Source organism: Equus asinus, chromosome 5 (genome assembly GCF_041296235.1).
Source record: "Equus asinus isolate D_3611 breed Donkey chromosome 5, EquAss-T2T_v2, whole genome shotgun sequence".
NCBI classification, from domain to species: Eukaryota; Metazoa; Chordata; class Mammalia; order Perissodactyla; family Equidae; genus Equus; species Equus asinus.
Genome location: NC_091794.1, coordinates 2,018,983 through 3,131,970, shown reverse-complemented (window position 1 = coordinate 3,131,970; position 1,112,988 = coordinate 2,018,983). Strand labels below are relative to the sequence as shown.

General features: G+C 38.0%; 4 protein-coding genes and 3 long non-coding RNA genes across 25 annotated transcripts; 4 read left to right on the top strand and 3 right to left on the bottom strand.

Moving 5' to 3' along the window:
• Positions 1 to 8,084: 8,084 nt before the first annotated feature.
• Positions 8,085 to 25,635, top strand: RIOX2 (ribosomal oxygenase 2). 10 transcript variants are annotated; one of them, XM_044771749.2, is made up of 10 exons: positions 8,085 to 8,152; positions 9,719 to 10,189; positions 14,515 to 14,634; positions 15,644 to 15,772; positions 16,605 to 16,708; positions 20,397 to 20,499; positions 21,242 to 21,410; positions 22,788 to 22,876; positions 24,385 to 24,471; positions 24,953 to 25,635. In XM_044771749.2, the coding sequence occupies exons 2-10, from the start codon at positions 9,758 to 9,760 to the stop codon at positions 25,109 to 25,111; spliced, it is 1,392 nt and encodes a 463-aa protein (XP_044627684.1). In that variant the 5' UTR covers positions 8,085 to 8,152; positions 9,719 to 9,757; the 3' UTR covers positions 25,112 to 25,635. The 10 variants fall into 10 exon arrangements, with proteins under 10 accessions (XP_044627684.1, XP_044627682.1, XP_044627683.1 ...); XM_044771747.2 differs by having other exon boundaries at positions 24,938 to 25,635; XM_044771748.2 differs by having other exon boundaries at positions 21,239 to 21,410.
• Positions 25,364 to 131,417, bottom strand: CRYBG3 (crystallin beta-gamma domain containing 3). Of its 4 annotated transcripts, XM_044771741.2 has the most exons (22): positions 130,971 to 131,348; positions 113,695 to 113,761; positions 103,684 to 104,114; positions 91,239 to 97,539; positions 89,549 to 89,593; positions 88,953 to 89,068; positions 87,928 to 88,075; positions 82,336 to 82,472; positions 79,930 to 80,044; positions 78,728 to 78,763; positions 76,393 to 76,526; positions 73,353 to 73,479; positions 56,829 to 56,971; positions 56,595 to 56,721; positions 55,703 to 55,735; positions 50,067 to 50,176; positions 48,591 to 48,717; positions 36,214 to 36,353; positions 33,425 to 33,548; positions 29,021 to 29,179; positions 27,893 to 28,052; positions 25,364 to 27,119 (listed from the first exon to the last, which is right to left on the bottom strand). In XM_044771741.2, the coding sequence occupies exons 1-22, from the start codon at positions 131,114 to 131,116 to the stop codon at positions 27,031 to 27,033; spliced, it is 9,015 nt and encodes a 3,004-aa protein (XP_044627676.2). In that variant the 5' UTR covers positions 131,117 to 131,348; the 3' UTR covers positions 25,364 to 27,030. The 4 variants fall into 4 exon arrangements, with proteins under 4 accessions (XP_044627676.2, XP_070364635.1, XP_014719570.2 ...); XM_070508534.1 differs by lacking the exon at positions 113,695 to 113,761 and having other exon boundaries at positions 130,971 to 131,417; XM_014864084.3 differs by lacking the exons at positions 113,695 to 113,761; positions 130,971 to 131,348 and adding an exon at positions 111,896 to 112,034.
• On the top strand, positions 50,184 to 73,325 carry LOC123286128 (uncharacterized). Its single transcript, XR_006528407.2, has 3 exons — positions 50,184 to 54,173; positions 66,187 to 66,581; positions 67,118 to 73,325. It is a non-coding gene; the product is annotated as an uncharacterized lncRNA (long non-coding RNA).
• Positions 131,418 to 154,790: 23,373 nt separating the features above from the next.
• Positions 154,791 to 193,675, bottom strand: ARL6 (ARF like GTPase 6). Its single transcript, XM_014864088.3, has 8 exons — positions 193,388 to 193,675; positions 190,328 to 190,477; positions 184,660 to 184,721; positions 184,167 to 184,235; positions 179,497 to 179,591; positions 166,489 to 166,618; positions 162,675 to 162,730; positions 154,791 to 157,565 (listed from the first exon to the last, which is right to left on the bottom strand). Exons 2-8 carry the CDS (start codon positions 190,448 to 190,450, stop codon positions 157,540 to 157,542), a joined length of 561 nt encoding a protein of 186 aa, XP_014719574.1. The 5' UTR covers positions 190,451 to 190,477; positions 193,388 to 193,675; the 3' UTR covers positions 154,791 to 157,539.
• Positions 193,676 to 208,271: 14,596 nt separating this feature from the next.
• EPHA6 (EPH receptor A6) lies at positions 208,272 to 1,000,535 on the bottom strand. 7 transcript variants are annotated; one of them, XM_070508538.1, is made up of 20 exons: positions 1,000,034 to 1,000,105; positions 930,891 to 930,955; positions 877,398 to 877,518; positions 843,277 to 843,940; positions 645,252 to 645,407; positions 631,241 to 631,576; positions 493,726 to 493,850; positions 451,582 to 451,629; positions 451,013 to 451,175; positions 422,041 to 422,149; positions 418,089 to 418,159; positions 414,880 to 415,005; positions 388,609 to 388,794; positions 344,362 to 344,487; positions 329,107 to 329,168; positions 306,927 to 307,136; positions 236,594 to 236,743; positions 220,593 to 220,786; positions 209,415 to 209,564; positions 208,272 to 208,413 (listed from the first exon to the last, which is right to left on the bottom strand). In XM_070508538.1, exons 2-20 carry the CDS (start codon positions 930,893 to 930,895, stop codon positions 208,299 to 208,301), a joined length of 3,117 nt encoding a protein of 1,038 aa, XP_070364639.1. In that variant the 5' UTR covers positions 930,896 to 930,955; positions 1,000,034 to 1,000,105; the 3' UTR covers positions 208,272 to 208,298. The 7 variants fall into 7 exon arrangements, with proteins under 7 accessions (XP_070364639.1, XP_070364637.1, XP_070364638.1 ...); XM_070508536.1 differs by lacking the exon at positions 877,398 to 877,518 and having other exon boundaries at positions 1,000,034 to 1,000,535; XM_070508537.1 differs by lacking the exons at positions 344,362 to 344,487; positions 877,398 to 877,518 and having other exon boundaries at positions 1,000,034 to 1,000,535.
• On the top strand, positions 226,532 to 230,675 carry LOC139045212 (uncharacterized). Its single transcript, XR_011503111.1, has 2 exons — positions 226,532 to 227,522; positions 227,972 to 230,675. It is a non-coding gene; the product is annotated as an uncharacterized lncRNA (long non-coding RNA).
• On the top strand, positions 237,372 to 239,222 carry LOC139045395 (uncharacterized). Its single transcript, XR_011503722.1, has 2 exons — positions 237,372 to 237,734; positions 238,876 to 239,222. It is a non-coding gene; the product is annotated as an uncharacterized lncRNA (long non-coding RNA).
• Positions 1,000,536 to 1,112,988: the final 112,453 nt, after the last annotated feature.

Sequence of the window (1,112,988 nt, the reverse complement as noted above, 5' to 3'; positions counted from 1 at the left end):
TTTTCCTGGCAGGGCCTCAGGAAAGCCGTCAGTGCTCCACTCCAACTACCTCGTTTGTGGAACGGAGCCACCTACTCCTTTCTTGTAAACATTGCTTTCAACCACTTGATCAGATCGTAAAATCCTGCTTCATTTCAAAGTCATATCACTTTCCAACTGCAATTTGACTTCCCTGGATTAACAAAGATCTTGAACATTTTTTTTTTCTTGTAAAGAAACTGTGACAGACAAAATGCACTGGACAATCAAGGAGATGATTCTATCAGGCTACTGCAATAGGAAGGGCATTCGTTAATGAGAACGTCTCAAAGTAAAAGAAGGGGGCCAAGAAATCCAAAGAGGCAAACAGGAGTCCTGTTTCCTGAGGAAGGGCAGAGGTGGGTCTTACCTCAGAACACACAAGAGCAAGGTGGTCATTTCTCGGAAGACAAACAGTGGGGGGATTTTTCGATTCTTGCTACTTTCCAGGAACCCGGGGCTTCAGATAAAGCTCAACATTGTCAGTTGTTCTTCCATTTCAATCCACTGATGGATCATAATGCTTTTTGGTCAATGATGGGATCAAGTGTGCAAGATAGATTTCAGCCACTCAGAAGAATTACAGTAGTTTTCTTTTGAATATATTGATATTTAGCTTGTTGTAGGAAACATTGAACTATATTTTATTATCAGTTAGGTCATTCGAAGGATGAGATATTACTTTTAATCCTAAGATCAATACAATTCATTATAGAAACTTATTTTCTGCAAGTGTGCTTCAAAGGCTTTCTACAAATTTGTGCTGCTTGCTAGCTGATGACTCCTTGCCCTAGGCAATCAAAAGTAGATAAAGTTATAATGTTATTAGCAAGTATTTCTAAACCTATTGTGAAGTAATAAGATTTTCTGAAGTTTGATACACAAGCTTATGCCCTTTAAAACTGACACACAGTTTCTAATATTTCCAAGAAGACCAGCTAAGTGAACAAGGCATCCTAAGAAAGGAAGAGCTTGCACCCGCATCCAATTCTTCTCTGACCTCTTCGCAGAGCATTACTGCAGGTGTTCCAAGTGCTTTGCACTTTAAAGAAGTGTCATAAACACAAACCTACACAGCAAATACATTTTTAGGGCAATCACACCACCCAAAAATAACTTAAAACATGTCTTGTTAATTGGGTTGTATCTAATTGTTAATTATGTTTTGTTAATTAGGTTGAGTGAGGTCATGTTTAAATTAAATGTTTTTAGATAAATATGCAGATCAGGTAAACAGAAGAGAAAAAGAAACTTTTGTGAAAATGACCTCTAAGGCCTCAATTCCACTAATGAAGATAACACGAATTCTAATTCTAATAAAAGAAAAGACAAAGGCTGGAGCTGAAAATGTGGTTGATCCACAAAATAATTCCTTAAAGTCCCATAGCATATCTCTTGGGGCAAGACTTAGATTTGAATGTAGAATTAATTATATTTTATTATTTTGGATAATATCCTGGTCTAGATTAGTTCAATCAGATAATTATTGCTCATTTGTACAAAAGATGGGGTATCTTTGGGCAATCCAAGCAATTAATAGCATGTTGGTCACCAAGTAATCAATACAATATGCCATCGTGATTGAAATAAACAGCCATTTCAAATTATTCAAGTTATTAGGATCACTTGATTCTCTCATAACACTATCACTTACTCCTTTTATGAGTGAATTTACTGGTGGAATTTCTGATGAGTTCAACTTGGTTAATGCAGGTTATCCATTTATTATATTGCATGAACCATGTGAAACAATCTGAACTTGTTGGGGGTACAGAGAGAAAGTGGCTTTATTTTTCATCAATCACTGTCCAACATGCTTAATTGTCTATTCCTTCTCCACCTTTCGCCAGCATCTCAGGTAGATCCCACAGCATTTTGGATACTTTGAGTCATCAATCAATAAATCCATCAGTCCATCGAGCACATACATAGATACAGACAGACAGACAAAACACTCACTTTAGTGATAGAGATTCATTCTCAGCTTTAAAGCCTAGGCTGATTCAAGTCTCTTTTCCCTCCTCCCAGCTCAGGCCTAAACCCTGAGCTGAGGAAACTGTCCTGGGAAGCAGGGAGAATCTGCTCTTTAATACATACCCTCTCTCCCACCCTCCTCCATTCCACGAGGTTCAGGGGCAAGAAATGGATGGCGAGGTTAGGGAAAGATGTGGTGAAAGTCTTTTTACTTAAATGATACGTACTTTAGCTCTTTTGGCTCCTTGACGTCCTCTGGGTGGCAGGTAGGGCCAGCTTCATGGGCATGCAACCAGTGCCCTCACACAGGGCCTCACCCTTGGAGCTTCCTGCTCTGCAGTTGCCATCTTGAAACTCTTAATTATGTAATCTTTGAATTTGTTTTGCGAGTGAAGACTTTTGGAACAAAGGAGCCTGTACCAGGGCTTGGCATTCGCAGTTCTGCTTCCGGCCCTGTGGGATGGGTTCCAGACCTCCCTTCCCACTCCCTCTGCTCCGCCCCACCTGATACCAACGGCCCCCTCCGCCCCTGGCAGGAGTCTGTGCACAGGTGCAGGCAGGGTTGGGATGGGGCACACATGCCATGGCTTTTCCCCCGCCCTGGGCTGGCCCTGCCACGGAGTTTGGAGGGTGGCTGGACTGGAGCAAGCCTCCCATCCAGCCCCATCCGGGTAAGGAGCTGCCTGGCTGGGAGGCTGCAGGCTCCTGAGGTTCGCAGGTCTGCGGTGGGTTGGGGCCCTGACCAGGGCATCAGGAAGTCTGGTTTCCCCACCCCCGGCCGGGGCACAGTAGTGTTAGTCCGGCCTTCAGCAGGATGGGAATGTGGCAGCCTGAGGGCCACATGCTCCTGTGCATATGCCGGTGCAAGTGGCGCTGCAGGGTCCCCCAGGGCCCTGAAGTCTGCCTTCGCCTTTCAAGTCCCCCTGTGCTGGTGACAGCACGACATTAAATAGTAAATGAAAAACACCAGCGTGATAGTGAAGAGAGAGACTGCAGAAGAAAGGAATTGTTATATATTTTAGTACCTTTAATGCACTTTTTCCCTACTTTCAGAACAGGGAGCTCCACATTTTCATTTTGCACTGGGCCCCACCAATTATGCAGCTGGCCCTGGGGGCAAGTGTTTGAATATTGAAGCTTTCAGGGGACATAGGGGGAGGTTCTTGTGGAGGGTCACGCTGCGGGTTCACTCACATTAACCTCAAGATCTCTGGCTGACCTCGTGTGACCCCACATCTTTCCTGTCCATGCCAGTGGACCCACCACCTCCTAATGCTTGGCTTTCCTCACCCGCTATGTCACGCCCTTCGGTACTTTCCACAGCTCGCACTCAGCCCAGCAAGTGTTCAAAGACCCCTGACATGACACAGGGTTGACATACAGTAGGTTGCCCCATGCTGCCTTTTTGCCTCAGAGAGGTGCTGTGAGGGTACCTCCTGCCTCTTTCTTTAGGATCCTCCAGGCAAGAAGCAGTCACTTGTCTGTTCACAAATCGTCCCCAAACTCCCACGGCTGCGTCTCAGGGAGCCAAGAACTTTGTGACCACACTGGGATCTTCTCTGATAGCAGCCCCAGAGCAGACCAGCAGACCCCACAGCTCAGCAAGCAGACACCTGAACCTCTCTGCTGGCTCCAGAGTCCCTGTCACTTGGCTGCTGGGAGGAAGGGAAATGCCACAGCATCTCCCCTAGGCTCATGATCTGCTCTTCCCATGTATTCCCTATGCCCACAAACCTCCCTACTGTTTCTAGTCTTCTCTCTGTGTGCTCTGAACATGGGTGATAGTGGAACTTGTTGGGGCCCTTTTAGAGAGTCCTAAGAGCCATGTCTCCTCTTGAGAATGTGGTGGACTTACCTGCAGGACAGTGTGAGGGTAAAAGCTGTCATAATGGCGACATTCTCTTACCCATCCATAACTTTCTCTGTTAGTCTCCCAGGAAACGTTTTGTGTAGGAGCTTGTTTACTTTATACAAAACAATCAATGAGTGTGAACCTAAAGCACCTGTGCAAGAGTACATCTTATTTTTATACAAATCCTGGACAAGTCCATTTCAGGGTTTATGGGTAACACAGGAAGAGGACAACTCTGTAAGGAAAAGAGTCATTGGCCACAGCCCGAGGTGTATGTTCACCCACAAGTGCTGGGCTGTTGGAGAAGGAAGGTCTGCAGTATCATTTAATCTAAAAAGTTACACAGCCTATTACTGACGTTCTTAGAGACACAGGCTCTATAAGAAAGTAGATGGTAAGCAAGCAAAGAAAATTGGAATACTAACCCAATTCGATTTGGTAGACCTTGAGTAACTAGTCTCAGAATGGGAGAAAGCCATTTCCTGCCTCCAGGGAGTTCAATACATAGTTATAGACACATGTAAAATATAATTCCAAACAGTGATGGTATACTTTTTTCAAGTTAAATATATTGATTTCCGTGAGATGTATCATAACTATAATTTTGGAAGACTTCCGCCTGAGCCATTCTTTAAAAAAATTGGCTCTTCTGAAGTTACCATAAACCCAAGGTAATTCCACGGTGATATGGCTATGTCAATTTGAAGGTGTCTCTCTTGATGAGTTTTGTCAATGGAGTGAGGCATATACGTGTAAAAGGCTCAGTTGCATTTAATTAATTCTATGGATCATGTTCAAGATGCCATAAAGGATTTAACAATAATGCCTCTCAGGTAAATTGCATTTTACAGTTTTAAAACTCTTCTGCCCTCTCGCTCTCACCTGAGACTCATAGCAGCTTTATGAGTTAGAAAGCAAAATTCACCATTTTTACAGATGCAGAAACAGAGGTCCAAAGAGAGGATTTGTTGATAGGCAACATGGGGCTTTGATTTAAGTCTCAGATCTGCTATCCAACGGCTGTACAATTTGGAGCCAGTTAGTCAACTTCACTATGCCTCAGTTTCCATATATATATAAATATATATATAAATTATTTATGTATACATACATATATAAATTAGTCTAATATGTATATGTTACATAGTAGGCTAATATATACATATTAGACTAATGTTGTTTGTAAAAGTCAGGATAATAATAATGGTATAGATATTAAATAAAGTTATATATAAGAAAGAAATTACTTAGATCTTTTCTGGATCAAAGTGAATACAAATACAGAGTGGGCACCAGTCATGTAATTTTAAAAAAAATGTATGTGCTTCCTGGAGTTCTGCAATGCGATGGCTCTATGAAATAAAAGAAAATTTTAAAACAAAAATTCCTAATACAAATATGAGTCATTTTACAAGCTCTTCAATGTTTGTAGGTTGAATGAGTGATTCCAGTCAGACTGATTTTTCTCCTGATACCCTATGGAAGCTGGCTTACAGAATTTCAGAGCCAATAGGGCCAACACAGAACATCTGGTTCAATCTCACATTATAAATGAGGAAACAGCCTTGGCAAAGAGAGAGATGTCCGAGTTCATGTACTTGTTAAACCCAATAACCTGAAAAAGCACATTCACACCCCCTGCCTCTTACATTCTTTGTGTCCAGCATCACTCTGATAGGAGGTGGAGGTAGGACAGTGATGCATTTTCGCAGCCTGACACCTGGGCAGGGCAGGCCTGCTCACCACGAGGTGGCTAAGAACCTAAAGCTCTGCCTAGGAGACCACAGGAGGGATGACAAGCTTGTCTCTGAAAAGTTTTTTAACAAAGCAACCCAAAGAGTATGAAAGTAAAAAGCACCCCTGCTGGAGTGTAACTGATTTTCGTGAGAATCATGGACAAGTCTATTTCAGAGTTTATGTGCAAATCAAGATAAGGAAGGAATTCTCTCTTTCCTCTTACTGTTTTGCATCTTGTTCCCAGGATCCACAGGAGGATCATCGGTCTATTGATCACTGGTCTATTAACTCAGAAATCTGGGGGCTTCTGCAAGCTCTTCTGGGTGGGTCTGGGTTGCTGAGTCATCTATGACCATTGTTTCCATGAGAAAATGAATTACAGGAACAAAATAACTGGCTTTTAATGATTCTTTAGAATAAATGAGTTGGGGACTGCATAGTAGTCTGCTTCTTGCCCTCTGGAAGAACTTTAAACTCAATGGACTAAAAGCAAAAGATAAAAAAACAAAGTACTACTCAAGACAGTACATTAGGAATACATAAATTCTGGAAGTTCCCTGGGCAAGATAATGGGCTAGTCTCCACTCTCACCCCCTCTTCCTTACTCTCTCCTCTTCTTCTTTACAGACATGCCAGGCACTGTGTGTAGGTCTGACAAGAATGACATTTTTTTGCTTGCCATGCTAAGAAATCTGGATTATAATGAGAATATCAGAGAGACTCCTGAAAGACTAATTTTGCATCAGGGGAACTCCTATGCAAGATCTTTGATTTTCCCAGAAGAGCTGACTTCAGTACGTACTTTTGTTCTGTTAGACATCCTATGGACTATTCTATATACTGGGAGATGTTTTTTGTGTTGACATTGGAACTTCTCTATGACAGACACAAAGTACTGCTTTTCCATGTAATGGACATGTGTAAGAATTTTCCATTTTCTGAATCCCTGTAACATTAATGCTGTTCTATATTATCTCAAGTAGATGTTTTGAAGTCAAAACAAAGAGCAAAGTACATCACCAATATCATGTCAAGTATATCAGAATTTTTTTGTAGTTTTTTCTGAAAGGGCTAAATTTAATGTGAACCCTGAGTTCCCTGACAAATCTGACAGGTGGCTTTTGGGTTATAGTGGGAGACAGATACAGTGAAAAAGGGCTGACAGTTGACTGACTGGTTCGACTCCAGTCTTGTTTCTGCCACTTCCTAGCTGTTTTACCTTGTACAACTTACTTAACTTCTCCTGACTCAGTTTCCTCAACTGTAAAATGGAGGCAATCACAAGGTTGTGGTGAGGGTGAAGTGAGGAGTCCATGAAATACCTGCAGGGTGCCCGACAAACAGGAAGAACCCAATTCATGGCTTGCCATTACTGTTAGTTTTGGACAAGTGTCAGACAAGGGTGCCTTTTGTTCATTTGCTCATGCGTCACTTGACCACCAGAAACAACTGCTGGTTTCAATCGTCTTGCCAGAATGAAATAACGACTTCCTTTGGGTCCTCTTCGGCTGTCTGCAGAGCAAAGAAGGGCACAGGCCAGAGCAGCGGTGTGCCACTCACCCCTTCCCAGTCGCTGGAGCCTTCCCAGACAAACATCTTGATAAAGAGTCAAAAGCAGAGAGTGTTAGGCCAAAATTACTCAAATAATTGCTTTCCTGCTGTCATCTTAAAAGGCAAATTCACCTGTTATTCTAAAATGTGTTTATTTGGGAATAGCCAAAAGAACAGCAATTCAGGCTGTCCATACTATGGCAAACCCTAGGCAAATTCAGAAAACAAACCAGGGGGGCTGCTTTCACAGAGAAAATGGGGAGAGGGAGTGGTTGTTCTAAAGGGAAGTCTATTGGGGGAGAGTGACAGTTCAGGGCAGCAACGGCTTCTCATTGGCGGAACTGTGGCGTTTCTGATTGGCTGAGCTGTGGCATTTCTGATTGGCTGACATGTGGAGTTTCTGATTGGCTGAGCTGTGCAGTTTCTCATTGGTTGAGCTGCAGTGTTTCTCATTGGTTGAGCTGCAGTGTTTCTCATTGGCTGAGTTGTGGTTTCTCATTGGCTGAGCTGTGCTTTCTCATTTGCTGAGTTGCGGTGTTTCTGATTGGCTGGGCTGTTGGCGGGTGGGAAAGAAGTCTTCCTTCAGTAGTAAAGTAGTTGCACTTCCTGTGCCAATGCCAGTGTGAACAACACACGCACTACAGTTGACTTAGTGCACGGCAGGACAGCATGAGGAGCCGACGGAAAGGGATGGGAGAACCTGGGCAACCGCCTCCCTCAACTTGGGCAGGGCTCTTCCCCCTCTGGGCCTCAGTTTCTCCATTCATTAAAGCAACAGGGTTGTACTAATTACTTCCCCAAATCCCGAGCCTCATCCTGCCCCCAACTTAGAAAAGAAAACCTCATTTATTTCCTTCAACACCAAAGAAGGGGCCGCGTGGACCCAAAAACAGAACACTCGTGGGTTTCCAGGCGGCGGAAGGACCCACCACCCGGCGCAGCGTGGGCAAGGGAAGCCGGCCGCCCCGCGCATGCGCACGCCCCGCCCCGTCAGCTCTGGCCGCGTGCAAGGCCGAGCCGGTGAGTGACTGGTGTGCCGTGCCGCCGCTGGCGGGGTAGTGTCCCTCCTCCGGGCGCCCGAGCGCGGGGGTGGCGGGGCAGTGGCGGGGCAGCGGCGGGGGCGGGCCGCACAGCCGGCGTGGGGATGCCGGCCCGAGGCCGGGGCGCACAGTCTGGGCCCCGGGGCAGCCGCGTGCGCGGCCTGGGCCCGCGGGAGAGCGCCCGGGCGCGGCGGGAGGGAGGCGGCCGTCCAGACGGGGCCCCGGCTCGCGTCAGCCCCCGGGTCGGCACAGGCTTCAGGAGGGCGCCGGCGGCGGGGTCCAGCGGGCCGGTGGGCGCAGGCGGCCCGCGTGTTTTCGGCCCGGGCCCCGAGATCGCTGGGCGCCGGGCCGACCCCGCCCTCCTACGAGAGGAGGAGCCAGGTCACCGGCCGCCGCTGCACGCTGGTCGCTTCCCTGGTCCTCCTCTGGGACCTGACGGTCACCAAAGTCCTCACTGACGAGGGACGAGCCACTTCTCCCTAAGACAGAACCGGAAAGGGGACTGCCCATTTCCGCGTGGGCCAGCGGAGAGCCCCTGCCCGCTGCGGGCCGGGAGGACAGTCCCGGGCGCCCAGCACCCGCCTGGGCGGTGGTTGAGGGCTGGGCGCGCTGAGAGGTGGCCGTGGGCCCCGGGAGTGACCCGAAGCTCGGGTGGAGAACTGCTCACGCGGCTTCCCGGGCCGGAGGTGCCTGTTCACGGGCGTCCCCGCTGGACCAGGGGCAGCACGGGGCGCTGTTAGGCGGGCTGCACCCCACTGGGTCTGGATGCCCGGACGCTGGGTCACAGCTTAGTGATGTTGGTATTTTGTCTTATTCTAGTTAAAAAGCTCTAGCTTTTGAAAGGCTCGGGATCGAACTATCTTTAACCTTCACTTTTCAGCTCCTAATTCGTTTTTGGGGTTTTTTAAATGGCAGGTTTCTGATAACGTGGCAATTTTTATGAATAAGCTGAGATTTGGAAGTGAGGTTCAGGGGGTGGAGGAAGCTTGGGAGCGGGCACTTCTTGCTCCAGCCACCAGGTGACACCGCTGGCCCAGGTGCCCTCCTTGGGCGGGCATGGTGCTGTGGTGAGGAGCACCTGGCTGGGGGCGGCTCTTGGTAGTTCTTGAGTCAAGTGCTTGCAGCTCAGAGAACAGCTCATTAGATTTGGGATGCCATACTGATTGAAGCCAAGTTAAAGATTTTTGACTTTGCTGTATCGCTGGCCATAGGCTGAAACTGTGCCTAGGATCTGCTGAGATAAGTTGAATTGATTAATTTGGGATAATCACATCTTCTAGTAAATAATGAATTTAGTGACACAGTGCTTGTGTACAAGAAAGACATGCTTTCCTTTAGATGAATATATAATCTGAGTGGTGTTTGAGGCTGAGTTGTATCTTGGAAGAAATGGTGTTGGTTTAAGACTGTATGATATCCTGGAGAAATGGCAGTGACCACGTAGTGTTCTCATGGAGGCGCATGAGTCATGCAAGCTGCGTGTGCACGATCCACCAACACTGGCACTCCTGGTAGACTTAACCACGTGTGTTTTGTTCTCTTGTAGGTTTGCATTTCCTCACTGCTTTGTCTTGAAGACAGCACGATGCCAAAGAAAGCGAAGCCTGCAGAGAATGGGAAGGAAGAGGGGCCTGCCCCCTGTAAGCGGGTGAAAGTGGAGGCAGCTGGCAGGCCTTCCGCTTTAAACTTTGACAGCCCCAGTGGGCTCTTTGAAAGTTTAATCTCACCCATCAAGACAGAGACTTTTTTTAAGGAATTCTGGGAGCAGAAGCCCCTTCTTATTCAGAGAGATGACCCTGCACTGGCCACATATTACCAGTCCCTGTTCAGGCTGTCAGATCTGAAGAGTCTGTGCAGCCGGGGTATGTACTATGGAAGAGACATAAATGTCTGCCGGTGTGTCAATGGGAAGAAGAAGGTCTTAAATAAAGATGGCAAAGTGCACTTTCTTCAGCTGAGAAAAGATTTTGATCAGAAAAGGGCAACAATTCAGTTTCACCAACCTCAGAGATTTAAGGTAACAGGTCCTCCCCATTGAGAATCCTCATATGGATTAAACTGCTAACGTTGGGCCACAGATCAGCGCAGGGATGAACTTGTGGTTTGATGCTGCTTAGCCTCCTGCTAGCTTGAAGAGGTAGCACCTGTTTGCTCTTTTTTTATGTTATCTTTTGGCTAAACTGTTAGAATCTGCAACGTCTCAGGGTGGTTACGCATCCTCAGCTGCAAAAACTAAATTATATTGCCAGTTTATTAAACTGACATCACACCTCCGGGAACATGTTCTGTGGGCTGGTTTATGTTTTGACGTATGGTAGACATTTCTATTTGTTTTGCCCTGTCAATATAACTTCAGGCATGATAGCCTCAAGGTGATCATTTTCTTCTTGAAGTTGCCTCCTTTTACTGCCTACATCTACCTAAGTAGAGGCTTCAGTGCCATGACTGGATCACATACCAGATGCATCTTCAAGACAGAGACTTCACCCTTACTAACAGCCACCCAGGTGGCATTGAGGGGCAGGGTCCTGGCACTGCTCCTGGGGAGGCAGTCATAGGTGGAGGATAGCTTTGATTTGCAAGTCTAGAAGACTGGCTAAGTGTTTATTTATTCCACATCAGTGATTGATGTTTGAAAATTAATTTGCCTCCTCTGTGCTCAGTTTCTGCTTTATAAAACACAGGTGTAGAATGAGCTAACCTGCTTTTGTAGAGGTTTGAGATCTTTACATGATAGGTGGCCCAGAACAGTTGAGGGCCTGTTCTGAGTTTCAGATAAAGTTTTATCCCCCATTCAGAAATCCCCTTCTGTGACCCATGGCTGAATCAAAATGGCAGCCTGGAGAAGGAGAGCGGTTCATGAGGTTCCAGATCGAGGGGAGTGGGTTCTGGCTGTGTGATGCCTCCTGGGACCTCGTCATCGCTCACCAGTAGTGTTTCCCATGACTGAACTCAAAAGGTGCTTTGTTAGATCCCATTAGGCCTCACCTGGTGAATGCCTTTCCCTTTCTTGTCTGAAGGCCGCTGAACCTATTTGTACTCTCGAGAAAGTGTAAGTACTCTTAGATTTTTCAGTACAAGTCCTCATTCCAGGGTATCCATCTCAGGCAATCAGAAGCAACTGAAATGTCCCTGGAATGCCAGCCTTTGGGCCCAAGCACCCAAAAGGACTTTAGAAATCACTTGCCAGACCAAGTCATGATTTGAATTCAGAAAACGTGGATGCCGTGGTGCTTCTCTCTGAGCTAGTCCTTGACTCTTTACTTGGCTAGAAGATGCCCTTTTGTAAAACTTGGTTTTTAGACACCTAAGAACTGTGACCATAGAAGATCAGTGAAGTTGACTATATGTAATTTGGTCACAGACCATCAGAAAGTTATTATTTGCCGTACGTGTGGTGTCCTCTGGTTGTCATTTCTGTACTTTAGAATTGTCTTGGGTTTTTCTCTGTTCATCTACTTAAGCCCTGCACATTCCTGTTCCCCAATTCCAGGTGGCCAAGAATGTGTTTCCTTTGCCCTGTTGATGCAGCTCTTGGGCCGTGTTTATTAAAGCAGGAAGGACGAGCTTCTCAGTGTAGGCTCAGCCCCCGGCCAGACCAGGATGCACTGTGCTCTTTCCACCTCCAGTACTTGCGAGACCTGTAAGCTGTAGGAGCTCACCTCTTACACTAGCAGCTGGGTTCTAAATATTGTACTATGAGATTTAGTGTGTGTCTGACATTAATAATGTCAGGTTAGAAGAAGCCTAGGGGCAGTTCATCACTGGCCAGGTTGAGAGACCATCAAAGAACAGTTAGCCCTTTGTTCATCGGGTCTTAGAATGTGCACAGCTTATTGGTCTAGTTAGTCTGGAAATGAGTAGGGAGGTAACCAGAGATCCATAAGTTGTTCCCCACCTGCTTTGGGTAATGCATGTATCAAAAGTCTGGATGCGTTTACCAAATTCTTACACATGTGTGCACTCATGAACCTTCCAACAGACATTTGAAGTAGGGCGGTCACTGTGGTCTCCATTGTACAGGTGAAAAATGAGTTCCCAGGTGTGACTTTTCCATAGCTACTAAGTAAGGACTTCTGACTCCAAACTTAAGGCATTTTCCTACCATGATTCTAAAGATGTTAAGTGAAATGTAGGTCTTTGGCCTGTTTTTGCCTTCCTTTAGGCGTACATGTGGGCTTCTGCTCTTAGCCTTGGCATCAGGTCTGATTCTCTGGGGAGGTCAGTGGAGGGAGGAGGTCGTACCCAGCCAGGAGAGGCTTCCACCTTCCCTGTTTCGTTGTTCTGGGGTCTTCCTGGGCATCTCCAGACGTCATTGGGAGTCAGGAGTTAGAGGAGAAGACAGGTTTTGGGAACCTTGTTGATGCCTAAGTCGGTGTTGTGGAGCAGTAATACTTGATACTGCTTTGCGGTTTAAATAGGATTTGAGAGCAGCTTTGTGCTGTTCCCTGCAGCCTTAGGGTGGGAGCCTTCATTTTACAAATAAAGAAGTTGAAGTCACCTAGCTTATAACTACAACTTGGGCTGAGGTGGTTTGACTCCACATCTCTTTCTGGTGGGCCACGCTCGGCAGATTGCAAAGCTAAAGGTCCAGGAGAAATGGAAAAATTGTATAATTGATAGGGTTTTCGGTAACCTTTAAGAAGAAAAGAGACATAAACTCATCAATTACAGACCCAGATGCTTGAGTTGGGAGCCATAAAGTCACCCTTAGGGCCCTGAGACGCCTCTCAGGCCATCAGAGAGAGAGAGCAGCCCTGGTTTGTGGTGGCTGCAATGACTGTGTGACTGTAAATGTAATCACATCCGGGTCCTGCAGGCCCCTCCCGGCGTTCGTTAGCTGCTGGGAAGGTCTGCTACCTCACTGAGCTGTCCGGGCCATTGAAGTGTCCTTCCTGTGTAAGGAGAAGCCCGCCAACCCTGAGTGGAGTGGCCCGGTTCTCTATGTGAAGATGTCTCCTAAAGCTTTTTTCATGCTGACCCAGTTCTTTCCCACTTGATGTTTTTAATACTGTAGATTTTTTTTAATATTCAGTGGTAGGATTGATTTGCAAGTTGTGGTCATTGGTTTACTCAGCAAATGTCTTAAATATGTTTTAGTGTCTTCCATGTGCCAGGCACTATCCATTCACGTCCTTGAAACTTGGGGCTCTCCACTGTCCTTTGTAGGTGACTTGTCTTTTCTTTAATCTCTTAGTGAGGCAACATAGAGTCGTGGTTAAAGGTTTGGACTCCAGAGCCAGGCTGCATGGATTTTGAATCCTGGCTCCATCATTTATCAGCTATGTGTTCTTGTGCCTCAGTTTCCTCATCTGTAGACTGGATGTCACATTAGTACTCACCTTCTGAGTCAGGGTTGCCAAGTGGGTCGTATAACTGGTGTCCTTTAAGCACTTAGAAACAGTGCTGGGCACACAGGAAGTGCTGAGGTCCATCTGCCCTAATGCTTCCTCCCCTCTTCTCACCTGCCCTGGGGAAAATCAGGTTTCTTTGTTTCTTGCAGAAAAATGTGGCTCCTTTCTGGGCCCCTCCGTCTGACTTAGGCCCTGAAGAGCTGTTAGTGACTGGAGGGAGGGAGCATGGCTCTGCCCTCGTCCTCCTCCCCTGCCTGTACCCTCTTCTCAGCTCATCACTTCTGCTCCCATTGAATACCAGTCTTGTGCAGTCAGTTCCCAAATGCAGATCTCTAGCCCTTCCGTCTTGCCAGAACTTCAGACTGTAAAACGTGTCCACATGGGGTCTTCGCAGCTCAAACCTAACATTTCTAATGTGGAACTTTTCTTTTTTACCCCTGAAAACTTGTCTTCCAGCACGTCTTGCCCGTTTAAGTAGGTGGAACCGGGAGCTGGCTGACTGCGCCAGGAGAACCCCAGGAGTGTTCTCCCCCTTCCCATCGGCCCGTAGTGTTCAGTCCTGGCAGGGCCTGTCAGTGCTGCGTCCAGAGGCCCCTCCGCCAAGTCTCTCCTCTCTCCCTCCTCCACTGCCCGGGTCATCTCTCACCTGGGCTGCTCCCTCAGGAGCGTCCCCCTGATCCTTCTCGCTTTTCTGCCATCCATTCTCCGCGTAGGAGCCAGAGTGTCCCGGTCCTGCCGGGAGCCCCCAAGACTCCGTGTTGCCTGCCTTGCAGGCTTTCTTTTGTCGGCTCCTGTCTCTTCCGGGGTGCTGCGCGTTAGAGGGAAGGTTGCTGAGGGCAGAGGTGTGGACTCTTCACTGCTGCGTCCCGGTGTCTGGCGCGTAAGAGCTGTGTGATGATGACTTGCTAAGCGGTCGAGCACGTGTTCCTCCGCTTATTTGCGATATTTTTTTCCTCTTCCCCCCACCTTCGTTTTTTGTCTTTTAAAGGATGAGCTTTGGAGGATCCAGGAGAAGCTGGAATGCTACTTCGGCTCCTTGGTCGGCTCGAATGTGTACATCACGCCTGCGGGATCCCAGGGCCTGCCGCCCCATTATGATGATGTGGAGGTGAGAGGTGGGTGGCTGCGAGTCCGGGTCGGATCGCTTTCGGGACTCGGTTCTGCGCTCGGCCGGGTCTCCGTCCGCGCTGCCTGTGCCCTCTCTGGGGATCTCGACCTCGCCCGAATGTTGGGCTAAACTCAATCCCACCAAACTGGTTTCTTCTCCTCGAAAGGGAGGGAGTGTCACCAACATTACAAATGTACAGAGCCGCACATTCCTGTGAAGCAGGCCTTTGTTGAGTTTATCTGCAGAAAAGTGCGATTGGCTTTTTCTTTAATTTCACAGCGTATGGTCTTTAATAAGGTGAGTAATCCTTACGTCTGCTTTCATTCTCTTCTTTTCCTGGAGCTGCCAAAAATATCTATCTTTTTCCATTTGTGAAACTCGGGGCAGCTTGATGAAGGCCGTGGTTTCACTGAAGCGCTGGGGCCCTCTCAGGTGTTGGGCTCACCCTCGAGTGGCTGCCAGAGTCGGCTCTGTTCCTTACGTATTTCCTACTTTTATTCTTGTACTAATTCAGCGCGTAAACACAAAGTTATTAGTAAAAAGCTCGCTTTTCACCCTTGGAGAGCAGTGTGATATATATTTTCCAAAAGTTTTTTTTTTAATATATATTTTTAACAGAGTTTTCAAATATCTTTGGCTGAATGAAGAATAAAAATCTTGAAGTTTTCCCAGCCGCCAAGGGTTACCTGCAGGTGTTGGGCGTTCAGTAGTGTCTGAGCCTGGCTCATCCTCAGGTGGCGGGCTGTGAGCGGGGACGGGGGCGTGAGGAGGGAGACGGTGGGATGCGAAGAACGCCCGAGGCTTGAGGACGGCGGGAGCAGCGACTCCTTCCCGGTGTCAGGTCACGGGGCCTGTCCTCAAACAGGAAACCGGTGGCGGCATTCGTTCCGTGCGGAGTGCAGCGCGCCTCTGCCTCTGCGCTGCCGTCTTCAGTCTGCAGCGTGCACTCGGTCCCCCTGGCGCGCGGGGGTGGGAGGCCGGCCGCTGACTCGCCCGGCCGCGGCCCTAGGTTCTCATCCTGCAGCTGGAGGGCGAGAAGCGCTGGCGCCTCTACCGCCCGACCGTGCCCCTGGCTCGCGAGTACGGCGTGGAGGCCGAGGACAGCATCGGGAGCCCGGCGCGCGAGTTCACCTTGAAGGTACGGGGCTTCCGCGTGCGCGCCGCTCCTGGAGCAAGCTGCTTGAGGTTGCTGTTTGTGCGGTGTGTGTGGTCCCCATGGGAACGTGGCCGAGACTGCGGTGGCTCTCCTTCCCGTCCGCCAGCACACGCAACTTCTGAAGGAGGCTTGGTGTTTGTACCTAGAGAAATGAGCCGAGGGAGAATTAAGTTCCTTTTTCAAATAAGCTGTCTCCAAAGATAATCACAGTTCGTCAGGATCGAGTTAGGAATTGAGTGCCCACCGACTTCTCTACAGAAGCAGTGAAAGGTGTGGCCTCGGGCGGCTTTGCCCTGTCTGGGACGCGGGTCAGCCCTGGGCTGTAGGCTGCTCAGGCAGAGCACAGGCAGGGACCTCCTTTCATCCTAAAAATAATCTGTGAGGTTTGGAGCTGTTGTCTCCATTTTACAGATAAAGAAACTGAGGCTTCGGGGTGTTAACTCACAGCCAGTAAGTGGCAACGTCTGTGTGACTTGGAGCTTCCACTCTGGTGGGCAGAGGCGGAGGGAGCAGGGTTCCCAGGCACAGGATGTCATCCTTGACCTTGGGTCGGGGCGGGTGGCTTCAGGGGTATCTGGTCTCAGGCTGTGGATAGGACAGTGACTTCAGGTGCTGCACCCTCTGCAGGATTGAGCTTCACAGTGACAGGCCCCCAGGCACAGTGAAGCTGGACCAGCGGGATGGCCTGGGAGCCCAGCAGGCAGCTCGGCCCTTGAATCACAAAGGAGAGGTTTCCAAAATGGAGAACTGAAACTCCATATACAGCACTGAGAAGACATCCTAACTCCCTCCTCTTTTCTTTTTCTTCTTTTAGCCGGGTGATTTCCTGTACTTTCCCAGAGGGACCATTCATCAAGCTGACACTCCTCCAGGCCTGGCCCACTCTACTCACTTGACCATCAGCACCTACCAGAACAAGTAAACACTGCCTCCCAGCCTAGTGTCCCAGGACAGCTCTGAGTTCTGGCCCATAGCAGCCACGTTCAGAAGGGACATGAGGCAGTTAGCACTTCTCTCCCCCTTATCCACCCCGGGAGCCTCTGGCTCCCTTGCTGATGTCATAGTCCTTTAGGGTCCTGTCCATGCCATTGGTCCATCTGGGCTTCCTCCTGGGAGCACCATGAATCGATATAGAAAACCAGGAGGTGCCCAAATAAAGGGACCCATAGTCTGGGAAGACAGAGCTGTAGCTGTGGGTATGGCAGTGTGTTGGTGAGGCCAGGCTGGACTCATAGTCTCTCTCTTTTTAAAATAATTTGTATTCTGGTAAAATAATTATAGCACAGAAAATGCCATTTTAACCTTTTTTGTTTGTTTATTTTTTGAGGAAGATTGGCCCTGAACTAACATCTGCTGCCAATCCTCCTCTTTTTGCTGAGGAAGATTGGCCCTAAGCCAACATCCGTGCCCATCTTCCTCTACTTTATGTGGGACGCCTGCCACAGCATGGCTTGATGAGCAGTGTGTAGGTCCGCATCTAGGATCTGAATCAGCAAACCCTGGGCCGCCGAAGCAGGATGTAAGAACTTAACCACTGTGCCACCGGGCTAGCCCCTTAACCATTTTTAAGTGTACACTTCAGTGACATAAGTTACATTCACACTGTTGTGTAGCTGTCACCACTGTCTGTTTCCAAAACATCTTCATTGCTCCAAACAGAAACTATCCGTTGAAATCTCTGGGTCTCTTAAGGTTACCACTTTTCACAGCTCATGAAGTTAAAGGAGGAAAGGCCGTCTGGGACGGTCAAACTTAGAAGCACATGCACTGAAAACAGTTCCAGTTACAACCGTGTTCCTTTCTGGCGAGCGCCTCATCACATGACAGGGCCTGGGCCACAGCACCTTGTCAGTGGTTTATCATCCAAACCCATTAAAAGATCCCCGTCGTTAATTAGTGTGTTCAGCGTGCGGGCGCTGGGAATGCAGGCGCTGTGCTGAAGGGGCTCTGAGAGCACTTACTCCCTGGCGGAGGTGGTAGCAGGGAGACAGGCTTGTACACAGTACCAGAGTGTGACCATCCGAGCGCAGGTCTGCCGATGAGACTCTTGAATGGAGGGATGCCCGTAGCCAGGCTGGGGCTGAGGGAGGGCTTCAGGAAGGACTTGACACCCACGCTGAGCGAGACTCAGAGGATGAGTAAGGAGAGGAGCGTCAGCAGGTCAGAGGAGGAGAGGACATTTCCAGGCCCGAGGGACAGCGAGTCCCCTGCTTCAAAGCCCTAAGTTGCAAAACGAGTTAGTAAGCATACCTCTGCTTCCTCCTCTGGCTTTGCAGTGTGAAATTAACCTTGTGTGTAAGAGACTGGAGGAACCAGCTGGAGCCTGGCCTGAAGTTAGGGCTGTCTTTGCCCACAAGTAGAAGGCCAAAGCTTGTATTAAGATTTCTTTATGAAAAAGGCCCTGTCGCTGCATTCAGGTTCCTTGCACAGCAAGGAACAGGTCACTGAGGCCAGCTCCAGAAGAGCAGGGGCATCGAGGGAGTGGGCCATAGAAGGGTGGCCGCGGGGAGGCTGGAGCCAGGAGTTCAGTGTACAAGCAGCTCTGGGCCTTGGCAGCCACGTCGTGCCCCCATGAACATCCATGTGTCTTCTGGTCCTGCCATCCACATTACTCAGCTGCTGTCTTTCCCTAATTCTCTGTCTTCCGTTTCTCTTATTGCCGCCACTGGTTTTCCAGTCATTGGTTGTCGCTCCCTTGTTTTCCTTCCTGAGCTTCTGTCTACGCACAGCATTGCCTCATCATACGCTGCCATCACTTCTCTGACCTCCCTCTAGTTCCTTGAGTCTATTAGCTTTGGCTTCCACTAAGTGCCTGACTCACTATTTTACAGTCCCAAGAATGAAGTTCTGGTAGGCTGCGCTGGGTCCCCCCATCCCTTCACCAGTCAGCTGGGGCTGGGGAAGAGCTGTCTAGGTTCTGGAAGCTGCCTGCCTAGGACTATGGGTGGGCACCATGATTGATGTGTTAAGGCTGGGCTGTGACCTGTGCCCTTGTCGGTGGTGCTGGAGCTAGAATGGGAAAAATGTAACTCAAGGACCATTGCTCCCCAGAGATGTCTCTGTGCTTTGGTCCTGATGCTCCCTAAGGTCCAGTGGCAGGTGAGGATTTGGGACCTTTTCCTAATACCTCTCAAGGGTAGCATTATTAGAACATTTGGGGCCAGCTGTGTGGGACAGTAGCAGGTTGCTTTGGCTGCTTTACCAAATTGAACTCCTCAAGAGGTGTTATTCCCAAATTTTGGAAAGGGCCAAGATCCATTCCAACTCTTAGAGCACGGAGCTCTGTTTCACTGCGATTGAATTCCTCCACGAGCTATTGCTGTAGACTTCCACCTATGACCCTGCAAAGGAAGAGCAGGCTTATTGTATGCTGCTGAAAGAGCTGCGTGTGTCTCCAGGTTGAAGTTCAATCAAAGATGGGAGGTTGGGGGGCCGGCCCATGGCTTAGTGGTTAAGTTTGGCACACTCCACTTCAGCGGCCCCGGGTTTGTGGGTTCAGATCCCTGGTGAGGACCTACATCATTCGTCAGCCATGCTGTGGCAGTGACCTACATATAAAGCAGAGAAAGATGGGCACAGATGTTAGCTCAGGGCTAATCATCCTCAGCAAAGAAAAAAAAAAAAAGATGTGAGATTGGGTGTAACATTAAGTCGCAAACCAGTGAGGCCACCAAGTAGTTGTGGGTGTCTTCAGGAGAGTCTGTGGCTTTTGTCCTCCTTTGCCACTTTCCGCGCAGGAAGCATGAAAGTGTTAATTTTGCTTACTGGGTGAGAAGCCAAAGGCCCGCTGACTTTCTGTTTTGTACATAGTTGGAAATTTGAAGTCTGCTGGTGACACAGGAAAATTTTAGATAGGTGAGAAGTGTTTTAAGAGGGCAGTTATATTGGCACACCTTTAGGAGCGAGCTGGTTCTAAATGCCCCAGAGAAAGCAAAGGTCACTGAACACTGATGCTCATTCCTGGAGGTTATTTTTGGCCACTGGCTTCTACCTTCTACTCCAGTAAAACCATTGCTCGAGTTTAACGAGTTACAAAATCAATTGTTTTAAAATTGTTGATGTTGGATGTTTCACTGCAGAACACTGCTCTCTTTTATAAGGAAAATACAAAGGAAAATGTGAGGTTTAACTGTTCAGATAATTACACAGTTCAGGGATCTTGCTGTTACCCTAAATGTATTGCTTTTGGTATTTTTGCACATAAAATTTTTTTTAGATTGTTAAAATTTCCTACAAAGCTTTCTTCATAGACACTTGTCTCTGCTACAGTTGGAAACAAAAGAAACAATTGGTTCCTTGAACTTCCTACTTTGTCAGAGTATATGGTTAATTCTTTGATGTCTTTAAATTTAAGAGAAGTCGTGGATAATGCCTGGCTTCCACCTTTAACATTCCACGTGAGCGTCTGGGAGTGGGGAGGGAGGGCAGCAGTGTGATTGACGGAGGTCTTAAGTTTTTATGCTGAGTGCTGTCAAATTAATTGAACTCAGAATGCCTAGATGGGGGAGTTGGAACGCAATTTGTGGCTTCTGGCTTTACTAGTAATCAGTATTTTATGTATATGTCATATGTGTTCACTGTGTGTTTTTCTTGGTGTGTGTTTCAGCTCGTGGGGAGATTTCCTTTTGGACACCATTTCAGGGCTTGTGTTTGATACTGCGAAGGAAGATCTGGAGTTACGGGCTGGTCTACCCCGGCAGCTGCTCCTGGTGAGGAGAGGAGGCGGGTGGGAGAGGAGCACTGGCCACAGGCCAGGCCAGCAAGGATCCCAGGTCCTTCTTCCCACAGGAGCCAGGCTTGACTCCTCCAGAATGGAGTGCTGCACGTTCTGTACAACCCAAAGAATGAGGGTGTCGTGCAGACAGTCGGCTTTCTGTATTTCACAGTGGCAGTAGCAGGCACTGTGGGAATGTTGGCTGAATAAATGGCAGAATGACTGAAGAATGTGGCTTGGAGAATGGTAGATTCAGCACCCACGAGATTCCTAGTTAGGAGAGACCACTGGAGATCCTGGCCTTGGTGTATTCCCTGGCTTTCTTGTCTGTCCTGGTTTTATGTTTGAAACAGCAGCACTGTTTGGCTAGTTTTGAGAACATGAGTGAATTAGTGCTGAGTTGAGCACAGGTTATTTTCACTGTCTGAAGCAGCCCTCCCTAGGACAGTGGCTTGCTTCCCAAAAGGCAGAGCTGAGACTGCACTATATTCCCAAGGATCCCTCTTTCTAGGCAAAGTCCTGATGGTTGATCTTTCTGGCAAACAATAGGCAGCTTAAGGTGAACAGTGGTTACAAGGAAATAATGGGATATTGTTCTTATGGGCCCCGGTTGTGTGTGTTTGTGTCCCCGTGTGTCTATACTGGGTAGCTGTGCTCAGCATACTGCTCTGGAGCCTGGAAGCTAGGCGGTAATCTGCTGGAGTCTGGGCTGGGCCTCACTTCTGTGTTTCTAGCAGGTGGAAACCACAGCTGTTGCAAGAAGAAGAGTAAGTGGCTTTCTGAGGATGCTTGCAGACAAGCTGGAGGGCACCAAAGAGCTGCTTTCAGCAGACATGAAGAAGGATTTCATTATGAACAGACTCCCACCTTACTGTGTGGGAGACGGAGCAGAGCTGTCAACGCCAGGTGGAGCTTGCTGTTTTCTTCTGGCTGCTTAGGGGCTAGCATGGGATATGTTGAGGCCTGCCTGGGTGGGCTCCTCTTTGAGCAGATGGAAAGTATGAAGCATTTTAGAAGGAACGTGGACCTAGATCTATCTTTAGTGTGTTATGGTTGGACAAGACATGTGAATTATAGCGGTTCTATGATCGAGTCCCTGTCAGTTTCATAGTAGGAGGAGGAAGGAAATGAGGCTGGAATTAGAACTGGAGAAGCAGCAGCAGTCACGGCAGTTAGCCAGGATGGGGGCTATTTGGTCACTTTTGTGGGTTGGACGGTATTCGTGCTTCTGCCCGAGTGCTGACGTGATTATGGAGTGATCTTGGTTTTGTCTTCATCTCCCACAGTCATAGTGGCTCTGTTGGATGCTGGTGTTCTGTGAAACTGTCTGTTCAACAGGAGAAGAGAGTGAGATGTAGCTCTGAGTGTCAGGCCAGCGCTTGGGCAGAAATTCTCTTTCTCAGTAGAGTAGAATGAGAGTATGATTTTTACTAACTTTCATAAAAGCCTTATTGAGAACCACTGAAACAGACAATCTGTAAGTTCCCTTCTAACATTGATTCTATTTACATTTTTGTTAGAATCTTTGGAGGAAATTTAGAATTTGTTTTTGATTGCATCTATTCAAAATAGCAAAGGTTTTACCAGCACATATTCTAGTCTTTAGCAGAACAGAGTTTTCTGAGTATCAGCTTGTGGCCCAGAATATTTTATCTAAAGTTTTCCTCGTCATAACCATTGTAGTCAACAAAGCTATGATCCCTCAAGACTTTTGCCTCAACCGGGTGACCCTGTAAGGCTAGTTTGGTTTTAGTGGCTGCTTTTTCACTAAGAGGAATCCAGTTTTGGAAAGTTTTTTTTTTCTGTGAACTTTATTAGGTGGCTTTTACATGACACTATGCTTGACCTACATAGACTGAATAATTTGCCACGGTCATGCAACTAGTAATTGGTGGGATGGTGCACTTTGGACTCAGGTGGCCCTTCTGGAGGCCACGTGTAGAGCAAGAGGCGAGAGAGGTAGAGACCTGAGAAGTGGGAGTTCTGTCTGTGCTGTGACAGCTACTGCACTTCAATGGGATTGTTTCTGTCCGTTGAATGGACCTCTCAACTTCTGTTGTTCATCTCATTGTGAATCTGTCTTCACTGTAAGAATGAGCTCCGGGAGCAGGTAAACTATAATCTCTCTCTGACTGGGGGGGTAAGCGAGTACTTGCAGAGCCTGCCCCACGCTTGGGTTCACCTGCAAACCGTTAGTAAATGTGTTTCTTGAATAGCTCCTCCTGCAAGCAGATTGAGCCTGCTGGCTTCCTCCTTTGAAGGCTGGTGCTCTGGGTTTTCTAGGTGGACAGCTACCGAGGTTGGACAGCACAGTGAGACTGCAGTTTAAAGACCACATCGTCCTCACTCTGGGGCCAGATCAGGATCGCTCGGTGAGTATCCAGAGGGGAAGAGGCTTCCTCTTTCCTCTGGGCATTTCCATCGCAGGCCCAGGTCATCCCACTGACAGATGGCCCCCGCTTCTCCTCTGGGAATTCATCTGTTCTCATGGCATAATGCCATCACCTTAGGTCAGATGATGCCCAAATCTCACTCTTCTTGTTGGGCATTTGAGGTCTTGCTCTCATCCCCACGGAACCCTCCTCTGTTCCCCTCATTAGTGATTGACATCTGTCTGCTTCCCTCCTCATTCAGGCCACATTGCTTTTGCTGGGACCACTGCAGACACTGCTCATGTGCCTCCCTCTCAGTCCCTCTCCCATTCTCTTCACTGTGCACATCTATCATTACATATGGGTTTGTCGATATTTCTTAAAAAAATCTCTATCCTGTAGATCATAAAGAGGAAAATCTACATTCCATAACCTTGCCACCTAGTGCAGCTGTTCCTAAAACTGGTTAAACTGGCTAACGGATCCTAGCATCACCTGGAAAATTTTTAGGAGTTATAAGTTCCTGGGCTTCTTGTGGTCTGGGTTGGAGCCTCTGCATTTATTATTGAAAGTTCCTTATATAATCCTAAGGACCTTGGGAACCATCCCATGCCTTATCGCTTCACCCTGTTCCTCCTAATCATCTTTCTCGAGTGGTGCCCCATGAATGATCTTGGGGGGGAGGGTGATGAGATTGGGAGACCTAGGTGTCTCCATACCCAGATTATTCCAGCAATCAGGGTCAGACCTGGAGAGGACTGGTTCATAATAATCGATAAAACCTCAAAGTATGTACTCCCAAATCCCCATTAAAAACAAATCCTGCTTATTCTGATAAGCGATCCATTGGAGACATTCTATGTCAGACCAGGGTGTTTGACCCTTATCTAAGCACTGACAAGGAATGACTGAAGATTCTGGTAGAGATGGTAACTGCACTGTGTAGGATGGAGAGCAAAGCGAAGTAGAGACTGGGAGGCTGCTGTAATTGGAATGGAAGTTTTAATAAATCACAGAGCAGGTCTTTCCCACAAGTTAATATTTTACTCCATGGTATTCATAAATTGTCAATTTATGTATACCTAGGATTGTCACATTTTTTTGATGCAAAAAAGTGCAGGCATGATGAAATGAAGAAACTTGAGTGTTTCATTGATATGTTGATATATAAATGGTTCTTTTTTCATTAAATCAAGTTTCTGAAGATGCTCTACCGGGTATACTCTATTTAATTTAAAAAAAGTCTTACGTACCTATTTACTTCACACAAATAGTAATCTGTGAGGACTACAGTGACATGCATATACATTGTATCTCGGGGATGTGTGTATATATACACATACATATATATCATGACTTTTTGCCAAAAGGATTCTTTACAGTTTAATAAATTTCACGTAAGCATTGAGGTGTTAAGATTTTTCTTAGTGTTGACCTGTTATTGGAATCTCTCCTAGTATTGAAGCACTCAATATTTTGTTTATGACTTAATGCTTTTTTTTTTAAAGGATGAAACTCGAGAAAAGATGATTTACATCTATCATTCCTTAAAGAATAGGAGAGAGACGCACATGATGGGCAATGAGGAAACAGAGGTTTGTTCCAACTTAAATGTCTTTCCTGTGATTTGGTGGTGGCTGGGAACAATCAGTTACCTTTGATTTATGGGTAATGTGCTTTGTTATAACTGCAGTGTGGACATAACCTTTCACAAATCAAAGAGCCCTTGCATAGGGAGGATTAAATCGGACAGTTCTGTGATACACAGATACATGTACCAGCTTTAAAAGATAGGAGCTGGGACCTGTAGGAAAGGTGTAATGTAGCACATGGAGGCATTTCAAATGACTAATATTTCTTACTATACAAACCAGAATGCCTCCCGTGAAGTCTGAGTTTTCATATGGGAAGTGGCAAATGCTGGAAGTTATCTAATAGCTTCCCTGAGACAAATTTCAGACTTGTAAAGGATCTCAAAAATAGTGATTTATTGAGAATCGTGCAAGTTTATATGAAAACGCCACGTAAGTGACAAAATGCTGCTTATGTTTGACTCAATAGTTTATCCTTTTTCAGTCTCACGGACTTCGCTTTCCTTTATCACATATGGATGCACTGAAGCAAATTTGGAACAGTACAGCTATTTCTGTCAAGGACCTGAAGCTTACTACAGATGAGGAAAAGGAGAGCCTGGCATTGTCCCTCTGGACAGAGTGTTTAATCCAGGTAGTCTAGCGCCTTCACAGAGTCAGGTGTCTGCTGTTTATGTGCACATGTGAAAAGAAAAGCTAGGTTGGTGTGCTGGGGAGTCCTCTTGCTTTGAGTCAACACATTGGGTAGGAGGACGGTTGTATACAACTTTCCTTACCTGTGTATCTGATAACATGACCTACCTGTTACAGGTGGTCAGTTGGCCATGTGTATTAACAGAGGCACATGGAGGAAAGAATGGCAAGTTACTAAGTGTCCCAGAAAGCAACAAAACCATACTTTAAGACAAGTTTATTTAATCCAGTCTGGTAGAAAAGGCACAATTCCAATAAATGTATCATTTAAATTTAAAGGTTGTTGTTACCTGGCTTTGTCTTTGTTCTTTGGAAGAAATAACTTTTTTAAAGAGCCTCATTGGCTCTAGAAAAATTTTAAACAATTAACACAAAGAAAAATAATTTTAACTTGGATTTTTACAATGAAAATATACATACCTTTGCATATAGACAAACCCCCCACCCCCATTAAAATAAAGTTACCCCTATAAGTTTCATTAAATAATACTGCCACACCAGTGAGAGGCACTCACATCTGTGGGCATAAGGGAGTTTACAGGTGCTGCTTGAAAGATGACAAAAAAGCCTGAGATTGAAGGGAAAAAAACTAATAATACTTACATGGAAAGACCAAGTCTCTATTAAAAATACTCAAAATAGTGGGTCTTTGAGTTTAAACAAGTCACTGTTATTTTAAATTCTAAAGTGCATATAGATATTTTAAAAAATATCAGTGGTGTATTTCATCTTTCTATATAAAAATAGAGTAGACATGTTGGGATGAAGGGAACAACAGTTGTTTCAATCTGAGTTTAAAACCAACTCAGGAGAGAAAAATGCTTATGAGTTGCATAGTTAAAGCTGGTAATGATTACTTGAAATTAAGTCAAGTCAAAGATGATATTCTACCTGATTTTGCTTAAATCAAAGCTATTTAAAATGGGAGTGAAAAACAGAGTTTTCTGTCATTGCGTAGATAAATCAACTCCACCTTTACTTGAAAAATAAAATGGTATGGTCAAGGCTCAATTGCTACTTGGTTTTAATCTGAACATTTGAAATTTCCCTTTACTTCAGGCAAAGAAAAATTTGAGTACTCTTATACATAGGCGAAACAGTCTTTATAAACACTTCTTGAGGACAGATCAGGCAGATCTAGAGGGAGGTCTCAGCACCAGGAGAGGTAGCCATTGGTTAGCGTCCTGTCACCCGTGAGGGTGCCTTTGTTAATACTTAGAGTGCAAGAATGGCCACAGTTGTTTGTGCTTTTTTAGTTTGAAGGACTGAGCAAAGAAGGGCCACAGAAAATACTCTAGTACTTGAGCCTTTTTCCTAACAAAGCTGAGGTCCCTCCCTGGGGTCAGTTACAAGTGTGAATACTTAGAAAAGCCTCAATAGAGAACCTTTAAGTTTAATGAATGCAGCAGCTAACAGCATATATGTTTTCAGATATTGCTAAAAAATTACTCATCTTTTTGCAAAAGTATAACTTGATCTATAGGGGTTTATTTCCCTGTGCCTTGCACTCACAGACGCATCTACCAGGATGTTAAAAACTAATACACGATGACAGCGCCTCCAGTGTCCTATCATGGCTGTTAGGAATAGGATTCGTGTGTGGTGGATAGGAGAGAAAAAACATAGACTGCAGGAAACATGGTCACCAAAACTGGAGATCACGCAGGAATGAACCTTTCCCAGCAATCATAACGTATGCTTCACGGGACACTAACTAATTGGCAAGTGCTTTGAGCTTTTCTGTGGGTAAGAGCAGTGGTCTTGGAGCTTGGTTCTGTCCAGTGATCAGGAGCGTGTGGATGGGGACTTCACTTCCGCGGGGCGTGAGCTTCCTTCTTCCTTTGCTCTTTCTAGGGACGCTGTGGATTCTTACAATATTTCAATGTCCCATTTCTGTGTTTCTTCTCCCTCCATGGACTGATTTACAATTACATGAGTCTTGTCATAATAATTTCCTCCTAAAATAGAAATTCCAAAAGAAAAGATTATTTGTTCACACAGGTGTGTAACAATTCCACAGGCTTTTGTTGACCCTGTTGGGATAGATTAATGTCATTCACAAAGCAGTCTGAAATGGGAAACTGAGTTTAAACAGGCTTAGCTATTACCCATCTCAAATCAGACCTTATTATGAGTCAAATGGAAAAACTAAGAGGTATAATAGATGCTGGCATAAGCTGTGTTCCCTACTATGTGACTCAAGCACAAAGTGCTCTGAGAGCTCTGGCTGCATGTCAGGGACTGTGTTTTTGTTTCTACACCAACAGTGACTATAATTAACCCAATTAAAGCAACAGCCCTGAATAATACTGGCCCTGACCTTGCTGGATTCAAAACCAAGGTTAAATGATACCTACCATAAATTCTAACTGAGGGCTCTTAAGGACTGCAGCAATGCACAGCAAAAAGTTAAGAGAAGTTTCATTCTAAGAAACAGATGACATTCATTTTATGGTTTATGTCATTTACATTTGTTCTCAAAGATCGTGCAGCAAATGAAAACTTTAAACTGTACTATATTAACAAAACCTAAGGCCTTTGTCCTAGGTTTTTTCTGCTTCATCCATATTGCTAATTGTTTTGTAGAGCATATCTTAACTTTTTTCAAGCATAATTAGAAATGACTTAACGTTTCTCTTATACATAAGGATTTCTTCTACCCAGGAGGAGGAGGAGGGCCGTAACTTAAAATGATACCTAGGGACACAAACACTGGGTTTCAAAGGCCCACCTTTCACATCAAGGACAAGTTGGTCACTGAGACGGGAGCTGATGGTTCCACTTTTGTTCAGTCTCCACTTCTGCCTGAAGTGGCCGTGTTCAGTCCACAGGGCCACTTTAGCTCCGGGTGTGTCCCGACCACCAATCACATCGAGACATGTGTCATTGGCCTACAAGGGTTAAGAAATACATTGGCAGCACTGTGTTTGCTAAAATCAATTGAATTGGGTCCCTTTTCTTTCATGTAAACAAATCAGACATTACATAACTGTGTCTTATCTAAAACAACTATATGGCATAATTATAATTTCTGTAAACTTTTTTTAAAGTCTTCTTTATGGCTGAAGAGGGGAGGAAATGGTACAGAAATAAACCTACTGAAACAGAGGTTACTTGTTTTTAAAAGGATGTCTGCATCTGACAACATGTTCAGTAAAAGTTTGTTGAATTAGAATTAAATGCTAGACTCTGAGCTTACATGTATTGGGTCAAGCTTGGTTTTCTTACAAAACATCAGGTGATGTGCTAGATATCCAGACAATAAGTACTTTTAAATGCTTTTCATGTTTGTTGAAGCATAAGAAAAAAAGTAGATAATCCATCGGAGATACAATAAAATGGGTTCTGTTCCCCATCACATCAAACTAATGGAGGGGTCACCAAAAAACAGAGAAACCTACATTTTATTTTCTAAGCTTTCTCTAGTAACAGCTTCTTTCTTCTACTACTACTTCACTGTATGTTTTGAAAATGAGAAGTTTTCAACATATTTGGAATCACAAAGTTGCTGAGTTTTTCTGGGCTGTGGAATAAGGAATGTCTCACACAAGCACACTGTCCAAGTTGGATCCAGTGACTTTTATCATTGGTTTTCAATTATCATTTAGGCATATCCATAGTATGTGATAACTTTAGTTTTTACTTTAAAATAGAAACTGGATTTTCTAGATCAAAAAATTCCTGAAGTCCTCTCACTTAAATGCTTTAGTAATGCACCTCAGTGTTCATATGACCAAACAATAAAATGTTTGTAGGACATGGCATTATTTTATCATTCCATTTGATTTTGCAAGATTCTGGTTTCCAAAAGAAAAAAACAAAGACCAAAACTCAGGGTTCTGATCAGTGGGCCGGTTACCTTGGATTTAAAGAGTCCTCGACAGTAGTACCAGATCTGAGTATTCTTTCCACTGTAGGGAGAGACGCACACAGACGTGGCCCTTGTGTCAGCTGCATTTCCAGTGACTGTCAGATATTCATCCTGGGCTCGGTTCTTTATTCTAATATACACCGCAGGCTATGATGGGGAGAAACAGCCATTTAAAAAGCATCTTTTGAATCTGGATATCAATCCTTCCAAAGAAGGAAAGTGAGAGGTGACAGAATTTAGCTTATTTATATCAGTTTCACCCTTAGTCCCTTTAGCAAATATGTAAAATTAATATTTTCTATCGACAAATCCTTAGACCACTGAGCACAAAGCTTAAATTGTATAATCTCTGTTATACTTTTCTGAAAATGCCCTTTGGAGGGGTAAATGGTGAGTTTCGTTCACTAGAACCCCAGGTGGCAAGGGGCAGTGAAGAATTAGGGACTTGATGAGTTTAATTCAGTAACTACTGTGTCCTCCCTGGGCTTGACAAGGGCAAGGCACTACCTGCAGGGATTACCAACAGCTCATCAAAGACAACACAGTAATCAGACACACGGTCTGCAGCTGGGCCTGAGTGCCAAATGACGCCAGGGGAGGTCTTGAGACACCCAGGGAGCAGGGGCCCCGAGCAGCTGTGGTAACACCTCTGTTTACATTTATACTTGGTTGAACTTTATACTTCTTTAGAGGAAGAGACCGTGCGTGTTTTAATCACTACTTAGGTATTCAAAAATTGGGTAACAAAGGACTTCATCCCCTGGACCTGGAATATATACAGGAGGTTTTAAAATAAAATATTAAATCTAGGATTTCCCTCTAAGGATAATAGCTAACATTTATTGAAAGCTTAGTATATGTCAAGCAGTGTGTGAAATGCTTTCTGGGCCACTCTGTTATCTATCAGAATTAAATAACCAGAACAACCCTTTAAGAAAGTACTATTATGTCTGGAATTTTACAAATAAGGTTAACACAGATGTGGAAAAGCCAGGGCCGTCTGCACCAAAACCCTCCCTCTTAACCAGGATGCTGTAAGGCCTGTGCTGAAATGCAATAGTTACTCTCACACACAGGGAATAAAAGACCAATTCCAAAGATGGCAGTGTGGCTTAAGTAAGATGAAGAAAGGACAGCACATGATGGAAGCTCCACAAAGACCATTCTTTCAGCCCCATGACCCAGGCCTCCAGTCTTAATATAATGAAACACAGGACACGAAACCTCCCCCACCTTGGGTCAGGTGTTGGCAACCCAATTAGAACCTTGCTAAATAGCAACAACAAATGGTCTGTTGTTTAATAAGGGAGGACTTTCACTCTGAGAAGCCTAAGTGTTAGGTCAGTGCAACAAGGTGTCATGGTAAGACCAACAAGGAATACTCTACTATTTTGAAACTCAGGACAGATCAACATGGGCCAGCTGAATTTTGGTAAATTGCTGCCATGTAGCCTTCCTACAGAAATAAACATTCTGAGCACTTAAGCAAACAGAAGGACAAATTTTTGTCTGGTCATTTAAAGCAGGTGAAAAAGACCTCTACTTGGCAAAATGTTTTAAATGTTACAGATCACAACTTCAACATTTATAGTGCAACAGGAATGTACTTAAATTTCTATGAATTCAGCCGTCTCCCACTGTAGTTATTAATTCTTGAGGCTTCAGTATATCTTTATTACAATTTACTTATTTTGTATATGTAACAAAACAGATGTGACCTTCACAGAGGACAGAGTTCCAATTATGTGAGGACCAAACATCACAGTTTTAATCAATTAACTCAAGCAAGGTACTAATTACCATTATTACAGACTTATAGTCTGACTCCTCTGTAATTATACTTTAAAACACTGATATGCATTATAAGTGCCTTGGTGACTTCCTAATTCCCAACCTCAATGAAGATTACATTTTAATTATTCCTGAATTCCTAAACAAGAATATGAACTGAAGCGGTACCAATAGCCCTACCCAAAGGAAACACAGCCTATAATACTGTTTTAGAAACTCAGATTCCTTTGCTGGGTTTCAAAGCTGTGCCTAAATAAACAACAAGGAAAATAATCTATTAAAATATTATTTTGAAATTAAATGTTAAACCAGAATAGGAATCAGGTAGTTGCTAAAGCACAACGCAAGAAGATTAACACACACAATGTTAATTGTCAAAAAATTTCTGTGTAAGATCAGAGGCTATTGTTCTGGCCATCCTTTATCTCAGGGCCCTGAACAATGGGCAGAGACATCTTCCCCAGCAAGGAACCACCTTCAAAAGTGAGGCAAATATTCTCAGCTTCCAACCTGGCTTTTAAAGTTTTTAACAACAGGATTAAGTATTATTATAGAGTTGGTAAAAGCTAAACTGAATTCCCACTTCTGCCTTGCTTATTCATAGCTTTTCAGTGGGATTACCCATCATCCAATGGGGCAGGACTGAGGAATAAGCAGGGTGTGAAGATCATGAAATCCTGCACCACACACTCCACCAGGAAAGCCCACTAATGCTTAGTATCTCTCAGAAGAGCATCTCCCGTTCCCTCCAGGGACGTGTGAATGGTGACCTTTCAAAATAAATGTGCTCCCACAGTAGTATGAGCCAGATGTGTGTCAGACTCTTTACATACATCATCATATTTAGTCCTCACATGAGGCCCAGAGGTGAGCACTGGGAGCAGAGCTTCACCAGTGAGGAATCTGAGGTGCCAAGAAATGAAGGACTCACCCAAAGTCACACTGCTGACAAGTGGCAGAGCTGAGAGCTGAGCCAACAACCAGAGTGGTGGGAGTGAGCACAGGGTGTGGGGTGGTGGGGGTGTGGGTGTGTGTGTGTGTGTGAAGGGGGCAGCGAGACCAATCAGGTTGATTTTTATTGTCAGTGTGTCAGATCTGAACATCAGAGCCTCAGCACTTCCATCCACTTGCCACACTCAGCTCAGGTCCTGGAACACAGAGTTCCACTCTGTAACTCTTGATCCTGTTCTGGAGGAAAGTAGGGTGTGGTTGCTTAAGAACAAAGATTTTACAGCAGCATAGATTTGGGTTCCAATCCTGATTCTGACACTTGGACGACTTTTGCCAATTTGCTTTAACTCTCTGAGTCTTATTTTTCCATCTAGAAATTGGGAATAATAATTCCTACCTTAAAGAACTGTTGTTGGAATCAAGTGAGAAAGTGTTTCTAAAGGGATAGGAGAGAAGTACAAATGACATCTCCACTGACCAAGCTTAGCCCACCTGGGGTTTTCCCCCTCCATGGAACCTCCCACCACCCCACACATGTTCACACTTCCTTTCTCTGAACCAGGCATTGCCTATGGCCTTTTGATGATTACACATTGTTTCATATTTTATGTTACTATTTTGAGTTGGACTTGTTTTACTCAACAAAAATTGTAAGCTCCAATAAGGCAGAAATCATAGATATCCTTATATCTTCTGTAATTCTGTACACAATGTCAAACATTCATTCAACCATTTATACATTAATTCCTTCATTAAACAAATTGTCCCTGAGTCCCTGCAATGTGGCAGATGCTGTGACAGGCCCTAGGGTAGAGTAATAAGCAAAACGTGCACAGCCCCTGCCTTCACAGGTGAGGAAGTGCCCCATCCAGCCACGACTATATGATGACCGTGTCCAGTGTCTTGGAGAGAAAGAACTAGGTCTTTTAGGATCTAATTTAGATTAGGAGAGAGGGTGAAAGAGGCACCCTGGAGGACCTGACCCTTAAGGTGAATTTAGAGGGATGAGTAAGAACTAGCCAAACAAAGAATGAGGAAAGACATTTCAAGACGGAGGGCACAGCCTGTGTTAGGAGCCCGAGTGGGAAAGCAGGACAGTGCCTGTGACAGACATGGTGAATAAGGAGGAGACAGTGACGGAGGAGGCTGGGGAAGCGGGGGCGGGGGGGCGCGGCGGGGAGCAGATCACACAGACCATGCTGAGGGGATTAAACTTGTTCCCCAGGTGCAGTGGGAGGCTTCTGAACAGATGACTGACAGGCAGTAGGTGGGCAATAAATACTGTTTTAATTAAATTGCCAGGATCCATCCTGAGTGTAAGGAGGGGGAAAATTCTAAATACTTAGAAAGTGAAACTAGTGCAGTCTCAGAGTTCTTGTTTCCACTGCTTGCCACGGAGCTTACAATACTTACTTTTCCACGAAAAGTCACCAAGGTCACTAAGACTTTGGACTCAAAGCTAAAATCGTGTTGACCTTAGATACAATTTTATGAATTGGTTAAAATCTGTAAGATTCCCCATCCTAATCTGATTCCCTGTAACATAAGTGGCAAACTAAATTAAGTAGTCAATATTTCAGATGCTGTGGTTTATGACATTTCTACTAGAAAATCGAGTTATTTGGGATCTTATGGTTCTTTTCTCCTTACCTGCTTCATAGGACGGAGGGAACCAACTGTTTTCCATCCACTGAATGCTGTCCAATTTGGGATTTCATTAGGCTCGAGGAGGATCTGTCTTCCCAAGAAATTGGATCCTTCATAAGCTATCCACCTGTATGAGAGCAGGAAAGAAAAAAGTGGGTGCTTAAAAACAGAAAGCAAGCTCCTATCAAAAATACTTGCTATCAGATCAAACAGCTTTAAGACTTCTAGGTTTGTAGATTTTTTAAGAAAAAAATGTACAATTCTATTTTTTAACAAAAGAACAGGGAGAACTAGGAGAAAGCCCACGGGACTGAGGCTCAGAGCGCTGGATTTCAGTTAGGATTTTGTTTCCTCACTTCTCAAACAAGGTTCCCTCCAGCTCTAAAAGTGTACATTCCTTTGATAATACAAAGTCTTTTTTCATCAACATTTTATTATTCAGAGATAGACCATAACTGCTCACTACTACCCAGTTAATGAACACTAGTTTACTCTTCCATCTTGGGCTCTTCATTATTTGTCTGTTGGGGCCTCTTCAATGGCTCCAGTGACCTCTCCAGACACACGTCCTCCCACAACTTCTCCAAGGCCATCAAGGACCACTTAAAATTATTCACAGAAATCCCCTGGCTTACTCTTCCTTCAAGGCCTGGCTCCTTTGCAAATCCTTCTGAAAATCCCAGGGGCCTTCACCTTGGGCCAAGATAGAGTGTGTAAAGCGTACACGGCCTGCGGTGAGTGTCTAGAGTATCGAGACTCACTTAACGGCACACAGTCATACCCATTCCTTTACAGATTGACACTGGTTGCTTTTGTGCCACACTGGCACATTGAATAGCTGTCACAGAGACAGGATGGCCAACCAACTGAAAAGACCATCTGATCCTTTTCAGAAAAAGTTTGCCAAGCCCCGCTGTAGATAGTTATCAAGCTGGATGGCTAAGGAGAATAAGCTGTGAGTGCGATGAGCATCTGAAATTCTCAGCAGGACTCAAGGTCACTGCCAACAGTGCTTTCAGAAAGTATGTGTGGAAGATGAGGTGCTGCCTTGCCTGGTCCAGACAAAGAACTCTGCTCCCCACACCCGAGATTGGGCCTGGCCAAATTATGGACATGAACAAGACAGACAACCTTCCCTCTACCCCTTCTTGCCTTAGACACAGGTCTAAAACATCAGACTGGAGCAGAGTCAGGACAACATGACTATGGAGGTGCTTGTCCACCTCTCCAGCTTTGCAGCTTCTTTAACAGGCAGGGAAGTTTCAGTGTAACACCTGGGCAAGTTAATAACTATACTTCATTATATATTAATGTACATGAATCCCACAGTTGAAAAGCATTGAAGCTTGGCCTTTGTTACCATCACAGATCAGAGATATGGGACAATATGGGGATTAAAAAAAGCAAATGAAATTTGCCGCTGAGGGTAGCTGGCTGTGCATAAGTCGTATTCTATGAGCCATATGTTTCTAGCAAACCCCTCAAACAGCTTTCCCTATTCCTTGCTCTGTGTACCAATTCTCTTATGCAGAATCCAGAACAGTGAGAATAGGTGGATAATAAGCTACAGGGGAGAAGTACGAATGTCAAGGTGAAATGGCACCAGTTTTCTACGAAAGAGTGAAGTAAGCTGGTGAGAAATTTCCAGAGGGGAGTCAATAATTATCAGTTCCACATGGGAATATAAAGAAAAGAAATGTTTAGAAATGCCGTGAAAGTCCTATATCACAGAGATGTAGAATTCAGTTCAAACAGACTTGGTGAAGTGGTAAATAATATGCTGGAATAATATGGGGATTATTATGCTTAGAGTAAATCAATTTATGTTTAATAAACACCAAAACATGTGAAATGCTTTGCAGAAGAAAATGTAACCTGCTATACATGTGAATAATACAAAAGCCATTTATTATAATAGACTAATTTTCTTTATATCTTTATCACTTTATATTCTTGGCTTTCTCTTTCATTATCTCCAGATACTTAAACAAGCAGAGTTGATTATCACACAATTTAGTCCTAGGAAATAAAAACAGTCATCTTTCTATGAATCATTGAGACCTTTCCGCTGACTTTTGGCATCAAACACCTGCGTGCAGGAGGAGGGCCAGGCCTCCAGCCGCACTCCAGCATGGTCTGCAAGGCCGACTTTCCAGGAGGCATGAGAGCTTCAGCCTCAGGGCCCCTCACTTGCAGGCTTCTTATCACTTTCATTCACACCTAATTGATGTATCCAGAGTCTCCCCAGACTGTAAAAGTGCAGGCCCCACACAACCTGGGTCCACCTGACAGACAGCCTGAAGGAATGGCAAGTCTGGTAAGTGTGCTGGGTCAACCAGGGTACTCAGCACGAAAACAAGTACCCTGGAGCAAACAGCTGTTGGACAAACAAGAGATCAAAACAAAATACAACAAAACACTGTCAGTCTTACAAGCAGGAGATGGTCCCACCAGTCAAAGTCACTGATTTAATCAAGTTTCTCCTGAAAGGAAAGTGTACTCAACCAGCTAAGGTCATCTGGTCTACCAGCTCTAGGGCACGTGCTTTGAACACATGGCTTTGGACACCCTCTTCCAAAGGGTCTTCCCCCAGACCACTACGGGCCACCACCTCCTGGACGTGGTCCACAGTCTTCTCGGATTTCTACAGAAACCATGATTATTACACTGAGCAAGACAAGGAGTGAGAGTCCCATCAGAGCAAAGCCAGCAGCCGTTGGGGAGCACAGAGCAACTGTGCACCTGTCCTAAGATGGTGGCCCCAGCAGGCTACACCCTCGTCCTGCACTTACAGTCCACTTTTCACCCACACCGACTGGGTGTAGAAGTGCAGGTCCTTGTTCAGAACAGAGTTCACAGCCTCTTCTAGATGTAACTCTCTTCCCTCACAATGTTCCAGAGCAAAAAGGCTGATGGAGGGTTCTTCAAAAACCTAAGGGTACAGAGAAGAGAGAGTGTCACCATACAGGGCAGCAGACCTCAGGGACATCTAGCCCCAACGCGGGGACCCTGGCTCCACTGTACTCTCAAATGCATCATTTACTGCGCTATCCTCTAATGACATTACACTCGAAACCGCACTGGTGAGATTAGAGTCTATCAATAATTTTTATTCACTTTTTGTACATTAAAATAAAAGTGTCAGAAAAGCAATCTTAATCTCATAGTAAAAATGGACACCTGGTTCCAACACATATTAAGGTCTGGCTGTGCTCTCACATGGACCACATATTGGACCTGACAATGCTTTTAGGAATAGAATAAACACGGAACGGACTGGCAGCCTCATTCCCAGGAGGCCACATGAGCAGTCACTGAGAATTTAAGAGTCTATGGCTCCAGGCTCCTAAAAACATTCCTAGGAGGGAGGAAAAGGCATTTTTAATTTAACAACAACAAGCTAGAACGCATAGGAACAGGACTGATTTCTACATTAAAAGTAAGTATTCCTCGGGGCTGGCCCCGTGGCCGAGTGGTTGAGTTTGCACGCTCCGCTGCAGGCGGCCCAGTGTTTCGTTGGTTCGAATCCTGGGCGCGAACATGGCACTGCTCATCAAACCACGCTGAGGCAGCGTCCCACATGCCACAACTAGAAGAACCCACAACGAAGAATATACAACTATGTACTGGGGGGCTTTGGGGAGAGAAAGGAAAAAATAAAATCTTTAAAAAAAAAAAAAAAGTAAGTATTCCTCCAACCCCTCATGTCAGACAAGAAGAGAATCAATTCTGCTCTTTTTCATTCATTAATACATGCAAGACACCATACTAGGAGACTCTAGGGGGATGAGAAATCAAAACAAAGATGGAAAACAAGGATCAGACACCATTCTTGTATTCAGGGCATTACCAACTAGTAGCTAAATTAAGAGGATTGCACAGATGTAATGCAGCCCAGGGTAGAAGAGGATACGGCCTGTGAGGGCGCTCAGTGGAAGGCTAGATTATTTTTAGCAGAAAGGAACAGGAATCAAGGAAGCTTTGTGGACATGGTAGTGTGTGAGCTTGGGCTCATAGGATGCAATGGATTTGGACAGGCCAGAAAAGAGAGGGAAAGCACTCTGCAAAAAGGAAGGGAGACACAGTGCCTGCGACTTGTTGGGGAACAGTAAGTACGCTCATTCAGCCAGCACACAGACCCCACAGAAAACAGTATCCAGTGCTCCCACTGTCTCCTGTTGCATGTTGAGTTGCCTGCTTCTTGATACTGACAGGGCAGAGTCAGATTCATTGCCAATGGGGGGGTCTGTGAAGGATTTTGGACTGGGGACAAGGAGTGGACTGCAGTATCTGTAACTCGGTACATGAGGAGCAGAGCACTAACAGCAGGGACTGTGGCCGGTCAGGAAGCAGTAAATAAACAGTCCAAACACTGGTCTCACAAGGGGCCTGCAGACAGACTCACATTAAGAGCAAAAGGAATTCCGAAAGCGTCATTCCTGGCAGCAGCGTTTGGCATAGCAAAAGATGAGGAATGACTTAAATGTCCCTCTCAAGGAACTGGTTAAGTAAATTCTGGTACATGCACAGAGGAATTCTATACAGCTGTAAAAAAGAATGAGGAAATCTTTAAGAAAGACACCAAGAAATAGTCTTTAGAGGCAAATACAAAGTGAAGAATAGTGTACAATAGTGCACTTCCTATGCTACCACAAAGAAAAGGGAAAGTTCATGCACACACACACACACATATCTATGTGCCTGTATATACATTAAAAATTTTCTTAAGTAAATAAACTCGTACCCATGCCTACACTTTGGAAGAATAGGGTCTGAGAAGAGAAAGGCATGAGAGGGAGCAAAGGTCTTCTACTGCACGCCTTCTGGTACCTTCTTTTTTTTGGACCATAGGAATATATTGTTTATCCCAAAATTTAAATTGGTAATTATTATGCATATGTTTGTATGTGCATGTGTGTTTGTATTTTCTTTAATGGCCTTCAGGAAATGTATTGGCAACAACATGAGTGAAAAAGAGAGAGAATGGAAGTAAAAGTACAGTGTACAGGGAGAATACTCCAGGGCAAAACCAGAATCAGACCTAAAGTGGGGAGGGGGGAGGGGGGAAGGTTAGCATCGACAATAAGGGATGCCCAGATAAACTATCACAGCGATAAAACAGACATGGTGAGGCAAACAAACGGAATGAGTAAGTAAGCAAAACGACGTGCAGAGATGTGGCTGGGGGCAAAGTGGTATAGTGTGTAACATGCAAGGAAATATGGAGGGAAAATATGCCCAGGGGCTAAGAACTTAGATTTAGAACTGGATATTTTGAGTTGAGATAGAGGCAAGATAATCTTAACAGAAATGTCCAAGAAACACTGGACCTTTTGATCCCGAGTCCAGGGAAAAGGCCAAGTGTAGAGATGATAAGTTCAGCGACTCTCAGCATCCAGGAAATAAGGAAAGCCGGATACAGGTGAGAGAATGCAAACAGAAGGAGGCAAGAGGAGAGGGGCGCTGTCATATGATGGAGGTGGTGATGCAAGACGGGCCAGGGAGGTACTGAACTGATGAACGAATGAGGAGACGAGGGCCCAAGGGAAACGTCATAGGAGTAAAGGGGAGAGACAATTACAAGGAGGAGCTGTCCACAGACTCAAACGCTTCCCAGTGGAGGACAGGCTGTCTGGACTTGGCAGTCAGGAGGTAGCTGGGGGCCTGTAAGAGCTGTTTGTGTGGCGTGTGGGAGACGACGGTGGAGCCTAGGCTGTGAGGGCTGAGGAATGTGTGGCGAGAAGTTGCAGACAGGTGCACATGCTATGGTCTAGAGAAGTTGGGGTAAAGAGCAGGAGGGAAATGGGCTGGTGGCCAATGAGAATGCCATGGGCAGGGGGAGGTGGCAGTGGACTAGAAAGAAGCTGAATAATGCAGGACAAGAGGAAGCAAGAGTCCAGTCCACTGTTTCCCAACTGTTCAGAACCTCTGACTGTGATCAGTCCATGAGAGAAAGGATTGCTTTGGAAAGGATGAACTATGCTTCCTCTGAAACACAAGGAAAGACAGAAAAAGAATGCTGAGAAATTCCCAGATTTTTAAAGTAGGTAAACGTGTGAGTAATTTTCTCTTTACATTGTGTAGCAAAGCTTACTTGCTGATCAGGGAAAGTCTGAAGCACATCCGGCAGAACTTTCTGCAGTGATAGGAGTGTTGTAATCTGCACTCTTCTCTATGGTAGCTACTAGCCACACATAGCCACTGAGCATTTGAAACGTAGCTTGTGTGACCAAGGGACTGAATTCCTTTTATTTAATTTTAACTTACTTAAGTTTAAGTAACCACATGAGGCTAGTGCTATGGTATTGGACAGTACAGAGGTAGGGATCAGAAGATGTTGGAAAAGAACGCAGCAATCCCCGCGTGCAGTGAGGCAGTCAGCTAAGCATGAACAAGCTGCCCAGAAGCACTGGTTCTCCCTCAGTAAACACATAAACTGGGCCAGGAATAGAAATTCCTCTCTAGTCATTTAGTTACTAAGTGGCCACAGTCAAGATTAGGCACCTCTTCTGCTACCTGCAAAAATGAAAATTGGAAGCGTCTCAACAGTGCACAGAGGAAACATCCTTACAGGAGCCAGAACAGCAGTAGGTTAGAAATGTAGCCAAGAGCAGACTCTGAATTACCCACTGAAACTGGTGACTGAAAATGAATGGACAGTCAAAATCCACAGATAAGCCCCTGACTTTATCGTTGGACTTTCCTCAACATCTTCTTTTAAGCAAGCATTTCAGCTCACCTCTTTACACAGCTACTTGTTGTGTTACTAACTAGTAGAGAAGGACAGACAGGCAAGGAGCCTGGCACAGCTCACAATCCACCATCACAACCCTCCCTCACCCATCAAGAGTCTGCTGAGTAAGAGTGACAGACACATTCAAGGCACTGAACAGTGACATGATGTAGCTATTTTAAATCACAAAGGGGAAAAACTAAAAGGTTATTGTGAGAATGTAATTTAAATGCTAAGCATTATTCTATGAAAAACAGGAGCTGTATACATTTTCCTCTTCCTTTTGCAGAATGCCCACAAAGGTGTTTTCTAAAAGGCTGCCATTATCACTCAAACTGCATCAAATTCACTCCCCAATTCCAAGACAATCTAGCAATTCTGTATCTAGAAATTTATCTTAAGGAAACAATGAAAAATTTGATGGAGGGGTCAAAAAGTTGTTTAAAAATGATGCAGGGAGGTTGAGAAAAAATGTAGAAGGTGACTGAAGTAATATTTTTTATGAGTTTACATAACTCAGCAAGGATGCACTAAGAGACCCAATACATAAATGGGCAAGAAACATAACCAACAGCATTAACCTAGGAAGAAATACGATGGACGGACTAGCGTGGAAAATATCCCACTTCTCCTTTAACAACGAGATATCATCATGTGGCCAATCTACCAAATGTTTCATTTGAGAACATCTATTGCTTCCAAGCTTAAAGTTATTCACCCTCTAGAGGTGTGATATATCTCTAACTTGATTTTTCTCTGTTTAAATTGTTTTAATTTAAATGGTCTTAATTTATAAATAAATTTAAATTTATAAAGACACGATTTATAAATGTACTTAATGGTTAGGAAGACTAGGAAGGTTGGTATTAGCACTAAGGTGGGCAGGGTGGTGGGGAGTGGCTAATAGATAATCACTCAGAAATAAAGAGTGCTGAAGAACTATTTTAAAATCATAGTCCCATGATACATTTTCCAAACGTGAAAGTAGGAAGAGATGTAAACTATTAATAATCTTCAAAACTGAAGAAGACAGAGTAATCTGAACTTTCCGAGGACACGACAAAGCACTATAATTTAATTACGCTTTGAGCTCCACAAACGTGTTGGTCTCAGTCCATGTTGACTTAGAAGACAGCTAACATCTGGGGCCAAATGTTCTTAGGTGTCAGCAGGGACAGGACATTCCTGCTGGGTCAGGTCTAAGCCATGCAAAGAGGACACAGTTTCTAAGAGGAGGACGTGGTTAAGAAATAAAAACAATACTTGAATAAATTGTATAAATGAAACTTTCAGTAAGAAAAGAAACCTCATCGCTCCTCATCTAAAATAATTAAATGACAATAATAGTAATAACATAGCACTTATTACTTATAAATATGAATGATATTACTGTTTAAAATGTGAAAAATTCCAAATCCCAAAATACATTCAGATTTCGGATTGTGACCCCTATTCACTCCTCTAATCCACAGTATCCCTCTGGTGTGGGGAGAGTTACTATCCCCACCAAACAGATGAAGAACTCTCTCTCAGACTGCAAGGGAAGAGCTGGCTTGCGTGGCCCCAGAGACTGGGCTCTTACCCTGACACTATGGTTGTAAAACATTCCAAGTCCCAGTGATTTCGATGTAGACTATTGGCACGTGTGATATTATCTGAGGCGCCGGACTTCAGCTTGCTCAGCTGGGCAATGCATGTGACCCTCTTCTTACCCACCCCTCTGGCTTGCCAAGTGTGTCTCTGCCCTCTGAATGTGAAGTTCTGAGATCCTTGTACGAATACTCCACTAGGAGGACTACATTCCCATCAACACATCTTCAGATTAAATTTTTAAATCAAAGCAACTGATTTTTGACTTAAAAAAACACTACACAGACTTGTACCTTGGCTGTGTAGTTCTTTGAGTTTCAAATCACCGCTTGTGTAGAAAAGGTGTTGATAGGACCTCTGAGATACATTAATTGGTTAGACTCTAAATATAACATATACTTTCATTTAAAAAATATTTAGCAATCAGCCATGGAGAACAGCCGTATCCGCACATCCCGCCAATATCACTTCATCTCAGACTTTGCCAAACGAACTATGACTAAAAATCTAAGTGCAACTGGACTGAATTAAAGGAAAGTAACCATAATTTATACCTCACACACCCTTCTATTTCACAGAAATACCAGAAAGTGTGCTGGCAGAAAGTTACTTGAAATGATAAAAGTTTAATAGAAGGCTCATAAATCTCTACTAAGACTCTAATCTGGAATCTTCTAAGTTTGGCCTATTTAAAACAAAATCATATAAATACCTTCAGCCTACCAAGTCTTGATGTTGCATAACAAATATTAATCATTGTCTGTGAACTGTTATATTATTGAGCGCTTACCACGTGCTGAAGGCTTCCCATCACCAGCTCATTTAAACCTCACATTTTATTTGATGAGAGTCGAGGCTTAGAGAGGTCAGAAACACACTGGGTCACTCAGCTAACACGTGATGGTCTGCAGACACCAAAAGAAACTCCTCACCAGTGAACCATAACTATTCTCAGAGAGCCTCTTCCTTTTGGCTTAGAAAATCAGTTTCATTATAGATTCACCTTTCTAACTGGGCTTCTTTTTTTTTTTTTTTATTTAAAGATTTTTTGTTTTTGTTTTTTTCCTTTTCCCCCCAAAGTCCCCCAGTACATAGTTGTATATTCTTCGTTGTGGGTCCTTCTAGTTGTGGCATGTGGGATGCTGCCTCAGTGTGATTTGATGAGCAGAGCCATGTCCGCGCCCAGGATTCGAACTGACGATACACTGGGCCGCCTGCAGCGGAGCACGCGAACTTAGCCACTCGGCCACAGGGCCAGCCCCTGGGCTTCTTTTTTATCCCCTTTTTAAAAAATATTATAATACATCTCCAAAAAGAATGAGTAATATATAGATGACCATGTGCCCAACACCCAAAAGGAGTACATTTTAATTTTACTATATTTGTATCAAATTTTATAAATATATAAAACATAATAGCTACAGCTGAATTTGAATCACCCCCTCCCTAGAGGTAACCACAATGCTGAGGTGGTTGGGACTCCTTCCTGCTCATGTTTGTATACTTTACCAGTGGTGATGCATCCTTTGTTTTTAAATTTCACAGAACTGTATCTTACCGTAACATCCTTGAGTACCACATGGAGCTCACCTTCCTTCACTGTAACTACTGGACTGCATTTCCTTGCAGGAACGTGCTGTACTGTTTCATCCAACAACGCTCCAACAACCATCCTTGTCCCCTCATCATAACTGACCCTCCTTCCACCAGCTGTGTATGAATAAGCCCACTTCTCTGCCACTAAACCAAACTTGGTGTTGTCCGATTTTCAAATGTTTGTATTGAAAGGTAATGTCATCTAATTATTGTTTTAATTTTCATTTACTTGATCACTAGTGAGGTGTAATATCCTTTGTATGTCCATAGCCATTTTTCTCTCCTCTATGAACTGCCTATTCACATCTTTTGCCAATTTTTGAAATAATTTTTTCTTTCCTGTCAATTGATTTGAAAGAGTTCTTTTCATGTTCTGTTCACTAACCCTTTGCAGGTTAAAGGGCTGCAAATGTATTGTCCCAGTCTGTAGCTTGCTGTAGAAGGCCGAATGATTAATGTTCCCCAACTTTCACCCCCCTGTGAAAATGTCCACATCCTAATCCCTGCAACCTGTGACTATGTTACCTGACATGGTGAGAGGGACTTTGCAGATGTGATGAAGAGTGAAGAACCTTGAGATGAGGATATCAGTCTGGATTATCCAGATAGGCCTACTATAATCACAGAGCCCTTCTAAGAGGGAGGAAGAGGGTCAGAGATGGAGGAGAGAGCAGACGCTGGAGTGATGCACTGTGAAGCTGGAAGAGGTGAGGAAACAGACTCTCCCCTGGTGTCTTCCACAGGAGTGAGTCCTGCTGATATCTTAATTTACACCAGGGAGACCCATTTCAGACTCTTCACCTCTACAACTGTAAGAGAGTTTGTTGTTTTCAGTCACTAAATTTGGGGTAATTTGTTACAGCAGCCATAGGAAACCCATACACTTGTCTTTTGCCTTTCTCTTACTGACGTTTGTTGATTTATGTTTAAATTCATCCTACTCCAATATCATTAGGATAGTTTCCTAAATTTTCTTCTAAGTTTTAAAGTTTGTTTTTCACATTTAGGTTGCCATTAATCCATCTGGAACTTATTTTTGTGTTTGTGGTAAAGCAAGATTCTAACTGTATCTTTTTCTGTGGAAAGGGCCAACTGTCTCAACATCATTTATGTAATAGTTCATAACAGCCCCATTGTAAAGCTATTTCCATCACCTCCCAAATTCCATTATTTATGTAGGTCAGTTCCTGTGCTCACCCATTCCATTGTTCTATTGTATCTCCTTGCACCAATGCCCAATATTTTAATTATCATTGCTGTATAATGTAATCTACATATGGTGGGACAAGTGATCCCGCCTGTTGCTCTTAACAATTATCTTGGCTACTTTGGACCCCTATATCTTTTCCAAATCAATTTTAGGATAAGCTTGTCATGTTTTATCACTCCACCCCCTAAAAAAGACAAAAGATTCTGTAAGCATTTTCCCTGAAATTTTATTAATTTGGAGAAGACCACATCTTTACAGTATTGAATCTTTTCATCTATAAAATAACTCTGCATCTTTTGTCTTTCAATGTTTTTATAATTTTCCTCATAAAGGACTTACTTGTCTTGTATTAGATTTATTCCTAAGTACTCTATAGTTTAATTGCTCTTTATCTTGTATCCAGCAACTTTTAAAAATTCATATTAACCCTAATAGCTTATCTGTACATACTCTTGACAATTTTGTTTCTTCCTTTCTACCTTTTTAGGTTTTAATCTTATTAAAGTGTCTAGACTCCAGAATAATGTTGAATAGAAGTGGTGATAGCAGAGACCTTGTCTTCTGCCTGAATTTAAAGGGAAAAGTTTTGAATGTCTCACTAGGAAGTGTGATTTTACTGTAGCTTTTTGTTAGCCTTCATTTTCAAAATGTACACAGTAGTTAATACTATTAAATATATATGTGTTCAGCTGAAAATTTAATAGTAACAAAACTCTTCTATACTTTATGAACTCATGGCTTCCTCTTGTCCTGTGGCTGAATTTACAGTCCTCTCTATTCATACCTGTGCCCCTTATTCAGGACTCTTGCACAGAATGAATCACTGTCTTGCCCATTCTTATTCTGCCTCTTAAGATCATTTATGTCATCACCATCATAATTTCATTTGAAGCTTTTCTACAGCCTCTTGTTATAATGTTTCTTTTGCTTTGCCTGCTTACAGCTGCCAGGATTGGATTATTACTTCAAAGGAGGCCAAACTTCCATGCCAAGCCACCATGGAGACACTAAAGGAGCAATGAGCAGACTCCTGCTCCCATGGAAACATGATGAAAGCAGGTTACCCCACACACTGCCAGGCTGATGCTTAAAACATTTTCTTAGGTTTCCCACTCACCTCCAGCTCCTAACCCACTGTTTTGGGGCTGTTATATGGCATAAACTTATTGATAGTTAATACACCATCGAATTCTCTCAGACCATGTGAGTCCTAAGGCTGGACACATTCTTTCTCATTTCCAATTAGAAATATGCCCAAAATACTTATTTGCAACAGAACTGGAGGCTGTCAAAGATTTGAAAATTTACAGATGAGTTAACGGAGGTCCCAATAAATTAAGTGATTTGCCCAAGGTCACGTTAGTGAGAAGCAGAACTGTAAACTATGCTCCCAGCTCCTTTCACTGTTAAAGGACATCCTCTGCACGATAACAAATGTCTGTGCACACAGAGATCAGCCTGGAGCAGACGTCATCTGCAAGACATACTGATCTCCTGTGGAGATGAAGTCTTAAGACTCCTCAACATTGTACCACTGTGATTCTTTAGCACTTCGTTACAGCACATCTTGGAATGCCAACTACAGGAAATGTCCTCAGAATTCTGCAGTTTTAACTAATAAAAGCAAAATCAAAGGATTAGCTCATATATATGGAAAAGTCAAACCAACTGGACAGAAACCTTTCCCAGAATGAATCCGGAATCACGCTAGATAATGGCATATCCAGTGATATTAACAAATCTATGGAAAAAGGCATATCAATCCCTAAGTAAGAACACAGGAGTGGGAGAGGAGATACAGAAGGAATCAGAGAAGCAGCATAGCCAGAGTGCATCCAGCATTTTCCAGGGAAAGAAGATACAGAATCTGGAGAATATGAGCAATTGAGACCCTGGGCAGTCTCCTTTGTGGGGAATGTTAGCCTAGGTAAGTTAACCCCAAGACATTGACCTTATTTTATCCAAATCTTGAGCTCAACAAATAACCTTCTGATGACTAATGTAGTTTCCCATGTTCTTCCAGAGAGGTAGAAAAATGCCCAGGACAGAATTCTCAAAGCATTCCAGTCACCAGAGTCCACCAGCTACAAATTACCAAGTTGACCTTCTGGCTTACATATCACTCTCCCAGGTCTGATCAAGTTGGAGTTTCAGGGCCACCAAGGTGAAGCATGGTTGACTTCACCAAGGAAATTCTACCTCTTAAGGCCACTGCATGGTCAATCTGAGGGTGTTCGCTGGGATGCCCAATCTTGTCTCATATTCCTTCCACTTCAGCACCAAACCTACTACCTAGACATGCCTTCAACAAAGATCTTTCAATGATTTAAAACATACCATGTAAAGGCATTAAGAAAACAAATGTGCTGTCCTTACAGAAACTGAATATACTCTTTAATCAGTTCTTGGAGTGAAAAGGCTATAGCACTCAAGTCCTTCCCCAGAGGCCCCTCCACCTACACCACCTGGATTCCACGGGACTGAAACAGGGAGGTGCAACTGTACATCACAACTTATGTGAAAACAATTCTTTCTCTCCATTTCACTCAATTTTAATGACTCATTTTTTACTTCATGGATGTAAAAGAACTGTAATTGTTAAAAGAAAACTATTAATACTTAGTAATTTTTACTCTTTTTCTAAAATACCTCCCTAGAAATTTAGTTTGTTTAGCTCATTGACTTAGGAGTCCTGCAAAATCCTCTCAAGATGGTACTTTCATATTTAGAACTACATATTTTGCTTTTATAATTAATACCAAATAAACATCTGTCTGTCAGTTTGACCACTAAAAATTGCTATGAAAGTTCCTTTCCCAGGAAATGTGGACTACTTTCCAGTGCCTTTTTCAGCCTCATCAATACTTGGAGAAGCTGACTGGACCACATTCTTTTTTTTTTTTTTTTCACTAGTTTTCCTCCAACAGACAAAAAGCATTGGTAGCCATTTAGTCTTTCCAAGTTGGTGTCTAAGAGGCCACTGAGAGAAACCAAGGATTCTATTTCTATCCTTGTTCCTCAGCCAAGACTCTATTCTTAGCCTGATACCAAGAATACTCTATCCAGGAATGCCTTGTGAAATTAGACTACATTGCTGAGGTTGGTTCAAAGATCCTAAGTATGGCCATCATCCCTGGAGCAGCTGTGGCTGAAAGGTCTGAGTCACTCTTACCACTATTTAGGGCTTCCAATCATCTCTGTGTAAATCTCAGCTTCGGCAAATGCTCGTTGGGAGTCATCATAACTAGACATGTTGAAAACATCCCAGACCTTCACTATTTCCCAGACCCTACTAACTCAGAGCCCAGAATTGATGCCCCAGAGAAGCGATCCTGTTTTTCTCACATTTAAAATTATGAATAAATGTGATAGAAAGGAGAAACCACTTACTCTATAAATGTGGGCCTCCAAGGTGACCCAGATAATTTTGCACACCACAGGCAGGAAAGCCCTAGTTCCCCAAAACAAGGTTTAAAATCAATACCAGTGGTGATCCATTTCTTAAATAAGTAACACTGTAAACCTGAGTAGCAGACCATGTGATTTATCTAACAGAATAATAAAATTATCAGGTTATTATTTTTATTAAGCAGCTATAACAATTACAATCATGACATCAATAGCTCGTCCTTACTGAGTGCTCACCATGTGCTGGGCATTTTACAAGCACTGTCTGATTTAACATCCCAGTGGCCTTATAAAATACTATTATCTTTTATAGATGAGGAAACTAGGTGACTTTGCCAACATCATCCAAATTGGTTAAAGTATCAAACTGGGAGTTAAGCCAAGGCCTATATTACTCTAGTTCCTGAGTTTAGCATTCCTGCTCAAAAAAAGCCCAAGAAAAATATATATAATATATAAAATAAACAAACTATATAAAAATAATATAAAAATATAATATATATTATATATAATATATATTTTATTTTTTATATTTGCCTATGTATCATTTCTTGCAACTTCACATTATCATTCATGGTAATTAAACTGGACAAGAAAAAGTCTTATAAATACGCATTCAGCAAAGTACTTACATAGTCAATGGGCTTGAGAGATTTGACTCTAGATGTTGGGCAGCCACAGGAAGTGAGGTCAGCATAGAGGCCTTCTTCTAACACACACTGATTGTTAGAAAAATCCTCTTGGTAATACAGGAGCCAGCTAAAAACCAAGCAGTCAGACAGTCAGTCAAACTGCCTCAGTTGGCAATGTGGGCTCATCATCCTGCTGTGGGAACTGGGGTGGGAGGAGGGCAGAAAAATCTGGTGTTCACCAGCAGCAAATACTCAGCATCAGTTAAAAATACAAGTTACCACCACCATTTATTGACTACCATGTACCAACATAGGCTAGGCACTTTACATGTATTATTTCACTGTGTCCTCAGTAATTCTATGGGTAGAAACATATGCTTATTTTTATGGGCAACAAAACTAAGGATTAGAAAGGTTAGATGATTTGCCCAAGGTTTAAATGATAGAGATGAAATTTTAAATAAGACATCTGTTTTAAGCTAAAAACCTTCACTTCATTCAGTACATTCAAATACAAAATCCTGGGATCAAATTATAGTGATTATCCTTATCTAATGATGAGCTTGCTCCAGTCTAGGTGAGTACAGCAGCTAGATTCCTAGAACCACACATCAGTATATAAAATCTGTGCCCTGTACATCTGATAGTCAGTGGAGGTTTTAAAAAAGAAATGAACCCTTTAGAATCTTCGATAGTGAGTTATCTTCAATACAGCACTCACAAAAAACTTGGTTCAGACATGCCCTTTTGAAAAGAAGGAGCCCAAGGGAGAAATTACTTGGCTAATACTACTTCATTTTGCTCCATTTAGGGCCTAGCCCTATATTTTAAAATCACCAGAAGTGTATTCTGGCTGGACCAGGTTAGCTCTGGATAACCACAGAAATGCCCTGTGACCTTATAATGAACAAAAAGATCTTTTAAAATTTTAATATTTCTTCACTAGACAAAAACATTAATTTTTGATAGCATTCTATTACCTATACAATAAACATACAATATAAACATTCAAAATATTTAGGAAATAATCTAAAATAACAGTAAGACAAAAAATCACCAAGATGCTGCAGAAGTTGGCTCATCAGTGTTCTGTTTCTCTCTATTACACAATGGCTCATAAACAAGTTGGGCAAAGTTAGGAGAGGCTAATTAGCAGTTGATCAATGATTAAAAAAAATTGAGGCGGGGGTCAGCCCCACGGCATAGTGGCTAAGTTTGGCAAACTGCTTTGGTGGCCCAGGTTCATGGGTTCAGATTCTGGGTGCAGACCTACACCATTTGTCAGCCATGCTGTGGTGGCAACGCACATATAAAGTGGAGGAAGACTGGTACAGATGTTAGCTCAGGGCTAATCTTCCTCAAGTGAAAAAAAAAATAATTTCACCATGTAAAAAAACAAAACAAGTAAATCTCTGTAAATTTAAAAGAAATTTCGTTTTTAAACAACAGTAAAAAACACTCAATAAGCATACTTACCAACCCCGAAGAACTTTAAAAGAACATGGAGTGAATGAAGTCAAATCAGAAATCTCTTTTGTAAAATCTATACATTCACCTTGGAAGCTGGGTTTACTGAATGCTTTGAGCTACAAAAACAACAAACAACAATTACACAGAAAACAAGTGTTTGACACCACCACAAAAGCAAATTAAAACCTTTAGTTTTATGTCTTTATAAAAAGTTCAGCAAAATACGAGACTCACTCATGTTAAGAATGATATTTTGCTTAAACTCACATTCTTTTTTCCTTACACATTTCCAGGAATGTTACATTTATCATTTTTATCTATTTCTTGCACCAGATTCTGGGTTCATATACTAAAGTGTGGCCCTTGTCCATTGTATCAAATAATTATTATCCCCTGTGGTGAGACTACATGCATAAAACAAGGAGCAATTTAGCGCTGAACACAAAGGAGGTCTGGATTGCATGCGGTGTGGTTGGTATGCCTTTTCTCACCCCAAGTCTCCTGATCCACAGTTAATAAAGAGAAGGAGAGAGTGTAAGCTGCCTGTGAAAGCACAGGAGCAGATGGCAGGAAAGACAGCAATGACGGGATTAGTGGATGACTTATGGTGAAGAAAGACAGACGTGTGCATCATGCATTTCAGCTTACAGGCTTCAGTTTGCGGATAAGAATACCTTGAATATACAGCTTACAGTTACATACAACTAAATTTCTGCTTTAGTCCTTTTTGTCAAGAAAAATCCATGAAATCTCAGCTATAATTCCCTTTAAACCAGAGATATAATAATCTGCAAGTCTAGTGTCCTTGCATCTTTAATAGGCAAGAAAAAATTAATGAGCCCTATAAATATTTCATAACACATGGGAGCCTTGAAATAACAAGGCCCACAGGTCCACCCTGCACTGACAGGCCTGCATTGTAGACTGTAGCTAAGGACGCATCCTAATGAACAGACCGCCTTCTCTCCTGCTCACAGTGCCACTGAGAACAAAGCTTCTTTGAGCAGCTGATGTTCACCTCCTTCATCTTCACAAGGGTCCTCTTAGAGACTGATGGTCTCTGAGTTCTGAGGAATCTTTTCTTAGCTATCTCTGCTCTGACCTTGCTTAGTCTGATATCAAAAATCAGCCAAAACCAGGAAGGTGAGAGAACCAATTCCCCCAGTGAACTGTGGCTTGCCTGCCAGGACTTCCTAGCATGAAACCAGGCTTTATGTGGAGCACTGCAACGCTCAGGGACTCCCTGCCTTGAGGAGGTCCAATCCAGCACGTTCTATCATGGTCCCTCTGGTGGATACAGAAGAGAGCGAGAAAAAGGAAGTCCACAATGAGAGAGACCTCTGGAACAAGTCCCTCTATAAGAACCATTCTATGTGTCCAGGGAAAATGCCCCCAAATTCCTGGATAAGAGTATATATTTTGGTTAGTGGTTTCTTGGACTATGTTTTTTAACTTAAAGGTTTATAAAGCATGAGGCTGAAAAGTAAATCACATTTAATTTCCAAAAACGTAGGATAATCTCTCCTACATGCAAATATTATCTTAATTCACAATAAGAACTGGAAAAACCACATGAGAACAGAGGTCATGGCTGACTCATTCACGACTTATGTTCCCACTTTGTTGAATTAGTTATTTTTATATTGCTGAGCTTAAGAGTTCCATTTCAATCCATAACCATTAAACCACAAAATGTCAAATTCTGGTCAAGTGACACTGCAAGGTAAGCATACTGCAGATGGTATAGACAGCAGCCACTTCTAGTTGTTAGTCTCAGTATTCATACTCAGAAGCATTAATTAAAATCCACACAGACACACACATACACTCACACAATCTGCCATAAAGTATCTTTTTTATTTGATGGGTTAAAATATTCTTTGATCAAACTACAAAACCAGGCTTAATGCTGATCTGAGTTTATTTTTCCTGCAAAAATGAGATATGGTATATGGTTCACCCAAAATTTGACCAGCCCTGGAAAAGTAACACCTCATTTTGACTACCTTGTAAATGCCTCCAGAATAGAATAATTCTCATAATGTTCTGACGATGGTCCATAAAGAAACCAACTCTGTGTTTACTAACTATAATAATTAAATTGTAGTTTCTACTCTTGATGAAATTAAGTCATGGGAAAAAGCCATTTTGATAAATCACTACTTTGGTTTCCTTTCCAGATTAATGGAGAATAAATGTACAAACTAACTCAGATAGGTTGCTTAGAACATAGGTGAATAGTGAGATGAACAAGATGAGTTTATTTCAAACTACACCCATCACTCCATGCCATCTGGGCATGGCTCAATTCCTAACAGAACTTTTGTTCTGCTGTTTTGCTTTTGTACAGAAGCAAAAAAACCAGATGGGCACCACTGGCTTGAAAGCTGCCTTTTACACGTATTATTTTGTATCTTCTTTAGAACTACCATCTGAGGTAGAAATTACCATCACTTTATAATGAAGATTTTGCAGAAATTCTTTTTAGTATGTACTTTTTCATTTGTGATATACATGAAGATATTTAATAGGTCTTTAATCTGACAAACTAAAAACTCAAGAATTAATTGCTGACCAGAGACAGAAGTCGTGCTTGTTCTACAATATCACAGTAAGTTTTTGAGTGTAATTTCACTTATTCCAATGCTAACATAATTTCTATGAGAAACTTTCTCTCCTGTCCAGACGAGACTGTGGCCCCCTGGACCTCCCTCACACAAACACGCCAACAAAGAACAGTCCATTCCCATTCTTCTATAAATTACACTGCCTCATCTTGTAGTGTTTTGTAGTTCTAACATTAATTACATATTATACAATAAGTTCACTTCCCTGATTACTCACAGAGGCTTCCTTTACTTAGATAAGTAGTACTTCCTGAGTGTTTCTGGCCCTCAGAGTCTATAAAAATGATCCTGTTGTAGAACCACAAAGAAGTGTTTTCCTCTACTGCTCTTAAATCTGACTGATATTTGATTAAAACTTATATTTTCCTATCTCCCATACATCAGAAAAGTAACCCAACTGTTAAAGATCCTGCGACCACTCTAAAAATCAATGCGGCCAAATTATCCAATATGAGAAAATATTTGGTTGTTTTTTCTTGGCCAGAATCATGCATAAAATGGAAGAGGGGTTCAATATTTAAAGAAATACAAATTTCTAATTACATTTGCAAATGGACTTGAAAAAGATTCTAGAAGAGAAAGGTCCCTGAGGGTTGGCCCAGTGGTGTAGCGGTTAAGTTCACATACTCCGCTTCGGTGGCTGGGGGTTCACCAGTTCGGATCCCGGGCACAGACCTACGCACTGCTTATCAAGCCATGCTGTGGCAGTGTCCCACATATAAAATAGGGGAAGATGGGCAAAGATGTTAGCTCAGAGCTAGTCTTCCTCAAAAAAAAAGGAGGGGAAGAAATGTCCTTAGTTGGGTCAAAGAGGGGAACTGGTTATAATTCCTAGAGAATGGCTGACTATAACCTGCCTGAAAACTAAACTCATTTTTATAAGATTTAATCTAATGAGATGTCTGATATTCAGGACTTGCTGAGAGAGACAGAGATGATGACATTATGAACATAATACACATTCTGTTTATTTTTTGTTTCGTTTGGTAAAAAACTAAAAACAAAAATAAAATGCCACCTAATTATGAAGAACCATATAACGATCCTGCACATTTTGAGTTGGCACTAAGACTTAGTGATTGATCTTCAGATACAGGAAAAAAACAATCTTCTCAATAAAAGGAGGTGTTCTGTGTCCCAAATAAGATATATCTCATCATAATATGCTGACACATCAGCAGTAATATTTTTATTAGCATAACTCTCACGATGTATATTAACCTCTACACACAAATATTTTCTGGCTTTTCTCTTCTTAGGTTGCACGAGGCTCCCTTTAAAATCACCAGCATAAAAAAATTCCTTCTCTGACTTGAACTCTGAGATGTAACCTCCTTCTTATTCCTGAGACAGGAAAAAGAACTACCCCATCTGAACACAGCATCTGAATTGTCAATCCCATCACAGCTACTTGTGAAGGAGAAAATACTTCCTAGTCACTGAGTGGAACCAGAGTGTCAGCCAAGACCCATTTGTTTTTCTCTGGGTAAGTACAAAAACAAGCACAACATTCTGAAAATTTGGTCCAATGGAAATAATAAGAGCTTTGATACTGGGTAAACTAAGGAGGCTTTGTCTGCATGTTACCAAATATCCAGCAATCATATACCTGTCAGAACCGTTTATTTCACAAGGAAATAGCTGAGCCACATCCAGAAACATGAAGTGGGGTGATTTCACTGGGCGTTTTCTACTGCTTCCTTTCTCTTCAAGTTGGACTGGAAATACTGTAAAGAAAATCCTCCGAGCAATCTGCCCCAAACCAAACAAGGAAGTCCGTAAAAAAGAGCAGAGACATAGGAGGGGAGAAACAGGGCTTAAAAGAATGTGACTTTTTATCTGCACTTAAAACTCAGATGATGTGCAGGTTGGAATTATCCCTGTTTGACTCTTTAATTTACTCATGTTATCTTGATTGATGGGGAAAAAGTACTTTAAAATTGCACAGTTGGAGTTTTCAAAGATTCAAAATAAAGCTCTGGCAGGAAGTGTCTCCAGATAAAACAACTCAACATATTCAGAAAGGAAACGTGCCCAATAGGCCTGAGCTCATCAGAAAATAATAAAACATGAAAACTCTGAACAGAAACATGGTTAAACTCAGCTGATTTGAAATAAACACTGACGTGAACACAAAAAACATACACTCCAAGAAAAACATTCAGCATTATGTAAGGCTAGCAAATGTCAAATATTATAAATGAATCACTGTTTTGGCTCTTTGAAAGAAATTTTCCCAAATTTGTTATTTAAAATGAGACTGAGGAAGCAATGTCTGTCACCCTCTCTTCCCTCGATGGCTGGACTGCTCATATTGTGATATGTCTTTCCTTGATGTAAAATCCTGAAAATGTGGTTAAGTGGAGTCAGACACTAAGAAAAATGCCTGTTTTGCTACTTCTAGCTGGGTGAAATGACACAAATTCTCAATCTTGGTTTCCTCATTAATAAATCGGGTTAATCCTGACCTCACAGAGCTATCAGAAGCACTAAATGAGCAAAATTTCTAGCCCCCAATAGATAATACACAAACATTAGGCTCCAGAGCATCAATGGATCCTTTAAACAATGAACGCACTAGAAATGAAGCAGCAGGGCAGCAATGTTACTAGCGCTTTTAAGAAACATTTGATTTGGGTATTAGAAATACATTTACATAATAAGCATGCCAAGACAGCCATTTCTCTACAGTGAGTGGGCTCCTCCAAAGACAACGTAAAATACTGTGCTGAATAAGAATGTGATACTGAAGAATGGTGGGCAGTAGGACAGAAAGAGTGGCAAAGGTTCAAAACGACTCCAACATGGTCAGAGCTGACACCCTGCCATGACTGTGACAGATCCAGGCCAACATCCCCCGTAACAGAGATGGGCATCTTCTGCTCACGGGTACCAAGTGACTGCCCTGCACATGGACACATAAAAGTTATCCAGGGGAAAGAGACAGACTGAAGAGAAGGGGAATAAATACTTTTAGTAACAATTGAACAATTATAAGAATATTTTTAAACATACCAAATGTGGAGGTTCATTTATCCCAAGTGGTTCCTGAAAAGTATATTAAAACATGTTTAAAATTGTAATCATATAATCTTTCAAACAGCAAATTTGAAAAGATTTTGAGTTTTGAAAATATCCTTTGGAAAATGAAAAAAAATGGTCTGGCCACTTTACTAGATTCCTTGAACTAGCTATGACCCTCAAAGAACTCACTGAATTACCTTATAATAATTTTAGTATTTATTACTAATTCATTTCTAGTAATATTGTATCTGGAAGAACACGTGCCCCTGTGTCCACTAGAAGATTGTGTCTGAGCTTCCACCATTCCCTTTCCCACACCATCATCTCATGGGCACCTTACTGTTCTGCACCGTTTGTTATCCACACTGGCCATCTGCACACGAGGAGATCATTCCCTCCTTGTGGATTGCCTTTCCAGCCCCACTTCCCTACCTGGCAAAATATCCCTTAAGATGTTACTTGCTGGCATGGTCCCCAACTCCCAGCTCTGGATGCCCTCTCCCCTGCTCTCTCAGCACTGCTCACATGTTACCTTCTCAGAAATAATACTGTAATTACTTATCCAGACATCTGTCTCCTCTAAGAGACAGACCTATCAGGCCTGTCTCGTTCATCTTCTGTCTCCAGTGGTCAGTGGTATTTGACATATCAGAGGCACTAAATAAATGCTGAATGAATGAACTGATCAGATTACAGAGCCATACCATCTATGTGCTAATGCCACCTACCAGCTCTCTATGGAGTCTATAGAAACTCATATGCTGTTGCATTTTTTCTCTATATACACATAATGCAACAGTTCCACTTTTAAAAAGAATGTTCCACATATTCAGTCATATGACATTACGTGCCCTGGCATTGGTTATGTTCAGACTTAACTCACCAGTTGGATAGGTCGTATTGACATGATCGTATTATTTGATCCTCCCCAGTCAAAAAAGCATTTGTATTTCCCTTTCTCTAAAATGTATTGTTCTCCACAGAAGAACTTCTGCTGGTAGGCAACCCATCTAGTAGGGAAAAAAGGAAGAGGAACAGAGGTGATGTAGAACCAAGCAACCAACCATTTTAAACACCAAAGAATCTCTCGAGGTTCTCAGAGCAGGAGACTACTTACACGCCACTTTTAACGTGAACGGATCTTGTTTCACTGCCAAAGCCAATTTCTTCTAAGTCAGAAACTTCCTGATTTGTAATGTCAATAAACTTCCCACTTTCTAGGTCAGAATCGAACAGCATGATAGAAGATTCTATAAAATTCTAAAAACGGGAAGAGCAAAGTTTAGGAAAACATATGCATTTTGTTTTATGGATTCCTGTATCTTAGCACAATTTTCACATACTTGTGAGACAATTTTCACACAAATAACTCCAGGAAGAATTTAAATGGCACTGGAAATAATTTTAATAGTCACTACTCCTAAATAATTTAAAGGAAAAAATAAGTCTGAATTTACCTTAGTCAGGAAAACATAACATTTTTGTACAAATGGAAGCTTGTCAACAGTTGGTAAACTGCTGGGACTGACAGGTTGTGACATGTAACACTAACTGTAGAGGAAGCTACAGGCTCTCTTGTTCTAAAGAGTGAGGGCCCCATGAAACAGTGCCCTGCAGGAATTGTGGGAGAGGAGTTATGAGCTTAAATGAAACAGAAAAAATAAAATTGGCTCACAAAAAGATTGTTTATTAAAGAATCAAAATGAGAGGAAATTTTAAAAGCTTTTATAGTCAGACAACATATTTAAAACAAAAATACCAGAAACATTCTAAGACCCAACTTGATAAATCTGCAAAAGACACAGACAACTGACAAAAAAGATTAACATTAAAAACAAATAAGCAAATGTCTAATTTCACTACAAAAAATAAAGAAATTCAAATTAAAACTAGATACAATTTTCACTTTTTAAATTAAGAAGGATCTAAAAATCCAGTTTTGTCAGGGAACATTGCCAGTGGAAATATAAATTGGACAGCTATTTTAGAAGATAATTAAAAAATATATTTAAAAGACTCTTTGAGTCTGAAATTCCCTTTTTTAAGTTTCCTAAAACTAAATGATGGGCAATTTATATGCAAAGATGCTTATGATGGTGAAAAGCTTTTGGACAGAATAAATGTCCAAAAGATGCATAAACATAAGCCTTTATGCATCCACCATTTGATGGAATAAATATTACTAAGAAGAGTTTTTCATGAGCTAACAATTAAAAACACATTCTATACTTACTACTGGCCAGCAGCCTTACATGTGCCGCCATGCACCACATCGATTCTCTTACTATCACCCCAGTTTACAGCTAAGGAAACTGAGTGATTTTCCTGAGGTCATACAGCTACTGTGCGGCAAAGATTGAATTTGAGTCCAAATATGTCTATTTATGTACCCTAAGCAATTATCACTGTTAGACAGTAATGTAAGAATGAAAGAGCAGGGCAAAAACTCAAACTTATGAATTTGGTAAGATTACAAACATGCAAAAACACTCAACTTTTCATTAAAAAAAGCTAGAAGAAAAAAAACCCAAGAGTGGTTGTGTTTGGGTGCAGGGAAGTTGGACAATTTTACCCTACTTTTTTTTGAAATCTTTATAATAGGAATATTTTTTATTGGAAAATATAGAAAACGTTAAAAAAAACCCGCGCCAAAGCCTCTTCCCCTCCCCATTCCTTCAATGTTGGTAAAACAAGTCTTAGACCTATGGGAAATGTCACCAACCTCTACAAGTCTCAACAGCATCACTTTCTCCCCTTTATAATATATTACAAATATAATCTCATAATAGAAGATTTCTAGGATAAACACTCATTTTATATAAACATTTTATATAAATAAATAAACCTTTTATATAAAATAGTGTCCAAAGAAACCAAAGCATCTATAACCAGAGAAAGGAAAGACATTTTTTAAAAAATTTGAGATTATGACGGTTTACAATCTTGTGAAATTTCAGTTGTACATTATTGTTTGTCATTCGTGTTGTAGGTGCACCACTTCACCCTTTGTGCCCATCCCTCACCCCCGCCTTTCCCTTGGTAGCCACTAATCTGTTCTCCGTCTACATGTTTAACTTCCACTTATGAGTGGAGTCATACAGAGACTGTCTTTCTCTGTCTGGCTTATTTCACTTAACATAATTCCCTCAAGGTCCATCTATGTTGTTGTGAATGGGACAATTTTTTTTTTATGCCTGAGTAGTACTCCATTGTATATATATACCACATCTTCTTTATCTAATCATCAGTTGACAGGCACTTAGGTTGCCTACCCACCTTGGCTATTGTAAATAATATTGCAATGAACAGAGAGGTGCATGGGACTTTTGGAATTGCTGATTTCAAGTTCTTTGCATAGATACCCAGTAGTGGGATGGCTGGGTCATATGGTATTTCTATTTTTAATTTTTTGAGAAATCTCCACACTGTTTTCCATAGTGGCTGCACCAGTTTGCATTTGCACCAGCAGTGTATGAGGGTTCCTTTTTCTCCACAACCTCTCCAACATTTGTTACTTTTTGTTTTGGTTATTTTTGCCATTCTAACAGGTGTAAGGTGATATCTTAGTGTAGTTTTGATTTGCATTTCCCTGATGATCAGCGATGATGAACATCTTTTCATGTGCTTATTGGCTATCTGTATATCTTCTTTGGAGAAATGTCTGTTCATGTCTCCAGCCCATTTTTTGATTGGGTTGTTTGATTTTTTGTTGTTGAGTTGTGTGAGTTCTTTATATATTATGGAGATTAACCCTTTGTCGGATATATGACTTGCAAATATTTCTTCCCAATTAGTGGGGTTTTTTTTTGTTTAAATCCTATTTTCCCTTGCCTTGAAGAAGCTCTTTAGTCTGAAGAAGTCCCATTTGTTTATTCTTTTTATTGTTTCCCTTGTCTGAGAAGACATGGTGTCCGAAAAGATCCTTTTAATACTGATGTCAAAGAGTGTACTGCCTATATTTTCTTTTAGAAGCCTTATGGTTTCAGGTCTTACATTTAGGTCTTTGATCCATTTTGAGTTTATTTTTGTGAATGGTGAAAAAGAATGGTCAGTTTTCATTCTTTTACATGTGGGTTTCCAGTTTTCCCAGCACCATTTGTTGAAGAGACTTTCTTTTCTCCATTGTATGCCCTCAGTAACTCTGTCAAAGATTAGCTGTCCATAGACGTGTGGTTTTATTTCTGGGCTTTCAATTCTGTTCCATTGATCTGCGCACCTGTTTTTGTACCAGTACCATGCTCTTTTGATTACTGTAGCTTCTTAGTATGTTTTGAAGTCAGGGATTGTGATGCCTCCAGCTTTGTTCTTTTTACTCAGGATTGCTTTAGCAATTTGGGGTCTTTTCTTGTCCCATATGAATTTTAGGATTCTTTGTTCTATTTCTGTAAAGAATGTCATTGGGATTCTGATTGGGATTGCATTGAATCTGTAGGTTGCGTTAGGTAGTATGGACATTTTAACTATGTTTATTCCTCCAATCCATGTGCATGGAATGTCTTTCCATCTCTTTATGTCATCATCAATTTCTTTCAGGAAAGTCTTGTAGTTTTCATTGTATAGGTCTTTCACTTCCTTAGTTAAATTCACCCCAAAGTATTTTACTCTTTTTGTTGCAATTGTAAATGGTATTGTGTTCTTGAGTTCTTTTTCTGTTAGTTCGTTATTAGAGCATAGAAATGCTACTGATTTATGTAAATTGATTTTATACCCTGCAACTTTGCTGTAGTTGTTGATTATTTCTAATAGTTTTCCAATGGCTTCTTTGGGGTTTTCTACATATAAGATCATGTCGTCTGCAAACAGTGAGAGTTTCACTTCTTCACTCCCTATTTGGATTCCTTTTATTCCTTTCTCTTGCCTAATTGCTCTGGCCAAAACCTCCAGTAATATGTTGAATAAGAGTGGTGATAGAGGGTATCCTTGTCTCATTCCTGTTCTGAGGGATGGTGCCCAGTTTTTGCTCATTGAGTATGATGTTGGCTGTGGATTTGTCATATATGGCCTTTATCATGTTGAGGTAAAAGAAAGACATTTTTAAAAAATTCTCTTGTTCTTAACTACTTACTTGTCAGCTTTCAAGGATCTAAAAATTGCTGACACAGCTAGATCACATTTCATTTGAGACCTAAGGATAAAAGATAAAGGCTTTTTCCTGAATTTTGTATTATAAAATAATTTCTAACCCATAATTGTGTTTTTAATTCCTCCTTGAGAGTAAACCTTTGGAACTTGAGAATACCTGTCACCTCGTTACTTTCACATGGTTCTTACAAAACGGGAGCCAGTGGATTTGTTCTTCATCACTCTTGCCATCCCTTCTTTTTTTTCAAAACACATGCACTTGCTGTCTCTTTGACCTCCCCTAAACCCCAATTTTACATATAAACGTACGTGTGTGTATGTATATGTGTACACATGTACATACACACACACACATATCTATATTTATCTCAATATAGACATAGACTTGCCATTTTCCAGATATAAATCTGGAATATATATATATAAAATCAAGGCTTTAACAGCCTATAAATGACTTGCATTAAAGTCCCCAGGACAAGCCTCCCAATTGAAATATGATGTTTAGAGCCTGGGTGCCACACCAACAAACCTGGTTATACTGATGACATAAACGCTCCTCACCCCCAGAAAGCTGAACAGGCCTGTTTCTTTCAACCTGAAAATGTGTAACCAGCTCAAGGCACCTGTGAGGGTACCATGTCATGATGGTGGGTGAAGGGGCCCAGTCTGGGTCCTAGTCAGGAACTGGTATCATCAGCCACCAGCCAAGTCAAGTCCAACCATAATGGGGTAATGGGTCTTCAGCAGCTGTCAATTATATGGCCCTTTCTTCTCCTACTGTGGTGACTGGAATGTTCCATCTCTGCTTTTACTTCTTCTGCCCCTATAACTGTTCATTACTGCCTGTTAGGGTGGTAGGAAGGGGGAGTGGGGATATGCTGAAATAGTCCACGGGTCATTGTATTATGCTGGAGTAAAATGGGACAAAGATATAAAAAGATAAATACAGATGTGTGCATGTGTGCTGTTTGTGCTCTTTAAGAAATAACTTATGTTATGATGTGATGTGCTTTACTTGAGCAACAATTTGCAGAAATCATAGGGTGTGGGTGGTAGGAGGATGGTAGCAGTGAGCAGGGTGAGCTGGGAAGCAAGTGGAAGGCACAGGTCACTTGACAATGATGCTGCCTGGAGCTGAGCAGAGAGAGGGATCCATTGTCACAATGTTACTGGGCACAAACACAGGTTCTTTTTAGCTGAGACGAGAGTAAGCCCACGAATTTTTCTCCTGGCTGATGTCACCTGAAATAAAGCCCTTTCCTTGCCATAAGCCTGGCATTCTAGTTTTTGCTTTGGCCCCTCTCGTGTGATGGGTAAGAAGAACCTGTGTTTGTGGCCAGTAACAATTTGGCAAGCCAGCCAGGAGGCTCTTTGCCAGTAGCTCCACAGCCCTGGGCCAACTGGGATTTCCTGGGAAGCAGTCCAGCAGCTGCCTAGGTGATTTGCCCTAGGGACTGCCCCCAGTACTTTCCGTCTGACCCAGCACTGATGGCCCTAGGCACATTTTTCTTGTGGCAGGGAAACAGGTTCTAGATTTGTTTGTTTGTTTTGCTTCTGGTGAGTTGATAGGCTCAGTCTGGAATAGGGTAAGCCACCTCAGGGAAGCCTTCCCCTTCCATTTATGGCAGGGCCATCTGGGGTCCAATAGGACCATCTGGGCATGCATTTGGAGTGGGAAGAGTTGTAAGACTTTCTACACTAAATCTGGGAACTAGTTCACTGGTGTCTAGTTTTCCTGTGTCTCTGTGTATCTGTCCATCTCTGTGTATCAGAATGGGGAACACACCATCTGTCCCCAAGCAGAGCCTATTGGGGCTGATTCTGAGTAGATGGTCTAATTAAAATTTTAAGCCAATGTCTAAAAAAGGATAATTTCCTTTTGTAACACCAGATGACCACAAAATTCTTTAGATCCCGGTGAAAAGAAATGGCCCAACAATGGATCTTTAAGTTGAAAAATTTTTAGAGAACTCTCATCAAAAACAGCTGTTTTATTGGTACCTATGAAAAAGACCAAATTAAAAGGAAAATACAATGGCTAGTCTTGAGAACCTAAACTTGGGGTCTCAGCTTCTTCTCACAGTTATACAGATGCTAATGAAAACATTAAATTAACAAAAGAATAAAAGGAAGCTAAGGAAAAATAAAGGGACTCTTTTCAACAAGGTGGAAATTTTTAAAGGAGTTTTTAAATAATAATAATAAGGTAAATAAGATAAATATTAAAGGGAAAAAAAAACAAAGAGAAATCAGAAAGGGAAGAGTGACAGGACTCATCCCTGCAGGATGGAAATCTTTCGCTAGTCATTAAAAACGAAAATGGGATGAATACAACAGACATGAATGAAGTTAAAACAAAGGTTTTAATAAAACACTGCCTAAGCTTGGGTGGGCTAAAGGGACCCCTAACTGGCCCCCCAAAATTAAAGGACCTCAGAAAGACCTGTTCTATTCACCTAAGTTTAAAAAAAACTTTAAAAGCCAGAAGACAAAAATCATGAGAAACCTAACCAACAATTTGTTTGGGGCAACAGTTAGAACACTAAGGTTAATAAGATTATAAAAATTAAAGTGTTTAAGCTAATATTATATAAAACAGTCATGTCAACATTGCCTAAATGTTTTTTTAGAAATGGATGTAATGTCTGGCTGGGAATGCTTCCCCTACACAGTATTATAATACTGAAACTTGTTAATGGAATCCTAATAAAAGTTACAATTAGAGGTATAAGAGTTGACAAAATTAAGATAAAGTTTTGTAAAACTTAATATATTTAAACGAGCTTTACATAAAATGATTACATCTCTTTTTGCCTGATTGTACTGTGGGGATAAATCACCCTTCAGACAATGTTAATTAAATATACTAAAGGGAAGGCAATAAAGTTGACTGAGCCCACACCATATGAAATAAAACTAGAGGCTAATATCAAGTACTAGAAAGATAATAAAGGCCCCCCACCAAGGTAAACTGGTGTAAGGTTAAATTATACACTTAGAAAGAGGGCCTTTGTTAAATGCTTTGTACAGACTTTTAAAGATGTGATACATTGTCCTAATTTTTTAAAACAATGACCATGGAGTCTTTGTGTGAATGTTTGTCTATATGTTATATATATATCAAATATATCATTTATATCAAATATAAATATATTTTTTATATATATATGATGTTTTATCTCCAGATGGTATGGTCAAACTTAACAGTTCCATTTAATTGAGTTAAAGTAAGCACTTACATAAGTTATTTTTAAACGTAACAGAAACGAACCCAAATATCTTTCAAGTTAACATGATAGGAAATAATCTTTGGTAAATAAAGGCTTGTTTAAGTTTGTTGGTTTGATTAAAACAGGCACATCTTCAGAATCATCAACATTAGATATAATGCAGACAAACAGCCTGAATTTACTAGTGAAATAAGCTCATGGTACCCCTGCTACAAATTTGTCAGCAAAATAATAGGTTAGAATGATAACTGATTTTGTCTGATGTGTCAAAACCTTTACATACAATCTAAATAATTACTGAAAAAAAGGTAAACTAGGGGCCAGCCCAGTGGCATAGGGTTAAGTTCGCATGCTCCACTATGGAGGCCCAGGGTTCACAGGTTCAGATCCCAGGCAGGACCCAGCACCACTCGTCAAGCCATGCTGTGGCAGCATTACACATTAAAAAATAGAGGAAGATTAGCAGAGATGTTAGCTCAGTCACAATCTTCCTCAAGCAAAAAGAGGAGGATTGGCAACAGATGTTAGCTCAGGGCCAATCCTCCTCACAAAAAAGCAAAACAAAAAAAGGTAAACTAATTAGATGTGAAAAAGATAAAAGTTTTTGGATGAACTTTTTAACAATAATTATGTGTTATGGTATATGTACTTAAAATAACTTCAAAACCTTTTGATAACTTAAAACCTTAGAGTTTTACAAAATTAAGTTAAATGATAAGAATTTATTAAGTATCTAGGTCATTCCCACATAAGAAAAAATATTAAAACAATTAATAAACATAAAATTTATCTACTTTTGGCTTAGCTCAGAGAAACTAAAAAGACTTAGATTTATCAATAAACATGTTTTGTACACAGTGAGAAATTTTCTATGAGAAAAGACATGTTTCTAGGAAGTCTGTATACAAGAAAAGGTGTATATTTTCAGTAAAAAAGATATAAAGCATAAAAATACTTCTGTTTGCTTTGTTAAGAAAGACAAATTTATCCTAAAGTACTAGGAAATAAAACAAAAGAAAGAAGATATGGGACAAATTCTACATGTAAAAATTAAGTGACAAAAGATGTGTAAAAGTAAAACCCTGAAAAAAAAAGTTTTGTACATGGTCTTTTGGATGAGATTAAAATGAACTCAATTAAGTGAACGAGTTTTAATATAAAAAAATAAGCTGTTACAAAATTAAAATTTGGTTCTCTCTCGTAAAAGAATACTTTTCTTGGGGCCGGCCCGGTGGCTGAGTGGTTAAGTTCGCATGCTCTGCTTTGGCAGCCCAGGGTTTCGCCAGTTCGAATCCTGGGCGCAGACATGGCACCGCTCATCAGGCCATGCTGAGGCGGCATCCCACATGCCACAACTGGAAGGACCCACAACTAAAAATATACAACTATGTACCGGGGGGCTTTGGGGAGAAAAAGGAAAAGTAAAATCTTTAAAAAAAAAAAAAGAATAATTTTCTTGAACTTTTAGTCTGTTCTTGATAAAGAGATTATGAAGTTTTTTTTCTTTGAGTAGCCTACCAGAAGGGTAAGGATTTTATGTTTTACTGAAATAAATTTCCTCTATTGTTTTTATCAGGTCTTTAATCACAGGTGCTAAGATTTTTCTTACAGCTATTTAATTTTCTGTATTGGCCTCAAAATCTTTGTCACCATGGTTAAATGAATAACTAAACATTGTTTCATAGGGCCTTATGATACTATGTAGATAAATGTTATTGATATAATGTTCAAAAAGTTATATAACATTCCTAAAATTCTCATCTGTCTTGGTTGTCAGGCATAATTCTAGTTAGTATCTTGAAATGTTATATGTCACAGAAATGGTCAAATTTCTTTATCAACTGCCATTTTTAAATGTTTTATTATTTACAGACAGTTGTTTTACTCTGATGCTTTTACAAATATGTTTCATCTTCAGAGAGATTCATGAAAAGGACTCTGACACTTGCTAGAATACAAGTTTTTGATAAACTTTCAGATTATAAAACTGAGCTGGATAAGAAATTACAAAACTGCAATGGAGAAACTGATGGCCTCATAGAACTGCTAACAAAAGATCAAGAGTTGATCTCATGGGACTAAATGAACTGATAAAGATAATTATAATATCTATGACTTTTTCTTTTGCAATGTGTCTGATTTTTTAATGTTTTGTTTTTTCAGGTTCAAGGAAAACTTTTTCTCTTTTCTCTCAAGCTAACTATGACTTATAACACTTTGGAGGATTATACCTTTGTAAACAAAATTGGAGCATTTATCTTTTTCTCCATACCTGATCCCTCCAGAATTTGGAAACTCTCAGTGAGTAAATATTGTTTTCATGACTATACAGTTATTTACATAAGTTCAATAAGAATCTGTTCTCCTCACAACAGGAAATAATTGGAAACACTGGTTATATTACCGTGGCTTTAACTGGAATATTATATTTAAGAAAAATGTGCAGACAGATATGACCAGACAGCTTTTGATGAACAAAGATTGGACTTTATGGAATAAAACCACTTGGAAATATTGGCCTACTGCCTTGCTTACAGGGTTCCCAGCAACCTTACCAGGTGAGTAAAAAAGGTCAGTTCTCTGACAGGTGCGAGGAACCTGAGAATATTTTGGGGTACCTCGAGAGAAAAGGGGAATTCACCCAGACCTGTAGGTATTACAGGCTGAGTCTGATGACAAGTTCTTGTTCTGGCTTTCCTGGCCTTGAGAGGCCTTCAAAGTTAAATCTGAGATTTTTTATAAAATCTTCCAACAAAACAGACTTATAGTACCTATATGATCAATTACTATTGTTGCTGTACTTATGTCAATAATTGGGCCAAGTTTATTAAAACTAGACTTATTTTACAAACCAATGAGTCTTAATTTGGCTATCTTTGGTAAAAATGAGAGTGATTTAGAGAGAAAAATTATGTTTCAATAAAAAACTATAATACCCATTTGTGGATATTAAATTCTAGTTCTGTCAATTGTCTTTGAGGTTTTCTTTTCTACCTGTAAACTGGACTGGATCCTGAATTCTTCTAGTCTCCTGAAATATCTGGCTACAAATCTCCAAACTAACATTTTCAATTTTTTCTTCCGTTTTCATTAGGAAACATTCAGAACTGCAACTGCCCTTTTTCCTGAAGTCCTGCAAACTGAAGTTGGACATCTTAACATAAACTTAAGATTCATGTCTGTTACTATGTAAGCCACTCAGAAAGATACCTGAACACCCGATGACACCATCAGAGACATTTCAAATTTCAAAAGATGCTTTGACTCTGACTTCTAAAAATCTTCTTGACTGGGTGCCCCCTGGGCTCAGGAACTGGTTTATAATTTGCTCAAACCGTTAACTTTCTTTTTCTTTTTGTCTCTCTAGAAATGCTTCTTATTAAATACCTGGTTACTTGCTTATACAATATAGGCCTAACTTTGGGAGCCCACCTGCATTATTGCCTTACTAGGAGACTGTTTCAGTCAGATGGACCAATCTATGCCCCTTATAAACAGGTATCCCCAGAGGTACCAGGTCCAGACTAGTTTTCAGGACTGTTTTATTGGATTCTCCAAGGAATTAAGTCTGTTTTTCAGGGACTGTTAAAATTTGGGTTGTCTATACTTCTTATCCTTCTGGTCAGATATGTAATGTGCCTTTAAATGTTGTTTCAAAACTGCTGAACAAGGTACAAAAATTCTAATAATACAAAACGTCAACCTAAAGCTGGGGACAAAAAAATTTTCCAAATAAGTGTTAAACAGTCTCATTCCTCTAACCAGACCTATGCCCCAATTCAACAAGAAGTAACTAGACCAGTCATCGCCCCAAATCCCTCAAGAGTGAGGAACAAATAAAATAGGGGAGAATTGATGCCGACCTTGATATCAGTTCCCCTACATTAAACCCAGCATATATGGGGTTAAAACCAAAAGCACCACCCCCTTTCTCTGCTTCTCTAGTTACATTCATATGTAAATAGCCACTTCTTTAACTTTTGTATCCTCATAACCTTTGAACCTCATAAGGCAAACAGAAATTACAAATTGTTAAAAGCTCAGGTGGCCTCATGCTGGACTCACACTAAAGTTTTAGCTAATTATGGGATCTTGAAGTTTATTACAGGGAAACTGATATCCAGAGAATATCAAGAAGCTGAAGCTTCCCAGAGCCCAATTCTTCAGCTTCCCGGCACCAGAATCCACCATCCATCATGGAGGCAAACAACTAAGGATGCCCACCTGTGGATTCCCTTATCTCACCATCCCAGTCTCTGAAAGCAGCCTCACAAGGCCAGAGGCAGGCTGGTGGGAAAGCACCAACCAGCAAGGCCACAGGCTCCCTCTCCCTAAAGCAGCTGCACTCCTCACAACCTTTAAAAACCTTTTCCTTCCATCTTTCAAGGAGAAAAATTTGAGGACTTACTCTCATCTCCCAGCTAACGTCACCCAAAATAAACCCCTTTCCTTGCCATAAGCCTAGCATTCCAGCTTTTTGTTTGGCCCCTCTTGTGTGACAGGTAAAAGAACCTGTGTTTGTGTCTGGTAACAACAGGACCCAGTGCCAAGTACAAGTGCTGACAGCATGTGAGTTCACAAATAAATTGACTCACATGGCTTGAGTCAGTGTCTTTCCCACTCTGTCTACCATTCCCAGAGACCTGGCTGAGGGCCACAGGAGTCTCCTCAGTGTCATCACTCTCCTCCTCCCATCTTCTGCTTTTGTTTATTCATGGCTTCTCTTGCCTTATAGCTTTTGGCTTCCTTTTTTTTTCTAAGTGCCTTTCTGAGCCACTCTCCTGGTTTTGACTCTCTCTGCATTCTTCATTCAAGCCTACTAACTATATAATATCTGACCTAGTGGACCAGTTGCTATCAATGGTGCCTCTGCTGGGCAGAGCTCTACCTCTAAGCCAGCTCCCACCACCTGGGGCTAAGTCTCCAGGGGTCACATGTACAAAGTGAGGTATAAAATATGCAAAAAAAACCCCACAGAAAGCAAAAACCAAAACATCTAACTGCATTGTGCAGGAGGTGATCACAACAGGCACTCAGGGTCACGTCCAGGGGCAGCCTTATGAGGTTCCTAGCTTACCATCATCCCTACTTTACTAGGCACAATTAAATAACTTTGAAAGTCACACATGGGGCCGGCTCCGTGGCCAAGTGGTTAAGTTTGCACGCTCTGCTGCAGCAGGCCAGGGTTTGGATCCTGGGTGTGGACATGGCACCACTCATCAGGCCACGTTGAGGCAGCGTCCCACATCCCACAACTAGAAGGACGTGCAACTAAGATATACAACTGTGTACGGGGGAGTTTGGGGAGATAAAGCAGAAAAAAGAAAAAAAAGATTGGCAACAGTTGTTAGCCCAGGTGCCAATCTTTAAAAAATAAAATAAAATAAAAATAAAAATAAATTAAAAAAAGAAAGTCACACAGACTTAAGTGAAGTTCTGTTGCTCAAGAAGAATGAAAAATGAGGGAATGACCTCCTATCTGTACTCCCATTTCATATTTTAAAAGTACTTAAAATCCACTGAAAAATCTGGACAGTTTAATACACTCTCAGGTACAGTACTCCCTATTGTGAGACAAAACTAATGAAGCAACTCCAGTTGCTTCAGGACCAAAGATAAGTCTTAAGGATCAGTAATTTGATTTTTTTAAAATTCCATACAATCCCTCAGCTCACTGGGCCCTGGAGCTCTGGTGCTACAAACTCCTCATGGGCAATGTAATGAGACACCAGTGGAGATCTGGTGTATCAATCAATTTAGGAGAAATAACCATTGCATATCACCTGGTTTCGGAGATCTGAAAAAGAGGTACAAAGTCTGAAAATCATAACAAAAGCAAACTCAAAAGTTAAACTAGTATAAAATTGAGGAATAAGAAGCATACCAAGAAAGTTTGATCAAGGAAGCCAAAGAACAAAAATTCTTTCTTTAATCCCTGGAGTCTAATACTGCTATATTCCTTCTGGCCTCCTTTTAAAAAAATAATCAACTCCAAGTCAATATATCTGCCTGACTCATTTGGAATTAGGAACACATTTCTGGTTGTCTGCTCCAAAGCACTCCATGACACAGATCACATTATCCCTAAGAGATATGTCCAGGATTTGACCTTAGTAGATTCAGAGTGTTCCACCTACAGGAGCGAGGACATTAGAAAGTGCAGTTTTCTATCTGTCCTTTTGTTTATTTTATATTACTTCAACTTAGATCTTAAATGTAGCTCTTCACTCTTTCCAGGTTAGAGATGTCTGAAAGTTTAGATGGGGAAGACACATTAACTCATGGAGGCTGTGACAACCACAAGAGCTTTAAATCTTACGTCTAACGACACTTTTCCATAGACTTACAATTTTCAAGGAGGGTAGATCTTATGTTGCACTCTTATCACAAAAAATTAATAACAACAATAAAAGGGACTAGAAGAAACTCTGGGAGGAGATGGATTTGTCTACGGCCTTGGTGGTGGTGATGGGTTCACAGGCCTCTACTTATCCCCAAATTCATTGAGTATATACCTTAAATATGTAAGCTTTTTACATGTCAATCATACCTCAATAAAGTGGTTTTAAAAAAAGAGAACTTCTCCTCAATTACATGCTATGCCGTATAAAATTTTTCTAAGTATAACTTGATAAGTTTAAGCATTCTTATAACATATGCATATGTATAATTCTAAATTGTCTAAATGTGTATAGATATTTTTAGTATATTTCATCTGAAAATATTTTAGTGAACATAAATTTAAATTATAAATAAGTTGTCTGAAAGTCATGTCAAGAATTATTCACTACATACATGTATTGGTTTGCAATGTGACCATAGCTTTATAGCTACAAATGAAATGCTAAGCAGCCTCTGGGTGAATACAATCCAGTTTTCCACTGGCAAGGTGCTCTTTTAGTCTAAGCATTCCATAACAGAGGGAAACAGACAATACAACGTGGACTCTAGAGTAGGACAGACTTGTCCTCAAATCCCAGCTCCACGATACCCTCTGAGATGCTCATTGTCTGTATCTATGAGATTGGAATCATGAGTCTATCTCATTGGCTCTGTGAAGATTAAGTGTAAGCATGCACGCAAAGCCATTATAAGTACTTGACAAATGTTAGGATTATTATAATGAGGATTATGATAACATCTTTAACCAGGAGCTAACGACCAATCTTTTAATTTTTAAAAAATCTAATTTAAAGAGAACAGAAGATTTTCTTTGAAGGGCATTTTTACTTATTTATATAAAAACTGTCATCATTTTTGTAAGTGCCCAAAACTTCTGTGTGCAGCAGTATTAACATGCCCATTTATGCCAATTTTTCCAATGTATATTACCATAGACTATCTATATCAAATATCTCTTAATTATTTAGTTATCCAGTGACAGGATTTACATCTTTTCATATTTTCTACTTTTTGGAGATTTCAACTAGTGACTTGGAGTTTTGTTTTTCGTTTGTTTGCTTGTTTCAGTCACAGTCAACTTTGGAAGATACAATCACATTCAATGATAACATTTCTAGGATTGGCAATACTTCAATTCTCTTTTTTAAAAGAGGAGAGAAAAAATTAAAAATTATTCACTAGTAGATGGAAGATGATTTGAATCATGACCCATAATTTCCTCAGTGTGGGTGGTCACACCTACCTAAAATTAAAAAGATGAAGGCTCTGTCTTCTTTTAGCTTGCTTGCCTTTTAGTGGTCAAGAGTGGCAGGTAGAGAAAACCCATGGCCCTTGTTTTTGTGGACTAATTATCTCAAAAATTATCTATCCATTGCTCAAGCAAACTCAGTGCCCAATCTTCAGTGGACTGTCCTATATTTCTTTCAGGTAGAAATGGTTTCCAACTCACTTTCTTACTGACAAGGATCCTTCTAGAATAAAAAATGCTCCCTTGTTCCCTGTGCTGCTTCTCCTATTCCAGCTCCTCCTAATGATGGGGTGAGGGGTTGCTGGCCCACAGACAGAACCCTAAAGGGGCAACCCACACCACCCCTGTGCTCATCCAGAGTACACGTGGACCCAATAATTACCCTTCACTTTGTTATCACTTCCTTCACAGAGGGCTTCAGAGGCCTTGCCAGATAGTTTAGAGTTTATTTGGGTAAAGATTATTTTGGAAAGAGATTGCAGTGGTTAACTCCTGAATGATAAGAATACATCCCCTCTGAACACATTAAAAAGTCTCCAGAGCTCATCAGAAAAATGAGCAACATTTGATAAGTCCTGATAGCCTATAGAACTCTCTAATATCTCTCTCCTCTTCTCTCTGCCTTCATCAGCTTCAACCTAGAGTCCTGTAACATTCTGGACCCCTTGCCTCCAGACAACCTCCTTCACCCTTGCCTTTTCTTGATATAGTCACCAAAAAGATCTTTCTAAACTGCTAATCTAATCATGCTCACTAGGCCTAAAATCCATCAGTGTCTCATAGTCAAGTCAAGAAAAAGAACCTGAATTCCTCAACACGGCATATAAGGCCCTTCATTGTCTGGTCCTGGACTCATCCTCCCGAAGTTCTCCCTAATATCCTGACTTACCTGCATTTCCCAAACACACCAATTTCACTGATGTAAGGGTTTCTCAACCTCAGCACTATTAACATTTTGGGCCTGATGACTCTGTTGTCGGGGCTGTCCTGTGCATTGCAGGAGTGAAGCAGCATCCCTGGCCCCTACCCACTAGATGTCAGTAGCACTCCCCCCATCAAATAAGGACAATCCAAAACGTCTCCTGACACTGCCAAAGCCCCCCGGGGGTAAAGTCACACCAGCTGAGAAACACTGGCTCACAGCCTTGCCTTCTTATATGTTCATCTCTTGCTAAAACAGCACCCATCTTTCCCCTTGAGCCTGTCCTGGAATTTCTCCACTTGGCGAACTCTTGAACTTGAAACCTCAGCTCAGCTGTCTCTACTTCCAAGTGGGAGTAATTGACCTTTCTCTGGGTACCATGAGTACTTTGTGCTCAATCCAACTACAGTCAAACAATATCAAACATTTACGTAAGTGCTGTCTTCACTAGCAAACTGCCTGCTCTGAAAATGCAGGGACTGAGTCCCTGCCACTGTTTCTCCAGCACCCAGCACAATACATCTAACAAAGCAGGTGCTCAGAAAATGATTATGGAATCAACGGATGAAGAGTAAACATCGGTATTCTACAATAATCATGACAGTTAAGAAAAACTGGCAAGTCATATAAGCAGTTCAGTTTAACGCTCTCAGGTTTCAGAAACATGTTATAACCTCATGTTCAGTCAGAGGTCATGTCCAGTTTTCATGGAAACATAAGACAGATAGAAAATTAAGAATAAGGAAGCTAACTTACAGCTTGTAAATACCGGAAAGACAGGATGGGACCACTTAATGCTCCACAGGCATTACTGTCTTCGAAATCTCCTTCTTCAAGCAAGAACTGCTGGCCTTTAAAATGTTCTTTTTCATAGGCAACCCACCTAAAAATACAGAGGACACCCAATCGAGCCATTAATAAAACCGTAGTCAAGAAAGCAAGAGAGAAAATCATGACAAAGCACCTGGTTGCACATCACTGTATTTTTAAAAGCACCACATTTGTTTTGTTACCATTTACAAAGACAGACAAATGGTGTATGCTTCATGGCTCAATAATTTTTATAGTTTGGAGGCTTTTCCCAACAAAAGGTTAACTGTTGTAGAATTGCAACAGAGCAACACTTGTTAAATGGCATGACCTGATATCACATATCAATGTGGAGAATAGTTTGCCAAGTAAGAAAAAAGGGAAAGCACAAATAGCCAATGAGAAAAGTTACAAACCCACACTGAAATCCAAAGATAATCATTCTTGTTTTACTGATTAAACCCTTCTGAAAACACAGAATGATCACTATATTAAACATTTATTCAGGGTTTAATCAAAGGGACCTCTCACCAGGCTTCAGATCTAAAACAGAGTACAAGTGGTTTAGCAAAGAGGAACTGGGGCATGCAACCGGGCTGGTATTAGCCCTGGTGGCCTACGTGTATACAAAGACTTCTGTAAATATTTACAGGTGGGAAATGGTGCTCCCAACATTTTATCAGTAGTGATAATGGAAACAGGAAGCACTGTGGCAGAGTACTTTCCAGAGACACTGGTTTCTTGACTTCTCATCTAAAACTATCAGTATAGGACACCGAAGTTCTGCCATGGAACTTATTTTTTTTGTAGAGTAATCTACAGTATCTAATGCAATGTGGGAAGAGATGGTTCTAATACATGTGAACCTGCTTACATCTGCCTTCAGTTGCACTGTGTAGTCAGAGAGGGACCTCTCCAACGAGGCAGATTCCAAGAATGACTACTCGGAGTTCCTGGGTTGGAGACTTCTGAATACCAGAACTTGACGAAATGAAGCCTTGTAGGGCTGACTACTACTGTCTTTCCTTTCTCCACCCCATGATAGTTGTGAAGATATAAAAATTATTCCAAAGCACTGTTTTCATAGGGTCCAAAATAACAGAAGCCACAGACTAATCATGCATCCCTCCTTGCTTTCTGCGTGTAGGTGTGCATACAGGAAGGAAGGGGGGGAGGAGTCCACAAGTGGGAATAAACATATTTTATGCATTGTAGAATATTTGTCATATGTAAAGAAACTAACATTATTTTACTCTTCAACTATTATGTGAAAATAAATTTCACAAGAAACCTTTCAAATCCTAAGCGTTCTTTTATATAAATATAGCTAGTCAGAGCATGTTTTTATTACCTGAATGGGAAAAAGAATAAAATGTATAGAAGATCTTAATATTAAAGGAGAAATTAGTAAACTACTATATAATGATGGTTCTAAAATCTTCTGCCCAGTTTTTCTCAATAGATTGTTTTTATTAAGATTCAATTTATATATCCATCTGATTTAAAAATAGATGTCATCCAACAAAAATTAAGAACCATCAACCGCACTTTCCACAGATTCCTCAAGACGACAGAGATGAGGAAGAGTCTGTACTACCTACAGATAAAGTTAAACATCTAACAAAAGTGGAAAATGGCAGAATAGTGAAAAAATAATGAAGTCAGCTGTTCAGCTCTAAATAGTGACACCATTTTTCTCCTGCAGTTGCCATATAGAAAAATGAAAGTGTGTATGTTGTACTACAAACCACATATTTTTTTTGAGATTTTTATAAAATAATTGCAAAAAAAACTTAGAAAATAACAATGCAAATCACAATCCAGTTAATGGGAAAAACATTCAGAGCCCACAGGGAAGAAAAGACAAAAACATTTTATAGCAGGATTAACAAGAAGCATATGTGTTTACAGATCAGAGAACACTGCAAATAAACACAACACAGTAAGAATTTGTTTATCCAAAACATATTTGTTCTCCAAGCCCCTAATACATTTTTAAAACTCAAGAATAAGAAATTAAATAATACCAATATGTCATACCAATTATGAATATGGCCTACACAGCTAACATACTGCAAAGTCTGTTATATTTCCAATTTGGCTGGTATTGCCATCACTTGATGTATGGATAGAAATTGTGAAGTCTGTTCCTAAATGTAAACCCTTGAGTGACCTTAGGTCATTTAATTTCTGTGAATAAAATATTTTAGTAGCATCTTTTGCTACAATAGCATGAACAAGTTATGTGATATTACCACAAATAACAAGAGATAACAATGCTTACATTAAAATGAACCAACATTCCAAACAAACCAATGTATCAACAGAGAGACTGACAGATGTTTCTGGAGGGATTCTAGGACCAGGTTCACAATGGCAATAAGCCATGAGGAAAGCTTCTCCATGATTTTACCCACTGGGATACAAACACAAGGCAGGTTCTAGCTCTAGTAACTGCTGACTGAGACTGGGATAGTAGTGATGACGGTTACACTGAGTTATACTTAGGGGTTCTTAGGGAGCTTCCTCAAAAGCAGTTCAGGGCCCAGGGGTAACCAATATCAAAAATTGTTGACTTTAGAAACACAGACTCAGGCTACTTCTTTAATGAGGGAGGGCTCATGGCCAATGTCCTTGGCATCGAAAGTCAACTAAGATCAACAGAAGAGGATAAAACCTGGGGCTTCACTGATGTTCACAATCTGTGAAAAAATAATTTTATCTTGCAATTCTTCTACATTGCATTCAGAAATACTAGCTGTTGAAGTTTCAGAAACCATTTTCTACATTTCATCTATCCCCAAATCTCTACTACCAACAAGAGTTCACAGAAAGCTGTCAGTAACTAACATTTTTTATTTCCCACATTACAGAAGGGATATATGTTTTTAGATTAAGGCAGGTTTGTTTTTGTGCTGCTTAGCACATTTTTTTGTGATCTTCAAAAACAGACTACTAAATCAAATATTGAAAATATAAAACTCACACTCCACCAATGACACGAATTGATCCAATTCCATGAAAATCCCCATCATCTTTTAAAAAATTAGGGACAGAATCTATATGTTCACTAAACTCTTTGGCTTGTCCATGAAAGTGAGGTTTTTCATAAATAATAACCTGAAAAACATGACAGGAAATTACTTAACATGCTCATATTTTAGAATAGATATATATTGTCTTAAGTGACGTTAAAGACCACAACATGAATAGGGACCATTGTCCATTTTTTTATTGATATACACTTACAATATAGTACTTTTTCTGATATCCACAAGGAATATATGAGTCTTTATTATCTTAAAGGTAAAATATCTTAATTGATAGTAAATTTCACTCCTATTAATATACCCAAGTATGATTACACTATTCAGATTACCCAAACTGTAGGAACATCTCATAGGGTAAACTGCCTTATAACTGGTTCTTGAATCATCTTTCTAAGTTCATTCCTCTGTTTAGAATTCAATACAGACTGGCCTTACATTTTTTGAATTTTCCATATAAGAAACAAAAACTCTCTTGAGGTTCCAGGTCATAAAGATAAATTATCTATTGATTTGAGAAAACATATGCTATTTTTTCTTATAACACTAACTGCTTCTGTAGTCATTACTGTTCACTGAGAAGAAATAGACATGCAAATTCCTGAATTTAAATACAAAACTTCCTAAGAATAAGAAATGACTGGAAACTTAATAGTATTTGTATTCCATATTTGATTCAAATTGTGGGGAAAGTAATCGTAGTGGGAAACAAATTTCTAGCATTTCATTTACTTCACATTTGGGTCAGTACAACTATTTCTCTTATACCACTCTGCTGCTCGTTACTTCCTGAAGATGAGCTGCACTTAGTACATGCAAGTGATAACAGTGGGACAGTGCCAATCTACCCACACCATCACCTGGTCCTCTTTGTGACTAATGGCATAATTTGTGTCCAACTGGCAACCTATGACCTTGGTGAATAAGACCCCATGCTTAAACACACTAAACCAGCAGGCTATAGCTTCCTTGTTTCCAAAAACTCTAACATTATACAGATGGAAAAAAAATACGTAGTACTGCTCCTGCTGTTTTCTACACAGTAAATTTTCACAGGGTGCTGTATTTGACATAAAGTTTTATTTGGGTTTAGCACATACTACAGATGCTGAATACACTCAGACTAAGAAGCAATAACTCTTCAATGAGTAAGCCACAAACTAACATCTAACAACTTGAAGATTGTGACTCTATGATAGGCATTTCATTCATACACCTCTACAACCTGTCAGACTGCGAATGTCCAAGACCCAGCCTGCTGCACCTGAACTTCTGACTCAGCAGATGAGGAGATGGAGACAGGAGTTACTCAGCGAGTGTCACAGCTAATTCTGCAGCTATTAGATTGCTGATTCAAAACCTTGGCTACATGTTAGAATCACCTGGGGAGCTTTGAAAAATTTTCATCACACCCCAGAACAAAGTATTTCTGAGAGTGGAACCCAGGCATAAGCAATTTTTTTAAGCTCAGATATGTATGATCCCGTCATACAGCCAAGATCTATTAGACACATTCAGATGCTAAGTTTTAGAAGACTCCATCTATGTGATTGGGAGAATGGTAGTCAGTTTTACAAATTAGGAAGCCCAGAAATGGGAGGGTTGGAAGAGTTGTGTCTTGTTTTGGAGGAGAAAAGGATGGCTGAATCCCTGTTTCCACATCTCTGGAGGTGCTATGCCTAACTAAACAGAGGCCTATTTGCTTCTTTGATCACTGCACTGCTTTTCTTCCTCTCTCTCTTTACAAATATTTTATAATTCCATCTCTTCTTTTCTTTCCCCAAATGTGCTTAATCCTGGCACCACTACCACCCCAGTTTTTACTGCCTCTACTGTTCCCTTCAGATACTCATACTTACAGACTAGCATCTACCTAAAAGGAGCTATCTACACCCCTTTCTCATCATCCTTGATCTCTTTCCTGAGCATCACTCCCAAATGCCTGTTAGATATCTCCACCTGAATGTCTGGCTGCCACCTCAAACACTCCAGTACAAAAATCCAACCTATCACCTTTCCACCCCATATTAGATGCTCATCAAACGTGGCTGGGTTGTCAGTCCAGACCCCTATCTTTGCATCCTGACCTCCCTCCCAATCCACAGCGTGGGCCTCCACAATCATTTTGTGCAGTCACTTCCTACCACACAACATCCATTACCTAGGGGTTATTAACATATATTTAGGGTTTTTTTTTTTCATTTTAACAGTTGGAAATACTTAGATTAATACTCACACAATTTAGTCTGCTACAAAAGTCTGTTCGAGACTTACCTTCAAGTTCATAGGCATTTCCACTTTCAGTCCACCCTTAAGATGATGACAAGAAATTTTAATATTAGATATGTAAATATTTAAAGTGTTCAAAAGTAACTAAGTGATGTATGCAGGTTATATAAAAATCTAATTAGTGAAGATTACATACCAGTCAAGTTTAAGGTGCGGTAAATTTTAAATTTTAATTATAGAACTCTGCAGTGGTCACAATCAAGTCAGGATGCTCTACATCAATGTAGATGGGGCAAGAAATCTTAAAAAGATATTTCCCAGATTACAACCACTACAAGGAAGGAAACTGAGCTTTAGTCCTTAAGCAAATGTGACCAATTAAAGATTTAATCCCACGGCCAGGTATCCCAAAAAGAAGAGTGGAGTTGCTAGAAGATTAAAAATCTGATTTGGCAAAGTAGATTTCTAAGCCACTTAATACTAAATTTCTTTTCTACAATTGCTTCTGCTTTCTAAGTTAGAGACAGTACTTCCTCTTCCAAGTTCTGTCAACACTTTCATCACACTTCATGTCTGTGACCACAGATTGCGGAGCATAAACAGTGACCCTCTCCCCACAAAAACCCGAATTCTATAATTTCCCTGTTTATAAATGCTACTCCACATTGTGATATTTCCTAAAATTTCTTAGTCTGTCCTGGTTTTCATTTTGTTTTTAAAGCACAGAACAACCCAAAATGGTTTATCATAGCTAACATTTAATTGAACAGTTTACCCCTCAAAGAAAAATGTTTGCAACAAAAATAAATACTGCAGGCACTTATTATCTTTAAGAAAGAGCACTGACAGAACTCCCCACTTATTATTAATGCTGAGTTTATCAATCATTACTGCAATGGAAGAGTATAATTTACAAGTAATTTTCTAATAAACATCAAAAAAACAAAGTCAGAAGTTTATGAAATATTCAAAATTTTAACAGAACTGCACTTATGAGGAAACTGCACATATTGTCATAAACTCAGCACAAAGTAAATTCAGACATTTGTCTTTTAAAAAACACTAAAACGTTCTCACACAGATATTCTCTACAATATAAAGAAATAGAAAAACAATGTATAAATAGTTTGCAGACTCAGTAGTATACATACGCATTTCTCAAGATTGAGATACATGAGCAATCATCATGGCTATTTAATTTTGGATTCATGGGGCCTTGGGAAAATGCTTCTTTTAAATTTGCTCACCATTTGAAGTGGATGCAACGATTTCATTTCTGCTGCAGAAATCTCAAAGAGTCCGCAGTCTTCCTCCAAAACTGTAGCTTGCCCCTTAAAATTAATATCTGGGTAGGCAAGCCAACTAAACAAGAAAGGAATGGTTGGTTACAGTATAATAAGAATACCTGGGTCTGATTCTATAAGAACTAAAAGTAAAAACAACAACCCTCCATCACAGAATCACGCTAGCAAAACACACTAGCCAGACAGCACATGCTAGTGAGTTAACAAGTTAGTAAGTACTGACATTCTAATACTTTCTATCCTGTAGTAAGTCTATTACATATTTTCCAAGCACTAGGTATTACTTTCCTTAGAATTTCCAATATTCCAATATTTAAAAGGTGTGATACCTTAAATTCAAGCAGAGTATAATTGCAATAGCAATACCTTTTATGACTCCCATTCTTTTTTAAACTGGGGCAGTCAGATGTAGGGATTCCACCAGGCATTTTACATCTTCGACTTTTATGTTTAGAATCAATATCAGTTCTATTGGCTGCCTCAGGAACACTATCTGAAATAAGATTCCTGAAAGATCCAGCTAGCTTTCAGCTAAACTTGATAATGACAGACATTTCTCATGGATACGGTCAATGGGTCTGCCCAAGAGTTCTAACCTATGGTTGGGGGAGACGAAGAAAGATGTCTTTAAGAATTCTACACAACCATCATCAGAGCAGATGAAAACACAAGGAGAGAAGAGAGATGCAGGTTGAACCAGGCATCACAGAATCTGTGATTAGAGCCAGTCTGGGACTGGATTAAGGCTCAACTCAGACCATAGTCATGAAGACACCTTTGGAATCAGAAAGGCTTAGTATCAAATTCATGCATACCAACTGCTAGCCTCGGACAAACCAGTTAATTTCCTTATTTATGACCTGAGAGTAGCTCCACCTGCCTTGCAGGAATAGAGGAGTAATAAACAAAAAAGCACCGTGTGGGGGCCCTGTGGGGGCCTCAATATGTACGAGCACTGAGACACTCGAGAAATAGTTCTGGCTCCAAAATCTTAGGCCAGGGACGTGTTTTTATTTCTCAGTGCCAAAATTTGGTGGACAAAATGATGATGGATGCATCTATCAAGAACCACGTCTGAATCAGTATTAAAAGGATCTTTTCGGACACCATGCCTTCTCAGAGAAGGGAAACAATAGAAAGAATAAACAAATGGGACTTCATCAGATTAAAGAGCTTCTTCAAGGCAAATGAAAACAGGATTGAAACAAAAAAACAACCCACTAACTGGGAAAAAATATTTGCAAGTCATATATCTGACAAAGGCTTAATATCCTTAATATATAAAGAACTCTCGCAACTCAACCACAAAACATCAAACAACCCAATCAAAAAATGGGCTGGAGACATGAACAGACATTTCTCCAAAGAAGATATACAGATGGCCAATAGGCACATGAAAAGATGCTCATCATCGCTGATCATCAGGGAAATGCAAATCAAAACTACACTAAGATATCACCTTACACCCGTTAGAATGACAAAAATATCTAAAACTAATAGCAACAAGTGTTGGAGAGGTTGCGGAGAAAAAGGAACCCTCATACACTGCTGGTGGGAATGCAAACTGGTGCAGCCACTATGGAAAACAGTATGGAGATTCCTCAAAAAACTAAAAATGGAACTACCATGCGATCCAGCCATCTCACTACTGGGTATTTATCCAAAGAGCCTGAAGTCAACAATCCCAAAAGTCCTGTGCACCCCAATGTTTATTGCAGCACTGTTTACAATAGCCAAGACGTGCAAGCAACCTAAGTGCCCATCAACAGACGAATGGATAAAGAAGATGTGGTACATATATACAATGGAATACTACTCAGCTGCAAAACAGAACAAAATCATTCCATTTGCAATAACATGGATGGACCTTGAGAGAATTATGTTAAGTGAAATAAGCAAGCGAGAGAAAGATAATCTGTGTATGACTCCACTCATATGAGGAATTCAAAACTATGGACCAAAAACAGTTTAGTGGATACCAGGGGAAAGGTGGGGTGGGGGGTGGGCACAAAGGGTGAAGTGGTGCACCTACAACATGACTGATAAACATTAATGTACAATTGAAATTTCACAAGATTGTAACCTATCAATAACTCAATAAAAAAAAAAAAAAAGAACCACGTCTGAGAATCTATATCTGCTCTGATGAGTCATACATCAAAGACTTAATTGGATCCAAAGAATGACAGAATCTGTTTTAATCCCTGCAATCGTCTTTCTTGGGTATCCAGGAGTATAAATGAAATTAACTAAAACTTCATAAACATGTATGTCACCTATTGAAATATGAAACAAAAAGTGAACTTTAGTGGCCATCAATCACTGTAATAAAGAGAAGTTGATACATACACTCCTGACTTCACAGTGAAGGACACAGATTTGGGGATGTTCAGCTCTTCCAAATTGGGGACAGCTCGCTGTAGGTAGACAGGACAACATGCTGGATCAGACTGTGGGCAAAGTTCTATCTCGGGAATGCTGCAATCCTGAAAAAAAATTTGGCTTTAAAATCATCACGAGACACACACAGTCAGTTTTCTCAGCACCCAGACACGCAGCTACAATGATTCTCATTGTTCAGTTGAATTTCTCCACAAAACAACATGAAGGAAATACTGTTTTTCCTTTCTGTTTTTTAAAATAAATTTTTCTAAGGAGTTACATTGGTAATATAAAAATTATAAATAGTACTTATTGAAAAAGTATTACCCCAATTCTTTCTGCTTTGTTTTTACAAGTCTTGTTCCATTAAGCAATGTTCAGAGTTACCAAACTATTTGAGTGCCAGAAGCCTGTAAGCCTCCCTTCTTAGAAGCATAACAAAGCCACAGGGAGGAAGGGACTTAAATAAAAGGTGATCTCAGGGGGGACATAAAAAATAAATAACAGAGAGGCTACTCCCTCAGTGTGTTATCTAATTTACACTGACAAAAGAAGTAGGAATTAGAAGTGAGGGTAAAGGAAATCTGTTTTCCTACTTGTGAGATTCTATTTATTTTCTTTAGTGCAGGTTGGTTGGAAGAAGAAAGGCATCAGGAAACCTGACCCTACACTCCATCACACATCCACTGTCACCATGTCCTGTCAAAGCTTCCTTTAAAATTTCACTTGTGTATATCTCTTCTTATCTATTCCTACTGTCAAGGCACTTTGTCAAGGCCAAGACTTCAATTATGGGTCCAGTCACAACCACCAGTCAAGTATTGGTTACTCTTCATACAGCTGGGCTTGTTAGAACACCACTTTCCTCGTGACGTTCCTTGGCTCAAGACCCAAGCACGTCAAACATACACTTCTGTTTGTCTGTCTACAACACTGCATCAACCTATTGATCTACATTAACGCCCACAGCTCTTCAGTCATCTCCACTCCCCCTTCTGGCCTCTCTAAGCTTTGTAAATGTCTCCCCCATTGCTACTAAAGAGATAATTCTCTGTATTCTTATTTATGAAAATCTTTTAATAGTTGAATCCTATCTCAAAGAAGACCTCATCTTTTCTAAGAGAATCAAAACTACTGTTATTTCTTCCTTCTCTGAAATTTCAGATGTGTTTCTACCTGAACACACAATCTACCCTAATCATCACGAATGTTGAATTATGCAACTCAAGTTTCAGTAGCATAATTCTCATCTAGGGCATTGTGAAATTCAAATGATTACGTTTTAATGAAACAGGTAAATGCAATAACAATCAGAGGTGACATTTACTAGACAGAACAATTGTATTTTTAAAATTATAATCAATTTTACAATTTTTTTTTTTGGAGGAAGATTAGCCCTGAGCTAGCATCTGCCTCCAATCCTCCTCTTTGTTTTTTATGAACTTTTTTTTTTAGGAAGATTAGCCTGAGCTAACTCTGCCACCAATCCTTCTCTTTTTGCTGAGGAAGACTGGCCCTGAGCTAACATCCATGCCCATCTTCCTCTACTTTATATGTGGGACGCCCGCCACAGCATGGCTCGACAAGTGTTGCCATGTCCACACCCGAGATCCAAACCAGCAAACCTCAGACTGCTGAAGCGCAACATGCACACTTAACCACTGCACTACCAGGTGGCCCCGAATCCTCCTCTGTTTGATGAGGAAGATTGGCCCTGAGCTAATATCTGTGACCATCTTCCTCTATTTTATATGTGGGACACCTGCCCTAGCATGGCTTGATAAGTGGTGCAGAGGTCCGCACTCAGGATCTAAACCGGTGAACCCTGGGCCACCAAAGTGGAGTGCATGAGCTTAACCACTATGCCACTGGGCTGGCCCCCAGTTTTACAATTTTAAAGCTGCAATTTTCTGATTTTTTAACCTTTCTCCAAACTGAGGTCTCTTAGTAATCATTATTAATCATTCTTATTAATATATATAAGCAAGTAAATTGATACATCTTATTTTCAGAAAGTTAGTTCTATAATGTAATACAGTAAAAAACATAATCTAACATATTCTTTAAAGTATAAAAGTACATTTCCTTCTAAAGTTTCATTTCAAAAATAGCCAGAAACAACCAGAACAGTCACCTGTCAATCTTCAAGGCTCTTTTGTTTGCTATTCATAATAGAGTTCTAGTAACATTATTTAAAATGCTGCCATATTAACGTCCCCCCAGGGATCTGAGGCATAGTCCCAGCACACATTACCAAGTGTCTCACACGAACAAGCTTCCTCTGCATTGTGTTATACAACAATGTTTGGGTGGTGGGCTTTGAGTCAACCTCAACACAGAAGGAAACCGCCTAACACCAAAAGCATAACAATGGTTAAAAAATGGAAAATAAACAAAAACAAGAACACTTATGTTCTCAACTATCTCACAAAAGGCCCAAGTTCTCCTCAAGCTGACTGAAAAAGATTTCACTAAGTTCCATCTTCTTCATGGTGGCTATTCACAGAAATGATTTCTTTTGGAAGACTTGTATAATCCTGGATGGGCAAAAACAGTCAACACTGGCAGCAGAAGGACACTTTATGGTAACCTAGCAACAAGACACCATTTACGCTGAGTGAGGAAATGTTTATGTGGCTTCCTCCCAGGCTTCCCTAGGCATGAGACACTTCACAAATATATCTCCGTGAAATGTGCAAGCTTAGACTAATAAAGCAGTTAGTAGGAACGGAGACAAGGCTATCAGAAACAGGGTAGGAAAGAGTTAGTTAACAAAAACAGTAAGAAAATCTACTTGTTCCCACCTTACGTAAGATCAGTCCCTGATCTAGCAGAGCTCTCTTTTCTTGGCTCATTAATGAAGTTACCTAAGTAACTTCTGACCATGAGAAAAATGTCATTCCTTTAAAAAGAACATTAAATGCATAGTAAACACAATAATTTGCAATTTCCACTTCTATTTGACAAAAGAAAGCACCTGACTTAAGATTCACTGCCCTGCTACCCCACTGCCAATTACGGCCACTGGAGCAAAGAGGACCTTGAGCAGAATCTACAGTTGCTGGTAACATGGTATCTTCTGCATCTGCTATACCTGTTCACAGGAAAGTGAAGATATTATGAAAGTATTATCTTTAAAGAACATTAAAGTTTTAATGACTCAGATTAGAGCAACTAAGATTAAGATGATGAAACAAGATAAAGCTAAATAAAGCTGGCACAGGCCTAGGTGAATTTGGAATGGCAACCACTACAATGAAAACGGAGCAGTCAATAGGCAGAATTTTGACAACACTGGAGAAAGGAAGCAGTCTGATGCCTGATTCACTTTGTAAAATATTTAGAACAATGCTAATGCCTTTTCCATTCAATGACGAATAGTTTTATTTTCCTTCCTCACTAAAAGTTGCTAGCCTACTCAAGATGTGGGCACTAAAACCTCAATTTACAAAATGACTCCAAGAACAAACAATGGAAGAAGGAAAAAATGCAAGCATGACTTACTCTTTCTTGTAAAATATTCTAAGCAAATGGCAGATATGCAAATACCCATTTATATATCCATGCTCAAAAGACTGAATTTTTTGTTTGATTTTATTGTTGTTGGATTTGGAGGGGGTGATGAGGAAGTTGCTATCTGCAATTCTTATTTTTTCTCCTTCTCCTTTTTCTCCCCAAATTCCCCCAGTACATAGTTGTATATTTCAGTTGTGGGTCCTTCTGGTTGTGGCACGTGGGCTGCTGCCTCAGCATGGCTTGATGAGCAGTGCCAGGTCCATGCCCAGGATCCGAACCAGGGAAACCCCAGGCCGCTGAAGGGGAGCACACGAATGTAACCCCTCGGCCATGATGCCGGCCCCTGCAACTCGTATTCATCTTTTTTTTTCCCACTAGGCCTGGCATGATGCCTGACACTCACAAGGAAGGCACAAAACTCTACGTTATTTAAGTCTTAGAAGATTCCACCTACAAACTATTCATTTCAAGGAATTTCTGGTGAGTTAACTAATTAAGTGAGCATTCACTGCTTGCTGAGCTGAACTGCTTGCAGTTAAATTTTTCAAGGAACATGAGCACTGCCATTTATGCTATAACCATCCATCTCCTTGTAGTACCACCAAGCCACTAACATTCACCTCTGTATCTGACACAAGTGGCTCTGCCAGGAACACCCTCACATCTCCCATGCTGCCCAACTCCTGTTTCCTCTCTCGAAACTCCCATCAGGTGTCAACTGGTCCAGGGGAGGTGCCTCTTCTTTGTGCACCTGTAGAGCCCTGCAGAGCACTGCTCACGTCAGGTGGTTATGTGACTCAGCTGTCTCTCCCCTAGACTAGAAGCAATCTGAAGTAAGAGATCATATTTCACTGTATTTCTATTCACAGTAACTACTGCAGCAGGGGTCCAAAAGCAGGCAAAATATTTGTTAGATATAAGCTTACAGTTTTGCAGAAAGTATTAATTCACGCAAAATATACACAACACCTTTTAATGACAGTTATGAGTTTTTCTGTGTGCTGTCTTTAATTTGTATGCTATCTGCAACTATCAAGGATTCAATAACATCAATGCAAATTATCATGACAGGTTCTACCTCATTTCATATGTTTAAACATATAAAGGAAATCTCCATTACTTGAAAAAATACATATCCATGACTGTCAGAGGAGGAACTGGACTAAATGGCATACTACGTTACTACTGAAGGAACTTTAAGACGACATGGGGATTCTGCCCTTATCACTACTTCACTCCTCCTCTAAACCAGAAAATGTTTTATTACACTGGAAGACCTTCCTCATCCAAGTATTAAATAGTATTTTCTAAAAATAAAACAAAAAAGCAACACTTTCCCTTCCTCTCCGCATCCTTCCTTCTCTAATTCCCCCTAACATGCACACACTCACAAACACACACGCTTGCTCATACACACACATGCACACACAGCTACACTGAGGAGTAGAAATCTACACTAGAAAAGGAAGTATTTGGAAATATCTGCTCTTTTCCTGAAGATATCTGGATGGCATACTCCTACTACTATTAAAGTAGATATATATTTTATATCACATACATTTTATTGGCCAGATTACAGGTTAATGTTTTTAATTATCATTCAGTCTAACAGTTTATAAGTTTAAATGATTATCATTGGGGCTGGCCCAGTGGTGCAGTGGTTAAGTTCACACGTTCCACTTTGGTTGCCTGGGGTTCCCCAGTTCAGATCCCAGGTGTAGACCTGTGCACCGCTCATCGAGCCATGCTGTGACAAGCGCCCCACATATAAAGTAGAGGAAGATAGGCATGGATGTTAGCCCAAGGCCAGTCTTCCTCAGCAAAAAAGTTAGGATTGGTGGCAGATGTTAGCTCAAGGCTGGTCTTCCTCAAAAAAAAGAAAAAAGGAGAAAAAAAAGAATAAAAAGATTATCATTAATATGATAGTGAAGATTAATAAGCACAGATATTAGCAACCATTTCTAAGCACTGCTGGGACACAGTACAGCTTTACTACATGACAAACAAAACAAAAAATAGGGGAAAAATCAACAGCTCTGTTACCTTTAAGACACGTTTGACAGAACCGAATACAAAGCTTCTCTGTGGACGATTTCTGTGTTGAAGGGCCCAGTCATTATTTAACACCTTTTCCCCTTCTTCTAACACACACTTCTGACCTTGGAAATGTGGTTTCTCATATAAAATCCAGCTGGACAAATATAAAAGCATGATTAGTTATAATCAATTTTCTAAGAAATGAGGCATAAAACAAATGATACTTAGTAAATTACAGACTATCTTATCTACTTAAATTTTTTAGGCTGGGTCATTTCCCACTCTCGGCATTTTGAAACAATGATATATGCTAATTTGAGTATAGACAAACAATATAAGAATAAAAGTGTACACAACTTGGAAATGATACTTCCTGAACACAGCACCACAACCCCAGCCTCTGCCTGTATTTACATACATGTGCACTTTATAGATGCCGTCTACACAAAGCTGTTCATTTATACTAAAAACAATAGTTTAGCAATTCCAAATTCCTCTTCTATGCTAAATTTCTTGTCACTGGGTAATAGAACGCATGTCCCATTTTATTACATGAAGACAGGTGGCATAATAACAGAGATTTTCCCTCATTTTTACACAGTACAAAGAATCCTTCAGTTCCTGAGCATGTCCGCTAAACAGTGATTTTAACTATGTGGCCTTCACATTCCTTAGCATTCCACAAATTTTGAACTCACTTTCAAAGCTATGCCTCGTTCAACTGAGGACTTCAGCTCAACTCATCAACTCTGTTCTGCTAATAATACAGTTACAAAATGGTACTGAGGACATGCACTGTATATATTAGGTGCTGCTACTTACTGCTGGCTTTATGCACAAAAACAGCCTATATTTTCTGCCACAGTAAATAAAGAAAACAAGTTATAAAACATTAATAATACTTTTAAATATTCTGTCAAAAACTAGAGGAAAGTGAATGTGACTTTAATAAAAAATACAAAAAGCATTTAGCAAAAAAATACACTTAATTTTGGGAAAAAAAAGTTATAAAATTTTGAGAGCTCTCTTACCAGCCCCTTACAACTTTTATCAGTACTCCATTTGGAAAGGACCATGATGTAGCATCAGGAATATTACAGTAGATCTCTTGTTTATATCTACTTCCCTGGAGATCATAGACAACCATCTGCAACATACAGTAAGTAGGCACAATAACTAGTTTTAAGAATGCATTTAAAATTGCAAAATGTCCTAGCACATAGAAAATAAAATATCCTAAATATATAAAAGGAAACATTACTTTAAAGATTTTATTTTTCCTTTTTCTCCCAAAGCCCCTCAATACAAAGTTATGTATTTTTAGTTATGGGTCCTTCTAGTTGTGCATGTGGGACGCTGCCTCACCATGGCTTGATGAACAGTGCCATGTCTGTGCCCAGGATTCGAACCGGTGAAACCTTGGGCAGCTGAAGCAGAGCATGCGAACTTAACTACTCGGCCACGGGGCCGGCCCCCATAAAAGTAAATATTACTTTAGATGCTAAATCTTTGAGTAAAACAATCCTTTTCTAAGTCAGCCAGAAGTGTTTACTTTAAACTTCCCAAACCTACAAGTAGTCTTACTTTCCGTATTTTACCTCAGTCTACCTAAGAAAGTTACTCTTACCTTCCCAGGTCTTGGGTTACACTTCAGAGTTTGTCTGTCAACATTCTGAAATAACAAAAGTGGAAGAAGTAAGCCCTAAGAAACATCAGCAAAAAGATATATAGTTCATTTTCTCAGCAGTCACAAATCCAATCACATATTTACTTGACAGACCATTATGTGCAAGGTGCTGCAGAGGAACTACAGAGACACAAAGATAAATACAAAGGAAAACAATGCGTTGTCTCTGCCCCCTAGAAGCTTGCAGCTTAGAAGGGGGAGATGGACGATCCCACTCACGTGACAGAATCTTCTAAGTGGGGACTAAGTTAAACCTCTAGGTGAAATACGAGGAAAAGGCCAGGTCATGGAAGTCAAGGGGTATGGCAGCAGCATGGAGGTGAAGTGATGGCACAGAGAGGGTCACAAGAGGCTTCTCTGTGGAAGTGGCACTGAGAATACCTTGAAAATTAGGATTTCAATAAGTGAGGAAATGTAGCAGGTTAAGTTGGGGATAGCAGAGAAAAAAGTTCCAGGAAGAGAACATCTTGAGAAAAAGTATGGTGGGAGGAAACAGAGTGTGTAACCAGACCTCAAGGAGACAAGGCTGGGCAAACAGAATTGGCGGCTCTGTACTACAAAGTGAAGAGAGCCCACTTGAGTCAGTAGGCAATAGGGACCATTAAAGAAAGATTTCTTCCAATCTCATCATTTCTTTTAAAACGACTTTGCCTTGCAAGCTACTGGCTGGTATTCAAGTATTACTATTTGCTACTAAGGCTATTCCAGGTAAAGATTCAGGTCTTGGGAATCCTAGAGAAAGTCCCATGATCTTGGGAATGCCAGAAAGGAAAGTCCCTGTTCAATGAATATTCTACATTAGACTTTAAATATTTCTAAGTCAAACGAAAATTTAACTAAATTTTAAGACATTTTCCAGCTATAATGCTTTCAGTTCTTTTTCTTTGAATGAGGCTGTTCATTGCCCTGCTTTGTATGAACAACAACAGGAACAACTACAGTGAGCAGTTGTTGTCAAACACAAAATATTTTTAAGTATTTAAAATAGTTTTAAATATTAGGAAATATTTTCATGAGACACATAAACTCAATGGAAAGTGACAATTTTCCCACATACAGTACCTGGAGAAATTCAAAATGTTGCCACTTAATTTAATTTGAAAACTAAATATTAGCAAAAAACTGGGAAATAATTTGCTTCTCTCTTACGCCTTTTAAATTATGACTAAGCAATTTTGTTTTCTCAATGTAAAACAGTCCTGCAAAAATACACAAGAGACGATACACTTCAACCAAAGCATAATCTCTGATTTTTTCTTTTTTTTTTTTGAGGAAGATTAGCCCTGAGCTAACATCCACTGCCAATCCTCCTTTTTGCTAAGGAAGCCTAGCCCTGAGCTAACATCCGTGCCCTTCTTCCTCTACTTTATATGTGGGACGCCTGCCACAGCATGGCTTGATAAGCAGTGCATAGGTCTGTGCCCAGGATCCGAACTGGCAAACAGGCACTTCAGGCAGCTGAAGCAGAGCACATGAACTTATCTGCTACGCCACAGGGCCAGCCCCTAATCTCTCATTTTTTTAAAAATAATCTTTACACAACCTCAAAACACTGATTTTCTTAATAAGCTTTGAGATCATTTCATGAACCAAAGCACTACTTCATTAGTTAATCATCAAAATCACTCACCTCAGTGAACGGGCTTAATCTGCCTGAGTTGTCCTGAGCATGGAAGTATTTTGACGCTGGTTCATGAAAAATCCCACCAAATCTGGCTCCTTTTTCCAAGGAATGGGTTTTGGAAGTCTGTAAATACTGATGATAAGCACTCTTTAAAGAAGAATGTAACTTAGAAGTAAGGTCAGATTTTTGTAGAAACAAGGCCTTTTCTGGCCACAGACCAATTTGCAGATTAGAGGTAGTAGGTTCATTTGACATTACATATGCATTCTTAGAAAGTCCAGTCCTTTCCTGGTCATCATCAGGGTAAAATGTGATGGAAGGATCTGGCAGCTTGAAGGTAATGGCTTCCCTCCTTCTAGCTCTCAGACTTCCTTTATGCAATGGTTCTTCCTCCTCCTCCTCCTCCTCTTCCTCCTCCTCTTCCCTCTCCCCTCCTACCTCCTGTCCATCATCTTCATCAAAATTCATCTTCAGACGCTCTGATACTGACTGGAGAAGTGATAAGACAGAAGAGGGCTGGTTTGCACTCTCTCTTGATTTTGTGGAGCCGTGATGTCCAGGTGACACCTCACTGGACAGAATGTCCTCCTGAGAGCTGTCATCCTCATAAATGGGAGACAAGGCTAAGGGATAAATTTTGTACCTTTTAGCCTCCACTGATAAGAACACTTCTGAACTATCACTACCAAATGTCTCACCTAATTTAGTATCCTTTTCAAAATGATGGACGAGGTCAGTTCTGCTCTCAGACCTTTCACACGCAAGAACAGGCATGCTGTCAGCAGAAGTATCAGAAAACAAGAGCGAGTGTGTCCTTCTGACTTCTGCGGTAGCATGTTTGTCCTCCTCTTGGAGGGGTTCCTCATATAAGATAGTAAAGGAAGAATTTTCTTGTTCATCCTGAGAAACGAAGGCTAAGTTTGAGTCTTCTCTTTCCTTGTTATAATGTCGATCTCTGGTTTTGTCATCTACTGCAGTAACAGATGTTTTTTTGTCAAGCATTCTTATGGCCTCAGGTTGAAAATTCAGCATTGCTAAGGATGGGTAGCCTTCATAATCCTTACTTAGTGTAGGTGATTCATATCCCCTGAAATAGGAGGTGAGTCTGCTGTCACGCACCATTAAGCCTTCCTTTATTCCAGTGGGCTCTTCCTCCATTTTTCCAACACCCACTTCAGTATACTCGTGGGATGCTTTTTCATCTTCAAATATGGGAGGCATGGCCTCTGCTTGTGTAATGGGCAATTCCAGACCTGTTTCATTCGTTTTCTCAATGTTTACGACTGTAGATAACTCTTTGTGTTTCCTGATAGTCCCGTCAGAGTCTTCTGGGGATGTTCTTTCCATTTCTAACACAGAGAGCATGGGCACAAGCGTTCCGCTTGTCTCTTTAGCATCTCTCTGGCATGCTTTTCCAATTTCTAAGGAGGCAGGTCCTGCCTTCTTGTGTGCTTCTTTCACTTCTAACACAAAAGGTACCACTTCAGTTTTCCTAATCACCCTTTCGGCACCCTTTTGGTAAGTGTTTTCCATTTCCGATATAGGCCTTTCAGTCTTTCCAGTGATCCCCTCCGTATCCTTTTGGTAGATATTTCCCACTTCTAACATAATGGGCATCACCTCAGATTTGTCCACATCTCCCTCAGCATCCTTTGGGTAACTATTTTCCACTTCTAACCTATCAGATGACACCTCGGTCTTTGCAATAACCCCTTCAGCATCCTTTGGGTAAGAATCTTCCATTCCTAATGTAGCAGGTATCACCTCAGCCTTTTCAGTAATCCCCTCAGCATCTTTTTGGTAGATATTTTCCATTTCTGACCTAACCGATGTCACCCCAGTCTTGCCAACATCCCCTTCAGCATGCTTCTGGTAAATATTTTCCATTTCTAATGTAACGGGTGTCATCTCAGTCTTTGCAATATCCCCTTCAGCATCCTTTGGGTAAATATTTTCCATTTCTAACATAACAGGTCTCATTTCCGTCTTTCCAGAAATTACCTCAGCATCTTTTTGGTGAACATTTTTCACCTCTGACATAATAGGCATCACATCACTTCTGCCAATATCCCTTTCAGTATCCCTTGTTTTACAACCTTTTTCCATTTCTAGTATGGTAGGTAATCCCTCAGTTTTTTCAATATACCTCTCAGAATCTATTTGGTACGCTTCACGCATTTTAAAAATGTCAGCTATGGGCTCAGTTTTTATGGTATTCAATTCAGCATCCTTTTCATGTGCTCTTCCCATTTCTGACATAGGAGGGACTGCCTCACGTTTCATAATATTCAAGTCAGCATCCTTTTTATATGTTTTTCCCATTTCTAACATGGAAGGTATAAGCTCAATTTTTCCCATATTTACTTCAGTATCCATCTTATGTACTTTCCCTACTTCAGACATCGTGAGGGGTGTACTTTTATTACCATGTCCTGGCAAGGTTTTTTCAGATACACATACAAGACTATCAGACAAACTGCTTTTGGATGTCCCAGGCACATGGATGTCATCATTTGCAAATGGAGGCCATCTGAAATTTAATACAAGAGTTCTAGTATCCTCTCGTCCAGTTTTGTGATTATCCACACACTCTATTTCCATTTTATCTTTAGAGTCCTCTTGGAGAAAGAAATGTGTTTTTACATTATCATCTAACCCTTTATGGGGTGTGTCTTCAGCTAGTAAAACAGTTTCTGATTCCTGCAAATCTATACTATCAGACTGTCCCACTCCATTTCCAGAAAATGAGGATTTTTGGTAGAGAACTATTTCTCTTCCTTTAATAGACTCTGTGTCACTAACTAAGTTACTTACAGAGAATAATCTACCTAACGCTTTATTTTCACTAATTTCACATGTGCTTCGATTTATTGCCTGTTCTGACACCAAGAACTCCCTGACTATATCATGTGGCTTACCACCATCACTGTTCAGGATTTTTGAAGGGTTAGCCTGAAGTTCATAAGTGCAGGTATCTTCAGTATCTTCAAAAGCATTTGTCAGACTTTCTTGGGCTGAATAAATAATCTCATTGACTAATTTCCTAGCTTGATCTTCTAACAAACAAGACACATTCATTCTATCAGAATCAAAAAGGAGACTCTTCTCACCAGCTGTAGGTGAAACACGGGCTTTTTCTTCCCCTTGGACTTCCGACATGTTTTTCATGACCTGCTCTTCCAAATGCTCCGCCAGCTGGATCCCGGCCCGTGTCACTTCTTGTGGGTTTTTCTCAGGGGTGTCTTCTTTCAGGGTACCTGGATTCATTATGCTGTCTATGGCTATATGCTCCTGGCAGGTATCAACTGTATGTTTGGATTTTAGTTCCTCCCTGACAGAATTAAAAATCTCACCAATCAATGTGTCAGCCTTTTTAAGTAAACCACATTTGAAGTCCAAAAGTTGGTCATGTGCTCTCCCCCTTGCTTCTATGTGCTCAGCAGATGCTTCAGAACACTGCAGGCTTGAGCTGTTAACTGACGCTGAAGGCTCAGCAACTGCTCCAGGCTCAGCTTCCATGGGACTGTCAAATTGGGCAGCAGTTGGGAAATTGAGATACTTTCCAGGAGGATTCCCAACATATTCCTGAAATGGAGTCACTTCTGCCTCTGTTGAGACAGATGTTTCAAATTCCAAATAAGAGCTGTTAGGGTCCAGCAGGTTAGCTAAGGAGGCACCTTCCTGTGTGACATCTGTGGTGACTTTTACAGAACCAAAATTATTGGGAGGGTTATGTGAATGTGCAGCCATGCTAGCTTCTTCAGAGCAACTAGAGGAAGATGACACCCTACCAATACCACCACTTAAGAAATGAGGGTTCTCTTTCTCTCTGAGAGACATGACTTTCTTTTCTGATCTCAGCTCAGAAGGAACATTACAAAAGCTTGAATCCTCAGAAGCAAAAGCCTTTTTTTCCAAACTGGTATCAGAACCCAGAAGAGGTGAATTTACTTTTGTGTTGTCAGTTTCTTGGAATTTTGGGGAAGTATTAGTTAAGCTGAGTTCTGCCATTTCTGAGAAACCAGAAATCTTTTTAGTCCCACAAATATCTGAAGGTTGGCAAATCACCCAAGCACTGGCTTCACAATTTTGCATCATTTGCTTAGTGACATTTTCATCACGAACAGGAGGTAAAATCCCTGATATATTACTTTTGAGAAAAGCAGAAGGATAACCTAAGGCTTCTACCTCTGTTTCCTGTATACCTTGATATTTGGAGGCCAAAGAAGAAATCTCAATTTGGCAATTCTCTTTAAGGCCAGCATTTTGATATTTCTCTGTCACCTCCTTATGATCTATCAATTGAAAACTTTTGTCCTGTTCAAACTCTAGGGAAGTTAATTCTGATAAAATAGGCTTTGCTGGCACATCTGTAATTTCGAATGAAGAAGAAACTGTATCCTGAGAAATGTCTCTGGGCTCTGTTTGGGAAATGGATATCTTGGAGACAGCTACAGTTTTTCCTCTTCCAGAATGTGACTCAACAGGAACACTGTACTGACCATCAACTTCTAAGAAAATCTTAGCAATGTTATCACTTTTTGTTTCCAAGGAAAGAGAATCAGACCTCTTTATGGTGTTCTCACTTGCTTTGGTGTTTGAAAGCATTAACTCTGTTTTATTAGGGTGTTGAGATAAAAGGGAACTGCAGTCCTTAGAGATGTGTTCAGACTCAAATCTCGAGTCCACTCCAGTTAAGTGGGTGTCACTTACTTTAAGATCTAGTGGAACCTGGCATTTTTCACTATCAGGAAGAACTTTCTTGGATTCAGGAATTGCAGATGCATGCTCAAGGCGAAGGCAAGCAGGCCTTCCTGCAGCCTCGACTTGTTTTGCCACATTTTCTTCTTTACACTTACTAGACTGATTGGAAATACCACCAGTGTTGACATCCTCAGTTTCAATGAGCAAAGAATAACTCTCATTCTTTAAAAGAGGAATGTCCAACTTGCTCAGCATGCCAACTCCAGAGACAAAGGTAGGGGGTGAAACGGTGAAATGTGATTCTTTAGAGTCTTGGGTAAGAGATGTTCTGGCATCAGGTGAGACTTTGGCTTGTTGAGGACACTCAGAGCCAAGAATAGATTCTGAAATGTGACTTCTATTAAGTTCACAATTCAGTTCTGGTGTTATTTTATTGTCTAAGCATGCTGCAACCACTGGTTCACTGATACATTTTACAGAGGCAGGGTCCTTTTGATTTATTCTAATAGCCTGAGGCATTTTGCCATGTGGCCTAAAATCAAGCTTTTTGTCTTCTGTTATAAACAATTGGTCATTATCTTTGAGTAATGACTCAATTCTACCTTCTGGAGCTTTTACATGACTTGAAATTGTGGGTTCACCAACTGAGGCACTTTCTGTTTCTTGCCTGATTTCTGTACAAACCAAATTTTCCTGTGAGTCTTGGGAAGATGACCTATTTCCTTCATTGACAAGTTCTGCATCTGTCTCAGCCTGCATCTGAAAAGCAGGGGTGCTGTTGTGACCGGCAGCCTGCTCTGAGGAGTTCCCTACAGTCTGCTTGTCAGAACACCTACTCTCTGGCAACCGCAGATCTCCATGCCTAACTGGTTTATTTGAACTTGGAAAATGTGTACTTTCCTGTTTGGTAGTGTCACTTCCATCAGCTTCACTCCAAGAGAAGGCAGAAACACCAGGACTCTCAGGCTCAACATGGTGTTCTCTGTGCACCAATGTCCCATCACTCATCACAGAGCTATTTTCTTTTATTATAGTTTCTGTTGTAATTATCCTCTGAAAGTCTGGACTGGAAGGAACTTCACTACTGCTACTTCCTGTAAACAATGCTAAACATTCCAAATTTCTGTCAGTCTGAGAAACCGGTACACAACTTAAATGGTGCTGTGAGTCAGATTCTCCAGCAGTGGAGCTGGAGTGAGTCACAGAAGGCGGCGATGACCTACTTCTCTCCGGTCCCCCAGGATCGTTTTTATTTAAGACATCCTCGTAAGAAGAAATATTCTCCAGTTCTGGGTTGTTTGTCGGATGTCTTTCTGTGCTGAGATTTATTTTGCTACAATCACAGTCTTCTAATGGACACTCGAGCAAATGTCCTTTCATAGCTATGTCTGTGCAAGCTGATGATGATGGCACCATCCCAGCTTCAATGTCACTTCCAGGGCCAATATATGTGCTTGCACTAGAGTCAGAATTTTCATTTTCTCTGCCCAAGGCATTCACAGTTTCTAATGCAGTCTGTTGCCTCAAATATTTCCTGATTTGTCTGGGGCCTCGATACGTTGCATATGTTACTGAAGGCCTCTCTAGTTTACCATTCATTTGTCTGTAAAAAGAAACAGCATGAGAGTATCAGAAAATATAATAAGTAACACCTAACAAGTAAGCCCAGAAATTGTGGTGAAGTATATCTTCCAAATACTCCTACTCTTAATATGTACTAATTTGGGGAGGAAATCCTAACATGCTTTAGTTAAATCTATCTTTACTAAAAATAATAACAATAAAGATTTGACAAGCAGCATGTGAATGTTAAGGCAGCATGACTGTCTGAGCTCCTTAGAACTGTTCCCTGTCAGCTGATCATATGCATCTCTCACCAGTTAACGGAGAACACAGGCGGACAAGGCAGGGGCTTGGGTTCCAGTTCTAATCTCAAAGGAGCATTTGTCTGAAAGGAACCACTCTGCCTTTGTGCCTCACATTGGTACCACAAGATCATGGGGATACATGACTGAGTTCTCCACCATATCAGAGCATCATAGTGAGCTTCTCTTCCTTTACACTTAGATGTGAATTTGAACAGCAACTTTGAGCACACAGGAGAAGAGGTTTTAAAGGAAACCACCTTGTAAGATGTCTAGCCCACGGTACATACTCGGTATGTATTTAACTCAATGAATGACAAAATCTCCTCAAAAATCCCCTCTCGTGTTAAGTTTTTCAAATATTCAATTAGTGTAATGAGTATTAAATTGTTTGGGTAAATGAAGAAATGAAAAAGGATTTCTAGAAAAAGTTCTCCACTTTTTCTCAACCCCAGCATGAAGTTCCTGATGCTCTCAACACCCAGCCTCCTCTGAAGAACCCACCTCTGGGAGTCCTCACGCTGTGCTGTGCCACCTTCCAGCCCTTTACACACACCATTCTTTCCCTTTTAATTCCAGCCCTGGGGAGAAACTGTACTCCAGGGCTCAGTTCACAAGTTTTCTCCAATGCAAAGCTACTCCGGGACCCCTTCATTCCTAAAATGGGCAGTTAGCCTCTGATCTGTGGGGGCAAAGGACCCTGAGCATTTGTCATATTACATTAAAAAGATCTTTGCATGACCTTCTGCACGAGCCTGGCAGCTATTAGAAGGAAGGCACTATGTCTTAATCATCTTTGTATTTTTAAGTGCCCCATACAAGATTTGGCAAATGGTATGTGTTTCATAACTTTTTGTGAATTAATGAATGACTTAGTAAAGCAATGATAACAAATGCTGAGAAATTTATTTCAGACTGTGTTAATTCTTATAGATATAAAAGTCTTATATTCTGAACTCTAGCCGCATTTCAGTGCCCTGACCATAAAAACGTATGGTAGAAAAATTTGATGTGTGTTCTCATTTTTTCAGATTAAACATATAATTAATAAAACATTATAGAATCCATATGAATAAGAAATCCAGTTATCAGTACTCCAATAGCTAAAATAATGTATTTTCTTCTCAACTTTAAAGCAATAACATTCAGAATACTAGATTTGTCTAAATGATAAAACAGAAAGTAAACTTCCTTTGACATGTAAAATCTTCACCAACTATGCCTTTTATATATTTCTTGAATTTTAGCTGAAATAATTTATTTCAATCTGTAACTGCTGGCCCCTAAAATCATATCACACCACTACTATAAAAAATTGTACTAGTGACATTCACTTGTTTTTACTGCCCACTATAAAGCAGCTAAAGGAGATGTATAGAGAAATGCTTTGCCTTGCAAAAGTGGTTTTGGCTGCCTGAGTTTCAGGCTGGATCAAAGACTGTCATGAAACAAACTCAAAAGCTGAATAAAGTAACCTGTCTAAGAAAACATGCAAGAAGGGATAAATACATACAGGTAAATTAATGTTACTGGAGAAATCCCATATCAAAATACATAAATTATTCAGAAAATATAAGAGCCTTTCAGAGCAACATATGAACATCCAGAAGTCTGAATAAATGACCACAAATTTACTATTTGGTTGGTTTTTCTTTCAAAGCTTTAACATTTTATACTTAAAACCTACTTTCAAAAGGCTGCCAATTTTCCCCCCAAAAGATCACCAAAATAATTCTGAAGAAATGAATACACAAAGAAATGTACACAATGTCCACAGAAATAGGCAATGAGAGATAAGGACCAGAATTTATCCTTCAAGTACAATAAACAGAGATTCTCTAACTTCCGACTCCCTCCTAACGAGACCTCAAGGCATTATATCTGCATCAATCCAGAAATGTTACTTTTGATCTAAAATGACTTCTAATAAAATAAACTACAGGCAAAAGTCCACTAAATTTCAACTCATTGTAATAATGCCTTTTGGTAGATTTGGGGTCCTTTGTTGGGGGGATCATGTTTTCTATTTTTTCAGGCTTTCTGGGTACTTTCAACTAAAATGATTAAATTGAATTACATTAACTAGTTTAAATTTCTAACTAGATAATCTCCTGTGGCACCCTGGGTGGAAATGTTAAATGCTCGTAACTAAAACGTGCATTCTTTATATACTAAACAACTATGTTATCATGTTTAAAGCACTGAACATTGACGTTTCAAGCTTAGCTTCACGTGTTATATTTAGTTTTTGCAAGTACTCATGAGCTACACTCCCACTTTTTAAAAGGTTAGTCGCACCAAAATAGTCTATTTTCTACATCATTCTTTCACAATTTGTGGTTGAGTTTCCATAATTAAATAGAATTAAGAACATAAAACTGTTCTTTAATTGGTAAATTTTTGCCTAGTAAATAAAATAGAAAATGGAAATGTCAACATATAATTTTAAAAATAAACTGAAGATGGAAAATTAAACAAAAAGATTTATTTTCACAAGCTGAAGAGAGAAAAGGGAGTATTAATTTCATGCATTAGTCATTGTGCATGGTTTGTGCATTGTGCATGGATCTATAGTTTATCCTATATAACCAAAGGTATGTGATCCAAAGAATAGTAAATGGAAATGTCTAGAAATTTCAAATATTTAAGAAATTTGAAAAAATTTTACGCATTTCAGCCTAGACATAACTACCCATCTCGTGAAGGTTTACTAAGCCACCAGGTGCTGCATACAGCTGTGTGCAATTCTGGACAAATCTGACACACCTGACACCACAAAGGTCCACCAAAGTCATGCGCCATTCTGCAAAGAAATTCTATAATAGCAGCCTGAAAATAATAGCCTCAGAGCAAAATTTTCTAATTCACTTTTAGGAAAGTATGACTGAGCTACTTTTTTAGTGTTAAGATTTATTTCTTTTCAAATTGCCTAGTTAACACTATCTTCTCTCACAATAGGGAAGGCTTTTAATTTTTCTACGTAAAGAAAAGCTGCAAAACCAGCAATTTTTTTTAAATCACAATAAAGCTTGGACGATGGCTATGAATGTTGAAAATACAAGAATTATAGCACTTTTTAAAGAATTTCAACCCAACAATGAAGTAGCTTCCTATACAGTCATGAGTCGCTTAACAATGAGCACATGTTCTGAAAGGCATCGTTAGGCGATTTCGTCATTGTGTGAACATCAACTACATATAGTAAAAACAATTACAAAGCTGCTTATTATTTCTAATTAAGTGAAGATGAAATCATTTACAATGCCTTTTGATGAGGATTTTTTAAAACACACTTCAAATTATAGGTAATAACTCATCTAAATTTCGAAAACTGTATTAATAGTGACTAATAGTGATCAAAAAATTACATCTGATACTAGAGTAAGGGACAGCGCCTGTCTTTGCTCAGGTCATTCTGGTGAATTGCTTTAAGCAATTATTCTATTGATAAGGAGAGGTTTGCTAACAAGAAACAAGAAGCAATTAGCCTCTTCCATGTTCTATCATCTAGTAGTTCAGGTTTGTTTCTTCAGTACTAATCAAAACCAAAGGAGAAAAAGCACAAACTTTCCCTTCTGCCTCATTCCCATATAACAGCCTCAAAATCCCCACAATTTTAAATTACTTTGGAACTGAACAATCACCTGGAGAGGTTGTTAGAAAACTGCTGGGCCCCATTCCCAAAGATTCTGATTCAGTGGGTCTGAATCAGATTATGTGCATTTCTAATGTTTCCCAGGTGATGCTGATGCTGCTTATTGAAGGACCACACTGAATAGCACTGCTTTACACAATCCATCACAGATGTACCCCAGTTTAACCATTTTTCTGCTGTTGGACATTTGTTTCCAATTATATGTTCCTATAAATGTTTCAGTAAACATCTTTTTACATCATTAGAAATAACTTACAAGATTTTTAAAAGTTCTTGACAGATACTGCCCTAAAATGTGCCCTCCACCCTCGCACTGTATGCAAGCATCAGCCATATCAACACTGACTCATACAGAGTATGATCATTTATTATTAGTTATCAATTTAACAGGACAAAAGTTATCTTATCTTAGTTTACATCTCCTTGATTGCTAGTGAGACTAAACCTTCCTTCCACTTATTTATTAGCAGTTCACATTTCTTTTATTTGAATGATATGTTTATATTGTTTGCCCATTTTTTTCTCTTGGTGACTTAGTATCTAAAATGCTTACCAGTTAAAGCATTCTTGGACATTTTCTGTATATAATTTTCTCATCTGCCAATTTAACATATCATTGTTTAAGTTATTTGACATAATCGAGTTTGAAAATTAGTAGTAATCTAACCTCTGATCTTTTCTCTCCTGATACTTTCCATTGTGATCATGCTTACAAAATTTTCTCACCAAAATAAAACAATAATTCACACTTAGCTACTTTTAGTTTTGTATGGTTTTTAAATATTTGCTACTCTATTTTAATTAATTTTAATATAAAAATGAGATAAGTATCAGGGATGGCCCTGTGGCCGAGTGGTTGAGTTCGTGCGCTCTGCTGCAGGCGGCCAGGTGTTTTGTTTGTTCGAATCCTGGGCGCGGACATGGCACTGCTCATCAGGCCACGCTGGGGTGGTGTCCCGCATGCCACAGCTAGAAGGACCCACAACGAAGAATGTACAGCTATGTACTGGGGGGCTTTGGAGAGAAAAAGGAAAAAAATAAAATCTTTAAAAAAAAAATGAGATAAGTATCTAACTTTTATTTTTTTCTCCAAATTGTTAACCAATTTCCCCAAGTCCTCCTTTCTACAAGAGTACACAATGCCATCATATTCAAAGGTTCAAATCACAAAAATATGAAGGTCTATTTGTAGACTGTTTATTCTGTTCCACTTAGAAGTCTAGCAAATATTACATCAGTATGACATTGTTTCAATTAGTGTAGCTTTATCAGTACATTTTAATATCTGGTAGGGCAAGCCCCACAACAGTCTTGACGGGCAAACTCAAAGCTATCTGGGTATCAGTCCTCACCACTGTAAGATGGGTGTGTGTCTACCTCATAAGTTTGCTAAGAGGAATTAACTGAAAACACACACGTGAACACACACGGAGACACTTTGGAACTACAAAGTTACAAGTTTTCATCTATATCTGACTACAGTATTACTGATGACCTTTTCAAATAATAAAAATAATCCTTAGGTAGAAATTAAATTAAAATCAGTAAGACAGACCCTTATTAGTAATAAGTGAATACTTTTATGTTACACAAAATGTCTAATGGACTCAACACTGTTATAAATATTTTTGGGGTAGAAAATATTCCTTCCAGCTCATTTGAATAAAATGAAAAATAAGTTAGTGCTTGTTTGTTAATCAAAGAAAGAAAAAAAGGGTGGTAAAATGCTCCTTAAATTTGTGCAAGATTTCAGTTTCTTAGAGCTGTGAAAAAGGTTCATAAGGCTAGTTTTACAAATAGCATCCAATTTAATTTCTTTTCTTAACCCCTTTAATTGGATTCCACAAAGAAAAGATATTAATAGAATGTGAATACAAACCTTAGAACCATTTTTGTTCCCAACATGCAGACACTGAACACACTGCCTGTCCTAATACAAGCAGAATTCAGACAACAGAAAACACACCCATTCAAGGAAGTCTTAAATTAGAAATAAATCTTGTACTATGACAGAGTTAGCACCTAAAAGGTATTAATACCACTCCATAAAATAGCTCAAAAGGCCCTAGATTATATGCATGGTACACAGAATCATATAATCTTTACCCAGTAGCAGGCACATGACAGAATACTTTTTCCAATGCTCTCAGTTAATAGAAGTAGAACTAAGTCTCGACAGCTAGGTCCAAAAGCTCAATTTTTTGGCTCAAGTAAATTTTAAACTTACTTTAACAAATCACTGGTTTCCTGTTCACTGTCTTGTGTTGTATCCAAAGAACAGGCGTCTGAGAGTTTAGCTGCATGGGACTCCTGTTCCTCTGCGGGAAGTGCCTGGGCTCCCAGGGAGCCGTTGAAAGTCTCCTGCTCCCTTCTGACCCCTTCCTCATGCCGGTCACTGGGATTTTGTAAATCTTTCTCAGTTTTGTCATGGTTGTCTTTGAAAGAAGATTGCTTGGCTTCCCCAAGAGATGATTTTCCTGAAATATTGAATAAGGTACCAAGAAACTGAAAAAAGCTTTCTTTTGGCTGTCTATCGCTTTCTCCTATTTTGGCATCTGGAGCAGAACTGGAAAAGTCATTTGGCTTTTTGGAACCTTCCGGCGTTGGAAGAGTGACTGGCTTCTCAGCACAGTTCCTTTTGTCCTCACTTTGGGGAATCTTTGAAAACAAAATAGAGAATAATAAGTATTATCATTTTAAAAACAACATATTTTGACTGAGAATCTATTACATGGCAAACTGTGCTAGATGCCAGGATATACTTGTGAGTAAGACTGATGGCTTCTTTTCCCTCAGGCAGTTTACAATCTACTGAAGGGCACAGTCAGCACACCTTTAACAAAGCTACATAGTTATATCATGAAGGGAGAAGCATAGCCCAGTGGGAACTCAGAACAGGAGTAACTAGTCCAGATGTGGTGGTGGTGGAAGCAGAGGAGCAACTGAGGGGATGCTTCCTAAAGGAAGTGCCCTCTGAAGGAAGGAGACCTAAGAAATGACTGTGTGACTCCTGTGAATCTTCCTCCCTATCCCTCTCCTCATCTTCCTTCCCCCAGCCCCTTCTCTGTGGTTAGTGAGGTGCCAGCTTCTAAGGAGTTAATATGACTGGAGGTTAGGGTACCAAATGAGAAGACTGAGAGGTAAGTATGGAGAGAGAAGTAAAGAGTCAGATCACAGCAAACCTTATGTGCATTTAAATTTAGCCTTTATTATTACAGAGCTAATGGACAGGATTTTCAAACACTCAGGACATCAGACAACACCTAAATAGACCTCAACATTTCAGCATCTCATCAACCCATGAAGCCACCACCTTGTGTAAAATTGTTGTTCAAGAAGACAAGGAAGGACAGCAGCATGGTGTATTGACTCAGACGAAAAGACCACCATGAACTCTTCATGTTAAAGCACAAAGTCCTCACATGGGCATTAATGCAAACCGCAGACAGCGCCAGGAATTCCTGCAGAATTAAACACTTCCAGGAGTGCCTTTAACCTGCTCATAATTAAGTTACTACTAGAGCAAACTCACATTCACGTGCACTGTGTGAGGAGAGACTGAACACACTGGCAGTCCGAGTCGCACTCTTCCCGAAAGCTTCATTAGCTTTTGGCCAACGCGTGAACTCACCCTGCCCTCCAAACACGCTCCTCAACTACTTGCAAAAGGAATGTGACCCCAACAGTATCTGTCAGATGTCACGCTCACCAGTCCTTACAAAAGGAAAGCTCAAGTGTGCACCAGAAAAGACCAGGTCACCAAGATAAAACCACCTCAGGACACTGTAGGGTCACCTGATAAAGTTTGTAAGAAGCTGATCTTCAAGAAGGCAAAAGCATTGTAATCATAATGTCATTTATTCACTTCATTTCATGTTTTAATCCAAATTTAGAACAGTTTAAGGAGTGTTCCACTAACCACTAATAAAATTTAGCACATGAAAAGTTGAGAAAATGTTTAGAAACCATTAGCTCAGGAAATTAATTTCAAGCAAACAATATGTTAAGTTTTCTCCCACCTTAGGAGTCAGAGGGTATTTTTGAGTGAACACATCCTGTTTCCTAAGTGTTAGGACCTTAATATAACTTGTGAGCTTCTACATTTAGAAGTCACCAGCCTCTAGAGTCACTCAAGTTCTCACCTTTTCCTGGTTTCAACACCAACCTGATCCCACTTGTCTCCACATCCTCCATCTAACCTTCTGCTCATCAGGAACCTGCACTATAAACTGGCTTCCCCCTCCCTCCTATACACAGCAGGAAGGACCTCTTGGTTTGGCAGAAGATATGCTAGTTGGCATTTTGAAAATGCTCACGTGTACGAAAGATGTTCCTTTTTTGTCCTTTCACTTCTCCACTTAATTTGTTGTAACTGCCAATCACAAAATTTCTTCCTGAGTCAAGATGAATCAAGTCTTTAACATGAACAGAACAGGGATTCTTCCTACAACTAGTAAGAATGCTGGTCGTGCTAGGGAGCTACTTGAAGAAAGTGAACGATAGGCTGCTCACTGAAACATCATCAATATTCTTAAAACACTTTAGAGATTCATAAAAGAGTCTTATAAAATTGCGCCAGTGGTTCAAAAAAAAGAAAAATTAAAAGAACATGGAGATTACATTTTTTGACATCAATAAAATCTCAAGACAAATAATTTCTGTCCAAAATACTATTTATTTCACAGCCTCTATTATTTTTACTTGACAATTCCTTTCAAAATATAATAGACGGCTTTCTAAACAAGGAAGATACATTTTGCTAAAGTAGTGAAAACCTTCATATTTAACCTTTAAAAGTAAAAATCATTTGTTTCTCCTTCCCCTCAATTTTCAGGTTCTTTGCTATTCTGGAACCCCTATATCTTAAATTCACTGAAGGGCAGTTTTTTTTCAGTTTCCTTAATCTCTGAGTTGCTTAATTTTTCCCTATTAATCTTATAAGAAATTTGTACCAGTAATTAAAATATCCTCAACAAGAAAAAAAGTATCTGAATTTAGAAACAAAAACTAGTGGAAAAAAAACACTGCCATTCAGAGCAAACACAATAAATTCTGTATTTATATAATTAAGTTTTTAAGTCTGATCTCAAACAGCTGCTCTTTGCCCTCAGCCAGTTCAGCTGGCCATAAGCTGGGGCCAATCTTGCCAGCCAACAGGATGGTCTGCCATTGTTCCAACAAGAGAGTAGAAGGAAAGTGCTCAGGATTCAAGCAAACACCAACAAAACTTCAGCTCCCCATTGCTCTGAAAGATGTTGGTACTCTGCATATAACATATAAAAGCTACTGATGAAGGCATATGTATCTTGGGAATTTTAAATTTTTTCCTTTGTATTCAAATATGTGTAATTCAGTGCCCTTAGGTCCAAATTCATCCATCCACCTCTTCTCTTTGCTAAGCACCCAATACAGGAACCATAAGAAAGCATTAAACATGTAGATTAATAAGACTCAGCTATGGCTTCAATGAGCTCACAATCCAGCAAGACACCCATCATCATGTCACTGTGTGAGGCTTAGGAGAGGGATGTACACAATGGAGGACAATGAACATGACTGGGGATGAGAAGAACCCACTGCAGAAGGGAGGTAACAGTGAGCTTGCTCCTGACGGGTGAGAAGAGCATTCCAGACACAGATACGGCATAGACAAAGACACAGAAGTGTGTGCAGTACGTTTGTTATCACATGGGGTAGCTGAAGATGATCGGGGCATGGAGGACAGAGAATGAGGTTGAAAAGACCAATTAGAAGTGGAGGGTGAGCGTAAGAAAGCCACAGGGGACTGCCTTTTCTAAATCAGGCAACTATTTGAGAATGCAGGGCAAAAATGGATCTGGGAAACCCAAGTAGGTGAGATTACGGACTTTGTCGGGGTGGGAGAGGTATGGCAACCAACTATTTAGATGTCAAACATGTTGGATATTTAGTCCCCGGGTAACGTACAAGTTGCGATGTCCGAAAAGCGGTCAGAAGCACAGTTTAAAAATGCAATTTGGCAATACTCAGTGTGTGCGGGGAAAGGAGGATCAAGAAAAGAGCCCTGGAGAAAAGAAGATTAAAAGGCAGCACAAAGAAGGGAAGAAATCAATGAAAGATAGAGAAGGCCCATATGAGACCAGGTCATCCCTCCCTCCAGAACACTAGTCTCCAAAGGACAAAGGATATCTCCAAAAGCAAAAGGGAGTAAATGCCCAATGCCACGTGAGGTCAAGAAAGATGAGGACTGTCCTGACTGTCCTTCAGAATCAGGCACACTCACACCTCAGGAGCCATGCACTTCCTCCTCTCTCTGCTCAGGATGTTCTTCCCCCAGAGGGCTCTATGGCTTGCTCCCCTCACCTCCTTCAGACCTCTACTTAAAAGTCATCTCTTCGTTGAAGGTTTCCCAGTCACTCTATCTAAAATAGTAAACTCCTCCACTCTGACACTACTATCTCCCTTCTCTGCTTTATTTTTCTTCTTTGTCCTTACTAGTATTGAATACACACACACACTTGCATGATGTAATATCTCTTTCTTCCTCCAGAGAGTAAAAGCCACGAGGCCAGGGCCTTCCATCTGCTGTATTCACTGCAGTATCTCTAGTACCTTGAAATGTGCCTGACAATCAGAGGTGCTCAAATATTTGCTGGATTAATAAATGAAGGAAGGAGGGCTAGAGAGAAGCCCTAGGAATGCCCAGTTGGGAAAGAGTCATGACAGTTCAGGAACGTGTGGGTACAGCCCCAGACTCAAGGTGGGAAGCAGTGCACAGGCAGCAAGAAAATGGGAATAGTCGGTAAAGAGAAGGGAACATTTTTTAACTAGAAAAAAAATTTTTAACTAGGAAAAAAGAAAAACATAAGATGACCATTTAAGGTCCAAGACAGAAGAAATGGCTTTTTGTTCCTATTTTGTCGATCAGCTCTACACCTGTTGGAAAGGGAGTAACTGCTGTCCAAGAGAGAAGGATGACAGGTTCCAGAAAAAAAACCAGAAGATGATGAGATAAAGAGACCAGAACAATCTCTAACACTTTTAATAAAGGCAAAGTGGTAGCCTTGGAGGGAGTAGGGACCTTTCCTCTTCCAAGGAAAGTGGTAAGGAAGTGGCTAAAGCCTGAGCAATTCAGTAAGCAGAGAAGACGGCGAGCGAGGTCCCACAAGTGGCTGTGACCCAGTAAAGTGAGAGGAGAGATGACAAGCTGAAGGAGAGGCACAGAGATGGAGCTGAAGCTGGGCTCCCAAAATAGAGAAGACCTGGAAGAGTCCTTCTGGGAAACATAGCAACAAGCTGAAACTGGGTGTACCAAGCAGCAGTTAGGGTCAATGAAAACTTTAAAGTATTCACTCACTCAATAAGTAATGAAAGAGCAAAATACTGTTCTAGGTGCTTAGATGCACCAGTGAAAAAATACACCAAAAGTCTTGCTTTCATGGAGCCTAGAACTCCATGAAAGAACTTATTTGCAGGTCTGGCATTAGTTTGTTACTTCCTATAGCAGGTGGAAGCTGCTGACCCAACATGGTGAGTGGCACAGGGAGCAAGGTCAAGAAGGTCGACAGGTAGAGAGTATGGCCAAAGAGTCTGTTGAGTGGGAAATAGTGAAGTGGCAGACAACTCTACTGTCTCAAGCACCTGGCTTGGGCATCCTTTTTCCCTCAGGCTCTGCCTTCATTGTGAATAGCAAGCATAATTCTTCTGAACACCCTGACCCCTCAGTTCCTCAGTACCCTCAACTCCAATGACCTCCACTTCTACTCTACCTGTCCCTATGGCCAAGCCTGGCCTTTGTCTACCATAACCCCCCCACGCCTCAATCTCAATCTCAGGCATTCCCCATGTTCACACCCTCTCACCTTTCCAGCTGTCTTAGCCCACTGTCCCAGGTGTACCCAGCACACCAGTTCTCCTGCCTCATCACAGCTTCTGTGACTTCTCCAACTCTTACTCTGTCCCTTTCAGTTCCTACAAGTTTTCAGGTATTTTCTATCCAGCCATGAAATATGGCCAATAACCTCAAACCCTCTTTTCTTTGTTCCTTGGACATTCCCACCAATAAAAATTCCAGTTTTATCTTTTCCACATAAGTGAATGAGTCTTGCTTTAAAAATCCACAGGGAGATGCACAGCAATGAAGATTCAGGCTGCCAACAACTCAAGATTTACAGCCTCCACTAGGAATCAGTCTGCAACCTTCCCCCACTTTCCACAGCAGCTATTTCAAACCTATCCCACATTCCTTAAGCCACCCCCTCAATTACCCTGTAACCTGGCTCAGCAGAGGACCCTACTTTCTATTTCATGGAAATCTCCCTCACAGTCCCGACTCCACCTCTCCTCCACCTACATCACAGCAGCAATAGAACCCGCTTCCTTCACTCTCCTCACATGAGTGGAGGAAGGACTCCTCCTCCCAAGGCTAATCCCTCCACCAGGGCACCAGTTCAGAATCCTTGGTGTCTCCTCAGGAACCTCAGTTCCTCATATGCCCTTTCTGTAAGCCTATCATTTAAAAGTATTAAGTCCAGGGACAGCCTTCTCCTCCCTCTTCACTACAAACCTTCTTAAAAGGGAGTTACCCACCCTCACTGTTTCCTTTCCCTTCCACCCAACCACTCCTGAAGCCCCTGCAATCTGCCTTCCATCCCAGGCATGCTCTGACCAGGACATCTCAGAGACACTGTCTAATTCAACGAACTTCTCTGTCTTGGTCCTCTATTATCTGTCTGCAGAACGTGAGACTGAATCTTTTCCTGAAAATCATTCTTCCTTTGGCTCCCATGACATCATTCTGAGGTTTCTTTTCCCTTCTTCCTCTCTGAATGCCCTCTCCATCTCCTTCAAGCTCACAGCCTTCTAGCCACCCCTTATATAGCATGTTTCTCTGATTTCGAGCCTGGGCCTGCTTTACTTCATGCTCTTTGCATAAGGTCTCATTTTCCACAGATTCGATTCCCAGATTAGTATTCTCAGCTCAGACTGTATGTCCAACTATCAACCAGACATCAATATTCACCTGGATGCTTCCCTGGAACCTCAAACTCAAAACATCCAAAACTGAACTTGACCATGTTGTATCTCCATTCTTCCATCTTCTGTAAGCTACAAAATTCCCATTGTTGAAAAGCCAGACAAAACATCAGGACACTGTGACCTCTCCCCCAGAACACTGCCAGCAGTGACTTAACCTATTTCCTTGCTTCTGCTCCTACTGTCCCCTAGCCTACTCTCCAGATAAAAGCCAGAGCAATCTTTTAGAATTCAAATCTGATCAACCTGAAAGGCCTCCAATGGCTGTGCACTGCCATCAGGATAGGATACAGACTTCCCAGCAGGGCATCAAGGTCTTGGTGGATCTAGCCCTGTGTTCTTGAACTGCATCTCTTGCCACTCACAATGCTTGTAATACCTAGTGTCATCATGAGCATCCTCATTCATTCTCTCCCCTCTCCTTCCCTCTCTCTCTTACTCTAGTATGACTTTGCATAATGCTATTCTCCTTGCTGGGGCCACTTATCCCTTGCTCTCACTGCCTAGGAAATGCCTACTACAACTCAAGTCTTTCATATTGGAAGTTGCCTATATATGTTCTTCCAATGGACATCCCTAAAATCCTGTTTTCCTTGTCACCACAGAGGGAAGGCAAACAATTTCATATGCTTTCATCATGAGTAGCACTATTACCTAAATTAACAGCTACTAAAATTTGGCATTCATAAACCAGAACCAATTGCTTACCAGAGAATCCTAGTAAGTCTTCTCCTAAGACATCCGGCTGCAACACATTACTTGGCAAACTTGTCAACAGTTGAAATTCTTTCACCAATTGTTGAAATTTCCTCAATTTTGAGGAAAATATTTATTATCAGTTTATTATTACTGATATCTTGAGCTAATTATAGTTGAAGTGCTAAAATTTTAAATCAAAATCACTCTTCATTTATCTTTATCATAACTAATTTAGTTTGTGGTGGGTTGTCTAATTAACTCCACAGAGACCACTGACACATATTTGCATCAGTATTTTTCAATAAATGGATTTTACAACTAATTGTAAAGTGCAGAGATGAGCTATTTATACCCCCACTGTTAAAGAAATTTTGCTTGAGAGAGAACATTCCACTTTTATGGCAAAATTACTTTTCCACTAAAAAGTTAGAACAGGCAAGGCACGTGGGCTGTCATCTATTTTGCCCTGAGCTGGTCATCATTTAACAGAAAAAATAAGTCATGTACAACTTTTATGTTATGATATACCAGTGCTGTGATCAGTTCTGAGATGTCATAAATAATTTATTACTAAAATTAGTTAAAAAGCTGAAATTTCACTTTTTAAAAATGCTCTAGAATGGAATCAAAGTTATATCTGTAGTGTTACTTCCAGTTTTCCATTTCCATATACTTTCTGATAAAGGGATGTAGTTATACATAGTGTACCAAATAAGTACCCTTACCTGTAAGTGACCCAAGACAGTCATCCATCATATGTGATAGAGAGAAAAAAATAGGGGTAAAAACTGCTGGTATAAATAGGAAAAGTCTGAGCTACACATAGCAACGGGTACAGGCAGGAAGGCAGGGCTGTTGATGGGGCTGGAACACTGAGGAGGGAGACAAAACATGAGAATCATTCCAGGTGTCAAGACTGGGTAACTGGTGGCACCCTTTAGTGGAATAGAAATACAGAAAGAGAAGGCAATTAGGATAAAATACACTGAGTTCAGCAATGAGTATGACACACCCCACATTTGCAGGAAAGGTCCATCAAAGACTTGGCTCTACCTCCCCGAAGCTCAGGAGAACACCCTGGGTTGAAGGGACAGATGTGAGCTTTGTCACAGACTAAGATGTAGGTAGAAATCAAATCAGGCAGGGCAGGTGTGTAAGGTGAGAGGTGAAAGGATAAGATGACATACACAGGAGAAAAGCCATTCCTTCCTGTTAGGATATAAGGACTTCGATGAGAACACTGGGCCAGAATAATAAATGTTTTAATGCTCTGAGAGCTTTTTGGAAACCCCTCTAATGTTCCTGAGTCAGTATCTGGCAGCCATGGAAGCAAATTTACTCACAAGAATCTAGAGTATGTACACAATAAGGTACACCACAAGTAGGACCATTCCAGGTCTACGACAGGTTGGAGCTGCTGTAAACCAAACCAGATATGTTACACTACATTCAACACCCAAAAACTCCGAGATAGCAAGGCCTCAGACTGGCCCCAGCCATACTGATAGGCTTCAGCTCTGGCAGGCCCCCTGGTCGTCTGGACTGCATACTGACACACAGTGCAATCTCCATTTTGGGCGCCTTGACAGCACTCAGTTTTGATAGAAGCAATCAAGGGGTAAGAATTCTGACTTCTAGCTAAAGTTCAATATGTATACTTTCATGTATGCCCTCTTTTCCAATGTTACAGAGAATCAACGTTTCTAATAGCTGGTTTCTATACCATTCACCCGGAAAAAATGAGCACCATTCTCAAGCAGAGAGTTATTTTTCTAAGTTTTAGCCAGATTTTATAAGGCAAGAAGGCAACTCTTTTCCTAAGTACCTACTTAACATATACAGGCCATTGCACAAAATATATCCTACAGCTACCAAAACTTGATCATAACCCAGCTTCACATCACCAAACAACACAAAGATCCAATTTCTAGAAAATCACTTATGAGTAAAAAGGAATGTTACAAAGTTTAGTGATTTTCAGGGATTGTTAACCACACTTATTGATGACTGTCTAGGTAGCTGTGTACCTTATACACTTTCCATGCTTATCCTGTAGGAGCAAAGAAAGCCAGTTCACAGGTGAGCTGACCAAACACATCCATGACATAGTAATGACATGTGAGAACATGTTATTAACTTCTACCATCCAAAAGCACTATTAGCTGTTAGCAGCATTTGAGAAAACATAACACAAATCAAAGAACTTACTTAGGCAAAGAGACGGTAGGAAGTCAGGTGACTCAATTCACAGATTTGAAAACTAAGGCACAAAGAAGCTTAATGCCACACAGCTTGTTGGGGGATGAGCTGGGATAAGACTACCACTGTCTATACCCCTCAGCACTCTCTTTCCCACCCCATCCTAAGAGGCAAATGTCCCACAGAGCTGGGCTGGAGTTCCATGTAAAGTAATAACATGGTGCTCTTTTTGAAATGTAAAATGAGATGATAGAATCTAAAAGAAGGAGCAGAAATTAAGAAAAATATTTGCTTAACATAAAATAATATGAATTTAAAACTATACCTTGACTGCTTCTGATGAAAGTACATTTTCCTTTTTCTGACTTGTGCTCATGGGCTCATTTTCAACACTGAAAAACAAAAACCACAGTTTGTTCTGAAATTAAAAGTTAAAATCATACAGTTTCTGTGTAGAAAGCAAAAATTGAAAGGTCCTAGATCTGCAATGCTCAAAAGATTCATACACAAAATGTTTTATGTTGATTGAAACCTCTACACTTGAAAAACACATTCAAAAATGCTCATCTGAGCTTCAGAAATGTCTGAGTCCATGATGCATCATATTTTCTTATGTCGATAATCAGCGTCATGGTAATGATGCGACTGAACAACACAGCACCATGCATGACTATCATCATCTTAGAAAGTGTTAGCTCTCTTTGATTTTATTTATATTAAGGCTCGCCATAGCCTGATTTTTTTTAGTGTTTTTTTTTGAGCTGAGTGTTATTTGGAATATATTTCTACACAGTAAATTTTTATAAACATGTAGGGTTGTCTAGCAAATTTAGGCAATACTCAAAAATAGATGCAGGCTTTTCTAGCCCCAAATGTGTCCCAGATGGCACCTTAAGGATCTGAGATTCCAGACAGTCACTTCTAATTGTCTTTTCTGCAAAACCTTCACAGATGTCTTGTGAGATGTCATAATAAACAACTTTGCCTATAAGCACATATATATGTTAGATCTAAATATTTATATCTCTGTTTCTGTGTTACCTTGTTTTCATACTTTCATAATCCTAGACCAATTGAGTAGCTCCACTCCAAGGATTATCATGATAATCTGTCCCCCATGTGAGGGGACTGTGTTTGACCTCAAGGATGTAAGAACAAGTAGGTCAGGGTTTCGTACAGTGCAGTCTGCAGGGAAGACTGACACACAAACAAACGAATAACACAGTCTGGTGCAAGTTATGACTGCTGAAGAACAAAACGCTGTGGGGCACAGCGGAAACAGGAGCAGAAATTCTGCCTGCTCAGTGAAGTGCCCCCAGAGGAGACACACGGCAGGGGAATGGAGAAGGCGGCATTTTTGGGAAACCATGTCTTATTTGTTTGCTTTTAATATAAGACTGGAGCACAGGAACTTGTGACAGCAGAGATAATCCTGCTAGAAAGGAGAATGAGACCAGAAGTTAGTGGATGCCAGGGCATGAAGAACCTGCCTGACCTGTTACAGAATCTGATGTTTGACCTCCCAGAACCGGGAAGGCTTTGTGAGGAAACAAACACAAAGCAGGAGGATGACTGAGAGCAGGGAAAACATGGAATCCTGGCGGTGGGTGTAGAGGGAATGGGGAAGACCAGGTGTCAAGAGCTCTGACCAGATGGATGGGAAGAGAAGACATGATTTATGCTACTTAGACTTTCTATCCACAAAATCCAGTGCAATTATGCAGGGAACACATGGTAATGATAAAAAGACAGAAAGATCATGAACACATGGAAAATACAATGGATTAAAATTTCATCAAGTTGCAGACTCTACACAGGAATACTTGGACCAACAAGATACACATGCTCTTAAGCCTTTTAAAGTTGACAGGAAAAGAAAGCAAGTAAAGATAAACATGTGGGCTATGTGTTCAACACGTGGAAATCCTGTAGGAATAACCAGGGACAAAAGTGGAAAATAATATTGTACAATACACAATTGTAGCCTTTATACATACCTATAAAATAAGAAGGTCTTAACTGGTTGCTGTTTTAAAAGTACGGGGTTCTTACCTCTTTTTTTCTATTTTACTAGCTTTATCTTTTGCCACAAGGTTGTTTATAATTCAGTTTTTTAAATTAAATGTCACTTGGTACTGGTCTATTTAAGCTCAAGCCAAAGAAATGAGACTGGCAAAATACATTTAAAATACATGTTATAAGGATCTGCAGTATAATCAAGAATAGTATTGACCTTTATAATGCTACTGGCTCAACACAAGGTTGACATAAGGGAAGCCATATTGTAGAAAAGAAACCATAGTGTAACTTTAAATGACCTCTGACTAACCAGCCCAGACACGCTCTGTAGATTTTGTGGCCACCCCCCAGCTGCTTTAAGAGGACAATTTTTGTTCTTTTGAGTTCCTTAGGAATGTGGTGACCCTCAGGGAGACAGCCTATGCTGATAGCCATCCTCAATGACAACTGAAAGATCAGGGTATAGGGCAGCTGCTCCATTCTCTGACGCATATCCAGTAAAACAAAGGACTATCAGGAACTGGGACCAGATGTCTGCCCCACCCAGAGACCAGCCACCTCCCGCACCTAGAGATGGGCCAGTATATAACCGGCCTGTAGTCTTTGTTCCGTGAGATGGTTCTTTTGGACTTGAGTCGGCCATCTTCCCTCTTGCTAGCAAGCTGTACTAAAGTCCTTCCTCTCCTACCACCTTGCCTCCTGACTATTGGCATGTCTTGCGGTGAGCAGATGAGCCTACTTGGGTGGTAACAATAACTTTATAAGTGCAATCTCTAACTACAATCTATTTTGAATGACCTACCTAAAAATTATCTAAACAAACAAGAAGCATTTAATGTTAGTCTCCTAGTTTCTGCTTCAAGATTTCTGGAATTCTACTTATTTGGAGTGTTTAGAGGGCTTTCTATAAACTTACTGCCTTAGCAAGATTGCAAATGAAAACGGTAAAAGTTTCTTTTCCAATACAAAAGCTTTGCAGAAAATGCAGCTCTAAATCCATGGGATTAAGGCAGAACTCAGTATTTCCAAGAGGCTGTAATTACTTCCATGCTACAAACACATACAAAGTGCCAGAAAAACACAGTTGTAAGTCAGCATGTAAGTATTTTGCATTGAGCAAACAATTGAACAATTTAAAGCTGCAATCACCAAAAGAAGTAACACTTGACACTTCATAACTTTCTGAAACTTATATCCTACGTTAAGTTTCATGAATCTTATTGCTAAACCAAAATTTCAAAATGTGTTTAGTTTTAAAGCGAACAACGCATTTTGAAATTTTAGTTTAGCTATAAAAGTCACTGCTTCAAGTAAAGCTTTTTTTCCTAGATCACTAGCATCCGTCCGTTCTTAATTGGTCTCTGGCACCCTCACAATTGCTCTGCTTCAATCCATTCTTCCTGTCACAGTGAGCATTAATCTGATCAAGACACACTCTTGTCCAAATTCCTTCAGCAAATCTCCATCAGGTGATGAATAAAATGAGTAGTCCTCAGCATAGACACAGAAGGGTATTCATGACCTGGCTCCAGATACCCCTGTCACATAGAACCACTCCTTATTCTTACAATATGCCAAGTTCACAGACCAGCAAACCTCTTTCTTCTGCCCTTCAACATCCTTCCCCATGCTCCACATCTCCTAATCCTTCACAATTTAGTTCTAGCTTAATCTGTATTTATTTTTTGTGCTCCCACTGCACCCAGTGATACCCCTCATACATTTCTGCTGTTTACCATAATAGCTGGTTGTCCATTTGTCTAACTAGAATTTGAATTCATTAAATTGAGAAACTATATCATTCATGTCTGTATCATTCCAGCACTCATATCTATAGCACACATCTAGCACTGATCTCTAACTACTTCATTCTAGCATTGTGCCTGACACTGTGAAGCCACTCAAATATTATTTGGAAAATGAATATAAAAATAATCGAGATCAAACAGGTTCTCCATTTGGAGTGCCTGCTTACCTTATTCAGAAAACACTGCTCCATCGAGCACAATGTAATAATATACATTAGCCTTTTTTCTTAATGAAGTAGTACACAAGTCTCTTGAAAGAACAGACCATCCACTTTCATTCTGCATCATCTTTCTCTAAAGGTATAAAGAGGGAGTGGCGCTGGGGAAGAAAATTATTCACAGCAGGAACAAGGTCATTTTCAGTCTATTTAAAAATAAAACACAGCAGCCAGCCGGTGGCACAGCGGTTAAGTGCGCATGTTCCTCTTCGGGAGCCTGGGTTTCGCCGGTTCAGATCCCAGGTACGGACATGGCACCACTCATCAAGCCATGCTGTGGCAAGCGTCCCACATATAAAGTAGAGGAAGATGGGTACGGATGTTAGCTTAGGGTCAGTCTTCCTCAGCAAAAAGAGGAGGATTGGCAGCAGTTAGCTCAGGGCTAATCTTCCTCAAAAAAAAAAAGGAAAAAACAAAACACAGCAAAATCAGAATACAGTAGATAAAAATACTCAAAAGACTAGACACTTAGATGTCTGCTTAGTAAAAACAATTAACAGAAAAGACTGAACTGGTTGGAATGGCACTCTCAGACTCAAAAACAGGAGGGAAAGAGAAACCTGATCAAATTCAGATGATCTCAAACCTCACGAAAGAGGATAACCCATTCCTATTGTTCTCTCACAATATAACCCCCTTAGGGACCAGGGAACACTTGAATAGCAGTATTTTTAGAAAGCACACATTTTGCTCACGGCAGGGGGTGAGGGGTAGGAATCACAATCACATGTAGGCACAAATAAGACTATGTTGCATTTCTAAATAGCTTTATCGTACTTCACTAACAGAACTCTGGAAATTAATCTTTCAAAATAGCCCAGATAAATATCAAGGTCAAAGTAACCTGGAAGCTCCTCATTTTTGAAGCATCCTTATTTAGACCACAGCTGAAAACCAGGAATCCACCATGCAGCCATTGAGCATCTACTTTATGCCAGACATAAAACAAAACCACCCTCTGGCCATGAAAACAATGGGGCATGTTCCCATTCTAAAGTTCAAATAATTCACATAGAGGAGAACCCCTATCCTGTTACTTTACATATCTTATACTCCTATCTTTTATTAATTTCTAAGATGATTCCCTAACTCATAGTGGATCAGAAGCAGAAAACTAGCACAAGAACTCACTCACTCCCCAGCTGTCCACTGCGTTCTTTTTATGCGCCAGGCACTGTTCTTGATGCTGGGGGCTTAGCAGAGAACACACCAGACAGAATCCTTCCCTCACTCCTTCACAACCGCTATCTAGGTGCACCATAATCACCTGGGAAACTGTTTATAAAGCAGATTTCTGGGCCTAACTGTCAAGGATGTCAACTGGAGTGGGGCCCAGGAACCCACATTGCCAACCAATGACTCCCCTTCCCTGGTTGTTCTGAAGCTGGTTGCCCTCGGACCACAATCTTGATGGACGAAGATCTGAGACTCTCAGCTGAAACCAACAACTCAGAGCTGCACAGGGAGAAGAATCATCTGGTCGGAGGGCTCTCCACTTACATCATTCAAATGTGTCAAGTGTTGATACTTAAAGGGTAAGTATCAATTAGAGAACTCACTTATGTGAAACTTTACCCCTTTTCCAACTCCAATGCCCAGCAGAGCTCCTGGCCCCAGCAAAGAGCTGCCACCCTAATGAGCATGCCGAGTATCATAGTACAGAATGGGACCAAGAGAAAAACACCCTTCTTTCAGTGCATCCCACAGACTGAAGCACAGGGATTCTGCTGGGCCCTCCCAGAGTCAGTTGCTCACATGGTAAGAACGCAGCTGCCTAGATGGTCAAAGGACAGATATACAGGAACAACCTACATGGAGGAGAGGGGTCGGGGCACAGAGAGGGAGATCGAAGCTCTTCACGCCTATCTTCCTGGAACACAGCTGCTGGGGAACGCCTCCTACTGTGCTTTCCTCTCACACATCCTCACTGTGGCCACAACCAAAAAATCTGGAAATGCTAAAGAACTGAACACAGCTTCTGTAACTGCCTTCCAGAGGTTTGCCCACTCCCTATGAATGCAGGAAGGAGGCTATGATTTCTCGCCATTTCCATAAAGGAGGCAATTTTGGGTGCTGATGACATCACTGGCAGTAATTCTGAGCATTCCTTCCTAAATACAAAGCCACTTAATAGAAGGTAGACCCTGATTTGGGAATGCCCTGACATCTAAACCATCACCCCAATCCACTGTCCATGGGGACTTTCCACCTTTCCCAGGGTCTTCTGCTGAGGATTTCCCTTCTCTCCTTCCTCTCCATCCCAGTCTACCTGATGCTGCCTGAAATGATCTTCCCACGGTAGATGTTCACTTCCTCTGGACAAGGTGTGGTCTGCAGTAGAGGAACCAGCAATATTCTTGAGGACAGGAAAGAGAATCAAGGCACACCTCTGTCATTTTCTCTGCCCCGCTAACATAAAACTGCTGGTTCCAGATGCCTAGTCTGCTAAGCAGCATCTCCCTCTCTACCACAGCTTCATTAGGGCTCCCTTCCTGGCACGTTGCTCCTCATCTCAGAGCCCACTTGACACAACTCCTGTGATGAAACCCTAGAAGCAGCCAGAATCTGGCCTGCCCTTGGAATGTGGTCAAGCTACACTTTAGTCCTCCAGGTGTGACTTCACCTTGGAGGACTACATGAAAAATAACATGGAACAAGAAGGAGTCTTTTCCATACCCACTCCCTTTCCCACTGTCATAAGCAGCAAAATGCTTTGCAAAAAACTCAAAATGGACATATGTCTGTTTCAGGACAGCACCTTTGGGACAAAAGCACTCTAGTGAAAATGCACCTTTCTGGATCTGATTTTTCAATTAAAAGCATCAGACCAGCTCTCTGCCAGATCTAAAAGCCTATGTGATCCTCCAGCAGTGAGGTGAGTGGGAAAACAAACAGGTAGACCAACCTTGAGGCTTTCGTGGTAAAGGAAGAGAGACTATGACCAAGAAACCAACTCAGAGTCAAAATTAATACCAGGGCATTATGACAAAAAGGCAGAAACTTCTACTGTCCCTTAATTCAAAGCTACTGAGGCCACCTCCACGCCTGTCCTCTATTCTCTTAGACTCCACCCTCTCGACCCTCACTTAGGTCTTTAAATACAGTATGGACTTGATCCCCAAACTCCCCCAAGGGTCTGCTTACGCCTTGGGGGCCACCTATGCTCCCTTGGGGATTTTTTTCTTAGAAACACAGCTTCACATGACAAACCTAGAGTTCTTTGTTCAATGCTATCCTGCAGGCACCATTAAACTGCCTTTTGTGCACTGGCATGGAGCCCCACCCAGCATCTCCAACCCTGTTGCAATGCCGATAAAGACAGAGTTCCACACCAACAATTTACAAACAACCATCTGGAAAACTGCCCATTCATAAATGGGGACTGCTGGTGGTAGAGGAGCACTTGTAACTTTTAACGACCATTAACAGAATATAAAACAGGTGTTTACTGCACTATTTCTGGGCTTCAAATTAAAAGGTAACTAAAAGCTGCAATTTTAAGACAGTCAACAGCATGTATTTTAGCTCACACATCTGGCATTTGAATCTCAGAACTCTTTGGAGAAAGATCAGGAACAGGGAGGGAAGGTAGCAGACATGATTATGAAACTGCTGCTTCGAGATCTTAGACTCTCTGACAGACCCTGCTCTTTCCTATAATTTAGGGATCTGCCTCGAAGCTAATTTACTTCCTGTCCCCCAACTCATGCCCCCAAAACAAGACCCATAATTACAGTTCAACCACCAGAGAGAATCTTAGGAGTCTGATGTGTACCTCAGCTGTCTGCCTACATGTGACATCAGTGACTGCTCCCTTCTCCCCAAGTCCTCAACTCACGCTCTTCAGATTCTGAACATGTGTGACCTGCCTCATAAGAATCAACACCCTGAATCTCTTGCTCTTTTTGACATGAACTCAAACAGTATTCCAGCTGCCTTCTAAAATGGGCCACTCATGTGCCATTCAGCAAATCGTCCTGAGGGAGAGGCACTGGTCCAAGGACAGAGAGACCGTGCCTTCCCTGAGCCTGACTAAGGCTGACCTCACCTCCAACCTCCAACTGAAATCCTTCCTTCTCTGTAAATTCTTCCAGACACCAATAAACCAATGTATGTGAGAATATACAAACTGTATACACATACATAAACCCATGCCCTAGTGATGCTTTCAAAAAGTGAATTTTATCATCTCAACTCCTCAATGTGGCCTCCCTCATCTCAACCCTGGCTCCTTCCCCACATCAGCAACACCTGCTCTCCCTTCCCTTCTGTTGTCTTTGCCCACGCTGGCATCTGTGCCAACATGATCCTACCCCAGGACCTTGGAATTGGCTGTTTCCTCCACCTGGAAAGTTCCTTCCTCAGATTTGTTCATGTCCCACTCCCAAATATCCTGCAGGTCTTTGTTCAAGTGTTACCCAACAAAGAGGCCTTTGATGAGCATCCTGTCTACACCTTACTCCAGACTCACTACCTCCCCATCATGTCTCACTTCCTTACTCTACACTATTTTATTCAAAGCACATTATACATTAATTTATATAATTTGTTTTCTGCTCTTTCCCATTAGAATATTATAAGCAGAGACACATTTAGATATTCAAACTAGATTCTGAAAAATGATGACACAATTAAGATTTCCAAAAGATTAAATATAAAATTTTTATAATTTGTATAAATATATGTACTATCATAGAAAATGCTAAAGCATCATAGTTAAGTGAAAAAAATTCAAGTTTCAAAATCCTGACAAGCACTTTTACTTGTAAAAATGTGTATACATGTAGACACTCCCATAATGATGTAGAAGTACATCCCTTGTCTCTGAGTGGGGGAATAAGCGGTGTGCTTGTTTTCTTTTTGATTTTCTTATAATTTCATACCTGTTTTACAAAAGTATATATTTCTATTAAAAAGGCAAAAAATTATGAAATATTGCAATCGATTTTAAAATGCAAATATAAACAAGTTAGTGAAAAAAGTAAGCAATAAATTTAGAATAGACAAATAACAAAACATGAATACTACAAATATTACACAATGGTAATTTCTTTGTATCACAGTATATACCACACTGCCAAATAAGAGCCTTATCAGCCCACCTAGAACAATAAAACCACGCAAATGATCCCAGCACACGCTTCAGCGCTGCCTGATGCAGCAGAAGGCCGCCTTGTAGCCAGGGCCGGCTCCGGGAGCTGTGACAGCCACAACAGCAAGGGCTGAGGGGCTGCATCTCACCTAAGTTGTTCCCAGTTATCAAAATATAAAATTCACAATATTTCATTCCTTAAGAAGCATGAGAAGCATGGCAGTTACAAAAAATTAGGATCTGTCATAAGGTAGTATCCACATTTTGCATAAATTTTAATTCAAAGAGTAAAGCAGACATTCCTAACATATATCTTGTAGAAATTATAAGAAACTAGCATTTGTGAGAGCATTCAAATACCATTTCATGTCATTTCGGGCACTGTCATTTGTACTACTTGTCATAAAGGACACATGAAAGATAAGCTCCTTGAAAAGCATGCTGCACTAATGAACCCAAAACTCTACTTTGTAAACATCTAAAGTTTGGTTTTTGATTAAATCCCCAAATTCTAACAATCATTTTGGCTGGATAAGTAAAGGGAAGCGGGAAGAGGTCTAAGATAGCTGCCTTCACCTACCATAACCAGAAGTCTAAAGTTTATAAATCATGAAACAACAGTAAAGTATTATTTAGATACATGTACACAAATATCAGAAGAAACAGCTTAAATGAGATTAAAACAATTTCCCCTAAGAAGAGAGTCTCAGAAACAAGCCTACATCTATTAAACGCTCCTACAGCCCCTGCGCGACACCTTGGCACTATTTTAGGAGGGGAAGAAAGATTGTGCTATGTCTGCCTTCCCTCAAAACCACATGAGCGCTTGAGCCAAAGACCATCTTGCATCTGGTTCACTGCTGGATTCCCAGAGCTGCCTGGCGAGAGGGGTACTACATGCCTTCTTGTTAAACACTGGTGACGTTTCACATCAAAGGATCAAAATGTTTGGATCACGCAGGGGAGTTAACCAACACATCTTTATATGTGACTTTGCCAGTAAAACACAAGTCTTCCTAATCCATAAGGCATATTTCTTTATTTTGTACACACCTATTACACCCTATGGAGTTTTGGCTGGTACGCTACAGCTGGAAGAGACCTCAGAGATGAGGTCACCTCCTCCACTTTATAACAAGACTCTGAGAGGGCTAATGACCCACCCAGAATCACACTGTCACTCAAGCAAATGATAGGTGATCTCACAAAAGAGTTGATATTTTTGAGGCTCTGTTAACTCCACCCAGTTTCACATTATAGATTAATAATATATAAGCCACATTTATACTTACAGAAAGTTTCAAAATATCAAATTACTCTGCATTATAAATATTATTTGTATTTTATTTGTAGCCTTAATTGTAACTTTCTCACTTGAACAAGTTAACATAGTTCATTCTCTCTTTGGAGAATTTTTGACAACTCAGGGTCATCAACTCTCTTGGTTTTTTCCTCCTTATCTATATCCATATCTTTATCTACATCTATATCTTTATCTATATCTTTATCTTTCTCTTTATCAATATCTTATAAACAGATATTCACCAGGTCTTAAATTAGTCCTTTTTTTCTGAAATAGGTAATTCACATAATTTATGTATAAAAAGGTACAAAATTACAAAATGAAAAGTCGCCCTCTTGTCCCTCATCCCTTCACCCAGTCTTTCATCCCTCCAAGACAGTGAACACACCACTAGGAACAGACTTATTTTGTCCTCCTCCATTTTTCATATACAAATGGGACAATATCCACAATGGTTTGCATCTTGCTTTTTTTCCTTAATGTATCTTGAAGATACCTCCTTATCAGTACATAAAAAGCTTTCTCATTCTTTTTGACACCTATGTAATATTCCATTATGTTAGTACCACTGTGTATCAGTTAGACCACTCTTTTTTTCACCTTTGCTATTAAAACAACAATGCAATGACTAGACTTATACAGAGTACTCTGGGCCTCTTTGTAAATTGTATATGTCTGATGGAATTCCTAAAGGGGACTGCTGAGTCAGAGGATAGGAATCTGTAAACTTGACAGAACTTGTCAAATTTCCCTCGAAAGTGGAATATCAATTTACACTTCCTCCAGTAGTGAATGAGAGCTCTGGTTCCCCCACATCAAATTCAAGTTTTGTTTATCAAATAGGTAGAATATGGTATCTTGCTATAGTTTCAATTTGTCACTCTTTTGGAGGAGACTGACCTTTTTCACATGTTTAAATTTGTGAGTTGTATAAATATATACACTTATTTTCCTTCTCTCAACTGCCAGGACCATAAATTCTTTACTGCACAGAACAGTGACACAGGGCATCTGGGCAGACGTCCAGCTGCATGCCATTGTCTTTTATTTCCATTAGAAACCATTTTCTAAGGCAAGCCTTCTTTTATGGGTCTTCCCAAGTGAAGCAGAGAAGCTGTCATATAATGCTGGAGGCTTTGAATTCAGAAAGGACACTCTGATCCCTGACTCTAGCACAGACGCTGTGAGACTTCTGATTAGCTACTGCACCTCTCCAAGCCTTAAATTATAGATCTGTAAAATGCAGTAAAGACGCCTCTTTCATAAGTGCGGGGCTTGGGGCTGATCAGGGCCTCAGTAAAGAATGGGTTTGTTTTGTCATCACTAATCTGCAGGGCAAAAAAAAAAAAAAAAAAAACCCTTACTAAGCAAACAGTTGTGTCACTGCTTTGGAATACTTCCAATTAAATACCCCCAGGGGTTAAACACTGGGGACAGTCCTGCTGGAGTTGTACCATCTATGCCATTTATGCCTGCCAAACAGACATTAAGAATGAGTTATCTCTGGTCACAAAACTTCAGCTTGTTTCTCAATCAACATCAAGCTATTCTGTGTAAGGATCTCCACTCACTTGGAATGTTGATTCCTGAAAGGATGCCCTTTTCTGCCTCTAGGACTGGCCAAGCCTGCGGGGTCAAGGAAGAGGTGGAGGGATGAGGGGAAAGCATCTCCATTCACACTGCTGGTACAGTTACGATCACATCTCCCCACTCTCCCAGTTTGGCAGACGGTGCTCTCAAACCACGCTCAGAGGAAGGGAATAACTTGAGAAGATAGTTTGAAAGCCCAATTAAAGTACTCATGAAACAATGAGTGTGTTCTGAACCAAACAAGTCACACACACCAAAAACACTTTTGGCTTACAATGAGCTCATCTTGACAACAGAGATGTACACGTCATCTCCTCCATTAATTTACTAACTCTTTGAGGGCAGTTTGGGTCATTCATTCATCTTTGTGTCCCCACTGCTTGGCACCATACCTGACACATATCAGCCGCTCAAATTTATGGGATGAACAGACTCAAAATGAATATGACTTCTTTAACTTTTATTTCATGCTGATCCTCTCTTTTCAGGAGATAGCATGAATTATTTTCCTGAGATAAAATTTACATCAGCCATGTTTTCTTGCTACCATAGTTGTACTGGCATTTCTGGTAAATCTGGGCTTCACTGTATTTCATCAGAACTCTGGTTACGAAATGAAATATCTTGTCTAAGGGAATATTATTTTCCTTTTACTTTACAAAATTTGCTATTATCCTTTTTACATATTTTCCACTGAAAGGAAAAAAGAACTCAAAAATGTTATCATTGTTTCAATAAAATGAGAAGTTCTGATTATATAAATCTATTGTGGGCCAATCTGAGGTACACTTGAGACTCTAACACATTTAGAGTGTACAATTGAGTTAGTTTTCAAGGAATGCCCTCAGTAAGAAACAGAATCCCTCGATTAGACATTGGGCAGACACCCTGTTAAACCCAAAAACAGAAATCTCACTTGAAAAAAAGTATGGTTTCAACAACCTAAAACAGTCTACACTTCTACTCTGCTGCCGAGAGTAGGTTCACTGCTTTCTGTTAACCTGGAGCTCAAGATTCTCAGAATACACACTGCTGAGGACTTCTGGAATTTTCCAGTCATCTTTATCACTGCAGGAATGAACTGCTGATATGGTCCTTCAACACCACACAGGTATCTCCTATTCAACTAACCTAGTTACCAATTATTTTCTATAGTGCTTTCAAATCAATGAAAATACAGTCACTATGAAAATTCAGAGAACAAAGCTCCCTTTCCTCACATAACTAATGCTGTGGTCAACACTGGTACTTTAACATGAAGGCCAACAGCTCTCATGCATCAGGGGCACTAGTGACATGTTTTATGAGAATATCTCCTGCACAGTAAGCCATTAGCATCACCCATTTAACACCCTCAGCCACAGTGATAAGCAAAAATTCTCTCAAATTTAAACTGAGAGCCAAACATTGTCAAGAGACCTTTAAGATCCCCCATGTTTCTAAATGCCCACTTCGAGGGTGGGGGTATCCTACTCCTAGCTGAAAAACCACTAAGTGCTTTAATGGCCATCAACAGAGATTCACTCCTCACCTGAGCCAGGTAAAGGGGACACTAAGATGAATAAGACACAGCCCCTGTCCTTGGGTCTAGTGGTCCCGTCTTACCTTATTTCCATCAATAACATTATAGTGGGACACTCAAAGGAATAGCCAAAAAGACATATCTGAAATGGGCGACATTGCCATGCATTCAGTAACAAAGTAAGGAAAGGTCCAATTGACTTAAATGCTCAAATGTGTTTTGAAGGAGCATAGTTCACAAGGGTGGTAGGCAGGATGGTGTGGAAAAAAACCCAGAGCTTTGGAGTCAGAGAAATCCAAGTTCAAATCTCACCCCTGAGACTTACTCTTTTCATGATTGGGGTAAATCCTCCTCCCTCCTGCCCATCTGGCTGGAGGTGTTTTGGGTTATCCCAATGACTGGAGGATGCTGTTGGCAATTAGTGGGTGGGGTCACAGATGCCAAATGTCCTGCAAAGGACACGAGAGTCCAGTTCAACAAAGAATCGTTCCACCTAAGTTGCCAACAGGCTCCACCACTCTCCCGCCCTGTTTCCTCAACTGTCAGAATAGTGATAAGCACCCCAACCTTCCAGGCTGAGGGTGAGGTCTCAATGAGATGCTGCAAGTAGAAATACCCAGCCCCGGAATAAGCCCACAGGCAGCCCTTGACAAATGCTTTTCTCACCTTACTACCTGATCCCCAGTTGCAAATGTTGTACAGAGCTCATTTTAAACAGGTGTATCATGTGTGATACAGCAAAGAAACAAAACCGAGCATTTTCTCAAAGTGAAGAAAACCAGAAGGCACATATCCTCCAAATTTGACATTTTAGCAGTGTCTGCTTAACAGGCTTTCGCAAAAATTCTCTAACCTTTAAACCAAGAGCCAAACACTGTCTAGAGGCTGTTATGACCCAGCTCCCATCTAATTCTCTTACTGCCTCTTTCACTCTGTCTCACTAAGGTATGTAGCCCCCAACAGATCATAACATCCTATAGGCCTCTAGTTAGCGTAGAAGGCCTGTTCCCTAGTTCTATCTTCCTAAGTTCTCTACTTATTGAAACACCATCAGTGCTGCGAAGGCCCAAGTAAAAACACCTCAAACATGAAGCCCTCTCTGTTCTCCCCTATCACTTCTAATGAGTCCATTCCCTGTGTGCTCATAAACTGGGCTAAACATTACAGCAGTGATTCTCAAACTGGGATCCACAGAACTTGGAGTTCTCAAGTCTCCTATGAAAACCTTAATTGTAGTTTTCATGGCTATAATCTAAAATAAATTAATATAAGCATTCCCGGGTCTGGTCAACCACTCAAGATGTGAGTACTGACAAGCAATTCAAGTGCCCAAACCTGAACTCACATATGCAACAGTGTTGATGCTTACAGGCCTTCTTTAATTGATGAAGGTTAAGGAGACTGGAACAGAGCAAACTCAATACATAAACAATGTGTTCACACCAAAGGAAGCCCAAATAACTTATAGGACGCCATAAAAGCAAAGGTTTTCCTTGGCTCCTTAGCGGAATACTCAAAAACCTGAATTGTGGCCTGGTACAGACATGGTGACCCCCAAAGACTCTGTGTTTGTCCCACTGGTACCATATGCATTTTGTGAGTAGCCAGCAAACAGTTATCAGGATAATGCTGTAAGTTTCACTTTTATTGGTCTTGTGATTATGTTTGTGTTTAATTTTTAATTCTGTTCTTAAGGAATTATTAAAGAATTCTGTTCTTAAGAAAATTTATGTCCCACTTTGTATTTGTACTCCTATAAGTTTCATAATAAAATTCACACAAGTCAACACTGGGAGTGCAGAAAAGGAGACTATACAATCCAAGTTCGGGAGAACGCACTTCATTTCAAGTACACTGAAAAATCAGAATGCAGGCACTAATCCTTAATTAATGTTAAGGGACCTCAGAGCTGCAGGCACAGCCTGAGCCTTGATACTTGCTCACTGACTGAAAAGTAGCAATGTGACTTTGGGCAAGTTTCTTTGTTTTTTATAGTAAAATGAGGATACTGATCATATAGATTTGTCCAACCTAAGGTGTAATTATATCATGAAAAGTACTTTGTAAATTGTAAGGTGCTAGATGCACGACAGGTGCTAGTATTACTGTTTTCAAGTGGTCTCCTCAGCTTCTCACAGTTTCTTGAAAGTAAGTACCCTTTTCTCAGTCCAGCCAAGCACTGTGTGTCTACTGAACCAACTCCCCTGCATCTAAAATCACCAGTGCAAAAAGTAAATCGGGGTCACACTAAAACTACAAGTTTTTACTGCTTCTAAGAGAAACAGCCAAAATGCTCTTGCATTTTGAAGATGACAGTGACAAATCGCAATTCTGTTTCCAGTCAAGTTAACACCAGGGTGTTGTGTTGTTACGACGTTCGGTACTACTGAGCGTTTCCATTTGTTTCATTAAACTTTCAGTGAAGGTTTTGTGTGTTTACATCCTTGAGAAGAAAGATTTAAGCTCACTGACAAGGTAAAACACCCACGCAAAGGATTATTTGCTATCCCCTTAACATCTGGCAAGTTATAAAGAAGATGAGGACAAAATTAGTGTTCGATAAGCACAATTAAAATTTTCATTGTCCAAAAGCCACAGTGTGAGCCCATCCGGAGAAGGGAGAAGAGAAGCGGTAGGTAGACAGGAGACTAGTCGCTACAGCGGTTAGAGACGAGGTTAGATTTGATACATGCCTTAAGAAGCCAAAATAGGGCAAGAAGGCAGGTAGGGTTTCAGCACGATTCTGGCATGAACCTGAAGTTGGCCTGCCTCTTCCTTAGGAGACCGCTCCAGCGCCCACCGTCGCCGAGAGTACCTGGGGTTTCTCCTAAACGCGGCTGCCCCAGCACCCAGGCTGCCCGCGTGTCGCCCCGCAGGCTGCCCGCCCACGCCGGCAGACCGGACGCTGGGCTGAGCCCCGTCCATGGCACAACTATTTTTAACTCCTGCGTAACTGAATTTCCAACTCTCCCTCAGGAGCTTTCCCGGAAAGACGCGGTACTTCATTAACAGAGGGTCACAGAGGAGACGCTGAGGAACACACAGCGAGACGCGTCAGACCACGCACCCCGCACGCTCAGGGTGCCGCCCGGGCCGGGTCGCAGTCGGTTTCGCACCCTCTCCCGGAGGCCCTGCCCGGAGCGCGGCCCCGGAGGCGGCTCCGCGCTCAGCCTCCAGCCCGCTCCTCAAGGAGACTACACCAGCGGGGACGGACCGACGGGCAGACTCAGGTCAGGGCTTCCCACGGGACACGTCTAAGGAAACGGGGCTTTACGGCGGGTGCGGGAGCGGAAAAGACTGCGGCGGGGCCGGTTCCATTCCCGGACCGGGAGGGCGGGTCTGCCCCCGGGACCTCGGGACGCTCCCGAGACGGGGAGAAGGCAGGCGGCGGCATTCAGACGTGCCCGCGCGGAAGGAAGACCGCGACGAAGGCTTGGGGACCCTATCACAATTCTTTTGGAAAACAATCATTTTGAGAAAACTCCAGTAAGCTGGCAGAATACCAGCCGAGGGTGGCGCCCCCAGGCTTCACCTTCCCTGCTCCAGCGGTCTTGGGATGGCGTCCGCCCGCCCCATCACCATGTCCCACCCCATGTCCCGTCACAACACGTCCCAATCACCGTGTCCCACCCCATGTCCCCTCACACCTTGTCCCGTCACATCGCGTCCCCTCACCGTCTCCCACCCCGTGTCCCGTCACATCGCGTCCCCATCACCGTGTCCCACCCCATGTCCCGTCACACCGCGTCCCCATCACCGTGTCCCACCCCGTGTCCCGTCACACCGCGTCCCATCACCGCGTCCCACCACGGCCGGCCGGGTACTCGCTTCGCCCCAGAAGTGGAGCGGACGCAGGTGTGGACCGGAGCAGAGTCACGGGCCGGGGTGGGGGCCGCCCGTCAGGGTCCCCGCGTCCCCAGATGAGGGAGCCGAGGGAGGGGACGGGCGCGGAGGGACCTCCGCAGCGGAGGGAGCGGTACGGAAGCGCCCGCTCAGCGCCGCCCGGGCGAGAGCGGCCGCCCGGAGCGCACCCGACGCCCCGCTCCCACCTGGCGGCGCCCCGGCCCGGAGCGGGCGGCGCGCTGGCGCCCGGCCTCTCTTCCTCCTCCTCCTTGTCCCGGGAAGCGCTTCGGGGCCCGAAGAGCCGGGAGAAGCTGTGCCAGGGGGCGCCGCCCCGCCTCCGGCCGCCCGACATGGCCCGCGGTGCGCCCGAGCCCGTCCGCAGGAGCGACGCGGGCTCCGACCCGGCGCTCAGTGCATCCCAGATCCTGCGGAGAGGGGTCCGCGGCGCCTCCTCCCGCCGCCCGCCAGCCCCAGGGAGGACGAGGAGTGGGGAGGAGCCGAGCGGCGCCACGCCCCCATTCAGACCCCGCCCCAACCCGCGCGGCGCGGCTCCTTCTCCTCCTGCCCCCGCCGGCCTGCCCGCCGGAGGGAGGACGACGACGAGGATGGGGAGGAGCCGGGCAGCGCCACGCCCCCATTCAGACCCCGCCCCAACCCGCGCGGCGCGGCTCCTTCTCCTCCTGCCCCCGCCGGCCTGCCCGCCCGAGGGAGGACGAGGATGGGAAGGAGCCGGGAGGCGCCCCGCTCCCAGCCCGCCCCGAGGCCCCGCCCCAACCCGCGCTGCGCGGCTCCTCGCGGCGCCCCCGCCCCCGGGGAGGACGAGGAGGAGGAGCCGGGAGGCGGCCCGCCCCGAGGCCCCGCCCCAACCCGCGCTGCGCGGCTCCTTGGGGGACGCCCGCCTCCGGCTCCCTGAGGAGAAGGAAGACCCGGAGGCCGCGCCCGGCCTGGCCCCGCGCTGCCCGGCTCCTCCCGCCGTCTTGCCCCCCCCCCCCCCCCCGAGCCCATGCCCTCCGCCCTACTGGGCTGTGCGGCTCCTCCTCCTGCCCCCACCGGCCCGCCCGCCCCGGAGGAGGAGCCGGAGGCCGCGGCCCCGCCCTCCCGTCGCCGCCGCCACGCCGGTCCCGGGCTTCCCGCCCAAAAGCGCTCGCGTCTACTGTGTCACAGACTGGGGAGGTTTGTGAGCTGAAGCTGCGGAGGCACCTGCTCGCTGGCGCGCGGGGCCAGCAGGCCGGCCTCAGTTCCCATCCAGGGCGCCCGCTGCTCAGGAACTTGCCTCACCCAGATGCACTAAACTTCTCACTCCATGTCACACACAGCTGCCAGCCCTCCTGCACGACACTGCCCAAAACAATCAGGATTCTGTCAACTGAAATAGCGAATTTGCCTGTTTATCTCAAAACAAACTCATTCAGGAATGGCCAAAAGAACTGCAATTTAGGACGTGCACGCTACGGCAAACCTTAGGCAAATCCAGAAAACAAACCAGGGGTGCTGCTTTTATAGAGAAAGGGGAAGAGGGCGGGGCTGTTCTAAAGGAAAGTCCACTAGGGGAGAGTGACAGTTCAGGGCCACAATGGCTTCTCATTGGCTGAGCTGTGGTGTCTCTGATTGGCTGAGCTGTGGTGTTTCTCATTGGCTGACATGTGGCAGTTTCTCATTGGCTGGGCTGTTGCCGGGTGGGAGAGAAATCTTCCTTCCTAGTAAAGCAGTTGTATTTCCCGTCCACGTGCAAGTGTCCACGTCTTCTTGTTCAGCATAACTGACTTGTGTGATGGGGTGTGAGAGCACTTCTACAGGCCTTCTTGATCCAGGTTAGTTAGGGTTTTTTAAATTAATTGCCACCACGATTCAAACTTGTAAGTGCTGAAACATTTTGTAGTTAGACGTCACTGAAATGTGGAAATCCAGGGATCCTTAAGATTACTTTAAAACATGTCTAAATACAATAGTAGGGGTTGTTTTCGTTTTTAAAACAATTTTTTTACATACAAAAAGCCCCACATAGAGGCTGGCCCCAGCCCAGTAGCCAGTGGTGGTTCCATGCTCCGCTTGGATGACCCAGGGTTTCCCAGGTTGGATCCTGGGCACCAACAAGTCACTGCTCACCAGACCACGCTGATACCATGTCCCATATGCCACAACTAGAAGGACCCACAACTAAAATATACAACTATGTTGGTGGTGGCGGGGCACTTTGGGGAGAGAAAAGGAAAAATAAAATCTTTAAAAAAATAAAAAGCCCTACATAATTAATGTATACAATTTGATGAATCTGGAGGTAAATATACAACCATGAAACCATCATCACAATCTATAGATTCATCACCTCCAGAACTTTCCTCCTGAATTCTTACTGTTATTATATTTTGAGACAAGAACAGAACAGGAGACCTGCCCTCTCAGCAAATGTTGAAGTATAGAGTACAGTATTGTTACCTAGGGCACTAGGCTGCAGGCGGGTCTCTAGGACTTGTTTATCTCACAGAACCGAAACATCCTTTGATACCTCCCCATTTCCCACTCCCCCATTGCCTGGCAACCACCATTTGGCTCCCTGCTTCTGTAAATGACTATTTTAGTTTCATCATATAAGTGGTATCATGTAGTATTTGTTCTTCTCTGGCTTACTTCACTCACACAGCACTATGGATTTTCTTAGTGTTTTATACTCTAGTGGCTAGTAAAGAAAACTTAAGAGACCCATTCACCACAGGCGTTTTGTTTTTGTTTGTTTTAAAGCCAAACTGCCCCTGAGAGCTTGTAGAAATTAGGGAAGTGATATGGTATGCTTGTTCACTAAAAATTTTATACATACGAGTAAATGAAATAAAAACGAAATGTCCAATGCAGTTTTGACTTGGGGGAGGAAAAGGAAGGTACCTTGGGGTGGTGCCCCCTGGCTCTGGGGTGCTGGAGGAGGAGAAGGTTGCCTATGAGTAGACTAGACTTGTATAAGGCCTGGTCATTTCAGCACCAGCTGGAGACTGTTGAGCCTCCTGCCCGCCACAGCTGCCTGCTAGGAGCAAACCAGCCCCTACTCACTGCCCCAGAGCCCCAGGCACTCACCCTGATTTGTTCTGCCTCCATGTAACCCACCACAATAAAATCAGCCCAGTTTCCTCCAGCTGGGTTCATCCCAGACTGCCCCTCAGGATTGACCAGCACCTTCTCTTTTGGAAATCTTTCCTCCTTCTTTGTGAGTCTGAGAAAATAGGAAAAAGCTAGAAAAATACACTTATAATAATATAAGAATAATATAATATGAGTGTATTATAATAATGCACTGATTAATAATTAATATTATAATAATACGACAAGAGAGTTCCCAGTTCTAGCTTTATCTTAGGGGAGAATCTCCATTAAAGCCCCACTTCTCAGAAAGCCCAGAGGATATGAAAGAGAGGATGAAGCAAACTATGCCCTCCAGCTGGAAGGCCTAGAAAACAATTTATCTCCCCAACGGAATGTTAAATTACTACCAGATGTGTCCCCAACTTGGCCTGTGACCAAAGTAGGCCCTACACCCTAATGCCTACCCAGAGGGTGGATTGTTCAGGAAGTCTTCCTGGGGGTAAAAGTGGGTAGGAGCCAGTAAGATTTATTATTGAATTATGGTTTTAACTAATAATATTTCTCCGAGAATATCTCTAAAACATAATTTTCAAGGAAAATGCAGTGTCATATTTCTTCAATAGCCATTATCCTCGGTAAGTGAGAAGGCATGAGAATCATGATGTGTAAAGCCCTTCATAAAGAAATTTTCTACAGTGTTGGTGGGGATAGAGTAACAGTAGGAAAAATGCTAATATTCATCCAGCTAGAATCCCTTCTATTAATGGACAGCTTGCAAGTGTAGAAGGTATTGTAAATGTTATTAGAGGCCCCCAATGTGAACAGTTAGGCCAATGCAGATCCATGCTATATTTTTTCCTCAAAAGCAACTACTTCCTGAAGGAAACGGTATCTAAGGACACTCTCATGTCCACACTGTGGTAGAACAAAGCACTTGAGTGAATTGTAGATACAAATGGTGCCCTGCCTCCATTAAGGCAAACTTTGTCTATGAAAAATTAGCTTAAAGCCATTAACAATGTCCTCTGGATTTTCATTTATTTATTTTTCTAATATTTATCAGTTCCTAGATGTCCTAAATCCTGGTATTTGGAACTTATGATAAATTTCTGAATACTAAGTTCTAAGATTGCATTAGGAATTCTGTAAAAATGTATTTTATTTTAGAGTTGTGAGGATTTGAGAGATGCTAATTTAGCACAGTTGTCATTCATTCATTCAGTTGTCCCGCAGACATTTAGTGAGTGCCTGCAGGGGAAGCATATTTGCTGCGAAGCTGATGAAGCTGAAGCTTCAAGGTCCCTCACAGCATGCTCTGGCACTGGGATCACATGGTCATGTGTTTTTATGAAATTTACAGAAGTAAATGTTTTAACTGCAATTGATTAAGACCACAATCTCTTTCCACTTGGATTTCCCCCCCATCACACTTCTCCTAAGACAGTTGGTATTGGAGTCATTGTGGGGCATTTGGGATCTGCTGGGGAATTTGACTTGGGAATACGTTTAGTTTGGATTTAGTGAGGTATATTTATGTGGTTGTCAGCCTCTCCAAAGTTTGGTTAGGTTATGCTTAAATTCCAATGTGTCCATTGTGCAGCTCACCAAGCATTACACCAAGATGCAGGACCGGAGGTCCTGTCAAGACATAGACGGTGAAGGCCCTGACACTGAAAATATGTCAGTAGTAGAGGTGAAACAAGATTTGAAAAGTACAATAGCAAAGGGGACTTGTGGAAAATTATTCCAGGCATCCCAAGACAAAATAGAAGAGGAAGAGTCACTTCTAATTAATGTAACTTCTCTCATAACAGGAGTAGGTTCAATAACACAGTGTATACAATTTTTATAACTGTAAATTCACCAAACTTTTTTTTTTTTAGGAAGATTAGCCCTGAGCTAACATCTGTGCCCATCTTCCTCTGCTTTATATGTGGGATGCCTACCACAGCATGGCTTGCCACGTGGTGCCACGTCTGCACCTGGGATGTGAACTGGCGAACCCCAGGCCACTGCAGCAGAACATGTGCACTTAACCACTGCGCAACCGGGCCAGCCCCACCAAACGTTTTTTGATGAAAATCATGTAAAATAGAACTTATCAGAATTGTTTGTAGGGCACAGACCTTTGTAGGGCAGTACTACAAACAGTGAGTGTATAAGTAGACAGTGCTGCACATTCACACAGCCCTGCTGTCAGTGATAAACACACTCGACCACACTTGAGGACAGACTGAATTATTATTCCATTATATGTAGAGAAAATGATACTGGAACATCATCGTCACCTGAAAGGCTCTCAAAGGGTATACTACCAAAAATATGAGAAAAAAGTATTGTAGAGGTATTCCAGGCAGTTAATGGAAAAATATATGGTTATTCCAGACCTTGTGATCTTTGTAATATTAGTCAACCTTTTAAAATTGGCAATTTGCATGGTTTATTTTTTCATTCACTTTTGTATCTGATTTTTATTCTTAATTTTAAATCATTTTTCTTTAAAGAGGACCCCCAAAGTTGTAAAAATCTTCAGATACCTCAGAACCTGGATTTGTCCCTGAGCGCCAACTCTGTGTCAGATGCGTGCTCTTTCTTAGAGATACAATGATGCTTCAGACCAAGTACTTTTCCTCAGGGAAACAGATGAGCAAAGCGAGTATGACAGGGGAAATCTTTCTAGGGGCATATATACAAGATGGCCCCCCATTTTTGTCTAGAAGTTTCCAAGAAGGCTCATAGAGGAGATAACTGTCAGTTTGCTCTTCCTCTCCATCTCCTGTGACCACCGTGACTTCCACAAAAAGACTGTAATTCAGTAGCTTATTTGATATGTGAGAAAACCTGAAGTTCATCACACTGTAACTCCCAAAGCATAAGCACTATGCTCCTCAGAAGTATGAGAACAGACTCAAAGTGCTGATCCCCCAAGCATTTCAACAAGGATGCAAGTGTAGTTTAGAAAATGCTAAGCTTTTTGTTCTGAAAAGTCCACCAGAGGGATGAACTTCTGTATATATCCTAGAGCACCGTACTTACTATGTGGCAGGTGGCCCAGGAATATTAAGACAGCTGTCAACATCAAGGAAAGCATCAGCCCATGAAAAGCAAGCAGATGGATTGGGGCACTTCACTAGCTGCCTCCTAGAATAATAGCTGTGTGAGGCCAAATGAGGTATTGTCAGGCTGCCCAGGGCAGCAAAAAGCTATTACTGGATATAAGCGCTCAAGTAGGAGAGGGGGCGGGGAATATCCTCCCCTTTCCTTTGTTTGTATAGCTCAAGTTTTCACTAAGAACCACAATGGTAAATAAGAAAGGGGGTAAAAATGATGTAAGCATTTCTCATTTTGTTACTTTCTGATTATCATAGTTTGTAACACGGGAAAATGCCTCAGTCTTGCTGCTTCAATGAGAGCAGATGGTGAAATTTTTAAGTAATTGGTTATTCAGACTTCTTCGGGATGCATGAAGTTTTATTGTATCATTTGTCTGGTTTTTATTTCCAGGACGTGTGGGGACCGAGATCTTTCAAACACACATCTTTTAATGCTTAAAGTAAGATGTGTTAGTTTGATCTAAATTACATTTACTCTTTTCTTCCCTTGATATGATGATGACACTTACAAAGAGAAATGAATTCTTCACCAAAATATAACAGTAACATTAACAATTCAATATTTACTTCTAAAACTGTGCCAAATTTGGTAATACTAAACCATTGTATTCTAAAAAGTGTATAAACAGAGGAAGGATTTCTTTGGCGAACATAGATTATAAAATGTATTCCAAAATAGTTATTCACATTTATTCAGTTTGATGTATCTTTTGAGTCAAATGCTATCTAAAATAGTCATATATAGAATATGAACTTTTATTAATGCAGCTTCATAAGCATGACACAGGCAATGACTCAGAATAATAATTTACTGTTGTATGAAAGACTGACTTCCTATATTCTGTTTCCCCAAAATGTTTCATCTGAGTGCATAAGCTGTGAACCATATTGTACATATCTGATATTCAATTTTAAATGGATCTCTTCTGTAAAGAACAATTATTTATAAACTTCTGGGCTGCGCTATATCAGTGTTAATTGTAAATTTTGTGTATTTGGGTTTCGTGAAACAAAGTGTTAAAGTAAAAAGATAACTGTCTTGTGAATTGGCTTTCTTATTTTATTATTTTGAAGTTTTAGGACATACATGTCTCAGAAATATGACTTTTCTTACTATGGACACATTGTTCCCAGTTTGATTTGCTGCAAATGGTTTAAAAACAAGGCATAGAGGCAGCTGTTACTGTGAGCAAATGTTTTGATTAGAGAGGGAAAGCAGCTGGAAACCATACATGCTGTCATGGAAAATAAACCAGAGTTTTCACATGGGGACTTTACCTAATCTAAAATTGAGATTAGCATTATTTCCTTTACATAAGTTTTCTTTGTATAGAATGGAATAGAAGTCTATTCACTTTGCTTATAATTTGGGGTGATGAAGTATGGAATACAATGCTGAAGATAAACTTAACATACTTATTTATGAAATCTTACATACTCCACTATGAAATAATAGCATTAACAAACTTTCGTTAAAATTTTATTTAAAAATATGGCTAAATGTAGTAACAAAAAAATCCATATGGAGTTTATAAAACCAAGTGTTAATGTAGAGGATATAACTGATTTTTTAGAAATGTAGCAAGTACATTTATCAATGATTCCACTTTCATTTTGAAAGATTTGTAAAAATTCATCAAACTATAACTTAACTGGTTTTGCAAATAATGAACAAAAGCACCCTACATCAAATATTTCCCTCAGTCTATCCTAGCAACCAAATTCATTCCTCAGCTCTTCCAATCAACCTTTCTCTGGTAAAGAGAAAAAGGAGTTACCTATGAAAAGAGGTAAAACAGAAAACAAGAAGTCACAATAGGAATATTTTGACTCAAATATTGAAATAAAAAGATAACCTCATAATTGATTTCATGTTAACAATTATCCTTAAGTTTCATTCATTTCTGTATTCTATTTTCTATTTTCTTTTTCTTTCTTTCAGCTTCTCAAATAAGCACTTCTAGACAGTCAGTTTCCTTGATAGTAGAAACTGGGTTACTTCTCATATAGGTAGATGTATTGGCATACTATTTTGAATTATCAAGTCTAGAAGACAATTAAATGAACAAATTGTTTTTATGAACCTCACAGTTGGTATTGTGGAAATTAATAAAGGAAACCTTAACTAAACTGGACTGGGAAAACCTGTAGGGGAAGCTGCCATACCTTGTCACACATCATCAATTACACCAAACAGAAAGAGCTGGACTCTGGCATCTGGACAGGAAGTGCAACTACCTTACTACTCAGGAAGATTTCTCTCCCACCCAGCAACAGCCCAGCCAATCAGAAATGCCACAGCCCAGCCAATCAGAAATGCTACAGCTCAGCCAATGAGAAACACCGCAGCTCAACCAATCAGAAACTCCACAGCTCAGCCAATCAGAAACGCTGCAACTCAGCCAATGAGAAACACTGCAGCTCAGCCAATGAGAAGCTGTTGCCACCCTGAACTGTCACTCTCCCCCAGTGGACTTTCCTTTAGAACAGCCCCGCCCTCTCCCCCTTTCTCTATAAAAGCACTGCCCTGGTTTGTTTTCTGGATTTGCCTAGGGTTTGCCATAGCACGTATATCCCAAATTGCAGTTCTTTTGACTTTTCCTGAATAAACTCGTTTTGAGATAAAGTATCAGGCAAATTTGCTTTTTAAGTTGACAGTATTAAGTAACTCAAAAAAACGATGATTCCACTTACATCTAGTTCAACATGAACTCCACTTCAAATGATCAGTCATTTACATTATCAAATGAAGTAGCTGACCACACCACAGTATACAATTTGTCTCTAGGGGCCAGCCCAGTGGTGTAGTGGTTAAGTTTGCAGACGGTGCTTCAGTGGCCTGGGGTTCACCAGTTAGGATCCGGGCGTGGACCTGCACACCCTTCATCAAGCCATGCTGAGGAGGAGTCCCACACAGAAGAACTAGAGACATACAACTAGAATATAGAACTATGTACTGGGGTTTTGGGGAGGAAAAAAAAAAAAAGAGGAAGATTGGCAACAGATGTTAGCTCAGGTCCAATCTTCCTTGCCAAAAACAAAACAAAATAAAAAACTTTGTATAGAATTTGTCTCTATAAAACTATCAATCACATGAAGCCTGAGAGGAATACTTATTCATTTTAAATTCTGTGATTTTCATTCTAGTTCTACCTATCACTTAAGGATATTCTGTAGATATGTTTGGTCTCTGTAGGTAAAATAAAACAAAATCTAGTTTAGAAAAAAATGTACCTTTAAATAAAATTTAACAAGTAGCTACTGGCAAAACTGTTTCTTAGTAGGTCAGGAAAGTAGTCAGAGAACTTAAAAAAATTTACATATTTACTGAAAAGTCTATTAATCAGTCTACATTTCAGAAATACAAAACAAAAACCAAGAAAATGGAAAATCCTGAAATAAAGAGCTAGATAAAATCTAAAGATCATTGACCTAGTATTCATTCCTCCAGGAACTTAGGGAAGTTGGTGGGAGGAATATATATTTTTTAAAAAAAGAAAAACAAAAAACAACATCCCATCTATGAAATTATTTTATAGCCTTCCACCCATTCAATAAACAATCACTGAATACTTCCAGGCCCTGTGATTGGTGCTTGGAATACACATTGCGATCTACCCTCAAGAAGCTCAGTCTCAGAGGAGGAAACAGAACTAAACGACAGCTACAAATTTCAAGACAGTATGATAAATGTGAACAGTGGGAAGTTAGTATGGGAACAGGGTAAGAGGGAGAAGGAAGTGCCTAACTGCACCACTTGGGCAGGGATAGACTCACAAATCACAGCTCCAGAGGAGTGCATCAGAAAGTCCTGCAACCACAACCAGTTAAAACATCTATTGAAACAGACTTAGCAATATCACACTAGTGAAAAAGCAATATCAAGGCCCAATAGGATTGCACACAATACAGGGCCAACAATAGACATATAATTAACATCTGTTTGCTGTCTGGTTTGGTGAGGAAATATTGCAGTAAATGGGTGCTACTACACTGTGAATCATCAAATACTATGTGTAATATAAGGATATTCAAGGGCTTTGGTATGTTAATATGAAACTACCTTTAAGTGAACTCTTTGCTACATTCTTTAAAATAATTGCATAATTAAAAAGTAAACAACAATGATAAGGTATGAGCAATGTGCAGGTAGAGAAACTGCACTGATCCTAAGTGACCTACATAATCCGAGTTTACAGCTACCAGTTACTGCCCAAGACAGGTTAGACCAGTAAATCAGGCTGGAGAAGTCTCCTTACTAACCAAATATGTAACTTGGGACCAAAATCAGGTGTACACAAGAATCAGTTTGAAATCTGTTTGGCATTTTTATATAAATTGCCTTTCTCACAGCTATCATCTTGAGTTCACACTAAAAGTTGCCAGGTTGATGTTATTACTATTCTGAAATCCAGAATTTTGCCTGGTCCGTCTTTGTGATTAGTGGTTAAAGTGAGTTTCTTCCCCCCTAAAAGTTGGCAGCAGTACTATATTTTCTAATATTATACCTACAAATTTCAAGAATTCTGTAACTCTTATAATACGTATATTCACATTTCCCATACTGTTTGCAATTATTACCATATGCAGGCAGTTGATTTTTATATGAATAACACAATTTCAGACTTTGTTTTTTGAAAGTAAATTACTCAGTTACTGTATTCTGTTCTGGTTCTTATATAAAATGCCATTTGCTCTATATTACTATTTCATATAAAATTATTTTTATCTAAATATAATTCTTATTTTGAAATTATTTCATACTTAATGAAAAATTACAATAGTGCTAAGAACCTCATTTATTCTCTGAGTCATTTGAAAGTATGTTGCCAAAATGATGTTCCATCATCCCTAACACTTTGATGTGTAACTCTTAGAAACATAATCATTCTCCTAAAATCCTAAATAACAACGATACAACCCTCAAAATCAAGAAATTAATGTTAATATATCCCACTCTCTTATCCTCAGACACCATTCACGTTTTGCGAATTGTCTCATGAATGTGACAAGCAAAGTGATCCCATCCAGAATCATGTATCACATTTAGTTGTCAGGTCTCTTTAGTCTCCTTCATTCTGCAAAAGTCCTTCAGTCTATCCTTGACTTTCATGACTGACACTTTTAAATGTTATAGGCCATTTGGGGGATGGGGGTTAGGATAGGGACATCTCTTCATTTGGGGACAGTTAGTGTTTCCTTATGGTTACATTCAGGATATGCGTTTTTGGCAAAAATATCACAAAAGTAATGCTATGTTCGGGGCTGGCCCTGTGGCCGAGTGGTTAAATTCACGCACTCTGCTTCGGTGGTCCAGGGTTTCGCCGGTTCAGATCCTGGGTGCAGACATGGCACCGCTCACCAGGCCATGTTGAGGTGGCATCCCACGTGCCACAACTAGAAGGACCCACAACTGGAATATACAACTATGTACTGGGGGGATTTGGGGAGAAAAAGCCAATCTTAAAAATAACCCAAAAAATCCTGGCACAAGTAATGGTGTAATAAAGCTAAAAAAAAAAAAAAAAGTAATGTTAACATTCTTCTTGTGGCTGGTGCTATATGATTTCAATTTTTCCCATTACAGATGATGTTTACTTGGATCACTCGATTTCTATTTTAATTGATTGGCTTTTTAACATACCTCTTTACATTTTTAAAATAGCTACTCTAGGGATTACAAAATACCTCCTTAATTTACTCTGTCTACTAGAATACTGTATCAATTCACATAAAATGTAGAAGTTTTGCAATTGTTTGGGTCCTCTGTGACCTCCCGTCACTTATATTGCAGTTGCATATGACATTTCCATTACATCTATATTTATTATAAACTTCATTAGAACATGCTATACTATTTGTTTTAAATATTCATATGTACTTTAAGGACATTAAAGAAAACAAGTCTTTCGTATTTACCCAAATATATACCATTTCATTGTGTTTCATTGTTTCCTGAAAGTTAGTTTCCCTTTGGTTTCATTTCCCTTCAACCTGGAGAACATTTCTTATAGGAGTGCACATTTGCTGGTGAGATTGTTCTTAGTATTCTGTCTTAGAATTCTACCTCAACTTTTTGTTTCTTTCAACACTTTAGAGATATTGTAGTACTGTATTCTGGTACAGGTCATTTCTGATGAGAAACCCACAGTAGTTTGTGTCGCTGTTACTCTGTATATAAGGTTGATTCCCCCAACCCCAACAGATGTTTCTGAGATTTTCTTTGGTTTTCAACAATTTGCCATGCGATACCTAGGTTTTTCATTTGTTTGTTTTGTATTAATGCTATTTTGGGTTTGCTGAGCTTTTTGAATCTATAAATTATGGCTTTCATTCAGTTTGAGAAATTTTCAGCCATTATTTCTTCAAAAATTTATTCTGCCCCTTCTGTCTTTCCTCTCCCTGTGGAACTCCAGTTACAATATATGAAAAAACTTCTGATATTATCCCACAAGATCCTGAGGCTCTGTTCATTTTTTTCAATAATTCTCTCTTTCTCTTCTCCAGATGGGAAAATTTCTGCTGATCTGTGTCTCCAAGTTCACTGCTATTTCCTCTGTCATTTTCATTCTACTATGTCTATGCAGTGATTTTTTTAATGTGATATATTTTTCATTTCTAAAGTTTCATTTAGTTTTTTCTATTTTCTATTTTTCTTCTGAAAAGTTCTATCTTTCATTTATTATAAGCATGTTTTCCTGTGCCTCATTGAGCTGAGTAATTATAGCTGCTTTAAAATCCTTATCTGATCCTTCCATTTGAGTCATCTCAGTGATGGCCTCCATTGTCTTTTCCTTTGAAAATGGGTCACCATTTTCTGGTTCTTCATATGTCAAGTAATTTTGGATTGTCGCTTAGATATTTGGAATGCTATGCTGTGGAGACTATGGATTCTATTATATAATTCCAAAGAGTGTTGCCATTTTTGTTTTATAGGGACATTGAATTACTTAAACTCAAACTTCAAACTTGGCCTTGCTTGTTGTGGACATCAGATCAAATCTCAGTTAATTACTTCAGTCTTAGCTGAACGCTGCTTTGAGTCTGCCCTGTTTGTTCCCAGTCTGGGCCTCAGCCAGAGCCTCAGGAAAGCTTATGCTTAGAATGTTAGACTCCCATTCTCTGGATCTCTCCTTACTGAACGCTCCTCCCCTCACACTGCAGTGATTTTAGTTGTCCCATGCACTGTCCTCTTTTCTTTGGGCCAAAAATATAGCAGGTTTTCTGCCAGTATTTTAGCCACCTGTGCTGTAACTGCAGCCTTCCTCAGGCCAAAACGTCCGCAAAATAAGGAACTCAGCCCGTGCCAGTGCCTTCTTCTAAGTTTCAGCTCCCCTCCAAAATATGCCTGCTTCTGTTCATTTTCAAGAACCCTCAGGTGGTTGGACTTTTTGATGTTGCCCAGAGTTTATAGTTATCTGTAGGAGGGTTGGGCTATTAGGAATTTATCCCACCATCCCAGAGGCAGAATTCGGTCTACACTTATTCTTAAAACAATGAAAAGGAACACATACTACTACCTCATGGTTAGAAGCTTAAGAATGTCTTTAGGAATAGAAGTTGAATGAACACATAATAATAGTTAATTACTGAATAATTTAATATTTTATTTAGATTAACACAATCAAATATTAATCTTCACTAAAATTCCAATTTTATTTCTTTAATATGCCCCCAAAATCTGTGGACGGGGGAAAAAATTACATATAAGATTGGCTTACATATTCGTTCATTCATTCAACAAATATGGGCCTAATATGTACCACGCAATGTTCTAGGCACTTGGGATGCAGTGTGTGAATAAATTCCCTGCCCTCATAGGGTTTATATTCCAGTGTGAAAGAGCAACAATCAATACACAAATATACATAATATCAGGTTGTGATAAAATGCAGTAAGAAAAGTATAGCAGGAGAAGAGAACAGGGTAGGAGGGTGAGTTTGCTGGTTTGAATACGATAGTCAGAGATGATAACTCTGAGGAAATGACTTGAGTGAAATGAGGAAGTGAGACATGCAAAGATCCAGGGAAAGGCATTTTGGGTAGAGGAAAGAACAGATGCAATGGTCTTGGCATGAGCAAGGGCTTGGCTCATTTGCAGAATAGTAAGCTGGAGTGCAGTAAGTCAGGGCAACGGTGATGGGGAAGAAGGCTGCAGATGCAGCCAGAACATCTGAGGTAGTGCCTCTTGGAGGCCCTAGTAAAGTTTTGGATTTTATCCTATGTATGATGGGAAGCTAAATGAAAGTTAAGGATAGGAGAGTGATATGTTTTATTTAAAAAAAAAAAATGACACTCCTTGCTGTGTAAGGAGAACATTGCCGTTGGGGGAGAAGGGAGGCAGAGAGACTAACTAGACTAATGAGGAAGTGAGACTAGAGATCCAAACAGAAGTTTATTGTGCTTTCGACCAGAGAAATACTAGTGGAGTGGGTGTGAGGTCATACTCTGGAATTTCTTTTTTGAAATAGGATTTGCTGATGGATCGCAAGAGGGACATGAGAGAAGAAATTATATCTCCTCTTCTTATTTTGTTAGCAATTTGATTATTGATTTTTGGCCCATATGGTATCATTTTGATTATTTTACTTTGCTATCAATGAACCCATTTTTAATCAAAGATCTCTTACTTTGATTGGCTAAATAAACTAATGCAAGTTGGTACATATAAAGACAGGATGTTCTTATTACATTTATTTGCAAAGTGAATGGAGTATTGACTATAATGGATAAGTTTTTTTTTTTTTCAAAGATTTTATTTTTCCTTTTTCTCCCAAAGCCCCCCGGTACATAGTTGTGTATTTTTAGTTGTGGGTCCTTCTAGTTGTGGCATGTGGGATGCCGCCTCAGCGTGGCTTGAAGAGTGATGCCATGTCTGGGCCCAGGATTCGAACCGGCGAAACCCTGGGCCGCCAAAGCAGAGCACGCAAACTTAACCACTCGGCCACGGGCTGGCCCCAATGGATAAGTTCTTTTGATTTTGACATGCTTATATAACCATGAACAGTGTGATTACTCAATTCTCCCACTTTTCTTTACATGCCCTACTGTAAATATTAGGATGGGGTACAACATGATGCCTTTTGACGTTTATTTAACAGCAGGAAATGAAATTATCAGTAGTTTTGAAATATAGCCATCCCAGATTTCCAAAATGTACATCTGTGAAACAAAAAGCACAAAATTTTTAAAATTTTGGAGACCTGAATAACAGTTTAAAACATATTATCTTGATATTTTCAGTGAGTGAATGTTCTATGGAATTTTAGGGTGCCACTCATAGTAAGTTATAATTTCTAAGTGGAAATAAAACATTTTTTAAAATTAATTTTGTAAAAGATCACCTATTTTTTGAGAGTCCTAAATTTGTCTTGATTCAAACACACATACATACATATGCATTTCCATAGGTATCTATACACACCAAGTTGTCAGAAACAGTAGGAGAATAAGAAATAATTCAATGCTGCTGCTTACTATCTAAATCCAGTTCTTACATCTAACTTCTAAATAGTTCATCTTACCATGGCCCGTCAAGGCCCTAGAATATCCCCCGATCTCCCAAATACTGATTGGATGCCTCACAAAGCTGGTTTTACAATACAGAGCGTCTTCTGTCTCCAGTAGTGATAATTATGTAATAAATCAGGATCAGGCAACAAGAGAATAAGTGAATCAGAGCAGGTCTATCCAAGGCCTAGAACCCCTTTCAAAGCTATAGCAGTTTTTCTTTTCCAAGTAACCAGCTTTTCCTTTCATTAATTTTCTCTCTTGTTTTCAATTTCATTGGTTTCTGCTCTCATCTTCATGATTCCTTTTCATCTGTTTGCTTTAGGTTTAATTTGCTCCTTTTTCTATTAACATAAAAGCATAATTGTTGACTTGAAACCTTTCTTATTTTTCGAATTTAATGTGATATATTTAATGCTATATATTTCCCTTTGAGTTGTGTTAGCTGCACCCCACAAGTTTTGATATGGTGCATTTCCATTTTTGTGTAATTACAAATATTTTCTAATTTCCCTTGATGCATCCTCTTTGACCTATGGATTATTTATTTTTTGAAGATTGGCCCTGAGCTAACATCTGTTGCCAATCTTTCTCTTTTTTTTTTTTTTTTTTTTTACCTCCCTGAAGCCCCAGTACATAGTTGTATATCCTAGTTGTAAGCTCTTCTGGTTCTTCTATGTGGGGTGTCGCCACAGCATGGCTTGATGCGTGGTGTGTAGGTCCACATGCAGGATCTGAACCAGAGAACCCTGGGCCACCAAAGTGGAATACACAAACTTAACCACTGTGCCACCAGACTGGCCCCTGACCTATGGCTTACTTAGAAGAGGATTGTTTAATTCTAAGTGTTTGGAGAGTTTTTAATTGAGGTAACATTGGTTTATAATATTACATAAATTTCAGGTGTACATCATTATATTTTGATTTTGGTGTTATGTTAAAATTGTTGTCTTCTTGGTGGTTTGTCTCTTTCATCTTTATGTGATGCCTATCTTTATTCCTGGTAATTTTCTTTGCTCTGAAATCTACTTGGTCTGATGTTAACATGGTCCCTCCAGCTTTCTTTTGATTAGTGTTTGCATAGTAAATCTTTTCCTACCTTTTTACTTACCTATATCATTATATTTGAAGTGAATTACATGTAGTGAGCATATAGGTGGTAATGCTTTTATCCAATCAATTTCTTTCTTTTAATTGGTATGTTTAGGCCATTTATATTTAATAAATTATTGATATGTTTGGATAGGTCTACCATTTTGTTTTCTGTTTGTTCCCTCCAGTTTTTGTTACACTGCTTCCCCTTTTGTGCCTTCTTTTAGATCATTTGAAAATATTTCAGTATTCCATTTTAACCTATTTATTATGTTCTTGACCATATTTCTTTCTATAGTTTTTTAATGGCTTCTTTAGATATTACAAAAACACACTTTTCACAGTCTACGTAGAAAGAATATTTTTCCACTTTATGTAGAAGGCACCAAATTGGACCCTTTATTTTGTAGTTGTCTTACATATTACACCTGCATAGATTAAACCCCCATAACACAATGTCTCCAACTGTCAAACATGTTTTACAGAACACAAGATGTTCTTCACGTTTCCTTCTGGTATCATTTCCCTTCTGTTTGAAGAACATCCTTTAGCTTTTAAAGCAGGTTTGGTGGCAATAAATGCTCTTGCTTTTTAATTTCAAGACTGTGTTTATTTCACCTTCATTCTTGAAGGATATTTCTGCTGGATAAAGTATTCTGGGTTGACAGTTCTTTTAACACACTTTAAAAATGGTGTACTTCAAATATTTGTCATGCTCCTTCCTCTCTCCTCTCCTTCTGGAACACTGATTACAGGAACGTGGACTTTCTATTATTCCACAGCTCCCTAAGGCTCTCTGCATCTTTCTTATTCAATCTTTCTTTCTGTTATTCAGATTGGATGATTTCTATTCATCTACATTCAAGTTCATGGAGTTTGCCCTCTGTCATTTTCATTCTTTAATTGAACCCATCCAGTGAGTTTTTATTCCAGTTATAGTATTTTTCAGTTTTACAGTGTTCATTTCTTTGTCGTACCTTCTAGTTCCATGCTGAGACTTTCTATCTCCCCATTTGTTTCAAGAGTACTCACCCTTACTTTGTGCATTTTTATAGTAGCTGTTTTAAAGTCTTCATTAAATAACTCCAACATCTGTGTCATGTTGGCATTGCATCAGCAGCTTTTGCTTTTCCCATGTGAGTTTTTCCTGGGTTTTGTATACTTAGTAATTTTGGATTGCATCCTGGGCATTTTGAATATTATGTTATGAGAGTCTGAGTCTCATTTAAATTCTGTGAAGACCTGATAATTTTGTTTTAGCAGGCATTCAACTTGGTTGGGCTCAGGCCAAAAGTTCCAACCAGCCTTGTGGGAGTTGTAGTTTCGATGTTATTTCTGTTTTTTCTGTTATTTCTGTTTTCAAAAACCTTTGCAGTTTTATTCAGATCTAGCTCATGTGTGAGCCACCATGGCCAGTCTTGGACTTGGGCCATACTCTGTCCTGTAGTTCAGTTCTCAAAGTCTGTGCACTATTTGCACTCTAACCCACCCTGAGGGTTAGGCTGAGAGTCTATAAAGAACCTTTGGAGTTGCTTTGCCAATCTCCTCCCTCTCCCAATCTCCCCCATACGTTCCAGTTCTCTGGGGCTCCGTTTTTGACCCTCCAGCTAGAAAGCTAGTGTTTTAAGTACCCTAATCTGCCATACACTTCCTGTGACTCTGCCCCTGTCTGGGGCCAAGTGGTGGGAAGACACAGAGAACAAAATGAATAGGGGTTTACCACATCCTTTTGGGAGCACAAGTCCTCTGATTATAGAGGAAGTTTCCCTTTCCTCAGAATTTTAGCTGCTTGTAGGTTACCCACCGGTGATGCTGATGCCCTTGGATTGCTTGGGGCTGGTGCACAAACAAATATAGAAAAGAAAAATGGAGTATTTTCCTTAACTTTCACTGATCATTAGGAGACTCCTTTCTCACTCTTTGAGCCAGAATTAGAGGATTTCTCCTGGAGCCCTTTCTGCAGCGGTGCCTACTTCTGGGTTTTAAGCAGCCTTAAGCCCAGGTAGAGGGGATACCAAAGGGGAAAAAATGGGCAAACTCACTGCTGGTCTGATGGCACATTCAGTTTTGGTCTTCTCCAATCTGCCTGCTACTATTTACTGCTCAGAGTCCTTCAGTAGCTGGTCCATGATTCAAACAGTCTATGCAGGTTTTAGTTGCCTTCAGTGGGGGAGACAGGGTGGAACGTGCTTACATCAACTTCCCCAAAACCAGAACCCCCAAGGTAGCATTTGATTGACTGATTATCACTATGCTTACTTGAGGTGACTTTTATGTGCTTCAAATCCCAGGGCACTGGGATGTGGATAGTGCGGGAGCCCACGTCTATGTGAGGGTAGGAGGACGTGGGAAATCTCTGTATCTTCTGCTCAATTTTGCTGTGAACTTAAATCTGCTCTAAAATCTATATTAAATCTGCTCTAAAATCTATATTAAAAGTGAAAAAAAGGGGCCAGCCCAGTGGCACAGCAGTTAAGTTCGCACGTTCCACTTCAGCGACCTGGGGTTTGCCAGTTTGCATCCGGGGTGTGGACACTGCACTGCTCAGCAAGCCATGCTGTGGTAGGTGTCCCACATATAAAGTAGAGGAAGATGGGCATGGCCAGCAAAAAGAGGAAGATTGGCAGCAGATGTTAGCTCAGGGCTAATCTTCCTCAAAAAAAGAAAAGAATAGTGAAAAGAAAAAAATCCTAGGAGAGTGCTTCCCAAAATTTAGAGGATGTATTTTACCAGAGGTGATTCTGATAAAAATTTGAGAACAATGTTGGATACAGTTTGGGTTCCTCAGAAAGCACTGCCAAGGCAGAGGGATTGTGCACTATTACTTTTTTAGGGAATAAAGTATAAAGCAGGTTAGAGAAAAGGCAACACAAAGAGGTGTCACTGAGCTGGCCGCTGTAAAGTATGACTAATTGATGAATTCAGAGGAATCATCCCAGAAGCTACATATAGGGAGTCTCAAGACTGTCCATGATAGATGGGAAACAGAGGGAAGAATTTATTCACGGCTCCCGTCCCCCACTGGCCAATGGTTCCCCTGCTGAGGTGTGTGTGTTTTGGAATGGTAGTGGTGCGGGCCTGGGAACAGAAACAGGAAGCTCCAAAACAGGAAATGAGAGATGTGGGGCACTGTCAGGTTGCACCTACACACAGTTAGCCAGAGCCCACAAGCAGCGGCAGCTGAAAGAAGAGAGGGTGAGCCTGAGACTGAAGTGGCTCATAAAATGTGTCTGAAACAATAACTTAAAAGTTAAGAAATCTCTCAGATTTTTGGCTTAGTTTGAGGCATGGGACTATAAAGTATCGTGGCCAAATTTTTCACCACAGGTTCTTTTGGGGCCTGCTACCTAGGTATTCCCAATTAATTTCTTTGGCCCTTACTGAAGAATTAAGCCATTCATGTTTCCAGGTGATCTCAACTGAACCACATGAAAGAGCTATCATTCAGTCACTTTGGGCCCACAAAATGGCAATGTCATATGTCATATGTCAATGTAGTACATTATGTTACGACTTTCCAGAGGGAATCCTAGGAACTGATACCCCTATTTAGAAAATACTTAAAATAGAAATCAGCAGAGAATAGGATCCTGGACAATGAGTGGATATTCAAAACAAGAGTGACTAGGATGTGCAAAAAAGGAAGATGAAATACATCTGCTTCCTCCATAAAGGAGCATAGTAAAGACTCAAACGTTCAAAGTATAATTGTTGCCCCTGCAAAGCAAGCTCATGCACACCTCTCTAAAATAAATATGAAGTCCAAGTCTGGAATAATTTTGAGGAAAACAATACCATTTTTCTAAACATGATATAGCCTGGGAAGAGCTTTACATCAGTATGCAGAGCTTTGTCATTCCCAATGTGTTCATTCTGGCTTCCGGCCTGTGCCCCGGGCCGACTGGAGTAAGCGAAGGTACTATTAGAGCCGTCTACTCACTGACGGCTGCACAGACTTGGAAGCGACCCGGAATCATGACTTTTCTGAAAGCTGGCCCAGATCAGAGTTTCGTCCAGGGCACCACTGCCCCCTCCCACTCCATACTGTTCTAAGAAGGAAGAGAAGGATTTGGGTTCCTTCTTTAAAATTAGAGTTTACACTTGTAGTTAAACTACTGAATTATTTTTTTCTGATTGCAGTGGCTTAGAGGATTATCTTAATTAATGCAGATACATTATTATTTTAGGCATTTTGAAGAACAATTTGAAGTAGGGTTAAAGAAAAAATTTTAAAAAAAAAACCACAAGTTAACTGAATAGCCTCAGGGTTTCCTTGGAGTGAGACACTCCCAGCATTACGGCTTTTCGTTTTGTTACAAAGTGACCTTAGGATGCAGATACGCTTTCTCAGTTTGCTTCTGGGAAGTAGACAACATAAGACAGATACTTAGACAAATCTAATAAAAATAAGGATGTAATTAAGTTAAATACAGAGTACTGTATAATCTCTAAGCCTAAATAAGGTCTTCTTTGCACTGCTAGTAATTCTGCTGTTATATTAAAAAGAGATATAATTGTAGGCTTCCTAAACAGAGTTGCTGCTTGAATGTTATCCTACTGGAGGGCAAGCCCTATTCATGGAAAGACCAAGAAACTGCCGACTTAGTATGGAGTGGAAGCCTCAGGCTTGTCCTCATCTCTTTTGAGAAAGAACTGTAGTCCATTTCTTAAGTTTATACTCATTTCCCACATAGACAAGTTCTGTGATGAGTATTGAATATCTCTGCTTATTCTATCTGAAGATCTAATTTAATTAACAGCAAAATACTGCCTCTTGCCTTTATAGAGACCAACACCCCCTTTTAATGAGCAAACCTATCATTAACATTTAAAAAACAGTCCTGTGTTAGATGTATCTCATATTAGAAAAACAAATTTTAACATTAACAAGATACTACATTGATATACGGTCTTGGAAATCTTTTTATTTATTCTTTTTTTGTTTTTTGGGTTTTTCTTTTTTTTTTTGGTTTTTGAGGAAGATTAGCCCTGAGCTAATCTGCCACCAATCCTCCTCTTTTTGCTGAGAAAGACTGGCCCTGAGCTAACATCTGTGCCCGTCTTCTACTTTATATGTGGGACACCTACCACAGCATGGCTTGCCAAGCGGTGCCATGTTGCCACCCGGGATCCGAACCAGGGAACCCCAGGCTGCTGAAGCAGAATGTGTGAACTTAACCACTGCGCCAGTGGGCCGGCCCCTATTGATTCTTAAAAAATCTTGTCCTATTATGCATAACTGAAATGAAATTATTCACAGTATGGGGGTTTTACAACATTAAAAGGGATAAGTGATATTTTGTGAATCTACTAACTCACTGAATTAGTGGACAGTATTTAAATCATTACTAATCCAGCATCTAAAACAATGCCTTAAAAACTCTATCAAATAGATAATAAAGTTTCCAGAAATGGCAAGAGCTGATGTATCACATTTAAGAGTTACAAACAAAAACAAAATAAAAACCCCAAAACATGGTAAAATAACATATTTGCAAGGTATATCTATAAATCTGCCCAAGAGAGCCCCGGGGAAAAGTTAGTGATCACTGAGTGAGCGCATCCTGACAGACACACTCCACGGAGCCGACGAAGACAGGGTTTAACGTGAAGTTGGCTTCAACTCCAGGGTAATGATCTCATTTAACTGGAAGAAACATAAACCTATTTAGTGATCTTTTACTACAACACTATGGTATTTCGTAAAATTCTTGCAAGAATTTACACACTTGGCCAAGAGAGAATGAGAGAGAGGCTGATTTCTGGGCCTAGTCCTTTATGGAGGACATGCTATTCCACCAGTCAAATGGCACAAATTTAGAACACTGACACATAACCATGAAATGCGTGTAATTAAGAGAATGTTTTTAGTTATAGCTGTTACTTGTGGTCTCAACTGAAAATGCAGATCCACAAATTAAATGGTAAATATTTGCACATTTTACCACACACATTTCAAGACTATCAACACTAGTTATCATTACCTCCAAATATTGGTAAAAGTCCCCGGGAAATCGGGAAGTCCAAGCCAGGTGCTTGGGGACAATATGTGTGTGTGGTCACACCTTAAAATATTAACATGTCTGATGTTTCAGAATCTGCCCCTCTGTTGCCACCCATTTAAAGAAAAGGAGGGAAGAAGACCAGAAGGCCAAGACATCAATCTCACTGGGGGAAAAAAAAGGATTTCAAAGAGCATTACTTTTCAGCCATTTGCATCTAACTTTTCATCTTTAATTATTTAAGAAATACGTAATTTCAAATTGTTCTATTCCATTTCAGAATAATCTTTAGTGTCTTGAGAAGCCTGGTAGTGGTTAAGAACACAGATTCTGGGGCCAGAGTGTCTAGATTTAAACTCGAAGGTCCTCTGCTTATTTATAATACGACCGTAGGCAAGTGATGTAACCTTTCTCTCTCCACGTCCATCATCTACAACAGGGGTCAGCGAAGGTTTTACGTGAGGCCCTGACAGTAAATAATTTAATGCTTTGTGAGCCACATACAGTATCTGTTGCTCTTTTTCTTTTTTTTTAAATAACCCTTTAAAAATGTAAAATCATTACTAGCTCAAGGGCCTTACCCAAACAGACTGGCAGTCTGCTGAGCCCTGATCTATACAATGGAGGTAAGAGCATCTTCCCCACGGCGTTGAGGAGGGCCGATGAGCTAACACAGTAAAGTGCTTAGGAGGCGGCTGCACGTTGGCGTTGAGGAGGGCCGATGAGCTAACACAGTAAAGTGCTTAGGAGGCGGCTGCACGTGAAGAAAGCTCTAAGAATGTTTATTACTACTACTGTGTTTCTAACCAAACTTTATTTTCAAAATACCTACTATTCTTCTATGACTTCTAGCATTACTTGTGACTTGAAATTTGGAGAAGGATTTAATTTGTCCTTCCTGGTTTATTTTAAGCCACTAGAAAAAAGTTTAATACTACATGTTGGTGAAGCCTTCAGGTATGGCATCAAATTCGTGTGAGGAGAGGGAAGAGTCAGTAATGGTCCTGAGTCAGTCCTTGCAAACCCCAGCAGGAGCATCACTACGAAAACGTACTAAGTTACCTGAAACGTTCAATTAAGCACAACAACCATGTGTCATTATAGTATTTTTCTCCAGCCAGAGAATGGACAAACCTATTTTAACATTCATTTAAGTCAACTTTTAGTATCAATTTTATTTATTTTTTAAACTAAGAAGAGAAAATCATCAGAAAGCAGAAAATATGCACAAAATCAGTTAAAATACTACAGTATTTTAATGTACCAGTTACATGCAGGATGTATTTGCGTTAAGTACTCTCAAGAGTAATTGCATATATTTATGGAAATTACAATGTAGTGTGCCAAAAATTCTAAAGGAAAAATATAACTTAAGCAATCAGGACATAATTCATAATTTTTAGCAGACAACCTGTAAATGAAAAATAAATATATACAACTCAGCCCTTTTGAGATTTACAAGGCACAGGCTGAATAGGGCCACATGTAAATATTTAAATGCAAAACATACAACATTTTATCATGTGTTATAGTGAAAGGTAGAGCTTAATGAATTAAACTTTGTAACACAGTGATGTCTAAACATGAAAAAACACTTGCTTCAGCTTTAATGCAATAAATTCTAATTGCATAATATGTTAATTATGAATGCAATAACTTCAGCGTATACACACTTACACGGTACCGTGGGACCACTACAGCCCAACCTGCTTCTACATGATCTCTGCATGAAAAGGTAGGACAGGAATGGATGTTTATAGACTGTAAAAGAGACTTGGAATCACGGACACAAAGGACAAAGTCAGTACGTTTCTCTCTTTTCTTTGCATAGGTATGAGGTACTGTGGTCAATGAGCAGAATACTAGTTAACTTAGTGTCAACACAGCTGTAAGAATTATTGTCATCATACTCATTTATGCCCAGAGTTTAAAGCTTGCAGTGTTACTAGACTTAAAAGAAGCCAAACGACACAAGCAGTAGCCCCGTCTCTGACCTCCTCCCGCCGCCGGCCGGTCGGCACCAGCGAGAGCCTCTTCCGTCCTTTCAGCCACTCTCCCGGCAGACAGCTCCGTGCTTCTACCTGTAAGACTCTGGTCTCGTCAATCATCCGTTTTCAACAGGTTGTTTGATTGTGAATCCCAGCACCACGTTTTACTAGCTCTGTGACCTTCAGCAAATAACTTCTTTAGCCTCAGTTTGCTTGTCTATAAACACCAATAGTAGAACCTACCACATAGGGTTACCCTAAGGATTAAATGATGCAAAATCCCCTATGTGTAATAATATCCTGCTTAAAATACAGTGATCATAGATGACAGCTATTATTATTGTTATGTTCCCAATGGTAGATGAGGATTTGAATTCTCTTAAAACACCCCTTTCTCCATCCTCGTAAAATACAGTATATCAGTTTTTTGTTAAGTTACATTCAGTGCTTTCATCATCATGTTCTTTTTATATCTGAGGCAACTCTGGATTAATGAGCCTCACTTTGTATCCACATCAAAACAATGTATGAGAAGCTGGCAAACTAGCTAAAATGCTGCACCACTGGAATATTCTGGATAACTTTCAATTTGCTAAATTCTAGGGATTTCTGGACTAAGAGAAACTGGATTATATTGAACTTTTACAGTTTTAAAATTATTTTATTCAAATCTTTGTGAAACATTCCACTACTGCAGTTACTATAACACATCTGTATTACTCACTTACCTTTTGCCTTCTGTTTTTATCATTTTCACAGCTAAGGATGTTTAAGATGTTACAGATTGTATATTCCAGGTTTTCTTCATATACAATGTTTTTCAGCATTGACACCATTGCTCTATACACTGCTTCCCAGTGATTAATTTAAAATGAAAGCTTCTGCTTAGAGTTCACAATTAGAAGTGGTCTCTAAGTTGTGGGAAGTAAGATTTGCGTACCGTAAATGCCTGATACATGTCTAAAATTCTAACAGATATTTTTGGAGCAGTTTATGCTCAGGGAAAACACAATTTGGTGAGTCACAACCTATTTTAACAAAGCACTGGAGTTTAGCAAACTTTTGTTAACTTCCACTTAGCAAAACTGGAAATTTCAGTTTACTGGAGGCATTTTAAAGAAGAAAAAAGAAGTTGGTTATAATAATTATTGAAAAATCACACATTAATTCATTTTTATACTTCTTAATCTTAAAATGCAATGTTTTCATTCAGCCAATGAAATAAAATTAGATACTATGTATGAAAATGTTCTAAAATTCTCCCTCATTAACTTTTAAGTTCTCTGAGGATGAGGAATATGTCTTATTTACCTTGTGTCACCACTGCCTAGGACAATGCCAGACTAGTACCAGTATAGAGATGTGCAAGAGTCACTGGGTAAATAAATACAGCTTAACTTGGTGTCAGATAATTTACAAATGCTGGACAGTAAAACACCAAATGCCATATTAACACAGCATTATTCTTTTCAGCATAAATAAAGAACACTAGTTGGTACATTACATTTTACGTTTCATTGATGGTGACACACAGTAAAAATTTAATATATATTAATTACCCATGGTCCCTTATAAATATTTAAGGTTCTTTTTCACAAGCACAATCATACTGCAAGGTCATACCATAAATTTTTAGAAGATAGACAATTTACAAAATAAAACGCATTAAAGATATCACAAGTCATGATGAGACTGAGGTGGCTTATAACTCTAACCTTTAAACATTCTAATTACAAACAAATGTAGACTTTTACCAAGAAGCTGATAATTCTGGGAGCCCTTCTGAGACAAGATTTAGTCTTCATAAAATTAATGGCCACATTAGCATACCTGAAGTCCTATGTTCTTAAAAAAGCTCATTGAGTCCATAAATGCAAGATGATGATTATACAGTATTCTTAAATGCACAGATATCTTTTAAAAAGTTTAAAGTATTTAGTTTGCCTTAAGATATATTCTTTGAATTGAAAATTGCTGAGGTTTCCAAATACTATCTTTTCATGTCTTCACAGCCTGGATCTGATCTGATAACAAAAAACAAACAAACAAAAAGTTATCAGTCTCTACACAGTAAAATCTAGGTTCTAAAATAATCCGAGACAAATCTCTAAGAACATGGTAGAAACCTATGCATACACCTGTTTCTTTAAAAGCACAATTCATACTACAGTTTTTACTTTCATCAAGTTGTACATGCACAGTGTTGAGTCAACTAATTCTTGTATGAAAAACAGCAGTCCCTAGCCTCGTCTCCTCTTTCTCCTTTCAGAGGCAACTACTTCCAACTTCCTGTTGGGTGACTACCTCTTTATCTCTAAATAATATACTTTTATTATTACTTTTTTGTTTTTTTGAGGAAGATTAGTCCTGAGCTAACTACCGCCAATCCTCCTCTTTTTGCCAAGGAAGACTGGCCCCGAGCCAACATCCATGCCCATCTTCCTTTACTTTATACGTGGGATGCCGACCACAGCACAGCTTGCCAAGCGGTGCCACATCCGTACCTGGGATCCGAATCGGCAAACCGTGGGCTGTTGATGCGGAATGTGCGAACTTAACCACTGGGCCCCCAGGCCGGCCCCCGATTATTACTTCTTGAAATAGCAGTTCCTTCACTGTAATAGGAGCCTCCAGCTCTCACACTCTCTGCTGCCCATCTGCACCCGCAGAGTGCTCCCACGCTCCCTTTGACAGTTGTCTAGTCATCTGCAACGTGATGGCTCGAGAGCTCTTCACAGCCGAGACAGGTGGGCCGCCCCAGCCACTCCTCCTTCCCTCTACCACATTCTGTTTTCCCTGGAGTTAATAATCGCTCCTCATCCTCAACGCTGCCTCTCTGCTTAGTTTTTTTTAATGTACTTAACACTAATTCAACCCCACAACTCCCACATTGTTTAAACCTTTATTATTATGAAGCACATCACATAGTCTATCAACTTCACTTTCTCCTTGGTCTTCCAAATCCGGACCAGTTGTTCTCTGTGCTTGCCCAGTTATTCATGTGAGAACTTCCACGATCATTCCAGGATCTCCATTATCATCCTGGGTATTTCTCCCCCCACTCTCTTGGGCTGGTTTTCGTGTTCCATGCTCCCCTATTTTTTCTTCTTGGTTTATTCTCTTGTTTTTGAGGAGTACGCCTCTCAGTGGCTACCTTAGTAAAAGGTATAGGAAGTAAATTCTTGAGACTTTACATGGTTGAAGGCGTCTTAATTCTGTAGTCACAATACACTGAAACTGCCTAAGAACATAATCCCATTATTTTCTCCTTAGACTTTTCCAGGCATTGCCCAATTATCTTACAGCTTCCAAGTGCTGCCCTTGAGAAGTTTGACACTATTCTGTTTCCTTATCCTCTGCATGAAACCTCTTATTTTCTTCTCAGGAAGCTTGTAGAATCTTCCATTGTCTTCTGTGGTGAATTGTAATAATGATGCCCCTTGGTGTGGCAATATTTTCATACAATGCATTGGGCCCTCAAGAGGTCTTTCAGCTAAAAGCTCATCATGCAGCTCTGGAAAATACCGTTTGATGATTTATTTGATGATTTTCTCCCCTCTGTTTTCTCTTTCTGAAATTCCTATTCTTTGGAAATTGAGCCTCCTAAACATGACCCTTTTCTTATTTTTTCTTTCCAATTTTCTATTCTTTGTGTTTTTGCTCCACTTTCTGAGAAACTGCATCTATTTTATCATCTTTCTATTGAGTTTTCTATTTCTACTATTCTCTTAATATTTTCCAAGAACTCATTTTCTTATTCTTTCTCTCAAGCCTCTTAACCCTTCTCAAGCAGTACCCTGGTCATACTCATGAAAGTAATGTCTTCTCTTATCTGTTTGAGGATTCTCTAATAGTTGTTTTGAAATGTTACCCTAAATAAATTCTACTTCCTCTAACCTGTTTTTGTTTATGTTCCATAATTCATAATGTTTTGGTCCTCAAACGGCTGGTGATCCTTTGCCATATTCTCATATGTGGTCTTCATTCTAGAGTATCTAGTTAAGCCATTTCCTTGGGAATCTTGGATGTTAATACCTTTAGGTCTTTTCTTAGGTTGAGATCTTGTTCCTCAAAGATGCCTTTCTGTGTCCTGCCTACTGCCAGGGTCTTCTGGGAGAAGTAGAAGAAGGCAGAAGAGGTTACGATATTCAGTATGGAAATTTCCAGTTGTTCCTCATTTTCAATTCAGCACTACCACACACAGTGGTGCCTAGTGTTCTCCAGTTCAGAGAGACACGCTGTTTGACTTTCTGCAGAGAAAGAACCTTGAGTCTTCTTTAGGGGCAAGGATGTGTATGTGTCTTCTCTTAAGCCCCACCTCATTTTTATGTCCAATTTCCATCCATATCTGAGACTTTGAGAGCATGTGCAGTGTGAATGAGGATGATTACCAGCTTTCCACAGCACTAGCTTCGAATTTAGCTTTCTTGGGTCTGTTAAGTCATTTGACATTCATGAGATATCCAGCTTCCAAAATTTGGTTGCCATTTTTGTCACTCCCATTCTTTGCCTTCGTGGGTTAATGTCTTTAAACAAAAGTCCCTTTAACGTTAGTGAGATTTGAGGAGAGGATGAAACTAAACCCTGTGTTCAATTCTCTATCTTTCACTGGAATATCCATTTGTATAATTTATAAGTCTTATATTAAAACCTGGAAGCATTATTAACTTTTTCCATACAGATGAAGTGATGAAATGAATATTTCATTAGTCATGTGGGAGGATTTCTTTTTATAAATATCTCATTTGAAAGTTTCAGAGCTAGATGACAGCTTATACCTCTGTGACGGTTTCTGTATATTCTCTGGTGTTTTAAAGAATACTTCATAGTCTACTCAAGGGTTTTTTCTTGTCTTTGGGCTGTAATACATAGGTAATTGTTGGGAATCCTTCCAAAAGAGAATGGAATCATGGCACAAAATGTGACATTTAATATTTTACCCCAAATTTTTCAACCTTAAAATAATAAGGTTAAATTGGTCCGAAAATTTATGTAAATAAATAAATGTATTTAAATAAATATTTATATAAATAAAATTGATTTATAGGACTTGTCTCCTATATTTACTGCTACTTATTTTGCAAAATAGGTTTTTACCTCTTTTCAAATCCAGAGACACAGTTCAGGAGCATCAAAATGTAAACTATTTACTATTACACAGGACATACAAAAAAAGGACTTCATATTCAAAACCAAATTGATACATTTTTTAATCTATGTACTAAGTTTTCTCCTTTGCCAAATAGAGCAGTTAGGTAAAAGAGTAAATTTAACATTTACTGAGTATTTTCTTATACTAGGCACTTTACCACATACAGTGTTTTATTTAATCTGTACAACAATTTTTGATATTTTATTTAATTAACAAATTAAGAAAATTATCTGCACAAGCTAAGAATAGATGTTGGTTAATGATTAATAAGTAGTGGAATAAATCTGCTGGACTCAAAAGCCCAAGTGCTTTAAACTACCATCCTGTGTTGCCTACATGAAATGGGGTAGTACCACTCACCCTGCAGAGAGCTGCCGTAAAGCTTATGTAAAACAATATGGTAACACAAGGACACAAAAATACTTCTAGTAAGGTATCTCCTTACAAAGACTTGGGAAGTAAGATGCGAAGATAATAGATCAGAAAAGTCAGACACAAAAATTAGGTAACACCAGCGTGGGCAATGGCACTGAGATGCTGGATCATTCCTGACACCTAGTGGCCTCACTGTTACAGACAAAATATAGCCAGAAAAGAAAAAAGGGAAGAGCTACAATTTAAAATCTGGATTAGAAACCTACATCCATGCTGTATCTTCACTGTGAGCAATAACAGGCACTTGTAAAATAGAAAATCAAGGCTGAAAATATGCTTCTAGTGTCTTTCTGGAATGTTCCTTTGTAATCTGTTTTATGTGAAAACCAATCTCATAACTTTGACCACTTCTTCACCACAGTCTAAGAAACTAAGTTGGTGTGTTCACACAAAAATCCCAGCACTAGAGGTTTTCAATTAAGTTTCATTTAATTGTAAAATATGACTAGAATGCTCTTTGCAGTTTAATGATAAATGTCATGATGACTACATAAATACACAGAGAAAGAAATACAATAGTCTGTGCAGATAACTAAAATACCATATTTTACCAATAACACATACAAATATTTATCAGATGTACATTTAGTGCTTTGAGCCAAAGAAATACTATGTCTCTCTATGTGTGGGCAAGCAGGCTACTCTTAGATCCACCGTGACATGAGGAAGATAAAAAAAATCACACATAACTGGCATTAAAAGGTTAGTGTAGGAGAAATTAAATTTATAGCCACAAGACTACAACTAGAATTTATAATATTTTGTTATTCACTCTTGTTCAGGGCAGGGAGATTCCTAATAGGAATAATTCTCAATTGTTCTGCTCACAAATGAAAATTTTTTGGCCTGACCGTCAGGGTCCTCTAATAAGAAGGACCTATGGAACTTGGGTTCATTCACATCTATTGCTCTTTGTGGGTCATTGTGCTTTAAGCTGTTCCTGTGGCTAGTAGACAACGCATTTAGAGAAAATGACATATCTTAATTTATTCCCTGATATACTAAGCCTGTACCAAGCTAGGATGGCTATTTTGATGAATAACAAAGAGAACTGCAATATACAAAACACCAACAGAATACCAGTATTGATCATACTAGGCTTGAGTGTTAAAAGTTGTGTGAGCATGCTATGTATAAATGGAGCTCGATATGAGTACGGCATGAGTCTTAAGAGACATGCCATGCAGACTTATTTTCAGTTATTGATAGTAAGGCCAAAAATTAGTGCAAAACTTCAAATGTGCTTCTATTACTAGATCTGATAGAAATTTGTTGCCATAAATAAAAATTATTTTCTAGAGTTGTCATATATATTGATTGTAAAGATGCAAACACTTTATTTCAATAAATCCTTTAGAAAAATGTAATAGAAGTAAATGGAGCAAAGTATGGAATACTTACTGTATTGTTTTTTCTGACAGCAGAAATAAATGGAAACAAGAGGAAAAAAGGCAATGATATAACAAAAATAAAATGTTAAAGAGAAAAGAAAAATGTGAACGGAAAGCAAATCAAGGCTGCAGATGCACAGTATTTTGGGATGTACCTTGAAGCCAGTCTACACCTTCTTGCAATCCTTCTCCTTTTAGGGCATCACTAGCACTGAAATAAAATCCATAAGAAATACATCCATTTCATTACATTATACAACTATAAGAATACATAATTACAATTTTGCCATATGGCAAATTAATATATTCTAGTAACATATCTGAGCATAACTAGTTACGCACTGAAACTGAATATACACAGGAAATAAAAGTCTGAGTGCTCAGGAGCAAGACTTGAGAAAATTATTCACCGTTTGTATTGACGTTTGTATGGACATAATTTGTAGAACATTTGGAAAAGTCTATCACTAAAAAGTTATTGTTCTAGGAATATTACACAGACCGACATTAAGGAAACATATTGAGTCATCTTCCCAGTGGGGACGTTTTATTGAGTCCACCACCCTACTTTGCCCAGCCCCAATGACTCAACAGCATTTATTTATTAGAAATGGTTGACTTAGGTTGTAATTTAGCCATAGGATGGAGTGACCTTATTTGAAATGGAATTTGATATCGATAGGGTATAAACTGTTAGAATAAAAAATCCCAGTAGATTTCAATTGTAATTTTATATTTATTGGCTTCAGGAACCTGGATAGGTTATTTACCTGTTTTGTCTCTACTTTTAGCAACTGTAAAACGGGGGAATAATACCATTGGTCTCATACGGTTATGTTGAGAATTAAATATTTGAGATATGTATATAAAAAACCTAAAACAGGGTCTTTTCATTGTCTTTCCATTCTTAAGAGAGTAAACTTAACTCCTTATTTTATATTGGTGATATTATTCTATAAATAATCACAACTAAGTTATATAAACTAAAATAATAAAATGCAGAGGATTTCTAGAGTAGCAAATAATCTTTTTCAAAGGTGCAGACTAATAATTTCTTACATGTTACTGATCTAGTCATTTCCTTTCAAAATATAATCACATAGTATCAATTAGTACACACACACAGATTTTTCTGATTAGGTTCCTTTTAGTGTGCTCATGCGTGATTTTAAAATGTACTGAATTATCTAAAAGGGTTAATGTGATTCTAACCCAAACAGAAATTACTTCCAAGGAATTACTTATTAGACTAAGAATATGACTTACCACAGTAATTTAAAACAGTAAGACAGAAACAAACAGGATGAGATATACAATTATTCAAAGCAAACTATGGATTATCCTTATCAATAGCAAAACATCAGTAACTGAAATACTTAAATCAGGAAAGTTCAATGTATTGATTTGATCACACACCTATAATCCCAAGCAAGTACCACAATGAAGGAATCCTTGCCCTTTGGTGGAGGTGTCACTACCCTACTCAAAACCCTTTACCTTTTCCTAATAATTCCCAAGTGTTTGCGTCCTACCTTTCCTTTCATAAGACCTGTAACTAGAATAAAAGCCTATGTGATAATAGCCCCTGTTATTCCTCAGTGGCCTCCTCTCCTGCAATTTCCCCCTACGTGTCTCTGCTCCGGCCAGCCTGGACTGCTCGCTCTTCCTGGAACACAACCAGGCACTTGCTGGTCTGTCTATCCGGAAAGCTATCCCTCCAAACCTTAGCCTGAATGGCTCCCTGACTTCAGCCAGAGCTCAGAGAGGAAGCACCTCTCCTTATTCTTTCTCTTATTACCCTACTTTATTTTCTTCATCCTCCCAGTTGACATTTTATACATCTATTTACCTGTTTTATTATGTGTCTCCCTCACAAGACAGTAAATAAGCAAACAGATATACTTATCACGCCAGAGACAGAGTCAAAAAACACACAGGAGGAACAAGAACACAGACCCTGAAAATCAGAGTTGACTATATGTTTAGTACAATGGTCAAAGACAAACCACAAAAATTTTCCTTTAATTTTCCAGACTATACTTCTCTATGATCTTTTCCTTATTGCCCAGTAAATTTACTTGTACCTAAGCCAAGAGAGATGCAGTATTTTATCTCTGTATCACTGAGCACTACGTTTATCTCTAACACAGGAAAAGAAGGATAATGTATTTTCAATTTTATAGACGCTTTAAAGAACATTGTGAAAAATAAAGAACAAATGTAACAAATGAAACACTAACTGGAACTCAGTGAGATGTCCAGTTTGAATTAAGGAGAAGTCAAAATTACAGACAAATTTAAAACAAATACTTGGTGTTCTTCTATAAGTTACACAGAAAATACAGAAACTGGCAATATAATATTCCATATCCTCATATGTCACAACTGAATAAATAAAGCTGTTAAAATTCAATTGCTAATTATTTTAAGTGGAAAGACTTTTACATTTGCAAAATTAATTTCTACTACAAAATTAAAAGCAGGACTGCATCTTTTACTAATTAGACCCATGTTTTGTGTGTTGTATATCCTTAGTCACGATACTTAATACAGTGCAAAAATTAAAAATTATCCTACTTTAGACATCAATTTAGATATGATTTAGAGAAATACAAAAGCACTAACTTAAGATATTTCTCTACCCAAAATCCCTCCTATCTTTACCAACCAAATACAGAACCTCAAATTTCAACTCAAGAACCATTTAGTAAACACTGACTTTTCCTCTGATTCCAAAGTCAGGAGGGTTTTACTTGACATGTGCCGTGTTTCACTCCTGAGCAGAGGTGCTGCAGGCCTTGAGGACCGAGTTTCAGGGCTTCCTCAGGCGTGCTTCTATTACTCTTTCAGCACCAAGGGGAGCTCCTAAAGTTCTTTTCTGAGTCCTACTATTTCCTTCATTCTCTGTTTCTCCGTCCAGAGACACTGGATTTCTCTGCCTGTGTTGAGCCTTTCTCCACAGATACCTTCTTATAAAAAGGGGAAAACTGGCAGGAGAAGGACATCTTGCAGCAGGGGAGGTGGGTGGGTGGATAGAAGGGAGCTTAATATGAGGTAGTCGTAGGCACTAAAATAGTGCCTAATATATAACTTCTGGTTATCCTTGCTAGAACATTTTGGTAGAAAGGAATCCTGGAGTTAAGGATATTAGTAAGAAACTGCTTTTGGAATAAACAATGTGTAATAATTTCAGACAGTAATTATTTAAGAGTTCAACCTTATTAGTATGTTCAAATAAGATTAATATTTCAATTTCTATTTATTCATATGAACAAATATTTATTGTGTACCTACTGAGGACCAGGTACTATTACTATTCCAGGGGTACAGAGTGAACAAAACCACTAAAATCCCAGCTCTCATGGCGCTAATGCATTAGTCTAGGAAGACAGACTATAAAACAAAAAAACAGAGAAAAGAAGAGGGCACATGGCAACAGAAAAATAAAGCAAAGTAAGGAAAAAACAAGAGACGGGGGTAAGATACAGCGATATTTTAGAGAGCTCTCAGGAAAGGTCTCTCTCCTAAAGGAAGAGCAAGAGGAAGCCAGGAGAATTATTTTGGAGAACGATTCGGATGAAGGGAGTAAGACATGCAAATGCCCTGTGAGGGATCATGGCTGGTGATGCGATCAACACGCAGAAGGAAATCAGCGAGGCTGGAGTGAGGTGAGTGTGTACACTAAGTTACTCTTTTAAAGAGTAGCTTTAAAACTAAACTACTAAACTACAAAACTAAACTAACTAAACTTTAAAATTACTTTTTAAACTTTTTGCCCAAAAAGATTTGAGAAGGTTTTACCAGTAATATATTCATGAATACCCATATTGCTGCAATTCTATAAAACAAAATCTTTAGCTTACATCCTGCCATGTTAGGTCACTTATAAAATGAGCTTGAAAAAGAAAAACTGAAGTTTGGAGATTTTTTTCCAGAATGATAAAATGAAAAGTAAATATAAAACTTTACCAAATATGCCATGGTTTATCTTTGATGTTCTCTAAACACAGCAATTGAGACACTTTTACAGATGTCACTGCATCTCTAAGATCCATTTTGTTTGCAAAGAATAAGATTGGTATTCGGCGGTGCTTAATATCTAGAAGAGAAAATAAGACTATCATCACACTTCTAGCTTTTTGGGTCATTTTCCCTTAAATCCTTAAAATTGAAATTCACTGTTTTCCAATCATTTCTTTCTATGTCACGCATACATACACATTTAAAGACATACACATTTAAAGACATACACTGTCAGGCATGTATTTGAGCCAGGAGAGAATTTAAAAAATCCCTCTTCCTAAGACTGTCCTTTGGCTGGAGCTTTAAAGTGAAGACGAGTGAGGTGGGAGTGGGGTCCTCAGGAAGTAGTTACTGAACGGCACCTATCAAAGGGTCAAATATTCTGTTTGTTTCCCTTTTCCTGTCAAAACGAAGGAGGCAAACTTCAAACAGAAGGAGAAGGAAGATAAACTGGATCCTGAATGTACATGTTAGTCGCAGTATTGTTAGTGACAAGCCAGAAATTTTAACGGGATATTTTTACCTTGTAACAATTTTGGAAACATTTTTCACTGTTTTGAATACATAATACATTTAAATAGTTCAAAATTCAGAAGACACAACATGGCATAGAATAAAAGAATCTCCCTCCCATCTTTGTCCCAGGCCATCCACTCGTCTTCCCTAGAAGCAGCAACCCATATCATCCATTTCTTAGCATCTTTTTAGAAGTATTTTACATATTTGCAAACAATTATTACATATTATTCTTTACATAAATAGTAGCAGACTATTCTCTCTATTTTATCTTTTGCTTTTTAATTTCATATCTTGGAGATTGTCTCATATCAGTAAATATAGAGCAGTTTCTTCATTATGTCAACAGTTCTGGAAGATTCTTTTAGTACTACGTACCGTAATTTAACCTGTACCCAACTGAGTTACAACTATAAACAGTGCTATAATGAATACACTTGTACATGGGCCAGTATATCTGTAGGATAAATTTGAGAAGTGGAATTGCTAGTCAAAAGTTACATAAATTGCTATTTTGATAGACAGTGATTACCAAACTGCCTTCCCTTAAAAATTGTATCAATTTAACTCAATAACAATGCAAAAGAATGAGTGTTTCCACTGCTCTTGCCAAAAGTATAATCAAACTTTTTGATCTTTTCTGTACGATAGGCGATAAGTAAAAAGTACTATCAGAAAGTGTTTACTTACGTTGTTTTGAGAAAGGTCAAAAATCTTTCTGTATATTCAAAAGATGCTTATATTTCTTTTTTTTCTGAACTATCTGGTCATATCCTTTCCCCATGTTTCTATTAAGTTTTTATTTTTTTATTGACTTGTAGGAACACATTAAGTAGTAAGGAAATATGTCCAGTAGTTATGATATGAACTGCAAATATTTTGCTTTGCTTGTCACTTATCTTTGACTGCTCATGGTTTGCCTGCCATTCAAAAACTTTATGTAGTTACATTCATCAGTCTTTTCTTTTAGGAATCTGGGTTTTGTGTTATAGTTAGAAAGGCCTCCTCTTGCCCCAAGATTATTTTAAAATTTTTCCCATACTTTTTTCTATTGCTCTAATGGTGTAATTTTTATATTTAAATATTTAGTCCAGCTGGAATTTATCCTGGAGCAGAGAATGTCGAGTAGATAAAAAGGCAACACATAACTACATGATGTTTACAAGAAACACACTTTGAACATAAGGACACAAATAAGCTGAAAGTAAAAGGATGGAAAAACCTATCGGTGCATACATCAAAGTGTAAGAAAGCTGGCAGGGCTACACTAACATCAGACAAGGCGTACCCAAGATGAAAGGTAATCAAAGAAAAGAAAGGCATTTAAAAACTATAAAAGGGCCAATCAAGCAAGAAAACAAAACAATTTTAAGTGTGTATGTAGCTAAAAAATAAGCTTCCAAATACATGAACCAAAACTTGACAGTATTAAAGAGAAATACAAACAATTCCACATTCACAGGTGGATACTTCAACACCCCGCTCTCAGAAACTGATAGAACAAGAAGATAAAAAATCAGTAGTAATGTGGAAGATGTGGGCAACACTATCAACTGACATTTATAGAACTCTTCACCCAAAAACAGCAAAATACACATTCTATGTAATTGCTGATGGAATATTCACCAAGCTAGACCATATATGTTGGGCCATATATTTCTAAGGATGAAATCATACAGAATACGTTCTTTGATCACATGGAATTAAATCAGAAGTCAAGAACAAAAAGATACCTAGAAAATTCTCAAATATGTGGGAAATTAAATAACACACTACTAAATAATCCAAGGGTCAAAGAAGAATTGACAAGGTAAGTCAGAAAATGCTTTGAGCCAAATAATAAAGAAAACAAACAGATCAAAATTTGTGAGATATGCTAAATCCTTAGAGAATATGTATTGCTCTAAATGCTTATATAAGAAAAGGGAGATGCAAAATCAATGATTTCCACTTCTATCTGAAAAAGATAAGAGACAACGAAATACAGTATAAGTGCAGAAAGTTCACAATAAAAACAAGAGCAGAAATTAATGAAATTAACAAAAGACAAACCAATGGAGGAAATTAACAAAGCCAGAAGTTGGTTCTTGGAAAATTAATAAAACTAATAAACTCTTTAAAAGATTGATCAGGAAAAATGGAGGAAACATAAATTACCAATATCATGAATGAAAAAAGATATACAGATCTTACAGACATTACAAGGATAATGAGAGGATGCTGAACAATTTTATGCCAATAAATTTGACAACTTAGATAAATCATTAAATTTGGTTATAAATTACCAAAAGTAGCCAATAAGAAATACAAAACTTCGGGGCTGGCTCCATGGCCGAGGGGTTAAGTTCGTGCGCTCTGCTGCGGCGGCCCAGGGTTCGGATCCTGGGCGCAGACATGGCACTGCTCATCAGACCACGCTGAGGCAGCGTCCCACATGCCACAACTAGAAGGACCCACAACAAAGAATACAGAACTATGTACCGGGGGGCTTTGGGGAGAAAAAGGAAAAAATAAAATCTTTAAAAAAAAATATGGAGGACTAGAACTACCAAAACAATGTTGAAAAAGTGATTCAGGGTTGGAGGATTTATCCTGTCTGACTTCAAGATTTATCATAAGTCCGTAGTAATCAAGACAGCATGAAAGGACATGAAAGAGATCACTGGGACAGAACACAGACTTCAAAACGGGCCCACACATATACAGTCAAGGGCTAGTCAATACAGATGAAAATCAAATGATTTTTACAAGTCATTCAGTGGAAAAGAACATTTTTTCAACAAATGAATTCTGGGACAATTAGATATCTAATGAAAAAAAGCATAAAAATTAATTCAAGAAGTATCCCAGACCTAAACATAAAAGCTAAAGCTATAAAGCTAAAGAAAACACAGGAGAATATCTTAGCAATCTTAGGTTAAGTCAAGAATTCTTAGTACATAGAAAGCTTGTATATAAAAGAAAAAATTGACATGTTCGACTTCAAAATTAGATACATCTGTTCATTAAAAGATACCATGAAGAAAATAAACAGGCAAGCCACAGACTGGTAAAAGAAATCTTCAAAACACATATATTTGACAAGGCTTTGTATATATCATATAAAAAGAAATCTTACATTTTCAGTAATAAGATGACAAACAAATCAGACAAATGGGCAAAAGATTTAAGAAGGCGTTTTACAAGAGAATGTATAAGATTGACCAATAAAACATGAAAAAGTGTTCAACATTATTAGTCATTAGGAAAATACAAATTAAAAACATAATCAGATCCCACTACATACTCAGTAGAAAGGCTTAAATGAAAAAAGCTAAAACTTCGATTGTTGGAGAGGATGTGGAGCAACTAGAACTCTGATACACTGCTGCTAAGAATGTAAAATAAGATAGTATAGCCACTTTGGGAACTGACCGGCAGTTTCTTAAAACATTACCCATACATCTATCCTATGAACCAGCAATATCATTCCTAGACATTTTTCCAAAGAAGACACACAGATGAAATGGTGCTCAACATCACTAATCATGCAAATCAAAACCACGAGACATCACACCCGTTAGAATGGCTATTATCAAAAAAACAAGAAATAATACTCGATGGTGAGGATGTAGAGAAAAGGGAACCCTCGTGCACTGTTGGTGGAAATGGAAACTGGTGCAGCAGCTATGGAAAACAGTATGGAGGTTCCTCAAAAAATTAAAAATAGAAATACCATATGACCCAGCAATTCCACTTCTGGGCATTTATCTGAAGGAAACAAAAACACTAACTTGAAAAGATATCTGCAGCCCCACGTTCACTGCAGCATTATCTACAACAGCCAAGACAGGGAAGCAATACAAGTGTCCATCAGCAGATGAATGAATAAAGAAATTGTGGTGTGCATACACAATGGAATATTATTCAGCCATAAAAAAGAAGAAATCTTGCCATTTGTGGCAACATAGATGGATCTTGAGGGCATTATGCTAAGTGAAATAAGTCAGACAGAGAAAGACAAATACCATTTGATCTCACTTGTTTGTGGAATCTGAAAAAAATTAAAAAATAACCAAATCCATAGATACAGAGAACAGATTGTGGTTGCCAGAGGTACGGGGTGGGGATGGGGTTTGAGGGGGTCAAAATATACAAATTTCCAGCTATAAAATAATTAAGACATGACAGGGCTGGCCCCGTGGCCAAGTGGTTGAGTTCATGCACTCTACTCAGAGGCCCAGGTTTCGCCGCTTTGGCTCCTGCGTGCGGACATGGCACCACTCGTCAGGCCACACTGAGGCGGCGTCCCACATGCCACAACTAAAGGTACTCATAACTAGAATATACAACTATGTACTGGGGGGCTTTGGAGAGAAGAAGGGAAAAAAAAGAAGATGACTGGCAACAGATGTTAGCGCAGGTGCCAATCTTTCAAAAAAAGAAAAGACCTGACATGTATAGCACGGTGACTATAGTTAATATAACTGTATTATGTATTTGAAAGTTGCTAAAAGAGTAGATCTTAAAAGTTCTCATCACACACGCAAAAAATTTGCAACTGTGTGGCGAGGGATGTTAACTAGTCTTACTGTGGTGATCATTTCACAATATATACAAATATCAGATCACTTTGTTGTACACCTGAAACTGATATAATGTTAGATCAATAATATCTCAATTAAAAAAAAGACTGTTCTTAGAAGCTTTATTCATAATTGCCCTAAACTAGAAATAGCCCAGATGTCAATCAGTGGGAGAGTGGATAAACAAACTGTGGTATATTCACGTAACAGAATATTACATAGCAATTAAAAGGAGTATATAAGTGATACATACAACACCACGGGTGACTCTGCAAAACATTACACTGAATGAAAACACCTAGGCACAAAAATGTATGTACTTTCCCCCCTATTTATATGAAACTATAGAAGAGGCAAAATGAATCTGGTGATAGAAATCAGATTAGTATTCCTGGGCAATAAGTGTGCATGCTGATTGGGAAGGGGCGTGAGAGAACTTTCTGGGGTGATGAAAATGTCCTGTTTCTTGATAGGGAGTGTAGTTACATGAGCGCATGCATTTGTCAAAATTACTGAACGACATACTTAAGATTTGAGCATTTCATTGTATACAACTTATACTTCAGTCTTAAAAACAGTTCATATACACTGCAGCTGAGAAATCCCTCCTTTGGGAATCTATTCTACAAAATAAATGCATCAGTACATAAAGATACATGGACAAGGCTTCAGTTGAGGAAACCAAAGTTCTCACTGTGTATGAAACTGATTGGATAGGAACGGTTTCATCCTGTTGGTCAATATTACAACACTTTTTGGGGAGAAAGAGGAAAGATTAACATAAAGGGAATGAAGAATCAAAAATGTATTCTCGACTAAGATAAATGACCGATAACTTTTTAAAAGGGAAAAAGTCACATAAAACATACAGGCTGGATAATTTTCCCCCATGAATATTTGAATAAGCTTGATGTTGTCCGAGAAAAATACAAAAAACACTGTGGTTAAGCAGCAAGAATTGTTAGAAAGCCCAATGCTATTCCTGTTCCATTTCTAACAAATTCATATTTCTCTTAAATCACCATCTTTTTCTAAAAGTCCTAGCACAAAGACCACTTAAAATCTTCTGGGGAGCAAAATGGTGGGGTGAGTTGACCCTCCAAAATACAACAAAGGATTAGAAAAACTGAATTTCAGAGAATAAATCTAATGCCAACACGTGAGAGACGTACAATACCAAGAAGGCGGAGAACACAGACCTTGCTGACAGCCTCCGAGGCGCCGGAACGGTAGGAGAGAACATCGCTCCCTCCCCTAGAGTCTGCCATCGCTGCGGCATGGGTCGGGAAGGAGCGGGGGAGGGGCCGCGCAACCGAGGATCATCCAGGACTCCTGCCGCTGATTCAGTGGAAACCCGCTGATGGGGGGAAAGCTTCCGTCCGCGGGGACCCTATAAATCAAGGGCCTTGGGAGACCAGAGAACAGAACTGATCTGAACCCAGACCGGTGCATGTGAGTAACAGCCCCTCCCCCCTAACAAAGCCAGTGGGCGCAGCCATCTTGCCCCAAGGCGGAGAGCTCACAACACGCCACTCTCGACCCCCATCTAGTGGCGACAGGCTGTAACTGCAACTTAATTCTACCACCATGCGAAAAAACCACTCCTCTACCATCCAGCAATTTATAAAAGCCCCAGACCAGAAGGAAAACAATAAAAACACAGAATTAAGTCCTGAGGACTTGGAATTAGGTAAACTAAGTGATAATGAATTCAGAGCAGCTATAATCAAAAAACTCAATGAGATAGAAAGAGAGAAACAAGCCAATGAGTTCTGGAGTTACTTCACAAAAGAGACTGAAATTATAAAGAAGAATCAAACAGAATTACTAGAGATGAAAAACACAATGGACCAGATAAAACAGAATATGGATTCTCTGAATGCCTGTGTAGACACCATAGAAGAGAAAATTAACATAATTGAAGATAGACAGGCTGAATGGCTCCAGACAGAGGAAGAAAGAGAACTAAGAATTAAAAACAACGAGGAAAATCTCCGAGAGATAGTGGATTCAATGAGGAGTAAGAACTTAAGGATCATAGGAATTCCTGAGAACGTGGAAAAGGAAAATGGAGCAGAAAGTGTGCTTAATGAAATTATAGAAAAGAACTTACCAAATCCAGGGATTGACGGAGAAATGTGTGTTGAGGAAGCTTTCAGATTTCCTAGATTTGTCAATGTAAAAAGACCTACCGCAAGGCACATAGTAGTACAAATGGCAAGAAGGAAACATAAAGAAAGAATACTCAGGGAAGCAAGAAAAAAGAAGAGAATAAGCTACAAAGGAGCTCCTATCAGACTTTCAGCAGATTTCTCTACAGAAACCTTACAAGTTAGGAGAGAATGGAGTGACATATTCAAAGCTTTAAAAGATAAAAATCTTCAGCCAAGAATACTCTATCCAGCAAGAATTTCCTTCAGATATGAGGGAGAAATTAAATCTTTTCCAGACAAACAGAAGTTAAGGGAATTTGTAACTAAAAGCCCTCCACTACAAGAAACCCTCAAGAAGGTTCTCATACCTGAAAAAAGAAAAAAGGGAGAAAGGGGTCACAAACCACAGACTAGGGAGACCGATGGATAGAACCAGAACAGGATAGCAAATATTCAACTATAGCATTAGGGTAAAGGTAAGGAAACTACCAAAGCAAGGACGATCTTATCACTCTAACTACAAATTCATAACATGAGTTGGAATAAGAAATGAAAATAATTATTTAGGAGGGGAAGAGCAAAGGGTCTAAATCAGTATAGGCCAAGTAAGTAAGAGACCACCAGAGAATAGACTATATTATACACGAGATTCTAAATGCAAACTTCAGGGTAGCCACTAACCTAAAAAACAGAACAGAGTCACAAAACATAAATAAGCAAAAATCTAAGAAACCCAGCATAAGAAATTGCAGTATTAAATGGATAGGCTAAAGCACACAGGAAAAGAAACACAAGAAAACAAGATAATGAGCGACAGATTGACAGCATTAAGTCCACATGCATCAATAATCACTCTCAATGTAAACGGATTGAACTCTCCAATAAAAAGACACAGAGTGGCAAAATGGATTAAAGAACAAGATCCAACAATTTGTTGCCTCCAGGAAACACACCTCAGCCCCAAGGACAAACACAGGCTCAGAGTGAAGGGGTGGAGGACCATACTTCAAGCTAATAGCAAGCAAAAAAGGGCAGGTGTTGCAATTCTTATATCAGACAAAGTGGATTTCAAAATAAGACAGGTAAAGAGAGACAAAGAGGGACAATATAATGATCAAAAGGACACTTCATCAAGAAGAAATAGCGCTTATAAATATCTATGCACCCAACACAGGAGCAGCAAGATTCATAAAGCAACTATTAACAGACCTAAAGGAAGATGTTAAAAACAACACAATAATAGTAGGGGACCTCAACACCCCACTCACATCAATTGACAAATCATGCAGACAGAAAATCAACAAGGAAATAGTGGAGCTAAATGAAAAACTAAAACAATTGGGCTTAATAGACACGTATAGATCACTTCATCCTAAAACAGCTGAATACACATTCTTCTCAAGTGCACATGGAACATTCTCAAGGATAGACCATATGTTGGGAAACAAGGCAAGCCTCTACAAATTTAAAAAAAATTGAAATAATAACAAGCATCTTCTCCGATCATAATGCTATAAGGCTAGAAATTAATTACAAGAAAAAATCTGAGAAAGGCACAAAGATGTGGAGACTAAACAACACACTACTGAACAAGCAATGGATCATTGAAGAAATTAAAGAAATCAAAAAGTACCTGGAAACAAATGAAAATGATAACATGCCATACCAACTCATATCGGATACAGCAAAAGCTGTATTAAGAGGAAAATTCATCACAATACAGGCACATCTTAACAAACAAGAAAAATCCCAAATAAGCAATCTTAAACTACACTTAACTGAACTAGAGAAAAAAGAACAAATAAAGCCCAAAGTCAGCAGAAGGAGAGAAATAATAAAAATCACAGCAGAAATAAATATTATTGAAACGAAAAAGGCAGTAGAAAGGATCAATGAAACAAAGAGCTGGTTTTTTGAGAAGACAAATAAAATTGACAAACCCCTAGCCAGACTTACAAAGAAAAAAAGGGAGAAAGCTCAAATAAACAAAATCAGAAATGAAAGAGGAGAAATAACAACAGACTCTGCAGAAATACAACGGATTATAAGAGAATACTACTAAAAACTATATGCCAACAGAATGGATAACCTAGAGGAAATGGATAAATTCTTGGACTCCTACAATCTCCCAAAGCTCACTTAAGAAGAGGCAGACAATTTGAACAGACAAATCACAAGGAAAGAGATTGAAACAGCAATCAAAAACATACCAAAGAATAAAACCCCAGGACCAGATGGCTTTCCTGGGGAATTCTACCAAACTTTCAGAGAGGATTTAATACCTATCCTTTTCAAGCTATTCCAAAAAATCAGGGAAGATGGAACACTTCCTAACACATTCTATGAGGCCAACATCATGCTGATACCAAAACCTGACAAGGACACCAAGAAAAAAGAGAACTACAGGCCAATATCACTGATGAACATAGATGCAAAAATTCTAAACAAAATTTTGGCAACCAGAATTCAGCAATTCATCAAAAGGATCATACATCATGATTAGGTGGGATTCACACCAGGGACACAGGGATGGTTCAACATCCGCAAATCAATCAACGTGATACACCACATCAACAAACTGAGGAATAAAAACCACATGATCATCTCAGTAGATGCAGAGAAGGCATTTGACAAGATCCAACAGCCATTTATGATAAAAACTCTGAACAAAATGGGCATAGAAGGAAACTCCCTAACAAAATAAAGGCCATATACGACAAACCCATAGCCAACATCATACTTAATGGGCCAAAACTGAACCCCATCCCCCTGAAAACAGGAACGAGACAAGGATGCCCTCTATCACCACTCTTATTTAACATAGTACTGGAGGTCCTGGCCAGAGCAATCAGGCAAGAAAAAGGAATAAAAGGAATCCAAATAGGGAGGGAAGAAGCGAAACTCTTGCTGTTTGCAGATGACATGATCTGATATATAGAAAACCCCAAAGAATCCATTGGAAAACTCTTAGAAGTATTCAACAACTACAGCAAAGTTGCAGGGTATAAAATCAATTTGCATAAATTAGTAGCATTTCTATATTCTAATAATGAACTAACAGAAAAAGAACTCAAGAACACAATACCATTCACAATCGCAACAAAAAGAATAAAATACCTTGGGGTAAATTTAACTAAGGAAGTGAAGGACCTATATAATGAAAATTACAAGGCCTTCTGAGAGAATTGGATGACGACATAAGGAGATGGAAAGACATTCCATGTACACGGATTGGAAGAATAAACATAGTTAAAATGTGCCTTCTACCTAAAGCAATCTACAGATTCAACGCCATCCCAATCAGAATCTCAGTGACATTCTTTACAGAATTAGAACAAAGAATCCTAAAATTCACATGGGGCAACAAAAGACCCCGAATTGCTAAAGCAATCCTGAGAAAAAAGAACAAAACGGGAGGCATCACAATCCTTGACTTCAAAACATACTACAAAGCTACAGTAATCAAAACAGCATGGTACTGTACAAAAACAGGTGCACAGATCAATGGAACAGAATTGAAAGCCCAGAAATAAAACCACACATCTATGGACAGCTTATCTTCGACAAAGGAGCTGAGGGCATACAATGGAGAAAAGAAAGTCTTTTCAACAAACGGTGCTGGGAAAACTGGAAAGCCACATGTCAAAGAATGAAAATTGACCATTCTTTTTCACCATTCACCAAAATAAACTCAAAATGGATCAAAGACCTAAAGGTGAGACCTGAAACCATAAGGTTCCTAAAAGAAAACGTAGGCAGTACACTCTTTGACATCAGTATTAAAAGGATCTTTTCGGACACCATGTCTTCTCAGAGAAGGGAAACAATAGAAAGAATAAACAAATGGGACTTCATCAGACTAAAGAGCTTCTTCAAGGCAAATGAAAACAGGATTGAAACAAAAAAACAACCCACCAACTGGGAAAAAATATTTGCAAGTCATATATCTGACAAAGGCTTAATATCCTTAATATATAAAGAACTCTTGCAACTCAACCACAAAACATCAAACAACCCAATCAAAAAATGGGCTGGAGACATGAACAGACATTTCTCCAAAGAAGATATACTGATGGCCAATAGGCACATGAAAAGATGCTCATCATCGCTGATCATCAGGGAAATGCAAATCAAAACTACACTAAGATATCACCTTACACTCATTAGAATGACAAAAATATCTAAAACTAATACTAACAAATGTTGGAGAGGTTGTGGAGAAAAAGGAACCCTCATACACTGCTGGTGGGAATGCAAACTGGTGCAGCCACTATGGAAAACAGTATGGAGATTCCTCAAACAATTAAAAATAGAACTATCATACGATCCAGCCATCCCACTACTGGGTATTTATCCAAAGAACTTGGAGTCAACAATCCCAAAAGTCCTATGTACCCCAATGTTTATTGCAGCACTGTTTACAATAGCCAAGACGTGGAAGCAACCTAAGTGCCCATCAACAGACGAATGGATAAAGAAGATGTGGTACATATATACAATGGAATACTACTCAGCTGCAAAACAGAACAAAATCATTCCATTTGCAATAACATGGATGGACCTTGAGGGAATTATGTTAAGTAAAATAAGCCAGCTAGAGAAGGATAATCTGTGTATGACTCCACTCATATGAGGAATTTAAAAATGCGGACTAAGAGAACAGTTTAGTGGATACCAGGGGAAAGGTGGGGTGGGGGGTGGGCATAAAGGGTGAAGTGGTGCACCTACAACACGAATGACAAACAGTAATGTACAACTGAAATCACACAGGATTGTAACCTATCATTAACTCAATTAAAAAAAAATTCTTTTGGCTTGAGTAAGGCCAGAAATGCAGAGTTCCACAATACTTACTGGAGCATTGTTTGTAGTGTGGAAAAATAAAAAGAGTATCTATCAGTAGGTGAATGATTGAATGAATGGTGATACACTCACAGTATGGCATATCAGGCACCATTAAAAAGAATAATTACATATATGCAGTCGGACTTAAAGGATTTCATGCAGTGTTATTTGAAGGTAGGAAGATGCAGAAGAGCATATAGAATATGATCCCATTATAGTCAATAACATTGACAGTCCTCATAGCCCCCAACCCCATATATACCTTTAGTACCTGTATATGTATGTATGCAAGGATGCACATATGTATGTGTGTGTGTGTGTGTGCATATATATATGTGAATGCTATGGTATATATAAAGGTATGAGAGAAAAAAACACCAAACTGTTAATACTGGTATCTTGAAAGGGGTGGGGCTGACAGTTGGAATTTAAAAACAGAAAAGATTTGTTTTAAAAGAATTCCCACAATAAATCTGTAAGAAATACTGTGATTACACATACATACATGCACATGTAAAGATGGTAACCAAAAAAACCTAATGAGAGTTGAAAGACATGGCTTTTTACTTTTTTCCTTACTTGTTTTCTGTCTGCATTTTTTGCTATTGACACATAGTCTTTATGTAATCTTAAGAAAAAGGCATTTTTATTTTTGGAAAGCATTGCAAATAGCTTTGAAATTTAAAAGATACACAGTGCTATAGGTAAAAATATTATGAATTCTGCATTATGAATATGTTTTAAAGTTCAAAAATTTTAAACAAAAGATAATTACATTGTGTAAGCAACACTTTTTGCTAACACCCAAGAACAAAACATGCTATGTAAACAGACGCCAAAGCAACAGATCTCACAGACTGAAAGACACAACATACCTGGATGGTTGAGAAGGGTATCGAGTTCCTCCTTGGCCACAACCATTCTTAGTCTATCACTACTGTCAATGACAAAAATAATGGCTTGTCCTTCTCTGTATAATACAAAGAATGAGAAAAATTAAGATAAACCTACATATTTCTCCATGTTTGGTATTCATCTGCATTTCCTAACCTGTATATTATCTCCTCATATCTTATGTCCACTTATGGTTACAGGCTTTGGTGCTGTTTCTTATTAGATTATATAAGTGATTAATATAGTAACTATTAGTCATATTTCATGTAACAATTTCTTTTTATTTGGATGATAATATGATAAATTTAATTATTTATTTCATAATTTTAAAAAATTACAAGAAAAACCATAACCATATTACACAGATACAATGATTAATATTTTCGTGTAAATCAATTTTGACATTTCCTTTGTGTACACTGACATATGAATATCTACATCTGTATTTAAATGGGACCCTGCTTTTCCACACCCTGCCTTTCTAATATACATGTACATTTCCTTGATCTTTTTGTGCAGTATAGTTTGATCTACTTTCATATGAAACATTAAAGCTCTACACCAGTGTTTCCTGAATATTTTTACCATAACCACAGTAAGAAATACCTTTTACTTTAAGATGCAGTAGACACCTAAGTATATGTAAATATATTTGAAATAAGTCTCCTGAAACAATACTTACAAACAGCTTTTACTTTATTCTATTTGATTTTTCTAAGCTGATCACCAGCCAGTGAACCGGCTTAAGAATTCAATTATAGGGCCGGCCCCATTGCCGAGTGGTTAAGTTTGTGCACTCCACTTTGGCGGCCCAGGGTTTGCTGGTTCAGATCCTGAGGGGCGTGGACTTATACACTGCTCATCAAGCTGTGCTGTGGCAGCGTCCCACATAAAAGAACTAGAATGACACACAATTACATATCAGGGCTTTGGAGAAGGAAAAAAAAAAAGAGGAAGATTGTCAACAGATGCTAGCTCAGGACCAATCTTCCTCACCAAAAAAAAAGCATACTTAAAAAAGAAAAGGAATTCACTTATAGATCCCACTGGCACTTCAAAAATCACTGATTCTCTCTGTGCCTTTCTTTTAATGGTGATGAGGTATGACATTGCATGGGTGTGTCATCAAATATTGTGCCAAACTTCTATTGTTTGACTTACAGGTTATTTCCAATTTTCATTATTATGAAAAATTTGGGGATAAACATCCTCCTAAACACATTTTTAAAATTTCTTGATACTTTAAGATTTGTGCTAAGGAATAAAATTTCTAGGAATACATACAAAATTTAAAGTTTCAGATAAACACTGACAAATTGTCCTCCAGAAACACTGTATCAATTCATACTACTACCAGTGCTTTTCCCACCCCCTTGCCAGCACAGCTATCATTCTTTTCCATTTTTGCCATTCTAATAGCACATTATCTTACTTGGTTTTCATTAATTGCTAGTGAAGTTCAATATATTTTCATATATTTATTGGACATTTATACCTTTTTGTGAATCACTTATTCCAGCCATAAATTAAGACTTTGAAGTTCAATGTCATTAGTAATCAATGAATATAAAAATCAAACAACTTTTTAATACTGTTTTCTCCCATCATTTAAAAAAAATGCAGATCATCACAGTCACACAGTACCAGGAGATACAGAAACTGATACAGCTGGAAATATCTATTAAGAGCTTTAAAAATGTTCAATCGCTTTGAGCCAGTAACTTTTATTTCTGGAATTTATTCTAAGGAAACATGAACTATGACAAAGATTTATGCAACAAGATGTTACACGAAGGTTTGTTTATAATGTTCAAAAACTGAGAATAGCCTTTATGTCCCAAAATAGAGAAATGATTAAGCAAATTTTGGCACAGGCACATGAAAAAATATTGAGCAGCCGTTAGACTTGTATTCTTTGCCTGTTTTTCTTGATTTACTCTTACCATAGAATGTTAATTGGAAAAGCAGGATAAAAATCTATCTATGGTACATAATTTAGAGGGTTCCTTTCTCAATTACGTAAAGTACAAAACATATATTTCAAAAAAGAGGAAACATATCAAAGAGATTAACAATGGTAAATTTATTAATAGTGAGATTTATGGAAAACAATTTTTTATATTCTTTTCTATATTTTCCAAACATTACAAAACGCGCACTCCTTATATTTTATACTTTATTTCTTTTTTAATGGTAAGACTAATATGCAAACGTTATATAACAATTAACATCACAGAATCATATAAATGCCAAAATAAACTTCCTTTATAATATTATCATTCCAAAAACAAATGCCATTAATGGTGTGGTGCACATTCCACTGATAAATTTTCTTCTCTCTCTATATACTAAGCACATATTTTTATTAAGAATATTTTTCTTTATATAATTGAGATATTAAAAATGTCAGTACAAATAATGCTCAACACATATTCTTCTCTGTATCTTTGCCCACTAGTCCTAGAGATACTGTACTTTTCACAAAGCAAAAATGATGGCTGGGGCATGAACATTTTTCATTTTAACAGATATTGATAAATTACCCTGAAGAGGATGTTACATTTCCACTGTAAGAGTGGCCTGTTTTGTCAACAGTAGACTTAATCTTTTTAACCCCTTTCAGTCTAACAGATTAAAATGTACTTGTTCTTTCATAATTGTTAAAGTATAGAGATACAGGAAATAAGTTTACTATTATTGTAGACTTCTCAATAGTAGCCATATTAACCAATCTACAATCTATCTATAATATTCCTGAATTCATTAACTTCTTCCAAAAAGATTTTGAAGAAAAAGGAGTTAAAATCAGAAAAAGTTTCCTCTTGTTGAAGTACTATTTTCTATGTTTTTGTTCCCTGTAATTAAAATAAATGTTATGTTTAAAATAGTAGCTGAAGTAAATACATTTTTAAAAAAGGGAATCATTTACCAACTAATTAGAGGAGGAATAAAAACAATTCTATACTAAAAACTCAAGTTACCTGAAAAAACACCCCAAACAAAACAAAACCAAAAAAACAGTCACATTTCCCCAGGGAATTTAATGCAGGATACCACCAAGATGCCTCTTTTCCTTGTTCAAATGGATCCTCAAATCTAAAGCACTCTTTTCTCTGTACTTCAGAGCTCCTCTGCATCTCCGTGATTTAAAGAGGCCTTCAATCTATTAGTACTCACTGAAAAGAATACCTGGAACACGTCTCCTCTGGTTCACATCCGCGGAATACACTGTCCTGTGTTTCCACGTTAAAGGAAAGAATCAATCACTCAAAATTAAAATCTGATCTGGCAGTCATCACATACCATTTCAAGGCAAGAGTTACAGACAGTGACAAGAGGGCATTTCCTCAAAGGCTGCTGTTTGTAAGTTTCAGACTCCAAAAGTGAGCCACATGCTGTCTACGGAAGGGAGGAGCCTGGCAGCACTGCAGGTTAACGAATTCACGTTAACACCATGGTGAACCTCAAGAGGGTACAACACACCGGGATCCCAGCACCTTGCAGCTGCTAATATGAAGTAATTAGTGAGAGCTTGATTTGCATATGCTGAAAAATATCTTGTTTAGAATGCTTGTAGAACAAATAGGTCAACCATTAGACAGCACTGTTATTTCAACTAAATTTATTCTATAAATATTTACTATCCAGCATCATACTTGGCCTTGAAAAAATAATCTGAATTAGAAATAATCCCTGGCCTTAAGTTCACAATCCCATTAGGGAGGCAGCTGTGGTACACAATGATGACAGACACGTGAACGGAGTACTGTGTGGACATGGGGGGCACCATGACTGGGCAAAACAGTGAAACTTCTGTGGAAACTGATAAAGAAACCTTAGCCAAACTGGACAGGGAAGGCCTGTGGGGGGCTCTCACACCCCAGGCAGTTACCCCAAACAGGAAGACATGGACTCTGGCATCTGGACCAGAAGCACAGCTGCCTAACTACTGAAGGAAGGTTTCTCTCCCTCCTGGCAACAGCCCAGCCAATCAGAAACGCTGCAGCTCAGCCAATGAGAAATGCTGCATGTCAGCCAATGAGAAACCACAGTTCAGCCAATGAGAAACTCCACGGCTCAGCCAATCAGAAACACCACAGCTCAGCCAATGGGAAGCTGTTGCTGCCCTGAACTGTCACTCTCCCCCAATGGGCTTTCCTTTAGAGCAGCCCCTCCCTCTCTCCCTTTTCCTCTACAAAAGCAGCGCCCTTGGTTTGTTTTCTGGATTTGCCTAGGGTTTGCCATAGTGTGCACGTCCCAAATTGCAGTTCTTTTGGCTATTCCTGAGTGAACTCATTTTGAGGGTAAAATAGATGAATTTCCTTTTAAGTTGACACTTTACAGAGGAGGTGAATTTTGAGCTAGTCTTTAAAGCATTAAGATATGAAGCTTGAGCTGCAGAGAAATAGGGTAGAACAGAGTGTTAAAAACAGAAACAGTACCTGCAAAGGCCCAAGGTCATGAAGGATACGAAGCATTTGAGAAATAATGTCAAGTATGACTGTACTTTTTTTAAAATTAGGAAATGTGCTTAAATTATAGGAAAAAAAACAAACATTGCAACCCAGCCCATGTAATCTTTTAGATTTCTGATCATTTCTGTTATTAAAATACAACCATATAGTTAAGTAATATTCACAAATATACTTACTTATAATAGTGTTCCCAGAGATTTCTGTATCTTCCTTGACCTGACATATCAAACACTGTAAAAGACAAACTACAAAAAAAGAAAAACAAACAACAACAAAAACAGGACATTATAAGCTACTAACTTAAAATGTAACTTTTACTTAAAATTGTAAATTGTTTTTCAATCAAAGAAACCACCCTTGAATACACAATATTCAACTTGGGCCAATCTTCAAGTGCCATAAAATGAATTTATTGAATATAAATATGATTTTGCAATGGATAACATATAAAAAGAGATGTTTTCTTTGCTAGCGACATTATCAGAGTTTGTCTAAACTCTAAATTCTGAAAAAAAAAATCCAGAGGCAGTGGTACAAATATTTTAATGCCTACAGGCTTCTGAAACAACAAATTTCTTTTTCTAAGCGTAGGAGGAATGAGTAGGTAGATCTAATATTATCATTTTTCACCCACAACTTCTTAGTCACAAGTATAATAAAGTGAATTACCTGGATGATTTAAATTTCTCTATGCTGAATCCTATCGTTGGAACTATATCTTGAGATTGAGCCTTTAAGAGAAAACATAAAGTTTAGAAATTTGCAATTGCCAAAGAAAAATTTTTCGTCAAGTTAAAAGAAAGCATCCAGATTTCCAATTCTAAAATCTGCCACTGAGGATTAAACAAAATTACAATTTTTGCAACGGGATAACTGTGTGAATTCTTTAAAGTTTAAGATTTACTAATAAGGAATCTGCATAACATGTGTGTCTTAATTCACGTTTTGTGGCTTGCTGAAGTTACCAAGGACTTCACGTGGTTTGGTGAGTCACCCTGAGTTCGTTCACACACAGGACTTTCTAATCTTCCATCACATACTTATTGAGTTTATACACGCTATGGAGGCCAGTCCTCATGTCTAGATGGTGCATATACACGGGCCCTGCTCTCCCGGAGCTGAAGATGCAGAGGAGGTGAACAGCAATAAATAACTAGGTTACGAATGAACACAACTTCTGGCAGTGATGCGGGCAATGAACGGTGACCGGGTGGGAGGCCACCGGGAAGAGGAGGTTGGCCTGGGGCATGGAGGAAGGGTGCCCAGGAAAAGTCTCTCTGAGGAGGCAACATCTGACCCAGGAGTGAATATCAAGACAGGGAAAAGCTACGACAAGATCCTGGCAAACAACATTCCAGTCAGAGGGATTAGCCAGCACAATGACCCCAAGACATGAAGGAACATACCCCCCAGGAAGCCTGTCTGTCTCAGGTGCCCTGAGGAAGGGAGAGGGCTGTCTGCAACCAAGCAGGAGAGTCAGGGCCCGAGGCTGTGGTGGGGAACGTGTGTGGAGAAAAGACTGCCGGGGCAAGGGAACAGCAGGAGACCTGCCGCCAAGTACCGCAGGCAGTGACAAGCCTCACAGTGACCACCTACCTCATCAAACGCCTCCTTCTGAACAAAACCCTAGGAGTCATTCTTGACTCCTCCCTTCCCACGCCCCCCACAGAACACCACCCCCTCAGCTCACTCACTATTCAGGCCTCCCCGTTTCCTGCTGTGAGCGACTACAACAGTCTCCTAATGACTCCTACCCAATCACGTGCTCCCTTAGACAAGTTACGCAACTTCTCTAAGCCTTAGTCTTCTCAAATGTGAAACACATTATTATTACCCTTAACTCATAAAGTTATCATGAGAATTAAATGAGTTAACTGATGCCAAACACTCAACACAGTGTCTGGCCCACTGTACATACTCCACAAATATTTGCTGTTATTATAATTATACTCCCTGATTTCAGTCTCGCCCCCAATTTTCTCCACACTCCCACAAGTGTAACTTAAAAAATAACCCCTTCAGTTCACCTTGCTGCTTTCACGTGAAAACAGGAGGAGGAGAGGGGAAACTGCTGCCCCACAGCATATGTTCACTTTGGTAGTCTACTTCTGGAAACTCAAAACTCAGATGGAAAGGCAGAAGCTGAAAGCCCTGGCGCTAGTCACCTCAGCAGCGATGTGCCGGGGAGAAGGCCTCTGCAGAGCGGCCCTGGGTCGCCTTCTGACGGCTGTTTATTCCGCTTTCCTCCCATCCTACGAGCTGCCTAGTGTTCTTCTGTTTATGGTAGACAGAATTTACTCCCTGCAATTCAGATTCCTGCCTCGTACCTTAGGGTTCCTTCAATACACAACAAACTTTGGAATAAAGAGTTTCCTAATTTTTGTTGTCCCAAAATGCTCCACTGTTCTGATTTTAAGGGTTTTCATGTGCCAATCATGTGATAAAAGTATCCGCTATTATTATTAGGAAAACATACGAAAAATAAAAAAGTGAGGAAGTCAAAAGTTTAAAGACAGCTCAGAAAGTATGCCTCAAGATAGCAGGCTTGTCTCCCCCATTGCAATGAGAACATTCACCTAGCCCTCCAACATCACCCGGCTGCTTCGCAAACTCTTTGTTTCCCTTTAACTTGCTGTTTTGCTTAAGAGGGATAAAATTAACCAACTTTCTTTTCTTCCCCTCACTTCTAAAGTTCTAATGTAAGATAATTAGAAAGTAGAAACTGCACAAATTAATCAGGATAGGACAAGATATGTGACCTGGGACTTCCAGATTCAAGTGGTATTCATTTTCTTCTAAGGAATTGCAAAAGATAGTCTCCAACATTCATCTGTCCCTGCTCTATCCAGGAATAAAACATTTAGTCATTCTCTAAATCAGACAGTGAATGGTGCAAAGCAAGCAAAAAGTGTAGGAATTACGACCTAAGTGGAGCAAACCATCTGAGACAGCCCAGGGATAGACAAACATCAACAAAAATAGAACAAGATTCCTGAGAGAGACCCTATTTGATTAGTGTCATTAAGTGCTGAAAATGACATCCTTGGTGCCATCAGTCATCATTCCCTGCCGAAAAATGAAAATAAAGAAATCACCCATCAGTCCATTCATCCAAAAATATACTTAAGTATCAAGCAATATTCTAGGTAATCAGGACGCAGTGTTGAATAACAAAAGATCTGTGCTCTTGTGGAATTTAAATTTACTATGAGGAAAAATTTAATAAACAAGTTACCAACTGAATATACAACATAATTTCAAATTGTTTCAAATGCTGAGAATGTATAACTGGATGATGTGACAGAATAAGAGCATTTATGTCGGGGAATGGGGGGAAAATGGGAATTTTAACAGAAAGGTGTTCATAAAGTACATCTCTAAGAAAATAACAGCTAAGACCAGATTCTTGAAAAGAGTGAACAGGTTAAAATGTTCCCCCTCTCTCCCTATTCATCAGTTTAAAAGACACCAGCAACCTCAATATATTGACAATAAACAAACATTAAGATAGCTTAATATTAAAATCCAGTTTGGGTCCAGTAAGTATCTAATTATATAGAAAATGATTTTAATCTCAAAAAAATAAGAGATTACTATAAATAAGATTTGCAATTTTTTTTACAAGACATTCCCTAAGAGCATTGTAGATTTCTATAATTCACTTAATTCATTAGGAATAATGTTTCTAATAGTAGACGTAAGCTCACCAGAGGCTCTTTTTAGGTTTGAAGGCAGGGAGGAAGCGAGTGTTACATCTCTACCTGAGTGACAGAGGTTTTGGGGCCTAAGTCCCATTTCAAGCGGCCTCTTGTCTATTATCACCAAGTTAAAAAAAAAAAAACAAAGACACTTACTCTGCTCTCAGGATCTAGAGGTGAATCGTTACGAGGAGACAGGATATTTGCCCAAAGATTAAGGCTCAGGAAGTGGTGTCAGCAATTAGGTGATCCCCTTAAAATAGCCCAGGAGCTGTTGAGGCTGGTTCCATAACTGACCAGATGTAGCAGAGAGGCAGGGATGTTGGAAGGCAGTAGAAGATTAATTAAAAAGCCTCAGTTATTAGCTCTGTACCAGGGTTTTCCTGGGGCTCTCCCTGACCAATGTGGTAAGTTAGGCAGGGTCAATACGTCCTTCACAAGACCAGTCTGAAACAGGGTATTAAAATATTTCAAGATGACAGACTGAGCACAGGCTGTCTCCTTCCCTTTCTGCCTCAATTCCCTAGAAATGACAGAAATTATGAAAAAAAATCCATAACTAAGTTAAAAAATAAGAGCAAGAGTCTTCAAAAGACCAACCCTGTTTAGGGGAAAAAGTTGTTCCCATCCATAGCAAAGATTATTCCTATGGTAATAACCATGTCTGGGACAGAAGGTCACTACACTGTTGGGGACGACAAAAGAGGAGACTATAATTTCTATTTTGTTCTTTGAAAGTTATTTCTGACAGTGCGAGTATAGTAGGCACTGAGGGGCCGGTCTATTTTGGGGCTATTAACTGTGGCTCTGGATTCAATAACTTTGCACTTATTTGAGACTACTTTTACCGCCCCCCCCCCAAAAAGTTACTTTTGAGACTATTCTTTGATGTGGAGAAAATGGAAAGGCCTCCTGTAGAACAGGCCCTTACCTAAGGACACTCCCTTGTAATCTTGCGCACCTACGGCTCCTGTGCAGATAGAGCTCACAGTCACTGCAGCCCAGGTGGATCTAGTGACAGCCAGTCCACAGCATGATTACGCACCCAGGCACAGGCAGGTAGGGTCCTACTTCACCAGACATCTGTGGTTCTCTAAATTCACTTCTGGACCCCATCCAACTGGGTAGGATGCTATATCTTCCTCTTAAGGACTGATAAAGAAATTTCTTGTAATCACCTAGGTCAGGAGACAGACTCCAATGTATCTGGGCCTTTTTCCTTATTGAGGAAGAATGTCTTTTTCTCTGTCTACCTTTAATTACCATATCGAACAGCAACATTTCCCACTCTCCAAGAGTACTTAAGAGTACCAGCTTCCTGGGGCTGGCCGGGTGGCACAGTGGTTAAGTTCATACATTCTGCTTCAGCGGCCCGGGGTTCACCAGTTCGGATCCCAGGTGCGGACCTAGCACCGATGGTCAGGCCATGCTGTGGCAGGCGTCCCACATATCAAGGAGAGGAAGATGGGCAGGGATGTTAGCTCAGGGACAGTCTTCCTCAGCAAAAAGAGGAGGATTGGCAGCAGATGTTAGCTCAGGGCTAATCTTCCTCAAAAATTAAAAAAATATAAAAAAATAAACAAAAACAGTACCAGCTTCCCAATTTTTGCCCTATCTGTATGCAGTCTATATTATCTTTTATTCAACAATTGTCATTAAGTGATTAATGGTTTTTACCTAAATAAATGTATTTATAACTGTAAATGCTAGTTTCCTACCCAATATTCATTCTTCCTGTCTTACTTACAGGACCCCTATTATTTCTGCTCTGAAAATAAAAATTCCAGCCTCACGGAGAGATAGGGGTGGCCAGTGAGCTGTAAGTAAGAGTCATTAGTGGGGCTTCTGGGTCGGCTCTTTCAAGAGGGCTTATTTAGCAAGAAGGCCTATTCTGTTGCCCTCTTCTTTTCTCCTTCTTGAGACTTAAGACTACAGACATGATAGTTAACCAAGGTGACCATGTGGAGATCCTGAGGGTGGAGATCAGGCACTAAGGATAGCAGAGTGGAAAGACAGAGGATGCCTGGATCTCTTGGGACCACATAGCTGCTATACCAGCCCTGGAATCCCTCCTCTGGCTTATTTAGATGATAGAAAAAGAAGCCTCTCTCTTATTTAGTCCAGTGTCATGTGGGTTTTCTTTACATGAGGCAGAATCTAACTTTAACTTCTGCATCATGTATAGAATGTACTAGCTTATACACTGTCCAGCTATTAAAACAATATGTTCACCTACTTATTACTTAAATGGCTTAAAATCACCTTGCTCACTGCTGACGGGGAGCACATCACACTGTCAGGAACCTGTAAAAATGAGTCACTTTCCCTTTGTTTTGCTCCTCTTGTGAGGAAGGAGCCAAAAAGAAGGCAATGCTACCTGAAAACAAACTCAGCAAATCTGTGAAGATATTTTGAGAAAAAAAGGCATTTGGAAAATATTCAAGTTTAAATAATCAAAATGTACCTGTATACCCACATAAAGGGTACACTGCAAACTACGGCTGACCGATACATACCACTTTAGGCTACTACAAGGATTTCATAATATGATTACATGAAGTTATAATGGCAAACAAACTATTCTTCACAGTAACTTTCTCTAGCAGAAAACAAGAAAAGCATCTAACAAAGATACTCACATTTGAAGGTTTCAGTTTGTTAATGATTGTTGTTTTGCCACTATTATCCAGCCCAAGGCACAAAACATGAACCTCCTTCTTCTTCAGGCCAAGCAACACTGAGAGTCTGTCTAGCAATCCCATAATGTGACTCCAACATTGACAAACCAGCTGCAAGTCAGGCAAAAGAAAGATATATTACCCACAGGCACCGTGAGTCTGGAAAATATGAGCATCCATATCAAAAATTTTAATCATTTACAGACACAATGATGTTGTGAAAACTATGTCAATGTAGCTTTGCGTTAGTAAACCGAGTTTAAGCTGATTACTGGAAAGGAGCCTTAACTGAAATGCAGTTTGGCAGCTTATAACCCCTGGCAACACAGAATAATGCCCTTGAAATACCTGTACATTTCTCATTGTAATTTATAATATTTAAGAAGAAAATGTCATTAAACTCAGTATGATGTGGAGTCTGCCATTCATGATACTTGAAAATATCTGCTGCTTTTTCTGGAAATCTGGAACAATGTCTGGGCAACAGCGTTCATGGAGAGCCTGATGCTGAAGCTTAGAAAATAGAAGGCAGACCAAAAAAATAGAGAAAAATTAGATTTTGGCTACATTATTTGAGCCACTAGCTAAATCTTTTTCTGAAGCCAGCCCATTGCTATATTTTGCAATAATATGAAGTACTAAGTATTAAAGTCACTCTTTTTGTTTGTTTGCTTGATTACATCCAGCTCAGGCTGTGTTTTCTATCAGTAGAAACAAAGAATCCTAACTGATATATTTACCTTAATTTTCCCTTAGTCCTTATATACATCTTTGTGAGTCACCACAAACCCATTTAGGAAGAAGGTTATGTATAAAATACACACAATTTAATCGAACCTTAATAAATGTGTTTTGTTAAAACTTATCTGAAATATCCTGTTAAGTATTATTTTAAAAGAACTTTAAAAGGTATACTAATAAAGAATAAGAAAGTAAGTACTAATCTTAGCTTTTACTCTAGTTTTTTCAAATACTATAAAAGTTTCTTTGTTAACTTGTCCCGGAAGTGTTTATTTATTTGTGTATTAATTCTCTCTTTGGAAAACAAAAATCCTACCAATGCCAACTTAAAAAAAAAACTCCATCAGCAACCCAAACACAGAAGTACTCTGAAGTCAGACACAACTGCTGATGACACACTGGTGCTATATGGCAATTTTCTGGCTGTTCATATTTTTCTAAGGTGCTGTTAAATTTAGACTTCAGGTCTCCATATGGAACTCTCCATAGGGCTCCCTTTGGGCCCGTCACCTCCCAGAACACTACCATGCGGTGGGAGAAGAGAGACGCCCCTTTTGCCAGCCCTCAGGTGCTACAGGGACGAGTACAGCAGCAACCACCATACACCTGTGTTCCAACTACTTCCTATTACTCTCTGGACCATCATTTCCAAAGTTCTCGGAATATTAATCTCATCTCATTTATTTATTCTCATCTCCATCTAAGCTTCTGGAAGCCTGCCATCTCACAGCTCCTTCAGAACTTTTTATCCCATATCATCCCAGGCCAGGCCATACCCTGAAGGATGTGAGGCTGCAGCAACTTAGACCATAAGTCTTCCAAGACAACTCCATCTGAAAGGAGGCTGCATCGTCGACTTGCTTGGGCCCCTTGGGAGATCATTATGGATGGAAATTTCAAAACTGAATTCCAATGACGCGCAGAAAAGAGCAGGTCAGTGCCCCATCCAAGCATGGGGCCTGAGACAGAGCCACACTGTCTTACCCAACGGATGAGTTTGATCTCAGGTCCTCCATTTGGGTCACTCGAATCAACTTTTCTCCTTGTGTTGGAGATTAAAATCTCACTCAACCCATTCCTTTAAATCTCAGCTTAAGGATAGGCATTTGCGGAATCTACTTTAAGTTAGCCTTCTGATATCATGAAACAGTTCACACAGACCATTTTAATTCAAAGTAAATTTGCTGTTACTCACTTTGTTATTTACTGTACTAAATATATTGTTATAAAAGCTTCTGTTTCCCATACAATTTTGAACAGATTTTTAAAAATATGACTACTTCTCATATAATCCCCCTGTGGGCATCTACTCTAAGGCATCAACTGTCAAAAGCTTGATACCTCAATATTCATCTTTCGTAGAACCTCGAATTGTGTCCGTTCCTTTTTCATAGTTTATCAAAGACCTAATGCTTATTACTGAAAAAGTTGGGGACATACAATTTAAAAGAGAAATCAGTTGTTCTAAAAGATGTAATTACATTTACTGATTATAAACAACTATCATACAGCCTCATACGTCCTTCTATTCCTTAGTAATTATACACTCTGTAAGTTTACTTTTTGCATGTGTGAAAGAAGGAAATAAAAGATAATTCAAGCCACTCAAGATTTATTTATCATGTCCTAGGTTCACAGTGGGAGATATAATTAAAGTTTCCTGTAGCTCTACTCCTACAGCCATGATTCTCAACCCTGGCTGCACACTGGAATCAACTCTTGGATTAGTACTTCTGAAGATGGGATCAGGGCATCTGTTTTTAAAAAGCTACACAGTGTGTCTGATGTACAGTCACTATCGAGAACTACCGGCTTCCAGAATTAAGTCCAAACCCTATGCGCATCTTTTAAGGTTGTTCACCGTCTGGCTCCCCTCTATCTTCCCAATTTCTTATCTGACCGCTTTCGTCTCTCTGCACACCAGCCAATCCCAATCTCCCGGCTGTTATCTGAGAAACTGTTTTCTAAAGGATTAACTGGTCGCCAGCAGTCCTCAAGACGCAGGATGCTATCCAGTTAAGAGCTTGGACCCTAAGCTGCAGAGAGCGGGTGGTCGGGCCTAGAAAGCCGCCTGCAGGGCGCTCGGGAAACTTGTAAACGTTTCTAGAGTGCATTATAGCACACCCTTCCCACCCCAAATACACATGTTGACTCGGCTTTCCGTTTTGATGGTGACATTTCAATGACACTTCCCACACACCAAATACAAACGCCCACACTGGGCAGCGTTAAAACCAACCAAGCACGCACGCAACCCCCCCTCGGCCCGCGCCGGCTCACCGCGCACGCCCGCTGCTCCCGCCCAGCCCTCGGTCTTCGGGAACCACCGCCCGGCGGAAACGCGGCGACAGCCGGGGCGCGGCGCGGGAGGGATCGCTCGCTCGGCGCGCCTCGGGGCCGGAGTCTGGTGCGGGCGTCCCGGCCCTGCTCTCGGTGCTCCCACGGGTCGGAGCCCGGGTCCGAGCACAGCCGCCCCACGAGCCGCCAACCGGCGGCCGGAGCATCGGGGGCGGGCCGGGCGCGCGGCGCTGCCCTGGCAACCGGAGGGCCTTCCGGTCCGAGGCCACGCCCCCCGGGGCTCCGCGAGTCGGCGCGGAGCTCCGGCTGACTGACGAAGAGCTCCCGGAAACGCCCGAGGCTCGCCAAGGGGGACCGAAGGGCGTGCCCGCCGGGTGCGGGGGACTGCTGCCTCCCGCGAGAGGCCGAGGGCCCCGCGGGGGCGCACGGCCTGTCGGGAGTGCCGCCGCCTCAGGACCCGACACCGGCAAGGGCGGGACGGTCGCGGAGTCGCCCGGGGTCCCACAGCCCCGGGCCCGGAGTCGGGAGAAGCCGAGCGGCGAACGTGGCGGGGAGGAAGGGCCCGGGCGTCCGTGGGGAAGGGGGCGTGCCGGGCCGCGAGGACAAGTCCCCGAGGTGGGGTCTCCGGGGACGGAGGACGGCCGCAGAATCCCCGGCGGGGTCGGGAGGGGGTCGATGGCCGGGGGCTTCGAGCATCCTCTCGCCCCGGGGGTGCTGCGATCGCGCCTCCGCGGAGCACACTGCGACCGCGCGTTTCTCCGCCTTTTGCCCCGACGCTTTCCGGCGGACGGACGCGGCCGGAGTTGTGAACGTCCAGGAACCTTGTCCACCTTCAGTCGGCCTCGCCCGCCAGCCCCGCCCGCGGAGAGTGGCGTGCGCGGCTCGGCCGTCTTCGCAGCGGGGTTTCATCCCCTGTCCCCTCGCCCCCTGTCCCCACGCCCCGCGCGGGGACCCCCTCCGCCGCCCCCTCCTTGTCCTGCTGGTTGAGGCGGCCCATTCGGGGTGAGGGAAGCGTGGAAGGCGTGCACGGCATGGTCAGGGGGTGCCGTTCCTGTTACTTCTCCAAGTCTCAGATATGGTTAACTTGGAAAGTTGATCTTGGAAACTTAATTTTGGAAAATTTTCCAGATTTTCAAATGTGGTTACATTATTTTTACAATGGGGAAAAGTGTGATCTGAGCCAGTGAATCTGCCGAGAGGCAAAACCTAACAAAACAAAACCCCTACAGTGGCGTGTCCAAAAGAACTGGCTTACACGTGTGCCTGTGAAAGTGGAGTCTGGAACTAGGCTCTGCCTTAGTGTGTGGCCGCAGCCAGGTGACCCTTCTCTGCGCTGCGGCTTTCTCCCACCTGGTGGTTTTGAGGACTAGCTAACGGAAGCGTACACTGTGCGTGTTTGCGCCCAGTGGGTGTTAGTGAGCACTTTCCTGTCTTCCTCTTCTGAACTCCTTATTACATGGGTAGGATGTTTCAGTGCTGTCCTTGCACTTCTGACTCGGAATGCATCTACAGGGAGGTCTTGATTAATTTCTGTGTGACTCACTTTGATAAGAGATGGAAGCTAATTTGCTTATAGTCAGAACTTGACACATTTTTTTTCTTTAAATAAGCAGAAATCTTGTGTTTCGGAAAACTTTAGCAGACAGACTTAATTTTTCCTGTTTGGAGTTGCTTTTTTCTGCCCCTAGGTTGAGTTCTATATTTGCTTAGTACAAAGCATTTGATGAAAATGGAAATGTAATGGGGAGATTGGGTATCCAACTTTTCAGGAAATTTAGGCTGATACATAATTGTTTTACAAAAAAAAATCAGCTAAGTAAATAGGTAAGTGTAGATGATGTCATGGCTTATTATTGTCAGAGATGAAATAGTGGTCATGAAACTTACTCTACTTATCTACTCAATAATGTAGAAAATGCCAGTTTTGAAAATATCAATCTTAAAAAACCATAAATATTTCATATGGTTGAATCTGCTATTTTGGTGCTTTGCCAACTGAAACAGCTCTCAGGAGTACACTCAGGCTCAGCATAAAAATTGTTCCACTTGATTTAAGAAGATAGTGTGGCTCTCTTCATTTTATTATGAGAATAAGAAGCTTTAGAAATGATAGGTGATTTTCTGAAGGCTTCTTAAGATACCTGTATAAGAGAAGAAAGTTTCAGATACTTTATTACTAGGTTTGATTTCATACTGGCTTTTGGAAATGTAGTAAAAGAATTATAAAAGAAATGAGAGATATCTATTCTGATTAATTCAGGATACTTTTATGTTTTTTAAAAGAATGTAGAAAATCCCTGATTTGTGATTTATGGGAAGTTTTTGGAATGAATATTGATAGTCTAAAGCTGTTTGAACAGTTGGACATTATGTGTATCTTTTGGTCATCTGCAATTTGTGTACAATATTATCTCTGCAATGAACGATTTAATTTCCTGGAGTCTCAGAAAGTATTTTGCTGATATAAAATCACTACAAAAATATGTGACAACTATTTATAGTGATTTATGTGAATTTATGTCTTGACCTTAATGACATTATTTTGAAAAATTAGCTATGATTTTGTATCCAGAATTACTAATGTATCTAATGAACATCTAGATTCAATAGACTGAAAAATAAATTATATTAAATACGCATCAATACAACAATACAAAAAAGTCACAAATTCAACCACCAGAACTGTAACTTTTATTTGCTAATAGATATTTTAATAAACAGGCTTACTCCATCTGTAAGACCCTGATAATGCCTCTTAGGAAATCATAGAAAAATAAAATACAATAATTAGTAATTTGTACTTTGTACAAAAATCTTATTATGTTGCTCAGCAGGTAGTTTTGCTAAACACCATATTCTTTCAGCACGTCGATAGATGACATATGTAATGCAGTTCACGAACAATCCCTCACTGAGCGCGAGCATTCTATCACACTATTAACTTGTAGGCATGCCAGCACATGAAAATTTACATGGAACATCAGAATATTACAGCAGATTTTTATAAGATGAATACTATACCACCTTCAAGTGAGTCTGGATACTTCACTGTTAGAGTAAAGCAGATAATAGGTAGGATTGCAGTTTTATTGTTAACACCCTTTTACTGTGTTTCTCTCTCTATCCTATGGTGATACAACCAGAAAAGAGGACATAGCTGTGAGGAACCTGAGTGGAAGGCCTGTGCTGAAGCTCTAAATAGTGATGGAACGCCAGAGGAAAAAATACGGTGCCGCACGTCCCTCTTCTCACAAAGAGATCTTCCCCCTTTTGCAAGAGTTGATAGGTACAGTCCTAAATCCATAATTGATGTTAAGTAACCTTATGACAGGTTACAAAGAGATACATTTTAAAAATCATTCATACTTAGAGGAAGAGAAAATGTTTTCAGCTGCAGTTTTTCATGAGTCAGATACTGCTCTCTGAAGGATTAAGCGTCTCAACCTAGACACGTATTCTCTGGGTATTTTATATTAATGTACCATTTAGTATTAAATTAGTAAACTTTTTAGGATTTGTGCTACAAATTTTTTTTTTTTAAAGATTTTATTTTTCCTTTTTCTCTCAAAAGCCCCCTGGTACATAGTTGTATATTTTTAGTTTGGGTCCTTCTAGTTGTGGCATGTGGGATGCCGCCTCAGCATGGCTTGATGAGTGGTGCCATGTCCACACAGGCAAAACCCTGGGCTGCTAAAGCTGAGAGTACGAACTTAACCGCTCGGGCACGGGCCAACCCCAAGATTTTTATAACTATTATTTTGAATACGCTGCAACTGTTGCCATCTACCATTTAATATTTGACATGGTCATTTAAATATTGTGTTTAATCAAATAAATATACGTACATATATATTTATGTTTTTGGCTGTGCTAAAACAGCAAAAAATGGAGAGCAATCTTGTTCTGTTATTCACAATCTGATTGTACATCAAATCCAAGGAATAGGTATGCGCCTATAAATGCCAGCACGTTGAATTAGATACAGCCTACCCAGAAATAAAGCTCCCAGCACAACAACAAGATCACATCCTTCCTGCGGGACAAGGAGGGCACAGTGAACAAAACCACCATGTTGCCTGTGTATTTCTCCTAAATGATAGATGGTACTGATGTTTTTCATATGAAAACAAAACAATATAAAAGTATTGTTTTACTAAATGATTAGAGCCTGTTTGTTTATTTTTTTAATTCAGATGGGGGCTCAAAACCCTCCAAAACAGTATTTTGAAGAAGCTGACAGCTTGAGTATACAGTACACATCTTTCAGGATTAAAGTAATTTTAATTTTCATAGGCTTTGAATTAGAATAGCTACAAAATGTTTCTGCCTTTTACACTGTAATAGACAAAAATAAGTAACAAAACATGAGAAGTATCTATGATATTGAGATTTCCTCAATCCACGCCATGGAAAAGAGGATTCTGTTATCAGAGTCATTGGAAAGCAGAGAATTCAGTTGCAGTTCTTTCAAATAAGATGTCTCAAAAATATTTAGTAAAAATGGCTTTAAAATAATATATACAATAGGTCTTTTTCCTATGGTGTATTACATACACACAAATGCCCTTTGACTGCATGTAAGTATATATACATGTGTTTGTATCTATGTTCTCTTTCCCAACTATTTACACCTCTCTCCTCCAACCTATACTCCTTTCCCACTCCCCATATTGATTTTCATCTCATCTTGGTAAAATAAAACTACTCACCTGTTAACATCCTACCACAGCTTTCTACCACAAATCTACCAGCCTACCTGCATGTTGCACGCTCTGCCTTCCCTCCCGTGGCAGTTCTTTGTGTTTCCTCTCATCGAAACTAACCTCCCTACTTATACTATGAATCCTAACCGTTTGCCTCGCAAGGCCTTTTCTATAATTATATTCTCTTTTGGATAATCAGTTTCCCCCTTTCTACCAGGTCATTCTCATCAGCATATAAATATGCTCTAGCATCCTTTCTCTAGAAACACACACACACAAAACCAAAACCTCTCTTGACCCCACGTCTCCCTCCAGCTACTGCCCTATTTCTCTTGCTTCCTTTGCAGTAAAACTTCTTGAAAGAGTTGTTTATAGATACTGACTCCACCTTCTTTCCTAAAATATCTTCTTAATCCACTTCATTCAGGCTTTGACTTCACTACATCATAGAGACTCCTCTTGTCGAGGTCATTAATAGCTTCCATGTTGCCAAACCCTATGGCCATTTCTTAGTTCTGATCTTGACTTCTTAAAAGCATTTAATCCAGATGACCAATTGTATTTCCTTTTTCTCTACCTTACCTTATACTCCTCAGTGTTCTCTGTTGGCTTCTAATTCTCTGCCTAACTTCTAAATATTGGAATGTCCTGGACCTCAATCCAGGCCTACTTCTCTATCTTGTAGCCTTTTCCTAGGTGATTTCAAAACTTTAAATACCATGTATATATTGATGACTTCCAAATCTTGATGCTTAGCCCTGATTGCTCCTTGGAACTCTCCTATACTGCTGTCTACTCGATACCTCCATTTGAATATCTAACAGGCATCTCAGGCATTGCATGGCTAAAACTAAACTCTTGACTTTTCCCTCCAAACCCGTTTCTTCACCACCATCAACTCAGTTTCTCATTCCCCAAATGTAGAATTTACCTTTGATTTTTCTCTTCTTCATCCCTCATACCCAATTCATTAGCAAGCCCTGTCTTCAATCATACCTCAAATCCATCCGCTTGTCTCCATCATCACTACTTCCACTTGAACAAAAGTCACCATTTCTTTGCTTGAACTATTGCAGTAGCCTCATAAATGTCCTTTGACCATGTCTCATCTTTGTCTCTCTCTGGCTCATCTGCTGTGTACCAAGCACACTGTTGTCTCCACCCTCAAACACTCCAAACTTGCACACATTAAGCCGTTCCCTCTGCCGCAGTGTGCTTCCCCCAGATCTTCTCATGACCAGTGCCTTCATGCTGTTCAGTTATCAACTTAAATATCACATCCTCAGAGAAGATTTCCCTTACCACTTAATATAAAGAAGCCACAGTCCTGCTATGTGACATTATTAATGTAATTATCAGCATAACTCGCATCACTATTTCTTTATTGTGTCTTTACCACTAGAAGGTCAAATCCATGGGACGGGGGCTTTTGCTTTTCTTGGTCACCCGTATCCTCAGTTCTTAGAACAGGACATGGTACATGATAGTGTGCAATAAACGGTTAATGGAATGAATGCACTTCTGATAAATATGTTTAAATCATTCTATATGTATACACAGTAATTTAGGAATTATATAATTTAGGACCAGCAAACAGGCACGACTTCCTTTGATTTTTGTTTGTTTGCTTGTTATATCTGGTCCCCATAGTGTAAAGAGCTTTGACTGGACAAATGATGATTTGTTGTTGTTCTTCATATTAAACTATAGATACCCAACTATTTCATTCATCAAAGTTGTAAGGTGGGAAAGGGGAATTCTTTGCTTCCTCAAAGAGATTTTTGGAAACTCTAAAGAAAATAAGCTGTTTATAGAAAAATGGAATGACTTTTCACTTTTGTTTGAAGCATCCCTTTTGGTGAAATTTTAAAAACTGAATAAACAGTAAGCAGTGAAAAGTAACTAAAAATATATGCTCACTATTTTGAATACACAAAGTCCAGTGGAGGATTTTTGTTGTATTTCCATTCATGAGAAAGTAGCAGTTTGCCTTCTCCAGCAGACTTTATGAGATATCTGGCCAATATTAAGTAAAAGAAGAGTAACTTCAAAAATAATAACTTCTAGCCACTATGTTATGGCATTTGGCTTCAACTTTGAGAATTGGAAAGTTACAAGCATTATGAGACTGACTGGAAATATAAAATATAAAGCAGCTCATTTGTTTAATACTTAAAACAACTGAAAAGAGAGACAATCTCGAAAGAATATAAACATTTAGAGATCATAAGATATAACAGAAATTAATATATAGGTACCATATGTTTTAAACATTTAGACTATGTGTTGGATTTATGTAACTGTATAAAAGCATAAATTGATTCTAAGACTACTCTTTCCACTCCATTCTTTTTATCTACAATTGATATTGACTGTTTTTACATTTAATAATAGAAGGAAAGACTCAATTACTAATGAGAGTGATTAATATGTATAAAGTGCTTTGACAGTCCAGTATTCGATGTATTTTTTTTTTTGGCAAATTCTTTGATTATATACATCTTAGAAATCAAAAGAACTAGTAGTATGGAATGTTAATAATTGTAATCATTTGGTCTATTAATACAATTTTTTAAAATAAATTTCTATTTTTGATATTTTGGTAAGAGTTCTTTGTAATTTTATATACCAATATATATTTTAACAAATATTAGTGAACTTGTTTATTTTAGAGATTCCCATCCTCAAAATGAATTTTAGTTTCAAAATTATCAGTAAGAGTAACATGACATAATTTTCTCTAATTCCTAATAGTTTTCTTTTAATGAGGTCATAGTTTTAACATAATCCCCTTTTTATATTACCTTTTTGTCTTTTCCTCAATTTTAATGGAACTTGGTCTGTTTCCATGTTCTGCATCCATGCTCTGCCTCTGATTTTTTAAAAATAAGCTTATTATAGGAGGTATAACATGACTAACATTTTAGGAAACATAGACTGTTAATTTACAATTATTCCTTCAAAATTCGAAATTAAGTTTTCAAAGTTTGCACTACATAAAAAATTAAGCCCAAGTATAGTTTGTGAAAAATGCCAAAGACATTTATATCCTGTAGTTATTCAAATTTTCAGTGACACAATCTAAGATGGAGTGTGAGTAACAAAATGATTAATGTATCAGAAATAAAGCACATATGGTAATCTTTAAAATCAAGCTACACATATTCATATTTGTTAAGACTGCTCAGGTATTGTGCACTACACAAAAAAAATGCTCCCATTTCACATTTTGGGTTTTTTCCCTGGGAGACCTAAAAACCTAAAATTATATCAAAACTCCATACTTGTAAGAAGAAAATGAGATTTTTGCATAGTATAGATATATTAATACAATATTCTTTGAATACATATATATGGCAATGGGTAAAAACATCACATTAAACATTAAAGCATCACATTGAAAACGTCAATGACAAACATTTGTCCACATTAAACCTTATTTTCCAAGGAGTGCTGAAATTTAAAAAAGCCCCAGTCATTGTTTATCATATTTTCCATGAAATTCTGTTTTGTTTTAAAGACTTTTGAAGATATTGCACTAATGCCTGTGGATAACATACCAATGGATATTCAAACACGTTAAATTTAACAAGGCTCCCATCAATCACACCGACAGAGGAAACAGTTGGTTAGCAAATGAGTGGCCACTGATTTTGTCATAGAGTTCTAAAGACCATAGTTTTACACAGATTTATTTTAAAGGCAAAAATAATATGTGGCAATAAATAAAGTATGTAAAGTCAAAGAAAAACTTCATTACCACCAATGGTATTACTGGGTAGATAATTCTAAAGAGAGCAAAAGTTATTACTTTGTATGAAAAATGAGCTAATAGAATTAATTATATCCTGGCTTCTCTCTGACTAAGGATATGTGTAAATAAAAATTTAACAAAAGCAATTTCTATCTAAATGCATACTTTAATTCTACAAATTACTAAATGTAGAAGAGAGACTTTTAATTGGTTATAAAAGCAATAGAAGAGTACATTTTAAATTAGGTAAAAATCTTGAAAGTGTATTGTTTACTCATCTTTATGATTTAGCACTATTCACATCTATCCTGGTTTCAAAAAGTTAAACGATGTTTAGTCTTTACAGAACAGAGGCGAATTAAGACTGTTAAGAATGATGGTCTGCAAATGTGGAAAAACTTGTATAGAAGCATTCACATCATTATTGCTTGTCATCTAAGCCCCTATTTAACCCATGAAAACAAGGACATCTATCTTCAAAGTTAATAATGCCTAAATATAAAATTTGAATTACATATATGAAAAATGAAGGTTCTCATGTCCTTGGAGTCTTCTTGATATTACTGTATTATTGTGGAATAAAGATGGTTCTCCCTTCAGGGAGGGCTAATGAGATGGAGACTGAGGCTAAATAGGAATCCTGGAGCAGGGTTGGCCTCACTTTGTTATCTTGTAAAACACTTTAAAGCCACATCTCAGTTTTTCTGATTCATTATTTGAATTGATAACTTAACCAAAAGTGAGTTTATTATGACAGCTGAAGACAGCCGGAGATTACAAATATTGGAGAAATATGGACGAGAACAGAGCTTTACTTGAGAAGATTTTCACTAACTCTGACACTTTTCTAATTTACAACTCCTGGGAAATTGTGTTGTTAATCTGCACTTTATTTTCTAATCAACAGTAGAAACCACATCCTTATATTACAGTTCAGAGCTATCTTTCATCCTCATCTGTCACGTAATTTTTCTTTAACATCTTTGTTATTCTTAAGGATGAATTAGGTGTATCTAGAGGTAGTGGAATTCTTTGAGATTTTTCCCTTTAAATGAAACAAATCAAAAGTTCTCTTAATGATAGAGATTCAGTACTCTAATTAACCAAATTCAAGCAAGAACCTTCCTTTGTTTTGTTTAGAAAGAAACTTTACTTTCAATGGCAAAGTGCAAAAATATAACAAAATGGAGGTGACTTGGTATCATTAGGAGATACACAAAACTTCGTATTTGCCAGATTCTTTTTTAAAAGATGAAGTTGATTCTTTTTTAATAGTGCTTTGCTACCTTTAGTAATTGAAAAGTTTTCTTTTAATTTTTTGTTTCATTTTAAAATACAGTAATTTTGAATCAACACTCATAAGCTAAAGGTAGACTTTCAAATCTATTCTAAAATCCTAAAAAAGTAAATGCCAATTGAACAAAAAACTCTTTCGAATTAAGAGCAAAGAACCCAAGTCTTTCAATTAGATGTAAATATCCTTTATTGTACATTTTATATAAGTCCATCATTAATTTGAAATTTGAACCTAATTATTAGTCAGAAGAAAGAGAATTAGTTAAAACCACATTTTGATGACCTGTATCGTCTGGATCTTGACCTTTTCCCAGAAGACATGTATATCATGTCACATCCCCTTATAATATAAAAAATATATTTTTATCCTGAGAAATCTTTGAAATACCTGCCTAATACTTGGCTTTTTAAGGGAACAGTAAGAGAAAGATGTGGTATTTACTTTTCTGCAATATAAGATTTTTCTTTTCCTTTGTTTCACCTAGTAATACATCAGACCTAGTAACAAGTAATTGTCCCCTTCCACTGTTAAATGTACCATGTTTGAAAGAATTTTATGCAGCCATTGCAGGTTCATACTGTTATTCCTTTTACTACGACCAGTGAATTGGCTCGGGCAAGAGATTACTCCAGAATTGTTTTTGAGAAATGGCTAATGTTTTCGAATTGGAGGCACCTTTGAGATAGTGAGCTTCACAGGAACTGAAAAGCTTGCCACCTGTGACTCCTGAGGCGTCAACTGTTAACAAGGGAGATTGTCTTAGAGAATCCAGCAAGCATGCTCCCCACTGTCTGGAGGAAATGTGGACTGTTCTAGGAGATCTGAGGTCCAACATAATTTCTTTCCATAGGGATTGAAAATCCGATTCCCACTGGGCAAGGTTTTATTTATTTGTTTAGTGTATGTTTGTCCTATGGAAGGAGCTGACCCTTAGGGACATGGCAATCACAGCAGCCACAGCAAATAGGCTCTGACCACTGAGCTGTAAGCTCAAGAGTCACTTGAAGGTAAGAACGGTACAGCCAAACTCATTTTTGCCATAAAATTTTATGCGTGTAGGAGACATCTCATAGATATTTGTTAAACTGAACTAAATCAAGTTTACACTCCCTTTATTGAACATAATAAAGTTTGGAAATTTGTTGAAAATGTTGATCATAAAAACCAAAAGTTAGGTGACATGAGTGCCTGGCGTCCTAATGGAAGAACACCATCAGTTTGATGCAGCGTATGCCTCTCTCTTTTGGAATCTTCATATAGAAAGCAGTAAAATCTTTTTGGATTGAACATGAAGAAATATTGAGTCTCTTCTACTTAAATGAATTTGAGCTTGTAAAAGTTAAGGTGATCCTACTAAAAGAAGTGATACATCAGCTTCTTAACTCTTTGTTACATAAAGACATGGACACCAACTGTGAACTGATAATAAAAGTTTTTGATTCTTAGAATACTAATACCTTTAAAAATAATAATAAATTTCCTTATATAAAGATACAGAAAAGGATCATCACCAACCATTTTGAAATTATTTTCCAAAGCAATTAATTTCTAGCTGATGCAAAGCCAGGACTCGTACCCTCTGCGAGTGCAAATGCTCCCATTTATGTGGGCTGACCCAAAACACAGAAGGATGACCTGTGCAGCATTCCCTGTCCCTCCACCCTCAGCCTTCTCTGAAGAGATCTGGAAGTTCTTTTCAGATTTGCTGAGACAAGAAGAGAGGTGGGATGGGGGAATAAAGAGAGAAGAGAGCGGGCTGAGAAAGGAAGTTTTAGAAAATTTAATAAAGGAATAGAAAAAAGATATCTGGTATTAGTGACAATTTTGAGATAAGAGATTTACTTACTGCTTTACAGAGCAGAAGTTTGGTAGGGAATGATATAAATATGGATATTTTAGGAAATGTGGTTGGGAGATAGTGTAATTCACTCTTCACCACCTCTTCAGAAGAATTTCTGTCAAGACTTTGATTCTCAAGCACTGGATTTGGATTTGTTTTCCATTCATGGGTGAGACCGCCCTTAAAGCTGTAGCTGGAGGGCTGTTTTATTCAGGTGATAGTCGGATAGATTTTAAAGAGTAATACAGAGGGGAAACACGATAAATCTTTTTTGACTATGGCATGCATAACTTATTTACCAAAAGTTATGTCAGTGTAAAAGTTCTGTAATTCTTGATTCTTGTCAAGCCAACAGCTCTGCAACTTCGGACTGCCTCTTCAGTTTAATGATTTACAGACCTAATCTCTCTTCTTGATCATGCACTTTCACATTTTTCCCAGTATGCCTTATGCTATGAAACAATGAGCTGACCATAGACTGGAGATTGACCACTCAGAAGATAAAATGAAAATGGTTTCTTCAACTCTCTGATTTTCAAAATCCGCAAAGCCCCTCAGTAGTATAAATTAAGAAATTTAAAATAAAGCAGGTACATGAATGTATATGCATAGTTTTGTTATCAAAGATTATTCCTGAAGGCTTGTGACTTATGGAAGCAACTCATTTTCTTTCTATAATTAAGTTCTCTGCTTATGCATGTTAAACAGTTTTAATTACTCAATATGTGCATTAGTAAATCTCAAATATTTCAAGTAAAATTTCCAAATGAATTTGGCAATTTAACTGTTAGTATTCCTGAACATTATAACTCCCTTGGGATCATGGAGTACATGGTTTGTAGGCAGTAAAGAAATAGAGATCTTTTGATAAAATGTTTTTGTTTAATCTTGCACACACATTTCAACCTTGCTCTAGCCATGATGAGGCTGAAAATTACACTTGAGATTATCATGCTTACAGTTCTGGAAATATAAATGTAAACTTAAAGAAATTTTAAAGAAGATTTGGGGTAAGAGACAAAGTGTAAAGGTAGTTTTGTAATACTAGAAAAAGATGTTAGGCAAGAAAAAAAAAGTACAAGTTAACCACATATAGAATAAAATCACTGGACTTCTTTAAGAAAAAAATTTTTAACAGAGAACTTTAATCTTGCAAAGCACTGAATGCCCATCCCAAAGAAGTTTAAATACTTTATAGAATTTATTTCATCAAAGTATACAGATGTTGCTGACAGAGACCTATGGAAGACCATAATTATTCTATTCCTTATTTTTCTAAATACCTTTTTTGTTATAAAAATAAATATATATGATTAATAAATTTAATCTGTTTTATATCTGTTCTTATTTAATATATATTTGAAGACAGATAAATATGGAAATTTTATATTTCCTCTAAATGTATCCAGGTTTGTGTAAATGCATCAAGCAAACTGCAGAGTCTATGAGTGAGGCATGACCATGCAGGGGACGGCTGGAAAACGTTGCTAGCTATTTCTCACACACTTACTCAAACAGTGATGGATTTCCCACTTTTTTCATTTTTAGTATACTTTAAGGAATATTTTAAAGACTGTTCCTTGTAGCTCTATACACTTTGTTTTTGAAATGGGGAAAATTTAGCTGTGGTAGGCTAAAATCAGGAGATAAATCAGCAAAAGAAAATATGTGGAAGGGTCTAGTCTAATGGGATGATTGACAAGGCGTAAAATAAGGAAAAAAGAAAAAAATGAGGCTCCTTTAATAGCAAGAAAGCTACTATCACCCAAAAATATAATTTAGGTAGGAATTTGAGAATGTGGGTAGAGCACCTTTATCTCTGAGATCAAATAAAAACCGATTTAGTAAATCAGTATCTTTAGACAACCTGCTCTCTTTTTCTCTAACATATGCTCCCCACTCTTCCACCTAGCACACCAGTCATTTTTTTAGTTTCACAGGGAACAGCTGATTTTATAATTGAATTTGTTCTTAAGATAGCACTACTTTGAGAAGCTGACTCAGCTGAACTCACTGAAAAGTATATCTGTCTTTTTTGCAGCATCTGAGAAGGTTATGACAACACATCTAGCTGTGTTCACGTTTTTATGTTACTGTAGTAGGGACCCAGGTTGACACACATTTTATATATGCTCTTGTGTTGGATCTGTTTATAGCCTCTTTGGAGTATGCAATGGCATACTCGTCTCTTGGAAGGTTTGGAAAACAGCTCAGCATGTTCATGTAACCTATTTTGACGGAAAAAATATAAAGTTCTTAAACTTGCAAAATGCACCTAAATCAGACAGTCAGCTAGCTGTGTTTATTTTCTTGGACCTCCATATAGCTATCATAAAATTCTGCTTAAATTAATTAATCTTTTTATATTAAATCTAAGGGTATAATCTTAGATCTTTTATTCAACGTAATTCTACTGAGAGTAACTAATTTTCTCAGCGCTTTGATAATTACTTTTGCAAACTTGTGAAGATGAACAAGGGAACGGCCACGGTTTTACTCCATGCTTCACTCTACGGGAGCCTTTAGAGCACTGGACTCATTCTTGGTGTTTCAGGCGTGACCTCCACAAGGTCGTGGAGAAACATACCATAGTTAGCAAAAGGTTAGAGCAGAAACCTCTCAATTACCACCTACTATGAAAGATGTAGGACACCATAAAGCTAATTAAAAAAAAACAAACTCAGCCTTGGAAGATTTAAAAGCCCAGGGTGTTTCTCCCTCCCCGATGACCCCCTTCTCACCACAGTCACACCTGACAAGAATTCACTACATGAAATCGTCAGTCATTTCTGCAAATCTATCAACATCAGGCATCAACAGTTAAACTATTATAAAATAAACCAACAAAACGACCCATAGAGTTGAATATAATTATCTAAAAAATAAATTTCATGTCAATTTGGAAGCTACTTGATCACAAAACATGAAAGAAAGATCGACTCTCTCTTTTTCATCTACCATCAAACTCTGAACACACCCTGAAGGCAGCCGCATCCGGGCGGACTCCAGGGTGAGGCGTGGGCACGTCCCCAGCACTGCTGGACCGAGCTACACACCCGTGCCGAGCATTCACCATCGCGCAGCGCGGCACTGCAGGGGCCGCGGTTTTATCTGCAGGTTATACAGCAAGGACCTGTGAAGCACGATTTTAAAAGCCGGGTTGGAAGCATAAACAAAAGGTGCGCTCGTAGTCTGAACAGGAGACTGCAGTTTGTGAAGCGATGTTCGGAGAATCAGCAGAGAGGGTATCTTTCGTTTTAGAAATGCTGAGGCACGAAACGCAGGTGCTTGCAGTAGTTTCATACGTGAAACCCCTTCTCCTGTATGTGCGTCATGTGTAAACGCAAAGTCTGTATGCTGCTGACTATTCGTCTCTGGTGTCCAATGAGGATGACTCCGATTCTTCTGACGTCCCTGAGAGACAGAGAGAATGTGGCGTTTAGATCCGGTAAGGATGAGAGAGGAGAAACGAACGTTTAGATGTGGTAAATAGGCACCATGTCAGATTTGCTCTAGGAATTTGCCAAAAATTGGATAGCTGGTAAAATGAGAGTTTAAGCAGAGACATAAATGAACGTCAAGAGTCTGTTACTTTTTTCTTCTTCCTGGTGCCAGAAAATACATCAAATTAACTTCGAATTTAAGGGTACAAGGAAAAATTTCAAATTCAGGTACCTATGTATGTTTAGACACTTCACAGACCTAAAGGTTATATAATTTAGGTGATTATATAAATTTTCAACAGTGTGGGCAAAACGGTCAGTATGTAGGGTAGAGCTATAATGTGGACTCCATTTGAGTTTTCATGGTCTTTCAATAATCTGAAAAAGAACGCCATTGTATTATGTTGAACCACATGCAATTGCCACTACCATTTTAAAACAATGGGAATTTCATATGGCTTAACCTACTAGTGTTATTCCCTAGTCTTTTAAGTACATCTTGAGCATTTTTATTGCAGGCAGCAAAGGAAAATCTTTGAGACAGTGAACAAATGCCCGACCATTATAACAGAGAGAGGGAGCTCTGAAATGAGAGGATTACAGTTACTACATTGCTGAAGATAACAGGAATTGATTATACAAGATAGTAAATGTGCATCATAAATAATATGCTCAGGTAAAACTATGTTGACGTAAAGTCTATGAGGTGAACAAGAGTGGGATGCATTTTGGAAAGCATGTTTTTTAAAAAATAGCTATTTGAATTAAACATATTCCTTCAAAGAATAGAAGTTAAAGGTGTTATGTCCAATTTTCACTAGAACGATAGTCAGAAATGGTGAGGAAAGACGTCGAAATGCCAAAGTAGCCTTAGGAAAAATAGTTTAACTATGGGATTCTTGACATAGTATTTGAATTTATAGTCTCCTGAGTGGAGCATCTAAAGACAGTAATAACCCTAGCACCACTTACTCGATGCTCATTCTTGAAATCAGGTCAAAAGTGGTAAAGCCTGCGGCCATGAAGTTATTCTTATATTGCCCCATTTTTATAGAATCCAGCCAGTCACCGACTGTGACAAACAAAGGATATTCGGGAACTTCACCAGGGGACTCTGGCATTCTGCAAGGAAAAAAACCATGGAGATCACTTAAAAGCTGGATAAAGCAAAAAATCCCCCACTTTCTTTTTTCCTTTTACAATATTCTTACATCTGATGTTTTCATCCTTCATTTAAAAAAATCTGTAATTTTCCATCATATTCAAATCAGCCACTTTTATCTGGTGAGTTTTACTTGTCGGTTTCTTTTGTCTTTTTCTGCTTTTTGTCACTACTGGATCTTATCCTTGATATGTCTTGACAAAGCCCGCTTCTTGCTGACTTCTCTTTACTCTTTTCTCTTGCGTAAAATTGTGTTTTCACACCTGAGGAAAAGCCCCCACCTTATGGCAGGCAGTTCACTCCAGCAGTTTCTCACCTGCAACCAAGCCAGCGCCCTTTTCCCGTTGTCACAGTCACATTCGCTATGCTAGTGCCTTCTCGTTTTTATGGAGAATTCATTGATCGAGACTCCGTTTATTTGTTCTCAAACATTCAACAAGAATTTATTATTTATTATGAAGGAATTTCTGCTGTCATAGAGCTCAAGTGCATGAATAAGATTTACACACATCCTAGCAGAGGGCAACACAGCCCGAAGCACAGACATTAATAAGGCACAAAACAAGGCCAAATCCACAAGAAGAAGGAGTCCAGCACCAACGAGTCTGAGAGCAAGTGATACGGAAATCTCTATTTGTGTTCCTAAGATCTGAGGCAAAGGACATTTCAGTTGGGGATATTTTTGTAGTTTTAATATAAAAATAATAAAAAGGTATTACTTTGGAAAGGCTAGTGGATGTGTGTGTATACATACATACCTATGTATACACAAAATAGTTTTATATAAGCTAAAGTCAGAGAGAATAAAAATGGAATTAACCTTAGAAATTATAGTAAAAACACCTCAGAATTGTGTATTTAAGCCTTTCTGGCAACTAGTGATATTATTTTCCTTACAGATAGACATGAAAATTAATGTTAATAATATTTTCTCTGGTTGTAAAAAGTACTTGGCAGTAAAAGTGCATCTCTAGTAACAAGCGTGTCATTAGCCCTCTGGGATGATAAATATATCATTTGAAAAATTATTAGGTCTAGGGTTCATGTTAAATAGTAAAGCAGTAACTGTCTTTTTATATGTTTGATGTTTGAGCTAAATCAGTATTTTCTAGGTAATGAAAAGCTTCCCCATTAGACATGAACAACTGAATTATTTTTATTAGAATATTGAAGGTTAATCCAACTTTCATTTACTTTGTTTTTAATTTTTAAAGAGTTAAAGAATTCAAAGAGACTTAACTAGCCATAGATTTTAACATTCATATTTGGAATATTTCATCATAATATTCTTACCATTCACATTTGAACCATTTCAGCTTTAACCAGAAACTGATAGTATATGAGCACATCTGATTAAACCACGTGAAATAAGCATTTCTCCACCATGAAGCAGAGTGGGATATGCACGCTATATAACCCTGGTAATGTTCTGTTAAAAACACATGGGAGTGGGAGCTAGGTTGTAAGGTCAGTGCATAGGTAAAAATTGAAAACCTCTAACAATTGAAATTACCCTTAAAAATCCTTTAAGTTACACCTAATCACCAGGACCTGGGTCTTTAGGAGCACACAAGCCAGAGACGTTATGCATGGCCATACAGGCTGTACACTGTGCGGTCCCACAGACTTTGAAAGATGCCCCTTGGAACAGTCCAGGGCAGAATCCCTGCTAATAGCCTAGAATTCATTTCTTAGGTTTTTCTTTGATTGCTGCCTTGACTTCCCTTTTTCTAAAGTGGGGTCCAGTTGAAGGTGGGGATGGGGGTGTCGAGAGATGATGGGGAAACCCAGGGGTTTTTGTTCTTTACATATAATTGGAATTTGAATAAACTAAATGCTTGTATCTTGTGGCTCCACTGTTGTCCATACTGAGTCTGGTTACCCTTAACAGTGACAAGGGTCCCTTTACCACTTCTCAATTCTGTTCCCATCCTTCCTATTTGGAGGCTGTGAAGCCACATTCTCTCCTCCTGTGTTACAAATTGCAATGCTATTTGATTGTGGGCTGTTTCATTCTAATTGATATCAGAATAATTTATGATTTGACCCTAAACAAAGATTAGTCATATCATAGCATCTAACAATAAATACTTTAATTGTTGCTATATTTCTTTGTTTCCTAGAAGTGTTTATATTAATCAGTATTATCAAAAAAATAAAAATTCATATGTAAATACAAAATAATAAAGGTCTCCATGGCAAACAGAGTTAAACAGGGTTTTTAATTGTGGCATTTCTCAGAGTCTTCACAATTCTAATGGGCAGTGTGAGTATATAAGAGGATTGAGAATGGCCTCTACGTCATCTTCCTAAATTATCTGCCCAGTTTCTATGGAAGGCACGTTAAGGAAAAGCTGCCGTAGGAAGTGCGCTAAGTCTAAATATCAAAATGACCTGGGTACCCTTATTGCTTATCAACATAAATAAAACCATACATGTTAGAAAACTGAATGTCTTATTTTAAAACAGTGTGGCTTTTCTATCTTTTAGTTACTTGCAAAAGAAGTTTGTTGAAACTGAACAAAATTAAAAGAATGTACTTGGTAACTTCCTTCCGTGCCCCTCTGCCGCTCTTGAAGCAGACACAGTCAGGCCACTCCCACCTCTCTCTCCTGAGATAACGCTGGAATAACTCTGGAGCTTTCACAATTTCCTATAATTGGTGAGTGGAAGTGTAATGTGCTAATTTTCTGTCCTTAGTATAGAAAGGTCATGGAAGGGCATTCTGTATAGTAAATGACTTAAATGGCCGATTTCTCTGTTGAAAAGCATCCACTGTTTGCTCCCAGAATGTTTCAATACCGCAACTCCCTTTCCCTCCGCGCATCTTTAGTGACCTAGTTACTCTTTGGCCTTTCTACTGCTGCCCTGGCAGTTGATTTAGAAAGGTCAGGGTCCCCTCATTGTTCACAGCCACTGTGCAATAACTTTTCTTTCACCTCATCTTATAACGAAGCTGAAAAATGCTGCTATTCTCTGCCTGAGGGCTGAGTACCATCACCCTCACATGAATTCTCTGGAATATCATCTAATAAACAATAAATGCCCTTTCTTATCAACCATGTACAATGATAAATTCAGCCTGCTATTTGCTGAGCACATAGAAATTTCTGCTATTTGGTGATGAGTGGGAGCTGCCCACGTGAGAAACGTCTTTGCAGCAAGACCTGCAGCTCACACGAGACAAAGCCCATATTGTAGAACGGAAGACTGTGGGTCAGCTGGTGTCCTCGGAACAATGTGGAGGGGACAGAACTGGGGCTCCAGTAGGAATCATGGTCAGTTGAGATCAGAGAAGGGCTGGAGTCTAGCCAGAAGACAAAATGATCCAGTCTCCAAGGCAATGAATGCACACATCCAAATACGAAAAAATGCACAGCACTGATGGGTTATTCTAACGAGCCTTCGGAGTTCACAGTAGAACTAGTTTTAATTTAGAAAGTTCTTAGATAGGTTGTCAACAGGGATCAAAACTGCCATTAAAGAGCAAGAAGGTTTTTATCCTTAAAAGTTTTCCATGTTTAATATTTATCACGTAAATATACTAGTAATAGATCTATTAAAAATGATCAGAGAAAGGTTAGAATTTGAGAAACACTGGTGCAGGTAAGATCATGTTTTAATATGAACCCTGACATGTTTGAAGCTCTTCTCCTCTTACTATCTACTCATGCTTTTACCCCAGCTCTTACATTATATATGGTCAGCGGGACTGCACAGATAGTGTCCGTTCTATTTCATATTGCCCTTATTTTACATATTTATGAATATTTTCCACGTTTCAACAGTCTTCATAACTACTATTCAATTGAGTGTATAATATTCTATATCTTGATGCTTAATAACTTGTTAATCTCCTGAAGTTAGACTCTTAGATTGCTAATAACATTCTTTTATTGTAGAAGATTATGCAGTCTTACAGCATGTATCTTTTTGCTCCAGTTGAATTACTTCCTTGGGAAAAATCCATAAGACAGAATTTTCTTCTTTTAAAGAGTAAGTTAAAACTCCCTGATGGCAGGAACCATATCTCACATATCTTTCTATTTTCTGTACGCCTTAGCACAATGCTGAAAGCATTACAGGAACTCTTTAAATAAGTGATGATTTAGACGTGAATATTCTTTACAGAAAAGTCTAGTCTATGACCTAATGGCTGATTCATGATGAATAATCTATTTTCATTTAATTCCATTAAATGGAAGAGCAAGTGCCTGCTGATGTAATGGTCAATCAATCTATCAATGAATGTGCTGTTTACTTAACTTACTCCTTGTATTGTGAAAACGCCTTCTTCTCTCTGTCTTTAAAGGTTTCAGCATGGAGAAAGAGGCAGTTATGGAGGAGTGGGGGAGCATGGGGCTAGAGGACCCAGGAGCACGACAGCAGCATTCGCCTTAGTCACAGTCACTGCTTGTACAGGAGTTTCTCCTCACATGACCCAGGGACTCCACATCACACTAGTTAAGCCATAAAATAATCTCCTAATACACACACTACCTATCTAAACTTTGAAGGAAGAATTTATTTAATCAGATAAAAAAGAAAACATTGCCCCTCCTACAATTAGGCCTAATGGTCAACTTGAACACAAATTTAATTAAAGTATTTTGATATTCTTTTAAAATTTTAAAGTGTAATTTTACTCAAAATGTTATAAAATCCAAAATGCATAGAACTATCCTATATATCTTGTGACCGTTTCATGCTTGTGGGCAGTAACAGTCTGACTCTCCACAGGGTTGAATAGGGAGCATGAATTATTTTTTGTCAGCCTTTTATTTTCAGTAAGTCTCCAGGTGCTTTATTGATATGATTATTTAATTCTCATAATAAGGCTGACAACTGGTAGGAAGTAGGCAGGCATAAAACTCAAAGCAAATTTTAGAATTATAGATGTGACAACATCAGGAGGGATAGAAGCAGAGGAGGAATAATCCTGTTTTAAAGTCTCCCACAATTGCGAGCCCCCAGCACAGGGTCCCTACAGCCAGACTAATGGATAAGTGAACCTCAAGGAGAGCCTGTTTTTGTGAGGAAATAATGCAGGGACAGAAATAGATTTCATGTCACATGCCAACTACGATTCACTGGGAGTGGCTGTCACATGTCTTGAAAGGGAGACGGAGGCAGCAGTGGGCTCAGTGGGAGAGTGTGATGGTTAGTGACATCTGCCACAACAAGGAGAAGCAGCAGAGCACGTATTTGCCAACACTGGAAAAATCCAGTCTACAAAGATGCCTGAGGATGTGATTCTGGAAGGACGTTGCTGCCATATTTCCCCATATCTCCGTTTTGTTGTAGTTGCTACTTTCTTTTCCCAAGCACTGTTCTTCAAGGGGCGAGCACTGTAGAGGATGTTGGGCAGACGTACGGACTATGTGTTTGCTACTTACTCCCAGGGATGAGGACGCATCTCCACCTCCTTGTCTGTGCTTAGTGGAACATAAAATCACAGGCTGTGCCCCACTTCAAATTCTTTTTGGGATCTTAATATACCCCAGCTGTGAAGTCTGATTAGTCCAGAGAAAATCTATCTCGAAATGTAAACATGTACCGTCTTCTCCTATAATCATATTTCTGAAACAGTGCCGTACTGGGAAAAATCTTGCCCTTTGCGTGATTGTGTACTGTGTAGTGGAAAGAACAAGGGCTTTGCAGCCAGTGAACTTCGCTCCAGTGCCTGGTCTTCTAATTACCTGCTGGGTGCCCAGGAGACATCAGCCTCTGTGATTCTCCATATCCTTGTCTGAGGGGTGGAGATAAAGGACCTCAAAGACAAATTTGCCTACTACAACAATGGGTACATGGTAGGCTCTCTACAAATGGCAGGAATAGTTCCTGTTGGTACTGTACACCAGAATTTGAGTCAGCATCAGTATTGGTATTAACATTAGCATTAGCATTATCTTGTACCAACAGTTCACATGAATTGAATTTAGATTTCCTAAAGGTAGAAGTTTCACACTTCCTGATTAATACTTAATATTCTGTCTTCCTTCCACAAAGCTTTGCTAATCTCTCAATTACAATGCTGGTTTTGGCCAGTCCATTATTTCTCAGTCATGAAAAACATCATTAAGAGTGCTAGTTAGAAAAATCAAACAAAACAATTTGACCGTGACTAGGTCTATGCAGACAAACAACTTAGCATATGCTGATTCTGTGCAGCTCAGGTAGTGGTAAGCAAGAGCTTTTCAAAATGAACGGGAGGATGTTTATCAAACTGTTGAAAGCCACTGCCCTCAGAAGACAGCATCCTAGCTGCTCTACTAACTGAGGAAGCAAGGTGGCACCATTTAGTCCTGTAATGTTCACTCAGTTCTCCAAAGCAGAGGTTCCTAATTACGGGACTGGTTTGAGCTTTTCCCTACCTTCCTGATTCTCCGGTTACTGGAAGCCAAGTGCTCGAAAGTTCAACAGTAGGTTTATATGGACTAAGGAACATGGTGGCTCAGTTCCTAAGAGCTAAAGTATTACAAGATCTCCACCTATGGCACAGTGGGCAGCGAGAACACTCCTAAGAGCCTTGGCCTGAGCTGAATGTGATTTCCGAGGCAGAAGACTAGCGTGGACTGGTCCATCTGGTCAACTGCTGCCCATCCCCGGATGCCACCTTTTAGCTGATGTTGTCAAGAAGCCCATAATCTGTAAAACTCTTTGTCAGTGACATGCTGGGCACCTGGAGCAGGGACTGGAGGAGAGTGTTATTTTCCAGTATGCTGCAGCGCTGTCCCAAAGGGAACTGGCTAGCTGACTTCAACCTAGTGCACTTGGTCGGCCTCAGTGTCTGAGGAAACAGGGGTCGGGTTGAGGCAGCTGGAGAAGGAATATGTGGGACAGTGTAGGTGGGGTGGGGAAGGGAGGGCTGGGTGAAGGGACACCCATGCAGTCATCAGTCCGCTTTGTGCTGCTGAACTACCCGACCCCAGATGTCACCCTGCGCTCCACGGGAGAAGGCGTGACTTGGGGTTGAGAGTAGCCACAGGATTGATGTGAGGCTCAGGGACAGGGAGCGAGAGTGGCTGAAAGGCCACAGCCAGGCACTGCTCCTGACACGTTCTTCAGGCAGCTGGGGCCTCAGCAGGGCCTTCTCCCCAGGGCCTGTGCCCCAGGGGACAGCTACAGACAATTCTCTGAAAGGAGGCGATAAGGCGTCATTGCAGAACGAAGGAAATTGAAGGTAGTTGGAAACTCACATTTATGAAAGGATGACTGACTGTATTAATAGGTCCCTGTGCAAATTATTTTTTACAACCAATTGGATTTAAGTTGTACTTATAATATCATTTTATATAACAAAACTCATATATCCATCTACTTTCTTGAGGAAGAGAGAGAGCAAGAAGGTTGGGAGCTGCACAGAGCTCTGAGTCCTCCCCGGGAGCGTGTCAGGCACAAGAGGACTAGCCATCCAGTAATGAAAGCCTTCTCTGGCCGACGTGTTTTCTGTTGGTGTTCTGTTTTGTGGAAGGAAAGATTACAGGTGTAAGGTTATGAAATTTCAATATGCTAGTATAAAAAGACTAAGCTCTGGGCTTCACTTCATCCTTCTTTGTAGCCTTAATTTCTTCCCCTCTTACTATGCCAAGAAAAAGGACGAAAGCTTCTCATGTGAATTCTTGAGAAAAAGCCAATTACAGTGGAATAAAAACCACATGGCCGGGGCCAGCCCGGTGGCCCAGCAGTTAAGTTCACACGTTCTGCTTCAGCGGCCCAGGGTTTGCTGGTTCAGATCCCGGATGCAGACATGGCACTGCTTGGCAGGCCATGCTGTGGCAGGCATCCCACATATAAAGTAGAGGAAGATGGGCACGGATGTTAGCTCAGGGACAGTCTTCCTCAGAAAAAAAAAAAGGGGCACACATGGCCTAGTGGATGAGAGAGTTTCGTCAGTTCAGCCAGGTGAGGGAGCCTGCCGCTCTGGGGAGAGGAGAGAAAAGGGGACTTAACAGGAGTTGCTGTGGGTTCTACCCTTGGACCCCTTGACCTGTGTGAGAGGTACCTGGAGGACGGACTGGAATTCTACACCGTGCGTGTTTCCTTCATTCAGCATCATGCTGGGATGGACAGCTGGGCTTTGGGACTTGGGGGTGGAGGGGCAGTGCCACAGTCTTACAAGCATACCACAAACCAGGCATTCTTCAGCTAACATTGCTGGCCTCAGTCTACCATGTCTCTTCTCCCTAAACAGTCTCGGCTCTCTGGAATCAAGGACAGGGTGGGTGGGTGGCACTGGGAGTCAGGGGTGGACAAGGGAACCCACTCAGGCTGCTGTGGAAACAAGAAAGCTGACAAACGTTCAGACACGATACCCTTAGAACCCTGCTTTCTTTTGTTCCTCAAACAAGTACATCGAGGGCAAAAGCAGCAGCACATGTCTTTGTCAGAAACTGGGGAAGCTGGTCAGTCACAAAGAGTTCCACTTGGTCTCCAACGTTAGACTTTAGATGGAATCTCACTGCCGCTCCCTAAGAAACACGGCCGCCTGGGCTGCTGTGTGGCGGTGCTGTCACAGAGCCTACCGCTCCCTGGCCTGCCCACTGGACCAGTGCCCACCCATTAAACCCCATGAAACCCCACTGAACCTTAAACCTCTGCCTCAGACATGAGCTCTCATCTTGACTTTACCTCTGGATCATTCTCACTTTTTGGTATTTTCTCATCTTAGATCCTCCATCAGTGTTTTCCAAATATGACGAACATTCATAATCTTGAAAAAGCAGGGAAGAAATGGTTTTATCTGCTTTTCTTCAAAGAATAGGCTCTTACCTGCCTGCCTCTACACTCCTAGAAAGTTATAGAGCTCTGCAGACGGGCACTGGCCGAGGTCTGGTACCCCGCACCACAATACGAGGCCCAGATGAGGGGACCTCAGTTTAGAGATGCCAGGGTTCTCTTCCATTAATGCACACCCACTCCACAGTCCACTTCTACTAGCTCTTTCTCCTCACTGTTAGAGCATGCCCGTCTCTTCACCAAAACATATAAAAACAAAACCAAGAAACTTTTTCTCTAACTACTTCCCTTCCCCTTCAGAGACAGGTTTCTTGAAAAAACGAATTAGTGCTTTGTATTGCTCTTCTCTCTGACCTCAGATTCACTCTTCCTCCGTTTCAATCTGTCTTACACAACTTTACTGGAAATGCTCTTGCAATGGCCGCCCGTGAACACCTGAGCACCTGGTTGCTAAACACAGGGACACACCACTTCTTCTGCGGGAGCTTCTTGGAGCCTGGACATCACTCCGTGGAACTCTCTCCCTTGCTGGCTTCCGTGGTTCTGCTCCTGCCCCGCTGTCCCCGTTGCCTGTCTGGCTCTTCCTTCTCAGTATCCTCGGGGTGTCTCCTTCTGTTCATTTTCAGATCTTGGTGTTCCAAAAGGTTGCATTCTTCATGTTCTCCATGGGTCATCTTACCTATGCTGAGAGCTTCAGCTACAACCTGTATGCTGTGGCTCTCCAAACCGACATCTGTAGCCCAGATCTTCTCACCTGAGGTTCAACCTGTCAATACAACTGCCTATTGCACCTCTCCACTTAGATGCCCCACATGTGTCTTCAACTGGCCTGCTCAAAATGGTCTCATTTCTATTCCAAAAACGTGTCCTTCTTCCTCTCTTCCTTAGTAGTAACACCATCAGCCAGCTTGTCTAAGAAACTTGACAAATACCCTTGATTCTTTTCTCTCCTCTTCCTTCCATAGTCAACAATGACCAAGACAAATTTTTCTCCTCAGCTAACAATAAATCCATCTCTTAACCCCTGACCCAAGGTTCTTCCCATTTCATAAGCCAGGCTCTGATCTTTGCTAGTTTGGACTGCTGCAAACATGACTGACTGTCTCCAGTCTTATTCCTGATTCGTACTCTCGATCTAAATCAGCCCTAGGGGGATTTTTCAGAAACGCAAATGTGATCACTCCATTCTCTTGCTTAAAACCCTTCGATGACTGCCCATGCTTTTATGATAAACCCCAAGTGCCTTCCCCTCCCCCTTCCTGCGTTAGGGAAGATGGGGAGAGTAATAGTTTAATCTCTGGCTATTTCATGCTTGGCTTCACTTTAATGAGGCTGCCAATTAGTGATTTAGAGGTGAACTCTTCTGTGCTCTGCTGAGAGCTGAGGCCTGGCCTGAGCAGTCCTTGAAGAGCCCTCAGCCTATTGTCATTAAAACCTGCCCTGACTTGAACCTGTGACCTCAGGTTGAGCATCTGTGTATCCTGTTGGCCATCTTGAGTCAGGAAAGGGATCTTTGGAAATGCTTTGGTTGTTTCTAAGTACAATTTGGCCTAAATAAGGAAATATATTTTCAACTTAGTAATATTTTAAATGTGATATTTTCAGACACAGACGAGAGTGTTTTTTTTTCTCCTCTCCCTCTTCTCATCACTGCCTTTCAGAGACAGGTGAGTAGATCTCCTCAACTCTCCTGACCTTGACGGAATGGCAGACGAGTGCCTTCATTTTCTTGTCTTGTCACCTTTTTCTGGTTTTAGGAGTGGAAAGTAACAACAGCTGCGTGTGATCATATCTGCAGGAAGCATCCTTGGTCCTGGCTGACTCACACACTGCCCCTGCCTGGCCTGCCAGTTCAAATACAGGGACCGAACATGGACTGGATGAGAACCTTAAAGGGCTGCTGACACACAAACTCCAGTTATCAAGGTGGGGAAGGATCAGTAAATAAAGGAGGGATCTATAAATACCGAAGACCCACACGGGAAAAAACAGAAAGAAAGTGATCCAGAAAGATTCAGTGTGGAGAAAAGAAAAGGGGAACCTGTTTTCTTGTGAAAAAAACACATTTTTTAAAAATGTTAATAAATCATTTTTTCAGCTGATAAAATACAGTTTATAAACAATATTCTAAAAGGTTAACAATTAGACGGTTATCAAGGCAAACCTTCTCCTCTCTACCTGTTAGTCTTGTCTACAGCCTGAAAGAAATCAGGGTTGTCAAGAGGGAAAATCAACATTCTGCATCTTACACCAGGACGTCCTCCACCAGGGTGTGAAGGGCACTGGGACTGCGGATCAGCTTGTCAAGGAAGCTGACGATGTCGGTAAATTTGGGTCTGTGATTTCTCTCCTTCTGCCAGCAATGGAGCATCAGCTGGTGCAGAGATGCCGGACAGCCCATAGGAGCCGGGAGTCTGTAACCTTCTTCAATGGACAGGATGACCTAAATGCAAACATACACAGGTTATTCCCTCACTTTTCGGGATAAGTAATACTCATGCTAAATTATAACTCCTTTTTATACAGGAAGTAGAAGCCAGAGTATGGGAAGCATGGAACTACCTGTGAGCATAAGTGTCCAAACAGGGATAAATACAAAGTTGAGAACAAGAATTGCAAGTATCTCTCTAGCATCTGCTGACCCCTCTGTGAGGAAAATACGTTTCTTAAACATGTGGTATACAGAAGGGAGATTAAGTTCCATCACTATGTCGAGAAACAGTTCTTGTGTGATTTAGCTGAAATGTCTCAAAACCCAGCTAGGGCGTAAGACAGCCAGCCTCAGGTGGACGCATTCAGTGCAGACCACATGCGACAAACGCTTTCAGTAAAACTGTACTTGTGCCAAAGCACGGAATTCCTGAATCAATTTTTATCCTTTACAATAATGTGAGTGTGCATTCTTTTTCCAGCCATCATCCCTTCTTCCTTCTTTATTGCCTATTTAATCCCTCTTACTTATTCAGGCTTTCCCTTAGTCTGACACTGACGTAACTGTGAAGTCCTCTCGTGACTTCCAGGGTCATTTAATCTTTGAAACGCTATCAGTGGCCAGCTTAGGGCCGCAGAGCAGCAGGAGTGTTCAGCCTGAGCATCCTCCGGCCAGCGCTCTCCAAAACCCTCGGTGCTGACGAGATGTTTTCTGTCCAGCACGGAAGCAGGGGGTCACAGGTGGCTGTCGCGCACTTGAAATGTGGCTGGCAGGACTGAGAAACTGAATTTTTAGTTTTAGTTAATTTTAATTGATTGAAGTTAAATTTTAAACAGCCACATGCGGCAAGTGGCTACCCTGTGGGACGCTAGGGAAAGGAATCTCTATAAGGAGTCAAAGTTAAGAGTAACAAGATGACAGCAAGCACTTTTTTTTAGGCTCAGGACATCACATACAAGATAAGGCAGGATACTCATCTGTTTAATATATGACTCACCTGGGAATTTCCTGACAATGCGATAAAACTGACCCTGAGTTTATGGAGCTTATTTTTTAATGAGGTATTCAGAGGTATTCATGTCAGCCTTTATTCTCACACCATCTCTGGGAGAAAGACAAAGGAAAGGGTTTATTTTCCTGCTTTTTGAGGTGGGAAAACTGAGGAAGAGACTAATATTTAATTACAGGTACAATTTGACCTAACCCCTGCCCTCCATCAACCACAGAAACATCAAAATGCAGGTGTTAATGTTGTTGACAGAAAAACTCTCTTTATCGTAGCATCGTCTGCATGCTTTCTGTAATTTAAAAAAATACATCTTATTGTAATCTCTTTTTTAACTGACACTTCTTGACATGACTCTGAAATATCCATAATTCATGCAGAGGCAGGGTGTGAAGGGAGCACTAACATGGCTTCCGGAAGCTCTTAGCCATCGCGTTAGCTCCATCAGAGGCAGCACTTTCTCACAGTCCCCTCGGTGGCTCTGCGACCAGAGCACTTTAACCTGTCGAGACTCCAGCATTTTCCCCTCATTTTATATTCCATTACTGAACAGGAACTTTTCTCGTCTGTTTTCTGACTACTTTTGCTACCAACTAGGCTTGGATTTTAAGACATTTTGCAACACATTTTAGTCAATGTGTGTAAAAACGCTTGTAATGCACCGGAACTACTATAAGTAGTTTTCAAGAGCAACCGAGAAGGACTCTAACATCCCGCCCTAGGAGAGCTCACTAGTCAATCTGCCACAGTTACTAATTTTACATGCACAGAATATAGATGACAAGTGAGGTTATTTTCTGAGAAAAAATTAGCTGCCTTTGTGGAGTATCCCTCATGTGCTAGGTGCTTTGCATATTTTTCTTCATTTACTGCTTAAAATAACCCAATGTGGTAGTTACTATTATCCTCATTCTTAAGTGAGAAAATCTAGACTCAGAGAGGTTATGAAACTTGCCTAAATTCACACAGCATAGGTGGCAGAGCCGGAATTTGAACTTAGTTTCTTTTAGCTTCCAAACTTTCCCTCTGGCCAGCCCCCAGAAATGCTTTTTGGATTTCATGATACAACACCTTCCTCTCCAATTTTATACCATTTACATAATTTTTGGAGTGATTACCATGTTATCTTTTGTCATAGAATCTGATAAATGGACTTCGATATGGTTTATTTTGCTTCAGGAAGATTAGCCCTGAGCTAACATCTGTAACAATCTTCCTCCACTTTATAGGTGGGTCACTGCCACAGCACAGCTGAGGAATGGTGTAGGTCTGTGCCCAGGATCCGAATCCATGAACTCAGGCTGCTGAAGCAGAGTGCACCGAACTTAACCACTAGGCCACAGGGCCAGCCCCTTCAATGTTTTATTTGGATCCTACGTTTAATATTCTGGGTAAATCAAAAACATATTTACTTCCCAGTTTGCAAAATGTAACCTCTGATTAAATACAGTCATTTCTGAATGCCTCCGAGTCTTGGACACTCTTCTATTGCTGTATCTGTTACATTGTATCGTAACTTTTTCATCTTCCTTTCCCCTAAGGCTATACATACTTGAAAGCAGAAGTTATTTCTCTAGATTTTGCATTCTCATCATTTAGTACAGCACGCGACACATGAATAAACACTGATGACCTAAAGAAGAGCTATTAGAAGAAATTTTTGGATTTTCCTTGATAGAGGGGCAGATCCTTAGGAAGCTTGGAGCCTGAAGGCACCCCAGATGGATTCAAGGCACCGCTGTGAACATCTGAAGTCCCCTCTCAAGGAAACACTAATAAAAACTTGGTGCACCAAGCAGCGCTGTCCAAAAGGATCTCGTGACCTCACGCTGGTCGCCTGGCTGCAGGGACTTGCTCTTCTCTGAGACTGGACCAAACTCAGCTTCCTGTGGGACTAGTGGCTTCCTCCTCTTGTCCAAGGGGTTGCCGTTTCCTAGTGCCCGAGGTCCTTAGCTGCAGGGGAGCTGACTTTCCCAGTCAACTCCTGTAAACGTGATGCCCAAATCCACACTGCCTGGTGCCAGGCAGGCTGCTTATTTTCTTTTGACAAAGTTGCCCTCATGATCATCCTGTAAGAGGAGAGTGTGACAAGACAGCGTGGCCCCTCGCCTGCAACCTTTAACCACCATGTGTGGAGCACTGTGTTTGGTCTCAGCAGGCCTTTCTGTGGGGGCAGGAGAGGATGAGGGCTCTTGACTTTTCTTCTTGTGACCTTGGGCTTTTGAGTTCCCTCAGTTCTTTAACTTGTGACCTTGTGAAACGTGTCTTGAGCCGCCTGGTTCATGACAGGTGTCAAACATGAAGGGTCCTGCTTTATAGGCTAATAGTACTAACAAAAATAACAACAGTGACAATAATAATAACAGCTCACAATTCCTGAGAGCTCGTGGGTACTTCCAGGTGCCAGTTCTAAATGGGTTACATGCATCAAGTCTTTTTTTTTTTTTTTTCCTAGGAAGATTAGCCCTGAGCTAACATCTGCTGCCAATCCTCCTCTTTTTGCTGAGGAAGACTGGCCCTGAGCTAACATCCGTGCCCATCTTCCTCTATTTTATATGTGGGACACCTACCACAGCATGGCCTGCCAAGCAGTGCCATGTCTGCACCCAGGATCCAAACAGGCAAACCCCGGGCCCCTGAAGCGGAACGTGCGAACTTAACTGTTGCACCACCGAACCAGCCCCCAGATCAACTCTTTTAATGCTCAGAATAACCCTACGAGGCAGGTGTTACTGTCATCTCCATTTTATAGACAAGAACTTAAACACAGAGAGGTTTAACTTGCCCAAGATCACACGTCTGAAAAGCCTGCTTCGAAGATAGCCAGAGAGAGATGTAAGCGATATGATTCACAAAAATGGTTAAAAGATGGAGCATCTTTCTAATGGATTTTTTATTTACTCATCCAAACAGATATATACTAAGCACTTTAAATGTACTTTTTTTTTTCCTTTTTCTCCCCCAAAGCCCTCCAGTACATAGTTGTATATTCTTCGTTGTGGGTCCTTCTAGTTGTGGCATGTGGGACGCCACCTCAGCGTGGTCTGATGAGCAGTGCCGTGTCCGTGCCCGGGATCCGAACCAACAAAACACTGGGCCGCCTGCAGTGGAGTGCACGAACCCAACCGCTCGGCCATGGGGCCAGCCCCACTTTAAATGTACTCTTGAGCACACTATGTATAAGGAGAACATAATGAGTAGAAATACCTCTGTCTTTAGGAAATGTACAGGCTGGTGAAGGAGACTGAGGAGTATGAACGTGGTAAGTGCCACCTGGAACAGGGATCATGTGCAAGGAACACCTAACCCAGCCTGGAAGGCTTCTCAGAGGAGGTGAGCTGAATTGTGAAGGATGTGCAGAAGGCTGGGTTGAAGACGAGATATGACCTGATCAGGAAATGAAAGTAGATTCCTGCGGCTAGAATAGAGTCTTCAAAGAGAGGAATGGTGAGATTTGAGGCTGAAAGCTTAAGTAACAATTATATTCCTTGAGATCATGAAGGAATTTGCATGCTACAAACAGACTGTTTGCAAAGGGGAAGAGGATTTTAGTAAGTGAACTGCTCCTCTGGCTGCGATGTGGAGAGTGCATTGGAGGGCGGGCAAGCCAGCAGGAGGCCCACAGTGACCCAGGAGAGAGAGGAGGGCGGCCTCAGGGGAGGCAGTGGCCGTGGAGTACAGAAGGGGACTGGTGGGACAGGAATACAGGACGGGGTGAGATTAGATGTGGCAGCAGAGGGAGGAGACACGAAGACCTTCTGGGTTTTCAACTCAGTCAACTGGTAAAGAGAGAGGACCCAGGAGGAGAAGCAGTTTAGGGGCGGGAGTGATGGTGAGTTCAATTTTCTCTGAGCTTTCTGATTTCAGATTCAAGTAACATGTACAACTTTGAGAGCTTATTAAACACCAAGTTCTGGGCTAGGTTTTTCACATAGCTTACTTTATTTAGATCTCAAAATACCTTATGATGTGAGTATGGTTATACATATTTTATAGGTAAGAAAACTGAAGCTCAAACTGATGAAGAGATTGGGCCGACACCACACAGCTAGCAATTCCTTGAAGAATGGAGGACTATTATCCTCCTGGTAGCCTCTGAATCACGGCGGTGGACGGGAAAAACCGTCCCATCCCTGATCGTTCCCAGAGTTGGATCTTGAGGCCTCTGTCAATGCCCTCACACCCCCCAGCTCTGCCATGACCGCTGCTGCTGCAGCACCAGCTCTGCTTCCTCTCAGATCTCTGGACCCATCACCTGGAGGACACTCCACTTCATCAGGGGTCCCACAGCTGCCTTGGGTTTATTTTGTTCAAAACTTACCTTGATCCTCCTGCGGGATTTCTGTCCTTTGCAAAGGGTACCACTCTTCTTCCAGTGACTCAAGTCAGAGATCAGGGAGTCTTTGGGGCCTCCACCTTCCCTGATGTTTAAAATTAGGTCACGTGGTTCTATCACCTTGCTTTATTTTAAATCTGCTCTTCTTTTTTTTTTTTTGAGGAAGATTAGCCCTGAGCTAACATCTGCTGCCAATCCTCCTCTTTTTGCTGAGGAAGACTGGCCCTGAGCTAACATCCGTGCCCATCTTCCTCTACTTTATATGCAGGACACCTACCACAGCATGGCTTGCCAAGTGGTGCCATATTTGCACCCAGGATCCGAACCGGCGAACACTGAGCCACCGAAGCGGAACATGCGAACTTAACCGCTGCACCACCGGGCCGGCCCCTAAATCTGCTCCATTTTAATCCTGTCTTCAAATGATTATTTCTCATTTTGATCATGGCACCAGCCTCCTAACCAGTCTCCTTATCTCCACTTCCCTGCTCCGATCCTTTCCCATACTGCACCCACAGCAATCCTGCCGACGTGGAGCGGGCTCATGTTCCTCTCACGTCGGAAATTCCGCCGTGGCTCACCAGGAGCCTGGCCTCAGTCCTCACTCTGGGTCACCGCCCATCTCACCCTTTGCACTGGCCTCTACAGGACACTTGTGGCCTCTCAGCTGGGCGACCTGAGCTCCCCAACAGCAGCAGCTGCTTCTTCTTTCCATGCGTCCCCAGCATCCAGCACAGCGCCTTGTCGAGTCAAAGGCTGGAGCTCGGCTGTCATACATGTGATCTACCAAAGCCGTATTTTGGGGGCAGCTTGAGAAAACCTTTATCTCCATAAACACGTCTTCTGTGAGAAGTTTTGTTTTACTCCTTAGTTAAGGGCTGACAGGGAGCCAGGAGCACGTGGGTGCTTTGTCTAAAAGACTAACTGAGGTTGTTATTTTAGGATGTGAAGTGGTGATAATTAACTGGAGAGAATTCTGTACCAGTTCAGCTTTATGACAGTTGTAGGCTGTCATCCTTTGGAGAAGAGTTATATAAGGTTGTACCCTTATTTAAAAAAGTAAGGAGAAAATTAAAATGAAGTGAAAAATATGAAAATGACTGCAGTGATGATTTCCATGCAGAGATGCAAGGAATTCGATTCTGTCAGAAATTATTCTCTATAACCTGTCCTGCTTCCTTGTCATTGAGCAGCCTAGAATCAACAGTGGGCTCAGCTGGGGCGCACGGCAGACTGTTCTGCTCTTGCTGAATCTGATGAGTTTCCACTTGTGTTGACAGTTCCAGGATCAAAGCAGGCCATGTGCACCTTTCATTAAAACAAGCAGACAAGGAACAGACAGTCCACACGAAGACGCCGAGACATCCCTGAATGGTACCTGAAACAAGGGCTGCTGGGCTGTGCGGGTAAGCACGTTTTACAAGCCTGCTAACTATCTCCAAAAAGGCAGCGCATTGAATTTGGTTATTCCTACTTTCTTTTAAAGGAACGTGTCTTAAAATTTTAGCAAGGACTGAAATGTACATTAATAAATGGAATGTGAAATAATTTTTTTAAATCTTCTCCCTACACATTCCTTATGACTTTGTGGAAAAGCTATAATTTCAGGGAGAAGGGGGCTGGGGAGGCAAAGGGTCCCAGTACACACTTACTTGCTGTGATAACGATTACTTCTACGTATCAGGGTATTTGGATTCATGATACAATAATACTGAAAACACTGGTAATGTATTTTCCTGATAAGCGATAGAAAGGTTGTGTCTACATGGGGGAAAGGAAGGAAAGAAGTGGGATATAAGTTAGTAACATTTCTAATCCTATCCTTGTTTCCTTATTCAATATTTTCAACATCCAGGATTAAAAATTCAGTGAAAGGCAACCAAGACCCCAACGACATTCAGTGCACATTGAGAAAGAAGGGGACAGAACGGAGAAAGAATAAGAAACAGACAGAAAACACTTTTTCAGAGGCATATTTGTGATTTGTAAATCCTTAGGGCATGGACACCTATGATTTCCTTTTTAACTTTAAGATAAAGAATTTCTTAAAACTCTGCACTTACAACAGCTCTCAAACCTCATGTTTTGGAAGTCACGACAGAATGTCAAGAACCCATGAAAAATGGAGAGTGCTGGTCCTGGCAGGTCACCACCTTTCAGACTGTTGAGGGAGTGGACTGTACACGGAACAATAGGAAGTGTGGGACTGTCACGGGTCACAGATTGCTCTTGACACGATTCATCATTTGGGAAATCTTTACCCTGACAGGAGGCACACCTCCCGAGACTGAGAAGACGAATACCTTCCACATAGCTGAGCTTCAGTGTAAGTTGTCGAGAGAGCCTTAGTAACAGAGCCCGGATTGCATCAAAGTCATAAGCTGTCACCAACAAGTTCTGGGTGGGCAAGTCTCTGTCTCCACATTAATAAAGGAAGAACAGGATTCAGCGCCAGCAGTAGGACCTTTCAGTTCAAAAAGCTGCGTTTCTAGAGCTATTGAAATGGAAGGCTCACTCTGCAGGGCCTTTGCTAACATCCCCAGACCTCAAGGCTCCACAACCTCCAGATCCAGATCTGGCCTCTGTTGAAAGGACTGTTTTCCACAGAGCTCTGCCAGCAGGGAGATGAGGATCCAGACACGCCAGAGCGCAGCCCGGGAACCGCGACCGGCAGGAGGGGAACCCAGGTGCTCTTTCCTGCGCCAGTTCCCCTCTAACAAGCTGTGCTGGTTTGGAAATATAAACAGACTCCAAATATACATTTTTGAAACTATTCTTTCCTTAAGAAGCCAATGTTCTTAAAACTCAGAGCCATTTTCCCAAGCACTCTTAGGGAAAAAACCAAATGTTTCTTCGCTGGTGCATCATTTTGATTTTAGAAAGATACTAGGCAACGTTCAATAATATATTTCCTGGGCCCACTAAAAGAATCTAAACGTTACGGGAAAACAGTTCATGGATACAAAAGAAAAGGGGATTTTAAAATGCCCTCTTTGTAAATGCTCCAAAGAGAACAAAAGATGGAATAAAAATTATAAGAGCTAAGGATTACAAACATATTTCTTCCAAACAGAACTTGAAGGTATGATTAATTTTTCATGAAAACGATGTTGGCATGTATACATTTTCTAGCTTTGTGGTCATTTAGTGAAAACACTTCCCTTGAAAATTATGCTGTGGTTAGCATATTGGTTCCTGGTTTCCTCTACTTGGAACTTCATGATCTGAATTATTTACAGTGGTGAGGGATTGCATCCCATAATACCCTCTATTACTCTTGCCTCTGTGCTGACATGCATCACACTAGTGTAATTAGTATGCATTTAATTAAAATGCTGCTATTGCTTATGTACCAACAGTAGGAATTACTGAAAAAATGAGAAAAGGAAGGCCATTTTGAAAATTGCTTTCGTAGAATATATATTCAAATAGATGCAAAAATTCCCTCTGTAATATAGAAGGTTGAAATCATGGGAATGGGCCTTTAGCAATTTACTGTATCTTACACAGATCATTACGCAAGGACCATTACATAATAAAGTGGAGTTTGGAAAATCTAATCAGAGACAAAAATTGGAAATGATTGGACTCTCTGAGTCATAAAATCATACTGCATTTCTAGGTAAGTGGATTCTACACATCCACCATTCTTGGCTGAAGTACTGACCTATAATTGAGAAAGGTTATAGAATTATCAGGACAAACAAGCATATGGGAAAAAGTTATTTTTTTCCTTTTTAAATTTTCAAAAAGATCAATTCAGACCAGGTCAAAAGGTTGTTTCCAACCACGTCACCTATAAAAAGAAAATCTTAAATATAAAGTTTAATTTTTTCCTTAGGTAAGCTTCAGAAAGCAATAAAAAGCAAAACCCATTATTATATAAAAGATTTTGAAAAGTAAAGAGGAAAAAAACCCCCAAACCCTGAGGCAGCGCCCTGCGTGCGGCCCTGAAGGCCAGAAGGGATGTCCCCCAGTGCTGCTTCTCCAGGAAACCGGACCAGCTCTGCAGCTCGGGCCTAAATGAGACCATACCCGGAGGCCTCTGGCTTTCAAACTGCCTCAAGAAGAACAGATTTTGTTTTTCACTTTTAAAAAAGCCAGTATCATGTCAGGGAAAAACAAAACAGAACAGAACCCGAGACTCCAGCCTTGCATTCGGGTCATTAGCTGGCGCCCCGTGCCCTCCCGCTCACGCCGCGCTCGGGTTTTCCCCACTCGGCTCTGTAACGTCGCCTCTGCTCCTGCTCCGCGCCCGTCTCCTCTGTCAGCACGCCTCGCCGAGCAAGCGCTGCAGGGCGGGCAGTGCCCCGCGTCATCGCCGGAGCCTGGGCCGCGCCCAGCATCACCATGTGCTCCCTTCAGCAATTATTTTGAACTTGTATGAAAATAACATAAAACATAATCCTGCAATACCTGGGGAAAAAAAATGCTGGAAAGCAACAAGGAGCTGACACCTTCAGTGTGCCTGTGGTGTGTTTCTGGTGATAGGCTAACAATTACAATTTGATTTTAAGCTACTGCCCTTAATACTTTTAATAAATACAATAAATATGGTACATTTTATAAATTTTTAATATCAAGACACAAAATACTGCAGAAAAGACTGATGGTTCCAAACAGCAGTGAGTGAGTCTACATTCTTTTGCTAACAGCCACCAATGGGAACACCTCTCTGTGACAGAGTGCGACATCATTAAGATGCTTTGATCTCGTTGTGTAGAGCTTTTGCGGTTTGGAGACCCCCTTTGAAAATCAGACTCATACAGTACGGCCGGGGGGTACAAGTGTGCACTTGGGAGGAGCAGGGGCCTTAAATGTCAGGTCCTCCCTTAACCAGCTAAGTAACCTTGGGAAAATTACCTAAACTTTCTAGGCCTCAGTTCTCTTACTTAGAAATGGGAGCAACAATAGTGTCTACCTTAGAGAATTATTTTGAAGATTAGATGAGCTAATAATCTAAAATACTTAGCTCATGAGCTCAAAGGGTGCAAACTATGATTGTTCGCATTAAGTAACTAAACCAAGTGCTTTACATACATCCTTTCTAATTCTTTCAAATCCTGCAGTTATTTTGAACCTCATTATAGACAGTTTCTCAGAAGCTTAACCCACTTGCCTGAGATTACATGGTCAGTGAGTTGCAGATTAGGGATTTGAACCCAGGTCTTTCTGTCTCTAAAGCAGTGGCTCTTAACTGGGCATGATTTTTTGCACCCCATCTCTGACTGGGCGATATCTGGGGACATTTTTGGTAGTCACAATGGGAGGGTGATACTGGCATCTAGTGGGTAGAGGCCAAGGATGCTGCTAAATATCCTACAACGCACAGGACAGCCCCACATAAAGAATCATTCAGCCCAACAGGTCAGTAGGTCACTAGTTCAGAGGTTAAGAAACCCTGCTCTAGAGCTCTCGTGATCTTTCCAATACGTCTGCCGCCACACTAGAATACAGTGATACACATGATAATATTTTGGTGGTATTTGATGTTGCAATAAATAAAGTTGCTCTTGAAAACAATGTATGCCACAAAAGGACAATATAGTATGTCTCTGGCAGCACATCTGCCTTCCTTTGGGGTCTTCTTCCGCGCTCCATGTGATTACAGGGAAATTGCCAGTCACAGTGCTCCGCCCGCCTCTGAATGCACAGGCTGGCAGGTACTGCAATCAGCTGTGACAATCACAGTATCTGTTTCCTGGCATGGTTTTGGTCCAGGGTTGGGCAGGACCCTAACAGAGCCAGCCAGAGTCTTCTCTGGGATTGGTATATGAATTTTCAGAGAGAAGGTCTCATTCTGCTAAAGCTGCTAAGCAGGCATGCTGAGCCCTGCAGCCTAAAGAAAACAGCACAGAAGGCCTTTGCAGTAGGAAAAAATGAGGTCAGTGGACCTAGGGAAGCATTAAAGATCCTGCAAGAACCCTGGGATCCAGAATCACTAAACTACCTTCTTAGTCTCATGAACAAAAAAGTTGATTTTTACTTAAGTTAGTTTGGGTTGAGTTTCTGCCATTTATAATCAAAAGAACCCTGAACAATAGAGTATACACGTCTTTTTGGCATACATTTTAAAAAATAACTATTTTGCATTCACACCATGTTGTTTCAGTTAAAAAAAGATAGAAGCCAACTCTTGAGGAGTGCACAGTCTATGCGTCCACGTCGGGGCAGGGAGCAGACTTCATCTCCTCCCCTGCACAGCGGGCTCTCTGAGAGTGACGACTGGGTTTTCCAGCTCTCCGTGACCACCCGCATGCACACCTGGTCCAGCCACTGTGTCAGTAAGAAACTGCGGGATGGCTGTTATCTTGTGCGGGCTTTCATGGTGTGTCCCACACACTCTGGCTTCTCTCATTTCCTTTCCCTAATGTACGAGACCATTGACTTTTGGGAAATTCATTATATTACTCACTAAAATAGATTCTGCAAACTCACAACTGTAATAAAAATATGCCACAGTCTGAAGAATGGAGGGGCTATTTAATAAAAACTATCTGAAATTTCCCAAACTCATTTAAAATATAAGACATGTTAACATGCCATATTTAGCAAGGCCCACAGCTTAGTTAAATTCACCAAAATGTAGTAAAAATAGAAAATATTGAAACAGAACATAGTTGAATTTTTATGGCCCAAAACATTCCTTTCCTTATTTAAATGCACTTGGGTTGCAGAAAGTCAAACCTAAGACTATACTCTGACCAAACAGATGAGAAATGCAGGACGAATGGGGACTAACCAGTGCTGGAGTGGGGCAGCTGAGAAAGCTTCGATTAAGCTATTTCTGCTTCCAAACAGAGGTTCTGGTTACAGGATCTGTCACAGATATGCTGACTTCCAATATGTTAAGCTAAACAGAATTCCAACTTTCTTTACTGCAGCAGCAAAAAAATATTCACAAGATACACAAAAGATTTTAGCTCCTACTACTTTCCCCTAGTCTCCTACTGATCGATGACCTCAAAGATCTGTTTTTTTTTGTTTTTTCCCCACAGAACTTTTTATTTTCCTCTTATTTCAGATTCTCGCTTGAATATTGTTTGGTAACCACTCAAAGCCCATGGAAATCACCAGCTTGGCTCCCACCTGGCCCTCCAGGGCCATCCAAGCTCTCAGGGGAGGGAGCGTTCAGCCTGTGCTGTGGGCGCTGGCAATCCTGAGCGAATGAGAATGGGCTTAAGGCGGAGTCTACTCCTGGCCGCAGCAGCCCCTTCTGGTTCCAGATATAGCCTTCATGGCCAAATGAGGTTTAATAGACAGAATGGCTCTCTAAGTGGTCATCTTGGACACAGATCATCAATACACAGGGCCAAGATGGCTGGGCAAACTGCTGGACAAGATCCAGGAAGGGAGGGGTTGACAATAGGGCTTGGACCACTCCAGGCAACAATTAGGAATGATTCACATGGTGGTCTCTGCTGGAAACTACACATTTGGGCTTTTTCCCTTCGAGGCCGCGCTCCTGAAAAATCTGTCCTGTGCTCTGGTATCTCTGCTTGTCCCCTCTCTGCTCTGTGGAAGTCCCATCTATTCCCGCACCTCCATGGATTCAGTAATATCCTAAACTTCAGAAAACAACATCTGCATCATTCCTTTGCTGAGACAAGGATGATAACCGTTCCTCCAGAGATTATAAAGCCATAGCATGTTACTGTTAAAAGGGATATTAAAAATCACCTAAGCCATCCTTTTATTGTATTTATTGGTCACGAAACTGAGGCCTTAGTTAAGAGACTTTCATGGTTGAATTATAGTCTACATAACAGCAGCCAGAGCCACTAACTTGGTGGCATGATGTGACCCAGGCAGTAAAGTGCTATTCCAGGGGCAGCAAAAATGATGGAACTTCTCCGTGTTTATTTGTGTCATCCTATTATAAGACAGACTGCACATGAATATCTAATAGGAATGACAAATTAGGACTTTTATGACCATAAACGTATGACTTTCATGAATGTGTTTGGCAGTGCATATGACATTTAAAATCAAACCTCTAGCACTTCTCATCTTCTTCTCTTGCTTTTTTCCCCTGAAGAAGCAGTGATTATCATGTTACAACCCATATCTTTTACTTATTTACTTTGTTTACTCTGCCTCCCTCTCGCTAGAATGTAGGCTCCATGAGGACAAGACACCACCGGCCCCAGGTGGGGGCTACTCGGGCTGTCAGCCAAACCAGCAGCCCCTCCCCCTTCCCTCCTGGCTCCCGTCAGCCTTACTTCCACCATCACTCACTACCGATTCTAGCGAGATCACGTCGCTTCCCCATGCCTGTTTCATGCCCAACTTGGACTGGGGGTGGACTAGACAACCTTTACGGTCCCTTCCAGGTGTAACATTTGTTTTCTGTTGCAGCTCTAGTTCCTGGCACAGAGAAGGGATCCAGTGAATATTTTGAAGTGAATAAACGACTATATTAGTACAGTAGTACTTGTACATACGTGCAAGGAAATGCACTCGTCAGCTGTGAATGCTCAAGAACCTTCTGCTGGTAAGGCTATATTATTAGTAAAGTTTGGAGCCTTCTGAGTTGGGCAATTTTTAATTATAAATCTGAAAGGGAATTGGTTAAGACAAGGACTAAATGGTGCACCAATCGAGGAGGGTGCTTGACGGGAGGGCTCTTCCATACCGTGAAGACTTGAAACCATCAGGAAGACAACTTTGTATTCTGCAGATTTGCTTGAATGGCCCATTTTAGCTGTGTCGAAGAAGACAAGTAGGTAAGCGCTGTCCTAGGGTTGGACTAGAGCAGGAACTATGCTACGTGAATCCAAGGCTACTGTCATCTCGGATAACTGGTTAAAAAAATCAAGATAAGGGGCCAGCCTGGTGGTGTAGTGGTTAAGTTCATGTGCTCCACTTCAGTGGCCCGGGTTTCATAGGTTCAGATCCCGGGCATGGGCATAGCACCACTTGTCAAGCCAGGCTGTGACGGCATCCCACATAAAATAGAGGAAGATTGGCACAGATGTTAGCTCAGGGCCAATCTTCCACACACACACAAAAAACCAAAAAACAAAAAAAGAGATGAGTTTCTTCTAGGAGAGAGGGGACAAATTTCTGCTTCTGAGATTCAATTTTAAGAAGAGCTGGAGAGGCAGTCACAAGTTGCCCCAAACAAGGCCGGGTGGCAGGGAAGAGGCCCTTCAAATAAAATTGCCTGAAGAATAGTGGAACCCAGGCCTGCAGGCAGATGGCCTGGATTGAAGTCTCGGCGCCGGGAGTGGAGTGGAGGTTGCTGGCTACGCTTGCTCTGCACTGAAGGGCAGCTTCTCTGCGGGACCCAGCCCCGCTGGCTGTGCACTTGGCTGAGGTGCTTTGAGAGCGATGGCTGAGCATGTGCATGACTCAAACCTGCTGCACGTGGGTGTCTGGACCCCACATTCTCCACGGAGACAGCAGCACCCTCAGGACTGAGCAGCACCCAGCTTCGAAAGCCATGCCTTGTGGTAGGGAGGAACAAGAGCCATGGCGAGCTAACCCAAAGCCAGACTCTGTGCCTGGCAGTAGAAAAGGAGGACCTGCCTCTGTGACTGAACAAGTCCTTACGATACGTGGACAACTTGAGGTCGGGATTGGGTAGAGAGGTGGGAGGCGTGGAGGTGCCGCTCAAGCAACTGACTGGAACAAAGGGAAAAGATGTGGCAATAGTTGCGTTCTGAGTGTGTTTGGGGATTTTCTATAGTGACGTGGTCTCTGTTTTCGCCTGTGAACATTCAGAATTGCATTGGAGGCAATTTCCCATTGCCATTGTCTCAGAAACCGTGAGAGCCCTTGAGGGAGGCAAGTGAGTGGACAGAGTCTGAACTCTGCAGTGAAGAAGGGGGAAATAAAATATATTTTCCGTTCTGATGGTACACTTTGCATTGTCAGTGTGCTTGCATTTTCTGACTTCCGTCTATCACTTTGGACAGGTCATAGAGGTCAGAGGTGTGTTAACCATCCTGTTCCATAACATTAACCACCAGGTAATTTTTACAGAGAAAAGAGCAGATTGCATAGAGGATCACATATCTGAAAAGTAGATGACATATATTGATAGCACATTGCCTGAAAGCATTCGCTCTTTTTCTTCTAAGTGATGTCTAGTCTAAATTAATTTGCTCCCTACCGTGGTGCATTAAATTGCCCCAAGGAAGAAATGAAAGGCAAACAGTACTCTTTCTTTTTTGTTCCTTATAGGTGAAGGCTGCTGCAGAAGCACAGTCATGATGCATTAGAACAACGTGTGGGAATCTCAGCTGTAAGATGTGGACCAGGTACTGACGTGGCCAGCCCAGTCCGCGGGCCCTTACAACACCAAACACAGCTCAAGCGAAAGGTTACTCAGCTTCTCAAACTCAGCCACAGACCCTGAGCAACTCTGGCGAAGATAAGGGTTAATCTGAGTGAGGGCAAAAGGCACATTTCCCCCTCAGCGCTAATGTGTTTACACTCACAAAATGGCAGTGTAACTGTGGGAGGCACTTACATCTTGGTTAGACATTTCCCAGTAAGGTCTCTCTCCATAGGACATGACCTCCCACATGACAATCCCGTAGCTCCACGCGTCACTTGCCGAGGAGAATTTTCTGTAGGCAATTGCTTCTGGGGCTGTCCACCTTATGGGGATCTTCCCACCCTGCAAAACAAATTGGAGATTTCTCAGCTGGCTCACAAGTTCATTAAAAAACGAAGTGGTATTCCAATTAAATATCTTTTGTTAGAAAGATCTAAGTACTGCATGATAGCATTGTCATTTTAAATAAAAAAAAAATGTTAAAATGTCAGAAATATTTTCCTGTAATAGTTATTCAGTGAAAAGAGCTTTAATGGGAAATAAGTCACACTTCAGAAATATTTTATTTCATTCATTAGAGAAATTTATTTTCACTTGAGATTCACACAATTAAACCCACTATCATGCCATTTGAAGAAAGTTCCAGATTATAGGACATTAAAACTAAATATCATTCAACACTCATTAAACATTGTATTGCATGTATAAATAATAATGATAATAAGTTCTAACTTGATTAAAGACAAACGGTTTAATACAGAACTGAGACGTTCTCTCCCAAGTCAGTGTTTATCAGAACTGTATTTCCTTTCCATCTGCTGTGATTACAGTTATTTTAAATAAAACGATCCTTGAACATTATGCAAGTGCACCTGAGAAGGCTAATGTTTCTTTAGAACACTTTAGGCTAGTTTATATTTTTTGTTCTTCAGTGTTGAAGTTATCGTTTGAACATATTACAGAGATTAAATTGCACGAATTTAATCTATACTGTTCAGGTATTAAAGTCTGCTATTGTGCTATACTTTTTATCAGCATTTATTACATTTTATCTCTTGAGACACTCTATAAATCCCTTTCTGCTGTAACGACAAGAATAAAACAATTCCTCCCTGTGACGTGCAGTTTCCGCTGAGCGGAGGAGGGCGCCGCCGCCGCTAGATGGCGGCAGAGAGCGGGAGCTGCGCCCTGAGCGCCCGCCCCGGCCGCCCGGTCCTCGCCGAGGGTGCTCGGCAGTCGGACCCGCGTGAAGGTCCTCTCGTGGGCACACACCTCACACCGTCTGGTCGCCCGCCGGGCTCAGTGCGCTGAATCCAGCGCCCTGATTTTACAGGTGAGCAGACTGAGTCCAGGGGCCAGAGGTTTCGAGGTCCCGCCCGCATTCTGAAGCCCTTCGTATCTGCGACTGTTAGGGTATCATGTGGCCTTGATGCTCAGAAGTCAGTACTGCAGCGGGGGGAGAGCTTGGCTAAGGAACTTCAGTGTTTCAACCCTGAGCATCCACAACCAAACATAAGAGCTGCCTGATGCAGGAGGCCTGGAGTCGGGGGCTTTCAGCTTTGGGGCAGAAGTTAAAGGAAGCACCACTTAAGACCAGGAAGTTAAATTTACCCAGCTGGCGAGAGCAGTGTAAGAGGGTGGCCAGCTGGGGAAGGGAGACGCACGGGGAGGATTTATCCTTGAACCCAAAGTGGAGTTGCCAGGTAAAATATACGACCCACAGTTAAACTTGAATTTCAGAGAAATAAGAAATACTATTTTTAGTATGTTTCATGAAGGAATGTATTTTTTTGTATATGTCCCAAATATTGCATGAGACATTTATACTGAAAACATATTCATTGTTTATCTGCAATTCAAATTTAACTGGGCATCCTATATTTTATTTACTAAATCTGGCAACCCTAACCCAGAGCATTAAAAGAATTCAGGAATGGGAACACTGTAAATGATCCAACAGAACAAAAAGCAGTGTTATGAAAAAACTAGTGTGGTCTGTCCTTGGGGAGGGGACAAGGACGCTCCGACTGTGCACCAGCACCACACCAGCCTGTGTTTCATCGAGTGTTTATGCTGGAACGGCTCCGTCTTGGGCTCTGCACTTTGAAGCCACTTAAGTCACGCTCAGGCTTGTTTAAAACATGGAAGCCAAACTTCCAGAGAATAAAGACTAAATCTGTAGGTCTGACCTCAGAACAGAAGCAAGAGCAACAGTCTCATCTGGTATTTCTGATTCTGGATCTTTCTTTGCCTCTTCTGGCAAACAGTATGTGAAAGTGTGAATTGCTAGTCTTTTGAGCTGTTCCTTTGCTAAATCTTTGAATTCTATTAAGACAGGCTAAAAAGCGGAGTTAAGGGTTATTTTATGTGCATGCACTGGTAAATGATATCTCATAAATGATTCACATATAAATTTATATTTCATATAACTTGATATCACGTTAAATGATACCTTTGTCACTTTCCTTCCTAAGATTTTATTTTTTTCCTCAAGAGGTCGACATTACAGAATGTTTGATTAATAGCATTGCTACCTGTTATGGACTGAATTCATATGTTGAAGCGCAACTCCCAATGTGACTGTGTTTGGAGACAGGGCCTTTAAAGAGTTAATTAAGGTTAAATGAGGTCATAAGGGTGGGGCCTAATCCAATAGGACTGGTGTCCTTATGAGAAGATGAAGAGACGCCAGAAGTGTGTATGCACAGAGGAAAGGCCACCTGCAAGCCGGGAAGAGAGCCTCAGGAGAAGCCAAACCTGCCGACACCTTGATTTTGGATGTTCAGCTTCCAGAACTGTGAAAAATAAATTTTTATTGTTTGAGCCACCTGGTCTGTGGTATTTTGCTATGGAAGCCTTAACAGACTAACAGACTACCCCTATAAAAAATCAAAATATATTTTCCAAAGATGAGCAACATTGCAAAATGGACAGTACATCTTTATTTCAAATTCTGTTCCAAGTGTCATCTTGTAATGGAAAGTGTGAGGTAGAATAAATCTTAAAATAAAGTATGAAAAATTGGCACAGAAGTTTTAATATAGGAGATACAATTCTAATTAACAAAAGTACATGGTGACATGAACCTGAGAGTATGTACAAATGGGAATAATTCTGAGCGTATATGGGATGGAGATAAGGAAGCATTCAAATCGTTTATTCTAATAGGAGGATATATACTGGATACAGTTTATATATCAGTGCAAGATGAGACAGAAAGGAAGAACTCTAAGATCACCACAAGCAGGTCTCTGACTCTTCCCTACTCAAGAGGAAACACCTGGTCCTTTTTTTCCTTTTTTTAATTGAATGGTCCAACAAACTTTTTTGGCTTAATCTCATCTACTCATTTTTGCCCATGATCTTGAGTCACAGACGGAGGAAACGCACTAAGGTATTTTTTCTGAGAGCATGAACCACCAGATGTCTGTTTCAGGTTTCAGGATTGAACAAATAGTACTTTAGATTTGAAATCACAATCATTGGAACATTACATGTTGCTTTACCATATGTTTATGAGAAAACAAAAGTAGCCAAACATGCTAATCAAAATGAGTGAATGTACCTCAAACGGCTTCTCGTTTACTAATCCTTGCCTTGTGCAGCAAGCTTAATCACTTAAGAGGACAAGAAGAAACAGGAAGGAAGCAATGGATTGCTACTGAAAAGACTGTCAGCAAACCTTTTTCCTGTTTTGCAAGTCATCCTCAGAGCTGGTTGTGTAGGAAGTGGGAAGTGGAGTTGTAGGAGAAAAAATGCGGAAGAGGAGCCAGGAGCCCTGTATTTCTGTAAACCCTACTCCTGCCGAGTGGGGCTGTAGTACAGGTGTGTTTAACACACATCTGAGTTTTAGATCCGAATCCTCTCATTTTCAGCATAGGGAACCATCCACTGAAATACTGTAAAATTAGAGAGGCTTAATTCTGAAATCAAACAGAAAAATTCCATTGAGAAACAAGAACCCTTAAAAAAAGTGTCCATTTCTCATTCACTGGATTTGATGGTTATCTTAAATGCATGTGGTTTGAATAGACAACAATCTATGTGCAGAATTTCCTTTTCATATTTCCTCAATCTATCTTTGTAGTGCCCAAACCTCAATGAATGTAAGAATTACAGTACAGAAAATGTAGATGCTTTGCTTACAGATTAACTTAAGGAATTTCTAATGGCAATTTTGACTAAACAGTATTTTTATGAGCTGAAAATTCTAAGTGAGATGCAACTCTACTCCAATCCATTGTGTGACCTTGGGCAAGTCTTAACTCTGAGTCTTACACTTCAGATCAGCAAAATGAGGGGATTTGAATTAATGATCATAAAATGGTAAGCTATAATGAGTTTCAGTATTTGCCCACAGTTTCTCAGCTTCCACTACATTGTAAGGAGACAGACCATGTGAGTTGGTACCTAGATTGTGTGACAGATGGTCTGATGATAGATAGTAAAGGAGACAAGCACACTCTGGTTTTACATCTCAGGCCAATAATTAATGGTCATGGTGATGAGCCTGAGTGGTAAGGAAGAGTTAAAATAACCCGAACACTCTTTGTTTAAGAAGGCAACAGCATGGATAACATATCTTAGAAAGATATGCAACCAGGACATTGACTTTTTTTCCCTTTGGTTTTTTAATTCTTAATGCATAACCACTGTTTATTTGGAAAACTCATATGGTGACTTACTGATGTCAGACGAAAGAAGAATTAATGTGTTTACTGGAAGATCACTTTACATTATAATTTCTTATCAGTGGGACTGTCTGTGGCAGAGGTGGTCTGGTTTGAGGAGCATTGGTGGAGGAATCAGCATTCTAGGATCTTCTGCCTTAATTCACTATGGTGTCCTGGGAAGTCACAACGAATCACAGAAAGATCTCTCACACTAATTATACAGACAACCACACTAGGGGGATTTTCTTCTTTCTCTTGAGAATTACTGATCTTGAGAAAAAAGTCTATCTCTGAGCATCTCTTTCTAGTTTGTAGAAATGTAGTATTATGTATTTAGTATTACCAAATTTAGTATTATGGTGCACAACTGTATTATAGTGTAAGCCTTTTAAAACCACATCCCCCTATCCTGCTCTTAGAGGGGTGTGGACCACCCTTCTTCACTGAGCCTTATTGCTCTAGGGCAACTGTGTGAATTTTCATCCATTTCTTAAATATAGGGATAATATCTGTCCTTCCTTGAAGACAGACTGAGAACTATGATAGAATGAATTCATTCATGGATGCAAAGGAGAAAGCTTCTCATATTTTGCTTCTAGATCACGTAATCATTACATGGATTAAATGAGATAGTACACATGAAGCTCCTCTTCGCTGCCAGCACATGGCAGACACTCAGTGAATGCTATCTGTTCCCTTAACTTATGTATTTAAAATTTGTCCTTTCTTTGGACCTGCCTGGCTTCCAGCCCAGACCAGCATCCCGGTTCCCTCATCTAGAGTCACTGAGCCCACCCTATAGTGGCCAGGCTCAGGGTTAGCTCCTCCCACAAAGGCTTTCAGGAGCCAGAGGCACCAAGTCAGTTCTGCTGATGGACAAGGTCTGACTCAGTTCTGGTAACTTAGACCTGGTCTGGTCCAGTGTGAGGTGATCTGTGCATCTTGGTCCAGGGAGTTGGTCCCAAGCCTGCATTCCTGCCATCGCCCCTCCAGTGCCCTTCCAAGAATGAAGACATATCTCATTCAACTTATTCTTTCCCAAGTAGGATTCTGTTCTCAAAGAGCATTATCTGTGGTTGAATGTTGGCAGCCAGATTTCTGCCTACAGTTAGACTTGCCCGATAATGACTGTCTCTGGATTTCTTGCCTTTTCCTGAGTGTTTCCCTTTTCTTTGTGGGGTTGTGACACACTGGATAAGTTACAAACCTTCATCCCTCAAAAATGCACATGTAGACACACACACACACACACACACACACACCATTTTGCATCAGTATCATGGGATTCACAGGTGTCAGATTGAGACACTCTTACTGTAAAAGACCCTATTTTTGGCATAGTATTTTAACAATACAAGTCATTGGTTCTTAATAATAATTTTTTATAGGATAATAAGCACTCTAGAAATCTATGGTAAATAGCATTGTTTTAGGCCACAAACGTATGAAATAAACCATTTTTGTACTTTTACGTAAGACAGACTTCCTTACAGTTGCTCCCCAGGCTTTCACTGCCTGTGCCGGGACCTTCGGGTGGGTGTTCACTGAGGTCTCAGGGTCTTGGATTTCATGCATCCAGAGCCCACCAACTGTTTGCCTTGGGCTGAAACAGGCCTGCAGTTAGGTCTTTCACGGCTAAGTTTGTTTCTTTAGTGACTCTAAATGCCTTTAGGTGGGCGGGGCCCCCCCCAGAGCACCACCACTCCACTCTGCTCTCTCAGTCCTTCATCAGACACACGTGACCTGTTTCCGTTTTCCTCCTGGCTCCTGAAGGTATTGCTGTTCCCCCCTCACTGGAGCTTTAACCCAACTTCCCTGCCTGATTATGAAACAGTCATCTACTTTTGAAATTATTTAGGCCATTTTTTTCCATAAAGAATAGGGACAGATAAGGAACAACTTCAAATAAACATGAATGGATAACTTGCCAGCATTGTTCTCCATTCTCTGAAAAAAATTCTTACATATGGAAAGACTGCTCATTCTCCTCTCCTCACCCTATCTACCTGGAATGACACTACATTTTTATTCATTGTCTAAATGTACAAACGGCTCAGTGAATGCTAATTTTTTTGTTCCTGTAATAAAACTGTGCATATCGTGCTACCCAAAGCCTCAAGAATTAGAGTCTTTTTCACCTGCTTCCTCCTAAATTGCTCCTACAAATAATTCATTTCCACCTGGTTCTCAGTACTCTCTTCTGATGAGAACAAAGGTGATGCATCATTAAGGGAATAACACGATTCTTGGGGACATCTGTTAAACTGGATTTTCTATGCCATCCTATAGGGTAGATAAAGCAGGACCCAATGTTACTGTAAAGTGCGAGAATTAAACATACACGTTATTATGAGGATTGCCATTGTATCTGTGTGTAGTAACTTAAACACCACTGACAGGGTAGGCAGTTTTTCCAAAACCACCTGTCATTCATTATGGTTTTACAAATGGACTGTCTGGTGAGGACCCAAGGGCAAGGCTGATCCCCACAGAGACAAACGCTCTTCCCCAATGGTAGCGCTCTTCCCTGTATCATCTCTCCCCAGTTACTCTCTCTCTCTCCTTTTTGTCTTTTTTTTTTTTTATTGAGTTATTGATAGGTTACAATCTTGTGAAATTTCAATTGTACATTAATGTTTATCAGTCATGTTGTAGGTGCACCACTTCACCCTTTGTGCCCACCCCCCACCCCACCTTTCCCCTGGTATCCATTAAACTGTTCTTGGTCCATAGTTTTAAATTCCTCATATGAGTGGAGTCATACACAGATTATCTTTCTCTCACTGGCTTATTTCACTTAACATAATTCTCTCAAGGTCCATCCATGTTATTGCAAATGGAATGATTTTGTTCTGTTTTGCAGCTGAGTAGTATTCCATTGTATATATGTACCACATCTTCTTTATCCATTCGTCTGTTGATGGGCACTTAGGTTGCTTCCACGTCTTGGCTATTGTAAACAGTGCTGCAATAAACATTGGGGTGCACAGGACTTTTGGGATTGCTGACTTCAGGCTCTTTGGATAAATACCCAGTAGTGGGATGGCTGGATCGTATGGTAGTTCTATTTTTAGTTTTTTGAGGAATCTCCATACTGTTTTCCATAGTGGCTGCACCAGTTTGCATTCCCACCAGCAGTGTATGAGGGTTCCTTTTTCTCCGCAACCTCTCCAACACTTGTTGCTATTAGTTTTAGATATTTTTGTCATTCTAACGGGTGTAAGGTGATATCTTAGTGTAGTTTTGATTTGCATTTCCCTGATGATCAGCGATGATGAGCATCTTTTCATGTGCCTATTGGCCATCAGTATATCTTCTTTGGAGAAATGTCTGTTCATGTCTCCAGCCCATTTTTTGATTGGGTTGTTTGATGTTTTGTGGTTGAGTTGCGAGAGTTCTTTATATATTAAGGATATTAAGCCTTTGTCAGATATATGACTTGCAAATATTTCTTCCCAGTTGGTGGGTTGTTTTTTTGTTTCAATCCTGTTTTCATTTGCCTTGAAGAAGCTCTTTAATCTGATGAAGTCCCATTTGTTTATTCTTTCTATTGTTTCCCTTCTCTGAGAAGACATGGCGTCCGAAAAGATCCTTTTAATACTGATGTCAAAGAGTGTTCTGCCTACGTTTTCTTCCAGAAGCCTTATGGTTTCAGGTCTCACCTTTAGGTCTTTAATCCATTTTGAGTTTATTTTGGTGAATGGTGAAAAAGAATGGTCAATTTTCATTCTTTTACATGTGGCTTTCCAGTTTTCCCAGCACCATTTGTTGAAAAGACTTCCTTTTTGTCTTTTTAATTCACTCTACAGAAGACTAGCTACCCTCTACTCCCTCCCCAGAGCATTTCAATGAAGTTTTCTCAGCTTCCTATCTATTGTTTTTATGGCAAAGATCTATGAAAATTAGCACAGAAGTCATAGTTTTAAAAAATGCACATAAATCATAAAAGGGGAGTAAAGGATTAATACTTTTGACCCATTAGTATTGGGACACTTGATACATTAAATGCTGATATATTATATAAAATGATGACATTATTCTTCATGTATACAAGGCTAGAGCGTTTAGGAAGCATTTTTACTTGAATGGCCTCACGTGGATGTACACCACCAAAGAGTGACTACTTCGCCTTCTTATCATGTTGCCCTGTGAGAATAACACTGACAATAAGCAGAGATTAACATGTACACCATCTACCTCCATCCATGGTTGGATGCTATTTACTTGGGAAAAGTTCAGATCCCGTCATTAGGAAGAGAGCTGGTACAATGAGGCTCATCCATATTTATATGAGGATTATCTGCAAGGTTTCTTGGAAAACAAATATTCAAAAAGGATGGAGAGAGTGTGTAGGACTCCGGGACATACACAGGTGATTCTCATAGACCCCAGGTGCTTACTCTGGAGGGATCATGTGCAAGATGGCAAGAGGAGCCCAGCGCCTGGCTCCTCATCCCTCTTTTCCCAGTAATCTGCTTTGTGGTCTTGGGCAAGTTACAGATGCTCTGTAAGTCGAGGGGGTTGGGCTGTGTGATCTTGTGGTTCATGTGAAGTTTTAATCTATGATTTGTAAATACATATAATACCCAGCAGTGAAAACAGGAGAAGAAACAGCCTCATTTTTTGTGTGAGGAGAACAGCTTCCTGGCACTGATGTGCCCTCGGGCACTGTGCACACTGAATGGGGCTCTCCTGACAGCTCCACAGGGTTCCCACCGAGCACACCTGAGAAGCAGATCTTCTCTGGCGGCCATCGCAGGCAGTGCTGTGAGACATCAGTTCAGAGTGGAGCTGTGGCCTCAAATTACCCACTGTCAGAAAGGCTGGCTCCGAGGGTAACCGAGGAGAGACAAGACGGCACAGTTCCATCTCCAGGGACAGTCTACTTGGGTCCAGCTCCTTAGACTCATGAGCACTCAAGAGGGGAGGGTGCACGATCTTCTCAAAGACTGAGGAAGCATCTCTCTATGGGGAGGACAGGGCCCAGGGGCTCACATCCAAAGGTAGGCGAGAACTTGAGAAAAGTCTGGAAGGACCTGGAGCTGCAAATACCAAAAAAGGTTTAATACAAATAAATCTATTTTCAAGGTAGACTTTGGCCGAGAGAATTATTAAAATGCTAGCATTCTGAGTAAGTTTTTAGTTGGGATAAACTGATTAAAATATGGAGGACAGTGTTCTTACATCCTCAGGGTCTTAGTTGAGAAAATTTACACAGTCAAACCTTTGTTCATCCATTATTGCAGCACGGCACGCTGTCCTGTCAGCTCTCCCTTCAGCTCCTATTCTGCTCATGATGTGACGTGCTCATCTGGCGCCTGCCTGTGACACCCATTGTCCGCCTCACTCATCTGGCACTCAGCGCCATGCACCTTCCATGGATTAGTATTTGATTTTTAAAAATGTGGATGTACTGTCTTCCCAGAAAGGTTATAAAGATCTTGGAGGGTCTTTCACTCTTCTTTGTAATCTACTTTACAGTCTTCAGTACGGTGCTATGATTATAATAGGAATTTAATGATTATTTGCTGAGGGGATGACTCGATGGCATGAATTAGGCAAGCGATGTAAGAGGAGAGGCACAGCCTCAGAACCACACCACAGAAGTGGAGTTCACACTTCGCCATTTAGTTCCTTCTTAGTGATCACTGTGAGCTTGGTTCATGATAAGCACAGGAGGAAAGGGAAATTTCTCCACGTGAATTTCCAGTTTATAAAGGGCATCCCCCAGAGAGGCACCAAAGGTCACTGGCGGCATTCATTCATTCATTCTCTTAATCTTTTTCTGATTAGACCTTTTTTTTTTTGTTTTGTTTTTTAACACATCTCATGCCAGATGCTTGTCACAGAGATGTGCTCCTTGTCCTCAGGGAGATCACGTAGCAGGGAGGTTGATGAAAACCAACATTGGTGGTGCAGAGGGTAAAGGCTCCACAGAGGTCCGTACAAGGGTCATTTGCTGGCAGAAAGGGGCTCAGCTGTTGGAGATGGCTGTGGGTAGGCATAAAGGTGGGACAATAGAGGTAATGTTTCAGGTAGAGTTTAAAAGAAAAGGAGTTTGACTAGTAAGACAAAGAGGCCAGGCACCCCTTTCCAGAGAACAGCGAGCTCAAGGGCATAGAGGGGCAGAACAGCATAATGTGTCCAGGGAATTGCAAGCTGCCTAAAATTGCTGCGATTAGAGTCCGAAGAGGAAATCAGTGGCTGTGAAGTTGGAGACGCCAGCACTAGCCACGTACCAAAGGCCCCGTTAGACATTTAGAGTGGTAGGCAATAGGGTTTCAGAGTGTCATCGAAACTTGAAACGTATTCCTAGAACATAGAATTTTATAATTGGGGATACATCTGTCACTATTTCTGTATGCAAAATTGTACACAATTTGTTCTTATTTCTCTTGTTTGTTTGTTTGTTTTCACCCTAATTTTGCTGTGGCTTAAAGATCTGTATCATGTGGTAAAAAGTGGTGTGGATTAGTTCTTTTTATTTTTTAAGTATATGATGATGACAGGGATCCTAAACCTCTCTTTTGACCTTTTGCACTAAGTGTCCATTCAACAAAGTAAAATTACTTTTAATTTTGGCAGAACTCCTGCAGTAAGGGTGTGCAATCACACATCAGACCCAGCAGGCTGAAAGGTCTAATTTTACCTGTGTAACATATTCATTGTTTTATAGCAGATTTTCCCAGTGAATAAATTTTGGAAAAGCAATACTTCCAAAATAAGCTTCCAGCTTGTTTTGCTCAGGCTTAAGGATAGCATTGGGTGCTGAAGCCTTGCTCACTGCGGACAGCAGGTGGCTCTTGAGGACGTTGCTGGACTGCTTAGTGGTGTAATGTGACTGAACTTGGAGGTACCTGGCTGCAGGTAGAATGAAGCAAGGGATGATCTCTGTCACCTTCAAATGATATCACAAGCCAATGGCAAGGTTTTAAATAAAAGAAGGCCTATCCAGTGGTGTGGTGGGGTCTTTCAAGCGATCAGGCTGGATTTCTGTGAGCCCTGTCCATCTTTACCTTGAATGTCTCCGGCCCTTTCATATTTCACTCTGTGTGCTCTTCTCCACCTGTTCTCTCTCTGTTTTCTCCTGTCCTGTTTTCTTTCACTCTGTTCTTGCCAACAAATATTCCTCGTGTGCAGAATACAAGTTCCCTGGGGGAGGAGCTTTGTTTGCTTGGTTCTTTGCTGTTTTCTCAGTGCTTACAAGTGAGTCTGAGCATAATAGGTACTCAGTTAATATTAGTTAAAGGAATGCTGGAGATGTAGCATAAGATCCTCATGCTGCTTATCATCTATGGGGCATAATGACACACAATAGACAGTGCTATGAAATGTGATAGGTGCCACAACAGGGAGATGCAGGAAGACTTCTGAGAGAAAGTGATGTCTAGGCTCAGACTCTGTGGAAGACTGGGGTTAGATGAACAAAAGAGGTGTGGGAGAGGAGGGGACCAGGGATGGCGGGGAAGAATGGTCCAGGCGGGCACAAGAGTGAGAGCACCATAGATGCAGAGGTACTAAGAGAACCCGAGTGCAGCTGGAGAGCAGAGTATGGAATCGGGGGAGACAGAGGCAACAGAAGGAACAGAGTAGAGGCCTTGAAGGGCTTAAAAGATCACAACGGGCTTCCTGAGGCATTTAAAAGATTTGGACCTTTTCTTGTGGCAACGGAAAGCCACTGAAAGGCTTCAAGCAACTTAAGGGTTTTGTTTTGTTATTTTTTAGCTTCCTTTTGGCTGCACTGTGGACTGCTTGTGGAGAACAGGTGACAAATAGAGGGAAGAAGCAGCAGGAATTCTTGCCATGTCTAGGAAGTCAGTGACGTTATTCAATAATTCTGTAACAGTCACAAATGACACCAAATTTTTATACATTGGAGACATCTATTTCAATTCCTCTTATTAGATATTTACCGTATTCCAGAGAAGGCTGGGATGACATTTACTCTGCTTAACACATCTAAATGGAGAGTCCACATCAATCCTGTAAACAAAGCTGAGGGAGGAATATTCAAACACTAATCTTGGAAAATTCTCTTCTCAAGGACCATCATACACTAGAGAAGCATCACTTACATACACTTTAAATGTATGTGTTAGAGCAAATCCTCTAAGGATGTGCTAATTAGACTAGAAAGATTTCTTATAATACTCAAAATTAATAATGCCATGTTTGAAAAACAATCTACTTTTAACTTTTCCCGTTTAATTCATAATGATTTTTGTGCGATTTAGTTCATAATAAATTCACAGTTTAAGCATTTTACCTGAAGGGGAAGAAGGACCAGTGTCCAGCTTTTTGTCTTTTTTTGCTTTTTCACATATATAGTGGACTGGATAAAAGAAAGAAATAACTCAGCAAGGTTGTTTTTCAGTGTTTCATTTATGAAATTCTATAGGATCAATTTTTAGTTATTTTTCCCCCTCTGACAACAAATTTGCTCAAGGAAAAGAACTTCACATGGGCTCAATGTTATGCTCCTGAGAAACAAGCCCAAAGTCAAGTTTCTGAAGCAATTCAAGGCATCAAAAACAGCAGTTATGGTTATCCTAAGCTTCATCCATTATTTAAGTACAAAAGAAGATTATTTGACTATTTTCGACATGGTGGTTTTTATCTATACACCTCAATCTGATTTTTGTATTTTGTTTTGTTTTTTAAAATCATTGGTGATTTTAATGCAGGTGTTGGCTGGAAAGCTGGATGTGATGGGCCGGTTGCTATGTGTTCAGTTCTGCTTGTCATACCATTGCCCTAAGTAAACATTTTTCACAGCATTAAACTTGTTCTCATATCTTTATGGCAAACGAAACTGAACTTAAAGCAGAGCCCTGAGAATTTAGGAAGAAAAAAATATCTGCTGGTAGAAAAATACCTGAGATGTTAAACCCAATATTCTACTTAAAAAATAACTTCCTAATTTGCAGGAAAGCTCATTTCATTCGAGAATGGCTATGATCGTATTTTTCATTTGAAATGTGAGCTTGGTCATCTCCAATTAGGCTTGGGTAGACAGTCGCTAGCAGTCCACAACCAGAACCATTTGGCCCAGTTTTAGATTATTGACAGGCTCTTCCCAAATGGCTTCTTTCTGGAATCCAGAGGAAGTTTCATGAAGCACTGTAGTGCATTAGCGTGGCTGTCAGCAAGGCTTCCCCAGGGCTGACTGCTTTCTGCCTGACTTCAGCCGCTGCTGTCAATCTTTCACTTTCATGAGCCCTAAAATGATCCCACCCTCTCTCTTACAAGTATCTCTTAAAAAGGGAAGATTAACTTTTATAATTTAAGGAAAAAGAGACATCTTCCATTTAGTACAGCGAATGCTCACATTGTTGACGATAAAATGGGGATGGGACCCTAAATGTATTAAACTTGGATTTCTTTATTTAGAATTTTTTTATTTGAAGAGAAAGTCCAAGACATTGTAATAGTTCACACTGTTAAATGGTGGAGTTCAAGATCTAACCTGTGAAAAACGTGATTCAATCCCCCATGGGAATTGAAGCCAGGGTGACTTGTATGCCACCTCCTAAAAGTATAACCATTGGGATGACAATGATACGGGAAACAGTGACGAGCTTGCTGCACACACTGTATGACAGACAAAGGCTAAAAATTCATCATCATTAGGCATTATAAGAACCATATTACATTTAAAATAAATGGAAAAATCTACTTCTAAGTTTCTGTCTTGCTTAGATTTATAAATCAGGGTTCTTGCGGTTTACATTTTTCTGAAACACACTGCAACTCTTCTTGGAAGCATGATGTTTCTAAGAAAATTCAAAACTCTACACTTTATCTCTTTTCTAAATGCTCATCTATTTTGAACAGATGCTTAGTTTCCAAAAGCATTATGGAATTTAAACATTGTATCCATCTTTTTATAAAACTTTCTCATTTTGTCCAATGGGAACTTTCAATAAGTAATAAAAATCCTCATTAGTATTTCCCTTGTACCAGATCACTTCAGCATTAAAGGAGAAAACATTCTTCCTCTATTCTAATACACCGGTCTTCACAAAGGTTGAAAGATAATAAAATATCTGATAAAAATGCATAGCTTTGACCCTCAAAATCTGTGTAAGTGAAAGGGAAGTGAATATTTCTGAATGCTAAAATCTGTACTACAATCACATTTTCTTGGCAGGCTGATTTAAAGAGCTTTATATGACAGTCAAGTTATACCAGCCTTGACAGTGCAACTGGGTGAAAAAGACTCAAATCTGTTTTTATATTTAATTGGCGTGTGAGGCTCAGATTGTTGGAGCAGGATACTCCTGCAGGTTGTCAAGAAGGGCTGCCTTTGAGGCCACTGAATCAGGAATGCTGATACCAGACACATTTTTCAGCTTGGCACTCAATTTATAAATTTGGGGAAATGGCTAGGTATCTCTATACATTATTTCTATCACCTATGATTTGAGGAATTGACTGCATTACACTTGATGGGTGATGGAAAGGAAGAAGGAAGGGATTACAGGAGAATGGATGTCAAATAACTATAAATTATACTGTGCAAAGTCAAGAAGGTAGGAATCATTACTGGACAAATTCAAATAGTAACAATATTAAATTTGAGTATTTTAAATGAAATTATATATATATATATATATTCCATGACCATGAGAAATATGTTAACGTAGATGATCAAAACATGCAACAGATTATAGAATTTTTGTATTTGTTGCTAGTTTGAAATATGTATTAAATATCAGATAGAAAAAAATGCTTTATAAACTTTTGCTTCAAGAATATAGTAAACTGTCAATGTACTGTAATTCTGGTAAGTTAGTAATGAAATGACTTGTCTGGCCTTAACTCTGACTTCCTGCCCCCACAGCCCTCTGATCTCCCCAAGAAGGAATCTTCAGCCGGTGCCAGCATCCTAAGCAATTTGTTAGGCCCTGGGGCCACGACCACCCGGGATAGGGAGCCCCTAAGCTGTGTGACTGAGCATGGAATCAGCTTGCGGTGTCCTCCTGGCCCATTAGCTCCTGTCTGGGCCTTGAGATCAACCCCTGTCTGGTTCTCATGCCTCCATTCCTGTTCTGCCCCATCTAGTGTGTAGATCTCATGAGAATAAAGTGATAGCGGAATCCTGGACCCTAAAATCCATAAACTATGCTTTGCACAGATTGTATGCCTTCCTGCTGCCAGATGCTCTGGGTGCTATGCTTCGCTCACCAACAGAGACACCCTCTTCTTCAGCCTCAGACACACCGGTCTACCTGCTGGCCAGTACCCTGTGGGAGGTGGCCTAACATTCCACTTCTTCCTTCCACTCTTCTCCCTGCTGTGTCAGGGCTGGCCCGCCCTGGCCTACCACTGATGGAATGCTGGCTCTGAAAACCCACATCTTCTCAGAATTATGTTTCTGAAAATTCATTGCTTGTGAATGGATTATAATATGCAGGACCAAATATTTTGAGATATTGAAGGAAATTGTATAAATATATATATAAAATATACATCCATGTACACATATATTATATATGCGTATTGTGTATGGGTATGTGTATATTTCTTTTTCCTCTATACCCCACAACCTAGATGTTGTCATACCTTAAAGGAAAGAGTTCTTTCTTAGTGGCCTTGACATTCAAAATTCTGTTCAGCTGAGCTGAAGAAGTTGATTTCCTAAAAGTTACCAATATTAGGGAATGTGCCAGCTTCTCTCAGCATCATCTGCTCCTTGGAGGACGCTGCCACCCCAGGGGCTGACCGGGCACTTGCCTTGGGAATGCCAAGTCCACTTCCACTCTTTGAGGTCCGTCAGCTATAGGCTCAGAATTTGTGACTTCCACCGCTTCTGGACTTGAGTGATACACCGCACTGAAGAACGTGAAACCTGGCATCTCATGTGGTCATTGAAGGTGCTAGTTCACTCCACTCAGAATCCTGGGGGAATTAACTCAATATGGCCCACACTGGCCAATGGGAGACGGGAAGGAGTTGCACAGAGAAGCCCTTCCTTCCTCCTTCTTCCATGGATGATTTCAGAGCACGGTTTCTCCCTACAGCCCATTTGGAGAAGTTCTGCACGGTGAGTGGACGCGTCTCTTAGCCGCTGTGCCTCTTTACTGTCCGTGTGAAGAAGCAGAGGTGCATACACCACGGTACTGCCTCCCATTCTTCCTCCCTCACTCCATTTTCCCTCAGTCTAGCTGTCCTGCTTCTGCACCTCCCAAATGGAGCCTCGCCATTCTAAGTTCTTTTCTGAGGCTCTGCTTTCTAGGGAACTAAGACAGTTGCCACAGAATCCATATTGTGCCATCTCTTGAAAATTCAGGGTATTCTAGTTATATGCAACTTCAGAGAAAATGTATTTTGTTACATGTCTATCTGAACATGTGCTACAGCAAATCGTGGCTAGAGAAAAGGAGCTAATTTCGTCTGTTTTCTAGACATTTCTTGGTCTTTCTGTGAGGCCTAGTTTACTCTTCCAGGCCTTGTGTTCCTGCCGAGTTAGGAGTTAACTTCTGTGTTGGACAGGGAATTGTATGTCTGGTTCCTTTGTGTGTTTTATATTCTTTATTTACAACCCGGTAGCAAGGTGCAAAGAACTCAGGCCCTCAGGCCACACTGCTTAGATGTGCATTCTGCCTTGGCTACTTAGGGGCTTTTTGTGTTTTGGCAAATTTCCTTACTTCTCCATACCTCAATTTTCTCATCTCACTTCCTGGAAAGTGAAGATAATGAGAGTACCTTATAGGGTTGCTTTGTGGATTAAAGAAGAGAATGCATCTAAAATACTTGCAATAGTGCTTAGCTCATGGAAGAGCAATTACTAGTATTATTTCTTTTTTTTTAATTTTTGCATATTTTTAAGCTTTGTTTTTTGCTTTTTGGTGAGGAAGATTGGCCCTGAGCTAACATTTATTGCCAATCTTCCTCTTTTTTTCTTTCCTCCCCAAAGCTCAAGTACATCGTTGTATATCCTAGTTGTACATCCTTCTAGTTTTTCTGTGTGGGATGCTGCCACAGCACGGCTTGATGAGCAGTGTGTAGGTCCATGCCCAGGATCCAAACAAGTGAACCCTGGGCTGCTGAACCGGAGTGCATGAACTTGACCAGTATGCTACCAGGTCAACCCCAGTATTATTTCTTCTGTCAAAATCCAGTAAAGGTCTATGAATAAAATATTCCATAAACACAAAGAGCTTTACACATTAACTTTACTGTTGTTACCTTGAAATTTGTTTCACATTTTTAAGCACTAGAATTTCTTTTTTCAACTTTGAGAGGCAAAAGACGAGTTGAGGTAAATTTCTCATATGGAAGAGACATTTGTAGGTGACAAAACACAGTTTTACAAAAAACTTTTATGTCGAGTATTACGTTGTGAAGCAGCTTGCTCATCACTGTACTTTTTTCTTCTTAAGACAATGGCTATTTCTCTATTAGTAAATAGATGAATAAAACAAACATACTCTGGCTATTTTTAATGCTTTACTTTTATCTTAAAAATTCATTAATAATTTGCTTCGTTTAATATGCCAATAAAACTAAGGCCAGGCACAATGTGTGGAGGAGAACACCCCTTCAACCTGGTTTGGGAGGGTTCTTGGGGGGTTTTAAACGGAAGCAGTTTGGGGAGAGGCTGGCATGGGACACACTGACATAAAGGTTGTGAGGATGCGGAGCGCCCCACTTCCTGCTGGCTCCATTGAGGACTTTAGATGCTCTGGAAATTGATAACACACCTCCAAGCCAAATAGCTCACTGACAGGTTGATACCACCTTCATCATGATCTAACCGGCGGGTCCCTGGAAGCACTCTAGAACAGACGCCCTACCGAAATTGCACACATAAATCAGCTCAGTATAAACTCCTTTCAGGACCCTGAAACATTTCTTGAGGTCTGGAACACATTTATCTTTTAAGATTTTTATTACTGACGAAGAGACATACCCACTTGTTCCTAGAAGCCGTACACTCTCGTATCTTCAACTCTTAGGTTGCAGAAAATGGGCTTTATTTTTGTGAAGGGATGTTGAAATAGGCTCTTTTGTCTCAATTGTAGCTGAGGCCCAAAAAGGCCAAGCAGAAAAAAATAATACATAGTAAGGATCCTACATTATAAACCTGTCCTATGTTATCCGAAGGTTCGAGAGGGAGATTTAAAAACAAAAGAACAAAAACACTGGTTTTGTGACCTGCTGCTCAGTACCCAGATCACTGAGGTAGAAGAGGCTGGGATGGAAATAATTATTTTTGGAGAATGTAGTTGTAGGACACCTCATGTCAAATCTAAAGAGTGCCCTTGGTAGGAACACTGGGAGAATTTTTATTTGCCATTGGGATTTGGATAAATGATTTGCAAATATTTTCTCCCAGTTGGTGGGTTGACTTTTTGTTTTGTTCATGGTTTCCTTTGCTTTGCAGAAGCTTTTTAGTCTGATGTAGTCCCATTGGTTAACTTTTTCTTTTGTTTCCCTTGCCCGAGTAGACATGGTATTTGAAAAAAATGCTGTTAAGACCAATGTCAAAAAGTGTACTGCCTATATTTTCACCTAGGAGTTTTATGGTTTTAGGTCTTACATTCAAGTCTTTGGCCCATTTTGAGTTAATTTTTGTGCATGGTGTAAGATGATGGTCTCCCTTCATTCTTTTGCATGTGGCTGTCCAGTTCTCCCAACACCGTTTATTTATTGAAGAGACTTTCTTTTCTCCATTGTATGTTCTTGGCTCCTTTGTCAAAGATGAACTGTCCATAGACGTGTGATTTTATTTCTGGGCTTTCAATTCTGTTCCATTGATCCATGTGTCTGTTTTTGTACCAGTACCATGCTATTTTGATCACTACAGCTTTGTAGTATATTTTGAAATCAGGGATTGTGATGCCTCCAGCTTTGTTCTTTTTTCTTGGGATTGCTTTGACTATTCAGGGGGTTGTTCCACATAAATTTTAGGATTCTTTGTTCTATTTCTGTGAAGAATGTCATTGGGATTCTGATTGGGATTGCACTGAATCTGTAGATTGCTTTAGGTAGTTTGGACATTTTAACTTGGGGGAATACAAGGCACTTGCTTGGAATCCATGCTCGGAAAAGCTTAAAAAATTCCTGAGACCTGCATTGGTTGGACCTGTTCTAATGAGAACACTGGTATGTGTTCTAAAACTGAATACAGTATGTAGTGCTCACACTAAACCCACAATTTGGTGTCGTAGTTAAGAGCATGCACAGTGAAGCTATTGACCACCAAGGCTCAAGTCTTGGCTTTTTCGTCTCTGGGTCTTGACATTGGGTGAATTAATCTATGCTTCAGTTTCTTCTCCTGTAAAATGAGGAGAATAATGCCACCCTTTTCTTTTTGGGGAAGTTTAATAAGTTGATACATGTAACAATGCCTGGACTATAGTATGCACTCAGTAAGTTATTGTAATTGTTATTACCTTAGTATCCAGCTGTGCTTTCACTGAAAACAGGGCAGAGGAGGATATTCCCTGTGGATCAGATGTGGGCCTTGTGGGATGGGGCCAGCTTGGGTTTTTTTTCAAAGGGACTCTTTCCAAAAGTGTAAGATGCCAATAGAGAGGTAAATGACTGGAAAGTAGAGATTAATGAAATGATCATAAGCTCTAAAAAGCACAGAGACTGTGAGGAAATCTTCGAGAAAGAGATGTGCATTGATTGGAAGCGGGTCTCCAAAGAACCTATGGAAGGATTCCATGAGAGAGAAAGTTACTTCTAATTACCCAGCAAGCTCAGATCGTAAGTTCCTGATCAACACATTATCAATCAAGTGAGACCTGTCCTCTGCTGACCTATTCCTCTCTCTAGCCTCTCTGACTACGAACAACTCAGAGAGTTTAGCTAGAAAGCTGTGAGAAAGAAGAGGAAGTACTTGCTCCCTCGATCAGGAGAGAACAGCAGTGCCGGGAAGAATGCAGTGTTTTCTATTTGCAATCCATGGTGTCTGGCTCTTTTAAACTAACAGTTTGGTGTCAGCTGTGATTTTGTGGTTTTGAATATAGAAAGTTAATGAGAAAAAATCATTAATTCACTTCAGCAAGTGTCTTTTGAGTGCCTGATGTGTGCAAGGTTCTGTGGAAAAGAAGATGCTGTGACAAGAATGATCAGCCTATGTCCTGAATAGACTAGTTGTCACTCAACAACAGTATTGTGATACATCTGATTGGGTCAGTGATTTGGGGCATAATGCATATATCATTACAAAATGTCACCTGCAGACTGTAAATATATAGGATAGTCAGCGCTCTTGCAACAGACAGCTTCTTATAAGAAGTTCCCAGATTTCTTAAAGATAATTATGTAGAACTAAATCTCTGTCAAATGTTTGAACAAAGGACAAAGGATGACTTTTGGTTTATACTTAACTCTCCACTCTGTCTACGGTAATAGTATTTAAATTGACAGTGCTTTTACAACCTCACCTCGTGGACTCATCTTTCTTTAACTTGTTTTCAGTTTTAAAGGACATTTTAATAGACGACTATACATAAGTTCTGGCATTGGAATATCACCAACCCTATTAATCAACTGAATCTGCTGGTGGTTTTCCATGATGGTGTCATTTTTTGAGTAATATGGAATCAGATAATCTCTCACTGATGATGTATCTCCCTAAATCACTCTCTGAGTGCTGATAAGATAATGACAATGACATATTAGCATAATTCATCATCATATGTACCTTTGCTCTGGGATGTTTTATTGTAACGTATAACATACGGGCTGTCACTCTGATGATGTACTACGGCAAGACTTCCTCAGGAAAAAACGCCTTTTGATGGAATACTATTCATATCAAATGGTACTGCCCAGGGATAAACAGCTGAAAAGAGTGTGACTTCATTTGCTATAGAATTCACATGAAGGTCACAGGCACTACAAATAGTAAAAGACAGTTTGAAGACAACAGGTATCCATCTGTCTGTGATGGAATAGTTTCTTTAAAAGTTCAATTTTTGGTTCCAAGTAGGTGAAGGCAGGTTTTTATCCCTAGTAAATATTTAATATCCACAGCCCTGGCATTGTGCAATGGACGTTTCTGCAGCCTGCAGTATGCTCAGCGAAATGACACTCTTAAACAAGATGTGGAGCTTGCCTGGGGCAGAAGTGAGGTGACTTCCAAGGGCAGCTTAAAAGTGAATGCAATATATTATAATACCTTTGCTGCAATTTTGCCCCTTGAACTACCCCACAGAATATTAGCTACGAAAGGGACTCATAGATATCATCTACTCTGTGGCCTAGAGAGAATAAGACTTACTCCAGGTCACACAAGAGCGAGAGGGAGAGTCGCACTAGAAGCTAGGTTTTTTGATAATTGTTTCAGTGCTTGATACAAAATAATCAAAGTTAAATGTGAACCATTTGCAATTTAAATAGCTAAAAGAGGGTACAAGTATGGGGATAATATTCCAAGTACAAAGGAGGTCTTTATTTCTGCTATGTTTGATGAAGACCTTCATGCATATCAGTGTCTACTTGACTGAGCATAACCATAGCCATCTGCTAGAAGAAAACAACGATGACGACGATAATAATAATCACGATGAGAATGGCTAACAACTACTGAGTGCTTGCTGGATACTTTGATAGACATTTTGCAAATATTACTTTATTTTGCCTTTTCAATTTACCTAAACACTTGCTCTGAGACCCGGATTCTGGGAAACAACGATCTTAAATCAGCACACACAATCTTACCAACATCATTTCCTCTTCCACACAAATCCTGTTCAACAGTGAAACACACAGGTTCATATGTCCTCAATGCAATCACTTTTGCTGGTAATTCCATCCATGAAATCATCCTGATATAGTCTTCAAAGAGTAGGAACAACTGTTCCTCAGAAGAAGACTAGACATGATTTTGTTTTATTTATTCCAGGTTTCTGATAATTAAACAGTTTTATTGAGACATATACTGGTGTTACTGATCCAGACATCTGAACTCCTCTGCTTGGTTGATGGTGTTTGGCTGATGTTTTCAGCATTTTCCCTGGCTGACTCATTTAAATGACAAGGCCCCACTTGTGGGTCCTCTACATCTCCTCATGTTCTGTGCAGGGCAGAGCCTTCAAATGTGCTCAATCTTCTTTACAAACACCCATCTCACTAAACCAGACAGTATTTTCCTCATTTACCTTCTTTATTATTATCAGGCAATCATGAAGCCTTGAAAAGGGCCACTTACCAACCACATGTGTCACTCTCTGAGTCACCATCATAGTTGCAATGTAAACATCCCAGTGGACTCTAAGAAGCATTAATAATATTACAGCTTTTAATATCTCAGTAGGTGCTCATAATGCTCCCCTCATTTCTAGAGGTCCAGTAACCACGGGCAATGGCAGGGTGCGCACAGGATAATGATCTACTGAGTGATGCTATTTAATGTGTGACTTTGTGAAGAGACTGCCCACATGTATTTTTTAATTTAAAAAACAACAGGGCAGAAAATTGAGGTCACTGATAACTGAGCCACAGTCATCTGAGTTTGAATGGGAAAACATAATGTTGCAGAGAAGTTTTCAGCAACTTTCCACTACTCTGAAAAGCTGTCATGGTAAATCAAAAGCAAACAAGTCACACGCAGAGATGCTTCAGTGCTTTCTACGAGGCACTGCAAATCACGTAAATTATTCAGAGAGTGGCAGTGAGGTCCAGCAGAACGCCTGAGCTGGCTGAGGATGCAGCACTGAGGGGTCAATCGGTTTAAGGCAAGAATGGCCTTTTTGAGATTTATGGCATTTCTGGAAACTCTACCATAAAAAGGCCTGAGTTGGAAAATCAACAACAAAACCTTGTTTTTGAAATGCCCTCCAAGCATCTTCTTTAAGAATTCTAATCAAATACTGATTATTTGCAAAAGGTTTACTACATATGCCAGAAGTACTTCTTAATAATCTATCATTGAAAAAGAGATATAAGGAATAAGACAGTCGACTATACTCAGCCAGAAAATTCTGCATAACTACTAAGAACAGGAAGAGGAAAGTGAGATGAAAACAACCTGTTTTAACACACTTCGCAGTACGATACAATCTAAATTTAAAAAGTCGCATGCAATAAAAAAGGTGGTGACAATGAAGTTCATGTTTTACAGTACAAATTCTCCAACCTTGAGAATGGAGAGGTGAGTCTATTGAAATCTTAGGCCATGCCCACTACGGAAGCCTCTCCATAATACCTTTGCCACTAAAGCAAATTCAGATTTGAGGAAAGACCACAGTTGTTGGGGAGAGCATGAAACCAGCAACAATTGTCCCAGTTCTACAAACCATTTCCCTGACTGCTCTTCTCTAGTTTTAAGAAATGGTCATTTTTCTTCACAAAATAGGTTTGTATAGTTAAAGGTTCAAAGTAAGCATATCGGAAGAAGCTAGAGTGATTTTTCTCTTTTGTTGCTCAGGATGTCATGTGGTTTTTGCCCTCCTAACCCTAATCACTTTCACGTCAGTGTTACTTTGCAACTATTGCTTCAGTGGATATTTTAGTGCAAGGAGATAAGCTGCTGTATGAATTGAGTGTTAAGATTATTAGATTATGATATTCAAATATATCCTTTTCTTTAAGCAAGAATTTTATGATAATATCTAAAGCTTAGAGATGTTTTAGTATGTGAAAACATGTATATTCATAAAAGTCAACAAACCTTCCCTCAATCCACCCATATCATCCATTTTATGAGATAATTTACTAGGCTTACTATGTGTAATACAGGCAAAAAGAAAACAAACAAACAAAAAAAGAAAATGGGCTAAAAAGAGCTTTGTATTTTGACTTTAAAAGTCAAGCCGAATTGCAAGGGACCCAATAGCCATAACAATCTTGAAAAAGGACAAAGTTAGTGAACTCACACTACTGGATTTTAAAACTTACTACAAAGCTATAATAATAGAGACAATGTGGTACTGTCATTAAAATAGACCTACAGGTCAATGGAATAGAACTGAGAATCCAAAAATAAATTGTCATAAATAAAAATTCATGGTCAACTGATTTTAGACAAAGGGGTTAAGACAATTCAATGGAGGAAAACAGTCTTTCAACAAATGGTGTAGGACAATCTACCTGACACTACACACAAAAATTAACTCAAAATGGGGGCCAGCCCTGTGGCTGAGTGATTAAGTTCGTGTGCCCCACTGCAGGCGGCCCAGTGTTTCGTCGGTTCGAATCCTGGGCACGGACATGGCACCCCTCATTGAGCCATGCTGAGGCGGCATCCCACATGCCAAAACTAGAAGGACCCACAACTAAGAATATACAACTGTGTACCAGGGGGCTTTGGGGAGAAAAAGGAAAAAAATAAAATCTTACCAAAAAAAATTAACTCAAAGTGGATCACAGATCTAAATGTAAGAGCCAAAATTATAAAAACCTTAGACGAAAACACAATAGTGAATCTTTGTGATCTTGTGTTAGGCAATGATTTCTTAAACATGTTACCAAAAGCACAAGTGATCAAAGAAAAAATAGCTGGATTTGACTTCATAATAATGAAAACTTTTGTGTTTCAAACGACACCATCAAGAAAGTGATAAGACAACCAATAGAATGTAAGATAATATTTGCAAATCACATATCTGATAAGGGAATTGTATCCAGAATATATAAAGAACTCTTACAACTCAATAATGAAGACAACTTCATTCTAAAAATGGTTAAAGGACCTGAGTAGACAGTGTTCTAAAGAAGATGTTTGAATGGCTAATAAGCACATGAAAAGATGTTCAACGTCATTAGTAGTTAGGGAAATGCAAGCCGAAGTCATGTCAGACACCACTTCACACTCATTAGAATGGCTATAATCAAAAGGACAGACAATAACGATGTTGGTGAGGATGTACTGAAATTAGAACCCTCATTCACTGGTGGAATGGTAAAATGGTACAGCCACTTTGTTGGAAAACAATTTGGCAGCTCCTCAAAAAGTTAAACATAGAGTTACCATGTTTGAGTCTACCATGACCCAGTAACTTCGCTTCTAGGTCTGCGTCCAAGAGAGATGGAAGCAAATGTGCACAGAAGTCTACAGCAGCATTATCCATGATAGCCAAAAAGTGGAAACAACTCAAATGTCCATCACTGATGAATAGATAAACAAAATGTGGTATATCCATAAAATGGAATATTACAGTCAGCTCTCCTCTTCCTTGGACCAAAAGGCCTACGATGGTTGCATCTGTACTAAACATGTAAACATTGTATTAGGTATTATAAAGTAATCTAGAGATGATTTAAAATATACGAGGGGATGTGCGTAGGTTATGTGCAAATACTACTGCCATGTTATGTAAGGGACTTGAGCATACGTGGATTTTGGTATCCGCGGGGGTCCTGGTATGAATCCCTTGCTGATATCAAGGGCTGACTGTAATCGGCAATAAAAAGGAATGAAGTATTGATATGTGTTGCAACACAGAAGAACTTCGAAAACATTATGCTTAGTGAAAAAAGCCAGTCACAAAAGACCACATATTGCACGATTCCATTTGTATGAAATGTCCAGAACTGGCAAATACATAGAGATAGAAAGTAGATTGATGGTTGACGAGGGCTGCGGGAAAGTGGGAAGTGACTGCTAATGAGTAGGGGGCTTTCTTTTGGGGATGATGAAAATGTTCTAAAATTAAATTATGGTAATAGTTGCACAACTCTGTAAATACACGAAAAATCATTGAATTGTCCATTTTGAATGGTGGTATTTGTGGTATATAAATTACATCTCAATAAAGCTGTTAAAAATAAAACACAGAAAGATGACTGGCTCACTCAGCAACTTGAGCCAGGCTCCAAGATTCCAGCCGCTCAGTCGCAGCCCAGGGAGGGCTGCCAGGAGGGGCCACTGAGGTTTCACCTTCACTTGAGGTCATTAACGACGGAGACACCTGCCTACCCTCCTCACAGGTCCCATCTCTCAAATCTGGAAGGAAAGATCCAAACCAAAAAGAAAAACAAAAATCCCTAGCCTCTAGAAGAAAATTAATTTTTGTATACTTAACCAAAACCAGACAGCATGTTTTTCAGCCTATCATTGACTTTAATGGAATTGGACATATGTCTTACCATGACACTGGAAGGAAAAACTGTCCTCTATGCCATTTCCTGGGACTTGCGAATAAGCAGAACACCACTGATGTTCAAATGAACACAAACCTTTTGGCCAAACTCTAATAAACATTGAAGCTTACTGTTTATTCTGTGAACTTTCATATGACTTTATAAGACCCCATTATCTGCAGATGTTACTCTTGTGTAAAATGCATTTACTTGAAGTCTTATCTGTTGTTATGAGTTTAATGTGTGCAAAACTCAACCAAAGATTTTTAAATCTCTTGATTGTTTCAAGTTATGAAATATTGCAGTAAATACAGGCCATGTCAAGATTCACAGAGAAGGAGAACTTTGAAGATATAAAGGTAAAACTATGTTGAACAATTAAAACACTGGTATAATCTACATATTTGTTTTACTGAATGAATAATAACAAATTTAAATATATAGAAAATATTTTGATGTCTTCATATGGGATAGAAGGCATGGCTCCATTATGGATAGAAAGAGCTTTACTCTTTTAATGAAATAATTATTTCTTTCTTAAATTTAGAAGTGGGCCAAAGCTAAGTTAGTTTTTGTTGTTGTTGTTGAGGAAGATTCCCCTGAGCTAACATCTGTTGCCAATCTTCTTTTTTTTCCGCTTGAGGAAGATTAGGCTTGAGCTAACATCTATGCCAATCTTCCTCTATTTTATATGTGGGTTGTCACCATGGCATCGCTGACGAGTGGTGCAGGTCCACACCTGGGAACTGAACCTGGGCCGCTGAAGCAGAGCATGCTGAACTTAATCACTGGGCCACAGGGTGGGCATTCCAGTTATTTTTTTAAAAAGTTATAATCTCCATTAGAAAATAAGTGGGTAGAAATACACGTTACCTTAAAAAGAAAAGGTGATAATCTCATTTAGAAAAGAACCACTTTACTAGGTTCATTTATATTAATCCTAATAAATTACGGTAAAAACATATATTATTCTGTGACCTAAATTGAAGGTATCAAAGACAAATAGAAGTAGAAAACTACATAACAATTAAGAGGAGAAATATACTTCGAGAAATAAAAGTGGCTGTTCTTGAAGTACACTGAAATGTATTACTAGAGATTTCCACTGGCAATTACCATATCTGACATGGGAAGACAGAGAGTCATAATTGACACTTATGGTAGATTGTAGTATTTGGCCACAAGTCTTCCTTTCCTCCTGGCCCCGGCCATTAATCACTGTGAGGGAAGCATAATTCCTGCCTCCCTGGCTTTGGCTTGGCAGGAGACTTGCTGGGCCAATGTAATATAAGGTCACATATGTCCCTCCAGCCAGGGCTTTAATATGCCTGCATTGTTAGGCTTTCCCTCTGGCGCTCCTGCCCTACACCAGGAGAAGGGCATGCCCCAGAGAGCCGCTGCTCCTTCACCCTGGCTCCAGAGGAGAAATGCGGAGCAAGCCTGACCTTAAACGATGTTGTAAGCAAGGCTGCCGCAGCTGGTCTGCAAACTCAGGAGTGAGAAATAAAAGCAGCTGTATGCCATCAGGATTTTTTTGGGGGGGGGTGGGCGTTCTTATCATGCAGCATTACTATGGAAATAGCTCTTTCTTTTTCTGTTTTGTTTTCTCAAACTTTCTGTAATGCTAAAAATGTTAATGGTTTCAACAAAATTATACAGCATCTGCTGTAAAAGAAGCTATGTGGCAAAGTGTACCTCACGTCCAGAAAGGAAAATAGTAGAAAATAACTTAATTCAGGATCCTCCCTCACAACTCCTCAGAGTCGCATTCTGGAATAGGGAGTGTGCTGATTACACTGCATTATGTTACAATCTCTGACAAGATGAAACAAAATACTTGCTTCCAGTTTGAACTTCTTGAAAATACCAGCATTTTTGAATACTTCATTATAGCCAGTTTGTCCAATAATATTTTAAGAAATGTACAACCACCTGTACTTCTCTACAGAAAATTGAAGACATAGATTGAGATCTAACACTAGACAGTTGTAACATAGTCCATGTGTTATGTTTGTTCTTTACAGCGAAGGATGGATGGCAGACTAAAATGCATAAAGCACTTGAAAAAGATGTAATTGGAAAAGAAAGCAGAGTAAGACCTCTGACATTAAGAATGGACGCAGGACATCACGCAGTAATTAAAGTTTGGAAAAGTAACTTTTACGAGCAGGAGAGATATTGCGGGGGAAAGGACTTTCATTTGTCCTCGTCACGCACCATGAGAGACAAAAAGCCTGACACACAAATCATCGCAGGTGATGTACAAGTCAGACTTTTTGCCAGATGGTTGTAAACAACCCTCAGAACCCTGAGAGTCACACAGAATTTTCCCCACAAAATATGGGAGACAGTTTTTGCTGTGCCACAGGTGATCATTGTATACCCTAAAGCCAGGGAACGTAGTGAGATATTTACTAACAGATGCCAAAGAACACAAAACCCAAGATCCAGGGCTCCCTGATGGTTATAAATGCATCTCTTTACTATAATTCTGAATGATTTCAGTGAAAACACTTGAAATCTTACCTAGGCATAAAGCTACAGCACCATGTGTCAGTATAAACAAATGAGGGTACAAAAGCCAGGAAAGATAGAGCAGTCAGCTATAAACGTATCAGTGAACGAAACCAAAAGGTCTTATGCATTAGAGAGGATGCTAACAAATTCACAGGCTGAGGGCTGTAATAAACGTATTCTGGCAAAGTGTAGCCTTGTCCTGCCCCTATAAAACCAGGCATATGTGTAGGGTTTGAATTTCAGAAGACTTTCGACCTGTCTCACTGAATCTTATACTGCATTTATGCATCTCATTTGTGGCTGTGATTCTGAGTTCCTTGGGGACAGAGGATAGACCTTATTCCTGTTTATCTCTCCAATTCCTAACACCTGCCATCTACTGGGAATGCAATACATTTTTTGCAGAAGAGGAGATGGAAAGAAGTATGGGGAGAGGGGGAGAAAGAAGGAAGGGCAGGCTATCGATCATTGGCAATGCATCATCATAGCTGTTAGAATTCCAACAGACAGCCCTTTAACCTCCAGATAATTCCTCCTCCAGTCATTTAGGGGGTTTCCTCCTCGTACCTTTCCCATAAATGAATAACTACATTCATTATAACTTCTGAATGTGCTTTAGAAATGATTGTTGAATGAATATAATGATTGAGAGCTTAAGCTATCTTGCTCATTAAACTAGAGAATGTGTGGCTCTTACTTGTATTACTTGTCATAATTTTTCAGCAAGAACATAATGCTTGGGGTAATGCCATTTGCTATTCCAGGGCTTAGGGATTCAGCAGAGAATGTGCAGCTGGGGAGGCAGAAGCATAGCAGCTAAGCTTGTACACTCTGGAGGATGTATTTGAATCTTACCTTGCATTTTATTGTTTGCGTAATCTTTGGCTAGTCAATTTTCCCCATGATTCAGTTTTCCTAAATGTCAACTGGCGATAATAGTACCTGTGGTCATCGTTATTGCCTGTTTACAACTATCTGTTCTTCTCCTTCTGGGTAAATGGAGGGGTTGCTTTTGCCCACTTCTTTGAAGTTAGGCATGGCCATGTGACTTGCTCTGGTCAACAAAATGTAAGTAGAAATGAGGGGTGTCACTTCCAGTCAAAGATTTTAAGAGTCAATGAGCTATTTGTTGTTCCTTTTCTCCTTGTTACAGTGGCTGGAGTTATTCCAGATGGTGGAGGTGCTGTCACACCAAGGCTCTGTGTGACAACCACATAGGGCACAATTTCTAGCTACAGGACATGAAGAGTGAGCAAGAAATAAATCTTTATTGTATTAAGTCACTGAGGTTTGGGGGTTACTGCTGGATGGTAGTCCCCCTTATCCACAGGGGATGTGTTCCAAGACCCCCAGTGGATGCCTGAAACTCCAGGTAGTACTGAGCCCTATATACACTATAGTTTTTCCTATACATACAGACCTATGATAAGTTTAATTTATAAATCAGGCACAGTAAGATTAACAATAACTAACAATAAAATAGAATAATAAAAAATAAGATGAAAAGATGTTCAACATCACTAATTATTAGGGAAATGCAAATCAAAACTATGAGACATCACCTCACACCCCTCAGAATGGGTACAATTAACAAGACAAGAAATAACAAGCATTGGAGAGGATGTGGAGAAAAGGGAACTCTCATATACTGCTGGTGGGAATATAAATGTAAACTGGTGCAGCCACTATGGAAGACAGTATGGAGATTTCTCAAAAAATTAAGAGTAGAACTACCATGCGATCCAGCAATTCCACTTCTGGGTATTTATCCAAAGAACACGAAAACATGAATGCAAAAAGATATTTGCACCTGTATGTTCATTGCAGCATTATTCACAATAGCCAAGACTTGGAAACAACCAAAGTGCCCATCAAGGGACAAATGGACAAAGAAGATGTGGTATATATACACAATGGAATACTACTCAGCCATAAAAAAGATGAAGTCTGTGGCCGCCCCATGGCTGGTGGTTAAGTTTGCACACTCTGCTTTGGCAGCCCAGGGTTTGGCTAATTCAGATCCTCGGCACAGACATGGCACTACTCATCGAGCCATGCTGAGGGGGCATCCCACACAGCACAACCAGAGGCACTCACACTAGAATATACAACTATGTATGGGGGGCTTTGGGGGGACGAAGAAGAAAAGAAAAAAAAAGAATACTGGGAAAAGATGTTAGCTCAGGTGTCAATCTTTGGGGAAAAAAAGAAAGATGAAATCTTGGCATTTTCCACAACATGAGTGGATCTTGAGGGCATTATGCTAAGTGAAATAAGTCAGACGGAGAAAGTCAAACACCGCATGATCTCACTCATAAGTGAAAGGTAAAAACAACAAGAACAACAAACAACAAACAGACACCCAGAACACTGGTGGTTACCAGTGGGGAGGGGGGGAGGGAGGAGGGTGAAAGGGGTCATAGGGTACATGTGTACGGTGATGGATGGTAATTAGTCTTTGGGTGATGAACATGATGTGATCTACACAGAAATTGAAATATGATGATGTACACCTGAAATTTATATAATGTTATAAACCAATGTTACCTCGCAAAAACAAAGTATTTTTTAAAAAAATAGAACAATTATAACAATACACTGTAAAAAAAAGTTACTGTGGATATTAGCAAACTCAGCATATGATATTTTTCCTTTCCTTAGTTATGTTGAGAACTTTCACCTTTTCACTTAAAGGAAGCACTTTATGGCTTCTCTTTGGCATGTCCGAATGCCCAGCATCACTATTCTTGCACTTTGGGGCCATTATGAAGTACAATAAGGGTGACTTGAACACAAGCACTGTGATACCTCAATAGTCGATCTGATAACTGAGAGGGTACTAAATGACTAATGGGCAGGTGGCATCTACACTGCGGATCTGATAGACGAAGGGCTGATTCACATCCTGAGCAGGATGGAGCAGGGCAGCACAAGATTTCATCACGCTACTCAGAACCGCGGGCAATTTAAAACTTATGAATTGTTTATTTCTGGAATTTTTCATTTAATATTTTTGGACTGCAGTTGACCAGGTAACTGAAACAGCAGAAAGCTAAACCGCAGATAAGGGAGGCTAGTGTGTAACTGTAGCCACGTGCTGATACAGTAACTTTATTGAGTTGCTATAAACACATGCGATGTCTTTTGGGAGCATTCACTAGGAATTCGCGAGGATTCTTATTTCAGGCTGCTGCTGCAGTGGGACAGCACACCCACTGGCCGTGTTTTTGGCTGTATAACTTTGCTCACCTCTGCATTTGACATATACATATTTTACAATATAATTTCCTACAAAGAGAATACAAAGGGAAGTCAGTCTTTCCCATAGCATGGTTGGTGAAAATTTGGTTTTATTACTAGTAGTTTAGAAAAATTCCTTTCAGTTTCATAGCTTTTAATGGGTGATATCATGTACATTTTTATAACAGTTGCAAAATTTGGGAAAACGTATCAAGTTTCTTTAATATATTAACTGTTATAAGCAAACTTGCTGTCTGCAGTACTGTTTGTAAGACACAAGAATTCTGATAAATTCTCTTTCATTAATACCCATTAAAAGTGGAAAAGAGGTATGGTGCTTTAAAAATTGTATACACTGCATTATCAAATATATTTTTGACTGGGGAGGCCTTCCATTTCGATTGGACCTTGATAAGAACTGCATCCTCTACCCATAATTTTACATACCTGACAATTGAAAAAATTTTGAGCAGACTAGTTTGTGGCTCCCTCCCTTTCAATCCCTGTTTTTCCTTTGCTACACACTCTCTCAGGGCCGGTACGGTAAGTCATGTCCAATCATGATGATGTTTCTGGCCCCGCATCCTTGTATCACCTTCAGTGGCTCAGCATGGCGGGCAGAGGGGCATTTCTGTAATGCATTCTTATACCAGGTGGCTAGCAATAACATTACTGTGTGTGGAAATGACTGAGAAACACAGGAATATGTCCCACTGAACTAAAAATAAATGTGTCCCCAACTCAACTGTCTGATAACTGAATTCCAAAAATGCCTGTGGTGACTCCAACACTGGGAGAAATGTGACGGGGCTAAGTCAGGCAGAGTGGAGTCAGCGATTTTAACCAATTGCAGTTAAAATATCTTACTTTTGCAAATTTTATAATCCTAGATGATCATAGGAACACATTTCTATAGTTCTTAGGTTCTTACAAGGGACTTCTAAAACTTAAGTTTTGTTAACTTCACAGTAAATTTTTTCTATTCTTACGAATTAAATATTTGTTCTTAAATTCATCCATTCATTCACTGAGATTTACTGAACATAGGATACGCATTGAACATACAAATGTGCATATAAACCAGCGCCCCTTCTCAGGGAGCACGTTTTCATGGAGAGGTGGGCATGCGCATAACAGCAGTCAATCCAGGGAGCAGCAGGTGCTGTGTAATGGCCATCCAGCAAACTTTCACCCACCTATTACTTCTTCTCGAGCAGAACTATGATTGTGCTGGGTAACCCACCCTCTTCCACATGATCACCTTCAGGGAGCCACTGCTGGTTAATCCAGTTGTCTCTGCTGTCACTGATTTAGGAACACACACTGGCCAGTGTCGTACGAGAGGACATCAGCTAGGGGCTTCTGGGAACACTTAGCGAGCAATTCCTTTCCTTCTTCTGGAAATAAGTCTGGATGGGATGACCAGCACTGCAGCAGCTATCTTGCAACCAGAAACAGCTGGCTGAGCAGGGAGGGGCAGAGCAGTAATATGGAAAGACTACATAGGGCCTTTTGTTGTGGGGCTCATGAGCGGCCGAATGACTCAACCCTTAAGCTACCCTGCCCTGGACTGACAAGGCTTCAGGGAATTTAGAACTCCAAAAGGAAATTTTTAATAAGCTAGAAAACTTCACATTAAACTGTGACAAGCTATTTTTGCCAGCTACTCTCCTCTCTGTAAAATTGTAAAGTTTCATTTTTCATTACTTTGATTCTGGTCCAAATATGAAAAGAGACTGAAAACCTCAGAGGGTGACCTGATTATCTTTTTTGTAGTTATTACAGCTGCACTGATGTATTGGGGGTTATTATGCTGTTTATTTTCTACAATTTTTCCCAATTAACACATTTCCGGGAGCTATCTTTGTTGAATGAACGTCGCTGCGCCATCAGAGGACCTGTGGTGACACAGGCAGAGAGCTACACGGAAGGCAGTGGTCAGGAACCAAAACACCACCTTAGTGCAATTAAAACTGTGCATGGCCACAAGAGCATGGTGTCAATAAGGGCTGAGTAATCTGACATTAGGAGAATTCAGCTTAATTAAAAATTATAATTTGAAAATATTCTAAGGCCTCATTTTTTCTTAAAGGGGAAACAATTTCTAAAGATTTCTGACTGAAAAATGCAGAAATATCCTATAGAAACGATCTGTGGAGAAGCACCACAAAAAGTTTCTATAAATCTTATAAAGATGCACTCAGAATGGAAGGGAGATCTTGTTGTTTGTTATTAAGATGTGGTCAGGTCACAGCCAGTTGCTGACATTTGTTACACTTCAGCTGTAATCAGGTGGGCAACCTCTGTGTTTATAAATTCTTACAGTCCAATGTGGGAGAGTGCATTTTGTTTTGAACCATTGAGTAGTGACAGACAAGCTGTCCATGGAGTATACAGACGACAGATCAAGAGGAAAATGAGCTCTCAGGTGGTTTTCCAGTGTCCTTCACTGGAGAAACAGCCGTGTGACGTGTGCGCTGTGCACAGTGGGCTGCTTCCGTGTTGGTGTTCGCACTGCTGGAAAATGTAGTGCTTGAACTAAATGCACCCTCTATTGAGCACAAATGATTCAACCACAATTTATCAGGAAGATCATTACTTCTACAAAAGGGTTTTCAAGATGAGCAGTGAGGAATCATAGTCTGTGGAGGAAATTGAGACGTTGCTTGCTCAGCACCGTAAAATTGTGTGGTGGTATAGATAGACGCCGTCTGTCCTTTACATCAATTAGCAGAAGGGTCAATGAAGAAAAGGGCATGCTTCAGGTGGGACGTAAATACTGACATCTCCAGATAGCCTCATTAATCCCTGGGGATTATTGACTTCCCTTAAATCATCCTATTTGTAGCTTCCGAGGGTGCTCTGAAAGATGCGCTATTGAGGGGTCAGAGTTGAGACATTTCACCACCGTCTCCACGCCTTTGACCTGTTTAAAGTCATGGCGGCTTTCACGACATCGTTCACCTTCCTTTGGTGAGCAGAGTCGTCTGTGAGGGTTGGCTGCTGCCTCGTAACCCACCAGGGGACCTGAGAAGTAGTCTCAGTAAGAAGGAGAGGAAGAGACTTAATTTAAATCACTCGGTTAGAGGGGCTGACAGTTATTAAGGAACAATTTGGCTCTTTGCTCCTAGAGTCAGTGTGTGATGCTGTTCACATCTCTGTAATCAGTTATTATAAACTTTCAGCTGCCTGGCATGTATTAAGTGGGACGGGCTTTATCTGACGGCTGTAACAAACCTTAGGGTTACTAGAGGCCAAGTACGTTTTTAAAATTACATATGTACTACATTTTTGTACAAATGATTCAAATATACAGAACCATCTAGAGTAAAATGCGTTATCTCCTCCTCATCCCTTTCCCGGGCAGTAACAAGTGTCCAGCTTGGTGAGCATCACACCAACTACGTTTCAGCATATTTTCCTTCTTCATTTATAAACAGCATTTAATTCGAAACAGATCAGTGCACCAGATATCTGAGTAGCTTAAAGAGCCTTTGCAAGTCACACAGTCATTCATTCAATAAACACAGAAATTTATATAAATACTATTATGCTCAAATTTTAAATTTCCAATACGTTTTTAATTTTTTCATTTAACTTTACGTTTTGGAGATCTTTCTGAATGAGTCCATGAAAGTCTGCTTCATTATTCTTAATGTCTGCATTAAAATAGTATGAATGTATAATTATTAATTTAAAATTCCTGTATTGGAGGATATTCAATTTGCTTTCAGTTTTCCTCTGTCATAAACAATGCTGATATCAATATCCTGTGCATAAGTCTCTATTCTTATGTGAAATTATTTCTGTAGATGAGAGTCCTGGTCAGCTGAAAGTTGCAAGCTGAAATTTTGAGACACTGCCAAATGCTCTTCAAAACAGGTTTATCAATTTACACGCCCACCAACAGTGTATGAAAGTGCCTATTTCCATTTATCACTGCTGGTGCTGGATATTACAAATCTTTTTAATTTCTGCCAGCCCGATGTTTGAAAATACCATCTTGTAGCTTCACTTTGCATTTTTCTGATTACTAGTAAGGTGGACACCTTTCCTGTTCACTGTCATTGGTATTTCATCCTTGGGGAACTGCTTTCTTTTCCCACGTTTTCTGTTAGCTATTTACTTTTTCCTTATTGATCCAGAAACCTAATGTCTTATCATTTGTGTCTTTACCTACTCACCTTTGCCTTTTATTAATCCTGACGCTGATTCTGTATATTTTCCTACATGTGTGTGGTACAGCAGTTATTAAAAAACGCTTAATGGATTTTCAGTACAAAAGTAAAAATACAAAGACTTTTTACTTCTTCACTTTTATAGGAAGTACTTTTAATTTCATGTCTCCTTTCATTTAAAACACTTCAGTGTGCCAAATATTTAGACATTGACATGTAAACAAACCATGACAATATAGTTAAAGTCACGTCTTGGCATTTTTAGGTTGAACGCCTCTATCTGAAGTTACTGAGAAGTTGGGGAACCCAACCATTTTTCACTTTTCATGTTTGTTGCATGACTCACTCATTCAGCAATGCTCAAGCACTTGTATTTTAAACAGTAGCAGTATAAAAATAGATACGTTATCAGATGGCTACCTTAAGGAATTGAGAGCCTAAGAGAGAGATATGCCTGCCAGAAGTCTGTTTCCACAGGGAACTCTCCCAGGGAAAAGCACAGTGAGGGAAAAGGGAGTGGCCATTGCGAGCCTGACTGCTACCAATCCTTAGACATCAGAGACTGAAATGAGTCTGAGTCTACATGCTTGTGACTGTGATTTCTCGGTCCATTCCCACTATTGGATTATATTTGAGTGGTTTGCAGACCTGAGCAGGGAAGGAGAAAGGGGAAGCTGAAAATCAAAACTGTCAGGTATTTCACTTAAACTGTAAAAGACGTCAAAGATACAAGGAGCTCTGTGGGAGCTCTGTGACCAAGATAACTCTGAAGAAGTGAAAGTGACTCCTCTAACCATTTCTCAACAGTTCATCATGCAGCATCTCCTGGAATAAGTTTCATTAGAAGTAAATTGCCAATGGCAGGTAAGCAAAAGATCATCTGGTCAGATAACTTTGGGTTACAAAAGGTTTTAAAAGAGTCTTAATGTTGAGCCTCCTGAGAGCCTTTAGTCAGTTAATGTGCTCTGGTGAATCAGCAACAGAGATATACAGAACTAAAAATAACTTAAAAACACACCCTCTTTGGGTGTCCCAGGGAAGCGTTTCTCAAAGAAAAACGCTTTGGCATATTGTGGGGTCTGGTGGCTCTACGTACTTGCCACAGACTCCCCTCTATTCATGCTGAAGACGAGATGAGGTAAAGACCAAAGTCGCTGAGGTTATTTTCTCTTAGGTGTATTTAAAAGCAAATGATTGACTAGGGACTGAATTAAACATCTAATTATATTCCAGTTAATGATTCCTTCATTAAGCATGTATCATATTATAGTACATTAATCAGGCATGAGATACTTAGTGTTGCTTTTAAACAGCTTCCTGCAAGTTTGTTTACCATGCTCACCAGTACCGCAGAACGGATTTCACACAGTAGAAGCAGTGATTTATCGGTGTAGCACTTTGGGGAATCAATACGCTTTGTGTACTACTACACATGGAGTTCCATGATCATCCTGTAGTTCAGGGAAACTACCTGACTGTATGTCTGATGGAGCCCTCCTCGGTCCAAATTCCCACTGAAATGAGGAAAGGGATTAAATACATCCCAGATTAATCGCTAAAACCCTGGAAGTGGTGGGACGAGAGAAGTAAAAGCTAGGCAAATTCCTGTCTGAGAGTTGGTAGGGACACAAAATATGCTTTAAAAGCAATTTAAAGGTAGCTACTGGTAGAAAACTTCTAAATCACTAATGAATAAGAAATAAGCAGAGTTATTTTGATTAATAGAGCAAAACTTGGAACGTAGAAAAAGATAACTTGGAAAACTAAGATGGCAGAAGTAACCCTAAGCACATCAGTTACCACAATAAATAGTGATGGCTTAAATTCTTTACTAAAAGATAGAGACTCTCAGATTGAGTCTCATGCAAACACATATGTACCCTCACCTACCTATATGTTATTTGCAAGGCATATACCCAAAACAAAATGACCTATTAAGGTTAAATATGAAAGAACGTGTAAAAATATTTCAATTCACCCAAAACAAAAGTGAAACCAGGGTTTGTACTATTCATATCAAAAAGAAGAAAATAATAGTTTAAAAAATTTTGTATATCAAATAGCCAATTTTAAAACATGTAAAGCAAAACTTTGAGAGTCCTGGGAGAAACGGACAAGAATATAACCATATGGAAGATTTTATTTCTCTCAGTTTGATTGCCAAGCTTTCAGGTCAAATGCTAGTAAAGGAACAATTAAATCACCTTCCTGGGATTCTTTACCTCCAGAGCAGGAGTGAAGGGAGGCTCCAGACAGTCCCAATAGTCACAGCATTGCCTCCACAATCTGCCTCGAGAACCACAGGGCCATCTCACTGGCACTTTAACCCCACTGAGTCATTCACCATAGGAAACACCAGTCTCCCTGATCAACCCTATCTCCTACACTCTGGTCTTCAACTCTGAAAGCATTCCACTGCGCCCTTTGTGCCTCATGGCCCATTATCAATCTCCTCTCTGATGTTTCACCCATTTCTTGTTAATTAAAAACTGAATTTTCCTTGGGAACACATTACCTCTGTATGACTTTCATGTCATGGCTGGTTTTCTAGTCCTATATGCCGTACATCACTGGGCCAAAACAGGTACTTCCTTCCTCCTACCTCAAAACTTCCAACTTGGAACCTCAAGTCACCAGTCTTTCCACTTGTCTCCCACTTTGTTGTAGTAATCTATCAGTACCCCAAATCATTCCCCCTCATTTCTTGAAGACTTTTGCTTCTAAATTCCAGTCCCTCTCTCCAGTACTATTCCTTTTTAAATTATTGTTGATTTTAATTATCCACTCAATTCCTGGCCTCTCAGTTCTTTTAATTCCCCTTCTTCTCCACCTTATATCAGGCATTCACTCACTCCCATGATCATACCCTAGATCTTGTCGTTACCTAAACTGCACCACCTACATAATCTCAATTTCAAGCAGCCTACTCTCTAACCCCCCTGTCTTATCTTTCTAGTTCCTCTGGTACCTTGTCTCCAATAATTCATCAAACCCACCAAGTCCAGGAATCCATTGGTCCTACTATTTTTCATTTCTCTTAACCCTTTCATGTCCTCACTTCACCACTTAGCTTAAATTTCACAGTCAATCATTTTAATAATTTCCTTGAAATCACCTGCAACTCCTTTGACCCTTTTTTGCTTTGTTGTACTCAACAAAAGCCCAACCCTGCTTAAATCCAACTGTGTGCCTACTCCACGCCTAAGACACATGTACCATTGACCACAGTTGGAGAAAATCATACAACCTTGATGACTGGTTTCACTTTAAATTCATGACCACTAACCTCAGGTGAGCCTTCAAAATTCCCTACAACCATATTCCATTTTCCTCAGCCCATATTTTCCAATAGAAATACAATGTGAGCCATATGTGTAATTTATAACTTTTTAGCAGGCACATTAAAAATAGAGCAAAAAGGTTAAATTAGCATAAATATATTTTACTTAGTGCAATATATTTAAATATTGTCATTTGAATATATAGTCAATGTAAAATAATGAGTTATTTTACTTGTTTTCATTCTATGAAATCTGGCGTGTATTTTGCACATACAGCACTTCTCAATTTGGATGCTAAACTTTCATCGAAAATGCTTGATCTATATTTAAATTTCATAAAATTTATGGTTGAAATCATAGTTATATAATCAAACTTTTTCAAACATTCTTCAAAATTTTCAAAAGAATGGAATGAGCATAAATTTTTAAATCAAAATTAAAATTAAATATAATTAAAATTCAGTTTCTCAGTAATATAAGTCACATTTCAGTGCTCAACAGATACATGTGGCTAGTGGTTGCCACAGTGGGTGGCAAAACTCTAGACAGTTTATTTTCGTACTATCCTAGATGACTATTCCATCTTATTCCTTCTTCTTACACTGCTCACACCTCCTCCCTCATCCTCAATTTTAGTTGATTACATTTCCAACATGACTGAGAAAATAGCTATTTGAAGAGATCTTCAACAAACTGGCAAGACCACGTCCGGACCCAGGTACTCTGTTTTCTTTCCGGTACTAGAGATGAACAGTCAGTATTGCCATCTAAAGCCAATCATTCACCTCGTGCACTACATTCTACTTCCTCTTATCCACTCAAGGACATAATTTCAGCAAAGCTACCCTTTCTCTCCCGCATCCTCTATTCTTCCTTCCCATAAGCATACAAGCATCTTAAAAATGTTCTATTGACCTCACTTCTCCTTCCAGCCAATGCCCCATTTGTCTGCTTCCCTCTATAGCAAAACACCTTGTTTTTCTTTAAATCCATTCCAATCAAACCTTTGCCTCTATCACGTCACTGAAACTACTCTTTCAGAGACACCACTGACCTCCTTGTTACTAAATCAAGTGGCTAGTTTTTAATCCCCATCTTCCTTGATGACTCCTTCCTCCTTAAAACAATTTTTCCACTTGGATCTCAGGACACACTCATTCACTTTTCTTCTACCTTGATGATTATTTCCATTCAGAATCCTCCTTATCCTCTTCTCAGCCCCTCCACTCAGAGTGTACCAGGACTCTTCTCATTTCTTGACAATCCCATCCATTCTCATGGCTTTAAGTACCATTGATATGCCAGTGACTCCAAAACCTGTGTCTCCAGCCTGGACCTCTTCCCTGAACTCTAGCCTGATGCATACTTTCTACTCAACATCTTCTCTTGGATATCTAATTGGCACATCAAACTTAACATACACAAAATCAAGCAAATTTTTTTCCTCTGTAACTTTTCCTCCACGTAATTTTCCCTTCTAGGTTGTCAGGAAGCCTTGGAATTTTCCTTTACTCCTTTCTCTATTTTTTCTCACATCCAGTGCTGTAGGAGTGCTAGTGGCTCTACCGTAAGAATACATCCAGAATCAGATCACTTTTAATCACCTCCAATCTTTTTTTTTACTCCTGATTACATTTTAGAATTTGGAGAAGGCAGTCATTCCTTTTGCCTATTAAGTTAAAAGACTACAGGCTCACATCCACTGTGACAATAGTCTATTTTTGATGTAAGATTCAATTTATGTATGTAAGCATTCCTGAAGTTCAGTGAAAAGATCTGATGGAATAAATTAGTTTTTGTTATAAAGTATATAAATACGTATTCAGAGATTATAGAGAACAAGTGTTTCAGACAAGTTAATCACCCTATGTATCATAAAAGGAATTCCAAAGTTGTGCCGACGAAGTGAGGTTTTGGTCTTCTAGGGTCCAAAACAAGGGTTATGCTCTGGAGATTCTTTGGGAAGTCACTTTCTGTTGGTTCTTAGTTGCTTTTTAAACTTCTGACCCAAGGCCTGCAGGTTTTCTCTAATCATAAAGCCAGATTTGAAGCAGGTCTCTGATTGCGTTCTCCTATTCTTGTGAATTAAATGAATAACAGTGCACTGCTATTTCCCATTTTGTCTCCTGCAAAGCACAGGCCCCAGAGATGTGATCTTCATCTAATTGGGAACAAACATCTCCATATGGCTGTGTATCTTGATATATTAGAGTCTTGCAAGGTTCCAATTGCTCATGTAACCTCCCTCCAAATTCCAATGCACACCCCACCTCCTGGCTGAGAATTTCTGATAAAGCAAGTGAAAAATGGGTTGTGCCAAACCCATCAAGTAGACTAGGATGGGAAAAGATGGAGAACCATTGGCTTCCAAGGTTGAGGTTTCAGAGATGTGCTTTAGAAGGCAGCAGTGAATCATGAACACAGTGCCTGCTTCAGCAAATGGTTTCTCTGTCTCCTTTTAATTGAATCAGTCAGTTATTAGACTCAAATAACCATTTCCTAAAGTGGTTGCAATAAGCAGAAGCCATTGCACTGTACTTTTCAAGGACTTGATTCAAACTCAGTAATTGAATTTTCCTGATTCCTCTAAGTCACAAGGGCTACAACACTAGCAGAAACCAGCAGAAGCTGGTCCTGTCTAGAGAAAATTTGTTTTCATCTTCTTTAGGTTGAAAATGGGTCTACTAATTAATAAAAGGAAAATTATTTTGTATAGCAAGAAGTACCCAAATATTCCTAAAAACTGCACGCTCAAATGGATAAAACTGAATTGCTGAAAAGAAGTACATTGCAACTGTGCTTGCCTAAGTGTGTTATGAAGCATTAGTAAGTGAGCTGGTGTGGATCAGTGTAGCCTTATGAAATCCTTAGGTGGGTAGTAGAATTGAGACAATGTATACACTCGGTTAGAAGGCAGTTCCAGGTACTTAGAAAGAAACACAATGTTGTTAATATGCTTTCATCACATAGACATTATTTCTTGGGCAATGAATCACTACCTAACCATCTAGGTTTTTCTTTTGCTCAGTACAATGTTGTGCTTAGCTTGTAGGTTTCTTTGTGTTTTTCTGCATTCACATCATTTAAGCGCAGCTCTTTCTTACAAAATGCCGCTTTTTCCTTTGAAATATTTTTAAAAGATTTTTCTGGAAAAGCTTTTACACCATACTACTAGGTAAGTTATATCATTAAATCAGTGTAAAATGTATTCTTGTTAATAGTAGACAAAGTAATTAAAAATGATTGCAGGAAGCAGGAGGCAATTTTTCTTACACGGGTCAGATATTCGTCAGGCTAGCACTGACTGAGGTGGCCTGGCTGCCGTGCTGGGACGCGAGCCCTTTGCTCCTCAGTGCACTCAGAAATACAAGACCTAAGCAAACAGATTCTGAAACAGACAGACTTGGTCAACAGGCCCAGTTTATAGAGGCCCATGAACACAGTTCACTCTGTTTTGGGGGCCTTTTCTTAGGAAAGCTTGTTTCAAGGGCCTCAGATTATGGTAACCTGTCCTTACAATGACCTAACGTGGAGCTGGCAGCCTCAACCTGATCCTAACCCATCTTCCACCAGCTCAGGTCAGGCCACTGGACAACATCCCAACACTGGGCTGGATAATCGCAGAGGACATTCATGTTCCAATAAGTACTAACTCAGCTCAAATTCCATCAGTGAAAAGCGGATGGGGATATTATCCATCCAAACTAATAGTTTAATCTCCTCTTCTCCCCATCCTGTGTCTGGAATTTGCTGGAATATTCATGCCACTCCCCTGCCTGGGTAACACCCTCTCCTCTTCCTTCTCTTTCTTCCTCTTCCTGTCTCTATTTTTCTCTTCTTCCCTTAAGCTTTTTCACATCGAAGTTATTGGGATGTTATCTCGGAAATGGGTTTTTGCAAACCAAATACATGCAACTGTGACTTTAAAGAAAGGAAACAGAAACTAGTGATGGGGAAGTGGTGGGAGGATAATTAATCTTTAAAGAGGCCTCTTCACGTAAAGAGAGTTCTCCAGGGTTCTCCTAATAGCCTGTCTCCCTAGGGACTTTATTTACAGTCAGATGCACAGGCATTTGATGACGAGACTCAGCCCTGCGCACTTCTACTATGAGGTACGGGGACGTTCTAACTGGTGGACTTTCCACTTCCTTCCTTCTACCCAGATCATTTCCACTTTGGAAAGTGAACCATCAAAGCTGAGGTTTCAATATGAAAAATCTGTTTCAGCAAAATCAATTTTAAGGAAAAATATAAAGTTTAGTTTTTTAGAGTAAGGAATAAGTTTCTGCTCTCACATGACCTTGGGAGTAGCTGCTCGTGCAAAATGGTAACAGTAAAATCAATCTTAGCAGGATTTAAGGAAGACTCATTCCAACACATTCAAAGGTATTTTTCCCCTCCCTTCCTTCCTCCCTCCTATAGAGGCTGCCTTCCCCTCCCCTTCCTCCTTCCTCCCTCTTTTTTTTTTTCTTTCCTTCTTTCTCCTTCCCTCCTTTTTGCCTTTCTTTTAAAACTAAAGAATGGCAGGCTAGGAACACAGCAGGATCCTTCCACTCTCCTCCATGCATTCAGCTCTTTGCCTCCCTGTGATCTGCACTGTTTTCACTGGTAACGCAACACTTCTTTTCTACCTAAATTTCCCCTAACTATCCCCGTACCCCGACTCACCATATGTAGGAAGAACGACAGTAAATAAACCTCTGATCTTGAAAGCCAAAAAAACCCACCTAATTTGCAGAAATAAATGCAGTTTTGTCATAGCACAACACTGTTCAGAGGAGACGCAAGGAGAAAAGCATGGGATTATTACTACAAAGGCCAGAAGTACGTGGCAGAAAATAGCATGCTGTAGGCCTGTAAAAGCACTTTGGGTGATTTAATAGGTAAGAACCAGAACTTGAAACTGGAACTGAAAAAGACTTATTATATAATTTAGTCCCTTTGGCGGGGAAAGGAACAATATAATTTTGGATCTAAATTTAATTGGGATTTAACTAGATTCTTTGAAATTTTCCCATTTTTCATCTGAGAGGCACAGAGTACTCGTCCTTTCAGGAACAGTGATGGACTGCACAGTCCAGCAGTGCCCAGGGCACCCTAAATCAAGTTCTCAGCACCCACGCTGGGCCGGTCCAAGGTGTTCCGACCGAAATGCGAATCTCACAGTTTTGCAGTGTGTAGGGAAGGAGGTTAAACCTTCTGAACAGAAGATGATCAAAATCATAACGTCTATTCATACTTTTTTTTTCTTTTTGACATTGAAAATCTATGCTAGGATTTCATCTTTTGCCATCAGACTCCTGCAGCAGTTTCTTAACAATTCCTGCTTACATCGGGCACTTTTTTTTTTTGTTAATAAAAAAAAGTGTTAAATCATTTTGGCCAGAATCTATCTACCCGAAGTCAGAGGTATTTTAAAGTACTATCTCCCATGCAAACAATGCCAAGATTACAGCGAGGAGACTCGATATTAAAGAATAATAAGGGAATGTGTGAATTAAGCATATTACATTTGACTTCCATCAAGGACTATGCCACTTGCATAATCCAACTGAATATGCTCTCCTAAACCCATCCTTCCCAACACGGAGCTGCAATCCAGCAGCAACAGACCGAAGCAGGCTTTTTCAGAAAGCCTTACAGTGACTGGATAAGAATTTATCTCACCTGCTTCATCCTTAAGAATGTATTAAAGAAGCCCACACATCCTCTGTCATTATTCCCACCCTAACTTGCCCAGCCTTCTGGGCTGATAGAATTGAGAGAGAGGAGCAGGTGATGATTGAATAGAGTGGCTGTTTGTGAACTTGTTCTTAAACTCCACGTCTCCTGGTTCTAGCCGAAGGTCTGTTCACAGGAAGCCATTTGCGAGAGAGACGGGCCAAGTTCAGAAGGCACCACATAAGCGGCATCACTTACACTTTTACAGATGGGAAACCAAGGCTGTGGGCGATTACCAAAAAATATATGGTCAGTGACTGAGTTAACACCACATAAGGGCCACTAAGGAGCCTGAAAGAAATGAACGCAGACTGTTTAGAAGATCCTCTATGATAATTTAAACTTAGGTGTCCTTAGAGTCCTCCGCCATCCCACAGCTCCTAGGTCTGATGAGTGAAATCCTCCTTTGTGGAAGGCCCAGGAATCCTGAGCAGATGGATCACAGCAGTCTAGTGAAAAAATTAGAGAAGCCTTCACAATATCTGTTTTGAACAAAGAAATAGGAGTGTGTGTTGTGGTGGTGGTGGTGATTTACAAAGGGCCTCTGTGGATAGTGAATACACTGGAGTTGAGTGACTATGAGCATGCTAAAACTTCATTAAGATATGAGACATTGTTCACATCAAAAGGAGTTTTTTCTGTTTAAAGGCATTGTGAATCCAGGCCATGTATACTACATGAGCAGACAGTTGCAGATATATAAGAATCTACCATTGAGTAAGAAAGGTCCTAGAACTTGATACACCTGTAATCATATCACACGGCAATAACATCCCAGGAGACCTGAGAAAACCCTATGGAAAGAGAGATGGCATAAGAGACAGAAACAGTGTGAAGTAGGTATGTCTTTTTGACCCGGGTACTAGAGATGGCCAAATAGTCTGTTTTCTACCATATCTGTGTGGATGTATCTGAGAAGAAAGGGTTTCTTTGCCCTGTTTTGTCTAATTTCTTTGCATTTTGGCTAAGGACACCAGTAAATGGTATTTTCAAACCCTTGTGGGAAGCATTTTTTTATCCTGTGTTTAATTACCCAATAATCTAGCTGTATTTATGGTGTTTTATGTGGATATTTAGCAATATGTATTGTAACTTGGAAAGCTAATTATGAAATATTTTATTTCTGAACAAATGAGTATGGTCAGTCTTTTCTACCCTTGTTGGATTGGTAGATATTACAGCTAACTCTTCATTATCTGTAGAAGGGATGGTTCTTTGGGTAGGATATTTATTACACAGAAAATTCCCCAACTACATTTCAATATGCCCAGAAAGTGGGCCTTTCATCAAACTTGCTAACAAAGTTGGAACAGATGAGTGATTTGTTCCCTAGAGAAATAGCCAAACGCATTAAGGAGAAGGCAGAAGAAGCAGAGAGCCTGGATAATCCATCAGCTAGTTAATTCACACCTGAATAATTGAGAGTTTGCTTTACAGTTATTGAATATTTATGAAGGTTCCACAATGTGCTGAAAAGTAGACACACCAAGTAAAAATACCAAATAAAACCCACCTGCATGCAGTTTATGTTTAATATGGATCTTACTACTTAACTGGAACATGCAAAACACAAAGTGTTTTCAAACTTCGGTGTGATAAGAATCATGAGGAGGGGTGTGGGTGCTAAAATTGCAGATTTCTAGATGAGCCTCAGAGGTGCTCCTCAGGAATCTGCATTTTTAACAATTTACCCCAGATGATTCTGAAGCAGGTGGTCTAGAGACTTCTCTGGGAAAAGATATCAGTGTAGGTAGTGACAGGAAAAGTTTATTTCCTAGGAGGCACAAGATAAGAAATCACTGACATATGTACTGAAGAAAGAGGAGAAGCCAAAGAGAATGCTTATTAGCATCAAGGAGAGTGTGGGCATAAAGAAAAGGAAAGGAGGAGAGATAATAGAATTATGGTATTACAAAGATCTTAGAGATTGGCTCTCATGCTATGATGTCTCTGAGTTACTTACAATTAGTGTAAGTTACACTTTCCAGGTGAGCAGTTATTGGGATCTCACAGCTCTATGATGAGTCCCTAGCATTCTAAAAGGAAGTCCAGACTGCAGAGGGGGCTAATAGAATTGAGTCGGCTATTTACACTGGATCAATACCCAATACCTTTAATAATTAGCATAATGAACATCAGAAGAGGAATTCTATTGGTTAAATTGGTGGGTTGTTAACCAGCATAATGGGCGTTAGAAGTGGGCCCTCATGTGTGGCATCAGTGGCATTTAAGATGTGTGGATCTGCTGAATTATTTTAGGGATAACTTCTTCCTCTTGCCTAATCCCGACAGGGGAATGCAGACAGGCCTACAGCTAACCTACTGCCTGAGGGATGGATTCTCATCTCTCAATAATCCCTGAATGGCTCAGACAGTGAGTCTGAAGATGTCTGACTGCCTGGCCTGTATGGCTACAGAATCTTGGCCCTGGGATCCTGTTCAGGCTTTGTAGGGGATCAGAATTGGCCACCTCAAAATGTGTCTTGTTGGCTTGATTCTTTTTAAGAACAAAAGACTCTGAAAGAGACTTTGACCTTCCCCCTAACTGCCTAAAACAATTTAAGATAGAAGGCCTGTTCCAGGAAGGACCTAATACCATAAGATAACATTGTCCATAGCTGGCCCGGCAAACAATTGTTTAACAAACATATGCATTTTCATCTCCACGTGAATTGCCTTCCTCCTCTTTGAAGCCCCAAACCACTACCTCCAACATCCTCCTTTGTCTTTAGCTGCAAATGGTATTTAAGGTGGTAGCTTCAGCCATTTTGGTGAGTTGCTCAGTTTTCCTGGGTTTCCCCCATGTACACATTTTATAAAGCTTTGTTTGATTTTTCTCCTGTTATTCTGTCTCATGTCAATTTAATTCTTAGACCAGACAGAAGGATCTAGAGGGTAGAGAAATTATCTACCTCCCCAACATCTTCTTTGAATGATTATTTTTTCAGACAAGATATTTAGAGATACCCCATAAGAATGGAGAGTTGGGACTTCATTGATCTTACAGAACAAAGTGTAAGAATGTTTTCTAAATGTTTGTTAATAAATGTCTCTATGATCAGTGTCAATACATGAGGCAGAATTGGTCTGATTTGCTCTAATTTTAATGTGAAGCAAGTTTGTGAGGGTGGCTGCTCACTCTCTGCCACCTCAAGTGTTTTGGTTGGTACAGCTACCTACTAAAAAGACTATGATTGTCAGGACACAATTGTCACAGATCAGTTCTCAACGTAAACGTAAAAAAAAATTCAATTGGGAGAGAAATATGGTGAGCCTTTCTTGGTGATCTCTCTTGTGAGAAAAACTGGTTAAGCAGCCCATAGCTTTAGTGCTGTCTCTGTAAGGCAAGTGGGGTCACTGTCCTGCTCTTTTGGTCCCAAAAAGATATGAAAGCATCAACAGAGGCTTGAAGAGAAGCAGCTTCCAAAGGCATACAGCTTCTGTTGGGTCATTCGTGTCTCTAATTTGCTCAAAAAAAGAGCAAATATGAGAAATGGGGATAGAATTTTGACCTTTCAGGCACTGGTGCACTGAGTTCTCCAGTGGGCTGAGATAATAATGTAATAATAAAGATCTCCATGTTATTTAAGATCTTGCCCAGGCTGTTCTCTACAAAAGAGACTTTTTTTCTTATTTCAACTATTTCATTCCCTCCCTCTCTGAAAGTAACTGCTTGTTAAAAAAGAAAAGGATTAAAAGCTAATCAGAAAGCTCTAGCTGTAGGTTCCCCAGTTTTCCCTGCTTAAATATTTTGAAGCAAGCAGACGCTTTCAGCATATCTGCCTAGATGAGAAGTCATATCAGTTAATACCTTTCACATTTATTTATATATACACACTTAAATATGAAAATGCTCAAATGTGGGCACAATAATTCGTTCTTTTACAGTGTGAGTGAAATTGTAAATGGGAAAACTGAAATGTATCTCTATCTATACATCTACAGCAACATCTTTTCTGAGATGATATTGTGTAAAATAAATTCAGAACACATAATCCAACACCCATCCATGTTGGATGGTAAAAATATCTATGAGGCCATTTCAAAATATTAGAGTCAAAGTATGGAGCAACAGATTAATTAAATCATAGACATTGTGAATGTTTAAGAATGTAACTCCAAAATGTCAAACTTTAAATAAAAGTAGGAGCTTTAGTCTGGGTATTCTGTCTCTTTTACAGTTATATGATTTATTAGACAATGTTAACATGCAGAGAGAAAGTGGGAGATATCTATAAATAACTGTATACGTTTTCCACAACTTGCCAGCTAATTATCATTTTGAGATATGATGTTTCTGATTAATAAATTAAAAAGGAAAGTCAATTATGAATGCATGCAATCAAACTTCATGTGCAAGCCAAAATAAACTCAGCATTTGTAAGTCAGAAGAACCCATTAGAGAAACTAATATTGTAGTGTTCCCGACTACCCCATGTGGAAAATAATGTTCTCCATGTAGTGGAAAGAGGCAGGTGAGAGAATATTTAGAAGACAAACTCTTGGAATATTGCACATGACAACACGACACTGACTTAAGTAAAGGGCTCAAGTCAAAAGAAAAGTGACAATGTCTTCATTTTTTTTTCCATTGAATTCGAGGAATATTTAGTGGGTAACAATCCAGAGCCTCTTTTCCAGAGGGCTGTTTTTAGTTCAAGGAAGGACAACCTCTCGTTGCTTCTGATCTCAGACACAGGGGACTGTTATGGATTGAATTGTGTCTCCCCAAATTCCTATGTTGTTGCCCTAACCCCCAGTACCTCAGAATATGAACTTACTTGAAAATAAGGTTGTTGCAGATGTAATTATTTAAGATGAGGTCATATTGGCTAGGACGGGCCCCTCAACCAACATGACTGATGTCCTTTATAAAAGGGGAATGTGCACACAAGGAGAACACGATATAAACATAAGGCAGAGACAGGGACAATGCTTCTACAAGCCAAGGAGCATCAAAGACTGCCAGCAAACACCAGTAGCTAGGAGAAAGGCACGAAACGGATTCTCTCCCAGCCCTAGAAGGAACCAACCCTGCAGAGTCCTTGATCTCAGACTTCTAGCCTCCAGAACCGTGAGGCAGTAAATTCTGTTGTTTAAGGCACTCACTTTGTGGTGTTTTATTATGGCAGCCCCAGCAAAGTGATACAGGGATAGAAAGAACAATGAAGACACAGCTCTGTCTCACAGTGCCTACAAACAGCTGTTCCATTGTACCAGTTTGTAGGGAATCCTGTGGGCAGAGTTCTGTCACTTCAATAGAAACATTCAGGAGCCTGGAAACAGAAGTAGGTAAAAGGGAGCTTTGAGGAAGTTGAAGATGAAGGGAACAGACGACTCGAGGCATTAATGTGCCTTCTTGAAATGGCCGACCATGAGATGGAGGCTGGGAAGACAAGCGAGGGAAACGACGTGGAAAAGCGTGCATGATGAGCTACGTCAAGGACAGGAAAGGTGGGGTCAGTGGCAGAAGTGGAAGATTAGTGGTTATAGATTTTATTTTAAGGACTTCTACTCTTTTAGCTCTGGATTTGGGTAGACGTGCCCTATTTGAACGACAAATGTGAGGATGCTGGATCTTTTTAACATTTTTAATATGACAATGTATGTCTTAATTCTAATAAAAAGCATGTAGTAATTATCTTGTCAATCTTTCTAAAAATTCTTTTAAAATATTATAAAACATTTCAGAGACATAAAAGTCACATAAACACTAATGACCACCTGTATATTCAGCACCTGGCGTTAGAAATACAGTGTTTCTAACACAGTTGAAGCCCCAGGAGCTCCTCTCCCAGATTTCTTTCCCCTCCCCGTGAGTCCCACCCCGGTACCTCCTACTCTGAACTTGCTGTTTATCACCCTCATGCATTTCTTTTTGTATTTCTCCCCCAGAGTCATCCAGGCCAGAGGCAAGAGGGTGAAGTCTTTATACCCCTGCCTCTTCACGTTATTGGTCCAAGGCTGTCCCTGCAGGATATAAATTCCAAGTTGCTGCCCTGCTCTTTTTGCCTGCAGACTGAGAGGGTGACAGCAGAGCTGAGGGCAGCCTTCAAAAAGGCCCCAGGTGCTGACTGGTGGAGTAAATGCATCTTGGGAGCCTGTGTACATAAAAATGGATAAGGGAGATGAGAAATATAGGCAACACACTGTCAGTGTCTGCTGCCTGCCCCGTCACATGGATACACCACACTTGTTCTATTTTCTTGTTGGTGGGCATTTAATGCAAGTGAGTATTTATTCCAGTTTTTAACAATAGATGCTAAAAGAATACCATAAAAAAATTAGGCAGCTTTAAGCGTTCCCTGAAGATTTAATTTATTTTATTTCGCAGTTTAAGAAATAATACAAGTCCCTCATAAAATCCTTCTTTATGAGAAATCAGCTGAAGGGCAGAAGACTGTTTATTCTGACTGTCAGAGATAGAGGGAGCTGGCAGATGAGCTAGCCCCCTTCTTTCGGCAGCAGCTGGCTCTCATGCCTTCTGTCTGGATGCTGCAGAGGCCTCCTGGCTGCAGGGCGGGCGGGCCTGTGTCCTGGCCTCCAAGGACACCCTCAGGAAGCTTCTGTTTCCAAGGGCCTTTCAAACACTTTTTAACCTTCCAATTCATGCCTTGCTTAATCCTTGGTTATTTTCTTTAATGTTTTGAAACATATTTCATCTTTATTGCCTTTTTTTCTCACTTGATTAATTAATATTTATTTTTAAAAAGCTTTTCCTTTCTTCTTTTAAGTGGAAAACAGGAGATGTTTGCAAAAAGGGACAGGCTGATTGCCCAAGCCCAAAGCCAAAGGGGCTTGATTCCAGTTCCTCCTTCCTCATCTCCCCCTCCCCGTTCCTTCAGCTCTTAGATTTTGAGATATTAAAAAGACCTGTCTCCTATCTGAGCTCCAGATGGTCTCCAGGACACAAAAGGAGCCCTGTGCAATAAGACAGCAGCCTAAGTCATACACAAACAAGGCTTCTCATGTCTCCACATAGACTGAGGGGGGATGTGTAGTTTTCCACCCAAAGAGCAAAGCCCTTTTCACAAGTTTGCCGAGGAGCAGTCTCAGAGCAGCACGGATCTGTCCAGGCAGCTGGCGCACTGTGGACACCAAGACCACAGGGCATCCATGAGAGGAACCCAACCATGCAAACCTCCCACTCGTGCGCACGTGTGAAGCCCAGGGAGAAATCCTGAGAGATGTGATGGGTAGTAGTGCTTAAGGAGGACCCTGGAAATGAAAGCAGCTCATTAGAACTTGAGTGTTAGGATTCTTTTACTCAAGTACGAGAATTTCTCTTTTAATAGCCTGGTTTAAGAATAACCAACCAACATCCAACAACCATCACAGAAAAAATGGATATTTCAAAGGAGAATTTCATACTTCTCCCAGTTTTCAGCTCTTAAGGAGTTGGTTAGTGTGATGGACTGAATGTCTGTGTCCAGCCAAAAATCATACTCTGAAGACTTAACCCCATGATGTGATGGTGTTCCGAGGAGATTTGGGGAGGTGACTAGGTTTAGATGAGGTCATGAGGGTGGGCCCCACGATGGGATCAGGGTCCTTAGAGGGAGAAGAAGAAGAGGCCAGAGTTCTCTCCTTCCACTATGTGAGGTCACAGTGCAAGGGCGGCTGTCTACAAGCCAGGGAACTGAGTGAGCTGGCATCGACAGTAGACTCCCAGCCTTCAGAACTGCGAGAAATAAATGGTGTTCAAGCCACCAGGTCTACAGTGTCTTGCTATGGCAGCCCAAAGTGACTGAGAGGGTTAAGGTGAGAAAATTTCTAATAGGTATTTTAGTCTGGGTGTCTGCAAACCCGATTATACTACTTAAAAATTATAGAATTCACAGCTTGAAAACCAAAGTTTTATGAACTATAAAATGTCTCAGCAATAGTGTCCCATCCATCGTAAACTCCAGTGCTCTGCAAAGTTTCTTCAGCGCTGAAGCCAGTGGAGGCTCTTGAACCATGTGAATACCTTCCTTAAGAAGGACGTGGGCATTTAAAACAACTCTGCGCAAGCCGACCAACACTAGGGAGCCCAGGCTTAACTACAGTTCTTTTCACTCTGAGCTGCTTTAGATAATCTTATTTCAAAAAATATGTATTTATCAATATTTTCCCATTTATATGAAAAATTTAGTGCAGAGAATGAAGACTCAGAAAGAGACTGCCAGTGCCGTAGCGCCACACAAAGAGATGTTATTTCTGGATTGACAGACAGTAGGGAACTAGTGTTTTCCACTTTATTATAGGAAGTAACTCACCTTAGAAACACAGTGAAAAAGACCACTCAAAATGAACTTTGAGCAAATGTATTGATAGAAATGACAAGATACAGAAAGGAGTCACTGAAAACTGGAAGAAGAATTCAGATTAGAGCAAAAGAGAACTTGTCTTAGACAATTTTTTACCAATTTTTACTAAGAAGAAATTGGGAATTAATATTAAGATGTTGTTTTCTTGGATGTGAGTAGACCTATGGTTAATTTAATATATGGTAAAACGTATTTTGTTTTATTTTCATAATATAGGTTCAGGCCATTTTCACTAATCCTTTTGTCATCCCAACCCATCCAGCATTGAAGAATTCTCTCCAGATATTGTCATCTGTGGATACCTTCACTGGCAGGCCCTCTCTGCCTGTGACAGCTAAGATTCTGGGCCAGTGCAGGCAAAGTGAGGCAAGGAGTACACCTCACAGAGTGCTGTTTGAATGGGGCATATTTCTGCCACATTCATATTTCACTTTGTTTTTCTTGTTCTTGCTTGTCTATCTCTTGTACGTTGTGGCCTACTTTACTCATCTTCTCTTCCGTCCTGCATGGGCATGGAAGCTAAATTCAAGCTACGTACGTGAGGGACAAGGGACTCTACAGTCTGGTCCCAACACTTTTCAAATTATGAAGTTCAGACTCATCTGTACCGCATTTACTGCAATTTAGAGAGTAGAGGGACATGAGGAGTTTTTAAAAACTTTTATTAGAAACCACACTGGTGGAAATATGACCTAGATTAACCTCAAAAATTCAAAGTTAGAAAATTAGTAAAAATGAGTCTATAACATATTTTAAAAAACCAAGAGAACAGTGTAAAATACCAAAGGGAGTATAATGAATGGTATTATAATTTAAGATTGTTATTATAATCCTCTCTCTTTCAATGTTTTATAAGTTTTCAAGAATAGGAATGTTTTAAAAAAAGAATATTTAGACAGAAACAGAATTCAAAATATCACAGAAAATTTTCTGCTTTGTTCTCAAGACTTCCTTATGTTCCCTCATTTCGGGACAAGGAAAATGACCAATGATTTTTGTTTTGTTGTTAGTGCTGTGGAGTGGATTCCAACTCCTAGTGGCCCTGTGGACAGCAGAGTGGACCCCTGCCTCACCATTGTGCACCATCCTAGCCCTTTCTGGCACTCTATCAGATACTCTACTGATGTTCATAGCGTTTCATGACCAGTGTTTTCTTAAGTGGGTGGCCAGGTCTTTCTTCCTGGTCTGTCTGAGTCTGGAAGCTCCGCTGAAATTTGTCCACCACGGGTGACTCTGCTGGTGTTTGAAATCCCAGTGGCATAGCTTTCAGCATCACAGCAACATGCGGCCTCTACAGTATGACCACCAACAGATGGGGGGTGTGGTTCCCTGACCAGGACACTAACTCTGGTGGGGCAGCAAGAGGGCCAGATCTTAACCACTGGACCACCAGGGCTGGCTTCGTATGATCTTAAGAGGTGCTAAAATTGCTTATATTTTTCTGGGCTATTTCCAATACTTGAATAAATTGTAATTATTTTGGCAGGATGGGGGAATTCTTACTGGAGAAAATGTAGTCTACAATCTGTGATTATCTAACCTAAGGTATAATCTGTGGTAATGCAGGAAAATAATTTAGAATTACTTTATTCAAAATTAATTTATGTATTACTATCCTCATCTCCACAGTAAATTTTGGAAAACATATCCATAAAATAAGTGCCATTTATTTTTCAAATAGTGCCTACAATTGCTATTATTATTTCTAGCAATTTTCCTGATACAACAGAAAATCCACTGGGATAGTTTATATTTTAATATTCTTTCCAGGTTTAACCCTTGACTCTCCCTCTCTTCATTAATGAGGGTTTAAGCAGGTTGTTATCCTCTACACTTTTCCCCTTGTCTGCCAGTCTGTAGGCTCTCTCCGTGCCCTGTGCCCTCTGAGACACCTTCACAGTCTGTTAAATGTTCTCAGAACTATGGGTTTCATTCATATGCGAGAAAGCTTAGCATTGGCATTTAAAAATGTCAATGAGGGGCGCTTCCTGGAGGAGGAGGCCCAGTGGTTAAATTTGCATGCTCTGCTTCCTGGCCCAAGGTTTCCCTGGTTCAGATCCTGGGTGAGCATCTAGCACCACTCATCAAGCCATGCTGAGGTGGCATCCCACACAGCAGAGCCAGAAGGACCTACAACTAGAATACACAACTATGTCCTGGGGGCTTCTCAGATCCTTCCTTCCTTCTTATGGGCGAATAGTTCAGAGTTATTAAGCTTTAATAAACAACACATAAGTAAAATCCCTGTAGACCAGGGCTCATTAAAATGTATTTCTTCTGTCTCAGACAATATTAAACTAAGAAAAACAAGGTTGCTCTTCCCTGATTTCCAGAAACCTTTTCAAATGTCCTGTGTCCCAGTCATTCACCACAAGAGGGCGTATCTGCACACACGCATCACGACCCTTGGGTGGCATCATTTGATGGGGATTTCGTGAAGCATTTGTTTTTCTTTATCTTGCTTTCACGTCTTTTTTTCTTTCTCAGCATGTGCAGTTTTTATAAAGCGATCCTAAGACTACTGCAGTTTCTAGTGTTGAGTGTGGAGAATGAATCTCACTTTAGAACCAGAAGAGAGATTCTAGGTCAACACTAGAAACTGCAATTCCAGTGGTTTCTTCCTATTTCCTATATGGCATTCTGGAGTTCCAGCATACCTAATCATTTCCAAGGACCCTGAAACCCTGTCAACTTTAGAGACAGGAAACATTCACTGGCATAATTGGAACTACACATAATTGTTTTAAGACTCTGAGATAAAATTCAGCACCTTTGCTATCTGAGGAAAATTGTTTATGTTCTAGCCACAGGTTATAGTTATATCATAGTTTAAAGTATTTTCACAAAATTTTAGAGGTTTTCAGTAAGTGCCCAGAAAGAGGTATACATTTCTACATCAGTCAGTATTGGAGAAAAATGATCATCACAGATATCTTAAACAGAAGAAACTGCAAGTAGTGACAAACAAATAGCAACCAACAGGATATATTGGGGTCTATGAGGAAGCCATTTGGTGTAAACCTAATTCAGCCTGACCTTGTTTTTCCAAAAGAGCCTGATGTGACCACTGAGCATGCATTGTCTATCTGCTTTAAGCATTCGCTGCGTCCCAAAGGCAAGAACAAATGCCATTAAGACAAAGGTGCAACTTCCCTCACATTAGCATTTCCTTAAGGATAAGCATCTCTCCTTAGGCTAGGAATTGATTGCTGTGCTCACCTGTGACCACACAGCTCACTTGTGGCCATGCATCTCTAGACAACAGACCTCCCAGCCTGCTGTGCCCACTGAGACAACAGACCTACTGTCTGCTGTGTCCATTAATTGCTGTGCGGACAGAACAGTATCATGACTATTGGAAAAGAGACATTTCAATCTTATGTGAAACATGCCCTTTGAGGGTATATAACCACTCTGTACACCCCACTTGTTTGGTCCCTTTCCTTCCTTGGGGAAGGAAGGCCTCCGGCTAAGCTAGTCCTCAGATCTGGCTCAGAATAAAGTCACCCCAATTTTCATTTATAGATTGGTTATGGATTATTTTCATTGACAGTGGCAAAGTGAAGAATACGGAATCCATCAAAACAAGTTAACACCAGAAAAAAAATAACATAGGGACTAACAATTTCATTCTTTACTATTAAGCATGTTTTACCCTGAAAACTACCTTCTATGAGAAGCCAAAAACAAAATACTTGGGCTACATGGAGTACATATTTGAGAACAATGTCAAAGAAGCTATTAATTTTTATTGTTTGGTGTTCTTATTAGAGTAACCACAACTAACTCCCCATCGTCCACGCACTTCCCTCCCGTCCTCTCCCTCCCACTTCCCACTGTACGGACAAATCTGTCACCTGCTTGTGACTTCTGTCTTATTTATGATGTGTGAGGCTGGAAGAGGGCATAGCTGGATGTGTCTAGACTGTATTGGAGCAGTTAATCCAGATGGGCCCTCAGATAACAGACATTTCACAGTTACCTGCCTGGTTGCTAAAACCCAGATTTGCAGATCAGACCTTGCTCCTCTTCCTCCAGACCTAGTGAGGAAAATTAACCCTCGGGGCTAGAAACTGGGAATCTGCATTTTAAGTAAGTGCCTTAGGATTCTTCTGTGTTCATCTCAAGAGTGGCTATGACCCATGCTGTAGCTTACTGATGATCTTGTTAGTTGTCATAACATTTCTGTACAGAGTGGACAGTTTTATTAATTCTATTCAAGATGTGGAAATTGAGGCACAAGGATTTTAAAGATTTCATGTTTTTCCTTTTTCTCCCCAAAGGCCCCCAGTACATAGTTGTATATTCTTTGTTGTGGGTCATTCTAGTTGTGGCATGTGGGACACCGCCTCAGCGTGGTTTGATGAGCAGTGCCATGTCCGCGCCCAGGATTCGAACCAACGAAACCCTGGGCTGCCTGCAGCGGAGCACGCGAACTTAACCACTCGGCCACGGGGCCAGCCCCGGCACAAGGATTTTAAATTAACGATCCGTGTTTGTCCATTGAATTATGGCCAAACTGAAAGAGAAATCAGAGCTGCAAGTTTATATAACTCACTGTTTTCTCTCTCATTTTATGTCTTGAGTGTTTTCTCCATTATTTAGTGATTCCATACACATGCTGGTCTATTGAAATGCCCTGATTATGAAGTTCTACCAAGGGTGGGTGAAGATGAGGGTATGACAGCTTGCTCTTTGCCTTCCTTAGTTATTACTTTATTTAATAGTATGGCTTGGTTCTACTGAATTTATGCTTTTCTTTTAGCAGCAATTACTTTTAAGGGCAAATGTATTTGCGACTTAACTAGGAACAGCCAGAAAACTTTCCTGAAAAAAAAAAGAAATCTGAGCCTTTAGAAAAATATATGCTATAAACACTTAAATTAAAAATGTTGCCGTCCCTTGAAGAGATTTTACTTTTATAGCATATATGAAAAGCAAACTTTCGAGCCACTAAAAAGAACAAGGTAATGATTCAGTTTCTATAAAAAGAAGAGAATTAAGGATCAGAATGTGTTAGGACCTAAATTATGCAATATATACAGGCAGGAGTAATCTAGAAAACATTATCTATATGTATAATTCATTTAGCAGCTGCCTATTTGTGACACATTTTATACACTGATTAAGAGCATGGTTAAACTGAATAATGCACGTGCCTCATATAATAACACCCTGTTCTTACTGTGAATGTAAAGAAGTAAACTTGGGACACCGAAACCTTGTGTGTTTACCTTAATTTGAACAGGGCATGATCCGAATATACTGATGGGTCGTGCATGCATTCAGGGCTGTTCCTTGCAGAGAGAGGCCCTAGGGAGAGTTTGGGGAAAAGTCTTTGCTGCCACCTTTTCAGTGGCCCTTTGCTTTCCTGTAACGAACCATGTCCACTCTATGAAAACCTGGTTGGTAAGTACCTAGCATAAACCAACCAAAGGATAGCCACCTGAAAAAACAGAGTAAATGGGGAAAAAAGTATTAATTTTTTAACAAGGATGCTGATACATTTTTATAATGTTTGAAATTCAGTTTTATGTCTTTCAAAAGCATACTTCAAGATTCTGTAGTGCTGTTTCTAGCTTTCGCTCTCCTAATGATTGCTGATAGGCTTGGAAAAGTTGATGATTGTGGGGCTTAATGGTGGGCCCTGTGGTGACAATGAGGGATATGTATTGAATTTGAAATTGTGTGGAAGAACCTGAGGTTTCTTGGAATATTGCCCAGAATTCCATTTAAAAAAAATCAGTAATGGTAATGTTCATTTCCTAATCTCCTTACCTTTCTTTAAAAATAAATGTTGCCCAGTAAAATGAACTCCAGTCATCTTTTGGATGAAAGTCGCATTAAAACAATCAAACAAACATGCTGTTTAGTCACTGACTAATACCAGGAAGAAGAAATTCTTGATACACTGGTCAGAAAGGCATCTTGGAACTCTGCCAGGAACTATTGCTCTCTCTGTTTTTATAACATATATTGTTTTCTTTCTCTTATCATAAAAAGAAAATATTCCTTGCAGAATAATTTAAAAAGTTCAACAAGCAAAAGAAAAAGAAGCCTTTAGAGATTTGTTTGCATTTGTAATATATGCCACCAAAGACTAGGAAACAATTTTCCCTATTTCTCAGCCTCCAAAGACTTTCAACTACTGCTGTCCATGGCCTTCTGCAGGGGTGTCAGAGGTGAGAGATGGAGAGAGCTTGCCGTGACGGAAGAGAATTTGCAGTGGGAAGTACTGAAAGAGGAGAGAAGGGACAGACACCTTCCCTTAACACTGTCATTACTGCAACGGTTAATTGACATATTTCCAATGTAACAGCCATGTGACTTATGCATGTCACTTTATTTCTTTGGGCATCAATTTCCTTATCTGTTAAAAAAAAATACACACACACACATCTAGGTGGAGCTATTGACACAAAATATCCCATCTCTCCTCCAGTCTTCATTTTTTCTATTACCAGTTGACACCACCTTACTATCATTTCTGTCTAGGCTGGTGAAATGAATCTTTTTGCTATTTCTCTCTTTGACCCTCTACAATTCATTCTCAACATATCAGCCAGAGTGAGCTCTTAAAAACACAAATTGTGTTACATCATCATCTGCTTAAATCTTCCAAAGTTTCCCTTTGTAGTTAGATGAAATGTTTACTCCTTCCCATGACCTAGAGATTCGGCCCTTCTGTCCTCATTTCCCACACTCTCCTCTACCCCTCAATATGCCACCTCCTTAAAGGAGTATTTCCTGGTCATGGCTTCCAAGGTGGCTACTTACTTTCATTTTTTTTTTTTATTATATGCACTATTTGTCACTATCTGAGATTGAGATTCTTTTCTTTTTTAAGCTTTTTCTGTTATCTTGATTCCCACCATACTCAAGACTGTAAGCCCATGACAAAACTTGTTTACTGGAGCTTCACCAATGCCCAGAACAGTGTCTGGCACACAGTAGGCACTCAATACATGTGCTGTATACAATCTCAGACTGTAACTAAGCATTTAAAGGCACGATCACTTAATGTTTGTCTTTTCCCCAGATTCTAAGCACTTTTATCTCCATTGTCCAACTTGTTGCCTAATAATAGTAAGAAATACATATTAAATGAATAATTTATGATTATTGGATCTTCAAATTAACTGTATACTTATAGTCTGCTTAGATAACCTAGTCAGTTTGTATGACTGAGGTGATGTTTTACTTAAACTCTTCATTTTGTCATTTTTCTGCTCACATTATCTATTAATATGGAGGTTTTCTATATGTTGATCTGTATCAGAATGTCTTCAGATGGAAGCCCGTAGGTCATGGAATGCCCAATTCTTAGGAGCTCAAGCAAATAAGACATTTAACTGAATTATAAACAAATAACTGGAGTAAGCGGTTTCTGGACTGGCGCAGGAGCTCACAGTTTGACCAGAGAAGCAGCCTCTTTGATCTTCCTACTTGGCCATCCTCAGCAGAGGGTTTGTCCCCTTAGGCCTGTTGCCTCATGACTGAAAGATGGCTGTCCCACTCCAAGCGTTATGTCTTTCCAAAAACTATACTCAAGCCACAAAAAATAGAAAAGGCCAGGATGAGACAGCTCTCCTTCAAGCCTATTTCTGTTAGACTTCAACCAGAAATCTTTCTGGAAGCCACCCATCTCACTTCCTTTTACGTTTAAGTGACCAAATTGTAAAATTTAAGTGTCAAAGGAGAATGGTATAAATATAACTGGCTTATATAAATCATAATGTATTTCCTGGGCCTGAGCTCATTACCAACATCCAAGTTTAAAGACTTTATTAGTAAGGAAGAGATGACAAGAGGGGTTGGGTAAGCAGCTAATAGGGTCTGCCACAAACAGCAGAAATAACTGGTAATCTTTTCCCATTTGTTTGTCATTGATGTAAAACTCTTTCCACTGGGAATAAGTAAGCTTTTCCATAGAGCTTTCATGTGATTTATTCTGCATTTATGTTTTTCTTTCCAGTTTTTTTATTGTCAATGGAATAAAGCATTCTTTCAACATCAGAGATAAAACTCACAATTAAGTATTATTAACGACTTTATTTCTTCAGGTGGTATCTTTGAAACTCTAGGTCTAAAGTTAGCAGCTTGGTGTTCACTGTCGTACTTTGTCTTTTTTCTACACAAGCACGATGGGCCAATGAGCATTGTACTTTCTGCTTGCTGAACATCTGCTGATTGATGTTTCCCAGTAAATCAATTTAGCCTGGGTTTGTGCTAAAATCACCGGGAGCAGGGAGAGGAACTCTGAGTTAGACAGTGTTGGCTGTTGCTAACACAAAACCCCAGCACTTGGTATTTCCGGCAGGTCCTAGGTAATCGCCAAGGTGTATGCCGAGTATCTTGACAACTGTGACTGGCATTTGATTATTGCCCACTGATTAGCATTTAGGTTAGAAGGAATGGATGCATTTCAGATGTTTGCAGGTGTTCAAATATTATATATTATGTAATTTTATGATCCATTTGTCTTGGATCTTATCCATGTTGTAGGCATCCTTTTGTGCTCAAAGCACTTGCTGGAATGTTTTCAGAGACTTTAAAGCAGAATTTTCCCCTCTGTGAACATCCTGACCCGTTGTTATAAGTGCTTCAATGTTTGTTACATTTGCTGCTTCTGATTGTAAACTTTTCATCTCTTACAATGCATTAAGAATTGTTTTAGGCTTACTCATTTGGTGGGTTATGATTAAATGATGATATCAGAGAAGAAATAAATGTAATTCTACTGAAAACAATGTCTTATAGTCTCAATCACTTTCTTTCTACCTTTTTCCTATTGTTTAATTATCAACAATTAGTTAAGTAGTCATTAAGTAGTTTATTATTCTAGGTGCTGGAAAACTTTCAAAAATGTAAAAGATAAGTCTCGTGCTCTCCAGGGTTTTATACAAAACTAAAGGGATTCATTACTTTAGAGAAAAAAAAAGGCTTGTAAGTTACACACTAAACCCTGAGTGCTGAACAGAGAGCTTCTTAGTGGTTGCTCCTCGGTAATGCCTTCCCAGGTCCAAGGCCTTAGGGTCCTTTCTTTAAAGTGCATACTGGAAAGACACAGGGCTTACACCCACAAAGGGCTTGTTCTTGTACATGTTTTGCACAAATGACAAACAGAGGTGTTCCCGGAGCACAGATTCTTGATAGAATGTATGATTGAGCTGCTTGGTCCTCTCTATCTTCAAGGTTTCCCATAAAGCCATCCACATATTCAGTCCTTTTCTTCTCTATGTATGATAATCTTCAAATCTTTTTCATTTGTTTTATTACAAAGAGCTCTGTAATGATCACAAAACATTGCTTCCCAAGCTTCAGAGATGATCTTTTCAGGAAATGATTCTTTAGATATTAATTTCCTTTGGTATTGTTGATTCCCACTTCCATCTTACACTCAAGATCTGCCATTGTAATTCTCCCAAGTAGTACATTTCAAGGAAGTTTTGTGCCTTCTGGTACCACCATCAGGCAACTACTATCAAGATTTGGGGTCTCTCAGCCTGTGATCCAAGCTGGTGTACCTGGCATTCACCTCTTGAACGGTCATTGAAAAAACTCTTGCTTTGCATTCAACACACGTCCTCTCTGCCTTTGTATAAAGCCGTGTTGCCCTTTCATCTCCATTGTTGTGGATTTGCTTGCTGGCATTTGGGTTCAAAGTGTGGAGACACTAACTTCTGAGAATATAGCTTTTATACATTAGATCATTATAATTTCCTTTACAAAAAGTTTATATTGACAAAGGTAAATAGAAACTGTCAGATTTTCTTCTCATGAATTAGCCCCTCAAACATTTGCTTGTTCAAGGGCACATTTTCCTTTGAAATTAAGAAACGTAATATTGGCACACTGACTCCTTCCTCTTGAGCTAATTATAACGGTCTATAGATTGGACTGATCTTGACTGACTGCTATCATCGTATCTGTCAAGTGAGAACTGTTTTTTTTGTGAAGAATCATTTTGTTGTTTTCCCCAAACGGTATAGCTCCTTTCTTAGTGATAAATTGTTCATCCAGCTAGGATTTTATTGTTTTTCATTCTCCCAAGGTTTATTTCTTTGCCATCTTTTTATTGAAAAAGAAGTTATTTAAATCTTCACGTTACAGCATTCTGATAACATTGCTATTTTCTCACCGTTTTTCTTTAGACTCCGGTGCTGAATTTACATTTGCCTGGAAGAAACTGGCATTTCCTTTACTGGAATTTTTCAGTGAATTCTGTGCAGGAGCCTGTCCTTAGACTTTATTGATGCTGCGACATGTAGCTTTTGGGGAGCTAGCAGGTTTCATGGTCCTCTTCCTGAGGGTCTGCCTTTGTGCCCAAAACTGTCGTATGCCTTCCATATATAGCTTGGCTAAATCTTGAGGAACAATCGAAGTAAAAGTCATTCTGCAGTTTGGCCCTGGTTCACCCAGGGTAGACTTAGTGTAAGATGCATTTTACCAAATATTGTATCTTAGCACAGTGTCACCTCCACCATCAATGTCTTAATGGACAGAGAATCCTGTGGTAGGATTTCAAAGGATACAGTTTTATTTTTCAAAATCCAAGAAATTGGAGACATTTCTCAGTACAAGCCCTTTTAATCAGTGCAGTGGATATTATATGATTTTAAGCAAAAGCATTTTTTAAAAAAACTCTAACTGCATAACTTTTTATAGTAAGTCTTTTATTTAAAAGAGACACAAATGAGTGAAAATTCTGAGTATGTTTTAGTAGCAGGTTAAGCTTGGTTTCCAGGCAAATCTCAATTACGCATGTTAAATGAAAGTACTTAAAGGCAGAGAATAGTGAATGATCTAAAATAATTTTATCTCACTTTTATTAAAAATATTTACTCTTGGGCTGGCCCAGTGGTATAGTGGTTAAGTGCGCACGTTCCGCTTTGGCGGCCCGGGGTTTGCCAGTTCAGATCCCGAGTACCGACATGGCACCTCTTGGCAAGCCATGCTGTTGTAGGCATCCCACATATAAAAAGTAGAGGAAGATGGGCACGGATGTTAGCTCAGGGCCAGTCTTCCTCTGCAAAAAGAGGAGAATTGGCGGCAGATGTTAGCTCAGGGCTAATCTTCCTCAAAGAAAAAAAATTTACTCAAAGTAGGGCATGTGTCAAGATTTAAAAATTCACATAAAAAGTCACGCCAACTTATGAACATTTGAATTAGGTAAAGGAAGAAGGCTGCTCAGATCTCCTCCAACTTCAGAATACACATGTGAATATATCCCTTCCTGCTGCTCCATAATTTGCCATAATTATCTCCTTGTTGGGTATGGACCATGCCTTCTTAGACTGATAGGAGATTTGATTTTTCTCCTATCTTATGTAAAATAGGGGACGTTAAGAGTTGGAGCTTGGAAAAGGTCTTATGAATGCAAAGTAAATAGAATTAAGATGTTAACAGAACTGTGATTATGCAGATCATGTATGCGTTGTCAATAATGAGGCTCTGTATTCAACGGAAAGAAATGACTTATATGCAATTGCTGCTGTCAAAGAAAAAAAGCAAAATTTGCCTTGGATAACATGGTTATCCATGGTTGAAAGTTAGAATCAAGGAACCTTAGAATTTTTAGCAGATACTGTGATAAAATGATTCTCCCATTTTGTTTTGATCCTTAAAATATAAGAAAAGGAGTTACTCATAATTTTAAAAAATCTAAACAGTAACTGCCGTTATATTTTAAATAAAACTTATCTCTCAAAACAGATAAGTGTTAGCCATAATATATCTTTTAATGCTCTTTTTTAGGTAAATAGGACCTCATTTCCATAACTGAGAGCAAAGAGGCTTAACATTTTCAGTTTAAGCCTGGTTGCTTAGCAATATTCAAATGCGAGAGAGTCCCTCCTGTGGAACTGGATCTACAACTGTTGTCCATGTGAAAGTGTGTCAGAAAAGGAAGAGATTTCTTAGCGCCAAAATTATAACCAGAGAGGGGACCATGTAACCAAATGAGAACAATCCAAGCTCAGTAAACTTCATGCAGATCGAGTCCACCATATGCCACTAATTGCACATGTGTCCTTCCATGTGGTTCATGAGCATTCACCCATCTCCCGCACGAAGCGCTGGGTAAGCTCTTCATCGAACTGCACCTACAGGCAGGGCCTCAGTCCTCATCTAGGGCCTGTTTTGGTGCATTTTTCTCCTTCTATCTTTAGCTTACAAGGCACATTTCTTGGTTTTCATGCCATTAGCAGTTCTTAGGTTCCTTTGCAAAGGCTTGATGTATTTCAGGACAGGGCTTTCCAGGAAAACCTGCTACCATTGTTGCTGCCTCTCGCGCTGCACGGCCCACTCTTGGCGTCTGCACTTCTATTGCTTTTAGTATGTTTTACTGTGTTTGGGTACTCTTGGTCCTCTCTGTGTAGTCATTTACCTGTTCTCAAGAATCCTTTGATTTTGGTTATTGGCCCTCCAGGGAATAGGGCCTTAAACATGGTAGCTCCACAATAAAACTGTGTTGAGTACATGTTCAATGACTGGGCCTGGACCTGAACAGGGCATGCAAGCTTTCTGAATTTGCAGGAAGAAATACTGAATTTCTACTGTTTAGGTATAAATCTCACCCTTTTATTTGCTTTAGTGTATTTTATAATGTAGATAATACATTCTTATATATTACACACTTATGTCTTCTAAATAGGGTGCTAAAGGACTCACTAATTGTTGGCAGCATAATCTCTCTTGTCACATCTCTTTCTGGTCTGGCCACTCTGGCTCCGGTGGCTGTCCTGCTGGTCTGCCACACGCTGACCAGTCCAGTACCACAGCCAGTGCTGGAGTCAGACTGTTGCTCTATCTTTCCAGCCTGTCTTTTTACCAGTTCTTACTGCTCTTTGCTGTGATCTGTGGCTCTCTAAAGTGGCAAAGTCATTTTAATGGAAAATGCCTATTTAATCTGCCCCTATTTTGATTAGGAAGGGATAGTTTCCATGTACCATACTGTTCTAAGGATTATTTTCTTGAAGATGACAAAAAAAAGATCTTTATCCATGATGTCTTCCTGTTTTTAAAACTTTCCCCATCTTCTCTTTCCTCCAAACTCTTCCTGATGCAGATTATAAAAACATTTACAAGTAATGAGGAAATAGCAATTATACTTACACAAAAGGAAAAAAATCAAAATCATTTAAGGTAAAAGATATGTTCCAAGAAAGTTATATACAGATAAAACTTTAAAAAATCAAATCATACTTTTAAAAAACATATCAAGGGAGTTTGCTCTTTAAAGTTATTTTCATAAAACAGAGAATCCTTTCACATAAATGACAATTTGTCTTCTGCACTTTATTCTAAGGCTTTGCTCGAGTTGAGGTACGTCTTCATTAGGCAGTGAAGTTTTCTAACCATCTCGTCCCTTTTAACAGGAAATACAAAAAGTATTTGCGGTCTAAGTACATTTACGTAAAGTCCTAAAAATTTTACACAAAATTTGTGTAACAAATTGGCATAAAAAACAATGCCAAAGAATGTGGTATAATCTTGATGATTTGGGACAGAGTCCCTGTGACCTTTTCTTAAAACTTTGCTTTGCAATCACTGCCCTCAGCCAGGCCATCTCTAACAGGGCTTCTCTGTCGAGATTAACAGCATCTCCATTCAACTAGTTGTTCGATCTAGAAATATTGGTGTCATCTTTGAGTTTTTCTTCTTCCTTATAATTCATACCTAATTAGTTACTGAGTCTTGCAAATTGTACATTCATAATAATTTTCTTTTCTTTTTTTTTTTAAAGATTGGCACCTGAGCTAACATCTGTTGCCAATCTTTTTTTGTCTTCTTCTTCTCCCCAAAGCCCCCTAGTACATAGTTGTATATTCTGATTGTAGGTCCTTCTGGTTGTGCTGTGTGGGACACCGCCTCAGCATGGCCTGATAAGCGGTGCCATGTCCGCGCCAAGGATCCGAACCAGCGAAACCGTGGGCCCTGGAAGCGGAGCGCAAGAACTTAACCGCTCAGCCACGGGGCCGGCCCCTCACAATAATTTTCAGTTCTCTCCCCTCTTATTCCAGCCACCACTGCCCTAATTAAAGTATGGCCTTTCTGGTCTACAGCAATAAAGCCCCACCTAGTCTCCCTGTGGCCAGTCCTTCTGTTGTTCAATCCTCCTTCCTTCACACTGTTGTCAACAACAACTTCTAAGACAGGCATGTATTTTGTTACATGCATGTAGCTGTTATTTAAATCAATTACTGTCTGTCTCTTAATTTCTATAGAAAAACTTTAGAATTTCTTGAAGTGCCATCTGACTGCCTTCACAATGATTCCCAAGACACCTGCCCCATCCCCTGGCCCTGGCCCCATTCTCAACGCCCACATTTCCATCAACATGCCCATTCACTTCCTCAAACTTCCATCACTTTTCTTCTTTCTGGTTCCTCTATCTGAACCTTTTTCCCAACTGTCTGCCTAATGAGATCTTTTACTATTGGTTCAAATTTTACCTTTCTGTGAAGCCTTCTCTAGACCTCCTTGTTTTGGGGCTTCCATATTTCTTTTTCAGACCTTTATGACCACACTGAATAGCAAGGAAGGGTGAGTCAGTCTGCTCTGTCGGGGGGGTGGGCTCTTAGAAGGCAAGAGCTCTGCTATTTTAAGCACTGAATGTCCTTGCTCATTGTAAGTCAAGCACCCAGCGTGTGATATTTTGTGATCCAGGATTCTCTGAGCAGTTAGGTATTTCTGAGATTTTAAAAAAATATTTGATTACACTATTTGCCATTTAATTGATACCTCAAATTTAGGGACTTATTTTTAATTTCTTAATTGAGACATAATCTATAGCTTTTAAGAGGCACACTTTGGAGTGTTAACACCTAACTTGATGTTTAATTCTGTAGTCAGATTTAAGTTTCAAACAGCACTGTTGTTGGCCTCTCCGTCTTTATAATCATGTGAGACAGAAGAACACTCCTGGAATCCCGATGTCAAATCTGACCCAACAAAACCTATATTTGCTTCAAAATTTGGGTTACCCTGACAGTTTTACTAGTATCTTAAATTTAGTTGTGAGCTTCCCCTGTAGAAAAGCAGTCCAAACACTATTTATTAAGGGATCTCAAGCGTGTCTCTACAGGCACACAGTCAGACTCTAGTGGTATTTCCTATCTTATTTTATTATTTTAGTAGATTATATTTGCTGCAATTTTTATTATTTTTATAATATTTTTATAATAATTTTAAACACTATTTTCCAAGGTTGGGAATAATATATATAAGAGATGAATCTTATGCATTGTTTTATAACTTGAAAAGTTGCTTAAAGTTATGCATTTGTAAAAACAGAAGAAAATAAAGGCCTTGAAAAAAATGAAAATAATTATGACATTTTCCAATTAGAAAATGGAGTTGAAAATACTGCTTTTCTTAAAATGAACAATTTATTTTTGGACTTGATAGACTTTTATTTTTATGAAGTTTTTGGTCAAATTAAAAGATCAATAGATACTGCTACCTTACATATCAGGCTTTGAGGGATTATTTTCCTTAGAACTGTACCTCTTTGTTGCAGAAATTAGTGAAAATATCATTGGTACATTAATACAGTGCATTTCTACAAAGCAAACATGGTAAGAGCATACCACGTTTCAACATGATATTAAACTGCAAGCATTCTGGAGTAAGTGAACACACTGAAGTTTCAAAAAAATCTCACAGAAAATGAAATAAAATGGAACTAAATGGCAGATTTGCCTCTTTTAAAATAATGTATAAAGTTAGAAAAAGAGAAGAGAAGAAAAACATCTTGAATAGTTTTACTGACATTTTTCATTGAAGTTGACTGTCAAATGAGTCAATGGTAAGGGTTTTGTTAAAAAAAATAACAGAATATAGTATAATTTTACAAAACTTTAAGATAGCTGAAGAGAGACTTTGAGGCTGAGCTCCTTGAAACAAGAACCAAATAGATCAGTGGACTGAACTGGTTTTGGGGCATTCAGAAACGCTGAAACTATTCATGAGTTAAGTTGAGATCATATAATTTGCACATGATGGTTTGGTCCTCAAGTCTTAGCCTTTTATTCCTGCTCACATTTTTCCCAAGTATCATTTAGAAAAAGGTTTATAGAGTACTTATATATCTGCAGAGAAACCTATATTGTTCATTTTTAAGTGTGATCAGATCATTCCATAACATTTGCTGTGAGAAAAACAACGTCATTTCATAACCCCTGGCTCTTCACCATCACTGACTCATAAAGTGGCTGCACCATTGGCCTGTACAGAACTCCACTCAAAGGAGATAGTTCCTGAAGCATCAAAAATGCCTCAGGCAGAGGCCGATTCATGGGGAAGGTAGTCATGACATGGACTGTGAGCATGATGTGAAGATAGAGCCGCAGTACAGCGGAAGGAAGACAGCAGTCCAGTTTAAGAATGTCTCTTTTTTTTTTCACTAGGCACTCAAATAAAGCGAATGCTTCTCAATTAAATAATGATGTAAAATTGGGAAAATGAGAATTGAGAGCAGAAAATTAGGAAAACAAAAACAGAATTACTCTAATAACATTAAAAACAATAAGTACATGGGAAAGAGTATGCAAACTTACAGTTGTTGTATAAGCGGCTTCTGGATCGTCTTCCAGCACCCGGGAGAGACCAAAATCAGAGACTTTGCATACTAAGTTGCTGTTGACCAATATATTCCTAGCTGCCAGATCGCGATGAACGTAACCCATATCAGAAAGGTACTTCATTCCTGACGCGATGCCTCGGAGCATACCGACCAACTGGATGACTGTGAAGTGGCCATCGTGTTTCTGAAAGAGAATCACAGTTGCTTACATTGATTTACTTTAATGCACCGTGCATGTGTGCATGTGTGTGCGTGCATGCACACAGGTATAGTATTAAACAAAACTCTTGAATTTATTTTGTGGAGTCCAATGAATGCAAGTGTCAAGTTTGCTGGCCATTGACTAGGTTCATAATGGAACGCAAGAAATATGGCTGGAAGTCATGAAGGAGAACAAACAAAGGATAGAAGGGAACCAACCAAATCAACTTCTAGAAAAAACGACTTCAAAACTTTAAGTAAGGGGGAACTTAAGTCAAATAAGGTAATAGCAATGACGACCAAGAAAACAGAATTCCCTTTCCAAAGCTGTGAGCCCTGGACCCGCCGTGCAGGTGGGCAGAAGGGCAGGGAACCCAGGACCTGAGGAAAGGTGTGGTCACTGGAGATGCGGGGGAAATGATGGCTCAGGAGAAAGGAAAACTCATTGCATAAAAGAGAAGCAAGTTTAGGAAAGCTACAGGGGAAAGAAAACTCACATGAAACAGAAAGTAACTAGATTTTCCCATTCCTTCATTGTACAGAGCAAACAGAAAGGCAGTTGTTGGAAATGACTGGAAACAGGACTATTTTAGCTCCCGGCTGGGAAGATTAAGTGAAGCTATGGGAATAAGAAGCCAGGCAGAGTACTGGTAAGTATTCATCAGCCCCTGGACTACTTAGTCCTCTCACCTGGATTGAAAAGTGTTTTTTTTTTAAGGTATCCTTTTCTTTTGGTGAAGAAGATTGGCCCTGAGCTAACATCTGTTGCCAATCCTCCTCTTTTTTTTACTCCCCAAAGCCCTAGTACATAGTTGTATATCCTAGTTGCAGTACAAGTTCTTCTATTCTTCTACGTGGGATGCCACCACAGCATGGCTTGATGAGTGGTGTGTAGGTCCGTGCCCGGGATCCAAACAAGCTAATCCTGGGCCACTGAAGTGGAGTGTGTGAACTTAACCACTACACAACCAGGCCGGCCCCTGTTTTTTTTAAAAAGAAAAAAAAATCCAATTGTCCTCCATGCAAGATATGTGCACCAATAAGACTGGATAAAAATAGTACCCCAGAAATTAGAGAAAATGAAAATAAAAATATTTTCAGTTTGGAAAATAACAATATTGTTGTACTTCGTTATTTGGAAATTGCTGTCTTTAATGGAGTTACAGAGAAAAGGGGAAGGTTCTCAAGTTGGTTGTACACATCAAGTAACATTTACGATTGACATTAAAAATGAATATCTAGGACGAGACTACGGGCTGTATTATCTTATACAGTGTGGCAGAGGCATAAATAAGAGCATCTTAAAAATTTGCCAAGTTAAAGCAGTTTTCAGGGATATCTGATTTAGAACTAGAGAGGAGTTTAACACAGGGATGACCTGCCCATATCACGGTGACGCAGTCTCCCATTTGATGATGATCCATTGGTCAGTTAAATGAACAAGCTTATGCTACAAATGGAATAAACTTTGTCTTAGTCTATCAGCTTATCTCCATGATTGCTCTCTGATACTATCTCTCAACTCAGGTGCAGAGTAAGGAAAAGAATGCACTCTTAAAATGAAACATCCCACAGCAGGAGCGTCCATTTAGGCAGGTTCTTCTGTATAATTAATGTATAAAAGCTAACCCAGCAAAGAAAATCTTCGGTGTTATTAGCTCTGTATGTTTCCAATCCATCTTCTTAGACAGTGCACTATTACGTGAAAGCTGCCTCTTCCATCACGTGCGCTGCCAACCTCTCCTCTATCGGGAACCTGGAAACCTTTGAGTAGAACGGAAAGCACAGACTCTTTTGTCCTAGAAAACATTACACTAAATTTAAAGAGGTAGTTCTTTTACCCATTAGAAAATGAAGTTGCCTCGCATCACAGTTCTTGTCAATGCACAATTTCTGAATAGTAGGAAATGTTAATGGACCATCTGGAAACTAAGGAGTGCCTCAGTTTCCTTATCTGTACAATGAGGATAGAAAAATCTGACTCAGAGTTGTAGTGAGAGTCACACACCAAACAAACAGCACAGCCCCTGACTTATTATAATAACTCAGTTAAGAGACGCTTAGTGACGGGACATGTTCTGAGAAATGGGTTGTTAGGTGATTTTGTTGTCATGTAAACATCATAGAATGTACCCACACAAACCTAGATGGCATAGCCTGCTGTACACTGAGGCTACGTGGTACCAAATCTAATGAGACCACCGTCATACACATGGTCCGTCGTTGACCGAAATGTTGTTATGCGGTACATGACTATAGTTATTATTTAATAAAACCTTGTTATTATAATTATATACAGTTTTTATAATTTTATTACGAATCAGAAAATTCTCTCACTTTCCTGAAAAATCAATTGGCAACATAAACTCCTACATCATAAAGAGAAACAGTTACTTAACACCAAGTTGAAATTTAATTTCCTATCTATTCTGAGGGTGGCACGACGCACCAAGTTATTTCTTTTTTAAAAAGAGAACTTTTTCTTCTTTAGAGTAGTTTTAGGTTCACAGCAAAATTAAGAGGAAGGTACAGGGATTTCCCATATAGCCTCTGCTCCTACCATGCATGGCCTCTCCCCTACTGCCCCCCAGAGTAGTACATTTGTTACCATCAATGAACCTACATGGACACATCATAATCACCCAAAGTCCACAGTTTACAGTAGGTTCACTGTTGGTGTTGTACATGCTGTGGGTTTAGACAAATGTATAAGGACACGTACCCACCATTATAGTGTCATACAGAGGATTTTCACTGCCCTAAATATTCTCTGTGTTCCACCTATTCATCCCCCTCCCCAACCACTGATCTTTTTCCTGTCTCCATAGTTTTGTCTTTTGTAGAATGTTGTATAGTTGGAATCATACAGTATGTAGCCTTCAGATTGGCTTCTTTAACTTAATAATATGCATTTAAGCTTCTTCCATGATTTTTCGTGGCTTTATAGCTCATTTCTTTCTAGTGCTGAATCATATTCCATTGTCTGGCTGTACCACAGTTTATTTATCTATTCACCTAAAGGACATCTTGGTTGCGTCCATGTCTTGCAATTATAAATAAAGCTGCTATAAACATCTGTGTTTATAGCGTGTTTATAGGAGTTTACAGCTGTCGGCTTTTATGTGGACCTAAGTTTTCACCTCCTTTGGGTAAATAGCAAGGAAGGTGACAGCTGAATTTTATGGTAAAATTATCTTAAGCTTTGTGAGAAACTGCCAAACTATCTTTCAAAGTTGCTGTACCATTCTGCATTCTCACCAGCAATGAATGAGAGTTCCTGTTGCTCCACATCCTCGTCAGCGTTTGGTGTTGTCAATGTTACTACTTTCAGCCATTTTAATAGGTGCACAATGGTATCTCATTGTCTTAATTTATATTTCCCTGATGACATATGATGTGGAGCCTCTTTTCATGTGCTTATTTTCCATCTTCTTTTGTGAAGTGTCTGTTAAGGTCTTCTTTTCTTTAGGAAGATTATCCCTGAGCTAACATCCACTGCCAATCCTCCTCTTTTTTTGCTGAGGAAGACTGGCCCTGAGCTAACATTTGTGCCCATCTTCCTCTACTTTATATGTAGGATGCCTGCCACAGCATGGCTTGATAAGCAGTGCATAGATCTGCACCCAGGATCTGAATCGGCCAACCCCAGGCTGCCGAAGTGGAATGTGTGAACTCAACCACTGCACCTCAGGGCTGGCCCCTCTTTGGCCCATTTTTTAATTAATTAATTTTATTTTATTTTTTATTTTTTGAGGAAGATCAGCCCTGAGCTAACTACTGCCAATCCTCCTCTTTTTGCTGAGGAAGACTTGCCCTGAGCTAATATCCATGCCCATCTTCCTCTACTTTATACATGGGATGCCTACCACAGCATGGCTTTTTGCCAAGCAGTGCCATGTCCCCACCCGGGATCTGAACCGGTGAACCCTGGGCCGCCAAGAAGCAGAACGTGCAAACTTAACCACTGCACCACCGGGCCGGCCCCATGGCCCATTTTTTAAGTGGGTTGTTTTTTTATTGTTGAATTCTAAGAGTTCTTTGTATATTTTGGATAAGAGTGTTTTACCAGATGTGTCTTTTGCAAATATTTTCTCCTACTCTGTGGTTTGTCTTCTCATTCTCTTAACACTGTCTTTTGTAGAGCAGAAGTTTTTAGGTTTAATAAGTCCAGCTTATCAATTATTTCTCTCATGGATTGTGCCTTTGGTATTGTATCTAAAAAGTCATTGCTGTACAGTATTTGGTCTTTTGTGACTGTCTTCTTTCACTTAGTATAATGGTTTCAAGGTTCATTTGTGTTGTAGCACGTGTCAGTATTTTATTATTTTTACTGATGACTAATATTCTACTCATTTTGTTTATCCATCCTTCAGTTGACAGACATTACAGTTACTTCCACTTTTTGGCTATCATGCGTGATATTTTTTTTTGGTTATATATTTGCCTTTTATTTGGAGAGAACATTTAAGTTCTACTCTCTTAACAAATTTCAACTATACAATACAGTGTTATCAACCATAGTCACCATGTTATACATTAGATATACAGAACTTATTCATCTTATAACTGAAAGTTTGTACCTTTTTACCAGCCTCTCCCTATCTCTCCCCTCCCCTGCAACTACTTTTCTACTCTGTTTCTATGACTTTGACTTTTCTTTTAGACTCCACATGTAACTGATACCGTGCAGTGTTTGTCCTCTGATTTATTTCACTTAGCATAATGCCCTCCAGGTTTATCCATGTTGTGGCAAATGGCAGGGTTTCCTTCTTTTTTAAGGCTGAATAATATTCCATTATATATATGCTGCATTTTCTTAATCCATTCATCCACTGACAGACACTTAGGTTGTCCACTGTTGTAAACATGGGAGTAAAGATATCTCTTCTAGATAATGATTTAGTTTCCTCTGGCTATATACCCAGAAGTGGGACTGTTGGATCATATGGTAGTTCTATTTTTAATTTCCTGAGGAACCTACATAGTGTTTTCCATAGTGGCTGTATCAGTACACCCTCCCACCAACAGTGCGTAAGAGTTTCCTATTCTCCACATCCTTGCCAGCATTTTACTCACCTGTTTGAGAATAGCCATTCTTATTCATGTCAGGTGATATCTCACTGTGGTTTTGATTTTCATTTCTCTGACAACTAGTGGTGTCTAGTATCTTTTCATCTATCTGTTGGACATCTGTTATGTCTTCAGGTGTTCTCCCCTTTTTGTTGTTGGCTGAGGAAGATTCACCATGAACTAACATTAGTTGCCAATGTTCCTCATTTTTGCTGAGGAAGATTAGCTGTGAGCTAACATCAGTTGCCAATCTTCCTCTTTTTCTATGTGAGCTTCTGCCACAGCACGGCTGCTGACAGATGAGGGTGTAGCACCATGCCCAGGAACCAAAGCTGGGCCACTGAAGCCTAGTGCGCTGAACTTAACCACTACCCCACTGGGACAGGCCCGGGAACCAAAGCCGGGCCACTGAAGCCTAGTGCGCTGAACTTAACCACTACCCCACTGGGACAGGCCCGGGAACCAAAGCCGGGCCACTGAAGCCTAGTGCGCTGAACTTAACCACTACCCCACTGGGACAGGCCCGGGAACCAAAGCCGGGCCACTGAAGCCTAGTGTGCTGAACTTAACCACTACCCCACTGGGACAGGCCCGGGAACCAAAGCCGGGCCACTGAAGCCTAGTGCGCTGAACTTAACCACCACCCCACTGGGACAGGCCCGGGAACCAAAGCCGGGCCACTGAAGCCTAGTGCGCTGAACTTAACCACTACCCCACTGGGACAGGCCCCTTTGCCCATTTTTTAATTGGGTTATTTGCTTTTTTGGTATTGAGTTATATGAGTTCTTTGTATATTTTGGATATTAACCCTTTATCAAATATGTGGTTTGCAAGTGTTTTCTCCCAATCCATAGGTTGCCTCTTCATTTTGTTGATGGTTTACTTTGCTGTGCAGAAGCTTTTCAGTTTGACGTAGTCCCACTTGTTTATTTTTGCTTTTGTTGTCTTTGCTTTTGGTGTCAAACCCAAAAAATCACTGCCAGGACCAATGTCAAGGGGCTGATCCCCTATGTTTTCTCACAGGAATTTTAGAGTCAGGTCTTATGGTCAAGTTTTTAATACATTTTGGGTTAATTTTTGTGTATGGTGTAAGATAGGTGTCCAGGATCATTCTTTTGCATGTGACTGTCCAGTTTTCCTAGCATAATTTATTGAAGAGACTATGCTTTTCCCATTGTATATTCTTGGCCTTTTTATAAATTGACTATATACATGTGGGTTTATTTCTGTGTTCTTTATTCTGTTCCATTCATCTATGTGTTTATTTTTATGCCAATACCGTACTGTTTTGATCACTATAGCTTTGCAATATACTGTGAAATCAGGAAGTGTGATGCCTGCAGCTTTGTTCTTTTCTCTCAAGATTGCTTTGGCTATTTGGGGCCTCTTGTGGTTCCATACAAATTTTAGGATTGCTTTTTCTATTCCTGTGAAAAATGCCTTTGGAATTTTGATAGGGATTGCATTGAATCTGTAGATTGCTTTGGGCAGTATGGACATTTTAATGGCATTATTTCTTCCAATCCATGAGCACAGAAGATCTTTTCATTATTTGTATCCTCTTCAATTTTTTTCATTAATGTCTTCTAGTTTTCAGTGTACAGATCTTTCACTATCCTGGATAAATTTGTTACTAAGTATTTTATTTTATTTTTTGATAAAATTACAAATGGTATTGCTGTCTTCGTTTCTTTTTCTGACAGTTCATTGTTAGGGTATAGAAATGCAACTGTTTTTGTATATTGATTTTGTATGCTGCAACTTTGCTGAATTCATGTATTAGTTCTAATAGTTTTTTGGTGGTGTCTTTAGGGTTTTCTACATATAATATCATGTTATCCAGAAATAGAGATAGTTTTACTTGTTCCTTTCTGCTTTGGATGCCTTTTATTTATTTTTCTTGCCTAATTCCCATGGCTAGAACTTCCAATACTATGCTGAATAAAAGTGACAAGAGTGGGAATTCTTTTCTTATTCTTAATCTTAGAGAAAAAATTTTCAGATTTTCACTGTTTAGTATGATGTTAGCTGTGGGCTTGTCATATATGGCCTTTATCATGTTGAGGTACATTTATTCTATACCCATTTTGTAGAGAGTTTTTATCATAAATGCATATTGAATTTTGTCAAATCCTTTTTCTGCATCTATTGAGATGATCATATGATTCTTACTCTGCATTTTATTAATGTGATGTATCACATTGATTGATTTGTGGATGTAGAACTGACCTTGCATTCCTGGAATAACTTCCACTTGATCATCTTGCATGATCCTTTTATTGTACTGTGGAATTTGGTTTGTTAATATTCTTGGAGGGACTTTTGCATCTATGCTTATCAGGGATATTGGTCTGCAGTTTTCTTTTCTTATAGTGTCCTTTTCTGGCTTTGTTATCAGGGTAATGCTGGCCTTGTAAAATGAGTTTGGGAGTGTTCCCTCCTCCTCTATTTCATACAAGTTATTTTTAAATGATTTTAACTTTTCTTGTTACCAACATTTGAAGAGATTTGAATTAATTCCTTCATATCAGCAACATAGCAATCCAGGTTCTAATAATGATAAGTGGCATCATTTAAAAATGAGATTTTGTTCTTTGAAAAGAATATAAACTACTTTCTCCATGTTCTTCATGGCACTACACAATGTAGTACACTTATTCTTATTCACATGGCGAAGGCCTTTTCAGGAGTCCTTGAGATCAAAGGTTTTTTTATAGGAGCCAGCCCTATGGCCAAGTGATTAAGTTCACTCACTCCACTTTGGCAGCCCAGCATTCGCTGGTTTGGATCCTGAGCATGGACCTACGCACCCCTCATTAAGCCATGCTGTGGTGGCATCCCATATAGAAGAGTCAGAATGACTTGCAACTAGGATGTACAATTATGTGCTGGGGCTTTAGGCAGAAAAAAATAGCAATAAGACATGCACTTGCCTTTTTCCATTATGTTGACATGTGGACTAATGGTTCAAAATTCCGCAGGGTGAAACTGCAGAAGCCTTAGTACAAATCAAGGTAATAGCATCAAAACAAACTGTACTAGTATTTTCATATTCTTCTCTGTGACATGAACTCAAAAAGAAAAAAGGATAGTTTCATGTAAGAATGTACGTGGTAAAGCAGTAAAATGTTAATTTCGTTAGATGTTAATCATTGACGAAACACTCTCAGGATCAACATCTGTGGGGGATAGAAAAAAGAAGGATTGGCCAGCAGGAAAAATTAAAGTGTAGATTCACAACAAAGGCCTTCGCATATCCCACGGAATGTTCTGGATCTGAGATAACTCTTCAGAGTTGGTCCAAAGTGAGAAGGGGCCGGGTCCTTGAACTCCCACATCAGTCAATCATTGGATGCATGCTGCCCCTCTAAAGGTGTCATCGTCTTGGGTGAGATGGCTTACTCCAGCCAAGGACATTTCCCAAAGAGGGACTCAGCTAAGAAATACCAGCTTCAAAAACTCCAGAAGACACAGGAGTAAGGGAGTTGATCCTGAGAATTCTCCCCAGTTAAGTCCCTTCACGCACATCTCTTTTCAAGAATCTGTTTCCCAGGGAGCCTAATCTGTGATAATCTCTATAACTATCTATCCATCATCTACCTATCTGCTGTGTATAAAATGTGAGCTTGATGAAAAAGAAGTTCCAGAAATAGTTCTGTATTCTTTTTGGAACTCATACCTCAATTGTTGCTACATTATTCTAGGGGAAAAGATAACTAACATTCTTTAACCATTACAAACCAGTCACACGTGGAAGCTCTTTACAGGTATCATCTCATTTAATCCTTGCAACTACTCTGTGACACAAGTGTGGTATTATCTCCATCTTATAGATGGTCAAACTGAAGGGCACAGATTTAACAACCCAGCAAATGGTGGAGGCAGGATTGGGATCCAGGCTCTTTAACTCCAGAGGCTGTACTCTTACTGAGTGGAGCTGTCTGAAAAAGAGTTGGTTCAAATTTTGCCATAATGATCCAGTCTGGGCTAGTTCGGGCAGCATAATTTGGCTTAATACAGCCAGGTACAGAAGAGCTCTGAGACCGTAAAACCAAAACCAAACAAACAAGAACCCTCCAGATAAACCAACAAATGAGGATCTATTTATCTATGTCTGGTTGAGAGGAACTGCCCTATTTATTCACACATGAGGTATGGCACACATATATTTCTCTATAAATGATGCAACTCTCTCCTTCAAATAAAACCTACATCTCTTTTACTAGTCCTAGTCAACATAGCCTCCTCAATGTGGTTGAGGACATACTGGTTTTCTTAAAATGGTGGCTGGCTAATAAACAGTGACGATTAAATCACCTTTGACAGTATCTTGTAGTGCACTGGTTCCTATTGCTCTGTTACTCCTGTTTTTTGTATAATAAACACTGTTTTCTTTTCTTAGTAGCACACGGGTTTTCTCCTTTTCATGTAGCACCTCTATCGCGGCATCCGCGATCCTGCCATACTTGTGTCAGCACTCGATAAATATTAACTCAAATTGAATTGTTTATGAGGGGAGGAGAAAAATGTGAGAGCACTGAGATTTAATATCTTTGGGCTTCCTACTAGAGATTAATCAAACAGAAACTACGAATTTTTTTTATGACATATGTTTTTTTCTCAGGAAGGCAGATTCAAATAAAAGAGAGCGAGTGTGGCATATTTACACACTGCATCTTAGAGCTTAGTAGCTAGAATTCAGTTTGTCTTCATTCTTCTTTTCTGTCTCAACCTGACTGCTGAGAAGCATGCAGCTTAGCCTCTCAATGACAGGGAGGGTGAGGTGACTGGAAGGAGGCTTCTGAAAGCTACACACAATGCTGTCTGCTCTGAGTGCCAGCAGCCCCTCTCTCAGACCCCAGAGCACATCCACTGAATGGGCAGTCACTGGCCCGGCACGCTGTCTCCATGCTAACACACTCTCTTGACGATGGTTCTCAAGGCTCTGCCCCATGGATGCTTTATGCCTCTTACTTTAAGCTGTCTGTTCGTCTGAGGTTGAGCTCAAGTACTGAGCCTGTGCTTAGGACAAATGTAGGATTTGAGTGCTAGGCTGTCCTGAACTCATCACATTATTGTCTAACATTTTTTTAAGTAAATACATTCAAATTCTATGAAAACACAAACATCACCCTGTTACTCATTTGCTTAAAGCCCTTCAATGACAGAATACACTGCAGTGTTCAACACAAAGCTGTGACCCTTGCTTCTACCTCTGTCTCACATCCTTATTCTGATTCAATTTTTTGACGTTTAATTTATCCCTACAAGATGTTATTTTACATCTAATGTGCTTTGCTTATGCAGTTTCCTCTTCTAGGAATGCCCTTCTAGCTTTTTGTCACCTGAGTTTTTCATGAAAAGGATCATCTCTTCTAGGAGGTCCTCACTGAATCCCCAAGTTCATTCTTCCAAACAATACTCATTGAGCATCTACTATAGGCCAGTCATTGCTCTAATTGCTGGAGTCAAAGTGGGAAGCACAAGAGAAAGGTGCCTGCTCCAGTTGTACCTACATTTAATTAGAGACAGAGAGACAGAAAATAAACAGGTAAAAAATAAATGAGATACTTTTAAATAACAAGGAAGCATAACATAAATAAAATGGAGTGATGTGAAAGAGAGTGACATGACAGAGCCTGTGAACAGTTTCCAGCACGTGCGAATGGCTTGAGTCAGGAATGAGTTTGTCACGCCTGAGGAATGAAAGCCAGAGAGGCTGTAGCTTGCTGAGTGAGAGGGAGACCGGAGAGGCAGGCAGAGGCAAAATCAGGTAGGGCCTTGTACACCATGGGGAAGAGTTTGAAATCCATTCTGAAAGTAATGAGAAGTTAGGGAAGTATTTTAACCGAGGAGTGATATTCTCTGACGTGTGCATAGAGAATGGAAGTGGAGAGACTGGGGGCTATTAGAGTAACACGGGAGAGAGAAACTGGTGGCTTGAGTCAGGTTTGAGATCTATTTTAGAGGCATAGCCAGCATGACCTGCAATAGATTAAGAGGAGGGGGGACTGACCGGGAAAGTGGAGGAATAAAGTTGGACCGAGTTTCTCTCTTTCTTGCTTTAAAAGCATCCTGTCTACACTAACACTGGCTAAAACGATAGGTGAATGTGTCTTCTCTTCTGCTGGCTTGACCATGGTCTCACTAGGGCCATGAGCATACCTTACCTTGCTTATCTTTGCAATCTCAGGGCTTGGCACTGTGCCTGGCACACAGTAGATATTCAACAGATATTCGCTGGATTGAACTTAGCTGTGTTTATCTGTTTTCCTCTTAATGGAGTGAAGTGCTTCAAGCTTTTAGTCAGTAGTAACATGTTTTCTTGAAGTAGTTTTCATGGAAAGTTAGATTTATGATAAGAGATTCCCCGAGAAAATCATGAGTAAATGAGAAGTATGAATGACATCATGCAAAAGTTAATTTATAATAAACGATTTAAATCTAGAACTCGATGTAGCCTATTTAAATGCCATCAGAAAAGAATGTCTCACCAGCAAAAGGAGTCTAGGGATCCCTTCTCCATACATCCCACCACAACCATTACTGGCCCACGATATAAACCAGTGTTCTCACACGTTCTTGTTGGAGAAGGTGCAGCCCTCCTTTGTGTGGAGTAAATAGTTATAGTGATGCTGCGCTCTGAGAATGTTGAACACGTGTGATAAACAGTACCACAGCCGAAGACGATAAGCCGCTACTCTTGTGTAGAATTAATAAAAATTGCACATCGTCATTTAACAAACCTTTACAAAGAATCCAATTCACTATGCAGTTTCAGGTTTACCTAAAATAAATAATATCAACTTCCTTCCAAAGATTCTTCACAAATCTGGTGCAAGGAACACTATTGCATAACGACAGTTTATGCTTCAAAATGAAGTAATGAGATTTTGGTTCGTATGTATGTCAAAAGACTTTTTTGGTTCACTAACTATGAGTCATAAGAAATGGCACCAGCCTTTCCAAACAGAATGACAAAAATAGAAGGGTTAGCTGAAGCCTTGTAAAATGATTGCTTCCGAAATGCTGACTTGGGCTATAAGATGGCGATGTAGGAAACGCAGCTTACTAAGCGGTTTACAGGAGATGGAGGTGTATGGCAGTGGAAACTTTGTAAGCCTCTTGTTCCCCTACTTCGGGGTTGCTGAAGGCCGTCCTGAGAAAGCTGGATGTGGTCAGAAATGCGATGATTTCATAAGGGACAAAAGACGAGAATCTATGAAGAGTCACGACAACAGGGAAGAGCTGATCTCTGGGTTCCTGACTGTCCCTCGGTCCAAAAATATTCTCACCCATACTTTTGGCATGTTTTCACCTCTTTTTGTTTTGCTACCTGAAATTCCACTACTAAAATTCTATTTAGGCCAAATTCATAGAATCAAAGGGTGGAACGGTGGTTTCTAGGGGCTGGGGGAAGGGGATTTGGGGAGTTACTAATCCGCTTGTTTCAGTTAAGCAAGATGAACAAGCTCCAGAGATCTGCTGTGCAGCACTGTACCTACAGTCAACAGTAACGTGTTGTACATTTAAAAATTTGTCAGGAGAGTAGATTTTAAGTTGTGTTATTACCACAATAAAATAAAAATTTAAAAATTCTATTTGGGTTTACAAATTCATATAAAAATGCAAAATCAACTGGAGGAATTAAAATAGTATTTGAGAATCACATACTAGCATGAATTAGCCTAAGCTCATATCCAGCTAGAATCTGTGGCAATGAGAGAATGAGAGCTTAGACTATGGTGGGGTGAGGTCCACGTTACAGGTGATTCTAGGAGGTGGAGAAAGGCCTAGCCTGGGGATAAGCGGGGCTGGGGAGGGTGTGCCATCACACGGGACTTAAAACAGTAAAAGTGGAATATTTGAGGGCCTGGGGAGAGAACATGAAGAAAGAAGTGGATGCTACAGAAAACGGCATTTAAAAAAATGTTGCCCGAAGCAAGTCATGTAGCAGGAGGAAAACACACTTATTTTTTTGAAGGAAACTCCTGGCTCCCTTCCGTATTGGCAGTTACATCCGTTAGCTGTAGTCTGCGTTAAAGAGGCTTTTATGGATCTGCCTAGGGACTTAAGCAATATCTTTAAAAGAAATATCTATGGGAAAATGCATCCTGAGTTCTGAACAATTGATTTATAAGTGACTTTACAGAAAACAGTCCTTGGAGGATTACTTCTCCAAGTTTAGGTTAAAGTTAAAATTCAGTATTTATATGTTTCTAAATAGGAAAGTTGACCTAAGCTGTGACTTTTAACAATGGTCCTGAACTTGAAAAAGAAATGGCTAAGGTTATGTATAGATTTGAAAAGACCAAATCATTCTGTTTTAAAATTACCATCGAACAAATAGGAGTCAATATCTCCTTTTTACTGGTCTTGGTTCTTGTGGCCTCCCCAGTTGAAAATATTATTATAATATCCCATAGAATATTTACTAAATCCTTCAAGGCTTTTTCTTTTATAGTCATCATGGATTTGAACTTAAGCTAGGCAGTTATACTTTTAGTTATAGAAGGGAGACGTCACCAAGAGAGGAATCAGAAATTTCAATCATAAGGAAACTAAAAATGTCATTGCTAATATACCTAAAAATCTAGGAAGAAAAGCAGATATGGATTTGTGAAACATGGCAGTTGGATTTCAGAGTTAAGAACTTAAAATGAATCCGAGTATAATATATTTTTAGCTAACAAAGCTTACCACTTAATTTGATGTTTTTTTGCTTAGGTTTGTGTGAAGGTAACCTATACTTGCTCCGGTGTCTGCACTTCAATAAAGCCGAGAAAATTTAAACTGTTTTTGGTCATCTTCTGGGCTGGAGTGTCACAGGTGCCAATCCTTGATGAAGTATCGTTGGAGTGCATCAGAATTACCCGGGAAAGTTTTTACCATATATATCTGCTCAGGTATGCATGTGTATTTTGCAAAATCTCTCTAGGAAGGAGATTCTGATTTGCAGGTGTGGTTGAGAACCACAAGATTAGAGTCTAATATTTAGTTCTGTGAATCCAAAATCTCTTGCCTCGTCCAAATGGGAGAGTAGGAATGACCACAGAGGAGTTCAGGAAAATGCATGGGATTTCTCTATATATCACTATAATTATAAATTACACGCCATTTAAAAAATCAATATAAAGTCCTGTATGCAAAAGGAGAATTATTAAGGAAAATTATAAAATACTATCATGATACCAGGTACTACAAATGAAACTACACGTTTATAGTACTAAAATGTTTAAAGAGAGAAATTCAAGCTATTGGAAGCTGATGCTCTAATTCCTAATTTAAAGATACGAAGTTCAGTCTTCCATATGCTTGGCTGAAAGCACACTATGCTTTCATATACCTGGATGTTTACTGTCACATTACTTTTACAATAGTATTCGGCATTAAGCAGGCACAGGCATGATAAATAATAGCATTTGTCTACATGAAATTTCACATATTTTTTTCTGAAAAAATGTAATTAAGGGGATGTAATTCAACAATAACTTTCATGGCTTAAAAACAGGTATTGGTAGATAAATGCACCTTCAATTTTTTTCACTGCTGAATATAAAATGAATGTGGTGTAGATTAATTTCGCTCTTATACCCCAGCACAAACATAACTCCTCACAACACAATTTACAAGAAAAATGTGCTAATAAAATACAGCTCTCATTATTAATATATAACCGGCATAAGGTAAAATGCCATCTTTACTAGATTTATAATTTGAGTACATAAATATTTAAAAGAGCCCTTTAATTTTTTAAATTAATATTTGCTTTGCATTTGTTCAAGGAAACTCTTCAAATGACTCACATGGCTTCTGAAATGCTGATATGCACTTATATATATTATTTAAATACTCATATTCATGAGCTATAGCTAGATTTTTTTTAAATGGTGAAAATTAAAACTATTTTTAGCCTCTAGAAAAAACAGACTAGGAAGTAACAGAAAAACAACTTTAAACTCTTACTGACATCTTCTGAAATATATTACAATAATAATAAATAACATTATGGAAACCTTGATACGTGTTGGATACTATTCTCGGAGTTTTAGGTCTGTTGGCCATTTAATACTATAACACTTGCAGTAACTGTAGGAAGTAGTTATTGCCTATTATTGACCTTATTTGGTAGATGACAGTTGTCCTTGAATCTTCCCTTTCACTTAGACATTTTATCCAACTCACCAGCACATCCTATTGGCTCTACTTTCAAAATACAGCCCAGCATCTACCATTTTCCATCAACTCAACTTCAACTATCCTCATCTAAACCACCGTCATCTCCTCACCTGGATTATTGCAGAAGCCTCTGGATTCCCTGCATCCATCTGTACTTCACTGTAGTCTCTCCTCAGTACAGCAACCAGAATGACCCTTTTAAAACATAGATTATGTCTTGCCTCTATTTCAAACCTGCAGTGGCTTCCCATTTCACATAGAGGAAGCTCAAAGTCATTACCATGGTCTCAAGGTCCCACTTCAGGGGTTTTACAACATGGTTGCATATTAGACTCAACTGGGGCACCGTGGACAAATACTGATGCTTGTGTTCCAGCCAAGAGATTCTGATTTAATTTGTCTGGGGTGCAGCCTGGAATGTGGGATTGTTAAAAGCTCTCTAAATTAAGTGATTACAATGTGCAGCTAAGGTTGAGAACAATTTCCCTCCAAGATCTGAGCCCCTTTCTGCCTCCATCAACTCAACTTCATCTTTTATTCCTCTCCACCTACCCTTCTCTAGCCATAATGATAGGGTAACTCTCGATGTTATTATCCTAACTACAAAGGAAAAGCATCCCTACTAATAATTATGAAGAGACAACAGGCATGAATCAGCTCTGTCCTAGGAAAAACAGGCATAAAGACTTAATTTGCAGTTCCGCAGGTGTAAAATGCTCCCACCTCGGGATGCTGGCACTAGCTGTTCTTACTCTCAATTTTCACCTTGCGTATCCACCTGTTTGCTCCCTCACCTTCCTCCATCCTAACATGCCACTCTTCAGTGAGACCTTCCCTGTCCACTCCATTTAATACTGGAACCTGAGCTCACCCACCTCCACTTCTCCTGCTTGGTTTTGCTCCCCTATCTGATGTACCAGATATTTTGCTGAATCCCTTATTCCTCCTCCCATTAGATGTTTTAAATTTGTTTTGTTCACTTCTGTACTGCAAACTCCACAGCAGTACCTGGTCTACTATAGTCTGTCAACACATACTTGTGCAAAAACATGAAAGAATGAGTTATCAGCTGTTTGACATGGGGCAAATCACCTCATTTGCTTTGCCTCCGTTTCCTCATTGGTAAAATGGGGCTAATAGTAACACCTACTCACAATGTTGTGAGTACTAGGTGAGTTAATGCATGGGACTGGAACAATGCCTGACTCATAAAAGCACACATAAATGTTATCTGTATTAGTTAATTCAAGATACTCATCTTCATTTTTACTTTAGCCACTGACTCCTGGGTCCACACCTGGAAACTGTCATCCCTAAAACAACCCCACTTCAGAAATCTTAAAGATCAATCTGCTGTGTTGGTAATCTGCTTCTCTGAAGGAAAACAAACGAGCCTTGATTTGTAGCACTTGCCAATTTCGGTGGTGTAAATACTCCCATTATGGCCATTTTCAAGGTATTAACAGTTTAACAATCGGCTAGCTCCCCAGTTCCTGACTATTACTAACCCTCTCCTGCAAGCCGGAATGATCTGGCTCTGTCAAACCACTGCCAATCTCCTAGTTTCCGGCCACAGTCTTCTCCTTCAGCTCTCACCCTCACTCACAACTATGCTTCCTCTTTCACATAATGGAGACTCCCGGCCCATAGAATTTCTAGTTATTTCTAGCCTATCAGCCTCTGTTTCCTTCTTCATTCAGCCTGGAGTCACTGGCTGCTTACCTGGGAGACTCCTCCACAGCCACCCAACTCCCCTTCAGAACCCCTGTTTTTCTGTCGTGCTTGCTCTACATACGATAGCCTCCATTTTCTCCATTCTCACATTTTGGGGGTCGAGCGTTCCTGCAGAAAATTGTGGAAGCTTGCACACCGCTGCCAAAACACATCACGTTCTCCACATCAGCTGGATGTCAGCATGACTAGTTAACTGCTTTACTTTCCCCAGGACCAAAGACAGGGTCTGGCAGGAGTGGAGGAAGAGTGCATGTAACTAATAAAAATTATTGGGCCAGCAGTCCAGAAGATTCTCCTCCTGGCCACTTAGGTTGCATATCATTAAAAACCTTGGGAAATATTTTGCGGGCACCCAGACGAAACTGTTCCTGGAGTAGAAGCTGCTCCTGAGGGTCCTGCTGTTTTCTCTCATCAGCTTCTTGTCTTTTTAATTTGAGCAAGTATTCTAAACATTCATCTTAAATGAAGGTTTGTCCTCAAACTCCCACATAAACTCTCCTCCTACTTCACATAGAAATGCAACAACATCAGGTATCTTGTCCTTCAATTTAATGCATGTTCCACATGAATCTCTCTAGATCCAGGATGCACAGTCCTTCGGTCTTAGAAGATGTGGGGGCTTCTCCTGCTGAAAGTCCATCCTCCACCAAAGTCCTTGAATTTGTCCCTCCCCGTCTCCTGAGACAGCCTGCCTTACCAATTTAATTTTTTAAATTCCCTATCCCTCAGCGTATAAATTGTCTGAATCATACTCTTATCTTAAAAATTCCTTTCATTTTTCTTTTTGTCTACTAGCATCTGATTTATCTCTGGCCTTGCCATCTCACTCACTTCTCCCTAAAAAATAGTCCCCACCTAAATAATAGTTCCCGTCTATCTCTCATTCTCATTTTGCCCTCTGCATCTGGCTTCTACCTCGGATCAACCCATTGAAAGTGCTCCTGTTGAGATCATGGAACACTTCTTAAGTGCTAACTGCCATTGATGGTTTCCAGTCTGTCTTTCAGAATTTCTCCCCTGCACTTCATACAATTGCTTATCTGCTCCTGCCTGAAACGCTCTCTTCTTTTGGGTTAGGGAAGCCACGTTCGCCTCCCTGTCCTCGCTCCTCTTGGACCACTCATTCCTGGTTACCTTTGGAGACACCATCTGCGCTGCTTCTTCAGGTTGGGATGGCACAGAGCTACAACCTTGCTCAACTCCTCCTCTTTTTCTAGAACTTCTTCCTAGGAAATGTCATAGTTTGGGTTTAATTACCACCTTTATGCTAAGGACTCCAAGATCTTTAATTTAAGCCAAGATTTTTCTGCTGAGCTTCAGATTTATATTTTTAATTGCCATCTGGATATTTTCACTGCAGGTTCCATAGGTATGTACAACGTAACACGACCCAAATTAAACTCCTCATCTTCTCCCAACTACCAGCCATCCTGTTCCTCCTCTGTACCTTCATTTCAGTCTGAGGTACCCCCTTGCATACATTCTTTTTGCTCCCAACCATCCTTTCCTGAGCATGTTTTGGGCTATGGTTGCCTTACTCAATCCAATTTTGTTTGCTTTTTGTCTTTATTAATTTTTCCCATTTTTGTGTTATTTTGTTTATGGATGACACTCCTTTTTTCTTGCTCATGTGCTTTGTAAATAATGTACCTATATCTTTTCTCTTATGTCAAAGAATTTGAGGTGAGAACAGGAGGCTGCAGCATGAACACAGTGTACCATCTTGAACTGAAACCAATGGTATTATATTTTTGTATAACTGAATTTTGTGATACAATAAACAAATCCACATTAAAGAAATGTTATAAAATAAAGAAATAATCTTTTTTTTGTGATTGACATGTGATATTTTGAAGTTTTAAAGTATTATTTAACTATTTTTATTTGGATTGCTAGTTAATATTGTTATAAAAATGGAGGTCCAAAAATTTATGGACAAGCAGTTGCCAGGTAACTGCTAAAAAAAAGTGTTTATAAAATCCATATCTATAGTTGAAGAGAGACCATACAGGGATGGTGGTGAATATTATACTTAATTCACACTCATGTATTTCCTTGGACAAGTTAGGAAAGTCTGCACACGAGTGAGGTCATGCCTTCCAGACAGCCAGGCAGCTGCTCTCCTTGCTAAGTTAGAATGCATTTTATTTTAAAATTAAAGCACACATATAGTTAAAGACACACCTACACCCCTTTTCCATACACATGTACACCCAAACATTCTCACTTAACCACACCACCCCCGCCAATATATATCTGGGGGAATGTCCACAGGGATCTCAAACAGAGGAGGATTTATGAATCTGGTGATCTCTCACAGCCAGCCAGCCACCACCACTGGCACTGGATTGTAATCTTGTACTTGGTTTGCTACCACTCCTTCATACAACAGTAAATAGTGATTTTCAAACAGTGTGGGAGACCAAAGGGAAACCTTTTCTGCCTCCCGTTGGCACAGAACGCTATTAATGGGCCGTGGAGGGTCCCCACTACGCAAGGCACTCAGCCACTTCCTCCTCTCTGTGCTCACAGACACTGAGATTATCAAATTCTAAAGGAGCAGTTTGAAAAATGACTTCACTTTTGAGAATTTGTGGGCTGTATATATTTATATGTTTTATTTCTGCTTGCCATGGGGAGTTGAGTGTCTGCTATTGACATAAAGTTTATAAAGCACTTTGAGCTTCTGGGATACACGAGATGTGATTACAAAGGAGGATAAGAATCTCAAAGAAGGGTAAAGAGGAGTACTGGCCCTCTGTTTTTTTTCCCATTCCCATGATTTTTATTTTAATAGAAATTCTATGTGCAGAGGGGACGTAAGACCATATGGGGAGATGGCAGTAGACTTCTAAGAAGTAATGAGTAATTTGATAAAAAGATAGAATTCATAGTGTACGAGAACATGGCTTCTTTAGTCAGAGACTTGAGTGTGAATCCTTACTCTATCACTTACAATGTGTCAGGCTTTATCCTATAAGCTTTGCAATAATCAGCTCTATTAATACTTATAACAATTGTGTGAGGTAGATACTATTAATATTCACATTTTATAGATGAGTAAACAGAGGTACAGAGAAGTCAGTCACTTGCCCAAGTCACAAGGTCACACAGCTGGTCAGTGGCAGAGCCAAGTTGAGCTGGGATGACACGTATTAAGGCTCTCATGGGGGTGGTGGCTGGCAGAGGCCACCGTCACTGAACATCTATTCTTCCCCACACTCTATGGTGTCTCATCTACATGGTGCATAACAGCTGAAAAATATTAGTTTTCAAATTTTAAATCATGAAACATACCACTTATAAACATGTAGTAGGATGTTTATAAGTAAATTTTTTATTTATAACATATTATCTTTTCTTTATAACATATTTTAGTTAATTCATGATTCAGCAGGATAAAAAGTATATCCGAAGCTGACATTTGTCTCCTAGTTTGCTTGTGGCAGTCATTTGATCCAATTTTCAGCAGCAATTTAGATTATCTGTTCCATTATTTGCCATTATATTCAGCTCCAGGATATAGTTGATACAAAAAAACAAACCTATCCCAGGCATCGATATTAAGTCATTTTGATATGTATCTGATAAAAATGAACTTTTGAATAAACATAATTGAAGGGCATAAGTATATATGCATTTCAAGTACCATAGATGTTCCTGATAAATTTTTCTAAAGTAATTTAGCATACTTACAGGAGAAATGAACACAAGCTATAAAATAACATTCTGAGAACAGCTACAGAAAAGAAGAAATAGTTTGCGTCCCAAACACCTATGAATTTCATTTTGCCTTAAAGCGAGCGTACTTAGTTGAGAGCATGCATTGTGCGAGGAGTATTGCCCCATAATAGCTCGGCGATTTTGCTGAATCCAGCTCCTGGCATTGAATCTGGACATCAAGTCCAGCCACAGTGTAAATACATCATCACTGCTAATATTGAGAGCAGTTGGAGGAAGAGGGCAAGGAATCAAGAAAAATAAATGAAAATGAGATCAAGAGAAAAGGGTGAGGTGCACTGAACTTGTCCAAATAACGTGGAGCAACAAATGAAGCAAAGAAAGAACGCTTGAGACTGCTTATTTGCATGAAAATGAAGAAGAAAAACAATAGAACACATTCCAAATAGTAAAAGTCCAGTCATTTTCTAAGTAAGAAAAATGGCTACGTCTCTGAATAGATAGATAATAAAGAATATGGTGACATGTAACTATGTGACCTCTGCTGGGGATGAAAAATACTTACTCCAGCGATTATTTTTTATATTTCTGTTTTTTTCACTATCAATGAATGTTTTTGTAGCATGGGATGGCTTTTTAAATGTTAAGATATTATAAGTGCATTTTGAGGTAACTTCACGGTGCCTTCTCGGCTCTGCTTTCTATGTACCACTATATCAAACAAATGATGTTTGTATACACCACACTTTCAAGCATAAGTCACTTTCAAAAGAGTGCTTTAAAAAGTTTTGTTCCACAACAAATCGCTGCTAGAGTTTTATTCTTTCTCCTTTTGTTTTATGAATAGTCAGCCAAATTAACTAAAGAGGGACAAAGCTGATAAGTTTTCTGATATGAACTTGAGTTATTATTGGTAAATATACATCAATTTAAGAGGTTCAGCTTTATAGATAATGCACAAAATATCACACTAGATAGTTCAAATTGGTAAGACCAGGTGAATGGCTATGCGAAGCAACCGAGTTTCATTTAATCTTTCTTTATAACATCATTTGAAAAATATATATATTAACATGGCAACTGAATTTACAGGAGAAATCAATTATATTATTATCTGTACATACTCCCCCCTTAGTAACACTGCAATGGGTCACAGTACTAGAGAAATGCTGCTATCCTTCATGGAAAAATCCATGAGTAACATTATGAAAAAATTAATTTATGATAAATGATTTAAATATAAAACTCAAAATAGCTCAACTAAGCACCATCAGAAAGGAACACCTCACCCGCAAAAAGGAGTCTAGGGAGCCATTCTCCATGTATTCCACCACGATCATTACTGGTCTGCCTGCAAAGAGAGCAAGAGAACACATAAGGATTACAGCAATTGCGGGAATATGTGCTGCAGCTGGAGATGTCCAACTGTGGCAGCTAAATTATCTGATTTTATTAATAGGAACTTCATTTTCCAACACGCTTCTATAAAAGTACTATTATATACACAGGCACCTCTCCATTTCTTAATAGTATTTTTTCTTTGAGTTCATAAAAAGAACATAAATTCCTATATGGATTACAAAGGAATTAAGCATTTCCTTTTCTAAAGCCCTGCAATCACTTGTGTACATTGTTTCTTTTGTCCCGAGCTTTTCCCTAAAAGACAGTCACCAGCTGAGGGCAGGGTGGAAGCAGTGACTGCGGCTGCTTTGGCAGCTCTGGGACAGCTTCTCCTAAGAGACGCAGTAATTATGGCTGAATTACATTAGACCAGACATTTCTGAAATATTCCTAAGGCAAAACAGAAAGGAGAAATTCATAAATTCTCTTTAAGAAATTATAAGCCATCGGTCATAGTCTGCTTTTAAGGGCTTTTAAGTAGAAAAATGTCAGTAGATTGATGAACCCACAGAGTTGGTGGGATTTGTAATCGTTCTTGATCATCTCTTTATTGGACATAGATTAGATCAACAGAACAACGAGGGCATGGGTGACAAATAAGGAACTCTGATTTCGTAGTCTTGTAAAGAAGCTAAAATCAGAAACTGAGCATGATTTATTTCTTTTTTACCATATCTATTCGCAATTGCTACAGTTCCCAATAGACCTCTATTAGGTAGAATATTTGACATAAATAATTTTGATTTGTTTCAAAGAAAAGAATCTATTTGTTCTGCCCAGTTGCTCAAGTTTAAAAGATACTCTTCAGATGAAGGGAAAATGATATTTACTTCAAATAAACATGTATGACATACTTTTTACGTCTATATTTCTTGCTTCTCATTGGAATTTTTAGCGATTCAGTCTGCACTGTGCACAGATTTTCCCTCATGAGCACAAAGAAGATGTAGAAAGAAATTATGTGTACCAATGATGGAATATTAGATCTCGTATTGTAATTCATGTTCCTTTTATGAATTCGAAGCCTTGTGGGTTAGAAAGGGTAACTGTAGCAAATTAGCACCATGGCTGCAAACGCTAGATTTTAGACTGGAATCTATATTTTAACAAAAGAAGTGCTAAAGGTTAAATGTAGTAATAAAGCTCTCAATTTATCATGCATAGAATTAGAACCCAAAGAAGTTTTCCATTTTGGTGGATTTCTCCAATGTTCCTCAGCCATTAACTTCACCAAAATATAGACGAAGAACTTAATCAGAAAATACTGAGGTCAAAAGAACTGTCAGCACTATTGTAGGCAGGGATCTAGAAGATCCAGGTCTTAAATCTGAAAGTTTGTCATGAAATCTTTTATTTGGCCACTGTTTTCAGAGAGCTTGGAGAAAGGAGCCTGATGCAAACACTGGGTTAGCAAGGTACAGAAAATAAAAGGTCATTTTTATATTTACACATAAAAATTCTGAGACCAAGATTCCAGTTTGAATGATGATGGATTCTGGCTGTTAGGGGAAAGCTGGCTGTTACAATGACTGCCCAAGCTCTTCCCCTGCTCGCGGTCTCACCCTCGCAATCTGTCTTGACCATGGCTGCCAGAGAAACATATTGAGTTTTTCAAAAATGTATTTTAAGAAATATTTACCCTTTCCCTAAGAATGCCAGTTGTATTAGTACAAAAATAGCTTGCAAGCATTTTTACTTCTATTGATACACATAGCACTGTCCCTATTGCACAGGTGAGGAAAAGAGGGACGGACAACTAGCCTACTTGCGCAAAGTCAAACAGCTAGCAGGGGCAGTATCAGGCAGTCTGTCTCAGAGCTTCAGCTCTTCCCCTTCTGCCATCGGCGCCTCTCAGACTTGGTTCATAGATCAAAGCTGGAAGGCCCACCCAGGCCTCTCCAGCGATGGACAGCATCTCTCCCAACCAGCCTTATCCTCTGCTGCTCCACCACTGTCATTGTCACCTGTGCTTGTTCCATCCTGTCTCCTGCCTTTCCCTTTTGGTATTTCCCTGCCAGGGTTATCTCCCAACTTGCTCCTCTCCTTCACAACACCCTACAGGTCCCCAGAGTTTACACAAGGCACCTCCTTCTTGAAAGTCTCCCACAGTGATGCTTCCTACAGTTGCATTCCCATCACATCTACTATATTGTACACCGTTGCACACAGAACATTTCGTGTTCTGTGCCACGAAATACTGTGCCTGGTTTTATATTAGGTTGTTTTCCTTTCTCATCTTCCCATAGATGCTTTGTATCCCCATTCACTGGGTTTCTCAAGGTCACCGCCCACAGAGCAGAGCAGAGTAGGTACCTCATCGAAACAAGCTGATTTTTCTCATCAATTTCACAATTCCTCAGAGAGTAACACTGAAGCATTCCAGCAAGATTCTGATCTATTTGAATACAAAGTACTTTGAAATTAGTTCTACCTATAACTCCTTGAGAGATACTGTATGCAATCTTAAAATTCATCAGTGACAAGTTTCATCTTCTCATTAAAGATAATAAAAAGTCACGAGAAGGCTCCCGTGGTTTCCTGTGAATTGCCAGTTTCACACCTGAGCTCTGCATCTTTTGTATTTTGTGCAGTAGCTTCAAGTGAGAGCAGCTGTTCTTAAACTACGGCACTGTTTTTTCAGAACACTGCTGGCATCTAACCTGTAATTTGCTTCCTAGTGGTTTTCCGTAGGGAAGTTAGTTACTCTGTGAAGATTACAAGGAACTTTACAGTCCGTGATTAGAGGAACTTGATGGTCCATGATTACACTGTATAATCAAGGAACTAGATAAGCATAAGGGAAATTATACAAGTTAGGATGGTGAGGTGAGAGAAGTCTAGTGGAAACAGTACTTTTTCTGTCTTATTTTTAAATATGTAAAAATTATATAATGCTTTGTGGCTCTTGGAAAATATATTTGGAGGTGATTCTTTTTATATTTTCAAAAGATTTCAGCTTATTTCATTTTTTACAATTTTAGCCAGTTACTCCAAGTGTCTCATGTCACAGAATTACCTTAGTATTTGCATTGTACTGAAGTCAACAGACAAAATCCAGCATTCTTGAATGTTAGTCAAGTCTCGAAATTCTCAGCTCTGTTTTTGGAGGAAGATTTACCCTGAGCTAACATCTGTTGCCAATCTTCCTCTTTTTGCTTGAGGAAGATTTGCCCAGAGCTAATATTTTTGTGCCAATCTTCCTCTATTTTGTTTGTGGGGCGAGCCACAGCATGGCCACCAATGAGTAGTGTAGGTCTGTGCCCAGGAACTGAACCTGGCTGCCAAAGAGGAGCATGTGGAACTTAACCACTAGGCAATGGGGCCAGCTCCACCCAGAGGAGGATCTTTTTTAGAAGCCTCATCAGTTTGACTTAAGAGAGCTTCAAAAATACTTCTACAAGTCACATAAAGTGAATTTCTTTTGTTTTCCTTCATAAATAGCCCAGAAATAGTTATGGATATTTTAAACTGCATTGGAATCAAGATCCTGCAAGAAATCTCTTATTTATATTCTGAACATAATCATAAAATCCAATATCATCTTTTCGTAACAGAGAAGAACCGTTATTTCCTTTAATTGGGACTTTTCTGGACTATTGACTAATGAATCTTTTTCAAATTTGCAGCTTCCCAACACTTATGATGATTGTGATACAGGTGGTGTTGAGAAACCTTCTGACCATAAGATTATACTTTTCTTGTGCTGTTAAAGAAAACAAAGGAAAGACATTGTTTAAATGTTCTCGGGAAATCTTGGGAAAAAATACTTGCGGGTGAAATAGTGGTTTTTTTTGGTCTCAGAGAAGTTTTTTGAAAGAAAGGAATTACAGAGATTTAACATTTTCGTAAAACTAATGAGTTTGTGCTGGATGTAGTATTTTGTATCAGTTTGGCAATTTAATGTGCAGTCAGTAACATGAAGAATCTAAACAAATCTCAATAACTCTGAAACTCTATTACAGATTTAAATCAATTCTAGTTTATTTAACATTATATTGCATCTATATTTTGCCTACCAGGTAATAAAATTTGTGGCGATAACTTGGATTGACAGTTAGGTCGCTTGTATTTTTCCCCCAGTTACAATTCAGGACTTTTTGAGCCAATTATTTAATCTATTTCTACCTCCTCTGTTTCTGCTGTTGAGATAGTGAATTATAATTATAATCTCAAATGGAGTTGATAATAAAGGAAATAATTTTCTTATCCCTCTAAGGCATTCAAAAGATACAGATGATATAAAGTTGAGCAAAGTTATAATATATTAAATAATTATTTTTATTCACAAGATAAGAACTAAAATTGAGGAATTGTTTTCCTCTTACTCTGCTGCCTAGCAAGTATCAGATCATGTCCCACATGAGTCTTATCCTCAGTGAGTTTGAATGCAAACTTTAACATTTCCCCTGAATTTTCTTTTCCTCCTATATTCCCGTCTTGATTAAAACATCACCATCCATCTAGTTGCCTGGGTTTCAACCCCTGTTTCCATATGGGACTTGTCACCTTATCAAAGGCCTGTTAGTCCATTGGTTACTAAGTTGTGCTGCTTCTATAGAAAATCTATTATCACCGCCCACCTTCTGCCTGTATTTTCTCTTGCTTGAGGTACTACAGTAATTGTTTCCTGTTTTTCTTACTCCTATTGTTTTCCCCATCACAAGCCAACACTTGTACAACTATTAATTTTGAACACTGAGGGATCCATCAAATATACTTTTTAAATGCCTACTATGTATCAAGTGCTCTTCTGGTTTCTGGAGACACAGCCTCCATCACTACAAGCTGCCACCTTCATGGGGTTTCCGGTGGAGAGCAGACTAAAAATCAGTGAATCACTACAAAGGGCTTAATGTCTGTCCCCGCCGTTTAAAGACTGCTTTACTCACTGTACTGTTTGCTTCAGGGCCACAGGCTCAATGCCTTGGCAATTCACTGCCTTCATCATCTCTCCTCTGCTTTGCTTCTAGTGCCATCTTTGACCTCCCTCTCTTCCCTTCGCTCCTGCTTCACACGCTCTAGGGGACTCACGATTCCCTAATATGCCTTGAGTTGTACCTTCCTCTCTTCTTTGGAAGGATGGCTTCTCACTGTCTCCACTTGGTAAAATCCCATACTTAAATAGAAAGCACAGCTTAAATCCAGGGTCCATTCTCCCACAGATCACTTCCTTCGTTAGGAAGATTTGATTGTTTACTTTCTCCTGCCTTGAGATCTTAACCAAACAACTACATCACACTTACGGTGTGCTATGACGTCAACACAGAGGCATCTGCCTTTCACTCTAAAATGCCCACGAGGGCAGGACTTGCACTTGATTCTTCTCTGTAAGTCCACCGCCGTGCACAGAGCGAGGCACAGAGCAGGTGCTTTTATTTCTTTGAATGGAATGCCAGAAAGAGCACACACATAAAGATGTTCTCTGAGAATAATTCTAGATCAAGATAAGAGTTACTGAAATAACCAAATAGCAAATCAAAACTTCTAAATTATTTGCATTGTAAAATATATGGTTTCGAAGAAAAACCAGAATTCAAATTTCAGCTCTGCTCCCTATTAGCTGCATAATCTTGGACAAGTTATAGTAGCTTTCTCAGCTTTTGGATCTATAAAATGGGGATAATATTACATACCATATAGGATTTTTCAAAGGATTAGATGAGAAAACATATCATCATCACAGTGCCTGGCAACAGCTGGCACTCACACATGCTGGCGTACCCTTCCTTTCTTTCCCTTTGTGCAGTTATCTTAAAAATGGATCATTTCTATATTGTATTGTAGTTTGGAACTGACAGGAAAGTTCTTTTATGTGCTATGGCAAAGTAAAAATGACTGCTAGTTACATGTTTTATATGACAAAGTAAATTCCAAGTTTATTACTAAATTCTCGTGTCCCGGGCAAATTGGGATGGTTGGTCATCCTATACCTTGTGTGCAGAGCACCTTGCAGTTAGAAGTTGTGGGTTAGTGTCAGAGAGCACAAGGCTGAAGGCTTTTCCACTTTGGGCATGTGAGCTTTCACAACTCACTCACCACGATCTCTCACTGCCTTGGTCTCCTCATTTGTGTTCTATATATTCCTCATTTGTATATTTGCATATTTATATCACAAAATAACAACACCTCCTCCATCACATGAGATGGATTAAATCTCATGAGATGTGAGAGTAAATGAGATAATGTGTTTAAAACACAGAGCATAGTACCTGATACTAAATATTGAGTCACTCAATAAGAGCTTAAAGAATGAATGGACAAATGCAAGTGTTATAGCTTACCTTACTGACTAGATGTTGAATCCTGAGCTAAGAAGTTGTTTTCAGAGTTAAGAATGAGTTAAATTGGTTAATGAAAATGACTAAGGTCAGTATAGTTAGGAGCTTTCTTGACAGTTTCAAAGGTCCTTTTAAATCCTATACACCTGAAAATGACAGCTTTAAAGCTGCTTAAAGAACAAGATAGCTTCTCCTAGAGTAAAACAATCAAAATGGGCATTTTCTTACTTTAAATAACACATTATAATATGTTGTTTCTTAGGAAGAGCTTCTGTAGGAAGTAGATTCTTGCTCCTAGCTAACAAGCTATGTTGTGTCTTCTGTACTCTATAGATTTGTACCGGTGACAAGATGTCTACGGTTAATCTGGAATTGATTTTAACTTTAGAGATATTGGAAACCCCTAAATCTATATAATAACTATGTTGATTTGGTTGCGTGCTTTCTCTTAATTTCTTTATTTTGCTTTTAAACTTAGAAGTTATTCAAATGCCCTTGGAGAAATGCTGAAGAATAAATTATTTTATCCTGTGATAAAACAGCTGAGCAGAAATTAGGAAGGGTGATCTGCATTTCTGAAAACAGTAGCATTTCTTAATCTAGATTTGTTTCAGAGTATATGAAAGGTGTGAGACTAGAGAAATTAAACATAATTTTCTTCCCACCAGTTCCAGAGAGCACTGGCGTACCATCCGCACCAAATAAGTTCACCGATCTTCTGCACCGTCCTTCTTTCTACTGGAAATTACCATGTGGGTAAAAGATTTCTCCTTAACTACAAGTGTCTGGTTGACACGAAAGTTACTGCCAAAGATGCCTAATGTTAGACTGTGTTTCCACTAGGAGACACTGACCAGATTGCAAAATTTTAATAAAAATATGAGTTTTTAAGAATGGCTTTCTTGATTTTGTATTACATCTATGTTTTAAAAGTAATATAATGATAATGATCAAATTAAAAGCACATTTTGAAATTATTTGATTTACGACTTTTTGCTTTCTAACTATTACAAAAGAAATAATCGATTACACAACAATCAATAGTTTAATTACCACTAGGTAGTCAAAGAACAAAACACAACAGAGAATTCTCATGACTTGAAATACTGTATAAAGTCTAAGTTCAAAACCAAATTAAACCACAAGTCAAATAATTTTATGCTGCCTTTGTTCTTGGTCTATTTTTGTGAAAACCCGTTGTGTAGACAATTTTAAAATAGATACGACATCTAAATCAGCACATATGAAATGATAACTAACTTCTAAAAGTAAGTTCTTCAATGTGCCAAGCACTGTTCTAAGGGCGTTATGTGTGTTAACTCATCTAATCCTTGTACCAACCCCTGTGGTGAGTATAATTACTAGTTCCATTTAGCAGATAAGATTACTGGTGCATGAAAGTTTAAGCAGCTTGTCCAAGGATACACACTGAGCAACTGGCAGAGCCAGGGCTTGAAGCCAGGCCCTCTGGCCCTGAGTGTGAGTGCCTGACCACCTTATCACATCCTAAATGGCTCTTGGGTCTACATTAGTCATCTGGAGAACACAAAGCATCACCCTAAACCTCTGTGCCTCATCTTAGAAACACATCTTGGAAAGCCATTATGGACCAGTCACTGTGTTGCTTCCGAAGATGTTATGTCCTTGAGAAGTTCTAGGATTATAAAGCCCCATTAAGCCTTATAGGGTTCTATATAAACAGGAAATATGTGCTAAGGAAACTTTTGGGAAAACTTAGATTTTGCTTTCCCTGTCTCCCAAACATCAGTTTATGATAATGATTTTAAGCTTCCTTTACAACAGAATGTTTTAAGAAAGGGACCTGCAACATTTGGGAGAAGGTCTCTTATTTTCCAGTAATGTTTCAAATGCTATGCTTCACTTCTGGTTTCAGAAGGGTCTTATGGTTACATAAGTGATGGAATATTCAGCTTTTTGGTCTTTCGTATCATTCACTAATCAAAAGAAAATCAACAGAAAATTTAAAAATAAAACAAATCACTAGACAGGATATATTTAATCCTAACTACGTAGGTTATTTATGGTGAAATCTTAATATAATGGAGAAAACATTTGTTAAATGAATCATACTTATGATATAAATTAAACTACTAACTACTTTCCTTTTTTTCCTCTTAGGAAAGTTACTATTTATTTTTGAATCTTTTCTGCAACTCTTACAAAAGGTTTAATTTTTTGTTAAAAAAGTTCAACTTTGCTAAATACACTTTCTGTAAGACTTTTGTGAACAGAACTAAGAAAAGCCAACACTATGCCACATGCAACTTCCACGGTGCCGTGTCGCACAAGGGAAAGGACAAACACTGAGATGAAGCCTGTTTATAATGTCCCGACTCAAGCTCCCCAGGGGCCCACAGGACACATGCGCCCGGTGCAGGAGCAGGGGCACTGGAGCAGCTCAGTTTCCTACTAAATTTCCAGTTAAGGTGAAAACACACTGACGTGGCCATCCCAACCAACACACAGATTAAACACTGATTCAAATGGAGACTCGGCTAATTTAGCAAGCTGTGTAAAGTTTTCCAAAATTTGATTTTGTAAGAAGAAAATGATTCTTGGATGAACTTTTTGAAAATGTTGATATTTCTTTGAAGAGAACCAAAATAGATGGCACAATAGATATTGTAATAATAAAATATGATACTCTCTAGAGGGTAGATATATGTTCTCAACTGAGAATTTAAAGTTATATATATAAGGTCTAGATTTTTGACTCAAACTTATTCAAATGATACTGAGATAAAAGAAGCATTTATCCTAATAAGAAGGCATAGCTAAGGTCAAAGGCTAAAACAATTTAAAGAATCTGAAAATAGAGAGGTAAAAAGAACTAGTAAAAAAATCTGGAGATTACTTAAAGGCTCTTTTAAGATGTTTCATGTCTTTCTTGCAGGGAAAAAAAGAAATTCTCTTTGTAAATGTTCGAGAGCTTGACATCAAACGCATCCTGCTGCTCTGGTTTTCTTCTTTTAACTATAGTCAGTCTTACATAAATATGGCGGTGCTCACTTATGTCAGTTAAACATAACTTTATATATAGAACATTGAGGTTTTCGGAACCTGGGATTCTTCATTTATGGGTTCTAGAGTGTCCAGGGACCTCCTGGAATTGTCTGCAAACATTCACATACACGAACCCACGTCCATTTTCTTGTGGAGGAGAGTCTACATTATTTTTGGCCAAGAAAGTATACTCCATAAGGAATCTGAGTCCACGACCTGTACCACTGTCCACAGGAGTCCTTAAACTCACAAACCCTGCAACAAAGTTTTCATAAACAATGTGATTTGAAGGTTTGAATTATACCTTCAGTTTTGTATACGTTCCCATCCTGACTTTTCTTATTCCAAGTGATATCATCAACTTATCTCCCTCAAGTTTTAAGTCATATTCTAAGCTTTTGTATATTTCTCCTCAAGGAAGCCAAAGAACCGAAGGACGACGTCCGTGCCCTTTGGAACGCACTGACTGGAAGCAATAGAGGAAGCAGAGTGAGCTCAATGACATTATCCGGCCAGCCCTCTTGCACTGGTTTTAGAAGCTATCAATATATCCCAAAAGGTGTTTTAAAATAACCCTCTCACCTAGCAATAACAGTGTTGCAAATATTTTAAAGGGGTTGTTATTGGTGTATGACTAAAAATACATCACTCATGTCACCTTCCTGTGCTTTTGTTGGTTGGGTGTGCTCTCTTTGTCATTCACTCAGTGACCTCTCTTTGCTATGCCTCTCCTCAGTCCTGAAATAGAGCGATCTTGGTCTCCTGCCCGGTCCTGCCCCAGGGTCCCCATCCTAGATTTAAACAGTTGCAGTTCTGCATGGCTTCCTTCTGAAGTTTGTAGCGGCACAGGCTTCCCAGGAGGAGAGCTCTCTGGGGGGAACTGTGCAGATGGGCACGGAATAGGCCCATGGGGGCCTGAAGTCACACAAAGGACCAGGAACAGAGAAACCAGGAGGCAGGACTCCAGGTGAAGGCTTTCCTTTTTACCACAGTTTACATTTTGAATCACGTATTGAGGATTTTACTTTGCACAGTGAATCCAGTGTTCCTATTCCTTTATAATTGGCTTTTGGTTTAAGTAGGTACACATACTCACTCCCGCCTGCCCACATGCCTTGCTCAGGGCAACGGACAACATTCTCATACACAGAAATGTGTAAAATATACACCTTCAATTGGACAAGAGCTGTTCTTTTCCCTGCAGCCCTCTTACTTAAAAAGTAAACCACCGTCTCTTATCTTTTGTGTATATTTATTACAATAATATTTCATTAAAAGATAAAATAAGGCAAATTGTCATATATACTACTGAAAAATATAAAAAAGAATAATCATCCTCAGAAGAACTATAGCCAATAGAAATTGTTTTGTCGAAAGCGATTAACTTTGAAATATCAAATTGAGGATCTAAAACAAAGTTACTGACTTTTTCAGAATGCATCAAAACCCAGTAACATTATATTCACTAGATCTGCGAGCCTCTGCACTTTCAACCTTATTTATAATTCCTGGCTTATTCCTAAACATCTAAACTACATGCCTTCTGAATAAAAAAAAAATTCTTTCGGCTGGATAATAGTGCATGCAATATTTGCCCTGACTCCATAAAAGATAGGATTGCACATAAAGTATGGAAGGGAGAATGTTGATACTCATTGTTAGTGGACCTTAAGGACATTTTATCTTGGCTCAGCACTGTGAGACCTTTGTTATGGGAATGGTCTAGTTGGATCTGTTGTTGGCCTACAGAAGATGGGCTTGTGAATTCATCTCCTAATGTCACTAGTCAGGGGATGGCAATGAGGATATGAAGAGGTCTGGCTATCTGGGTACAAGGCTCCTTTGAGTCTCTTTCTAAAGTGTAAAAACATAGATAACATTCAACAGGATTATTAATTATATACTGTGTAATTGCAAATCTGGTTTTTGAGTCCTCAAGTCTTCATATTTCTCCTGATATTTGATTCAGAGTAAGCAGAGATGGAGTCCACGGGACTGACAAAGCAAGAAGGTGAAGACAGCTGCTCGTCCATCTTTGCCATTTCCTTTGGACCTGACACATGGCATTCAATGAAGACAGGCTCAGATAAAAATGTCAAAAGAGGTGTTAGATACACAGGATTGTATTTAAAGCTCAGGCAGACAAAGCGAGATGGTGTTTCAGAAGAGCATTCCCTCAGACAACCAGGGAGCTCCCAGGAACCACCACAAAGCAAGGACTGGGGAGACCTCCAACGTGGACCTTCTTTAGAATTTGTCTGTTTCTAAATCCCACAGGCTGCCTGTTTCCTGTTTTCTCTTTCACAGACTTGGCTTGTACTCAACAGAGCTTGTTAGTGTAAAGCATGCATGTGAGCTTGGTCTAGAATCTAATCTATTCATATGAGTTACTTTGTTAGTGAAAAATGTGATCAAGTCTCCCACAGCAACAGAAAACTGCCGGAAAAATGTAAGTGGGAATTTTATTGATCTAATCATACCCAACTTAAGATATCATTTTCTGAGTAATTGCCAGATAATGAATATACCTTTATATTTTATAAATAAGCCTAGTTTTTAAGACACATTGTAATGTTTGGATCTTAAGTAAGTTTAAGATTTCTCATGATATCAGAGAGCTGTTGCAGTGAAGCGACAGAGAAGACTGATTCAGTGAAACTTCCACGTATTACACCATCATTGCCATTGCATAATTTCACTTCTCAATGACTTTATTACTCTGCTTTTATTTGTATATGGTGAGCATATGAAACAACCAAAAATATAAAGGATTTGGGCAGAGGCAAAGTCTGTTGTAAGCTGAACCACCAGTCTAAGACCCTATGTATAATCAATACTGTATGGCATATAATATGTTCTATCTCACTTTCAAATACACTTGACTACAGAATTAAATCAAAGAAATAACTAGACAGAGCAAAGAGAACAAGCTTATTATCATTTTAGAATATACACTTGATAACATATTTTGAAGGGGGATATTAATCCTTTTCGAGGAGGCAGAATTTGATTTCAATAGGGAGGAATACAGTGGGGAAGACTGATTTAAAAAATACAACTTCAGTTATGTCATTCTAATTTCTCCTCTCTTCCCCATCCTCTTCTCTTTTCAGCTCCCCTCCCCTCTCTTCCCACCTTTTCTCTCTTCTCTCCTTTCTCCTGTCATTTTCTTACTCTATGGGGCATCTGCTATGTGAAAGGTCCTGCATTAAATATATGAATACACTTGGTATTCAGTGTTCAGCCAATTACTTCCTGGTGTTTTTCTGATTTGAAACTAAGAATAATAACCTGTTATTATGACCTTTCTAGAAATGAGAAAGGTCATAACAACAGTTGACAACTGTTACATAAATACTGATTTGAGGCTTGTCTGCTTTCTGGGTCTCATAATTCGACAATTCTCTTATTATTGCAGTTAGTGCAAAAATAAGTACTGTAAAAATATTGTTCCTTGATAGCACAGTGTGACGTGAATGTGAAGAAACTGTTTTATACAAGACATCATCATGTATCTCATTTGAATTTGATTAAGATAAGTAACTGGAAACTAAATTAGCACCATCATTAGAACAGGTTTTGTGATTCCTTGAAAGACACAGCAAATGTCTTAAGAGACCCTCAAAGTACTGTAACATTTAATCGATTGCTAGGAAGCAAATTAACTGCTGCCTGTGGGCATCAACCTGCAGCCAACTGTTGAAAGCGCCACGGCGCCGGGCGAGGCAGGAAGGCTCTCTGCGCTCAAACTGCCGTCCGAACCCTGAAGCGTCACCACTTCAGCTACTAGATGGCAAAGGAGGTTCATGGCTTTTTTAAAATCATGAAACAATAAAAACTTCTCATGACTGATGTTTCATTCCTCTTTACATAAAATTATAAGGGAAATTCTTGGGAAATAAGCTATGGTTGAATGGAAGAGGATAAGAATTACATTTGAAATAGTAGCCGTCATTACTGGAAAGAACCAGAGAGAGTGCCCAGGGACCACTTACCAACGTGAGAGAAGCTGGGAAAAGGGACCGAGTTAATTTCAGGGTGAGGGCACAGGAACACGTTGAGACCTATAAATTTTTTATGAAGCAATTTTGTTACACCTGATTTGTATGTAAGTCATGAAAACTGAACTGAGTTTTCTCTCCTATGAAAGCTGGAGGCAAATTTGGCTTGAAGCCTAGAAGAACAGAGTGCTAGAGGGTTCCTTCAGATCCCCCTCTGGAAAGTTGCTTCTGTAAGTGTTACAGAAACAGCATCTTGCTTCTATCACTCTCAGTGGCTAAATGACAAGGGTTATTTTTCTTTTCACCAGTGATGTTAAATAATTCAAGTCACTACCAAACTGTGTAATGTCATTTCTGCCAAACATACCTAAATCTACCAAGATTTCTCATTAAGAGTTAAAGATTAAGCCATTAAACTACAAATCATCCGTTTATCTCCTCAATTCCAATCACTAGGATATTAATGATATATATGAAAGCTACATTTTTATATTTGCAGTCAACTCTGAGAGCTTAGCTTATACAGATTATTTCCAATCTTTTGCAACACCACCACGACGACGACCACCACCACCACCAACGACAACAAGATTCCTGCGCAATTGATATCATTTTTGTTTCTAGGGAGAAAAAAAGTGGCATAACACTCATTAGAATTAAAATCACTAATTTTGAATTCACACAAGTTTGGTTTCTCCTCTGTCACTTGGCATTGTTGGCCACAAAGCCACTGACCGCGTCAGTAATTATCCAACGATAAAACCAAACGACACTGGCACAAATGTATGGTTTGTTACTTTTTTGTGTTTTAATTAAGGAGGCAAGGGTAATTGAAAGGAAAAGGAAAAATGTCAGTGCAATAATTTTAGGCTTTGATGGTATAATTTGATAAGAAGAGTAAGAAATGTGCATGATGGGATTTTGCTTTTATTGGATTTCCCAGGCTTTTCAAATGTTCTCATTTTATTGCTGGTTGCGTCAGCCCTCCTGAAAATATTGGTGTCATCAACATAATTTGTAGCATAATTACTAATTGTGATAAAACACAAGAATTATGATTTAAAAATTCCAAGAATCAGTATCCTAACTCCATTTTCCTAAGATACTTATAAAATATAAAGTGGATTTGCATGCTTCAGGTCTAAGGGAGGAAGCCGGCTGAATATTCACAAAATGACAAGGAGAAAACAATTTGTGATTATAATAATGCCATGGATAATCCACACAGTGACTTACTAAATTGTGAAATTGTATTTTTAAATGCTCAATATCCAATATTTTGTTTCTCTCATAAAATATGGCTGTGATCAGATTGATATTTTTAGAGAAAACTGTATTAATTTTCTTTCTCACAAATTTCTTCCAAATTTGCTACTTTCTGGCTTTTCTTCAAATCATGTTTCTTTAGTGAAATGGAACTTTAATTAAATCTCTATAAACTCATCCAGATATGGAATTACTCTTTCTGTTAATAACCCTCAGTTTTTAATTCTCTTTTCTAGCACATTCTAAGTGGCAAAGTGGCTTTACTTCAACCTTGTTTTATCCTTGAGTTAAACTCTGGGGCCTGAAGTGCTAGTTGTATTTACATAAAATCTTTCCTGGAAGAGGCAGCACCATGCTAACTGAGTGATCAGATTACAGATCCTTCTTCCACTTCCTTTAAACAATTTTCACAGCATTAGGCATCATAAATGTGGTTCCTGCATTTAAAAAAAGTCACTGGGATTTCTTTCCAACAACACACTTTAGAAATGTTTATTTTCACATTGTGGGTCCATCAACTGTGAGCACAGTCCTGTTGTATGTGGCGGCAGAAAACTTCACCTGAAATACCTACCAGCAGGAATCCTGGGGGGCAAAGATCCTCCCCCTGGCACTGGATGCGGGGCCTGGATGCTATTTAAAAACCCTGCCCTCAGGAAGCTGGGGCAAAACGCCTCCACCCCAATGGCCGGGAAGGATCCTTTTAAGAGATAAAAATTGGCATTAATCATAAAATCTTCTTTGTGGAAAAATTGTTGATCATTTAATTGGAACAAAACATAATCAACAAAGACATCAACCCTTACAAGGAAGCTATGAAATTAAAAGGAATGGAACACATTTTTATTCATAAATTTAAAAAAATCAACCTAGTTTTTTGGAAAGAAATCTACCCTTACCTAGCTACATTTAATAAAGAAGGTTCAGAAGCATCAGAATGTTAAGATAAAATTTCTAAACCTACATTTGACACAGGGGATATAATGGAAGTCACTGATGTTGTCTATTTGCAGAATTCCCTTCTACATAAGCTATAATGTGCGATGAGAACATGATAGGATGTGAGATTTTGGCCACACTGGGAGGGCAGTGCTTCACCACAGGTGGATCACTATTCGTGTGGAAAATGAACACTTTTATACCATATGGAAATTACATGTTTTTGAAATAATAGTAGGCATATCAACATACACAATTCTTAATTTGTTTTACTTTTCTATTAGGGACAAGACACGAGAGTTTGCAAAGGTAGAACCACATGCTTTATCATTTTTAAAAAGGCTATTGTGAAGCAAAGATAAAAAACAGTAAACTACTCAGAAATTTATCCATAAAATTATATAATGAATCATAGAACAAAAGAATATCTGTGCTGAAAAGGACTTGAGAGATCATCCAGTCAAAACGTCCTCATTTTACAAGCCAGCAAACTGAGGCGTGGCGTGGGGAAGGGACACCACATAAATGGCAGACTCCCAGGACAAAATCTTCCTACTATAGGTTAAAAATAAATAATGAGCCACTTCCTGTTTGGGAGATTGCTATCCTCTGAATATAAATTAGAAACCCTGCACTTTGGACAAGCAGCATTACAATTTGGAGTCTCAATGACCTGAAAGACACTACAACCATTTGGAAGGAAATTCAATACACAGGCACGATCAGTGTGTGGGCAGCACAGGTAATTGATGTGGCATCTCTAAGTTTAAATCACAAGAACATCCTAAGAGCCAGGTACCCTGATGGTGTAAGGAACACATCTCACTCGGGCCCTCTGAAGCCGCCATCGGGCCCAGCGGGTTTCGTGTGTACAGACCTGGGATCTCTCCTCCTACCCTCAGATTTAGCAAGTCCTGCAGTTTTGAAGAGACTTCACTCTGTTCCTTGACAAATTTTGCACCTAAAATAGGTTAAAATTTGAAGCTTCTTTGAACGTTGGCCAGGATTAAAGGGATCTGGTGCACCATACTCTCTATCTTGATTCTACGGAGAAAGTTGTTGATAAAGAAAAGCCAGCATTTCTAAGATCTTTGGAGGTGTCTTTATGACAGAATAAAGCTACAATGAATGTTTTAATGGGTGAGGTCCATACACCGTGCATTAGATTCAGGAAAGCACAGAAAGAAAATCATATACTGTGAACAGACTGGTTTTGTTGTTGATTTTACTGGGCTTAGGATGATTGTCCAGCAGAGCTGGAGTCCCTTAAACATTAAGAAGTCTGGCAAAAGTCCCAAGTGCTAGGCCAGAAAGTGCTCCGAGGTAACTTTCCAGGAATGGGGAAACTCATTTCTCCTTTGTTCCTGCACAGGAGATTTATCACTGAGCACAGGGTGGTGTGTGCCCACGGGCAACGTTTCCCACACACGCGTTTTCTACACTGCAATGTTTCCTCACTGTCGAGAAAATACTCATAACAAAGGAGCGTCAGCGAATACCAGGTGGGGATAATGATATCAAATATTTACAGGGCATTCTTATTTAAAGTCACAAAAGAAATGGCGATTTTACAACAGGGAAGGTAATCACAAGAATGTAAATTTTTTTATTTGCTATGAAAAACAAAAATAATCTGATTTTAGCAGATTATGGATTTACTTAAGCCAAATAATAGGAAGCCTGGTTCAAGAATACTAAATCATGAGGAAAAAGAATAACATAGACATGCATAGGAAAGAAAAAGGATATAAATGTAACTATCTTAAAGGAAATCTGAAGAAAACAAAAGCAGGTCGAGCAATGACTTTAAATACCGTTAACATGCTTCACATTTAGAGATTTTTGTCTGAGTTTTGGCTATCTTTGCCAACATTATTGAAAACTTTAACTTAGAAGAGATGTCCACTATTTTAACTCCTTGAAAGAAACTAAATACAAGTATTATTTTATCGCTACGATTACAGTGATTACTATCTTTGTTGTTGTGACAGCCAGTCATATTTAATAGCAGCTTTCTTTTCCCCAAACTTGCTGCATCATTCATAATGGGTTTGTTATGTTTCTTCACCATGGATTAAAAGGTCTTTCATCTCTTGTGGCATCTCCTTGTTAAGGAAGTGTCATTTTTGAACCTGAAGCAAACAGAAAAGCTGGTGTACACGAATACCCATTCAGCTGAGATATCATGTTATGCGATAATTATGCCTCATCATCCTTCCCCTTAAGGTCAGTCACGTCAATGAGATTGCACAAAACACCACGGCTCTAAATTTTCACAATTCAATCAGGAAAACTGAAATTACTCCTGCTTATAATTCCCTTATCTCTTAATCCACAAGAAATTAAGTTCATGAACATTTTGAGATTTGATATTAAATAATTTTAGTCTGCTTTGCCCTATTGCTTAAGTTGCTGATTCTCTCTGACTTTTTTTTTTTTAAGTAATTGTGGAATTTATTAATTATATTGTAGCTGAAGAAGAAATAACGTCTAATATCTGTAGCAGGAGAAATACAAATTTCCGCAAGTATTTTGTTTTAGTTAGATTCAGTAGACTAAGTATTTATTAATAAAAACTAGATTTTTATGTGAGGAGAGCATCCCTCCAGCCATTACAAGCTTGAAATGTAAGATGTGTCACTTACACACTCTTCTAAATCTCAAATACCTGAGATTCCAGTTTATTAACGATCCTGAGTTGGTGAGTTAAAGAGAGACCAGAATGTGACTTTAGCATTATATTGCCTCCAATACTGAGTTGCCAGATCACTGGGCGTCCTGTATTTTTATTTGCTAAATCTGGCAACCCTACCCTAATATAATTTCAAACACTTATGGAAATCAAGCAGACGACAGACGCTCTTGACTGCTGGTCTAAGGTAAATTAACCTAAGTCACTGGCTGCAGAGTTGGAGATCCATCTGTCTTTCCTCAGCTCAGTGGTTCTAATGCCCTTAGGAGCATTCAAATTATGACTGGGGAAAGACTCTACTGGTGTTTAGTGGCAGGGGGTCAGGATGGACGCCAAAGGCATTGCAATAAGTGGTGTTCTCCCTGAACAAAGGAGAATTCTCTCTCCAGATGCTAGTAGCACCCACTGAGAAACACGGTACTAGAGGTAAGGAATCTTTAAAAAATGGTTGCTGGTCAAGGGGTCATATAATGAGACCACAATGTGAAAAAGCAGAAGTGGACATGCCTGCATTTTGACATCTGGTTTGATCAGTTGTTGGAGGGTTCTGATTACTCAGATTATCTGCAAGTAATCTGGTCTGTAGAGTAACCAGATTTTAAATAATTGTAATAAAATAGATTTAACACAAACTCTATGAAACAACTGAAATAACTCTATAATGATGTACCTGAAGGATAACTTTTTATGAGACTTGAAATAACTTTACATTGGAAATTAGGTATCATTAAGAATTTGTGTAAAAGATGACAAACTACAACTTTAAACTCTTTGTATCTCAATTTCCTCATCAATAAAATGAAAATAACAACCTGCCCTACCTCATGGGCTGTTTGTGAGGATTAAACAAAAATAAATGATCACAAATATAAGACAATATTATTAAACAGTCCTAATGCTTTAACAAAAGAAACATCTTTAGATGAGAAAGTGAAATAAAGATTGATTAAATTTTCTAATGCAGACCTAACCCCCACACACATACCCAAAACTCTAATAGAAGAAACCCCTTCTTTGAAGATTACATATCAGTCATTTAATTTTTCCCAAAAGGTTTACTAGGGGCATCATCCCCACAGTATGAACTTTTGAGACATGACTCATTCACACTGTTTCCATTGGGGTGTATTTCTGCAGACATCCACTCTGATCTATGTGAGGACAAAGAATATACAGGCCTCAACAAACATACACAAGTTAGAACTGGAAACTTAAAATACATGCACACTCATGTGTGTGTTAAATAAACTGTAAACAAAATATAATTTTCCCTGTGGAAGGTGCTCAAACATTTTTGTTGTTCGAGGTGTGTGATCAGAGAATTTTGGAAATCAGTTGTTTAAACAATAAAACAGTGAGAAAAATGCTAAAGTATTCATGAAGTAAATAATTACTTCAAGAGCTTGAACAATTGGGGCAGGGCCTTGCTTTCACCTGGTCCAAGGCAATGATCCCAGAAGACCACTCTGCTCCTTACACGGAGATTCTCAGCCTCAGACGTAAAGTATGTAACAAGGCCCAAGTGAGCACATAGAATATGGAAAATCCATGTCTTCCACTCCTAAAATGAGTTCTCTGTCAATTACAATATGAATGCAAGGATGATCTAATCTGATCTAAAAAGAGATGACAAAATCTCAGGGCAGAGTATTAAAAATATGGATTTACACTTGTATCATAGCAAATCTGGCCCTAAAAAATACACTGAACTTACAATCAGACATTAAATTGATAAATTTTGTGCTATTAATGTATAAAATGAATATTCAAATTTGTTTTGTCTTGTTTTGTTTTTTGCTGTAGAAGATTCACCCTGAGCTAACATCTGTGCCAGTCTTCCTCTGTTTTGCATGTGGGTTGCTGCCACAACATGGCTGATGAGTGGTCTAGGTCTGCGCCTGGGATCTGAACCTGGGAACCCCAGCTGCCGAAGTGGAGCATGCTGAACTTAACCATTAGGCCATGGGGCCAGCCCCTATTTCAAAATATTTTAATTTCATTCCTTTTATTTTACATTTTGTGTGTTTTATAATAAATATAAAAACATAATACAGTAAAACAGGAGATATATATGATGTACATAAATTAGTATTCATATAGTAGAAAGTTTTGGCTCAAACACATTTACCGACAGGAATGTGACTAAAAATTTGGAGAGCTGAGGATTGAGTACGTATGCATTCAGAGCAGGGATCATTTCTTCATTCTTAAGGATCCAGCATCGGGTTCTGTAACTGGCACATGGTAGCCACTCCATAACTCTGTGGTTGTGATTAATGATGGCACCTCTGAACTACAGGATGAATAAATTCAAAGTTCAGTGACAACAGTCTGTTAAACCAAATGCTCTGCCAAGGGCTTTTTTCCCTGACAAATGCTCACTTCTGAACTTTCAAAGATCCTCTCCTTCACTATCTATTTATACATATGCCTATCTGTCTGTGTATCTATCTATCTAATTTTACTTATCCTTTCTCTGTTGGACTGCGTGGGTTTCCCTCCACTCGTGTTTTCTCTCCTATGTGCCTCTCCCTCCTTTCTCTGTTATAGTAGTTTATAGTATTACACACGCCGTCCTCCACTGAGAGAAGTAAAAGAAACCATAGGCCCATTATGTTTGTTTGAGCATACGCTGCCTAGTTTTCTGCGAAGGTAGATACTGCGAAGGTAGATAAAGCCTCAGACTCTAACAGTTACATCACCATTGAAGGAAGACCAGCAACAATAAGAGGAGCTGTTCACATGTAAGGTATCGGAAGAATGCATCTTTTATCCCAGGGACCATTATTTTGGGTCTCTTTACATAATAACATGCAGTCTAGGAAAGACTAAGCCTCTCTGCCTCGTTCAGTAGAGAAAAGATTCCCGCCTCATTTTGATGCATGCGGTGGGCCAGCAGGGAGCCCAGCACGGTCTCCTCTGACTTGATCAGAAAATGCATGGAGAAGGGTTTCAATAAATGCAAGTTGAGTAGGTGAATAAATAAATGATCAAATAAAAAGTGACAAATTGCTCCTTAGGCAAATATCTTGCTAGGATCTAAGGAAGTACTCTGCCTGCTCAATTGCTTCCTAGGCCAATAGCAGCTTTCTAATGGCTCTATGAGAGCTAATTTTCAATTAGGCCTACAATGTGAAAGAGAACTATTCCATTCATGAATAACTCATTCATTTATCCTTTCATACATTCATAAACGTATTCATTTATTCAGTAAGTATTTATTGAAGCACCTATTTTTTTTCTGGGCACTATGACACACATTCCTAGCACAGAAATAGGAAATCAGATAATTTTTGATAGGACACTATTATTTTCAGCAAGTAATTCTAGCTAAGCCAAGCCAAAGACGCAATTACAGAATTTTGCCCATTTCCTAAATTCTTAAAAATGGAAATATGTCTACAATTAAATTAGTATTTTCCTCTTTAGCTACATGTACAGCTACTCTCCATGCAGATTCTTCAACACCAAATACAATTAAAGCTCACGCAACAATTACTGTTTTGTTTTCGACTTTTTTTTATCCTTCAGGTCACTGCAATATGAATTTTATGGATTTCTCATCTTTTTGTTGTTCAATAGGTCACAATAAAAGTAATGAAGCAAAAATGGCAGTTTCATGGCTAGATTTTTATGAGTTATTTCTTCAGTGCTTTTAAAAGGAAATTTTTAGCTTTCCCTGAATTATTTTTAAACTTGTAGGATATGTATGATAAAATTATGGTTGCTACAAATTATTTTTTAAAGCAAAGATAATTTAAATATTTTGCAAATATTTATCTCTTTAGCAAAGAGAATTTAAATATTTTGAAGCTGGTTAAGAAGACATTTATTGAAAAATAAATGTTAATTTGCACTTAAAATAGAAGTTCTTTGACTTTTGAAAGTTCCTTGACTTTCTTCATCCGTAAAATGATGGACTAGAACTTCCCTCCGTTGTCTTTAAGCTCTAAAAGTCTCTTTATGTAATTTTTTATTTCATTTGTCACATTAAATTAAGCTTATATTTTCCCCAAATGTGGGTTATATCCAGTGGTCTCACCTATGTTTATATTCGCTGGGACTTGGAATCTCAATTACCAAAAAAGTGTCCTGAACAATTCAGCCACTGCTCATGGGTCCATCGGCTTTAGTGGTGAAAACGCCCAGGCCCAAGGTCGGGCAGGACTGTGAATTCTGACTCTATCGTTTGCTAACTGGTGATTGTTGGATAAGTTATTTACCTTCTCTGATACTTAGTTTCTTCATTTGAAAAATGGAGCTAATAATAAGCATGTCACTTATATTGGTTTATTGTGGATGACATGGGAAGTGCCTAGGAGTGGCTGACAGTATGTGTCCAATAAATGAGGGAGAAATATTTCTCCTCCTTGATTCCCTACCCTGGACCCACCTGTCCTATCTCCACACTTACATGATGTTTTCTCCACCTGGAAGGCCCTTCTTGCCTTCGGGCCTCTGTCAAAAGATGCCCGACACACCGGGGAGGAACTCCAGCCCCCGCTCCTCTGCGTCCCCGTAAAACCTCAGTTGCTATAATGAGGGCAGAACACTATCCGGGACAGTATTTACTTGCTTACTATTTCACGGTACCAAATTCACATGCCTTTAGGAGCCCGGGAGGTGCAATAAATAAGCATAGCAGCTTGGTGACAAAGGCATTGAGCCAAACTGAAGGGCGAAAGTTCTGGTTAAGGACAGGGAATTCAAATGTTTTAAAGAACACTGTCGAAATCAAATAAAACACTCCTCTAAGCTGAATTCAGCCTGTGGGTGCCACCTGGTGACTTCTGGCTTATGGGTGTGTCTCCCCCACCAGACGGGGCCCCTCAGAGCAGGGGTGAGCCAGGTGCGGTTTACTCTCCTTGCGTGCCCCATCCCAGAGCCTGCCCGTGGTAAGGGCTCCATGTGATATTTATGGAGTTGAATTAAAGTCATCTTCATATGAATAGTTCGAAGGTAATTTGACTTTATCTGCACAAATAACAGACTGAGTTTTCTCAATATCAGAGCTTTTAAAACCATGTACACTCTAATAATATCAATATCCTCAAAACTGTGCACAATTATAAAATTCAACGAGATTTATGTTTTTCCACTTTAAATGCTTATGAAGAGTCAGTGTTTAGGAATCACAAACAGACTAAAATTCTAAAAATTCTAAGATTCTAGAGTTCTTTTGTCTAAGACGTGGGAAGGGACGCTGAACTTGAAAAGCACGCCCTCCTGACGGAGCACCACACGGGGCCTTGGTTGGCGGACCTCTGCCCAGCCTTTTCATTCTGGGGTCAGACTTTTAAACTATATGATCTTTAAAAAATGCTTTTACACCTCAGGTGCCAAGGAGTCAGCCAAGGAGTCAGCCAAGGAGCTGTTAAGCAGCACTTATCAATGTGTATGAGAGCTAGATCTACTTAGCTTCACAGCTGGTGTGCTGTGTATTGAATATTTATGAACTCTGGGTAGATCGGCCACATTATTAAAGGGAGGTTTGCACCTTTAGCACACTGGAGAAAGAGGTCATGAAGCAGTCTGCACCTGCCTCTTCGTAATTTTCTGAGGTTGCCTACAGACCAGACTGACCATTCATTGCTAGAATGTCCTGCTGTCAGGCACATCACACTGTTGCTGTCTCACAGACAACGTATGAAAGAAGATAGTCTGGATTTAGTTTCACTTCCGGATATTGATGATAACAACCTTGGCAGTGCTATCTACAAACAAATGTGTTAATACATACCAAGCATTTCTCATTTGAGGATAAGATATTTAAATTTCTTTCAAAGTTTTGTTAGCTTTTTTCAGGTAAGAATGGTACCCATTTGGCATCTCTATGGTGTGGATTGGATGGCAGGATAGTTTGATTTAGTAATTATCATTTTGAAGTTTTGGTCTTGAAAATAATCAGGGAACACAATTAGTCTTGAAAATAATTGACAGCAGCCAACAGAGAACACAACTAGTCAAGACCCCAATGACTTTACACCAATTCTGGTACCATAAATGTCTCATGGGGTGGCACCGTAATGATAGTGGTGGTGGCAAAGACATGTCCACTTGTCCAGGTAGCCATCTTCTGCCTGAGGCAAGCATGTGGGGTTTGCTTCCATGCCCCTACTGCAACCAGGCATGGCACGCACACTTAGGTGGACACCTCTCTGAGTCCTTCCAGTTCAGATCACGTCACTCCTCAGTTAAAAGATTTCAGAATCTCCCTACTGATGAGCACAAACCCAAGACAGAATGGCTTCAAAATCCCTCACTTTTTGCTCTGAACACACTAGAACATTCATTGTCATTCTCATGTGTTGCTCATTCCTTCCAGCACAAAGTGAGATGTCTATCTCGGCCTGACCCACTCGAAATGCCCTGCTCAAGTACCACCTCTTCTAAGAGGCTTTCCATTTCGCCACTGCTGGCAGAATCCTGCCCTCATCTCTGCTGCGTCAGGAGGCAGCAAGTTGGTGCTGGAGTCAAAAGGATCCAGTTTCAGGACCTAGCTGTGCCATGACTTGCTGAATGACTGTTCACAAGTCACTTCAACTCCCTGAGGCTCAGTTCCCATTTTGGTGACATGTGGAAAATAGTGTGTTACGAGGACAGTTATACAGGAGTGTCTACAGATGCCCGGCATTCAAGTAGGTCCTCCCTACCTCCTTTCTTGTCTCTTCCCCCCTCACGTGTAACACAATTACCTTTTGCCTGGTAATGTAAATCTTTCTGCTCATAATGCACCTTACAAGTTCCTTGAAGAGTTTCTTTTTTATTTATTTAGAACAGAAATCAGTATGGTATGTTGCATATGGGGTCAATTGTGAAGGTAACTTTTCAAAACAGGAACTACAAAGCATATCCATGTCTTCTTGTTGGTGACAATGTTACTAATGGTTTGGACAGCGACTTCTAAGGGTGAAACGGCAAAAATCCATGCAACTTGTTTAGCAAGTTAGTCAAAATATCATTAGAGTCATATAAATGTTATGACATGTAAAGCCACTTTCCTTAGCTCATGTGTTCTCTCATTCCTAGACAGACAGACAGACACTGAATGGCACTAATGGCCAGACATGGGGCCTCCACACATCTGCTTCTTCATTTCTTTCAGTTTGGCATCTGTGCCTCTCATTTACATATTTAAGGAACAAAGAGAGAGATCTTGAGGGCAGAGCAATCTGAACAGTTTAAGACCAAAACAAAAGTGAGCACAGAGCTGAGATGAAGTTCTGTGAGGGGAGAGACTGACTCAGCATTCCTTCTCTGTGGGCCTAACTCTCTTAAACATGAGCCAGCAAGTTCCACGTCAACTGTGGCCTGGAGCCAACTAATAACAGCTAGCTGGGCTCTAGTTTCAAAGACCTTCATGAGTGTGAAATGGGTTTGAAAAGAGTCAGGCATTATCCAGTTTAATGTATGTTTTAATTTTTATTGAGGCAATTCCTTTTTTTTAAGCTTGATGCCTTTGAGGACTATATTAATTGAACTCTCAGGTCTGATCTGAGGTAACACTCTTCCTGACAATAAGGGAGAAAATGGGAACAGAGTCACATAAGCCTGATTTTACTACTCTTAAGCCACAGAAACTAGGCGTGTCAAGATTGCCTGAAATAATGTCTCCATTGCAATCTTCCAGCCCCTTGTTCTGCCCCCACTTTCGCTACTGTTTACCACCAGGCTGTGCTTGGAAGGCCATTAGACCAAGTTCAAAATGAGGAACCAGGCACATTCTGTTCTGTGAGAACTGTTGAAGGAGATTCATAGATTTTATAAGGAGAAAAAGTGAGAAAAAGAGAGCTAGCAGGCGGTGTTCACTGTTGAAAATGTCCCTATTAATGTATTCTTCAGAGGTAGTTCCAAGACAATTTCAGACGCTTATGTCATTAGATCACTGGTTCACTTAACGTACATGCTTTTTATTACATTTTAAATACTGGCTTGGATGTAGATTTGGGTAGTGTGCTAAAATGTTCTGCTAGTGGTGGTGAATGATTATAGCTTCTTGGATATAGCGACAGTGAAAGAAACGGCAGCTCCTGACATGATCTATGTGGAGGGGAGAACATTTGGAAGCAGTGTGAGTGCATTTATTTCTGCGTGGGCTCTTTGGGCACCCAGCCACTTTCAAAGCATTATTTAACAAATTATGGCACCACAAAAAGGATTTTATGCTCTGGATCTTAGTTTTCAAAAGAGGAACCAATAAATGTCTGCAGTTAATATCTAAGAGAAGAACAGGACTGAGTTAAATTAAAAGGACGTTTATATTTGCCAGCTAAAAATAAAAACTTACTGCTTTCAAAGCATTACATTCAATTTTATTGCTATTTAAATTGAGTCATTTTGTGTACACATTGTTGCATTAATATGCAAAGAGAAAGATGCTTGTTTACTGATACATTTAAGGGGCCACATCATCTTACTACACAGTGATGAGTTTATCGCCACATTTTACAGTTTCAGAGTTTAGGGAACAATCATGCACTTTCATTTATATTCAATTTATAAAAAATCCCCACAAAACAGCCCTCTCATTTACCCTTTAAATACTGGCACAGGTGCTCTTAGATGAAACTAATGACTGTGCAGTCTTATCGTCTGAGGCTGTGGGTAAACACCGTGTCACATGAATCACCCTGAGCATCAATGAGGTTGGGCCAGTGGAGAACTGGGGTGATGAAACTACTCCCTGGAAGAAAGCTGTTTGCCCATGTGAGGCAAATTTAGTGCGTGGGACGAGGTAATTTACTAAACGGGACCCTGGAAGAATTGATTCACTTCAGCTGAGAGAGCAGTTGGCTCCGACTCCATCACTGAGAGCTGTTCATTCACACTCAAAGGCATATAAATCTCAAATGGAATGTTCTTCAATTGGGTGCATATAACTCTGGGGTAACTGGATACGGGGTGGGGAAGATAGAAACGAGTGAGGACTAATTAGGGAGCCCCATTTAAACTTCCTTTCCAAATCACATTTGCACAGCACTGAATGACCGTGACCTAAGGAGACGAAGTATTTTCAGGAAACAAAAAAACAAGTATCATTGCTTAACTGTAACCGCAAAGTCTGAGTGGAGAGCGTCCCAAAAAGTTTGTATTTAAGTGTAGATTTAACTATAATCTAGCAAAATGTATTTATAGGAAAGAATTGCTGGCAAAGATAAACACTGGACAGTGGAATAGGCTTGTCAAGAAATAACAATGAAGGGGAGATAGATTTTTGGGTAAATGAGACATATAGATCAAAGAAAAATGGTTGCGAAAAGATAAAGCTTTATGTTTGTGTGCATATATGTGAGTGTGTTTATAAAGTATTGATTTACCAAACTTTTAGCACAATCTCAAACAATGAACAAATGTATGACTTTTTCATTCTGTCTTAAATGAAAGAAAAAGTTTTCCTGAGATTTTTTCCTTTGATTTATAATGTGTATCTTATGAAAAAACTTAACAATCTCCACTATGTGAAAATACCCCATATTAAACAACTTTTAAAGACTATCATGCTTACAGCACAAGCTGGGTATCCCACAGAAGGAACCACCTCAGTTCACACTTGATGACAATGCAGGTCCTGCCTCTCTAGTCATGATCTGACTTCATGGTGGCAGAGACTGACTGTGGCCCACCAGTAGCTATTTCCTTCTTCCTAGTTTCAGAACCCCTGATTTTGAGCTGGCACATGCTGGCCAGAATAAAAATGATATTTTACTAGCCTCTTACGTATCCGGATAAGGCTGTGTGACCAAGTTCTGACCAGGCAGTGTAGGGGGAAGTGACCCCAATGGAGAAAAGATGACCATGTTTACTCTTTCCTCCTTGAAGCATGGAGCTTAAGCAGCCATCCTGGGCAATGCTCCGAAGATAGCCACTCAAGGAAGGAGCCTGGGTCTTCGAGAATCATGAAGCTATCCTACCAGGCATAGATAGCTTACCCCTGGATGTTGTTTTTTTGGGAGAAATCCATTGCTATTTGGGCTTTTCTGTCACTTCCAATAGAATCTAACCATAAAGTGATAGTTTGATTTGTCCCTCTTAACATGCCTGGTCCCAGAATTAACTGCATCTATACCTTATGCTAACTTCATCTCACACTTTGAGTTTGAAATAGCATTCATAGTTATCATTTTGGCTATTCTAGACTGCTCTTCCATATCTCTACCATTAGATGTAATTTCTTTGAGGCCAATATCATGGGATCTTGTTCGCTGTATCCCCAGCCCTTAAAAACTGATGAATGGCGGAATGAATCTTTCTTAACAGATATTTTCTACCATTATTTCAAAATAAACCTTTTTCTTTTGACAAGGATGAATTCTGATTAACAAATGCAAATATCCCATGGGTCGTTTCTAACCTAATTTTAATTCTAAACCTAGTTTTATACATGAGTGATTCTTTATTTTCATCTTTCAACAGTAAAGCAAAGTATATAGATTAAAGATGGTATAATTTGAACTTACAAAAACAAGTAGTCTGCATGAATTGAATTATTTTTCCACTTAAGTTCTATAACTTTGGGATAACTTGAGGGCAAAAAATACTATTGACCCAAAGAATCCAAGCTAGTCAAGATGTACATGTCATCTTGTACTTAGATGTACTCAGTCGCATAAGATGTACTTAGAGCATTCTGACCAAAGGCCAAAGTTCGGGCTTCCACCTGAACGTTAGCTGGTCAGGGTGGCTGGTGAGAGAGATGGAGGGAAGGTGGGAGGGCTACAACTCCTTAGTGGATGAGCTTGACAAACTTTCTCCCACATCGATAGCATACCTGCCACAGGTAGATGTGGCTGTTCCCTGGATTACTCAAGGGAAAAATCCACCGAACAACTTTTTGTGGAATCTAGAAATTTCTTGAAACTTTATAGAAATTTCCTACATACTTTTTCTGCTAATAACGTATCCTTTCCTCATCTTTTTAACCAAGTTAACTCCTAGTCATTCTTCAAGACTCTTGCATGTTACGTCCTCTAGGAAACCTTCTTTTATCCTTATTGTTTTTTCGATAGTGCCAGTGTGCTTACTGTGAGTTTCATTCACTTATTTATCACATATTACTGCACTCAAGTATTAATCAGCTACTTCTTTGTCACTTCTACTAGACTTATATTTCTTGGAAGTAGAGACTGTGACTTGTATTAGTATCCTATTAGCTGCTCAATACATGCTTGTTGATTGAATGACTCTATAAGTTCAGTCTTTAGGATAGATATTAAAACCATTCCTCTAGGGGCTGGCCTGGTGGTGTAGTGGTTGGGTTTGCGCACTCTGCTTTGGTGGGCTGGGGTTCATGGGTTCAGACCCTGGGTGTGGACCTACACACAGCTCTTCAAGCCATGCTGTGGCAGCATTCCACATACAAAATGGAGGACGACTGGCACAGAGGTTAGCTCAGAGACAATATTTCTCACACACACACAAAAACAACCAAAAAACCACTCCTCTATTTGATGATAAAATTTGGATCTCTCCAAGAGGAACCTGCAATTCTTTGTCAAATTAATTAAACAAATACTTTCTTTTAAGCTGCTTAAAAAGAAAGAGAGTGGGGACTGGCCTGGTGGCGTAGTGGTTAAGTTTGCATGCTCCACTTTGGCGGCTTGGGGTTTGCAGGTTCAGATCTCAGGTGTGGACCTATATACTACTCATCAACCCATGCTGTGGTACTGTCCACATATAAAACAGAGGACTATTGGCACAGATGTTAGCTCAGGGACAATATTCTTCACCAAAAAAAGAGAAAGAGGGTGAAGCGGTCTTGCTTCACATTACATGATAGGTTAATAAATAAAATGAAAGAAAAATATTATGGCTGTCATTCAGGCATGGGATCTTAGAACTGAAGAGAGCCTGTACATGCTGGACATTCTTTTACTATTCTACTTGCATCTCTGCGACTATGCTATGTGTCAGTCTGTTTCATTTTTGGGCTTTCCTAGTCAATAAAAAAATCAGTAAAAAATTTGTCTGCATGAAGCTTCCATACAATGGTCTTAAATAGTTGCATGTGACAACACAAATGGTATCTGGAGAGACCGATTATTTTCCCTTCCATTTTCTCCTTACATTTTTGAGTGCAGGATAAAAATATCTTGATCTATCAGACACATTTAAAAGTCTCACCATCCTGGTTACCCGACTGTTGGAAAAAATATGCTTTGCTATTGTTACTTTTAAAATGCGTCATCTGGAACTGGTCACAGTACACAAGACACAGACTATAAAAGGACTCTTTCATTCCTTAAATATGGTCCTTTTCTCATATCAATGGAACCTAAAATGGAGTCGGCTTTTATGTAATAGCCATGTCATGGTGCTATCTATTATTGAACTTGTGGCCAACCAAAATCCCTTGGTGTTTTTCAGTTGACCTGCATCAAAGCCTGACTCTATTTAATACAATCTAAAAGCACACTGCTTTATATTTATTCTTTTCAATTCCTCTTGCTTGTTTTGGCCCTTGTCAAGCATATTGAATTCCTTGTACACAAGTAAGAAAAAGATTAAGATCCTCATCAAGACTCTCCATCCTTTAAGTAGTCCCACAATTTACAAACCAAGTCATTGGGAGGCACAGTTATTCAACAGAGACACCGATGCTACCGAAAAGCTACAGTAAGAGTTTGATATTATTCTTTACTCAGAAACTTGACTGTTTTCTTGCCTCATACTTAGCTCAGCAGTGTCACACACACAGCGGTGCAGTGTAATCTATCTGTATTTTGTTATGAAGATGTGGGAAGAAAGTAGATTTAACCTGACATAATTAAAGAGCATGAGCTTCGGGGTCAGACAGACATGGATTCACATCTTGACTTTGCTACCTATACTGTGTGATAGACCTACAGTTATCACTGTGTGATAGTGAATAAGTTGCTTAACAACTCTGAATTGAACTCCATTGTGAAATGGGGAAAATAATAATAATTAGCTTTGTGGTGTTTGTGAGAATTAGTAAAGCTACACGTGAAAATGTACAGCATTGTGTCTGGCACAGAGCAGGCCTACAACAGGCAAATAAGATCACATCAGGAAAGTTGGTCTCTCCTGAGCCAGCTATACAACAACATAGAGGAATCCTAAAATAAAAAATATTTCATACCTTTATACTTTCCTAAGTCTTAAAATCTGAGGACCAGAAGGCCAAGAACCACAGGGCTATCATTAACTGTGATTACACTCGACTGCGTGGTTAATGTCTTAGACTACCATGAGCGCCTTATAATCCAATAAGCATATACCAGCCTAAAACAAAATCGGAAAACAGGAAAAAGAGTAACTAAGGGATTAGAGTTTAAGCTGACACAGGCATTAATTAGAACCCTGTAGACTTTTGGTCCAAGAAAGCTTCTACTTTAGATAAATTGCCCAGATTAAAAGGAAAGCTTGCATATAATATGCATAAAATGCTGACTGAAGGAAAAAAGTAAAACTGGATCAAAATAACTTTATGATTTCATGGATAGAAAGTGGCCATAGAGGTGTCCTGAAGGGCTATAGGGCGCTCTTCATTGCAATGGTGGGTCTGCATCCAGAGCTCTTTTGCGAGCAAGTTTCATTGACCTTCCACATTTGACACTGACCTTGACGCTTATAAATGCTGCAGGGCTTGGCAATTAGTCCTTAGTGAACTGAGAATTCACTTCTTTGTAGGTTCTTAATGTTTCATCTCAATTAAAAACTATTTAACAGCAAATTTATGGTGAGTCAGAGTAACAGAAAAATTGGGGTCTAATGTGCGTCTGTTGTGTAGTGTAAAATAGAAGTAAGAGTTTTATTATAAGTTTCAAGATGTACTTTCTTTTGGTCTTAGGGAAATAAGATTTATGACTTACATGTAATTTTTGTCCTTTGAAGGTTACATCATAATGAAATAATAAGAAAAAATGGCATTTGAGATGATAATGCAATAGCCAGGTCACTGAGAGAGTGACTTTTCTAAAAGAATTTAGCTTGCAAGTCAGCTGCAGAATCCATTAATTAGCACTTAAGTTTTGGAGAAATTACCTGACATATGCAATTGCTTCAAAAGGCTTTTAACTTTAGAACCTTTTTAAAAAGGAGTGTTTTCCTCTTGAGGCTTCTTTGAGCCGACCCCTACAATCTCGTTTCTGCCATGTTACCCCGGGCCCTCACTACTCTGAATTTTGACTCTGCAGTAGGAGGCTAATTGGTCCCTCTGCTCTCCTCCTTCCTATTAGGGTTTATTGAGTTCCTGGGCCACCCTGGCAGCAGTATTTTGTAACAAGCAAGATGGCTACCCCAAATGACATGTCCCTACTGTGACGCATGTGAGATGTTTATATATGATGACATAATTTGACCTGGGTTCTGCCCACCACATGCTGATTTGGTCCATCCCAGACTCTACTCTTGAATTTAGACTTTTAGTTTCAAACTTTTTCCTGATTCTATATATGAACTATTTTCATTTGACCTTTCTCTTGCTGACCCTTCAGCTCTTAACAGAATCTGAAGATGACTTCTCTGCTGCCACATTCTGGCTTCTAGACTCTACAATTGCTGGTGGAAGGAGATTATTTCCTTGAAGTCTGGCCTGAATTTAAGCTCTAGTTTATTCTGGCAGTTTTGCACAATATCCCTTTCAGGAAGAATTGCCATCTTTCTATTCTTCAAAACTTTCTAATCTTCAAAAGTTTTTCTAATCTTAACCACTTTCTATAACATTTTGGGTAGGGTTAAAACAGCACCGTTGAGCATTTAAGGCTCTCCATAGTGTGATCTAACACATCTTTCCAGTTTATATCCTGATTCCTCCCCACAGAAACCTAAGGCTTAAGGTAGACTGAGTGCACCCATCTCCAAAACACAGGTGTGCTCTGGTCCTGTCCCTCTGCCCACACTGCTCCCCACCTAGGATGCCTTCCATTCCACCTCCTTGCCTGTTCAAATCCCAGGTACCCTCTCACTCCCAAATCATGCCTCTTTTTCTCCGTAAAGTTTTCCTGACCACTCACTTCTACGAGCCCCTCACATTCGTATTTGTATCACAAATTTGTTTTAATTTATTTATTCTTCTACTTACTACAGACTTAAACCATCAAGTAGCTGGTGGCAGCTGAGGTAAAATGAAAATCCTCAGTGTGGCCCAGGAGCAGCGCCAGTGGATTCTGCACATTAAAGGAATCTCTTTTTTTCACGTAGGATTCGACCAGGTTTGATTCAACAGGAGTCAGGGTGACTCCCACAATCCCTCTCGGGTCCTGCATCCCAGTGCAGTGCGGAGAAAAACCATCAGGGAGTACAAACAGATTACAGCACACATTTGTCAACACTCACTGGGAGTGAAAGAACCCTGTCATAAACAGGTGTATTTTCACGTGTAGATCAGAAAGCATCAGGAGCTACAGAAATGCTGTTTATAATAATTTGCATTCAGGTTTTCAATATATGCAGACAGAAAGAATAAGAATTCTTTCCAATGAAAACAAAAGTCTTGCCTCTAATCTGTGTCACTGAAAGTATTGCTAACATCTGCTTCCAATCTTCCTCTTTTTGCTGAGGAAGACTGGCCCTGAGCTCACATCCGTGTCCATCTTCCTCTACTTTATATGTGGGACGCCAGCCACAGCATGGCTTGATGAATGGTGCCATGTCTGCACCTGGATCCGAACCAGCGAACCCCAGGCTACCCAAAGCAGAACATGCAAACTTAACTGATGCACCACCAGGCAGGCCCCAACACATTCTTAATCATATAAATATATATTCAGTTAATTTTCCTAACAACCCAATGAAGGAAGAATTATTCCATCCCAATTTTTGCAGAGAAATGTCTGCAAAATTCACCTTAAAGTCAAAATTCACCCCAAGTCGCCTAAATAAGTGACCAAGCAGGGGATCCAAGCTACTGGACTCCAGATTCTGCACTTTCACCTACTGCTGATGTAGACGGAGTCCAGTGTGCATCTAGTCACAAGTGAAATGCTTCCCTAGGGGGCTGTTGGCTTGTTCAGCATTTATCTCACATTGTTCACCCATTTGTTTATTTTTTCATTTCTGTTCATTAATTTAGCAGACATTCACTGGGCACTTCTTATGTGCCATATGTGGAGACACATCATGGAGAATCCCGCCTTCATGAGGTGCTTGGGGAGAAAAACGAGTATAAAATAACAAGGGTGACACTGTGTTTTAGGTGCCCTGTTAGATATTTGAGTAGGAAAGAAAAGGAATTAAAAAAAATTAAAAAAATCATAAAATAAATGTGAGTAGGGATAAAAAGGAAGTCACAATTCTATACAGAGGAGGAAAGTCTGGATTTGAATGTAAAGAGGAAAAGTGTTTGGCACTGGGACAGAGGACAGGGACACCATGGGCAGAAGGAGCTGCTTGGGGACGTGGTGCTCTCTGGGGCTCTGAGTGGTTAAATAGAGCTGGAGAACACACAGCAACTAGCAAAAATGGTCCTAGAGAAGAGGCAAGTGCCAGATCAATGCGGGCCTTGACTACTCTGCCCAAGAACCTGGATTCCATCCATCAGTCTGTGGGAAAACTTGAAGATTTTTAAGTAGGGAGTAATTTTATCTGTTTTGCCTTTTATAAAGATCACGCCTGCAGCAGTGGGTAGGAGGAACTGGGAGACAGCAAAAATGGAGGCAGGGATGCACATTATGTGATTCTCTATAATTCAGGAAAGAAATGATGAGAGATTTAATTAAGTTAGTAATGGAGATGGAAAGGAGGAGATAAACACGAGAGAGTTGAAGGGAGAAATTAACATAGCTTGGCTCTGGATTAGATGCGAAAGGTAAGGGAAAGGAACAATCTGTGATAACTCCTGAGTTTATGCTGGGGGAGAATCATATTTGGGAAAAAGATTATGACTTCTGTTTTGAACATACTCTGTTTAAGCTGTGCATTTGATATCTAGAAGGAGAAGAGCAACTGGCCAATGCATATTTGGAGCTCAGGAGAGTGATGTTGGCTGTAACTATGAATTTGGTAAACCATGAATAGTCATTGATGCCCACAGTAAAAGGAGAAGAGGGTTGATGGCTGAATATTGGACTCCACCAACACTGAAGGGAAGAGGAAAAGGAGGACACGATAAAGACAGAGAACAGTTAGAGGGATAGGAGGAGAGCTGGGAGAGAAGGGCATCAAGTCAGACAGGAGAGGCTTTCTAGAGTGGAAGAGGAAAAAATGACAAGTGTCATAAACTGATACAACGAGGTGACCAACAATAATCCAATGGTTGTTGAATATTATTATTTTTAAAATGTCAACAGACTTAAAATATGTGAGTAATACTTCATTTAGAAAACATTAAAGCATTTTCAAATTTAACTAACCATGACTGACTCCAGTGTGGCTGTATTAGTTTCCTAGAGATGCTGTAACAAAGTACCACAAAATGGGTGGCTGAAACCACAGAAATTTATTCCCTCAGAGTTCTGGAGACTAGAAGCCTGAAATCGAGATGTTGCCAGTGTTAATTCCTCCTGAGAACTCCCAGGGAGAATCTGGCTCCACGCCTCTCAGCTTCTGGAGATGGCCAGCAATCCTTGGTGTTCCTTGGCTTGTAAATACATCACTCCAATCTTGGCTTCCATCTTCACATGGTTGTCTTCTCCCTATGTGTCTCTGGGTCTTCACATGGCATTCTCCTCCCTTTGTGTCTCTCTCTCCTCTTCTTATAAGGAGACCAGTGATATTAGATTAAGGGTCTACCCTCCTCCAGTATGACCTCATCTTAACTAATTACACCTGCAACCACTCTATTTCCAAATGTCACATTCTGAGGTACTGGCAGAGAGGACACCAACATATCTTTTTTAGGGGCACAATTCAATCCACATCAGTGGCCAACACTATGCTGGATGCTTTCACATGTTATCATATTAAATCTTCATAGAGCTCTTTAAAGAAGGCATTGGCCCCATCTCATAGATAACATTGCTGGATTTCTTCTATCGTATTCTGTGTGAATGATGTCCTCTGAAGTTGTGTGATACAGCAGGCCTGGATTTATTTTTGGCACACAAGCCTTTATTTACCAGGTTCTTTTTTCTTCATCAAATCATTCATGGAACTGTAACGATGAATGTACCTTTAAAATGATTTACATATGAAGAAAGTAGGCTAAGAAAGCCTTGGCAACTTACTCAAGGTCATACAATTAGCTCTTCCTGCCTCCATTCCCAATGTTCTTCCTACAATCCTACAATATTAAGCATACCAGGTGTGATATCATCTTAAGAATAAAAAATAAACCCAATTAAAAATAGTGGAGATCTCTTGCTTTTGCTCGCCTGCAATTAATGTTCCTTTGGTCTTGGGAGAGCACATTGATTTTCCTTAAAACCAATTTTTTCCTTCTCTCATTTCATGCAGTTTCTATTTGGTAGTCGTGGGGTTTAAATCCATCCCTCTATCCCCTTTGAGCTCCAGGGGTGAGCCTACAGCATGTCAGGCCAACAAAGCTCAATTCCAGGACTTTGTCTCTACTGTTAGGGAATAAAGGCTACTACTCACTGGAGTTGAAGTAGGTAGGTGATAAATCTCAAGATACAATGGGCTGCCTTATAGCAACAGCTCACCCTGAGAGTGAGGCCATTACAGAATAAAGCATCAGCAAGAGACCAAAAGCAACTATTTTTGTTTATAAATACTAGATCCAGCCACACCTGCAGCTAACTGATCCTGGATCTAGTTACAACAGTCTTTGGATTAAAACAATGACTTGGATTTCTGTGACTTCTCACCAAAAGGGCCCTGACAAATACATTTTGCAAATAAACCTGGACAATCAATATATAAAATTGACTTCAAGTCGTCATTGTCCAAAATTGGATTTCGAATCAGTGCTAGTTATATAATTCTCACTTTAGCAAAAATTAAGTACACAATTTTTAGCAGAGTGATTCTTTAGACTCTTAGGTTTCTCATTGAAATTGAGGGCGCTTGGTTAGATGGTTTTACTACTGACCTTCTCTTCCAGTGTTTACTTGGTAAATCCTATAAAGACTCTTCCTTTCTTTATGATTTCTTGCAGTGGCAAGAACTTGAAAATTTAAAGATCTTAATAAACATGTGGGAATATATATTTGTATTCATAATTTGTAAATTCTGATATTTTATTACATTACTATCTAATCTATTCAAGGAACATTCTGAGATTTAATTACTATCAGTGCTCAGTGATTATGACTTGTTGAAGTTAGAATTATTTAGAAAGCAGAATTTAAAAACTTTCTCTTCAGAATTTGAAAATCATACACAGATATTCCAACACAGATTCCTGTTTCTTTAAAACCTGTAATCGTAGGCCATAATAATCACCTGTAATAATAAGACTATTACTACAAATGTACAATTAGTTTATTTTTTTTTCTTTAAGCTCATTTTCCTTGAATATTTATTATGTGCTTTATAAATCATGGCATCTGGTTAACATAGGGGCTTCAAGGAGCTGTGCTTGACAGCTCAGATTCCTTTTGATATTTATTCAATTGATTTCTTTATGTGCTTGTGAAACAAAATTGTCCTTTTTTTTTTCCTAAGAATTTTGGCAGAAGATTGCTTAGCTCGCTTCTGGTCTCCAGCGCGCTCTGTAAACCACTTCTCCCTTGGCGTGTGGATTGCATATCATGGATATCACCTCCATGCTGATGAAAGTCACCTCTATCCTTCATTTTCTACTCTCTTTTCTGACATTGGGAATAGTGCTTTTCAAGTTTTTTCTGCCTCTAAGGTGCTGTATATGCCAGACATTTACTTGGAACATGTCTAAGCTTTCGTTCTCTATGACCTCTGATTATGCAGCAACTGGTCTTACAGGGTGTAAAAGCTGCTGACAACTTTTTCAAGTTCGACATTAGCACCAGAGATCTTTACGCATTTAATAGTAAATCTCTATACTGATCAAATACAACAAAATGTTACTATTCTTTTCTTCTGTTTTCTTCCTTGGACATGATCCATTACGTATGGCTTACTTATCTTTTGGGGAAAGAAAATGTTGCATGGGAATTTTTGTCATGACCTATGTATCAAGGATTTTTAATGCTCAATATGACTTCCAATTTTTATCTATTTATTCTTTCTTTAAATTGCAACCATGCAAGTTTTGCCAGTGTCCTTGGCCTGGAGCTGCTGAGAACAGTTTGAAAAATATGCCTTTATGTACCTGAACCAGCTCTATGGCCCATTTTTGTGAATATATTGTTTTTGATTGTTGTGGTTACTTAGAGTGAACAAAGTGCACATTAAAAAAAAAAAAGTGGACCATTCACTCAGCATCTAAAATGCGTAATTTTGCCAATCAGTTTTAAATTTTATTGTGAGAAAAAAATTGAGTACTATTTTGTAATACAGTATCAGTAATATAATATTTTTAAGTCCTATGTAATAGAATTATTGTTATTATTATAAAGCATGACAAGCAAATAGTTAAAAACAGAAGTACTTCAAAATAGTATTAAACACCAAGAAAAAGTCTACTGGCTCTTGTAAACCTTCTCAGAGGTAAGTATTTTTTATACATTTCTGATTTATTCTTCTAGGGATTATAATAATTATAAGTAATGTGTTTTTACTGGTATTACTTGATTGATCCGATTTAAACAGAATCAATTGAGTCCCTCTTAAAATATTGACTTCTTTCTGAGTTTTGTTAGTATTTTAGCTTTTATCCCTACTAAGTAACTCAATGCTTTTAAATAATATTTCAACTACTATTAATTGTTCCATCAACATTTCACTACGTGAGATGAAAAAATTTCATGTCCCTATATCAGCCTCCACTTTCTGAATTGTCAGTTACCTAATTATTTTTAAATTTGTATAACCTCATATCTGTAATTATTAATATGATTTTATTTCAGTCTTTGCTTGTAGATTGATTCTAAACATTTGATACTAATAAATAGGATTTATAATAGTTTGCTTAAATATTATTCTCTGCAAAACCCACTATTGCGATGAATTTGTAGAAAAGGAAGTACAATTCGCTCACTAAGCCTGTCCTTTGAAGGAGAATGTTTAAGGCCTCAAGGTTAAAGGAAGGCTTAATTCTCACACTCCATTACAGATCATTCCACATGTCAGTTTGCTTCACATTTGAACCAGGAACTTTCTGGTAAATAATTTACTTTTTCTGAAGTTTTTAGATAAATTTTGCTTCTATGCTTGCAGTTTTATAATTAATTTGACACCCAAACAGCTAAAGTGATGGTTTTAAAATATAAATTTGATCACGTCACCCCCCCCAACTCAAACATTTCCCATTATCCCAGAAGAAAGCCCACTGCTGACTCTCGCCTGCGAGTTCCTGCGTGGTCTGCCTCCTGCTCACTCCTCTGACTTTGCCTCTGGCCACATCCCTGCTTGTCTGCTCTTTTAGCCACAATGGCCTTCTTGCTGTTCTTTGTATGCTCAAAGTTTTTCATGTCAGGGTCATTTTACTTGGTTTTCTCTTTCCCTAGAACACGCTTCCTACAGACTTCCTGTGGCGGTTTACCTCACTTCCCTCAACCCTCACGTTCTCGGGGAAGCCTTTACTCACACCCAACTTCAGAAGGCCCTTCCTCTATCCCTTTACGCTGCTTTAGTTTTCCTTCTGGCCGCTGTCAAGCCCTTCTATGATACGATGCATTATTTGTTTATTGTCTCTCTGCCTGGTGGGCTCTACAGCCACAGGAGGACATGGCCTTTGCTAGCTTGTCATAGATGTTTTATTTTCAGCCTATTCTGTTCTTCAAAGAGAAGCCATTCGACAGGTGTTTGCTGAAGAATGAATGAAAGAAATATGCTCACCATATCAGTAAGATCAAAGCTGTTCAACAGAATTTTCAGCAATGATGAAAATGTTCTATATCTGTGCCATCCAATCTAGGGGCTGCCAGCCACATGTGGCTATGGAGCACTGGAAATTCAGTTAGTGTGACTAAGAAAACAGATTTTAAATTTCATTTAATCTTAATTAATATAAATTTATATGCAAATAGGCACATGTGACTAGTCGCTAGCCACTAGTGAGTGGATGCTCTAGCTCCACTCGCCGTTCCGTAATTTGAAGACATCCTTTGGGAGACCTAGCACGACTCTGATTTAGTCCACTTGCTCTCAGGGCATTTCGCATAGCTATCCTCTTGGGATTTCCTTTCTTTGTGCTCATGTACCACTTGTTTTGGAATTTGAATCTTTTTATTTCATGGATTCTTTTATTTTTATTTCAATAAGGATTTCAGAAAGGAGTTGTTTCTCATTCTTTGGATATCTAAACAATTCTTCTTTGTTTTTGATCCTTATTCTAGATAGTTTGGCTGGATTTTATTTTTTCAATGGCAGCTTGTTCTTATCTTATGGCTGCAATATCTTTTCTAGTGTGAGAAGATCAAATGGACTTTTTTTTTGGGAAAAAAAGGGTTTCCTTATGTTTCCTGAATAAGTTTTATGGTCATTAGCTGTGTATTTTACCTCTTGTTGCTTCTCTTTTGTGCCCTTGGTTTTCCTTAAAATCTGTTCACCTTGTTGTCTGTTCTCCATTCAACAGCTGCTTCCCTGGCAGAGAAAGCTGACTCACAGCTGTTGGCCGGCAGGTCTCCTTCCAGGATGCACGGATGGAGGATGAGCAGACAAGTCTCCCTACGCCTGGTCCCTCGCAGAGAGTAAAGAAGCTTCGCTCCGGGGTGGCAGCACCACGTTAGAGCTACTGCTCTGCAGGCAACTTCTTTGCTTCTTTAGAAAGTAAACAGCCCCTTTTAGCCTGGCTCTGAGCTAAGTCCAGTGGCTCTGAGACAAGGAAGTGGGGAAAGGGACTGAGCAGAGGGCAACAGTGGTGTGGTAGAAATTTATTTAAGGAGTCACCCTGATTTCTGAGTACCTTCCCACCTCCACTCTCTCTGCTGCTTTGGAACTTCTTTGTTCCTAAAAGAATGCTCCCAACAGTTTTTCTTGCAGATTTTCTGAGCTGTATGTCCCATCTTTGTGATTCATCTATCTATTCAAAACTATCTACCTTCCATTTGTACATATTCATCAACAACTGTAGAGGTCTCTCCCATTATTCTCAACACTAATTAAGATTTGTTCTGTTTTTGCATTGTTACTATCATTTCATTGGAATTTGGGGAGTTAATTCAAGTTTTCATCTTGCTCTTATTAATAGCTATGTGTATTGTGCACTACTGTTGATACTGGTTATGTGTACTGTGAAATACTGGTAATACTGGTAGTTTGTTTTTATTTTGCTTGTTCTGGAATAATCTCTTTAGTCAACCTTCTAAAGTGTTTACTCCAAAGCGTTCAAAGTTTACTATTCATCTTACGCATGCCATGCATCTATTATTTCCAATATTTTTTAGATTATAACATATATTTTGTCCCTAAACCAACTCTGAGAATGTCTCACACACATTGGTTAGTTTATTACCAATTTCTGCAAGTTATCAATAAATACTATGGTAAGTAACTCTGTAAAACAAATATTTTAATGTGCATAAATTATTGTATTTTGTCTCATTAGCATGTGTAGAAAAGGTTAAAGCTAACACAGATATTCATATTCTAACTTTTGCTATTCTTTGTAAGTGAAGGACAAAATGGATAAAAAAATAAATATTTTTAATTAGCATGTATTAACACGGATGGTCCTTGAGGGTATTACGATGAGTGAAATAAGTCAGAGGGAGAAAGTCAAATACCATATGATCTCACTCATAAGTAGAAGATAAGAACAACAACATACAAACACATAGCAATGGAGATTGGATTGGTGGTTACCATAGGGGAAGGGTGGAGGGCAAAAGGGGTGATTAGGCTCACATGTGAGGGGATGGACTATAATTAGTTTTTGGGTGGCGAACATGATGTAATCGACACAGAATTCGAAATATATTACGATGTACATCTGAAAGCTATATAATGTTATAATCCAATGTTACTGCAATTAAAAAGAAAGAAAGAAAGAAAGAAAGAAAATAACACAGGAATAAGAAAAAAAATTAGCATGTATCAAATATTACATGTATATTGCCCATGAGTATTAAAAACTTGTACTGCTTCTTAAAAGCATTCAAGATTAGAGGCTTAGACATATTTTATCAAAGCCTTTAAAGTATCATTTTACTCCCATTTTTGTTTTCTAAGATGCATTAATATTGCCTTGTACATGGGTACGTTTGTAAATCCATACTTACACACGTAGAAGATGAATGTGCAGCAGAAAGCTCAGGAAAGGGGAGAGAGAGGACCTAAGACAAACAGCCATGCATTGGGAGAGGGAAGAAACAAAGAAACATGAGGGGAAATGTCTGAGATCTGCTTGCTGCTGGACGGAAGGCAGCCAGTGGCCCAGGGAAAGGCTCACCTTGCAGAACCCAAGGCGAAGGCCGACAATCCTGAAACTGTCTTTGGAGCCCAGTAGCTAAGTGGGTGCTCCTATCACTAGAGAGGAAGTCCTGCTGCAGCCAGCTGCCTGTGGCTACGGGAAAAGCTTGCCATTCCTGCCAGAGATGAATACGCCTTCGAACCGCTGGAAAAGGACCTCCCACCCCAGCTGCAGAGCCCAGGGAATCAAGGGCCGCTCTTCCTTCACCCGCTCCTGGCTTCAGTAGAGAAGCCCTACACTGGGAAAGAAAATCTGATCAATCTCTTACTGATTGCCAAACCTACTATGACTCAACCTGCACCTTTGCTAAGGGAACCAACCCTCTGACATGAATCGGTAAAGAAGAGTTAAGTGGAGTTGAGTGAAGGAAACCAGGCTGAAGCACCAGAGCAGATGGCCCCTCTAAAGCAGATACAGTTGATGAAACAGAAGAGTAACCAAAAACGTGTGCTGAAAATTCTTCTTGTGATACAATAAGATATTGTGAAGGAAAAAGGAAAATGTGCTGAAGAAATTTAAAAAAAGAAGGACATTACTGAACACTCAATGCTCATTTTGAAAAATATGGAAGAATTACCTTAAAATCACATGAGAATGGAAAATCTTGAATAAAGATATGAAATATAAAGGAGGATAGATCTGGGATATCAAGTGTGCATATTCTGAGTTCTAGCAGGAGTGAAAAAAATTGAGGAGAAATAATTTTCAAAGAAACAACTGAAGAAAACCACCCTGAAGTGAAGAAAAAATGAGTTTTCAAGTGGACGCTGAGTAGTAGTCAGGCTTAATGTAAAGAAGACATATTCTTGGATGTATCTTGGGGTCACAGAAGATGAAGAGACTGTCTTATACATTTCCAGACACAGACCCCAGGTTACTATTGATGTCCTTGGTTAATAATGAGTCGTATACTCCAGGATAATAAAGGGTTAGGGACATGAACAGGCAACTGTCACAAAAAGAAAGGAAAATGGCCAATAAAAATAAAAAATAACATTAAATTACACATATAGTCAAAGACATGCAAATTAAAACAATAATGAGGTGCTTTTACAACCAACTGGATTGGTAAAAAAAGATAAATAGCAGGTAGAATTAAGTATAATCAAAGGGGTCTCAATCTTTTAAGAGGATCCTAAACTGACATAATATTTTGGAAAGTAATTTGCAGTATTTATTTTTAAAAGACTATGACACACCCTTTGACATAACAATTACACTTCTAGGAATCTATCCTATGATAATAAAAGTATGATGTGGATGTAAATTACAGCATAGTTTATAACATGACAAAAGGGAAGCAATCTAAATGTCTACTGTTAAGTGAAAGCTTGAATAAAATATAATATATCCATGTAACATTGGGCAGACATGAAAGAGGATAACTGCATGTACTAATCTGGAGCATGACACTGTCCAGCATGGCCATCATCCCCCAATAGCCATTATTTCATTTTTCTACTGTAACAAAACCCATTGTTTTACTTTTCTATTGAGATACAATTCACATGCCATAAAATTCACCCTTTTAAAAGGCTTTAATTCTATGATTTTAGTACATTCAGAATGTGATGTACAACCTTCACCACTATCAGGCAATGTGTGAAAATGTACCCAGGACTTGTTTTGATCAGGTATGGTAAGACACACAGCCTGGGAATGACGGTCATGAAGGAAGAAGTTTTATACTCAAAGATGCCTAGAAACAGGAGTCATGGTGCACCACAGGACCACAGGGGGAAGTACCATAGTGGGTCAGGAGGAAGAGGGAGTGAGGGAAGATGTAGACAAGAGCCAATGTTGGGGTTTTAGCAGAAGGAATGAGTGAAGCAGTGTAAGCAGGCCAAGCAAGTCTAGGATTGGGCCGTTTAAATAATCTCAATGGACTTCAGGGTATAGGGGCTGCCCTCAGTTGTCTGATACATGGCTCTCAGGTGATTAGAACAGGGGGATAATAGCTGGGGAGTGATGTCCTAGTGAGGGAGGTGGCTGGGGAGTGAGGGTGATTAGGAGAGGGGGATAATAGCTGGGGAGTGAGGGCCCAGTGAAGGAGGTGGTTGGGGAGTGTGGGTGATTAGGACAGGGGGTGATAGCTGGGGAGTGAGGGCCCAGTGAAGGAGGTGGTTGGGGCGTGTGGGTGATTAGGACAGGGGGTAATAGCTGGGGAGTGAGAGCCCAGTGAAGCAGGTGGTTGGGGAGTGTGGGCTCTGGACTGGCTGCTGTGCACAGGAAAGGCCCATTGCAGCTGAGCTGTCTACTTCCTCTAGGAACTGGCTAGCCCAGGAGGGAAGTCTCCTCAGGATCAGCAAGGCCCAGATGTCAGAACATTAGAAAATACAGAACCTGGGAAGGCATGACAAATACAGATAACAGGACCCCAAGACAAGGACAAACCCCCCCCCCCCCCACCACCAGCCTCCCTTGCAGCAGCTCTCAGTGCAGCTTTCACGGAATGTTCTCAAGGTGGCCAGGAAGCAGCCTTCTCCCTCCTGCAGGTACAGGGTGACAGGACAGGGGGAGCTCGGACAGCGTCTTGGATCCTAAGGTTGAGTCCTATGTTGATGAGAGCTGAAAGATGATATAGAAGGAACCTGGCTCCCTAATGATACTGGGGCCATCAAAAACTCTGTACTACCTATTTAGACTTTTAAGTGAGGAAGAAGTAAATTTCTATCTTATTTTAAGCCACCACGATTCTAGTTGTTCAGTTACTCACAGTCAAACCTAATCCTAAATGATATAATTGCCAAATTTGAAAAAAAAAATTGCAACTAACTTGTATAGCATGATTCCAGTTCTGTTTATAAAACAACACAGAGAGAGGTATAGATATAGATGCATTTATACAGGCTTACGGAAGATTTAGGGAGCCCATGCCCAGATTATTAACAGGGTCAACTCTAGGGGATGGGATTACACGGCAGAAGGATAACCACGTTTTATATTTAACAATATTTTAGATGGTAGGTTTGTGATTTATTTTTACTCTTTAAATTTTCGGTTTTGTTCAAATATAAATTTAAAAAAGAAAAAAGTCCATCCATGTTTTTCTTAGCTCTTTTTATAAGCAGCTATTGAAAGAAAACATAAATTGTAGTTAATGAACAACTCAACCATGGCTGGGCGAAGTTGTTGGGGTTACGAATAGTATTTGTTTTCCTAAAATATTTGACTCTCTTCCCAGCCTGTTATTTCATGAATCACTCTCCCAATCTGATAGTGTATATTATTGTTATATATAGATTACATATGCAAACATAGAAAGAGTTATGCTTGTAACTAGCCAAACCTAACAAATTACTTTTATGGAGATTTTTTTAAAGCCCATACAGTGGACATCGATTACTTGTTTGTTGTCTTTCCTTTTGAGAAGTGCTCCTTACGGGTTCCAAGCTATTCCTGTCAATCACTTCTTCTGGAGGGGGAGGTATGTGACACAGTCTTGCCAGAGCATTCCATCCATCTAGACAAAATTATACCAAAGACGGGCGCGTGGCCCAACTAAGGACAACTTAGTCGCTGGAAACGCAGGGAGCCAAGCTTCCCAAAGAGTGGGAACAATCTGACTGAAAAGGAATCCAAAGGGAGCGTGCAGAGACAAGCAGAGGTCTTGTCTGTGTGCACGTGACCTCACTGTCATTTGAGCCCCTGCATCTAGCTCTTCTTGGATTTCTGTTGGACTTTTCAGTTAAGTGATCCAATAAATTACTTTTGTTTTTCCTTAAATTAGCATGAGCTGGATTTATGTGACTAACTAATTTACTATTTTATTTGGCAAGATGTTTCCCTCAATTGTTTCAAGGGTTCAGTTATAAAAAAATATTATGCATACACATAACATTCCATTTATAAGTTGGCCAACTCACTTCCAAATTGAGTTTATTAGAAATGAAACCTAACCCTTAGGTGAAATCACATAAATTTCCTACATTCAACAATTTTTGACCTACAAAAGTGGCAATTTCATAAGGTTGTTCATTTAACATGAATAAATTTTTCATCTTAGCTTAGAAACAAAATACCAACACAGTATTTGTCTACCGTAGAAAACACAGGAATTTGCAAAAGTACAAAAACAGAAACAAAATTATTCCAAATCTGTAATCCAAAGATAAAGACTATTACAGTTTTGGTTTGTTCTCTCCTAAACAATAAACTTGGTTTAGAAAATAATTTTATTGAGCTAAAAAACTATTCAGTTAATGACGAGTTTGTTGTTTTCAGAATCCATTTAACCAGAAAAAGTTTACCTTGCTTTCCAATAAACATGGTTTGTAAAATTAACTTACTTTTTAAAAATATCCTGCTTTAAGCTTTTTTTAAGGCTCATTTTATTAACTAATTTGCAAACAGGCTAATCCACCTAAACTGAAAAGACTTCTCTAAATAATTCTCAAGATACGCAGTGTTTGATAATTCCATTATTTACTACATAATTCCACTTTCAGAGTATTTGTGGTTTATAAACAATTATAAAAAGGTAAGAATCCTATCATATCCAATTTGATATACGATAAAAATATTTTACAGAAACATACATAGTTCTGCTCTGGTCTATATTTTATTTTAAATTTTAAACCGAATAATTTATTTGCCCTAAATAATCTTTATTTAGTAACGTGCCAAAATAAAGGCATGAGTAAAACTGGAAACTCCAGAAATGCTAGTATGACACCGTTTTAATGATGTCGCTGTTTAAAATGATTAATTCATTCATGATGCAACTCTCTGTTGTTTATAGATGCTAGAATCTCCCTTGGCTCAGAATATTCTGAGCATGTCTGAACGAAGCCTACATGGTTTCATAGAATTCTATGCACAAGGGGGGGAGACAGAGCAGGCATCCAGGACAGAGAGTCAGGCGAGGAGGAGGTCTACTCTAGACTTCAGTGGGTTCCAGGTTCTCAGGCCTTGCGGGCTGTTTAGGAGGGTTGGGGCAGGAGGTAAGGACACATGGGAGCCCTGGGGAGAGTGAGCTTGGGGTGCACAAGGCCCACCTCTGCCTGGAGCACAGGCGCCAGGAGAAGGATGCAGAAGACAACAGCTGAGAGGCAGCAGGGTCCAGCTCGTCAGAGGCCTTGGAGGTCAAAGCAGAGACTGGAGGGTTCTTTTCCTAAGTACAGTTGGCAAACGTTTTTCTACAAAGATCGGTCTGGCTGAGTGTGAAGAGTGGGCAAGGGCAGGAACGGAGGCAGGAGGAGCAGTTAGGAGAAAATTGCCTCAGTCCATGGAGATTTCTCTAATTCAAAGCACCAGAAGTCCCTAGCGTCCTCCTTTAACTGTCCCGAACCTGACAGTCCTGAGCAATGTTTTGTACAACAAGGTTCATTTCAGGAAAGAACAAGGGTTATGAGACATCAAAAACACAAAACAAAGTTACAGATTTTTAAAATCAGAATATACAGTATTTATAACTAGATAATCATTGTTTTACTATTTTTGCATCAATGAAGAGGCGCTTTTCGGACAAAATTTAGAAACCACAAAACTAGCATTTACTGCAGTTCCTACCTCTCATATTACCCACTGAGGCTAATGGTGGAAATAGGTTTATTTTGTCTTCGATGACGGTCTTATCAAGATTCTAAGTTGTAGTATGGCTTTTCTCATATGACTCTGAATAATGTCCTATTTTTTAAAAGAGAGGTTTTATTTTCCTATTGTAAGGGAGACATCTTTAACACAAGCAAAAATACATCCCCCATTCCATTAAATTTACAACTAGCTTCTTCATAAGCCATTGAACGGACTCAAACTTGATTTAGAAAGGGGTTTTCTTCATTTTTACCAGCTTCTCTACCAGTCTTGTTTTCTTTCTGCTTTCCTGGCCAGTTCTCAATTTCTTCAGTGGTAGAAGAGCAGGCCTCTGTAATTAGACTGAATGGTGGGCCTCCTTAGCAGCTAAGACTTGCCCTGTTAAATCTTTGCAGCTAAAATCTGGGGAATACCGAAAGACTGGTAGCATTATTTTAGTTATAGAAACTCCTTCATTTGTTCCATCTTATGCAAAATAGTAATTTTAAGCTTTAAATGTTGTATAATTAGAGCTTTCATCATTTGATAAATGCGGTCTTCCAAATTCTTTACATGGAGGTAGTTAGTGTGAAATATTCTCTGAGTCTATGACACTCAACCCCGTGACCCAGGATCGCAGTTTCATTCGGGAAGAAAAATGTGGAACAGGAGAGTTGACATAAGGGAAGCTTCGGTTTTTGTTTTAGTACATTTAGTAGCTACTGTGTAAGAAGTAATTATATTAATTATAAATCCTCTTTTAGGGAAATAACTAGCTGTGCTGTTTTCTGGAACAAACTAGGAAGCCCCTCGACTCACCCATGCTTCTCCACTCCGTAAGCAGCCCCTCTCTTTTTGGAGTTTCCCCAGCAGCCTCTCCTTCCCATCAAGACCTGTTTCCCCAAGGAATATTCTGGAACTCTTGCAGTGAGATATAACCTACATTAAAGAAACCATTACATCACAGAAGCCCCAGAGAAGGGAAGGCATTTTTGTGTACTTCCATCTCAGCGTAATGGATACTTCAGTGATTAGGACATGAGAAGGTGACAGTCACAGAGGTGCTACAGCGTTTTGTATTTATGGATTCCTGTACCAAATACAATAGCATGTCCCACACAATATATGGCTATGCCAAAATGAAAACTGAACTTATTTCAATAGAATCATGCCATTAATGTTTAGGGGAAAGGTCAGTGCATTATTTTCAGGGCTGAAACAGCCAGTGCATCTGAATGAAAGGGAGAAAAATAATCACCGATGTTTTTGGTTGACATTTGTGATGAGTGAAAATGAATAAATTCTCTCACAGTGATTGATGTATCCTAATAAAAACATCAATCAACTCACATCATGCAGTTGCTGTATCTCAATCACGAGTGGACTGAGTTGTGCCTACTTTTATTTCCCTGGCCCAGGAAACACACCACTGTGTTCCTTTATCCATTTAGAAGCTGGGATTGAGTGCTATCCTGTACAAAACACAGATCAGGTGATGTGGAGTATATAAAGGTGAATCAGTCGTGGTCCTACTTTCTAGCTGATTCTGGTCTACAGCAGAAAAGACATGTAGCTAAATAAGCATAATGTTGTAGCCAGTTAAGATTTCAGAGGAGAAAAACAGCTAAAATATGATTGCTCTTCAGACGAAGGAGAAATTTCAAAAGTACAGAGAGGCACAATTATGAGAAAAGCTGCCAATTTCATACAAATGTGACTGACGTTAGAGAGAATTCGAATTTAGAATCGGGCTTGAAGTCCTTGAAAATTAGTCTCCTTCTTTCTTTTCCTTTCTTCCCTCTTTCTGTTCTACCCCACTCTTTCCTTCTTTTGCCTGGTTTCTTGCCACTCTCCTTCAAAGTACTCAGGGATAACTGCATGCTCACAACGAGGCTGGGCACCACAGTAAACAAGATGAACACTGTCCTCAACAGAGCGTGGCCTCCCCAAACCCCCATTCGGACACACCACAGGCTTTCTCCGTCTCTTCAAAAGCAAGTGAGTTTAAGTATATATCAGGGGTATATATTGGAGATCTGGGAGGAGGGAGGTTGAGGGAAGAGAGACGTGGAGCTAGAATAGAAAAGAAAATTAAGACCGAGCGGAGAAAATGGAGTGGCCGGGTTAGCCCTTTATTATCAGGAAATTAAGGGTCATCATAAAAACAAGCAACATTGTTCCAGAGGGATTGGCTTCTTAGAGTACAGGAGAGCAGCCTGTATCTAAATGTAAAATAGAGGCACCAAGTGGCCAGAGAAAGCCTATCTTCTTGCTTCACTCAGCACAAGACCCAGCAAAATTTGGGGGTTTTGGAGGCCATGGATAAATGCATAAACAGCAAGATAGTTTTGCTCTATGGATGGGCAGTGGCTGGACCGGTGGTGCCTCCACAAGGGCTGTGGCGGCAGTGTGCAGGTGAGACGGAGGCCATCAGTGGCGGGAGACGGTGTAGCTGCTGCATGGCTGCAGCGACAAACTGGTGGGCTTGTCCCAGAAAAAACTCAGGGGCACTGGAAAAGAGTACTGAGGTCCTGACATTACGGGTAAGGACTAAGAAAACAACAGGCTCTTGGGTCGCGCATGTAACATTCCACACCTGGGTAGTTACCTAACATAAATATAATATATGTTTACATAAAAACCTATACCTGATATTCATAGAAGTTTTATTAATAATCAGCCAAATTGGCAGCAACCCAGATGTCCTTCAACTACTGAATGCATAAGCAAACCATGGGCCATCCATACTGAGGAACACTGCTCAAGAATACCAACGCCAAAGATGCAGCTCAGATGATTCTGCTAAGAGAAAGGAGCCAGAGTCGAAAGGCTTCCTATTGTATAATTCCTTTTATAGAACACCCTAAAATATAGCTCTTCCTTAAAGAATATTCTGACTAATAAACATAGAAGGAAACAGAGAAATAGAATAATCACCGTTAGAATATACAGTAATAATTGTTGCAGGCAAGATCTACTATGGATGATACAATTAGAGGGGAAAAGTTTGAGGAGAAACAGGAGATTTGCATAGTCTAAATTATCTCCCCCAAATACATATTAATTTCAAAAGGGGAAAAGTAACTTTACAGTGAAGTAATCTAGAAGGCTCAAGTGACCCGTGTAACAAGGCATGTGGACATGATGTCCCCAGTACAATGTACTGAGCAGGGTACATAACTGCTGTGATATTCCTGCCAAAGACACACAGCCACAAACCGAATCATGAGAAAGCAAAAGACTTTCTTTCCAAGAGTCCCAAACTGAGGGACACCCTACAAAATAACTAGTACTCTTGCAAAGTGTCAAGGTCATAAAAGACCAAGAAAGACTGAGGAATTGTCATGGGTTGGAGGAGACTAAGGAGATGTGACAACTACATGCAAAGCGGGGTCCTGGATGGCATCCTGGAACAGAAAAACACACCAGTGGAGAAACTGATAAAATCGGGATGAAAGTCTGTGGTTGAGTAAATAGTACTGTACTGATGTTTATTTCTTGGCTTTGATAATAGTCCTCTGGTTATGTAAAATAGTAACATCAGAGAAACCGAGTGAAGTTTATATGGGAACTATGTTATTTTCACAACTTTTTCTATAAGTCTGGAATTACATTGAAATGAAAATTTAAGGAAAGTCATAGTAATATGTTCCAACAACAAAATAAGCATTAAAGTAATCACCATGGAATTAAATAAGGAGACTGCTGGACTTCCATTCATTAATTTTATGGATAATTTTTTTATTAGAAATGATATATACTGGGGGTCCATATCATTTTCAGTGAGTAAGACTTCTTCTGGTCTTTATCCAGCCCTGCATCAGACCGTCAGGAACCTGGCGAAAGTTCTTGAGTGAGGATTGATTATCTTACTTTGCAGCCTGGCAGGATGGTTCTCATTTCCCTGAGGTCAAGGATGCAAATTCATGTCTATAATATAGGGCCTATCTATAGCCCTTGTCAAATTCAGAGCCATCAAACTCTTTACCAGAACAAACCACATCATAAATGATTTGGAACGAATTTTTATTTTTTGAAAAGGAGTAAGATTTCACCCTCCAGGTGTCTCTATTCAATTCTATTTAGAAGTATTAAAAGGCAACATTATGTATGCATAAAGTTGTATTCATATTCCCTTTTCTCTCCGGGTTCTTACATTTACAATGTTATGTTCACACTGACCAACTTGTTACTAGACTTTTTAGCCTGTTACTTCTTATGACAGTCTCCCCAGTAATTAGCAGGCAGAAGGGAGAGACCAGGGGCAGACAGCGAGTGAGAGGAAGATCCAGTCAGGTGATGAGACCTTGAGAAAACCCAGACACTTAAACACTGACGGGACAGGAACAGATTCCTCCTGAATACAGAAGCAGTGTATTCTCTCTCGTAATGAGGGACGTACACTCGCGCTGTGATCCCAATTAGCTCCAGTTCCGCATGAACAGAGTGAGACACTGGGCCCCCAGACTACGTCTTCTGGTTACTGTTTGTTACAGCCACACTTGGTTCATTTTCTATTTATCAATATGTATACATTATAATTCCAAATGGCAAATCCTTTGCAGTAAATACCCTGAGAATCCATTGAGATTCCAGAAACTGCACTAGAGTTATTCATCACTATTTTCAGTAACAGCAAATAGTAAATTTTAAGGATGGCGGGAGGAGAGAGAAAATATAGAAAATCACTTCTTCTCTTGTGTTGCCTCTCACCCTTCCCTCACCGGATGCATGTTTTCCCACTGCCTGCTCTGCTCTCTCCCTCATTTATCCACAGCGCTCTGGGGGGCAGCAGCTTCGGTCATGATCTCCAGGTCCTCTTGTGTCCTCAGTGATGCGCACAACCCTTCTAATCTTTCCTGATCAGTTTTCTTTTCCAGTTTCCTCAGGAGCTACTTCAAAGACTCACCAACACCCCAAGCCTCTACCCACCACCTCAGCAAATGATCTAGCCTAGTATGTCACTGCAAAAAGGGAGGCTGTAACTGCAGAGGCAGCAGGACCTTCCAGGTCTTGACATTCCTTTCATATCATCGTTATCTATGTACCCATTCAGGTTCAACCTGGTACATTTTATTCCAGTTCCTTGGGATTTAGGGAAAAGAAGACACATGGGAGAAATGAGGGTCAGTTTTGAGATGCTTTTTTCATTTAGCCTGAATGCAATCTGGGATTCAAGAAGAATGGCGGAGAATGAAAGCAGAGGAGGTCACACCCAGGGTCCTGACCCCGAGGGCAGGCATGCTGGCCTTCTTATTCACTGCCCAGGACCTAATGCTTAGAGAAGTGCTTGCATTCAGTAGTTAGGCACATGGTAAATATTCCTAGAAGGAAGGAATAACCTAAAGAATGCTATGCATTTGGAATTTAAGAAATCAACACAATCTGGTTTTTTTTAACCTATCAGTCTGATTGTGTGTGCACATGCCTCACTCACTCTATGGTCCACCGCAATCTGGCCTCCACCCTCACAGCATCTGTAATGGACGGCACCCTCCTTCCTGCTCCATCCAGCAGAGGCTTCTCAATCCTCATCTTCCTGGCTTCCCAGTTCATCTTATTCTGCTAACCTTGCCCTCATTCTTAGACATCTGTCCGTCCTCCTTCAGGTTGTTCCTTCTGCCTCTTTCATAAGCTTTCCTTCAGCAGTCTGCCTGTTAAGACAAGCTCCTCTCTGCCTTCTGGGTAATCTCATCCTCCCTAAGGCTTCACCAGCCCGTCACCACCAGCCCGGCACTCACCGTCCGGCGAGCGTGCCTTCATGTGCCCTGCAGCCCAGACTCCACCTCAGCTCCAGAGGCTTCCTGGAAGTCTTCAACTGTCTCAGGCACTTCAAACTTATCATGTCGAAATCACAATTCATTATTTTCCCTCCAAATCTGTTATTTCTCCAGAATTTCCTCTCCATCTCCCTACTATGTAAACCAGAAACCCGGAAGTCACCCAAAACTGTCTCCATTCCCTCATTCCTCACAAATAATCAGTCAGTCAAGTCTCTTAATTTAATCTTGGAAAGAGCTCTTGAATCGATCCCTTCTTCTTATCTTTACTAAATCTGTGTTCTCATCATTTTTCACGTGGATTACTACACAGGCCTCTTCGCTGTTCTGCCTGCCTCCAGTCCGTTCTTTTCTCTCAATATGTAATCCCTCCTGTGGTTACTTTGCTCCAGTCATCTCTGATGCTCCCCTAGAACTTGCCAAATTCTCTCTGAGTACAGGGTTTAGAGCTGCTTCCTCTGCCCGGTAGCCTCCCTGCCAATCCCTGGCATGGCTTTCTCCTTCACTTCATTCAGCTTTTTTCTCTTCACCTAAAATTATATTCCTATGTTTACATTTCTTTCTGTTTCCTCCAGTAGGCAGAAGTTCTGCCTTTTTCACTATGATATCACCAGTGACTAGAAGAGTGGGCACGCCATAAATATTCACTAAACAAATGGATGAATGAGTAGCTGTATCCAAACCATCAGCCAGCACACCACACTGGGAAACCCCAGCCTCCATGTTTGCTGCTCCCAGTGGACTGGAGCCACAAAGGAGCTTCTCAAGAGCACTGAGCACTTCTTCTCTGGCTCTAGCTTTTGGTCAGCAACAGTGTCTGACACCTGGTGGTGCTCAGTAATTGTTTCTTGGAAAACAAAACAAAACAAAACAAAACTCTTAGCCTACTTAAGCTAGCAGAATAGCTGAATTCCAGAAAAAACAATCATCTAATTTTATTAGGCTCAGTTTTGCAGAATATTTCACACCTACCACATGTAGTCCATGGACCCAAACCCTGATTGTGTTTGCAGGACAATTTTAACTATCCTTTCCTACTTTACAGATTGTAAGATGAACTTTAGCAAAGGCATTTTTGTGTCTCCCCAAACCCATCTTCTGGGATCACCAATATGAACCTGAACTAAAAATAAAGTCAGAGGTGGGGTGCTAAGTTATCACTGGCACACATTTTCCTCGCCACCATCTCATCACTGTTTTCTTTTGGCAAAACAATAAAATACAAAAATATTGGGATGAGATGTGACTTCACTGTTTTCTAGTCCAATCTGCACTTTTCAATCTGTTGTGCAGATGGAAAAACCAAGGCCTAAAGAAGTTGAGTGACTTGCCCAAGACCCTGTGGCTGGTGGCAAGATACACAGCCACGTGGAGAGGTGACGTCATACTGGTGGCAACAGTGATGGTGGCAATCTTGGGGGATGCATCACTGGACAAGTAGAAGGCTACTTAGGGGCAGAGAGGCAGTTCCTGTGCACTTACTGTATGACATATTTCACTGCCTTGAAGCTACTCTCCTCCAATTTAGATCCCACGTGGACCCATCAAAACCATCTGGAAGGAATCCACAATGTCCTGCAGTATTTAAAGAGGGTTTGAGAAGGCCGGGCGCTTTCTTATACGGCTTCTAGACTGTCCCACAGGGACTTTAGGAACGTCCTGTGAGGAAATGAAGTTATGTCTGGGGATTTGTTTGTTATCCTGATTGGCTCTGTTACTCCTTACTGGACTTAGGATTTACTTGAGATATGGTCAGTGTATCTAAATTCAGCTCTTACCTACTGAGCTGAGAGAGAGGCACCTCATTATTTCTCCTTTTGGTTCTTCCATCACCAGGCATTGAAACTGGAGTGTGGTTACTGCCCTGTATTTCCTCATTATTTAACCACAATTCTCATCTTTTTATAGAAGGGTAGCACTTTCTCTTTTGGTTACACAGCTAACGACACTGGTGGATACATTACCTGTTACACATTGCTACTGCCCGAGCTACTAATGGATACCAGTTTGTCTTCTAAGTGATGGCTTCTGTTTGCTTCTTGGAGAAAAACTTTGTGCTAAGCATGTGGTTGAGCTTTTTATATCAGTTGTATCTTAACAGGTTAATGAAATTGTGATGTGTACCAAATAAATAGGGTCAACTTTTATCAGACACACTTTTTATATAACACAGCTTTTAATCATTTAACTTTCAAGTTTAAAATAAAAGTAGTTATGTGCCCAAATATGAAAGAGCAAAAGTGTTCTCTCAGAGATAAAACCTATATAATAGATTAAAAAGGATGCATAATAAGAACTTATAAAAGGATCTGATGAAGATTTTGATCTATAGTCCTGCATTACCTTCAACAGAGAGTCTGTGCATTTATTTCTCAGAACCCAGGATGCTCTACTAACATGACCAGATAAACCCATACTGCATCTTCATCTTTGTCAGCATTATCTTTTATGCAATAGGGTAGTCCTTAGGGAGCATTAATTGCTGGCTATCCCTTAGCTACTTAAGGGCAATCTTGGAACAATTACCATGTATTTATGGGAATGAGGCATTCACTTATTTATTGCCTTTCTCCTAAAAATCCCATAGCACTTGAGCAAGAAGATAGCAGTGTAAATACGTCCACTTATCTTTGCGGGAATTATTCCTTTCTGCATCTCCATCACCCACACAGCAGCACCACGACAGCTGCTATGGGACTCTCTTCCAAGTTAACACTGCAACGGCTATTGCTACTCAAAAGCATATGGAATCTATCCTTTCTCTTCTTTTCTCCCCCCCCCCCCCCCCTTTTCTTGAAATAGAACAAGGACCTTGACTTAGGGATCATACAAATTTGGCTACATAAAGGTCTCTGGTCTCATTTTTAGACAAGATTGCTAGAGATATTAAGGATTCACTGTGTTTGTTGGTTAAATGTTTACGTGAAATATACTGAGTATTTCAAATAGGCAGACAAGTGCCACAGACTATCTTATTAAACCTATTCAATTGATTTAGGATAAAAAAATCCCTATTACTTCATAGGGCTATAAGTTCTTTCCCTTTTCATATAATTTAATTTACATATATATAAATTTATATATATTTGATATATAGGTGATAGTATGTGAATAAAACACATAGGAATAAGTGAAAAACACACATAATGTGATTTATCAAAGGGAGAAAATAAAGATCTGATCCTTTTCAATCCTTGTGTTTACTGTTGGACGCTTGTTTCCATATGTTTCATGCATAAATACACATAAGAGGACTTACATACTTAAATTGTTATTTAAAATGCTTTGCAAAGATTCATAAGCCAACTTTAAAATTATCATTTTCCTTCCAGAGAGATATAAAACAGAAGGAATAACTTGAAATGTTCATGCTAAATTAGTGACAAGGAAGTCAGAAACTATGAAAGAAGTAATTACCATGTTATTTCTTCTCTCTCTCTTTCAGATTATAATCTTTACTAGGTATTGTGGCATAGCTGGATCTTTCCAAATTTTATATTTTAGGGTATTTATTTCACTCTCCTAAATATTTTCCTTATTTTAAAAAGTAATATTATGTTATTGCAATCAGATTGCAGTTTATTTACTGTTATTTAATTCAGATAAAATAATTAAAGTGTAAACTAAACTATGATGTATTCACTGTGAAATAGCAAAGGCAAGCAAACCAACCAGCCATGGGTTTTAGAGTCAGACAGACTCAGTTTGAACATCAGTCATGCCACTTACTACAGGTTAGAGGACCCATGCAGGTGAATTAACCTGAGTGTCAGTGGATAATGATACTGGTAAGAGTTGCTGTGGAGTGAAATGGTAAACTGCCTGGCACACAGCACCAATGATGGCTACCACTTAATGGGACTTTCTATGAGCTACACACTGTGCTAAATGCTTTATACATTTAGAAATGTAATCCTAACTGAGTAGGAATTGTTTTGGCGCCATTTTACAGACATGGAAATAAAGGATAGAGATGTTAAACAATTTACCCAAAGCTGCACAAGTCTTAACCGGCAGGAGCAGAATTCTAACTGGGGTCCATCTTGTTTGTTTATCTACTGCTGTGTAATAAACTATCCCAAACTTAGTGACTTACACAACAACCATTTCATACTACTCTTAGTATTTTATAAGTTGACAGGATGGAGCTGGACAGTTCCTTCACTCCACAAGACGTTGACTGCAGCTGCAGCCATCTGGTTGGGAGTTGGGTCCTAATGTCTGAGACGGTTCATCGCAAGGCTGGCATTCAAAGCTGATTGTCTCCTGGGAGCTCAGATAGAGAGACGGACAGGAGAGCCTCAGTTCTCTTCTTCGCAGTGCTGCGTGTGGCCTCACCACATGGATTGGCTTCACTCAGCACCAGAGGCCAGGGACAGGAAGGAGTGTTGCAAGAGGACAAGCTCGAATGTGCAAACATGTAAGACACCTCCACTCGCATCACACTTGCTAATGTCCCATTGGCCAAGGCTGGTCACATGGACAAGCCCAGAGTCAGCGAGGGAGAGAATAACACGAGGGCATGAACGCTGGAGGCCCCATTAAGGCCACTAAAGCAACAGCTGTCATCAAAAACACTCTTTTGTGTCCTTCAAACTATATTGAGCATCAGTAATTTTCTGCTCCTCTTGGGCAGTATGTTGGCCCAGGCCTCGTGGGAAGGACTTAGGAATTTCCAGCATGTGTTTTGTAAGCTTTTATACTTTCCCGTTTCCAAATATGACATAAAATTTCAATTTCATTTAAATGGTTTTAAAAGAAATTTAAGTTTTATGAAAGAAAACTACTTCTCAAAGATTTACATTATTTTTTGAGTTTTTTAATGCCATTTTGAATTGGATTTTACACATTATAATTCATTAGAGAATAAAGTAAGGAGAAATACAGTTAAGCTTTATGCCCTATCATTATTCTAATAAAAGGGAATATATAGCAATCTACTTCTTAGAGTATAGGATTAATTTTGGACTTCTAAGAAACTTGTCAAAGAAATGGCTTTGATCTCACGATTTCTCTAAAAACAGGATTTTTATTTCAAAAACTAATTCTTTTCTTCATTTTATACAAATTAAAATAATTTAGTTCTAATGGCATTTATGTAGATGGGTTCCACACAGAACTTTTTGTTTACAAGTTTTACTTCAGATAAAGCATTCTATATTTGTATATGAAATTTAGTTCCAAACGGAAGTATTTTACTTTAACAATCCAAAATATTTAAATTATTTCTTCAATTAACATTGACATTTAGGAGTGAATAGCTAATGGAAATGAGAAAAAAATAGATAACCTTTACTCTTGATTCATTACTTCAAGTTAAATTAGCAAATGATTTACAGGCAATAAATACCATTTCAAAGCTGTTTGGTGACCAATGCAAACTCTGATAATGTCATAGCCTAATATCAGGACTCTGAGGGTGATATCAGAAGATGACATGGGACGAAGTTATCCCTAGGGTGGCTGTGCTATTGCTATTAAGCTTTTTTTCCAGGAACTGAGATAGATACGTAAAATAAGTACAGAAGAGAATCAGTGACTTACTTTTTGTGACAACACCCTCTAGGCGAATGATATTTGGGTGGTCAAACTGACCCATGATACTAGCTTCTCTTAGAAAATCTCTTCTTTGCCGGTCCATGTGGCCACCTTTCAAAGTTTTGATGGCAACTGGGATCTCTCTTTTCCCTGGTGTCTTCAGACGCCCACTGCAGACTTCTCCAAATTCACCTTAAAATATGAACAGAAGCAGTTATTTGTTTAAACAGAATACTTATATTCCTGAAGAACTGAATTGTCCCACAGTACTATCTTCTTGTTTTTTAACATAGTGACACTCAAGTGCGTCATCTCCACATGGAGATTTCTTTCTTAAAACTTAAATTTGGAATGACAATTTGCTCGATCAGCGTTATGTATAATGAATAACAGGAGGCATTTTCACACACTGTACCACAGGAACTACCATTGACAGATGTCCCTGATCTGCTGAGAAATTACAACCAGCAGCATGGGCGATGCTAATGGAGTTCTACAGAAAGGCACTCACTGCCCGTTTCCTGTTCCTGTTCTCAACGCTGACATATGGGCCGAGCGGCGGCTCCATTCAGGCAGCCATCAGGCACGTGTAGCTGATTGGATCCCAAAGGCCACAAGCCTGGGCTTTACCACCAATGGAAATCAGTGCTCAGGTCAACTGGTATATTAAAACATATTGAAAAGCCCACGCTAAACTCAACCATAGAAAGTGATTACACAGGCTAAATTACAAGCCACATGGTTGGAATACAAATACAGTAAGAAAATCTACGGTTCGGCAATGGCTCCACTGGCCAGATTAAATAATATCCAAATATTTATCATGGATTTACTACAAATACACCCAGTGCTAGAGGGCTACGAGTTTCAAGGAAGTAAAGACTTGGTTCTCAGGAGCTTACTGTCTAGTAGGAGAATTCAGACATAAATGAAACACTTAAGAAGGTAAGAACCAATTCTTGCAAATGCTGTATTAGTTAAGCAAGAACAGTGGGAGCAGGGAGACTTCCTGGAGGAGAGGGAACTTTTGCTGGACCTTGAACAAAGCATAGGATTTGGATGTTCCAGAAAAACAAGGACATACCAAGCAGGGGTGCATGAAGGAGTGAGGGAAGTGAAAACAAAGATTCAAAGGTCAGAAACAGTGACGAGAATGACATGGACGTGGTGCAGTAGGGAGATGAGGCTGACTGGGGGGTGATTGTGGACAGAAGGCTGGAGGCTTTCTCTGTGCAATGCAGTAAGGTTAGGACAGCTGGAACAGCAGACTTGAGTTTTCTAGGGCCAAGTACCTGCATTTACTTAAGAGCATGATGCTTGATCCCCAATTTATTCATCTATAGAGTGAAGATAATAATAAAATCTTCTATAACCCAACAACATCCCTTCCCCACAAGGATACTGGGAAGATCAAAAGTGATAATATATGTGAAAGTGTTTATAAACTGTAAAGTGTTATTCATGTGCTTTAATTTATATAGATGTTTATAAAGGTGAAAAGAATGAAAATTCAAATATCTTTAGTTGGTGTATTGGCTGGCGGGTCTGGCCAATAGTTGGATGCAATGTAAGTTTAAGTATAGAGGATCAAATTCAATTTTTATAGTACCGTAGATTTCAGTTTTCCATATTTTCTTTCGACCAGCTCATTACAGTTAACTAAATGTTGACTATAATGAATACTAACTGCCTTTTCGTGTAGATGCTAAGATTTTTTTTTTAAGTAAAAAAACCCAAAATGAAGCTAGATAGGAAACAAGTCAAAACTTGCTTCCTAAATTATGCATAAACATGTCTGCTATAAAAAGAAGGCAGTCTAATAAGAGAGTTTGTTCTTTGTGCTACAGAAGCAAACAAAACACTGGCTACAGAACGTATTCTCTAAATTCAGTGCATATGATATTGGGGTTTTACTAATCTTGCATAAATCTGACATCAAAATAAGAACAATCTTTTTTTACTTATTGACACTCTCAACATTTTGGGGTTAAACGCTCTTATGCTCACAGGAAAAAGAAGCCACAGTTTTCAGTTTTGTTTGTAATAATGTTTTTGATTTTTTAAAGATTTCTCTTGGACAAAAAAAAATGGCAAGTGATAGAAATTTTCAACATTTTTCTATTGAGGTTCTGAACCTTGAGAGAAAAGGGATGCACTGTGTTTAAATTAATGTCTGATACATCCAGGCCTACTAACATACTTGAAATCCGTTCTCAGATCATTTTAGTTTGAGGTAATGAATATCCAGCACAAAACAAATATTTTTTTTCTTTTGTTTTGCCTCAATAAATCTGTCAGTAAATATAAAGATGTAGCAATATTTTAAAACCCCTCACCTACCATAAGCTCATAATCTAGTGATTTTCTGTTAACATTTCATAGTAATTCAAATAAACTTCTGAATATAGGGAAATGAATAGAGAATTCTGTGGGTACTTTATTAAGGCACGCATGCTGGTAATTTTCTTTGCTTTTCTGTTGTCTGAAACTCATGTATCTTATTAACACCATGCAGGTGTTTTTTTCGTGTCAAGCTCTGCAGGATCAAGTTATTATCACACTTATTTCAGTAACACTAAATACCGTCACCTCAATGAAAGATCTGAGGCTCCTACCACATTCTTCAGCTAAGTCCAAAAATTCAGTCATACAATGTATTAAAACCCTTACCCGCAGTATGCCTGGATGTATCAGACATACCCGGCAGAGAGGAAGAAATATTTAAATTACACGCATGCTTTCAGATATTGCCAAAGACTGGTCCATTAGATGATGCCATGTAGCAAGTGCGGGGGCCTGCCTATAACCGTAAACAAGAGAAAGCTTTCCTCAGTAAGATCTGTGCATGTTTGCATACATTGGGTAGTCCATTGTTAACTCATTGACTAGAAGAATATGGTGTTAACTACTGTTTTTTTCTTTTCTGATACATTGTTACCATCATTATTACAAAGGTAGCACTTACATAGTGCTTATCATGAGCCAAGTCTGAAAACTAAATATCTATTTTAATCTCGACAAACTTTCAAGGTGGGTACCACTATCATCCCCACTTTACAGATAAGGAAACTGAGGCACACACGCTACGTAACTTGTCCACGGTGACATAACTAGAAAGTGGTAGAGCTGTAATTTGGACCCAGGCAGTCTGGCTCCGGAGTCCATGCTTATAAGCCTTGTTCTCTGCTGTCTGGGGTGTTTGTCATAGTAAATATTTTCTTGTGTTAGTATGCTAAATTACCAACTGGTGACAATGGTGTCTTCAAACCAACTAGCATTCAAATACAGCAACTGGATGTCCATAGGCGGATGGAATGATGAAACCATGTACTAGTTTTCCTGCACGACAAAATGGAAATGGGGACCTACCTCCAATATGCCGCATATTAGAGGGTCCGCAAAAAATCACTACAGTCTATCTAGCTTCAAGAGAGCAAAGAAAATTATATCTAGGATAATGGATCTTCTGCCACCGAGAGACCATTCACTGGCTAACAACCCCCCTATCTCCATGGATGGTGGTAAAACCTTTCTGGACAAGCAGTTGTGCCGTATAATACATAGGGCCATATTAAAATACCAATTAGTACTGGCCTTTCCACACGAAGCCTATAAAATAGAACTAAACCTGTGAGAGGGTCGTGGAGGCATGAGGGACAATCCGTCCTGCAGGACTCTCACACCATGATCCCCTGGAGGCTTCCCAGGATTTTACTCCTTCTGTTTCGAGATTCCGGTCCTCCCCTTCCTCCAGACCCCGAGGGTCACTGACACAAAGAGCCAAACGCCTGATGGTTTTTAAACACAGCCCTCAGGTGTAATAAGGCGCTTCTTCCTTCACACTTGCTGTTTCCCTCTGACGGGACTCTGCACAAGCCGCCCCTCTTCCTCCCTTGTCCCCGCCCCCCTCAGTCCTTCTCTATGTGGATGGCTTCTTCGCAGTAGTAAAGGCCAAGAATTGAGGTCCCTCCTTCAGAAAACTTTTTCTCTGATCAACCCATCTATTTTAGTCTCCAACTACCATCAGTTCCTTCCAAACGAAAAAGAAAAAAAGAGCCATCAGAAGCTGACCTTGCGCTCAGAGCTGGGTTATGTGATTCTCCTATCAGACATTATACCAGCCCTTTACAAGGTTACTTTTGTGACCATGATAAAATGAGATGGAGCAAGGCCACTGCATAATTCTGCCTGAGCACAGACAAAGGCAAGGTCAGAGTGCAAAAATACTAAACATCCCCTCCTCTCTTGGCTAAAATGAGTGACGGCTACTTCTGTACCAGTTATAACCTTATCCTTGCTCTAATCTCCACTCCCTGTAGATAAGATTCGTTAAGATACTGTGGTGTAAGACCTGAAATTAGGGCCCAACAGTGTGTGCTGCTTTGATATCTGGGGGAAACGGGGAGGGCCTCAAATGGCCTTACCACGGTTCTCCTCCCCACTCTGCTCCCACAGATAAACACCCCTCCTTATCAAATGGATCAGATACAGCTCCTTGTCCCCGAGGAACAGGTTTCACTTTCCGGCTAGCCTGTGGAATGACTCAAAGAAACCCACCACATCTTCCTGAGGGAACCAGGGGGCAGGCACCCCACCCTCTTGGTACCTCAAAGCCTGTCTCCCACAGCCCCTGGGTGTTCACTCGGTTCCCAAGTGCCACCCCCCATGTGGCCCATGTGGCGTGTGATGTCCTCCTCCCCCCAGCTGTGAGCGTAATTAATGAATATCTGTCAATCTCATCTGTCCAATATAGGGCACTCAATCATCCCATAACCCTAGGGTGGGAATCTGTAGCTCACCGACAGGGCGAACAGGAGGCAATTAAAACAGCCACAGAATTGCCGGTGCTTTCTGATCGCTTCTAATCTAGGGCGGACTCCTGCTTCCTTAGACCCTCTCCCAAATCACCCAACCAGGGCGCCAAACCTATAATTGGTTCTTCTTAAAACCCTCCTACTGACACACACTGCAGTCCCCCTGCTGTGTGTTTTCTTTGCTGAAATGAGGAATAAAGCCAACTTTCTGAACTATAGTGTGTTGCTGGGGTCTTTGACTTGAGAGCACTGACGTAACATATTTATTGTGTAGCACTTTCCACTATTTGAAATTATCTTTCAAACTCCTTTTTAACTAGTTTACTCACTTAATAACTATTGCTCCATTTCAACTCCTCCCCTGATCCTGTCCTGTCCACTTAAACTCACGCAGGCGTGGGCCTTGACTGTCCCTATCTGCTGTTGTATCCACAGCGCCTGGAACAGAAGACACCTCTTTAATATTTGGTGCATGAATGAAATGAATGAATGAGGGGAAAAGATCACTCTAGACTCAAAGTTGGGATATCTTAGAGTAGAGCCAGAAGACAGAGAACTTTCTAGCATGCTAGTTTTTTTATTGGCTTAGTCTCTTCTGCTTTCCTTTCATTGTGTGCAGTCGAGAGATGCCTCAATATTTTCTGTAGTCAGCTTGTTTTTTTAACTTAACTGTACACAGTCCGCTTTCCTTCCAGAGTATACAGACAACAGGAAGAATATTTTTAAGTGTCATATAAAGAAAGAGTTAAAAAAGAAGAGCCATAGAGGAAAAACATAGAATAGATTTTTAATTCAGTTCTAGATGAATCTATTAGTCTCTTAAGGTCTTAAGGTAAATTCCATTATTATTAATGCTACAGGAGGGTCACTACCCAATTGTATTTACTGTCTGTCATTCAAGGATGAAATATCAGAATCCCTATGACTAATTCTTTCTGGTTTCTTCCCAACACATAGCACACCTTCTACATAGGAAAAAGAACGACCCTTTTTAGAAAATTTATAATCTCACACCAGTTGAGATCATATTTGAATACTTCTGATTCAACTTGACAGAAAGTTTTCTCATGTTTAACAAGGCTTGTCAAAAGGAGTCGTCGACGAAGACTTGGGAGAAGACGGGTTCTCAGAAGGCAGGGCTTCTATTTCTGGCTCCACCACTAACTTGTTTCTTGGCGTTAGAGGAAGTCAAAGTACTTCTTCCTGCCTCACTACCATTGTGGGTGGGTCGAATACCTACCACCTATCTACTTCTGGAGAGACAGTGATCAACATGTAAATATTTGCAAAGCTTTTCGAGTCTTAGAAAGGTTCCATGCGACTACTGAGTCTTTTGAAATTGTGCTGATACCACAGAGGAAACGCTAGACATGCTGCTCTAGCACCTTCATTGCTAAGTTCTTAAGGTCTAGTCCGGGAAGCAGGATTTCTTTCAGACCTGAAAGTGAGGTTTTTAACTTCCTTATCAAAAAATAGGTAGAGATTTCTTTAGTGAGTGAGTTAAGTAACAAATTTTCCATTTTTTCCCACGTAACCTTCCAGCCTCTTTGTCTTTTTGGGTAAGTTTTTATTACTTTCTGCTAAAACATCCTCCTGAATACAACACTGTCTTCAAGGAGATTACAATTTTCTCTACCTCTGGTATCCTGATGTCCACATGCTACCTATCGAGTACTCTTATTCAAGTCATTTTGACTTTTCAAACTTGCTGACACCTCTACCCCTAGAATAGCATTTTAATCCAGTACATCAGCCACCGCCAGATGGCCTCTCATATCACCTGCTACTCTTTAGAATAAAAAATACTTGCATTTCAAAACTCTGCTTGATGCTGTATCAAAATTAATTATCCATTCTGCCATCAGAAGAATCACGTTAGAAATAAAATCTAATTAAAAAATCTCCATGACTCAGAGAAAGTTACTCCACGTTTTTGCGTCTCAGTTTCCTTATCAATAAGACGTGACTGTCTGTTGTGCATAAGTGAAGGTACCCAGCCCTACCCCTGGCAGCTCCTAGTTTTGTTACCACACTTTTCCACTTGCCCTCCGGCCATGTCCTCCCTGCAAATGAAACCTAGGACCAATTTACCCACCTGCTGGGCTCTTCGCCCACAGTCAGGCTGCTGAGCCCTCTGCCTGGGACAGCAGCACCACTAGAAACCATGGCTCTTGCTCAGCTATGTTCCCTTCTCAGTGTACATCCCATCTCAGGGCAATGTCTCTCACCAGCACCAACTACTGCCTTTAGGCTGTTCAGATCCCAATGCACACTTGTAGCTCATATTTCTCTCTTGAACTCTAGACTCGTATAACCCCCCCAGAAGTCTCCTAGGGGCCATCTTATCATCTCTTGTATATTAGTCAGCGTTGGCTCCTATAAGAAAATACCACAGACCGGGTGGCAGAAATAACAGAGATTTATTTTCCCACAGTTCTGGAGGCTGAGAAGTCCAAGATCAAGGCACAGGCTGATTCAGTTCCTGGTGAGGGCTCTCTTCCTGGCTTGCAGATAGCTGCCTTCTCACCATGTCCTCACAGGCTTTCCCTTGCAGAGGCCAGAAAGAAAGAAAGAGATCTCGCTCTCTTCCTCTTCTTATAAAGCCACCAATCCTATCAGATTAGGACCTCACCCTTATGACCTCCTTTAACCTTAATTAAAACCCAGAAGCACTATTTCCAAATATAGTCATATTAGGGGTTGGGGCTTTAACATAGGAATTTTGGAGGGGGGGACACAATTCAGTCCACAGCATCTCTTAAAACCCACTTTACCATCTTCATCCCTTAATTCATTTTGTAGCTGTGTGTGGTTTAATATTGGCTCTCTGAAGATATCCATGTTCTAATCCACAGAATCTGTGAACATGTTACCTTATGTAGAAAAAGGGACTTTACAGATGTGGTCAGTTAATGATCTTGAGACGTGAGTATCCTGGATGACCCAGGTGGGCCTAATGTAATCACAAGGGTTCTCATAAAAGGGAGGCGGGTGGGACCATCAGGGAAGGAGATGGAATGATGGAAGCAGAGGTAAGAGAGTCAGAAAGAGACTTGAGGATGCTATGCTGCTGGCTTTGAAGATGGAGAAAGGGACACAAGCCAAGGACTGCAGGAGACCTTGGGAAGCTGGGAAAGCCAAGGAGAGAGATCTCCCCTGAGTGCCCAGAATGAATCAGTACTGTCAATGCTCTGACTCTAACACACTGAGACTTTTGGCCTTCTGACTTTATCATTAATTTTTGTTTTTTTAAGTCGCTAATCTGTGATAATACACATATGGCTCTTAGCACAGACTTGGCAGGAAGTGAGTTCTCAAACATGAGTTTCCATTTTAGGCTGGATAATACCCCCCTTTTAAGCACAATTTCTGGCTGCTCTGCAATGTGCCCTTTTACATTCTCCTGTTAACAGCACTTCGCCCACAGGTGTAAGTTTCTGTTTCTTTGTCTCTCTCACTGTGCTGTGAAAGTTTGTTTTCATTGTCATCCCAGTGTCTATCACAGTGACTACCATGGGTAACTAATGAGTACTGAATACATGCTTGGCCAGACATCCTCAGGACAGACGCCTTCATCAGGATGTAAGTCTCTATGTGAACATTTTCAGGTGTTATCTGAGGCGGCAACCATGAGAGAATATCATTTGCTCGTGTGTGTGAATTCCTGCGCTAGCACAAATAAGACATTTTGGAATTCAGTCAGGCAATAAAAATTATCAGTATTCGTGGTGGAGGGCTTGTGTGTGGACAAGCATGACTAAGAGGAGCCAGTAGCCAGTCAGTTACAGTGGTCAAAATGTTTTCAAAAACGGGAGAAAAAGCATCTTCCCAAAAATACACAGATAATTATTTTGATTTAAAAAGCCAATGAGTGTCTTGAATTACTATTAAAAATGATATTATCTGGGTCTTTAATAGCAGTAAAGACTTTGCATAGCTTTAATATACTAAAGGTTTATAAATAAAACTATAATATTAGATCATTTTATCTTAAACTAAAGAAAATATGCACAGATAAGCACTAATACCTCTGTAAATTAAACCATGATTCAGAATTGGAGACATTTTAATGAGATTTTATTTATTCTCAAGGGATAATAACAGGCAGATATTCTAATAAAATAATAAACATTAAAAAATTTGTTTTCATGTTAACGCACTATTTTCACTAACGTAAACCTTATTATTTTAGGTAAAATCTTCTTTAGTCAGTTTTGTCTTTCAGAAGACATTCATTATATTTTATCTTTTTAAAAAGTTTATGCTTCATTACATTATTTATTCAAAAAATACTGTTTTTCACCAAGTCCTAGTCCTAGATTGCAATATATACCATTTATTAAATGTACCTCTAGGAAGAAAATACTTGCACCAGTTAAACTCTGAATGTTATCAATTGTAAGAAGCAACCTAAATTGAGTCATATTAAAATGAGAACATTTACTAGAGCAAAACTTGAAAGAAGAGAAGAAATCACCCATAGACCAAATAACTGGAATCAATCTCATTTTGGTGTATATCCTTCTAATCTATTTCCTAAGCATAAATTTTACGTTTTCTTTTCCTAAAGCTGTAACCGTCCTGTATAGTATTCTTCTGTACGTACTTTGTATTCACTTATGTTCCAGCATATGCAGTTTCCATGCTATTACACATAACATAACTAATTTTAACAAATCCCCTTTAAAGAGTTTGACGTCAGTCTCAATTTTTTCCATCATTTTTTAAAAACCAGCATTTACCATCAAATGTCATATGAGTTATTATTATAAGCATTATAGAGCAATATTTTTGCAATTTAAAATTTGTTGTAATTTAACTCCATTACATTAACTGAACAATAAGCACTTACAATATTCTTTTTGAAACAAAGCCAAAAGAAGTGACGAAACAATTTTCGTTTAGGGAGACACCCCAACCAGCACCACGTCATTAATCCAAAATACAAGTCAAACAAGTTTTTTTCCAGCTCATACTTTTCTCTGGGGAGTAAAATGTTAATATTCTGTAAAAGAGTTTGTGTAAAATTGGATTTATCTGTTTTTTCTATTTATGTGTTGGGTAAAATTTGGCAAAAACCCTCAAAATTTGAATCTGAAATTTCCTTTGTGGAAAAAAAACCGGTTAAATACTGATGCGGTTTATGTAACGGATATAGGAGAGTACAGGTTCCTATTCCTCCTGAGTTTTTGTAAAACACAGCTTTCTAGATACTTGTCTCCTTTATCCAGTTTTTACATTTATTGTCATAAAGTTGTTTATAATATTCTCCTATTGATTTTTAAATATTTGTTTTATGAGTAGTTATACATTTTTCTTTGTCATCTGTAATATTGTTGACTTATGCATTATGCTTTTATTAACCTATTTTGCCAGGGTTTTAGAATTTTATTAATATTTCTAAGGAAATAACTTGATTTTGTTGCTATTTTGTTTTCTATTTTACTGTTTTTGATATTTCTTTCCTACTTTCCTCTTTCTAATTTCTTTGCAATTATTCTATTTCTCTTTTTCTAAATTAAGTTGGACCCTTACCTAATTAATTTTTAGGAGTTTTTCATTTCTAAAATAAGTATTTTAAGGCTATACAGTCACCTCTAAAGTACAGGCATTCGTTGTGCCCATAGTTTTAAGACGCAGTTTTTCATTATCATTTACTTCCGGGGATATTCCAATTTATGTTAAAATAACCCATGAGTTGTTTAATTACATTAAAAATAATCAGCAATTTCTTTGAAAATGTTTTAAACTTTCTAATTTTTTAAGTTACCTTTCTATTTATTAACTTCTAACTTAATTGTAGGTTGGTTAGAAATGTATCCCGTAAAAATGTGATTTGTTGCAAATTTCTTTATGGCCTAGTACACGGTCAATTTCATAAATACTTCGTGTGCTTGAAGAGAATGTGATTCTGCTAATTTGGCTTTATTATCCTTTCTATAGAATTTGTTAACTGTATTGCTCACATCCTCCAGCCTCATTGATTTTTTCCTCCTTGAGCTAGAAGTTAAAGGAAGTGTATCAAAAATTCCACCATATTGGCAGATTTATTAACTTCTGACTGTACTACGACTGTTAAGTTTTGCTTTCCACTTTTGGGACACGTCTTTATCCATCTCATTGTTGAGAGACGTAGGAAGCTAAAGCCCAGAACTGTTGTTTCTAATACTGAATGCTGCCTCAGAAATTATGAAACTGTTGCTTACAAAGTGCTACAATAGGCCACCCTTTGAGCTTGAGCACGTCCATTTTAAAACTTGGAAAAACTGCTATTTCTTAATATACCTATACTCATTGCTTCCCACTGTATGAAATAATAAAAATAATAGCTAAGTAGGTAATAGGCATCATTTTAAATGCTTTATATAAATTAATTCATTTAAAATATATATTACTGAACTAACAGATTATGAAAATTTAAAAAATACTAGGTCCTTCCAGCTTGTTTAAATGAGCCACGGATAATAATAGAATTAACTAATTTGGGACGTCCAGAGAGATCCACATACTTTGGAATCTCAATGGGAGGCAAACATACTCTTCTCCACGGTGTCTGCTAACATGCTCTCATTGCTGGAGCGCCTCACTGCTCTCATCCAGGGTGATAATCCTGTTGTCCTTAAGGATAGGAACAGTATGTGGAAGGAATTAAATTTTTAATGAACTAAAAATCTATACTTTTCGTATGGTAACTGCAACCTCAAATTTAAGCCTACGTTGCTTTCAGTGTCCCCAAATTAGTCACGGAAAGCAGTAGCCACCCAAGACTAGATGGCACTGTTCATCACTTCTGAAAGGGGAATTAATGGCTTCAGTTCCACTCCTTGAGCTCTGCAGAAGGATCTGCTGCAATTACATGAACAACATCTAGTCCTATTGATTAGATTAAAATGCAAGAAATGGCCGACAGCTGCAATATTATCAGAAGTTTCAAGTCTGTTCTAAGTTTAGCCCTGCATTTTTAAATCAAAAGAGTTAAAGAAAAAAGTGTAGAATTTAAAAAACAATAGGCCAATGGAAGTAAAGAGACATGCATTTGTGATAATGTGAATATTTATCATAGAACTCATCGAAATTGAGATTAATAAACAGCATTTTCAGAAACTTTTGAAAAGCACTTTGTGCCGGCAAATAAGACTGCAGCAGAGCAGAGAAAGATGCTAAACACTTGTTGTTTCTTTCTCTTTTGTACATATGGAAGGCCAGATAATTGCTTTGGATTTCACTGCACAGAAAATCTAGAATCAGGGAAAGTACGAGCATGTTCCTGTTCGTGTCAGTGGAATAAACGAAAGCTGTGTGCCACCTGTCATGGATGCTATGTTTCCTTTAGATTAGAAAAGAACAACTGTCAGAAAAAAAAAACCCACAACTAAAGAGTAAAATATATTCCATTTAGTCTGCATATATGGAGACATTTTTATTTGAGATATTATAAAACTGGTATTTCCACACACTAGTGCTATCTTGAGATAAAAATAGATCAGCCTATTTCTCCATCCATCACTTGCTTTTATGTTTTATTTAATCAAATAAATTTTGAGAGTCAGAGAGTCAGAAATCAATATATATTAGAAGACATTAGAAGAGTATATTTATTTTTGAGGTATGAGCATTGAAAACACAGTAGGCCTGGCTTCTGGTTAAAGATGTAGCACAAAGCATGCTTATTTTATCCCCTCTCTGATGCCCCTCTAGTAACAGAAAAAAGAAAACACCAGGTGTTGCCCTGTAGGACAGAGGACAAGGGATGAGACTCAGTGGATGAGAGCTCAGCAAGTTTTTGAAGATGGAGAGTGATCAGGGAGGACTAATGGGTATAGTGGGGAATACAAAGCAAGGCAACGGATTGCTTTTGTAGAAAGGAGAGAAATTCACGTGGCGGAACCACGGATGGACTCCTGGCTTAGATGCACCCACTATGGCCAAGGGCAGGAGAGAGGCATGGACCCCAAACGGGGCAAGAGTGTAGTCTGAAAGTTTTACAAGGAAGAGTTGACCACTAATTCCCACAAAATGGCAAAAGATTCCTTTCTAGAAAAAAATGAATATTCCCAGGGAAAATAAAAACTGCATATCGGCATTCGAGTATCTCCAAGAAATAGCCCCCTAACCACTCAAGGTTGACATGCCTGCATTCTCACCCAGAGCCCCCAGCAGCACCTCAGTGAAACGATGGAAAGCCAGGATCACCCCACATGTGAGAAGAGTCCCTAACGTGAAAGAGAGGCAAAGACAATAAAACAGAGACAAGGACACCAGGAGGAACAGTGATGATGTGTGACAAGACAGTTCATCTGTCAAGAAAGACCTGTATGCTAAAAGAAAGAAAGAATAAGAAAGTTAGAGAGATACCTGGAACAAATCTACATTTACAAAGAACAAACCCAAACACCGAAAATTGAGTTTAATGATTAAGATGGTAAAAACTCAATCCAGGGGTTTCATAAATGACCAACAGGAATTCCACAGAGAATAAAGAGAACTCAAGTGAGGAAAATCACATAGAAATAATACTGAAGATTTTCAAAGTGCTCACGTCCCACAGTGAAGGAGCCTCAGTGTGCGCAGCTCCTCAATGCGGAACGCCAAGGCAGAGCCCCCAGGCCTGGAGGGGCCAGCAGCAGGGCCGCCCGCTACAAGACCGCGGAGCAATGCCTTTAAAATTCAGAGGGAAAAGTGTCTTCAACTTACAAGTCTACGCCCTGACTAATTATTTATTGTATTTATTGAAAAAACATTTTCAGATTTAAAAGAACTCAGAAAATGTAATTGCTCTGCAAACTCTCCACTCTTAGTGAGGAAACCAATGGAGGATTTGTTCTGGCAAAATGAAGATGGTAAACAGAAAGACCACAGGATACAGGAAACAGAGGCTCCAACTTAGATAAGTGACCAGGAGAAAGGATGAGACCCATGCTTCAGTGCAAATGGAAGCAGAGAGCAGGCTTCCTGAAGGCAGTCGCTCATGTGGCAGAGCATGGATACACTGAATGATGCTCTGGTCTGGAGTGGCCTAGAGCACAGGGTGGCAAACTTTTCCTATCAAGGGCCAGATGATGACAGTTTTAGGCTTGCAGAAAATTCCAACTTTTTTGCAACTCGCTAATTCTGCAGTCGCAGGGAGGGCAGTTGTAGACAATAAGTAGACAGATGGGTGTGGCCGCATCCCAGCAAAACAGGCAGTCTGGGCGGTGCACCATGGTTTGCTGAGCCCTGCTCTAGAGAAGCTCAGCCGTGAATTTCAGGAGCAACATCAAGAGGACGCAGAAGAGCAAACCCACTCTGGAGAAGGTGGCCTCGTCAGAAAGCACCTGCACAATTCAGCAGTCAGGTTCAGAGAGGCCACACCGTTCTCGCCTCCCAGCTCAGCAGAAAACGACGTCTGACTACGCAGAGCTCCCACATCAGAAATCTTAGCAGAAAGGGCACAAACATTAGTACAGTACTTGGGAAACAACTTACATTTCCATTTTGATTATAGGTAAGAAACTACCATAAGTATTAAGAATAGTCCCTGTAGTTGTTCAAATAATATATAGAGACGAGTATGATATTTAATGTTATAAAGATAGCATCGATTACCAAGGTGGCAGCCATATTGAGAGGAGAGGTGGGTGTCGTAAGGAAGCTAAATCTATGGATGATGTCTGACCTTGAGGTGGACGTGGAAGCAACCATCCGAATGGAAACGCAGGGTCGGCTAAGAAGGACTGCCCAAGGAGCAGGACCAGGAGCTGGATGGGGCAGGGCAGGAGTGGTGGCTTGTGCTTTTCACTACAAGACTTTCTATTTTCTTTAATTCAAGTCACTTTGTTTTAAAAGTTAAAATTTTGACTATTGCTTTTGCAGAGAGTGCTGACACACTCCACAGAGTAAAGTACAAGGTGTCACTGTTCTCCAGCCCTGTGGACGTTTGTCCTATCAACCAACAAGCGGACCCTGAGAGGCTACACGCTGAATGTAAGACAACAACCACATTTATTGTTTTTGCAAATTTACTTTTTAACAAATGAAGTTTAACTCTCTTCCCTACCTCCTCGTTTTTCTATCCTTAGCCAGGTATTGACCTCTGCAGCGACTGGGCCAGCCCCCAGCGTGGAGCTGGGGAGAGCCCTCTGAACTTTACTCACAGCTTCCTCCAGCAGAACACTCCCGCCCACTCTGGCAAGAATTCACTTTCCACTTCCCTCTTGCTGACCTGGTCCCGCGCATTTAGAAAACAGGCGCTGCGTGGTGTGGATTCGCTTCCCACCGGCCGGGCTCTGCACTGGAACTAATCTCTATAGCGTCTCAGGCATTTCCTTTCTGCACAGGAGTACAGGTGACGGGTAATGAAGTGTCATCTACTATATCAAGAGAATAGTGCTTTTCACCTTTTTGTAGAAATCATTGTCATAACATCTAAACATAAAGTACATACTTAGAACTGAAAACTCGCTAAAATTGAGGATTCAGAATATAGTCACAAACAAAAACAACAACAAAATAGCCTAGACTCAGAAGCTACTGGATTCTTCCACATAGATCTCAACATGTCAAATCTTCTCCTGAAGATCCCTGTGTTCTTCCTCTCAGTCACACTGGTCAGAAAACCAAGACTTGTTCTGTGTGTGCAGCTCTCACAAGTTCCTGAATTCTTGCTGGTTTCTCTGCTGCCAACCACTGCTTATTGAAAGCTTCCTCCAGAAGACATTCGAGAGGTCATTTTAATTACAAATCTGACTGTGTAATTCTCCTAACATTCTTCATTGCTCTTCAGTATCTGCAGGATGAAGCCATCTCTGGGTCGGCCTTCCCTCATCTCTCAATTTTACTCGCCTGCCTTGCCTCTGAGGGGCTGGTGCATCCTTATCCTGCCTCCCTCCCAAAACTTACCCTGGGAATGTATAAGGAGAATTTCTACCTTGTTCCCCTCACCCAATCCTCCACAAGGCTACAACCCTTTTGAGGATAAAAGTCATTTAATGGATGACTTTCATCATTTTTGTAAACTGTAAATTCTGCCCACTCATTAAAGTTTTGTAGCACCTACGACATGCCAAGTATTGTTGAAAGGGCTGAGGGTATAGCACTGAAGAAGAGACACAAAGAGGGAGACAGACAATAGAACAATGAAACAAAACAAATACAAGTCAGCTGGTGATAACTGAGCAGGGAAAGACCAGGTGTGGGGAAGGAGCATGGGAGAAGGCTGCTTCTTCACAAGCGTCCTCACAGGTGTCCCTGAGGAGTCCCATGTCCCCTGAGGCTGGAGGAGTAGGGAGTGAGGCAGGAGCTGTGGCATTACCAGAGCTAAGAGCCTTGCAGTCAGATGGACATCAGGTACAAAGGTCTCGCGATGGGGGTGCGTGAGGCATGTTTGAAGACGAGCGAGGAATGCTCCTTCCCAGAGCTGAGTGAGTTAGAGGTGGTGGGCTGTGAAGCTGAAGAGGCAGCTAGGGAGGGGAGCAGCCTTTACTCTGAATGAGTCAAGAAGTGACTGGAGGATTTTGAGGCAAGAGAAACAGAACCTGGCTCACATTTCAAGGGTTCTTCCATGCTATGTGTGGAGAACATACCACAGAGGGGAAGGTAGGAGAAGGAGCCGGGAGCGACATTGGTGGGTAGGGCTAGGGTTGTAGCTGTGAAGAAGTAAAAAATGGTTAGATTCTGGGAGACGTTTCGAAGGCATAGATGACAGAGTTTGCTGATGTGGCTTATAAGAGCACGTGAACCATACCTCAAAAGAGGGAAATTTGTGATCTCGCCCTGAAAAATGACCTCATGACACAGTCAACATCCACATTAATGCTGGTCCTGCCAAGGCACTTGGTTTCTCAGTGGATCTGTACGCGCACAGTTAGGAGGTGGTGGCAGTGGTGATCCACTCTACCCCTGCAAATCATGGAGCTGGGAAGTGACTGCTGACAGACAGACCGACACATGACTGGAATGAAAGCAAAGAACATAGCCAAATTCACCGAGGATAGGTCGAGATTGTGGTAATGAAGGATGGTTTAAGAAATAGCAATTGCACAAGTCCCAGAAGAAGATTGCCTCATGGAGGAAATTCCTTCATGGAACTGAGATTAGATTCACAAATATAAAAGGCTATGTGTGATAAAGTCGTGGTTAATAAGACTGTGGGCTCTGAACTCTGACTACTGTGGGGTTGAAGCTGGCTTTATTATTTATAAGCTGGTTCACTTTGACCAAGTACCTTAATCTCTCTAAGCCTTAGTTTCCTTGTCTGCAAAATATACATATATGACTCTCGTGATTCTTAGTGTTGTGAGGACTGAAGGAGATGATCATATGTGCAAAGCTTGCTTCAAACATGCAAACATCTAGTAACTCTTGCCGACTGCTAATATCAGAGAGAGACTACCTTTCCTGATAGGATGAAGCAAGGCAGAGAAACATAGGAGAGATTCTGGCAGGAACAGAATATCAAAGGTTTCCACGTACACAAAGAGCCGAATTAGACAACATGGAAAGCCCACGTGCTCCAAGTCTAAGCAGTCCTCACGTAACACACTTTCCCATCCTGTGAGTTTATTTTCTCCCCTGTGAAAGCAATAAGGAAATACCTGCCTAGCTGCTGTTTCCATCTTTCAAAAAGTCAACAGGAACTGTTATCTGGCCTTAGTTCTGAATAAAGACCCATGAAGTATAAGGCGTGGCAATTTGGGGAAAACTGACCATTTTCACTTTAAAATACCTAACATTCCAGGAAAAAAGCCCTGGCCACATTGCAGATATTAAACTTTAGGGTGGGAGTTTAAAAAATGTACATGGATTGGGTACTATTTCATGATCAGAGATTCTACAACAAGTGAGAGATAGGTATCTATAAAATACAGAATTCCAACAGTGCAAACACAGTTACCCCAATGAAGAAGAAACTGGAGAGGGTAGGGAATGCTGAGCTCAGTTATGACAGACAGACACAGCCAACCTACACGGCAGAACAACTCACAGATGATACCAGAAATTGAACTGGCTGATCTAACTGAGCTGGAGAAGGACAGGAACAGTGTAGGAAAATTCACCTGTAGAACCATGAGGAAACTTAATAGGAATATTTACAAAGTGGGAATATGAAAAGGCACATATAAATTTGGATAGATAGAGAATATATGTGGTTTATATAGAGATATGGTATGGGTGTATAAATTCAATAGAGCCTTGCACTGAGCATCATAATGTCAGTCAGACAAGCACAGAAACAGGCCTGGCTTAATATCGACTCATCTGGGAAAGACCCCCGGGGACTGGCCAGTAGTGAGCTCTCCCTGTGCCAACAGTGTGTGGCAGCTGTTCGCAAAGGAAATGCAAACTCAGGCTGCAATAACCGAGGCACAGCAGGAAAGGGGCTGGCCCAGTGTTTTCTGCATTGATTCGAAACTATTTGGAACATTGGGTTCAAATCTGAAAAGACTGAGAAAAACTGTCGTTCTCCAGAGGAAGGTTACCAGAATGATGAAGTATCCAGAAATCAGAGCAGATGGAAATGGTTGAAAGGTTTAGACAATTTAGACTGGAAAAGAAAGATTAACGAGGTTCACACGTTGTCTTCAACTATTGGAAGGGTGATGGTCTATGGTCGAAGGATTAGGCTTACTCTGTATGAGTTCGATTCTGCAGAACAAGTACCAGTGGGTAGTGCTATAAGATTACACACAGTGTTTGAGGAAGCACATTTTCACTCACAAAGATTCTCCATCTATTGGGACTTTTCGGAAGCGAATGGGCTGCTGGGTGAGGTAATGAACACTTTCTGATAAAGCTTGGATGGTCGGATAGAATCCACTTCACCTCATTTGCTTCTCACGACAATCATGAAGTAGCAAAGGCATTTTATTTTTATTACTTGCCCAGTAAAAGAAAAAATCATTCTTCTTGTCTTTGATTATTTTAAACTTTATATGTCATTAAAAACTAAAAAGCCACTAAACTAAAAAGGCACTAACCATTACTAATAGCCAAGAAGCAGGGATAGAGTTACATTTGTGTCAAGAAAAGGGAAAAGCCTAGTCTTTGAAGAGAAATTAGGTACAATAAATAGCCAGTGTTGTCAAACTCTAAAACTCCTGAAATTGCCCAGAATTCCTCTTCACGCGTCTTATTCTACCACTTCCGTCTCTCTTCCTCTGTCCAAACTGCCCTTGCCTCATCTTGGCGTTCCTTACCTGTAAGAATGTGTCCAAACGCCAGGTCCCCCTGTGATCTGATGGCTTAGTCTGCAGTGATCTCTACATTCTTTCGTTTTTAATGGTGATTTATATATATGATTTGTTCACTTATGACGCTTCTTCTTTCCACCTTGGCCTTTCTTCTTCTCTGCTCTACCTTATGTCTTACACTTTCCACAGCTTCCCTCCTGAGCCTGAGCTCCTTTATTTTTCATTGTTGTAAACCTCATAGTTCCTATCCCAGGCAGATAAATAAGTGGTCACTAAACAACGAAAACATGAACATTGTTCATTAGGAGTAAAAAGCAAAAATGGCCTAAGAGACAAAAATGGGAAATAAATTTGCAATCTGTTATCCATACCAGGCTTGAAAAATAATGATTCACTTTGTTTTTTTAAACTACCAGCTATGTGTTGTAAAACATGACCACAAATTCCTCCCAACTCTGTATGCACGCCCCAGTGCACTGTGGCTCTGCTGCTCCTCTCCTCAAGAGGCAGAACCTATGTCTCACTCCACCTTGTTAAATCTGGCCTGGCCTTGTGACTTGCTTTGATCAACACGAAGTGTCAGAATTATGTTGTAGGAACTCAGAGCCAAGGCCCACAAGGCCTTACATCTGTCTCTCATGTGCTTAGAACAGTGCCTTGAGACTGTCGCATCTAGCCTGTTGCTGGCAGAGAAGCCACATGGAGCAGGGATAAGTCATTCCTGCTCAGATTCCCCAAGACCAACCACCTCACAGCAACCCCGTCCAGCTGAGCCACAGCTCAGGAGTGACCCCAGCTGAGACCGGAGGACAAAACCCCCAGCTCCAGCTGAGACCAGCCCAAAATCGCTGACCCACAGAATTATGAGCAAATGAAATCATTATTATTTGAAGACATTTAGTCTTGGGATGGTTTGTTACACAGCAATAGATAACAGGGATGGTCTACAAAGACAAAAGTCATTAGCTAAGACACACAGACAACTACATTGAGAACACAAGTGTCACTCTGGGAACAATCGACTAATTACCTGTTGCTGGATGGACTTAGTATGACATAGACAAATCACACAAGCATACTCATGGCCTTAATTCACGTCTTACTGTTCACCCACGTGGAGCACACGTGGAGCACACGTGGTCTCTCAGGCAGCGTTACGAGTGTGTGGTGGTGCTAAACAATAGCAGAGCATAAACAGCTTTTACTTTTTAACAGGAGAGAAATTCAGAACTGCATCCAATTTTTATCCAAACTCACTCCCTAGATTGTTTTCTGAATAAGAGCCCGCCATCTTTAACATATTCATATCCAACTTAAAACTCCAAGTGAGGTTTGAGTTTGGAAAATTGCTCTATGTGGTAGGCAGACTTCTAAGGTGACTTGCAATGACCCCTGCATCCAGGTATTCAAGACCTTGGGTGACCCCCAACTCCCTCAGTGTGGGCTGGACCTAGTATCAGACCCAGAATCAACAGATTATGGCAAAGGTGATGTGGTGATGTCACTTCCATGAGTAGGTTGCAAAAGATTGCGACTTCTATCTTGCTGGCAGACCCTCTTGTTGGCTCTAAGGAAATAAGCTACCATGTTGGAGAGGCCCCGATGGCAGGAATCTCAGAGTGCTCTCCAGCCAAGAGGCAGTTCAGAATTAAGGCCCTCAGGGCAACAGCCCTCAAGGAAGTGTGTCCTGACGGCAGCCACACAAATGAGCTTGGGAGTGGATCCTGGCCCAGGGGGCCCCACGTGAGACCTGGACTGCGACACCTGCAGAGCCAAGCGGAGCCGGAATTCCTCACCCATAGGACCCGTGAGACAGCAAGTGTTCTTGTTTTAAGTTTTAGGGTAATTTGTTTTGTAGCAAGTGATAACTCACATGCTATAAGCAATACAGAGTAAAAATTGTCGATGTACGAGTCTTCTTTTCCGTCCTCTGCCTCTGCCTGAAGAGACTGTAGCATTATTTTTACTTTTTTCTTTCTATAAAAGATGTAGCCAGGCTTCTCCTGTCTCCTTGGAGGTATCAAGTTTCCTTTATTTCACCAAATATTTTAGCAATACACAAATTAGAAGAAAAAGACAAAGGACAAAAGTTTGAAAAATTAATAAGTTCTTTGTAAGTTATAAAAAAACTCATCAACATTACCTTGTCTGTTATACAAACTCAATAGAAAAATAAAGTCTCAATGTAAGCTTTTCTGTAAGATTCTGTATTTTACTATGTAAATAAGGTATATAATAAGTTCTATACTTTTAGTTTAATTTATCAAGCAAATTATTGATATAAAGTATTGCAATATAATTCACAATTGTCTTCTATAGATTTGCTCTTCTGTCATTTTTATTTTGTATAAATTATGCATTGGATTTCATATTCTTTTAATTGAGTTGTACTTTAACTTATACTCCACAGAAGATTTCTGTTGATAACCAGACAGTCATTTAAAATAATTACTTAGAAATAATTCTATACGCTTTCAGTTATTCATTTATTTACTCATTTATTAAATAAGTATTCATCAAATAACTAAATGATGAGGCAGCTTGTAAGATTGAGAAATGCATACGTGAGATAATTTACAATAACTTTATATTAAGATATTGAAATGAATTTTCTTGTTTTAAATTGATTTCATCACATGGCTTGTTAAGTTTAAAGAAAAAATAAACACATATATAATAAATCAAACCTCATAAGACATAGGGGAAAGTAAGTTTTGACTTTGTTTAAAAATAAAAAAGAAAAGAATTTGTTGATATGGGTATAGCTCAATGTACTGACAAAAATGAAACAATTTTTAATTACTAATTTTGAACTAACTCTGAAAACCATAGATATCCCTAAGTTACTGAAGGCATTGACTTTTTAATTCTACATGGGCAGATATTCATGTCATAAAGTATTTTGAGGGCTGGACATGGAGAGTCATTCTTCTCAGACATCTCAACTAAATATAAAAACTGTTTTTACTTTCAGCCTAACAGTCGTGTCCCCACCCTCTTACTGAATGCCTGTGGTATGGCAGATCCTCAGTATGTGTCATGTCTAATCCTTACAGTAATCTTGCAAGACAGTCAGCTGATAAAATCATCTGTAGGAGAGGAACAGAAATAATAAAGGGGGTGAGAGAGTTTCTTTAAGACAACGAAAAGTAATGGATCCTGGAGTAGAGAGGAGAAGCTGGCTGGGGGATGGGGGAGTCAGGAGAGGAGCACAGAATGAGCATTTTTCCCTGCACAGCTTCGTGTGTAACCAGGAGCTAAACGACCTAAAGGCGGGAGCAACAACGGAGCCAAATAACCTGAACAAATTGCTAGTTTGACGCGCACTTTTTATAGCCTTTTTGTGGTCCTTCTGACTTTCTTCTACCTGCCGATGACTGCTGAGAAACCAACAGTTAAAACTTCCTGACTATTCTCTGAAGAGAAGAAATGCAGTGACACTAACCTAACAGAAGAGCAGGCTGACAGTGGAGGCAATAATGAGTTTTGTATAGATAAAGGGATGGAATATAAGCGACGGGGAGACGCTGTGCATTTCCATGAGACTAGGGAAAGAGGGAAGGTCGGGCATAAGAAGGTGCCCTTGGATTTAGAGACACAAGAATGATTTTTTTCAATGGAATAATATTTCAAAATTATAGATACGCTGCTAGGCAAGTTTTTCTGATAACGGTTTCGGTTCAGCACCGCCCTGAAACAAGGGTAGTCTTTCAGTGACCTTTCCCAGCCCAGGATTAAAACGCAGTTTACCAGTTTGCTCATTATCTCTCAAGATACATGTGAAATAATGATTCTACCCTAATCTGACTTGGCTCTTTTCGCCTGAGAATTTCTTTTCCACAGTCCTCTGGCCATGGGATTTCATTTTATGATGCAAAAAGCCAAAGGAGATGGATGATCTTGATAGTCTCCTATGCAAGAGAGCTGCTCACTTCATTTAAATGGAAATGTGCATTTTCATGGAAATTCAGGCCTGTATTGATGAACAAAGATGAGCTGCCACTATTAAACAGAATAGGGATATACAAAAAAACGTGTCCTAGAAAACTCATTTAAAAAACAGTAAAATTTACAGTGAAAAATAGAGAATTTTAAGAGTATATATAAAATATACATTTTAAGAGATATATTAAATTTTCTAAGGATTTGTCATGTAATATTTGGATGGTTATAAAGTTGAAAATCCCAGGACAAAGGTTGTGGGAGACAGGTTGAATATGTATGTCTTTAATAAGCAGAGTGACTTAAGACGAAAAAACAAAATAGCACGGTACCTTTCTATAAGTAGATAGCAGCCACGTAATAAACACTTTTCAGTGAATGCATTAAGAAATGCCCTGGGTTAGGCGTGATATCATTTTCTATGCTCTTTTCTTTCTTAAAATTTTAATGTGGCTATTTTGGGGTTCATCTTTTAATAACACATTTAAGAAATATTTACTGATTACATATTGTTTTTCCCAACTAGAAACCTGGAAGCCATTCTTAACTATTTCCTCACCAAAAATCATGCAGGTCTGTGGATTTTTCCTCAGCAATGAATTGAGAATTTAGGTACCCCTCTCTATCGTGACTCTCAACATCTTAATCAGACCTGACAAGGATCGAAGCCTCCTATATTGTCTCTCTCTCCCATTGCCCCAACTCCACCCCACCTCTGTCCAGCATCTACACCGCCACTGGGCCAATTACTTTACACTTCACCTAATGTACACAGCTGATGAGGAAACGGAGTCTGAGAAGAAACAATCAAACAGGTGGGGAAAAAGTAAAGGATATGAGACAACCTAAGGAAAGTATTTACACTAACAAGTTGGGCAAGTAACCAGTTGTGCAAGGATGCCATAGATACTACACAACTCTATTAATTCTTTAGTTTGACTGAAAAATGCTTTCTCCACACTGCTGCTGTGGGAAATGTCCACACAGTCACCAGTTTTTTCCTACACGCAAACAGAATTTTAGGAACCTGACCTAATGGAGCTAACCAACTCAGCAGTACTGGCCAGGGCACAAGGAGGAAAGTTATATCACAATAGCTTTGTCTCATAAGCATTTCTATTTCTGTGATTTTTCTGAAAACAGACAGTAGAAGGACATTCAGCATATTTGAAAGTTGAAATAGTCAAAGAGAATAAATATAAAAAAAACGACACTGAGGTACAGGTTGACTACATAGTTTAGATATTTTGTATTTGCCAAATGAGAGGAATCCCATTGTGACTTGCTAGAATTTAGACAAAGCAGAAGGAATATGATATTAAAATAGTCTCCTTAATAGCTATGGTTTGCTTTGGCAATATCTGTTATATATTTTTCAGGCAAAATTTATATTTTGGTTAAAAAAATACAAAAACTACAGAAAAACTGAATTTCTTTTTTTCTTTGTTTACATGTCAGATACTTGATTTTATCTCTCAACATTATGATTTCAGATATTGGCATTTAATTTATGCACAAAGTGGTGAGACAGAAAATGCTTCTGTTCCATCTACATGAGTATTGAGCACTGCAGTGTCAGAGGACGCCCGACCGTTTCTCACGGCCAGAGGAAGAAAGCCAAATACAGGGGCAATGGAATTATTCAGCCTCTCTCTTCTCTATTCTTCTGCTGTCTTAACAAAACGAACCCGTAAACTAAATGGATATAACACCATCGCTCTTTCAGTCTGCCTTCACTGCTGTTGGTGTGGCTTCCTGCTCAGCAGAGGAGGACGGAGAGTCTGGTTTCACCCTAGGTTCTTACTCTTTCTGATCAAACAGCCTCTTCGGCCATGAGCATTAGGATCAGGTGTTCGGGACTCTTGCGTCAGCTTTCAGAGGGAGGCCTGGCCTGGCGGGAGCTGAAATGATCTGCTGGGGAGAGGGAATGAGGAGCTGGAAGGAAGGACTGTCTCCAGAGGTCCCTGGAATTCCTGAAATAGTGCTAGTTCTCTGTGTAGCTGGGAGACAGAGTCAGCTTCCTGGGTGGCAGCTTCACGCAGAACCTTGGGTTCAGACGGCCCTGCATTTGTTTAACGCTCTGTGGTCACTGTCCTGAAATTCTCTATAATGTTTTAACAAGGGACTCTACATTTCTATTTTTGCACCGGTCCCTGCAAATTATGTACCTGGTCCTTCGGGCAAAGAAGGGCTTTGAAATGGACAAAGGAGAATCGGGTACTTTCTTTGGCCTTGGCAAAGACACACTACCTGGCTGGAACTGTCATGCTTTGCCGTGTTCTACTCTCTCCAAAGGATTACACAGGTATCCAGCGCCTAGAGGAGATCAATGCTCCTTCAGGCTGCAGTCTCCCTTCTCTGTTTACTAATACCTCCCTTCCCCTTGTCAGCTGCCTGCACAGCTGCCTGGTCAGAGATTATATTTCCAAACTCTCCTGCATTTAAGTGCGTCCACATGATTGTATTTGGACCACTGAGGCGCAAATAGATATGTTTGTAATTTCCAGGTTAATTTTGACTTGAGATTGAACTCTTTCCTTCGTCTCACAGGCTGGAAGGTAGATGTGCTGGTGACCCAGCTTTGACCATCCTGAGGATGACACGCTAGGGGAAGGCAGAGCAAAGAGTCAAAGGAGCTCAGCTCCTTGCAAGGCCTCCTGAATGACAGCTACTCTGCCCGCGTGGACTATTCGCCTGGGGTCAAAGATGGGAAAGAGGAATCAACACTCAGGGGCCTCCTTGTTACACCCGCTTAGCCTCTGCTCTTAGTAATGCAGAATAAACTCTTGAGGGCTGATTCACAATAAATTTGAATTTACCCAGAATAGTTGAATAATATAATGTTCTGAGTGTTTAAACATTCTACATAGGGAAAATTATAATTTTCATTACAATTATATAAAGTCATATGGAAACTAACTTTATCCTCAATGATTCTCAGAACACTACTGAATCTGGCAGAGCCTCAATGTCATCAATACGAATACTAATTATAGTATATGTCTATAAATGCTGGTCTTGAGTAAATCTGTAATAATCAAGGACAGATTCCTGAAAGTGTATTTTCAAAATAATTTCCTAAATCTCTAGTTTCATTGTAATTTATCTTCATACCGAAAGAAGACTATAGGATGTTAAAAATAACTTTTGTGGCTTTTCCCCATTGTTTAGAAACTGAATATGGGTGCTTAGAACGCTTCCTAAAAAATAAAACATACATATGATAATTCTACTTCTCATTTCTTATATGTTTTCAACGACTAAAACCGGTAAGATTTAAAAACATCATGTCAATAAACCAGTTACAAAACCATTAAGGAATTATATCTTCAAAAGTGTAGGTTTTCCGTTACCTGCCCCAATGACTCTCTCAATGCGAATCCTTGAGGGATCAATCTCCTTGGCAAATTCATGGACTGCGAGCGATGGGTCTTCGTACGTATCTGGATCTATGTAAGTTTTAACTCCTGGGAAGCGTACTGCAACAACAGAAAAGGCTGAATTAGCTGGAGTATTTTAGTAATCACACGTCTTATGAATATTTAAAATGAGGAGTGATGATGTACTGAAGTAGTCATTCCTGGTAATTACTTAAATTCAATTCTCTCTTCTCTTCTTGTCCCATCCCCCTGCCCCTGCCCCATTAAAGATTTGAATACTTGGAATCAAAATTTTATTACCTAGCTTTTGATGTAAAATGAACTGGCGGTTTCCTAAAGAGTGAGCTGACAGGTTCCAGAACACACACTGTTATTATATTTCTGTAAAAAGTTTAATCAGCTCACTTAGCCACCACCACCCACGTATTCCATGTCTGATCTAGCTCAGGGAGTGGTCGGGGCGTGGTCAGGGCAGGGGGCAAACGAGCAGAAGCCTTTCCCCAGAACAAGCTCCTAGAGTCCTTCCTGGATCCTTCAGACTCTAGGGCACTGGGTTTTCCTGAACCTCCGCCCCAGTCCTGTGGTCTCTCCCTTTCCAGAAACTCTGGCAGTAAAGGACAGACGCCACACAGTGACAGGGAGGAACACTAAGGATCATGGCCATTTCCTCTGTTCCTGTAGCTGCTTCCACTGCCAGTCTGCACCTGCTCCTGGAGAGGACCCCTTGTCTATCCTGGAGGGAAGGGTGGCATTCAAAGGCGCATATCTGTCCTTGGCTGTGTAGATGCTCCTCTTTCTTGATTGGGGGTGGTGCTCACAGCCCTCTGGCAGTTAGGATGAGGAACAGGGGCGGCTGAAAACCGGGAAGGTGTGGTTGCCTGTTCATTTGCACTTCCTCAGTTTCTGAAGAAGTCACTGACTGCCACGGCAGTCCCCTGTTCTACTCACCGGTTTCTGCTTTCCACCTTAGATTGCTAGCTCCTGGAGGACAGGAGATCATTTCTTATGCATCTTTACATTTTTCCAAATACCTTAGCTATGGTTTTACAGGTAATAAGCACACAGCAAACCTTTATTGAATATAAATTAGCAGGAATTAAAAGATCAATGCAAATTTGTGGCAATATGGATGATACTTAGTTTGTTGCTTCCTAGATTTTGAAAGCCGTATAACATCCTGAGTTAAGTGTGGTCTAGATCTCCTTAGAAACATGCTCTTGCAAGAAAATCTCAAAAGCCAACAAACAAAAGATGGTAAGGCAAGTTTAGAGGAGGAGCTGAAAGGCCCATTATTAGCAGTTGCTTGCTTCGTGAGGACTCTGTCTGCCACCCTCTCTTATTACTGCTTGCCTGCTGCCTTCTAGGATGGGGTACTCACCCACGAGAAGATAGGACTTCTCAAAACAGCAGCAATAAAGCCTATTTCTAGGCAAACTTAGACCTGACAATGATTCTGAAATGCTCTGCTTTTCTTGACTTCCTTAAATTTAGACTGGAGGAAAGGAGAAGAGAGAATTGGTGCCTCTAGTTCATACTCTATATCATATTTTGTAACTTTGTAGGAATTGTGATTTCGGATTGAATAAGATAAACTCAAATCTAGTGATTAAGGCTAGGTGACTAGTGGTATCTAATCGGACATATGGTCACATTGACAACGTTCCTGTAGGCACAGATAACAGGTTTCATTTATTAAATCATACATGGTCTTAACAATTCAACCACTCAATCACTTAAGGTGATACACATTTCTGCAGAATAAATCGATCAGTTAATGTCACTTTCTTTTCCTCATAAACAAATATTAGTAGAGGAAAAACAACTGAGACCTAGTTCCAGTCTTGAACACCTGGCTCCTTATTTAACTTATCCCTGCCTTCTTCAGCACTGGTTTGTTATCTTCTTCCACTTCCTTGGCTGCCTCTGGTTATTTTCATTGCTTCTTGCTGGGCCCATCTGGTTTAGTTTATGCTAAAGTGCTAGCTGGAAGACAGACAATAAATACCTCAGGAGCATCTTTTTCCTCTGCATTTCAATACTAAACGCCCCATAGTGAATCTTAAGGTTGCCCAGCATAAGCCATCTGTCCAGCTGTCTGGATCCAGGTCTCTGCATCTGTTTACAGCTTTTCCAGGTCCTCCCATCCTGGTGCCGGCTGTCTCAGCTCTCCCTCCTCTGCCAGCGCAGGGAGCCTCAGACTGACTGTGCAGCAACAGCCTGGGAGAGCTTGTGAAGAACGCCAAGTCCTGGCCTGCCTTCGACCTTCTGAGTCAGAACTCTGGTGAGCAAGGGCACAACATTCTGATGCAGAGGGTCCTTGGACCATTCTTTGAGACATCATGTGAGCCTTAGAAACAGCCCTAAACCCTCCTTCTAGTTTATAATCTCCTCAGTTAAATTCTTTCCCTCCCCTGGAGGGTGCTATAGATCAAAAAGTCTCTTATTCCTTTCCTTAAGTTGAAGTGGAAGATGAGTTTAAACAGTTAAACACTTGCCTCACATATGATCTCCATGCTGTGGTTAATCAGAGAACACCCCTTTCTTGTTAGTTCAGCGTCTCAGGACAGAGAAACTGTCTTGACAAAGTCATCTGCCATTTGGAGGTAGAGGTGGAGGTGGGCGTGGGGAGGAGAGAGTGGCAATTATCAAACCAACTATAGTGGTAATTATAGCTTGCTTGGGAAGAGATCCTTCAAACGAATATAACCTTGTAGTCAGCTCAAGGGTTTCATACATATTCTAAGAGTTAAAGAGCTGATTTTCTTTTTTAGTGTTAATGAATTGTAAATTGATTTGTTATATGTTTAAATGACAGTCCCCATGAGAAGGAATAAAGATTGCTTAATATTTCTATGGCTAATGCTCCACTAAATAAAACCAACTCACGTTTGGAGCCATTGTGAGAGGTAAATAACTAGACATGATCAGTCATCTTGTATTTTTAGCACATTCAGTCTGTCCTGTTTTCCAGCAAGTAGAATTAGGAAAAAGGTAATATCATTTAATGAGAAGCAGGTGCAATTTCCACCAACAAACCTGGAAACCAGATGAAAAGTCTTAATGCTGAAAGGTTGGAAGTGACTCTTTTGGAGTTTCTCAACTCAACGAATACAATTTTAAAATGAACTCCTGAAGTGCTGGAACAACATAAAACAAGGGAAGGGAGCCACCATCTTACTTACGATGCCCATTCTGTAAGTGGTTTCTTCTCTTCTCTTCTGACTTCATTTTGGCCTTTATGTACCATTGGCACCTTTTAAAAAGGAAAATAGAATCTTATTTTAAGAATTATGCTAGATAAGAACCAAAATCAATTAAAATACATAGACCCATGGGCAAAGTTTTTATCATGAAGACCACTTTTAAGAACACCTTTATAACATGTGAAAATACTCCATACAAGGTTTTTTTTTTTCCTTTTTCTCCCCAAAGCCCCCCGGTACATAGTTGTATATTCTTCGTTGTGGGTCCTTCTAGTTGTGGCATGTGGGATGCTGCCTCAGCGTGGTTTGATGAGCAGTGCCATGTCCACACCCAGGATTCAAACCAACGAAACACTGGGCCGCCTGCAGCGGAGCGTGCGAACTTAACCACTCGGCCACGGGGCCAACCCCATACAAGGTTTTTTGTACAACCAAATTAGCCCCAGATGAAATACTCTCAAGTGGGTTATTTGATCCAAATGATAGGAATCTTAGAAAATATTTTATAATTTGCAATAACCATCATGGCTGGTTCCTTATATGGCTTCTAATAGCTAGAATTGGAGAAATGCATTAAAAGCCAAAAAGAAAAAATATTTTTGAGTCAGAATCTCAGAAATTTAGACAACTGTCTTTCAGTTGCAGTGCTAAGCAGCATGATTTTTTTAATATCAGAAATGCGGTAGTGGCATATTCTGTTCCCGGGATAATGGTGCTCTAAAGAACAGAGGCAGGTGCTTATCTCCCACGACTTCTTCAACATGAATAAATCCATCAACATCCATACGATTTGACAGTCCATCAAACTGCTAATTCCAAATAGTTAAATAGAGTACATCTGTGGTACTCAGTTCAATCTTCCAATGTGAATTTGGCCTCAAAACCTATGGCAAATTGAGTATTCATTCAGAAATCTCTTAGAGTTTTCATAGAATAATTTCCAAGAATGCTTCCCTACCAAAAAGCTTAAGAAATATTTCAGAATGAAAGTTTTGTTATCTTATGTAATTGAAATTGTTTTCTCTAGTGCGTAGGATGTTAAAGCAGTTTCTGCTGTTATATAAATTGGCAAACATGGAAATTGAAAGCTGAAAATAATTTAGTACAAATTTTTCTTCATCATTAAATTCTCTTTTTAAGTGATATTCAAAATCTGCTTCAGGAATTCCAAGTAAGGATAACATTTGAGCCCATCTCTCAAGTTTATTTGGCCAAACTTATTTAGCCTACAACGACTGTAATTCCTTCTTTTAAGTTTGCCATATTTATGTGCTGAGGCAATATTTTCTCTTTTAATGAAATGCTTTTCCCATTTGTATGTGCTCTGTGTTGCTCAATTTTGCTCTGTAGAGAAGAATCACTAAAACAAAATATCATTTAAGTCAATTTCTATTATGAAATTACAGGCATTTTTTAAAATTGGGGATAAATATGATACCGCTACTTAAATAAAATCATACTTAAGAAAGTACCCCAAACTTCTTCAAAGGAACTTTCATAAGAAAATAAGAACCTTTCTGAATCAAATTAGCCATCCTATCTAATTATCAAGGTCTACTTCACATGATACCATTTGCGTCTTTGGAGTTAAGATCAGCCTATAGGAACCCATCACATTTGAATAACTGAATAATCTTCTGGGCTCCAAACTGATTGTCTTTAACTTGTGCAGCTCCATGATAAACAGAGTGTTATCCAGACGTCGGAGCCCCAAACGCACAATGCATGGGCAGCACTTAGATTAGAAATGGCAATGAAAATATAGTGGAGATTATTCTTCTGCTCAACACTTTTCTAATAAGCATTGCTAAACATGTAGCAGCCCATGAAGTATGGCATTTTGACTTTAACTTAACCAAATTGTCAATGTGACTTTATTCCCTTCTTTCCTTCCTCTTTCCAGGCTTGCATCTTTAACCCTCCACTGAGATTTTCTTTTTCTCCCTTTCCTAGACATAATCGTCTTCCAATCCTTCTTCTTGCAAGACAGTCCTAATAGGTTAAGAACTTTAACCTTTTTTTTTTTTTTTAGCAAACAAGCTTACACCTCCAGCACATATGAGATTTTTTGTTCTTTTTTCATTAACCAGTTGTCCCTTCTAGTGATTAAGGACTTTGTAGGCTGTGTTTGGTATCTGTAGGCTATGGCATTGAATATTTTGTTTTCAGCCTAATGGTTAGTTGGGTTAGAGTCTCCAGAATTTTGCTGTCTGCTATAAAAGATGGTTGTACCAAAGCTGTGAGGATGGCAAAGAGCTGTCCAAGGCTAGCTCGAGGCATACAGGGAGAGAGGAGAGTGCTGGGCGACCACATCTGATGGTGGCGCTGTCGTCTGCCCCAACTCGCACTTTTTATTAGGATGAATTTATCATTATTTCCTGCATTCTTTCATATCTTTTTTTTCCTTATTATTGTAGCTAGTGTTCTTCTATTAGCTAATCAGCCTCACCAGACGGGAGACTCTGAGACACTCCATTAATTACACGGCAATACTATACCTGCTTACATGCATGGAAATTTTAAGTAAACGTGTGCCCTTCTACAAGTAGTTTCATGAAGAAGCCACCATTTCAACTTCACCATACTAGGATATTCACGTGTTTCTTTGATCCTCGATAAGTTCTGTAAAAGTGGGTTTGCTCCAATTAAATACGATACACACTTCATAGGGAGCTGTTACATTTTGTCAGGGACCCACACTTGATACGTGTCTTCCAATGAGTTGTCCATTTATTGATCTATACATTTGATCTGCTGTCAGAATTGTAGATAATTTTTCATAATGCATATCCTCTGTAATTCTATAATGAGTTTTAATAAAATATTAGTATGGAAGTAGAGTTTTAAAATAAATCAAACAAAGGATGTCCATAGTTCACTGAACCCCTGCCTCTGACGGTGGCTGTTTGCTCCTGCTCCTTGTTGACTGTCAGCGTTCCCAGCAGAGGCGGCGCACTTCAGGAAGCGAGCTCAGGTGTGCACTATTTGGCTGGCACTTTTACTACAGTTTAAATCACCACACTGGTATTTTACGGAATGTGTGTGTTTCAGATTATCAAGAAAACTCTCGATGTATTCTTTTGTGCCCCTATTAATAACCTAGAAGGAATATTTTTTCCTCTTGCAGGAATGAAAATATGATTTGAAGATATTCATGATTTCCCACCAAAGGCTGGGTCAAACATTAAGCTTTAAATAAGAAATACTCTTGGAAATAATTTCATACATATTATCTTCATTCACACCTTTCTATATTGTGAGTACCTGGCTCATGGTAACAATCCGATATATTTAAAAATCAATACATTATTTCAATGCATTGTCATACCAAACCCGTGTAAAAACTGCAGTCTAAGGTTTGGAGGGTGAAGCACTTTGACTAGCCAGTCGGGATCCAAGTCGAGATCTTTTGCTACATTAAATTTATTGCTACTCTAAATTTTCATCCACATTACTCTAATGTAGAGAAATACTGGATTTGTAAAACCAATTAATATAATTCTAATGTAGATGCCTTCAATATTTTAATGAATAAAAATAACACATTTCTGTAACACTAAGTTTATAAAGAACTTTTATATAAATTGCTCAGTCTCTCTTGAATTATTTTTTTTCCAGGAAAAATCCCTTTCATGGTGTAACATGATGGTAGTAAAGGGAAAGCGCGGCAGGCACTTATTCAGTAGGAATTTATCATTCGCAGCTTTCCGAGTGTTTTATGGAGTGTTTGGTTGCCGCAGAGCAGCCACGCTCCGCGGCCCAGAGAGGCGGCCTGGAGTTTCTGGTGCCGCCTGAAGCTCACTGTCAGAGCGGAAGCCGCCCGGTGCTTCTCGCAGGTGTGCCTTGTGACACGTGAACGCGTTTGAACACAGAGTGCATAAAAGAACAGCTATTCACAAGTCTCGGCAGCAAGCCGGGATGCTTCAGTTACCTCCCAGTGATCAAGAAGAACAAAGTGAGAATGACGAGCAGCGTGAATCCGCCGACCGCGGCCGTGGCTATCACGAGAATCTGCCCCTGTTCGGCCGCCAGGTCAGAAGCTGAAACAGACACAACGTGAAAACTCCCTGGGTGACGTCTCACCACGACATTATCTTACAACGCAGCACCTGACTGAAAATATGGTAAAGGACACCAGAAGAACACACTGTACGTGCCCTTTATTCCGCACGTAGGACGCAAACCCAAAATAAGGAGTTGAAGTCATAACCCATAGCATAACCCTTTCCTGTTTTTTACAAAAAATACTAATAAAGTAGATGGATTCTTAGTAACCCACATTTTAAGAATAAGTACGTGTTGCAAAATTAAATCAGCAGAAGGACTAAAGGAGGAATTTTGTTTACATAATTGCTAATTTACTTCCTTGAACACTTAGGCCCTCAGACTAGGTTCACATGCTGCTTTGGTGTCTATTTCCACAAAGTGGAAAGACTATTGTATAATTTCTTTTAAGAATGACCTTCTTTATATTTCACAGAGCTTAATTAACACGCGAAAGTTATAAATTCCCATCTCCACAGCACAAGTGTGTACATGGTAGGTGCTTAGATGTCTGACTGACAGTAATTAAAAAATGATAGCTAAAACCTTCCTTTTTTGAAGAAAAGACTAGATAACATATGGTAATAACATATTACTTCTCTCATTGACAAAATCATTTTTTAAAACCACATTAGTTGCATGTTTTACCAACCTTTTAGGAATCTTTAAAAATATATTAGTTCAATTAATTCATTAGCACTTATTCTCTATATTAATGAGGTTTTTTTTTTTCACTTTTGCCATATTCTATTTATTAGAAGTGAATAACTAGGTCCAGCCCACTCAAGAGGAGGGCATTATGCAAGGGCATCAATACCGGGGGTGGGCATCATCTGGGTATTAGAGGCTGCCTACCACAAAGGCACAGAACAACGTGGGCCAACTTTACAATATAGAAGAATATGGCAGGTTTCCTCGGTTCAATAGTTCTTTTTAAATATTCTTTATTTTTTTCTTTTCTTAAATGGCTAAAAGATTTTTTTCATTTTTTAAACATTATTTTTTATTGCAGTAACATTGAAGTTTTAATCAGATATAATTTTTATTGGGTGGGATATAAGCAATTGCTTAATAATAGAGGTAAGAAAACTGAAGCCCAGAGAAGTTAAACAACTTGCCCAAGCTCACACAGGACTATCATGAGAATTCAGGCTTCTAGATTTTTGTTTCATTTCTCCTTCCTATGCTATAACTCAGAGTAAATAATTACCAATATTCTAAAATATTAAATCAATCAGTCCCTTTAATATCCCTTAAGTTCAGTAAAGCTTGAGTGTTATTTTGATCACTATAAAAATAATATCTATTAACCTAATCAGTTGTAAGCAGCAAACTGAATCAAAGAAAGAATACACTGAAAAGCAAATCACTTACTTCTCTACCGTAATAATTTATTAAACTTGAGAATTTTAAGGCTTCCACAGAAGTAGATCTTTTTCTGGGAATCAAGTATGCAGTATACTATGTGCAAATTTATATCCAGAATAATAACTTCCTCATAAAAACGACATATCTACTGAGACTATCTGAAGCCAAAATGCTGTTGTTGAGTCAGAAAGAAACCAGCCACAGCACTAAAGAGGCTTTTTAAGAAAACTAAATGTAGATAGAAACAAATAGTTATGACGTTCAGTTTTCAGTAAGAAATTTATTAAACTTTGGAGTTAGATTTCAGTCACTATGATTTAATCAAGATATTTCAGGCAATCTATTTCAACATTGAGTTTTAGCTCATAATATGTGCAGAGATGAGTTAAATAGTAGCATCTTATCCAATGAATAATGTACCAAAGATTTTTTATTAGGTCCTCACCAAATTTCCTAATCTTCAAAATAGCACTGATATCATGGGAATTAATGTGTGCTCTAAAATGTCACATTTTCTCATTGAAAATTACTCAATAACAAATTGTAAGGAATGGATGTTGTAGAAAACATTAGCTTTTTGAAGATAAAGAAGATGGCATTTAAAAAGAAAACACTGTTTACTTAGCAACTGCTGTATTTGGAAAATATATAATATAATTTTAAAACCAGAGCATATATTTTCCCAGTTGCCAGGTTGCAAGCAACTTATCAAGATCATGTATTCAAAGTTCAGATGGGGGAGATTAGGTAGTTGGGTGCTTTCTGAAAATCAGAAACCTTGTTATAGAAAACTGTGTTGTTGGACTTAAATAATTGCTTAGTAAACTGCCAGTTTAACTAATATTTCTTTTTCACACTATGATTACATATTTATGAATTTTGCTTGAATTAAAATCTTAATTGGATAGCAGAATATTAAATTGTGACACTTTGAAAAATGCATATTCCTGTGTAATTGTTTCTTAAACCTGTGTACTAGGAATCCTAAATAGTCCTCTTTGGAGAATAATAAATATCAATATATAAGTCATTTGAAAATAAGAGTGTATAATGTGATGCTATATTGTACTGGGAGTGAAATGCTGTGAGTGATGGGCTGGGATGATTATGAAACATTATGAACCTCCTCCTCATCATCACCAGTCACTATTTATTTAATAGGAAACTATCCTCCAGCAGTATGCTCAGTGCTGCAAATTCATCACCAAGTTTATCTGCACAATAGCCTTAATAGGTTAGTACTGTTATTGTTCCTAGTTTAGGTGGTTGCACTACTTGCCTTAAGCCCACACATCGTGTACACAGTAGAACTGGCAATCCAGCCCCGACTTGTCAGGCTCCAGACCCACACTACTGCTAGTATTTCACACCACCACTGTCACTAACAGAACTGGCTAGACCCAGCTCTTCTGTGCAGCCTAGAACAATCACAGCCTTGCTTGACTACTTTGGTTTCATGTCTGTAAAAATGAGAATGATGAATTACATATCCTTATTACAATATTTCAGAGCAATTTTACTTTGATATTGTGTTATCCATAAAGGCTACAATGAAATATTGGGAAGAACAAGATTTGCCATGTGGAAAAAAGAGGAACACTTAAGACCTATGCCCCAGGCCTTGGTCTGGACAGAGTAACTCCTGCCTTCTTATCATATTAGTGCCAGTCAATCACAGAGCTCTGACTTGATCTCAGGGTAAAGCCCAAAGCCAGTAATTTTGTCAACAAGAGGCTCTAGAAATGGCTCCAGCATCTGTCTCCAGATCCATCTCTTACCAGTCTCTTACCATGCTGAATCTCCAGATCCATCTCTTACCAGTCTCTAACCACGCTGAGTTTCTTCAGTTCCTTCAATGCACCAAACTCTCTCTCATGGTCAAGTCCTATTCAATCCTCCTATGTAAACATCACATCATTTGGGAAGCTTTTTTCTGGTTTTCTAGATTTGGTTAGGTCCACAGACATATGTTTCCATAGAGGCTTGTACTACCACTACTTGCAAATTTCCAGCATGTTTTACTGAAGTTACTTTTTTCGCAATCTGTCTTTTGATTAGACTGCAAATTCCACGAGGGCAGGGACTTTATTCACTACAGTATTTACAGTGAGTTAAATGATGACATCCCGTCTACCTCCTCCCCTCACTCCCAAACAAAAAAAGAATTTGCAGATATAATTAAGTTAAGGATCTCACTCATCCTCGATTAACCAGGTGGGCCCAAACCCAATGACAAGCATCCTTATAAGAGACAGAAGAGAAGACAAAGAGGAGAAGGCCATGGGAAGACAGAGGCAGAGGCTGGAGTGATGCAGCCACAAGCCAGGGGATGCCTGGCCTGGAGCCACCAGAATCTGGAAGGGGCGAGGAAGGATTTTCCCAGAGCCTTAGGGGATGGTGTGCTTCTGGCCTCCATAACCGTGAGAGAACAAATTTCTGTTGTTTTAAGCACCTAGTGTATGATAATTTGTTATAGCAGCCTTAGGAAACTAATGCAGTAGTAGACCAATAAATACCTGTTTGACTGAATGGATTGAACGACTGTGTGCTTTGGATGATTCTGGTGAGAAAAGGTCAGAATAACCCAGAAGTAGTCTACATCCTCACCTTCACTAGATAAGTGAAGAAGATTTACCCTGAAGGTCACTGTACTATATGTGTGAAATCAGTTTGCCCAACACTGTTTTATCAGAAGAATCCAATTATTCTGTATTCTTGGAGATAACGCTTCCTGAAAGGTGGGGGCTCCAGGAAAGAGCAGACTTCTACATTTAACCAAGTTCAGTAAATTAAGCTTAGAAGTTTGAAGCTGCAGTTAAGAACTTACTGGTTCATTCAAAAAAGCATTTATTGAACATATATTACATGGCAGGCAAGTGACAGACACCGGGGATACAGTGGTGAACAGCAAAAACAGCTCCTGCCCTCCTGTATGTACAGAATAGTGAGGAAGATGGACATGGAGCAAATAATTACAAGTGGAGGAACTGTTAGAAAAGGGAGACTGTTGGGCATCTGGAAGAGAAGAAACAATTCCTGGCAGAGTCAGCTGAGTGGGAGTTTGGAAACATGGTGTGTTGGAAGGAGGAGGAGCTGTTCCTTGGTTAGAGGCCTCAAAGACTTGATTAACTGAAACAGACACTTAGACAAACAAATAAACCATAAAATCATCTACCAAACGGATTCCATAAAAATACAGCTACAAATTCCTCTGTTATGAAAGCTTGTCTAGAGTACCATCTATTCACTTTTTCAATCCTGTGAAGAAGCTTATTTCTAGTTAGTTCTGTAGGAGAAAATGTATACATGTATATGATTTACTCACCTAAGTGACACCATGGAGAGCAAACCTGTCCTTAAAAAGAAACAATGAAATCCATGGTAAGAAACGAAGTTTACTTGTGACCACCTGATTGGAAATGTTCTTTTGCTTAATGGAATGAAGTTATAGTCTCAGAAAAAGATATATATATTAAAATGATAAATTTTCATTCTGTGGTTTGGCAAGAAGCGTACTTCCTTAAGAGGAGGCAATTATCCAAAAAGAGTTGCAAAATTGTTACCAAGGAAGGATTTAGCACCTAGCCAATGCTTGGCATAAGTCCAGGGGACATTATTAAGTGAGGTTTGCTTTAGCTGTTTTTATTTAAAGAGAAAAAACTGAAGTTCTTTACTTGGAATCCAAATACTTTTAAAAACTAGATTGCAAAAAAACAATAGATTTCATGTTTTTAGGAAAGTATGAGAGAAAAGCAATTTGGCTATTTTTAACCAAAGAATTTTCTTCTATAGAGGCATATGATTTTGTCTCTCTGTAATCAAGATTATTCTAGTTTATATTTACATTTCAAAGTAAAATCTGTTATTTGTATTCTATGGTATTTACTGTGGAATAGCTTTTTAAAGTTAACTCTTCTCTGTTATGATCATCTTTTTAAAGTTATTGAAGACAGCAGTTACATGATATTTTTGGGGGGGATAAAATATTTCTCAAAATGCTGCTCAGTGAAATAAATGGTGGTATATACTTGTTTCATATCCAAGTTTTATTTATAACTCCCAATTCTTCATGAAATCTCAAATGATATTATCTCATCATTTCACCAAAATGATCTTTTTTTAAGCACAGCAGAAATCTCAACACTGTAATGGATTGATAGTACCCAGTAAATTAATCTGAAGGTTTATTGACAACCAATACAGGAAATCCTTGGGTTTTTTGTTTTTTTCAGGAAAAAAAAAATTTCCCTCTCAGGTCCTATCTTGCAGGCAGGGTTGGTCTAACCTTATGAAATGAGGCACTTCTACAATGACCTAGCAGTGTACAACAGAGACCAGGCGCTGTAGAGTCTCAGCACTGCAGGGTCATGTGCAGGCGAGAGCTGAGACGTGAATGACAGCTGAGGAAATGCTTTCCCAGATGGACACAGTCTCGTAAGTTTGTAGATGACGTTGTTCTCTTGGCCACCTGGACTTAGCACATGAGGTCACATTTATCTTTCCCCATAACACAGGTCCAGAGTCAAACCTTTATCATGTCTTAGATTATTTTGTCTTTATTACCACTGGCACAGCCTCATTTCTGGCTTCAGCCTCCCACGATTAGCTAATTTTATAGTTTTCTATTAGGTTGCCTTTCCACAGTGTCTCTTCCTGATCCATCCCACATCATGTAACCAGATAACTACTCTTCAAAATAATAATTAAACATACTCAGAGTCTCCCCCATGGCCTACAGGGTAAAATCAGCCCCTCCCAGTGGGTACAGCACCCCCAGAGACCCAGCCCAACCCTCTGAATCAGCCCTCACACCACGCTCTCCTTTGCTTTCCAGGTGCTCATCAACCTGTCATTCCCACATTTTAAGTATTTCTTAGATTCCTCCCCATTTTCTTCTTTCCCAACAGCTATTTTCTTAGTTCAGATAATCATCTTATCATATGTATTTGAATTTGGCGAGATGGCAACTTCAATTATGTGGAATGCAGTGGAGCAACGGCTAAAGGAGGAGAACAGAGCGTCAAGGAGACATCTGACAGAGGTTCCCGTCCTGAAGAAAGCACAGTTTACTCCATAGAACAGCTTCGAGGCCTTGCATTCTTACCTCAGACCTGTTTTTTGATTTCCACGTTCACAAAACAATATGTACAGCAGAAGTAAATTAAGCAAGTTAAGGCTAGGGGTGAGATCTCTAAACAGAGAGAGTTGACTGGAAGCACACACTGACAGAAGAACTGGGAAAACTAAGAATCTCACGTAAAATTCCAAAATGCACACTACTAGGAGCCAGGAATCTAGGATCAAACAGCCCTATGAGATTCAAGGAGCACCGAAGGACCCGCCATGCTCTAACTCAACACTGACATGATCGTCCAATGTAAATGAAAAAATGCTGCAATATGTCCAAGACATTTTACTTAAAAGGACAGGAGTTTGTAGATGCATAATTAGAAAATATTTCTCTTCAAAATATTTAAAAATTATAAAAATAATACTTATAAGGCAAAACCTCTGAATACTTCAACTATCAAAACTGATTCATTTTCGAGGATTTCAGTTTTTTGGCACATTTCAACTATTCTATAAGCTTCCTGAGGGCATAAGTAATAGCTTTCAACTTTCTCTATCACATGGCATTAGCACAGTGCATTCTACAGTATGGAGATGAATAACTGTATATTTTCACGAAGAAGAGAGAGAGAACACATTCTAGATAAAAGCATTAAACGCCCCGGCTAAAGAAGAGTTCTCATGTATGAGTACGGCAATGATAATGCTTCAAAACGTTCTAGTTACATAAATGATCCCTTACACATTTGTATTTGGGTATTTAATATGTTCAGAGACAAATGAATAGAAAATAGTGTGAGTTAAACTTCTTTATTCAAATGTCTCTGCTGAGGCTTTGAATGGAGCAGACACCCACAGGTAGAAATGCTGGTATGGTATTGCGTTAACGTGTTTCTTTCACATTCATTCAATATTTCATGCCATCTATGAACAGGAAAAATACCTCTTAAGATTGGAAAAAAACAAATGAGAGAAAGTCAAGAGACTGTGTTCCGCTCACTTAGGCAAATCACTGAGTTCTCAGTGGATGGAAACAAGCCCCATGGGTCACTTCTTCTGAAGTGGAGACCGTTAGCTGGAATTGCGCTTTTTCAGAAAGTGATTTCACAGCTGCCTCTCCTCCACTGCTCTGCCACTTCTCCGGAAAGAGAGCAACACAGTACATCAAACTGTGGCTACATTGGGACACAGAAGATTTCAAGATTCACTCTTCTTGATAACCTTAATTTACTTGTCAGATAAAAATGCCACATGACACAGGAATAACTGGAAAATGTGAGTTTGGTACAACTTGATGGAGAGGCAGAGCAGACACAGGTAGTGCGGCAGGATAAAACACCGTCTTCTTTTTTCCTTTAAGAGATTCTTGGGTGTGTTAATAACAGTCAGGATGCCTTGCTGCACGAAGGCTTCATGTGACAAATACCAAAGAACAAAGAAAAGAGAGTGAGCATTTAAACACCTGGAACTACTGTTTACATTCTAAATGTCAAAGATTTAATTTGTAATTGTCTATATTTCATATTGTTACTGGCAGTTGAGAAAGGTCTTTGATAATATTTTTTGCAATTGAAATACTTATGTTTTCATACATACATATTTCATCCTCTTTTTTTTCTTTCTGGATCTAGTGTAGAATAGAATTTCCTTACAAATTTCACAAATTCCCTAGATCACTCATCTGGAACCAATAGTGCTCTATTTCAAATACTATTCAACACGTACCATAATATTAATAGTGAGTATTTGCATATTGGGAAGTATGTATATGCACTTGAGGTTATAGCTTCTTAATATAACAATTAGTGTGGTTTGAGGTAAACAGCTTTATAATATATAGCCATTGGAGATCACAAATTTCATAGGCTTATAAACTCAAAGATGCATTTAGAATCTATTTTTCAGAGAAAAAAAATTGAAGAAAATAATTCTGATAAAAAAACACACATTGATTATTCAGAAAAAGTTGTGGAAAGTTTCTTGAGGAAATTCTCATTCTTTGATTCATTACAGTAGTCCCCTCATCTAGACCCCTGGTGGATGCCCAAAATCACGGATAGTATCGAATCCTATATATACTATGTTTTTTCCTGTACATATATATTTGAGTTGCAACAGCAAAACTAGCACAAATTTCTTTTTCCTTCTTCAAAATTTCATGGATAGAAGATTTGTTCTTATCATAGATCTTAGCAACCTCAGCATAAGATTTTTTTTCTTTCCCCATTAAGTCGAGAACTTATACCTTTTCACTTAAAGGAAGCACTTTACAGCTTCTCTTTGGCGTATCTGAATTGCCAGCATCACCATTCTTGCGCTTTGGGCCATTATGAAGTACAAGGATGACTTGAACACAAGCACTGCAATACCGCGAGAGCCGATCTGATAACCAAGAGGCTACTAAGTGACTAATGGGTGGGTGGCGTGGATCCGCTGGACAAGGGATGAGTCATGTCCCAAGCAGGATGGAGCAGGATGGTGTGAGATTTCATAATGCTACTCAGAACGGAGCAGAACTTGAAACTCATGAATTGTTTATTTTTGGAATTTTACATTTAATATTTTCGGACTTCGGTTAACTGTGGGTAACTGAAACCATGGAAAGTGAAATGGTGGATAAGGGAGGACTCATGTATTCATTCAAAAACAACGAAAACATTAACCATTTAGAATGTGCTATACACTGTGATATAGGGATTGGGGAGACAAAGCAAACTCCCGCTTGGTTTCCTGTCCTCCAGTAGATTCTCTTTAGTGAGGGCAGTAAGTAGTGAACCTTAATTGTAATAAAGTAAATTGTTGCTAAAGTGGAGGTATGTTCGGGGTCAGGAGGGAAGAGGAGGAGAGTGATAACCTCTGAAGGCAGAAGTGGAGGATGTTTATAAAGGAGGTGATTCCTGAAGCTAAGTCTGGAATGGTTGGGAGTTCACAGGTCACCGAGGTGACCATTGGATATTGGGACATTCTAGTTTGAAGAAGCAACATGACAAATATGCACACATAAAACAGCTCAACATCTTCAGTCGTTTCTATGTACTTTGAGATGTCAGAGACACAGGTCAAGAGGCAGAACAGGAAGCTGGAGAGAGGTGAGGGATGGATTACGACAAATTAAGATGACATCAGTCAGGATGCTTGTGCTTTTCTCGAGTTACCATTCACACTCAGGTTTATGAGTAGAGGAGATGGAAATGTGATTTTGCACTGAATTACAATTTTTACTGAAGATATAAACTCTTTCAAATATGTGGGAAGAAACTGCCTGAAGATAAACCCAACAGAGAAGAAAGCAGAACTGAGACTGAGGCAGCATCGAGGACACGGCTGGAGAGCCTGGATTGGCCTGAATGCCACACCACTCCTTGACTTTTCAATAAAGGCAATAAAGCTTTTCATTACCCAGCTGGGTTTTTGTCACTTGATATTGAGAGTCCTATTTCATATAATGAACCAAAGAGGAAAGAATTTGACTATGTTTATCCATATGCATATCCTAATATGAGGGGAGGGGAGAGCAAGTGGGTTTTTATATTTCTAAATGCATAACTTCTCATTGTTTATTATGTTGCCTGAGCAGGATGTTTTCTATTACCATTTCGTATTTAAAAAAAAATGATATTGAACACAGCCTTCTGAGTCTGTCTGCCCCCACAATTGGATGGATAAGATTGGAAGAATAAGGTGAAAAGGGGTGGGGGGTTACTTTTATAAAATTGTGAGTAGAGATTCTTTTTTCTTTCTTCTTTTTGGTGGGGGGGGGGGGGGCGGTGAGGAAGATTTGCCCTGGGCCAACATCTGTTGCCAATCCTCCTCTTTTTACTTGAGGAAGATTCGCCCTGAGCCAACATCCCTACCAATCCTCTGCCATCTGCATGTGGGACGCTGCCACAGCACTGCTCAATGAGAAGTATGTAGGTCAGCGCCAGGATCCGAACCTGCGAACCCTGGGCCGCCAAAGTAGAGTGCTCCAACCCAACCACCACGCCACTGGGCTAGCCCCTCCATTTGTTTTTCTTTAATAGACTGATATGTTAGGGGGAAATCAGGCCTGTCTATCCTATATTTAATGGCTCTCATATTGATTTAATAAAAACTGCATGGATGTAAAAGCAAACAAACAAACAAACCAAAAATAAAAACATGGACAGACATTTTTGGCTAGTTTAGCAAGACAACCTATTAAAATCAGATAGTAGAAGAATCTGCCCAATTTAAATCCATCTAATTATAAACTCATTACCACCAAATCTAGAGCTAAACAAATTCCCGTGGAAGACTGTTACTTAATTTTCTCAGTTAATAACAGAGCAGACTCGATGGCACAGGTGTCCCTCACATGGCTTCAGTACAAGTATTTACGGAAGCGTGGAATCCACCGATGTTGGGTGGGGGTGCAATTTCTCTTAGCTTCCTGGACCCAAGCACAGTAATTTAGACATTAGGCATCTGACAGGGACCTGCTACTCTTTATGCCAAAACTTAATTAATCATACTCTGGAGGTGAGTAAGTTGTAGGGGAAGTTTTTGGATCACTGTTTGAAACTGTTTGAAGTCTGTTCTGAGTCACACCAAACTGTTTACCTCAGCCTCTAACCAATCACTACAATGGGTTCTGGAAAGATTCAGAGAGAGCCTACTCTATTTTCAAAAGGGCCAACCTTACAGTCCTACAAAACTATGGCTGGATCAACTTTCTCAGGGTCCCCTCAGATATTTATGTTATGCTTTCCCTTAAACCACGTGTGAGGTCTCCAAGTTAAATATTTTGTATCAGAAACAAGACGGCTTTAGACAAGATTACTCTACTATTTACTACTATTGTTTTCAAGAAAATAAGATTGTTTGCTTCGCCCATTGATCTTTCACTAAATTTTGACTTCATAACCTAGGGAATCAAGTTAACTAAAAACTGAGGCTCAGTATTACGATTCCGAAAACGTGGGAGCAAACACTACTCAAGGTGAACTAAGTGGGAAGTCTCCTGACACACCCATTCACTATTTCATGCAATATAAATCAGTACTGTACTCATTTATTCGTCTTTTGAACTGATGTCTTCACACCACGATCCTGATTATAGACAAGCTGGGTACGTTTCTCTGTGGCTGCTACAAAGAGAAGCTTCTTCCCACACGGCGGTGATATGGGCTTAACTCTCAACGACTGTAAGTGATTTCTGGACACGAGTAATTATGCCATCCTACTGCCGGAAAGAACTGCTGGTCGTCAACTTTATCAAAACTAAAAAATCAGACAAAGGGCAGACAAAAAGGCAGTTGATCAAAACCCTACCAACAAGATCGCCCATTCCATCTTGCACAAGCACACTTTTTCCACAGCTCCTCCTGGAGAGCAGGTGGCAGAACCAGGCAGCTGAATATAGACCTTCTTCTCTGGGAGCACTGCTCCTCGGGTTTCTGTTTGATGACTTGGAACACCTGCTCTAAAAATTTTCCAGGCCAGAACCATCTTTTTTTCAGTCTCCTGTGGTGTGAAACTCTGGGCTTTCCACCTGGAAGAGGCTTACTTGTAGGAGCAAATTCAAACCTGCTTCCTAAGGACAATCTTTCCTTTGCCTGAAGCCCAGTTCAGCGCAAATGTGGGAGGTTTTATTTCGCATGGGCAAAAATGTTGGTTGGGCGCCTCAGCTTCAATAGCAGAAAGATTCCTGTATCTTTTCTCCTCATTTTTAAAGCATTTGCACCATCCCCTGATACAAAAATAGAGAATTCACATTCTAATCCCTCATTAAAGACTAACCTTAAAATTCTCAGGAAGCATCTTTGGGGTATCTCTTCAGCGCTGTCTCTGAAAACTGCCTCCATCCCTAGGGAGGGGCCTCGAAGACGTTCTCTCTGTCTCTAGCTCCCAGTCTCAGGAAACGGATGAGGGATGGAGATCTGGCTCTAACTGGGCCAGCCACATTCTCTCTTCCAGGAATTTGCAATTAGGATTCAGCGTAGTTTGGCGATTTTGATGCATGGTAGAAATGAAGGGGAAATGTGAATTTGCAAGCCATGGGGCAGATAGATAGCCTCTTCTAAATGAACACAGATGCAGGTAGGACTCTTTGCAGAAACAGAGATGAGAGGCTGTGTGCACCAAGCAAAAGGCTGGCTGCCTTTCAATTCCAGAGCTTTCTGATTTTTTGGTTCAGTCCTTCTGAAGGCTAGGTTTACTCCCCATGTTTCCTCTGTGGTCCCGTCTGGGAGATTCTTCTCTCTCTTTGTGCTTAACCTAGCTCATGGTATATTTGATACCTGCAATACAAGGGTCTTGGGCTATTCTAATTTTCAGTTCCTCAAAGGACAAAGGACAAAAGATGAAATATTTAGAAAAGAAATTTGGAGGGCGATTCTTTTCCTTTGCTTCCTGAGACCACTTTCTCTTTGGAAGTCCGTATGCATGGAATGTATTAAGTAACTCTCCTTTCCCCCTTCTCTCCCTCCCACCATGGAAACATCACATTCAATCAGTGACATTTTACCCTGGGTCTGCTTGTATCAAAGGCTGCGGTCAGAAAACACTGTACCAAACAAACAAACTTCTGCATTTGTTGGACAAACTCCGCTTGAGGCCGTTAACCTCACTGCCCTCTGTATCTCTCTCCTACAGTGCTTGTGCTTCCCGTCACGAGAGGGTGACCACTTCCCTGGTGTCTGGCTGCTGCCAGAAGTCTCCGGGGCAGACATGGCGCACACGTGGTGCATCTCTACGAACAATGATCAAAAGGAGACTTTGCTCCCTCTTGTTTTTATGGATCTAATTTTCTACTTCTAGATCTAATTTATTAAACATTTCATATATACTTTTTCAACTGCCTCAAATGTTTTTAGGGAGAAGAGAAATGCAAGTAAAAAATCAACATTCCTCTGTTTAGTTAATCAAGTTTTCTGAGAAAGCATTCCTATAAAAATTAAGGGTAGTTTAGATGTTAGCATATATGTGGGAAAAGTCATGCTACTTACTGCTTGAAGCATTCAGCTTTCTTCCTAGAACATGAAATATAACTATCCTTGTAATTTTCTCTCATCTCTATAATGACACTAATCACTTAGATTAGTTATATATATGTTTGGGCATTTTCTGTTAAACAAAATTCTTGATTAAATAGTTCTGGATGACTAGCAAAAAAGAGTATAGAGGTCACTTTTAAAGCACACGAGAAGAATTTCTAAATTCTACATACTTATTGCTTGACTAATCCACGCGTTAAGTTCCTTCTTTTTCCCAGTAATGGAAAATGGTGATATAGACAGTTTCAGATGCAGAAGATTTTTTGTTTTTAAAACTCATTACATTTCTCATATCTGCTTCTATTAATGATCTCAAGGGTAGGGTAGAGTCTGATCATGAATGATATACTTTTACAGTCCTTAAAAATATTGCGAAATTCAAACAAATAGCAATTGTGAAGGTATATAACTTAAAAAAAAATCCCCATGGGTGTTACTTGGGTGCCTGGACTGCAAGTTTTTGCTTAACATAGGTTGAAATCTTTCATCCCAGCAGACCTTTAAGCAGGATGAGAGAGAGAAAATGACAAAAAGACAGCTAGGTAGTTATAAAAAGGTGCAGCTCCTAGGATGGATAAATACAAACACTGAGAAGTGGGTCTCCAGTGGGCGGGAATTAGCTGTCGACGATTCAGAGGAATTCAAAAGGCATTTCGAGCTGTTACGCAGGACATGACAGAAGAAAGGAGATGTTGCTAAAGGCAATTAGACGCCCAAGTCTCCGTGGGATGTCCCCGCTCACTCTGTCTGCCAGCAGCTTGGATTAATTTGGAAAAGAACGGAGCAGCCCTCTTCCCAGTCATGATGCAAGATAAAAATGTGGTTTTAGAAAGCTCAGATTTTCTCAAACCTGTATCTATTCCATAATTTGAAAAAGTAAAATCCTTCCTCAAACAAGATATTCTGTATTTCTTACTTACAGAAGCAACAGCATAACGAACACCTATTCTGAGACAAAACACAGTTCTCAATGTACAGCTAAGTTTGATCTTCTTTGGGTTGCTTACTCCTGTCCAAGGAAATCAGTCAGATACCCATTTATTTAATTTTTAAAAAATGTATAGTGGGGTGGGTGCCTATGGGTACATAAGTCTGATCATTTCTACTTGAAATCTGAAGAGGAGTCCATAAACGGTACCCTAAGGGAGGTTTCCTGCCAGAATTACATTCTTTTTCTTCCTTTTTTTTTTTTTTTCTTCTTCTTTATGGAGATGAGTGGCAGCTGACTCACAGCACAGGCTCATCAAAAAATCACATTGGCCCCATCGAAGGAGTCTCCGTCAGAAGAAGAGCAGTGAGTATTACCACAACACACGCTTTCAGAGAGCTGACACATGCCCTCCGCAATTCTGAATCCTCACGTGCAATCTTCACAACAGCCATAGGAGACAGTAGTATTATCAGCTCCACTTTACAGATGGAGAAACTGAGGCACAGAGCAGTTAATCAACTTGCCCATAGTCATGCAGAGAGAAGTGGCAGAACCTGAATTGAAGTACAGACTGTCTAGTTCCAGCCAGCCCTGGTGGTCTAGTGGTTAAGGTCTGGCACTCTCACTGCCGTGACCTGGGTTCATTTCCCAATCAGGGAACCACATAACCCATTTGTCAGTTGTCATACTCTGGTGGCTGCAATGGCTGCATGTGGCTGTGATGCTGAAAGCTATGTCACCAGGATTTCAAATACCAGCAGGGTCACCCATGGTAGACGGGTTTCAGTGGAGCTTCCAGACTCAGACAGATTAGGAAGAAGGACCTGGCCACCCACTTCCGAAAAAATCAGCCATGAAAACCCTGTGAACAGGAGCAGAGCATGTCTGATTCAGTGCCAGAGGGTGAGACGATGGTGCAGAAAGACCGGGCAGGGCTCCACTCCACTGTCCACAGAGGTGCCAGGAGTCAGAATCTACTCGGCACTAACAACAAAGTCCAGTTCCAGAGTCTGAGCTTCTAACCACTATGCTCTATAGTCTCTTGGCACTGAGACCTTTTATGATTTAAGTAGTTAAAAGAAAAGTGGTCCCACCTGTAAATAATTTGATTACCATGGCCTCTGGAGGGAGGGGCAGCGGTTCTGGGGCCACAAGGTGATGTTGTTGGAACGGGACTGACCCAGGCCCTGACTTGCCCGCTGCGCTGGCTAAGACCTGCTGTCTCCGAAGTTCCAGTGTGGAGGAGCTTCCTCACCTCAGTCTGCTTCCCTAGTGCTCAAGCCCTGGGAGGGCAACACATCTTGGGGAATCACACTTATCTTTACACGTCACCTATAAAAATTAAATAAAAACTAACACCAAGACCAGCCAACTAATCTCAAGGCTCAGCTAACGGGCATGAAAAATAAATGTCAAATGGAAGAACCAGAGAATGACTTGATTGCTATAGTGGGGTGTCTGTATGTAAGAAGATAATACAGAATATGGTTTTGTTTTTTAAATACAAATTTGAGGTTGTTAGAATGGACTCTCAGGGTTGAAAATTAATACCAACAATATCAATATTAGTAATCACCTCTTATTGAGCTCTCGGCGCAGGAGGACTAGCTGACCTTCTAAGTACTTCACACGGAATCACTGCTACTCAGGAGAACAGTGGAAAGTGGCTGCTATTCATAGCCTCATTTTCCAGATGTAGAAACCGAGGCACAGAGAGATTAAGTGACCTGCTCCAACTCTGTATCTAGAAGTGATAGAGCCAAGATCCGAAGCCAGGGTTCAGTCCAAAGCTTGAGCTTTTAAGCAAAATTCTTCTGCACTAGTTCTCTTTAGCTATTTATCTGTGAAATACCTGCCAAAGTGAATTGCCTGAATCAGTTGCCAGCATGAAAAATTTCCTTGTCCTTCCTGATTATGTGCTTCCCTTTCTTCAGGCCAAGGTGAGGGCCCTCCTCCAGGCAGCTTTAGCCAGCAGCTAGCTCGGGGTAGTAATTAGGATTACAGCCATAGCTAACATTTAATGATCATGGCAGGAGGCAGGCACTCCCTCCCCTCCTCCTCGGGTTTACTCTTCTCCAGAGCACCTCTCATCTGACTCAGATAGGGTTTCCTGGGCACAGGTTCTGCAGTGGAGCTCCCCATGCGGCAGGCTTCCTGAGGAGCCACCTCAGCATGGACGCGTGCGGCAGAGGGGGAAACGGAGCAGGCGCCCTGCGTGGCCTACAGACACCTAGCCACCTCAGGGAGTTCTGCAGCAGAGCTGGCCCTTCAGACCCGCCCTGAACACCAGCAGTGGGGGGAAGCTTTGTACCGCTCACTGACCAGTGTGGATCCTGCTCGCCCCGGGAGACGGAACGACTCTGGGGGCGCAGCTTCTTTTGGACGGAGGCAACGTCTGGGGAGGAATTCCGTGAGGAGCCTCAGCAGGCAGCACCCCCGGGAGCTGAGGGAAAAGCGCTGCTCCTGAAGGCGCGATCCGGGCAGCACCCACGCCCCGCGGCACCTGGCATCCCAAACATCTTACTTACTGCTTGTCTACCTTCTCTGTTCTGGGGAACGTCAGCTCTAGGACACAAGGTCTCGTCTGTCTGCTGTGTCCGGGGCTGTGCAACGGCGCTCGGCACAGAGTACAGAGCGCACTCTCACAAGCCTCTGTGGAATGAATCGGTGGACAAACAGATGAACGCATTTCAGTTTTCCAACCAGGAAATGAAAGCTTAAATGGGCTAAATTGCCTTCCTCACCTCCTAAGACCTAGGCAGTGGCAGAGCTTGGTCTGGCCCAAGTCCTTAATCACCTCACTAGGAAGTTTCCCATTTTTAGAGCAAGGGAAGATAATTTAGCCCATTCTCTTTATTTAATTGGGGAGGAATTAATGTCTAGAGTGGAGAACCCTCCTAGGCCAACATACCAAGTCCTACGGGCCTTAATTGAACGTATCATTTTGCCTGTACCATTTGGAACACAACCGAATAGCCTCGCCCGAGATGAGTCGGCGACCTCTTGGCATCTAACTCTGCTTTGCGGCTGTACCACCTTTACTCTAACGTATCTAGATTCATGAAGTTTCCCAGATAACTTAATTTCCAGGACTTCCGCACCAACCAATTTTCGTGGAGGTCTGGTGTGGGATGGCTCTGTGCCAGCTTCGTCAGGACACCCTGGTGAGCAGTCGTAACTCACTGTGTTCTGAAAGTCCAGAGACCGAATAAGAGCTGTCAAGAAGAAATATGCAGGCTTACCAGCGGGCAGAGAGCAAGCAGTGTCAGAATTTAAACTGATAATTCCCCAGGTTCCAGCACCTTTTAGGGGAATTCTTAAGGCTAAAATAGTGTCTTGGGAATTCAGAAGTTATGACAGCTATAGGTGTGACAATGAAAAAGATATTTGGAACGTTTTATTTTTAGTGTGAGAAAAATGAAGGTGAGGAAATAATGAGATGTCTTAGCAACGGTTCCAGAGAAGTCAGTTATGGGAAGCTCACTCTAACTGGCTTGCCTGTCTTCAAAACTACAGAAGACTGCAAGAAAAATAAAAAGGCTCTGGGAGGTTTTAGCCTCAGGGGCAAGATAAGGGACAGCACTGCACGCCCCCGCCTACGAGCCAGCCCCTCGCCTGGTATGTCCTGTACCAAGATCGTGGCCCCCATCATTCCTTACCCCCCGTTCTCTGATGAAGCTGCTGGGTCTGTCGCTGGAGTGGGCATCAGACCCAGTGGACAGCTTGTTGAAGCAGAATTTCTGATTCAGTAGGTCTAGGGTGGGTCTGAAAATGCGCATTTCTAAGGTGTTCCCAGGTGTTGCTGGTGCTGCTGGTGCAGGGCCCACATGTTGTGAGCCATGGTTCTAGCCACACTGAAATTCCTTCAGTTACTAGAAAGTTCCATGCTCTTTCATCTCTACACCTGCGCACAGGAGAGAACAGAAACTCCGCAGCCCTATCACCCTACCCTCCTCGAGCTCCACCCCCATCTTCATGGCCAGGTTTTACTGAACGCTAAAGTCTCCTCTCAGGTACCACTTCTTTCTGGAAGCTCTCCTTGATATAGTTTTTTCGGGGTTTTCCTTGTGCTCCCAGAGCCCCACACATGGCCCTGTGCTGTGCTCCTGCCTGCTTTTCAGAATCTCTCACTGGCTTCTGTGAAGCACGGATCGAGTTTACTCTTTTCACCTTCGAACCCCCATGCCTACCTCTGTCCATTAATATTTTTGGATCTAGTGAATGAATAAATGAGACAATTAAATATTCTTCTGCTTGCTTCCTTTCAAGTACCCTTCGCTTTCTCTCTCACTATGTCACATTTAAGAACAAACTTTATATCAAATTTAGAAACAAATTTTGACTTCAAGGGATAATGGTATATGCAACAATATTGAAAACATTGCCAATTTCATTCCTTCATCTCAGAATGAGACTAGGAAGGGTGTATAAATGCAGAATGCATGTATGAATATATGCACACATATGTACACTAACGTCAGTAAGTAAGGGGCAGTTTATTGTTGACAGAAATGCTGAAACTGTTGAAAAAATTGTTTAGTCTGCTCTTTGGTTTTGTATCCAGCAAATATAAGATAGTTATTTAATTTGAAAATAACTTTAGTGTAAAGCATTTTTTAAAGGATGCTCAGTTTTCCAAAAGCATAAGAGAATATGAAATTCAGTTTGCTGTGAATCAGCTGTTTTCTCTCTGGCAGTAGGAGGCTGCCAGACTCCGCTACTCTGCCCATTTCTACAGGACAGGAATGTGCTCACCCAGGTCATGCTCAGTTTGTGCACACACAGCTAAATCCTTTAAAGGGCTCCTGCTATTTTGCCAAGAATTCTTGTTACTCAGTATAAATTCACTGATCCACTGTTTCCCTTGAAAAGGTAAAGTGTAACGAAAATACTTAAGCTGCTTCTTAACTCTCCCCACAGGCCCAGGTGGAGTTGGCTGGTTCACTTTATAGATGTCTGTCCCCTCAGTACTGTGACTTCACACTGAGATACAGCAGAAACACACACCTTGCACTGGGTTAACACAAATTTAAAAGACATCACCTCAGATAATTTTTAGTTATTTTGATTGCCTACTGGTTCTGTGCAAATAAAAAAATTCAAACCATGTCTTTACATTTTGACACAGACAGATAATATTTAGTATTTATATATTTTATATAAACTACTTTTCACCTGACTTGGACATTTGGACAACTGTTTCATTCAACTCTCAAACTTTTCCAGCTGAAAATGATGGACAACCATGAGGATAGAATTCAGTCAGGAAATAAGAAATAAACCCATAAAAGGCGCCCAGGCCCTGTGCCGTTCATCCTGGCAGCCCACGACTTCCCAACAGCAGCTCCGGCCCAGCACTGGGGGCTGCCACCTTGCTCCTGTAAGAAGCCCGCTTGTGTGTCCCCACTATGCACACTCCACGGTTAGTTGGAAGGCCCCTAGGGCGTCACAACACCCTTCCAGCTCTACACTCCGTCTTGGGCGGAGTACAGGCCCCTGCGCAGACGGGGCTGAGCGAGCAACCACAACTAAGAATGACAAAGGCAGTTCTGATTATCCGCTAACTCATCATCCCATCGCCACTGTCCCTGACGCCTCCTAACAACTGAAAGGTGACATTAAAAAAAGCCACTTCAAACCATAAGGCAATAAGGCTGATTTGCGTCATCTGAAGAGTGGCTCTAAATCTCCAAGCATTACACAGGGAATATATTTTTCACTAAATTTAGAGTAATTTGAAATGTCTGAGGAACATTTTTGCTCTCTAGAAGAATTCAAAGTTGTAAAGTCAAATAGCTTGACAGAAAAATTCAGGCAATTTATATGATGGCTGATGGGGAAAAAATCCATCTCATCTCAAATCAAGTCAAATTAAAATTAGAGTTTGGGAATGACATAAACAAGGAAGTCTGCTGGAAGAGTCTCTAGCAAGTTCAGTGGTGAGCTTCCTGAAGACAGAGAACATATATTATTTATCTTTATTTCTTTTTTATCCAGCTTTATTGAGGTGTAATTGACAAAAATTCTATATATTTATAGTGCACAACGTGGTGTTTTGATATAAGTATACTTTGTGAAATGATTACCACAATCAACCTAATTAACATATCCATTGTAGTTACCGTGTGTGTGTGTGTGTGTGTGTGTGTGTGTGTGTGTGTGGTGAAAAATTTAAGATCTACTCTCCAAGCTAATTTCCAATATACAATACGGTATTAACTACAGTCACCGTGCTGTACATTATGTCTCCAGAACTTACTCATCCTCCATATCTGAGACTTTTACCCTGTGGCCAGCATCCAGCATGCTGTCTGTTATTAACATCTGACCAAAATAAACCAGCAAAAGTAAGATACTGAAAATATATGGGTAGAATAATAAAATACATGTAATCTGTTTGAAACAACAGATGTACACCCATTGAGTGTTTACTGGATAAGATCAATTCATTTGATTTTCATAGAATGCCTTCTGTCAGGTATATGCAGAGCAACATCGGAGGTATAAATGAGTGAGAAATGGTTCCTGATCTTCCAGTCAGTGGATGATGGCTTCTATCCCAAAGAAATCATATTTTTGTATATGTTTCTATAAGTTATTGACTTAAACTAATATTCCGCTTTAAGAAATAAATCCACTGCTAATATAAACAAATACATGGACAAAGAAAACAGTTCAGTGGTCACCAGGGGAAGGGGGGTGGAGGGTGGGCACAGGGAGTGAAGGGGAGAACTTACTTTTTTTTTAAAGATTTTTTTTTTTCCTTTTTCTCCCCAAAGCCCCCTGGTACATAGTTGTATATTCTTTGTTGTGGGTCCTTCTAGTTGTGGCATGTGGGACGCTGCCTCAGCGTAGTTTGATGAGCAGTGCCATGTCCGCGCCCAGGATTTGAACCGAAGAAACACTGGGCCGCCTGCAGCAGAACGCACGAACTTAACCACTCGGCCACTGGGCCGGCCCTAGAGCACTTATGTTTTGACAGTCAAGAAACAATGTTACAACTGAAATCTCACATTGATGTAAACTATTATGAACTCAATAAAAACATAAAAATAAAAAAAATTAAAAAAAGAAAGAAATCCACTGCTGTTTGTTAGTTTCCTTTTAGATATGAGTCAAATTTTAACACTGCACGTGGATATGCACATTTTACAACTTCTAAGTACCTGTTAATAGTTAACAATTTTCTTTCCAGTCCATTTAGCAAAGTTATGATCTTTAATATTTTTCATATTAAGACCTTCAATCTGTCTTACGGGACATAAGCCTGGTTCCCATTGTTTAAAATCTTTATTTGATCCAGGCAAAACTGAAGCAAAATATCTTTCTGTCAATGCAGTCTTCTTTAAAGGAAACTTCCATTTTCTATGCAAATAGTTACTCTTCATGAGGTCCTTGTCCACTCAAGGCAGTCAGACTAACTGCATTATTTTGCCCCTTTAGAGTCTTATACTTGGTCTATTGTGTGCGTATTAATCCAGAAATCTGTATTAAAACAGGCTTAGCTCTCTGAACTTGATGCACAGTCATTTATAACTAATTATAGTCTCCTGAAAATCTGTGTTTATATTCAAACATGCATTATGCTAAGGAGGAAGATAACTATTTAAGGGACAGTGAAGAACTGGAGGTAAGAAGAAAAAATAATCATGTAGAAAATTAGAAGCAATGACTGAGCTGAACAAGGAAAGCAAAAATATTGAATAGGTAGAAAGGGAATTGAGTCTGGGTTCTGAACACTAGGATGAAACGGCCTGATGCCGTAACAGCCCATTTCAACACTTACCAGCTGCGGGAACCTAGTGAGTTGCTAAACTTCTTTGTGCTTCAGTTTTCTGATCCATACAATGGGCAAGATAATAGTACCCACTTCAAAGGTTGTAAGTGTCTTATGAGTCAGGAAGAACAGAGTGGTGCTAGCAGGGCCATTAGGACTCAATACATATTACCTGGTGTCATGGAATCTCAATGATGGAAGTTACATGAAACTTCTGTCACAACCTCCTAAAGGAAGCAGGGATTTCCTTCATGCATGCTGAGTAAGTATCCAGCTAGATTCAGCACAAATTCTCATTATGAGGGCCCTTCATTACCTCTTAAGGTAGGCCAATTTATATTCAACAACCTAACTGCTAAAAAACTCTTCTTTCCTACTGATGTTTGCATTTAGATAGCAATGGCTGCCAACAATGAAAGTGTGCTATTGATTGGAGATTATTTCAAATTAAAGTCTTATATACTGGACTTCGTCCTCCTCTGGGTAGACTCATAAATATGAAATCTGCCTCCTGCTTGATTAGTTAACTTTTTATTACTCCACCAGGGTCAGCTGGTCCTCCTTCTGCTTCATGCTTCACCATTAATAATCATCCCCAAATTCCTGGCTACTGTTTAATAATGATGAGCTAATTTCATCCTAAGTAATTGAAGCTGTACAGATTGTGTTTCAATCAATAGACTGGATCAAACATAATGAAGAGTTTTTAAAAAAGAGTTTAAGGAAGAAAATATTTTAAACAACAAAAATGTCATTTTACTCTACCTAAAATGTCCCTAAATTTTAGAATTAACAATTAATTTGTAATTAAAATTGCACATATCGTTTCCACATGACTCAAGCCAGTTACAGTTCGTTACCCAAAATAAGGCACGCAATATTGCTTATCTGTGACAAATGAAAACATCGGATCCTTTCTTTTCACACTGGTAGGCAGCATGCCATTCTTCCACATTTTATTTAGACTTTTGAAAATTACTAATTCCAGTATATGTAATTTCAGTGTAGTTCTTCATTTATTTGATTAAATGTGCATTGGAAACTACGTGCAAGACATTTTATGAGACCAAAGATATATAGACTATAGTTCTTGATCTCAAAGAACTAACAACTCAGCAAAGAATGAAGCCCATGCACAATTAAGTGTTATAGAAAGTCCGAGGAAAGTGATGATTTCTCACTGGACTGATCAAGAACATTTCAGGAGGGGTAGCTTGTGAGCTGTACTGACTATTCGTAATGTGATAGGTTTCTGAATATTCTAGCTGGAAATCATAGAATAAGCTTAGAAACGACAATGATTCAGAAAACTTTATGTATGACGCATCCATCCATTTTCTCAGAGAAGATACTAACTAAGGCAGAGAGGACAGGAATGATGTCAATCTGGGTTAGATTAGAGGGGGACTTGAATACTTGTTGAGAAATTCATATTTTATTCAGTAGGAGATACCCAATGTTTTGGGGTTTTTAAGCATACAAAGTGGAGTAGAGAAAAATTAGTCAAATGAGGATATAAAGAATAGATTAGGGAAGAAGGAACTAGACACACAATCTTGCTCCTTAATTTCCAGGATTATTTCTTATCTATAAATTGTTAAAATTAATCAAATTGCTTAAATATGAAACCATACTAAAAACAGCTAAATCTTATGAATGTTTTCAAAATAATTAAGTGATTAAATTCATTCATTTGTATTTACACAAAACTTTTTGTATAAATGTGTAAGATGTGACATAAGATTCTATTCTGAAATACCCAGTGTGATTCAATAATTTATAGTTTGGTTAGTTAAGCTTGATCCTGAAGACTTTTGTGTGGTTATTTTACATGACATAAATCTGCTTCATTGTTACTACTTTTGGTGAATAATACATTTACAAATGTCAACAGATGTGGCTTTTGTGCTACAAAAGTGCTTTCTATAGCCTGGAGGTGGAAACCTAAATTCACACATTGTTAAAATTTAAGGTTTAATTAATCTTTTCAGGGAAAAGGAACGCACTGCTTGTAAGTGGCAATGTATTAATTCTCCCGGGTCATGTGAATAACCACTAAGGCACTGGAAAAGGTAAACTGCAAATTATGACGTGCGAAATTCCAGTTTTTGTTAAAAAGGCCTTCGAAGTATGAATTCTACTCCCTTTTGATAGCTTCACAGGATCTTTTCAAATATTTAAGGAAAATGTTCAAACTGGCTGCAATCTAGCCAGATTTATTTTGCTTTTAAAAATGCACACATAAAATTATTTTCTGTTACTCTAAAATACATTTGAATATTGGATAAAATCTTGGTGATGTTTTAAATAAAAATAAATGTTTGATTTCCTTATCTTTAAATTATTTTTATTTCTTTTTAAAAAACATAGGTGTAATTTTAATAGAGTATTGTGAAAATTGAATCAAATATGTTTTTTCAAGCAGTTTGTAAGGATATGGATAACATTATTGGATAAATAATAGAAAAGTAGATAACATTTTAATTTTAATTCTCATCTTTTTCTCCATTGAAAAGAAGCACATCTTCTCCAGAAAATAAACTGAGAAGTAATAACAAATATGAGGTGGTTGAAATTTCTTGTTGTTCAACCAAATAAGCCGAAAAGCCCTGTACTTAACGTGTGTGTGTGTGTGTGTGTGTGTGTGTTTGATACTTTGGGGCATAATATGAATTTTGTTTTAATTTTGAGAAAATTGTTATATTAGGCAGCTTCTACCTAATGCCTATGTATCTTCCTTCTATCTTTCAAGAAGATCCACATGGAATATTTATGTATTTTTATTTTCTTATCACTGACTCTGTAGTTTACTGTAATTTTGTTAAATCCATTCTAAAAAGGTGGGGGGATCAAGTACAGTGCCTAATGAAAAGGCTGGTACACAACAGGCACTCAGGAATGCCATTTGTGGACACAATATTTAGCTATATACGCAGTCCAGGGAGAGATCAGCGGACATACAAAATGTCAGCATTAGAACACAAAAGGAAAGTCTTCTGTGACTATACATGAGTGAGCATCCATCTACCTATTTATCTGCATATCTATCAATCAGTTATCTAGATCTACCAATCCATGTATCTATCCATCCATCTATCTCTATCTCCATACACACATATGTAACTTGTTCTATGGACTTAGGGAGAGAGGCACCAGTAGCTCTAGTTAAAATCGGTTCTTTTACAGTGCTGGCAGTCATAACCAGCAACCTTTACATTTGTTAGCCAGTTTCCACTAGCATATTCTGCCTCTGGAAAAAAACCAACCAGTGGCCTTCAGACGCCACCACGTTTGTAGAGCACAGTGGTTGGTTAAGAACATTATGATTCTGAAAAGGAATTAAGTCATATTTTATATTATTGTCTTATTGGTTGTTAGCAAACCAAAAGTTGAACAAAGAAAATAGGTATGGCTAAAGAGAATTAATTGTAAACCACCTCATTTCACTTACCTTAAAAAATGTCAACCAGACTATCAAATGAGTGTGTACGTAATCCCCCCCGCGCACACCCATCTCTGTGTCCGTATTATAAAGTTAGTTAAACAGAATCCACAAGAGGTGACTTGATAACAAAGTTCACATTACAATAGTTCAGACACTGCTCGAGAAACAAAAGCTGTAAAAACTTAAAGATGAGCTAGGAGTGAATGAAGAGGAAAAGACGGAGGCTGTGGACTGAGATTCATACCATTATATTCCTAAATTTATAGCCAGCCTACCCATATCCTACTATGACATTATTCATAGAAATTCTCTTCTGGATATAAACAGCATGCTTTGAAAATGCAATTGAAAGCCAACCAGATAAAAAATGACCCTTTAAATGATTTCCCCTTAGGCTGTAAACTGACTTGAGAGGCAGTCTATGTACCCAAACTCCAGGTTTAGACAAAGAAATTTTTCAAATTCTTCTCAGACATTTTGTCTCCTCAAGAGTCTAATGAAAGTCACTGTCATGGGATTTACAAACTGTAATTCAGAACATGATTTTCGCTGTCTGCTGCTGCCATTGTCACAGGCTTCTAGGGTTCTAATCCCGCTCCTCCATTTAGTGGTTATCAGATTTGGGGGAAGCTACTTAAGCTTCTAAAAACAGATGTATAACCCTGGCAGAATTAAAAAGATGATCAGTGTAAACTGCTCAGCGTGGAGTCTTGCACACGTTACGGGTCACGTTACTCCCTAATTAAAATGCTCCCGTGGACCCTCAGCGTCTGCCTGTGCCCCGGTACCCCAACAGCCCAGAAGAGTGCTCCGCTGGGTCCCTGTGGGAGTCCCCGCCTGTGGCTCCCACCATTTTACCTTTCAAGTCTCTTCACTGTGGAAACAACAAACTATCTGCTCTTCTCTAAACTGTTCGCGCGTCTCAGGCCTCAGTGCCTTTGCTATTCCTTAACTCCTCCCCTTTCAAGAACTAGCCCCAGCCTCACCCTCCAGAAGCTTTCTGTGATCCATTCGTGTTGAATTAGGGCCTCTTCTCCACGCTCCCATGGCCACCTTGGCATGTCTTTATGCCAGGACATGTCATCCAATCTTATATTTTTTATTTAAATTTTCATTTTTTCCCATGAACGTAGACTATATATTTTGTGAAAGCAAAGGCTGTAGGTATTATTGTTACGTTTTCATTCCCAGAGCCTCACACGGGATACCGCATATATTAAGTGTCCTGTACTTTTTGTTGAATGAATAAACATTGCACTGGGTCATTGTGAGCATGGACCTTTCTGTTAAGGAATGTCAAAGAACTTATCTTCTATATAACATACGAAGAATTCTAGTCCTGAAAGCATAGTGAGTTGAACTTTAGAGTTAAAACCAAATCAGATTTTTAACATTTAGAGCAGAACTTGTTTTTTAATTAAACCAGATCGCTTCGTCTATAGGTTCCAGGTGAGCATCGATGGCTCAGATTTAGCCCCATGGGTTTGTCTGAGGGCATTTCTAGACTTAATGCTGTAATACTCAAAAATGTCATACTTTTAAAAAATCTGGTGCATTTCTTCATCTGTGAAATCAAGAAAGAGACCTGAGACACAGGGATGCAACACACAGAGCCCGGAGGAGACAGCGACGTGACTCTTTCCTGGACCGCTCTCTAACTGCACTGCATCCTTTGGCTTTGCACCTGTGCTAAGGCTTGATGTGAGGGCGGGTGCAAATACAGTCAACAGGACACAGAAGGGACACTTGTTTGGATATTTTTATACTGTTTTTGATTATGGAATTATGTTTTGTGATAATCACAGTTTACTCTGAATAATTTCATCTCTAGCTTGAGAAGTCAACAGTCTCCACAGGGTTATAAATGACTATCACTGATTCTAACATCCAGGTTACGAGTGTTCTTTTTAGTTTACTCTCTCTCCCTAAGCTGTGTTCCTTCCTCATTAAATGTCAGTGCTCTTCCACTTTTTAGTTAGATATACTTTAACGGAGAAGTTCTTATGGATCGATATTGTTCATCAACGTCAAAATAACAACAAAACACCTCTTCTGTCACAGAATTTGAAGCCCGAGTAGTTTCAATTTGAGGGAGTGATAATGGAGGAACTGTGGCCTAGTGAGTGGTCTCACTATCAGCATATTATAATAATTCAAACGAAAGGAATTGGCAGGACAGTGGAGCAGTTAAGGAGCACAGGCCCTGGAAGACGACAGCCCGCAGTTTCAAATCTTCGCTTACCTCCTTACCAGCTGCATGAATCTCGACAAATCGCTCAACTTCTCTAGGCTTCTGATTTCTCATAAGTAAAATTGGGAAAATAATACTTGTCTCATTGGATGTGGAAAGTTTTAAATACATGTAAAATACTTCCCATGATGTCTGGACTTATTAGAGGCTCATAAATGGTAGGTATTATTGTCATTATTCATAAAGAATTTTTATAATAAATTTGCTGTTCTTGAATTATTATATGAGTATAGGTATTTTAGCAATGATGGGAACAGATTTTTAGTATAATTAGATACTGGGACATTTTTCCATAGAGGTACATACCAAAAGCCACCCATATTATTCTTACAAAGATAGTAGTAAGATGGATGTAAGAGCCAAAAAGAATTCAGCGGTATGGCTGGGTTTAGAACAAATAAGACATTTCAAAGCCAATGTTACATGATGTTGGAACACCTCACTCCCTTCATTTCCCATTTTGGTTTTTAATATATTGAGGCTAAAGAATAAATCTGAGTTTAAAATCAAGCCCATGCATCATATGTAAGCTTACAAGGTGTATTTCAGTGGAGTTTGTCTCCTGACCACTGCTTTAATGATCTAACTGAGATACCAAGCCAAAGCTGCACAGTTTTGAACTAATTGCTAAAATCATTTGCCCATGGCTTTATTCTCTTCCAAGTTTTCATTAGTATCATATTATGATGCCAAGACTGGTGAGCAATTAGGCTAGCACTACCCACTGAAGACTCTGTGCCACAGTGTAAGTGATGAATTCTGCATAATTCATTCAGAGATATATTTGGGCCACATTACAATTGTGGTAGTGGAAGGTATTTCATGGAAGTATTTAATGTTAACACCAAAACATTAACTGAAATGACTGTATGGGTATTTACAGGAACAGAATCCTGTTTGATGAGACTACTGAAATTTTGGGACATGAGATTTTTAACCATCAGGTCTGACTGAAACAGCACTAAATTAACATCTTGCTTTATGTCCTGTGTGAAACTTACTTTCATCTCCAGTCTCAAACTCAAACTTCTGGCTGTAGCCACTGTATCCGGCAGCTGTCCTCACTCTGATGTGGAATACGTACTTGGTGGCCGGCTTGAGGCCTGTGATGATGACACTGGGGGCCTTGGACCGCGTGGAGGAGTAGGTGAGCTGCTCATGCTCCTGGGGACAGAAGAGAGGAGAAAGGAAATGAAGCAGCATTATTCTACTTTTTCTAGAGACATTCCAAACTTAAGCTGAGGAAGTATGCTCTAAATATCAAAAGTATTGATTAAAAGGAAGTGTAAGCATGGTTTTCCATAATTTAGCACTTCATTATTTATCATTATGATGTATATGATATGGTCTTGACTTGGAAATTTATTCAGAGAGATGATTAATCTTATATAAACTGCCTTGTATTTTTGGTGATTTGGATTTCTGACCCAGTTCTAAGGAATGGTGGTGGCGCGAGAGCGTGTCGACACAGAATGGCGGCTGCATCTTGAGCAGAATGGGCACATCAGATCAGACCACACCAGCCGAGTGCAAGGAGCAAGGTGGGAGGATTCAAGTACCCGCTACTCACTTCTACCCGCAGGTAGTGCCAAAATGCCGGCGCTATCCGGGGGTAGACCTGTGGGTGAAAGGAAAAATAAATTAATTGTTTTTTAAAGTTTGAAATCTTTTATCCCGAATCAATTGCTTTGTTCTGAAACTCAGTGATTTCCCAGTAGCAACAACGGAAACTGAGTCAACTTAAGACATAAAACGATGAAAATTTTCTCTTGAGGGAGAAGTGACTCCTCCCCCAGATACCACAGTTTATTTTTAAAGATGTACAAGTTACACAGTGATTGTGAGGTGGGTTTTAAAATAGTCTGCCCAAGAAGGCGCATCAGAAACACAGAAAGGTATGAGAGACTCACCACACCTGGGGAACCCGAGGCAGGACAGGAGGCTTGGTTCCCAGTCACCTACTCTTAACGACCCAGCTACTCCCCACTAACCACCTCCCACTGACAGGACACGGACTTGCCTCAGATAACAGAATGACCAGTCAGCCAGCGTCTTCTGAGAGGGCTCTCCTGCCCCCGCGTCAGAACAGCGTTGTTGTTCATTTTACCCGTGCATGTAAGACACATGCTGAGGTGGGGACAAATTAAACTTACACTGTATGTGTGCAGCAGTACTGTCCACTAACTTTGTAATGGTATTTTAATAGAGTATCTGAAAAAAAACCCAACTGTATTTGTGTGAACAACTCTTTTAAATTCATAGGTCAAATGAGGTCACCAGGTCCTTAAGTTAATTCTTCACTATTCTCATTATAAATCTAAAGATAGAGATTCTCAGGGATGGAAGTGCCTTTCAAGGTCATTAACTGAATCACTCACTTAATGCTTAAATTCTATCTATAATATTCCCATCAATATTTCATCTAGCCTTTGCCTAAAATCTCTGTTGTTCAGGAGATCTTATTAACTAACAAATGAAGTTATAAAAATCTGCATATATGGAGAATGTGTCAAATGGCATTTATTCGCTGGTGATGCTTTAAGATTCAAGACTATGAAAATCATTTCCCTTAAGCTACTTTTGAGAAAGAAATATTTATCTTAAAGATCATTTTAAAACTCTATGGCCTTATTTGTCAGAACTTTATATGCTACATGGTTATTGTGTCTAGCTGAGGAATTGAGCTTGCCATCTATACCCCAAATAATGGAACTATTTATTAAACAGGAAGTAAAGAAAAAATGAGTTAATAACAGCAGCATTTTAAATAAAAAAGACAAAACAGACAGACTGCAACTTATATTTATCTCCAGGTAATTTCAAGATTAGAAAGTAAATATCCACCTAGCTAAAATCCAAGGAAATAAAGTCTATAAAATCATTGGTGGCAGTAATCATCTGCCAAGGCCTAAAAGAATGAGCTTTCTTAGATCAAGGCCTTTACAATCCGGGGACTTAACACTCATACTGTTGAGAGAGAGAAAAAAGACATTTGTGTACTATAGAAGAAATGATATTATTTCCCGTAGAAATTTGCAAAGACGTTTTGGCTTGTTCAATCTCACATACAAGAGGAGAATATTCTACCTTTCAGAGAATTTTTTGCAAATAAGAGTTATGGTATATTTTGAGTGGTGTTTCACAACATGAAAAGATAACTGAAAGAATTTTAAAGCTCTGAAGAAAAGTATTTAGTCTTATCCTCAAGTGGAGAAGATACAGACTCAAAATTTACTCTTAGAAGGCCCCATAATAATTATACAGTATGTCTTTGTTTCTTCACCAAAACATAGCTAAATAGTAATTTCTTACTCAGTAAATTACAGGGAGTAAAGGATCCCCCATATGAATAACAGCATTTCTGCTGTTACATACACAAGCGTATCTGTAGCACAGCCCTGGAATGAAAATCCTTGAGTAGGAAGTGAGCGGACATGGCTCCTCAGCCTCAATCCCAGCCCCGCGGAGGCCGCTGCCTTGTCTTACGTCCTCTTGCCACCTCTGAGCCTGCCCAGGAGGAGGGCTCAGAAAGCAGCAGCCAGGAGAGCTCCTCCTCCCAGCGTCCTGCTCCCTCTCTCCTCCTGGTGTTTCCAAGCTCTTGGAAACCACTGAGAGCTCACCCATGACAAGCGTTGGGCACTATTGTCCCAGAACTTTGGCTAAGTGCCTTTCTGCTGACACATCAACCCCAGGTAGAGACGTGCTTTGCTACAGAGCTATCCATCTCTTTAGTCATCCTGGCAGGCTCAACTCTGAACACACCTGGGTAGCGTGTGTATGAAAGTTTTTCTGGAGTTTGTACTACAATGGAATTGCTAGTCGTATGACATGCACATCTTCCACTTCATCCCATGGTTCATAAGACTGTCCTATATGTTTTTCTTCTTTGCTAAATCCACAGTAAAATCATCTTCTTTTTCTTAATATCATTTATTTTTGCATTTTCTTTTTTTCTTGATCAAGCTTTCCAGAGGTCTGAACCAACATTTGGCTTTGTTCATCTCTCTATTGTTTCTTTGTTTTCTGTTATATTTAATATCTGCTATTACTATAAATTATTTTATTTCCTCTTTGTGTTGTGCTGTCTTCTAACTTCTTACATTTCATGCTTAACTCATTAATTGTCAGAATAGTTTTTCAAATATAATTTGTCTACAGTTTCACTCTAAGTACTGTACTACTTATATTCCATAAGTTTTCCTACATTATCAGTTTACTAATTTCCAAAAATAGATGATGTTTTTATTCTTTGTGGGAGATCCAGGATTATTATTGTACTCTTTCATGGGTTGAGAACAGGTTGTCAGGCGGTAGATAAATGGCACGGAGTGAAGCTCCCAGGCCGTCATGCCGTGGACTGGGAGTGCACTGGACTGTGGAGAGTATAGCAATGCTTCCTGCGAGAGCCCTGCGTCTTCTGCACTAATGCTGGGTGAAGGTGACCCTGCTTGTTGTACGACCTCTCCTCGGATGAGTACGATGATGGCACCCATTGTGGGGAAACATCCAGTAACAATGTACTTTAATAGATTGTTACGTATATCATTTTCTAAAATAAAAATATACGTAATTTCTATTTTGTGTATTTGTATCCTTATGTATTAAAAAAAATAGTTTGGAACCAGGTAGTGTGAACACAGGGCACTGCCAAACAGAACATGCATGCTTTATCCTCTAGAGCTGCTGACCTTCTTTATGGCTCTCTTCCCACGGGCAGACCCGGCAGCTTAGACCCAGACATCGCTCCTTCCCAGCTGCTGAACCTAACCTTATTGTCACATCGAGCCTTTCATTTACCTAAAATACTGCGTCTAGCTTTATCTCTTCAAGTGACAACTCTTCATGGTAACTAAAAGGGATGTTCTTCCTAGAGCTGGACCCTGTTAGCATTCAATCTGGAAACTATAACTTAGTGAGAAGAAGTAGGCTCCGTTCCCATCCCTGTGGCTGCATCTTTGTACAATCAGAGCTAACCTGGCCGGATCCACAGAAGGCAGCACACAGGGAAGTCCGGGTTGGAATTCTCCTGTCTTGTGCTTGACCTTGGTTCTACTTCTATTATGTGCCTCGATAAGTCACTTCCAAGACTTGGACTGACTCACGGAGAAATTCACGCATTCCACAGACTTCCACTGAACGCTCCTTATGTGCAAGGTTCTAGGACACTCCAACAGATTTAGCTCACAGAATCACCAAAGCTCTCCCTAAGCAATTAAATTCCACAATTATTTTTATGTCAGAAATACAAGTCCCCTCTCTTCTACTGTGACTCATTCTCATCACTCCTCACCTCCCTCTCGTGGGTTTAGTATTTCCACTGATGGAAGGAGAGTCACAAAGTGGTCATCTTTCAGCTGGTTTGCTTTCTCTTAAAGTCTTAGGGTCTAATGGGATTTCTATAAGATGTTACCTCTTTGTTTTATTTTTTAAGTTTTAAATTAACTGGATTATGTATGTGATTAAAAACTCTGCTGTAGACTTTTTTTCTTCAGACATACAGATGTAAAGATGTATCAGCAATCACAAGATAACAACCATGATTTATGCAATATTTTACAATTTTGAAGGTGTTTTCACACACATTCTTTATGTAATACTCAAAATAATTTTGTGAAGCAAGAACAACTGGTAATATTTTTATTCTCACTTAGCATGTGATGAAACTGCTCAGAAAGAATAAGAAACTTACCAAAGCCAGTCACATAACTAGTCAGTGGCTTCCATGCAAGTTCTGCTGTTTCACTATAGCCAATCTGGGCTGATATGTCCAGGCCAAATATGCTCATACATTAGACTCTGAGCCAAAGTCATTTCTTTCACACTTTATGTTCTTGATCATCTAATCACTAGAAGTAACTTTAAACGTAAGACAGCCTATGAACGAGACAGTAATGTCGTGATGGCACTAGAAGACTTTCAAGGAAATAGTTCAAGGGCAGAAAACAATTCTCAACTCCACAGATTTTAATAACTTATTTCAAAGATAAGATTATTTTCTACTAATGTTAACACATCTAATCATTCTGCCTTTATTTTTATTCAATTTTGATATTTTGTCATATAGACATATTCGAGGAAATACAGGGGGCTTATAACTCACCCAGTTTTGAATGGAACATAAAATATTCTTGTTTAGGGCAGGGAATAGAATTTGTTTGATAAAGGGGATTCTTCTAGAATTTTTGATGTGTGAAGGTACCCTGCATGGCTTCATTTACAGAACAGAACTAGAGGACAGATGAAAGGATGGCTGGATTTTCCTTTATCCTTTCAAGTCATATCAAGTTAAAATTATCAGGAAGAGGTGAAAGTGCGCTTAGAAATTAGCACTCTACTACTACCATGATTATTTTTTTTAAGGAGTGTCCTAATTAAGCCAATGGTAAAGCTCTTGTTCTGCTGGCTAGGAGACTGAAGCTATAAATTCCTGAGAAAATGAAACAATATTAAAAGTGGATATAACTGGCTCTGCCAGGAGACATCCAAGCCATTTTTTAATCCTGTCTCTCTCCGTTTCTGTGTCTGTCTTTCTCACTCTGCCTCTCTGTCACACACACAAACACACACCCTCATTCATCAAACAATAGATGACAGAAGACTGTGGAGATGTCTCCACAATAATCCTCTCAAAACCAAGCAAATTAAAACCACATTTAAAACATCATTCATCATCTGCAGTATATTTTTCCTGACAAATCAAGAATTGCGTGGCCCAGATACATCAAGTTTGAAGTTATCAAAGAATCTTGTTGCCTAAACAATCATATTAGCAAATCTGAAAATATTTTAGTTGAATGAAAGGAAGTTATTTCACATGACTCCAGGGAAATGAAAGCTTGAGTCAGGGTTTAACAATTGCTTCCCAAAGGAGAGAGACACCGAATCTGGATTTTATTTTATTGGTCACTACAAGAAGAAGCCCTGTCTGGAGGCAGGTACTGATCTTGCCCTGGCTGAAGGATTCCTTAGATTTTTCATATCTTTACTCTGACGCTAGAATCTTCCTAATGCTAATGTGGATTCCCAGGTGCTGTAGAAGCAGACATATGTAGATTTGTTCCTGCAAAGGATGGGCTTCTCTAAAGTTAACACATGGACATTCTGGTTGGTTCTCCAGTTTCTTTTCGGATTTAATTAGAATGGATCAGTCTCTGAGAGACTTAACTCCTGGAGCACTCCAGTTGCAGGGTTTGCAAAACAGTGCACCAGAATGAGCTGTGTGGGCCCATCAACTGAAGTTCCAGCAAGTCTATAAAACAGGCATAATCATAAAACAGCTTAGAGCCCTAAACAGTGATCCATTTCCATTCTTGTATCAGTTGCCTTGATTCATCGCACTGAAGTGTGAATCTATTCCATTTTTAGAGCTCTTTAGAGAGACAGAATCTTATTCTACTTTAGCCAAACCATAAGGTATACAAAGAGGTTTGTCTTAAAGCTGACTTAATTATCTGCCATAGTTTTTTTAAATTATGTGGAAAATGTCTCTTCTAATGATTGAGCTGTAATAAACCATCATTTTCTCTCTGCTAATTATGATTGTCTCCCTAGAAATTCCTAGAGATTTAACAGAAAAGATTTAGAAGTAATAAGAGAAGTCAGTTAGACATAGCCAACATACAATGATCACTATACACTAGCAACGACCAGTTAAAATTATACTTTAAAATATTCCATTTACCACAGCAACAGAAATCATTTTAAGACTTCAGTATGTGACAAAAAATATGCAACACCTCTAGGAGTACATCTATAATGTTTTACTGTAAAAACCAAAAAGAAAATCTCTTATTTTTCTTGTCTTATTGCAATGCAAAGATCTTTAATAGACTATTGTATAGTAGCAATAAAGGCAGGATTATTATTTTGCTTTGTTCTTTAATGGAATGGCTATTCATGTGTAACTGTTAAATATAATTATATCTGACAGGTTTTTGGGAGATAGCGAATTAAGAAGTTTTCTTCTTTTTCTTACAGTGTAACTTGGTTTGTGTTTCATTTTTTAAAATGTGAAATGGATTCTGAATGTTATAAAACAATTTATCTGTATTTGCCAAGTTAATTGTATATTTTTCCCCTTGATGTAGTATATGCTTATGAAGAACTACTGCTGCATCCCTAAGAGAAGCCCTACTGTTCATGACCTAGCATTATAACTCTTATTGCAATTTTGGATTAAATTTGATAATATTTCAACCAGAATCTTTAAACCTACATTTATAAGTGATTTTGGCCTAGAGTTTTCCTGTTTTTTCCCTTTTTTATCATCAATCTCTGATTATGATATTTGCGTTAGGCTACATTTAGAAAATGTATTGTGAAAGTTTCCATTTTTTAATGTTTTGGAATAACTGATATAACATGGGAATTATCTGTTTCTTGAAAGCTGAATTGAAATATCTCCCAGGGGTAGGTGTTTGAGCATCTTCTAAAATTATTTTACCCTATGTTTAGATCTTCTTCTTTTTCAGTTTTGGTAGTTAACAGAAAATTGTCCATTAAATTTATATTATATATTTATTTAAAATTGTTTTTAATTTTTATTTTTTGAGGAAGATCAGCCCTGAGCTAACATCTGCCGCCAATCCTCCTCTTTTTGCTGAGGAAGACTGGCTCTGAGCTAACATCCGTGCCCATCTTCCTCTACTTTATATGTGGGATGCCTGCCACAGCATGGCCTTATAAGTGGTGGGTAGGTTTGCACCCGGGATCTGAACCAGTGAACCCCAGGCCACAGAAGCGAAGCACACAAAGTCAACCCCTATGCCACCAGGCTGGCTCCTGTATTTTATATTTATTGATACAAAGGTACATCTAGTCTTGCCCTATCATTGAAAATCTCATCCATAAATAACATTTTCCTTCTACGAGGTAAGCTTTGTTGCCTACTAGGCAAGTTGATTCTATCAGTCTTTTAAAAAACTCAATTTTAATTTTTTAAAATATACTTTTCTTGACTCAATTTCATTAATTTTGATTTTATATGTGTTCATTCCTTCTTTCTACCTCCTTTTTCTACATTGGTCATATTACATGGGTTTGGATGTGCGTGTATCTTGATGTCTTTCGTTTTTAAACAGTTAATTTTAGATATTATTTAAGATAATATTTAAAATTTTCATATTAACAGATTTTGCAGATCACATGGAGGAGTTTATTTTTTAAAAATTCTTTGATTTTGTTGCATGATTTTCAATGAACGATTCAAAGAATGATGGAATAATTTTAAACCATCTGGTCTCTTCATCTAGTTATTTCAATGTGTATCAATATATATCCCCAAGTAGACTGTAATTTCTCAAAAATGTGGTCTATATTTCCCTCAACAAACAACACAGAATAAAACAAAAAAGCAAAGGAGTGCTCAAGGTTCAGTGCCTGATACCAGTAAAGGAACGCTGGACCATTTAACTCAGGGGATCTGGTGCGCCTTTGGCCCTGTATCGTGGGGAACTGGACTGCTAAGACTGCTGCTCCAGTGGACAGGCACACAGTGGGATATCTTCCAGCTGTTCTCCAGTGACCAGATGTAAATTAATCCCACCATCAGGGGAAGACGAGGCTGATGTCCAACACAGCTGACTGCCCCAGGGATAAAAGCAAGCTGGAACGATTACAGACTTCTTCTCCCGCGAGACTGACTCCACGATGAGGAGGCACAGAAGGAGAAACTGCACCAAAGGCGAATAACCTCAGCTTTCCTGGTTGCTGCCTTCCGAGGCTGGAAGCTGCCGCTTTGCCTTGAAGTGTACATGTTGACATCCTTAAATAACCATCAGAGTGAGGTTCTGTTGCTGGTAACCAAGAGCTGCTTTCTTTTCCCATATTCATTTAAGTAGACAAAATGAAGTTTCTAATTTGGGGAGAAGACAGGCTAAGAAGCTAGTGGGTAGGGTGTTCTAAACCAGGGGTAGGGTGTTCTGAAAATTTTTCTTAGGTAAAAATTGGCCACTGCTATGACAAAATTACAAATTACGCATAAGTAAGAAAAATATAGAAATAGATATACTAAGTACACGACTACTTTCTGACTGTACTTTTGGAGAAGTATCATTTAGTATGCCATGACTATAATTTACTACAATCAACTCTTGATTATCCCCTGTAATCCAAAGTAGGAGATAACCCTAAATCGCTTTGAAATGCATCAATGACTTTTTTCCTTATATTCCTTCCAAATATATCTGCGTATTTGTGTATCTTGTTTCACGTAAAATGAAAAATAAATACATTCCTTGAACATCAGATGTTGAGCAATAGTATGGATAGTGCCAAAATACACCTGATGGTAGAAGAATATTGATCTGGAAATAAAAATTCATACTTGATTTTCAGAAAACAGATACCTTATATGTAGATAATTAACTGCTTGAAATAGTGCTTAAATTTACTGTTAGGGAAAACGGGTGAATTATTATAGTGCGACCTTTAGAAAATACTGGCACGAGGATGAGACCAATGGAGTGATAGCTGTAGTCCGCTCATCTTTGAAAACAGAGGAGGCAATACCACCGCCAAGGGTCAGGCTTGTTGTAAGGAAAATGCAAAATAACGTGCAAAACCCTTTGACAGGCTCCAGCAGATGTTTCATCATTGCTTTCTTTCAGGAGCCATTATCAATAGGTGGTGCATTTAATCCAGGGCAATGATAGGCTTGTGCCTTAAGGTACTTCTGCAGATGCTGTGAGAGGTCTTTTCAAAAATTCTGTGTGTGTTCTGCTTGCCCGCCAACCTCTATAGTCCATTGCTTAATATGGTACCTAGCATGTTGCCGGCTCTCATGACATCTTAGCTAAATGATTGAATAAAGAAATTAATGAATTAATTGCTCTGTAAGTTTAGCTTTTAAATTCTATATATTGCTATAGCAATTTAAAATTAGTTTGCATAAATTAATGACAATTCAAATGAGAGATGGAAAAAACTGGTTTGCTGGCGTACAGTGCTTTTGTAATCAAAATGCAATAATGTGTCAGTAGAGCTGGCTGGTTTGCTTAGGAATGTTGTGGAGAACATCCAAGATTTTACTTGCCAAAAAATATTTTACAAAACAGTATCCTTTAAAAAAACTGAGATTTGTGCTGAAATATCTTTTAGTACATATTTCTTAATATTTATTCACTTTTAACTTTCCCATCTGTTTTTGTATAACCTACTTTTGTATAGATGAGATATAGATTTTTCTTCTGAACTCTATTACTCCATAAATATTTATAATGGTGTTCCAGTAAAAATTAAATGTTTAAAGCTTGAGATGCCTGCCCCTGCACACTGTGCCTCCACCCCAAAATCCTTAAATGATTTTCCTAAAAGTATATCATAGACAAACAACAACTTTAAATTTGCCATTCATTCTTAAAGTTTTTGATGATTTTAAAACCACGTGTAAACTTGGTGATAAGAATAATAACGTACAGATAGATAAAGGAAGAGAAGCACAGCAGAGAGTGAACCAGTTAGAGAATCCACACTTAGTGGAGTATTGAGGATGGATAAGATTACTTTACCTGAAGGGGGAAAGGAAAGGGAAAAATCTTAATCATAAGAGTATTTGAGGATTACACTTCACTTAAACTATACATTTAAAAAAGCTAGAAGAAATAATACGTTTTTAAGAAACAAAAATATAGAGCAGTTAAATTTTTTCACAATGGTGCTAATTGAATTATATGATAGATAAGAAAAATAGAGGCTAGCAGAGAAAATCTTTGAAGAGGAAATAACTAGAAAGAAAATGCAGGTGACTGGCCTCCACCACTGTCTGCTGGGTGCTGGATTTTCCAACAGAATTGAAGTGAATAATAGGGAAGTTGAGGTGGGGAGGATTTCACTGGATGAGAATGCCAAGAGAACATGAGAAAAGGTTTTGTAGAAAAGTGTCCCCTGAAACACAGTATCAGTTGTGAATATCAGGTAAAGTCCTACATTGGTCCAAATCAGCCACAAAACATGGTGATGTAAGAGCTGTTTCTTGCATTGAAAAGGAAGCAGAAATTCATTTAGATATACAAGCATGAGAATGCCTAAGCATCATTTAGAACAGGAAGAAAACACTCTGTGAAGATTCATTTTCATTTTTATCTTTCCCACTTAAGTGTATTTTGTCACCATGGTGGAACTTAACTTTTTTTATATGTGTTTGTAGGTCGTAATTGTGATCTGAAGACAGATGTATTTGTTTTGTTCAAAACTGAAATAAAGATATCTGCTAAGATTGATCTACAAGGCTGCAAAACATAATTCAAGTTTCAAAGAATGCAGTCACACCTCCCCAAAGGAGAGACTTTAAACCTTCTTTGTACGTGACGCTGTCTTGACTTGAACAGCGTCCTATTACATTCTAAATAACCCAATATTTCCGGTTAATGACCTAACACAGTCATTGATTTTGAATTTCCTCAGAGGACTGGTAATATTAAAACGTGCATCAAATGAATACCTCAAGATTTATAATAAAATACAGGTTTATCAAGATACTGTGACTGGAAACTGAGTAATATCTCATCACAGAGAGATATAATAGTAATAAACAGATTGTAGCAATTGAAAGCTTTCTGCAGGCCACACACACACGGTTCCTCTACCTCTAATGTGGGCGTCCGAATCCCAAGGAACTATTAAATGTGTAAATGACTACAGACAGCATTAAATGAAAGTAGAGGAATGCAAGGCAAAGCAAGCTCATTTTCCAGAAATATTATTTTTACCTGTATCATTATCAAACAGTTGCTATATATTATTTATTTACTCATATGTATATAAGCTAGTTTTGAAATCAAATTAGAAAGAGAGAAAATTACCTATGATGAAGTAGTAAGTTAAATTTAGGGTAAAAAGAAAGAAAATCCCACCACTGTGAAGAGGTCTCTGCTCTTTGGCATTGGTCACAAATGCTGCCCGTTTCAAATATCCATGCAGTTTGTGCTTGGGGGCTGGGGAGCTGGGAGTGGGTGGTTTTCCTTGGACATTCAGAAACCACCTCATTTTCAAGTCTGGGTAACTTGACCTGCATAATTTTATTTTATCTATAGTGAATACATTGGCATAAACCATTGTAAAGTCCACATTCAAAGAACTGAAAAAACTTCTTTGAGGAAGTTTTCTTTTCCTTCTTTCTTTTTTTGCTTTATGTTTATAAATTAACTATTTTTTACCCTAGAATATTTCCAGATATAATTATCTAAATGGACTTTGAGATTTAGAATGTCATACATATTCAAAATTAATACATTTGCTTTGGCTCAGTACTGAAAAATATTTATTTTTAAAGTAGTACAAATTACAAGCAAAGCAGATAATGTGAAACTATGCAGGTCTAAGGCAAGTAGCGCAGCAAACTAAAGTTGGTTGCAAACTCTTTTACACTCCTCTCGTTGAAAAGTCACGTCTGCACCCCTCCTGAGACGGATCTGACCAATAAAGTAGAGCAGCCTGATGAGCTGCCAGCTACTGGCCCTGCCTCTAAGAAAACTGGCAGTTTCCACTTTCGTCTTGGAGCTGAGCCTTACAATCTAAGAAGTATCTAAGAAGTATGACTAGCCTGGGACTGTCAAGCTAGGTGGAAGCCCAAGATGGCCATGTGGCTGAGCCTCAGAGAGAGAGGTTGTGAGCAGGGGGAGGAGACGGGAAGGAGGAGGGACAGGGGGAGGTGATGAGATGAGGATGCACGGCCAGTCCCCAGGTGTTCCAGCCCCTAGCCGATTTTCCCTCATCCCAGAAACTGGGAGCTGAGAGGAGCTGCCCCTGCTCTGTCCGGTTCAAATATCTGACCCTGTGGACTCATGAGATATAATACTTATAAACCATTATTTTTAAACCACCACCTTTTGGGGCAGTTTGTTATGCAGTAATAGGTAACTGGAACAAGTAGATGGAACATTAATCTGCATTTCAAGTCCCCAGTCTAATGTGGAATAGTTAATTGATCCTATTTTTTGTCACCAGGTTGGTTGACGGAATTTTGAAGATTCTGTCTTAACACATAAAACTTAATCAACTTAAACATCCCAATTATCTGATTCTTTGGAAGGATTATGACTTTTTAGCCTGAAATGACAAGTTAGTCCAAACAAATCTACTGAAAGTATAAACAGGACATAATGTAGTTAAAAATATTTTTTAATCTTAACACTTTGATAGTACTTAACTATGTTGCAGGCTCCGTAAGCACTCCCAATACCCAGAAATTCCTCAAAGCTACTCTGTGAAGTAGGTCTTACAGGTGACAAAACTGAGGTACAGAGAGGCCATGTAGGCTGCCCAAGGTCACTCAATGTCAGTGGTAGAGCTGGGATTTGAGTACAGGGAGCCTAGGTCAGGAGTCTGTGCTGCCATTTATTATACTACATAGCTTCCAACAGCAAATATTGCGATACAGCCGTACATCACCAAGAACTTTATATATTAGGTATGTTAGATTTCATATTCCCCTTTTATTAATATATTGACAGAGGTGTAAAAAGAAGTTATAGAGATTCTATATATAATAAATAATCCACAATCCTAATCATAGTATAAGAACCTCTGAAATTCAAAGTACTTAGTCTAACAAAGGTTTACATAGATTATATTTTGTTACTATTTCATGGGATTTTGAGTCCTCATCAAATACCACTGGTATCAAGAAACATATTCACCTCTTGTTTTTTCAATGTAAGGAAAGAGTCTCATTAGGAAGAATGAAATAGTTATTTTTTTATTGTAACAATTAAATTATGTATCTAAGCTCTTCTATAAAGGCAAACCAGAAAGAATGAGCCAAGCCGATTTTCTTTACTTGCACTTTCATTTCTATTTTTCCATCATTATGAGTTTAGGAGGATGCTGCAGATCAAGACTAGCAGCTTTTCAAGACTTTCAACTGAGATTTCTAATTCTGTTACAGTTTTGACAGGATCTTCTGTATTTACTGATAAAATGAGTGACCTCACTAATTAAAGCACTGGACTGGAATTTAGAGAAACAAGGCTGTCTTTCTGTGACACACAAGACAGATGAATTTAGCACGTTCTAGCATCACTGAGCCACAGCATACTCAGATGAAAAATGAACGTTGAAACCTCAGCATCACCCATACACCTCACAATATTGTTGTGATGGGTCAAATACAAATGCGTATGAAAGTGATTTCTAAACTGGAACATCCTCTTCAAATGTCAGACGAACGATTACTGTTGCTGTTGATGTGATTAAACAGACATCCATGCAGTTACTGGAAATATCTCACTCACAGTAAGACACAGTATTTTAATAATAAACTATATTCTGAGTTAGTGGATGGGAATCGCATTGGTTATACAGTAAACTAATCACCCAGAACCACAGGAGCTTTCTTCCTGTAATTCCATGTCAAGAAAGTTCATGGACAAATCAGCCAAACGCCCGGGAGTCTGCTGCCTTAGTGATGAGGTGTGCTGCTGAGATCCATGCGTGAGCACCACACCAATGTCTAGAGATTGCTTCAGACGACAGGTCCTCCTTTAGAGTCACTTACTTGGGCCTCAGATCAGTTTCTTCTACCAGTGGGCATGACCAGTTGACTAGTTGTTAACACAGCCTTCACTGGTACAACATGACCATTCTGAGATTAAAAATAGTGATTTATAATAATCCTTGAATCCCATGTTTCAGGAGGTAAGAGGGACTGTTCTTCTGTCAGCTACCTCCATCATTTTAAATATGCTAAAATAAACTGTTATCATGCATAATTCACTAAATAGTGAGGAGAATTACCAGGAGTTGTCGATAACAGCAGTTGTAACAGCTATACACATTCGGGCACAACTAAATTAGATAAGAGAAAGATTTCATGCCTCCACCTGCTGTGATTTACCCACAAAAATCACAAGAATCCAGAGCCATATGGAAATAATAATTGCACTGACTGCCTTCTTTAAGTGCCCTTTTGTGAAATAGAAGGACCAAACACAGGTTCTGGGAGCAATTTGCCTTTGCCAACTGAAACCTAGCCAAAACCAATTAATTTATATTGCATTCGACCACAAAGAACTGCAGAATACTTTCTCCGCTAAGATTTTACTTTTCTCAGTATGGACTTATGATTTTCTATTACTAAACATTTAAGGTGGATCTAAATTAATTCTAACATTTTTACTTTTTCAATCATTCTGTGGAAGTGTTGATAGTTCTAACAGTATTTGTCATCATTTCTAATTAAAATATACAGATATATATAGGAATATAAACCTATCTTTTTCAACATATATAAATTAAGACAAAATTTCAAAAACAGAAATCTAAACAAACACAAATAGTATAAGATATTACCCAGAAAGCTAAAACCATTAAAGAAGAAAATCTTTTGAAATATTAGAATCCTTGTAATAATCAAATTATTTTCTAATTTCTATTGATATACTCAAGTAAATAGACAGCTGTATATTCTTGTTTTTTTTCCCCTAAAAAAATAAGACCAGTATGGATTCTTCAAGGTCACTGAAAACACTGATATTTAAACACAGCCAAATTCTGCAGCAACATAAATGTTTTTATGAGCAGCAGGTGTATTCGTTGAAAGACTATAAAGCTATTGACAGCTCAGGAAGGAGTACGTAATAGTAGGCTGTTAAGTCAGCCCCCCTTGCAGGAGTACTGAGGAAGGACATTTTGAAACCATTAAGAATAATGCACTTCACAAAGTATCCAATATGGATGCTTCATGAAGAGAGGTTCATTTAAACTCCGAATAAAAATCAAATCATAATTTTGAAACCAAATGTGTTCTAGTCATAAGCACCTGAAAATGAATTGTAAGTTAGATTATTTTTTGCAAGTTCTAGGATTTGAGGCTTGTTCCAACAAAAATCTACATTACCTAGAACAGGTGTCTGCCATCTAAGAGTTTAATAAGCATATTTTAAAGAATAATGAACAAATGAATGATTTCCTGAGATATTTTGTATATTGTTGACATTTTAGTTGCTCATCTTGGAAAAATTATTTGTGATTTGATTCCATGAGGTCACCTCTAGGTATATGATTCAAAGTCAGAGAGATTTTGGTTTTGCTAGTTTATTGGAACTATCTTCTTCCATAGTTGCCATGGTCATTAAATCATTTAAAATTTTCTTTAAATTTAAAATGAATGAGGCTGTTAAAATGTTTTTGGTTATAGGTTAATTGCATAGAATATGTTGTGATGCCCAATGAGCAACAACTACTTTGTCGATTTTTTCATCAGTTTGAATAAAAATGTTATATTGAATTATTTAATTTTATTTAAATATAAAATTAGTTCTATTTAAAAATTAATAAAATAGCTCAAAACATATTTACTTTTGCTTTTTCTTCCTTAGAGCTCTTGCTTCAAATTCTCACTTCAGTGAAATAAACCAAGTGGCAAACAGAACGGCAAAGTTCCTTAATAAAAGTACTGGAGTGATCTACCGTGGTGCTGAGGACGATTTTTCCAGAGCCCTCATTTTGACAGTGAAGAACAAAGGCTTCAGAGTAAAAAAGGACACATACATCATTAAAAAAAAATATTTTCCTACTATAAAAGTATGAATGAGCTAAAACAAATAGCTATACATTAGTATTTTTATAATTTCTTCACTTGGCAGCAGCAAGGTTTGGTTTAAAATAGCATATCCCAGAGTTTTCCACGGAACATTATTTCCAAGGAATATGTGTTGTTATGTTAACAAAAACTCAAAACCAAACAACTTATAATTGCGTAAATTTGGGTCTTCTGGGGAGCAGATTCCAAAACAATGTTGAAAGTGAAGATACTTATGGAGGGAAAGACCTGTGCAGGTAAGACAGGAAAGGATGAAGCGGGCAGGGAGAACCCTGGGACCACAACCCACGAGGCAGGTCAGATTCCTCTGAAGAAACAGTGAAGGACAGAGGCGTGGAAAAGGCTCAGAGGGCAGAGCCACTCGGAGTTGCCCCAGGGAGGCTCTGATGCCTGAGGCCCAAGGACCAGCCCTGACCCAATGTGCGGGGTCCTAGGGGGCGGCAGCCAGAGCCCTTTTGCAGTGGGATCTCTCCTGAAGAAAGACCCCAGCAGTGTGCTCTCATGGCTACCACAAGGTCACGTACATTTGGAAAACACTAGGCTAAATAAAGCTAAGTTACTTTGCTGCAGGTTTTCTGTGAGCATTTAATATGCCCGGGTGATTCGTGAAACTCCAGAGACGGAAAACATATGCTACATTTTCCAAATTGATTTGACCATGCAACCCGTGGTGATAAAAAACATCCACTGAGACTATCACTGCAGTCCATACTTTGGGAAACATTAGTTTAAGATACACTAAATTAACATCAATTCTGGGATCTCAGGAGCAATACTCTATAAATTGTCTTCTGTCTCAGTGGTTCCATTAACTTAGATGCAGCTCCATGTACCTTCCTTCCCCAGTCTCCCACCTCTTTCAGAAAGGTATTTACTATTCTGAATTTTGTGTTGATCGTATTCTTGCTGAAAACAGTGTTATCACGTTTGTATGAGTGCATAAATAATACAGTTATTAGTTCTGTGTGTCTTGGAGCTTTCTACAAATATTGTTATACTGTATGGAGTCTTGTGCGACTATATTGTTTCTAAGGTTTATCATATTGTGGCATTACGTTTGTTCACAATGTTCCTTCATTTTTGCTAACACACATTGTTCAGCTTTCAATATACCACAATTTATTTAGCTACTTTGCTCATGATAACAATTTGGATTTTTTTTTGAATAATGCTTCCTTAAACATTCTAGGATATTGGCTTGATCCCTCACGTAAGATTTTTAAGTTATATACATAGCAGTGAAATTGCTGGGTCATTGGAGATGAAAATGTAGAAATTTATAAAATTATTTTCCAAAATGATTTATCAGTTTACGCCCATTCTCGCAATGTAAGAGTTCCTATTGCCCCACATCATCTCCAACTCTTAGATGTCAGATTTAATTTGTGCCAATCTAGGATGTGTAAAATGTTACCCTATTGTGGTCTGAATTCACATTTTCCTTATTACTAATGAAATTGAGCATTTTTTCTTACATAGGTCAACATTTTCTATTGGATTATACTTTTTCATATTGTTTTACAGAGTTTCCTTAAGTATTTTGGATAATAATCCTTTGCTAGTTGTATACATAGCAAATACCTTCTCTCACTTTGTGGTTTGCCTTTTTACAATCTTAACAGGGTCTTTTGAAAGAAAGAGTTTTTAAATTAAATGTAATTAAAGTTATCAATTTTTCTTTTACGGTAAGGACTTGCATTTTATTTATTAAATCTTTACCTTACTCAAAGTGAGAAAGATATTCTTCCATATTTTTCTTCTAAAATTTTTTGTTTTTCCTATCACATTTATGTCCTTAGAATATTTGGACTTAATTTTATAAATGGTTTGACGTAGGGATCTGGTTTCTGTTTCTTTTTCTCCCAGTACAGATCACCTGGCACCATGTCATGAATAAGCCATAATTTTCCTGATGATCTGCAACATCACCTCTGTCTTATGTTTAAGGTGCATATATGTGTAGCTCTGTTTCTGGGTTCTCTGTTGTGATACATTCATCAGTTTGTCTCATTCTGTGACCTCCTATCACTTAGCCTTAATCACTATATTTTAGAGTAACACTTTGTATTTGTCAAGGCATGTAACTCTGACTTATTTTTGTCAGAAATATCTTTGTCTTTCATGACCACCCCTTCTCTTCCCCGCCATATCGATTTTAGAATCAGTTTGTCAATTTCTATAAAAAGACGTGCTGGAATTTTTGTTAGAATGCATTGAGTCTACTTATCATTAGGGGGAAAATGATCTCTTTATGATAGTCTCTCTTATCCATGAATGTGGACTCTCCATTTATTTGAGTGTTTCATGTTTTTTCCCAATATTTTTTTTTTTTTTTTTTTTACTTTTCTTCTGCTTTATCTCCTCAAATCCCCCCGGTACATAGTTGTATAGCTTAGTTGCAGGTCCTTCTAGTTGTGGCATATGGGATGCCACCTCAACGTGGCCTGACCAGCGGTGCCATGTCCGCACCCAGGGCCACTGCAGCGGAGCGCGCGAACTTAACCACTCGGCCATGGGGCCGGCCCCCAGTTTGCGTGTTTCTAAATGTCTTTCTATAAAGTTTTATAATTGTTTTGCACATATTGAAATATATTTTAGCTTTATTCCCAAATACTTTACGGATTATGTTGCTATTATAAATGCAATTTGTTTGAAAAATGTGTTTTCTTTTTGCTGCTGATGTGTAGAAACGCAATTGAATTTTTATAGCCAGCCATCCTGCTACAATCTACTTATTGAAACCACTTGTATGTAAATTTGGTGAGAATTTCTATGTATAGAGTCATATCGTCTGGGATAATGTTTGTTTTCTTTTTACAACTATTTCACAATTTTATTTTAAATCTAATTGGAATGGCTACGTCCTAAAATATTTAGTAGAAGAAATGGTAACAGGCATTTTCATGTACTTCCTGTTTTTAGGAGATTTGGTTTAATATGTCCTTGCTAAGTAGAATATTTGCTTGGTTTTATTTACCTGAAGCAAGTTATCTGATGTTCCTAGTTTTCTAAGAATTATACTCAAGGATAGGTGTTAGATATCAAATAGCTTTTCTGCATCTATTGGCAGGTTTCTTCTTTAATCTGCCAACATGGTAAATTACATTTAGAAATTATGTACTGTTAAAACCCCCATGCATTCCTGAAATAAACCTAATTTAGTCATTTTTCTTTCCTTTTTATAATTTGCTGGATCAGTTGGATAATATTTAGGTTAGGAATTTGTATCTGTGTTTCTGAGTTATTGTTTCTCCTGCTGTCCTATTTTAGTTAGGAGCTTATTCTGGTCAGATGGAATGCATTTTGAAGAATTCCCTCTTCTTTTCTGTTCTTAGCAAGAGTTTGAATATGTTTGGAAGGACATATTCCTTGAAAGTTTAACAAAATGACTCCTAAAGCCAATTAAGCCAGAGGCTCTTACTTTTAGAACAACTTTCATTCACTAATTCAAATTATTAGTTAACTATTAGTTAAACAAGTAGTTAAATAACTATTTAAGTTGTCTATTTGTTCCTCAGTCATATTTAGTAAATAATATTTTTATTTGTTTAGTTCATCCATGGTTTCACATTTATTTGCACAAAGTTGATCTGGGTAAGCTTATTATCTTTTCAGTCCCTACACTATTTGTTATTATACCTCCATTATTAGTCTCATTCATCATTAGCCTTTTCTTTCTTTTATTTTATTTGGTCTATCTGAAGTCTCGTATAACTGATTCATCTTTTACAACACGTGGTTTTGTCCATCTTCTGAAGCATATCTCTGTTTTCTATTTTTCTAGTTCTTCCCTTGTTGTAAGTATTTCCATCCTTCTACTTTTCCTGGATTTATTCTTTATTTTTTCCTTCTGTTAAATTAATAAGTAGGATATTTGGCTTATTAAGTTCTTGACTTTATCATTTTATAATATGAGAACGTATTATGCATTTCCATTTATGATCTGCTTAAACTGCATGGCATGCTTTTTGCTATGTAATTTTTTTCACTATCCTTCCATTAGAATACTTCAATTTCCTTTATGATTTCTCTTTGACCCACACATGCTATTTTTATACAGTGTTAGAGTTCTCTTCCTCAAATACAGTTATTCTACACAAGTAATATTTCTTCAGATTTACTTTATGTTTATTATTTGATTTGTCCATTTCCTGTTTCTTATATTATCCTTTTGGACTCGCTTTTCTTCTTACTGAAGCCCGTCCTTTTGGAGTTCCTTTATGGTAGGTCTTTTGGTGACAAACTCTCTCTTTTCTTTTATCTCTAAATGTCTTTATTTACTGCTATTCATAGATTATTCTCGATTCACAAATGTTTTCTATCAAAAATTTGAAGGTAATATCCTTTGATTTTCTGCTTTCTGTTGTGCTAAGAAATCTGCTTTAATTCTAATTTCCATTCCTTTGTCAATGGTCTCTTCTATATGTCTAACTAATTTTAGAATTGTCCTCTTTGGAAATCCCATAAGGCTATCAGGTGACTTCTCAGCAGAAACTTTATAGGTTAGAAGGGAGTGGCATGATATATTTAAAGTGCTGAAAGGGAAAAACCTACAAGCAAGAATACTCTATTAATACTCATCCAAAAACTGCAGAATGCAATAATAGTAGGGAACTTTAACACTCCACTTACACCAATGGATATCTCATTCAAACAGAAGATCAATGAGGAAACAATGGCCTTAAATTACACATTAGACCAGGTGGACAAATCAGCCTTATAAGAAATGCTAAAGGGACTTATTTAATTGTGAAAGAGAAGACCATAAATAGGAATAAGAAAATTATCAAAAAAAAAAAGCAATAAAATCATTGGTAAAGGCAAATATAGAGTAAAGGTAGCAGATCAACCACCCATGAAGATAATATGAAGGTCAGAAGACCTTTCTCACTTAAGTAAGTCCCTTTAGCATTCAGAATGGAAGGAGAAAGGAACCCAAACATAATACTAAAGAAAGCCATCAAACCACAAGGGAAGAGAACAAGAGGAGAAGAAAGGAAGAGAGAAGAACTACTAAAACACCCAGAAAAAATCCCCCCAAAATGGCAATAAGTACATACTTATCAATAGCTACTTTAAATATCAATGGAGTAAATGCTCCAAGAAAAATGTATAGGGTGACTGATGGGATAAAAAAACCAAGACCCGGGGGCCGGCCAGGTGGCATAAGCAGTTACATTTGTGTCCTCTGCTTTAGCAGCCCAGGTTTGGCCAGTTTGGACCCTGGGAGCAGACCTATGCACTACTTATCAAACTATGCTGTGGCAGGCGTCCCACATATAAAATAGAGAAAGATGGGCACAGATGTTAGCTCAGAATCAATCTTCCTCAGCAAAAGGAGGAGGATTGGCAGTGGATGTTAGCTCAGGGCTAATCTGCCTCAAAAAACAAAACAAAACAAGACCCATATATATGCTACATACAAGAGACACACTTCAAACCTAAAGACACTCACAAACTGAAAGTGAAGGGTTGGAAAAAGATACTACATGCAAATGGCAATAAAAAGAAAGCTAGGGTAACAATACTTAGATCCGACAAAATAGATATTAAAACAAAAACTGTAACGAGATAAAGAAGGGTATTACATAATGAAAAGTGAACAATCCAACAAGAGGATATAACATTTGTAAATATCTATGTACCTAACATAGGAGAACAAAAATATATAAAGAAATTATTAATAGATAAAAGAAGAAATAGACAGTAACACAATAATAGTAGGAGACTTTAACACTCCACTTAAACCAATGGATAGATCATCCAAACAGAAGACCAATGAGGAAACAATGACCTTAAATGACACATTAGACCAGGTGGACTTAGTAGGTATATACAGAACATTCCATCCAAAAACTGCAGAATACAAATTTTTTTTAAATGCACATGGCACATTCCCCAGGACTGATCACATGTTAGGCCACAAAACAAGTCTCAATAAATTTAGGAAGACTGAAATAGTACCAAGCATCCTTTCTGATTACAAAGGTAAGAAACCAGAAATCAACTACAGGGAAAAAATGAGAAAAGTCACAAACATCTACTGAACAATGATTGGTTCAATGAAGAAATCAAGGAGAAATAAAAAAAACTACCTGGAGACAAACGAAAATATGACATGCTAAAATTTATGGTATCCAGCAAAAGCAGTTCTAAGAGGGAAGTTTATAGCAAGACAGGCCTACCTCGACAAACAAGAAAAATCTCAAACAATCTAACAGTGCAACTAAAGGACTGGATGAAGAAGAACAAACAAAGCCCAAAATCAGTAGAAAGAACAAATAATAAAAATCAGAGCAGAGATAAATGAAATAGGGACTAAAGAAAAAATAGAAAAAAATCAATGAAACCAAGAGCTGGTTCTTTGAAAAGATAAACAAAACTGACAAAGCTTTAGCTAGATTCATGAAGGAAAAAGAGAGAGGGCTAAAATAAAGAAACTCAGAAATGAAAGAGAAAATACAATGGACACCTCAGAAATACAAAAGATTATAGGAGAATACTATGAAAAGTGATAGTCCAACAAATTGGATAATCTAGAAGAAATGGATAAATTCTTAGAATCCTGAAACCTTTCAAAACTGAATCAAAAAGAAACTGAGAATTTGAATAGACCAATCACCAGTAAGGAGACTGAAAAAGTAATTGAAAACCTCCCAAAAAATGACCCAGGACCAAAGGGCTTCCCTGGTGAATTCTACTAAACATTCAAAGAAGATTTAATACCTATCCTTCTCAACTCTTCCAAAAATTGAAGAAGAGGGAAAGCTTCCTAACACATTCCATTAAGCCAACATTATCCTGATACCAAAACCAGATGAGGACAACACAAAAAAAGAAAATTACAAGCCAATATCACTGATGAACATTGATGCAGAAATCCTCAACAAAATACTATCAAATCAAACACAACAATACATGAAAAAGATCATACACCATGATCAAGTGGGATTTATTCCAGAAATGCAGGGATGGTTCAACATCTGCAAATCAATCAAAATGATACACCTCATTAAGAAAATGAAGAACAAAAATCACACGATCATCTCAATAGATGCAGAGAAAGTATTTCACAAGATACAGCATCCATTTATGATAAAAACTCTGAATAAAATGGGTATAGAAAGAAAGTAACTCAACATAACACAGGCTATCTATGGCAAACCCACAGCCAATATCATTCTCAGTGGAGAATAACTGAAAACTATCCCTCTAAGAACAGGAACCAGACAAGGATGCCCACATTCACCACTCTTATTTAACATAGTAGTGGGAGTCCTAACTAGAACAATTAGGCAAGAAAAAGAAATAAAAGGGATCCAAATTGGAAAGGAAGAAGTGAAACTGTCACTATTTGTAGATGACATGATTTGACATATAGAAAACCCTAAAAAATCAACCAAAAAACTTTTAGAAATAAGAAATGAATACAGTAAAGTTTCGGGATACAATATCAACATACAAAAATCAGTTGCATTTGTATACACTAACAATGAAGTAGTAGAAAGAGAATGAGAATACATCCCCATTTACAACCGCAGCAAAAAAGGCAAAATACCTAGGAATAAACTTAACCAAAGAAGTGAAAGATCTGTACACTAAAAACTATAAAACATTGTTGAAAGAAATTGAAGAAGACACAAAGAAATGGAAAGATATTCCATGCTCTTGGATTGGAAGAATTAACATAGTTAAAATGTCCATACTTCCTAAAGCAATCTAAAAATTCAACGCAATCCCTATCAAACTTCCAAAAACATTTTTCACAAAAATAGAACTAAGAATCCTAAAATTTATATGGAACAACAAAAGATCCCCAAAAGCCAAAGTAACTCTGAGAAAAAAGAACAAGAGGTATCACATTCCCCGATTTCAAAATACACCAGACAGCCATAGTAACCAAAACAGCATGGTACTGGCACAAAAACAGAGACACAGATCAACAGAACAGAATCAAGACCCCAGAAATAAACCCACACATCTCTGAACAGCTAATTTTTGACAAGGGAGCAAAGAGTAGACAATGGAGAAAGGAAAGTCTCTTCAATAAATGGTGCTGGAAAAACTGGACAGCCACATGCAAAAGAATGAAAGTAAACCATTATCTTACACCATGCACAAAAATCAACTCAAAGTGGATTAAAGGCTTGAATGTAAGACCTGAAGCCATGAAACTTCTCCCCTCTTCAACATTTGTCTTAGCAACATATTTTCAAGTACCTTATCTGATGGGGCCAGGGAAACAATAGAAAAAAGAAACAAGTGGGACTACATCAAACTAAAAAGCTTCTGCACAGCAAAGGAAACCATCAACAAAATGAAAAGAGAACCTAACAATTGGAAGAAGATATTTGCAAACTATATATCTGACAATGGGTCAATATCCAAAATAACATTAACACACATAAAATAACAACCCAATTAAAAAATGGGCAAAAGATTCCAACAGGCATTTATCCAAAGAAGATATACAGATCGCCAACAGGCAAGTGAAAAGATATTCAACATCACTAACTATCAGAGAAATGCAAACCAAAACTACAATGAGATATCACCTCACTCCTGTCACGATGGCTATGATTAATAAGACAGGAAATAACACGTGTTGGAGAAGATGTGGAGAAAAGGGAACCATCATACACTGCTGGTGGGAGTGCAAACTAGTACAGCAACTATGCTAAACAGTATGGGAATTCCTCCAAAACTTAAGAATAGAACCACCTTTCAATCCAGCTATTCCACCGCTGGGTATTTGTCCAAAGAACAGAAAAACGCTGAAGTGTAAAGATATGCACCCCTATTCATTGCAGCATTATTCACAATAGCCAAGACTTGGAAGCAGCCTAGGTGCCCATCAAGGGACAAATGGATAAAGAAGACATGGTATATATACACAATGGAATACTACTTAGCTATAAAAAAATGATGAAATCTGGCCATTGGTGACAACATGGATGGATCTTGAGGGCATTTTACTAAGTGAAATAAGTCAGAGGGAGAGAGTCAAATACCATATGATCACTCATAAATAGAAGATAAAAACCACAATGAACCATCCCATAACCACAGAGAATGGATTGATGGTTAGCATGGGGGAAGTGGCGAGGGAGGCGGGTGAAAGGGGTAGGCACATGTTTGTGGTGATGGATTGTAATTAGTCTTTTGGTGGCGAACATGACAGAATCCACACAGAAATCAAAATATAATGATGCACACCCGAAACTTTATAATGTTATAAACCATTGTTACTTCAATTAAAAAAAAGAAAAAAACCCCACATGTATTAGTTAAAAAAAAAAAGAATTGTCTCATTTCTCTGCTGCTTTTATATTCTGCAATTCTTTAAATTTTCTAGACATGAATCCTTTTTACTTTTCCTGTTTTGGATATGTTATACTTTCTGGATTCATTGCTTCTAGAAATTCATAGCCATTATTCATGTATTACATCCTGTCTATTTCTTCTGTTTTTTCTTTCTCAGTATCCAGCTCAGTGTACATTAATCTATTCTCTACACCTCTTTACTCCTCTATTATATTTTCTTTTTACCTGTCTCTTTGTGCTGAATTCTGGGCAATATTTTCACATACATCTTTAAGTTTATTAAATGCTTCTTTTATTATTATTTGTCATATATATAATGAAAGTATCTATCTCCTTATCTATCTATCTGTCTATGTACAGATATAAATACACAATGTATGACTCTAATCCATTGCTTAAGGGTTTTTTTGCAATAATTATATTTTTTCATTTTAGAAGTTTCATTTCCCCCCAATCTGCCTATTCTTTTTGTCTTTTTCTCACTTTTGTGACTGAATTTGTTATTTTTTTACTGTTCCGTATACAGCTGTTGTATGTATGCTTCTTTAACACATGCAGTCCTTGGGATTCTAACTCAGTTGCTGATTGTTTCTGCTGACTCATTCATGTCTTGCTTTTCCTGTGCTTGGTGTTCTCTGATTGTGATATTATTGCCTGATCATAATCTGTGGGGTCTTTGGGTCCTGAATTTTGAAAGCTTTCTCCTGAGAGGACTTCCGCGTCTTTAAGAAGCCAGGGGTTGCTGCCGACATGGTACCGCTTCAGGGTTGCTTGAGTGTCTTGGGCCAGAACAGGAGCCGCAGGGTCAGGACCCCTGCTGGCTGGCAGCCAAACACTGATTCTGACAGTGGTGCATTCAAAGCACTGAGAAACCGACTCAGAGAAAGCCCACAGACCAGAATGACAGCTGTGTTTCTCCTTCACGCTCAGGTCTTTTTTTCCTTTTGCACAGGGAAAGGCATTGAAATTCTCCTTTCACTTTTGTGAGACCAAAATTAACAGCAAGAGTATGCCTTATTCATAGCTATTTATTTTGCAAAGGAAGAACCTTTCAGAATACCTACTTTGGCATCACTCTTAAAAGCCAGTAAGCCACTTTCTACCAAGACTAAGTGACACAGCACTTTTTTCAACTAAAAAAAAATACAGGAGAGGGCCAGCCAGCCCCAGTGGCCTAGTGGTTAAGTCTGGCATGCTCTGCTTGGTGGCCTGGGCTTGGTTCCCAGGCATGGACCTACACCTGGTCGGTGGCCGCACTATGGTGGCAACCCACATGCAAAATAAAGGAAGATTGGCACAGATGTTAGCTCAAGGCTATCTTCCTCAGCAAATAACCCCACAAAAAATAGAAACACAGGAGAAAAGACAGTGGAAGTTTAAGGGTAATAAATCATGCATTCTTATAGTCACTTATTTCTCAATTTTTATTGAATTATCTGTCCGGCAGTGCTAGTTGGAGGAGACCCAAAGACGCAGCAGCTGTGACCCCAAGGGAACTCACAGTCCAGCACTGGGGACGGGCAGAGCCCCAGAAAGACTCAGCAGCTGTGACCCCAGGGGAACCCACAGTCCAGCACTGGGGACGGGCAGAGCCCCAGAAAGACGCAGCAGCTGTGACCCCAGGGGAACTCACAGTCCAGCACTGGGGACGGGCAGAGCCCCAGAAAGGGCTGCGGAAACCTGAAATTCCTTTTTGTCCCTGCAAACTTTTCTTTAATTAGTAAATGACGTATATGTTTAAAATAAAATAAAGTTGCAATTAAAGACATGGAGATTATCATTGTTTTTAATAAACATTTGATCATGGATATAAATTTACTGAAATGTTTTCTATTTTGAAATATTGTAATATTTTGTTTTGGATTCATTCCAAACTAAATATTTTGGGAAATTAAACTTATGAATCAAATGTACTATTATGATTGCAAACATTTTAAAGAAAGACATTTATAAACACCTATCCTGATTTGTACATTTCTAAAGGAAAACAAGTGAATGGGAGGTATAAAATTGATTAGTTTCCTGAGTAATGGATTGGGTAAAAATAATTGAAAGTTAAAATGGTACTAATGAAAGATATGAAGATATTCTATAGTCAATGATAGGGAAAAAATTTTTAATGAGCATTAATTTATCTTAAGAATATTTAACCAAATATAATAAAGCACTATTTAAAATTTTAAATATCATCCTTAACATGAATCTGCAGTGCTAAACAGCATACATGTTGATATTCAATAGATATTCCTTAACTGAGGGAAGGAAAGCAGGAAGGAAGGGTGGAAGGACTGAAGGAAGAATGAATACAGGAAGGAAAGAAGGATGGAAGGAAGGAAGGGTGGAAGGACGGAAGGAAGAATGAATAGAGGAAGGAGAGAAGGATGGAAGGAAGGAAGGGTGGAAGGACGGAAGGAAGGAAAGGTGGATGGAAGGGTGGAGGGAAGGTGGATGCCTGGGAGGGAGGAAGTGTGTACTTGGCTTTCTTCTCCAGGCTCTTTCAGCCTCATCTCCTCTTCCTCCCCTACTGTACTCAAGCCAGAGTAAACCGTCCCTTCCTTGAGCTTCGTGTCTGTCTTGGGTTTTTGCGCAACTGTTCGCTTTGCTGGAACACTCCTGTCTTCCTGTTTTGCCACAACTGTTAATATTAAATATCTTCCCATTGTGGGTTAGTACCTAAGCCAAAAATGAAAATGTTTTATCTTTTTAATTATTTAAAGTGGTATACATAAAGGATTTTTACTACAGAAATTCATTTAACTAATTCTAATGTAACTTTAGATTATAAGTCTTGGATTTAATTTTCAGGGGACAACAAAGTATGAAGGAAAGAATTCTGGATTTGCTGTCAGACAGGTAGCAAAAATGCGTAGCTCAGGACTTGGCTCATAATAGATATTTAATAAATTTTAATTTCTTCCTTCTTTCCTTTCCTGTCTTTTCCTATATCTTCACTTTTTCCTTTTTTCCTTTTTTCTTTTTTCCTAATCTTCACTTTTTCCTATATTATAACAAAATATTAACTCATGTTAAAACGTTCATTTTTCAGAATAAAAAGAAGTATATATTTTAGATTTCTGTATTCCACAGATTATAGTACTTGGGTCAAAAATTGGGTTTAAAATTCCTAGCAATTAAGTGAAACTCAGAAACATATATTTTTTTACAACAAACTATATAATACTAAAGTTAGAAAATTAGATTTTTCCTCAAACAGCACTCAAGTAGGAAAATACAAGTGCTTCTTAAAATAAAGACTATGAATAAATCAGCAGACAGTAACTTCAACCGATGTTTTGAAGGCAGAGTACAGGCATGTTATTGGATTTCAATTGACTGAAGTAATCTTTTCTCAAGAGGCTTAGATAATGTGCCGCAGACACTTTGCTTCTGATCATCTAATTTAACAAAGAGACAGAAATCAGAGAGTGTACATGAAAGTGTTTGAAATGTCCATTTTGTGGGCTGATACAAATAAATCCTTGAATACATTTCCTACAAGTCCCAGATCTCATTCAGTTCAAAGACCACTTCCTTAATAAGTTCCTCTAATAAAACCAAGAAAAATCCTTCAATCTATGAACTTGGTCAAAAATCTGGCAAGATCTTTTAATCAAAGGACATATATGATCAAGTTGAGGAACCTATGCAGGGCCAGTTTAAGTCTGCTTGGCCTTTCACAAGTTCACATCCCAACCTCAGCGGCACTGCGCCCGCGATAGTTCATACCACTCTGTACGTTTGTCTTCATCTCAAATTTTCCCTTCAGCTGTATTTTCTTCCAGAAAATTTTCCGAGATTCAAGGTGTCAAAGGAATAGATAAGACAGAATTACAAACACCACTCACATCTGGAGACTAATTAATATTGGATGATCTTAATGGGACACTCATGGACTAATGTTAAGAGAAGTGGAATGTGACAAAACAAGGGTTGATAAACGCAGATGCTCAAACCAGGCTCGCCTCAGATACCGATAACTATTCCTAATGACTATCTTGACTCTTTATTTTTTCCTGTAATTTTTCAGACGGCAATGCCATCATATATTGTTTGCTTCATTTTACGAGGATCAATGTCTGCATAACAAAAGGTGCTAATTGGAGAGGATCCTGAGTCACCTTTTCAGAGCAAAGCCACCTGGATTACTGTTTTCCTCAGACTGACCTTTCTGTTCTGCAGGAAAGACAATCAGGAAATGCTCTCCAGGCCATTTTAGTATGAAACACAAAAGCTTAGAAATCCCCTGTGAATAACTGAAGGCAACCATTAGGAGTACAGCCAACCAGTCTCTTAATGGAGAGGTCAGGAGGAGCAGTAGGCACAGAACCTCTCTGAGAGCCCAAGGAACATTGGTGGTTTATAATTGATTTTTCTGTGCAGATTTCCTTTTTTTCAAATTATAATTATATCAGTGTCATTAATAATGGCTGTTGCAAGGGGCCTTGCCTTACTCTCCAAGGCAAAAATTAAATCTGGTCAGAGGAGCCTCATAATTATTTCTACTTATTTGAAGCAGAACACAGACAGGTCCCCCTCATCTGGGAGTCTCAGATACTTAAGTCTCCCCCTGAGCAGTCAGGATAATAATAGCAGAGCCGGGAAATGAAGCCCCTTACTACACATCGCCCACCAAGTGGGAATATGCGAAGAGAGTTCTGTTGTGATAGTTTAACTCAGAGCGCTTCTGTAGTAATTATTTTTTTTCTAAATTTTAAAGGTCTGATGCATTTCTTGAGGATGTTAACTATCTTTCTAAATTAAGAAAGTAATGCATTTTCTCAAAGAAATTTCTTTTTAAAGAGATGTGCTGATTAACAATTAGAAAAGCTGAGCCAAATAGCAGAGCTCGGAGGATTGGTGGAAGCCGGGAGATGCCTTGGTTCTAGCAAGGCCTTTGTTAAAACACTTACTTGAATATACTAGGTAATACAAATCCAGATACAGATTTCTTGGGAAATGGCCTTTCTTGATTTAATTTTCCACTTACACACACACACACACACACACACGTGCATGTGCGTGCACGGATTCATACTACTACTTTGGCTAATCTTTTCATACTTTGAGTTGATCTATTAATCTTCCCACGACTTCTTATACAACCCTGCAGCAGGATACTTACTTGCTTTTTTTTTTCGTTTTTTTTGTTCTCTTTTTGGCAGGGAAGACTGGCGGCCCTGAGCTAACATCCATTGCCAATCTTCCTCTTTTTGCTTGAGGAAGATTGTCGCTGAGCTAACATCTGTGCCTGTATTCCTCTACTTTATATGTGGGACGCTGCCACAGCATGGCCTGAGGAGCAGTGTGTAGGTCCATGCCAGGGATATGAACCCATGAGCCAGGGCTGCTGAAGCTAAGGGCATGAACTTAACCATTACGCCCCTGGGCTGGCCCCAATACTTACATATTTTGATACTTCAATTAATATTGATTTGGGAAAAGTCCAAATATTTCATTTATTAATAACCTGAGAAGGCACTGTGTCAGTTCATATTATCAAGTTTAGAAATCTGTTTCATAAATTAAATTTTAATTACACAATATTAACTACTTTCCTATATTTCTTTATTAGCTAGGAGTGATCAGTTAGGGAGAGAAGACCTCTGTTGTTTCCGAGGTGGCTTTATCCTTTTGTAAAGCCAGGGAATTGTGCGCTCATGGGATCTGGTCTACTTTGTCAAAATTTGTTAAGGTCTTGCAAGAGTCAGAGCAACATAAATCCTTAGTTGTGGCTGAATATAAGGTCGAAGGTGTAAGTTTTTCTTTTTAATCTTCATAATGAGGAGTAAGCATGAGATTGCTTGGAAATGTAGTTAGGTTGTTTATTTTACTTTTATTTTAGAGACAGAAAAATAGCTACATGGGCTACTTAAATGACATGACTGAATTATTTGGAAAAAAAGAGATCCATTGTATGTATTAAGGTTTATATGTTGAACTTTGGACAGCATTATCCATTCTTCCAGGAAAATTCTAAAAATTGAAATGGCTTTATTACTGAACTATTTTTTAAAAACCATGGGCATTTCAGAATAGGTACATAGCATTTCCTGACAGATCATTTTTCTGTTGAAGCCAAACTGAAACACCATAGATTCTTCCAAGAAGCCTGATATGGCAGCCAGTCCCAAGATTGACCCCAATGATCCCCACCTTCTAGTATTTACAGTTATGCAACGCCTCCCATAATTTACTAGGGTTGGTCTGTGTGTGATTAGGTGATAAAAGACACTGCCTCTTTGGTCTTGAATGTGCATTCCTTTTAGAGGCCATCAGGCCCATGTGACAAAACAGCCAAAGCTTTCCAGAGTCACATGGGTGAGGTTGAAGAAGATTCCACAGCCTCAGCTGAGCCTCCAGCTGACAGCTTGCGTGCAACCCCTGGGAGACCCTGAGTCACAGCCAGCCAGCTGAGCCACTCCTGCATTTCTGATTCTCAGACACCTTGAGAGATGACATGCTTTCATTGTTTTAAGCTGCTAAGTTTTTGGGTAATTTGTTATGCAGCAATAGAAAACTATTGCTGCATCTGTAGATGAGCTTACTGTTTATCATCTTTTCATGTGAGGGTAGCCTATGAAACATCTCCTAATTGGTGGTGCTTTCTAAGAAGAGAACACGGAATATTAGAAGACGACTGGCTTTGCATTCAGCACATCTGTAATGTGGTCTTGGCCAAGGTCACGCAAGCCACAGTTATTCTGGGTCTAGCTTTCTAAGATATATAAGACAGTTAGATTAAATTAACTCTAATGACCATTCATATTTTAAATTCTATAATTATGAGAGGGCTCTCATGCTCTCAGTTTTGGAATCTCTTTGTAAATGAAATCTTTATATATTTACCACAATATTGCCCACTTTTCAATATATCTCAACTTCCGTGAATGATCAATAATCAGGGAGGGAAGAGTGCTATTGCAAAGATGGTAAACAAGGGAAAGAGAACGTGGGCTGTCATAGAGCATCTGCATAATCTACTCTAGCCTTTAAGGATATGAAGGCATAGAAGAAATGAAAACTATGAGGGAAGAGATGAAAAAGCAGGCACAGTAAAGTAATTTACTCCAACTAGGGAGTAAGGAAATAATAAAATCTGCCAAAATAAGTAGAACACCATGCTTCATGAGCTGTTCTCATACAGTATAAAGAACTTGTTTTAAATAGAAGGGTGAGAATCGTGTATCAAAGCAAAATATATCCTTGCTATCCTCTATATGTCTAATATGTACTTGGAAACTACAGTAATAATGATACATTTTCCATAATTAGGCCATACTACTGTCCATTTATATCTAAGTTATAAGAATAATTTTTCTGTCTTTATTTAAAGTCAAATGATTTATATTTCCTAAAAGATGTACATTTATATTTTAAAAAATAAATTTTGTAATTTCCAAATTAGAATATTATCACATGCTTATACTAAAACTTATTCAGAGACAATAAAATAATGTTATGGGATGGTATCAGTTGGTTAGTAATGATGCAGAAGATAGTTTTTAAATGTAGGTCCTGGTTCTGCTCTGTAGTTTACATATGAGTTACTGTATTTACATGTGTCTGACTTATTACCATATCATCTATAGAAGAGAATAAGCCTTTTGATGCTCATGCTTGCGGTTTGGGTAACAAAAATTTAAGTTTGGGTAACAAAAATTTAAAGGACCTTCTATGCAGGGACTGGACCACAGTAAAACCAGCACTGGTAGTGTACAGAAACTAACACCAATTTTAGCAGGTTGTATGCATTGAGTACTTACTCTTTCCAAGCAGTAAGTGAAATGATTTACATTTAAAAGTCTCATTTAATTTATTATTCATAATTGCTTATGTGGTTGTTATCATTTCTCTCCTAACAGATGAGGAAATTAAGGCTTAGGGAAATACAACTAGTTGCCTGTGGTCCCATAGTTAATTAGCGTCAAAGCCTGAATTTCAACTCAGGTCTGTCAAAATCCATGACTAGACAGAGTACTACTTCCTTTGGTTCTTGAGGAGCTGAAAAAGAGCTGAAAATGTAATAAGGCCGTTGTCAATCTGGTTGACAGAAACTAAGCAAAGGGAAGTTTAACGGCTTGCCCAAGGTCCACAACTAGTTAGAGACAGAGGTGACAGCAGAACTACCCAGTTCACTTTCATTTCAATTGCTTTGTGATTTTAAATTATAGTACATTTTTGTTCTTAAGTGTCAAATACTTTATTTCATAAATATCAATGTGAATTAACTAAAGAGCCACCAAAAATTAAATAAGGGACAGAAGAAAAAAGAAATAAGCAATAGTCCAGTCACTTTTAATGTTCCATCAATACCTAAATATATTTTATTACAGTTTCTCATTAAGTTGCCAGTTGGAGGTTAAAATCTAAGTGGGAATCGTGAAGTAGCTAGGTGTCTCTCAATTAGCTAGTAGCTAATTAACTTATCTTAAAATGAGTTAACACAGGTAAAGGGCACTGAGTAAATGCTAGAATTTCTTTTGCTTTTTCATAATCCACCTTAGGTATTAATACCAAGATTTTGTTCTCTACCTTACTCAAGACTGGAAAAAGTAGTTTTTACGATTAGAATTGCAAGCATTTTAACTTCTGACTCATTTTAATTTTTCTAATTTATACAACAAAATCAAATTGTGGCCTTCAGTAAATAAGGGTTCCCTGCTCCAACAGGGCAGGTTTCCCAACTCTGGATACACTAGAAACCTTCCACGTCAGACCTCCCCTCTGGCAGTAAAAAATCTGCAGATAAAGTCAGGAAGCAGAGGCACAGAGATGCTCATATATTTATTAAGGAAAATTTGTATGAAAGGTTGGATTTTCTTTATAGTATTACAATGTTTTGAAGTCTATGGGGACTAATAAAACCCATGCTTAAAAATGCACGGTTTAAAAACACGTACACACCTTTCACAAAAGCATTTACTCGAGTGAACTATTTCCAGGGAGGAAACCACACCAAATTCCTGATTGGCTACCAAGAAAAGTTGCTCCTCTGCCAGGTGGTCCATATTCCCTCCATTAGCATTTCCTAATAAATCCCTGAAGGAAAACGGAGCCAAACAATGCACCTGTGAACAGTCACCTCATCTGTTTTAGAAAATCTCTCAAGGTAACTTCACAAGGTTTTTCATACAATTACAGGCTTCAAAATCCTTGGAAGAAATAAATGCATTTTTACTCAATTTATAAATTTTTTTATTGAGTGCCAGATGGAAGAGAGTGGCAGCAGAGTATCAGAAGAGAAAAGGTAAATTTATGGATTGGTAATTATGTTTGTACTTCTGGCCCCAAATGGTAATTGTTTAAAGAATAGGCAAAAATATCGCTGTAGTTTTCACTGCATTTGAAATGAGCAAAACTTGCATTTCTCCCCTGGGAGTATGTCTCAGTGGACATTTTAATAAGGCTGTGACCAGGGGAGACCTGTGAAGGCTTAGAGACATAATCTAATTGCAACTCTTAGTGTGAAATTTCTATTAGAAAATCTGGCAAGATTTACCCACAGGCATCATATAGTAGGATGCACTCTTTCATCTTTTTAGGATAGAAAGTTAGATGTCTGACTTGTATGTTTGGCTTTCAAAGGTAACAACATGATGTTTACGTTTTCTGTTAATGGAAGGGTAGTCCTTTGAAGGCTGACTGAAGGCAGCCTGAATTCAAGGCAATGTTACAGTCAAGTAACACCTCTCTGTGGGATTCCTGTTCCTCTGATTTTCACCAAACCAGATCAGAAATTTAGAGGAAGTTTGAATTTGTGTCCTTGTTAGTCCCCAGAAGGAATTTTATGAAGGAATGAAAATATAATAGAAAAATCCTAATTTTTCATATTCCATGGCTACACTGATTCTTGGTGGGCATCAGCCCAGACACTTCATCGAGGCTATTTTTTAAGAGGAGGTGGAAATTTATGTGAGTAATTAATCACTTAAAACTAGCCTTATATTTTTCTCTTTTCTTAGAAGTACAAAACTTGGTTGTAAAATATGCAGATTTTCCAAATAGTAGAAGAAACTGAATTACTCTTTCATTCTTAAGGTTTTTATATACTTTTCTGTAATTTTTCCATATTTCATATTTTCATCGGAAACATCAAATCTCTCATTCCTACTTTACTCTTACTTGGTTATTTCTTATCACCTTGCACAGCAAAGCAAGACACATTAAAATAATAAGCTTATGCAATCATGGAGTTTCAGAATTGAAAAACAACTTAGTTTACTTTACCCCCATTAAGAAAGAGATAAACACATGGAATTCAGGAAAGTGATGAAATAGCAATTTAAGAAAAGCATGACCAGGAATTTCAAAGCAACTGATTATGACTTTAGGATGTGAAATTGAAAGAAAATGTTGTGGAGTTTAGAGCCAAGTGAGATATAGCAAGTTGGCAGGAGTGGCAATTACTGTGCAGCCTTACCTGGTGTTACTACTGTGCAGCCTTACCTGGTGTTACTACTGCACTGCCCTACCTGGTGTCACTACTGTGCAGCCCTACCTGGTGTTACGAAAGAGCATCAGGGCCCAGGTTGCATTTCTGGAGACTATGTAAGAATCCTAGCCCTCTGAGCATGTGGAGAGAGTATTGTTTTATTCTTGGAAAGCAGATTATAGACTTATAATACTCATTACGTTTATAACCTTCATTTCAGTCTATAAATTTAGGTTTATTCTAAAGGTTTGAATGAAATATATTTAGAATACTTAGTTCTATCAACTTTATTTTCTCCTTTTCCAGATGTATCAAATCTTTGACATACTAAATCCAGCTTCTATAATTTTAAACAAACCCATCTTTCAAATCAAACAAAAGATAGTATAACTCTTATGAAATAGTAGACAATTTAACACTAGAGGAGTCAGTAGACACTTGTAATTTTCAAATGCGTGCAGACTCTATGCTGATGCAATGGTGTAAATATCTCATCTCTTCCTATTCCGACACGTTCAAACCATCCGGATGCTGCTGTTGGTGCAGCACTGGCACCGATCCCAGGCTTGCTACCACGAGAATCTCTGCTCCCGACACCAGGGACTCTCTGGGCTCACTAAACCAGACAGGCTTCTGCATTGTGTGGTGTCTGCTGCACAACGTGGAAACTGGCCACGAAATCTCCACAGAGAGTGTGTGTACCAGTGAATTCCCTTGCTGTCTATTTTCTCTCAGGTAATGTTGTTTTAATTAACTTTATTCACCATCTCAGGTGAACTGCATCCGAAACACTTAACTGCATCTGAAACGGACTTGGTCCTTTCTTTACCGCATTTTGCTTCCCTCGAATAGTTTAGGTTCTAAAATCATACAAACCACGTGACATCTACGAGGTCCTGCCAGTTATAAAGAGGTGTGGCACTTAAGGTCATGAGTATGTTTGGAGGGTTGTGATTATTTCCCCTCTGTCCACACTTGAGAAAGTGGGGTAATGAGAAGAGGGCCTTAGAGACTCGCAATTCAAAGCGTGGGCCTTGGAGTAGCAGTGCGAGCAACCCCCCGGGAGCTTGTTCCAATTACACATCCTCATCCCAACCCCCTTAACCCACCTCCAGTCAACAAGATCCTCAGGTGATCCAGGTGGCCCAGATGCCCTTTGCTCAATCACCCCTTTCTTAGTTCCTGTGTAATAACGCATTTAGCTTTACACTTAGGTTACAAAATGCACAGGTTGGTTGGGCATGGGGGAAGGAGGATGCAGAGGATGAACGAGAGATGTTCCTGTGCCTAGATGGTGGATGGAGGCAAGAGTAGCACTCGTGCAGGTGAAGAGAAATTCTCTTTTTCCCTTGAACAAACGTGTAAGTGGAGGAACTACAACAAAAGAAAATGAGGCTGCATGTTGACCATTCCACGAGGAAGGATTTTTTTCTGTCTTCAGTTGATTATTTCTATAATAATTGCTTCATAGATTTTTAATCAAATAAAAATGAAGGTTTACTGATTATGTATCTTTAGAAAAATGAGTGAAAGGTATTGAATTCTTATCTAGGGAAAAGCTATCTTGAGAAAGTAGAACAGGAGGGGAGCAGAGGAGCAAGGACATTGTGCAAAGCTTGATATTGAGAAGCATGTGACTTTCATAAATGACCCCAGCGAAGCTACCTTAAATCATCCGAGTGATGAAAATAGTTCCCATAATAAAAAGCTTCCCATAAATCTCCTCAGCTTTTTGTTAAACATTAGTCTCGTGACCTGAAATTATATATTTTTACGTAAAGCTCATAGATATCTTACTCTATAATTGGTGGACAAGGCAAAACAATGGCAAGCTACTTTAATTCAGTATTTTATGTAGATAATTAGTTACCCTCTGGATATAAGTAATGTTTCCTTTCTTTTGATGAGTTTTCTTGAACAAAATCTAAAAACTGCTGACTGTGGTAAAAATTAACAAGAGAACTTTAAGGAGAAGACTTTAGCAGTCAGTGTCTTAAAATGCTGGATGTAAGAATAATGAACTACTATGGGGGACTCATGTTTGCAAAATGAGCTGCCAGTTGGTAATTAGTGGAGCTGTACAGTGCCCTGGTGAGACAGGTATGTTTTATTGCTGCCATTTTACAGATGCAAGATGGGCATCAGAGAGTAACGAAGTATTTGGCTTCAGGGAGCCTAGAAAATCAGCATCAGCAGAAAGCACTGACGTTTCTGAGACATCCAGTTGTGATGCAAGTATCACGGCCAGCGTTCACAACCACTGACTGGCTGTGCAATTTTGGTGAAGTTTCTTAGTTTCCTCATCTGTAAAATGGGAAGAGTAATAGTATTTATCTGAAAGAGCTGTATTAGAATTGAATTATTGAATCCATGCAAAACACTTTAAAAAGTACCTGGCATAAAATTAGTCATCTATTATTGTGTAGGAATAATTAGCTACATGCCTTTCTGAGCACAGGGATCTTAAAGTGGACAAAAGAAATCCCTGCCCTCGTGATTTACATTCTAGTGATTAACAGAACATTCTCTCAGCTGATGGACATCTGTGTGTGCGTCTTTCTTAGAAAGAAACAGGAAGAAATAGGTAGAAATAGGACGTCTTGCAGGCTGTCTTTTTTTTAATTGCTATGTGTAATTTCACAGCGGCTAGGTGACCTTTTTCAACTTCCTGTGTATGAGTCCTGAACAAAGAGAGGATTTTACTAATTTATGTAGAATTTGATTGAAAGCAAACACATTGGGGGTTGGGTGACAAAGACAAACAAGAAATGACCTCCTTTCTTCAGGGGCTTACAAACCAGTGAGGGAGTCAGATACACACACATGACTCTAATCAAGACTAACTCTAGTAAACATAATTTAAAAACACAGATGCAAGAGAAATAAGAGAAAAAGGAGAGAAAAAATTAAGAATGTGACTAGAAAGGATAAAGAGAGAAGGGAAGAGTATAGATAAGGGAAAGGTATGTTGATATTCAACAGGATTTTTGATATTTTGTGACTGCAAGACAGTTTGCACCATTTTGAAGGTGGAGACTGAGTGCTTAGGAGCAGATGATGTCTCGATTCTGTTGAAGTAACTTCCTAGGCCCCAGATGGAGCTGCTCCCGCCCAGGTGCCACATCAGCAAACGAAACTTAGGTCACTTTCGTGTCCCTGTAAGTGTTCCACTCTACCAGAAGCACAGTGCATCCAGTAGCCAGCCCCCAAATGCCAAGATGACTCTGGGCTCTACTTATTTCTGTGTTCCTTCTCATGCCAAACAAGGTGGACTATGTGGCCCCAACCAACTAGATATTTTCTGTTTTTCTTTCCATGTTCTTTATACTTTATCCCATAAACCCTTCCTGCCTTTGCCTCATTTTGCAGTTCTCTGAATGGAGACTATCCACTTCATAAAGTGTTAGAGAAAGTTTGTCTGTATCACCTAAATTGTCTTCATTTTTTTAAAACAGTTCCCTCATTATGAGTAGGGCTTGTTTTTGAAGAAAAGCACTGCTGGTGAGTAAATAAAAAATAGAAATTTTTTGGTGACTTATACTTGATGTTCTTCATTATTTTAAGTACCTTTTCATATTCAAACAGTATTCATTTGAGTTCAAAGAAAATGAAGGGCTTTTTGAGCATGAAAAGAGAAAAGTAACTAAGAATTGGGCAAGCATGATGAATTGAATAGGGACTCTCTAAGTAGTTTGCTTCCTCCTCCAGGCCTCTCTCCACGCGCAAGACAACAGAGCAGGGCCTTGATTACAGTGTGGAGAACACTGCTCCTTGTGGTGAAGCATTTTTTAAAATGTATGCACATATTTAACTTCAGTAGCTGTAAACAAAAAACTACAGCCTTTGGGGGTTCAGATAACGTATCTATTAACTGTGTAGGCACAAAAGTAGCATTTGGACATAGCTAGAGCTGTAAGAGATTATCTTCCTAGACTCTTATTTTACAGATGAGGAAACAGGACAAAGAAAGCTGAGGTCTGAGTCAAACTCGAATCTTTGAACACCCAGCCCAGGGCCTATTTCTAATCTACCTCATTCTCTGAGCACAGGTCACTGGTAACAACAGCATGCTGTTTCACCTCAGACATGTGTAGACACTTCACATCGCAAGCAGCTTAACTTCTTTTGTGATTTACAGAATAATGCTCCTAATGCAAATGAGAACTTAATAAAACAGCATGAATTCCTCAGAGAATAGTGTAAATATTGATCGTTTGTGGATTTATTATGAGTTAGCGATACAGAGTAACTTTGATTAAAAGGAAAGGTAAGGTTTAAACGCTATAAATTAAAGACTGAGGAGAATGTGAATATTACAGCGAGCTGAGGATTGGAACGCTGTCCGCTCTCTGAGACAAGTGCCTCGGTTAACAGTGGGTGTGCCGCCTTCCCATCACCCTCACCTGTTCCTACTCCCATCCCCCAGCTTCCGTGTTTTGCTTTTATAGGCTTGTACCCGCACCTTCTTTAGAGACGTAAACTTGGGCTACTGGAGCCACTACAGAGCACCAGAGTGCCTATGACTCTTTTCTGCAAACCACACGTACATCTCCATTAAGGCTTGTAACCAATGACCGACTGGAGCCAGAATATGGAAGCTCAGCTTCTTTGTCTCCGTAGGATGAACTCAGAGATGTAGTTTAGGTTCCAGGGCTCGCCTTGGTCATTCTGAGTTTAGTTGGCATCTTCCTTCATAGTCCTGCTTACTTCATTCTCTTACTATTTCTCCTGGGAGCTTTCTTAATAATCATTTGCCCATGAATTCCTGTCTCAGGGTCTACTTTTGGGCAACTCGATCTAAGACAACTACCAAAGCTACTTAGGATCCATCCATCCATCCATATACCCAACCATATTTGTCTGTGCTTGCTACCTCCCTCTCTCTTCTTTGCCTCTTTCTATGTACCTCTGTCCCCCCATCCCACTCCAACCCAATAGGAAACACTTGAAACAGCATGGGGTACACTGTATTCCAGTCTATATTTCTCTACACTTATATAATCGTACACAAATATACACATATTGGGGGGAATATTTGTGTTCCAAAAACAGGATCATTTGTACATCTAGTCCTTTGTATCTTACTTTTATTACTGTACAATATTTAGGTTCCTAATAAAGAAGGAAATTAGCACTTTCAACTAAATGTTCTGTTGTAAGTTGCCCTAGTTATAAATTTTATAAAAATAGTTGCTTGGAAGGAGAAACCATGTTATAGATGTAGATATGGAAAATGTACAGTTAGAATCTGAAGTCATAGTTGGGAAAAAGTTTTAATGCTGTCAATCATCTTATGCTCTCTCTGAAAGGTTTGATATTCTAATACCTTTGATTGGTCGACTATACCTTGTGTATTTATGTACAAAAAGATAGTCATTTTTATTTAGTTTGTACGCTATTCCCATGCTATTGTGTTCTGATTGTATATTATATTATATTATATTATATGCCAAATATTTTCCTGTTGTTTTCTTAAATGATGTTTAATAGTGATTTAGTGTGCTTTTCATCTTTAGGTCTGTTTATAATTAATATTTACAACCCACTAGAAGGGTTGATATCTTTATTTCCATTTTGTAAATGTGAATCCGAGACATAGGGAGATTAATTGACTTTTTCCTGGCCACAAGCACAACAAGAGTCAGAGGCAGAACATGAATTAGGAATCCTTGGCTTCCAAGGCCAGTGTAATCTATTAGCTCTGGATCGTTGCCATTTTCTTACAAGATAAACTCCTGCATAACATCGTTTATCTTACCACTAAAACATGGATATTATGTCAATTACCATATTTCAGAACCTTATTGAATTCTAAAATTTTGATTGGATGAATGTGGTTCCCTTTTTAGGGAACGTATGATTTGTCCGTAATTGGAGATATTGCACTGAACTTCAGTTTATAAAATAAAACAGCAGATCTAAATGTAAAGAAAATTTTTAATTCATCAGCTATTTCCATTTATCCCTTAAATTATCCTTTCGAAATTATAGTGGGCTGTAACCTTAAACTCTTTGGCAAAGTATATGGCCTACACAAACTCACTGTAGGTTACATTAATTCCATTTTACCATTTCTTCCCAAGTGGATTTTGGAAACAATGTCAACTAAGCGTAACTAGTTGCAGGAGTTACCACTTCTTACTATATTGTAAAACTCTCTAGAGTAAGTCATGACAGAGATGAACATCTGTATCTTCTACTCTAATCTGACATAAGACGAGACAAATTAATCAAGAAGTTATAAGCAGAAAAGTAAATTAGAGAGTATTCAAAGACACGGGAGGTATGAGGTTATGCCAAAGAAGAACAAGTTTTAAAGTAAAATAATATAGCATAACAACATGCTTAATATATACATATATATATCTATATCTATATATGTATATGTAGTATTTTAGAAAGCTCCAAATAAGACCTACTTTCTCATAGTACTTGATCTCGTAGTCCAGTATGGCTCCATTGGAAAAAGCAGGTGCTTGCCATGATAGGGCAATGCTATTTTGGGATGCCCAGTCCTTCCTTACCATACCTATCAGGGAAGGTGCTGAAAGGAAAGAAAACAACTAAGAATTAATTGGCAGGAATCATTCTCCAGAATCCTTTCTTTAATATTTTGTCTTCCAAAGAAAATGTAATTCTTGTTGAACAGGACATCAATTGTTGATGTTAGATTAAGAAGATAGACTTAAGATCTACTCATTCAATCCAAATAAAGTATTATAACATATTTAGAAATACTACTAGGGAACATAGGAAAAACTCAATTAGCCAGAAATAAGGGCCAGAGCTCATCATCTTCGGCTTTGTTAGAGGAGGACATTTTTCTTTAAACTGGCTTTGGTTTTGAGCTATGACATGAAGAACAACACACTTAGCTCCTATGTTTTATCAAACCGTAATCTGCTATAGAAAAATCCTCTGCAATTACAAGATATTCAAGGCTAGGTTCTTTATAGAGTCTCAGTACTTCAAGGAAGTTTATATCACAAACTTCTTAACTACAGTAAATTATTGCTTATTAATGTGAGAATTCTTTCTTTTGCATGCTTTCTGTGATATCTGCATAAAATTGAAATATATAACTTCTGAATTTTATTTTCAGAATCATGTCTTTTTTTCTATGTAACATTGTTTTAACAATCCAATCATAACCTAAAGTAATCTTGCGTTAAACTTCCAAAATTTACCCACAATGCATACAGTGTAGATTCTTTTCTCTAACAACATATTTCTCATCTTTAAGTATTCTCCTTTTTAAAAACAGTAATTTGTGTTTTTTTTTTTTTGAGGAAGATTGGCCCTGAGCTAACATCCATGCCCATCTTCCTCTACTTTATATGTGGGACACCTGCCACAGCATGGCTTGATAAGCGGTGCGTAGGTCCACACCTGGGATTTGAACCAGCAAACCCCAGGCCACAGAAGTGGAGCATGAGAACTTAACTACTACGCCACTGGGCCAGCCCCTAACAACAGTAGTTTTTTATATAGAAGTTAAACGTCACTCATAAAAAGAGAAATACAAATTAAATCTATTGAGATACCTTTTCTCATCTATCAGATTGGCAAAAAATCCAAAAGTTGGACACTGGCTCTGTTGGATAGGCTGTGGGGGAAAAGCACTTTAATACATTGTTGGTGGGAATACCAAATGGAACAACTCTTAGGAAGGGAAATTCAACAATTTAAGGCCAATTATATGTTCACTTACACTTTTGCTTTTTGGAATCTATTCCAAAAAGACATTGCACAGATAGGAAGTGACATGTTTACAAGACTACTCACTAAGATTTATTTGTAAAGATTGGAGACAATTTAAATGTCCATCCATAAAAGACTGGTTGAAAAAGCTATGCTACATCCACTGGTGAATTGCGAAGTTGTAAAAAGGACTTGTGACTATCTATAAATACCACCGTGGGATCACTTCAGGATGTGTTTTTAAGTGAAAAAGTAAGGTGGAAAAAATGTATAAAAAACTATACAGTAAGAATAAGGATAAACCTAAGAATAAAAAATAATAAAAATGCTCACCTTTAGGGGGTGAGAAGCAACAGGATGGACACTACAGTGTTAAAAGCTAGACATCTCAGAATATACTTTCCCTGAAGATTTACTTTGGAACCATGTAAATATCTTAAATGATTAGGAAACAAATTAACATTTAAAAAAGCAAACTAAAAAATTTTTAAAATAAACAAAAGAAAGAAACCTGTTTATTGAGTTGGAGGTATAGCCTCCAAGAGGAACTACTTAAAGGGAGTTAAAACACGGTACCTTAGCATCCAGCCCAGTGGGGTATATTTTAAGGACTGGAAAAAACTGCAAAATTATTAAACTATTTTTAATAATGATATTGTTGGTGGTAGTACTGGTATTGTAATTCTGAATCTGTGTGTATATATTGAGGGATAAAGTGAATGAGTAATTATGTTGGTGCTACTGACAACTAGGATTTTTCTTTCCTGGGGAGAAATGAGATATGGATGTCAGATCAATGAAGATAAGCAAAAACTCTATAGAAGTAAACTCATGATAATGAAAATTAGAAATGTAAATATCATTATGAACTCATGATATCTTTCCAATTCATTTTAAGAAATCTATTCAAGGGGCTGGCCTGGTGGCACAGTGGTTAAGTGTGCATGTTCCACTTTGGTGGCCCAGGGTTCACCGGTTCAGATCCTGGGTGCGGACGTGGCACTGCTTGGCAAGCCATGCTGTGGTAGGCGCCCCACGTATAAAGTAGAGGAAGATGGGCACGGATGTCAGCTCAGGGCCAGTCTTCCTCAGCAAAAAGAGGAGGATTGGCAGCAGATGTTAGCTCAGGGCTAATCTTCCTCAAAAAAAAAAAAAAAGAAAAAAGAAAGAAAAAAAAGAAATCTATTCAAACGTACGAATCACAGGTGAGAACAGGATTTGAAAAAATTGATTATCTATGATTAAGATCAATATACTTTAAACTCCAAAGAAAGACAAGTATTAAGTTTGGTATTTTACTTCTGAATGTGGCCTTTGTAGCTTAAGGATAGAATATTTTCTTAAATTTATGAGAATGACAAGTTTGGTTCTCCTAAGGAAATAAGTACTTTAGAAACTATATTTAAAACTCATTCCAGCTATTCGATGAAAGCATTATTGTGGGACTAAAATATATTCTTAAACATGAGTGATAATTACAGAAATTGATAAGCAATAGAAGAGCTTGTGCTATAGTCTAAAAGAGAAATGGAGAATGTGGTAAATAAGAAAAAGTGTTCAGATAATTCATATTTAAATTGAGTCATATTCACTACTAATAAACTAACATTAATAAATTTATCCCCGTTGGAAACATTAATGTTTCTGAATTATAGTGTATTAAATGGTGCTTTATGGAAAAACTATAACTTTAAAGTGAATCATACAAATTAGAAGTTGATTTAAATATATCAATTCATTACAATTTTTGAAAATGTCCTTTTCATGTACACAATCTTATGGTTAATTTTCAGTTTAATGTGCAATGTCATAGAACAGTATTACCAGTGTATTACATTTTGCCTCATAATTATTTACCACTCAAGGTCAAATGATAAAATCTTTGCGAAGCTTCGATTCAGTTTTGGCAGCAGCACCTCAGAACTAGTGACTGACCAGAGGCACGCCCTCTTCTATGTCCAAGCCTTCGACGGCTACCTCACTGTATGGGAGCATCAACTAAATTTTGTGAGTCCTCTCCCATACTTCTATAAAATAGAAACAAGGAAAATCTGTTCCCTGACTGCACAGATTCTTCACTTCGACATGGACTTCAGGTCTAAGAACTATGTGAACCCTAAAATCTCTCCACTTTTGCACATTCCTTTCATAGGTAAATATCTGAATTTTACATAGCTGTAAAATATAAATAATTTCTTATAATTCTATTTTTAAATCATATAGTCTAATCCCTATTCTATTTTGATATAGTCTCCATAATTATTACTTGAATGGCTAAAATATTCAATTATAAAAGGAATGATATAATAGCCAGTAGAGGTGTGTGGTATAAAGTACTGAAAACAGCAGCCTAAAGACAAGCTTAACAGTGAGCACATTAAATCAGCCAGTCATAAGACTAATAAAGCAGGAATTAAACAGGCACAGACCATGCTGGAAAAACTTTAAAGATAATGCTTCAGGTCCTCCTCGGTGTAACCAAGTGCTGACAGTGCTGTGTCATTTGGACTCATCAGTAATAAAGTGATTTTTCACTGTGGCCTCCACAGGTAGTGAGAGTTTTCTGTGCAAATATTTCCGCACATTTTTCACTAACGTCTTGTCAAGCTACCTGCCATATTGGCATGTCAGAAAGAAGTAGAAAGAGTGAGCAAGTTTTGTGTTACATGATGATATTTCCTTGGGAAAGACCCTTGAAATTTAAAGCTAAAGGCTTTAAAAAAATAGAACATTAACTCTTAGGACAAACTGGAAAAAAATTAGTCCTATATTATCTATAACTTAAGGTGATATCATCAGAAACAGGAAAATCTCTCTCTTTTCTAATAACAAAGGCAGAGAATAGAGAAACCTGACAGATTGTGGATTACATAGGGAAAATCTGTAGGACCATAGTGTCCAAAATATTTTTTAAGGAAACTGAGTACTTTTTAAATGTAAAGAATATATAAAATAACAGGTAGTTAAATAGATGTCTTTTTATAACTGCTTTAGAAATCTATCTTTAACACTTACCAATTTCCCTATGAACCACAAATATATCCAAAATTAAGGTCTTGAGAGAGAACTGAGTTGAACTGTTGTAAGTTTCCTATTGCTACTGTAACAAATTACCAAAAAATCAGTGTCTCAAATGCCACGCATATTTATTATTTTACAGTTCTGGATGTCAGAAGTCCAAAATGAGTCTTACAAGGTGTCAGGAGAGCTGGTTCCTTCTGGAGGCTCCAGGGAGAAGCCATTCCCACCCTCTTCCTGCTTCCACAGGCTGCCTGCATTCCTTGGCTCACAGCTTTTTCTTCTGTAGACATCTCCTCCTGCCTCCCTTTTATGGGGACACTTGTGATTACATTGGGCCGACCTGGATAATCCAGGATACTCTCCCCATCTCAAAATCCTTAACTTAATCAAAACTGCAAAGTCCCTTTTGCCATAGAGAACATCCACAGGATGTGGATTACAATATGAACATATCTGAGTGCCATTATTAGCCTATCACAGCTGTGACATGGCTTAACATACCACACTGTTATTCTCAGATATAGAAAAGAGATAGAAAGCAGAAATAAAGTAAAGCACCAATACTGCTGAATTTAAGTATCACATGTATATTTCAACTCATAACCAGGTCTCAACCACATGGGGAAAATAGATAACAACGTATATTACCACTAAACTCTTATTACGTTGGAAGAAAAGCACGTGAGGCAGATATTGTTATATTGTTCTTATAAATATTTAATAAAATATTTAATAAACATTTTCAAAACAAGATATAGATCAGAAATATTTCGAAGTATGCTCTCAGGTTTCAAAAATGTCAATTCACGTGATAAATACTGCATTTACAAAATTTCACAAGTAAAATTATGGTATTGAGTGTAACGTGTCTCTTTCCTGAGCATACACTGGGAGAAACACTATCATGTGTTCGTGCTTTGCAATTATACTCACTGGTGCTTGAGCAAAGAAATGAGGAAAATCATATAGAATTAAAAGTCTGTTCTGAGTTGTGCTTTCTGGTCTATATTACTTATTATATTATTGTTCTTTATTTACATTTCATTGTGTCATCGATTGTATTTCCTTTAACACACACATACATCTTTCTGGGAAGAGACATGGGGAGGAAAAGGATAAAGAAAGGAGACAGTGGAAAGCACTGAAAAAGGAAATGATGGAGGAGAAGAAGGAAGGAAGAGAAAGAAAAGGGAAGAAGAAGAGAGAAGAAAGAGGATGGCAGATGAGCAAAAGTGGAAAGTTAATTCTATTTTTGCCCAAGGTAAGAACTAAGACCGAGGGGGAGGGTTCAGGAAGAAGACAACGACTCCATATGAGAGCTTTCTAACAAGTCGAAATTTTCAGCAGAATGGACGGCCTGGTGAGGCAGTGTACTCTTAGCACAACTGCTGAGGCGAGAAGTGGGTAAGTAGCGAGCAGGGGTGTGGGGAGGGATTTTCTGCATTGCTGAACAAATGTATTAAATGGCTTATAAGGTCCATCCTAACACTAAGATTCTATTACTTAATATTCACTGTTAAGATTTTCATTGTCACAAACACGTGCGTAAAACTGTGCTCTTGCTGTCTCTCTCACCTAAACACACACACACGAACACTCTCACGCATGCACGCACACACACACACACATGCATATCCCTAAATATAAACTTAATATGCTCAGTAGATGACTAAGAATTAGCAATAGTTGATAGAGTTTTAGAAAAATACATCGCTTCATGACATATCATTAATCTCAATTACATGCTCAAAATAAGAAATATTTGCAATAATCTGAAGTGTGATTTTGAATAGCAGTGATAATGTTTGATATTTAAAAATTTCAAGAACTAATAGATTTGAAGGCAAGAAGGATATTTGTGTCACTGTCTCCTTCCTTGCTTCCAGTTTTGAGCATAGATTTTAATTTTGAACATATTACAATACTAAAGTAGGATTAATTTTAAGAGGAAATGCAGCAAAAATGTTAATTTTCCACTTCTTTCTTGACATTTTGAGATAATATCAAAATTCACCTTCACGTCTCATCATTAAACAATTGCTCACTCCTTTGAGCTTCAGCTTTGTCATCTTTAAAATGGAAACAGTCTCCACCCCGAGGATTTATGGGAATGAAATAAGATACACGGTATAAAGCAAATATTTAAGAAAATTGATTCAATCTTAATTAGGAGCATGAGAAAACAACACTTTTCTAAATATGAATAAGATCTCTTTTGTTAACTAACTTCGCTGTGCACTTTTCAATTTTTGTTACATCGTTTTTGGTAAACTATTTGAGATTCAGAAAATGTAGTAATCAGAAAGGTTTGTATTAAAACTATTTTCAAGAATGTGGTAATCTATTCAACAACCATTTATGTTGAAGGTCAAAGCTAAGATACTGTAGGCTTAAGAAGAAATGTAGATCAGAAACACAACTCTACTGAAAACTATTCTGAATGCATAATTCTGACGCAGGAAACATCGCCGAGTCTTCCACTCAGCTGCTGATCTGACAAACCCCACAACATCTTATTTCCTGCCTATTTCTTTCCTTCTCTGACTTTTCAGAATCAGAAGTAAAAATCAATAGCTGCCCTTTTGTGTCCTAAAATCAGTTTTTCTCACATGGAGGAATAAATGTATTTTCTGCCTTATATTTGTTGGTAACTACAGTGTTGTCACAATATACCAAATTCAGATGTTATATAAACGTGGATTACTAAGAAAACAATTCATTAAATATATTCAAAACAAATGCCTGAATTGAAGCGTTATTTTAAAGTGAAATTCCATATGGTGTTGGCCTTCTCTGAAATAGAAAATGCAGCATTTAGGGTGTATATGGACCTCTATTGCTTCCTACAGCCTCTGCTTTAACTCATAACTGTTTAAAATGTGTGCCCTCTGTATGTTGATACAGCTCTTTACAAAAGCAGTACGTTAATACACAGTATGGTTCAGAAAATCCAAATTATATGAAGCAATTTTCTCTATAAAATTATTTAGCACAATGAAAAATTTGTGCATAAAATATGAGAACTCCAGTGGACGATATTGGAAACTTCAATATGTAGCATTAGAGGAATGACTACAGCGGCCCAGGGTTCGCTGGTTCAGATCCCAGGTGCCGACATGGCAACGCTTGGCATGCCATGCTGTGGTAGGCATCCCACATATAAAGTAGAAGAAGATGGGCATGGATGTTAGCTCAGGGCCAGTCTTCCTCAGTGAAAAGAGGAGGATCGGCAGTAGTTAGCTCAGGGCTAATCTTCCTCAAAAAAAGAAAAAAAAAAAGAGGAATGACTTGACACCATACATCTCTACTGACTCTTACATTATTCCAGAGGTTTTTGAGAAACTTTTTATATGACAGATGCTATAAAATGAAGTTTCTTTTGAAATATAAGGGAAAAAAAATTATTCTCAAATTAGACCAGTTTGAGCTTCTGCTGACCTTATTATACCTGTCAAATTTCAGTAAAAATATAGATGTTGTACCAGTATTTTCTACGAATTTAGCATATGCCATTCACCAAAATTTCACGGAGTGGGCCTGGACACAGAGAGAAATTAAGAATTTGTCCCTTCTCATTTTAACTTCAAACAATTTCCTTATTCATAACATCCCATTATATTAAAATCAGAACATTGGTTTCTAATAATTCTTATAAGTAAAAGTACTATTATTTGAACTGTACAATTATAGAAATTACAATAGAAGATTATATAAATAGATTTAAAATATAATATCCTAGTTATATTTGAAGATAGTTTGTAACTTCTGGGCCTGAGTTGATTCACCAAAAAGTTTGCATCATGTTCCAGGTATAGGAAAAAATGAGCCAACTTAAATAACATCAAAATAGAGAGAAAATTCAATTAAAATGACTAGGAAAGTTCTTTATAAGTAAATGACTAAAATCATCTTAACTAATATTGCGGAAAGGAAGCAGCTATCTGATAAAGCTTGCAAAAACATCTTTAAGATAATATGATGAATGGATAAAGTTTACAGACAAATTTTACTGCTGCTTTAAACTTTTATTTAAAAAAAAGTTTAGACATTTAAAAGAATCCATAGAACAGATTTCAATGAGGCTGTTTTAAAAATGATGTAGATACACAGGAATGCAAAAATAAGTGTAATATTTACAGTGACAAAAATAAGTTGCAAAACAGCATGCATACCATGATTCAAAATGCTTTTGTAAATAGCAAATACCCCCGAATTGTATAACTAAATTGCATAACTATTGTATGACAAAATTGCATGACTAACAAGACTATGTCGGAAGATTTGGGAATGGATGATGGAGATGATGGCCCACTTCCTCTACCACATGTCAATTCAGTGATATTAACAAAGGTCAGTCGGTGGTGCTCCCACCACCAGCATGACCCTCCTCCCGAGGACAATGAGAACAAAGAAAGAGGAACAGATGATGTCCTCTTTGGGACTAAGAATTCCTGGAAGTTGACCAAGGAACACGTTCTGAACTTATTTTGGCTGCAAACTCCTTAGACACCAAAGATTTGCTTGGTGTTACATGCAAGACTGTTTCCAATACAGTTGAGCAGAAAACTCATGAGATTCGTGAGACTTTCAAAATTGAGAATGACTTCCTGAAGAAGAGGGAGCCGAGGTGCAAGGACAACGAGTGGTGTGAAGAGACGTGAGGTGCTGTCCTGACACTGCGGTGCCGTGCGGACTCTTCCAAACACGGGCCGCACGGCTGTGTATAACTGTTCACAGCAGACAGACAACGGCAGCAGCCAATCCACAGCACAGGAGAATGTTGTTCTCATTGCCTGTAGTTTGAGTAGGTTCCAAACTCATGGCTGAGTTTCTTCTAGTGGGACCTAAACTTTCTTGTTTCTTTGCTCTGAATAAAACTGAAGAAGGTTTTCAGTTCTCTATTCTCTACTGGGTTCTCTATTAAAAAAGATATATATATATGTATGTATGAATGGAATGGCATCAAACCCTTACTAGTGGTCTACGATGCCAGCCTAGTAAAACCAGATGTAACGAGAGCAGAACACAAATCAATCTAACAATTGTCCAATAGTTAACAACTGTCTGATTTTAAAGTTACATTAACAAATTACAATATTGTCCATAATTTTTGAAACTGCTTTAAAAGGAACAGAATTTTATTTCAAAGAGCTTAATTAATCTTAATCTTAGCTCGTGATATTCTGAAGATTTTTCAAAAATATAATTCAAAATGTTAATAAATTTCAAAAAGTTAAGCCTAAATATGAATATATTTATAAGCTGTGACCATAAAGTAATACATGCGGCTTATGGAGGAGTCATTTAAATTTGAGTCTTCCCCTGTATTTTTGTCATCCCTGAGTTTATATGATGATGCAAAATTGCACAGAAAGCTAGCCGAAAGACCATTGGCTTAAAAAGTGTTTTAAACCAAGAAGCTTGATGAAAATTAGTCTCATAAGTGTTATAGATTTGCTTATTGGACATCTCAAAAGAAAAAAAGAATCTTTTTATGTGCTGTTGTATCCCTAAGGTGCATAAATAGACAAGAAAATTTCAGTCACATCTCAGGGCTGTGAAATAGCCCATGGATAACCCTAGGGATTTTAGAAGAGAGCTTCACATTTAAGGGCTTCCATTCAAACGATAAAATAAAATAGCAACAATTACCTTTCTTCCCTTAAGATAGAACCCCGGACTAGCTTAAAACTTCTTTGATCACTTCAGATGGAACTGATTTTGATGTCTGAACCCCTAAGACAGTTATTGTCTATTCCTTATGACATCCAGCAATTGACTGCCTTTATCTTAAGCTTCTGCTATTTCTTTTTATAGAATACATACTAATACATTGTACTTCACATTTCAACTTCCCATGGTCTTTCACACACATTAAATCACCTAATACACCCTGTAACTTCGTAGGTTACAGTCCTTCTCATTTTAAAGATGAGGAAATAAGATCAGATTGGAAACAACTTATTCACAGTCACATAAGAGGAAAGAAAGGAGCAGACTCCAGACAGAGTCTAGCACTTAGGGACTGTACCCCAATGATTGTGGCACATGTCAAGATCTGAGTCCCCAGGGGACCTAGGCACAGTGCCACACAAGCACATTAGGTACCTTTGACGTGAATATCTTTTATTCAAAACTGGTTTAAAGCTTGTTTCAAGGCTTCTCAGACAACTGTCTTGCCCTCTGTGGTTTTGTTCTATAAATCCTCTACGGCACCATATGACTACTGTCCAACTGACAATATACTCCATGCATATGACCATCATTTTATGAGAGTAGAATTAATGCAAGAAAATAATAATAATCTATAATAGTAATAATAATACTAGAAAATAAGGAAAGATTATTACAAAGCGATAAGAGTTTGAATATATGGTGTTGATGAAAAAGGACATTATGGTATAATTTAACTGTATAATATTAAAGTCCATCCTGGGTTAGTTTCTTGAATTTTCAATACTTTCCATTATTTAACTGTCTCACTTGAAAAAGTATTTGGACTCAGAAATAAAAGCAAAACCAAAAATATTCTGTTAGTTGAATATTGATTGAGAGTGTTCCAAATATCAATTGCCTTTTCACTAATTCTAAACCCATTTTCATCGTCCCATACTAGCTCCACCTCACAAGCTGTGCTCTCACTTTCCCTAGCCACAGTTTGACACCTCTTGATGAGTAAAAATCTGCTGGATTCCATAGATTTTGTAGGATAGAATCCTAAGATTCTATATGTTTTCTATATAATCTAGCTGTAAAATATTTAAAAAGCTATGCTTTTGTCTCTATTACTTTTTGGGAATGAAAGCTATATTCACAATTTTATACAGGCATATATGTGTGTATATATGTGTGTGTGTGTGTGTGTGTGTGTGTATTTCCAGAAAATACAGAAAGGAAGCACTCGCTGCCGGCCACTCTAGGGAATGTTGAATGGTGCTGTCACACTGATTCAGAGGATGCAGAAGTGTTCCTGCTAATTCACCAGAAATGAGATGGTAAAACTGCTTTTGTTCTCTCATTAAAGAAATAATGCAATGCAACAGGAGATTCACTGGCACTGTTTCTGGTTCAAGGCGAGAGGAATACATCTTGATTCTTCCATGATGGAGGTAGTCTTTGTGTAGGACAAGTAGCCAGATGCTCCCACAGCTGCCATGAAACATTTGTGGCTTCCTGAGGATATGGGTGATTTTGTTCTCATCATTGATAAATAGCAGAGTAAATCACTGACATAAAATAATACCTCGCTGAGCCCTGTGTTTTTCCTCTCATTTTCTCTAGTTAGTAATTGTTGTTTACAAATCACTGCATGTGGAGAAAAAGCTTGAGTCTTCTCACACTGGCTGCTAGCTCATAATTCTACTTCGCGTTTTCACAGTAGCTTCAAAGGCATTCAGTGCATATGTTACACTTTTTCCCCTTGATTTTTGTGACTACTTTTTTAATAAGCCAAATGGTACTGCTCCATATTTACTGCAGAAGTTAACAAAATTACAAAGATTTTTAAAAATGAAAATGATCTAATTATTATTAATAATGAATAATGCAAATCTGCCACATTTTTACACTTCACTTAAAGTGCAATATGATGTGCTATATATTCTTGGTTTTTTTTCTAAATTATATTTCTAGGGGAAAAAGTATGTGGATAAAACTCAATTTAATTTTTTTAGTCTACACATTTGCAAGATGAGTTTATGCAACTAAGTAATACTCGTTTCCTTAGCATTAGGTTATAATAAATTAATTGTACAGTATACATGAAAAATACATAAAATGTAATATTAATTTCAAAAACTAAGTATTGGAATTCAGTAACATACAATTTCTGAATACTCAAACTACATTAGTCTGTACTAAGGTGATAGGAGGTGAGGAAATGGAAAGACCTGGCATTGCAATGGTGACACTCAGCTGGCACACACCATCCACACCATCGTGGCCGTACCACTGGTGTGCAGCCTGCACTCTTCTATCTGGCTAATGCCTATGCCATAGAATTTTAAGTATTTTCAATATCACCCCGAATGTATGTAGTACTGTCCTTAATAATTTTAGGATTATATCATTTACTGTAATTCTTATCATGGTCTTCTGCTTTGACTTACGAGGTCAGTTTCAATTGATAGGCAGTTTTTTTACTACATATATTAATTTGTATATACTTGTCTTTGATTTGTATTTGTAGCCTTTAGGTGCATAATTTTGCTTGCTTCTTGGAGAAGCCCAATCTTTGCTCAAAGAGAAGAGGTCTATCAGGCTGGAAACTGGGCCACATCATAAACCCACTAAGAAACGACCGCTTCCTGGCACCCACAGTGATGTTTCCTTCCCTCACACTGCTTCAGAAAAACCTGGGAATAATTTGCTCAGATCACTTTCCATACTTCACTCACCATCTTCCCACATTTCAAGTTGTTCTGCTGCCCTCTTCACTTTCTATATGTCATTGTCCATTTGAGTTTTGAAGGGAACCAGAATACACCACTGTGAAGACTTATGATTTTTTCCCCTAAACCCTACTTATCTGTCTAAAAGCAGGGCTTCCACAAATAATTCAACTTTCATAAATTCCCCCCCAACACATACCCCAAGGAGTTTTGAAACCAGGGAGGACTGACTCACCATCAGAAAGAAGTCAGCATCAGGCTAAGAAACCAAGAACCCTCATTCCCCCACATTCCACTGTCAAGATGTTACCTAAGTCTCCAGTTCTAACCATCTCCTTGTATGTGAATGAAAATCTGTCTTTTCTCTTGGTAATCTGTCTTTTGTCAATTTAATTTGCATGCCTCCAGACAGTAAACATAAGAGGGCCAAGGAAAAGCCTTTCCTCCCAGACAGTTTCAGGGCAACAGCGCGGCTTCAATGTAGTGATGTGACTGTGGATGGTACTGTTGGCTCAGAAGCACTGTAAAGCATCTCAAGCCCCTGAAGCAAGATTTCCTCCTCCCTGAGCATCCTAGTAGCCACTGGGAAGCTGAAGCTACAACTGAGGGGGATGAGGGAAGATCGGGGAGTCTCAGCACATGCTCTCATGGTGAGTGGCAGTGTGGCACTGGGTTTACGCACCAGGCCTCTGGAGCCAGGCTGTTTCGAGTTTGAATCTCAGCTCTGCTACTCACTGGCCACGTGACCGTGATCAATTTACTTAGCTTCTCTGTGTCCTCAAGCTTTTCTTCTAAAAAAATGGAAAACATCCACCACTCTGTGTTTTTGTGAGGATTAAGTTTACTATTTCATTTAAAGCACTTAAAATAATTCCTGAGACATTGCAAGCACTCAAGTGTTCACTACTATTACTGAGGTGGACAAAAGACAGCACTGAATAAACGTTGTGTGGCGATAAAAGAGCAATTTCATTAATAAATCCTATAGAAAATTGCACAATAGTCAACATCACAAATCTAGGAAAACTTTCCATATTCCACATGCTAGAGAGCCTTGCAGGAAAAACTTGTTTCTTCACGTATGAGAGAGTTTGGGCAAATATTTCCCAAAGGATAGTTATTAAATTTGAATATCTCTGGTAAGTGCTACCTTAGGAATCATTTTCCAGAAAATTAGATGTTTAGAATTTTAATGTGTTGCACAGGAAAAGGATTTTTTAGTTAAGTATATTTTGGGGAATACTAGATTGAAAAAAGTCAAACAATTTTCCTTACTGAAGGAGTTATCGGAGCTTTTAATGTCTTACTCTGCTTTGTCAGTGGTGGAGACGGCCATAGAGCACGCACATTCCCTTAACTTAATTGACCTAGGAAGCACTTTTTTGAAAAGCATGTCACAGAACTAATCTTCTGTAGAAATACTTAGGGGACTGCTGATCTAGAGGCCAAGTCTAGAAAACTCAAACGTTTATTCCAATTAATATACTTTCTTGGATTTCTCCAGGTCACATTAATTGTATATCAGTGAACACACATAAATCTCATGTCATCCACAGGTACTTGATCACCTGAAGGACAGTAGGCTAGAACCAATGCCCATATGCTCGAATCTAATTTTCAGGGCAAGTGTTTTCAATGAACAATATCAATAATATGAACTTGGCATTTTACTTGTTTTAATTCTGCAAGCACTTGTTAACCAAATATGGGTCATGCCCTTCTTGCAATGTTTCTGGATGTGTCCAGTATATGTCAGAGTTTTGGCAGAAGATAGACATATTTCTCATAACAGGGCATAATTACTCCCTGCCCAGGGACATGTCATGTCAATTTCTTTATTAAAATCAAATTTTCACATGACTTTACATAGAGAGATCATTATAAAAAATATTAACGAGTCCACACTCTATTCTCTACATCTACACACTGAGGTTCTAATTAATCTTTCAATACCATAGAATGAACTCTGACCTCTGGGTCAGGCCATTAAGTAAATTACTGACTAAATGCATCAATGGTGTCCTATTACCACAAAAACTAATGTGGCACTTTCCTTTGGACCAGAAAATACCTTATTTGCTAAAAGGGTGTGGTGGAAAAGATGGTTGTTTCAGCGAACTTTTAAATCTTCAGGACATGAGTAGACGACTTCTTGTTGACCTTAACTGCTATTGTTTCCTGAATACATCTCAGAAGAAAATAATGCTCTCTTTCCTCTCAAGGAACACAAACACTAAAGCAAGAAGCACAAACACTAAAATGGAACCTGGATTGAATCTATAGTACATCTAGTTGAAAATTTTCCAATTCATGTTTTCCTGCTTGTTTTGTTTTCCTGATATTTAAAAACTGTAGTACATTCAACTGATTTTATCCTCATAAAGTGTGTTTCGTACGTAACTGTCAGTGATCCATCTTTGTAGGAACCATCAGGTGGCTGACTGCATGACCAGCGCAGATCACTAAAGGTAGCAACGCTGTAGTTATTTGACAGAGCATGTCAGCTGAGCACGACTGCACTTGCTCAATCAGGGTGGATCCTAATTGCTTAGACAAATTTCCTGCTGGGAAATTGATCTTCAAAGCTTTCTTAATGCCTTTTTTTTTTTTAACCCATTTACTTCATTTCAAAACTTCAAAGTCTTCCTTTCTGTTAATTATCACATATGCTAGAAAACACAAAGAACAAGATGCTATGTTTTACCCATCTAAGCAGGGCATCTAAACCTAACTCACAGCAAAGATGGGAGCTCGTTAACACAAAGGTCATCCTCTGTCAAACAAGACCATGAGAGGCTTTTCTCTTAGTAGAGAACTCATGAATATTTTATCCGAACATTTCCATGAACTTGCTGTAAGAACCATGTTTCTTGGCATTTACTGAAATTGTCAGAATCAGTTACTGTAATTTCAGTCTTTTGTTAATATGCTTATCAGACTTTCATTTAAGACATACTCATCACCCATACAATAGTTCACCTAAATAGACATTTCAAAATAGTTAACATTATAGACATTTATATTACGTAAAATCAAATTCTGCTTTATTTGTAAACACATACTTTTTTTCCTAGTATAAATATGAAAATCTACTGGAAAAATAACAATAAAGCAATGACTGACTTAATTCTCTTTAAGCACATGACAACAGAACGCCTTTATAAACGCCTCCAATGTTTAGGTTAAGTGCTGAGCAGTCTCTTGGGCCCCACCAAATGGTGAAGGGATCTTAAATTGACCAAACAAAAAATGACCACAGCTCACAACCTACTGAAGTTTCAATAATTAGGCATGATTATTTGATGTTCCAAAATACTTCTAACTTTCCTAAGTCTTAACAAAATGTTGTATTTGCATACAATATACACACCAGGAAAATTTCTAAGCCTGCTAGCATTCTTACTCGCTGAAAACAAAAAACGTTTACACAAGATTATACTCTGAAGACAACATGGGAATTGAGTGAAAGTGGGATGTTTGTCTCTCTCTCTCTTTTTTTTGTGAGGAAGATTGGCCCTGAGCTAACATCTGTTGCCAATCTTCCTCTTTTTTTTTTTTTTCTCTCCCCAAAGCCCCAGTACCTAGTTGTATACCCTGGTTGTAAGTCCTTCTAGTTCTATGTGGGACACCACCACAGTATGGCTTGATGAGCAGTGTGTAGGTCATGCCCAGGATTCGAACTGCCCAACCTCAGCTGCCGAAGTAGAGCGCAGAAACTTAACCATTACGCCACCGGCTGGCTCTTGTTTGTCTCTTCAACTTGACTTTTCCTAAGTGTGATGTGGCCTACTTAACATAGGTATATAATATAGGATTTTAAAAAGCCAAGTCTGGAGTTAGACTTCCTTGATTTTGAATTCTGGCTTAGCAGCTTAACTCTTGGCAATTCATTTATTTTCTCTGTACCTCATTTTCTCATCTATAAACTGGGGATACTAATAGCATCTGCTTAGTAAAGTTGTTGTGGGGAATTTAGGGCGAAAATCTGTACAAAGTAATAGCTTAGCACTTGGGATAAAACAGGCATCAGTAATAAGTAAACAGGCTATTCTTAATATTAAGCTAACTAATCTTTTCAGGAACTTTATATAGTAGCTATATTTCGAGAAAATTTTTTAATCCTATGTATTTCATTTACCTTAAATGCTTTCAGGTATTTTCCATTAGAAAATTTGCTCTGTTTTATTTGTTTATTTTGACTTGGCAGTTATAAGCTAACTAAAATATCTGTATTACAGGAGAATTGGGAAGAGTTGAAGCAACTCTTTCAAGCAAACGCAGTCTAAAATTAATAACAGAGGTCATGAAGAAAATGCCACAGTCTTGAAAGGACAATTGACTAGATTAAAGAGAAAAGGCATCTATAGGAAGGAGAGGTCTTTATAATCATGAATAAAATAAAACTACACTAAAGTAAAACTAACACATCATAGGGAGTAATCTTTGAAATTGTGGTAAGTTCTGAAGGAGATGCTGCTTTAATGATGGGAAATTTCAGAAAGCATATTTAAAAAGGAAATTTAAAGATTTCCACTATTATAATATTATCAATATAGAGTTGAAATGTGTCAGTAAGCACTTTTTTCCTGTAAGTATATGAGTGGCCATTGCATTTCTCAAATTCTTTTCATTCCCTTCACATAAGAAATGCAACTTGTCTGGGCATAAAATTTTGGTCGTGATGCTTGCCCTCCACACCTAGTGTACTTTGAGGGCTAAGCAGTTCCACGGGTGTGCTTTGGCAGACTGTGAGTTCCCTTAACTTGTGAGCTCAATTTTGTGCACCTCAGTACATGTGCATGTGTATTTCTCAAAGCAGTCAGTGACAGCAGAAGGTGAAGAAGTTCATATCTAGGGAGCACCTTCTAGGATTTATTCTGAGTACAAGTCTGATGATCTTTTTGTTGATAACTTTCTTCTATTATGAAACCTGCAAGATATGTTTTTTAAAAATCCTTATGTTGAAAAAATCTATAACAAAACATGTTTCCTGATGGTGTCTAGGCAATATAAATGCAGAAATTCTTTTTGGATGACTTCCAGATTTGCCTTCAATTACAGGTTCTTCTCTACTCTTCTGGATACTTCCTAAGGAGCACCGACATGCTGGAGTTGCTCTCTGTTCTCCCATGAACAACTGTCTCACTGCTTTAATCACTTTCCTATTCCTAAAAAATGCTAAATGAGCTTTGTAAAGCTCTCTTCCACATTATTAATTTAGTCATTTCTACATTTTTTCTGTCGTCAACTTTTATTATTCTTTATCATTTATTGTTTTTCTGATGTCTCTAGCAATCATATCTCTCACTTTGCAGTCAACTTCTTTTTTCACCTTATACTTTTTTTCCCCATGAGATCAAAGCACATCCTTTTGAAAATCATAAATACTTTTCTGTTTCTAGTTCCTACAGTAAAAAGTTTTTCAGAGGTCTGAACTTTCTCCTAATCATCTGTATTATGTTCTTTTCTTTGGTTCTGAAGTGTTTCTAACTGGTCACATGATGGCTTTTGTTGTTGTTAATCTTTCAAATGAAAGAAATCTCTCGATTTCCTTCTCTGAGCTTTGGCAACACAACACAGGAGCATCACCTCTGTTCCACTGCTGTCCGCGTGGGGCTGGTTTCATCTGCTTAGGTCTAGATCTGAACGACAGGTGGATGTAACTGCATTTTCAGATTCTAGGTGATTTCTATCCATCGAAGTTCTACTAAATGTTTTCTTCTTCCCATTATCTGAGTCTTTGGCAGCTTGAAAATATAGAATATGCATCACAAACCGTTACTTATATTCTTTTTGTTTCCTCCAACCCGCCTTTGATGTAATGCATCATTTCGTCACATTGTTCTCCTTATCTTACAATGTTCTCATGAATATGAATCCCTCAACGGATGTGGAAAGTAATAGTGCCAGCAAGAAGTCTCACTTCTCAAAAAAGCAGCACCTACGGGTGCAGAAATGATTCTTCAACATTCTGGTTCAGATCTTGCATTTGTGAATCAACGTAAAGACAGTGGGCCTGGGTCTGCATGTAAGGACCTTGAAAGGCACCACTTCATGCTAACAACAAACAAAAATCTCAGCAAACTAAAAAATCAACAACTCTTCTTGGATCCATAAAAGAAGTGAGGTCACAGGGTGAACCTCTGTCCCCAAACTGGAGAGACACAGGTGAAGACAGGGAGCCATGGCTTCTTAGGCAGAGACTCAGGAGCAGAAACTGCACAGGAACCAGTGCCAGGTTAGGAAAAGCCGAACTGTAATTGACAAACTGTGGGAAGTTCGGTGTGGATGAGGCTGAGAGTTAAAAACACAGCTGGTTCTTTCAAAAGATAAACAAAATTGAAAAATCCTTAGCTAGACTCATCGAGAAAAAAGAGAGAAGACACAAATAAAATCAGAAATGAAAGAGGAGAAATTACAATGGACACTGCAGAAAAACAAAGGATTATAAGAGAATACTACAAGCTATACGCCAACAAATTGGATGATGTAGAAGAAATGAACAAATTCTTAGAATCATATAACCTTCCAAAGCTGAAAAAAGAAGAAATAGAGAATCTGAATAAACTGATGACTACTAGTAAGGAGATTGAAACAGTAATAAAAAACCTGCCAAAAAACAAAAGTCCAGGACCAGATGGCTTCTCCGGTGAATTCTGCCAAACATTCAAAGAAGATTTAATGCCTATCCTTCTCAAACTCTTCTGAAAAATTGAAGAGGAGAGGAAGCTTTGTAATTCATTCTATGAGGCCAACATTATCCTGATACCGGAATCAAACAAGGACAACAGAACAAGAAAATTTCAGGCCAATATCACAGATGAACACAGATGCAAAAATCCTCAACAAAATACTAGCAAATCAAATACAGTATATTAAAAGGATCATATACCATGATCAAGTGGGATTTATTTCATGGATGCAAGGAAGGTTCAACATCTGCAAATCAATCAATGTGATACATCACATTAACAGAATGAGGAATAAAAATCATGCTTGCCTCAACAGATGCAGAGAAAGCATTTGACAAGACACAGCATCCATTTATGATAAAAATTGAATAAAATGGGTATAGAAGGAAAGTACCTCAACATAATAAAAGCCATATATGACAAACCCACAGCCAACATCATACTCAATGCGAAAAAACTGAACACCATCCCTCTGAGAACAGGAACAAGACGAGGGTGCCCACTTCCATCACTGTTATTTGACATAGTATTGGAAGTGCTAACCAGAGCAATCAGGCAAGAAAAAGAAATAAAAGGGATCCAGACTGGAAAGGAAGAAGTGAAACTGTCACTATTTGCAGACGACATGATTTTATATATAGAAAACCCTAAAAAATCCACCCAAAAACTATTAGAAATAATAAGCAAATATAGCAATGTTGCAAGGTACAAAATCAACATTCAAAAATCAGTCACATTTCTATACAGTAAGAACAAAATAGCAGAAAGAGAAATCAAGAATACAATCCCATTTACAATCACAATAAAAAGAATAAAATACCTAGGAATAAATTTAACCAAAGAGGTGAAAGACTTGTATACTGAAAACTATAAAATATTGTTGAAAGAAATTGAAGAAGACACAAAGAAATGGAAAGATATTCTGTGCTCTTAGATTGGAAGAATTAACATAGTTAAAATGTCCATACATCCTAAAGCAATCTACAGATTCAATGCAATCCTTATTAAAGTCCCAATGACATTTTTCATGGAAATAGAACAAAGAATCCTAAAATTTATGTGGAAGAACAGAAGACCCTGAATAGCCAAAGGAATCTGAGAAAAAAAAAAAAGCTGGAGATATCACACTCCCTAATTTCAAAATATACTATAAAGTTGTAGTAATCACAACAGCATGGTACTGGCACAAAAACAGACACACAGATCAATGGAACAGAATTGAGATCCCAGAAATAAAGCCCTACATCTGTGGACAGCTAATTTTTGACAAAGGAGCCAAGAAAATACAATCGAGAGCAGAAAGTCTCTAGAATAAATGATGTTGGGGGAAAAGATGACAGTAAACCAAAATCTTGCACCATACACAAAAATTAACTCAAAATGGCTTAAAGACTTGAATGTAGGGGCTGGCTCCATGGCTGAGTGGTTAAGTTCGAGTACTCCACTTCAGCGGCCCAGGGTTTCACTGGTTTGCATCCTGGGCGTGGTCATGGCACTACTCATCAGGCCATGTTGGGGCAGCGTCCCACATGCCACAACTAGAAGGACCCACAACTAAAATATACAACTATGTACTGGAGAGATTTGGGGAGAAAAAAAAAAAGAAGATTGGCAACAGTTGTTCGCTCAGGTGCCAATCTTTAAAAAAAAAAAAGACTTGAATGTAAGACCAGAAAGCATAAAACTACTAGAAGAAAACATAAGTAGAATGCTCTTCAACATTGGTTTAGCAGTATCTTTTTGAATACCATGTCTCCCCATAAAAAATAAAAAATAAATAAAAAGAGAAAAAATAAACAAATGGGACTACATCCAACTAAAAAGCTTCTGCACACAAAGGAAACCATCAACAAAACAAAAAGACAACCTAACAATTGGGAGAAGATTTTTGCAAATCATATATTTGATAAGAGGTCAAAATCCAAAATATATAAGCAACTCATACAACAAAGTGTTAATATCCAAAATATACAAAGAACTCATACAACTCAACAACAAAAACACAAACAACCCAATTAAAAAATGGGCAGTGATGTGAATAGACATTTTTCCAAAGAAGATGTACAGACTGCCAACAGGCACATGAAACACATGAAAAGATGTTCAACATCACTATCTGTTAGGGAAACGCAACTCAAAACTACAATGAGATATCACCTCATGCCCATTAGAATGGCTATAATTAACAAGTCAAGAAATAACAAGTGTTGGAGAGCATGTGGAAAAAAAGGAACCCTCATACACTGCTGATGGGAATGTAAATTGGTGCAGCCATTATGGAAAACAGTATGGAGATTAAGAATAAAACTACCATATGATCCAGCTATTCCACTTCTGGGTATTTACCCAAAGAACACAAAAACAGGAATCTGAAAAGATACATGTACTCCTATATTCATTACTGCATTATTCACAATATCCAAGACATGGAAACAACTTAAGCGCCCATCAATGGATATATATGGATAAAGAATATGTGGTATATATACATGATGGAATACCACTCAGCCATAAAAGAAGATAAAATTTTGCCATTTGAAACATCATAGATGGACCTTTAGGATATTATGCTAATTGAAATAAGTCAGCCAGAGAAAGCTAAACACTGTATGATTCACTCATATGTGGAAGATAACAACAACAACAACCAAATGCATAGACATAGAGATTAGATTGGTGGGTTATCAGAGGGGAAGGAGAGCGGGTGAAAGGAGAAAAAGGGCACATGTGCATGGTAATGGATGGTAGTTAGTCTTCCGGTGGTCAACATGATGTAGTCTACACAGAAATACAAATATAATGATGTACATCTGAGATTTATGTACTGCTATAAACCAATGTTAACTCAATAAAAAAAATAAACTTTAAAAAATGAATAAATAAGTAAAAACTCTGGGGGGACTAGTAATGGGGGGAAGGCAGGACAGTGAAGTGGTATAATATTATTTGAAAATAGATCTGGATCAGGCTTAAATGTATATTGCAAACTCTAATGCAACCATTAAAAACAGTATTAAAAAGTAGTGAAAAAAGAAGTATAACAAATATGCTAAGAAAGAAGAGAAAATGGAATTGTATAAAATGCTTAATTAAAATGGCAAAAGCCAGAAAAAGAGTGGAAGACAAAAATAGGAACAAAGAGCAAGATACGTAAATAGAAAACACTAACAAATATGGTAGATATTAATGCAAATATATCAATAAGCACTTGGAATGGCGATTGTCTAAATGCATCAATTAAAAGAGATTGTCAGAGTGCAACAAAGACAGCAAGAAAGGCTGAAAGCGCTCTTTACCTTCAGAAAAGTAAACCAGTGATAAACTTATTCAGTCCAGTGCTTTCTGCCTTGACGATTTAGAGAATCTTTTCCGATTCTGCCAACACTGTTAGTCCTAATCAACTGCATTCCTATGAATATTTCTTTTTCACTTTGTTGTTATATATGCTCTACAGACATTTTGAAGAGAAATTGGAACACACAATCAACCAGTTCTACTAGCCAGATGATCTTCCAATCAGACACCTGCTTATTTAATTTTGAATACTTCCACATGTAGATCAATTTACCTTTTTAAAACAATTCTATGCTTTAGTTTTACTAAAATCAGTACCATTTCGGGAAAAAAATCTGGATTGTATTTATCTTGGTATTTCTCTCCATTATTATTATTATAGTGAATTATTAAAATTTAATATTTCCCCTTATTACTGAAATACACCTTATATATAATTAACTTTATATATTTAAATTGTACAATTTGATGAGTTTTGACATATGTATACACCTTGGAAACCATCAGTATAATCGAGCTACTGGATATTTTTATTACCAGCAAAAGATTCCCCTTGCATCATTTGCAATCCAGTCCTCCTCCCCCACTGTCCCCAGACAACAGCTGATCGGCCTTTTCTCACTACAGGTTACTTTTCATCTCCTATAATTTTACATAAATGAATCAAACAGCATTTAATCTTTTTTTTGTATGGGAGCTTTCTTTCAGCATAATAAATTAGCATTCATCCATTTTGGTACATGTATTACCAGTTTGTTCTTTTCAGCTGCTGAGTAGTATTCCATTATTAATTTTTTAAAGCATTAATTTTATATCTGTAGTAAGAGTTCAAACATTCAAAAACAATTTTATTCATTAACATAATACGTTAATTACCTCAGGAAATTAAGCAGAAAAATATTACCTACGATAGGCACTGATCATCTTTTTTTCATAAACTATGTCCTTAAATCTTTTTTTATTGAAGTATAATTGACATATAAAATTATATTAGTTTCAGGTGAACAACATAATAATTTGATATTTGTATTTACTGTGAAATGATCACTACAATAAGACTATTTAACATCTGTCACCATAAATCTCTTCTTTACAGTTAGAAAAAAACTGATTAATTTTCTTTGTGGCTTAAATAAATGAAAGAGAAGAAAATGTATATTCAATAAACTTTACTCAATAGCTTTTGCCACCTCAGTCTCTCCCTCCTTCTCAGCCTGTCCTAGGAGCCTATGGGACAAGAATGTGGTTAAACTGTCATTTAGCTACACAGTTTAACACGGTAATAATTTTGGAATTCACTCAATTTTTCTCCCTGGTATTTTCTCAGTGATGTGAAAGCAGTTAATCTTAAATCAAAAACAACAGAAGTGGGGGGAGGGGTAGTTGAACGAGTAAGACAACTCCCCCTTTTACTATGCAAGGAGAAAAACACAGGCATGTGTAACAGGATGACCAGTGTATGTAGAAATCGTAGTAAGTGTTTTCCTAACTTCATGAACTGTCAGGTTTTGTTAGTTGGGAAATGAGAGATACTCTTCACTTTGTGGAGAAACAGAAAAATAGACACTAAAGAAGGTGGTCCAGTAAGAATCACTTTTGCCCTGTTCACTGTTGTGTACCCTGTCCCTACATGGGCTTAAGACACAGTAGGTGCTCAATAAACATCTGTCCTATAAGAGCGTTAGGTCTCATGAGTGTTGACCAAGACTGCAGAAAGTCTCAAGAGCTAGAAAACAAGAAGCTGTAAATATCATTAGAGAGCAGGGTAAATATTTAAATCTGCAGTAAAAAGTGTGGAAAGAGTAGTGACGTGGATGGGCTGTCAAGATGAGCAGAGGATGGCATCCAGGAGAACATCAGAAGATGTTGCAGGAATCCCGGCTGCAGGCTCTAGGAGACTGGGAAAGAGCGGCAGTGAGAGATCCCAAACAGTTTGGTAACTGATCCTAGATTGGTCAGTGAGTGTGAGGATGTTAAAGGTGAAAGCGATGAAAGACAGGGAGAGTGAAGGTTCTGAGTCTGGTGATTGGAGAATTCTGTCAGCACCTGTGAATGTGGGAAGCAGGAATTACAGTCACGCATTGCTAAACAATGGGGATGCATTCTGAGAAATGTGTCATAGGTGATTTCATAGTCGTGCGAACATCACAGTGTCCTTACACAAACCTGGGTGATACAGCCCGCTACACACTTAGGCTATATGGTCTAGCCTACTGCTCCTGGTCTACAAACTGCACAGCATTTACTGTACTGAATACTGCAGGCAACTGTGACACAATGGTATTTGTGTACCTAAATATAGAAAACGTATGGTAAAAATACAGTATGAAAGATAAAAAATGGTACACTTGTATAGGGCACCTACCATGAATGGACCTGCAGGACTGGACGCTGCTCTGGGTGAGCCCATGACTGAGCGGAGAGTGAGTGAAGGCCCAGGGCATCACCGTGCACTGCTGCAGCCTTCGTAAACACTGCACACTTAGGCTACACTAAATTTATAAAAAAAAAAATATTTTTCTTTCTTCAATAATAAATTATCCTTAGCTTACTGCAACTTTTTTACTTTATAAACCTTTTTCTTTGCAGGGAAAGATTCGCCCTGAGCTAACACCTGTTGCCAATCTTACTCTTTCTTTTCCCCTCCCCAAAGCCCCAGTGCATGGTTGTATAAGCCGGTTGGAAGTGGTTCTAGTTCTTCTGCGTGAGCTGCCTCCACAGCATGGCCACTGACACACAGGTGGTTGGTTCTGCACCCAGGAAGTGAACCTGAGCTGCCAAAGTGGTGAGTGCCAAACTGTAAGCACTGCGCCATCAGGGCTGGCTCATACTTAACAAACTTTTAATTTTGTTTTTAACTTTTTGAGCTTTGTAATAACACTTAGCTTAAGACACACATTGTACAACTGTACAAAAATATTTTCTTTCTTCATATCCATATATAAGCTTTTTTCTATTTAAAAATATTTTATTTTATTTTACTTCTTAAACTTTTTGTTAAAAACTGAGACATAAACACACGCATTAGCCTAGGCCTACACAGGGTCAGCATCATCAATATCACTGTGTTCCACTCCACATCTTGTCTCACTGGGAGGTCTTCACTGGCAATAACACGCATGGAGCTGTCATCTCCTATGATAACAATGCTTTCTTCTGGAACACCTCCTGAAGGACCTGCCTGAGGCTCTTCTTGAGGAGGGGTCACTCTTCAGAAATATGCCCATGTGGTTTGCTTGGTTTGTTTCTTTTTTCACCATAGATTTGTCTGTAAGCAGATAACGCACCACAAACATTCCTCTCTACTAATGAAAACCTTTCGCTGCTGGGGTCCATGTTTTCAGACTTTTTAAGGGGCTTGTGGAGGTCTGCCAAAGCTTCTGCTAAACCCTTCACTGTGAATTTTCCTGGGGGTTCTTCCTTTTCTTCTCCTGCAGTTTCCTTTTCTCTTGCCTCTTCTCCGGCTGTGTGTTCCTGTTCCAGGTCCAACAACTCCTCATGAGTCAGCTCCTCAGGAGCCACCTCTAGGAGCCCCTCAGTGTCATCTTCATCCTCACCCAGGTTAGAGTTGTTTGCCATCTCAACTACAGCCTTGTTGATTTTTGCAACCTCCTCACCCTTAGCAAATCCCCTGAAGTCATGGACAAACCTCTTGAGTGTCTTCTTCCAGATGTCATTCACACACTCCTTGACAACATCACCCCAAGCACAAGCAAGGTTCCTGATGCAGTCACAGACATTGTAATCCTTCCAGAGTTGCATCAGTGTCTTCCTTATTTTCAGCAATAGCCTGGGCAAAGGTCCTCCTCAGGTAGTAGGCCTTAAAGCTGCTATAACTCCTTGATCCATTGGTTAAAACAAAGAGGTGGTGTCTGGAGGGAGAAACACTGCTTTGATATTGAGATGAAGATCACCAATAAAGGGAGGATGTCTGGGAGCGTTATCAACAATAAGCAAAATCTTGAATGGCATGTTATATTCTCCATTCTCCACAGTACTTCCCCATTTTGCTGGCATAGCAATTCAGGAGGGCATCTTGGAAGAGAAGTGGGGTCATCCATGACTTCTCATTGCTGTTGTACACTGGGTGTGTGTGCTCACTGATACACTTGAAGGCCCTGGGGCTCTCATGGTGCCAGATCACAAAGGGTTTCAGTTTGTAGCCTGCAGCATTGCCCCCAAGCAAGATTGCTATCCTGACCTTAAAAGCCTTGAAACCTGGCATTGACTTGGCCTCCTTGTGGACGAAAGTCCTTTCAGGCATCTGTTTCCAGAATAGGGAGATTTCATCCATGTTGAATATTTGCTCTGGCAAGTCATTTTCCTCCACTATCAGCTTATCTAGAGTTTCCAAAAATTCTTCAACTGCTTTCACACCAGCACTCGCAGACTCACCTCTCACTTTCACATTATGTAATGAGTAATGATTCTTAAATCATTTAAACCACCCAGAGCTGGCAGTAAATTCAACTTTGTGGTTGGGCAGGCCTTCTCTTTCAACATCACAAACAAACTTTCTGCTTTGGCTATGATCATCATGGTGCTGTGAGGGATACGCTTCTGTGTCTGGTCTTCAATCCAGGCCATTAGAAGTTTCTCTATATGTGATATGGGCCCTTCTCCAATTTCTGTTAGTCTAGTTGCCTTCAATGAATCAGATCCTCTAACAGCTTCCATCATGTTGTTCTTCTTCTTCAAGATCTTAGCTATGGTAGAATGGGGCATGCCTGGCTGGTGGGCATAACCATCACTGATTTTCCACCTCTATAGTCCCACGTCACTTTTTATTTACAAGGTCAATCAGTCAAAATGGCTTCTTACTGGCAACATTAGCAACGGATTTTGTATGCTTAGAGGCCATGATGAATAACACAACACAAGATTAAATTAAGCACAAGAGAAAATGATGCAATCAAGAGATGTGGTAAACACGAGATATACGAGGCTGCTGCTGGCATAACACTGCATACTGTTTCACAGCGAAATTCTTTTTTTGTGAGGAAGATTTGCCCTGAGTTAACATCCCTTGTGAACCCTGCCTTTTTTTTTTGCTTGAGGACGATTATCCCTGAGCTAACATCTGTGCCAGTCTTCCTCCACTTTGTATGTGGGATGCCTCCACAGCATGGCTGATGAGTGGAGCAGGTCCAAGCCCAGGATCTGAACCTACGAACCTGGGCCTCCAAAGCGGAGTGCATGGAACTTTAACCACTTAGCCACAGGGCTGGCCCCTAAACGTTTTTTTTCTTAGTAGAAAGAGTATACTTTAAAATAAAAACAAAAAGTATGGGATAGTAAACACATAAACCAGTAACACTGCCATTCATTATCAAGTATTATGTACTGTACATGGTTGTATGTGCTGTACTTTTATACAACTGGTAGTGCAGTAGGTTTGTTTACACCAGCATCACCACAAACACGTGAGTGATGTGTTGTGCTACAATGTTACAACAGCTACAATTTCACTAGGCAAGAGGAATTTTTAAGCTCCATTATAATTTTATGGGACCACCATTGTATATGTAAATCTGTCATTGACCAAAACGTTGTTATGCGGCACAGGACTTTAAATTGGAAATGGGAATGGGAAATTATATGAGGTTTGGCACTGTGCCTTAACTTTTACTTTAGTCTTTTAAAATATATAATGAGCCTAGAATGTAAGAAGTATTGAAACAAAAGGAGTTCAAATAGCTATTATTTCCCCACGTAAAGAAAAATAAAATTGGAGAACATAGTTTGGCTTCTGAAAAAGCTCTGAAAAGTTTTGCCTCCAGTGAAAAACAAAAGCCATGGATCTAACAGAGAAACACCTTTTTTTAAAAAGAAAAAAACAACAAAAATTTTTCTTCTGTTTTAAGAATTATATATCAAGTGCTTGATATAAATTATTTTTCAATAATTTTACATAGCAAACACAACTGATTTATTTTTTAAAAAACAGGCAAAATTTTTTGAAGAGAGGTAAAAGTTTTGTTATATAAGGATATAGAATGAGATTGCTATATGGCTTTTTAAATCGACTATAATATATGAAGTCTTACTGATATAAAGGAAAATAGTGATACAAGGTAAGTTCAAAATCAAATGCCATTTTCTTTTAAAAATGATCATCTTTATCTTTCAAATCACATTATGATATCTCAAAAGCACTATTTCTTATTATTGGTACTATTTCCTAAAAGGCTGAATAGCTACTAACTGTGGCTGATGAATTCAAATAACAGGTCATTCTTGGGTAAATTTTCTGACTTCAAAAGTAAATGACTTGTGAAATAACATTCTAATTTTACCTTATCTTTTAAAATGACTTACTTTCCTTATTAACAAAGAAATGGATGTGATCACAGTAGCTGGGAACTTACAAATTTTTCAACTACTTGACTCATCGGAAAAGAGGACTGTCACCAGCTGATTCCCACAGCCTGTGTTGTGATTGATATTTTATGACTAAGCTGCCATCATAAGGTTGAATTTTAGAAATGGGAGATCACAGACATGGTGCATTTTTAAAATTGCAAAAAGGATGAAAAGCTATATTTCAACCAAAATGTTTGTTCTCAATTTTGTTATAGCCATTTAATATAAAAACATATATTTCAAAGAGGGATTAGAAACATACTTGTCATTGCAAAATTACATTCCATAAATAGGAATTACTAACAAAAAATGGAGAAACAAATCTCTTTTATAATGTAAATCACAAAAATGTTCTCAAGAAGAGAATTTCAAGTGCAAGCCTTCTGTTTTACTATGAAATTTTATACACGCAAACAGAAAAGTGCAATAGTGTAATGGATATCCAGTTATCACCACCTAGTTTTAACAAACAGGAACATTTGAAGGATTTGGTTTCCATCTGCTTTTGTGTAATTAAAAAAAAAAAACACTTTCCAGATAAATAAGAGTTCCTTTCATAACCTCCTTAATCAAATTCTCTTGTTTTTACCCCAAAAGTAACCATCAACCTAGAGTTGGTATGTATCTTTTTCGTCAATGTTTTCATCTGTTTACTATAAACATATATATAAATTTAAAAATGCATAACATGTTACAGGTGATATAAGAATATAATATATATTGTACTATATATTAAATAGAATAGTATGAAATGCAGTATAGGGCAATGTAGTATTGTTTGGAGTGTTTTTAAACTTTACTTAAAAGGAATTATTTTATGTGCATTATGCCTTTAATTCAATGTTTCATAGTCTATATTTCTAAATTTATCTATGTTAATGCATGGACATCTGGTGCATTCATTTTAACTGATGTATAATATTTCATTACATGACTATACCAAAAGTTATTTACTTATTCCTTCATGGATAAAAATGTATGTTGTTTTTCAAACTACTGCTATAAACCCAAGGCTGCATTGCACATCTCTGTACATCTCCTTGGGCACATGTGAGAATGTGTTTAAAATAGGGATCTGAAAGGAGAACTGCTGCCTTGCAGGAAGTACATGGACCTCTTCACACCATCCTGCTCTCCAAAGCGAAGGAATCAAGTGACGCGCTCCCCAGCAACGTATGAGTTCCCCTTTCCCTGTATTTGTCTACACGCTTACTTTTAAGAAGTGAATTTAAAAATTGACGTGAAGTTTGAACTTACTGTACCTTCAACATAAAACATATTAGCTAAAATGCTATGCTAAAATTGATATTTATAATGAAAAGGCTTTAGGACCCATGGATCCTTCTTGCATGGATTAAACATATTTAGCTACAGTAAAACTCAGCTCTAGACAGGACCAGGCTCTCCATCTCCCACTCTCCCTCATAATCCCAGAAATAGAAAGAATTAGAATTCTCCAGTACCTAAAGAAATAAATCAGATGGCTGCCTTACATCCCAGCTCCATCTCTCGTCAGCTACGTGATCTTGTGTAACTCGTTTAAACTCTCTGGACTTCAGACTCTTTTCTGAAAAATGTTGATTGTAATTGCAGCCATACAATATTGCTTCAAAGATGTGAATCAGATGTTTCTAATACTCAAAGCACAATGCTTAGCACAGAGCAAACGCTGGAAAATGTTCATTTGTCATCCTGTATGGCGTTAGGTAAACTGTCATGTTACAGCCAATAAGATAAAGTAAAATAAAATAAAATAAAGACTGTTTAACATACAACAGGCACCATGTATTTCCTCCTTTCCTTTAGCTTCCACGACATTTAAACTAATACCGTGATACTGGCGAGCACTTAACAAATATTGTATAACAAGAATCTTGAAGTTCACTTTTGTATAATCTTTGGCCTTACATGGTATGCAAATTACAAAGTACAGCTAATATGCTGGATACGTCCATAATACAGCGCACAACGGTGACGCTGTTTACAGGAGTGGCAGACAGACGTGGCAGGACAATACTTTTTCCCTGTTCCACAGTGAACTGTTTGGGATCAGGAACTTTCTCTTATTCATATTTATAGTCTTAAGATTGGCATATATTCAGCATTCTTATTGCTAGACGAATTAATGAATGAAGAAATGATTATTAATATTTCTTGTGCTAATTTTCAGGAAAATTGAGAGTTTCGAAATGAAAAGTACTCTTTGGCAGAATCAAGTCACTTTCCTCATAAATAGAACCATTAAAGTCTCTATTTGTGCACCAGTCAGTTATCGCAAGTAACTTATAAGCTCCAAACCTCTTTCATCTGAGTTTGCTGCCATCACAACTGCAGACACCATGCGGCCAGAGGTGGCGGGCGGTACCTGGGGAGGGTGAAGGGATCGCTCTAACGCTTTGCTTTCAACTTTAAATCAATAGTTACTTTTTTCTTATTATTAGGCAATGTGGGGACTAGAATGGTATATATGGTTTCTACTTTCATAAAACTACCATCTTTATGGAGAGAATAGAAGATTAAAAAATTTGATTTTTTTCTCTTAGTAGCTTCTTGTTATATATTAGCAGCCTGACAATAAAAGTAACATGCTCGAAATATGGTAAACAAGTGGACCTGTAACTGTAGATATGATTTACAACATACAAAATAGAGGAAGGACACCCTGATTATCAGTATATAAATGTTATAAAGAAGACAGAGAAGTTAAATTATATCCGTGAAACGTGTCACTGAGTCAATCAGTAGGACTCATGGATCACATAAAACAAGGGAGTGAAAGGAGCCAAGAATGAAAGCCCAGAGGAGACCCACATCAGACCTAGGGCAAGAAGCTGAGGCCAGACTCCTAGGCCAGGCTGGTCACTACTGGATGATCCCTTGGTCTTGCCAATATCAGTCACTGGAATCAGCATTTAAGTAGTTGGTAAAGCCAGAAACTTGGGGGTCAACCACGACTCCCCCATTTTCTTTGACACTACATATCCAAACCATAGTCAGCAAGTCCCATCAGTTCTACTTTCAGAACATATGTTGACTCCATTCACTTCTCTTCGTCACCACTGCCACCACACCAGTCCAAGCCACCTTTATCTCTTGATGGAACTAATGAAAAAGTCTTCTAATTTCTTTCCTTTCATGCTTGACCCCATCCAATCCTCTCCCCAAAGGGCAGTCAGACTCACCTTTTAAAGAGGTAATTCAGTTAATGTCACTTGTTTGAAAACTTTCAATGTCTTCCAAGAAGAATAAACATAATCCACACTTCTTACCTGCATTCTCTGGCTCCTCGGACCCAAAATTCCATCATTATTCCATGATACTTCGCTCCCTCGTTTACTACAGTCCAGCTACAAATGTCCTCTGTCAAGATAGGAAAACTCTTTTCTCAGCTCAGGGCCATATGCCTTTTCTTGTTTCAGGAATGCCACTCACGTGGCTGGCTTATTCTCATCCTTCAGATATCAGTTCAAGTGTCAATTCTTTAAAGACACTTCCTTTGACCTCTGTATCCAAAATAGGTCAACATATCTTTCATAGCAACTAGGTTATTTCTCTCACAGTAGTAATCATAATGGTAAGTACTTTAATCATTTATTTACTTGTTTATCTGTGTTTTTACCACTCGAACATAGTGTTGATCAGTGTCCCAAGCACCTGGGACTGTGCCTGGCATATAATAAGCACCTGATACATGGATGTTCAAAGAATGAATGAATGAAAGCTTACCTGCACGCCTCTCTCGAGATTTTTAAAGAGGTTAACTGACAAGTGAAGTTGGAATTTGGAAAATGTGTTTTTTTCCAAATGCGTCTCTTTTATGTATCATTTCATTAATTCATTCATTCTGAAAACATAACACAACTGAAACAGGCTGAATTCTTCAATAAATAAAAATGTAGCAAATTTAAATCCAATAAATACATTTTATTAGCTTTGACTAGTATATGTGGTTTACAAGATAAAGAAAATCCATTAGTTACGCAATATAGTTCATGAAAATAAAAACGCTACTTATCTTTGCATAGGCATTTATATTTTCAAATTTAGTAAATTTATACATGATGAAATACTACTGACTTCTTTTGCTATCTTGATAAATATTTATATATATTATAGTAGAAGCATAAATGATATAGTCTCTCATTTTAATCTGTCAATGTATATTAGTCTGTTTTCCATTTTCAAATAAAATATAATCAAGACCATAGAAAAATTAAAATATGTCTTCAGGTTGAGATTAACTAACATTTGTCTCAGAAAAACAGTTTCTGGCACTTGGTTCTTTACAATATTATTAGGGAAAGGCTTAAAATATTCCAGATGGGTTCAGTGTTGTTCAACATATGGCAATGTCGTCAAACAAAGAACATGTAAATTTTGAGCTTTGAAGTCAGCACGTTGAACTTGCGAACTTATGCATGAATTATTTAGGAAGTGTGAAAGTAATGCCACGTTATATAAGAAAGGAGGCAGAAAGAAACCACAGTCAGGATCTGGGTACCCGTGAGCATGCTCCAGAGCTCTTTCTGTATTTTAAATGTGCGCATTATTTAAGAGACTCTAGCTAGAGAGGAAACAGACTTTTCACTGGAATATTTTTATTTTTATTCTTCTTTAACACAGATGTTTTAGTTAGTTGTATTAACCTGCCAATGTTACTTGAAACCCCCCAAAATGCCTCCTAAGAGCAAGTATTCCATACCAATGAGGTTACCAACAGGAAGCAGATGGTACATCCAAAGTGGGATAATTTAGGAAGAGTTTACAAAAGGGAATATGGGCCTGCATGAAAGGTGTGAGCGGGATGTAGGGAAGCACAGGGATAATGCAGAGCCAGAAACAGAATAAAAAAGAACGCAAAAAACAAACAACTCTTTACCGTCTCTGGGGCCAATGGAAGGAAGTCAGCAGGCAACCAGAAAACCAAAGGAAAGAGTCAGAAACAGAAGGGGCCTGGAAGGGAGCAGTGACCTGCTATCCCGGGGCACAGCCAGCTGGAAATAACCCTGCAGGAAGGGAGCCAGAAGGGAAGTGCCAGGCCTCACTCCCCACTGCTCCCCTTCAGTGTCTCAGTGGGCCAGGTCTGAGCACGGGACCTGGTTTTAGCTGATTTGGGGGTTAACTTACCCTCTGTTTACTTTAAAGAGGAGTTCACTAAGAACAGAAGAAGTGTTAACCATTCACACTTTAATCGTGGTATTACCATACTTCAGCGTATGAACACAATGGGCTACAAAGTTCTTCCATTTTTATTTTCTCACTGTAGCCTCATCAAAGCACTCGCAGGTTAAGAGCACGGTTCTGGAATAAGACTCACTGGGTTCACCTCTCAGTCCTCACTCACCAGCCGTGTGAGTCTGGACAAGCTTCTGATTTCCGAACTGTCATTTCTTCTGCTGTGCAAAGGGAAGAGTACTACTTTCTCCCCCGCGGAGTTGGGAGGACTCAGTGGATCAGCACATTTAAGGCCCTGAGCGTGGTTCTAGCACAGGGTAAGTGCTCAGTAAACGCCAGCTCTTCCTGTTTTCATTTCACAGGGAGTGGAATGAAGTTCAGTGAACTCAAGGGATTTAAGGCTATATATATATATATATATATATATATATATATATATTTTTTTTTTTTTTGGTAAAGATTGGCACCTGAGCTAACAACTGTTGCCAATCTTCTTTTTTTTCTTGTTTTTCTCCCCAAAGCCTCCCAGTACATAGTTGTCTATTCTAGTTGTGGGTCCTTCTAGTTGTGGGATGTGGGACGCTGCCTCAGCTTGGCCTGATGAGCGGTGCCATGTCCACACCTAGGATCCAAACCAGTGAAACCCTGGGCCGCCAAAGAGGAGTGCGCAAATTTAACCACTGGGCCATGGGGCCAGCCCCTAAGGTGACATTTTTTAAACAGTGGTGAGAGGTGGCACATGACACAAGTCCTCTAACTTACAATACAATGCTTTTTATAAGTTACACAATCACATAATCACAGAATACTGTTTTCTTTACGTTAGTTTTCCAAACACAGACTGTTTGTTGGCTTGCTCACTATCATGTCCAGATACTGCTTACCCTTACTCTTTGTTTCCAGAGTAATGAGAAAACAGTAATGGCATGTTCCATGGTGGGGTGCTATTAATTCCAGTCTGAGATTAGTTACTCTACTGACAAAAAACCTGCACAGAAAGAGCATTTCCACCCACGCACATATGACCACAGTGCATCTCCATTAGTTATCTAAATGATGCCATCTAATTATTAATGAGTTTACAAGAGGACTCTACCACTTTAAACATCCCATAACTGGAAAATTTTAAGCTGTTGCTTACTGCATTTATTCAGTGCATTGATGTCAGCACCACAAATGCTGCCTGGTACACAGTAGATGGTGAATAAATATCTGCTGGATTAATTAACTAATTACTAAAAGTGTTCTACCTAATATATTGCTTCTATTAATATATGAGAGAACAAACTGCCTAGAACACTAAAGGCAAGGAAAGCAGTTTACACGGACATGCAGAAGATCAATAAATCCCAGTGTGGAGTTTCTATAGTTAGAGAGGTCTTAAATCAATACGGCCTTTCAATACAATGCCATACCAAATTTTCTTAGGCCCATTTAGACACAGCTTGCTGAATTTTCAGTGTTTTTCCACAACTAATGTGGGAGAGAAATGTTGACGGTGCAGCAGTAGGTTTTGAATCCAGATTGTAGTAATTAAGAGTTTTACTCCATTGAGTGAATGAGTCTTACTCCCCACAAAGAGTTTTGTTTTTTCCTTACAAAACATAGTTGTTGAAAAACAAAACAAAATAAAACTCCTCACCTAAGGATGATTAAAATAGAAGAGATCTTACTGGGGGGGGGGGGGGCAGTACTAAAACCAACAAACCCCAAACAACCTTTTATTCAAATTCAGCCATGGACTCTTCACATGAAAACCACAGGAACATAGGAGGGAACCTGTGCTCACTGCTAGAAATAGAGGACTGAAAAATATAATCTATTGAAATGTCTTTGTAATTTTTCTGTCATAACATTTTATCTGTTTTGATGAATGGTGGCTAGGGCAATGTTTAGAAGAAATAAGGTAGAATATTATAGGACCCGAGGCTCACCTATTCCTGAGCCTTCAATCGTTTGGGAATATCTTTAGTTCAAATAAAGGAATGTCTTTAAAATGTCTCTAAGTAAACTCCATATCATATGGTAGCAGTTTAAATATATACTAAACAAATTTTGATTATATATATACAACTTAGATTATGGTTTTTAAGCAAGAATCTCTTTTCTGTTCCTTTACTGTCTCCCTGGCTTATTAGTTTTTATAATAGCTGAGCCTGAATCATTTTTTTAAAGTTTACGCTTAGATTTCACCCTTTGGGAAAGTTTGTGGACCTCACTAGTCTGGATTAGGTCTCCCTTCTATCAGTTCCCACAGAGTCTCATGTTACCCCAAACACATCACTCTTGTTAACCACGCGCATCCTTCCGTGGCGTCTAAGACAGTGTCTCCTTATGCAGATCTGGACCCCTAGAATCAGCTAATTGCTTGATAAATAACAAGTGCTCAATGAATATTTGGTGACATAAAGTACTGACATTTTCTTTTATTATTTTTAACACAAAATGTTAAGAAATATTTTTAAATATTAAGAAATACTGAAAAGAAATAGTCATTTGCCTTTCAAATCACTATAAAATGAATATGTCTACATCTTTAATTTTCCACGAATGCATTCTATATATCAAGGTTTTAGTAAAGTGTATCTAGTTCTCAAGATATTGATGATCTCTTGTTTGTTAACCACAGTTTTCTTTTTTCCCTCATATTCAGTGGAGTCCTTTGAAACCCAAACACGTTAGTTTCACCTTCTGTTTAAAGTCTACGTCAATCTGAGAAACTGGATTCTCTTGGAATGGAAAGTTCATGATAGTTGACTTGAAGATGGATATATACAAAATTCAAGTCTTAACTTGTGCCCCATTGATCGTTTGAAGTGATTTCCGAGAAAATCAGGCCCATTTACTTTTCAAAGTAAACACTGAGCAAATTCCAAAATAAATTATACATTATTTGAAAGGGAAATTTTTTTTGAGGAATCAGTGCTTTTGACTCTGCTAAGGGCAAATAATGATCAGTTTCTGGTTTAAACTATTATTCATATAAATCCAAGGCACCAAGTTTGCATGAAAATAAATTATGTTTTTATAGGTAACTTTTGCATATTCTTTTAAGACATGATCTTAATCATGAAGATTAGGTTCTTTCTTTGAAATTTTGCTATTGGTGGCATAATTCAAGGCCCTCTTATCACATGGAAGTCGTCCTGCACCCTGCTCTTGCCCACATCTCTAATTCACCCTGCCTCCTCGATGCCTCCGCAAATACCTGTGACAGGTGGGGAGAGAACCACTGTGCAGGTTAATGTGAAAGAAAAAAGACTAAAACTTCAAAAAATTGGTTCAGGTAACACTAGCAGGGTCCATCAAAATACAACCCCTCCAGGGAATGATGCTGGATATTAGATCCCTTCATAATTGTCCTCGTAATTTTTCTCAAAATTTTCCTATTAATTCAGGACTTTTTTTATTGTGGTAAAATATATGTAACATACCATTTACTGTTTTAACCACTTTTAAATGTACAGTTCAGTGACATTAAGTACATTTATGTTGCTGTGCAAGCATTAGCACCATCCATCTCCAGAACATGTTCACCTGGAACCGAGTGTCCCCATTAAACAATAACGCCCCACTCTCCCCTCCCCCAGCCCCTAGAAGCCATCACTCCCCTTTCTGTCTCTATGAATTTGACGAATCTAGGGGCCTCAGATAGGTGGAATCATGCAGTATCTGTCCTTTACTGACTGGCTTATTTCATTTAATGTAATGTCCTCAAGGTTCATCCATGTTGTCACATGTGTCAGAATTTCCTTCCTTTTTAAAGGCTGAGTAATATTCCACTGTATGCATAAACCACAGTTTGTTTATCTATTCATCCATTGATGGACAAGTGGGTTACTTCCACCTTTTGGCTATTGTGAATAATGCTGTGATGAACACGGGTGTACAAATATCTTGATGCGTCTCTGCTTTCAATTTTTTTGGGTATAGGTCTAGAAGTGGAATTGCTGGATCATATGGGAATTCTATTTTTAATTTTTTGAAAACTGCCACACTGTTTACCAAAGATAATTCGGGTTTTTGTTTTTTTTTAAAAAGTAAAATGTATAAAAATCAAAAAAAGAAAAAATAAGTTTATATGCCCACTGTAGACTGTAGAACTTCATGCTAAAAGAGCCTTGAGGTTAATTATTAACCTACCCCATCACTTTACAATGAAATACAAACCCTGGTATCCCAAAGCCAGGAAGTTTGTAAGATGTACAAAGTCTGGTGTCCTGGTTCCCAGGCCAATGGTTGTCTCACAAACCCACACTTCAATTTGGTGCTTAAAACTTATAATTTTAGAAAAAAATATGAGCTTAGATAACCTAGAGAAATAATTCATTTCTGTCAGCGTAGCCCCTGAGACTCTCCTGACTTCACTGCAGGGGCATTAGGGTATTTGAGTCCCCCGACATCTTCTCCTGAAATACCTGGCTTCAGTTTAAGGACTGATGATGTCTGCAGAGAATTCTTAATTTTAAGATCAACACCTTCAAATTACTTCCTAAACTCCATAAATTACACTCACAAAAAAAGTAAAATCTGCAAAGTATAACCACAGTGAATTTTCCTTGAATCCTATAAGTAATTAAATTACTTCCATTTCAAACATAGGATTTGTTCTTTTTTCAGAAGCATGACAGCAATTTTAATGAACTTCCACATATGCCTCTACCATAAGTACCTTCAGAATGGATGATCTGATTAAAATAAAAGAGAAATTGACACCTTGACTCTGTGGTTTGCATACTAGAATAGACTTTCCTTCAAGTTAGTTAATGTGTGAATGCTTGACTGTGGATTCAATTAACCCACAGGGTTCTTACTGATGTATTTTTCATAAAATAGAATGAAACAAGGTACACCAACATTTTCAAAATGCCCAGATACACAACTCCTTTAAATGAACTTAACACAATATATCATGGACAAAATTAAAGAAAGAATCAGAAATAGTAAAAATGAAATCTTATCTTATTAGCCCATAAACATAGCCCATAAACATAATATACAAATTACATTCTTAAATTACTATTTGGCCTAAAAATGTGTAAATAAATAATAAATATGAACTAATAATTAGATATTATGAAAACTTTCACTTTCTCATTTTCTGAATTTTAATTGTAAATTTTGCATGTGAAGGGTTTTCCTTGTAATAAGAAAGACTTTCGGCTATAAGGTACTGTGATTTTTATCATAGATATATGGTTTAAAGTAATTCTTTTAAAAATACATGTGGGCATGCTCAAAAATAGATATGCTGCTTGGCAATACTGCACAACAAAATTATACACATCAATCTCTATCAAACTCAATTGTACTTTATTCAGAACCATTAATTCCTGTGAAAATGAGACATCTAAATCTCCAAGTTATCTACTCTCATTGCACATTGTATTCTACTGTATTACAGCTCCTATCAAACTGTAATCAAATGATGAATTTTGCATGTATTTGTTTCTCTCCTTTACCAAAATGTACACTCCATGCAAACAATGACCATGTCAGCCTCATTTACTGCTTTGTCTTCAGCACTTAGCACAGTCTGGCACACTGTAGATGTTTAAGAATATTTTCTGAATGAATGAAAACATATTTTTAGATCAACTGCCTCATTCCTTTAGTCCCACCATCTCATTTTGCTCAGACATGGTGTAACGACTTTAAAACAATCTGCTAGTGGATACCCATGCTAAACTGCATGACTCACATTAAATTTCTGCTGCTGTTCGTGGCAACTGTTTCTGCACCTGGCATTCTGCACAGCACTGAAGTTTACCCCTTAGTGTTAAGAAGAATTGATCATTTGATCGCTTTTGCAAAAAACTCAAGCTGTTAGACCAAGATTACTTTGGGGAAGCTATTAGAGCCTAGCAGGTGAAAAAACAAAGCCATTTATTTAACACAGTTTCTTACTGATAGTTACAGCAACTCTAGGTGTGCACATTAATGAGGCAGACTGCCTAGTCTGTGCCAAAAATGATGCATACCAATGAAATTTTTGTGCTGTTCACACAAAAAAGAATGCGGTTCCTACCAGATGTATAACAACAAAGCAATGCTTGCTCCTCATTGGATGGAAGACTCAGCATGGGGCACCACAATCACAGTATTGGGAAAACACTCCAAAGGGCACATCTCGAGAGGCTGCTGAGTAACGTCCCCACAGAGACACCTTCCTCAGGGAGCTTCAGCGAGCTCACAGGGCCAACAGAAGCCTACGGAGAAGCTTTCCGCGTGGACACCAGCTAAGCAATCCGAGCATGCCCAAGGGGAGACAGCAAAGATTGGCAAGCTAATTAACTGTGTGTTTGTTTACATACTTTTCTCCTCATACTATAAATTATATGATCTGAGATTATGTCCTATATAGCTGATTCTTCTGATCGCATTTAGAGTTACATACATTATTTTTAAAATAAATTTTATTTTCTCAGGTTACACTAACCAAATGCAGTTTGAGTTAAATAATGCAGAGCAAAATTCATGCCGTCATAATCTTATTAGATTCACAATGTGAAACGAAGACATATGACCTCATTCCTTCTTCCAAACATACACACGAAAGAATTTGTTCTGAAAATGTTGCAACATGTCTGATCAAGTTCATTGACAGTATTTGAAAAAAATTAATGTTTAAATTCTGTCATCAAATCTGTAAAAAGATATTTAAAAATTTATTAATATTTTCCAGTAGTATTGTTTAATAACATGTGTGTAAATAAAGTTGATTAAAGATTTCACACAAATTTGTAAAGCACTTACATTTTAGAAAATTATTTTCTCTCTTAAAAATTTTCCTACTTACAAACTATAAAATTGAAAGACAAGCCTAATACGACAACTAGCCAATATGGAAAATTTTACAAAACTAGCGTTAGCGCTCTGAAAATGGACTATCGTGGTCTGAAAAATCATCTCACTTTATTATTCAAACACCACAATGACTTATTTTTGAGAACTAGTTGCTGAATTCTATCAAGACCCCAATAATTCACAACCTCTATAACCGTCCTACCCCTAAGTGTGGCAGAACCTTGCCTCCTGTCACCGAACCATGGCAAACGGGATGGATGTCACTGCTGTGATTACATCATGTTAGAGAAGGTTCCTTGGCTGACTGGAGCAGAGCCTTCCATCGGTTTGGAAGATGTGAGTGGCCAGGAGGTGACAGAGCCTATGAGAAGGCTAAGTGTCAAGGAGCTGCAGGGGCCCCTAGGACCAAAGAGCAGCCCCTCAAGGAAGTGAGTACGTTAGTCCTACAACCACAAGGAACTGAATTCTGCCAAAGACCATGTGAGTTTGGAAGAGGACTCTGAGCTCCAAAAAGGAACACAGCCCAGGCAACACCTTGACATCAGCCTTGGGGGCCCCAAAGCAGAGGACCCACTTAAGCTATGCCTGAGAAAATAAATATGTGTTGTTTTAAGCTGCTAAATAGGTGGTAATTTTTTATACAACTTAGAAAACTAAGAGAATTATAGAAAATAACATCTTATAGCCAGAAATAATTGCAGAACTTTGTAGAATTGGTCATTATATAGAATGAAGTACTACTTTCACAGCTTCTTAATAGTAAAATAAAATATTCTTTGGGTTTTTTTGTTTTTGTTTTTGAGGAAGTTTCATTTCTGGTAGTTTTCCTTTTTAACGCAATGAAATTCAGTCAAATCAGATCAGAGTCACATAATCAAGATTCTTATGTAACTGAAGGACAGTCACACACTTGGGGTGACAGGAACTCTCTACTTTCCGAGAGAGTTTTCCTCAAGACAGCTCCCTCTTTTCCGTTTATATCTCTAGATTCTACCAGCAAGAATTAAGTTAATTCTCTTGCATACAGAAAATAGCTAATAACGCTTTAGCTTTTCTCCTGCTCTCACCTTTGCTGCTGAGATTTTTTTCTTCTCTTTTCTGTGTTTTCTGCACCTGGTCATTTGAACATCTGTGTTGCCGTCCTTCTTTGACATCTGCACACCCAGTCCCCTGCTACCTGCCTGAGGTTTCATACATCACTTCTCTTCATCGAAGCTGTGGAATGTTGTTGGCATAACGCTGCTCGCTGTTCGTAGTCTTCCCTTGTTATCTCTTTGTGCCTGCTGGATGAGTGAGTGGCACGCCTCCTCCATCCAGGACACTGGTAATCTGTGTCTCTCACTGGCTCTCCAGTGCGCTGTCTAGTTAGTGCTGTGTCCATTTTGTTGACCTTCTCAAAGACCCAGCTTTGGCGTTGTTAATTTTCTGTCTTGTGAGTGTGTCCTCTATTTCACTGATTTCTGCTCTCAACTTCATCGTTCCTTCTTTGTACTTGCATTGCCTTTATTTTGGTCATCTGTTTCCAGCTTCTCAACTTTAAGCTATTGATTTAGACATTTTGTCTTTTAGACTATAAGCATTTAAAACTGCACATTTCCCTGTAAGCACTCCTTTAGTTGCAACTCACAAATTTTGGTTTGATATGTTTCAATTATTCACTTCCAAACATTTTATAATTCCCTTGATATTTCTTCTGTGGATTATTAAACCATATGGCATAATTTCCACATAATTGGTTTTTTTCTGAGTATCTTAGGGTTATTGATTTTTAATTTAGCCCATTTTAGTCAGAGAATATCTGCAACATTATTTGAATCCACTTAGATGTATTGACTGTTTAAAAGCCCAGAATATGAACTATTTCCACCCGTGGTTCCAAGATTTTCTTTTTGTTACATAGTTTGAGTGTAATGTGCCAGGGTTTGGCTCCTTGTATATATTCTGTTTGATATTTGTGGATCATTTTGAATCTACCTGTAACTTTATGTGTTTTTATCCAATTTGGGGAATTTTTTGCCTTTATTTTTTCACTATTTTTTGTCCCATTTTCTTTCTCTTCACTGCCCAAAATTCAAATATACTTTTGATATTGTCCCATGGGTCCTGAGGCACCAGTCTTTTTCTTTTTTAAAATCTTTGTTTTCCTTTTCTTCAGATTGTAATAACACTTACTCATCTATTTTTGAGTTCACTGACTCTTGTCATCTTCAATTGACAGGTAAGTTCATCCAGAGAATTTTTAAATTCATATATTTTATTTTTCTGTCCTATAATTTCTACTGGGATATTTTTACATCCTTAGACGTGGTTATAATAATAGCTTTAAAATGCTTATCTGGGGCCAGCCTGATGACGTAGTGGTTCAGTTCAGGGTGCTCCACTTCAGCAGCCCAGGTTCATGGGTTCGGATCCCAGGGGCAGACCTACACCACTCATCAAGTCATGCTGTGGCAGGCGTCCCACATATAAAATAGAGGAAGATGGGCATAGGTGTTAGCTCAGGGCCGCTCTTCCTCAGAAAAAGAGGAAGACTGGCAACATGTGTCAGGCTCGGGGCCAATCTTCCTCACCACCACCAACAAAAAAGCTTACCTCTTAATTTCAAAATCTGGGTCATTTGAGATGTCTCCATTAATTGTATTTCCTCTTAAGTTTGAGCTACACTGAGCTATTTCTTCTTATGTTCAAGTAATTTTGGATTGTTTCCTGGGCATTGTGAATGGTACTATTGTAAGGTTCTGTATTCTGTTATATTCCTCTAAATTTATTGATTTTTTTTTTCTTTTTGGAAGTAGATAACTTGTCTGAATTCAAACTACAAATGCTGTCCTTTGCGGTGGGTATCATCTGAAACCTGAGAAAGGTTCTTCTAGCCTTGGCATGGGTGCTTGGAATCTGCCCCACACATGTGCACTTCCAGGATCAGCCAGGACAAGGGTGGAGTTTTCACATAGAACTTAGGGCTCCCCTCGGTGGCTCCCTCTTTTCATGTATTTCTCTCCTCTCACTTTCCACTTGTACGGTCACTCCACACTCCGGCTTCTGGTCTGTGTACTGGCAGACTGAGGTTTTCTCTCCCAGTTTGGGTACGTCCAGCATGGCATGGACTAGGGGATGATGTCAAGAAAGACTGTGAAACGGGGACTCGTCTTGTGCGCTTCTCGTCCTCTAGGTGTCGGCGTTCCCTGTGCCCGTCTGGGCTTAGCAGATCTCCAGGGCCTTCAGGGAGTAGCCTTTCTAATTAATATTTTTTCCAGGGTTTATAGTTATCTGTAGAATGGTTGACCAAATAGAAGCTACTCAGCTTTTAAAGACAGGCAGAAGTTCTTGCTGCTAAATTAAAATTCACACTCTTGATGTGCATTTTTTCTCATTCATTCACTGATTTGTTCATTCATTTCTTTCTTCATAAACACAGAGTGTTTTTAAGGGAAATAACTATTCTAGTAAATGTGTGAAATATTGAATTAGACAGACACTATCTGTACAAACTTGTAGTGCATTAAAAATTTAGAGCAGTTAAATTGACCTGCTCAGTATCTTATCAGTGGACTCCTGATCATTTTCTTGATTAAGCGTAGCATAGAATTCTAGAACTTTGTATTGGTCTATGTGTTTTTTATCTTGTCAATCTTGTTTTCACGACCAATGCCACACACAGTTCCAGTAACTGGGGGTCATGTTTGTTACTAAATATTTCTTTCAAATGTGATAATCTGTTTTTAACTGTAATTATAAACCAATATAAGAGATAACAGTCATACTATATTAGTAATGGTTAATATTTCCTCCTATCTTCCATCCTCATAGCCCCACACACAGACATCTTGAAGGAAAAGACGGTTTCCTTCTCCTACTTACAGGCTAACATTCTTTTCAGTAAAAACTAAGCCAACTTGGATCATATATAATCATCTTCTAATGATTTTGAGTTATTTTCTAATCCCAAATAGCTTCTTCAATTACTTCAAGTTAAAGATCCACTTCTACTTTTAATTTTAAACTCATCAGAGTAAGTTGTAGCCCCTATTTGTCATTCAAAACGGAATCATTTCAGGAAGGGAAGAAATGGTTTTAACATATTTGTTTTTATTAATAATTCCCTTCAATGTACATCTTTCCAAAAATTTGAACATGATAAAACTTAAAACCTCAATTTTTTCCCAATTGACAAGAGTTAAAGTATATGATTGCTAATAATTTTCTAATGTAAAAGACAAAAGAAATCACAACAAAAACAATAGTCTCTTTCAGTTGAAAACCAAATGGACATCGCTCAGGATTTAGGATTTGTCTGATGATATGTTTAGTTGCTGTTTTGTGAGCATTAAATAACCTAATCCAGGTCACCTCTGCGTTGAAAGCTGGCCAAAGTCTATTTTTAAAATTTGAAATCATTGTATAAGAGCTCTGTTGGCATGCCAAATGAGTTTTTCCAGCCCATTCCCACTGTATCAACTAACATCTTTCAATCGACAAATTGCACTTTGGCACAAACAGAAGGATGGACTTCTGCCACTTTTTTGGTCCCTAGTAAAGTAGCAATGAACATATGCAGTGTGTTGTTCATTTTTAGAGCTTGAGGATGGCAGGTTTAATGGTACTAAAAGGACAATGAAGGGATGGTGAGTTGAAGACCAAATAAGCTTAGCAGGAGATGTACAAGGTCATTTAGCAAGGCCTCGATACGCCAGGTTGGACTTCTCTGACATCTCATATTTCAGTTTCACTCCACAGGTTACCACTGCCTTCCTATTGTTAACCTTGCCTAATTAGAACCTGTTAGCAAGAAAGAGAGATTAAATTTTTTCTATAGGACTTTAAGCATGGAACCAATGTACGGGAAACAATAGGGAGCCTGATTTGGAATGGACTGAGGCACATTTTCTAATGATGACAGCTGTCCAAAAATGGAATGGGACGCCTTGGAGGTTATTAAGTTCTACATCATGGATGTGTTCAGGCTGCAGCTGTACCATTTGAAGAGCCATTATAACAAAAAATGAAACAAATGATGAGGACTGGACTGCTGAGGTGTCCTCTAAGGCATCCTTTAAGGTATACTTGCTGTATACAAAAATACTATTTTCATGAAAAATTAAATAGTTTTAATTTACTTCCTTTTCATTGTGGCCTTTCTACAATATCTTTCTTGGGGTCACTATATTTGTAAAATAATATAAAAACAAAATTGTAAGAAAATATCCAATACAACAAATTTGTTAGATGGGGCTTTTCAACCATTCTGCACTGTGTTAATCCATAATTGATTACAGGGCTAATTAAGCCTTAAACAAAAACCTTTACACATCTTCCTAGTGTGTTTCAGCAGTTTGACGATGTCTTCAAGGGCCTAGGGCTTTTTATCATTTTGCCCCATCATTCTCAGTGTGACGACTATTCATGGTCAGGCTTTTTGCTTCAGAGTAACAGACCACTGCCACCATCCCACATAGTCCATCCTCTTCAATAGCATCCAAAACGGGAAGGGTGGAAGAATAAGGCAAAGCTCTTTCCCAGTGCTAATGTCTTTAGTCAGGATGTGAAAACTTGCCCAGAAGCAATTCATAAGAATCACCTGGACATAACATCAGTGAGCACCAGATCACATGGCTGCTCTTCCACCAAAAACTAACAGAGGACATGATTAATTTAGACTCTTGTTTCTCAACTAGGAGTGGAACTACTCCCTAAGGGGTATTTGAAAACCTTGAGAGCAATTTTGTTTGTTTTGTTTTTATTGTCACCTTGACTGGGACATAAAGCTGAACTTGAATCGTGGCGGCCACATACGGGAAACATGATGCCAACGGCAGAAAGTCATACTCAAATAAGACTTTCTGCCTCAAAAGGCTCATTGAAAGCACTGGTTTAGAAGAAAATGATACTTTCCCTTGGGGGTGGGCACATTACTGCCTGAACAAAATCGTCTTTATGATGGTAAGAAAAAAAGATGCTTTGTGGTAGGCAAGCAACTGTGTCTACCACAATGTTTATGCCTTCTCTCCATGACTCATTCCTTTAGTTTTACAAAGCTCTGGAACCACACAGGGAAGGCATATATAAAACTGCAAATATCTTGTGGAAGTTCTCATGTATCACTTTAACTTGCTATCGTTTTATACAGTGCTGTACACGTTTGCCTCAATACATACTGCTTGATGATGATGACAAACGCATGTGTGAGGGCCTGAAGATCAGCCTGAAGAGAAAGATAAGTACATCTGGTGATTATAATTGTCAAAGTATTACTCACATACTTGAAGTCAGCTTTACCCCAAAGATTTATCATGGGCCTGAACTTTGATTTCTTTCATTTCATGTAATACACCTTTGATGCTTTTAAAAACTAAAATCCTGATCAAAGATAAGTCTTAAGGTAATATTCCTCACTTTTATTAGAAATTTTTATAAGAGTAAAATGGAATTTTGATATAAAATAAATTGAAAGGGGAATTTAATAATGCAAGGAAACTTATACTAAGATCAGTTTTAAGGCCACATGAAGCAGTGACGGGATATATGCTTCAATATTCAGGTAAGTACTAAATAAATGTCAGGATATGTAAACTATTTTTATAGGCAGTATAAAGGCACAATAGTTAGGAAGGCACCATAAAAAGCTATTGAAATGTTTAACTCATTTGTTACATATTTGAATTATTTCTGATAATTGTCCATTTGGTAAAATTCTACTACCATGGTAACCAAACCTGAAAAGGACTGCTAGGTTCACTCCATCACTTCCATAAATACTACTCCCTCATCCACCACAGAAGAGCACCTATGAGGACTCATCTGAGTCCCATGGAAGTGCATATGCTCCCAGACTCTTCCGCTCCATGAACGAACTTACAATAAACCTCATGGATAGATCTGTGACCAGTGCATGGTGAAAAACCCCTTTGATGTTAATGTATTTAATATTTTATCTAAGCCTTTTAGTTTCCTGTATTTACATAATTTCATGAATTACATTTATGTAACTGTCTGCGTGCTCACCTAGCCTAGTCAGGCACAGTTAGTTGCTTAAGAAATGCCTTTTGAGTCTGATCATGATAAATTACCTTTTCAAGTATGGTAACAATTCTCAAGTGACCTGAAAAAGTTACTACACAGTCAAAAAATTATCTACTCTACTTCACATGTGGAACAAGTCTGTTTTTAAATAACTTGGAAGAAAGTAAGGTTAAACCTAGAAAGATCTGCTGTTTATTTCTATCAAGTTTTAATATGCATGCACACTCACTTGGTCTTAAACTCTGAAGTTAAATAAGAAAAAATTCATAAAATCAAATAATTAGATGATAATCAATATTTAGATATCATAGTTAACTGAATTTGCAATACAATAACAGGATAATCTTTATTATCAGATTTATATTTTTCAAGGATAAATGTAGAATTTTAGAAAAAATGTTTGGTCTATGGCATTCCATTCTTTATAAGGAATCATATACTATCCTACTCTACATTGTCATTTTCATACTATTTTACTCTTTAGTGTTAGCACAGAAAGAATGTATATAAAATAATTTTCTCTCACATACAAACACAAAAATATGAGTGCTCAAAAATCAAGTTTGAAACGTTTATCCAGCATTAAACAAAGGACAGCAGTGTTGTTGGTACCACAAAATTTTAGAAAATCAGTTAAGTCCGTAGAGTGATTAACTGTAGATGTTTGTAACTTGATGCTTCTTTAATTAAAAATATCTCACCTCGGGGCCAGAGCCATGGCCTAGTAGTTAAATTTGGTGTGCTCCACTTCAGCGTCTGAGTTCAGCGACCAGGCATAGACCTACGCCACTCATTGGCAGCCATGATGTGGTGGTGACACACACACAAAATAGAGGAAGACTGGCATAGATGTTAGCTCAGGGAAAATCTTCCTCAAGCAAACAAGAGACAGACTGGCAATGGATGTTAGCTCAGGGCGAATCTTCCTCAGGAAAAAAAAAATCTTGATATATGTCTCTCAAAAAGATTCACTTTTGAAAAATTCAATTCTTAAATGTAAAAAATTTACTTGATACAGAAGCTCATTTCTGAAATACTGAAATTTATGGAAAGAGTCTTTTAAATTGATAAAATACTTCAAAAAAGCATGCAAAGTTTTAGCAAGGAAGCTGCCATACCACTGAAGCTTGCCAAAGGCAATAACTCATTACTGCACTTTCTGTAAGAAGTACTACTCTAGTATCTATAAACTTGACTCATTTAACCACAACCTTTTCCCCTCCAAATATTTGCTTCTGGAATGGGAGCTTAGTAGGCAGTCTCAAATTCATTTCCATTGGTACCTTTGAGTCAGTTTCATATACTGTATTAACCTTCTCAGAATTACTGTGTGAGTACATTGTTCTTTCCTGCACCCAAAGTAAAAAATCAAAATATTCTTTGAATGATTTTATTTATTAAATTCATTTAGTAAATAGTGTTTGTACATTTACTCCATTATTGGCACTGGAGATATAAAAATGAGCAAAACAAATACAGTTCTTACCTTAGGGAAGCTTATACACTTTATCTTATCTAAGACTCATTAGTACCAATTGATAACGAACGTACCCATATACCCATGCCTCCTTACTTTCTCTCGTTTTTCTATTTGACTTCCCTGGAATAAACAATCCAGAATTTATATTCTTGCTCAGGCTTCAGACATTTACTCCAGACTTACCATTTGGCTGGCAAAACCCAATCCTTTTCCTTCCCTTACTCTCTCTTTCTCCCTCCCTCCCCTTCTCTCTCTCTTGCATGCTCTCTCTACTATATAATCCATGACATTCTTTCCAAGCTAAAAAAGGCCTGCATAACATCATTAGCCATTAGGGAACGCAAATTAAAACCACACCACTATACACCTTCTAGAATAGTTAAAATTTAAAATGAAAACAATAACAAGTGCTGAGAATGATATGGAGAAAGTGGAACTTTCATAGACCACTGACGAGAATGCAAAATGATAAAGCCATTCTGTAAAGTAATTTGGCAGTTTCTTATAAAGTTAAACACACACTTATCATATGATCCAGCAATTCCACTTACAGGTATTTATCCAAGTGAATTGAGAACTTATGTACAAACACTGTATTTGAATGTTTTATTATTCATACTATTTTTTACAGTATGAATAATATTATTTAAAATAGCCCTGTATTAGGAAAAAAATCCAAATGCCCACTAACTGGAGAACAAATAACCAAACTGTAGGAAATCCCTTCAATGGAATACTACTCAGGAATAAAAGAAACAAACTACTGATACGTGCAAAACACGGACAAATAGTGAAGGTGTTACAGCCAGACTTGAGAGGCTACAGACAATGTGATTCCATTTGTATGACATTCTGGAAAAGGCAAAACCACAGAGACAGAAATCAAGACTGGCTGCCAGGGCTGGGTGAGGATCGAAGGTTGACGGCAAAGGGAATGAGGGAATTGTCAGGTTGATAGCTGTGTTCTGTATCTCACTGTGGCAGTGGTTACACAGTTGTATACGTGTGTCAAGACTCGCTAAACTGTAAAACTAAAAGGATAAATTTTACTGTATGTAAATTATACCTCAACTAAAAAAATCAGGATCAGAGAGAAGATTTATTAAAATAAAACACACATAAACTACATTTGCTCTGCGTTCTGATTCTGCAAACACAAAATTATATGGATTAGAAAGTAGAAGGAAACAAGCTGTCTCTGCTCTTCGCCTGAGACTGATCACAGGCAAATTTTTGGAAAGAACCACAGTTGCCTTTGTAGCCATTTTTCTTCTTTTCTTTCTCTCTCTCTCTATTCTGTTGCTCCCCTCTCCGAGAGCTTCTAAAACTCTCAGAACGTTTTAGCTCCAACATGCATCCTCTCTGTGTGTCTACATCTTCTGTCCGGCAAGCTTCACTCTTCTCATTCGCCCGCTGTCTCACCCGTTCCTCAAATGGAAATCTCTACTGGTCAGTGCATTTTTTTCTCAGTAATGTTTCTGGGGAAATTTATTTTATTGAATTAATACAAATATATGAAGATGTGGAACACAGGAAGATACTTTGCAAAAGAGAATATATGTCTTTTAAAAATTAATTTTTAAGTGCTATATTTTCAAGGCAAGTCAAAGCAATTGAAATACATATACATATATATATATATTATTTTTTTTAAAGATTGGCACCTGAGCTAACAACTGTTGCCAATCTTCTTCTTTTTTTTTTCTGCTTTATCTCCTCAAACCCCCCTGTACATAGTTGTATATCTTAGTTGCAGGTCCTTCTAGTTGTGGGAATTTTTTTTTTAAGATTGAAATACATATATATTTTTTAATGTTAAATAAATATATATTAAACTTAATATATATTAAAATCAGGCAGTGAGGGAGAAAATACTAGTATTTTTGGCTGAAAGCACACCACCACAGCGTGACAGAGGCCCCAGCTGTTGGGCCAGCTCTTCTAAGTTGTTCTCTTTTCTCTCAGGCTCTTCTTTCCCTTTAAATTTAAATGCACAGAACCTCTTAAAGTTCCAATTTGTTTTTATGACAGCCACTGTGCCCAGCGCTGGTGGTCGCCTCCAAGCAGGCATTTTCTTCTTCTCCCTTGCTAGCAAAGTCAGATTCCATTCACTCCGTGGGTGTTCAGGTGCTTAAGGGGAGGCTGGGCCCACTCTGGCTCTGTCCGGTAAACAGCCAGGTCATTTTGTTCATCTCGACAGTGGGTGACTTAACTGAGAGGCTGAGTTGGAGCCTCTAGGAAAGACTTTTCTCATCCTTTAAAAGGGACATGAGTAAGATGTTATGGACTGAGGTGTAACCCCCCCAAACTCATATCTGTCCCCGACATGGCTGTACTTGGAGACAGGACCTATGAGGAGGTGATAAAGGTTAAGGGAAGTCATAAGGGTAGGGCCCTCACCCAACAGGCCCACTGTCCTTACAAGAAGGGGGAGAGACACCAGGTTCTCTCTCCACTCGAAAGCACAGGAAATGCCTTGTTAGAAGCAGCCGACGACAAGCTGGGGAGAGAGCTCTCTCGGGAAATTGAATTTGCCGGCACTTTGACCGCGGATTTCCAGCCTCTAGAACTGTGAGAAAGCAAATGTCTGCTGTTTAAGTTGCCCAGTCTGTGGTGTTTTGTTATGGGGGCCCAGCAGACTAACAGAGAAGGGAAACACCCACTTTCTCTTCCCAGGCTTTGGGCATGGCTGTGTGAAAGTGTGACACTGGAGCTTCTGCAGTTATCTTGACTTCACAAGGAAAAAGCCTGAGGGCAAAGCTGACAAGCTGAGGATATCAGCTGGAGAGAAAGAATTCAGGTCCTTGATGATTTCACTGAACTCCTGCATAAACCAAACCTGCCTCTCCCCACCCACCCAGCTTGTCACTTAGTTGGATTCCTACCTGCTCTTATCCCAATGGACAGGGCTCCAACAATGGTGACAGTGACACCTCCAACTGGGGGGGGGGGGTGGGAGTGCAAAAGCCACAGGGACCTTCTATATACATATACACACACAAAAGCCTTTGGTCAGAAACTGCCTGAATAACAATTTTTACCCTTGGAAAACTCAATATTTAACCCAAATCCTTCATGCTACCTTGTTTGGAACAAGTCTTATCTTTTGTAGCACTTGTCCTTAATAGACTATAAATGTCCATCTCATAAATTTTTTATCTCTTTAAAATTTCATTTGGAAAAAATATTTAGGTTATCGCTGTTTTGCACAGATCCCAGGCACTGTGACAAGCCAGCTGGCCCTGGCCCAGCATGTGACTTCTCTTGGCACAAATGAGGTTTAGTTTTCAAACAGCTCAATGGGAGCTAAGCTGCCAGAGCTCCATTCTGTTTCACGTCCTTCCGTGGCATCAGTGAAGGCCACTTGTCCACCTCATACCTGTCACTCTGTTCAGGATGTGGGCTGCCTCTGCCAGGACAGGGTCATGAGCCACAGGATGCACAGGAGCTGGCTGTGGACTGCTATCTGCCTCTGCAATATGTGTGGTTTCTTCCTCTGTTTTGTGGCTTGCCTCATAGCATTGTAAGTTTGATTTTTGTCCCAGGTCCTGTGAAAGGCCCTTCTTATACCTTAATCCCAACAATTTCCTAAGGTTGGTATTGGCATCCCTGTTTCATGGAGATATGAGGTAACTTGTCTGAGGTCAAGAGGGTAAGTGGCAGAGTCAAGATATAGACTCAGATCAGCCTGATCCCAAGGCCTATGTTGTTAAACACTTCAATCAGCTGTCACTGTGAAATACATGATGGAGGAGATGCTCAGGTACTATCAATTCTCTTCTCTCCAGGATAAGTAGAAACAACTTTAAAGGAGGGAATAGGAAGGAGTAAAGAAGAGGTGGAGGTCTGGGGTGTCAGAGTGAGCATCAGGCTGGTCATCTTCGATGATCTAAGTGCTGGACCTTGTGGGGTCCAGTTGTGAAGCATGCTGGGACGTTGGAGAGGTATCTGCTGTTTGCATCTGCCCAGTATACCTGCTCCCGTGCCTCCTATTATAGAGCCTCTGGCTTCCTCCACTCTCCATGTGATGCCGGTAGGAGTGCCCATCACATTATTCTTTGACTAAGTGAATGGTTTAGGAGTGGATGGGTTACCCAAGTCAGGCCAATCACACACTGTTAATTCACTGAAGAAAGTGAGAAGTCAGCCTTCTCCTTTCTCTGAGATTATTAAGCAGAGACGATTTCAGGCTGGATCAGTAGATAGCCATATTTCCAACTTCTTGGAAAGAGCCTGCATGCAGCAGTGGAGAATGGGTGGAGAAGGAGAGGCAGAGACTGAGAGCTAACCATGGTGGTAGTTGAGCTCCTGGTCCCAGTCACCAAGGTCCCTAGGAAGACTTGTTTCCTGTGGCAAGCCTTTTGATTATGTGAAATGCCCAGGGCCCTTCCATTACATCTCACCTGCCCTTTTTTGCATTTCTGTCACTTGCAGCCAAAATAAGACTGACTACAACAGACTTCAGGGGCTGAGTAACACAGTTAACACCCTGACCTCAAACCACGGTTTCCAAAGTTATGATACAGTTACAACCTGGATGACACAGTCTCAGGTATTTGCTATGATGTGTGTTTGCAAGGCTTCTAGAATTTCTTGGTTGTGGTGATACTTGGAGTCAGCTATAACAGAGTTGGCAGCATCTTGTTTTCTGAAATTCAGAGAATGATTCACTTGAGTTGAAATAGGAGACTAGTGTCCTTAGGACGAGGCCACAATACAAAAATAGACAAAAATTTAGCCATGTGATCTAGGTAGATATCCAGAGAGATGTCAGGTTGAAGATGCATTTCAGAGACCCCACAGACACCTAGGAGTTCATCTTAGGCACAAGAAATACCTGATTTGTGACAGGAAGGATAGGGTATATCGCCTAATTCTTCAAGCTTTAACTGCACACTTCCTGTGATCAGACATTGTGACTGTGACCCAGGATTGGTTCTGACTGGCATGAGATCCAGCCTGAGGTAAACAAGAAGAATAGTATACCATGGCAGGGCTATTGGGCAGAGGATCCTAGCCTATGAAACCTGTTTCGAAGGCTAACAGGTTTTACGTATCTGTGGGGAAAAAAATCACAACCAACTATTAACTGAGATCCGCTCCATTGAGCTCCAAACTCCCAAATCCTCTTCACTTGGAAAACTGAGAGTTATCTCAAATTTAGGATGGCTAAAATAAAGTCATTCCTCTGTTGGTGTTCCTTATCTCAGTGAATGGCTACAACATCCACCCACTGAGTTGTTCAAGTCAAATATCTGTGAGTCATCCTTGATTCCTCCTTTAGTCTGACCCCACATCCCTTATCCAATTCATCAAGTCGTCTTAGTTCTTAGATGGTTACACTCTCCCAAGCAGAGGAGTACATGTATACACAAGAAACCAAGCCCTCCTCAAAGGTCCAAGAGGGTCTTGATAAATTCTCATGCTATAAACATGACTACTGTGATATACCTATTGGCTTGTTAACTAAACCTTTTCAATTTTATTTTAACAAAACTTACCTTTATGAACACTGTGCTTCTTGAGCTTATTAGAGTGAAACTGGTATGGCTTTCTGGGCGGATAGACTGATTTTCCTAATTATAGGTCAAGCGTAGTAGATATGTGGCATTCCTGAAAGTTAGCTTCACTCCTTTCTACCTTGCGTGTGAAAAGTTTATAGCACAAATGCTGAACAGATGCCAATAAAGTGTTTGCGGCAATAAATGTTTTGTCACATGTCCTTTTTTGTTGTGCTTCTTGAAAATATCTCCTGGATAAACCCTGGCATGGTAAAAGTAGAATTCACTTTATTTCTTTTTATTCTTTTAGCCAAGTGAAATGGGGAGAAAGAGAAAAAGTGAGAATATTAAGGAGAGAAATAGAATGACTTAGGAAATAGGCCAAGTCAGTTAAAGTCTACCACTCCTCAAAATAACGAGCATCTGGGACTAATGAAAATAACTTTTAAGGTCACTTAGGTCTTTAATGTGTAATTTACTATTTGAAAATCTTCCTTTGAAACGAGCGGTGACTTGGAAGAAGCTGTAAATTTGCTTCATAATAAGCCAGAGATCAGGTACGTCACCTGCAGGTGAAAGCAGAGTATTACAATTTGCCTATTTCGTCCTCAGCATTGCCAATAAAATCCATCAATTTGCAATTCAAAACCTATGCAGGATATGGGTCTCTCTTTATGTCTTACAAAAGTTTTTTAAATGTTGAGACATTCTGGTGTTTTTAAAGTATTACATGAGATGAGGAGAGAACACTGTATAAGGAGAAGTCTTGTTAGGTATCTATTTTTACTAATCTTATTCGTCCTATAGTCCCGCTGGCGTATTACAACACCTGTTCCACTTAGTTGCATCCTAGATAATCTGGGCAAAAAATGCACCAGCTTATTTCCTAGACCCGAATTAAGCATGTGGGCCTTGCCTCTTGAACATGTGACACTGAGCAATGTGATTATTCTTCGTGTATTAATTTCTCTGCCTATAAATGGCTATTATTCCATGTAGGTCATGTGGTAAGAGACACCTGAGACACTGAGCTCTCTTCGATGAGTTGTCAAAAAAATTAAGAGAATATAATTTCTGCATCTCTTTTTCTCTAAAAATTAAAATAAAACTTTCTAAGCACTTCAGGAAGAATAGAAAGAAGAAATGAAAATAATCACCCAAACAGGGAATGTGCTGGTTGGTTTGCATCTGTTAGAACGAAAAAAAATATATTAGCATATAATTTTATATAATAGCAGGACTAAATCAAATACAGGAATAAAGTCCAACAGGGATAAGAAGTAAGACACAGTTCTTGGTTAGCTCTGCCATTTTCCTTCATAGAAACCAGTGATTAAAAACAAACGTGGGAAACACACACTCCACCTAACAGCAGCAGACACTCTTTATTCCAGCACTCTGCTGTGGATGGCTTTGTGTTCCCCAAATTCATATGTTGAGAGCTTAACTCTCAATGTGATGGTATTTGGGGGTGGGGTCCTTGGAGGTAATTAGGTTTAGATGAGGTCATGGGGGTGAGGTCTCCACCATGTGATTAGTGCCCTTGATAAGAAGAGATCAGAGAGCTTGCTCTCTCTCTACCATGGGAAGACATACTAAGACGGAGGCCATCTTCAAACCAGGAAGGGGCCTCTCACCAAGAACTGAACCTGTTGGCACCTTGATCTTGGACTTCCCAACTTCCAGTACTGTGAGAAATAAATGTCGCTGTTTAAATCATCCAGTCTATGGTATTTTGTTATAGCAATCTGAGCTGACTAATACACACCCATAGACTGTTCATGAAGATAGACTATTACCACTGGCTATAAAACAGACCCCTACAAATATAAAGGTATTGAAATCATTTAGAGTGGGTTCTCTAACCATACTGGAATCACATGAGAAATCAATAAAAGAAAGACAATAAAAAATCTCAAAATACATGGAAATTAAACAACGACATCTAAATAAACTATCAGTCAAAGAGAAAGTCTAAAAGGAAATTAAAATACATGCAGACCTGAATGGAAACAAAAGCATGTCAAAATATGTGGGATACAGGTAAAGCAGTGATGAGAGAAAAATCTATAGCACTAAAATATTTTAGAAATGAGTAAAGTTTTCAATCAATAATTGAAGTATCAATCTCAGGAAACCAGAAAAGAAGAGCAAAATAAACACAAAGCAAGCAGAAGGAAATAAGAAAGATAAGAGCAGAAATCAATTAAATTGAAAGAAGGAAAATAATACAGAAAATCATTTAAGCAAAAATCTGGTTCTTTGAAGAAAGGCAATAAAATTATAAATGTGACAACTTAGAAGAAATAGACTGGAAATTGCCAAAACTCAACCAAGATGATACAGACAATCTGAATAGCCTTTTAACAATTAAAAGGGTTGAATTCATAATATAAAATCTTCCTAAAAGAATTGTTCAGGCCCAGATGGTTTCACTGAGGAATTCCACCAAAAATTTAAAAACTAACAACAATTTTACATGATATCTTTCAGAAGAGAAGAGAACACTTCCCAACTCATTTTATGTGGCCAATATTAGCCTAACACCAAAACCAGACAAATACAATACCAAAACAAAACCAAAACATAAAACAAAACTCAGTCTCTCTCACAAACTTAAATGCAAAAATCTTCACATAGTACTAGCGAAATGAATTTGACAATGTATAAAAAGAATTATACACCATGACCAAATAGGATTTATTCCATATATGTAAGACTGGTTCAACATTTGAAAATTAATCAATGCAATCCACTACATCAACAATCTAAAGAATAAAAATCAAGTGATCAACAGTCACAAAAAGAGGATTTAACAAAATCCAATATCCACTCATGATAAAAACACTCAGCAAGATAGGAATTAAAGGAGAATTACCTCTACATGAGAAAGAGTACCTATAAAAACATACAGATAACATCATACTTAATGGTGAAAAACTGAATGTTTTCCTCCCAAAATCAGAAACAAGGCAAGGATGTCTACTTTGACCACACTTATTTAACACAGCACTGGGAGTTCTAGTAACTGCAAGAAGGAACAAAAAGATATAAAAAGCATACAGAATGGAAAAGAATAAATAATCTATCTCTGGTTGCAGATGACGTGATTGTCTACCTAGAAAATCGCAAAGAATATACAAAAACCCTCCCATAATTAATAAGTGAGCTCATCAAGATTGTAGGTTACAAGATCAACTCATAAAAATCAATTTCATATCTATATACTAACAATAAACAAGTGGAAAATGAAATTAAACAATCAATACCATTGATAATTGCTCCAAATAAAATGAAATACTAACATGTACACCTAATAATACATTTACAGGATTTGTATGTTGAACATTATAGAATGTTGAGAAAAGAATTCAAATAAGAGATAAATAAATGGAGACGTACACTTTGTTCATGGACAGGAAGACTCAACAAGGTAAAAATGTCAATTCTCCCCTAGTAGAACTATAGGATTAATGCAATTCCTATCAACATCTCAGCAAATTCTTTTGTAGACGCAGACAAGCTTATTCTTGAATTCATATGGACAGTTAATAACCCTAGAATAGATATAACGGCCTTGACAAAGCAGAATAGAGAGAAGGAAATTCTACCTGATCGTAAGGCTTACTTTCTAGCTATAGTAGTCAAGACAGTGTGGTACTGGAGAAAATATAGACATATAAATCAATGAAACAGAATAGGGATCCAGAAATAGACCCACACAAATGTGCTCAAGTGAATTTTGACAAAGATTCAAAAGCAATTCAGTGGATGAAGAATATAGCCTTTCCAACAAATTATTCTGGAACAAGTAGACAACTAAAGGCAAAAAAAATGAACCTCAACCTAAACCTAATACCAACTCAAAGTGAATCACAGACAAGGGACATGTAAATTTACTTAAATGTAAAACATAACACTTTTAGGGAAAAAGCATGGGAGAAAATATTTAGGATCTAGGGCTCAGCAATGATTCTCAGACTTGATACAAAAGCATGATTCAGAAAAGAAAAATTGATAAATTAGACCTGAACAAAATTAAAAACTTCTGCTCTGTGAAAGCCCATGGCATAGGGATGAAAAGACAAGCTACAGACTGGGAGAAAATATTTGCAAACTACACATCTGCCAAAGGAGTAGTATTTAGAATATATAAAGAACTCTCAAAAACAATAGTAAAAAAACCAAACAATACCATTAGAAAATGGGAAAAGAACATGAAAAGACATTTCACCACAGAGGATGTACAGATGGTAAATGAGCACATGAAACCATGCTCAACATCACCAGCCATTAGGAGAAAGCAAATTAAAACCTTAATGAGATACAGCTATATAGCTAATGTAATGGCTAAAATGAAAAATGGCGATGGCACCACATACAAGGATGTAGGGAAACTGGGCCACTCATATTTTCCTTGTGGTAGTGGGAGATGGTACAAGCACCCTGGAAATCAGCCTGGCAGTTTCTTATATACCTAAACACGCAATTACCACTGGGCCCCACAATTCCACTCTGGGCATTTATCCCTGACTTATGAAAACTTATGTTCACACAAAAACCTGTACAGGAATGTACACAGCAGTTTTATGTGCAACAGCTAAAAAAAGGAATCAACAAAGATGTTCTTCAACAGATAAATGATTAAACAAACTGGGGCACACACATACCATGGATCACTGCTCAGCAACAACAAGAAATATGGTACGGACACAAGTTAGACGAGTCTCCAGGGGGAATTAGGCTGAGGGAAAAAGCCAGTCTCAAAAAGTGACATTCTGTATGATTCCATTTACATATTTTTAAATCATAAAATTTAAGAACTGAAAGAGAGATTAATGTTTGCTGGAATAAAGAGAACAGAGAGAGGTAAATGTGATTATGACAGGGCAACACAAGGGATCCTTGTGGGGCTAGTATATTCAGCATCTCAATACACACACTTACACAGGTGATGAAATTTTACACAACTTACAGACGCACGCACACACACACACACTCTCCACATGAGGAGAGTAAAAGAGGGGAAAGCTGAACGAAACTGCAGATGACATCAGTGCCAATATCCCGGTTGTGACATTATTCTATAATTTTGTAGAATGCTTCCATTGAGCAGGAAACTGGACCACGTATGTAAGGAATACACAAGAATCTGTATCATTTCTTACAACTGCATGTGCGTCTACAATCATTTCAACAAAAATATCAATTAAAAATATAAACCAGAACTACTCAGTAAATTTTTTTGCTTTAGAAAATGTAGTTATGTTTTTATAAAGATGTTATTTATGTCAGCAGGTAATTAGTTTACTGCTATTATTAAATGGACAAATTAATATTAAAAAATAAACTTGAAAGTTCTTAGTCATCATTGACTTCCTTCTCTGTTTATATTATGGCATACTGCATGTAAACAGTAAAGTAATTCATATGTATTCTCATTTTCACTTCATGTTCACAAAAGGAAAATATCTTTTATTAAAAATAGAATCTTTACTTACGTGAATATGTGCAAAGTGAACCTGGAAATGCATTTCAAAGAAGGCATTTGCTGAATTAGCTTTCTAGGAAAGTACCACAGAATTGCACTTAAGGAAATTTAATATGCTAACTTACAGTTAGTCAATAAATAAAATAGAGGAGGGTTCGTTGCATTAAAAAGTATTTTTATATTTTATAATGTAAGTTACTGCTTACTACTTTTAACAGTGAACTTTCCTGGTTCATTCAAAATGTAGCTAAATTTAAAAGTGACAATAAGAAGTGTTCTAGGCTTAACTTTCCTCATAAAACAAAGTCTGATAGTCTCCATGGCAAGAGTGTTATTCACAGGATTTGGAAGATTAAACTCTCCACTTGCCACTGAGAAGCCACTCTACACCAGGGAAATTATTGATGGGAGTTCTTGTTTGAATTCATAAAACTTCGATACACAACATTGTGCTAAGGAGCATCAGTGGATTGGTTAGGCAGTTTTAATGCAAATTAAGACATTTCTCACATCGAATTTCAGAGAATCTGCAATGAGGCAAATCATATTTCTTAGAAATCTCATCAGATTTCCAGTGCTTTCTTCTAAAATTGCAGCAGTTCAACATTTTGTGTAAAATTATTTTGTCCTTTGCTGTGGGAAAGGTTTTGCTGTTTCATGATGTGTGCTTCCAATTTCTACCAATACTGTTTGCTTGACTGAAGACCAAAAAAACTGGAAGCTTCTGTAAAGAGCACATATTTCTGCCTCAAGTTATAAAAGTTTAAGCTTCTTAAATTCTAAGTGGTTTCCAAGGGAGTATCCTTAATTCAGTTTTCCTCAAAAATGGGCTGTGGGCACTTACATCTCTGCAGATGGGGTCATTTTCACCTCCCGGTCAGATTATTTTCTTCATTAATTCTTGTTTCCCCTTGCTTGGTCACTAGTAAGCTAGTTAGAACCATTTACTCAGAATAAAAATATGAGATATATATTGTTTAATGTGATCTGCTGAAAACAAGAAAAAAGAGTGGCTGGTGCACAGTGTCAAAGCCAGAGTTCTCTGGGGACTGGACAGGATCCCGCGGACGCCACGAGCCGCAGCGCCTGCCCGTCTGCACAGTAACTAAAACCCAGTCGTTGCACAGTCACAACTGAAGGAAACTCCATGGGAATATTTCTAGACTGCAGTATGTATATGACTTGGTGTTTTTCAGTTTTTGTGCCATCTGGAGTTCCCTAAGAGTGACAAATTATTCTGAATATAGTGACTGCCAGGGAAGATGACTTTCAGTATTTCACTGATAGCTCAGATCAGTAAGTCTTTGTCGTACAATAGTATAACGTGCATGCAATATATATGATATTTTATACACGTTCCTATCAAACTGCTCAAATTTCTTACATTTCAGTTAGTCCTATCTCTTGAATTATTCTGTGGTAATGGAAAATGCTTTGCAACTTAACACACAGTAAAGTTTTTAATAAGCAGAGTTGAGAAAATAGGAGATTCCTGGAAGCTTAAACTTTCAGTTAAATATGATGGGATAATGAAATATAGTTGTTAGCTTAGCAGAGAGCAAACAGTTTTTAAGGTAAATAGGCATAGAGAAGGTGGCCACGGGAATCCAAATTTGAAATTATTTTTAGATTATAAGACAAAGATACCAGAAAGATCAGAAGCCAGAGGGAACAAGGCTGACGAGAGAGAAAGAGCACACCACACCACCAAGCTCTAAGCACCATGCGCCAGAGACTGCTTCACAAGCTTTAGGTGGGCGCCACAGCCTGAATTGCGCCCCTTCATATGTTGAAGCCCTAAATTCCAACACCTCAGAACTGTATCCGGAAATGGCCTTTGCAGAGGGGACGAGGTTAACATGAGGCCGTTAGGGTGGGCCTGACCCAATGTGACTGGTGGCCTTGTAAGAAGAGGAGATCTGGACACACTGAGAGGCACCTGGGCTGTGCACGCACAAAGGAATGCCCAGGGGAAGACACAGGGAGAGGGCGGCCTCTGCAAGCCAAGGACAGGCCTCGGAAGAAACCAACCGTGCCCACACCTTCATCCTAGATGCCCAGCCTCCAGACCACGTGAAATAAATTTCTGTTCGTAAAGCTAGCCAGTCTGTGGTGCTTTGTTATCACAGCACTAGCAAACTGACATAATGAACTAACCTATTTCCTCACACAGTTCCTATATTATTAGCCCCATTTTACAGGCAAAGAAATTGAAGCAGAGAGGTGTTAAGTGACTTGCCTCAAATCACACAGCAGTGAGTACGAAAGCCTGGAGTTACAGCCAGCCAGCCTCTAGAGCAACATGGTTGATCAGGATTATACCATTCGAAATGGGGTGGCTCAGATTAGAAACCAGTGGAAAATTAAAACTCATCTGTTCATATTTAATTTATTTATTAAGCATTTACTGAATGTGTATGTGCAAAAGACACATTTACAGAGCAGTGTAAATCCATACTATATTTTTCCTTCAAAAACTCAGAATCTGGCAGCATAGATAGACATAGATCTGGCAGCATAGACAAGCATAAAGAAACAAGACAGAAGAAACAATGAAATATGTCCCTAAACTGTCAAGGACGAGTATGGATACCTGGAGGAGGGGCCACCCTTTGCTCCGCGAGGTTCGGGGAAGTCTTGGAGATGGGGGTGGCATTTGAGTGGCCCCTCAACACACGGTAGCTGGAATCTGTAAAGGTGGGAGAGACGGCATCTGTCTGAGCAGAGAGGGAGGAAGGACAGAGGGAGCAGGAGCAGGGTCTGTGAGGGCCTGAGTGGAAAGCGAGGTTGGAACTGTGCGGGGACGGGATGGAACCTTCTTAGGGCTCCGGAGACCTTCTGCGGGCTACCGAGAACCACGGAACAGAAGGCGCACTTTCCTTTTCCATCTGAGGAAAGAAACTGCTTCAGTTCATAGACTGAGTACATGGAGAGCAACTTCAGGTTTACATTTCCAACAGTATCTTTCTCAATCCGATAATTTAAGAGGTAATTTTCCATTGCTACACTGTTTCTCAGTTTTAGTTCAGTTTTTTACATTTCCACTAAAATATTTCTATCGGTAATGTCTCTTGTGCTTCGAAACTGTAGTTCTTTCTCGTTGTGGTACTATTGGGAGAAAGATTTTATTTTCTTTCCAGTTTTATTCTGCTTAAAGGCAGTAGATACCATTTGCATTTCACAATTTTATCTGACCTCCTCTTAAAGTATTTCTTATGTGGTGATTTGAACGTAGAATTAAATACATGCTTTGGAGGACAAATTTCTAGAGCTTTCTTTTCTACAGCATAAAAGATTTTAAATATTTCCTCAGTTTCATGGACACAGTATTTTTTTCTTAAGTCCCATTATTTAGGAACAGACCTGGGTACTGATTTATGTAAATATGACCATTTGACACAGTAACTAAATCAATGAGTTCTTTCCTCTCAACATTCCTCCCTCATCCTGAAGTATATATACTTTATTCCAAACAATTCACATCGTTTGTTAATAAGTGTTTTTAGCTATATTTTATTTTTTCTTTCATATATGCATATACCTTTTTGTACCTTGTATTTCCTTCTTTTGTTAGAATAAAATTTTTCTCAACAAAATTAATGAACATAATAAAATATTTTCCTTATAATTTTATAGTCAAAATTACATTTTACAAGTTTTGTAGAATTTCTTTTTATAAACCCATTTTATTATTTGAACTCTTTTTATGAGGTGTATATCTTGTCAGAGACATTCTCGGTTGCATGATCAAATGCTTAGAAAATCTACAGTGGCATGTGGAGTAGAGTCCTTTGTTCAAATTAATATACACAGCTCTTGAGAGCCTTTTTTAAACTGCAAGGGAAGATGATACCCTGAGGGGTCTAATTTTCTTTGTCATCCACCTGAATAACTTCAATTAACATTAATACACATGCTAGCATAAGAGCATCTGCTTTCAATATGTACAAGAAAGCAATAAGTGCTGGGACTGAAGGAAAAATCTGATTAGTTAAATAATACACTGAGCAATGTCATTATGTAGGCCAGCTCTCATTAGGAGAATTGCTCTTCACTGAATCAAATACCATAATTAAAACATTAAAGATTAAAAAAAACTTAGTTTTTCCATTCAATTAAAAGAAAAAAAAATATGCCACTAATGTAATTGCATTTTAGTACAGTGACTTGGTTTTAAATCATTATAAACACTTAAGATTCAAGAATCATATGGAATAAATCTCCCAATGTATTTTATAGCATGATATTTCTTCCATTAACGTTGTTTTCTGGCCAGTAGAAAAATGTTTCATTAATAAATGAGATATGGTCAGATTGTAGTGCTTTCTTTCCTTTTAAATCAATTATTACTGCTTTGATAGCACATGACTGAGAACATGAACCCAGATAATAGTTTCTCACTTGCTGTGGAAAGCAGTGTCATTTTGAGAACACTGGGTAACTTCTAAAGGTCACCTTGTGTGAACTGCCCTTTTCATCAACAGTGCTCTTCTCTGCAGATCCGCTGACAGATGGAGAGATGCTTGAAGCTTCTGGATCTGCCTTCCATAAACAGGAAATGTTGGCATAAGAATGATTAAGTGGAATTTACTTGCATTTTATTTTTATTTTGTTTCTACTTTAGCTAGTAATACGAAATTAAAGACAAATCTCTAATTCAGAGACCTTAAGAAAACAAATAGTCAAGGATGTGATACATTATCATGTAAAAAAATTTTTAACTTTAGTTAGCTAATGGTATTTTAGTGAATCTGTATACGGATTACCCCAGTTTGAGGTAGCTTTCTTTAGGAAAGCAAACCATAGTGTAAGGAAGTCAAGTTCTTCAGTAGCAAATGGAATTAGAACGTTATCTTTTCACAGAGAGGACCTGCAAACAGGGCAGCTTCAGGGGCCCACACCCTGAATGGCCAGAGAGGGCTCAACGCCTGAAAAGGCCTTGCACTTAGTTTAATGTTTGTTATTGTTGTTGAAAGTCTTAATAGTTTTGAACAAAGGGCCCCACCTTTTCACTTTGCACTGAGCTTTGCAAATTATGTAGCTGGTTCTGCCTGGAAATATGATTTTTACATGCTGTTGGTTGGTTTGAAACTAGTCTATAGTAACACAAATAATTTGTTGACTTTCCTTCCAATTTTTATACTAATAAAAGTCAGTCTATTTACACATAAATTATTCATTGTTCATTTGAAGTCCTTGTTTTATTTTTTAACACACTGCCAAGGTGGTTTTAGAATAGCTAGCCAAGCAAAAGAGAGACATATATTTTCACATATTTTGGTCACAGACCTCATTCAAGATCTTTAAAACGTCATTTATTTCCCATGGGGGAGGGGAGGCAACATAAAGAATCTAGATTGAAAATTTGGGCAAGACAAACATTTATCTGATAAGACTGTGTTAAAATATTGATTTCTTCCTGTCGTGAGCATTGGCATTTGGGAACGTATTAGTGCCCCCATCGACTTCCCAGCAGAAGCTGTAGTGAGCGAACAGCTGTGTCACTCACCCCTGGAAGTCCTCAAACTAAAAATATTCAAGGGGTTAGTATTTCAAAGCCAGTTAAGAAATTACTGACATCTCAAACCCAGACAACCCAATTCAGCTCTCAGGAGGGAACAAGAGAGCAGTCTGGAAACCTCTGGAAAAGTAAGTGTGATAACTTAATGTTGAACCCTTTCCACGTTGATGCAGCCAGCCGACTGCCTCTAACAGATAAGCAGAAACCCGTTTCTAAGGTTGCTTTCCCCAAACTATAAACGCACACCCTCAACCTGACATTTCTACAGTGAGGAATCTTAGATGAAATCATATGAAATGTCAGAATAAAGACAGAAAAAAATCAATACTTGTGCAGATGAAGTTATGTAAGGTCAATAGTTTCATAATGTTTGTGACAGGTCACCTAGGTTTTTGTGTGACAACATTTTTTAATGTGTAATAACTCCAAAGCACCAAAAATTAATTTTTGAAATGGAATTACCGCTTGACAAGGGTATAATTAAATTCATACTTTTTTCCCCCTGAGAACAGAGAATGATGTGGCAAATAAGCTGCCCCTTCAAGGTCAGAATTAGGTTAGGTTTTAAGCCCAGGAAAAGGGAAGCAGCCCTTGGGTCCAAAGGAGTGTCACCCCTCTCTCTCTTTCCCATCCTCAGCTACCCGTCAGCAGAGTCACAGACTGTGCTGGGTCCTCCCCCACACATGGCCTTGGGGGGCCCACGAGCTGAAGAGGAATATGAGCTTTGGGCGAGGAGACCTCCAGCTATCATTTTGCTCATTGTCTCTCTTAAGGAAAAGATTCAGCCAGCAGAAGATTAGTAATTCAGATGCCCCATTGTATTTCCCCATGATTTGCCTTCTATTTTGTAAAAATAAGTTAAGGTTTTATGACAGAGAAAGAAAAGAAAACTACAAGTATACCTCTTTTTTATTACTTAAAATGCATCTGTTTATATATTATAGCAGGATGTCAAGGAGGACAGTAATCATTAAAAATGCGTCATTCTTAGTTAAGATGGAGATTTGATTTACTAACAAAATGTATTTGTTTCACTAAATATTTCTGTGTTCTCTGATCTGAAATATGATAGAATTTTATTTCCTGAAAGTGAGTGGTAAGATTACACACCCAGGCCAATTTTGAAACAACACATCGATGGCAGAGAAGAAGAAATGGAGAAGCAAAGGTGGTGTGGCACTAAACAGATCTTTAGTTCTTGATTTTAGTGAAAGTTTTGAAAATGAGATTTTGTGAAAATGGACTGATGTCCCATAGTCATCAGAGGTTTTCAAGTAATTCATTGCTTGTGCGAATATCTCAACAACCCCTAAAATCATCACATAACTAGCAGAGTCACAATTCGTATTTTCTGTTTACAAGTTTTAATTGTCCCATTAATTTTACTTAATAAATGTCATTTGTTTTGAGACTGGTTCAGAATATACAAATACTTTAAATAATACTAAGAAAAGTTTATAGCCTTTATATATACAATAAATTATTTTCCTCTTTTAAAAAAGAGAAATACATATACATTTTTTATTCCATATTTGAAAGAAAGTATCACAGAAATGCTGAGAGAGGCTAGATACTGAAGTGGTTAAATAATGAAAAAGCAGGGCTGACAAGTGGTGTAGGTCCACACCCAGGATCCAAACCCAAGAACCTGGGCTGCCAAAGTGGAGCATGCAAACTTAACCAATACACCATGGGGCTGGCACCTAGAAGTTATTTTTTAATTTTATAATATAAAGATTAAAATTTGATTTAAATTTAAAAGTGCCTTTTAACAGAAGTTCTACTGTGAAGAAAGTATTAAGAGCCATTCTTTTTCACAGAGGATGCAACTAGTTAATGATTTTAAATTGAAGCAAAAAGTTGGATAAGCTCTACATAAAAAAAGTCTCTGCCTTGCGAACTGTGCACATGACACTGTAAGAGAGCTTCTCTATTAAGAACGCTAAACATAAAAGGATAGACCACCATCAACCTTCATTTAGTTCCGTCAAGTTTGAAGTCACAGAACTTAGTTAAATCAGTTCCTTTTTCTGCTTGTTACTCTAGAAAGACAAGTTCTATTACTCGAAAATTGCTCAGTTTTTACATAAATAACTTACTTAAATAGAAAAGAATCACTTAATATTTTGTTCACTTGAAAAAAAACACTTACCAAGCATTTAGTGATACATTATCAAATGATTACAGAAACTCAATTTTGTTGGATAACTTTAAGTAAAGTCATCCGTTGACTGTGGTATTTACCTAATACCATAGGCAGCTCATGCCCTGGTCATCAATCCACCTAAGAGTCACTGAGTGAGCTCAGGGAGTGAAGGAGAAGGCAAGAAGTCTGCACTCTGCTTTCCATCATTCCTATCAGGATGCTAAATCGTTTGTTATTTCATGCAGTATGGTGAAGTAAAACAGGAACTGAAAAATACCCGTTGAATTAGCAAACTAATGGTTATAGAAGAGTTTTTAACAATAAGAGTTTCAGTTGCCTGAGAATGGAAGGGGCCAGAATACAGTCAAGAAAAGGTAACAGTGACTAAAATCTATTTGTTCAAGAACACTGAAGGTGAAAACAAGCACAGAGATTGGATGGATGGGCACCAGAAGCTGAGTTCCAACTAGAACTGAGGTGTTAAGATAATATCTTATTTTCAAGTGATTAAAGATGTGGGAAGTTTTAGTTATAGAGCTGGAATTCCACCTCTAAATTGCTACCTAATTTTAAGCAAGTCCTTCAAGCAGTCTAAGCCTAAATTTCCTTGTTACTGAAACGGAATAATAATGCCTTCCAGTTAGTCTGTTAGGATCCTTTCAATTTCATATCCCTGTCCTCTTACATTTGTCTTCTTTACATTCAGAGTTTTAAAACTATTCTGGACTTCAACATTATAATGCCCCATGATGGTGTTATTTTGCTTCAGTTGGAACCTATGATTCCCCTACAGATTCACATATTTTCTCTGAACAGCCCTTAGCTCCTGGTGATTCTAAACTCCCAATTTTATCCATATACTGAGACCTAGAACTCTGGCTCTTGAGTCCTTTGTGTGCAAGAGGAGATAATTTTCAGAACTGCCTACAAGACTTGAATTTAAAAGCCAAACCAAACCAAATATGCCCTTCTGGTCCCCTTTCCACTTGGGTTATAACCAATGGTTCTCTTCCAGCTTCTGTGTGATTGCTCCTTGCGGTCCCTTTGTTTTGTGCCCTATCACCACCCCGCCTGTGCACTGCAAGCCATCTCCATGCAGCTCTAGGCACCATCACAGAACCGGCACCTCCTATGCTTAATTACCTCGTCTCCCACAACCACCACTTGCTTCTGTTTGTCCTGAAGGGTTCTGTGGATGAATGTCAGACACTGCACAGTAGGAATAGATAGGATTATTAGAGAATTTAGTTTCATGGAAGGCATACATTATAAAAAAATAACTCATGTATAAGGATGAGTATAAAAAGGAGCCCAAAGGTATGAGTTTGTAAAATAATCTAGTATCAGTTCAAACCAAGGGGTGTATCTAAGAAAAGTAACTGGAAAGAAACTTTTAAACTTTAAGATAACTTTCGGGAAAATTTTGTTACTTTATTATCCTGATTACTATAATTTTAGATGAGTGTCAAAATAGCTTTTGTCATGGAATTAAAAGTAAAAACATTTCTTTTTGTAGTACGGTAAAACATCTGTGTGGTTGGGTTACACAGAAGGGCAAAATAGAATGGGCTTGTAGTTGTGTAGTATTTCTTCTAACTGAACTTTCAGAAGAATTGGGTGACAGTGCTGTAAAACTGGTCGTCTCCAGGAGTTCCAACAAGCAGCATCAGGTCTTTTTTGGAGATAACCTCCCCCTTCAGAAAACCACCACAAGGGTGACAGTGCCACCATGGTCTGACTTTGATCACTGTTTCTTTTTGTCTGTCCTAAGAGGGCAACTCTAAGTACTGTTTGAATTGACGACATACATACACATTGTTGTTTTAGGTATTACAACTACGTATGATATGGAATTAATTAAAAATATATTAATGAGTCAAAAAGTTTGGATCTACAGGTGAAAACAGTGTTTTGAGAGTTTATCTAGTACAGCTCTTTCATTTTATAGATAAGAAAATTGAGGGCTGGAAAGTTTATTCCAGTTTTCCAGGATCACACAACTAAATAATAACAGCATCTGTGCTGTTATTTTGACATCCTTAAAGAATCTGCTTGTTTAGATTATAAACATTTTAAAATACATTAAAGCCTTCCTGAAAACCTCCCAAACATGTGTGGCGCTCCCAGTTCTCCTGTCTTTCTCCAGTTCTGAATAGACCACTACCTGTGAAATGGAACTAGAAACAAAGTTGACTCCATGGTAGAGTGGCATTTTAGCTGAAGAATGTGAATAATTCTGATGCGATTAAAGAAATATGAATCTAAAGATAAATGGCATAAATTCATGAGGCTATTCTGATATCTACATTCCTGAATCTGAATGATAAAATATATTTTATAGTGTCAAAGTTTGGATTATAACACCATGCTCTTACGGGGACCACCAGAACAAATAACACACGACACTTTAGAAAACACAGCAATCTCTGTCCAGATGCCTCACTGGTGAGTTTTTCCTTCTGGCTAGAACACCATGCATTACTTATTTCCTCTTGATTGGCGGTCCTGGGGCAGGGAGCCCAACGCAATGTATAGGGTGTTTTCATTTTAAGACTTTTTCAGTGTAGAAAATGAAACTTGTCAGCTGTCAATATTGATTTTTTAAAAAGTTCCGCAAGCCTATAATGACTTTGGCCCAATAATTATGGAACTCTTCATCTGTCTGTTTTGGTTTATGTCCAGCAGTTAGCTAGGAAGATGGCTGAATATTTTCCCACATCTGGAGGGAAATGCATTAAATGGAACTTAGTCAATCATTATAATACTAAATCATTTGTAAAGTAATTATAGAATATGACTCAATAATTTAAAATTCTAAAAGATGTTTGAAAATCATTAATTATATACAACCAATTAACTATTTATCTAAGCAATGAAATTTCCATAAGCATTCTTAATGTAGAGTCAGTTCTAATATGTCTGAGTTTGATGAAACATAGTTTCATGTACTAGCATTATGATTGTAGTTTGTTTTGAAATTTTATACAGACTAACAGAAAGATACAAATAAAGGTGGAGAAACAAACGATGTGAAATAGGAAGGCTTGGGTCCAATACTGGCTCTGTCACTTTTCAGTATGTGAACCTCAGTTTTCTAACCTGTGAAATGGGAATAACAAACATCTTACAAGGTTGTTAAAGGACAAACGATATAACGTCTTCTAAATCCTTCTTATGCTCTAACCACTCTGTGCATAGGACTTTATACCAATAATAAAATCTCACTAATGGTACCCTCTTCTCACTTTTAAGAAATATTACACACACATGAAGCTCACTGTCTGATTTCTATGCTACATAGCTCCTATGTTGTACCTTCTTTGATTCCATTTCTTCCCTTTCTCTATGACTCTTTCTCTCCATAGACAAGTTTTTGGACAGAGTGGATCATGCTTAACTGTTCATACTTCTTTTACAGAGACCAGTGAAGATATACAAATATATAAATATATAAGATACATATATATTCTTGCCCACTTTTGAGGGGAAAGAAATTTAGGTATGTAGTTGTTGCTTACATTATAATGCCATGACTGAATGCCAGGCAATTAATACATTCAATAGGCATATGGTTGTGCATTTTTATTCTGTTCCTTATTTTGCTTACATAAACTTTGCATCCTGTGGCCCCTACTTTGATGATCTGCAAAAAATGAAGTGGAAAGGGGATGGTGTGCTATATCTTGGTGTTAATTGCTTAGATGACAACGTGTATTATTTTTTTAAAAACCTGAATTCATAGGTTTCATTCACAACGTCTGTAGAAGATCATAGGAATTGTAGTTAATCCATTGTATCTGCCATCTCCTCCGGAGAGAACTTTTTCCTCCTCAGAAGAATAGAATCAGTTTGATCCACACTGGTTTATATATTTCTACCATGGTAGGTGTGCAACCAGGAGTCACACATACTCTGGCTTTCAAAGTAATGATTCCAGTCATTATAGGATGGTTTGGATCCTATAATGCATCCAATGAAACAGCTCTTGATAAAGACATAGCTAGTGATAATGATGTAAAGATGTTTTTGTGTATGTGATATTGATTACCAGTATATGCTAGAAAGTTTGAGTAGGGTTCCAAACTTGTCACATCAATTTTCATCACCTACTTTTGACCATCTTCCAAGTTAACTTCTGTTTTCCCTCCTACTTCCAGCGCCTACTTAATTTCTTTATTCTACTCAATTTCTTTTTATCCTCCAACATTTTAGAAACACTTTAGAATTTATTACTCTCTTACTTAAAAAAATAACTTATCTTTGTCTCATATCTGAGCTTGTGACTCAGCAAGAAGTTTTTCAGTGTGTGTGGGTGGTCTCAGCTATTCAGCTTCCGTATACTGCACCAAGCAGCCCAACCCAGCATGAATTAAAGATCCACTGCTGGAAGACATAAGTCATTAGCTGTAACCCCTACCATAGTTTCCAGTGAATCAAGATCCACTATTGAACTGTTCTTCTCAATTACTGAATTCTAACATTCTCCAACTTCTATGCACACTCCTGGTTAGATAAAAGTAGAAATGATACTATGGAATAAAATCAGTCACTATATTTTTATTGTTCTTGTGCTGTTTAAGTGACTGAGTATTAGAAGAAAAAAATTATTGGATATCAAAGAATGTTATCATACACAAATATACACTAAATTGGGAGCTTTCACTGTACACCACACAGGATATTTGGAATATCATAATGATGAATATTAAAAGTGTAAAGGAAGAGAAGTTCATGCAACTGTATGTGTGTACAGTTTTAGATGTCCCTTTGTTTCAATTTGCATGTGGAAAATTCTAAAATAAACTATACCGTTCAGCAGGAGAGGAGAATGGTTAGCAAGGCATTACATTCAACTAGAAACCTGCAATTGGTTATTATAGGTATTGAAATAAAGGAAATTAAAATCACAATGAAGCTAATGACTTGGAAAACAAGAAGGGGAATTCACGTAAAGTACAAAGCATCTTGAAAATAAAGAGAAACTATGACACTTCGAACCACATCAAATCATGCTTTTGAAAGCACATTATAGATCTCCCAATACCAGTTAGATATAGAAAGTCATAAAAGACCATCACTTTCACTGTAACAATGAGAAAACACAAGCTAAAAACATATTTTTAATATATGTATTTAAGGTCATTGAAATTTCACAGGGTACAAAGAAGTCCAAATAAACTAAATTCCAAAAGGAACCAAGCCCTTCCAAGGTGAGCAGGAACCACTGGCCATCTCCATCCTGAGAGTAACTTAGCCAGTTTGCATGGTCAAGAAACAAGCTGGCTACAGAGGGAGGAACTTTTTTTGACAATGGGGAAATTTTTTGTTTTCCAATGGACAAAACATGCAAATTTCAACAGCCATCTATGAGCTGGCATGATTTAAACTGGAATTTGGGAGAGCCCTGTAAACCAAGCCAGACCTGCTTGCTTGTCAGCTCTCCCATGGGACTCTGTGCTGAGCAGGTGGCACTGTAAGTAAGAGCAGAGCTGGAAACAGAGGTTTCCTAACCTTCTGGCACTCAGAGGACAAAATCCTGATGAGGGAGCACTCAATCCCACTTCAAACTTATGAAGCCACAGATGCACTAAAATTAACTAAAAGTGAAACCCAGCCCCTAGAGTTTGAATATTAAAAAATCAATGAATTAGTCCCTCACATTGGCTGCTAGACAGAGAAAAGAAATAGTCCATTCCAGAATAATAAATTTGAAACACAATATTTTGCCTACAACTAAAAAAAGACAAGATATGGAAAGCAGGAAAAAGTTACCCATAATCAAGAGAAAAAATAGTCAATATAAGCAAACCACAGATGCTCCAGACATTCAAGTTTTCAGACAAATGTTTAAAAAGAACTATTAGACATATGTAAAAAATTTAGGAAGAAAATGGAAAACAGGTAAAAAATATTTAGATGGAAATACTAAGAGAGAATGAGAGAGAGAACCAAATGGAAATTCTAGAGCTAAAAAGATGACATATGAATTGAAGATTTATTGGGTCTAAAAGTTGACTGGACACAGGAAAAGAAAGGATTGTGAAATTAAAGGCAGATCATGGAAATTATCAAAACCAAAACCACAACACAAAGTGAAGATGATGATCATATTCTGAACACAGCCTTTGAGATCTGTGGAACAGCAACATCTACTCCAACATAAGTGCAATTGAAGATCAGTAGGAGAAAAGAGAATTGAGTAAAAGAAATATCAGGGGTAAGAGTAACACATTTTTCAAAACTTGTAAAGTCATAATCCTTACACAGGACAATACAAAGGACTCCCACATCTAAACATAATTTTAGTCAAATTGCTGAAAACCAGTGACAAAAGAAAATTCTGAGAACAGCTGACACATCACCTACAGGGGAAACATCAACAATTTGATGGCTGACTTCAACATCAGAAAATACTGAAGTTAGAAAACAACAAAATGGTATCTTTGAAGTATTGAAAGAAAACAGTTAACGTAGAACCATATTACTAGGAAATTATCTTTTCCAAATGAAGATGAAACAAAACATTTTGAGATTAAAAAAAGCTGAGTTTGTGAGCAACAGACATGCACTATGAGAACTGCTCAAGGAGACGCTCAAACTGAAGGGAAATAACCCAGATGGAATCCAGATCTAGCTCCTCAGGGAGAAATCAAGGCTGTATCCAAAATAAACACATGGATAAATATAAAACCATTAAACATTCTTCTTCAAAATACTAATGACTATTTAAAATAAAATATAACAATTCATTGTAGGGCCTATAAAACATATATAAGTAAAATACATATGGCAACAATACTACAATGGATAGTTAGTCCAATATGGCATGAAAAAGAAATAAAAGGCATAAAAATTACAAAGGAAGTGTAAACCTATCTTTATTTGCAAGTTGATACGATTGTGTACATGGGAGAAAAACGGGATCTTAGGGTCTTATAACTTTTAGAAATTATAAGCATATCTAGCAAAGTTGTGGGATACAAGGTCCGTGTACAAAAATCAATTGCATTTCTACATAATAGCAACAAAAAATTGGAAAATGAAATAAATAGGAATGAATTAGATAGGAATAAATTAAATGAAAGATGTCTTTCATCTCAACATTGAATCAACAAAATATTGCTGAAATAAATTCAAGTCTAAACATATGGAGAGAGACCATAGTCACTGAAATTCTCACGTGATGGCTAATTATATGTATCAACTTAACCGGGCTAGAGGATGCTCAGAGAGTGGGTAAAATATTAATTCTGGGTGTGTCGGTGGGTGTGTTTCTGGAAGAGATTAGCATTTGAGTGACTAGACCAAGGAAAGAGATCGGCCCTCATCACTGTGGGCAGGCATCATCCAGTCCATTGAGGGCCCAAATAGCGCAAAAAGTTGCAAGAAGTTGGAATGCTCTCCCTCTTCTTGAGCTGGGATGGCATCTGTCACCTTTTCCTCCCCTCACACACTGGAGCTCCTGGTTCTCAGGCCATCTGACCCTGGGACTTACACTAGTGGCCCCTGTGCTCAGGCCTTTGGCCTTGTCCTGACTTACACCACTGGCTCTCCTGGGTCTCCAGCTTGCACACAGCAGACTGTGGGACTGCTCAGCCCCCATAAGCAGGGGCCAAGTCCTACAATAAATATCCTCTTCATGTCTCTCTCTCTATATCCTATTGGTTTCTGTTTCTCTGAAGAACCCTGACTAATATAAGTCAATATTATTAAAACATTAATTCTCCCCAAATTGATGTATACGCCCAATGCATTCCTATTCAAAACCTTACTGAGTTTTTTTGGTAAAAATTGATAAGCTTATTTTAAAACAGATACAAAAATGCAAAGGACCTCGACTAGGCAAGCCAATCTTGAAAAAGAACAAAGGCTGTAGAAATATTCCATCAGATTTCAAAACTTATAGTAAAGCTACAGCAATAAAGTCAGTGTGGTACTGGCACAAGAAAGACAAATCAATGAAACAGAGTCTGAATACAATCTAGCCGTTTGAATTTTTAAATTTCTTTGAAGTTGTCAGTGTAGTTCAAAAAGGAATGGAAGCTCTCTTCACTAAATGATGTTGGAGCAACTTGATATCTGTATCGGAAAAAACCCAAAAAGAAGAAAACATCGACCCAAAATAGACAGCAGTTTTATTTGGTGAAAGCATCATCCAAACGAGAATTCAGAGTACAAGGGGCTGTGTATGGTCAGGTCTTCAGAGAAATCAGGGCAGCCAGAGACAATTCCCGGAGCTCGAGGAAGACGCACAAGGCTGAGGAGGGAAATTAGGATAATGAGAGCACTTCAGTTAGATTTAAAACTTTGCTTAGAATCATCCATTTTTAACTCCTTCATCCCAGAGAAAAGTGTTTTTGGCTGCTAGAGTTCCTATCTTCAAGAAATGGGGGCCGTGTGCCGTCAATACTTCCATGTTTCAGCATGGAGAATAGGACCAGAAGAAATCATTTTCTAGTTTTGGTACTTCAGCATCCAGCCTTGCAAAGGCATCCACCTCCCCAGAGCTGGGGGGCCGCTGGTGGGCACCTGATAACACCTCTCTCTCCTCTAGATTGTTCATCGGGTTGATCGAGCTGTCTCCAGGGGAAAAAGGAGAGTGAGATGCGTACTCGCTGTGTATGTGTTTGTGAGAGAGAGAGAGAGGAAGTAGACACTTTACACAAAAAGTAACAGGGTTAGCTACACATACAACAAAAATTTTTGTAATGATTACAGGATTGTACATATGGATTTTAGAGAGAGAACGATGGAGTCACTACTTTGATATTTCAAGGAGAAACAAATCATCAATAAATATTTATGGAAGAATTTCTATGTTTGAAAAACTTCATGAACATTTTGGAAGCCCAAAAAAGAGCACAGTGAATTAAGTTATAATCTCGTTGGTAGAGAATAAATAAAAAATACTCCGCTGAGGACCAGCATTTCTTGAGGACTTACTGTTTAAGCTAGAAGGGCACCTTTGAGATACTGACTTCAAATTTACCAACACCAGCATTAACAACCAGGGCAGTGTGATCAGACACGTTTCCAACTGAGTATCAACTTTGCAACAATGATCATCAAACCTTACACACAGATTTCCACAGGAAGTAATCAGCCTCGCTCACACTAAGCCCAAGTTACCCTAGACTCGGGTGTATTTCATAAAGCTCATTTTCATCTCAGTGCCCTCTTTCTTGAACTTTTCAACGGTTCTCTTGTAAATCCTACCACATGTGAGATCAGGCTGTCAGCTGTGGCTTGCTTTTCCAGGCTGAGAGGGCTTGTCCTTTCCAAGTTGATGTGCATTTACCAACAGCCTTTAGAACACCACTTTCTGCCAACAAACCCACTGTGAGAAAGTATTCTCTGTGCAGAACAAAATTCTGTGAGTTGGGTTTTCTGATATTTACAACATAAACACTTCTGATATAGTATTGAAAAGGAAGGAAGGAATAGATTTTACAGAGTCCTCAGAGTGGGGTGGGGTGGGGGTTAAGAAGTTTGGCTTTACCCTAAAAGAAAGAGCCACTGAAGTCTTTTGGCCAAAAAAGTTATGTGATTAACCTGCTTTCTGAAGATTTATACTAGCTCTTTGGAATAAATAATGGTTTTCAAAAATACATTGTGAAGTTATTATTTGATAGTTCAATGACTTATGGTGGTTACTGTAAACAGTTAAACCAATGACTTTTTAAAAATGCTCAACTTTTTATTTTGTTATATTGCTTCTAAATTACAAAGATGGGTCCTAGAAGCATTTTCATTGTTCATCGTCTTTTTTTTTTTTTTGCTGAGGAAGATTCACTCTGAGCCAACATCTGTTGCTAATCTTCCTTTTCTTTTCTTGAGGAAAATTCACCCTGAGTATCTTGTGTCAATCTTCTTCTATTTTGTATGTGGGTTGCTGCCATGGCATAGCTGCTGATGGGTGGTGTAGTTCTGTACCTGGGAACCGAACCCAGGCTGCTGAAGCAGAACACACAGAACTTAACGAATAGGCCACGGGGCTGACCCCCATCATAAGTTTTATTAGGTATTTCCCCCAAGGGTTTCATTGCATCAAAATGTGTTTGCTCATTCTACTTTTTCCAGGGTACATACATATACGATTATTTGAAATTACAGTAAAATTTGTCATCTAATTAGTGAAGTAGTTCTGGGAATAAATAAATTAAAAAAGACAATTAAATACATAAGAAGTACTTGAATATGTTTCCAACAACACAGTAATTCTTAAATTAATTCAGTACTTATTTTTAGTGTATAGATAACAGACATTTGATCTTTGTTATAAAAAGTATTTTCTAAGTATAATAAGCAATTTTCATATTAGAGTTTTGTACTCATTTAGATTTAAACACAATACTTATTACTAAATATTTTGTATTTAGTTTTGCAGTTATTAAATTTTAGTGACTATTAATACATTTGAATCTTTAAAAAAATCTCCTGTACAATATTTAACCTCACAGATTTGGAAACTAATAGTGTCTTGATCAAAGTTTTGTGGACAAGTAAACAGCAATATTACTAAATTGTTCAGTATTATTTCCAATAAATTGTAATAGTGTTGGGTGAAAATAAATCTTTAAATGTTATTTTTATGTCTATAGCACACAAAATAATCAGACTGTGGTGCTGGCCCTGTGGCCCAGTGGCTAAGGCATGCTCCACTTCAGTAGCCTGAGTTCACAGGCCTGGATCCCAGCTGCAGACCTACACCACTTGTCAGCCATGCTGTGATGGCAACTCACATACAAAATAGCAGAAGACTGGCACAGATGTTAGCTCAGGGAGAATCTTCCTCACCAAAAAAAAAAAAAAAAAAGACTGTGTTTTTGTTAGAAATAATATTAGGTGTATTTTTATAATACATTTTATACATTAACTCAAATTTTTACCTAGCTTCCTTCATAATTTCTGAACTGTCCAAAAATTTATATACAAAATAAAAATCACCCATAAACCAACCACTCAGGGACAATATTGCCTTTGTTATCATGTCGCAGTTCTGTTTTGAATTCTCCACACAAAATAAAAAAGCAAATGTCAAAAGGATAAGTGAGAGAGATATCTGGCATACTGGTTTAAGCTCACACATATTGAAACACATCACAAAGTTAATTTCTGCTTCCATGGAACTTCTCTCTGACCTCAGGGGTCTGACACAGTCAAACTACGGGGCTTCAGAGCTCAGTTTAGATTAAGCCTCACCCACTGAGTGCACAGGATGGGCCACGCTCTGGACAAGGTCATAGAGCTCAAATAACTAGTAACTGTAATTATAAATCGCTGATATTGTACGAGTGGGTCAGACACTCAAGCTAATAATTATAAAATAGTGAAACAAGTTCTGCAGCCGAGGTTTGGGTATAACACAGCAGAGCGCAGGGAGCAAGTGTTCATTTTATTCTTCCATGTGGATCAATGCAGATACCACAGAAGTCAAGCTCCAGAGGAGTTGTGGGAGATAAATAGGAGTCAACTCAGAGATTAGATGATGGAGACAGGGATTCTGTGCGGAGGACAGATGTGTGAAGCAGCAAGGGCACAGCGTCTGAAGTAACACCGAGTTTACTCTGTGTCCCTGGTTTGTGAAGCACGCGGGATGGAAGCGCATAGGACTTGACTGGAGAGGTGGGCAGGTGGCAGGTGTCAAGTGCCCTGCCACTGTGCCAAGAACTCGGATGTTTCCTCTAGAGGCGGGGGTTTCTACTGAGATCTGAAAGAACCGAGTCCAAGCGCTAGTTCACGTTGGCAGTTTGGGGAGGGGTAAGTTTGAGGGGAACAAGAATGGAAAAAGGGATCATAGTTGACTATTATAATCAGACAGAAGAGAATTGAACTAAGGTAACAAGGGGCTCAAAAGAGAGAAGCCAGGGACGGATCTGAAGAGCACAATTTGTAAAACCATCAAAATATTGGTAGCAAGAATAAATATAAGGAGCTATGTCATCTGACTGTTGCTTGTAAATGTGAACGCTATTCATTTCTGTACCTCAGCTTTGCACCTGGCCACCTTACTGAATGTTCTCATGGTGTGTGCCATATTAATGATCCTAATTCAGAATGAATGTTAAATTTCATCAAATGCCTTTTCGCCCTCTCAGGAGCCAGAAAGTCTTCTTCTGCTGAGATTTATGACTTGGAAGAACAACAGCAGAGGTCAGAACGGAAGCTCACAGAAGAGAGTTATTCCATAGGCCCGGCTTGTCAGGGTCCTCCACACCCTTGGAGAGGAGAGGCTCAAACGGGCGGCTGCAAAGAAACAGTTCACTTTTCAAGTTTAATCTTCAAGTACACACAGGCTTGCAGACTGCCGGCAGCAACAATTAAGCTCACTTGGTTAAAGCTCTTAACTCTGATTCAGTAAGTGCCATGGCCCTTTCCCATACGCTGAGAGGGAGCTCTTTCAGTGTAAACTAATAGTCGTTTAATTAACAAACGTGTTTACATGAGCACACTGATGTTCCTATTTGCTCGTTAGGTGCTTGTGACCTTGGCTGAGCTGGACAGTCTGCTGCACTCTTCTATTGTTAGCTTCTTTGAGAAGCGTTGTTGGTTGACGTAGAGAGAGACAGCACAAAGTCACACTAACTGGTGAGGGCTGTCTGAGTGGCGGGCAGTGACAGGACTTCATGCCACTAAAACTGCAGGAGTGACCCGAAATCAATAAGATTGTTCCTAAGACTCTTTTATTAATAATGAGGTGGGGGACATCCTGGACCATGACATTTCCCCCCATGCTTCAATTATTTCTTTAGAGATAAGTTATTTAAAGTTGTTATCTAATAGGTATTATTGTTCAAAAAACTTGAACCCTGAATAGCTTTCAGTAAATAATATCAAATAATCTACCTGCCGATTTACACTAATTTTCGCTTTGATCAAGTATGCGCGAGAGTGGGTGTTCTGCCTGACGTTCGTCAACATTAGATGTGCACGGCTGTGTAAATATATGTATTATGGATAAAAATACACCTTTATTTCCTAATTTGAAAGCTGCTAGGGATACTGTAGTCATTTTTATTTGCATATCTGATTATTCGTGGGAGTAAGTATATTTCCTTTTTTATGTTTTTCTTCCTCAAGGGCTGAGATTTAAAAATTAATTTTTAGAGTGCCGTCAAGGGTTTTTTCTCAGTAAGTATTTATTTTTGTTTCAGTAACATTGGTATATAACATTCTATAAATTTCTAGTGTACATCATTATATTTCTATTCCTGTGCAGATTACATCGTGTTCACCACCCAAAAACTAATTACCATCCATCACTGTGCACGTGTGCCTCATCATCCCTTTTGCCCTCCTCTCTCCCCGCTTCCCCTCTGGTAATCATTCATCCAATCTCCGTCACTATGTGATTGTTATTGTTTTTATCTTCTACTTATGAGTACATCATATGGCATTTGACTTTCTCTCTCTGACTTATTTCACTGAGCGTAATGCCCTCAAGTTCCATTTATGTTGTCACAAATGGCCGGATTTCGTCATTTCTTATGGCTGAGTAGTATCCATTGTGTATATATACCACATCTTCTTTATCCATTCATCCCTTTATGGGCACTTAGGTTGCTTCCAAGTCTTGGCTATGGTGAATAACGCTGCCATGAACAAGGGGTGCAAGCATCTTTACGCATTTGTGTTTTCATGTTATTTGGATAAATACCCAGCAGTGGAATAGCTGGATCGTATGGTAGTTCTATTCTTAATTTCTTGAAGGATCCCCATACTGTTTTCCATTGTTGCTGTACCAGTTTGCAATCCCACCGGCACTGTATGAGAGTTTCCGTCTCTCCACATCCTCTCCAACACTTATTGTCTCCTGCTTTGTTAATTATAGCCATTCTGACATGAGTGAGGTCATATGTCATTGCAGTTTTGATTTGCATTCCCCTCATAGTTAGTGATGTTGAACATCTTTTCATCTGTATATCTTCTTTGGAGACAAGTCTGTTCAGATCTTTTGCCCATTTTTTAATTGGGTTGTTAGTTTTGTTGTTGAGATGTATATTAACATCCAACATATTTTAGATATTAACCCCTTATCAGATATATGTTTTGCAAATATCTTCTGGCAATTGTTAGGTTGTCTTTTCATTTCGTTGATGGTTTCCTTTGCTGTACAGAAGCATTTTAGTCTGATGTAGTCCCATTTGTTAACTTTTTCCTTTATTTTCCTTGCCCAAGTAGACATGGTATTTGAAAAGATGCTGCTAAGACCAATGATAAAGAGCATATTGCCCACATTTTCTCCAGAAGTTTCATGGTTTCAGGTTTACCTTCAAGTTTTTAATCCATTTTGAGTTAATTTTTGTGTATTTTGTAAGCTAACGGTCTTTTGATTTTTTTGCATGTGGCTGTCCAGTTTCCCCAATACCATTTATTGAAGAGACTTCTCTTTCTCTATTGTATATTCTTAGCTCCCTTGTCGAAAATTAGCTATCCATAGATGTCTGGGTTTATTTCTGGGTTCTTGATCTGTTCCGTTGATCAGTGTGTCTGTTTGTGTGCCAGTAGCACGCTATTTTGGTTACTACAGCTTTGTAGCATATTTTGAAATCAGGGAGTGTGATACCACCAATTCTGTTCTTTTTTCTCAGGGTTCCTTGGCTATTTGAGGTCTTTTGTTGTTCCATATAAATTTTAGAATTCTTTGTTCTATTTCTATGAAAAATGTTGCTGGATCTTTGATAAGGATTGCATTGAATCTGTAGATTGCTCTAGGAAACATGGACATTTTAACTATGTTAATTCTTCTAATCCAAGAGCATGGAATATCTTTCTATTTCTTTCTGTCTTCTTCAATTTCTTTCAACAATGTTTTATAGTTTTTGGTGTACAGATCTTTCACCTCTTTGGTTAAGTTTATTGCTAGGTATTTTATTCTTTTTGTTGCAATTGTAAATGTGATCGTATTCTTAATTTCTCTTTCTGCTACTTTGTTGTTAGTGTATAGAAACACAGCAGTTTTAGTATGCTGATTTTGTATCTTGCAACTTGACTGTATTCATTTAGTTCTAAAAGTTTTCTGGTGGATTCTTTAGGATTTTCTATGTATTATATCATGTCACCTGCAAGTAGTAACAATTTCACTTCCTTTCCAGTTTGGATCCTTTTTATGTCTTTTTCTTGCCTGATTGCTCTTCTTAGGACTTCCACTACTATGTTAAAAAAGAGTGGTGAACGTGGGCATCCTTGTCTGGCTCCTGCTCTTGGAGGGATAGCTTTCAGTTCTCCTCTATTGAGAATATTAGCTGTGGGTTTGTCATATATGGCCTTTATTATGTTGAGGTATTTTCCTTCTATACCCATGTTATTTGGTTTTTATCATAAATGGATGCTGTATCTTGTCAAATGCTTTCTCTGCATCTGTTAAAATGATGATGTGATTTTCATTCTTCATTTTGATAATGAGGTGTATGACATTGATTGATTTTTCAGATGTTGAACCATCCCTGCATCCCTGAAATAAATCCCACTTGATCATGGTATATGATTTTTTAAATTTATTGCTATACTTGATTTGCTAGTATTCTGTTGAGGACTTTTGCATCAATGTTCATCAGCGATAGTGGCCTGTAATTTTCCTTTTTTTGTGTTGTCCTTGTCTGGTTTTGGTATCAGGATAATGTTGGCTTCATAGAATGAGTTAGGAAGACTTCCCTCCTCTTCAACTTTTTGGAAGAGCTGGAGAACGATAGGTATAAAGTCTTCCCTGAATGTTTGGTAGAATTCTCCAGGGAAGCCATCTGGCCCTGGACTTTTGTTTTTTGGGAGGTTTATGATTACTGTTTCGATCTCCTAACTGGTGATTGGTGTATTCAAATTGTTTATTTATTCTTGATTCAGTTTTGCAAAGTTGTAGGATTCTAAGAACTTAACCATTTCTTCTAGATTATCCAATTTGTTGGCGTATAGTTTTTCATAGTATTCTCTTATATCCTTTGTATTTCTGAAGCATCTGCAGTAATTTTCCTCTTTCATTTTTGATTTTATTTATTTGAGCCTTCTCTGTTTTTTTCTTGGTGAGTCTAGCTAAAGGTCTGTCAATTTTGTTTACCTTTTCAAAGAACCAGCTCTTGTTTCATTATTTTTTTCTAATGGTTTTTTAGTCTCTATTTTGTTTATTTATGCTCTGATTTTTATTATTTCCTTCCTTCTACTGATTTTGGACTTTGTTCTTCTTTTCCCATTCCTTTAGGTGCACTGTTAGATTGTTTATGAGAGATTTTTCTTGTTTGTGGAGGTAGGCCTGTATTGCTATAAACTTCCCTCTTAGAACTGCTTTTGCTGTGTTCCATAGATTTTGGCATATTGTCTTTTCATTTTCATTTGTCTCCAGGTATTTTTTGATTTCTCTTTTGATTTCTTCATGGACCCCATCATTGGTCAGTAGTATTTTGTTTAATCTACACATATTTTTGGCTTTTCTGATTTTCTTCCTGTGGTTGATTTCTAGTTTCATACCTTTGTGGTCATAAAAGATGCTTGGTATTAATTCAGTCTTCTTAAGTATATTGAGACTTGTTTTGTGGCCTAACATGTGATCAATTCTGGAGAATGTTCCATGCGCATTTGAAAAAAATGTTTATTCTGCCATTTTGGGATGGAATGTTCTGTATCTACTAAGTTCATTTGGTCTAATGTGTCCCTTAAGGTCACTGTTTCCTCATTGATCTTCTGTCTGGATGATCTCTCCATTGGTGTAAGTGGAGTGTTAAAGTTCCCTTCTATTATTGTTTTACTGTCTATTTCTCCTCTTATGTCTGATAATAATTGCTTAATACATTTAGGTGCTCCTATGTTGGGCACACAGACATTTGCAAGTGTTATATCCTCTTGTTGGATTGTTCCCTGTATCATTACGTAGTGCCCTTCTTTGTCTCCTGTTAAAGTTTTGAAGTCTGTTTTGTCTGATATAAGTATTGCTACCCCAGCTTTCTTTTTATTGCCATTAGCATGGAGTATCTTTTTCCATCCCCTTACTTTCAGTTTGTGAGTGTCTTTAGGTCTGGAGTGTGTCTCTTGTAAAGAGCATATATATGGGTCTTGTTTTTTTATCCAATCTGCCACCCTTTCCCTTTTGATTGGAGCATTTAGTCCACTGACATTTAAAATAGCTACTGATAAGTATGTACTTAGTGCCATTTTGTTACTTTTTTTCTGGGTGTTTTAGCAGTTCTCCGTTCCTTTCTTCTTCTCTTGCTCTCTTCCCTTGTGGTTTGATGGCTTTGCTTAGCATTATGTTTGTGTTCCTTTCTCTTAATTTTTGTGTATTTATTATAGGTTTCTGGTTTTTGATTACCATGAAGTTCATATATAATAACCTATGTATATGGCAGTTTATCGTAAGTTGGTGGTCACTTTAGTTTGACTTATTCCTAAACCTCTGCTGTTTGACTCCCCTCCTCCTATGTTTTATGTTTCTGATATCATATCTATCCTCTTTTATGGTGCATGTGTATCCATTACTCTCCTATCACGGAAATAGATAATTTTAGTACTTTTGTCTTTTGACCTTCATATTATCTTCATAGGTGGTTGATCTGCTAACTTTACTGTATTTTTGCCTTTACCAGTGATTTTATTGCCTTTTTTAAAAATAATTGTCTCATTTCTATTTGTGTTTTTCTCTTTCTCACCTAAATAAGCACTTTATTATTTCTTGTAAAACTGGTGTTGTGGTGATAAATTCCTTTGATTTTTGCTTGTCTGGGAAAATCTCTCTCTTCTTCCATGCTGAATGATAACCTTGCCACGTAGAGCATTCTTGGCTGTAGGTTTTTTCCTTTCATCACTTTAAATATATCATGCCACTCCCTTCTAGCCTGTAAGTTTTCTGCTGAGAAGTCAGCTGAAGCCTTATCGGGTTTCCTGTGTATGTCACTTGTTGCCTTTCTCTTGCGGCTTTTAGGATTCTATTTTTATCTTTAGTCCTTGACATTTTCATTATAATGTGTCTTGGTGTGGGCCTCTTTGGGTTTACCTTGTTTGCTGTTCTCTGTGCTTCCTGTACCTGGATGTCTGCTGCCTTCCTTAAGTTAGGAAAGGTTTCAGCTACTATTTCTTCAAATAGATTCTCTGCCCCTTTGTCTCTTCTCTCCTTCGGTACACCTATAATATGAATGTTAGTGTGCTAGATGCTGTCCCAGAGTTCCCTTAGACTGCTCTTGTTCTTAATTCTTTTTTCTTTTATCTGTTCAGCTTGGGTGATTTCCTCTAGTCGTTCGTCCAGCTCACTGATCCGTTCTTCTGTATCATCTACTCTGCTATTGAGTCCCTCTAGTGAATTTTTCATTTCCAGTATTGTATTCTTCATTTCTGATTGGTTCTTTTTCATATTTTCCAATTCTTTGTTGATGTTCTCACTGAGTTCATCCATTCTTCTCTCAAGATCAGTGAGCATCCTTATGAGTTTTTCTTTGAACTCTTTGTCAGGTAGATTGTTAATCTCTTTCATGTAGTTCTTTTTCTGGGGTTTGTGCTGTTCCCTTGTTTGGGACTATTCCTTTGCCTCCTCATTTTGCCTCATCCTCTGTGCTTATACCTATGTATTAGGTGGGTCAGCTACATCTCCTGATCTTGGAGAAGTGGCCTTATGTAAGAGATGCTTCATGATGCCCAGCAGTGTGCTTCCCTCTAGTCACCAGTCCAAATTTCCAGGAGTGACCCCTATGTGGGTTACCTGTGTCCTTCTGCTGTGGCAGGGTTGCTCTTGCTGCAGGTGCCCAGGGAGGCAAGCTCTCTCCTTGGCCAGCTGGTTGTAATGCTCAGCTCTATGTGGCTGCTATGGACCCTTCAATCACTTTGCTGGGTATGGGAAGCCCAAACACAGTTTGCTGCAGTGTCTAAGAGCACATGCCTGTTGCAGTTTTTATCTTTAGTATGTAGGCTCCCAGCACCGCTGGCTGCCCTGCAAGGCTGTTGTCAGCTCTCTCAGGATGGCAGCTGATGGGGGGCTGACCCCAGGCATGGGTGCAGCCAACTGTTTCAGGCTTTGGAAGGTGGCACCAATGCCCTATGTGGCTGTTTGAGAAGCATACGTCTTCTGTAGCTGACAAGCCCCACCATCCACAGGGCAACACACAACATCAATACAGTCCTGCCCCATGTGTGTGCCCTGACCCCCTGAAGCAGACCCAATCATCCCACTGCAGAGGCCCCACACACTCCACCCACTCCTCGTACACACCCTGGCCCACAGAGGTGGACCCACTCATCTGGCTGCAGAGGATCCAGGCCCACAAGTTGCCTAAAGGTTTGCTGTTGGGTGGGTCCAGTCCCTAAGGTGGGCTGCCTGCCCTGGCTGAGCTGGATTAAATCAGTGCCCTAGTGGGTGGGACAGACCCCTGTGCTAACAGTCCAGGGGAAGAACTACAATGGCATCTGCCAGCATCTGGATCAGCACATCTGTACTAGGTCACTATAATGACTGCCGCCAATGTCTCAGTCCCTGGAGAGGTCTCACCAAGATGCTCCCAGAGCCTATCAGGGGAGTCTCTTTTCACCAAAGGACTATGCACCTTTCTTTCTGGTGATTTTAAGTTGCTTTCTGAAATCGGTGAATTTGTGTTTAAGAGGAGGCTTTTTTCCCGCTTTATGTCTGATAGAACTTCTAGGGGTATTAGCCATTGTAGTTAATATCCAGCAAAGACAGGTATTATGACACTTGTCTTTGTTGTGCTGAAAACAAAGGATCTTACGGTGGTAATGCCCCCCTACCCCATTCCCCCGCTCCTCCAGGGAAGGCCGCGTACCTTAGGATTGCACCTGGCTGGCCGTGAAACACCATGGCTCAGAAGGCAGCTTCCTTCTCTTCCACATCAGTCAGCACTATCCCTTGTTTCTGGGGTTCTTTTTATGCAGTTTTCAGTTCTCTCTCAGGGGTAATTGTTCCAAGAGTAGTTGTAAGTTTGTTGTGTCCACAGGGGTAGGTGAGTTATAGTCCACCTACGCTGCCATCTTCCAAGATCTCCTCCCTTTTTGTTTTAAAGTTACATTTTTTCCCCAAGCTCCTTAATGTAACTTATAACTGCCAAAAACAACTTAGTTCTTGAATATTTCTCCTCTTCCTCAACTTCTCTTCTCTCTCATCTCTCATCCTCACTTTTTATGCTCTAGCCATGCTGGTCTCCCTTTTCTTCTGTTTCTAAAACACATAAATGTTGCTCTAAACTGAAGAGTAGCTTACTTGTCCTTCTCTCTATTTGGAATTCTGTAGCCACACCCCTTTAGGCATGGCTTGTTCCTTCCAGGATTTGTAGTGTCAGCCTTCCTAACCAACCATTCTAGTCCTCATCCCCTTTTATCACAGATTCAAATGCAGATTCAGAATCCTTCAGATCACTTATTTGTAATCTGTACTATTCATTTAATTGTCTATTTTTTATTGCTTATCCCTCCACCCATGAATGCATGAGAATGTAAGTCAAACGAGAATAAAGACTTTGCCATCTTTATTCACCAGTGTTTCCCTACCGCCAAAAATAAGTGTTCAGTAAATGGTAAATAAATTAGTACATGGAAATTATCTTTGAAATTGTTGTCCCAAATGCAAGATTCCCCCCCCTTTTTTTGTTGTTTCTGGTATTATTTTTTTTAAGTATTGAAAAATAATTGACATATAACATTAGATTAGTTTCAGGTGCACAACATAATGATTTGATATTTGTGTATGGGGAAATGATCACCACAATAAGTCTAGTTAACATGCTTTACCATACATAGTTACACATTTTTTTGCCTTGTGATGAGAACTGTTAAGATCTACTCTCTTAGTAAGAGAAAATTACATTTTCTCTTTAATAACCTGTCAGCACATTTCTTCCATTTTTCAAATTTGGGTTATTTAGAAACTGTCTTATTAAATATTTGAGCTTTTATGATAAAATTACCAGAATCAATACATGACCCAAATAATTTTCTTTATTTTTACTTTAATATTTTACATACAGAAGGTTTAAATTTTTATGGTCACCCCTATCTATTTGTTTTTTTGGGAACCATAGACATTTCATCCACCTCGAGAAGTCTGACAAGTACTTAATTTTATTTTATATAATTTAATATATATATGTAATTATTTTAGTCAGAGTTCTCCAGAGAAAGAGAAGCAATAGGATATATATTAGTTACATCTCCAATAGGAGAATGAGACTTATCTTAAGGAATTGTCTCATATGATTTTGGGGCTAGCAAGTATGAAACCGGCAGGGCAGGCTGGCAGGTGGGCAATCCAGGGGAGAGTTGATGCTGGTCTTGAGAAGTCCTCCTTCAGGATACTTCAGCCTCTGGTCTTATGGCCTTCTCCTGATTGGATCAGACCCATCAACATTATGGAGGGAAATCTGCTTTATTTAAAGTCTACTGACTTAAATGCTTATCACATGTTAAAAATATCTTCACAGCACCATCTGGGGTGGTGTTTGACCAAACAGCTGACTACGACAGCCCCCCTAAATGGACACACAGACTTACCCGTCACAGTTATACAGCTGTGTTTTATTTAGGGAAAATTATGATGTGATAATCTGACATGACTATTATTATCTTATAAATAACGAGGACTGTAGATTTTGTTTTCATTGATCAATATATTTTCTAATCACTTAACACCTTATATGAATTTCTCCATTTTGTGATATGTATCTTAGTATGTATCTGAAATAGTGAGATCTTCTGTATTTCTTTTCCTCTTAAACATTCTTTTACCTTTTTTTACAGAGAAATTTCATAACTAATTTTTTATATTTTAAATAATGTTCTCTTTGGATTGGTATTGAGATTGCATCAAAAGTCTAAATTAATTTAGAATTATTATCTTTATAATATTTAGCTTTCCAACATCAAAATCTTTTAATTATTTAATTATTTTTGATAAGTGCTTCAGTACAGAATGATTCTACTTCTTTAAAGATGCCTAACATCTTTTTTTCTTCCCCCTGAGGAAGAGTGGCCCTCAGCTAACATCTGTGCCAACCTTCCTCTACTATGTACATGGGTCGCCACAACAGCATGGCCACCAATGAATTGTGTAGGTCCACACCTGAGAACCAAACCCAGGCCGCCAAAGTGGAACACGCTGAATGTAACCACTAGGCCATGGGGCCGGCCCTGAAAGATGTCTAACACCTTTTAATATTCGAGAGGAATTGTCTTTAATGTTCTATAGGTAATTTCATTAACAAGCGTCCATCTGTCTCTTTCTGTCTCTCTTCATTTCTTGGTTTTGTTATTTTGAGTGAAGAGTCCATTCACTGCAACATTAAGCTTTTTATTACACAACAAAGCATAACATTTTTGCCATGTGTAATCATTTCCTAGAAAAGCTGACTATACAATATTGAGCACATGGCTAATGAAAAGACTCAGGCACAGAACTTGGTGAATGTTTACTTTGTCTGAGTCCACAATGTGGCTTTGGCCAAAATGAACAATATTTCCAATGAGTATAGAAAATTCTAAAATGTTATAAGGAAGCAACTTCCTCTCTTACATGAGAAAGATAACATATTCTCTGAAAAAAATTTAAAAGGCAATAGGATTTGCTGACTGAGTCTTTAATTTTGCAGGCAAAGATCAAACTATGTGTAGAGGTAAGTGATATAATATCATTCTTGACATTTCATTTTTAAAATGGTGCCTATAATTAATGTCATAAGCCACCAGATATGATGCTTTCCTATGAAAAGACAATATATATTACTTAAAGTTAGCTGTCAATTTGACAATTACTAAAAAGAATTGCCTGTGATTAAAAATATCATTACTTAAGAAAATTTCTATGAAAACATGAATGCTTAGAAAAATCTGTGGACAAAATGATTTACAGCAGTTTAGGAAAAAGTGTTACGTTTTATTTTTAATATTGTATTATGACAAGAGCTCTTCAGTTTTTTGTACTTTCTGACAGGTTTTGCAGAATAATACTGTGCATATGTATTACTAGCTATTTATTTCTACCACAAGGATTTGTTATAATGCCTGTGCTCTTTCTCTGCTAGGTGACATGATCCAAACAAACAGCCACGTTGCTCAGCATATAGGTGAGTGACCCATAAGCACTGCTGGACAAATATCAGGGTTATAGTATAATTATGAGTTAAACATTGATCAGCATGTAGGGTGATTTTTTTGCCAGTGGTTTGAAGCATACTATTAGGTCATCTAAAGAAAGATACGCATATCACAGCATTCATTTGTTTAATGAATATTGATTGATCTTGTCAATATTACCAGGGAGAAAGATGTGAGCAAATCGTCAGAAGACAGTGTGATAAGATCACAGATAACAAGATTCCATCCAGATAACAGATCAAAATGACTGACGTGCAGACTCTGGAACCAGTGCTTGAGTTGAAACCTGGTTCCAATACTTACACTATCTGTTTGACCAAGACGGACAAGGTATTTATTCTTTCTCTGCCTCAGCTCCCTTAACTATAATATGAGAAAAATAATAAGTATTTCATAGTGCTGTTGTGAGAAATATATGCGCTTATATTTGAAAAGCAATTTGCACACTGACACACAGTGAGGGCTGTGTGTTTGTTAAACGAATTGATTAATATTAAATAATCAATATTCAAGGAGGTAATAGTTAAGTTGGGTTAGTCAGCATGCTGAATTCATGGTGATTCTTAAACTAAGTTCTAGAAGACAAGTAGGCATTTGACAAATAGCAGGGGAAAACATTCTGGATTGACGAATACGTAGGGGAAATAGAAAATACTTAAATTTAAAAGTTGCTTCCTACCTAGCACTTGTCATTCTCTTTTCTTAAACACCTTACCAAGACAAGATTATGTAAAGGTAGAGAGAGAAGATGGACAAGTGGTCACTGCCGGTGCTGGAAGCTCCTCCTAGGATGGTTATCTGGATCCACAGAAGCTGGAAGGTAGCATCTCAAGGGCTGGGCAGAGTAGTTTAACTTGAAGACAGTGATTCTGGATGCCTGAGGTCACACACAAGAAGCACTGTTTTCAGTGGGACTTGAGGAAAGTGAACACATGATTTCAGGGCTCTGACAGGATGAAATCTCACTGAAGCACATTCTAAATGCCAGGGTAAATTTGCAGAGATGGTACGTGTTTGTTTTTGCCCCTTTTGTCATGCCTTGAGTGCGCAAGGTCATGCTGCAAGCCTACTATCACGCAGCTCTCAATTCCAGCGAGTTTCAAGCATACTGCCCTCCTTGCCCTGAACCCTGTCCCTCTGGGAGGCCTCGCTAATCCAAATTCACTGCAGAGTGCGCCTCACAGAATAGTTCCGACTTTGGGAAGTCTCCTGGTATTCAGACTGCAAAATGAGGACTCAGAAGCTCTGGTCACATCCTACCACGTGCTTGACAGATGCTCACAAACACGGCCATGATTTACCAAGGCTGATCCGCTGCCTACTACATGTGTGTGCAAGTGTGATCATGTTTTGTGGGAGGAAAGTGAACATGATCATCCGGATGGCGGGTACACGTCACCCGAGGGCCTGGGGTGCGGTGTGAGCACCGTCTTACATGAAGGTCAAGAGTGATGTCTGACAATGTTACTGTATTTTATCCGGGTTACCCAGAAACTTTCAGTCTTCATTCAAGCTATTTCTGGAATCCACGTGGTTTTTACTCCAGGCAGATACAATGAAGCTTCGAGTACTGCAGTAACTGTTTTTGTCTTGGTTGCGTTGGTGTTAAGCCAATCCAAGATTGAAGGAATTCTTGGTGTGATTTTTCTCCATTTATTTTAGATCTTTAGAATAAAAGGCTATTATGATAAATGGAATAATAAAGGAAAATGGTAAATATGGAATTTATACCTAATCTTCTTGAAAGTTATGAAGGTTTGTTATCTTTAATTTCACTCTTGAGGTTTCACCTGATTTGAAACATTCCTCTGAATGTTCAGAATGCAAAATGTTGCATATGTAGTGATGGCATCCTAATTTTTCTCTTATACTGTAAGAATGAAACAGGTGGCTAATAAATTAACCAAGGGTATGCAATCTATTATTGAATAGGTTCAGCTCAACCTGCTGTTCCGTACAGGCTATGTGTTCCTCATGAAATATGTTGAATAAAAGACTTCTTTTCTAACCTAGGAACAACCTTAGAAAAGTCAAATGATAATTGCTTCTCTGGATTTCAAGGAACCTATATGTGATTTGGCAATTTATTAAGAAGACAAAAAATTCCACAAAATAAATTTCCCTTTTAAGTAGAAAGAATATAAAACCATATACATAGTTTTGTAACAAAATTATCAAATCCTACAAGTCTGTCCTTCCTCATGGGCTCCGTCTCCTCTGATCGTCCTGTAACGTCTCTAATGCCGTTGGACGGTGCTCTTAAAACTTCTTTCAGATAAAAATAAACAACAACAACAAAAATACTCATGTATTCTTCTCAAAGGGCTGCTTTGGGGCTCGTAGGAAGCTTTGTAATATGAAAAGCTCCTTCCAACTTAAAGGTAAACAAAGTCTCTGTCATTTAGTTCTTCTTTGTGCTGGTTCCAGGCGAAACAATGCTTTTTACTCCTTGGGGCATCTGCCTCCACCTAAATCAGTTTGTGTTGCTGCTCTTTCAGGAGTTTGGAAGGGACAGCTCACCTAAATAAGAAAAGGATGTGCTTGCATAGCCATAGATTCGTTAACTGGAAAACTATGGGGTCTCAGACACAACACACACACACACACACACACACACACACACACTGACCAGCTGTGGAAAACTATCCAGTCAAAGGACAGTTAGGAGGATTTTAAGAGAAACTAAAGTTTGGTAGACTATACAATAAGTTTCTGTGTTAATAATAATAATAAAACCAAATTCTGTAAACTTTTGTTCCAAGAAATATTCTATTCTGCAAGCATTGAGAAAAATTTCATAAGATCATCAACTGGCAGTGTTTTAAAAATACATGTTAAATAAATGAATGTAACCACTTTGAAATCAGACAACTGGGTAGAACGAAATGCAATGAGTGATTTTCCCAAGTTAATCAGGAAGCCTGCAATAAAGATTGAATTTAAATTTCAAATTCCTAATCCGATTTCTATATTTATTAGAAGTACATGCATGATTTTTTTTATCTTTCTTGACTTTCAGAAAAAAATTGTAATGGTTACATTTGTATTTACTGAGCTTTGGTGGAGAGTAGAATGGTTTAGAAGGAAATCAATCCAAAAATATTACAATGTATATGTGTGGACTATTGTAATTGGGTTACAATTATTACTAACAAATACTAACTAATCTTTATTTTATCTATAATTAATGGAAAATTTGCTTCTGTTTTATATTTTTGGTAACTAGGACTAAATCATGCCTTCCCACTACATTATAGGCAATTTAGATGTGTGTCAAGGTTAGGGGCCAGACCGGTGGTGCAGCGGTTAAGTGTGCACGTTCCACTTCGGTGGCCCAGGGTTTGGCGGCCCAGATTCCGGGTGCAGACGTGGCACCGCTTGGCAAGCCATGCTGTGGTAGGCATCCCACATATAAAGTAGAGGAAGATGGACATGGATGTTAGCTCACGGCCAGTCTTCCTTAGCAAAATAAGGAGGATTAGCAGCAGTTAGCTCAGGGCTAATCTTCCTCAAAAAAAAAAAAAGAAAAAATGTGTGTCAAGGTTAAAAAAATTATTTAAAGAAAGACTCAAGAGTATAGTTCATTTTTAAAAGGAGTTGTCAAGTGAGGTAGTAGCCTTCACACTCTAATTAATTACTTACTGAGTTCTTCCCACTGCTTGGAAAGAAGCAAGGAGGAATGAGACAAAAAGAGCTGATACTATTTTGGCACCGAGATAACTGTTAATGAACGCTGTGCTCATGAGAAAGCAGTCACAGCCACCAGAAGACTGATCTGTGCACATCACAACCTCATCATTCCTTATAGGAATTAGCCATAAAACCTGATCAAAACCCATCTCTAGGTTTGAAATTCCCATTACTAGGGCAAATTCAGGAGACGACAGGAATGGAAATAAAATGCTTCGGTAAACTGAACTATCAGATAAGGCAAATCTGGTACTGTGTTTGATACGTGATTGGTCAAGGGATTTGGAAAAGGAATGAAAACAAAATATAGCTGTCTTTAAAACTCCTTTCGAGTAATTACGTAAACCATTTATTAAGATGTCAAAAAGGATGCAAGAATGTTGAAATATAAATACGTTGTCAAGACGATGTTTTCATGGCGAGATACAGTATGCTGAGTATGCTGCTAACTTAGAGTTCATCCATCCAAGACAGGGACGTGCAAAGCGAACTGGACTGCCATTTGCTACATTCTCTCGGTGCCCTCACTTTGGTATTATGTGAACTGCTGCTTTTAAATTGCATTTATTTTATACAATTACAATAAGAAAAATGGTATTTTCATTTTTAAATCTAGAGCTAGACAAAACATTCACTTAAAAAATTGGCATCAAAAGTAAAAACCAACTTTAGTAGAAAGAAAAAGTAGTTGATAATACTAGTGCTGGTTAGAGAGTGATCACAAATATTAGCTAGAAAGGATGGATTTTTCAAGTATTTTTGTCAAAAATTTAGCATGTATATATTATTGAAATATATTTTGGAATATGTTTTATTCCATATAAATGTATATCTATATAAATATGAATATATTTTTGGAATATTTTTAGATATGTAACAATTGGAATATGTTGTTTAATGGTCATATTTTAGCAGACAAATGAAACAGGGTCATTTAAGTGAGTAATTTGTTGACCTATGAGAAAGAATCTGGTATTTTTATTTGGACAAGCTTATCTCATACTCTTGCAGATTTTTCCAAATAATTTTCTTAAATTTTATAATTTATTAATAAGATTTCTACTTTAAAAATAAAGTTACAACCTATCTCACGACTTACCATTATGTTAATTTATTGTACGTTAGGTCCTTCTTAAAGGCTACTCTCTAAGTGTTCGCTTTATTTTTTGGAATTATCATATCAAAATGTGCTGATTGTAGAAATCTAACCATATCTAATTTTCTACTTTCCCTGGTTTTGCAAATTAGTTAGATATTGTATAAGTGTATAATGAACACTTAGAGAGTCACATTTATCATACTGCTCCTGTAAATAATGACAAAAAGAAGAAAAAAACCGGAAGACCCTGGACAAAATATCCTACATAGGCAATATCCTACATTTATTTAATTACAGTCATGCTTTTGTGTAATTAAATAATATTTGGCAAAATAGAGATACTTAACCATCACTGACGTCTCTGAAGTTTACCTTTAAAAGATGAATAGCGGTTGTGTTTTACACTTGAACTGAGTGACCAGACCAATGACCACCAGCAGTGTTTACTGGATGGGAATATCCCATACATAGCTCAAACAAGCTTTGGACAGACACGTGGTCAAAAATTCCTCTAAACTACCACACCTAATACCATTTAAACACTAGGCATGTAACCATAAGCATGTTAAAATAAAAGACGGCAATTATACAATTAACGTATACCTATCACTCTAATTATTGCATTGGTATGCAAATTAAGGATTTGATATATCTGTATTCTTTGGGACTGGAAAGAAATGCCCTTGGGGATTTGTTTCTTCCCAACTTAACAGCAAGTGCAATGAATCAGTTTTATAAAATAGGGTGAAATATGGGATAGTCCACTCTCTTTTTCACATCATATCATTCACTACTTTCACCCCATGGCGCTGAATTAGCACTTCAGAAATGAGTCCCCCCTCAGAGAATGGAATCAGCAGTCACATACTTGGAAAACGTTATTTTTAGAAAACCCGATTCAGCAGAGGAGTAGAGGTAAGAACTGAAGCATACAATTAAAATTTATAAACAAAAGAAATGGGAGAGGAAAGGCAAAATAAGACTCATGGGTAAAAAAGAAAAATAATAAGTGTAAAGATTTAAAGGGAGAAGATGTTCTCATAATAAGATTAAAGATTACAAGAGAAACAAGAGCTCTTAAACTAACAAGGCTGTTTCTCCCTGCAAAACACGGAAAAAATTTTAAAGTGAAACTTGCAGAGGCTTTTTTATTTTAAAGTAACAAAAGGGCACAGATTTTAAAAGCTTGTAAAACAATAAAGATTAAATATATATTCTGGAAAGAAGTATTGCTTCTAATTCTATGCAAAGTAGGTGTACAAGGTCACGAAGAGTAAACATTACATAGGTTTCTTGAAGAAATGCAGGGCTATATGATTTTGATACAGGGACTTAGTCAATCAAACATGCGTGTCCATTAGATGCCATTCAGTGAGTTAAACAACAGGGAGCGCAGACGTGTAATGCAGAATTCTTGGAAGAACTTTTTTTTTTTAAGACTAGAAGAACAGGATTCTGAGGTCACAGAATTTACTACATTTCTACGTATAGATTACAGTTTGGAATATAACACTAAAGCAGAGACAACTAAACTCGCTTTAGCTCGTGTCACCAGTTGACCACCTGGATTGAAACCTGAGACTCTGCCATTTTTAGAACTTAAGTTTCATAACATAAAACAAATTATTTATCACAAATAATGTGTCCAAATGCTATCACTTAATAGTAATTTTAATTATTATTACTATTATTAATTTTTAATTTAGGAAGATTAGCTCTGAGCTAACATCTGCCAATCCTCCTCGTTTTCAGCCCTGCTGGCATCCATGCTGATCTTCCCCTATTTTATACGTGGGGTGCCTGCCGATAGGGCTTGACAAGCAGTGCTAGGTTCGCACCCGGGATCCGAACTGGCAAACCCCGGGCTGCCAAAGTAGAATGTGCAAACTTAACTGCTGCGCCACCGGCCTGGCCCCCATTAATTATTATTTTTTAATATATGAAGCTTAGATTGCTTAAGCATGCTGAACATAAGACAGGCTATTTGAGAAAACTACATCCTATCATTTTTTTTGCCAATTTAATCACAAATCAAAGTAAAAAGAAAAGTAGTGAATGTAAGATAAAGATTAGCATAATTATAGTATCAGTGAATGTGTCATAATTTATGAGATATTTATTCCTATTTGCTTAATGTTCACAAAATAATATCCTATATTTCAAATATTAATTTATAAAATAAGACTAAAAAATTTCCAAAAATAATTTGTCATTTTTTTACATAATGTAGACGCATCTACAAGTATGCTTTTTTCTTTTTAATATTGTTGGTGATTAACCTGAAAATTCATATTCCAAGTCAAGAATAGGGAATAACAGAGAAAATATCTAACAAAGAATTTTGGTTGTGGTAGTATATCTTAGTCTATTTTTTACTAAAAGTTAATCTTCCATTATCACCCTTTGTTTATATAATGGCTGACATTCAAGGTCTGAGTATTTGCTGAAACTGTCAGTCTTTCAATATAACTGTTAGAAAATGCCTGATAAGAAAACAAAACTATGTGGATACGGTAAATACTGTAAGAAATCTAATTTTAATGGGAAATGTGTTCAATTTTTGAACTGCTATGTGTATAAACATTCCTTGGCTATCACAGTGTAGAATCACATACTGTCCTGAAACTCCGAATCAGCCACACACAGCTCTTATTGTGTACGCCACATTATACAAAAGTTTGGTGACATTTTCTAAGTTTTTCTGCTTTATTCACAATATCTTTTAAATAGTTTTTGAAAGAGAATTAATCCACAAGCATTGCAAAAAATTCAAATCTAATTTAAAGATATAAAATTAAAAATGTTACCTCCTTTTACTTGACTGCTTGATTCACTATTGAGCATTATGCTGTTTCTGGGGGGTTTTGCATATTAAATGTTGTAAATAATTTGCCAAAGAGTTTCCACTTCTGCTTTTTAAAGCCATTGAATTTTGTCTGCAGATTTGGAGGCATCCTTTAAAATGGTCATTTTTTGCTTCTTTATTAATAGATTAATATTGGATAATTTCACATTTCTGGGATGAAGCCAACAATTTATTTATGCTATCAGCACTGATAGTCATAAGAATAATTCGTCTAAATATTTCTTTTTATGTCATTTTTGTAAGGTTTTGTGTAATTCTGGCTTGTCTCAGGTAGTCTGGAAGATTTTCTTTCTTCCCTAGGCTCTACATAGGCTCTACAAATGACATAAATTATCTTTCTCTTAAATGTGAAAGGATCCAACTCTGACACTGCTCAGGCCTCTGATAAAACTTTGACTTTCATCCAAGTTTGCCTATTTTTAATTTCTCTCTCCTTTAAAAGGATATTTGATTTTCCTAGAAAATCATAAATTTCATCCAGGTTTTCAAATTTGATATATTAATTATTATGATGTACTTTGTTAATGATAATTTATAATAACTCTGTGCTTATTTCTTCAATTTTATTTTTAATTTTCAATTTTTAGTGTTCTCTTTTATTGAAGAGAATACTCACTTGCAAGTTACTGGTGTATTTTTTTTTTTCAAGAATCAGTCATTGAGTTGATTTACACATGTCAGCATTTCTTCTGTTTTCAAATGTATTAATTGTTTTCTGTCCATATTGCTTCCTTCCTTACATGTTTTTCTTGTTCTTTTCTTCCTAGCTTTTTGGTGTAATGTTCTCATCTTTTACTTGCTCACTCTCTCAGGATCTGCATCTCATTTATGCATGTTTGTTGGAGATAACGCACAAGTGATACTGAATTCTTACATGTGAGGCACATGATATCCATGTACCCCTGATGGTGACGACAATTGTGATCACTTTGTTGAGGTGGTGTCTGTTTTATCCATCTCATAGTTACAACTTTCCCTTTTTAATTAATGAGTAATTGGGCAATATTCTTTGAGAACATGTAAATATCCTGCTCCTTATCAAATCCCTCCCAGCCTCCAGATTTAGTATTCATTGATAATTCATGCCTGAACATACTTTTGCTATGATGATTGCAAAATGCTGGTTATCTAAGTCCTTCAGGTCTCCTATATTTATCAGAAAACATTCTACTGTAAGAAAGTTTCCCTTTCCCCTTATTTATTTTTTTAATTACTTATTTGCTTGTTTCTTTACTTTTATTGTCAGTATAAATTCATTGATTCTTATTTTATGCAACAGGTAATCATCTCTTACTGACCTTATCTATTTTGATGTTCAAATTGGTTCTGTAATTGGCCAGTGCAGTATGCACTTGTACCTTATTCTGTTCTTTGCTAGGAAAAGTATAATACAGTAGTTAAGAACTGTCAAAGTTGGAGATACAATTAACAAAGGCTATTTATTCATACACTTTCAGTAGGTGAACCTATTTGCTCTATTTCCATAAGGCTTCAGCAGTTAAAAGAGAAAGTGTCACAGAATAAAAGGGGGAAATCCTGAGACAGTATCTGATGGGCAAGCATTCTGTTAAGGTGAGATTTTTGGAAGTGGTCGTTGGTCTTTAGGTTCATTTGGTAGTCTTTGGCTGCAAGGGTACAAACAAGCAAGGCCGAGAAGGCTTCAAAAGAGGAAGCATCGCTCTATATTAGAGTGAAGGTTTCTGTGGCTGGCCATTTCCTAGAGCAGGTGGGAGCTGAGGGGATGCGTTCTTGTGAAAACTGTCACAAAGGTCCTTATGGGGGTGACTGCTAAGGCAGACAGCTTCTCAAAAGACAGACTTTATCCAGCTTCTGCACTCGCCAGCCATGTGATCAGGTCAGGGAACTAAGACGTGCTGGTTAGGCTGATTTCCGCATACCCTCTCTTCCCCCAGAAAGCTGACCCCTATGAACTACAACACCTGAGCTACCTTGCCCTCTGGATTCCAGGTGGGTCTGACCCACGGGAGGATGGGTCCAGAGGAAGAGGAAGTCCAGTAAGGTATCTGTTCCCCTTTGCTCCCTTCTTGCCCCTCCAATGACTTCCAAGGGCTGCCTTTCTCCATGGCTCCAGCTCCCGTGTTGCAGCTTCGGGCCGCAGAGCAGAAGTCCTTCCCCTCTCTCCTTTGGACTCCTGAAGGCAGTGTTCCCTGCTATGCTAGAGCCTCAGACCTCTCCATCTCGGTCCGCTCGCTTCACCTTGCATATCCTTCTATAAACAGTTCCTTAGTTAAATTCTTTTTAGCTAACCCCCTTTGCGTGTGACCTGGTTCTTGCCAGAACCCTTACTGATTAAGAACTCCCTTGTGCCTCAATTTGTTCGCCTGTGAAATTAGGTTAATAACTGTTACTACACTTAGGCAGATGGTAAGGATTACATGTGTTAATATCTGGAAAGCCCTCAGAACAGGCCTGGCCCATTGGAAGCACTGGGTAAACCTCACTCATAATGATGATGATGTTGAGAATACTGTTCCCATTACAACCTCAGTTTATTTCATTTGCCTTATAATTTGAGTCCTCTCAGGCTTCTTTTTGGGGATTCCATGCAATGTCCTGTCATGTGGGTGAAGATGACTGGAGTCAGTGAGAGACTGATTGGGGCAGTACGGATACTGATGAAGGAGACTGAGAATTCACTCCCCTCAGCAGTATGCAAAAATGTCTCCATTTACTCAGAGAGAGAGAAATGCAAATAAAAGTTAAAATAAAATGACTGTAAATTAAAATACAAATTAAAATGGGATCCATCCTTCTCTTTGGCATATATGCTGCTTTTTCCCCAAGAGAAGTTAAGTTATCGTATTTAAATGGATAATTCTAATAAAGCAGTGACCTTAAAACACACACTCACCCACAAACACACAACATTTTCTGAATTAATGACTACAATTTAGATCATAACTTTATAAACTGAAAAAAACTCTTTTCCTTTTTTTTTATGACACCTCCCTAGGGTTATGTGATAACACCTAACTTTTCTTGCCCATCTCTCATTTTTCCTCGGGAGACTTCTTTCTAGAAATGTCAGGGTCTTTATTTTGTTTATTTGAGCCCTGACAGTACTGACAAAGTACAAAAACAGTTGGAGCTTAGTCATCTCAACCTCAACGCTCTAAATACCTCGTTCCCTACATCCCAGACGCCTTAGCCCCTACCCTTTCCTAGATCTGTAGTTCAATTTGTCTTAATTTCTGGGAGATACCTATGTAGCTTAAGTTAAAGTCAATTTCTTTTGTTTACAAACAACTCAGATAAAAAAGTTTACTTAATTTTAAAATAGTGCAGCAATTGCCAAGAGACTGAATTATGTAGACAAAAATATATCGATTAAAGACAAAATGTCCCTAGTAATCACAGAGTAATTCCGAAATCTGGACTATGCCATCTGTTGGGTTTACTGTTTGAGACAGAGAAGTGGAGTGAAATTGCTGTCATGTGGGACATGTTCTAATACACTCACAGTTACATATCAAAGGGCAACAGAGATTTAACACAAGACTAGCTTCAAGAGTGAATCCCAGAAATATTTTGTTATTGGAACTTGCCCTCATGTTTGTACAATGTATGAAATTCACAACCTTATGAAGAGACAAAGAAAATATAAATGCTAAAATGGTTTAAGAATGTGTATATCTGATAGACCTCAACTCTATAAAAATGTTAAGATTATTGATGCATGTCCTAAAAATCATAGACGTGCTAGAAGAGACCACTGAGATAATCTAATTCAATTTCTTGACTTTATAAAGAGTAAAAGCGTGGAAAAATGAAGTGCTTTAGAAAGGTCATCCAGAGGGCAGAATCAAGGCTGTGATCCAGATATTAGTGAGCCTTATCACATTATTGTTTTGCAACCTTTGTTTTCTTGCTGACCTTCTATCTATAGTCAAGATTCACATGGCTTGCTGAATAACAAAAATCATAATTTTATGTGAGCACTTACAACCTGCCAGGAACTGTTCTGAGAATTTCGTCTATATCACTACTTTTGATCTCCACAACAATCTTTCAAGGGGGACACAATTATCAACCCTTACTTTACAGATTAGGAAATCCAGCAGTTAAGCTACTTTCCCCATATTTAGACTAATGCTTCTACAATTTTATCTTTATTTCAAAATGCTTGGGAGCATAAATTTATTCACGGTTATTTCTACTCTTTAACAGGATTAACACCACCTGTGAATTGGATACTGTTTGATCTACTATCTCTGACCTTCCTTCTCGTTAAGAAAGTTTGGGAGTGAAAATGTCACTCGTGTCTTCAGTAAAAATCAACGTCAAACACATACTTTTTGCTCTTTTCTTCCATCCTTGAATCCACCTTGATCATAAGCAGTTGTCATTGATTCTCTGCCTGGCTTCCTGTCCATGATGTATTGTGTAACTAGATTTGGAGTTTCTTGTAAAGTGCTTTCATTTCGTTCAAGCCTGACCTGATCTGAATTTACACTTCCCTCTTCCGACGTGCTTTGCTTTCTAGGTTTCCCTGTTCTTCTCATTTGAGCAATCTGAGGGAGCTCAAAAGATGCTGATGATGGCTGTCTGTTTTTTCCTTAGTCACACTTGTTAGATGACATTTCCTCTTTATAAAATTGCACACTTTTGGTAGGGGAGTTCTAATAAGATGAGGTTTTTAAAATACATTTTCTAACATTCACAGTGAGAACACTGTTAATAAATTGTAAACAATATCAACAGATTAAAAATAACATGTTTATCTTTCCAAACAAATATTTTTAGAATATACTGATGATAACAACAAAACCAGGAATGGATGTTCTGGTCCTTTACTTATTCTATGATTTGTGTGTTCTCACTTTGTGACTTGAGTATTTAAGAAACATTCTAAAATGTCTGGAAAGACCCACTGAGAAGTTATGTAGATATAATATACATTATTATAGTGCTTTAAAACTCAACCTCTTTGGATTCATTCAAATTTCCCTATCAAAGAAAAAAATGGCTTATTGGTAATATGTTTGTGGAGAATAAATAACAAACTAGCAAACTGTGCTTACCTTAATATTTCTGTTCCCAAACTGTTTCATTAGTGATTGTAATCTTTTCTAGGGTTAGAATGAAACAAATTTAACCTGGTAGTGACTCCTATTTTCAACTTTTTAGGATACCTAATTAGCAACAGAAACAAGCATAGTTCAACTAATGGTCTGTCTCTGATTATTTGATGATGTCTAATTCCTACTTCCCATGGTTGTTGCTGGGACCAAGGAGTGGGTGGTCACCCAGGCAGAGGAGAGGGGTATTTTTAGGCCTGACTGCACAAGTTAGCAGCTGTTGATAATGCCTAGTAAAACATCATCCCCTTGGCCCCAAGCAAGCTGGAGATTCCCTCTTGCTTTTCCCAACTCTCCAATTTCGAATTTTCCGCATCAGGAGTCTCCAGTGCTCAGGAACTGGGAAATCTACAATTGCGAGACCTCTAGTGGGTCCCCTTTCCTCACTTCTTCGCCTTCCTTCCCCAACCACCCATCCTCATTCACTACTTGTAGACAGTGGCCGAGTGCCCTCCGTGCTGTTAGGCATGAAGTAAGACTACTCTGAAAATCATGTGGAGGTCCTTCTGGTGGGAGAAAGGATGTAGACCTCTCTCCACCCCTACCTCATGAACTTAGCGAGTGCTGGAACCCTCTATTTGAAGACTAGGATCTGGGCTGCCTGACTAGCCATTTGGCCATTCCACCCACCTGCTTGGATTTGACCGGGCTAGAGGAAACCATGTCTGCAGAAAAGCAGTTCAATATTTTATAACATATGTAGCTAGCAGGGAATCCCTTTATTAACTTTAAAGTTCAATTTATTAACTTTAAAGCAGATTTTCAGGCATCCTTTTTGTAAAAATTAAAGAACTGCCTGTATACACTAAATTATCAATTAAAGGGTCACCTTTTGTCTTGGACACATCTTTATGTCTAATGTTGAAGCATGAAATTACTAGTCCTAAATTCAAAGTCATGTTATTTTTTCACACAGATAGAAATAATATTTAATAGGATAAAAGAAACTAGCAGCCACTAGGTCTAAACTCTGATTTTAATTTTCACTATATTTGCTTTAAAGAAACTTATGAGAAATCAAAATAAGAGAGGGAATGAAATGAATGCTTAATGAAGATCCTTTAAGAAGAGGCCATTGATTTTGTTATTCTTGAAAATACATATGACATTAATAGGCTTAATTTAAACTGCACAAAAACCTAAATATTGTATAAATTATAAGAGAAACTCTGGATGACTTTTTTATCTTTAAAAACTTTTAAAGGAATTTAAAGACAGTAGGTACATCAAAGGCAGTAAAAATATTTAGTATGTAATAATATTTATTTATTTGAATAAAGTTAGGAGAGAATTTACAGATTTGGTGAGTAAGGTTGCACAATCAGAAATGTGTCAATCCGGAAGCTCATTCATTCCACCAGCGCATTAATCTGTTTATATCTAGAATTGCTGGGGACCATCCAGGTAAATTCCTGGTGTGCCAGTATGATTATAAATAGCTTCTTCCTTCATTTCAGAAATGTCCCAGTTTGGATGTAAATTTTATTAGTCAATTTAGTCCTTGATTACCCATCATCTGGTCATTACTGTCTAATTAGCACAGGTGAGTGGGTTAATGAGTACCTGCATTCCCAAACATGAGACATGGTCTGGAAAGGCTTTATATACAACTTTTGAATTCTCAATGGCCCGCATACTTAGGCCCTGATAGGGTTTGGGAAAATTACACCATTAGCCACAGACTACTTTTTGGCTCTGGGAATTCAGGGACTGACCTACAGGCTCTCTGTTGTGCAATAATATTAACTGTATATGTTCTTAATATTGCACAGTTGTCTATGAGTGAAGAAGTTAAAATAAAGAAGAAGAAAAGGCAGCCTGAGTGTGCACTGGAGACGCTCTTCATAGGTGCGACACTGGAGAGTATCGTGAAGACTCTCTAAACTTGGCAACACTGCTACTGAGTTTAAATGGTGAGGACGAGTGAGCAACAGCAGTCAAACGAGGCATTTCCGCCTTGTCTTGGTTGTAGCAAGATGACCTAATTCAGTTATGCCATGAAGCTTTGAATGCATATCTGTCAAAAAGGCAGAATGGTGTTGCTCAGAGAATCGTGTTGTCTAAGGCAAATCTGAATTGCTTAATACAAAAAAGCATATTCTCTTCTATCATGAAAAATTACAAATACAATAATATACCCTATAGAAAGCCGACATTACATCTATCATTAATTTTTGGCAAGACATGCTTTAAGGACAGAAAGAGGTCTTTGCAGGATAAAAGGATTTCTTAACCTGCAGGGAAAAAATGATGAAAGTATTCCCCTGAAGGAGATTCTTTACCAACATATTCTCTTTTATATTCTAGAATTACAGAAGTAGAAACCCTGGTGGTAGTATTTGTAGGAGAATCAATAGGAATAAAGATTTTTTTCAAAACGTTTTCAAATTATTCTTTAGAGTAGTTTTACTTTCTCTAATTGTGAAGTCAATCTAAATATTGACACCTTTTAATTATACCATTATTTTTAGGCTTTTCTGAAAATTACACTCCTATTGACAATGCCTAGGCAATCAAAACTCAAAGTATAAATGCATAAAGTATATTCTACGTGCATGCAATACTGGATTGTGAAATTAGCAATAACTACCAATAAATTTGAATATCTACAAATGTTAATACCCAAGTATCTTAATTAATAAAGACAATTACAGAAGTAATAAAAATCCAAAATTATATTATCATAAGAATAAACTGGTTGTCAGGTAAATCTGTGATTTAACACCCTTGGTTTATTTAGTTTCCTCTGTTATTTGAACCACATGAATAAGTATCTGCCATTTCTTTCCTGTATATTTTGTTTTATTTATCCAAGGGATGTGTGAAGGATACAGTGATACAAAGTACATTGTTTCTACCTTTGGTAAGTTTAGTCTTTGGTGTAAAGTGGAGCAGAATATGTCACCCCAAAATATGCCAGTTTGGCATATTTACTATTTTGAATTAAAGGTACTTGAGAAACAGCCAGTTCAAGAAGGACACTCTGACCCTCGTTTGCCCCCTGAAAGCAAGAGATAAATCTCCCATGGGAAAGGTACCCTCCCTGTACTAAGAGGGTAGAAGGCATCCTTATCAAGAGAGAGAGGGCATTTAGGGCTGAGAAGTCTGTATAAACAAACCTTGTTACTTCTTTACCAATATAATACCCCATGCCCAAATCCCTTTGTCTTGTCAATTCTTCACACATTTCTTTCTTTGTCTAAAAGGTAGAAAACTCTCTGCTTTGGTCACTTGGAGTCTCATATTTTTATGGGGTTCCTGTATATACCAAATTAATTGTTTTCTCCTGTTAACCTGTTTCATGTCAATTTAATTAGTAGGCCAGTCAAAGAACCTAGAAGAGAAGAAGGGAAAATTTTTCTTCCCCTACATAACAATTTATTTTGAAAGTATTTATAATTTGCTAAATCATTCTTCTTTTGTTAAATATTTGTTTTTAATCTACTTTTCTACCTTTTTGTGATTCTTATTAGTAGTAAAATTACTGAGTAGTAAAATTAAAGTGTCCTAATAAATAGTGCTAACATGACAGTTCAAACACATTTAAACTCCCACCAACAGTATGTAAGAGTTTTATGTTGTAATGCCCTCACCAGTATCAAATATATGTATTTCTTAATCACTACTAACTTGATAGGTAAAAATTCCCATTTATAATGTTTGCATTCCTTTGCTTACTAATGAAAACAATTACTTTAATAACTTATAAGTAACTTTTATTGATTCCTATTACAATTGTTTAATTATATTTTGACTCAAAATGATGCTTTTAGTGCTTTTCACATTGACTGATTTATATTTATAGTTATGAAAATTACAATAAAATTCTGCCTTATTTATCTGTTTTATTTTAGATATATTGAGAATTTAAATCTTTGTGTGTATGTGTGTGTATGCAACATCTGATCTTTGCTTTTGGTATTTTTCTACTGCTGTTTGGATTACTAAAACTTTACTAACTCTAGATCAGACAAAACTTTCCTACATGTTCTTCAAAATTACTTAATGGTGGGGTCGGCTCCATGGCCGAGTGGTTAAGTTTGCGCGCTCCACTTTGGCGGCCCAGGGTTTCGCTGGTTCAGATCCTGAGTGCGGACATGGCACTGCTCATCAGGCCATGCTGAGGTGGCATCCCACATACCATAATTAGAAGGACCCACCACTAAAAATATACAACTATGTACCGGAGGGCTTTGGGGAGAAAAAGGAAAAATAAAATCTTTAAAAAAAATTACTTAATGGTTTCATGTAAATATTTAAGTATGATACATACATACATATATATATGTATATACATGTATATATCATAGAGAGAGAGAGTTTTTAATCCCATGGACTCTAGCTTAAAACATGATCATGAAGAGGAAATGGTTAGCCACAAGGCTAAAGTGCCATAAAAATAAGTATGATTGCCCAATGTGATGGAGACGTAAATTCCTGAATTTCTATCTAAAAATAAAGCAAATTCAAATACTTATGCCTTGCCTTTTGTGAATGTGAGAAAGTTTTCTTATCATCAGGCCCAACAATATATGGATTTAACTCAACTGTGTATTGCAGATAAAAAAATGTAAAGCTCTCCCCCACCCGAGTACTACTTTTGAGGTTGCCACCATGCCTTACCATTTTCATTCCTATACTATTTCATGGTAAGTAGTACTAATCACACAGTACGGTTTAACAAATCTCCAATATTTTATAAGGTATAACTATTTACTTAATGAACACTAACGTATAAATAACTTACTAATTTCTCTATTATCATTTTCCTAGAAAATCTATTCTTCATTCTTTTAACAAAATAAAAGATGTTATGGTAAAGTATTTTTAAAATACTAATAGTAAAAACAAAAAGCTATCATTTCACATCCCAAAATAACCACCCCTAAGCTTTTAGGATTTAGCCTCCCAGCTGCTTTCTCGAATCCTAGAAAGAGAATTATAATCTAAATACTGTTTATAACTCATTTAAGTATTCGTGTTGGTTAATTTTCTCAGAATCTTTCTTTTATGAGGTTCAATTAACAAACTTGCTAAAGGTTGTGGTGACAGACACTATAGGTTAGTCTGCTCAACATCCATTTTCAAGTGAGTTCTTTGATGTCCTTTTCCCCTATAGACTTTGAAATGCACCAGACTTGATTTTCCAGCCTGTGTGCAGTTAGGAATATCTAAGAGGCTGAGTTCTGACTAAGGAAATCTAAACAAGTTTACAGTTTGCTAAAGTTCCTTCTTTACCAACGAAAAGGGATAGATGGCTCTTGCTGCCATTCTGCTGTGCGTTCATCCTTTTTTCTGCCTGGAAAACAGAAATGCTTTCTGGATGGGCAGCCACCATCTTCGCAACGAGGAGGGAAGAAGCCAATACATTTTCTTTGATAGAACAGAAATACAGAAGCATCCTAAAGTCATGAATTATCATGAAATAGTTCAACCACCTCCAGCAAGATTCTAGCTCTGTTCTTGTGATGAGAAAAATAAACTCTTCTTAATTTAAGGAACACAATCAGATTTCCTGTTATTTGTAGCCAGATGCATTCCTAAATGGTGGAATTGTTTACTCATCTTTCTTCTCTCCACTTTCAGACATAATTTCCTGGGAAGCTCTCTATTGCTCAGAAAACAAAGTCACATAGTGAATATTTGTCTTGGTTAGAAGAGCAAAGAGGAACCCTTATACAACTCCTTCTTGGGCCTATAATTCCCTCAAATTAGCCTTACCTCTTTGTGATCATATATCGGTGATTTTCAGACTTAAATGTGTATCTTTTTCCATTTGGATCAAGAGAGGAAAATAAAAACTAAACTTCCTAAACCAAAGTAAATAAACTTCAAATTTAAAATATGAAATGAAAAGATAGTAAATATTAAACACAAGGTTTTTTTTTTATCATTTATTCATTCACTTATTTAGTCAGTCGACCAACATTTATTTGCAGGTCTATTACATGACAGGTACTGTATCTCAGGAAAGATGTGGTGAACAATATTTCTGTGTTATTTCCTTCCTTCCTGTCTATTGATCTTAAACTCCTATTCTAGTAGGGCTTGGACTCTGACAGGCATTATGAAAGCAGATCTAAATTGGATTACAGTTTTCTATTTAAGTGGGTGCAAGAAAGTGTCTTAGACCACAGAGGACCAACCATCTGTGTTCAGAAGAAACATTAAGTGATTTCCGACCAATACAGAGCCATAGAAAAAATAATAAGAGGAAAAAGAGAGAGAATATTCTACATTTGTTTAAACTGAAGTCATTTGTTATTTACTTTTTCAAATCAATGGAATGTTCACTGGTAGAGGAATGCACATTCACGAGTTGAACAAGCAAACGAATCCAACAACAAAAAATGTAGTCAGCTAATTTTCACTAACAAGATGATTAAACTCATATTTCAACATTAAAATAAATTGCTGTGGTTACAAAACATTAACTACAGATCTTAATAGTTCTGCCTCCCGTTCTATTTCATGACGACACCTCTTTATTCCTATTTATTTTTAATGAAGAGTGGAGCACCAGCTGACCTGATATACAAACGACTTTATCTACATGAATCATATCCTGGAAAGCTCTGGTGAAAGATTTATGTACAGGCCCATCTTTAAAAAAAATAAAGCCAAATACCAAATTTAAAATTCTTACTCTTCGTCGTATAATATTCGTACCACATATTCAGCTCATTCTTACCAGTTTTCTAGGGGTTTGTGTGGTTCATCAAGGCAAGATTAAGACAAATGTTATGTTTCTGCCTTGACAGCTCAAATCAGCTCAGTGTTGCAGTCCTCTCATCTTGCACCAATCCACTCAGTCTTCTGCCCACAGCTCTTGTACTGGATTTACAAACTTCTTAAGCAACAAAGTGAAAGATAAACAGCTGGAATAAGTTTTATTCATTAGTGGTAGTGAAAGCCTCATAAAAGCTCAGTTCTATTTTTTTTAAAACATGGAACCTCTGTAAATAATACTCATGCAGAAATAATTCCTGTTAATTTGAAATAATTAGCATTTTACTTATCTCTATTAAATTTAGTTTTGTGTTGCTCATCCTCAAATGGAATCTGGAATTGGAAGAACTGGAGAAACATAAAATTTGACCATTCCTCATGCTGGTTGAGAGAATTTTGTTTAGGTAATACTAAAATTTCTTTAATATACATTATTTTAACTTACGTGTATGCATTTATATAAAAATAGATCATAATTTCATTTTCTCAGTTAAGATTAACAACGCCTCACACTATTTTATGAAGACTAAAAGCCTTAAATAAATATCTTTCTTCATGTCCCTTTAAAATTTTTAAAAATAAAATTACCAGCTATGTACATCAAAATGACTATTTCTAAGTGAGAAAAACCATTCCAGGTCTTCAGAGAATCTTTCCTTTTCCTTTCTTCAGATTTCAAGTTACATGTATACGGCAAAAGCATCCAATTACTTTAAGAAAAAGATTAACCATCTAGGGCAGAGGGTGGCAAACTGTGGCCCGTGGGCCAAATCTAGCCCAGTGCCTGTTTTTGTAAATACAGTTTGATTAGCACAGAGACATGTTCTTTCATTCATGTATTGTCCAGGGCTGATTTCATGCTGCAAGGGCAGAGTTGAGCAGTCTGACAGAGAATATATGACCCACACAGTTGAAAATATTTACTATCTGGCCTTTTACAGTAAAAAAGCTAGATTGTAGGGGAATACATGAACAGATCTGGAACCTATCTACATAGAATCTTCACATTTTTTATTTGGAATAAATATTGGAAACTTTCCTGTTCATATCATGAAAAACCTCTGGTACAGAAAACTACAATGATGTTTCAAATTTCACCCAAATTTGTGCCCAGAATCAGAGTGAGAACCAGGAACGGTGGACCCTCAGTCTCATGTCTGTCTACCACATAATTCTCTTCTCTTTAGCAACACACATCTCTTCATTTTTCTTCTCTCAATTCTGTGTGTCACAATTATGCTAAAAGATGGTATAACTTAGAAAATAGCTTTGATATAATCATCCAAAATTCTATAACGGAAAGATATTTTTATCCTACATCTTTTACAAACATATTAATAAATTCAAATTGTTAAATTCCTTATGAAATTATTTCCAAAGTATAACAACATGTTTTATATCTTTATAGATTTTAGTACATTATTATAAATGAAGAAAAGTAGTTGTACTGTGAATATGTCACATTGCAAACCTTATTTGCCTAGGTATACAAAGCAGAAGGCATGTAGTAAAGCATCATGAAAATTTATCATAAAAATGCATTCCTTTATTTAATCATGTCTTCCTTAATTCAGCAAATGTTTATGAATATCTCCTGGGTGCTAGGCACTTCACTAGGCCCTGAGGACACAGTAATGAATTCAATTTATTTCCAATTACAAAGCAGCAACCATTTAGACTGGCTATATAACAACACTTTTAAACATTTGTTCTTTTTTTTTTTTTTTGCTTTTTCTCCCCAAATCCCCCCAGTACATAGTTGTATATATATATTTTTGTTATTATTTTTTTAATTTATTAATGTTATGATAGATTACAACCTTGTGAGATTTCAATTGTACATTTTTGTTAGTCATGTTGTGGGTACACCACTTCCCCCTCTGTGCCCTCCCCCCACCTCTCCTTTTCCCTGGTAACCACCGATCAGATCTCCTTATCAATATACTAAATTCCACCTATGAGTGGAGTCATATAGAGTTCGTCTTTCTCTGACTGGCTTATTTCGCTTAACATAATACCCTCGAGGTCCATCCACATTGTTGTGAATGGGCCAATTTTGTCTTTTTTTATGGCTGAGTAGTATTCCATTGTGTATATATACCACATCTTCTTTATCCAATCATCAGTTTCTGGGCATGCAGGCTGGTTCCACGTCTTGGCTATTGTAAATAATGCTGCGATGAACATAGGGGTGCAACGGACTCTTGAGATTTCTGATATCAGGTTCTTAGGATAGATACCCAGTAATGGGATGGCTGGGTCATAGGGTATTTCTATTTTTAACTTTTTGAGGAATCTCCATACTGTTTTCCATAGTGGCTGTACCAGTTTGCATTCCCACCAACAGTGTATGAGGGTTCCTTTTTCTCCACAACCTCTCCAACATTTGTTGCTCTTGGTTTTGGATGTTTTTGCCAATCTAACGGGTGTAAGGTGATATCTTAGTGTAGTTTTGATTTGCATTTCCCTGATGATTAGCGATGATGAACATCTTTTCATGTGTCTATTGGCCATATTCATATCTACTTTTGAGAAATGTCTGTTCATGTCCTAGGCCCATTTTTTGATCGGGTTGTTTGTTTTTTTGTTGTTAAGCAGTGTGAGTTCTTTGTATATTATGGAGATTAACCCTTTGTCGGATAAGTGGCTTGTGAATATTTTTTCCCAATTAGTAAGCTGTTTTTTTGTTTCAATCCTGTTTTCCCTTGCCTTGAAGAAGCTCTTTAGTCTGATGAAGTCCCATTTGTTTATTCTTTCTATTGTTCCCCTCAACTGAGGAGTTATAGTGTCCGAAAAGATTCTTTTGAAAATGATGTCAAAGAGTGTACTGCCTATATTCTCTTCCAAAAGACTTATTGTCTCAGGCCTAATCTTTAGGTCTTTGATCCATTTTGAGTTTATTTTGGTGTGTGGTGAAAAAGACTGGTCAATTTTCAATCTTTTGCATGTGGCTGTCCAGTTTTCCCAGCACCATTTGTTGAAGAGACTTTGTTTTCTCCATTGTAGGCCCTCTGCTCCTTTGTCGAAGATTAGCTGTCCATAGATGTGTGGTTTTACCTCTGGACTTTCAATTCTGTTCCATTGATCTGTGGACCTGTTTTTGTACCAGTACCATGCTGTTTTGATCACTGTAGCTTTGTAGTATGTTTTGAAATCGGGGATTGTGATTCCGCTGGCTTTGTTTTTCTTGCTCAGGATTGCTTTAGCAATTCGCGGTCTTTTGTTGCCCCATATGAATTTTAGGATTGTTTGTTCAATATCTGTGAAGAATGTTCTTGGGATTCTGATTGGGATAGCATTGAATCTGTAGATTGCTTTAGGTAGTATGGACATTTTAACTATGTTTATTCTTCCAATCCATGTGCAAGGAATGTCTTTCCATCTCTTTATGTCATCGTCAATTTCTTTCAAGAAAGTCTTGTAGTTTTCATTGTATAGATCCTTCACTTCCTTGGTTAAGTTTATCCCAAGGTATTTTATTCTTTTCGTTGTGATTGTGAATGGGATTGAGTTCTTGAGTTCTTTTTCTGTTAGTTCATTGTTAGTGTATAGAAATGCTACTGATTTATGCACGTTAATTTTATACCCTGCTACGTTGCTGTAGTTGTTGATTATTTCTAATAGTTTTTCTGTGGATTCTTTGGGGTTTTCTATATATAAGATCATGTCGTCTGCAAACAACGAGAGTTTTACTTCTTCGTTACCTATTTGGATTCCTTTTATTTCTTTTTCCTGCCGAATTGCTCTGGCCAGTACCTCCAGTACTACGTTGAATAGGAGTGGTGAAAGTGGGCACCCTTGTCTTGTTCCTGTCCTCAGAGGGATGGCTTTCAGTTTTTGTCCATTGAGTATGATGTTGGCTGTGGGTCTATCATATATGGCCTTTATTATGTTGAGGTACTTTCCTTCTATACCCATTTTACTGAGGGTTTTTATCATAAATGGGTGTTGGATCTTGTCGAATGCTTTCTCTGCATCTATTGAGATGATCATGTGGTTTTTTTTTTTCATTTTGTTGATGTAGTGTATCACGTTGATTGACTTGCGGATGTTGAACCATCCCTGTGTCCCTGGTATAAATCCCACTTGATCATGGTGTGTAATCTTTTTGATGTATTGCTGTAATCGGTTTGCCAAAATTTTGTTGAGGATTTTTGCATCTATGTTCATCAGTGATATCAGCCTGTAGTTCTCCTTCTTTGTGTTATCCTTGTCAGGTTTGGGGATCAGAGTGATGTTGGCTTCATAGAATGTGTTAGGGAGTTCTCCATCTTTCTCAATTTTCTGGAACAGTTTGAGGAGAATAGGTATTAAGTCTTCTTTGAATGTTTGGTAGAATTCTCCAGAGAAGCCGTCTGGTCCTGGACTCTTATTTTTGGGGAGGTTTTTGATTACCGTTTCTATTTCCTTACTTGTGATTGGCCTATTCAGATTCTCCATTTCTTCCTGATTCAGTTTGGGGAGATTGTAGGAGTCTAGGAATTTGTCCATTTCTTCCAGGTTGTTCAATTTGTTGGCATATAGTTTTTCATAGTATTCTCTTATGATCTCTTGTATTTCATTGGTATCTGTTGTGATTTCTCCTCTGTCATTCCTAATTTTATTAATTTGCAATTTCTCTCTTCTTTTCTTGGTGAGTCTGGCTAGGGGTTTGTCAATTTTGTTAATTCTTTCGAAGAACCAACTCTTTGTTTCATTGATCCTTTCTATTGTCTTTTTTGTTTCAATATCGTTTATTTCTGCTCTTATTTTTATTATTTCCCTCCTTCTACTGACTCTGGGCTTTGTTTGTTCTTCTTTTTCTAGTTCTGTTAGGTGTCGTTTGAGGTTGCTTATGTGAGCTTTTTCTTGTTTAGTGAGGTGAGCCTGTATTGCGATGAATTTCCCTCTTAGGACTGCTTTTGCTGCATCCCAAATGATTTGGTATGTCGTGTTCTCATTTTCATTAGTCTCCAGATAAGATTTGATTTCTTCTTTAATTTCTTCAATGATCCATTGCTTGTTGAGAAGCGTGTTGTTTAGTCTCCACATTTTTGCACCTTTCTCTGCTTTTTTCTTGTAGTTGATTTCTAGTTTCATAGCATTATGATCAGAAAAGATGCTTGATATTATTTCAACTCTCTTGTATTTATTGATGTTTGCTTTGGTTCCCAAAATATGGTCAATCCTTGAGAATGTTCCATGTGCACTTGAGAAGAATGTGTAACCTGCTGTTTTTGGATGAAGTGTTCTATATATATCTATTAAGTCCATCTGGTCTAATTTTTCATTTAATTCTATTATTTCCTTGTTGATTTTCTGTCTGGATGTTCTGTCCATTGGTGTTAATGGTGTGTTGAGGTCCCCTACTATTATTGTATTGTTGTTGATGTCTTCTTTTAGTTCTATTAAGAGTTGCTTTACAAATTTTGGTGCTCCTGTGTTGGGTGCGTATATATTTATAAGTGTTATGTCTTCTTGGTGGAGAGTCCCTTTTATCATTATATACTGTCCCTCTTTATCTTTCTTTATCTGTTTTGCTTTGAAATCTACCTTGTCTGATATTAGTATAGCGACACCTGCTTTCTTTTGTTCATTATTAGCTTGGAGTATCGTTCTCCATCCCTTCACTCTGAGTCTGTGTTTGTCTTTGGGGCTGAGGTGTGTTTCCTGGAGGCAGCATATTGTTGGATCTTGTTCTTTGATCCATCCTGCCACTCTGTGTCTTTTGATTGGGGAGTTCAATCCATTTACATTTAGAGTGATTATTGAGATGTGGGGGCCTACCACTACCATTTTGTGTCTTGTTTTCCGGTTTTCTTCAGTTTCCTTTGTTTCTCGTCCCATGGTTTAATCTGTTCTGATGTAGAGCAGCTATTCTCTGTTGTTGTCCTTCTACTTATCTCCTCTGCTCTTGGTTTTGTAGCCCCTTTCCTTTTTTGGATTTTTCAGGAATGAGGGTTTTCCTGAGGATTTCCTGAAGAGGAGGTTTTGTGGCAATGAACTCCCTTAATTTTTGTCTATCTGTGAAAGTTTTTATTTCTCCATCGTATTTGAAGGATATTTTCGCTGGGGAGAGAATTCTCGGCTGTAGATTTTTGTCCTTCAGATTTTTGAATATATCATTTCACTCTCTTCTAGCCTGTAAGATTTCTGCTGATAGCCTGATCGGGGTTCCTTTGTAGGTTAGTTTCTTTTGCCTGGCTGTCCTTAGTATTTTCTCCTTGTCGTTGACTTTTGCTAGCTTCACTACTATATGGCGTGGAGTTGGTCTTCTTGCATTGATAAAGTTTGGAGATCTATTGGCTTCTGTCACCTGAAGATCCATCTCCCTCACCAGATTTGGGAAGTTCTCAGCCATTATTTCTTTGAATAGGCTTTCTGCCCCTTTCTCCTTCTCTTCTCCCTCTAGTATACCTATAATCCTTACGTTGCATCTCCTAATTGTGTCTGATAATTCTCGGAGAGTTTCTTCATTTCTTTTTAGTCTTGCTTCTCTCTCCTCCTCTGCCTGCAGCAATTCTATATTGCCATCTTCCAAATTGCTAATTCTTTCCTCCATATTATCGGCCCTACTGTTCAGAGCATCTAGATTTTTCTTAATCTCCTCTATTGTGTTCTTCATTTCCAATATTTCTGTTTGGTTCTTCTTTATCGTATCAAACTCATTTGTGACATAGCTCCTGAAATCGTTGAGTTGACGGTCAGAACTCTCTCTTAACTCATTGAGAATTTTAATGATGGCTGTTTTGAAGTCATCATCATTTAGGTTATATATCTCATTTTCTTTGGGATTGTTTTCTGTGTATTTGTTACTTTCTTTCTGTTCTGGAGATTTAATGTATTTTTTCATATTGCTTGATGTTGTTGATTTGTGCCTCTGCATGGAGATAGAGTTTAGTTGCTCCTTTCACTTGTTTCAGCTGCTGCGGTGGGGGAGCAGCTGTTTATACTGCACCAACCAGGAACCCTGTCCGCAGTTGCTAACTGGGCCTGGGCCCCTCCTCGTAGCCACAGTGGCCCTTTGGATTCCCTCCTCTGCTGTGGGGGCCGTCACAGGGGGGCTTCACGGTGCTGGTGCCTACTGTTGCAGCCCACCTAGATGTGCTCTCTCCTTGGGGTCTGCAACGGTGTTATGGGCTTTTCCAGCATCCAGGGGTGGGATCACTTATATTTGTCACTTCATTGCTGTCGGCACCCACAAAATCTCACTTGTCCTCTATGGGTCACAGGAGAGCTATTGGCATCTTCTACAGTCTGTGGTTAGTTCACCTAGCTATGCTGCTTTTGCCCTGGGGTCTTCCAGCCTTGTGGCTGGTGGCTGGGTGCCTTCTACTGGTGCTGTGCAGAGGCTTTCCCTAAGGCTGCTGTGAGCCTGTAGGGTTTCCCCCTAGGCTACGAAGCTGGGTCTCTGGAACTCCCCCCAGCCCCAGTCCTCTCCAAGATCTCCGGCTATCCCTAGTCCCACGGGGCGGGCAACGGCAGCTGGGGGTCGCCCCGCCCTCTGGGATTCTCTCTGGGCCTCTCCCGGAGCCATGAATGCTGGGCGTGGCCCCTCTAATGGCAGACAGAGAGTTTTGTCTGCTGCCCAGGTGGAACTCCGAGTTGTATATATTTTTTTAGTTGTGGCATGTGGGACACCACCTGAACATGGCCTGGTGAGCTGTGCCATGTCCATGCCCAGGATCTGAACTGGCGAAACCCTGGGCCACCGAAGCAAAGTGCGCGAACTTAACCACTCGGCCACAGGGCCGACCCCTAAACATTTGTTCTTTAAAGTAATTTTGACACATCTATAAGCCATGCTCATAGTGTAGGTATGGTCATTAATAAATATAAATTGATTCTGCTCAGTAGCTAACATTGTCTTTTAAGACAAAATGCTGATTATAGAGAGTATTTTAATAACTGACTAGCATGAAAACGTCAAAAGAGATATTTGAACTGTAAATATTCACTAGTTTTGCTATGGAACTTTATATCAATTCTAATTTATAGATATATTTAGGTTAATTATAAAGTGGTTAATAAATTATCATGAAATTGTAACTTTTAAAGATTCTTCATTTATTCACTTATTCATCCATTCAATAAGCTCATGCTGGGTGCCCAATATGAGCCAGGTTCAATTCTAGGCACTGGGAATACAGCAAATAAACAGGACAGATGTCTGTGCCTACACATAGCTCACAGTAAAGTTGCTGAGAGACAGAAAATAAACATTTGGGTAAAATGTGAATGGTGGTAAGTGTTCTGAAGAAAAGGCAGGCGGAGAATGGAGTTAGGAGTGGTGGACATGAAGAACCATAATTTTCAATAGTGGCCATGGAATGTTTCAGTGACAAAGCACCATTTGAGCAAAGACCTGAAGGAGGTGACAAAAAGCAGAGAGGCCATGAGGCAGGAATGTCGCTGGGTGTGAACCCAACAGCAAAAAGACTAGCATGGCTGGGCAGAGTGGGTGGAGTTTTATCAAATATGTTTCCTTTGGAATTGACTAATCACATGAATCTGTAGAGGTATACCAGAGAATACACGCATTTTAAATTTGAACTCTTCCTTTATTACATATATCTTTTAATTTTGTTTTTCTCTAAAATTTATAAATTGTGCCATACTATAAACATATGAATAAAATAAACAGCAAAAATACTTGTTTCAGGATCAAGATCGATTTTTTTTTAAGTGGAGAAGGATAATTTTGAATTTCAGTGTCCTCCTTTGACTCACAGTCTCCTTCAATTTAGGCAAGACACTGTGGTGACAGGCTAGGTTCACGCACTCCAAGGACGGCTCAAAAGCCACCAGAGTCTATACATTCACTGCGATGGCTCACCATGCCTTCTATAGAGTACGATACGGAGCTATCTTCATTTTTGTGTTTAATCTTTATTTGTTGATGAAGATATGATTCTGACTTGCAATAGGGAGAGAAACAAGAAGTCTGGTGTGAATAAGTTGTAAGTAAACAGAGTTTTATAACTACCACATAAAAGGCAGTGTGTCCTGATGGTTAGGAGCTCAGACTTCCGGAGTCAGCCTGCCAGTTTACAAATTCTGGTTTGTCCCTGTCTTAGCTGGGTGATGGTGACATTTTACTTAATCTCTCTGTGTCAGTTCCCTCACCTGGAAAACACCCATAATAATACCTTATTGAGTTGGTTTATTTTATGATTTAATATAAGTGCTAGGAACAGTGTCTGACACAGTAAGCTATTTGTAACTTTATCACATTAAATGAAGGTTGAACTATATCTTTCCTAACGTCCATTTGAATTCCAAAGAACAGATTCTGACTTGAGACATTTCCTCAAACACTATTAAAAATCATTAAGTCAAAGAGAAAGTCACTTAAAGAAGCAGCGGTTGTCCAAGAAATGTCTAAAGACAATAAGGGCCATGGAGTACAAGTACAGAAAAATAAACACAGAGCTAGTTAGGAACTTTGCGATTTATAGCATCTCCAGGTTTTTAAGGTCACATTCATTTTAAGTTTGATTGTCCATTTAGCACTTCTGGCACGAGAGGGGTTGACAGGCCTTCCGATGTCTGGTCAGCTGTGGCAGAGATCAATGTTTGGGGCCTCCTCTCTCATCTGCCATGTAGGTACCAAGATGCTGATGCATCTGTGGATTCACTTCCTGTTTTTAGACAAGTAAAGCTGTTCTCAGAGGAGATCTCCTTCTCAGACACCTGGACTCATCTAACCAGATGTGTAATAACTGACACCACCACCCCATTTTTTTTTTTACCTGAACTAATCATTATTTGTACATCTTTATTTTCTAGTATTTCCTCTGGCTATTCTGTTAAGGTAACGCACAGCTTTATGATGCCCTTTCCAATCAACATCAGACTATTTATTTCAAGATAGCAATTAACTTCCTGCTTAATTTGTCACATTTAATTTTAAATTAGGCATGCAAGGCTATTAGAAACTGTGGTTGTGGTGTTTGCATCTGGCTGAGACAGTAGCCACTGGCAGCCTTGATTTATCACTCTTCATTTAAATTCCCGTGCCAATGATTTTACTTCCTAAATGCTGTGACTGGCATTTATGGATTTCAAAATCAAAGTGAAAATAAGCTACAGTTAGGGACTCAACAGCTCAGATCAATGAAAACCTGTTTTATAACTGAATGCTCTGCAGTGAAATCCTAGGGGCTTGACCAGAAAGTGCTTAGTGGTCAGAGACATTGCTATGGGAAGACTATGGGTATCTCACTCAAATGGCTGTTTATAAATCACTATCAAAACTGCATCTTGTAACAGGCCATGGAAATTTGATCCCAGATGGAAACTATTTTTGCTGAGCCTGCCTCCTTAAAAGAAAATCCTTCAATAGTAAGCTTCTCCCTCTGGCAAATCTCATCTTTGATACTCAAATCTTTTTATCCAGCATTGCTCATAGTTGAGGAAGCAGAATATAATATTGCTACTAAGACCTAGTCCATAACACCCTGTGCAATAGTGTTTCCTAAATTTAATGAGCATGCTTCTATAACTTTCTTATCAAAGACTGACTGTGGTGTAAATCCTGATTCAGTGAAGGCTTCTTCAGATACACACATGAAGAATTAGGCTTTTCTACAACCCTGCCAGAAACAAATTGTGAAAATTTGTTCCTCCTGCATGGCTTCCTAATCTCAAGGCTCACCACCCCTCGTATGGCCCCTCCAAATACTATTCTTCCTTTAGGGCAAAGCTCCTCCAGAAAGTAATCCAGCTCAATTAAGCTTTCCTCTCCGAACTAAGGCATTCACAATCTGTATGTTATAACTTAAGCACTTAACTTAAAAAGTTTGCTTCCCTTAATTCTTTGAAAGCCTTTTTCAGTCTCCTAACCCTTAATTAGAGTAATTAGATGCCTCTCTTAATTAGAGTAGGGGAGACATTTGAGGAAGCCACATCGGCTTCTTCCTTTCTTACTTATACTATATGATGGACCAAAGTGCTGACCGTGTATTATGGCTTAATAAATGTTTGTTCATTCATTTATAAACAAATAGTTACTGCGCAGCTATTTTGCACCTAGTACTGTTCAAGGCTCTGGGGATGGAGTGAACCAACCAATAAAATACAGTGAAAAAGCCCAGCTCTCATGAAGATTAAATTCTATTGTTGGAAGACCAAATTATATTAGAAATCTATTACATAATGGAATTAAGAGATGGAATAAAGAACACACACAAATCACTTTGAAGAAAGTGACTTAGGTACAATCTTGGAAAATAAGAATACGATCAAAACAAGCAGTAAACCAAAAAGAAAGAAAGAAAAGAAAAAGGTAAAGTTGAAAGTGACAGACAGCAGTGTGAAAAAAAAAAGAAGAGGAGGAAGAGACATGCTTGTTATATTCAAACTGTGAAAATTGTTTCTACGTACATAGTCAGGTTTCTAATGCGACATATATTTTTATTTTCCAAAAACTATAAGGATTTTTATTTCTTCTCACTGATAATAAAGTGATATGGACTTGAACATGGGAGGAAATATTACTGAGACTCTCTTCCTTACCTTCTAAAAACAACTGCACAAGTTGAAGTCACCATGACAAACTTTCAAGAACTCTGTGAAATATTACAGTGTAAGACCCAGAGAAGGAGCCATGTGCATGGAAAGTTACAACACATTTTTAGGAGGAGGTGTCTTTTTAGGGATGGTGTCAAAAAGAGTTCTGCATATTTATTAACTATGGTATTTTCTTATTTTTATTATATCAAGTCTTTGGAATTATATAGAAAACTGATTTCAAATATAAAAATACTGTGTGCATAGAATGCTCATCATGCTATTCAATGCAATTACTGAATATTAAATGCTCATCATGTGATATACTCATCTTGCAGATGAACTCTCTGAGGTCCAGAAAGATTAAATAACTTTCACGAATTTACACAGCTGGATAGTAGCAGTTCAGGGACTAGAACTCAGAGTTGATCAGATTCTGACCAGCTGTTTCCTGTCTCTATACATGACTAAACTACTGGACATTTCAAGAGAAAAAAAGAAGGATATTATGAGGTATAAATTCATGGGTATACAGACGGTAAATAGCAGACTATACTATGTACACAGGTCATGAAATTTCAGGCCCTAGAGATCCATAAAACCAAATGGAAAATAATCTCTCCTGTATATTTTCATGGCATTCCTGCTTAGGTTTACACAATTGAACATTATGCCTTCTGTAGGTCTATTCCAGGACGATGGGTCTATGAATAGAATGCTTGATGTTGATGTCCTCAGTGAGCACTTTACCACTAAGGGTCAAAATTATCATGGTATTAAAGCTTTAAAAGTTTCACTTCTAGTATAGTTGAAAATCACATTTGCACGCACGTGTGTGTGTGTGTGTGGGTATGCATGGACTAATGTATGTATACATGACCACACACTTAATTTGCTAATTTATTTAGTAAATATTTAATGCACAGATTTTATGTGAAAGGTCCTCTGTTAGGCCTTGGGGATATAAAACGTTTGTTGACAATCCAATAGAAAAAATTGACATGTAATTGAAATGCAGAGCATGCTAAGTACTGTGACAGGGTAAATATAAGGAGCCATAAAAGTATAATCAGGGCCAGATCATGAAGGACTTTACAAGTCACTTAAGAGAAATGACCAACTGTAATCCCACACACACAAAGTGCCCACATTAGACAATTTTGCCATTCATTTTCTTATGACTATACGTGTACAGCAATGGCTGACATGATTGGGTGATGATGTATATAGTGCTTCCAATCCTGTGACACTCACAATATTGCTAGCGTTGTTTTCTTCAATAAATTTAACATTCTGTCTTATAGAGATAATATTTACTTATTTATTCTTGTTCATTTAGGATATTTATACATTTTCTTATTATACATACATAATGCTTGTTAGTCCACATATATAGTTTGTCTACATGTCTTATCTTTCCTAGATACTAACATTTAGTAGTGGATTTAAAGACGATAATAATTTTAAGGTGCTAGAAACCACTGCCATATAATTTTGTAGTTACTCCTGTAGTGGTATGACAGTTTTGACAAATCACACCCTAGGCACACATAAGCATTATCATTTACCAAAGAAAACTTCACAAAATACAAAGAACAATACCAATTTAATTATAAGAAAATTACCTATCACTGTCTTAATTTTCATTTCTTTGATTTTTAGCAAGAGTGGAGTCTTTTATTAATGCATATTAGGCAATTACATTTCTTCTGAGAATTGACAGCTCTTGTCCTTTGCCCATTTTTACCACAGTCTATTTATCACAGATATTTTACCCAGCTCATCATTTATTTTCATTTTTTTATAACGACTTTGATGTATAAAATTTACCAGTCTTTTGCTTTGTAATTAATTTTTTGTGTTGTTCTCCATTCACTACTTACTCATATACTTACCTGTATTTACTTTTTCAAAGATTTTATGTTTAACATTTATCTGTTTAATCATTTAGAACTTGTTTGAGGGTATTTTATTAGTTAAGCATTAACTTTAAATATTTAAATAATAAATTTCCCTCAACACATTTTACTCAGTGATATATACTTTCTCCATTGATTTCAGATGTATTCTTTATCCTATATTAAATCTTTTTGTAGATTAAGAATTTTTTTCAAGGCTCTCTCTTTTGTTCCTTTGATCAGAAACTGTTTTTTTCATCTCCTTAGAAAAACAAATTAATTCCTGAAATGTGAGCTAATTACTCACTATTGAATTTTGATTAAATTGATTGATTGATCATTGACTTTTTGATTAAATATACTCTTCATGTTTTAAGAGGATATTCTTGGGCGAAAATCCATTAAAAATGCCATATCCAAATGGAGCAGGGATATATTTTGCATTTATTGAACACCTTCATTGTCCTAGCAATAGATGACATTTTCAATATACAAACACAATACACGGAATTTTTGGAAAATATAATGGAAACCTGCTGTATACTTTCTAAGACAACTTTTATAATTAAAATTAAGCAAAATTTCAGTGAAGAAATGGAATCATGAAAAAAATGATTGGTTCTTGAAAAGTAAGAATTTGAAAATAAAGAAAAGGCTTTTTATGCAAAATCCAGTACAGCAATACCACCTGTTTGCCATGTTTATGTGTTAAGTTTAGACAGCGAAGAATTGAGTTTTTGCTTGGTTGTTTTAAATCCCAAATATATTAACTCTTCGTAGCTATCTAAAGAATAGGCAACAGTGATTTTAGCATCTTTTGATTCTAAAATTATAGTTTCCCTACAAAATTAAGTCCATTTAGCTAAATTTATGTCAAAGAAAGGGTAACTCTTCCATCTTCTGTTTATGGTGCTGCTGACGACTGAAAAGCACACTGGGTTTAAAAGTCACATGAAGGCAGGTATATGACTTCATTCCCTCCTCTGAGACTGAGAGCCACCACAGGGGGAAAAATTATGAAAGTAGAAAATGAAATTAAAATTAATAAGAGAAATGAAAAAAGTGGGAACATTGTAGAAAACTGTCTAGAGAAACATATTCAGTTCTAGATCATAGTGCAAGAACGATGATTTCTGTCTTGAAAAATCACTAAAACTTTATCTGATTCTTCATGAGTGAAGAAGATGGACCAAGGATGTATCATAATAAAAGACCAGTCAGAAAGCTAATGCAATTTGGTGACTTTTTGCATTTCATCTATTATTATGGATACTTTTTATTGAGAAAATTGAGATAAAAATTACATATTATATTAACAATTTATTTCTAAAATTTTATTTCTAACAAATGAGTTATTTTTTCATAAGTTAGCTACATCTAATATTTATTTTTCAAATTATAAAATTATATGGCATGGCATTTATAAGAAACTATTCTTATAGTTTTATTAGGTCAATAATTTAAGGCACTATTGTTTAAAGAGATTTGAATATAAACCTCTAAGACTTTTTCCCATTATATTTTGATTAAATTTGACATGAACAAGTAATTGATCTATTTTAATTTATGCTATATTTAAAATGCTTATTATTTGAATATTCAAAATGTGTTACATATTTTTAGTATGAGTGCATTAGATTCAGCTTAGTGATATCAAAGAATCCTCAGGCACCCTGAAATATTTTAACATGGAATTTCATTTTGTGGATTCCACAAAAACGAATTTTTAAAAACTGGATAATTTTTACAGAACACTTTCCTGTTTTAAGGATCTGAGTTGCAAAAGTTGAGTCTCCGCTATAAGAGTGAATTTAAATGCACTGTTTGGTCATCATGAGTTAAGTGCACACTATTTAGAGTAGGTTTCTGTTTTTCCTTTGCTCAAATGTTCCTTGGAGACACCATGTGACCTGGTGACAACAGAAGCACACGGTGGAAGCATTCGGACTTTGAGGAGCCTTCTTGACTCTGGCTCTCATTCTCCTTTTGGAGAGGAGTCTCCTCCGGAGTGTAACACCGCCACGGCAGTCACTTCAGAGAACGACTGAGAGGCGCTCAGATTACCCTGACAATGCACCCAAGAGGCACCTCTTGAAGAATCCTCAGTCTAATACGTCACTCCTCCTGTGGCTCCTTTAAGTTTATAACCATTAATGCATAACACTTCTCCACAAGACCAGAAACACAGAACTGGAGAACAGGGGCAGAAGTTGGGCTGGCGATGACACACTAGCCAGCGTTAAATGAAGTAAGCAGGGATAACCTAACTGGAAAGTCCTGCTGAGGTTCTCCCTGTCCACATGGAGCGACGAAGCGGAGAGCAGACCTTTCAACTCCTGAGCACGATGTATCTTCATATTTCGTCTTAAATAGGCTAACAGGCAGAAGGAAGATTTTAGGCAAAATACGTGGAAGGCCACCCTAAAAGAGCCTGTTAAATGCTACAAGAGGAATGGAAATTTTTCTGAGAGATATTTGAAATGTGATTAAAAAACCCCATTTATTTGTAATATAAACATATTTACTTATATAACGTTACTTACGACATTTATATGTGCCTCCTGCCTGATGGCTTGGAGCTGAAGTTACATTCTCCTGAGACTCTTTAAGGCACGCGAAAATCATCACCTTACGATAAAATTATAAAACTAACATGAGGTGGCAGCAACTAGGTTAATAAAATTCAAATGTTGGAAAATAGTTTATTTTAGGAAATAATTTTGCATGTCAGTTATAGTTTAAATTTAAATATGTAATTAAGCAGCATTTCAAATAGAGTTTAATTTTTCTCTTATTACAAGTATCTCATGTTTTGTAAAGTGGCTAAATAAAAACAGCAGTTGAACATTTTAAATATTCAAAACTGTTCTGCACATTAAACATTTATTCTCATAAAAATATAATGGGGAACCTATTCCCAATTTCTAGGAATCTGAATGTGCAATTCATATCAACAATTGACCAACACGTTTAATTTTATGAAAATTAATTTAAAAACTTTAAAAATATAAAATTATGAGATAGGACATAATTATCAAATAAACTTACCAAAACATAATCTAAACTCATAGATAGAAAACAGTCAATCATTCACTATTTATACGAAAAAGCGTTGAAAAAGGAAGTCAAAAAGAGAGGACATCAATTTACGTGAGCCTTACAAAGTAAAAGGGAATACATATGTTAGACAGTTAGTGATTCAGCAGAAGAGTAAAGTAAGTTTTTAAAATACTAAATGAAATGGAAAGAAAAGTACATTTATATCCACATATTATAGATATATTTATCTTCCTTAGAATATTATTTACTTGCTTTAATGAAAGTTTAATTAAGAAATATGTAAGCTGGGTACCAATTTAAAAGGAGGAATATAAATAATTCGATGAGTCATGTCAATTATATTCTGAGGAAAAACTCCGAGGGTACACCTTGCAAGTGGCCTAGCAGAACAATACAGAGCAGGGCACAGGGGTCCATAGCTATGAAATCCACCCTTAGGCCCATTCGAATGTTAAAATAATTAGAATACCATTAGGCAAATTATGGAATTACTTTTCAATTTGTTTTTGTTTTTGTTTTTAATCTTTCTTTAGTGAAAGCTTTGCTCAGAATAACAGAATAAATGTGTGGCCAAAAAACTCGGCTCTCTTTCATAAAAATAGATAAGTGAAATGTCAACATTCACTGCCTGTCATTTCACTATTTCATCATTTATTACTTTATATATATTTTGTGGACTTGTGTATTAAGTCATATTTCAGGCACTCAGTTCTTGAAAATGTATATTGAATCAGATATCATAGATTTCATTTAGTCTTTTTTACTCAGGCAAGCTCTCTCTTCCAAATCATAGAGAATGAAAGACTGACTGTTGACTGCTCCACAGTAGACACCACATCTCAAACACAAACACATGCATCTTTTTTCACTACACGGCACACAGCACAGTACTTGGCACAGCATAGTCACTGACTGTGTTTGTCTGCTGACTAACACATAGAGGTAAATGGGAAAAACAATGCAGCACTACTTTGTAAAATGTTTCCAGGACCAGCCTCACGAGGGTGTGACTTAAGCAGTTGCACAGCTGCCGACACTGCTTAGGGTTTGATGCTCAGCTAATGCCATCCTGAAATTCCTAACAATTTTATCTTTAACTCATATTTTCTAAGTGATGTCTGATGGGACAATGGAGGATGTGTTGGAAACCTGAAGCCCCAGCTCTGGGCAAGGTCCAGCTTCTGATCAGGTGCCCACATCCAGGTCCTGCCTCTGGCCACCTCCCCACAGCCAGGTCCTGCCTCTGGCCACCTCCCCTCATCCAGGTCCTGCCTCTGGCCACCTTCCCACAGCCAGGTCCTGCCTCTGGCCACCTCCCCACAGCCAGGTCCTGCCTCTGGCTACCTCTCCACATCAAGGTCCTGCCTCTGGCCACCTCCCCACAGCCAGGTCCTGCCTCTGGCCACGTGTCCCCATCTCCAGGGATGTGTTTTCCCAGGCACACTCCCCTACTGTCTGCCATGCAGTCTTCCAAACCCTGCCCCCCTCTTGATTGCTGCCACCCTCCACCTGGGTTAAGTGACTGTGTTGACCTCTGAGCAGGGAGGACCGCATTCTTGGGTTGTCCTCTGTCTCCAGTGGGGGTCTGGACATGTGCACAGGAAGGGTCTAGTTTGGGTCCGCTAGCCCCGGGAGAAGCCATGTCTTAGTCTGGGACAAATTTCTCTCCCACCCCACCCAGGTAGCTAACAGTTTCTGGGAGGAGGTTTAAAGACCTTGGGGTTCTCCTGTCCACTGTTGTGTTGGGAAGGCCCCAGGAACCTGGGGGTGTCTTCATTCTCCCTGCAAGTATCCCCCTAAAGAGGAGTGCTCTCTGGGACATCTCAAGGCTAGGGACACCCTCTCTTCCTCCTTCCAACCTTTCTGATTTTGGGTTGTATTTTTCTGTTCTGGTCTACTGGAGACACCTTGAGAACTGGGGATGTGGCGGGGGTGGGGGCAGGTGGGGACTACAGGAAAAGAATTGTGCGATTTTGATGATTGCCCTAGCAGTTAAATGCTCCTATATTTGCATTTAAAAGTGGTGTTGAGCAACATAAAGATGAATGGTAAAGTTTGTGCTAATAATTTGAAATTTTACTTTTTCTTACTTAGAAGGACATTAAATGACAATTAAAAAGCACCATGACAAGTTGAGAGAGAGAAATTGCAGAAGGAAAAAGCTTTATATTTTAGTACCTTTAAGGGCCCTTTCCCCCTGATTTTTGAACAAAAGGTCCTGAAGTTTCATTTTTCACTGGGCATCACAAATTATGTAGCTGGAACTGACTCTTTTAGAATCCAAACGAAAAAGAAAAGTGCTGAGGAATACATGGAAGAAAAGAAAGGATATTTAATCTAAAGATGCTATGTGGAATTTCAGTCTGATTAAAAGGTCAGTAATTACTTTTCAATTTTTACAGTGAAGAGTATTTATTAAGTAGGAAGACATTTCACATTTTAAATAATGATCAGAATAATCTATCAACCTTGAAAATATTTTAGTTTAATTCTTATACATTCATGTTTTTACAGAGCTTATTAATATTCACTTTAAAATGAAAAAGGTTTTTAGAAAATATTAAGAAAATAAAACCCTAATGTTTAATAGTGACTGCATATGAATCAGTTATCCAAATCAATTTGTTCTGCAGATAGAAGTTAGTTAGTGAAACTAAATTAGCTTCCATTTTCAAAACAAAGAACTGCACTGAAAATGGGCAGACAATTTTCTGGACGTACGCCTAAACATAAAGTAGAGACTTACATCCTCTGATGGATACAGATTATGCAAACCATTCATAAGCACTTATCCTCACTGCTAACCAGGTTATTTTTACAGGATTTAAAATATTTTACTATACAACCTCTACCACTACTTTTCAATTTGTAGGGACAAATGCCATTAAAATTGTTAATGTAGTAGTAGGGGGCATCATAATAGCAATAAGATATTATTTTAGACTAAAGAAAATACTTAGTCATCTTTCCTGCAAAATGTGCAAATCAGAATTCCTCAGAGACGATGACTCTAAAATCCACCTGCTTAAAATCAAGTTTAGGATTAAACACATTTCTCTAGCAATGTGTGATCACCAAGAAAAACCATGATTGCTATTGTTGAAAATTCTGTTAAATATAGCACCAGAAGATTTAGTGAGCATGAAATTTAGTATATGCTAAAGAATGTATATGCAACAATATTTTCTTATTACTTTCTAGACAAATTCCTACTTAAATTTAAGGCTTTGCCGTTTTTATTCCCACTGCTTGGAAGTCTCTATATTCACAGGGTTTTCTCTTCAGCTCATGATCTGCTCAAGTGTCATGTTATCAAGAAAGGTAGTTTTGTGCTCCCTCTGCAGGATGCCCCAACCCCATTACTTGCAAATCTCTTACTGGGCTCAGCTCTCCTTCGTGGGACGCATCATCACTACACTGCTGATACTGAAAGATAAGATCCATAAAAACATGGACAGTGATAACTGTTTTCTTGTTTGTTTTTCTCCTTTATTTGATACATCTCTGGCACACAGAACAGTTCTTGGCAGGTAGTAAACATTCAATAAATATTTTTGATTAATAATTGGATAGATTAATGAATAAAAGATCATCAAATCATCTCCAATTCCTGTTAATGCAGCCAAAAGAGATTTACTAAGTTACAGACAATGTAGGTTGAGGATATTTTTAGTCTAATAACACAACATCTTTGCTCTCAAGAAGCTTACATATTCGTCAGGAAATCAAAATATTAAAAAATATGATTCTGATCCAGTGAGACAGAAGTGTGTACTATTGTGCATAACTGGGAGCAGTTCAATTTCTGCACTTGCTGACTGAGAGCTAAGCCACTGACCAAACGCAGGGAATTAACTGCTAAGTGCTAAGGGCCTTTTCTGTAGCATTCACTTACTCAAAGATGCATGCCACAAAAAGACATGAGACTTGGAAGTAATATGATGTATCTCAGTTGTAAAAATAAAGTTTACAATCATCTAGATGTCATTATAATTTAATATTTGGCTGGACCATAAAGTTATTTAGTTTTTTATTTTTTTAAAGATTTTACTTTTTCCTTTTTCTCCCAAAGTCCCTTGGTACATAGTTGTGTATTTTTAGTTGTGGGTCCTTCTACTTGTGGCATGTGGGATGTTGCCTCAGCATGGCTCGATGAGCGGTGCCATGTCTGTGCCCAGTATCCAAACCGGCGAAACCCTGGGCCGCTGAAGCAGAGCGCGTGAACTTAACCACTCGGCCACGGGGCCGGCCCCTGGACCATAAAGTTATTTAGTTATGATTAACTAGACTGACATTTCAATTATTTTCCATAAATAAAATATTCAGTGCACTTTTCAGAAGAGAAACACATTTCTTGAGGAGGTAGGAAAATTTTATCCTTCAATATAAGGTCTGTAGCTTTTCAATACGCAATTTTCTTATGTTTAAGAAATATAAAGATATAAATAGTACAGCATCTCTCAGTTTAAGTTACGGTTATTGCCTTTTTTTTTAACTTACGCCATTGGCTTGTATTCAGTGTATTTTTAGTAAGCATTTAAAACTTCTTTACTGATTTTTTTTTTACTTTGAATAGACTTGCACAGAATTTTAGCAAAAAGAATATTTGCTATCAAGAATTTTGAAAATACAGTCAGGACTGTGAGCAATATCCAGACATAAAACACATTAAAATATAGATGTAAAGGCAAAAGAATGTTCACAATGTCCCTAATTACCTACGCCAGCAATGTATGAAAGGTTGGCATTTGAAATAGACTGCATTTCCACAATGCAGTGAACTGGAAATCAAGTTTATAAATACATGGAGATTTCCTTTGATTTAAATCTATTTTCAGTGTCAGTTCAATTAATTATTGTTGCCTGAGCAAATATATGAAATCTGCAATCACAGTGTGAGCCTAAGGCGAGACCTATACAGAACAGTCACCCAATGGCAGAGACAGGCATGCTGAATGTATATCTTAAGAAGCCAACGAATTGGACAACCAGCTCCTGACAATATCGGCTTTAAAGACCCGTTAGCAGATATCAGAAGAATTGGTTTGTAATTTGGCACGTCTTTCACTTTGAACACGGTCCCTAAAGGCTTTTGCACATGTCAGGATACCTGCAAACACAATTTGTTTCAGGTCGACTATCCATGATTAACATTTTCCTCTACTGTCTGTGACCTGAATAATTACTTTTACTGAACTACACACTTAGTTTTTCTATCATGCACTGAGGATTAAAATCAAATGTGTTCTAGGTGTTGCCTTTCTAGTTTTGCTCTCCAAATGAGACACCTTTAAAGACTATTTAAATAAACTGTGAAAATAGAAGGCTGCAAATATAGCTCTTAGGGATTATAGAAGTCAGTTAATTAAGGTTTATTGCAAAGATTCCTAATTATGAGAGTCATAGTCTTAAACCTATAATCTTATTTATCCAACTAGAATCAGAATCATCAAGGAATGTTTCTCTTAACTACAGCTAAGTGGTTCTAAGTGATTTGGAAAAAAAAATTTTCTTTAACTTTTGTTTAATTGTAAACAGAGAGCAAACAATTAAGTCAGGGTTGTTTAATGTGGTTTCTTTAATATTTCTTGAATATGAGAAAAGACATATACATATAGTCGACTACATTAAAGAAAAAGCAATTCAATGCTAACTTCCTCTTTATCCTCATTTCCACACTTTTTGTACAGAGAGTAGTAAAAACACAATTAATATAATTGTCTATAGTTTTTGGTCTTTAATATTTTATTTCCTTACTCATTCAACTGTCACCCCATGTACAATATTATTATTCTGCTGATTTTCTTTTTTCCTTACTTGTGACCCTGATAACGCATCAGCATCTTCTGATAAATGGCTGACTCCCTAAGTTGTCTTGGTTGCTTTGCAGATATGCACTCATTTCTCCAAATTTTAGGTTAAACCTTTATTTCCTTCCTCAAATCCTGCTGTACCTCTGCAATATATCAGTCTCTTAGATGCTCTTGGTACGTTAGTCAGCAGCAGCTAATCCCTCAATTGCTTAACCTTTGCTTAGTTCCTTCTGCTCAGAATTCTTACCTTTCTCTAAGCCTCATTTTGCTTGGTCACGTTCTACTCATCTCTCAGAAAAGAGCTTAATTTAAATGCCAATTCCTGAGGAAGACCAGACCTCATCCTCCAGATCTGAGGAATATATGGGCTTAGCACCCTGGGCTTCCTCTGGGTGGGACTTATCACAGTACTAATGACATATTTGTCAAATGCTTTGTTTATTATCTGCCTCCCCACCAGAGTATAAGGTTCATAAGGGCTCACTCACCACTGTGTAAATGTTGAATAAATTAAAGATTTATGAATAGCACATATCATTTTTCCATTTTAGTATAAAAACAATGATATGTAACCTACAGATAATGAGTCAAATAATCTACTGTGGTCCCCTCAGTCCAACAAAATTATAATGTGTTATCAGATAATTCTGTACAGTGCCTCTCAAGTTGCTTCAAAGAGAATTTCCAAAGATACCCAAGTGGAATGAAGGGAAATCTCTTCCTCTACTTGCAACAGTAAACTGTTATCTTCTGAAGGCTGCCACACAATGATGACAGCTGAAGTTTGGTTCTGGGACACTCTAGTTTGTATAAGATCCTTTTTTACCCAATACTATGATCTGACCCTTTCTGATATGAAGAGTAACTGATACATCCACATATTGAATTATTTCATAATGTTACCCTTGTCTGGAGTATTTGCATTTTTAAAGATGTGATTTTCTAACATGATAATTTCAGGCACAAGGAAGAGGACCTTCTTGGTGACTCTCAAAATTATGACGTTGAGACAGTGGCTCATAAAGTGTCAGGCTGCTCATAACATTTTATTATGTATATATGTGGCAACATTTTAGTTCAGTTTAGGCCTTTATGTACTTTTCAAATAAAATTTAAATATATTTTGATTTATCACTATTTATATCTAAAACAAAGTTGAATTAAAGTAACAATAATTGTTTTATAATATTCTTAAACAAAGATAAATTGGGGAAGATTGCTTAATAATATTACTATTTCAGGGGCTAGCCTGGTGGCACAACGTTTAAGTTCCCACGTTTGGCTTCTCTGCGGCCCAGGGTTCGCAGGTTTGGATCCCAGGTGCGGACATGGCACCGCTTGGCAAAAGCCATGCTGTGGTAGGCGTCCCACGTATAAAGTAGAGGAAGATGGGTATGGATGCTAGCTCAGGGCCAGTCTTCCTCAGCAAAAAGAGGAGGATTGGCAGTAGTTAGCTCAGGGCTAATCTTCCTCAAAAAAAAAAATATTATTATTTCAGAAAGTATAATCTCAATATATGGACACTATATTTGATTTTGTGCTTAATATATCTTCTGTCCTTATAGCAATACACTTTTAATGAATTCCTTCATTTTAAAAGTGAAAAACAATTCACAGTCTATCCTTCTGATAAGCAGAAAACTAAATTAAATGAACTCTATTCTAATCCTAGAATGAAAGGCTGCTGTATTATATGAAATTATGTAAACATATTTGCATATCTATTTTATTTAAAGTGATATATTGTCTTTATCACCAAACACCAAACAATTGTTTATACTCTATAGGTAAGAATGATTGTACTGGATTGTTTTGTTTGTTTTTTGTGAGGAAGTTTGCCCTGAGCTAAAATGTGTGTCCATATTGCTCTATTTTGTATATGGGATGCCATCACAGCATGGCTTGATGAGCAGTGCACAGATCCATGCCTGGGATCCGAACCAGTGAACCCCAGGCCTCCAAAGTGGAGCACACGAACTTAACGACTACACCAGGTTGGCCCTGGATTGTATTTTTTACATTTTTATTTATTTTCTTATTTATTTTAGGAAGATTAGTCCTGAGCTAACATCTGCCACCAATCCTCCTCTTTTTGCTGAGGAAGACTGGCCCTGAGCTAACATCTGTGCTCATCTTCCTCTACTTTATATGTGGGACACCTGCCAGAGCATGGCTTGACACATGGTGTGTAGGTCCCCACCCAGGATCAAAATGGTAAACCCAGGGCCGCCGAAGCAGAACGTAAGAACTTAACCTCTGTGCCACTGGGCCAGCCCCTGGATTGTAATTTTTGATCAGGTGGCAGCAAAAAAGCCTTAGAAATAATCTGCTAATGCAGAGAGGAGCAGAAGATCCTGAAGCTATATTTGACATGATTTTGTTGACACTATGGGAAGGAAGAAAAAAAAAAGAGGAGACAGGAATTCCATTTTGAACAACTATAAAGCAAATTCTGTGATGTGGAGCTATCTGCTAAATGAAAGGGAAAGCTGCAAAGAAATATAAAGATGGTGATTGTACAGTACTATCTGGCTTTCCTTTATTTATTAGATGCATTTCTGAAGATTATCTGCAAAGTGAACTTATATGTAATATTTTGAATAAAATGGTCACATTCATTTCAACTACGTTTTCAGTAGAATATTAAACTTTCTTTCTGCACGTTTTACAGGTTCAGCAATTTTTTAAAACCTTTGTTTTGGAATAATTATTCCAAATTCCCAAAATTTTGAAAAATAATGTATAGTCAGTTCCCACACACCCTTTCCTGAGCCTCGTCCAGTGGTAACTACTTGCATAACTGTAGTACAGTATCAAAACCAGGAAACTAACATTGGTAAAATCCATAAGGCTCGTGTGTGTGTGTACCTCTATGCAATTTATCACATATGTAGCTTCGTGTAACTGCCACCACAATCAAGAGGGATAATTGTATTATCACCACAAGGCTCCCTCCTGCTCCCCCTTCATAGCCACATCCCTCTCTCCCTAATCCCTACTCTGGCCACCGCTAATCTATTCTCCATATCTATAATTAGGTTATTTTAAGAATGTTCTATAAGCGAATCATAGAGCATGCATCCTTTGGAGACTGAAATTTAAGGGCACTATGCTGACTGGAAAAGCCATTCAAGTTGTGTGTATCAACAGTTTGCTCCTTGTTATTGCTGAGTAGTATTCCAAGACTTTTGACACACTTATATTTTAAATGTCACCGTATACTGCCTTAATGTATGGTACAGGCTGAATTGCATCTCCTCAAAATTCATATGTTGAAGTCCTAACTCAGTACCTCAGAACGTGACTGTATTTGGAGACAGGGCCTTTAAAGAGGTGATTCAGTAGAATGAGGTCATGCAGGTGGGCTTTAACCCAATGCCATGGTACCGTTCCAAGAAGAGATTAAGACAGTCATGCACAGAAGAAAGACCATGTGAAGACAAAGCGCAAAAATGGCTATCTACAAGCCAAGGAGAGAGGCTTCAGAATGAGACCAACCCTGCTGACATCCTAATCTTGGACTTCCAGCCTCCAGAACTGTGAGAAAATAAACTTTTATTGTTTAAGCCACCCAGTCTGTGGTGTCTGTCATAGCAGACCTCGTAAACAAATGCAGTGTGTAAGAATAGTTTCATCTGTATAAATTTGTCTCACACTATGTGTTCACATACAACAATACTTCCTGCTATAAGACAATCACTTGTGTATCCACATAATTTATGAACGCTTCTCAAAGGGAGTTTTTAAAATCTCTGAAGCTTTTTCTGTATCATGCTCTACAATAAATTATGTTATCAGGGAATTAAAGAAAATATATACTTATAAAAATGATACGAGTATTCGTGCCTAACTACATTGCAGTAAAAATCTATAGTGTGATAAAGGGAACATTTAACTGAAAGCAAGTAGATATTTTAAGAAGACAGTTTAACTACTTTTTACAAACTGCACCTAAACAACAGAATTTGGGCACATTGCTGGATACTTTTTGCTGTTTTTTTTCAGAGTGGATCGTGGTTAAGCATGTTAGCTGCAAGGTTTTTACAACATAGAGAGGAATTATAATTAACATGAATTCTTACTATATGCTTTGAAATGGAAAAGGGATGGTAGCATAAGTGGGACAGCTCAATTTCAATTCATTTAGCAACATTTTATCTATGTCTGACATTTGCTGGCAAGTAATGTGGACTGGCTCATTAAGATACTGGTATAGGATTATACCAAAAACATAAGTGCATAGACATTAGAGAGAAGTATTGTATCTAATTAACCATACCACTAAGAAGCAATCCCAGAAGTATCTTTCTGCACCTGGGGAAACAATAAGAACAACCAGAAAGTCACCTCTGCAGTGTACAGAGTACACACCTGTACCTCTGCAGTGTACAGAGTACACACCTGTACCTCTGCAGTGTATAGAGTACACACCTGTACCTCGGCAAGTGTGGGTCCACCAGTGATATTACGCATCAAAAGGGAATCATGGGTCTGTGCTGAGAGAACAGCAGTGGAACTTACCGTCTTGATCCGTGGTCACTGTAATAGCTGTGAATGGCTTGGGAGAAAAACTCAACTCAGAAACTCCATTCATGGCTTCTATTTCAAAGGTGTAATTCACGTGAGACACAAAGTCAAGAACTATCACAGAATTGTTGATCAGGCCAGTATGTCTTGGGATGAAGCGGAGTCCTCCACCACAGTCCTCACACTGGCTGGTGTCTAAGCCACATTTCTTACAGATTATACTGTATGTGAGATCTTTTCTCCCTCCTGTGTCACTTGGTGGACTCCATTCCAAAATAAGGGCTGTTTCATTGATGTTAAAAATCACATTCCTAGGAGCTGAAGGTGGCCCTAGAGAAAAGCAATTAGAAAACAAATGTACATGTATAGGACAATGAATTTTGGTGTTAACTTGAAAACTTCATCAATAAACACTTGCTGGTCTTTTATATTAGTTCGAGGTCTTTCTTCTGATGAGATGTGATGGTTTTAATTACATGTTAATAATCATATCATAATTTTCAAAATTTGAAAAAAAATAGTAACATACTTATATAAAATGCATTGTATTCAGTCTTTCAGTCTTCATACTATGCTTGATGTGTAACTAAACCTCCCTTTCATTACCTTTGACAATCTCTAAGTATCTGTTTCTCACAGACTGAGAATAAATGACCACAAATTTAGGGCTGACAGACAGTTTGGAAGAAGAGGGAGAGAAAGGACATTGGAGGCAGCACAAAGGCTGTCACTCGGGCTTTGCCAATTTCGTGGGCTAAAAGAACTCTGCAGAAAGGAGAGAACTGGGTGTATATAAGAAACGGTAACTCAATTTATCTCGGTTAACTTCACCCCACACAAAGAAGTGTGTTCCTAAAAGCTAATAAAGAGACCCGCATAATCCTCTAAATTTGTCATCAAGACTGCATAAACCAAGCTGCTCATGGGTGAGAGAGAAGCATCTTCCCTCAGCCTTCTTTCCCACTATCTTCCCCTACGAATCACAATGCACAAAGCACTTAATATCCTTGAACTACTCCAGCCTTTTCTTAAAATTGTGTCAACAATCTTTTACACTTAGATCTGGGTCCTTGAGGCTCCAGTTTCATGTCACTCACTGAACAGATGGTCTACGAGGTGCCAGGCACTGCCCTATGCGCCGTACGTGAAATGTCACAGAATCCTTTCTGTAAGAGACTATGCTTATGACAGACATGTTGAAAAATAATTCACTGCATAAATAACTAATGAAATAACATTCCTGCTTAGTTTTAAGAAATCTATAGCTATTCTTTACATTTCTGCTATCAAAAAGATTTGCTTAGAAGATAGGCAGGAATTCTCTGTGACATTTTCTTCATAGAAAGAAATTCAAGCTCTGATATAGACTCCTCTGGGATTTCAAGATACAATCATTCATTCATTAAATAAAGATTTTTTTTAGCAATTACTATGTGTGCTAGATACTCTGCTAGATTTTCAGCTTATAGCGTGAATGTGACAGACATTAGTCCTACTTTCCTGTTACTTACATTTTAGTTGCATGGCTAAACACACATACATATAAACAGAAGAACAGAATTCAAATGATAATAAGTGTGATTATGAAAATGAAAAGGAGAGGAGCTGAAATAAAAACTCTGAGAAGGACCAGTCTGAGAAACATTCTGAGGAAGCCTCATGGAGGTGCTGAAGAGGACGTGCAGAGAGGTAGGAAGAATATTAGGCAGGTGTGTAGTTATTTAGTCAAGAAAGATCTTAAAATAGTCATAGTCACTGTGGCTAGAATGCAAAAGGAGGAAGCAAGAAGTGAGTTTTAAGGAAAAGGAAGGGGCTAGATGATGCAAGAATTCTGGCTCATTGGAACCAGTCTCGATATGTTTCTACGTAGAGCAGGAAGTAACCCACATTTTACGTATGGAAGTGAAGTGTTTTAAAGAGCTTTCTGACTGCAAAGTGGAATGATCCGAACGAGTCCAGGGACTTAGCAGTGAGATCTGTCACATGGTGCTAGAGTAGCAAAGCACTTCGTCAACCATCTAATGACTGTATTGGGAGTGAGATATCAAGAAGTGTTATTATATGTTTTCCTCTTTCTTTTTGCAGGATCCTGCTATCAGCAACCTGATGGGTAGGGACCTCAGCAACCTATATGTACACCACCTAAAGCGAGACCCAGAAATGGGACAGTTTTTCTAAAAGGGTTCTGCACACCTTGCTTTATGCCAATGGTTTATACCCTTTCAGGTTCTATAGAGTTACAGAAATGCCTGCGTTCACTAAGGAAGACATGAAAGGAATTTACAAACGAGAGCAGAGGGACAAGTGTGGCTTTCTTCTTCCAACCTAGATGTATGCCTGGGAGATAAAGATTCATTATCGTTACCATCATAATATCTTCCTACAGAACGACACATTCATGTTGTTGCTCTTTTATTTATAATGGAAAATAGGATTATTCACTTATATTTCCATGAACAGGAAAAATGTTATCAATTATGTCATGAGCATCTGCAGGTATACAACTGTCCACCTAGAGATACTTTAAAAAAACAAAAAAAGGCAGACACACTTCTCCCTCAAGGGCCCTCATACTAATTTGCATGACGATTAAATAGGTTTTTAATTGCTGTTAAATTATGCCGGCTAAACTGTGATTTCATGCAAATGTTAAGCTGTAATGACATGCAGTGAATCATTTACTAAGATTTAGAACTTGGAACAAAGAGAGACAATTAATTGTAATCCTCAGATTCAACTAAATTATGTGTCACTGGGCTTTTATGAATGTAGCGTGATTGCTTTGTTATCATTTATTAATTATACAAAGATTATGAGACACACTTGGAAAAAATTGTGGCAGCAATAACTCTTTTGGACACCTCTGTATTGCGAACTCCAAGGGATTTCCTTACATTGATTTTTTTTCTTTTAAGGAAACAAGCAATTCACACAGAAGAAAAGCGATCTCCACACTTCACCCCCCCAGTCTGGCTTCAGAAGAAAAGGGCAATTATTCTGATTTGCAGCTAGCTGTTTTTCAAGCCCATCAGATAATAAAGCTTACATAAAAACTACAATTTTATTTCTACTAGTTTGTCTGGAAAACACATTTTTAATCTTCTTCCTTTTTTTTTTTTTTGCTTCGATTTGGATTCGGCCTTTGCACTTTTAAAGAATAAAGAAACAGTGCTCTCACAGTGAGCTTACGGGAACCTTGTGGCAGTGCTGTCTCTTCCCCACCCGGGAAAGCACTGGGCCTGCAGCCCCTGTCTTCCTCTCCGAGTAGCAGAGGCCAGGTGGGCCTCTGTTTTGTTTTGTTTTTTTATGCTTGTTTTGTTTTAAGTTTTTTTTATGGAAAATGTTTTTAAGCAGAACTGTATTTCCCACAACACATCCGAGGCAGTTGCTCTAGCCCTACGAGATACCACATGGAGGATGAGTTCAGTGCCCACAGTAAGACTCCGCTGGCCGACTGACCCAAAACATTCTGCAGAACACCCTTAAAGAAAGGCTACACAGGAGGAGAAAACTGAGGGGTCATATTTCACTTACTGCACTGATTGCTGTAGGCTTCTATTTCATGTTTCTGATTAGAACTGTATTGACTCATAAACAAACAGGGGTCTTTTTCATATCGCCTGGAGAGTGACTATTCACCCAGAGACTCTATAGCTAATGGTGGCTTGCAGATGAATTTTTTAACATTAAGAACAATGAAACTTTTATCCAAATAATGGAGGATATCAAGTCATCAAAGGCTATTGATTACTACACTATATTTCACCAATTCTTAAGTTACCACCTGCCAATAATTTAAATGTTTGTTAATTTAATGGCAACCAAGACTGTAGTAGTACAGTTTCCTAATAAAAAGCAAATTCCTTCATATCTATGAGTTTAGAAATGAGAGAAAAATTTTTCTGTGTTAATATATGTCAAAGAGAACACTGAAAAATATACTGAACCATCTAGAGATGTTTAGCTATACACTTTTGTAAATGAGTAAATTGTAGAATTTACTAAAGAAAAACAAATACATATAAACAAATGAAAAAGTATATCTGCAGATTTTAATAGTATACTAAAAATTTAAGTTGTCAGATTTGCATACACATAATTTAAAACTCTAAAAGTCATTTCATTCTTTGCATTATCACTATTAATTTTTATTTTTTAGAATTTTTTTTGAGGAAGATTAGCCCTGAGCTAACATCTGCCACTAATCCTCCTCTTTTCTGCTGAGGAAGACTGGCCCTGAGCTAACATCCGTGCCCATCTTCCTCTACTTTATATGTGGGATGGCTGTCATGGCTTGACAAGCGGTGCATAGGTATGCACCTGGGATCTGAACCGGGGAACACTGGGCCACCAAAGTGGAACATGCACACTTAACCGCTGAGCCACCAGGCCGGCCACTCTCACTATTAATTTTAACTTATATCCATATCTATATCGTTAATCTAATATCCTTCCTATATAATCTTTGAAAACTGTATTTAATAGGAGTAGCTGTAAACAAAATTTTGTATGCTTCTCTAAACAACTTTGTGCTTTATAAGTTTTGTTCCTAAAATGTGTGTATATTTGGAAATGGATGACGAGTGATCACAAACTGGGGCTTCAACCTCACCATAGCGCAGGTTCTAAACTGATTTATTCACACAAAGAAATGAGGCCCAGGAAAGCACTGTAATTATGTTGAGGTCACGCGGGGCAACAGAGGTAGGATGATACCTAGGTCTTTCATGTTTAGATTTTCTTTTTTTACTCTACCATACTGTAATCATCCTAGAGAGGGAAAAAGTCTGGTAAATCAATTTAAATATTAAAAGTATTTTACAGAGCTTTGCTTAAAGAGACTCATCAAACATAAATTTTCAAGACACACAAATCAGTGAGCAATTTGTTGCCTTCCTACAACAGATTCCTTTTAATAATGTTATCTTAGAGCATTTAAAAATAATTTTACATACAGAAGAGAAATTCAAAATTGGACTGTCAAGGTAAATATTGCTCAAAATACAGCACATGTGCACTTCAAATCCTTTTCATTCCACATCCTCTCATTTTCTTCAATATTATTGCACCTACTTGAGTAACTAAATTTATGTCTAAAATTAAGACTTGTCATCCATTAATGTTTTCAGAGTACTGTGAATGAGGACTTAGATAATTCTTTTTAGATTCTCCACAAATTCTTAGTCATCCTCATGTTCCAATTTAGGTGTTATTCCTTTGTGACACTTTCCTATTGTCCTCAGGCAGAACTGATCACTTTTTATACCTCATAGGAATATACTAAAAAAATATAGCCAACATTTTTGAATACTCATTTTGTTCTAAGGCATATACTTAATATTTCACACGATTTATTTCATTCTCTTATCACAATAAATCTATAAGGTAGTTATTGATATCTCCATTTTATAGAAGAGGTGGGTTGATGCTTACCAAATGTACATATTACACTGGAATATTTGTATTCATGTACACAAGTCTATCCTGGTCCAGCCTGATCCCAAGGTGATATGTGCTTTAACTAAGGGAATGAATAGAATGCATGGCTTTGTGCAGTCTTCCAAGAGTTATTTTTTCACACCGTTCAAATTTTGACAAATACTGGAGAGTAGAGAGTTCAAGGTTATAATCTTTGCAAGAGCCTGGTATTATTGATTAAGGATAGATCCACATGATTTGAAAATCACTTGAGAAGTGGAAGAGGATGTTCATATTACGAAAATGAGATGAACTAATTAAGAACTATAGCAAAATGGGCAGCCACCCACGTCACACCCATTTAGAAGGAATAGAAGCTTCTCAAAATACAGTTCTGGGGACACTCTAAAACCTGTAAAGCAAACATTTGTGGCTAAAAATTTCTATGCTACAGAGCACGGACAAAATTTTACCTTGGGAAAATTCCAAAAAATAGTTAACTATCCTCATCAATCCAGAAAAAGAACTCATTATAATCTCACAGAATAACTAACTGTAACAATTGCAGAATTGTGTTATAGCTGTGTAGGCCAAGAGGTAAAGGGCAAAACCACAAGCAGGATAAAAGCACCCTAAAATACAAATGAAATGATGAGCAGTCTGGCCTTGGGTCTTTTGAGTCAAATATCATCCAGTTTCTCTAATACTATGAAAAAAAAAATCACAGATACCTACATACCACACTTTCTGTGTTTGAGTTAATTATTTTTAATTAAACACTCATTAGAAATGAAAAGAGTAATATGAAGAGCCTAAGCACTATCATAATTTGGGAGAGAAAAGCAAAACAATAAATGCATATATTAAAGCAAATTAGTAAACCTTTCTCAAAATGCATCACATTGTAGGGTAATTATGAATGCTCTCTTTCCAAATATGGATGCTTCTTGGTAATTGGTCTGTCGTGTACAAGTAGATGATACTGAATGGGACGATTCTCTCTGAATTCCAACTGTGAAAGCCAGGAACAGCACTCTGGCAGCAAGCAGTAACTCAATTCTTCAGCATCAGCACAATGACACTTAATACCTCTTCCTATAGAGGAGCCTCTCCCAGGTGATTTGGTAAAAGAACCTTGGCTGAAATAAAAATTGAAGTATTTGTATTTAGCAAACTCTATGAAGCTCAAGTGACTTCTTACATCAGTGATTCATAGTGGGGAAACTGGGATTCATTACATACAGGTGACTATTCTGTAAAGGGCCGTTTTAATTTTAAAATATACCATTGCAATACACAGAATGAATATTTAGAGTTATTTTCTATGATAGGACAAGCCTGCTAGAAGTAATAAAATCCATCTTTGTAGTTTCTTCCTTTCTGGCCTCTGAAAAATTGTGGCTGCTACCTTGTGTTTACAATGCACCACCTAAGCAATTAGTTGCACTTTCCTATTTCAGTTGTGAGATGGAAAAGGAAGGAATCAGAATGGTTTTCTCCATGCAAAATGAGCCTAAAAAGACAAAGAGAAAAAGAACCACAGAAAGGGGCGAAAACAAAGGACAGAGAGCAAACAGAGCAGGGGACCTGGATGTGAGCATGATGTACCACCCAGAGCAGGGAAACCTGAGTGGGGCAGCTTAAATGAGGAAGAACATCTCTCCTGCTGCATCTCAATGCACTGTTTGTTCTACTCAAAATAAGAGTGAGAGAGGAGTCACCCCTGATGGCCTAATGGTTAAAGTTCTGTGTGCTCTGCTTCAGTGGCCTGTGTTTGGTTCCCAGGAGCAAAATTACACCATTTGTCTGTCATTTGCCATGCTGTGGCGGCTCACTTAGAAGAACTAGGACCTACTACTAGAATATACAACTATGTACTGGGGCCTTGGGGAGCAGAAAAAAAAAAGAGCGGAAGTTTTGGCAACAGATGTTAGCTCAAGGCAAATCTTTCCCAGCAGGAAAAAAAAAATCTCAAGGAAAAAAAAATAAGTAAGAGTGAGAAGATAATGACTTTCTCAAGTGGTCCATTATTCCAGCAAGGAAGAAGCCATGTTTTACAATGTTAGCCTTACAGCAAAAAGAACTTCAACTTTTACACCTTCATCCCAATCACTGTCACTGTGCATCAAATACAAAGACACAGAGACATATTTGCCTGTGTGTTAAGAATGAAGTTGGAAGAGACTGTTTTACCCACAAGGTACTTAATTACATATTTAGATGAAAAAAAAAGTGAAATCCTTAATGATGTGCATTAGAATTACCCACATATGATTTACATTTTATGTTTTGAACTTTTCTAAGTAGATAAGACAAGTTTGCTGAATGTGTTAATCTTCCAGCACTTGTTCAGTAGCTTAAAAAAAACAATCCTCCGATTGATTTAAACACATGAGAAACAGAGTAAAAACGCCATGGCCGCTGAGCTACATTTTGCCTGTCTTTTCACGCATCCATATGTTAGACTCTCACTTCAATTCTCTCGCTCCTTTCATGTTCTCTGCCTTCTCTGCTCGACAAGTACTTTCTTAGTAACTCTATCTTCCTGTTTCGTCAACCTCGGTGATGTTTTTCTCCTCTGGCCTGGAAAAGCCTTAAACAGTTATGATGATAACAGATGTCCTGGCAGGCAGCAGGGTCTCCTGTGCTCTGAACTGCTCTCAGAGGCAGCCCGAACTGACCAAGACCTGACATTGTGGAGTGTCCCCCCAGCTCATCCTTAAAAGCATGGAACACACATTAATGAGTCATCTGAGAAATGAAATAAAGAGTTTATGAATTAGATTAAAATACTAGAGAAAACATTTCAGTGCTTCATTTTATATTTCTAACACCCAATTTTTTTAATAAATTTTGCAGTTTACGCAAAAGGATCAGATCAATTTTAAAAAAATCAAAAAGGCCCAAACTTACAAGTATATTGCTGCCATAACTGGATATTAGAACTGTTCGAGAGACTCTAAAACAATTAAAATTGGAGAGGGAGATAAGGAAATGAGCCGAGGTGGATGAGGAGACTGGGGTAGAAAACAATAAAGTTGGCTTTTGCAGGTTGAGCTAAAATTATTAATTTATTCATTCATCCTATATTTACTTAGTACCTAGTATCTGCCAGGTACTATTAATGTTGGAGATGATGGCAAAGAAAGAACACCTCTGATCCCATGGCTGTTGTAGTCTGGTGTGGCTAGAATGAAGTGCGTATACAAATAAGTCAGACATTTTCAAAGAGTGACACAGTCCATAAGAAATAAAATGTGTTATTAAAAAGAGTAACTGGGATGGATTATATTTTTGAATAAGTGGCTAGGAAATGCCTGTCCTAAAAGCTGACATTTGAGCCTGAAAAGAAATCAGCCATAAGAAGACATGGTGGAAGAGCATTTTAAGTAGAGGAAACCACTGGCACCAAGGACGAGGACAAGTTGAGCGTCTTGGAAGTCCATGAGTTTAACAACCAAGGAGAGCAAGATGTAAGGTCAGAGAGGTGCAGGTTTCCATAGGACACACAGGTTGTCAGATCCCAGAGTTAACTGGCTAGACTTAGGAGAGAAGCCAGAATATGAAGAAAAATATGGGCACCATCTATTTACAAATGATATTTGAAGCCATGAGAAAGAGAACCTATGAAAATACAAGAAGGAGAAGAAAGAAAAATGAGGAAAATTAATGTTTAATGGGTGAGCAAAAGAAGAGAAACCATCAGTGGTGACAAACACAATAGTCAGAAAATTAAGAAGGTGAAGGGGAGATTGCAATGTCTTAGAAAAAAGGGAACAGGTGTTTCAAGAAAAAGGGAGTGATCAACAGAGTTATGTATCATGAATAACAGGATAAAAATGTTTCTAACACAAAATGGCAAAGATCATTGGTGAGTTTTCCTTATACAGCTGATTTGAAGTGATGGAAGAAAAATCTGATTGCAGTAGAATGAAGAGCAAAAATCTGAACGCAGTAGAGTAAAAAGTAAAAGTGAAGAAGTAGCCACAACCAATGAAGACTGCTTTTCCAAGGCGTTTGTTTTGGAGGACTATACTCAAAGATTGTGAGAAAGGAGTTAGTGAAACAAAATGTCAGATAAGAAAATTAACAATTACAGCCAGGCGCAATAGAAGACTGAAGGATCACAGCACCCCCACAAGTAGCTTTGAATATGAGGCATCTTTTTTGTTTTTTAACTGTAGCCAATTGAAACACTTAAAAAAATTTATGTGGAGACGTCACTAAAGACGACATACAGATGGCAAAAAAGCGTATGAAAAGATGCTCTACATCACATGTCATCAGGGAAAGGAAAATTAAAACATCAGTGAGATATCACTACACACATCAGAATGGCCAAAATCCAGAACACTGACAACAGCAAATGCTGGAAAGCACGTGGAGCAACAGGAACTCTCATTCATTGCTGGCGGGAATGCAAAATGGTAGTTTGGTGGTTTCTTACAAAATTAAACATACTCTTACTATGTGATCCAGGAATCTTAATCCTTTGTATTTACCCAAATAAGTGTGAAAACTTATGTCCACACAAAACCTGCACATACATGTTTACAGTAGCTTTATTCATCATTGCCAAAACTGGGAAGCAACCAAGATGTCCTTCAGTAGGTGAGTGGATAAATAAATTGTGTCATGTCCAGAGAATGGAATATTATTCAGCACTAAAAAGAAATGAGCTCTTCAGCTGTGAAAAGACGTGAAGAAATCTTAAATGCATATTACTCAGTGAAAGAGGCCAATCTGAAAGGCTGCATATTGTATGATTGCAACTATATGACATTCTGGAAACAGCAAAACTATGGAGACAGGAAAAAGATCAGTGGTCACCTGGGGCTGATGGAGGGAGGAAGGGATGAACAGGTGGACCACAAAGGACTTTTAGGGCAGTGAAAATCCTCTGTATGATACTATAATGGGAGGTACATGTGATTATACATTTGTCCAAACCACAGAAGGTATAACACCAAGAGTGAACCCAACTGTAAACCATGGACTTTGGGTGATTATGATGTGTCCATGTAGGTTCACAGACTAACAAATGTAGCACTCTGGGGGGGGAGATGTTGATAACAGGGAAGAAAGGTATATGGGAAATCTCTATACTTTCTCTTAATTTTGTTGTGAATCTAAAACAGCTCTAAAAGAATAAAATCTTAAAAAAATCTTTATGTGAATAAATCATATATTTCATATGTCTCAAGATTATGAAACTAAGAAAGACACCGGGCCAGCCTGGTTCACACATTCCACTTTGGCAGCCCGGGGTTCACAGATTGAGATCCTGGGTGCGGACATGGCACCACTTGACAAGCCATGCTGTGACAGGCGTCCCACATATAAAGTAGAGGAAGATGGGCACGGATGTTAGCTCAGGGCCAGTCTTCCTCAGCAAAAAGAGGAGGATTGGCAGCAGATGTTAGCTCAGGGCTAATCTACCCCCTTCCCCCCCCCCCCAAAAGACACCTACCTCTACAGTGAAAACCCAAAGAAATTATAAAACTCTTAATGGTGCAATCACATTTTCAAGGGTTGTTGTTATTGTTTTGATGATGGTGCTAAGGAGCAGGGGCAGACTCTCTGAAGTCATTAAAATCATATCATTTATATGATCATGGACTACACTTATCTATGAAATCTTTCTCTAGTAGGCAACCTACTGGCCAAATGCCTTGGTTTATCATTTCCAACATTTTAGTCCTTCATTTTCTTTTAAACTCATACTTTCAAAATCTCCCCGTCTCTGATACTAAGGGAAAAAAAGCCTCCTTTTAAATCCCCAGGAGATTCTCTAAAAGCATAGTTTGAAATTCTAAGACTGAAGAAACACCCAAAAGTGATGGGATTCATTGTTTACCTCACTCAAATCCTCAGTGTTAGATAATACACTACTGGAATAACGGTAATAAAGAATGGCTGATTCATAGATGCATAATCTAGAAGGTGAGGGAGTTGTATCTATCCAAATTTGGCTATTGTCTGCAGTTAATGTAAGACTAGAAAGATTGACTGCTTGCTTTTTGGCCTCAAAAGTTCAAATCTTGGTAAACTTACCCTGGGTCCTCTTAAGACTAATTGTTCAATGACCTCATACTTGTCATTTTTCTGATTTTTCTTCCCCAAAAATCTAACCTTCTCATTTTTAGGAGCCATGATACATTGGAGTTTAGTTTACAGCTCTTACTTTTTCTGCATATAATGTGATAACTGCTAGGGTCTCTCATCTATTTAGAGCATAATTCAAAAAACTTTACTGATATCAGATAGGCATAGAGGTACAGGACAAAATATTTTGTGAAAAGTTCTTAAAAATTCAGTACATTATTTTTTTTCAGTTTATATAAATGCAAATAATGGAAGCTGTGAGCCCAATATAAAAGTACCAACATAAAGTATTTAATGGTTTGAATACTAGCTTATCAGAAACTATTTCAAAATGAGTCATAAGAAAACAGCTTTACGTATTAAATAACCATTTACGTAGCACCTAGTATGTGCTAGGTATTGTTCTTAGCACTTTTCAAATATTAACTTATTTAATCATTGTAACAACAGAATGTGGTAGGTACTGTTATTACCTACCAGTGCAATGGAAGCTAAGGGAGGTTAAATAATTTTCCCAAAGTTAAACAGCTAGTAAGCACCAAAACCAAGATATACACTCAGATAATTAGGCTCTAAAAGATGGTGAACTTACTAGCACGCCATGCTGAGTCTTTGCTAAACCATGGCATAGCAGTCCTCAAGGAAGCAGAGAGAAGCCTTGAGTGGGGAGCCGCCTGAGGCTGCACTGGGAGACCTGACTGAAGATTTCACCTTTTTGGGGGGTTCTGTCTTTTAATCCCTGCTGGCCACACAGCATGCTGGTCCCTGTCTACAGCTCTGCCCACTTAGTGTAGCTGCTTCCACTTAGTGTAGCCACAGCAGGCTGCCATTTTAAAAACATAATTTACCATACCAAGAGTAAGAATAAGAAAATTTTTTAAAAAAGAAAGAAAATCCAAGAAACATAAAACATTTAGCTGATAAATGCGCATATTTGATTCAACCATGACTGACTAGTTTACCAGGTTCATAGACCTTGTTCATCCCATATTTATTTCCTTAACTAGTCTCTCACTCCAAAGATCTGTATGCTTTTCCAACTATCTATTCTGCTACTTCACTGAAGGTTTATACTGATGGGAACCAGTTTATCCCTTCAGCTTGTTAATCATCTATTTACGCTCTCCTAACAAAATGAAAACAGGAGATTCTCTTCTGTCACTCAGCTCGGGAGCTCCACTCAGTTTCTGAGCCACGCTGTGAGGGGTACTGGCTTGGCAGGACTGCAGCCATCTGAACCACCACCAGCTGCTCAAGCCGCAGCATGCTGTCCACAGTGTCACAGAATCATGTACAGCAAGCGTGCAGGGATTACACACATATAGTAAGAGCAAGCTTTTCCGACTCAAAACGATTTCCACAATACCTAAGAAATTATATTTAGAATTTTCTTTTTCCTATTTATAAATTTAAAATATGTTCCTAGAGAAAAAAATATCGAGGCAGTAATTTCCCAGGCTACAATTTTCTGAAGAAAGTAGTCACTCAGCATTTACAATCAGAAAGTAAAAGTTACATTACTAATGAACGTGTTCCATTTCTACTAAACGTGTTCTATAAAAATATTTTATATCAAAGTCTGTAATAATATGAACTGCATCAGTTAAAAGAAATGGGACATCTCCATTGTCTTTAAGGAATATGTGGCATTTCACAATTCTCAACCTATTTTTGCCTCTATGGAATTACATAAGATAAGTTATATTTTGGCACCAATTCATCAAAAATAAGGGGAAATTTTCACTATATCATTTATGAATTTAACAAGACTTTATAACTATTGAGGTGACACTTTACTTTTTGCATTACTTAACAATATATTAATATATTCACTTTTATTTTAAAAACTGTACAGTTATTTCACAATCGTTTAATAATAGAATACAAATAATTTAAAACTCTCAGTGCATGCATTAAAATGAACTTCACTTAGATTTAATATTCTATTTGTTCCAACCCAAAAATTGGAGAGAAGGTGAGAAGTGAAATATGGACAAACTCAAAAATACTTTCCTTTAAAGACAAACTCAACCTTTTCTGCATAACAGCAGCACAATGACTTTTAAAGCTCCCTCTGGAAGCCCCCCACACAGTAAACTTGATGGTCCTAAACTGATGTGCCTTAAAATGCTCAAGGGATGAAGCAAAGAACAGAAGTTTTGCCTATAAATTCTCAGGTAGCCTTAAACTGCTGTAGCTTCCTAAGGACAGATCATGGCTAGGGAAAATGCACAGGGCCTCAAACCAGTGCTAGCACTTGCATGTCAAGGATCAATGTGAATTCTGAGGAATAAACACATTCTTCGCAAGCAGACGAAAAGCAACTATGCTGAGAACAAAGAGAAACTTTTTCCTTGACTGTTATCAAAGACAAATAGCACCAACAGTACAGGATTTTACATATCTATATTAAAAAAATTTAGGATGAAGAGACCAAAAGCGCTGGAAACAGGATTCCCAAATGCAAAATGTATCCACTTACTGGTACACGCCATGGAAGCTGGGTCTTTTTCAGCTCGGAAGTAACCCTTCTCACACTGACAGACAGAAGTTGCTTCCATGTACGTTAAACTGTGCGGAGGGCACTTAGAACACTTTGTGTTCCCGGCAAATGCTTTATAGAATCCTGGTCTGCAAGCTGGAAAAACAGGAGAAACAATTTTTTGTTATTACTGCTAGAGTTCTTTTATTTGTACATGTACGACATATTTTAATTTATACTCACTTTGGATCTCAGAGTTCAGTGTCACACATACACAGAAAAGTCAATAGTATATGTTAATATTAATTAATGAAATTAGTCATTCACAATTAGTAATACACTGTGACTTCACATGTTAGCTGAGGTTGTTAATTTTAAAAAGCACACCTGAAACACACACACACAAAATTACAGTGCTTAGCAAAGTGTGGGGGTGCCCATACCTGGCAGTAAGAAGATGACTTTGTGTATTTCTGGGAGATGATATTAAATTACATCGAATCACACTGTTTAAAATGCATTTATGTTCCATTTCTCCCTCAGTTCTTCCGCATACCAAGGAGAAAGCCCCAGTGTGGTGCTGGTATATCTTTAACACCCTTCTTACTGGTGGAATTTTCTTTTAACAAAATGAGAGCTGACCTTAGGCTCAGAGACTTTCGCAAGGTCTAGCTATAGTTTGATAACATTGTTTTATTTTTATTTTTATGGCTTTTTTTCTGTTTATTATATTGAAATAAATTAATTTAAAAATTTTGAATTAAGTAAAAAAGTGGGTAGATAAAATATTAAGTAAATAAGGTTTGCATATATGCTATAAACATATGGCAAAAATCATGAAAATTGTATGCAAATGATTAAATTTTCACAAAAAATCATGAAAATGAAGTGTAAATGACTAACGTTACATGATGGAATATTTTATTGAAACTCATTTTCTCTTTGATAAATCCATGTTGTCATTTTCACAGGAATGGAAGATTTAGAAAAAAGGCTCCTGTGTACATATGCATCCACGGTCCTGAACGGTGGGGCTTAGCTGCTCTCGTCTCAAAGAAAAACCACTGCTGGTCACTTTCTAAATTAATGCTGTTCTACAGCACAAAGGAAGAGCAATTTTCCAGTGACATATTATTTTAAAACATGTTTTAACAAACTGTTATAACCCAACGTGTTTTTACAAAATGCTTTATTTAAAAACATACAAGAATCCTAATTCAACAATAACGAACCTATTGATAAGACTTCTTCTATATATCCAGGAAGAAAAGAGAAAAAAATGCCATTTAATTTTTTTGAGGTAAATTTAATTCCTACTTAAATGAGTCCCAATAAAATTCCATTTAGACATGAGAGGATGAACGTTGTGTAGATCTGAATGACGGCAGCTCCATTACCAGTGTGTGCCGTGCACCACTGACTCTCACCCTCCAGCAGGCACAAAGCATGAGAGGAGGGACACACACGCACACGTCTGTATGCAATAACTGTATTATGTTTGATAGTTTATGTTTGCTTTTATAACAATACTTTTCATAAATAATCAAACAATTCAAGAGAAGTAAAATGATCAATTCTGTACAAATTACTATTAAAAAGTTGGTTTCAATATAAATGAACTGATGAGCGGTAACACATAAATATCAACAACACTCCCTTCTCTAATTTGCTGATAAATTAATTAATACTATATGGCTAATCAACAAAAACACTCTGTCATCAAAATATTTCTCTAAGCCTGTCAAAAATTCAGAGTATGTAAATAATATATAATTAAACCCACTAATATTTTCAGAAAATATTCTTTAAAAAATATTTAATTTCTAAATTTAATCTTATGACATAGAGTTACAAGATACTATAAGATATGCAATAAAGCCATCTTATATATATTTTGTCAATAAAATCATTATTTCCTACTTAATTATGCATTTTAAAAAAACTGAAAATATTCCCTAGAATACATTTGTAATACTTTGCCAAATAATTTTAAATGTTGAACCCAACTAGAAATTTAAATATCTTTATGTGATTTATTATAATATTTATAAATCTAATAAACCAATCAATCTACAGAGAATGTACAAATTTAAGTGGAGAGCTTGCATTCTGTGTATTCCAATGTTAATTTAAATACTATTATAAAGGGCTTTTAAGTCACCTTTTGAAATAAGACTATTTTGAAATTAACTAGGAATGTGTATACTATAGGACTACACTGAAGTTTACTACACGCACCTATAGATACAAAATATAAAACCTACAGACATACACCTATAGATATAAGACACAAAACCTACAAGACACATAGACAAGAGCCATAAATATTTTGCTTTCTTTCTGTTATCAGCCATTCAAATCTCAGCCATAAACATTGTTTAGCATATAAAGTACCCTGCTTATAATTTAATTTTGTGCAGCAAAACATTGTTACCTTTTATTTATTTTCTTTGGTAACTAGAAAACAATAATTTAAATAATTTCATATCTGAAGTGTTTTCAGCTAATTTGTCACCTTCCTTTAGAATCTTCTTAGAATGCCTATAAATCTCTTAAAATACTTAGAATAGCTTAGTGATATTCAAAGTGCTGCTAACTAGTCTCTCAACACCCATTCTTGCCCACTTTAATCTCTTCTGTAGACAGCATGTTCTTTTAAACCTGCTCTGCCCAACAGTGATATAAAGTGAGCCATACATACATAATTTTACATTTTGTAGGAGCCACATTAAAAAACTAAAAAGAAACAGATGAAATTAATTTTAATAACATATTTTATTTAACCCAATATGTTCAAAATATTATTTTTGGGCCAGCCCAGTGGCATAGAGGTTAAGTTCACACGTCCCACTTTGGCTGCCCAGGGCTTGCCAGTTTGGATCCCGGGTGTGGACATGGCACCACTTGTCAAGCCATGCTGTGGCAGGCATCCCACATACAAAGTAGACTAAGATGGGCACGGATGTTAGCTCAGGGACAGTCTTCCTCAGCAAAAAGAGGATTGGTGGCAGATGTTAGCTCAGGGCTAATCTTACACACACACACACACACACAAACATAAAACAAGAAAAACTACAAAAAATATTATTTCAACACACAATCTAGCTATTGAAACATTTTTCATTTTTTGAGGTTTTTTTTTTTTTTGTACTAAGTATTTGAGATTTGATATGCGTTTTACACGTACAGCACATCTCAATTCAAACTAGCCACATTTCAAGTGCCCTCTCACCTCATGGGGCTAGTGGATAGTGCAGGTTTGAACACAGAAATCTGTTCATCATATCCCTTGTTTAAAAAACTGTAATGAGGGGCTGGTCCCATGGCCTAGTGGTTAAGTGTGGCATGCTCCACTTTGGTGGCCCAAGCCCATGGGTTTGGATCCCAGGCACGGACCTACACCACTTGAGAGCCATGATGTGGCAATGACCTACATACAAAATAGAGGAAGACTCGCACAGAGGTTAGCTCAGGGTGAATCTTCCAAAAACAACAACAAAAACACTGTGATAACTTCCACCATCTTTATGTTAAAGTTTACAATATTTACCTTGGATTACAAGTTCACCACGGTTTGGTCCTCCCTACCACTGCAACCATATCAGATGAACTGACTCCCCTCTCACACACCCTTCTTAACTTATTCTTAACCCCACAGGCAAAGGTCTCTCTGGAACACATGAGACCATGGCACCCGGGCTGGAGCTCCCAGTGGCCTTTCATTTCTGCTAGCAAAGCCTTTGCCCTATTGAGGGCTCACCAGGCATTGCATGATTTCACTCCCTATCTGCTCCCTGGGACCCAGATTTTCAAGTTCTCCGTTCACATGAGGCACTCTCTCCAGCCACACTGGCTCCCTCGGAATTCTGGGAGCTCCTGCCTTGACCTTTACCTCCCTCTCTTACCCAGCCATCTGCAGGGTCTGCTCCCTCCCTTGCATCAGGTCTTTGTTTAAATGTTACCCTGTAAATGGTAACATTAACATGTAAATGAAGACTTCCCAGATTCCCTCTGTAAAATTGCAGTTCCAGCTACCTAGCACTGCAGAATTCTATATCACCCTCCACTCTTTTCTCTGTATTACCCTCCACTCTTTTTTTCTGTCTCCAAAGAACAGAACATCTGACACATGGTACGTTTAATTTTTTAAGCCATTCCCCTCTAAAATGTGTGCCACATTAGGGCAGAGACTTTCGTCTGATTGTTTACTGAAGTGTCTCTCCGGGGTCTAGAACAGGGCCAGGTATTATCTGGCTTTCCATAAGCATCTGGTGAATGAATGAATGAACTGCTGAGGGAGCCCTTTAATTTCTAGGAGCTTACCATGCTCTTTCTTCTGCCTTGAGCCTTGTCCTCTGTTGGAAAATCTCTTCTCTCCGTCTCCACCCCATGACCCACTCACCTTGGTAACTCCTAGTCATCTTTCAAGTCTCACTTCTTTAAGAAAGCCATTCCTGACTTCCTAGACTAGCTTAGTTTCTCCAGGCACCTGTGTCTTTTCCACACTAGTGTAGCTGTTGTTCGCAAACCAGCCCTGTACACAGAGGGCAAGGAGAGATCAAAGAAAGAGGTAGACCACTCCAGACTGGTAGGCAACAAGTTTAATAAGTAATGGGGCATACGTCCGAGGCTTGTCTTGGGAGGCCACAAGATGAGTAGATCTCTGCACCTGCCCACCAGGATCTTAAACGTTTATGCAGAGGCCTTCCGTGGGTTCAGCCACGCACACCATCCAGATGGCCTCAACACCACTTTACTGTTCTCAAGGCTGTGCCCTTGAAAATGGCTCCCTCTCTGGGAACAGCAGGCACAACACACATTCCAAGGACGGGGGTGGGTGAGGAGCCTCTGATTGCCGGGGTCCTCCTGGGTCAACTAGTGGTCACATCCTCTTGATGACCTCCTGCAACATCACCTTGGCAGTTACACATTTAATGGCTCTAAGCTCCACAACGGCAGGTTGATACAGCTTGTCATATGGTAGCTGCTCAATACACACCTGTTTCATTGAACTGGACAGAGTGTAAGTGCCCTGCTATTTAATTCCTGCAGAAGATCATATTTATACTCAATGCATGTTATGATCACAGCATAATTCATCTTACTATAAATTTATGGGTATTTTTTTGGCTTGCTGAATTACTATAAGTAAGGGATGAAACAGTAAATATTTTGAAAGTAATTCAATTGCAGCTCAAAAATGATTATCCTCATATTGCAAGGTGAGCTGGCTGTTAAAAAAATTTCCTGAGTGAAATTACTATCCATGTGAATTTGAACTTTTTGCCCACTGCAAAAAATACAAAAACAAATTGGATATTGGTACAGCAACTCAACCCTATCCTTGATTTCAAATGTTTGTGTAAATCAAAATTGCCTTTGAAAACCTTAAAATGTTGAACTTTTTATAAAATATATTTGGATTGTTAAAATATTACCGTATTTTAACGTTAAGGTTTAGTATAATATTTCATTTGAAAACACAGGATGATGCTGTTAAAAGTGACAGAAACCCTCTGCTCTAGGCAGTTGCAGTCTCCTTATGTAGTGCATACTAACGGTATACAGCATACACCTCTCTTTTAGCTTGAATCCTATTACATTGTAACTACTTCATCACATCTATCACCTCACCTTCTTGTAACTGCCACAAGCCAGACCTGGGCATTACCATTCTCATATTCACAATGCTGAGCATACTTTGAGTACGTATTTAGTTTTTACAAATGCTTGAAAAATTTAATGAGTGAATGAATAAATAATTCAATAATGCCTAGTATGAGAGAACTAGGACTCTGTAAATGGAAAAAGCATTCTATGTATCTATTCAGTTAGTGATTTTACATTTTGTTTGTATTTCTGTTAACAATAGGATATCAGTACCTATGTCTTGAGACCTTTTTTTTGGTGAGGAAGATTGGCCCTGAGCTCACGTCTCTTGCCAATCTTCCTCTTTTTTTCCTTTCTCCCCAAAGCCCCTGTACATATTTGTATATCCTAGTTGTAAGTCATTCTAGTTCTTCTATTTGGGATGTCGCCACAGCATGGTTTTATGAGCAGTGTGTAGGTCCTTACCTGGGATATGATCTGGTGAACCCTGAGTTGTAGAAGTGAAACACACGAACTTAACCACTTGGCCATGGGAGACCACTTGAGAACTTTTAAACTGTTTGCTTATATATCCCTTCTTCTTTCTCTACCACTTCCTTATTTGTCTAATTATAGGAAATGTAAACTTCATTTCCAGAAACCACTCAAGATAAGAATGTTTTCCAACATATGTCAATACTGCACAAACACTGTCAGGGAGTAAAAGATTATCTGATGCAGTCCTTTTTGATTTCTTCTTTTAGAGAATGCTGTTCAGATATAGATGTTCAGTTCACACTTTCACTTTCTACGATCCTTTTTTTAAGAACCTCTTTATTTGAATATTCAAAGACATTTATGCTTATATAAACGAGATCATAACATGTACACTCTGTTTGTATGGGTATTTACTTTACAATGTCATTTAAAAATCTGTCTTATTCCACCCTTTTTTTCTCCTTTCCTCTTCAAATATCACTTTCCTCAAGTGCCAACACATTGCTGGATATGTACGATCACTAGGATTGATTATTGTTAATTTTACAACATTGGGACAATATCGATATAATTTGGATTGTTTTTCTCAATTATCAACTATATTATGAAAATATCTCCAGGTCAAAAGTTATGGGTTAATTCTTTGTAATGTGTCTGCAGTATTTCTATCAACCGTCTCCAGTGGAGAGAAACACTATCTAAACTGCGCTGCAATCAACATCCTCGTGACTATGCTTTATTTCAGTTGCTAAGAGTGAGAGCTCTGGGTCAGGGTATGTTTATTTTTTGCCTTAACACACATTTCCATGTTTCCTTCTTAAACATTTCTAACAACTCACAATAATGTAAGAGAGCACCCTAAACTTGCACCCCTCTAATCCCTGTAATTAATGTTATTCATTCTTCCACTTTTTGTTGTTGTTGTTGTTGCTGAGGAAGATTCACCCTAAACTAACATCTGCTGCCAATCTTCCTCTTTCTGTATGTGGGCCACTGCCGCAGCATGGCTGACGAGCAGTGTAGGTCTGCACCTAGGATCCAAACCCACGAACCCAGGCAGCTGAAGTGGAGCTGGCAGAACTTAACCCCTAGGCCACCAGCGCTGGCCCTATTCTTTCATTCTTTGATAACAGGTGGAGTTAGATATCATTGTTACGTTAATTGAAGTTTCTTGACTGCCAGTCATGTTGTGCTCATTAGTTCACATTTTCAGTGGCTGTTTAGTTATGCTTGTCTATGCCTTTTACATCCTTTGATCCTTTTCTACTGGCTGCAAGTCTTTTCTATGAATACATAAGAGCTTTTTCTTAGAGATCTCGTCAAGATGGCAGTGTAGGTAGACTCTGAACTCACCTCCTCTCAGGAACACAACCAGGTTACAACTACTTTTGGAAAAATTACCATGGAGAGGTAACCGAAAACTGGATAAAAAGAACCCCCATGACAAGGGACAGTCCTAACTTAGGTGGAAGAGGCAGAAATTCCTTCTGGAGTGAAAAAAGCCACCTTTGTGAGCCGTGGAGTTTCACAGCCAGCTGGGTGGGAGCCACCCTAAGGTACGCAGCCCTCCCTGGATAAGTGGGGACCTTAGCGGGGGCACATTGCGGCTATAAGCATCTTTCAGACTTAGCACAACTGAGACAACTGTCCTACTATTTGGTTTCGCTGGCTATTAACTGCAGCAGGGATACCCCCAAAAAAGCTATCAGATGAAAGCTGAAAAAATCTGGCTCTTAAGGGCCCATGCACAAATTCACCTGTCTCAAAGAGCAACCGAAAATCACCAAAAAGACAGATGCACAGTCCTTTGGTGAAAAGAGACTCACCTGATAGGTTCTGGGTGCATCTCAGTGAGAGGTGAGATGTCTCCAGGGACTAAGACATTGGTGGAAGCCATTGCTGTGACCTAGTACAGGTGTGCTGACACAGACGCTGGCAGATGCCATTGAAGTTCTTCCCCTGGCTTGTTAGCCCAGGGGTCCACCACACTCACTAAGCACAGATTTAATCCAGTTCACCCATGGCAGGAAGCCTGTCCTAGTGACTGGCCCTACCCAACAGCAAGCCCTCAGGCTACTTATTGGCCTGCATAGACTGGGTGCCTAGATCCTCTACAGGCAGGTGAGTGTGCCCAGCTCTGTGGGGGAGGGCCTATGTGAGGACCAGGTGAACTGTGGGGGTTGTTGGTGGAGGGGGGGCCTCTGCAGTGGGGTGACTGAGTACACTCCAGGGCTTTGGGAAGTGTGCATGGACCAGGGCTGTGTTGATGGTGTGTGTGGACCTGTGGGGGGTGGGGCTCATCAGTGGCAGAAGACCTATGCTTCACAAATGGCCATAAAAAGGATCAGCCCCACCTTCCAAAGCCTGAAACAACAGAGTGCTCCCGTGCCTAGGGCCAGCCCCACTCAGCAGCACTCCTAAGAGAGCTGACAATAGCCTTGCAGGCCTGAGGCCTACAGCAACCCTAAGCCCCTGAGTCTAGCAACCAGCTACACTGGGTACCTACCCAATTCACAGGAAAACTGCAAAAGGAGTGTGCTATTAGACCTTCTAGCCAATGGTGCTGAGGCTCCCCAAACCCAATTTACAAACAGTCAGCCAGGGAGTGAAAGAATAGACTCCCTGGGTACCTGCAGTAAGATCAACCCTGCCACAGCAGAAGGACACAAGTAGTCCACAAAGGGGTCACTCCTGGATCATTTGGACTGGTAACCAGAGGGAAGCACACTGGTGAGCCTCAAAATGCATCTCTTACAGGAATTTAAAATTATGGACTAAGAGCAGTTTAGTGGATACCAGGGGAAAGGTGGGGTGGGGGGTGGGCACAAAGGGTGAAGTGGTGTACCTACAACATGACTGACAAACATTAATGTACAATTGAAATTTCACAAGATTGTAACCTATCAATAACTCAATTAAAAAAAATGCATCTCTTACATAAGGCCATGTCTCCCAGCTCAGAAGACATAGCTGACTCACCTAATATTTAGATATAAGCACAGAGAAAGAGGCATAAGGAGGAGGCAAAGGAATACATTCCAAGCAAGAGAAAAGGACAAAACCCAAGAAGAAGAACGAAATGAAACAGAAATAAGCAATTTACCTGACAAAGAGTTCAAACGAAAACTCATTAGGATGCTCACAGATATTGGGAGAAGACTGGATGAACACAATTAGAACGTCAACAAAGAATTGGAAAATATGAAAAAGAACCAATCAGAAATGCATAATACAATATTGGAAATGAAAAATTCATTAGAGGGACTCGATAGCAGAGTAGATGATACAGAAGAACGGATCAGTGAGCTGGAAGAAAGACTAGAAAAAATCATCCAAGTTGAACAGATAAAAGAAAAAAGAATTAGACAGAATGAGAACAGTCTAAGGTAACTCTGGGACAATACCAAGCACACTAACATTCGTATGATAGATGTCCCAAAAGGAGAAGAGAAAGACAAAGGGGCAGAGAATCTATCTGAAGACATAATAGCTGAGAAGTTTGCTATCATAAGGAAGGAAACAGACATCCAACTACAGGAAACACAGAGAGCACCAAACAAGAAGAACACCAAGAGGCCCACACCAAGACACATTATAATTAAAATGTCCAAAATTAAAGATAAAGAGAGAATCCTAAAAGTGGCAAGAGAAAGGCAACAAGTGACATACAAAGGAAAGTCCATAAGGCTATTGGCAGACTTCTCAGCCAAAACCCTACAGGCTAGAAGAGCACTGTGACATGACATAATTAAAGTGCTGAAAGGAAAAAACTTACAGCCAAGAATACTCTATCCAGCAAGGTTAACACTCAGAATGGAAGGAGAGATAAAGAGCTTCCCAGACAAGCAAAAATTAAAGGAGTTTATCACCAAGAAACCAGTTCTACAAGAAATGCTGAAGGGACTTATTTAAGCGGGAAAGAGAAGACCACAAATAGGGATAAGAAAATTATCATACACACACACACACAAAAACCAGGCAATAAAATCACCGGTAAAGGGAAAAAACCAGTAAAGATAGCAGATCAACCACCTATGAAGATGATATATAGGTTAAAAGACAAAAGTACTACAATTACCTATTACAATGATAAGAGGGTAATGGATAGACACAAACAAAACGAGACTAGATACAATTTCAAAAACAAAATGTGGAAGGAGGGGAGTAAAACAGTAGAGCTTTTAGAAAGAGGTCCAGCTAAAGAGAATATCAACTCAATATAGATCACTATATATGTAGAATATTATATAGAAACCTCATGGTAATCACAAACCAGAAACCTATAATAAGTAAACAAATAAGTAAGAGGAAATAAATCAAGCATATTGCTAAAGAAAGCAATCAAACCACAGGGGAAGAGAGCAAGAGAACAAGAAAGGAACAGAGAACTACTAAAACACCCAGAAAAAAAAAAAGTAACAAAATGGCAATAAAAACGTTGTTATCAATAGCTACTTTGAATGTCAATGAACTAAATGCTACAATCAAAAGACATAGGGTAGCCAACTGGATAAAAAAAAAACCAAGACCCATAAATATGCTGCATACTAGAGACAAACTTCAGAACTAAAGATACTCACAACTAAAAGTGAAAGGATGGGAAAAGATACTCCATGCAAATGGCAAAGAAAAGAAAGTGAGGGTAGCAATACTTATGTTAGACAAAACAGACTTTAAAACACAAACTTTAACAAGAGATAAAGAATGGCACTACATAATGATAAAGGGAACAATCCAATAAGAGGATGTAACACTTGTAAATATCTATGCCCCCAACATAGGAGCACTTAAATATATAAAGCAACTACTGACAGACATAAAAGGAGAAATAGACAGTAACACAATAATAGTAGGGACCTTAACACTCCACTTACACCAAAGGATGGATCATCCAAACAGAAAATCAATAAGGAAACATTGGCCTTAAAAGACACATTAGATCAGATGGACTTAGTAGATATATATAGAACATTCCAACCAAAAACCACAGAATATACATTCTTTTCAAATGCACATGGAACATTCTCCAGGATTGATCACATATTAGGACACAAAATAAGTCTCAATAAATTTAAGAAGATCGAAATAATGCCAAGCATCTTTTCTGACCAAAAAGGTATGAAACTAGAAACCAACTAGAGGAAGAAAATCAGAAAAGCCACAAAAACGTGGAGATTAAACAAAATGCTACTGAACAATGATTGGGTCAATGAAGAAATCAAAGGAAAAATCAAAAAATACCTAGAGAGAAACAAAAATGAAAATATGACATGCCAAAATCTATGGGATACAGCAAAAGTGGTTCTAAGAGGGAAGTTTATAGCAATTCAGGCCTATCTCAGCAAACAAGAAAAATCCCAAATTAACAGTCTAACAGCACACCTAATGGAACTGGAAAAAGAAGAACAAACAAAGCCCCAAATCAGCAGATGGAAGGAAATAATAAAAATCAGAGGGGCCGGTCCCATGGCCTAGTTGTTAAGTTTGTGCACTCCGCTATGATGGCCCAGGGTGTCTCTGGTCCGGATCCTGGGCACGCACATGGCACCACTCATCAGGCCACATTGATGCGGCGTCCCACGTACTACAACTAGAGGGACCCACAACTAGAATATACAACTGTGTGCTGGGGGGATTTAGGGAGAAAAAACAGAAAGAAAAAAAGGATTGGCAACAGTTGTTAGTTCAGGTGCCAATCTTTAAAAATAAAAAATCAGAGCAGAAATAAATGAAATAGAGACTTAAAAAAAATAGTAAAAATTAATGAAACCAAGAGCTGGTTCTTTGAAAAGATAAACAAAATTGACAAATCCTTAGCTAGACTCACCAAGAAAAAGAGAGGCTCAAATAAATAAAATCAGAAATAAAAGAGGAGAAATTACAACAGACACCTCAGAAATACAAAAGATTATAAGGAAGCACCATGAAAAGCTATACGCCAACAAATTGGATAATCTAGAAGAAATGGATAAATTTTTCAAATCATACAACCTTCCAAAACTAGATCAAGAAGAAGTAGAGAATTTGAATAGACCAACCACCAGTAAGGAGATTGAAACAGTAACCCAAAGCCTCCCAACAAATAAAACTCCAGAACCAGATAGCTTCCCTGGTGAATTCTACCAAACATTCAAAGTAGACTTAATACCTATCCTTCTTAAAGTCTTCCAAAAAATTGAAGAGGAGGGGAGGCTTCCTAACTCATTATATGGAGCAAAACATTATCCTGATACCAAAACCAGACAACACAAAAAAAGAAAGTTACAGGCCAATATCACTGATGAACATCGATGCAAAAGTCCTCAACAAAATACCAGCAAATCGAATACAATAATACATTAAAAAGATCATACATCATGATCAAGTGGATTTTATTCCACGTATGCAGGGATGGTTCAACACCTGCAAATCTATCAATGTGATACACCACATTAACAAAATGAGGAATACAAATCACATGGTCATCTCAATAGATGCAGAGAAAGCATTTGACAAGATACAGCATCCATTTATGATAAAAACTCTAAATGAAATGGGTATAGAAGGAAAAATACCTCAACAAAATAAAGGCCATATATGACAAACCCACAGCTAATATCATTCTCAATGGAGAAAAACTGAAAGCTATCCCTCTAAGAACAGGAACCAGGCAAGGATGCCCACTTTCACCACTCTTATTTAAGATAGTATTGGAAGTCCTAGCCAGAGCAATCAGGCATGAAAAAGCAATAAAAGGGATCCAAATTGGAAAAGAAGACGTGAAACTGTCACTATTTGCAGATGACATGATTTTATATATAGAAAACCCTAATGAATCTAATGAAAAACTTTTAGAAATAATAAATGAATAGAGTCAAGTTGCAGGAAACAAAATCAACACACAAAAATCAGTTGTGTTTCTATACACTAACAACAAAGTAGCAGAAAGAGAAATTAAGACTACAATTCCATTTACAATTGCTACAAAAAGAATAAAATACCTAGGAATAAACTTAACCAAAGAGGTGAACAATCAGTACACTGAAAACTATAAAACATTCTTGAAAGAAATTGAAGAAGACACAAAGAAATGGAAAGATAGTCTGTGCTCTTGGATTGGAAGAACTAACATAATTAAAATGTCTGTACTTCCTAAAGCAATCTATAGATTCAATGCAATCCCTATCAAAGTTCCAACAACATTTTTCATAGAAATAGAACAAAGAATCCTAAAATTTATACGGAACAACAAAAGACCCCGAATAGCAAAAGGAATCCTGAGAAAAAAGAACAAAGCTGAAGTTATCAAACTCCCTGATTTCAAAATATACTACCAAGCTATAGTAACCAAAACAGCATAGTACCGGCACAAAAACAGACACACAGATCAATGGAACAGAATCAAGAGCCCAGAAATAAACCCGCATTATCTATGGACAGCTGATTTTCAACAAGAGAACCAGGAGCATTCAATGGAGAAAGGAGAGTCTCTTCAATAAACGGTGCTGGGAGAACTGGACGGCCACATGCGAAACAATGAAAGTAGACCGTCATCTCACACCATGCACAATGATGAACTCGAAATGGATTAAAGACTTGAATGTAGGACCTGAAACCATGAAACTTCTAGAAGAAAACATAGGCATCATGCTCTTTGACATGAGTCTTAGCAGCATATTTTCAAGTACCATGTCTGACCAGGCAAGGGAAACAAAAGAAAAAAATAAACAAATAGTATTTTATCAGACTAAAGAGCTCCTGCAAGGCAAAGGAAACCAGGAACAAAATGAAAAGACAACACACCAACTGGGAGAAAACATTTGCAAATCATATATCCCACAAGGGGTTTATCTCCAAAATATATAAAGAACTCATATACCTCAACAACAACAAGAAAAACATCCTGAACAAAAAATGGGTAGAGGATATGAACAGACATTTTTCCAAAGAAGATACACAGATGGCCAATAGGCACATGAAAAGATGTTCAACATCACTAATTATTCTGGAAATGCAAATCAAAACTACAATGAGATATCACCTTACAGCCGTTAGAATGGCTATAATTACCAAGACAAAAAACAACAAACGTTGGAGAGGATGTGGAGAGAAGGGGACCTTCCTACACTGCTGGTGGGAATGCAAACTAGTGTAGCCACTATGAAAAACAGTATGGAGATTTCTCAAAAAAGTAAAAATAGAAATACTATACAACCCAACTATCCCACTACTGGGTATTTAACCAAAGAACTTGAAATCAACAATTCAAAGAGGCTTACGCACCTGTATTTTCACTTCAGCATTATTTACAACAGCCAAGATATAGAAACAATCCAAGTGTTTGCCAACTGATGAATGGATAAAGCATATCAACAATGATTCTATTTTTTAGTTTCCATCCATCATACTACAGCCTTATTATGTAAAGCCATATTTCTTGGACTACTGTACTCATCTCAGATCTGCCTGCTCCTGCTTTCTCCTTGCTGAGATCTACTTTACAGGTACTGCCAGTTACATTTCTAAATGGGAGAGATGACCAAGCATCTCTCTATTGTCTGTAGTAGGAGTTGGCAAATTATTGCCCTTTGGCCAAATCTGGCTCAATACCTGGTTTTGTATTGCTTGTGAGCTAGAATAGTTTTTACATTTTTAAATGATTACATAGGTACCCGATATCCTCAGCTTTGCCTCATCCTGCAAAGACTGAAATATATACTATCTGGCCCTTTAAAGAAATAGCTGCTAACACGTGGTCTCTAAACACAAAGTCCAAACTCAGTTGAGGATTTAAATTCCTTCACAGTTGAACTCACATCTATTTTTCCAAATTCACCTTCCATTGTTAAGAGAAATTTTAGACTTCTTACCACTCCCCACATATACCATACTATTTTTAACAGCTTTATTGAGAAGTAATTGGTATGCAAAAATGGCACATAAAGTGCATAATTTAATAAGTTGTGACTCCACAATCAAGATACTGAACATACTCATCAACCCTGGAGTTTTCTTTGTGCCCCTTTATTTTCATCTATTTGTGTTTTTATATGTAAAGCATGTTTCCTGCAGGCAGCACCTACCTGGGTCTTGCTTTCTTTTAAAATCCAATCTGACCACCTCTGTCTTTTAACTGGGATGTTTAGACTATTTACATTTAATGTGGTTACTGATATGTTTGGGTTAAAGTCTATCTTGTTATTTGTTTTTCATTTGTTCTTTGTTCCATTTTCTTCTTTTTCTGCCTTTTTAAAGAATAATTGCATGCTTTTTATGATCTCATTTTGTTGGTTTATTTGCTTAAATACAGGTGAATACTTGGGGAGTTCTGCAGCTCTCTGGAGCTCTTTCAGGGAAGTGCTCTCCTCTTGCATACTCTCATGAATCTTGTGGAATCTGGCTCTCTTGGTCTATGGGACTCTCAGATCTGTCTTCTCAATCCACAGAGGGAATCTACTGGATTCTGTCAGGGTCCCTCTTCCTTGCACTATGGCCTGGAAACTCTCTCAAGACACTAATAAGTTGGGACAATTGCAGGGCCCTCCTCCTTTATTTACCATCTCTCCGGGATCACTGTCCTTCACTATCTGATGTTTTATGTTTTAAAATTATTTCTCATATATATCATATGGATTTTCTAGGTTTATTTCAGGCAACAGATGTTACCACATCTTGGCTCCAAGTAAAAATCAGCCTGTTTTAACCACCTTGTGTTCTTATTTTTCTGTCTTCATATTTCACGCCCTTTTATAATGTCCTTCTCCTATCTACAATACCTAGTTTCTCAAAGACATACTTTAAAAACTTATTTCAAAGTACAATGCAATACTACTACCATCTACCAGAATGCCTATGGTGAAAAAGACACACAATACTAAGTGTTGGTGAGGATACAGGACAACATGAGCTCTCCAACATTGCTTGAGGAGTTTAAATTGTGCTGTCACTTTTGGGAACTGTTTGGTGGTAGTTAATACAGATGAATACAGATGTATCTTCTGACTTAAGAATTCCACTCCTTGGTATACACCCAACAGAACAGCACAAAGTGAAAGAAGCTTCTCTCCCTGTAGGCAGTCATAGCAAGTTCCACTGCTACGTGAGTTATCATTCCTCCATTCAATTTTCACTTTCTGCAATTTTGTTGACATGTTGACCGTTCTCACCTGATGTATTTTCTCCTCCCTTCACCCCTTGCTTTGTCCTTGTTAGTGTAAACCTTCTATATACCTTTACTCATTTTGGTGAAGTGTCCTGGGGGAATTTGGGTAAATTGATATGTTCAATCAACTATCTTTAACAAAAGTTCCCACTTTACTAAATTTTTAATCATATAAATGGAGTACATTTAGTTGAAAACAATAAAATTACAATCAAACCATTATTTATGAAATATTTATGAAATGATTTCTTGATTTTTCTGTTGCCATGTACCTACTGATAACAGTAGCAAGAATCCTGTAAGAATAATCATAATGTAATTTGGTAATGGTGGGTCTATCAAATACAAAATATAAAAATAGTCTTATAAAATGATATAAATAATCTAAAAATTTTCTACTTCAAAAATATGTTTATGATTTGAGGAACTTTAAATGATTTCCTAAAATAACAACAAAAGATGTGATTCATATTATAAAGGTCAAATTAATTTTTATAGAAAAGTCATGTATTAAAAGCACATTCACTATGATTATAGTTACTGAAATACTACTAAAACTAATGAATCCATACCTTGCAATACAATTTCCCTTATAATTTTTGAAATTTCATTGTCCTCAGAAAACTGAAGTCTCTGGGTATTGATTGATATACAGTGGAAAGTACTTTCACCCACACACACATGCACACACACACACTTATGTCTCTGCTAAAACAAAATCAAGAAATGATTCTACACACACTTTATTTTAAAAATTGAATGGTTAGGCTATACATTGCTGGGAATGTTTTTTAGGTTTGTCTTTATTATCAGAGAACTCTAAGACAAAGGACCATGAGAAATTCTAGTTGGAATATCATGCTGTGCAGTTCTCACCATTTGATGAAACATGGAATTGTCTTGTGTGACAGGAACTGATATTAATATAATTGACTGCCTTTCCCTCATCGGTGTTCAATAGTCTGTAAGTTTAGACAAACCTGAATGACTTATCAGTAAAATATGTGATCTGCATCATTTCTCAAAACATTAGAATTCATGAAATTTAAAAAATTGGGATAGGCAGTATCTTTACTGTTTTCCTAGATGCTGTTCTGCAATTACAAAAATTAAATTTTGCTGTCATGTAAGAGAAGGCAGAGAAGATTAGGAAATTGGAAAATAAAAAGAAAAGAATAAGAACCCCTGAAACCTAAGGGTAAATAAGCATTAATATTCTTTTGTGTGTGTGTGTGAAGAAGCTTGGCTCTGAGCTAACATCTGTTGCCCCCTTCCTCTTTTTGTATGAGGAAGATTGTCCCTGAGCCAACATCTGTGCCAATCTTCCTCTGTTTTGTACGTGGGTCACTGCCACAGCATAACTTGATGAGCAGTGGTGTGTAAGTCCACACTTGGGATCCAAACCTGCAAACCCCAGGCCACAGAAGTGGAGCACATGAACTTAACCACTATGCCACTGGCCAGCCCCAAGCATAAGTATTTTGTTTCTTCAGAATCAACTATTAATGACAACCCAAGGAAAATCTCAAGACCAAATACAAGTTTATTAATAATAAACTTGTGGATTGTGCTTCAAAATATTCAACTTCCTTGCAGGGGGTTTACTATAAAGTCAATCTGAGATAATGTACACAAGTGTCCTGTTACTAATTCTAATTTTTTGCTGCCACCAAAGAAATGTTTAAAGTGGATTTTCTCTTGAATAAGCAAATAGGAAAGCATTAGATATACAAAAATATACTGTAAGTTACAAGATTTTCATCCTGAAGAATCAAGGGAAGGGGCTCTGGTTCTGGAAAGGGTGGAGGAAGCACACTGCATCCTCTTTCTCCTGCTTATCCATAAAATCGGAGCACACTATACTCAGCACATACTTCAAAACTCAGAAAAGTAAGTAGAAGCAGGTAAACTGGAGAAGACCGAAATATGAAGTACTACCAGGCTGGTAATGAGTTTACCATCCTTCTCTCCTTCCCACCTCCCGCCTCCTCCAATGCTTGGGCTGGAGCCTGGACTGAAGGGACTGGAAACCTGAAACTGGGTACCAGGAGCCAGACAGAGCTCAAGGACAAGCCTGCTCATCTTGGCTCTGGAAGTGGGAAACGGACCTTCTAAAGCTCCGGAGAGAATGTAGAAATGCCTTCCCTGTTTCCTTCTCTTTCTTGAATCTGTTCTCTCCTGCTCAGCCCTCAAGCAATGAGATGGTGGCGGAGGTGGGGCGGGTGGTGGTGATGGTGGTGGCCAGTAATGGGAGACCCCAGGAGGCAAGATTCTTAAGAAGAAGACTTCTTCTGCACTCACTGAAGCTGTGGTTCCGAGAGGGTACAACCCCAGTGCAATTCTCTTTTTCTCTGTCCTCCTCTCGCTTGGCCCTGGATGCAGATCTAGTTGAAGAAGTGGAGGAAATAAATCTCCAGTCAGCCTTCTAGCCAAGAGACCTTAAAGAGGAGCCACAGGGAACCAGAAAGTACTGGGAAGAACATGGCAAAGGAGGAGCTTGAGACATAAATTCTATACACTTGTTCATGAAGTCCTGGACTTACTTCCAAGCTGCACATAAATGGATTTGATTCTACGTAACATACCAAAGACTTTGAGAACTGAAACAAAAGACCACCACCCAGGTCTCAGACTAGAAGTGAGGTTTTACACTTTTGGTTAACTAAAGAAGAGGACACCAACCTAGAAACTATATATTATTATTTTTTAAAATATGTGACATAACAAAATAAACAGGGATTTATAATGGTAAACTCATGTAAGCTGTTAGTAACAAGCATAAAGTGGATATACTAGATCTTAGTTTTAACTTCCACCATACTTTCTCTTTCATAGATTCATAATTTATATGTTAAACATGATTTGAAAAAAAGCATATTAATTCAAGAGATGGACAACTGTGAAGAACAGGGCATTAATTGGAATCCAAAGTCAGAAATACTTTAGTAGTCTGAGGCTGGTGACATGCAAAGTCAAAATTCTAAAGCTACTTCTAGTGTGAGAGTAAGGCAGGTGGTTTTATTCTGGAAGCTAAAATAAGGTATGGAGACCAAAAGGTTTATAGTAGTAGTTTTTAGGATTAGACCCCATTTTTACTTTTATTACCATTTTATTTTTATTTTTATTTTTTATGAATGTTATGATAGATTACAACCTTGTGAGATTTCAGTTGTACATTTTTGTTAGTCATGTTGTGGGTACACCACTTCCCCCTCTGTGCCCTCCCCCCACCCCTCCTTTTCCCTGGTAACCACCGATCAGATCTCCTTATCAATATACTAACTTCCACCTATGAGTGGAGTCATATAGAGTTCATCTTTCTCTGACTGGCTTATTTCGCTTAACATAATACCCTCGAGGTCCATCCACGTTGCTGTGAATGGGCCGATTTTGTCTTTTTTATGGCTGAGTAGTATTCCATTGTGTATATATACCACATCTTCTTTATCCAATCATCAGTTTCTGGGCATGTAGGTTGGTTCCACGTCTTGGCTATTGTAAATAATGCTGCGATGAACATAGGGGTGCATGGGACTCTTGGGATTTCTGATTTCAGGTTCTTAGGATAGATACCTAGTAGTGGGATGGCTGGGTCATAGGGTATTTCTATTTTTAACTTTTTGAGAAATCTCCATACTGTTTTCCATAGTGGCTGTACCAGTTTGCATTCCCACCAACAGTGTATGAGGGTTCCTTTTTCTCCACAACCTCTCCAACATTTGTCGCTCTTGGTTTTGGATGTTTTTGCCAATCTAACGGGTGTAAGGTGATATCTTAGTGTAGTTTTGATTTGCATTTCCCTGATGATTAGCGATGATGAACATCTTTTCATGTGTCTATTGGCCATATTCATATCTTCTTTTGAGAAATGTCTGTTCATGTCCTAGGCCCATTTTTTGATCGGGTTGTTTGTTTTTTTGTTGTTAAGCCGTATGAGTTCTTTGTATATTATGGAGATTAACCTTTTGTTGGATAAGTGGCTTGTAAATATTTTTTCCCAATTAGTGAGCTGTTTTTTTGTTTCAATCCTGTTTTCCCTTGCCTTACAGAAGCTCTTTAGTCTGATGAAGTCCCATTTGTTTATTCTTTCTATTGTTTCCCTCAACTGAGGAGTTATAGTGTCCGAAAAAATTCTTTTGAAAATGATGTCAAAGAGTGTACTGCCTATATTCTCTTCCAGAAGACTTATTGTCTCAGGCCTAATCTTTAGGTCTTTGATCCATTTTGAGTTTATTTTGGTGTGTGGTGAAAAAGAATGGTCAATTTTCAATCTTTTGTATGTGGCTGTCCAGTTTTCCCAGCACCATTTGTTGAAGAGACTTTCTTTTCTCCATTGTAGGCCCTCTGCTCCTTTGTTGAAGATTAGCTGTCCATAGATGTGTGGTTTTACCTCTGGGCTTTCAATTCTGTTCCATTGATCTGTGGACCTGTTTTTGTACCAGTACCATGCTGTTTTGATCACTGTAGCTTTGTAGTATGTTTTGAAATCGGGGATTGTGATTCTGCCAGCTTTGTTTTTCTTGCTCAGGATTGCTTTAGCAATTCGGGGTCTTTTGTTGCCCCATATGAATTTTAGGATTCTTTGTTCAATTTCTGTGAAGAATGTGCTTGGGATTCTGATTGGGATAGCACTGAATCTGTAGATTGCTTTACGTAGTATGGACATTTTAACTATGTTTATTCTTCCAATCCATGTGCATGGAATGTCTTCCCATCTCTTTATGTCGTCGTCAATTTCTTTCAAGAAAGTCTTGTAGTTTTCATTGTATAGATCCTTCACTTCCTTGGTTAAGTTTATCCCAAGGTATTTTATTCTTTTCGTTGTGATTGTGAATGGGATTGAGTTCTTGAGTTCTTTTTCTGTTAGTTCATTGTTAGTGTATAGAAATGCTACTGCTTTATGCACGTTAATTTTATACCCTGCTACGTTGCTGTAGTTGTTGATTATTTCTAATAGTTTTTCTGTGGATTCTTTGGGGTTTTCTATATATAAGATCATGTCGTCTGCAAACAACGAGAGTTTTACTTCTTCGTTACCTATTTGGATTCCTTTTATTTCTTTTTCCTGCCAAATTGCTCTGGCCAGTACCTCCAGTACTACGTTGAATAGGAGTGGTGAAAGTGGGCACCCTTGTCTTGTTCCTGTCCTCAGAGGGATGGCTTTCAGTTTTTGTCCATTGAGTATGATGTTGGCTGTGGGTCTATCATATATGGCCTTTATTATGTTGAGGTACTTTCCTTCTATACCCATTTTACTGAGGGTTTTTATCATAAATGGGTGTTGGATCTTGTCGAATGCTTTCTCTGCATCTATTGAGATGATCATGTGGTTTTTGTTTTTCATTTTGTTGATGTAGTGTATCACGTTGATTGACTTGCGGATGTTGAACCATCCCTGTGTCCCTGGTATAAATCCCACTTGATCATGGTGTGTAATCTTTTTGATGTATTGCTGTAATCGGTTTGCCAAAATTTTGTTGAGGATTTTTGCATCTATGTTCATCAGTGATATCGGCCTGTAGTTCTCCTTCTTTGTGTTATCCTTGTCAGGTTTGGGGATCAGAGTGATGTTGGCTTCATAGAATGTGTTAGGGAGTTCTCCATCTTTCTCAATTTTCTGGAACAGTTTGAGGAGAATAGGTATTAAGTCTTCTTTGAATGTTTGGTAGAATTCTCCAGAGAAGCCGTCTGGTCCTGGACTCTTATTTTTGGGGAGGTTTTTGATTACCGTTTCTATTTCCTTACTTGTGATTGGTCTATTCAGATTCTCCATTTCTTCCTGATTCAGTTTGGGGAGATTGTAGGAGTCTAGGAATTTGTCCATTTCTTCCAGGTTGTTCAATTTGTTGGCATATAGTTTTTCATAGTATTCTCTTATGATCTCTTGTATTTCATTGGTATCTGTTGTGATTTCTCCTCTGTCATTCCTAATTTTATTAATTTGCGATTTCTCTCTTCTTTTCTTGGTGAGTCTGGCTAGGGGTTTGTCAATTTTGTTAATTCTTTCGAAGAACCAACTCTTTGTTTCATTGATCCTTTCTATTGTCTTTTTTGTTTCAATATCGTTTATTTCTGCTCTTATTTTTATTATTTCCCTCCTTCTACTGACTCTGGGCTTTGTTTGTTCTTCTTTTTCTAGTTCTGTTAGGTGTCGTTTGAGGTTGCTTATGTGAGCTTTTTCTTGTTTAGTGAGGTGAGCCTGTATTGCGATGAATTTCCCTCTTAGGACTGCTTTTGCTGCATCCCAAATGATTTGGTATGTCGTGTTCTCATTTTCATTAGTCTCCAGATAAGATTTGATTTCTTCTTTAATTTCTTCAATGATCCATTGCTTGTTGAGAAGCGTGTTGTTTAGTCTCCACATTTTTGCACCTTTCTCTGCTTTTTTCTTGTAGTTGATTTCTAGTTTCATAGCATTATGATCAGAAAAGATGCTTGATATTATTTCAACTCTCTTGTATTTATTGATGTTTGCTTTGGTTCCCAAAATATGGTCAATCCTTGAGAATGTTCCATGTGCACTTGAGAAGAATGTGTAACCTGCTGTTTTTGGATGAAGTGTTCTATATATATCTATTAAGTCCATCTGGTCTAATTTTTCATTTAATTCTATTATTTCCTTGTTGATTTTCTGTCTGGATGTTCTGTCCATTGGTGTTAATGGTGTGTTGAGGTCCCCTACTATTATTGTATTGTTGTTGATGTCTTCTTTTAGTTCTATTAAGAGTTGCTTTACAAATTTTGGTGCTCCTGTGTTGGCTGCGTGTATATTTATAAGTGCTATGTCTTCTTGGTGGAGAGTCCCTTTTATCATTATATACTGTCCCTCTTTGTCTTTCTTTATCTGTTTTGCTTTGAAATCTACCTTGTCTGATATTAGTATAGTGACACCTGCTTTCTTTTGTTCATTATTAGCTTGGAGTATTGTTCTCCATCCCTTCACTCTGAGTCTGTGTTTGTCTTTGGGACTGAGGTGTGTTTCCTGGAGGCAGCATATTGTTGGGTCTTGTTCTTTGATCCATCCTGCCACTCTGTGTCTTTTGATTGGGGAGTTCAATCCATTTACATTTAGAGTGATTATTGCGATCTGGGGGCCTACCACTACCATTTTGTGTCTTGTTTTCCGGTTTTCTTCAGTTTCCTTTGTTTCTCGTCCCATGGTTTAATCTGTTCTGATGTAGAGCAGCTATTCTCTGTTGTTGTCCTTCTACTTATCTCCTCTGCTCTTGGTCTTGTAGCCCCTTTCCTTTTTTTGATTTTTCAGGAATGAGGGTTTTCCTGAGGATTTCCTGAAGAGGAGGTTTTGTGGCAATGAATTCCCTTAATTTTTGTTTATCTGGGAAAGTTTTTATTTCTCCATTGTGTTTGAAGGATATTTTCGCTGGGGAGAGAATTCTCGGCTGTAGATTTTTGTCCTTCAGATTTTTGAATATATCATTCCACTCTCTTCTAGCCTGTAAAGTTTCTGCTGATAGCCTGATCGGGGTTCCTTTGTAGGTTAGTTTCTTTTGCCTGGCTGTCCTTAGTATTTTCTCCTTGTTGTTGACTTTTGCTAGCTTCACTACTATATGCCGTGGGGTTGGTCTTCTTGCATTGATAAAGTTTGGAGATCTATTGGCTTCTGTCACCTGAAGATCCATCTCCCTCACCAGATTTGGGAAGTTCTCAGCCATTATTTCTTTGAATAGGCTTTCTGCCCCTTTCTCCTTCTCTTCTCCCTCTGGTATACCTATAATCTTTACGTTGCATCTCCTAATTGTGTCTGATAATTCTCGGAGAGTTTCTCCATTTCTTTTTAGTCTTACTTCTCTCTCCTCCTCTGCCTGCAGCATTTCTATATTGCCATCTTCCAAATTGCTAATTCTTTCCTCCATATTATCGGCCCTACTGTTCAGAGCATCTAGATTTTTCTTAATCTCCTCTATTGTGTTCTTCATTTCCAATATTTCTGTTTGGTTCTTCTTTATCGTATCAAACTCTTTCATGACATAGCTCCTGAACTCGTTGAGTTGTCGGTCAGAATTCTCTCTTAACTCATTGAGTATTTTAATGATGGCTGTTTTGAAGTCATCATCATTTAGGTTATATATCTCATTTTCTTTGGGATTGTTTTCTGTGTATTTGTTATTTTCCTTCTGTTCTGGAGATTCAATGTATTTTTTCATATTGCTTGATGTTGTTGATTTGTGCCTCCACATGGAGATAGAGATTAGTTGCTCCTTTCACTTGTTTCTGCTGCTGCGGTGGGGGAGCAGCTGTTTATACTGCACCAACCAGGAACCCTATCCGCAGTTGCTAACTGGGCCTGGGCCCCTCCTCGTAGTCACAGTGGTCCTTTGGATTCCCTCCTCTTCCGTGGGGGCCGTCACAGGGGGGCTTCAGGCTGCTGGTGCCTACTGTTGCAGCCCACCTAGACGTGCTCCCTCCTTGGGGTCTGCAACGGTGTTATGGGCTTTTCCAGCGGCCAGGGGTAGGATCACTTATATTTGTCGCTCTGTCACTGTCAGCACCCACAAAATCTCACTTTTCCACTATGGGTCGCAGCAGAGCTATTGGCATCTTCTACAGTCTGTGGTTAGTTCACCTAGCTATGCTATTTTTGTCCCGGGGTCTTCCAGCCTTGTGGCTGCCGGATGGGTGCTTTCTACTAGTGCTGTGCAGAGGCTTTCCCTGAGGCTGTTGTGAGCCTGTAGGGTTTCCCCCTAGGCTACGGAGCTGGGTCGCTGGAACTCCACCCAGCCCCAGTCCTGTTCCTCAGGAACTCGGGGACCCCTTTGCCCTGTTTCGGGGGATAGCCGGAGATCCTGATTTCAGTGGTAGCTGGTCAGCTGCTGCCCTGCCTGATATTCTCCTCTCCGGGACCCTCCCGGTGTTGTGGATGCTAGGCGTGGCCCCTCCGCTAATAGCAGACAGAGAGTTTTGTCTGCTGCCCAGGCAGACTCTGGAGCTTCCCCTCTGGGCCGCAGGGCCGGCCTCTGGAGCTCCCCCTAGCCCCAGTCCTCTCCGAGATCTCAAGCAATCCCTTACCCCACGGGGCAGGCAACGGCAGCTGGGGGTCACCTCGCCCTCTGGGGTTCTCTCCGGGACTTTCCTGGAGTTGTGAATGCTGGGCGTGGCCCCTCTGCTAATGGCGAAAAAAGAGTTTTGTCTGCTGCCCGGGCGGAACTCTGGAGCTTCCCCTCCGGGCCCCAGAGCCGGCCTCTGCAGCTTCACCCAGCCCCAGTCCTCTCCGAGATCTCCGGCAATCCCTAGCCCCACGGGGCGGGCAACAGCAGCTGGAGGTCACCTCGCCCTCTGGGATTCTCTCCGGGACTTTCCCGGAGTTGTGAATGCTGGGCGTGGCCCTTCCACTAATGGCAGACAAAGAGTTTTGTCTGCTGCCCGGGCGGAACTCTGGAGCTTCCCCTCCAGGGCATGGAGCCGGCCTCTGCAGCTTCACCCAGCCCCAGTCCTCTCCGAGATCTCCGAGATCTCTGGCAATCCCTAGCCCCACCGTGCAGGCAGTGGCAGCCGGGGGACCTCCGTACCCTCAGTGATTCTCTCTGGGACCCTCCGGGCGCTGTGAACACTAGGCAGGATCTCCCCGCCAATGGCAGGGAGAGACTCTCCCCGCGCGCTCAGGTGTGTAACTCTAGAGTTTCCCTCTGCATTTAGGAGTAATTGCGGGGGGTTTAGGTAGGGTTCTGGTCACCTGTTTCCACCATCGCTCCTCTGTTGTGTACTCGCTCCTGCCCTAGATGTGTGTTGATCTTCTGGGGGCGTCCGTTGGAAGAAAGCCGCTTGCAGGTACTAGGCTGTTCGGTCAGGGTCGGAGAGTTTTCACCTATTTCCACATCCTCCCGGAGGAAAGTCCGTCCACTTTCCGATGTATAGTCGCGTGGGTCTCTCAGATGTCCTGAGATGCTCTCTGGATATCCTTTGTTAAGCGATAAGTGTCCAAATAATTGTAGACTCGAAGGGGGAGAGACAAAGAGGACTACTCATGGCGCCATCTTGGATCCTCCTCATACTTTTATTACCATTTTGAATGCAATCTGGTAATAATACAGGCACAACATTAAAAGCTAACCATATTTTTCTGTGGATACGATCACCTTTTAAGTATTCCAACATTCATCTCCTGATGTGATTTTTATTTCCTTTGGTGCTCCCAGGTATAGTTTAGTCAGCCCTACTTAAGTCTGCATTAATAATACTTCCTTCGTATTTAGCAGTGCTTTTTAAAAGTGCACTTCTTGAATCTATCACCATATTCCAAAATACCTGAAATGAGATGCTATTTAACTTCTTATCCCCTAATCAGAGATTCTTATTCTTATCTCACTACTTTTTCTAGACATCTAGTAATGGCAGTTTCTAACTTTTTCTTTTAATATTCCTTTCTTGCATACTTCTTATGCCAGACTAAATTTACTTCTATGATAAGTAAAACCATTCCCAACGAGAAAACACCTGGTGATTCACTGAAAGATATATTAGTAATAATAGCTACAGCAAAACCATTTATAATTATTGAGCATTCAGCCTGAGGCAGACACTATGCAAAGCACCTGGTGTACAATTTTTTGGTATACAAATGCAACTTCCTAGGGTAGGTCATAAAAAGTGACAGAGCTTCTGCATGTTTCTTTTGGCATGCTTCCTTTTAGAAGCTAGCCCATGCCAACAGGAAGGCCAACCAGCCATGGAGAGGCCCATGAGAACTTAGTCCCTTGGCCCACAGCTCTGGCTGAGCTTCCAGCTGACAGCCAGCACTAACTTCCAGCCAGGTAAGTGAGCCACCTGGAATGTAGATCCTCCTGGCCCCAGGGCAGCCACCCCAGCTGAAGCTGCATGAAGAAGGGGTGAGCTGCCCTTGCTAAACATTGCCCAAATTACAGATTTATAAGCAAAATAAATGACCGTTGTTGCTTTAAGTCACTAAATTTTGCGGGTGTCTCCTTCTGCAGCACTGGGTAACTGGAACACTTGCTCAAGGTCATATGTTAGGAGGGCCAAATTTAAGTCATCGCTCCATTCTAATTCATAATCTGAGTTCTCATCATAGAGCACACTGGTTACCCATTATATTTGGAACAGCATTTCTACTGTCTCATCTACGGCAGTGAAGGAGTGAACCACAACTTTTAAAGGACAATTGATGATGGTATTTAGATTATAAACTGTAGTGATAAAAAACACTTTTCTGGGATTTGATTGACAGACATGGTTTAACCAGTAGTTTTATATTCTCTTAGACACTTCTTTTTGTTAGGAGCAAAACAAATACAGCTTTATTCAGACCATTAGAAATAAAAACATATTCAACAACTTTTATTTCATAAAAAATGCTTTATGTGACCACCTCATTTTATGGAAAAAGTAAGAAAGACATTTTACCTTTCAGCCTAGAACTGAAGAATATACTTATCATAAGATGGCTTCTATGCATGATTTGAACATTTTGACCAAACTGACTCATCACTGCTCAAAGTCTCACGTACTCACGTACTTGGGAAAGTTTGAAAACCCTATCTTCTGCTGGCTTAGCAACAAACTTACAGTGCATTCTTCAATCTGACAATTGTGAATGTCCTGCTGTCATGTATTTGTGGCATGCATTTCGGTAGCTGAACAGTGCAGAAAATGCATGTGAAAATTATTGAATTACGCACAAAAATTTTTACTGACAAGAAGAGCATATATTTTCTTTTTGTAGCATTAACAAGCATTTTTATAATTGATATCATAATCACAGCTTATTGTCCACTTTACAAATATTATTCTATTTAAGTCAAAAAAAACAATGATGTAGGTACTAATACTCACATTTCACACATGAGGAGACAAAGGCTTTAACAGGTGCTCATGGTCACAGAGATGACATATGAGCAAGCCAGTTCTCACTGATTCTTTAGCCCAAACTTTGTTTGGGACAATACCTTATCATTGTATGAATACATATGTATATACATAAACATGCATACACACAAAATATGTATATAGGTACATATATATAAATATGTTAAATATATGAAGATATTCCAGGCAATCCTTATGCATAGTTCTCTCTTCCTTCATAACCTACTATTGCAATTATCATCTGCATCCCATATTTTGACATCTGTTCTTACTTCTTATAAAGAGGCGTGCCTTTTCAACTACATTGTAAATTACTTAAAAGTAAGTTTTTTGTATATGTCATTGCACTGGGACAATACTGCAGACATAGCAGAGACTCAGATATAAGCTGGATGAATTACCTGTATACACAGTTAACCAATATACATATTAGTCAAAATTAGTTAAAAATTAGTCCAAAAAACCCCCTATAGAATAAAACTTAGCAAAGCAGGTATTCAAAATATTCACCATATGTTTTTCTTAAAAATTGCAAAGATACAATACTACAATATGACTTAAAATTTCTAAACTTTTTCATTGACTCCATCTTTCCCAAAGGAAGTATTCAGATATTATCCATTTCTGTTTTCCATAGAAGCTTAAAATGGTTACTTATAGCTTTGGTTGAAATGTGAATGGATGTTTCCAATGTATTTCCACCATAAGCAGTTCTCTATTTCACAGTAAAACTGTCGTGCTTCAATTTCATAATGATACCTTGAGTTTTACTTTGCATTCAATAACACAATTAATGTTTGTATGTTGAATAAAAGCTAACGATGTTATTAGTTTATTTACCACCTATTAATATTTTAAAATAGCTTACCAAGATATTGGTTTACATTTGAATGGAATGTTCTGTAAATATTGAGTTGAAGAAAATGAGAACAGCATCTTCTATCCAATACAAGTAGAGTACTATACTGAGCTAGCATGGTTTGGATATGAGAGATGCTCATGGATCACAAGGCACATTCAAGGGTGAAATGCTGTATTTGGCAAGAACAGACACTCAAGATTCAGAAGTTCCAAAGCATTGCTTGCACTCGCTCTATAAGGCTGTGGGATCAGCAGAAATTAGGATATGCAGGTTTTGCAGATGTGATGTGTTTGATCAGAATACGGTCTCTTGATTTGTCTCAATATATGGAATGTAGAACCATTCCATATATTGAATTTTTGGCCTGAGCCTGAATTTCCCAATGATTGTTTTATACCCACGCAGATCAGCTGTAACCTGGTGCTTCGATAATCCAATTTTCATGGTAAGCAGGAGATCTTGCACAAAACCAGTTATAGCATTTCATGAACCCATAATAAGCGGAAAACCTGGAACCATAGAGGTATTTTTCTATTATAGAGCTATAAATCCCATTAATCAGAAGCTCTCTCTATACAAAATTTTGCGTAAATCTTTTATATCCATGCATGTGTAAATATTCTTAAGAAGGAGCAATTCTTAGCAAACTTTTCTTTATGCAACTGAAAACTCTCTGATTAATTTATTTTATACATTTGCATATCAGATTTCCTTAAATTGGGACATACTCTAGACAGTTAAGGTAAAATTAGCTATTGGACCAAAACAACTGCATTATCAACACAGATCAATTTGTCTGTCTCTCCTCTCTGTTCCAAGTGCATATTGCACGTGCCTCCATAGCAGGTACTTGATTGTTTGCAGGGGTCTGATTCCATGACACCGTAACACCAGTGTGTGAACACTTGCAGGAAGTAACTCTTTGCATTAAAATTCTCATTCTCTAATACAGTGCTTACTACATATTAGGTGCTAAATAAATATTTGTTAAATGAATAACTAAATAAATTGGTGGTCTTTGATATTTTTTGATGTACAAAACCAAATTTTTTTATATTCAGTAAATATTACTAAATTATAAATATTCTGATACAGCTTCTTTAAGGGATCAGGAACACTTGCAAAAGACACCTGGAACTAATATAACATTTTACTGTATCCGTTACCAAAGAAATATCATATTCAAGCACTATTTAGAAAATTAACCCTAAATTGTAATACATGCTTTTACTCTGAAGCCTACAGTTTTAGAACTTTTGTCTCAAATTGCCATACTGATTAATATATTCAGCTCCCATGTTTTACTGCGTATTTTAATTTGAATGCATATGTAATTTTCCTTTTTTGCACCTTTACAAATTGGAGAATTAATATAAAAATAACTGCTATTGCAAAAACTGTTTAGCTAATACTGCATTTTCAAGTACAATAACTTTTTATTATTCTCAAGTGGAACAATTTTGGTAAATGGATACTTCACTGCAGTTACTATTCACTTAGCATGAAATAGAGAAGTTGGGGTACAGGTCACATAAGACTCAGTCCCTGAAGAGGTAAGGAACATATATCTCAAGCTATATGACAATATTAGATGTTATGTGATTACTTCATAAATTGTACAGACAATAAATGCTCGGAGTTTCAAGAAAAAATACATTAATATGGGGTGGAGCAGCTAAAATTGGCCTGGAGATGTGGCATTTTAACCAGACATTTTCTATGGAAAGGTAGAACGGCAAGAAGAATGAGGGAAAAAAAGAGGCGGAAATGAAAATGAGTTTCACAAGTTTCTGAATACCAGAGGAAACCAACTTGGATAAAAAGAGGAAAAGGTGGCACTGTGAAGAGAAACAATTTTAAAAATAGTGTGGACAAAGAACAAGATATAGATTAAGAGCAGTTTAAACATAATTATTAAATATATTTAATATACTTGATGATGGTGACTGTTTCATTGTGGATGAGATTTGGGGCTTTTGACATAGAAATCTTAGATTCAAATCCCATAGGTCGAAATACGTTGCCCTAGGTAAGCTATTTAACCCCTGAAGTCTGAATTTACTCATCTGTAAAATGGAGATAAGAACAGACCCACCAGTTGGAGTGATCCATAATATAATTTATGTAATGTGTTTAGCTGGTGCCTAGCTTATTATAAGCAATGGATAAAAGCTGGGTCCATAAGTTTTAAGGTCAATCAGCCCATAGAAATTCATAATGCCATGAAAGAACTCCCCCATGCTCAAAACAGTCAGGAAAACAGCTGTAATGGCTAAGCAAATATCCCAGTCATGTATATCATAAATAAATTGCCATTTTCCAATAAACAGAATTTAAGATACGTAGTATAATACCATAACTATACTTAATAGAATATATTCTATCTTATATAATCAAAAAATCACTTTAGGATTTAGCAAACTAATGTTAAAGTTTTGTGATGTCTGATTTTATCCAAATACTCATATTCAATATTAGTAACTTTTATATCCCCTCAAAGTAAATCAAAGCAAATGAAACCAAATAAAAAAACAATAGATTAAGTTTGCTTTATGGTAGAAAGGTAATCTGGGAGAAAGAAGTCTTTCCACATCTTCCAACTCAGTGGAATAAAAATTCTTGTTTGAGACAAGAGAATGTGATTTTGTGGTAATCTAATTTGTTGATTGAAATAAGTCCAAGATTTACAACAGAGTTACATACATACAACTGCCCAATTTTGACGTGAAGTTTTAAGAAACTTAAAGCCTGGTGGATAGCTCTACAACATGCCCGATGGGAATTTTCCCTCTCCTCTTATCCGTTAGGAAGAGCATGTCTTCTAAACCACTCTAATCCACTCACCCTGGAGATCAGCAGGGAAACTCCGCTGGGTGTAGAGAATCCACTTGAATCCTGTTCTAGTGTGGGTCCACTCACCAGCCACATACTGTGTGCTCATTGATTCAGTCAGCTCTGCTGAGTGCATGAAAAGTCTTTGCTTTGTAAATTCTTTTTATTTTTTCACAATTCCTTTCTACGGAATTTGAGTCTTTGATCTTTTCCTCATCATGAAGAAGGTAATTTATCACAGGAATCCAGGAACTGTGTTAAGTTCTCATAGAAAGAATACAGTCCTTCCTTTATCAACCTCAGATATAATGTGGCACTTAGAGCAAGAGACTCTAGATTGCAATCTTGGCCCATCCACTTATTAACCCTGTGACCTTAGGAAATTTACTTAATTTCTCTGTGCTTCATCTTCTCATCTATGAAGTAGGTGTAAAAACAGCACTTATCTTGTACAGGTATCCTAAGAATTAACTGAGTTAATGTTTCTAAAGCACTTAAGTACCTCCTGGCACACGGTAAGTGCTATGTAATGATTCTCTTACTATGATTTTATCAAACCTTGTAAAGAATCTTTTTATTTTTGGAAACTAGTACATAAGAAATCAATTACTATTTGGAGAATGGATAGCTATGTCAATACATAAGGCAAATGTTTCATAATTTCACTGTTCCTTAAATAGTCCTGTCTTTCATATGGGTAAAACTTACTCTTTACAAAGTTAAAGACTGTTCCTCAAGTTAAAAATATTCTGTCAGTTAGTGGGAAAAAACTGTCTAGAACACATAATTGTATACACTTTTATCCTGCATCTCTCACCCATCATTTTTCCAAAGCAAAACACTAACAGGGCTTAGGAAATGTTTAAGCTATTAGTGATGACAGAAATCATCTTCTTCCACATCACTCCTCTTTTACAAAGGAGAAGGCCAAACTTTAGAAACGTAAAGCTCATTCCTCAAAATTACACCCTGGGATAGCAGCAGAGCTGGACTTAGAACTCAAGCCTCCTGACGCCATGGACTGGCTTTTTTTCATTTGGTTTTTGGGCTGGATTTTTTGTTCTCCACACACATCATTCTACAGACTCTATTCCTTAAACATTGTATTAGCTTTTTCTGAACCTTTCCCTAATTTTTTTCCTTCTCCTTGAAGTATCTTAATCAGAGCTACCTGTAGTATGTCTAGAGCAGACACTATGGTTTTGTTCAAAATTGGGTACACTTCATTTTGCAGCAACTTCTTCACCCTTACAAACAACATGTATAAACATCAAAAAGTCTCATGTGGTCTCCTAACTTGGCCTCCAGCAGGCAAATCACTGTATCAGTTCCTGTGGCGCTAACTCTAACATACATGCTAAATCTGTCCCTTTATCTCCATCTCCACTGCCAATACCCAAGTCCACATCACCTTCATCTCTTGCCTGAAATATTCCAATGACTCTTCCCACTTTTGCCCTACCACCTTACAACAGGGCTGATACACAGTCAGAAGGATCTTTAAAAATGTACATTAGCACTGAAGGACAGAATCTAGAGTAACTTATCTTTAACTTTACTTCTTAAATTCTCTAATGGCTACCCTCACATTGCAGATAAAATTCAAATTCCTTACACAGCCTAACAGACGGGTCCATAAGATCCAGCCCCTACTGACCTCTCCAATCCCTCTCTTCCACTCCCATTTTGTTCCAGTCATATTGGCCTTCTTAGTCCTTCTGGAAAACACCAAAGATATTTGTGCTTCAGGAGTGACCCCTTCACCAGCCTTTCTATATCAAATCATGTGTTCTTTTTTCTGCATAACATTACTACAATTTGAAATTCCTTTGATCATTTATTAGTTTACTTTTTATTGCTAGTCCTGCCAGCAAGAAATATCATTCTTGTTTATGACTCATCCCTTGTGCCTAGAACAGTATTTGGCAATAGGAGTTTGTTCAATAAGTATTTGCTGAATGAGTGAATATGACTGGTACAGTCAATATAGGTTCAACTATCTTTCAGTTCAATTATCAGTAAATTGTTATCACTGCTCACTGGAGAAGATATATTCCTTAATATCTTTTCTTCAAGATACACTCAGGATGCCCCTACCAGAGCTTAAACCTCAAATTTCTTCAGAATGTTTTCAATCAATGTCAACAGTTCTCTCTTAGTTCTACAGTAAACATGATCTTCGCTCACAGAAAGAGCCTAATTTTGAGTATCATAAAGGAGTTTCTTACATGAAGAGTATATAAGAGTTCTATCTGAGGGGCAATATCATTTATATCTCTAGCCTTTCAGTGGTTTTCCTTACTTCATAAAATGCAATTCTCTCTAATACTCTGTCATGTCCTTGAGCTTCCTCTTTTGCGTGTGCAGACCCCTCAGATGTAAAAGCAACATCGTCAGCATGTTTGGTTATATGTGTACCCATCAGAGAGCCTAGTTAGAGTACCTTGCCAACGATGAGCAATCAAAAATTATGAGCTAGTGATGAAAATTCTGGTCCTTATGTGCCTCTGTGCCAGTGTTAATTCAGGCAGTGAGGAATTTATATCTTCACTGGGTACTGGGGATTGGGAAATGTAAAGCGTACGTGTTGCTGCATATAATGGCAATTTCTTAATTAAGACTGGAAGCCAGATTTAGCTTTACTCAATACATATTTCTGCCTTACAGATGAGAACACTGAGGCAGTGCAATGTGATGAGAGATGGAAGCAGTTTAATTAAAATATCTTAGTGTTATATCAAAAAGATATAATTCTGTTCCTTTAACTTGAGAAAAAGGTTATTAAATGACTGAAAAGAACTTAATATTTGCTTTCTGGCGGTTTTCCATTCAAGTGTATTTCCTGATTAAATAATACTATTTTTAGACATGTTTACTTTTCTTTAATAATGAATAATGCCCGAATGGTTGTATGTTTTATTTTCTCTAGGAGATAAGCTAACATGAATCAGGTGACTTTCATAAACTGTAGAGAGGATAAGAGCATCCCAATTATGAATTTAAGTTTTTGTAAAAACTATTCATAGATTTTAGGTTTCCAATAACTTTTAATTTTTCCATATTGACTGTAAGTATGAAAAATAACCTAAACATTTAATAAAATATATAAGATTTAAGAAACCAGCAAAACCAATGCTAATGAAGAGACTTCTCGAGACAATTTTTCAGTGTTGTCATTTTTATAGACATGTTTAATGAGTAAACTACTTCAGTGATTTGAGTTAAGAGACTTTAGAGAAACTTACAAGGGTTACTGCTTGATAAGTTATTAGAGGAAATGAAATTTTCATTTACCAAACTCTATAAAATATATCTTGATATCTTGGACACACTCATGTTGAAATGCAGTATAACTGTTCAACTGATAAATTAGCTTTTTTTTGCTTGGTTATTGAAAAACAGATAAAATTCACAAACTGAGCAATTAGACATGCTTTCCTCTATTTCCTAAGATGCAATTTGATTATCATTCATGTGTAATTTCTGAATCAAAGTACCTTAGGTTTTTTGCCAAATGTTTCCAACATAAACCAGACATTATACTCAGGCCTAACTAAAAAGTAAACTACACAGAAGTATCGGATTTCCACATGTGCCTTTTCTCTACCTCCAGCTGGCAATCAAAGCTATGCCCACACTGGCCTTGTATTAGATATTTACACACATATCTACTTCAACCATTGGATTGCAGGCTCCTGGAGTGCAAAGAGTATGCCACATTCATCTTGCTATCCACTTACACCTAACATAGGGACTCCTATATGGTCTGCTGAACACTACTAAGCTTTCAGTAAATATCTATTGAATTAAAGTGGATGAGAGGACTAAGAAATTATACAAAGACTCTGGGTAATGGAGACTGTCAGTCAGTGTGTAACTAAGCAATACAAGTAAAAATGCTGAGTGTGCATGCTTGCATTGCTGGAGGCACCACAGGCACAGAGGCTGCCAGACTGAAAGCACCATCTAGGACAGAAATAAATAGTTTACTGAGCACTTAATATGGATCAGGTATGCAGTGAAACATCATACATGCACTATCTCATTCAATCAATCACAGCCAATTTATAAGGTAGGAAGGATGTATCTCATTACAATATATGAGAAGCCTGAGGCAATAAGGTGTGATGGTAGTCTATCAATGTAGTCACTTTAAACTACTTTTGTTCCCCAAACATGTTCTGTACTCTCCAGAGCCTTTACAAACGCTGCTCTTTAACCTAGAATACTCGTGTTTGAAGGTGAGATCAAATCATCATTTCCTCATGAGATTAAGATTTCTACTTAAAAGGCAATTGCTTGTTGCCATTGTTCTCCATGATTTATTTATAGCAATTCAGCTCTTTACTAAAGTTAACTTGTGGTCATCTCTAGACCCTCACACTAGCTAATGAATTCCCTGACATCAGAGACAATTATCAAATTAATATTTATATTTGTTAAAGTTTTTTCTTTAATTTGAAATTAAGCATTAGTTGCTTAAAGAACTAAGGTACCTTCACAAAGGTTAGGACAGCCTAAAGTGGCAAAGCCAGGATTAGAACTCAAGTTGTCTTGCTCCAAATCCAGTTCTCTAGCAGGTGGTTCTCAATCGCAGGGTTTGCTAAGAATCACCTAAGGGACTATGGAAACTGCTGATGCCCTTGTCATACCCCAGGCCAATTAAATCAGAATCTGAGAGGGGGTCCCCAATGTTCCCAAGGTTAGTCTAACATACTGCCAGTGTTGACAAGTGCCATGACATGATGTGTGTTTCCCATAAGCGCATTCCTACATTTATGGATGAAATTAAGAAAAATAAGACCCCAGATAATTGCCTTAATTTCACACCCCCGCCCCCGTCCATTCTATGAAAAGACAGACATAGCTTTCATCAAGGGTTTAACAATAATCAAAATAAAATTCATTATTATGTTACTCATTTCAGAGGAGATGCTTGCCAATCACTAAAGTGGAAGAGGAGCTGGGAGAACTCTCCTTTAGCTCTGACTGTCTCCTTGTCTCGTCTATGCCTGTACCAACAATACCACTGCCCCAGGGCTCTGGGGTTCTGCTTGGCCAGCGACCTCTGGTCAACTGCAATTAAGCCAATTCCTTCAGGAGACAGGAGCACTGGATTTGTTTGGTCAGCTGGGGACAGAGTGAGCAGTGAGAGCAGGTTGAATAAATGCAGACGCTTCTGAACCACAGCCATCATCCAAGTAGAAGGAAATTACATATATGTGAATATCAACTTTCAAGCCAGTGAAAACTACTTTGTTTCCCTGATTTAGATTTTATTCTTAGATAAAAAGTGGTCAGCCACTGGTACTTTTAATGTTAAGTCTGCTTTAAAAACTTTTCCTTTCAAGTGGCTTTGTTACTTCAAGAACATCATTGGACAAAGGAAAGAAATAACAGTAAGAGAATCTCCATTTTATTAACTTTGGTTTTTAACCCCATGTAAACTTTGGTTTGGGTTCCTTCAGCTAAATAAAATCTCAAGAATTAGAAGGGCCAAAGCAAAGTGCCCGCGAGTTTCACCTTGTCCCTTTTGGTCCTCTTACATGCTGCTGAGCAATCCAGAGGGCTATTTATGTCATATCTTGTGCAGACTGGCAAAAGTGGAGCCAGGATAGGCGGTTCTGTAGTTACTGGGCTAGAATTCAGAAGTTGGAAGTTGCAATAGCAAGCAGATGAGAGGTGGCAGCTAAAATAAATCCAGAATCTAAGGTAAGTCAGATAGAAATGACAATGCCAGGGGAATTTAAACAGTCACAGGCAGATTTTTGGGTAGGGTCCTTCAGCTCCAGCACTGTTTTCAGACACTAGGATACTTTAAATGTGTGTTTTAACTGAAGAGTTCTCCTGTTTCCTTTTGAACTGAAATCAAATCCTTTACAAAGTCTTCTAAGAAACTGAGCTAGAATAAATAAGACAACAATGTTATCTTAGTTTGGGTTCTTTCTTATGACAACTCTGAAACAAGAATCCAGGATAAGCTGTTTATTTGGAAAGTGAAAGGGATAGGGTCTGGATGAAATAAGGAGGTGAAGGCAGCACATAAAGAAGATGTTTTCAAGCCATGTACCAGTATGGGTGATTGGAGTTTTAATCCATCTGCGGAAACCATGAGAGCAAGAGTAGAATGCACGCTTCAGGATGATTCCACCTATGGGGTGAGAGAATTGGGGCATTTATACTCCAATTCTCATGAGTCAGTCAGAGAGGACTGCTGCTGGGGCACATTAATTCCACACAAAGTGAAATCCAGCCTCAAGGGGCCAGAGTATTCTGAAGTGATAGGAGTGAAAGGGTGGGACCTGAGAGCATCTGCTACAAGTACAGATTAGGAGGTTGTATGCTGTTCCTTTCAGAGGTTACTATGTCTCACTGAGACCTCACGGACTTTGAGATTACCCAAACTCTCACAGGCAGTCTCTACTGACCCTGCTCACTGCCTCTCCCAATCATCCGGGGTCAATTTATGAGAGATTCTGGGATTTCCACTCAAGTGTAATCCACGTCCTCATCCATCACAAGGCACTGTCGCAAATAGTTAAGGAAGCTCTGCTAAAATGAGAAATTGTGAACTCTTAGAAGAGCACATGAAATTTTCAGCAAATTCACATGCATTTTTCAAATGCTGATTTTTTTTTCTGGATTGCAAAAGTAGAAATGGTTTATCTGGTAGAAAGTAAAGTTTCTGAACTAGGTAGAGGGCACACAATGACCTAAACTTCAAATGGAGAAAGTGGACCTAAAATAGTTGTAACCTCTTGGATCAAACCCAATGATTTCTCTTCTCCAAAACAGAGCGGGCATAAAAGGTAAAATTAAAGGACTCTGTGGTGAAAAGAGGGGGAGAACAACAAGACATTTCTGAGGCTACATTCATCTTTGTAAAGAGATATAACTAGAATTCTGTTCTACTTTACTTTACCAGTTTCTAGCCTAAATCATAACATGGAATTGTCCAAAACATTTTAAAAGCATTATAATTTTGTTTGGAGAAAATGACTTACAAAATTCCAGTAGGATTATTTTTAATCTCACCGATCGCTGTCTTACCTATGTAACAATAATATTATTTTAGGCAGTAACCCTCACCTGACCTAACTTTCCTAGGACCTGCATGATTCTGCATCCTGAAAGCATGCTTGTGTTTTCCAAGGCATATTTCTTAAACAATTTTAAACAAGTATTTAAAGAGTATTTTTGGATATGTTCTCAGGTGTACATGCAGGAAAATTTTATTGGAAAAATATGGAACTTCTGGATCATAGACTATATACTCTTCAGCTTTACTAGATGTTACCAAATTTTTCTCTAAAGTGATTAAAACAATTTACAGTTTCAAGAGCCATAAATGAGAATTCATACTTTCCCACATCTTCAAACATACTTGGCATAATCAATATTTTTGATTTTTGCTAATCAGATATGTGTGAAATGGTATCTCACTCTTATTTTAAGTTGCATTCTCCTGATTTCTAGGGAGAGTATAGAAGATTGTATATTTATTTATAATCATTTGCTGCCCTAACTATGAGAGGGCTGCACCTCCCCATCCTATCCACCCACTGACATTAGGCTTGATCCTGTGTCTTGCAAATATAATGGGGACAGAAACAATATGTGTCGTTTCTAAGCAGAAGCTTCAAGAGCCATCACATCATTCTACCATTTCTCTTTTTCCTCTGCCTCAGAACAACAAATGCCAGAAAAGAGCTGTGTTCCTTCAACCTGTATTACAGAATGAAGAAGAACCATCGGGCTAACACCCACAGTCAACATATAGTGTAAACAAGAGGTAATACTTTGTTATTTTAAGCCACCACTGAGATTTTGGGTCATTTGTTATCACAGCATAACTGACTTAAGGTAAAAGACGTATTACATAAATCGGCTATAAAAATATGGTGTTGCTATAACAAACAAACAAAACCCTAAAATGTGCAGTACTGTCTCCTAGACCAGACCAGGGAAGAGTTCCTGAGCTAAAGAAGGTAACCCATATTATACAGTGGTGAAACATTTGGTCAGCTGATAACATACCAGCTTGCAGTTTTAGATGAAAAGATTGGGAAGTTGAACGTTACTAGTATGTCTTAAGTGCTATTGGCTGTATTTGACAAAGTTACAAAAAAAAAATTAGCTTTCACACACACACACACACACACACACAAAATGGCTATCTTACAAAGAGCAATGGAAGTGAATAGAGAGATTTTCAAGATTCATGTCTTACACAGTTGAAGGAATCAACTGTTCCTCATCTCCACCCACTGAGAAATGTTTTGAGTGGCAAAGGCTGAATAAACTAACCCAAGGGCTAGGCTACCATACACTTCTATTAAAACCTTTGAATTGATTAATTTGGCACTCAGTAAATCCTTTCAGTTGGACAAAATGGCTCACGGAGAAGATACTAAAGGCCTGGCCCTCCTAAGAAACCTGATCCGGTCTAGGTACTGGCAGTTGAGAAACAGCCATTACCTCAACAAGATTTGTGAGTTAGACACATGGAACAGTGTCCAACAGATAAAAAGACAAAGAAGTTGTTGAGAGTCGTGAGCTGTACTGCCATGAGAGCTACTAGTCTGGATTAGAAGAGTTAAAAACTTAAAAAGAACCATTGGGCCCAAATTCTATAAACAGGAAGCAGGTTGAGAGGTCTCCTTAGGTCCTGAGGAAACCATATTGTCAAACATCTACTTGCAGATATGGCCAAGGAACATCTTGGGAAAGGAAGGACCTCCCAAAGGTTAAAACCATGGGCCATGGAAACAGTAGACTGGGGAGTTATTTCCAGGGTGTAGAACCTAAGAGACAAGACCAATCCCCTATTTTTGAAAAACATACCACATTTTACTAATTGCCATTGCTTTAAAACAAACCTTGATAACCACTCCTTTTTCTTAGAAGGACACTCAATCTCAACATGTTAAAAAAACAAAAGCTATTATGGGTGGCTTGTAAAGTAAAATATCATGGCAAAGGCATACCTCTACTACTCCAAAACAATGATACAGAAATTATTTCACATATACATTTTTGTCTGTAAAACTATATCTCTATATGACATATTTTTTTTTAAAGAATTTATTTTTTTCCTTTTTCTCCTCAAAGCCCCCCAGTACATAGTTGTATATTCTTAGTTGTGGGTCCTTCTAGTTGTGGCATGTAGGACGCCACCTCAACGTGGCTTGATGAGTGGTGCCATGTCCGCGCCCAGGATTCGAACCCATGAAACACTGGGCCACCTGCAGTGGAGTGCGGGAACTTAACCACTCGGCCACGGGGCTGGCCCCTATATGACATATTTTTTTAATGATGATTTTAAAATCTTCAAACAGTGGGGCCATTATATTATTTTGAGAAAAACAGCTGATTCAATTTAAACTATAACATAGAGAATGAGCAAATCCACTGAACTGCTGCTGAAGGTACGTCAGCTGTTGTAGAATCACCTTAGACATCGATTGGTTAATTTAATGAAAAAAGGTTTGGAGTCTGAACAAATTTACAACGTTGACGTGACAGGATCTTACCTGAAGTTATGGTCAGGAAAACACACACGTCCAGGAGTGTGCACACACACACAATCAACACTGCCAATAATCACTAGCATCTTTAATATTATAAAGTAAGGCCGTCACTTTTAATTGAATTAAAGAAGATAAAAGATGTTACAAGGTAAAATCCTACCTAAAATTACCTACCTGTTTTTACATAAATTCATAAAGAATATGAATAATTTTTATGAGATACTCCTCTCCTTTAGCCTCAAAATATGCAGCTGAAAGGCTCTGAATTAGATTTATGACAATACTCCATTTTAACTCATAAAATATAGCCAGAACATAAAATACAGCTGGACAATAGTATAATTCAGTGTAATCTCATTTTTTTCTAATCTGTGACAATGTAATAATTATAAATAAAGTCATACTAATTGCTGATGCTAAGACTTTTACTCCAGTTCTAGGTATTCAGAAATGCTCTATATCATTAACTCATCACTCATAGCATTCAAAGGAAAATGGTAAATAAAAATACCTATATTTAAACATAAGTGAAATATTAAAATAAATTTTATGGTTGTAATAACAAAGGAGATTCATGTTCACTGCAGATAAGCAAAATATTGTTCTCAATCAAACTAATAAAACATTTTCTACTAATATTATGATATATATCCTTGATATGTTTTGTTTGTATACATAGAAAATGAATTTTATTTGTGAACATGTACCTGTGTGTGTGTGTATATACACTCTATTACAAACCATTATTTTCATCTAATAAAATATGAACATCTTTCTGTATTCGTGTTTTTCTTTTTTTTGAGGAAGATTAGCCTGAGCTAACATCTGCTGCCAATCTTCCTCTTTTTGCTGAGGAAGACTGGCCCTGAGCTAACATCTGTGCTCATCTTCCTCCACTTTATATGTGGGATATCTACCACAGCATGGCTTGCCAAAGGGTGCCATGTCCTCACCCAGGATCTTATTACACATTAAGTGGTTTCTATTTTCTTATAGTTTTCACACACAAAATATAACGTTTTTGAAAAACAGCTAATTCTCATTCAGGATTATTCTTAGGATAAATTCCTAATGGGACTGTTGAGTAATAATAAACAATTACATATATTGTTTTTCAATACATTGCTCAGTTGCTAGCAGAAAGGTGTTACTGATTCTAATAGTTTTATATAAAAGGAATGATTTTCCTCTCAATTACTATCACTGAGTATTAACATCTTCATTTTACTTAATAATTTTTAATTTAAAATTGTCTATCATTGATTTAAATTGTATTTATTTGATTTCTTCTGATAACCAACATTCTTCCAAGGTTATGGAACTCTATTTAGTTCTAGGTAAGCCTGAGTCAGAGAGTGTCATATTTGTAAAATTACCCTGACTCTGTTTGGTTACACCTTCTCATCTGAAAAGCAGATATGTATGTGACAGCCCTGTATGGATTTCAACTGCAAAGTGTTACTAAATGAAATTAAGCTAAACAAGCAAATGAGTTTCATGAACACTACCACTTTTGGTTGAGCTTTAAAATAAGCACTTTCAAATAATGTTGAAAACAATGTAATCTTAAGTGAAGGAAAACAAAAGATTGAACATCCATGCATTCTTCCTCCATAAGAAACAAAGGGGAAAATTGTCCATGTTTAGACATTTTTATTATTTTATTATAAATTTTTGTCTTTAATTTCCCTAGTTATAGGGCCTCAGGCAGCCACCTTCTTTTCAGGAAAAAATGGTTATGGCCTTATGTTTATCATTCACATAATTCAAGCTATGAGGGAAGTCATAGGTTTTGGAAATATCAGTGAAAAAAATGTCAACTCTCTTAAAGGCACTTTCCTGTGGAATAGACTTTCTGGACCACTTTCTTCTGCACAAAACCATCAGGGCTGGTTGAAACTAGGCTGATTTCTCGATGTTTCCAACAAGATGAAGCAGCAGTTACAAGAGCGTGTAAAGATGGCGGCACAGGGGGACTCTGAACTCACCCCCTCCCATGGAAACGACGAATTTACATCTACTCTTGTAACAATTACCCCTGAGAGAGAACTGAAAACTGGATAAAAAGAGCCACCACAGCCGGGGACAGTGCTGACTGAGGTGGAAGAGGCAGAAATTGCCTTCCGGAGATAAAAAAGCCACCTTCAAGCCACAAATCCTTCACAGCTGGCTGGGAGCAATCCATGGAGGAGTGAGGGACCTGAGGGGGGGAGCATGACCACCGTAAGCAGCTTTTGGACTCAATACAACCAAGATGAGTGTCATAAATCTGGCTTTGCTGGCTATCAACTACAAGGGGGAACATCCCCAGGAAAGCTATTGGAAGTAAGGGGGAAAAAGCCTGTTCTTAAGGGCCCATGCACAAATTCACCCCTTTTGGGAAGCAACCTAAACTCACCAGAAAGAAAGGTGCACAGTCCTTTGGTGAGAAGAGACTTGATAGCCTCTGGGAGCATCTTGGTGAGAGATGAGACCTCTCCAGGGACTGAGACATAGATGGCAGCCATTATTGTGATCTAATAGAGGCATGCTGACACAGACACTGGTAGATGTCATTGGATTTCTTCCCCTGGCCTGTTAGCCAGGGGTCTGTCTCACCCACTAGAGTGCCAGTTTAATCCATCTCAGCCAGGGGATGCAGCTCGCCTTAGGGACTGGCCCCAGCCAACGGCAAGGCCTCAGGCAACTTGGGGGCCTGCAAAGGTGGGATGCCTCGTACCTGTGTAATGTGGCTAGTGGGTCCACTGTGTGGGACAGAGCATGTATGAGGGGTGGGCGTGCATTGGCAGGATGTGTGGGGGACCTTTGCAGTGGGGTAACTGAATCTGTTTCAGCGGGTTGGGGTGCATGCATGTGGCAGGACTGTGTTGACAGGTTGTTTGGCTCTGCAGGCACTAGGGCCTGTCAGTGGTAGCAGACTTGTGTTTCCAAAACAGTCACATAGGGGATTGGTTCCCCTTTGCAAAGCCTGAAACAATTGGGTGCACCAATGCCTGGGGTCAGCCCCATCAGCTGCTGTCCTGAGAGAGCAGACAACAGCCTTGCAGGCTGGAGGCCAACAGCAACTGTAAGCCCCTGAGCCTAGAAATGAGTCACGCTGGGGGCCTGCTCACTTAAGAGAAAAACTACAACAGGAATGTGTTATTAGACCTTGCAGCCAACTGTAGTGGGGCTTCCTAAATCTGATAAAGTAACTGAAGGGTACATAGCAGCCACATGCAGCTGAGCATTATAACCTTCTGGCCAGGGGAGAACCCAGCCTTGCTAGGCACCTGCAGCAAGAGCAACCCTGCCACAACACAAAGACACATGGAGACCAAACAGGGGACGCTCTTGGAACATTCTGAACTAGTGACAAGAAAGAAGCACCCTTCTGGGCATCATGAGGCATATCTTGCATAAGGCCCCTTCTCCAAAATTGGGAGATGTGGCTGACACACCTAATACACAGATATAATCACAGAGAAAGAGGCCAAATGAGGATACAAAGGAATACATTCCAAGTAAGGGAAGAGGACAAAACCCCAGAAAAAGGACAGAGATAAACAATCTACCTGACAAAGAGTTCAAACAAAGAGTCATAAGGATGCTCACTTATCTTGGGAGAAGTGTGGATGAACTCAGTGAAAACTTCAACAAAGAATTGGAAAATATGAAAAAGAACCAATGAGAAATGAAGAATACAATACTGGAAATGAAAAATTTACTAGAAGGACTCAATAGCAGAGTAGATGATACAGAAGAACAGATCAATGAACTGGATGAAAGATTAGAGGAAATCACCCAAGCTGAACAGATAAAAGAAAAAATAATTAAAACGAACGAGAATAGTCTAAGGGACACCCAGGACAACATCTAGCACACTAACATTCGTATTATAGGTGTCCCAGAAGGAGAATAGAGAGACAAAAGGGCAGAGAATCTATCTGAAGAAATAATAACTGAAACCTTTCCTAACCTAAGGAAGGAAACAAACATCCAGGTACAGGAAGCACAGAGAGCACCAAACAAGATAAACTCAAAGAGGCCCACACCAGACACATTACAACTAAAATGTCAAGAATTAAAGAGAGAATCTAAAAGTGACAAGAGAAAGGCAACAAGTTACACACAAAGGAAACACCATAATGCTATCAGCTGACTTCTCAGCAGAAACCTTACAGGCTAGAAGGGAGTGGCATGATATATGTAAAGTGCTGAAAGGAAGAAACCTACAGCCAAGAATACTCTACTTGGCAAGTTTATCATTCAGAATGGAAGGAGAGATAAAGAGTTTCCCAGACAAGCAAAAATTAAAGGAGTTTATCACCAAGAAACCAGCTTTACAAGAAATGCTAAGGGGACTTATTTAAGTGGAAAAGAGAAGAACATAAATAGGAATAAGAAAATGATCAAAAAAAAAAAAACAATAAAGATGTAGTTAGCTTGACTTCATTAATTCTCCATAATGGTAAAATGCTGCTTATGTCCCAGTAGAGAAACCATGATATGCTAACAATAGAAAATGTATTGCTTCTGAATAGCTAATTGGTAAAAAACAATTCATAAAAAGTGTCAATCTGAAATTTACAGTTCTGTGTATTTCTTAAAATTATTTTCAATATTGCTCCCCTTTACATAAGAAAGTCAATAATGTGGAATTATAATGATACATCAGGAAAAAAATATTCTGAGAGAAATTCACTGGGAACAGTTCTCTCAAGAAAATTTTAAATTGTTGTCTTAAGAGAATATATTAGAAAGATATCTTAATGTTATTTTAGCTGTAGGCAATATAAGCCAAACTAGCAAAATGGAAGAAATAAACATGGGGTGCAGTTTATCTAAAAACTCCTGTACACCCGATGCAGTCTCCAGAAGGGAAGGGGCCTGGCACCTCCTGGGACCCTGATGGCAGAGGCTTGTCGGCTTTTCTCTGGAGTTTGGTCACCAGCTTGGCTCACTTTCCAAACGCTGGGCTGTCACATTTTTCCACTCCAAGGGTCAATTTACAGAGGGGGGGGGTTCTAATTTCTCCAGCTGTGCCTGCTGCTGGATGAATCACCATGTTCAGAGGTCAGAATCCAAAGCACAGCCACAGCCTCTGGGACAGTCACTGTGCACTGGAGCCATCCATCAGGAAAGAGAGCTTCAGGAGCTCAAATAGATGTCCGTGCCATACTCTAGCTTCCCCACTTGTTTATCTAGAAAGAGTCATCAATCACTGTGTGTCTGCTACAGATACTTCAAAATCAGTTTACCAGATATTCTAAGGATTATGAATAGGCTAATGATTTTAGATAACTTCAAATTTATTAAATAGAATTTAAAACAGCAATTATTGTGCATGGTACTTGCATGATTTATTTTCATACTGGAGAGTGTCCATGCACAAAGAAAAGTAAAAGGCTTGGAAAATACACATATTACATGCTTGCATTTGAATGCATCGTATGTGACTTTGGCAGGATAGTTAATACTTAGAAATCTACACATTTAATGAACTTATATTTTCACCTCCTCTTTGAACTACAGACTATATTTACTTGAATAAGAAGTAGACCGATCATTTCATAATGATAAATATAAGAGGAAACTTGCTGGGAATACTTGTAGAATTGAGATACTAGCCAATGTTCTGTTTCCTGATACAACAGTAATTCAATTTAGTTTTCCAAAAATCTTACCACTCTGATATCCTGGAATACTTGGGGACTAGAATCCAAATGTATGGTTATAAGTATAATCCTTTAATCACTACAATGCAGTGGACTCTTTATTTACTGTCCACAAAGGACTTACTAGATATGTGTTTCATAATATTTTTCCACATTTGTCTGAACCATGAGAAATTTTTTGAACGAACAGAAATTTCTACTAATACTTTAGCTCACTGTTATGGAATGAATTGAGTTTCCCCAAAATTCATATGCTGAAGGCCTAACCCACTGCACCTCAGAATGTAACTATATTTGGAGACAGGCCCTTTAAAGAGATGATTAAGTTAAAATGAGGCTCTTAGGGTGGCCTAATCCAATCTGACTGACGTCTTTATACTTGATAAAGCAAAAGCATAAAGATACCTGCACCCTTATGTTCATTGCAGCATTACACACAATAGCCAAGACTTGGAAGCAACCTAGGTGCCCATCAAGGGACGAATGGATAAAGAAGACGTGGTATATATACACAATGGAATACTACTCAGCCATAAGAAATGATGAAATCCGGCCATTTGTGACAACATGGATGGACCTTGAGGGTGTTATGCTGAGTGAAATAAGTCAGAGGGACAAAGTCAAATACTGTAGGATCTCACTCATAAGTAGAAGATAAAAACAACGACAAACAAACACATAGCAACAGAGAATGGATTGGTGGTTACCATGGGATGGGGGAGGTAAAAAGGGGTGATTAGGCTCACATGTGAGGGGATGAACTATAATTAGTTTTTGGGTGGCGAACATGATGTAATCTACACAGAATTTGGAATATATTACGATGTACATCCGAAAGCTATATAATGTTATAATCCAATGTTACTGCAATTAAAAAATAAGTAAATAAAGAAAGAAAGAAAGAAGAGATTAGGACACAGATAGACAGAGGTGGCACACAGAAGAAAGGTCATGTGAAGACGCGGGGAGGAGGTGGTTCCCACAAACCACGGAGAGAAGCCTCGGAAGAAATGAACCCTGCTGACACCTTGATCTTGGACTACTAGCCTCCAGAACCTGATCAAATCAACCTCTCTTATTTAAACCACTCAGTCTGTGGTACTTTGCTATGGCAGCCCTACCAAATGACTATGCTCATGTTTGTTTAAATATGTTGAATATTTTAAAATATTTAATATAAATCGTATTTCCAGAATCTGCTAGCATGCCACTTTTGACATTTAGGTTTTAATATATTTCATAAGTATTTTATGGCATTTTACATTTATATTTATTATCACTAGTAAATTTTTTAACTTCCCAAAATTTAAGTCTAGGTCTACTCAAAATCTCTAAGACATTTGAAAACATCTCGCTATGTTTATATAGTATATGGCATGAGAAGTAATAGAAAATGACAAAATCTAGCAAGTTAGACTAAAATATCAAATCATGTTTTATGGAACTCAGTAAGTTTATGAAATAGTTTTATTGTTGCTGACCATGAATCACTTTTCAGATCATCAGTTACCGAAGGTCAAGGCCATGAATAGCATGCTATTTGCTCAATAAAAATGTACATAGATTATTCTTGATTCCCCGAAACTCCAACAGTTTGCTGGTGTTAAGGAACTGGCCATGTGGGTAACAGGGCAGTGGACTGACAATGCCACTATCGGAGAAAGCCAGTTGGTCTACTGAGAAATAGTACAACGGTAAGTACATCTCTAAGTTTCAGAGCAATTCCTTTAAGACAGGACACTTTTGGAAAGCTACGATTAAAGCAGATGTACATAAACCTACAGTGACAAATATTCATGGGTCAGACGCAATACTTAAAAATGATGTATTCATTCAGTCCAATAATAAAAAAAAAACACTATTTGGCATTGTGTCTAACCATACGACTGATTTTTATTTGCTTAAAATTGTGTCTCAGAAATTCATGTTTCCTTGATGTATAAATATTAGTCAGGGATTTTTAAATGAATAAGAATTGCAATGCAATTAGATAGTTCTGCTTTAGCTATCTATTCTGGAAATAGTTGCAAGGATGAGAGTGTCAGGATTATGGACAGGAAAGTAAACAGCATTCCAATGGCTCTTATTGCTCATTTATTCTTTAATTCAACAATTATTAAGAGACTTCTCTGTGCCAAGAACTGTGCAAAGCTCCATAGGAAATAGAAAACAGCTAAGACAGTTGCACTCCTGCATATTTCACATTTCTTGAACCTTATATCCCATTTAGCTTGCTACACACTTCTTTAAATCAACCATTGTCTCACAGCCAACTTTCAAAAGGGCAGTCTATCCATGCATGTTCATGCCAGCACCCACCACCTCCTTGGCCCACTACAACCTGGACTCCACTCCTACCATTTCACGAAAACCACACTCCTAAAGGTTGCCAGTAAACGAGTTATCAAGTGCCTTTCTCAGTTTTCCAACTTAATATTGCACTGGGTGACACTGAATGTGCTTCCTTCTTGATATTTCTGCTCTGGCTTGTATGATAGTATGGACTTTTTGTTCTCTTGTAAACACTCCTTAATTTTAATCTATAGGCCTTAAAGTTTCTTTTGGTTACTATATTCTTTCTCCTCCAGGGTTGCTTCTTGGTGATTTCCATGGTTTTGACCTTTCACAGGTTACACAGACTTATTACAAATCATCTTCTGGCCATCTTTCTTGATGGGTATTTAAATTCATTATGTCCTGAACTGAATGGATCATTTTCCCTCTCTGCACTAACTACATCCCATCTAGCTAAATCTGCTCCTTCTCCAGTTTGCTGTAATTATGGTAATAGAGCTGCCATTCTCAGAGTCACTAACACTTGGATCTTGGAGTTAGCTATGGGTCCAAGTTCACCCAGACACGATATCAAACCAGTTCCAAGACCCTCTGGCTCTGCCTCTGTAATACCTGCTGCATGTGCGTCTCCCTCTCCACTTTTACTGTTTCCTTCTTCATTTCCTCTTCCTTCTTGGGAACACAGCTGACTGGATTCCTCGCCATCTTGTTCTCCCCAAGATTCTTCCCACTGATATCACACTTCTACACTTTAATCTTGCTACTTATTTCTTCCATGATTGAAAAAAATCCAACCTTTATCTACTTCTCTCACCTTTCATTCCTTAGATGGTAGATAATCTCTTTCTACGCCTTTGGAAGAAATGTTTGTACTTAGTTTTTTGACATTCACTCATTCCTCCACCCCACAAACAGTGATTTAACATTTTTTGTCTCCACACCATGTGAAATCAATGTCTCTGTCTCTCATAAACCTGCAGCTGGTACTAACATCTTGTGTTCTAGTACTCATTTCTCTAGAGAAGACAGAATTCTTTCCTGGTTAGTTTCTACACCTAATAGTGAGTTTATAACTTAATCTGCATTATAATCAAGAAAAAAGGAAAGGATATTAGGCCCTCCAATCAGCAATATGTAGAGGGCCTAGGTATGATTCCTAGGAACTTATTTTTCTCACCTGCTCTCAGACCTGGTCCCATTTCTCCTACTCTTTCCAGCGCAAGCCTTTATGTTACAACTTTATCCATGATTACAGCTTCATTTAGAGCTCATTCATGCAGATTTATACCTAAGGTGTTAAGAGAAGGTTCATAAGAGTGGCCTGTCAGTGTACATAATGTGGATTTCTTGATTCCATTGTGCATATAAATGAACTTGCATTAATGGTAATGATTTTCACTTGCTCATTGCCTTCACCTATAAAATTGCTCCCCTCCTCAACCCCATCCCATACAAAGCTCTCACCTATTCTTGAAGTTGTTGAGAGAATTCAGTAAGTGCACACAAACAATATCTTCATTTTTATTCTACTTTGGCTCTTTTATAGCCTCCTTGTTCAAGTTCACATTCTGCATTGCACATGAAATCTACTGTAGGTAAATAAGGGGTAAAATCTCTATAAACTATTTTTAGTAGGGGAAAGTCAATTCATTTATTCTAATTGAAGGTCTAGGGTGAGGTTAAATGAGAGAAAAAGGGAAGATGAGAATTAATATACAAATGGCTTCACTGTATGAAGCACTAGTGTCTGAATGTGTATCTGTGCACTTACATTAATTTGACAGTGATTCCACCTGCAAATGAAACAAGATGTGTCAGAGAATAAGTCTGTCAAAGAGAGGCCATAACAAGCATCTAAAGAGGTGTACAGTGGACTCATACTGCACATACAAGATACTAGTGATATTTAAACTAGATGGGGAGAGGAAGAGGGTAGGGGATAGAGGGTTGGGGAAGAGAAGAATGCAGATTATTCAAACACTGAGGGTAATTCTACCAGCCGTTGCACTGAATGAATGTATATTCTAGATAGAACATGAAATAAGAGAAGAGAACCTGCTAGTGAATCCGTGTGTCTTATTAGCTAAGCTACCACGTGTCTCCTGTACTTCTAGCCTCAGACACGGAATTCCACACTGAATATGAATTGAGCGCTTGAAGATGTGCATGTTTCACTTCACGTTGGTCACTAAACACCAGCAAACAACTTCATCTGGAGCTCAAATGAAGAAACAACACTGTGTTTCAGTGCAAGAGGAAAACCTAGCTGTGTTGGACATTTTTAGAGAGTATAAAGAATTTGGCACTCAAATGTTGCTATCTATAACAAGCTGACACCAATGTAAGAAGCCACTTCATGTATACTTTACATGGAGTGCTTTAGAATAAAGAACAGCACAGTCAGAATCTTTGGTGAGAATGAAAAGGTAGATGTCAGAATTTACAAACAATATTTTGAGTCACAGTAAAGAGAATACAATTATTTTATAATGTTATATCAACTCATATTTCCAATTCTACCAGCAACACTGTAAACAGAACTATTTTAAGAGTATATGTCACCACATAAAATAGATGGAATAGTCTTTATTTACTTTAAAAGTGAAATCTAAAGTGGATTCTCATGACAAAAATCTATCTAAGATGGAATTCTATTATAACCTCCAACTATTATTTAAATATTCCTATTTTTGAAATAAAGGAGAGAAAGTCTAAAATCTTACTTTGTGTAGTAAAGAAATAAGTAATTAAAGCTTAATAGAATTAAAATTGATGCTATGGAACTAATAATGAAAGTTGTGAGTTGTCTCTTTCCTTTTTAAAGAGCTTCTGGCCTCAATATATGGTAGATTTCAAAACATTATCCATTAGAATTCATTATTAATAAATAATACTGCTGATTTTAAAGAGATTATATATTAATATGACAGATAAATTAGGCTGTTCGTGAAAAGCATCTCAATGAACACTATTTGTTCTTTAAAGTCTGATAACATAAAAAAGAAAAAAGTAATAATTTATGATGCCTTATACTTTAAAGCACAGAGAGGTATAGCTGGCTAGTTTCACCATTAATATTCAGGGTTTTGAACTTCAAATTTAATGACATGTATAAGTCAATTCTCTAGTTAATTTGGATACAGATTATTTTTAAATAAAATTTAAAAAATCTGAATATCCATACCTCAACAGATAGTTGAGTTTTTAAGAAATTAAACTAAAATGAAGGTACAGGGAGACTCCAAACATAAAAATTCAGAGTCTAAGTGAAATAAAAAACATAAAGGCCTCATAATTCATTCATAGGAGTGGTGCTTCTGGTAGATTATATTATTGTTCTCCAAAATTCCCTGCCCTGTCTTATGAGAGGACTATGCATCCATGCCTTGGTGAACTGTGGTTATTTGAATCACTCTGTCCAATAAAATATAAACTGAAGTTCCTCTACTATTCTGAGTGGAAGCTTAAGGTGCCTAGGTGCGCTTCACTATGCTTTCTTTCCCCCTTTTCATCATGATGAGAAATTCATAATAAAAGATATATCTCCAGCCTAGGACATGGCATGAAGGTGACACGCAGCAAAGGATCAGCAGTGATCATGTAACATGAGCAGGAAAAAAAAAAACACTTCGTTATGATAATCCATTCTGATTTAGGGGCCATTTGTTACTGCAAAATTACAATAACCCATTCTAACGTATATGGGGCCCATAGAGTTACGCAGTCTGCAGCCTGAATAACTGTATATGGCAGCCCTGGCACTGCAATCTAATTCAACATTCTTCCAAAGATTCTTTAAAAACAATGATTCTAAAATATCTGCCAAATCTGAAAAAATATGGATTATTTTTAATCATGAGAGAACACTTTTAATTTCTATTCTAATTTGATTTTCCAACCTAATATGATAAACAATCTACTCAGGATACATAAAATCATAGGTAGAGTTTTTTCCACCTACAGAAACCAATATCCACAAGCTTGTTGCTTTGTTAAAAGGACGAAAGTACATGCCTTCCACTTTTCTACCCTAATGACAAACGGTGAAAACACAGATGTTTTGTTAATTTATTATCAGGCATCTTTTTTAAACTATAACCATATCTTCTCAAGTAAAACTAATTGTTTAGAATGTGTTAAGTATTCAGGACTAAGAGCCACATGTACTGTCCTTCATAGTAGCACTTACATATTTGCACATAACAACAGATAGTATCACCAAATGCTTGTTCCATTAAATTTAAAACTTCCTTTAGGAGAGTAACTGCTTTCTACAATAAAACAATCACCCAAATTCAATATTAAAGAAACACAGAGGTCCCTTAGAAGGCAAGCCTGATCTAAACGGAAGAAATAATTTCTCATATTTTCACAGGTGTGCAGAAATCTAGTCATATACTTGTTTTTTACATCGAAACTAAAGATGTATTTGTCAGCCTTCATAGCTAACTTGCTTTGCATAGACACACTGCACTTTGTTTTGAATACTTAAAAATACACTTTCAAAGAAATCATTAATCACCAAAAGATAATACCATTTCAACTTCCAATATGAAGCTTTATACCTACTACTTTCTAGATAATTTGTTACACACAATGGTTGTCATTGATGCTAGTGAAGCTTCACTCCCTCCTACAGAAAATTTAACTGGCAGAGTCATAACGATCCCCGGCAATAACAATCACTTCTAGTCTTTCTCACTTCAGTCCACACACTCTGACTTTTCTCTGCTCATTACCAACCTCAGACATTTTCTATTCCTCCTTAGAGCCAGACAATGTAAATTTATTTGCTCTGATTTCCATTGCCCCATGATCACTTTGCAACCTGCAATTCACCAAATGCCTATATGAACGAACTAAATTTAAGAAATGCTTATTATATATCTTGTAAGTTTAAAGCAATATGTATACCCTGCAGAAGATTCACTATTGGGGACAATTTATAAAAAAATCATGTAATCTGATGTTGGAAATATAGCACAGTATCAACCCCTGAAGCGGACTTTAGGCAAACTCTTGTGAGATTTCAGAGAACAGGAAGGTTATGTTTCCTTGGGGAGTCAGGAAACAGTTAAGGAGATCTTGGTGTACCGATGGTGTCTCCAAGGAAGCGATTATAGCTCAGGAATAAGGAAGTAACAGCCAGTGATACCATCACAAACAAAGAGATGCAAATGCAAAAAGTCAGACATCGTTTATTTAGCAATAGAATGGCCAGTTTTGCTGTAGTTCTGGAGTTGGAGGAGAGCAGTAACAAGTGTGTTTGAGAAGGTAGGCTGAGGCCATAGTGTGGAGGATCTTACATGTTAAGCTGTGGATTTCACATTCAACTTAGCTGGCAGTAGTGAGAAATAAAGATTATTGTAACAGTTCTGCTCTTGTAACATTAAATTGGCCTCAAAGTGAATTGAAGGCAGAAGTGATTGAAGAAAGGGAGATTCATTAAATAAAAGTTCCAGAAAGAGTTAGTAGGGTCCTTTCCTTGAATAGAATGGTGGTAGTAGGAACGAGGATATGTAATGGCATCATGAAGGCAGAGCCAATGGGGTCTGACAACTAATTAGGTGTGAGAGGAAAGAAAGTAAGCGTAGAGTTAATTACGTAATCATGAAGAAAAGACTCCCAAATAGCATTTGACTGCTGGGAACCATATATGCCACATGAATCCAATATGTCCTTAACACTAAGTACTCAGTATTTCCAATTCTAAATTTTAAGTAATATTTAAACCAAGCCTGTATTTGTTTTGTAATTTTAAAGGAAACAGTAACACTAAAAAGTAACAGAGGAGAAAAAAATAAGGAACACAAGAAAAGTAGTTCAAACTTACAGAAATCCAACAGTCTGCATAAAACACATAAAAAAGAAAATCATCCAAAATAAAGGTCAACAATGATAATATTTATATAGGTTTTTTTAAGACAGTGTGCAAATCAGTGTGCAAAATGGCCTTAGTCACTGCTGTGAGAACATTTGGTTTATACAGGCAGGCTAGTAATTTAATTAAAAGAATATCGGGTAGCTCACAGAACCTTCGGGAGAGTGTGAGAACTGGATCAGAGGCTACATTCAAAACCAGGGCACAGAACCTCTTCCAAGCTTCCAGCTAGATCTGGATACCAGCTGCCACAGTGTGAACCACCAGCACCACCAACATGGGTCACCGCACACTGCCACTAGAACTGCTGCTCTGCTGTCTCTGGAAATCAGATCGATCTGCCACAGTTTCCATGACTTCTCAGCAGATAGAGTACTGATACTTCCCACTAGTAAGACTCATTTGCAGACCCTGCATCATGCCATGCCCTAGCTGAAAGGGAGCCTTGGGAAGCAGCAACCTGGCACTTTCAACTTCTGTATGGAAGCAAGTTCTAACACCTAAGAAGAGACCTCTGTGCTGGTAGGCCCAAAAGGATGCTAGACAAAATACTGTTAATAGACACATTTCAATGTCTAAAAAGAAGTGTATGAAATTATATTAGTCTCGTTGATGTTCTAAGTGGCAAAAATTCAGATCAAATGGCAAACATTTTAACTTGTGTAAATCTATTTGTTTATTAATATAAAAGTGACTATATGGGGATTTCAGTGATGTTTGGTCAAAAGAGATATTTCACTTGATTTGTTGTTTATCAGTGTCAGGTTAGAGCTGCCATGAAAATAAGGCATATCTAGGGAAATAAATTTTAACATAAACATGTTTAATTCATAAATAGGATAGCTATCTATTATTGTGTTATATTCAAAGTTTGGATTAAACTGAATGATATACTGTTTATAGAGAAAAAAATAAAATGAAAAGGTTGGATTAATATACATAGTAATATACATAAAATGTATAGCTCCAGGAAGGAGACGTGCAAGAGGTACTAGTTATCTGAGCCACTAAATAACGCCTGAATTTATGTCTGAATGGCCATCTGTGGGTACATATAGGTACAGAAAATGATCTAACTAGATTTAAAGATGCTAATGACTCTACTTCCAGCAGTAGAGAGAGCACTGATTACCTACGGCATGATCTGGCAATGAAAATATGCAAAATATCTCAACTGGATACTCTTAATCCACCACTTCTAAGAAGCAAAGATCCAAGAGACTGTGTATATGATACTTCAATATTGAGATTGCTGAAAATCAAATGCAGAATCTCCTCTTGTGACTGGCTGAATTACAATGCAAGTGGAACTCCTCATCTTGATGGGTATCTACTCTTAAAATGAGGGCACTAACTGGGAAGAAATGGAATACTATAAGTTTGAGTGGGATGTGTAGGAAGACCCTGATGAAGCTGAGGACATCAGCCCTCTAAATGCTGATGAATCTTCTTTGCCAGTAGAAGAGTTCTCCCCACCCACACTGGGAGTAGGCTCTGCACCCCTAACTGAGGGGTCTGACCCCACCCTGCCTGAGGAAAGAATAACAGCCTCCCCTGAGGCAGCTGCTGTGCAAGACAATGCTGAGCTTCCTCAGGACTCACCCTCACCACCCCTATTTGCTTCTAGACCTATAACTCTACTCAAGTCTCAGCAGGACACTAAAGGTGAGGTAGAAGATGTGACCTATGAGGACATGTACTATACTCCTGAAGAACTACTTAAGTGTTCTAATTTATACAGACAGGTATCCGGGGAACATGAGTAAGAAGGAGTATTAAGAATGTGGGATAGGAAGTGGTTCAAGATGGTGGTGTGAGAAAATACTAAACTCACCTCCTTTCATGGACACAATAAATATACAGCTACGTGTGGAACAAATCCCTCTGAAAAGAGCCTGAGAACTAGCTGAATGTCTCCTCCACAATAAAAGATAAAAGGGCCACATCAAAACTAATAGGAGAGGCAGAGACATGCTCTTGCCAAAACCCCACCTGTGGCACAACAATCCACAATCAGGAAGGATATCAAGAAAAAAAAGAAGGACTAGATAAATAAACAGAGCTTCTCCCTGAGGAGCAAGAGATTTGTACCCCATGCTAGGCAGCCCAACTCTTGGGCCATGAACCAAAGAGATGAGCCCCCAAAGCATCTATCTTTGAAAACCAACAGGGCTTACATTTAGGAGAAACACCCGGCAGTAGGGAACAAACGTTCTGCTCTTAAAGGGCTCATATGCAGACCCAATCACCCTGGAACCCAGTGCAAGGAGCATCAGTTAGAAAGAGCCTAGACCGTATGTGAAGGAGGTTCATTTGCTAATCTTAAAGTACCTGCCAGATGGGCAGAAGTCTGCTAGGACTCTCTCTGAGGAAGGAATGCTGGCAGACTCCATTTTCATAGGCTCCTTCTACCTTGCTGATGCTGGTACCAGTGGGTGCCAATTTTGTACTCTGACTCAAACCTGCTAACAGGAGTGGATGAACAGCTCTCTGCCCTGCTCATGGACAGCACTACTTGATGCAGTGGGGAATCAGCCTTGCCCACCAGCCCCATGCTCCATGTGGCCCTGATGCAGAGCAGCCCTATCTGCTGGCCCTGTGCTGCTCATGCAGATACCACCCACTTATGCAGCAGGCAAGCAGCCCTGCCCCCACATGCCACTCCTGCGACCCCATGAGAGCCAACAAGTACATGCAGCCCACACAAGGGACACCCTTTGACTGCCAGCACTGCTGGTCAGGGAGAATTGTGCTTCTGGGCCCCAAGTAACATCCATACAAGGCTGCTCCTTCAAGACTGTGAGAGGGAGTTGATTTCCCTAATACCTAAAACAAATATGGAGACTCAGGCAAAATGAGGAGACAGAGGAGTATGTTCCAAATGAAAGAACAAGACAAAATATCAGAAAAAGACATTAATCAAATGGAGATAAATAATCTACCTGACAAAAAGCTCTAAGTAATAGTTATAGAGATACTTATGGAACTTGGGTTAAGAATGGATGAGCACAGTGAGATCTTCAACAAAGAGGCAGAAAATGTAAGAAAGCTCCAAACAGAATTGCAGAGTTGAAAAATACAATAACTGAACTGAAAAGTACACTAGAGGGGTTCACCAGAAGACTGCATGAAGGATGAGACAGAACGAGTGAGTTGGAAGACAAAGCGACAGAACTCACCCAGACAGAGCAGCAAAAAGAAAAAAAGAATAAAAAAAAATAAAGATAACTTAAGGGACCTTTGGGACAATATCAAGTGGAATAACATTTGCATTATAAGCGTCCCAGAAGGAGGAGAGGGAGAGAAAGGGCCAGAAGACTTATTTGAAGAGTTAACAGCTTAAAACTTCCCTAATTGGGGGAAGAAAATATACATACAGGTCCAGAAAGCCCAGAGAATTCCAAATAAGATGAACACAAGAGATTCACACCAAGACCCATTACAATTAAAATGGTAAAGTTAAAGACAAAGAATCTTAAAAGCAGCAAGAGAAAAACAACTTACCACATACAAGGAAAACCCCATAAGGCTTTTGGCAGATATCTCATTAGAAACTTTGCAAGCCAGAAGAGAGTGGCCTGACATATTCAGAGTGTTAAAAGGAAAAAACTTCCAACCAAGAATTCTCCACCGGTAGGGTTATCATTTAGAATTGAAGGACAGATTAAGAGTATTCCAGACAAGCAAAAGCTGAAGGAGTTCATCACCATTATACCAGCCTTACAAGAACTGTTAAGCGGCTTTCTTTAAGCTGAAAAGAGAGGGCACTAATTAGTCAAAAGAAAACATATGAAAATATAAATCTCACTGGAAAAGGTAAATATATAGTCAAGGTAGTAGATCACATATAAAGCAAGTATGAAGGTTAAAAAACAAAAATAGTAAAATTAATTAAAACTACAATAATTAGCTATGGGATGCACAAAATAAAAAGATGTATAATGTGACATTAAAAATATAGGGGACAGCCCAGTAGCACAGCAGTTAAGTTCACATGTTCTGCCTCAGCAGCCTGGGGTTCACAGGTTTGGATCCCAGGTACAGACCTAGGCACTACTTGTCAAGCCATGCTGTGGCAGGCATCCTACATATAAAGTAGAGGAAGATGGGCACAGATGTTAGCTCAGGGACAGTCTTCCTCAGCAAAAAGAGGAGGACTGGTGGCAGATGTTAGCTCAGGGTTAATCTTCCTCAAAAAATATATATATATAAAATGTGAAGAGGAAGAAAAATGTCAAGTTTTGAAATGTGTTCAAATTTAAGTTGCCACTCACTTAAAACAGACTGATATATATACATAGGAAGTTATATATGAACTTCATGGTAACCACAAAGCAAAAACTTACAGCAAATACACAAACAAAATGGAAAAAGGAATCTAAACACAACACTAAAGAAACCCATCAAACCACAAGGGAATAGATAAAGAGAAGAAGAAAGGAACAGAGAAGAACTAAAAAAACAGCCAGAAAACAATTAACAAAATGGCAATAAGTAATACCTATCAATAACTACTTTAAATGTAAATGGACTAAATTTGCGAATCAAAAGACATAGAGCCGCTAAATGAATGAAAAAACAAGATCCATCTAAACGCTGTGTACAAGAGACTCACTTCAGTGTGGACACACAGACTGAAAGTGAAGGGATGGAGAAAGATATTCTATGCAAACAGAAACAAAGGAAGCTGGTGTAGCTATACTTAGAAAAATAGACTTTAAACAAAGTCTGTAATAAAAGACTGTAATAAAAGACAAAGAAGAGCATTACATAATGATAAGGGGATCAATCCAGCAAGAAGACATAACATTTATAAATATATATGCACCCAACACAGGAGTACTAAGGTACATAAAGTAAATATTAATGGGCCTAAAGGGAGAAACTGACAGCAATCCAATAATAGTAGGGGACTTTAACACCCCACTTACATCAATGGATAGATCATCCATACATAAAATTAATAAGGAAAAAAAATCAGGCTTAAAGAATATATTAGATCAGATGAATTTAATAAACATATACTGGACATTCCATCCCAAAGCAACAGAATACACATTCTTCTCAAGTGCATATGGAACATTCTCCAGGACAGATCACGTTAGGCCACAAAATAATCTCAATAAATTCAAGAAGATTGAAATCATATCAAGTGTCTTCTCCAACCACAATGGTATGAAACTAGAAATCAATAACAAGAAAAATACTGGAAAAAACACAAAAACGTGGAGATTAAACAGCATGTTAGTGAACAAGCAATGGATCACTGAAGAAATAAAGAAGAATTTTAAAAATACCTAGAGACAAATGAAAACAGAAATATGACATACCAAAATCTTTAGGATGCAGCAAAAGTGATTCTAAGATGGAGTTCATAGCAATACAGGCCATCTCAAAAAACAAGAAAAATCTCAAATAAACAATCTAACTTTAACCTTAAAGGAGCTAGAAAAAAAGAACAAATGAAGCCCAAAGTCAGTAAAGGAAAGAAATAATAAACAGAGACTAAAAAGACAGTCAAAGAGATCAATGAAACTAAAAGCTCGTTCTTTGAAAAGATAAACAAAGTTGACAAACATTAGGTAGATTACCCAAGAAAAAAAAGAGAGGGATAAAATACACAAAATTAAAACTGAAAGAGAAGTTACAACTGATACCACAAATACAGAAGATCACAAGAGATTACTATGAACAATTATATGCCGACAAATAGGAAAACCTAAAAGAAACAGATAAATTCCTGGAAACATACAATCTTCTAGGACTGAATTACAAAGAAACAGAAAATCTGAATAGACTGATTACTAGTCTATAAGTCTAGTAATGAGATTGAATCAATAATTAAAACCCACCCAAAAAACCGAAGTACAGGACCAGACAGCTTAACTAGTGATTTCTACCAAAAATTCAAAGATTTAATCCCTATCCTCAAACTCTTCAAAAAACATTGAAGGAATGCTTCCAAACTCATTTTCCAAGCCCAGCATTACCCTAGTACCAAAACCTGACAAGAACATCACAGGAAAAGAAAATTACAGGCCAATATTGTTGATAAACACAGATGTAAAAATTCTCAACAAAATATTAGCAAACCAAACTCAACAATACATTACAAGGAACATACACCATGATAAAGTGGGATTTATTCCAGGGATGCAAGGATGGTTCGACACCCACAAATCAATCAATGTGATATACCACATTAACAAAATGAAGAATAAAAATCACCATAATTTTGGGCTGGCCTGGTGGCACAGTGGTTAAGTTTCCACACTCTGCTTCAGCAGCCCGGTGTTTGGCGGTTTGGATCCAGGATGCAGATCTGCACACTGCTCATCAAGCCATGCTTTGGAGGTGTCACACATACGAAGTAGAAGAAGACTGCCACGGATGTTGACTCAGTGACAGTCCTCCTCAAGCGAAAAAGAGGAAGATTGGCAACAGATATCAGCTTAGGGCCAATCTTTCTCACACATACAAAAACAATGACAACAACAACAAAAATATGATAACCTTAATCGATGCAGGAAAAGCATTTGAAAAAAGTCAACATCCACTTATGACAAAAACTCTCAACAAAGTAGGTACAGAGGGAACTCACTTAAACATAATAAAGGACATATATGACGAACCCATAGCTAACATCATATTCATGGTAAAAAGCTGAAAACTTTTCCTTTAAGATCAGGAACAAGACAAGGACACCCTCTCTTGCCACTTGTTTTCAATGCAGTATTAGAAGTCCTAGCTACAGTAATCAGGCAAGAAAAAGAAATAACAGGTATCCAAACTGGAAAGGAGGAAGTAAAACTGTCACTATTTGCAGATGACATGATGCTATATATAGAACACCCAAACCACCAAAAAAACTGTTAGAATAAATGAATTCAGTGAATTAGCAGGATACAAAATCAATATACAGAAATCTGTGGTGTTTCTACAGACAGATAATGAACCACCAGAAAGAGAAATTAAGAAAAGAATTACATTTACAATCGCATCAAAAAAATGAATAAAACACCTAAGAATAAATTTAACCAAGGAGGTGAAAGACCAGTACACTAAAACTATAAGACACCAATGAAAGAAACTGAACACATGAATAAATGAAAAGATATGCTCATGCTCATGGACTGGAAGAATTAATATTATTAAAATGTCCATACTACCCAGAGGGATCTACAGATTCAATGCAATCCCTATCAAAATTCCAATGGCATTTTTCACAGAACTAGAACAAATAATTCTAAAATTTATAAATTTTATAAAAAAGATCGCAAAAAGCCAAAGCAATCTTGAGAAAGAAGAACCAAGCTGAAAGTATCATGCTCCCTGATTTGAAACTATACTACAAAGCTATAGGAACCAAAACTGTATTGTAGTGGCATAAAAACAGACACATAGATCAAAGGTACAGAATTGAAAGCCCAGAATTAAACCCACACACAAGACCTGAAATCATAAAATGCCTAGGAGAAAACATAGGCGGTAAGATCCTTGACATTGGTCCTAGCAATATCTTTGTGGATCTGACTCCAAAGACAAGGGAGACAAAAGCAAAATTAAACAAATGGTACTACATCAAGCTACAAAGCTTCTACATAGCTAAGGAAACCATCAGCAAAACAAAAAGGCAACCTACTCAATGGGAGAAGATATTCGCAGATCATATATCCAACAAGGGGTTAATATCTAAAATATATAAAGAACTTATACAACTTAACAACAACAAAAAGAAATAACCCAATTAAATAATGGGCAGAGGACCTGAATAAACATTTTTCCAAAGAAGACTACAGATGGTCAACACACACATGAAAAGATGTTCAACATCACTAATTATTAGGGAAATGCACCTCAAAACCACAATGAGATATCACCTCACACCTCTTAGAATGGCTATTACTAAAAAGACAAAAAATAAGTGTTGGGGAGGATATGGATAAAAGGAAACCTTCGTACACTGTTGGTGGGAATGTAAATTGGTGCAGCCACTATAGACAACAATATTTTTTTAAAATTAAGAATAGAAGTATCATACAATCCAGCTATTCCAGTTCTGAGTCATTTTCCAAAGAATACAAAAACACTAATTCGAAAAGATATATGCGCCCTTATGTTCATTGCAGGATTATTTACAACTTTACAACAGCGAAGATATGGAAACAACCTAAGTGTCCACTGGTGGTTGAATAGATAAAGAAGATGTGGTGTATATATATAGAATGGAATACTATTCAGCCATAAAAATGAATGAAATCTTGATATTTCGGACACACAGATGGACCTTGAGGGTATCATGCTAAGTGAAATAAGTCAGACAGAGAAGGATAAATACCATATGATTTCACTCCTATGTGGAATCTAAAAAACAAACAAACAAAATAAATGAAGAAACAAAACAAAAACAAAAACAAACTCATAGATACAGAGAACAGATTGGTGGTTACCATAGAAGAAGGTTGGGGGGTGGGCAAAATGGGTGAGGGGAGTCAACTGTATAGGGATGGATGGTAACTAGACTTTTGATGGTGATCACTTTGTTGTGTATACAGATGTCAAATTATAACACTGTACACCTGAAATTTACACAATGTCATGTACTAATTTTATCTCAATAAGAAAAAAAAGGAATGTGGTATAATGGTGGAACATAAAGCTAAATCAGGCTAACTTTCCTGATATGGCTTACTAAGCAGAAATTATAAATTTAATGTTATGGCTCAGGAAGTTTCAAACGGCTCTAACATTTTAGTTGATTGGTTGGTTGGTTGGTTGGTGGGCTGAAACATGGATCAACAGGTGGCCCACGGTGAGCAAACTGGAAAAGCCAGACCTGCCCTGGTTTAATGTAGAGGAAGGGATTCAAAGGCAGCGAGAGACTGAAACTTTAGAGTGGATTTGTCATTTAAGACCTACTCACCCACCCTGGGAGGGTCTGGAAAACACACTCTAACGATGACTATGAGAAAAAAATTTGTGAGAGGAGACCCCACGTTCTTTAGAATGCTTTATGATTACTCTGCTCTGTAAGCCAACCCTTACAGTGGGAACTCCAGTCACTGGATTGGGAAATGTACATGCAATGGGAGTAATTGGATCCTGGGGTGGCAAAGGCCAAGTGGCAGCACTCAACTGCCAAGGCAAGGTGGGTATCATTGCTGTGATGGACAGTAGTCAAGGCAGCAATTAGAGCAGTCTGACCACACAGACCTATGGTGTTGTCTAGTTAATCACGGTGTTCCTAGAAGGCAAATAGATAGGAAGCATACTAAATTCGTTTGATCTCTATTAACAGAAAAGAAGCTTTTCCCTTCCATAAGACACCACACTGGTCCATCACACTGATGACACTATGCTGACTGGATTTAAAGAATAAGAAGTTTCAACTACTCTAGACTTATGAATAAGGCATTTGCATGTCACAAGGTGGGACGTAAATCTGACAAAAGTTCAGGGGGCTTCTACCTCAGGAAATTTCTAGAGGTCCAGTGGTGGTATGGGGCATGTTGAGATATTCCCTTCTAAGGTAAAGGGTAAGTTCTTGCATCTGGTCCCACTTATGACCTAAAAAGGGGCACAATGTCTAGTGGACTGCTTTCATTTCTGAAGGCAACACATACCTCATTTGCATGTGTTACTCCAGCCCATAAACTGAGTGACCCAAAAGCTGCTAGTTTTGAGTGGGGCCCCGACAAGACCAGGCTCTGCAACAGTTCCAGGCTGATGTGCAAGTTGCTCTGCCACTTGGGCCGTATGATCTAGCAGTTCCAACAGTGCTTGACGTGTCAGTGGAAGACAGGGATGCCGTTCGGAAGTAAAATGCAGTGCAGGCCCTTAGGATTTTGAAGCAAAGTCCTACCATCCTCTGTGGTCACATGTGATATCATGTTACCATGTGGTCTCAGCTGATCATCATGAAATGGCTGTTATATGACCTCCAAGTGATAAAGTTGGGCGTGCAAGGCAGTAGTCCATGATCAAATGGAAGTGCTACATATGTAATTGGCCCTGAGCAGGCTGTGAAGGCACAAGTAAGTTATATGACGAAGTGGCCCAAATGCCCCTGGTTCCTGTTCATGCTGCACTGCCTTCTGTCTCCTAGCCTGCACCTCTGGCCCAGTGGAGAGTTCCCCACAATCAGTTGACAGAGGAACATTTGACAGAACTTTAAGCAGTGTGTCTGGTTTTTCACTGTGCTTGGAAGGAGAAATGGCCAGATATGTGATTCACAGGCTATGGCCAACTTTTTGGCTGGATGGTCACAGACTTGGAAGGTATATGACTAGAAAACTGGGGACAAGGAAATTTAGGGAACAGTTATGTGGATAGACCTCCCTGAATGGCTTGACAGAACATTGGAATGGCCTCTTGAAAATTCAGTTACAGCACGAGCTAGAGGGCAATACATTGCAAGGACAGGTAAGGCTCTCCAGAAGGGTGTTTATGCTCTGAATCAGCATCCGATACATGGTGCTGTTTCTCTTAGCCAGAATTCAAGAGCCTAGGAACCAAACGGTGGAAATGGAACTGACACCACTCATCATTACCCCTAGTACCCCAAAGCAAAACGTTTGTTTTCTGTTCCCACGACCTGATGTTCTGCTAGCCTGGAGGTCTTAGTTCCAAAGGAAAGAATGCTTCTACCAGGAGACACACAATGATTCCATTGAACGGGAAGTTAACACAATGGCCCAGACACTTTGGGCTCCTCATGCCTCTGCATCAACTGGAAAAAAGGGAGTGACTCTGCTGGCTGGGGTGATTGATGCTCACTACCAAGGGGAAATTGGACCAGTATTCTATAATGTAGATAAGGAAGAGTACGTTTGGAATACAGGAGATCCTTTAGGGTATCTATGCCCTGTAATGAAGGTCAATGGAAAACTACAACAACCCAATCCAGGCAGGACTACTAATGGCCCAGACCCTTCAGGAATGAAGGTTTGGGTCATCCCAACAGGTAAAGAACCAAAACCAGTTGAAGTACTTGCTGGAGGCAAAGGGAATACAGAATCGGCAGTCGAAGAAGGTAGTTACAAATACTAGCTATGACCATGTGAGTAGTTACAGAAATGAGGACTGTAATTGACCTGAGCATTTCCTCATTAATTAGTTATGAATATGTGTGTGTATAACAAATATCTTTGTTTTCTTCCAAAAAGTACATTTCAAATGTATGTGAGAATAGGGCTATATTTTAAAACACGGGAATGTCAACATGGAAATGGCCCTACTTAGTCCCTTCCTCACACAGAAAAGTATTAAATTGACATTAAAAACACGTAAGAGTTGGGGTAGGCCCAGTGGCGTAGTGATTAAGTTCGGTGCACTCTGCTTCCGCAGCCTGGATTTGCGAGTTCAGATACCATGCGCAGACCTATACTACTCCTCAAGCCACGCTGTGGTGGCATCCCACATACAAAACAGATGAAGACTGGCACAGTTGTTGGCTGAGGGACAATTTTACTCAAGCAAAAAGAGGAAGATTGGCAACAGATATTAGCTCAGGGCCAATTTTCCTCACCCCCCCAAAAAAATAAAAAACAGGTAAGATTAAAACAGGCAATGTTCTTAAAATTATAAGAAGTGCAGATGACCTTCTCTCCATCATATAACTTAAAATATCAAGAATAAAGCATTTATGTTAATGACAGATAACTAAAAATTATATGGAGGCAAATTAGCCTGCATATAAGCGCATATATGTAGTTTCAGCTAGGATTTACATTTGCTAATAAATTTTCTTAACATTTTCATTTCACTATACCTGTGATATGCAGTTCTAACATCTTTGATCTCACATTAATCAAGGTTGTTTTAAATTGGGATCAATAGCTCTGTTAATCAAAGTAAATCACTGCAGACAATATATGCCATGTTCATATTCATCTGCTTAATTAATATGATTTATTAAATTATATTTTTGTGGAAATTTTTGTTAAGCATATCCATTTATATTTAAAATGTTAAGAATTAGTCTCTATTATGGAATCTGCTTCAGCTGTGGCCATTAACCCACAAAGCCCCCTTTCCTTCCAGCATTCTGATTGGGTGTTTATCAAACTTATGTCTGATTAAAAGATGTTTAGTCACTCCAGTCTTAACATTAATAGGTCCTTGACTTTGATGAGTATTATTTAAATTTATCAAGCTCATTTCCTATTCCCACTCACAGAGCTAATAAAATAACATCACATTTGTATTACAGTATGTGGTAGGCAGAAAAATAGCATCCAAAAGATGCTGATCCCCTGATCCTTGGAACCTGTGAATCTGTTGCCATGGTATAAGGAATGTTGCAAATATAATTAAGGTTACAGACCTTAAGATAAGAAGATTGTCCTGGATTATCCACCTATCCTGGTAGCCCTAATCTCATCAGATGAGCCCTTCAAAGTAGAGCATTTTCTCTAGCTGGAAGCAGAAGAGAGATGGAGAGGCAAAAGCAGAGGAGAGAGATGGCAGAAGGGGCAGTAAGAGAGCTCCCAAGCATGAGAAGGACTTGACATGCTGTTGCTGGGTCTGAAAGGCAGGGGGCTACATGCAAGGACCTGAGAGTCCTCTGGGAACTAAGGGCAGCTGACAGCTGGCAGATTAATGGGATCTCAGTCCTACCACCACAAGGAACTGGACTCTGCCAACAATCTGAATGAGCTTGGAAGCATTCCAGCTCTTCCTAAAGCTTTCCAGTAAGACCCAAGCCAGCCAATACCTTGCTTTCAGCCTTAGGAAACCCAGAACTGAGAAACCAGTTGAATCAATGTGGACTTCTGACATAAAAACACTATGGGATAAAAAAGTTTGTGTTGTTTTAAGCTGCTAAATTTGTGATAATTTGTTATGGCAGCAAGAGAAATAATACACAGTATTAAAGTATTTTTGTATTCAGTAATTTAAATATTTATTATGATGTTTATTTACAATCATCCAGATACTTGGGAAGGGCATTATTATGCTCCTTTTTCAATGAAAAAGATGGGTCTCAGAGAAATGAAATGACTTCTAGAATATTCTTTACAGCATACTACAGAGGAACAGAGCCCACCCAGGTCTTTTAGATTTCTTTTTAAGGTCTTCCACTATAACAACAAAAAAAACCCTGACAGTATTGTTAACGCAGAGCAACATCAGAAGCTGGAATTTTCTTTTGTTTCTCAATACTACTTTTGATATTTTAAAGGAATCTTTACTTATTCTATCTTTAAGGTAAGAAAAAATTTAATCTTCTAATTTTCCCTCAGGTATTATAAAAAGTTAACCATAATATTGAAGCCTCAAAGTGTTGAAATTCCCTAGAAAATATATAGAACAGTGCAATACAGTATAATCCTTATATCAATTACATCACATATAGAACCAGGGTGGTTTCCTTGTATAGCCATCTAATTTATATTTTCAAATGTCTAATAATGTGAGTAAATTATATATATTTTAGTTCCATCACCTGAACTAACTCAGATGGCTGTGGCATCTTTTGTCCCATGTGATATCAGGAATATGTCTCTTGAACTGCCAGTCGAGAGGGAACCCAATAGAGATTGATCTTTAAGGTGCAGGGAGCCTTTGCAAAAAAATAGAGTGAGTTAAATGTTCATAAAATTTGATCAAACAGGTACATAATAGTAGTCAATGTATTACTATAAATGTTATAGGTTTATTTTACTGGAGATAGGAAATTTTAAAGTGTACAAGGAAATATTCAACAGAAGAGGAAAATGAAGATAAAAACTTGATTTTACTATGTTTATGGAAAAAGACTAAACATATCCCAGTGTGTGATAATTTAGATGTATCAGTATCCTGGTAAGTTTCCACTGAAGCCTGAATAATTTTTTCATATATTGATATATTTCATTTTAACTGTAGCTTGATCAATTTAATGAAATAATAAATATCATAAACCAAAAAAATACTTTGTTAAAAATGTATATTATTCTTCTAAAAACAAACAAACAATGCTTCTATAGGAGAATGTAGTCATTATATTTTTAATCTTTTCACAATAAAATATTCCAATTACATTTCATTCTTTTTATGTGTTTGATAACTGAAGTAAATAAATTTAAATCATGGTTTATATAATTTTTCATTCTGTATTTAAGTTAGTTTTATAAGTTGTATTAGAAGAAAAAACAATTGTATAACTTTCTGAGATACCACATTAAAATTCACTAGGTTAATTTTGCAAACACTTTCAGGGACCATCAGTGTTCGCCAGACTTGACCGTGCTGGAATTTCAGATGCGGCCTGAAGTAGAAATTGAATTCTGGTCACGTGCAGCATAGCTTCCAGGACCAGAGCTGTTGTCATGGTTGGAAGAGTCCACATAACCTGACAAAATTCTACATGGCACAATTAATCAAAATTCAGGTATAAATGACTGCCACTAGCATTTTATTAGATATCAGTTCTTCCTAGCAATTTCAAGAAAAAAATTCCTTAGGCAACTGTTTTCTTTTCCCCTTTGAACTCTATTACTTAGATTTGTATTCAATAAACATTCATCAAATACCAACTATGCTTGGAAGTTGGGTCCCATTTAGGTTACTTATTTAAAATGTGCTTTTTAAATCTTTTTGAAAGTGATTCATGTTGTGTTCAGAAAACTTTTCACTAGCACCACTTTGCTTTTAAATTAATAATAACCATTTTGAAAATACAAGGTTGAATGATGACAAGGAGTAATTTCATTACACTAAGTGAAATGGAAGGAATGGATCATCTTATTTTTGTGGTTAAACTATTCATGCAATCATAATTTGACTGTCTAGAGTTATATTTCTGATCAGTTATTTAAAACAAGTCAAGCACTTTGAAGAAAAACTATGTTGTATGAAAGCTACATGTTGATTCTGATCTTACCAGAAATTACATGCCTTGACTCTTTATGGAGAAAAGTGTACATAATGGATATTTAAAATAGCTATCAAATTGGCAAGGTTATACCTATACAATATATTAATTAAATTCAATCTTTCTCTTTGTATGCTAGAGTTCACTGGTTTAAAATTTTACTTGATATTTAACACAGGTGACGCTTTGATATCTGTGCCTATTTAGCACTCTGAGGATGATCATTAGGTGAGAATGTACTCTTTTTACCAGTACAGTCTCTAAAAATCTTGATAGCATTATTTATGAAATACAAGGCAGGTGAAAGAATAATAGAAGAGAGTTCATAGGAGGCACTGAAGAAAGTGCTGCCCCAGCATGGCTTTGATCTCAATCCCAGTACGCCCACCTTGGTCTCACCTGAGGAGAAAAAGGCATTAAGTCAGTTTCCTTTCTTATTGTTCTTACTGGAGACAGAGCAACGGAAGTGGGCAATGAAGTAATTATACAGGTAGAAAAGAACTAATCATTAAAATCATTTTCTTCGTTAGCTTTAAGAAACCATTAGTTGTGAAGCCGAACTGAAGTAAAGGAGAAGCATTGAGCGAACGTTGACTCATGGTCAAGGCAATGTGAAAAGTCTAGTTCTATATACTATTCAACACATATAGTCTTTCCTTAGTCAAACCAGAGACAACATCATCTACACTTTGCTCCTCTACACATGTTAATGTTAGTTCTGTAATATTTTTACTTTTTGTTCAAGTATTCAAAATTACTTATACAAAATATTTTATACACATTGTTCTTCAAGAATGAATGAATTAGTTTATGATTTGGGGAAATGGTTTTACTATAACCATTTTACAGAATTCATTTTTACTATAAAATACTAAAGAGAGAGCTGTTGCAGCAGTGAATTTCATCTCCACTTGCTACTACAAACTCTACTATTATTTTCCTTCCCTGATTTTAAAAACCTTGGGACAAACACTCCTAAACAGTCTGCTAGGATAACTTTTCTCTGCTTCTCTTGTCCAGGACCACACTGTAAAGTGAAACAACTTTTGTAAGGAGCATAAGCCTCAAACAAAGCTTGCTGTTTGCTATCTTGTCTCTCAATTATTATGGCCATTAATGCTCAAGGTTACTTAAGTCCCAAGGCAAATTACTCAATCTTTCTAGACTTCAATTTCTCTTCCCACATTACATACAGAAATGATAATAGAATCTATCTGTTGGTAGGGGCTGGCCCGGCGGCTCAGTGGTTAAGTGCGCACGTTCCACTTTTCAGCGGCCCAAGTTTCTCCAGTTCGGATCCTGGGTGCGGACATGGCACGGCCCGTCAAGCCATGCTGTGGTAGGCGTCCCATATATAAAGTAGAGGAAGATGGGCATGGATGTTAGCTCAGGGTCAGTCTTCCTCAGCAAAAAGAGGAGGATTGGCAGGAGTTAGCTCAGGGCTAATCTTCCTCAAAAAAAAAAAAAAGTATCTATTGGAGCTACTGTATGAAAAGCATTTAACATAATACTTACAGTAAGAATGCAATAAATTTTATTATTATTAAAAATACTAAATACGATTATATAACAGTGTTATATAATTCTATTACGAAAAAAGTGTTGATTAACAACAAATTAATTATAGAATAGTATTAATATAGATTATAGTAATTTTAATAATGATGCCAGAGAGTTATGTTTATTTTATTCATTAAAATAGAACTAAATTACTTATTTCATTTGTAGCATGAAACTTTGCATGCAATGATTGTCAAGGATTTTTTTTCAGGTTATTTATTACAAGGAGCTCTGAAGCTTCTAAGTAAGGTGCAAAATCTAATTATAATATTTATCTAGTTCTTAAAAATGAGGCTTATAAGGCCCAGACAGTGCTAAACTCAGACTAGCAGGCCTATGATTTGTGTGTGCTGGTGCTCAAATGGCAGCCAGATCAGAAGGAAGAAAGTCAGTCTAACAATTCCATCTGCCTGGTAGATGATGGTGATGAAAGAAAACTTTGGCTTGGCTTGTGAAACTTATGGTGTTCCACATGTCTGTATTTAGTCTTTTATTCATTCCAATTTTATTGAGCACCTACCTAGTAAGGATAATGCACTAAGACATAAAAGGCACACAGGATATTTTAAATTTTATCAAGTAGCCATCATCTGGTACAAGGTAAAGAAATGGATTTAATGATTACAAGTGAGAGTCATATGAAAGGAGACGAATGAAAAGATCGATCACTTCTAAGTGGAGTTAAAACGGAAGAACTTATAAAGAAATTGTAGTTAAAAGGGGCTGTAGAGCATATAGTTTTGGCGGTTTTGTTGTTCTTGTCTTTTTTTGGTGAAGAAGATTGGTCCTGAGCTAACATCCATTGCCAATGTTCCTCTTTTTGCCCAAGGAAGATTGTCTCTGAGCTTACATGAGTGCCAATCTTCCTCTATTTTGTATGTGGGACACCACCACAGCATGGCTTGGTGAGCAATGTGTAGGTCCATGCCCAGGATCCGAACCTGAGAACCCCGGGATGCCAAAGCGGAACATGTGAACTTAACCACTATGCCACTGGGCCAGCCCTTAGAGTGGTTTTTAACAGGTGCAGATCCAGAAGCATGGCATTTTAGGTATAGGAATGAATAGAGGCAGATGTTAGACAATCATAGGACCTATTGTGGGACTCAATCTAGGTTGACGGATCATAGGTTCTCTGAAGAGAATAGTGTAAAATAAGACAAGGAAGGTACATTAAGCCAATGCTGGAGAGTTCCAGCTTAAAGCATTGCACTTGTCCTCCAGCTTATGAGGGCCAGTTGCATGACTAACTTGTCCATCATTTATCTCAGGTGCCTAAAACGTAGGTAGTAAATGCCTTAAAATTTTTGATAAATGAATTAGTTAGTGAATTAATTAAAGTTTGCACTTTAATCAATAAGAAATGGGTAGCCATGAGATTTTGGTTAGAGGTGGACATTAGAATGAATGATCAGACAGTGGCTTATTATGGTGAATTAGAAAGGTTGGAAATTAAAAGGAGAGACTAAAAGGAAACACTTTTTATGACTGAGGGAAGAGGAAGTGAGTGTCAAGAACTGTGAAAGGGCTGAGATTTATCCTACTTGCAAGCTTACATATTAGTCTGCCACAATTTCATGGATCCTGGCACAGGACAGGACACTCCTGGATCAGAGACAAAAACTTTATTACTCACAGCTGCAGGGGTAACCAGATATCAGCATTTGTGTTGGTTCCCCAAGCCCCAATTCCCACAGAAATGGGTGACATATGCATACTCAGTGGGCTGCATTATAGGAGAGGAAACTGAATCTTTTATATAAAGCAGTAAGGCTGCCAAAATTTTGCCCCAGACTGAGACATTAACTTTATTACACTGGACAGCAAACAAATCTTTTGCTCCAGAGAGAGACACTGTCTCTTTTGTCCAAGGGCATTAACTATATTTGAAAAGGTAGTCCAAAACAAAGGCAGCTTAAAAGATGCGCAGAAACACGAGAGACCCATAGAGAACTGTCTCGCAATAGTGAAGCCCTGAATTAGGAGGTGGTGGTGAAAATTTCATTCAAATTATCACTGTATTCATGAAGGTTTCTGTGCTTTTATTTAGTCTTAAGATTAACTTTTAACTAGAGAAGGAGACTGTTCCTTGTTATGTTGCTTTTACTCAAGACAAGTAGAAAAGATAATTACTTCACTGCTTCTAGACCAAAGTTAACCATAATCTACGAGGGAAATGTTGGCCTCTTACAAGAATACATTATAAGGCAAACTCTAACACTTCTGATACTTTGAAGATGGGAGTTAAATTCACAGAACTCAGTAAGGCTAAGGAAACTTTCCACCACCTTGGCAAAATCTAGTTGATATACATATATATTGATATATGCATACATTCATATATATATATATGTGTGTACACACACACACAAACAGAATCATGCATTGCTTAACAGCGATACGTTCTGAGAAATGAGCCGTTAGGTGATTTTGTCATTGTGCGAACATCGTAGAGTGTGCTTACACAAACCTATGCAGCCCATTGTTGAGTGAAATGTAGTTATGTGGCTCATGACTATATGCACGTGTGTGCTTGTGTCTATGTGAGCGTATATATATATAAACTCCATGAGCTGGAATTAATTAAAAACATTTATGTCGTAAGGAAAAGGATGAATCAATTCTATGGATAAACCAGAATAACAGTGTCTATGTGCTGTGTTCTGAGCTGGGAATATAGCAGCGGCTTTAAAAAGTAAAGTGGAAGCAACATGGACACACCCTTATTAGGTCCTATGGTAAAGAACTAAACCTTACCCAAAATGAGATCTGGCTCTTACCCTTGGCTTCTGAGAGGTAATCTCTAGCCCTTAGAATGTATCTTTGCTTGGGGCCCTTGGGTCAACCAGACAGTTACAAAGGGGCTCAGGGTGGGGGCTGTGAGTCACACCAACAATGTGATTTATGGTGGGCTCTGGGTCACCTGGTATCAGTTGAGATCTGGACAGGGTGGAGACTAAGATCAGTCAGATGAGGAAGCAATCATCCTACGTAATGGAGCCCCGAGGAAGAAAACTCTGGACATCAACACTTGGGTGGGCATTCTTGGTTGGCAATGCTCTGTGTGCACTGTACACAGTGACACTGGGAGGGTAACACTGTCTTGACTCCACAGAGAAAGGACAAGTAGAAGCTCCGTGTTTCGAATTCCCCTGGACTCTACTACGCCCTCCCTCTCTTGTCTGATTTTAATCTGTACCCTTTAGCTGAAAGAAACTGTGACCATGAACAGAGCAGGTTTCAGTGAATTCTGTGAATCCTTCCATTGAATTTTTGAATCTGAGTGGTTTTGGAAATCTCTGAATTTCCAACTGATGTCAGAACTGCAGGTGGTCTTGTGTGGACTGTGTTCTAAATTTGCACAGGTCCCAACTCTAAAAAAATATATTCAGGATACAATATTTCATCTTTTTGTGGAACATATTTCACATTTTGCAATTTCAAAATTTTTATTTGCATATTTTAATGTGTAAAGGACAACATTCCACTTTATTTTTTATAATATACATTTAAATATATATATGAATGTGTGTGAATGTAATTTCATGAAATTCTAGAATCTATTTTCCAAATACATTTTAAAGTTTTCTTAAGAAATTAACAAGGTTAACTACATTTAGTTGAAAGAAAGCATACTTAATCTTAAATAAATATCATTCTTTAGACCAAACATTTTAAAAATTTGGCATATCTTATTTTTTTTTAAAAAAGTATGTATTTAAAATGATAAATTTCACCATTTTATAACCATCAGAGGCTAATTCTTTCTCATTTCTATTCTAAGTGAATTTACTCTTACACCTTTTCAAGATTTATTGTAAACTTAAGAAATTTCACATTTTGAAGTCTTTTCACAGGCAATTCTTGAGTTTCCCAATGGGAAATATTATTAGCTATTGCATAGCCTCAAGAATCCTCATTACTAGAAAGGCAATCCCTTGTTCGCTAACAAAGAGTTGGAGACACCTTTGCACAGAAAAATGGGGTCAAACCCACCATACTGATTTCATCATTTCTTTTTAAGAATACATTAGATACAGTAGAGACAGACAAACTGACTGATTATAGACTCTTGCTGGTACAATGGCGTGAAAAGCAAATTTGCATGCTATTATCACTAATAAATCATTCCTATATGCCTACTGTGTGAAACCTGTACACAGATGACTGTCAAGCCTCTTTCCTAGTAATGTGGTTTTGGATCCAGCCACAGCAATTTTTAGCCTCAGAGTTTCAGATTGATGTGGGCGGGCCATGAGCATCAAAGTCCTGTAGGTAGCCTGCATGAGAAAATATGTTCTCATTACTTCCCCTTAGCACTGTAACCTGGTGACAGTTCTTCTTTTAGTCATGGGCCAGAGGAAGCAAGCCAAAAAACCCTGTCATCTTCTAAATTCACAGAATGAGGCTATAACATTTCTTTAAGGCTTCTCCTTTTATTTCTCTCTCCTACTGCCAGTCTGACTGTCAAAGTTACAGCAGGGGATAAAAATGAAAAGAATCATCAAAGAAATGCATGTGCAAAATTTCCCTACAGGAGCTTGCAACAAGAGGGGTAAAAAAATGAAAGTGGCTACATTGACATTTGCCCTCCAGCAAAACATTAATGAAAGGGAAAAACAAATGTATGCTTGCCCACCCCTCAAATATGTCCCCTGATATCAGAAAAAGGTATGCTTTATTTTTGTAATAGATGAAAAGACCAATTGCTAAAATGTATTTTGCTGTGAGAGATTTTAAAAACATAAAAATTGAAAATGATGCATAATATTCAGGTAGATAAAAATCAGTGTAAAGTTCCATTGATTTCAAGGTCAGATTTTACACAAAAATTTTGACAGAAACATGTAAAAAATAACGTCTTCAAATTTTGATATGAAACAGATCATTAGCACTGTAGTGTGTGATCATGAAAGCATTTAGATTACCTCAATTTAAAATCAATCTTATAGCAAGTAGCATATAATAAAAAGAATATTTGCATTTTTAACAATTATAACTTTTCAGTGAATATTTGGAAAAGATATTCACTTTTAAAATTCAAAGTATGCTTTTATTGCAAGTGTTCTCTGAGTGCACATACTGATTGGAAAATCTGTATGTTGTACTATGTTAACGATTAAATCACTTGTTAAGTTACAATTGAGTTTTGAAAATAAACCTTTTATTTTGGAATAATTTTAGACATACAGACAAGTTGCCAAGTTAGTGCAGAGAGTTAGTTCTCACATAACCCTCACTCAGTTCCCATATATTACCGTAGTGCCTCTGTCAAAACTAAAATACTGACATTAGCACGCTGCTGTTACCTAAATTCCAGACTTTATTTGGATTCTACCAGGTTTCCAGTTTTTTTCCAGGATCCAATCTCAGCTGCCACATTGTATTTGTTTGTCACGTCACCCCTGGTCTGTGAAGGTTTCTCAGACCTTTCTTGATTTTCATGACCTTGACACAGTCTCAGGGAGTACTGGTCAGAGATCCTGTGGAATGCACTCCATCTAGGCCTGCACAATTGTTTTCTTTTTTTTTTTTTTGAGGAAGATTAGCCCTGAGCTAACATCTGCCACCAATCCTCCTCTTTTTGCTGAGGAAAACTGGCCCTGAGCTAACATCCGTGCCCACCTTCCTCTACTTTATATGTGGGATGGCTACCACAGCATGGCTTGATGAGCAGTGCCATGTCTGCACCCGGGATCTGAACCAGCAAACCCCGGGCCGCCAAAGTGGAACATGCGAATTTAACTGCTGCGCCACCAGGCCGGCCCCTGCACAACTGCTTTTTAATCCCATCAATTTGATGCATGTTTGTATAGTTTTGTCTATGTATAACTGTTATATAACTAATCACTTAAATAAATGAATGAATGAATAAATAAAATATTTCATTTCATTACTACTAAGGAGGAAGTTGTACTTCCAGAAAGACTTGGTAGAACTTTTTCTACTAGTCAAAAAACTTTATAACAAGAAATGTAATCAGGATGAGATTAATTCATTAAATCTACAGGGAATTATTGAATGTCTACCTTGTGCCTGGCATTGTGTTCTGCAGAGGGGAGAAAGAAACAAAAGATGCAATTTCTTTTCACAAGGAAGATAAAGTCAGCAAATGGGAAAAGTCAAATAAGTATAAAATTATTCCAGAGAGCATGGGGGACTTGGTGGGAGTTAATATTAGAGACACCTAGACCATAACGCACACAAAGGCAGATATCCATGTCTGTAAAATAACTCTGTGTTCAAATATATCTCATTACCTTTATAAATATTATCTGCACTTCACTCTATCAGAAAGAGATGGAAAAAAATCTGCTCAGTCAGAAGAGGTAACATCCATGATAAGTTTTGTAGAATGAGTTGGGTTTCGCCAGGGAAGAAGTGGGCAAAAGGAGATTTATGTACGGAAGCAAATGGTTTTGTGTGGCTGGAGCCTACTATGCTACAGGCTTTGACAATGTCTTTTGTATTTTGTTGAAATGAGGGTGGGAAGTTAAGAGAAGATTATTTTCCCTATTGATTTTAAGTAAGAGCATGACAAATAAGATTTGCATTTTTAAATTTACTGAATTATTTTTATTAAAGGAGAAACTGACATCACTCCAACACATTGTAAATGTTTTTCTTTTCATTTCCTTTTTAAACTTCTTTGAATTTTATAAAGAATATTCTGGAAGCATTGTGGAGAGTGAACTAGAGGTGGAAGGAATCAGACGCAGGAAATAATCAGAAAACTGTTAGTATAGTCGAGACAAAATAATGAAGTTATGAACCAGGGATGGAGAAAAATTTTTAAAGAGAGGTAGAATTTATGGGACATGCATAAAATTGAATATGGGAAATACAAGAATAAGAGGAGAGGAGGTATCATTTTTTAATTTCTCCTTAGTTGATAAGGTAACTACTCCTGTGAGTTGCCTAAGATAAGGAATATGAGGCAAGGAGTGAGGGAGTAGGGAAATATGAAAATATTTCAGTTTTGGACAGATTAGTTTAAGATGCCAGAGTTTGAGGATATAGCATAGAGATGCTCAACAGGCTGGTGATTATTGGAAATGGATCTAAGGGAAGAGATGGGCCGGGGAAACAGTTTGGGAGACATTACCATATAGATAGTATTGGAAATAATAAAACTAGATAACATCCTCCAGCAGCATACAGAATGAGAAGACAAGACTGCTGCGGAACTCTCAGCAGCCACGGTTAATGCAAGGGTGAAAGCAGACCCCCCAGCAAAGGATACTAACGAAGGACGGCAAGAACAGAGTTCAAGCTAGAAACGTTGTCACAGAAACCAGGACTGAGGTTCAACGTTCAAGGACAGAGATCCAAAAAGCAGAGATGGGTCAACAGTGCCAAAGCTACAGCTGGTCACTTAATATGGATACATTATTCTAAAATTCTTTTCAGAGGATATACTGGTCTATATTAGTTAATTTTAAAGGAGCAATCAAAGCATACACTAAACATTACATTTTAAACTAAACGTTTTGGGATGAATTTGCTAATATATGAGAATGAACCAATTTAAAAATCTTTAAGCAGCATAAAATTGTCGGGAAAAAACTTGAGACCTCAGCAGTTTAATACTATGTTTTATTCTGTACTCTATAACAATGCTTCAAATCACCAAAGTAAAGTATTTCCATTAAAAGTAGATCACAATGCTAGAAAATTCACCAAGGCACACTAGAAACCTTCCCCTCGGTCAAAGCAGATTACAAAGAATTTTTACATTCCGGAGAGAATTCTTTTGATGGTATTTTATCACAGATAATCAGGAGTGAGATTGAGATTTGGATATTTTTATGTTATATTCTTTTAGGACATCCTTTCCAATATGATTATCTTCTTGAAGAACACCATCACAAATTCCATTAGTGAATTAATACTGGTGAAGAAATACTGGTGTTAAAATCTGTATTTTTTTCATCTGAAAGCATCTTTATATAACCATCACACTTCAAAAATAGTTTTGCTGGATAATTAATACTGGACTGATGGTTATTTTTGTTTAGCACTTTGAATATACCATTCTATGTATGTCTGGCTTGCATTAAAGCTTTCAGAAGTTTTCTATCTGTCAATAGTCATTCTTTCACAGAAGGTATGTCCCATTTCTCTCAGGATCCTTTTAAGATCTTCTTTCTCTGGTGTGAAATTTCGTCTCAGTGTGTCTATATGTATACTTATTACACATGGGGCTTCCTGAATCTGTTGACGTGTAACTTCTATCAATTATGCAAAATATTTAGTCATTACGTCTTTAAGTACTTTTAATTACTTCATTCTCTACTTCTGGGACACTACATAGCTATATAGTGTAACTTCTCATTCCACGCCATATGTCTTTATATTTTTCATCTACTTATTTGTCTGTGTCGCATTTTGAGAAATTTATTCAAATTTATCTCCATTTCCCTCCTCTATTCACCTTTTTCTGCTATTTAACCTATCTACTGAGTTTTCATTTTACTCATATTTTTTATTTTTAAAAGTTTTTTATATTGTCTCATTTTGATGGCTTCTTCCTCTTTCTATCATTTAGTTCTTTAGATGTTTTATATGGTGTCCAAGCCCTTATACATCGAGGTGTGCTTGAGTTTTGTTTCTGCTGATTCATAGGAGCTTGGCTCCATGAGCAGAGTTCCTTTAGTCCAGGAGCTGACATTTCATTGAATGTTGTGTGTGGGATCCTAAAGGCAAAATTGGGAATGCTCTTCTAGAAAGAAAATGCAAAGGACGACTCTTCAAGCAGTCTCTGAGTACCACCAAACAGGGATCACTTTAATCCCCTTCTGGAGTTCCTGATCCAGTATAGGAATCTCAGGTCCAGACTGGCTACCTTGCGAGGAGGCCAAGGCTCTGTTTATATGTGCAGCACTGACAGCAGTTTTGACCTCAGGACAACCCCATTTTATGCTTACCACTCAAGACTTCTGCCTATAGTTTCAGCTTGCTGGGGTGAGTGTGTGTGTGTGTGTGTGTTTTGAGGCTTCTTTTACCCTCCAGCAAACCCAGAAATGCAATAAAACTTACTTTTTTTTTGTACTTAATCTAGGATCTAGTTGAATTTTATCCAAAGGTCCCCCAGAGTATCTACTTGTCCATACAGCCATAAGTGTGAGTCCTTTTATATCCTACTACTCAAGTGAATGTATAAGAATCAAGAGCACTGGCATCACCTGGGGGACAGATCGCACTGTAGAATCTCAGATGTCAGCTGAGACCTTCCGAATCAGAATCTGCATTTTTAACAAGATTCCTGGGTGACTTGAAGGAACTTTAAAATTTGAGAGACATGGCTCTAACAACCCTTAAAATACTTATTAAATATTTTAAGAATTAATGAATAAAATGTGTCAGCAAATTGTTTTGAAGTAGAAATGGTTTTTCAAGTTTCCAGTGGAGATGGTTCGAAGAGAAATGACTGGGGATGGATGCCAGGATCTAACCAACAAGGTTGAGGCTCTAGGATTAGAAAGTTCCAGGTTCTGAAATTTACAGGCTTGCACAGATTAAGTGATTTTTCTCAGCTTCATGCAGCTCCTCAGTGAAAAAGCCAAGTTTTGAATGCAAGTGTTCTTTTAAAGTCAACATTGTGCCACCACGTCATATCCTCCTGCATGTTGGGCACCAGCTCAATAACTCAAATATGTTTTCAAGTGTCATCTGGGTATTCCCTTCCTGCTTGCACTCTCTCCTGACTTTAGGGAAATAGCAGGAGTGCTTATTTTACACCTATTTTCTTATGAAATAAAAAAAACAAAGTCAACACATTTTTTCCCATGTCTTTTCATTTTTTCGGTATATAGTTCAAAAATGTATTATTGGACAAACTAAACAATCCATATGAGATTAAAATGCAATGGTCATTTGTATTTTGTAAACATAAGTTAAAAGCTATAAAGACTGATGTGTTTTTATCTCAAACACGATGCTATCATGCTGAGCTCTGTGAAAAGTAAGTAAACAATGTCATTCAAATTTTTTTCTTAAGCATTTAAAATTGACATTTTATAAAATAATAAATCTAAGTATTTAAAATTTTGATTCATGTGCTCAGTTATGTTGAAAACACTTTAAGATATATATTTCTAAATTAAAATAAATGGGCCATAATTATTTATTTGGTACTATTATTTGAAATTTCTTCTACTTGTTGAGTTTACTAATAATAGTCTACTTCTTGATTTCTTTTTCTTTAATTGAATATATGGAAAAATAAGTAAATTTGAAATTTTATTTTTTCATTATATTAATACATTTATCTTATAATGCAGTGACATTCCCCTAACTTGAGATGTATTTATTGATTCTTCAGTTTTTAATCATAAAACATATGCATCAAAGTATTACTAGGGGGAATCATTTTAATAATCAATAATTTACTTGGTTAATTGCTTTGAAATCAAATCCAATATTAAAATCTTGGAAATATTTTCTCGTATTTCAGAACAGATGATACTTGATTTCTCTCAATTGTTCACAACTCTGTCAGCACTCAAGAATCACTGGGTATATCTGCAAACACATCAGTGTCCAAGACACTCACAGAATCAACTACCTCAGAAGTTCTTGAGTGTGGGACATAGATATCAGTATTTTTTAAAGGCTTCCTGTATGCTTCTAACATTTGTCTAGAGTTAGGAACCACTGATCTATCTTCCTCATTAAAGTTTCAAACAGCAATTCTGTCTGAAAAAAATATCAAAAATTTACTTATTTTTCCATATATTCAGTCTAAATATATAGCTTTAGAAATAATGTCCTGAAAGAGCTGCTGTTTCCTTATGTCAATAAAACATCTTATCCAGTGGGAGAACCCCATTTGGATAAGTAAATATAATGCATACAAAATATGAACCTTATATCAAATAACTCCTCAATTGTTTGTAACTGATATCTGACTCTAGTCATTTTCTGCAATGTGTTATATGTATGTAGGTTTAAAAAAAATTTTTAATTTCATGAAGACAAACACAAAAGCAATTTTCTTTAGTTCAAATATAAGGTTACTTTTCTAAGGTTACTCTCTGAGCTGCTAATAGAATTTTATATACCATAATCAGTATCATTAATCCACTATACAATTAACAGCATGAGTTATGTTGATATGCTTAAAGGGATAAAATTTAGAATTCCCTCTTGGGAACAAATTAAACCCATTATTACAGAAGACACTTTTGACCTCTTTGAGCTCCCTAGGGGGTATAGACATTCATATAGTATTCTCATCACTTCTACTCTTAAAATATCAATTAACATTAAAATTTTAATACAAGTTCCAAAAGGGAATACCATTATTCCATTTCAAGAATAGAAAACATTCAGAATATCATTTCTGATTTCCCAGTCTGTATATTCAGACATATTTTACAAAACATTATGATTTTATGTTTGCAAACTACCATTAGACATAGGAGTATTTCCTGATAATTGTAATTCTAGCTCCTAACACTTGAATGTAAACATTTATAGTCTTCAGAGTCAATGTGAATGTTTTTGTCAAGTGTAGATATTTTCTAACAAATATTTAATAAGGATTCTGATAAATTAATTTTTTCTGGGAAAATAGAAGGCAGAGATATGAACAAATAACATTTGAAAAATCTGGTCATAACCACCTTACACCAATTTACTCATTCAATTTGAAAATGCTTTAAATATCTGAAACAACTCACTTAAGATTTCAGCAACTTTGTTTGTCAAAAGTTGACCGCACCACATGTACATGGCTTAATCCAGTACTCCAGGCCCACATAAGTCACTTTCCTACATTATCTGCCTTTATTTCAGTCCCAGTAGGCTGGCCACACACTTCCACTGGATGTCATGCCTCTACAGTCTAGGTTCACCATCTTTTAAGAGAAATCTCAACTCTTACCAATCCCTGGAAGCTTTTAACACCAGTTAATCTTCTATTCTTGATCCTATCACTATTTATGGACTCACTATTTAATATTCCATTTTAAAACTTTATATATATGCTGTTTTATATAATGCTATTATGCTATAACAGGAGTGAGTAGAAGAGTGCAATATCCTCAAGGGCAGGTAATATTTTCTCCATTTTATTAGTTTGTATCTACTGAGTTTGGTAGCCAGCTTGGCCCTGGGAGAAGGCAGACTGATTATTCTCTGTACATTTACTTTGTGCACCTATCCATCTACCTCTCTACATGACAACGCTCCTCTCAGACCCACACTCTGCAGGGGATGTTCCATATTCTATAACTGTCCCTTTGCTCAGCCTTGTATCCTCAATTGGCTAAGAGTAAAGTAATCTGATAAACTAACATCTTAGGGATTGTAGAATAAAACTGATAATAGATTAATGTGTTAAACCCTGCAAGATGTGCTGTGATTTAGAGGATATTTATTCATTATACTATCTGAGGCAGGGAAATAAGCAGGTGAAAATAGTTTTGAGCAAGAAAACATGCCAGTAACTCTTTAAATATCATCCTGAAATGGAACCATCTATGTTGCCAAATACAGGGGTAAAGTAAGATATTATTAAAGACAATAGGTTGAGTGAATAATGTAACAGGTTTTCACTTCCCATAATTTGGGATTTCTCCAAAATCAAGCAATCAAAATGTGAAAAGAACTTTAAAGATAACATTTGATAGCACTTTAACAAATCCTGAGTACCTCTCTTGGAAAGCACTGTCTCTCAAGACCCTGGAACAATCCCCGACATAAGGCAAGTGCTCATCAACTGTTTTATGAATTAATATATATATATGCATTGATTTCAAAATGGATACTAAATGCTCTGTAAAGCAAAGGCTCTGATTAGTTTGTGAACTTTATAACTAATTAAAATACATTTCCATATATCTTTTGTTTTCATTATTACCAAACTAATTTGAGGGCTAGCTTCTTTGTACAATGGCTTTCACAGATTTTTGACACGTGTAATATGACACTGTTCTAGCACCATGTAACTTATGGGTTTATGGGTTTTATACACTTTAAATTTGCCTAATCTTTTTTTTTAATCTTTGGTGGAAGACATACCTGTTTGCTTTTAACATGGCAGATCATTTAGATTATGATTGAAACCCCCAGAGCTGATTTGCTGACACATTGCCTGTATACTAACGTAGAAGCAGACAGCCACACACTTTGAACAAAATATAATATTTGAACAAAAAATAATAAGCAAGCATCGCTCTTGCTTATTATTTACAGGAATGACAGTACAATAAGAGGAGACTGTTCATTACTCCACATACCTTGACTGAGATGAGAATATTTCTGAGCCATTACTTGTTTGCTGGCAGGTTGCCTTGATAATACCAGGCATCTGGTTGGGTCATTTTTAGCTTTCCAATTGCAAGTAAGGTCACGTGTACATGATTTTCCTCTCTTGGAGAAAGAAAGGAACTACATTTCTGTGACAAATATTGTGCAAAACAAAACTATTAAGAAAATTCACAGATTTTTCCTATATTTCATCTTTATTTGATTATCATTTTACCCAGACTCTGGCACCAAGAACTTAGTATTACAATTATTTTATATTTCCCTTGCTACAATTCAATTTAATCATTATTATGGCTAAGAAATATTCTAAGTAGGCTTGATGTATTTCTGTTTTTTCTACAGTTCTTTAGTGATATTGACAAGTGTGTGTTATCTACCTTCTCTTTTTCATCTATCTCTCCATCCATTTCAATATAAACCTACATATATATTACTGCTTTCATGTACAGTTTTAAAATTCCCACACGTACTAATATTATATTCATATAATAGAGACTTTTGTATATTTTACTTGATATATGTGCAAAAATTCAGCAAAGCACACATTTGGGAATTAACTTACATAATATCACTTTTCTAAATCCTGGTTCTCTTTCTCTTCTGCTATGGTAATTTTAATCTGCCACTACAGTATATGGTTTTCGCAGGTGTAAATCAACTGCACTATTGATTTTCCCCCATGGGATGATGGAAGAATTAACTACTGAATGATTAAAGAGCACTTTGTATAACTTAAGTGGCATATAAATGGTTGCAATAAAATAATCATAGTAATAATAAACTGCAGCAACATATCCTCTCAGAAACAAATTTAGCCCTTCTCACTAGAAAAAAAGATAGTTTGGCTATAACCAAGGGCAAATGGCAGGGAGAATAACTAAAATATTCTTCACTTTTGACACATCTAGGAAAGTACACATTGCCTAGAAAAGACATAGTTTTATTAGAAGCTTTATGTAGTCATAGCATTATTCATGTCTATATTCCTTAATGTTCCCCTCATGTCAGATGAATTAATGAGCATATTGTCATGAGAATAGCTAAAGAATTTGTCAGACTGGAATGATATATGAATACAAAAGGAAACTGGTAACTTAGAATATGTACGAGTGGAAATTCTGTAATTCACATTGTAAAGTCTGTTTAAGTTAATGGGTATATTTTAACTGATATAGAAAGATGACAAAAATAGCATTTAAAATAAGAGTCAGAAAATCTGAGTCAATTAGAAATACTGTATAATCAAATAGGGCATAGATGTTAACAACAAAAAAGTTAACAGGATTCTATAAAAATTATAGTACACCTGAATTATGACAAACCAATTTACAACAAAAGCAAATTGGACATAATGATCCATATGTAGAAGAATTGTGAATCTGGTTTGACAGATGGCAACTAGGGAACAAATAAAGGAAACGAGAAAGAGCTTGAGATATCAGGGGAATGTAGGAGGGGAACACAGAATCCCACAGACACGCATACCCCAAGAGAGAAATAACAAAGGCTGGTTCAAGAAATGAGTGATCATCTCCAAACGCCACCACTCAGGAAAAAGCAAAACATCTCACTAACAAAATCCACTTTGACAGACACCAAATAGTATTTATTTTGATCAAACAACAAACTCTGAAGTTCCATTATAGTTTTACTGCACACAATTAACACATAAGTTACCATGGTACCTTTGCACACAATAGACACTCAGGAAATGATCTCTGAATGATTACAGCTGGGTGATTCCCAAGGGGATATAAAAATTCAGGTAGTAATAGAAAGGAAAATGTAAAAATATCTAAATAAAAATATACACTTTTCAGGGTCTGGGATTTACACTGTTTCTAATCCCAACAAGCTAATTACCAAGTAATATAATCCAACAGAAAGGCACATGAAATTATAGAAGTCACATCCCTTTCATCAAGATCATTATGGAATGGTACTTCCCTATGACTATTTTATGCCTGTCATTGTCATACTTGACTTATTCTTTCCTGTGCCTCCTCCTAATGGCCCATCCTCTTCTTTATGCTCTACCGATGTGATTTTCAGTAAACTAATTCCGATTATTTAAACATCAGCAGAACTGAATTTACAAACTAGTTTCAGTTCTGATACATGTAATTTGATATCCTGTATTATTTCAAATACTTTTTTGACCCAGGTAAGGGCTCTGAATTTCCACTGTTCCTTAGTACAGAGTACAAGTAAACAGATGTAATATTGTCAAAACCTTGTACCAGTTATTTGAGTGTGATGTTAGGTACTGCAGTCTACCATGTTTTGTGTGACAAATTGACAAAGATTCTCTACCTCACCGAAATCTGCTCAGGGTTCTCTGAATTCTCTCCACAACTTGGCCCTCACTTTTGGTGTTTTGTGGTCATCTCTGCAATGTCCCGCTTAAGCAAGAATCCAGCTAATTCAGTTTAATCAGAATCTCCCACCCACCACATCTGATCACCTTCAATATCTGATCATGCTCCTCATCCTCCACCATGCCCCAGGTGACATCTGATCACCTTGGCCTGCCTTTACTGGAGTCCTGTTAGGTCAGTTTAGCCAAAGTCCTCCCTGATGTTTCCTCTTGGCAATTTTCCACCCACTGAAACCAGGATCCTGCTTCTGGGCTTTCAATCCCCACTTTTCTTTGTAGTATTTGGAGTTGAGCCTGATTCTCTCCTGTTACAAATCCCCACTGTCGTAACCCTGGTACTCCCATCACAATAGTGTGCCTTGAATTAAGTCTGCTTTACCTTCTTGAACAACTGTCATACATAATTTTCTCTTTAGCAATATCTAAATTCCCAGGAGAAAGTTGTTCAGTAGTGATGTGTTAATAAATCATTTCTTACTTGCCTCTTTATGTAATTATTTGGAGTAGTTTTGTGAACTTTATTGTCATCTGTGCTAAATCTTGAATGAATTTTATATTTTTATTTTGCTTGTTTTTGGACTGAAACAGCTGTTCAGAAAAACAGGAAAATGTTTTCTTCTGCACTCAGGGAATGCTGCCTAAAGCCTCACACCTCGAGTCAGTATTCCTGGGCTGCGCTCCAAGCTGCCAGAGTGTGTGGCGGATTCAGAGACGACAGAACTACAATCCCCTGGCTATCAGAATCAAGTGGGTGTAATAACTTGTTAACGTGGCCGTCAGGTCTAAATCAATAAATCTCAAGCCTGAGTCAAGGAAAGGAAGCACAGACCTCTTCAAAAGTTTGAGACCAGCAACACTGTGAAGGCTAAAAAAGTTGTCTTCTAAAGTAGTAGGAAATCCCATACCTGCACCAAGATAGGCTTTTGTCATATAATCACAGCCTTAGGATGCAAGCCTGCTTGCCATTTGATCTTGAATAAGTCTCATTTTGTAATCCATTCACTAAACCAAAGCACAGTGGGATGTGTGACTCTGACTGAAGCCACTTCTCAGTCTTCTACAAAGACGAATTACATCAATAGGCTATACTTATGTCCTTATTACAACTGAAATGAATACTCTAAAACAATCTGAAAGCTCTTTTAACTGGGTTTGAAAGAGGTGCATGTCAAAGAGTGAAAGAGGTGTGTGTGCGTGTGTGCACGTGTGTTTCTGTGTGACTATCTCCTGGGGTATCTGATCAGCAGCCTGTGATTCCAATAATAATTAAAACTTTACCACTTATGTGTTTAAGTAATACTGTCTAAAAATATTTATTTAACTTTCATCATTTGTTTATTCACATAATTATAAGGGCTTTATAGTCATTTTTCTATTTCTCTTGGGAGAAGGAGAGAATAATATGGTACCTATTTTAAATTTAGAGTAATTAAGACAGCAAAAAGTAATCTGCCTTAAATTTTTACTCACAATGCCAAAGACAAATTATACAGCTGTACGTTGCTTTCCAATGAATACCTACCCATACTCTTGCATTAATGGGGAAAAGTAACCCAAAATGTATACAGTGATAACAGATGTGATCTTAAATATTCTAGAAATGTTGTCATTTCAATCAATAGAAGCAATCAATAGAAGCATGTATCAATATATAGCCAAATTAAATATCTTCTCAGCTAAAGATTAACACTTGCCCTAAAATATCATTAGACATTAAGTCGAAAGAGGAAAATAATGGTCTCTTTTGGTGTCATTTTATAAATAAACACAAAACAAGCAGGACACTGGTTTCTTCTGTCTTTACATCTGATGGCCCAAAGGCATGTCCTTTTCCAAGAGTCTTTTATGACATCCTAGATTTCTCTAAGCAATACAGCTGGCCTTCTTCTAATGAGGTAAAATCCCTCCTTTGGCACTTGGGAGGTGGAGCTCCTCCCAATTAAGATCTGGAAAGCCTTAAAAAAGTCAGTCACTGTATTTTGGTAAAGATGCTTTTAGCAAGTCAAAAGATGGATCTGTAACTGTTCATGCTCCTTGCTGGCATTTGATATCTAACATTAAGATGTCTAAGGTCAATAAAGACATGACCTGCAGTGGTTACAGGGCTTTAGCAACTCTTAGGATGAAGTATATAATTTTGGATATGTCTTGCCAAGATCAATGGGATTGTCACAGCATCACTGAATTTTACACTTTATCTGTATCCAGAAGTTCAACTGGAGTGAGAAAGAACATGGAGAAGGGGGAGTGGTAACCTTCTCTCAAAATAATGTCCAAGAATGAGTCTTTTTAAGGTAATCTGTGACAAGATATTCATTAATATTCCTGTAAGAGTCTTTTTAAGGTAATCTGTGACAAGATATTCATTAATATTCCTGTAAAAGACATTAGAGGAAGCGGCATGAAAGCAATACTAGGAAAGATCCAGAAAGGTAATCCAGGTTAGCATCATTCTTTTTCTTTTTTCCGTTTTTTAATCAGGCTGAATTTCCAACCAATCAAATCTAACTTCTCCTTTTTCCTGTGATGGCAGAAATTGGCCACAGCTCCATATTAAAAAAAAAATCCCACAGAATCCTTAATAAAATATTCAAATATCTTTTAAAACACTTCATTAATTCTCTTTCTTCCTCCCTCCCTAAATTTTCTCTTGGTGATGATCAGATTTACACTAAAATGCATATGGAAAAATGTCTCCCCATGGTGCCAACATAGTTGCCATTCAGTGTTAGTTGGGACTGAATCTAAACTATATGGGGTCAATAAAGAAGCACAGAGACACAAACACGTGTACACGTCAGCATTTGATGTAAATATGATACATTACATCCTCAGTTCCTTATCTTCTACTTATATTGATTAGAATTGTGGCAATTAGTTCATTATTTGGGATGCTCCTTTTCTAAAGCTATCTTGGTCAAGATGTACTTTTCTTTGTGGCAACTAGGTAAAGTGAGCATAATATAAATGTGGGGTTTATTACAAGGCTATGAAAGCATTTCACAGAAATAAAGCAAGCATTTAGAGCTGGGAACTGGTAAGCTGTCAGTGATCTAGGGAACTACTCTCCTGTTCTCTCTCTGTCTCTCTGGCAGTGTATGCAGCTCTCAGGGACAGGACAGCTCTGATTTGGAGTGTTTGCCAGGTTCCATGGTGGAAATACACCATCACGGCTGGCTGCTTTCAAACCAATTGTAGTCAACCTGCAAGCAAAAATTCCGCAAAATTCAGCAATTTGTTCCCGTGAAATGGACACGGTGACTTCAGTACATTATTGCCTATACCACAGTGGTCTATTGATGCTTTCTCTCTCTGTGTTCAGCCTAGCTTTCTGACACTCCTTGAGACTGCTTTCTCCACTGACTTACCATTGTGCACATGTCTGAAAATGGGTGAACGCTTCAATGACACACATATCTTACCATAGTTTCTATGCTCCTAATTTCAATTTTTTGAGGGTATGTCTGATTGGCTTAGCCTCTACTCACGTATTGCTAAATTTAAGGAAAGGGGAGGTGTTAACGGCAATAAACCTGAGCATTACATAGCCAAAACCTGAATGCTGCTTAAGGCCAACTGAACTTCTTTCCTGGAATACAATTATCCAAGGAGGAAAAAAAAGATTATAAGCTAGGGTATCATATACATGAATAATTAACCATGGAAATATATTAAAGCAGCTCACGTGAATTTTTAAATACATTACTGGATTTTTTTTCTTTTTTTGAGGAAGACTGGCCCTGAGCTAACATCCGTGCCCATCTTCCTCTACTTAATATGTGGGACGCCTGCTACAGCATGGCTTGACAAGCTGTACATAGATCCTCACCCGGGATCTGAACCGGCAAACCCCAGGCCGCTGAAGCGGAATGTGTGAACTTAACCACTGCTCAACCGGGCTGGCCCCCAATACTGAATTTTTAAAGAGAAGAACGCCTCCAATGCAACCCACAAGTGTTGGCACAATTAATGGTACTGGATATATGTGTTATTATTTTACATTTTTAAACTATTAAAAATATTGTGAATTTGTACCTAATTTGTGATTTTCATCTTCCCTTGGATAAATGATGAAATGAAAATAAAAAACATTAGCATTCTTTTTGATATCAAACTTAAAAGCAGCATGGGTTATAGTTATTTCTAAAACAGATTCAACAGATTAATCTAAAACAGATTAAAGAAGAATATTCCAGGTAAAATCTACATATACATAAGAATAATGGTTTGTATACAAAGAGATATAAATAAGAGAGTGTTATAAATACTTTCTTAAACATTACAACGTCAAATAACATTATCATCCCTCTTATTTTTACAAATATCAGGATTTGCTTTCTCAATATGTCATATATATATTTTATAGATATACACATTTATATTTTAACCATATGATTTTGTTACGGATTTTCCACCTTCACAGGCTTGTATATAAAGAACTTCATACAATTAACACTGTTAATAAATGGCTTTTAAGGCTACTAGTAACAAAACACATATCCTCTACCTGGATGATACAATCTCTTAGAAATAATCTTTCAGCTTTTTATCACTGCTGGTTGTCCACAATGAGATGTTGCATACAAACTAATAATAAATCACTCAATTTCTATGATGCCAGGAGATTTTTGTCACCCTAAAGATATTTTTACTGTTCTTTTTCTTCCCACTGAAATACATTTTGTTTTATAAAAGGATTAACCACTCAGTAGAAAATTGGAACACATAAAATCAATACATTTCCATGCTTACCAAACCAACATGAGGTATTAACAGCAGGTAATTCTAAAATCCATTAAAAAAATCTGATTCTTAAAAACTATGTGTAAATTCAATTGAAGGCCATAGCCATTTTATTTTGTGACCAAGTGTCAGAGAGATGATATTGTCAAGTATAGAGACATGCAAAATTCAAGCTGATTCCTCCAGCAAGCACACAGCTCGGTGACATCAGAAGAAACTGAGACCAGCTCAAACAAGAGAGGACCAAAATGAAGTGTCTATTCATAGTTTTCCTATTTTCAACGAGACATATGACGTCACATGAATTTTAAAAAATTTCTAGACTATAACCTAAGTCTAGTATTATCACCTATGCTAATTACTCTTCTTGTTATGGAAGACACATCTGTAAACAGGTTTAGTTCCTGGGACATAAGAAGTTCTCATTGAAAAACTAACTAATGAAGAAGTACATAGCAACATCTATAAGCATCGAGTGGTTACAAACTCCCTGGAAATGTATAGAAAATATTTAATGTATGTGCAGGCCAGACCAAAATACCTACGGAGGCCAGACAGTTTGAAAAGCAGAGTGGGCTGATGATTTGTTCTCCTTCAATATATTCTCAATATATCTGTTCAGCATTATTTTAGAGCTCTCGCAGATCACTCTGCTTAGGGGAAGTACAGAAATGGGCACTAGCAGCAACAGTCCTTTATCTTCTATCCTGGAAGGGCAGCCCTATCCTAGCATAATCCTTTTAGTAAAAATTGAATCTTGCTGTTAACTGGACCCAACCTCTTGAGAGGTAGCTATAGAGCCTTCTTTTGCTCCCTGAGCCTCTGCCTTTGAGTAAGGTCCCTGTGATTGGTCACAGGGGCACCCGGCCAAGAGGACAAGTAGAGGAGGAAAACTAGTTTGCATTTGGGTTCCCGAAGCTGTCCAGTGTATCCAACTGGACCCACCTGGAGGCAGGAATGTACACCAAAGTGCCCTGTGGGCTAGAGGTGGGCCAAATCTTTAAGTTCACATCTCTCCTCTGGAGACTTGTGAAAATAAACCTTCCAGCTAAGAAGGTTTCTTGTAAAGCAATCTTCTTTATCTCAATATAGCACCTTGGATAACGATTCAGCAGGCCACTTCTTAAATCCAGCTCATGAATGTGCATTTGTGAATTTTTCTGGAGCAAAGGTACCTATAGTTTTTTATCATGTTCGCTAAGGTTTTAAGATCTCAAAATAAATGAAAATGACTTCCTTAGAGTATTGGGAGGTTGGGAGACATCATCAAACCTCACTCTTTAAAGTGGTAAGAGGTAAAGGGGTGTATCTTCCATCTGAAGTTGCTTATATTGAAAAGAATACGAACTTTGGTTTAATTCCCGTTTCTCTCAACAATTGTGTGATCTTGGCATTTCTGAATCTGTTTTGTCATTTGTAAAATTCCAAACTAATAAGCATTTAAGAAGAGGTATTTATCATCTCAATTTAGATTAATTCTGTCTTCTACATATTATATATTACTTAGAATCCAGTGTTTATTTTCATTTAACTATAAAATTATTTTGGGCCAACATAATATGAAATGTTTACACTTCCTTTTTAATGTACCATGGATGCTGAAAACTCTATTTGGTCCGTGACAGAAAACACTAGTTAACTTTATTCAAATATCCCATAAGACCAGGGTTGTGGTTTTATGATCTAGAAAATAACATTCTTTTAAACACATTTGAATTTTTGAGGTCAGTTTAACGATAAGTTATGAGACAAAACTCAAGTAAGAGCCAGGAATTATTTTTAACAAAAACATGGCAATAAATAATACTCTTTTAGTAAACAACCATGGTTTTCAACCATGGGTTTTAAACCCATTCCTCACGTTAGCAGTTGCCTAGTAGCAGATTTGAGTCAGTTCATTATCATCTTACTGTTCTAATTTGCCAGGGCAGTTACTAATTTTTATGCTTCTCCACTTCCCTAATCATGCAAATTTGAGTGACTAAACTCAAAAACTGAGTTTATATCACACAAAGTTTTATAAAACTTTTTTACAAAAACATATAACATCTGCACACCAAGTTTTATAAAACTCATCTGTACCCAGTTTCTAAGAAGAATTATGATTTCTAGGAAAAGAAAAATTATGTACATTTAAAAAATATACACATTACAAACTAAAAATAGGATGTCTACTTCATCAAAGTACTAATTTTAATAAAATGCAAAAGAATTTAAGTATCTAAATTCCTATTTTGCTTATCAGTCAAAAGAATAATTTTTGAAGCAAAAAGAAATATCAGATATGTTGACAAAAAAGGAATCTGAACTCCAGATGGCTTTGGGATCTCAAGCTGATATCTGCTCTAGTTTAGCTCAAGTTTCCTTACACAGAAGAATTGGATCCCTGTGTTACGAGGAGGCTTGCATTCGAGTTGACGACTTTACCAGTGACTTTAGCGAACAGTGAGACTGGGACAAGAAGGCTGCAACACTGGAAGTGAGGAAATGAGTCTCAGCTTCAAAAGAAAGACGGCGGTCCATTTACCAGACTGGTTTTATGTTGCTCTTGATTTAATTACACACAATAAATGGAATAGTTAAGAGCTTCTGCAGAGGAAGGTGGCAAAAAGGGAAATAATATGGTGGGCTTCCCAAAAACCGTTCGACAGATTGAAACACTCCTCTCCCCACCCCCGCTTAAAAGTAGAGTTAATAACTAAAATAACAAAATGGGAAACTATGTATATTGGTTCGTTCTGTTTCTGCCCTTTACATAAGTTCAGACAACTCCACTTGCACAGGCAAACCATAAACACTTCCTTTCCTCCATTCATAATCACTAGGAATTCTCCTGTTTTCTCTCCCAATCTTTTCCTATTCCATTTCATTTCTTTGCAGCTACTGGATTTCTCTTTGGATTTTAGCTCTGCTCTTACAGTTGGTACGGTTTCTGTGGCTTGACTTTTGATACCTCATAGACTCTGGTCTGGACTCAGCATTTTACTGAGCCTGTTCCTGGTCTTCTTGGAGACACTAGCCCCTAGTTGATGGCCCTGACTGACCTGTGCCCAGAGGGATGAACATGTATAATCATCCTACGTGTTTCAGCAAGGCATTTTCAGGTTTTCCCTCATGATAACTTTGTAGGCATCATGCAGCTAGAGAAATGTGTTAGATCCTGTACAGTAAGATGGACTGGAAGTGGGTGCAAGACTGAACAGTACAGACTAATGGGTCAGTGCATAGTTTCCTAGTAGACTGGCTTGGGTCTGCTCCCTTCCTAGTTGCAGTGTTTCATCACCGATTCAGAAGGAACAATTATCAAATTCACAAATGACAAATTTGGGTCAACACACTGGTTGACTGAATAAAGTTCAAAAGATTGCTTAACAAGCTAGAGCCAGAGGCAGATTCTAACATGAAGCATTATCCCATTGATAATGTAATAAAGAGAAAAAAAAGTATATGTATGTGGGTGATATAAAGGCCAGCAGCTCTTGTATAAAAATGACTTGAAATTTTCCTTGACAGTTCCTTGTGAGTAAACAGCACAATGAGACTGCCAAAAGGTAACGCAATCTTTGTATTACTAGTAGTATCTAGAATACTTGAGGTGATAGTATTGATCTACCAGTAACTACAGCAACTCAGAAAAGGAAATGAAAATGTGCTAAAACTACTAAGGTATTGTATGGGAATATTTCAGACACTTTTTAGTTTAATTCTCACCACAACCCCTATGAAATATATGCTGCTAATACCATCTGACAGATAAGAAAATTGAACATTAGAGAAGTCAAATAATTTTGCCAAGATCAGAGGTACTAAAGTTTGGAAAAAGTACTTTAAGCCGTGTTTGTGTGAATCTAAAACATATGAGTTTTACACTGTACAAATGGATCCAGGTATTCAAATTCAAATGAATTTGGTAAGGAAACTAGAAGCCACTTCCCAAGAGAAACGGAAAAGGAACTATTGTGCTAAGACTAGGCAAGAGAAGATTTACGTTAGACAAGATCTTTATGTTGAGACGCTTCAAAAGATAGTGAATTACCAATCTTCAGGAGGTTTAGCAAAGGCTGAATGAACATTTGTCAAATGCACTGTACACAATAGGCAAGTTATTGGATTAGGTAGTTTTCAAGATGTTTTTCAACTAAAATAATCTCTGATTCTAGAATATTTATGATTGGAAGGATTCCAGAACTGAACCAGAAAGCTTAAGTATGAGAAAAGAATATTCCGGTGCATGTCTTAATAATATGCACACTGAACCTATATAACCTTCTGACTCAGAAGTTGACAGGTACTCTGAAATAGGTACAAAAGACCCAGAGGACTTTTAAATAATCCTCTGTATATAAAATTGCTCTGGACCAGTGATTTAAAATTTAATCTAAATCCAGTATAATCATTTAATGATTTTATTCAAATTAATGAATTTGAACTCTTGGCATCCCAATTATTTGATAAAGTATTTGAAGATTGAAATGAAGTTTAAAAATACATAATATTCCTTTCACTGGAAATTTTTAAATGGATATTCATTGTGTTCTAACATTGTGCCAAACATTAAAGAAGATGAACATAACATTAAATAATACATAGTTCTTTGTATACAAAGTAACTACCAAATGTAGGGACTACATTTTTGTGCCTTTTTTAAGAATAAAATAATTATACTGTAGCATTCATCTAATACTTTGTTTCTCCTTGTGACCAAATTAATCTCTAGCATAAGGAATCTTTTGAGATTCAGGTGCATAGTCGACTGCAAATGAACATAGCCAAGCCTCCAACCTTGACTAAAGAGCATGATCCACTAATCTAAAATAAAATATTTAAAATAGGCAAACGTTTTTAAATTGGATGCATGCAAATAATTTGCCTCCTAGTTTTTTCCCTTTCTCTCTTTGACTGCAGAGGAAAACCTTCTGTAGGAAAGGAAGTTAAGAAGAAAAGTTCGAGTGCTGACTCATCTTCTGTTCACCTTTGGGCCAAAACTCAAAAACTCTTTACATGATTGATCATCTTTTGAAACTAGACCATTAGGTACTGTGATTCTGTTTTAGGCAGTTAGGTAATATAAGGATGATCCTGTTTAAAAGTCCCTTTTATATGCAGTTATTTGATACGTTTAGATAAAATGCAATGACAGTGCCCCTAAAATACATTTAACTACAGCATCCTAAAAGGTCTTTCATTCTAAAACAAAATGAGAAAGTACTTCAGGCACAATGTTAAATGAAAATATACAATGACTGCCGCTACACAAAGGATTTGTGCCCAGAGAGAATATGATTTATGTTGTAGAATCACAGGGATATAGCTTAAAGTTTTATTTCCACACTTCAGTCCTCAACGCTGCTTCTCTCTCATTCTCTCCCTCCCTCTCTCTCCCCCTCCCAGCATTCTCTCAGCATGCTTATTCATTTCAGTAATTTCAGCTGCTGCATACACACTCCTGATGCTGAATTACAAATTTACAACTTCCTATGGAACAGATAGATCTGGTTGTGCCAAAATCACATGGAAGATGACAAGACATTCAAAGTGAATTACTATTTCCTGTCACTCTCAGTTCCTTTTCCCACATACCTTATATTAACTACTCTATCACCATTCGCTCAGTCATTCAAGCTAAAACTCCAAGAATTCTCCACCCCCTCTCCTTCATTCATAGTTCAATAATTTCATCCCTGGATTATTTAAACTGCTTTCCGTTTAGGCTTCCACTGATAACCTGTGCTATATACACAACTAAAACTTCCTTTCTGAAACAAAGATATAATTAAGTCATTCTCTTTCTCAAAACAAAAAATCCTTAAATAGCTATCCATTAAATACAAAGTACAATAATTTAAGGTCCTTTAATATCTGACTTTAATTTTGGTTCTTGTCACGAACCACTACGACTCCCATGGCTTATTTTACAGCTATCCTGGAAGTATTTTTCATGCACACTCAAGATGCAGAACAGAAATGAGGCTTATCAGTCAAGGATCAGCTCCAATATGACCTCCTTCACTCACTTTATTTCTCAGTAAATTTTCTGTCAAGAATTAGTTCTGTTCTCAGTGTTCCTGATAGCATTGCTCACAGCACCAGAGAAAACCTATCCAATTGTATTAGATCAGCTTATACATAAGTATCTTTCACTACACTTGGGAGGATTTTGAGAGGAAAAAAAAATGCCTCTTATTCATCTTTGAATCCCCAAGTACAAAAAGAAGTTCCAAAATGGTTTTTGAATGAATGAGTGGATTCACAGCTAAAAAAGAGTTTTTTCATATGATCTTAATCAAATGAAGGAAATTATGATAAGCTATAGAGTTATAAGCAAGAATATTATTAAATATATCTTAAATGGGAAGATATAGCAGTGTAGTGATTATCATTTATTTATATTTACTGAGAGAAGAGACAATTTGAAATAAAATTATAGCAAACCTACAACCATTACAGTAAAACTCTGAAATTGTGAAATAATAAAAGAGCACTGATGATAATCTAAGCAGATGCTTTTACATGTGATAAGATTTTGTTGTGGTGTAACAAGAGACATTTAAAATTAATCCAGTAGTTCTAATGTATACTGAACTCAGTTATATTTGCTGGTAAAATTAAAAAATCTTTAAAATATAAGGAATTGTTCATATGAATTTACAAAATAGTCATCTGTTATTACTTGAAGATCTGTATCAGAATTTTCAGATTCCTTTTGATGTAACCTAAGGTTAATCATTATGAAAAGTTGCTGATGTGGCAAGCTCTCCTTCAGGTTTTATAAAAAGTCTGATTGGAGGCATAGAGAGGAAAGGGCCTTGTTCATCAAGGAGCTCCTCTGTGATAATATTGCTGTTACTACATCCAATTTTTGCTTTTATATTCTAAACGAAGATTACAACTGCAGCAGATGTTACGTTAGAGGTAGTAATCACCTCCTCATAGTGATCAGGAACCGGCCATCTGTCCCAAGATACCCCAAGCAAAACCAGCACTATTTCTGTAGTCTAATATGCTAGGGCAGAGAATGCCTAGACTTAATCTACAAATGAAATAAAAAGTGATTCAATCTCCCATCATACCTCTCATGACTCTAGACATGCATAAAATATTTTCTTTTTTATTTTTCTTTATGGTGAATTATGAAGAAGTCTATAGGACACTTTTTCCATTAAATATTTTTAAAAAGATTAAATTCTGTGTGCATGACAGTAAGAAATATAATTAGAAAAACCTCTAGAACAAACTCCTTCAAATACCCACAGCTTGTAGTTATGAATCTAACTCACACACATTAGAAAAAGTAAAATAAAAGACAAGAAATGCCACAACAGAAATACAAATGACATGCTATGAGAGTTAGGGGAGGGCAGGGGGAGGTGGGGATACAGAAAGACATTGACACTGATTGGTATTACTTCTGGGTGGAAAAAGAAAAAAAGCTAGGGGAGATGTTTTTTGCACGTACTATGGTATGGCACTCAGATCCCCTTGTGTGGACTAAGGCTTCATTATGTCAGTTGCAGTGTGTTGGCTGCTGAGGGAACACAAATTGGGCCTCCTTGGGACCTGCCCTGGACCAAAGGGCAAGCCACTCACACAAGGTGGGGCCTGCAGCTCACACTGATGAGTTGTCGATGAAGGGGACCACCGGGATATTCTCACTCAAACAGAGATATCACTGAATAGCCATTTAAGCTTCAGAGCAACCTTTGAGGTTGGGTAAAGCCCCTTTTCAACTGCATCTCAACTGAACTGATCCCACTGCCCATCGCACTACCCTCATCCCTCACAGGTATCATTCCCTAGAGGATGTCCCAGTAAATGCCCTGAACGCAAATGCTGCTTCACGGTCAGTTTCCAGGAAATCTGACCTAAAACAAGATAAATAAAAATCAAAACAATGGTTACAGGTAACTGTTAGAGTACAACAACTTAGAAATATAACATTCTGGACAATCATTGTCTATAGGACACTGCTGAGCCTGAGGGAAGCAGAGGTAGTTGAGACGAGGCTCTCACACATAGTGGAGATGCCAAGTGATAGCTGTTTTTGGAATATGTAACTAAAAGCATGTCAAGTATGTTAGAACATAAGGACAGTAGGCTAGAAAAACCACGGTGTTGAACCCTGAGGTTCACAAACATGACTGCACAGAGAGAAAACAATGATTCTCACGTGAACCACTGAGGAAAGATGAAGGCTGTCCTGTCAATTATTGGTAATGATGACTGGGGGTAGACAGTGTTTAACTCTGTGGGAAAACTTCAAAAGGAGGAAAAAACTAAAGTGGCATGCATTAAGAAGCCCATATTAAGGGACACAGATCCATATTTGAATATTCTGAACAAAGATCTGTGAAATATTGCTTGGGCAAAAAAAGGTTCAAAATGTATACTAACGCATCAAGGGAGGTTCGAAGAAACTCCCCTACGCTGTATCATCTCAGCCAGAAGGTTAGACTATGTTGACTAAGCTTCACGGACAAAGTTAACTTCTTCATGCACTTAGGGGACAATAGAAGCTATCATCAACTTTGAACCAATAAAATCCTCAAATCCTAAATAAACTCTGGAGAAATAGGACTTAACTTTTCTCCCCCTTTCTGATGTCCCTAAATGTGATTAGTGTCCCCAGATGTGATTAGTCTGATAGGCTTAAATATTGCAGAAATGATCACCAGAGTTAACAGGCTTATTCTATAGTACTGTTTTAATTGCAAATGACATCACTGGAGTCCACAGTGGAATCAAACTTAGTAATAGTATCAAAGAACTCAAGCACAGTTGTGCTGTTTCAACAGGCGACAGCTTTCACAGAAGTTATTATCGCAGGCTAACCTTTTGGAAGTTTCAAAATGAAGACGTCAGCACATAAAATACCAAAATATCACTTATAAACTCAAGGAAATTGCACGTAGGGAAAAATAGAGGTTAAAATTTCCTCTTTGCTATCCATGCAAATCATCAAATGAACACCATATCTTTACAAACCACATATTATAAAATGAAACGCAGGTGAAGGAATTTTAAGTTTCAGGCAGCAACACTAAAACACAATTTGGAAATACATTTAAGGCACTCATGCCTTCTTGAAGATGGGCAAACATATTACAATTAGTGATAAAACATAAATTATATGGGGCTGGCCCCGTGGCCAAGGGGTTAAAGTTCCACTTGCTCCACTGTGGCGGCCCAGGTTCATGGGTTCAGGATCCTGGGCACAGACCTACTCCCCTCATCAGACACGCTGTGGAAGCATCCCACATACAAAGTAGAGGAAGACTGGCACAGATGTTAGCTCAGGGCTAATCTTCCTCAAGCGAAAAAAAAAAGAAACGGATTGGCAATGGATGTTAGCTCTGGGCAAATCTTCCTCACACGTAGACAATAATAATAATAATAAGGAAAATATGAAATTATAAAATGGAAACAATAAACAAATAATATTTATTATTTAACTTTGAAACTGAGTTAAAATATAGCACATGTAAAATACTGAGCCAGTATGTTCCTGTCACTTTCCTCAGTCAGGGTGAGACTAAGAACCTTCCTTAAGTGGCAGTTGACTTAGAGCTTCAGTTCCCTTGCTTGCCAATAACATGAATGTGGAAGACAAAGTCTCACAATGCCATGTACTGAGCAGTTCTGTCCTTCAGGGATAAATTTATGCAAATATCATGGAGCTTTACTAAGAAATAAGTGCATATTGCTCGAATGGAGAAGAGTAACAAAAACTAAAAGATCCAAAGATTCTTGGGAAAGTTGTAAATTGAGAGAAAATGTTACAATAATATAAATAAGGCCTTTCGGTGAGCATCTAACCAGAAAAGCAATTACACTTTTGTTTCTAGGGAAAATATAATTTTAACGATTCATTTAAATGATGGTGACCTGCCCACCCAGAGGCTGTTTTTCCTTCCTTCCAATTTATCTGTAGATGAAAATATGCATTACATATTGCCACACAGCTGTCACTCTCTACTTGGCAGGAAAATTGAAGCTACGATAGCACATATTGCTTATTATGCTAAAAGCTGAAAACAAGTACTTAACTAGGTACATGTCAAATAAAATTTTAAAAAATTCACTCACAACAAATGAACAACACAATAACAGATCTTAAAAACTCAATTCAAAGGATATATTTTATAACATGCAAAGAAGAAATTCATGAATAACAAACTTTTTCACATGAAAATTCTGCATTTGTAAATGGATTATTGTTGCTGCTGAACATAATCTCGAAGCCTGTACTGATGAAAACCTCCAGGAATATCACTGAGCCATTAATCCCTGGCTCAGTGTGGGGGAGTCGTCACTAACAGTTGCAAAAGCTCAATAGGTGGTATCATTTTCACATTAAAGCTCTTGCCAGTTTTCTAAAGATCCCCAATAATAAAATTTACAGGAAAAGCACTACCTTCTCACTAGCATGTCAATTATTTGTTTAAACATAAATATATGTAATAATATATTTTGCAGTACTTCCTGCAAATTATGAAAATTCTGATCTAATCTTAGTAAGATTCTGAGCTAGTCACCTTTTCTCTCTGAATTCCAGTTTCCTCTTCTGTGAAATGAAGGACTTACATTGGTGTTTAACATTTCTTGGTTTCAAAATTAAATCTACAACAACGATAATAAAGGAAATCAGGAACAATGTGGTTTAACATGGAAAATAATTTTTGAAAAGAAAGTGAATCAGATGCAACAATCAAACGGAGCTGAGTTTGATTTCTGGCTGCCATTTAGCTGTGTAACTGTGGCAGTTACCAGAAGTTTCTCCTGAGAGAGATGTGTAAGTGGCAAATCCCCACCACTGCGGTGTTACCATGACCACGTCTAAGCAGTTTGTGCCCATCACCCACCCCCACCTGCAAATATTTTAGTCACTTTAATCCCTATGTATGAAGACAATTTCACCTTTTTCACAGGAGGGTGTTAACATAAAATGCAGTGAGTATGTAAAGTATCTATCTCTATAGATAAAGACTGAAATAAAAAGTTAGTTTACCCTTTTATTTCCCCAAGAAGAAATATAGTAAAGAATATTTCAATGTCCCTTAATATGTCCTAGAATTTCATTTCCTATTGATCTAAAATATGTTTCTCGACATGATGCCTCCTCTACACCAGCCCTTCTAGCGCAATGCTTATTATGGTTGAAATTGTTAGGCTAGTATATGATCACTTCCATACTTATCACAACTCTCATTAATGATTTGAATAACTGTAACCTTTTGTCTGTCCTCCACTAGCCCATAAGCTTCATAAGGTCAGAGCATTGTCCATCTAGTTTACTTCTGTCAGCATCTGTCACGGTGCCTTGTTCAATAAATATTCTGCAGTTAATGACTAAGTGAATGCTACACATCTTCTTGACATCCCCATCTCCAAGGTCTCTGCTTCTCATGATTTTGCTCCCAGCTTCCTTCTCCGAGCATTAAGAAACCTCTATACTTTATAAAAGCTGAAAAAGTAGCAGCTGTTAGCTTCTTCACTTTTTCACTACACGTAATGGGGTTACTGAGAGCTATTTTTCTAAGTCTTTAAAATTTAACTTGAGAGTGGTCTTGAAGCTGCATATTTGAGGCCCTAACATCGCTCTCCCTCCTCTGTAGAGGTAGAAGTTTTATTCTGTTTTGCTCCACTGGGCTGAACTAGGCCCACGGGAGACAGTTTTGTTTTATACCAAAACTAACTTTGCAAAACTACCTTGGATTCTGCCTTCAGCCTAAACAGACTTCACCCTGAATTTGAGCCACGCATGTCTACAAGGAGCTAGACTGCAAGAGGTTCATTTATATGTTTGATCAGGCAACCTTTCCTGAAAAAAGAACTCACCCAAAGAAAAGCGAAAAATGCATAATTTGGGTTGAGGATAGAAGCTTAGAATTGCTCATTCATTCAACAAATATTTGTGATCTAAATCAATCATAGTTCTTATTCTCAATCATCCTATACTCTAATAGGAAAAACTTTACAATAAATCAATAGTTCTTTGTAACTATTGTACCAAGTGCAATAGGACAAAGAGCTGGTTATGAGGATGGTCTGTCATCTGTCACTCTGGTTGCCCTATTCACAGTTCCAGGAATGTTTTACTTGCCACTGGAATGGCTCCTGTGTTTGGTGCCCAGCAGAGCCTTGGACATCAACACTGGAAGCCAGAGAAAGAAAGGAGAATGTTGACTGGAATATTGTAGACACAATAAAGAGTCCTTAGAGCACATTCATATTAAGCCTTGGAAATTTCCAGAAATAACTAGGAGTATTTGGAGGAGAAGTCAAGGTCTTAAAGAGGGTGAGTGCAACACCAGAAATCTACTAGTTGTTAATGTTTACATTGTCCACTCATTCCTGGGATAGCTTGGGGAATATAGACTGTGGAACAAAGCTATTCAAAAATGGGACGGGCTCCCTTATAAGATGGTAAATTCTCTGCCTGGAACCTCTCAAGCAGTGAATGTTGCCAGAAGTATGCAGAACGGGAGGGTAGGTTTATTGAAAAATACTCCTTTATCTCTTAGATCTCATGAGTCTACAATGTCGTATCAGTAGCATCACATAGTGTATTTGAGCCAAGCATCCTGTTCTTTTCTTCTGTACTGTCATTCTTTCCTGGCACTGTGGACATATTTTGAAGAAACAGTCATATAGGGTCTAAAAATCCAATAAAAGTTGTGTGTTTCCTGAAGCCCCTTCAGTGTCATTTCCTGTCCAATCCGTTACCAGAGTTAGAATGAACAGAATCTGCAAATATCAATAGTTCATGCTGACTAAGCTATTTTGGCATGCATCGATTGATTCTAAATGGGAACACTTGCTATCCAGTTGGTTTTAACTATTGATAATAACCAGCATATTGTTTTCATGTGTTCCTTTTCCTACTGCGCTCTCCACTGACTTTCCACTAACACTCTTTTCCTACTACTTCCTGTGGTGGGTAACACCATGGCAGCTTTTACCTAGCATGCAATTTACCAAGGTTTGCACCACATGATAACGGGAAGTACCAGCTAGAATTATAAAGGCTTCAGAGACAAGAAAAGGTATCCTGCTATGTTTTGAATGAGGCCAAACTTAGTAAGGGAAACTTAGGTCTCTTATGTACAATAACAGTTCTGACACTCAGAAAAATATCAAGTCATTTTATTTGAAAACCCTAGAATATAAACTTTAAAATACACAACACATAATTTCACTTGAAAAGGAATGACCTGCTAGCAACTAAAATGAGATCCCTAGGCTAGAACAACTCACAATCTATTTGAGGAAATAAAACAGAGAAAGACAATGAGGAATACCAAAAGATAAAATTCATTAAATAATAAATAATGTAGTACACACTTTATTTACTCTCTAGAGATTCAGCCTTCCTAATCTGTCAGAATGAAGGAAGTCCTTATGGAAGACATGGGCATGAAATGGACTCTGAATAAGATTGGAGATACACACTCCAGAACAGAAACAGCATGATCGAAAGCATGCAAACAAGGGTTGAAACAATTTGTATAGGGAACAGACATGAGGTTCAGCCAGTTACAAAGAACCATCCTTACAGGAGCTGGAGAAAGAAAATAGGCCTAGTTTATAAAAGGGCTTTTAGGAAAAGTAGAGAAGTATAGACTTGATTCAGTAGGCAACAAGAAAACAATATATGGTCTTGAACAAAGGTGTCAAATGAAAAAGTGGGGTAAAACAAATATATAAACAGACAGGTTGTCCAAGATGACTTGGTTATGGGAAGGAAGAGGAATGGAAGCAGGGACCCCAGGTAGAGAACCAGCTTAAGAAGGACAGATGAAACTGTAAGCAGCTCTTCTCATCACTGTTAACTTCGTAGATCTTCAGGCAGATTTTCCCCCCATATAAAATACATTTCAATGAAAATGTCATTTAATGAACTTATATGAAATGTAGTATTAATAAATACAGAATCCTGAAAAACAGTGTGGTATGCAACTAGTGCCTTCCATCATTCATCCATTCATTGAAACTTGGAGTACCTAGGATGATCAAGGCATTGAGTAGATGTAAAGTTGCAAGGATGGTGAATTTTCTGTCCCCATTTTCTTTGATGACCCCACCTTTATCCACCTAGTCAAACTGCAGTACTCACCCCTTTCCCTAGTCACACCTGTGGTGAGTTATCAAGTCTTGAAATATCTAAATCTAACTGCTGCATCCCTTTTGCATTATCCTGAGCAGATCCTTATCATTCCTCCTCAGTGCACAAAACAGTATCTTCCTCTGTGGTCTCCATACCTTTAACCTCACTTCTTTCCAATCTAGTATTCACACTGCCACAAAAAGACTTGTAAAACAAACACAGAATTCCTTCTCAAAATTACCCACGATTCCTTACTTCATACAAAATAAAGCTTTAATTCCTCAGCAAAGTACAGAAGGCCCTTCACAATCTGGCTCCCATTTGCCACTGTGGCCTCATCCACCACTTTTTCTGACTGTCGTGCCTTTGTGACCTTGCCTTGAATTTCCTCACCATTGTTCAGTACCTGGAGACACTTTTCTGATATTTAAGGAAAGTTCAAATGTTATCTCCTTTTCTGAAGCCCTCCCCAGCTTCTCTAGGAAGTTTTACCTACTCTGCTTCCAAGTATCCTGTATGTTCCTTTACTACAGAACTTCTTATGTAGCTTTACATTATGTAGGTATCTGCTCTTCTCCCTATTTTGGGAATTACTTCTTTCAGGACAAAAGACCACATCTCAGTTATCGTGTATCTGAAAGGATTAACACAGTGCTTACAACAGAAGTCCTAAAATACTTTTTGAATGAACAAATGACTTTATCCTGTAAACAATGTGGAAGTTATACATCTATTTTTAATAGTTCTATTCAGATATAATTTACCTACCATAAAGTTCACACAATTAATTGTGTAATTTAATATTCAGTGGTTTTTAGTATATTTACAGAGTTGTGGAACCATCACCATAATCCAATTTTAGAACATTACCGTCATCCAAAATAGAAATCTCACATCCATTAGCAATCTCTCCTCATTCCCCTCTCCCTCCAGCCCTAAACAACCACTAATCTACTTTCTGTGTCTATTGATTTGACTATTTTGGATGTTGCTTCCTATAAATGGTATCATACAATAAATAGTCTTTTATGATGGCCTTCTTTCACTAAGCTTATTGATTTTGAGGTTCATCCATGTTTTTTGTATATATTTGTTCTTCATTCCTTTTTTACCAAATAATATGCCATAGTATGGACATACCACATTTTGTTTATTCGTGCATCAGTGGCTGGGCATTTCATGTGTTTCCACTTTCTGGCTATTACAGATAATGTTGCTATAAACATTAGTGTACAAGTTTGTGTATGGATATATGTTTTAATGTCTCTTGGGTAGATACCTAGGAGGGCAACTATTTTGGTAACCCTATTTTCACAAAATACCAAACTGTTTCTTAATTTATTTTTGGAATAAGAAATAAATTCATATCATTCAAAATTCAAAATGAATGAAAGGATCTATAATGAAAATGCCCCCTCTCATCCATGCTTGTTTTTCACCCAATTCCTACTCCATGAGCCAACCAATGTTAGCAAGTCCTTGTTGGATATTCTTTATCACTATAAAAGTATATACGTATATGAATACTCTTTTAATATTTCTACAGAAACTGTAGAAGCCTATGTACTGTTACGCTTCTTACATTCCCTGTAAATAATATATCTTAGAGATTGCTTCATATCAGGGCACATCATCTTTCTCATTTTTATAGTCATGCTTTATTTATTGTATGGATACACTAATTTCTTATTGACGGAATTCTCATTTTATTTTGCAATATTTAGGTGCTATAAGCAAAGCTGCAATTAATCTCGTCCATGTTTTATTTCATATCTTTATGAGAAAATATAAGGAATAATTTCCTGACAGTGAAATTGCTGTATGTAAAAATATTCATTTCTTATCTCAAAATATATTGCCAAATAGCCCTCATTGAAGCTATACCACTTTATACCTTCACTAACAATGTGGGATGGTACCAGTTTCTCTGCATTCTTACAAACTCAGTGTGTTACCAAACATTTTGTTTTCTGCCAAAATAATAGGTAAAAATTATATTTGGATATAGATATTATGTATATATTTACCTGATTATGAATATCAATTTGTCTTTAATAGTCAATTGGATTTCATTTCCTATGAGTTATATGTTCATATTTCCTGCCTATTTTTCTATTGGATTTCTAATGCTTTCCTTATTGATTTACAGAAACTGTGTGCATTTGGGAAATTGGTCTTTTGTTTATGAAATGAGCTTCAGATATTTTCCCAGTTTTTTGCTTGTCTTTGCTTATAGTGGTCTTAGACTTGCAGATTTTTAAAAAATTTGCATGTCATTAAATTTATCTTTCGTTTCGTAGATTCTGGGTGTTATATCAACGTCAGAAAGCCTTCCATAGGCTGAGATTACTGAAAAATAAAGTTTTCCTTTGATTTCTTTTACATCTTTTGAGATTTAATGTTTCACACATTTATTTTTATTTTACTGTTTATTCCATCTGGAATTTTCCCTAGTGTAAGGTGTGACATGCAAGCAAAATTTTATTTTAGGTGGCTAGCTAGTAGTTTCTAAACATTTACTTAAAAATCACCTCTTCCTTACTTTATGAAATGCTATGCTTTTCATATACTAAAGTCAGGTGCACGTGTAAAGTTTTGAATAGAACAGTAATGTACTGTTTTAGCAAAATGAATCTGCTGACAGATTGCAAAGGAGATAAAAGACAGGCAAACGTGCATTTCTCTGGATATTTTACTTAGAGGAAACTTTTTAGGAGGCGGCATTTATATTTTGAAGCTGGCAAAATTACAGAGAGAATTATAAGTAATAATGTCTAAAATATATAGATATTTCAATCCAAACAGAAAAGTGAAAAATACTAATACCTGACACGTTGCTTTGAGAATTTTAACAGTAATAAGTTACAATTTCTTAAAATAAAGGTGAAATATTTGGAACCTGTGCCTTTGGTTATTTTAGTTGCCTTCTCTGGTTCCTTCTTACTTGCTCCATTCTCTCCCAGAGCAAGGGAACGATGTGCTGTCTCTGGAATAGGTTAGGCTTGGAGGTGAATCTCAGCCTTATCACTTAAGAGCTATGTGATCTGGGCAAGTTAACCAGCCTCTCTGACTTTGTTTCCCACCACTAAAGTCAGTTTGTGGGCATAAACAGGAAAATGTATAAATAGGAAATGCACGACAATGTAGATAACCTTGGCACCTGTGAAACACTTAAAGAATGATTATTGTCATTATTATTTCTCTTTGTCATTTGTCTGGGTGATAATGAGAAAGAAACCTGCAGTATCCCATAAAAAACTGATCTCTCTACTGTTCTATGTGTTCATCAAAATTGCATAGAGAATGTTAAGCTCTACTGTGTTACTGATTATATATACATAGTGTGCTTTGATCACTATATGACTGCCTGTTTGCATCTTTTATTCTATTATGACTGGAGATATAGGATTGAATTTTAAAGTAAAAGATGGCTTCTATTTAATAACTTTTTGTTTTGCCAGTTCTCACTATATTCATAGTACAGTTGCTTTGACCAATGTGATAGTATCCCCGTAAACTATGGCATCCTCTAGTGAATTTTAATCTGTCGCCTACAAATATACGCATATACACTGTGGGGAGACTCCTTTGTTCTTAATTTTCTCCAACTTCCACTATTTTGCTAATCTCAGATACATTAGTCAAGACAGACCAACAGCTGCAATAAAGAACCCCCAAATTTCATTAGTTTAATACAGGTTTATTTCTCAGGCACTTCACAGTTCAAGTAGTCAGCAGAGGGACTCTGCTCTATATGATCACTCAAGGGTCTAGGCTTCTTCCATCTTATGCTTCTCCATACCCTAGGGGACTTGGAGTTCTCCAGTGGAATTTCATCATTAGGGTATGAGAAGAAAGATGGGAGAGAGTTTGGCAACTACATGAGAGGTCATTTAATGGCCCAGGCCTGGAAGTGGCATATATCACTTTAATCTACAATCTTGGTGGCCAAAACTAACTTATGTGACCTCACCCAGCTACAGCTACAAGGGATGCTCAGAAATTTCATCCAAATGGGTGACAAAGAGGAAAAAAAGGGGGATTAGATGCACAAATAGTATTGTTTCTGACATAATACACTATCTAAAAGAGATTCTTATTAAGAAATATCTAATACTTTAATAAATGAACATGCTTACTGAAAGAAATTGTGAAAATATCTATGAATACCAAAACACAAATTATATGCTATATTGAACAGATTTCTGACAAAAATCCATTCTTAATTTTAGAGACAAACAAGTGTTTAAGATTTTCAATGATCAAAAAAGCATTTCCTAGTTAGAAATTAGAAAGTTGACAGGAAAGGATGTTTAAATTTTATGGTCGGCAAAGCATGATGTGAAAGTCATGGATCAGTTTGCTGAAAATAGATATCCCAACTGTGATTAACAATAAGGAAGCTTAAACTAAATTAATGAATATACATGTTGACTTTCAGCTTCAATTCACTGAAATAACTACTTCACATTAACATATCAACAACCCAGCATGCAACAGTCCAAAGTCTCAGGTCCCTGACTACTTCTACAAATATTTTTAAATTTTTATTATTATACAGCCGTCTGCAATATTTCTGTCCACATTGTTACATGCTTAATTGTACAGAATCTTATAAATTCTTGCTGAAAGTGTTTTCTTAATGTTAATTCTATCATGATGTTAATGAGAATATAATAGAACTGCACTCTGATAGTAAAGCTGACTGCAGAAGCCACCAATTTGTTAGCAATCATCAAACAGCAGCAAACACATTCATCAATGGTGGACAGAACACACAGCAATTAGATCTCTATTCTTCTCATAGATATAGCAGATTGTACTGCTATAAATTATGATGTGGCCTCCAAAGTGTTCCAGATACCTCCTTGCTTTTGTAGATTTATAACAAAAAGTATTGTCTTTTCCCACCTTACTGACTTCTTTATCATAAGGTCCTAGAAATGGTCTTAGAGGCCCAACTACTTTTTCACCATAATTTAGGCTAAGATATTTCATAATATACCATAACCACAAGACATAACTGATTCACATTTAAAATGTACTCAGACCCCTCTGTTTAATTTATCATGTTATACTTTGCCTGGAATTGTTTTGTTTCTCCCATAAATTGTGTTGCCTACCCAGATCTAATGCATAAGAAAGGTGATGTAAAAAAGCAGAAAGATTTAAATAATCCTACAAATCAACAGTTAAGCCAACAATTTATATTTGTTACTCCCAACAGTTCTAGAAATTGCATAATATCTAAATAATTTGAAATAATCAAATACAAAAAATAAAGTGAATTGCTTAGATGTTCTAGAGGTCTGGAATAAAAGGCCGCTTAGAGCATACACCCAGGAATCAGACTTGATTCGACCCTTGGCTCTACCACTTGCCAGTTATGTGACCTTGAGCTCCCTCTACCTCACTCAGTGGCCGTATCCACAAAATGAGGACAGTAAGGATGCCATCGCAAAAGGTTTTTGTGAGAAGTTCGTTAGCTTCTCTCTATGATGCACTTAGAAAAGTTCTTAATATATTGTAAATATTATATATATGAGTGTTTTTATTGTCCCCTAATCTCATGACTTGAGTTGTCTACATTCAAATTCCTAAACTTAAGATTTATTTTACACTGTTATTGCAATATTTTAATTTGACAGGAGGGGAAATGTGACATTTTTAATGATATTATGTTACTCACATCCACATCATTATTCACATCCACAAAAGTGATTTAATCACTGCTGCCTAATTTGAATTCTCCTTTTAGACATATTAGCTGCACGTATTCTTCTGATGTATCTTCTGTGTGATTAAAATACTGGGAAGTATTTCTTAGTACAAACTTAGATAATTCATCAATTACTAAAAAACATTTATTTTACTATTATAGACACAGGATTGACATATGACACATGTGTCACAAAATATGGGACATATTTCAGTACTCAGGATCTTCCAATCTGGCAGTGAAGTTATAAATTTTAATCAAATAACCATTATATAAAGTAATGTATTAAAAGTGTCACATGATGATTTCATTATAAATAAGGAACCAATGTGAGTTTATTTTCATTGAGATGGTCATTCAGGTATAATTAACATTTTAACATTTTCTGTTTTTCAAATTCAATGCTTTTAATTTAAAAGTTTTTTCCTTTTTAAAGAGCTGGTATATCTCCTTCCGTCAGAAAAATGCAATGTTGATTATGTAACTGGTTATGACTTTGTTCTATACTTACATTTAAAAAATTCTTGTAGCTTCTTATATTTTCTCTTCATTCTCATAATATCAAAATATAACTGTTCTAATGAGAAATGGAAATTTTCTGTTGGAATTTGAATTGTCATTTAAGCGATTATTTAAAATTGTATATTTTCTCAGGGAATTACAATGAAGAAAAACATTAAGAAATGTGGGAATTTAACCTTGTGTTACTTATGATTTAAAAAGTTGGTTAAGAGATGATAAAGGCTTTATTTGACTTGTGTATTTTTCTCAATACAGGTCTAAATATTAATACAAAAGCAAAAACTTATCCTGTAACTCTTATATAGAATTAAGTATTAACTTTCAGTTTTCCATTTTCAATTGAAATTGACACTTCCATCATTAAAACCACTCCTAATTATTCAAGCCTTAAAAAAAATACAAGAATGGTGTAAAAAATGCCAGAGTTTACCAATGATTTTAGCTGTCAGTAAAAAATCCGTGAATTTTTTCATACATGTCTATTCTTACATGTCTCACTGATAATTTAAACACCCTGATCAACACAACCCATGACAGGTTATAGATGCCTTTTGAGCTACCCTCAGTGGTTCAGAAAAATCGTAAGGCATGAGGCTGAAGGCCAAGCACTCTCAACACTTATGACCCTCAGCAAATCTCATTATTAATCATTACCCTTGAAAGTGTTTACGTACTGCTATGAAATGCTCATAGATTTAAAGTATCTATATACAACACACTTTTAAACCACTCTAAATATAGCTTTGCTACAAAAACTCAATACTCAAGTATAGGATATATTTGTATCTACTTAGGTTAAATAAGCACATACAAACACACATTTTACAAATATGACCTCCTCCATATAGTCGGATACATATAAAATCACTTTGTCAGACCGAAGTCAGAAATAGGAATTAAAGCAAAACGCATTTTTCAGCTCAAAAATGTCTTCATCACTATATAATGAATTTCTCACTGGGTCAGTCCTCAATTTTGTTTTTTTTTTTTTGAGGAAGATTAGCCCTGAGCTAACATCTGCCACCAATCCTCCTCCTTTTGCTGAGGAAGACTGGTCCTGAGCTAATATCCATGCCCATCTTCTTCTACTTTATTTGTGGGACACCTACCACAGCATGGCTTGATAAGAGGTGTGTATGTCCGCGCCAGGATCTGCACGGGTGAACAGGGCCGCTGAAGCGGAGCATGCAAATTTAACCACCACGCCACTGGGCCAGCACCTCCAGTCCTCAGTTTTTGATAGGATATTAGGCTTAAAATTTCCTGGTGTCTGGGTGAAAGGCTACTACGGACCACTGTCAGAACCGAGGGACAGAGGGAGAGGGAGGTAGGGAGAGCGCTGCTTCAATTCTAACACGCTTTATTTCTAGGAATGAGGTTTGGCTGACTTTGACAGAAAATACAAGTTAACAGGACTTACACAATTCAGAAGTTTATTTCTCTCTCACAGAAGAACATAGGTTGATGTAGGCAGTCCACAGCTGATGTAGTAGCTCTGCAGTATCCTGCGGGCAGGCTTCCAGCTTTCTCATCTACTATCCTAGGATGGGACCCTCCAGTCTATGGCTCCAGACGCAGCGCTACTCACCACATTCACATGCTGAGCATTAGGCTGGACTAAAGGAAAAGGAGGCAGAAGTGCTCGAAGTGTAGCCCTCGGAAGTGCAGCATCAGAGTCACTCTAAGAGCTTGTTAGAAATGCAGATCCTCTGCTCCATCCAGCCCAGCTGAATTTGTAACTCTAGCCTGGAACCAGCTCTGGTTTTTAACAAGCCCTTCAAGTGATGCTGACACACACTGAAGTTTGAAGGCCACTGCTCTTAGCATGTATCCCAGAAGCTATGCACATCACTTTTTCCCACATGCTGTTTGCCAGAACTTAGTGCCATGGCCACACACAGCTGTAAAGGAGGTGAGGAAATGTAGTCATTATTTTAAGTAGCCAGAAGCCTAGCTAAAAATCAGGGATTTCATTAATCTAAGGAGGATTGCAATAATGGGAAACACTATCACCTGTGCTATATAATTTTATAAAGGATGGTCAGGGAGACCCCAACTACAGAAAACAGGAATTTTTTTCCATTAAAAATTCTACTTTTCTGGGTATTTATTGGTTTCAATGGCAGCCCTTTGTCTTACTATACTCAGTTTTTAAATCATACACTAATCATAGGGAATGGGGATCATTTTTATCCTCATTTTAAAGATAAGAAAACTAAGACTTCCAAATTATAGATGCCTTACTCAAGAACTTACACACCCTGTAGTAGGAAGAGTCAGACCTAGAATCAAGTTCCTTTGCCCTGAGTCCTTTATTCTTTAATGATATCACATTTATTTAGTGAGGGCCACACTCTTTAGTCTTAACATTTCAATGTCTTAGCTTTCCACTTTTCTTTTCATGTCCCTCCAAATATTTTTTTCCTGCAAGTCTTCCCCATGGAAACACTGAAGCCTTTTAAAATGTACAGGCTAAAATAATAGTTTATGTAGCGAGACTAAAAGAACTTTACAATTATACTGCTAATCAGAATGCAACACACTTGACATTTTCCCCTATTTCTTATTTATACTTCAATCACTGAGACATTAAAGAAGTAACCGGATTTTAATAACTGAGAAATATTAATAACTCAAGATAAATAGCTGCCTAGCACTACTATTTCTAAACTTTGAAGTTAAATGAATACGACAATGAAATCTCTAAGAGACTGGGGCAATTGATGTTAAATTGTTGCTCGCTTGTTCTTCCATTTAAAAAACAGAAAACAGTTGTTATGATAGGAACTATAATGAGAATGGAAAGTGATTAAAAGTTACTGTTTACTTTTGATATCATGATCAGAATATTCAATTCTATTCAGTCACAGACTCTTTTTTCTAACGTTTCAGAATTATTTATTGCCAGAGTTCTAATAACAGAAACTGTCTGATGATTTGCTCTAGGTTTTTAGAATTTCCATATGAAAATTTTAATATGATATGTAGTTTACAAATATGAAGATAAATACAACATAATCAATAGAGCACAGAGTTAAAAGTAAGCACATATTTTAGAACACGGAATAAAAGAAACTTTACTGAAAGGCCACATCAGTCTGATGCTACATAGCAGTCCTTATATTCGGATTGGCATAGGTTTTCTTTTCTTTTCTTTTTTTTTTTTTTTGAGGAAGATTAGTCCTGAGCTAACTACTGCCAATCTTAAATCTTCCTCTTTTTGCCGAGGAAGACTGGCCCTAAGCTAACATCCATACCCATCTTCCTCTACTTTATATGTGAGATGCCTACCACAGCATGGCTTTTACCAAGCAGTGCCATGTCCACACCCAAACTTAATCGCTGCGCCACTGGGCTGGCCCCTGGCATAGGTTTTCCAATGAAGCAAGTCAGCAGCTTGGGGGTGATCTGGCTGTGACTGCGGCAAGCCCAGAGGAAACTCCTTTGGTCATACCATATCCTGTCTGAAGCTGCATAGTTACTGACCAAAAAGAGCAATTTTCAATCCCAGAAAAGCAGTTGTATTTTCCTGACAGAGCTGTTAGCCATAAAAAGGAAGCATTTAGCATTACTAGTCCTGTAGGAAAGAATGCTCATAAAAGAAGGGCATAAACAAATAGTTGTAATTTTATAAATTTATGAGATTTACCCATCATTCACAATAAATGGGACAGAAATATTACATCACTCTACTAAAGAGAGGAGGAGTAAGTGATCACCGTATGTACATGGAGCACAGAGCATATGAGGAAGATGATGATAGCATGCACCATATATTGAGAATTCATATTATGCCTGACTATACATCAAATTCTTTATGTACATTGTCTCATTTAATCTTCATTACCTATCTTCCAGATATATTATGCCTTTTTCAATAAGGAATCATAATTATGGAAATTTTTATTATTTAAAGGCACACAGCTTGGTAGGATGGCTCAATAGCCACTAGAAATTTGTATTCTCTTTTTCAAAATGTAGAGTTACAGCTGGTAAGTTGCTGCAGAACCAGAGATTATATTTCTCATCCCCCCTTTTTATGTAGGCACGGCTGTTGACTGATCCTTGCAAATGAGTAAAGATGACTGTGACACTTCCAGGTCAAGATATTTAATAAGCTTGTGGGCCTTCTCCATGTTCTCTTACCATGTACACAAACTGGATGAGGAAGAATTTGAGGTCCTACAAGGAGCATAGAGCTATGAGCTGGCAGGGGCCTAGATCTCTGAATCACTTTGTGGAGGACAGCTCCATGACATTTCTATAGTGTTAGACCATAGACACTTGGGGAAGGGTCATAGCATAACTCTAACTAATGTAACTAGTTAGTGGTGAAACAGGAAAAGAACCTAAGTTTGTCTGACTCTAAGACCCATGTTGGCCCTTGCATGTCCTCTTGAAGTTCCTAGACAGGTCTGAAAAGAATTGCTCATATTATATATATGGTTTTTTCCATCAAGGAGTCACACTTCAAATTGAGCAGAGCACCAATCACGTTAGAAACCAGCTTTTTATATAAGCTGAGAAGAGAATGTTAGTAACTCATCAAAGTGTATAATAATGACGAGGATGACAACAATAATAATAGTAGACATACTGACTAAACTGTCTCAGACAACTCTGTAGACATACTTTTGTCTACCAAATTCAGTGAAAAAAACAGGCCCCCAAATCTGTATTCAAGGAGAGACTCAAGCACATCATTTTTCCCGAGGTCTAAACTTGGTCCTCGAAGACAATTTATAGAAGCCATGCCTTTGCAGGTTAGGGAATGCTATCCAGATATTGATGGAGCTGCATGTGGAACTTAAATATGGATATTTTGTCCATAACCTTATCTGCTGTCATCACTCCCATTCCAGCAATGGCATCCCCACTGCTTATCACAAGAATAAGATCTGGGTTTATACACACTTTGTTATATTAAAGAAAGAGTAAATGTGGCAAGGATTTGCAAAATCAAAGCTATGTCTTTCCAGGGAACAGGTTCTATTTGTTATTTATTTAGTTACATGTAGTGCTGATGATGCTTTAAAGTAAAACAAAACAAGCAAACAAAACATTGTTAACCAAATAATACATTAAAAAGAAAAAACCTTTTTAACTGAGAATTCTCAACCCATCAGAATCAAGTAGGTCTTTTTTTTTTCCACCAAGTGCACCACACCACTAAATCACATGCTACAGAGAAGAACCTGAGCATTTCTCTTTTTTAAAGGTTTACATTTCTTTTTCTCGAAGTACCACAAGTGATGCCAAGACAACCAGACTGAAAGCCATCTTGACAGAAACAGTAACATACGGCCCATACGACTAAAAGATGGATGTAATAATAAGTAGCTAACACTCAATGAGTGAGTAATGGGTCTACACTAAGCAAACCATGGCCATTACTTTTCCTTTAATCTTCACAATAATTCTTTAACACAGATAATAGCCTGATCTTACAGAATTAAAAACTGAAGCTTAGAGAGACTATTTCCCAAGGCCACGGTCATTAAATGGTGGCTCCTACATTCGGCTTTTTTCTCTTGGTTACAGAGCCTATGCTTTAAAGGTCTGCATGGACTCCCTATGCAACAGAATACAGAGTTGTGCCCTTGCTCTGCGTAATCTAGTTTGCTTTAGATTCTTATAGCAACATTGGCTCTGACTGGGCCCATCCTAAAAATATGATCCAGTGTGCACAGATTTCTATAGGTTTTTGTCTGTTTTTATGGTTACTGATACTCTGGATCCATAGTAGAAAAGGTCTTAACATTGTTGGTTTCCATTAGTTTGGGTAGCTCCTTTTGGAAACAGCGTACAGAGTGGAAAATGACAAAGACTTCTGAGACCATTTTCCACATTTTGTGGGGAACATCAAGGGGAAACCTACTTTGCAAATCATTCTACTGTCTGAAAACTGGCCAAGATAGGAAACTATATAGGTCAATTTTCTTGGGACAGTGCTGTTTACACGCATTGCCCCACTTAAATGAGAGAAGAGTAATATCTTAATCACAGGGCTGTTGTGAAGATTAACTATAATAATACACAAAGTTTTTGGCTAATGACTGCACCTGCCAAGGACACTACAAATGTTTGTTTATAAGAGATTATTATAATCTCTAGTGGCTATAGTCACCTGTTATAAACATCTAGTTCTTTTATTTTCTACAACATACAATTTTACATTTTTTTTGGTTCTTAAAGTACAATCTTTATAATTTCCTCAAGTTCTTTTCCCTATACTAAGAAAGCAACTTAAAAGTAAATCTCAAGTCCCTAAGTTTCTAGAAATTGTTTTGACTTGAGTAATTTTGTTTAGTCAATGAGTCCATCATGAATGCCAACTTCAGGTACGGAATGTTTGAAATTGAGGTAGTGACTCCATTATTCAAGCTGAAACACAATATTTCAGCTTTATATGTACCATATCAAAGAGAACATGGTAAATAGGTGTTTCCCTTGTGAAATGTAAACAAATTAAATTTGGGTCATTTAAGGCAAGAAATTAGAATTTGCTTTTTAGTTACTGTAGATTGCCTTTTTCCTTCCATTTCTTGAATTTTAAAATCTTCTATGTCCTGTAATTTATACACTTACTGAGTTGAATATATAGCCACAGATTATAAATTGAGATTAAAAAAAACATTTCATAAGGTCTACCAACCTCTTTCTTTATACTGTAACACCCAATACAAGAAAAAAGATGTGAATTTATACTGTCATCTACAAGTAAATATATACGATGTTCAAAACCATAACTCACATACAAAGAATTCACACTATTTCTTTTTTTTTTTAATTTCAAAGAGTTTCACAGTATTTGTTATAAAATATTCTGGTCAAAATATCTAACCAAGAAGGCAAAAGAAGTAGTAACTTATTTCATTCTGAAATAAATGAAGTAGCAAACAGCTTATTTCAACTAAACTAAGCTAAATTCCCTATCTGTTTTCTAGCATGTGGGGAACATAAATTTTGTGAAAAAGGCCCTTGGTGTTTCTTTATTAGGACATAAGATCTGAATAGTAATTATAATAATTGAATATAATTACATTAAAATAATTAGTACTTAAACTATCAACTGCAGAGCTCTACTCAGCAATTAGACACACAGACAAAATTTCAATATATTTATATCGCTCTGGTCCTTACTCAGGAAGTGGTGAAAATAATCTTTCAATGCGTTTTTAATTAAAATAGCACTACATCAGTTTTACATCAGTTTTTGAAGCTGGATAGGTCATAAAACTTATGAACTGCTCAACTTTTAAGTGTTGTAGTTTGATGGGTTTACCAAATGCTCTGGACAAGTCACTTTTCCACTTCTAGAGATTCCTAGGGTGGAAGCTGGCCATACTGTGGAGCCTGTGAACAGTCACAAAAGATTTTATTACTGTTTACATATCATAGGGTTCAAAGCTGCTGACACTCAGATCCAAAGAATAGGTCTGGAGAGTTTTGATCACAATTTGTTTGGGTGGCTCCCTTTGAAAACAATGTAGAGACGTAGAAAATGAAAGACTTCTGAGATTCTAGAATTCTCCCCATTTTGTGGGGATCATCAAAGGGAAATCTATTTTGTATGAGTTTCAGATTGTGACATCCTATTATCAGAAACATCACTGGATAAAAACTATTAGAGAAAAATAATCCCATAGACTATTGACTCAGGTACTATTTTAATTTGTAAATAATTGTCATCAATAGTTAGAAAAGTGGGCTGTGAAAACATCATGTAATATTTAGCATCTCAATAATAGATTTGATAGTAATTATTTTTAATAATTTTAAAATTATTTGTTTTTCAGACATGTAAGAGTCAGAGCTTATTCAGCCAGTACTCACCAATACAACCTTTCATGTTGTTAAAGTATGAAATACTTCTCTACGAACTGATAAATGCCTGGTACCCAACTTCTTGAGTGAGCACTTGGCCACACTGGTTTTGACCCTGGTTTCCTTTGTCCTGTCCTCTTCAAGATCCGGTAAATAGCCCTGACAGAGAAGAAGGTGCTAAGACCTTCCTCTTGTCCTAGGCTAGCATCTATTCAGTGCCTTATTGGTTATCAAACATAACCAATACACCCTCAGAAAGAGGCTGTGCTAGGTCATCCGCATTTCTTTTCCCAAACGTCCTTAGCGTCAGGAGTGTTACACCTAGATGCTGCCTTTAGCTAGGACTCTTTCCATGAAGAATGCTGAGCAGACCATGCCTTGGTGGACTGGGCTTGTGTTTCATATCTGGAGGAATCCAAGAACACAGACACTGGGAGGAGGTGTTAGGAACTGACAAAGCAAAAAGTGATGGAAAAGACCAGAGCCCTCCCAGGCAGGTATGGAGATCGCAGGTGGGGAATAATCCTGAAGACCAAGAGGGGCAAAGGAAGTTGGAGTGAAGTAGAAGCAGAAGGAACAAAAACATCAAACACAGAGTGTGCTCCAGGAAATCTGTATCATCAGATGTTGGGAAACATGAGAAACGAGACTGACAGAGGTGAAGCAAGAAAGCCCATGCTACCCAGACAGCTGGGGTTCAGGCATCCTTCTCCAGAGACTTAACAGACCTGGTGGACATAAGAGCTCGAGGTATCAAAGATTAGAGATAGAGTGAGTCCCAGGGAAGGTCAACTGACCTCATGTGGATAATCCTAGCTCAGTACCTGCCAAAAAGCTGATAAGATCAATTGTCCCAAAATTTATAGTGACTGAAATTCCTGCATGGACTTTAGAGTCATATAACTTCAACTCCAATCCCAGGGCTTCCACTTACCAATTCCATGACCTTAACAGGTGACAACATCTCTGAACATGTTTCCTCAACTAAAAAATGTCTTAAGGGAAAATGAGGGTCAAAATATCTTTAAATTGTTTTGGACTGCTCAGCACTCAATAAATAAAAGCTGTGTTGATAATGATCGCATCGAACAGCAGGGAGACTTCAGCAGCCGAGTCCCTGATAAATTGCCAGGCAAAACTCCTCTTTGGTCTGAGGAATGAACAGAGTGAGTGTCTACTCACTACTATTATCTGAGATGAAGCTCTAATTGAGGAAGCAATTAACACATTCCACTTTAATAGGGAAACCCTTGCAATTGAGTATAAATCAGCTCCATATTACTCAAGTGAGAAATTAATCATTTAATTTTCCATTTTCTAAATCAAATTAAATGTGGCTCTGAAACCACCTGCCTAGCTAGCAGGCCCTTTCCCCTTTGTTCGGGTTATAAAGTGTCTCTGGCTTCTTACGGAGTGAAGAAATCTTGGGAGAAGAGGTAAGTTTTCAGATCAACTGAGATTCTCATCATCCAAGTCTTTGGTCTGATCATCATAGCCATTTTCCCATGCTAGATTTAGTTGGTGGGACTTTCGCTGGCATTCCCAAATTAATGAACTCGAAGCTCAGTCTTCAGAAATACACTGCCATCAGAAATATCTCCCTCAAGCTCCTCCAGGGCCTGCTGCAGCATGGGAACACGGGGGAGACTCCAGGTACAGAAGCTGCTGCACCATTGTCTTCTCAGATTCCAAGAACCCACCTCACTGAGGATGAGCACAATTCTTGCTCTTTAAGCCATCTAGGTCTTTTCTTACCACAGGTCAGGCATTCCTAAAAAGAGCCATTTAACTTTTCTCTGGCAAGGGCAGTGCCTGGACAGACATCAAGGCTCCTCTATGATTTATCCATAGGAAAACAACACACAAATCTGTTTTTCTATTGGACTATATTCAACATATTTTACAGAGATCTCAAAAACCATGAGCCCTATTTCTCTACTAACAATTCCAAAGTATTTAATTGCTCTTGAAGTAATTTTAATAGTAAGCAATTTGATATAGGCTAAAATTGAAACTTTTTAAAAAGCTATAAATTATACATTAGCATATTCTTTAGATATGAAAATAATTCATTAAAATTTATTCATCAGAATAACAAAAAATCCTCCATGTACAAAATCTCTTGATTTTTCTTTATGATATAAATTTATTGGATGAATCTAATTGAAGTGGATATTTAAATCTTTAGGAAGTTTGAAATGTTAAATAGTAAAATAAAACAAACGAATGTTAAAAAATAACTGCCAATGTGTGTACAGATGTCTACATGTACTGGCATACCTCATTTTATTTTGCCCACAGATAGTGCATTTTTTACTAAGATCCTCCATCAGCAAAAAGATTACAGCTTGCTGAAGGCTCAGATGACGGGAAGCAATTTTTTTAGCAATTAATTATTTTTTAATTAAGGTATGTAGATTTTTTTAGACAAAATGCTACTGCGCACTTAAAAGACTACAGTAATAGGGCCAGCCCCAGTGGCCTAGTGGTTAAGTTTGGTGTGCTCTGCTTTGGCAGCCCAGGTTCAGTTCCCAGGCACAGACCTACACCACTATCTGTCAGAGGCCATGCTGTTGAGATGGCTCACATACAAAATAAAAAAGAGGAAGACTAGCAACAGATGTTAGCTCAGGGTGAATCTTCCTCAGCAAAAACAAAAATAGAAAAAAAGACTATAGTGCGAACATAGCTTTTATACACACTAGGAAACCAAAAAGTTAATGTGACTTGCTTTATTGTGATATTTGCTTTATTGCAATAGTCAGGAACTGAACCTGCAATATCTCCAAGGTACACCTGTATGTGTGTATATTTATATTTATATTTATCGGCAAGCACATGTAACTTAGTACTTTTCCATTTTCTAAGTGTATCACTGAAGAGAATAGGACAATAATAACTTTAATATTGTAAAACTACATTAAGAACAATATACAATCAATAACAGTATTTCATAACTGTGTTCCTTTAAATTGAATATTTTTTAAAATCAATTAATTTTGAAATCGTTTTTTAGTAAGTACAATAAGGTGAAGCATAATTTGAGGAATGCCTGCTTGGCACATATCTAAATTATAACCGAATATAAATACTGGAGGAGATGAGGCCTTTGTTACATACAAAAGTTTAAACTTCAGCATGTAGAAGACAATATTATAGCTCAAGACTTTAAGATAGTTATTACATACTGATTTTGCATAATCCAATAACTTCCAGAGCATATTAAAATAATTTTAATTTATAATGTCATCATATAAATAAATAGATCTCAAGTGGGAATTTTAAATTTTATCTCATCAATTTCAAAGAAAGTACTTCCTGATTTATTTCATTGCTATGAGAAATATACTCAGTCTGGCTAACTAAAAAGAGATGAAAAGTATTTTAAGAATAAAAATAAAATCAAAGCTCTCTTTTGTTCCTGAGGCCTGTAATAAATAGTACAGTGTAAATGAAACAGAAACAACAAATCTAATCACACGGTAACATTTAGCTCAGACTATCACTCTATCTTAACTGAGTTGGCATTAAGTTATTTTTGATAACACTCTGATAACTGAAATGTAAACCTGTGAAATGTACGCTACTAGGCTATAGACAAGCTACTGTGGTGCCTGTCTCACAGAAAGCATGTGTCACCGAGCACTGGATACTCTTTGGGACCTTCAGAGGAACTGGCTTAAGGTCATATGCAGCCATTTTATCAGAGAATCACAGTGCATAAATATGCTGGCCATGTGCTATGACACTTTATGTTTACAGCAGCATTACTTCAAGTTTGACATAAATTTTATGACTCAATTTGTCAAAGTTCTTAACTCCATCATTCAAACTATGATTTTCTGAGGGCAGAAGGGAGAGCTGACAAGTAAAGGCCACATATTTCCTAAGGTTGAGTTTATGGAATGATGTTTAAAAATAGAACTAAGTTTTTGTATGTTGACCATACATATAACTTGTGTAAACTGTTTTCTGGGGACAGAAACATTTCTTTATAAAATTTTAGTTTACTTGGTCATTTTATCGTAAGTTCAGGAGCCAGCTATAAATTATTGGAAGTCATTTCATAGTAGAATATTTTGAAATGATCCTGTATCTTGTGATCTTAAAATATTTTAACATTTGGGGCCCGCCCCACGGCCAAGTGGTTAGAGTTCCGTGTGCTCCACTTTGGTGGTCTGAGTTAGCAAGTTTGGATGCCAGATGCAGACCTACTCTACTCATCAGCCATGCTGTGGAGGCATCCCACATACAAAAAATATAGGAAGATTGGCACAGATGGTAGCTCAGGGTGAATCTTCCTCACACATACACACACAAAAATATTTTAATGGTAAATTGGTATTATTCATAGAACTTAGAAGTGCTGAAACTATTTCTATGTAATTACTCAAACCACAAAATATACTATTTTGCTAATGATTCTAGGATCTCTCTTTCTGTGTATGTGAGACAAAGTCTGCCCCTGAGCTAACATCTGTTGCCAATCTTCCTCTCCTTTTTTTTTTTTGCTTGAGGAAGACTGCCCCTGAGATAACATCTGTGCCAATCTTCCTCCATTTTGTATGTGGGATGCACCCACAGCATGGCCCAATGATTGGTGTGGATAGGTCCATGCCCAGGATCCGAGCCAGCAAACCCGGGGCCACTGAAATGAAGCATGCAAACTCAACCACTACACCACCGGGCAGGCCCCCCTAGGATCTTTCTTAAATATTATCTTTAGACTTACAAGTGATCTTTGTAATATTTAAGGTTTTAAAATAACGAGTGCCAAGGAAGTGTGATATGTAAATTATTTTCACATTTATCATATCATTATCACATATTTATCCCACAACTACTGAGTACACAAAACTATGCCAGACACTATAGGGTTACCACCATTTATTTCACAAAGTCCATGACCCTAGAGCTTATTATGAACTAATGAAAGAAAAATTTTTTTAAACCCTGAAATCAACATTGTCTATAAATACAACAATTACATAAATACATTAACAAATGAGCCTTTAAATTAGACTGAAAGAATTTACAATCCAAAAAGAAGACAGGACAAGATCACTTGGAAAACTAAATATAAAATACAACATTCTCAAAATACACATATACAAAGACAAAAAGAGTAGTGCAAGTCACATAACTGGAACTAAGGGGTTAGTTGGGAAAGTTTTTTGAGTGGATGAGCACTGAGTTGGATTTACAAAGGGTAAATGACTGGGAAATAGAAATTGAGAGGAATTCCAGACACCAAGAATGGTAACTGCAAAGAATGTGGGACATCTGGATACATTTAAAGTCCTGCCTGTGGCTGCATTAGACTCAGTGAGCAAGGACTTTGCACAGCACACCAGAAGCAGAGAACGCTCCACAGAATAGCGTTTCTGGTATAATAATGAAAGTTGGAGGAGTCTGTGTTATTTTTGTGACCAGACTCAGCAAGGAAAGGGTGACTGAAAATCTGATCCATAGTCTAAATCTAAACATAGTCTGTCAAATGTTTTCCACACAATGAGGAAACTAAATGTCTTTTTGTGCTGCCAAAGCAGAGCGCGGGAACTTCACCACCGCACCACTGGGCCGACCCCAAGAAACCCTATTCTTCACCCGCTTCAGACTTGGTTGTGTTTTTCGGCTCCACACTCACCAAGAGACGGACCCACTGAGTTCCGTTACAATTCCAGGGTAGTGGAAGTGAATATGTGAGTGAGTGAGTGAGTGAGTGTGTGCACATGCGTGTGCGTTGTATAAGGACTACACAGGGAATGAAAGCCTGGAAAAAGTTAAGGATATTTGGCTCTATCTGTCATTTTTGTTGTGACTGATGCAAATAAATTTAGGAATTGATGTTTTGCAAAGGAAAGTAGGCTAAAATTGCTTCCATAGGGACACTGTAGATGAAATAAAAAGAAAGAGACCTTACTATAATCGATCATTTAATTTTTTTCTCAATACTATAAATATAATAGCATCTCTTCTATGTTAATATACATATATTTTTAAAAATATATAGGAATATACATATATAAAGTATATATGTGTATGTAAATATATATTTTTAAAACTCAGAAATAAAAAGCACTTCTATCTAAATCCCTGAAGAAGCATTTTAACAGTTTGGCATGCATCTGTCAAACATTTTTATATGCATTTATACCCACTCACAAACACATAACACATACATACAATTTCTATTTTAAATAAAGCTAGATTCATATTACTTATACTGTTATATTACTTGTTTTTTTCACTTTGCTCCATATCATGGCCAGCTTTCCACCTCTGATTTACCTTGTTCTTTTTACTGGTTGAATACAATTCGATGTGTGTATAGACAATAATCTAATTTACTCATTTTTGTATTGAGAAATACTTAGAATTTTTTCATGATTTAACTATCTCAAATAATGACTCAGTGATTATCTTTGTGCATTTATGTTTGCAAACTTTTGTGAACATGATTGTTGAATAAACTTCTATAAATAGAAATGCTGAAAATTTATATCTGTAAGAAAGACTTAAAGTGGTGGTAAACATTCATTTATGAGTAGTACTGAATATAAGTAGTATAGATTTTGGTTGAAAGAAGAGTTTAGGAAAAGAAAGATGACCTGGGAATTATGAACATGAACAGGGCTTGATAATAGCAGTACAGAGAAAGGTGGCAGGTAGAAACAGAAAGGGGAGAAGCTAAGGATGACTCTCATGCTGTATGTGAGAGCTCTGGAGAAGTGGTGTGAACACCGAGCATAACAAGATGTGATATGAAAAAAGAGACAATTGTCCAGGAAACGAATTCCAAACAGAGTCAAAACTAACAACTGGTTGATAATCTTCCATTATTAAAAGTTAATAGTCTCTATTTTTTTTTAAAAAAAGGAATACTGAAATGAGTATGAGATCATTGTCACACTAAGGAATGGTTTTGTAAGACTCATGACGAAGATATAAATTAGGAATGGCCAGGCAGAGTCAGAGGAGTGAAATTAGAACCACGTTTCCAAAAAAGGATGGCAATGGCAGAGAAAGTGGCTGTGAGACAGCACCGTCTTCATAAAGGACACCTGCTCAAACAGACTGAAGCAGGTTGAGCACAAAACAACTGTTAATCCTTATGACAAATGAATTAGCTGGTGTTCAAATGGATAGCTCTCATGGGGCAGATCTGAGTTATAGAACAGAATATTAAATTAGAATGGACAGACTTAGGGATTCAAAGATATTTTACTATATATCATAAAGCCAAAGCGTTTTCTAACTCAAATATTTGTAACATGAGAAGGAAAGCGAGGCTATAAGAAGTACTGAGGGATGTTAAATTTTACCAGACTGCTCTCGACATACAGTTACAGGAGTCTATGAACATTAACAGTTATTACATTTTAAAAAGTGTGAAAAAAAGTTGTCAGTCAATGCGGAATAAATTTAATCATATATAGCAGCAGTTCTGACAGAAAATAAAAGAAAAAATAAATATGCTTACTGCTTGTGCCATAGGCCAAAGATGAGAGTAAGTTTTCCTAAGTATTTTTATCTTATAGGTGTTACATGCATGTAGCACTGGCAGATTCTGAACAAAATTAATAGCATAAATAGGAGAATTTTATACTAATGTGAAAAGCAGTAAATTCATGGCACTGAAATTGAATACAGGTTTTCTAAATATAAGTTTTACAAGGATTGTATGCACGGCCAATATCCTAACAGTACACAATACTGATAAATGAAAGCAGGAAAAAAATTGAACATAGCTGACAAATTGATACTGGAAATGGTATAAAAATGGTAAAGAAAAAAAAGTAATTTACATTTAGTAAGTATCATTACTTTAGTACTAGATATTTTTGAAAAAGCATTATATGATTATACATAATACATAAATGATATTAAAAATCTAATGAAATAAACATTAGGTTATTTAATACATTTTTCTCCTTTGTACATGTGTGAATACCATATCTAATTCATGAATTTTTATAATACTGTTTTTGTATTTTTCAAATATTAAAAGTACTATGTGCTAATTTTTGAAAACTGGAAATAAGTAATGTATAAAATATGACATAAATCACATGACCTTCCAATGCACAAAGATAAACACCTAATATTTTTGATAGATTTTCTTTCAGAATTTTATAAATTATTTTATTGAGGTCATATTGGTTTATTATATTGTGTAAATTTCAGATGTACATTATTATCTTTCAGTTTCTGTATTTACTGCATCATGTTCACCATCAACAGGCTAGTTTTGGGGCTGGCCCTGTGGTGCAGCGATTAAGAGCACATGTTCCGCTTCGGTGGCCCGGGGTTCACCGTTTCTGATCCCAGGTGAGGACATGGCACCACCTGGCAAGCCATGCTGTGGTAGGTGTCTCACATATAAAGTAGAGGAAGATGGGCACAGATGTTAGCTCAGGGCCAATCTTATTCAGCAAAAAGAGGAGGACTGGCAGCAGATGTTAGCTCAGGGCTAATCTTCCACAAAACAAAAAATAAATAATAGGCTAGTTTTTATCTGGAAGAAATTTTGATGCAAAAATTTAAATACTGTTCTAAGTTGATATACAAATTTTGATGCTTAAAATTTTATTTTATCACGATGCAGTTGGCATTTTCTCAAGTTGTTTTTAAAACATGATGTTAATGGATGCATTAGAATTTCATTGTCATTATATCATAATGTTGATAAACAATCTCTTATATTTAGACATCTAAATAATTTTTCTCTTTTTAAATATTATAGTAAACATACGTTCTAATCTCTGCTGTGTATATATCCTTAGAATAGAAGTGGAATGGCATGGTCAGAATGTTTGAACTACTAAAAGTCTCTTGCTCTTTAGGCAAAGACAGGACTATACTGTCCTGAAATGGTTATTTTAATGTGTACTCACATCAGAAGTCCATTAGTATGTCAGTTTCAATCTACTCTGGCCAGAAAAAAAGTAGAATAATTTTTAAAATAAGCATTAGCTTGATAGGGCAAAATAAGTATCTCACTGAGTATTAATTTATATTTCATTACAGTGAGTTTGAACCTTGTTCTACATATTAGCTGTCTGTATTTTTTTATGTTTGTTTAAACTGCCTGTTTTTGTGCTTTGTCTGACTTTTGATTGGGAGAGTTTTAAAAATAATTTACAAAAGCTCTTTATAGGTTAACATCTTTAACCCTTGATCTGTAAAGTTATAATTTGTTTTATTTTTTTCTTGTAAGTTTTGGAAGATATTTTCCAATATCTTTGGAAGAAAAAATTACCAGTTTGTGCCTTATTTCAATAGACACATTCATTCTCTATTAATATCTCTGTTTAACTCCTGAGTAGACCAAGAGTATTCTGAGTTCTGCTTCTCATGCCTTCTCCTTAGTCACAATTTGACATAAATCTTTTCTTTCTATATATGATAGTGGCATTTTATTCAGGAAAAAAAAACTACAGCAAAACACCTCCAGTTAAAAAAGAATAGGTCATCATTTTTTAAAGTCTGTTACTCATCTCATAGTGCAAATATAACTATGAAAGTATACAATGCATACGTGTATGTTTTTGTCACAAATGATCTAATTAAGCCTATAAATATGCACACGTATGCTTTGTATATAAGCACTGTATATTCTTAAATTGAAAGTTTGGAAGAATGTCCATTTCTCAGCATGAGCTGCTTTTCTGTTGTTCAATTTGTGAAATGTCAAGAGGTCATCAATTGTATTTTTATAGACCCAGTATTTCTATACTTATTACTATTACACATTTTTATACAATCCTAAGTTTAGGTTCATCATATACCCTCATGGAATATTCTCTTCCAAAGGCCTCTTGCAAAAATAGCAAGGGAGGCAATTTTAGAGGTTCTCTGGCTTTAGATGAGGAAAACTACTTTATGAGCTAAGTTTTGTTTGGAGAAATGAGTCACTGCAAAGAAAACACCAATATATGAAATGTCTTCCATATCCGGCCATTGATCTCCCCCCATTGCATACAGACTGAGCTGCGGCAGCCGTAGCTACAAAGTTATCACTTCCGGCACCAGAGAGTTTTACAATCCATTTTATGACCTTGTCTCAGAATTACTGCAATGTTATCGTGCATATACATGGAAGACTGTATTATCTTTAAAATGTGGCAAATGATAAGCATTGGTAAATTAATTAATTTGCCCACTGTAATAAAAGTAAAAGGGGAGAAATACAATCTATCTACTATACATAATGTTATGTAAAGTATGTTTTTCATAATGATACATATTAAACTGAAAATCTTTGATATTCACTCAGGAATAGAAAAATACAAGTTAAAGTGCTAAATATTTTCTAAAAGCTAAACATACCATTATTGCCATGAAAAGTGTGGCACAGTATCTAGAAACCCCATAAAAATTCAAATTATTGTGGTAGTAAAAATATGACCTACAAAAGTCAACGTTCAAATGAAAAATTGGAAAAACAATATTGTGAATATGTGACATCGAATTACCGAGTTTTCCAAACGTACATATCAACATGAATATATTTATTTTTAAATGAGCAAAAAATTCAAACCAGCAAAAACGACACAAATGTAAAACATCTTACATCATACGCCATATGTTAAAATTCTCTTCTGCTCTTTCTGATTATGTATAATTTAACTCCCTCAGAATTGCCTTCATTTCCCCATCTCTATACTAATATAATTCCCATGTTTTGCCTTGAATCTGAAGGCTGTCCTAATTACTGGAGAAAAAAATACCAGAAAATTAAGGGAAAAAGTTCCTTTTTTTGCTCCCTACAGCTGCTGAAAAGCAGACACTATCCTACACCAGAAACCACATTCTGATAACAGGGTATATGGAGAACATTCTCAAAGGCGTCAGTGGGACCCTCCAATCTATTACGGAGACGTGCAGGAGCATGCAGAGCCCTGTTCTGTGAGTGGATCATTAGACAGATCATTTTCCAGAGGAAAGCGGAAATATCTACCAAAATCTGAAATGCATGTTCCCATTGACACACCAATTACAATTTTATCAACGTTCTACATACGTAATCAAATAATAGAGACACACACACACAAAGAAAAGGAAACAATCTAAATGCCCATCAAGAGGGAGACTGGCAAAATAAATGTTGGAACCTTCATAAAATGCAACATGTGATATATTGTACATATATGGAAAGGTATCCAAGTTTAAAATGTATGTATTTATGGTACTCTTCAATTTGCATAGAAACAGCATATATTTTTCACATATCAATAAGAAAATTTTAATCAGTAATAGGCAGATAAATGAAGGGCATGAACAGGAAACTCATAAAAGAAAAAATATACAGCCAGCCCTGATGGCCTAGTGGTTAAAGTTCAGCACTCTCTCCACTTTGGCAGCCCAGGTTCGTTTCCCAGTAGCGGAACCACACCACCCATTTGTCAGTTGTCATGCTGTGGCAGCGGCTCACACAGAAGAACTGGAAGGACTTACAACTCGGATGTACAACTAAGCTTGGGGCTTTAGGGAGAAGGGAAAAAAAAGAGGAAAGATTGGCAACAGATGTTAGGTCAGGGCGAATCCTTCCCTGAAAAAAAAAAAAAAAAAGAAAAGAAACAATATAAATGTTCAATAAACATGCTAAAAATACACAATTTTAATGGGATTCAAATAAATGTAAATTAATCCAATAGTGAGATACTGATTTTCGTTTTTTGAATCTGGCATACATTTTATTTTAAAACAATTTACACTTCCACCAAAGGAGAGGCAACTATGCTTAATAATAAATGGGTTATAAATAGCAATAATCTTTCATATATACACTTAGATGTGCAGAGACTATTTTCCAAAGAATGTTAAAGAAAATCTTAGCAATTTTTATCTCTGTGAGACACATTTAGGGTCATATGAAGATGGGAGAGAAACTTTTTGTTTTACAATATACTCTTCCTTCTGAATTGTTTGGATTTTGTTTTATAAAGAGGATGCATTACTAACATCTTAAAAAGTTGCTTTTAAAAAGTTTAACTGGGGCTGGCGCAGTAGAATAGTGGTTAAGTGGGTGCGCTCCACTTCAGCACCCTGGGGTGTGTGGGTTTGGATCCCAGGCTTGGACCTACAACACTACTCATCAAGCCATGCTGTGGCAGTGTCCCACATATAAAATAGAAGATGACTGGCGCAGATGTTAGCTCAGGGGCAATCTTCCTCATCGAAAAATTAAATTAAATTAAATTAAATTAAAATTTTTAAAAAAGTAAAAAGTTTAACTGATTGCATGATATAAACAGAAATCATTAGATGTATCTCCCCCTGTGCAAAGTAAAGCAGCACCCTTCCAACACAATAAGATCAGCTGTGTAAATGTTCTTAAAGCAAAATTCATGGTGGAGCAAAATCTCTGAATTTTGTTTTCAGAATAAGAAGAGGATACTGTGTCTTTCTTGGTTGCCCTGCTGTCTTAGTTCCAGCTGCTCTAACAGAACACTATAGACTAGGCAGCTGAAACAACAAATGTCTATTTCTCACAGTTCTGGAAGCTGGAGTCTGAGGTCAAGGTGTCAGCGTGGTCTGGTTCTGGTCAGGGCCCTCTTCTTGCTTTACCGACAGCCACCTTCTTGCTGTATCCTCACTTAATGAAGGGAGAGAGATCATCTCTCCCCTATCTCTTCTTATAATTATGGCACTAATCCCATTCATGAGGGATCCACCATCAGAAGCTAATTACTTCCCAAAGGCCCACCTCCAAAGACCATCACATCGGGGATTTAGGCTTCAACATATGAATTTTGAGGAAACTTTGGTGGCTTAAATAACTTAAACTGGGTGTCTTGAACAACAGACATATATTGTCTCACAGTAATGGAGAGTAGAAGTCCAGGATTACGCTGTCTACGGGATTGGTTCCTTCCAAGGGCTGGAGGGAGAACCTGTTCCATGCCTCCCTCCCAGCTCCTCAGCTTATATATGGTGTTCTTCCTGTGTCTTCACGTTGTCTTCTGTCTATGCATGTCTGTCGCCACGTCCAAATCTCTTTTGTATAAGTACACAGGGCATATTGGATGAGGGCCCACCCTAACAACCTCATCTTAGCTTGATGATTTGCAAAGACCCTACTTACACATAAGGCCACATTCACAGGTACTGGGGATTAGGACTTCACCATCTTTATGGGGGCATAATTCAACTCTTAACAGTCTCTAAAGGCCAGAGGAAAAAGATAATCCCCTATAAATAACACTGTTTACTTCAATTATTTTTACGGTAGGAGTCAAGAACGGTAGCGAGGTGAAGAGGGAACAGTGATGTCTATGTGGAGTCTGGAAAGAATGACCTAGGCTATTACAAACCCCACACCCACGTAGGACAGTCTCCCCATCTTGTTGGAATCAGTGACAAATAGTGGATCTAATCCATTCTTTCTAGTAGGATATGCCTGAATTAATGATGGGATACTTTGGGGAAAATAATCACTGTAATCACCCTTTAAAAGTCTAGACTACCAAAGTTAATTCTATTGATTGATGGCAAACATCTCATAAAGTCTTCTCATAACAGTTAAATTATAACAACATCAATTTCCTTAATTAATTCTATTATTTGACAGACAATTTTGAGATCATCTTCAGTGTATCACTGATAAAGTTCTGTGGATACAAAGACACACTGATCATCTTCTCTCCCCTCAGTGAAATCAGGGCTGAGGTTACACAGCCTGCTCAGAATACCTGTTTTCCTACAAACAAAGATAACTTTGAGCAGGAGCTCTCAAACTATTTTCTACTTTGACACACACGCAAGATACTCCTAGCAGGCACAAAACATTCTCAAGGACATATAAAAATTATTTTCCAATTGCTAAAAAAGTTTTAGGGTAAAAACACTATAGTAATTAAAAATGATCACCCTATTAACATGCCCTAAGAAACAGTCACTGACACTACACTGATTCTTTGTAATGTTTCTTCTTCTCCCACACAGGAATATGTGAATGACATTACAGAGCTAATGTTTTAAGCTCTACAATATTTCATAAGAAAATTACTCCTAAACCTCAATCACTTATTATCAGCACTACATTGTTTTTAATGTACCTCCCGACTGATGTGGGCAAACCAATGTATCAAGAGATTAAGGCTGAGTTCCTCCGGTTCAGAGAATATAATCTTATTAGTAGCCCCCATGGCCTCCCATCTCCAGTTTCCTCAATTCCAAGTTCTCTTCCCTGACACAGCAGTCCCATTTTATGGAAATGCTGTGTGTTATGAATGTGCTTAGTCAATGACATTGCCAAATATAAAAGACAGAATACACGTTATTTAATTTTCTCATCATTAATTAAGCAATATTTATTTAGTGCTATGTTCCAGGCACTCAGTATCTGCCCTCCTAGAATTACATGGTAATCAAGGGATACACACAATAAACAAACAGGCAAGCAAATGAACGACAAGATAATCTTGACCAATGATAATGCTCCAAAGAAAACCCAGAGTCACAACAGACTGAGCAGCGGGTGGGAGGGAAGCTTTTAGTTAGACAGTCAAGGGAGGTTTTGCTGACACGCAGTCTGAGACACGAACGACACAACCAGTCATGCTACATCCCTGGCAGAGCCTTCCAGGACAACAAAAGAGCAAGAGCAGGATCACAATGCCTGAAAGAGCCAGTGACGCTGGAGAAACAGAGAGGTCGCACTCCTAAGAAACAGCATCATTCTTCTTATAGAGAGAAAATACATTATTACTATACATTGTCTTTTCTTTACTGGTCCTATTATTTAATTATATATTGAATTATAATATTTAATAACGATAAAGCACATCCTATGAGTAACTGCTTTAAAATGCTCAATCTCTAAAAATGAGCAATTAAAAAAGCATATTTTTTAAAACCCGGTTTTGATTTTTCTAACATATTTAATACAAAATAGATGTTTACTTTGCCAGAAACACTTTAATGTGCTTACAGCTGTTACACACTCCATCATTAGACTACCAAATAGATACTATTTGGGGAAATCTTTAAATGTATTATCTTCTAATAAATGGTTAGAACTCCTTTCCCAAGCAAGGTAGCAAAGTTTATAGAAGTAAATTTCTCCTAACCCTAGTAAAGCGCTCACTTTTTCTGACTTTTAATGACATCAGAATAACTACATGGAAATATCTGCCTTAGAATTTTAGAAAAGAATGTGCCTGTTTGTTTGTCTGTCTGTCTCTCTCCCCCTCTATAATACACATCAATAATATATTAATAATATACATTGCATATTATATATATTAATTATATACACGTGTATATGTGCATATATATATCTACATATATGCCTGTGTAAAAATATGTATGTGTATATATAGTCACAGACATACACTCCTGAAAATTCTGATTCCTTTATTCTCAGGCAAGGAATATTTCTTTTTACATGGCAACTGTTAATGGTGGGAATGCACACACCCATGTCGTTAGGTGCTTCTGGCAAAGGCATTTATTCATCTCTAGCTGGCTGACTATTCTCTTTCACAGCTGAAGTTCAGCTCCTTTCTGTTAAGTCTCTGTTTCATCGCCCTACTCTCTGGCCCCAACAGATCTCCTTTAGTGCCCTGCTTTACCTCCAAAGTTACCCACAACACCATACCTTCAAAGTTTCCTCCTGTCTCAGAGGAAGAGGTGCTCAAGCTTCCTCTCACACTGAACACCTGTGCTTAGACTCTCGATCCTGTTCCAACCCTCTCCTGTAGCTTGTTCTGTCCTTTCTTTTCAGGTTTTAAATGTCTCTTTTTCCATTGGCTTTTACCCATCACTCATAAAAATATTTGAGTAGAATTTTTCCACCATTAAGCAAACTTTCTTTTAACCGTGACTTCTTATTGAGCTAGCACCACTCTCTCTCTCACCACATTTCAGAAATCAGCCTTCTTGACTCCCCTAACCCATTCCCCTTGCTGTAGAATGGGTGTCTCAAAGATGAATGTAATTGGCTGGAGTTGTCAATGGCTTATTCTCAGTCCTCAGGGTACCGTCTCTCTCACAGCAACTGAGAAGGTCAATCCTCTCTGCTTCTTGAAAACCTCTGCTCCTGTATGTCCCACTACACACTGCTCTCTCTTGATTTGCTTATGCCAATTGGCTTGGTTGTTCTTATATTCTTTCTTTGGCTCTCTTTCCTCTCCCGCCATTGCTTCTCTTCTGTATGTATTTCCTGGACAATTTCAGTCGTCATCATTTCTTCAACAATCAGATGGATCTTACTGACTTCAAACTTTATTTAAAGACTTCTCTTTTTAGCATCAGATCCAAATGTCCAGCTATCGTTTATTAATTACAATCTTTATATCTCTTACTTTGAAATTAAAATGTACAAGATAGAAAACATTAGTGCCCTCCTCCTGAATTTGAAGCCTCTTAGTCCATGGATTGTGTCTTATTCATATTTGTATTCCTGATGCAACACAACCTAGTATACAGCAAACACTGAATAAATATTTGAAAAAATTTAATACTCAAGAGATTACATGATGTAAATTTATGATGTCCAGTATGCCAATTAGATTTTTGCCTAAGTCAGATGGATACCAGTAAGCAGCATAAACTAAATAATAAACCCTTTTGAAGTTTACCATTACTTACTGAAAGTAACTGAGGAAAAAGAGAAAAATAATTCCAAAACTGAAGGTATACTATGAAGAACAAAAAACTCTTCAGTCTGGAGAAGTGCATAGTGTTAAATATCATTCTGAGAGGCTCTGAGAAAAAAGATAAAGGCACACTTTCCCTCTTGGTCTATTAAACTGCTAAACTAATAAGTCTCTGCTCCATATCCTATCTGCCCTTTCAGATCAATTTGCATTATCTGGTGATGATTCTTTTCTTTTTAATCCCTGGATGAGTCCCACCTGTTATTGCACTGACTTGGGTATACTTCAGAACACATTTAGAGCTCAGACATGTAGAAATTTGGCTTTTGAATTAGCTTCATTAAAACAAAAAGTGAAAACACATACTTGTAAGTAATCTGTGTCCTTAATCACTACAGTCCCTAAACAGCTGACTGGATATTCGGAGTTCTGAGAAGGCCCCAGCAAGGCAGCTTACCACAAAATGTAGGAAAAGGTGGTAGCCATGGACATCTGTTTTGATAAGATAAACCTACCTACTTCTCTTGAATCTGATCAAGATAAACTCATCCCATTTGGAAGCTATCTTCTTAGAACTCGCCTGGAAATATTTTATGACAACTTTCTGTTCCCTAAGGTTCCTAAAACCCAGAAATCCCAGTACATATAGTCTGTTTTATAACTGAAGTCAACAGCATAAATGGCTTTTTGATATTTAAATATATAAAAAGTACAGCTACTTAATATGTTGAGCAATTCCTACATGTAGTTTTTATTATAAAATTTGCACCTTTGGGATTACTTTGTAAATGTTGTTTTTCTTCAGTCTTTCTTCTGTGTAGGTTATGTAAAGGAGATCCTGTTGGCAGAGGAGATGTCATAGATGTTCCTGGAAAATGAGGCACTGTCAAATACTACATTGGTAGTGGCAGGTGTAAAAACACTCTGAAACAAATTACAAAGAACTAAGTGGAAAAATAAATATACTAGATGTATGCCCTCTTTGATTCTATTTATTAAAACTACAAAGTTCTAGAGAACATAGTAACGTTCATTAATCATTCATTCAACATATATTTATTGAACACCTACCATGAGAGTTTTGAGAGTTATCTCTCAATCATCAATCATTAGAGTATCATTTTATGATTGTGAACATCTGTGTTCCATATATATCATTATTTACATAAGATTTTTTAAAAAACAAGTTGCTTTACAGCCAACATCATACTCAATGGACAAAAACTGAAACCCATCCACTCAGAACAGGAACAAGACAAGGGTGCCCACTTTCACCACTCTTACTCAACATAGTACTGGAGGTTTTGGCCAGAGCAATTTGGCAGGAAAAAGAAAAAAAAAGGAATCCAAACAGGCAATGAAGAAGTAAAACTCTCGCTGTTTGCAGATGACATGATCTTATATATAGAAAACCCCAAAGAATCCATAGAAAAACTATTAGAAACAATCAACAACTACAGCAAAGTTGCAGGGTATAAAATCAACATACATAAATCAGTAGCATTTCTATATGCTAACAATGAACTAACAGAAAAAGATCTCAAGAACTCAATCCCATTCATGATCGCAACAAAAAGAATAAAATACCTTTGGATAAATTTAACCAAGGAAGTGAAAGATCTATACAACGAAAACTACAAGAGCTTCTTGAAAGAAATCGATGACGACATAAAGAGATGGAAAGACATTCCATTCACATGGATTGGAAGAATAAACATAGTTAAAATGTCCATACTACCTAAAGCAATCTACAGATTCAACACTATCCCAATCAGAATTCCAATGTCATTCTTTACAGAAATTGAACAAAGAATCCTAAAATTCATATGGGGCAACAAAAGACCCCGAATTGCTAAAGCAATCCTGAGAAAGAAGAACAAAGCTGGAGGCATCACAATCCCTGACTTCAAAACATACTACAAAGCTACAGTAATCAAAACAGTATGGTACTGGTACAAAAACAGGTGCACAGATCAATGGAACAGAATTGAAAGCCCAGAAATAGAACCACACATCTATGGACAGCTAATCTTTGAGGGCCTACAATGGAGGAAAGAAAGTCTCTTCAACAAATGGTGCTGGGAAAACTGGACAGCCACGTGTAAAAGAATGAAAATCAACCATTCTTTTTCACCATTTACTAAAATAAACTCAAAATGGATCAAAGACCTAAAGATTAGGCCTGAAACAATAAGTCTTATAGAAGAGAATATCAGCAGTACACTCTTTGACATCAGCTTCAAAAGAATCTTTTTGGACACCATAACCCCTCACATGAGGGAAACAACAGAAAGAATAAACAAATAGGACTTCATCAGACTAAAGAGCTTCTTCAAGGCAAGGGAAAACAGGATTGAAACAAAAAAAACAGTGCACTAATTGGGAAAAAATATTCACAAGTTATTTATCTGACAAAGGGTTAATCTCCATAATATACAAAGAACTCACACAACTCAACAATAAAAAATCAAACAACCCAATTACAAAATGGGCAGGGGACATGAACAGACATTTCTCCAAAGAAGATATATGGATGGCCAATAGACACACGAAAAGATGCTCATCATCACTAATCATCAGGGAAATGCAAATCAAAACTACACTAAGATATCACCTTACACCTGTTAGAATGGCAAAAATATCCAAAACCAAGAGTGACAAATGTTAGAGAGGCTGGGGAGAAAAGGGAACCCTCATACACTGTTGGTGGGAATGCAAACTGGTGCAGCCACTATGGAAAACAGTATGGAGACTCCTCAAAAAGTTAAGAATAGAAATACCTTATGACCCAGCCATCCCACTATTGGGTATCTATCCTAAGAACCTGAAATCAGCAATTCCAAAAGTTCCATGCATCCCTATGTTCATCGCAGCAGTATTCACAATAGCCAAGTCATGGAACCAACCTAAGTGCCCAGCAACTGATGATTGGATAAAGAAGATGTGGTATATATATACAATGGAATACTACTCAGCCATAAAAAAGGACAAAGTCGTCCCATTCACAACAACATGGATAGACCTTGAGGGTATTATGTTGAGTGAAATAAGCCAGACAGAGAAAGACGAACTCTGTATGACTCCACTCATAGGTGGTAGTTAACATATGGACAAAGAGAACTGATCGGTGGTTGCCAGGGGAAAGGGGGGGTGGGGGGAGGGCACTAGGGGTGAAGTGGTGTACCTACAACATGACTAATAATGATGTACAACTGTAATTTCACAAGGATGTTAACTTTCATAACCTTAATAAAAAAAAACTATTCTTAAAAAAAAACAAGTTGCTTTAACAAAGTTAGATTTATTTAAAAAGTAAACTTTATATGGTTATCAAAAAATAAACAATTAGTATCACATTCTCTGAATAGAGTAGAAGGAAGGCAGGCATACAAAATTAAGAATGAAATGAAATTATAAAATGTTCATACATGTACCACGTAAACTTATTCAACGTGACATCGAAGGTAACATAACACACTTTGAGAAATTTGGTCTTGGGAAATATTACTGATACGTAACACTGCCTTGAAATAGTGTACTTCCCCAATGTTAACCATCAGAGTCTGATTATTTTGAAATCAGAAACTGTTTTATGTTTTTAAATTCACTTCCTTGCAAACAATGGATACACGATAAGTAAAGTATAGAATAAACACTGCATAAACCCCTTGAGTTCCAACCTAGAATTTTCTTTGAAGAGCAAGTGCATCTTACTCTTAAGGGATTTTATTTCTAAATAAAAGGGATCTAACATTCTATATAGATAAAAATCACGCGTTTAGAAGAAAGTCCCTTCGCCTTGATTTGGTAACATGCACATTTCATGGGCTCTACTTTGAACATTTAACCAAGAGATCTGATATGATTATTTCAGTAACGATTCAATTTGAAATGTCAACTATGTTCAGAATTTAAAAATTAATAGGTAAATCCCTTTAGAGATCAGGGAAATTTTGTTCTGGCTTAGAATAATTTTATAGCTATATGAATCTCCTTGTGCATTGTTTGGATATTTTAAACTATTCTGAATTATGTACTTCCTGTAAAGGCCCATTAGTTCAAAGAATTTTGACAGTCACAGCTCAAGGTATTAATTTTCATACCAGATATGTATTTTCAATTGGCAGTAAATTTTTAAACTCAAATATACTTTACCTAAATTGTGAGCATATATATTTTGCATAGATTTTAGCAGTAAATCACCATGAAAAAAATTGAGAACTTAATCAAGCCTTTTCTCTTTCCCATTTATTTGCTTTCTGGGAAGAGAACAATCATTAAAGGAGGAACCCTGAAGCAGCCGTCAGGGTGAAACAACTGTGGCTGGAGGACGGGAGCTGTGCAGCACTGATGCTTCCCTGAGAGTAGAAATCACAGCAGCTCTGAGAATGAGAAGGGGAATAAGCGGGATATGTAACTGTACAGACAACTGTAACTGTCCTTGACCAGCACCACTTGCTGGCATCAGAAGCACTCCAGACTTAAATGAGATTAATGAAGACATCATTGTCTCTGAATGGCACTGAAAATAGGAACTTATCTGTCCATCTTTTCAAGAACTTCCTAGCAAAATCTAAAATAATTTGTTTAGCAACATTTATTATTGATGTCCTCCTACATGCCAGGAATTATGCAAGATATCCAGAATAAAAATAGTCTCTGTTCTCTTGAAGCTTACAGTTTAGCAGGGAATACAGGTTTAATCAAATACTGTGCATTAATATATAATTATCCAGCCCTGGTCTAGTGGTTAAGATCCACCACCCTCACTACCATGGCCCAGGTTCATTGTTCGGTCAGGGAACCACACCACCTGTCCGTTGGTTGTCATACTGTGGCAGCTGTATGTTGCTGTGATGCTGAAAGCTATGTCATGGGGATTTCAAATACCAGCAGGATCACCCAGGGTGGGCAGGTTTCAGTGAAGCCTCCAGACTAAGACAGACCAGGAAGAAGGACCTGGCCACCCAATTCTGAAAAATTGGCCATGAAAACCCAATGAATAGCAGAGGAATACCGTCTGACATAGCGCAGGAAGGTGAGAGGATGGAGCAGAAAGACTGGGCAGGGTTCTGCTCTGTCCCACAGGGGTGCTAGGAATCAGAATCCACTTGATGGCACTAACAACGACAACACAGAATTACAAATTAAGATAAATGCTAGTAGGGAAAGGCAGTTGACTCTTTGAGAAAATTTTGCAAGAAAGGAATCTGTTTAGGATTGTTGGGCAAGGGTGAGAGTCTCTGAAAATTTGGCAGGAGCAAATCTTTAATTATTGCTCATTTTATTTATATTTGGCTCAATCTGATATTCATATTATGCCACACATGGTTCTAAGAAACTGAGGCTTCTATATGAATTGACAGTTAATAAAAATAGAGCCAACTGTATGACAAATTTAGCCCACAAGTTTTCTTCCTTAGATTTCTCTCCACAGTCTCAAAGCATAAGCAGATATTTAGCACTTGGATACCTATAGTCCATAAGGTGCTGGATTCAGAGCCAAGATTCTTCCACACATTCTAGAAAGTGGACTACAGGATCCCCTAAGCCCTTACTCCTTTCACAATCATCTGACCTTGGCTTCCTGGTCCAACACCATTCACAATTACTCCAAGCACTCTGTAATCTATTGTGCCAACTACTAATTTATTGTCCCTCAGCTCCAAATTCATTCTTCATGGCTTGCTTTGCGAAAATGGAACTGGACCATTTAAATATTTTTTCCTTAACAGCTGTGACAATGCTAAACTTTGTCAGCAGAGGACGATAGAGAGGCACTAGAGGAGGAAGTGGTTTTCATTGCTGGTTCTGGTGCGTGCACTCAACTGCTCCTGAAAGGTAAGTGGCTTGTCCAGCACCTGCTCCACCATTAGGCTCTTACAGTGTCAGCATCTTCCTTGTCCAGCACCAGGTTCCTAGTGCAAAGACAGTTTGTCCAGCACCTGGCTCCTGCAGTACACAGAGGTTAGGTTCCCGCATCATGGAGAGCTTGTCCAGCACCATGGAGAACTTGTCCAGCACTTGGCTCCTGCAGTGCAGAGGCCAGGAGCAGCCAGTGGCTTCCCTCATGTTCCCCTGGGCAGTTTTGTAGCCTCTGGTCAGAAGTCTCTCTGAACATCTTTCTTCCACATCTTGGGGGGCCAATTTCTGGCAAGTTTCAGGGGGCAAATTTCCAGCAAGTTCTATCAGCTCAGCATCCCAGCAACTTGTGTGTCACACAGTGATTGAACCACACCCACACCTTCTCCAGCAAGGTCTGGATCTTGGCCTTCGGGTTATGGGGTGCAGGTGGGGAGAGGGATCTTATTAGGAGCTCTATCTCAGCCTGGAGGAGGTCACTACTCTTGATATCTGCTATTCCTTTGTTCTTTATAGTTTTCATTACTTCTTACTAGACACTGCCCCCTTACTCAAACCCTGTTATAGTCAATGATTCTTCATATTAAACTTTTCCTGTCCAATTTACTGTGTGGTTTCTGTCTCCTGATTGGACACTGCCTGATACATCAATGCCATATTTTTAGTTCTTAAACACAAGGCTACATCACAACTACAGAATGTTTAAGGTGTCACTCTGTTTTCCCGGAATACTCACCCTCCATTACATACCTGTGTAATTCCTATTCAGCCGTCAAGACACAACCAAGAATAAATTCTCTGGGAATCTTCACCTCCTTTCTCCTCTTTGCTCCCAAGGACTAAGTCTGAACTAGTGTCCTTCCACTCTTTCATTCATCCGATGACTCCTTACTCACCTCTAGATAATTTCTGCTTCACTTCTCCATCTCCCCAACTAGACGTGGAGCCTCTTGAAGGTGTACAATATGCCTTCCCATGTCTGCATTTCCAGCACCCAGCGCAGTACATAGTACAAATTGTAGGCATTTGAAAGGTTGTTAAATGAATGAATGACCACTTTTTACTTTCCTATTTACTGACTAATCTCCACTCCTTCCCAGGAAGTATTAAGTGACTTCCAGAGATGGGATATCCAAAGCTCAGCCTTATTTCTTTTCACCTTCTCATCTCCCTGTACTTTCCCCATCTTCCCCTACTACAAACCTATAGTGGTATTATCATTTGATCATATATTGTTTTCTGGGCATGCATTCTAACTCTATCAGCATCCAGAAACACAGGACTGACGCTTCCTTGCAGCTTGTCGGCTGCTCAGGCTTTCTTTGAGGTGAAGAACAAAAGGAAGTTGCCTCTGGGTCCAAGGTACAAAACTGCTTTTTGCACACTGGGATATGACTATTTACTGTGGCAGTGTCACTTTCATTTGGCTCTCCCATTCAATGTTGTTCCTCTTCTCTACTCTGAATCTCTTTCTCAACTGCATTCTGATAGTCCTATTGCTGAAAAGGGAACTTACATAGTTCTCATTCCTGTCCTGAGAAAACTTTTACAGACTTCTTCACCTAATTTTCTACTGTTTGTTACCAGGATTCCTGTTTCACATCTGTGATATTGTGATTTATCATAAGAAATATATATTTGGTCTTCAGCCCCATTTCTAGCACAGGAGCACAGGGCTCCTAAAACCCTTGGAATTTCCTAAGAGATGAGAGCAATCAAAGTGTCTTTTGTTACGTTAATGAGGCAACTTTTGGAATGTCCCTAAAGGAGGACTGGCTGCCAGGAGAACCAACTGTATGATTAGAGGGTTGGAACTTCAGTCCCACCCTGACCCTGGGGACCCATGGGGGATGGAGATTGAGTTCAACCACATCCTGTAATGAAGCCTTGGTAAAAACCCAAAAGAATGGAGTTTGGAGAGCTTCCTGGTTGGTGAACACACTGAGATTTTAAGACTGGCGAGCTCAGAGGGCCTGGAAGCTCCTCGCCCTTTCCATACACCCTGCCCTAGGCAGCTCTTCCATCTGGCTTCTCTTGAGTTAGATCCTTTGATAATAAACCAGTGATCTAGTAAGTAAAATGTTTCTCTGAGTTCTGTTCTAGATTTGCTCAAGCAAATTAACAGAATCCCAAAAGTGAGTTGTTTCTCCCATCTTTAGCCTGTCTGTCAGAAGCACAGGTAACAACCCCGACTTGCGATTGGCGTCTGAAGGTAGGGGGAGGTCAGTCTTGTGGGACTGAGCCTGTAACCTGTGGAATCTGATGCTATCTCTAGGTAGAAGTGTCAGAATGGAAGTGAATGGTAGGACATCCAGGTTGGTGTCTGAGAAATGCCTGGCAGTGTGGAAACCACTGCACACACACACTGGAATATTAGGTACTAGAACCGTTTAACATCTAATTCCTGCCCATCTTCAGGTCCACCTCCACCTGTTCTGGAATCCACATTCCACATCCATTTCCTTGGTGTTTGTGTCTCAGGAGAAAACTTTTACAGACTTCTTCACCTAATTTTCTACTGTTTGTTACCAGGATTCTGCAAGTTTTCATTCCATTGGAATCTCTAATCCACCCAAGCCACTATTATCTGCTTCTCTATTCCAGGATTTCTGCTCTGGAGTTTACTAGCGGGGTTCTTGGGCTGAGTGTTAACTGACTTTCTTTATAATGCAGGATATTAATTAAATCTTGAATATGTAATCCTTTGTTAAGAGAAAATTTGTGAACAAAAGAAGAAGTTCACTGAACTTTTTTCTCCTGATATCTGGGTCATCCAAATTATTCACAAGATAGCTTTACTTAATTCTAGAGGCCAGCACAATTGTTAATTAAATATAAGTTCTTATTACATGTGCATGCTCATTTGATGAAATTACTTTAAGTTCTGTATATATACCTTGTAATGCATTAGTTTCCCTAAATTATAAGGCACAGAGTAGAGTATAATAAGGTGCCTCAGATCACTAATTTAGTTATTGATTCCATATTGGTTATTTAGTCTCAGTTTTCTTATCTATAATAAGAGGATAACATCTAATAGAGGATAAGGTGATATAATGAAAGTATATAATTTGATGTTTTGAACACAAGAAGTGTTCAATAAATAGTAGCTCTTATTTTATGTATATGCGTAACACATTTGTCTATTTTATGGTACTTGAGAAATGAATTTCAATAGTTATGAATATTTATTACAATCTAATTAGCCTAGTAATTATTTTTAGTTATGTTTATAATGAAGCTGGTGCTAAATTCTTGATCAGGAATAAAAACTCTAATCAGTCAAATTATTAGGGTGAAAATATGAGCCAATTTATGATGACCTAATTTGTTTCATAGTTTTCAGAAATGCATATAGGTGAAAAGTGAGATCTTCCTGTGACCCCACATAGCAACACTCTTGATGAGGAGATATCTGAAATAATTTGTTCATTTTAATAACTGAAAAGAGAAAACCCTATACTAGTCAAATTTCTTGCAGGAATTGCGATGTGTGTTACACTTATCAAACCCTAAAATGATTATCTTCCCCAAGAGACAGGATTGCCCTAAGCTACCAGAGGTTTGCTTTCAAATGAAAGTATTTGTAATGCAAGAGAAAGAAAGGTGCTTTCCTTCGAGACAGGTGGTTTTATTTTGCATAGGCTATTATTATAAAGTCATTTGAGAGGGAAAATTGGATTCTCGGATATTGGGTTCAATGACTCTGAAGATCAGATGCTCAGGGGTGTTGATGTGCTTGCCTCTCTTCTGGGATCCCTCTCTTTGCTCCTACGGCCATGAAAACACTAGTTTTCTTACGTTCCTCTTGCTTTATTTTTGTATATTTTACTTAAGGCTTGTCTTATTCTTTATCTCCTATTCTTAGGGTTTGAACTAAAGATTTCACTGTTCAGGCAGAAAAACCCTCCCTACTCACCCCACACTCCCAAGTTTTAGAATGACAAATCCAACCTCTTAAGGTTAGATTTCAGTTGGGATTAGAAAGACATTTTCTCTCCAGCATTATTCTGAGGCTTTTGAGTTTTTGAGAAATCATTTCAAACATGAAAATATAAAAATAATCTTACTGACATAATTCACTAAGAAGATTTCCTCAAGCTACCTCTTTTAGTTTACCCTTTAAATCAGCGGAACTGATTCACAGATCTTTAAATATTTTTTAAAAGTCCAGTTGCAGGCTAAAAATGATTAAGGAGAAGTTCACTACATGATTTGTTTGGTCCTTTATATAAGAAAAGATAAGCTATTGATTTATTTAAGGACTTCAAAAATTATTTCTTGATCATTTGAATACTTATAGTAAAAAACAATGATAAAAGGACTTAGTAAAAATTCCCTACTCTTAATCAGATTATACTAAAGCTTTATGTTCCCAGTAAAAGGCATATGTGAGTTTATATTCATATATACTATTTCGAGACATACCTACCTTTGTACATGTAGACATGTATGGTAATATTTTTAAGAACAAATGCAGATTATTGAATTTTAGAGTGACTGTTAAAAGCATTACCAATTTTTCTGCTGCAGTGCATTTTAATACTATAAATTATTCTAATTTTCTTACAACTAAAAGATGTGGTAAAAATACTGTTTAAATTAAAATAGGAAATCCATAGAAAAATCAATATCATTATTTAGGAAAAATGAGAGTACAATATATAATAAGCATAAGAAGAGAAAAAACTAGACAATCGATCTTGTCTTTTCTACAGAGATAGAAATGTTTGTGCTTACCAATGTTAAAGGATCAGGGTATAAAGTAAGGCTACATTACAAGAGTGCTCAATTCTCCCTTCCAATCTGAGAAATAAGAAGTTCTTTCACCCCTGAAGTAGAAAAGATACTCACACCTAGCTCAGCTATAGCAGTGGTCAAAAGTATCCTAGTCCTGTGCATATTAGGGGTGTTTCCCTTCTATTAAAAAACCACCACCATGACTGATGGTTGAGATAAGCGCTTACGTTAAGGACTCTCAAAGTACCAACTCCCCTGATCTTTCACAGCTTATAGTCTCCTCCACAATGACTCTGGGCTTGGTCATGTCATTTGCTTTGGCCCATGTGACATCATCAGACGTGACCCAAGCAGACGTTTAAAATGTCCTTTCACCTTGGGGCCTGTCCTTCTGGAGCATTGCATTGCCACACAAGGCCTTCTTGAGGAGGAAAGAGCACAGGAGGAGGAAGACGCGGCTCTCCCAGCCTCCTCTGCTGAGCCCAGTCCCCATGTGGCCTGCCAGCTGTACGCAGCTGGCTGAGTGAGCCCAGGTGAGGCCAGCACTATATGACTGCTACCTGGCACTACACCTAATGCCTCCTCCATAGGGCAGGATGGGATAAGATGTAGTTATCGAAGTTTTCAATTTTAAATGTTGATATATATGTGGAAAGAAAAAGGCAGGAGGGCAGTTGAAAATAATTGTGATGAAGTATCCTGGGCATCCAGCTGACAGGTAGGGTGTTTAAACTCAAGTCATACTTAGGCTACTCTTCGTTTCCTTCTTACTGTTTCTGGCTCAGATCAGTATGTATTTGTTGACTGAATGCAAGAACGGGTTACATAACTGCCTGCAATTTCTTATCTCTGGACAAAGCAGCAGACAGGGATAGTAATCACATATAACCCTTCATCCTCCAAATACTTCCTCACATTTTCCTGTTAGAAGTCTCTAATTTATCTAGAAGAGGCAAGAGTATTGGTAGTGGTGGCTGTGGTGGTGGTAGCAGCAGTCAAGATAACAGGCATTATGTGTAAAGCTCTGTGATAAATGTCTTATCTCAGCCACAGCTCTCAATAGATCTCTGAGGAAAGGAAGAAAGGACCTTCAATATCCCCAGTTTACAAAGACACTGACGCACAGAGAGGTTGAACGAGTAGTCCAATATCACATGGCAAGTGAATGAGGATGCCGGGTTGCAAGCCCAGGTCTGTTTAACTCCAGAGGCTAAGATTTCAAACACTGTGCTCAAACTCTTCCACTCTGTTCATATTCACCTGCACTGTTGGACAGGGCTCTGTAAAGGCTGGGTCCATATCCAAGCAATTCTCCTTTTACCAAAAGAGCAGGAGCACAGATCTATGTAGACATTCTTCCACTCTGGGAAGGTGCTATACAACACAAGAGCCAGGCACCAACAAGAAGTAATGAGACTTGTGAGCACAAACACCTCCAAGTTGAGGCAGCAGGTTAAACTGGAAGGCCCATTCCTCTCATCTCCCCTGGCAATGGTTCTGTTCCTATCATGGGATAGTGATCAGAGAAAACATCTGTGAAAATGCTTACATGGGAGAAGGGGCTCTCACCTATCACTACACAAGAAGGTTCAATTCAGGGCAGCACATACTTTGTTAATCTAACCAGGTTGACTGAGAGTGAAGGGGCACCACTGAGAAGCAGGCTGAGATAACAGGTGTAGACTATGACTCTTCCAGGCACACAGGATTATCAGTAGCTAAAATGGATTTAAGGTAGTTTCTGGATGTTGTACTGTCTACTCCAGTGATGATATCAGTCATCAAGAGATGAAGAGCATTTCCAAATATTTGTGTGAAGTATTGATTTTGATTTTTTCTAAATAACTGAGGTACTGGAAGGGTGATATTCTGGTTCCAGTAATAGTAAACATATTTTATAGAAGAAAGTGCTAATAATACTAGGAAAATCATACTGTAAGTATAGAATATGTTTTATGTTGCACAGGAAATTAAATAAATTTGCAAATTAAAATGCCATAATTTATTATGTCATATCAAAACTTTCCCAAGTTAAAGATGCAAAGCTGACTCTTCTAGGGTGATCTGTTCTTAACCTTTGCTATATTTTTAAGTATTACACTTTTCATTATCGTCATCCCTTAGGAAATATATTGGTTTTATTTAAAAATAGAGAAATCCGGGGCCTGCCCGGTGGCACAGTGGTTAAGTGCACACGCTTCGCTTCTCGGCGGCCCCGGATTTGCTGGTTTGGATCCCGGGTGCGTTCATGGCACCGCTTGGCAAAGCCACGCTATGGTAGGCGTCCCACATAAAAAAAAGTAGAGGAAGATGGGCACGGATGTTAGCTCAGGGCCAGGCGTCCTCAGCAAAAAGAGGAGGACTGGCAATAGTTAGCTCAGGGCTAATCCTCCTAAAAAAAAATAATATAGAAATCAAAGGAGTGCTAAAGAAAAAATAGGATAATGCTGTTTAATACAATAACAGTCTTGAAAAAAATGCATATATGATCTGTTATTAGAAAAAATCATTTTCAAATGCTTTACGAGGAAATAGATGCCTGGAGGACAGTTTTTCCCCATTACATTTTATCTAACAACTTACTCTGTTTTCTTAACTTCTCCTACCACACTCAAGCACTTAGCTGTTCATTTTAGTATCAGCTGGCGAACCCTTGTGTGTTTCCGATAAATCTAATTCCTGAAAGATGATAAACCTACCCAAAAATTAATGACCCAGGCAAAAGTCTTTCTATCAACAAACCATTTCTACTCATGAATCTTAATTAGAAGCGGTTTTTAAGCTAAGATTTCCCAAGTTTCCTCTATGGAGAAGAATATCCTTTTATTCTTAGCAACAACATCATAATACACTTGCAACACTCCTCGGACTTCAATAAAGGAGGCTATATATATAAGCCCATGTTCTCAAACCTTAATGTGAATACGAATCACTTGGGAAGTGTGTTAAAAATGCATATCCCCAGTCTCCATCCTCAGAGCTTCAGGTTCAGTGGGTTTTAGCCAGGACACAAGCACTTCCATTTTTAATAAGCAACCCAGGTCATTCTGATGAAGGTTGCCCTAGTGTGTAGCTCTGATTTGGTGCTTTGTAAGAGTCAGTCTGCAATACTTTGTAGGAAGAAAGTAAATTAAATGTGTTGGCCCAGTTCCCATTCAACTTCCTAAAATCATGTAAAGTATACACAATCTAGATTCAGTTTTTCAAAAATACACCTAAGCAGAATCATCCTCATTATTTCCCCAAGAGGGAAATAAAAAAAAAGTAGCGAGAATGAAAAATGGCGGAGAGGGTGATGGGAGGAGGGGGTAAAAACACACACACACACAGACATGTGAACAGATTCTTACGGAGAATGAAGTATTCTTCTTGAACAAATCACAAAGAAACTAAAATGAAGATGTGTCATATAAAATAGGCTAAATAAAATGATAAGTATTAGGTAAAAAGCAGAGAAGGATTTAATTTTTCTGAGAATAGTACCTTTTCGAAGTACCAATTAGAAGGAATAATTCTTTCCTATTGTTGATAATTGTTGTTACATTCTAGATGTTTTTCAAAATAAATGCACACGTCACTCTCATTTTGGTGCATAATGATATAACTATTTGTAAAGTGAACATTTATTCCTTTTTAAAGTAGCTAAAGTCAGTTTAGTGACTACTTTGTCATATTTTATACCATTCTGTAGTGATATACTTATTAAGTTGTTTAAAGGGGAAAATAAAAGAAAGTTGAATAGAAATACTGAGTTTTGGAAGCTAAACAGTCTTTTCTCTATAGTGATATTTATTTTCAGTAGCTTCACAAGGATGACGTATTTTGAATAACAGGGCATCTAGAGGCCCAGTTTTAGCCATTCATGTAACAAACCATTCTAAACGAATACTAAATTTGCAGGCCTTGGTGCAGTGTCTCTCTTTAGGGATTCAGGTAGTTCTCTTCACCTGCTTTCGGTTGTCAAAACGTCATGTCAGAAACTGCTGCTTTCCCTGTCTACATGCTTTCTTCCATCTGCTGGTTGCTTAGAATGTAGTCCTCTCATCAGTAGGGTGAGCCCCATAGGAACTGGTTCCCACCTAGCCAAGAAAGCTAGGAAAGGCAGCCAGCGGGCAGCAAGGTGCAATAGAAAGAGCTCTGGATCCAATGTTCCAGCCCTGACCAATTCCATCTGGGTTGGGTGAAACACAAGGGCAGATCAAGGTTTTATTGGTCCCGCAATTACATAATTTGAGGTTTCCTTTAAGACAAAGACACCGGAGCCTGGAGAGGGTCCCATGAAATTGAGGACCCTGAAGCTTAAGTTTTGTTAGCTACATGGTAAATCTGCCTCTGGAGTGCTACTCACGAGTCTCCTTTCTGATAAATGTAAAATGGAAGGCGTTACCAGATTAGCGTAAGGGGTCTCAATAAAACAACATGTGGAAGTGCACTGAGTGTCTTGCAAATGCACGTTGTGCAGGAAATAGTAGCTCAGTGTTCAGGCTGACTGCTGGGAGTACCCTGCAGCCAGCTGCCCAGCCCTTGCCCACTCTTTACAGCCTTTCCAGGGTCTCGGTTCCTTATTCTCCACGGTCTCCTTGGATTTCAAAGTTGCTCGACTGCCCTATCACTTCTAGTTTAGTCAATTCAGTTATCCTTTATTAAGTGCCCTCTGTGCTCAAGAAACTAATGCTGATCCTTCTCCTTTCAGTCCAACTCTGGCTCATTCATTGGTTCTATATTAGGACTGGCACACGCTCCCATTCCACAGCACTCTCTACTTCTTGGGCCCACAGCTCTGCTCCAGTTCAGCTTCCTAGTCCTTCTCCAGACCAGACTTAACTCATGTCTGCTCTATACAGAACCCCTGCCCTTTAACATACCACTCTTAACTCCTCTTGTGCCCTACACCCCTTGTCACTTATTCCCTGAGATGACATTAATTTTGACAGATTCAACTTATGAAAGCTACATGATAAAATGTCTTTATTACTTTATTCAGAGGCTATTGTAATACCCAAAGTAAGGCTCCTAATTGATCTCTGCCTTTAACTTTTCCAGTCTCATCAAACTTTTTCTGTAAAGGGACAGATAAAATTTTATGCTTTGTGGGCTGTTATGTGTCTCTGTTGCAACTTTCATCTCTGCTATTGTAGTGCAATTGAAAGGACCATAAACAATTGAACAATAATGGCTGTATCCCGCAACTAACCATATTTATGGTCACTTAAATTGGAATTTTGTATAATTTTCACGTCATGAAATATTCTTTAAAAATTTTTTTCCAACCATTTAAAAATGTAAAAAAAAATCATCCTTAGTTCTCCAGGTTGCCAACCATTGCTCTAGGCTATCTTGCACAGGGCTGCCAGGTTCACCTTCAGAAAACACTCCTGTCACTGTTCCCTGGAACTCTGAGTTCCTAACCCTCCAGGCTCTCCCCCTTACATTCACCCAGCATCAACTAGAAACAGAGCTTTCTCCTGGACAGCTGTCCTCGCTTCTGTTCTTCATTACTCTTATTTCTCTTGCAACATGTGCCTCCCTTCCCACCTACTGCACGTCCAGTCCAACTCCTACATTTGATGGCCTTACCTCACCCCTGGGATATGGGCTAGCACCACTCCTTTATCCTCACATTTTCCCCACTTCTACCTCCCTCCCCCCCGCCCCCCACCGCCACAAGCCACTGTGTGTCTTTGGTTGGATGGATGCAGGCCTCCCTGGACAGAGACACAATTGTATCCAGGAGGATTTGAATGTTAAGACTTGTTTAAAGAGTTTCCCAGGTGGTCCCCCTGGGTGTACTTAAGTCCTCTTGGTGAAAACGATATATCATGTGACTTCCTACTTAAAATCTTCAATAATCCCCCACTATCTCCAAATGAAATCTAAACTCCACAGTCAGGAATTCAAGCAGCTTTCTCTAGTTTCTGATATATTTTTGGTTTTTCCTCTTAATCAATTCAATTAACTTAATTCACTTAGAAGACCAAAATACACTTTTGCTTTCCCATACCTTCAGTGATACATTCCTCCATTTAATCATTCACTTAGTCAACAAGTACTGAATAGTTATTATATCCAGACATGGTTAAGGTAACTACATGTTTGTATACAGCACATTCTCTTCCTCATGGAGCTCACACACTAGTGTGGACAGACCAATAAAACAAAAACAAAATTAAAAGACTTACAATTGCTACAAGAATTTTCATTCTCAGGGTAGGGAGGTAGGGAAAATGTCCTTCAGGAGGTGGCATTTGAGCTGTGCACTGAAAATGGTAAAATTTATCATATGAGAGGTTGGAGGAAGGTATTTCCAAGCAGTATAAACACTATGACACAGTCCAAGGACAGGAGAGAGGTCTGGGGCCACAGCACATGCGTGGGTGATGTAGTACTAAGAGCACACTCTAGGGCCAGACTGCTCGGTTTCAAAACCCAATTGTGTCATTTATTAGCTGTGTGGCTTTAGGCAAGTCACTTTAGCTGTTTCTCATCTATAAAATGAGAATAAGAACAGCATTTTACTTCAACGGTTTTCAAGAAGGTTAAACAAATTAATATTTGGCACATAATAATAACCAAATAAATGATGACTGTCACTATTGTTTTTATCATCATCATTCTGGAGTCCGAACGTAGTTCACTGTGGCTGGCGGATAGTGTATAAGATGTATGCTATCCAATGGCCATAACATTTGGAATATATCACCTGCTATGTTTGGCTATATAATCCCAGGGCCCAGGCTGCAAACTGGAACAGTATCAGAATCTCTGGGAGTGAGATCTAAGCATCAGTGAAGCTTCCCAACTAACTCCATTGTGAAGCCAAGATTGAGCACCACTAACTGGATTAGTGAACTTGACTGGATTGAGAATAACTGGAAGTGATCTTCGTCCAGGTAACAACTGCAGCACTTACCGAATAATTTTGGGATACCATATCTAACATCCAGTGAGCTTTCAAAACACAGATTCCTAAGTCTCACCCCAGAGTTTTTGTTTTATGGCTTTAGATTGGGTAGGGCCAAGGGATCTCTATCCTCAAAAAGCATTCTCGTTATTCTGACGAGGTGATTTCATATCAGACTTTGTATAACATTGCATGTCACTCATATGGCACACAGCATATAGTACCTTGCATTAAAATTATTATATACATTTTTGCCTCTTTTACAAAACAGCAATTCCTGGAGAGCAGAGGCCAGGCCTTAAGCAACAGAAACCCTGGGCCACACATAAACACATATATTGTAGTTCTTTAAAGAGGAGACTGAGTAAGTATTTCTTTGTTCAATTTATCAGACAACAAAGGCAGCTCTGTAGTGACACTTTCCAAACTGTACACGTGCCAGTGATCGTTTTTCAGATATTCTGGCAGCAGAAATATATTCAGGCTCTTTAGTGATAAAGGAATGAGTGGCACATAGTTATTAATTGTCTCACAGAGTGCCTACAGTAGGGTATTGGTATCCCCAATTTCCCTAATTTTCTGAGGGTCCTGATAAGCCTGTCTGAAACAGTATCGTAGAACACGTTTCCTGGATAAACTTATTCTTTCTGACAAGATCCATATTTTCAATCAATAGAAGCCTCACTCAAAAGGATTCTTCATACCAGGGCTAAGTAAATTCAAGTTCTTTATTACTATATAAATTTATTGAGTGAACTCCAAGGTTAGGCTGAGAATCGCATTTTTAAGTCTACTTTATTCCTAAAAAGTGAGGCTGAAATACAGAATGCTGATGCCTTCATGGTAAAGTTCTCTGCATGGGTAGTACCCAACAAATGAGCAGGTATCTTTCAGTTTCTCCTGTCTGAGGCTGCGAGAAGTTACAAATAAATAAAGGGAAAATCGTAAATAGCAGCAGCTATCATAGGCAATCTTTGTGCTCAAAACGATAAGTATCAGTCTCAAAGTCACATATTTTTAGAACTGGAGAAAAATACAGAGATCACTAGCACTATTTCCTCACATCTGCTAGAATTTCCACTTATAAAAATCTCTCTGACTTGGGGCCCTCCATTTTAGCTTAGCAGTAATTTTTAATGCTTCTCAAATCAACACACTCCATTTTGGGAAACATATCCTTCAGTATGCAACTGAATCTTATAATAACCCACATATTTTGGCTTTTACACTCTCCTCTAGGATTACTACTGGCTGTGCCTTTTAAACTCTGACACACATCTCAGCCTAGTCACATACAGCCCAAGAGCAGATAAAAAGTCACTGAATCCACCCACTAATTGAGAGGTGAATTATTTCTGGTACGTCTGCTTTTCACCTTTGGCTTGAAAGCTTCACATTAATCAAGATCTCTTAGACACAATATCTGCTTTTGTAACCAGTCTCTTCCTGGTCTCATTTGGATTTAACACTTATTTGGAAGACTGTCATCCAAACCTCTCAGTGATGCCATGACCCGAACCTTACATAGGCTGAGTACGGTGCCCCAGATCAGTTGTCAAGGAGAGGGGGTTAGCAGAAGAAAATATCAGATTTGTCTTCTGTCTGGCAGTTTTCAAAAGACTTAAAGATATTATCCTTACTTACCCTAATGCTCCTCTTTTAATTCCTTTGAAATTTCAATGCTTTTTTACTCAGCACATTTTCCAAGTAATTTCTATACTGACCATTAAGCTCTGGGTGCACATGGCTTCTAAATTTAGATTAATAAATCCACTTGAAAGCACTATCTACACTTAAAATTCAACCTGATTCCACACCAGCATGATTATCTTTACCAGAAATCTGGTATTCTTCCTAACTGCTCTGTTGGATTCACCCTTAACGGTCATACTTTCTCCAACTCAAATTGCTAGGACAATGTTTCACTGCTCTCAGATGCTTATTCTAGTAACCTAACTGGTCTTCCTGCTTCCAATTTGTTCCCTTTATTCTATTTTCAGCATAGTAGCCAGAGCGATCCTGTTAACATACAAGTCAGACCATGACCCTTCTCTGATCAAAGCTGTCCAGGAGCTCCTGTGTCCCACTGAGGAAAACCCAGCCCTTATGCTGGCCTTACACAGGAGGTGGCTCTCCAGTACCTCCCTGATCTTGTCTCCCATTCATTCAATCCTCCCAGGCCCACAGGCCCCTATGTTCTTCCCCTCCGACATCTGCCTTAGGGCATTTGTTCTTTCCATTCCTTCTACCAGAAAAAGTTGTGCCCAAAATACCCCTAGGGCTGCTTCCCTCATCTCCTTCTTCTCTTCACTCAAACATCACCTACACAGTGAGGCCTTTTCTGATCACCTTATATAAAATTACACACTCACCTGTCCCCAGCACACTTCCTATTCCCTCTTTATGCCTTTGTGTCTCTCCATAGCATTTATTTTCTAAGTTATACATTATATGTGCAGTTTTTGTTCATTACCTGTCTCTTCCCACTAGAAATAAGCTCTTTGAGAGTATGGATTTTTGGCTGATTTTGTTCACTATTTTATCTTCACTACCTGCCAATCAATAAATATTTGTCAAATGAATGAGTTTCCTATATACAAATATTAGAGGTCTAATGACTTGACACTACAGTTTTTCTCCCATCAATCCCATCCATCACTGATGGCACAGCTCAGAATGACATCACATTTTACAGAATTGTCTTTTTCACAAGGTCTCTTACTAATCCAATACATCCCACATCCTGCTGCAAGAATAATCTTTATGTTCAATCACCTTCAATGCCATCGTTTAACAAATAAAGACCCAACTCCATAACATGGCACTCAAGATTCTTTAACTGGATCCCTAGATGTCATAGTTGAGCCACGTGTGAACATGTCCCACGATTTCTCACCTCCATGCCTCTGCTGCTATGCAGATGCTTCCCCCTGCAACAACTCTCTCATCAGTCCCTGCTTCTGAAACCTGACCTGTCCATCAAGTCACTACTTAGTTACCACATTCTTAGTGTCTTATTCTCCCAGCCAAAGATAATTTTCTCCTTTCAATAGATTTGGCCATAGCACAACTAAATCATCATCTTAGCTTTCTTATTAATTTATAAGCTCTTTACCTAGAGTACAAAATAAATCCTCATCTTAGGCAGTCATTATGTTTGTTTTATTGATTTGTTTATATGTTCCATATTTGCATTCTTTTTGGTGTTAACAAAAACACATTTTATATCTTTATCAACCATACTGATCAAGCTAAAACACTATATTTCTTTGAGTAGAGCTGCATAACATAACTCAAGAATTCTCTTAAAGTAGACATTGATCCATTAGTCAAGAGACCTGGAGCTTGATTATTTCTTCATTTGTCTATAAGGCTACTGTGAGTGACTGTCAAATGTCTTGCTGAAATTGATATCAACCTCAGCATTTCTCCAGTTATTCCTTCAGAAGGAAAATTAAGTTATCTTGATAAGCTTTGTTTTTAGTGAACCTATATTCCCAACGATCTCTGCTTCTTTTCTTCCAACTTAAGTTATGCAAACCAATTATTTAATAACCCATCCTACATTTTACAAATAGTTAGATTCAAGCACACTGCACTGAAGATTTAATTTTTTTTAATAATCTGCACAAAGTTTTCCTATCTCTAGACTTCAGGCACATGATATGAACTACTAATCCCTTCAATCAGAATGTGGATAGTATTTTCACCTTTTTGATAGTTTCTCATATTCTTAGAGAATTTCAGATATTGATTAAATCAATAAGGTCAATATCCTTCTTTATAGTTTGTCTTGATAGGTCTTGTTTAAGAAATTCTATGTATCCTATCATCATACCATATGCAATTCAAAATCCAGATTGATAGAAACTTAAAATGGAAAGCAAATATGTCAAAACATTTAAAAGAATATACAGAGTATCTATGATGATAGAGTACATGTGGATTTCTTAAACAAGATCAAGCAAGACAAACTTTAAATAAAAAATTGAACTGAATTTCTCATTGAGACTAATTATATACCAGTTTGTCAACATTCGTGACATCCATTTATATATTTTGAGTATCAAAGGTTCTCATCCATGAATATAGTTATATTTACCTACTTAAGTTTTTCTTTTTTCCTTCAACAGAGTTTTATAATTATTTTCTCAAGATTTTGCAGGATTTGTTTTATCTTTTCTAGGACCCCTATAGTTTTTTATGATAGCATAAATGGAATCTTCCTTTCAATTATAATTTCTAATTGTTTCTTATAGGTAGCTAGAAATACTACTGACTTCTGTAATTTGATTCTGTTCAGTGATACTGCTGACCTCTCTCATTGATTTGTATACATTATTGCCCTATTATCTTGGACTTTCTATATAGATAATATCTCTGTATAATAGCTATCTTATTTCCTCCTTTCTACTCTTAAATGTTTTCTATCCTTAGACTGAAGGCATCTATCAAAATGCTGAACAAAATAATGACAGTGGGTATCTTGACAAGTCCCCCACTTCATCTAGAGAGTCACAATAAAGTATGTTTTGATTAAAAAATGCTTTACTGTGTTAAGAACATTCCATTCTATTCCTTTTACATCAACAGTCTTTATCATGAAAAGGTGGTGAATCTTATCAAAGTATTTTCCCACTTCCTCTGAGATGATCATATTTCTCCTTTAATTTGCTAAGGCAATGAATTACATTAAAAGATATTATGTTAAAATAAATATCTATGATAAAACCAATTAGGTCCTGCTGTATTACTCTTTAAACATTGTTGCACTCCGTGTTCTGTTTTCTTTAGGATGGTGATGTCTTTGTTTAAATATGAAAATGGCTTGATTTCTCTTTTTTTACGTTAACTTTGTGTAGATTTGGTATTAAGGTTATACTAGATTCATAAGTTAGGAAGAACCTCCTTTTTTTAATCAATGGAGGAATTTGCATAAAATAGGAATTTTCTGTTTCTTGAAAAATTTAATGCTTCCCTAAAATCACACTATGCTTCCATAGTCCATTCACTTCCAGACTCCTGGATGTGTACTTCACACTCTCTCTGTTTTTAAATCTCCAACATCTCTGCATCCGATCACTCTCAGATAGGTACCTTGCTTCTTATTTTATTGTGAAAATGAAGTCAATAAAAAGAGATGGTCCACAAACTTCCACCATTACAAGTACCCACATATCTACATCTGTACCCAACTTGTTTCAAGAAAGGGAGTGGTTAATACTGCTGACAAACACCTAGCCATTCTACCATTACAATTATTCAAAAAATATATGGACAAAGCATATAGTCTTTGTGTAATGGGACTATGGGTAATTATTTTTTATTCAAAATATTTCTAAAAAGCTTATGTATTCCTTTTTAATCAGAAAACAATGAAATTGGGCATCTTAGAATTTCAGACTTAGATTTATCTATACTTTTCTGTTATTTATGATAATATTGAGTATTCTTTTTATTGAGAAGAAGAAAAATGAAAGAAAGCGAAGAAAATGAAATAGATAAAGGAGACAAGTGCTGAGATTGTGTCAGATAAATGTTGACTACATGATTTTTGCTCTGTCCTACTTATGGTAATTTATCATTTTGTGACATTCCAACCCTTCTTAATCATACTACAATTAGCTTTGCATGTAGCCATCTGCCAGGGAAATAATCTTGACTGAACTCTACAGGGTATGAAATATCAGGATCAGATATTTCTTTAAAATGGTACATTTGAAAAAGAGAATCTACATTTTTTTAACTATACACTACTGAATTTCAACTTCACTACATGATGTTTTAGATATCACTTTAGATATCATATTAAATCTTAAAATAGCATAACATTAAAATATTTGCATCCAAATTTAGCTATGAATAAATTAAATGTCATTCATATATTAGATATTGGAATATATCTATAACTACATATTTAAACTTCAACATATTCAAATTGGACAAATTCTTTACAATAAAGCTTTCTCCACAAGTGCATCCACATGCAAAAAGTTATTTTCTTAAGGATTTCTAAAGACTTACTCATTTTTATTTGAGTTAGACAAAGTTCTTGGTGTTTACCTTAATACATACACTATAACTTAAAAAAAGTTGGGGTCACCAAATTTTTGTAGTTTACTCGATTTTTTCAGTAAATTTACTGTATCCATAAGCTCCAAGGTATATAGTCCAATACTTATTTGAAAGTCAAAGGCTGACTAAGTCTGTGTATCACATACAAGCCCAGAGATTTCTGTTTGGTAGTTTGCAGTTTGTTGGGTGTATTGATCACTTTCTTTCTCTTTTCCTTCTTTTATTTATTCTATCCTCCCTTTCCTCCTTTCCTTATTCATTAAGCATTTTAAAGGCAACTTCCTGCTAAGTTGGGTTTTAAAGAACTGTGCTGGTGAGAGGGACATTGCCAGTGGAGTCTGAGAACATCAAAAGAAATCCACTCTTTATTGTTTACAGATATTTTAACTTAGGACAACTGTAGAATGACTCTAAATATCTGTTTTCTCACGCAAAAATGGTTTTGAGACAACCAACCTTACAGAATTTAAGGGCTTAAATTCAGTGTTCTATATGAAAGCACAATGCAGCATATCCGGCATAAAGAAGTTGATTGACTGAAAGTTCATTTTCTTGCTCAGAGTTGTTGATTAATAAAGAAATAATTACATTCAATGTGAAAGATTTTAAGGTTGTGATACAAGCAAAATGCTAAAGAATAAAGAAGGAATGATTAAATCTTTCTGCAAAAGATAGATTATAAATATTTGGCTGAATCCTAAAGGACAAGTAGGACTTTGCCAGATGAAGAAAAACTGGGCAGATATTACATGTGCAGAAAGCAACATCTGCAAATGTATGGAGCTTAAAACTATACTGAAAGTACAGAGACTGTGCATGGCTGGAGGGTAGGATGCCTTGGAGAAGCAGGAAGAGATGATGTAGGGGAATAGTCTGTGAAAAAGCATGAATGTTAGGCTAACAAACTGAATGTTGTATGCAGACCAGGGATTTCAAGCCAGTGTAGATACTGACCCCTCCAGCCAGTGTGGATACTGAGCCACTCAACCATCAAGGCTTTTGGCCAGGCCTGGGGCAGCCCTTGGGGTCAGTCACCTCTAGCAACAAACAGGCACGTTGACCCCAGTATGCTGAAGAGATATATTTTCTTCCCGTTCCAGGATGTTAAAAATGCTTGGAAACATCTATATAAACCTTATAATAAAGATATTGGGTTTTATACTTGCTAAATTTTAGATCTTTCTTATCTTGACTGGATGTTGGGAAAAGCAGTGGCCTTGAGGAGTCAGACAAGTGCAAGTCATAACGAAAGGGTGAGGGTAGAGGTGAAGTGTTCCAGCGGAAGAGCCTGCCTTGAAAAGGAGCGTTAGCCTGGAGCCCCTGCAGGTGGGTACAGGTTCAGTCAGTGCTGTCTTAGTTTGTGCTGAAGACCATCAGCACGGAAAACGATTCTACTCTTGGAAAGGTCTTCCAGGGTTCCCAATACATGGAGTATACTTCAAAAGTGTCCATTACATTCCTGCTCAGAGGATTAGGGTATCCCTCTGGGACACGTGGCTAAACAAAGTTCCAAAAGGGGAATGCAAACAGCCCTGGTCTGGGCAGACACAGCTGACTGGCTGCCCCTGCCAAGGGAGAGCGGGCCTGTCTGTGGAGCTGCTGCTGAGACATTATGCCTCCCTCTGCTCAACATACCACGGAGGCCTGAGCGGTCTTGCCTCTGGCCCATGATTTCTAGAAGATAAGACTCTTGGGTCACTTACACACATTTAGGAATTTCAAAAACAAAGAATGAAAGTCCAGTCTGCTTTACCTACAAAACCTATGTTATAGGATTAGACAGAAAAGGATGACCTGCAAGATCAAAGCAGTACTCCTGTGAGTCAGTGGCTGCAGCAGGGAGGGGCTTAACTTTGCCTCTCTGCTACCAGAGCTGCCCTCCACTACCTACTGTCTGCAATGAGGGCTCACCTGCTGAGAGCGACCGGCAGGAAGCTACACCGTAGGGCACGTCATCACAGCCGGCCCTCCACTGCCTGTAGAGAGAACGTGAGCGGTAAGGGGTGCCACAATTTTAGTTTGATCTGATTGTACACAGGGCAGTACGTCTCATCTTACTGCTCGTATTTGGATGTACACAAGTTCACGCTTTTCTACTCAGAGCCTAGTCTGAGATTCAAAAAGTCCACAGTCTCTCCTGCCAAGTAACCTTGCCTGCTTGAAAGCCTGGGAGTTCTCTAATGGCTGGAACCAAGGATGGATCTACAGGGAAGCATACACCTAATGTTGAGTTTCTAGTCTAACAGAAAGTTCTGAGACATGGAGAGACAGATAAAGATGTGCAGGTTTGGGAACAGGCAGTCATAAAAAAGGGCATCCCTTCCTAGGTGGTTTGTACCCAGGTTATAAAATGTTGAATCCATGGGCATACATAAAACACAGGTAAGACTCAGAGAACAAATGGCTAATTTAATTTCCCTACTCCATAGTAAACAGCTGCATCACTTCTTTGGTGTTACTGATTATAAAATAAACTATCTCTGCAGGATTTGACATAGCCAAAGAATTAAATGATTTTATTTCAGGAATCATCTCCAGAGAGAATAAGAATCTTTGGATCGTTACAGCTTTGTTAAAATCAATTAGGATTGATTGGAGAAAGTGAGTCAAAATAATAATACAGAAAACACTCCAAGGATCTCAAGTTCCCATAACATGAAGGATTCATAATAAGCTTTTCTATCCTTAAGAGCAAAGGCCATGATAGACTGAAAATGGATTGCACACCTTAATCAAGATCTATTATCTTATGTTTCCTACTTTAACAACCTATTTGGTATAAAATCTCAGAGATCATAAAGTTGTTTTATGTTATGAAATAGGATCCATATTTAGGATATTAATTCAAAGTCCTTATGAGAATTCCCATCATATAATATTAGCTCATTTGTATGATACATATGTCTTTGTGTGTGTGTGTGTGTGTCTGTGAGGAAGACTGGCCCTGAGCTAATATGTGTTGCCAATCTCCCTCTTCTTGCTGAGGAAGAGCAGCCCTGAGCTAACTTCTGTGCCCAACCTCCTCTATTTTTTGTATGTGGGATGCCGCCACAGCATAGCTTGATGAGCGCAGCTTAGGTCCATTCCCAGGATCCGAACCTGTGAACCCTGGGCTGTGGAAGCAGCATGCACAAACTTAACCACTGAACTACCAGGCCGGCCCCTATGATGAATATATCTTAATTCCAAGGTGATCTTAAATAGGACCACCTCACACATTTTGAGCCTTGAGACCCAAATTAATATTATTTGAAAATTATCTAAAATAAAGGCACTAAGAGTTGAGAATGCCTAAATCCATTATTTCCAAATGGACATCAGAATTTCATTCTGACAAATGTATATATTCGTAATAATAGCATCATTAATATTTTTAGAATTACTCAATGTGGCTCTCATTTTAACGCTGTCCTAAGGCCCACTGGAATCTACAGTATGTCTCAAACAATAGGCTGATATACCAAGTTTTGGGTTGTTCTGTTGTCTTTCTCTTTTCTGAGTCTTGTTTCCTCTTCATTGTCTTCTGCAGTTTTATTGAACTCTGTAGTGTAAAGGTTACAAGGGCTCACTCTGAGGCTGTAATTTGCTCAATATCCAATTATACTACAAGGACTTACTGTTAAACAGCTTACTTCAAAATGTCCCCTGGCTGCAACAAAACAGCCAGGATCAAAAGCTGTAAACTGTAGCAAACAGCTGCTACTTTTTCTCTTAACTCTTGACTAACTGCTGCATGTAAGTTTTACATTAAATGTCCATTTTAAACCATTCTATTTCTACAGGCTATTTGAAACTAAAATCTAAAAATAAAATGCTCAAATTTGATAAGTTTCTGAAATCAAATGAAAATATACACACACACAATATTCTACTATCTCCCAGTTTAAAAAACAAAAGTTTCCATGACTCTCATAATCCATTTCAACTAATCATTTCTCTTCTTCTCCCTGATTTTTCTACTGATGGTAACTTTACTCTCTCAACTCCCATTCATTCTTTAATCTATTCCAACCTGCCCGAGTCTCTACCACTCCCCAAATTTTAAGGTCATCTGATTGAATCCTGTAAGTTTCAAGTTCCAATGGACCATTCATTCCCAAATTTCATTTTAATTGACCTTTTTGCAGCATTCAACACAGTTAAACATGTTTGAATTTTTCTCCCTTTACACTTCAGTGTTACCATCTCTATGGTTTTCTCTACTTCTTTACTAACTCCTCCTTTCCAGTCTTCTTCCCAAGTCCTTCTAATTGCCAACTTAAGTACTGAGTCTCAGGCCACCTTATCTTTATATTCTCTCCCTAACTGGGCTCATCCATTTCAAAGTTTTAAAGATATTGCTATGTCATTGACTATTAGATAAATATTTCCAGTGCATCTAGGCTGCTACATACAACTCAGTATCTCCCTTTTAATGCCTCATTTCAGTTTCACATTTAACACGCCCAAAATTGGGCTCTTTTTCCTCCTAAAATGTTTTTTCACCACCTTTTGGCATCATATCCTTGATTTCTCCCATTTTCTCTTCTTACCTAATATTCAATCCACCTGCCAACTCTCCTTTGCAGGCCCTTACCACATTTACCAATCTGCAAATACGCTCTCAGAATACCTCCTCTCTTCTCTACTGCAGCCACCCTGTCCTATCCAATGTGATCTCGCATCCATCTAACTGGTCTCCCTGCTTCCTTTCTTGCCTCTTATAATCCACTATCCCATTACCAAATCACGTCACTCCCCACCTTCCACCATTTACAGTCCTTCAGTGGTTTCCCACCACATACAGACAGAAGTCCAGACTCCCTGGCATGGCAGAAGAGTCTATGTGATCTCAGTCTTTCCCATCTGCTCAACTTTATCTCGTCACTCTCGCCATCACTCACTACACTCCTGACACATGGGTATCCTCTTGCAAAAGTCAAATCCACCCTGCCTAGAGGCCTCTTCACCTGATGATGTTCTCTCTGCAAACATACTCTGTTAGCAGCTCCTCATATTCTTCAGGTTTCAGAAAAACTACCATCTGCTCAAAGACATCCTCTCTGACTAACTTTACACTTCTAGTTCTTCTCTATTTCATGTTTTTGTACTTCATGGAAATTTTCAAGTGTTACTGTGGTTTTCAAGTAGGAGTGTGTGTGTGTGTGTGTGTGTGTGTGTGTGTGTGTAACTCCTCCGTGGTCCTTGAGGGTAGGGACTGTGTCGTCTTATTTATCGTTTTGTTCTTAGTAACAAGCACAGATCTCGCAATACCAAGTGCTTTAATAAATCTGCTTAAGAAATCCACCATTCAGTTTGTTTAAATACAGTTTTTAATTCTATTGGAGTTTTAATTTTTTTAATGAAGAAACTTAAATGTTTTGCCTATTAAAGAAATCTTAGGGGCTGGCTTATGGCATAGCAGCTTAGCTCAGCACGCTCCAACTTGGTGGCCTGGGTCCACGGTTTCAGATCCTGGGCATGGACCTACACCACTCCTCAGCCACGCTGGGATGGCAACCCATATATAAAGTGGAGGAAGACTGGCACAAATGTTAGCTCAGGGCTAATCTTCCTCAAGCAAAAAAAGAGGAAGCTGGGCAACAGATGTTAGCTCAGGGCTAATCCACCTAAGGAAAAAGGAAAAAAAAAAAAGGAATCTCAATATTGAAGATATTCTTTAAAACCTTCTAATGGAGGTTATCTTTTATGATGGAGTTTATTTATTGTATTATCTTACAAAAAAACTGTTTACCATGGCATTATAGCAAAGTATTTCACATATATTTGGTTAGATCTGTTTTCCAGAAACAAAGCCTAAGACAAGGATTCAGACAGAGGTAATGTATTGTGAATGTCTCTTCAAGGGAGTGAAAGAACCAGGACACGACAGGGGAAGGAGATATGCGAGGAGGCGGTCTCAGAGCCTAGGTCTAGCTGAATCCCACAAGGAACTACAGAACATGGATTACACCATGCAGCTTTTCTTACACTAAAGGAAGGGGTCTGGCCTTTTGAAACTCCATGTCAATCCATCAATGGCTATGTGCTTCTCCAGGGGTTGGCAGGGGACATAACTTCTCTGGCCAGGCAGCTCCCAGCCAAAGATAATTCCCGGAGAAGGGGGCAGCTGTGAGCAATTAGCAGCCAACAGTTGAGGGACGGGTGCATTTGCTCAGTAAACAAGACTTGGGAAGGGTATCTAGAGTGCCATTACATATACGTTTTCATTTAAACAATCAGCTAACAAGATTATTATCCCTATTTTATGATGATGAAATTAAATGTAAAAGATTAAAGAATTTATTCAAGAGAAAACTCCAGCATAGGGTACTGCCCAGAATGGAAACCAGGACTTTCACTCTAAAACCAAGCCTTTTCTCCATTGAATCCTACTTTGTATATGTAAAGGGGATCCTATAGAAGTGAAAAATCTCCAAGTTGGGGGACAGAAACAATGACTTAGTTGCCAGTGACATTCTTTTAAGTTAGGGAAGAAAATCACAAGAAATTAAAATGTAAAAACACTTATTACTCAGTTTTTAATGATTCTGTTCTTCTGGTCATGAAGAGAATCACTATATTAATAAAGGAGATAGTACTGACTAGCATCTGTTTCGTGTTTACTACAATGCCTATAATCATGCTGCAATCTTTGAAGGCATTGTTACATTTAATACTTAGACCTATTGTTATTCCTATGAAATAGAAGAAAAAGTTAAGCCACAGAATCTTTATCTTGCTCAACATCATAAATCAGGAAGCAGCATATTGGGACTTGAACCCAGGTCAGCTTGATACTAGATTCTGTGTTATTAATCAATGTCACTGGCAAAATTAATTGATATGTCTAATTCTGTACATAACAAAATGACTTTATTTCTAGGACAAAACTCTTATGAGAGAAATAGAGCAAAAATATCTCAGAAAGTGATAAAAACCTAAATGACATAATTCACACTTTTCAAATCACCCTAATTACTGAAAATACAATAAAGATTAATCACAGCACTATCATATATTTTGTCACATCACATGAAGAAAAATTCAGATACACAACAAGTGACTAAAGAGGAGAAGAAGAGATGTAACTCTAAAAGTAGAAATCTTTGACAACAAATGAAGAAACATCCATCTTTACAGAGAAGTTGAAAATATAAAGAAAATTATTTTGGAACACGGAATATGCTACAAAAATACTGTAATTTTGAAGGCCAAATGAAATCTTAAGAGATGTTATCACAGATTTATAGATACATGAATCAAACACTAAATACCAAAGAATCAAGGAACAAGTAATACAGCCCTAGAAGAGTCTTCTCACTATTTCAAAATACACTTGGGAAGATATTAAATAGAGGATGATAGAAGGACAACGTGGAGTAAGTCCTAGTGGCTGCAGAAGTTATGTGCCACTAGAAGTCACCTCTCAACTGTGTATTCTATACAAGAGAGAAATTTTATCTGAAAAGCATCCTGCTGAGGGACTTGAACTGCCGCAAAGGTAAGGTGCTTGCTCTAGCACAAGAAAAAAGACGACGGCAGAAAAGTAGGGGAAAGCAGTTTGGGAGGGATAAGCCAAAATATCAGTGAAAAGCTTCTTAGAGGGAAAACGGGGGTGATTTTGACCTATAAGTATTATCCTATATAAAGAATTTCTTCTCGTTTCTAAACGGATTTTGTAGACACAAAATCTTAATTGAGAGCAAAACAAAGAACAGGGCATTAAAAAGAAAGAACAGGATTTACATTTACTCAAATTATTCTTGGAAGTCTGGCATTATATTCTGGAAATATAATTGCATGTGAAAATACGGCTATAGCTTTATTTCTTTCAAAAGAATTTTTAACACTCATACAGTACAACAACGGTCAAGGAAGTCTTCAAACTGCATTTTGAGGAACCTTGTTGATCTGAGGTCCTATAAAAGTTCAAAGTGAAGTACAAGAGGACTTCTGCATCGAACTGTTTCATGTATTGTAGTTCCATGAACAATTTGGTTTGGAACCTAAAATCAGTGCTTGTGTGTATGTGTGTGTGTATTATTTTTGGTAGACTGCTTATGCTATTTTGAAACAACTACTAGTGTAGGGAATCTACTAAAAATAATAGCTAAACCTGGAAGATTTTAAGCAATCAGGTAAAGGAAAGGTCAAAAAAGCCACCTGCTCAGATACAACTGAATTCTAAGTGTTTTAAACCACAATTTATTACTGGAGGTGACCTGAAGCAAGGAATAATGGCTTTAAAAGAATACATTTGCTGATGCAGAAATTAAAAGAGATTCTGATAGAAACCAAAACTTCTTTTAGAAAATTGAATGAACTATTCATATTACAGTAAATGGTGTTTTCATGGGCAACAAATAATTTTATATATTAAGTCTATAAAAAATGAAAATATTGAGGTTGTGACAATATACAGCCATGGCACTGATAACTCTATAGATTGTAAAGCTATCTATCCCCAAGGAACAGAGCAGAGTTAGTCTGCTGTATCCGTTTTACATTAACATTTCATTGGAGGTCAGGAAGTACAAAACTCAGGACCAGGACCAGATCATTTTTTTTGGACAAACATGAAATTATAATTCAGAAGTAGATTATATTTTCTTTTTTAACCGTTAGAGTAATCTGATTATGTCAGTTGAGAAAAGAATGCTCATTAAAACTTGTCAAGAAAGTGTTTTTCATTTTTCAAGTGCCAATGTAGAGGGATAAGACTACATGTAGACAGAATACTATCCTGTGTGAGATAAAGGGGCAAACTGTAGTCAATAATAAGTTTAAAAGTGTATTAGACAACAACTAAGGTAAACCCCATGAAATCCAAGGTCAGAGGGTTTTTTTTTAGTTCACAATAATTTTTAGAAAATGTTGTTTGTTTTGTAAAACCACAATATACACTTGTATATATATTTTTTTATTATCAAGATTTCATTACTTCAAAAAGTATGTATTATGATTTTGGGGGGTGACTAGGCACAATGGCATTGTTTTTTGACATTCTTGGAACTATGCAGCTGTGATGTGGGGCTCTTTTCTAGCACAGTCTTATTAAACCTCAATGCCATTTCCACGAAGAATGAACTTGGATTTTCCATCTGTCTGACTGGAAGGGGCTACTGAAGTAGTGAGGATATAAGCCCTGCCCAACAGCTCCACCTCTGGATGATGGCAAGATGTCAAAGGGGTGGCGATGCAGGGTGCCAAACAGGCTGGCTTCTAGGCAGAGGGTGCCTTGTTCTCTCCAAAGACGGCCTTGCACAGAGAGTGGCAGGAAAACAGGAGACTCCTGAATGGTACAGTCGGGATGCAGTGCAGTGCAGACCAACAGGAGATGATTTGAGGGGTGTCCCCAATTCACAGGTATTGAGTCAGGATCCAGCAACTTGGCACAATTGGGTGAAGTCAGGAATAACGACTCAGGTTGAATTCCTGTCTCTTCAGTAGAAAGGTGGATCAAGAATAGATTTAGATTGATTTCAGGAAAAGAGGAGATATTTATTGTATGGCTGAATATTGGGACTAAGATTCAAAACTACTAAATAATCTACTCTGAAAAGAAGGTCTTTTTGCATGTCCCTTATCTTTCTGGATTACCCCAAGGACAATTTCACGGTAGTGGAATTGATGTGTCAAAGGGGCAGGGACATTTTTTTCTTTTTTTTCTATTGCAGTAACATTGGATTATAACATTATATAGCTTTCAGATGTATATCGTAATAGATTTCGAATTCTGTGTAGATTATATCACATTCACCACCCAGAAACTAATTATAATCCATCACCACACATGTGAGCCTAATCAGCCCTTTGGGCAGGGACATTTTTAATGACCCTGGAAATGTATCACCAAACTGCTTATCCAAAAGTCTGACCAATTACTACTGCCACAGTCATCACACCCTCACTAGATTTAAATGATACCATTATAGTTGGTTTGGGGTTTATTATTTTTTTTAATCCATTGGTTAAGAAAAATAATGCCTTGATATTTTCTTAAATTTATTTACTTTAAAACTAGTGACGTGAAACCACTGTCCTTGTTCTTTTTTTAAAAATCATCTTTTTTTTCATTTTTATTTATTTATTTATTTTTTGAGGAAGATCAGCCCTGAGCTAACATCTGCTGCCAATCCTCCTCTTTTTGCTGAGGAAGGCTGGCCCTGAGCTAAAATCCGTGCCCATCTTCCTCTACTTTATATGTATGCCTATTACAGCATGGCTTGCCAAGCAGTGCCATGTCCTCACTAGGGACCTGAACAGGCGAACCCTGGGACTCGGAAGTGGAATGTGCGTACTTAACCACTGCGTCACCAGGCCAGCCCCTAAAATATCGACTTTAATGAGATTTTATTTCCGTAAAGTGAACTTCATCCAATTAAAGTGTACAATTTGATGCATTTTGATGAAACCACCACCATAACAGAATCACAAAATATTACCATCACCCTGCCAGTTTCTGCCTCTTCGCAATTCATGCCTCCCAGCCCTAGTTAACACTGGTCTGCTTCTGTCAGAACAGAGTAGCTCACATTTTCTAAAAATTTATGTCATTATGCATTCTTTTGCACTTCAGTATGTACTCTTCTCCAACTTCATTCAGCACGATTTCTGAGAATTCTGAGAATCAGTATTTCTCATGTATAAATTATTTTGAAACTTTTTCTCATCTTCAAATCAGTTTTAAAAGTGTCTTTATTAAAATAAATTATTATTAAAGATATCACATGGAATTTTAATTTTTTTTAAATAACAAGATATTTTTCCTCTTATAATAACTAAATCCTAAGTTAGAAGCCATATAAGAATGGAATTTGGAAAACACTTTAATCAAATTCTCTATCATATTTATGTTAATTCCATATTTTAAAGTAAGTAAATACATACTCATTCTCCTGTCTGCACTCAATCAAAAAGTGAAGTAGGATGTTCTATGCATACTGGAGTTTTATCATTATTTTGCAAGAAGTGTAATGTACCTGCAATTGTGATATATATTTTCTAACCTTTCTTTTAGTTTTTACTTTATTTTAAATGTCTGGGTCTATAATACTTGGTAATTAAAGGGAAAAATAATACTGACAGAGGTTAATGCTTAGACTTAAGGAAAAGGCCTTTATCAGTCCGACAATTCAACAAAATTATCAAATGACAAAGTTTACATTTAATTATGATTCATAAGAACATAAATATTTTACTAGTTGGTTGTTTTCAGCTATATGAGAAATCACATTTAATTGTTTTCAGTTGCACCATCTTTTTCAAGAAACTGAAATCAAATAATATCTGTAAACATATTAAAAACATCACTTTATAAGCTTTTTTGGAAATAACATTTAATTGTGAAGAGCACTGTATCTGTTCCAGAAAAAAAATCATTTTTTTCTTTGAAAAGATAGAAATACAGTGATAGAATGAGTAAGGGGGAGAGAGAGACTACTCCACAGGTAACCACTGCAGCATGTTTGATAACCCTTCTGAACATTTCAGGTAATCACAACTATAAGGTCCCATTCTGATATTCATGGTGATCACACCATCTATAAAGAAGACAGAAAAAGGACATTTTTATTTAGCTCCTATTATTACTAGATACTATATTCAACATTTAATCTACACCATCTCATTTAATTCTTCCAACGGTCACAAGGCAGGAGTATTATTTTCATCTTGCAAATTAGGAATCTTTTTAAAAGTGGTTAAATAAGTTCCACAAATTCACCCAGGGACTAAAAGCTGCAACTTAGTTTTTCCCCCTATATAGCTAGTTACTAAGTCAGTCTTCAGGTTTTTCCCCTCGATACAAAATAAACCAGTTCCTTCAATCATTCCTTAATGCACCAATCAAGCATTGTTAATCCTACCCTCCATATCCTCTCTAAATTCTTTTTTGTTTTTCATTTTTGGAATATTGAAATAAAACATCAAATTTCTGAAATGATGCCAAATATGTTTAAGAAACAAGATAGTAACAAATAAAATTTGGCCACTGACAGTTTTGACCAGAATTTTAGACATCCAACTCCACTTTGGGGACCAGGATATGGGAATTAGGAGTAAGAATGAAGGAAAGAAATTTGTGTCTGCATTGCATATCATTCTTGATTAAGAACTACTAGAAACAGAAACGAGTCATCAGCAACATATTTCACTCTAACCAGATAATAGTAGTTATGGCCACAAAGGATGTCAATAAAAATAGACTTTCTGTAAAGACAGTACACCTCTGGGACAGAAGCTATTTCCTCAGTTTTAAGAAGAACTGATACCATTACAAAGTATTAGAAGGTTGGGTTTTGGTACATTAAACAAGCAACTGGATTCACTTATTTTCAGATGGAGGTTTCATTGACTGTTAATGTTTATTCATGCCAATTCTTAACAGACTAAAAATAGCTGAAATTCCACTGAGACCAGCATTCTTCAGGCAGCATCAACACCTTCGCTTGTAAGGAGCAGATACAAAGTTACTCCGCCCAGGATCAAACCACTAATGTCAGAGCCTTTTTTTTTTTTAATCAATGCTCTCTTTAGTCCCAACTCACTCACTTAGTATCTTTCTCTCTCTCCCTCTTCCCTAGTAGGATTCTGAATTATTTTTTATTAAAATTCTTTTTGAAATTCTGCATAACAATTACAGCTAACAGGATGAATGCTTATAAGGTCACAGGTGCTATGCTAAGTCCTCCATGTACATTATCTCATTTAATACTCACAAAACCTCATGACCCAGGTACTGCTTTCTCCAGTTTTGTATGGTTGAACAGCTTACTCTGTGAGTGGCAGAACTGAGCTCTGAACTCAGCCAGTCTGACTCCAGAGCCTGCATCGCTAAACTCATCGCTAAACTATACTGGCTCCTCTTAAAATTGCACCTATGAAGGCAACATTTCTGTTAAATCATAACCAACTTCCTACAAAGGCTTATTGTTATACAAAAGATATTTCTGTTTTTCAGCAACTTCAAAAACCAGAAAGCTTGTCATTAAGCAGTGGTTTGTTTGGGGGTTTTTTTTAGATAATTTTTCAAATAAATGAGACTCAAAGAGTCACTTAAGCTAACACTAAAACGGGAAGAAAAGAAAGGAAGCAATTAGTGAGCAGCTTTGCAAATATTAACTCCTTGCTAGCAGAGCATGTGTTTATTCAATATAGTATCTTTGAATGCACTACTTGGCTCACAGATGTGAGTTAAATGAATCATGTAAACAATTTCTCGAATTTTGAAAATTTGGACTAGATTTTCCTGTGAGTTTTATATTCTAAGTTTTAGATCCTGAAAGAAAAAAACATTTCTGTGTTCATTTCATGTTTTGTTGAAGTTCTTCATGTTTGAGATTATAAAATGTTTATTTTTAGAATTTCTCCTAGATCAATTAGAAATAAAATGTGTCAGGATATGTGTGCTAACTCTAAAGCTTAAAAACTGATTTACTCATAATGCTTACAGTTTATAATCATAAAAATGACAATGTTCTTTATATGAAATCATAGCAAACTGCAATAGCAACCTGCTAATCACACCTTACCACCCCTTCTCATGACTGGGGCTAATACTTTATTTTGGCTTTAAGAGTTTCAAAGAAATAAAAATGTAAACATATGGAAAAGATTTGTGTATCTTGCCATTTCAAAGAAACCAGCCTATAGCTGAAAAATTAGACTGTCTTCTCCAATCTACCGCCTTTTTCCTACACTAGGTCTCAGTAGAATGAGAATACCAGATGGGACCATGATAGAGTATGTTTATTTGTATCAGGACTTTGATATGCAAATTTCTGTTCTAAAAGAATGAGAAATGAACTGACCACCAGATATCCTCATAAGAGAATTCCTCTAAGGAAAACACACATACATAGAGAAAGAGAGGGAGCAAGCGAGGGAGGGAGAGAGAGGTAGAGGGGAAGGAAGGGAGAGAGAGAGAAACTGAATTCTGAGAGGGAAAAGCTTTGCTATTTGACTTTCCTTTGTAATGTACTCAAATGCAAAATATTGCCTCCATTTAAATGCATAAAAAGTCAATTTCAGAGTATGACATGTAAATGTTGCCACAGAGTCATCCTGCTAATCTTACAGATGACTCCCTACTCAAGCTGATATTTGTCTTTATGAGTAATTGAATTTTATAACTCCTTGGCAAAAATGAGATTATTTCTCTATTTGAAGATTTTTATCTAAATGCACATAAATAGAAAATAATTTAAAAGAAACACTATAAGAAATAGTTAAAAAAATCTTAAGAATTTATTTCTAAAGGTTATATAATACAAAATTTGAAAAATGCATTTTCCCTGAGACTATTTTTTCTTCTCATTCGCTTGTATAATACTTAAAGTTTTATGAGGTTAATATATATACATAGCAGTAAAATGACATGAAAAACAGCTTTTAAAAAGCAAATTATAAAAATAAGTACTATAAAAATAAAGTCCTTGAAATCTAAATAGGGTTCTGGTTGTGAGAAATCTCTTGTGGAGAAGAAATCAAAATTTTAAAAAATAAAGGGAAAACAAAATTATAGTGTAAACTAAAACACTTAAAATATTTAACATATGAATTAGAAATTTAAAAGTTCAGAAAAGTATGAAAATATTTTATATAACCTAATCTTACAAAACTTGCGAGTATGAATGACTAACTACAAGTAAAATAAAAATAGGAAATGAGAAAAAGTAGAAAACGTTTTCATATAAAATCCTCATTTTAGGTAAGATATATTCTGTAAAGCATGTTATGCTGTAAAATCCTACTGTAACTGAATATTAAATGGGACTTTTCCCACAGCCAGAAATTTCAGTGAAGGCCCACATTGAATTTAATCACTGTTAGCAATCTACACCACACTCCTAATCCACAAATTGTTACAGCTGGAGCAGCTAACTCAAGGAAGGGTTCCTCAGGATTCACCAGTTTCAATGGCCAGTCATCACAGCAATAACCAGTGATGAAAGGGAATGGTCTTTTGGGGAAATGTGAAGTGAGGCAGTCCAAAGAATCCCTCACAAATCTAAGGTTGCATAAAATGTCCCCTCAAATTTCTAAATCAGACCTATTCTCTCTTCTAAAAAGTTGGTGAGACATTGTATCCATAGATAGTTTCATGTTGCCGAGGCATGAAAATAAGGACCAAAATAGAGAGATGGAGGTGCTGAGATAAGAAGCTCTAGTGAGTAACCTGTCCTCCTGTTTTTTTTTGTGGGTTTTTTTGAGGAAGATTAGCCCTGAGCTAACATCCACTGCCAATCCTCCTCTTTTTTGCTGAGGAAGATTGGCCCTGAGCTAACATCCATGCCCACCTTCCTCCACTTTATACATGGGATGCCTGCCACAGCATGGTTTGATAAGTGGTGTGTAGGTCCATGCCCAGGATCCAAACCTGCAAACCCCAAGCCGCCAAAGCAGAGGACACGAACTTAACCACTATGCTACCAGGCTGGTCCCTGTTCTTTGACGAGGCAAGGACAGGAACTTTCCTTGGGTGGGACGCATCTGAATAAGGCTCCTGGGCTTCAGCATACCTGCTAACACTCTCTCAAGCAAGTCACCACAAGGAAAAGGCACCCTAACAAAGAGTCCTTTTTGGCTTTTAATGAAGAATAAAGAGATGGAAAGAAATGAAGCTGAATCTTGATTTGCCTCTTCAATGATCCAAGAAATGAAACAACAAGTAAATAATCTCAGAGCAAAGCACACGGATACTCTACAGGACAAGTACAAGCATTGGGAGGCCAGCTACAGAGAAGACAACTGGAGTGAGTGTCAACCTAAGAGGCAGGAACAACCAACAGCAAGAAGACTGCAGTCTCACTGAGTCCTGCAAGGAGACATACGTCTGCTCTTGCCACATCACAGATGGAGCAGGAATCTGGAAGTGGGAGAGAGAAGAGGTGTCTGGAAGCCCACCCACACCCACAACTCTTGAAGCACAAGAGCTGTCAGCACAGACCGTATGTGTAGAAAAGCTTCGAGTGGAATTTGAGATTGACATTTTAAAATGAATAACTAATAGAATAATAATAATAATAATAACCTAAGTGGCTGAAAAGTTAGTGCATCTGTGCAACAGAGTCAATGAAGATGGCCACAAGTGAGAGAAAAGACAAGTTCCATTATAACATAGCTGGGGAAAATTACTGGAAAAAATTAAAACAATACCTTATTTAAATAACAATGGGTTGTAACTCCTCAGAAAAGCAGTTCCTCTATTCAGTGGTATACTTAGAATAACACTGTTGTGTTCTCTCTGAATAGTACCATGGATCGTGAACATCAGGATCATGAAGGTCTGAGAAATGGCACAATAAATGTACTGTTAAAGTGTGTGTCCCATCCAGAAATAACTGTGCCCCATAACCAGAGCAGTGGAAGAATGCGCTCATTCAGCAAATGTTTTTTCAGTGCCTCGTATGTGCCAAGCACAGTTCTAGGTACAGTGATCTTCGCAATGAGTCAACAGAGTCACACACATCCTTGGTCCTGCAGAGTTACAATAAACCAGGAATAATCTAAAGTCAAGGAGGAACTCTCTGAAGCAGTGATAGTGGAAATAAGACATGAATAATGAAAAGTCATCAGTCATGCGATGATCTAAGTGGGAGGGGAGGGAGAGAAGGTGTTGTAGACGAAATTGTGTCCCCAGAATTCATATATTAAACCCTTAACCTCCAATGCGACTATTCAGAGATAGGGCCTTTAAGGAGGTAACTAAGGTTAAATGAAATCATAAGGGCAGGGACCTAATAGGATAATACTAGTATCCTTAAAAGAAGAAGAAGAGACACCAGAAGTGTGCATGCACAGAGGAAAGGCCATGTGAGAACACAGCAAGAAGATGGCCAGGGGCTGGCCCGATGGCACAGCAGTTAAGTGTGCATGTTCCACTTTGGTGGCCTAGGGTTCACTGGTTAGGATCCCAGGTGCGGATATGGCACCACTTCGCAAGCCATGCTGTGGTAGGCGTCCCACACATAAAATGTTGAGGAAGATGGGCACGGATGTTATCTCAGGGCCAGTCTTCCTCAGCAAAAAGAGGAGGATTGGCAGCAGATGTTAGCTCAGGGCTAATCTTCCTCAAAAAAAAAAAAAAAAAAGAAGATGACAGCCATCTGCAAGCAGGAAGAGAGGCCTCATCAGAAGCCAACTCTGCTGGCACCTTGATCTTGGACTTCTAGCTTCTAAAACTGTGAGAAAATAAATTTCTATTGTTTTCAGCCACCCAGCCTGTGCCATTTTGTGATGGCAGCCCTAGCAGCCTATTACAGAAGGAGAAATACTGAAGACAGAGGAAACAATTAATGCAAAGGCCCTCAAAAAGGAAGAAGCTTGGAGAGTTCTGAAAACTGAGTTATGGGAGGAGGAGCATAGTCACATGAAATGTGGCAAATGTGGGAGATGAAGTTGCTGAGGCAGGCAAGGGCCAGACCACTGGGGCAGGGCAGCTACTGGGCTATGACCAGGAGCTGGGATTTTATTTTAAATATAACATGAAGCCAATGGAAAATAAAAGACAAGACCAGCCGTTCCTAGCAGAATGGATTGTTGGAGTGCAAATGTGGAAGCGTTAGGCTCTTCCTGTGCAGATCTGACTTATCATGCTAACAGTGATGAAAAGAAGGGAACAGATTTGGTGTAAACTTTGAAGATAGGGTCTACGGAACCTGCTGATGAATTAATGAGGAAAAAGTGCCATTTACCTGGCTTTGCTCACTCTTCATTCTTCAAGTCTCTTCATTCTAATAGTCACACAGGGATCACAAGATCCAGATATACACACTAAAGGTTTTTTATAACTGGTGATTCATCAAAATGAAGAAAAGCTTTGTTGACGATGATTTAAGCACAAACTTGTATGGAGAGTACATTCAAATTACAAAAAGATAATCAAAAAAAATAAACCTTTAAGGTGGAGTCTTAACACTTTGGTCAGATCCCCTTCAGCGAGTAAGATCTCACTCACAGGGCTAGGAACAGTTACCGGACTGGAGCAGCGTCAACTCTTCTTGTGAAACCTCTCCTGTGGACTGAGCAGAGCTTTTACTCCATGAGTCTAGATAACAGAATACGTACTTCTCACTTCATGACTGCTCTGGCTGATCATCATAATATAATTCCCAAGTTTCTATCCTTCTTAGCACTGATTGTTACAGCTTTGTCTCTCCAGCCTTCATTTTCTTGATCCTTGATCCATGTTCCAATAGACTTTGGGACTGTGCAGGCTTATGTCAGGTTTTTGTAAACTGGGCTGCCCTAGAAATGATGTATTTTTCTAGTTTGATCAGGGTTCCATGATGTATTATCCCATCATTTTGATATAATGACCAGATCTGTTAGCATTTTGTATACATTATTCATATCTTATTATTGTCAGATGATTCAGCTGTCTCTATCTAAATACTCTCTATAGTATTTATTCTGGGGAGTTGCTGGGGTCAGCTGATCTAGCCTGGACTTGGCAGGGTGACTCTGCTTCAATCTCTGTGTCTGGATGGGCTTGCTTCCTTATTATAGTCTAAGCTCAGTCTGCTCCAGCAAATACCAGTAAAGCTCTTCTCATGGTATTGGCAGAAGTGAAAGAGAACAAAAAAAAATCAAGACAGGTCTCCTGAGATGCCGGCTGAGAACTGGCAACATAACTTAGGTTCTTATTCTGTTGGCCAGAATACGTCATAAAGCTGAGGCCAAAGGCAACGAGTCTGGAAAAACACCTGCCCTTTAGTGGAAAGAACTGCAAAGTTATAAGGAAAAGAACTTGAACACAAGGAGGAGTGAAGAACGGGGGCCAATAATTCCATTTGCTACACCTATATTCAAATATCATACCTGTATTCATCCTCCTCTTATTACACAGATTAAAACACGTGCATAATTAATCCTGAGAGACACACATGTAGGAAAAATAAAAATGTAATAAATATGTATATATCTACATACATATGCATAATCTATATATATAATGTATATATTTTTATATATTACTGGGGAGGAGATGGATGACAAAAGAGAACACTCAGATCTGCAGAGGGGCTCCTTGGCACTTAGCTGAGTGAGGATCAGCACGTACACGTAAGGAAACAATCCAACACCCAGGCATAGATGGCTTCAATAGTGAACTCTACCAAACATTTAAAAGGTAAATAATACCTATTCTGAACAAAAACTTCCAAAATACTGAAAAGTAGGAAATACCACCCAATGCATTCTATGAGGTTGGTATTATATGATAACAAAACCAGAAAGAAGTATTACAAGAAAGGAGAATTACAAGGTGAATAGCCCTCATGTACATAGATGGAAAAATTCCTTTAAAAATTTTAAGAAGTGAAATGTAAAATATTTATAAAGAATATTAAACCATGACAATGAGGGAGCTTATCCCAGGAATGCAACTAACATCATATTTAATGGTGAAAGATTGAATGCTTCCAGCCTAGGATCAGGAATAAGGCAAAAATGTCTCTTCTCACTATTTTTGTTCAACATTGTACTGGAAGATCTAGACAACAAAACAAGGAGATAAAAAGAAATACGTAGTTTGAAAAGGAAAAAAACTTTATGCATAGATGACATGAAAATATGAACAAAAAAGTCTATGACAAATATGAAAACATTCTAGAGTGAATGAGTTGAGGTTGGTTGCAAGATACAAAATACAAATATACAAAGATTATTTGTATTTCTAAACATGAGCAAGAGTTGGAAATCAAAATTAGCAAAACTATATTTACAATGATATCAAAATATGAAATATTTAGACACAAATCTTCTAAAAGGTGTGGAAGACCAACATGAAAAACTAAATATCGCTGAGAGAAGTTAAGAAGGTATGTGGAGAGATATAATACGTTCATGAGTCAGGAGACTTAGTATTGATAAGACGTCATTTTTCCCCAAAGTGACATACAGATTTAACTCAATCCCAATCAAAATCCAAGTAGTTTTATTTAGTAGGAATTGAAAATTTGATTCTAAAATTCATACAAAAAGTACAGAAGACCTAGAACAACAAAAACAATGTTGAAAAAGAAGAACAAAGTTGAACGAAGAACGAAGTTGAAGTTCCTGACTTCAAGATTGATTGCACATTTACATTAATCAATATTATTGTATGGGTATAAAAATAGACAAACAGATCAATGGAATAGAATAGTCTAAAACTAAACCCAAACATATATGTTAAATTTATTACCAACAAACGTGCAAAGATAAAAGAAAGCTTTCCAACCAACAGTGCTGAAACAATTGGATATCCATAATGAATAAAATGAACAAAAAATAAACTTCTATCAATACCTCCCACCATAGACGAAATTTTTACTCAAAATAAATCCCGGACCTAAATATAAAATCTAATGTTATAAAACTTCCAGAATAAAGCATAGGGAAACAGCTTGTGATTTCTGGGATAAGCAAAACAAACAAACAAAAAACCTGTTCCATTAAAAAAAAGAACCAATAAATTGGACTTCATCAAAATTAGGAACTTCTGTTCTTTTAGAGATCCTGTTAAGAGAATGAAAAGGCAAGACACAGATGAGGGGGAAATTATGTTCAAGTCACATATTTGATAAAGGACTTGTTTTGAGAATGTCTAAAAAATTCTCAAGTCTCAATCATAGGTAACAAACAACCCAATTGAAAATGGACACAAGATGTAAACAGACACTTCACCAAAGATGAGAAATAAGCACAGGAGATGATGCTCAACACCATTAATCACTAGGGAAATGAGAATTAAAACCACAATGAGATACCACGACACACCTTCGGAATGTCTAAAATTAAAAAGAATGACCACATCAAGTGTTGGCAAGGATGTGGAGCCACTGAAACTTTTATATAATGCTGCAGGGAACAACCCCTTTGGAAAACAGTTTGGCATTTTCTTTAAAATTTAAGTATGCATCCATTATATGACCTGGAAATTCTACTCATAGTGTTTACCTGAGGGAAATAAAAGTATACATCCAATTAAAGAACTGTACATAAATGTTCTTAGCAAATTTATCCATAACAGACAAAAACAGGAAATGATCAAAATGTCTATCAGCAAACAAATGGATAAACAATTTGCAATATATCCAAACAGTGTTCTACTACTCAGCAAAAAAAGTAATGAACTATTGATACATGCAAGTACATGGATAAATGTCAAAATAATTATGCTGAATTAAAGAAGCCAGGCAAAAGAGTGCATACTATATGATCCCCATGATAATTTTAAATTCTAGGAAATGTGAACAAAAGTATACAGACTAACACACAAAGCGACAGTGACTAGCTGCAGGAAAGACAAGGAGAGAGGAATTATAAACCAGGTTAATAAATAATTACTATAATAAGTAATATATACTAATAATTAATAAAGGTTATATTCATACTTTTAAATTTATATTTTGTATTATATTTAAATGAAATAATAAAATAATAATAATATAATGTTAATTATATATGTTTACTTTTTGACATTATAATTGTTCCACCTCGGACATGGGAACAGTTTTCATGATTTTTGTCCCTACAACACTTATACTTTTATTCTAAAAACATTTTATTGACATTTATGGTGGTCCAGGTAGATCCTGATAGTGCTCCTATATTAAAAAATGTAATCAGCTGTAATCCAAGCCCTCCTGGATCTTTTGGGAAAGAACACAGGTGTATATAACATTTCTGGGGAAAGGGTCCACTGCTGTTTCTAGGCCTTGTTTAGTGACAGAGCTGGAAAAAGCATTAAGTTTTTATCTTTGCACTAGGTTTTCCAGGTTAACATAAGTTACTCTTGGTTTTCTCACAACATGAGTTTTCGTCAACTAGTAAGCCTTTCTTCTACAATACTTTGGATGTATAATGTTACTTTCTTTGTTTAACTCCTAACTTTAACTCATAATTTTCTATGAAACGGAGTGAAAACGTACACCAACAAAACTCAGTGATTTGGAAATTATATTTTTCTCCACTGATAAAACTTTTGTCAATAATCTTCAGTTTAATTTACCTATCCTTGGAGGATTCATTAGACCCACTAATGAACTAGGAATCATTCTAATCAGAATTAACACTTTCATCCTGCTTATGAATTATATAAGACAACTTGGAAATGCTGGCCATCTGGGAGAAAAGTCAAGTTGTCATATCAAAATTAAGACATTTCTCATGAAATATCACTACTCCACCGCCACCAGACTGTAAATAAGCAAACATTCATTGTTATCACATTGAGGGAAATTCTCTCAAAAAAGCATTGCTATATCCTTTAGGAATTCTTACATACTTTGATCATCCCTTTGAAGTAATGTTCATTGAAAGATACTTTGCACATGCAATGCTAGTCTCCCTTCAATGTTTGATTAGTAAGCATAAGAACTGCACGATGTTTTCCATTTAGCAGTCAGACCATCAAATTGTGTAAGCATCACTAATGTCTACGGTTCAAAGATCACAGTCCCTTCTTGAGGATGTCAGGTATACACACAGAAAAGAATCTTAATAAAAGAGATGTATTAAACAATTATTTCTCCATTTCCTCCAAACAAATTTTTGTGTATTTATTCCAGGACATCATTAAAAGAAGGGAGGGAGGGAGGGACAGGAAGAGGGAGGAAAGAACTCTTCTATCTGAAGAGCAAGACTCTCTTCAAACAGTGAACAGCATGAGGTAGACTGACAATTCCTTGGGAAGGAGATAACATTTGCTGTAAAAAAATTCTGAAAATACATCTTAACATCAAACATCAAATGATTTTTCCAAATCCTTAGTTGTGATGAATTATAATAAATGACTTGACTATCCAACTATACACATATTATAAGAATGCCATAATATGATCCATATTTTACAGGAAAGCTTAATCAGATACATAGTATAAGAAACTTCAACTATAAATGAACATAATGATAAAATATTCACCATGCAGCTTAAGTTGATTTCTTCAAAGGACATAAATAAGAGAGGTGGGGGGAGACAGCAAGAAACAAACATAAAAATAAATAAATGACAAAATATAGTAACGATAAATTTGACAGGGGGCACTATAGAAGACATTTATTCCAAAAAACTCCTATGCATACAGAGAGCGTTACACAAAACATCCTTTATAATTTGCAACTATTATTTAAGCTAAAAATAAAGTTTCTTATACCTTAAACAGGCATAATATATTGCTTATTTTAGAAACATCTTCGTAAAAAGACACTTGTTCAAGATTTTATCAACAACTTGGGAAGAATTTTTTTAAATACTCATTCTAAATATATTTTATAGTATAACAAAGTACGTATATAAAATCGTGGGCTCCATGTGAATGCATGTCCCTTCATAAAAGCAACAGCACAATTATTTAAAGTGTATTGTGTGGCAAGGTCTGCATGTATTGTGCAGTAGGATTCATAGCAATTCACAGCTTTCCAGGATGTAAGAGGTAGGCGATAAATGTTTGCTAAGCTTATGGCATACATTAATAAACACATAGCTAGCATTTCTGGAAGTTCAATATGACCTGAAAGTAGGGAGAAAAAATCGGGAACCTACTGGAAATTGAGTCTTATGGTTCACATAAAATCTGGTTTCTTGTAATTTCTAAGTAGAAGACAATTGAAATTTTACTTAAGATTTGCTCCTGTGTACACAAAGAATATAAACTATTAACTAACCAATTTTTTAACAAATAGTTTTTCAGTGTCCAGCAAGGCAACTAGCCCAGATGTGGCAGACGAGAGAACTACCAGGCTGGCACCAAGGAGAGTCATCAAGAAGGTCTCAGCAGCACACAGCCAGCACTGAACTAACGCTCCTCTAATGAAAACACACCCCCCAACATTTTCACTAACATGATCTTTTCTCTCAGATATGTCTGCATTTTAATAAAAATCTAACTCTGTTTCCCAAAATAAATCAATATGAAATCCTCTATCAAACGCTTTTGAAATTATATTCCTTAGCACAGATACTTTAATAAATGACTGGATAAAAAGACGGCTAACTTCTGAGGAAAACAGTTCCACTAGAGGTTTTATGCTATATTTATAATTCTAAACATGTGACACACTAACAACTGGCTCAAAAGAACAAGTTTGATAATTTTATTTCTATTTCCCAGATATACTTTAATTTGTCTATAAAGAAGAGGCCTGCAAGCACTGTCTGTAAAGGACAAGCTAGCAAATATTTTTGGTTTATGGGCCCTATAGCCTGTGAAGCAACAACTCAAATCTGTTACTGTAGCTTGAAAGCACTGACAGACAACATGTAAATGAATGGACTTGGCTGTGCTCCAAAACACTTTATTTACAAAAGAGGCTGCGATGGCAGGCAGGCTGTGGTTTGCCAACCCTGCTACAGGGCGTTAACATGATACTGACAAAGTCCCTCCTGGACCAAACTTTTGGTCAGGCTCCTCTGAGACCCCTGCTCAAAGAGGTCCACCATGGGATTTTGTCTCTGTTCCTGTAGGATCCAGTTGAGAGAGAATCCTCACCCTCAATATCTGATGAATTCTTCATCCTCCACCATGCCCCAGGTGATGTCTGATCACCTTGGTTGGCCTTCACCAAGAATCCTGTCAAGTTAGTTTACCCAGAAGCCCCCTGACCCCTGATACTTCCTCGGAGTAATTTTCCATCCACTGACCCCACCCTGCTCCTTAGCTGTAACTTCTCACCTTTCCTGGTATTCAGTTGAGCTCAATTTCTCGCCCCTACTGCAAAACTCCACTGTAGTAGTCCCCTCCAAATAAGCCTGCCCTACAGTTCTTTAACAAGGGTCAGAATAATTTTTTAACAGTATCAAAAATAATGTAGGGTTTTCCTTAGATTGACCAAAATCCATTTTTAATACCTAGATGATGCCTGCTTCATGAAACAAACACAAACCAAAAACATATTTGGCCAAAAGTTTCATCCTTTAATACTTTAGTAATGTTTCTCTTTCACCTTTTCTTTTATTATTCAAAAATTACTGTTCCATTATAGTTGTAAATTTCCATGAAAATCCTAATTTGTATTCTACAAATCAGGATCTTTTTGTTATAACTCTGCCTTAGCCTTCATTTTATTGCAACAAGAAACTTCTCTGTGGGACTTTTCTTGCCCCAAATACATCCCTAAACAAAGGCACCATGGAGGCTCATCACCTGCCTTCTAAAGACAGAGGACTTCAGCAGCCAAGCTGACTCCTGGGGTCTTGGCAGAGTGCAGCGCTGGTCCCACACCTGAATCCTCACTGCTCCACCCTCCCCACCTCACTCCCTGTGGAGTAAGAACCACTGTATTAAACAATCCATCTATTCTCCCCATTAATGAGTGATCTCTATTTTACCACAGATTAAATTATTTCATGTAATTTAGTCTATTTTTTCCCTTCCTACCTGGTACCACAGATAAATTATTTCTCTTTGGGAATTAATACTACAAGTTTTAAATATTTTCCCTTGAATATATTTTAATATTTGACAGGGATCTTGCTCTTCTTTATTGCTCTTTTGAAATAATCTGTATGTCATTCCATTTATTATTTCATATAAATTTATAATTTTTTTGCTGAGTTCAAGTTGGCAAAAACAATACAAATTTTGAGCGTGATTTATTTACAATTCTAAATTAACATTTATATCTTGCAAATATTTAAACTTCTTATCCAAGAACATAGTGTGTATATATAATTATCTTATTCTTCTTTACATCACTCAAAACAAATATTATGAATTTAACTTATTAATTTCTCTGTCTGCTCTTTCGTTGTTAGCACATAAAAGCAACTGATTTTTGTATGTTGATTTTTCACCCTGCAACCTTACTGTATTCATTTAACATTTCTAATACTTTTTTGGTGGATTCTTTAGGGTTTTCCTTTTTTTTTTTTGAGGAAGATTAGCCCTGAGCTAACTACTGCCAATCCTCCTCTTTTTGCTGAGGGAGACTGGCCCTGAGCTAACATCCATGCCCAGCTTCCTCTGCTTAATATGTGGGACGCCTACCACAGCATGGCTTTTGCCAAGCGGTGCCATGTCCACACCCGGGACCTGAACCAATCACACAAAGAAGGGGAATATGCAAACTTAACTGCAGTGCCACTGGGCTGGCCCCAGGGTTTTCTATATATAAACTCATGTCATCTGCAAAAAGTGACAGTTTGAGGGGCTGGCCCCGTGGCCGAGTGGTTAAGTTCGCACGCTCCGCTGCAGGCAGCCCAGTGTTTCGTTAGTTCGAATCCTGGGCGCGGACATGGCACTGCTCATCAGACCACGCTGAGGCAGCATCCCACATGCCACAACTAGAAGAACCCACAACGAAGAATACACAACTATGTACCGGGGGGCTTTGGGGAGAAAAAGGAAAAAAAAATAAATAAAATCTTTAAAAAAAAAAAAAAAGTGACAGTTTGACTTCTTCCTTTTTACTTTGGATCCCATCTATTTCTTTTTCTTGCCTGATTGCTCTGGCTAGGACTTCCAAATACTATGGTAAATAAGATCAGGAAAAAGTGAGTACCCTTGTCTGGTTCCTGTTCTTAAAGGGATAGCTTTGAAATTCTCTCCATTGAGAATGATATTTGCTGTGGGTTTGTCATATATGGCCTTTATTATGTTGAAGTGCTTTCCTTCTAAACCCATTTTATTCAGAGTTTTTATCATAAATGGACGTTGCATCTTGTTGAATGCTTTCTCTGCATCTACTGAGATGATGTGATTATTCTTCATTTGTTAACGTGGTGTATCACATTGATTAGAAACATATTATTATAACACGTGTCATCAATAGGTATACAGAGAAATTTTATGGTAACCTAAATAGATGCCAGAAAACTTTTGAAAAACTTTAGCAACCATCATGAATAAAAATATTTACCTACGGGGCTGGTCCTGTGGCCTAGTGGTTAAGTTCGCCGCTCTGCTGCCGGCGGCCCAGTGTTTCATTGGTTCGAATCCTGGGCGGGACATGGCACTGCTCATCAAACCACGCTGAGGCAGCGTGCCACATGCCACAACTAGAAGGACCCACAACAAAGAATATACAACTATGTACTGGGTGGCTTTGTTGGGGAGAAAAAGGAAAAAAATAAAATCTTTAAAAAAAAAAATTTACCTAACATATGCTATTTATTTTATAGAATAATTTTGAAAATTACATAATTAAGCATAGTATTTCATATGCATGGCAAATTACTTCACAATTAACAATCTGCAATTACATGTGAATATACTCACATACAAGTAGACTTTAAGAAGAAAATGCCCTTGGTCATAATGTAATTAGTAAATTATAGAGAATCTTTAGAAAAGCTCTCAAATAATCCATATTTATTGCCATTTTAAAGTTACACCAATTATAATTTTTATAGTTTAATTTTATTTAAAATATTGGTTATCACAGAGATAAAGAATATAACCTTTTTCAGTGTGGTAGGGTGAAAAATAACCCATCCTGAATAGTAGTTAACTTTAAAACAAGAATAGAAATAAAGCAAAGAAATGAAAATATTAGTCATTTTAAGAAAAAGACAAAAAAAAAATACAGTAACTCTATTTAAAGAATTCTATCCAAGACAGTGTTTATCTCTGTCCAAAGGAACAGAGTTTGCATCTTTCAAGGGGTTTTCATGACTTTTTATAGCAGTCAATTTTGAGGCTGTCAAATAATGGGAATAAATCATGCTTTTTCCTTGTCCACTGTTGAAGACAAAGCAAAGCTATTTTGTGCTCCCAAAGTTCCCATCAATTTTGGTACTGCATCCTTCCTTTTCTATGGTGATAGTCCTTGTATAGAGCAATTGCCAACCGGAAATCTCTATCCCTTTGAATTTATCACCACTCTAGAGTTCCCTGTAAAACTAGGACTACCACTTTCCATAATACTGTATTCCTTATTTACTGGAACTCATTCTAAAAACAGGTGGTTTATCTTACGCTCAGACCGAAAATAGTAACTGGCTATTAAAGTTTATTTTTCACAGAGAATCATGATGGGGAACTACTTATAATACTAAAATTGCCTGTTGTGTTGTATCGTGTATGCCAAAAGGAAGACATTCAGGCACAAAAAGGAGCTACTTCTTAAAAAGGCCACATGCATAATTGAGGACACCAGTGACTTCTTTAATTCTTATTATAAGTCATTATTTCAAAGGACTCAAAAGTATAAAGAATGTCTCCCAATATCATCATCATGAGTATCTGAGTTTATCACTACCTCCCAGGTAATCATACTAATTGTTAATATAAATGAAATCAAGAATGCTTTTTTCACAAAGGATAACAAGATATCTTAAACCTAAATAAACATTTTAAGTATATTTATATCAGATACCTATTCTTCAACTCTTCAACCCTGTCCCACCCACTCCTTTTTCCATATGAAGTTTTTCCTTTGGTGCCTCTTTTCCTTAGAACTATGTTTCTTTGAAACATACTTCCCTAGAGCTTAGATATGAGAATATTCTAAAAATGCAATTTATTACATTTTTGTTCATATGGAGGATACACAGTCAATCACACTTCTATAGTTCCAATGCTAGTTCTGGATATATACTGAAAAAACTTATAACACGAAATTATCCCCAAATTTTAAGATATGTGATATTATAATTTTACTATTTATAGTTGTTCTGATGATTAGAATATGATTTAATCTGAATTACACAGAGATTTATTAAATACAGTATTTTATTATTATATTGTATTTCTATATAACAAAAATGAGATCTCTTTCTTCTCTGGTAAAATTTTGCCATTATATATTCAATATATTGCATAATATTCCAAAGGAAGGTTTATCCTGAATATTCTCTGTTGCTATTTGTGGATGCTACACGGAAATAATCACCCCTTCTGCAAAACAGTTGAATCTTATTTATTTCTATACACAGAGGATAAGGTTTGAACTTATAGAAGTAACTTTTCTTTTACTTGTTTAATTTAGCATAATTAATTCAGTTTATACTTGGTTTGATGGAATAGTAATATATAGCTTACTGCTTGTAGATGAAAAGGAAAAATCCTGATTATTTTGAACTGGACATAGTTTAATATTATAGATTACACTAAGAAAACCTTGAATCTATTGATTGTATAACTTTTACAAGTATGGCAATTGTGTGTAAAAGTCATATGTCACTTCTGTGCCAGGCTTTTAAGAAGAAGGTGTGTATTCTATATGCTCTCCTTCTTCTTCCACTAATTGGATACATATGACTATAAGTGGCATAGGTGACAATGGAGCTACAGATAGAAAATGTCTAATTCTCTTATTCTGTGTGCGAAGGAAAGCCCTCAACAAGTAGGAAAACCTTGGACTGTAATGGAAACGGAAAATGAACTTCTACCTGTTAAGGCCCTAGAATTTGGAATTTACTTATCTCAGCTTTCAAATATCACCCTAACTTAAACATATATATCTCTACACCCTTCAAGCGGGATATACCCAAAACAAAAGCCTAAAACATGTGGCATCAGCTTAGCGATCTGGGTGAAGGTGATGTGTAAAAGTGCAACAGGAGTCCACACTGATGGAAACATATTGTACAGTAGGAACATCTTTGGAAAATTTTATCTGCAATAACTTGGAAGGCAGGTTAGGAATTGATTTCTTTGTGCTGACTGCTATTTGATGCATCTAAGAAGAGACTTACGGAAAATGAGCTCAGGTAAGAACTGGTTGGGTTGAAATTTGAAAGGAAAAGGAACACAAAAATATAGAACTTTAGTCCTTTTAGGAATGGAAAAAGTGATTTCTTCTCCATCAAACAGAGACAAAACGAAGAAAAACCATTTTCAGCATCAAAGATACATTAAGACAGCCTAGTTAAACAAAGAGACTCAGCCCTATGTCTGAGATCTACTCAACTCTATGATTTAAAATGATCTCAACTTAGTTGCCATTAAGTTGAGAGAGGCATGCGTATAAAGAGGTAAGCAGACAAATTAATAAATAAAACACACTGGAAAACTACATCAAAGAAAGAACTTCGCATGTAGGCTTTTGCGTGTAGTTTCTGGAACATGGAGTTAACAAATAGATTAACAGGATACTATGATTTTTAGGAAATCTTATTGCCAACAAATCATGACTTGGGTCTACAAAAGCCCAAAGCTATAAAATGACCCTTAAGCCTCCAAAATAGATGAGCATGAAACAGGTATGAAAGCTGTTCAGTCACTAATGGCGACTTCAAAAATCATCAGGATGATAAAAGCAGCTCTCAGATAGTGGAGCCGAGGGCCACTGAGAACAGTGGTGTCACCAAGAACAGTGGATATGAATGTCCCACTGAATAGGTGTCCAGAGCTGTTGGGGTTCCTCACAGCGCCTGCCCATCATTGCGATGGAGCACTCACAGCTGTGTGGCTCCCACTGCTCTCCTTTCTTAATGGGAGTTTTCTATTCATTTCAATCACTGCATATTTTGTGTTGTGGTCAATGGCTTGTCATTTAATTTGTGGGTCACCAGCTGACAAGAAGACATATTTGAACCTGATAGAGAAAACTTTGTATTATCAAATATATAAGGATGAGCACAAACACTGTATGGGTGAAGTGGAAGACTACTGCAGAGATGACCAAGTACCTACAAAAATGTGGACTTCCTCTTTCATGACAGAGAATTATTTCTGGGAAGTGACTAGTGAGCTGGAACAACATTTAACAACATCCCACCCCTATTTGCAGCTAACTGTGGCTGTTTAAGTAGTTCTCCCTGCTCCTATGTGAAAGGAAACGATGTGCCTCTTCAGATCTGAGTTGGCTGAAAAGCACATGTGCCTTCTCCAAATCTCCTTTTACAATCTCTGAGCCGGACACAGATAACTAGGAGGCTCTACAAGATGGCTGGTCCACTAAAGGCAAGAAGCCTGGATCCCTGAATCACTCGATGGAGTGGAACTCCTGTCAACCAGGAATACTAACATAAATTATTTAGCAAATCTTTAAGAGCTCTTTAATCTGTCTCCACATAAGGCCTCAGGGAGCAGGATTAGTAAAACTACAAAATCTCCGAAAAAAAACAAAAAAAGGCACACAAAGAAACAGAAAACAAGTTAGCCTATAAATTACAATTCCAAAGTACACAATCTGCATTAGAACTTAAAAATATAGCCAATGTATACCAAGATAAAGAGATTAACTTAGACCCAATTTCTCTCAAAATTAATTTGAATGTGACTTGGAAGTTCCACAAAGAATAAAATAACATCCATACAAGAGAAAAAGAAATTATGAAACAAAGCAGGCAGAAATGAAACAATAACAAGCGAGAAATTTTAAAAAATGAATAATAAAAACTAGTAAAGCTAAAAACAACTCAATAGATGAGATAAACTCTTAACTAAGTGTAGTCAAAATGAAAATTCAGGGGCAAGCCTGGTGGCTTAGTGGTTAAGTTCATGCATTCTGCTTCAGCAGCCTGGGGTTCGCAGCTTTGGATCCCGGGCACAGACCTACACACTGCTCATCAAGCCATGCTGTGGCAGCATCCCACATACAAAATAGAGGAAAACTGGCACAGATGTCAGCTCAGGAACAATCTTCCTCAAGCAAAAAGAGGAAGATTGGCAACAGATGTTGGCTCAGGGCCAATCTTCCTCACACCCCCCCCCCCCCAAAAAAAAAGAAGGAAAGAAAAGAAAATTCGTAATCTAGAAATTAGTGTGGAGGCTGAAATATTAAAAAAATATATCAGAGACAAAAACAACAATATTTAAAGTCTCCAACAAACATCTAACAGGCATTCTAGAAATAGAGAACAGAAGAAAGTAACACACAAATACACTTTCCTCAGAATGCGAAGGAAGAAAAAATAAGTTCATACCAGCTACATCTCAGAGTAACAGAAGACCAAAAATATGGAATCTACAGATAATCTCCCAAGTATTGACAATTAGACAGTCAGAAGAACATTAGCAACGACAGATTCTTATGGAGAGGGAAATAATAGTGTTGAGGAAAAATAACAGTCCACCTAGTATTCTAAACTCAAGTAATCACTAAAGAGGGAGGGCAAAATAAAGATATTTTTAGATATTCACAAAATAAAGAGCTTAAACATTTATAGAACCTTGACAAAAGATCTACCAAAGGATATACTTCAGCAAATAGAATATTGAACCCAGAAGAAAGGAGATAATAGAAAAAATAACATATACAAAAACTGTTAACATATCTTGGTGTATCTAAGTGTTGACTTTATAAACCTATTAATTCAGTTTCTTTAAAAGATAGAACTAAAATTCTAGAAAATATTCACAAGAAAGGTGGCAATTTCAGTGGGTGGCATGGTGCATCCTGTTTGGAAATAGAATAGAGATGCTGAATAATTTTATCCCCTCTTCGAAATATATGTGTTAAGAGAGGATTTTTTTAAAAATTAAGGATAGCCCCTATAGAAATACAATTTATAGCTTTCAAGTCAGCAGAGAGTAAAACAGGGACTAAAATTGAAGTTGAAATGATTTACTAAAAATTATCATTTCAACTCAGTTTATATTTTAACCTCTTTTTAAAATTGTGACAAAGAACAAACTACAATATAATTCTTTAATGTTACTCCATTTTGCTTGGAAATAATACCTTCTACTTTTAGACTCCTTTGAGCCTCTAGATTTCACCTTCTTCTCAAAGTGGACAAAAGTCTGGAATTGCTTCATGAAAAAGCAGCTTTATTTGGAATTGAAGGTTGTATTGTAAGAGTTTATATTTAGTTTGTGAGAACCTGTAGAAAGTGAAAACACTATTTGGGCCAAAAAGGCAGCCCTTTTTTCCTGATTGCAATCTCACCTATCAGCTTTTCATCATATCCCCAAACACCCTTATTTAATGTCAGCAAATCCTGGTGTCTCAAAATTTCTTTATGCTCTCTGCTTCCACAATCACCTCTGATAACATGATTAGACAGAGATCATAAACACAGAGCATAAACGTTTCTGAACCGCAGTAGAGGATGGCCATGAAGCCTTGATAACAACACCCTTCAGGAGATCAAATCAATAGCTGTGTCACCAAAGGCCTGCACATCCCATTCGACTCTCTGAACAATAATGCAATGGTCCAAGAACTGCCACCAAACTCTCCTCCTGAAGTTTAAACCAGCAGTACAGGAAAACTAAATAAAAGCATGTTTCTATAAAGAGAAAAAGTTTTAAAAACATTCTCAAAGTTTTAGAACTTTAACTTCCATAGCCAAATGTTATTTTGTTAAATTGTATCATGTTATGCTTAAAGAAGGTGTATATATATATATATATATATATATATATATATATATATGTATATATACAGACACATACACACACTGCCAGGATATATATGTGTATATTCCCAGGACGTCTAAAATATGAGACCCTACTAATATTGCAAAGTATAAGTGCCACTACCTTAATAAGATTTATTCTATATTCATATCCAAGAGGAGTTCATTAGGGATTCACATCACTTCAGACCTCACAACTGAACAAAAATTACATTCAATTTTGCATGTTAATTGTTTCCAATTATTTCTTCCATGGTGTTAAAATATTCCTAGATATATGAAGTGAAAGACCATTTGATGTAAATTTATGCTTTATGAATCAACATTATTATTTAATTCAAACCTTTAGTGGAATAAATTAAGACAATTTAAAAAATGAAATTTGGGGCCCAGCCTGGTGGCATAGTGGTTAAGTTCACATGCTCCACTTCAGCGGCCCAGGGTTCACAGGTTCAGATCCTGTGTGTGGATCTAGCGCCACCTGTCAAACCACGCTGTGGCAGCATCCCAGATAAAACAGGAAGATTGGCACAGGTATTAGCTCAGTGACAATATATATTTTGTCATATATTCCTCAATATATTCCTCAAGCAAAAAGCGGAAGACCAGCAACAGGTGTTAGCTCAGGGCCAATCTTCCTCACACGCAAAAAAATTAAAAATTGAAATCTGTAACATCAACATGCCCAAGGATGAGAGTTTTAATTATGAACCTATGAAATAAAATAAAAATAGTTGTGAAAAATACGTTGAGATTTGACCCAAGGATAAAAAACTGTATATTATGTGTAACAGGGTAACCTAAACTACTGTGTTTGCTTTTAACTTTAGCAGATCTGCTTAATATAACATTTATGTCTATTTAAACCTGATTGATAATAGCATAGTTATAACAGCCTCTCTCTTTTGTGTTTCTAGAATTTGGATCCAGATATACCTTAACAATATTATAGAGAAAGGAATCACAAGTTCAAATATTCAATAGTACAACTTTTAGGATAAAATATCATAATAAATTACTCAGATACAAATAAATATACATCACTCATTAGATATTCATAGCATGGATAGATACAGATTTATTCTAAAGTAGCTTGCTGTGTTTTTGTTATATAGCAGACCAAGAGTTTTCAAACCCTTTCACGTAAATTATGAAAATCCCTAAAGCCTCGTTGGAATTTTTTCTATTTATCATCTCTGACAGCAAAGTTCCAGATAAATCTATCTATTTTTCTATCATTCTCAGTAGCCTGAATTTCAGAAAGGAAGAATAGCTACTGTTCTAATAGTGCCCATATCAGACTTCAGAAAATAAACACAGGGCAAAAAGGGCCTAGTTAATGAGGAGGCACTTGCGCTTCTCTGCACTCTATCTGGCAGGCAAGAAATAACTATCCAGGTTAGGACTTGGATGCCTGGAGTGAGGAAAGGAAAGAGAAAGGAAAGGAAAGGGAGGAAGTAAGACAGGGGAGGAGGGAGTGAAACACACCAGGACCAGACTGAGAAATATCTCGGCTTTAGTTCTCAGTCTAGTATTAGTTATTGAGTGGCCCCAGGTAATAAATTCTGTTCTCCATAACTTAGCATCCTGATTCATAAAATGAATAAAAGTATTTTCCAAGTATTTCCAGATCTAAAATACTGCAACCTTCCTGAAGAAAATTCTATTTCACAGAAACAAGAAGAAACAGAGCACTCCCTAGGTATACCGACAACTTCTACCTTTACTCAGTAGAGACCAGTGCTAGTGCCTGATGATCACTCACATCAAATTTCTTACTCTTCATTACACAGATGATTTTTTAAATAAAGCTTTTTTATTTGACAGCCCTGGTGAAACAGACACGTAAGTAAATGATTAATACAAATTACAGCACAGAGGATAGAGGGATTAACTTTGTGACCACCCAGATATATGACATTTGTGCTAGTCCTTGAAAGATGAATCAAATTCCATCACAGAAAAAGAAAGAAGAAAGGGACACCAAGCAGCTAGATAAAATATGAAAAACAGCAAGAGATATGAAAAGTAAATGGATTGTTCAAAAGTAAAAAAAACAGAATGGGGGACAGAATTTGCAAAAGTTAGAACAGAATAGGCCAGAATAGACCAAATTGTGAAGTCACTTGAATATACAGTGAATAACTACTTTTAATGGATATAACAGAAAGAAAGAAAAAAACAGAATAATTTCCTAAAATGAAACACATCTAAATTGCAATCAGGATTTACACAGTCAGCCTCAAAAGTCCCAGAAGCAGCATCACACATATGAGTGAAGCCATCTTAGATGTCCCACCTGTTAAACCGCCAAATGACTGCAGCGCATGAGTGAGCCCAGAAAGGACCAGCGGAAGAACCACTCTGCTGAGCCTGGTCCAGATCTGCAGAGTGTAAGCAAATAATTTGCATAAGACAAGGGGTGCTACTATAGCAAAGAGGTACAACCCACAGCATTTGCTCTGGCACTGAACTGACTGTAGAGGTCTGAAGAGCCGCAAAGCAATTGCTAGTGGAGGTAATAAAAGGTCAGTCCAGGTTACATAATGGGAAACAACTAGTAAGAATGGTGTCTGTGATAACTTGGAAGACAGAAAAAGTACTTCATAACATGTTGGTCAAATAAGAATGTTTCTCAGATGCTCACACTGGCAGCTGGCATATGGGATATCCTTCTAAATAAAGAGGATGACTCAGAGGGCATAGAAAGAGGTAATATGAAGCATCAAGCACATACAAATAAATGCTTTAAAATGGAGACTGCTGGTAGTGTAAGATACCTCTCTCTAAAAGTGAGGTCTCTACATCCACTCTGACTTTCCTTGTGTTTGTAAACAGTAATTTATTGTATTCAATTTGAACCAGGCATATATGCTTGTTTTTAATAGTTTTCCATATACTTCACCATTAGTTGATAATAACCATTACTTTATTTATGGATGAGGGAACTGTGATTTCAAAGTTAGTAAGCCAGGGATTTAGAATTCAAGCTTAATTCTTCCAATTTCTTTCACCCACTATAAGAAAGTGATGAATATTTGTACTGTACCCACTCTCTCATGCTTCTGCCATCAAATAAATTATAATAAAGACAACAAGCCACAAAAACAGATGAATCTAGCAGTACCTCCAGATAAGTTGATAAAATTACCAGTTGTCCAAAATCATCTTTGCCCAACAACTGAAAGATTTTAAGGCATACAAATAAGAATGAAATTTACGGAGTAAACATATTAAGTAAAAAAAAATCTACATCTAGCCATCAATGATTGTCACTGCCTCTAATTCTGTGGTCAATGCAATAAAAAATACAATATTTACTAATAGCTAATCACATAAATTCTTAGATAATTATTCTTTAAATATTTTTAAAACTTTAATTTACCAATTAATGCCCATCTTCAAACTAATTTAAAATGTGATAAAACTACATGGTTAGTATATGTAATATGTTTTATTGTCAGCTATTATTGCCTTCTTAATCTTACTGAATAATTATTCATATGCATGAAATTTTCAATAGTGCATTTTCCAATGTAAACTATTTTATAGAGCCCACTCAAAGCATCATTTATGACTTATTTTTGTTTCATTCTAAATCCTTGTTATAAATGAATTAAAATTTTCAATTCAATGTATAGTGACAAACTTCAATGAAACATATTTTAATAATTAAACGAAAGAAAGCTGGTTTATGTTTTATAAAAATATACCACAGACTTTTCATGCAAAGATTAATATTTTCCACTGATCAAACATATTCATCATTGGAGGTTTTCCTGGATTTCTCAACATTCAAGAACCCAAGTGTTTTATAAGTAGATAAAACCTTTAAAAATTCATTTATCACTCATGACCCTTATATGCATAAAAGTATGTTTTTTCTCATTTATTCTCCGTCCTTTTAGCAAAGGATAAATTAATCTCTGATATGGTCAGTATTCAATCACCAAACACATAATACCTGTATAAACTATCCTATATGTTTTTGCCAATACACAATTCATATGCATATATAAGAATTCCTCACTTATTTAAATATAATTTCAGCTTATCTGGGTACTATTCAATTATTACAATTCAACATCAAAGAAAGAATTATTTTCAAACTGTCTTTAAATGTCACATTCTCTATAAACCACCAAAACATGAGAGTCAGGAAAAAGCTCACTCTGAATCTCTTTTGCTCTTGGTTGCTGCTACTGATGCTGCTTTCCGTTATAAAAATTAGATGAAAACAGCAATTTATACGACTTAACTACTTTACTGAAGGCAATATGGAGAAGCACTTGTTACGGTGTATAATTTATTTTACATTTTCATACACCATCCCAGGAGGAAAAGAATCCAAAATTATCTTAGAGTTAATATGAGTGCATTTCCCCCACCATTAATTTTGCGAGTAATAAATAGCATTTGAAAATTTATTATTTGAAAATAAACATACAACAAATTTACCTTTAAAAATCATCATTTAAATGCATGATATATTATTTGAATGTTTGTTTCTTACCTTGGCAAGAACCCTCAATTTCTTCATATCCTGTACTGCAGATACACCTTCCAAGAGGAACCAGCCAATCGCCATCAGCTCCACAATACAGTTTCGGAGTGTCACGCTCTTCTGCACTCTTCACACAAGAGCCCCTTACTTCAACCAAAGAGGAAGAATCAACCCTCGGGATGGTGTCTGGAAACATGGCTAAGTTACGAACAGTGAAGGGGCACTTTTTGTAGAAAACACGTACGGAGACCAGGGCAATGCATGCCCCAATGTCTTGAAAAGCCAGATAAAATCCTTTTCTTTCTATAGGCCCCACCTCGCGAATTTCCGTGTTCAGTTTGAGAATGCGATCACCCAAATCCATCTGGGTAAAACTTTCATCAGCAGCAATTGTGTCGATCTTTGTATACTGGCTTGGCTTAAATTTAACTCCATGGGACTCATCTGATTCCACATAATACAGATTAAATGTTTCTTTGCAAGTCCCCAAGACCCATGGGATGCTGTTACAGTCCCTCAGGGTGAACTTCATTTCCACATAAATTTTCTGAGCTGCATCACGGGAGATCCAGTTTGTACGAAGCCAGTTGTTTTGGTTTGGCTCCATCACATTGCATACCTGGTATGTGTGAATGGGCCTGTTGTGTTCATCCATTTCAGTGATGGCATCCCACTGTAAAAAGAAAAGAAATTAAATGATTATAAAACCACAGTGGTTAAAGAGATATAACTTCCAAAATTTTCCATTTTAGCAAAAGAAAAAGGAATAAAAAGGATAAAAATGAAACTACACAAAGCAACAATACAGGAGGATTTTAATCACGAGCCTTTGGTTAAGAGTATGGGTTCTGGACATACCAGCTGTCCTGATATGAATCTTACCTTCCTACACATTAGCTGCATGAGCTAGGGCTACTTACTTTAACCTATAGTTTCCTCAACTGTAAAATGGAGCGGATAATAGCCCCTGTGTCATAGGGCTGTTGGAGGCATAAATTAGTTAATATATGTAAAGCACCTCAAATAGTTCCTGGTACACTATAAGAACAGAAAATATATCCATTATCTGATCAAATAATGAGATGGATGACAAATGTACTCTGGTTACCTATCTGTCCTCATATTCAATTATTAAATATTCATGTCTATTTTGATAGAAAACAGACATAGATAAATGCCTTAGGTTTATTTAAGAAATGTTTATCAGCCACTATTCTGGACACAGGGAATATAGCAGTGAACTAGCTGAACCCTGTCTTTTTGGAGCTTACTTAGAGTGAGGGGAGACACAAAAATCATAAATTAGTAAATTGAATAATATGGTAGTAACTACACTGGGAAAAAATAAGGTAGGGGGATGTAGAAGAGCATTACGATTTTAAATACAGTGGCCAGATAAGGCCTTACTGAAGCAGTGACACTTCAGCCATGTCACGGAGGTGAGAGAGTGAACCTAGTCAAGAGGAACAGTAAATACAAATACCCTGAGGCAGGAATGTACAGGTGTATTTTAGGAACAGCATGCGTGGACACTGGACAGAGAGGCAGAGAAGGGGCAAAAAATAGCCTTTACAAGCATTTTAAGCACTCAGGCTTTTACTCTGAGCTAGATCCTTGCATTATCTTCACTCCTGCTTGTTTACATTACAAACATTCTGCCACTTATTTGACCAGAAAAGCCTTATTTATCCTTTTAAAAAAATTTCATTAAAATCTTTGAGTGCTTTGAAATTAATTGACATTATCAGTGTTTATACATCTAATATTGCATAATTCTATATTATAAATTTAAACTGTAATTGTATTTGATTTGTGTAGTTATAGTTATAATTATTTTCAATAAACAAAAAACATTCTGGTAACTTTATAGCCTTTTTGGGAAAACAGCTAGTCATCATAGTTTCTCATTCTATTAAAATATACTGGAAACGATAAACTGTTTTGTATAGTGAATAAGTGTTCTATTTCTTGATAGTATACTTCAGCGATTTATAACAAGATTATTTAATGCATCCTGTTTGCAGTTTCTCATCTTAATTGGCTGTAGAGAGTCACTTAATCAAGGCTGGCTGAATTTCAATTAGCATAGCCTCTAGTAGAATGGCTACTTTCTTCAGCCTACAGGACTGTTATGACACTAAGTACTTTCAATTATCTACTGTAAATTTCCACAAATAAAGAATTTATATTATCCCTCAAGCAAACTTAAAAACAATCTGTATCTAAAAATTTCATTTGTAAGTTACTTACTTGAAATTCAGAGGGTATTTTCCAGAAGAAACAATGAGTTCCTTTAGAACTGTGGGTATAATTTTGCAAAACACACCCACTGTTTATCAGGCGTGATCCAATAATCTCATGGGGACACATGAAACTACTCATCTAAATGCTTTTTATCCTAGTGCATCATGAGTCTTCTGACTCCTACACTTAAAGGCAAATCAGCAATGTCATAGCTCATTTAAATGGCAAACTAACCATTCTGAACATAACTACAGAAATAAGATGCAAATAATAAAATCTGAGAACCGTAAAAATCAGTGCCCCAAATTCTAGCTTTTTATCCATTGGAGAGTCTCTAAGGTACTCAATCCAGTGATTACTCTTATTTCAGATAAATTTCTAAACAGAATTGCTTTTGTTTCTCAGAGAATACACATAATTATTATTGTCTACCCTGCATCTTCTACTCTCTCATATAGGAGTATACAGCTATACTCTCAATAAACTGTTTGAATAATTACATTTTAGCACCTTCAGATTATATCTGTTCAAATTAGAAGTATTAGCCATACCCCTCAACCAATCAAATCTCATAACATACAATATGAGATTAATTTAAAATGTGAAAATTTGCCACTTGTGACAAAAAAACTCTAAAATCATTATATATCTATTTAAAAATATGTTGAGTTTGAGGGAAAAAATATTTAGATGGAAACAAAGGTCAGGAATGCGAAGAATATAATATGCAGTCACTGAATCAGGAATGATCTGAACCAAGGGATACGGAAATGACAAAATATGTGCAGATAATGAGAAATGTGGTTCTTCTCAAAGACATTGCATAAGGAGGCTTAACAGAATGGTGCATCATTTTCTGTGTTAAATTTGATGAACAAAAGTGTTTTTTCTCTCTCTAGGAACCAAAATTAGATTCAGGTACCAAAATAGTCAAAACAGATCGACTGCTAAATTTCATCTTATCCAAGAATACTGAAAGCCATTTAAATTAGATTTTTAAATTTGAATCTGATTAACTAAAACATGAATATAAACTCAAGATTGGTATAAGATCTAAAAGCCTATGAAATTTACTAAAAAATATTAACATCACTAGATGTAAAATGGTATCATATTTTAGGCATAATGTATCCTTTGGAAATATTTCATCTACATATAGTTATATTTGTATTCATGTAGTTACATAACCTTTTAGTTATAATTTTCAAGTATTAAAATAAATAAGGCCTTTACACATCATGGGCCTGAGGTAAGATTGGGAGTGTGAGGGCTCACATACCCTATGTCTAAATACTGAAAATGATAAATCATTCTTTAAATAACATCAAACAAGAAGTATGTTTTATTTGCCTACTTTGCAAAGATACCTCCGTAACAACATGGAAGACCAGGTTCAAATTTAAAATACTTGGACTCCTCTGTATTCCATGCCAGCATGTATAGTCCACAGAAAGCCAGCTGTTAACTTTAGTCAATCTCACTTCTATTCCCTTCCCAGTGTCAAGTGCTACCCCATTATATGAAGTGCCTCACATATGCACATATATAAGCATCCCAGCCCTCATGTCCAATCTGTGCCCCTCTCCTGCTGGAAAAAGCTGCCAACTTTGGCCCTCCATTCAACCTAGGTTGAGCATACGAGTGGCACAGTACACCCAGTGGAGGATGGGCCCCAACAAGAAGGCGTTAAGTTCTTGAAAGAATACTTGAAGCTATTTGAGCAAAGAATTCTGGGGTCTTAGCTACAGTATGGTACAGAAGGAAAGCATGGCATATCTCCTTATCCTATCTAAGTGGCATATCTCCTTATCCTTCAAGATCATAGCTTTACAAAGAGGGGTACAGCCAGAGAAGGGAATGGGCAAGACCATCTGAAAATCAAGGAACAGAGCAGGGTCTTCCCTTCCCAAGTCGAAAGATGGTAATGATAAAAAAATGATTAAAAAAATCCAATTTGGAATATAAGATATTGTAATTACTCTTTAATATCAAAGAGAGTTAAATATAATATTCTAAAAACCTCTGTGTTCTACTTCATTATTAGGCAATAAGTGTAAACATTTAATTCAAAAATCTTTCACCTTATAAAGTAGTCTGTGAATCTTATAGAATATGTGTTAATAAGCAATCAACAATACTTAGCGAATTTATAGTATGTGTTAAGTTTCAAAAGGGCAATGAAGAAAGAAGATAAAAGGCTTGCTAGCTCTTACTAGACTTTTTATGTTTAAGGTAATAAATTATGAAAACACAATTGATAGCATAGATTTGAGTGCAAGAAACAAACAGTATATTTAATAAATATGCTAAGTGTTCAAACGATAGCAACACTCATGAACTGGGGTGGTTTGGGAGGTTTGGTCAAGAAGGAGGGACTTGACTCGAACCTTAAAGAACTGTAAGATTCAATAAGGTAGAGGGAGAAGAGAGAATAGAAATTAATGTATAACACTATTATATATTCATATACTTTTTGACAACTTTAGTCCTGTTGCACATGTATTCAGTGGGTAAAAGTTTTTGCCTCTATTTAAAACAAACACATAACCCATTCTCCAGCTGTGAACCATGTATATGTACACAAACCTGGTAACTGTAGAAATTACAGGATGAAAATATGTATTAAACCTGTCATTAATTCTGCTAAGTTGCTCAACTCTGTCAGCTGCTTTCTTTTGCACAATAGGCACTGAACCCAAAATACTCAAGACTCAATTTCATGTTTTTCTAAAATATTTTTTTATGTAGGACTTAAAATAAAATATCAGTATATAAAACAATTTACCAATATATAATATAGAAAAGAGCTCAGTAAAGTAAAAATGAAATCATACATACTTCTGCAGAGTAGAATATCTTACAAACTATATCTGCTCGTATGGGCTGAATGAGTAGAACAGAGAGCTTCTTCTGCCTCATGGTCATTTTATAAGCCCTCTCTTTGGATCAAGGAGTGGATAGATGAATTACAAAAGGATGAATGGAAAAGTCTTGTAACTTGGGGTATCCTGCTCACTGAGAGGTTTTGCTTAAGCAAGAATCAGTTATATACCAAAGAGTTCTTTCTTTCACAAACTTCAGGAGTACCTTGGATATAAGGACTCCTTAAGTCAACTATTTCTATACTGAATTTATCCTTGTCAAAGCATCTTCACAAATGTTAACTCATTTGTTCCTCATCAATCCAATAAAGCAAGACAGATATTTTCATTTTCACATTACTGACAAGGACTCTAATATCTAGGAATTAATGTAAATGCCCAGTGTTGCATGGAACAAGGACTGGAAGCAGGCCTTCTAACTTTATTTTCTGTATCTTACAATGTTTTGCTGGTGGACTTCCTGGCCTGGGAGAGACTGCCCTTCCCAGGGCTAGCCAGTTCTTAAGAGATAGCAAAGGGCTCTGGGCCTAGAGCATGTCTATCAAATGCAAATCAACCAAACCTGAGTCTGTAGCCCCAACCACTTCCTTACGTACCTCTCACACACCTAGCCAATCCAATATTTCCCCTGCCCTAAATCATCCAGAGTCAGGTATCAGGCAACTAGAAACCACCTCTTTAGCCTGCAGGAATTATTCAAACTAGCCAGTCCTAAACTGTGCACTCTGCCTGCCTTTCCTTTGCCACAGAAACCCCAATAAGGGCTCTGGCTCAGGCTTTCCCCTCACTCCTATCTTCTGTCACTTGACCAAAACCCATCGCTTCCTCTGTGGCCCTGCATGGCATGTGGTGACCCCCTCTCTGGGACCTGTGAGTACAATAAACTTCCTTTTTCCAAGTCTAGTTCTTGGTCCTCCTGTGGCCACACTGGCTTTACCATACCATACCCAACATTTACATTCTTAGAACAAATGTGTCATTAGACATTCTTCCTGGCAAGTCTGTGGAGGACAACCAATTCTTCTTAACCAAAAGCTTCACTAAGCAAGACACTCCAAGTGACAAAGTTTTTCTCTTTATCACAAGTAATTTATCTCTCCACTCCCTGACCCAAAGAAAAGGACTCATGAAATGACGACAGACAGAAGCAGCTCTCTGTTCTACTCATCTGGGCCATACAAGCAGATACAGTTTGCAAGATACTCTGTTCTGCAGAAGCATGTATTAAAGTAATTAAACAAACAGGCCATTAGACTGATGTGGCTCCAATGCCGTGGTGGCCTACAAAAGCAAAGGAAACCTAAGCTATAGTAAATTCTGTAAATGCCCCAAGGTTAGGAAAGCAAAACCTAAGGACAACCAATCACAAACAACCAACTAGGTGTTTCCAAATAAAGCACCTGCTTAAGCTGTAGCCACTCAAATAGTTCCTCGCTTCGCTTCCACGTCTGATCCATAAAAGCCTTTCCCTGGGCTTGTGTTGGTGAGGTGACCCTAACCACTTTTGGTCTGATGCTGCCTGATTCAAATCAATGTTTGCTCAAATAAACTTAGAAACTTTAATATGCCTCATTTTATCCTTTAATACATGTATGATTTGAGTTTTGCTTTACAGAGCTCTGCTGTACATTATATATTGGTGAATTGTTTTACATATTATTGGTGCTTCAAATCTTATAAGAAAATATAAAAAATTAAACAACATGAGATGGAGGAGTTGGAATATTTTGGGTCATGTTCCTATTGTATAAAAGCAAGTAGCTGACAGAATTGACTAACTTAATAGCAGAAGTAATGACAGGTTTGATTATTTCATCATGCGATTTCTATAGTTATCAGGTGTATGACATCTAAATATTTCACACTGGAGAACATTACATGTGTGCTTGTTTTAAACAGGGGCAGAAATTTTCACCCACTAGAAAACACTTGGTACAGGACTAAAGTTAAAAGTTTGTGCATACAGCTAGTGCTTTACAGCTCCTAGGAATATTTCTCCACTGCTGGATCTCTTGGGCAGATCATTTAAAGTGAATGTTTGTTAGAAGTGATAGGAAGTGTGAAGAGCTATGAACAGTACTCATTCCATTTACGCCTAAGGGTTCTCTAAAAGCCCATCCCTGCCCACACACAATGAATTTTTGTTTTCACAGCAAGCTAAATAAACTAGGCCAAAAAGCTAGATTCCTGTTGGGCATTGAAAGTTGGAACAAGGAAATTAATTCCTAAAGCAATTGGCAGGCATTATGGAATCAGACTGCTTTCTTTTCTCAGAGAACAAAATAAGGCAATCAAATCACCTTTCCAGGCAGGAATATTCAGATAGTTTGCTGGTAAATTGACCCAAACATCCAAAGTTCTAACCTAAATCTCTCAAATGCATATGTTTTCCTCTGAAAATCTTTAGAATTCAACAGGAATATAAATGTTTATTGAAAAAATAAACTTAGAAATTTTAAAATAAAACAGGTATCTATTTCTCAGCATAGAAAACGCTGTGGAAAAGCTAATTATAATTTCAAATGTCGGGGGTAAGTCCTGACAGCTTCCTCAAAAGCTCTGGCTCAAGAAAACTTGTAGCTCAAGAAAAGAGAACTACCCTTGGACCAGCATGCTCACCTCTGCATCTCCAAACAGAGACGGGAGGGAAAATGCCACACCCCAACACCTCAGGACCAGAAACAGCTGCAGGGGTGGTCTGACTCCAGGAACAACAGAAAAATCAGAGAAAACCAGTAAATATGCTGCTAGGAGGGGCTAGCGAAGGAAGCACACTAAAGAATGAGCCAGCTACAGAACACTACTTTGGTTTTTACCCCTACCTGTGCTTCCTAAATGAGTAAGTACTTTTGTCTGTGTGTGTGGAATCACTTTCTTCTCTTCCCTTTCCTCTGCCTCCCTTTTAAAAAGTCACATGCAATACTACTAGACACTCTAATATTAAAATTAGTAAGACTTAAATTTATTTCCGCCTCCATTTGTAACAGATCCCAGCTATAAACTGATAGGGAGATAAATATGCGGTGGAAAAATATTTTTTCTTGATTTATTTCTTTGAAATAGGGTTACGATAAATATGTAAAGAAGCGATATATAAAGGAAATAGAATATAACAAAAGATCATTTTGGAGATATAGAATCCAGAGGACCAAATGCCCTTTTACATTAGGCAGCATTACACTGGTAGATGGTTGATTAACAAAGCAATGAGATAGCCTATTATATTTCAAATTTTTCCTAAAAGTTCAAGATAATCTAAAGATAGATTAAAATAAAACAAAGAAACAACAAACTCATGATAAATCTGTAATTCATAGTTAGGCTCCGTGTTTAATTTGTTACCAGGTGTTTTATAGTATGTGGCTGTAACTAATCATCCCTGAAGATTAAACTAACTTTAAATGAGAAGGGAGTAAGGCTAGGGGAGAAAATCTTCAACTGCATTCTAAGAATGATAAAACAGAATAGCTAAGAATGAAGAGAGGCCTTCCTTTGGTAAAATGGCACATATCTGATGTATTCCAAACATTCTACCTCTTACCTTGCAAAATTCAAATAAATGAAAGTTGTTGAATGCACAGGGGCATCTCATTATGCATCGCTGTAGTGGCTTAATTTTTAAATCCTAAGCATCTAATATTCTCTACCAAAGAAAAGCTTGTTAAGGGGACCTTCTTATTCTAATGTGATATTTTCCTCAGAATCACTTAAATATTCACTTTGAGTCAATATACTGCCATAAACTTAGAAAATTAGTGCCCCGAATTCTGCTGCTAGGCATATAGTTAATAACATAAATCTGTTTTTGCAGCAGAAAAGTGAAGGCTCTGCATTTAAATGATAACTAGTTTCAGAGAATAAAACAAGCAGCAAAATGCATCATGTACAGATACATTTCCATTTCACTCTGGGCAAACATAAAACTTTTTTATTAGCACTACAAAGATATTTAATAAAAACAAGTATGAACTCACTGGCATGTGTGGAAGACAACTGCTGAGACTAAGTAAGTTTTATAGACAAATTTATGACTTTTGGTGCATTTGTCCTATTAACAGGATCAAAATATTATAGCAAGAAGGATAATTTCCATTAAGAAGGAATGATTCTTCCTATAAAAAAGTTACATATTCATGAAGATTAAAAATTCTTAAATAGAATCCATCTTCCGAACGTCTGAAAGCCTTAACTAGCATAAAAAGTTCAGATTTTCACTTAACCAAAGAATAGGATGCTGCAAATATCATCTTTAAATAGGAGTTTTACAATACAGATATGGTAAATATTCATCTTAATTATTTGTCTTATGTTCAACAATACATGAATACCATCCTAGTTTCCACAGGACTTCACAAATATAGAAAGCATATAATCTCACAAACTTAGTTAAAAAGAGAAATATCAGGGGACTTAACATGAGATGACTCAGCAGCATTATGCCAGCGTGCAAGATTTTAAGTTAATATGAAGACTCAGGTTTAGAAGTGAGAGGTGCACAGCATCCATGTGTGTGCGTGTTTTCAAGATGGAGGGAGGAGAAGGAGAGGAAAATGGTATTAAAAATACGTGCCTGCATCAGGAGAGAGAGTGGACTGAGCAGGTGGTATACTACCCAAGCTACCTGAAAGGTTTCCTTCAATAGAGGACTAATTACTGATCCAGTCAGATAATCTATCTTTGCTCTAATTACTAATAAAGTCTACAGCTCTGCCTCTGATTAGCTTTCTATTTTAACTAAAAGGTATAATATTTAAGTATATTAAATTATAAATCATAATTCTTGCAAACACAAAGTATGAAATAAATGAATATTTAAACTGTACATGTTAATGCAAACTGGGAGAAGAAACCCCCAAGACTGTGACGTTCTGTACAGATCACAGAAGAATATGATTAATGAAGGAGGAAATATTTGAGCATATCCAATGCTGCTGAAAGGTCCAGTAAAATAAAGACAGTCCGATACCTACTGGGTTTGTTAACAGGGGTTTGGTGGAGTGTCGACATGGGCAGAAGCACCATCTTCATGCAGGAATCTGGAGAAGACTGCATTCTTATTACAGACATGCAGTGTGTGAAATAAGTGTGGAGAGATTCTTTCAAGATAAGAGGAGTCTGTACGTATCTTCTTAGTTTATGTTCTGGCCCATTTATGTTGTTTAACATTTCACAAGGATATCTATTTTGACTTGGCTTTTCAAAATATATTAGACCTTCACAATTCAATTACAATTGTAACTCTACCCAGGACTACAGTTCCATGGGAATGGTTCCTGGTAGGTCAAAACTTGCCTGATCATCAGAATGCCACATGTGAAAGCATATCTAATGATCATCAGCCACTAGAAAGGTCAAATTGAGATTTGTCTGCATTAATTGACTTAAAGATATAAATTATATGGGCCATAAATGAATGTCTGACTTGAATAAAATTGTAATAGGTTACAGTAATTAATTTTGTGTGGCATATTTATATTTAATGATTCTTAAACAGCATGTAAGTGGGAAAATTGTAAAAGTACAGACACTATTCTTTTCAAATAACTCTGTGGTACTTATTTCCAACTATTAAAAAATTATTTTAGGCGCCTGGCCTGGTGGCATAGTGGTTAAGTTTCACATTCTGATTTGGCGGCCAGGGGTTTGCAAATTTGGATCCCAGGCATGGGCCTACTTGCTGCTCATCAAGCCATGCTGTGGTGGCTTTCCACATACAAAGTGGAGGAAGATAGGCACAGATGTTAGCTCAGGGCTAGTCTTTTTCAAGCACAGAAAGAGGAGGATTGGCTACAGATGTTAGCTCAGGGCTGATCTTCCTCACACACACACACATAAATTATTTTAGAATATCAAATTAGTAGTAGTTAGAAAGAAAGTTTTACACTGCTGACCTAAGCTGGGAATTTTCCCCTGCCCATTTCTAATCTTACAAATTCTTACTTACCTAGACTATAGCTTAGATGTATTATATTCTTTCTATAAGACTGTTTAAAAGAACTGCATGCCTTTAAATAGGATGTGACACAATCATTATTGTGCAATAAGCCTGACAGTGTAATAAACTGACTCTGTTACTTCAAACAAGCTTTACAAAAAGTTTCATTAATCTTTCTCAGGAAAAAAAAAAGCAAGATAATATTTGAAGCTAACTAAATAGCAATACTTAACAAGCATTTACCTTGCAAACCTGAAGGAAAAAAACTATCCCTGGATATTACATATGATATTCCACAGAATAATAAACTAAAATCGCTGTTAGCATAGTAATAAAAAACCTTATGATGCATCACACAGAGTTTTAAGGTCATGTTGGGAACATAAATCTTTCAGCTCAGAAACATATTATATGGAACCAATAAACTTAGGTACTTTTATATTTAGGTGCTTTGTAACAAACGACAATGATTAGAGTTAATATAATGTATACTTCCAATTAATTCAATATTTTTAAGAGATGAACATGAAGGTTTCAGAAGAACATGAGGGTGTTATCAACAAATATTTATTAGATACTTTTTATACGAATATACACTTGAAATACATGGAAAATATATATGTCTGTGTGTGTGTGTTTGCTTATATTACATTTTTTCTATGAAAGCTTACAATTCATAAATCTGCTAAGTAAAACAGTGAACATTTCCTAAGTAGCTAAAAATTAAAAGGACGTGGAATTAAGCTAAGACCCACCTATATATTTACATAGATATGGTTCCCACAGTCAGGAAGCTTACATTCAAAGTTAGCATCATCTCTAACATATTCTTAATGGATCTAACATACACTAAAAATAGTCAATATTTAGGGCAATAATTTAAACTAAATGCAACAGTTTACAAGTTAATAGAAAAAAGTCACTGAATATATACACGTCTGAGAAAGTGGAAATACAGTAAACTAGAACATTCCAGAAAAATGAGTCATAGTGAGAAGAAAAACTGTAAACATTAAGTAGAAAATATATAACAGCTCATGACAGAAGACAAAATATTCATGTCAGTTGTCTAACAGTAATTGTTAAATATCCACTTTTCAATGTCAAGATGCCCAGATTTTCTAACAAACCAAAGGCAACTGCACCCCACATACTAGCTGTGGATCCACTCTCCTTGTCCCGTTTTCTTCAAACATGCCAAGTTCACTTCATTTACTATTCACTGTTTAGCACCACTCTGCTTCCTGTTTCCACACTTGAATACAAAAATCTATCAAAGTGCTTGGCAAAACAAAGGATCTTGCAATAATTAAAACACACCCATCTGCACACAAAAGAAGAGTTGTTACACAACTGCACGTTGCTAATAAGGTTAACAACTAAAACAAAATATTCCAAAAACGTTAAGAGGAAAAGGACTTCCTAGAAAAAACATTGGCATATGATGGATACCGATCACAAAAAACTTGGTAATATATTTAAGAATTCTAAGAAGATACTTAAGGCACTGATCCAGCAATTTCACTTCTAGAATTTTATCATAATAAGGTTTAAAAAATAACTGTGGAATAGTGAAATGACAGAATGTCGTTCAGTCATTAAAATTCATTTTGAAAAGAACATTTAATGACTCAGAAAAATATCCAAAATATATTAAGTGGAAAATTGAATTATAAAACAATGAGCTAACTATATTTCCCATTAAAAAGAATATATGCATATATTATATAACATTATATAATAATGATAATTTATTATATATTATATAACCCATGTGTTATAAAATATTATATAATAATAATGCACTTGTGTTTAGATAATTTTATATATACATGTATTCACAGAGAAAGTATAGAAGCACACACATAGCTGAGGAAAGAGCTCTTACAAAACTGAAATAACAGTGGTTATTTCTCAAAGAAGAGATTATCAGTGAATTTTACTTTCTTCCTCATGATTTATGAATTTTTAAATTTTCATTTTATGATTATACAAGAAATAGAATCTATATTCCATGTGTAAGCATAAAATTCTTCTTAAAAACACAGTTTCTAAGCACAGAAAACTGAAGTCTTCCCAATCAATTCTAGGAAATTCATGTACTTCTGATAATAAAAATGTAACAATATTATTTACTACAAAAAAAATCAACAAATCGCTCCCCTATAAAAAGTAATAGCAACATCAACAAAAAAAAAACATGGCTCACCAGAAATAAACCCACACATATATGGGCAGCTACTTTTTGATAAGGGAGCCAAGAGCATACAATGGAGAAAAGAGAGTCTCTTCAATAAACGGTGCTGGGAAAACTGGACAGCCACATGCAAAAGAATGAATGTAGACCACTACCTTACACCATGCACAAAAATCAACTCAAAATGGATTAAAGACTTAAATGTAAGACCTTAAATCATGAAACTTCTAGATGAACACATAGGCAGTACATTCTTTGCCATCGGTCTTAGCAGCATATTTTCAAGTACCATGTCTGACCAGGCAAGGGAAATAAAAGAAAAAATAAACAAATGGGACTACATCAAACTAAAAAGCTTCTGCACAGCAAAGGAAATCATCAACAAAATGAAACGACAACCTAACAACTGGGAGTAGATGTTTGCAATCCATATATCAGATAAGGGGTTAGTATCCAAAATATACAAAGAACTCATACGTCTCAACAGCAAAACAACCAACAACCCAATTAAAAAATGGGCAAAAGATCTGAACAGAGATTTCTCCAAAGAAGATATATGGATGGCCAACAGGCACATGAAAACATGTTCAACATCATTAACTATCAGGGAAACGCAAATCAAAACTACAATGAGATATCACCTCACTCCGGTCAGAATGGCTATAATTAACAAGACAGGAAACAAGTGTTGGAGAGGATGTGGAGAGAAGGGAACCCTTGTACACTCCTGGTGGGAGTACAAACTGGTGCAGCCACTATGGAAAACAGTATGGAGATTCCTCAGAAAATTAAGTATAGATCTACCATATGATCCAGCTATTCCACTGCTGAGTATTTATCCAAAGAACATGAAAACACAAATGCATAAAGATACATGCACCTTTAATGTTCACTACAGCCTTATTCACAATAGACAAGACTTGGAAGCAACCTAGGTGCCCATCAAAGGAAGATGTGGTATATAGACACAATGAAATACTACTCAGCCATAAGAAATGATGATATCCAGACATTTGTGACAACATGAATGGACCTTGAGGTATTATGCTAAGTGAAATAAGTCAGAGGGAGGAAGTCAAATACTATATGATCTCACTCACAAGTAGAAGATAAAAACAATGACAAACAAGCACACAGCAACAGAGATTGGATTGGTGGTTACCAGAGGGGAAGGGGAGAGGGAGGAGGGCGAAAGGGGTGATTAGGCACACGTGCATGGTGATGGACTATAATTAGTCTTTGGGTGGTGAACGTGATGCAATCTACACAGAATTCAAAATATATTACAATGTACACCTGAAAGTTATACAATGTTATAATCCAATGTTACTACAATAAATAATAAAGTAAAATAAAATAAAAATACAGTCACCACTAAAAAACAAAAAAAAAAAAACATGGCTCAAACTAACTTGGGAGCAGAAATATAAATGCCCCAAACCCTAGTTTAGTGAACTTATGTAAACTCAGACAAACTTGTAAGGAACAGTTAATTCTTATCTGAGCCATTATTAAGCTATTGTCTCTCAGCTTCAGAGGCATCCTTCTGTTCTCTGCTTGGTGGTGCTAAGACTGGACGCTGTGAACCACATTTCTGCTTTGCCACGTGGCTCCCTGTAAGAGTCTCAAAAGAAGTTCTGAATAAATGGAAGCACATCTGATGCTCTTGGATGGGACACTGTAATCTGTAACACTGATGGGATACTTCAATATGGTAAAGATGTCCGGTTTCCCCACATTTATCTACAAATTCAATTCAATTCAATTCTAATATAAATGCCTATTTTTTTGAAACTCAGTAAACTTATTCTAAAGTGTATAAGAAAAGATAACATTTCAAGAATACTTAAGTAATTTTTTTAGAAAAGGTTCCAGAGTGATGACTTGTCCTATTGATATTATAATATACCATAATCTCACAGTAATAAAATCTTGCATATTAGCAGAGTAACAGGCGCATGGATCAGGAAATGGGATATAGAGTTCAAAGACAGGCCATGTTTACATGAGAAGCAAACATCAAATAATGGGTGTATACAAAATCACAGTGGAACTGATGGGCTGTTCAGCAGAAAATGTGGCTGATTACATGAAGAAAAATAAAATTGATCTCTACATAATCCCTTATAGAAAGGTTGATCCTCAAAGGCAACTGATATAAATGTGAAAGGTAAAACCATAAAGTTAACATATAATGTAAACAAATGTCTTTGGGGAAAGACTTCTTAAACAATAACCTTAAGTAAAAAATATAAAATGAAAATTTGGTGAATTTGACTATGTAGAAATAAGGATTTCTACTCAAAAAAGAACACCATGAACAAAACTGATAGTTGAAAGATTTGGATATGTTTTTGCCATATTAATACCTATAAAGGAAAAAATCTAAACTATATAAAGAATTCTTGCAAATCACTAATTTAAAAAAGACAGCAACTTCAATTAAAAAAATACCCAAGGATACAGGATAATACCAAATACATGAAAAGATTCACAAACTCATTGAAACTTAAACTGAAACAGACCTGGAACAAAATTTCAGGCTCGTTAAGATTGACAAAAGTGAAAAAGCTCTAACTTCTCAAGTATTGCAGGATGTAGATAAGTTAGAGCTTCATGCACTGTTGATGAGAGAACTTGCAGCCATTGCAGAGGGCATTCCTCTAGCACTTATGCTTTCATGGACCCTAGGACATGTACATGCATACACACACTCACAAATATCTAAACTCGAGAGAAATATTCAGCAGGTCTATAACTGGAAGTGGATAAGTATGTTCATCACAGCATGATTTATGGTAACTAGAAGCTGGAGGTCATCACCAGAGTTAAGTAAAATGTTATGGAACAAGAGAGTGAAATACTACATTCACAGCAGTTAGTACTGAAACAGTCAATGTACACCCAGCAAGAAAGATCTTAAAACTTAGGGCTGATGAAAAAATAGTGACAATGAAAATGAGATCTATGGTACAATATCATTTATGAAAACCAAATTAATCTACTTAGAAGACAATTTACATTTTCTAAGAACATATATGAACTAAAGGTTTTCACCTCAAACACAAGGGAATAGATGTCTATAGTGAAAGAAGAGGAATATGGAGTACAAAGTAGAATTAAATAAATACAGTAAGAGATATGCAAGTTTAAATACTTGTTTGAATGGCACTCCACGCTCTCCATGGTCTGACAAAATAACTTTAATTTCACTTCTTCCCCGCAGCAGAGGCTGTCAGTGCTCTGTCCATTTCCTTCAACCTTTCAGGATGCTCTAACAACTCAGTGCATGAGGGCTGGGTTTTTATTCCCCAAAACTGCAGAAGTCTCCTCGTACACACCAGGTCAGAAGTGCTGAGGAATTAAGATCCCTAGGAGAAAAGCCCTCAACAAATAACTCACAGAATTTAGTGTATGAGATGCGTGTTTTACACCGTTTCCCTGAATGTCCTGGGGGGATTAAGCTCCAGTTATCCATGGTATCACGCAGCTTAATAAAGCACCTCTGTTGCTGCCGTCGTTTTTCTGTATTACATTTCCTCCCCGACGCATGAGGCCTGCATCTCCCAAATAAACCAGCTGCACTCAAATTCGTTTCTCAGCATCAGCTTGCAGAGAACTGCAACAAGACAGCTGGTACAAAAAACTATTCTAGGAAGCAGGAACCCCAGCAAGTGGACTGCTCACTGGCCAAAGGGCAAAAGGACTCCACAGCTGGGAGTAAGTGGGACAGTGATGAGCCCTACGTTCTCAAGTATCTCAGTTACTAGCATTCCTCCCTGTGGTGGACCAGGATATCATCAGTGGGAAGGGTGGCATTGGTCTGTGTATCTCCAGGATTTAAGAGAGCTCACCGCAGTAGCAAAGGTAATTTATTATAAGAACAGTGATTACTGTTAAATACCGTCAATGCACCAGAGGAAGAAAAACAACATACTCAACTCAGCAACACCCAAGTTAAGGCATAGTGTGAAACAGAAGGATTTTTTACATGTATATATAACAGCATTTACAGAGATGCTAGCCTCCTGCAGCTGAAAGGCAGTTAGGGATGCAAATCAAGCTCAGGACCTGACCTGACCTGACCTGCAGAAGGAACCAAACTACAGAGAAGGATGAATTCACAGCCTTGTTGGATCTCTTATGTGAAGTCAGACATGGAGAGGAAAGGATCTAAGCTCTAGAATGGAAAGGATGGATATATTTAAGAACTTGAATCCCTAGGGTTCTGTAAAAGCTGTGGGCCTGCAGAACTGGCACATTCATCCTTGCTGGAGGACAACAGTCTCCCCATTGCCTGGGGGACACGCACTGGCCTTGCCACAAGTAGATACCTGGCAAGATGAAGCCTGACCGCTTCAGATTTCCCTCTCCACCTCCTTCAAGGATTCTAGGCCCACAACTATAGTCAACCCTCAGTGTAACCCAACAGTGGAAGCACTCTCCCTTCATTGGGAGGGAGGTATTATGGATCTAAAGAGCTGCAGGCTCTGGCCTCTACAGCTGCAGGCCCTGTAGAAGCAGGAACTGTGAAAACATGCTTGTGAATGGATTTCAAGAGTATCGGACAAGAGACAGCAGAATATAAGGCCAGATAAAAGAGAACTGAATGATATGGGACCACTCACCTATGACCCAGAACTTAAAGATACTTGGAGCCAGTCCTCATATGCTGTTAGGATGTTAGAAGCAGGAATTGGGTGGGGTGGGGGAGTGATAATGACCTAGAGTAAAAGTGGTAAAAATACCTGTGAAAGGCTCAAAAGTTCAGAGATGAGCATGCTAGACTGGATTTATTAAATAACACTAGAGATTCCACCAGCTGACTATATTCTTGGGATGGTTCTGAAGACAAACTCTTCCCTGGAGCTAAAAGGAATGTGCTAATGAGAACAGCCCATCCTGAGAAACTCCCCTGTGGTTGTCCTCTATAGCCCAGATTTAAAGGTGGAGTTGGGGGTCTGCTTATGAAACTGGTTCCCTGGTTTCAATAGGATTGATGGAATTTTGGACTGGCAGAGGCCAGATGGCAACAATTAATTGTAAGAGGGGAGGTGGATGTAATTGTCCCAAGTGCCAAAATGGGCAGCCAAGCCTGAATGGCAACCAGAGGTACTGCCACACAGGGATCAGTGACATTGGCTAACAGATCACGATGTCCCCAGAAATGAGATAAATGAGAAACCAATGAAAGTCCTGCTGGAACCTACAAAACCGAAGAATTTCTAGACCAGGTGACATCAAAGCTGATGTCAGCTCTGACAGTGACATCATTATCCGAGACTACTTTCTGCACTCACTAGTTCTTGCACTCCAAGCCCATCAACTGAAGAGAGGGCCAAGTTCCTTTGATAAAGGTATCCATAATGCCAGTTCTGGGGTATTAACACACGTCCCCAAGCAGTCCTTAACCACAGGACTCCAGAAAACTGGTTTACAAATACAACAGCTCACTTGCCTCCAAGGGGGATAACTCCTGGGCACTCCTCAAAGACATTTCTTGCAGTTGAATCATTTTCTCAGGGTCTGTTTATACTTACAGTCCAGGTTCTCTGCAAACCATGCTGTAGCCAAAGTGAAACAATTATTTTACCTTTTTTGCTCCTTTCTCTTTTCCACCTACACCTATCTTTCTCTTCCCTGGTGCCTCTCTACCCATCCAAATTCTATTTACACTTCAGGAAACTCTCAAATGCTACATTTTAAATAAAGCTTCCCTAATCTCCCCAAGTAGAGGCCCATCCACCCTACCCCACTTCATGAGCAATGTATTTATCACTGAACAAAAACCGTAATATTCAGGACAACTGGATACCTACAGGCAAAAAAATGAAGCTGGATCTCTTTCTTACACCATACACAAAAATTAACGCAAAATTGTTTATAGATTTAAATGTAAGAGCCTTGGCTATAAAAATCTTAAACACAGGAGTAAAATCTTTGTACCTTTAGATTAATCAATGGTTTCTTAGATATGCAACCAAAGGAACAAGCTACAAAAGAAAAAAATAGATTACCTAGACTTCAAAATTAAAATTTTGTGTGCTGAAAATGATATCATGAAGCAAGTAATAACCCACAGAGTGGAAGAAACTATTTGCAAATCATATATCTGTTAAGGGACTTGTATCCAGTGGAAAGAGCTCTTCCAATTAGACAACAAAAAAGACAACACAATTAAAACATGGGTAAAGGATGTGAATAGAAATCTCCCCAAAGAAAATAGAAAATTAGCTAATAAGCACATGAAAATCTCTCAAATTATTAACTATTAAGGAAACATAAATCAAAATTAAAATGTGAAACCACTAGGATAGCTACAAACAAAACGACATAATAATTAACGTTGGTGAAAATATGGAGAAATCAGAACCCTCGTACATTGCTGGTGGGAATGCAAAGTGGTATAGCCACTTTATAAAACAGTTTGGCAATTTCTCAAAATATTTGACACAGAGTTACCAAGTCACAGAGTAATGTGATTCCTAGTTATATACTCAAGAGAAATAAAAACATACTTGTACACAAAAACTTATAAATAAATGTTCATAGCAGCATTATTATACTAGCCTAAAGTGGAACAGATAAACAAAATGTGGTATATCCATATAACTGAACAGTATTTGACAATAAAAGAGAATAAATAAATGCTAAGTGAATGAAAAGAAATTCATGCTACAATGCAAATTAACCTTGAAAACATTATGCTAAGTGAAAGAAGTCAGTCACAAAACACCACATATATGATATGATTCTATTTATACGAAATGTCCAGAATAGGCAAATCTATAGAGGTAGAAAGTAACTTGATCTTAGCCCAAAGGCCGAGAAGCAACAGAGGTAGAGAGTAGACTGTATGCCTAGTGTTGGAGCCTGGGCGGGGTGAGGTGGGGCAGGATGGTGAGAGACTGCAAATGGGTACAGAATTTCCTCTTGAGGTGATGAACACATTCTAAACATTGTGATAATGGTTGCACAACTCTGTGAACATATCAAAATCACTGAATTGTACACTTTAAATGGGTGAATTTTATAATATGTGAATTATACCCTTATTAATTTAATAACATTAATAAATATGTTAAATAATAATATTCACCCCTTTCTCTGTTGTACATCATGTCTGTATTATTTAAGTCAGTTTCACTGCAAGTTGAACAATCATAAGGAAATAGGTGGAACTGACTGCTTTCCACAGTACCTCAGAAAAGGAAAGGATACAGCTAGTTTCAGGGAAGAATGCATTCCAAAACTCAAACGTTGTTAGAATATTCAGCCCTATTCTCTAGTGTCTTTTTATTGGCTTTTGTCTGCTTTGTAGTATATGGAGTTTGTTCATATACAGGTAAACATGGCTATAAGTAACTCAGGGCTAAAATTTTTTTTTTTTTTTTTTTGAGGAAGATTAGCCCTGAGCTAACTACTGCCAATCTCCTTCTTTTTGCTGAGGAAGACTGGCCCTGAGCTAACATCTGTGCCCATCTTCCTCCACTTTATATGTGGGACGCCTACCACAGCATGGTGCTTGCCAAGTGGTGCCATGTCCACACCCGGGATTGGAACCAGTGAACCCTGGGCCGCCGAGAAGCGGAACGTGGGCACTTAACCTCTGCGCCACTGGGCCAGCCCCAGGTCTAAAATTCTTATAAGTTTTTCTTCTTAAATTTAGACTTTGGAGATACATAGGCTTGTTTTCAAATACCAACTCCATAATTTACAAGCTATGTGATCTGGGAGATTTATTTTGAGCCTTAATTCTTAATCAAAGAAATAAAATTAAACATACCTATCTCAAAGCTTATTTCAATCATTTAATGAGATAACACGTACGATGTATAGCAGAATATCTAATATGCAGTATATATTGAAAATATTGGTTCCTAATCTGGAGGAATGTCATTCAGGTTAGTGAAGGGAGGTAAGACCCTAACTTAATGGTCAGGAACTATTAGGTTGATGAAGGTCAACCAGATATTCTTTTCTAGAAATTTGAACTAAGAAACACAGGATGCGGGGTAGGGTGTGGGTGGCAAAACTAGTTAGCACTTGGAAGTAAATCTGAAAGTTTATTATATACAGTGATTATGAAGACCATGACAGCAATGTGGAAGTTTAGCTTACACAGAACTAGATACTGAGGTGTCTAAAACCACGAGTTACCCCCACTACTTTTTAAAGTCTATGTTCTGTCACCAGTTGATCTCAGTCAGTCTGATGATTTAAACATTATCCTCGTGCCAATAATTTCCAAATTTATGTCTAGACCCCTGACCTCTCCACTGAACTCCAAACTCATATATACAACAGCCTTTTTGACATATTTACTTTGCTGTTTAATAGGCATCACAAAACATTGCTGAAACAGAACTCTTGATTCTATCCTTGCACCCTCGCTCTTCTGCCAGCCTTACCCATCTTAGGAAATGCAACCACAATCTACCAGGTCATCAAGGCAAAAGTACAAGAGTGATCTGTGTTGCCAACATCATCACCTCTTCCTAGTACTATTGCAACTGCCATCGAACTAGGCTCCCTACTTTCACTCTTGCTCCCTCATGATCCATTTACTAATGCTAGAGGAGCAGAAGTGACTCTTTAAAAATATGAGACAGTATTGCCAGAGACTCACCTATGTGAATATGAAGACTGTGAATTTTGGCAACAGAAATAAAAAAATGTGTACTTCATGAATGGTCCATTATCATCCATCTCTCCCTCCAACAAACATACACAGTAAGAATGCCATGCAAAAATCCAGTATGAGACGGGGGGCCAGCCTAGTGGTGTAGTGGTTAAGTTCGTGTGCTCTTCTTCCGCAGCCAAGGTTTCACAGGTTCAGATCCTGGGCGTGGACCTGCACAGGGCTTGGCAAGCCACGCTGGGGCAGCATCCCACATACAAAATAGAGGAAGACAGGCACAGATGTTAGCTCAGGGGCAATCTTCCTCAAGCAAAAAGAGGAGGATTGGCAACAGATGTTAGCTCAGGGCCAATCTTCCTCAGAAAAAATAGCCAGTACAAGAAAATCTAATCTAAATCATTTAATAAATATCATTACCAATATTATAAAGTATTGATCAATATTATTAATAGTATTTATTAAATGAGTACAACCACTGTGTTAAGACTTTACATGCAATATCACCTTTAGTCCTCACAAAAATCCTATAAGGTAGGTAATATAATTATTTACATTTTACATATAAGGAGACTAAGTCTTACGGAAGTTAAGTAACATATTCTAAAGTCAGAGAACTAGTAAAAAGCAGAACTGAAAATCAAAATCTTAAAGGAAGCATGATAGTAGAGCATGGAGAAAGAATCCAATTTTCAATGAATAGTTGAGTTACATTTTTGGAGAACAAGAGAGTACAGGCCCACCAACTCCCACTGCTGAGGTTTCAGGCTCTCTTGAACTAGATGCTATGAGGCATAGCTGTCCTACGTTTCCTCTCCTTCTTGTGGTCTAATAGTTCAGTTCCAGGGGAGATCCCATGCATGTGCACCATTAGAAGTCTCTTTAAGTTAAACAAAAATTAACATAACTAAATTATGACTCTTTCCAACCCCGTTGTTTTACTTAACGAGAATTCCAACATAACTTGGTTATTCACTCCCAAAGATTCCATGATTTTCACACCGCCATTCAGTGCTACATTGATAGAATTAACAAGTGATTGAAAATGAATAACTTCTATTATTGTTTTAGTTACAAGGTTCTCTGAGTCTCTGATATATTCCTAATTACATATTTTTTACACTGTGAAACAGGAGGCTTCCATTAAATGTAAGTAAAGCATGTTTCTGCATATATGAAAAGATTTCCAGATATTAGAGGCTCAGTTTTCTATCTTTATTTGGTTCAAATTTTCAAAATTAAATTGAGAACCTGTGTGTGTAATATGATAATGTCCTTAGCCACCCAACATAGTCAACATTTGTTTTTTCTCCCTTTTATGTTCTCCAAATACTCTGCAACTTCAGAGATTTCCCTCCTTCTTTGGATCTTACATTTTGATCCACCAATCTGTGCATTACTGTTATCCAAATTCCTTTCAATGACTCCTTGTCAGCATTCACTTATTTTCCAAATCACTTTGCACAGTAGTCCTGCTGTATTCAATACAGTTACAGGTAAGTCCATAAGTATTTTACTTCATTACTTTTCTCATCACTCATTGGATTTTCTATACCTTTTGTTTTCGCTCCTGTACCAGGTGTCGAGGCAAATAATCCATAAACAATCTATAAATGAAAATTTGGGTCAGTTTATTCTGAGCCCAAATGTGAGGACCATGGCACGGGGCCTTCCTTCCCCAAGGATGGAAGGGCACCAAAGAAGTGGGGTGTACAGAGTGGTTATATACCCTCAAAGAGGATGTTTCACATATGATTGAAATGTCCCTTTTACAATAGTCAGGAGCCTGCTCTGTCGGCACAGTGATTAATGGACACAGCAGGTATTAGGTCTGCTGTCCTGGTGGACACAGTAGGCTGGTAGGTCTGTTGTCTCAAGCTGGGTGGTCACAGTCATCAGTTCCTAGCCTAGGGAGACTTATCCTTAAGGAAATGCCAATGGGAGGGTAAGTTGCATCTTTATCTTAAGGGCATTTGTTCTTGCCTTTGGGACAAAGCAAATGCTTAAGCAGATATGCAATGCATGCTCAACAGCCATGTCAGGCCCTTTTGGAAAAACAAAGTCAGGCCAAATTAGGTTTACACCAAATGGCTTCCTCATATACTCCAATATACCCTATTGCTTGCCATTTCTATTTGTCACAGGTTTGTGGAATTATCTGGACAAATTCTTCTCCCTTTTTATTAAGCTTTATTTTAATGCCTCCTAATCATAAGGACAATCCTGCCAAATTAATCCATTCAAGTCTTTGTGCAATGTGTCGTCTAGCTTGCCAGGAAGCCCTCTTTATGGAATTCTATGTTCTGTAATTTGCTGTCTACATCACATATCTTCTTTTCATTCCAAAGTCATAATATTCAAATAGAGGGAACGAAAATGCCAACAGAGTCCATCAGATTTCTTCCCAGAACCTCAAAAACCTGATAGTTGTTTTCCAGCTTTGGGATAAATGCATTATCTGTATCATTTAAATTATGCTGGTGAGCAGCAGTTTAGTCAGTCCAACGGGTCAGAGCTGTCTGGATGTGCTTAAATTGTCTGATTCACTCATCAGGAATAGTTACTATCACCCATGTGCCTCTTACTAGCAGTTTCTCACTAACATTCCTAGAGAGGGGAGAATGCAAAGGGAGAACTTCCTTCTAACTACCAATTTCTAAGCCACTTCTCTATGTGCATGGATTGTCACTTTTTCAGAAGACTTATTAGGAAGATACCTGTAAAGAGATTCACATGTATTAAATAATGTTCTTAAATTTACTTTCATATTCTTTTTACAACATGGAACATTTTCTAGTTAGCAACCTTTTGACACCAACCTGCTGAAACATTAGCCCAGGAATGCAGAGGGCATGTTTCTTCATTTCCTACTGAATACCGATGCACTTAACTACGAAAAAGGCATGTTTTAAACATTTTTATCCCTCAGAGCTACCAGCAAATGATTCTTCAAAACATTTTTGATATCACACAAACCGGTTTGTATTTGCTCCTAACCTAACACTTTTCAAGTGACTCCTATTTTTTTAATTAAAACACATTCATCTGAAAAGTCATTAGCATAATGTGTGAGAAGGTGGCAGATATTAGATTTACTGACATGGATAACAAAATGACTATTTCATTATGTATCTTTTTAAATCATTAAATTCTGTCTGTGAAAGTTAAAATAAAAAATATTCAATAAAAAGTACCAAACTCGACCCTTATTTATAAAATTTCTGCCTGCTTCCGCAGATTCATTACCATATCTTTTCATTTTAGCTCATACATTTATTTTTGCCATTAACCTTGAAATTTACCAAAAATGAGTTAAGAAAAGACTGGGAGTGCTAATGCAAGTACTGAACAGAACCAACCCTAACTTCCACGACTTCAGTGGAAATTCTTCATATACCAAACATTGTTTTTCTTCTGCCTCCTTCGAAAATATGCATTACTGAATACCTTAAATAGCTATTGCATAGACACTGAAAACTCATGCATAGTATAAATATCCAGTCTATTCCCATGTACGAATTAAACTCACTAAAATACATGGAAATTTGAACAAATGTAAGAGATACAGCATGCCCATGGATAAAAACACTCAGTATTAGAAAGATACACATGATCCATCTTTTTGAAGGGCACCTTGTCAGCACATATTAAGTTTTTGTACCCTTTGATACAGCATTTCTACTATTAGAAATATGCCCTACGGAAATATATTGTAAAAACGTTCACTAAGCAGTACTTGTAATAGTGAAAAATTAGAGACAAATGAAGTATTTATAATAGGTCAATGGAAAAATTATGGTTGATCTATAGTTCAGAATATATACAGATGTTAATATAGCTCATTAATCATTCAAATCACTCAACAATTTATTCAATAAATATTTACTAACAACCTGTTATGTGCCAGACAGTGAAGGTAATGGTTCTAGATATATTTTAAGGTCGGCCTGATGGCACTTGCTAACAGTTTGGATACAGGGTATAAGAGAACGAGGAAACGGCAAATATGAGATCAGCACGAGCTGATGTAGAAAGGTGCCCACGATAGACTGTGAAGTGAGATAACATAAATCTGCATAAAAGTGTGTAGACTTGGACCATTTCTATTTTAAAAGGAAGGCTTGCAAGAGAGAGATCAAGTTTTAACAGCAGTTAATTCCACGAAAGAAAGCATGAGCTAGAAGCTTTCACATTTTACTTCATGGACTTTGGAATTATTTGAGTTTTTTATTGCTGGCATGTATAGTTTTGCAACTTTTAAAACAATTTTGAAACTGCTTCACTACTGGAAAAAAGAAGAGATGATAACATGCATGATAAGTCTTTAAATTAGAAGTAAATGTAGTTCTGATAATTGACTGGCAATTTTCAATTAATGTTAAAGGAGTTTCCAGATAAAATTTCTCAACAGATAGTGATTTAATAATTAGAACTGTAAATCTTATACTTCATTTTTCCATGATTATAAATACTAAATTGAACATCCAAATGCTATTTCTCATTTTAAAAAATAAAATACTTGATTAGCATACAACAATGCATGGTAAACCTAACTTACATGGTATGATGGAAAAACATAGGCTATAGAAAATCTGGAAAATCCTGAACTCAAATCCTAACCCTGACACTGAATGATAGAAAGTAAGTTTAGTAACATCCCTACCATGTACTATTGAATGCGCTCAGTGGTGCTTATCAGGCCATTCAACACAAGGCTCAGACCACAACTAGCTCACTCTCTTGTCTGGATGTGTATATCTGGGGATGCTAAATGACTATGGTGTAGCATCCTGGTATAGCATAGAGCAATGGGACAAGTACCCAGCTTGGGTGAAGAGAAAGGATTAAGTTCTCCAAGAACCCTAGGTGTCAGGATTATGCCTATCCACCTTCTCTGCCCTCAACTTGAACCAAGTAAACCACAGTTTCTAGGTGGCTGAGAAACAGTAAGTTGACTCTTCTCTCTAACTCTTATATTTCTTCCTCCTCAGAGACTACACTACTTTTCATGACCACCAAGGTCATAGAGATCTTTTCTTTTTCTGAATTGCCGTAAATGTATGGACTATGCATTTACTATAATAGACTCAGTGCATTGTTTTCCATTTTTGAAGTAAAGAAACGAGTTGCATGATACAACCTGGAAATTTCAATCAAAAGATGTGATGTTAACCATGGCTTCAACACTTTGATTTGAGTAAATTTAAGTTATTTACTTAAACTTATCTAATCTTCAAATTCTATATCTGTACAATAAAGAACATTAAATGACTTGACAGAACTGATATGAGGATATCTCCAAAAGCAAAGATATTTGATAAACTACAAAATAAGACATTATATAAAACCGAATTATGATGATCTGTAGAGTTTACAGTCTATTAGATGACAGGCTTCTTAATGTCAGGGATTGTCTCTTAAATACTTGAATTCTCTCAGCAAAGAATGCTGTGCCTTTTTACTAGCAGGTATCAATAACTGAGTAGCTAGTAATGAGTACTTTGTAATATTACTGATTTATCAAATAAGCTTATCTTCATTAAAAATAAAAGATAAGAAAACTAAAGAGGGCACACTTTGATTTCTTTATTTCACAAATATGAGATAAAGTACATTAGAACAGGGAATTAAATCAAGTGATACATAAAACGCAATGCAGGATAGAAAAATAGATGTTATGGGACTAGTATCTGGCTGTAAGACAAATATTGACCATGCTGGAGAAAATCTGCCTTCTACCAGAGAATTTCTCAGTTAATTTTTTTCTCAAAAATGAGATCCGAGGGGCTGGCCCCGTGGCCCAGTGGTTAAGTTCCTGCGCTCTGCTGCAGGCGGCCCAGTGTTTTGTTGGTTGGAATCCTGGATGTGGACATGGCACTGCTCATCAAGCCACGCTGAGGCAGCGTCCCACATGCCACAACTAGAAGGACCCACAATGAAGAATATACAGCTCTGTACTGGGGGGCTTTGGGGAGAAAAAGGAAAAAAATAAAATCTTTAAAAAAAAATGAGATCTGAAACAGTGAAGCAATTAAAGAATAAGAAATGAACTTTTTTCACTATCATGATGCCACTTCCAACACTGAATATCAGTTCTTAACTAAATAAAAAGCCAAGAAGTCAACACTAAAATATACTTTATAACCAAGGAAGAGTAAAAGAATAAAAAATAAATGTGGTATAAATTATAACAAAATTATAGTTAAATCACCACCTCTCTTAAATCACTAATTCCAATGTAAAATACGTCAACGTGTAATAGTGAAGAACTAGCTAGACATCATAGACATTGGCAGAAAATTAATATATCACCATGTCCTAGAGAGAGTAAGCTTAAGAGTAGAGGAAAAACAGAGGATAAAGTGGTGAAAACACAGACATTTGAATAGCAGGGAGAGAACAAAAAAAAATACAGTTTAAAATCCTATTTGCATTAAGTTAAACATTTCAGGAATAAAATTAATTCCCAATATTCTTTGTTCCTCCCCTTTTAATGTTTTTTAGTCACTAAAATTGTTACCTATTTTAACTTTATATCATTCTCTTGCAATTTCTATTAATTGTAGAGGTTTAATTTCATGTACTAATAGATAACATTATTTAGCATATTATACGCCCTTTTCATAAAATCTCATTTAATTCTCAAAATAATCCCATGAAGTCATAATTATTATTAACCTAACTTTATAAATGAAGAAACTGACGCACAGAGTGGTTAGGTTCCGAAGTTCCACAGCCAATAAATGACAGAGACGAGATTTGAACCATGCCATAGCCCATCTTGTCATCAGGTATATTATACTGCCTTTCTAGATACTTCAGACCTTTTAGTTCTAGTAGCTATTTTGTTTTATGTTATCATTTTCATTTTAATAATTTCAATTAAATCCTATATTAGAATTAAATTTAAAAGAAGTGAAAAACTACCTACAACTCCTTCTTTATCAATCAGTAACCTGGCCAGACTCTCACTTACCTTCGACCTGGAATATGCCTATGAATAAGCTGCAGTGTTCTTCGTTTTGAATTAACAATCAAGTGCAACAGACACAATAATCTAACACCAAGGCTTCATCTAAAACCACACTTGTTTAGTGTTATGAAAGGATAGGGTACACAACAAAAGCCATACACTGCAACAGGCAAGAGCAGAGCAGAGACTCCAAGACAGGGCTTCCAAATGTCCCCTCCACTCAGAATTTATGATACACAGAGTCGAAAGGGCAATGGAGGCTGGGTGCAGACAGCCTCATTTCAGGAAACACCTCAGCTCTGGGGCCCCTTAAGCCTTTGTATCTTGCTCCAATTCTCTGGTGTATCAATACTGGTTAATTATTACCCAGTAAGCCATCTTGACAATTAGGTATAGGTGTTTGGTTTAATAAAAACCTGGCCAGATTCTCATCAATATTGGATCAAGTATACATCTATAAATTCCTTGAATTTGTGGTGCAAGGAAGCATGTCTGAAAACAGAGAAAAAAAATCACTAACTAGATATTAATACTTTCCTTCCACCATCAATCTATATTATAATATGAAATGTCTTTAATTTTTATTAAAATGTAATTACATTTTAAATACTTGTTGGCATTTTTTCTTAAAATTGATTTTAAATATCTAATATCTCTTCTCCTAACTTTAAGGGAAAGAAAGTAACATCAATAAGATTTGCTCTATCTTCCTAGAGCTTAAAGAATGCACTGATCCATAAGTTTTGAAATATATTTTAAAATATATAAAATTACACAAAGGTCAGACATGAACTGTAACAGAAAAGAGATTGAGTAGTCACAAAGAATTTCAGTTTCTTTTATGTGGTAGTTGATAAGCAATAATAGAAGGTTTCCTTGGTGACTTATAGGACAGACAAAGCATATAAAGTGTAGATGAAAACAGTGGATCTTTTAAGCAGTCCAATTTTTAAATGCGGATATCTATTTTAAGAAACAAAGAAAGTACACTTTACCAAAGTGAAAACAAAAATCACAATTTTTGCTCTTGTACTTATTTAAAAGTGTGAGGGGAAAATAATCCATCAAAAACATGTACAGATTTCCATTTTTTAAAATCACATGGAGAATTTTACTGAGAAAATGCTGATTTATTATAGTTTTGCCATAATTTGGGGGTCTGATATTATTTCCTGTGCATCAGAACCGTAATGGTTTTAACTATAGCAAATTTGCTCTCCTTCACTTTTCTGTGGCCTTTAAGATATATTTAAAGTTTTTGGGGCCGGCCTGGTGTCACAGCAGTTAAGTGCGCACATCCCACTTTGGCGGCCCAAGGTTCGCCGGTTTGGATCCTGGGTGCGGACATGGCACCACTCATCAAGCCATGCTGTAGTGGGCGTCCAACATATAGAAAGTAGAGGAAGATGGGCAAAGATGTTAGCTCAGGGCCAGTCTTCCTCAGAAAAAAGAAAAAAAGATATATTTAAAGTTTTCAACTTCACTCTATCAATTTTACTGGTAATTATAGATTCATATAATAGTCACCACTTTATTATGGATCTAAATCCATAATTACTGTTTTGCACTGCATTAAATGCTTTACACTTATTTTTTTACTTAACACTAAAAAAATCTATAAAGGTAAGTAATATAATTTTAGTTCTTTTACAGATAAGGAAAGTACATAGGGAACTGTTAAATGTCCTGACCAAAGTCATACAGGTCTGTATTTTTATTTTTTCAGGCTAGGAATATATGCTCCTTATTAGAACATAAATTGGGAACCTTTCCTAACTCCAGTATCTGGCTTACACAACTTTTGTTAGTCTTGGTCATATACAAGTGAGATGCTCATTCAATTTGTTCAGATATGCAATTCAGACAAGAAAGGGTGAATGTAAATGACTTCATTTCAGGGAACTCATCAGCTCTGGGGCTCCATACTGGACAGCATAGGTCTACAAAGGTAAATAGACTATTGGAGGGATGGTAATTATGGAATCATAAATCTACGTGGGAAATTATTTCATTAATCCAGGGAAAGATGATGGTATTATGGACCAGAGTGGAAACAATAATGGTGTTAAAAGGCAATCAAATTCTGAATACATGTTTAAGCCACAGAAATTTGCTGTAGAATCGATTATAAAATTTGAGAAACGGTGAAATCAAGTATAACTCTAAATTTTTTTCTGGAGTTACTGGAATGCTAGAACTTCTCTTTTGCAAAACGGTGATGACTGTGGAGGGAGCAGGTTGAGGTGGTGGACAAAGAGTTCAGATCTGGATATGTGACGTAAGATTCCTGACAGATATCCATTCTGGATAGACAAGTCTGAGTTCAGAGAAGTCCACGCTGAAGTGTAAATTGAGGATTCATTAACATATTTAAAGTATTGAGATTGAATAAGACCATATGGATCAAATGGCAATGTAAGAGTCAAATTACTGATCTCTGGAGGAGAAACTAGCCAAGGAAATGGAAAAGGAAAAAGAAGAAACAAAATAAAGTGATGTTATGGAAGCCAAGCGATACAACTGTTTCAAAGAACAGGTAGCTATTATATGTGATAAATGCTCATAATTCAAGTGAGATGAAGGCTGAAAATGAACTTCTAAATTTGACACTGTAAGTGTTACAGGTGATCTTGAGTTGTTTGGGCAGAGCAGTTGGAGAAAAGTCTAATTGGAGTGATTCTGTGAGATAAGATGGGAAGTACAGACAGCTCTTTCACAGTGAGGTAATAGAGACAACAGAGAGATAATTTTTCAACGGATTTTATAGAAAAACGTGTAGTAGTTGGAAAGAGATAAACATATTGCAGCATATTTATATGCTGATATATAAAATACAATTGATTATGCATTAGGGTAAAACTCAATATCAGAGAAAAAACATATATCACTAATTGCATAATTAATCTTTCTTACATTTCAGTGATAATTTCCAAAATCTTATATTCATTTTCTTTATCACCTTTATTTTCAATTAATAGATAATATTTACAGTTTCTTCTCCAGGAAAATATAGGCTGCTAGCTTGTCTTTCACGTACAATTTTTAATATGATTGCACGTGTCTGTATATATGTGTTTATATACACATGCAAACAGATACACACACCTGTTTAACGTGTACATGTGCACACATACACATATCTGTGTGTGTGTATATATGTATACATACATACACATATATAGACATAGATATAGTCCCTATCATGAGACAAAATGAGAGGGCTGAACTAAATTATCTCTCAGTCCCCAGACTGCTTCTAAGGGACTATCATCCTTTCTTACAGCCTCTTTGAGACTGGCTTCATCCACTGGGAGCAGTTGTTTGGAGAGCTATTAGCTTATCTTCACTTGCTACTATGAACTACTGAAGGTGATCTCTTTATGATCCTTCTCACCGAAAAAAAAAAATTGTTTAACACAATAATTCAAATTATTTACTGATTAACAACATAAAGAAGTTCCTTTTTCTCAATCTCAACCTGTTAGAAAATTTTGTTCCTTAGTCTATTTTCCCCTTAAAAATTGCTGCCTTGTCTCTTTTCAGTTTTGCTGATCCATACCATACCTACTGAACTTGCAGCAGACAGATTTGTCTCATAAAAAGCAAAGAACCCTACATTATTATTTATTTTATGTTTAAATAAAGCTGATAACTGGAAATTCAGTCTCATTGACTATATACTGAATGGAAGATAAAAACGTTAGGATTTTACAATACAATTTGGACCACCATTCTAATTCTATTCAAATGAGCATTGTCTTAGGCCACTAAGAAAAGAGACTAGCAACATAAACCAAATTTGCTTTACAGTTTCCAGGCAGATGTACTCATAAATGCTTTTGAATTAACACAAAATGTTAGGAATCTATGGCCTATTTTCAAATAAGTCAATAAAGCACTTCTTTAAAGGCCAAGTACTTGTTTGTTTTTAACACCTGATTTTCTATACTGAATTCTATCAACAAACTTTCTAAGTAATTAATATGTGAAAATCAATTTATTAGATCTTGTAGGAGACAGACGCATAAGTGGTAGATTGTGATATGATCATGTCTCTCAAGGAGCTTACAGTTTAATGCTAAGGAAAGAAAAAGAAGAATAAAAAAACACATTCCCTAGAAACAATAATTATAATACAAGGAAAATGTGTAAGGGTATAAACCAAGTATAGATTACTGTATATTTTTTCTGTTGAAAAGTTACCAAGAGAATTATAAGCAGAGGGTTGTCCTAAACTTTAGAGGTACCACACTTTTATTAAGTAAACATCTGGATATATATTATTTTAACATCAGCTCTTATACACATGCAAAGGTAATTCCTACTTCTTGTGCACCTATTATTTTAGAATTAAAAATGTCAGGGATATTATTTATTGCTTTTCTTAGATCTTTTATTTAAAAATTAACTTCACTTATTTCTTCTTTAATTATGTTCCTATAGTCAAAGTTAAATTATTTTTTTAATTCTTCATGGTTATATATTGATTATAGCTAGGCAATTATATCTTAAAAAGTCTTCACTGCGTTGTTTTTAAATACATTATTTATACTCATAATTATTATGTGCAACTTCTATTCACAGAATTACTATCACCCCTCTTTATTGCAACGCATTTCAATATTCTGAGTGGAGATTCATTGTACTTTCAAATTATACAAAATCTGAAATTTAAGTTTTGAGATTAGTCTTAGGAAGAAAAAAGGCCCTTTTCAGGTTATTTAGCTAAGTACTGATCCGTTTCTCCAGAGCCCTCCCAGGTATAGAGAAATAACAACATTGGATAAATGTTTATTACCTCCACTTAAAATCAATAGCAATAATAGATGTTTTCTTGAGCTTGAGGTATAGGAAAAAAGAGCACTACAGAAACTACCAGCTGCCATTTATGTAGTATGCACAGAAGAGCTTGACAAAGTTGATAAAATTTTTATAATAATTTAACTTCATACTCTATCATTATAATGGATTAATAGCAGCTTAAGTTTGTATAAAATAGAACCGTGACATTTCTTAATTAGCTAACTTTGTATGCTTTAAAGCCATTACATTTCAAAACTATTTTTGAGAGTCCAGATGTTTGTCATTGATATTTTAAAAAAAAAACAAGAAATAAATGTTATCTTCAAGCTGAAAACACAGACTTTTTAACATACTTAACTCTGGTGTCTAAAAAGACAAAATGTCATAGAAAAATAATCTTTCTACTTAAAAATATATACTATTAATGAAAATGTTGTTTTCCTAGAAACTTTTCCAACCTGGCTCCTATGGAGCTGTAGCATGCACATCCAGAGGAGAGGGAACATCAGGGTCTGGTGAGGCGGCCTCTTCGGTGCCTTCTTGAATTTTCCCCCCTTTTTAGCAGTGTTGAAAATAGGTCTGGAAAAGCATAGGAAAGCTATATCAAATTTTCCTTAGGAGGTTTTTTCCATACTGTTTTAGCAACGTTGCCTAGTGAAGGTATTATATGATATGACACTACGTATTCATTTTTACTGAGTCCTCCTATGTAAAATTAACAATATACTTGAGATACATATAATTACATTGTATCATTGTATTAACTCAAATCAGGCTATATTTGAAAATATACATGTGTGAGTCAGATCAGAAGCATCTTACAACTACACATATGCAAAAATGATTTCTAAGGAACACTGAACTATTTAGGATGGTACTGTTTCCATAAAATAAAATATGATGCTTCAGAATAATCTAAGACTTTTGAAGTGCTATCTTTGTAAGCTGGAAATCAAAAATATTTGAATATTATATGCTGTTATATAGTCTAGAAAAAATGAAATGCATTGTTTAATAAGGATAAATAAAAATTATTTCCATGTGCACTTCACAGTATAGTTTTATATATATATGTCATATAATTATATGTCAGTGTTTACCAAAAATGAAAATATCACTACTTACATTTCTAATTTTGAATGGAAAAGCAAGACTGTATGTTGGCAGATATATATCATCCTTAATTTGCTCAAATGATCAGTGTAATTAGTCACAATATAAAAAATATATTTTTACTTGATTTTTCCCCAGTATCAACTATCTAACATGCAGTAAAATTATTAATAATTTAGTTACAATTGTTTTATAAAATCCATAAAAATGCTATTAATGTGAGTATTGCCTTCAGGTTTAGTGAAAATGAACATAGTAACAAATACTTCAAGAAGAGAGGTTGCTAAAACAGTAAGCACTAATGGAAATGCTCTCAATGTTACCGGATTGTTTAAACTCATACAGACTTGGTTGGACATTACAGAACCAATATTATCTGAATACCTACATTACAACTGAAAGTAGATATAAAAGATACATGGTATCATTATTATTTACAGTGCTATTACATAAAAAACAGGTAATGAAGACTAAGTTTTATAATACTAGGGGCAAAGACAATATTAAAGCTATCGTTTTTACAGGACTTTTTTTAACCTATGTTTTCATGGATTGATGGTCCTTCAGGAAAAGACATTTGAATTTTGTGAATCCCTTATAGTACTTAATTTGTTAATACTTACTTCAATTTCATGTGTCTATCTAATTACTCATTCTTAAATTTATACCTTTATCTAAACTTCACTAATACTTGAAACACTGTAAAATAATATAAATACTATAAACTCATTTTTACAAATATTCCTATACTCACAATATGACTACAAGAGTTATACATACAGACAGTAAAATTATAGTTACTCAACATGTAGTTTGCTTAATAAAACATAAAATCAGTAGAAATATCTATTTCTGCTTGACATATTTTACATAATTATTCTAGAAATCTATATTTGGTCTTTTCAAAGCCACATTAAAACAGGAAAATAAATTTCACATTTTGGAAGGGAAACTATTAATAACTTATTTTAGCATGAACAGTACAATATTCTGAGAAAAAATTAATCTGGGATTTAACAACAGAAACTTTTAAGGTGAAGGTGTTCACCAACATGATATTGCAGACATTTAAAGAAAATAATTTAACGCTGAACAATCAGAAAACCTGCTGAATTGAAAGTATGCTCAGAGACAGCTGGTTGTGACAAAAAGCCTACAAAATAGAAGTTGGGATGTCTTAAAGATCAGTTGTAACATAAGCAAATGAAATCCTTCCAATTTATCTACAAAACTAAGTTGACAAGAGTTCATGAAGGATTCAATATTAAAATATATCTTTTAAGTTTGAAGATGTCAAAGTTAAAACATGCAATTACAGTAAAATTAGTTTGATTTTCATAAGTTTCTGGCCAACAGGTTGTCACTTTGCACAAGCAAGCAGAATTCCAAAGACTGAAAAGAGCAGACTGTGAAAGAAAAAAAAAAACAGGGAAAGGTTTGCTGCTGAACAAAAGCACAGTTCAAGAGAAACCTTTTCAAAGATGACAGACAAATCAGGCATATTATACAGGTGAAATCAGCAAAACCTCATTTTCCACAATTTAGCAGTAAAATATAGCGTTCACAAGCCGCAGGTGCTATAACAGGAGAAAAATGGTGAATTCCTTTTTCTCTTTGGAAGAGTATATCAAATGATTAGACAGACGTACATATATATATGTACTAGTTGATACTAGCAAAATTTTAAATATCAAATTATTTTAGCCAATTTAAGGCAGTATCTTATAAGAAACGGACTATAAAACTTCAGTTGAAAGGAAGGAAGATGGAATTTTCTAAGGCTATTGGATACTTGGGTATTAAGATGAGTAAGCAAATTAAGAGAATGCTAGCAAGCTCATAAACACTGTTGATTAAAAACTTCACTACAGAATAAAATAAAGACTAATACAATTAGCTGGTTATTATAAGTGTTTTAAAGTTCCTAGTGAGTGTCTAGTTAGCTCACACGGTAATAGAGAACCAACAGAAGACAATGGGTAATGTTACACTGAGGAACCGAGACCACCCTGAACTTAACAGGGGCACACAGAATAATTTTGCATAGCAACAGGAAGAGAGGAAAACAAGACAATAACCAAAAAAGGATTCTTTGGTGAAATAAATTTTGGAAAATCTGAGATAACGAACTTTAAATTTTGTGTGTGTATTTGTGTTGGATTGTTTATTTTTATAATTGAAAAATATTTCAGAGTCTTTAAATAAAATTCCACTTTAACTTAGGAATTCCTATCAAGAGTGGTATGCTATGTGACCCTATTTTTGGTGAAAAACGCCATGGGACATCTCCCTCCAGTGTACATTTTAAGGAACATTAGCCTGAAGTGAAAAATACAATGTGTGACAACGGGAGTGGCTATGGTAGAAAAATGACAGAGTTTTCAGTTGAGTTGCCATTAAAAACACAAGGAGTCTCAGGGTAAATTTCCAAATCCAACTCAGTGCACATATTCTAAGTGCAGGGGAAAGAGGTGATCAAAGTGCCTGCTGATTTTGAGATGCTTTCAGGTGTAAATTGAACTAGATCCTTAAGTCTGGGAGATGAAAGGACACTAATCCACATCTCCTCCTCCTGTTCCCATCAGCAGTCTACAGGTAGGGTGCAACACTACTCCTGGAACACTGGGACTCTCCTACTCCAGATGTTCCATCCTAGATAGATAACTCCAGCGCACTCTTGGTGAAGTAACGGCTTTTCTGACCTAAAAATAAAGCAAAACAAGTTCTAAGATTAAATTTCATTTAGTTGTATGGCATGATATTGAAGATATGCAAAACTTCCCAGAAAAGAAGAAATTAAATAAAAATATCTACATATCATTTTGGCAGAAGGTCAAAGTAACATGAAGCCATGATAGGATAACAAGCAGGAGGAAGGAGATGTTACTATCAGATGTTAGTTATTTTAAAAGACTGTTGAAAAAACTAACTAGGATATTTTCAGCTTCTGATAATGGCAGAATAGCTTACGTTGCACTAAGTCTTCTGCTCATAATAGGAGAAAACTCTGGAGAGGGAGGATGAAGAAACTGGAAGAGGCGAAGACTGGTAGAAGCTAAAGGAGATAAGAACCTTGAAAGAAAAGTGATCAGCCTGGCGGAGTCCCTCATTCTGGAAGACCTATCCACAGTGAGGACACTCTTCTGACTATAACGTAGGGTGTGGGGTGGCTGGAGGGGGAGAGGAAGAGCTCAAGCAGAAAGCTGCAGTGTATTGCCCTCCTACTGAGGAACCAGAGGGTGGACTTTTCAGCTTTCAGAGCAGCTGGAAAGTGGGTTGGGGTGCGGCTGTGGAGAGCCAGAGAAGGAGAAGTCCAAAAGCTGCATGTACACACCCCTCAACACTTAGCTGACTCTAAAAGTGGTCCTGTGCTGGGCAAGACTAAAAACAGTCAGAGGAAAATAGCTGAAAGCCTGGAAGAGCTTAGTGGGGATTTGAGCAGCTGCGTGCCTCCAGGGAGGTAAGTTTGCAGTCAAGTCCCAACAAATTCGGAGCTTTGTAAAAACTGGCTTTCCATGGAAATACCAGTAAAGCTATGCATTGGGAACAAGGACCTTGCCTCCAGACTAAAAGACTGTCTCCACAACTAAATACAAAACCATAAGAGACTGAAATATCCCGAACAAAGCCTAAAAACAAGCCTCCAAAAAATGAAGGAGATCTATGAGTAATTAACTGCCTGCTAGAAGAAAACTAAAGTTTTTAGAGAAAAATTACAATATCCTGTTTCTAAAATACATCATCAGTAATATCCAGTATACAATAAAAATTTACTGAACACATGAATAAACAGGAAAATGTGACCAGTATCAAGAGGAAAATCTGTGAATCAAACACAAATAGACAAACCAGATGTTGAACTTAGTGGAGAGGACAAATAGTTATGATAAATCTGTTAAAGAATCTACAAGAAAAGATGACTATAATGAATGAGGATATAAAGAATTTCAGGAAAGACATAAAAACTGCAAAACAAAACAAAGCAACCAAGAAGAAATTCTGGAACTGAACAATACAACAGCTGAAATAAAAAAGCCATTGGATGATATTAAAAGCACACTGGACAAAACAGAAAAAAGAATCAGTGAACCTCAAACACAGGTTAATAGAAATCACCCACACTAAAGTATAAAGAGAAAAAAAAAAGATTGAAAAAAAAATGGAATAGAACCTCAGTAACCTGAGGCCAGTAAGAAGGCGACTTGCACATGGTTTTGGAGCCCCAGATAGAAAGGAGAGAAAGACTGGGGCAGAAATATTATTTGAAAAAGACGACAAAAATTTTTCTAAATTTCACCACAGAGAAACCCACAGATTCAGAAAGCTCAGCAAATTCCAGGAAAAACAAATAAAAAGAAAACTATTGCTTCTTTTTTAAATTATGAACTTAGGAGATTTTAATTATAGACATCATGTGTTTGTTATGAAACCAAACTGAAAACAAATATATAAAGTATTTTATAAATGGTCACAAAAGCAGTAAAGTTGTTGGAAAAGTAGCTTGTTCCTGAATTAACAAGAGCATTAAATTCTGGAAAATATTAGAAATCTGAGTTATTTCAAAGTCGAGGGCATCAAATTAAAAATATAATAACAACATTAAAGTACTCCTTGAAAAGTTTAAATATTACAACTGACCAAAGGATGTTCATGAGGTGGCTTCTGTTTCCTTTTTGCTTTGTACATTTTATAAATACACTACTAAAATGTCATTGTTGGCATTATGCTATTCCTCTTTTAGGGTTGGTTATAAATACTGCATTTTTTTTCTTAGTGTGACAGAGTAGGATGAAGAAATAGGATCTAACTCATAGGATGAAATATTTAGCTAATGATCATTAAAATTGTATCAAGGACTGAAGTTCAAAGACACACATGGGAAACATCTAGAAAGCAAGGGCCACAGAAAAAGCAAGGGCCATAGTAAAAAGCAAGATCAGACAATTTACACAAAAGACACGCCAATAGTCAATTCCAATGACCAACTTGCACACAAAGTACTACAAATCAAAACACTTTTAGCTTTTTAAATTGGCTAATATAATAAAACCCAATATTAAAGCTACACATTAAGTTCCAAAAAAATCAACTGAGTAAAATGCAGGGTTGCATCACTGACAAGTTTATAAAATGACAAGGGTGAGCTTACTGTATAGATGGGAACCATGTGGCAAGTGCATAATATACACATTTGCATTATTTCAAGCAATCTTACTTGCAGAATTTTACACTATTAAAAGAACTACTAGATTTGCTGAAGCAGATTCTTACATGGTGCTGACAGAAGTGTAACTATTAATTTCATGCTCACTATTTGCCAAGTAATTTTTGGATACTTAGCATAGTCATAAGCAAAGCACATAAAAATCTCTTCCCTTGTACAACTTACTCCTAGCAACGATTGGTATCAAAAACCTTAGAATTTTGCAGATTACTTGATGTAAATAAAATTTACTTTTAAGGCCTATTGAGGGGAATATTTTAAATTATTATTGATCCTTACGGAGTTCATGTGGTTGGCTGTAGATCCTTATTTTGCAGAAGTTCTTTCCTCGAAAAAAATCACTTACATAAATTCAGCTAACTGCTTCAATACCAAACTATCAGCAAGGTCGCATGTTTGTGTGAATGTTGACGTGGTATGTATGGGAAAGGAAAATACTATAATATTCAGATATTTGTAAAAGTATTAGTAAGTAATATGATTTTTTATGTAAGAAACTTGTTTTCTAAGTTTTTAAAATATGATGTCACTTTCAGAGGCTTTTTCATCAACTGTTATAAAAAATTTTGTCATAAATCGTTATAGGAAGAAACATAGGAACAAAGTCATTCTTACAAATAATGACAACTGTTGTCTGGCCGCTTCCTGTTTCATGACAGGATGATCATCAAAGTACTGTTACGGAAGCCCAAAATGGAAACAGATATCCAGATTCTGTCCCTTCTCTTTGACTCCTCCATCCAGAACTAATTGTTTCACACACAACTTTCCTTCAATTTCAATTTAAAACTTCATCATAAACTTTCTCTGTACTCCTTTAATTTCATATTACATTCTGTTCCAAAAAACTTTCATATGTTCTAAATTGTTTTGTACTTTCATAATGATCTGCAACTTGATCCTAACTCTTTCCTGTTTTTCCCACTTCTTGCAAGGTGCTAATGAAACCATAGAATTACAAGGCAATTCTATTATAACACACAAATTTCATTTGGGGACATTTGGAAATAAAGTAGAGCGAGAGAAATCCTAAGAAGCTGGACTATTTGCTATCTAGATATTTGTGGCAAAGTCTACATTTTAAAAGTAAGAAAATACTTAAGTTTTCACAAACATTTTTAGTTAAATTTACTAATACATGAACAACAAAGGAAGGTCTGTAACTTTTGAAACTAGGAGATTCAAGAATTACATATATCATTAGTAGAAGGGAGATGTACTAAGGCAATTTAATTTCCTCCTCAATACCAGAGATATCTTTTGAATATCTATCACTTTTTTCATTATTCCTAATTTGTGTGGTTAAGTAATATGAAATATGTTAAATACTAGGAAGAAAGTTCTCCCTTTATAGGCTTTCAATAAAGTAGTAAAATGCAAAAGAAAGGCTGGATAATTGAAGTGTATTCTCTAACAGTTTTTTAACTATTTTATTTTGAAAATTTTCCTTCAAAATAGGAAAGGCTACAAAAAGATATAAAGTTGGCTGGGCTGCATCATTTAGATTTAATTACAAATACCGTATTATATTTTTTTATCATCTTAATTATTTTAATAGTAAATTTCAGATATCATATTTTAATTATAAAGTGTCCTACATAATCATAATACCATATCATACCTAATAAAATTGAAACTGATTCTTTAATGCTACCTAAAAATGTAGTCCATTTTCAAATTTGCCTACATAGCTCAACAAGGCCTACATTATGCATTTGGTTGTCTCTCTTTTTTTAACCTGAACAATTCTTTTCCCCAAATATCTCACTTAGTGATTTTAACATACTTTGACAATCTTTGCTGAATTAATTATTCCATTACATTTTTAAAAATGGTGATTTTCTAATTCTATCATTCCTTCTTTATTTAGTAGGAGGCATTTTTCTGTTACACAAAGCTGTCCCACATAAAAGGAGACCATCTGGTGACCCAAGATGGAGGTCCTATCAGACATGAGTATAAATGCCTAATTCTTCTCTTTAATTGCAAATTTTCTGAGTAAGGATTTGTTAGTAACAGCTATCATCAAATATAAGGCTTTTTTTTTTAAGCTTTCTCTCTCCCCCTCTTTGTTGAACATCAAGGTAGACCAATGGCTTTTAATACACTTAATATATTCAGTCAACGTCAGTCATTATTCTTTTTGATGCTTAAATTTTCACAATTTTGGCCAATAGAAGCTCCACCAAACTGGCTTCTATGTTATCACAAATACACGCATAGTGCATTAAAAGTTATGACTTTTTTATGAATTTCAAAACCATCTCTGGAATTTAATTTATTTAGTTTTATTTAGTTATTCTAATTGAAGAGATTTATGGGGGCACTGAGAGATTAGCCGTTGCCAATTGACAATCATGAATATTTTAACAACCTATATGAGGAGAAAAACAACCATGATAAAAATGCATGATTTTAAAAATATGTTTAATTTTTCTGGATATTTTTTAAGTTTTAAACAATTTAACCAAACATAAATGTACTTGAAAAGATAATATAATAATAAATACAAAGAGTAAACATGTAAAATGATTTATGTACTTAACTAATATGTTCCTCTGTTTGTGTATGATCTGGAAAAGAAAAATAAGTGCCTACTGATTTTTAATTATCACATGATTTTAATCACTTTTAGAAAGTAACATGTTCTCATTGTAGTGCTACTCATGAAGAAAATAAAAATCACATATAACAATGCCACCACTGAGTTTTTATTACATGTATTTTGCTAACTATTTTTCTAGATAAAGTTATATGTATAATCTTTAGTCTTAAAGTAAAACATAATTAGTCTAGACAAAGACAGTATTGTTGAACATCTGCACTAGAATTAACTTACTTTTCTTATACAGTTAATTAATGGCCTTAAAGAATTATGGGCAGAAGATGGCTTAAATTTAATGCCTTTTGGTAATCCATAAAATTCTGGATTAAATAAAACTTTCTTCCTCTTAAAGGCTACATAAACTACTGTCTCAAATTCTACTCAAAACTGGAACAAATTATTTTTCTACAATGTCTGTAAGATTTCATTATTTAAATTTTCATTGGAGAGAACAAGAAATTTTATTTAAGTTGAAACTATTTTATGGTGCTATTTTTATTTTTGAAAAATGGGGGCCTTGGGGCTTGCCCGGTGGCACAGTGGTTAAGTTTGCACGTTTCACCTTGACGGCCTGGGGTTCGCTGGTTTGGATCCCAGGTGCGGACATGGCACTGCCTGGCAAGCCATGTTGTGACAGGCATCCCACATATAAAGTAGAGGAAGATGGGCACAGATGTTGACTCAGAGCCAGTCTTCCTCAGCAAAAAGAGGAGGATGGGCAGCAGATGTTAGCTCAGGGCTAATCTTTCTCAAAAAAGAAAAATGGGGTTCTTCCAGAAGATATACGGAAGTACACACACACATAAATATACATCCTAAAATTTATATACAAACTAAAATATAACATATTAAAAATATACACCCATATAGAAAGTTCTCCTAAAAGGTTTCTGGAATAATTAAATTGCAAAAGAAATGTATACATATCAACACAAGGATAGTTTATCTAAGTGGCAATATGTCTGCAGTTGGTTGGCTGGTTTGTATAAACACAACTTATTTGACCAGGAGCTCAACTGACTCTAGCTTTTAAGAACTCCTGCAGAGCAGGTCTTTGGCACTACACAAGCATTCAGTAATTATAGTGTTTATTGAATAAATGAATAAACAAGGGCATGTTTTCATTTTCTTCAATATTTTCTGCTACTGTCTTTACACTGTAGTGTAATGAACAGGGATTTTTCTAATTCATCTTAAAGGTAGATGAGAATTATACCCTTAAATTCTTCACACTTTCCCATCACTTAATCACTTTTCCCATGAACTAATTTGGTTTTACTTTAAAGTTCAAATTTAAACATCTTTTGTTGTAGGAAGACAAGCTATGTCACTGATAAAGAAAATTCATATAAACACAAACTGTTTTGGTAAATTTTTAAAATATTTTCCTCCCCCACCATTTATCCTGATGAGAAGCACAAGATAAAATCAACTTCTGTTGCTTTTTCCCTTGTTTCCCTAATTTTTAATGCACATTTTTTTCTTTTTTTTTTGAGGGAGATTAGCCCTGAGCTAACATCCGTGTCCATCTTCCTCCACTTTGTATGTGGGACGCCTACCATAGCATGGCTTGCCAAGCAGTGCCATGTCCGCACCCAGGATCAGAACTGGCAAACTCCGGGCTGCTGAAGCGGAATGTGGGAACTTAACCACTGCGCCACTGGGCCGGCTCCTGTAATGCAAGTATTTTGAATAATCTTCAGGAAATCTTTGCCTACTTCTACGTCATATGGTCTCCTGTTGTTTCTGTTTCCTAGAAGCTTTATGGTTTTAGTTTTTACATATGCCACTACTTAAAAAATTATATTTTAATGATTATTTGAGTCAAATAATGGGGGAATTGGCAAAGAAGAACTTCACAAATTACAGATCTACACTCAGAAATCCACTATGATTTCATGTACTCCTTTTCTTCTTCTATGAAGTAGGATACTATTTGGACAAAACAGTATGGAAAATGAAAAACATATTCACAATGCACTTATTAGCACAAAGAGCTTGCAGCACAGTGATTTGTCAAATGAAGAAATATTAAGAAAAGTATTATTAGAGATGGACACCCATTTCTATTTTGGCCAAAGGCATATAGGCTTTTACATCTATGAAACTTTAAATAGTATCCTATATCTAAAAGTTATTACAGCCAATTATAATCCTCCTCTCACTAGACTGGAAAAAGATAGTTTCTCTTATAGAGATAGACATAAATTTAAAAAAGAAATTCCCTCAAGCCAAATTAAAGTGCCTAAATGAGTCATTTTTAAGCAAGAGACAACATTCCTTTGTATATAATATTAATGCAGTTTTATGAATTTCTATGGAATCTATTATCCTGTCACAAACTTTAATTGGATTCTTCCTAAAACTTCTGCTATTAAGCATTTTATGTATAGATATGTAAACTTAATCCTTGCTCACAAATCTGCATCTATGGGCTTTTGTCCTTCCCCAAAAGATTCTCTAATTGTAAAGTTCATGATATACTTCTTCATATCACCCCTGGTTTGCAGATTCTAATGTGTTATCTAACTATCTACTGTTGATATTGTAGGGGAGCAGAATTTGTCACCTCAAAATGTGTCTTTTTGGCTTGATTATATTTAAGAACAAAGGGCTCAGGAAAAAACTGTGATCTTTCCCTTAACTGCCTAAAAGAATTTAAGATAGAAGGCCTGTTCCAAGAAGGAGCTATCACCATAGATAACTATGCAATATGAACTAGGTGTGGTAGACAGGGAGGAACCTAGCAGACCCATTTGATCAAAGACTTCTCCATGTCCCATTGTCCCTGAAAGGCATAGCAAACGTGTTTACCAAGCACTTGCTTTTCCATCTCCCTAGGAATTGTTTTCCTCCCCTCTCAGGACCCAAACAATCTCCAACATCTTCTTTTGTCTTTAGCTGAAGATTGTATTTAAGGGCGTAGCTTTGGCCATTTTGGTGAGTTACTCAGTTTTCCTGCGTTTCTCCCACATATACATGTTATTAAACTTTGTTTGATTTTCTCCTGTTATTTTGTCTCATGCCAATTTAATTCTTGGACCAGCCAGAAGAACCCAAAAGGGCAGAGAAAAATTTCTTCCTCACCTACAATATTAATGTAAAAACATACAACATATCCTTAAACCTTGCAAAGAGTAGGCCTTTATTTCAATTACACACTTATTAAATATGGCTATATTCTACTGTTGCCCATATTTTATTTATGAACAATGTAGCATAGTGAATGAGGGATAACTTAGATTTGGTTTTACGTTAACTATAAAATTTGCCTGCTTATATTAAGAAATTGTGACATAGATATTTTATTAAAGTAATATTTCCTCATTTATTTACTTTAAAAATTAATTCAGGAACACATTAAATTCATTATGTAGTATTATGAAAAAGAAATCCCTCTCTCCACCATAGAAACCTGTTTATTAGTTAGAAACTTAAGTATACAAGAATGTTAAATAAAATAATAAATCAAAACTCAGATATTATGCTTTCAAATGACCACAATTGCTTTTTGGTGATCCCTCCTATATAAGCTGGAATCTAAACACCTTTTAAAGACAAATAAGAAACACTACTAAGTAACTGACTATACAATTAGAATAAAGAATGGTAAAATAGACTGAGGTAAACTATCTCCGAAAATGTTAATTCTGGAAGCACCATTTCATAAAATCAAGACAACTTATGCTTAACTCTATAAAATACTCAATTATTTAAGATTTCAAAATACTAACTTTCTACTTTCCCTGGTACAGACTGTATAAATTATCACAGTTTCAGTGACACAATAATAAGCAATTTAAAAGTTTTAGGCCGTGAACGTTTTTTCCTAGAAGGGTAGAACTGAAATCACACGGTAGGATTCTCTGGACATTTGTTTTATAAGCTCAAACATCAACCTTCTTGATAGGAGCCTGTACAAAACACTCTGTTTCAAAAGCTCTTTGAAAAGAGGTGCTAGCACATGTTCTAAGTTGTTTCTAGATTCCATGAACATCTTAATCCTCTGATTTCTTTAAAAGATTAGAGTGATATCTTCTTCCTCCATGTTTTATACACACTTCAAACCTGTTTGAAATGTGAAATATGCATATTTATTTTCACTAAAAGAACATTAAAGCCAACCATATAAATTGTTTAAAATACTATTAAAACCCTATTCAGAAAGCATTATAAGATTCCAAAGTATAAAACTATACACTACATGATTTTTAATGTATTTCCTATTCATCTTTTTGCTGCCTTCCATCACTGAAAGAACTTCACAACATGCAAAAATTCTGGCCATCAGGCAATGCCTTTACATATTAACTATCACTGATAGTAATACTTCTTGCAATTTATCACAGCATAACTCTTAAAATCTTAAAGCTAAGGATTTAAAAGGATATTTTTTCATGTTTTAATAATATTAGACTATAAAAATTTAATATGTAAATTTACAATGTAATTTTATCCAGTTGGAAAAGGATAGCATTACTGCTTTTTCTTTTCAAAACCTATTTTAACCTCTAGCATACTTGCAAATTTAGTAATAATTATCTACAAATCATAATCTTTTTTTTTGCTCCAATCTCTATGCACTGCAAATCTCAACCAGAATTGAGTCATCAAGATAATTCAGTGGGTCACGACTGTAGAGACAGACATGGGGAAGAAACAGAAGGGGGGAGGGAAAGGAAAAAGAGGAGGGGTATGGAGACTAGAAAAAAGTAGAATAGGAAATAGTAAGGATAAGTAGTATTTTCACGATTTTCTAAAAATAAGTTTGTATGTGTAGTGGGTTGCAATGTAAAAATTATTCTGTATATGGCAAAAAAATTTTGAAAGATGCTATGTAGGAGAATTAAAGGAGTTCTGTTGGAAAAAAGGTCTTTAGCTGTGATTATAAAACTGAAAACTATTAATGGCACTGTAATGATACACAAATACTAAATCTTCCACACTTTTGGAGTTTACTAAAGTTTACACAAGTCAATTAATAAAGCATACTGATTTTTCATTTTGCAAATTTTATTAAGTTATTCAAACTGGGTCTTTGCAATTTCAGGGGCTTTTTGTATTTCTTGGTTGCCCAGTCTTTCGAACTCACTGATTCTCTGTTGTGGAGACCTACAATTATAATAATGGTCTCCTCAAGTAACAATAAGTTCTTTAATCAAAAGGACAGTCTTCTATGCATTCTGCCATACTAGGCCCAACTTACTCGCTACCATTTCAGCACAGCTCTTTCCATCTCCTTCTCATTACTCATCTATACTGGAGTCCTTTTCTTCTGTCCTTCTTCCCGGGGTTCATTGTTTTCTCTACAGTTCCTTCAAGACTACTACATACATTTTGTTTTCCTCAGACCTTCAGTTAAGTACAGCAGGATCTTTATTAACCTATCAAGTAATGCCAACAATACTACTACTATTACCAAAAGTGGTAAAGATGATACAAAAAAAAAGGAAAATTCTAAAAGAGAGATGGATAATTATGAGAATTATCAATTAGGTTTTTATTTCTTTCTCCTCTACAGAGATCAAAATCACAATTTCTATCTCCAGTTAGATCCCTGTTTACAGACAACTGATGTGGATTGGTTCCCTAAAGCTCTATTCTCAAACTCAGAAGTCAAAAAGTAAATTTAATTAAGACTTTTAGATAACCCTGGAACCAAGTTCAAATATGTCCACATCATTCTTTCTCCATCCACAAATATGAATAGGTCTATTCTCCAACTTCTCTTTCTTTAGGACTTGAATTCCTTTTCACCTTTCCAGGACTCAATTAACAGAATTTTAATAATAAATTATTAAAAGGATAACGTATATTTAAAACCACATTGAAATCCGAAGCATCTATAAAAACTTCAATTTATCAAAGGCCTGCATTTCACCATGTGCATCTCTAGAACTACATGAACCTACAAACCCTCAAATAATAGTGGTTTCTCCTAATTCCCAACTTCTTTCTCACCTGTAAAACTAGGACAAAGCAGCTCATATTTCATAGGTTTCCTTTTCATATTAAATAGAATTAATGTATATAAAGTGCTGGGGACAGTGTCTGGAACACAGTAAGCACGGAAAGTGTGTGCTATCACTATTTTTATGACTACTGCTGCAGTGCCAGCATCATGGGAAGGGGCAGGGGTGATACAAAACGCAAGAAGAGGCAGCGACACACGTTTCCCTTTAAGTCTTGATTCCCTGAACGAAAAAGGCTGGTACCATGTAAGATATTTTCTTATCCTTTGTAAGCTTCAGTCTCCTTATCTACAAAATGAGAATAAATGACAGAATTTTTCTCAGAATTAAATCTCAAAATATATGTGAAGTAGTTGGCACACAGTAGGTATTCCTTGAATTCACTCCCTGTCACTTCCCATTCTAGCCAAACAACAACAATTTAACCATTCCTACGCATTAAAACAGTAATTCCATAGCTTCTACCAGGAAACAATGATTTTCTCCAGGTATAGATGAATCAGATTAGCCTAAATAACAGAAAAGCTGCCTCTCATTAACATTAAAATATAAATAATTAATATACATGAATAAAAGAACACACGATTTCAAAACAAGAGAAAGAAAAATATTTGAATTTATGTGACATATCGTTACATTAAATTTTTACTGTTAGCTGCCATGGTTTACTTTAAGTTCTTTTCCCTTATTTCTCTCTAAAGACATCTTATTTCTTCACAGCGCTTTTCAGTTTTCAAAAAGTCCATGCCTTGATATGCCCATAATTTCATAAACTTTTAGATTCAATCCATAGTACCCATATTTAATATTTAAATACTACTAACAAAAAATATTTAATTGAATTACCTATCTTAAAGTTTTGTTTTTTCTTAACATTGTTTTCCACAATTTGCATATGTAATTTTGCTGAAGTGAAATCTGATTTTTTCACCTCACAACTTTCTCACAATCTCACAAAAGAAATTTAGATGATCTTCAACATATTTTTAATTTTTATTTGAATAAAAGAAAGAGTGTGGGGGAAAAATTGAAGAACTAGGTAACTTTACTCCAGAATGTGCATGTCTTCCTATTTCCCTGGCAAACAAGAAGATTCTCAGCTTCCTTTTCTTTCTTTCTAATATCTATCCTTTCATAGGAGTTTCTCTACTAAACTCTGCGTGTTGACATTCAGCTCTGCCAAAGATCATGAAGTAGTTTCTTCACACACTGCATAAATTTAACTGATCTGGCTTCTCTAGAACTCCTGTTCTTTTTAAATCATACGCAATAACTTTAAAAGCTGAAACTAATTTTGTCAGATATTTTTCAATGTAATATTCACTTTGTTTTTTTTTTTTTTTTTTAAAGATTTTATTTTTTTCTGTTTTCTCCCCAAAGCCCCCCGGTACATAGTTGTATATTCTTTTTTTGTTGTGGGTCCTTCTAGTTGTGGCATGTGGGATGCCGCCTCAGCGTGGTTTGATGAGCAGTGCCATGTCCACGCCCAGGATTCGAACCAACGAAACACTGGGCCGCCTGCAGCGGAGAGCGCGAACTTAACCACTCAGCCACGGGGCCAGCCCCTGTAATATTCACTTTGGAAGCCAAAATTCTAAACAGATCTTTTTGAATTCAGGTACTTCCATCAGTACATTTGAGGTGGCTGTTTATAAATAGAACGGCTTGTTTAAAAACACGAGTACTAAGGGTGTCTAAAATCACACTCACTTTTCCAGTTAAAAAACGTTTTATTTTTAACTTAAATACTCAAATACATAAAACTTTCCTAAATAGAGAAGCATACACTCATCAAGACAGTTAAGTAGATTTTTAAGAACATCAAAGAAGGCAGCTATCTCAGATTCATCCACATCTCTTGATCTTTAGGACAGTGTTTTATCTTTGTTAAGAAACTAGTAACAGCAAGTCTGTAATTATCCTTTATAAGAAGTTCTACTTGGGGCAACTCTTTCTGTACTGGGATAAAACATCATTTGAAAGTTGACACGCAGCTTCAGGAATAGAAGAGATCCAAATATATAAAACTTTTTCTAAAGTTGTAATAAGAGGAAGAAATCTATATCTTCAGTTGCATATTTGATATTGCTGATTGTATCTCTACAATACACCTTGCTTGAACTGCAGCCATTAACTTTAAAATATTTATTATTCGCACACTATATCACTTATCTTCCTTAGTTTCTATTACAATACTCAGCACAGGAAGGCACTCAATAATTGTTTGTTAAATGCATTCAGGGAGATAAGAATGAGAAAGAAAAGAAGTTAAAATCAATACATATTTTTAGGTATCTTTAGCTAAGTTATTAATCTTAAAAACTATCTTATTTTGGGTACTTAGATCCCTATAGGTCATTCCTTCAATACTATTTATTGAGCCCCTACCATAGAAAAGGCACTGAGACACACGCTGAGCACAGAGTGATAAACCACACAGTCTACTCTCCACCATCTCAGAGATCATGACCCAGACGCAGAAGAACGACTGAACATCCAGTCTCATAATTTACTTTTTTATTGTGATCATAACCTGCACTCTGAAGGTGAAGTGCATGGTGCTAGAAGAGCATATGCAAGAGAGATGTGATCAGGTGGGCAAGTTAGGGAATTCTCCCCTAATAACAATTTTAAGGTGAACATACATAGTAAGATGGAGCTGCAGCCACAGTGAGCTTCCACAAGTGTGAACTGGATTATGTAATCCTTTTAGAATAAAATCCATATTCTTGAGTGTGGCAGACACAGGCCTTTCAAAACTCCTCTTGCGTGCTTCTCCAGTTCCGTCTCACACTGCTTTCCCTCTCTCAGAACTCCCCTGCAGAGTCAACCTATTTCCTTTCTTCAAGTCGCCGTGCCCTCTCTTAAGGGCTTGTGATTACGTCTCAAAAACCTTTGTCTTTCCATTTTTTGCCTGGCTAAATCCTACCCAACCGTCAGGTCTCCAATCAGATCTACTTCCCCTAAGGAGCGTTTCTTACCCTCTGTGACTAGGTAGGTACTTCCTTTGATTTCACAGCACCCAGTATTTGCTGCACCAACACACTTATCTCAAGACACTGGAATTTCATGCTTGCTTTTCTCTGTTTCCTGCTAGGCTATAAATTTCATGAGGGCACATCTGTTATTTTCACTGCTGATCCTGACTTACTCAGAAGGCTCACCCTACCCATTTTATTCACTTCAACATGACACGATACTCTATTAGGGCAAACAAATTTTAGACCATATGTATACCATTATAGGAGGGTTTTATTATGCATATTTAATGACTGGCTGAATGGGGTCAGAAATAAAAACCTGAAAAAAAGAGAGATGATACCACTGACAGTAATGGTGAAATTAAAAAGAAGAGAAACTTGTGGAAGGTGAATCATAACTTCTTCTTAAGTGTATTTCATTTATGTATGCTTCATCCCTATCCAAAATTACTTAAATTTATTTAAGATGGCTACTTCGTGTCATAATTTGTTGTCTTCCAATTCTTAGGCATCTAAATTGAGACAGGCTAGCTTCAGTATGGGAAAGGTAATAGAAGGGAGAAAAACAAATGACTTTAGAAGAAATAATGTCAAAAATGTGAAAAGGTCATTTAAATCTATACACTGAAATAGATTCAAATTCGTTAAAAAGTTAAAAAAAAAAAAACTACACTAGCTTTAAGAGCAAACTTACTCAAACTAGACATAGAGCTAACTGCTACCAGTTGTAGATTCACTTATATGACACAGTACGATCAATTTTCTTATTTTTAATTGTTTAGCTTTTTTATTAAAAGCATTTAAATCATATCAAAAGTTATAAGCAATAATATGAAACAGACAAGAATTTGCCCAGCACCACTTCTGAACAAATGTTAAAGCTTGAATTTATTAATTCCATATCTTTTGCTTCAAAAAAATAAATTTTTACAAATACCATGAAAGGTCACATCCTCTGCTCTATTTCATGGGTATGCTCAAAGGAAACTGCCCTCTTAAAGTTGGCATGCATTTTTCATATTTTACTACATATATCCATAATTTTTCTACTAAAATAAGTGTTCTTAAGAAGTGAAAGCCTTCCATATTAAAAAAAGGACCATACTTTTTATTAAACTAAGATTAACTTAAAAAAGAATAAGATGAAGCTTTAGTGTCTTCAAATAAAAATAACTGAATTTGAATGAATAGAAATAGTATCCACTTTCTGACCTATTATCACAAAATATGAGTTTTAAATAAAATATTTAACTCAGTCCTGATATACATATATATATATTTTTTTGGTGAGGAACATTGGCCAAGCTAACATCTGTTGCCAATCTTCCTATTTTTGCTTGAGTAACATTGTCGCTAAGCTAACATCTGCTCCAATCTTCCTCTATTTTGTATGAGGGATGGGATGCCACCACAGAGTGGCTTGATGAGCAGTGTGTAGGTCCATGCTCATGATCTGAACCCACAAATCTTGGGCTGCTGAAGCGGAGCACACAAACTTAACCACTATGCCACCAGGCGAGCCCCCTGATATTTTCTTTTTAAACAGCTTTAGTGACATATAATTGATATTAAAAAAAGCACAAATTTAATTTATACAATTTGATGACTTCAGACATATGCATACACCCATAAAACCATCACCACAATCAAGGTAACAGACAATGATATTTTAATTTTTATGATTATAATATACACTCATTAGATTTAATACAAAATTTCTAAAATTGTAGCTAAGTAAATAATATTTCTAAGTATATGTGTTGAGTGTTTATAAGGCTGGCATTTTAATTTAATAGCCAAATAGCATTTTGTCCCATAAATACAGCAGCTTGATTTTCAGGAAAAAAGTTGAAACGTCATCATCATATTTTAAGCAAATATATCAAAGTAAAATGATTCAGAAGGCATTTAGAAGCACAAACTATTGTAAATGCAATGGAAATGAGTTATCATTTAAGAGGAAAACAATGGTCTTTCAGTCGACAATAATTATTGTGCTCCTACCATGGGCCAGGAAGTCCACATAGAGAGGGAAACAAAATAGACTTCAAAGAGCTTGCATTGTTATGGGAAAAGACACTAAAGGAGTGTTAGGGAGAAAAGAATGAAGGGAAGGGGATAGAGAATGATGAATTCAGAAAGTTATTTCAGACAGGTTTGGTGACATTTGAGCAGATGACTGAAGGATGTGGGAAGGAGTCATGTGAAAACTTTATCAAGGAGCATTTAAGACAGAAGAGAACAAATCTGTAAAGGCAAGTTTGAGGAAAAGAGCAAGAAGGCCAAAATGGCTGAAGCACAATGAAGGACAGAGGGAGTGACAAATGTGGGGCTGGAGAGGGAGACTGGGCCTGGACCCCTGGAACCTTGCAGGATATATTAAGTCCTTTGAATTGTGCTCTAAGAGTGAAAAGATGCTATTGGGGGTTTAGAACAAAGCAGAGATAGGATCTAACTTTCAAGAATCTCCACGGGAGTTGTGGGGAGAATCAGGCAAGAAGTAGAAAGAAGAGAGATCAGTTACTAGGCTGTTGCCAGCTCAGGACTATGATGGTGGTGGTGAATCTGCCAGCAAGTGGTCAAGTTGAAGCTGTATTTGATGGCAGAGAGAGAGCAAGGCTGATTCCCACGTCTGTTGCCCAAGCAACTGGAGAGATTATGGCTTGGATTTACAGAGACCAGGAGAATGGGGGAGGGGGATTTGTTTTGCTTTGTTTTTGGTGGGTGACAGGAATCTACAATTCCTTCTTGGAGAGAGCTTTGAGATTCCCATTAGACATCTAAGCGGTGATGTCAAATAGAGAGATACAAAAGCCTGGAGTTCACAGGGAACACTAGAGAAAAACACACAATTTTAGGAAACACTGCTAAATTAATGTTATTTAAGCCACCAACCAGATGGGATCACTTGTCACTATTGATGAGACAAGGCCAATAAAATAGAAGGAAAACACACAGAATACAAAAACCTGGAAGTCAGGTGAACACAGTATTTACAAACGAGAGAGGAGGGGCAGTGATCAATGCTGCCAAATCTTTGTGAGAGGGCGAATACAATGCAAACTGACCAAAATATTTGGAAATATGAAGTTAACGATTTTAAGAGTTACTAAGACAAGTTTTAGTGGAAAAAGATTGTGAGAATGTGAGCCAAAAAAAAATGGACACTGGCTAAAGGAGGATTATTTCAAACACGGGAGATATTATAGCACATTTGGTGGAAATGGAAAAATTGATGATGTAGAGGAAATGAGATTTGCAAAGGCAAAATTCCTGAGTATAAAGAACCCTATGGATCCTCTAACAGTAAGTCTTATTCATATAAATTAATTTCTTCCTTCTTTCCTCTCTCCCTTCCTCCCTTCTGACATTCCTTCTCTTCCTTTCTCCTTTCCTCCTTCCTTCCTTCCTTTCCTCCTTTGTTCCCTACTAGAAAATGCATTCATCAAAATGGATCATGACTTAGCAAGGCATCTGTCAAGTTTCTGTGATGTCCCTCCATGCACAATGGAGAAATGTTGGCTGAAACCACAAGGACAATTAATCAATTACTACTAATTGAATGGCCATGTCCAAATGTACTTATTTAAAAGTGGGTTAACAGATTTTTTGGTTGTTCAAAAACATAACCCAAACACAATGCCCTGACCAGTCCTGTATACTACTTTCATCAGTTATTTCTATGAATATACCGAGGGCACACACAGCACATTTATGAACAACACAAAACTTTGAAAGACAGATTTTAGCTCAATATGAGAAAGACTTTACTGGCATTTAGAATTATCCAGAGATGGATTGGACAGCCTCAGTAATTAATAATTAAGCTAAATATTTATGGGAGTGTGCAAGCACAAATGGGCTATTCACAGACACATGATGGAAGAGTGGAAGCTTAGATTATATCTAGATCAACTCCCATATTGTTTATAATTGAAGAAATATACACCCAGAGACACAGAGGACCTTGCTCAAGGTCAGGCAGCAGAATTCAGCAGCAGCGTCAACATTCACAACTCCCATCCCAAGTTGCCCATTAAGAAAGTGGAGGATTGAGACCACAATATTACAGTTACTCACACAACACAACTGTTGAGTTATGCAACTTACTGAGATTTGTCATGTCTTTCAACTTCGTTCCTTTATATAAAAAACATATTGAGCACTTTCAACATAAAAAGTACTGTGAAAGCTTCTTAAGATCAAATATTTAGAATATATTAAAGTGATTCCCTCTTTAATTTCAAAGTTAGAAATTAATTTACAGAGAAAGTCTAGTGTTATAACAGTTGCCTCATATCCTTTCTGGAAAGAGGTAAAACAAATAAATTTAGTAAGTGAAACCACGGATATATACTGCTAGTTTTATTACAAACATACATTTGTTTAATCTCTCATAGGTGAATATTAGCCATTCCCCAAATGCCAATGAGAGGTGAGCCAGCAGAAAAGAATAAAACTCAGTCAAACAAGCATTGAAAGATATTTGTGAAACAAAATTCATATATATTTTTTATGCCAGAATTTTTCCCTGGTACTTATTTTTGAAAATGAGTCCAAAGATTATGAATCTGGTGGACCAGTTTAAGAAATTAAAATAAATTATTCTTTCCTTCTTAATTATCTGAAAGCTGGGCCCAAATCATCCTCATCTAAACTAACTATATTAGTTTAAAAACCAATTCTTTAGAAAGTTAATATGCCACTTAGCTGTCATGAAAAAGCTCTGCAAACTATTTATTTTTTAAGATAAGGACAGAACAAAAACAACCAGATAAATGAACATAAAAAAAATCATACCTATCATCAAAAGTCTGTCTACACCTCTCTATATCTCTCGCTGACACCTTATAGACTATATCACTAACTAATTGAATCAATACAAAGTTAAAGAAACCTTTGGCTCCTGTTCTTTTTTTTTTTTTTTTTTTTTTAAAGATTTTATTTTTTCCTTTTTCTCCCCAAAGCCCCCCGGTACATAGTTGTGTATTATTCGTTGTGGGTTCTTCTAGTTGTGGCATGTGGGACGCTGCCTCAGTGTGGTCTGATGAGCAGTGCCATGTCCGCGCCCAGGATTCGAACCAACGAAACACTGGGCCACCTGCAGTGGAGCGCGCAAACTCAACCACTCGGCCACGGGGCCAGCCCCTTGGCTCCTGTTCTTTATCCTTCCCAGCTGCTTCAATTATTTTACCAATCTCTGAAGACTTTATTTCTGGCTCATAGTAGATTAACGTCAACAAAGCCATCCCCTTAAAACCAGATTAAGATGATCCTTTCATCTCACAGAGCCTCCAAGTAAATGCAAATAGCTTTGCTTTCAAAGTCATCAACATTTACAACAATAAGAACACAGAAAAAATTTTCTTTACTGTAAAACTTTAAAAACAACTCAAAACTTATTTCTCTTTCTCTAAAAAAAATCCTCTCATACCAGCCAACCCTCCCACCCAGTTGTCCCTAGATTCCACTGCACTCAGTCAATAATAGATATTATCTCAGAATATGAAATGAAAATTGGTAAAATTTGAATTAAAATAATTAAGAAATATAATATTTACTCTACCTACTGACTTCAGATAAGAACTAATAGTAAGTTATCCAAGTACACAAAATACGAGAAACATGCAATATAAAATTCAATCTTACAAAAAAAGCTATACAAGTCAGTATTCATTTTGCCATACTCTATCATTGGTGGTAGGACATGGCAAATTTCTGGTGAAATATCTGAAACATTTTTCAAATTGTTATTCAGTTTTATTCCTGTATTAATAGAATAAAAGAAGAATTGTTAATAAAATAAATAAATAAGACTAAATTGTCCTTTGGAATAGAATTATATATAAACATGTAATATGGACTTATAGAAGCAAAAAAAAAACTTTTTATCTTAATCTATTTGTTTAAATGGTACTGAACTTTGACATTTTCCCAAGTTTCTCAGAATACATTATAAATTATTTTGTTATATTATACCATATATATGACTTCGAGGAAATACTGTTGGATATCTTAAAATCAATAATAAATCAATCATTAATTAAGAAAATCAAAAATAGGAAATACCCCTGTATCTTCTCAAGAACCTGATGTCTTTTACCAAACATTAAAGATACTAAAATTAAGAATATCAAGGCAAACAAAAGATGAAAAAAGTAAGGCAATTATAAAACAATAGGAGAGAAATATCAAAATAATTTTTCCCTTGTTATCAACAATAGGTAAAGATCCAGAAATAGCTGCAAGACACCAGAAACTGATAAATCTTATTTGTAACTTTTCCATCATCATAATCAACAGACAACTGGAACAATCAATTTTTTCAGTGGGGTGTATAATACTTACGTCTATAACAGTCCTTGAACATTATAGGTGCACAATAAACAATAATAAGGAAACAAGGTAAAGTATTTAAGTGCTCAATCAAAATATTTGCATTCAAGGTTTCTATAGCAAAATTTTCAAGAAAGTGCTAAACACATTTTAATGAATGACAGATAACAGAAATTTTATACTTTTTAAAAAATTTCTGCAGATCCTCTAATTAGCACCTTCCATGAGATCTCATCAAGAGTAGGACGAGTGGCAGGAAGTCATCATTTATAAATTCAACCTAGGGACCTACTTTTGTCTACTACTATCTCCAGTTCCTTAGTACCCAATTCCTCCTCCTTCACAGCCTACCACTCCTACCAGAATTCCAGAGGTCATTTATGAGGAACTCACTGTCTTGGAAACCTAGACCTGATCATCTTATCCTTGCAGAACCTTGTGTCCTTTCTCACATCTTGATTCTCCCCCACATCCTGGTTTCTCCTACTTACTTCTAGTGGTGCAAATCCTGTAGCACCTTTCTACTCTAGCCTAAACTTTCTAGAGTAAAAATTCTTTATGTCCTAACTCCATGGTTGCCCCAAGCCAACTACCGTTAAGATTCTGCTGCCGCAATGTAATTGTATGGACCACAAGAAGCAACATAAAAAATTAAGACAAAAAATGATGAAATAACTTGAAACTGTAGACAAAGGTGCAAAGACACAAAGGTATTCTAATAAAAGGTAGAACAGGGTACAAGTGTACATGGCACGTCAGGATGTCTGAAGGGGAACACCTATGAGATGAGTTCCTCTGCTGGTGGAGTGCTCAAGATGCTCAGTGGGGCCAGCCCCAGTGGCTAGTGGTTAAGCTGAGCACACTCCACTTTGGCAGCCCTAGTTTGGTTCCTAGGCACCAACCTATATCGCTCTGTTAGAGGCCATGCTGGCAGCCCACATACTAAAACATACAGGCAGGTTGGCACAGACATTAGCTCAGGGCAAATCTTTCTCAGCAATAAAAAAGGAAAAAGATAAAAAGAAAGATGCTCAGCGGTTAAGTGACATAAGAGAGTCTGATGCACTGCTCAGCAGGTGTAAGAGCAGTAGGAATGGAGTTCCAAGAGCAAAGAGACAGAGAACCAGGGAGGACAAAGGCCTGGGCTCAAGTGAAACTTACCAAAGATGGCTGACACTGACCCACTTCACATACAGTGCTGGTCTCAGAACAGAGTGGAAATCTGAGACTGCAGGATCTGCAGAAATAAAAGTAAAAACAGACAAAGAGAGAGAGAGAGAAAGTAGGGGGATGGAAATTATCTTGCCTAGCACCTCTCTCTCTTACAGCTATGCTTAGCAATTTCTTGGTAAATGAATCTGAATAGTTTTTTTTTTAAAAAAGGAACAAGAAAAGAAAGAAAAAACATTTTCAGTAATTCACTAGGTTTCTCAACGATTTTTCAACATGATCTGTACTCAGTAGACCTATCATATTCTGATTTTTTAAGATGTAATTTTGAGTTTTGAACTCCTAATCCATTTATATGTGTGTGTGCACACATGCACATACACACACACTCCTACATAATAGGTTAGGTATGTACTTGCATTACTTACAAAGTTATCCTAATTAAAAAAATCTTAAAACATGAGATCCTACAATGTGTAGATAATCTACGAAAAAATTCATTACTCTTGTAGCCTAAAAATTTACTACATTTAAAAGATCCATATATGGTCAATTAAAACCAGTTTCTCTTCTTGAGCATCTATAGAGATTGTGACTCTTGGTGAGCCTAATAATAGTAAGAAAAACCTGATGAGAATAATTAATAGTCTTCTTTCCTACATGCTGCAAGCTATTTTTATAAGCTATACGTTTTTCTACATGTGACAAAAAACATAAGATATTTAAATTCAGATGCATTTACCATTCCAGAATCCAGCGTCACAGAATTGTGAAATAGTTTGGTTTAGATAACCTTCATAACTTTTAATTTAATTTTGTATTTATTTCCTTTGCAGAAAGATACAACAATATTCTACGTGATTTTTTTAATCTGTATTTTCACACTTAATTAGATGAATTCAGGATGCTGGATGATTAAGCCAAGTGCCATGGAGGGAGTAACTGCGTGCTCAGACAAATAATTCTGAACATTAAAATCACCATTAAAAAAAGCCAAACACAGGCACAACATTCTATATCCTATTTAGAATAATTTTCAAAGAATATTAAAACAAAATATTCCAATAAAATTATTCACAGAACAGGAAAGATTTTAAGATATTGGAGTTCTTAATACACCCAAGTCACCATAAAACACATTCCTACTAGGTTAGGTATGTACTCACATTACTTACAAAGTTATTCTAATTAAAAAATCTTAAAATATGAGATTCTACAATGTGTAGGTATTCTATGATTTAGTGAAACTCTATTTATAGCATCATAAATATGTTCAATTAATGTACTTCAAGTTCTAAAGCTACTTTTCTTTGTTCTCTCAGAAATGTTACGCACCTAGGTGGTTAACACCTTCAAGTACCTATCAGAGGTACTTTTGCTTTCTCCAGGCAAGATTCTCATAAACGGTAATACTAGGAAAGAAGGTTTTTGGTTTTATGGTTTGTGGTATGTATTTGCTTTCCAGTATATACAGTGCTATCAGCATGAACAAGAACACCTACTTTTAACGCTCTTTTATTGGTCTTATTGTCTGTTTGCAATTTTAATTTGACAACTAAAATGTTATAGTTTTCATTTCTTTGAGAGCTAATTTTATTTGGCAGGAGCTTCATGCATATCATCACCCTGTAACATATTTAGAAATACTGCCACTACTGGAATCCTGACAAATACCTACAAATTTCTGTTGCATCTTTTGAACAGAGTCTCTCAAAGAGGGTTCCACAGAATATCTGAGTCAAATGAGCTCACTGATGATAACGCAGGAGAGGGAGTGATATCATATCCCTTGGTCCTCAACTTGGCAGCACCCATGCGGGCTCGCATGAGCTTCCTCAGTTTGACAATCACCCACCTTGGAAGGCTGTGCACTAGATGACACCTCTCCCGAGATCCCTCTTCCCTGACACCCACATGGCCCAACACCCATTCTCAAATATCACTTTGTCAGTGAGATCTCCTCCAACGCCAGTACCATTTCACTATCAGTCTGTCTCTCTTCTCTCATTACTTATTTCTTCTTAGTGCTTATCATCATTTACATCAATAGTAACTGATACATGTAATTATTTTCTCTCTCTGCATGATGGAGGCAGAAGCTTTCTCTGTTGTGTTCACTTTCAAGTCCCCAGTGTTTAAAATATACCTGCACACAGCAGATGCTCAATGTATACTTGTTGAGTTAACACATACAGTTAGTACATGTGGCGACGATTCCTAGAATCCATTGCTGCCTGACTTCCAGTTGGGGCCTGTCGATGAGAGACACTGGGGGGATATTAAATGTAGGAGGATGAATGGCATTTTTCCCCTCCACTGCTTCTGGCTCTGGCAGCAGACGCACGGGTAGTTCAGCCCTCTCAGCAGCACAGCCTCACCGGCTCTGGCACCGGGCAACGCCGCAGCAGCAACTGAGATGTGGACTCCAGCCATGGCACAGATGAATCCAAGAGCTTCAGCTGCATTGTGTGCCCCAAGATTCCTGCAGCATCAGTGTAGGTGTGTGACTCCTGGCTTGCTGAAAAATGGGGAGTCAGTAGTTTCAACAGCAGCAGTGGCCACAGCAGCTCCCCTCCAGGGGGGCTCTAGAAAATCACTTTCCTTTTGCCCCTCCAGCCTCAGGCATAACATTAGTTTCCTGCAGTTAATGATCTTGATGTATATTTGCTCTCCTTTTACTCCTCCAGTCCTTCTAACATGTTTGTAAACAATTTCCTGCTATAATTCCCCCTCAGAAGACATGTTTTTCTGCTAGACAAGACAAATTCATTGCCTTAAAATAACTTTCTGGTGCCAGCCTGGTGGCACAGTGGTTAAGTTCATGCGCTCTGCTTTGGTGGCCTGGGGTTTGCAGGCTTGGATCCTGGGTGCGGACCTACATCCCACTCATCAAGCCATGCCACGGTGGCACCCCACATAAAAAATAGAGGAAGACTGGCAACAGATGTTAGCTCATGGACAATCTTCCTCACCAAAAAAAATAATAACTTTCTGCCAAATATCTGCTCAATCTCACAGCAAGTGTGCCCATTCTTCCCAATGTAGCAATCCCATGAGGTACTAAGGAATGCCACAAAGTCTCCATTGCCCCAAATCTTCCCATGGTTCTGCTCCACCTCTTCATTGTCTTTCTTATTGGAAATAACACATTGATAAACTAGCAGCAAGTTTTGTGACACTGCATAATCATCCCACTCTCTGTAGTAAATCATAGTGATGTCTTTAAGTCCCTGTACTTTATTTGTAACTACAATAGATAAAAAATACTTTCTAGGACAATTTTCAACCTTTCTTTTGGTTCTATGTAGACTGTATATTTTACAGATGTTTGGCAGAATTGACACAGTAATACAAAATTAGTAGACATAACTGCATATCCAAATAGTTTATAATAACACTATTTCTACAACTTGTTGGAAGGTGACCAATGGTCACTTGAAAACTCTTTAAAATCATAATTATCCATGTAGACTCTCTGCCAGAAAATGAAGCGTGTTCCCTCCTTGCTCTCCTTGGTAAGATGGATTTCGTAACAAATCCCCCTCTACTTTTTCCCTAAGGACTAAGACACTATTCTCATCCATTTGGTAACATAGGAGGAGTGTTGTTGTTCCTTCAATGTGAGTTTAAGTCATAAATCATTTGGTTTTATTTCTATTCTATCTAACATGACACCAAAATTTTAATAATTCTATCCCTTTTTAGAGGTCCAAGCATTTCTTTGCTTATAATAAAAGCATAAAAATGAATGTGAAGGGGCCGGCCCGGCAGTGAAGCAGTTAAGTTCGCACGTTCTGCTTCGGCAGCCTGGGGTTCACCGGTTCAGATCCCGGGTGTGGACATGGCACCACTTGGCAAGCCATGCTGTGTGGTAGGCATCCCACATATAAAGTGGAGGAAGATGGGCACAGATGTTAGCTCAGGGCCACGCTTCCTCAGCGAAAAAGGAAAAAAAAAAGAGAGGGGGATTGGCAGCAGATGTTAGCTCAAGGCTAATCTTCCTCAAAAAAAAAAATATCCATGGTATGGAAAAATGAACGTGAACATCATCCATAATTCCATTTTCTTTTTTTTTAAGGATATAAAGTAAAAAGGTAAGAGTCATCTTCTCCGAGTCCTCTAAGTCCAAGCCTGAATCCAGAAGGCAATAAGATTACCACAGTATAACCAATTGGAAGACACTCACCAAATATTTTTCTGATTGTATGTCTATTGTGCATACATATATAGTGCCAATAACTCTTGCAGGTATTGTTTTAAGGTTAAATATAAGGTTACGTTATACATATAGTCCTGAAATAGCTTTTGTCACTTAAGCATACATACAACATGAGGCAATCCTCTGAAGCGTGCACATACACATCTATGTATTTTTCTTCTTCTGTGATAGCCAGCACATGTGCTATTTCCTCATTAACAAACTCAAATGGCTGGGCCTGCTGCAAGTCACATAAATACACTTGGGTTAACCACCTAAGGTGCCCACCGCAGAGAGCTTCAGAATCCCCTGGCTGATGAGAGTCTCATCAACTGACGGACAAGCACTGCCTTGTCTTACTGAAGGCCTCATTCTCCACGAGTTTTAGCCTCTCTCCTAACATGCTGCCTCTAGGCATCAAATGTCATAATTCATAAAACAGAAATGATATTAGTTCTTTTCTACTCCCAGCCAAAAGTGTAGTCAGAATCAACACTGATCATCACTTCCTATCTAGCCAGACAGTCAAGTTTATCTTCTGTTATATTAATACATTTGGGGTCAAAGATTCAGAACGTGAAAATCCATGGATACTCCAGACTTCTCCATCTTTTTCACAGAAAGACTGTAGGTTTTGCATAATAGCTATAGGACTCAGTAATGATGCCATTAATCACTTGTTCTTTCAAATGTTTCCTCACGTCCTCCCTCTCATAAAGAGCAATTCTTTGAAATCAGTCTTTGAGGGAGCATGACTGACAGAGACAAAGAGGATGCTTAATTGCAGCGGCACATGCCAGAGTGCAAAAGCACTACATGTAAACCTTCTTATTCAGTAACATTCTGCAGATAATAAAGAACTTCCAAAACCAACATCTCTTCCCATGCTTGCTATCACAGCCATATTCTCTGTTCCTCAAAAGCAAGTGGCTTTCTTCCCTCAACTCCTTTATTTTTATGTTCACTGTATTCACTTTCTTCCTTCTTCCTCTATTTTGATTTTTTGCTTTTTTCTTATAACTGAAGACTGAAAAATATATCCCTGAAACATATATCTTTCTACATATCCTCTATTATAAATGAGACTCAACAGATGAACTTATATAACTGAATTTGCAGCTATTTAAAATTGAAGATCCTAAAAAGAAAGTTCTGATCCTTTCCCCCTAGGAAGCATCATCAACATTAATGGAGTTTTTTTAAAAAAGATTTAGTCTCCTTTCAGAATATTTTCAATGATATTCTTATGATATTCAATACCATTTAATTTCATTTGCAGTTATCCAAGCACTTGAGATAGAGAAGACATGTATACAAGAATATTTAATTTTTTACATGTGAAATTTTAAACAGACAGTAGCTTTTACTTTTTCCTCAAAATTACATATGTAGTTTCTCCCCTTTGTGGGATTACGCAAAACATATAACACCAATCTGCACTGCCATCTCACCAAATTCACACCCACTTACTCCTTAGTTCAATGACCGTGAAACATTATTCGTAACTGAGAGAAGCTATGTCTGGTCATCACTTTTCTTCTATGTTGATGCACGTAAGAGAGAATTATTCCAAGTATCAATAAAAAGATTAGTAGATTAACAAATAGCCAGCAGGACTGAATACCCTGTCTACATCTCTTGTCCCAGAGTCATCCACTTCATTTTCAAAAGGAACTAGTTTGGATAATAATTTACTTTAATTGCCCATGATTCCCCGTGTATAATAGGCCAAAGCCTGACAGTGGGAAGCACCCCTAAGAGTTCACAGAAAATGATTATACATTTCATCATTTCAAAACTTCAAGATCTATATAAGAGCTGTTGGAGACCATATCTAAATTGTGAAGTAAGATTATTTCCTGAAATTAGGGGAAAAAATGCAAATTCACAAATCCCTTTGTTTCCATTATTCTCTGTGTTGTATTTAACAGCATTTCTTCCAATTTCACTAAAGACAGCATCCTCCATGACACAGGACTACTACTTACAATGAAATACTAAAAGACAGATGACACAGAGCACTAATTATTTTACCAGCACATAACTAACAAATATTTCTTATTAATGCTTATGTGTTTAACTCTCCTTAGCTTTCCAACTACTCCTTGATGAGAATGAGTTTACACAGAATGTCAGATGTTAATCTCAAAGAGACATAAACCGAACCACAGTATTGACTTCATAATGAATCAGCCTACATATTTGACTGTCACAGTGCTCTACTTTAAATCATAAGTATACATCTTATATCACTATGAAAATTCATATGCTGACATTTAGTGAGTTGAATAGCATCCCCCAAAGCTTCACGTCCATCTAGAACCTGTAAATGTGACCTCATTTTGAAACAGGATCTTTGCAGATATAATCAAGTAAGATAAGGTCATACTGAATTAGGGTAGACCTTAAATCCAATGACTGGTATCCTTGTAAGAAAGCCATGTGAAGACACAGACACACACAGAGACAGCCATGTGAATATGGAGGCAGAGTAGAACGATGCAGCTACAAGCCAAGAGATGCCAAGGATTCTTGGAAAACACCAGGAGCTTGGAAGAGGCAAGGAAGGATTCTTTCCTAAGGTCTTCAGAGGGAGCTTCGCATTGCCAATATCTTGATTTCATACTTCTGGCCTCCAGAACTCTGAGAAAATAAATTCTTCTTGTATTTTTTTTTTAAAGATTTTATTTTTTCCTTTTTTCTCCTCAAAGCCCCCCGGTACATAGTTGTGTATTCTTCGTTGTGGGTTCCTCTAGTTGTGGCATGTGGGACGCTGCCTCAGCGTGGTCTGACGAGCAGTGCCATGTCCGCGCCCAGGATTCGAACCGACGAAACACTGGGCCTCCTGCAGCGGAGCGCGCGAACTTAACCACTCAGCCACGGGGCCAGCCCCCTAAATTCTTCTTGTTTTAAGCCAACCAGTTTGGGAAAATCATGGCAGCTCTAGGAAACTAATACATGATATGATGTATAATATTATATATAATAATACCTGATTAGGTTATACATTTAACTAGTAATGATTGGTTATCGAAATTCTCTAAAAATTACATTTCTTACATGTATACAAAAAGAGTCATTGGTCATACATATTATTTAAGTAACTTATGAATAGGAAAAAACTGGGAATCAAAGAATCCTTTGAAATTTTGAGTAATTGCTCTGACTGCCCAAAGGAGATCAGTGTAGTGAGAGTGAGGGGATGAAGGTAGGAAGGTACTGATGAGGCTATAAAACTATCCTCTATTGTTCTTGCTGCGATGGATTTCTTCTATAAGCTATGTTTTTCCTATTTCAACATAAATCTATGTCTTACCTTTTGCATGGCTCCCAATACCAATATTTAAGTCATATTACAAATATTAAGTAATTACGGAGAGTTCATTGCTTTAATATTAAAACTAGTTTGGATAATGAATATAATATGGTAACATACGTAAAGGCTGAGGTTCGTTTCTAGGCACTGTGACAGTTGAGAGTTAAATTCCAACTAGGTATCACTAGTTTCAATACAGGTTTTCATTTTTATGCAATATTTATTTCAAAAATTTCTTAAAATTCAAGTAATGTAAAACATTATAAAGTCAACAATTTTCATTTTCATTTATTTTTTAAGTGAAGTCTTAAGAGTTTAGGATTAAAAAAATTCTGAACTGAGGAATGAAACATTTTGCCTTGAGAACTGTCCAGCACTAAGTGGCAGCACTGGCTAGTTCACCAATGAGGACTAGTTCATTACCCTATATTATACTTTCCATGGGCAAAGGGAGAAATTACCAAATCTTATATAATGAGATGCCGAATTTTTTTTTTTTTTTGCGGAAGATTAGCCCTGAGCTAACTACCGCCAATCCCCCTCTTTTTGCTGAGGAAGACTGGCCCTGAGCTAACATCCGTGCCCATCTTCCTCCATTTTATATGTGGGACACCTACCACAGCATGGTGCTTGCCAAGAGGTGCCATGTCCGCACCCGGGATCCGAACCGGCGAACCCGGGGCCAAAGAGAAGTGGAACGTGCAAACTTAACCGCTGCGCCACTGGACTGGCCCCTGAAATGCCAAAATTTGTTGGGAAGATTTCTGTTACGTTATTCATATTGTCAATCAGCACACTCACAGAATATTTATGAATTTTGGAATCTATTTGGAAAAATTCTTACATAAAGTCACTGAACTACACTTTAATTTTAGTTAGCCCCCTCCCCTCTTTATTTTGCTGTTCTCTATATAGGTAGCTACATTAGAATTTCTGATTATATTTGTTAACATCTGCTCAGGCACAAATGACACATTTAGTTTTATATAGAAGGAATAGACTGCAGAAGAGCATATTTTGAAGACATTGGGTACAGACTGCTTTTCTAAACAGAGAGTAAGTCTCTGAACAGAACAGCCAGGCTAGAGCTGGGAAAACATAAGATGCATTCATGATTGAGTGTAAACTTCAAGGACAAAAAGCAAAGGGTACCTTGCCCTCTGCCTTATCCAGTGTGGTGTGGTGAGAGCACCTGCCAAAATCTGCTTGAAAGCAAATGAGAGGATGAGTAAAAATAGCTGCCGTAAGCAGAAATTCAGTCTGCTAATACACACACAGCAAGATCACTACTGGGCATTAAGAACACTGAAAAACAGAGACAGAGTGTGTGTGTGTGCGTACGTGTGCATCTCCCTGAAGCTGAGTATAAAACACATAAAATAAAACAGGCAATTGGCATTGGATGGCAATTGGTGTTTGTACAAAAACTTTGTTACCAAGGTACTGGTATTTGTAGAGACCTTAGCAGGCAATGACAATAAAATACAATTCTAAAAAATCTTACTGCTTTCTTGATTACAATAAAACTGTAACAACTATTTGTATATGATTTTTTTCCTGAAATACTATGAACGATATTGGGGAAAATAGCAGTTTTAGTTTTGTGGTAGTTTTCTTTTTTTTTTTTTTAAAGATTTTATTTTTTTCCTTTTTCTCCCCAAAGCCCCCCAGTACCTAGTTGTATATTTAGTTGTGGGTCCTTCTAGCTGTGGCATGTGGGATGCCACCTCAGCACATCTTGATGAGCAGCGCCATGTCCTTGCCCAGATTTGAAGTGACGAAACACTGGGCCACTTGTAGCGGAGTGCACTAACTCAACCACTCGGCCATGGGGCCAGCGCTGTGGTAGTTTTTTAATGACTAACAGTATAAAGGACAGAAACATTGTTCACGCTTTTAAAAATATAAAATCTTGAAAGCCTTTTTGCAAAAGGGCTGGTTCTAAAATTTTAAATAAATTGATTGCACTTAAAAACTATGCAACCTTAATTGACAAATGAAAAATTTACAAAAACTAACATATTTAAAAGGTCCTCTATCCAACAGGTGAGTGAATAGGCAATTTTTATGCTGAATTTCTATTCAAGGTGATGTCAAAGTCCCTTGTTTTGATGACCCTTCTCTGTTCAACAGAGAGAAATGATAAATAAAACGTAAAATGATAAAATCAAAACCACACAGTCAGGACAAAAAAAGATAAGAACTCCTCGGAAGAAAAACTGAACCCTTTGCAATGAGGAGACCCGAAGCCAAAGGTCTGCTGAGACTTCAGTCTGAAAGCAAGTACCAGTGGCTGGTAATCTGAACTCCTCAGGAGAAGCAGAGAACCAAAAACCATTCACATGAGACAAGTCAGAGGCCAAGCTTACTGCTTGAAACCTGACTTTTTACACCATTTCACTGCCCACCTCAACACATGGACTGAAGCTAAAAACAAACAAACGTGGTTGCTGAGTAATCTGCAGACCTAGTTTGGCAAGAAAGAACTCAACCCAGCTGAGGAAATCTAACACTAGGGAAGTGAGCCAATAAAATCAATAATGACACAAAGTACATATGGATGAAAATAATTTCACAACACAGCCTGAAAAGATTGATAAGTATATTTAAGATGTCAATGATATAAATGATGGAATAACTTCCACTATAAAAAGAGTAAAAATAATGGTGGAGGAGGCAAAATCAGAATGAAGTGAAGCAAAAGGAGAGGAAAGCAAGAAGAAACAATCAGAAATATTATATATATATATATATGTATAGACTCACACACATATTGGTATGAAATAAACACTAGACTGCACAAAAATTGATTAATACATTGGAATATACACTGAAATATATTACTGATAATTTATCCTGATTCACCTACAAGGAGAGAAAGAATTTAAAATTATCCAAGAGCTGCTAAGAAATATATAGGGAATTGACTGAATGGTTCCAATATTTGTCTTATGATGAGGAAGAAATCCCTTCTAATGTGTATCAGAAAGCACTGCATTTACGGTAAGCATATAATTTGATTAAATGAATAAGATTATTAAATTGAGCTATCTAAATCAGCAATATAGATTTAATTTTACCTCTCCAAATATAGTCTACAGAATGTATGAACATTCAAAGGATAAAATATGTTTATGTTTATATATACATATATATACATGCACATATATATAATATATATATTTATGTATATTATACTTATAAATATATATACACACATATATAAAATATATATATGTTTTTAAAATCCTATCTTCCTGCTTTTAGTTGAATGACTGTTTTCATTTCATTGAAATATTTTGGTACATATATTGCTACCTAATTATGGGGGGAGAAAACTAAGTTAAGTATTACATTTATGCACACAGATTTTGCTTTACTAAAATAAAAGTCAAACCATTTTAAGAACTTATTTTGCTTACTATGGTACATTAAAAAATACTAATTGCATGGAAAACAGATTACAAAAACCTATTTAACATTTAATGCTGACCTATGCTTTTTGAAAGCTTGACTGATTAGTATAAATTCTCTAAAATTTGCAGCCCATCTATCAACCATTAAAAATCCATATGTTCTATTTTTTATTTACATCTTAATAACAAGGTACAGGATTAATAACCATCTGGGTTGAATATTTCCCAGATGTGATTCAGCTCATCAACTGTTCTAAACTGGTCATTAATTCTTTGGAGGGATATTATGTGTTGATTAGTGCTGTTTAAATAGCTTATAAGCTCTTTTATAGACTTTATTTCATAGGTAAATATTTCCCATCCCATCTTTCAACTTCAATTTTAGTGAGAAAATTAACTGGACTGTGTAAAATACAAAAATGAGAGTAAATGTATAAACTTTTCTACCTGTACTCAAGACCAATAATGAATAAGAACATGGTTCAATTTTCACAATCATTTAGTCTTTTTTTACAGCTAATTCTGCCCAAAGTTAGTACCAAGCTGTTCCAGCTCCAATGAGTTACAAAATACAGCATTTAACCAATATCTTACCTAAAATAATGTGTTACTTGTACATCTATTTAATTATTCAACTTTCATTGAACATCTGTCATATGGAAGGCACTATGCTGCCTAACTCAGATACAGATGAGACACTGAACCCATTTCTCTAAGAGTTCACAATCTAGTAAGAAACAGATATTCAAATACTGTGAGACAAATGCTGTGAAATTCAGAGTCCCAGGTGTCCCAAAAAGGAGTTGCCTGATTCAACCTTCAGCAGTATAAGTCTTCCCAAAAAAGTTGGAGAATCTTCTGTGCCTTAAAAGACCAAATGAAAAAAGCCAGAGAAGGTGGGAGTTGGCAAGAGAACTTTCCAGATAAACTCAACAGCACAGTCTTGTATCCAGAGATAAGAGAAAGAACTTGCATGGAAGAAAATACAAAAGTCTCTTTTGTAAAATATGGAAGGTGAGAGTGGCCGAAGCTCATGGAATATCAGAAGATGACAATGAGTCAGAGCTTAGACAGAAGGTAAAGGAAGCAGCAGCGTAGGGTAAGTAAGCAGTAGGTAGGGTAGGGTATGACTTAGAAGATCTGTTCTAGGAATGGCACCAAGGATGGGCTGTAAGGTTGATGCAAAGGGCTGGAGAAAGACCCAAAGCAAGCGGATAATTCAAAAAACAACCATGGTAATTTGGAGAGAAATGAGCAGAGCCAAACTGACAAAGTGAAGATAGACTGATATGAAAGAGCTTTAGGAAGCAGAATCAACAGGATTTGGCGGTTGATTGTAGGGCATAAGAGTAAGTCAATCACTTGAACTACAATTAAATTTATAAAAATACGTGGTCTACTATGTTTCACCTAGTTGTTAAATATTTCACTACTAGTCCCTTAGGGTTTCATAAGAGAATTTAACAGGTGTATGTGCTTGCTTTGGATTTACATGTAGACTCATTTATAAATGAAGTAGTTTATAAATATTTTGAATAACTCTAGTTAAAACAATTAGAACTTCCTGATAAAACCAGAATCTTAGTTTGTTAGATTATACAATAAGGGAGGGTTTTTAAAATTTTTTTATTGAGGTAACACTGGTTTACAACATTACATAAATTTCAGGTGTACATCATTATATTTTTATTTCTGTACGGACGACATCATGTTCACCACCCAAAGACTAACTACCATACTGTACACATGTTCTCTTTTACTCCTTTCGCCCAACCCTCTATGTCCCCCAGGGTAACAACCAATGTGTTCTCTGTATCAGTTTATTTGTTTGTTTGTTGTTGCTATCTTCCACTTATGATAAAATCATTCTTTATTTGGCTTTCTCCATCTGAATTAATACACTTACCGTAACACCCTCAAGGTCCATCCTTGTCCCAAATGGCAAGATTTCATCTTGGCTTGACACCATCAAGACTATACACTAAGAAACAGCAGAGACACTGGAAAACGAATTGCATACATACTTATTTTTCAGCTGCCAAAAGAACATGAAGCTAATTACATATTCACAGATATCAATAAATACTTCACATCTGATTTCCTAAGTTGTTGTTACTTGCTTTTCTCTTACTTCTCTTCCTCACCACAGAATTAATTTCATCATTATCCAATACATGTTCTTTCAACTGGTGAAAAATAAGGCAGAAATCCTTTTTTTTTTTTCAGATGATGCCATATAGCTAGGAATATTCTGAGATAATAGAGAGCGAGGCATCACAAATCACAGTTGCTCAGGTATTAAATAGTTAAGAGGTATTAAGGTATTAACAGCCCCTGGGAGTGTCACAATCTACTACTCAACCTGCACACCACAGGAAAGCTCTAAAGTCTTCCTTTACGGATTAGTAAAGAGCAATAGCAATAACACCATGTACACAAAGGAACAAAAGCTTGATTTATTTTCAAGATTAAATGGACTTACAAACCCACCTGCTATTAATAGTGAGTGAAGTGAAGAGAAAGTGAAAAATTCTGACAGTTCAATGCATGAAAGTAGAAGGTTAGGGAAAATTGAGTAAAATCATAATTATGAAACTGTTAACAAATGCTTCACTCAACTATATAATATCTGTGACAGCTGAAAGTGGAAAGGAACCATTAAGAAATATGCCACAGCATTCCATTCTTTTTAACAAGGTCTGCCCTCAGAAGAAACTACTTTAACAAAGCCTAACCTGCTGGGGTTTTATCAGAACCATACCAAATTGAGGGAAGGAAAACACCACCTCCACCTCCCTCTAACCTTTCATACAGGGGGAGGGAAATACCAACTCCATCTCCCTCTAGTCTATCTTGTAGGGGGAAGAAACACTCAGCTCCATCTACCTCTAGCCTTCCACGTAGGAGGAGGGAAATACCAACTCCATCCCCCTCTATACCATGTAGGGGAAAGAAATACCAACTCCATCTCCCTCTAGTCTACTGTGCAGGGGGAGGAAATCACCAATTCCATCTCCCTCTAGTCTACAGTGTAAAGGTAGGAAAATACCAACTCCATCTCCCTCTAGTCTTCCAGCTGGCGGGAAGGAAATACCAACTCCATCGCCCTCTAGTCTACCATATAGGGGGAAGGAAATACCAACTTCATCTCCCTCTAGTCTTCCTTGTAGGGGGAGGGAAACACCCAAGTACAGCTCCCTCTAGTCCTCCACGTAGAGGAAGGAAAATACCAACTCCAGCTGCCTCTTGCCTTCATGTAGGGGGTGAGAAATACCAACTCCAGCTCCCTCCAGTCTTCCCTAAAGGGGGAAGGAAATACCCAACTCCAGCTCCCTCTAGCCTTCCATGAAGGGGAAGGAAATACCCAACTCCAGCTCCCTCTAGTCATGCAGGTAGGGGAGGAAATCACCAACTCCAGCTCCCTCTAGCAATCCTGTTCCACCTAATGGGGGAAAATAAAACTGAGAGGCACTGGTGAAATTTACCATCCAGGACACAGGCTCACTGAAAGACTAAGACTTAATCATAGGATTCTACAACACTTTCCCTCCCCTCATGCCTTACCACTACATTACTAAAGGCCTATTTAGCACAGTTCCTTTTACCCAGACATCATATCTATCTTTCAATCAAAATTACAAGGTGTACTTACTAAAAGGCAAAAACACTGTTTGAAGAGACAGAAGCAGCATCCAAACCAGAGTCAGAAATGTTATAATTATCAGATCAAGAAGTTTAAAAAACTATGATTAATATGCTAAGGGCTTTAAAGGATAAAATAGACCATGTAAGAACAGGTGGATAACGTAAGCAGAGAGATGGAAGTCCTAAGAAAGAATGAAAATGAAATGCTACAGATCAAGAACACTATAGCAGAAATGGAGAATGCCCTTGATGGGCTCATTTGTAGACTGGGCATGACTGAATCTCTGAGTTTGAGGATATGATAATAGAAACTTCCAAAACTGAAAAGCAATTTCTTTGAAATATGAAATAACATGATTGAAATTAACATAATGGATATTTAGAAAACTACCACATATTTTGTGAAGTTTCTCAGGAAAAAACTTATTTTGATATCAGTTTTGAAAACAATAACTAAACAATCCATTTTTAACAGAAATTATCACTAAAGTTTATATTTTCAGAATTCAAACATATACATGTAGTTATGGATAATTTCAATGTACTATAAAATGAATCAAAATGCAATACTGGAGTCTGCTTCTATGATAAATTGGTCTTACTATATGAAATACAGAAATTACAATACAAAATCAGAGATGAATTATTAGTAGATATTCCATTCTCTATCACAAACACATTCTATCTTTGATTTTCAACATTGGAACAATGATATTAGAAAGTGATGGGCTCTGATTTATGGAATAAAGTATCTTTCTACGAAGTTTATTTAAAATATTGGCCTCTTTTAACACAGAAATCATTAGTTTTTTTCATTATAAACACATTAGTAACTGAATTACTAAGTCCAGCTTATATTTAGACAGGAATACGTTGTGTCCTTATTTTTCTTAAATATCTCAGGATAAATTTCCTAATTTCAATTCATTATATTTAACAGATAAAATCACATATCTTGTATGATCTTCCGTTATTCAAACCCTAATGATCACCTGAGTCACAGAATACAAAAAATACACATAGGATACGTTACTTAAAACCAATATTTGGAATGTGAGAAACACAAAGTTTTCTAATCTCTAATCTAATTTCTAATCTAATTAGTTTTCTAATCTCTAATTTAATTTCTAATCTAATTAGTTTTCAACTAATATAAAATGTAGCGTAATATCCAACAGCACTTTTTTCCTACTAACATTCAGTTTTCTCTTAATTTTTTATTAAAATGTACTTCATTACTGAAAAGGAAGTTTGATTTTGAATACTGGCATGCCTGTAACTATGTCCACTACAACTTTGTAACCAAGATCTATCACATTTACATTAAAAATGAGCTTTTAAAACTTAACTACCTCTTAGTTGACAAGAGGAGAGTAAAAGAAAAATATCTGGGATAAGCAAATTTTTCATCTTCTTGCTAAAAAATACTACTATGAATAAAAATAAATAGTGAAAATCTTTCAGGTGAGTTGATGGAGTGTTTAAAAATCAAGTTACTTCTATCAACATCAAATATACATAATTTTAGGTATAAATCAAATAATATCTTATGGAATTATTATTACTATGAAATGCTATGTTTTAATTGTCAGGCTTTATTCAGGTATAAGTACATTTAATAAGCAGTATGTGGCTACCCAAACAAGTCACTTACCTTTTCAATTACAATATCAAAATTAAAAAGCCCCATAGCTATTAAATTTTAAGAAATTCAAATATAATTACTAAAGCTCAAAGGGAACAATCTAAGTTTTAATCATGAAATCCCTTTTTTATTTTTTTATTTTTTTCTGGTTAGTAGCAGGTACTTTTTATTAGTCAAAGTCAATATTGAGCCAGATGCCCCAAAATGCCACACCTACCGCTGTGTGGCATTGAATGGGACTCGATCTGTAATGGGTTTTAAGGATTTTAAATATCACATTTAACCACAGGCCCTCTTAGTGTAATTGCATTTTTCTCTTTCATCTACAATGTTATATACTGCCTAAAAATAAACTGAATAAATAAAAATATCAAAAGGAAAGCAGTAAACAGGAGACAACATTTCAAGAAAATATATATAATATTCTTCATATATTGTCAGGTTACAAGAATAAACTCAGGAGATACACATTTTTTAATTTCTTCCTTCATACAAAGTTACTGCATGAGCAGTCTCTTTCATGTTTTTTTCTTATTAGCACTAAAATGGCATGACTTCTTAAAGATCAGCTGTCTCCTTCCCCTGGGATTTTCAAAACTGAAACAGGTCCTTCAGTTTTTCACAGAGTAAGACTTAGCATTACCTAGTTAATAGTTATTCATAGCAAACAGAAAATCCACAGCATACTTTTTTTTTTTTTTTTTTTTATTAATGTTATGATGGATTAACAAGCTTGTGAAATTTCAGTTGTACATTTTTGTTAGTCATGTTGTGGGTACACCACTTGCCCCTCCGTACCCTCCCCCCACCCCCCCTTTTCCCTGGTAACCACCGATCAGATCTCCTTCTCAATATACTAATTTCCACCTATGAGTGGAGTCATATAGAGTTCGTCTTTCTCTGACTGACTTATTTCGCTTAACATAATGCCCTCGAGGTCCATCCACATTGTTGTGAATGGGCCAATTTCGTCTTTTTTTATGGCTGAGTAGTATTCCATTGTGTATATATACCACATCTTCTTTATCCAATCATCAGTTTCTGGGCATGTAGGCTGGTTCCACGTCTTGGCTATTGTAAATAATGCTGCGATGAACATAGGGGTGCAACGGACTCTTGAGATATCTGATATCAGGTTCTTAGGATAGATACCCAGTAATGAGATGGCTGGGTCATAGGGTATTTCTATTTTTAACTTTTTGAGAAATCTCCATACTGTTTTCCATAGTGGCTGTACCAGTTTGCATTCCCACCAACAGTGTATGAGGGTTCCTCTTTCTCCACAACCTCTCCAACATTTGTCGTTCTTGGTTTTGGATGTTTTTGCCAATCTAACGGGGGTAAGGTGATATCTTAGTGTAGTTTTGATTTGCATTTCCCTGATGATTAGCAATGATGAACATCTTTTCATGTGTCTATTGGCCATATTCATATCTTCTTTTGAGAAATGTCTGTTCATGTCCTAGGCCCATTTTTTGATCGGGTTGTTTGTTTTTTTGTTGTTAAGCAGTGTGAGTTCTTTGTATATTATGGAGATTAACCCTTTGTCGGATAAGTGGCTTGTAAATATTTTTTCCCAATTAGTGAGCTGTTTTTTTGTTTCAATTCTGTTTTCCCTTGCCTTGAAGAAGCTCTTTAGTCTGATGAAGTCCCATTTGTTTATTCTTTCTATTGTTTCCCTCAACTGAGGAGTTACAGTGTCCGAAAAGATTCTTTTGAAACTGATGTCAAAGAGTGTACTGCCTATCTTCTCTTCCAAAAGACTTATTGTCTCAGGCCTAATCTTTAGGTCTTTGATCCATTTTGAGTTTATTTTGGTGTGTGGTGAAAAAGAATGGTCGATTTTCAATCTTTTGCATGTGGCTGTCCAGTTTTCCCAACACCATTTGTTGAAGAGACTTTCTTTTCTCCATTGTAGGCCCTCTGCTCCTTTGTCGAAGATTAGCTGTCCATAGATGTGTGGTTTTATCTCTGGGCTTTCAATTCTGTTCCATTGATCTGTGCACCTGTTTTTGTACCAGTACCATGCTGTTTTGATCACTGTAGCTTTGTAGTATGTTTTGAAATTGGGGATTGTGATTCCGCCGGCTTTGTTTTTCTTGCTCAGGATTGCTTTAGCAATTCGTGGTCTTTTGTTCCCCCATATGAATTTTAGGATTGTTTGTTCAATTTCTGTGAAGAATGTTCTTGGGATTCTGATTGGGATAGCATTGAATCTGTATATTGCTTTAGGTAGTATGGACATTTTCACTATGTTTATTCTTCCAATCCATGTGCAAGGAATGTTTTTCCATCTCTTTATGTCATCGCCTATTTCTTTCAAGAAAGTCTTGTAGTTTTCATTGTATAGATCCTTCACTTCCTTGGTTAAGTTTATCCCAAGGTATTTTATTCTTTTCGTTGCGATTGTGAATGGGATAGAGTTCTTGAATTCTTTTTCTGTTAGTTTATTGTTAGTGTATAGAAATGCTACTGATTTATGCACGTTAATTTTATACCCTGCTACTTTGCTGTAGTTGTTGATTATTTCTAATAGTTTTTCTGTGGATTCTTTGGGGTTTTCTATGTATAAGATCATGTCGTCTGCAAACAACGCGAGTTTTACTTCTTCGTTACCTATTTGGATTCCTTTTATTTCTTTTTCCTGCTGAATTGCTCTGGCCAGCACCTCCAGTACTATGTTGAATAGGAGTGGTGAAAGTGGGCACCCTTGTCTTGTTCCTGTCCTCAGAGGGATGGCTTTCAACTTTTGTCCATTGAGTATGATGTTGGCTGTGGGTCTATCATATATGGCATTTATTATGTTGAGGTACTTTCCTTCTATACCCATTTTACTGAGGGTTTTTATCATAAATGGGTGTTGGATCTTGTCGAATGCTTTCTCTGCGTCTATTGAGATGATCATGTGGTTTTTGTTTTTCATTTTGTTGATGTAGTGTATCACGTTGATTGACTTGCGGATGTTGAACCATCCCTGTGTCCCTGGTATAAATCCCACTTGATCATGGTGTGTAATCTTTTTGATGTATTGCTGTAATCGGTTTGCCAAAATTTTGTTGAGGATTTTTGCATCTATGTTCATCAGTGATATCGGCCTGTAGTTCTCCTTCTTTGTGTTGTCCTTGTCAGGTTTGGGGATCAGAGTGATGTTGGCTTCATAGAATGTGTTAGGGAGTTCTCCATCTTTCTCAATTTTCTGGAACAGTTTGAGGAGAATAGGTATTAAGTCTTCTTTGAATGTTTGGTAGAATTCTCCAGAGAAGCCGTCTGGTCCTGGACTCTTATTTTTGGGGAGGTTTTTGATTACCGTTTCTATTTCCTTACTTGTGATTGGTCTATTCAGATTCTCCATTTCTTCCTGATTCAGTTTGGGGAGATTGTAGGAGTCTAGGAATTTGTCCATTTCTTCCAAGTTGTTCAATTTGTTGGCATATAGTTTTTCATAGTATTCTCTTATGATCTCTTGTATTTCATTGGTATCTGTTGTGATTTCTCCTCTGTCATTCCTGATTTTATTAATTTGCGCTTTCTCTCTTCTTTTCTTGGTGAGTCTGGCTAGGGGTTTGTCAATTTTGTTAATTCTTTCGAAGAACCAACTCTTTGTTTCATTGATCCTTTCTATTGTCTTTTTTGTTTCAATATCGTTTATTTCTGCTCTTATTTTTATTATTTCCCTCCTTCTACTGACTCTGGGCTTTGTTTGTTCTTCTTTTTCTAGTTCCGTTAGGTGTCGTTTGAGGTTGCTTACGTGAGCTTTTTCTTGTTTACTGAGGTGAGCCTGTATTGCGATGAATTTCCCTCTTAAGACTGCTTTTGCTGCATCCCAAATGATTTGGTATGTCGTGTTCTCATTTTCATTTGTCTCCAGATAATATTTGATGTCTTCTTTAATTTCTTCAATGATCCATTGTTTGTTGAGAAGCGTGTTGTTTAGTCTCCACATTTTTGCACCTTTCTCTGCTTTTTTCTTGTAGTTGATTTCTAGTTTAATAGCGTTATGATCAGAAAAGATGCTTGATAGTATTTCAACTCTCTTGTATTTATTGATGTTTGCTTTGGTTCCCAAAATATGGTCAATCCTTGAGAATGTTCCATGTGCACTTGAGAAGAATGTGTAACCTGCTGTTTTTGGATGAAGTGTTCTATATATATCTATTAAGTCCATCTGGTCTAATTTTTCATTTAATTCTATTATTTCCTTGTTGATTTTCTGTCTGGATGTTCTGTCCATTGGTGTTAATGGTGCGTTGAGGTCCCCTACTATTATTGTATTGTTGTTGATGTCTTCTTTTAGTTCTATTAAGAGTTGCTTTACAAATTTTGGTGCTCCTGTGTTGGGTGCGTATATATTTATAAGTGTTATGTCTTCTTGGTGGAGAGTCCCTTTTATCATTATATACGGTCCCTCTTTATCTTTCTTTATCTGTTTTGCTTTGAAATCTACCTTGTCTGATATTAGTATAGCGACACCTGCTTTCTTTTGTTCATTATTAGCTTGGAGTATTGTTCTCCATCCCTTCACTCTGAGTCTGTGTTTGTCTTTGGGGCTGAGGTGTGTTTCCTGGAGGCAGCATATTGTTGGATCTTGTTCTTTGATCCATCCTGCCACTCTGTGTCTTTTGATTGGGGAGTTCAATCCATTTACATTTAGAGTGATTATTGAGACGTGGGGGCCTACCACTCCCATTTTGTGTCTTGTTTTCCGGTTTTCTTCAGTTTCCTTTGTTTCTCGTCCCATGGTTTAATCTGTTCTGATGTAGAGCTGCTACTCTCTGTTGTTGTCCTTCTACTTATCTCCTCTGCTCTTGGTTTTGTAGCCCCTTTCCTTTTTTGGATTTTTCAGGAATGAGGGTTTTCCTGAGGATTTCCTGAAGAGGAGGTTTTGTGGCAATGAACTCCCTTAATTTTTGTTTATCTGGGAAAGTTTTTATTTCTCCATCATATTTGAAGGATATTTTCGCTGGGGAGAGAATTCTCGGCTGTAGATTTTTGTCCTTCAGATTTTTGAATATATCATTCCACTCTCTTCTAGCCTGTAAAGTTTCTGCTGAGAAATCTGCTGATAGCCTGATGGGGGTTCCTTTGTAGGTTAGTTTCTTTTGCCTGGCTGTCCTTAATATTTTCTCCTTGTCGTTGACTTTTGCTAGCTTCACTACTATATGCCGTGGAGTTGGTCTTCTTGCATTGATAAAGTTTGGAGATCTATTGGCTTCTGTCACCTGAAGATCCATCTCCCTCACCAGATTTGGGAAGTTCTCAGCCATTATTTCTTTGAATAGGTTTTCTGCCCCTTTCTCCTTCTCTTCTCCCTCTGGTATACCTATAATCCTTACGTTGCATCTCCTAATTGTGTCTGATAATTCTCGGAGAGTTTCTTCATTTCTTTTAAGTCTTGCTTCTCTCTCCTCCTCTGCCTGCAACAATTCTATATTGCCATCTTCCAAATTGCTAATTCTTTCCTCCATATTATCGGCCCTACTGTTCAGAGCATCTAGATTTTTCTTAATCTCCTCTATTGTGTTCTTCATTTCCAATATTTCTGTTTGGTTCTTCTTTATCGTATCAAACTCTTTTGTGACATAGCTTCTGAACTCGTTGAGTTGTCGGTCAGAATTCTCTCTTAACTCATTGAGAATCTTAATGATGGCTGTTTTGAAGTCATCGTCATTTAGGTTATATATCTCATTTTCTTTGGGATTGTTTTCTGTGTATTTGTTGCTTTCTTTCTGTTCTGGAGATTTAATGTATTTTTTCATATTGCTTGATGTTGTTGATTTGTGCCTCCGCATGGAGATAGAGTTTAGTTGCTCCTTTCACTTGTTTCAGCTGCTGCGGTGGGAGGAGCAGCTGTTTATATTTCACCAACCAGGAACCCTGTCCGTAGTTGCTAACTGGGCCTGGACCCCTCTTCGTAGCCACAGTGGCCCTTTGGATTCCCTCCTCTGCCGTGGGGGCCGTCACAGGGGGGCTTCAGGCTGCAGGTGCCTACTGTTGCAGCCCACCTAGATGTGCTCTCTCCTTGGGGTCTGCAACGGTGTTATGGGCTTTTCCAGCGGCCAGTGGTGGGATCACTTATATTTGTCGCTCGGTTGCTGTCGGCACCCACCAAATCTCACTTGTCCTCTATGGGTCGCAGGAGAGCTATTGGCATCTTCTACAGTCTGTGGTTAGTACACCTAGCTATGCTGCTTTTGCCCTGGGGTCTTCCAGCCTTGTGGCTGGCGGCTGGGTGCCTTCTACTGGTGCTGTGCAGAGGCTTTCCCTAAGGCTGCTGTGAGCCTGTAGGGTTTCCCCCTAGGCTACTAAGCTGGGTCTCTGGAACTCTCTCCAGCCCCAGTCCTCTCTGAGATCTCCGGCAATCCCTAGCCTCACGTGGTGGGCAACGGCAGCTGGGGGTCGCCCCGCCCTCAGGGCTTCTCTCCGGGCCTCTGCCGGAGCCGTGAATGCTGGGCGTGGCCCCTCTGCTAATGGCAGGCAGAGAGTTTTGTCTGCTGCCTGGCGGAGCTCCGGCGCTTCCCCTCCGGGTCGCAGGACCGGCCTTTGAAAGTTCCCCCCGCCCCGCTCCTCTCCCAGATCTCTGGCAATCCCTAGCCCCACGGGGCGGACAACGGCAGCTGGGGGTCGCCCCTCCCTCTGGGATTCTCTCCGGGCCTCTCCTGGAGCCGTGAATGCTCAGCGTGGCCCCTCTGCTAACGGCAGACAGAGAGTTTTGTCTGCTGCCCGGGCGGAGCTCTGGCGCTTCCCCTCCAGGTCGCAGAACCGGCCTTTGAAAATTCCCCCGGCCCCGGTCCTCTCCGAGATCTCCGGCAATCCCTAGTCCCACGGGGCGGGCAACAGCAGCTGGGAGATCTCCGTGCCCTCCGTGTCTCTCTCTGGGACCCTCCGGGCGCCCCGAGCACCAGGCTGGGTCTCCCCGCCAATGGCGGGGAGAGACTCTCCCCGCGGGCTCAGGTGTGCAACTCCAAAGTTTCCCTCTGTGTTTAGGAGTAATTGCAGGGGGTTTAGATAGGGTTCTGGTCACCTGTTTCCACCGTCGCTCCTCTGTTGTGTTCTCGCTCCTGCCCTAGATTTGTGTGGATCCTCTGGGGGCGTCCATTGGAAGAAAGCCGCTTGCGGGTACTAGGCTGCCCGTCGGGGTCGGAGAGTTTTCACCTATTTCCACATCCTCCCGGAAGAAAGTCCATCCGCCTTCCGATGTATAGTCGCGTGGGTGTCTCAGACGTCCTGAGATGCTGTCTGGATATCCTTTGTCAAGCGATAAGTGTCCAAATAATTGTAGATTCGAAGGGCGAGAGACAAAGAGGACTACTCACGGCGCCATCTTGGCTCTTCCACAGCATACTCTTACACTTAATGTTTGTGAAAACACTTCTTCAATATTCACCTATAATTTCTATAGTGCTATGCAAAAATGTTCATTCATGCAGCATTCTTTCATTGATTATCATGGCACTCTGTTAGCTGCTCTGTTAGATCATCATAATTTTATTATCTTAATAGAGTACAGATAAAGGATGGACGAGACACTTACAAGGATTTTAAGAGTTTTGAACTATGTAGATATAAAATTCTTGACATTAGACAGTAAGAGCACAATGTTAAGAGTTATGACCACTGGGTCCCAAATTCTCTGGTGTATTCATTCTTTTCAAATCCAAGCTTCAACCTCTATACAAATCTAATTATTTAATTTCACTTTGATCTCAATATATCAATAATGTCACATCACCTATATTTTCAACATCCTTTCCTTACAATTTTCCAAGACATCTTTCATTTCCAAGAGTCTATACTACTGTCTTAAAAAAAAAAGCTTCAATATATTTGTTTGTTTAAGTGAATCTAGAAAGTTTTTACTTTCACTTTTACTTACTGGGGCTGAGATATATACTATCTAGATCAATCAAGACACTGAAATTCCAAGTCTCCCACAATTCAGCTTAGCCCATGAGCACAGTCTTATATCCACCACATCCCTCCACTCTAGACACACAAACGATTGTCAACTTCCTAAAACCCCATGCACACATTTATGAATTCTGTGCCTTTCCTCAAGATATTCCCTTTGCCCAAAAGGTGGTTTCTACCTTCTCTTCCAGCCCACGTGCAATTCCTTCACCATTTATCAGAAACAGTTGATATGTCACATTCTACTACCAATTTTCCCTAATCAGAGTTAATCCCTCCCTTTATTACTCTTTCACAAAATATTACTCAAAACTATCGAAGACAATCTCTTTGGCCTTATGATTGTGTAGAATTATCTCTACACTGCAAGACTCCTTGAGGGTAGAAAAAAAACTTTTAAGCACTCTAGCAGCGTATTTGGCACAAAGAGTATAAAACAGAAGTTTCTTAAATTGAATTCTGGGCACTGCTTAAAAGAAAATAAAGTACATTTTAAATGCTGGTGCAAACGAGTTGACAAGCAAACATTTTAGAAAATATCTTCTTTTCATGTTTGCAAGCCTAAAAAGTCATTTGCTCAAGACTACTCATCTCTTTTCCAAATTCACTAACCAGAGATGCTCACCTTGTACTCACATAACCAGTAATGGTTTTAATCACAGGTACATCATAGATGCCTAGTCTTGTAACACATCAGCATGACTCTACTGGTGGAGCAGGTTTTCTAAGTAAAAAAAGAAAATCTTGAAATCTTTTATTAAATGACATACTTTATATACTACATTATATGATTTCAAAAATATCTTAGTTCAGGGGCCAGCCCAGTGGTGCAGCGAAGTTTGCACGTTCTGCTTCTCAGCGGCCCAGGGTTCGCCGGTTCGAATCCCCGGGTGCGGACATGGCACCACTTGGCAAGCCATGCTGTGGTAGGCGTCCCACATATAAAGTAGAGGAAGATGGGCATGGATGTTAGCTCAGGGCCAGTCTTCCTCAGCAAAAAGAGGAGGATTGGCAGATGTCAGCTGAGGGCTAATCTTCCTCAAAAAAAAAAAAAATCTTAGTTCAACTCTTTATAGAAAAACATTTATCAATTAAAAAGTTATTCCTAGGAAATATTTTATTCAGAGACATACCAAATATACTTTTTGTCATCAAATTGACAAATGTATCATCTAGTTGTCTTTCCTACCCATGACATATTTGTAAAACTAACTGAATTAGTGTCTGAAAAAAGGGCAACTTTACTTAAAATGACCATCCAAACTAACATAACTCAATAAACGTGAGAACCTGAAAAACTACGCCCATTTCAAATAGATATAATTACAATTTTAATATACAGACATAAATGCTGGTTTAAATGTTATAAACTGATTAACAGTTTCCATAGATTTTAAATTATTTAACCAGTATTGACGTCTTAATGATTTTCATTCTTGCCATTTTTAGTAGACTTTTTTTCAAAGTTCTTCATCCTTATTGATTATTTCCTTACTTGTTTTAACCTATAAACAGCATTAAGTAAAACTCCATTCTTGTTAGTAATCTATCCCCTTCATAACAAGGAAATTTAAGCTGTATATTTTCTTTAAAACTTACTTATCTGATCTTCTTTAAAATATGTCCATGCGTTCTTATTTTCAAGTATTCCTACTGCTGACCCTTGGCATATATGCATTATTATCTGGTGCATAATCTAAAAGTAATACAGACTATTCTAACAGTGACAGTTCAGGGTAACTGATCATCAGATTTACTTTTTAATGTCTGAATCACGTGTTATTTTTCCCTCTGTAGTCTACACATTGGTCACTGGCCCTTATCTTTCTATGTTAGAATCTTAGAAGAAATAAAAAGCACTTAGCTGAGAAATGACCACCATGTTTCAAGATCAGGATATGTTTGGCTTAGAATCTTTGCTGTCTTACTTCCTAGCTCTGTGACCTTGCAGAAGTTATTTAATGTACCTCAGACTCAATTTCCACATCTTTCATGGGATAAATTGTGCTTGATTTATAGAAGTGATGAGAGTAAATAATTTTAACCATCAATAAATTTTAAACATCTTTTCCGTTTCCACCTTATTCTATCATATTTCTTTCTACTATACTCTCTTTCCCCTTCTATTTCTCTCTTTCCTCTTGCTACACCTTGGCTAGTGTCCAAAATGTACATCTCGGTCCAGCACTTGGTTTATCAAGGGCAGAAAAGAAATCTAAATCAATTCTGCAAATATCACACACAAAGAAACTGGACTTTCACGAAGTTTCTAGTGCTCCTCTCTAACGACAGAGACAAAGGTCCTAGAGTGAAAATACCTGAGTTTGAAGAAGAGTCCACCAGTCACTATTTGGCCTATAACGTCTTGGTATTTTTATTCCTTATGACTAGGTTCCTCCAATCGGGAAACAAAACTAAGACATATCTCACAGAGACATTGTGAAAATAAAATGTAAAATTTAGCGTGGCATCTGGCAAATAGAAAAACTATGGGGCTGGCCTGATGGCATAGCGGTCAAGTGCACACACTCTGCTTTGGTGGCCTGGGGTTCACCGGTTCGGATCCTGGGCACGGACCTACACACTGCTTATTAAGCCATGCTGAGGCAGGCGTCCCATATATAAAGTAGATGAAGATGGGCACAGATGTTAGCTCAGGACCAGTCTTCCTCAGCAAAAAGAGGAGGATTTGCAGTGGGTGTTAGCCCAGGGGTAATCTTCCTCAAAAAAAAAAAAAAAAAGAAAGGAAGGAAAAAAAACTATGAGGTGAGGTCTTTGTTAGACAATTCTGCCCTCCCTCTCTGTAACCAATAAACCGGAAGTCGTAGAAAAATTCTCCATTTCATAAACCTAGACAAAAATCATCTCAAGACCCAGAGCAGGAAGTTTACTGGTAACTCTGCAAGCCCTGTGTGTCCTGGAGACTAGTTTGCTCTGCAATGCACCCTGATCAACCAAAGACAATCACCAGTGCGGGGCGTAACTCCTGCTCCTCAAATGATTCTTTGGCTATGACTACATGAGACCAGTGACAATATCTCCCATATATTTTTGTCACTTTTTCCAGAAAAATGGAAAAGTAGGACTTACAAACCGTTTAATTATTTGTAAGTTACTCTGTCTACTGAGAAAAGGAGATATGCATATATCTTAGAAGGGTATTCTAGGAAAAAAGTTTCACTCACTTCTTGAAAGTAACCATGATAAATGTGACATACTTAACATACTCAACAAATACTGATGTTTAATCATTTTAAAGGAAATAAGATAAAGAGAGTAAAAGCATAACCTTAACTTAAAAGAAATATTCCTCAGAAATGGTGCGATGAGAGCTCTATTAGAATAAAGTGAAAACTTCAGAAAAAATAAAACCAGTCTATAAAACAAACAAATCTAAAGAAACAGTCTGTTAAACAAAGACAAGAAGACTTAACTCTTCATAGGAATTTTTACTTGAAAATGCACACATTTAACGAATAATTGTTGATATAAAAGGTCAAATTTAAAGAGCAATACCTGGATGATTCTAAAAAAATAAAATCGGTTTGGGTCAACTTCTCCTTTCAGATTTAAAGTTGTAAATGTAATGGAAGAAGCAATGTAAAAATATCAAGTAAATATATGATGAATGAGAAAAAAACAATTTTTAGAAAAAGAAAGAAAAGCTAACCCAAGCGTATCTGAAAACAGTTGAATATCTCTATTATTGAAGATTTTGTTTAAACAGACAAAAACCAAAGTAAAAACCTTCACAAACCACCCTTTTATTTTAGCTTGAAATGAAAAAAAAAGTAGAAATGCACTGCAATGTGAAAATTATGCAAAATATAACAAAACATATAAAAAGTCAAATACAACCATAGCTAAAACAATGTTAGTACCTGAAAAAACTGTCCTTTGTAAATTACACATCCTTGTAAGCCTTTCAAAAGCAACTACTCCCAGCTAACAAAAACCTAATCATAATGCATCTTTTCTCCAAGTTCAAAAACATATTTTCTAATAAAAACAAAATTGCTAATATCTGTAATATCCACTTATGTAAGATAACCTAAAATTTGTTTATGCACAAATACTCATTAAGGTCAACAAATTTAATGAACGTATAAACAGAAAAGTTTCTTGAACTTACACACAGAAATTGATTTCTAAAGAAAATATTTATATGGGTGATATTCTAATATTTCTACTTACAAACACTACATGAAAGAACAATTGCCAATTTAGAAGAAGGCAAAGATGTTTTACACATCATTCCATTGATTACCAGTCCTAACTGTATTTTAATCTTTTCTATGGGATTTAAGTTATATGCCAAAATTCATACTAAATAGAGCAAAAGATCCACTGTTCCTTTAATTATCATAACAGCCCCTAAAATCCTAACAAGGACGACATTTTTAAAAATATGTTTAAACTTACCCCATTTAATGGATATGTTTTCCATCCTAGCTCTCCAAGAACAGTAGTTGTATCAAGCAACACAACTGGAATTAAATAAAGAAACCTTGTATGAATTTCTCAATTGATGCAAAAATATATCAAAATTATTTAAATCATTAATGTTAACTACCCTATTATTCATTGCATTAGCTTTAATAAGTTGCATTACTTACTGTAAAATTATTTGTATATACCAAATATTAACATTTAATACTTAATAATATTAAGAAATGATAAAATGTATGAGGTGGTTGTAAGTTAATTTTAAAATATGTAATTTGTTTTTAATAATACAAAATGAAATAAATAACTGAATAACAGAATTAACAAAGTCATTTTTAATAGCTCTTAAAATTAATGAAATAACCACCTTCACTGTTCCAGAACCCCACTTTCATATATAGTCTTTTTATACCACATTAAAGGAAGGAAAAACTATATTAAAATAGGCTTCTGTATTTCCTTTCTCTGTTATTAAATGCCCTTAAATATGATTGACAAAGTATGAAAACAACTCATTTTGACTACACCTAATTTCTTCAAAGCATACATTATATAATTATTGTTATGTGCTAGGTTGTATATTTACTGCTAAGTTTGGCAAAAACAAAAATAAAAATTATGCCTCTTTTTCCCTGACAGAAGTAATTCATAATCTGATCAAAATGCAGACATGTAAACAAATAATTACAACATATTCTGTTAAATTCTAAAATAGAAGAGACGATATAGTAGCCTAGCAATTAAGCTGGGCTAAGGCTGGTAGGGCAGGCTGGGAGGATTTCACAAAGGAGATGCAATTTAAGCTGGGCTAGGATGAGGAAGTCTTCAATCAGATGTGATAAAAAACAAATACTGTTTTTTCTTTTCTTCGAATACCTTCTATAAAGTAACTGAGACATGACTAAATCAGTTCAGAGTTGCTGTAATGAGAACTAGGAGTAGGAATTATTTTGGGAAAGTAGGAGAACAGAAACAAGGCTGGAAAGATAAATGGAGATCAACTGGGGAGGTGTTTTGTAGTGTTTCCAGCATGTAAATGTGTAGGGCCCATTATTCAGCAGATCTTTATTTTTAACTGCTACTTCCAAGTCCCACAGATGCCAGTAGGCCGTGGACCACACTGAGAAACAATGCTTTGTTATCTCATCAAGAGTTGTGATTCTTTATCTAGGTAAGAAAATGGGTATTTTTATGTGTAGTTTAAAAGAATGCCATTGGGAGTACGTTTCTTGGCATCTGCTGTTGAGTGTCTATAGTAAGGATCCTGTGGTTTTTCTTATTTGCATCACTGTAATAGATTTTTTTTTATTTTTAAATATAAAACCATGCTTAAATTTCTGGGATAAACTCTACTTACTCGTTGCAGAATATTCTTTCAGTATTGTTAAAATGTATTTACTAAAGTACATCTGCAAAACTGAGCTATAATACTATAATTTTTATTGTGGAAAACTCTCAAACATTTTTAAAATGTAGAGAAAACAGCACAATGAACCCTCATGTGCTAATCACCCAGTTTCAGTAATTACCAACTTACAGCTTATCTTATTTCATTTATACACGTTTACCTACTCTCCCACTCCAAGATTTCTTTAAAGTAAAATCCAGTAGTTGTATCATTTCATCTGTAAAAATATCAGTAGGTATTTCTAAAATACTCTTTTTAATATAACTACAATATTTTAATTCATAATAGTAATTCCTTAATGTCATCAAATATCCAGTTAGTGTTTAATATTGCTATTGTCTCAACTTAACAGGAAATCAAGATCTAAATAAGTGCCATACATCACAGTGAGCTGACATACCTCTTTAAGTGTTTTTTTATTCTGTAGCTTCCCACACCATCTTTTTCAGTTGTTAGACTCATTGATATGATCTACTTAGAATAAAATTCACCCTTTTTAAATGTACATTTCTATGAATTGTGACAAACCCCTATATTCATGTAACCATCGCTACAATCAAGCCATAGAATATTTCCATCACCCCCAAAATTTGCTCTGTGATTGTTTATAGTGAATCCCTTCCCTACCCAGTTCCTGGCAACAACTAATCTGATTTCTGTCCCTATGGTTTCGCCTTTCCTAAAATGTCAAATGAATGAAATCACAGAGCACGTAGCCCTTTGAGCCTGGTTTCTTTCCCATAGCATAACACATTTGAGATTCATCTATTTTGTTGTGTGCATCAATAGCCTGCTCCTTTTTCTTGCAAGAAAGTATTCTTCTACCTTATGGAATCCCATAGTCAACAGACATGTGGGCTATTTCCAGTTGGAGACCTTATAAGTAATGTCACTATAAATTTTCACATACAGATTTTTGTGTAATTCTGTGCTTTCATTTCTCCCTGGTAAGTAACTAGAAGTGGGATTACCAGGTTATATGGAGAATGCTTACTTTTTTTTCTGGTGGAGAAGATTGTCCCTGAGCTAACATCTGTGCCAATCTGCCTCTATTTCATACGCAGGATGCCGCCACAGCATGGCTTGATGAGCAGCATGGAGGTCCACACCCAGGATCCAAACCAGTAAAGCCCGGGCCACTGGAGCAGAGCGCGCACACTTAACCACTACACTACCTGGCCAGCCCCAAGAATGCTTACTTTTTATAAAACTGTGAAGCTGTATTCTAAAAAGGCTACAAAGTTTTACATCCCCATTAGCAGAATGTTTGATTTTCCAACTGCTCCACATCCTCATGAGGACTTGGTGCTGTCTAGTTTTTAAAGCATTTTAACAAGTGTGCTACAGTATCTCACTGCCATTTTAATACATGTTTCCCTAATGACTAGCCAGTTATCTCTTTTACTAAGTGACATCAAATTTACTGAAAAAAACTACGTTGCTTTGGGCCCAGCCCTGTGGCCAAGTGGTTAAAATTCCGCACGCTCCACTTTGGTGGCCAGGGTTCATGGGTCTGGATCCCAGGCATAGACCTACTCCACTCACTAGCCATGCGGTGGCAGTGTCCCACATACAAAATAGAGGAAGACTGGCAATGGATGTTAGCTCAGGGTGAACCGTCCTCAGCAAAAAAGAAAAAAGAAAAAAATGTAGGTTGTTTTGTCCCACATTCTAGATGTTTCCAGTATAAAGATATCATTGAACATACGCCTCCATTCCTCATATTTTCTTTAAATTGGTAGATATATTTAGTAGGTTGATCAGATTAAGGCTCCATTTATTTATTTATTTATTTATTGTCAGATTACTTCATTGGTGGTGTTTTATGGTCCTTTTAGCAGAAAACACGGAAGATATCAATATCTGCTAGGGTCATGTCAAAAGGACTGGGAATCAACCTGCACAGGCTTCCTCTGGCCAAAAATGGATTATTTGATCATATAAAAGGTTAATGACTAGAAGGGACTGCAACACTTCAAATATGCTTAAATCCACTCATTCATAATGATAAAATATACCTACTGATAACTTTGGCAGAAAATTAGAAAACCGATATTTTAAAAACTGTAAATAATCTGAAAAGAATAAAGTATTTATTTCACTTTTTCTATACAAACTACCTCTGAATAAAGAAATAGCTAATGAAGGGATGTTTCTCTTACTGATATATTTTAGTTAATAAATGGAGAAGGAATGACTGAATCAGGCTACACCATTTTCTACTCCTAATGAATTAATATATTTAGCTAATGGTTTCCAATGGCTGCTAACACCACAAAAAGAATGGCTACAGCTTTTTAAAATACTTTTTTCATAGTTTAATTTACTCCATATTAACATACAATTCCAATAAGACTGGAAGTAACAGAAAGTACAGTGAGGACAATATATATATACACACAAAAAAAACATATATATATATACACATATACTGTATATGTGCATACATACAAATATACAAAATGATATTTGATGGCATCTAGTTTCATTCAGCGTAACAAAAATAATTTCATATATTTAGAGAAAAAAGTTGAAAGTAACATTATAATGAATATTCAAACCTGTAAGTTTATCTCATTCTCAAATAAAAGTTATTTTTATTTTTGGTATATACTATTGAAAAGAATTCAGAAGTATGTAATACCAGTGTCTACTTTTGGGCACTGAATAGACTGTTATTCATGTAGCACATTTATATTTTGTAATACATCATTATTTCCCTTGCAGGCTGGTAAAATAATGATATTAATTCATAGTCACTACAGGAAGGATTTTTTAAATACTTTCTTCTTCAAGTAATCTCCACATGGTCCTACAAGTTGTTTCTTTTTTAATACCAATTTACAGATGAGAAAACTGAGGCTCAGAAAGGTTAAGTAATTTTCCTTGGGATCACCAAGTGATAGATCTGGATTCCACCCAAGGAAGACTGATGCTAGAATGTCCTTTAAAAACATTTAAAACCTTTAAACCTTTTAACAGTGTTTTCTTCCTATCTCTTTAAGCTTGAATATAAAATTTCATTATTTTCTGTCTCTTTTATTTTTGTAGACTAGAGAAACATCACTATTTCTTTTGCGGATTCCAAATCTTCCTAAGTTTGTATCCAGTTTTCTCATCAATGGTTTCTACAGAAAATTTACCAGTACTACTTACAAATCATGCTATTTAAATCAATGGGTTTACTGGAGTAGAATGTTCAAAAATCTCTAATATGAACTGTAGTCTACAAGAGAGATTTATTTTTCATAGATTATATATAGAAATTATAGCTAATTAATTAATTAGTTGATATAATTATTTTTTCTAAAACATATTTAGGCTGCTCTGTTCTCAATATTCATAATTTGTAAACTGTGAAGTATATTCATTTCAAAACAAACAAAAAAGAAAAACGTATATATCTACAAAAGTGTAGATCCTTAGGAAGAATTTGTTTCTTAGTAGCTTCAAGAGACAAGATTTACATAATTGCTTTATTTTCCTCATTAAACTGGAATCAGACCTTTTAAAAACCTGTAAGAACAGTAAAATTTTAAATCTGCATTCTAGACAAGTGAATGAACACTGGTATTAAAATAAAACTGAGGATTTTTGAAATTTTTAATACCATTACATGTGATAAATGTTTAAATTTTATCATTTGTCTCATACATAAAATCCCCAGATTCAGGTTTTTCAGGTACACTAATTGCAATGGGCCCAGCAAGGTGAGAGCTCCTCCTGCTGGCTTTCAGCAAAAGTTATCTGTCCCACCAGAGTACACAAGTGCTGTCGAGCAAAGAAGGGAAATAACACCACATTGACAGCCACTTCAACAAGGAGCCAATACTTTTTAATTTACTATTAATGGCAAGGTTTTAAATACAGCAAAATTAACACCTATTGTTTATTTCAAGAGTATACATGAAAATATAATTATTTATTCATATCGTAATAAATGAGAATTTGGATAACAAAAAATAAACAGAAGTAGCAGTAGGCTCGTGGTATCAAAATAAAGTTTTGAAATGTTTATTTTGTTTAATAAGCAACATAACACATAGAATATGCTTGTAAAACTACATAAAATTTTCCTACTTTTAGAAATAAATTTCCAGCATATTATATTTCTCTCTAAAAATATCTCTTAATTTATTAGTGCTTCCTTTACTCATTCTTTTGGAAAAAGAAAGTTTTACTGTGTTCTAAAAGAAGATATCAAATGATAAAGTTAAGGTTGATAACAGCAGATTAAATATGAGAGCAATGAGTACCTAAGATTAGAAAGCTCAGTGTTAACTTCTTGCCCTTGAATAATTTATCAAGTCTTTGTCTACATCCCTTTTAGTAAATTTAAGGGATACTAGTTTTAAAACAATTAGCCTATAGGTTCATAGTATATAATAGAAGATCATCTTTATTTCAACTGCACAGTAAGAAAGGATGAGATTTTATTTAAATATCATTTTGAAAAATTAATCAAGGAAGAGATCAATCAACCCATTAAGAAAGTAGCTATTCTTTTAGGATAATTTGTTGTAAAAATTCAAGTTAATGACGTGAATTGAGTTCAAAGGTTTATCAATACCTTTAAAAGTTCAGACAACAGGAAATACAGGTTTGGGAACTTTCTCCAATAGACTTCATGTAAAAAGCACTAAGGCATTCCTTCTAAGAATCATTCAATTTAGAGTCTTTATTTTACAATTAAGGTCTAGAAAGGTAAAGTAAGTTACTAAGTCACTTAGTAACAACACAACAGTGGAGCCGTTTATAGTTCCACAGTCCACCAACTGTATACACCTCCCACAGCTCTAAATAAACAGGTAAATAAACAAAAGGAATAGTTTTGACATCATGACCAGAGAAGACTTCAAATTACAGATATATAAACAATGCACATATATATTTATAAATTTTAGCAGTAGTCTATTTGAATGTCACCCTGTTTAGATCCTGCTTTAAACTGACATTCAGATTACCACATTATCTAATCTAGTCTTGATATAATTGCATTCATTTTTGAGGAAGACTAGCCCTGAGAACATCAGCTGCCAATCCTCCTCTCTTTTCTGAGGAAGTCTGGCCCTGAGCTAATATCTGTGCCCACCTTCCTCTACTTTATATGTGGTACACCTGCCACAGCATGGCTTGCCAAGTGGTGCGTAGGTCTGCACCCGGGATCCGAACCAGCAAACCCCAGGCCACCGAAGCAGAACGTGTGAACTTCATCGCTGCACCACCTGGCTGGCCCCTCTAACTGCATATTTTTGATTGACAAAAACCAAAGCTTTTACTTCTAGATCTGTACACTCTGGGTATCAACCCTCATAGAGTTAGGATCAATATTTAATTCCTAAAAAATCAAACACAGATTACTTTAAATAAACATAGGATTATTGTGTTTACCACTGGTATGTCCTTCTGTGTATTGGTACTATTTTTAAGGCAATATTTTCCAAAGAGGATCACTCCTTTTTAAAAATAATGAAACTACTTTTATCAAGAAGCTGAGATCAATATTTGTTCATTAGGTGTACTTATAGCATTTGTTTTGTTGTGGCTTTCTTATTTCTGTTGTTGCTTGTTTGTTTCTAAAGTAGATGTTGTTCATGATTAATTTTTATATCCCAGCTGAGTTTGGAAATCCTATTTGAAAGATGAGGTAATATATGAACATAGTGATGTTAAACACCTTTCTCAAAATCAGAGAACACAATCAAGTCAAGAACTTCAAACTCATACGCTTCAGTTCTCTACTCTGCTAGAAAACGGTATCTTTTTCAGAAAGCATGTCCAAACCTCTGTCTCTGTCTCCCTTCTGGAAAACAGATCACTCCTTTAGTTCTGATGGAAAAATAAGCTATAACAACCAGAGATTATTTTTCTTCACATCACCTTAGAGAAAAAGGACATGAAAAGATTTAAGCTAGTTCACTATTTAGAAGGCAAGTTATACCGTAGAGTGAGAACTGCCACTGAAAGCCTTACCCAAATAATGAATAGTTAGTAGTCGATTAAAATATAACTAGTTATGTGCATCCTCACTTCCACACCTTCCCATTTTGCTCTAAAAACCTCTATCATTATCCTGCTTGACACAGCTTTATTTGCTGAAGCCTCACAATCATTTGTAAAGCCTGCCATTGGACAGGAAGACTTCCTATAGGGACACAAGGAGAACCCAGGTCTGGATCTGATCCATCATGAGGTCACTAAATGACAGGTTCACTCCTGGGCTCCTGAGCAAGGTCATTAAGACTTATCAATGAGTCACCTCACAAGTCCAGCTTTAAACATCAAATTGCTCAGTTATCTCTATGGTTAAAAAAAGAGAAAGGAGGGGCCACCTGGTGGTGTAGTGGTTAAGTGTGCATGCCCCACTTCGGTGCCCTGGGTTCACAGGTTCGGATCCCGGACATGGACATACCACTGCTCCTCAAGCCACACTGTGGTGGCATCCCACATAAAATAAAAGATTTATTGGCACAGATATTAAGTGAGCAACAATCTTCCTCACAAAAAAAAAGAGAAAGGAAATTTGGCATGTTCCTAATTAACCATAATATTTAATTCTTCCATTTTGACATCTTCAGCACTTTGATCTATAAACTAAGTAGCTTCATTTAGGATCTGTATTATTTCCATTCATTTCAATTACACAGAGTTTAGGCAAAAAAGACTATTTGGTTTTAGTCTTAGATTTGCTAGTCTTGTAATACATTTAATAAATGTTGTGAGTTTCTCATCTCTCACAGAAACTCACAACGTTTATTAAATATACCCCACCTAGCCCAAACCATTGAACTTGCTCCCTATTGCTTACATAGAATCAGAGAAGCTTCTTGCCTTTCGAACTTTTCATTTCTTACATTTATCATTTGTCTTTCATGGGCTTTGGACATTTTCCTTTTTTTTTTACGGAAGAATATTATGAAACACAATTTGATATGCACTTAAATCATCATTTTTATAGCTCTAATAGAAGAGATTATGATTACTAATTTGAAAGTCTTATCTACAGTATAATACAATCTCAATGCAAAACCACTATAATAGACGAACAGTCTTAAAACTATTGAAACATTTACTTTAAAAAGAAACAATACTGTCTTTACATCAAGAAGAAGAAAATTACTTTTACTAGAATATAAGAAAAAATTATATGAGTAAATGAGAGACTATTTTTCCTGAAAATGAAAGCGAAATTTTTTTTCCTTCAATGTTGTTTTTTACCTCCATTACACTTACATGGACATAACGGAAACTGTTTTTAACTTCCCTCATTAGACATATGGAAATAAGTAACAAAAATGTTACTTGATTTTAAATTAAGATATTTCAATGTTATTTCAATAATCATTTACTGAGTGTCTGTTATATTTAAGACTCTACATTAGCTACTGCACAGCACACAAAGGTTTTAAAACAATACAACGTCTACTCTCAAAGAGAGTACCTGGTGTCATTTTTTCACTCTGACATTAGAATTTTTGTGTCAACCCACATGCCATAGTTTATTCAAACATGTAAATAACACAACAGATTAAAACGCCCTTATTCAGCAGGTGCGGACAAGGAAAGGCTGCGGCTGTTTAGTAGACTGTGCAGAATTAAACTGCCATTCTAAAAGGGCAGACAGCCAGCAGCACATCAACATCACCATCAAAACTGTCAGTAATTGGACCACTTATCTTAGTTTCTATAGAAATGCCAAGGAATCAATAGACTGTAGAAATGCATCCCAGTAGTCAACAGGAAGGGAAATAATTTTCTACCTGAAAGATACTCTCCAAAATAATCCTAAATACAAGAAATACCTGCTAAACTTGTCAGGGTCGAGACAGAGTGTTTTACCTAGAGTGAAAGACTAAAAAAATTGAAGCAAACATTATCAAAAATAAACATTTTTCTAATCCAAGCTTTAGTCATCAGAAATAAAAAACTATAGGTAAAAATCTTAGTTGTATCATGAAAATTTTGAAAAATATACACATTAAACAATTTTGAAAGGACGATATTCTCAAGGGCAAGGTCTGTGTGTGTCTGTGTGTATCTGTTGAATAAAATAATGAATGAATGAATGAATAAACGGAGTGAATGGAAGGGAGCCTGGGCAAGAAACTCGTATCTTGGGAAAAACCATTCCTAACCAACTATTTAAAATGTAGTGCAGGATTAGTAGAAAGGTAGGCACTGGACAAAACTTAAATGGCCATTGTGCTCAGTTTGTAATAGGCAACGTCAAAGGCTATTCACATATAATCTCTCGAAGATATGATTACAGGACAAAGTGGTCTTCGGGGTAAAAATAAAATCAAAGTAGGCATTTGTTTTGAGCACAGAATGGATTGTGAGAAGACAAACATTTTCAGTAACTTTTGGAATCCTTTTCTCTGCTCTACCTTGGCCCCAACCCTTTCATCAGAGAGTGCCCTCAGGCTACTCGCTCTCAGTCTAAACCCTGTGCATCTATCCCCACCTCTGACAGCACACTGTGTTCAACTTATCCCCCCTTATCCTGCCCCACTGAAAGCACTCATCATATCAAGAAAAGATCTTAACTAAGATAGCACACAAATGTGCTTATGAACAGTTGTTTCCCCTTATCCCTTCCTGCATCATTTATTTATTTATCCAAATTACACGTGAATTGCTTACAGCACCCTCCAGGCAACAGTGACTTGGGACTCTTTCACAGCCTACCTAAAATCACACCACATAAGCAATTCCTCATAGAAACACAGTGAAAGAGAATTGCTAAAACTCCAACTTCTGTCGCGTCCAAGGAAATTACCCTCTGTTTAGATTATATCTTCTATTTACTTGGTGGGTTCTATACTTTGATGTAGTATTGTGTGCCTGTGTAAATTTGGCCAAGTCATAATTCTTATTCTACCAATTGTTGAGAGTTGCTCTGCCTTAAACCAAGTAATTCTCTAAGCCTTAGTATCCACCCCAACCTGGTTCTCAACAGACTCTGATCTTGTTAGCCACTCTTCAGGGCAGCACGGCTTAGTATGGAAAACTAAAAGTAGCAAACACAAGTTTGCCTATTCAGTCATGGGTCATGACTGTTTCTTCTTCGCCCTTTGAGCTTCCCTTGTTAAATGATCCACTAGAAGAATCCTCAAGAGATAGCTAAAGACAATGCTATTTTTTTCGTGACTCCTCCATCCTCTCTTTCCAGCTGATTCCAGAAATATCCACACTCTAGCTCCTTTTAGAGCTCCTTTAGGCTCTAAAAAAGGTGAAGCAAAATTGCCAATGTTGAAGATTCCTCTCTAATGCAGCTAACTAAACTGTTCACGAACACTTAGATTTCACAGTCAGATGCTTATATAACATGCTTGTCAGGCCATGATACATGATACTTGTTCATACAATAATATACATTCTATAGAGATGCTGCAAAAGAATAATTTAAATAAAAAAGTAATTTTCTAACCCTTTTTTCCATAATTTCAACATCCTTGACTGCCTAAAGAATGTGTGTTGTCTTCTGAATTGCTAAACTGAACTGTACTGAGGATTTTAGTAAGTAATATGGCCTGTGGAACAGAATTGTCTATAAGGAGAGAAATGGGCAGGAAAAATATGAAGACAAATTAAATACTAAGACAATGAGTTGTCATATCACTTAGCCATTAAACAGCTTTTAGCATAATTATTTGATAAATAAAGTCATGAGAATTATGTAGGACAACTTCCTAGTGGAAACTATTGGGGAAGTGACAGAGCAAATGCAATGCCAGATTTAGATACACATAAACTGCAAGACAGCTGATCTTTTGTGAGACATTTCTGTACTATAGAGGAGTCAGAAGGAGGAATGGTTCATAAATGAAACATTTACAAATGTGACCCACGCCAGGAGCAGCATGGCTTCAGTATAAAGAAAAGAATGACAGATGGGAAGCCTTATTGTTGGCAGAAAAAAACAAAAGAAAAAAAAGCAAAACAAAAAAAAATAGGCATTTTCCTCATTACCCTGTAGGAAAGGAAAGTCATTAAGTGCTGTGTGTCAAAGTGTTTACCACCAGGATCTTGTGCAATAAAGTAAGTGTAATAGAAATGATAATGCCATTTTAACATTTTGGCAAATGGAGAATATTTTATCCAATGCAGGTTTCCCAAGTATAATTAAGCACAAGAAAGCAGATGCTACTTTTATAAGACACTGATCAGTTTTCTTAATTTACTGATTGCCCCAGACACAGTTTATGGTGAGAAATGTAAAATTTTGAGAAACTCTTTTGGTGAAGTCGTCAGGATCCAAATCTGTCCTCAGCTCTCATGGCTGAGAAACTCAAGTTTTATCCTTCCAAGGAGGAGTGATCATATTTTAGGAGACTGATTCTTGATAATCAGGGATACAGGAGACCAATTATAAGTGAGAAGGACGATTTATTCACTGATGATTTGTCTCCCCAGAGAATCTCCTTCCCTGTAGGTAAACACATTCAAGAGACCAAATTACAGATCAAAGATTTCTTGGAAAGTACCAAATTACCGGAAAGGAGTAACTCTGTTTTACTTTTTTAAATCCCTTAGGTCTATTTATATTTAAGGAACAAAGAATTTTATCTATCTATTTTAAAGCTCTTAACTTTGAATAGTGCTGAAGAAACACTGAGAAGTTTTCTACTTAAATTGTTTTTCAAATATACATACTGCCAACTTCAACTATGGCATTTCAAACACTATTTAGAAGACACATTATAGTTTCCATAGTAATAGCCTATCCATTATTGGCTAAATTTTGGAAGGCCTAATTTCTATTTTTTGGAAGGAAAATCAGCTCTATCTATAGAATCTCTTTAATTACAAAGCAGTATTTTTTTCCAAGAAAGATTCTTATATGTGAGTAAAATAATCCCAGTGACTATGAGTTGATTTTACACAGTTTCAAATAAGGACAGAGACTAGCATTTGCTGACCATGACCCACAATTTTGGGAGGAATCTAAACTTTTACCCATGGCGTCTGCGATTGGTTGGCCAGATTGTTTGCGTTAGGTTGCCCTTTAGAGAGGTAGACATACTGTAGCCTTTATTTTTATTGACCAAGAATAAGAAGAGTTTAAAAAACTTAAACCATTGATTTCTCAGTGCAAATAGCTTCTGAGAAATTTATCTTAATATTAATAGTTTTCTCTTGCCTCATGACTTTATTTCATCATACAATCTAAAACTACCATATTTTGAATAATGCACAAGTGAATGTTATTCAGGAAACCGTTTTTTCTTGTTTTGTCTGTCTTCACATTTTTCAGAGAAAATTTAACAGTCTGGGAGTTTCAATTATTTTTTCAATGTTGTCAATATCCAAAACATATCTCCAGCATAAATCTCTTATGCTTCAGACACAATTCAGAGACCCCCCTCAAACTTAGCATGTCTGCATTTGAGCTCATTATTTTCCCACCAATGGGTACTGCCTCCTGATTTCCCTATCTCAGTTACTGGCACCCAGCATCTGCCCAAGTGCTCAAATTAGGAACCTGTCTCTGATCGTTGACTCATCCCTCACTCCTTATCTATCAGTTTGCAAAATGGATGCTGCAGGTAGAATAATGCCCCCCCCAAGTTGTTCATGTCTTGATTCCAGGAACCTGTGCATATGGTATGCTACTTGTAAAGGAAAACTATTGTTGCAGATAAAATTAAGGTTTACAATCATCTGACCTTAAATTAGGGAGACTATCCTAGATTATTTGGTGAAGAAAGTCCTTAAAAGTGGAAGACAGAATCAGAGAAAGTTGTGTCTAGAGAAGAAAGGCACAGAGAGATGCAACACGGTTGGCTTGAAGATGAAGGAAAGCAGCCAATAGTCAAGGAATGTGGGCTGCCTCCGAAGGCTGGAAAGGACAGGGAAATGGATTCTCCCCTAGAGCCTCTAGCAAGGAACACAGTCCCATGGACACCTAGAGTTTAGCCTAGGGAGACCCATATCAGATTTCTAACCTATAAAACTGTAAGAATAAACTTGTGATGATTAGGCAGCTAAATCTGTGGTAATTTGTTACAACAACAATACAGAATTAACACACTGAACTTTCTAAATCATCTTCAAATCTATCAGTTTTTCTATTCCCTGTGTATTCCATCTCTCAACTGGACTAGGGTCTGTTGGTCTTGTTCCTCTCATTTAACTCCTACAATGCAGCCTCAGTGATCTGCCTAAAATACAAGTCCAATTTTTCCATTATCTGTTCAAAATAAGGGGAACCTCAGTGTTCTCCCTTATCACTTACAGAATTCTCCATAAATGTGCACTTATTTCTTCATAATGTATATATCGAGCCTTCTACCAGGTTCTGAATATAAAGGTGAATCAAAATAAACATAGTCCTTACCTTCAGGGTGATTATAATTAATGCGAAAAACAGAAACTATAAAATAAATGTATAACCACATATTATGAGAATTGGTATGATTAGATTTCAGGCTCATGGAAAGCCTCTAGAAAGGAAGTCACAATTAGAGTTCAACTAGTCTCTATTTTCCTTTCAGATTCATGATGTGAACTATATAATAATGAATCGAAGAAGACATGAAATAAGATATTGTTTTTAAGCCAGTATTTTTTATTTTTAAGCCAGTATTCGTCACTTTTTTGGCACTAAAACCTCTTTCCCATTGAATATGTACTAACATCCTATGGTAAAATGCCACATATGGAACCTGTTGAATTCCATTCCATTACATGCAAAACACTTCCTGGCTTGGTCCCATCTACCTGTCCTATTTCTTCTGCAGTACCCCATCCTACATTACTCTGATATACTGGTAATCCTCAGACTCACCTTGTCCTCTCACCTCTCCACATTTCATGCTATTCCCTTCTGCTTGGAATACTCTCACTCTGTTGGTCCTGCGAGAAAACTCCTAGTCATCACTTAGGGCTTACGCTAAATGTGATTTCTTACAGAACCTTACCTAACGTACCCCTGAAAGATTTAGATGCTCTTACTCTTATGCCCCATTGAAATGTGTACATAATTCACTAAGTAATTATCTTATTCTACCACAATGTATGTATTTCTTTGTATTTCCTCGTAACTGTTCTTCCATAGACTCCTGAGGGCCAGAACTGTATATTTTAATCCCGAGAGTCTTCTCTAAGATTGAATATTTTAAAAATGAATAACTGAATTGAATAGCAAAATGAAAATGAACAGGTTGAGGAGCTTAGAATAACTAGATACATCTAATTCTGCAGTTAGTAAATGGCTCAAAATGTTGATAAAAATGGGTAATTCAGAGTACACAAACAAAAAATACAGTATACTTTCAGTAGCTGCAAAGCACTGAGAAGAGTACTTTGGAGAGGGAGTAGTTATGGCCCTGTGATTATCAATCTAATGTTTCAAAAGCAATAACTTTGTGGCCTTCTATCAGATTGTGTCAAAATAAATTACTAGAGCAGAGTTAAAACACTGACAAAGCTTCAATAATAATCCTCAAATCCTGATCACCCAGGAAGAAAAAAAAAGAAAACTACTGAAATGAAATCACAATGATTCAGTATCTTCAACAACTTAAATAAAAGAAATTTCAATGAGAACATAGTGGGGAGATTTTATATATAAAAACTACAGTATATTTGAAATAGTCTTGGGCATAATCTTTCAGATTAGTAATATATACATATATACATATTATCTGGAAGAACATGCTCAAATATAACTAATGTGAAAGATTACACTCAAATATAAGGAAAAAAATACCTAGAAGAAGAACCAATTACTCAGAACAAAATAAATCAGTTAGTGCTCTTGACAAAGAATATACTCAATGTATTATGGCCACTGAAGCTGGAGAATGGCTAAGGAAAGGAACATCAAATAGTATTAAAAGCATTTTAAAAGAGCTATAGAAGTGGCTACAATATCTTTGAAGTTAAATACAGGAATCTTACTGAATTCACACTTTCATCTTGAAGTGGTCAGAATGATACCTTTTATAGAGCCCCTATTTGGTTGGGTTTTCATACAAATTAAAACTTTACGGTACTTTTATAAAGACTAGATGTATTAAAATCTAAAAATATAAGACATAATATTAATAAATCTCCATACCTATTATTGCTCTGAGACATAGTTATAAATTTTGATGACATGCCTTTGTACCTTAGAGGAGCAAATTGTGAATATAGGGAAGCATGGAAGCCCCTAGAGAGTCAAGATTTCACATTATTACTGGGGAAAGGGTCATCTCTTTTCTAAGCAGGGGAGCCAGACAGACAATAATCAGCAAGAGCTACCAGCAGTAATCTTAATCAGCAATAATTTGCAAGAGGTAGGTAACTCTGACCATGGGGTCAGTGGCAAATATCTCGTATACTTTTTATTATAAGGGCAATGATATCCTAGTCATCTTGTTTATAGAGAAATGGATGACATACTAAAACAGTTTTAACTCAAAGCAATTCTACAGAAAGCAACTGTAAGAGTAACCTATTAAATGAATAGTTCTAAGGCCCCAATCCCAAGTAAGGAAGTTACTGATATGAAAAACACGGACAACACAGTCATTTGCCTCCTCTTTATCACCTTTGTCAATCATCTGTTGAGCACTGTGTAAACCCAAGAACTGTGCAGGGTACTCAAGTAACTATAGAATGGAGGGGGAACAAGTTGGTGGAGAGCAAACCATGTTGCATTAGGAAGTACTTTTTGAGATGAACAAGATACTCCAAAAACAAACTAATTTATGTACCATATAAAATCCTTAAAAGTAGAGAGGCTGACAGCATTTAGTAAACAGACTCAAACCTGTGAAATTGAGTGACTTAGGGAGACATCTTTGAATTCATCCTGTCCAGAAGATTAAACTTCTTGATACAGTATTAAACTCATGTTGATAAGAACTAGAATTTCTATTTTTTCTAGAAGATTAATACTCCACTTGTTTCAGGTCAACTCCAAAAATGTCACACATTATCATGAAATGTTTTTACCATGCCACCATAAATAACGATGAAACTAAGCTAAAATATTTGGTCAATTTAAAAAACAAAACATGACTTGCAAGTATGTATTTATTCACTAAGCCTTTCCTTACTTACATTCTCTTTGTTATTTTCTCCAGTATTACATAAATTCAACAAAATCTCTTTTTTTCTAATGGTTTCCCCAAAAACATGACTCAACCCCACTAATGATGGACCACTGGCTAGGAAGACACAGTAAAACGTGTTATCACATGTTGTTTTTATTCCATAAACTGGTTTTAGTCTCAATTAATTATCTTCTTGTCTTTATGATGACTCTGTAGTATAAGCCCCGACAGTTGGATTTTCTCTTTTTTGTAAGACAAGTGCCTGAGAAGTTTTGAACGCTGAAGCATCCACTTCAAACAGCCCCAGACTAGATAAAGAGTCAGGCAGCTTCCGGGCACTGAGGCTCCTTTGTTTTAGAAAAATTGCTTGATTTCAGTAACTGACCATTTGAGCTACCTTTTTCTCTTCCTGCATTTCAAATTCTGGCTCTTCTGTTTTAAAGTCATCAATGAAGAGCAAGCCCATGAAATCCTAGGCCCTACCCTCGACCCAAATAAAAGCAGAACCCCAGGCCCACGTGCTCTCTGGCTACCTGCAATCTCACTGCATGGCCCCAGGTGTGTTGTGTAATTTCCAGGTCTTGTAAGTAATAAACCTTTATTTTCTCAAAGTTTCCTGATGGTTATTGTTGAAGGGCATCTTGCAATCACAATAAAAACCACCAGGGCCGGTCCAACCACAACACTGGTTTTTTTTTTTTTTTTTTTTTTTTTTTTTTAAAGATTTTATTTTTTCCTTTTTCTCCCCAAAGCCCCCCGGTACATAGTTGTGTATTCTTCGTTGTGGGTTCTTCTAGTTGTGGCATGTGGGACGCTGCCTCAGCGTGGTCTGATGAGCAGTGCCATGTCCGCGCCCAGGATTCGAACTGACGAAACACTGGGCCGCCTGCAGCGGAGCGCGCGAACTTAACCACTCGGCCACGGGGCCAGCCCCCACAACACTGGTTTTTGATAGGCTGGGACTGGCACAAAACAGACTCCTAAACAATAAACCAAAGAAATGTACACTTTCAGAGATTAATTTGAGAATTGAGATAATAGTAAATAACAACCATAGTCAATGTTCTAGTGCCTCCAATGAGCAGAACCTCTTGAAGTATTCTAGACTAATATCTTTTCCCCAGTGTGTACTACACATTACATATTCATAAGAGCACCTATCAGCTTATAGGAAAACAACAGAAAGACAATGTTTAAATCACTACTATGACCAAGTCAAACAATTTTAGCTGGTTTTTTTTCATAAGTATTTGGACTAGTGATGATTAGCTAACTCAACAAAAATTCCAAGCAATTTTCAAGTGACCAACATTATGCCTCTGTGTCCCTGCAGGATCTGGACATTCATCTCTCAAGCCTCTTTTCTCAGCACTCCAGCCCCCAAACTCAGTGCTTCAGGCCTTACTGTCTTTATTTCATGTTTTCAAAAACATCAAACTCTTTGGGCCTTCTCAGAAACTAATATTCTCTCATCTTGGTGCCTACCTACCCTTGGTCTCAGTTCAATGACAGTTCCTGTCAGAAGTCTCTTGTGGTATCTTTTACCTAATGGTAGGGAAGTATCGCTTTTAATGGGCTTCCTCATACTAAGGCATGTACCCTATACCCTAGCAAAAAAGCATGACTTTACTGTGACTATTTAATCATTCATCTCTCAGGAGACGAAGGTTCCTAAGTTTAGGGACCTTAGTCACCTTGGTCACCAACTTTTTTCTAGGACCTAGCACGCACAATGACTTATCTGAAGGCTATTGTAAGAGTCCAGATGAGAAATGACAGCAGCCTTGGCATAAAAAAACTGTTCCAACTGATCAAGGCCACAGTGAACTCTCTTCCCTCCAAATACATGTAGTATGTCCGCCAATTTATGCTTCCCTTTGGAAACACCATACATCAGTTTATATTATTTATCTTTATATTTGTTCATCATCACAGTTTACACTCACTCAGATCTGTACTGTACTGTTACTCTCTAAGTACATAAGATCACTTCCTATTACAGATGAGGAATATGGGACTGAGGAATACGGGACTCAGAAATACTAGAAAACCTACTAAAGATCACACAGGTAGTGTTAGCACGAGATTTTAATTTCATATATTGATCTTCCTACTATGCCATAAAATTCTATTTCCATAACTAGCATTCATGCGTCCAGAGGGCAGCAAGATATCTATCTCCTGCAAGTAGGCTACATAGTCATTAAGGGCACATTTGATTATATTAAGTCATGATTCTACTGAAAGAGTTGGACTTTACTTTTATTTATATTTTAGTTTATATAGTCATTCATCTTATTTATTTTACGTATATTTCTATTTGGTTTTATTGTTCTGCCACGCTCCCTTCCAAAAAAACCTCTGTGAGCTAGTTTTATTCCATCCTCCAATGAAATCTCAGGTAGGTAACATTACTTTGCCACGCCTTTTTAGTCAAAATACGTCATATGTCAGAAATTTAAAACATTTAGTGCAAGAAAAGAACTAAAACCCAAAATTCAAATAACTTTGCACTTCATCTATTTGATTTGGCTTAAGGCCTGGAAGCATGTGGTGATGAAGGGGTATGGGATTGACTCCCTTCATCCTCTGCCACCCACTGGCTGCTATTTCTAACTCACTGGGGTCAAAATGAGTGATTAAGTAGAGAGGGGTACAGTTTTTCATGAGGGTTTACTCTTCATCTGGCTTTGGTGCTCTCTGGGCCTGGAAGATGATCAAAGCTGACTGTACCTTATGTGACCATTTTCAGAAAATTCTCCTGCTGGGAAACTCCAATTCTGAAGAAAATAGTGCCTCTTCCAGTTAGTTATTTTCACCTTCTTCCTCAGCTCCTAGATTACATTATCCAACCAGGAAGCCATTTCAGCACTCGAGGCAGTACCTTTTCCAAAGGGTTCCAGAACAGTTCTCCTTTCTGAAAGGCCCACATTTAGGATACAGAAATGCACCCATTTGACCCCTGGGCACTGGTTTATGGAGTTCCCTCCTGATGCAGCTCTGTCTCTGCCTCTGCTCTCCTGTCCTGGGCCACCTAGTCACAGACTCCCCTGCCATCCTATGCTCATAAAATTACAGCAAACACAAATTAACCTTTGAGTTGTCCCTTTAATGTCCCCTGCACTAAAGCATTCCTTCTCCACCCCCGAATGCAATTCCTTCCAGTCCCCCAAAACCCAATCACTTACAATAGCTGAAACTGGTCATCTCTAATGCTGGAAACACAGGTTTTTAAAAAGCTTTAACTATGAGTCACACAGGGGATGGCCTAGTACTTCACTTTAGGATATGCAGGTATCAGTACTGTTATTTAAACAAGGAGGCCATTAAACTGAGGTGGTTCTAATGCTTTAGCAGGTATGTAAGCAAACCAAAACGTAAGCCTGTGAATGCCTCAAGGTTAAGAAATCAAAATTTAAGGACAATCAATCACAAACATCCAACTAGGTGTTCCCAAATAAGGTGCCAGGTAAGCTGTAACCAATCAAATAACCCCTTGCTTTGCTTCCGCGTCTTCTCTATGAAAGTCTTTCCCCAGCTCCTGTTGGTGGAGGGCTCCTAACCACGTTCAGTTTGGTGCCGCCCAATTAAATCAATTTTTGCTCAGATAAACTCTTAAAATTTTTAAGATGCCTCAGTTTATCTTTTAACAGTTCCTACATATTGTTCTTGGTTTTGAAATTTCAGCTGAGTTTACGAGTCTCATTTTTAAAACCTGAATTGTAATATGATAATTTTGGCTAATATCTGTTGAATGATTCCTTGTGTCAAGCACTTAGCTAAGTGTGCTCTACATGCATCACCTTATTTGCTATTTACTTCAAACATTTTTTAAAAAGTTCCCATTACTACTTCCACTTCACCAGTTAACAAAGCAAAGTCCTGAAGAGGGAAAGAAACAAAGGTACCCCAGGAAGCAAAGCTAATAAGAGGCACAATCATCTGAATTTATAGCCAGCTGGACTTGCCCAAGTACCCAACTACTATGCTGAGGCCTCCTGATCTTGTGAAGGAAAAGAGGACAGGGCAGGTTAAGAGACAAGGAAATCCAACAGCCTGTAGTGCAAGAAGAGTGAAAGAGAGTGATTTCTAAGACGTGAGATTTTAAAGGATCCCACACATTCTTGGTTTTCTGATTAAAGGATTCTGATAAGCAGCTATAAAAAATTAACACAGTGAGATGTAAAAGTTTACATGATTTTATATGGAGCTTTTCTTAACATAAAACCAACAAAAGGCTGCTCCAGAAGACACCTCTAGCTTTTGATAAGCAAATATTTTCCCCTAGGAAATTTCCATTTTTTCAAATTCTTCTTGGAAAAGCAGTTACTGTGTTTTGTGTAGTCCAGAAAGCAAAATTATAGTTACATCATTCAAGAATGTTTGAATCCCAATTATTTCCATATGTGTCTAAACTGAATTACTAATCTCAGAAATTTTTATAAGAAATATAAACATAAAGTTATTCAGATGATCTAAGAACAAGAAAAACAAATGCAATCTAGTCTGGCATAAGATACATCTTATTTTTTAAGGATAGAAACATGGTCAATTTACTCCATCTCAAGAAATTCTTGAATACTTTTGAAAAATCATTTGGCATTATATAGCACGGTAAGGTGTGTCAATAGAGTTTTCAAATGAAACTTTTAAAATATGAAAGTTTATATATTTTTATAACAGTGTGGTCACTAAGAGTCTTCACAAATCTTTATTTTAACATATTTTCTTGGGTATTCTTAGGAAAAAAATTTGGATGTGAATAAACTATTAAAGTAGAAATATTCAAAATAATTTAAAACAATCTAGGATCATCATCACCTGTTTAGAATTTTAATACATATTAGTATACTTTTATTACGGGAAAAAAGCATATTAAAAACAGAGTAAAATCTGAATTGCAACATGAATTTAATGAAATATATGTATACATAAGAATGTTCACCCACACACATGCAAACATAAAGCCATCTGGAAAAGTGATTTTTTTTTTTTAATTGCAAGCGCCTGTGGAATGGATACTTTTTCTACTGCTAACAGTACTCCAAGTGATTACTTTTTGCTATGTCCAAGAAAACTGTGTTATAAAATATACCTGAAAAAAATTTTCCATGTTCTTTTATTTTTTAAAATTAAATAAATAAACAAATGCTTACATTTTATTAGTGTTACAGAAGCCAATAAATGACTTGCGGTTTTCTGGAATATCAGGGAAAGAATTAGGTCACTAAATTTAGTAATGACTGTATCAAAAAAAGAAACAAAAATTTTAAACAAACAGAAAATATGGGCCGATCCCAGAGAGTTGTATGTAGCTACTTTAGACTAAGTCAGGTGGTAATGAAGTATATGGGTTACCTCTGGGACTGTATATTGAACATTAAAGGTGGGTCATTCTAGACATTGAACTTGAACTTTCACATCATGAATACTTCTCCTGTGATATTGAATACAATGCAGAATATCATCCTTTTAAACATATTTGACATCATATGTGTAATTAAAAATAAGATTTAACATATTCTCCTTTCTTCTTCCAGTCCATCTTATTTACTATGCTTCCCAATCCACCAAAGCTCATTTACAAGTCAGAATACTGCTGACACTTTTTTAAAGTGAGTAAATACAAGGTGGCTTATATGAGATGCTTCCTATGCTGACATAATCACACAGCAACTATTTAATAGGGTGAATTGATCTGCCATATTCTTTCCATTTATTAGGGATTTCCATTGAAAGCATAAAAACAGTTTATAACTCAACCAAATAACCTAAGAAAGTTAATCATTTTCCCATATCATTTTGTGTTTTGATCATATCTGTAGGGCTTTATTAGAGCTTTTTTCCCCCAGTTTTAGTGAGAAATAACTGACATACATGATAAGTTTAAGGTGTACAGCATGATGGCTTGATTTACATATTTTGTGAAATGGTTACAATAGGTTTAGTTAACATATCATTTCATATAGTTACAATATCCTATCTTAACATTGACTTGGTACAGTGACTAGCTAACAAGCAATCAATAATGTGAACTAAATGAATAAACACGACTTTTTTTACTATATTTACCCTATATTACCTGACCAAACTGAATTGTGAGTGACTTGAAATGATTTTTTGTATATCTTTTGAGGTAAAATTGTATTACACAGTTCCTAGATGTCCAAAAACACAAAAATATTTCATTTTTTCATATAATTTACCCCCTAATCTACTTAGCAAGAAGAATTTCTTATATAATTCTCTTCTTAAAGATTATAATCCTAGAATCTCAAGAACCTTTTGTTTGTTTCATCACTTCATGGATTATAATTCACACTCATATATCTATCTATTAATGTAAGCATGACATGTCCATTAAAAGTGTATGTTTCTTTCTCTTTAAGAGAAATGTTACTTTATTTTGCACAACAGCAATAAAAAAAAATCAAAATGTGAAAGGATTGTAGGGGATTCCAAAGAGGTTTGTTTGTGTCATCTCACCATCTTAGAAGAGAAAAAAACTAAAATGTCAATCTACGTTTTAATAAATATCCAACATTATTTTATAATTATCTCCCTTCAGGAGCAGGGATGAGAGGGTCAGTAAATGCAAAAAATTACTGAATATTTAGAATTAGTTTCTAAGAATATTTTTGGTTAATAATTTATCAAGAATCAGATATAAATTTTATTCACTAATGAGACCTGCTAGAATTATATTTTTATTTACAAGCAGTACCAAGCACTGTTTTCTTACACAAGACAAAGTAGTTGAGGCAAAAACAAATAGTCCCTCACTCTACGGTTTGAGGTTTTTGGAGAAAAATGAAAGATAAATCAGGCTTCTGAGAGATATCAGTTAGCATGTTTTGATGGAAAGAAGTCAGAGAGTGGGGTCCACCCTAAAAGAGTTGCATCAGAACCAAGGAAGAGATATCGCTACAGTACAGAAGAGACATAAAACCCAACACACTCCCACTGACACTCACCTAAGTAGAAGCCAAACAACTAAACATGGCCCCAGGAACAGTATGGACATGGTCTAAGAACAGTCATTAAGACTGTGTCACTTTCCAGCTGCATCTATGGAAAGGATCAATAACAGCCTTACAATCAGAGATGTGAGATGGGATAACAGGTGACTGAAAGGAATTTAAAGAGAAATTTAGTTTCTTGCTTGTATACCACATCCAATAAATAGTCTTCTCTTAGTTTGGTCTGATCTTTTGGTTGAACCAACTGGGAAATCTAGTTTGATTATATTTAATTTCTCAAGGTACTAAAGGAGTTATTGTACATCACTTCCACATATCAAATCTACAAAATTATTCAAATGATTTAATTCTATTTCATTTTTTTCCAAATATGTTTGGCTCAGTATAACAAGTGGAATAGAGAATGTTTTCCTTTACCTCCATAAAAGAAAGCTCTAGGCTCGCAGTCTCTTTCCTTTATTTTCACAAGAGCACTGATTTTCAAAATGTGACATAAAGACCACTGGTATTAGTCATCTGGGATGTCTGTTAAATAGAGCATAGTCCTTGGCCTCACCTCAGCTCTATTGGGTCAGAATCCCATAGGGTGGAGATAGGCAATTAGCAACTCTCTTTCCCTTTCTCTCTATTTATTTATTTTTAAACAAGCTCCTTGTGAAATTCTTCTGTGCACTAAATTTTGAGAATCACTGCCTCAGGCCAAAGGCTTTCAACCTTATTGGCTACCCACAATCCAAATGTAGTTTACAGTAGGAAACAGTAAATATAAAAATAAAGCAAATTTTCATTTAAAAAATTGCCTCTGATATAATTTTAGATATTCGATTCACTTTTATCTTATTTTTTTGTGTGAGGAAGATTGGCCCTCAGCTAACACCTGTTGCCAATATTTCTCTTTTTGCCTGAGGAAGAGTGGCCCTGAGCTAACATCTGTATCTACCTTCCTCTATTTTGTATGGGGGACACCACCAGAGCATGGCTTGATGAGTGGTACAGGTCTGCGCCCAGGATCCAAACCCACAAACCCCAGCTGCCAGAGCGGAGTGTGCTGAACCTAACCACTATGACACTGGGCCATCCCCACACCTTTTATTTTTAAATTTATTTTATTTACTAACCTACTGGGTCTCAACACACAGTCGGAAAAACTATTTTACAGATCTAAGCTTTCTTATTTTTGTCTTATTCAAGTACTCATTGAACCATAACTTTCGAATTCTATAATTTTACTCTCAAATATTAAGAAATCTTTGGGATCTATCACTCACGTTTCAAATAGACATTCAAATACATGATCACTGCTTAGGACAAGTTTAGCTAATCAACCCTGGATTTTGCAGTATATCCTGTAACTGCAAACTAGAGCCAGTTCTGAATCAGGAGAATAGAACAGATTCTATAAGAATTGTGCGTCCACTGGAACTTACTCTTTATAATAACAAATTCCTTAACCTATGATCTATAAGGATATATAGAAATGTGCTAGGTTCCCCTTTCCTAGTAACTCAAATCAAGTAAGACCTGATAAAGTGATAAAATAATTAATTAGCTTTCATTGTGGGTAAACATTAGAAATTTACTACTAGAATTCATTGATGGCTGTCAGGAAGTTAAGGCAGGCAAAAAAAACAAGGAAGTAAGACAAAAAAAAATCTTTAGTAATCTATGGAGAGCAATTGCCAAGACAGTTGGACTGACATCAGCAGAAAAGCATCATCAAAGTCACAGAAGTGAGGAGTATATTTTCTTTTCCAGTCGGACAGTAAGCCTTTGTATTATAGCACAGGAGCTAACGCTGCTGACCAAAAGTTAACTGGGCACAGCATAAGACTAACCCTAATACTCTGCTCACCAAATTAACGAGTCTCCTTTAAGACCCCACTTTGAATTCTTACGTAGTGATTATATTTGGAGAAATATAAGTTACATATTTTACATGCTACCATTTAATTATACTATCTAAAGAGGAGAAATCCATTAAAATTTGGAAATCAATTTTCTTCTTTGATCATAAAAGCTACTTTCTTAAAGTCCTTCTTTCTTCACTTCTAAAATTTCACTAATTCAAAAATATTTGTCTTGTTTTTGTACTAGTTTCTGTGCTAAGGGCTGGGGAAACAGTAGTGAACATGACAAACGTAGCTTCAGGAAATATACAGAATAATAATAATAAATAAAATAATAAAATAAAATGCATTTTATTTCTTTTATCCTCACATGGTCAAAACTGGCCTTAATTAGTCTATGATTTATCTCTCAATTATTTGGTGTCACATCGACTGGATGAGTTGGTGATCAGCATCCCTTAGAACATAATTACGAATGCTAGAATCATCTTGGCTGACTTTTTAAAATTTTTATTTCAGCTAGTATTGCCCTTCTCAATACCTATCTTGATCTCTCTCACGCTCTTCACTTCTTCCCTCCCAGTACTATCTTATACTTGTCTCTCACTCCTTCACAAGTCAAATTCTATTAGAATTATCATCAGATACATCTCACACTTACACAAATTATTAATTTTTATTTATTCCTCGTGGGATGATTTGGCACTCTTACATTTCATCAGACTTTTATTATACTCTGATAAAACTTGTTCCACAATTCTGAAATGGCTAATCACAACTCAGATATTTCATAAATTTAACCTTAAAAAAGAAAACAAACCAATAATAGCAAATTGGTTTTTAATATAGAAATAATTCAGGCTTTATACAAATATGTTTTAGGATCACTCAGAATCAGTAAACAAAAAAATTTGATTAATAGTCAACTTATTTAAACAAAAAAAAAAAAACAAAAATAGTTCACCCATTCTCCCACCCCCCATGCCCTGCCTCTGGCAATCACCAAACTGTTCTCTGTATCTATGAACTTGACTTCTGTTTTTTGCTTTTAGATTTCACATACAAAAGAGATCATATGCTATTTGTCTTTCTCTGACTTATTTCATTCAGCATAATGCCCTCGAGATCCATCTGTGTTGTTGCAAATGGCAATATTTCATTCTTTTTTATGGCTGAATAACATCCCACTGTATATATATATATACCACAATTTCTTTATCCATTCATCCACTGATGGACACTTAGGTTGTTTCCATATCTTGGCTATTGTAAATAATGCTGCAATGAACATGACGGTCCATATATCTTTCTGAGTTAGTTTTTGTTTTCTTTGGATAAACAGCCAGAAGTGGAATTGCTGGATCATACGGTAGCTCTATTTTCAATTTTTTGAGGAAACTCTATATTGTTTTCCATAGTGGTTGCACCAATTTACATTCCCAACAGTGTATAAGGGCTCTATTTTCTCCACATCCTCACCAACACTTGTTATTTCTTGTCTTTTGGATAATAGGCATTCTAACAGGAGTGAGATGATATCTCATCGTGGTTTTGATTTGCATTTCCCTGATGATTAATGATGTTGAACATCTTTTCATGTATCTGTTGGCCATCTGTGTGTCTTCTCGGAAAAATGTCTACTGAGATCTTCTGCCTATTTCTTTATCAGAATTTTTTTTGCTATTAAGTTGTATGAGTTCTTTGTATATGTTAGATATTAGCCCCTTATCAGATATATGATATACAAATTTTCTCCCATTCAGTAGGTTGCCTTTTCATTTGTTGGTTTCCATCGCCTCGTGGAAGCTTTTTAGTTTGATGTAGTCCCATTTCTCTTTTATTTTGTTGCTTTTGCTTTGGTGTCAGATTAAAAGAATCATCTCCAAGATCTAGGTCAAGGAGCTTACCATCTCTGTTTTCTTCTAGGAGTTTTATGGTTTCAGGTTTTATGTTCAAACCTTTCATGCATTTTGAGTTAATTTTTGTTTATGGTGTAAGATAGTTATCCAGTTTTATTCTTTTGCATATGGCTGTCCAGTTTTCCCAGTACCATTTATTGAAGATACTGTCCTTTTCCCATAGTATATTTTGGCTCCTTTGTCATAAATTAATTGACCACATATATGTGGGTTTATTTGTGGGTTCTCTATCCTGTTTCACTGATGTACGTACCTGTATTTTGTTTTAATCCTTTAAGTAAAAATTATTTTCCAAATATTCCGAGATTTTTCTAGACACATTTTTCATTATACCTATGTAAATGCAATTTGTATAATCTCATAAATGCTTCATCATATTCCTGTTTCTAAAAGATAAACCAGATACAGCAACAGCTTTATCTTTGGGAGGTAAAAACAATGAATGTCAGAGCATGACTAGAGAAACTAGCAAATATCCAGAGGCTAGTCTCAATTTAAATATGGATAACTGAGAAAGGCAAAGGAATAATGCATGACATATATTTTTATATTTAGTCACAGAGTCAGTCAGGGTAAGTTTAACTATAGGTATTCATGGCAGACCACAAACACTGACTGAGGAAGTCTATAGATACAAGCAAGGACTCAAGCACAGAGCTGCCAACACTAGACCAAATCATGATTTGATCTTAGGAAAAAGACAGAGAAACCTAGAGTTTAGAATGAATATACAAGATTAACCTAACACCAGAATCTTTGCTGCAGTGTTAAAGACTGCTGAAACTTCTTTTAAGTCAGGGCTACTCCTACCCTTCAGCCCGGATAGGAAATGTGCCTACATGTGGGACTCAAATGGGTCCAGGTTTAAGCAAAGAAGGATTTAGTGGGAAATATTTACAGGGCCCCAACACACTTTGAGTATTTTACATAAATATAAATACATTCAAATAAAGCATACCTATTGAGGAATACTGATTTTTTCTTTAAAAAAACAATGAAAAGTACAAGTTAGAGAAATGGTCAATAAAAGGAAAAGATTTATTATTTTTAAGTATTGTTGTTGTTAAAATAAATATCCCTATCAAGGTGTCATATAAACAAAAGCTGTTCCAAGGGTCTATTAAAAGTGATAATTCATATGACCTCAAGACAGCCCATGTTTGGCTGGCTGGCAATAACTGTACTCAAAGCATCCCTTGTTCCTCATTCCAAAGCAATTCCTTTAGTCTGAACACTCACGACCAAATTTCCTTTGCTAGAAAAAGAAGTTCATGATTTCTGTAGGTTAAAATCCAACTTCATGATCCTTTCTATCTGTTCACTGCCACCTCACTGATAGAACTGCCTCACAATTGACAAATATCCCTCTCTTTCTAACCTAAACTAAATCTGATTTCATTAAAGAAAGAGCTCTATAAATATTCTCGTCTATAACTTAAGAGTATTATGTAATGAACATGTGTTTCAAACATACATTATACAGATATTCATCTATCTTCACATACTCTCAGCTATCAAGTCACAAAATATTTTCATTAATGTTCATTTCTAGCAGAAAACTAAGTCCTGAATTCTTATTCTTGCAAGATTAAAATAAATAAATAAACCAAAAAAACCTAGGGTTAATACGTAAAATAATGGTAACAGCTTGATCAAGAATATTTTGTCCAATTCAACCTCTCCGGGCTATATTTTCATTAACAAAAATATGAGAACAGTGGTAATCCTGAGTGCTGACAGCTCTACTCTGACAACAAGTTGAAAATGACAAAAGATGTGCATCGATTTGCACAAAAGAAATCCTACACATAAAGAGAGATGCTTAGTGGAAGCTAAGTATGAATTCTGCTATGATGAAGGCACTTTTATGTTTTCTAAATTGAGGTTCTAATAGAAAAGAGCACTTTAAACATACCGATTGCACCAATTTTAAAGACATTGAGTTGAAAACTATAGCTGGTAGAAAAGCCGACATAAATATTTTAAAATATATATCAAGAGTAAATAGCTATTACATGCAAACCAACCACCCTCAACCCAAGATGTTAGATAAATAAAGATGTTTGAGCTGTAACATTCCAACCTGGGCAAAGCAATGCTGCTGGTTTTATTTTCTGGGGAATTCTCTCTGCTCATATTAAAAGAGGGTAAGACATTAGGAAAGTATGTCTTGAATAAAATTAAGGATTTTCTAAGAGGGAAAGTACAACCAGTTAAGGTGCAATAAACCCTTAAAGGTCTTAATATCCATTACCATATGTAACGGATTAATTGATGAGAGCATGTTAGCATAAAGTTGAAACTAACAATGTTTTAAAGGATTAAAATAATAACCTAAGCCTGTTTATAAGATTAGAGTTAAAATGTAGCACTAAAGAAACAATTAGGGGCCGGCTCCGTGGCCGAGTGGTAAAGTTCGCGCTCTGCTGCAGCGGCCCAGGGTTCTGATCCTGGGCGCGGACACGGCACTGCTTGTCAGGCCACGGTGAGGCGGCGTCCCACATCCCACAACTAGCAGGACCTGCAACTAAGATATACAACTGTGTATGGGGGGTGGTTTGGGGAGATAAAGCAGAAAAGAAAAAAAAAAGACATTGGCAACCGTTGTTAGCCCAGGTGCCAATACTTAAAAAAAATAAGGAAGATTGGCAACAGTTGTTAGCCCAGGTGCCAATCTTTAAAAAAAAAAGAAACAATTAGAGGTTGGGGAGCGAAGAGATACTTTGGAGGAAGCCTAACCTCTCAGATATAATCATCTGGAGAGCAGCTATGTCACCTTTTTCTTTTCTCTCTTCATAAAAAACAGCTCCAACCCTTGTACGCACATGCTGATAACCAGATATAAAAGACCAGGGAAAAGGCAGCTCACACCTATTCTTGGTTTCGTAGTCACAATCTTATTTCTTGCCAGTGTAAACCTTATTAATTCATGCTGAGGCCTGGGATGCAGTTCCCCATTTTCCCGTATGAGACTGACAACACTTCTGGTTCTCTCATGCTCTGATTAAGATTTTCAGAGATGGGGCCCGCCCGGTGGCACAGCGGTTAAGTTCGCACGTTCTGCTTCTCAGCAGCCCGGGGTTCGCCGGTTTGGATCCCGGGTGTGGACATGGCACCGCTTGGCACACCATGCTGCGGTAGGTGTCCCACATATAAAGTAGAGGAAGATGGGCACGATGTTAGCTCAGGGCCAGGCTTCCTCAGCAAAAAGAGGAGGACTGGCAGTAGTTAGCTCAGGGCTAATCTTCCTCGGAAAAAAAAAAAAGATTTTCAGAGATGACATTTTCTTGCCTATGACCTCAGACCCAGAGTCATGCCCTTACCTGCATCCTATCTTCCTGTCAGGGAGAAAACTCAAGATAGATTGGAGGCTGCCTCTTACCAGAGAATCTGAAGGCGGGCAGACACTTGGCTTCCTGGCAGCTGTATCACAGGGAACTCGACCTAAGAGTACTCAACAGAATGTCCACACCGAGGACTTTTAACCTAGAGTGGGTATGGTAAGAAGCACAGGCAGAATTAGCTTCAGTCATGGCGGCAAAAGCAGCAGCTTCAGTGTTCTCACAGCACATCTGATACTAACCCTTCCTCATAAAGAAATGCAAATTGATACACTGTAATATTTTTTACCTCACATATTAGGAAGATCACAAAGTTTGCCAATATATACTGTTGTTAGGTATATCAAAATAGGCTAGGTGGGTTGTAGAAAAACAAAACTCCAGAAGTTCAGTGGGCTCCACAGTGGTCTTGGAGGGAGGCTCTGCTCATGGTAGTTCCTGAGAACCCAAGGCTAAAGGAGAAGCCACCAGCAGATCACTGCTGGTTGCCATGGAAGAGGGAAAATGAGCCGCTAGAGAGTGTTACACTGGCACTTAATGTAACACTCACATCATTTCTGATCTAAACTCATTACACAGAAGTAGCCACACAGCCTCACCCAACCCAAAGGTAGCTAAGAGATGTAATCCTACTCATGTGCTTGGAAAACAGTAAACCAGAAATATTGTACAAACAGTGCTAATTACTACATAATCTTTGTTTTACTGTTATGGCTCTGATAGGTTTCCTGAAAACTTTGGGGGAAAAAAGTTGATTTTTTAAAAAAAATTCAGTATTGTTAACTCACTTGACTGACACAATGAGGTGAAGGGACTATATCTCCTTCTTTCACTCTAATGACTCAACTTTAACAAATTTTTCTTTCTGTCCCACTCCAAGACACTGTCTAGTAATCAGCGTTCAGTATCTCCTTTGAATTTGTGCTTTTTCTCTTTGCTTTGAATTGGTGCTTTTTCTGCCCTTCCCAATACCCCACCTTCTCCATAAGAAAGGGTCAAGTCTGAGTTAAGGAGAGAAATCACACCACAGTCCCATACACAAGCAACAGTATCCAGCAAGAAACTCATGTCCCTAGTCTTACCTCTACCATCAATCCTCTTATCATCCGCTCAATCTGTAAAACTGCTATCACTCTTTCTCACAACATGGGTCCAAAGTCCAGAACAAAAGCATTTTAAACTTCCTGCAAGAGTGGTTTGGACCAGTGACACACTAGTTAATAAAGATGAAAATAATAGCACCTTTGTGGAATGTCCCTTGACTCTATAGGTCAAGAGAAAAGAAATAATTCTGAATAGATCAAGAGTAGAGAAATACTAGATTTCCACCACGAAGTGAGTGTGTATTTTGCCAGCAAGAGGCAGAATAAGTTGGGTATTTGGTTACCACAAGGGCAAACTAAGGAAGTCACCACTCCTGCTCACAAGTAGATTCAGATCTCTAACTTCTGGGCACACGATACGATAGCACTTCTCCCCTTGTGGATGGATCCAGACATGAGATGAGCTCTGGCCAATGAGTTGAGTGCTAAGTTACACATTACTTCTGAATTGGATCACTCGATGGTTGGTGTAAGAGCCTCTCAAATCCATCCACTCCTTTAATTCTCATTGCCACTGCTCAAGTCCAAATCACCATAACCTTTTCCCTGAATAACAGCAATAGTGTCCTAACTGGTCATCCATTAACAACTCTTGCCCTCTCCAACCACTATTCATCCTGGGGCCAGAATAACCATTTGTAGAAAGACATTGGATTATTTAATCCTCCTCCCCCTTAACACTCACCAATATGTAGTTTCACTGCTATGCCAACAAATGCCTGGTAAGTACCTACAACACCAACAACCCACCCCATTAGGACCAAGATACCAAATCTTTATCAAGCTGACAAGGCTCTTAGAAATCACTGTTTCCTCTTTCCTAGTCTACTACAACTATTTTTTAACTGATACCACTGACTCTAGTCTCCACAACATTTCAGTCACTTCTGGAGAGAGCATTCCAAAATACTAATTCCATTATATACTTATTTCTTAAAACCTACTAATGGTATCTAACCAATTATAACATTTCTTAACTAGTGTCTTCCAAAACCCTTGGGTATCTGATACAAAGTATTAAAGGTACAAATGACAACTTTTCATTTTGGCTTTCCAGTTTCTTTTTTTTTTAAATCGATAGGTTTAAATACTTAAATTTTTTCCCTTTAAAATGGAAGCCATAGGAATGTGAACTAATGGCAGTTTATGGAAATAAACCAAGCATTCCATCAGCCTTCCTCTCAGTCAGGCTCAACTAGCTATGTGAAATTGCTCATTCTCAGTCACATAGATATTTAAAATCTGTAAGTGACCACCAAGTAAAGTAGGAACAATGAACAATACTGATGTAGAGTTACACTAAAAAGATAAAAAATAGTATAGATTGTATGTAGTTAACCATTATTTTATTTGGGGGAGGCCTTCAACACACAAAATGTGTTATTTGCAGATAAGTACTTGAAACTGCAGTTTGACTTCTTATTTATTTCATCACGTAGAACTAGAAGATAAACATAAAAGTGAACCACTGAGAATGTTAGTGCCAATTTGATAAATTTCAAATATCAAAATATTAAAGAGATTTTTATGCCATATAAAGTAGATGCATTTTAATTGGTATACTAAAATATACTTTTAATTATAGAAAAAATATAAATATTCCCTAAATAACTCCTTAAATAATTTTAAAGTATGTATTAATTACCAAATAAAAAGGTGAAATTCTGCCTTATGTTTTGATTTAATTTTAAGTTAAATTTATTATACTTTAATAACATAATATCAAAATAAAATGCCTTTTCTCAAAATTCTCATATTACACCTGATTACATGAGCTATTATTTAAAGACATTCTATCATAGTGAAAAGGGTATAAAAGTAAAATATTGAAACATGCTGATCTGAAAAACGCTTCAGGATCACCTCATTTTTCAATTTCGCCTCTGTCTCCAATCCCTTCTGGCACCCCTAAAAGACACTTATACCAAGTTAGTTGCTCTTTCACAGAAATGGCAAGCTCTTTAGCTCTCTGTGTGTCTTGGAATGGCCTCTTCAATCTTTTGGAAAAGCCCTTTGCTGCTGACTCTCCATCATAAATAATGTCATTCAAGACTCTGTCCATAAAAACCGACACACAGATCAATGGAAAAGAATAGAGAGCCTACAAATAAACCCACGCATACACAGAAAATCAACTGATTTTCAACAAAAGTGCCAAGAATACGCAATGGAGAAAGAATAGTCCCTTCAGTAAATGGTGTTGGAAAAATTGGATATCCACATGCCAAAGAATGAAAGTGGACTCCTATCTTACACCATACACAGAAATCAATTCAAAGACTAAAGACTTAAATGTAAGACCTGAAAATGTAAAACTCCTAGAAGAAAATATAGGGGGAAAAGCTCCTTGACATTCGTCTTGGCAACGACTTTTTGGATTTGACGCCAAAAGCAAAGGCAACAAAAGTAAAATAAACAACTGGGACTACATCAAACTAAAAAGCTTCTGCACAACAAAAGAACTATCAACAAAATGAAATTCTCTATGGAATCAGAGAAAACATTTGCAAACCACATGTTCAATAAAGGGTTAATATCCAAAATATGTAAGAAACTCAGAACTCAATAGCAAAAAAAGTCAAATTACCCAATTAAAAAATAGGCAAATGACCTGAATAGACATTTTTCAAAAAAAAGATACACAAATGGCTAGCAGTCATGAAAATATGCTCAACATCACTAATTATCAGGAAACGCAAATCAAAACCACAATGAGATATCATCTCACACCTGTTAGGATGGCTATTATCAGAAAGTCCAAAGACAGTAAGTGCTGGTGAGGATGTGGAGAAAGGTAACCTTTGCACCTCACCAGCATGAATGTAAACTGGTACAGCTACTACAGAATACAGTAAGGAAGTTTCTCAAAAAATTAAAAACAGAACTACCACATGATCCAGTAATTCCACTTCTGGGCATACATCCCAACGAAATAAAATCACTATGTTGAATATACACAGCACTCCCTTGTTCACTGCAGCATTATTCACGATGGCTGAGATATGAAACAAGCTAAATTTCCATCAATGGATGAATGGATAAAGACGACGTTGGTATAGATATGTATATACAACGGAATGTTATTCAACATTAAAGAAGGATATTCTGCCAACTGCAACAACACAGATGAACTTGGAGAACATTATGCTAAGCAAAATAAGCCAGAAGAGAAAGGCAAATATTACATGATCTCACTTATGCTCAGGGAAAAAAAGCTGAACTCACAGCAACAAGAGAGTAAAATAGTGGTTACCTAAGTCTGGGATATGGAGGAAAAGGGAAGATTTGGGAAAAAAAAAAAAAGGATAGGTTGTAGAATGGTGGTTGTCAGGGGCTGCTCGGCCATGGGGAGCTCTTGCTTAATGGTGCAGAGTTTCCATTTTGCAAGAAAAGTTCTGGAAATAGATGGTGGTGAAAGTTTCACAACAATATGAATGCATTTAATACCACTGAACTGTACACTTACAAAGGTTAATATACTAAGTTTTGTGTTATGTATATTTTACCACACAAAAAAAGACTGCACAAGCATTATTTTTTGGGAAAAGCCTCTGTTGATTCCCCCATGCAGATTAAGTCACACCACCCTTTTTCACTCTCCAGGAAACCCTATGCACGTTCCATCCAGAGAATGTTTACCACATTGAATTATAGTTACAAGTTTAACATTTTTCCATTCTGTCCCAAGAAATCCTACCTTCTTAGTTAGAGAAGCTATTTCCATCAGTTTCTAGAATACAACTTGAAGATGCAAAGCATACTTATATCTCCTGTACAACAGCCGATATGAAAAGCCATCACTATCTCCTAATCTTTGTATCCACGAATTCTTCTTGGCCTCCCCATCTTACATTGCCCAGTCTAGATGCCCTCACACATTATTTTCTTTTTATGTTCTCATCCTGAGTAGTCTTTGGTAAATTACTGAACCTCTCTGTACCTCAGTTTCCTCATTTATAAAAAGTGCATAATAATGGCACCCACCTCTCAAGATTGATAGGAGAAATAATCTACAGAGAACAACAGACTTCTTTTCCCCTTTTGCCTTATTTCACTTTGATAACCCAGGACCAGACCATTTATCTTGGCAGCATAGACAAGGCACACTGCCACAAGCCACATTGGGCAGATTTGTGCACAGGCACAATCACAGGGTTACCTGAACACAATGGGCTCACCCACCCTTCCCTCTCCCATTCTTCTTCTTGACTTGAGAGGGAGGTAGGATAGTTTATCTTTTTAATGCCGACATGAATCACAGTTTCTGGAATTCAATTAATGTTTGTTCAGTAAACGTGAAATGAATGATTAAATGACTCGACTGACAACGTTTAAAGGTGTTCTAGCATTTCTGAGAAACAGTAATGAAATAATACAATTGGGTAGCACTTCACAATTTTCAAAACATTTTGACAAACAACATTCTATTGCAACAACTCTATAAATAGAAACTTCAAGGATTATCGGCACTTTACCAAGGAGAAAACTGTGGCTCAAAGAAATTGAAATATTTGCCCAAGGCCACAAAAAGACCTGTGTCAGGCAGCCAACCTAATCAGACTAAGTAGTCTGAGTGCTCAGGAAAAGACAGGCAGACTTTCTTACTTCCTTAAGCTTCCTCATATTTTTTCCCATGATTTCAATAAATTAGCAAAAATTGGGTTAAATGGAAATTGCCTAAATGTTTTTGCCTGATAGTTACCCAAGCACACGAACCATGATTGAGACAAGTGATTTTGTAATTTGAAGGCATGAGAGAGGAAATATATGACTATCCTGTTTGTGGAAAAAGTCAGAGATTAAAGCTACCTGTCAAGTGCTGCAGACCTGATATAGCACAAAGTTTCCTTAAAAATAATATGCAGTCTCCAGATCATATCTGACTTTTTTCCTATAGAATTTACCTCTATCATATAGAACATGATATAGATTTCATACAAACACTTCCCCTTAACACTGCGAAATTCTTGGCAATAATTTTTGTGTAATTTTCATTGCCAAAGTTGTATATCTCCACTTAGAAATGACAAGGTATGTCTCATCACACTTGTTTGGAAAATCAATGAAAATCCATTTTCTATCCTACATGGAAGTTTCAGTGTATTGTAGAGGTTCTAATATTCATTTTGTCAATAACTGCTAAGTGATCGTGGACAAGTCAAATCAAATCAAACTCAAACCAAAATTACAGAGATTTGTTAGTAATCTCAAGCTTTCCATTCACCTCTTTCTATTTTATACACCCAATTGCCCAAGTAAATCAATACAAATATAAATAATACAAAGAAAGGGCAGCATTACATTAAGAAATAAAAACATCAGTTACTGCCATCTTTCCAGGGTTACAGTATCAACATATTCCAATTAAAATTTTATTTATTACAATTTAATTTTAAAATTTGAATAAAAATACTCTGACTTAGAAAACTTTTAAACTTTTTCCCACTGAGTATTTTTCTATCATAGAGGATAAAACACATCTCAGAAATAATATATAAATATATCACATTTGGGAATATAGAGGCAAAGATATGACATTATGATACTTGAATGAAAGTAGTCTGTCATTAGGTCTATGGAAGGTCAACAGATAATTTATGCCATAGGTCAATTACCCTGCCTTCAGTTTGTCTTTCTCTTTGTGTGTTTTCTCCTTTTTCCTCAGCTTTATTGAGGTATAACTGACAAATAAAATTGCAAGATATTTAAAATGTACATTGTGATGATCTGATATATGAATACATCATAAAAGGATTTGTCCCATCTAGTAAAGTAACACATCCATGACCTCACATATTTTCTTTTCTTTTTCTATTGGTGAGAACATCCAAATTTAAATTATACTCTCTTGGCAAATTTCAATTATACAATTCACTGTTATCCACTATACTCACCAAGTTATACACTAGATCCTCAGACCTAATTCATCTTACAGCTAACAGTTTGAACCCTTTTACCAACCTCTCCCTATTTCCCCCACCTTCCTGCCTCTGGCAATCACTTGTATTCACTCTATTTATATGAGTTTGGCTTTTATTTAGATTCCACATATAAGGAATACCATGCAGTATTTGTCTTTCTCTGTGTGATTTATTCCACTTAACATAATGCCCTCAATGTCTATCCATGTTGCTGCAAACAGCAGGATTTCTTTCTCTCTCACTGTTGGATAATATTACATTTTATATGTATACCACATCTTCTTTACCTATTCATCCACTGACATCACAGGTTGTTTCCATATCTTGGCTATTGTGAATAATGTTGCAATGAACAAGGGAGTGTAGGTATCTCTTTGATATCCTGTTTTCATTTCCTTTGGATATAAACCCAGACGAGGGATTGGTGGATCATATGGTAGTTCTATTTCAATTGTTTGAGGAATCTCTATATTGTTTTCCACAGTCACTACACCAATGCGCAAAGGGTTCCCTTGTCTCCATATCCTTTCCAATAATTATCTCCTATCTTTTTGATGATAGCCATTCCAACAGATGTGAGGTAATAGCTCACTGTGGTTTTGATTTGCACTAACCTGATGATTACCGTTCTACGGTGCCTTGTCATACGCTTGCTGGCCATCTGTTTGTCTTCTTTGGAAAAACATCTATTCAGTTCATCTCCCATTTTTTAATTGGATTGTTCAGTTTTTTGCTATTGAGTTGTGTGAGGTCTTCATAAATTTTGGATCTTAATGCTTTATTAGATACATGATTTGCAAATATTCTCTCCCATTACATAGACTGCCTTTTCATTTTGTTGACGGTATCCTTTGCTGTGCAGAAGCTTTTCAGTTTGATGTAGTCCACTTATTTTTGCCTCAGTGTCTTTGCCTTTACTATTGATGTCAAATCCAAAAATCACTGCCAAAACTGACATTAAGGAGTTTATCCTCTAACTTTGCTTCCAGGAGTTTTATGGTTTCAGGTTTTACATCCAAGTCTTTAATCTTTTTGGAGCTTATTTTTGTGTATGGTGTAAGATAGAGCTCCACTTTCACTCTTTTGCATCTGGTTGTCAGTTTTTCCAGCTTTTATTGAAGAGTTTATCTCTTCCTCATTGTATATTCTTGGCTCCTTTATCATAAATTAACTGACCACACATCCATGGGTTTATTTCTAGGCTCTCAATTCTGTTCCATTGAGCTACGTGTCTCTTTTTGTGCCAATACCATACTGGTTTCAATGACTATAGCTTAGTAATATAGTTTAAGATGAGGAAAAGTGAATGCTTCCAGATTTTTTCTTCTTTCTCAAGACTGCTTTGGCTATTCCAAGTCTTTTGTGGTTCTATACAAACTTTGGGATGGCTTTTTCTTTCTATGAAAAATGTCATTGAAATTTTAATAGGGATTACAGTGAAGCTGTAAATTGCTTTCAGTAGTATGGACATTTTAACAATATTAATTTTTCTAATCCATGAACACGGGATATCCTTCCACTTCTGTCTACCTCAATTTTATTCATCAGTCTTATAGCATTCAGTGTATTCAGATCTTTCACCTCCTTGGTTAAATATATTCCTAGATATTTTATTCTTTTTGATGCAATTGTAAATAGAATTGCTTTCTTAATTTCTCTGAGAGTTTGTTAGTATATAGAAACACAACTGATTTTGGTATATTGATTTTGTATCCTGAAACTTTACTGAATTCATTTATCAGTTCTAACAGTTTTTTGGTTTTCTATACATAATATCATGTCATCTGCAAATAGAGACAATTTCTTCCTTCTTGATTTGGATGTCTTTTATTTCTTTTTCTTGCCTAACTGCTCTGGCTAGGACATCCCCTACTATGTTGAATAAAAGTGGCAAGAGTAGACTTCCTTGTCTTGTTTCTGATCATAGAGGAAAAGTGTTTAGCTTCTCTCCATTCACTGTGATATTACCTGTAGGTTTGTCACATATGGCCTTCACTATGTTGAAGTATGTTCCCTCTATACCCAGTTTGCTGTGAGTTTTTATCATGAATGGATGTTAAATTTTATCAGATACTTTTCCTGCTTCTATTAAAGATGATATGATTTTTATGCTTCATTTTGTTAATGTGGTATATCACACCGACTGATTTCTAGATGGTGAACCATCCTTGCATCCCTAGAATAAATCCCACTGAATCATGGTGTATGATCCTTGTAATGTATGGTTGAATTTGGTTTGCTAAGATTGTGTTGAGAATTTTTTCATCTATGTTCATCAGGGATATTGGCCTATAATTTTATTTTCTTGTAATGTCCTTGTCTGGTTTTGGCATCAGGGTGATGCTGGCCCCATAAAATGAATTCACAAGTGTTCCTTTCTCTTTTATTTTTTGGAAGAGTTTGAGAAGGATTGGTATTATTCTTCTTTACATGTTTGGTAGAATTCACCAGTGAAGCCAAATTGTCCTGGACTTTTCTTTGTTGGGAAGTTCTTGATTACTGATTCAATCGACTTATAGTGACTGACCTGTTCAGATTTTTTATTTCTTCATGATTCAGTTTTGGTTATTAGTGTATCATTTATATCGATATATTTTGGGATTTTCCAGTTATCTTCCTGTTGTTGATTTCTGGTTTAATTCCACTGTGTTCTAAGCAGACAGTGTATGATTTCTATTCTTTTTTTTTTTAATATTGCAGTAACATTAGTTAAAAACATTATGTACATTTCACGTGTACGTCATTTTATTTCAATTTCTGTGTGGATTACATCATGTTTATCACCCAAAGACTAATTACAATCAATCACCACAAACATGTGCCTAGTCACCCCTTTTGCCCTCCTCCCTCCCCTATTTCCCTCTGGTGACCACCAATCCAATCTCTGTTTTGATGTGATTGAATGTCACTTTTTATCTTCTACTTATGAGTGAGACCACACGGTATTGACTTTCTCCCTCTGACATTTCACTTAGCATAATATCTTCAAGGTGCATTCACCTTGTCACAAATGGCCAGATTTCATGATTTCTTATGGTTGAGTAGTATTCCATTGTGTATATATTACATCTTCTTTACCCATTCATCCCCTGATGGGCACTTAGGATGCTTCCAAGTTTGGGATATTATGAATAAGGCTGTGATGAACATAGGGATGCATGCATCTTTAACCATTCATGTTTTCACATTCTTTGGATAAATACCCAGCAGTGGAATAGCTGGGTCATAAAGTACTTCTATTCTTAATTTTTTGAGGAATCTCCATACTGTTTTCCATAGTGGTTGCACCAGTTTGCACACCCACCAGCAGTGTTTGTGTTTCCTGGTCTCCACATCCTCTCCAACACTTGTCGTTTCCTGTCTTGTTAATTTATAGCTATTCTCACTGGAGTGAGGTGATATCATTGTAGTTTTGATTTGCATTTCTCTGACAGTTAATGATGTTGAACAAATTTTCACATGCCTGTTGGCCATCTGCATATCTTCTCTGGAGAAACATGTGTTCAGATGTTTTGCCCACTTTTTAATTGGGTTATTAGCTTTTTTGTCATTGAGATGTATGAGTCCTTTGTATAGTTTGGATATTAACCCCTAATCAGATATACGGTTTGCAAATATCTTCTCCCAACTGTTGGGTTGTCTTTTCATTTTATTGATGGTTTCCTTTGCTGTGCAGAAGCTTTTTAGTTTGATGTAGTCCCATTTGTTTATTTTTTTCTATCGTTTTCTTTGGCAGTGAGACATGGTACTTGAAAATATGCTAAGACTGAAGTCAAAGAGCATAGTGCCTATGTTTTCTTCTAGAAGTTTAACGGTTTCAGGTCTTACATTCAAGTTTTTAATCTATTCTGAGTTAATTTTTGTGCATGATGTAAGCTAAGGTCTACTTTCATTCTTTTGCATGTGGCTATCCAGTTTCCCCAACACCATTTATTGAAGAGACTTCCCTTTTTCTGTTGTATGTTCTTGGCACCTTTGTCGAAAATTAGCTGTGCATAGTTGTGGGGACTTATTTCTGGGCTCTCAATTTGGTTCCAATGATCTGTGTGCCTGTTTTTATGCCAGTACCATGCTGTTTTGGTTACTATGGCAATGTTGTATATTTTGAAATCAGGGAGTGTGATACCTCCAGATTTATTCTTTTTTCTCAGGATTCCTTTAGCAATTTGAGGTCTTTTGTTGTTCCCCACAAATTTTAGGATTCTTTGTTCTATTTCTGTGAAAAATGTTGTTGGAATTTTGATAGGGATTGCATTGAATCTGTAGATTTCTTTAGGGAGTATGAACACTTTAACTATGTTAACTTTTCCAATCCAACAGCACAAAATAGCTTTCCATTTCTTTGTGTGTTCTTCAATTTCTTTCAACAATGTTTTATAGTTTTCACTGTACAGATCTTTCACCTCTTTGGTTAAGTTTATTCCTAGGTATTTTATTCATTTCCTTGCAATTGTAAATGGGATTGTATTCTTAATTTCTTTCTGCTACTTCATTGTTAGTGTACAGAAATGCAACTGATTTTTGTATGTTGATTTTTTATCCTGCAACTTTACCATATTCACTTAATTATTTCTAAAAGTTTTTTAGTGGATTCTTGAGGGTTTTCTATATACAAAATCATATCATCTGCAAAGAGTGACAGTTTCACTTCTTCCTTTCCAACCTGGATCCCTTTTATTTCTTTTTCTTGCCAGATTGCTCTGGCTAAGACTTCCAATACTATGTTAAATAAAAATGGTGAAAGTGGGCATTCTTGTCTGGTTCTTATTCTTAGAGGGATAGCTTTCAGTTTTTCTCCATTGAGAATATTTGCTGTGGGTTTGTCATATATGGCCTTTATTATGTTGAGGTATTTTCCTTCTATACGCATTTTACTCAGAGTTTTTATCATAAATGGACACTGTATCTTGTCAAATGCTTTCTCTGCATCTATTGAGATGATCACGTGATTTTTATTCTTCATTTTGTGAATGTGGTGTATCATGTTGATCGATTTTCAGATGTTGAACCATCCCAGCATCTCTGGAATAAATCCCTCATGATCATAGTGTATGAACTTTTTTTAATGTTGTATATTTTGCTAGTATTTTTTCTGCATCAATGCTCATCAATGATACTGGCCTGTAACTTTCTTTTTTTGTGTTCTTCTTGTCTGGTTTTGGTATGAGGGTGATGTTGGCTTCAGAATGAGTTAGGAAGCTTCTGCTCCTCTTCAACTTTTTGGAAGACTTTGAGAAGGATAGGTATTAAGTCTTCTCCGAATGTTTGGTAGAATTCACCAGGGAAGCCATCTGATCCTGGACTTTGGTTTGGTTTTTTTCTTAGACTTTATTTTTCCTTTTTCTCCCCAAAGCCCCCCCGGTACGTAGTTCTGTATTTTCAGTTGTGGGTCCTTCTTGTTGTGGCATGTGGGATGATGCCTCAGCATGGCTTGATGAGTGGTGCCATGTCCATGCCCAGGATCCAAAGTGGCAAAACCCTGGCCCACCAAAGAGTAGCACATGAACTTAACCACTGTACCACAGGGCCAGGTCCCTGTACTTTGGTTTTCTGGTAGGTTTTTGATTACTGTTTCAATCTCTTTACTAGTGATCTATTTATTCAGATTCTCTATTTCTTCTTGATTCAGGTTTGGAAGGTTGTATGATACGAAGAATTTCTCCACGTCTTCTACCAGGTTATCCAATATCATTTATGTATAGCTTTTCATAGCATTCTCTTATAATCTTTTGTATTTCTGAGGTGTCTACAGTAATTTCTTCTATTTCTGATTTTATTTATTATCGCCTTTTCTTTTTCTTGGTGAGTCTGGCTAAAAGTTTGTCAATTCTCTTTATCTTTTCAAAGAACCAGCTCTTGGTTTCATTGATATTTTTCCTTTCTTTTTTTAATCTCTATTTCATTTATTTCTGCTCTGATTTTAATTATTTCCTTCCTGCTGATGATTTAGGGCTTTGTTTGTTCTTTTTCCAGTTCCTTTAGGTGCACTGATAGATTATTTATGATTCTTTTTGTTTCTTGGGGTAGGCCTAAATTGCTACAAACTTCCCTTTTAGAACCACCTCTGCTGCATCCTATAGATTTTGGTATGTGGTATTTTCATTTCCATTTGTCTCCAGGTATTTTTTGATTTCTCCTTTGACTTCTACATTGACCCAATCATTGTTCAGTAGCATTTTGTTTAATCTCCACATATTTGCGGCTTTTCTGATTTTATTCCTGCAGTTGATTCTAGTTTCACACCTTTGTGGTCAGAAAAGATGCATGGTATTATTTTGATCTTCTTAAATTTATTGAGACTTGTTTTGTGGCCTAATATGGGATCTCTCCTGGAGAATGTTCCACGTGCATTTGAAAAGAATTTGTATTCTGTGGTTTTTGGATGGAAGGTCTACTAAGTCTATCTGGTGTAATGTGTCGTTGAAGGCCAATGTCTCCTTATTGATCTTCTCTTTGGAGGATATATCCATTGGTGTAAGTGGAGTGTTAAAGTCCCCTATATTATTGTGTTATTGTCTATCTCTCCTTTTATATCTGTTAGTAATTGCTTTATACATTTTGGTGCTCCTATGATGTGTGCATAGATATTTACAAGTGTTATAGCCTCTTGTTGGATTGTTCACTTTATCATTATGTAGTACTCTTGTCTCTTGTTACAGTTTTTATTTTAAAGTCTGTTTAGTCTGATGTAAGTATTGCTACCCCAGCTTTCTTTTCATTGCCATTTGCATGCAGTATCTTTTTCCATCCCTTCACTTTCAGTTTATGAGTGTTTTTAAGTCTGAAGTGTGTCTCTTGTATGAAGCATATATACAGGTCTTGTTTTTTTTATCCAATCAGCCAACTTATGCCTTTTAATTAGAAGATTTAGCCCACTGGCATTTAAGGTAGCTATTGATAAGTATGTACTTATTGTCATTTTGTTACTTTTTTCCTGGATGTTTTAGTAGTTCTTTTCTGTTCCTTCCTTCTTCTCTTTCTCTCTTCCCTTGTGGTTTCATCGCTTTCTTTAGTATTATGTTTGGATTCCCTTCTCTTAATTATTTCAGTATTTAATACAGGTTTCTAGTTTGTGATTACCATGAGGTTTATATATAATAACCTATTTATATAGCAATCTATATTGAGTTAATGGTCTCTTTAGTTTGACCTTTTTCTAACAGTTCTACTCTTTTACTCCTCTCCTCCCATATTTTATGTTTCTGATATCATATTTAACCTCTTTTTTTGTGTGTATCCATTACCCTCATCTCACTGAAATAGTTAATTTTAGTACTTTTGTCTCTTGACCTTCATGTTATCTTCATAGATAGCTGATCTGCTACTTTCACTGTATGCCTTTACTAGTGATTTTATTGCCTTTTAAAAAAATAATTTTATCATTCCCATTTGTGGTCTTCTCTTTCCCACTTAAATAAGTCCCTTCAGCATTTCCCATAAAACTCATTTCTTGGTGAGGATCTCCTTTAATTTTTGCTTTTTCAGGGCAACTCTTTATCTACCCTTCCACTCTGAATGACAACCTTGCTGGGTAGAGTATTCTTGGCCGTAGGTTTTTTCCTTTCAGTGCTTTAAATATATCATGCCACTCCCTTCTAGCCTGTATGGTTTCTGCTGAGAAGTCAACTGAGAGCCTTATGGGCCTTCTTTTGTATGTCACTTGTTGCCTTTCTCTTGTGGCTTTTAGCATTCCCTCTCTTGTGATTTTAATTATAATGTTTCTTGGTGTGAACCTCTTTAGGTTTGTCTTGTTTGCTGTTCTCTGTGCTTCCTGTACCTGGATGTTTGTCTTCTTCCTTAGGTTAGGAAAGTTTTCAGCTGTTATTTCTTCAAGTAGATTCTCTGCCCCTTTGTTTCTCTCTTTTCCTTCTGGGACACCTAAAATAACAAATGCTAGTGTGGTAGATGTTGTCCCAGAGTTCCCTTAGACTGTTCTTGTTCTCTTTAATTCTTTTTTATCTGTTCAACTTGGGTTACTTCCTGTAGTCTTTTGTCCAGCTCACTGATCCATTCTTCTGTATCATCTACTCTGCTATTGACTCCCTCTTATGAATTTTTCATTTCCAGTATTACATGCTTCATTTATGATTGGTTCATTTTTACGTTTTCCAATTCTTTGTTGATGTTCTCACTGAGTTGATCCATTCTTCTCCCAAGATCAGTGAGCTTCCTTACACCTTTTTGAACTCTTTTTCAGGTAGATTGTGTATTTCTGTTTCATTTAGTTCTTCGTCTGGGGTTTTATTCCGTTCCTTTGTTTGAAGTGTATTCCTTTGCCACCTCATTGTGCCTCTTTTTCTTTGCTTATCTCTATGTATTAGGTAGATCAGATACATCTCTGATCCTCGAGAGATGGCTTTACATAAGATATGCCTTATGAGGCCCAGCTGTGTGCTTCACTCCCGTCACCAGTTCCAAATGTTCCAGGAGTAGCCTCTGTGTTGGCTATGTGTGTCCTTCTTTGTGGCAGGGTTGCTCTTGTTGTAGGTGCCCAGGGGGGCTGTGCTGTACCCCTGGCCAGCTGATTGTAATTCTCAGCTACGTGTGGGTACTACAGACCCTTCAGTCATTTTGTCAGGTTCGGCATGCTCCAGCACAGTTGGCTACAAGGTCTAATAGCACATTCCTGTTGCAGTTTTTCTATTAAGTGAGTAGGCCCCCAGTGTGGCTGGTTGCTAGGCTCAAGGGCTTACAATTGCTGTAAGCCTCTGGCCTGCAAGGCTGTTGTTAGCTCCCTTAGGATTGCAGCTGAGTGGGGCTGGCCCCAGACAACCAATTGTTTCAGGCTTTGGAAGGTGGGGCCAATCCCCTATGTAGCTGTTGGAGAAGCACAAGCCTTCTGCCCCATGGCCCACAGGTCCACACACACCATCAACACAGTCCTGGCCCATGTGCACGTCCTGACTCCCTGAAGCAAACCCAGCCACCTGACTGCAGAGGTCCCCACACACTCCACCTACTCCTTGCTCATGCCCTGCCCCACAGATGTGGACCCACTGGCCTGCCTGAAACATATCCAGGCACCCCACATTTGCAAGCTCACAAGTTGCCCAAGGGCTTGTTGTTGCATAGGGCTAGTCCCTAGGGTGGGCTGCCTGCCCTGGTTGAGCTGGATTAAATCAGCGTTCTAGTTGGTGGAGCAGACCCTGGGCTAACAAGCCATGGGAATAACTCCAATGAATCTGCCAGTGTCTGTGTCAGCACACCTGTACTAGGTCACAACAATGGCTGCCACCAACGTCTTAGTCCCTGGAGACATTTCACCTCTCACTGAGATGCACCCAGAGCCTATCAGGTGAGTCTCTTTTCACCAAAGGACTGTGCACCTTTCTATTGATTTTAGGTTGCTTTCCAAAATGGGTGAATTTGTTTGTGGGCCCTTTAAAAGCAGGCTTTTCTTTTTTTCCTCTATATCTGATACCTTTTCTGAGGGTATTCCCCACTGGCATTAATAGCCAGCACAGATATTATGAGCCCAATCTCAGTTGTACTGAGTCCGGAGGATGCCTGTAGCAGCAATCCTCCCCCACTCAGGTCCCCTGTTCCTCCAGGGAAGGCTGTGTACCTTAGGATTGCTCCCAGCTGGTTGTGAAGCTCTGCAGCTTATAAACATGGCTTTTTTTTTCTCTCCAGAAAGGAATTTCTGCCTCTTCCACCTCAGTCATGACTGTCCCTTGTTGCTGGGGTTCTTTTCATCCAGCTTTCAGTTCTCTCTCAGGGCTAATTGCTCCATGAACTGTTGTAAGTTGGTTGTGTCCATGGGAGGAGGTGAGTTCAGAGTCTGTCTACACCATCATCTTGACACCAATCTTGATTTCTATTCTTTTATATATGTTAAGGTGTGTTTTATGGTCCAAATTCAGTTCTATCTTGGTGACTGTTTCATGTGAGCTTGAGAAGAACATATACTCTGCTATTGTAGGATGAAGTAGTCTATGAATGTCAATTATATCCAGTTGATTGATAGTTTTGTTGAGTTCAACTATGTCCTTACTGATTTTCTGTCTACTGGATCTGACCATTTCTGATAAAGGAAGGTTGAAGTCTCCAACTATGGTATTGTGTTCATCTATTTCTCCTGACAGGTGCATCAGTTTTTGCCTTACAAAGTTTGACGCTTTCTTGTTAGGCACATATACTTTAAGGATTGTTATGTTTCTTACAGAATTGATTCCTTTATCATCATGTGATGCCCTTCTTTATCCTTAATACCTTGCCTTGCTGTGAAGTCTATTCTGTCCAAAATTAATACAGCTACTCATGTGTTCTTTCGACTAGTGTTAGAATGGTATATTATTTTTCCCATCCATTTACTTTTAGTCCATATGTTTCTTTATATAAGTGGGTTTCCATAGAGAACATATAGTCAGGTCTTATTTTTTGATCCACTCCAGCAATCTCTATCTTTTAGGTGGTCCATTTAGATCACTGACTTTCAATATAATTATTGATATAACTGGATTAATAGCTAACATATTCATTACTGTTTTCTATTTGTTGGCCTTGTCTTAGTTCCTAGTTTTGTCTTTACTCTTTTTCTGCCTGTGCAGTTTTACTGAAGCTTTTACATCATTCCATTTTCTCTCCTTTATTAACATATGAGTTACACTTCTTTTTTCATTTTTTAGTGGTTGCCCATGAGTTTTCAAGGCACATTTACAAGTAATGCATGTCCACTTTCAAAGGTAAGTGTGATACCTTGTAATAACAAAATAATCCTACTTCCTGCCCTGTCCCTAGTATCACTGGGTCATTCATTTCACATATATATATCTATAAAATACAATATATTGTTGCTATGATTATTTTGAAAAAGGGTTACCTGCTAGATTAAGTATAAGTAAAATAAAACTTTTTATCTTACTTTCACTTATTCTTTGTTTGATGCTCTTTTTTGTTTTATGTAGATCGAAATTTCTGTACAATATTTTCCTTCCCTCTAAAGAACTTTTAAAATTTCTTGCAAGGCAGGTCTGCAATTCCCTCCAATTTTGTCTGAAAATGCCTTTATTTCTCCTTCACTGTTGAAGAATAATTTCGTAGAGTACAGGATTCCAGGTTGGTAGAGTTTTTCTCTAAACACTTTAAATATTTCTCTCCACTCTCTTCCTGCTTCATGGTTCTGACAAGAAAATGGATATAATTCTTATTTGTTCCTCTACAGGTAAGGAATTTTTTTCCTCTGGCTTCTTTCAGGATATTTTCTTTATCTTTGATTTTCTGTGGTTTGAAAATGTCCCTAAGTGTTATTTTTTGGCGTCTATCCTTCTTGGTGTTCTTTGAGCTTCCTGGATCTATGGTTTGGTGTCTGACACTAATTTGGGGGAAATTCTCAAACATTATCATCTCACATATTCTCTTTATTCCTTTCTCTCTTTCTTCTCCTTCTGATATAACCAATAACTGTATGTTGCACCTTTTGTAGTTATCCTATAGTCCTTAGAAATTCTGTTCCGACTTTTTTTGTCTTTGTTCTTTTTTTTTTGAGGATTCTATTGACATATCCTCCAGTTCAGACAATTTTCCCTTATCCTTGTCTAGTCTAACAATGAGCCCATCAAAGGCATTCTTCATTTCTGTTACAGTGCTTTTTATCTCTAGCATTTATTTCTGTTTCATTCTTAGGATGTCCATAGCTCTGTTTACACTGCCCATCTGTTCTTTCCTGCTAATGAATCCATTAGAGCCCTAAGTACAGTAATCACAGTTGTTTTAAACTCCAAAACCACTAATTCCAACATCCTTGCCATTTCTGTTTCTGATGCTTACTCTGTCTCTTCAAATCGTGTTTTTTGACTTTTGGTATATCTTGTCATTTTCTTGATGCAGGACAGGATGGATCCAACACTGTTCCTGCGGCTGTTTCTGCTTGTCTCTGCTCTGAGAAGCACTGACTCCCTGTATTTGCCTGTCTGTCTCCCCAGTCTTGGGGTCAGCAGTTCCCCGTGCCCTACCCTCTCTTACGGATCCAAGAAGAGCTGGTTTTTCAGTCTGTTGAGCTTTTTACTTGTTGTAGGACTGAGCGGTGACATACAAGCTCCTTATATGTGAAACTGAATGCTTTTTCTTTTTATCCCAGATAATTTTTTTAGTTTCTTTCTTTTCTGCCTTTGAAGCACTAATGAAAACTTTCAACCTGCATGTAGCATAATTTTAAAAAAACAAAGGTAGGGAAATGACTATAAGCTTCAAGATCATAGAAAAATGCAGTCAGTCTGCCTTACATTAACGCTAACGTGGTGTGGGTAGGGGAGGAATGTGTGTATGTGCTGCTTACCAAATAATGAATCCTTGGGCTATTTATCAGTAAATCATCAATAAATATATCAGCATATCACAGTGATAGCTACTGGGTCATCATTAACAGTATCTTTTTCGTTATTCTAGAATACCCTTATGAAAATCTAACTTTCCAATAATGAAAAATAAATTTTTTTTCACATCACTCACTGAAATAACTAAAAATGATTCTGAAGTGGCTGCAACAGCTAACAAAAGCTAACTATAACTACACTAAAATCAATAAATATTTATTGAGGGCCTATTACATGCTTAATAGAGTCTTATCAAAATAGAGTCTGATCCAAATTCATTTTAAAAAATGTGTTTATAAAGGTAAATCTGGGTTGGCCCAAGTATGGATTTTTTTTTAAATCTCCAATAGGATTTTGATGTGTAGCCAGGGTTAAAGACCTCTGGCTTCTCCCCCAAAATGCTATCACATGTGTTCTCCACGTCCTCATACTTGTTACTCCCTCTGTCTGGAATGATTTGTAATCACTAGTCACCTGATGAATGGCAACTAATATTTCAACACTATGTTATGCTCTGAGATATATGTAAACAGTCATCAATCAAACAGGAGCGGCAGAGATCTTCCTTAAGAGTTTTATCTTTCTCTAGAGTGTTATTAAGGGAGATGCTATTTTTTTGATATTTAAATAAACTTAATTTATACAAATTTGTAATTTATGGTTGGATTCTCAGATCATGATCTTTTCCAATTGTATTTAGTCATAGTTATTCTGTTTCTTTTTCATTGTCAGTTTTGAAACAAATACTTTAGGCTCCTTTCTAATACAATGCCCTTGCAAAGAGGCTCTTCAAGCTCCACAAAAACGTTACTAGCTCCCAGTCTGGATTAGCTTTCTTAGTCTAGATCTCTTTCATAGTCTAAGAGATAATGTATCTATTCAATTGTCTTACCTTTAGGAAGACAATATAGTATGTTGGTTAAGAATGTAAGCTTTGGAGCCACAATGTCTAAATCCAATCCCTACTCTGTGTGTTAGTTTTCTAAGGCTGACATAACAAAGTACCACAAACTGTAGGGCTCAGAACAACTCTGGGGGCTAGAAGTCTGAGATCAAGATGTCATCAGAATTGGTTTCTTCTGAGAAATGTGAGGAAAAATTTGTTTCATGCCTCTTTCCCAGCTTCTGGTGGTTTGATGGCAATCTGTGGTGCTCCCTGGCTAGTAGGTGCATAAGTCCAACATCTGCCTTCATCTTCACGTGCAGTCTCCCTGTGAGCATGTCTACGTCCAAATGTCCCCTTTTTGTCAGGACATCAGTCATACTAGATCAGGAGTCCACCCTACTCCAGTATAATCTCATCTTAACTAATTACATTTGCAAAAATCCTATTTCCAAAAAGGTCATATTCTGAGGCACTGGATGGTTAGGACTTAAACATATGAATTTGGGGGAGACACAACTGAACCCATAACACTCTGGAACTAATAGCCTTTAACACTGTGCCAAGTTACTTAACCTATTTTGTGTCCTGATTGCCTCACCTATAAAATGGAGATAATGATATTATTTACTTTATGGGTTGTTGTGAGGATGACATAATTGAATAAATACATTGAAGTACTTAGAATGGTGCTGACCAAGGAGTAAGCACTCAAAAACTCAGAGTTTATACCACTGCATTTGGGCAGCTATTTCTGGGGAAACGGCCCACAGAAAAGTAATTATTTTAAAACAAAACACTGGTTATCTTAAAATTCAAGCCCCTTAAAATGTCAGTTACTGGATGTTTTAAAAATATAAGGTTTAGAAGCATATCGATTTTGCTGTATAAATTAGGAATCAGTTTATTTTTTAAAAGCACAATAATTGTCTTTGGAAGTTGAAAAAATATTAGATACAATATTTTGTGTCACAAATTTTGACATGTTATTCAGGCAAACAGCAATGACCAGAACAACATACAGCATTTTGAATGCACTGAAATTTTGAACATAGCATGATCCATTGGCGAAACACCAAATTTCTCGTAAAGAAACGGTAAGTTCAGGCCACCTATCTTACCTTGTCTTATAAACTGCAGGATAATAATTTTGACATGACTAGGGATGTTTCAAATTGTATTGAGTAAAAGCAAATATATGCTCCCCTTTGGGGAGTTTGGTTTCATGATTCTATTATAATATGCCTCCTAAATTGCTAATACTCTATTGAGGGCAGTAGCAAAATGATGCCTAAATCCCCTGGGCTGAACCAGGAAACTCTATAGACTCTAATTATACAAAGTCATATTCACTTTATAATTGGATTTTTAGTGGAAGAGCTAAAATTCTAAAAGAAGCTATTTGGATGATTCTATTACATGACCAGTGATTAGACATGTGCTAGGTTTTGACCACCCAGTATCTATTCTGCTTGTTTTACTCAGCATTTTTAAGATATTACTTACCCCACATCGTGTCCAGTCATGGCAAGGTTGTCGATCAAGGGGTCCTGCTCTTTCTATGATGCAGGGGCCAATCTAGGGCAATCAGACTCACCCTTGCAGGATTATTTTTAGCTGAGTAATACAATTACAGGAAGAGAAGGGCTGAAATCAACTCAGCCCAATGAGACTGATAATGAATCCTGATCCCTTGGTCCCGGTGCTGCCCTCTCCCATCCTATTTTAAAGTTGCCTGTCTAGGATTATCTGATTCTGTGGATTATCCAACATCTTATAAATCTATTTTATGTTTATTTTAGCTATCTTTAATTCCTACTGAATACAAACAAAAAACTAGAGTGGCTACAGTTGGTAATCTCTAAGACTGGGCTTCTCACACCATCTGCATCTAAATTTTGTAGAGTGCTTATTAAAAATGAATAGTCCTAAACACTATCTCCAACACACTCAACCCAACTTGTTGGTAGTGGGGCTCAGCAATCTGTCATTTGAACAAGTTCTGCTGCAATTCTTACAGACACTAAGACTTGAAAGTTACTATGCTCAATCCGAATTGAGGGAAAATCAAAAATAGCCCACGTGGAGGGTCACAGTCTGAAGACTCAAACTGCCTGGCCTCTCATTAAGTATCTAAGTTGTCATCATTGCTCATTAATCAAGACTGCCAGGAAATAGCTAGCAGACACTTTAAACATATCAGGACAAATGACTAAACAGGTGATAAACAGAGAAGAAAAGAACACAGCAAAGGGTTTTAGAACCACAAAAAAAACTATAAAGAAAATGAGAGTAAAATGACAATATTACTTAAAGTCATAACTATCAACTGCTAATAAAAAAAAGAAAATTGTATAATGCATGGAAAGAAATTCATCTTTACAAATTTTTTTTTCCAAATAATTCTTCTATTCTTTTAAAACAGATTATCATTATTTATAGGGGATACAGGTTCAGTGTTTTTAAAAGTTTTCAAGATATTTACACAGAGGAACAACATTTAAATTTCATATCTTTACATTTTTAATATTCTAGGAATTGCTTGAAATCCTCCTTCCCATTTAGAAAGTACACTGATCTGACAGACTTAAGACCTGCTTTCTTTTTCCTTTGTGGTTACTAATTTGTTCTATCAGCTTTGCCAAGGAACTTAACATCCATATAAATTCCATTAGTAAAATAAGGCCAGTAATTTACTCTGCTTACTTAGCCTACAGAGGTGGAATAATAAAAATAAAGTGGTAGAATTAAATTAATATACACAGTTGAAAAGTAGTTGGTCTTTTTCTCTATTTTTCCTAGTATCTCAAATCCCCCATCAGTTGGGGATACACACATTTTTATATGTGCACTAATGGGAGAGACTACTGAGTGGTAAAACATGTTTGAATTTTTTAGAGAAATATCCTCTTTAAGCACAAAGATACTACTCATTTATTTTGGATTTAAATTAGAACTGATTTTCCTAATAATTACAGGCTCAAGCAAGTTATATCTGGAATACTTAATGTAACAGGACCTAAGATACAGTAGAAAAATTAAAACGTACACACACTTTAAATTTATAGTTCTTTTCATTATAGCACTAAAACAAGATACTTGGAATTATGTGAACCACTGTACTCCAGTGAAAAAAACTTGAATTTATAGAGCAAATAGCATAAGTGGGTCAGATTGTGTGTGTGTGTGTGTGTGTGAAAACAGATAGTAAGTATTAGGTCAGAGTGGAAAGAACTGCTAAAAGGTTATAAGAGCTACAGTAATAGCTAAGTAAACTATTTTTAAAATTTTGAACAAAATCCAATAATTCAAGCCTAACATATAATATTTATTTCAAATATATTCCATTTCCTATGTGTGATAATCATAAGCATGTGATACAAGGTTTCAATCACCAAATCAGAAAGTTGAAAAGAACCAGGGGACAGGAAGCAGATGCTCCTCTATTTCCCCACGGGCTGGAAGACAGCTCTATACTGTCACCAACTGCCATGTACTTCGGGTTAAGAAGAAATACGCACACATTAATTGTCGAATACCAAAACACTAAAGAATTATCAGGTATTTCCAAGAACAGCAGAGCAAGCAAGTGACAAAGCTTCTCTGAGAACTTCTGAAGAGCAGAGATTCCTCCTAATCCAGCTATTTCTAGTACAATTTTATTGGAAAGGGAAATCATACTGTGTTTGGGAGCACAGATTACTGACAGGAACTACACTGCCTGGAGTAAAAGGAGATGACTGTATTTGTATTCTTTCCTCTCTGTATTATGAGGGTTTATTTTTTCTCCTTTATAAATTTGCCAAAAGTGAAAGCAATAATCCCACCCCCATCAAATAAAATATAAAAGGAACTTTCATAACTTTTAAGCAAAAGCATTCTTGATAAACAAGCCTAAGAAAAAGCAGTGCGCATGCCACAGGGTACCCTCTTTTACAACCATTATAGAGTTGGGCTGGGATAGCTTCCAACCTCCAAAACACAGCCAACAAATATAATCCAAGTCTGAAGGCTTGCTTACAAGATGCTGTAGGGATCTATTTCCTGACCCTGGTTACCCCAACCAGTCTGTATGAGTCACTACTTTTTTTTACAATTTCTCCAAATCCGGAAATGTTGCCATTCAAAGTATAACCTTGCTAGAGATTCATTTGTTAGTGACAGTATGCAATCAAAATTAATCCTCTGGTTGCTAAAAATCGGGGAGGTTATAAAATCAGCTCTTGGCTGGCTATCAGGCTGCAAGGAGAATCTAGGACTGGTGGTTGTCAATGCAAAATGTGCCGGAAAGCTCAGCATGATGGAGCTATGGCTGTGCTGGGGAATTAGATCGTGTTTATCATCGAGGAAACAGGAGATGGAGGTAGACAGAGCCTCGTGTCTTCACTTCTGCTAAGACATTCTCTCATTTTCACTTTGGCTGGAAATTATGGCCAAATCCCTGACTTCAAGGCTCATTTCCAAGAGCAAAGGACAGATGGCCAAGCCATTCTATGCAGTCATACAAATGAAAGTGGAGTGAGCATGTTTAAAGCATATGAAATAGGATTCCATATTGTTAAAGTTACCACTTCCCCTTCTGCATCTCTGAAATCCATCTCTCATACATTTGACCTGTGTTTCCAGATAAAGGAACATACATAATAGGTGGCTTTGTCACTTTTTTTCCTTCTCTATTTTAGTTCTTTGCCCTCTGGAAATTTTGTGTGGGAATGCTGTCATATTAGATAGACCCATGTTTCCTCCTCTGAAGGGATTAGGGACTCACTTTAGGACCTGATGAGAATAAAATTCCTGACGCAGCTGCTGCTCTGAACAGCCTACAAGGGCAGGACAAAGTCTCTGTAGAAACCCATTCAGGGTACAGTTAAACTCTGATATCTCCAGGAATTTTTTAGGTTGGATAGGGGGTGACTTAACTGGTCTTCCTTCCTTGGAGAATGTTTATTCCTACTTTGTATGTTATTTTTCTAGAGAATAACAGACTTTGATGAAATTTTGGAGTTGAAGGTGGTGGCGGGGATGATTAATATCCCAGTCATGTGAACAACTTCATAGAACAACAATCCCAGAATCTCCATCAGACCACTCCTCTTGCAAGCCTTCCTTCCAGTTCTCCTATCATCTCTCTTATGCTCTCTCTCTGTAGAAACACAAGTTTTCCCACTATCTCACACAGAGGAATTTGGGACTCCTGTTGATGCTCATGCCGTCATTCAAGAGATTTTTCCATATAAAGGAAGTTATCTTTCTATGAAGATTTTCCTACTTGAGGGCATTTACTTTTATTCTAATTCTTCAGTTTTACAGACAAGGAGGAGATAAAAATCCCTGTATATAAATCTTGGCCTGTCTTTAATCATTTTCCTAGAATTTAAATTCATGAAAGTGGAATTAATGGATCCAAGTGTACCAATATTTTTCAACACATTGCTTAATTCCTTTCTAGAACACTTTACATCTTCAAAAGCAATGTTTGTTGTCACAGCATCCTATGAGGTATGATATATTAACCCAAAGCCATAACTTATCTAGAAAATACTGTTAAATAGGATGTGCAAAGATTCTCTACACATAAAAAAAAAAACTCAGAAAATTAACTGAGAAAAAGATCAAGACACCACCCCACAAAACTATAAACTCCTCCCAAAATATTAACTGTTGAGAAATGAGAACTGGGGAAGGAAACTTCCTTGCTTTCAGCTAAACATTCAGCCTAAGTTCTTACTCAAATTCTTAACCTCCTCCCAACTTCTTTCTAGCTTTTTCCACCAGAGGAGAAGCTTTTCAGAGCTAGACAATATCAGAATACTGTGTATGTGTGTAAAGTCACACCTGGAGCAAAGCTGCACGCACCTGCTTTTGTGTTGGCCTCAGTGGTCCATGCAGTAAACATTCCCATGCTGAAGCCTGCCTGTCCCTCCCCATCTCTTCCACCTCTAACTAGGTAGGTAGCCATTCCTGTTCATGTAGATATCAGGAAAGTGGACTTGAGATGATTTACATTTAAATTGGGAGATAAGAAACCCCACTTCAGAATAAGTTCCATTAGCTGTAACTCTACAACTGACCTTTTTCCAGGGATCCTATCACTGGTACATAAAGTACTATTAGGGTACTGGTAAATGGGCACTTCATTTCCCAACTGCCTATTGATCAATGTGTGCATGAGTCTTCAGAAGAAAATTTTAAATGGGAAAGAATAATGAGTGGGAAAATTTGGAGAGTGAAGCCAATCTTAAGACCTGAACAGTAATAAACATAATTAAAAGACAAGTTGGGGGAAATACTTGCAATTAACACGACATATGTAAGCCGTATATAAAGAGCTTAGACATAACAAAAGCAAAAATCTTAATCATTCCAACTTAAGAAGAGCTCAAGGATATAAATTAAAAATAGCCAATTCACATGAAATATTCCCAACTTTTGCACTGGAAAGAATTAAATGCAAATTCTTTCTTTCTTTATTTGGTGGGGAAGATTGTCGCTGAGCTAATATCTATGCCAATCTCCCTCTATTTTGTACATGGGACACCATCACACCACGGTTTGATGAGCAGTGTGTAGGTTCATTCCCAGGATCTGAGCCTGCGAACCCAGGGCCACCGCATTGGAGTGCACAAACTTAACTACTATGCCACTGGGCCAGCACCAAGTACAAACGTTTAAATGGGAAGTTGAAAGCAACTGCACTGAACATGATAATCTTAGACAATAAATGTTTCAGTGACAAATATTTTACAGAGGATATCAGTGGTTTTTCCTTAGTTTTATAGGAACCATATAAGCTTCCTGGATTCTGGTGCCACATCAGGAGCAGAACTTCCAACCAAGCTAATGGTGCTTCTAGAGAATGGGCTCAATATCATAAGTACTGTGTGTGTGTGTGTGTGTGTGTGTGTGTGTGTGTGTGTGTTTGATGGAGTGTAGACAAAATCTTAAACTTTACAATTAAGATATCAAACCCAGGAAATATCAATCTAGTAAAGTCTGGCTACAAGTCAGATTCTGACAGCCTACGTAAACCATCTGCTGTGGTAGAAAATACTTAAAGACTTATCATATACATTCTGGGATATAATTAAAATAATCTTTATCACATAGCAACAAATAACCATATTCTAGTATTGTGTAATGATTAAAGGAAGAGAAATACATTAATTCAATCATGATATACCTCATAAAGATATTTATTTTCATAAGTTAGATATAACGCCTACACTAGGGTATTGTAATGATAATAAGAAACCTAGATGCATGCAAACAGATGAGTAATCCATTAGGTTATCATCAGATCTGTAATTTTTTCAGTTAATCAATTATTTAAAGTCCAGCTTATGAAAAGATCTGTAATTATTTCAATTAATTGTTCTTTTTTAAAAGAACATCTTTATATTGGAGGGAGGATGAGGATCATAAAATGTGGAATTTAAAAATAAGAATATTATTGTAATTTAGAAACTAAACTGATAGTTTTGAGTGCTTTTTGACATTTTAAATGTACAAATCTAAATGTCAACAGCTAATCATGGATAATCTGCTATTGATTTTTCTCTGTTTAAAAATACCAAGTTCTGGCAGTAATTTCTAAGTCTATGTGCTTTTACAAGCACATTTCCCAGATATAAAATACAGGATCTACTATACAGTAATTTACCTAATTTCTTAGAATAAATATTAAAGAATACCAGCAATTTCAAAGTTATGCAACATTGCTAAAAACAAATACTTAATATTTGTTTTTATGAAAGTTATGAAAGAATTAGAATAAAACAAGAAATTAACATGGTAGGAAACAGCAAGAAATTATAGAAATATTTTTAATCTTTAAATTGTATATATTGTAAATCATACAGGTACTGCCAATTTTAAATTCACCAAATGGTAAAATATCAGTAGACAAAACCACACATAATCCATTAAAATTCAGATTTTGTGTTACATTTTTAAAAGCAGCCACCATCAGTAAATATATTATTTCTTAAAGGAATAATAAAATTTTCAATGCAAAAAACAAGTTTTACCACGTACTTAAAAGTTCTTTGGTCAATCCAAGATATTATTTACTCGGATATTTATTTTTTTACTTATATGCAGAGTAAGTTTTAATCTTTAAGTAGAAAATAATTCAAAGTAACTCAAAAATTGAGGTCTCTGGAGGGGCCTTCATTTTAATTCTCTAATTATTTTCATATATTCATGATGACGAATGCTGATAAATGTGAGATTCATTCATCTCCCATGTATAACTCAAACATCTAATTTGTTTGTAAAATTTTATATTATTTCCCTTTTTTAAAATCTTTTCTATATTGCTAGTATTTAACTGGCAGGTATATCTCTTTAATTTTATAACACTGTCCTTAGGGTGGGGGAGGGTAGATCTTATTTCATTTCCAGCAGTTGCACAAAGTCTTGGCCAATATATGATCATGCTCAATATAATGAATATTTATTCTCAGTGTCTCCATATATTCACTCACAGATCCTTGAGAGTAGTAATTTTATGTTTTCTTCCCTGTAAACAATAGTTCGCAGATGTGAACTTATCTAAGGAACAGCTAAATCCATATTACTTTGATATATAAATTAATGTTTTAATTATTCACCGACATAAAAATAGCCTCATTAGTTAAATCTTAAGCTCTCAGAAGTTTGGGTTGGTGGCTTGCCTTTACATTTCCTGTGCCCAGCACAGTGAAAAAACATAACAGGTATCAATATATTTCATTTAAAAATTGGATGAATATACACATTGTTGAACTAGTTTGAGAATTTTAGGAAAATATACATGACTAAACCATATAAATTAAGAACTGAAGTGTTTATATCAAAGTAATAAAAATAAAAATGAAAAAACCCAAAGATAACTATAGCTTTATTTCAACAAAAAAGTATTCAAGAACTTTATAATAGAAACAAGCGAACAATTTCATCTGATTATAATGCTTGGTAACATTTTTAGGAAAAAAATTATTCATTTCACTTTAACAAGCATATTAAAACTTTAGAACACTAATCTTTAAAATAAATTCTTAAATTTTAATTCCACGTTACTGGGTAATAGAGTTCTTGAAAAATCTAAAAAACAATGCATATATATATATATTTATGATCATAAACTACTATTATAAAGGTTCTTACACATATAATTTTTATTGAACAAACTACCAATCTGTTATTTTAATAACATGAGTGAATACAGTTTTTCTAATCTATAAAATGAAGTTATTACACTATAATACCATAAGACAATAAGTTATTGTGCCAGAGGCAACTTTTTGCTCTAATATAGTGTCATAAAAATCACAATAAAATTGGAGCATGTTAGTTTTTACTTACCATGCTAAGCAATATGCTATACCAAGAATATACTTCTGAAATTTGGTGTTTCTTTTCCAGAGAAAAATTGAGATCTCTTCCTGACTGCCCCCTCACTAAATTGAGACAAAGCAACATCGGACTGTCCTCATTAAATGTTCTAGTATTCTAAAATTTTCCTGGCTATTACACTCTTTATTTTTTGTTGATGCATCATACTCACTGTTAACAAGTGAACCAATGTATAGATTTTAATTTTTAGAAAGTGACAAACTCATGATTTTGTGCAATGCTATCTACTAGTTTGCTCAGCTATTTTCTCTCAGGCTTAATGACAACGAGGAATTATTTTTACTTGGATTCACAAGACAACTATTATCTGAGTATACTTTAAATCCAGAGGGAGAGTGGAAAGAAATTTTCAGTATTTTTTCTGTTGTTGTTGTTGTTTTTGATGAAGCTAACTTCCATGAGCTAACATCCGTGCCCATCTTCCTCCACTTTATATGTGGGATGCCTACCACAGCATGGCTTGCCAAGCAGTGCCATGTCCGCACCCAGGATCTGAACCAGGATTTTTAAATATAAATTTCAGTTGCCCAAGACGTCAATTTTTAGAATAATTTATTTATTGATAACTATATAAGATTAACTATATTTTAATTCTCTAACTAGATATTTAATTTCTATTATCTTCAGCAATATTAAAGTATCATCTTATAGCAAGATAAGGAACAAATTTCTGCCTTAGAAAGTAAAAATTAAAGGTGATATTCGGATATAATTCAATTCAAATTTGAGGGCAACTGTTTTAATTAGTTTTAGATAATTCTTACTTGAAATAGATACTAATGTGATACCTTTTTATTTCCTAGTATACAAAATATTTCTCTTTATTAACTTGCTTAAAATATACCTAATTATAATCATCAGGTAAGCAAACTTCATATATTGATTTTTTTAATTGTCGGCAAGTGCTGTTCCTTATTCTAGATATTACACTCTATGTACTATTTAAGCACGTGTTTCTCTTTGCACTGCTCATGTACCAAAAACATAAGTATCATAATACAGAACAGTCAACCTGAAAGAAGACATAATTACTGTCATTTTATTAGTAAAATAACATAGTAAATGAATAAATTATATATATTTACATATAGTGCTTAATTTTTATTAGTTCCAGATATCCACAAAGATACTTAACATTACAAGGCAAAATAAATTGACTACTTCTACCTCCTGAACATTCAGTTTCTAAGGAGACGTTATCTTGGATCTCCTATGATCATAAAGTATGACTTTTACACTTGAAGTTATGAAATGAATGGGAGGAAGAGTGATGAGTTTCAATTATGTCTCCCAAGTACAGATCATCAAACAGGCCAACAGCCAGAGGACTCAGCAGTACCCTCAGAAAGTAGCTCAATGTATATCTCAGGACATGGACCGAAAACATACACTTTCATCCCAATTCTCACTCCAAGCTCAACTAAAAGGTAGGCTTGCTCCTATCTGAAACTGGAAAACTACATCTTCAACATGAATTACGGTTTTTAACAACTAACCCACCTTAAATACACACAGCAGAATAAGCCAGTCTAATATCCTTTGACCAAAAGCTCACTCTACATGTCAGTCCATAGAAAGCCATTAGATATGTGAAATATTTATTTTTGCACCCATGAATGTTTTTAAAATGCATTTTTGTATGTTTCCTTTTCAAGTAATTAAAGAGAATATATACCCATCCATAAAACATGAGAAAATTCTTGTGAAGCAATTTTACAAATAAAACACATTAAAAGGTTGGTAGTATTTCCTTACTCCCTTCCCTCTCTCCTACATAATTTCATATACTGTAAAAGTCCTCTTATAAGAATCATCAAGTGAGCCAGCCCTGATGGCCTAGTGGTTAAAGTTCGGACTCTCACCACTTAGGTGGCCCCGGTTCGTTTCCCAGTCGTGGAACCATACCACTCATCTGTCAGTTGCCAGCCATGCCCTGGCGGCAGCTCACATAGAAGAACTAGAAAGAACTATAACTAGGATATACAACCACACACTGGGGCTTTGGGGAGGAAAAAGAAAGAGGAAGATCGGCAACAGATGTTAGCTCAGGGAGAATCTTTCCCTGCAAAAAAAAAAAGAATCATCAAGTAATTAAAGAGTAAATATCAATTACTCATGGATATATAACATCAACAGAGCAGATTCAGTTTCTTAAAGAAACAGAGACTGTATCACAAATATCGTAGTAGCCTCACAACCTAGCATAATGCCTGACACAAGGGAGATGCTTAACATATGGTTGTTGAGTGACTTATTCTCTTAACTTTGAGATAAAACGTAATGAAATAATACATTACTTTCACAAAAATGGTACATAAATATTTTACATTATGAGGACAGATCACCACTACTATTATATATTATAAGAAACTTTTTTTGAAGTTTTCTAATTGATTCTGGATCTAATTTTAAGAAAATAGAAATTTTTCTTGCCAGATCTAGAAACAGACTGGACACTCTTCACTGGATCATCTTTTCTGGGAGGAAGCGTCCTCCGTAAGCCCTCACATATGGTAAGTACACCACCTCTCAAACAGCAGACCTTCAAGAAATATCTGCTTAAAGAATGAGTGTTTTCTTTCCGTTTTAGAATATTTATCATTGACAACTGAAATTGTATATCCCATAAGATGTCATAATGTTTATCAGAAGGGAATAACTATAAAAATAGTATTTCCCAGAATATTCTAAGCACTAAAGTGTAGGATTTATATGTTAGAATATATATTTAAGAATATTTGGAATTGTTTAAATGAAGCATATCCAGAGTATGAATTTTCTAAGTACAAACTAAGTATATAGGACTGTCATTTAAGTTAGGACTTTTAATACTTCTGTATATTTAATAATTGCATTCATATAGTACTATTAAAGGGCAACTCAAAGTAATGGGTAATTAACTGATGTGGGAAATTTAAATCACATGTAATTTACTGTTGTTCAGTGAAAAGCCTAAGTTTCTTCCCTTGTTCCCACCCCCAAGAATATGATATATCCTGAAGTCTTATTTCTAGGTCTCTAACAAACTTTCTAAACATTTATTTTTTTCTCTTCATTTAAATAAAATCCAGAGAGAAAAGAACACTAATGGAAAATATCTGAAAACACACTTACATCTAATAGCACTTAGATTTTTTGTTTTCATAACAGTAAACTGATCATAACAGAGATGAATAAAACCGGTACATAAGCCAAACTTCCAAATATTGCTCTTTATTAGCTAAAAACTAGACTCTGTAGGATTACTATATTGCTCTGTGAAGATGTCACCACCCATTTGTGCCATTATTCCTTCTAACAAAAAATAACTATATATGGAAAGTTATTACATCAGAAATGCATCAATAAATTGCATTTTTTGATCCAAGTGTACATTATCTACAATGGTTTGAAATAACAAGACTGTACCATGAAGATTATATTTTAAATCATAGTTTGAGCTCAATGAAGTGGAAAATAGGCATCTCACCCTTGCTATATCTTTTCGTTCTACACGATCCCTCTTATCCCGTCAATTATCAATAATTATATAGCAAGGTCATTTTTACAGGGAGTAAGTGAAAATTTATTTGGAGTCCTTGAAAAAAATGATACAAATGTTGAATCCCTACATTTATTTCTCTGTAAGAATAAGATGGTCTCATAAATTCTAACTCCAAAATATACCTCTAATCCATCTTCTCTTCATGTTCACTACCACCACTCTAAGACGGACCACCAGAACTCCTCTCCTGGACACTGCAACAGACTCCTAATTCTACTCTTCTAATCATCTCTTTCCTGACTAGCCGTAATACTCTTAAAAGGCAAACTGTGGGGCCACCTCAGTGGCGTAGTGGCTAAGTTCATGTGCTCTGCTTCAGTGGCCCCAGGTTAGCTCAGCGACAATCTTCTTTAAGCAAAAAGAGGAAGACTGGCAACAGATGTTAGCTCAAGGCCAATCTTCCTCACACAGACACACACAAAATTGATTAAAATTTCCAACAGTTTCCCATTTTACCTCAAATAATATTAAAACTCACCTCCTTCCCATGGCTCCTTTTCTACTCTGTGTATCTGCTTCCTGTCTTTCAAACCTCACTTTATGCTACCCTCTTCCTTCCTCATATTGGACTCAGTTCTTCAAATGTGTCAAGCTCATATCTGTTCAAGGTCACTGCCCAGGCAGTTCCCTCTACAAAGAATGCACTTATTCCCACTCTGTATGACTAGCTCTTTCTCTTCCCAAAGAATGTGGCTTAAATGTCATCTTCCCTGACAGCCCTTTCCAACCATCACATTTAAAATATAATTCTCTATCTCAATGCCTTTGCTGCTTCCTCCATAGCATTTCTAACAACTTTTATCATTTTATTTACTCATCCTATTTTGTTTTTTGTCAGTTTCCCTTACTAGAAAATAAGTTCCACGAAGGCATAGACAATATCTGCCTTATTTATCCTTTTATCTCCATTATCTAAATATTAATTCTAGAAAACAATACTCAATAAAATAAGGCAAAAAGCAGAAGTAATATAATTCCCAATTTTGGAGAAATAATGTCAGTCTAATTACATTGCAAGTTGATCAGAATGCTAAAGACGCAATATATCAAATTATGTTGCACACCTTAATTATATACATTTTTTACTGTTTAAAAGAACACTGGAGATGTATAAACAATTTAATCCTTCTGTATAAGTTTAATTTGATTACAGTTGACAATGTTTGCATTTTGATTACTTAACTCTATGTATTGATCTCCATCATCTTTGTATTCCCAAGAAGTGTTGAGTCAAGAACACAATGAAGAAAACTTCTATTACCTGGGGTTTGGTTGAGGTACAGTGTAAAATAGGATCTATTCTTCCACCATTTAGGACAAACGGAGTATATTGTCAAAAGTACTCTTGTAGTGAGGAGATAAAGGGAGATCGATCGAGATATGGTGCCTGTGACAGGGAAAGAGTTTACAGAAGGAAAAACAAGAAATCTATGATGCCTTTTGTACTTACAGCTATACTAGTAATGATTAGCTAAGAAACATAAGAATTTCTACTCTAATTTTTTTAATATTTAATTTTGTAACATAAAAGAACCACAAATTCCTTATAGAAAAGTTTGAAAATATAAAAAAAGTAAAAAGCTGAAATTTAACCATTAATTTTGTCTTGTGCCACTAGATACATACTTTTCCCCTTAGGAAAATCCAAATAATATTGCTTTATTCATGTTACTTCTAGGTTGAAGAAGAGATCCTTAAAGATCACCGTATAATTTTGGGGGAAGAAAAAGCTTTTAGACATAGTTAAGACTATATCTAAGACTAAACCTTAAGACTATGTGAAACTCAACAAACATCATTTAGACAACCAAAGTATATCAATGACATTTTATCTTTCTAATTTGAATACTAAACATAATGACTAACTACATAATGATTTATTTCAATTTGTAAACGTAGAATAAAATTACTTTCCAGGTTGTTTTTATACTTAACAATAAGGCACGAGATCACCATCTCTTGCACCTTTACAACTATGAATATTTTATCCCCAAAAATGAAATTCATCTAAATGCAAGGTTTTCCAGAAATATTCTTTGTAAACCATCTAATTTTCCTTATTTAACAAACTATTTAACATTTTCAGTAAAGTTCACTCTTCAACTTTCTAAAAAGATTTCACTCCTCTCCTTTCTATAAATATAAAAACAACTTTCAGTTTTATGAACAATTATTATGGATGTTCAACTAATTTTAGGCTATGAATTTTCTTAAGCAGATATTTTTCTGCTTAGGTATGCTCAGCTGTATTTACATACAACTCAGTGGATTTTATACTCAAGTCATTCAAATTAACAAATTCAATAAAAATAATGCATCAAACTACCGGTTTGCTTGTTTATTTCGTCACTGAATTCCCTGGAGAAAAAATAAGAGCAATTCACACAATCTGGGTCATAAAATGAGCTCACCAGACTCTTGTATCCAAACCATATTTTAATTTAATGAATTGAGTATCTGATGATTTTTGGAAACATGAAGTCACACCCTGAGAGATGCATCAACTCTTTTAGGCTCTACAGTACTGTGTGCTAAAGTGGATAATCTTGGAGTTAACGGACCCCTGGTGGCTACTAACCCATGTAATTTATATATATGGTTACTTATATAAAACTAGACTGTTTTATATTCAACTGTGTCTCCAATACAGAAACAAAAGTTTAGGTATATTGAGAAGGTAAAATGTGCTTTTCCTAAAATAAAAATTTCCAACACCTAACAAATACTGTGGTTTCAAGTAGAGGGAAAATTAATGGAATAAGAAAGACTTGAATACAAATCATGTTTTCACTTACTTAATCAGATGAAGTGATCTAGGAAGCACCACTACTTTCTGATCGATTCAAGGAGGTTTAGGTAATAGGAAGAGAGAGTCAAATTGATTTATTTTGTCTTTATAGTGCAAAGCTTCACAGCCAGTTAAAACATAAGCGATGCTTCTTATAGTCAAGTGACTTTTAGTACCATGTTAAGCACCATGTTAAAAATGATATAGTTCACTTTTTTGTCATCACCATCATTTTACCCTGCCTGAGTATAGAGAACTAAGGGGGCAAGAGGAAGAGGGTGAATCCACTCATTTCAACCATGAAAGATTTTATATAATTTGGTAAAAATAGATAAATAACATTAAAAATTTACTTCGTGAATATCCTTCGTCAGAAGGCAAGTTATATAAATATGAAATTTTACCCTCCATAAAATAACCAATTTTAAAAATAAAACATGAATTCCATTAGCTCTTAAAATAAAAAGTTACTAGGAAAATAAATACCATCTACTTGAAATTAAATACTAATATTACTGATATTTACTATGTGTATATCTAATTTGTTTTATGTTAATATTTCTATATTGTATACATAGTATAATAATGCTGTAACATCTCATGTTTTACGTGTTTAAAAAATGGTAACATATGTTTTGATTCATGCCACCTATTTATGAAACTACAAATTAAGAAAATATCGCCAAAATGTTTATAAGAATAACATTTTGCAGTTTCACATTTTATTAACCATCATTGTGATGATTCCCGTATTCACACGTTATCCCAAGGTATTATGGAGCATAATTTCTATTCACTATAACTTTAGGCTGTAAAAAGCATTTTATAAGCAAACATTTGCGTCGGATCAAAAAATCTTAGGACACTTTCTCTATAATCTTCTTTTGAAGAATTCCTCTAAATTTTACACAATTTAGCCCTTAGGTTGTATTTTATCCAAGTGTAATCTCATGCACAGCCCATGTTTTTAGCGTATTAATACAAATTCAAATTAAGAGTTTTAGCAGACTATCTTTAAAGATCCTATTTAACTTATGAGTAAATTGAGTAACACTCATTCACTAACATGAAGTTAAGAAAACTGGGGGCCGGCTCCGTGGCCGAGTGGTTAAGTTCGCGCTCCGCTGCAGCGGCCCAGGGTTCGGATCCTGGCGGAGACATGGCACCGCTCGTCAGGCCACGTTGAGGCGGCGTCCCACATCCCACAACTAGAAGGACGTGCAACTAAGATATACAACTGTGTACAGGGAGGAGTTGGGGAGATAAAGCAGAGAAAAGAAAAAAAAAAAGATTGCAAAAGTTGTTAGCCCAGGTGCCAATCTTTAAAAGAAAAAAAAAATTCTCAGAAAACTGATAAAAATACACACAAATCACACATGCTTGGTAAATATTTTAGGTAAAATGTCTTTTAAAAGTAATGGAAAGTCATTAAAAAAAACAAAAATTACTACAAAAACTTAACACCTACTCTACGCTCTTGAATTTAATACGAACATCTGAAAGGTCAGGTGTAACGGGACGCGTTCTGGTGGAAGGGCCCCGGCCCCGCGGCGATCCGGACTCGCGCCGGCGGCCCAGGCCCGGGCGGGGACAGGCGCATCCCGGGCTCCCAGCGAACAGCAAACGCGGAACCGGGAAGCTACCGCATGGAAACACTAACTGTTCTGTTCGAGTCTGCCGGTAAACTTGCTCTGGACGTCCACCCCTCTTCGGAGCCCTAGACACCGACACAAACCACGCCATCAACGTCTGCCTTTCCCACTATCCACAACGGCTTTCCTCTCCGCGCCACAAAAAGGCGGCCAAGTGAGGGGACACGCGCTGCCCCTCCACAGAGGCGCAGGGACGCGCGCGTCTGACCCCAACGCCGGCCGCCTGGAAGCCCGCGGGCGAGCGCACCCGGCGGGCGGCATCACAAGGGCAGGACGGCGGGGGCGACCCCGAGCTTCCCTGGGTCTGCGACCGCAATCCGGCGGAAAACGGTAATCATCGGAAACGCACGCACAGCACCCCCCGCGCAAATGGGAGCCGCACGCCGACCCTGAATGTCCTAGCGCTGAATGAAGTCAAACGGCACGCACGCTCACGGGCAAGGAGGCGGCTGTCGTCGCCTCGGCCGTTTTCCCAACCTCCTCGCCCGCCCAGAAATGGCACTCTGTCCCCTGACCTCCGTCTTCCACCCGCCCGTGCTCCCGAGGACGGACATGTTAAACGCTAACTACAGCCCAAGTTCGACGCTCGCAGTCCGGGACGCGTGACATAACAGGTGACACCCGGTGGTCATCCCAGCGCCAACGAGCGCGCCCAGCCAGGGACACGCGGAAACTTTCCGGGAGCCAGCCGCGCGGCCTGAGAGGACCGGGCGCGGGGCAGGCGCTCCCACAGCGCGAGCCGCGGCTCTCGGCGCCGGCAGAGGCGCGGGGCGGCCACCTCACCGCGCGCCCGGCCGGCGGACCCCGCTCGCTGCCCGCGGCCGGGCGGTCTGCGCGCCCCGGAGCCGCGCGCTCGGCCCGGAGGGGACCGCCGCGCCGGCCGGCCGCGGGCGTGCTCTCGGGAGGCGGGGAGGCCCGCGGCGCCGAGGGGCAGTCCGCACGAAGTTCCCGACGGGGCACCGCGCGTCCCCCTTACCTTGGTTGCTGGGGGCGCGGGCGCCGGCGCCCGGCCCGGCCGTCAGCAGCGGCAGCAGGAGCCCGAGCGGCAGCAGCAGCCCGTGGACCGCGCGGCCGCCCATGGCTCCCCGCGGCGCGCTCCTCCGCCCGCGGCGCGAGAGGCGGCGGCGGCGCGGCCAGGTGCGCGGGTCCCGGTCCACGTCCTCGTCCTCCGCCTCCTCCTCCTCCGCCCGGCCCGCGGGCGCTGTCCCTGGGCGGCCGCCGCGCGAGGCCCCAGCGCCGGGGCGCGGAGGTCCGGGCGGCCCGGGCGCGGGCGCCGCGGCTTCAGAGGCGGACGCCGCCTGCGGCGCCAGGGAGCGGCGGGCGGCCGGCGGCGAGCGGCTCTGCATCCAGCGCCGCGTCCCGCTCGCGCGCGGACTCTCCACTGGGGCCGGGGCGCGCGCGCGCAGTAGCGAGCCCGGCGTGGGGCGGGGCGGGGCGGAGGCGGGCACCTCCCGGCGGGCAGGGGACGCCAGGTGCGGCGGGGGCGGCGGCCGGCCGCCTGTCCTGACCGGCGGGCGCTCGCGGAGCCAGCGGTGGGGAGGCGCCTCCCCGCGAGGGGGCGCGGGAACTCTGCTCCCGCCGAGCGAGTGAGGCGGCCGCTCCGGGGGCCGCGAGGGTCCGAGCGAGCGGGCTCGGGCCTCAGCCCCGCGCTGGTGTGGCGCTGGCCGCGGCCCGCCCTACGCGCTCCTCCACCTCGGCGGCCGCTCCCCCGGCGTCCCTGAGGCGGCGCGGAGCCCCCGAGCACTTTGCTCCTCACTCCGCGGCGGCGGCGGGCGCTGGCGGGCTCGTCAGCCTGCCGCCGGCTCCCCGCTCCGCGCGGGCGGGCCGAGCCCTAGGCGAGCTCCGGCCCGACGCCCCTCAGCGCCGCTCGCCCAAACTTGCGGGCCGGGCGAGCGCCTCAGGCTGCGGCCGCCGATGCTGCGCCCGGTCCCAGGAAGGCCGAGCGGGAGCCGGCCGCCGGGGCTCACGAGGGCTGCGCGTCACCGTGTGGCGCGGACTTCGCGGCGGAGGTCACAGGCTGTCGCAGCCGTGGGGCCCGCGGGGGGCGGCGGCGGGGCCAGGGTCGCCCTCGCTGCCCCGACGCCGCGCTGGGGGCCGGCCGGGCGGCACGCAGGGCTGACAGGGCGGGCAGGCGCGGGTGCCGCGAGACGGGCGCTAGGGGGGGACAGTCGACCAGAAAACGCCGCCGCCGCGCGGCCCGCAGTGAGGGACGCGCCGCCGCACGCGGGCGCGGGGCCGCGGCGGCGGCGGGGCCTGCGGGCGCGCGTTCGCCGCTGGCACTGGTCCTGGCGGCCCCGTTGTCGTCGGTGAAGGGACCCGGGCTCGCGGTGGAGTGAGGCTGCGCGCCGCCTCGGAGCTCTTCCGAGGAGACGCTGATGGCAACGGAGCAAGGAACCGGGAGCGAGGCCGGGCGAACCCCGGGGCCCGTGCTGTCCCCGACGGCGCGCGCGGCCTGACCCGGGTCCCCCCGCGGCGGAGAGCGCGGCGGGCGTGCGGCCCGGGGCGCGCGCGGGGCGGGGTCGAAGCGTCCGGAGCGCGGGGCGCTGTGCCGCCGCCCGGGTGACGGAGGGCGCGGGCGGCCGGTCGGTGGCTAGGGCGCCGCGCGTGTAGGTCGCACGGTAGCGCCAGTCGTCGTTGAGGAGGGATCGCGTGCTTAGACGTGTGTGATGGCTGCACCGCGATTTTCCTTCAGAATCCTGTCTTTTTCGGTACTGCCAAAGAATGCGTTGCCATGACCTTTCTGTAACTAAGTCTGGAGTTTTAAATGTTGCCTGACCGCGAATCGTTCTACAGACTTCATTAACAACTAAGAGAAAAACTGTGTCCGAAGAGGACGCTCCTTACAAATGCCCACAGTATGCCCTGTGCTGATGACCCCAGGAACGTCTGGTAACTGTTGTCTCAGAATGCCGCCCGTGTGGCTCTGTTTCTGAACTTCCGGTTTAGAAGAAAGGGCGGAGCGCCGAGGTCATGCTCGAGGGCTCGCCCGACGGCGGCCGCGGGCCGGGTGCGGCAGGAACTGGTGGTCCCCGCACCGGGTCTGGGCCGGGGGAAGCGCGTTCTGTCGGCGCCCCGCCCGCGGTGCACCTGCAACCCCCAGTTTGTTTGTTTAAATGAGTCACAGTCATGCGTGACGTAACATGTTACTACCTGGTCAGATAGCTGATAGTCATATTCTGGTTGTGGACTTTAAGAAAAGAAATAATTACAAAATCTTTCTCAATATTAAAATGAAACACACCGGACATGTTTAGATACTGCCCATTGCGTGTCTAGAAGATAATGACCTTGCGTGTCTGAAGATAACGAGCTTAGGTAAAAACTCATCCCAAAGAAGAGGAATTTAAATGTAATTATCTTGACCTTCATAGTGGGATTCCATGGGTTTGACATGATTATCAATTTCAAAACATGATAAAAAGAATTGTTATAATTTGGCCATTTGTGTTATCCATTATATATACATATAAATATATGTATTTATATCCACACATATACATACACTCAGTGTGTACGTGTATATTCACTCTAAGATGTTTGTTGAGCTCATTTTATGTGCTCAGTTCTCTTCACTCAGACAAGACAATAGTAAGTAAAAATAATTTGTTTTTAAAAGCTAACTTCTTGTTTTAAATATAGTCATAGTTATTTTATGAGAGCGAGAAGCAATTGCACTTAGAAATATACTTCCTTTTTGATTTTCTACCACTGTTGATATATTTGCTGACATGTCACAGTTGCAAAATTATAAGCCACTCAATGAACCAGACACAATATTCCTGTAGATTTATCTGCACTTGTCCGTTTGAATCATACCCATATTCAGAAAAGCGTTCCTGTCTCATTTTTCAGTACTATCTTGTTCAGAATTCTTTTGTATTCTCTCAGACCATTGTTCTTCATGATAAACGTGGTCTGAGTTCAGGGAAGAATGATTAAATTTTTGTTAAATAAAGAATATATGACACTAAACACTAGTCTGTTTTAATTTATAGTAGAAATAATAGTATTCACAAATATTATTTGCTTTTTAAAATGATGAAAGGAGGAGAGACTTAACCTGCAATTAATTCCTTTGAGAAAAAACAGAGAAGGATTATAATGTTTAATACTCAGCATGTTTCAAGGCTTGAGAAAGTCTTAAGTATTCTGGTAGAAAAGTAAATCCATTTATATCTGTAATTTACCTTCTCTAAGGTCAAAGAAGAAGCAACATAAAAAGTGTGATCCTCAAGTGTGTCCAAACATCAGGTCTTAAAATATTAGCTTAGTACTTTGAATAGGTACAATTGTGTAAGTCTTTTTGTTAATATAAAATTTAGAGATGCTGCCAACAGTGTTGTTGTTATCATGCCATCAACTTTAAAATATAAATTAATTAAAAGATTGAATTGTATAGTTTAACATGTGGACAGCTAAAGTAAAAAAAAAAAAAAAATCCACAAAGTCAATATAGTTAATTTGAGGCCCTTTGCTTTAAGAAAATATGTAATTGGGGGAAAACATACTCATTATTCAGAAATTTTTCTTTGATATTAGGAGGTAGGTAATATTTTTCTGAAAAAAAGACCTTCAAAACTGTGCTGGGTATTTTAGTGTATTGTTAGCATATCAAATCTTAAAAACCTCAGAGGAAAAAGTGAACTTGAGGCTACAAAAAATGGACTATGCTTTATTCTGCTTTTTGTTCTTGTATGGTATTTTATATTAAAAGAAAAATATATGTATATATCATATGCATATATAACCTATATATATGTGAATGTGTGTGTTTGTAATTCAGTGAAAACATCCTCTCTAGTACTTTTCTAAATCAGTAGTCATTTACGACGTGAGATTTTCCTGTGCATTTGTGCTGAGCATTATACGGGAAGGCACAAAGATTATTTGGATTTAGTTCCTAACCATCAGAAGTTTATATTATATTAAGGGAACAGATATATGAATTATTCCAGTACAAATCATCTATTAATCCCATAATGGAGTGACTATTATAGATTATTTATGTTATATTATTATTTTAGTTATGTAAGAGGAAAGGAGTCATACCCTCACCCTCTAAGGCATGGGTCTCTACCGTTACTACTTCTGCTTCAGTTAAACTTACTCTTGGTATGGATTGGTTCATCCTCTGAAAGCCAGTGCATGGACTTTTACTACAATTACAAATACTAACGGGTGTGCACAATGGCCAAATAATTCAACTAGATTCAGCTAACTTGAATTTTTTAATAAAAATTTACTTAATAGTCTGTGAGGCATCAAGTATCCACAAAAAGTAATTTTAGCTAAATTATGTAGAGAATTTTTTTAAATGTTATGTTTAAATTTATTTCAATTTTGCTGGTAACATATTATTTAGTTTATCATTCTTGCCCCAGAATGATCAGCTGTGCTAAAACAACTTTGCTTTCATTGAAATGTAATAAATACCATTAAAGAGCATATTCTAAACATCAAACAGGGAACAACTAATGACAGAAGTAAAACTACCTTTAAGAAAAGCTTTCTGTATTGAAATATGCCTGCTTATTTCCATCGTAACAAGTAAGGTAGAAACACAGGAATACTGCTGTCAACTTCTATTCAAGTAGTCAAATTAGTCCATCAAAATCAACTTAGTGTTTTGTCTTGGACTATTCCTGCCTTAAGACACTTTATGCTCTGCTTCAGGAAAAGGCAAAGCTAGGTTTTGCAATGAAAATACTTGGGTATGTCAAACAGTTAAATATTAAATTTATTAATAATATCGACATGAACAACCATTAGCAGCTAAACATTTTAATTATTTTAATATGAATAATGCAAAGCATGTTCTTTTACTACAATCGAATTACAGATTGATTAAAAATCAGTTGAAGAGAAATGATTCCTTCATGCATCACTTAAGCTGGATTGTGTGGGTAAATTCTTTCTATAAAATTGTTTCTTATAATATTTCAGTTTAGTTTGAAATCAGGTATCATGTTTGCAATTTTTAAATTCTGTTGCGTATGTGTGTGTGTGTTAAACTTAATAGAAAAATAAAAGAACAAATCTTGAGTGACATCTTGTTATATTCCCAAGTGAGCTATAACAACCCAGTAAAAACTGAATATGCCTAATATTTACCTTTTCTGTCAGGGGTCTTATCTCATTTTAATCTGAGTGAGTTTCTTTACTATGACTGTTAAAATGTTTACATGGAATATAGACATTGCTGAATCTAATTAGATGATTAAAAATTCTGTATAACTCGCTCATGCCAATCATTTGACAATTAGCATATAGTTCTTCATATTGTTGCCTAACTTTGATACACATATCCTATCTTCCCAAGGACCTTGAAAAAAATCTTTAAAGACCAAAGAATGTTTCTTACATCTCTACAAAAAGTGTGTGCTAAATACTATATGTTTAACTACTAATTATCTTTTTAGTCAAATATGCTATCTTTATTAACTTTTTTCATAAAGGATAATTTAATACATATTTCAACTGTAAATAAGTATATAGTTGCCTTTTTTCTATTTATTAAATATCATTGTAGCCTTGAGTCATCATAACTTTATAAATTATTATGTATGAATAATATATATCACTTACATGTGCCTATTCTGAGTTGTTATGAAAATGGCGTTTTCTGCTTGGGGAACTGAACCCCACTGCAGAACCCAGGTGAGACTTCCTAATATTTCATTTATGCTCCATCCTGTTAGAAGTAGACAGACATTCCAAATGGAATTCAATTGTAATATCTTTGCCATTTTTATAGGTAAAAAAAAAAATTCTAACAGTAAAGAAAAGCAAACATAAACACTAGATTGACTTAGTATTAATATATAGTCAGAGGCTATTCTTAATTTATTTGCTCATGATTTTTTATGCATCGTGGTTTGAAATATATAAGAAATGGGAAGTCTATTCATGTTTGTTTTTGACTATTTTTATCCAATGGAAAAAAATAAAGTTACTCATTGAGAATATGTGCAATTTTAAAATATGAAGATTATATGTTATTTATCTAAAACAAATGCTATATATTAATACAGCCTAGTAGCACTTATTGCAATGTTAGCGATGCTTTCCTGTCCAATAGAGAAGCCACTAGCTACATCCACATGTAGCTTTTGAGTGTTTGAATGTGTCTGTTGTGACTGAGGAACTGATTTTTACTTTTCATCAATTTTAATAAATTTAAAATTAAATAGCTATATATGGCAGTGGCTAATGCATTGGATAGCACATATGTAGAGAGAGAGCACATGTATATTCTCTCTCTATATATATTCTGGTTTTATTTTCAATACTTCCACTTCCATGTTGATAATGGGGGAAAATAAGAAAGGGATTTGAAAACCTTGGAAACATGGACTACATACAGTACAACTTTCTACAAAAACAGCTTGTCCTTACTATAGAAATTCTGTCACACACAGTCATGTTTATCATGATCAAAAATGAAGCTCACTTTGAACAATAACTCTGCTACTGTGTGTGTTTACACTGTCTTCAAAGCTAGCCTGATATGATGTGCTTTTTGCATATTATATTGAATTGGTCAGAAGACATTAAAAGTAGTCACTTTGATAGAAATTCATAATATTATTAAAAATAATTTCAATTCTGAATAGAATTACTTGCCTAATGTGCCTAATCTCAGATGCTGCAATTTTAAAAATGGTTCAGGAGCTCTCATCACCCGCACTATGCCCACTGTGTCTGGTCCACTGCCCTGGGTTCCAAAATTACAGTGACCTGAGGGACGCAGTAACAGTAGTGGAGCTTCCAAAACTAAGATTCTTACTCAGAGATCTGTCAAAGCAGCAGCGAGATTTTTCCATTGAGATGCTAATGTTTGTCTTTTTGTTTTGTTTTGTTTTGCTTCCTTTTTTGACTTTTCGATTTACGTGTAAAAACATTGTCAGGATTGCATTTTTATGATAGCAGATTTTTTAAAGTATGAGGATTTGCAGGAAAACCAGAGAATCCATTTACCACTGTTTCATTTATATCATCCTAAAGTTTGTCACTTGATGATATCGTTCTATAACTTGAATTTGTCATAAGCCCAAGCTAAGGAAAAAAAAGAAAATCCAATAAAAATGTCATCTAAGGAAATCTTGAAATATGATAAAAAGTATTAATTTTTATATTACTTAGCAAGCAGTTATATAGTATTCACTATGTGCCAGACACTGTTCCAAGTGCAAATTTTAATTACAAATACTAATTACAAATAGGAGTTCAATCAATCCTCGAAACAGCACTCTGAAGCAGTTGCTATTATTATCCTTGTGTTAGAGATTAGAAAGCTGACACAGAGACTGGCCCAGGGTCACCCAGCCAGTGAGTGCTAAAGCGGGAGTGTGAACCAGGCGGTCTAGCTCCAAAAGCTGTGCCTTTAGTTGCTATCCTGCCTCTCTGTATGCTTGAATGTTGACCCAACTATACACAAACATACAAATATAGTTTGCATATATCTGTGTGTCTATCTATGTAAAATTTATCTAATTCTATGAAATTAAGCTCAGGTCACAGAATACATTCAGTGAATCTTCTTCCCAATTGTGATTAAACTCCCAAATGACCTCATTCTTCTTTCTCATGGTGCAGTGTTTACACATTTGTGACTCTTGCAGGATATTCTTTCTCTTTTTTCTTAAAATCTTTGTCTTAAATGGCACCCATCTCCCAATGCTACTAGCTCAGATTTATTCAGTTATTATATTTTGCATTCCATGCAGATCATTTTGTCAAGACACTGAGTACTAAAGTGATGAACAAAACAGACAAAAAAGCTCGCTTGCATGGATCTTACTTTCTAGAGTCGATATGTATTGGGTGCTTGCCATGCCTCACACTAGCCTTGTACCTGCCAGCTCATTTCCTATTCCCAGCCCTATGAGGTAGGTGCTCTTATGGTACCCATTTACAAGTGATGAAGCCAAAACACGTGGATTACTTGCTAATGAGAAGCAGAGCGCTGATTCTTACCTTTTGGAGAGTACTCCGTCTGCTCTTTGTAATGCAGGTGGGAATATAAGCAAACAGAAGAAAGAGGAGGTCTGGGCAGTAATTCTGGAGTAAGATAATGATGGTTTGTCTCAGGGTGGTGACCAAGAGGAAGGAGTGGATGAATTTCCCATATATTTTGAAGGTAGGAAGGATAGGACTGCCTAATGATTTGGATGGTGGTTCATGCTTATCTTGTTAGTGACTAGAAATGGCTCAGGTGCCTAATTATACGGATGAAAAATTTACTTTTTTGAAAAAGCCTATTCAAACCATAAATTGAGCTATTGAAGAAGACTTTGAAGCAATGTTTCTAACTTTTGAACTATATGTTTTCAGAAGGGGAAGTCATTTTTTCTATTCTCAATCATGACTAGAGTTTTGCCTCCATTCTTCTTCCACAAAATCAGCTCAGATCATTCAGAATCTTTATTTTTTTGAGGAAGATTAGCCCTGTTCTAACTACTTCCAATCCTCCTCTTTTTGTTGAGGAAGACTGGCCCTGAGCTAACATCCGTGCCCATCTTCCTCTACTTTATATGTGGGACGCCTGCCACAGCATGGCCTGCCAAGTGGTGCCATGTCTGCACCCAGGATCCGAACTAGTGAACCCTGGGCTGCTGAAGCAGAACATGCGCACTTAACCACTGCGCCACCAGGCTGGCCCCTCATTGGCTATTTCTAGCTCAACTTTGGTCATATGGACAGACTTTAACAAATCACCATTACCAGAAGGATACAGAATTCTCATGGTTCAGGACTGGTTCACATTTCTACCCCTAATACCAAGGAACAGGTCAATCACTATGAGAACCATGCACATTGAAAGCAGTAGAGGTATGGTTCTCAAAAAGAAAAAAAGTAAATGTTCTGCAGGCAAAGAAAAGTTTATCGGGACAACTATTATACTATTTAAAAATATCTCTGTTCTCCAAGATCAGCTTTTTGTTTATTCTTATTATTTATTATTTTGCTAAGGAAGATTGGCCCTGAGCTAACATCTGTACCAATCTTCTTCTGTTTTTTATGTGGGTCACCTCCACAGCATGGTTGACGAGTGGTGTAGGTCCATACTTGGGATCTGAACCTGTGAACCCAGGCCTCTGAAGTGGAGTGTGCCAAACAACCACTGTGTCACAGGGATGGCCCCTTAACTTATTATTTTAGGGGGGAGAGTGTGGAAGTGAAGATTCATTTTCCACAAAAGACTGTTTATCTTTGCTTTCCATTCATATTTCTAAATGAAGGACTGAACTAATTAATAAATTAGTGTGGATGTACTCTGTTATATCATAATTCTCTTTGCAGGTCAGGCCTCTCTTCTGCACTGGAGAGGTGACTGAAAGTTTACTTCCAGCTACCATGGCTAGGAGCACTCAGGCTCCTTATGCTCCAATCCATCCTCATGCCAGAATAATAATTTCTTTACTCTGAGGGAAACAAAACCCATTTTAGGAAGCCTTGTCCTCTCCAGAAATGCAGTTCTATTTCTTTAGAGGTGGGCCCTTGAGTTTGTCCTGGGTCACGTATTGTTGTTGGTTATTCTGTGGGTATGGTAAAGCCTGTCTCTGGAGCCCCACAGGAAAAACAGCTCTCATCTCTGCTCAAAACTTATATGGATGCTTTTTTTTTTTTTAAAGATTGGCACCTCGGCTAACAACTGTTGCCAATCTTCCTTTTTTTTTTTTCTGCTTTATCTCCCCAAACCCCCGCTGTACATAGTTGTATATCTTAGTTGCAGGTCCTTCTAGTTGTGGGATGTGGGACGCCGCCTCAACGTGGCCTGACGAGCGGTGCCATGTCCGTGCCCAGGATCCGAACCCTGGGCTGCCGCAGCAGAGCGCATGAACTTAACCACTCAGCCACAGAGCCGGCCCTCTATGGATGCTTTATACTGTGTGTGACAAATGTTAAAATTGATGTTTTGATGCTGGGCAGATACTAAGGTACAACAAAGCCAGATTATTGTGTGCATGTACAAAGGAACTTAACATGAGTCTATTCCATGTCCCCTTGCCTCATCTTTTGGGAGAAGGATTGGAGTTTACAGGGGAAGGATTCTGAAGAAACTTCTGTGAAAAAATCTATCTTGCTGCAGAGGTAAAGTGGTGGTACAGAGGTAAAGTGGTACAAATTGAGAGAGATACATCAGACCCCTTCAGGCTCAAAATGTGTTTGCTGCCTGTGGGAGACTTGGAGTGCTGGTGCATGATTCACTCCTGACATTCCAGTCTCTCGTGTCCTGTAACTTAGCAGCATAAAACAATCATTTTATTATACTCATGGACTCAGCGGGGCAGGAATTCAGCAGGGCACAGTAGGGAACAGGACTCATCTCTGTTTCACAATGTCTGAGGCCTCAGCTCAGATGACTCAAAGGATGTGGGTGACTCAAGGCATCTTCCCTCACATGTCGGGCAGTTGATGCTGGCTGGTACCTCAGCTGGGACTGTCAGTCAGAACTTCTACACTTGACCTCTTTATGTGGTCCAGGCTTTTCCTGAGAATGTATGCCCCACATCTCAATGGGAGGAATATGAACATCACATTGTAAGAAGAGCTTGAATGCTGGAAGATCTTGTTGTGGCCATTTTGGAAAATATAACCTATTATTCCTGTGAAAGCGTAAGTAGTCTGCGAAAATAAGATAGAAATGGCTGCAACGGGAGCAACCTGAACCTCAATTTGTTGGGCAAGGAATGAGTGGAACATATGAGAATGAATATTCCATCAGGTAATTTTTAATTCGGTCTCACAGGGACAGTAAAATGCTGAGGAACTCCAGCAATAAAAAAAAAACAGGGTGTATGTCATCAGGGAAATGCAGATTAAAACAACAAGATACCACTACACACCTATCAGAATGGCCAAAATCTGGAACATTGACAACACCAAATGCTCTTGAGGATATGGAGCAATAGGAACTCTCATTATGGTGGGAATGCAGAATGGTGAAGGTACTTTGGGAGACAGTTTGGCGGTTTCTTACAAAACTAAATATGCTCTTACCATACGATCCAGCAGTCATGCTCCTTGGTATTTACTCAAAGGAGTTGAAAACTCATGTCCACACAAAACCTGCACGCTGATGCTTATAGCAGCTTTATTCATAACTGCCAAAACTAGAAGGCAACCAAGATGTCCTTAAGTAGATGAATGGATAAAGTGTGGTACATCCAGACAATGCAATATTACTCAGTGCTAAAAATAAATGATCTATGAAGCCATGGAGGAATCTTAAATGCACATCACTAAGTGAAAAAACCAATCTGAAAAGGCTACATACTGTGTGATTTCAACCATGTGACATTCTGAAAAAGGCAAAACTGTGGAGACCATAAAAAGATCAGTGGCTGCCAGAGATTAGGGGCCAGGGAGGAATGAATAGGTACACACCGAGGATTTTTTAGGGAAGTGAAACTACTTTGTATGACACTATAATGATGGGTACATGTCATACATTTGTCATGTACAACAGCAAGAGTGAACCACAAGGTAAACTATGGACTTAGGTGGCAATGATGTGTCAATATAGGTCCATCAATTGTAACAAATGTACCACTCTGATGGGGGTTGTTGATAATGGGGGAGGCTTTGTCTGTGTGGGGCAGGGGTATATGGGAAATTTCTATACCTTCCCCTCAATTTTGTTGCAAACCTAAAACTGTCCTTAAAAAGTCTTAAAAAATAGGAGATAAACACTAGGTTTGCAGAAAATGTGGAATGAGTCATAAGGTTAATTTGGAGTAGAGGTGCATCTTCTCACTTCAAAGGAACTGCATGATAAGGATTGCCAGAGATGAAAATATCTGAAAAATTTACAACAGCAGCTCATAAGAAAGAAGAAAAGTCAGTGTTAAAGCCCTGCAAGACCCATAAACAGAGAAATCACCCAATCCAAGTAAAAATCCTCCTATCCCCTTAAATCTTTTCCCTCTGCTGGTGGAGCAAACCACAGCTAGAGTGAAAAGCCTTGACTGAGAAGAGAGCGTAGAGATCAACTCCATTGCTGAACCGAGAAGCAGGTGGCCTGCTTCAGGGCTTAGCAGAGGAGGAGAGACATGTTTTCAGAAACCAGACTCTGGAATTAATTCGAGTTTAATTAGTATTTTGATCGATGTTCTGTATTCTGAATTGAGTCTATGATTATGAGGTTAACTAACTATCCGTTGTCTAAAACAGAATGCTCATGGGATATGTCCAAATTTATCTCGGTGAGGGGAAGATTTCCTTCCTCAAAGATAAAAGTGTAAGGCGACAGGAGGAAATCAAGTTAGATTTTCATTTAAACGCCATCCCATGAGTCATAAGTTAACACCCCAGGGAGACGTAGCTTACTTTGTCCTGCTCTATCTGTCAGTCTTCTAGAAATCCATCTGTAGTTCCATCCAGTTAGTGGCCTGTTAGCAGCACTGCTGTGAGATCGCACACTTTTATTCTGTATACTAGCAAGGACAGAGAGCAGGTGTGCTCAGGGGAGTCTCAGGCCCAGGCAGAGAAATACCCAGGGTCAGACTGGCAGGGAATATTGAGCTGGCCAACCATTTCTGTTTCAAGTTGTTGTAACTTCTCTTTCAGAAATGGGATTTCTTCTCTCATCTTGCTGATTTTCTGTTGAAATCTTTGCCTCTTCATCTCCTTCCAGGTTAGGTAACACCTTGTAGGACAATAGTAATGCTCCAGGCAGTAATTGGTTCACATGTCTTCAAGACATCACTTTATACCAGAGTAGGTTTAGGAAATATGGAATGGGGCTTGATAAGTCCCTGACACTGCAAATGAGGTTATATGACCTATGCACTGTTGTTCCGAGTTACAGGAGTGACATTACCCTGTTGAAGAACTGGAACAGTGTTCTTCAGGTGGTAACTTGACAACAACAGCAGCATTAGAAGCCCATCCAAAGCAATCTACAAGTTATCACTTCTGGGGGTTCATTCAACCGGTTTGCAAACTGAAACTGACTGCTGAAGTGCGTTGTTTAGCATTTCTGGGACTGCTTTGAATTTAATAGAAAAAAACAACAGTAACTCTATTAATATTATACCAATAAAATAATGACAAATATTAACTAAATAGTCCCACAAAATAATAGTAATTGCAGTGCTAATATACCTTTCAAGGGTAGATAAATTTGTTGATAATTAATAAGAGGGAAGATATCAGCATGAACAGGTGAGAATATTTGTAGGTGTATGAGATGGTAAGCATGTTGAAAATATTCCTGAGGGAGAATTCTAATAGGATGCTTATCAAAAGACATTTTCTTGTAGAGAGACTTATGCTGTGCTTAACAATAACTGATAAGACCCTTGGACCCAAATAATGTGAACCATAAGATATTGTGATTTTTCCATCAATGTTTGGAAGGTAAAAACATTAATATGGACAGCAGATCTTTAAGATAACTAAGCAAGGGCAGTATTGATATGGCTGAAGGCATTACCGCTCGCTGGGGAGCTGTGTGAACCATGGTGGGGTTGTTCCTAATACACTACTGTAACAAAAGCTCTCTGGGATACACAACACAATTATACTCTTTGTTATTTCTAGCTTTATACTAGGGAAAGAACTCAGATAAACTTAGCAGAATATGGTAAATAAAAACCATATGGGCAAAAAGGGTATTCATCTGTTTTTGATGTCTGTGTATATAGAACACATGCTTAATATATCTTTTGTCAATGACAGTTTTATGTCCACTAATTATCTTGACAGTCTTGTTCTAATTGGAAATAACCATTCAATAGTGAAAATGCGAAGGTAGTTAAGAAAAATATAACAAAGAAAAAATATAATGATTAATTAATTTCTCTTTCATTTCCGTTGAATAAAAAAGCAATATTGAGATTCTTTAAAGTGAGAGTAAACAGCATTAATCATTTATTTTTAAAATATGAAGGGTAAATTCATATTTACTGGGTTCTTTAGAGTGAAACTTGTGGGGAGGTATGCATCAAAATCATAATTTTATTTACACACTTGAACAGATCCAAAATTATTTATTGAAGAATGTTTTGGTGTGATGTGTTCCCTGTAGGACACTCTCATGTAGTCATGGGATGCGTTTACATCTCTGGTGGAATACTGGTGGGACCTCTTTTGGTACATAATATCTGAAGATGGCTGCTATCAATTCCTTTCTCTTGGAATACAGATGCTCTTCCTCACATGAAAAGGTGGAGTTTAATTCCCCATCCCCTTAGAATCTAGAATGGCCATAGTAACTTGTTTACACTATTAGAATGCAGTGGAAGTGATATTCTAGAACATCTGAGCCCAGATCATAAGAAGCCTTTCAATTTCTGCCTGAGCCTCTTGGAATGCTTGGGATTCTACCTCTTGGAACATGGCCCACCATGCTGTAAGAAGCTTGAGCCACATGGGGAAGCTGCTGCGGGCGCACTGCTTGACAGCTCCAGCTGAGCTCCGAGCTCAGTTAGCATCAGCTGCCAGTCATGTGAGTGAGCCATCTTGATTGATCTGTCAGAAGATTCCAGCCCCAGCTGCATGAGAGACCCTGAGAAAAAATTGCCCAGCTGAGGCCAGTCAACCCAGAGAACCATAGATAATGATAGATAAGAACCATCAGTAAACTTGTTGTCTCAGTAAATTGAAGGATAATAATAAATTGCTGTTTCAAGTCACTAGTTTTTTTGGCAGTTTGTTATGCAACAATAGAAAACTGGAGCAATTCTGAGGGAGCATTGTTTGGTATCCAAGGCATGTGATTTTTTTCTCTGAACACTAACAAACTGATATAAAATTGAGGCAGTTTTCTGGTCAAACAAACATGACATACGTGGCTGGTTTAGCGCTGTTCAGTTGTAAGCAGATGCTGCTGCTTCCTTAACTTTACATATCACAGGAACAAACACATAACAGATGTTTATAAGTATTTTAGGAAGAAATTAAAATAAGATTCATTAGTAAATTGTTTCTTCTCATGAATCAAGAACCCGTACTGAACTAGATCTCAGCCGCATTGCTAAGATGGAGGCCTGAGCTGTTGCTGTTAACAGTTAGGTCTTAAAACGGCAATCTATTTTAGGAAACAGCAAAAGAGGAAAGAGTGATTCTCATTGTTCTTCAAGCCTCTGGACAAATATTCTTGTTCATGCTTACAACTTAAAATACACCTATGCACTGACCCTGAGGAAAGGGACAAATTCTGCTGCATTTAAACACCTTATTTGAGTTTGGGGCTGTGTTTTTTTATCTCAGAAAAATTTCCAAGAGAATAATATTTTCACCTTATGGTAAGATTTTTGACCGTTACATTCTTTAAAATTTTATATCAAAATCTTGAGAAAATACATTTTAAACCCCTTCCAATTTCTTACCTTCTGTTTTCCTTCTTTGTTTTCTTCTCTTCCTTCCTCCTTTCCTCATTTTGTGATTTGTCACAATCTGTTCTATTTTATATTTTAGAAAGATGACATAACTAAAGTAAAGTTCCAGGATTCAGGTGACCTGGTTTCTAATCTAAATTCTGCAGGTAACTAGATATGTAATCTTGGTCAGATACCTACAATCTCAAGGCCTAAATTAATCATTAATCATCGAAACATTAGAGGATTAAAATAGATTATCTTCTAACCCTGGCCAATTGAAAATTACAAAATCAAAAACATGTAAAACAAGGCAATTACAAGGTAAACATCAAAAGCTAATGGAAAAGATATTAAAAAAAAGTATCAGGCACTTAGGATGAGTTACTGCAATGAACTAAAGTTAGAATGAAAAGGCAAATTACTTTAGGCTATCCAGTTCTCATAATACAATAAAAGAAAGCATAACATTTCTCTATGGAAATAAACTTAGTTCTCTTCATTGACTTCTCGGAGAAATAAATGTGATTCCCATGTTATATAAGGGATATTGAATAACATAATTGAAACTGTATTCGGTTACTGTATTAAGTGAACCATCACTGTATTCCCAGAGCACCATGGATGTATCTCAACCCAGGCATATACCAACTCATATACAGTCCATCCTCCGGATCCATGGGTTCCACATCCACGGATTCAAATAACCTATGGAAACGCCTATGATGGTTGGATCTACACTGAACATGTGCAGATTGTTGTTTCTTGTCATTATTTCCTGAACAATTCAGTCTAACAACTATTCACATAGCATTTACATTGTATTAGGTACTATAAGTACTCTAGAGATGCTTTAAAGTATGCGGGAGGATGTGTGTAGGCTATACGCAAATACTGTGCTATTTTATATAAGGGGCTTGGGCATCTGCAGACTTTGGTATCCATGGGCAGGCCTGGAAACAATGCCCCTGCAGATACCAAAGGACAACTATGTTTATATGTTTTAATAATTTATGTGTTCATTTGTCTAATTAAACTGAAATTTCTTAGGGGCATCTGACCTTGACTTATTTGATATTTTATTCCCAGCCTCTACACAATTTATGGGGCATTCAATAGGCCTTCAATAAGTTTTTGTAGAATAAAGAGGTACAGAATCAATCTTTAAATGGATACTTCTTGTGTCGTCACATAAAGATACCACAACCACATAATTAAATTATAATTTAGGAAATGTATGTCTGTATAACTCTGATAATACAGTTAGGTAATCAGCTTTGTGTTGACCTAATAATATACTTATAAAGATCCTAGCACAATACAAAGAAAAAAGTGCCCTGACAGAGCATTTTCCTCGTAATGAATATTTCATGTGATTTTATGATAAGTACCACTTTTCAGTCAGTCCAATATTATAACTGACACTAGTAATTGGAATACCATATTTTACATTATTGACTATAAATATGAATCAGAATAGGATTCAAATGTTGGAGTTAACTTCTTATCATGTCAATTCAGGAGTCTGACGTATATTATCTCTCAACAGAGGCATGTCCTATTTTTTATCTGGTTGGATCAGAAGGGTTCTTGAAGTAGAATTTTTCCCAGAAAATAGTTTAAAACATTCCATAACACTTAAACAAATAGTGAAGTAAGATAACTCTGTATCAGAAGCAGAAAATTAAGAGTAGATGCTATCAATTGGCCAGAGCTTGTTAAACTGTGACTTCTGTAAAAAACCTAATTGTGATAAGGCCAACAAAGACATGAGCTTCCTGTCCTTCTCTCCTACCTGCAGCCACCAAAAAAGCTGATAGGTGAAATCAGTCAATATTTTAAGGTTGGGAATGTTGGCAAAATTTAAAGATATTAACTCTGATATTGATAATGCTATGTGAATATAAGAGTGCTTAACCAATTCTTTCAGCTGATTTTCAGGGAGAAACGTATAGCAATGTGATCTTCGAATTCTAGGTTTCCTATGGCTGTAGCATTGGCAGAATTATGACATTTAAGTTTCTAAAAATTATTTGCCACTAATGGATTCTTGGAATATGGATATAAAGTTTAGAAGCTGCCAAATTGGTTCTAGACATCTGCTGGCTCTCTGTGCTCATTAGTGGAGTAAACAACCCTCTTATAGATAATGGGTATAGAATATATAATCAGGCAGACTTGTTAGCAAGTTTCTTCAGGCATGGGAAGAATATGTTGTTATTTAAACCAAATACTTCAGAATTTGACTTTTAATAACAACTGAAATTGGTATAATTGTCTTTGCTCAAAGGTTGGATATAAATAAGATGTGAACATTTTACACATGGAAAAGTTCACATTGTAATGCTTTAGTTATTGTAGACAGAGCTTGCAAAAGCATGAATGGAAGTTTAGAAGGTCAGACTTTTTGCTCTGTGTTCATCATTGTTCTGCATCCCAGGAAAAGAGCTTAAGTGTTGGTAAGTTTAGTTTAAAAAGAAAAATCCTCTGGAGTGTGAAATGCCATATTTTGCTTTTGAATCTTTCAGTTGTGTGGTCCCACAGTGATTTCTTATTAATATTACTGGGGTAGGACAGTCTTAACTCACAGAGATGATGATTTAGAGTATTTGTTGCCAGGGTGGAGGAACATATGAAGTCTTCTTGGTGCACTTGAAAAAGAGTTAACTGAACACCACAGAGATGAAGACATTGACAATAATTCATGAATGGTGAGGCTGGGGTTGGGTGAGGAGAACATCAACAACAGACTGCTGTGCCACAGGGAGAAGCTTTTTAGGTAAACCCCAAGGAGTTAGGAAAGTGAATCCTGCCAATGATGTTAGTTCTCCAGCGTTCATAGAGAACTAAGCATTTGGCATTGTCTAGGTGATCAAGTGAAAGTGGGACAGAAAGGTCACATAAATTATGAAGTCTGTATGGTTAAAATGTTGTCAATAAAATTCAAAATTCTCAAAGTTAAAGTTGAGATCTATCAAGCTATTCAGTTTTTTCCCCCAAAGTTTGTCCCAGTCAAGTGCCATCTTGTTTATCCTTACAGAGCTGTATAGAATAGTCTTGGCTGTTATGCTCAGCTGTATCTCAATTTTAGATAGGCCTTTTCGGGTGGTAGAAATGTAAGTTAAGCAGAGTCATTTCCAAGAGGCTCTGGGATTCTTTTCACGGCCTGGATATTACAGGTGGCTATGATATCTGTGATAAGTTAGCAAGTAACGTATCTTATTCCACAAATGCAGGTGCAAAAAATATAACTTATTCTTACAACTCAACTTAATTTTAATCTCAGATTTCTATTTTGTCAGAAATACCATCTCATTATTTCTTTCAGGGATCTTCACACTCCTTTCTCCAGGATTATTACTCTATCTGTAAAGAGATTCTGTTATTTTTGGTGGTGGTGGTGGTAAGGACATCAAATCTCGGTGGGGTCAGGAACGTCTAGTCTCACAGTTTTCTGTTCACACCTGCTTCTGCTGAAGCACACTTAATCTTGTGTTTTCCTTGTTTGTTCTGATTTCGGCTTATTAATTTATTATAGTCTTCCTCAAGACCATATATGTTGGTGGCTCTCTGAACTACATCCATGTTACTCCTGGGTGCATGGAACGCATTCTTCTACTCCATGTCCACTCTGGGACATGGAAAACTCTATGAAGATATCTAAAGCACTGTCTGAACTAACATTCCATAGCATGGAATGCATACCATGCAAAGCATACCTCTGTTGCTCTGGTTGAGCCCTTCCATATGTTTAGGTCTCTACCTAGACTACAGGCATGATAGCTTTATAGCTTTGCACAGCTTTTGCGGTACCCAAAGGTGCTCAGCCCAGAGAGAGGATGAAGGCTGAGATTCTGAGCAGTCTACATCTTAGGCTGAAATCCTAGATTTTCTTCCCAACACAGAGGAAGAGGTAACTTTTACTACACAGAGTGTTTTTATCATGAAATGGTGTAGGATTTTGCCAAATGTTTTTGTGTGCGTGTCTATTGAAATGATCATGTTTTGTTCCCTCTATGAAAATGGTGGATTAGATTAATTGATTTTCAGATTTTAAACCAAACTGGCATTCCTGGAATAAATCCCACTATTCATGGTGTATAATTCTTTCTATATGTTGCTAGATTTGGTCTGCAAAAATTTGTTGAGGAATTTTACATCTATATACATAAGAGATATTGATTTGCAGGTTTCTTGTGATGTCTTTGTCTGTTTTAGGGCTCAGGGAAATATTGGTGTCATACTGTAAGTTGGGAAGTGTCCCATCTTATATTTATTGGAAGAGTTTGTGAAGGATTGTTCTTAATTCTTTTTAAAAGTTTAGTAGAATTCACCAGTGAAGCCATCTGTACTTAGGCTTGTCTTGTGAGAAGTTTTAAAGTTACTTATTCAATCTCTTCACTTGTATAGGTCTATTCAGATATTTATTTCTTCTTGATCAGTAGCTCTAATTTGGGTCTTCTAGGAATTTGCATATTTTATCTAAGTTATCTAATTTGCTGGCATAAAGTAGTTCATATTATTCCCACATAATCTTTTTTATTTCTGTAAAATTGGTACTCATGTCCTCTATTTTATTCATGCTTTTAGGAATTGAGTTTTCTCCATCTTTTTCTTGATCAGTTTAGCTAGAGATTTGTCAATTTTATTGTTCTTTTCAAAGAAGAAACTTTTGGTTTTATTGCTTTTATCTATTGTTTTTCTATTATCTATTTCATTAATATCTGCTCTAATCTTTATTATTTCCTTCCATCTGCCTGCTTTAGGTTTAGTTTGCCCTTCTTTTTCGGTATGTTGAGATGGAACACTTTTTTTGGAGTTATTTAATATGAGTATTTCATCTGTAAATTTCCCTCTAAGCACTGCTTTAGTTGCATCCCATAAATTTTGATGTGTTGTCTTCATTTTCATTCATCTCCATGTGTTTTCTAATTTACCTTTTTATTTTTTCCTTTGACATATTTGTTATTTAGGCATGTGTTTAATTTCCACATATTTGAAATTTCCTCAATGTTTTCTGTTATTGTTTTGATCCCATTGTTTTTGGAAAACGTGCTTTATATGCTTTCAATTATTTTAAATTTATTGAGGCTTGTTTTATGGCCTAGCATGTGGTCTATGCTGGAAAATGTTCCATGTTTACTTGAGAAGAATGTGTATTCTGCTGTTGTTTTTATTAGACATCTGTTAGTCTAATTGGTTCATGGAGTTGTTCAAATATTCTATTTCCTTATTGATCTTCTGCATAATTTTTATAGCCATTATTAAAAGGAGGGTACTAACGTCTCCAGTTGCTATTTTTCAACTGTCTATTTCTTCCTACAATTCTGTCAGTTTTTGCTTCATGTATTTTTGAGCTTTGTTATTTGGCACATATATATTTTTTATTGTTATATTTTCCTGACAGATTGACACTTTTATTGTTATAGAATATCCCATTTTATTGCTAGTAACATTTTTTGACTTAAACTTCATTTTGTCTGATATTGGTGTAGCCACCCCAGCTTTGTTATGGTTGTTGTTTGCAGGATATCTTTTTATAACCTTTCACATTCAACTATTTGTGACTTTGAATCTAAAGAATCTCCCTTATAAACAGCATATGGTTGGATCTTTCTTTTCTATCCAGTTTGACTATCTGTGTCTTTTGACTGGATTGTTTAATCCTTTCACATAAAGTTTGTTAATCTTCTCATTTACCATTTCTGGATCTCTTTATTCATTCCTGTGGGTTCAGATAATAATCTGGTGTCACCTCCTTACTCTAATATAGCTTTGCTCACACCTGCCTCCTTTGTGCTGTTATTGTCAGATTTCTTATATTTCTATGTGTTATAGGCTCAACACTACATATTATTTTACACAATTGCTTTTTAAACCAGTTTAGAGAAGAAAGTAAAAGAAATATACATTAATGTTGTCTTTTATAATTATTTAATTACCTTTTGAGGGGCTTTTTGTTTTTTTGTGTGTGGATTCAAATTCTGTCTGGTGTCACTTTCTTTCAGTCTGAAGAACTTTGGTATTTCATGTAAGAAAGGTTGTTGGCACTCAATCATCTATGGTTTTATTTATATGGAAATATCTTTATTTCAGCTACATTTTTTAAAAGATATTTTTGCCGGATATAAGATTCTTGGGGGACAGTTTTTCTTTTAGCACTTTAAATATGTCATCCCATTGTCTCTGACCTCTACGGTGTGTGATAAGAAGTCAACTGTTAATCTTATTGGAGTTCTCTTGTATGTAATGAGCCATTATTCTCTTGTTGCTTGCAAGGTTTTTTCCATGTCTTTTAAAAACATTTTTACTATGATGTGTCCGAGTGTAGCTCTCTTTGTGTTTATCCCATTCAGAGTTTGTTGAACTTCTTGGATATGTAGATTAATATTTTTCATCAAATTTGGGATGTGCCATTCTTATTCCTGTGAGTATTTTTTTTCTGCTCTCTCCTCTCTTCTGATATTCCCATTAGGGCTTTGGTGGTGCACTTAACAGTGTCCACATTTCTCTGTGGCTCTGTTTGTTTTTCTTCATTCTTTTTTTCTCTGTTCTTAATCTTTGTTAATCTATCTGCATATTTGGTGGTTCTTCTTCAAACAATTCACATCATTGACTCTTCTAGTGAATTTTTCATTTAAATTATTTTATTTTTCAACTCCAGAATTTTTATTCGGTTCTTTTTTTTAATATTTTCTATCTTTTTATTGTTATTCTCTGTTTGATGAGACGGTGTCATCATGTCCTCTTTTCTTCTTTAAGCGTGGTTTCTTTTAGTTCTTTGAACATAATTTTAATAGCTGTTTTGAAGTCTTTGTGTCCTACTCCAACATCTTGTCTCTCTCCTAGGCAGTTTCTGTGACCTGCTTTTTTCCTCAGCAAATGGGCCACATTTTTCTGTGTCTTTGCTTGTCTTAAAATTTTTGGTTGACAACTGAACATTTTAGATAATATATTTTAGCAGCTCTGGTTACTGATTCTCCTACTTTGGGGCATTGTTTGTTTATTTTTTTTTTAGCAACTTAGCTGGACTATTGTTATAAGGTTCATTTTCCCTTCAGTGTGAAGCTTCTGATGTCACTCCTCAGAGGGCCCACCTGTGGCATGTCCCCAGTGACCCTGAGATGACAGTGTTTTGGGCAGAGCTGTCTTTGACTATCCACTTCCCTGATCCTTCAGTTAAGCTGTGTGCCTCAGTTGGCATCACACTCAGCTGTTAGGCTATACTAGTCATTGCTGATTGATTTATTATTTATTGCAATATTCTGGTGCATACATTGTTCTACAGTGTGATCTGATTTAATGTAGGCTTTTTTCCTGGGGCAGTTCTAGAAGCAAGACTTTGAGGTTTGTTCTAACATGAGGAAGGATTTTTTTTTAGCTGTCTCTTCCTCTAGTTCTTTCTGGTAAAGTAACTGGATTGTAGTTTAGCTTGCTGGTCTCATGGATCTACTAGACTCCTTTTAATTAATTACCACCAAAATATCCACTGATTTTGAGAGTGACCTTAGGGTTGAATTTCCCCATATTCTGTTCCAAATAAAGTCAGTTTCCATGGCAAGAGATTTAAACTCTGTTCTTATGGTCTGTCTTTCTCATCGGGCAAATCTCTGTGCCACTACTCTGGAGTCTTGGTTAGGGACAGTGGCCCATTCCTAAAAGACTGACTTTAAGACCTACTATAAATCAAGAGGATGTATATTGACATAAACAGAAATTAATGGAATAAAATATAGGGTCTCGAAATAGATCCATCCATATATGATCAATTGGATTTTGACAAAAGTAATTCGATGGAGAAAGATAGTTTTATTCTTTTCATAAAATAGTGCTGGAACAACTAAATACTCCTATGGAAATAAATTAATCTTGTTTCTGACTTTATATACAAAAAATTACTCTTAATAGGTCATAGATATGAAAATAAAGTCTAAACGTATAAAACTTCTAGATAACATCCTAAAGTTTTTTTTTTTTTTGAAAGATTTTATTTTTTCCTTTTTCTCCCCAAAGCACCCCGGTACATAGTTGTATATTCTTCGTTGTGGGTCCTTCTAGTTGTGGCATGTGGGATGCTGCCTCAGCGTGGCTTGATGAGCAGTGCCATGTCCGTACCCAGGATTCAAACCAACGAAACACTGGGGCACCTGCGGCAGAGTGCCCGAGCCCAACCACTCGGCCACGGGGCCAGCCCCAACATCCTAAAGTTTTGATGTCTAGGGACATCATAAAGATTTGAAAAGGTAAAGTGTTTATAGAGAATACAAAAAGCATTTACCATGAAAGAGAAAAAACCTGATAAGTTGGATGTCATCAAAGAAATCTCTGTTCTTTGAAAAACATCCTTAAAGGATAAAAAGACAAGCCACAAACTGGGAGAAAATATTTAGTCAATATATATGATAAAGGAACTGACTCCAGTATATATTATACATCCAGTAATAAGACAATCCAATAATAAAATGTGAATAAACATTGAATAGATTATTCTCAAAAGACATAAGACTGAATAATAAGCTCAAATGATTCTCAGAATCTTCAAAATTCATCTCGAGTTAAAGTACCTCTTCTTTCCAGCATGGGCTTGTTTCAGTTGGAAGCTAATAGCCTTTATTTTTCCAGCTTACACAGTCCCTGGCCATCACTAGCCATCCAAGTAATAGCTTTTAACACATGCAGTTTTGAGAATATGGGGGGAAAAAATAGAGAACAGGAGGTAATCATCACTGTATTCTGTCAAAATCTGCTTTCCTTCCTTTTCACGCAAAGGAGTGTGAGCTTCAAAAATGGAGAGATCTATTGATGTTGGAAACAATATCCTGATGTCTAAAGGTTGGGAGACCTGCTGAAGCAGCCTGGGTCAGAAGAATAAAGGCTGAGGTGGGGAACTGTCTGCACTCCAGAGGGAGCAGACTAAATGTGAGCATTTCCCACATATCAAATTTGCACCAAAGGGGAAAGAAACAACCTGATTTTGTCTTAGATGGTGTTTAAAATGACCACCTGGACAGTTTGGGAGATGACTGTTGAAGGAGGTTTGATTTTAATGCTGAAAGTCCAGAGAAGATAGGAATTATCTGCAAACAGCCATAGAAGATGCATATCCCAAGGACATTTTAGGGGAAAATCCCCAGCAACAGAGGATGGCTATGCCCTACATTCTCTATGCCTGTGAAAACACCCTCCAGGAGAAAAGTCATTTTCAGAATCCAAGGTCAATCTACATCTCATGTGTCCCAATCAAATGAGAATGATTTTGTGAATAACAGCTAACTCTGGCTCTTGGTTGAGATTTCATCCTCAGCAGAGAAAGAACACATTGCAAAGATAGTATTTAATTAGGTAACAATATGGAAATACTAAAGTTATTTTTTCACTACCTGAAAGGAGTATCATTTGGGGGGCATACTGGTAACAATTGGTAATGGGCAAATATTAAATTTGCTTTTAAAAGCGCATGATATTAAAATATTAACCAGATATAGAAACATGAATACTAAAAGAATAGCATGCTTATAGTTCAGAGATTACACTTTAATGAAAATAGAAATAAAGTAGAATTGGCAACATTTTGATATTCTGTAGTTCTTTCTGGGAAAATTGGGGGAAAATATTCTAAAATTTTTTCCCTCCATCTCCCGTGCAACTATGCTTATTTGTGTTGGATTCTGAGAATAAAAATCAAGATTATGGTAAGAAATCCTATCACATAAATTTTTTTGTATTTTATTTTCTATCTTTACATGGACTGATACTACTTACTATGAGGTATCCCTTACATTATTTCAACAGAAATCAGAGCATAAATAATCATCATAAATACAATAAGCTAAATGGTCAATTTTAAAACTTCATTTAAACGTGAAGCAAAATACTTATCAATTTGCCTTTCAGTAAGACATTATCTGGTTAAAAAGAAAAATGTGGGAGACAATGAGAGAGAACCAATTTAATTATATCAGAATTCCAGAGATTTAGAAACCTCTTTTTGACCCATTCACCTTCTCACAGCTTAGTATTGCCCTTTTCCTTGTCAGTTTAGAATTAGCTGTCAAAATTTTCTGGTTACATGTCAGTCTTTCTCTTCATTTCAAACAGTTTTATTTTAAGTGGAATGTGTAGTAAAAAAAATGCTTTAGATAAACCTGTGTTTGAACCCTTTACTCTGTCATTAATTAGACATGTGACATTATTTTCTGGTTTTATTTTATTTTAAGTGGAAATGATAAAATCTATTTTATGAGCTCATTGTTGATCAAATTAAATGAATTAATGGATAAAACACCTAGCACAGATTAGGTGCTCAAGGAATATATTCCCCCTGCCTCATGTCAAACTATCCCTTTCAAATTGGAAAATGTGATCTTATTTATCAATTTTAAAATTAATTTAAGACAAAGACTAAATACATATCATATGTCAACAAGAATAAATATTACAACAAATAAATGACTGAAGATAACATTATTTCTAAATATGAATTTTATTAATGAATTCTTAAATATCTGAATGTATTCTATAAGCACTAAGAAAAATAACTTTTTATTTATATTACAAATTTCACATCAGATGCCACTAGAGGGACTTGTATTATCAGAGGTGTCTTTCAGAAGCATCAGCAGAAAATATACTAAAGTGAAAATGTCAGGTAATGATTTCTAGATTTAGAATTTCAACAATTTTATGAAAAATAAAAAGTATTTTTCTGCGTTGATTCATCTCGCTTCTACAGACTTTATTTCACATTAATTGTTATTTAGTGTACTATTAAGAATTACTGTATCTCATACTTAATTTTAAGTAGTTAAAAATAATATATTAAGAAACAGCCCTTCAATAGTTTGTATTGTGTGAGACCTATTGTTAAAAAGAGGACTCTTTAAAGTGTTTTAGGTAGCTTTGCCTTATTTTGTCAGTTTGGAGGCAGTGTATTGTCAATAAACTCGTCACATATTTCCACAGTTGGTTAACTGAAGACTATAAATCAGTGGTTCTGTTAAGATTACATGTAATGCATGAAATTTTCAGTAATACGTTCATCTCATGGTGATATCCAATACAACTGATTTCATGTTTATTAAGCACGTGGTACATTGACAGAACTCTGCCCTGGATGGATACAAAGATAAAGAGGTGCACAAGGCATGGTCTGTATCATCAACAGAAGTTACAATTTCCTACGTAATTTTATAACTCAGGATATCAAGACAAAAGAGATGACATACTCAAATCAGGATAAACTGATATTTAAGTCACAAAGTTGCTTTATAAAAAGTAGCAGGTTTGATAGAGGAAACGTCAGGGTGAGTGCCCCAGGACTGCTGTGAGGAAGGGAGGAAGCAGGTACAGGAGGGAGAGAGGCAAGGGGACTCTGCACTGGTCAAGGATTACAGCCAGCCTAAAACGACCTCCCATGGAGGGAATGGAGTGAACCTGGGGGATACGTACTTCTCTTCTCTTTCTTTCCTCTCCTCGTCTGCCAGGGTTCCCCATTCTGCAGCTCACTGATGGAAAGGCTTCAAGGCAGAGCTCAGGGTAGACAAGGGTGGAGAGTGAACCTACAGGGATGAAGGGAAAGTATTCAGCAAGGGGATAAAGACTAAATTGCAGAAAGAAACAATATGTTGAATTCTAAGTATGGATGTAAGTAACTTTCTATGGGAGTTTACAGAAAAAGTGATTAATCATGTATTTGGAAGATCCAGGAAAGCTTGAAGGAAGGAGATGGCATGGCATGGCATGTGAGATAGCTGAATGGTTAAAGGGGAAAGCGTAAATCATTAGAAATAAGCAAAAGTGATGCAAAACGTATAGTTTGCTTGGCTAGAAAAATATTTTGGAGTGTAAAAACAGTTGGGCTTATCTACATGTTTTATGCAAAAAAAGGTATATGTGTGTATGTTAATTTTTCAACATAGTTAAAAATGGAAAATTTAAAATAATCTATGTGAACCTGCCTTTTACATAACTAACTTATTTTTCACTTCTTATATTTAAGTAGCCAGTTAAATAGAGAAAAGACATTAAAACAAGACACAGGACCCACATGGGGAGCTTTTGATTTTCCTTTTAAACCTTATTTTGTATTAATTAATTTTATCAAAATAATAGATGTATCTAGTTTAAAATGTCAAGTGGCACTAAAGGCTAACATAAAACAAACAGTAGTTAGTAACAGAGTAGATTTTAAAAAAGAAAAAATTTATAACTAGGTATGGTGGTGGATGTTAACTAAACTTATTTGGTGATCATTTCGCAATATATACAAATATCAAATCATTATGTTGTACACCCAAAACTTCTATGATATTATATGCCAATTATATATCAATTTTAAAAAAAGGTATCCTGAAAGTTAGATCAAGGAATTTCCTAAGTTTATGCTTGTTGTGCTTGTGAATTTTGGGAGTTTGACATTTAATTTTAAAGTCCAAAATGAAACTCTTAGAGAAGTAAAAATAAATAAAAACTCTCTCTATTCCCAGGTTCATGGACAGCCTTTGGGTGTGTCGTCCCCTCTGGGAACACTGTTCAGGGCCTTCTGAGGAGGGAGTAACTCAAAATAAGTTTGTGTGAAGTTGAGGCATGAGCAGCTGTCTTATCCCTGGCTCAGGTCAACTCTCCCCTAAGGCTTATTTGATTCCCAAAGAATCTGGTCCCTTATTATTTCCCCAGGTTCTGCTTTCCATTCAAATCCAACCACATTCTTAGAAAACAGGTCTTTGGCTTCTCTGGGAGAACACAACTCTCTCATTTCTACAAAACACAGGAACAAAAAAACCAAAAACCCCAAAAACAACCAGCACCACCAGTGATTCCCTGGTGGCCCTGCCCTGCTTTGCTCCATTTCCCCGAGGCACATGCCCTCTGCTTCGAGGAGCTGTTCACCTTCATGTGTTGATGTTATGAAGAAATTGTATCTTCTGTTTTCAACCTAATATCTTGGTGCATGCAGGTACCTAAGAGGAGTAATATCACTCATGCGCATTATGGTTTGATATTAGCTTTCATTTGTTTTTGTGTTATCTGAATCTCTATTTCTTTTCCTTTTTAAAAATCTTGTCCCCCTTGACATCTCCAAGCGTGGGTTGTACGCTAAGCACAACCCACACCCATTAATCCCACTCTGTTCCCTGAGTGAGCTCTAACTCATGCTGAGAACCAAGTGTTCATTCTTTTATCTTCTTCTTTTGACTCATGTAAGCATGTGCACATAAGTTTATGCGTGTATATATATATATATATCTCAAATATATATAAGTGGAATATGTTTGTTGTGCTTTGATTTTCAAAAAACTGAGATTATATATTTATTATTTTATTATTTTTTTTTTTTGAGGAAGATCAGCCCTGAGCTAACTGCTGCCAATCCTCCTAAAAAACTGAGATTGTATTATATACTTTAACCTGTATCTTTCTCTTTTCACTCAACAGCTGATGGAATCATTTCCAGTCAACTAGAATTTGTTCTTTTTAATAGCTTCATGACATTACATGTCCGAGATATACCATCATTTACATAGGCATTCTCATATTGAGGGACATTCACTTTGTTTGCAACTTTTTATCACTATGAAAAATGCTATAGTATCTATCTTTATGCATATATCCCTATGTACTGTTGGTTTTATATCTGTAAGATATTGTCCCTGGACCTCATTGTCATCAAATTTTGCTAAAAAGTCTACTTATATTTTGCTTAGGTTTTATTGAACATATCTTCAGTATAATCAAATGTGATTTTGACACAATTTGTGTAATCATATGTTTTGTGTCTTAATTTGTTGAGGAAATTAGTCTACTGGTAGATTGCCTGCAATTATATGATAGCTGACTTACTGTTACAAAGTGCTTGTGTCAGTCACAATTCTCCTTTCAAATAGCACTTCTAAATAGTTTGGAACCACTTTTAAATAAACAGAAAATGAATTTATTGTAGTATATCAGCAATTCAGTATATTTCCAGTAGAGTTCAGAGCTTTCAGACTGAAAATGCATGTCTCGTAAACCAATGCAGCTGGGCACAGACACGGAAGAAAAAAACAACGTTCTCATCACACTGACTGGAGGAACTCATTGCAGAACTTCAGCCACTTTAAACTCTAGAACTTGCAATCTGTCTCCCCTTCTCCCTGGAGCAAAATGGACTCTGTATGCTTACCCCTTCTCTTGTGAATCAAAGACTCCCGGTGTGGAAGCAAGGGAAGCTGCTAGGTAAGTTCTGCTTTCTAAACACAGATCTGGGATGTGTAATGTGGGAAATTACCAAAGTGGAAGAGACACGATCCAGAGGAGCTGGCTGCCATTAATACGACAACTGTCCACGAGGGTCTTCTGAGAGTATGCTCTTGAAAAGTTGCTGTATTCAACTGCCTAATGTTTTACTTCACATTATTTACTTAGAATGACTGGTGAGATTGGTTTTATTTTTGTACTATTTTAATTTGGTTTTGGAATTAAGGTTTTGTCGGCTTCTTAAAATGGTATTTAAAATAATATTGAGATTATTTGTTATAGAAGGTTAGAGAGAGAGCAAATAAAACTCTCTCTGTTTAAAAAGAAATTGGAAATTTGCGTGTGTGTGTTATACTTGAAATTCCTTAAGAATTATTATTACATTTTTGTTCAAATTATTCTCTCTCTTCAACATTTGATTTTATGGTGGATATATTCTGGTCGTTCATATTGTCTTTTCTCTGGACATTGGACCTTCTTGGGTATGGTGCTGTTTCCCAGGAATTTTTTATTATGTTTTTCTATCAAACTTTTAGGCTAGGGGCTGGCCCCGTGGCCGAGTGGTTAAGTTCGTGCGCTCCACTGCAGGCGGCCCAGTGTTTCGTTGGTTCGAATCCTGGGCGCGGACATGGCACTGCTCATCAAACCACGCTGAGGCAGCGTCCCACATGCCACAACTAGAAGGACCCACAACAAAGAATATACAACTATGTACTGGGGGGCTTTGGGGAGAAAAAGAAAAAAAAAATAAAATCTTTAATAAAAAAAATAATAATAATAATTAAAAAAAAAAACTTTTAGGCTAAAATTTTCAGCGCACTATCTTAAGGCAATAATTTTGACAGTTTTGAGTACTTCTTTAACTCTTTCAGTCACTAGAGAATATTTATTAGAGACTGCCATATTTTATTATTAAGTTTTGTATAAAACTATTTTAACAGATTGTCATGTTTCTCCATCAATGTCCGTGTTTTCAAAGATATTTCCATAGTGACTTTTTATGCCAGCCATCAATATTTAAGTCCTTCATCTTGATATCTGCCCTGCAGCACAAATTCTATGAAAAGCAAATTCTTGAATGGCCTTTAACAAAAACAATTGTTTCACTCAGTTTTCATTGCTAAGAACTGAAGCAGATTCAATAGGATACTATTATGTATTTATTTATACTAGGGTTCTAATACAAGTTCCAGTGTATTGTAATAAAATGTTGTATCTATGCTCATGGATTATTTAGAAACAAATTCTATATTATTCCTTCAGCAGACACAGTAAATTTTGCAAGAAAAATTATTTGCTTAAACAGTATCTAAACTAGACTGAATTAAAAGGTAAGAATATTAATTAATTCTCAGTGGCACAGGTGTTTGAAGAATGCTTTAGTACAAAATAAATTTGAGATTTCATTGGTAGGTAATTAAAGACAAGGTCAGTTTAGAGTGGGGTCCACCAATACTCCTAAGAATACTAATGTATGTGTACTAATATAAAGTTTAACATTCTAAAAGGGAAAAGTAATTTAAAGAGCAAAATTTTTAAAAATCAGGTGATTAGAATATCAGTTGAAATATTAAATATAAATTGTCACAGTCAACAGGGACCTAAAGAGAGAAGATTAAATGTGGTATGGCATCCTGGATGGGATCCTAGAATTAAAAAAAGACATTAGGTATAAAGTAAGGGAATCTGATCAATGTATAGACTTTAGTTAACAATAGCATATCAATATTGGTTTCTTAATTGTAATAAATGTACCATGTTATTGTAAGATGTTAATAGTAAGGAAAACTGGGCGTGAGATATATGCAAACTATGTGTGTTACCTTCACAATTTGTCTGTAAATCTAAAATCATTCTAAATAAAATGTTTATTTAAAAAGTGACCAGCTGTGTAACTTCAATAATATAAATTTTTCCCAACACTCACTGTGACCTTAAGTTAAGAACTTTTGGAAATTGAATTCATTTTTTTAGGGTTTAGAATCCTTCAAGACAAATTGGTAAGTTACAATATCAGTGTACTGACCAAATCTGAGAACTCTAGTGGAAAAAAATCATTTTAACATTGCTTTTCTACAGGTAAATCCATGAGAATGATTAAAATTATTCTAAGATTATTGTTATGGGAGGCATTCTTATGAGAGGATTAACAACAGATTTATAGAAATATACTTGAATTTACAGGGATTCCTTAGAAAATAAACCTGAATATAAGAATCCCTTTAAATATTTGAGCTTTTAGCAAGTTAAATGTAAAGAAATCTTCTATATATTCATTCTTGTTTTATTTTCAGTTCATTATAAAATGTTGTTATTGAGAAATGAAAAATTATTCACTTAAAAAGTTGTAATAGGACAATAAAACAAGATAAACTTTTGAGTATAAATTTTAAGAAAAGTCCTATTTCGTCAATGAATGCTGAGTTGCTGATGCTATTTCTATGTTTGATAGAGCATCTCCAAGATTTACAAGAACTAGCACAGCCCGTTTGGACAAAGCACAACTCTATCTGTCCATCAATCATCTCTCTATGGGTTTACACATGTTTACTCCTTGTTTTAATTAGGTATATTTTTCACATCATTACACTAGATAATGAAATTTCCAATATCTAGTAACCTCAGGAAATAGACAAACAGCTGAATCCATTCTTAGGTATTAAATAGAAAATTAAATTGTTCAGTATATAATATCTATCATTATTAATATCTATCATTAAGTTCTTAATATGTGATATGATATTGTGCTTTATATATATGACTTATTTAATCTTTAAAATTCCCCCATGAAATAGTAACTATTATTAACTCCATTTTAGAGATAAGGAAACCTGCAGCTTTTCAGGTCACAGTAATGAGAAGTCATCCACTAAGGGAGAGATCCCTGAAGGAGAACAGAATGGATCCACTCCTCAGACCATGGATGTTTGTAAGAAGTAATAGTTACATCTGAGTTTACTGCAGGGACAGACTTTTGACAAATACATTCCAATGTATGCATGTTGTGATTGACAGATATATGTTGCTCTCTCAGTTGTTATTTCATTCAACTTAATATGCATTAGGATATCTGAGGAATGAGAGGTTTCAACATTTTGCACTGAATTACAAATGAATAAACAAGATATTTTAAATATATAAGTAAATGTTAACATCTGCTAAAAAGCCGTATATTATATACAGATGATTTGCTAGAAGCTGATTTTGGCTTTTTTGACACAATCAGTTGATATATTAGTTGAAAAGTACAAATATCTATCAGCTTATCTCAACCTGCAATCCGTCAGCGAGTTTCAGCACGGCCTTCTCACCCCTCCTCTTCCTCTTCTGTCTCCCCTGCTTCTCTCCCCTTCTCCGTTTCCTTCTTTTTCCTCTTCTTCTTATTCACAAATTTGTTCCACTGTTTGGTTGTTTTATTTCAATACTCAGTAGTAAGGCGTTATGTAATTAATTGTTTAAACTGGTTTCTAAAATTCTGTAAAAGATTCTAATAATTTTAATAAAAATTGTCATGTTGAGCTAAGCTTAAGGAGTAGACTCAAGAATAATGATTCAAATTTCAGTAGAAAAATTAATGCAAGAATATATTTTTAAGAACACTCCTGAATCATATGACCAAGAGAAAATTGTTTTCCTCCTCATTGTGTCTTATGACAACAAATAGGCGGAATTAGTTATTTAACTAACAAATTTAATCACAATCAGTTACTTTATAAGGAATTTATTTCTACTAAAGGATCTTTTCAAAGTCTCGAGATTTTGGACTGTATCAAACAATGTAACAAATAAAATTACCACAAGTATACAATCAATTCATCACTTTTGGTAGATAATATATTCATGAGGGATTGAAATTTGTTTTGAATGGATCAGATGCTTTTGTTTGCACAAAAGTATCATAACCAACTTTATATTGTTTAATTTAATTTAATTACTGAATCTACTTTTCAGTTACATGTATTGAGCATATATTGTTTGACATTCCCCAAAAGAATATAAATATAATGCTAAAGTTATCCGTTATGAGAATATTTTATTTACAAAATTATCTTTCAGTTGGTTTTGGATTACTTCAAAAGCATCGATTTCATTGGAAAAGTTTGCATTTTTATTCTGCCATAGTGAACATTTATAACAAATCAGTGAACCACTGTTTTAACTACCAAATAAGACATTTTATTAAGTGTAAAGATGTAATAAATAAAATAATTGTGTTATGTTACAGATGGAATATTTATTTGCTCATGGATGATAGCTTTGTAAATACATGGTGATTATCAAGGCAAAAGCAATATTTAGCTCAACATTGACATCTTACACTTTGAACCGTTTTTGGACTATATATGTTGTTTAAATGTTTTGTCATGTTTAATTAATCTTCTATGAAATTATGAATAGCTATTGTAAAATTTAATATTATTTAACATATAAATAAACTATTTTGAACTGAGATAATTAGATAAGCTTGCAACTTTAGCATTTTTCAAGATATAAATCAACTATTATATAAGCGTGAAATCTCTTGAAGAAACAACCTAGAATAAAACAATTCTACAAACTAACTCCCCAGACACATAGGTAACACTGATGTGTTACAATGGGATTTTACGATACGTTCAGAAAGAATATGTCTGTATTGTATGAGTTCTATGTTATAATTCGAGACATTCTCTCACACTAATTAGTGATATGACCTTGAATAAATCAGTGAACTCTTCTACGCTTCATTCTGCTGATTTGTAAAATGAAGACATTTACTTGAATAACTGCCAATCCCTTTCCAATATCAAAATTCTCAGATTTTATGTACTATATTTGCTGATAGAAGATATCAGTAGAAGGAGCGCAAGCAAAGTGCTTGATGCAAGGATTTCCCTTTTATTTTTTTGAAACACATATAATTTACCTCAGAATCTATCACAGTTTATGGCTTTGAATTTTTTGGTAAAAATATTTGTCTAACAATGTAATTCTAACACATGATAACAATTACAAATTTCACTTGATATGTTAAACAAAGATCGTCTTTTCTTTGCCTTAAAATTAGAAGTCTTAGGTGCATTTAAAGTTATGTATTCTGTGGTGTATTCAGTCAAATACACTGAGACCTGTAATTAACGTGGTTGGGGCAGCTGTCGGTGTTGCAGCACAATTTCAGCGAAGGGCAGAGATTTTACACTTAATTTGCATTGCCAGTTTACTAGATTTTTTTTCTTTTATTATGTGCAGTTAATCAGAAAATATTGCAACCTAGTTTATTTTCCTCTTCAGTTGTGAATTACCTGTATGACTATATCAGTTTTTTGAAGTTGCTCTTAGAATGATCTGTATTTTTCACAGAGCTGAAGACATTGCCCTAGCTCTACATGTTGACTTCATTTGTAGCTTGAGTATATAATATTCACAGTATATAGGTTTTCCCACAGTTTAGTAGGAAAAATTTAGTAGATTTACTAATAATTTTAGGCTAGTGGATATGATTGTATTCAGGCAATGAAGTTACGGATAGATGTGGCAGGCTAAACGGTGGCCCTACAAAGATGTCCACATCCTAAGACTGGGATCCTTTGAATGCTTTCACTTACATGGCAAAAGGAACTTGGCAAATGTGGTTAAGTTAAAGATTTTGAGATGTGGAGATTGTTCTGGATTATCTGGATGAGCCTGATGTAATCACAAGGGTAGTTATGAGAGGGAGACATGAGGATCAAAGGCAGAAGAAGGAGATATGATGTCTGGACCAGAGGCTGGAGTAATGCACTTTCAAGATGAAGGAAGGGGCAGTGAGCCAAGGAATGCAGGTGGTCTACCTTTAGAAGCTGGAAAAGGCAAGGAAATAGATTTTCCCCTGAAGGTTCTAGAAGGAATATGGCACTCACGATATCTTGACTTTAGACTTCTGATCTTCAGAACTCTGAGAGAAAAATTGTGTATTATTTTAAATCACTCACTTCGTGGTAATTTGTCACTTCAGCAATATAAAATGAATACAATAGCCTCTTAATTATGTTTCCTTTGTGCCTCTATTTTTTCCCTAAATCTTTTGTCAATGCTTTGGATTCAGCATCTCATAAAAAACAGTATTACTGTTACTAAGCACAGTATTTCTAGTTGATATTACTAAACAAAATGAGATAAATTAATATCTCCCTAATACTATACCACAAACTACTTCTCTCACATAATAATACATCATTTAAAATTTGATTTCACACGTTTGTGGATTTTTAATTTGACTCTCTCTTTTCCCTTCTAACCAATCTTAAAGAGGATTATTGATTGTATTGGTAATTTTAAAATTAAAAAATTTTATATACTTCATTTATCCTTTTCTTTTTTTCACATTGCATTATATTCAGCCTTAACCTTTACTAATTTTCTCTTCCTACTTTTGGTTTAACTTCTCTTTCTTTTTCATTTATCTTAGTGTATTGCCTCAAGGACTTTCAGCCTTTAAATTCATGTCCAGGCATCAAGGGGGAGAAAGAGAGAAAGCAGACGAGTCACATATCCCAGCCCAGTCAGCAACCATTTAGCAGTCTTCCAGACATCACACCAAATCCTCCATGTATATCTAGTGCCCAGCACTTGGTCACACAGCTCTTCCATCTGCATGGTGTGGCAGAAAACGTCAGGTTTTGTTTGGATACACTGTTGCCATGAATAAAATTGAATTTCTATTACTAAGAAAGAAACAAATGGGCATTGACTAGTTATTAAGAGTTTCTGCTGCATATCATTCTTCTAGATATGACAGTTAAAATGCTTTTATTCCTTTTCCATTCTCTATAGCTTCAAGGGTCTGGATTTTGTTGAAATCTGCTTTCAGGGTTTCTCTCACAATTTGTCTCATTTCTTTTAAGACAACTTGTTTTACATGGTTTACTATTACAATTTTCCAATCATAATGACGTTATCCATTTAAAATCAATTATGTAAATTTCAAGTCATTCCTTACCACTCTTTCCCCAATATGATCCTCATCTTTTGCAATATCTTAGTTCTGATTTAACTGGCATTTGTTTATTTTATTTTCATGGTTATTTTCCTTAGAACACATGGGTAATATATACTCTGAATCTATTTATATCTGAAAATGTCATTCTTTTTCTCTGACAAGTGAATAGCAACTTGAATCTAACTCATTTGGTTTCAGTAGATTATATTTCATTGACTGCTAAGTTTTAGTATTCTAAATAAGCCATAAATTAGTCAGATTGTTTTTTCTTTAAAGGTTATTTGCTCTTCTAGAAGCCTATAAGATTTTATATTTACTGTTGGAATTCAAAATTTTCACTAGGATATATGTAAGTATCTGACCTTTTTTATTAATCCTCCCTGCGACCTTGGGAATCTTGTCAATCTTCAGGCACAAATCTTTCTTCAAATAAAGGAAAGTTTCTTGATTTGTTTAAATATTACTTTTTGTCTATCACTTCCTTTTTTTAAAAGTTCAGGACTTCTTTTACACTCATGAAAATTCTCTTACTATGCCCTCAATAACTCATCTTTTGATTAAAGATTTCCATTTATCTCTGCTCTTTCTACATAGTTTGCATTTCTTTCAGTAAATCTTCCTAGTCAACCTAACTTTCAACTGTGACTATTTTTTTTTAGTTTAACTATTGAAAAATTTAAATTAAAAATCTATTTTGTTTTGTTTTTCCACAAATTGTTTTATATTTGATGTCCTTGACAGATCTTTTTACTTGATTTATCTCAATAGACATTTCCATTAGTTCCACTTCTTGTGAGATGGCTATTTGTTTCCTCCTCTGTTTTTGATTTTCTTGCTGATTTTCTTTGCTTGCTCATGCTTTCAAACAGTGACGTCGCAGGCAATAATCGTCCCTGCCAGCAGACATCAGTCACCACAAGAACTGGGAGCAACTCAGCCCAGTAGTGGGCCATATTCATGGTCCTCCCGGTTTCTTTAAGCATCTCACTCAAGAAAGCAGGGCAGATGAAACTTTCCCTTAGGACACTCGGAACAATGGTGTTTGATCTAGCCCTCAGAGTCAAACCAAATCTCCTCTGTATTGTTAGAGAGTTATCTCGACCTCTGACACACAGCATCCATTCACTCTATTTCTGGTAAGAAGCTTGTTTTTTAATTGTTTATTTGTTTGTTTTTATAAATAGAAAATCTTCTTTCCTAGTTTTCAGTCCAAGTTGTAGTTGGTCCACACCAACCTTCAGAGGAGGGTGTTTGACTGAAACCATAGTCATCAGCACATTCTCTTCCAGGTGGCTCTATTGATTGACTCACAGAATGGTCACAGAGCTGACTAAAGTCTGCTTAGGCACAAGGCAGCTATGAAATGAGAAATTTATTTCTCCGTTGAGTTTATATTTGAAAGGAAAGGTCTGGAATGGCTGGATGTACTTTTCACACTATGCATAGCCTTGTGAGTCAATACAGATGAGAAAAGAGCTGAGAAATGGGCACACACAGTTTGTGTACCTGAGAAACAGGTTGTCTGAAGCCTGTGTTACATCTGAAGTTTTCAGTTATGTGAGACAATAAATGCCTCTTTGTTGAAGTAGGTCATTGAGAGGACATGGCCACCTGTTAAATCTCGAGCTGGACTTGGGCAATTGGAGGCTCCCTTACCCCTCTCTCCTTGGAATGTATGTTCTGCCCACCATTCCCACAGTGGGAGCCATCTTTAAGGGGGCAGACTTGAAAGAGTAAGGTGTTGTTGAGACCATCTGGGTGGTATCTGTGACTGAACCCAGGTAAGGCCTCTGTATAAACTTTTAAGATTCTGGTGAGTGGGTGCCGTGATCTACTTGTCTTACAGCCTCCCAAGACAAGCCTCATATGTAACTTCTCCTGCCTATTAAACTTGCCACCTACCAATCCGGGGTAGTCTGCCTCTTTCTTCCGTCTCTCTTTGCGCTCTGTGTATGGGGGCCAGTTTGTGAACCAACATTCTTTTACTAATGAGTTTAAAAAATAATTTTTGAAATATCACAAATATTGAATTTGCACAATCTGAACAAACTTGTGTAACTCAAACCTAGGTCAGGAAACAGAACGTGACCATCACCCCAGAAGCTCCGCTTAAGCTCCCTTCCAGTCAGTTAGTAACGTCCCCGGGTAACCACGGGCCTAAGTCTAACAGTGTAGATTAGTTTTGCCATTTTTGAATGTTATATGAATTGAGTGTGTATGATTTTTTTGGTCTAGACTCTTTGGCTCAGTATTTTCTTTGTGAGATGTGCTAATATTGTCATGTGTAGTTGCAGTTTGTTTATTCGTATTGATATTCTGGATTCCATTATGTGAATATGTCAACATTTATTTATACATTTTTCTGCTGATAAGCATTTGGGTAGTTTCTGTTGAAGGCTATTATTTATAGCAATGTTCTGAACATACTGGAATTTGTCTTTCAGTGGACATATGCACGCATTTCTGTTGGGTGCATACCTAGGCATCTAATTACCAGGTCAAAGGATAGGCATATATTCAGCTTTAGTAGATGCTGACAATTTTCCATAATGGTTACAATAATCTACACTCTTATCAGCAGTATGTGAGAGTTCTGTTTCTTCTACAGTTTTTCTAATGGTGTTTTTTTCATTAAAGCCTTTTTAAATGTTAAATTTTCTGTCACTTGCAAATATTTTTTTTTTTATTAAAAGACTTCCTGTTTTATTGGCTTTCTCTGGCTACTGTTTTATGTTATGGAAGAAATTGGGAGGGAAGATTGCTTGTTCATGTCGAACCCAAGCTTCCATCATTCTGGAAAACTTGAAGCACTCCGTTCCTTTCAATATATGAATATATATTCTGTATTGTATACTCTCCTGTCATTTCCAAGTAACAATAACTATTGTTGACCTAAAACAAATAGACAGTCAATTATTTCTCCAGCATAAATGGGTTTATTTGAGATCAGGAAAGAACTTTAATTTGGAATGTGAATGCTAAGGCGAGCCATAGGCAAATCTGGAGGACAAAGGAGGAGAGCTGCTTTTATAGAGAAAAAGGAAGAGTAGGGAGGGGCCGTTCTAAATGAAAGTCCATTGGGGAAAAGTGACAGTTCAGGGTGGCAACAGTTCTTCAGTGGCTGGGCTGTTGCCAGGTGGGGAGAGAAATCTTCCTTTAGTCATAAGGTAGTTTTACCTCCTACCGGAGACCCAAGTGTCTTTGTCTCTTACTTTTTGGTGTAACTGACAATGGGCTAGGGCATGAGAGGTCCCCTGATAGGCCTTCTTGACTCCAATTCAGTTGAGGTTTATCTTATCAATTTCCACGCTATGTAGAGTCACTCTTCCTATCTTTTGCTTTAATTCTTTCTTAACTCAATGGAATTAATCTAGCTTTGGAGTTATGGTCAATGACGGTCAATTATGGTGTTATGGAGTTATGGCCAATTGATGAAGGGAGGTTGTTTCACCAAACATTGACCCAGTTCTATCTTTGATTAGGGATAAATTTAGACCATATATTTATTCTATTTTTAAAAAATAAGTAAGAAGGAAAATAATTGTGTCTTCTAGAAAATTGGGAGAGGAAAAATATATTTTCTTTAAGTGTGGATACTAATAATAAAATTAAAGATGTTGTTAGAGAGTAACTTTTATTCTTTGAATTTGTGACATTATAGATATACCTATTATAAAATAACATAGGTAATTTCATTGTTGTTGAATATATAAATTCACAAGTAGATTTTAAATGTGTTGCCTATAACTGAAGTTAATGGAATTTTCAGTGACTCCATCCCAAAATCACTTTGGGATTCAAATGAATGTTTTTAAAGAAATTCTCAGTAAACAATGAATATGAAATTAAAATGAAATCTCTAGCTAAGAGCTTCTTATCTACTTGCTGCAGGCCAAATTAGAGAACTGTGGAACTGTGTCAGGAGAAATACCTCCTTGATCGTGGTTGTTGCTGAGTGTGTATTTGAGACCAACAGATAGAAGAGGGAACTCTTCTCCTGTGAAACTCAGAGGCCAAGGAATTCGGAGAGCGCGGCCACTTTTGATCCTGACCTAATGCTTGTTAATGTTTCTCCGTTTTGATAATAAACCAAATATCTTTACTGTGTCTTAGAGTTAACAAAATTAATCTGCAGTATTGACACCTCCCCAGAGATGTTCTAATAAAAGATTAAATAAATTTTATCAGATATCATAGTCTCAAAGGTCTTGAAGGGAAACTCTTGTAAGAAATAAGAGAACTGTGAAAGAGACTATACAAACAAACATTGAATCAGAGGAGATTAAGGGTGGAAAAGTCTTTGCAAATTTCTAAGGAATAGTGGTTACAGTCTAGACTGCTAAGCTCACCCCTTCATGACAAATTATGATATTTTCAGTACAGTACTACTTACTCATGTTTATTTTAATCATATTTAACATGTACTTTTAAAATAATGATCTTTTTATTGTAATGCATAAAACATTGCATTTTCATTTGAGAGTATAAACAATTTCATTTCCACTTTTTTTTTTTTAAGATTTTATTTTTTCTCTCCAAAGCCCCCTGGTACATAGTTGTATATTCTTCTTTGTGGGTCCTTCTAGTTGTAACGTGTGGGACGCTGCCTCAGCGTGGTATGATAAGCAGTGCCATGTCCGCCCCCAGAATTCGAACCAACGAAACACTGGGCCACCTGCAGCGGAGCGTGCGAACCTAACCACTCGGCCACGGGGCCAGCCCCTCATTTCCACTTTTTAACGTATGGTAGGTGTTACGTGGTGCTTGAAACTACCCCATTCTGCTTTCTTTCTGTGGCACAAGGGAGACTGAATTTCCTAGTTACCTTGCTGTTAGGTAGGATCACGTGCCCAGTTATGGGCAACACAATGAAAGCAGAAGTGACATTTCCCAGTTTTTCTTTTTCCTTACTGTAAGTAGCGTGTCAGCCTTTTGTTGAAATTCTGCAGCTGTGAGATCAAAACAAACTAATTTGCGGAGTCACGTTTTAGAGGACAGTTGGCCTAGAGAGTTGTCTGGGCCAATAAACACTTGTTGAAAATTCAAGAATCTAACTTTTGGTTGCTTTAGCCTGTGATATATTGGGGTTGTTGACCACTGCAACATACGCTAGCCTGCCCTTTATTAAGACATAAATCAATGCAATGCAGAATCACTAATAACTTTTCAGTAATTTGCTTCTTCCTTATATTGACATGTTTATGTGTGCAACCCAGTGAAGTTCACCATTTTCTCCAAGTTCCTGTTAACGTATCACTGTATTGTTGATGATGCAGTGCTCATGCTAAGAAAGCTTTATTAAATTCCCTTGGTGGCTCACTGAACCTTTATAGTTGAAACTTTGGTATATTTGGACTATGTATTTTAGCATTTTATCTGATTGAAAGGGAGTATGTTAAGCTCATGTTGTGTAGAAGTGCAATTAAAGAATTCTCAATGTGGATGGTATCAAAATTTCCTAATTAATTAAAAGCAATGATAATCATAATAGGTGACATTTGTTTCGTATGCTAGCTGCCAGGTCCTGTTGGTTCTTTACATATGCTAGCTTACTTCACTCTACCCTGTGAAGTAGGTACTATTATCTCTATCATATGCATAGGGAAACTGAGGCACATAGGTGTTAATTTACTTACTGTTATGTATTAAATGTTTGTGTCCCCACCAATTCATATGTTGACTCTAATCCCCAATGTAGTAGTATTTGGAGGTGGATCCTTTGGGAAGTAATCAGGTCATAAGGGTAAAGCTCTCATGAATGGGATTAATGCCCTTGTACGAAGAGGCCAGAGAGCTAGCTCACTCTCTTTCCACCCTACGAGCATTCAACCAGAAGTTAGCACTCTGCAATCAGGAAGAGGCCTTCACCTGAGCCTGACCATGCTAGAACCCTGATCTTGACTTCCAGCCTCTAGAAGTGTGAGAAATAATTTTTTCTTGTTTCTAAACCACTCAGTCTATGTACTCTGTTATAGCACCTCTAATTGAGACACCCAAGGTCAACCACTAAACTGCAAAGGCAGAATTCACACACAGACAGATTCTGGAGCTTATGATTGTATATGATATGTTGTCTCTAAAAATTACTAAAGTAATTTAATTATTTACTTAATGTGGCACAAGGGAGACTGAATTTCCTAGTTACCTTGCTGTTAGGTAGGATCACGTGCCCAGTTATGGGCAACACAATGAAAGCAGAAGTGACATTTCCCAATTTTTCTTTTTCCTTACTGTAAGTAGCGTGTCAGCCTTTTGTTGAAATTCTGGAGCTGTGAGATCAAAACAAACTAATTTGCGGAGTCACGTTTTAGAGGACAGTTGGCCTAGAGAGTTGTCTGGGCCTACTTAATTATTCAAAAATTATGTAAGTTGTTTCTTGCCTCTTTTCTTTATTTAACAAGTTAGTATGCTTTACATGGCAAGTTACAGGTAACAAGACTCAGATTTATTGGCTCAGATAACTTAAATTTCCAGGGAGACTTCTGACTTCAGGTAAGGCTTGACTCAGGCTCAAAAGACGATACTAGGCTTAGTTTCTCTCTCAAGTTCTTGGCTCTGCTTTCTCTGGTTGGTTCCATTTTCAGGCAAGTTTTTCCTGGGATCAAAAAGGGACACTCCAGACTACATCCTCTTTCCCACACAGCTAGAGTCTATTTCAATGACTTCCTCAAAGGAAGGAACTTTTCTCGCCTGGAAGCTTCAGTTAAGAATCTGCTTGATTGTGTTGGTAGCATGATCTGCTGATAGGCTGAGGCCACTCAGGAGCCTCACTCCCACGCGCCTCTGGAGCTGAGGGCGGAGGCAGTCTTTCCGACCTGGTGGCTGAGAACCAACAAGTGAATTTGTCAACAGGAATTTCAAATATCAGTGGTGGAGCAGAGAGAAGTGAATGTCAGGGAAGAACCAACAACTTTCTATCCAAGCATCTTGCTTGTATTTTAAATTTTATTATATTTTCAACACTTAAAAAATTGAAATTAATGGATAACCACTTTTAAAATGTGCTTTCAGATTCCTGGCTAGAGTTTCCATTTCAATTTTATATCCATTGTTTCTCAAAATATCTTTTAAAACATTCAAGATGAATTAAGATTTCACAGTATAAAGTGCCAGAAAAACTCAGCACTTCAAAATAAACATCCTGTGTGCACTTCTAGAATGACTGTCACATTGGCATTCAAATACAGGCATGATTTCCTCACAAGTTTCTTAAGAATCTTGATTTCCCAAATCATTCATACATATAAGATAAACCAGCATAATCATATCAAAAATATATCTGGACAAGTCTAGCAAAAATTAAGCTACATATCAAAATGGTTAGATATGTTCTGCCTCTTCTCATACGATCAAAAGTTATAGAGATAGTCATGAAACAAATGCTAATGTCTAGTGTTGTTCTCCTTTAAATATAATGATAGGAGGGACAGGAGAAGGGGTAAAACCCGAGTGGTGATTGAATGCCTATTGTCCCCCAGGTCCTGTGATATGATATGCAAATTCGCATGTATCCCACTATATCTTCACACCAGGTCTTTGGATGTTGGTATGATTATTCCTTTTTTTACAGTTGGAAAACTATATCTCAGTGAGTTACACAGTCTGCTAAAATGAACAAAAGGATAGCTGTATATCAAACATTTAAAAACAAGTCTGTGGAAAACCAAAGTTCTTTTAAATTCTATTCAATCGTTCATTCATTCATTCATTTATTTATTAATTTGGGGGTTGGTTAGTTATTTGGTCACAATCTAAAATAAGTTAGGAAAAATCGTTGCTGAACTCTCAGTCCTTTGTAATATATGCTAGCTGAAAAATGCTTTCTTTGGGAATAGCATTTCTTGTAAACAATGAACATGGATGCTGTGTTCAAGATTTACAGACACATTAGTTTGGCAAATATTAAAATAAGAAGATCACCAGACTCTTGGGAGAAAGTGTGAAATCATATATGAGAATTTAATGTCTTAGTTTCTGAGGTGGATGCTATTCTGTAATAGTCAGCTGTTGCAATAGTATTGCTGTATGACAAGCCTTCCCAAACTCAGGGATTTGAATAATAATATTTAATTTTACACACTTGGTCTGTGAGTTGGTTGCAACTCATCTGATCTAGGCTTGTCCAGCTCAGCTCCAAGCTGTGAGTCGGGTTTGGGTATGTTCCACGTGTATCTAATCCCCCTGGGACCAATACCACCTGGGATATATACAAGAGTGGGAAATGGAAATACTTCATGCCTCTTAAGGTGCAGGATCACAGATCTCTGCTCATTAGAGAAAATCTGCTCATTAATTGGAGATCAAGCAAAGGCTCCACATGAGGTGGACACCTTGTGTGATGATGCTTGTGTTCCTCGTGCATTGCCTCCAACTGTCTTCATTGCTTCTAGTGCAATAACTGGGTTGCATCTTTGTAAAGCTTAAAGAGAGGAGTACTCTCCAGCTGCTGAAAGAAAATGATCATCCAATGAAGGAGCTGCTGCATCTGGCTCAGACACGGGTAGTAACTAACATATTTGGGAATATATCTTATGGGTACTGGACGAAGTAGGAAAGAATATTCAGCTAGATAAGAGAGATTTTTTTCTAAATGAAAGTTCTCTCCCTTAACTTTGACAAATCCTGACTAAAATGATAAGGAATGTGTGACTGGAGGGGGACACCTGCATTGTTGAGGAGCTCAGTGATGTATTTCTTCCGTAGGCCAGAGTTGGTAGTAGGAAATATTGTTATGCAACTGATCTCTCCATTGTCATTGTGGGTTACAGGTTTACAGAATAGCAGAGGCCAGGTGGCAGCGTTTAATTCAGAGGCAAGGTGAACGTAATAGTTAATGAGCCGTAAGGTCAGGAAGGCCTTGTCAGTAGCTAAGACACCTATGACAGGAGCTAGTAGACCGTAGTGTTCCTAAGGACAAGACAGATGAGCAGTCAAGAAGTATATTGCCTGACTGATGTAACCCAAAGTGATCAAGAGCAGGCAAGCAGAAGGCTGATGGCAGGTATCACAATGGAAAAGCACAATCTCTCTCTGAGTTCCCAGACCTGAGTCAGCTTTTGTATATAAAGCCCATCGTTTGAAAGGGAAGCTGTGACCAGTGAGGTAGAAGCCTGAAATACCATACAAATATGTTCAGCAGTAATTCACCCAATACTCTGACAAATGGGCCTAAATATATTTATAAGAAAATCTATACAGTGGGGAAAGGAGAATACTAATATCTTTTTAGGGCCTTTGGATACTGGATGTTAGCTGACATTGACACCAAAGAATGCAAAATGCCATCATAGCCCCTTGTTAAAGTGAAGTTGTAGAAAGGCCAGATGGAAAACGACAACCTGGCCCTGGTTCATCTCATGGTGGGTCTCGTAGGCCACAGATCCATATTGCAGTCATTTCCCTGATTCCTGAGGACAAAATCAGGCTGGATATAATTATTGGTTGGCAGGATGCTCATATTGGTTCCCCTCCTGGTAGTATGAGGGACCATATAGAAGGAAAGTCCAAGAGGAAGCATCTGACTCTGTTCTCAGCTGGAATCGGGACTAAAGCTCTGACCTGTTCCCAGAAGAGGAGAAGAGCTGACACAAGGCTCTGCTATCACTGCTCAGGATTTGAGACTTAGCCTCTTAAGTCAGCTAGAACATGATTCAGTTCAGATCTACGAGGAAGGCTAGTTACTCCAGATCAAAATGTGGATGAGGAAGCATTGGTAGTAGCCATTAATAATAATGCCAATAAGAATGACTTACTAGTAGTATCTAGGCATGGCGACAAGAGCACCACCTGCAATATAGAATTTGCTAAGTGGAGGAAGCAGGCATGTAAATATAGTTGAGTACTTGCTGCCTCACCAGCTGTGCATTCCCTCCAGGGCAAGTTGCTTACTACTTCTGAGTCTCGGTTTCCCTTTTTGTCAGAAAAGGAAGGAAAAAGTTCTAATTCCCTTGTCATTTCTTTTATATTTTTTTGGTGAGGAAGATTGGCCCTGAGCTAACATCTGTTGCCAATCTTCTTCTTTTTGCTTGAGGAAGATTGTCGCTGAGCTAACATCCATTCCAATCTTCCTCTATTTCATGTGGGATGCCACCACAGCATGGCTGAATGAGCAGTGCTAGGTCTGTGCTGGGGATCTGAACCTGTGAACACTGGGCCACCAAAACGGAGCATGTGAACTTAACCAATACGCCAATTGGCGGCCCCAATCTTGTGATTATTTTGAGGATTAAATGAACTAGTGCTTGTAAAGTACTTAGCACAGTGCCTGCCATACAATAGGCATTCAGTATATTTCTGTCTCTGTATGTGTGTATATATCCATATATATACACATACAGTATAGATCTATTTCTGTATGTACATATGTATGAATGTATGTATTATCATCATCATCATTTTTGCTTTTTTAGAACAGTGTTGTATTTGCCTTATTAAATGATATTGATATAATTTTGAAAAAAGAGACGAGGGTAATAAAGTGTTTTATAGAATTCCATTACTTGTTACTAAAGATTTGGCTATATATAACTTGAAATTTTAGCTTAAAAAATTTCATAAACTATTTCTCCTTACTATGAGTTGAGTATCTTTTATAGCACCTTTTAAATGTAAACTAACTATATCACAAGTATGTCTGCATGATTACTCTTAAATATTTTTGCTCTCCTAATGAGCCAGTATAAAATCATTAAAAAGTAATTGTGGTCATGTTTTACAGACAAGTTTCTTACTTGGATAAGGCAATTTCAATTCAAAAAACTTTTTGAGGCAAGTCTGCCCTCTCCTTCCTTCTTACTTAATGACCTACAGATATTTTGATCCAGGAGTTAGGTTGCCAAGCAATATACAAGCTCTAGAAGTTGTGACTTCGTGTTCTACTTTATTCTGCATAATGTTCAGAGTTAAAATCATTCACAAGTTAATGTGGAACTTTGATCTAATAAGTGTTTTAATATAGGGTAGAATTTTGGACATCATTTGTGTATTATTGTAGTTAAACCATGAGTTCTAAATTAATGGTAAATAATGGTATTTGGTGGTTGGTTGGAAAATGGATTATTTGCTCCAATCATGCTTGTATAAATTACACTACATTCATGAAAATCAAAAGAATTTCTTGAGTAAAAATATACAGAATAGTACATTGGTAGTGTTATAATTTTAAACATGCCATGCTTTAGTGTAGCTGAATTCACAATAGGAATATAGTTAGGCTTCTAAGATTGAAGAGGCAGAACCTTGGAGAAATCTCTCAGGATTTCAGAAAATGTTGACCATTAACAATTTTCCCAAGCTGAAAATTTCATTATGACTATTAAAGACATTTTTATAGAGCTACATAGTTATTACAGCAACACTGTGAGTGAAACGCCACAGAAGACAAAAGTCTCTCTGATACACTCCTAATTCCTTCAACGTGCTTGTGTCACTCAAGAGTTCTTGGTTGTTTTAGAAACCAATTTGATCTGAATTAAGCAAAAAATAAACTTATTGAAGGGATATCTAGTAGCTCAAGGAATCAATGGAAAGGTGAGAGAATTAGGCTCAGAAAATGACCAGGCTCTGAGAATCGAGTTTGCACAAACAGCCAAGGAATAGTGTGTTTCGGATTCCTGGCTGGGCAGTCAGTATTGCTGAACTCCTGACTCTACTCTGGTCAGTCTCTGGCCGTGGCCACCATATTGAGTCATTCTTTGACTAACGCTTTAGTCTTATGCATCATTCCTTCAGTGTGCAAATTCCTGAGAGGTTTATGTAAGTGGCCTAGTCATGCTCTGGCTGCCACAAAGTGGGACTAAGGAGTATGTGGCTAAATAAATTTCTAGAGCTATCAGATTTTTTCGAAACATCAGCTAAGATTGAACACAAATGACAGAGGTACCCTTGATTTTAGATGTATCAGAAAAGGGGATTCTGCCGCCTAGATAATTCAAGATAGTCCACATCATGTTCTGAATGACACCACATTATGTATGTATAGAATTGTCTTCTTGATACTAAATGCCGTTTGTGTTGGTGGCACACAGCAGCTGATTATCTTGATGAGGTCTGACTTTGTGACTGGATCACTTATCTGGATATTGAGACAAACAAAGGGACAATTTCTTATATTAAAGTTTAGACCAATATAAGTGAGCATACCTGGTTGATGTCATTTATCATTTTATCATATTTCTATTTTTGTAGACCCTATGAATTTTTTCCTTAATAACTAATAGCACTATTATGGGGCCCACACTAATCTTATGAGTCAATATTAAATCATTAAGATATTCATATAATTCTTTTAATGAGAGATAAGTATTGTAGTGATAGTTTGCATCTAGATTTATACTAATGAAATTTCTTATAAAGAGAATGATATAAGTAAAATTTGTCATGACATTTAAAGCTTATCTATATAGGAATACAGACCATGTATTCTGTACCTAATTAATAAGGATAAGTATTCCACAACCCTGAGGTACAGCAGGCCAGATAAAACACAAAGCAATTACTCCATCAGCACAGTGACGCACAAAGCTGCTGATTGAGCCCCAGCCTGGCACATATGGTTGTGCAGTTAGTTAATAGCACAAAAGCACCTAGCTGTGGGAACTGGCAAAGACTGACCACCATCTAGCCCACTGCTTGCCAAGCCATGTCTCTCTGGGGAACATCCATTTGCTCCAAGGTGGAAGGTGTTGAAGTAATTCCAGGGTGCTAGTTGTACCAGTGGTGGACTGATAGCTTAGGCCCCTTCTCAAGGTACCAAATAGTTTTGTGGGGGTTGTGGCTGGGCATATCAGCATGTCCGATTTCTTCCCTCTTTGCATGGCATTGCAGTTTGACAGATAATCCAGGGTAGACATTTTATCCTAAGTGACTCTTTTGACATTTAGCAAAAGAGTTCTCCTACAGTTGATCCTTTCCAAATGAGACATTGATAGAATGATATTGATTTATGTAAATGAAAACAGGTGTGTGATCCCTAGAGAGTTATTTTATTTGACTTACCACCTCTGCTCCAGGACATGGGGACTAATATTTCCCCTTTCATGGATTTCCTAAAAGCAAAGTAACAATTCCAAACCTGTCAAACAGGAGAAAATTGTTATTTATTATTGGAAAAGACCTTGTTTCAGCAAGAATAAAGTTACATACCAGTGAATATACAGTCTCAGCTTTTTTCGGCCTTTGCAGACCACAAGTACAGAGTCTGTCCTCTTAGCATTGCTGCACAGCTTTCTGTGATCTGATTTCTGGCCTCCATAGTGGAATCAAGGAATGCATAGTTCTTTCGTTGTAAGTGGAAACCCAAATCCAGAGTCTCAGGTCCCGGTGACTCCAATACTCTGAAAACAGAAAAGCTACCGTTCAAATGACTTCCAAAATGAGTTATATTTCCACCTCCAAATGTTAGCTAGCAAGGAGGGGAGCAGTGGTGTAGTCATCTGTAGGCTGACTTTCGTGAAGAGGGAAAATATTGATATTACACACAATTCTGGAGATAATTAAAGACTGAGGAAAAAGTGCTTAGGAAACAATTGATTTTCATCTCCTGCTGAGACATCTGACAAGTGTTAGTTTGTTCTTTTTGTCATGGGGAAGAGTTTTAAACATTTGAAATATGACATAGATTACTCCCAGAAACCAACTTTTTCTAAAAAAAACTTTCTCCTCTTTGCTGGACTGGCAATCATGCTAATAAATGTCTCAATTTTAGCAGTAACATGAGGTGAAGAAGTCAATTTGGAATTTCAAATGCCTAACTCAGAGAGATGCATACATGGAGGTATTTACATACACATACAAATCAAAGTATGTGGGGGACATGTCCTCCACAATAGCAAGTTGTGGGGTGAGTATCTCTAACTAAAAATGAATATCTTAGCTCATGCAATTGTCACAGGTTTTCAAAATTCTAGTGCACATTGAACTGACTTGGAGAATTCAAAGAACTCAAAATCAAAGATTTTGACCTCTTAGAACTTGCAATCTAAAAAGACTGCTGAGATACGTAATAGAAATGTAAAAATAATTCAAACTGTAGAAAAATATTAACGTATTAGTAGAATATGTTTTCTATTTATGTCACATATAGTTGGTGTTTCACATTCACTATTTTTACTGTATAATATTAGCATAGTTACATGAAAGTGTAATCACTTGATGTGTACCTACCCATTTCTTTTGAAAAAAATCTGGAAAAATAATTATCCTCTTTAATTTTTCCTTTGTTTTGCTTGGCAAATCTGTTTTATTTTTTTGTTTTGTTTATTATGGAATTTTTCATACCAAAACTTTCTTTAAACAAAGATTAGATTTCTTTTGTAGGAAAGGTCAAAAGTAGATGGTTAAGTCATAAAGAGATGCTGATAGAAGGTTCGGGACATATTTCTTGATATGACTTGAGGTTCTTCACATTTCTCATTTTTCTCCTAACAAATTAATCCTAAATCTTTATCTTTATTTTTTTTCTACCTCTCTGGCAATATGTTAGGTCCAATCTTGAAAGCCAATACCACAAACATGAGCTATTACCAAGCTTGTTACTATTGCGGCCATCACAGAAGAATACAGGGCCCCTATTTAGGGACCGTGGGCCCTTGATTTTCATTCATCCTCTTTTTGCCTCCCCATGTCATTATCCCACACATTTTTACAAAAATGAAATTGGTTTAAATAAATACCAGGGAAGATTGGAGTGGAAAAGGAAAGAAGCAGGATATTGTGGATGCAGAAGTGAAAAGGGATGGAGGATCCGTGCTTTGTCTTTGCTGCAAAAAGATGCATGAATATGTCCAAATAGTCAATAATTATCTTTGTAGTGTCGTCATGCCATCTCCTCTCCCTTTTCTGCAGGCTTGAGCCGTTGCCCCTCCTGCTTCTTGTTCTAAGATTTCAGTTTATAGGGAAAATAAGGACAGGGAATCACAAATATTAAAGAATTAGGTTGAACAAATCAAAAATGGAGACAGAGCATTCTTTAGTTGATTTCTGTTTCCCCTATCTCTGGAACTAAAGCTTGGTGGTTTAAGATTCTTACTTGAAATCTAATGAAAGAAGACGAAAGTTTACACATAATCACATGTAATCAATTCCAAAAATTCACTCTCCCCCATTTTTTTCCCATAAAAAAACAATCAAGTGTTACTTTTCAAAGCTCACGTATTTTCAGAAGGCCTTGAAAAATTGTAGAAAATTCAGAGTTAGTGTTTAAACATTAAAGTTCTGATTTTTACCTTCCAAAGGATGGTAACAAAATTAGTGAAGGTAACCATGGATATCACCAGGTTGGACTCATCTGTTCATATATATTACTACGTTATATCCTCTTGACCAGTCAGTGTAGTCATGATTTAGATACGTCTGCAACTAAAATGATTCTTTGCAGGTATATGAACACATAAAAGGGCTTGTAAGGTGCTGTATGCTGACTCTCCAAATATCACCAACACGATCTATTGATAAGACAGATTTGAGTTTATTGCTCACCCTGACAAGAGAGAAGACCTTATCAACAGAACTTTGTTAAGTGTCTCACAGAGGGGTGAAAAAGAGTCAGTTTTATTGAGTATTTGCAGTTTGACTTAATGTGTATATACCAGTATGGAGAGTGAGCGGGGTTAACTAGGACTGGGTGGGAATCAGGATATAACACTTTAGGATTTGTAGAAACAGCAAAGCAAGGCTTTTGGGTCTGAGAGTTCAAAGGGTCTTAGGACATAAACTATTGATGCTTTGTATTGAAGAGTTGATGGTCTTTCATTAAGTTCATCTAATGAACAGTAAATTTATTTTCCTCAGCAAGAATCTTCTGAAAGATTAAAGTTATGCCAATGAAAGTAATGGATAATAAAATCACGTTATTTTAGAAAGTAAGCTGTGTGAGAGAGTAGGTAGTTTCGATCATCAGTGTCCAAGCTATAATTTTCCCCATCATTTCATTACAAATGTTTTATTGTTTTCGTAACATGACTGGATCATTCTTATTGTTACAGTTGAAGCTAGCATTGATCCACATTTTATGGGGCCTGAAGCTTATATAATTTTTCCAGCATTCTCATAGAAAAAGAACACAAAATTACAGAAAATAATTAGGTACATGATCTTGAAAGGTGCTTTTACCAATGATAATTATACTTCATTTCTGTCAGGGTAAATCCACTTCTGAATAGAATTATGTTATAACACAACAGTTAGAATTGTTCCCCTGGGTTACAACCACACAGATGTAGAGTCAAGAGCTCAGGCTGGGGAGAGTGGTGTTTGAAAACATAGGACCTGTATTAGCCTTGGGAGAAGATTAACCCAAGGTTGTGCAAAGATGTAGAGAAAATTATGGTAAAGCTAGAGTTTAGGGGCAATTTGGAGTGCATTAGTCCCACACTCAGAGTTGAAGGAGGACAAAAACCAATTGCCCATCAAAATGTCCACTGGCTTGTAGGTCCAACGGAGCAGGCGATCAAGATGAGAAAATCTTAGGACAGAAGAAGACAGTAAGTTTATTATTTGACAAGCATGTGAGCTGCGGAGATTGAAGGAGGGGATTTAGAAATTCCTTCTAGGACAGTCTCTCTGTCTCTCTGTCTTCATACACTATTATGAAGAGGACCTTGATCCTAAGGTCGGGCAAAGCTCTAGTCTTGATATCTCCATTATGCTTAATGACAGACAATGAGCCAATTTTATCTCCTTGGACTTTAATTAGTGTTTCCCAAATTTCAGTCTTTTTCATATCACCTTTACAATTCTAACCATGTCCAAGTATTTTCTGTCAGATTGTTTAGTTTTGATTAAATCAACTGATTTTTTTAAACATAAATATTTTTTAAAACTTTGCATCATTTTTAAAAACACTACCACTTACCATAATAATAGAAAACTATGCAAAATAAATTTAAACCAAATTAGACCTTAAAATTCCAGCCTAATATTGTTGCCTAACAAAGGCTCTATTAACAAAACCTGCTTTGTCTTCCGTAAAAGGAGATTAGCAAGTATAAGTGATGTTTAAAAGGCATATAAGAGCACACTGGCATTATCTTTGATGAATCAGAAGACTGATAGATGACTGAATGAGTAGCTTTTGTCTAGATCTCTCAGTATTAATTAATGCATACCAATCTCATGCACACGCTCCTCACCACAGAAAACACTTTGGTAATGGGTAACCCTCATTATCAAGCAATAATGACATGGTAAAGTTTTAACCTCTCCACAAAATGGTGTATTTCCTTTCATGCTTGTAGCCCACATGGCTACCAGAGACATGATAATTTTTTGTGGGGCTAACAAAGTAAGCGGTGTCAACTCACAGACATTAATTCTGGTTTTACCCTGCAAAGATGCATTTCTCCGAATATAACATTGTCAGAGGGTAAGAAAAATATGATAATAGAGGCCCATTCCTGCTCTTACATGACATAGTAATCAACAAATAGTTGTTGTGAACCTATTATGTTGCAAGCATTGAGAATATAACAAAGAATAAAACTGAAAATATTCCTGTCCTCTATACGACACTGGAAAACATATAACCACAACACAAGTTGATGACAAGAAATATAAATAAAATACATAATAAAATATAATACATATAAATATTTTACACGTATAATTATATAAATATATACATAATAAATAAATAAACACAAAGTAAGTATAAATATAAATACAATGATGGATGTCACCCCTCATCCTACCCAATGTCATTACCATCCACTGCCATTGTCAAGATCAATTTTGCATGATCTACAGTATTCTGAACACTATTTTCCACTAGCCCCATATCTAATATCTTACATGCTAAATAACACCATTTGCAAAAAGTTTGCCTGTATGGGGCTAGGAGTATTTACCAATTTCTACTCTAGTTACCTCTCTAGAAAGATAATAAATGCTTGAGTCAATACCTTAATACACTCAAAATTTGGTGTTGGAATCTTCTGCTTCCACCTCCCTCCATCTCTCAAGATTCTCTGAAATCTAAGCTCTTAAATATAGGAACTCTTTCTTATTTATGTTTGTATTCTTAATAAACAGCAAATAAAGCTCTTGCCACATTGTAGGTCATTAATAATTGTCTTTGAATAGAGAGTGAAGGAAGAATAAAGATCCATATCACTTGAGTGAAGTGAAAACGTCTCCATGGCCAAATAGAGTAAATTACTCAGGTCTTTTTAAGCTCTTAATGCCCAGGAATGTTAGGAAACTGGATGATTTTCAGATCCAAATGTCCACCTTAGAGCCTCTGAACTCCCAGAGGCATTGTCCTTGAAAACTAAATATTGCACTACCCAAGGTCAGAGTGTTTCCAAAGCAGTTGGTAATCAGAGCATACTTTTATTTTATATGGTTTATTTTATAGCATGATTTAAATTTGGTAGAGAAGGAAGAGAGGGAAACACTATGAATCCTAGGTCTTTAGAAGAGACTTGCCATGGACAGATACATGCTCTGGACTTCTAACACTAGCTTAGTCTTGTTGCTTGATAACTGAGCCTTTGTAATGTTTTGCTTACTTATCCCATGATTTTATAGTTCAGCATACGAACTGAGAATTCTTCACTTCAGTTAAGTCACTTGATTCTGAAATGTGCCCGTTGCTGGCTATGACACAGATATGACTCTTCCCCCTGATCTCCGTGAAGGTAGTGCTCTGGTGCACTTGCTGATTCTTGCCTCTCAAGTCCAGTTGCTTCTCTCCCAACTCCACATCCTAGTGCTCGTCTTTGCTAATCTTCCACACTTCCATGTTACAACACCCATAGTGAGGCAGTGTCTCCTAAGGGTTTCTAGTTGAAGATTGCAACACAGGCAGAGGGTTAGGTCTTCAGGGTATTCATAGAAGTCTAATTACTTCTTGTGGCTGATCTTTATTAGTGAGTATCAATTACTGTGATTTTTCCTTGATGCTAATCTCATTGATGTTTTGCTGGATAGAGTATGGAGAAATAATTTGAGGTTCACAGTTAACTTCAGGATGTGTTTGCTTCCTAATCCCATCCTTGGAGACATCCTTTGTAGATTTGATTGCCGACATTTACAACAATCTTTAACTTTGGTAACGTCAGATCAAAGAATTTACCAGTAGGTCCTGACTACTGAGAATAGTACTTTTAGGGCTTTCTTTTCCTGTAGATCTTAACCACAGAGTTTTAGTCTGCCTCGACAAGCAAATTTCCTTGTTTCTATAGAAAAAAAACATTTAAAGGATCCATAGTTTTGGGGAAAGATGGCTTTTATCTTCTCCTGTTAAAACTTGTTTTTTTTTGCTAAGAACTTTCTTTCAGCCTTTGCAAATTCTCAGCTTATATACAATATTATATATATATTTAAAGATAAAATATATTGTTTCTATAAATATAATAAAAAATGTGTTTTTTATTTTCTTAAGTTATTTATTCTTTTCTCCATGGAAAGAGAATTAATTAATAGAAGAAATGCGCATAACTGTAGTTGTATATAATGTGGACATAATATTCACAATTTGGGAAATTCCACAGTATTTTAGAGTAGAGAACTCATGTGGCAGAATATTAAACGATTAGACAGGTAAGAATGTGTTCTGAGTTGGAGGAAAGGGTGTGATCTCTACAACACCAAAAGTGCAATGTGGTGTGATGGAATTAACTATTGTGCCAAGTTTAACAATTAGAGACAATGACAACATTAATGGACATGAGCTGGTAGACTCATAGACCAATAGTTTTATGGAGAGAAAGCAGAAGCTCTCTTTGGTTAATACTCATTCAGAGACTAATGTTTTCAAAGTTCCAGTTGAATGCTGGTCTCCATAAAGTTATTTTTCCTCTGTTAGGCTCTCTTGCTGATGACAACACTTGATGTAGAGGCTGAGAAGTGGTGGGGACTCTAGAATTTCCATATAAGAGAGGATTATATGTGTCCATATGGTTGAGGCAACCAGAGTACTGTCTCGAATCTGGGTTTCCATGATAAGCTATTTTACTTACATTCTGTATTTGCTTGGGTACTTGTGCATTTAGGGGTTCTTGTCAAGTCTATGGGAAAAGCTAAATCCTCTGTAAGGTACCATTTTCTTGTTAACCCTGCTGAGCCACCTGATCAGTCAATGAAGGAAGCCCTCACTGCCAACTAAATTTAACATCCAGCCTCATTCTGGTTGCAAAAAATACACAGTTCTAGCTTTGCAGTTTTGATATGAACAAATTTCATTTACCATGGTTTAGTCAACTAACCCACCACCCTAAAAACACAGTTCAAATCTCAGTTACTGCAGTGTATTAACTGTGGGTAATCAGGTAAAGTACAAACTTCGCTGCTACCACTTCAGTCCATGATCTCTATGTAAACAGGAGATGCACATCATGATCACTGACCAGTCACGTCCCTTCTTTCAAGATCTGTCAGTAATTGGTCACCATGCTTTTGTTATTCAGTTCACACAGATAACACATGTGACATTTTACAGAGATGGATAATCAAAAGACGGAATTGGCCAACAGAGGAAAAGGCAGCAAGGAAACAAAAAGTAATGAGGCTGGAAATAGCATAGAATCTGGTGTAAAAGGAATTCTAGGATAACTTGAGAGATGCTAGAGGAACTCGGTGAAGGCAAACTTACTGATGCAACTGAGAAAGTGGTTCTGATGAAATGGATGAAGATGCCTCAGAGGAAGTGATGCTGGCAAAAAACTTCACATTAAAGGAATGTTGGAGATATTTCATGACATTGAAAGTGGAAAGGATGAAATGTTGGAAGCTCATCAAAACTTAGAAGGGAGTATGACAATGTTCCAAAGCCTAGAGAAGATGCTTGCCCCATCTCGTGAGTTACATAGTGAGGAGGCAGACGTGTTCAAACTGCTTTTGACATGTTCTTTTACAAAGAAATAAAGCACCTTAATTCTTAATGTTTCTAATGTTTTAAATTACAGTGTACAAAAGAAATATTAGTTTTACTATTATTTTTCATTTATGTATACATTTATAGCCAAGATTAAGAGAGTTTTAACGTCTTGATAAACATTTTTAAAGGTCATAGAATTGTGTATCGTAGTTTTTCCGATTTTTGGTAAGATCTCTTTGCACAGTTCAGCTTGCACAGTCGTTTTTACGGTATTGCACTGTTACGTACAGTGAGGACTGCTTATACTTTTAACAATGTATAAATATTGGCTAATATCTGGTTTATATTATATTACAAATTAAGGTTTTACTTCCAAATCAAATATTAATAACCAACACTAACGAGTTGGAGACTGACAGATAAATATCTGAAAGAAAACCTATTAGAAATACTCATGTGGATTACAAGTCGTGAAACAAATTACCATGCTTACCTTGGAGAATACATTAAACAAAACATAATTATGATCTTTTTCTTCTTTGCTATTTCCCAACACAATTTGGTTAAATAATTTACTTTTACTTATGCACAGTTAGAAAATGTTGATGCTCTTTCATAAACTAGGGCAACAAATGCACACACTTAGTAATTTTTTTCCATTTGTACTGTAACACTAGTGGCAAAATATAATTGAGGGATAAACACAAAAGATAGCAACTTTTCTTGCCCTCTTAAAATTATCCTATTCTACCACTTTTACTAAAACCACTATTCTCTATGCCTTTGCTACAGCTGTTCTTGCTATCTTTCTGAAATGCTAGATAATTCTATTTTTGTCTCTCTCTTTGTGTATGATTCAAGTAGGAAAACCAAAACAATCAAACGAAAAATTCCAAACAGAAAAAAGTCAATGAAAAACTCCTTCAGAAACAAGCACCTGGATTATGTTCATTCTTTTCCTAAATTTCCGTGTGGATAGCCAATGAATCAAGGGCTTCCTGGTTATGAAACTTTCCCCATTATGAAACCCTGGACCCCTCTCTCTACAGAGGAAAGGGACTAAGCTCAGCTACTTAGCCCGCTGTTTTTCAGTGCTGGACTGTGCTTTTCTTTCTCCCTAATTCCAAGCCTGATTCCCATGATGGAAATACAGGAAAATGTAGAATTAGGGTAATGATTCTGTAGGCAATAAAAGAAACCTGCGTACAGCCTCTCATCATGTTCCCGACCTTTGCCCTAGTCTTACAAAGCACATGAGCAGTAACAGGGGCCCTGCGTGGAGGTGACCCATGCTTCTTGGGTCAGAGTGGGCTTTGTCGGAGCCATGTTGAAACTTTAAGGTATTTATGAGTTTACAGCAATAAAACATAATTGAACTTCCATGCATATATTCATTAGAATTTGATTAAGCCCCATGTTTGTGTAAAACCTTTGAATTTTATTCCATGCTCCTAGGCTTGGGTGAAATGTCACCTTATTTTCTAAATAACTTATTAAGTCTGATCCAGTCCTATCCCACTAGGATAGGACTATCACATAAAATACTGAAAACCTAGTTAAATTTGAATTTCAGATAAACAACAATTTTTAGTATAAAGGTGTCTTATGAAATATTTGGGATCTTCTTATACTAAGGCTTCAGATTTCTTTTCACCAAGTGCTACATTATTTGAATAAAATAAATTCACAGACTGTATAACCAACTGATTCTGATTCTTTGGCTTGCTCATTTGAAAACACAAACATACAAACTATAGATGGTGAATTTGAGAGGAAATAGATGTATAGAATCTCTCTCTGTTGTGCATATATATATTCATATATAGTATATTATATACAGTATTATATAAACAAGAATTAAAAGTATAAAGTTTCTTAAAGTAAAAACAAGTGAACATTTCAGGATATTTTTAATTTGATTGACCGTATAAGGAATATCCCATTATTATATTTAATATCTATTTCTAAAACTACTCTGTGCTCTGGTGCACTACCTTCACGGAGATCAGGGGGAAGAGTCATATCTGTGTCATAGCCAGCAACGGGCACATTTCAGAATCAAGTGACTTACCTGAAGTGAAGAATTCTCAGTTCGTATGCTGAACTATAAAATCATGGGATAAGTAAGCAAAACATGTTGACAAAGGCTCAGTTATCAAGCAACAAGACTAAGCTAGTGTTAGAAGTCCAGAGCATGTATCTGTCCATGGCAAGTCTCTTCTAAAGACCTAGGATTCATAGTGTTTCCCTCTCTTCCCTCTCTACCAAATTTAAATCATGCTATAAAATAAACCATATAAAATAAAAGTATGCTCTGATTACCAACTGCTTTGGAAACACTCTGACCTTGGGTAGTGCAATATTTAGTTTTCAAGGACAATGCCTCTGGGAGTTCAGAGGCTCTAAGGTGGACATTTGGATCTGAAAATCATCCAGTTTCCTAACATTCCTGGGCATTAAGAGCTTAAAAAGACCTGAGTCATGAGCTTGGCAAATATTATTTTAGCTACCATAGTAGAAAATGTCTTAAACGTAAGATAAGTGAGCTCAATAGATATCACTTTTAAAATATGGCGAAATATATAATATAAGAAATATTTCCATAATCTGAAAAGAATGACCCATTCTGATTTAAGCACAAATAAATTCATTCATTCACATGTGCATTCAACTTCTCAGGCATACATTCATTTAACAAATACTTGTTGAGCAGATAAAGTACCATGTACTTTATTGTGCCCTGATAAAAATGGTGAACAGTAGACAGTAATTGTTCTTCTGAACTCAGTGTGGAAGACAGAGAAACAGCATTCTGGTTGAAATTCTGTGGGCTGTCATTTCTCACCAAACTACGGTCATTGGAGCAAAACCCCTTGTGTTCAAATTCTGACTCAGCCATTTCCTAATTGTGTGGCTCTGGTTAAATTACTTGACCCTCTTAAACTTTAGGTCGCTCTTCTATCAGAGGAGTTTCCTCTGCTTTTGAAACATCATAATAATATTAGGTAAGGACTGTAAGGATTAGATGAAATAATATATGTAACTATACTAATACTATTCTAATACTTATGTTTTTAATAATTTATACAAAATAAGAGCCCAGAAGTACAGTGACCAATTCAAGTAGAGCAATGTTTCTGATCATCTATACCACCATTATCATAGAATAAAAATAGACGCATTTACTGCTACTTTATTGTTTCAATTCCTGTACCACAAAAAAAATAAAAGATTGATAGACACTCAAACTTAAATTCAAGGGGGCTTCCTCGTGACCGAGTGGTTAAGTTCGCACACTCCACTTCGCCGGCCTGGGGTTTCACTGGTTTGGATCCCAGGCATAGATATGGCACTGCTGGTCGGGCCATGCTGGGGTCACGTCCCACATACCACAACCAGAGGCACTCACAACTAGAATATACAACTATGTACTGGGGGCTTTTGGGGAGAAGAAGAAAAAAAAAAGAGAGAAACAATTGAAAAATAAACAAATTTTTATGTGTGAAACATTAGACTTTATGAAAAAAAGAAACCCTTTCTCTTCCAGGATAGCAGGAGGTATCTCTGCTAACATCGCTCCTTAGTGTCTGCAGCTTCAGAACCCTTTCACATCACACTCCTTGTCATAGACACCGATCTTATAATGATGCTCAAAGCTTAGGTGGTCCCACAGTCGAAAGAAAAATTACATATGAAGTCACAAAACATTTTCCCCATCTTTTTGTTATAAGAATGATGTTTAAACTGGTCCCATTTATGTGCCAGGTATCTGATTTCCTTTTTTTACTGACATAAGGTGAATATATTTGAGTTTGTTTCTATTCCTTCACATGTGTTTACTTACACATAGTGATTTATAGCCTACGATTAAAAACATGTTGTGTTTGATGTCGTGAAACTATTGTTCTGAAGGTTAAAAAATTTATCCATTCATACTATTTTTCAACAAAACTTGAACATCTATTTATTTAAAACCTTGTAAGATGGCTAAAATAAAAGACCCCTAAAAAGGGAGTGAGGGGGTCAAAGAAGGAACAAGAACAACAGGGCAGTCCTCTTCGGATGCAGGCACGCCACAGAAGGTAAGCACAGCTGGACGCTGGTTTGGACAGCCTTCCCCTCTTGGGAGATGCAATCTGAGAGTATGCTAGAGGTGGATGTCATTGTTACAGAAAACACACACCACCCAAAGACTAGGATTTCCTAAGCACCACAAAGCATAGAATTAGATCTTGAAAATGTTCATTTTTATTGGTTGCAAGTCACTGAAACCAAGAAACTTAGTGGGAGGTGACATAGGTAGCTCACGAATCCAAGGGAATATTGCACAGACAAAGCTTCAACACCTCCTTATTTCAGATATATATCCAAAATTTCAAATTTCCAGGAAAGAGACTGAAGAAGGCAGGAGTTCTCCACTGGATCATTCTGTTATAACTCAGTGGGTAGATCGTATTAACACAGATGTAGCAGCCAGAAGCACCATGAGTATTTACCAAAGGAAGAAGGGGGAATTGCTAAATTCCAAGAAGCTATCCTAAATAGCAGTTACCATAGAGCTGGCAATGTTCAATCAACTGATCAACTTCACCATCTTCAGACCTAGAGCAAGAACAAGAAAAGACGGGTATACAGAAAAATAATCTCCTCTCTGTACCTTAGATCCCATGTATTCCCAGAATGTATGCACACGAGGTTCTACTCAAGTGCTGAAATAAATAGTCGTGGTTAAATATTGGGTATATATATAAGAGTATCAGTTAGGCTGCTTTAAGCAAAGGTGATATTCTAGCATTTTCAATTAGGTAGAAGTTTATTAAGGTTAGAGTGCAGCAGTAAGTGACTCAGGCATAGCTAAGTGGCACTGTCATCCTCACATGGGACTTCCAGGTCTGGGTCCAACAAGCTACTCCTTTTCTTAATCAAATCACCTGCTAAGCAGAGAGAAGGGAGAAAGGAATTAAGAAGCACATGCTCATTCCTTTTAAGGAAAAGACCTGATGATGATCCAGAGCACTTCTGTTCATTTCTGCTGATCACAACTTAGTCAATGTTCACACTCATATGCATGAGAAGCTGAAAACATGGTGTCTAACTGGGTCAACCGTGTGGCCTGTTATAACCGTTACTATGGAAAAATGGAGGCCTGGGCATCAATGACAACAAGCAATCTGTCACAAAGCTTTTAAGAAGCTGAGAAATGAGGCCAGCAAAATAAATTAAGAACGGGAAATGTAACAGGGACATGGCAAGACCAGAAGCATGAAAACTTCTAATTCTCAAATAAACAAAGTGGCTTGAGATTTTCCAAAAACAGAGCCCTCACGTTACAACAGAGATTTCAAGTGTTTGTTGAAACCCAGGTTCCCAGCATGAACCTAAAAATGTCTCAAGTTTCTTTTGACTCTGAAGAATAGCAGAAAATAATAGTAGAAAATGTATAATAAGATTTGACCTGACCATAAGGCTTATGGCAAAAGCAGATGAATATAAAAGTTGCAATACAGATCCAGTTTTTTTAAAGTATTTATTTTTCTTGAAATTTAGTTTTAAATGATCATATTTCCTAAGGCTTATTATTATAGGCTTGAATTTATTTTTTGTTTTTAAAAATCTATTGATAGTAGTTTGTTTCATTAAGGAAAACTTAAGATAATTCTGGTTACTCCATCTCTATGCCCATAAATCTCCTCCCTGTCCAGTGGCAGCTGGCTAAATTACATAGAGCGTCCTTTAGAAAAGCAATGTTCAAATCATGCAATATGTAAAATGTAACTCTTCTAAAATTATATTAATTTATTACAGAATTGTATTGGAAGCTTCTGGAAAAATAAGTGTCATATGTCTCACTGATTGGACAGCAATAGATAATTTGGCTCCGGAGTTACTGATATGTGTGTTCGTATTCATTCAAGTAATCATCCATGTTAAAGAAAATATGACTAGATGTATATTAAACACCAAACATTCCACACCAGACACAGAGTGTTATTTCTAAGACACTGCTATTCTGCTCAGATGTGACCTTTGGAGACAATAATCAAAAAGGCTCTCCCCAAAAACAGAAAACTAGGAAAACTTAATTGGCTGGCTGAGACACCCAGTCCAGGTATTTATTTCAGAACTTATTTAGATCATTATAAATAAATGTATATTCATTATATTTTATTAATACACTCATATATATTCATTTCATTCTGTGGGTAAATCAAATTCCATCATTCTGTGTTTCATTGCTCAAATTGTTCCAGCTTTGAACACTAGGAGTTCCTCAGGGTTGGCCATCTTTTATTGAGCACTTGCATACTTTCTGGCCAAGTATTACAAACTCAAACTATATTTTTCCTGCCCCAGGCCTGGAATCAACTAGTTCTTAAAGCATCTGTGGTTCCTTTCATTGGAAAATGGGGTTGAAAACCAAGATCTGGGTGCTGGGTGTTGTTGCCAGGATGCCATTGCTTCTGTGGCCTTTCAGTGGACACAGCCTTTCAGGAAATGTATGTGTATGTACTAATCCATGCATAAGCACACATCTGTATTTCTTTGTCTCTCTACCTACCTGCCTACCTATCCATCTATTTGTGAGAAACATATTTACTAACCAGATAACAGCATCTGTGCACAGTTTTTTGAATTTAGGTTCCCAGACAAGATATTGTTTTTCCAAGTTAATGAGGTTATTTCTTTTCTTCCCCACCCACATCAAGATGGTTATGTTTTTAATTTTTAATTGTTAGGTTTATTTTTTAGTGTTCATATTCTGCTCTTGCTTCCCCAGCATCCTGGTTGGTTCTAATTGTTTGTTTATTTGGGGAGGTGGAGAGTTATGAGACACTTATGTGGTTCTAAAAGTCAGAGCTACACAAAATGATGCACTCATAGAAATGTCACTTCCTCGCATTGCTGCTACCTGATCCTGCCCTTTTCTTTCTACCCGTTCTCCATGTGTAGCTTCTAAGAGAACGTACATATAGAAATTAGAGTTGCATTCATTAGCCTGCTACCTCGATCTCTAAAAGGTTACACACAACTGTAACGTGCTTCTCTTCTAGGTACTATATTCCAAGGGTAAAATGCACCTTCTTGTTTTCCTACTTATATCACACTATGGCCAGTTTTGATATGTACATGTTATCTGTATACCTACCTTGTCTTTTCTCTTACAGCTGTATAATGCTAGTGTTATTTGTATTTCCCTTTTATTTAATATATCTGTCTTCTGTTTAAATCATCCAAATGCTCTTCAAGATGGTAGGACACAAATAAACAAACAAATCTTGAGCTTTCCTTACTCTCACTTAGACTATTTTGAGAACTAGGTGGAACCTTCACTTCAAGTGCGACAAAATTTGAGGAAATGTCAAAGCAGAGATTAAAAAAATAAAGACAGATACAGTTGTGTTGTATGTTCTTTTTTTTATGGTTTTGTGTTCTGTAATCATTTAACTCCCATTAAAATTTAATTAAAGTTCACTTGAGAATAAAGAGAGTTTGAGTGTCTATCAATCTTTTATTTTTTTTGTGGTACAGGAATTGAAACAATAAAGTAGCAGTAAATGCGTCTATTTTTATTCTATGATAATGGTGGTATAGATGATCAGAAACATTGCTCTACTTGAATTGGTCACTGTGCTTCTGGGCTCTTATTTTGTATAAATTATTAAAAACATAAGTATTAGAATAGTATTAGTATAGTTACATATATTATTTCATCTAATCCTTACAGTCCTTACCTAATATTATTATGATGTTTCAAAAGCAGAGGAAACTCCTCTGATAGAAGAGCGACCTAAAGTTTAAGAGGGTCAAGTAATTTAACCAGAGCCACACAATTAGGAAATGGCTGAGTCAGAATTTGAACACAAGGGGTTTTGCTCCAATGACCGTAGTTTGGTGAGAAATGACAGCCCACAGAATTTCAACCAGAATGCTGTTTCTCTGTCTTCCACACTGAGTTCAGAAGAACAATTACTGTCTACTGTTCACCATTTTTATCAGGGCACAATAAAGTACATGGTACTTTATCTGCTCAACAAGTATTTGTTAAATGAATGTATGCCTGAGAAGTTGAATGCACATGTGAATGAATGAATTTATTTGTGCTTAAATCAGAATGGGTCATTCTTTTCAGATTATGGAAATATTTCTTATATTATATATTTCGCCATATTTTAAAAGTGATATCTATTGAGCTCACTTATCTTACGTTTAAGACATTTTCTACTATGGTAGCTAAAATAATATTTGCCAAACGCATTATAAACTAACATTTGTGATCTGGTTCTGAGAGCTAACAAGACTGCAAAACTCTCAACTCTTTATGTGCAAATTCTGTTGGGTGTAAAATATAAATATAATATGATTATTAAATTTCTATCAATTACACAGAATTAAAAACATATGAATTCAATACAGGGGTCTATTCAAGATTATTTCATGGTGTTGGTACAGATAAAATGCTTGTTATAAAATGAAACACATTTCCAGTTATTGTAATACTAGAAAGTGAAGAAGTAGTGTGAATAATATTTTGTATTTAGGAAAACCATACTCTCCTCAAAATATTCAGATGATTTAGATAAGCAGTTTAAATTTCTGAAGTCGTACACATTTTTAATGATTAAAAGCGTTTTTTAGATAAAACTGTCTTTCTGAAAATGAACTTACTGGCTGCCAAGCTTCTCAACTGCTTGGGATTATAAAAAATGGATTTATAAATTGCACTTGATAAATATTGCAGGCTTTATATTTTAGCTACACGAGTGCTGTAAAAATGTCACTGCGGTGTCCCTCACTAGAATACGTTAATGAATACTTAGCAGATGCTTCCATGGCCACCAGCCCTAGAGTTATACCAGAGGTGGTTGTAGGTATGTTCTGGCTTCTCCCTCTCATGTTGTTGCTGTCAGCACTGGTGCTTTGATTATGGCCAAACTCCTACTAAGATGAAGAGCCTCGTAGCCTGGTTTCAGTCCCACTCAGCATCAATTATGCTGGAGACAATTTGCTTTTGCCCTTGTGCCAAGCATAAAATGGGCATCATAATATTCATTTCCCTTTCCCCAGTTTCCAGCTCTCTAAGGTCTGGCCAGGGCTGGTAGCACTTCTATTTGTTCCTGTGAGTAAAGGGAAACACTTAGGGATTTTCACGTCAATCACAGTTGCTTCTTGCTTTTCTTCTATTTGCGTCTGCATCAATGGGGGATACAGTTCAATCCTTACCACATCAACATTACGCTCTTGCTCTGCTATAACATCTTTGCAGGTTTAAAATCTTTTTCCCTAATATATAGCAAATCTTTGGGGAATGATGTAGAATTGAGTAGTGTTTTAACTGAAGATGTATACTCTCTCTTTAATGTGGAGGGTTTGTGGCTGTGCATGTTGAAAACCTTCCCCAGAAATATTTGGGGCATTGTCAGGGAATTCAGAGGTAGGATGGCTTTCTTATTTCCTCCTCGTTTGCGCTTCCCACTCTCAGGGGACTTGGCTCTGGGAACAGGTTTCAGGGAGAGAGGAGAATTTTTCATTATGTCACAATCTCTTATATCTGAAGGGAGTATGAGTAAAATCTCAGTCTCTTGAGATTTGGAGTTCTAGGGAATTTTCTGGAAACAAAGGGATGGTTGAAGGCATTTGGGCATGGGACTGATATTTGGCAATTTCCCTCACCGCAGATTCTTGTTCCAACTGATCAGAAAAATGTCCTTCTTCCTATCTGGGTGTATGCCTCTGAGTCCTTACTTGGTGTTTACCAAGTGGACTCAAGGGTGGAGGGACAGAAGTTTTCCAATAGTTGTACAAACAGTAGAATATCTTAGAGAAGCAACTTCTCTGCCTAGGTCACCAATATATTTCAAGTTCATACGACAGTGCCTGGTTATAATAGGCACTGAATAGTAAATTAATGAATAAATCAATTGGTGGAATCAGAGCTAAGAGAAGGAATTACGTGATTCAAATATTTATTGGATGTTGTTGTGGTAACCTAGCGTTATACTCCATTAAGGAGACATATGGCAGGTAGGGCGCCAAAGCCAGGAGATCCGCCCCACTGGGAAACTCTGAGGACTAGTCATACGATATTCACTCTGACTATCTCCTCACCCCTCACCTCTTACTCACCAGCCTCCCCTTGGTTGACAAAGCCTTTGTTTAGGTCTATTATCACTCTAGCTTAGACCACTTTCACTCCCATGTTCCTTGAGCAAGTCTCTCTCTCTTCTATCTATTTCATCTCCCTCCCTAGTTTATTTGTGTTTCAATAATCTATTTAATCTATCTGCCACCTAAGGCTAGAGAGGCAGCATAGGATAGGAATAAAGAGCAGATTTCCTGGAGCCCAGCTGCTGCTCGTTCAATTCCTGTCTCTGCCCTTTACTAGCTGTTTGGAATTTGGTAGTACTGTACCCTTGTGCTTCAGTTTTCTTATAGGTGAAATGGGGATAACAATAGTATGTCATAACTAAGTGAGTTAATATGCATCAATCTCTTAGAATAGAGTATAAAACTCTAAGTCAATAATGTTAGCCACATCTATTTTCGGTTGTCTGATATCATTCACTGTAAATTGGATTTCTAATTTAGTTTCAGAGATTTAGGAAAACCTTATGTAAAGTTCTGCACCTCGTGAAGTTTGCCATTTAATCCTCCAAAACACCTTATGAATTACACACCGTTATTTAAATTTTAGTAAAGAAACCGATGCCTATATAACTAAGTTCATGTATCTGAGATTTAAGCTAAGATCTGTCTTATTAAAAATACATACACTTGAACATGTTAATATATGCTTAGTGTAATATATTGTTATGACAAAGATGAATAACAATTTGTTAGGGACAGTATAAAGATCATTTCCTCACTGTAAGGAAGATTGGGATTTAACCTGTAACTCTTTCAAACATAAAATTCTATTGTTGAAACTCACTTTACGTAGAGGCTCTTGTACACTGTAGATCAAGTTATGTACTGTTTTCAAAATATAAATACGCAGAATAAATTTTCTTTAATAAGTTAAGATATGGTCCTTTTTAATTATCTGAAACCAATAGCTATGATCAAACCCCATTGTTTTAACAATCAGTATATCTGAATGTCTGTCTCTATTTTTATCTACTTGTATACTTATCTACCTATATCTTGTCTCTTTACTTACTATAGTTGAGTATTAGTATAGTCCATAGATAAATATCTTTAAAAATAACTTCCTCTCATTCATTGGTTTTTGGAATTTTGCTTTAGTAATCTGCTTACAAAAATACACATAATCACCATTATGCATCTAGAGAAGTTTTCCTCTCTAAAGTGTGTCCTAAAAATAACATCCAAATAGATCTCAGAAACTTTTCAGACTCACAAAGAACATTATCATTTTGAAGGCTTTGAGACGTGCTGCCAAAAGAAATATTCTTTCCGTTTATTTTCAACACTGCTTGACCTAAGGACTGTTTTGGAGTTTCACAATCAGTAACCTATGGAACCTTAGGGAATTTTGGTTCAGATATTTGTTACCAAGGATGTATTGTCCGCATGAATTGACTTGAATATTATTGATTTATTAAGTATCTTAAGTTGGTTAAAATTGTAACTTTGAGTTTTAGTTATGTAATTAAATTTTCAGTTTTATTTTTGCTATTTCGTATATGAAAACATAATAAAGTGAGAGGTATTTGGACCAAGTAAAAATATCACAGAAGGATCATAGTTCTCAGGGAACAAAACAAAAAATCATTAAAGCACAGGTAAAAATTATGTTAATATAATAGCATGAATTATTGATATTTTGTCTGCTCTAAAAACAGTCACTGTGTTTTGAACTTATAAACAGAGTATAGAAGCATTTTAAGGTAAGATCAATGTTTTATTGAAGCTCAGTTTATGAAAGATATTATGTATTAAAGACATCTTAGAACCACTAATTTTCGTAGATCTGCTGTTTCCGAGGCACTGATTTTCTTTTATTTCAGAGATAATTTATAAATTCACCAGAAATTTTTATAGCAGTGTTCTAAGGACACTAAGCTTCCCTTCTTGAAGATCTCACAGTAACCTCACTGGGCACTCTCTTGGCCAGGAGAACACATGTTTTTCTTAATGGCGATCACCTTTTGTGGCCATCTGACCAATAGCTGGGGTCAGATCTCAGCATGCATCAGGATAACAAGTATAAATTTTGACTCAGGAGGACAAGGCTTAACCTCCAAAATAATAGTGAATATCATCACAGTTCTATGACTTTAAATATCATCTATAAACATATTATTTTCAAATTTTTGTTTCTACCCTGAGCATCTCTCCTCAGATCCACTTGGATATGCATCAGATGTCTCCAACTTAACATGTCCAGAATAGCACTCTTCATTTCACTCATCAAACCTGTTTCTCCTGTAATCTTTCTCATCTCAGTGTATGGGAGCTCTTTTCTTCCAGTCGGCAAGTTGGGGAGCCCCACTGTATCCCTCCTTGGCTCCTTGCTTTCATACCTCACCATTGACCCATCAGCATGCCCTGTCCACATTACCTTCAGAATAAATGCTGCATCACACCACTTAGCACTGTTAACACTCCTATAATTTTACTGCGTCACCAGCTCTTACTACCTGAATTATTCTGCTAACTTGCTTCCCTCCTTCCATCATTTCTCCCTTTCAGCTTATTTTCCCAAATATAGCCAGAAAATTTCTTTAAAATGTAAGACAGATCATGTCTTTCCTTATATTAAAACTATCCATTGTTTTTTCATCCCACTTAAAGACTAAAACCTTGAAATAGTTATAATATTCCACACGATATGCCCTTCCGATACCCCTGCCTCCCCAGGATTAACAAATTAGCAAAAACAAAACAAAACAACAAGGAAAACAGACTCTTAGTTAAAGTTGAGTTTCAGATAACAAGGATTTAAAAAATATGTAAGTATGTCATATGTAATATTTGGTATAACAGTACTAAAACTTTTCATTTATCTGAATTTAAAATTTAACTGGATGTCTTTTATTTATTTGACAACCCTGCTCCACCTCATCCTCCCCCAAAAACATTTATGTGGCCTCATCTCTTAAAACTGTCTCCTTTGACCGCTGTACTACGTCACTGTAGCCACAACAGCTATGGTGGGATTTTCCTCCATAACCTGTGGGCTCTATTGGGTCATATAACCGTATATTGAGCAGGACTCTCAGAAAAATTCAGAATATTAGTGTTTGGAGCAACTTTCTTTAGGCCTCAGTGAAGTCTAAATGAAGAGATATATTTAGGCTCACAAAGCTGTATTTTCTAACATCACTAAGGGAGCACCTTCTGCCCGGGGACCGTAATCACCAAACGGCCGCTGGCCCAGGACTCTGGAGTTGAGTAGGTTTGGACTGGCCTGTCTCTGCCCCAAACAAGACAGATGGCAGCAAAAGCATGGAGACAATGGAGAAAGCGGAATTTATGATTTAGGGCAAGGGAAGTACGATCTTCTACTCCTATCCCACTATTTTATTTTCTCTTAAATTTTTCCATAAATGTTAAAATGAGCATAGGAGAGCTTGTCAGAACACTGAAATTACTTACTAGTAGATTCAGAGACAATAGCTCAGCATGAGCTTTACCTTTGGTTAGGGTATCATGGGATGGAATGGATACGGAATCAATCCCAAATTTTGAAGTAAATATTTTAGTCAGCTTTATCTAAAATCGTGTGGTGTATCTGACAGCCACAGATTTCAGTGGCATACAAAAATAAGCCCAATTCCTTGCCTTGAAGAGAGACAAACTTTGAAATGCTGGTTTATGCATAGAGTTCCCCAAGATTTCAGGCTGAGTCTGAGACTTAAAAATTGCAGCCTGCTTGGTTTGGTCCGTTTCCATGTCCTACTTCTTACACTTCCTTGACACTTTCTCCTGGAAGCACATCTTTGATAAATTACTTGCAGCTGAAGCTTGACTCATCGTCTGCTCTGGAAGAACTAGATCTAAGAAGCACCATGTAATTCTTTCTGAAGAGATGGCCGACACCACCCTTGATTTGAGCTATACCTCTAGTTGCGTTTATTGGATTGACTTAGCTCCCAATATTTATATTAAATTGAGTTTTTTATTGGAGTTGGGAAGTGCTTTTATTTTCCAACATGCTAAGTTCCAGATTTTCTTGGCTTTCTATATACTCTCTCAATTTTGTTTGCAAATTGGCCATTTTTCCCCTGAGCTTGTCCCTTTTTCTTTTTTTAATTTACTATATGCAGCTAATAGGAGCAGCTCATGCTTTTAACATTCTTCCTAGTAACCCAAGATCATTAGGTATATTTCCTATTTTTCAAATTTATTGCAAGTGATAGTTGTCACAAATGTTTGGCCATTACGTAACACGTCTCTATTTTTCCTATCTCTTTTAAAAGCTTTTTAATATAAGTTTTCAGTCTTCTACAACCCATACTCTCCCCCTACCCCCTACTGGCCCACAGACAATGCTACATATTTAAAAATTTTGGTGTGACAGTACCCCACTTCCAGGTACCAAATCTGTCACTGCCATCCATATTCTTAATAATGCTTTGTAAGAAAACACTCCCAAACTGAGTAGCATACAATAAAAAGCCTTTACTTCTCACTCACATCTCTGTGGTTCGGCTGGGATAAGGCAGATGGAAGTTATACTCAGCTGGGTTGTCTCCAAGCTATGAGTTTCTGTCTTGGTTATCCTTCTGTGGACAGTGAACAAGGGCTATTCCCCAGAAAGTGAAACTGGAAGCTGCCAGACTGACCAAAGAATTCACCAGCCTGCTAGGGCAGAGTCCTTGCATTGCTGTCTAGTTACAATATGTGCTATGGCCAGTGGACTCTGTATTCTACTCAACCCTTCTCATTTCGAAAGGGAGCTATTAGTCATCAAATTATGACCATGGGATCAGGCAAATGTTGTAGGAAGATAAATTGTCATTTAACCATATATCACGAGAGCATAAAGAGGCTCATAAAGAGGGCCTGACAAAGAAAATAGAATGTCTGTGGAGAATCTGGACTTGAGTATATAGGCATAGGCATTTGAAATTTTGGGTTGTCTCTTTTTGGGGAGAAAATGGATTGGTTTTATAATAGCTCAGGCATTTCTAAATGCTAATATATCTTCCTATGAATTCTGTATATCTTAATACCTTCTTAAACCTTCGTAGGTTTATGAGGTATGTATAGATGTCCAACATTTTACCCTACACTAATCAATTAGGCAAGTGATTTGGGTAGAGTTAATCCCACCCTCAACTTCAGAGTTGGGTCCTTACTGGTATAAGTCAATTAGGCTAATCCTACCCGATGTGCCACTCTGCTAAACTCAGAACAGGCATTATTCTGAATTTAAGGTGGATCTCAGATCAAACTGTGCTTGAAACTGAACTACATCCAATTTTTTCAGTTAGAAAAACCAGTAAACACCTTTATTGTTTAGGGCATTTTATCTTTTTTTTTCTTCGAAAAAACTTAAAACATCTAAAAAATTAATGAAAATTACTAAATGCTTATGTTTTTATGAATTATAAAATAAAATTTTCTCTATTTGTGAACTGAGCAGTTTGGGACAATGTGAGAACAACGCCAAGAACAGGAAAAATTGATCTGTCCCGAGTAGTCATACAAAATACAGAAAGAAAGTCCCACTCTGTTTAAGATCATGGGTTGGCTAAAATCTCAAGTGGAAAGCTTGATGCATAGATGTGGCTGTTTGCATCCTGAGACATGTAGCTTCTGAGTGATGTTAGTAATTATGATGAGCTTTGATATGAAATGGGGAAGTGAACAGCAAATTCAGTCAGCACAGCAGGTGACCAGGAATTGAGAGACATAAGGAAATGTCAGGGAAGGTCTGGAGAGGCCTCATATCTCCATTATACATAAGCCAAACTCCCTACTGGGTCATGAAGTCAGGGCCAAATGGCAGCTGGCTAGCGACATTCACTGTTGAGTGTAATTTGTTATAGGAAAGACTGTCGAGTCTGTGTGGGATGACTAGGAAATACACTTTGTGACATCCTTGGATGTGGTACTAGTTATTCAGTCCTTGAGGCAGCATATTATTTCCCTTACTATTGGTTGGTGAAGTCTAAGTCTCAACTGAGTCAACTCTTTAAATGTATGTCATGTAATGTACCTTCACTAGAAGACATCTCTGCTTCAAATTTTCCTATTGAGAATACATTTGTTTAGTTCACAAATCATTAACACGGAAATCAAATGTAGTACTTACAGCTTATATAACACCTTTAGGCAAAGGAGATAATTATAGAATTTATTTATTTTAATAGTTTATGTACTATCTTAAAGTTTTTTCATTTTATTAGATTTGTCTAGTTATTGAACGACTTACACAAAGGGAAACATGAAATAATTTAAATAAATTAACTCTAACCACAGATCTTTTCAAGTTAACTAATTTTAGCATATCAGAAGCTGTGGCTATGTCATGGTATAAGCCTTCTTAGGTTTGCCGTGACATGATCTACAGCGTGATTTTCCAGTCCTGACACTTAATCCGTGGGTGTGTGTTACTCCAGGGACTGAGCAGTGCTTTGTCACAAATCTCAGGGCTAGCTGTAAAGTTAAATTGTATTCATGCTACAGGATCCTGTCCACTGCTTTTAAATCGGCTTCTATCATGCCAGAGTTCATAGGAAGCTGACAGACTAATAAGATTAATAATTTTTTAATGTAAGGAAAATATCTTCTTGATAGCCATGTTGATCTATCTAAATAAGATAATTCTAAAAAATCTGTGCTTCTTCACCTTTTGAAAAAGCTTTGTTGGATTTCTGACACGACTATTAATTATTAATAAGAATAATAACTATTTTTAGTGTCCTAGATTAAAAGTCATAGGCCACAATTTCACATGTGTAAAAATGTGACAATGCTTTTAGGGAAAAATATCTAATTTTGGTCAATTCTAGATAAACTTAGTCATTTTATATTTATACTGTCCATTCAGTATTTTTTCCTTTAGTTCCTATAACCAGATTGGCTTTTAAGATCTGCTGGTCTAAGGTAGCTTTATGGCATTATGTTGGTGAGAAGTTAATTAACAGCCATGCTTACAACTCCAGCTAGCATGCACAGAGATGCCTCTTGCTGGATAGATGGCCCAGGTGGACCACACTTGGTCCATTTTCTTGTCATAATTGTGAGATCCTCTAGGTCTGTAGGCACTTTATTCCTTTCAACTCACATCCGCACATTCCTCCAGAAATCGAGGACATTGGACTGCTCTGTGCTCCCAGGATGTTCACTAGGACAGCCTCTCCCTGTTCCTGCCTCAGCATCCTAAACAGCTTGTCCATGGGAAGCTCTATTTTGGTGCCTCTGTGATGGCAGGGGGACTACAGTGAAACTGCTGGCTCCCAAGGGTCTAGTTGGGAAGCAGGCACTGGCTCCCTTTCATCTCAGGTTCCCAAAGGCTTGACTGACCTCTGAAACTTTGCTCGGCCTCTAGCTTCTTTCCCTATCCAGTCTCAATGTGAGCCTTCACTTTCTTTCAGGTGAGAAACACTGGTAGGGTAAGCATTCTTCCACACCTTTCTGTCCTCCATCTGGGCCTTGGTGTACAATAATCATTAAAGTACAATAATTTGATGCTCTTGCTTTGGTCTACTAAGCCAAGCCCTCTTTAGGACACAGATATCATGGCCTGAATGGAGAAGGTATCAGTGGACAGAGGATTATTAGAGATAAAGCCATACATACATCACAAAAATATCTGGTCTGGAGTGCTTCCTGTGCACTAGCCACTGTGCTAAGCATTTTGTATTCATTGCCTCACTTACTCTTCACAACCACACTCTGCATGTTGGAGGAGGTCATAAAGAGGATGTGACCGCCTTTTGACGCCCAAGCTGGACGCAGGCAATCCAATGTTTCTCACCCCTCCCCAGTCCTTGGAACGTACATCTACCTATTGTTCCCACACTAAGAGCCATTTCAAGACACAGCCATGAGAGAGTAAGGTGTTGGTGAGACCATCTGGGCTGTGTAGGTGACCGAACCTCATTAAGGCCTCTATATAAACTGTAAGATTCTGGTGGGTGGGCACAGAGATCTGCTTGTCTCATGGCCTCCCGAGACAAGGCTCATATGTAAGTTCCCTTGCTTATTAAACCTCCCAATCTGGAGTGGTCTGCCTCTTTCTTTAGACTCTCCTTGTCCTCTGCTTATAGGGGCTGGTTTTGAATTCACCCTGGGAACTCCCAACAATTGGTAAGCCAGCCAGGAGGCTGAAGAAATGAGTCTTGGGAAAGAGGCAGACGTGGGGGACATCCTGAATTGGCCATCAACCCTCATGTGGAAAGGGGTGTCCTGTACGTCAGATGCTTGTGGACTGCCGTGTGAGTATGGGGACACCCGGAAAACACCAGCTGGTCTAATGTGCTTGTTTGAGGAACTTCAGAAAAAAAGGGAAATGGATGGTTGCTGCAGTGGGCTGGACTCTACTGTGGCCACCAATGCCCAACTAGAGGCTGAAGCTCGAGTTAGGAAGTTGGAGGAAGCCGAGGTTAGAGAAAGACGTGTGCTTGCCCACTCCTATGCTTGCTTCAGGGCTGGCAGGCAAGATGGGAGAGCAGGAGAGTAAGTTAGAGACCCAAGCATGCCATTTTGCAGATCTAGGAGGGCACAAACAAGGTGGGTTAAGGTTTGGGCACTTGTGACAAAGCCTGATAGGGATGCTAAGTGGTAGAATCCTGGGGAAAGTGAGGAAAGTAAAGAGAAGGATGTTGTGGTGACTGACAGTAAAACAGACAGAGCATCCTGTGCCCTCTGACCCCTAATACAAAGGAAAACAAAAGCACAGCAACAGCAACCCCAGCCAGAAAAACAGCCCTCAGTTCAGGAAACATTCGTGATGAGGGAAATACTCCTGCTGAGCTTTTTGGTATAGCTGCCCCTTCATGAGACACAGCAGATTGGGTGCAGAGGAAGAGTGGCCACCGTAACACCTGGGTGGGATGGCGCATTGCCAGGGATGCCAGATTGCCCTTGAAATATAGTGACTTGGTTAATGCAGTCACAGCATTTCCTGTGTGTTCGCAACAGTGCCCAAGGCAACTGCCAAAGGAGTCTGGGGTCATCCATGGGAGTTCCCAGCTGGTGAGGGATTGGAATTGATTATATCGGCCCCCTCTCTGTGGCAAGAGAGGATTTTAAATATGCCCTGGTTTGTGTAGACACTGCTTCTGGCCTAACCCAAGCTTTCCCCTGTCACTATGCAAACCAGGCTGCCACCATTAGGGGATCAGAGAAGCTGAGTACAGTGTACCGATGACCTTGTTGACTAGACAGTGACTGGGGGTCACATTTCAAAAGCCATGATATGCAAGACTTGGAAAAGGAACATAACATTGACTGGAGGTTCCATCTCCCTTAGAATCCATAAGCAGCAGGGTTGGTAGAAAATAGGAAGGGAATATGAAAATATGAAAGCAGCAGACTAAATTACTAACAGATAAGACCACCTAGTCTGGTTGGACTAACATACTATCCTAGGCTTTAATACATTGAATGACAAACTAGTAGGGCCTGTCGCCCCACATGCCAGACTTGAGACCCCAGCTGAGACACCCAATACCATAAAGGTGTGGAAGTCACAGGGAACAGCCATTGCCCCAAGTCACACCTTGGGTCAATGTGCTACGCTGTTGAGAACACCAAGCCCTGTTAACACTGGGAGACACGTTACCTGCTGGAATTAGCATGAGATGTCCTACTGGGATAGGTGAATTACTTCACACCCCTGGGTGAGGGGAACCACTCAGTCTCCACTGGGATCCCATTGTCCTGCTGCAAGCCATACCTGTGGAAATGCACCATACCTGGGATGGAACATGCACCATTGAAAGAAGGGAGAAGATGGGGGTCCTGGTCTGGCATATCCAGCCCCAAGTCCATCTCCTTACACCTGAATGTGTTGCCTCCCCTGGTCAACATGTAGGGTGTGCACAACCAGGTCAGGTTCTTAAAACTGCAGCCCCATGAGCATCTAAGGACGAGGCCACAAGTGTAATTCTTCCAGAAGGGAAGAGTTTCCCATACAGGTTCCTACTAAATATCTAGCTGGTCAGCTTCACACTTCTGCTGCTCCTGTGGTGTCTGGTCACAGGATGGACATCTAAAAGAAATACCTTTAAACAGTGGGCTCACTCATATGCCCAGCAAAGGAATCAATCCCAATGTTGGGTATGTGGGCATCTGACCCCCTCTACCTCCTCAGGATTGCCGTGGTGGGTGCCACCACTCCAGAAAGGCCCTAAAGTAGTACATTAAGTAGGAACAAGATAGGACTAGTATTCTTAATTCATCTGATTCATCTGACCTTACCAATACTGGTCCAGAAAACTGGCCTGTGGCACATGCTATCAATAATGCTGGGTATGGGTATTCTTTTCCTGTCAATCAAACTACACAGGCAGCCCATCAAACTGCTGACTGGAAGGGTGCTAAAAAGATCACCTTCAGTGCCATGAGTGGCTACACTCAGATTTGGGATGGGTTCATGTAGCTCACCCGGGTTATGGACCTTTGCGCACTCGTACACCCCTATGTTGGGAATAGAAAGATCGCTCTAAAGAAACCAACCCAGTTGTACCAGGGATGTGGGATAGACAGCTCCAGAACTGCGCAGTCATTTGGTCACATTGAAGGAAAGCGACTGAAGAACTTCTGAAAAGTCATATTTTGAAAACTACTCTTTACTAGGGTGATTCTTTATGAGAGAGAATAAAATGGCCAGTAAATAAAATTCACTGGAACAAATTGGTAACATAAGCCAAATTAACTATTGCCTTAAATATTAGTCACAAAATATATTTTAGGAATATATTGGCAGGAAGAAATGAATGCAATAAAGACAAAAACATTCTCTTAATTTCCATTAGTGATATAACCAAGAAAGGAGTTCATTATCAGCAAATTAGCAATTCTCAAGAAAAAATATTTTCTGCAAATTCTTTGAGTCCCTCCCGTGATTGCTTTAATCATGGGATATGGCAGTATTTACACTGTGGTGGTTTCAATTCATCAGTGAGAATTATTTTTAGCATTTATGAAAACCACCTCTATTCTAAGCATTCAGAAACTCACAATTCCTCCTGAAAGAATGTAATATTGTATGTAGTGTGGTGCGTGTGTGTGTGTGTGTGTTTTACACACAAATACTACAAATAGTATCCGTTGGTGCTACTTCTTGGAATGCTGGTGAGTGGGGTTATCAGATTAATCTAAGGCATGGGATTATTTATTTGGCCTTAAGCCCAGTTTTAAACCATAATCATAGATTTCTTCACTAAATGAATATTGATTATAATATTAATGATAACAGTGATAGAAAAGAAATTTCTGAAATTAGGTGCCCTTATGGGTAAGCTTGTCCTTCTTTCTCCTTCACTCTCTTGCCATAAGCTTTAGCATGAAGCTGACGTCGGGGCAGAAACTTACCCCTCCTATTTCTAACGGGTTAAGAAGAAAGGAAAGATGTGAGAGAAAAGACAAAGAGGCGTATGTGCACAGTAATTTGAGGGGAGCGATGGCAGATGCATTTTGCCTTTATTCACATTTTGGACTTTTGGGAGATGTGACATTTGAGTCTCCTGCCAATACCTCCTACCCCAATTCAACCCGAGGAGTGCCTGCACCAAAATTTTGGCTTTGAACCCTGGGTAGGGATGGGGAGAGAATGAGTTTAACTTGACCAGATTTCTGGAGTGTGGCTGAGCCTAGGGGGAAGGCAGACGAGGTAAATGCCAGCAGCCTTTGGGTAGGTCTGACCCCGTGAGCAGCGCGGTGACCGCAGCAGAGTCTACGAGAAGTTCCCATGGGGAGCCTTGGTCCACTGCTGAAGTGAACCTGAGTCAGGAGGGGATCGCCTTCAGGCCCCGGACAAGTTTCAGAAGAGCACATCTTTAATTAAAGCAGCTTCCAGCTTGGGCCACGGACATCAGCAGAGCAAGCCGAGCCAAAAGGTGATAGGACCCATGCTAACTTATGAAGAGCTCTGTATTATCTGCTGTATTTCATTTAGTGCTTGTGACAGTCCTGAGCTATGGCTACTATTATTATTTCCATTTGATTGATGAGAGGCATGAGCCTTAGAAAGGTTGATTGAAGTAAAGTGATCAACTTCACACAGGTAGTATGAGGCCAAGGGATGAACTCATGTGAGTAATGTAAGTAAACTTAAAGTCTCCTTAAATTCAGTCAAATGAGAGGGTTGCAGCGGGAGGAGAGGATGTGACAGAAACAAAGGGGAGATTAGCATTACTTTACTTATACTTGTAGAACTGAAGATTGTTTTTAGTTTCATTTATTTATACTTGTAGAACTGAAGATTGTTTTTAGTTTCATTTATTTATACTTGTAGAACTGAAGATTGTTTTTAGCTTAAGAAAGAACTTATAAAAAATGATTATTGTATTATGTTTAAGTAACGTATTCTACTAAACATAATTAAAATTTGCTAATTGTGTGCTAAATTTTAAAATATCGCAAGTTACAAATTGACCTAAAACCTGCTGAATCATAAGGTATCCAGAGACTCTTAAGCTTTAAAAACAAGGCATATACAAACTTTGGTATCAAAGAATCTATCTGCACTATATTTAAATAAAATCAGCCAAAATACTTTCTTGAATTTTGGAAAATAAAGGGAAAATACATCATTGAAGAATACTTTAACCAACTGAGTTTTTTGTAATATGTCTCAGTTTAATTACTACAGTTTCTGCTTCTTATGCTTCTTGAAAGCTGTGTCAAGACCTATTTTCCTCAGCGTTTTGAATAAGAAATTCAATATGCTCCTTATTTTAACGTTAGATAGTCAACCCTCTCAAAGTCTGACTGTGTTCCTGATTTTTGAAACCCATTTTGAATCTTAGTGGCAGATCTATCAACTTTTAGCTCACTAGTCCCTAGCTGGGAGCAATGTCTTTCTGTATCTGGCACGCCAGCCACATACTCCACACTAACGACGGAGATTCACAAAAAAGAGAGATGTAAGGCAGACAGTGAGACACTCACCACACTCTGTGCTTATTTAATTTACAAGCAGCCCTACTGCTCCATGATTAAAGATTTTAAAAATGAAAGTCGATTTTCCTTAGAAAACAGCTCTCTGGCTTCTGCTTCTTATCAAAATTCTGAAAAATAAATTTAAAAAAATCCCCAAAGCAAAAGGAGTGCTAGATCTCCTGATACATGACAAGGAGAGCCCTGGAAATGCACTTTCTCGTCCACCTGAAAGATACACTCAAGTTTCTATCACCAAGGAATGAACCATGCGAATACCTCGTCTGACATGTGTTTAATTTAAATGTAAGCATCAAGGTTTTTACTTTTGGTTCAGTTTTTCTGAAAATTATTTGTTTACTTTTCTTTTGTTCCTCATAATATACTTTTAAAAATAAGCAAAACGTCCTTATTCTCTCTGTGGTGGATATTACACAGATATATCTATTAGATGTATATAAATATTTTAATTTATTCCATTGTGATCGGAGCCATGACTATTTCTCAGTCAACCACAAATCTCATTTTGATTGAAAGCATCTAATTTAAGCATGGCTTGGGCATGTGTATCTACGTAGAGAAGTTTTCCAACCTAATTTGGGGTCAGATAATTCTTTGCTCTGGGGGGTTGTCTTGTGTGTTGTAGGATGTTTAGCAGCATACCTGTCCTCTGCACCCTGGAGGCCAGTAGCACCCCTGAACCAGTTCTGATAACTCCAAATGTCTCCAGACATTGCCAGTGTTCCCTGGGAGGCAAAATCTCTCTTAATTGAGAATCACTGATCAAGTGATAGATGACAAGAGTGTACCATGTCTGTTACACTTTGGGAGCTCTCCAGGTTCTCTCCCATGACCCTCCCCTGTGACATATAGTTTACAGGGAGGTTTCCGCAGACCTCTGGGAGTGATTGGTGTTCTGGAGTATGCCATTATGCACACTACTTTCAAATTTTAATTGTTCATTGCTGGTATATAAGAAAGCAATTGACTTTTGTACATTAAACTTGTATCCTCCAATATTGCTATAATCACTTCGTAGTTGTTAGGATGTTTTTTGTTGATCTTTGGGGATTTTTTTTATAGACAAACATACCATCTGTGAACAAAGACAGTTTTATTTTTTCTTTCCCAATCTGTATACCTTACATTATATTTTCTCATCTTATTGCACTAGCTAGGGCTTCCAGGACAATGTTGAAAAGTAATAGTGAGAGGAGTTATCCTTGGCTTGTCCTTCCTAATTTGTGAGGAAAGCATCCAGTTTTTTGCCATTAAATATGCCGTTAGCTGTAGGATTTTTGTATGTGTGCTTTATTAAGTTGAAGAAGTTTCCCTCTCGTTCTAGTTTGCTGAGAGTTTTTATTATGAGTAGGTGTTGGATTTTGTCAACATTTTTCTGCATGTGATCATATAACAGTTTTTCTTAAACTGTTGATATAGTGAATTACCTTAATCAATCCTCAAATGATGAACTAGCTTTGCATAATTGGAATAATTACCCCTTGGTCATGGTATAATATTCTTTTTATATATTGTTGGATTCAATTTTCTAATATTTTCTTTAGCATCTATGTTCATGAGAGATATTGGTCTGTAGTTTTCCTCTCTTGTAATGTCTTTATCTGTTTTTGATATTTGGGTAATAGTGGCCTCAGATTGAGTTAAGAAGTGTTCGTTCTGCTTCTATTTACTTGAAGAGATTGTAGGGAATTGCACCTAAATATTTGGCAGTATTCACCAATGAATCCATATGGGCTTTTTTTAAATAAAAAGGTTATTAATTATTGATTTGACTTTGTTAATAGGTAGAGGCCTATTCAGATTATCTATTTGTCCTTGTGTGAGTTTTGGTAGTTTGTTTCTTTCAGCAATTTTCAAATTACAAAATTTACAGTCATAGGGTTGTTCATAATATTCCTTCATTATCTTTTGATGTCCATGAATCAATGGTAACAATGGGTATCTTTATTTTTAATATTGATAATTTATGTCTTCTCTCTTTTTTTTTCTTGGTTAGCCTGGCTATGGGTTTGTCAATTTTATTTTTCTTTTCCAAGAACCAGCTTTTGGTTTTGCTGATTTTTCCCTACTGCTTTCTTCCTTTCAATTTCATTCATTACTGCTCTTTATTTTATTAGTTTTTTGTGATTTATTCAGGGTTAAATTGCTTTTCTTCCTCTAGTTTCCTAAGGCAGAAGCTAAGATTATTGATTTTATATCTTTCTTCATTTTGAATGTACACATTTAATGCTATAAGTTTCCCTGTAAGCACTGCTTTCAAGGCATCCTACAAATTATGATAAATTTTTGTTTTGAATTAATTAAAAATATTTTTTAAACTTCTCATGAGACTTCTTTGGTCAATATGCTATTTAGTAGTGTTTTGTTTAATCTCCAAATGTTTGGGGGAATTCAAGCTGTCTTTCTGTTTTTGATTTCTAATTTAATTCCATGTGGTCTGAGAACACACTCTGCATGATTTCTAATCTTTTAAATTTGTTAGATGCGTTTTATGGCCCCAAGTGTGGTCTATAGTAGAGAATGTTGTATGCGACCTTGAGAATAATGTGTATTCTGCTGTTTTGTCATGAAGCATTCTATAAAAGTTAATTAGGTCTAGTTGATAGATGGTTCTGTTCTATTGATCATATCCTTAGTGATTTTCTTAGTGATCTATTAATTACTGGAAGAAGAGTTGAAGTCTTTAGCTGTAACAATGGATTTGTCTATTTCTCCTTGCAGATTTTGACACTGTTGTTTGGTGCATACACATTGAGAACTGTTATGTTTTCTTGGAGAATTGACCTCCTTATCATTATGTAATACCTCTCTTTATCCCTGATGACTTTTCCCTATTCTGAATTCTGCTTTTTAAGAAATTAGTATAGCTACTCCAGCTTCCTTTTGTAGTGTTAGCATGCTATGTTGTTCTCCATCCCATTACTCTTAGCCTATCTGAATTAGATTTAAAGTGAGTTTCTTATAGACAACATTTAGTTGAGTCTGTTTTCTTTTAAATCCACTTTGTCAATCTCTCTCTTTTAACTGAAATTTTTAGACCATTCACATTTAAAGTGACTATAGAAATAGTTGATTTATATCCTCCATGTGACTGTTTTCTATTTGTTGTATTCATTCTTAGTTTTTATCTTTTCCCATTTTTCTGCATTTTTGCTTTTAATGGAGCATTTTATACAATTCCATTTTCTCTCCCCTCTTAGTATATCAATTATACTTCATTTCAAAATTCCTTTGGTGGTCACTCTAGAATTTGCAACATACATTTATAACTAATCTAAGTCCACTCTCAAACAATAGTATACTGCCTTATGGGTAGTGCAAGTACCCTGTAACAGGATATTACTAATTCCTCCTTCCTGTCCCTTATAGCATTGTTTTCATTCATTTCACCTATAGGTATGCTGTAATCGCTCACTATATTCTTACTAGTATTACTCTAAACAAATATTTATCTATTAGATCAACTTGAAATAAGAAAATTAAAATATTTTATTTTGCCTTTATTTATTCCTTCTCTGATGCTCTTCCTTTCTTTATGTCAATCTGAGTTTCTGACCTATATCACTTTCCTTCACCCTAAGGAACATTTTTTAGCATTTTTTACAGGGTAGGTCTACTGGCAGTGAATTCTCTGTTTTTATTTGTCTGAGAAAGTATTTTTTTCCCCTTCTCTTTTGAATGATAATGTTACTACATGTAGTATTCCAGGTTGGTGTTTTTTTCTTTCAACGTTTTAAGTATTTTACTAGTGTCTTCTAACTTCCACTATTTCTAATGAGAAGTCAATGTATTTCTTATCATTGTTCCTCTGTAGGTAAGATGTTTTATTTCTCTGATTGCTTTCAAGGTTTTTCTTTATTTTTGGCTTTCTATGATTGGAATATGAAACATCTACATTCAGATTTTTTGATATTTATCATGTTTGGTGTTCTCTGAGGTACTTTATGTTTTGTGGTTTGACATTTGCAATTAGTTTTGGAAAATTTTCTTCCATTATTTCTTCAAATATTCTTCAACTCCATTGTCTCTTTCTTCTCCTTCTGGTATTCCAATAGCATGTATTTACACATTTTGAAGTTGTTCCAAAGTTCTTGGATCTTTTTCATTGTTTCTCTTTACATTTCAGTTTGGAAAGTTTCTGTTCGCCTGTCTTCAAGCTTACTGATACTTCCCTGGTGAGCTCAAAAGAGTTCGCCAACTCTGTCACACTGTTTTTGATTTCTAGTATTTTCTTTTGATTCTTTCTTTGACTTTCCTTTTCTCAGCTTACACTACCTACCTGTTCTTTATGTTCTCATATGTTCTCCGCTTTCATTAACCATAATACTGTTCTTTAAAAGTTATCTGCTTTTTCCTAGAGCCCTTAGCCTATTAATCATAGTTATTTAAATTCCAGTTTTCATAGATCCAATATCTTCATTATGTCTGAATCAGGTTTTGATTCTTGTTTTGTCTCTTTAGACTGTAAGTGTGTTTGTTTCTTGTCTTAGTAGTTTTTGTTGAAACCCAAGCGTGATATATCAGATAATAGGAACAGTTAAATAGGATTTGGTGTGAAGTTTTATGATAATCTTTCTGGGAGTTGGGCTGTGTTTAATGTTTGCCGTAACTTTAGGTGCCAGAGGCTTCAAATTCCTCTAGGGTCCCTGTTTTGTTTTTAAATCTCACCTGTGGTTTTTGGGTTTCCCTAAACACTCCTTGTTAAATAGATTCTGAACTTTGCGGCTCTTTCAGCTGTAACCCAGCATTATTATACTGAATCCCTGTTGATGTGGAGGTAAGACGTGGCGGGAAGAGAGACGTTCTGTAGTCCTCTGATTGTCTCATTCTTTTAGTGCATCTGTATCCCTGGTCTTTGATCTCATGAATGTTTCTCAGCTTTCCTTTCTCTCCCATAGGTGAAACAGAGAGGGTCAAGGGGCTATAGTTGGGTAATTTCCCTGCCCCCTATGTCATATAAGCCTCTGGTAAAGTTTTTTTCTTGCTGGTCATCGTTTGTTATGAAGAATACTCTGGACATATATCAAAATGATTTTCTTTCCTCATCCTCACCAGAAACACAACAGTGTTTCCTGCCTCTTCAGCATGAGAACCTGGTCAGGTTTCTGAATGTTAAAACTATAAAAACTTGGGGACTTCCTAAGATCATGGAACCCAGGGGTTTCTCATTCTCACACTAGTCTACACTCTGCCTCTAGAAATTTGTCAAAGTTATCATTTAAGCATTTCTTCCAGTTTATAGCTCTAGTAGCTTCTGACCCTGGTGAGCTGATGTAGGCTGTGCTTCTCTGTATTTCCTGTCTCTACAGATTTTGGGTTGGGCTTTATCTTGTGACCTCAATTCTCAGATGAGCCTAATTAAAGTCATCGATTTTCAGTTTGTTCAGCTTTTGCTTGCTGTAAAAGGGAGTAATGACTTCCAAGGTCTTTACATGTCAGAACTAAAACCAGGAGTCAATACTATTTGTTTTTGCAAAAAAAAAAAAAAATTGTACTCTGCTGAGGCACGTAGTCTGGTATTATAATTTAATATGACTCTAAAATAGAATTCCTCCTTGAAAGAGACCAAAGAACAAAAGTGCAGCTGGGTCTGTGTAAATCTAATGCCTCGTCTGAAAAAGCTTTGGTCATAGATTGCTCAAAAGAATTATGACAAAATGCCCATAAACCAAGTCATTCAAGGTTTACATATATTTTTAGATTGAATTTAAATTTGGTGTCCAATATATTTTAAAAATTGTAACAATGCCTACCTTTAACTGAATCACTCGTGAATGAGGTTACATTACTTTTTAGTAAACATATCGAAATGCCAAACTCATTCATTTTGTTTTATTTTAAAAGAAAACAAGTGATTAAGAACATAGATTAAACTGAATTTGGAAGTCAACATATGAAATTATTTTTAATACTATAAAATAATTTTATTTGTCATTAATATTATACAAACATCTGTGTATAATCACACTATTATGCTTATTCATCCAATTAGTTACAATCCTTTAACAAAGCCTCTCTTCAAGAGTTCATTTTTTCTTATTTATTATGAAATCATTCATTTAATTTTATTGATGTTTACATAGTTCTCTCTGATAATCATTATGCCTATAAGTACCCTACCATTATATTGTGTTTTTGACATAAGCCATTTGAAAAAGCAGCTTTGGTAAATATGGTAGGAAAAATAACTGAAATAAATTGAATTTAAAGTGCTTAGTAAATCACTCGAAATTATGCTTCTTTAAACTTTGACATTCAAGATCTATAATTGGATTGCATTTCCAAATAATAAAATATATCACTATTTTGTCAGAGAAAGAATTCAGCTTGACGTATTTTCATTGTATAACTGATATATCCAAGTTATTTGGTTGTCCAAAGTTAATTGTTTGTGTGAGGTAGACGTGACCATACTGTGTTTTTCTGGCTTAGATTGTCTCATGGAGCAGATAGGGTACATTACAGTGTAAATTTGTGTTTTCATGCTTACGATTTATAATACATTGAAATTCTCCTGCTGCTTTTGTGTAAGCTCTCTTGAAACAGAGTTTCTTTTATTATTGTTGCACAAATATAAGCAGTGAAATTCATTGCAGTATTGTCTATATTAAGGTCTCGAAAGTTTCTTTTCAAAGTTAAGACAGATCATAACAGCGAGCATAACATAAGAAAGGGGTTTTTGCTTATGATATTCATTTGAGTGAAATCTACAATAAGAGAGTGACTACTGTGACAAAATGTTTAAAAATAAGACATAAAAGTCTACTTTATTATAATATGAAAGGCACTGTAGCAAAGGATTCTAGACTGATTGAAGAGAAACAGGCTTCATAGGAGATTCAGGGTGCCTCACGGTTTTGATTAAGTCAAAAGCAGGAGGAGATGGAGAGAAACAACAAGAGAGATTTACGTCTAACACATGAGATATACATTTATCTTCATCTTGTAATAATGTGACCATGAAAGTCACATGAAGGAAGAAAGCCAGCACATGGCTGTGACTTCATGAGCTTCTCAGTCTGGTCCATGGATTGTAGAATTCTGGTAGGGTTACAGCTTCAGAATCAGTACAGGAGGACACAGATGGAAGAATGCTCGTGTCGTCCATCATCAGAGACTGTGCCAGAGGCGGAACTATGAGGGTCTCCTTTTACACACACACACACACACATTCATTTATATATGTATATATGAGGAATTTTATAAACTTACTAACCGTTAAATTCTTGTTGTTCTTGTTAATTGAATAAAGTTTATTCAACAAATAATTATTGAGTGTTAACTATATTCTAGGTCATGTTCTTCCCTCATGGTGCTTACATTTTAGTGGGAGAAGAGTTAATATACAAGTAAACACAAAAATACACAAAGTTTATTTCGATGCTGTAAGGGAAATATAAAAGACCATGGATTGGGGAGTTGGATTCCTTCCAATTTCCTATTTTCTCCCTCTTAAAGAAAGGAGAGACATGATATACCCAGGTTAAAGGCAGGAAACTTTTGCTTCAGTGCCACAATCTCCCTGTCTTCTGTGGATTTCAACCATTTTGTATGCTTTCATTTTTGTGCTTTGGAAGGGTCTAAATAAGCCTGGCTTGTTTCTGTTCACAGGCTTCTCCTGATGGGGAAAGAAGTGGTTGTGCAAATTTGGCTACTTATGCTCCAGGTTTTAGAGATAGATTCTTTCTTTTTTTCTTCTTGCTTTCCCTTTTCTCATACTGCTTTTCCTTTCACTCACGTAACTTTGTCATTTTGTGCAGAAAGGAACGTGGGCCTGGAAGGAAAAGACAAGCTATGCTCAGTTCTGTCTAATCTTGGCAAAAGATGTTCTACACTTTCTCTAGAAAAGAATACCAGTGACTTTGGGAAAAAATAGCCTCAGCTAGGCAACGATATGTTGTCATATGGGCATGTATTTTTCTACCTGGAGTCTCTGGAGGTGGTAGATGTCTGGACTACTTGAGTGTCCTGGGTATCTTAGATACCAAATACTATCTCAAGTCCAGATATTTGACAAACAAAATGTAGCAACACATTTTAAGCCATTCAATATTTTCTTTGCAAAATTTTATGCTATATTAGAGGTTAAATAATGGTTCCCCTTTTAACTTATTAGAGCATATATTTTTTTCTTATTGAATAAGGCAATATTTGCCCCTTGTATAAACTACAAAAAGTACTACTAAACCAAAAAACATAAATAAATCAATCTAACTCATGATTCTAACATCCAATATTAAACCTTGGCTGATTTAGCAAACATCCATATCCATTTATCTCTCTCTTCATCAGGTTGAGTTGGAATGTTATCAGATTTTTTTAAAATGCTCTTTTGCAAGGAAAAACCATGGAGTCCCAAGAGTCCTCTTGGTCACCCAGGATTGTCCTGAGTTTCTTCTTGGCCTAACCACCCATGCTACATGGAAGTTTCCTAAGGAAAATAATTGTTCGTTACTTAATGAAATATTTATCAAGAATCCAGTATGTGCAGAAACTCTGTCAGAAGTGTTCGGGATACAACAATGATCAACAAGTTTGCTCTTGTGGAATGTGCGTTATATTGGAGGAAGACATACACTGAAACAATAAATCTATACATATGGAAAGGATTAGGATACTAACTTGGGCTTCAGCTAGTCAGCAGATTTTCACTGAACATATGTAACTCAGAGTTAACAAAGGATTGGTCAACACAGTCCAATAAATAAATGTCTAGATACGTCAATTGTTCAAACATATTCCTGCTAAGACGGCTAATATAAATTTTCTGGTTGGATTTTGGAGGGTAATGAACCAATGGGTGGAGATCCCCATGTTTCTGATGCAAAAACATTTGTGGAGGAGGGCGTAGCAGCATGAAATTAGCCATACTGTAATGGGGAGGGGGTGTGCTGTCAAGTAGAGACACCATGAAACCTCCGTTCTCTGATGTTGTGACTGGACTGTTATTGTTGCTAACACATTTATCTAGTGAGAATGAACCCTATTTCTCTGACTTTCTACCAGGATGAAAGATTAGGTTCTTGATGTTGAGTTTAAGGAGACATTATCCCCATGGAATTTTAGCTAGAGCATTTCCCTTGGGAGAATATTAACTAGATAAGCCTGGAGCCTGTGTTCTTAGGGTCATATCTAGAAATTCTTTTTTCTTTATGGTCTGCAGAAAAATGTCTGTCTTCTATTTTACGTGTTTAAGGGTTTAACAATGTTGAAAAATATGTGTGAATTTTAACGGATGTGTAAAAATCACTCATTGCCTAAGAAGTTGTCCAACACACATGAAACGAACGATCTGGCATGGGTTTTTAAAAGCCTAAAATGACTTTAATTTACTTATATTTAGCCTCACTCAAAAATTGAGTTAGTATACCTGTGATATTGTGATTTATCCTAAGAAATTTACATTTGGTCTTTATCTCCATTTCTGGCACAAAGCCCCCCAAACCCTTGGAATTCCCTAAATGATGACAGTGACAAAGGTGTCTTTTGTTACGGTAATGAGAAGACTTTTGGACCACACCTGAGGGTGGGGGCTGGTTGCCGGGAGAACCAATCATGTGATTAGAGAATTGGAACTTTGAGCGCCACCCCCTGACCTCCAGGGTGGGAAGGGCTGGAGGTTGAACCAATCACCAGCAGCTGAGGATTTAATCAGTCCTGCCTATGTAATGAAGCCTGCGCAAATACCCAAAAGGACGAGTTGAGAGCTTCCAGGTTGGCGAACACGTGGAGATGCTGGGAGAGTGGCTGCTCAGAGAAGGCATGGAAGTGCCTCAGCCTTCCAACACACCTTGCCTTGTGCATCTCTTCTGTCTGGCTGTTCCTGAGATATATCCTTTGAAAATAAACCCGTAATCTAGTAAGTAAACTCTCTGAGTTCTGGGAGCCTGTCTAGCAAATTAATTGAACTAAAGGAGGGGTTGTTGGAATACCCATTCTATAGCCTGTCGGACAGAAGCACCGATGACAACGTGGACTTGCAATTGACCTCCGCAGTGTGTGTGTGGGTGGTGGGGTGGCAGTCTTGCAGGACTCAGACCTTAACCTGTGTGATGTGGGGCTATCTCTAGATAGGTAGTGTCAGAATTGAGTTGAATTGTAGGACACCTAGCAGGGGTCAGAGAACTGCTTAGTGTGGGAAATGGGAAAGACCCCTTCCATACACTGGAATTGCATGCAGAACCCTTAATACTCCAGGTATCTTTAGATCTTGGAATATTTCAGCAAGAGAGAAAATACACACACACTCACACAAAGACCACTGTAATCTGAACACAGGGTCTAGAATTTTTAAAAAGGAAAATACCTCAAAATTTATTTGTGCAATCCCTCTCCCCTAATTTTAACATTGTGAAAAGAGATTCACATGTAAGGGCTACCCAGGGCTGCTTTCCTGGCCCCCGAGTCATTGCTTTTCCTCCACCGCAGGCCCTTATTGCGAGTGATTTTTTTCCTCTTGGTCCCTGCATGAACAACATGTGCTGCTTGCATCTGTTTTCACCACTTCCCCTTCTTCCACCTTCCTTTGTTTCTCTTTTCTACAATTTGTTATTACATCCTTCAGGAGGAAAAGCCAGGATATTCTGGCAGTTCTCTGGCCACTGCACTAAGACTAAATAGATGTAAGGAAAAAGAAAACCGTTTCTGTAATCATCTCTAGAGAGCAGAGATGATGACGGTCCAGCGGGCATGAGCGACGGCTCCAGCTCTGCTCCATCTTTTCTATTTCTTGCTGCTGTAAACTGTGTGTGGCTGTTTCAGCAGGGCTTCCTCTCCAGGGAAAGATATGTAAGGACGTGCTAACGCAAGCCTAGGTAATTGACCTCATTTATTTAAAAAGTCTGTTTTATACATGAAGGAATACCAAAGAATTCTGTTGTTCATTCATTTACAACTAATGCTAAAATTCATTATATTATACTGACTTACCATAAATCATTATTTTTATTCCTTTTCCTACTATTTTCTCGTGTGCTTTTTCACTTTTACTTCATTTATCTATACAACTAAACCAATATTCAATGTTAGTTCTCAAAACTAACAGCATTGTGTTTCATGGCAAGAGCTTTTTCACTCCAGGGTAATTTTAAACCATACTTCTCGCTATAGCACAGTTCGTCTAAATGCGGTATGCTCTTATGGTGGAGGTAGTCAATTATCTTCCCAGAAATTTAAACACAGTTCTCAAAGATTATAGGAAACGCCTCCTGAATCCATTATGAGGACCTAAGCATTTCTTATACTTAGGCAACTTCAGAATGAGTGATTCAGTCATGTTTGATATCCATCTACGTGTCGGTAAAACAGCTCTGTCTAGGATTGGAATCCCATTGAAGCTACCTAAGCCCATGCCTGTGTACATTTTGTGTCATTACTGTATAGTGCAAATACTGAAGTAAATTTTTGCAGAAACATTCAAGCTGAGAAAAGACTTAATCATCTGGTTGAATGGCTTCTCACAATTTCTTAGACACCTATTATGGAAGTGGATATTCCATTTCTTTATGACCGTTTGTCATCTATGAACACCAAAACATTGAGTGTACTTTAGGGGTTACGTAATGTAGGAATACTCTAAATATCCCAGAGCAAACCGTTCAGCTGCTGTTTGAAAAAAGGTTCAGGAAGAGAGAACTCTCTTTCTCAGTGTGGTCTTTTCCGTTGTTCCAGTTGGTGGAAAGTTCTTCATACTTCATCTTATTTCTCTCTAAGTTCAAATTAAGTTTAGGCCAGAAAAATAATGATAATATTCAGTTGATTGAAAGAGATAAAAAAAATGTTAGATTGAGTGGAAGCTGTTGTTTTTAGATTGAGTGAAAGCTGAAATACATTTTCCATAAATATCTTACTGTGTATAAAGGTCAATTATTTGATAATTTCTTAATTTAAAAAATATTTGGCACGTTTATTCACGTCCACACCCAGCTAGAAGTAAGCTTTGTTAAGACAAAATTGAGATGTTAATAGGGAGTTAATAAAAATAAAACGTTTCATTATCAAATAAGTTTGGGAAGCACACAAGAGCTTGCTAACGTACCCCACACCCAATAATTCATCAGGCACATTAGCATAGAAAAGGCTTTGAGAATTCATAGGGACAGAGCTTATCTAACTTTGTTTAACCCAAGTTTCCTTTCCAAAAACCTTTCTAAAGTTATGAGTAATTATTAGCAGCTGGAAGGGCACTCATCGCAATTTGGGAAATGCTGCTTTAACATCAATGCTGACTTGCTCTGTTCACCCTGGACACCAGCATCTTGACTTCAGTTGTCAGTCCTAATTGACTAGTTCAGATGTCTCTAAAAATAATACGGAAAGAGATTGCTTAAATTGGAAACTTTTAAGGATTAAAAACAATTAGTTGAGAATGACTGTTTCTGCACAGTAGATAGAGAACAATGTATAATTTTCTATTTTGTTAATGTAACAGTGAGACAGGGTACCAAGGATGTAAACAAATTAAAAATGAGCCTCACTAAGGAATTGATGCAATCCATAGCTAGCTATAACTAAAGGGACTATCTCTGTTCTATCCAGTCTATTTTCATTTTTTTCTTTCATAGTCTCTAGACTATTTGGCCCAGAAGGTGCAAGCAAGTGTCCAACACACACCTTTGCTGTCATTTTTGATTTCCTAAATCCATCCAGTTAGATGAAACTATCCCGTATTCTTGTAACTGTAATAATCCATACTCTATTTACCATATATTCTTTATCCATTTACATTTTTGAATTCTCCCATTCCTCTGTCCTCATTGGATCATAAACTCCTTTATTATTTTGAACTACACAATTATAGGATTTTTGTTTTCCACACAATTTTTAATAATTTAATGAGAAACATGAGAGTGTTTGATTTTCAACAATTATGCCTCTTCGCAGACAAGTTTTTATTCTTTTAGTTTATATACACTATAAGATAATTACATTTTAAATTTAAGTATGGATTATTTATCACCCAGAAATGTGCTCATTATTTTTCTTAATAATACAATATTCAAATATGTTCTAACCCTTCTGTTACCCCTTCTGAACACATTTCCTTCTCTCCCACCCAGAGAAAGCTAAGATCATAGATTTGGTGTTTATAATTCACATGCATTTCTTTGCAATTTTCTATATATGTATGGATCCCTAAGAATTCTGCAAAATCGCATTTTTTCATATAAATAGGATATACTAGATACATTTTTGTTCAGCTTGCTGCTAGCATAATGCTGTTTGTGAGCTTTATTTGTGTTCATACGTGTAGCTCTCCATCATTTGCTTTTACTACTGCACAGCCTTAAGTTGCGTGCAGAAACTAAAACATTCTATGTTCCTCTTGATAAACAGTAAGTTTTATCAAGCTTCTTTACTTTCTCCTTTTATTTTTTCATTTGTTTATATATATACTTTTGCTATTTATAAAAATGCTGCTCTAAAACTCTTGTGCGTATCTCCTTGTGTACGTGTGAGAGTTCTCTTGTTCTTAGAGTGAAATTATGGGATGGTAGGAAGGTATTCAAATTTATGACATAGGTTCAAATTGGCAACGTTATTGTTAAATTGTTTTCTATGTGATGTTATTTTCTATTCCAAATCCGCAATCCTCCTGGAGGGAGGAAGAAGAGACTGAGAGCGGGATATGAGAATAAAATGTAAGAAATAATAAATTTAAAAAGAACGGTGCGCGGAGGTAGAAAACTGATGAGGAGCTTCGCAGGGAAGCAACGTGTGCAAGAGCGTGCAAGTGTCGATGGAGCTGTGGAATTCTGTGTTGTCAATGCCGAACACAAGACTGCAGACTTCAGATCGCTTTGTGCTGTCAGTTGATGGACACAGTGGAGTTTGGGACCATGGCGGATGCAAAGGCACGCACAGTGGGAGGGGAAACCGCCCCCTTCATCCCAGCAGCTCCCCACTTTAGGAGCAGAGCAGCTACCTGTCCTACTGAGCCAAGATCTTTCCCAGAATATTTTTCAAACCTACGCTTAGCCCTTAAGATGAAATCTGTTTGCTCTAGGATGTATTAACTGTTTCAATTCCATATCATTTAATACCCATAACACGATTTTGCCACCATTTTAATTTAGCAATCCACTTTTCTGTTTGAATACAATTTAGACTTTCTCAGCCTGTCTTATTTTCTGTCAAATGAGGATATCAATGCTGTGAAAATAAATGAGAAGGCACATGTTGAGTTCAAACTCAATAAATGTTAATTCTCTCCCTGTATTTCTCTTCAAATTAAGAGCATTCTCAGAATGGTGAGCATTATTTTAAAAAAATTCTAAAGTATCATTGTGAAATTTAACATACAAAAATCAGTTGTATGTCTAGACACTAACAACAAATTACCTGAAAAAAAAATTAAAGAAATGATCCCATTTACAACTGCATCAAAAACAATAAAATACTTAAGAATAAATTTAACTAAGGAGGTAAAGATCTGTACACTGAAAATTATAAGACACTGATGAAAGAAATTGAAGAAGACACAAATACATGGAAAGAAGTCTCATGTTCGTGGATTGGAAGAGTTAAGGTTGTTAAAATGTCTATATTACCTAGATTCCACGCACTCCCTATCAAGATCTCAATAGCATTTTCTACAGAAAGAGAAAAAAACAATTCTAAAATTTGTATGGAACCACAAAAGACTCCAAATAGCCAAAGCGATCCTGACAAAGAACAAAGCCGGAGGCATCACACTCCCTGACTTCAAACTATTTACAACACTACAGTCATCAAAATAGTGTGGCATTAGCATCAAAACAGACACATAGACCAATGGAACCGACTCAGGAGGCCAGAAACAAACCCATGCATATATGGTCTACTAACACTTGACGAGGGAGCCAAGGAGACTCAGCGGAGAAAAGAAAGACTCTTCAATAAATGGTGCTTGGGAAACTGGATAGCCGTATGCAAAAGAATGAAGCTGGACCCCTATCTTACTCCACTCATAAAAATTAACTTGAAAAGTAATCAAGACTTAAACATAAGACCTGAAACCGTAAAACTCCTAGAAGAAAACATAGGCTGTAAGTTCTCTTGACATCAGTATAGCAGTGATCTCTTGGATGTGATTCCCAAACCGCAAGCGACAAAAGCAAGAATAAACAGGTGGGACCACATCAAACTGAAAAGCTTCCATGCAACGAAGGAAACAACTGACAAAATGAAAATGCAACCTACTGAATGGAAGAAAATATTTACAAACCACAGATCTGATAAGGGGTTAATATCCAAAATATATGAAGAACTCTTACAACTCAATAGAAAAAAGACCCAAAACAAAAAAGAAAACAAATAATCCAATTAAAAAATGGGCAAAGCTCCCAAACAAACAGTTTTCCAAAGAAGATATTCAAATGGCTAACAGGTACGTGAAAAGGTGCTCAACATCGCTAATCATCAGGCAAATGCAAGTCAAAACCACAATCAGATATCACTGCACACCTGTTAGAAGGGCTATTACTAAAATGGGAAGAAATAAGTGCTGGGAAGGATATGGAGAGAAGGGAACCCTTGTGCCCTGCTGGTGGGAATATAAATTGGTGCGGCCACTATGAAAAATATTATGGAGATTCCTTAAAAAATTAAAAATGGAACTACCATGTGATACGGCAATTTCACTTCTGAGTATTTACGCGAAGGAAATGAGGTCACTATCTGGAAGAAATATCTGCACTCCTGTGTTCACTGCAGCATTATTTACAATAGCCAAGACATGAACACAGCCTAAGTGTTTATTGATGTAGGAATGGATACAAAGATGCGGTATATGTGTGTATATGTATATGTATGTATATATACATATACATACATACATATATATATGGAATGGAATATTTTCAGCCTAAAAAAGAAGGAAATCCTGCCACTTGCAACAACATGGATGGATCTTGAGGGCGTTATGCTAAGTGAAATAAGTTAGACAGAGAAAGACAAATAACATATAATCTCACTTTATGTGGAATCTAGAAAAACTGAGCTCATAGGAACAGAGAACAGATTGGTGGTTGCCACGGATGGGAGTGGGGGCAGTGGGAGTGGTCAGGGGAGAGGGGTGAAGGTGGCCACAGCGTACAAACTTCCTTGTAACTTATAACTCTAAGAGGAATAAGTTCTGAGGATATCATATGCAGTGGGAGATTATAGGTAGCAACACTCTATTGTATATTTGAAAGTTGCTAAGATAGTAGATCTTGAAAGTTCTTACCACATATAAGAAAATTGTAACTACGTGAGATGATGGACGTGTTATAAACCTTATTGTGGTAATTGTTTTGCAATATATTTGTATATCTAATGACTATGTTGTACACTTTAAACTTACACAATATTATATATCAATTATATATAAAGTTGGTAAAAACAGATTCTAGACTACTTCTATAACCAATTATGAATAACTTAAAATGTGTGGGTAACATATACAAGTGCATTTCAAGATAAAATTATATTATGTTACTTTGTGTGCATGATTTCTATGGTGATATAATTATAGATTTGCTTCCACAGATTTAATTTGTTTTGTGTACTAAGAATGTTCAGAATTCAAAGAAGAACATGCATGGCTTGTTTATAAAATGTGATTAAAATCTTAATTGGCTTAAGAAAAGATAAAAAATAAAGTTATGGCTAAAATTTTGCCTATTCCTAGTTATAATGTGGGAAAATTAAAAGTCACATGAATATCTTAGGGGAGAATAGCCATTAGAAAAATCTTCTTGTGGTCAAAGAAACTCATCTTTTAAATATAATCTTTGCTTTTTCTTGTGTGGGAGCAAAGCTATCATCTGATATGTCTACAGCCTTACTATTGACTAGAGTCCAGTAGACTAATATTTCATACCTCAACATTTGAAAAAACCTTCCATTGCTATTATATATGCATATATTCAGTGCATTTTTGCTATTGTTATGTGTTTGCAGTTTTTATCTGACAAACATATGGAAAAGGAGAAAAATAAGTTATCTCATTTTTGAATGTTACTTTGTAAGTAAACTCCTAAATAACTTCCAAAGAAGTATTTTCAGTTTTTAGTTTGCTTATCAAATTTTAGCATAGACTACAATTATCATTATTATATTTTTGATTAAAAACTCTTCATTTATTCAAAATTTTTATTAGTAGACTGTTTTTAAAACAGTTTTAGATTGATAAAAATAGAGATGATACTAGAGGGAGTTCACGTATGCCTTCTCTCTCTACACGCAGTTTCCCCTATTATTAGCATCTTACATTAGTATGGTACGTTTGCTACAATTAATGAACCAATATTGATATACTAATATCATTAGCTAAAATCCATAGTTTATGTCCTTACTTTTCATCTGATGTTCTTTCTGTTCCAGGATCCCATCCAGGTCACCAGGTTACATGTAGTTGTCATGTCTCCTTAGGGTCCTCTTGGCTTGACAATTTCTCTAACTTTCCTGGCTGTTGATGACCTTGACAGTTTTGAGGAGACTAGTCAGGTACATTGTAAGATGCCCTCTATTCAAATTTTTTTGATGTCTTTCTCATGATTAGACTGGGGTTATGGGGCTTTGGGAGGAAGAGAACAGACATAAGGTGTCATTTTCATCACATCATATCAACAGTATGTAGTATGAAGATGATCGATCACTGTTGATGTTGACCTTGATCACCTGGTTGAAGTGGTGTCTGTCAGGTGTTTCACCTGTAAATTACTCTATTTTCCCCTTTCTACACTGTCTTCTTTGGAAGGAAGTCACTAGGCACAGACCACACTTAAGGAGTGGGGAGTTATGCTCACATTCCTTTAGGGTAGAAACATTATTTTTAAAGCATTTATTAAAAACTTACAACACACAAGGTTTTCCCACATGCTTCAGAAAACCATATAAATTAGGATTTAAGATAAGATGAACAAGAGCCAAAAGGAACAACAGTTCTTTTGAGCCCTTTAATTGCATTCTCTCTGTCCTTTGGCCTCTCAGATCACTTCCTGTCTTGATTTTCATCTACAGCCCCAGACAAAACCCCAGACCAGATTTTCTCAGTCTCAGCGGTATTGATATTTTGGGCCAGATAATTATTTGTTGTGGGGGAATGCCCTCTAAATTGTAGGGTGTTTCTCAGCATCCTACTCTCTGGATGCCAGTAGCACCTCCCCTGTACTCTCCCCCCAGCTGTGACAACCAAAAATGCCTCCAGACATTGCCAAATGTCCATGGATGGCCACGTCGATCCAGTTGAGAACTACTGCTATAGGCTATCAGGCATCTTCTGAATTAGTGTATAATTCTTTCACTTATACATTTAACAAATATATTGAATTGTCAATAAATATCCCAACATACCAAAACTTTTCTTAGATTATGCATGCTCTCCGGCTATTTATCTTATTTAGAGCTCTCACCACCCTCTAGGAATGGAGGATTCCACCCTATGTCTCCATATCCTGAAGAAAACATATTAAAAAGATTCTTCTGGCCCTTTACAACAATTTCCAATCAGCTTTTATCTCTCCTTTATTTAAAAATCCCTCCAATTGAGATCAAATTGCCTCACTATATTACTATTGTTCTACCTTCTAATAGCTACTAATTTCCAAATCACTTCTTGGATTCATTAAGGTGTTTGGCACCTGGCTCTCCACCTCCTCTCCTGCTTGTTCTAATGGAACATCAACAGCACAGGTTACATCTGACCAAGAACCAAAAATGCAGTGACCGAATTTCTGACTGGGCAGCTGCCTCCTCATGTCACCACATCCATTCACTCACTTTCTCTTGTGAAACTCCTCTCTGTATTTCTTTAGCTTTATCTCCCCACATCCTCATGCTTCAGTTCATCATCTCCAACTCTCTTACTGAAGACTTTCAACAGCATCATTCTCAACCTTTGCCCTTAGCCTCTATCCTCTCTAATTTATCCACTGCTGCTCTGTCAGCATAATCTTTTAAGATTAGGTTGGCTTTTAACAACAGTATTTAAAAGTCTTCTATTGCTTCCCAATGCCTGAAAAGTGAGGCCTAAAACCTTGGGGTGGCCATTCAAAGGCCCTTCTGATCTGGTCCCCACGTAGCTGTGAGCTCATCTTCTGTGTGTGTTCCCCTTACACATAGAAACTCAGCACTGCAGGTTTGTTTTCCCTGAGCTGCTTCCCAGGGAATTGTGCTGCAATAGTACAGCTTTGTTGCATAAGATAAAACCTCATACTTTAGTATCCTACAACTTAAACACTTATTTCTCACATATGAATTTGTGGGTTGACTTGGCAGCCCTCCTCTAGGCTGCAGCTTTTTCAGGTCTGGGGCTGCTCTGCATGTCTCCACCTTCTTTCAACCCATAGGCAGCCAAGGTATGCTCTTCTCATGGAGAGGTTGAAAGCATATGGGAGTGATTAAAAATATATGATGCTTCTAAAGGCATAAGCAGTGTTGTTTCATCCCATATTTCGTTAGTCAAAGCAGGTCGCGTGGTCGATTCCATAGCCAAAGACTGATGAGTCTGTAGTCAGTGTATTCGTCGGAAGTGGTGAAGAATTAGATCAAGAAAGTGCTGTACACTTTCCTACCTCCGTTCCTCGCAGATGTTGCTCTCTCTGCTTCAGTTATCTCCCATCTCTACCTTTGTAATCTGGTGAGCCCCTAATCATCATTCAACATGCACTTAAATATCTCATCTATGGAGCTTTTCCTTTTCCAAGCAGGCAGACTAAATGCCCCCTTTTTCTTTGCTACCATAGTACTTTATACGTTCTTCTTCTACAGCTGTTTTATTAAATCATTGATGTGTAGAAAGACTTTTTATCCATGTTCCTGACTCCTCTGCTGAGCTCATAAAGGATCCTTTAGGTTAGGAGACGGAGGTTCCCTTTGCTGGGCCCCTGGTATGTGCCCCCCAGACTGTTGAAGGACTAGATGAATTTAATGCCATCTGAATCCTGGACAAGATCTCTAGTCAGACCTATGAGGTGTAAAAATTATTACAGATAAGGAGGAAAAATAGAGATGAGCTATTTTGTTTTCCTACTACAAGAAGCAAATTGATTGTAGTGTCACCTGAAACTGTTAAGAATATAGAGTGGCTATAGCCTTGTTTCCAAACTGATCACCAGTCTCTGAGTAGAGGACACATTGTACCAATGCAAAGAGGGGGTTTTAGAGCTGTGGAAGCTGCTCAGGTGTAGACAGGATACTGCACAGGGAGACGTGTTAAAACACAGGAGAGGTGACCGCTGGAGCTCATGTTGAAAGCTCATCCCTATCCTCATTACTCAATAAGATAATTTCAACTTTTCTTACTTATCTTTAATCTTTGTTTGACCTCCAAATAAAGTCAGAAAATGACCAAACAAAATCAGGGAGAAGCATTGAAAAAATGGCATTTAACAACTTTATTCCACGTTTGTTAAAATAGGGCTCTGCATCTAGGCTGGTTTCCTTTGGAAAGATGATGGTGTCTGTGGTACCAGGGGTGAGGGGTGGAAGTGAGACACGTGGTGCAAACACGTTTACTGCTGAGATAATCAACCAGCCTGTAACTAAGGCGAGTACTAGTTAGATTCATGCAAAAAAAACCCAAACCAAAAACTAAACTACCAAATTAGTGTACCATAGATACATACATTGGTTTCCACTTTTATTTTTAGACATAATTTAGTCTCATACCTTAAAAACTCTACACTCAAATGAAAGTTATTTAAAAAGAATAACCAAGCTTCCAGAGCTCCTCATTAGCTGTAATGGTATTAAGGAATATATAAGGTATTTTAAGTGGATTCATTATTTTTACATCATTTTGCGCTATTGCTTTTCCTAATAAGACAACAAAAATTTCTCTCTATTTTCACTTTTTAAGTAATAAGCAAGACAATATTTGCATCATATTAGCTGTTTTACTTGAATATTGAATCAGTGACTATGACTAAATAGATTACAGTCAGGCTACAAATCTCTCAGTAAGTAAAATCAATAAGAACCATGCAGTTACTGCATTTGTGGTTCTAACTAATTTATAATGGGGCACAGAAGACTAGGTGCTATTGTAAAGTATTATAATTACTCATTATAAGATAAATACATCACAATTAGTTATTGATTTAGTCAAACTTTCATAAATTATTTTCTTTTTGTTACAAATGAGACCTGTTATGATCTTTCTCTCTTCCCTAAACCCTAATATTTTATTCTTAATATTCAACTTATGGTTTCCTAGACAAATTTTAGAATAAATGGAGAGCAAAGATTTTTTCAGAATAAAATGCTGAATAAAAGTTGCAACTCATCATAACTACCAAAAAATCTTATTTCCTCAGGCAAGTGGAGGATTGATACAAACCAGTAGCATCTCATTTAACGCAACTCTGAGGTGAGACATTTGCTATCATAGTTACTTTATGATCATCATTATGCTTCCTTAGCCAAAATCATCTAATTCAGTGAGAATGGGCAGCAGAGTCTCAGGCATCGACATTCAACTGTAAATGAAAAACAAGAGAGACACGTGGGGAATAGACCATTACATTGATCAACATCCGTGACGTTTTACTGAACCTCACCAACTATTACTTTCTTATGAAATAAAAGATGTTACTTTAAAGGAATTACGTAGCTTTCTATACATGACTTCAAATTTGTTACGGTTGAATGGCTTGAGAGGAAAAATGTCCCTGCAATAGAAAAAACAATGCTGGCTATTTCTTCCTGATACATGTGATTTCTGTAACAATACTTGCTACTTTGGGTAGAGTATTTTTATTCAACCTTTCTATAACTATACTTGCTACACAAACTTAGCCAAGATTTTACACAGCATATCTCTGTCAAATACATGTGGTTTATTTGAGCATGTTACATGCATCTGATGAATTCATCAAAAAGGAAAAAAATAAAGATTTTGTCATTACCGTTGCTTCAAATCGTCTGTTTGTTCTTTTCCTTTTTCCTTTCAGTGTTCTTATAAATATTTAGATTTATTTTTAAAAATGTTTACAACTGTTTTTTAAAAATATCCCAGCATATATAGTTTAATCTTAGTATTTATCAACAATAGTAATGAATTAATACAACTGCCTAAGGAATAGTTAAATATAATTTGCCGAGGAGTTTATAAATATATTCCCAAGAAATAAAGTAATATGTTCTAATAATTTAGAAGCCCATCATTCCAGATGTTCTTAAATTATATAGAACTAAGCATTGAGAATGTGAGGTAGTTTGAAAGTACAGACTTCAGTAAATCAAAATAGTTCAATGTATTTAGTTATGTATGAGACCTCCTGATACAGGCTCCTGCTTCTAAATAAGCCTTCATTTTAAGAACGCAAGGTAATATTTGTAAAGCATCTTTAATCCTAGGATTTCTGTCAGTGCCTCAGTTGGGATCATGATGCCTCTGAGGGTAATGACATATACTATGACCTAGAATGACTCAGCTCTCTCTTGGCCTCCATCAGGGCCATAGCGAGGACAAGCTACCAGTTGGAGCAAGACTTCCCGTCATGAGGATGGGTGGGAGAAACACTTCATAAGACTAGCTGTCCCAGAATTATCATCTTGAACAGTCAGTCCCTGGACTCAATGACTTCCCTTCACCGCCCTCTCCCCCCGAACTGAGAGAGTCTCCGTCCACCCTGACCAAATGCCCCTGAGAAGGGAGCTGGGGTGATGTCTTTGTGGTCCTGTTGGCCATCGATCTTGTATATTCCACCTGTACAGAACACCTAAATATATTTCCCAGAGTTCAATGGGATGGGGATGCCTCCCCACAGGACACAGTGTAGTCAAGTGATAATTAGTGATTGTTTATGAGAATCACATGTGGTTTTAAGCATTTATTTATTTAATATTTAAGAAGTTATCTAAAAATTTTCTGATGATATAAGTACATAAACTAATTTGTATTTCATGTATTTATCCAGAGAAATAAAAAGAGAAGTAGGCCAGGTTATGCAATGACTCCTATTACTTCTGATCAGGTGTTGAATCCATCACTTCCAATCACTTTCCATTGGTAAAAACTAACATGCGCAGGCCCCACTTCACTGGGGCTGGGGAGAATTCTCCTCCCATGACAAGTCATGTAGCAATGGGTCAAAAAATGTCCCCGTGGTTATGCTTGATTTCAAATGGGTGGAAAAGTGAAAATATTCTTGGAATAAGAGAACTGGGTATTTGTGAACAGACAAAAAATGCTTATATAGTCTTTGAGTTGGTGGCAGAAACTTTTTGTTAGGGACAATGGTTGAGACTTCTGTTTGGAAACAATAGAAAAGAATTTAAATCACATATTATTCGTAGATTAGCACCAAATTCAGACTTTACTTTTTTTGTGAAAACACAATTATTATTGGAAAATAATGATAACTTAGAAGGGAGTTTCATACATAAATTAGCTGTAGATTGAAAAATGTGCCCAAAGATTATCTCATTCATTGGAATATTTGAAACTCATTCAATATTCATGAATGAATTGTATATATACATATATGCTTTGAAATTATCCAATAGTTTCTTCTTTCATAGTACTTTTGCTAGACATTGTTGGTTAGATAATCCAAAAGCTAGCTATTCTCAACATCTTCTCAAATGCAATTCTTTAAATATTAAGACAAAAACATAAGACTAGATATATTCTCGTCTGAGTTGCAGCTAAGGTTGGCCATGGTTCCAGTCATGGCAGATTAGATGCATATGGAAGGAGAAGTCAGTCTGAGAGGCTTATAGATATTTTTCTTACTCTCATTGATAAGTGAGGTAAAAGTCCCATTTGCTTCTGGCCCCACCTCATTCCTGCTTCTTAATGTCTTTATCAGTCATCATACTAGGATCTGGAGAAGTCTATTTGCAACCATGGAAAAAAGAAAATGGAGAAAAAGAGAAAAACGTACAATCTTGACGATATTGTTAAGAGGCTGCATGAGCACTTGAAACAACCTACCTCCAAATTTCTTTTTTCTTCTTTTCTTTTTCTTAGGAAGATTGTTGCCCAGCTAACGTTTGTTGCCAATCTTCCTCATTTTGCTTGAGGAAGATTGTCACTGAGCTAACCCTATGCCATTCTTCCTCTATTTTGTGTGTGAGGCACTGCCACGGCATGGCTTGATGAGTGGAGTGTAGGTCTGCACCTGGGATCCGAACTGGTGAACCCTGGGCTGCCGAGGCAGAGCACGTGAACTTAAGCACTACACTACTTGGCTGGCCCCCAAATTTCTTTTCACATGAGGAAAAATCCTCCCCCTCGACCTTGTTGAAATCCCTGTTACTTTTATTCACAGGCGCTGCTATCTGTACTCTGTTTTTATGACCTATCAAAATTAAAACTATCTTTGTGTCTGTCAAAATTAAAACCATCTCAGTAAGCATTTGGCTGTTTTGCTGAAACAGAATCATGATTTCCACCAATTTCTAAGAAAATATAACCTAGTTCATTTCCATGAATCAGTGTCTTCCTTGTGTATTTCACTTCTACCACAAATTTATATATATATATACATACACATAAAATGTAGGGCATAGCAAGTCATTATTATATAGATAATAGCAAGTTAATATCAAAGTATTATCAATATAAATTATATTTATTCAAAATACTATTTCTTTTTCTAATTTTATATAAAAAAAGAAATAGATACATGCTTCTCTTCTAAAGGAATTGATAAACATGAATATAAGCACAACTTTTTAGAATCCCCTAGCATATTTTATAATTACATGGTAATATTAAAATACTCAATAAATCCTCAAATGCTTGATTTAGAGCTTTTTGATCTCTAGTGCTTATTCAACTATCACTAATGTGTTTTCTTGGCCTGTATTGATGTACAAATTGTGTCTTTTTAAAAAGAATAATAGTTTTTACAATACAGAAACGACCTCCTTTGTCTCTGCCAGTTGTTGTGTGGGTTAGGCAGACAACACTATGGTGAAGCAGCTCCAAAGGGTGAACTGGAATAATCTGGATGCTTAGTTTAAGCTCCCAAAACATTTTCACTCAAAGTATTTTTTAAAAAAGCATTTTACATTGTTTAGGACCTTTTTTCTTTTCAAAAGGCTTTCGTATATATTGCCTCATTGACTCTAAGAACAGTGATAAGTGTGTTTAAAATATTAACTCTGTTTCGTAGGTGAGGAAATTGGGACTGGGGGATGCTGAGCAATTGCCAGAGCTCATTTCAGACTTGAGTTCAGATCTTTGGGCTCCTAGCCCTGGGATCTTTTGAAGGCAAAAAGAGTCTTGTGAAGAAATTATCTGTAAAGTGTTCAAGATTTTCTCCTTGTCTGTGACTTGGACCATTTTTGCTATGATGCATCAGTTTGTGGGTCTCTTTGTGCTTGTCCTATCTGGAGTTTGTTGAGCTCCCTAGACGTGTAAGTTAAAAATTTTCACTAAATTTGGGAACTTTTCAACCATTATTTCCTTGAGTTTTCTTCCCCCCTGCTCTCTTCTTTCCTTCTGGTAGTCTCATTAAGTGTATGTTGGTGTTCTTAACTGTGCCCCAAGTTTCTCTGAGACTCTCCCTCTTCCTTGGCTTGCATAATTTCTATTAATCTATCTTGAAGTGCATTTGTTCTGACAAGAGATTTTCACATATGGAGGTGTGTAGGGTAACTATTCAGGTTTAAAACTTATTTGACTTGAAATAAAAAGCCTGACTTATGGCCTATCAAATACGTTGTACACCTGCTTAACCATTAAAGTAAAGAATGCCCCCTCTTAGGATAAGAGAGCAGACTTCCCTTCCTAGCCCTACTGGTAAAGCCAGGGTTAGTCCGTTTCCTGACATCAGGGTCATGCTGACCTGCTAATTTGCAACTAAAATTCTCTTTGAAACTTTGGTGAAAATGTATCCTGGGTGTGTTTAATGTGTGTTCTTTGTTCTAAAAAGATATAAGACTGTACTGAAAACCATGCTTCTCCAGAACGCCTTCTAAGGCCTTCCTGGGTTATAATCCTCACTCTGGCTCAGAATAAACTCACCTGATTTTTCTTCTCTATAGAGCTGTTATTGGTCACTTTGTGTTGACAGTTCAAATTTACTCTTTAGCCTCTCAAGTGAAATTTTTATTTGTAGATGAAAATAATCCATAACCAATCTATAAGTGAACATTTGGGTGAGTTTATTCTAAGCTGAAATCTGAGGGCCATGGCCAGGGACCTTTCTTCCTGAAGGAAGAAAGGGCACCAAAGAAGTGAGGTATACAGAGTGGTTATATACCCCCAAACAGGCTGTTTCACATATCATTGAAATGTCCCTCCCACAGTAGTCACAAGATTGCCCTGTCGGCACAGCGCTTGACTGACACAGAAGGTAGTGGGTCTGCTCTCTTGGAGGGCGTAGCAGGAGGCAAGTCTATTGTCTTGAGCTGGGTGGTCACAGGTGAGAGCAGCAATCAGTTTCTAGCCTAAGGAAATATGCTTAATCCTTAAAGAAATGCCAACGTTGGGAGGGAGAGGGAAGTTGCACCTTTATCTCAAGGGCCTTTGTTCTTGCCATAGGGAATATCTAAAGCAGATATACAATGCATGCTCAATGGCCTCGGTCAGGTCCTTTTGGAAAGATAAGGTCAGGCCGAATTAGGTTTACACAAAATGGCTTCCTCATATACTCCAATATATCCTATTACTTGCCATTTTTATTTGTCAACTCACCCAAATTTTCATTTGTAGATTGGTTATGGATTATTTTTGTCGACATATTTCAGTTACTGTAATTTTTCAACTCCATACTTTGTGTTTTTTTTTTTTAAATAATTCTTACTCTTTGTTGATATTCTCTATTTAATGCAGCATTGTCAGCAGGACTTCTTTTCTTTCATTGATCAGTTTCATTTAGTTCGGTGAACATATTTATAATGGTAACTTTAAAATCTTTCTTTAATAAATCTGACACCTGGTCTCTCACAAGCAATTTCTGTTGGCTGCTGTTGTTTTCAGTGTATGGGTCATACTTGGTACGTCTTGTAATATTTTTATGAGAAATTGAACATTTTAAATAGTATATTGTCACATCTCTAGGTGCTGCTGTCTCTCCCCTCTGGGGTTATTATTTTTATTTGTTTGTTTATTTTTGTTTAGTGACTGACTGGATTATTTTAGTGAAATCAATTCCAGCCCCTCCCGGCCCACCACACAGTGTCCAGCCTCTGACACAGCTCCTCCGGGAGCTGCACGTTTGGGTCTGTCAGCAGGCATCCTGGTAGGAACGTGGCTTTGGTAGGACCCTCTCTCTGTCTTCCTCGGGCCACACCCAGGCATTAAACTCCCCTAACTGCAGATGGTTTGTTTTCTTCAATGCCTTGGGGCATAAATTGCTCTACAAAGGAATCCAATCAAATTCTGGCTTTTCAAGGAACAGTTTCTGAGGTCAAAGTTTGGTTTTTGTCCTGACCCTAGGAGGGCTCCTCCCATCTGTCTTATTCCCTGAAATACATTCTGAAGCCTGGCCCACCTACAGTTCAGCCTGTATCTTGACTCTCCCCTCAATTACCTTTCAACATAACCTCCACCTTTCTTAAGAGTACCTTTAGGATCCAACTTCTTCACTTTCTGTTACACTTGAAGTCAGTTATTTTGGGAAGAGATTAGGAGATTTTGTGTTTTATGGTCTGTTTCTCCCCCCAGTGAAAATCTCTGAGCCAGAGCTCCTTAGCTGGGGATGGGGACAATGGCAACTTCTCTGAGCAGCATCCTGCTCTAGGAGCTGAGGGATGGAGTTGAGTGGAGCAGCACCCTGAGTCCTCTCAGCTCGCCTCTCCTGGATGAAACAACCACCTCAGGAGCCATGGCACTGATCAGTGCCCCGGTGCTCTCAGCATGACACCCACAAGTAGAGCCTCCGATCCGCAAGGGGACCCCCTCAACTGTACTCCTCCAGGATGTAGCTTCAGTAACGGATACTGAGGGTGGATGGGAAATGCTGACACCCTGCTTCTCCCTGGAAGAGAGCCCTCTGTGTGGGTGCAGGGGGCAGAGGGGCCCTGTGCTCTCAGCTCAGCCCCTGGACTGGTGTTTCCAACTCGCTGAGTCGGTTGGAGGGTGAGAGGGAGCACTCTTGGTTCAAATACCACAGAGTCATGCCTTTCTTACCAAATTGTCACAGATGCCCTTGAACAGATATTCCCTCATTTGTGGATCACCCTTAGGATCATTGCCAGAGGCTTTCAGTGGTTGTATTTTTTTTCAGTTGTCACCAGTTTCATTGGGAAGTGGCTCAAGGGCACTCCTTATACTTTAATGCCTAAAGTTAATCCTCTCTTGATAATTTTGATATTTATTTGTAGATAAGACTAAAATAAGATGAGAATTACTAATTTGATTAGAGGTTAAAGAAAAGCACTGTAATGAGTCCGAGTTTTGCATATAGTTCTGGTGTGAATGATGTAATTTGTTAACTTAGATATGCTTCTATGCTTTTAGTGCAAGTGAAAATATGTGAAAATATAAATAGAGTTTGAATCTCTGATCATAAATATAAACATGCAAATTTCAAGCTATTTGTGGAAACTTAAATATCCTGTAATGTTTTTTTGGCAGAGAATGATGACTAAGCTAGGACAAACCGACTTCAATAAAAGAAATGATCCCAAATGATAATAGATGTAAAAATCAGGGTTTTTATTTATAAATTTGATATTTTTCTCTCTTTCTCTAAACTTCTGCCAATTTTTTATCTTTAACTATAATAACTACAATACTGAAGTGCAAGCATCAGAATAAATTATTTTAAGGTCAGAGTCACATTTTTGGAAAAAGATACTTTTGTATAGATGTTAAATCTATTCTTTTAAATGTCTAAAAGAGGCTTCTTTTTGAATAAATAAAAACAACAAAACTCAGAGTAATTCTTAAAAATTTTTCAAGAGAACAATAGGATCTGATTTTCTTACAATTTTCTAGTGACAAATCTGTCTGTATAGATCAGTGTCTCAGCCATATTTTAGACTGCTAACGTAAACATGTTCTAAACAATTCCAATGTAAGAGTTAAAAAAGAAACCACAGGTCCAGGCCCAAAATGGAGTCCTTTGTGCTAAGCCCATGTCACCAAACCAAGACTTCATGCCTAACCTCAGTGTCAGCCTCTGCGGGCTTGTGAACTTTAACCGCTCAACCTGGAATGGCCTGGTCAGCACCAGTGAGGTCCTCTGCCTGATGGACCCCTGCCTTCCTGCTGAGGAAGGTGACCTTGCCTGAGACAATCCGCTCTTTGCCAGAATAGCTTCCCTGCCCTGTGTCCTTCTGCCTTTAAACATCTTCCATTTTGTACAGCTCCTTGGAGCGCCTTTCTGTTTTTGAGATGGGATGTTGTCCGATTTATGAATCATTAAATAAAGCCAATTAGATCTTCAAATTTACCCAGTTGAATTTCATTTTTTAACAAAGTGTAAAAATAATTTTTCTGTAAGTTAGTTTTTCTATTCTAGTTAACTTTTTATTTGAAAACCAATTGGAAATATTGCAAAAGAAATTAATTATACAAATAAATAATAAGCATGTAGATTTTACTATTCATGAAGCATTGTATTTGTATAATCTTATTTAAGCTTACCAACAAACACAGGAGTGATTTATTATGACGTTATTTATTTACTTAGTCCCCACGAGATGCTGACTATCATTCATGCAACTCCATGTAACCGAGCAGGTTTTTCTGAAAGAGGCAGGATGCTAGATTCTGGGAAAAAACATTTTGGAATATTTCCCCCCAAAAGGAGCTATTAGTAACTGGAAGGGATATAGATATACACACAAGTACCAAATAGTCTTCTAACTATCTTCTGAAAGGTAATCTGACGTGTTGCTTTACTGCTCAGAGAATGGAAAATAAGTAACAATTGAGATAAAAATACAAATTCCATGCTTGTGGGAACATAGCACTTAGAAACTGAACTACTCCATATAGAATTTAAACAGATATTTCCCCACTTCAGTTATAGCTCATTGTCATTATGCAGCGAAAGATAAGTCAGCATGAACCAAGTGTTTCCAACATCCAGTAAGGAATTTTATTTCCAATTCTCTAATACTAAATTCCCACTTTCCTACCAGAGTAAATAAACACATTAAAAAAATTTATTCTTTTTGAAATCCAGTACAAATACTATGTCAGTCACACTTTTTGAGACTATATTAAATCAGTAGTTTTTTTTATTTGATCGAATTGCCTTCCACAGTTATAAATTTTAAGGAAAAAAAACTATAATTGATCATTTGTTTGAGAATCTAAAAGAGAGCAGAATGAGTCTTTATACCAAATCAATGGCTAATGCAGGTATGTATAAAATAAAATACATAAATAAAAAACATAATTCATTGAACACGTACACTGAGTGTCTACATGTGTAAGGCGCTAGGCTACTCTGCCGACTTTCATTAATTGTTACCCTCATATCCATATATTTTGGAAATTTTTATGTAACTTGGTGCTGTAGTTTGCTCCAATGAGATCTCTTAGTTCAAGCAATATTTGACCTCTGGTCCTGATCTCCTCCTTTGCTACATCACCTTATGCTTCAGGTATGGTGTTCTCCTGGGGTCTAACGTAGGCTGAATTTGGGAAGAAATTGATGAATTAAACCATGAGGCTATTCTCTTTAGCCTCAGGAAGGATAAAATGCTGGCTACCATTTAAGTGGCTGTTTCCATGTTCCAGACATTGTTCTAATAGTCTCTCATACTCACGTTTAACAGGCACAACCAGCCCTGTGCTTTGGCGTCACAATTACCCGCTTTCAGAGATATTGCGTACTTTCGAGGCTACACGGCAGATCGTGGAGCCCATCAGCACGCTGCAGAGTCCTGCTTTTCCTTCTTTAGCGCACAGCCTGTGACTGTGACCCATGATTCTGTGATTCTGGGGGCCTTCACTGCTTATCACTTTGGAAGCCAGGCTGATCTTTTCATGACTCGACTTCCCGTTTTGTATTTGGCAGCTACTTAAACAAGGAGGGGTGAAGAGCTTCTCTTGTCTCACCGACTGCAGCCTCGCTCCTCCTGTGCACTTTCTAACTAGGAGGCAGAGCAAATGCTTTAGACTGCTCTCGTGGAAAGTGACGCGGGAATCACGACTAATTCTCTGAACTCATCAGTATGGCCACGTCATTGGATTTGGGACTTCCTTTATGCCTCAAGTTGGCCACCCCTGGTGATGGGAAGAACCTTTCTGACCACCTGCACTTCTTTCACCTCAGTCCAAGCCACCTCCCCCTCTGGCTGTGCTCAAATTGTAAGGACCTCCTACTTCTCTCAGCTTCCGCGCTAGTCCCTCTTTGTTTCTAGCCACACACTCACCAAAGTCACCCTGTCGAGGACAATGATGTCATTCCTGCTCGAAACTCCACAGTGAGTTTGCACATGATTTACGGTTAGAATAGGCCCCTCCTCCACCCTGTTCCTCTCCTCTACCCGCCCCCCCCCCCCCCCCCCCCACACACACACACATTGGCCTCATTACTGTTCCCTCTTGCTTGCCAGGCCAGCTCAGGATTCAGGGCATTTGCTCCTGGCTCTTCCATCTGCCCGGTCGGCGCTTCTCCCCGGTATCCAAGTATCTCACTCCCTCTTTTCCTTCAGGTTTTAAGTATCTCGTCAGCAGTGCCTTCCCTCTCCACTTCTGTCTAAAATATGACATCCTCATGACTGCAATTTGTGTCTCCCTTCTTGCTTCATTTTTTTCTTTGGGAAACATCAATATATATTTTGTTTATTTATCTTGCTTCCTTATATATGACGTCCGTTTTACCCATAGCTGGAGACTCAGCATGAAAAACAAAGACCATCATATAGTAAAAGCTTAAAAAAGATTTGCTGTGTGAACAGTGAATGAACCGTCAGAGAGCACGAATCGAGGGGATACATTCTATGGCAACGTATTTCTTTTCTTTTTTTTTTTTTTTTAAAGATTGGCACCTGGGCTAACAACTGTTGCCAATCTTCCTTTTTTCTTTTTTAAGGATTGGCATCTGGTCTAACAACTGTTGCCAATCTTTTTTTCCTGCTTTATCTCCCCAAACCCCCCCGTACACAGTTGTATATCTTAGTTGCATGTCCTTCTAGTTGTGGGATGTGGGACACTGCCTCAACGTGGCCTGACGAGTGGTGCCATGTCCGCGCCCAGGATCTGAACCCTGGGCCGCTGCAGCGGAGCGCGTGAACTTAACCACTCGGCCACGGAGCCAGCCGCTGGCAATGTATTTCAAGTGAATTTGAAAAAGATCAGTTTTACCCATTCAGGCACAAAAAGTTGGACTAAGTGTTTAATTCTTAACTTTTTCTTTTAATCATTTAGCTGTTATACTGACGCTGAAGGTGGTTGGTCCCAGGGGGCACATAGGAACTGTGAGATGTAGTCATAGGGCAACTTCATGGTCCCATCTTGGCCTGTGATCCCATCTCTCTAACTGCGTATCGAGCTTGCACAAGTGCTCCAAATCACAGGCTGCATGTAAGAAAGAAACGGTTACTTCCTTCATCCTACAGAAACCCCTTTAAGAACAGTCTCCTCGACAACTCTCTAATTACTTCTCTTTACCCTGCATCTAGTGTTCCCGTCGTATTCTAAGCCCCCCACCACCCAAAAAGAACAAAGA

Excerpts from the sequence above, each read along its gene's own strand:
- ARL6 (XM_014864088.3), bottom strand. The coding sequence starts at position 190,450 with ATGGGATTGCTAGACAGACTCTCAGTGTTGCTTGGCCTGAAGAAGAAG. Across the intron at positions 162,731-166,488 it reads GATAAACCATGGCATATTTG|TGCTAGTGATGCCCTAAAAG; the intron begins GTAAAGTTTTAT and ends ATTTTATTTCAG. Across the intron at positions 157,566-162,674 it reads AGGTGTAGACTGGCTTCAAG|ATCAGATCCAGGCTGTGAAG; the intron begins GTACATCCCAAA and ends TTTTGTTATCAG.
- EPHA6 (XM_070508536.1), bottom strand. The coding sequence starts at position 1,000,403 with ATGCAGAGCCGCTCGCCGCCGGCCGCCCGCCGCTCCCTGGCGCCGCAG. Across the intron at positions 645,408-843,276 it reads AATTGAGGGTTCTTGCCAAG|CTTGCAGACCAGGATTCTAT; the intron begins GTAAGAAACAAA and ends CTGTTTTTCCAG. Across the intron at positions 493,851-631,240 it reads AGTGACCACGGATCAAGACG|CACCTTCCCTGATAGGTATG; the intron begins GTAAGTTCCACT and ends CTTTCCTTTCAG.
- RIOX2 (XM_044771743.2), top strand. The coding sequence starts at position 9,758 with ATGCCAAAGAAAGCGAAGCCTGCAGAGAATGGGAAGGAAGAGGGGCCT. Across the intron at positions 21,411-22,787 it reads AGCAGAGCTGTCAACGCCAG|GTGGACAGCTACCGAGGTTG; the intron begins GTGGAGCTTGCT and ends TGGGTTTTCTAG. Across the intron at positions 24,472-24,937 it reads TGGGCAATGAGGAAACAGAG|TTTATCCTTTTTCAGTCTCA; the intron begins GTTTGTTCCAAC and ends TTGACTCAATAG.
- CRYBG3 (XM_070508534.1), bottom strand. The coding sequence starts at position 131,402 with ATGGGGGCGTGGCGCTGCCCGGCTCCTCCCCATCCTCGTCGTCGTCCT. Across the intron at positions 80,045-82,335 it reads TTCACTGTGAAGTCAGGAGT|TTGGCTTGCCTACCCAGATA; the intron begins GTATGTATCAAC and ends TTTCTTGTTTAG. Across the intron at positions 48,718-50,066 it reads TTTAAAGTTCTTCGGGGTTG|CTGGCTCCTGTATTACCAAG; the intron begins GTAAGTATGCTT and ends CTTGGTTTTTAG.